The following is a 1,153,433-nucleotide window of genomic DNA, read 5'->3' on the forward strand; positions in this document are numbered from 1 at the left end:
GGTTTTTAAATGTTTTGGGGTGGAAAAGCATGTCCTAAACTATTTATATCCGTTGTATTTATTTAACACGTATAAACTTGGTTGCTATATTTAGCATATTGTGAGTATTCACGCACTCCCCTATTTTCAGTTTTATATTTTGGGGTGGAAAATCATGTCCATAAAAACTACTGTTTCCATGTTGTATTTAAATTGAATTGTATCAAACATGATTGCTATTATATTGCTATGTTTCTTTATGTATGTCTATGCACCACGGAACATGAGAACTTATCGTACTAAGGCCCTTCCCTTATCTCTAACCATTAACTCTTTGAGCCAATGGTTATTATGGATAGTGCTATTAGGAATTGACAACTCCTCACTTGCCCAAATTGCTGGAGTGCGTGATACCATATTGATCTATGGAACGATAAGCATAGATCTCGATAGGGATTCAGTTATAGGTTTGGTTGAGACTCATTGTTTGCTCATACACATACAAACTCGTTCTTGTTATAGCAATAAACTTGTATTCATTAATAGCAATCAACTTGTTTATCATTGAAGCAATGTACTTGTATTTACGAAAAGCATTATTGTAGCCTTGATTTTATAAACTTGTGAACTCACCAACTATTTTGATAGTTGACGCTCGTTTTACATGCTTTTTTTTTCAGGAAATAATTAGTAAGTGGATGTAAAGATTCATCATCATAGAGAATGCTCAATCGTGTTGAAGCTATTATGAAGTTATATTTTGAACAATGTTATTTTGAAAAACTTGTATTTTGTTTCTTTTGAAGCTATGGGTTGTAAACTTTTAAATACTGCTGTGGTGATGTATCTTTATCTTTTGCAATGAAACCGTTATCGCTGTCATACCTTGCGTTTCCTCTTTAGTGGGGTGTGACATTCGTTTTGCACGACCTTGAGATAGACACTCTATAACAAACAGATAACCGTAGACACGCAACCCATTCGATGATCTAGAAAGCCTCTAAAAGCCAATTGACAGGAAACGCGAAACCAAGGACAACCCAAGCTTCCTAAGAACCAACCTGAAGGACTACACATCCAGTATGAGAGAGAACGCTAGGAACTTCGGAATGGCGATCACGCCAGTGATGATCTTCCCATAGAAGTACACTATGTTCTAAGTACTGAGAAGCTCTACCCTTCCGAGAGCTTAGGACCGTCCGAGATCCTTTACGGATATTGGTCCAACCCTCGTCTGACCACTTCTACTTTTGGATATTCCACAAGTTTAACACCCGATCGATCCACTTCTTAGACTCAAGAAGTGCTTTCCCGATGTCACTCTTCGTATCCCACTCGTATTGATAGAAACCATTGATAACCCTAACTTCGTAGACATACCTGCAGGAAATTGCTAACTGCACGAGATGGAATCCGCATCCCGTAGGTGAATGTTTATGGGAATGACAAACACAGACCAGAGTTCACTTGGGAATGCGAGGACAAATAGAATATGAAGTACCCTCCTGCTCTACTCGGTCATTCATACCTACTTCCTAGCCTAAACCTGAATTTCGGGATGAAATTCCCTCTAACGGGGGGATGATGTGACAACCCGAAATTTATTCCGTCATTTTTAACCTCCTTCCGTTAATAAGTCCAGCTTTAATTATCTGCTCGTTAACCTTTTGGTAGAGGTTAATTAATTTAAAACTTTTAAGATGACTTGGTAAGGGTCGAAACAAATTAGAAACACCCACATAATGCCCTTAAAAGTGTTTAGTTACAACCAAGTCAAAATTTGACAGTTTAATGGGGTGCGACCAAAAAGCCCCGTTTAACGACAGTATCAGGTAGTTTTCCACTGAGCCCCAACTCCAACCCCTATATAAGGGTGAGTGGAGTCCATTAGAGACTTTTTACACTCTCTCCACTCTCTCTCTCTCTCTCTCTACAACTTAATTTCGAGCCAAAAATCCTCCGTTTCGAGCCCCAAACGAGTAGGTAAACTATCCTAACTTGTTGTATAGCCTATCTAGCATGCAAATTCGTGTTTAAAACATAAAATAGGGACAAAATCATGTTTTTACAGCCCAAGAACACTCTTGGACCGTGAACACCACTTAATGGGGTTTTTAAGCCCCAAAACCCCTCCAAATTGTCCCTAAGGCTTAGATATGGCTGTAGGCTTATGGAATCGGACTTAGAATACCTTGAACTAGCATTTTGGGGAGTAAACATGAGTTTACTTCCCAAGAACATGCTTGGGCCGTAAAGTCCTCTTCATGGGGAATAAACTCATATTTGAGTATTTAAAAGCCACTTAAACACACCAATGGTGTTAGATTAAATTCTAGAATCGACCACCAACAAGTTAAGGGACTTAAACTTTAATAAAACTAAGGGAATAGGATTTCACGGCCGTGAACTCCCATAGAGGTGGTTCATGGGCCGTAAACTCCCATTAAGTGCCCAAATGGTGCCCAAACTCCTTCATTCGACTTGGAAAAATACATAGGATTTATTCTCTGTCACTTAAGCCCTTAAAACACCCAGGAAAGATGTCCTTGGGAGCTTACGACCACAAACTCCCTTGGTTAGGGCCGTAAACTCCCAATTGGTCCATTTAGGTGCCCCAAATCCACTCATACACTTTGTATTTGGACCTAGCATAAATCTACAATTGAGATAAGGCCTTTAAACATCCTAGAACCCCTCACCATGAGTTTACGGCCGTAAACTCATGGGGAGTTGTCCCATAGCCGTAAACACTATACGGAGAGTTTACTCTTGGAGAGTAAACTCCATTCCTAAGCCATTCACACCCTTAAATGTTACCCGGGACACCCCCAAACAGTTAACCAAAGTGTTTTCCGCTCCTTAGAGTGCGTATACTTGTTTAATTAGTATTAAATGTACTAATTGTATGTGAACATATGTTATCATATGTTAAATAGGTCACTAAGTGTGTCCAAGTCTTTACTTGACACCGAGCACCCAACCGACACCTTCGTCGGATCCACTTACGTCAGGTGAGTTCATATCCGTGAATGAACCTTTTAAATGTTTTTACATGTTTTATACAGGGGAATACAAGTTAAACATCCCAGTTATCATATCAATCACATGTGATTGATAACCCGCATGCACAAGGATTTACCACACTGTAACTGTTTTACCGAGTAGGATACTATAAATGGTTTTCTGAAATGTTTTCACTTGTTTAAAACTCTTACTTATACGGTTTTATCAAAGTTCATTTTAAACTGGATTATTAAAGGTTTCCGAAGAATTTCTAAAGGTTTTTCAAACTTATTTTACCAAAGAATACCAACTGGTGATTGTCTTAAGTATAAAGGATTTTCCAAGGTTTTTCATCAAAGTTCTCTTTCATGTCGCATGCTCTTACTTGTTAGGTACCGCTGCCTTGCTTTTTACTTAGTTTAAACTCCTACTTGTTAACGTTCTACTTCGTGATACATTTATATTATTTGACGCTTATACTTCACGATTGGGTTATTCCACACTGTACGCTTATACTTCACGATTCGGTTATTCCACACTGTACGCTTATACTTCACGATTCGGTTATACCACACTGTACGCTTATGCTTCACGATTTGGTTATTCCACACTGTACGCTTATACTTCACAATTTGGTTATTCCACATGATTCGGTTATACGTCACGATTTGGATATACTTCATGATATACCTTCACTTGTTACACACTCAAGCATAGTTTGGATGTATGCCTATGCTTGTATAGATGCATATAAGTAATGTTTGAAGGACTTAGGAAGGCTTGTTCGCCGTATTTCCTTTTCTTCGTTGAGATGTGGCCTGGTGGGATCGGATGTCCGTCCGATGGTCGTTTTATCATTAATTATATATTATGTACGCAAGCATGGTCATATGTGTTTACATTAGTCAGTTCGGTTACGAGTCTCTATCACTAGTTCAGTATTTTTACATTAGATCTCGCTATACGAGATACATCCTCAGTTCACGGCCTTCTCCGTTGTCGAGTTGGTAACTAGAGTCTCTTGTAGGGAGAGCGGGCATTGTGTGTATAGATCTATACGGGACTGACACCCCCGCACCCTGACTGCTAGCTACAGTCCACGGCCTACCAAGCCAAGGGATGACAAATGTCATAATTATACCGATGCTTGCAGGGCGTCAAGATTCTCTAGTGTTGATCAGTTTGATTACGAGTATCTCGGAGTTACCTTATAATTCATGACTTTAAGGTAACAGGTTTTATACATAATATTTCATTGTATACACTGTGTTCACTGTATTGGACCTTACTAGCTGTATCTTTCATTTGATACTATCGAGGGTCTGTCTCTATTTTAGACCTTGCTAGTTGTATCTTTCATTTGATACTATCTGGGGTCTGTATTCCCTATTTTGGACCTTACTAGCTGTATTTTTCATTTGATACTGTCTAGTGTCTGTCTCTATTTTAGACCTTGTTAGTTGTATCTTTCATTTGATACTGTCTGGGGTTTGTATTCCCTGTTTTAGACCATACTAGCTGTATCTTTCATTTGATACTGGCTGGGGTCTGTGTCTCCTTTTGTTAGACTCAGTCGGGCATACCATTCATTCGATACCCTCCTGGAGTCTATGCTTCTTTTGCCTTAGTCAGCAGTCCTCATTGCTGATGCATATGTTATTTTCCCTGATATTCTCCGACTTTCTTAAAAATCAAATCCCATATTTTGATAATGAAAGGGTTTAAGGGAAAACTACTTTTTACCACATAACGCTGGCCAGTCTTGGTAGAAGACTGCTTTTTAATCAGAAAATATAGGATTTTCTGTAAAGGACTCTATTTCACTGTATACTTGGAAACTACTACTTCTATAAAGTTTCTGTATAAAATGTCACTCAATAATTATGAACTCACCAGCATTTGTAAAAATGCTGATACTCGCTTTTCAAATAATTTGTATTCTTAGGTCAGCATTAGACAGGTACATCGCAGGAGCTTTTGATGAAGATAGCTTAGTACCAAGATGTACTTATATCATTACTTGTATTACTTTGATGTATTGTAATGTAAACCATGTAAAACTATTACTATTAATGCAATGATTGTTGTACTTTGATTACTATAATGCATGTGTTGTGATACTTGACATGACGTCATCCACCCCAAAACGTTTCTGCCGTTCCGATTTTGGGGTGTGACACTACCACCGCATCCCTTGCCTCCTGAAGTCGGAGAACCACCATGATGCCACTGATATAGCTCTTGCCATCAGAGAACCCGAGAACGCCGAAGAACGACTTTGCATCTGTGCACCACCCTGCTCAAACGTGCCTCGTCCTTCCTCTTATCTTCGTTTTGTTCGCCATTGTTCACGTCGGAGTATCAAGTGACGACCGCCAAGGGATATTGCCATCCACAGACGCATCCTGAAAGTCGTCAGTGCTTCTCCAACCACTTTTCGCCATCTATTAATGCCTCATCATCGCGAGCTGTTGCCTATCGTCATGACTGTCATATGTCGCCATCCAGACTGTTGTTGCCCGCCTTCGCATGTTTCTGCTGTTGTCGCTGCCCACCACAAGTAGGTGTTGATTTTTCTTTTCAAGAAAGATGCACAAGTTTGTCTCTCCTGTTGTTGTGCTTATTGTGCATGATGTTTGTATGGCCGGAAATCATGGGAGACCACCATGGTGATTACCACGTCCTTTGCTTTCTGCCACCATCAGCCTCCACGTGGTGATGGTTATGTGCGTGTCTTTCCGTGTGTGTGTATTGTTGTGTGGCATGAAAACCTAAGAAGCCACCACGATATACCACTATGCATGTGTGTGTGTGTGTTTAGCTTTGTGTGTGTGTATGTTATTTAAGATTTGCATTGTAAAACTATAATAGGGTAGGAATAATGCAAGAAAACTAAAAAACCAGGTGGTGGCTGCCGCCACCAGCCGATGTGTTGTGTGGCGGTGTGCCTCGTTTATGTTTTGACTCGTTCATGATGCTTGGACAAAATATGCCTAATGAAACCCTACTTGCCCCAATGAAACCCTGGTAGGCCCAATGAATCCCGAATTGACTTAAAAGCCCAACCATGTGACTAATGGACTAGTAATAATTAATAAGTCATTTGCAAATTTGCCTAAGGAAATTTATGCCCCTTAGCAACACTTAACCTTAATTCTCATTTCATGTGAAAACCCTATTTTCACTTGGGCCTTGAGTTGGGCCTTCCTATTGGGTTTCAGTGATTGGAAAACTGATGGGTTATCTAAGGAAAGTAAATCCACCAAAATAATTGGATAGGCTTTAGGGTAAGGCCCATGTGAGAGACTTGGGTCCAATTTGGAAAATTAGGCCATAGATAGGCCATAATTCGGCCTTTATGATAGTGATATATGGTACCATTGGAATGCCAAGTATTTGGACGAAAATAAGTTTTTAGGCCTTAAGGTAAGGCCCATGTGAAGGGTTGGGTCCGATTTGTAAAATTGCGTCATATGTTGGGCTTTAGCCCATTACTTGACTTTTAGGCGTTTGGGGTGTGAGTTGGACCTTCGGATTGGAACCCAATTATTTATTGGGTATTGTTTAATGTTGACAGTTTGGGAATCTGTCAACCAGTAGTTAGAGTTTTATGCGAGGGACTTCAGCAGTGTCAGGTGAGTCATCCACGCTATACTAACAGGGTCGAAGGCACAAATGTTGGCCCTTTTCACATTTGTATCCGAGTTCATTGCACGTTATGCTTTATGATATGTATCCTGGTTATTGGATGTTTGTTATGTTAGTGATTGGTTAGATCAATGTTCTGGTTATAGGATGGTTGCTATGTTAGAGATTGGTTGGATCAGTATCCTAGTTATAGGATGGTTTCCATGATTAGTGATATGCTAGATCTGCATGATTATTATTATTTTTATGTATATGCATTGTAACAGCCTGAAATCCAGGTATTCTTCTATTTTGGATTAAATTCCTAATTTAGGGTTTTCATGGTAGGCGAGTACGCTGGGCGTACAAGGTGTACGTTGCGTGTACTCGCGCGCCTCATTTGGATGCCTTCACCCTCAGGTACGCGGGGCGTACCCAAGGTTACGCCCGGCGTAACTTATTCAGATCCAAACCCTAATTTCCTTTGGAGGGGCTATAAAAGGAATGTGTGGCTGGACTTCTCAGCCACCATCCCTCAGAGTGAAACCCTAAAAAGAGTGTACCTTCGTTCTTTAGCCATTGTGTGTGTATTCTAAGGTTGGTGGTGCCATTCCAAGGTTGCAAAGGAGAAGAAGAGATTGTTGGATAGGCTAGAAGTGGTGCTCAAGTGTAGATCTGAGCTTTGCAAGGGTTAAAGCTGTTGGATAAGGTGTCTAAGTCCATAACTTATTTGGTATATACTTGACCCGACCGGCATGGTCCATTTGGGTTGCATCTCATCCAAACTATTATGGATAATTTTATGAGAGTTATACATATATGTTTATAAATATATTATGAGTTATAATATATTAATATGAAGTTACGTTATTTAATTAGTTTTAGTCTTAAATTAATTATGAATTAATTTAGAGATTAAAAGGAAGACTAATTAGATTATGGGCTATTTGTTTTATATAGTGTGGGCTAATACTCATTTGTTAATGGGCTAGGCTTATGTGGAAGTCCATGGATGATCCATGGAGCTTTTAACCCATGGATCCTTGGAAAGGAAAAGACATGGGTTATTAGGGTTTCACCCTAACCATGCACACTATATAAGCATGCTTATGGAGCATGAAATGGAGCCTAAGAGAAAACTAGTGAACTAGTGTGTGTGTGCATGTGTGTGGCCGATATTATACAAGGGTGTATACTCTCTCAAAGTTTTCCAAGAGTTTGTGGTGTTTGTGATTCCATTTGAGGCATTCACACTATTGGTGCTTGGCCCTCAAACTCCTTAGAACCAAACTCACTAAAAGGTATGTAATCTCTTCTAACTCTTTTATGTTGAAATGTTCCCCATGCCATGTTAGATAGGTTATAAACCTTGGAAAATTATTATTTAGCATGTATTTAGACAAACATAGATCCAAGGTTTATTAGGGTTGCATGCACACTTAGGAAGTGTTAGATTGCTCAAAACCCAACAGTGGTATCAGAGCCTAGGCTTGCTTGTTTGATACTTGATGCAAAATAGTGATAAAAGTCAAAATCGTTGCTGTCTGCATGGTGGACTCGCCGAGTCCATTGGGGGGACTCGACGAGTCCAAGGCAAACTTCAACCTACTCGACGAGTCAGTTCATGCACTCGACGAGTAGGATCGAAAGAGTGCAAATTCTCGACTTTTGCTGCTGGAAATGGAATGGAAACATTACCCTAAATTGTTTTGGTGTTATAAAACTTATTTTAGTTGGTGTAATGGTTGTTCTAATCCATTTGCAATAGCATATATCAAAATTCCATGATTTTATGTGTTCATATAATTCTTGAATTTTTGATGATCATGTTCATGTTCTTATGAATTTAGAAAATGATAGGAATTATTTGCTGAATTGTTTAGGATTAATTCTTTATCATTTATGTGTTTTAATGGAGTCCATAATTTGTCCTCAAGTTATGGATTTCCAAAGGTCACTCTTATTTAACACACACTTAAAACACATAAGTTACATGAAAATGAAGAGTCTTCATTTTTATGAACCTTTAATTCATAAGTTATGAAATGAAGAGTTTTGCAAAGTTACAAAACTTGCCCTCAAGTTTTGGAATTTGTAAAGTTTCACACACTTTAATAAACTTTAATTCCAACCCTTAGAGTTTTAATAGTTAAAATTCAACCCTTATACTATTTATAACATTAATGGTTAATTATTATATATATATATGTATAAGAATAAGTCGTTTTACCGTTAGTAGGCCACATTCACGAAGCCGGTCTATAAGGTGGGTATAAGGTTGTTGCCTATAAAATGACGACTTAATGGGTGTATACTCTCACCCACCACTTGCTTGATCAGTGGAGGGTCGTTAGCCGAATAGGTAGAACAATGACTTTAAATCCTCATTAAAAGTATAAGGAATATTATAAAATAACTAAACTCTTTTAATTCTCAATCTTAGTTATTTTAGGAAAAATGTGAACATGGTGCTAGTCCATGGAATTCACACTTTGTACCTTACCAAGTCGTTGGTGGAGCATGTGTGGTTAACCGGCACACTAACTAGGACTAGTAAGGACCACGAAGGGTGACTTAATGTTTGTCATAGATCAATGGAGCGTGTGTGGTTAACCGACACATTGATTAGGTGATAATATTAAGGGTACCAAGTGAATTAGCATGGTCATTCACACCTTGTTTTGTGATCCTCGGCATCCCAGTCACAAAACTTGAAAGGCACAATCGAGATTGAAACATGCCATTGAAAAGTTCAATGAATCTCAAAAGAATCTAGGAATTTCAAATCCAATTAAACCTAATAAATCATTTCGTTTTCATGGTGGAAATTGGTGAATCGTCATTCACCTACCTTTCAAATATATTATTACTTAGATTACGACATCCCTCTTTTAAGTGTAATATATTGTGATTGGATCCTACCCTTAATATTACATTTGGGTGTCTTATTAAGGATCCTAAATATCTAATCTAAACTTACTCTCTTCTTTCAGATGTCTTCCAACACTAATGCTTCAAGCTCTAACCCAACTGGTTCTTTCTCTCTCATGAATCTTTGTGGGAGGGTCATCTTTGATGGTTCCAACTTCATGGATTGGAACATCAGGATGGTTACTCGTTACGAGGACAAGGAATATGTCCTCGATAAGGAGTTAAAAGAACTTGATGAGTCTACTGCTACTCCTGAGGAGATCGCTGAATTCAGGACTCATGAGAGAGATGCTACTAAGGTGGCATGTATCATGATGGCCACGATGACAGTCGAGCTCCAAAAGTTGTATGAAGATTTCTACCCTTTTGAGATGCACCAAGACCTGATGGAAAGGTACCATCAGAGTGCTCATCAGGAGCGGTATGAAATAATCTCCTCCATAATAACTACCCGCATGAAGGAAGGTGAATCCGTCATGGGCCACATGCAAAAGATGCAAAGGTATGTGGACCGTTTGCTGAAGCTGAATGTTAACATCCCCGAGGAGTTGTCAACTCACATCATTTTGCACTCCTTTCCTTCTTGTTATGACCATTTTCGAATGACATATCATATGAACAAGGAGGAAGTTACCCTCAGCAAGCTTCAAGGACTCTTGAAGACGACGGAATCCGGTCTTAAGGGTAAAGCGGTTGTTACCTCTACTACTCCAACTCCAACATCTACCCCTGTTTTAGCTATTGGGCAAGGAAAAGGGAAGAAGAGGAAGCACCCTTCGAAGGGTACCAAGGGAAAGTCTCTTGAAGGCTCCTCATCAAAGACCAAGAGCGGTTCTGCCACTCCTTCTGCCATTCCCAAGGATGCTAAATGCTTTTATTTCCATGAAAAGGCACACTGGAAGCGAAACTGCCCTAAGTACTTGCAGGATCTAAAGGATGGGAAAGTGAAACCCACATATGTAGGTATTTACACTATATTGTCTAATTACTCAACATACTCTAACTCTTGGGTGCTTGATACAGGATGTGGTATTCACATATGTTCTGATTTGGAGGGCCTAAGAAGAAGTGAGGATGTGGAGCACGGAAAGATAAACTTAATCATGGGGAATAGGAAGGTTTCACCTGTTTCCAAGATTGAAGTTTATACTTTGTTGCTTAATAATGGGTGAAAATTAGATTTGAATAAATGTGTGTACTCGTCTGAAATGGCGAGGAATATTATTTCTTTTCATGCTTTGTACAAACAAGGTTTTACCTTTTCGTTTGATAATGAAAGTGGTGGTATTAATGCTTTCTTTAATAATGTGTTTTATTTTAAAGCATTACCTTGTGATGGTGTGTATGAAACTGTGTCGATTGTAGACAACTTAGGAAATAACGTGTTGTATATTGATTCTTCTACTAGCCTAGATAAAGCATCATTGTGGCATTGTCGTCTTGGACATGTAAACAAGAAACGCATAGGCCAACTCCAAAAGAGTGGAGTCTTGGAATCATTTGACCTTAAATCGAATGATAATTGTGAATCTTGTCTACTTGGAAAGATGACAAAATCACCCTTCACTGGAACTTGTGAGATGGGTGAAGGTTTGTTGGACCTAATACATACTGATGTATGTGGGCCATTCAAAACCGCCACAAGGGATGCTAATTGGTATTATGTGACTTTTATTGATGATTTTAGTAGATATGGGTATGTCTACTTAATCAAACAAAAGTCCGAAACCTTTGAAAGGTTTAAGGAATTCAAACAGGAAGTAGAAAATCAATTGGGCAGGAACATTAAGATGCTTTGATCCGATCGAGGTGGTGAGTATCTTAGTTACGAGTTCCTTGACTATCTTATGGAGTGTGGGATTGTCTCACAATTGACTCCTCCCAGGACACCACAGCTGAATGGTGTAGATGAGAGGCATAATCGAACTTTGTTGGACATGGTTCGCTCTATGATGAGTCGAGTTTCGTTACCAATCTCTTTTTGGGGGTATGCCTTAGAGACTGCTGCCCATAACCTTAATCTAGTCCCTACAAAGAAGGTTACCAAAACACCTCATGAGATGTGGACTGGGAAGGTTCCCAATTTGGACCACATCAAAATTTGGGGTTGCGAAGCTTTCATGAGGCGTGAAACTCATGATAAGCTTGAACCCCGAAGTCAAATGTGTATTTTCATCGGCTACCTCTTCTACAGACCCAGTGAGAGTGTGGTCTTTGTAGCACGAAGAGGGATCTTACGCGAGAAAGAATTTATAAGCCAAGGAGACAGTGGGAGGCAAATTGATCTTGAAGAAATTCAAGAATCATTTGGTGAAGGAACCTCAGACGCTAGCAATCAACCTGAGGAGGAAACTCCTGTTGATCCAGCTGACGAGTCTGTACCTCCGAGGCGTTCCACACGGGTTAGGAACACACCTTCATTTTATTATGGCTTTCATTTACTACGGAAGTTGATACGTTTATCAGTGATAGTACACTGGTAAATTTGGATGAACCTAGCAGTGTTAAGGAAGCCATGGCAGGCCCGGAGTCTGCTAAATGGAAGGAGGCTATGGACAGCAAGATACAGTCCATGTATGACAATCAAGTTTGGAACTTGGTTGACAATGTACCAGGCCGTAAAACAGTCGTCAGTCGGGTACAAATGGATCTTCAAGAAGAAGACAGACATGGAAGGAAAAGTGCATACTTATAAAGCTCGACTGGTTGCGAAGGGTTTTACTCAAACTCAAGGTATTGATTATGATGAAACCTTCTCGCCAGTAGCAAAGATTAAGTCTATTAGGGTTATGTTAGCCATTGCAGCATTTCATGATTATGAAATATGGCAAATGGATGTCAAAACAGCTTTCCTTAACAGAAAGTTGGCTGAGCATGTGTACATGAATCAGCCAGAGGGTTTTGTCAGTGCAGAGTACCCTAATAGAGTATGCAAGCTTGAGAAATCCATTTATGGATTAAAACAAGCATCTCGTAGCTGGAATCTTTATTTTGATGAGAAGGTAAAAGAGTTTGGCTTCTCGAGAAGCGAAGATGAGTCTTGCGTGTATGTCAGAGCTAGTGGGAGTATAGTTAGCTTCTTGGTACTGTATGTGGATGACATACTACTCATAGGAAATGACATCCCAACCTTGCAGGAGGTTAAGTCCTGGCTTGGGAAGTGCTTTGCTATGAAGGACTTAGGGGAGGCTACCTATATCCTAGGGATAAGGATACTAAGAGAAAGGAGTAGAAGACTAATTGGACTTAGTCAGAGTATCTACTTGGATAAGGTGTTGAAAAGGTTCAACATGGAGAATTCCAAGAAAGGAGATTTACCGATCCAAAGCAATACCAAACTGAGTAAGACTTAAAGTCCGAGTATAGAGGCAGAAATAGTTGAGATGAGCCAATTACCATATGCTTCCGCAGTTGGCTCGATCATGTATGCTATGACTTGTACCCGTCCTGATGTGGCATTTGATTTGAGCATGGTTAGTAGGTATCAGGGGAACCCTGGCAAGGCTCATTGGACCGCGGTAAAGAACATTCTCAAGTACCTGCGGAGGACTAAGGATTGGGTCCTTACCCTTGGTGGGAGTGATGACTTGAGAGTATTAGGGTATAGTGATGCTAGTTTTCAGACTGATAGGGATAAATTCCTCTCTCAGTCGGGCTGGATCTTTACCTTAAATGGAGGGCCAATTTCTTGGAAGAGTTCCAAGCAGGAGACGGTGGCTGATTCGACTTGTGAATCAGAGTATATAGCAGCGAGTGAAGCAACGAAGGAGGCGATATGGCTTAAGAACTTCATCGGAGACCTTGGAGTTGTACCAGCTATTAAGGAACCTGTAGAGATTTTCTGTGACAACAATGGTGCGGTTATCTTAGCCAAGGAACCAAGAGATCATGGCAGATCCCGACACATTGACAGAAAATATCACTTCATAAGACACAAGATTGAAGAAGGACTCCTTGTGACAAGGAGGATATCGTCGGATGAGAATCCTGCAGATCCCCTTACGAAGGGACTGACGAGGGTTAAGCATTTTCAACATGCAAGACGCATCAGGCTGAGGGACGATATTAGTTTTACAGATTAGAAAGTTTTCCTGAAACTTGTAAAATGTAATCGACGTTTGATGATGAATAAAATTTGTGATTTATTTATGAGTAAAGTGTTGCTATCATTGTTAATTATTTACTATTGTTTCAGTTTTGCATGTTTTGACTTCCAGAATAATTAGTTTATTCAAACCTCCACAATCGATCATACGTCGGAAGTAGGTATGAATCAAAATTGTCATGAATTGGGTTTGTAGATTCCCTAAAGGTGTTTAGACATGGCAATGGTTGCCGCAACATTCATGAGTACTCATAAGTTATGAGTATTGGTATAAACCCATGCTCACTTGTATCACTTCATGGAATTTATCTCGAGTGATCGTGAGATGATAACATCATATAAATCTTTAAACCTAGAGATACGAGTTGTTACCTATGAGTTGGTTGTGCATTGATTGCACGTAAACGCATCAGTAACTTGATGTTATAAAATGTGCCTTTGTGTACAATTCAATAAGTAGTAGAACAAGCATATCTGTCGAAGTTTATCTGTTCCGTCTAGAAATAGAAGCGATATCTGGGCCCCTCGATGATTTTGTGTTGACCCATGTACCAGGACTGGTCAGAACTAAACCGATGTGTTCAGTGAAGTTCTTCGTCAAACAAATTGGAAAATCAAGAAACAACTGCTAGACAATAAGCAAGACATAGTTCCATGTGTTTGTCCGGCTGATATCATGAGAACAGAGGATTATGTGATCACTTATCTAAAATGGCGCTTCATAGTTCGACAGAGTCTTCATAGTTCGAGGGAATTTTCGAGAGCTAGGATTGCTGGTTGGTTCCTGAAGTTATAGGCAAATACAGTTATTAGACTTATCCAAGTGGGAGTCTGTTGGATAAGGTGTCTAAGTCCATAACTTATTTGGTATATACTTGACTCGACCGGCATGGTCCATTTGGGTTGCACCTCATCCAAACTATTATGGATAATTTTATGAGAGTTATAAACATATGTTTATTAATATATTATGAGTTATAATATATTAATATGAAGTTACGTTATTTAATTAGTTTTAGTCTTAAATTAATTATGAATTAATTTAGAGATTAAAAGGAAGACTAATTAGATTATGGGCTATTTGTTTTATATAGTGTGGGCTAATACTCATTTGTTAATGGGCTAGGCTTATGTGGAAGTCCATGGATGATCCATGGAGCTTTTAACCCATGGATCCTTGGAAAGGAAAAGACATGGGTTATTAGGGTTTCACCCTAACCATGCACACTATATAAGCATGCTTATGGAGCATGAAATGGAGCCTAAGAGAAAACTAGTGAACTAGTGTGTGTGTGCATGTGTGTGGCCGATTTTATACAAGGGTGTATACGCTCTCAAAGTTTTCCAAGAGTTTGTGGTGTTTGTGATTTCATTTGAGGCATTCACACTATTGGTGCTTGGCCCTCAAACTCCATAGAACCAAACTCACCAAAAGGTATGTAATCTCTTCTAACTTTTTTATGTTGAAATGTTTCCCATGCCATGTTAGATAGGTTATAAACCTTGGAAAATTATTATTTTGCATGTATTTAGACAAACATAGATCCAAGGTTTATTAGGGTTGCATGCAAACTTAGGAAGTGTTAGATTGCTCAAAACCCAACAAAAGCTTCATTTTCTGGAAAAAAGTTCGGATCTTGTCACTTGGTTCATGTTGTATGCTTAAAGTATCATTTTCTAGGGTTTAAGTCCCAAAGGTGGAGAATTTTTGTGCAAATGGCCTCCATAAGCTTAGATACTTCATGTTCCTGATCTATTGGAGTTGTAGACTCATAAAAATGACATCTTGGACGTGGGTATTGCACCATGCATGAGATCTAGGTCCTTGAGTTTGATTAGAATGTTGTTATGTGATGTTGGAGCCTTTACGGCCATGCCAAGGCTTAAAGGTCTCGACTTTATGGGTTTAGAAGTGCTAAATGAGTCGGATCTAGAAGTTGGAGTAATGGCTTAACCGATTAAGACCAGAAATGGAGAGTGGCTGATTCTGGTGGTTACGCTGGGCGTAACTTCCAGTACACGCAACGTACTGGGTGGAGAACCCGATCCATGGGGGTTGCCGATGTACGCCCCGCGTACTCTCAGGGTTGACTTTTGTTGACTTTTAGGGTTTTGGTCAACATGAGGTCTTTAGGTCAAGGAATGGTAAAATAGTTTTTTACCCTCTGAGGAATGATGATAAGGGGTAAAGTTTTAGTGGTGGAAGTCTTTGTGTATTAAATGATATTTTCATGTTTAGGCGAGTTAGAGCCGTTGTTTGGATTCGGTGATAGCGAGGACGCGAGATCTTAGACTTTCCACAAGGTGAGTTTTCTCACTATACTGTACCCGGAAGGGTTTGACTGTGTGACCGGAAGGTCGAATATGATATGAGATTTATGTATTATGTGTGATAAGTTATTCGTTATATGTGCAATGTATGATATGCTTGATATGGGCCGGAAGGTATTATGTTATGGGCCGGAAGGCGAATATGTTATGGATCGGAAGGCGTTGTGATGTGGACCGTAAGGTCGACGTGGGTAGGACCGGAAGGTTTACCTAGTCGGGACGGAAGTCCCCTGAGACACATGGACCGGAAGGTCAGGGCCTGGAAAGGCGTATGTGCGTAAGTTGTATTTTGGGGAACTCACTAAGCATTTATGCTTATAGATGTTGTGTTATGTGTTTCTGGTACTAGCGAGGACCGTGGGAAGGCGCCGACATGATCGTACACATTATCGGGGAAAAACTATTTTTATGATCTTTGGGATGTACTCTGTTGTGACAATATTGTTTAAGTTTGAATTTGAAATATTAATCGATGTTTTTGATGATTACAAAAATGAAAAATTGGTTTTAAAATTTACGTCGTTACATGTTGGTATCAGAGCCTTGGTTTGAGGGATTCGGATACACCTTCGGGCGTAACTGAACTCAAACAGCGGATTTGAGAAAATTTTAATTAATAAAATCAATAAAAGATTTGATAAGTGATTTTGAAACAACCAAAGAAGAAGAAGTGTGTACGGTCAGCCAGCGCCCGAACGGTAAACTCCTCAAAATACTCTTACAATATGTGTTATGAGATGTGATATGATATGATACGCACGCTAGTAGACTAGGTATTCATATTAGGACTAGAGTGGCCTGATTTGTGATTCCTTAGTCTAGGGAAATCTGCTGCTATGAGGTGCTTTGAGAGCGAGTGGGTAGCTAGTGCATGGCAAGAATAGAGTACTCATGATCCGGTTTTGGGGAGGTGGACTTGGGGTGAACGCTGATGAGGTGTAGTTCGTAGTATTGGGCCCGTACTACTGAAGACACCGGGTCAGTGGGCAACCCAAGTAAGAATACTTGGGTATCGGAGACTGAGTAGGGTTGCGTTATCGAGTGAGATTATGATCGATAGAGTCTTTGATATTTCTATGTTGTATTTCAGAGGCATCATGGTTGGACCACGCCACAGACCTGGTAGGAGCAGTGTGAGTGACGAGGAGCTTCGTCAGATGATTCACGAGGAGGTGGCTACAACGATCCGGGCTGAGATTGCGGAGATGTTTGGGTCTATTAAGACCACACTGGTGGAGACTTTTGATGAGCGGTACGCCGCGGTGACTAAGGCCGCAGCCGCTGCAGCTACCGCAGCTGTGGCCGCTGCCAGACCACAGGGAGGTGACTCGTTGCTGTTCCGGGAGTTCAGCAACACGAAGCCACCCGAGTTTGATGGGATGCAGTATCCGATCGCTGCGATGAGATGGATTGCTGATATCAAGGGATGCTTCTACACTTGTTCATGTTCGGAGCATCTGAGGGTACGATTCACTTTGAGCCAGCTCCGTCTGGGAGCAAAGGATTGGTGGAAGTTCGTGACGGCGAACTTCACTTTTGCGGAGGTTTCAACTGTGACTTGGGACAGGTTTACTACTATGTTCAGAGATGAGTACGTTCCCCTGGTGGAGAAGGAACGGTTGTTTCAGGAGTTCTTGACCCTCAAGCAGGGTAATGATTCTATCACAGTGATCACGCAGAAGTTTCATGAGAGGGCGATGTTTTGCCCCGAGCAGGTGTCTACGGAGCAGGCTCGAATGAGCCGATATTTGGGTGTGCTGAGGAGGGATATCCCAGAGTTCGTATCCAACTCGTCATACCAGACTTTTGTTGAGCTTCAGGTAAATGCTAGGAAGCGTGAGATCAAGTTGGAGACCCAGGCTAGGGAGGAGGCCGAGTCTCAACGGGTGGATCGGCGGCCGGCTCAGTGTCATCCAGCAACCAAGCAGACCAAGTCCGCCGATTCGAGGTCAGGAGGTCAGAAAGGCCGAGTGCCCCCAGCTTCACCAGGGTTCTATGCCTGCTGCCAGGGTTATCGAGACTCGGCCAGTGAAGGCCGAGGCTCCGAAGGCTTGTGGAAGAGCTTTCCAGTTGACTGCGGAGGAGGTCCGTGCGGTGCCTAATGTCGTAGCTGGTATGTATTCTTTCGTGTATTTACTTTTATGTTAAGATATTGTGCTTATATTATGATATGCGTAGGTACTTTTGTTGTGAATTTTGTACCTGCTTTGGTATTATTTGACTCGGGTGCGAGTCGGACTTTTGTATCGTTGGCTTTTAGCCAGCACATCGGTATTGAATGGGAGGTGATGAGTCGACCCCTGCGAGTTTCTATAGCAGATGAGAAAGCGGTATACGCCACTAATGTGATTCGAGGATGTGTGCTCGAGATTTTTGGGGTCAAATTCTCTATAGACTTGGTTCCTATAGCGATGGGGGATGTCTGCATCATCGTGGGCATGGATTGGTTGAGTAAATTTGGGGCAGTCATTGACTGCGAGAGACAGCTGGTGACTATTCGAGACCCTAGTGGCGGAGTGCTTACGGTGTATGGCGAGGGGACCCAGTGTGAGTCGGCGTTTTGTTTGGCTGCCAGGGTGAGGCAGAGTTTGCAGCAGGGCTGCAATGGATTCATAGCCTACGTGATGGATACTCGAGTGGCCGTGGGGAGGCCCAATTCGGTTGATGACGTTCCTGTGGTATGCGAGTTTTCGGATGTGTTCCCCGAAGAGTTACCAGGTGTGCCTCCGGAAAGGCAAGTGGAGTTCCGTCTCGATTTGGTTCCGGGAGCGGCGCCCATCTCCAAGGTGCCTTATCGTCTCGCTCCACCGAAAATGCGGAATTTATCCTCGCAGCTTCAGAAGCTGTTGGGGAAGGGGTTTATTCGACCGAGTAGCTCACCTTGGGGAGCACCGATTTTGTTCGACAAGAAAAAGGATGGTTCACACCGGATGTGTATCGATTACCGAGAGTTGAACAAGTTGACGGTTAAGATCAGTATCCGTTACCTAGGATCGACGATCTGTTCGATCAGTTGCAGGGGATATCTTGGTTCTCAAAGATAGACTTGAGATCGGGTTATCATTAGATGAGGGTTCGGGATGAAGATATTCAGAAGACTGCTTTCAGAACTCGTTATGGACATTATGAGTTTGTGGTGATGCCTTTTAGGCTCGCCAATGCCCCGGCTACGTTCATGGATCTCATGAACCGGGTGTGTCGGCTGATGCTGGATCGGTCGGTGATCGTATTCATTGATGATATTTTGGTATATTTGACGTCTAGGGAGCAGCATGAGGAGCATTTGAGGGAAGTTCTTCGGGTATTGAGATCGGAGAGGCTGTATGCCAAATTCTGCAAGTGTGATTTCTGGTTACGAGAGGTCCAGTTCCTTGGACACCTTGTTAACCAGAAAGGGATATTGGTCGACCTGGCCAAGATTGAGGCAGTGTTGAGATGGGAGGTGCCGAGATCGCCCTCTGAGATCAGGAGTTTTCTGGGATTGGCCGGCTATTATTAAAGGTTTATCAAGGATTTCTCCAAGATCGTCGTGCCACTTACCAGGATGACCCGGAAGGGTGTTGCATTTTCGTGGGGACTGGAGCAGCAGTCCTCATTCGAGACCCTTCGTCAGAAATTGTGCGAGGCCCCGGTGCTTGCACTTCCGGAAGGGATGGAGGATTTTTTGGTGTACTGTGATGCATCTATATCAGGTTTAAGGGTGGTACTTATGTAGAGGGGGCACGTGATAGCGTGTGCTTCGAGGCAGTTGAAGCCTCATGAGTCGAGATATCCCACCCACGACCTGGAATTGGGGGCTGTGGTGTTTGCCCTCAATATCTGGCGGCATTATCTTTACGGGGTTCGGTGTACCATCTACACGGACCACAAGAGTTTGAAGTACTTGATGGATCAACCAAATCTGAATATGCGACAGAGGAGATGGTTGGATGTGGTGAAGGATTACGATTCTGCAATCCTGTACCACCCAGGCAAGGCTAATGTGGTAGCTGATGCGTTGAGCCGAAGGGCGGAAAACCCCCCGATCCGAGATATTTTTATGAGGTTAACGGTGATGACCCCGATTTTAGATACCATTCGCGGAGCTCAGGCTGAGGCTACAAAACCAGAAAACCAGAAGAGGGAGCAGGTTGTAGGTCAGGTATCAAGATTCATTACGGATGGTCGAGGGCTTATGACTTTTCAGGGTCGGATTTGGGTACCGTTTGTGGGCAGTACGCGTACTATTTTGTTGGAGGAAGCGCATCAATCGAAATTCTAGATTCATCCCGGGGCTACAAAATGTATTTGGATCTAAGGAAGGAGTATTGGTAGCCGTGTATGAAAAGGGATGTTGCATGGTTTGTTGAGAGATGCCTGACTTGCCAACAGGTTAAGGCCGAGCACCAGCATCCGCACGGTAAATTGCAGCCACTAGAGATTCCCGAATGGAAGTGGGAACAGATTACCATGGATTTTATCAGCAAATTGCCGCGGACTGCGTGGGGAGTCGACGCGATTTGGGTGATCGTGGATAGATTGACGAAGAGCGCACATTTTCTAGCCATCAGCGAGAGCTCTTCTACGGAGAAGTTGGTAGAATTATAAGTGAGGGAGGTGGTTATCGCGGCATGGGGTTCCGATGTCGATTGTTTCTGATCGGGATGTGCGTTTTACTTCTAGGTTTTGGAAGAAGTTTCATGCTTAGTTGGGTACGAGGCTGCATTTCAGTACCGTATACCACCCGCAGACAGATGGACAGAGTGAGCGGATGATTCAGACGCTTGAGGATATGCTCCGAGCATGTGTTTTGGATTTTGGAAGGAGCTGGGACACCTATCTACCTTTAGCAGAGTTTTCGTACAACAACAACCATCATTCGAGCATTGGTATGCCACCCTTTGAGCTGTTGTATGGTCGGAGATGTCGCACCCCCATCTGCTGGGGAGAGGTGGGGCAGCGGGTGATGGGTAGCACAGAGATTGTACTCCAGACGACCGAGCAAATTCAGCAGGTCAGGCAAAGGTTGTTGACTGCGCAGAGTCGCCAGAAGAGTTATGCGGACATGCAGTGGTCCGAGCTCGAGTTTCAGGTTCATGACCTTGTGCTCCTAAAGGTCTCTCCTTGGAAAGGAGTGATACGATTCAGGAAGAGGGGCAAGTTGGGACCCCGGTATATAGGACCCTTCAGGGTAATTGCTAGGGTAGGCCGGGTAGCCTACCGGTTGGATCTACCTGCTGAGTTGGGGCAGATCCATGATACCTTTCATGTCTCGCAGTTGAGGAAATGCATTGCCGACGAGTCGGCAGTGGTGCCATTAGATGATATTCAGGTGGATGCAGGCCTGAACTATGTGGAGAGACCAGTAGCGATCAGGGATCGGAAAGTTAAGGTTCTGAGGAACAAGGAAGTACCCCTGGTACAAGTACAGTGGCAACATCGGAAGGGGTCCAAGCTAACGTGGGAGTCCGAGTCTGAGATGCGGGATCAATATCCAGAGTTGTTTTCAGTATGAGACTTCGGTGGCGAAGTCTGGTTCTAGTGGGGGAGAATTGTAACAGCCCAAAATCCAGGTATTCTTCTATTTTGGATTAAATTGTTAATTTAGGGTTTTCATGGTAGGCGAGTACACTGGGCGTACAACGTGTACATTGCGCGTACTCGCGCGCCTCATTTGGACGCGTTCACCCTCAGGTATGCGGGGCGTACCCAAGGTTACGCCCGATGTAACTTATTCAGATCCAAATCCTAATGTCCTTTGGAGGTGCTATAAAAGGAATGCGTGGCTGGACTTCTCAGCCACCATCCCTCAGAGTGAAACCCTAAAAAGAGTGTACCTTCATTCTTTAGCCATTGTGTGTGTATTCTAAGGTTGGTGGTGCCATTCCAAGGTTGCAAAGGAGAAGAAGAGCATGTTGGAGAGGCTAGAAGTGGTGCTCAAGTGTAGATCTGAGCTTTGCAATGGTTAAAGCTTCATTTTCAGGTAAAAAGTTTGGATCTTGTCACTTGGTTCATGTTGTATGCTTAAAGTAGCATTTTCTAGGGTTTAAGTCCCAAAGGTGGAGACTTTTTGTGCAAATGGCCTCCATAAGCTAAGATACTTCATGTTCCTGATCTATTGGAGTTGTAGACTCATAAAAATGACATCCTGGACGTGGGTATTGCACCATGCATGAGATCTAGGTCCTTGAGTTTGAATAGAATGTTGTTATGTGATGTTGGAGCCTTTACAGCCATGCCAAGGCTTAAAGGTCTCAACTTTATGGGTTTAGACACGCTAAATGAGTCGGATCTAGAAGTTGGAGTAATGGCTTAACCGATTAAGACCAGAAATGGAGAGTGGCTGATTCTGGTGGTTACGCTGGGCGTAAATTCCAGTACGCGCAGCGTACTAGGTGGAGACCCCGATCCAGGGGGGTTGGCGATGTACGCCCCACGTACATCTAGCAGTACGCCCCGCGTACTCTCAGGGTTGACTTTTGTTGACTTTTAGGGTTTTGGTCAACATGAGGACTTTAGGTCAAGGAAGGGTAAAATGGTCTTCTACCCTCTGAGGAATGATGATAAGGGGTAAAGTTTTAGTGGTGGAAGTCTTCGTGTATTAAATGATATTTTTATGTTCAGGCAAGGTAGAGCCGTCGTTTGGATTCGGTGATAGCGAGGACGCGAGATCTTAGACTTTCCACAAGGTGAGTTTTCTCACTATATACTGTACCCAGAAGGGTTTGACTATGTGACCGAAAGGTCGAATATAATATGAGATATTTGTATTATGTGTGATAAGTTATTCGTTATATGTGTCGTGTATGATATGCTTGATATAGACCGGAAGGCATTATGTTATGGGCCAGAAGGCGAATATGTTATGGGCCGGAAGGCATTGTGATGTGGACTGTAATGTCGACGTGGGTAGGACCGGAAGGTTTACCTAGTCGGGACGGAAGTCCCCTGAGACACATGGACCGGAAGGTCAGGGCCTGGAAAGGCGTATGTGCGTAAGTTGTATTTTGGGGAACTCACTAAGCATTTATGCTTACAATTGTTGTGTTATGTATTTCAGGTACTAGCGAGGACTGTGGGAAGGCACCGGCGTGATCGTACACATTATCGGGGAAAAACTATTTTTATGATCTTTGGGATGTACTGTGTTGTGACAATATTATTTACATTTGAATTTGAAATATTAATCGATGTTTTTGATGATTACAAAAATGAAAATTGGTTTTAAAATTTACGTCGTTACATGCATGTTTGTTGGTTTTGGTGGAAATGGTTGAGACAGGTCCTGCTGTGTGCAGTAGGCCAAGACACCCTAGGTGGACCGAGTAGACTTTAGGACCGAGTCGTGCAAATCTAGTTAGGCTGAAGGCCCAATGAGCGGTTTGGTTAGGCTGAAGGCCCCGGGGAGGGCAGTCCAGACGTGCCGAGGGCTCGGAGAGCGGCCTAGATAGACTGAGGATTAGGAGTCGGTCCAGTCAGACTAATGGCTCATTGTGCATGTTGTTTGCATATGTGTATATATTATATGGTTATATTTGTATGGTGTTGGTATTTTGGGGCTAATTCACTAAGCCTTCGAGGTTACATTTATCGATTATCGTTTCATGTACTTCTGATAATCGCGGGAAGGTGAAGGCGTGATTGTACAACTCCTAATATTTCATGATTTTATGATTTGATTCAGGCGATACTCTAATGATTAAACTATTTTTGATAACAAACTGTAATAACTTAATGGTTTTAAATGTATTAAAAAGTTTTCACTTGGCTTGAATTTTGTGGATGTTACAAGTTGGTATCAAAGTCGTGGTTTGAGTGAATTGGATAAACACCTATGGGAATCCAGTCTCAAACTGAGATCTGAGAGTTTTTGCAAAATGTTTTTGGAAAAGGAAATTATAATAAAAAAGCTGGATTAAGGGCATGGGCTGGATATCTAGTTATGTTCTTGTTTGATTGTTAGCTTGGGATCGAGAATGTGGACCTTGACTTAACTTTGACTTTTTAGAGGGATGCAAGTGTACGATCAGCCGGAGCTCACGGATAGACCCTAAAATACCTTACAGATTATTTGGTTTATTTATATTTTAGAACCGCATGCTAGTACTAGGCTAGGGATCTTCAGAAATTACATGATAGAATTTCCTGATTATATGATGTCTGATGCCTGATAGCCTATGGTTTTCCTTATATGAAATTGACATCGTTGTTGTAGTTGATTAGTGTATGCATCAGGGTTGTACATAATTAAGATCTTATAGCCTTAGAATGTTTACTTTGGCCTTATTCCCTATTCTTTTTTGATGAAGGACTTACGGTAGGATCAGGTATTTGAAAGCCTATATGGTCCAGCGTTTTGTATGGTTATCATACACGAGTGCTACAGGGTTGGTGTAAATTTCATGGCTGGGTTGTGTGAGGTCGGGAGGTCATATATAAAATGTTTAGCATTCCTCTAAGAGTGAGGATTTAGCACTTGCTATCTTTATGCATATTGTTAGGGTGTTGTTGTGATACTTGAGGCAAATATGAGTAGGTGTGGAAGGTAGTATGGTCCCATACTACTGAAAGCATAGGACCCATATGCATAGCAAGGAAGTCGCAACCCCTGGGGTTAACATACAAGTTGGTTCCCTATTATTATATGGATTGCGTGAGATCTCTCTGGTGTATTATCAGAATGGTGGTTACGAGATATTTTGAGACCGGATCCGGGTTGGGACGGGAGCTGGCAGTCAGGATAGGCCAATATTGTTAGAGGATCGTATCAGGGACATTGTTTGGGGTCAGATTCCGGAGATTATGGGTCTATCAAGACCACCATGTTTCAGTATTTTGACGAGCGTTATGCATCCAGTACTGAGACGACTGCCACAACAGCTTCAGCAAATGTAACAACAAAATGGAGAGAAGATTGGTCGAGCTTACAGGTACTAGGACCTGTTAATGGGACATATTCTGATGAGCAGAGGGCTACATTTACTTGGGATCAAGGAGATATTTTGTACGCGTTACATTCTGCGGGTTAAGCGGGAGAGGCAAGCACATGAGATTCTATATTTAAGGCATCAGGGGTTTTTCTCGAGGTCGGAATGTGAGTCGTGGGGACTCTAGAAGGGAGTGATTATTATGTTCAGCTGGGGTTTGCAGATGGAAGTGCAATGGTTAATTGATGGATGGGAGTGTTGTTTTATAGGTAAAGGATTGTGCCCTTTCAGTGTTCGAGCTCAAAGAAGTGAGCAGACTTTGGACCCCAGGATCAGGATGTATTCCAGCCCAGGGTCAGTTAGTTGCAGGGTTAGCGAAATTATTTCAGCGCGGGTGAGTGTAGGCGGGTCGATGTGGCATGAGTATATTGTGGGGCATATAAGGTTATTGTCCCAACCCTTAGGAGTTAAGGCCTGGTTCGTTTTGGATTCCTTATATCAGGAAAAAGGGTTTGATTGTGCGATCTATTGCACTTTTGGGATTGGAGGCGATGTATTTAGGAGTAGTATGTCGCCCATATTCGGGCAAAGGGTTCTTTAACTACTACATTTGGGTTGTAGACGACTGAGTAAATGAGTGAGTCAGAGTGCGAGACCCCGAATGATATGATTCTTAGAGTACGAGAGCAAGAGATTTGTTTGGAGAACCTTGGGAAGAAGGGTATTATGTGGGAGGTCTGCGCACATGATCCCACATCATGGTTATTCAACATTGTCAGGATTCAGTGGTTTTAGTAGCAATTATTAATTAACGGATGAAGGTGTTGGATTAGTGTATAAGTCCATAACTATAATTAATATGTACTTGACTCAACTCGACATGGTCCATTTGGGTTGCATGGCATCGGAACATTAGGATAGACCGTTTGTGAGAAGAGGACATTTGTGATTATTAATATACTATAAGTTCTAATATATTAATATGAAATCATGTTATTTAATTATTATTGATCAAGAATTAATTTGGACTTAATTTAGTGACAAAAAGAGACTAATTAAATATATGGAGATTGATTGTGTAAATAATTCATTCTTATATATGTGGGCTTATGATCCATGATTCCTTATGTTGGGTTTAACCCATGTGGTGACCCATGGATACTCCATGGAGATTAAACCCCATGGAGCATAAGGAATGGGTAAAGTCATGGGTTACATGGTGTAATCCTAATATGCACACTATATAAGGACCCCTTTAGCTCGAGAAATTGGCACTAGTGACACATATATGAGGGCTAGCCAATTTGAGAATAAAGTGCCTTCTTCTCATGGTTATTCCAAGTGTTGATGATGTTGTGTGAACCATTTGAGGTGTTACACTTGGTGCACTAGGCTCTCGAGCATCATGGAGTCAAGCTACATCAAGAGGTATGTATTCTAAGTTCTTATATTACCCAAGTATCAAAAGATTGTATGCTAGATAGGGTAATACCTTGGAATATTCATATTTTCATGTATAATAGAGAAACCATAGATCCAAGGCATTTAGGATTGCTTGTACACTTTGGAGTGTTAGAATGCTCATAAGCTAACATGGTATCAGAGACAACACTTGTTTTCTTGTTATACTTGCTTAAATTACTGAAAAAATCAAAGATTTTTGCTAACTGGACACGGGACTTGACGAGTCCTGAAGGGACCCGACGAGTCCAAGTACAAACTCATCCAACTCGTCGAGTTGGTTCATGAACTCGACGATTTGGACCCCATGACAACATATCTTCGAGTTTTAAAGCTGGAATTGGTTTAGAATCATTACCTTAACCTGTTTTGGACTTATAAAACTTGTTTTTAAAGTGGTAATGATTATAGTAAACCAATTTCAATGTTAAAATCAAAATTTCAAGAATTTTTGATTTTGATGTAATTCTTGAAATTGTTGATATGGTTTGTTCATGCTTATTAGTTTTGGTAGATCATATGAATTATTTACAAAAGTGTTTTTTTAGTTAATTCTTGATCAAAATGTATTTTAATGGAGTCCATAATTTTTCCTCAAGTTATGGATTACCAAAAGTTTTTTGTGTTACCTTGTTTTATTTGTTATTTTAGATAAATGAAAAAATATGTGTTAGTTGTTTCCAATCCAAATTAGTCTAAAATTTTGTTTATAAATTTTTTTTTTGTAACTTGTCCTCAATTTATATGAAACATCACATTTATGAATCTTAAAACTCATAAAAATGCCTTAGGTTAAAAAAATGAAGAGTCTTTTTCTTATAAATAGTATTTATGGCTCCATAACTTGTGCTCAAGTTATTATATGTTCAAAAGTATCTTCATTAAAAGTTTTTTAAAACTTTAATTAAACTCATAAGTTATGAAAATCCAAGAGTTTTGAATGGTTTCAAAACTTTCCCTTAAGTTTTGGAATTTGAAAAGTTTTCCCTTATGAATACTTTAATTCCTAGTTATGCGCTTAGAATTTTAAAAGTTAAAATTCAACCGTTATACTTTATAATATTATAAGTTAATAATATATATATATATATATATATATATATATATATATAGACACACACACACACACATATATGTATATATATATATATATGTGTGTGTGTGTGTGTGTGTATCTATGTATGTATTAGAGCAAGTCATCTTACCATTAGTAGGCCTCATTCATGAAGATGGTCTATAAGGGGGTATAAGGTGACTTCCTATAAAATGGTAGTTTAATGGATGTCCACTCTCACCCTCCGCTTCCTTGACTGGTGGAGGGTCGTTAGCCGAACGGGTAGGACAAGGACTATAATTATCCCTTCATTAAAAATACTAATGATAAATATAAAGTAACTAAAATGATTTTACAATTCCCAATCTTACTTACTTTAGGAAAATGTGAATAAGGTGCTAATTCATGAAATTACACTTTGTACTTTGCTTAAGTCGGTTAGTGGAGCATGTGTGGTTACCCGACACACAAGCTTGATTAAACAAGGTAGGCAAAGGGTAACTTAATATTTATCATAGTATCGATGGAGCACATGTAATTAACCAGCACATCGATTAAGGGGTAAATATTAAGGGTACCATGTAATTTGCATGGTTACTTCACACCTTGTTTTGTGATCCTCGGCATCCCAGTCACAAAACCTGAAGGGCACACTCGAGATTGAAACATGCCATTGAACAGTTCAATGAATCTCAAAATAGGAGTTTTAAATCCAATTAAAAACTAATAAATTATTTTTTTATGGTGGAAATTGGTGAATCATCCTTCACCTACCTTCAATTATTTTATAGCTTGGATTACAACATTCCTCTTCCATGTTATAAAATATTGTGTTGGGTCCTAGCCTTAATATTTCATATTAGGTGATATATTAAGGAATTTAGATCAACTATCTTGAATATTTCCCAAAAGATGTCTAGTTCAGACATCAATGATCTTCCCAAATCTCTTGGAACTTCACTTCCTCCACCTCCTCCAATTATTCTCCCTAACCCACAAGTTCAAGGTCACTCAAGCCCTATTGGCAAGCAAGGTCTATGTGTGATCGAATCTTGGAGATTAAGTCACATATTGAAAAGTAGGGAGAGTTGGGAGTCAAAGTCTTAAGAAACTTGGATGTTCAATTACTTTCTAAGTCACATAGTGAGTTACCTTTGGGACTCCTATGAAATAGACTATGACATGAACCTAAATGATCTTATCTATTTGCATGGTACTACTGCATCAGCAATGATTTGGATTTTTAGTAAAGCAAATTTTATTAGTAGATCAACTTTCCAAACCTTCAATGGACATTGACAACGATTGCATTGGATACCCAGTAAAAGGTTTCTCTTCCTAATGGACATTGACAATGATTTATATCGCTTGATTGAAGATCGGATTCTTAAGCCACTCTTAGGTGTTATGATAGATTGCTAGGAAACATGTAATAGCATAGTTTTCATTTAAATTTGCATTGTAAGGAAAAGTTTTTTTGACATTTTATAAATAAATAAAAGTTTGTTTTACTTTATTTTATATCTCCTTGCAATGGCATTTATGAGAACTTGATGTTTGTATGTTTCTAGCAATATTGAAAATATGAATTTGACTCTTTCATTTGTGGTAGTGTATAAATTTACCAAATAAGGAAAGCTTCTCATATTCCAAGTTTTCAGTTGGATAGAAACTTAGAATCATACAAGTTATACAGTATGATGAATGACAACTTTCAGCTTTGGAAAATTAAGACTAGTTCCTTCTTCACATCTATATGTGAGTCAAGTGAAGGACTGAGGGATCGAGTACACATTCTTGTGCACTGATCAAGTCCACCACAAAAGATCTATAAGGCTATTCGTCATGTTTTACTAAAGTTTAATAAATATGGTTACACTTACAAGCTTAAGTGTAATTCTGATACATTGGAAAATTTTCGATATATGGTAGAACGAATGAGAAGAATCAAATCAGGAAGAAGGATAAAACTTTCTCAAAAGATGGGGGAGTACTTTAGTATCATGTTATGTGATCATCTTAATGATTAAGAGACCTTATCACAATTCATCCTCTAAGTGCATTCTGATAGCTAAGAAAAGGAGCTATGAATTGTTGAAGTGGTCAAATCAAGAAGATGATTCATACCTCGTACCAAAAAAATTTTTTAGAGTCATACTCCAAGATTGTAACTTGAGTGACATATCTAAAAGGAAGGTTGCTTAATACTAGTCATATGTAAGAGTAAAAGTATCCTACTCTTGTACAGATGAAAATGGTAAGTTGTGATGTTTTAGATAAAACAAAGACCAACTAAGACCAATTGTGTGAAGTGTTTGTCATGATAAAGAATCAAAACTATCTCTTGAATATTTGGCAAGTGAGTCTTATGTCTCAAGATGACAGTGGGAGTCTGAAAGATCCTCAAAGGATAATCAAGTATAAAACCATTAAGTTTAACGCTAGCACACGATGTGAGGTTTGTAACCTATCGTGTTGACATAGTCCTACTTCTATGCATATTCCAGTGAAAGTTGGCTTTGTATATAAGTTCTAAGAGTTCTCAATTGCTTGCATAACAGCTTGGAAGCAATGGCAGGCCTTTGTGTTGCCAGGTGGCAAGAAGTTAATATTGCACAAGTTCAATCCATATGAGTTTGGATTTGTCATTAACCGTGTCTAGTGATTATGGTTTTGACAATTCATATGGATAAGAGCACGTACATCATAAAATCTAAGGGTCATAAGGTTTCTCCCCGATTCATAAAGATGACGGTGACGAAACACGTCCACCATGTAGATTTGAAGCACATAGCAAAGTTCTAAACAGTTGAAACTATGATTACGACATCCCTTTTCATAGTTTTAAAATTATTTAGACACACCTGTGAGCTATCTAAGGAAAGGTGTATGATTTTGATAAAGTTTTTATCAAAGCATCTTGTATTAGAAGTCTGAAGTTTGTTAAGAAAGTCAATAAAGTATTGAATTCTATATGTCCAGCTGATTTCTAAGTACATGTCAAAGCTGGTGGGAGCATATGTGTTATCCTAATAATCATCATGTTAGTGGGAGCATGATAATTACTGTTAGTGTTGCAAGTTAGCAATGTTAATTATAGAAAACAAAAGATTTCAATTGAAAAAAAAAGTTGTCTTGCTATAATTAAGGGAGAGGAAATTATACGTCATCTAAATTCTAAAGACTAAGATTGAGATTTTAATCATCTTTAGTCAAGAATATATATATATACACACATATATGTGTGTGTATATATATATATATATATATATATATATATATATATATATATATATATGTATTTTATGTTGGTTTGGTTCAACTTAACAAAATTCTATATATTGCGTTCTTAAAATTTGATTATGATTACGACATCCCTTTTCACAATCTGAATTATGAGAACTTGGAAAATAGGAATATTGTACCAAATGGACTAGTCTAGCATCAGGTCTTTATGTGAAACATCATGAATCATGTCCTATATGCTTCAGATATAGGATCGATTTCATGTGCTATAATATTCATCCTTTCTAAAATTTTCCAAATGTCTGGGGCATAAAGAAGGGAAAAGGTATGGAATTGGATATGACTAAAACAATTAAGCAATTGTCGAGGACAATCTAAGGTTTTCCAAAGATTGGTTGCTCAGGGACAGTTTGAAGTATAATGTTAATTTTGGAAGGACCATATTGACATATTCTGAAAAAAGGCAACTCTTGTTCAAAAGTGATAATCAAAATGGGAATATGGAAATGTTTCCATAGGTGGATGTTATTCAATTTGTGTAAGATTAGAAAAACTTAATGGAAGAAGGATGTTTCCAAGGTGTTGATCTCCTTTGGAATACTCTGTAATGTCTGTTGACAAGTCTTTGTGACTTTGTGCATAATCATTTCAAGAGGATCAATGCACATAAGTTTACAATCTAACAGATTTAGGTAAATGGCAGGAGTTTAGAATTCTTGCATTTGTAGTAAGGATTTCGGATTGTGAAATGAGAATCATTCGAATTATGTTTAATCGGTCTCTTTCACAAAGTAAAGATCATTGACGAACATAGTATGCATAATTGGTGTATGGCATGACTAGTGTTTAGAAAACATAATGTACATGCTTGGAGCATGGGACAACTATTGTTTTAATTCAAGTATAAAGTTGATTGTTTGAAATAGTATGCAATGAATGATAGGTAATCAATATGATGATAAATAAAAGTTGTTTTATTTATATTCATAAGTTTTGAGACCATATTGGAGTCAATTATTCTTGTGTTTCATTTTGCATGTTTTGACTTCCAGAATAACTAGGTCGTTTCTACTGAATGACTAAGTTATTCAAACCATCCACATTCGGTCATATGTTGGAAGTAGATATGAATCAAAACCGTCATAGGTTGGCTTGTAGAGGTCTAAGATGTTGGACAACGTGGTGCTACAACACTCATGAGTGATAACAAGTTCTGAGTATTGGATTCAACCCACGCTCATTGGAATCACTTCATGGATTTTATCACGAGTGATCATGAGACAATAATATCTTATATTCTTCAAACCTAGAGATATGAGTTGTTACTATGAGTTGGTTATACATTGATTGCATGAAAACGCATTAGTAACTCGATGTTATAAAACGTGCCTTTGTGTATGATTCAACAAGTAGTAGAACAAGCCATATGAGTCGAAGTTTATCCATTCTTTTTACCTCGGGATAAAAGCAATATCAGTAGGCCCCTCGATGATTTAATGATGACACATGTGAGTGCTTGGCCAAGCCAAGATTGATTTGATATGTTCAATCAGTCAGTCATCATAAATCGGAAATCGGGAAACAACAAATGGACAAAGAGAATGATTTATAATCCATGTCTCAATCCATATGATATCTAAAATGAAGGAATATATGATCCCTTATCTAATGGAGAAGTCATTGTCAAAGGTTAGAGTTCATCGACAAGGTCAGATTTCAACAACGGATTTTGAGAGCTACGATTGCCAGTTAGGTTTTGAAGTCATACTCAATAATAGTTTTAGACTTATCCAAGTGGGAGACTGTTGGGTTAGTGTCTGAGTACATAACTATAATTGGTATGTACTTGACCCGACTCGGCATGGTCCATTTAGGTTGCATGGCATCGAAACATTAGGATACACCGTTTGTGAGAAGAGGACATTTGTGACATATTAATATATTATAAGTTCTAATATATTAATATGAAATCATGTTATTTAATTAGTATTGATCAAGAATTAATTTGGACTTAATTTAGTGATCAAAAGAGAATAATTAAATATATGGGGATTGATTGTGTAAATCATTCATTCTTATATATGTGGGCTTATGATCCATGATTCCTTATGTTGGGTTTAATCCATGTGGTGACCCATGTATACTCCATGGAGATTAAAACCCATGGAGCATAAGGAATGGGTAAAATCATGGGTTACATGGTGTAACCCTAATATCAACACTATATAAGGACCCCTTTAGCTCAAGAAATTGGCACTAGTGACACATATATGAGGGCTAGCCGATTTGAGCATGAAGTATCTTCTTCTCATGGTTATTCCGAGTGTTGATGATGTTGTGTGAACCGTTTGAGGTGTCACACTTGGGGCACTAGGCTCTCGAGCATCATGGAGTCAAGCTACATTAAAAGGTATGTATTCTAACTTGTTATATTACCCATGTATCAATTGATTGTATGCTAGATAGGGTAATACCTTAGAATATTCATATTTTCACGTATAATAGAGAAAACATAGATACAATGTATTTAGGGTTGTAACGACCAACATTTAAAAAAAATTAAACTTTTCAAAAACAACCCAATTCATTAAGTTATTAAAAAAGGTTTTCAATACATTTATTATCAGAGTATTCCCAGGTCCATTTCATAAAACATAAACACGAGGAGCGGTACGATCACGCGTTTGCCTTGCCACAACCTCTTGAAGAACCTGAAAAACATTAAACCACAACTGTAAGACCGAAAGTTTAGTGAGATACCCCCAAAATACCAACCACATATACCATACACATAACATGCTATATCATAACAAATCACATAACAGCCATGCATATCGGGTCTACTGTGAGACTGGTCCGTCGTGTCGGGCCTTCAGTTCACCTGGTCCACCCTCCGAGTCCAATCATGTCCTTCGAGTCTGCAGTGTGGTTGGTCCGCCCGCACTGGGCCTTCAACCCACTTGGTCCACTCTCTGATTCTACAGTATGACTAGTCTACCCGCATCGGGACTTCAGTCGGCCTGGTCCACTCTCCGAGCCTCGGCACGTCTGGTCCGCCCTCGTGTGGCCTATAGCCTATCCGGACCGCTCACTGGGCCTTCGGAAAAACCGGTCCGCCCTGGGTATCTTGGCCAAACAACCCAACTCAAGTCCAAACAACCATGTGCACATAAACCTACAATCACATAACAATTCATACTCAGTCAAAACGATATAGAAGATCACATAACACAACATACTCTAACAGGATACCGACCTAACCGGTCACTAGCATAGCATCATCCTATATATCAGGATACCGACCTTAACCAGGTCTCTAACGAATAGCATCCTAACTATCCGGATGCAAAAATATCAAAGCAATAACATAACAATAGATACCCATATCTCAATCCGATAAAGGGCCAGCCTTGGTGCCTTAGACCATATTGATATAGTGAGGATAACTCACCTCGCAACTGCTGACTAAAAGGATAAAATCATGCTGCTACAGCCTCCGACCCGAACTCCAACACTGTCAATATCCAAAAGACTGAATCCAATAAATACCAATAATTACCAAAGTAGCCCTGGAAATCAATTGGTCAACCCTTGGTCAAAGTCAAAGTCAAAGTCGGCCCCTGACTGACTCTACTCGCCGAGTCAACCCGATGACTCGCCGAGTCCTCATACATAGAACCTCCTTCAATACGCGACCCAACTCGCCGAGTCACCCCGAGACTCGTTGATTCCAACAACGTTGAGCCCACTCGCACATAACTCACCAAGTCACAACACTTCCAAAAGAACTTGGACCTTATGACCAGACTCGCCGAGTCCAAGAACAGACTCGCCGAGTCTACGACTATCTACAACCTACTCGTTGAGTTGTTCTTCCAACTCGCCGAGTTCCAATATTTCTTCAAGCAACTCGCCGAGTCCACCCATGTGACACGCCGAGTACCACCGGGTCTGAATCCATACAGAGGCTTTCCAAGCCGTGCAGATCATCCAAACCATAGATCTACTCCTCCTAATGCCATCCATCACGTAAAGTGGCAATCTTTACGTGAATCCAAGAAGATCTAGCCATTTTCACTCTAGGGTTTGGGTTTGGGACAAGATAGCTCCATCAACTTCATAAGAACAGGGACTTTAATGCACTTAAGACCTTCTCCACTCCATATCTGAGGTAGCAACCTCAGATCTATCCTTGAAACTCAAGATGCCACAAATCTAAGCTTCCCACACAACCCCAAAATGATGAATCTAAAAGAACACATCCCAAGAACGAGATATTACCTCAAAATGAAGCCCCCAAGAGTAAGGAATCTGAATCTAAGCAAAGCCCTTTGATCCAAGACTCTTCTCCTTCAAGATTTCTTCAACAAGCACCTCCCCAAGCTCCAAATGCACTCCAATCTTCCACAATCACGCTTTCTAGGGTTTCCGGACTTCAAAGGAGATCAAAGAGGCTAGGGAGAGGGTATAATGTCCTTTAAATAGGGCTCATCCCCAGGATTTAGGGTTTTCTCCACTCAGCACCTACTTGCCGAGTCCATCCTTGGACTCGCCGAGTAGGCCATTTGACACGCAACCAAAGTCGCGACCCTAGTCGCCGAGTCCATCCATGGACTCGCCGAGTTGCCCTTCAAATTTACACTTTTAGCCCTTCAAGTCTACTCTTGATATTTCGGGATGTTACAATTCTCGCCCACTTAAATTAGGCTTCATCCTCGACGCCAGCGATAACTCGACTCTAGAAATTCTCTCGCATTACAACTCCTGGCATTAACCCAACCAGGCTCCTCAAGGCACAACCATGGAAACCATAAACTCACTTTCTCCTTGCTCGCGGTGTCCTGACCAGCGTTACAAGCCGTCCACCGGCTTTACCCTCTGATAACCACACATAACAACTGAGTACCACTCATGATGCAACACTGCTCCAAATCACAACCACTACTCGACCCAAATGAGCTATAAATAACTATGCACCACCCGATTCCCGATCCGAGTTCAACTCTATCCATTCCATGCTGACAGAAAGACACACTCTTCAGAGAAACTCCCATGAGTTCTCCTCTTGCAATCGCATGCACATGCTGAACTAGCTCTAGCACCCTCGGGATAGGAAACCCATCACACTGACGACCCTCAAAACATCCCTTAGGATGAACCACTGCTACACAATTCCTTCACCGAAAACAAGCTGGGAACCCGAAACTCCATACCTGCATCCCTTACGAGCCTCTTGACTTTACAACCTCGGAATTTCCTCCTGCGACCCTAGCAGACATCCCCACATGATGTCATCCCATACCGCCGCCGCACACGCACTGCTTAATGACTAAAATTGGACCACTCCAATCATAACCCTGCACTACTGCTTTCACTTCCGTGAATGTGCACTCCCCTTCGGAATTACATCCCTCCCTCTTTCCTTACCAAGGAAAACCACTTGACCGCCTTGTCACCACGACAAGTGCCACGGTGCTCAGCCAACGCTACACCACCCCTTTATAGTATAATCGCTATCCCATGCACCATACATACTCTGAATCCACTCGCGAAAGACTCTCAAGTCCATGCATTACCTCCACTGATTGTGATCAATATCCAGGGCCAGACCTTGCAACGCTAACATATCGTGACATACTCAATCCATTACCTCACACCGATCTAACAACACATACAGAGTCTTCAGCATGACTGGACCGCCTTACCAGGCCTTCAGCCAAACTGGACCAGTCTCATCACCTTCAGCAGACCTGGACCGCCCTCTAGGGTCTTCAGTCTAGCTGGACCGTTCACCGAGCCTTCGGCCTGACTGGTACGCCTATTGGCCTTCAGTCTATCCAGACCGCTTAACTAGAAATTAAGATTTCGAGTTACCTCTCCGGGAAATCCTCCCATGCATACTGTTCTAGCCCCCTAGGGGTTTCGAACTCTATCTCCATCATACATACTCGATCCCGGCCTGATCCCAGGCCCTATACAATCAAATACCCTTGGTTTGCATCTCACCGTGCACGCCTGCCACTTAGTCATACCGGTCTATACTCTCGACTGACAAAACCACTGCTGAAACCCAAGCAGCCAAACATCCTACTATGCTCATCGATCTTCTGGAGAATTTTCCAATTCTCCCCCACTTACGGCACTGACTAACAACCACCGGTCGCCATCACCGACCTCCCTCAACAACCCTTCATGACACATACTCATTCACGCGAACCGTTTCCCACTAACATGAACAACCTTCACGAATCGCATAACAATACAGATGATCCCGGCACAAAAGATCTCGATACCCCGCTAACCACTCCTCAGATTGCAACTGCCACCCGATATCCAGACCATCACCCAATTCCCACGAACAACCCTCATGAAACATAACCAACGAATTTCCAAACACTAAATCCATAACCAAGCCATAACCCTCAAAAGCAAAGAATACAATACCGAAATCCACGCAACAAGACTAGTAGATAAACAATACTCCACAATAATCATAAAATAATAAGACATTAAGAAGAACATACCCGCAGCTGCATCCGGCACTTCCCTGACCTCCTCTGCCTAAAGCTAAAAAAGCACGACCCTGAGCCCTTGGAGGCTCCGCTCCACCCTGACCTCCTCCTGTAATCCTCAAAGTGGCCGGTGCTGGAGCCTACAATGGTCCTGCAACAAGCTGTGGGCAGTTGACCCTCAAGTGCCCAACTTGATGACAATGATAACAAATCCTCAAATCCCAAACCGGCACTGACTGCCAACAATCCCTCACATAGTGACCCTCCTTTTCGTGCTTGTGGCACGCACCACCGGGCAGACAAACTCTGGTGTGACCCCTCCCACACTTCCCATAAACGTGGCTGCCCTGAATTCCCATCCTGGAATCAACGGTCTTAGACCGTTTCATCGTTGGCTGCGACTACACCGGAGCTTTCCTGAGCTCATGCAACTGCAACTCAATCTCTAACTCACGCCCCCTGGCGGCCTCTTGCAACTCCAACAAGGTCTCGCACCTCTGTGTGGACACACACTGTCTGATATCTCTCTTTAGCATACTCAGATATCGGGACATCTGACCCTGCTCTGAAGCGAACTCAGGGCAAAACATCACCCTCTCAGTAAACATCCTGGTGATTTCCATCACCGACTCCGAATCCTGCTTCAGCTCAAGGAACTCCTGAGCCAACCTCTTCCCCTCGACCTGTGGAACATAGCTAGTGCTGAACATCTCTCTGAACTGATCCCATGAAACCGCAGCTCTGTGCGCATCCGAATATGACCCCATGGTCAACCTCCACCAATCCTTTGCCCCGAGCCTTAACAGGTTCCGAGCACACCTCACCCTCTGATCAGCAGGGCATGAACACGTGAAGAAACACCCCTCCACGTATGACAACCATCTCATAGCAACGATCGGATCCTGAACTCCATCAAAGGTAGGAGGCTTCGTATTATCGAAGTCCCGATACTGAAAACCTCTACTAGCTCCTCCCCCTGTCGCTGCTACAGCCACTGTAGACGCCGCGACAACTATCTCCGTGAGAGCCGCATAGCGCTCATCAAAATACTCTACCATAGCGGTCTTGATTGACCCAAACAGTTCCGGCAGCTCGGCCCGGAACAACGCAGCAACCTCATCATGCAGGATCTCATGAATCCTCGCATCCAAATCGCCTATACTCATCTGACCCACAACCTCGGGCGGTACGGACCCGCCCAGAACTCTCTCTCCTGCTCCCGATCCTGACCCGGATCCACTCCCAGCATGCCCTGAAATCTCCATACTGAAAATAAACCACCAAAATCTCAAACACTTCCCACTAACCCGGGAACCAACTCTCAAGCCAACCCTAGAGATCATGGTTTCCATGATACGCGTATGGGTCCTGTGCTTTCAGTAGTACGGTCCCATACTACCTTCCACACCTACCCATATTTGTATGAAGTACTACCACAACACCCTAGTGAAAACATACATAACAACGCTCTATCCTCACTACTAGAGGAACACTAGAAATCTCTCACAAGGAAACCCTAGGCTAGCAGGCATCATAAATCAAGCAACACATCATGAAATCCTGAAGATCCCTAGCCTAACTCTAGCATACTGTTCTATCAAAGCTCAATAAAACAAATATCATGTATGGTATTTTGGGGTTACTTACTGGCTCCGGTTGATCGTACCTCCGCGTTTTCCTTTACTTATTTTGAAAACCATTTTAAATTCTCTTTTGAAAACCCTCCTCGATTTGAGACTGGAATCACACAAGTGTCCCTCCAATTCACTCAAACCAAGGCTCTGATACCAACTTGTAACGACCAACATTTAAAAAAAAATTAACTTTTCAAAAACAACCCAATTCATTAAGTTATTACAAAAAGGTTTTCAATACATTTATTATCAGAGTATTCCCAGGTCCATTTCATAAAACATAAACACGAGGAGCGGTACTATCACGCCTTTGCCTTGCCACAGCCTCCTGAATAACCTGAAAAACATTAAACCACAACTGTAAGCCCGAAAGCTTAGTGAGATACCCCCAAAATACCAACCACATATACCATACACATAACATGCTATATCATAACGAATCACAAAACAGCCATGCATATCGGGTCTACTGTGAGACTGGTCCGTGATGTCGGGTCTTCAGTTCACCTGGCCCACCCTCCGAGTCCAATCATGTCCTTCGAGTCTGCAGTGTGGTTCGTCCGCCCGCACCGGGCTGTCAACCCACCTGGTCCACTCTATGAGTCTACAGTATGACTGGTCCGCCCGCATCGGGCCTTCAATCGGTCGGGTCCACTCTCCGAGCCTCGGCACTTCTGGTCCGCCCTCCTGGGGCCTACAGCCTATCCAGACCGCTCGCTGGGCCTTCGGAACAACCGGACCGCCCTAGGTATCTTGGGCTATAGCACGAAGCAGGACCCGCCTCAACCCAACTCCAGTCCAAACAACCATGTGCACATAAACATACAATCACATAACAATTCCTATTCAGTCAAACCGATCTAGCAGATCACACAACACAACATAGTCTAACAGGATACCGACCTAACCGGTCACTAGTATAGCATTACCCTATATATCAGGATACCGACCTTAACCAGGTCTCTAACGAATACCATCCTAACTATCCGGATGCAAACATATCAAAGCAATAACATAACAACTGATACCCGGATCTCAATCCGATAAAGAGCCGGCCTTGGTGCCTTAGACCCTGTTGATATAATGAGGATAACTCACCTCGCAACTGCTGACTGAAAGGATAAAATCACGCTGTTGCAGACTCCGACACGAACTCTAACACTATCAATACCCAAAAGATGAATCCAATAAATGCCAATAATTACCAAATTACCCCTGGAAATCAAATGGTCAACCCTTGGTCAAAGTCAAAGTCAAAGTCTGCCCCTGACTGACTCTACTCACCGAGTCAACCCGATGACTTGCCGACTCCTCATACACAGAACCTCGTTTAATTTGCAACCCAACTCGCCGAGTCACCCCGAGACTCGCTGATTCCAACAACTCTGAGCCCACTCGCACATAACTCACCGAGTCATCCCTTGACTCACCTAGTCACAGCACTTCGAAAAGAACTTGGACCTTACAACTAGACTTGCCGAGTCCAAGAACAGACTTGCCGAGTCTACGACTATCTTCAACCTACTCGCCGAGTTGTTCTTCCAACTCGCCGAGTTCCAGTCTTTCTTCAACCAACTCGCCGAGTCCACCCATGTGACTCTCCGAGTACCACCGGGACAAAATCCATACAGAGGCTTTCCAAGCCATGCAGATGATCCAAACCATAGATCTACTCCTCCTAAGTCCATCTATCACGTAAAGTGGCAATCTTTACGTGAATCCAAGAAGATCTATGCATTTTCACTCTAGGGTTTTGGTTTGGGACAAGATAGCTCCATCAACTACATAAGAACAGGGACTTTAATGCACTTAAGACCTTCTCCACTCCAGATCTAAGGTAGCAACCTCAGATCTATCCTTCAAACTCAAGATGCCACAAATCTAAGCTTCCCACACAACCCCAAAATGATGAATCTAGAAGAACACAGCCCAAGAACGAGATATTACCTCAAAATAAAGCCCCCAACAGCAAGGAATCCGAATCTAAGTAAAGCCCTTTGATCCAAGACTCTTCTCCTTCAAGATTTCTTCAACAAGCACCTCCCCAAGCTCCAAATGCACTCCAATCTTCCACAATCACACTTTCTAGGGTTTCTGGACTTCAAGGGAGATCAAATATGCTGGGGAGAGGGTATAATGTCCTTTAAATAGGGCTCATCCCCCGGATTTAGGGTTTTCTCCACTCAGCACCTACTCGCCGAGTCCATCCTTGGACTCACCGAGTAGGCCACTAGACACGCGACCAAAGTCGCGACCCTAGTCGCCGAGTCCATCCATGGACTTGCCGTGTTGCCCTTCAAATTTACACTTTTAGCCCTTCAACTCTACTCTTGATATTCCGGGATGTTACAAGGGTTGCATGTACACTTAGGAGTGTTAGAATGCTCATAATCCAATAGAAGGCACCCAAGGAAGTAGCTCTTTGTTGAGTTATTAATTCAACCATCCATCCTTTGGTTTTCAAGATTAAGTGTGGGATCATTCAAGCATTAGAGACTGCCAGTTTCAATGGAATTCGGGTTTCTCTGAAGTTCGATTCCTCCGTGATTGGAGGGTTGTTCTGCGGAGGTTATTTATTCCATGGTTAAGTTGTGTTTTAGTTTCCGCACGGGTGTGCGGGTTATTTTGTGTATGTGCTAGATATATGGTTCGGGGTTCAGACTACATTTTCTCGAGATGGTGGGCGATCAACATGAGGTCTAGAGTTAGGCCGAGATTGTCGTCCACAAATTGGATCAGGAGCTTGAAACCCCAATTGGGGGAGAACTAGCTACATGGGGAGAGGGTACCAGGATGGGTCCAGGTTTATGATCAACAAACTAGAGCGATCCAGATAGACTGAAGGCCAGCGAGGCGTACCAATCAGGTCGAAGGCTCAGAGAATGGACCAGACAGGCTGAAGGCTCGGAGTGGCTGTCCAGACATACTAAAGGTTTTAATAGTGGTCCAGATAGGCTGAAGGCCCAGTGAGGCGGTCCAATCATGCTGAAGACTTTGTATGTGATCCGTTAGATCTAGCTATCAGATAGTAAGGGAAGTGTTCTGAGACTGCGGGAGGACCCGTAGCATTCACTAATTGTTTCAGACGGTTACACCAGGGGGGGCCAGTTCGCATGATTATCGGTAGACCACAACATAATCGGTATCAGGGAACGGTGGGTCGTGGAGACCAGACATGATGTTAGACTATAGTATTCTGGTAGCATTCACTTTTCGTATTTAGTTCGACGGCAATAGATTGTTAGGACATTACGGTCAGATGGATGGGAAGGATTGACGCAGTCATGAGTGGTGATATAGCTAGGGAAGTTATTACTAGTCGAAGTTTCTTTCATGAATTGTGTGGAGAAACTTTAAGATCGCTCGTTAGTTCAGCAACCGTGCATGAATTCGGTATTCCGGATGAGTTTCAGTCAAGTATAAGTGTTCTATAGGGAAATTTGGTCTGTGACACTGTCTTCTAGTAGGAACCTCAGGTTATCAAAAGTTAAGTAGCCAGTTGGGAGTTAAGTACAATGGATTTGAAAATGATTCAGTGTAGGCGATATGTCAGAGAGTCAAACTATCTCAAGACTTCATATTTTGGATTGACTGAATCTGAGCATATTTTGAGGAATTCATCTATCATCAGGTTTCAGAACCCCACAAAGTTTTTTTATGGGTGTCTTGGAAAGGATGGGGTATGCTAGTAGTTCTGGCAATGTTGTTCAAGTTGCCTGGCGTGTAACGCGTTCGAGCACAAAATCAAATTTAACCATGGGAGAGTTGTAACATCCCGTTTGAAATAGAGTAAATAATTAATAAATCCACAACCCCGAGATGTAATTTCATTACTAACTTATATTATGATATCCAAAATCAAATAATAATTAGCAGGGTGTTGGTTTTAGGAAGACAAATGACATGAATTGAATCTACGGGGGTTAAAGTATAATTTAAAATTTTATTTTGAAAAGGATTTTCGAAGTTGGGGTGTGTTTGGTAAAAAATGGACTTATCATGAAAGGATTTATGAAAAGCAAAGGCTAAAGGGGTAACATTTGGAGCTGGATTGTAAAGATTTTAGAAAGCGGGTGCTGAATGGTAACTTTTGGGATTGAATTTGACAGAAACGGAGAAGGAGGGACTGGAAGCTTAATTATGGAAAACAGGTTTGTATGTCGATGGGGTTTATAACCCTTCATTCCTGTCACCCTATAAGTCCTAAACCTAGATGATGCATTAGCCGCCATCCTCACATCTCAACTCCAGGCGCTGCACCACCCCTTACGCCACCTCCCATATCTGACCTTCTACCGCCGCTTCCCTTTCCTGTTGAAGTTAGAGAATCACCATGATACCATTGTCGTATGTCCTGCTGCTAGGGAAGCCTAGAACGGCGAATATCAACTTCGTGACGGTGCGCTGCCCTGCTCGAACACGCCTCGTCCTTCCTCTTCCGTTCATTCTGTTCCCCATTGTTGAAGTCGGAGTATCACGTGATGACCGCCAAGGGATATTTCCATCCGTAGACGTATCCCGACAATCGTCGGTGTTTCCCCATCCACCTTTCGCCATCTTTTAATGCCCCATCATCGCGAGCTGATGCCTATAGTTGTGATTGTCGTATGTTTCCGTCAAGAATGATGATGCCTGCCTTCCCATGTTGTTGCTGCCGTTGCCGCCCACTATAGGTGGGTGTTGAGTTTTCTTTTCAAGGAAGATGCACGTGTTTGTCTCTCCTATTGTTGTGCTTATCGTGTGTGGTGTTTGTTTGGTTGGAAACAATGGAAGACCACTATGGCTGCCAAGCATGGTGGTTACCTTGGCCTTTGTTGTTCTGCCACCACTACTCGTCGTGTGGTGATGGTTATGTGCGTGTATTTACGTGTGTGTACTGTTGTGTGGCTGGAAAACCAAGGAAGCCACCACCACCACCGTGAGGTGGTGGTTGCCGCCATATACCACTGTGTATATGTGTTATGCTTAGTGTGTGTGTGTGTGTGTGCATGCGTTATTTAATATTTGCATTGTAAAACTGTAATAGGGTAGGAATAATGAATGAAAACTCAAAAACCACCACTGTAGGGTGGTGGCTGCCGGCTCTTACCGCCACCAGCCGCTGTGTTAGGTGGCGGTGTGCCTCGTTTGTGTTTTGACTCATTTGGAATGCTTGGACAAAATGGGCCTAATGAAACCCTAGTGGGCCCAATGAAACCCTAGTGAGCCCAATGGAACCCTAGGGGGCCCAATGAAGCGCTAATTGACCTAAACTCCAAACCATGTGACTAATGGGCTAGTATTGGGTTGGAAACCCTAACTAGGGTTTGGGAAATCCTAGTGCCATGAAACTCTAATTTTGTTACTGATCGGGACAACACATAAATTATTTATTAAACTTAAAATATTAATTAATAATTATTTGCAAATTAACCTAAGGCAATATTGGACTCAATGGATTAAGTCCTTAATGGGTTAAGTAGGAACAGTTAACCCTAATTGTCATTTTATGTGAAAACCCTATTTTCACTTGGGCCTTAAGTTGGGCCTTCCTATTAGGTTTTGGTGATTAGACTATTGATGGGCTATCCAAGGACATGTAAATGGAACAAAATAATTGGATGTGATTTAGGGTAACATGCATGTGAGAGACTCGGTCGAATTTGGAATATTAGGCCATATATGGTCCATAATTGCGCCTTTACGATTATGAGATATGGTACCATTCGAATGCCAAGTATTTGGATGAAAATAGGTGGTTACGTCTTAAGGTATGGCCCATGTGAAAGGTTGGGGCCGATTTGTATATGATGCCATATGTTGGGCTTTGGCCCATTACTTGACTTTTGGGCCTTTAGATTGTGAGTTGGACCTTCGGGATGGAACCCAATTATTTATTCGGTATTGTTGGATGTTGACAGTTTGGGAATCTATCAACTAGTAGTTAGAGTTTTATTTGTGGGTCTTCAGCAGTGTCAGGTGAGTTGTCCTTGCTAAACTAACAAGGTTGAAGGAACCAATTTCGGCCCTTTTCACATTTGTATCCGAGTTCATTGAACGTTATGCTTTATGATATGTATCTTGGTTATTATATGTTTGCTATGTTAGTAATTGGTTAGGTCAATATCCTGGTTATAGGATGGTAGCTATGTTAGATATTCGTTAGATTAGTATCCTAGTTATCGGATGGTTTCCATGATTAGTGATATGTAAGATCTGCATGATTATTATTATTTTTATGTATGTGCATGTTTGTTGGTTTTGGGGGAAATGGTTGAGGCATGTCCTGCTGTGTGCAGTAGGCCAAGACACCCTAGGCGGACCGGGTACACTGCAGGCCCGAGTCGGGCAAATCTTGTCAGGCCAAAGGCCGAACGAGCGGTCCGGATAGGCTGAAGGCCCTGAGGAGGGCGGTCCAGACGTGCTGTGGGCTCAGAAGCGGTCAAGGTAGACTGAGGATTGGGAGTTGATCCAATCAGATTGATGGCTCATTACACATGTTGTTTGCTTATATGTTTATATGATATGGTTATATCTGTATAGCGTTGTTATTTTGGGGGTAACTCACTAATCCTTGGAGCATACATTTATTGATTATTGTTCAAGGTACTTTTGATGATCGTGGGAAGGCGAAGGTGAGATCGTACAACTTCTTATATTTCATGATTTTATGATTTGATTCAGGGGATAATCTGATGATTAAACTATTTTGAAAGAAAACCTTAATAACTTAATGGTTTAAAATGTTTTAAAAAGGTTTTAAATTGCCTTGAATTTTATGGATGTTACAAATTGGTATCAGAGCCGTGGTTTTAGTGAATTGGATAAACACTTGTGTGAATCCAGTCGCAAACTACTTTTGAAAAAAGAAATTATAATAAACGAGTTGGGTTAAGGGCATGTGTTGGATCCCTTGTCATGTTCTTGTTTGATTGTTGTCTTGGGATCGGGAATGTGGACCTTGACTTAACTTTGACTTTTAAGGAGGATGCAAGTGTACGATCAACTAGAGCTTGCAGATAGACACCAAAATACCTTACAGATTATTTGGTTTTGTGATATTTTAGAACAACATGCTAGTACTAGGCTAGGGATCTTCAGGTATTACATGATAGAATTTCCTGATTATATAAAGCGTGATAGCCTATGGTTTCCCTTATATGAAATTAACATCATTATTGTAGTTGCTTAGTGTATGCATCACGATTGTACATAATTAAGATCTTATAGCCTTAGAATGTTTGGTTTGGCCTTATTTCCTGTTTTTGTTTAATGAAGGGCTTAGGGTAGGATCAGGTATTCGAAAGTCTATAGGGTCCAGCGTTATGTATGGTTAGCATACACGAGTGTTGTAGGGTTGGTGGAAGTTTCAGGGATAGGTTATGCGAGGCCAGGAGGTCGGATATAAGATGTCTAGCATTTCTCTAGGAGTGAGGATTGAGCGCTCCCTATGTTTATGTATATTGTTAGGGTGTTGTGGTGATACTTGAGACAAATATGGGTAGGTGTGGAAGGTAGTATGGGCCCGTACTACTGAAAGCACAGGACCCATACGCATAACAAGGAAGTCACAACCCCTGGGTTTAGTTGGGAGTTGGTTCCCTATTATTATATGGATTATGTTAGATCTCTCAGGTGTATTATCAGAATGGTGGTTACGAGATATCTTGAGAATGGATCTGGGTTGGGATCGGGAGCTGGAAGCTAGGATAGGCCAGTATTATCATAGGATTGTATCAGGGACATTGTCCGGGATCAGATTCCAAAGATGTTGGGTCGATCAAGACTGCCATGGTTGAGTATTTCGACGAGCGTTATGCAGCCATTACTGAGACGGCTGCCGCAACAGCTTCAACAGCTGTAACGACGATAGGGGGAGAAGATGGTCGAGCTTACAGGTACTAGAACCTGTTACTGGGACATATTTGATGAGCAGAGGGCTGCATTTACTTGGGATCAGGGACATGTTTTGTACTCATTACATTCTGCGGGTTGAGCAGGAGAGGCTAGCACAGGAGTTTCTAGATTTCAGGCTTCGAGGGTTTTGCTCGAGGTCAGAATGTGAGTCGCGTGGACTCCATAAAGGAGTGATTATTATGTTTAGTTGGGGTTTGCAGATGGAAGTACAATGGTGAATTAATGGATTGGAGTGTCGTTTTATAGGTCAAGGATTATGCCCTTTCAGTGTTCGAGCTCGAAGAAGTGAGCAGACTTTGGACCCCCAGGATCAGGTTTTATTCCAGCTCAGGGTCAGTTAGTTGCAGGGTTGGCGAAATTATTTCAGCGTGGGTGAGTGTAGGTTGGTCGATATGGCAAGAGTATATCGTAGGGCATACACGATTATCGTCCCTACCAATAGGAGTTACGACCTGGTTCGTTTTGGATCTCTTGTATCAAACAAAAATGTTTGATTGTGCGATCTTTTGAATTTTTCGGAGTAGAGGCTATGTATTTGGGAGTATTTTTGTAGCCTGTATTAGGGTAGAGGTTGTTTTAGCTACTGCAGTTGGGTTTGTATAACTGAGCTAGTGAATGAGTCAGAGTGTAATACCCTAAACGATATGATTCCTAGAGCCCGATAGCAGGAGATTTGTTTGGAGCAGCTTAGGAAGAGGGGTATTATGTGGGAGGTCTACACACAGGATCCCACATGATGGTTATTCAACATTGTCAGGATTCAGTGGTTTAAGTAACCGTTATTGATTGGTAGATCAAGGTGCCAAAGGAAGTAGCTCGTTGTTGGGGTATTAGTTGGACCATCTATCCTTTGGTTTTCAAGATGGATTGTGGGATCATTCAAGCATTAGAGACTGTCGGTTTCACTGGGATTCAGGTTTCTCTTGAAGTTTGGTTGCTTCTTGATTGGAGGGTTGTTCTACAGAGGTTATTTATTCCATGGTTAAGTTGTGCTTTAGTTTCGCCACTAATTGATAGTTGTTAGTACCCCAAGTAGGGGTGAATTAGGGATTCTCAAATAGAGCATCAGCCATTGAGCAGTTGGTTAGCTGCCAGGGTTCGACAACACACTCATCACGGGTGTGCAGGTTATTTAGCGTATCTGGTAGATATGCGGATCGGGGTTCTGACCACGGTTTCCCAAGAAGGTTGGAGATCAACATGAGGTCTAGAGTTAGGTCGAGATTATAGTCCATGGATTGGATCAGGAGCTTGAAACCCCAACTGGGGGAGAACTATCTACAAGAGAGAGGGTACCTGGATGTGTCTAGGTTTATGATCAACAGACTTAGAGCAATCCAGATAGACTGAAGGCCAGCGGGGTATACCAGTCAGACCGAAGGCTCGGAAAACGGACCAGACAGGCTGAAGGCTCAGAGAGGCGGTCTAGACATGCTGAAGGTTTTGAGAGTGGTCAGACACGCTGAAGGCTCATTGATGTGGTCCAGTCATGTTGAAGACTCTGCATGTGATCCGTTAGATCTAGCTGTCAGATGGTGAGGGAAGTGTTATGAGACTACCGGAGGACCCGTGGCATTCAGTAATTGTTTCAGATGATCAGGCCAGGGTCGGCTAGTTCGCAAGATTGTGGGTAGACCACATCATAATCAGAATCAGGGAACGGTGGGTCGTACAAACGAGACATGATGTAAGACTATAGTATTCTGTTAGCGTTCACTTTTCGTATATAGTTCGATGGCTACAGATTGTCAGGTCATTATGGTCGGATGGACTAGAAGGATTGATGGAGTCATGGGTAGCGATATAGCCAGGGCAGTTATTGCTAGTCGAAGTTTCTTTCAGGAATTGTGTGGAGCAACTGTAAGATTGCTCGTTGGTTCAACAACCGGGCATGAATCCGGTATTTCGAATGAGTTTCTATCAAGTATCAGTGTTCTGCAGGGAAATTTGGTCTGTGACACTGTCTTCTAGTAGGAACCTCAGGTTATTAGAAGTTGAGTAGCCAGTTGGGAGTTAAATACAATGGATTCGGAAATGATTCAGTGTGGGCGGTTTGTCAGAGAATATGACCATCTCGAGACTTCATATTTTGGATTGAGTAAATGTGATCATATTGTCAGGAATTCGTGTATCATTAGGTTTCAGAACGATGCAAATTTTGGTTACAGGTGTCTTGGAAAGGCTGGGGTATGTTTGTAGATGTGGCAATGTGGCTCAAGTTGCCTGGCGTAGTTGTAACACCCCGTTTGAAGTAGATTAATTAATTAATAAATCTGGAACCCCGAGATGTAATTTCATTACTAACTTATATTATTATAGCCAAAATCAAATAATAATTAGCGGGGTATTGGTTTTGGGAAGACAAATAACAAGAATTGAATCTCTGGAGGTTAAAGTATAATTTCAAAATTTGTTTTGAAATGAATTTCAGAAGTCGAGGTTTTATGGTAAAATATGGACTTATCATGAAAGGATTCTTGAAAGTCAAGGGCAAAAGGGGTAACATCTGGAGCGAGATTGTAAAGATTTTAGAAGGTGGGGGCTGAATGGTAACTTTTGGGATTTAATTTGATAGAAAAGGAGAAGGAGGTACTGGAAGCATAATTATGGAAAAAGGTTTGTATGTGGACGGGGTTTATAACCCTTCATTCTCGTCACCCTCTAAGCCTTAAACCTAGATGATGCATCAACCTCCATCCTCACCTCTTCAACTCTGGACGTTGCACCACCCCTTACGCCACCTCCCATATGTGACCTTCTACCGCCACCTCCCTTTCCTGTTGAAGTCGGAGACCCATCATGATGCCACCACCGTACCTCTTGCCGCCGGAGAAGTCGAGAACGCCGAAGATCAACTTCATGACGCTACGCCGCCCTGCTCAAACGCGCCTCATCCTTCCTCCTCTATTCATTCTGTTCACCATTGTTCACGTTGGAGTATCACAAAACAACCTCCAATTGATATCTCTATCCACAGATGCATCATGACATTTTTCGGTGCTTCTCCAGCCACCTTTCGGTATCTGTTAGCACCCCATCGTGCCGAGCTGCTACCTGTCGTCATTACTGCAATTTGTCACCATCAGGTCGAAGTCCCAGAAAGCGGTCCGGATAGGCTGAATGCTGCGAGGAGGGCGGTCCAGATGTGCCGAGGGCTCGGATAGCTATCCAGATAGACTAATGATCGACAGTCGGTCTAGTCAGACTGATGGCTCATTATGCATGTTGTTTGCTTATATATTTATATGGTATGGTTATATCTCTATGGTGTTGGTATTGGGGGTAACTCACTAAGCCTTCGAGCTTAGATTTATCGATTATTGTTTCAGGTACTTCTGATGATCTCGAGAAGTCGAAGGTGTGATCGTACAACTCCTCATATTTCATGATTTTACTATTTGATTCAAGGGATACTCTGATGATTAAAGTATTTTGATAACAAACTGTAATAACTTAATGGTTTGAAATTTTTTTAAAAAGTTTTAAATTGGCTTGAATTTTATGGATGTTACAATATTACAACGTTTTACCTTCAAATATGCTTATGAACTCACCAACTTTTTAGTTGATGCTTTTCAAAATGACTTGTATTTTTAGGGATCTAACAGGTAGGTACTCAACCTTTCTTATGGACCGGAATCATCCTTTCATGTTATTTACTTTTCAGTTATTTGAATTTGAATTTCGAACAATTGTGTTTGTAAACATTGTAATATTCTAAATCTGAATGTATGAATGTTTGTGTTGCTATGTTTCATTACTATTCAATTGTTATGGTATTGTACATGAAGTTACTCCATCCACCCCCAGACGTGTCCATCGTTCTAGTTTGGGGGTGTGACATTGGTCGCTTCCTAGCAGTACACATGGATAGTAATATCCAAATCCTCCTTATTACATTTGGTGTTGGGAAAACAGAAAGTGGGGAGTTATGGATATGGTTTTTATCAAGACTAAAGAATGTACCTTCTTTGGTTGTCATATCAGATAGAGGCAATTCAATTCAAATGGTCATTAAAGTTGTCTCCCCAAACACATATTACACACTATGTTGTCACTATTTGTTGGTGAATATTAGAAAAAAGATCGGTAAACAAGAGAGATCGAAGATTAGGTTTTGGAAGGCTTCAAAAAGCATACCAATAGTCTGATTTCAATGGTGTCACAACTAGCAATTCAGCCGGAAGTTCTATGATCATGTAAATATCATCCATGATAATACTTGTAGTTCTAACATGATATTATACACTATATTTATTCAATGACATCCAACCTAATCAAGATTTACAATTGAAATTCAAAACTCTATACAAAACATTTCACATAGTCAACTAAGGATTGGAAACCCTAAGAATCTCGTATTAAGTCCATTATGGACTAGGATTTCCTTACTGAGCCTAATGGAATAATAAGCTTCCAATTTGACTATTTTGGGCTTAGGACCCTTAAATGGGCTCTAATTGGACCCACTTTCATGAAACATAACATTTTGGGCCATAAATGGGTCTAAAATAAATTGTTTTACCCTTAATGGGCCTTATTGGGCCATAAATGAATTAAATTGCCCTAAGAGGTCATAAACTCCATTCCTTTTATTATAATGTGCCGAGAACCTTCCATTAGGGCCCATAATATCGAAATCAAGCATTCAAGGCCCAAACCATTCCTCTTTTCTCCTATTCCTTCTTCCTCTCGGGCTAACAACAAAAAAAAATGAATAAGAAAATCACTCCTCCTTTCTCCTCTTCATAATTCTGATGATAACACTTTTTAAAGGACCAAAGGTGTAAATTTTAGCCTATTGAGCCTAAGTGTTTGGGCTATACGATTTTTGGCACAAAATGCGAAAAATACAAACTTTAGGGGCTAAAATGTCATTACATCAAAGATTGAGTTCAGAACTAGAAATGAACAAAAATAAAGGCTGAAAAATGATACTTATTTCAAAATTGGGCCAAAAATGTAACTGTTATGAAATTCGAGCTGAAAATGGCATTTTTCTAAAATAAGGGCTGAAAATACAAATTCTTACAAACCGAGGGCTGAAAATGTAAAATATTGTCTTTTTGAGCTGAAACTGCAATTTAAATTATGTTTGGGCAGAAAATGCAAAGAAAATTTATTTAAGGACCAAAAACGTCATTTTTCATCAAAAAGGACTAACAATGTCATTTTAAACTAAGAAGGGGTTGAAAATGTGTATTTCACGTGAGAAAGGGGCTGAAATGGTTAAATAAATAATTTGAATCAAATGTGTCAATTATTAAACTATTGGACCAAGGATATAAATTTTTGTAAGGATTTAAAAATTGTATATTTTATAAACCAACAGATCAAACATTGGGTATGCTTCATATAAAAACACTATACTTATCAAATATACAAAAATAGAACAATCACACCACTGAGTATATGGTCGTAGCCTGTAGTTATAATCAGACCTTTCCTGAAGGGAGAGTGAGGGTTTATGTATAGATTTACACGGGGTGACTCCCCCACACCTGATATGTTCGCTACAGTTAGACTCGGCAAGTCTCGGGTGACAAAATCTTGATCAAAACCGGCGTTCGGAAAAAGCGAAGACAGATGAATTAGTTATTTATCATGCATGGTTATAACGACTCACATAGAGAACCATTATCATCTATACTTTTCAGTGGAAATCGAATTCATACATCGTGGCGATACAAAAGAATTCATACGATAATGCAAATATCATAATACTATTATAGATCGGAAAATATTAGATTTTCCGGGAAATACATCATTCCCTTTCTTTTACACACATCAAATACAAAATAAGGAAATTTTTTGGGATTCGTTCATTTAAACATGTTTTGAAATCAACAACATTGTATATGTTGACCGTTTTCAAAATAACTTATTTTCTCAGGTAATCGTTAAGCCCAAGAATCATCAAGTGTATTTGGGAATCTTATTTTTGTCAAATGTCAACTCTCGCACAATTTATGATCTGGATATGTAATATTCTACAATGTACTTGATGTGAACAATATTGGTTGCAATATGTAATGTTTGGCAATGATCGTGTTATTATTCATGTATATTCATTGTGATGATAATTCAATTGATCGTCACACGAGCCCTCGGACGTTTCCGTCGTCCGGTTCAAGGGTGTAACAAAACAAAGCTTGGGTAGGCTACGTCGTGCACTAAATGGACATTATCATACATGGCTAGACAATCGATTATGAGATATTGGCAAGCTCATGTTTCCCCGTGGTGTTAGAAATCTTAGTATAAATATTTATATTTTTACTAACTTTGGATACATATATCAAACAAAAAATAAGGAAAAATTTTTGGATTCATTCATTTAAACATGTTTTGAAATCACATACGCACACACACATACACACACACACACACACATATATATATATATATATATATATATATATATATCGGATCATCACATCATGTTGTAAACAAATTTATAGAAAATATCGGATATTCTGGGTTATACCATGGATACAAAGCTTTTTAATCAAACTTGTTGAGGAACTCATCAACATTGTATATGTTGACCGTTTTCAAAATAACTTATATTCTCAAGTAATCGTTATCCCCAAGAATCATCAAGTGTATTTGGGAATCTTATTTTTGTGATATGTTAACTCTCGCACAATTTATGATCTGGATATGTAATATTATACAATGTACTAGATGTGAACAATATTGATTGTAATATGCAATGTTTGGCAATGATCGTGTTATTATTAATGTATATTCATTGTGATGATAATTCAATTGATCGTCACACGAGCCCTCGGACGTTTCCGTCGTTCGGTTCAAGGGTGTGACAAAAGAAAGCTTGGGTAGGCTACGTCGTGCACTAAATGGACATTATCATACATGGCTAGACAATCGATTATAAGAAATGGACAAGCTCATGTTTCCCTGTGGTGTTAGAAATTTTAGTATAAATATTTAAATTTTTACTAACTTTGGATACATATAAATCTATACATATTTGGTATATATGATTAACTCTAAGTGGGTTTGTTTTCTTCTCTGTGAGAGCTTCGAAATGATATATCATATGTCCAAAATGGAGCATATGTGAATGAGATATCAATAGCAGATTGATTAAAGTAGATATGTGGTGACTGACCAAATGAATAATGGTATAGTAAACTTGGAATTTCGTTGATTCACGTTTAGGAAATGGAAATTGTCTGGCATGCCTTGTTCTCATTCTATTACAATATACAAGGAATTGAGACATCAACACTATAGTACATGGGTATCATTATACTTCACAATGGAAACATATCGATCAAAATATATAAAGGTTGTGTTTCATGTTGCGGTTCTAGTTAAACATGAAGAATTGGATGAATTCATGGTTGTATTACCACCATTTATGGACAAACGAAAAGATGGACGACCACAATACCATAACTGTATTCTTTCCTAAGATGAAGGTCCGATTAAGAAAAAATGCAGTCATTACTAAAGCATCAGTCAAACAAGTAGAAACTATGACGCTGAGTTTCTCGATAATTCAACAAAGGTGAATCTTTAACTAGGAGCAAGTCAAGTGTCAAAGTAACATTAAGTCTAAGAGTAGATCTAACGTCAAAAGTAGTCAACAATGTAATATTGTCGATATAAAAATCTTGTAGTGATGTCCGTATGAAATTAGAATATTATATAAATTGTTGTTTGGTCTGATAATTTTTTTTTTCTAAATCGTGATAAGGAAATTGTTTAAAACATACACAAGAAAAAACCACAACTTAAATTTCATGGTAATCTGCAGCATCTATCCAAGGGGCACTCTTAATCCACCACAAAACAACACGCTCCTACTAAGTAGGCTTCAACAATTCATTGTATGGATGCTTAATAAAACGATATATAAAGGTTAACGTTATGTTAGTTTCTCATAACAACTTATAGATTATAAGGTGAATTAAGCTACATGCAATTGTAACATCAAGAATACATTCAAAATCAGCAGCATGTAAACACCGCATCATATGGTATGTAACTACCCGAGGGATAACACCCGGTACACGGGAACCAGCTATACTACTATTGGGTAATGTCTTCACGATCTAAATCTAAAAAATTAACAGGTCAAACAACTAACCAAGATAACAAAGTTACATTACTAGTTTCTTAAAAAAAAATATTATGAAACATAGTGAACATACCTTAAATGCATAGATAAATCCTTACACGGTATATGTAGGTCTACTATTAACTCTTAGCTCAATGGGGGTTCAAATGCCCTTAAATCTTAAAAAACAGAAGATGCAGCTGTTTGTAAGTGATATCACATATCCGTCTACCCCATGAATACTTGTGTCAAGAATTGCACTTAATAAGGAAATGTAATAGTTGATATAATGTAATTACTTGTATACTTGCTAAGATCATCTAACTTAGTGATAGATTTAAGAAGTTTGTTAGTAAGTGGTTATCGAGGGTACTACCCACAAAATCATTGCTCTAGAATATAGACCAGGGAGACTCCTCAATCGGACATAATCTAGATGATGAAGTAAGTCATTTAACACATGTACAAGGTCAGCGAATCTCACCACATGTAAAGTCGATAAAAAAGGAAATACACGTTGTCAGAACCGATAAAAAGAAGAACTATGGGGAAATAGTCCCCGAACCACTAGCCGCTAATCAGGAAGAATGCTTTGCTGTTGAATCAAATCCGATAGTCGTGTTCCAGAAATAAAACGTCTTATAGGTCAACTGGAGGTAAAGTAGTGTATCCCTTGCACATAAAATGGTGGAAAAGTAAAGGATGGCATTCCATACCGATCAACATGTGAACATAATCACCAGAACATGATGCCCTAAACATCACTTCACAAACTGGTTTATGTTGTAACCGAGCAATGATTTCCTGCCCAAGTTTAGGCCTAGAGGTTGTAGTAAAAATTGCTTCGTAAGTTTTGTCACACTTCAGTCAAAAGGGTTATATCTTAGGCATTTGTATGTATGTTTCGGAGGACATTCTGGAATATCATAATTCGTATCAACATATTCCAGATGACAATTTTGGATCAACATTTCGGATAAATATACTACGGTTCCACATTCGATAATTGTTCTTTGTATTTAGGACATGCTATACACATTCTGGATACCTTCCATACAAGTCAAAATTAGGATATTTCTAAGATTTGTTGATCTAGCATACATATATAACCAAATGTAATCATATAATTGTCTTTAAACCAAAAATAAATAAAATAAATAAATAAATAATACCTATATAGTATCGTTTTTAACATATAATCTAAAATAAAGACATAACTATAAAGATTTTGAAACTTATATATAAAATGATACTCTTCATTGCTAGAAGCAGACATTTCTAGTTGAATTTGATAGTTCGAAATTACTGAGTTCGAAATGGAAACCAAAATGTAGTCTGATATCAGGCAGTTCAAAATGAACTCTAGAATGGTAATACCTATTATCGATTTCGACATAAGGGTCCGAAATCACCCATTCCGGACTTTGTGGTCATTTTGCAAAAAGAATAAAATTTATGGTTATTGTTTTTAAAGTTACATCGAAAGTGGTTAGATTACTCAAGTTCCCTATATTTAAATATAATAAAGCTAGTTTTTTCAACTTTAATAAAATATGATATTTGAATGATAATTTTAAATAAATTTTCATTTATTGTCTGGAACTATTAGGTTTTTAACAAAAAGTAGGTGATGAAAAGTTTATAAAATAAGTTATAAAGAAAAAGATTCGATGAAGGTGTAGTTTTTAGATACCAATTATATGTGAAGTTAATTATGCGACTTCAAACAAATTATATAATTACAACAAAAAATCATTTTATATAAATAAAATATTTTTTTTTATTATTACAATTTGAATTTGATTTATAATATGACTATATCACACTTCATTTGTTCAATACAATCAGTATTTAGTTTTGGTTTTAGAAAACTATTTTTCTCGCTATTAATCATAATTATAAACTCATTTATAAATAATTCTTCATAAAGGTTTTTATAAAGGTGTTACTGTATGGATCCTTCTTAACTCACAGTCAAACATGGGAGGGTACACAAAGACTTAAACACTTACACATGGGGACAGAAAAAATTTAGGGGTATGTATAATATAGATTTAGTCTTTTATAATGAAAAGAATGTGAATTTGATATATATTAAGATTATGCAATAATAAGTGAAGAGCTTAAAAAATACTTTGGTTTTAAATCGTGCTAAATAATGAAATTCAAATACAAACGATTATGTATATCAAATCTAAATTAAGAAGACTTTTGTGAATTTTTTAAAAATAACATTTCAAGACCATAAGATTTGTCTAATTTGACCATATTTGCAAAAAAAAAAAAAAAAAAAAAAAAAAAAAAAAAAAAAAAGAAACGCGTTTGATAAGCAGTCGTTTTCTGACACGTAATTTCATTAAAAGAGGTGCTTGGGTGGGCTACCATTATGGTTTCTAATGACGGGTATTTTGGGTTGTTCATATGTTCTTCAATTTATTGTGCATATTGTAACCGGTAAGACTGTTCAGATGTGTGCTTATCAATCTAGGATATTAGCTTATTGTTGTTTACGATCGAAACTTGCTTTCGGGTGTTAATGTTGAAGAGGTCTATAATATTACTATCTCTCATCTTTTCTATACATATGATGTTATCTTTATTGGAGATCAGAATGACATGAATATTGCTACCATTATTAGATTGTTACATTGTTTTCACTTGCCTTTTGGTCTCAAGAGAAAATTGCATAAAAGCAAACTTTTGGGCATTTGGATTCATATTGCGGAGGTAGAGGAGGTGGTGAATAACATAGGGTGAGACACTATGAAGACCCCTTTTACTTATCTCGGTTTACAAGTGGATGGATATATGTCTAGACTTGACTCTTGGTCTGTAGTATTGGTTAAAGCGTTGTCTAGCTTGCAAACTAGAAAAATAAGACTTTGTCAGTTGGAGGTAGGTTGAATCTTTTAAGTTTAGTCCTATGAGCTTTACTAACTTTTTTTATGTCTCTTTACAAAGCTCATATAGGTATTTTGAAGAAATTAGAAGCTCATCGCAATAACATTTTGTGGGGGCTGATTTGGATGAAAGAAAATTGACGTGGATAAAAGATAATTGACGTGAAGAAATAAAGTGTTCTATCATAGGAAAGTTGGCGGTTTTGGGTGAATAGTCTTTTTGCTATGAATAAAGTTCTTTTCAAATGGGTGTGGCCTTTCTTCTCTAATCATAATGGTTTTGGCATTAAAATTATAATGGGAATTTATGGTCCTTAAGGTCTTAATGGGTGTTCCTTACCATTTACCATTAACTCTTTTTGGTTGGACATATTGAAATCTTTGGAGAATTTTGGTTCCAATGGTATTAGTCTTTTACATTTGTGTAAAAGGAAGGTCGGTGATCGTGGGTTGATATATCTTTGGGATAAAGTTTGGTTAGGAAATATGACTTTTAAAATATTTCTAGAGTTTATGCCCTAGACCTCGAGAAACAGGCTACGGTCAAAAAGAAGGACACCTCGCTTTACTAAGTTCATTTAGGATATCTCAAGGGGGTGATTTTTTGCTTGCTTCAACTCACTATTTTATTAATGCTCAGTTGCTTCCGGCTTTAATGTCTATAAAGGTAATTGTATTATGGTGGCGATTAAGTTTGGATAGGCTCCCAACTAAAGTTAATCATGCTAGGAACAAATTGGATATTGCCTCTCTTTTATGTTTGCTTTGTTATGTGATGCTGTAAATGAATTCATATTTGTTTTTTTGTCTTCCGCTATGGATAATAACTTTACTTTTCAAGTTCATTTATGGTGGTATTTGGTTTCCTAGCCTTTGACTCTCACGTTGAAAGATTGGTGTGGTTTATCGATTTACATGTTCACTCAGAAATCAAGAAGTATCTAAAATTAGTTTTCTATGATTTGTGTTGGTTCATTGGAGGTTCAAGAACTATAGGTTATTTACGTCTTCCCAACCAAGGGCGATAACTATTTTGAAAATATTGTTTCTTAGTCATTTCTTTGGTGTAATTCTAGAGTTAGGAAAGTCATAAATTAGGTCGGGATGCTTCAAAACCAAAAACTAGCTATTACTTGATGTTGTTTTTGTTTTTCTAACTTCTTCCTAACATTTTCGTTTAATAAAATATGTCGGACTTCTCCTCTCAGATATTGTGGTGTTTTGGGTGGAGTAAGTTGTGAGATAATCTCATAATCCCTAAGATGATCTTAGAACTCTTGGCTCAAGTACCCGCCACCTTTATCCAAATGAAGGATTTTGATTGTCTTGTCGAGTTAATACTCAACTTCACTTTGAAAAAACTTAAACTTATCAAATGTTTCATGTTTATGTTTCATCAAATACCCCTAATCAAAACAACTGAAGTCGTCAATGAAGGTGATGTAATATCTTTCACCATATCTAGATATTGTTTTGAAAGGACCACATGCATGAGTGTGTATGATACCAAATAAAACACTTGACCTTTTACTGGTGTCAGAGAAAGTGGAATTTGTCATGTTGCAACATAAGCAACATTCACATTTGTCAAATGAATCGGTGTCATTTGACCTTAAAAGTCCACTCTTTTGGAGTTGGGATATGCGCTTCTTGTTTATATGTCCAACACGACAATCTCATAGATATGTTTTGTTCAAACCTTGTTTGGTCTTTTCGGTGTTAACCCAATAGAGGGACTTATTGTTTAAAGTTTCATCTAGGTTTACTTCATAAATTCCATTTATTGGTCTAGCCTTAAAATAGAATATTCCATCCAAGAAGGAAAGAATATTATCATAAATAAATTGAAACTTAAAACCATATTTTCTTAAACGGGAAACAAATACAGTATTTCTAGTGATAGAAGTAATCAAACACATATTGTTTAATGTCAAACACAGACCAGATGGTAAACATAAATCAAAATGTCATATTGATTGTACTGCAACACATTCTCCATTGCAAACATGCAACACCATCTCGTCTTACTTTGTTTCCCTACTTTTTCGAAACCCCTGCAACAAATTACATATATGAGTTCCACAACTAGTATCAAATACCCATGTGTTAGATGAAAAAGTTAAATAATGTCATTTCATTCATGAAAATGGATATACTTGAAGTTCCTTGTTGGGCCTTCTTGTTCTTCAACTGAGCAAAGTGCTTAGGAAAATTCCTTTTCTAATGACCCACAAGCCACAACACCAAACTCAAAGAATGTGTCATCTTTAGCAACCTTTTCCTTTTTCTTGGGTGGTGGGTTTTGGGGAGATTTATTCCCTTTGCTCTTACCATCTTGCGGCTTCCCTTTGGAGATCTTGCTTTGTTTCATGTTCCTAACTTGTTCCTCCCGAATCATGAGATGTTCCTAACTTGTTCCTCCTGAATCATGAGCACTTTGGGGGTTTTCCTTGGCATGTTTATCTATTCAGTTTCGAGCATCTCATGTAACTCAGAGATAGGCTGTAATGCTCGGTAATTCTGTGGTATTTATTTATTTATATTGTTTAGTTATTTTTATTATGGACATTGGTGATCTTGGACATAACCTTTTGGGCTTGGGGGTGCCGTACGTGGGGCATACCACCCATTTATACGGGGTGTACATGAATAAACGGATCGTGGGTGCCATGCACGTACGCGCAGCATACAAGTTGGTATGCACAACACACATGTCCAGACCCAAAATCCTAATACTTAGGATTTAAGCACTATTTAAAGAACATTATGTCCTACTGATCATTTCTGTCAGCCTCCCTTTTGTTCCTAATTAGACTCCGTGAAACCCTAACTCCATTTTTTAGTGTTCTTGAGCTTAGAAGGTAATTTTGGATGTATTTTGATGCTTTTTAAGGAAGGAGACCATCTTGAAGCTTCATTGGAAGAGTGAGAGCTTGTAGATTCGGAACATCATCATCATTTAACACTTTTTGGAAGTATAAAGTTCTGAACTCGATGTGTCATAGCTTAGATCTATTTTTAGCTTGATTTTGGTTAACTTTTGGTCCCATGAGTGAGTTTTCGTGTTTAATGCAATACCAAAAGTTATGAGTTGCCCCTCATGACATTTTTGTGGTTTTAAGTCTTAAATTTAGCATCTTTTGGGTTGGAACTCACCCATGCATGATTTTGAGTTCATTTAATGAAGTAGAATGTTATGTTTCAAGTTTAGGTTCATTTGGGGCACGCAAAATCATCAAGTCAGTGACTTTATGGTTCTAGACATTGATTATGAATCAAATTTGTGTTTTAACCCCTTAGACTTAAGAAATAAGAGCTTAATGGAGAAGTTGGCTTAATGGATGAGTACGATAGGAATATAAGCTCGTACGCACAGTGTACAAGCTAAGGAGCAAGTACGGTTAGCATACAACTAAGTACGCCCCACGTACTCGGTCAGAGGGATTTTGTGAGTTAGGCCGAGGGTTTGGGCCTTCTGTTAAACTTGGATTTATGATTTCATGTTGGGCTTTTTGAGGAAAAATGTCTTGGTCTTGGAAAAGTTATTGGGCTTAGGGTAAGGCCCATGAAGGGGTTGGATCCAATTGTGAAAATTGGGCCATAAATGGTACATGAAAGATTATTTGGTTTTGGGCCTTTTAGATTGCGGATTTAGGACTTAGTTTTGGTTTTAACTAGATCAGTGGTAAAATTGTTGTTTTACCCCAAGTATGGATTATTGGATATAGTTTGGAACCCAGGTGTTAATTGTGTATTATTTTGTATTGATAACTCGAGAAGTCGTCAGAACAGCAATTAGGGATCTTCAGTGAGATTCAGCATTTGAGGTGAGTTTCCTCACCAAGTATAATGGGTCGAAGGCATCAATGCCGACCCACGATTCGATATGTTAGAATACTCATTGTTTGTGTAACACTAGTATGTGTATGTGCTTGTATGCTTTCTAGACAAGGCCCGGTTATTATCTTGTGTGCTATTATTTTATATGAATTGTATGTGGGTGGGGTCCGTTTTGGGAGTTAGGGTGGGGCCCGTTATACTCATTAGGGGAGGGGGTATGCGAGTTAGAGTGGGGTCCATTATACTCATTGGGCGGGGATCGTTATGTGAGTTAGGGAGGGCCCATTATACTTTATAGTTAAGTCCCATTAAGTGTTTTACATATGGTATGTGGTATTTTGAGGAACTCACTAAGCTTTATGCTTTCGATTTTCAGCTTATGTTTTAGGTACTTCTGGTTCCAAAGTGAAGAGATCTGGTTGACTGCATCACACACACCATATCGATTTTCCACTTGAGATTTCACTCTGATTATTATGATGTTTGATACACTTATGTTATTCAAGATGTATGTGAATGTTTTGAATAGTACTTTTACTTAAATTAAAACTAAAATTTTTGGATCATAGTTTTTGGGATGTTACAAGTTGGTATTAGAGCCTTCGTTTGAGAGATTTAGACACACTCTTCGGTGTGTTTGGACTCAAACTAAAGATTTGGTAATGTCTTTCAAAATAAAAATATTATATGAAAAAGGTTTTTCTAAAATAAGACGGGGTGTGGGGAATGCAATCAGTTGAGCTCAAGTAAGTTTTTTCTCGAAATACCCATACATATTATATGTTATGCATTGATTTTTGAATCTGTGTATCGCATGCTAGTGAGGGCTAAGGGTTTGCTCAGTCTTTTCATGATAGAATGCTAGGAGAGATGTATTTATATGCCTGTTGTATGAGCTTGTAGACTTGCATGCTAGTATTGATCAGTCAGTGATATGATGGCTGACTAGGTTATGCTAGGTTCTAGTTACTTGATGCTTGAATGCTGCTTGCTTTGTGCTTTTAGGAGCTCTAACTAGCTTCATTTAACTAGTAAACGAATATGCTAAGTTACATATTATGGGGACTAAATAATTTTAGAAGGTTAGATTTTAACTATATTGTGCAGCTATTATTTGAGTCCAATCGTTGTAGTGACAGACCTCACATTCGAAGAATTATCTAGTTTTGGTGATATATAAATGTATTCGTGAGCTGGTTAGAGGAAGCTAGCGACAATTCCTTCTACAGCTAATAGCGGAGAGTGGCATGGAGTTTTCCTAGGAAAACCTAGGATGAGAGCTAGTGTTGGGAGCCTTATCTGTGAAGGAATGTTATATGGATATAGAGTAACATGCTTGTGTCAAAGAAATTCTCGAGGAAATTACGAATAGATGTGGAAGGTAGTATGGGCCCGTACTACTGGAAGCAGATGATCCGTACTCGATTCATGGAAAGTTGCTATGGACCAAGGAGCTTGAGGAGTTTGTAATTCCCCGATATATATTTCGATGTTTATTTTGATGGTTTGTATGGTCTATTGTCAGTATGGTGACATTGTGAGGCATACATGTTGGTAGTTTTGGAACTGGGGAGGGCTCAGGCTCAGGATCTGGAGCCGAGAAGCTAGATGAACAGACGAGGGAGTTCATATCATCTGAGATTACGTGCAGTATCCTTGAGGAGACTCTTGTGATTTTTGGATCAGTCAAGGAGAGTATTTAGGAGATCTTAGATGAGCGGTTGAATGCCTTTCACGTAGAGGTTGTGACTTTGGTTAGGATGCATTCTTTGGCCTTCAGGGAGTTCCGGGCATGTGGAGCTTTGGATTATCATGGGGCAAGGGACCAGATTGCGATTCAGAGATGGTTAGCAGATGTTGATAACGCCTTCCATACCAGCCCATGTTGCGAAGGGGACAAACTTAAACTAGCCTCCTATCTTTTGAAGGACAGAGCATGGGATTTCTGGGAGAAAGTAGGATGTGTAGTGGGAGATGATGTTGTTGATGTGATTACTTGGGATGATTTATCGATCCTGTTCCGAGCTGAGTTTGCACCCGTGATTGAGGTGCAACAGTTGGTGTGAGAATTTCAGGATCTCCGCCAGACTATAGAGACGGTGGCCGAGATCTCCGCTATATTTTGGGAGAGGGCACTTCTGGTTCCTCTGTACGTGGTGGACGAGGAGATGAAGAAGTCCCGGTATCATAAGATGTTGAGGAATGACATTTGGCAGTTTGTGAACTGATTCAGCTGCAGAACACTAGAGGATATGATAGAGAGAGCTGGGGAGAGGTAGATTGATTTCGAGATGGAGAAGAAGAGGAAGCCAGATTATGTGTTAAGTGTTGAGGGTTCGGGAAAGAGGCCCAAGGCAGTTGATTCGAGAGGGAAGGTCCAGAAGGGTCGAGGCCACTACAGCAAGTGTAGCACATCGCGCGAGGGGATGTGCAAGGTGGGTGGTTCTCGATGTTTCAAATGTATTCGGACTGGTCATATTAGTAAGGATTGTACTGGTACCACCACCGTCAACCCGATATCTAATATAATTTGCTTTAAGTGCGATCAAAGGGGCCACAAGAATGCCCCTTGTCCAAGTTTGGTTGTAGCAGGAATGGTGTCAACACCCGCTCCTACGACACTTCGGATTATTGACTGCTACCAGGGCCGGGCAGTCGTGCCTGTGGCGAGTAGCAAGGCTTTCCAGTTGACGGCCGAGGTGGCATGTGTAGATCCTGATGTTGTAACAGGTATGTATTCTTTCTTTATCCCTTTATTTATATTGAGTTTCTTGCTTATGTTTGTATATTTTATTTTAGGATCGCTCCTTATGAATAATATTTCTGCTTTGTTATTGTTTAATTCGGGGGCTACCTGATCATATTTATCTCTTGCACTTAGTAAGAGATTCGTTAGAGCTTCGAAGGAGGTAAACTGTCCTCTAGATGTTGAGAATGATAATGATAGGTCTGTTAGGATTGTGAGGGTTCATCGGGGTTGTACTCTCCAGATTCTCAGCGAGCAGTATCTGGCTGATTTGGTTCCTATTCCACTACATGGGAACAAGGTTATTGTGGGCATGGATTTGTTGAGTCCTAATGGTGCAGTTATCGACTTTAAGCAAACGTTAGTTTGGGTTCGAACCTCAACTGGGGGAGAGTTAGGGATTCATTGGGAGAGACCGCAGCATGGGCCGTTTATGTGTTCTGCAATGAGGGTCAGACGCTATCTTCATCAAGGTTTCTCGGTTTTTGTCGCCTATGTCATGGATACTCGGGATAAGGGTAAGGCGATCGTGGATTATGTGCCGATTATGCAGGATTATCCGGATGTATTCCTGAAGGATTTACCTGGGGTGCCTCCATAGAGGTAGGTTGACTTCAGGATTGAATTGGTTTTAGGTGTGGCTCCGATAGCCAAAGCACCATATCGGTTAGCCCCTCCGGATATGCAGGATTTGTCTACACATTTTTATGAGCTGTTAGACAAGAGAATTATTCGACCCAGCAGTTCGCATCAGGGAGCATCGATCATGTTTGTGAAGAAGAAGGATGGGTCTCATCGTATATGTATAGGATATTAGGATTTGAATAAGATAACAGTGGAGAACCATTATCCCCTCCCGAGGATTGACGATCTTTTTAACTATCTTTATGGTGCATCTTGGTTCTCCAAGATTAATTTGTGATCGGTTTATCATCAGATGCGGGTTAGGGATGAGAATGTGAAAAAGGCAGCTTTTTAGACTCAATATGGTAATTATAAGTTCATGGTGATGCCTTTTTGGCTCACTAATGTTCCAGTCGCGTTCATGGATCTCATGAACCGCATGTGCAGACCGATGTTGGATCAGACTGTGATTGTGTTAATTGATGATATCTTGGTTTATTCCAGTACTCAGGAGTAAAATGATGAGCACTTGAGGGAAGTGTTGGAGACATTGAGGAGGGAGAGACTTTTTGCAAAGTTCTCCAAGTGCTAGTTCTGGTTGCACAAGGTGTAGTTTCTGGGGCACCTTGTCAACCATAAGGGTATTCTGGTTGATTCGGAAAAAGTCAAGGTTATGATGCAGTAGAAAGTTCCAAGGTCTCCATATGACATTCAGAGCTTGCTTGGTTTGGCTGGTTATTATCGGAGATTCATCAAGGATTTTTCCAAGAACGTTGTTGCTTTCACCCGAATGACCAACAAGTTGGTGACTTTTCATTGTAGGCTTGAGCAACAGGTAGCTTTTGACACTATGATACAGTGGTTATGTGAGGCATCATCTATGACCCTGCCTGAGGGTGTTGATGATTTTGTGGTTTATTGTAATGCTTTGATCTCCAATTAGGGGACAATGTTAATGCTGTTTGAATAGTGTCTAAGCCCATAACTATATTTGGTATGTACTTGACCCGGTTGTGCATGGTCCTTTTGGGTTGCCTGGACCAAAGCAACTTGACAAGGTAATTTAAGTAGTAACAGAGAATATTATGGTTTATTAATATATTATAAGAATAATATATTAAAGGAGAAATCATACTTATTTAATTAGTATTGGTCATAAATTAATTAGGAATTAATTTGGAGACTAAAAGAGATTAATAAAATAAAGGAGTATAAACTGTCAAATATATAATAGTTAAGTTTTGGGCTAAGGAAACCTCATTGACTTAAGGGGGAACGAAATTATGATGGGGATTCATCATATTCTCGCCCAAGGCCTTATTCCAGAAGGTTCCTTGGGTTGCTTGGTGGTTAAGCTGTTCATTAGAGTTTTAATTGAAACCCTAGCAACCTCCAAGTATAAATAAGACCCCTACGCTATGGAAATCAGCTACACGTGCTTCTAAGAGAACCCTAGGGCCGATTTCAGCACCTCTCATCTTTCCTCATATTGCCTTCTTGCTTGTGGGGTTTGTGAACCATTAGAGGAGTTACAATTGTGACTCTAAGCTCAAGATCAAGAAGATTACTAGGATTCAATGCTAATTGAAAAGAGGTAAAACTCTCAAATCTTTTTTCTTTATGATAATTTCTAATTATATATGATAGATCTAGGTTTGTAAGTCTCGGATTCAAAGCATCTATAATAGAGAAACCTAGATCCAAGCATTAGGGTTTGTATGAGCACATAGGATTGTTCTTATGCATAAAACTGATCAGTGGTATCAGAGACTTGAATTGTTTCAATTGTATGTGATGCTTAACTGTTTTACTTGCTAAAAATCGAGTTTTTTGCCTCTGCCCAACTCAACTCGGCAAGTCAGTACCTGGACTCGGCGAGTTGGCCCTACTCGGCAAGTTCAGAGTGACTCAGCGAGTTTGTGCGACAGATGATATTTCAGGATTTAGTTGCTGTTGTGTCTTGGATTTGTTGACTAAATCGTTTTTTGAAGCTAAGATCCAAATTTTACCTTAGTTAAATGATTATCGTTGCCAAAACAATATAGATAATTTCAAATATTTTGAATATTGGTTGTTTAAATGATAAATATAGATTATTTAAAATTATTTGGTAATTGTCTTATGACTAAAATTGGATTAGGTCAAATATAGATAATTATGAAATTAATTGTTTGATTTAAATTATTTGTTATTTGATCCCTTAGTTTTGAAAAAGTTCAAAACCTATCCTCAAGTTTTGAAATTTGAAATTTGTGATTAAAAGTTGAATTTTGAAGAATTTAAATTTCAAACCCTTAGAGTTTTACAAGTTTAAAATTCAATTCTATACTATTATTTATTATTACAAGCTTTATATATATATATATATATATATATATATATATATATATATATATATATATATGTATGTATGTATGTATGTATAACTTAAACTGCTAGTCTTACTGTTAGTAGGCCTCATTCACGAAGCTAGCCTATAAGGTGTGTATAAGGTTGTTGCCTATAAAATGGCTCTTAATGGGTGTACACTCACACCCACCGCTTGCTTGCCTGGTGGAGGGTCGTTAGCCGAACGGGTAGGATAGGGCAATCCTCTCCTCATTAAAAGTATAATGTAAGATACAAAGTAACTACATGTTTTACAAATTCCCAGTCTTAGTTACTTTAGGGTAGAATGTGAAAATGATGCTAATCCATGGAGTTACACTTCGTACCCTTACCAAACGTTAGTGGAGCGCATGTGGTTAACCGGCACACTAATTTGGGGATGACATTGGTAGAGAAGGGTGACTCGATGTTTGACATAGATCAATGGAGCGTGTGTCGTTTACCGGTACATTGATTGGGTGATATATAGACATTGAGTGCACCATGTTGATTCGCATGGTTATTCACAACTTTTTTGCGATCCTCGGCATCCCAGTCGCAAATTTGTAGTGCATATCGAGAATTAAACATGTCATTGAATAGTTCAATGAATCTCAAAGATCTAGGAGTTTTCAATACATTTAAAACTTAAATCTTCTTTTTCGTTTTTAGAGTACGACATCCCTTTCTAGGTTGTAAATAATGTTGTTGATGGGTTTTGGTCCTAAGAACATCCTATGTGCTCATACAAACCCTAAAGGTCGGATCTAGGTTTCTCTATTGTACATGCAAGTCATCCAAGACTATAAACCCTAATTCTAGCATTCAAATAATCATATTATCATAAGAATAAGTTTATAATGTTACCTTGATTGTTATGTAGCAATAACAATCCCAAATCTCCTTGAATTGACTTTGGAAGGCTTAGAGTCACAAGTGTCACTTCTCTAATGGTTCACAAACACCATAAGCAAGAGGATGAAGAGGAGAGAGGTTGCAGGCTGCCCGAAAACGTGTAGAAACCCTAACAAGAAGCTTAGCCACGTATTTAAGCCTTAAGGGGTCTTTATATAGTTGGGCTATTAGGGTTATCTAACAAGGAAACCCTAATTGGGATGCTTAAGCCCCAAGCAACCCATAGACTCCTTTTAATCAAGCCCTTGGATGATTTGTCTATGGGTTACCCCATAGAATTCGTCCACCCCTTGATTCAAGGCAATCCATGGCCTAAATTGCAATTATCTTATACTTAAAATTCCAGTCCCTTAAGTTTAATTAATCTCTTTTAGTCACAAAACTAATTACCAATTAATTATTGACTAATATTAATCGAACAATATGATTTCTCCTTTAATATATTATTCTCATAATACATTAATAAATCATATTTAATCCTTACTCTCCATAATTCATCCTATCAAGTTGCTTTGGTGAAGGCAACCCAAAAGGACCATGCACCATCGGGTCAAGTTCATACTAAAATAGTTATGGACTTAGACACTAATCCAATAGTCTCCCACTTGGATAAGTCTAATAACTATTATGCATATGACTTCAGATCCTGATTTGCAATCGTAGCTTTACAAAGCCACTGTCAACTCTGATCCTATCATATACGCGTGTCCTTAGATAAGGGATCATATATTCCTGCATTCTAGATATCGTAAGACATGATTTCTAATCATTCTCTTTGTACTATTTCTCGATCTCTGATTTACGACGACTGACTATTTGAACAAATCCAATTAGCCCTAGCCCGGCCGAGCATTTACGTTTGTCATCACTAAACCATTGAGGGGCCCAAAGATATCGCATTTATCCTACTTGGGATAAAAGGAACGGATAAACTTTGATACAATCTTGCTTGCACTCACTAACCAAATCACACACAACAATATGTTTTATAACACCAAGTTACTAGTGCGTTTACATATTATCAATGTGCAACCGATTTGCAAGATACAACTCACTCATCTCGGTTTCAAGAATATAAGATGTTATCGTCTCACCAATCACTCGTGATACAATTCATGGAGTGATCCAAGTGAGCGTGGGTTTAATCCAATGCTCAAATTCATATTCATAAGCACTCATCAACGTTGCAGCAAACATTTGCTTATGTCTAATACTCTTTTAGACAATCCACACACCAATTCACGACAGTCTTCATTCATATCTACTTCCAACATATGAATGACTGTGGCCCGTTTGAATAATTTGATTATTGTTAATAAACTGAATTATTCTGGAAGTCAAAACATGCAAAGTGAAACACAAGAAAAATACTAATCCCATATGGCCTCAAACCTTTGAGTATAAATAAAACTCCTTTTATTTATCACCATATCGATTACTCATTATTTGTCGTTTCGGGTAATCAACTTCTTACTTGAATTATTACACTTGTCCCATGCTCTTAGCATACACACAATGTTTACCTACAGTTCTTACTTTGTGAAACAGATCAAATTGAACACGTTTCCAATCATTCTCATTTCACAACTCCAAATCCTTTTTTCATAAGTGAAAAAATATCAAATTCTTGCTACTTATAGAATATGCTAGGTTCTAACATTTTATGCAATCATCCTTTCGTAATATCACTGCACCAAAGTCACAAAGACTATTGCCAATGAAAATACAAAGTCCTCTATCGGAGATTGTTACAAGACAATTCCTTAGATATGATGTGTCTCACTCAAAGTACATATCTTTAAACATCCTTTTGCATAAAAGTTTCTAATCTAGTCATAGATTTTCAGTATTTACTTCCCAATATGGACACGCTTCCATATTTTCCATATGACAACTTATTCTTAATAGAATCTTTTCTATTCATAATAAGGTCAATATGGTCCATTAATACCATGCTTCCAACTATTCACAAGCAACCAATCCTCATCGAACTTTGGATTGTCCTTTGATAGTTGTTTAATTATTTTAGTCAAAACCGATTCTAGTCCCTTTTCCTCTAAATGCGCTAGACATTTGGAAAATTTTAGAATGGTCAAACATTAAAGCATTTGCAATCGATCCTATACCCGAAGCGTATGGGACACGATTTGAATGGACTAAATTTATTAATATTTCTCAACCTAAGCCTTTAGATTTGAAATGAAGCATAATATTCTCTCCCTTAATTATAGCAAAACAACTATTCCATCCTTACGACTTTGCAAAGAATGACTCTTATTTTCTATAATTAATATTGCCAACTTGCAATACTTTCCATAATAATCATACAATCATAACTTTTATGCTCCCACTAGCTTCGACGTGTATTCATAAACATCTTAACTTCCAGAAAAACAATACCTATTGAAGTTCTTAAGTCCATGTTTCTAATACTTAATGCTTTAATAATCTTTTATCAAGGCCTCTTAAGCTTATATACCTTTGCTTTAGATAGTTCATATGTGTGTCCAAACAATTAAGACTAATTGCCAAACCTCACAATTCAAATTATGGAAAGGGATACCGTAACCATAATCGAATTCGAGAATGCAATTTTACGATCACTATCTTCTTAAAATCTTTCTTAGTGAAAGCATTTCCTCACAATCATTTTCATGAAGTAGGAAATCTTATGACACTTAGATTTTAATGGTGTATATGTTCCTATCCATGTGAATTTGTCAAAACCAAAGCTTACGACAAATTCAAACTCATATGGACCGAACTCTTTTAATCTTGATTTCTTGCCTTACGGTAGCACAGCTGCCCACCACGTCTTCCAAGTTGTTAAGCAGCTCACCTTTTCCTATCAATGTACCTTTCATTGATTAAGGGGCTTTGCCTTTTATGCATTCAAAATGAGAACTCATAGGACTCACATGCATAATTAACTCAATTGGAACAACACAAAATCAAAATATTGTCAACACGATAGGTCGTGAACCTCAACTCGTGTGCTAGTGATGATTGATAAGGTTTATTTGTTTGTTCTTGAAACCTTTCAAGACCATTAAGACTCCTACTGACTCATTGACATATTAGATTCTCTTGTCAATAAACAATTCTTGACAAACAAATATTTAAGAGTTACTGTAGTTTTTTTCAAAACACTTCATAAATTGGTCCTAGTTGGCCTTTGTCTTATCCAAGACATCACAACTTTCCACATTTGATGAATGTTATAAACCTTTTATACTTTTCACTCATTGTCACAATCTTAATTTTAAGACTTGTTATTGGAACGAAGTATGATAGACTTCTTGATTTAACCATTTCTTTAATCCTTGATTCCTCTTCTTAAAAATACAATTGTACTAAGACTCACTTAGAGGATCAATTAAGATATGGTTCTTAATCATTAAGACCCATCATAAAGCATAAAAGCTACTCTCCCATCTTCTTAGAATGGAGAAACTTTTATCTTTCTGCCTACTTGATTCTTCTTATTCGTTCTACCATTGATCTAAACCCTTTAATCAATTCATAATTACACTTAATCTTGTAAGTGTAATCATATTTACTAAGCCTTTAGTAAATCATGACGAATATATTTGTTACTCTTATGGTGAACATGATCAACACACAACTTTGTGTACTCAATCTCCTAGTCCTTCACTTGACACTTTGTCAATGAAATAGTATAATTTCCAAATATGAAATTTCTCATTCATAATGCAACCAAGTTTCGTGATTCCAAATTTCTGTCCAATTGAAATTTGGGTGATGCGAAACTCTCCCTATTTGGTAAATTCTTAACATTTCCATAATTACCATAAATAAGAATAATATCCATTTGTTGTAGAAATATGCAAACATCAATTTTCATAATGATTTCATTGCAAGGGAATAAACAAATAAATAAATAAATAAATAAGTCAAACAAAATTTATTTTATTTATAAAAGCAGCGGAAAACATTTGTCCTTACAATGCAAAATCCATTGAAAACTATGTATTTCAAAAGGAAAATTTCTAACAACTCTATCATAACTATCTAAGCTCAAAATCTAATCTTCAAGTCCATGCGATCAAGATCCGTTTCTTGTGATTAGATTCATCTTGCTTTTTCACCAAGCTTCCTTTCTTTTCACCGATCCTACAAAACATTCAAATGCAATCTTATCACATCATGTATTTGAATCAATGAATAGGAACTTAACGAAGTTAGATAGTGAATTTTACCTGAAGCGCAGTCATACTCTTTGACTCTCCCATCTTTGGAATTTTCATGCTCTTGGGGCAGACTTCTATCCAACGCCCTTTCTCTTGGCAGCAAACGCAGGTCGGTTCTCCTAGAATGTCCTCGGAAGCATGGTCGGTTGACTTTCCCAACAAATATGCTCCATTGCTTCGCCAACTCATTTTTGAGGTTGTCGTCATGATCCATCATATAATACTTTCTTTTAAACTCATTATATGATTCAGGAAGTGACTGCAAAACCCAATTTACAGCCAACTCATTCGGGAATGACACACCCAACATTATCAACCTATCAATGTGTGATTTCATTCCTAGAACGTGGGCACACACGGATTTACCATCTTCATGTTTCATTTCCAATAGGGCCTTAGTGATATTGAACCTTTCAATTCTTCGATCTTCTGGGTTAGGGAGAACAATTGGAGGAGGAGGAGGAAGTGAAGCATGATTTCTTGTTCCTCGATCGAATCATGGATTATCATCTTCATGTGGAATGCTTGTTCCACGGGATCTGAGAAGACCATAGTTGTTGAACTTTGACATCTACAAAACGGGAGAAAACAGATTCAAGTTAGTTGATCGATTGAGTCCTTAGTAAATCACCTAAATCAGATACTAAGGGTAGGAACCAACACAATACGCTACAACCTAGAAAAGGGATTCTATAATCTAGTTGCAGAATACTTGAAGGTAAGTGAATAACGATTCACCAATTTCCACCATGAAAAAAAACGAAAAAGAAATTTGAGTTTTAAATCTATGAAAACTCCTAGAACCTTTGAGATTCATGGAACATTTCAATGGCATGTTTAAATCTCGATATGCCCCTCTTGTTTGTGACTGGGATGCCGAGGATCACAATGCGGGTGTGAATAACCATGCAAACTTACATGGTGCCCTCACATGTTACAGTCACCTATTCGATGTGCCGGTAAACCACACACGCTCCACCGAACTATGACAAACATTGAGTCACCCTTTGCTACCTTTGCTTAGAACCATTTAGTGTGCCGGTAAACCACACACGCTCCACTAACGTCTTCGCAAGGGCACAAAGTGTAATTTCATGGAATTGCATCAATTCACTTTTGCCTAAGTAACTAAGATTGGGAATTTGAAAAGCATTTAGTTACTTTGTATTTCATTATACTTATAATGGAAGGTTTCGTCCTATCCTACCCGTTCGGCTAACGACCCTCCACTAGTCAAGAGTGCGGTGGGTAAGAGTGGATACCTATTCAATCGACATTTTCTAGGCAATTTCCTTAAACACCCCTTATAGACTAGCTTCGTGAATGAGGCCTACTAACGGTAAGACTGACTTTTACTTATACATATATATAATATTAGAGTGTTATATATAGTATAGGGTGCATTTTACACTTTTAAAATACTAGGTGGTCTAATTCAACAATTATACTTTTAATTCAATTAAATTGTAAACCTAAACTTTTATGGATTTATTAAACCTCTTTTAATTACACACCTTTAATTAATTAATAAAAGCATAAGGGTGTGATTGTACTTTTCAAAACTTTATTAGGGTTTTAGACTTTAACATTCCTAATTAAACTTTTAATCAACTTTTAAATTCCAAAACTTGAGGGCAAGTTTTGAAACATTTCAAAATATTAGGGTTTAGAATTTAAATATATATCACAATTAAACTATTTAATTAAAATTTAAATTCCAAAACTTGAGGGCAAGTTTTGAAAGCTTTTTCAAAACATTAGGGTTTTAACTATTTAAATTTTAAAACTACAAAACTTTTGGGTTCAAATTTAAACTATAAAACCTAAAGGGGAAAATATGAAACTTTTCATAACAACAAGGATCAAATAACAAATAATTAACATTTAATCACATAATTATCCATATTTGATTTATTTAATGATTTCTTGCAAAACAATTTATCAATTTACTCAAAATAATTAATCAATTATCTTATAAGGAAACAATGATCTTATTAATTGATAAATATCTTCATTTAGATCAAAAATATAGTCAAATATATCATATAATCGGATTAATATTGATCTAACATGATAAGGTAACTATCCATAAGCAAAAACAGCAAGAAATCCCGAGATAAGCTCTATCTGACGAGTTGAGTCGTCGAGTCAAGCCTGGACTCGTCGAGTCACCTTGGACTCGGCGAGTTCAGCTATGGACTCGGCGAGTCCAGCCTCCACAACACCAAAAATCGAATTTTTCAGATATACAATGCATCAATACAATTGAAACCAAGCTAGGCTCTGATACCACTAAAGAGTTTTGGTCCTAAGAACATCCTATGTACTCATACAAACCCTAAAGCTCAAATCTAGGTTTCTCTATTGTACATGCAAGTTATCCAAGACTATAAACCCTAATTCTAGCATTCAAATAATCATATTATCATAAGAATAAGTTTATAATGTTACCTTGATTGTTATGTAGCAATAACAATCCCAAATCTCCTTGAATTGACTTTGGAAGGCTTAGAGTCACAAGTGTCACTCCTCTAATGGTTCACAAACACCATAAGCAAGAGGATGAACAGGAGAGAGGTTGGAGGCCGCCCAAAAACGTGTAGAAACCCTAATAAGAAGCTTAGCCACGTTTTTTTAGCCTTAATGGGTCTTTATATAGTTGGGCTATTAAGGTTATCTAACAAGGAAACCCTAATTGGGATGCTTAAGCCCTAAGCAACCCATAGACTCCTTTTAATCAAGCCCTTGGACAATTTCTCTATGGGCTTCCCCATAGAATTCGTCCACCCCTTGATTCAAATTGCAATTATGTTATAGTTACAATTCCAGTCCCTTAAGTTTAATTAATCTCTTTTAGTCACAAAACTAATTACCAATTAATTATTGACTAATATTAATTAAACAATATGATTTCTCCTTTAATATATTATTCTCATAATACATTAATAAATCATATTTAATCCTTACTCTCCATAATTCATCCTATCAAGTTGCTTTGGTGAAGGCAACCCAAAAGGACCATGCACCATCGGGTCAAGTTCATACCAAAATAGTTATGGACTTAGACACTAATCCAATAGTTGTTGGGTCCTAGCCCTAATTTCTCATTTGGGTGTTTAATTAGGGACTCATTTCTAGTCAAACTTTGTTCCTTTTCTTTTTCAGATGTTGACAAACAACAACAACAATAATAACGCTTCTGGGTCATTCTCGTTGATGAACCTATGTCAAAAGGTGAGATTTGATGGCTCAAACAACAACAAGTGGATGAGGTATATTAGCATGATCACTCGCTACGAGGACAAAGAATATGTCCTCGATGAAAAGCTTGAGAAGATCATCCCAGATGTTGCTACTCCTGAGAGTTGGCCGCCTTTGAGGCCTACGAGCGTGATTCTACGAAAGTTCATTGCATCATGCTGGCCACCATGAACCTCAAACTCCAAAAGTCCTATGAGGACACGTATCCGTATGAAATACATCAGGATTTGTTGGACCGGTACCACCAAAGCGCGAGGCAAGAGCGCTATGAGATCATTACTAACTTGATGACCGCTAAGATGGGGAGTGGAGAATACCTAACCTGTCATTTACAGAAAATGCAGAGGTACGTTGGTCGTCTTCTAAAACTTAATGTTAAGTTTGATGAGGATTTGGCTATCGACATAATCCTCCACTCCTTGCCTTCCTATTACAACCAGTTCAGAATGACCTACCACATGAATAAGGAGGAAGTCTCCTTGAGCATGCTCCAAGGACTATTGAGGACTGCTAAGAGCAACCTCAAAGACAAATTTGTTGCACCATCCCATGCTATGGTTGCTCCCGTGTTGGCGATTGGTCAAGCAAAGGGAAAGAAGAGGAAGGCTCCATGTAAGGGCCACCATAAGGGTAAGACCCAAGATGGTTCCTCTTCAAGTGGAACCAAAGCTGGTTCGGTCAAACCCTCTTCCGACCCCAAAGAAGCAGAGTGCTATTACTGCCACAAGAAGGGCCATTGGAAACGAAGTTGCTCTAAATATTTTCAAGTCATAAAGGATGGGAAGATTAAGCCCACCTTCACAGGTGTGTATTCTATTTAATCTAATAACTCATCATTTGCTACTTTATGGGTTCTTGATACAGGTTATGGTTACCACATTTGTTCTAATTTGCAGGGCCTAAGAAGAAGTATGGAGATGGAACATGGGAAGATAAACTTGATTATGGGAAACAGAAGATTGTCGCCTGTGACCAGAGTTGGAGTTTATTCTTTAGTGTTGAGTAATAGGTTAGGGTTAGATTTAGAAAATTGATGCTATTTGCCAGATAATGAAAGAAACATTATTTCATTTCATGGATTGTTTAGACAAGGTTTCAAATATTCTTTTGATAATAGTAATGGTTCTATTAATGTTTATTTGAATGGTGTCTTTTATTTCAATGCATTACCTTGTAATGGCATTTATGAATTTGTGATGGTTATTGATAATTTAGGAAATGATGTGTTGAATATTGATTCGTCTACTAGCCTAGACAAAGCATGTTTGTGGCATTGTCACCTTGTCCATCTTAACAAGAAACGCATAGCCCAACTCCATAAGGTTGTAGTGTTGGAGTCATTCGACCTTAACGACAATGACACGTGTGAATCTTGTTTACTTGGGAAGATAACCAACTCACCCTTTAATGGCACTTATGAAAGGGGTGAGGGTCTATTGGATCTCATACCCATGAATGTGTGTGGACCCTTTAGATCCACCACAAAGGATGCTTGCCGCTTCTATGTGACTTTTACGGATGATTATAGTAGATATGGATATATCTACTTAATCAAGCAAAAGTCGGAAACCTTTGAAAAGTTCAAGTTTAAGAATGAAGTGGAGAATCAGTTGGGTAGGAAAATCAAGATGCTTCAGTTAGACCGAGGAGGAGAGTACCTAAGTCTTGAGTTTCACAACTATTTAAAAGAATGCAAAATTGTTTCGCAATTAACGCCTCTAAGAACGCCACAATTGAATGGTGTGGCTGATAGACGTAATCGAACCTTGTTGGACAAGGTTCGTTCTATGATGAGTTGGACATCGTTACCAATATCATCATGGGGGTATGCCTTAAAGACTGCCACCCACATCCTTAACTTAGTTCCCACCAAGAAGGTTACCAAGACTCCTCACGAGATGTGGACAGGGAAAGCTCCCTCGTTGGCACATATTAAGGTTTGGGGTTGCGAGACTTTCGTAAGACGAGAGAGTCACAACAAGCTCGAACTTCGTAGTGAGAAGTGTTATTTCATCGGCTATCCACATAAGTCTTTTGGCTATCTTTTCTATAGACTGAATGACAATGTTGTCTTCGTTACTAGAAGAGGAGTTTTCTAAGAAATGGAATTGATAAACCAAAAAGTGGGAGGCAAATTGATCTTGAAGAAATTCAAGAGCAAAGCGATGAAGGAAATCCTAATACTGTCACTCAACCCGAGGAGGAAACTCCTGTTGAACTCGTTGACGAGTCCTTACCTCTTAGACGTTCTAACAGGGTTAGTGTTCAACCCCAGTTTTATGGTTTTCATATTACTATTGAAGGGAACACGTTTATTAGTGATGAAACACTAATGAATTTGGACAAACCTAGAAGCTACAAAGAAGCCATGGCAGGCCTGAAGTCTGCTAAATGGAAAGAGGCGATGGACATTGAGATTTATTCCATGTACGACAACCAAGTTTAGAACTTGGTTGATAATGTTTTGTGTCATAAGACAATCGGGTGCAAGCGGATCTTCAAGAAGAAGACGGACATGGATGGTAATGTGCACACTTATAAAGCGCGATTGGTGTCTAAGGGCTTTACTCAAACTCCCAGAGTTGACTATGATGAGACCTTTTCAGCAGTTGCGAAGATAAAGTCTATTACGGTGATGCTTGCAACAGTTGCATTTCATGATTATGAAATCTGGCAGATGGACGTGAAAACAACTTTCCTTAATGGGAAATTGGTTGAGGATGTGTATATGAATCAGCCAAAGGGTTTTGTCGATGCGAAGCATCCAAATAGAGTGTGTAAGCTTTAGAAATCCATTTATGTATTGAAATAAGCGTCTCGCAGATGGAATCTTTGTTTTGACGAGAAGGTTAAAGAGTTTGGCTTTCTGCGAAGCGAAGATGAATCTTGTGTATATGTCAAAGCCAGTGGGAGTATACTAAGCTTCCTCATATTGTATGTTGATGACATATTACCCATAGGAAACGATGTCCCGTCCTTGGAGGATGTCAAGTCCTGGCTTGGGAAATGTTTCGCTATGAAGGACCTCGGAGAGGCTGCTTATATTCTGGGGATAAGGATAATAAGAAACATGGAAAAGAGACTGATATGACTCAATCAGGATACATACTTGGATAAGGTACTAAAGCGTTTTAGTATGGAAAATTCCAAGAAAGAGGAGTTGCCAATCCAAAGCAATACCAAGTTGAGTAAGACTTAAAGCCCGAGTATAGAGGCAGAAATAACTTATATGAGCCGATAACCTTACGCTTCCGCAGTAGGCTCTATCATGTACGCTATGACTTGTACTCGCCCTGATGTGGCCTTCGCTTTGAGCATGGTCAACAGATATCAGGGGAACCCTGGTAGAGCTCATTGGATTGTGGTAAATAATATTGTTAAGTACCTACGAAGGACCAAGGATTGGTTTCTAGTCCTCGGTGGGAGTGATGACTTAAGGGTACGAGGGTATAGTGATGCTAGTGTTGAGACGGATCGGGATAATTACCGATCGCAGTCGGGCTGGGTCTTTACCCTAAATGGAGGAGCAGTGACTTAGAAAAGTTCCAATCAGGAGACTGTGGCTGATTCAACGTGCAAATTAGAGTACATTGAGGAAGCGAAGCATCAAAGGAGGCTATATGGTTGAAGAACATCATTGGAGACCTTGGAGTTATGCCTTCGATAAAGGAGCCGATGGAAATTTTTTGTGATAATGAAGGAGCAGTTGCCTTAACCAAGGAACCAAGAGATCATGGTATTGGATAAGGTGTCTAAGTCCATAACTATTTCTGGTATGTACTTGACCCGACCTGGCATGGTCCATTTGGGTTGCATGGCACCATACAATTGGATAGACTAAATGAGAGAAATAACACTTGTGGTTATTAATATATTATATGTTCTAATATATTAATAATATTATTTAATTAGTTTGATCATGAATTAATTTAGCATTAATTAAGTGATCAAAAGATAACTAATTAAACATATGGGTTGATTATGTAAATCATCCATGTCTTGTGTAGTGAGCTAAGAGTCTCCATGGATAATTAAGTTGGGTTAAACCCATTGGATGCTCCATGGGAGTTACAAACCCATGGGTCATGGAAAGGAAGAGTCATGACACATTAGGGTTTATGTGGTGTAACCCTAGATGTGTCAACATTATATAAAGTTCATGTTTCCCCCAAAATTGGCTATGCATGCATACTTGAGGGCTAGAGTCGATTTTTATAGTGTTACACTTTCTCTCCAAGTTTACTCCATAGCATTTGGTGTTGTGTGAAGCATTTGAGGCATCACACTTGGGGTGCTAGGCTCACAAGGTTTCAAGGATCAAAATCAACAACAAGATATGTAGTTCTATCTTTTATTTAAGTTAAAATTGTTCCCCATGTATGCTAGATAGGATCATAACCTTGGAAATCAACTTTGCATGATAATTAGACAAACATGGAACAAAGGTTATTAGGGTTGCATGTACACTTAGAAGGTGTTAGAATGCTCAAAACCCATCAGTGGTATCAGAGCCTAGGCTTGTTTGTTAGTTATTTGTGCAAACTGTTGAAAAAATTGTTTTTTCTGTTTTCTGCTCGTATAAACTCGCCGAATCCATGGGTGGGGTGGGGGGGGGGGGGGCTTGATGATTCCATGACCAAATTCAAGCTACTCGTTGAGTTTGTTCTTGCAATCAACGAGTAGAGGCTGCAATTTTCAGAATTTCAATTTTAGTTGCTGGAAATGGACTTGAAACATTACCCTAAATTGTTTAGGTTATTGTAAACATGTTTTAGATGGTGTAATGTTTATGCTAATCCATTTACAATGACAAATATCAAAATTACAAGTTTTAAAGTGTAATTTTTTGATTCATTAAAGTGTTCATATTCATGTTCTTGTTCTTATGATGTTTAGATGATAATATGAATTGTTTGTAACCTATGTGGTAGATTAATTCATGATCATTATGTGTTTTCATGGAGTCCATAACTTGTCCTAAAGTTATGGAAAACCAAAAGTCACTTTGTTAAAAAAACCATTAAAATAACACATGAGTTATAAAAATGAAGAGTCTTCATTTTAATACTCTATTAACTCATAAGTTACAAGAAATGAAAAGTTTTGAAAGTTTACAAAACTTGCCATCAAGTTTTGCAATAAGTAAAGTCTTGATTAAAACTTTAGTTCCAACCCTTAGAATTTTAAAAGTTAAAATTCAACCCTTATACTTATAATATTATAAGTTAATAATATATATATATATATATATATATATATATATATATATATATATATGTATGTATGTATGTATAAGATCAAAGTCGTCTTACCGCTAGTACGCCTCATTCACGAAGCCAGTCTATAAGGTGTGTATAAGGTTGTTGCCTATAAAATGGCAACTTAATGGGTGTCCACTCTCACCCACTGCTCGCTTGACTGGTGGAGAGTCGTTAGCCGAACGGGTAGGACAATGACTTAAAAAATTCTCATTAAAAGTATAATTATTATTATAAAGTAACTAAGTATTTTATAAATTCCTAATCTTAGTTACTTTAGGGAAAATGTGAATAAGGTGCTAATCCATGAAATTACATTTTGCACCTTGTTTAAGTCGTTGGTGGAGCGTGTGTGGTTTATCGGCACACTAACTTGGACTTAACAAGGAAGGAAAATGGTGAATTAAGTTTTTTCATGAGGTCGGAAGGAGCGTGTGTGGTTTACCGGCACTACGATTAAGTGAAAAAAATTAAGGGTACCAAGTAATTTGCATGGTTACTTCACACCTTGTTTTGTGATCCTCGGTTTCCCGGTCACAAAACATGAAGGGCACACTCGAGATTGAAACATGCCATTGAAAAGTTCAATGAATCTTAAAGAATCTAGGAATTTCTAAAAGCAAATAAAACCTAATAATTTATGTTTCGTTTTCATGGTGGAAATTGGTGAATCGTCATTCACCTACCTTTCAAATATGTTATAACTTGGATTACGACATCCCTCTTCTAGGTTATAATATATTGTGATTGGATCCTAGGCTTAATATTACATTTGGGTGTTTTATTCATGACTATCCCTATATCTAAACTAAACTTACTTTATTCCTTTCAGATGTCTTCCAACAATGCTACTCCTGGCTCAAACCCTACTAGCTCCTTCTCTCTCATGAACCTTTATGGGAGAGCCATCTTTGATGGATCCAACTTTACTGACTGGATCAGAAACATCAGGATGGTCACTCGTTACGAGAACAAGGAATATGTTCTTGACAAGGAGCTCAAGGTGCCTGAGCCAACTGCTACTCCTGAGGAGCTTGCTGAATATGAGGTTCATGAAAGAGATGCTACTAAAGTGGCATGCATCATGATGGCGACCATGATAGCCAAGCTCCAAAAGTCCCATGAGGACTACTATCCTTTTGAGATGCACCAGGATTTGATGGACTACTACCATCAGAAAGCTCGTCAAGAGCGATATGAAATCATCTCCTCTATGATCACAACCCGAATGAAAGATGGTGAACCCATCACAAGCCACGTGCAGAAAATGCAAAGGTATGTGGATCGATTGATGAAGTTGAATGTGAACTTTCCTGAGGATTTAGCAATAGATATTATTTTGCACTCCTTACATTCGTGTTATGATCATTTCCGCATGACATACCACATGAATAAGGAGGAAGTTACACTTAGAAAACTTCAGGGACTCGTAAAGACCGCAGAATCAGGTCTTAAAGGTAAGTCAGTTGTGACCACTCCTACTTCTACTCCAAACTCAGCACCTGTCCTGAAAATTAGGAAAGGTAGAGGGAAGAAGAGAAAGAAACCTTAGAAGGGTACCAAGGGTAAGACCCTTGATGGATCCTCTTCTAGCGGAACCAAGAAAGGTTTCGTTACACCTTCTTCTGATCCCAAAGAGGCTGAATGCTTCTACTGCCACGAAAAGGCACACTGGAAGGGTAACTATCCAAAGAACCAGCAAGATTTGAAGGATGGGAAAGTTAAACCCAACCATTTAGTATTTACACTATCTCATATAATAATTCACTCTATGCTAACTCTTGGGTCATTGATACCGGTTGCGGTATTCATATTTGTTCTGAATTGCAGGGACTAAGAAGAAGTGAGAATGAGGAGCATGGAAAGATAAACTTGATCATGGGGAATAGGAATGTTTCACATGTCACCAAGATTGGAGTTTGTACTGTGTTGCTTAGTAGTGGATTTACTTTAGATTTGAATAACTGTTGTTATTCGCCAGAAATGGCAAGAAATGTTATTTCCTTTCATGCTTTGTATAAACAAGGTTTTACCTTTTCTTTTGATAATGAAATTGGTGGAATAAATGTTTTCTTTAATAATGTGTTTTATTTTAAAGCATTACCTTGTGATGGTGTGTATGAAGTTGTGTCTGTTGTAGATAATTTACGAAATAATGTGTTGTGTATTGATTCTACTAATGATAATAACTTGGATAAAGCATCATTATGACATTGTTGTCTTAGACATATAAGCAAGAAATGCATAGGCCAACTCCAAAAGGATGGAGTTTTGGAATCATTTGAACTAAAGTCAGATGATAGTTGTGAATCATGCTTACTTGGAAAAATGACAATGTCACCCTTCACTAGTTCTTTTGAGAGGGGTGAACGTTTGTTGGATATTTTACACACATATGTATGTGGACCCTTCAAAACTGCCACAAGGGATGCTAATCATTATTATGTGATTTTTACAGATGATTATAGTAGATATGGATGTGTTTACTTAATCAAGCATAAGTCAAAGACTTTTGAAAGGTTTAAAGAGTTTAAACATGAAGTCAAGAATCAATTGGGGAGGAACATTAAGATGCTTAGATCCGATCGTGGTGGTGAGTATCTTAGTATTGAGTTCCTCGACTATCTAAAGGAATGTGGGGTTGTCTCACAATTGACACCTCCCATGATACCACAGTTGAATGCTGTAGCTGAAAGGTGTAATTGAACCTTGTTGGACATGGTTCGTTCCATGATGAGTCGAGTTACGCTACCAATCTCATTTTGGGGGTATGCCTTAGAGACTGCCACCCATATCCTTAATCTGGTCCCTACAAAGAAGGTTGCCAAAACACCTCACGAGATGTGGACTCGAAATGTTCCTAGTCTAGCCCACATCAAGGTTTGGGGTTGTGAGGCATTCGTGAGACACGAGACTCATGACAAGCTCGAACCTCAAAGTGAGAGGTGTATTTTCATCGGCTACCCACAAAAATACTTTGGTTACCTCTTCTACAGACCTAGTGAGAATGTGGTCTATGTAGCAAGGAGGGTTGTCTTTCGATATAGAGAGTTCATAAGCCAAGGAGATAGTGGGAGACTAATTGACCTTGAAGAACTTCAAGAGTCAAGTGGTGAAGGAACCTCAAACCCCAGCAGTCAACTTGAGGAGGAACCTCCTGTTGATCCAATTATACCTCCAATTGTACCTCTGAGGTGTTCCACAAGGGTTAGGAATGTACCTGAGCATTACTATGGTTTCCATATTACTGTCGAAGGTGAGACACTTATCAGTGATGGGACACTGGTAAGTCTGGATGAACCTAACATCTATGAGGAAGCCATGGCAGGCCCTGAGTCTGCTAAATGGAAAGAGGGAATGGATAGAGAGATACAATCCATGTATAACAATCAGGTCTGGGACTTGGTTGACAATGTGCCAGTTTATAAGATAGTTGGGTGCAAATGGATGTTCAAGAAGAACGACATCGATGGTAATGTACACACTTATAAGGCACGACAGGTTGCAAAGGGCTTTTCTCAAATTCCAGGAGTTGATTATGATGAGACCTTTTCACCAGTAGCGAATATTAAGTCTATTAGGGTATTGTTAGCCATAGCTGCATTTCATGACTATGAAATATGGCAAATGAATGTCAAAACCTCTTTCCTTAATGGAATGTTGGTTGAGGATGTTTACATGAATCAGCCAAAGGGTTTTGTCAGCACAGAGTACCATAATAGAGTGTGTAAGCTTGAGAATCCATCTATGGATTAAAGCAAGCACCTCGCAGATGAAATCTTTGCTTTGATGAGAAAGTCAAGGAATTTGGCTTTTCTAGGAGTGAAGATGAATCTTGTGTATATCTCAAGGCTAGTGAGAGTATAATTGGCTTTTTAGTGTTATATGTGGAGACATACTACTCATAGGAAATGACATCCCAACTCTGCAGGAAGTTAAGTCCTGGCTTGGGAAGTGTTTCGCTATAAAGGACCTAGGAGAAGCTGCCTATATTCTGGGGATAAGGATCCTGAGAAACTAGAGTAAAAGACTAATTGGACTTAGTCAGAGTACATACTTGTATAAGGTGCAGAAGAGATTCAGCATGCAAGATTCCAGGAAAGGAAAGTTACCCATCCAGAGTAACATTAGACTGAGTAAGACTCAGAGCCCGAGTACCGAGGATGAGATAGCAGAAATGAGTCGGGTACCTTATGTTTCGGCAGTAGGCTCAATCATGTATGCTATGACCTGTACGCGTCCTGATGTAGCCTTTGCTTTAAGCATGGTTAGCAAGTATCAAGGGAATCCTGGTAAAGCTCACTGGACAGCGGTAAAGAACATTCTCACGTACCAGCGGAGGACTAAGGACTGGGTCCTTACCCTTGGTGGGAGTGATGACTTGAGAGTTGTAGGGTATAGTGATGCTAGCTTCCAGACTGATAGGGATAATTTCCACTCTCATTCGGGTTGGGTCTTTACCTTAAACGGAGGATCAATCTCTTAGAAAAGTTCCAAGCAGGAGACAGTGGTTGATTCAACTTGCGAATCAGAGTATATAAAGAACTTCATTGGAGACCTTGCAGTTGTACCTGCTATATTGCAGCCCATAAAGATTTTCTGTGATAGTGAAAGTGCAGTTGCCTTAGCAAAGGAACCAAGGGATCATGGGAGATCCAAACACATTGACAAAAAATTTCATTTCATCAGACATCGTATAGAAGAAGGACTCCTCGTGGAAAAGAGGGTATCATCGGATGAGAACCCAGCAGATCCCCTCACGAAGGGACTGGGTAGGGTTAAGCATCTCTATCATTCTAGGAGCATAGGGCTGAAGGATGATATTAGTCTTAGTATTTAGATAATTTTGAAAGTTGTAAAATGTAATTGGCATTTGATGATGAATACAAGTTGTGTTTATTTATGACTAAAATGTTGCTATCCCTTGTCAATCATTTACTATTATTTCTTTTGCAAGTTTTGACTTCCAGAATATTTATGTTGTTTTACATATTATTCAAATTATCCACAATCAGTCATATGTTGGAAGTAGATATGAAGTAAGATTGTCATGAGTTGGTTGTAGAGGTCTAAGATGTTGGACATGGCATCAACACTGATGAGTGCTCATAAGTTCTGAGTATTGGATTCAACCCACGCTCACTGGTATCACTTCATGGAATTTATCTCAAGTGATTGCGAGACGGTAATATCATATAAGTCTTCAAACCTAGAGATACGACTTGTTAACTATGAGTTAGTTATGCATTAACCGTGCGAAACCGCATTGGTAACTTGATGTTATAAAACGTGCGTTTGTGTGTAATTTCACAAGTAGTAGAACAAGCATATGAGTCAAAGTTTATCTGTTCCTTCTTGGATTAGAAGCTGATATTTGGGCCCCTCGATGATTTTGTTTTGACCTATGTACCAAGCCCACTAAGTTGATGTGTTCAATTAAGTTCTTTGTCAAACAAAGCAGAAATCAGGAAACAAACTGCTGGACAATAAGTAAGACCATGTGCATTGTATTTGTCCGGCTGATATCTAGAACAGAGGATTATATGATACCTTATCTAAAATGGCGTACCGTCATCTTCTCAGTACCGAGAAACCTTGAAAAGATCTACAATTGCTGGTCGGTTCCTGAAGTATTACAGTTATAGTTATTAGACTTATCCAAGTGGGAGACTGTTGTATAAGGTGTCTAAGTCCATAAGTATTTCTAGTATGTACTTGACCCGACCCGGCATGGTCCATTTGGGTTGCATGGCACTATGCAAATGGATATACTAAATGAGAGAAATTGTGGTTATTAATATATTATAATTTCTAATATATTAATAATTTTATTTAATTAGTTTGAACATGAATTAATTTAGAATTAATTAAGTAATCAAAAGATAACTAATTAAACATATGGGTTGATTATGTAAATCATCCATGTCTTGTGTAGTGGGTTAAGAGGCTCCATGGATAATCAAGTTGGGTTAAACCCATTGGATGCTCCATGGAGGCTCCATGGGAGTTACAAACCCATGGGTCATGGAAATGAAGAGTCATGACACATTAGGGTTTACGTGGTGTAACCCTAGATGTGTCAACACTATATAAAGTTCATGTTTCCCCTAAAATTGGCTATGCATGCGTACTTGAGGGCTAGAGCTGATTTTTAGAGTGTTACACTTTCTCTCCAAGTTTACTCCATAGCATTTGGTGTTGTGTGAAGCATTTGAGGCATCACACTTGGGGTGCTTGGCTCACAAGGTTTCAAGGATCAAAATCAACAAGGTATGTAATTCTATCTTTTATTCAAGTTAAAATTGTTCCCCGTGTATGCTAGATAGGATAATAACCTTGGAAATCAACTTTTCATGATAATTAGACAAACATGGATCCAAGGTTATTACGGTTGCATGTACACTTAGGAAGTGTTAGAATGCTCAAAACCCATCACATGGTAGATCTAGACATATCGATAGAAAATACCATTTTATCAGACATCGGGTAGAATAGGGACTCCTCGTTGTGAAGAGGGTATCGTTAGAAGAAAATCCAGCAGATCCTCTTACGAAGGGACTGAGTAGGGTTAAACACTTGCAGCACGCTAAGAGCATTAGGCTGAAGGATGATATAAGTTTGGATTAGATAGGAAACGTGTAATAGAGAGTTTGTACTTGACATTTGATGAATAAATAAAGTTGTGTTATTTATAAGTAAAGTTACTATCTTGTGTTGGTTATTTATCTATTGTTTCAATTTTGCATGTTTTGACTTCCTGAATAATAAGATTATTCAAACGGTCCACATTCATTCACATTTTTGAAGTAGATGTGAATGAAGATTGTCATGAATTGTTTGTAGATTGTCTAAAAGGTTTTAGGCATAGAAAAGGTTTGCTACATAGTTCATGAGTGCCTATGAATTTGATTTGAGCATTAGAATAAACCCGCGTTTGCTGGTATCACTTCGTGGTGCTATATCTAAAGTGATCGCAAAGCGATACTATCATATAGTCTTAAAAACATAGAGATATGGTTGTTGTTTGTTGGTTGGTTATGCATTGATGATGTGTAAACGCATCAGTAACTTGATGTTATAAAACACATTGTTGTGCATTACTCAATTAGTAAATAATAGATGCATATGAGTCGAAGTTGATCTGTTCCTTTTATTCTAAGAGAATAAAAGTGATATCTTGTCGACTTGATGATTTGGTTTGACTTATGTGTCGAGCCTAGTCAGAATGAGGTTGATGTGTTCAACTAAATTCTATGTCACACAAATCGGAAATTGAGGAACAAATGTTGGATAGTAAGCATTGTCAGCATGATATCCAAAACAGAGGATTATATGATCCTTTATCTGAAGGACAATTTGCTTATCAGAGTTGACAACGAAGTATAAGTGCTACAATTGCTAATCAGATTCTGAAGTCATATGTGAGATATAGTTACTAGAGTTATCCAAGTGGGAGACTGTTGGAATAGTGTTTAAGCCCGTAACTATATTTGGTATGTACTTGACCCGGTTGTGCATGGTCCTTTTGGGTTGCCTTCACCAAAGCAACTTGACAAGGTAATTTAAGGAGAAGAGAGAATATTATGGTTTATAAATATATTATAAGAATAATATATTAAAGGAGAAATCATACTTATTTGATTAGTATTGGTCATAAATTAATTAGGAATTAATTTGGTGACTAAAAGAGATTAATTAAATAAAGGGGTATAAACTGTCAAATGTATGATTGTTAAGTTTTGGGCTAAGGAAACCTCATGGACTTAAGGGGGAACGAAATTATGATGCGGATCCATCATATTTTCGTCCAAGGCATTATTCTAGAAGGTCCCTTGGGCTGCTTGGTGGTTAAGGTGTCCATTAGGGTTTAGACTGAAACCCTAGTAGCCTCCAAGTATAAATAAGACCCCTAGGCTATGGAAATCGGCTACACATGCTTCTAAGAGAACCCTTGGGTCGATTTCAACACCTCTCATCTTTCCTTCTATTACCTTCTTGCTTGTGGGGTTTGTGAACCATTAAAGGAGTTACCATTGTGACTCTAAGCTCAAGATCATGAAGATTACAAGGATTCAAAGCTACTTGAAAGAGGTAAAACACTCAGATCTGTTTTATTTATGATAATTTCGAATTATATATGATAGATCTAGGTTTGTAAGTCTTGGATTCAAAGCATGTACAATAGAGAAACCTAGATCCAAGCATTAGAGTTTGTATGAGCACATAGGATTGTTTTTTATGCATAAAACCAATCAAATATAGAGGGGTCGCGTGATCGTTTACGCTTCAAGGTAGCTGAAGCCTCATGAGGTGAATTATCTGACCCATGATTTGGAGTTTGGGGTTGTGGTTTTCACCATCAAGATTTGGCGGCATTACATCAATGGGGTTCGTTGTACAATTTATGTGGATGACAAGAGATTGAGGTACTTGATGGATCAGCCAAATCTTAACATGATACAGCATCGATCGAATAAGGAAGACATCACCATGGATTTTATCACAAAGCTTCCCAGGACTGTGCGCATGGTCGATTCGATATTGGTCATTGTGGATGATTTAACCAAGAGTGTACATTTCATTCCAATTCAGGAGACTAGTTCTGCAGAGAAGTTGGTCGAGATTTATATCAGAGAGGTGGTGGCATGTCATGGGATGCTGGTATTAGTGGTTTCTGACAGGGATGTTCGATTCACTTCCAAGTTTTGGAAGAGATTCCATGACGATTTAGGAACTCTTCTTCTTTTCAATATATCTTTTCATCCGTAGAACGATGGTAAGAGTGAGCAGACTATCCAGACCCTTGAGGATATGTTGTTTGCGTGCGTGTTGAATTTTTGTAGGAGTTGGGATACATATCTTCTGTTAGCGGTATTTTTATATAAAAATAGTTATCATGCTAGCATCGATCGACCTCCTTTTGAGATGCTTTATGGGAGAAAATAGATGATCCCGATTGTTGGGGCGAGGTCGGTCACCGAGTTATGGGGAGTACCGAGGTGGTAATCAAGACCACTAAGTTGATTCAATAGGTTCGGAGTAGGCTCCAGACAACTCAGAGTTGGCAGAAGAGTTATGTTGATAGGTACCAGTCAGATTTAGAGTTTTAGGTGGGGGATATGGTTCATCTTAACGTGTCACCTTGGAAAGGTGTCATCCGGTTCAGAAAGCGTGGCAAGCTGGGTCCCATGTATATTGGTCCTTTTAGGGTTTTGGCTTGGGTGGGTCGGGTTGCTTGTAGTTTAGACCTTTCAGCCAAGCTCAGTCAGATTCATAGCACGTTTCATGTCTCTCAACTACCGAAGTGTTTGGTGAATGACTCCGCAGTTATACCATTAGAGGATATTCATGTGGATGACCGCTTGAATAAAATTGAGAGACTAGTGGCGATTTTATATTGGAAGACGAAGACCTTGAGGAACAAGGTTTTAGAGCTAATGAAGGTGTAGTGGCAGCTCCTTAGGGGTCAGAGTAGACTTGGGAGCCGGAAGATGGGATGAGAGAGCATTATCCAAAGTTGTTTGGGGTTGCGCACTTCGAGGGTGAAGTCTAATTTAAGAGGGGAAGAATTGAAACGCCCGATAATTCTAAGGTATATATGTATTTAAATTGGTTACTTATTTTGATTTTGGGCTTTCGTGATCTTGGACTTTACCTTTTGGGCTTCGGAGTATCGTACGTGTGACGTACCACCCATGTACGTGGGGAATACATGACTAAGTTGATTGTAGGTGCCATAAATGCACAAGCAGCGTACAAGTTGGTACGCATGGCTTACCTGTCCAAACCCAAAACCCTAATATTTAGGGTTTGAGCACTATTTAAAGAAGATTATGTCCCAAGGATCTTTTTCTAACAGCCTCCCCTTTGTCCCAGATTAGCCTCCGTGAAACCCTAACTCCATTGTTGAGTGTTCTTGAGCTTAGAAGGTCATTTTGGCTGTATTTTGGTGCTTTTGAAGGAAGTAGATCATCTTGAAGCTTCATTGGAAGAGTGAAAGCTTGTAGATCCAGAACATCATTATCATTTGGCAGTCTTTGGAGGTATAAAGTTCTGAACTTGATTTGTCGTAGCTTAGATCTAGTTTTAGCTTGACTTTGGTTAACTTTTAATCCCATGAGTGAGTTTTTGTGGTTTGATGCAATACCAGAAGTTATAAGTTCCTCTCTTGACATTTTTGAGATTTTTATGTCTTAAAGTTAGCATCTTTTGGGTTGGAACTCACCCATGCATGAGTTTGAGTTCATTTAATGGAAGTAGAATGTTATATTTACAGTTTCGGATCATTTGGGGCATGAAAAGTCACAAAGTCAGTGACTTAATGGTTCTAAATATTGATTATGACTCACATATGTGGTTTTGGACCCTTGGACTTAATAAGATTTTAACTGAAAATTTGGCTTAATGGATGAGTACGATGGGCATACAAGCATGTACGCACAGCGTACAAGACAAGCAACGAGTATGCTTAACGTATAGCTGAGTACACCCCATGTACTCAGTTGAGCCTTCTGAGGAAAAGTGTCTTGGTGTTGGAAAAGTTACTGGAATTAGGGTACGACCCATGAAGGGGTTGGGCCCAATTGGGAAAATTGGGTCATAAATGGCCCATGAAGGATTATTTCGTTTTGGGCCTTTTAGATTGTGTATATGGTCCTTAGTTTTGGTTTAAAGTAGATCGTGGGTAAAATAGTAATTTTACCCCAAATATGGATTATTGGCTAGAGTTTGGAACCCAAATGTTAATTGGGTGTTATTTTGTACTGATAGCTCGGGGAGTCGTTAGGATAGCAGCTAGGGATCCTTATTAAGATTCAGCATTTGAGGTGGGTTTACTCACCATGTATAGTGGGTCGCATGCACCAATGCCGACCCATGATTTGATATTTTAGATTATTTATTGTCAGTGTGACACTAGTATGTGTATGTGGTTGTATGCTTTCTAGGCGGGGCCCGATGATTCTCTTGTGTGCTATTATTTTATATGAATTGTATATGGGCAGGGCCCGTTATACTCATTCGGTGGGGCCTTTATGCGAGTTAGGGTGGGCCCCGTTATGTGAGTTAGTTCAGGGCCTGTTGTACTCTTTGAGCGAGACCCGTTATGTGTTTTATGTATGGTGTGTGGTATTTGGGGGAACTCATTAAGCTTTGTACTTACATTTTTTAGTTTATGTTTCAGGTACTTCCGATTCCAAAGGGAACAACTCGGGTTAACTACATCGCGCACACCTTATGCATTTCGCACTTGAGATTTCACTCTGATTTTTATGATGTTTGATAAACTTATTTTATTCGGGATGTATGGAAATCTTTGGAATACTATTTTACTTAAATTACAAATAAATTTTTTGGATCATGTTTTTGGGATGTTACATAGGCTTATCCCACCCATTCATGATGTACTTTATGATGAAAGTATCATAAGACTTGGGAAATGCATTCAGAATTATGTTTGTGGCCAAGTCTAGTGGATATTGAGATCCCAATCTCTCTAAGTGATCCATATAACTTTTCATCTTGATAAAATGTGTGCTCACATTCCCAGTTTCCTCTATTTTCATTCCACGAAGGGCTCGAACAGTTTCAAACCTCTTAGTCCTGGCTTGTTGACCAAACATCAGCTTGAGATGTTAAATCATGTAAAAGGAAATGAAGAGTTCCAAATCCTGTTGAAGACCAGGAATCATTATCGTAAGCATTAGGCATATAACATCAAGTAAAGTATGCACATGCTTAAGCCAAGCATCATCTACAACCTTTAAGACAGAATGATTCTCAAATTTATGTGCCAATCCAAAAATATAGAGTGGCCTAGTTTTTTTTTTTTTTTTTTTTTTGTAGACTACAAAATGAATATGCATTGGTGATGATGTGTTATAGTGGTTCGTGGAGCCATCAACACAATTTTAATAAAGTTTTATTTAGTATTTAATTCTTAAAAAACGTTATCCTTTTTTTTCAAAAAACATTATTTATTTAAAGTTTAGGATCCAAGTTACAAATTAAATAAATGGTTAGATGACATTTATCCCACTTACTCAATTTGAACAAGGTAAATAGATTTTATTAATTAAACCGCATGTAATTCCTAGATGTATGATACTCTTAACCATTCATTTGTTAATTTGACATGCTTAGTCTTATATATACCTTGGAAGACTCTTGCTCAGGTGACCTTTATCATAAGAGGTTTCCAATCAAGCCATCCAAGTAGAGAAGCGTGTATAATTGTCCTATAACTTGGTTATAGAAATTGCAAAAATACTTTGGCCACCAAAAGATAACACACGTGGTTAGGTATCATTTATCCCACAAGTAATAAATGAATTAAGTAAAGGTCTTTGGCTTCAAGGGAATGAGGTTTAGACCTTATTGGATGATGACAATGTTGGATAAGTGATTAAAGACTTTGTTTGTGTCTTGGAGACAAAGAGTAAAATGTTAAAAGTGATATATTAGACTTCTTTCATGAATTATGTTTTTTGTTTGACATGTGTTAAGAAAAAATTAATTAGATAGAACTATGGGTCTCGTCAACACCTTTCTATGGATATAAAGATCGGCGAAAACGGAGGTGAAACGAAGAATATATTCTCACGACATGAGAATTGTGCAGCCCGAAGCCCACAAAATTTTTAGGGTTTTCAAGGTATTTAAAGGTAAAGATTCATGTTTTAGGGTATTTCAATAGCCTCTGTCACATCTAGAACCAATTGGGAGAAACCCTAGCTACTATTTTCAAGATTTGATCCTCCCATTTCCTCTGTCATCTATTTTTGGATTTTTTTTGTAGCTTTGGAGCAATGTCTTCATGCAAGATTGATCCTTAAAGCTTAGATATTAGAGATCTCAAATCTCATCTACCTTCTAGACCTTCGCAAATTATAAAGTTCCAAGCTTTATTGCATATTCATCTTCGATCTAAGTGTATTTGGTGTTTTGGTCCATGTTAATTAGTTTTTAGTGAGAGTGAGGAATAAAGTTTAAAACTTTATTATTCTCCAAGGCCCCTAGAGCATTACATGTTTCAGATCTGGACTCCAACACCCTTTTCAACGATTTAGAATGTTTTCTTGGACCTGTTGTGTCACACCCTCGAACCGAATGGAGGAAACGTCCGAGGGATAATGTGACTATGAATTGAAATATCATCACAATGAACATAAATGAATCACAACATAAACATCCCCATGCATTACATACGACAACCATCATTCTTTACATCAATTACATTGTTTTACATTACAACCTCACAGAACATAAATTGGCTAATGACTAACGTTGCACAAAAGAAGTTTTGGAAACACGCTTGATGATTCTTCATTCTAAAGGTTACCTGAGAATACAAATTTTTTTGAAAATGGTCAACATATATAATGTTGGTGAGTTCATAAGCATGTTTGACATAAAATGGTTTGTATTGTTTGTAAAACCCAAAAAATCCGAGATTTTCTGTAAACAAAGTTGTTTACAAAAAAGATGTGATTATCCCATAAGTGTATATGTATGTGATTCCAAAACATGTAAGATTGAATGACTTTCATAATTGTTCATTGTATTGTAGTTGTTTTATGTAGAAGTGAATAATGTCGTTCCTCGGAAAACCAGATGTTTTCCAATTTCAATAGTATGTTAGCTTTGTATTCTTGTATAAATCACTTTGCATCGTCACCGTGTATGAATATGATTTCCCATGAATGATGATATGGTAATGGATCTCTATGTGAGTCGTTATAACCATGCATAATAATGACTATTTCGATTATCTTAGCAATTTTACAAATGTCGATTTTGAATTAAGAGTTTGTCACCCTAGACTGGCCGAGTATAACTGTAGCGAACAGCTCAGGTGTAGGGGAGTCATCCCCGTATAGATCTATACACAATGTCTCGCTCTCCATCCAGGTGACTCTGGTTATAACTACAGACTACGACCGATACTTATTGGTGCCAACTGATAATTCTCATTAAATCCCTATTATTACTCCATGAACTTGAATAACATTGATTACCACCCGTTTGATGTTTACATAAATATGAATAAAGCCTAACAAACACGAAAAAGGACAACTATGGCCCACTAATCATGTACGTTATTACACACTATCAAGTATACAACGAACACGTTAGCCCGTTAAGCATATAATTTATTTGGACCATACTAGCAATGCCAATGATCCACTAAGGCCCAATAGCATTTAAAGCCATTGAGGGTCCATTAGACATGTAATTGGGCCACCAGAAGCCCAATAAACATGTATCATTTATGTTGGGCCCAATAGTCATGTTAATCGGTCACGTAGGCCCAATAAGCATAATTAGAAGTATTAAATCCAAACCCATATAATGTTTACTTGGTTTGTATGGTATTAATGGCGTAAAGTTAGTTTCACACGAATGGTTTAATCGAAAAGTCACCACATTCGCCAAATTGTTTTATAACAATATTTAGATTTATATAAAAATATATATATATATTTCTTTTTAAATCCATAAGTTATTAAAATTTTGTATTTTTTAACCAATTATTTTAATATTATCATAATTGACCCATAAATAATTGTTTGACTAGTTCAACCCCTTTTCTAGTAAAAATGACAATTTTTACCCCTTTTTATGAAAAATAACATTTTAGGTCCTTAGATTATGTTTCTTGACATTTTCTGCCCAAACACTCATTTAAATCGTGTTTTCAACCTAAAATAAGGGTTTGGACACTTTCAGCCCTTTAATTATAAAGATTTACACTTGTTGTCCAATTTTTCGCAAATTTTATAATTTTAGCCCAAAATCCAAAAACTTCGCATTTTTAGTCTTATTTGGTAAGAAAGACATTTTCAGCCCCTGAAATTTGTTTATTTATGTTTTTAACTTATATTTTGATAAACTTACAATTTCAGTCCCTTAAGTTTCATATTTTTCGCAAATTCGGACTAAAAGCCGAAAAGCCCAAACTTTAGCCCATTATGCTAAAATTTAAACTTTTAGTCCTTTAAAAATCGTGATTTCATAATAACTCATATTTTAACTGATTTGAGCCTTTGATCCTTATAAAAAAGCCAAAAATATCATATTCTTCCCATATTTTTGTTATTTTTTGCAAAAAATGACACTTATGAGGATTTTAGACTTGTTTTCACTTCTTAAGCCTAAATACTCTTATATCTTTGAAGTATGTTGTTTGCTATGTTATTTGTTCATGTATCCTTCACAGTTTAGCCATAGATTTCAAGATTTAGCAAACAATATCATATTTTCACAACACAAACCAAAGAAATAACATATAACAAGCATACACATATAGATCAACACATAAGACTTGTATTTCCCCCCAAAAAATCATGTAAAAATCGCAAAACAAGGGGTATGAACTCACCTTTGCTATGTTGTTTCGGTTTTGAAGAAGAAGTGGAAGGATTTTTGGTCTTGGCACACCGTTGATGTAGATCTCGAGTTTAGGATGATTTCAAAAGTGATGATTATCTTGTAAAACTCCTCTTGAGACACAAGCAAAACCTTGAGAATTTTGGAGGAAAAAGGAGGATGATTTAGAGATCTTTGGAGAGAGTTTTGTGTAATGTGTGTGTGTGTGTTTGGGGATCTCGGTCGAGTAGAAGAAGAGAGGGAAGAGAGAGGTGGTGAAATGAATAACATGCATACATCAAGGATCTTGCATTGATATTTGGTGAATAAAATGGAGTTGGCATCTCCAAGTCAACTCCCCTCCTATATTTCCATTTATTTTCTTAATTTGTTTTTTATTGGATGATGGGCCGAGATTTTGGGCCAAGAAGAAAGGATATAGTAGATTTGGTCCATTTACCTTAGCTAGGATATTTGGATTCTAAACATAGAATTTTTCAGCTCATTGGCCCCTTGGAAGTATTCACAGCCCAAAAAGAATATAAGAATGGGTTTATGGCCCATTAGCGCTAATTAGATTTGTTATGGCCCAAGACGTCCCATTGAAGGTAAGCTACTCCATTTTAAGCCCATTATGGCCCAAAATGTTAAGTTTCATGAAAATGGGTCCAATTAGTTCCCATTTAAGAGTTCTAACCCAAAATAGTCAAATTGGAGGCTTATGGGTCCATTAGGCTCAATAAGAAAATCCTAGTCCAAAATGGACTTAAACCGAGATTTTTAGGGTTTCTAATCTGAAGTTGACTATTTGAAGAACTTTGCATTGAACTTTGATCTTTCGTTTGGATTTTTAGATGGAAGTTTGTTGTCATTGAATACTCATAATTCATGTCACCAAATTAGGGTTACAAGTTTCACAACAGATGATGTTTACAAGAGTACATAATTTCCTAGCAAAAATGCTAGTTGTGACATCATCCCCCCGTTAGAGGGAATTTCGTCCAGAAATTCTTTTGAAAGTTAGGTTTAAAGGTGTGAGAATAGGTAAGGGTACTTCTGCTTCATTTGGTCCTTGCGTTCCTAAGTGAATTACGGTCCACGCTTTTTGTTCCATCGAACCTTCACAATTGGAATGTGACTTTGCTTAGTACGCTTCACATTCGTATCCATGATTTCAACTAGTTCTTCCCCAAACAGGAGATTCTCATTGATTTCGATTTCATCTAACAAGAGTCTCTTCGGGTAAGCATTTCTTTAGATTGGAAAACATGGAACACGTTGTGTACGTTGTTGAGCTCTGCAAGTAGCTACAGCCTATATGCCACTGCACCGATTCGGGAAAGGATCTCGGATGGTCCATTGTATCGCGGTTTTAGTTTTCCCCATTTCCCGAAGCGAATCATCCTTTTCCAGCGAGAGAATTTCAATAGAACCCGGTCTCCGACTTGAAATTCCAGAGGCTTTCGCCGCTTGTCAGCATAACTCTTCTATCGGTCCTGTGATGCTTGTAGTTGAGCCTTGATTTGCATTATCTTTTCAATTGTTTCACGAATGATCCCTGGTCCAGTTAAAGAACTGTTTGGTGCTAGCCCCTTTTTTTTTGCTATCTGGGACTCACCCTCCTAAGCCCAGCATAGAGGCGACCTGCATTTGCGACCATGTAAGGCCTCAAATGGAGTAACCTTTATACTTGTGTGATAGTTGTTATTGTATGAGAATTCAATCAAGGGAAATTGGGTATTCCATAACTTACCGAAATCAATCACACAAGCTTGGAGTATGTATTCAACTGTTTGGATGGTTCATTAGCTTTGGCCATCGCTTTGAGGGTGGTAAGTAGTGCTCATATCTAGCTGTGTTCCCACAACCTTCTAGAGTAACTGCCAAAATCGTGAGGTAAGTCTTCTATCCCGATGCGAGATTATAGACACTGGCACTCCATTGGAGTCTCACGATCTCTTTTATATAGATCCATGTTAATCTTTCCATCTTTTACGATTGTTTTATTGGTAGGAAATGAGCAGATTTGGTTAACCTATCGACAATTACCCAAATAGTTCCCAATCCAACTCTTGTAATAATAAGCTTCGCCTTGTTAACTTTGAGAATTTTATCCAGTCCACGCAATGCTTCCTTCGCAATATTCCCTGGAATTGATGATTTCAAGGCCGGTCGTAGGTGTTGACAGTGTTTTGTTCTTGCTTCGTGAGCAGGAGAGCATGTTATTGATGAAAATAATGAAAAGGCTGACTAGGATTTGTTGGGAATACTCGGCTCGTAGGGTCCGTGAATACCGCTACGGAATTATTAGACCGGATGGTCATCATAACTAATTTGAAATGGTCCCAATGAGTTCAGAAAGCAATTTTCTAGAATATCCACTTCTCGGATTCGTAGTTGATGGTAACTGGATCTTAGATCTATTTTGGAGAGGTAACTAGCTCCTTAATGTTAGTCGAATAGATCGTTAATCCGAGGAAGTGGGTATCGGTTTTTGATGGTGAGCTTATTCAACTCCCTAAAATTGCTGCACATTTTGAAGAATCCGTCTTCTTGACAAACAAGTCCGGAGCTCCCCAAGGTGAGAAGCTCGGTTTGATGAATCCTTTGCACAACAATTCTCTCGATTGACTGGATAACTCTTGAATTTTGGTGGATGGTAACCTGTAGGGTGAATTTGCAATTGATGTGGCTCCTGGTATAAGGTTGATTTGACATCCAACCTGTCTTTCTGGGGGTATTCCTAGAAAGTCTTCAGAAATTACGCCCGGAAGCTTGCTTCCCACTGGGATGACTTTAATGTTGATTTTCTTCTTTGGATTTATCTACAACATAAGCGAGGATCGTATAATTCTTCTTGTGTATGAACTTCTGTTCCTTAATGCACCAGATCAGATGAAGGTGGGCGCCAAGTTTATCACCATAGATTATTAGAGTTTCGTGATTGGGGAGGTGAAGGAAAATAGCCTTCTCACGACACATAGTATCAGCATGGTGGGTGCTTAACCTAACCATGCCGGTTATCACTTCAAAACTCCTAATATTTACTAGCATCAATTCTATTGGAAAATGAATGATTGTTTCATGTTAAGATGCACCCAACATAAATATATGTGGTTGATTTAGGTTTTCCCATTAGCCATCTCCACCGTGAAGGCTTCATTTAGCTTCTGGGGTTGCTGCTTTATTGAGTGCTTTAATTTGTTACTAACGAAGCTTTGCTCATCTCTACTATCCAGTAAGATGCAAGAAAAGATTTGTTAAGTGGGAACGTACCAGTAACAACCGTCAGGACTTGAATTTCTTCGCCTTGACCTAGGGTTAGGACCCTTCTTGATCCTCCTGGCCCTCGATTGTTAGCCTTGGAGCAATTACGTCGGAAATGGTCGGTTCCTCCACACACATAGCAGGTGTGATTGGTCCCAACTTTGGTGTTGTTGTTAAGGTTGTTTTGATTGTTGTTTTTGTTTGGATGTTGATTATGTCCTGGATAAGTTCTACAGTATTTGGTGGTGTGACTCTTTTGGTTGCATCTCTTACAATATGGCTCCCGGTAGGCTCCCTTATGATGGAGATTGCACTGGTTGCATTTTGGAAGGCTCCCAACATATGTTCTCGCTGGTGTTAATGTAGTAGATGTCATGGTCGCATGGACAGCAACAACATGTTGCTTCTTCAAGAACCCTTGAGTTGGCTGCCCCTTCCTCTTACTTCCGGACTTTTGCTTCTTGCTCCTAAGCTTGGGGTTTAGAGTGCCTTGATAAGTTGTCACTTTTTGGTTTCCATGCTCGTTCCTTCGACTGGATTTGTTGATGCTACTTCCACCTCTATTGGCATTGTTGGCATTGAGATGTGCCATAGCAACAGTTATTGCCACTGTTACAGTAGCTTGAAATGTAGCAGACTCCATTTGCAGGAGCGGTGTCTCGCGGGTGTGTTTGTTGTTCCTGTGGGATGTCATTTTCCTACGGCATGATGATAAGCCAGATCGTAAGTAACGGTCATCATTCCTGGTTGTACTTTATAAATTTCGCATCTTGTCGTATGACTCTCATTGTTTCCATCCACATCCCTACGATGTATTTACAGTAGTAGGTAATCGTAGTTTTTGCAAAAATTTTAAGTCTATCCATAGAGTTTATAGATTATTTTGGATTTTGAGATCCTTGAGTAACTAGCAGTTTCAAGGGTTCGGTTATGCATATAATCAAATTTATGCAATAACATGAAATAAAGATAGCACATAATTATTTCATTAGCAAGTACCATCTTAGCACACGGAAGAGAGTCATAACGGATAGTAGTGGGAGGAAAATAAAATGTTGATCCTATTCGTGGCGGAAAGTTTCTGGGGGTGGTGCTTATCAAGTGGATGTACCCTGGAGATGAGCTACTTGTCGCTCGGTGTCTCGTAGTCGTGCCTCCCGAATTAACTGCCTCGCTTGGGATTCCCTGATCACTTCCTATGTTTGTCTCTCATCTCTCTTTACAGCAGCCCACGTTTGGTTCATTTGATTATAGGTGTCCTAAGCTCAATTGCCAATGTCTCAGGTGTATCGGACCATGACTGGGAGGCCCAGTCAACTGGTCCTCCATGACTAAGATTAAAACTATCTTGGGTCATACTATAGGGTGGCCGTATCCCCTACTAGAAAATCTATCTCCAATATCATGTGCCCATGGGGGTGTGGGCCCATTGGGGCCCATACGATAAGCCGGTACTCTGGCCCTGTATGGAGGATTGATGACCTCAAACTCTACATCTGAGTCATCATCATCATCACCCTCAATCTCTACCTCTTCAAGGTTCACTACCGGCTCGGTGGGTTCATTTGTAAGTTCTACTTCATGTTCCCCCTCTAGTTCTTCCCTTGAGTCTTCTTCTTGGTCAAGCTACCCTTCATTCCCCTGACAAGGGGAATAGGGGTCTCTTGGCTAATGATGCCCATCCATAGTATGTTGCACGAAGGGGTATAAATACTACAAACAAATTGCATACCAACTACTCCTATAGTATTTTAATTTTTGTTTAGGTTTGGTTCTATAAGCTCTTTAGATAATTAAATGGTAAGTTTTTGATTCTTTGTGCATCACGATTACTCCTGAACATGTGTTGGTCATATTTTGAATGAATGTAGTTGATTAGGCTACATTCACCCCCAATACGATTACATAACTATCCAGGTTTAATAGCGATATTCAAATTCTCCAAAGACTTTTACTGTTCTTGTAATGTTATTACTCTAAAACGCACCCATTCTATTTATAGTTGCATATCTTGTATGGTTAGATATGCTAGTTCACTATAAACAATGCTCCGATACCAACCTGTGACACCCTCGAACCAGACGGCGGAAACGTCCGAGGGCTAATGTGACTATCAATTGAAATATCATCACAATGAATATAAATGAATCACAACATAAACATCCCTATGCATTACATATGACAACCAACATTGTTTACATCAAATACACTGTTTTACATTACAACATCACAGAACATAAATTGTTTAACAACTAACATTGCATAAAAGAAGTTTCGGAAACACGCTTAATGATTCTTCATTCTAAAGGTTACCTGAGAATACAAGTTATTTTCAAAATAGTCAACATATATAATGTTGGTGAGTTCGTAAGCATGTTTGACATAAAATGGTTTGTATTGTTTGTAAAACCTAGAAAACCCGATATTTTCTGTAAACAAAGTTGTTTACAAAAAAGATGTGATTATCCCATAAGTGTATATGTATGTGATTTCAAAACATGTAAGAGTGAACGACTTTCATAATTGTTCATTGTATTGTAGTTGTTGTACGTAGAAGTGAACAATGTTGTTCCTCGGAAAACCAGATGTTTTCCAATTTAAATAGTATGTTAGTTTTGTATTCTTGTATAAATCACTTTGCATCGCCACCATGTATGAATATGATTTCCCATGAATGATGATATGGTAATGGATCTCTATGGGAGTTGTTATAACCATGCATAATAATGACTATTTCGACTGTCTTGGAAATTTTACAAATGCCGATTTTGAATTAAGACTTTGTCACCCTAGATTGGCCGAGTATAACTATTGCGAACAGCTCAGGTGTAGGAGAGACATCCCCATATAGATCTATACACAAACTCTCGATCTCTCTCCAAAAGACTCTGGTTATAACTAAAGACTACGATTGACACTTATTGGTGCCAACCGATAATGCTCACTAAATCCCTATTATTGCCCCATGAACTTGAATAACATTGATTACCACCCGTTTGATGTTTACATAAATATGAATAAAGCCTAACAAACACGAAAAAAGGACAACTATGGCCCACTAATCATGTATGTTATTACAGACTGTCAAGTATGCAACAGACACGTTAGCCTGTTAAGTATATAATTTATTTGGACCATACTAGCAATGCCAATGGGCCACTAAGGCCCAATAGCATTTAAAGTCATTGAGGGTCCATTAGACATGTAATTGGGCCACCGGAAGCCCAATAAACATGTATCATTTATGTTGGGCCCAATAGTCATGTTAATGGGTCACGAAGGCCCAACAAGCATGATTAGAAGTATTAAAGCGCAACCGATATAATGTTTACTTGTTTTGTATGGTATTAATGTTGTAAGGTTTGTTTCACAGGAACGGTTTAATCGAAAAGTCACCACATTCGCCAAATTGTTTTATAATGATATTTAGATTAATATATAAAAAATAAATATTTTTCTATTTAAATTCATAAGTCATTAAAATTTTCAATTTTTGACCCATTTATTTTAATATTAACATTATTGACAAAGAAATAATTGTTTGACCAATTAAATCCCTTTTCTAGTAAAAATGACAATTTTACCCCTTTTTATGAAAAATGACATTTTAGGTCCTTAGATTATGTTTCTTGACATTTTCGGCCCAGACACTCATTTAAATCATGTTTTCAGCCCAAAATAAGGTTTTGGATAGTTTCAGCCCTTTAGTTAAAAAGATTTACACTTGTAGTCCAATTTTTCGCAAATTTTACAATTTTAGCCCAAAATCCAAAAACATTGCATTTTTAGTGTTATTTGGTAAGAAAAACATTTTCAACCCCTGAAATTTGTTTATTTATATTTTTAAATCATATTTTGATAAACTTACAATTTCAGTCCCTTAAGTTTCATATTTTTCGCAAATTATGCCTAAAAGCCGAAAAGCCCAAACTTTGGCCCATTAGGCTAAAATTTACACTTTTAGTCCTTTACAAACTATGATTTTCATAATAACTCATATTTAAATAGATTTGACCCTTCTGATCCTTATAAAAAACCGAACATATCATATTCTTCCCAAATTTTTGTTATTTTTGCAAAAAATGACACTTATGAGGATTTTAGATGTGTTTTCACTTCTTAAGCCTAAATACTCTTATATCTTTGATGTATGTTGTTTATTATGTTACATGTCCACGTATCCTTCACACTTTAGCCATAGATTTCAAGTTTTAGCAAACAATATCATATTTTCACAACACAAACCAAACAAAATCACATATAACAAGCATACACACATAGATCAAAACATAAGCTTGTATTCTCCCCTAAAAATCATGTAAAAACTGAAAAACATGGGGGTATGAACTCACCTTTTCTTTGTTGTTTCAGTTTTGAAGATGAAGTGGAAGGATTTTTTGTCTTGGCACACCTTTGATGTAGATCTCGAGTTTAGGAAGATTTCTAAAGTGATGATTATCTTGTAAAAATCCTCTTGAGACACAAGCAAAACCTTGAGAATTTCTGGAGGAAGAAAGAGGATGATTTAGAGATGTTTGGAGAGAGTTTGGTGTAATATGTGTATGTGTGTGTTTGGGGCGCTCGGCCGAGTAGAAGAAGAGAGGGAAGAGAGAGGTGGTGAAATGACTATCATGGATACATGAAGGATCTTGCATGGATACATGGTGTATAAAATGGAGTTGGCATCTCCATGTCCACTCCCCTCCTCTATTTCCATTTCATTTCTCAATTTGTATTTTATTGGATGATGGGCCGACATTTTGGGCCAAGAAGAAAGTATAGAGTAGATTGGTGTATTTACCTGAGCTAAGATAGTTGGATCCTAAACATAAAATTTTTTGGCCCATTGGCGCCTTGGAAGCATTCACGGCCCAAAAAGAATAAAAGAATGGGTTTAAGACCCATTAGGGCTAATTAGATTTGTTATGGCCCAACAAGGCCCATTGAAGGTAAGCTACTCCATTTTAAGCCCATTATGGCACAAAATGTTAAGTTTCATGAAAATGGGTCCAATTAGAGCCCATTTAAGAGTTCTAACCCAAAATAGTCAAATTGTAGTCTTATGGGTCCATTAGGCCGAATAAGAAAATCCTAGTCCAAAATGGACTTAAACCGGGATTTTTAGGGTTTCCTATATGAAGTCGACTATTTGAAGAACTTTGCATTGAACTTTGATCTTTCATTTGGATTTTTAGATGGAATTTTTCTGTCATTGAATACTCATAATTCATGTCACCAAATTAGGGTTACAAGTTTCACAATAGATGATGTTTACAAGAGCACATAATTTCCTAGCAAAAATTCTAGTTGTGACAGCTTGAACTAGTAAAGCTTGATCTTTTGCCTTCCCTTTCAGTCATGCAAGTTATCTTGGTCATTTTGATTAGTTTGGGTTACTAAATTTTGGATATTAAAAGCCTGAGACGTTATTATGTATAAAGTTGGAAACTATATCCATCTATACATCATATTGATTCGGATCTAATGGCTGGGACTTCGACTTAATGGATTAAGTTGAGAAATATGCATTTTAGGTCCCTTTGAGACTTAGACTAGATCTTTGTTTCTTGGATCATACTAATGGATAAAGTTGGAAACTTTATCCATTATGGAGCTATTAAGAACCATAAAATGTGATCTTGGTCCTTATATCACTTCCATGCAAGACTCATGGTGTGTTAATGGATTATCAACTTAGATTTTTAACTTGACAACCTTTTCTAGCCATGGAATGTCAAAAAGGTGGAAGCTTCATGACTTAGAATGATGTTATGGGTCTAGATCTAAGTGTTTGATGAAAGGACTTTACAGTATAAGCACTTAATGGAAAAATTGCCATTTGACCAAGTACATTGGACATATTTTTTAGTAAAATACCCGTACTCGTATGGAGTCCCATTTCTAGATTGTGAGAACGTTATGCGTATAAGCTGATTATGTTGGGCATACTCAGCCTGAAGTTTGACTTCTTGACTTGATGACTTTTACCTTTGGCCAGGGTTTTGACCAAGTTTGACCTAAGGGTATTTTGGGTTTTCTGGGCAATACATAGTTCGAGACAAGGCCGTAGTTTGTTGTACAGGTGACTAGTAGAGTTGGTATAAGGAGTTATGTTGTGTTCAGCTATCTTTTTAGACCGAGAAGTGAGTTTTCCTTATAATACTTGTGGATCTAAGGCACCAATGTCGGCCCACTAGGTTATATATCCTTTTATATAAGGTGTTGTTATGCTATAATGATATGTTAAATATGTATCCTAGTATATAGGATGCTGCTATGTGGTACTGACCTGTACATCTGCCTCCTTGCCTGTTAACCGGTTATATGTTTATCTGATGCATATGTTGACATGGTGTGGTTGGGCTGAGACTATACTACTTTTTGCTACCAGTCAACGAACCCGTGGAAATCCAACTAGGAGGTTGTGGACCAAGGTAATCCAACTAGAATGTTGTAGGTTGGGGTAATCAAATTGGGAGGTTGTGGAACCAGTGTGTAATTTGTAGGGAAATCCAAATAGAAGGTTGTAGGCCATGGGTAATCCATCTGGGAGGTTGTGGACGTAATATGTAATATATATGGAAATCCAACCAAGTGGTTGTGGACCAGGGCACAACAGCAAATTTGTGGGCTAAGCGTAATCCAACCATTAGATTATGGACCCAAGGGTATTCCTGTTTGATGGCTGATTGGACCCAACATCCATGATTGTATATGTTATATGTTTGTTTGGTGGTACTTTGGGGAACTCACTAAGCTTCATGCTTACAGTATAAGTTTTATGTTCAGATGCTTAAGATGGCCATGGAAAAGCAAATGTGTGATCATACACATCCTTAGAAGATATATTTGTTTGGAGATTTATGATGATACTGGTTTGGGACACTATAAATTATGATTTCTACTTTAAGAGCAATGTTTTGTAAATGATTGGTTTGACTTGGGTTTTGTCAGAAAACAATGAGTTCTCCAGATTCAAAATGAAAAATTTTACCTTGATTTTTGGGACGTTACAAGTTGGTATTAGAGCCTTGATTTAAGTGAATTTGATGAGCATTTGTATGAATCCAGTCTAAAACTATGGATCTGTAAGCATTTCCAAATTGTTTTTAAATTGTTTTCAAAATTGTTTTCAAAGGTAACCAAAGAAGGATGAGATGTGTAACATCAGCCAGAGGAAGAAAGTATACCTAAAGTTACATATACTGTTACTTGTTTATGATTATTTTGATAGACTTGCATGCTAGCGATAGGCTAGGGATCTTTGGGAATACCATGATAGAATTGTCTGATGTATGATACCTGGTAGCCTAGGAGGACTTCTTATATGTTAGATGAAATTGACATCATTATTGTAGTTTCTTAGCATGTTCATTATAGTTGTACATAAAAAAGATTTTGTAGCCTGAGAATGTTTGATTTAGCCTTATTTCATGTTCTTGACTGATAAAGGAATTATGGTAGAATCAAGTATTTGACTATCTATGGGACCCAATGTTATGTATTATTAGCATGTACGAGTGGCTGCAAGGTTGGTGAAAGTTTCATGAGTAGTTATATTTTATAACAGACCAATATAAGGAATGATTAGTCACTCTTGATAGAGTAGATATAAGATATATGTATGTCCTAGATGTGTGGGCCTAATAGTCAAGAATTTTTTGTGAGGATCTGCCTGATTTAGATGATGTCTTATGGTCATTTGGTTTCACTGCTAGAATGTTGCTTCTTTTGTGCTTTGTAGGACTCTTATTGATGTGAGTCAACTATTAAATGAAAACATTAAATTACATGATCCAAAGGTTAAATAATTTTAGAATGATTGGTTTGGCCCTATCCCGCAACTCTTGTATGGGTCTAACCATTGTACTTTTGAGTCTTTTAGTCCAAAGATTATTTAATTTTTCTTGCATGTAATTGTATTCAAGAAGTAATTAACTGATATTAATAGGGGTTTTTCAGCAACTGATAGCAAGGTGAGGTGGAGATCCTAGGAGAGCCTAGGAAGTGCTTTAATGTAGAAGCTACGTTGTTTAACAAGAATTGGGAGTATTATTATGAGTAGGTAACTTAGAGGAATCAGTATGATTCTTGAAGAAAGTATGGGTGGGTGTGGAATGCACTACTGGAAGAACATGATCCATAATCGAATCGAGGGAAGTCATGATATTCTAAGGAGCTGTGTAAAGGTAGATTGCATGGTTAGTAACATGTTTCGTGACAGTGTTTTTATATTTATCGATTTTTTGGTCATGGTGGTTCAGGCTGAGGATGCATTTGGTGATTGTTTAGACTTTAGCAGCCATGTCAATTTGCGTTTGAATGGGGAATACCTAGGTGATTGAAGTCTTATGGGCCTTTCCCGATGGTAGTTTCACTTGAGTCACAGTACTTAAGACATCAGTGATTATTATGATCGGCTCGAGGATTGCACCTGAAGGCTGAGTGATTGGCAGATGGATTGGAAGGTCACTATCTTTAACAAAGGTTATTTTTGTCCAGATTTGCATGTTCAGATGAAAAAAGAGAGCATATGGTTGCGATTTTTGGCAGTAGTATGGCAGTATAGGAATGCATGAGAGGATTCTTGTGGTATGAGTGTCTTGAGATGAAATCAAGGGTCTGCTTTCTTTGGAATTGATGGTTTGAGAATTTTGAACGATGTAAGTGGAATTCCATTTGTTTTTAGATAGAGAATCGGTGTTATGAATAAACTGTTAGAATTATTTCTTTCATATCTGTATGGGATTGGTTGTCAATGCATCCTCAATTGTTGGTCATTTTGTTCATCATCAATAGCGAAAACTCTTGGGAAGTTTTGGGTTGTATCAATTGAAGTTCAGTGGATACATCACCATATCGTCCTTTTTGCCTCAAGTTTGGAAGATGTCCTTGGCTGTTGGAAGTTTAAAAGTTAGGGAAACATTGTTCGAGACGTGACAATAAATTTAAGTAGAATCTAATTTTTGGAATGTCATTCTAGCAGGGTTGGTATTTCGATGGGTCCAACTAGAGTTTTACTAGATAACTTGATAACTTTAAAAGTCTTATCGAGGTAGTTACGTATTGATGGGTTCTGTTCAGCCTCAATCAAGGTATGAGATCTCATCCCGGTCGTTCATGAGAATGTTTTATGTTAATGATTCAGGTTCATTATTTTCTTAGATCTTCTAGTATTTTACACTTATGGTAAGGTTGTAGGTTCCCTTAAGGGTGTGTATTGTGGTAATTTCATTAGATATTGTCGTGATGGGTTTTTGTGGGCTCGACAAGATAGAAATGGAGCATTTGGTACGAATTATGTGCATGGTTCTTATTTGGTTACAACCTTGAATTGGAACAAAAGTGCAACCATCTATCCCATTGTTGGGTCGTGTGCAACCATGATTTCATCGGATTTTGCATTGGTAGCAGCTTGTATTATGAAAGGAATTGTACATGGTAAAAGAGTATTATAATGTTGTGTTTGGTTAGGGTTTAGAGGGATCTTGATTTGGTTCCTACAAGATGGTGTATTGAGGTTGAGTATCTTTAGGCCCCATGGTGTTGGTCGTAATTTGTCACGAAAGTGTTGGAATGACGGCAAAATCGGTGTGATACCGTGAGCTTATCACTTTAGTGGTCAAAAGGTGTCACGAGGTATCGTGAATCAGTGGTTGTATGTTTCATATGGGCAGGACCCAGTAGTCAACTAATTGACTCTTAGGTCTCAAGATCGTTAGTCGTTTTGGTATATTTGTAATCGGTAGTCATTTACAAGGCCATGATACCGGGAGCATTCCATACGTGTGCTGAGGGCTAGGAAGGGCATTCCAAACTCATGTGTTGGGCTCGAAGGCAATCCATACTTATGATGAGGACCTTGTAGGGGTATTCCAAACATAGGTTGTGGGCCCATTACTCATGTTTGTTTATTTTCTGCATGTGGTACTTTCGATTTTACTGCATTGTTGGTAGTTAGGGGATGTAAGGACCAACTATTTTGGATCATGTGGTAAGTAAAAGTTTGTTTTGGTTGATGTATTGGTTGTGTATCGAAAGTCGATTGATGAATGTTTGTAATGGTGGACCTTGTTTCCTTGTAGGTTGTTTATTAGGATTTTGGTTACCAATGTTAGGTATTTGTTTTGATATCTCGAGTCATAGAGTTCGTTGTAGATGTATCCAGTGAGCTGTAAGATGGAGGTACACCTAAGCTGATAACGGATTTGGATGCAATGTGAAATTCGTCAATTGACCATCATTATGCCTATGGAAGCAGTGGGTTGGTAATGATTTTTTAGGAATTTAAGTGTGTATTTAAGGTTTTTGGGCACAACTTCTGGATTCGTGGTTGGTTGAAATTCACGATTGGTGTCTTTTAATTATTCTTTTTGCATGATTTTGTGGTGTTCCTAGTTAGGGAATAGGGGTAGGTACGACATATGGATAATCATCAGTTTTAGGCTATGGTTTCTGATGTTTATACTAATGGGTTCCGATCACGAGGAGTATATTGATGGATTTGGGTTGTGGTTGTAGTTTTGAGAGTTCCCGATTTGAATGATTCTCTCTGGAAGCTGGGTCTTATAATTTTGGTTGTGATAGAGTATTTTCATGTTATTGGATTTTTGTTATCAATTGTGGGTTTTCGATTGATCTCCCGACTTCGCTGTATAGTCGCCTTGATTTCGAAAGGTTTAAAGAGAGCTTGTGTATTATGTTAACATTAACTTCATAGATTCTAACCAAGATGGATTTCGAGGACAAAATCCAGTTTAAGTAGGGGAGAGTTGTAACATCTTGTTTTGAGAAGTTTCTTATTTTGGGATAATGGACAATAAATGGATTAAGTAAAGGTCGTGGGCTTTAAGGGAATGGAGTTTAGACCCTACTGGATGATAACAATGTTGGATAAGTGATTAAAGCCATGGCTTATGTCATGGAGTCAAAGGGTAAAATGTTAAAAGTGATATTTTAGACTTATTTGATGACTTATAGTCTTTAGTTCGACATGTGTTAAGAAAAAATTAACTATCCAAAAGTATGGGGCTTGTTTAATACCTTTCTGTGGATATAAAGATTGCCAAAAACGGAGTTGAAATGAAGAAGTTATGATTGTTTGAAGTTGGAGTGAAATTGGGTGAAAGCCCGTTCTCACGAGGTGATAAGTAATTCTCACGACGTGAGAGTGGTCACGAGGTGAGAATATATTCTTCTGACATGAGAACTGTGCAGCCCAAAGCCCACGCAAATTTTAGGTTTTTCAAAGTATTTAAAGGTAAGGATTCATCTTTTAGGGTATTTTCTAACCCTCCATCATATCTAGAACCTCTTAGAAGAAACCCTAGCCATTATTTCCAACATTTAAGCCTCCCCTCTCCTCTCTCATTCATTTTTCAATTTTTTGGTGGTTTTGGAGAAATATCTTCATGCAAGATTGATCCTTGAAGCTTAGCAATTAGAGATCTTAACTCTCATCTACCGTCTAGACCGTCGTAAGTTATAAATTTCCAAGATTTATGGCATATTCATCTTGAATCTAAATGTATTTGGCATTTTGGTCCATTTTAGTAAGTATTTAGTGAGAGTTAGGAATAAAGTTTGCAACATTATTACTCTCCAAGGTCCATAGAGCATTGTATGTTTTAGATTCGGACTCCAACACCCTTTTGATTAGTTTAGAATGTTTTATTGGACGTCATGTGCTAGGAAACTTTTGATCTTTTGCCTTCCCTTTTATCCATAGAAGTTATCTTGGTCAATTAGATTATTTTGGAGTAGCAAATTTTAGATCTTAAAAGATTGAGACATTATTATAGATGAAGTTGGAAACTTTATCCATCTATACATCATACAGATTTAGATATGAAGGTTGGAGACATGGACTTAATGAATTAAGTTGAGAAAGATGCATTTTAGGTCCCTTTGATATATAAAGACAAGATCATGATTGTTTGGATCATCCTAATGGTTAAAGTTGTAAACTTTATCCATTATGGATGTGATCTTGGTCCTTATATCCCTTCCATGCAAGAGTCATGGTGTCTTAATGGATTATTAAGTTAGGGTTTTAACTTTTCAACATTTTATAGCCATCGAATGTCATAAAAGTGGAATCTTTATGACTTAGAATGATTTTATGGGTCTAGATATGAGTGCTAGATGAAAGGACTTTAAAGTATAATCACTTAATGCAAAAAGTGTCATCTGGCCAAGTATGTTTGGCTTACTTTTGAGTACGCTACCCGTACTCGTATGGAGTTATGTTTCTGGATGGTGAGTACGCTCTGCGTATGAGCTAATTACATTGGGTGTACTCAGCTTAACGTTTGACATCTTGACTTGTTAAATGTGACCTTTGGCCATTGTTTTGACCAAGTTTAACCTAAGGGTATTTTGGGTATTTTGGATAATTGTTTGACACAAGGTCACTGTTTGTTGTACAGGTGACTAGTAGAGTTGGTATAAGTAGTTGGGTTGTGTTCAACTATCTTTTTAGACTGAAAGGTGAGTTTTCCTTATTTTACTTGTTGTTCGAACTCACTAATGTCGACCCATTAGGTTATATATCCTAGTATATAGAATGTTGTTCTCTTATAGTGATATGTTTAAATATGTATCCTGGTATGTAGGATGTTGTTATGTGGTAGTGACCTGTAGATCTGCCTATTTTTCTGTTAACTGGTTATATGTTTATCTGATGCATATGTTGACATGGTGTGGTTGGGTTCAGACTATACTACTTTTTGCTACTAGTCAACAAAGCCTAGGGAATCCAATCGGGAGGTTGTAGGTCAGGGCAATCCAACTAGAAAGTTGTAGGTAGGGGTAATCAAATTGGGAGGTTGTGGAACCAGTATGTAGTATGTAGGGCAATCCAACCAGAAGGTTGTGGGCCATGGGTAATCCAACGGGGAGTTTTTGTACCCACTATGTAGTATGTGTGGGAATCCAACAAGGAGGTTATGGGCCAAAGCAATCCAATTGAATGTTTGTAGGCCAGGGGTAATCCAAGCGGGAGGTTGTAGATCGAGGGTATTCCAGTCTGATGACTGATTGGACCCAACCTAAATGATTGTATATGCTATATGTTTATGTGATGGTACTTTGGGGGAACTCACTAAGCTTCGTTCCTCAGGTACTTCAGATGACCATGTAAAAGCACAGGCATGATTGTACACATCCTTCAATGATATATATTTTTGAAGAGTTGTAATGATATTGGTTTAGGAAAATCAAATATATGATTTCTACTTAAAGAGCAATGTTTTGTAAACAATTAGTTTGATTTGGGTTTTGTCGGAAAACAATGATTTCTTAGGATTTAAAAATGAAAATTTTTACCTTGAATTTCGGGACGTTACGTTATTACAACATTGTCATAGATATTAATAACTTATGGAATTATAGGTTACTACTTCTTAGATGTGTTACTCACTAGTTGGATGGCTGATAGTCATTAGAGTAATTTCTTAGGTGATTTACCCCATTATACTATGTATTTCAATATATATATATATATATATATATATATATATATATATATATATATATATATATGTATGTTAGAATATAAGAGTTAGTAGGGTAGAGCCGAAGTATAGTCTTTATATGCTTAATGTTATTGTACTGGAGTTATTCATTATGGTTAAGTGAGTGGCTAACAGTGAAATCACAACAGGTACAGAGCCTATAGACTCGTGTTTACGATGAAATATCAACTTGGCCGTAAGTATAGATACACATATTATTGTTGGATCGTCGAAAGGTTGTGAGACAATTGGGGGATCGATGAAAGGTCATAAGCCATTGTTTGTATGCATGTATATGTATTATGATATATGGTATTTTGGGGGAAAAACCTATGCTTCGTGCTTAACCAATTGATAACAAATGGTTTTAGGTATTTCTTCAGATCACGAAAAGTTCAAGGCTTGACTGTACACGTGCATTAGCATTTCCCCATAATTTAATTATCCTCTAATTTGAATGTGATGTTGTTGAATGAAAAAAAAAGTGTTATGGGAATTAGGACATTACAAAATCCCTGGTACGTATGGATCTCATTCTAGAATAGTCTTAACCTTAGTATATAAGTTACATAAGGGTTGCATGTAAAAGTAGGTCACTTTGTGCATTCTCTCTTTGTGAGAATTCTTAATCAAAATTGGTTTTTTATGATTCATTGTTCATAGTTGTTTATTTCTTGATATATCTTGTTATTAAGGTCCTTCATCTACTAATGAATTTTGTTACGTTACATGTTTTTTAGATATATTTATTTTTAGAATGTTTTTCACACAAACATATACTTGAAGTGTATATTCATAAACGTTTATCTCAAATAGTTATTTGAAGCGTATAATAATAAAATTTTATCTGCAATTACAAAATAATATTAAGTAACCATTACTGCTTGGAAGTTGAAGATTAGTGTAGAAAATTTTGAGTTTCCATATGATGTTACTATTCGTTATTTATGACGAAACAAACTCATGACACCCATGTGATGCAATCCTTTGTTTTGAATTGATAAATTGTAACCTCTTTCAATGATTTTAATTGTATACTTAACTTGCAATTGAAATTAACTTTATTCTTTTATGTAATAGTTGCTATATAAACATGATCATTTTCTTTATATCAACTCTAACTTTGTGTTGTACATAATGTCTACCTTCTACTCAAAACAAGAAATTATGTTTTTCATACATAAAATATCACATACGATATGGAACAAAGAAAAAGTACAATAACATCCTTAGAAGATATAATAAAAATTACTGATGAGTTGATGCATATTTAGGGGAAACTATTCTAATATCATGCCTCCTCAAACATGTGAGATCCCTAATTTTCAGAACCAAAAAAAATTATTTACGCTTTCAAAAATCATAATGTATTTATTTATGGAAAAATCACTTTATATTACAACATTTTCAGTACAAATGAATGTCTAAAAATAATAAAACTTTAAGGATGTCACAATCGACACACACATATGTTATAGAGTAAAGATCTAACAATCTTGAACATAATAGTAGGCCTTTTCTTCAATCACTCAACATCCTATTCAAGTCTTTGACATTCTAAACACCACTCCCTATGATGCATATAAAATGAGTGGGTCATGTTGGGAAACCTGGTGAGATACATAAGGTTTTCAATCCTACAATGTTTTAACAATAACTATTTATATATCAGAAACCTGCAAAACCAAATGTTATCATCAACACAGATATATCATATCCATAAGATAATATACCTCGTATCATTGATCCTTAAATATTGATCCTATATAATGACCTTACCAGATTTGCACAGAAGGATCACTGTGAACAACAAGTTGACTATGTTGCTTTGGGGATTCATTAGTAGTAGATGAGGATCAATAAAGATAACAAATGAGAGTAATGAACTACTCGAATGATAATATAATCCCCATCACTAGATTAGTATAAAGAAATGGAGTACATGAATAAACATGTATCCTTTTTCATTGAATCAATATAAACCATAAGACAATTTAGTCAGGGTTAAAGATGTATACTCTACTAGAAGACTTTGACATGTCTAGCAGTGGTATGGCCCCAAGGTATTATTGAACAAAGTTATACCATCAAACACACCAGTAGTTGAAAAGAAAAGAATGGGGAATACTAAAATAGTAGTTTAATATTCTCCCATACCATGACACGTAATATTGTCGAACAAGGACTCCATATGAAATAGCACTTCTATCACATAATAGTACCCCAAGACATATACAACCTGAAAAACAAAGTGCTAATCTCCGTTTCGAGCTCACTCACACCTCAATATAAAAACTACCCAATGTCAAATTTTAATTAAACTAAACATCCATTTTAAGTCTTATGGTATAACGAAATAAAATTTTAATACCCGTAATCATCCTAAAGATCCTACTTATGTAATATCTTCACAATATAGGGTAAGTCTAAATCTCTTCAGCGTAACTCAAACTTAGAATCCTTAATCTAGTGTATATATTTAACATAGAATCTCAAATAAGAATATGTATTTACTTCTCAGAGATAATAGTTCTATTATTATTATTATTATTATTATTATTATTATTGTTGTTGTTGTTGTTGTTGTTGTTGTTGTTATCATCATCATCATCATCATCATCGTTGTTGTTGTTGACGTTGTTGTTGTTGTTGTTGTTGTTGTTGTTATTATTATTATTATTATTATTATTATTATTATCATGTAACAATATTATATATACATCTTAAAACATATAGAACCATATCAGGTTAGCACAAAGTATATTATCAAATATGCACTTATAAGCATATAATTGATATGTAAACTTTCAACATATATTTAATACTTTTAATAATACTTGTATTAAAATCATGTTCATGAAAATAATTATGCACTTACATAAGCTGAGATGGAAGTCTTTGGGAAACTCTAGCTTCTCAGGTAACACTTCAATTTATCCCTTTTAATAACCTAAATACAAATATTAATATACTTTAGTATTCATTCGTATTTATACTATTTTCCGGATTCCTCACAAATCCCAATGAATAAAATTGAGATCTATCAAATAAAGAACTACCAGGTAAGATCATATCAGAGGTAGAACCGTTTAGTATACAAAGTATACTATTTAGAAACCCCCCCTTTAAACATCTCACTAAATCTATCCTATATGTCATTCCCTAAGTATATCAATCAAAATTATGACTAGAATCACTGATAAATCTTATTTATAGATTCATAATAATGTCTATGAATATAAATATAAGTTACACTTAAAGTGTAGTAAGTACAGCTTAACTTACAAAAATCTGTAGCAAAATTGGGACGTTAAGTGCAAAATCTCAACTCAGAAGCTTTTTTTCATCGGGATCCTAGCTATTTCATAGCCTCACTAAATTTATTGGAAACTTCGGAGTATAGGGGCTAGAGAGTAGAGGAGTTTTTAGATGATTTGTGGATGAAATATGTGAGGAAATGAGCTAAACTTGCAATTATATATAAGTGATCATCGGAGGCGTGCCGCACTTATTCAAGCAGCACACCGCGTCTTGGCTTCGCGGCTCCTACTAGACACTGCCACATGTTATTCTCCTAATGGCCTACATCACTTTTCTGGGTGTCGACTATTACTGTGCCAATCCTCAAATTTTCGATAGGCTACTTGTCGGTATTATATGGTGCCACATCACCATGTTGGTTGAAGAATTCGGTTGTTGGCTTTCCACATGGCTTGCTATCAGGATGCCATGTCATCGTACACATGTATTTTCTGAAATCTTCGAATGACCATATATTTCACATATCAGCTCTAACTATGTTTTTTATATCTCTGAAATCCTTTCGACGAGCACTACAATTTTCCTTTAGGTCTCAACATCTAATTCTCACTCCATTTTAAATTCATATTTTTATTGATATTATACGTTTAAAGTCCATTCCGAAATCGTTATTCCTTTATACAAACTCTTTTATCGAATGTCTCTATATCGACATAATCGTATTTACGAGATCTTCAACCCTTGTTTACATTGTTTTGGCTAACATTCAAGAGATCTAAATTTCGATTTTTGTGTTGCACACTATTGTACTAAAACTTCGAAAATCATAACTTTCTCATACGATGTCATATTTCGACGTTCTTTATATAATCACTTCGCTTTTTTGATTACTATGACTTTCATTTAGATTACTTAGGCTAATAAGCAACATATATCTGCTATATATTTTACAACACATGTTTTTGTGTAGGGTTGAAAATGAAACTTTGAAAGATCATAACTTCTTTATATTAATTCAGATTTAGGCATTCTTTATGCTCACTGAATCCTGATCACTTCTACTACAACTTTCATCAAGATTATTTATCCTAAATAGTCTTTGATTAAAAAAATGTTATTTTTATCTCATAGTGATAAAAGATCATATAGTCTGTAACGCGCAAAACTAATAATTATCCTAATAAAATGAATAAATATGACTAAAACAACTATGCCTAACTTACAAGCATTACAAAACATGTCCATTGCAAAGTCATAGTGATGGGAAATTGACAGTCTATTACAACAAACTTAATACAAATCTAGTTTTAGATTTATATAACCTTACAATCCAAACTAATACTATCAATCACTAGACAGTTACCTAATTATGAATAATATAGATAGGGTAAGTAAGGTTGTCGAACTCAAGTATACTATATGTATACTGATAAATATTATCTAAACTAATTAAATTAATGAGGGAATTTGATTAGTGATTAACCTTAACTAAAGCCTTAATACTTCAAACAATTTATTCAAGGAAGTAATAACAAGTTTAAACAAATAATAATAAAAAATACTTTTTCTTAGATTTTGATTCACAAAAGGATTATGACTGATTCATACAAAGTGTAATGGAATTAGCAAGTATACACTGATTCATAAATTAATTAATTCAAACTTAATATCCTTAATCATACATTTCTAAGTTATGTACCAGTAGTGATAGCTTTCCTAGATCAATTATTTTAATTCCTACTCCGAAAGACTTAATATGTATGATTAATCCCATGTATAGTGGTGACTTCTCAATTTATCTAAATCAATAGTACAATCACAAACATTAAATAAATACTTCTGTGTCTAACTTGGGTTTGTACTTTGCAGTCATCACCGCACACCTCAATTGTGGAGTTTAGGGTTGTAAATTTGCAGCCAGAATATGATACAAGATACATAATCTGAACCGAATATGCACTCAGTTACATAGACATAAACCTAACAATATTAATGCGCATGGATCATTAGTCAAGAATTCATAATGAATTGAATAACTACTAATCTTCTTTTCAAACAAATCAATACAAAATCAAATTCGATCATCTACATCTAAACAAAATTAATGGAACTTAGCCCATAAACTAACTAAGAAAACAAAGAAAACCAAAGAAAGCTAATATACAATAAACACAAACTCCTTGAGAGCCTCCTTATTACAATTCTTCAGTTTTCTTACATATGTTCTTGTTTTTTGATATCATTAAGGTGTGATATGATCCTTTTCTCCATCTAGATAAATTGAAGGGTCTATTTATAGCCTTTTTATGAACGACAGTAATCACGATGCAATATCATAAAAATGGTAATTATCTTTAGAATCTTCGACATCATCAGAATATTCTTCATGAAAATTTCGAGATGTCTTCCTTGGTCATTAAGCCATGAAATTAGGCTCGTGTTTTCTCTTTTCAGTTTCTATTTCGTCATTTTCAGTTTCCAAACATAAATATATAGAAATTAATCATCTTTTATCCTATTTTAATTACAAAAGTACCACCAAAAGTATTTGAAATGTGCCTAAAAATGTGTACAATTTAGGACGCATCAAAATACCCCACACTTAGTGTTTGGTTGTCCTTAAACAAACATATAATCATTCAGATCAAATTAATGCTTTACTTAAATATTCTTTACTAACATGGCATAATATAACCCAATTCCCAATTCACCAATTATATCTAGCCTCAGTGTGTATATTTGTGTATAAATCCTAGTAACTTTCCCAAATTAAATACTCATAGATAGTGCAAGAAAGTAATAGATCCATCTAATGTGAAGCTCATCTAAGCTTTTGGTATGATCTAGTAAGTCTATTATATGATGAAGTGATGCTATTCGAAGAAGTTGTTATCAGAGCATGTCATCTAAGAATGAACTCTTTTTCCTATAGCATGTTGTAGATTATTGATTAGGATCATTTGGGATCTTTTTTTAGTTGTACTATCCTGTTGATGAACTTTTTGGTACTCCATCCTTTGTTCCATTAAATCTTAACATGTACATTAGTTTCTTATAAATAGGCCATTGAACTTCAATGTAAGATGCCAACTACATTAGATCTTAACAAGATAACAACAAACAACAAGTTTCGGGAACCATATCTTGCCATCAGTGAATATATGGATTGTTTGGTTGCAAACTTCAGTAGGATTGATGGTGAATTGTTTGACAAATGGAACTAGATACTCCTCTCATTAAGCCATATACTACTCTTCTCAAGACTGAGAAGAGATACTATCGAATAACTAGTTATCTAGAGGTTGGACTGATCTTTCGTCATAAGTCCTTTGGAAAATGTTTATTTGGACTTCGTGAAAAGCATCTTTGGTCAAATCCTATGATTTTCGGATTCAATGATGTTGCCAATCGTTCAACCAACTTCTCATCTGAAGTCAAAGATCAATTCATCATCGAGCTCAAATGGGTACTAACTAAGAGATTTTAGCAAAGATGTTTACAGTTTGTTCATCTAAATTGAAACAATTTCTATTGATGTTTACATAGGGGGTGTGTGTTTGTTGAAACAAAAGAAGTGACCATAAAAGAATAAAAACTGATAGTATATAATTCATAGATACCATATCATTAGCATACCAGGTCCTAATAGTTGGGTTACACCTTACCATACTTTGTTGTTTGTTTATTCATGACATATCCAAATTAGGTGTAATTAGATGTACTATGCACTTTATTGTTTACTTTTTTATTATCTTAGACCTATGCTTCAAAGATTTGATAAGACATGTCGTATAAAAAAAGACATCGTGTAGAGTCTTGTTAAGACACCCAATCTTTTTCATTAATATTCAAATATATCTTGTTCTCCATCTACATGTTTTTAATGTTTCACTCTTAGTTCTGTGTTCACTTAGATGTTATTTACTTATTCCACATTTCATTTTTCATGATTTTTGGACTTTAAACTGATCCTAACATTAGCAACAACTGAGAGTATTGTTATCCTCTATTTTCAAACTGCATTTATTACGTCCGATCTGTTTTGCATCTTTTTCGTACTTTCAGGATCCCTCTGCTAAACATAATGAATATCTCTCTCAAGTTTAGTTATGTTACAAAGGGTTGAAGTTTCCATATACGGATATGTTATTGTTAACTGGATTATAAAAGTGTAGTTTTAAGGGTGGGTAATAGTTTATGTTGATCGTAATTTTATATAAGAAATAATACATGGTTTCCAGAGTCTTTAGGTTTTGATGAGACATTCTGGTGTCTACACACTTTGAGATTGTAAACACGATGATTGAATGTAATTATTGGAAGCATAAACTATTGTTTATGTCAAGCGTTTCTTTATTTGTGACCTTTGGGTTAGAATATCATCTTCATCTCTCTTTTGCGTCCTCTCTCTCTCTCTCTCTCTCTCTCTCTCTCTCTCTTTCTCTCTCTCTCTCTCTCTCTCTCTCTCTCTATATATATATATATATATATATATATATATATATATATATATATATATATATATATATATATATACTAATTGTGAGATACTTATGTTTTATATGGGTTAATTTAAAAAAACGTTAAATATAAAGCTCAAAATATTTGAGATAATCTAATACATTAAAGATAAAACAAGCTCATGAGATTGGCAATATCATTTTATTTTGAAGAAAACTATACCAACAATGTTCTTATTGGGTGTATAGAAAGGGTTTTAGGATGTTTTAAGAAAAAAAGAATCATCTCAAAGTTTTTGTTTTTTTCTAAGATAATCTAATACATTAATATGTATTTAAGTTTTTCTTTGAATATAAATAAATAAAATATGCTTTTTATGTATTATTAGTAAACCGGTGTTCGAAGAAGAAAAGAAACATCCGATGCTTTTTAAAAAAATAATTATTATTTAATATTTTAATATATATTTATGTTTTTTTATTGAAATATAAATAAATAAAATATTTTGTTTATCTATGCCTAGTTAGTAAACTGGTTTGAAGATCAATATAGGCCCATCACTTAATATAATAATAATATACGTGATCATATAGGTGTATAACTTCGTCAATAATTACAAACATAGATATATAAAAAATTATTATCCCAATATCATCTTTGGTTGGTACATGTGCACACGATTCATTTACTTCTAAAAGCGTGTGAATGTTTTGGCAATGACATTAATAGACATAAAAAGCTGTTTTTTAAAGAAAGTACGAATATTGACCGATTAAATACTAGGAAGACACACAAACATTCATCAAGATACCTATACCAGTACTAGTACTAGTAATTTCAAACTAGGAAATATTATGATGCAGTTAATTAGGTTATACACGTGTACATCATAAAATAAATTATGTACATAGTTCTGGGATTGAAAACTTTGGATCTAGAATACATACAAACCTCTAGTAGCTTTCTGGTTAATCGATACTTGTCGACTAAAAAGAAAATGATAAAACAAAACGCTAGTCAACATACAAATACCTCCAATCTTTTACTTTAAAGTTGGTGTTAATAAGATAAGGTAATTTCCTAATTCCAAATTGCATACATATTAATGATCATCTCTATATAGTGATTGTACGATAAGGAGCTACCATGAGATTTGCAGCAAGTTTCCTCTCCTTGGTGGCTGGATCTTGTAACATCAACACTTTGTCTTTCTCTCTAACACCAACCATATGTAGATATTCCCCATCCTCTCTTTCTTTCCCTTTGAACAATAGTCTTTGCTCTTTTGGCTCCAAACTAGTCACCATTGATAATATCATCTTCAATTCTCCTATAGAAAGGGAAAGAAACATTTAGAGGTCATGACAACTAGAGTTATTTCGAAAATAAAATATACAAATTGTACCAACAAAATGATCATATGTTGGCAAAAAGAAAATTGTTAGTGGTTATAGACGACTTACCAAAAGTTGAAGTGGATTGGATGGATATATCGTACCACTGCGAACCAGTTGCAACTCTAACTACCATAATCTCTTCTTCGATGCTTTCCTCTCTGATCTCTCTCTTCTGAACAAGCATCCCACCTGGCCGTACTTCCCATTTCACTTCTACACCAGTTGTCGTGCCACAACTTTGGAGGCTAATCTTACTGTTGTTACTATCATTGTCATCGTTGGCCTTAAGACAACGTAGTTTGGAAAAGCTCCTAGACAACTTTATTGACCTAAACTTCATCATTATAATCTCTTGGTTTGGGGATGTCTTTCCTTTTGTATATGTTTGTGAAAGTGAAAGGTGTGGAGTTGGTAGTTATATACAAATGGTGAAGTTGGAAGTAATAAGGACAAAATTGGGTACCTAACAAAAAATAAAATATTCAAGGGGTGTAAGTTGTCATTTCCTTTTATAAGGTTTATTTGATATGGTTGAAGCACATGGGACGGGTTTGGAGGGTTGCTTAATTGGCGGGACCGAACATTTTAATTGTATATAAATGTGATATTATTATGTATATTTTTTATATTTCTAAATTGGAATACACGTAAAAGTAATAATTTTTTTTTGATTATTTATCACAAAATTCTAAGAGAAAAATTAAATAATTATATAAATATCATTTAACTACAAAATTATTTTCAATCATACATTTTATATAAACAATTATGTAAAATTGTAAATCCATAGTTGTAACATAAAAAAGTAAAATTGGCATATTATAATACATAGATACGTTACATACAATTTTGACATCTAACTATTTTATATGTTTAAAATCAAGAACATGTATCCTTTTACTATATGGAATGGTAAAGTGTCAAATATATTTATTTAAAATAAACATATATCATATATAATATGTTATCGATCATTTCATGGTTTCACTGCCAACGTGACTGTAATGTGACATCCATGTCACCATTAATATGTATTTAAAATTTGTTATAGTTTTCTTGAAATTAAAAAAATAAAAACGGGATGAACAAGTTCATCTTTGAAGATAATGATTGAAATGAGATTATTTGTTAGACTTATTCATCATCGAAATTTAGATCGAAATCAAGTATAACAAATGTGATGTACTAGTTCAATATTGATGTTACTAGATAGACAAACCGATATTTTTTTTTATTTGGATTGAGATGTCAAATTTAAATTTGGTCGCCATGGTTTTATGGTTTATAAGTATGTTTCTTACAATATTAAATCATAGATGATACATCCAAGTATTCTATGTTTAAGGATTTCAAATTTTTAAAGGAAGCAATTAGTAAAAGGATTTTAGGGTTGAAAGTGAAACACATAGTATAAAGACAAAGAATGGAAGATGGAGATAAGAAATTCCCATGGTTGAAAACATGAACGAGGGTTTCGCCTTAGGATTTATATTCGGAAGATTATTATGTTCATGGGTTACATGGTTTACAAGTGTTGTTTTTGGGAAAGTGAAATATCAGGATAATTATATTTTGGTTTTGTTTACTTTTATTCAATTTTTTTTAAACATTTCATTTAACTTGTTAAATGTTTATATATATTACTATTGTCACATGTGTACGAAAGAAAAATGAAGCTACCTTTTTTTTTTAATCGTGAATAAATTATATTAAAAAACAAGAGAAAAATAACACCACTAGCAAGTGGCTAGATGGCAAGCATGATACAAAGTTTAGCAAAAAGGAAAGAAATAAAAGATAGATTACACATTAAGAAAGGGGCAACGAGACAGGTCTGCTCATAATAAACCCCTCATTGTTACTATTGTTTTTAACCCACAAGAAGGTCACTGATTTGATGATATCAGTAACTTTGGTAGGTGGTAGTCGGTTGTTATTAAGTATTCGATCATTCATTGCTTTCTAAATGCTTCATAGTGTATCGTAATATATTCCGATTAATAACTTCTTCCTCTTTAGACATGTGCCCCATCTAGCAGCATAGTCCAAAATATCAAGAACCATAAGAAAATGTTCCATAGGAATGTTACACGACCTTAATATCCCTTTCATGACCTTTTTGCAAATGAGCATCTTACTAAAGTATGATCAACACATTCATCTGACTCCTCATACATCCAACAGATCAAAGATTCTAAATATACCCCTCTCTTTGAGAGCTCCATTGCAGTTGGTATTATTCCTATTTTTTCCTCCATATGAAACACCCATTTTAATCCTACAACAGATACATCCTTCGGAGTTGGAATAAGTCTCCAAACCTTGTTGCGTTCGAATTCATTGAGCTCTTCCTTCATTGCTTGCACCCAATCAGAATGATTATGGACACTCTTAACATTTTTGGGTTCAATCTTGGAGATAAACTTGTTAAACATGCAAAATTCCTCTTTGGAGAATGCTGCAGTTTGCTTCGCCTTCTGTTGTGCTCTCATAACAACTCCTGAAGATGCTTCTCCGATTACTTACTTTTTACGCTGATCTATGGTCCATTTTGTTACTGGAGGGTAGTTTGGATCATAGGATGGATCTAGTTCAACATTTACTTCTTCAAATTCTGATTGAACATTCGAATCATCAATTGTATTTGCATTCTCCCCCTCAAATGATGGATTTGGCTCTATATCTGGAGTCGAATCCTCCCCCTGGAATGGAGGTTCTAAGTTGATTTCAGGGACTTCATTCCCCCCCTGAACAGGTGTGTTAGATGAAGAGGTTGATGCGAAATCCTCCCCCTGAGGTGGATCAGTCGTAACTTATGGTTGAGACGGAATGTCAGAGTCTTTTAGAGTGGGTGGCTCATGTTCAACATCTTTTGCAACATCATCAATAATCTTTTTCAGTTCATCCTCCTTGTTATCTGCTGCCTTGGATTCCGAAGAAATCGCCTTCCTTCTCGGGCTCATCAAATAGATTCAAAAATTCCTCATAACTATTAGAAAAAGGAATTGTCATTTGATTGGTCATGGGAAAATTTTCCTCTGAATTATAGTCAGTCTTTTGATACTTCTTTAAATATTTGTCATCAAAAGTGACATAATAGGTCTCTTATATTTGTCTTGTCTTTTTGTTAAGAACCCTATATGCCTTCGAAGTCAAAGAGTACGCCAAGAAAATTCATTCATCTACTTTCACATCAAATTTATGTCGTTACCCCCCTTGAATTGAAAAGAAAACACCTGGAGCCAAAGACATGAAAGAACTTAAAGTTAGGTTTTCTTTTATTAAGAATTTCATAAGAGGTGATGGAGAATTTTTTTTATTAAGGAGAGCTCGATTCTGAGTAAAACATGATGTGCCAATAGCTTTTGCCAAGAAGTAAAGTGGCAAGTTCGCAAATGAAAACATGGTCCTCACAGCTTCGCACAAAGAATAGTTTCGTCTTTCAACAACCCCGTTTTGTTGTGGAATGTAAGGAGCCAAGAAGTTGTGAGCAACTCCCTTGTTAGTCAGAAATTCTTCAAATACATGGTTTTTGAGTTCCGAATCATTATCGCAACGAATGTTCCTAACTGGATTTTGTAGTTGAAGCTCGATATGCTTGATAAAGTCCTTGATCTTTGAAGTAGCTTTATATTTCTACTTTAGAAAATAAACCCACGTAAATCTGGAAAAATCATCAACAATAACTAAAATGTAGTTGTTACCACTAATGCTCTCAATGGCATATAGATCACAGAGATCAATATGTAAAAGGTCTAGTAGCTCGATCACTTTGGTGTTTATGATTGTTAAATGACTCGTCCTACTTGCTTCCCTAGTTCGTAGGCCACACAGAGATGATCCTTCTAAAACTTCAGCAATGGGAGCCCTCGCACATGATCACCAAGTATGAGTTTGTCTATGTCTTTGAAGTTGAGATGTGAGAGCCTTTGGTGCCAAAGCCAACTATCATTCGAAGATGCTTTTGTAAGAAGGCAAATGGTTGGCTTTCCTATGATAGGATTCATATTTAGTGGATACATCTCACCTATTCGCTTGGACTTCAGCAACACTGTTTGGATTTCTTCTCGATTATCTCAGATCCCTCATCTTCGAATGACACTTTCAATCCTATACAACAACCAATTGAGATACACTAATTAGGTTGTGTTGCAGGCCTTCCACATAGGCTACCTTTCGAATAGAGAATTCCACATTCACAATCATTTCATAGCACTTAATTTTCCTAAGAGAGTTATTTCCATATTTGACTCTCCATCCATCCTTCAGTGATCTGAACTTTCTCAACTCTTCCTTCCTTCCTGTCATGTGATGCAAGCAACCACTATCAATGTGCCATTCGGAGTCAAACTACTCGTCACTAATCACATATAACAATCAAAAAGATTTAGGAACCTAAAGTTTTTTGGGTCCATGTGAGGTTTTCATAGTAGCAGGAAAAATAATTTCTTCGTCAACCAAGTAAGATCATTTAACCAAGAGTAAATTGTATCGTTTTGTGATTTTAAAAACAACGATCCTTTTGTCTTTTGAGTTCTTTTCTGTAAAAGAATTTTTTCTTTGCTTATCTCTAATTTGTTGTTTTTCATCATTTTTCTCAACCTTCTTTTCCTCCTTTTTAAAGTGAGTTTTGGAATTTATGAAAGGAATTTTAGACTCTGAAACTACCTTTCCTTTGCTCTTAACGTCTTTCAACGTGTTGGCTAGTTTTAAAATTTTAGTTTTTCGAACAAAATCAGGTTTTTACTTCTCTAAAGGTTATGCTTGTTTTGAAAATGAGGGTTTTTCAATAACTTTCGTTTTTGAAATCGATGAACAAGTAGACTGACTTTTTGAAAAACATTTAGGATTCGGATTTGAAGAGACTTTCGCAATCAGATTTGCTGATCTTTCTTGGTAAACGAAGTTGGGATTTCTAGATCTCCAAAAAAGCTTTCTTTCTTGTATGTTTTTATTGAATCTAGAATTTCTTTGATGTTTGTGAGACGCAAATTGCTCAGCAGACTTATGATAATTAGTCCTAGGTTTCCACTTTCTAACAGGTGTTTAATCCTGTTCTAACGATGTATCACTTGGAACATTCTTGGCTCCACTTGGACTTCCTTTCTCATAACTTGAGTTGACCTTGTTCAAAGGTTCTACCACATATATTCCTTTCGTCTTCCAAGAGGTCATTTATGATAGACCTTTGGTTTCAGTTGTGTTGTCAATAGGGGCAGACCAAAAATATTCGTAGCACCTGTCAGCATTGTCTTATTCTACAAGGGACAATAGTTATTTGGTTTGATTTTTGTTAAGTCTGGATGTTGCAAGAAGCTAGTTCGGAACAGTTTGAACCTTTGGGAAAATAGTTTCTTTTTCTTTTAAAAATTTTTGAACCATTTTTAGAAATCTGAACGTATTCAACTGAATTTTCAGAAATCAAATTTTTCGTAGGTTCAGATTCACTTTTTACAAATTCTTAACATTCAACCTCATCCTTCATAGAAATCTCAATCATATCACTATCATCATTAAATTTAGATACATTTACAATGTCGAGTGTATTTTCTGAACTTAATTTAGTGCATAATGAATCAAATTTTTGCACAGTATCAGATTTAATTTGGTCTTTATCTTTTGCTGTCAAAATTTGCTTCATCATTTCTTATGATCTTTGGACTGTATATAAGATTCAAATTTGTCCAGTCCCATTCTATAAGCATCAAAGACTTCGTCAGATGACACGACTGATTCGCATTTGAAACAGTCAACATCGATTTCCTCCTCTTTCATTTCCAGAAAAGGCAAAGTCATTTTATGGATGTTCTTCCTTATTTCACAGTTAATGTGCAGCTGAGTGATATTAGAATAAAGACGTTTAGCAATCAAACAAAAAATATTTCGTTGTTTCAAATGCCCGAAGTTGTCTCTTTGCAAATGAATTCAATCATCCCTAGACCTAGATAACTCCAACTCTAACTTATCAATCCACATCTGTCTCTCTTAACTTTTTGATGTAACCCTGATGATTTTATCAATTAAGTTAGTATTACTTAAATGGGTTCTCTTTAAACTATCACTTAAACTAGAGACTTTAAACTTTAAATCATCTAATTCAGTTTCATACCTAGAGACAGGAATATTTAGAGATTTGAGAATAGAATGTACCTTGTTGATCACCTTATCACATTCGCTGATCAGCTGTGTGACAGGTTTTGCAGCGAAGCAATTGTCGAAAGTATATCCCCTTTGCTCCGAAACATTTGATGGGTTTTTAGCAGAACATCATTCTTATGGTGTACATGCAACCCTAACGCTTTGGATATAGGTTTTCCTCAAGTTATACATGCAAACAATCTTCCAAAACATAAACCCTAATCTAACATGTCTAAGAACGACATTCATATGTAAATAAGGGTTTGGAATCTTACCTTACTTGTTATGTAGCAATAACAAGAACAATCCACAAAGTCCTTGACTCTTGATAGCTTAGTACCCCAAGTGTTGCACCTCTAATGGAGTCACAAACACCACTAGCAACAAGATGACTTAGAAGAGGGGAGGAAATCAGCTAGGGCACCACCAAGAAGCATAGGGCCGAAATCCTTCTGTTAGCGGTCTATTTATACTTGTGGTTGCTAAGGTTCATAGGTGGAAACCATGATATGACTGCTTAATCCTTTAAGTAGCCCATGGACTCCTTCTAGAGTATCCCATAGAGGAATTCCTTATGGGCTTCCTGGAAAATTCATCCAACCTTTATTCCAAGGTGATCCATCTACCCAATTACAATTATCTTATAATTACAGTATCAGTCCCTTTGATTTTATTAATCTCTTTTGATCAAAAAATTAATTCTAAATTAATTATTGATCAATATTAATTAAACAATATGATTTCTCTTTGAATATATTATTCACATAATATATTAATAAATTACAATTAATCCTCTTTCTCCATAATTCATCCTATCAATTGTATGGTGAAGGCAACCCAAAAGGAGCATGCTCACAATCGGGTCAAGTACATACCAAAATAGTTATGGGCTTAGACACACCTAATCCAACAACATCATTGCTGACCATGAAGCATTTCCTTTCATACTCTGAAACTCTAGCCTTTGCAACGAAGCACTTGCCATGTGTGGGTCTGCGAAGTTCTTCATCCTCTGAATCTCTCAGCCAAACATCGACTCTACCAAACTCGTCATCATCTTCCTGCATAATCAAAGCAGGCTTAGCGTTATCAGCATTTTTTTTCTTTAGCTCCTCTATCTTCCGAAAATAGTAGGCTTCATCTTTTTCTTCTATATCCTTCTTCTCATTCATTCGTTTCAACATACATTCTTTCGCCAAATGATTCGTCCCATGACAATAATTACAATCATAGCCATAATCTCCCACCAGCTTGCTATCTTTCTTCACTTCATGTTTTGGTGAAATATAGAAGCTTTCATCCTTTACCTTTTCATAACTATAGCCCCCTTGCCAATCCCTATTTTGGAGCATCCAAAGTTCTTCTTTGCAAACTTCCTGGGGTTTGACACCATGAGTGCATATTCCTCTTTCGTGAGTTCGCAATCCGAGAGGTCCGTCGCCGAATGTGACTACCTGAAACTTTTTTCGTTATCTTTAACCGATTTCCGTTAATAACATATAAATTTTATTTGATTTTCCGTCAAATTCCTTGGTTTGGAAAATTATTACGTTTCATATAATTAAAATTATATACGAGTCGGAATCAAAATCGTGCAAAACAAAAAAACCCGAAATATCTTGAAAATTTAACAGTTTTCGCCCTAAATGAATGTATGGCCGCACACCCGTGTACAACCGCACACCTGTGTATGGCCTCACACCTATTCACGGCTGGTTCCAGGTGGACCCCATCACCGACCATACCCCCAGCCTAAAAATACAGGACCCTTACCCTCATTTGAACAATCTTGGCCATAAGCTCTCTCATTCTCTCTCTAGAACTCCTGAGCGTACACCCCAAAAACACCTCAATTCTTCTGAAAATCATCGAGAATCATCATTGGGAGTAGTTTTGGAGCATCTAGAACACGTTTTTCACCAAAATCTAGCATCCTTGTTCTTGAGAGTACGACCGTACACCCTTCAAAACTGCAAATCTTCATTGACCGAACACTCGTTTATGACCGTACACCTTCAAAGGCCGTACACCCTTCGAGATGTCCTCTACGGCCGTACACGGTTCACAGATGTACACTTCCTTTGCGGTTGAACACACTCCCTAACTGGTGCAATTTACTGAAAGCCCTTTTTCCTCGATTCAATCAAGTCCCGGAAACATTCCCTAACCAAAAACAAGTGTTTTTCGAACACTTTATCTAACGAAATCGCTAATTTAGATAAATATATGTATTTATTCAATATTAGGATTCTGTTAAGTGTCACGTACAACAACTTGAGGATATTCGTTTCCTGTTCGATGCTTTCACACAACAAACAGTGATTTCATACCCTTACATTTTTATGATTTTAATCGTTTTCAACGGGGAATGCAAGCCAAACACAAATGATTTTGTGAACTAAAACAAAAGGGTTTTCAACCAGTTTAAAACTTATGCAATTGATTCAATCCAACGATTTCCATAAAATATATTGATATTTTATCCCTTTTGTATTATGCAGAGCATAAGGGACAATTTTTAAACATAATTGCATAGTTTTCAGAACAATTCACGAACATAACATTTCAGTCAAACAATAATAGGTGTAGTTTGGGGAATTCATTACCAGTTTTACCGACACGAACTACTTACTTGATCAATTATATAAACTATTACCGATTTAGTTTACGATATTCATTACTACATTCAGAAAGCAAGAGTATAACACAAAATAATTACTTTACGTATAATTATTTATACTCTACCAAGTATACAAACGATTTCGAATATGAGAACACGATACAGAACATTACGTAAACTAGTTAATACATGATTGTGATACATCTCTTCATTTGTACCCTTCGGGGTACTGGTTAAATCATCAACATTTAGTATAACCAGAGTCTCCTGGAGGGAGAGAGCGTGAGATTTGTGAATAGATCTATTCGAGACAGACAATGCCACACCTTAACTGCTAGCTACAATTAGGCAGGCATGCCTGGGGTGACAAATAGTATACCATACGACGCCTGAAGAAACGTCGTTGAGGTCATTGGTCATATCAAGCATGGTTATACGAACTCACAATAGTATAAACTAAACTTTTTTTCACAGGACTTCATTCTTCATGGTTTTATTTTAATTAATAGAACTACTATACATTACACTGGTGGTTTCCAGGGATACAATACATGGTTTTATTTTAAGTAATAAAACATACACTACATACTAGTGGTAGCCAGGGTTTTCAAACAGAAAACAGTATACGTACAGTAACGAACAAAAATGTTAATAAACATTGGATTTTCTTGGGAAACATGCATACATTCTTTAGATTCATTAACAGGTTTTCACTACAAAACATTCTTATGAACTCACTAGCATTATGCTGATACGTTTTCAAATTGCATGTATTCTTAGGACATCAGTAGACAGGTACTCCCACCGGATTTTGAGAAGACGGAGCATTCGAAGCCTCATCTTTATATTTTTGCTACTTTTGATGTACACAAACAATGAAACAAACAGATGTAAATATTCATATTATATTGTAATGGTTGTGTTTACTTTGATTACTATGATGCAATTGTTGTGATACTACACATGATGTCCTCCACCCCGAATGTTTCCACCATTTCCGGTTTAGGGTGTGAAGATTGGTATCAGAGCTATCGTTTATAGTGAACTTAGTATACCGAACCTTACAAGGTAGACTACTATAAACACTAAAGAGGTTGAAGTGATCTGAACTAAAAGTATACTTATAAAATATAAGTATTTTGTAAGAAGTATACAAGTATACATATGTACAAGAAACAGTATCACATGTAGAACCCAACAAAAGTATTTGAATGTTGGACACTGCGGTTAAACATGGGCAGTTATGTAATCATGTCTAGGGTCAATATAGCATGATCAACTATATTCATTCGAGACATGACTAACATGTGTTTGAGAGTAACCGTGGTCTTGCAATAGGCCTAAAACTTACCAAGTACATACAACATTTTACATCCTCAATTTTTTCGGTTAGAAAAAACTGATTTAGTTTATGCGTTTAAAATGAAATCAGAGTAATTTTCCAAAAGATGTTGGGGAATTTGTTCCCAAAACAGAATATAATAAAATTTTAACCAAACATTTGTTAAAGAAATAAATATTTTCATTATATATCAAAAACCACGGGATGTCATGTTCTGAAACAGATCAAAATCATAAAAAGTAAATTATAAACCTTACAACAAATATTTACAATTACTGACTTATAATTCAAAAATCCATCTTCAACCTCCAAACTACGCTGGGGGTCCACTACATGTAATACAGAAAGCTGAGTAGGTCAGGCTTGGGAGCTTGGTGAGCATATAGGGTTTCCAACCCACAAATAATAAATTTATTAATTTTCATCAACAAAAAATAAATTTATTAATTTCATCAACCAAAAATATATTTATCAATCCAAAATAAATTTATTAATTTTATCACTAACAATAACCTTGATTACCCATTCCCGTTATCCTCACTTTACGGCCATAAACACCTATCACAAGGGACCTAGTCTAAGGATTTTAATCGGGGTGACAACACTGCTTTAGGGGATTCCTCAACAATTTATGTCAAATAAGGTAACCATGTGGGGGATAGAGTATACAGGTGAACACAAATTTCAAAAACACATACAGGTTGCGAGCCTGCTAGCATTCCACTGGACTGTCTAGAAAAGTCTATGCTTGTCATCCATACTCCGTTAGATGACTGAAACAACATCAATATCGAGATCTCTCATCATTTTATCACACATCGGCTATTTCATCTACCCATGTTATACCCAACATATTTGCAGATAAAAATACATGTACTGTTTAATTCATTTTAAAACCTGTATAAACATTCATTCAACACCCATCTCAAATAAACAAACAATATAATTACACATAGCACCTATTTTATATAAAATACTTCATATCTATGTGTAAGGTGAAAGTAACTACACACTAACCTGATAAGACGATAATCGGGCAGCACCTCGTCACTTAAAATGATCGTTTCTGATAAAAATCGGGATGTTTTCCCAGAGACCGGGCTCCTCACAGGCAGAGTTTCGGCTCGAAAACACTTTTTCTCGAGATCTTCGGGGCTTTCAGACTTGCTTCGGGTGTTGGGGTGATATCGGGGCTTCAGGGGTATTTCTTGCAATTTAGAAGAGAGATTAGGGGTGAAAGATGTAAGCAATGTAAACCAAATACGACTGCCCTTAAGTTCTATTTATGGGGGCTAGAACCTGGAATTATGTTGGGTGTAATATCTTCGTGCGATGGAAGTACTGCGAGGCGGTTCAGTACGATGGGCGTACACCGGGTATGTTGGGTGTACGAATGGATCATCTCGGATGCAACGGAGCTACAGGCACGCGTCTCTGATGTGAACTAGTAGGCTACGTGGCCCAACCCAGCCCATGAACACGGGTACGCTGGGCATACTCCCAATTTTCAAACTTCTAAAATTCATAACTTTTGCATACGAACTCCGATTTTAACATTATTTATATCCATCTGTAGGTGAGACTAAGCTCTACAACTTTCGTTTAGACTCTGTTGGCTAATTTTGTGACAACCCGAAATTTCTTCCGTTATTTTAACCCACCTCCATTAATAAAAATTTAATTTTTATCTATTCTCCATCAACTTCTTGTGTTAAATAAATCAACTAAGCTTCTAGTTATAATTACATAAGAGTCTGAAAACAAAAATCACGCGAAAAACTTACGATTCCTCGAAAAACACTGAGTTCTCGGCCAGGACGAGTTTACGGCCATAAACTCGTGTACGACCGTAAACCTTGTTTACGGTCAGTGTCAGGTGGACCCCACCACCGAGCATACCCATTGCTTATAAATACAGGATCCCCACCCTCATTTCACCTTATTGGCCGGAAACACCCACTTTCTCTCTCTAAAACTCTTGACAAGCCCTCCTTTCACCCGAAAACACTGGAAATCGTCATTTGGGGTCGTTTGGGATCCTCTGGAACACTTTTTAGTTGAAAACCAGCATTCTTGTTCATGAGTTTACGGCCGTAATCCTCCAGATCTTCAAAAGCCGCAAACCTAGTTCACAGCCGTAAACCTGGTTCTCGGCCGTAAACCCCATTCACTGCCGTAAACTCCATATACAGCAGTAAACAACTCTTTCGTGGGGAAAAGCCTGTTTTCCTCGATCCAACCAAGTCCCGGTAACATTCCTTAACCAAAACCAAGTGTTTATCTAACACTTTATCTAACGAAATCACTAATTTAGATACATATATGTATTTATGTGATATTAGGATTCCGTTGAGTGGAACGTACATCAACTCAAGGATCGTCCAGTTCAATCCTTTGCATCCAACCAACTGTGAGTTCATACTCCTACGCTTTTATAGTTTTAAAACGTTTTCAGGAGGGGGGGGGGGATACAAGCCAAACATAAAGGTTTTCACAACTTAAAAACTAATGAAATTACAAAGGTTTTACACCAAACATTTAGATACTTTATCCCTTTTGTAACATGGGGAGTATAAGGGGGCGTTTTTTTAAACAAAATTGCATAGTTTTCAAAACAGTACATGAACACAACTTACCAGTTAAGCTATAATAGGCATAGTTTTGGGAATTCATTACCAGTTTTACAGATTTAAAAATTCGTACAAAGTAAAACACATAAACTATGCCAGATTTATTTTATCCATTACTACATACAGAAACAAGAGTATTTCGCTAAATAATTATTTTTGCGTAAAATATTTATAATCTACACCGTATACAATGATTTCGAACACGAGAACAACACGTAAACTAGTTAATACAGGATTACGAGACATGTCTTCATCGTACCATTTTGGGGTAATGGCAAATCCTCTACATTTATTATAGCCAGAGTCTCCTGGAGGGAGAGCGTGAAATTTGTGAATAGATCTATTCGGGATCGACAATCCTACGACATAACTGTTTACTACAGTTAGGCAGGCATGCCTGGGGTGACAAATTTTGTAACGTATGACGCCTGAAGAAACATTGCTGAGGTCATCAGTCACATTAGCATGGCTATACGAACTCAAAATAGTATAACTTACCTTTGTTTGTGGTATTTTCCTTCTTCAATAGCTAATTTTAATTAATAAGACTACCTACATACTACACTGAAGGGTATTCCAGGGACACAACCTTTGTTTTTATTTTAAGTAATAAAACTACCTTACAAATTGGTGATAACCAGGGTTTTCAACAGAACATACATCAATTACTGGTGGTAGCCAGGGTCTTCAACAAAACATACATGAATTACTGGTGGTAGCCAGGGTTTTTCAACATAACATATATCACTTACTATTGGTAGTTAGGGTGTTCAAACGTAACACATCTTAATTACTGGTGATTGAACAGGGTTTCGATACAAATGCTATTTTACTTATAATCCAAAAGAAATCATTTATACAAATTCAGTGACTAGTTTTCAATACAAAAAACATGCTTATGAACTCACCAGATTTATGCTGATACGCTTTGAAAACCGCTTGTATTCTCAGGACAACGATAGATAGGTACCTTTACCAGCTTTTAGAGAACACGAATCATTTTAGAGTCTCGTCTTTATTTTTTGCTACTTTTTTTGTATACAAACTATGTGATAAAACAGATGTAAATATTCATATTGTAATGTATTGGTTGTGTTTACTTTGATTGCTATGATACGATTGTTATGATACTACACGTCACTTGCCCCCGGACGTTTCCGTTGTTTGTTCTGACGGTTCGGGGGTGTGACAGATTGGTATAAGAACTATTGTTTATAGTGAACTAAGTATACCGAACCTTACATGGTATACAACTATAAACATTAAGGGGCTGAGGTGCTCTGAACTAAAAGTATACTTTTAAAATATATGTATTTTACAAAAAATATACAAGTATGCCTACATACCAGAAACAATATCATAAGTAGAACAAAACAAAAGTATTTGGAAGTTAGACACTGCGGTTAAATCTAGGCAGTTATGTAATCATGTCTAGGATCAATATAGTCTGATCAACTATATTCATTCGAGACATGACCAACATGTTCTTGGGAATGACTGTGGTGTTGCAGCAGGCCTAAATCTTACCAAGTATTCCTACAGCAAGATGTCGATAGAAGAAAACAAACAACTTAAAAATACTATAGGAGTATTTTATTTAGATCTGTCTACATTGTAAAGATTCGTTCCAAGTGTTGCTACTCATTCTTTCTTAGCGGTAGTTTACTCGTATTCGTAACTTTTCCTTGTTTATCGCTTAGTAGCACACTTTATCTAACATATAGAGATACATCTTGTTTTTATATCTCTTGATTCAGAAGTCTAAGGGTTACCATATTCTTTTTCTTGATATAGAACAATATGCCTCCAAAGAAAAGACCCAGCAAAAACAACAATAATTCCTCAACGGATCTAATGCCAACACCACCTCCTCAGTTCGATTCTGCTATGTTCCAAGCAACTGTTACTATCACTGTGACTGCCGCTTTGTCACAGATTAACCCTGGTTGCTCTGGTGGTTCGGGGAGTGATATTTATTCCCAAAATCATTAAGGTAGTCAAGGGCACCCAAAGGAGTGCTCCTATAAAGACTTCATGAACACAAAAGCCACATCTTTCGACAACAATAGAGGTGTTATTGCCCTGACTCAATGTTTCGAAAAGACCGAGTCTATCTTTGAAATTTGCTCTTGTTATGAAGCCAACAAGGTGAAGTTCACTTCCTGCACCTTCACAGACAGAGCACTGACCTAGTGGAATAGTCGGCTCAAATCCCTAACTCTACCAGTAGCGAATGCTATGGGTTGGTAGAGCTTGAAAGAGCTCATGCTTGCTGAATACCGCCCAAGGGGCGAGATGCAGAAACTGGAGCATGAACTATGGAACTTGAAGATGAAGGGTTCAAGCATTGCTACCTACACTTTTAGGTTTGAAGACCTAGCACTTCTTTTCCTAGGAATGGTCACGCTGGAAATCAAGAAGATAGAAAGGTACATTTAGGGATTAATGACCCCAATGCAAGAAAATGTCTTGGTCACTAGGCCAGCCACTTTTGACAGCGCCAAGTGCCTGGCGCAAACCCTTATAGATCACGGAGTTGATCTTGATAAAGTGACAGCCACTCCCGAACTGACAAAACTGAGCGGTGGGAAGAGACAACACTGGAATCAACGAAAGGGTCAGCCTCCGCAGAAACAACAAATAGTGGCAATTCATACTACCACTACTCCTACTGCTACCCCTGCAACTCAAGCACCTACTAGGTGGATATGCTGGAAATCTGCCAAAGTGCGACAAGTGTAAGTTTCATCATCATGGACAGTATCGCGAGATGTTGTGAAAAAGTTGTGGCAAGATGGGACACACTGCTCGATTCTGTAAAAAACAGTCCAACCAACCAATCAGGCCTCCGGAGCAAGTGTTGGCCAAGCTTGCTATGGCTGTGGGGATGTCGGGCATTACAGGTGAAACTGCCCCAAGGCGATAACAAATGGAAATGCAGGGAGAATACTAGTTATGGGGCAAGAGGAGGCAGTTTTTGACCCTACCATTGTTACGGGTATGTTCCTCCTTGACTACTCTTATGCATGTATTCTTTTTGATTCAAGTGCGGAGAGAATTTTTGTTAGTCATGCATTCAAGCATCTTCTCAAACATAAACTTCAACCCCTAACCTAAACATTTACCGTCGAGATGGTGAACGGTGAGAAAGAGAGGACTAACGACATATTCGTGGGTTGTACCCTTACCCTAAACCATCATTCATTTCACATCGACCTTATGCTAGTTTCCATAAAAAGCTTGGATCTCAGCATCGGCATGGATTGGTTGAGCCCCAATCGTGCTGATATCCTTTGTTACGAAAAAGCCATTCATCTCAATATTTCCTCTGGCGAACCCCTCATGATTTATGGCGATATAATTAATTCAAACCTCTGCATCATTTCGTGCATCGAAGCCCATAGAGTTCTGTGAAAGGAGTGTCATGCATTCCTAGCCCATGTCATTAACGAGATGCAGAAAGTTAAAGACCTCGAGAGCATCCCTGAAGTCTGCAACTTTCCTAATGTCTTTCCCGAAGAACTTCCAGGAATCCTTCCCGAGCGCCAAGTCGAGTTTTGTATTGACTTAATCCCTGGAGCTACCCCCGTAGCTAAACCCCTTATAGTCTTGTGCCACCAGAAATGCAAGATATCCAGCCAGCTCAATGTGCTCCTCAACAAGGGATTTATCAGACTGAGTTCCTCACCCCGGGGAGCCCCGGTTTTATTCGTGAAAAAGAAGGATGGATCTTTTCGAATGTGCATCGACTACCGCGAACTAAAAAAGCTCACTGTCAAAAACCGTTATCCTCTTCCTCGGATGGACGACTTTTTCGATCAACTGCAAGGAGCCAACTACTTCTCGAAAATAGACCTTAGATCAGGGTACCATCAGTTGTGAGTCTAAGAGAGTGAGGTTCTGAAGGTAACATTCTGGACTCGATATGGTCACTACGAGTCTGTAGTAATTCCCTTCGGTCTAACCAACGCACGGACAGTATTCATGTACCTGATGAATCGGGTGTGCCGTCCTTTCCTAGAAAAGTTCGTGATCATATTCATCGATGATATACTTGTCTATTCCAAAATTGAGGAAGACCACAGACAACACTTGACATTGGTGTTGGAGACCCTAAGGACGGAGAAGCTATACGCTAAATTCTCCAAGTGAGAATTTTGGATTCGAAAATTAACCTTCCTAGGTCACGTGGTAAGCGAGGAAGGCATACACGTGGACCCTTCCAAAATCAAAGCGATAGAGAACTAGTCAGCACCGAGGATGCCCACAGAAATCCATCAATTCTGGGGCCTCGTTGGCTATTATCGCAGGTTTATCTAGAATTTCTCCAGAATTGCCAAACCCTTAACCACTCTGACACAAAAAGGTGTACCTTTTTGTTGGAGTGAAAAACAAGACATTGCGTTCCAAACATTGAAGCAGACCCTATGCAGCACACCTATCATGTCACTGCCCGACGGGATAGAGGACTTTGTTGTCTACTGTGATGCATCCATTCAGGGCCTAGGCTGTATGCTCATGCAGCGAGGAAAAGTCATTGCTTATGCTTCGAGACAATTGAAAGCACACAAAGTCAATTATACAATTCACAACCTGGAGTTGGGAGCGGTGGTCTTGGCATTGACGATATGGAGACATTACCTCTACGGAACCAAGTGCACAATCTTCATTGACCATAAAATCCTGCAACACATTTTCGACCAAAAGGAGTTGAACATGAAACAAAGGTGATGGGTAGAGATACTCAGCGATTACGAGTGCGAAATACGCTACCATCCCGGTAAGGCTAATGTGGTGGCGGATGCCCTTAGCCGAAAGGAATGCTCAGGTCATAGAGTGAAGGCACTGATAATGACCATCCATTCCCACTTATCCACAAAAATGAGAGAGGCTCAGCTGGATGTCTTAAAACCAGAAAACGTGCCGGGTGAAACCTTGAGAAGAATGGAAAAGAACTTAGAGATCAAGGGAGACAAAGTCTACTATTTTATGAACCGGATCTGGACCCTAAAGTTTGGTGGTTACAGAGAGGTTGTCATGAATGAAGCTCACAACACTAGATACTCCGTTCACCTAGGTTCGGATAAGATGTACCTTGATCTCAAGAAACTATATTGGTGGCCAAACATGAAAGCAGAGATCACCACCTTCGTGGGAAGTGTCTAACTTGCACCAAGGTGAAGGTCGAATATCTAAAGCCATCAGGTTTGCTTCAGCAGCCAGAGATACCTGAGTGGAAGTGGGAGAGGATTACCATGGATTTTATCACTAAATTACCCAAATCTCCAATTAGGTATGATACCATCTAGGTAATAGTCGATCGATTGACTAAATCCCCCCACTTCTTTCCATCAAAGAAACATTCAAAATGGAGAGACTCATACAAACCCGCATCCAAGAAATATTTCGATTGCACGGTGTGCCTGTGTCCATTATCTCCGATCGAGTTAGCAGTTTCACCTCGAGATTTTGACAGTCCCTACAGAAAGCTCTTGGAACTAAGCTGGATATGAGTACAGTTTACCAGCTTCAGACAGATGGGTAGAGTGAGAGGACCATTCAGACCCTGTAAGACATCTTGCGAGCTTGTGTCATTGACTTCGGAAAGTCGTGGGACACCCATTTTCCCTTGATTGAATTCTCCTACAACAACAACTATTATACCAGCATCAAGGTTGCGCCTTTTGAAGCCCTCAATGGACGTAAGTGCAGATCCCCTCTATGATGGGCTGAGGTGGGCGACACACAGCTAGCCAAGGGGCAAGTCCCTGATAGCACTCTCACCAGCCCATAAATCATCCACGCAACCACAGAGAAGATCATACAAATCTGGGAATGACTAAAAGCTTCTACAGATCGACAAAAGAGCTACGCCGATAAACGACGAAAACCCTTGGAGTTACAGGTTAGAGACCATGTTCTGTTGAAGGTCTCACCCTGGAAAGGAATGATACACTTTGGAAAGCGTGGAAAGCTAAATCCAAGGTACATAGGACCATTTGTTATCCTGGCTAGGATTGGTCCCGTAGCCAACAAACTTCGTCTACCTCAGGAACTTATCAACATTCATCGTGTCTTCCATGTCTCGAATCTTATGAAGTGTTTATCCAATGAAACCCTTATGATACCTCTCGATGAGATTGAGATCAACGAAAACTTAAACTTTGTGGAAGAACCAGTCGAAATCATGGATAGAGAAATCAATCAAACGAAACAAAGTCGCATCCCAATAGTGAAGGTTCGCTGGAATGCCAAGTCGGGACGAATTCACTTGGAAGCGCCTAGATCATATGAAACATAAGTATCTGCATGTCTTTCTAAATCCATGATTTGTATTTTATATCTGAATTTCGGGACGAAATTCCCTCTAACGGGGGGATGATGTGACAACCCGAAATTTCTTCCCTTATTTTAACCCACCCCCATTAATAAAAATTTAATTTTTATCTATTTTCCATCAACTTCTTTGGTTAAATAAATCAACTAAGGTTCTATTTATAATTACATACGAGTCAGAAAACCAAAAATCACGCAAAAAACTTACGATTCCTCGAAAAACACTAAGTTCTCGGCCAAGACGAGTTCTCGGCTAGGACGAGTTTACGGCCGTAAATTCATGTACGGACGTAAACCCTATTTACCCCTTGCCTATAAATACAGGACCCACACCCTCATTTTCACCTTCTTGACCGGAAACACCCACTTTCTATCTCTAAACCTCTTGATCGTAAACTCCATAAATCCCTCGTTTCACCCGAAAATCACTGGAAATCGTCATTTGGGGCCGTTTGGGAGCCTCTAGAACACTTTTTAGTCGAAAACCAGCACTCTTGTTCTAAAGTTTACGGTCGTAATCCCCCAGATCATCAAAAGCCGCAAACCCACTTCATGGTTGTAAACCCTGTTCACTGCCGTAAACCTGGTTCTCGGTCGTAAACTCCATTCAAGGCCATAAACTCCATATACGGCCATAAACAGCTCTTTCGTGGGGAAAAGCCTATTTTCCTCGATCCAACCAAGTCCCAATAACATTCGTTAACAAAAACCAAGTGTTTATCTAACGAAATCACTAATTTAGATACATATATGTATTTATCTGATATTAGGATTCCATTAAGTGCAACGTACATCAACTCAAGGATCGTCCAGTTCAATCCTTTGCATCCAAACAACTGTGAGTTCATACGCCTACACTTTTATAGTTTCTAAAACATTTTCAGGGGCGGGGGGGATACAAGCCAAATATAAATGTTTTCACAACTTAAAAACTGATGCAATTACAACGATTTTACACCAAACATTTAGATACTTTATCCCTGTTGTAATATGCGGAGCATAAGGAGGTGTTTTTCTAAACAAAATTGCATTGTTTTGAGAATAGTACATGAACACAACTTACCAATTAAACTATAATATGTATAGTTTGGGGAAATCATTACCAGTTTACAGATTTAAACTTCGTACAAAGTAAAAAATATAAACTATGCTAGATTTATTTTATCCATTACTACATACAGAGAACAAGAGTATTTTTCTAAATAATTATTTTTGTGTATATTTATTTATACTCTACACCGTATACAACGATTTCGAACATGAGAACAACAGAACAACATGTAAACCAGTTAATACAGGATTGTGAGACACGTCTTCATCGTACCATTTTGGGGTACTAGCAAATCCGCTACATTTAGTATAGCTAGAGTCTCCTGGATGGTGAGCGTGAAATTTGTGAATAAATCTATTCGGGATCGACAATCCCACACATGAACTGTTCACTACAGTTAGGCAGGCATGTTTGGGGTGACAAATTTTGTAACATACGACGCCTAAAGAAACGTCGCAGAGGTCATCAGTCACATTAGCATGGCTATTCGAACCCACAATATTATAACTTACCTTTGTTTATGGGATTTTCCTTCTTCAATAGTTTTATTTTAATTAATAAGACTACCTACATACTACACTGGAGGGTATTCCTGGGACACAACCTTTGGTTTTATTTTAAGTAATAAAACTATCTTACAAACTAGTGATAACCAGGGTTTTCAACAGAACATACATCAATTACTGGTGGTAGCCAGGGTCTTCAACAGAACAAACATGAATTACTGGTGTTAGCCAAGGTTTTTCAACATAACATATATCACTTACTGATGGTAGTTAGGGTTTTCAAACATAACACATCTTACTTACTGGTAATTGACCAGGATTTCGATACAAACGATATTTCAGTTATAATGAAAAGAAATCATTTATACAAATTCAGTGACTAGTTTTCAATACAAAAACATACTTATGAACTCACCAGCTTTATGCTAATACGTTTTCAAAACCGCTTGTCTTCTTAGGAAAACGATAGACTGGTACGTTTGCTAGCGTTTGGAGAAGACGGAGTATTTTGGAGTCTTGTCTTTATCTTTTGCTACTTTTGATGTATACAAACTATTTTTTCAAATAGATGTAAACATTCATATTGTAATGTATTGGTTGTGTTTACTTTGATTGCTATGATACGATTGTTGTGATACTACACGTCACCCGCCCCCGGACGATTCCGCCGTCTGTTTTGACGGTTCGGGGGTGTGACAAATCTTGACTTTATTATTAAACTTATATTTTTAGCAGGTCGGGACAAGAAAAGTCCGTTAAAAATTCATAACGTTTTCATCCGACTTCTATTTTCGTCTGTCTTTTTACCGTTAAACTACAATCGACAAGATCTTCAATTCTCAATTAGATTGTTTCAGCTAAAAATCACTCAATCTAAATTTCTAGTTTTGGGCTGCATATTGCTAAGACAAAACTTCGAAAAATCATAACTTCCTCATACGAAGTTAGATTTAGACATTCTTTTTATGCATGCTCACAGTTTAACAAACTCTATGAATTTCTTTTAGATCGCTAAGGGTAAAAAGTAATTTAACGAAAATTCACTTTTTACGTCGTATAATGTTCAGCCAGTTCTGTCGCGAAAGTTTGATAGATCATAACTTCTTCGTTATAACTCAGATTTTGGTATTCTTTATGTTACCGAAATCGTTATTCCAACCATTACAACTTTCTACATAGATATAGGCTTTATCTAATATTTATTTTCGAAGGTCATTTTTATTCTTAATTCATTAAATTATAATAATTAAGGAAATAAACACATAATTCACATAATTCCTCTTTATTACTTCAAAATGAGTTACAAAGGTTGACCTAGACCATTAGACCATTATTAATGCTTTAGCCCAGAAACACGAGCGATACAATGTTTCCCCCTTAGGATGATTCCGTCCTCATAATCACTCATCATCAAATAAATGCAGGTAACAACTCATCATGTCACTCTCCATTTTCTAAGTGAGGTTTGGTCCATTCGCATGTTTCCATTGCACAAGCACTAATTTGACCATCTTGCGTCACAACTTATTCGTCTTACGGTCAACAATTGCCTCTAGTTCTTAGATTAACCTCTTCCATTCATCAAACCTTAACTTAGAAACTGGAATTATGTCGGGAACATCTCCCGTGAACTTCCTCAAATAACACACATGGACAGTGTTATGAATACCATCTAGTTCTTCTGGTAGTTCTATCTTGTAACCTTGATTCCCAATCCTCTGAAGAACATTAAACGGTCCAATAAACCTTGGACTCAACTTTCCACTTTTACCAAATCTTATAATTCCCTTCCACAGTGAGACTTTAAGCAAAACCGAATCACCAACTTCGAATGTTATAGGTTTTCTTTTCTTGTCAGCATAGCTCTTTTGACAATCTTTAGCTACTAACATCCTTTTCCTAATCACTTTCAACTTTTCAGCAGTCTGATGGACTATTTCAAGTCCCATAAACTCGTTTTCCTCAGCTTCAATCCAACACGACGGCGTTCGACACTTTTCTCCATACAAGGCTTGATAAGGTGCCATCTTGATGATCGAGTGGAAACTATTATTGTACGAAAATTCTACCAAAGGTAAATGTTCATTCCAATTACCTTGGAATTCCAGGGTACACGCTCTTAGCATATCCTCTAACGTTTGAATTGTCCGTTTGCTCTGACCATCGGTTTGCGGATGGTAAGTTGTACTCAGACATAATTTCATACCCAATTCCTCTTGTAGAGTTTTCCAAAACCTGGAAATGAAACGGCTATCATGATCAGATACAATAGTTAAAGGCACACTGTGAAATCTTAGTATCTCCTTCACATAAGCATTAGCAAGCTTTTCTACAAACCACTTCTAATTGGCAGCTATGAAATGTGCACTTTTTGTGAACCAAATAACGACCATAGTGATGTTTTCCCATTTACCCATGGGTACAGGTAAAGGTTCTAAACTCCCATATGGTTTCTGATGTTGTGCCTTCACTCTTACACATGTCACACACTCGGCCACATACTTTGCAACACAAGCTTCATCGTCGGCCCCCAGTAACAGGGTTTTAGGTCCCTATACATTTTAGTGCTACCAGGATGAATTGAGTACATGGTCTTGTGAGCTTCCTCCATCAGAAGTTCTCTTATTCATCCCATCTTAGGTACCCTAATCCTGTCATGGAATACATTCAACCCTTGGATGTTTGTACCGACCACTAAGGTTTTGACCAAATGTTCTCCCTTTCGGTCATTCTTCTCTGAAGCTTCCTCCTGAGTTTTCTTTATACTTTCCACAATTGTCGAGACAACTTCAATTCTCAACACTCTTGGACTTTTCTTTTCAATGTTTACCTTTCGACTGAGAGCATGAACGACAACATTTTCTTTACCAAGATGGTAAAGTATCTCACAGTCGTAGTCCTTGAGTAACTATAGCCAGTGTTGTTGCCTCGTATTTAATTCCTTCTGATTAAAGAGATACTGAAGACTCTTATGATCAGTCAAAATTTTGCACTTTGTGCCATAAAGATAATGCATCCATATCTTTAGGGTGAATACTACTGCTGCCAACTCCAAATCATGAGTGAGGTAGTTATTTTCATTCTCTTTCAATTGTCAAGATGCATATGCTATCACCTTTTCTCTCTGAGTTAGAACACTTCCCAACCCGACCCTTGATGCTTCACTATAAACTGTGAAGTCTTCAACTCCATCGGGTAGAGAAAGAAATGGTGCTTCACATAATTTCATCTTTCGCCTCTTGAATTCTTCTTTATTCTTCTCACTCTAAGCATAAGTAGCTCCCTTGTGGGTCAAAGCTATCAATGGAGAAGCTATCGAGGAAAAGCCGTAGATAAATCTTCGATAATATCCAGTTAATCCTAAAGCTTCGGATTTCCGTAGGGCTCTTTGGTTGTTCCCACTTTGTTATAGCTTCAATCTTAATTGGGTCAACCATAATCCCTTCTTGGTTAACCACATGACCCAAAAATTGGACTTCTTGAATCCAAAAATCACATTTCTACTTCTTTAATACTTCTAACACTTCTCGCAAGTTTCTACCATGCTCCTTCTGCTTTTCGAGTAAATCAGAATGTCATCTATGAACACTATCACAGATTTATTATGGAATGGTTTACAAACCCTATTAATCAAATCCATAGTGATGTTTTCCCATTTACCCATGGGTACAGGTAAAGGTTCTAAACTCCCATATGGTTTCTGATGTTGTGCCTTCACTCTTACACATGTCACACACTCGGCCACATAGTTTGCAACACAAGCTTCATCGTCGGCCCCCAGTAACAGGGTTTTAGGTCCCTATACATTTTAGTGCTACCAGGATGAATTCAGTACATGGTCTTGTGAGCTTCCTCCATCAGAAGTTCTCTTATTCATCCCATCTTAGGTACCCTAATCCTGTCATGGAATACATTCAACCCTTGGATGTTTGTACCGACCACTAAGGTTTTGACCAAATGTTCTCCCTTTCGGTCATTCTTCTATGAAGCTTCCTCCTGAGTTTTCTTTATACTTTCCACAATTGTCGAGACAACTTCAATTCTCAACACTCTTGGACTTTTCTTTTCAATGTTTACCTTTCGATTGAGAGCATGAACGACAACATTTTCTTTACCAAGATGGTAAAGTATCTCACAGTCGTAGTCCTTGAGTAACTATAGCCAGTGTTGTTGCCTCGTATTTAATTCCTTCTGATTAAAGAGATACTGAAGACTCTTATGATCAGTCAAAATTTTGCACTTTGTGCCATAAAGATAATGCATCCATATCTTTAGGGTGAATACTACTGCTGCCAACTCCAAATCATGAGTGAGGTAGTTATTTTCATTCTCTTTCAATTGTCAAGATGCATATGCTATCACCTTTTCTCTCTGAGTTAGAACACTTCCCAACCCGACCCTTGATGCTTCACTATAAACTGTGAAGTCTTCAACTCCATCGGGTAGAGAAAGAAACGGTGCTTCACATAATTTCATCTTTCGCCTCTTGAATTCTTCTTTATTCTTCTCACTCTAAGCATAAGTAGCTCCCTTGTGGGTCAAAGCTATCAATGGAGAAGCTATCGAGGAAAAGCCGTAGATAAATCTTCGATAATATCCAGTTAATCCTAAAGCTTCGGATTTCCGTAGGGCTCTTTGGTTGTTCCCACTTTGTTATAGCTTCAATCTTAATTGGGTCAACCATAATCCCTTCTTGGTTAACCACATGACCCAAAAATTGGACTTCTTGAATCCAAAAATCACATTTGGAGAACTTTGCATACAAATTCTACTTCTTTAATACTTCTAACACTTCTCGCAAGTTTCTACCATGCTCCTTCTGCTTTTCGAGTAAATCAGAATGTCATCTATGAACACTATCACAGATTTATTATGGAATGGTTTACAAACCCTATTAATCAAATCCATGAACGATGCTTGAGCATTGGTTAGTCTAAATGACATAACAAAAAACTCATAGTGTCCATATCTTGTTCTGAACACAGTCTTCTCAATATCCTGCTGTCTCACCTTTAGCTGATGATATTCTGACCTTAGGTCAATCTTTGAAAAATAGCTTGAGCCTTGCAACTAATCAAATAGGTCATCAATTATTTGCAACAAGTACTTGTTCTTTATTGTTGCCTTATTTAGCTCTTTATAATCTATGCACATTCTCATAATCCCATCTTTCTTATTTATGAATAACACCGGAACTCCCTAGGGTGATGAACTAGGTCTAATGAAACCATTTTCCAACAACTTCTGAAGTTGTGTCATAAGCTCTTTCATCTCTATTGGTGTTAACCGATATGGGGATTTTTCTATCGGTGTTGTTCCTAGTAACAAGTCTATTCTAAACTCCACTTGTCTATTAGGGGGCAATCCAGGAAGGTTTTCAGGAAAAACTTCAGGATAGGCACACATCACTGGTATGCTGTGTATTTCCTTCTTTTTCTTCTTGGCATCGATCACGAACGACAAGTGTGATATACATCCTTTAGGCAAACATTTTCTGGATTTCATTTGGGAAATGATTCCAGAATTTACTATGCGCTTATCTCCCTACACCATAATTGTCTCTTTTCCAGGAGGATTTACCCTTACTATCTTTTTCTTACATAATATTTCGACATCATTGGCGCTAAGCTAATCCATCCCGAGAACGATGTCTAAACCAATTAACTCGATGGGTAACAGCTTCTCTTGGAATTCATTTCCATTTAGGTCAATGACAATGTTGTTAATATAATCACTAATAGGTATGAATTTTAAACTAGCAACTTCTACAATTAGGGCATCATCTAGCTTTTCTATAGGTAATGCTAGTCTTTTACCAAATTTATGTGATATAAAGTAGTAATTCGCTCCGGAATCAAACTTTAAATTTGCAGGCAATCCATTTACTAGAAAGGTACCTAATGCGACATCGGTTGCATCCTTTGAGCCTTCCAAAGTCATTTGGAAAGCTTTAGCTTTTGGCTTTGATGAAGATTAGGCTTTGCTACATCCTTCTTCTCCGAGCAATCCTTCAAAATATGCCCTTCTTCATGGCACCCATAGCACACCCTTTTACTGATTGTACAGTTGGTGGCGTAGTGCCCTGGCTTCCCACACTTAAAACAAGTGACTTCTACGTCACATTTTCCATGGTGCTTTTTCTTGCATTTGTTGCACCATTTGGCTTCACCTTCTCCATACTTCTTTGTACCAGGTTTCAAGAACTTGCTCTTCTTGTTGGAATTTGACAAACCATCAAATTTCCCTTTCTCACCAACCTCCTTTCTCTGTAGACCCTTTTCTTGAATTTGGGTCTCCACATTTTTAGCATCCCAAATGGCGGCTTTCAGATTGGTTGCTTGCTTGACCATTGGACCAAAGTCCACTGGTAATCCGTGGGAAAACTTGTTAACCTTGGAGAGTTCGGTTGGAACTAGGTATGGAACAAGCTTCATTTTCTCCGTAAAAATTACAGCGTATTCAGTAACGTTCATTTTCCCTTCTTCCAATTTTGGAACTCATTGTTCATTTCCAGAAGATCCTGCTCCGAGCAGTATTGCATCTTCAGTTGTACAAAAAAAAATCTTCCCATGACATCTTACTAGCTTCTCCCTTGGGCATCGAATCAGCTAGTAGCTTCCACCAGTTTAGTACTCCAGATTTTAATAGAGGAATTGTGAGAGCGGTTTTCTGCTTGTTACTACACTCGCAACCTTCAAACAATGTCTCCATTTCAGAGATCCAATTCATGACTTCCACTGGTGTCGGGCTTCCAGATAGGCATGGTGGTTTCGATGCCATAAAATCCTTGTATTTGCATCCACGTCTGTCATTTCCTTCATTCTAATGGTTTCGTCTAACTATCGGTGGATTGGCTTGACCAATAACCCCACATAGTTTCCTTCTTCTGATTGCCCTTCATTCAACCTAGGTTGTTCAACACGCACCGAAAGTTCCTATTGGTTCCGTTGAAGTAAACACCTTGTTTGTTCTATTTGGCGATCCAACATCATCTGCATCATTGCTTGTACCCCAACCATTCTCATTGGATCAGGGGCAACTGCTACAACAGGTACCTGCTCCTTTTCTTGGGGTTGAGGTTGTTGATTTCTGTTTGCATTTCCGGCTCAACTCCGGATTTTCGCTATTATGATCTATATAACAAATAAGGCGAATTTAGATCTTCATTACCCCGAGAAATTATATGTTAATTCGAATATCGTAGTTACACGGTTAGAATTCTTAACACACAAGGTTTCCAGATCTGGTCGGCAATAGACCATAGATCCGAACAAATAATGGCATATATGGCAAACATATAACATTTAGCACATAGAAGCATTTTAGGTATCTTTCCAAACATATATTAGTGCTTGTGTCTAAAATATGGTAGACACTCATCTCACAATTTTCACTTAGCATTTTAAGTTTAAGTCTAGAAATCCTACAAATTCCTAGTTCGCTTAAACTAATGCTTTGATACCAACTTTGACATCCCCAATTTTCTTGGCCAAAAAAGACCGATTTAGTTTATGCTTTTAAAGTAAAATAAGAGTAATTTTTCAAAAGATGTTGTGGAATTTGTTTCCAAAATAGAATATAATAAAAATTTAACCAAACATTTATTAAAGAAATATATATATTTTCATTATATGTCAAAAAACCTTAGGATATCATGTTCTGAAACAGATCAAAAGCATAAACAATAAATTATAAGCCTTACAACAAATATTTACAACTAGTGACTTATAATTCAAAAATCCCTCTCAACCTCCAAACTACGCTCGGGGTCCAGTACCTGTAATACAGAAAGCTGAGTGGGTCAGGCTTAGGAGCCTGGTGAGCATATAGGTTTTTCAACCCACAAATAATAAATTTATTAATTTTCATCAACCAAAAATAAGTATATTAATTTCATCACCTAACAATAAATTTATCAATCCAAAATAAATGTATTAAATTTATAACCAACAATAACCTTGATTACCCATTCCCGTTATCCTCACTTTACGTCCCTAAACACCTATCATAAGGGACCTATTCTAAGGATTTTAATCGGGGTGAAAACACTGCTTTAGGGGATTCCTCAGCAATTTATGTCAAATAAGGCAACCATGTGGGGGATGGAGTATACCACTGAGCACTAATTTCAAAAACACCTACAGGTTGCGAGCCTGCTAGTGTTCCACTGGATTGTCTAGAAAAGTTTGTGGTCGTCATCTATACTCCGTTAGATGACTGAAACGACAACAATATTGAGATCTCTCATCATTTTAACACACATTAGCTATTTCATCTACCCATGTTATACCTAACATATTTGTAGTTAAAAATACATATACATTTTAAATTATTTTATAACCTGTATAAAACATTCATTCAATACCCATCTCAAATAAACAAACAATATAATTACACATAGCACCTATTTTATATATAATACTTCATATCTATGTGTAAGGTGAAACTAACTACACACTCACCTGATAAGACGATAATCGGACAACACCTTGTTTGTTAAAATGATCGTTTCTGAAAAAAACAGGATGTTTTCCCAAAGACCGGGATCTACACGGGCAAAGTTTCGGCTCGAAAACTCTTTTTCTCGGGATATTCGGGGCTTCACACGGGAAGAATTAGCCAAAACCGAGGCCCATAAATGTGAAGTCCAATTCAATATTCGGCCACAAGGCCCAATAGTCCCAACTATTCCATTATTAGCCCAAAGATACATTCAGCCCGAACTATCAACAAATCAAGGCCCAAAACCACTAGGGCCTAAATGTTTGAAGTCAAGTAAGGGCTAAGTCCTCCTGAGAGCATACGCCCATCGTACCTCTTCTGTACACTTAGCGTACTGTGTGAAAGGGTTGTACGTGCAGTGTACTACATTATATACCCATCGTACAAACAACTTATGCCCAAAATCCATTAAGTCCTTACTACTTGAAAACTTGACATCCCAAACTCAGATCTAGGCCGTTTGATGAGTCCTAAGGCATAAAGTTGGCAACTTTATGCCTTGAATGCTCCAAAAAGAGCAAATAATGTTCTACTTTCATGGAAATTATTCAAACTCCCACATAGATGGTCTTAAACTTTAAAGGTACCAACTTTATGGACCTTGAACCTCAGAAACAATAAGAGGGGCAACTCAAAGCTCCTGGAATGAAATCAAGACCATTAGATCTCCTCCTTGGGATCAAAATAAACTAAAACTCACAAATGAGAGATATAATATATTAATGGTCAATTTCAAAGCTTTATACCTTGATCAAGCTGGCAATGAGTCACAAAGCCAAATCTATAAGCTCCTTCTTGATCCCCATCATTGCATCAACTCTACCTTCTTGACAATGAGCCAAACACTTCAAAAATGGACTACATAAGCTCAAAATACCACTGTGAGTGGTTAAGGACGATTTATAGCATTTTAAGATTGTGGAGGCTGACGATATTAGGGTTAGGTTATGAGAAAAGGAGCTTAAATAGGGTACAAGACCCTAAAATAGGGTTCTGATCTGACTGGCATACGCCCAATGTACATATGGTATGCCCAACGTACTCCGAGGAACATTCGTGATCATCATGTTCAGTATGCTCAATGTACTCCAAGGTATGCCCCGCGTACTGCCTTCTACACTATTACGCCCCACGTACGCTTTGTGTACGCCCTGCATACTCGGCAAAGCCTGAAAACCACGAAACTTTTGAAGGCCATAACTTCTTCTTTCTAAGCCCAATTCCGACGATCCTTATATCCACAGAAAGGTAACAAGAAGCCCTACGCTTCTATTAACTCATACGTTTCTTAAGATCTTCCAAACAAAAAAATCCATTTTCCACAAAAGCCCAAAATGCCACTTTACTAAAATACCTCTAAGCTCCAAAACTCAAACCGAATACCTGTATCACTTCTAATACATCACCCGTACATAAATTGACCTAGATCTTACCTTCTCAAAAGACATAATCCTTATGATGATCGATCTTCAGGCCACAACCTCAGACTTGGAGTCAATTTAGAATTGGGCGTTGCAACTCTCCCCCACTTAAATTGGATTTTGTCCTCGAAATCATTCATTACCATCCCCGACATACCAGACGACCTCAACAATATAGCCACAAACCCGAGAATACCATAGACTTCCCAAGGCAACCAAACTATCCCTAACAGAAACTTCTAACCCCAAAGAAAGCGAAACCTTAATCCCTTGCAGAAGCCCACTTTTATCCTTCCGAAACTCGAAACTTCAAATTGAACTAGCTTCCGAACAACTGCCAATACTAAACCATCATCTAACTTATTCCATAAGAAAACCAGCCTAAATACCTTTAGCTTCTAAAAGAACAAAAAAAATTATCAAATGTGGCTGCAAAACGCTCAACCTGATAGGAGGCTCAGATAATCCTTCGAGTAGAATATCCTTCCCTGCAACAGTTAGAATCGGACACGAGCTACGCATCAGAGTCGTATCAACTATCCTGATATTATTAAATCCAACTGCGAACAACTTAGCGTATACCACGAATGCGATCCATTCCACAAATGAATCCCAAGTCACTAAACCCACTTCAACTCTTCTTGCTACCGCTTGTTACTTTCCTAAAGAACAACCAGGACCTTCTTAGTCCCACCTTGCCTGCTAACTGTTCGGAACACCGGAAACCAACCTAATTATTGAGCCAGAAATACATGCACAACAGTCCTACATGACATCCGAAGAATACCTCGTCTGACAATAACAGCCTATCTATACCACTACTCATGGCTCCTTCAATCCTTTGATCCATCTGATCATGATAGACTAAGAACCTGTCGCCACTGAATTCGACGCAAAAAGGTGAATGCTACCAGAATAATTATGGTGTTACATCACGCCCGGTCACCAATGACATACCATTTCCTGATCCCAATTATGTTGCAACCTACTCACAACCTTGCGAACTGGCCCACCCTAGCCTAATCATGTGAAAGAATTCATGAATGCTAAGGCTACCCTGTAGTCTTTCTGCACTTCCCACTCTATTTGACCGATTGTGAATGTTATGGATCCCCCACAGTCTTACAACACTTTCCATACTATCTGACTATTAGTGAATGCTATGGATCCCCAATAGCCTTACAACTCTTTTACCCCAACTGAACATTAGTGAATGCTACAGATCCCCCGTAGTCTTACAACACTTTCATCCCAACTGACCATTAGTGAATGCTATGGCTCCCCAATAGTGTTACAACACTTTCATCCTAATTGACCATTAGGGAATGTTACGGCTCCCCCGTAATCTTACAACACTTTCATCCTAACTGACCATTAGTGAATGCTATGAATCCCCCGTAGTCTTGCAACACTTTCATCCTAACTATCCATTAGTGAATGCTAAGGCTCCCCCGTAGTCTTAAAACACTTTTTCCCTAACACAACGTGCAACCCTCAAACCAAATAGCCACTTGGGCCATAATTTTCTAGATGGGGATGAGAAACTCATCCCGGTCTCACACCTGCTCCTATCTTGAATACCTGCATGATTCTCCCCCACTTCGATTCGACTAATTCTTCACAATACATGAGATTTGAAGGATTCCCAATCATTTTTACTCTTTAATAGCCAAAATTTTGACATCATGTTGCTTACCTGTACTAGTGTTTTATTACTAGCCCAAGCCCCAAAAGACCACACAACTCCTACAGATCAGACGAACAATCCCGAACCCTACTGAAAGTAATAATCTCAAACGCCTTGAAATGATGTCACCCTAATATCTTGAAGTCCAAATAATCGATGCCCATACCAAAGCCTCAGCAGTAGACCAATTTCCATGGCAGTTCCAAAAGCCCACCTAAACATAATGGCTGAGTCACCAATCTTGACTGTAGACCTTCAAAATCATGTCTTTGAACCGATCTCGGCCATAGACGCATATAACATTGAACGCTCCAAACTAGCAAAGAGGGAAATGACTTTTCACTAACCACCCCGTAACTCATGGTATGAAAATGGCATATGACAATGTAAGAAGGTATAACCCAAACACAAGGAAGTAAACAAACCCATAGGTACACTTACTAAAACCCTTGAAATGCAAAAAAATTCCTTGCGCAGTTTTCCGCAAGTGGTACACTGAATCCGGCCATGTTGGCCTCTCAAAAGTTGATCCAAGCTCTTGGATCTCTTCCCAAGATCCTCCACTAAATTCACATGACCTAAACCTCTCTGCTCGAGGTACTCCAAATCAATCTTCCACCGTCGGGCTCTGGGACCCATATCATTCAGGGTCTCATACCATGACCCGTTCACCACCTCAATCATCAATGACTGAACTACAATAGTTGGAGCAACCTCTACTCTAAACCGGGCTACTGGCTACCCACAAGACTTAGTCTTGAATCCTAAAGGTGAAATAGATCATAAAATCACTACTTGTCGCTTGATACAAGAGATCCAAGGCGAACTACAAAACCCTGGCAGTCCTTCCACTAACTAGATCACCACCGGAGCCGGAACCAAACGTTGGTCCTTCCCATGCGTACTCGTCCTCATTCTGCAAAGCAGCTATTCCCACGGTCCAAGTATAACCAATAATACTCTTTCCTATATGCTTTTTACATTCTTAAGGGCTCTCACTAATTCGAGTACTGATCCTTTTCTTTCAGTAGTATGGGCCCAAACTACCTTCCACACATATCCATACTTTCCTCAACAATCCTCCCAAATCCTATAAGTCACCTACTCCACTGGTGCACAAAGTATTCGCTAAACACATCATAATACCCACTAAGGCAACTCCTAGGCTCCCATAGGTTCCCAACCTCACCGAACCACCCCACTAATTCACTGGAGCATATGCTAGGCTTTCCTAGGTTCCCAATCCCACCCTGCCATCAGCTGTTGAAACACTCCCATGATGCCAGCCATCCACCTCCTGGATATCATCATATCCACTTAGTAGGTAACTCCCATCACTCAAGAGTTCCACAAAAGCACAAAGAAAGCAGCATTTGTGTAGTAGCACTCCGATTCAAAGAACTATCATACAACAATCAGCCCACATACCATAACTCATGCGATCCACATCCATCCATCCTTACTGTCGGTTGCCTTATGCATTCAAATTATACACAGAATAGGATCCAATACACTGTCGAATAAAAGACTCTACCCTAGTACCAAAAACTGACCAGAAACAAGAAATAAGACCAAATAAGTTATTTTAAGGCTATAGGATCCAAACTGAATACAATTTTTAAAACATAGACTTAGCAGTTACTGATACCAATAGTCATTCTCTTTCGCATAACATACAATATCTCCAAGGCTACAGGCATTACATATCAGGTCAATCTATCGCTAACTAATCAGCATTAGCATGCAAGTCTACCAGCTCATGCAACATATAAAGGCATCTCTCCTAACCTTAACTATCATGCAATTCATAGATTCATAATCCGGTCATAACAGATAACATATATGGGTATTCTAGGGAAGCAGCACCCACTTTTTTGTATTAGAAAACTTTTTCCTTGAAAACATTTTTCCTTTTGTAAACTTTACAGATCCTCAGTTTGACTTCAGACACACCCGAAAGTATGTCTGAATCCCTCAAGCCAAGGCTCTGATACTAACTTCTAAGGACCTAGAATCAAGGGTGAAATTTTCATTTTTATTATAGCCAAAACAGTGATACCATTTATTTCAAACATTCCAAAACATCGTTAATTAAAATATTTATCAGAGTTTATCCCAAAATCATTTATTGTGGAAATCATAGGTGTGTGCACTGCGAACAATCCGAGCAATTTCTTTCCAAATCGATGATACCTGAACCAATAAACAAAACTGTAAGCACAAAGCCTAGTGAGTTCCCCAGAGCATACCCACATAATCCAAAAAATCACATAATCATATTAGCAATAAAAACTAAATAAACCACATAAGCCATGCATAAAAGCGTGTAGGGATGTCGTGGAAACCATCCAAGGTCTTACACCAAGTGCCACGGGAAACCCCCACATGATCCTTACTAGCCACCACCGGAACCTGTTGGAGTTTGTATACTACAACATCCTATGATGCACATACAACCCTAAAAGCTTTGGATCTATGTTTTCTCTAATTATATATGCATATAGTTTCCAATGCTTTAAGCTTACAACTAGAATACAAATAACATATGAATAATAAAACAAGTTTTAGAAATACCTCTTGATGTTGTTGATGTTTCTAGGAAGACTTTGGCCTTTAAGAACTTAGTGCCCCAAGTGTTGCACCTCAAATGGAATAACAACGCATCTAGGACAAAGGATGACATTTTGAGAGAAATTTTCATGCACCGAAAACTTCCATCTTTCTCTAAGAATAGAAGTGCATGAAATTGATCATGAAGTAACATATTTATATGTAGGATTCCAAAGGGGATGGGTAAAACCCAAATTCATTCAAATGGGTTTTAGGATCCATGGTTCATGCAGCACAACTCTTTATGTATCCATACATAAAACTTGGTCCAACATGGATCATAAGCCCAAAAAATATAAATATAACTAATTACCACATTAGTCATAGATTTAATTAGTCTCTTTTGATCACTAAATTAATTCCAAACTAATTCTTGATCAATACTAATTAAACCATATGATTTTATATTAATATATTATAACTTATTATATATTAATAAATTATATATAACCTCTTATCCAAAGTCCATCCTAATAAATTTTCCTGATGATATGCAACCCAAATGGAACATGCTACTCTCAGGTCGAGTACATACCAATAATAGTTAAGGGCTTAGACATCTAATCCAACAGCCTCCCACTTGGATAAGTCTAAAACTATTGTTGCAAATACGACTCTGAAATCTTGACTAGCAATCGTAGCTCTTAAAAGCAACTCTCAAACTATGACCTAGTCAATGAAGTGTCCATTAGACAAGGGATCATATATTCCTCACTTATAGATGTCATATGGACTGCGACATGGATTCTAATCATTCTCTATGTCGATCTATTGTTTCCTGATTTCTGATTTATGACGCCCAACTAATTGAACAAATCAAATCAGTCTAGGCCCGGCCAAACACTTAGGGTCGTTGTCACACCCCCAAACCAGACGGCATAAACATCCGGGACCATGCGTGTGACTTCATCCTTGTAGTATCATCGCATAGTATATAATTGGAACATAGCATCATCATCTTCACACATGTAATATAACAACATACAATGTTTACATCGAGTATTGTGTTTAAATATTACAAGCCAAAATAATTAAAGTATGATGAAAAAATAATTAAACTATGATGAAACAAAATATAATAAAACATCCATTAGATTGTTCAGCCCAACCTGCTTCAACGGTTCCTGAGAATACAAGTTAATTTCAAAAGGTCAACATAAAAATGTTGGTGAGTTCATAAACGTGTTTGAGAAAACGATTTTTATAACTTTGTAATCACAAGGAAATCCTGTATTTTCTTAAAATAGTTTGGTATGTTCGTGTCCGACCGTGTATTAGTGTATGTGTGTTATTGTTTAATAGAATTCGAAAAGTGAATGAAGAGACTGTAAAGAGTCGTTATAACCATACTAGATAACTACAATTTCGCCGGTCTTGGCATTTATGGTAGCCAACGGAAAATAGAATAAGGTTTTCGTCACCCTAGACTGGTGTACTCTAACTGTCGTGAACACCTAAGGTGTGGAGTGTCATCCCTGTATAGATCTTTACACAAACCCCCACACTACCTCCAAGAGACTTTGGTTACAATTACAAGCTATGATCGTACACATAATAGGTGTCAACCAACATGTTTCACTAGACCCTTAATCAAATTTAAGCGAAGAGAAACATACAAAACACATTCCAGGCCCAATGAACCATGTAAGTGAAAAATTGAGGCTCACTAAACATGTAAGTCATTTCCAGGCCCGAATGGAATGAGATTATATAACATGGGTCCAAAATCTATGTAAAAAGACAACTAAGGCCCATTTCACATGGAAGGTATTTACATGCCCAAATAGCACGCAAAGAGTATCCAAGGTCCGTCGAACATTTGAATGGGTCAATGACGCCCAATAAACATATAAAGAGTCTTTAGGACCTATCAAGCATACAAATAGGCCACTAAGGCCCAATAACAAGAGAATGGCAAAATTAACCCGTTTGTTATTATTTTGCTAGTACTAGCTCAATTATTTACTAAAATGGCATAAAAGGCTCACTTTTTTTTTTGGTAAAAATGACATTCTTGGTCTGTTAAGTCAACAATTCAAAATTAAGGCCCAATTTTAGTAAGAATACATTTTAGGCCCCTTTTTGGACCAAACTTGCATTTAAGGCTTGTTTTTATAAAAATAACATTTTTATACTCACTTTTGTCAAAAAAAATAACATTTTTGGCTTGATTTATATATATATATATATATATATATATATATATATATATATATATATGTATATATATATATATGTATATATATATATATATATATATATATATATATATATTCGGCCCAATATAGATAATTTCATCTTTTTGGCCCAAATTTTTATATTCTCACAACTTTAACCCTTCTTGTAAAAAAAATTTCATTTTTGGAACAACATTCTTGAAAATGACATTTAAGCCCACAAAAGATCAAAAATTACAATTTCTGGGTCCAAAACCGTGAGAAGCCCAAACAAGGCCCATTTATGAAAATGTTTACGTTTTTAGTCCTTGTAAGGTCTCAAATGTCGAGAGTAGCCATGTTTAGCATAAATTTCCTTTTGAACCCCTTACTAACCGTGAGTTACATAAGTAACCCATAATTTTGTCATTTTGTCGATTTTTGCCCCTTTCATTAAGTTTTTCTTAGCTTCAAGTACCCTAAATGTATTTTAAACATTTTTCTTGTAAGATGAGTTGAATTGAGTGTTAGTTCAAACCAATATCAGCATCCTTTGGTAGATCTTTAAGTACATGAAGTTTATAACACATAAGCACATATATAACTAGAAAAAGACACAAAATCATACATATACACATAGATCTACACAAAACAACCTATATTCTCCCACAAAACAAAGTAAAAATTAAAAATAAAGGGTGTGAACTCACATTGATTTTAAGTTTTCGGTTTTTGGTGAGGGAATGAGGAGATCTCGGCCCTAGATGTGTTCTTGAGAAGATTTTCGAACTTAGGAAGTTCTAGGAAGCATGATTAACGAAAAAACATGTGTTTAGGAGGAGTGATTGAGCTTAAAATAACGTATATCAACTCGATTTTATATGATCTTACCACAATGTGAAGCTTGAAGTGATCTTCTTGAAAACCCACCTAATACTCACGAATTTCTTAAGAGATAGTGAGTGGAAGAGTGTTGAAGGTTGAGAGAAGAGGTGTTGAATTTGAAATGGTAAGTGAGGTTGGAGAGGGAGAGAGGTTAAGAGTCGTAGTGAGATAAGAGAGGGGAGGGATGACTTATGAAGAGTTTGATTTGAGGGTTGCATGGATACATGCACTCTTTCATGGATATCCACTAGATATTATTGAGGTGTCAACTCTCTCCTTTCCTCCCATTTGTTATTTTTTGTTGGGCCGAGTATAAGGGAAAAGGAAGAGATAATGAAAGAGTTTGGGCCCTTTCTTGATTTAGTTCGAATTTAGGAGGCCCAAGATCAAGATTTTCAACCCATTGGGCCCTTTTGAGGGTCACGGTCCAAAGAAGCCCAAGAATATAGTTTATGGCCCAGTAGGGCTTATGAAACCATTTACAGCCCATCATGGCCTATTAGAAATAAGATGAATCATTCTAGGTCCACATGACCCAAAATATTTTAGTTTCATGGATGTGGGTCCAATTAGAGCCCAAATAGGGTTCATTGGCCCAAAATAGCCAAATTGAAAGTTTACTAGTCCATTAGGCCAAATATAAGGATCCTAGTCCATAATAAACTTGAACCGGGATTTTTAGTGTTTTTAAATCAAAGTTGATTATATGAGATGTATTGTATTAGGTTTTAAACTTCAATAAGGAATTTGGATTCAAATGGATGATTTCATTTTAGGATACAACATGATATTAACTTAGAGTACATGTCTTATAATAGCTGATGTTTACAAGAAAATAGAATCTCTTAGCTGATAATGCTAGGTGTGATAGTTGTCATCACTAATTCATCGAGGGGCCCACAAATATCGTTTTTATCCCTCAAAGGGTAAAAGGAATGGATAAAATTCGACTTATATGCTTTCTCTATTTAATTATCAAATGACACACAACAATATGTTATATAACACCAAGTTACTCATGCATTTTCACATTATCAATGTGCAACCGACTTGTAGACTATAACTCATATCTCTCTGTTTGAAGAATATAAGATATTATCGTCTCATAATCACTCGTGATTAAATCCATGAAGTGCTTCAAATGAGTGTGGATTTTATCCAATACTTGAATCTTATTCCAGGAGCACTCATGAATACTGAAGCTATGTCTAAGACACATAGACAAACTACAGACCCATTCATGACAGTCTTGCCTCAATACCTACTTCCAAAGTATGATCAACTGTGGACGGTTTGAATTACCTAGTTATTCTGAAAGTCAAAATTTTTGGATTAGATGTGCAAGGCCATAACTATTATTGGTATGTATTCGACTCGACTTAGCATGGTCCATTTGGGTTGCATGGCATCGAAACAATTGGATAGACAAAATGAGAAAAAGGATACTAGTGATTTATATTAATATATTATAAGTTCTAATCTATTAATATGAAATCATATTATTTAATTAGTATTGATCAAGAATTAATTTAGAAATAATCTAGTGATCGAAAGGAACTAATTAAATATGGACTCTTATATATGTTGTTGGCCAAGTTCATTTAGGTTGGGATAAGCTTTCATGATAGTCCAAGGAGTGTTTAACCCATGGATCCTATGGAAATGAAAGGTCATGGGTATTAGGGCTTACATGAAAGTAACCCTAATCCTCCACACTATATAAAGAGGTCCTTGGTTCATGAAATTGGCACTAGTGTGTATTCACAAGAGGGCAAAACCGATTTGGTGCAAGTATCATTATTCTCTAGTTATTCCAAGATTTCTTGGTGTTTTGTGAACCATTTGAGGTGCCACACTTGAAGCACTAGGATCTTAAAGGTTCAAGAGTTCAAGCTCCATCAAAAGTTATGTCATTCTACTAGATTCTTGTAGTATAGTTGCTTCATATTGTGCTAGTTAGGATGAAACCTTGGAATATTGAATATTTGCATATATAATAGAGAAAACATAGATCCAAGGTTTATAGGGTTGCATGCACACCATAGGAGTGTTAGAATGCCCAAAACCATCAAAAACATGCAAAGTGAAACACAAGAATAATACTAATCCTATATGGCCCCAAAACTTTTGAGTCATATTGATTACTCATTATTCATTGTATAATGTTTCAAATAATTAACTTAATACTTGAATGAAAACAATAGTTTCCCCATGATACAAGCATGCACACTATGTCACCTATGGTCCTTCCTTTGTGGAATAGATCAATTGAAAACACTTCAATGATGCTCATTTCGCAGTTCCAAATCCTAATGATAAATGTTAGAATACATGATTATTTGCCAGTTACTGAAATCTGTTAGATTCTAAACTTATATGCAATGATCCTCTTGTAATGACTATGCACGAAAGTCACAACAACTTGGCAATAGACATTACAAAGTATTCCAATAAAGAGAAATTCCATGGAAATGAAGTCTCACATTCAAAGTACATTCCTTTAAACATCCTTCTTGCATTATGTTTTCTAATCTTACACAGATTTAATGAATAACTTCCATATATGGAAACATTTCCATATTCCCATTTTGATTATCACTTTTGAACAAGAGTTGCCTCTTTTCAGAATATGTTATTATGGTCCTTCCATAAAATTTACACCATACTTCCAGTTGTCTATGAGCAACCAATCTTTAGTAAACCTCATATTGTCCTCGACAATTGCTTAATCATTTTAGTCATATCCAGTTCTATTCCTTTTTCACTCATAATGCCCTAGGCATTTGGAAAAACTAGAACAGATGAATATTACAACACATGTAATCAATCCTATATCCGTATTATATGGGACACAATTCATGATTTCTCACATAAAGACATGATACTAGACCATTCTTTTTTGCTATAATATTTCTATTTTCCATGTTCTCATAATTTGAATTATGAAAAATGATGCCATAATCGTAATAAAATTGTGAGAACGCAATTAACATTCTGCATATATAGAATTTCCCTATGTTGAACCAGTCCAGCATAACATTCATATATATACTCAACTAAATTTGATTAAAATCTCAATCTAAGCTTTTAGAAATGGGGATGAAGTATAATTTCATCTCCCTTACTTATAGCAAAACAACTTTTTAAACCCTGCAACTTTGAAAATTGAAACATTTGTTTTCTACAATTAACATTGCTAACTTACAACACTTAACATCATAATCATGCTCTCAATAACATGATAATTATATCCTTATTAACATAACACTTATGCTCCTACCAACTTTGACATGTATCCAGAAATCAGTTGGACTTCAAGAAATCAATACTTATTGACTTTCTTACCAAAGTTTAGATTTCTAATACGAGATGCTTCGATGAGACTTCATCTAAGCTTCCCAAAGTCATACACCTTTCCTTAGATCACTCACATGTGTGTCTAAATAATTTAGAACTATTAAAAGGAATACTGTAATCATAGTGTCAAATGTTTAGACCATTGCCATTGCTCACAATTTAAATTATGAAAAGGGATTCCGTAATCATAATTGAATTTGAGAATGCAAATATCACAATTTCTATCTCCTTAAAATCTACTTGGTTAAAGCGTTTCATCAAAATCATTTCCATGAATTAGAGAGAAACCTTATGAAAATTAGATTTTATGGTGTATGTGTTCCTATCCATGCGAATTTGTCAGACCGATCATAAGACAAGGTTAGTGAAAAATCCAAACTCATATGGACTGAACTTGTTCAATCTTAACTTCTTGCCACTTACTAACCCAAGGGCCCACCATGTCTTCCAATTTCTCATGCAAAAAATTGAGAATTCATAGAACTCACATGCATAGTCAAATTTTAACAGGAATGGGCACAGAAACAAGAATATGCCAACATGATAGGTTACAAACCTCAAGTCGTGTGCTAGTAATTAACAATAGGTTTTATTCTTGATTATTTCTTTAAACTATTCCAAGACCTTTCAGACTCCCACTGACCTCTTGACATATAAGATTCTCTTTTTCAAGAACCATTCTTTGACAAAACAAACATTCAAGAGTTAGTGTAGATTCTTATCAAGATAAACACTTCACTCAATCGGTGTTAGTTGGTCTTTGTTTTATCCTAAACATCACAACTTACCAATTTCAAATGTAAAAGTGTAAGAAAACATTTCACTATACATTTGATAAGTGTTTTAAACCCTCTTAACATTATGTCACTCAAGGCTCGATCTTGGAGTATTACTCTATGACTTAATTTTGGAACAAAGTATGATTTATCTTTTGATTTAATCATTTCGACAATTCATGTTTCCTCTTCCTAGCCAAACAAATACACTAAGTTGTCTTTAGAGGATCAATTGTGACATGGTTTCTTAATTACTAAGATAATCATAATACATGATACTGCAAGTACTCTCCCATCTTTTCAGATTGGAGAAACTTTTATATTTCTACCTAATTTGATTCTTTTCATTCATCCTGCCATACATTGAAACTTTTCTAATGTTTCAGAATTATACTTAAACATGTAAGAACAACCATATTTACTAAACTGTGGTATCATGACGAATATCCTTATCGTTCTTTGTGGTGGACCTGATCAACGCACAACCAAGTGTACCCGATCTCCTAGTCCTTCACTTGACTCACATATACATGTGAACAAGGTATTTGTCTTAATTTCCCAAAGATGCAAATTCTCATTGATCATACAATACAAGTTACATGATTCGAAGTTTCTATCCAACTGAACCTTGGGTGATGACAATCTTTCTTTATTTGGTTAATCATGACACTACCACAAACGAAAGAATCAAATTTATTTTCCAATATTACTATCAATGGAAACATATAAACAATAATTTTTCACAAATACCATTGTAAGGAAGCTTAAAATAAAATAAAATAAAATAAACTTTTCTTTATTTATAAAATTTGTGGAAAAACTTTTTCCTTACAATACTATTACAAATGAAAAACATGTTGTTATCTATTCCTAAGCAATGTATCATAACTCTCAAGCAGCAACTCAAAATTCTGATATTCGAATCATGTGATCGAAATCCACCTTCATGATCAGATTCAGCATATTCTTCTTCTAAGCTTCCTCTTTTTTTTCGATTCTACAAAACATCAAAATGTGACCAAGTCACATCATGTAATAAGAATCTCCAAATAGGAACTTAATAGAGTTAGATAGTGGACTTGCTTGAAGTAGAGTCAAACTTTTTGAATTTACCATCCCTATAATCTTTCAGGTAAATAAGGCAGCTCCGCAACCAATGGCCCTTCTCTTGGCAAAAGAAACATATGGACTCTTTGGAAATGGTACATGAGACTATCTCACACATAGCATTTCTCTTTACAATTCCATCAACTGGGTCGACTATGGTCGATCGCTTTCCATTGGAAAGAGAAGACTTTTCTAGACTTCCAATGTTTCCATTGTTAATGTCCATGTAAGTTTGTGAAGTAGATCATCGAATCAAATTTGCCTTACCATTGCTCCAAATCATTGTTGATTCAGCAGCGGCAAGCAAATAGGTAAGATGAATAAGGGTCATGTCATGATCTGTCATCAGGAATTGACTAAAGAACCAAGTCAACAACCAACTTCCTCGAGACTTCAACACCCAACTCTACCAGCTTGTTAATACGTGACTTCATCTCCAAGATGTGAACACATATAGACATTATTTGCCAATAGGAATTGAGTGATCTTGAACTTTTATGGAACTTGTGGGTTAGGGAGAATAATTGGAGGAGGTGGAGGAAGTGAAATATGATTTCCAGTCCCATTAATGCACAATAAAGGGATTAATATTTCACCTTGATTGCCATGTGGGATATCATCTTCATTAGGAAAGCTTTATCCAAAAAGGATAAGGAAGACTATAGTTGTCATAACTAGACATCTATGATGGAGAAATTCAAGCAAGTTGATTTAAGTCCTTAATATAACACCCAACATGAAATATTAAGTCTAGGACCCAACACAATATTTAACAAATTGGAAAAGGGATGCCATAATCCAATTTTCAAAATATTTGAAGGTAGGTAAATGACGATTTACCAACTTCAACCATGATAAACGAAATTTAACATTAGGTTTTAAATGAATTGAAATTCCTATATCCTTTGAGATACATTGAATAACCATGAAAATTAGCTTGGTACACTAAATGTTACAACCACCTAATCAACGTGACTGTTAACGACATACGCTCCATCAATCTATGATTAACATCAAGCTACCCTTTGCCACACATTGTCAGTCCTAGATTAGTGTGTCGATTAAGTACATACACACCACCAACGACTTAACAAGGTGCAAAGTGCAATTTCATGGGTTAGCACCAAATTCACATTTTCCTAAGATTGGGAATTACATAAAGTTTAGTTACTTTATATTTATCATTATACTTTTAATGAAAGGATAATTAATGTCCTGTATTACCTGTTCTGCTAACAACCCTCATCCATTTAAGGAAGCGGTGGGTGAGAGTGGACACCCATTAAACTGCCATTTTATAGGCAGTAACCTTATACCCCCTTATACACTAGCTTCGTGAATAAGACCTACTAACGGTAAGACTGACTTACTCTTAGATATATATATATATATATATATATATATATATATATATATATATATATATATTAACTTTTAATATTATAATAGTATATGGGTTGAATTTTAACTTTTAAAATTCTAAGGGTTGGAATTAAAGTATACATGGGGGGTAACTTAAAAAATTCCAAAACTTAAGGGTAGCTATTCAAAAACTTTTGGTCTCCATAACTTATGAGTTTAATATGGTTTTTATGGAAGACTTTTCAAGTTGCATAACTTAAGGACAAGTTATGGAAGACATAAAACTATTTTATGTTGACATTTAAAAACAAGACCTTTCATTTTTCATAACCTATGAACTTTAATGAATCTTTTAAAAGAAAAACTCTTCATTTTCCATAAACTGAGGACAAGTTATGGAATTCATAAAAATCGTTAAGATCAGTTATTCCAATTAACAGAATAGTCAAATAATTATTCTATGATCTAGATCAAACTTATAAGTAAAGATAATTCACATCAACAATTTCCATGAAATTAGCTAATCACATAAACTAATACAAGTCTTGAAACTTTGACAATTATCTTTTATTTGGATGAGGATAATCAATACCATAGCATCAAAATCAAATTTTATGAACAAAAACATTTTATGTTAATGATCCTAATCCAAATCAGGCCAAAAAAAACTCGAAAATTTGCACTCAGGACAACCAACTCGTCGAGTTCCTTGATGCACTCAACAAGTCCAAGAGTATCTTCAAGAAACTCGTCGAGTCCTACTGACAGAATGCAGAAAATTCGAGTTTTTTTGCTTCGAAAACCAATAATAACATCAAATATAATAGAAAACAACCCATGGTTCTGATACGACTGTTGGGGTTTGTATACTACAACATCCTATGGGGAACATACAACTGTAAAAGCTTTGGATCTATGTTTTCTCTAATTATATATGCATATAGTTTCCAAATCTGTAAGCCTACAACTAGCATACAAATAACATATGAAAAATAAAACAAGTTTTAAACATACCTCTTGATGTTGTTGATGTTGCTAGGAAGACTTTGGACTTTAAGAACTTAGTGCCCCAAGTGTTGCACCTCAAATGGAATCACAACACATCTATGACAAAGGATGACATTTTGAGAGAAAATTTCATGCACCAAAATCGTGCATCTTTCTCTAAGAATAGAAGCACACAAAATTGATCATGATGTTACATATTTAAATGTAGGATTCCAAATGTCATGGGTAAAACCCAAACCCATACCCATGGGTTTTATGATCCATAGTTCATGCAGCCCAACTCTTTATGTATCCATACATAAACCTGGTCCAACATGGATCATAAGCCTAACACATATAAATATAACTAATTACCACAATTATTCATAGATTTAATTACTCTCTTTTGATCACTAAATTAATTCCAAACTAATTCTTGATCAATACTAATTAAATCATATGATTTCATATTAATGTATTAGAACTTATAATATATTAATAAATCTTATATAACCTCTTTTCAAAAGTCCATCCTAATAAATTGTCCTGATGATATGCAACCCAAATGGACCATGATACTCTTGGGTCGAGTACATACCAATAATAGTTATGGGCTTAGACATCTATTCCAACAAAACCCCCATGTGGTCTTGGCTTGTTGTCATGGGAATCTCCACACGGTCTTCCCTAATCATAGAAATACCATACGAACTAAATATGTAAATATACTAGGAAGCTGTGGAAACCCTCCAAGGACTTATACCAAGTGCCATAGGAACCTCCTAATGGTCTTAATATACTGCCATGGGAACTCCCCCGGGACTTCCATACAAGTGTCATAGTGACATCTCATATATTCAATTATCAAGCCAATTAGCATAAAATAGGCCACGAGAACCCCCACACGGTCTTCTCATAAATACATAACATATTGACAGCCATTCGCAAATATCCACTACATACAAGAGTCACGAAGTCAACTGACATACTACATATAACTTAATTTCCATGGGAACCCCCATGGCCTACACATAAATACATAATGTATCGATAGCATATTCACAATAATCATTACAAGAAGGTAAATGGTTCGTCTTTGGTGCCTTCGACCCATTGGTATGGTGAGGAGACTCACCTCAAATGCAGAAGCTTCCCGAATGATATCCTTAGCTGTTGTCATGTCCATTTCTAGAGCTATCAATACCAATCAATATACTCAATTAGCAATTAGGTGTGATACCATAATCCTTAATCAATGCATGAGGCAAAATGACCATTCTATCCCTAGCCCAATATAATCAAAACTAAGGCCAAAAAAATACCAACACTATAATGTCCATAAATCTATCAATGGCCCAATTTTCCAAAGTAGGCCCAAACCTCTACATGGTTCTTGCCATGATGCCCAATTATTCTTTTCAGACCAACACCCTTAGCATTCTAATAGTCTGAGAATAATTTTCCGAGTGCCCAAGGACCAGGCCCATTAGGCCCACTAAAGATAAACACTCCTACAAGGCCCAATATATGGCCCAATTTTTAGTTTTGCCTAATCCCTTCACATGGGCCTCAACCTAAGGCCCAATAATGATTCTCTATTTTATAATCTTGTTTCCAATTGGCCAATGAAGGCACAAAACAACCTAGTAAAAGAATTACCCAGAACCGAGGCCCATAAATGTGATGTCCATTTCTATATTGGGCCATAAGGCCCAATAGGCCCACCTATTCCATTATTGGCCCATAGATACATTCAGGCCCAACTATCAGCAAATCCATGCCTAAAACCATTAGGGCACAAAGGTAAGAAGTCCACTAAGGCATAAGTCCTCATGAGAGCGTACACCCAACGTACCTCTTCTATAAACTTAGCGTACTGGGCAAAAGGGCTGTATGCGCAGCATACTATATTGTATGCCCAATGTACAAACAACTTATGCAATCCATTAAATGTTTAATGCTTGAAGTCTTTACATCCCAAACTCAGATCTAGGTCATTTGCTGAGTCCTAAGGCATAAAGTTGGCCACTTTATGCCTTTGTATGCTCCAAAAAGAGAAAATAGCATTCTACTTTCATGGAAATCACTCAAACTCCCACATATATGGTCGTAAACTCTAAAGGTACTAACTTTATGGACCTTGAACCTCAGAAACACTAAGAGGGGCAACTTAAAGCTGTTGGAATGAAATCAAGACCACTAGATCTCCTCCTTGGGACCAAAATGAACTAAAACTCACAAATGAGAGATCTAAGATATCATTGACTCAAATAGATATACACCTCTTGCCCTTCGTCTTCCTCCTTTTCCCTTCATCTTCCTCGACAAAACATCACTATCTTATTTGAGCATTTCATCGAAAACTTTACGTGTGTCTTCTAAGTTTCTATAATTACCACCTAGTGAATCATCGAGTTCCACGAGATAAGTTATTTGATAGGAATTTCATCAAATATAATGAACAGAGTTCCAATAAAAATATGCAGACATTATACACATTAATCACAACCATCACTTTTCTTGATCCAATCTTGAAAGATAAATATTAAATAAAGTTTTAAAAAGGAGATAGGAGAGTATGATAAAGGAAAGGGGAAAGGGGAGATGGGACTGCAATGGTGGCAAGGTGGTGGTCGAAACTCCACAAAAGTAGCGTTTGGCGACAATGGGTTGCTCCGATCAAAAGAAAAAAGGAGGAGGGAGGTGTTTCTCGGTGGGAAGGAGGCAATAGGTGGCGGAGGGAGGAACCCCGGCAGCCTTTATTGCTTCTGTTTGGTCTTCTATTGGTAGAGACGAAGGAGGGAAGAAGTGGCACCGATGATGGCTGGAGTGACTCGACAGAAGGGGACAGAGGGAGGTAGTGGTTGTCTTTGGCAGTGTCAGAAGGAAGGGAAAGGAATAAGAAAAGAAATTAGCGTGAAGGGGGGTTGGTTGAGGGTGGTTCACGGTGGTCAAAGGTGGTGGCAACGATGGGTAAAAGGTGGTGATTTGTGGTGGTTCTGTGGTGTTTCAATGGAAAGATCCCAAAAATGGAGGAAGGCAGCAGGTGGTGGTGTTTTGAGGCTTATTTGACGGAATTTAAGGGCGGGCATATAAGGTGTGGAGGTTGTGATGGATGGGTTTAAAAGGAAGAGACGATTGCTTTCTTTTTTTCGTGTATAACCACAGTAGACTAGGAAGAAATGATTCACTAGGTTTTCTTTCTTAGAGAGAGAGAGAAAGAGAGAGGAGAGAAAGAGAGAGAGAGAGAGAGAAGGGTAGGCTCGGTTTTATATTTAATAATAATTATAATTTAAAAAAGTGAAAATTAAATTCATTAAGGGTATAATAGTCGTTTTAGTTTTGACGGGGACCAAAACTCCATTTAAACTAGCTCAAAAGGACCACCAATCCAAAAAACTCAAGGTTTGGACTAAAACCCTAAAAAAATGCATACCATAGGGACCATTTTTGCAATTTTTCTATAAACTTCAAGACTAAAGTTCCAACTTGCATGTGCTCAACTATTTACTTTGTTTGAATATATGTACACCTTTACCAATATTAGATTAGCATTAAGTATCAAGTACTTGACTGTGAAATGAAAAGTATATGTTCTAGCTTGTAAATACTTGATTTACTGGTTTGACTAGTCTTACTCAGATAAGATGGACAATTCCTCTTTCAGTGTCATATTTTTCTATAATAGAAACAAGATCCATCTTTATGAGCCATTCTGGATTTCATGGGCCTAAATGTGTCCTTTCCATAAATTTTAGGTATCTTAGAGCATAAAAAGTGTCTTTGTTTAGTCTTGCATTCTTCCATTGTTTGAACTCGCTCAAACCAAATATCGTTGTAATGTTGGAATATCTGATATACATCTAAATTATCCAATAATTCTTGGAAGTCAAGAATAAGTATTACTAGTATGATGTTAGAAACATATACAACATCATAGTGATGCCTCGACCATATATTATGTTCATGTCTTTTTCTTAAAGCGTGTGGTTTAGGAATAGGGCCTTTAAGAATGTTATTAATTCATGTAGATCAGCAAGTGAAATATGATGCATGGTAATGAGATCAAAATTTGTTTTTATCTACAAAATTTTAACAAAATTCATTTAATATTTTAAATATTTAATCTTCAATGAATAATAACCTTGAGTTAAAAAAAACATTAATTATCAAAATCTAGGATCCAAGTTGCAAAATAAATAAATGGAAATGTGACCTTTATCCTATTCATCGAATTCAACAAGGTAGATATCAAGTATAAATTATACTTTATTATATAATTCCTAGCATTATGGGAACATGTGACCCAATTACACAGCTAGAACAGACCGGTTTTTTATGCTTATTTAAAAATCAAAGTATCATTTTTGAAGAATAATATTGAGGAATTTGTTCCAAAAAACGTGATCTTACAAGATCTAGCTTGAAAGATCAATATAAATAACAAACTCACGACGTTGCTTTGGAAATTCCCTAAGCTGTAAATGAGGATCAATAAATACATCAAATGAGGGGAATGGAATAAGTCTGACCACGAACCTCCCTTCGTAAAAACAACAAGACAATTAAGTCAGAGGTAGTTATGTAGATAACTGTTTTTAGCAGTGGTCTGATACCGTGATGTTTTTTACCCCCAGACTCACCCTATCTGGCAATGTGACAATTATCAATCTAGAGTCAAGTCAAGTCATCAAGTCAAACTGGTCAACTCGATTAAACCTTGTGTATTAGGGTTTGTGTTATGTACATACTGTATAACTTTCTATATTAATGGGAAAACATCACTTGCGAAATGTTCTTGTGTTAAAATTTCCTGAGCCTTAGTGCTAATCAATGAACTAAACTGATAAAACCATGTTGCATACTCATCGGGAGTGTGTAGGATCTTTAATCATGACTTAGCGGGGCTCAAGAACCTTGCGTTGCGGAGCCAAATACTCACAATTGTCACACATGGAACCTCTCTTAATCGTTTTCACTCTATCTCTCTCTATGTCAAATCTCTCCCAAATGTCTCCAAGTATGTGAAATCTCTCCCAAATCTCTCTCAAATCCCTCTTAAAAAGTTCCTTGGACTTTTTATAGTCTTTCGGGCCATCCCGACCCTTAACCGGGTCAAAAACGGCTTAAAACGGGGTAAAAACGAGAAAAATGGACCTTAGGAACCGAAACCCTTCTCAAGGAGCCGAATCCTCTTAGGGCCGAGCCCCTTGGACTGAAAGTAACCAGGACCGAAACCGAGTCTCGGTCTCTGCTCTCTCCTCTCGGTCTCTACTCTCTCCTCTCGGTTCCTTGCCCTCTCTCGGTCCTTCCCTTTCTTCTCTCGGTTCTTCTCCCCACCTCTCGGTTCTTCTTCTGTTCTCTCGGTTCTTCTCCCCACCTCTTGGTTCTTCTTCTCTTCCGTCGGTTCCAACACTAGAGGACCGAACCTCCGGCCAGACTTCGGATTTTTGACGCTTTTCACCCATTTTTGATATTTTTAACATTTTAAGCCCGTTTTTCGTGATTTTAACGCGGGATTTTCTCCAGAAATTATATTTGAACATAATAAACCCAAAATATTCATAATTTAATCATATTTTCATAAAAATCCCTATTTAAATAATAAAAATATAGTGGGTAAATAATTGAGGTGGAGTGTTGACTTTACTTTACCTTATAACACAAGCAACCACCCCCACACCCACTCTATGACCAGCCATACCTCCCCACCTTACCTAGGTCACTTCAATGTCCCTTACACTCAATGACCACCCATTCCCACGTTATTAGAGCTGGAACAAAACATCATCTCTCCTCACTTCTCTCATTTGCCCTCATTTCACCAGGGATCCAAGTCCACTTTCTCTCAAACTTTCTCTACCAAATTCGAGATTCAAGGCTGATTATCAAGTGTTCTTCCACTCTTGGTAAGTATAATTCATCCTCCTTGTGATTATTTCACATCATTCTACTCAAATCATTGATTGCTTACATAAACTCCATAACTATGATGTTAGTTTCTCGAAAATCTTCAAGGCATCTCCAAGTGTTCTTGAGTTAAACACTTCCATTATTCAAAAATCATCTACTGAAATCACATAAGGTGAGTTCATACCCCTACATTTTCATTTTTTCTCAAGTTTTTAGGGGGGGGGGGAATACAAGTTAAAACACCAAGAACATAACTAAACTTTTCTAACAGCCTTCATCAGAAAAGTTCAACTCCATTCACGGACTGTTTTGGGCAACTTAAACATTTTTGTTTTCAAAATTGTATAAGGTGCAAATAGTTCAAGTTCTTAGCTTTAAAATGAATACTTGAACATCTCCATACGATTTTTCTACAATTTATGGTGATTTTTACAAAACTGCCTATCATTCAAACACCAATCCGGACCAGTCTGTGATTATGGACTTTTTCACCCAAGTTGGAGATCATTAAAAATCATGATAAAATTAACAACATATAAATATCATAACACTTTGTATTATGTTGAGCAAAGTATATAATCATAAGTTCTAATTATTGAATGTGTTTCCTTGTTAGTTTATCATCATAAACTGAAACTAAGTCATTCATGATAAGATTATTCATTCATTTAGATTACGTATATTAAACTATAAAAAGTATAGTCTAATGGATTCAAAACACTAATGCATTTCCATAAAAGAGTTCTTACATATTACAAACGTTTTAGATAAACTATAATAGATATAGTGATGATACATTGCATAACACACTCGTACAAAAAGGGTACATTCATACAGAAAAGGTTTACACTCACACACATTACACATAAACTTGTTAACCTAAACTGTGAGACAATCTCTTTCCGTACGTCCGAGTGCGGAATATAATTCGTGGTACTTATAATCAGAGTCTCCTGGAGGGAGAACATGATACTTGTATATAGATCTATATTGGGTTTGACACCCCACACCTTGCTGCTAGCTACAGTGGGACCTGCAGGTCTACGGGTGACAAATGTTATTTCAGTTTCGCGACGTCTGAGAAACGTCGTGGCAGGTTCATTCAGTCATAGTATGATTATAGCGACTCATATAGGGAGATAACAATACATAAAGTTTACGGGATTATTATAAAACCTAAATAGGTTTTATGTCGGTTTAAATTCACTTTTTATATCAATTTAAACTCATTGCATTTCCACTAAGTACGAAAGGTTACTTATATATTTTTGCCTTTGGTTATAAGGCTACATTACACATATTTTAAGGAAAATATCGGATTTTTTTTAAACAAACGCGACATTTTTATAGCAAAAGCATATGAACTCACCAGCCTTTGTGTTGACACTCTTTCAAACAACTTGTATTCTCAGGAAATCATTAAACAAGCAACCAAGTGCTTTTGAGGATGGGACGTTAAGGCGTCGAACTTTCATATTTTGTCAACATATTGTAATTGATTTTGAAACATGTAATTCATACAAGTGATGTAACTTTTTCAATTATATATATGTTGGTTGTATTTGCTTAAATTACTATTGAATTTGTGGTTATGATACTATACATGAAGTCCTCCACCCCCAGAGGTTTCCGCCATCCTTGGTTTGGGGGTGTGACAGGCAATATAACATCAAATATACATTATAGTGGTCTATTACTAACACACTCTATTAGGTAGTCTACGAAGTTTCGTCAATTACTTCGTAAAAGGAAACGCTGACACACAAAGCTCATTAAAATAAAAAATATGGGGAAATACTAATAAAATACTCCCATACGCTCCCATACTCCAACACATAATAGTGTCAAAAGGACTTTTTACATGATAGTAATTTGGCACATTATAGTACCCTGGTATGAGTAGGACTTATACCCTAGAACTTAATAATACCCCGATACAAGCAACACCTAAGATACAGAGCTTCGAAAAAGACGTAGTACTTAGAAAGTACTTTTGTACGTACGCTCATCAATCTCCTCCAACATAGTTTCTACTCTCTATTCCGATCACACACATACCTTTAATAAGTTGCTACACAATATCCAAACTTAATCGAATTAAGCATCTCTTTTAAGTCTTATTTCATCACTAGGGAAGCCTACAATATTTATAATCAACTTTCAATACCAACTTTGTTTCGAAAACACTATCCTAATTTAGTGTAATAATTTATACAGAGTATTATGTATTAACATACATTTTATCTTCTCATTTATAATACTTCTATTACTATTATCATGTAAATACATCTTAACACATATAGAACCATGTCTGGTTCATATAGTGTATATCATCAAATATACATATAACAGATATTTCTAGATAATAAGCATATAACTCACATATAAACTATCAACATATATTTAATACCTTTATTAATAATTATATTAAAATCATGTTCAGGAAATGGACTATGCAATCAGTTGTTAAAGTGATGACTCGAAATTCAGACAACGCTTTGTTCCTAGCAATTGTCATTACCTTCGACGAAACCTAGTATCATTATCTCTAAGTTTTAGTCTAATATTTATTACGGATAATTATTAGTTTAGATTTATCATTAATTCAAAGTCTACTTCCCGATCTATCAAGTAAGGATCAGTAAGGTAGGACAGTTGAGAGGCAGAAACATTATAGTTTTTCTCAAATCCGACAACCAAGCCAACATGACTATTCTAGACTTCTTTCCTGTAAGTAGATCAATGTGTATAATGACTTTGAATCACTAATAAATCTTGTTTATAGGTTCATAATAATGATAATGAACTTAAACATAAGTTACACTCAAAGTGTAATATGTGTAGCTCAACTTACATTGTTTCTATTGAAAACTTAGAACTCCGTGGTCATGTGTAGCTCAACTTACATTGTTTCTATCGAAAACTTAGAACTCCGTGGTCAGAACTTTGTCACTGAATCTTTTTTTTTTTTTTTCTATAAAGATTATTGTAACACTTCAACGTCCACCTTACTATATAGTAAAACAACAGAATGAGAAGTCGAATTTATTGAGATTTTGTTTATGAATATATACTTATTATAATTGTTTGAAATTTAAATTTCAAAAATTTGAAAGCTTGAAGGATATATTAGATAAGTTCACTTTTGAAAGTGTTTAGGTTGAGGAGATGACCTTTTTTTTTATTAGAATAGAAAGATTTGGTAAAAGTAAATCTTAGATTTTCAGACTTGGTAAATATGACAAGGATACGCATGGTCTCATGCATGTTTTTTTAATTGTGTTTTCTTTTGCTTTCTAAATATAGGAAATACCGTTTTTGTTACATTTCACGTATCCATATCTTATATATATTTTTTCTAACTATTTACTACATAGGAAATACCATTTTTGTTACACTTCACGTATCCATATCTTACATATAATTTTTCTAACTATTTACTAGTAAATATATTTGCATGATGTAATTAGACATTTATATATTTAACTACTTTCTAATAAAATTTTAAAGTCCATCTCATATTTAAATTGTATTTGAATTTATATAGTTTATTTTAATTAAATTCCAGCAAAAATACGAATTAACTAAAATTAAGTTGTTTTAGTTTGCAGTTGATAATTTATGAAGTACGTATGACAATTTAAGAAACTCTGATATGAAACACGTAAGCAGCAAAACATGGGCTCATATACTAGTGAAAAAACAAATTTTAAGATAAAATGACAAGTTGAAGTTTCCAAAAAAAAAAAAATATAATAAATCAAATTTAATATAAAATAGGATTATATCTAAAGCATAAAACAAAACATATTATAAAACTACGAGTCATGTTATTTAATTTTTATTTTGGTATGGTCCAAAAGACATTTGCATATGTTTTTGTAATTTGAGGTAACATTAATAACTTTTTGCCCATAACTTATGGTCTTGAGACCTCCTTTTGTCGGCCTTTAACGTATGTCGGGTTATTTTGTTATTCGTATATCTTCTCGCAGGTTCCAAAAAAACAAAAGTATAACTATTTTAAGCTGATAATATATTCAATATTTATAAAACAAAACAAAACTACAAAGAAGACGCATCAAGAAACTGGAACATTCAGTAATTAACATATGTGAGAGAGAATGATCATCTAATCATTTACTATATATGTCGTGAAAACTGCAACAGAGCAATAAAACTTGTAAATTTGAAGGAAAGGAGTGGAAAGTCTTTTTTTTTTATTTTTTTTTATTTTTTTTTTTTTACATCAACAGTTTTTAGTCATCACATGTAAATAAAGTTTTTGTAAATATTAAATATAATATTGAGATCGGAAGGTTTTTGTATAAATCAATTTGTAGTGACACACTGAACAAGAACCCAGTTCGATGCTTCAAACATAGTACACTATTTGTTGTTTATCTAGATATGCATGTGCATATATAGTTATGAAAGATATAGGAAGATGTTATGAACCAGTCTGGATTTTTTTGTAGTGTGATGTTGTGATCATATATGCTTTTAGAGGAATAAAATCTATGCCCATAATTCAATACTTTTGGCAAGATTTGTTTTGGTATCTATTTTGAGATCTCTTAATCTACACAAAATCATCTCCAAGATTATGTCTGTTTTTGTCATTTGGTATGATAGAGATTAATTTTTGTATATTTATTGAAAATAATCTTTGTATAAAGTTATTGATTTTTTAGGATATTTGTGGCTAGTTTGTTTGACAATTAAAATATCTACAATAATGAGTTTAATAAGATAGTTGAATGAGGTAACAACTCTCGTTATCATTAAATATATGAAATTGTGCCGTTATAATATGTCACATTGAATTGGGAGAAAGAAAAACTTTCTAATCCTCTCACCTAATAAAACAACACCCAAATAGCCACTTGACATTCCCTTAGGACCTCCACCATGAATTTTCCTGCTAAAAACATGAAAGTAAAATTACGATTTTGCCCTTACATTTGAAAATATTATTGTCTTCTTTTCTAAAATTTTCAAATTTGAAGTTTTGACTAAACCATATATATCTATAAAAAATCTGGGAAAAAAATTTGTGTTACACTGTCATAATCTATGTCACACCCCAAAATCGAGAACGGTAGAAACGTTCTGGGGCGGAGGACGTCATTTACAGTATCACAACACATTATAATAATAAAGAAGTAAACAACATCACCCATTGCATTAAATAAATAATTTTAATACAAGTGTGTTCTATAGTATATAAGACACCAAAATATGAATCAAAATATAAGATGAGTCTTTTATGCGCTCCGTTTTCTCAAAAGCTGTCCTCGGTACCTGTCTACTGATGACCTGAGAATACAAGTTATTTTGAAAGAGTTTATCAGCATTAAAGTTGCTGAGTTCATAAGTATTTAGTGTTTATTCTTGTATCAAAATGTTTGAAACAGTGTTTGAAGTACGAGTTTGTAAACGTTTGTAGTAAAAGTATGTGAATGTTTGTAAAAGTTGTAACTCCTAGAAAACCCTATATTTTCTACTAAAAGTAGCCTTCTACCAAGGCACGACTGTTTTTTTTTTTTTTTTTTTTGGTAGTAGTGTGTAATTTTCCCAAGTGCAACTATCATTATCAAAATATAGTTTATACATTAATGTTTAAGTGAAATGATCACTAAATAAATGTAAAGGGTAAATTAATGTAGTACTGTAGTGTTGTATCATAGGAAGTATTGTTGTATTAACTACCTTAAACCGGATTTATATTAAGATATCATATGATTAATTGTACCATACTATTTACTAGTGAACATGACATTGTAGGTCGTAAAAAGGTATGACGTTTGGCACCCGCAGACCTGCAGGTCTGGCTGTAGCTAGCAACAAGGTGTAGGATAGTCAATCCAATATAAATTTATACGCAAACTCATGCTCTCCATCAAAGATACTCTGGCTACAATTCGAGCCATGACATTGAAGGCATGCTCTGATACAGTGGATCACATTTATGTTAACGTATTCATGTGTATGTAATGTATTGTTACTCATCATAGTATCATTGTATATGTTCTCTTTCTATTATAGTTATATATGTTCTCATTCTATTATAGTTGTATATGTTCTCATAGTAATAAGTAATGACTCATGAATGAACTGACTCTTGTATGTTTCATTGAACTAGAAGTAGTAAGTAGTATAACCCTATAGTATACCTATTATAGTTTATTAGTAAACTTGATGAATGACTGAATGTACTGAACTGAGATATAAATCTTTATATCTATACGTATATACATAATATATATAAGTAAGGATTCAACGACACTCGGACAAACAACCGGGTACTTTAGGACCACAACCAAACTAGGACATGAAGTAAAGTGGGTTATCTCTCCTAAGTCCTTCAAACTTTATTTATATAACTATATATGTAGTAGACATGGTTTTAACAATATATAAGTTAAAAACTATAAAGGAAAGGTTTAGTATAAAAAGTGAATTTGATAAAGATTTTGTCATATAAATTGGTTTAATAAACAGTTTGAAGTCATTTATTTGGTAAAACAGTTTAAAGCATGAAAAATTCATTTGCATGTTAGTTATTAATCACATGTGATTGATTTAATGACTAACATGGTTCAACTTGTATTCCCCCTCCCCCCCCCCCCCCCCATAAAACATTTAAAACATTTAAAAGCATTTCAAAGGTTAGTTAAGGGGTATGAACTCACCTGCAGTGAGTGGCTTGTTCGAAAGTGTCGGAAGTGTTGGATAAGGTGCTGAGTGTCAAGTAAGGACTTGAACACACACAATGGTCCTAGTTATCATATAAAAACATATTTGTAATCTAATTAGTCAATTAATAACTAATTAATCAAGTTAAGACACCCTAGGTCATGGAAACACTTTGATTCAAATGCTATAGGTACCAAAGGGTTGCACCTAAGGGTTGTCTGACATGGCTTTGGAGTTTATAGCCCATGAACCACCCCTTAATGGATTTTACGGCCCATGACCATTTCCCCGTGAGTTTATGGCCGTAAACTCATGATACTAAGTGCCAAATTGTGTTCCGAGGTCTTACAAGTCATGATTACACATCCAATGATCAAGTCCAAGCCTTAGGAAAGCATTAGGGGCATAATAAGACCACCTTGTGGAGTTACGGCCAAATGACCATATTCTTATGTGTTCAGGGTTGTAAACTCTCTCAGGGACATGTTTTAATTGTTTTTTAAGGTCTTAAACACTTCTAGGAAGGTTCAAGGTTGGCATCCAAGGCTTAGGAAGGGACTAATGTCCATTTTACCACTTTAAAAGGGATTTACAGCCCAAGAACATCCTTGGCTGTAAATTCCTTTGTTCTTGTGTTATTTGATGATTTTCAAGTGTTTTCAAGTTCATATTAAGCACACAAGAATCTAGGGCAAGTGTACTTACAAGATAGACCCTTGATTTGGTGTTTAAGGTCAAAGAACACTAGTGTGTGTTGTTGGTGTTTTGAAGATCTAAGTAAAACACAAATATGAATGGATGAAATGTTGTATAAACACTAGGTGTTATGTTATAACAACAAATCATGTTGAGAAACACTTACATTTTCGGGAGATCGGGTGAAAGATGGGATGATAGTTGAGAGAGAAATGGGGAGTAAACTTGAGGGTGGAAGTTGGAAATGGAGAGTTTGGGGAGTAAACTCCCATTTAAGCCAAAGAGTTTTCAGCCCTAAGGGAGTTCACGGACCAAACTCACTTAGTTTGGCCATGAACACTAATCCAAGGTGTTGATTGTTCCATTGTTACCCCGATGTCCTACAATTTAATTCCTTTATACCCATTCGTTTCGAGAATAACTATTAAACAAAATACTCAAATGGACTTTTAAATTGGATAACAATTATTAGAAAGGTAATTGACTTTTAATTTAAGTGATTAACTTTAGAGTTTGTCCGAATGACAATTTCGGGTTGTCACATCATCCCCCCGTTAAAGGGAATTTCGTCCCGAAATTAAAGTTTAAGCGAATAAAATAGTTACAAATAACTAAGCGAATAGATGAGGATGTTTCAATTTCATTTGATCCTCGCGCTCGCATATGAATTCCGATCCTCGGATGGCATTCCAGCGAACCTTCACTATCGGGATACAACTTTGTTTTGTTTGTTTGACCTCCTGATCCATGATCGCTACAGGTTCTTCCACGAAGTTGAGGCTCTCGTTGATCTCAATCTCGTCGAGTGGGATTACAATAGTCTCTTCAGACATACACCTTTTCAAGTTTGAGACGCGGAATGTAGAATGTACGTTACGAAGTTCATTGGGTAGGTTGAGTTTGTAAGCTACAAGGTCGATTCTAGCGAGAATCTCGAAAGGCCCTATATACCTTGGATTCAGCTTTCCACGTTTTCCGAAGTGTATCAAGCCCTTCCAAGGTGAGACTTTCAAGAGAACATGGTCTCCCACCGGGAATTCCAAAGGTTTCCTGCTTTTGTCGGCATAGCTTTTCTGTTGGTCTCTAGAGGCATTCAATCGTTCATGAATCTGAACGATCTTCTCTTTCGTTTGCCGAATGATTTTCAAACCTATGAGAGTGCTGTCAGGAACTCGTCCTTTAGCTAACTAAGTGTCACCCACCTTAGCCCAACATAGAGGGGATCTGCACTTCTGTCCATAGAGGGCTTCAAATGAAGCAGCCTTGATACTCGTGTGATAACTAGTATTGTAGGAAAATTCGACAAGGGGTAAGTGAGTATCCCATGCCTTCCCAAAGTCGATCACATAGGCTCTTAACATATCTTCTAGTGTTTGGATGGTTCTCTCACTTTGTCCATTGGTCTGAGGATGGTAGGCTGTACTCATGTCCAGCCTCGTCCCTAGGGAACTTTGTAGTGACTGCCAGAACCTCGAAGTGAACCTACTATCTCTATCGGAGATAATGGATATAGGAACACCGTGCAGTCGTACAATTTCCCTAATGTATGTTCTCGTAAGCTTCTCCATCTTGTAAGTTTCTTTGATAGGCAGGAAGTGTGCAGACTTGGTCAATCTATCGATGATGACCCATATGGTATCAAGTCCACCCATTGTCTTGGGAAACTTGGTTATGAAATCCATAGTGATCCGCTCCCACTTCCATTCTGGTATCTCTCGTTGTTGCAGAAAAACCAAAGGGTTTCTGGTACTCGACCTTAATCTTTGCGCAGGTAAGGCATTTACTTACGAAGGTAGCAATCTCTACTTTCATGTTAGGCCACCAATATAACTTTTTAAGATCCAGATACATCTTATCCGAACCTGGGTGGACGAAATATCGAGTGTTTTGCGCTTCGGTCATGACCAAGTCTCTGAAGCAACCGGATTTCAGTGTCCAGATTTGGTCCATGAGATATAAGACTTCGCCACCCTTGACTTCCAATTTCTTATCCATACCACTAAGGGATTCACCCGCCACATTTTCAAGTTTCAAGGCTTCAAGTTAAGCCTCCTGAATTTGTGTAGACAGGTGTGAATCGATAGTCATTTTCAATGATTTGACCCTTCGACCAGAATATTCTTTCCAACTAAGGGCGTCTGCTACTACGTTGGCCTTACCTGGATGATAACGAAGACTCATCCTGGGTTTTTCGTTGTAGATGATGATAGTTTCGTTCGCGAAGAGATTTAGACGGACTGGTTTCTCGTAGTACATAATGTCGGTGCGATGAAGACTCAACCAATCCATGCCAATGATGATGTCGAAGCTTTTAATCGAGACTGGCATGAGATTGATTGGAAATGAATGGCTATCGAGAGTTAGGGTACATCCTATGTATATGCTATTCGTGCTCTCAATTTTCCCATTTGCCATTTCTAAAGTGAATGGTTCCTTAAGTGTGCGTGGTTTTTGTTTAAGTAAGCGAGCAAATTTATGATTCATGAAGCTTCTATCTGCTCCTCTATCAAACTATGCATGCATAAGAGTTATCGAGGAGAAACGTACCAGTCACCACCGTAGGGTCAGCAACTGCTCTCTATGGCCTATAGCCAAAACTCTTTCCGCTCCACCGGCATTTCTTGCTTTGGGGCAGTCCCTTTTGTAGTGGCCTACTTCGCCACATCCGTAACAAACATGGCCTACACCAGCGCCTGGGACTTGGGTGATCGGCCTTGCCAGAGATTTGGAGAAAGGGACAGTGTGTCCATTCTTGTTGCAGTTAGAGTACTGCATTTCACGGCAGGGTCCGTACATTTGTTGCACTTTGGCAAACTTCCAGCGTACTGCTTCACCGGAGCAGCAGTAGTAGGTTCGATCGTAGCATGAACCACTACAACTTTCTGCTTTTTAGCAGCCCGTTGTTTCTTCTTGTCATCCCAGAACTATAGCTTAATGTCAGCGGGTTGGGAGGGTTCTCAGATGGCTAGGGTTGCTGTTGATGATTGGGATTTGAATCCATGATCGACGAGTCATTGTGCCAATCGTTTGGTACCATCGAAGGTAGCAGGGTGTGAAGCTAAGACATTTCCCTGATATGGAGGCACCAGCCCCCAGATGTACCTCTCGATCTTTTTCCCTTCGGTGGGAACCATGTTGCGACAGAGGGCCACCAGTTCACTGAACCTGGCGGTATACGCGACTATGTTGGAGCCCCTCATGGTTAGGCTCCACAGCTCATGTTCCAACTTCTGGATCTTGCCCCTCGGGCAGTACTCCTCAATCATGAGGTCTTTCATAGTTTCCCAGCCCATGTCATTTCCCACTACAAGAGTGAGTGACTTGACATGGTTGTTCCACCATGTTAGGGCTTTCCCTTCAAAAGTTCAAGCGGCAAACTTGACCTTACTCGCGGCAGTGCAGGAACAAATTTCGAAGACCGACTCCGTCTTCTCGAGCAATTGCAAGAGGGAAATGACTCCTCCAGTCCTAGTGAAGGACTTTGGCTTTCATTTTGTGAAGTCCTTGTAGGAGCACTCTCTCGAGTGTACAAGGAGTTCACCTTGAGTAGAGTTAACAGGGGTTCCACCTCTGCTAGGATCAATGGAGTGATATTGAGCCATGGAAATTGCCTCTGCCGCAACTACTGCAGCATTTAGAGCTGCGGTATCGATTGCCGAAGGAGGTGGTGGTGGAGGAGGTGGACGATTACGCCTTGTTGATTTACGAGGAGGCACCTTTCAACTATAAGTTTAAAGAAAGATGTACATGGTGGTTAGAATCAATTGTAAGCATAATGAGAGTGTTGCATGAGCTAAATCACCATAGTCCAACAGTTGAATGAGTGTACGTTTTAAAATAGCAGTATAGCAGAAGAGTAGGAAAAACACAAGAGTACAGATTTCCCAACAGATTAGATAACTGCCTATAGTACTGGTATTACTGATGTAAATGAGTTCGGGAAAAACGACCTAATAGTGGGTCTTACATCAAACCATATGAAGGAAAATGTTTGACAACTTAGCAGGCTACAAAGTGTACTGAAAGATAGGAATAATTTACAAACAAGTGCTTGATAGAGCACATATATGAAAGGCTATTCCTTAACAAAAGAAAAGATGTTCTAGACATCTTTTAACAGTGATGGGAATTCCTCGGGCGAAACCTAAGGTCTTCCATCTGACGGACCACTTCTTGGAGGTGTCATTCATGAGCTCTCTAGAAAACTTGAAGTTCTGTGACTTGAGCTCGGGAGGCAGCTAGCTGTTGCTGCGGAGTCTCATTAGTTCTTCTGGTCCTTTCCATCTCCTCTTCGAGATGGCGAATGCGGACCGTGTTGACACCAGTGTTGGCATCAATCTTCACTACTCGGCCGATAGTTTCTCCACCTTGCTCCACATTCCGAGCAATTCCACTGACCATTGGGTAGGGCTTGATCAGTCGATCCACCCTCGCTTATGTTGTAGAAGTTTCGGTCCTCGTTGTAGGGTAAGGGTTGACCTTTCTCGTCGCTCCAGCGGTTCAAGTTTGTTGCCCACAAGGGTTTGGGTCCCTAAAATGCTGGTCGGGGGTTGTTAATTGGGGCTTGACCTACTTAAGATAGGTTGTTGACTTCGGGCTCGGAGTCAGATCTATCCGAGAAGCCTCCTGCATGATGATCATCCAAAGGAATTTGATGCGGATCATCAGACTCTGCTTCAAGCCATCTAGCATTACCGTGGGGTGGAAAGTACGGGTCGCCATGATGAAGGAATCCAGCCATGATATCTACGCGAGAAGAAGGGGTATAAGAATCTTATATAAATAGACGTACTACATAAGATGATTATAATTTGATCTCTATCAGTTATGTCAATACTTGTGTAGTGTATACCAGTTATACGAAATCGAGGTGTGATAGTCCTTCGAATAAGTGGTCCTAACCCCAAATCCACAACCAAACGAGGACAAGAAGTGAAGCAGAGATCACAGATTACGAGTCTATAACACCCGAATTTCATATAACCTTAGCGTATGCACTTAACGACCATTGACCTACTTGATAAAGACCTTTTTAGTTCTCGGATAAGTGATTACATTAACACAAAATATTCATATAGTATTTTAAACTTACGTTCTGTTCTGTTGCTTTCATTGTATTAGTGTTGGTAAGTTTTTAGAATTGTTGCCATATCACAACCATTCTAGGAAATATGCTAATCACACCTTGGACGAGCATAGTTGATCAGCCTATGCCACTCCCAAGACTGACCATCCATCCCCGAGCTTACTTGTGATATTCAACAATCGTAATACTTTTCTACTTGTCATTGTAACACTGATTTTTTGTATGAATGCAGAATTGTATACATAGTGTGTTCTGTAGTATATCAGACACCAAAATATGAATAAAAATATAAGAGGAGTCGTGTATGCACTTCGTCATCTCAAAAGCTATCCTCGGTACCTGTCTACTGATGACCTAAGAATACAAGTTATTTTGAAAGAGTTTATCAGCATTAAGGCTGGTGAGTTCATAAGTATTTAGTATCTATGCTTGTATCAAAATGTTTGAAGCAGTGTGTGCAGTACAAGTTTGTAAACGTTTGTAGTAAAAGTATGTGAATGTTTGTAAAGGTGTGTAACTCCTAGAAAATACTATATTTTCTACTAAAAGTAGCCTTCTACCAAGGCACGACTATTTTGTATGTTTGTTTTTTTTTTGTAAAAGTGTGTAAATTTCCCAAGTGCTACTATCATTATCAAAATACAGTTTATACATTAATGTTTAAGTGAAATGATCACTAAATAAATGTAAAGGGTAAATTAATGTAGTATTATAGTGTTGTATTATAGGAACTACTACTGTACTAACTACGTTAAACCGGATTTATATTAAGGTATCCTGTGATTAATTGTACCATACTATTGACTGGTGAACACGACATTGTAGGTTGTAAAAAGGTATGATGTTTGGCACCCGCAGACCTGCAGGTCCAGCTGTAGCTAGCAGCAAGGTGTAGGATAGTCAATCCAATATAAATTTATACGCAAACTCATGCTCTCCATCCAAGAGACTCTGGCTACAATTCGGTCCATGACATTGAAGGCATGCTCCGATACAGTGGATCACATTTATGTTAACGTATTCATGTGTATGTAATGTATTGTTACTCATCATAGTATCATTGTATATGTTCTCTTTCTATTATAGTTGTATATGTTCTCATTCTAGTATAGTTGTATATGTTCTCATAGTAATAAGTAATGACTCATGAATGAACTGACTCTTGTATGTTTCATTGAACTAGAAGTAGTAAGTAGTATAACCCTATAGTATACCTATTATAGTTTATTAGTAAACTTGATGAATGACTGAATGTACTGAAATGAGATATAAATCTTTATATCTATACGTATATACATAATATATATAAGTAAGGATTCAACAACACTCGGACAAACAATCGGGTACTTTAGGACCACAACCAAACGAGGACAGGAAGTAAAGTGGGTTATCTCTCCTAAGTCCTTTAAATCTTATTTATATAACTATATATGTAGTAGACATGGTTTTAATAATATATAAGTTAAAAACTGTAAAGGAAAGGTTTAGTATAAAAAGTGAATTTGATAAAGAGTTTGTCATATAAAATTGTTTGATAAACAGTTTGAAGTCATTTGTTTGGTAAAACAGTTTAAAGCATGAAAAATCCATTTGCATGTTGGTTATCACATGCGATTTGTAACGCGCTGTTTATTTAAATAAATTAATAAATGAAAGTTTGGGACTAAATTGGAAAGGATTTTGGAGGTTAGGGTGAGTTTAGTAATTTATGTATTTAAATAGAAAAAGATTTGAGGGTTTGAAGGTTTATTGGTAATTTAGCGGTCTATTATGAAATAAATTTATGGGATCACGGCTTAAAAGGTAAGTTTTGGATTCAGTTGTAAAGATTATTGAAGGCATGGTTAAAAGAGTAAAATATGGACTTAATTTGAAAGAGATGAGGGAAAGGAGGGGCTTGACTTGTGATTATGGTGCAATGTTTCGTGAGTCAAGTATATAACCCAACATAACTGGGTGCCACACCCTAACCCTAAATTATAGAAGCAGCCTCCACCATTATGCCTCCACTCCTCCAGCCGCCGTCACCACCCGACTCCCCTCTTGCCTTCCTGATCAGTCGAAGCTCCAAGACTCCGAATGACCACCAGTGACTCACGTTGACGGCAAGCTGAAGACTGCCGAATTTCAGGGACATCGCAACAAGTGAAGGGAGGCGGACTAGTTATCGTCGTGTGCTCGTCACCGCTGACTGAACAGGAACGACCATTCGAGTGACGTTGGTTGCCGCCGGAGAAATCAAGGATTGCTAGGCCGACGTTCGTCCGATGGGTGGTGGGAAATCGAGACAGTTGCCACTCGTGGTTGTTTCCGGTGGCGTATGAAAACCCCCCAACTCCATCTGCCGCCGCTGCTGGGATCATTCTAACATCCGCTGAGCCACCTCTCCATGTTTCTTTCTTTTTCTTCTATTACTCAGTCAGCCATGTCGCCGGTATCGATAGGATGGGACACTACTAAGGTCGTGTTGGGGTACTATCGGCGATGTTGTGAGCATCAAGAACCACCGGGAGCTATTACCCGCCTGCGTATGTCTGCCGCCGCCTTTGCGGTTCTTCTAAGTTGCTCCGGTTGTGCTCCTCCATCCTTTCCCGTCGTCACATGTGACAACCCGAAGTTTACTCCATCGCCGTAACCCGTTTCGGCCCATAAATTTCATCTCTTTTGAATTGCTTCTGTTTAAGTTTTAAATTAAGTCATTATTTTTGAGATTTCTATTATGACTTAATGGGTGTCAAAAAATGATTAGAATTCATTTTATCACTCCATATTAGTAATCAGAAACTTTTTAGTTTCGACCATATCGGGTTACGACATCTTAATCGGGTGCGACCAAAATCCCCCTTTAACACCGGTATCGAGTAGAATTCCACCGTGTCCCAAACCCGAACCATATGTAAAGTGGTTTAAGCTTCCATTTGAATCTTTTACTCTCTCTCTCACTACTCTCTCTCTAACCTCTCTCCTCAAACCAAATCTAAGGTCCAAAAACATCAAATTTAAGCTCCAAATCACCAAGGTAACTTCCCTAACTCTTAGTATAGCATCTTAGACCTCCAAATCCGAGTTCAAACAATAATTTAGGACCATTTTCATGTGTTTACGGCCCTGGAACATGCTTGGGCCGTAAACACACATATGATGGGTTTTTGAGCCTTTAAACCCTTCCAAACCAATTTTGGGACTTAGATATGACTTAATGGCTTACCAATTCGGACTTAGAACACCTTAAACATCATTTTTGAGGAGTAAACATGATTTTACTGCCCAAGAACATGCTTGGGCCGTAAAATCACCTTCATGGAGAGTAAACTCACATTTGAGTGTTTAAGAGCCACTTAAACACACCAATGGCATTGGAATTAATTCTAGAACCAACCACAATCGATTTAGGGGCCATAAACTTAATGAAAACAACCCCTTGGAGTGTTCACGGCCGTAAACCCCCCTATAAAGGGTTCCTAGGTCGTAAACTCATCTACACAAGTCAAATGATGCCCAAACTTCATTCTAAGGCGTGTAAAATTAGTTTGAATCACATGTGACTGATCTAAAGCCACCAAATCATAAATATAAGAGGGGTATAGGAGCTTACAGCCGTAAACTCCTATTTTAGGGCTGTAAACTCCCTTTGATGGTCCCTTTGGTGGTAAAACTCATTCATATGCCTTAGAATTAATCATAATAACCCTTCCCAAGTGTTAATTGACCATTTGGCACCATAAAACCCCATATTCATGAGTTCACGGCCATGAAATCATATGGTTATGGTCTTAGGGCCGTCAACTCCCTAAGAAGTTTACTATTGAAGTCCAAACTCATTATCCAAGCCATATACATCCGCAGATGTCACCCGGGTCACTCCAAACACTTGATTTGAAGTGTTTTCGTGTCTTGGAGTATGTAATCATATCTAATTAGTGATTTAAAGTCTAATTAAATACATTTGTATACCATTTCATATTACATAGGAACCTCGCACGTTATCAAGCCCCGAACCGACACTTAGCATCCAAACCGGCACGTTTTCTCGTCTGGTGAGTTCATACCCCTACCCTTTTTCAATGTTTTTCACTGTTTTCAGGGGGAGGAATACAAGCAAAGTACAAGTAATACTTGTACTCAAAACTTATTTTATATGTGTTGTGTTTCCTATTACATATGTTTTTAACACTAAAAAATCACAACAGATAACCGTTTGAACATGCAGATCACATTATCATATAATTTGTGAAAAACGTTATAAATTGTTGTATTTTATATTTTCACAAATGGTTTCCCACATCATAACAGTTAAAAACATAATCTTTAAACTTTGAACAGGAAACTTAATATATTGTTTTATCCTCGGTAACACTCCACAGAGATACGTGAGTGGAGGATAATAGATAGAACTTTTCTATTGTCCTTAATAAAACACCCCTAGACACGAGTGTGAAGGACATGTATCATTGGAAATTAGTCAGGTCTTAGTTAGTACTCCTCCTAGATATGAGAGTAAAGAATCAGTAGAACAGGATTTCCGTATTGATCTTTTCAGTATTAAATTCATGAATCTTAAGATTGGAGACACGTCCTTTGCAAAACATCCCTAGACACGAAAGTGGAGGACTATTCTTTTAACCAGAATCTCCGGAAAAGGGAGAGCGTGACTTGAGTGTATAGATCTATACGGGACTGACTATCCCGCACCTGGCTGCTAAGTACAGCCGAACCGAAAGGTTCAAAGGTGACAAAAGTCATAGAAGATATTGGCCCCGTCTCGAGTCATATCTACTGTGTAGTATGGTTATGGAACTCGCAATCAAGATTACGAAAACTTTATACTTATTTGTTAGTTTTATATACGTCTTAAAACTAATGTATATTTAAAGGTAATCAAACATTCATGAAACTTCACGCACAGACACTTTAAATATGGTAGATACTTGTACGTTACATTCAGATTCGATAACACTTCACAAACATTTTAGGAAAATATAGGATTTTGCTGGGATAACATTTGAACATAATCAGAACCGTACAATCTAACAGTTAACCAAGCATTACTTTTAAGAAAATATGGGATTTTCTTGGGTCGTAACATTTTTCCGAAACTGAAAGGAAACTCGTACATTTTTAGAAAACAAAACCGCTTATGAACTCACCAGCTTTATGCTGATTTTCAAACTACTTGTATTCTCAGGTCCGCATTAGACATGTACCCAACGACCCTTGTGATGAAGACGGAGTGCGTAGGAGAGACGTCTTACTTTTATACATACATATATATATATATATATATATATATATATATATATATATATATATATATATACACACACATGTATCATCACTTGTACAACTTTACTTTTGAACAAATGTAAATTTTAATATGTAATGTAATGGTTTTTACTTTGCTTACTATGTACATTGGATTTGATACTCAACGAGGAGTCCGCACCGGAAATGTTTCCGCCTTCGGTTTTCGGGGTGTGACATATTGGTATCAAAGCCCTTGTTTATAGTGAACTAAGTATACCAAACCTTACATGGTATAAGACTATAAACATTAAATGGGCCTAAGTGCTCTGAACTAAAAGTATACTTCAAAGTATAAGTATTTTCAAAAGTATACAAGTATGTCTAACCGCCGAGATCCGTAACTACAAGTAGAACAAAACATAAGTAAATGGGTTTTGTGCGTTGCGGTTAAACCTGGGCAGTTATCTAGTCGTGTCTAGGATCAATATAGCATGGCCAACTCTATTCATTCGAGACACGGCCAACATGTGCTTGGGAGTGATTGTGGTGTTCAGCGTGCCTAAAACTTACCCTAATACCCCAAACATCGAACCATGGTCACAACGAATCATGAAATAGTATGGGAGTATTTCTGGAGCCAAAACCGTTATAGAAATCCTTATCCCAGCGTTGCTCCTCAATCATTCCTTTAGCGATAATTTATCTGATTTGATAACTCTTTCCTGCTTTATCGCTTATTCGGAATATATATCTGTCATATCTCTTGATTCAATTCGGTGGACTTATCATCCTCTCTTTCCTGGTCTTATTAGATCAAGATGCCTCCACGAAAGAGACCCAACTCAAAGACCAACAACCCTCCACCACCACCTTCTTCTCAAATCGATCTGGTAACACTCCAGGAAGCTGTTACCGCCGTAGTGATAGCCGCCATGTCACAAAGGAACCCCAGTAGTTCAGGAGGTGGTCCCCAACCCCAAAACCCAGAAGGTAGCCAGGGACACCGAAAAGAGGGTTCCTATAAAGATTTCATGAAAGCAAAACCCACGTCCTTTAATGGCACTAGAGGTGTCATTTCCCTCACCCGATGGTTCGAGAAAATCGAATCAATCTTTGAAATTTGTGCCTGTTCAGAATCTGATAACGTAAAGTTCGCCGCCTGCACCTTCATCGACAAGGCTCTGACTTGGTGGAACAGCCGAGTCAAATCCCTAACTTTATCTGTAGCTAATGCTATGGGTTGGGAGGCCATGAAAGATCTTCTGCTGGCTGAGTACTGCCCTTGGGGCGAAATGCAGAAATTAGAGCACGAACTTTGGAACTTGAAGATGAAAGGTTCTGATATTTCCGCTTACACTTCCAGGTTCAATGACTTGGCGCTACTCTTCCCGAGAATGGTTACCCCAGAGAGTAAGAAGATAGAGAGATTCATCTGGGGGTTGACCCAGCCAACAAAAGGGAACATCATAGTCGCGAGGCCAGATAGATATAACAGCGCCAAATGCTTAGCACAAATCTTAATCGACCATAGTGATGACCTTGAAGAAGCAACTACCACTCTTGAACCGGCGGAGAGGAGTATTGAGATCAGAAAAATTGGGAAGAAGAAGAAAAGTCAGATATCGTAGGAATCTTCGAAGAGGCAGCAAACTGTGGCAGTTCACGCTGCTACTACCTCTGCAACTGTCTCTGTTGTTGGATCCTCAGCTCGAAAACCTACCAGTAAGTATGCTGGAACCCTCCCTGGGTGTGACAAGTGCAACTATCATCACCTCACTTCCAGCCCATGTCTAGAGGTGTATTGAAATAGTTGTGGCAAAAAGGGTCATACTGTAAAGAACTGGAAGACACCAACTCCATCAATCAATCAGACTTCCGGAGCGGGCATTGGTCAGGCTTGCTATGGTTGCGGAGATGTAGGGCATTTCATGCGAAACTGCCTCAAGGCAGCAACGGATGGCAACACCGGAAGAGTTCTAGCAATAGGACGAGAGGAAACAACCGCTGATCCCACCGTCGCCTCAGGTATACTCCTCCTCAACAACTCTTACGCTTGGAATCCTTTTCGATTCTAGTGCTAAAAGAAAATCTGTTAACTATTCATTCAAACATCTTCTTAATCTTATCCCTTCACTAGTAAATGAAACATTCACCATCACGACGACTAACAGTAGCAAAGAGAACTTTATCGATACATCCATAGGTTGTACCTTTTCTCAGAATGATCATTCTTTATCCATTGATCATATGCGAGTTTCCATAAATAATTTTGACGTGTCTGTGACATGGACTGGTTGAGTCCCAATCATGCCAATACCCTTGTATTGAAAAAGCCACCTGTTCCAATCTCCTCTCTGGTCAGACCCTCATGATCTACGATGATAGATTCAGTTCCAACCTTCGTATCGTTTTGTGCATCAAAACTCAAGAGCTTTCCCCGAAAGGAGTGCCATGCATCCCTAACCCATGTGATCCACGGGAAAAAGGAAATTAGAAACCCCGAGAACGTCCCCGAAGTCTGTGACTGTCCTGATCTATTCCTATAGAGCTTCCGAGAATTCTTTCCGAACCTCAGGTTGAATTTCACATCAACCAAAATTCCTAGAACTATTTCAGTAGTCAAAACGACTGTCAAAACCGATATCCTTTTTCCTCGAATAGATGACCTTTTCGATCCACATCAGAGAACCATCCACTTCTCAAAGATAAACTTTAAGTCAAGGTACCGACAGTTACAAATCCATGAGAGTGATGTTCCGTAGACCGTATGCCAAACTCGATATGATCACTATAAGTTCGTAGTGATGTCCATCGGCCAAACCATTTTCCTTGGTCATGTAATAGACAATGAAGACATACGTGTGGAATCCTCCTAAGATCAAAGTAATAGAGAATTAGTCGGCACCGCAGACACTCACAGAAACCCGTCAATTCTTGGGTCTCGCTGACTACTATTACAGGTTCATCCAGAATTTTTTTCCTGAATCGCCAAAACCTTAACCATTCCAACATCGAAAGATGTACCCTCTTGTAGGAGATCTTACTTTGGAAAGATATCGTACGCCTTGGAAAGCGCGGAGAACTTAACCCGTGGTAGATTAGACCCTTCGAGATCCTCGTTAGTAACCTTCAAAATCCGACTACCTTCAGAACTTAGCAACAACCATCCGGTATTCCACGTCTTTATTCGTAAGAAGTGCCTACCCAACGAAACTCTAGTAATCCCTTTGATGTGACCAAAACCATATCCCGATAACAAAAGTTCGCTGGAATGTCATACGAAGACACAAGTTCATTTGGGAGCGTAAAGATCCGATGAAATCGAAGTATCCGTATCTCTTTCGAAATCCTTGAGTCATATTTAAGGTTTGAATTTTGGGACGAAATTCCCTCTAACCGGGGGATAATGTGACAACCCGAAGTTTACTCCATCGTCGTAACCCGTTTCGGCCTATAAAATTCGTCTCTTATCAATTGTTTCCGTTTAAGTTTTAAATTAAGTCATTATTTTTGAGATTTCTATTATGACTTAATGGGTGTCTAAACATGATTAGAATTCATTTTATCACTCCATATTAGTAATCGGAAACATTTTAGTTTCGACCTTATCGGGTTACAACATCTTAATCAGGTGCGACCAAAAGCCCCGTTTAACGTCGGTATCGGGTAGAATTCCACCGTTTCCCAAAATAAAACCATATTTAAAGTGGTTTAAGCTTCCATTTCAAGCTTTCACTCTCTCTCACTACTCTCTCTCTAACCTCTCACCTCAAACCAAATCTAAGGTCCAAAAACATCAAATTTAAGCTCAAAATCACTAAGGTAACTTCCCTAACTCATAGTATAGCATCTTAGACCTTCAAATCCGAATTCAAACAATCATTTAGGACCATTTTCATGTGTTTACAGCCCTGGAACATGCTTGGGCCGTAAACACACATATGATGGGTTTTTGAGCCTTTAAACCCTTCAAAACCAATTTTGGGACTTATATACGACTTAATGGCTTACCAATTCGGACTTAGAACACCTTAAACATCATTTTTGAGGAGTTTACTACCCAAGAACATGCTTGGGCCGTAAACTCACCTTTATGTAGAGTAAACTCACATTTGAATGTTTAAGAGCCACTTAAACACACCAATGGCCTTGGAACAAATTCTAGAACCAAAAACAATCGATTTAGGGGCCTTAAACTTGATGAAAACAACCCCTTGGAGTGTTCACGGCCGTAAACCACCCTATAAAGGGTTCCTGGGCCGTAAACTCATCTACACAAGTCAAATGATGCCCAAACTTCATTCTAAGGCTTGTAAAATTAGTTTGAATCACATGTGACTGATCTAAAGCCACCAAATCATCAATATAAGAGGGGTATAGGAGCTTACAGCCGTAAAATGCTAGTTTAGGGCCAAAAACTGCCTTTGATGGTCCCTTTGGTGGTAAAACACATTCATATGCCTTAGAATTAATCATAGCAACCCTTCCCAAGTGTTAATTGACCATTTGGCACCATAAAACCCCATATTCATGAGTTCACGGCCGTGAACTCATATGGTTATGGTCTTAGGGCCATCAACTCCCTAAGGAGTTTACTCTTGAAGTCCAAACTCATTATCCAAGCCATATACGTCCGTAGATTTCACCCGGGTCACTCCAAACACGTGATTTAAAGTCTAATTAAATACATTTGCGTCTTGGAGTATGTAATCATGTCTTCTAGAAAACAATTTCTTAAGTTCATATATCTAATACTAGATGCTTCAGTAGGACTCTATCTAAGCTTCTCAAACTCATACAGTTTTCCTTGGACAACTCATATGTATATGTCTAAACGATTCTAGGACTCATATCAATAAGTCTAAAATGTTCAAACCCTTTTTCCATTTCCCACAATTCGAACTATGAAGAGGTATGCTGTAATCACAATTGAATTTGAGAGACCCAAATTACATAATGATATCTTCAACATTTTTCTTAGTGAAATCGTTTCCTCACAATCATTCTTATGAATTAAAGAAACCTTATGACACTTAGATTTTGTGGTGTACTTTTTCACGTCCATGTGAATTCGTCATAACCATAATCACAAGATAATGTTAGTGAAAAATCCAAACTCTTATGGATAGAACTTGTTCTTCTTAATTTTTTGCCATCGAGGGTCCCACCATTACTTCCAAGTTATTGAGCATCCCACCCTTTCATTTCAATGTAATTTCCATTGAACACGGAGACCTTTCCCCTAAATAATCTATTGAGAACTTGTAGAACTCACATGTATAATTAACTTAATTGGAATGGAATAGAAACAAAAATTAGTGTCAACACGATATGTTGTAAACCTTAAGTCATGTGCTAGTGATGAATGATAAGGTCTATTATTGATTTGTTCTTGAAACCTTTCAAGACCATCAATACTCCCACTAACTCCTTGACATATAAGATTCTCATATCAAGAAACATTTCTTGAAAAACAAATATTCAAGAGTTAGTGCAGTTTTTATCAGGACAAAACACTTCACATAATTGGTCCTCGTTGGTCTTTGTCTTATTCAAGACATCACAACTTACCAATTTCAAATATGCAAGAATAAGAAAATCCTTTTTCCAAATTCCACATTTGATGATTATTATAAACATTTTTAAGACTTGTCACCCAATTCACAATCTTGGAGTATAACTCTAAGACTTGGTATTGGAACGAAGTATGATTGCCTTCTTGATTTAACCATTTCCATAATTCTCGATTCCTCCTCTCAGACATACAAATTGTACTAAGATTCAGTTAGAGGATCATTTGAGATATGGTTTTAATCATTAAGTCCTATCATAAAACATAATAAAGGTACTCTCCCTTCTTCTTAGAACGGAGAAACTTCTATCTTTCTGCCTACTTGATTCTTCTTATTCGTTCTGCTATTGATTGAAACTCTTTTAATCAATTCAGAATTATAATCAATCTTATAAGTATAAACATATTCACTAATCTTTAGTGAATCATGACGAATATTTTTGTTACTCTTGTGGCAGACTTGATCAATGTACGACCTAGTGTAGTTGATCTCTTAGTCCTTAGATTGACACTTTGTTATAAATCAGTTTAAATTTCCCAAATGTGAAAGTTTTCATTCATCATGCAATACTTGTTGCACGATTCCAAGTTTCTATCCACTTGAAACTTGGGCGATGAGAAACTATCCCTATTTGGTAAATTCTTGAGACTTCCACAAACAGCCTAATTAAGAATCAAATCCATTTTGCTAATAATAGAAGTACACAAACATTAATTTTTCATATACTCTATTGTAAGGATAAACAAATGAGATAAAACCAAAATCTATTTTATTTATAAAAGCATCGAAAAACATGTCCTTACATTGAAAATTTCAAATGAAAAACTATGAATACTCCTACCATATCTATCATAACTTCCTAAGCTCAAAATCTGATCATCGAATCCATACGATCATAATCCATTTCTTCGTGATCAGACTCATCTTGCTCTTCGATCAAACTTCCTCTCTTTTCCCTGATCCTGCAAAACATGCAAATGTAATCTTATCACAATATGTATGAAGAATAGGAATTTAATGGGGTTAGATAGTGGATTTTATACCTGAAGTAGATCCATAATTCTTGACTCTTCCATCTCCTAGACTCTTCAGCTCCTTTGGGCAGCTTCGTATCCATTTCCCTTTCACTTGGCGGCAGAAACAGGTGGGTTCGTCCACAGAAGCATGGTTGGTTGAATTACCGGACAAATATGCTCCATTATTTCACCAAATCATTTCTGATTCAGCAGCAATAAGCATGTAAGTTAAGTAAATGAGGGTCGCGTCAACATCCATCATATAATATTCTGTTATGAACTTATCATATGATTCAGGGAGTGATTGAAGAACCCAGTCCACAGCCAAGTTATTGGTGAAATACGCACCCAACGTAATCAACCTATCGATGTGTGATTTCATCCCTAGGATGGGAGCACACACGGGTTTACCATCTTCATGTTGGGGAGGACAACGGGAGGAGAAGGAGGGAGTGAGATCAAGCTGGTCCACATTAATCCTTCACTTTGGAACAAGCTTTTACTTTCAACAGGAATACCTTTTCCTTGGGATTCGGGAAGACCACGGTTAGAGTCAGACATCTACAAAAATGGGAGAAATTTCAAGATAGTTGATTGAATCCTTAATGAAACACCCAAATGAGAAATTAAGGCTAAAATCCAACAACATTATTTACACATCAGAAGAGGGATGTCGTAGTCCAATATGCAAATTATTTGGAGGTAAGTGAATGACGATTCACTAATTCTTCACCATGAAAAACATAAAGGCTTAAGTTTTAAATGTATTAAGAATTCCTAGATTTCCTTTGAGATTCATTGAACTTTTTAATGGCATGTTTAAATCTTGATATGTCCCTCTCGTTTGTGACTACGAAGCTGAGGATCACAAAGTGGGTGTGCATAACCATGCAAATGAACATGGTGCCCTCATTGTTACAGTCACTTATTCAATGTGCTGGTAAACCACATACGCTCCATCGAACTATGACAAACAATAAGTCACCATTTGCCACCTTTGTTTAGAACCAATTAGTGTGCTGGTTAACCACACATGCTCCACTAACGTCTTAGCAAGGGTACAAAGTGTAAATTCATGGGATTGCATCAATTTCACTTTTGCCTAAAGTAACTTGGATTGGGAATTTGTAAAAGTGTTTGGTTACTTTACATAGATTCATTATACTTATTAATGAAGAGAGGATTGCCCTATCCTACATGTTCGGCTAACGACCCTCCACCAATCAAGGAAGCGGTGTGTAAGAGTGGATAGCCATTTAACAACCATTTTATAGGCCATAACCTTATACCCCCCTTATAGATCGGCTTCGTGAATGAGGCCTACTAACTGTATGACTAACATTTTAGTTATACATATATAATATTAGACTTTGAATGTTATACATAGTATAGGGGTGTATTTTACACTTTTAAAATACTAGGTGGTCTAAATTTTATAAATTACACTTTTAATAAAATATAAAACATATCATTATGGATTTATTATCTCTCTTTTAATTATACACTTAATTAATTTAATAAAACCATAAGGGTGTAATTTGAACATTTTCAAAATTAAGTTTTAGAATTTAGACTTTCAAAATTGAACTTTTAATCAAACAATTTAAATTCCAAAACTTGATGTAACACCCGTTTATTTATTAGTTAAATAAATAAATTAATGAATAAATGGTAGTCCTAAAATAAATAATTGTGTATGAAAGGATGGTCTCGAGGAGCTAATTGTAAAGATTTTAGAATATGGGGATTGTTTGGTAAAAGATGGGACTTAATTTGAAAGGGGTTTTCGAGTTCAGGGTTTAAATGGTAACTATGGGGGTTTATTTTGAAAGAGAAGGGAATGGAGGGACTAAAGATGGTATTATGGAAAGTAGCTAAGGGGATCGGGTATATAAACCCGTCACCCATTCTTGAACCCTAAACCTAATCATTTCTTCACAGCCACCATGCTTATGACCCTTTAGCCGGCGCCGCTACACCTGCCGTCGAATGAATGGTGTGCCACCAGAGATGTTTACCCCCTGACAAGTGCCGACGAACTCGAAGCATGCCAAAGACCGATCGACTGCCTCGTAGCCATGGTCGGAGTCGCGAGCCAACTACCAAGCAACCTCAACTGTCGCTGCCGGTGGGTGTAATCATCAACGAGGTCGTAATCTCTCTTTCCTCCGGTGCCACCATCATTGATGAGGTTACCAATGAACTGCCACAGCCATTGTAACTGTTCTAAATCGCTGCTATTGTTCTTCTTCTTCTATTCATCTTGTTGTCCGCCGCCTTGTGGGTGGAGGGACTCATGGCGTTTCCTGTTATCACCGGTGAGTGATGGTTTAGTTCAAGGCTCGTGTGCGACGTGGGTGCACTGTGGGGGAAGTCCTGTCGAGTTGGGTCATGGAGAACCACCATGGCAACCGGCCATGGTAGCTATCATCGCAATATGGCTCCGTACGCCGCTAGATCGATGGAAGGATCAGTTTCAAGAAAGTATGTGTGTGTGGGTGTTTATTTGGTCGGAAAACGCATCGCCATCATTGTGAGGTGGTGGCGGCCACCATGGGTAGGTGTATTTTCTTTAAGTGTGTGTGTGTGAGATTTCGGATCTTGTGTTGTAACTTGTAACATGAATGGTATAATGAAAAGAATTGAAAACCACCACCTTAGGGTGGTGGCTGCCACCGGCCGCCGTGTCCGGTGGCGGTGTGCTTGTCTTGTGAGTCGACTCGATTGGGGATGTTAGAAACCCTAATGGGCTCAAATGAGCTCTAATAGGCCCAATGAAGCTTAATGGACTCTAATGGACCCAATAAAACTCATATGGGCTTAATAAGATTTTAGTGGGCTTATTAGGCCCAATAAAGCCCTAATTGTCATAAAAGGCCAACAAATTGATAAATGGGCTAATATTTGGATTGGAACACCCTAATGTCAATGACAACCTAACTTTAAGAATCAATTAGGTCACACACACGAGAATTATTTAATAACTTGAGATATCAAATAATAATCATGGACAAAGATTAATTTAAGCAATATTGGACTTTGTGGATTAAGTCCTTAATGGATTAAGTCTTTAATGGGTTAAGTAGGAAACTTAACCTTAATCATCATTTTATGTGAAACCCTAATTTCGCTTGGGTTTATTGCTGGGCCTTTCTATTAGGCCTTGATGATTGGGTTATTAAATAGGCTATGCAAGATCAAGCAAATGGTCTAGAGTAATTTAATGGGCCTAGGGTAAAGCCCATGCAAGGGGTTTGGGCACAATTTGGAAAATTGGGTGATAGATGGGCTTTGACTCCTAATTGACTTTGGGTCTATGGATTGGGCCTTGGGCTTAAATAAAGCCAAACTTGGGGTAATTTAGTAATTGCTCAAAGTATGTTTTTATGGTTATGTAGTGGGACCCATTATTAATTCGGTGATTATTGATATTGACTTGTCCAGAATCTATCATCCAGCAACTAGGGTTGAGTCTGCTGGACTTCAGCAGTGTGGGATGGAGTCTGCGGGACTTCAGCAGTGCCATGTGAGTCTTCTCACTATGCTGTACCTGAAAGGGTATCTATGTGTGATCGAAAGTTCTGGTATGCTATAAGATATATGCATTGTATGTGATTAGTTACCTGTTTTGTATGTGTTATGTATTCTATGCTTGATATTGGCTGGAAGGCATTATGTTATGGGCCGGAAGGCATTATGATGTAGATAGGAAGGTCAGGGAGTTATGGACCGGAAGGTGGACCTGGGTAGGACCGGAAGGTTTACCGGGTTGGGATGGAAGTCCCCCGAGACACATGGACCGGAAGGTCATGGCCTGGAAGGGCGCACGTGTGTAAGTGGTATTTTGGGGAACTCACTAAGAATGCGTGCTTATCGTGTTATGTGTTATGTGTTTCAGGTACATTGTTTCAAAGGAAAGGAGCTGGCTTGGTTACAGCGCATCACACTATGTTTTCCGCACGCTGGATCCTTGGGATTACACTCTGATATGGTTTTATGATACTTTGTTTGATTATTGACACTTTGGTTTTGATATGAGATTTTATTATAGAAGTTTTTATATTGATCGGTTTTATGCAATAACTTAAAATAAAAATGAATTTTCTGGCCTTGAATTTTGTGACGTTACACTTGAGGGCAATTTATTTTTGAAACTTTTCAACACAATAAGGTTTTAATCTTACTTTAAAATTTTCAAAATTTAAGACTATTTAAATTAAAATTTTAAATATTAAAACTCTTGATTTAATAATTATCTAGAATTAAACTATTAATTTAAATTATTAAATCATAAGGGATTATCTAAATCAAAAGGATAATTACAAATTAAACAATTAATTTTATCCTAATCCTTTTAATCCCTCTAAATTTCGAAAATTAGGGATAGGATAAATCAAGATCTTTAATTACCAGATATATATAACCATTAAAGGATAATTACAAGATATGGAATTATCCAAATCCCTAAAAATTAGGATCTTATCTTGGGGAGGAGGGTAATCTCGAAAATCTTAGGGTTAGCACACCCTAGATTTCAAAATCATGGGACTTAAGGAAAGGATTTGAAAAACCCTTACCAAGTTTTCGCAAATGAGGGTTTTGGAACCCTAATCTCGAAAATTGCCTCCTAGGGTTTATTGGCTATAAACCCTAATATGTCAAGTTCATACAATTGTATAATGCTAATTGAAAACAAGTTAACCAAAGGCTCTAATACCACTGATGGGTTTTATACAAACAATCCTATGTGTGCACGCAACCCTAGATTTGGATCTATGTTTTCACTATTAGATACACAACATTATGAACACAAAAGGAAACCTTAATGTGGTCTACTATTTTTGAAATGCACCAAGAAGGATAGATCACATACCTCTTGTTGTCATATTGCAGTAACAACTTAAATCTGAAAACCTTAAGTCTTGAAAGCAAGCACCACAAGTGTAGTGCCTGTAATGGCTCACAAACACCACAAGCAATTGGAGAGGCTATAGAGAGAGAAGGAAAGAGATAGAAATCGGCCCTAAGAACCCTTTAGGAAGCATGGACAAATTCTTATGGCAAAGGGGTGTTTATATAGGTGTGGAGATTAGGGTTTTAGTCCTTATCCTTATCTAGTTGCTTGCCCACAAAGTAACAATAAGATAAGCTGTGAATGCCCTTATCTTTAGACGATTTCAATGATACTTATCCTCTTTATTTCGTCCAACCCATATCTAGGATAATCCTTACCCTACTTTTTAACTATCACATAATACAATTTAGCCCCTCTAATTTAATTAATTACACTTGATCACAAAATTAATTCTCAATTAATTATTGACCAATATTAATTAAACACATATGATTTCTCCTTTAATATATAATTCTTATAACATATTAATAAATCATAATAACCTCTTTCTCTTTTATTTCTCTAGTCAAGATGCTTTGGTGAAGGTATCCCAAACGGACCATGCACAATCGGGTCAAGTACTTACCAAGTATGGTTACAGGCTTAGGCACTAATACAACACATAGTTTGGGCTTAGATAGTTGTACGATATTGGGCCCTTAGAATGAGACATGTTGGACCGGACTGAGCAATTGGGCCTTAAAGGAAGTCCATGTGGAGGTTTGGGCCCAATTTGGAAAATTGGGCCATATGTTGGGCTTTGATCCCTAGTTGACTTTCGGCCTATGGATTGGACCTTGGGCTTGGGTAAGCCAAGCTTGGGGTAATGTAGTAATTATCTAAAGTATGTAATTTATAGTTATGTAGTGGAACCCAATTATTAATTGGGTGTTATTTTGATGTTGACAGATCGGGAATCTGTCATCTAGCAGTTGGGGTCGAGTCTGCGGGACTTCAGCAATGTGGGATTGAGTATGCGGGACTTCAGTAGTGTGAGGTGAGTTTCCTTCCAGTAGGAACGAGTCTAAGGCCACAATGCCGGCTCGTTTAATTAGTAGTAGTTTCCGGACCTCGGTCCGATGCAGTATTTAGAATGTTTGATGCCTTCGTGGTTGAGACAGTGTTTATGTGTTATGTGTTCCAGGCTACGACCCGATGTAGTATTCAGTTTATGTGTTCATGCTAGTTGATATGTTATGCTATGCTCAGATAGTTTCCGAACTTCGGTCTGATGCAGTTAGTTCCGGATTTGGTCTGATGCAGGGGACAAGGTCCCATTCAGTTCCGGACTTCGGTCTGATGCAGTTTCCGGACTTTGGTCTGATGCAGAGGGCAAGGCCCTGGTTAGTTTCTGGACTTGGGTCCGATGCAGTTTCCGAATTTCGGTCTGATGCAGTGGGTAGGGCCCAATATGTGCTTATTATGTTATTGTGTGGTATGTGGTAGTTTGGGGGAGCTGACTAAGCTTCGTGCTTACAGTTTCAGTTTTGGTTTCAGGTACGCAGTTTTCAATAGAGGAGCTCGGGAAGATTGCAGTGCACACACCTGTTGTTCAGCCTGGGTGGTTTATACTATGATATATATGAGAGTTGTTATAATATTTTGAGATACATTGCTTATGATTTTTATATGAAGTTTATCGACTATGGTTTTTATTGTTAAATTAAACGGAATTTTCAGACTGTATTTTTCGGATGTTACAAGTTCGTATCAGAGCCTTGGTTTGAGGGATTCGGGCATATTTTCGTGTGTGTCGGAACTCAAATTAAGGAATTGGTATAGAAATTTTTAATAGTTAATCAATTTTTATAAAAAGGGAGTTTTGAGAAAAGAAAAGAGTGTTAGAAAAATCGAAAACAATTTTTAGAAAGAAAAGAACTTTCAAAAGAAAAAAAAGGTGTTGTGCATGCAATCAGTCGAGCTCAAGTGAGTACTTCCAAATTACCCATACAAGTTATGTTATGATTATAAGTTTTAGTTTCAGCTTCAGTCTCAATAGAATAGCATGCTAGTATAGGAGTAAGGATCTAGGAGGATGCCTTATGTTCCTGCTTTATGTGTTTCTTCTTTATAAGAATTGCATGCTAGTATTGAGTAGATAGTAGTAGGATAGCCTGTTTAGGTTGTGCCTGATAGTATGAGCTTAGCATTGTATGCTACTACAGTTTCTTGTTATGAGAATAGATTGCTTGAGTAGTTTCCCTTTGCCTAAATGTTGCATGCTTTGTGCTTTGTTGGACTTTGAGAGATGGGAGTTAGCTATTAGGTGGATATGTTAAGTCACATGCAATCAGGGTTGAATAATCTTAGAGGATTGGATTTGACCCTATTGCATAGCTCTTGTCTGAGTCCTAACTGTTGTAGGGATGAGTCCCTTATTCGAAGGATTATCTGAGCCTCGTTACATTTGATGGTATCTGTGTGGTGGCTAATAGGTATTATGAAGGGACTTTCAGCAGCTAAGGACTAGTTTGGATGAGTCAGCAGTTTCCCTATGGTGAGCCTAGGATGAGAGCAGCAGAGATCAATAGTAGTATAAGTGACTTGGTGAAGTCAAGGCAGTTCTTGAGGAAAGTACGGATAAAGGTGGAAGGTAGTATGGGCCCGTAGTACTGAAAGCAGAGGATCCGTACTCGAATCAAGGATGGCTAAGATAAGACCAGAGAACTTGTAGTGTGTGAGATCCCTTGATTTTTGATAATTATTGTGATGTTAGCAATGGTGGATTACCGATATAGTGACGCTATGTGGTAGACCAGATGGTAGTTCTGGTGTCGACGAGGGATCAGGCTTGGACTCTGGAGCCAGGCAAATTGATGATCAGATGAGGGAGTTCATTCCATCTGAGAATTTCGCGCAGTATCATTGACCAGACTCCTGTGGTCCTCAGTGTGTTCAAGGAGAGCATTATAGAGATTTGTGATGAGAGGCTGAGTGCATTCTGCAAAGATATAACAGTCATGATAGAGACCTGTACGTTGATGTTTCGGGAATTCAAAGTTTGTGAGGCTTGAGATTGACATAGGGGTTAGGGGCCCCGTTGTTAGCAGTAGATGTTTGGCAGATGTCACCAACACTTTTGTTCCAGACATTATCTGTAAATGAGACAATACCTGACTTGCTTCCTATCTCTTGAGGAGTAGAGCACAAGTTTGATAGGAAGAGGTCAGTAGTGACTGGAGTGATAAAGTAGTTGATACTATGTCATTAGATGACTTTTAGACCAGATCCTGGGCAGAGTGTGCCCAGGCGATTGAGGCGCAGCAACTGGCGCAGGAGTTGTTAGATCTCCACCATACGACTGAGACTGTGGTAGAGATCACCACCAAGTCTAAGGGAAGAGCTTAGATGGTACCCCAGTATGGATCAGATGAGGAAATGAAGAAGGTAATTTATCAGAATATACTGTAGAATGATAGCAGAGAGATCATGAGTATCTCGAGGTGCAAGACCCTGAATGATATGACTTCCTGAGCCTAAGAACGAGATATGGACTAGGATTACATTGGTAAGAGGGAACCAGATCAGTTGCTTATAGTGAGGGGTCTCGGGAGGAGACCGTAGATTTCAGATCGACTTCTGAGAAGCCAGTAGAGTCAGATTCGGTGCAACACTTGCAGGATTCGGATGGTACAATGTCATCTTGGTTTATTCCTAGACTGAGGAGCAGCACGAAAAGCACCCGAGGGAGGTGCTAGGGACTTTGAGGAGGGAGAGAAGTTTCACAAGGTTCTTCAATTGTGATTTTTTGTTGTGTGTGGTGCAATTTCTTGGGTACCTTGTCAATTAGAAGGATATTCTAGTCGATCCGGCCAAGATAGAGGCCGTGATGCAGAGGGGAATTTCGTGGTGTCCAATTGAGATTCGAAGCTTCCTGGGTCTACCAGGTTATTACCGGAGATTTATTCGAATTTTTAGAAGTTGTGCGATCTTTTGGATTAGTTGGTGTTGAAACCTTAGCTTGGATAAGCGTGAGTTCTAGCAGATTGTTCATGGGTGGTGAGAAGGATTGGGAATTCTTCCAGTTTGGTATGTTGTAAGGCATTAGCTGAATCAAAGTGGGGGAGAATCGCCCAAGGATTCAGAAACGGGAGCAGTTTTGCGACTAGGATAAGTTTTGCATCCATGTCTGAAAGGAAGACAGCCCATGTGGCTGTATGGCTCGAGGAGAGTGTGATATGGAAGTTCGGAAAACCTTGCCAATGATTAGCTCGCATTCTCGGAATGCTTGCTAGCAAGCCTTAAGGAATCTGGTTGGGGATACCAGTTAGGACATGAGTCAGTTGAGTGCGAGACAAGCGAGTGTTGTAAGTCTGCGGGTGTAGCCGTAGCATTCACTAGCAGTCAGATAGTGTTAGAGTGTTGTAAGTTTGTGGGTGTAGCCGTAGCATTCACTAGCAGTCAGATAGTGTTAGAGTGTTGTAAGTCTGCGGGTGTAGTTGTAGCATTCACTATCAGTCAGATAGTGTTAGAGTGTTGTAAGTCTGCGGGTATAGCCGTAGCATTCACTAGCAGCCAGATAGTGCTTGAGTGTTTTAACTATGCGGGAGTAGTCGTAGCATTCACTAGCAGCAGATAGTGATAGAGTGTTGTAAGTCTACGGGTGTATCCGTAGCATTCACTATGTTATTAGATAGAGTGAGTGCGTTGTTAGGACGCGGGAACCACAGTAGTACCCACCAGTTCGGGAATAGCAGTGAGGATATGGAAATCCACATATTGGATTTCTGAGTTTCCCAGACGGATTAGACTTGGTTAAGCCAGTGATAAAATTATAGAAGCACCACTACAGAGATGAGAGAAAGGAAGCAGTGGACTGCACAAGGTCATTTATGACATAAGGATACCAATGGTCATGTAGCAATCACTTTTTGCGGTGGGTTCGCTGACGTCTGGATTTGACGTATGGACATGATCAGTTATATCAGAAAGTTATTAGGGCTGCAGTAACAAGATAACTAGTAGCTATAGTTTCAGAGAAGAATTTCGCTCAGAAACTATGTGAGGTGAGTAAGTAGGGAGCCCTTTGGCTCCACGATTGGATTAGAAACATGTATTCCAAATGACTAGCGAATGAATCGAGATCAGGAAGGTCTCAATAGATGTTGGAAAGCAACCATGTAGCAGCATGCTGATTCAGGCAGTTCAGCGTTCAGGCAGTTTATTGTTTCAGGCAATTCAATATATAGGCAATTCTGTGTTTCAAGAAGTTGAGTGTTTTCAGGCAGATTAGTGTTTCAGACAGTTTTGGGTCTCCAACAGTAATGGTAATTAAAGATTTCATTTATGGAAAGCGTATCAGAGAGTTGAGTAATGCTAAGTCACCCACCGCAGGGTTCAACCATAATGATTCGGTATGAGTGGTCTATTAGAGATTCAGATCATCTCGAGACAGTAGATTTCAGATGGAGTAGATGTTATCTTGTTGCGAGGAATTTCGGAAGATTGGTCACAGCTACCCTAGAAAGGCTAGGGTGTGCCCAGCATGGTAACCATGTTACTGGAGTGGTTTGAAGTGAAAAGAATGGTAAGAAATGATTTCGAGGATGAAATCTAATTTAAGTGGGGGAGAGTTGCAACGCCCTGTTTATTTAAATAAATTAATAAATGAAAGTTTGGGACTAAATTGAAACGGATTTCGGAGGTCAGGGTGCATTTAGTAATTTATGGCTTTAAATAGAAAAATATTTGAAGATTTGACGGTTTATTGGTAATTTAGGGGTCTATTATGATAGAAATTTATGCGATCACGGCTTAAAAGGTATGTTTTGGATTCAGTTGTAAAGATTTCTGAAGGCAGGGTTAAAAGTGTAAAATATGGACTTAATTTGAAAGAAATGAGGGAAAGGAGGGGCTTGCCTTGTCATTATGGGGCAATGTTTCGTGTGTCAGGTATATAACCCAACATAACCGGGTGCCACACCCTAACCCTAAATGATAGAAGCAGCCGCCACCCTTATCCCTCCACTCCTCCAGCCGCCGTTACCACCCGACTCCCCTATTGCCTTCCTGATCAGTCGAAGCTCCAAGACTCCGAATGAGCACCAGTGATTCACGTTGACGGCAAGATGAATACTTCTAGATTGCAGGGACGTTGCAACAAGTTAAGGGAGGTGGACTAGTTATCATCGTGTGATCGTCACTGCTAACGGAACAGGAACGACCATTAGGGTGATGTTGGTTGCTGCCAGCGAAATCAAGGATTGCTAGGCCGACATTCGTCCGATGGGTGGTGGGAAATCGAGACACTTGCCACTCGCGGTTGTTTGCGGTGGCGAATGAAACCCCCCAGCTCCATCTACAACTGCTGATGGGATCGTTCCAACAGCCACTAAGCTGCCTCTCCGTGTTTCTTTCTTCTTCTTCTTCTATTACTCAATCAGCCATGTCGCCGGTATCGATAGGATGGTACACTACCATGGTCGTGGTGGGGTACTGTCGGCGATGTTGTTAGCGTCAAGAACCACCGGGAACTGTTGCCCGCCTCCCTATGTCTGCCGCCGCCTTTGCGGTTCTTCTAAGTTGCTCCGGATGTGCTCTGCCATCCTTTCCCGTCGTCACAAACAAACAAAGTATATTTTCATAACTGACCTAACATACACTTTCGCACAGTAGCATTTATTAACATTGAACATTATTCAAATATCCAAGAAAAACTGTCATTATTGTTGGTACTATTAAAAGAATACGTCAAAACATATGTTGGTTTTACCTTGCTTGTAGCAACAACAAAACGTCAGCAAGAGAAAAACGGTCTCCTACAGATAAGGTTGATGGTTCTCATGAAGTGGCCAAAATCATTACTTATAAATGTACTAATCCTATATGCAAAAATATCCAAATTTCGGTTATTCCAAGGTATTACATATTTATTTTACATAATAACAATATATGTTTATCATATTTGTGTAAAATAACATAATTTTATACTTTATTTAGATTTAAAATTTCACTTCGGGTTGAAGATAACACATGAGCCTTGACTTTAACCTTATTTGATCAAGAAGAAAAGAAGTTGTTCAAATTCACAGCTAAAGAGTTGTATGAAAAAAAACAAGAAGGTCTTATTTTATAGTTGTTAATTACTTATTTAAGTTATATATTACATAGTTTACATACATATTTTCTAACAATATTTATTTATATTTTAGCTTGGTAACAGTTTGGATTAGTTTCCAATGTAGTTGAAAGTTGTGGTGGACAAAAAGTTGGCAATTAAGATGGATATCACAAGTTACAATGTCAATAATAAAAGTAATCTTTAAAGGATAGCAAGTTTAATTGAGAATGCATAAATAATTAATGAACTGGAAAAAAGAATCTTATTCCATAGGTTTTTTTCAACACTTATATTTATTTTTTACCCTATTGACCCAACTATATCTAACTCAATAGCATTTTGTTTTTTTCTTATGATGCAGCCTGGTAACTTTGACTCAATCCTGATTGGTTCTTCAAAATATCGGTTCCCAAGAGACCAATGTTCTCAAGGTTATACTTTTTAAATTATAATTCTCAAATATTTCATTTTAATGTTTAAAAACTAACTAAAATTTTTTCTAGGATTCTTATTCACAGACATATGAAAATTTAACACCATGTGCCAGGGAGAGAATGCCAGAATCATACCGAGGACTCCTACGCATTCTGGATGTGAGCTGAGGGCTTTGGGAGCATGCCAAACTTGCACTGAGGGCTAATTATTTAGATTCCAGTCTTAGGACTGAAAGGGCAAGCCAATCATAAGTTGTGGACTCGAGAGCAAGCTGAACTTATGTTGTGGGCTCGGGAGCAAGCCAGATGTGAGTTGTAGGCATGAAAGGAAAGCCAGAGTCATACTGTGGCTCGGGTGTAATCCAGTATTCGAAGTTGTGGACCCATTACATGTTATTATGTATGCTATTTATTATGTATCGATATTTTGGGGGAACTCACTATGCTTTGGGTTTACAGTTTTCGGATTTGTTTCAAGTACTTCGGATGATCGCGGGAAGGTGAAGGCTTGATCATGCACCTCCCCATATCTTATGATTTTGATTTTTGGGATACTTTGATATGATACTATTTTAAAAACATTTTGTAATAAGTAATGGTTTTTGAATGTTTGAAAAAGTTTAAAATTTTTGTGAAATTATGGATGTTACACGGAGCCTCACATAATCTCTGCGTCAGAGTTTCAAAAGTAAACTTTTGATCAGGCCCCCACCGAAAAGTAACATTCTTCTTCGTCAAGCTGGTTAATAGCACCGCAATATTGGAGAAATCTAGGATAAATCTCTGATAATACCTAGCACGAGCTTGGAAGCTCCAAATCTCATATGGAGTCCTCAGGACCTCCCATTGCATCACAACCTCAATCTTGACCGGATTGACCATTATACCCTTCTGGTTGATGAGGTGCCCCAAGAACTGCACCTCACACAACCAGAACTCACATTTGGAGAATTTGAGATTCAAATTCCCTCTCCTTAGAGTCCCCAATACCTCTCGCAAGTGATCCTCGTGCTGCTCCTTGTTCTTATAGTAGACCAAAATATTGTAATTAAACACTATCACCATCCTGTCCAACATTGGTATGCAAACCCGGTTCACGAGATCCGTGAATGTTGATGGTACATTGTTGAGCCCGAATAGCATCACCACAAAGTCGTAATGACCATAACAAGTCCCTTGTCTAGCAGCTCCTAAAGTTGTGTAGATAAATCCTCCATCTATAGTGGTGCTAAGCGATACAATGCCTCAGATACCGGAGCCGCACCAACAACTACATCAATCTGGAACTTGACCTTCCTCTCGGGAGTCACTCTTGTTAAATCCTTAGGAAACGCATCAGGGATATCCCGAACAATAGGCATCTCACTCAAATCCATCATGCCCTCAACCAACATATCCGCCACATATGTCTGAAACCAAGAACAACCCTGCTGAAGATACCTCCTGGCTCTCGTAGTTGAACAGAGAGTTAGCCCATGCTAACCTCTATCACCATGAAAAACCAGTTCTCCCCCACCTAGGATACAAACTCTCACTAGTTGGTGTTCAAAATCAATCATGGCCCCATTAGGACCCAACCAGGTCATCTCGGTAATAATCTTTGACCATCGAAGAGGAATCAACAACAAATCAATAGATTACTTCTCGATGAACATGTTCAAAACAAACCCATGATGAACACTTGAAGCACTCACCAAACGGTCATCAGCAATACCAATCTCCATTAGATAATCCAAAATATTGGGGGCAACACTAAACTTCTTGCTAAGCTCAAGAGACACAAAGGATCGGGTGGCACCCGAATCAAATAAAATATGAGCAGTCAAACCACCGACCAAGAAGATCCCTATGCAAAATCAAATATAACATGAGCATAAAGAAAAAAACAAAAGACGATATATTAAGATCGCATACCTGTAACCATGCCTGGTGCTACTCAACGCTCATCGGTAGTCAGTTAAAAAGACCTACTCTTCACCACAGGTGTGTCCACCTTAGCTTGGTGGCCATCAGTAATCCTTAATGTGGCTGCTACAGGCACGACCACTTCCCCTACTGACAACCTCGAACAATCAGCCTTTTTACGGCCCACTATGCTACTTTTCACACTTGTTGCAGTGACCTCGTCCATGCTAGCCACTAGAATGCGAATTAGAATATGTGGGCCTCTTAGCTTGGTCCATGGTGATCTACACCGACTCCGGCTTGCGCTTTGTCTGAAGCTCTAGCTCATTATCCCACTCATGATCCCTCTCAGTCATATCATTTAGGGTCTTGCAACCTGAAAAGCTCAAGAAACCCCTAATGAAATCCCTCAACATGTCAAGATGTCTCATCATTTTCCTCTCCTCATCTGCAGCGTGCTGCAGATGGAGCCCTTTCATGGAATTTGGTAGTGATCTCTGCTATAGTATTAGAGTCTGGCGAAGGTCTTGGAACTCCCTCTCTAACTGCTGCACCTCAATTATTTGTGCAAAATCCCCATGGAATCTCGAATCAAACTCCTCCCAAGTTTTGGATGCCATAATCATAGTTCCCACAGTATGGCCAACCTTATCCCACCTGTCACATGCTTAATCCCTCATCGGGCAGGATGCGAACCCCACCTTTGCCCCCTCTGGACAGAAAATCATGCACTGGGAACTCTCCCTGTCAATGATCTAGTGTCGGCTAGTGATGGGTCCTTTGACCAAAGGAACCCAGGATCTCCACAAGCCTGGACTCTCAAAACTAGGGAGTTATCGCCTCTAATTGACCCACAGTAATCTCGACTCGAAAAGACATGAGCCTCTCATCAATAAGCTCCATAATCCATCCTTGATGGTGCCAAACAACATAGGAGTTGCATCCATGATATCGTGGGTGACCTCAACCACTAGGAACTCGTGCATCCTCCTCGAGTGAGCATGATACTCAAACTGAAATACAAACATATAAATGATCAACATAAAAGTAAGGGAACTCCTAATACAAAGTTCTCCTTAATTTCCCAGGTTCGTCCATCTCTCGGGTAAGATCGTGTGCTTTTTATAGTATACTCCTAATACTACCTCCCACACATATCTATATATCAAATCCTATGCTAAGAAATATACATAACCCACCTTCACGTTTCCTAGACTTTCCTAGGAATTTTGAATTTAACTGCCTGTAATACCGAGAACCTCAATCAACACTGTTGGTTGCCTTATGCATGCAATGATTACAGAAAATAAGATCACATAGACTGTCGAATAATGATTCTACCCTAAATCCAAAACTAAACAATGAACAAGAAATGAGGCTAAACCGATCATTCTAGGGATATATGAACCTAATCGTATACAACTTTTCAAGCATACACTTAGCAAATAACTGAGTCGATATCAATCCCATGTGACATATAGCAACCAATCGTCCAAGGCTATAAGACATCAAACAAATCAGGCTATTCTATCATATAATTCATGAACGTAGCATTAGCCTTAATCTGACATGTAATGCACGCATGATGAGTACTAATTATAACACACATGTATAGGTTTGGGAACCACTTCCTTGAGCTTGGCTAATTTCATGTATCACACCCCTTTTTACTTAGTAGAATTGTGTTTAGAAATTCAATTTCGTTTTCTTTTAAACATATTACCATTTCCTCAATTTCTGTTGTGACACACACGGGAGTGTGCCAGAATTCTTCGAACCAAGGATTTGTGTAGGAGTAAAAATGTTTTAATTAGTCGAAGGGTGTCGATTGTCATACGAAGGGTTTCATGTCTTCGTATGTTATGAATTTATTTTGCTAAGGCAATGTATTAAGAGCGCTTCACGCATAGTCCTTAGTTTATTTTTTGTATGCTTTGTTATCCTATAAATAGATAATGTTTTTATAGATTTTGTCTAAGAATTCTTTGTAAGCAGAAAGCATAATATTGAGCTGAAAACATATTTTATTTACATCCTTGTGCAAATATCTCATACTTTCATAGATTCATACTCTGATTACTTTCATTCTTGAATTCACGATTCATCAATTGGTATCAGAGCAGGAATCATATCTCTGATATAATTTTCATTTTTTTTAAAGTTTTTAAATATGTTTCCTGGTTTAATAGTTTCCTCACTTTTGAGAAAAGTGAAAAATTGGTTTAGATCTCAGCCTGTGATTCGATTCTGCTATTGAATCATTGCATCGAGTATTCTGCTAATGATTTTGACTTGAATCATGTAGTTTGTTGATAAATTCTCAAAGTTTTTCTTGAAATTCTCAAAGCTTTCTTCTGTTCATCAATGGCGTCATTCAATCTCAATTCAATGACTTCATTCTCTCATTTGTTAGGCGCATCCACTGAAATTCCAATGTTGATTCCTGAATATTAAGATGAATGGGCACATTGTATGCAAGACTATCTTAATGGTCTAGATGAAGAACTATGGAATTGCATTTATGGTGATGTAAATCCTCCTACTAATGTTCAGTCCATTGGATCATCATCATCAAATTCTGAAGTTGCAAATCAAACCACTCGTCTGAAGCAACTAGAGAAAAGATGTATGAGGGAGTTGCGAGGTGCTTTGCCTCCTGTTGTATACAATGACGTGAGATCGTGTACTACTGCAAAGGAGATCTGGAACAATTTGAAGGATAAAATCCAGGCAAGTGAGAAAACTAAAATCACTCCAGTGAAACAATGTCTAGTGGAATTGAAAGACTTCAAGAAAAAAGATGCTGAAACCATAGAAGTTTATTATGATCATCTTAATGAATTAGTATATCGTTGCAACCGATATGGAATGACCCGTTCAGTCATGGAATACAATTTGATTTTTGTGTTGGGTCTTCGTAAAGAATGGTGTGGTGTAAGCATGATGGTTAAAAATCAATTGAGTTTTGATACGTCAACAATGAATGATGTTTACAATCAATTGAAGTCACAGGAAAGTGAAATGAATGAAATTGCTGAAGAGACAAAGGCAAGCTTGGGCGGTCCACTAACATTGGATTCAAAAATTTCTGAAAGAGAAGCTGAAAGAGATGGTTCTAACGAAGACGAATGATTCATCATGAATTCTGATGATGAAGCGATTGCTTTTTATTCTAACAATCCTGTGAATTGTTTTTTCAAAAAGCCATTTAATTCGAAGGTAAATTCATTGGAAATAAAAGGAAATCTTGGAAGAAAATGTGTTGTGGATGAGAAGAAGAAGGAAGAGAAGAATGATTCGAAGATTGTTGAAGGAAAAACTGAGAAAAAGTTGAAGGGGGATATTGGCTTGGATTGTCATTACTGTAATGGGCCTAATCATTTCGATAATAACTGCATGTTGAGGAAGAGAAAAGAGAAGAAGAATAAGACAAAAGATTAAGCATACTATGTGGAAAATTTGGAGGATATACGTATAAAGACAAAGAATCTCTCGTTGGTTGCTCATGGTGAACAAAAAGAGGAAGGTACATATCAAATCTGGTCGTCTGAATCAGATGATGATGAAATGTGAAACCCAACTCATGGAGCAATATTTGCTAATATTTAGGAAGATTCAGATGAAGAGGAATGCGAAGTCCATAGGAGATGCTTCGTATCTAAAACAACTGATAAGTCTCCAATCATCACAAAGGTACGTAATATTCTTGAATCTTTTAATATTCCATTACATGCATATAATTCTGAATTAGTTTCTTTTGATGATACAATTACTTATTTTGATTCAATTGTGGTATCTACTAGCAATGAGGCTAAGAAGCTATCTGATCAGTTACTAGAGACAAAGAAGAAACTTGATGTAAAAATTGCTAAAATTGAATGTTTAGAACTTCAAATAACGAATATTATGGTAGATGGAGATAATCTAGCTAGGGTCTCTAAAATGTTATTAGCTTAAAGATATATCTACTATAATTCAGCAAAAAGATTATATGGTAAATTGATAGAATTACATCGTTCATGTGAAATCAGTAAAGAACAACAAAGAAAATTACTACCATTTTTAGCTTCTGAGAGAGCTAAAGTAGATAATCTTTCGTATGATTGTAAAAAGGAAATTGCTGATTTTAACAATGTTCCAAATGATAAATATAGATATGGAATTGTTAATGTTGATGAATGTCTTGATACAACTGATTTGGTTAATATTGTAAACGAAACTTTAACTAAGTTTGAACAAATTCAAATTTTGAAAAGAACTGAAAAATCAACTTTTGATTCTCAATCAAATTTTGCTGATATTAAGGATAATTCTAACAATATTAGTGAAATTAGTGTTCTTGAGGATGTTGATTGTTCTCAGTTGTCAATTATTTATGTGACATCATCATTTAAAGGGAAGGAAAAAGTTAAGGATTTGTTGGTTAACATTGACACTGATCAACCTTCAAATTCGAATGTTTATGATATGAAGTTCGTGGAAGTCAGTGATAGTTAAACAGATGATAATGATGATGAACAAGAAAGAAAACATACGAAGAAAAAGGAAGTTTCAAAAGACGAAGAAATTCCTCGAGTGGTTGTGGATAAAGTGTATGGAGTGTCACACCCCAAAACCGATAACGGCGGAATACGTTTTGGGGTGGATGACGTATTGTACAGTATTATCACATTTGTATAATAGTAAAAGCAAGAAACATACAACCATTTCATTTACATAGTAAGTGTATTTACAAGTGTGTTTTGTAATGTTTGACAAACACCAAAAGTAAACAAAAATAAGAGATGGGTCTTGCATACTCCATCTTCTCCAAAAATGCTGCAGCTGTACCTGTCTATCTTTGACCTGAAGATACAAGTTATTTTGAAAAGAATATCAGCATAAAGCTGGTGAGTTCATAAGAGTTTAGTGTGAGTACTTGTATAAAAAGCATTAGAATCATTAGTATGAAAATTGAAGTTTGTAATCATAAGTAGTGGTAAAACCTAGAAAATCCTGTATTTCCCAGAACTGTATAGTAAATGAAAATCTTTAAGAAATATGTTGTTTCTATCCTTGAAAGCCATTTATCATAGAAGTATAATAGTGACTCACCATTAAGTAAGGCAATATAGTGAGTTATTCTTGGAGTACATAATAGTGGTGCAGCATCCTTTAGTATTAGATACTTATTTACTTCGGGATATTACTTCATCTTTCTTTTAGTATTTTAGTGCGGTTATAGTGTCTTTCTTGTATGTTACCAATAGTGTGAGTAATAGCGGACCCTCATGACCTTCCCAGTCATGCATAGTGTGGTAAAGTAAAGGCATCCCTGGGCCTGAGCGGCTCGGACTGAAGTTATCAGTCGGGATGTAATAGCGTCTGCCCCGTATAGATCTATACATATAGTGTCGTCTTCCTATCGGAAAACTTCGGGCGTAGTGTGTAGCGTATAGAGTATCTCGTAGTGGATTAATGAATTATCTCATGATTAGTACATTCTCTTGTATTATAGTGTAGTAGTCTTTTGTATAACTTGTATTGTATTCTCTTATTAGTGTATTGCTTCATAATAGGGAGAATTATAGTAGTGTAGAGTAGTAGTTGAAACAAGGAATAGAGTCCTTAACTATACCTATTATAGTTAAATTAGTGTGTGTGGTCCTAGTCCGGTTAGTGATTTAGGCATCTAATGAAATAAGAAGTACTCGTATTCCGTACTAATATACGAGATATATAATTAAGAAATCAATGACAGTCGGACGGATAACCACTACCCTAAGCCCACAATCAAACAAGAAACAGGGAATAAGGCGAGCTATCGGTCCTAAGTCCTTCAAGTCTTACTTATATAAATATATTAGTATGGTTACATTCTTATAAGGAGTTTTATTAAACAAAAGTGTTGTACGAAAGAAACAATTAAAACTTGTTTGTTAATCCAAGATAGTTTTGAAAACAATTGATTTATTTATAAAGCATAGTGATAAATCACATGTGATTTGAACTACATGTTGTGAATCACATGTGATTAATTCAAAAATCTAAAAAGTAGTCTTGTATAACTTTTCGTAAGCATGTATATTCAACTTGTATCTCCCCCCCCCCCCCTAAAACATATAAAACATTTGAAAGGTTCATTTAAGGGGTATGAACTCACCTGAAATCGCGGAAATCGGGTGAATCGGGTAAAAGTGTCGATTGAGCGTTTGGTACCAAATAACCACTTGAGCACCTCCTAGGACCCTAATGTCATATGAAATATGTATTTTACAAGAAGTTAATCATCTTATGCTTTTCATTATAGTATTCCTAGGACCCTAATGTCATATGAAATATGTATTTTACAAGAAGTTAATCATCTTATGCTTTTCATTATAGTATTTGGACATTCTAGCATCGTTTTCAGGGTTTTAAGGCCTAGAAAGGGTTCCCAGGAGTGGTATAAGGTCATGAATGATTTACGGGAGGGTCCATGAGCTCACTCCCTTGGAGTTTATGGCCCAAAGACCATCCTTTGGGAGTTTACGGCCGTAAGCCCCTTAGGCTTGGCCATAAACTCTTGTGACACTCCAAAATGTATGATTAGGGCCTTATTTCACTTCCTTAAATTAATGGTATGTGTCTTGGACTAATAGGGAGGGATTAAACATCATAATTTGTGACATTTTTGGGGAGTTTACGGCCAAGACTTGTTCTTGGGCCTTAAACTCAAATAAATCCTTCAAGATGTATGTTTTAATGGTACAACATGGTCTCATACACCTTAGATAAATCCTAGAAGGCCCTATAGTGAGTTTTGGGACAATTTGGCATGCACTTTTGGGGAGTTTACGGCCCAAGAACATCCTTGGCCGTAAACTCTTCATTTTGTATCCAAATGTGAAGTTTAATGGTACAACACACTTCCAAAGGCCTTAGCTAAATTCCTTACAAGCACTAGAGTAGTTTAGGGACTTGTTTGACACTAATTTTTGGGTGTTTATGGCCCAAGCTTAAGCTAGGCCATAAACTCTTCATTTTGCCCTCAAATGGAGTTGTTTGATGCATTTAAGTGTTCCTTGGAGGCAAGTCCAATTTACCAGACATCATAGAAGAGTTTTTGGGGCTTTAAACATAGATTTATGGGGTCTTTGAGGTGTTTACGGCCTAAGCACAAGCTTGGGCCGTAAACTCCTTTTTACATGTCAAATCCTTGTGTTTTAGTGTCCAAACTCTTCTAGATACATGCCTTAATTAGTATACTAGCTTAAAATAAGGAAAAACTTGATCTTTGGCATGATTTTGGGGGTTTACGGCCTAAGGAGCTTCTAAGGCTGTAAACTCCTTTATGGCCCTTGATTTCTATGATTTTGGCCCCTAAATTCAATGAAGCATGAATAGATTAAGATAGAGGATGAGTACTTACGTTTGGAAGTCGAAAATTAGCGGATTCGGGGCCGGTTTCGACTCTAGAGAGAGAAAGTAGAGAGATAAAGTGGGTGTGTGGTAAAGGAGTATTCAAATGTTGTGCACACCCATTTCATATGTCTTGGGTATCGCACCCGATACACGGCTACCCGATGTTTAAAGTTAACTGGGTTAAAACTTTTTACCCGGGTGAAGTGGTTGGAGAAGTAATACAACTCTATTAGGTTAAACGGGGTTAACACGTACGAGTTATATTGCTTATGATGATATTAAGACATGCATATAATTAGATATTCGGATACTGACGATTCCAAATATTACATAAAATAACGTATGTTGACGCATTCCGTTAGTGAAAATTAGGGTTTGTAACGGCAATATATTTGGGGTTGTCACATGGAGATACACAGAAATTTGAAAAAGTGTTAACTGAACAGGGTGCTCATTACTTAGAAACAAACACTGTTATGTACCTAATATTCAAGTGCACTGATGATGTTGTTTTTCCAAACCATGTATTCTTAACATCAGGCAATGATGAAAATATAAAGCCTGAATTCAAAAAGCTTGTTAATGAAGACAACTTGAAAACAACAGATGAAGGTTTCTTTGCAAATCAAAGCATGACTGAAAATAACCTAACCAAAAATTCTTTTATTTTCCAAGGACAAAAACCATAAAGAAGAAGGGTTGAAAAGTCAACAGTCGTAAAAGAAGAATTCAAACAAGTTGAAAATTCTAAGATTGAAATACAAGTAAATAAAATTGTTGAATTAGCGAATGAAGATGTCTTAAAATTATATTATAAGGAATTTAAAGAACAAGTTGCTAAATTTTCAAAAGAGAATAATGTTTCAAAAAGGCAAGCAAGACAGAAATTTTTTTGGCAAACAATTGAATCTCAAAAGGAGTTAAAAGCAACAACAGAATCTTTTTCAGATAAGAAGTCAACAACTGTTTCAAATAGAAATATGGGTCTTAATTACACAAACACGCTAGTGTCTGATAACAAGTCAACTAAACAAGTTTTTCAATCAAAGTATGAAATGAATAATGAATCAAAATTTTTGAAAATTTCAAGAACACCACTTTTAATGAACAATTTTCAGAAAAAGGATGAGCAACAATTTTCTTTAAATTCAAAAAGTCAACTTTTTTAAAAACTTGTTAGCAGATCTTATAGAGAGTCATATCTTTCAAACCCTAAAGTTGATTTTGTCCATAAAAGCCAAACTTTCCTAATCACACGAAGAAACAAACAATGAAAGCTTCGTATGAAAAATGCATTACTTCAAAAAGGAATATTGATCATTGGCTTGAAGGAAAAGGTAAAATGTATCAATCAAGCAAATTCTCAAATGAGCAGATACATGAAGCATATGAAGTAGACTTAATTAATAGTTTCAGTCCCTTTAAGTGAAGAAGTAGACTTAATTAATAGTCTCAAAACTAGATTTTGTGACTAGGTTAAAAGTTCATCTTTTCATATTAAATTCTTTCATTGATTGCAGGTACTATGTGACGAGCAATATGGCAACAAATGGTACATTGATAGTGGGTTCTCTTGTCACATGACTGGAAAGAAGGAGAATTTACGAGATTTTTGAAGCTTGGAAAATGGAGTGGTTAAATTTGGGAACAACCAAAAGTGTAAGGTCAAAGGATATGGAAAGATTACGAATGGGCAATTTACTGTGAATCGTGTTGCGTACGTGGAAGGCTTACAAAACAACTTGATTAGCGTATCACAACTTGTTGTGCGCACTGACAATCAAGTTCTTTTTAACGAAGAAGGAAGTATAATTTCGAAAGTTGACACCAAAGAAGTTTTACTCAAGTCAAAGCGAAAAGGTGATATGTTTACATTAGATATCGATCCAACTGTAGGTAAACCAGTTGTACGTTTGCTTTCGAAAGTTGCTTCTGATATAAGATGGTTATGGCATAGACGACTTTCTCACCTCAATTTTAGAAACCTCAACAAACTTGTCGTTCAGGATTTGGTAAGAGGTTTACCCATTCTGAAATTTGATAATGATTCTTTATGCGCAACTTGCGGTGTTGGTAAACAACATAACAAAAGGTCATTGAATAACAATTGATTCGAAAATTGTGAACCACTAGAGCTTTTACATATTGATTTATGTGGTCCATCAACAATTTCTACACTGAACAAGAAAATGGTACATTCTATTTATTGTTGACTATTTTTCAAGGTTTATGTGGGTGTATTTTCTCAGGTTAAAATCTGAAGTATCGCAAATCATGATTGACTTTATCAAGAAAATGGAAATCACGTTGAAAAAGTATGTTCGTAAAATAAAGAGTGATCATGGAACTGAGTTAAAGAGTCAAGTTCTTGATTCATTTTTGGTGGAAAAAGGAATTTCACATAATTTACGATGTCCTTATACACCACAACAAAATGGTGTAGTTGACCGAAGAAATCGATCATTATGCCAAGCTGCTAGAACAATGTTGGCATATGTGAATCTTCCACAGTATCTTTAGGCTGAAGTAGTTTCTACTGCATGTTTTACTCAGAATCAATCTTTCATACATCGCCAATTTAACATAACTCCATATGAAATTCTCAATAATCGAAAACCTAATGTAAATTTTTTCCATGTTTTTGGATTTAGGTGCTTCATTATGAATCTAAAGGATCAACTTTCGAAGTTTCAGCGAAAAGCAGATGAAGGCATTTTTCTTGGATATTCACATAAATCTGTTGCCTATCATGTATTAAACAAGAGAACACGAAAAGTGGAAGAAACTTTCAATCTTACATTCGATGATTATTACATTAAACAAAATGCACAAATATTCGTAAATCAACCAATCTTACAAGAAAGACAAGTTGAAACTGAATCTTTTTATACATGGATGATACAGATTATGATTTGATTTTTGGTGTTTCAGATAATGCTATTAATGCTGAAATAAATGCCAACGATAATCATATTCCTAAAGTTACGAAGCTTTCTGATGACTCAAAATCTATTCCTCAAAAAAATAGTAAGAATTTTCCTAATGATCAAGTGGAGGGGGAGCACTTGGATTCAAAAACTCTGGTTGAGGGGGAGCATTCTGTTGAGGAGGAGAATATTGTTGAGGGGGAGCCACTTGCGAATAATGAACATTTTCATGATGTTGATGATGTTTGTTCTATTGTTGGATCAGAAAATGAAGAAATATACGAAGATGCACCTTTGGATTTTGATCCAGATTATCCTCCAATGGAGAAATGGACAACACATCATCCGAAGAATCAATTCATTGGAAATCCACAAGACGGTGTTTTGACAAGAGCACAACTTCGTGCGAAGAATGAGGTATTAAATACCCATCAAGTGTTCTGTATGTTTAATGTTTTTATTTCTAAAATCGAACCAAAGATATTCAAGGTTGCATTGAAACACTCTGATTGGGTTGTTGGTATACAAGCTGAATTGTCGGAATTTGAAAGAAACAAGGTTTGGAGATTAATTCCTATACCTGAAATGTTTCAATTGTCGGATTAAAATGGATTTTTAAAAATAAAACTGACAAAGATGGAAATATTATTCGAAACAAAGCAAGGATTGTTGTAAAAGGATATTGTCAACAAGAAGGAATAGATTACGAATAAACTTTTTCCCCTGTTGCAAGACTTGAGGCAGTTCGTATCCTCTTGGCTTATGCAGCTCACAAATATTTTGATGTTTATCAAATGGATGTCAAATGTGCTTTCTTAAATGGAGAACTTGAAGAAACTATTTATGTGGAACAACCTCCAGGTTTTATTCACGGAGAACATCCTGATCATGTTTATATTTTAGATAAGGTTGTTTATGTGTTAAAACAAGCACCAACAGCATGGTGTGCAACTTTAACTTTGTTTTTGAAGCAATCTAAATTTAAACAAGGATCAGTTGACCCCACATTATTTCGAAAGAAAGTTGGGAATCACCTAATGCTTGTTCAAATTTATATTGATGATATTATTTTTGGCTCTGCTGAACCTACTTTGTCTAAAGAATTCGAAGATTTAATGAAGAGTAAATTCGAAATGAGCATGATGGGTAAGATAAACAATTTTCTTGGATTAAATATTTGTCAAAGCAGAGAAGGAATATACATCAATCAAGAAAAATATACAAAGAATCTTCTGGAAAAATTCGGGATGAAAAATAGAACAAAGTTACGAGTTCCATTGGCAACGGGTTTCAAACTAACTCCATCGTTAAATAAACCCTCTATTGATCTTACACTATACAGGAGCATGATTGGATCATTACTTTATTTAACAACCAGTCGACCTGATATAATGTTTTATGTTTGTAATTGTGCTAGGTATCAATCAAATCCGAGAGAACCACATCTCATTGCTGTAAAGAATATATTTCGTTATCTTAAAGGCACAACTTCATTAGGATTGTGGTATCCTTCGAAAACATGATTCTTCATTCAAGCATATTCAGATGCTGATCTGGGAGGTTGTAATCTTGATTGAAAAAGCACAAGTGGTGGTTGTCCATTACTAGATAGAAAGTTGGTTAGCTAGCAATCAAATAAACAAACATGTGTTTCAATTTCTACTGCTGAAGCTAAATATGATGCAGCTGCTACATGCACATCACAAATAATTTGGATTCAAAGTCAATTAACAGATTATGCAATTAATATGAAAAAGATTCCATTATATTGTGATTCACAAAGTGCAATAAGAATTTGTCATAATCTGTGACAACCCGATACTTCAACTCTTTGTAACGACCAAAGTGGGTCAAGTATTGTAACCGCTTCTGAGTAATAAAATTTACTTTCATAATAAAATGTACAAATAAGTCCTATTTAATTTCCTTCTATGATTAAATGTCTTTGAACCATGATCGTACGTGAAAAGAACGCCCAAATCCGACTTCATTTAGCGAAGTTATGATTTTTCCAAGTTCGACTTAGCAACAGACAGCTAAAAACTCGAATCAGAAATCGAGCGACTTTTGGCCGGAATGACCTAAACGAGAATCGAAGGTCTCGACAATGGTATTCCAGCGGTAAAAAGTCTGGCAAAAACCGACATCAGATAAAGAAGTTACGAATTTTCAAAGAAATTCCTTAAACACGATAGATTTTTTATATTTAATAAAAAAATAATTTCGGAATTTGCCGACGGAGTCTAAACAAAAGTTGAAGAGCGTAGTCTCACCTACGCGAGGATATAAAGACCATCGAAAACGGAGTTCGTATGAAGAAGATATGAATTTTTGAAGTTTATTAAATAAATTAATTATTTATTTTATTCAAAATTCGGATATTATCCGAAGGGGAGTCAGCATCCGAGTTACGCGCTGCGTACTCCTGTACGCCCCGCATACCCGAGGAGCTCGGCCTCAAACCGTCCACGTCGCACGATCCGGAGAACCCGACCCGCTGTCCCATCCGACCCGCGTACCCAGGGACCCGTCCCATCCGAGGCCGAGGCAGTCGAGGCTTCGGTCATGCATGACGTACGCGTACGCGCTGCGTACGAGCGTACGCCCCGCGTACTGAGGCAGACCAGCCTCACTATAAATAGGCTACGAGGGTTTCCAAAAAAAAGGGCTCATTTCTCTCCTCTCTCTCACAACCTTGCCTCGTTTTCCGTGTCCGTTCAAACCCGAAGCTCTGGTCTTCTTGGCTCAAGTCTCGAAGGTCGATTTTACTCCCGAGATTCCCGAGAATCCCGAGGAAAATCCGTTTCCCGAGACGAAACTCTGCCCGGTTTTCCATCTCGCTATCTCCAAAACTTTCAAGTGAGTTTCATACCCCTTAATCAACCGTTTTAATTATTCTAAATACTTTTATATGCTTTCGAAGGGGGGGATTACAAGTAAAACACACGAGTATTATCGTGTGTTACATAAAGAAACTCTTTTATATAATGTTAAATATTCAAATCACATTTGATTTATAAACTTTTAAAGGAACTTTTATATATAAATATATAACATATGTTACAATAGCATTCGATCTTTTAAAATATAAAGTTGTTGTAATACATGTATAAAACTAAACTATTATTAAATTATTCTGTTCTATCTTAGACTCTACACCAAAAATTTATGCTTTCATAAACAAATTATTCTTTTCCTAAGTATTTCTAAACAAACAAAGCACACTTTTTAAAACTATAATAGGTATAGTTTTACGAACAGATTTCTAACTCTTAGGTACTAGAAATATATATTTTCAAGAAGTTTACTTTTGTATACAAGAACAAACGTTACATTTTAACAAGAAGATCTGTTTTTATACCACGGATTTGTGAGACACTAACTTCATGTACGTTCGAGTACACATTTCAAGTCCTGTATTATATACCAGAATCCCTTGGAGGGGGAGCATGGTGTTTGTGTATAGATCTATACGGGCTTGACAACCCGCGCCCTGACTGTTAGCTGCAGTCCACCGTTTGGGGTGACAAACATCATAACATTCCAACGCCTGGAGAACGTTGTGTATAGGCATTTCGAGTCAATAGTATGGTTATAAAACTCACAAGGGGTATTAAAAACGCATTGATTTACAAGGTTTTCAAACTCATTTATTATTTTACCTTTACATACATTTTGGAAACAAATATTGGTCTTGAATGAAGGCTACTTTTATGCTAGTAGAAAATATAGGATTTTCTAAACACATACAAACAAAGATAAAACATTTCATTTCATTTAAACATTGTCATTTAAATACTTATGAAATTCACCAACTTAAATGCTGATCTACTCTTTCAAAATTACTTGTATGTCCCAGGAATTCAGTAATTTCAGGTACTAATATGCTTTTGAAGAAGAGATGCTGCGGCGCCAGTTTAATCTCATATTTTTGACATCATATTGTAATTGGTTTTGAACATGTAACTTTTGAAAAATGTAAACTTTCAATTATATATATGATGGTTGTATTGCTTTCTTTACTATGTATTCATTTGTTACGCTACCACATGAAGTCATCCGCCCCCGAACGTTTCCGCCATTCAGGTTTGGGGGTGTGACATAATCCTATGTAGCATTCGAACACTAAACACATTGCTCTTCATTATCATTTTATAAAAGATCATGTGGAGGAAGGCAATATTGAAGTAATTTTTGTGAAACCAATGGATCAGCTTGTTAATATTTTCACAAAAGCTTTAGATAAACAATCATTTGTTCGCATTCTGGAAGGATTGTGAATGATTAATGAAAACTCTCTTTTACACAAAAGCGAAAGATGATGGTTATTCAAAAATCATTTAGAGGCGCTGAATACAATTCAAGTCATATTCGTTCAATGTTCAACAGTTATTGTTCTCGGTCAACTCTTTGTATTCTTCGTTTTCGTATGTTTGCCACTTTAGAGAAGATTCAATATTCAGCGGTGACTGTTCATAGTCAACTCTTCGTACGCTTTGTATTCGTCCATTTGTCATTTGGGAGAACATACAAACTCTTCGTGTGTTTGCACTCAGTATCCTTTCTATTTTTTGTTGTTTTGTTTTTTTTCGAAAAATCAAAAACTCAAAAAGATTTTTTGATGTGTTCTTTATTTTTGAAAAATTAAAAATAACCAAAATATTTTATTTCAAATTCTTTTTTTGATATTGTGATGTAGATCCTCATAATTATGTGACGACTTCTTTGTTTGCTTTTCGAGGGTTATGTATATAACGTTCTTTCGAATCTTTAAACATTAATCATTCAAAACTAGTTTAGATGTCCCTAGAAGTATGCTGTTGTATGTTGACTTAAGCCTCCAATGACTCTATGTGTATAAAAGAAAGCCTTAATGAAATTTTCATACGAAGATTTCTTCCCAACCAGGCTTGTTATCACATTATTCTCCTGAGCTACCTGACTCTTCTCATATGAGTTAAGAGTTTCCTATTTTGTCCAAATATAATAGAGGTACACTTCGTTTTTTTCATTAATCTTTTATCAACAAAAATTCTATCACTCTCAAATACGAAGGGATATGTCGTTGAGGTCTTTGATAAAACCAATCAAAACTTAGACATATCAAACTCTTTGTTTATGATCTAACATCATGAGAAGGTGATTAAAACCCACAAATCTATCCACTTAATGGATTGACAGGGAAGTATGTTCCAGATTTTATGAAACCTTTGTTTCAGTACCTCTTTTTCTAAACTCCAAATCATATTCATTTATTATACGTGGTCTTGATAAAACGTTCGAACCTCATGATGTTAGTTACCTAACAAGATCCAATATTTTTTTTTCATAAATATGATTTCTGTGTGAGTTTAATTAGCAAATTCCTGTTACTTTAAAAATTTTCGATACCAACTTATCACTAACTACACTGGTCAAACAAGTAATTTCTGTTACAATTGATCACCTTATGTTTAGGTTGATATGTACCGGAATTTTCGAAGCCACCTATGACGCCTTACAAAAGATACCCTTCGAAACATTTCAACAAGTTATCGATTATTGTTTCACGGGAAACCACACAAGCTGTTGATTATCTCTCTTGATAATTAATGAAGTAATCTTTGCTCGGGATTCAACTGCGTTTGTGTCAAATAAAATTTTGACATCACAAAATTCCAATTTTTTTTAAATTTGTTTCTTGTCTAACTTTCTTTGGAACACTGCACTCACGAAATCCTTGAGGTTCTGAGTAATACCAGCTCAGGCTGATGATTTCAAAAATCTGGAATATGACATCTCTTTTCATCCCAAAAGTGAAAGAGCTTAACCTCAATCCGAAGGGGTCCGACGGTGACAATTCTATTGGGGCAAACAAATAGGTTGTATTTCAATGACGTATCGTATCCTACTTTTACGGAGATGGGATAGTTACTTTTTGATGCATGGCTATTTCTATGGAGTAGTGGTTCGATTTTCAAGGTGCCATGTCAGCATTCATTAAATGCTATCCCACTTCTAATTCAAACGGAAGGGTTAGATATAAAAAGGGGGGGGGGGGGGGGGGTTCATGAGTCTCTTTGCACTTTACGATTCTAAAATAAAATTCCTAATTCTCTCTACAAATTCAAACTCTCAAAAACCCTAACAATGGTGACTGCTAATGTTCATGTTGATCCTTCACAAAATACCGACGAATTAACTTCCATGCCAATTATGAAGATCCAGGTGTTGGATTAGTGTCTAAGTCCATAACTGTTTTGGTATGTACTTGACCCGATTATGAGCATGGTCCTTTTGGGTTGCCTTCACCATAGCAATATGTAGGATGATTTAAGGAGAGAAAGGTTTAAATATGATTTATTAATATATTATGAGAATAATATATTAAAGGAGAAATCATATTGTTTAATTAATATTGGTTAAGAATTAATTAAGAATTAATTTTGTGGTTAAAAGAGATTAATTAAACTTAGGGGACTGAAGTTTTTAATTATAAGATAATTATAATTGGCCTATAGATCACCTAATAATATATAGGTTGAACGAATTCTATGGGAAGCCCATTAGAAATCGTCCAAGGGATATGTTTAAGGAGTCCATGGGCTGCTTAGGGCTTAAGCAGTCAGATTAGGGTTTCCTAGTTGTAAACCCTAATAGCCTACATGTATAAAAGGGACCCTTAAGCCCCAAAAACATGGACAACACTTCCATTAGCGTTTCCAGCCGTTTTTGGTGCCTCTTTTTCTTCTCATCTTCATCCAAGTTTCATATGGTGTTTGTGACTCCATTAGAGGTACTACACTTGTGGTACTTGCTTTCAAGAGCTAAGGAAATTCAACGAACTAGTTGTTATTGCTATATAACAACAAAAGGTATGTATTCTAGCTTTATATATGAATTTCGAAAATTATAGTAGCATGCCAGGTTTCTTTTTGTGTTCATAAAGTTGTATAACTAATAGTGAAAACATAGATCCAATACTAGGGTTGCATGCACACATAGGATTGTTTGTATAAGACCCATCAGTGGTATCAGAGCCATTGGTTTTTGTTTTCAATTAGCTTTTATTCAAATTTGTGAACTTGACATATTAGGGTTTATGGCTAATAAACCCTAAAGGCTAGGTAATTTTCGCAATTAGGATTGCAAAACCCTTGATGGCGATTTTTGCTAGGGTTTCCCAAATCCTTTCCTTAGCCTCCAAGATTTTGAAATCTAGGGTTATCCAACCTTTGGATTTCGAAATTACCTCCTTCCCCAAGGTTAGATCCTAAATTTTAGGGATTTGGATAATCCCATATCTTGTAATTATCTTTTAATTGTTAAATATGGTAATTAAAGATCTTGAATTATCCCATCCCTTATTTTCGAGATTTAGAGAGGGATTCAAGGGATTAGGATATCTTAGATGTATAATTGGTAATTATCCTCATGATCTAGATAATCCCTTGTGATTTAATAATTTAAATTAATTGTTTAATTTATGGTAATTATTAAATCAAGAGTTTTAATATTTAAAATTTTAATTTAAATGTCTTAAATTCGAAAATTTTAAGTGAGATTAAAACCTAATTGTTTTGAAGAGTTTCAAAACTTGCCCTCAAGTTTTCGAATTTAAATTGTTGATTAAAAGTTAATTTTGAAAGTCTAAATTCCAAAACCCTGATTTTGAAAAGTTCAAATTAAACCCTTATGGTTTTATTAAATTAATTAAATGTATAATTAAAAGAGATTTACTAAATCCATAATGATTTTGGTTAATTAAAAGTATAATTTAAACCACCTAGTATTTTAAAAGTGTAAAATACACCCTTATAGTATATATAACATTAAAAGTTTAATATTATATATGTATAACTAAAAATTCAGTCTTACCGTTAGTAGGCCTCATTCACGAAGCTAGTCTATAAGGGGTGTTTAAGGAAATTGCCTATAAAATGGTGATTGAATGGGTATCCGCTCTTACCCACCGCACTCTTGACTAGTGGAGGGTCGTTAGCCGAACGGGTAGGATAGGACAGAAACCTTCCATTATAAGTATAATGAAGTACAAACTAACTAAATGCTTTTTCAAATTCCCAAATCATAGTTACTTTAGGCAAAATGTGAAATTGTATGCTAACCCATGGAATTACACTTCGTACCCTTGTCAAACGTTAGTGGAGCGTGTGTGGTTAACCGACACACTAATTTGGGGATGACATTGGTGGCAAAGGGTGGCTCGATGCTTATCATAGATCAATGGAGCGTGTGTGGCTAACCGGCACATTGATTAGGTGATAGTAGCATTGGGTGCACCACGTGATTCGTATGGTTATTTACACCTTGTTTGTGATCCTCGGCATCCCAGTCACGAATAGTAGGGCATAATCAAGATTAAACATGCCATTGAAGAGTTCAATGAGTCTCAAAAGATCTAGGAGTTTCAATTCATTTAAAACTTAAACTTCTTTTTCGTTTTTCATGGTGGAAATTGGTAAATCGTCATTTACCTACCTTCAAATATTCTGCAACTAGATTACGGCATCCCTCTTCTAGGTTGTAGAGTATTGTGTTGGATCCTAGCTTGATGTTTCATTTGGGTGTTGCATCAAGAATTCTAATCAACTTAACTTGAATTTTCTCCCGTTTTGTAGATGTCTGAATCTTACAATGGTCTTCCCAAATCCTTTGGAACAAGCTTTCCAAATGAAGATGACGTTCCGAGATACGATCAAGGAAATGAGAGTCATGCTTCACTTCCTCCACCTCCTCCAATTATTCTCCCTGACCCACAAGTTCAAAGGCTTGAAAAGTTCAAGCTCACTCAAGCCCTTTTGGCAAGTAAACACGAAGATGGGAAACCTGTGTGTGCGCACGTCTTAGAGATGAAGTCATACATTGACAGGTTAAACATGTTGGGTGTCGAGATTTCAAGTGAGTTGGCTGTTGACTGGGTTCTTCAGTCACTTCCTGAATCATATAGTGAGTTCGTTAGAGAGTACTATATGATGGACCACGACGTGACCCTAATTGATCTCACCTATTTGCTTATAGCTGCTGAATCAGCAATGATTTGGCGTGCTGGTCAAGCAAATTTGTCCAGTGAATCAAACTCCCAAACTTCAATGGACACTGGCAACATTGGAAGTCCAGAAAGAACTAAGTCTGTGATTGTCCGATATGTTGTGCCAAAGGAGTCTATTTGCTTTTATTGCCAAGAGAAGGGGCATTGGAGACGAAGCTGCCCTAATTACCTGAGAGATCTAAGAGATGGGAGAGTCAAGACGTATGGCTCTGCTTCAGGTAAAATCCATTAACTAACTCTTTTAAGTTCCTATTCTAGATTCTTAATACATGATGTGATAAGATTACATTTTGATGTTTTGTAGGATCGAAGAAAAGAAAGGAAGCTTGAGAAAAGAAGTGAGCTGAATCTGATCATGAAGAATGGATTTCGATCGCATTACTTGAAGAATGGATTCTTGAGCTACAACTTGGAGTTAGAATAGATTGTTAACATAGTTTTTCAGTTGAATTGCATTGTAAGGACAAGTTTTTTCCGCAATAAAATAAATTTTGATTTTGTCTTATTTATTTATCCTTACAATGTAATATATGAAAAATTGATGTTCATGTAATTCTATTATTAGCAAAATGGATTTGATTCTTAATTATGGAAATGTCAAAAGTGTACCAAATAGGGAGACTTTCTCATCGCCCAAGTTTCAATTGGACAGAAACTTGGAATCATGCAATGTGTATTGTATGATGAATGGAAAACTTTCACGTTTGGGAAACTTAGACTAATTCTTTGGCAAAGTGTCAGTTGAAAGACTAGGAGATCAAGTACACTAGGTTGTGCGTTGATCAAGTCCACCACAAGAGTGACAAAGATATTCGTCATGATTTACTAAAGTTTAGTAAATGTGATTATATTTATAAGATTAAGTGTAATTATGAGATTGATTGAAAGAGTTTCAATGAATAGTAGAACGAATAAAGAAGAATCAAGTAGGCAGAAAGATAAAAGTTTCTCTCTTGTAGAAAGAAGGGAGAGTACCTTTTATTGTGTTTTATGATAAGTCTTAAAGATTAAGAACCATGTCTCAATAGATCCTCTAAGTGAGTCTTAGTGCAATTGCATGTCTAAGAAAAGGAATCAAGTATTATAGAAATGGTTAAATCAAGAAGTCAATCAAACTTCGTTCCAATATCAAGTCTTAAAGTCAAGATTGTGACATTGAGTGAAAAGTTTTAAGTAGGTTTATAACAGTCATCAAATATGGAACTTGGAAAAGTTTTCTCATTCTTGTACATTTGAGATTAGTAAGTTGTGATGTCTTGGATAAGACAAAGACCAACTAGGACCAACTTGTGAAGTGTTCTTGTCTTGATAATAACTGCACTAACTCTTGAATATTTGATTGTCAAGAAATGTTTCTTGACAAAGAGAATCATATATGTCAAGAGGTCAGTGGGAGTTTTAATGTTTTGAAAAAGTTTCAAGAACAAATCAAATAAACCTTATCGATCATCACTAGCGCACGAGTTGAGGTTTACAACCTATCGTGTTGACATTATTTTGATTCTGTGCCAATCCAATCGAGTTAATTATGCATGTGAGTTCTATGAATTCTCATTTGAATGCATAAAAAGCAAGGACCTTGATCAATGAAAGTACATTGATAAGAAAGGGTGAGCTGCTTAACTACTTGGATGACGTGGTGGGCAGCTGTGCTACCATAAGGCAAGAAATCAAGATTAAGAAAGGTCAGTCCATATGAGTTTGAATTTGTCATAAACTTTGGTTTTAACAAATTCACATGGATAGGAACAAATACACCATTTAAATCTAAGTGTCATAAGATTTCCTCCTTCATGAAAATGATTGTGAGGAAATGCTTTCACTGAGAAAGATTTTAAGAAGATAGTGATTGTATAATTGCATTCTCGAATTCGATCATGGTTACGGTATCCCTTTCCATAATTTGAATTGTGAGGTTTGGCAATTAGTCTTAATTGTTAAGACACACATATGAACTATCTAAGGCGAAGGTGTATAAGTTCAAGAAGCCTTGATAAAAGATTATCAAAGCACTAAGTATTAGAAACATGGACTTAAGAAATTCAATAGTTATTGTCTTTCTGAAAGTTAAGATGTTTATGAATACATGTCGAAGCTAGTGGGAGCATAAGTGTTATGTTTTATAGTAATCATCATGATAGTGGGAGCATAAAAGTTATGATTGTATGATTATTATGGAAAGTATTGCAAGTTAGCAATATTAATTATAGAAAAACAAAGATTCAATTTGCAAAGTTGCATGGGTTGAAAAGTTGTTTTGCTATAATTAAGGGAGAGAATATTATACTCCGTTTCAAAATCTAAAGCTTAGATTAAGAAATTTTAATATTTTCAGTCAAAGGATACATTGTGTGTTCTTAAAACGATTATGATTATGGCATCCCTCTTCATAGTTCGAATTATAAGAACATGACACATAAAATATTATGGCAAAATATTGGTAAAGTATCATATCTTTATGTAGGACATTATGCATCGTGTCCCATACGCTTCGGGTATAGGATCGATTGCAAATGCTATAGTATTTTACCATTCTAAAATTTTCCAAATGTATAGCGTATTTAGAGGGAAAAAAGGGACTAGAATTGGTTTTGACTAAAATAATTAAACAACTATCAAAGGACAATCCAAAGTTCGACGAGGATTGGTCGCTTGTGAGTAGTTGTAAGTATAGTATTGAAAAAATATGGAAATGTTTCCATATTGGATGGACCATATCGACATCATTACAAATAGAAAAGATTCTATTAAGAATGCGTTGTCATGAGGGTAATATGGAAGCGTGTTCATATTAGGAAGTAAATATTGAAAATCTAGATTAGAAACTTTTATGCAAAAGGATGTTCAAAGGAATGTACTTTGAGTGAGAGACATCATATCTAAGGAATTGTATTGTAACAATCTCCGATAGAAGACTTTGTAATATCATTGGCAATAGTGCAATGACATTATGAAGGGATCGTTGCATAAAGTGTTAAGATCTAGCATATTCTATAAGTAACGAGAATTTGATATTCTTACACTTATGAAAATGGATTTGGAGTTGTGAAATGAGAATGATTGGAAATGTGTTCAATTGATCTATTTCACAAAGCATGGACCATAGGAAACACGGTGTGCATGCTTAGAGCATGGGACAATTGTTGTTGTAATTCAAGCAATGAGTTGATTATCCGAAACATTAAATGATAAATAATGAGTAATCAATATGGTGGATAAATAGAAGGGATTTATTTACTCTCACAAGTTTGGGGCCATATAGGATTAAGTATTGTTGTTATGTTTCAATTTGCATGTTTTGACTTCCAGAATAACTAGGTTATTCAAACATCCACAGTTGGTCATACGTTGGGAGTAGGTATGAATAAAGACTGTCATGAATCTGTCTGTAGATTGTCTGAAGTGTTTAGACATGGCACAAGTTTGCTGCAGAGTTTGTGAGTGCTTTGATAAGATTAAAGTATTGGATTAAACCCACGCTCACTTGGATCACTTCACGGTTTTATAACAAGTGATTAGTGAGACGATAATATTGTATATTCTTGAAACCGAGACGTGTGAGTTGTTATTTGTTGGTCAGTTACACATTGACAATAAGTAAACGCACCAGTAACTTGGTGTTATAAAACTTATTGTTGTGTGTGATTCGATCAGTAAATGCAACCGAGCATTTGAGTCGAAGTTTATCCATTCCTTTTACCCAAAGTGGGATAAAAGCGATATATGTGGGCCTCTCGATGATTTAGTGATGACACCTAAGCGCTTGGCCAAGCCGGGACTAAGTTGATCTGTTCAATTGTAGTCTGTTATTAGTCGTCATGAATCGGAAGTCGGGAAATAGTATAGAGAGAATGATTGAAATTCATGCCTTTTGTCTATACGATATCTTGAGAATGGAGGAATATATAATCCCTTATCTAGAGGACACGTTATCTGATAAGATCAGAGTTGATAGCGGCTTTTGAAAACTACGATTGCTAATCAGGTTCTGAAGTCATACGGAAAATAGTTATTAGACTTATCCAAGTGGGAGACTGTTGGATTAGTGTCTAAGTCCATAACTGTTTTGGTATGTACTTGACCCGATTATGAGCATGGTCCTTTTGGGTTGCCTTCACCATAGCAATATGTAGGATGATTTAAGGAGAGAAAGGTTTAAATATGATTTATTAATATATTATGAGAATAATATATTAAAGGAGAAATCATATTGTTTAATTAATATTGGTTAAGAATTAATTAAGAATTAATTTTGTGGTTAAAAGAGATTAATTAAACTTAGGGGACTGAAGTTTTTAATTATAAGATAATTATAATTGGCCTATAGATCACCTAATAATATATAGGTTGAACGAATTCTATGGGAAGCCCATTAGAAATCGTCCAAGGGATATGTTTAAGGAGTCCATGGGCTGCTTAGGGCTTAAGCAGTCAGATTAGGGTTTCCTAGTTGTAAACCCTAATAGCCTACATGTATAAAAGGGACCCTTAGGCCCTAAAAACGTGGACAACACTTCCATTAGGGTTTCCAGCCGTTTTTGGTGCCTCTTTTTCTTCTCTTCTTCATCCAAGTTGCATATGGTGTTTGTGACTCCATTAGAGGTACTACACTTGTGGTACTTGCTTTCAAGAGCTTAGGAAATTCAAGGAACTAGTTGTTATTGCTATATAACAACAAAAGGTATGTATTCTAGCTTTATATATGAATTTCGAAAATTATAGTAGCATGTCAGGTTTCTTTTTGTGTTCATAAAGTTGTATAACTAATAGTGAAAACATAGATCCAATACTAGGGTTGCATGCACACATAGGATTGTTTGTATAAGACCCATCACCAAGGTACTAACTATCAAGTGGAAGGTGGTGTATCAAAGTATCCTGACGAATTAAAGATGATGGTGATTGCCTAGAAATTTTTAGTATTATCCACGGCGATGTTCAACTCCTTTTATGTACCAATCTCTTGGTTGTCTCAAGCTGGTTCAACTGCTTCTGTTGCTAAGGCATTTGATGCAATTGTGTTTCATCTCATCAATGATAAAAAGGTCAAACTCACCAAGAAACTCTTTTCTCAAATTCTGGATATCCCCAATATTCCACCATTTAAGAATTTACTTATCCTTAAATTGCTCATATGTTCAATGAGATGGGACATCAGCCTCAATTATCAAGAATTAGTGATTTCAAGAAGTCAAGTCTTCCTAGTTTGTGGAATTTTTTTGTTTGGCATCTTCGTAAGATGCTTAACAGGACGAATAGTGGGTCTTGATAAGGGACGAATGGAAGTATATGCCATGGTTTCAGGGCTATACTACGACTTACCGGTAGATTAGGGTTCGCAATAATGGGCAGAATTTCAGAAAATTGTTGAAAATACTGATGCAAAGCATGGAATTTTGTGTGCAAGATACTGGAGCTTGATCTTGCAATATTTTTACAACAAGGAAGGTATTTTGGTGTCTAATGACGATGAGAAGGCTACTTTTCATGTATATCCTATTCCGAAGGATGTAGTTGATGATGTGGAAATATTTCAGAAAGTTGTAAGAATTCCTGATGCAATGCTGAAGAAGGTGGATCCTACTAATTCTGTGTTTTTGGCATACAAACAAACAATAGATACAACAATTTCATCTGGTATTCTATTGGAAAAGGAGAAGAAGAAATCAAGGAGAGGAAAGAAAGATGAATCTGGTTCTTCTGAGAAACCAGTAAAGAAAACGAAGACACAAAATTCTCTTAAAATGAAATCTATAGATGTTGATGACTCTATTCCATAAGACGTCTCAGTTGATGATAATACAATGGTTGATTGTCCTATAATTGACGAAACTCAGGAGAAAGAAACTATTCCTTAAAAAACTGGAGGTTTTTGAAGAATTCAAGTGAAATTTAAAAGTTCACGAAAAGTTTCACCTCATGTTGTTCGTAAATCGCATGTCACGCATCAAGGGGTTATTATCAGGGAGGTTCCCATGCCTGTTTCTCTATCTTCGAAGAAAAGACGGGCTGAAAACATGGCAAAGCATTTACAAGAGAAGAACTTCAAGAAGTTACGAAAGTTGATTCTTGGAAATATTTCCACAGATGAACAAAAAGTCATTCCTGACACTCCGGAAGCAATTTTGGATTGTGACCATTTGAAGGCAGATGACATCAATGTAAACGTATCTAATACGAATACAAATGTCATTATTGGTTCAGATAATGCGAAGCCTGATGATTCTGAAAATGCGAAGATTGAGAGTCCAAAAACTACGAAGGGTGATGATCAAGGTATTGTTATTTCAACATCTGAAATCATTGTGTCGTTACCTCCAATTACCTCTACCACTGATTCACCTACTTTCGAAAACATCATCAATACGCCTTTTACTTCACTCTTTTCATCTTAATCCACTGATCCACCAAAAACAACCTCACCTGTTGATGATACAATGGAAAATGAAATTGATACTGAAGGTTTTGGAGGAACCTTTGAAGCATTACAATTGGATGAAACAGAAGAAGCGTTTCCAGATCACATGTTGATGACCATGAAGCAATTCAAAATTCAAAATTCAAAGTTGAATTTGATTTTTGCAAACTCAGGATGATATAGGAGGTACTTCATCAGTATGAAGTTTAAAGGTGGATTCTATGTTGAAAATCTTTGAAGGGCGTGTTACAAACAATTTTTCTCGGATGATACGGGATTCTGAAGCAAGGGTGTTGGAGAAAGTTGATCTTAATGATCAAAAAAATGATAATAGAATGAGTTCTCAAAGAAAGGATTTCTTACACTATGTGAAGGACTTGAAAGCTATCACGAGAGAAAGGCATGTTTTGTATGTTCAAGAAGTAAACAAAGTTCATGAACATGTTAATCAACAAATTGCAGAACTTCGAGAAGATATGCAGAAGGAAGTTCAGGTTGTACAACAAGACTATGCATCCATCAATCAAAAAGTTGACATTATCCATAATGATGCCACTAGATTTGTCAAGCTATATGACACAATGAATCCTCATGTCATCAATCTTTCTGAACAGGCTGTAAAACATTTTGATGAATTGGTTACTTTGTTAAAGGAACTAAAGGAGTTATCAGTCAAACCAGTGTCATCCTCTCTCATTTCTTAGGAATTTTTATCCCAGAAATTTGTTCAATTTGAAGCAATCTTGCATAAACAATTATCACCTCTTGATCGCATATCTAGCCTTCTTCCAGCAGTATCGGATGCCCCACCTGCTTTCACAGGGGTGCAAGGGGGAGAAAAGAAAATAGAATTTACGAAGGCTGGGGAAATTATCAAAGAAAGCTAAGAAATGAAGACTGATGCGAAGGTGGTGGGAAAGGTATTTCTTTCGAATGTTTCTACTATAAAGCCAATAATAGTTTTAGTTGGTCTAGTTACTTTGATTGTGATTACTACAACCCCAATGACAAAACCACTTTTGAAAGGTGTTGTTATTGGTGAATCAACTGGGAGTGCTTCAAAATCGAAGGCTGTGATAACTGAGACAGTTTCGAAAGATAAAGGTAAAGGGATCTTGGTAGAAAAGACCAAAGAAGAAAAGAAAGCTGAAATTAATGATGAATTCGAAAAAATGAGACAACTTTAGAAGATTATGGCTATTCGTGCTCAAGATCCATCAAATCATGATAAAGGAGATCCATCAAAGCAATACAATTAAGAATCAATTGAAGCCAGAGTTATGTTTGATCACATATACTCATTTGAGAAGATTCCGAAGAAAAGCTATGTGGTCACTAATTCTAATTCAAGTCAGCTGGATTTTCCTGTGAATGTTATGTTGTTCCTCATGTCTCAATTCAAAGCAGAGGTTAAGTGTAAAGATGCTGATGAAGGGAAAAAGTTAAAAATTCGTTTTCATGCAGTATTGGGGAAAGCACCTGAAGAGGTCTGGTCGGTGGAGAAGATAAAAAAAGTTATCAGTATCAAAAGAGATGTAGTTTTTGAAGAAGTTATTCAGAACCGGAAGAGGTCTGGTCAGTGGAAGAGTGTGTGACTTTACCATAGTAGATTTTCCATTGATGAATTTGTATGATCTTATACAAATTGCTCTGTTGCTAAAAGACAAGTTATTTTCCTATCTTCAAGAAACAGAACTGGATGTTTTCAAACTTTGATGCCGACACATCAAAGTTTTCATTGAAAACTCTTTTGAGTGTCTTACTCAAACAGATGTGGAGTTGGCCATCGAAAAAGGAATAGAGATTACTGCACCAATGGCACCCACGAAGAAACAAGTAGATCTGAAGAAATTTGAAGATGGTGAAATCTGCTTAATGCCATTGGGAATTGTCATCGCAGTAAAAGACAAGGCAGGTAGAGGTAAAAGACTTTTATTCCAAACTTGCGAAGTAAAAAGATAGAGCACATCTCAATGTAAGAATTTAATTGTTAGTATGAACCACTACATAAACAACAATGAGGGACATAAGAAGGAGACTAAGAAGATTATTTCATGGTATACAAAGATTCAAAGGGTTATGATGTATTCAATCCAAGTACTGACCAACTGAAGACTTCGACATTGATTACAAAGGGGGAGATTGTAGAAGTAAAAATGTTGTAATAAGTCCAAGGGTGTAGATTGTCATACGAAGGGGTTCATGTCTTCGTATGTTATGAATTTGTTTTAGTAAGGCAATGTATTAAGAGCGCTTCACGCATAATCCTTAGTTTATTTTTTGTATGCTTTGTTCTCCTATAAATAGGAGTCCTTACTAGAGGAGTAGAAAACGTTTCTACAGATTTTGTCTAAGAATTCTTTGTAAACACAAAGCTTAATATTGAGCTGAAAACATATTTTTTTACATCCTTGTGCAAATCTCTCATACTTTCATGGATTCATACTCTAATTAATTTCATTCTCAAATTCACGATTCATCAATTTGATACCAATCCCTAAAATATTAGTAGAATTTTGTATTTTAAATTAATACTTTCAATCATCAAATAGTTCAAAAACATTCACAAATAGAATATCCAAAACATCAGAGTGAAAATGTATAGAAAGTGTGGATATCATGAGGGGAGAATGTTGTTCCATCATGCCAGGCCCTTCCCGTTTGTACCAGAACTACTTGAAACAACAAACATAATTGTAACCATAAAGCTAATGAGCTTCCAAAAAAAACCACACATATCATACATATAATGTAATAGCACGTGGCTATGTGAGGTCCGTATGAACCCCCGGGTCCGTATCAACCCAAAAGTACAGCAGTTAGATGTGTTAGTTTTATGTCAACCCCTGGGTTTGTATCAACCTCGAGTCCATATTGAATCGAGCCCGTATTGGATGTATACAGATATCATGCAATCACCACAGTAAAAGTCATATGATAGCATTCATTTTACTCAAACAATACAGTCGGCCGACCTTGGTGCCTTCGACCAACTAAGATGGTAAGAAGGCTCACCTCTAACTGAAGATAATTGAATCGAACACACGAACTATTGAGAACATGGATCCTCACAATATACATAATCTAATAACAACCTTAACAAATAATTAGGGTTTTAACCTATAATTAATGATCCAATTCAGCCTTCATCAAAATAAGGGCAAACGACCATTTTACCGTATCTACACATAACCCAACTAATTAAAGCCCAAAATGGCTAGTAGCACAAGGCCCAAAAATTAATATCACGAGCTTCTGAGATAATTCTTAGCATTCACTATATGACTCCTGGCATCCCGAAACCCAACGTTCTCATGTTTATGCCCGACATAAACCCCTAAATTCCAAATTTTACACTAAGGTCTTAATGGCATAAGATCTAATGTCCAAACCTCAGATCCAAGGCTTAATGAATGTTTAAATCCATAAAGTTGCAACATTTATGACTTCGCATGGCTACAAAGAACCCAACACCAAGATCTTAACTGAATTCATTATCTAAAGCTCCAAAACTCTTTCATGGAGGAGTATCAAGGTCCAAGTGTGCATTTTTAAGATCATATACTCTCTAAAATGCTTGAAAGGACAACTCAAAACTCCAAAGTGTTCCAAACTCACAAAGAGCAAGATCTTGGGATAAAAGGCATAAAACTAAGTTTAATCAAGATCTAACAAATAAATCATCAAGATCTGAACTTTATACCTCCTGAAGATGTAGTAAGATGCAAAGAGTCCAGATCAAAAATGTGACAACCCGAAATTTTCATTTGTACGAACATCATCTATTCAATAGAAGCTAGTCCAATTTCTGTAAATTTCAGACTTGTCCGAACAAGTTTGTGTACATTAGGGTTTACGTTTCTGGACATATCTGGAGAATGAATGCTCCTATGATCGTGAAACTTGAACACTGTAAGTTTCACAATATTATAGTCCGACTCCCGGAATAAAAATATTTTCTGTCAAAATATTCCAGGACTATAAATAGTTTTCAGAACTAAATTAATTCATTATTCACAATTCCAACTAGAGAAAAGCCAATTCTCTCTGACGGATCTTCGGGTTTTCATCCCGGATTGTGAGTCTGCTTTCCCAAACATGTTTTAATGCTTGCTATATGCTTTATAACATCATTTATATGTCCAAAACACAAGATCCGTGAGTTTACCGCCCAAGAACGTTCTTGGGGAGTAAACTCCAAAACGAAGCCAAATGGCTTCCTAGTCCCGATTCCGTCTTAGACAATGAGTAAAGGACCTTGTGTATGATCTTTATGGACCAAAAAGCAACCAAAATCAACAAAGTTAGAGGAGTTTACGGCCAAAGAACTCTTGGGCCGTAAACCCCTTTTTAATGGACAAACATGCCCTAACTTGCCTCCTTGAGCCTAAGGACTTTAACCACTAGTACTTGTGCTTGTTTTGGACTTGAAAACACTCCCAAATGATAAGGTTTTAGGAGTTTACGGCCAAGGAAAGGATCTTGGGCCGTAAACCCCTCTTCCTTAAGTAAAAATCATTCCAAGCACACCTAAGGCCTTAAGACAATTTACCTTGCATACTTGGGACTAGAATGGAGGGTAGAACACATCAAAACTACTCCTTGAAAGGAGTTTACGGCCAATGAACATATCTTGGGCCGTAAACTCCAAGTGATGCCCTAAATGTGTGCATCTTGTCCCCATAAGCCTTAGATAAATTCATGGAAGCCATCCTTGATGTTTAAAAGCCTCAAATCAATTTAATTCCAAGAGTTTACGGCCGTAAACTCTAGGGTGAATGCCTTTAGGCCGTAAACTCCCATATGGAGTGTTCTAGAGCCTTAAACTACTTCATGTGTTATTCCAACAAAGCTAGGAGTGAGCTAGGACCAAGATAGCACCATAAAACACCCAAAACAAACCTTTGAGGAGTTCACGGCCATAAACCCATGAGTTTATGGCCGTAAACTCCAAGATGTGAGGTTTTTTGGGTGGTAAACTCCTATACAAGGCCATTTGATGTTTCAAACCCTTTTGCCTTGTCCCGTAACAACTTAGATGCAACCATTTGAACCTTAAACACTCATAAGAGTGCTTACATGTTCCTAATTGTATTAACTTACTTTGTTAAGTTATTATGTGGCTAATTAGTTATATATATGCTTATTATATGATAACTAGGCTCGTACGTGTGAACAAGTCTCCGTTTGACACTTAGCACGGTACCCGATACCTCAATTCAAGCGACTCACCACATGTGAGTTCATACCCCTTGAATCAACCTTTGAAATGATTTTAAATGTTTTAAACACTTTATGGGGGGGATACAAGTCAAATACTTATAGTTATTGCTTCAATCACATGTGATTGCCTTTAATCACATGTGATTAATAACTAGGAAAACAACGATTTTTACCAATGTTCAAACTGTTTATCAAACTGTTTCACTTCAAACGTTTTACAAACTCTTTTTACTTATCAAATGCTTTTATTAAACTTTGTTCTACTTCTTATAAATTGCATGCCCATATACGTATAGATGTATAAATAATGTTTAAAAGGCTTAGGAAAGCCACCTATCCTATTTCCTTTTCCTCGATTTGGATGTGGTCTGGTGGAGCTTCGGGTGACCATCCGAAGGTCGTTTCAACATTAATTATATATAATATATACATGTATAGACATAAAAGTACTTCCAGATTCATATTTATCAGTACATCATAGCTTGTTACCATCGGGGTAACACAGTACAATACATATACAATGATGCTAGAAACAATACATATACATATACTAGAAACAATACATATACAATGATGCTAGAAACAATACATATACATATACTAGAACGAGAAATAGTACATATACATGAATACTTTATTATTGTGATTTAAATCGGAGCATGACTTAACTGTCATGGCTCGAGTTGTAGCCAGAATTCTCTTGAAGGGAGAGCGTTGAGTTTGCGTATAGATCTATACTGGATTGACAATCCTACACCTTGCTGCTAGCTACAGCCGGACCTGCAGGTCTGCGGGTGCCAAACATCATTCCGTTATTACGACCATTCATTTGTCGTTGTTACTAGTCGATAGTATGGTGCAATTTATCACGTAATGCCTTAATATAAATCCGGTTTAAGGTAGTTAGTACCGCAGTAGCCTTATAATACAAAGGCTACAGTACTACATTAATTTACCCATTACATATTTTAGTGATAACCTCACTTAAACGTTTATGTACAAACTATATTTTGTTAAATGATAGTTACATTTGGGAAATTACACACTTTTACATCAAACGAACATACAAAACAGACAAGCCTTGGTAGAAGGCTTCTTTAATAGAAAATATAGGTTTTTCTGAGAGATTCAAACTTTTACAAACAATTACAAACTTTTACATACATTTTACAAACTTATACTTGATACAGATTCAAACATTTTTGAAGGACAACTTCTGACACTAAAATACTTATGAACTCACCAGCTTAATGCTGATAAACTCTTTCAAAATAACTTGTATTCTCAGGTCGTCAGTAGACAGGTACCGAGGCCAGCTTTTGAGAAGATGGAGCGCATTCAAGACTCATCTTATTATTTTGATATACGTTATTTTTGGTGTCTACAATGTACAGAACACACTTGTATTAAAATTATATATTTAATGCAATGGATGATGTTGTTTGCTTATTTACATTTACTGTGTTGTGATACTTACATGACGTCCTCCGCCCCAGAACGTTTCCGCCGTTCTTGGTTTTGGGGTGTGACAAAAAAGCTTGAGAGCAACACCACAACTCCAATAGGTTTCCTTTACCACCGATAACACCAAAATATCACCGAAAGATTAAAGTTTTTCACAAAAAGGAATTAGGGATCAAAATGGCTGCTAAGAGAGATGGAGGCTGGAGTTAAGAATGTTTTTAAGACTATAAGGATTTGTAAATAGGGTGAAGACGCTAAAAACTAAGGTTTGTCCTCAGCGTGCGGATGGCTGCCGTCCACATTCTTGCGCCTGAGGTTCGTACCGGAACTCGAGTCCAACCCTTCCAACATGAATGCCTGGAAACGAGTATCACAAATCTCCCCACTTGAATCAGACTTCATCCTCAAAGTCCGTTGCTGCAAACAAATCTTGGTAGTGCTCACTCATCTCAGCCTTAGCCTCCCACGTCCACTTAGTGCCATTTCGCTACTGGTATTACACCTTCACCAATTTCACCACCTTATTTCACAGAGTCTTGTTCTTCCCATTGAGGAGCACGATGGGCCTCTCTACACAGTTCTGGTGCTCATCAACCTGAATGTCATTCAAGGAAATCACAACCGAGTCGTTAGTTACACACTTCCACAACTAAGAGACATGGATGGTGTTGTGGTCACCATACTCAAGTTGAAATTCAAATATATAAATGATAAACATAAACTACAGGGAACTACTAATACACATTTCCTCATAGAATTCCTAGGTTCGTCCTCGTCTCGGGTACAGATCATGTTTTTCTAATAGTAAGGGCCCAATAGTACCTTCCACACCTATCTGCATTTTCATCAAGAGCTATCCTAATTCCACTAAGTCAGCATACTAAATCTATATATCAAATCCTATGCTAAGCAACATACATAACCCACCATCACATATCCTATACTTTCCTATGAATTCTGAACTTAACTGTCGACAACACCGAGAACCTCAATCTACACCGCTTGTTCCCTTATGCATGCAAGTTGTACAGAAAATAGGATCACATACACTATCGAATAATGATCTCACCCTAAATCCCAACCGAACACGGAACATGAAATGAGGCTAAACTAATCATTCTGGGATATATGAACCTAATCGTATATAACTTTTGAAGCACGCACTTAGCGAATAACTTAGTCGATATCAATCCCATGTAACCTATAGCATCCAATCCTCGTAGGCTATAAGGCATCACACAAATCAGACAATTCTATCATATAAGTCTTCAAGGTACCCTTAGCCCTAATCTAACACGCAATCCACTCATCAGGCATACTAATCATAACACATAGATATGGGTATTTTAGGCACCATATACTTGAGCTTCGCTGATTTCACGTATCATACCCCATTTTTACTTAGTAGAAAACCTTTTAGAAATTTAATTTCTTTTTCTCTTGAAAATATTACCATTTCCTCAATTTGAGTGTTGACACACCCGAGACTATGCCTGAATCCTTCAAACTAAGGATTTGATACCAATCCCAAAAATAGTGATAGAATTTTTCCATTTTAAATTAATAGTTTCAATCATCAAATAGTTCCAAAACATTCACAAATGTAATATCCAAAACATCAGAGTGAAAATATATAGAAAGTGTGGAAACCGTGAGGGGAGAATGGTGTTCCATCATGCCAGGCCCTTCCCATTTATACCGGAAGTACTTGAAACCATAAACATAACTATAAGCATAAAGCTTAATGAGCTTCCACAAAATACCACATATATCATACACATAATATAACATATGTCAAGTCCATACCATCCGCCGAGTATGTATCAACCCAAAAGAATAGTAGTTACTTGTGTTAGGTTTGTGTTAACCCTTGGGGTTGTATCAACCTCGAGTCCATATTGAATCAAGCCTATATTGGCTCCGTAAAGATATCATGCAATCACCTCAACTAAAGTCATACGATAGCATTCATTTTACTCATACAATACAGTCGGTCGACCTTGGTTCCTTCAACCCACTATGGTGGTAAGAAGGCTCACCTATAACTGAAGATAATTGAATCAAACATGCGGACTGTTGAGAACACGGCTCCTCACACTATACATAATCTAATAATGACCATAACCGATAATTAGGGTTTTAACCTATAATTAATGGTCCAATTCATCCTTCATCAAAATAAGGGTAAACGACCATTTTACCTTTTCCACACATAACCCAACTAATTAAAGCCCAAAACTACTAGTAGCGCAAGGCCCCAAAATTAATCTCATGAGCTTCTGAGATAACGCTTAGCATTCACCATATGATGCCTGACGTCCCGACGCCTAATGTTCTCAGGTTTATGCCTAACGTAAATCCGTAAATTCCAAGTTTTAAACAAAGGTCTTAATGGCTTAAGACCTAACATCCAAACTTCAGATCTAAGACTTAATGAATGCTTAAATCCATAATCTTGCATCAATTATGACTTTGCATGGCTACAAAGATCCCAACACAAAGATCTTAACTCATTCCATTCTCTAAAGCTCCAAAATCTTGCAGGGAAGAGTATCAAGGCCCAAGCTTGAATTTTTATGATCCTAAACGCTCTAAAATTCTTGAAAGGACAAATAAAAACTCTAGAGTATTCCAAACTCACAAAAATCAAGATATTGGGAAAGGGGCATAAACTAAGCTTAATCAAGATCTAACAAAGAAATCATCAATGTCTAAACTTTATACCTCCTGAAGATGAACTAAGATAGAAAGAGTCCAAATCCAAAAACCTGAGAGCAAAACCACAACTACAAGAGGTTTCCTTCACCACTAAGAACACCAAATTATCACCAAAATCTTGAAGTTCTGCACAAAAAGGAATTAGGGTTCGAAATGGAGGCTATGGGATGGAGACTGGAGTTAAGAAATGTTTTGAGGCTATAAGGATCTTTAAATACGGTGCAAAGCCTACGTTTTTCCTTAGCGTGCGAACGCTTGGAGTCCACATACTTATGCCTAGGATTTATACGGGAACTCGAGTCCATCATCTCCAATGCCAAATCTTGGCGTACCCATCCAATCCACCTGACGTTGGGACCATTTTTTCAAACCCTTAAATAATTCAATGCCAAAAGTGAAAATACTTGGAAACTAGTGATATAAACATAGTAACTTTGGTAATCTTCAACACAAACCAGTCTTCCAAGATTGTAGTTCCAAAGAACAAGCTAAACCCAATCAAACTCCCATAATTGTATCTGCCCCTCTCATTAAATACTAAAGGGACCAGCTAAACCCAATCAAACCAATCTTCCAAGCTTCCAGTTGTCAGCATCCCCAATCTCAAGCGACTTACACAAACATACTACATTCGGCTCCGAAGAGTTTTACTGGATAAACACTTTCTAAAATAAGTAGACTATTCCCAAGATAGTTTTTAACATTCAGCTTTTAACTCTTACAAAACCATTTATCTTTTAGCTTAGTACTCAGAATACAAACCATGCTCCTAATATTGTGAAAACCTATATGTAGTTTAAACTTCCGAATCCATTCAACTGATATCCTCGTGGCTCCATGATTCAACTCTGCAAATTGAACACCTTTAGCTCTATTAGATTCAACAAGCCCGAATTTCTCATTCATATTAACAGGGGGTTACATCCCCAGATGTTATCACCTTTGGGTTACCAGTGCTTCTACGGAAGCTGAGTTTATTGGCATAGAATCGAGGTTTGTCTAGTGTCCTGAGGTTGTTTCGGGTGATTCTTGTTGGCAATATGTTTCTGATCATATATTAGTTAGTATTGAGGTACATGTCAGTCATTAGTATCCTTTGCTAATCGTTCCTACATATACAATGATTATTAGATTCATAGTTGCAAGGGTTAGAACAACTTTTTCAGAATTTCTTACAAATTGCATGTCACAAGATACTATGAATGTTGATAATTTTGTTATATTGCACACAATTAGTTCACAGTGTAACACATTTCTTTCGTGAAAGACTAGTTTTTTATATATACATATGTTTTGATTATAGGTATTGATTTTTACATTGTGATTTATATAACCACACAAAATGTGTGGTTAGGATATGAAAAGTGAGGTATTTTGTACTAAAAAAACAAAAAAAAAACATACTATCAGCTGCATCGACTACTAATAAAGGAAGTCAACCATCATGTCTGAACATGATAAGTAGAGTCATCTGCAAAGGATCTAGATGATTCAGGATAGGGTGAACTATCAATTATCTCCTCATCATAATGCTCCTCATAAGGATCATCCTCCTCTGGCAGGGGTCAAGGTGGTAATGGAGCCTCTAGGGGTATGATCATTCTCTAGATGTAAAGGATGAGGAAACACCTGGACTTTCTTGGGAAGTAGAATTGTTATCCAAATGCTGACGTCCACCATAATACTCCAATGACCCTGTATAAGACATCAAAGATGATAGATGTTTATGAGAGATATCATGAGGATCAGAATATACAAATAATTTCCAATTATAAGTGTGTAGTAGATAGTATCATGTTTCCTATGAATCCCTGTGTGTGATATGTCATATATGATTCTAAACCATCAATCTAGGCAACCTCTGTAATGTAACTCAAACTAATTATCTAATCCAAGAATCCTCAATTGGTGTATCTCGATCTAAGTATCCAATCCAAGAATCCATAAGTGGCGTACCCCGATCTATGTCTACAATCAAAGAATTCTTTAATGGAATTAAGTCACCAATCCAATAATCCTCTCATAATCGAACTAAGTCATCAATCAAAGAATACTCAAGTAATCAAACTAAGTCACGAATCCAAGAATCCTCACATAATCGAACTAAGTCATCAATAAAAGAATCCTCAAGTGTTTAGTTTGCCAACTACCATATCTAAGTTTAGTTGTGCGTCAGTCAGACCATAATAAAACACATTCAATGTCTAGTAGTGGTAATATTGTAGTATTGTACTAACTTTAGTTACCATACTTGACCTAAAATCATGAGTTTATAAGGAGGCTCTTCATAGCATTTTCCTATAATGCAAATCTATTTTTTGTAACACCCATAAAATTAAAGCAAATTTTAAACTTTTGTCAAAAAACTTAATACTATTCAACATTACATAGTTTGTTTTCAAAATAATAATTATCAGAGTATCCCAATATCAATTCATAAAAATCCTAACAGCAAGAAGACCATTATGATAAGGCCTTCACTTTCCCTCGATCACTAGAAGTACCTGAAACAACAAACTAAAACTGTAAGCCTGAAAGATTAGTGAGCTAGCCCAAAATAGCAATGCCATACCAATATAATCATAACATATAACCAATACAGAAAATCATGGATAATGAGTCTTCAGCTTAACTGGACCGCCTCACAGGGCCTACTACTTATCTGGACCGCTCTTGAGCCTTCGACATGATTGGACCACCTCATAGGGACTATAGCCTATCCGGACCGCTCACCGGATATATATATTCGCCTACAGCACGAAGCAGGACTGCCTCAACCCAACCCCCAATCAAAAAAACTTGTACATATAAATATCATACACTAACTCATATCATGTAACAGTCAAACTGTTCTAACAGATCACTAATCGTAGTAACATCCCAATAACCAGGATACAGACCTAACCGGTCACTAACATACCATCATCTCATTGCTAGGACACTAACCTAACTAGGTCACTACGCATAAGTATATCACCATCCTAATTACCAATATGTAAACAATAAACATATCATGCCATAACCAGATACAAACTATAAAGGGTCGGCCTTGGTGTCTTAGACCCTATTGATATAGTCAGGATAACTCACCTGGCTAGTAGTGCTGAAATACTCCAAATCTCTGACTGTTGTTTCACCAGGAATCCTAAACTATTACACAATAAACACCCCAAATTATTACCCAAAAAACCTTCTTGACTAAAAGTACACACCATTCATTATGTCCATTATTATCCCAATTTACCAAATTTGGCCCAACTTCCTAATTAAGCCCAACCCCATGATCGACTATCACTACTTGGCCCAAATTACTTAATTTACCAAGTCTACTAAAGGCCTAGTTCTATTTAGTCCGTAAATAGCCCATAACACGAAACCCAATTGACAAAACGCAAACAGAGGATGTATGCGAGGCGTACTCATACAACATTGACCACCATCAGGGTGGTTGACCCAATACGCTGGGTGTATTGGATGATTTGCCAAAATCTCATTAATTGATAAATGGCTTAAGCACTTAAGCCCAAACATCAGATCCAGAGACCTAACATGTCTAGGATCTATAAATCGTGAACTTTATCACTTTGGATATCCATAAAGTTCTAAATGCTTGGTCTTAATCGATTAAGACCTTATTCCTCCATGTATGGGCCTCAATCAGCTAACGGAACCTTATTTTTATCACTCAAAGTCCCTTTAAGAGTTCAAAAGGATAGACTTTGTTGCTCAAAACACAACACGTACCACCTTGTGGCTTTTAGGACAACAAATGGGTCTTTTAAAGCAAAATGGAGAGATCTAATCATATAAGCATAAAGTTTAGAACTATATACCTTTTGGAGCTTCTTGAGCACAACCTAACTTTAGATCTACAAGCTTGGTCTCTTCCTTCAACTATATGATGAAATGGTCTCCTCCTCAGGAACTCAAGAACACACCAAAATGAGCTTAACACTCAAAGGGGAGGCTAGGGTTTGAGAGAGACGAGTTAATCTATGGAGGTTGAGGTAAAAGAGATGTGGGTGAACATCATGTTGCTTTTATAGGCCCCAAACCCTAAATATTAGGGTTTTCATCCCTAACTCTAGTATGCCCAACATAAATAAGCGTACGCCAAGCGTACTAAGGCGGACCCTTATACGCTTAGCGTACTCCTATGTACGTGTATCGTACCCTACCTTTTGGTTAAAATTGCAAGCTTGGCCCTTAAACATGTCTTGGATCTACATTCTAAATCCCAAGGGCTATAATCCACAAAGTAATGACATAAGAGGGTTTGAAAATACCTGGAATATCTCGGGATGTTATAGTTTTCATGTTAGGTGTCATCATTGCAGTCCTTAACCTAACCCGAAACATCCTCCTATATAAGGATTTTGAATCCTACCTTTCCCACTATACATGATCTTGAAGCTTTTATCAATGACATCCAAAGATACAAAAACCTCATCCTAGATCAAATCTTCTAAATGATCAGCTTCATCTTCATCCATTGAACCCATTCTCAGAGATTTTGTACCACTTTTTCACTAGATCCTTCTGATTATGATGAATTTTTTTGAGTTATGGTTGAATACATATCTCATCATCCCATCAGCATCCTTCTCACTGAAATCATTATCCCTAGTTTCCCCTTTCGGTTACTTATCGAAGGCCTTTAGAGTATGAAGTTTGATAAAGGTTTTCTTCAATGAAAAATCTCTGAAGATGTGACATCCCGATGTTTAAGGCTAATAATATAGACGACCCATTCACCGCGAATCTTGTTATAACTTGACTTATTGAGTTTTACTGCGTATTAAGAAGAATAAATAAGTTCATTTCGACTACATGAAATAACAGATGATATCATACTTCCAAATGTATCAAAATCGCAAACCGATCAAATAGCACAAACTGTAGCCTTAGTAATATGTCCGAAAAATTGAAAATTTGTACTGAGCAATTTTGAGCGAAGCAATTTCTCTAGACTCATAGTATGTGTGTCCCTAAATCCGTAAATATAAAAAAACGTCCAAAACGGAGTTCATATGCAAAAGATACGACAATTTAAAAAAAATAGAGAGTAAAACACTATTTTCTTTAATCGCATAAAATTGAATCGATCGGTTGAGACACTTATGGATTGCCAACGGGATTTCTGACAACGTATTTGGAACCAGAATATAGTCTATTATAGTATACCTCATATAACGAAAATACTTAACAACTCACCAGCTTAAATGTTGATCTAGTCTTTCAAAATAACTTGTATTCTCAGGAATCCAATAAACATGTACACTCCTGAAGCTTTTGAGAAGACTGCCTAGTACCGATCCGTGACTCGTATTTTCTATTGTATCTACTTTGATGTTTGAATATATGTAATGTCTAAAAACTTATGTAAAACTTATATTTATTAATGCAATGGTTGTTGTACTTTGATTACTATAATGCATGTATTGTGATACTTACATGACGTCCTCCGACCCTGAATGTTTCCGCCGTTCTAGTTTTGGGGTGTGACAAGGTGTCTCAACCTCATAGGTTTCAAGGGGTAGGTTATAGTTGTCATTAAAGGGAGGTGGAACACTATCGTACCCTAGAGCCTTATTTTGACTATCTTTAAATTTTAATTGTTTTCCAATCATGTAAGCATCTACCTCACTTGACCCATCATATTTTCTAAAATTAAAATTTGCATTTTCAAACTTATTTTTCACAGAGTCAAGCTCGACAATCAAGTAAGCAAGCTGTTCCTTAGCATCTTTATAATTCGAATATTTGTTGTTATATTCTTCTTGATGTTTTCGGAAGTCCTTTGTTTTGGCATCTAGTTTTTCTTTTAAGGGTTTTTGACCTTTCCTAGGTGTATATCTTTCATATTTAAGGTCCTCATTTTCCCTTTTTAATAAATCATTTTGTTCACGAAAAATTTAATTGAAGCTTCACACGATGGAGTACATGAAACTACATTGATCGGGATGCATGAAGAACTCATTTTTACCAAAAATGCCCTTTGACTAAAAACTGCAAAGTCAACCTTAAAAGTCAAATTTAAAATGTCAAACTTAAAAGTCAAACTTAAAAAGTCAAATTGAAGAGCTAAATTCGAAAATCTGAAGGTTAAACGAGAAAACCAATGTTTAAAGTCAAAGGTCAAACTTGAAAGTCAAAGTCAAAAATTTTAAGTCAAAAGTCAAAAATTTAAAACTAATTTTTTTTGGTTAAAAATGAAATTTGAAAATAAAAAGAAATTGAGTTTTCGGCAAAATTTGTCAAAATTTCAAAATTAGGTGCGAAATATTAATATTTAAGCTAAATTTCGAAGGCTTGTAACAAGTTCCTTGCTATATGAGATGGTAAGGCGCCTAGTTGATGAATCAGGTGACCCAGGTTCGATCCCTGGCAATGCCCAATTTTTTTTAATATACGATGATGTGAGGACTGAGATTGAGAGAGAAATCCTGTTGGCTGTTGACCAGCGAGGCCCAGACATGAGGCTGGGCCGAGAACGATGCTACGCTAGATCGTGAACGAACGGAGACCGAACATATGCAAGGATGCTGAATCGTAAGCACTTCTCGGTCGTATACGAACCTCGGACTGTGAATCCACCAATGACCGTGAAAGCTCCGAGGACAATGAACCCTTCTTCCCGGCTGTGAAAACTATTTCAGAGAGAGAAATATTGTTGGCTGTTGAAGAGAGAAATCCTGTTGGCTGTTGACCAGCGAGGCCCAGACATGAGGCTGGGCCGAGAACGATGCTACGCTAGATCGTGAACGAACGGAGACCGAACACATGCAAGGATGCTGAGTCGTAAGCACTTCTCGGTCGTATACGAACCTCGGACCGTGAATCCACCAATGACCGTGAAAGCTCCGAGGACAATGAACCCTTCTTCCCGGCTGTGAAAACTATTTCAGTGGCTGAGAACCCTTCAACGTACTGCGAAAAAAATGATGTTTTCACCCTTTTTGCTCCAAAACTCGATCAAACACCTGTTTTTATGAAAAACACAAAGAACAAACCCCCTATTTTGCCAAGAACTATCCAAAAACGCAAAAATCCTTTAAGAATAAGATCAAATACGCTCCAGATCTGGCCAAAATGATTGATACACTCCAAGCTCTGATACCAACTACAAGTCCCAATTTTTCTTAATGTATCAATCAGATCCGACTGATGGTGCGGAATCGCAATCAATCGGATGTTACCAGATCAAAATAAGGAGAAGCAGAATAAGATGAATCTAATGTATTGATGACATGAATGAAGATCCTTACAAAAGATTCACACACACTCTCTTATTCTCTCTCGTTTCTCTCTCGATCACACCTTGAGTTTCACACATTGAAGCTCCTTTTCTCATCGTACACTCCTCACCAACCTAACATCTGTTCATATGGAACATGGTCCGTGAAAAAGTTCACGACGGTGAACCAGTTAACGGCCGTAAACACCTACTTGGGTCGTGAACACACCACTACAAACACATATTACGTGAATAAAAACCCAATTGCCTAGTAAAGCATTAATTAAACCAAATTTTAGATACAACATTCTGCATAACCAAGTTGCAAATCCCTAACACCCATTCTTCTGAAATCATAAACAATAATATAGCAATGATCATTCAATCAAAATATTCAGTTCAACCCCAGTTATGGTTCGAACTACCACCCAATGACATTGCAGACCACCTACATCTCAAATCGGTCCTCAGAATAACGAACATACTAACAGAAATTTATCTCGGATCTCAGATTGAAACATAAAAAACCTCCCAATCATAACCACTTTCTAATATTAGAATCCCATATGGATGCACAAACAATAATTCCACCAACTCGTGGACCAATTCTCCATCTAGAAAAAAAATGAACTACCACATGCATCACCTAATTCCCCAATAAATTATTTATCGAGAGCGATACTCATAATTATAAGAAGCATCGTTATCTTAGTAAGGATACAGTAGAGACAACAAAAGTTTTTCTTCTTTATTCACTTCCCTTGGTTTCAAAACAATCAACTAGCACTTGACCTAACTCTTTTCAAGTAAGCAGACCCCTAATCTCATATCAAAGCAACTACATCGCAAAATCCTTTTGTGTATTCTTATGGTGCCATATCCGTCAACAAATAAACCACAATCTTCTAGACTCATGTAGGGACTAGATCCTATCCCTAAAAATCAAATAAAAGTCAAACACGTTTCTGCTAAATTTTAGCCGGTTTAAAGTTTGTTTGAGTGTTTTTAATATTAATTCTTCAAACGAGCGAATACAAGGAAGTATATTCTAGGATTATGGGGTAACAATCAATCAACTAACGCCTTAATTAGGTGTTCACGGCCAAACAAATGGAGTTTGGGCCGTGAACCCTCTCTTGGTCGTGAACTCATGCATATAGCATGAGTTTACTCTTCATTTCCCCCATTTTTCACTTCCAAGCTCAAGAACATTAACTTCTCTCTCAAGTATCATAACACTTTTCTTCCAATCTTCCAAAAATGTATGTGTTTCTTCCTTTGATTTGTTGTTATAACCCTTCATCTAGTTGTTGTACACCATTTCATTCATGAAATCTTGTCTCTTTCATAGATCTTCAAGTGTTCTTTAAACCACCAAGAACACACACTAGTGTTCTTGGACCTTAAGCACCCAAACAAGCTTCTATATTGTAAGTACTCTTGTCCTAGTTTGTTGTATACTAGAATGAACTTGTTTACACCTTAGAAAAATCAAGAAATCTGGAATGGAAGGGGGTTTACGGCCAGGGCACCTCCCAAAGCCGTAAACTCTATAGAAGAGTGCAAAGTTTCCATCCACCATTGAGCTAAGGACCTTAAAATACAATTTTCTGGAGTTAGCGATGGGTTTATGGTTGTAAACCCACTAGGTTCATAAACCTTAGGCCGTAAACTCCATGGGGTTTGGTCCTTGGGCCGTAAACTCAAATGCAGGACCTTACACCCCTTTGATGTAACCCAATGGCCTTCTAGCACTTAAACCAAAGTGTTTTCCATGCTTTAGGTTGTTTATACTTACCTAATTAGTGTTATAATCACGAATTAGATGCATACATATGTCTTTATATGTTAATAGGATCATTGTAGGTCTTCACTTGACACTTAGCACCTTGTCCAACACTTCCATACAATCCACTCACTACAAGTGAGTTCATATCCCTTAATCAACCTTTTTAAATGATTTTAAATGGTTTTAGGGGGGGGGGAATACAAGTTGAATATCATAGTTATTATATCAATCATATATGATTAATAACTATCAAACATATGGATTTACTATACTTTCAAATTGTTTTACTAAACAAATGACTTCAAACTACTTATCAAACTCTTTTACATGTTAAACTCTTCACTAAACTCACTTTTATGTATCTAACCTTTCTTATTACAACTTTTAAACTTATATATTGTTAAAACCATGTCTATTACATATATTGTTATATAAGTAAGGATCGCAGGACTTAGGACTGCCAACTCACTTTATTTATTGTTCCTTGTTTTGTTGTGGACTTAGAGTACCCTGTTGTTTGTCCGAGTGTCGTTGGATCCTTAGGTATATATTATGTATATATGTATAGATATAAAGACTTTTATCTCAGTTCAATACATTCAGTAATACAAACGATTCTACTAGTAACTATAAGAGGTATAGTTACGGATATGCTACTCATTACTACTAGTTCAATGAAGCATTGAAAGATTCAGTTCATTCATGAGTCAATACTTACTCTTATGAGAAACTATATAACAATACTATTATGAGAGACTATACAATGCTACTATGATGAGAAACAATACATTCACTACATTAATACATACATTACATATACAAGTATACTATAACATAAATGTGGTCCACTGTTTCGGGGCATGTCTTCATTGCCATGGCCTGATTTGTAACCACAATCTCTTGGAGGGAGAGTGTGAGTTTGGGTATAGATCTATACTGGATTGACTATCCTACAACGTGTTGCTAGCTACTGTGGGACCTACAGGTGTTCGGGTGCCAAATGTCCTTACTTTCAACGTCTTACATCGTCGTGTTCATAGTTGATAGCATGGTACAATTAATCACATAATACCTTGATATAAATCCCGTTTGAGGTAGTTAGTACGACAGTAGCTACTATAATACAACACTAAAGTACTACACTAATTTCCCCTTTGGCTTCACTTTGTGATCATTTGACATAAACTATAACGTATAAACTATATTTTGTTAATGATAGTTACCCTTGGGAAAATTATACACTTTTACAAGAAACAAGCATACAAAATAGTCGTGCCTTGGTAGAAGGCTACTTTTAGTAGAAAATATAGGATTTTCAAGGAGTTACAAATATTTAGAAACATTTTCAAACATCCACATACTTTTACTACAAACGTTTGTAAACTCATATTTCAAACACTGTTACAAACATTTTGATACAAACAATGGCACTAAAATACTTACGAACTCTCCACCTTTAAAGGTGATAATCTCTTTCAAAATAACTTCTATTCCCAGGTCATCAGTAGACAGGTACCGATGCCAACTTTTGAGAAGATGGAGCGTATTCAAGACTCATCTTATATTTTGATTTACATTTTTGGTGTCATATGATATACAGAACACACATGTATTAAATTATATTATTAATGCAATGGATGATGTTTTTTTTTCTTGTTTACTATTATTTTGTGTTATCATACTATACATGACGTCCTCCACCCCCAATGTTTCCGTCGTTCCATTTTTGAGGTGTGACAATAGTGACATCCCTATCCATCTGCCAACACTTAATCTCCAGTTGAAATCCTCGATATTATTCATCACACCCACATCATTCTCGAGTTCGACAACTCAAATGTCACTACTTAACCATGGCCCTCCAGACATCGGAATCAACTACCTTCCATATTTCTACAACATTAAAACCCAACAGACGTGGCCTATGAGGCTCGAACGATTATCTGACGCATCCTCAACCAGGACAATGACCGATAAACTGATAAATGGGGAAATACACCGCAACAAATCATGGTGCCAAACCATGCCACCTTCCTTAACCAGTTCCTTGGAATCCCTAATTTTTCCTCGAGTCGAGTAAGGATCCTGTGCTTCCAGTAGTATAGTTTCAATACTACCTTCCACAACTATCCATACTTTCCTCAAGAATCGTCTTGGGTCCTCAAAGTAACCACTCCTGTCCACATCTGTTTTATCCATTCTTATACACCCGTTCTCAAATAAATACCAATCGCTAAACATCATAGGCCAACCCACTACAGCACTTCCTATACTCTCGTAGATTCCCGACCTCACCCTGCCATGAGCTGCTGAGGAACACCCAACAATGTCAGTTAACTACTTCGTGAATACAATCACATGCATCAAAGCTTAGATAATCATTCAAGTGAAGGGCTTATCCCTACAACGATTAGACTCAACCAAGAGCTGCACAGTAAGATCAAATCCATCACTCTGTTTTGTGATACTGTACATGACGTCCTCCACCCCCGAATGTTTCCGCTGTTACGGTTTTGGGGTGTGACAGATTGGTATTAGAGCATTATTTATAGTGAATTGAGTATATTAACCCATAAAATATATACAAACTATAAACATAACATGATTATAATACTCCGACCAAGAGTTTATATTTTTAAATAGTAAAATATTTAACTAAGTATACATACCTGCATTCATACTAAAATCAGTGTCACTAGGATACAAAAAAAGTCTTATGATTGTTGAGCAACACAATTAGGCTTAGAGACATATAGTCAAATCTGGGAGGATATAGCAGGATCAACTATATTTTTTGAGGAGTCACTAGCATGTGCCTAACAATGGTTGTGGTGTTGCAACTAGTCTACAAACTTACCAACACTACTACGATGATAACATTAGAACAAAACATGAACTTAAAATACTATAGGAGTATTTTGTGTTACTATAATTACTTATCTGAAAACTAAAAAGGTCCTTACTAGTAAGTCAATAATGGCTAAGTGGATACACTAAGATTATATGAGATTAAGGTGTCATAGACTCAGAATTTGTAGTCTTTGCTTTACTTCCTATTCCTTGTTTTGTTGTGGATTTGGAGTTAGGATTACTTATTCGAAGGTCTATCCTGCTTTGATTTCATATAACTGGTATGCACTATGCAAGTATTGAAGTAACTGGTAAGGATCGTCTTATAATTATCTTAAGTAGTACATCTATTTGTATTAGATTACTATATCCCTTTTCGTGCGTAGATATCATGGCTGGATTCCATCTTCATGGCGATCCGTACTTCTCGAACGAAGGCAATGTTGGATGGCTTGAAGATGAGCCAGAAGCTAAGCATCTAATCCCTTTAGATGACCACCATGTAGAAGGCTTTTCTGATGGTTCTGACTCCGAGCTAGAAGTCAGCAACCTACCCCTTGTGGCTCTGGTCCCGAATCCTAACCCTCATCCGACTTTTTAAGGTTCGACGCCTGCATGGGTGGAATGCAAAGAAACATGGGGCAAACAGCAAAATCAGCCCACAACATTCAATGGAGACTGAAGCTTTTATGACACGAGTGAAGGAGGATCAGCGGACAGAGTCTTTCCAATCGTGGTCTGAAGAGTTGCCCGAAACGAAATCCAGGGCAGGACGACTCTTCATTTCATTACAGAGGTTGATGCAAATGCAATGATGCATTCCATTTGAACAAGCCACCTTGAGCATGCTCGGGAGAGGTCTACAACGTACCACGAGGCCCTGCTTTAAGCACTAGCTGAGACTTGGGCTGATGTCATAGAGCTCCGGGTTCGCCAAAGAGTCCACGAACGACACCTTCTCGATGTGGAGCATCAATTGGCAGACCTTAGGGTTCGCCTAATGAATGTTCGCTGCCGTTAGAAGATGTCCAGGACATCTTTTCTTTTGATCAAGGGATAACCTTTTCTTATCTCTTCTCTATGAAGCACTTGTCTTTAAAATATTCTTGTCTTTCAAAACACTATCTAGTCTACTAAACTATCAACATTGTCTCTCGTATGGTTTGATGTAACACCTACCGTTAGGTTATTTTTCCCGAACTCATTTACATCAGTAATACCAATAATATTGGCAGTTTCTAACCTATTATTGTATCTCTATTCAACTCATACACTGATTCTAATATTTGGGTTGTGGAGTGTTAGTCCATGGATCACTCTCATCATACTTTACAATTGATTCCTACTATCATCATCATCTCTATAAACTTTCAGTAAAATATGGCACCTCGCCCGGGTCCTACCAAAGGCAGGACAACAAATCAAACACCACCACCTGCTCCACTAATCGATACGACAACTCTTAATGCTGCAGTAGTTGCGGCTGTGGCAACAGCCATGGCTCAATATGACTCTACAAGTGCCAGCGGAGGTGGAACACCTGTAAATTCTACTCAAGGTGAAATCCTCGTGCGCTCGAGAGAGTGCTCCTACAAGGACTTCAACAACTGCAAGCCAAAGTCCTTTAGAGGAACTGGCAGAGTCATTTCACTCTCACAATGGTTCGAAAAGACGGAGTCGATCTTCGAGATCTGCTCCTGTCCAGTAGGGAGCAAGGTCAAGTTTGTCGCTTGCACCTTCGAGGAGAAAGCGTTGACATGGTGGAATAGCCATGTCAATTCATTAACTCTCATAGTGGCAAATGATATGGTATGGGAAGCCTTGAATGACCTCATGATTGAGGAATACTGCCCAAGGGGAGAAATCCAAAAGCTAGAACAGGAGCTATGGAGCCTAACTAAGAGGGGCTACGACATAGTCTCCAACACCGCCAGATTCAACGAGCTGCTGGCTATATGTCCCAACATGATTCCCTTGGAGGGGAAGAAGATAGAGAGGTAAATCTGGGGGTTGTTACCTCCACTTCAGGGGAATGTATTAGCTTCAAACCCCACTACTTTCGATAGTGCCAAGCGATTGGCACAGCGGTTCATCGACAATGGGGTTCGTACCCTGGCATCAAAAACAACCCTAGCCATCGCAGAACCCTCCAAAGCCGTTGACATCAAGCAGAAACCCTGGGATGACAAGATGAAGCAGAGAGCTGCTAAAAAGTAGAGGGTCCTGGCGGTTCATGCTACGATAGTACCTGCCGCTGCTACTCCAATAAGGCATTACACAGCAAGTTTTCTAAAGTGCAACAAATGTAACTTCCACCACAACGGTCCCTGCAGGGAAATGCAGTGCTCTAACTGCAATAAGAAAGGACACACTGTCCATTTCTGCAAGTCTCTGGCAAGGCCGATAACCCAAGTCCCTAGCGCTGGTGTGGGCCACGCATGCTACGGTTGTGGCGAAGTGGGCCACTACAAAAGGAACTGCCCAAAGGCAGGGAATGCCGGTGGAGTGGGAATAATTTTGGCTATAGGCCATGAGGAAGCGGTTGTCGACCCTACAGTGGTCACTGGTACATTTATCCTCAATAACTCTTATGCATACATACTATTTGATAGTGGAGCGGAGAGAAGCTTCGTATATAATAAATTTGCTCGTCTACTTAAACAAAAATCACACACAATTAAGGAACCATTCACTATATTAATGGCTAATGGGAAAACTGTCACACCCCAAAACCAAGAATGGCAGAACACGTTCTAGGGTGGAGGACGTCATGTACAGTATCATAACAATGCATAATAGTAAAGACAAGCAACAACATCCATTGCGTTAATATTATAGTTATAATACAAGCGTGTTATGTACAGTTTGATAAACACCAAAAGTATAATCAAAATAAAAGATGAGTCTTGTATAAGTTCCATCTTCTCAAAAGCTGCATATGTACCTGTCTACTAATGACCTGAGAATACAAGTTATTTTTAAAATGAGTATCAACATAAATCTGGTGAGTTCATCAGTATTTAGTGTCCTTGCTTGTATAAAAGTGTATAAAACCAAGTAGTACAATAATTGTTATCAAATTTTGAAAATAGTGTGATCGGTAGAAAGTTTTCCCACTGAAACTATCTGTGTGAAAATATAGTTTTAATTTTCATTCATATAAAGTAATTGGGAAATATAAAGTTTTAATTCAGCAGTGTCACTGCCGACTGAATGTAATAGGGATGCAACTCCAAGTGGTATTAAATGTATAATACACCTCGGGGAGTCTGTTTTACCTTTAATTCTTAGTGTGTTAATTAAGGCCTAATTGTGAACTCGTATGTAACCATGTTGAGTTACAATAGAATAACAGTTGACCCTCCTAAGTCACATGTAGTGTAGTGATGTTTTGTTACCCCTGGGCCTAGTCTGCTCGGACTGTAGCTAGGAGTCGGGATTTGGGAGTGTCCGTCCCGTATAGACCTATACATATAGTGTCCGATCTCCCTCTAGGAGGCTCTGGTTACACGTTGATTGCATAGTGGAGTGTCGTGTGGAGAAGTAGTGTATCACATTCTAATTTAGTATATTGTCTCGTATTTAGAGTATATTGTACTTCTTAGTATAATGTATTGAGTGTTTGTTCTCATGTATAGTATATAGTATTCTATTGGTATAGTATAGAGTATTCTCTTCGTATAGTGTATAGGGTTCTCTTCGTATAGTATTTACCATGTATAGTATCGTAACTGTACTAAATATAGTGAGCATCGTAGTAATAATAGTAACGTGTGGTAATCCTTAACTATACCTATTATAGTTAAATAGAGATGTTAGTTGAATGCCTTGGATACACAAAGGTATTGAACTGAAATGAAGACTTTTATATCCAACACAAATATATGTGATATATAGCTAAGAATTTAACGACAGTCGGACAGATAACCAAATACCCTAAGTCCACAATCAAACAAGAACATGAAATAAGGTGAGCTATCAGTTCTAATGCCTTCAATCCTTACATATATAAATATATTGGTGTAGATATGATTTGGAAATAAATTAAGTTTGAAAGCATTGGAATTAGTTTTAGAACAATTAATCATGAAAATGAGTTTGATAAACATTTAAAACAATTTTGCTGTCAAGGTAGTTTAAAAGTATAGAAAATCCTTTTGGTAACAAGTTATAAATCACATATGATTAGTACTATAACTTGTTTGATTCAACTTGAATCCCCCTCCCCCCTCATAAAAGCATATAAAATCATTTAGAAAGGTTGATTTAGGGGTATGAACTCACCTGTAGACAGCAGATTGATGGAAGTGCCAAGTAGGATGATAGGTGTCAAGTGAGGACTTGAACACACACCCGGATCCTATGTAACATATAGTGATACATAATTGTATCCAATTATTTATTTAATCACTAATTTAGTAAGTAAAGACACTCTAGTATACGAAAACACTTTGCTTCAAGTGCTAGGAGTGCTACGGGTTGTATCTAAGGAGTGTATGGCCTCACATCGGTGTTTACTCCTCAAATGGAAGCCTTAAGGGGTGTTTACAGTTCTTGAAACACTTCCCCCATGATTTTATGGCCGTAAACTCATGGGAAGTGTGTGTTCGAGTGCTTCAAGGTCTTCTGTTTCACAAAGGAAGGTCCTAGGGTTAAATCAAAGGCTTAGGAAGTGGTTAGGGCTCGAAATGGCACACTTTATGGAGTTTGCGCTCCTTGGACCACCTTTGATAGTTTATGGCTATAAACCCATGAGTTTATAGCCGTAAAATCTTGGTCACCCCAACCATTTCGTGTTTTGGTGTCTCTAGTTCATGCATGCAAGGTTTCTAACCTCTTGTGTAAGTATTAGGGTGTAAGGGGAATCAAAACACCCCTTTTGGGGTGTTTATGGTTTTGGGAGATCCCCAACCGTAAACACATGTTCTTGGGGCGGGGGGGGGGGGGGGGGGGTTGGTTGTTCGATCCATGGGTTTTCAAACATACTAAGCTGGTAACTAGTTAAGGAGAGTATACTTACTTATAGGAAGCTTGTAGGAGTGTTTAGGACCCAAGAACACTAGTGTGTGTTCTTGGTGTTCTTGAAGAACACTTGATGATCTAAGAAAAAACAAGAATCCATGGATGAAAAGGTGTATAAACACTAGATTAAGTGTTGTATGAATGAATTTAGGAAGGAAGACTTACGGTTTTGATGGATTTTAATGGATTATATGATGATAGTTGAGAGAAAACTTGGTGTTGTTGAGGTTGGGAGTGTGAAAAAGAGTTAGAAATGATGAAGAGTCACATTTATAGGTGAGAGTTCACGACACAAGTGAGTTTATGGCCGTAAACTCTATGTTTACAGTCGTAAACTCCATCTCATGGAGTTTATGGCATAAATTTGGTGTTAGGGCTTTAGTAGTTGCTTTCTAACACTTGTTTCTTAAGTGTACTAGGCATCAGAATACTCAAAGAGGCCTTAAATTGTGCTAAATGGTAGCAAAAATGAATTTTATTTTTAATGAAGTGTTGGACTGTAGAAATTATACAGAAATTATACATACGAAAAATTTGGGTTGTCACATCATCCCCCCATTAGAGGGAATTTCGTCTCGAAATTAAAGTTCAAATAACTAAGTTATTACATTAATACTAAGCAAAAATATGTGGATATTTAAGTTTCATTTGATCCTCGATCTCCCAAGTGAATTATGGTCGTCGGTTAGCGTTCCAGCGAACCTTCACAATCGGGATGTCGCTTTGCTTCGTTCGTTTGACCTCTCGGTCCATAATCTCCACAAGTTTTTCCACAATGTTGAGGCTCTCGTTGATCTTGATCTCGTGTAGTGGAATTACGAGAGTCTCATCGGATAGGCACTTTTTCATGTTCGAGATGTGGAAGGTAAGGTGTATGTTGCTGAGCACGCGAGGTAGATTGAGTTTGTAAGCTATGGGGCAGATTCTAGTGAGAATCTCAAAAGGCCCTATGTATCTTGGATTCAACTTTCCACGCTTTCCAAAATGTATCATGCCTTTCCAGGGTGAGACTTTTAAAAGGACTCGGTCTTTTACCTGGAACTCCAATGGCCTTCTCCATTTGTCTGCGTAGCTTTTCTGTCGGTCTCTATCGGCTTTCATTCGTTCATGAATCTAAATGATTTTCTCCATCGTTTCTCAAATGATCTCCGGACCCTTGAGAGCGCTATCAGGAACTCATCCTTTAGCTAACTGAGTGTCACCTACCTCAGCCGAGCACAGAGGGGACCTGCACTTTCGGCCGTAGAGGGATTCGAATGGCGCAACCTTCATGCTTGTGTGATAACTGCTGTTGTAGGAAAACTTGACAAGGGGTAAGTGGGTATCTCATGCCTTACCAAAGTCGATTACACAGGCTCACAACATATCTTCCAACGTTTTGATATTTCTCTCACTTCGTCTGTCGTTCTGCGGATGGTAGGCTATACTCATGTCTAGCCTCTTTCCTAAGGTGCTTTGCAATTACTTCCAGAATCTCGAAGTGAACCTACTATCTCTATCGTAGATAATAGATATAAGAGCACCATCCAGCCGTACGATCTCCCTAATGTACGATCTTGTGAGTTTCTCCATATTGTCTATTTCCTTGATGGGTAGGAAGTGCGCGGACTTGGTCAATCTATCGAAGATGACCCATATGGTATGAAGCCCACTCATTGTCTTGGGTAACTTGGTTATGAAATCCATAATGATCTGCTCCCACTTCCATTCAGGTATCTCCGGTTGCTATAGTAGACCTGATGGTTTCTGGTATTCGACCTTGACCTTGGCGCAAGTAAGGCATTTACTCACGAAAGTAGCAACCTCTGCTTTCATGTTAGGCCACCAATATGACTTTTTCAGATCCAGACACACCTTATCTGAACCTGGTTGAACAGAGTATCGAGTGTTGTGGGCATCTTTCATGACCAAGTCTCTGAAGCCACCGTGTCGCGGTGTCCAGATTCGGTCCATGAGATATAAGGCTCCGTCACCCTTGACTTCCAAATTCTTATACATTCCTCACATGGATTCTCCTAACACATTTTCAGGTTTCAAGGCTTCGAGCTAAGCCTCCTTAATATGTGCGGATAGATGCGAATGGATAGTCATTGTTAATGACTTGACCCTTCGTCCAGAATATTCTTTCCGGATTAGGGCGTCTGCTAGTACATTGGCTTTACCCGGATGATAACGAATTTTGTATTCGTAGTCATTGAGTAGCTCGACCTAATGTCGTTGCCTCATATTGAGCTCTTTCTGGTTGAATATGTGTTGTATGCTTTTATGGTCGGTGTATATCGTACATGTAGTGTCTCCAGATCTTTAGGGCGAACACAACCGCTCCTAGTTCGAGGTCGTGTGTGGTGTAGTTGACCTCGTGTATCTTCAGCTGTCTTGAGGCGTAGGCGATAACCTTACCTCGTTACATCAGGACACAACCGAGCCCTTGATTGGATGCATCATAGTATACTACAAAATCTTCTGTCCTCTCGGGGAGGGATAGTATCAGTAGGGCGCATAAGGCTCGTTTCAGGTTTGGAATGCCTTCTATTGTTACTCTCCCCAGTCAAAGGCCACAGCTTTCTGGGTTAATGTTGTAAGGGGTTTCATGATTCAAGAGAAGTTCTGTATGAATCTGCGATAGTTGCCAGCGAGGCCTAGAAATTGGCGACTTTCCGTAGGCATCTTCGGTGCTGACCAGTTCTCAATAGCTTTAATCTTGGATGGTTCCACGTGGATTCCTTCTTCGCTAACCACTTATCTTAAGAATTCGACTCTTCGGATCCAAAATCCGCACTTAGAGAACTTCGTGTATAGTTTATCCGATCGTAGGGTTTCCAGGACTTGTCGTAGATGATTGCTATGCTCCTCCTTACATCGAGAGTAGATAAGTATGTCATCAATAAAGACGATGGCGAACTGATCAATGTAAGGATGGCATACCCTACTCATTAAGTCCATGAATACTGCGGGCACTTTGGTCAGTCTGAATGGCATCACTACGAACTCGTAGTGTCTATAATGAGTTCGGAAGGCTGTTTTCAGGACATCCTCCTCAAGCACTTCTAACTGGTGATAGCCGGACCTTAGATCAATCTTGGAAAAGTAACTCGCCCCTTGCAGTGGGTCAAATAAATCATCTATATGAGGAAGAGGGTAATGATTTTTGATCGTCAGTTTGTTGAGTTCTCTGTAATCGATGCACACACGGAACGATCCATCTTTCTTCTTTACAAACAAGATCGGTGCCCCCTAGGGTGAGAAGCTAGGTCTTATAAAGGCCTTGTTGAGCAGCTCGTTAAGTTGACCGGATAGTTCTTGCATCTCAACAGGCGCTAGACGATAGCACGATTTGGCTACGGGGGTAGCTCCTGGAATTAAGTTGATCCTGAACTTAACCTGACGTTGGGGAGGTAAACCTATTAGATCTTCTGGAAAAACGTCGCGAAAGTCGCATACTATGGGGAAGCATTTTAGATCTTTCATTTTCTGGCTCATATCAAAGACGTGTGTAAGGAATGCACGACATTCTTCATGTAAGTACTTCTGGGCTTGGATACTTGAAATGATACGAAGGCTCGTACTTTTTTTGTCTCTTTAGATTATCAAGGTTTCGTTATTCGGTAGATTTAGACAAATGGCTTTGTCGAAGCAGAGGATATGGGCACAATCGAGACTCAACCAGTCCATGCCCACAATGACATCAAAACTTTTGATCGATACTGGTATGAGGTCGATTGGGAATGAGTGATTATCTAGCGTGAGGGTACAACCCATGTAGATCTCGTTAGAACTCTCTGTCTTTCCGTTAGCCACTTCTATAACGGAGGCTTCTTTTAACGGTTGTGGGGGTTGTTTAACTCAGTGTTTAAAGTTTCGGTTTACGAAGCTTCTTTTTGCCCCACTATCGAATAGGGTACAAGCATAAGAGTTATCAAGAAGGAACATACCCGTGGCTATTGTAAGGTCTGCTACTGCTTCATTGTGGCCAATAGCAAGTAGTCTTCCTGTTCCTCCCGTATTCCCAGCTTTCGGACAGTTTCTTTTGAAATTCCCTACTTCGCCACAGCCACAGCAGGCCTGGCTTACTCCCGAGCTGGGGACCTGAGAAATGGGTTTTGGTTGAGACTTGCAAAACCGGGCGGTATGGCCCTTCCGGTCACATTTAGTGCAGTGCAATTCACGGCAGGGGCCGTTATGATGGAATGGGGACTTGGTGCACTTCGCTAGGTTCCCTGCATATGTTTTGGCTGGTGCAGGGTCAGCAAGAGAAGTGGCAGCATGAACAGCCACAATCTGTTGGTTTTTGGAAGAGGATTGAGATGACTTGCCCTTCTTTCAGTCCCAACGCTTCCTCTTGTTGTCGTTCGTTTGGGGTGGTAGAGTGGCAATCGTCGTGGTTGTTGATCGAGTGGAGGGAGCTTCAGGATCAATCAACCTTTGGGCCAATTCCTTGGCGCTGTCAAAGGTTGTAGGGCGTGATGCTAAAACGTTCCCCTCAATACGGGAGTACTAAACCCTAGATGTATCGTTCAATCTTCTTGCCCTTAGTGGGGATCATGTTAGGACACATAGTTACCAGGTCGCAGAACCTGGTTGTATAAGCCACCACGTCGGTCCCTTTCATCTTGAGGTTCCAGAGTTCCTCCTCGAGTTTCTGGATTCCTCCGCTAGCGCAGTAATCCCTTGTCAGAAGTTCCTTTAGCGTATCCCAGCCCATGGCATTGGCTGTTACCAAGGAGAGTGATTTGACATGGTCATTCCACCATGTCAAGGCCCTTTCGGTGAAGGTGCAACCAGCAAACTTAATCTTGCTTTCCTTGGGGCACGAGCACATCTCGAAGACGGCTTCAGTTCTTTCAATCCGTTGGGACAGTGCAATGATCCTTCCAGTTCCATTGAAGAATGTGGGTTTGCAGCTCATGAAATCCTTTTAGGTACACCCTTGTGTATGAGAGTGGATTTCACCATGTCTAGAGTTGGTGCCCATTCCGGCTCCACATGCATCGCGATAATTTATTTGGGCCATAGTTGCAATCACAGTTGTCTGAAACATCATCGGATCGATCTGTGGAAGAGGAGGTGGTGGAGGTGGAGTGTGATTTGCAGGCGTGCCTCTGTTCGGACGCTTGCGGGGAGGCATCTTTTACTGAAAGTCCATAAAGATGACGACATTAGTGAGAAACAATTGTGAGTATGATGAGAGTGTTTCATGGATTAAATCACCAAAGATAAATTGCCAGATAGAGTCATATACAGAGTAAGGAAACATAAAAGTATATACTTTTTCCAATAGATTAGATAACTGTCAATACTACTGGTATTACTGATGTAAATAAGTTCGGGAAGAACGGCCAACAGTAGACCTTACATAAAACCATATGATGGAAAATGATTGAAAGTCTTAGAAGACCACATAACATACTGAAAGGTAGAAATATTCTACAGACAAGTGTTTCATTTAAGCGTAGATGCTAAAGTCTATTCCTTAGTCAAAAGAAAAGATGTGCTAGACATCTTTTTAACGGCGGCGGCGGAAGTTTCTCAGGCGAACCCTAAGGTCTAGCAGTTGACGTTCCATGTCGAGGAGGTGTCGCTTGTAGACACTCTGGCGAACCCGTAGCTCTATGACTTCACCCCGAGTCTCAGCTAATGCTTGAAGTAAGGCCTCGTGGTCCGCTATAGATCTCTCTGTAGCATGTTCTAGGCGACTAGTGTGAATGGAATGCAGTCCTCCATTTGCATCAACCTCTGCGATGCGTTGGAGGGTTGTCCTGCCTTGGATTTCATTGTAGGCAACTCTTCGGACCAGGATGGGCAAGACTCTGTTCGCTAATCCTCTTTCGTTCGTGTCATAAAAGCTTCGGTCTCCATTGAATGGCATGGGTTGATTTTTCTCTTTGCTCCATGTTTCTATGGATTCCACCCACGGAGGCGTCGGGCCTTGGAAGGCCTGGCGGGGGTTAAGATTTGGGACCGGAGCCACAGATGGTAGGTTGTTGACTTCAGGTTCGGACTCAGACCCATCCGAGAAGCCTTCTTCTTGGTGGTCATCCAAAGGTATTTGATGCTCCTCATCGGGCTCTTCTTCAAGCCATCCCGCATTGCCGTGATTTGTCAAGTACGGTTCACCATGATGAAATCTAGCCATGATATCTACATGAGAAAAAGGGAAGAATAGTTAATAAACGTACTAATCTAAGATACTTATCAGAGAATTGTTGTTGGTTAGACTAATACTTGCATAGTGCATAGTAATTACATGCGACCGAAACAAAATAGACCTTCGAATAAGTGACCCTAACTCTAAATCCACAACAAACAAGGAACATGAAGTAAAGCAAAGATCACAGATTCTAAGTCTATAACACGTTAGTCACATGTAACAGTAGAGTATTCACTTAGCAACTATTTCCCTACTAGTAACGACCTTTTTAGTTCTCATATAATACTCATATAATAATCTTGTTCTAATGTTCTTGTAGTAGTGTTGGTAAGTTTTTAGACTTGTTGCAACACCACAACCATTCTTAGGCACAAGCTAGTCACTCCTAGGAAAATGTAGTTGATCAGGCTACATCCACCCATATTTGACTATATGTCTCTAAGCCTAATTGTGCTATTCAACAATCTTAATACTTTTGTTCTGTTCTAGTATGATATTGACCCTTTGTATGAATGGATGTATATATAAATATTTTCCTACTTAAAAGTATATATTCTTGGTCAGAGTGTTTTAATCCCTAAGTGTTTATAGTTCGTATATCTTTTATGGGTTGATATACTTGTTTCGCTATAAACAATGCTCTGATAGCAATCAGTCACACCCCAAAACCAAGAATGGCGGAATACGTTATGGGGTGGAGGACGTCATGTACATTATCATAACAATGCATAATAGTAAAGACAAGCAACAACATCCATTGCATTAATATAATAGTTAGAATACAAGCGTGTTACGTACAGTTTGATAGACACCAAAAGTATAATCAAATTAAAAGATGACTCTTGTATATGCCCCATCTTCTCAAAAGCTGCATCTGTACCTATCTACTGATGACCTGAGAATACAAGTTATTTTGAAAACGCGTATCACCATAAAGTTGGTGAGTTCATCAGTATTTAGTGTCCTTTCTTGTATAAAAGTGTATGAAACCAAGTAGTACAATAATTGTTATCAAATTTTGAAAATAGTGTGATCCCTAGAAAATCCTATATTTTCCAGCAAAAGTAGTATTCTACCAAGACTCGATTATTAGTAATTTTGATTCTTTGAAAGTGTAAAACTTTTCCCAGTGAAACTATCAGTGTGAAAATATAGTTTTAATTTTCATTCATATAAAGTAATTGGGAATGATAGAGTTTCAATCCAGCAGTGTCACTGACGGCTGAATGTAATAGAGATGCAACTCCAAGTGGTATTAAATGTATAATACACCTCGGGGAGTCTCTTTTACCTATAATTCTTAGTGTCTTAATTAAGGCATAAATATGAACTTGTATGTTACCATGCTAAGTGACAATAGAATAACAGTTGACCCTCCAGGTCACACGTAGTGTAGTTATGTTTTGTCACCCCTGGACCTAATCGGCTCGGACTGTAGCTAGCTATCGGGACGCGGGAGTGTCCGTCCCATATAGACCTATACACATAGTGTTCGCTCTCCCTCCAGGAGGCTCTGTTTACACGGTGATCACATAGTGGAGTGTCGTATCGAGAAATAGTGGATTACATTCTAATTTAGTATACTGTCTCGTATAGTATATAGTATTCTCTACGCATAGAGCATAAGGTTCTCTTTGTATAGTATTTAGCATGTATAGTCTCATAACTGTACTAACTATAGTAAGCATCATACTAACAATAGTCATGAGTGGTAATCCTTAACTATACCTATTATAATTAAATAGAGATAGTAGTTGAATGCCTTTGATACATAAAGGTGTTGAATTGAAATGAAGACTTTTATATCCAACACAAATATATATGATATATAACTAAGAATTCAACGACAGTCGGACAGATAACCGAATACCCTAACTCCACAATCAAACAAGAACTGGAAATACGGTGAGCTATGAGTTCTAAGTCCTTCAAGCCTTACTTATATAAATATATTGGTGTAGATATGATTTGGAAATAAAATAAGTTTGAAAGCATTGGAAATAGTTTTAGAACAATTAAACAAGAAAATGTGTTTGATAAACATTTAAAACAATTTTGTTGGCATGGTAGTTTAAAAGTATAGAAAATCCTTTTGGTAAGAAGTTATAAATCACATATGATTAGTACTATAACTTGTTTGATTCAACTTGTATTCCCCTGCCCCCACCCCACAAAAGTATATAAAATCATTTAGAAAGCTTGATTTAGGGGTATGAACTCACCAGAAGTGAGCGGATTGATGGAAGTACCAAGTAGGATGCTAGGTGTCAAGTGAGGACTTGAACACACACCTAGATGCTATGTAACATTTAGTGATACATAATTATATCCAATTAGTTATTTAATAACTAATTTAGTATGTAAAGACACTCTAATATACGAAAACACTTTGCTTCAAGTTCTAGGAGTGTTACGTGTTGCATCTAAGGAGTCTATGGCCTCACATTGGAGTTTACTCCTCAAATGGAAGCCTTAAGGGGTGTTTACGATTTTTGAACCACTTCCCCCCATGAGTTTAGGACCGCGAACTCATGGGAAGGGTGTGTTTGGGTGCTTCAAGGTCTTATGCTTCACAAAGGAAGGTCCTATGATTAAATCAAAGGCTTAGGTAGTGGTAAGGGCTCGAAATAGCACACTTCATGGATTTTACGGTCCTTGGACCACCTTTGAGAGTTTATGGCCATAAACCCATTATTTTACAGTCGTCAACTCATGCTTAATCGAACCATTTCATGTTTTGGTGTTTCTACTTCATGCACGCAAGGTTTCTAACCTCTTGTCTACATATTAGGGGTGTTAGGGGCATCAAAAGACCCCTTTTGGGGTGTTTACGGTTTTGGGAGATCCCCAACCGTAAACACATGTTCTTGGGGGTGGGGGGTTGGTTGTTCGATCCATGGATTTTTAAACATACTAAGCTAATAACTAGTTAAGGAGAGTATACTTACTTATAGGAAGCTTGTAGGAGTGTTTAGGACCCAAGAACACTAGTGTGTGTTCTTGGTGTTCTTGAAGAACACTTGAAGATCTAAGAAAAAACAAGAATCCATGGATGAAAATGTGTATAAACACTAGATTAAGTGTTGTATGAATGAATTTAGGAAGGAAGGCTTACGATTTTGATGGATTTTAATGGATTATATGATGATAGTTGAGAGAAAACTTGGTGTTGTTGAGGTTGGGAGTGTGAAAAAGAGTTAGAAATGATCAAGACTCACATTTATAGGTGAGAGTTCATGGCATAAGTGAGTTTATGGCTGTAAAATCTATGTTTACAGTCGTAAACTCCATCTCATGGAGTTTATGGCATAAATTTGGTGTTGGGGCTTTAGTACTTGCTTTCTAGCACTTGTTCCTTAAGTGTACTAGGCATCGGAATACTCAAACAGGCCTTAAATTGTGCTAAATGGTAGCAAAAATGAATTTGACTTTCAATGAAGTGTTAGACTCTAGAAATTATACATACGAAAAATTCGGGTTGTCATAAAAACTGAGAGCACTAGCAGTATATTCATAGGATGTGCTCAAACTCTAGATATCCATACCTTTCCAATCGACCTAATGTTGGTCTCAATTAAAAGTTTCAACTTCATAATTGGCATGGATTTGTTTAGTCTTCATTGCGCCGACATCGTGTGCTATGTCACACCCGAAACCGATGGCGGAAACGTTCCGAGGCGGATGACGTCATGTATAGTATGACAACCAATGTACATAGTAAGCATAGTAAACAGAAAACATTACATTACATTAGGAATAATTACATTTGTTTGAAAGTAAAGTGATTACATGTTTTCTCTATACAATAGTTTGAACAAAAGTAAAAACGTGTCTGCTAAAATGCTCCGTCTTCTCCAAAATATAGTGGGTACCTGTCTAATGTGGATATGAGAATACAAGCAGTTTGAAAATCAGCATAAAGCTGGTGAGTTCATAAGCGATTTGTTTTTTGAAAATGAACAAGTTTCCTTTGCTTTCCGAAAAACTGGTTATCCAAGAAAAACTTGTTATACGATCTGGTTATGTACAGTTTGTTATCCCAGAAAAAACCCTTATTTTTCTTAAAAGTTTGTAATCAGTTATCGGTTCTAAATTTAATGTACAAGTATCTACCATACTTAAAGTGTTTGTGTGAAGTTTCCTGAAAACCTAGTTACCCTTGAAATGTATGTTAGTTTTAACACGTATATAAAACTATTGTGAGAAAAGTAAACTAATTCTTAAGGTTATTAGTTTACTAGATCCATTATTACCAACAAGTATATCTCTGTTATCTAAATTGCGAGTTCCATAATCATACGATAGACTAGATATGGAAATAAGTAGCCCAGTATCATTTTATGACTTTCATCACCCTTGAACCTTTCGGTACGACTGTAGCTAGTAGCCAGGTGCGGGGTTGTCAATCCCGTATAGATCTATGCACTCAAGTCACGCTCTCCCTCCAAGAGATTCTGGTTACAGGGGCGGTCCCCCACTCGCGTATCTTTGTGGAGTGTTTCGAAGGACGTGTCTCCAATTATTAAGATTAACAAATTTACAAGTAACAATGCGGAAATTCCTGTTTGTGATTCTGGTTACAAAGGGGGTCCTCCACTCGCGTATCTTTGTAGAGTGTTACCGAGTACGTGTTCTAATGTTATAGGTTAATGATTTTAACATAAATGAAGTGGAAAATCATTGGTAAAGTATACAATATAACACTATATAATAAGATTTGCAATTAGTTTGAAAAATAACTCTGCAAGTCAAACAATTGATTAATCCGGTTTCTAGTGTTAAAAGTATATGAAATATGAAACATTTCAAATGAAATAATAATTTTAAGTATAAGAAATTCTTGTACTTTTTCTTGTATTCCTCCCCCCCCCCCCCACCCTAAAAACATTGAAAACATGAAAAACGTAGGGGTATGAACTCACCAGTCGAGAAATGTGTCGGTTGGATGCTATGTGTCAGTTCGAGGCTTGAGAACATGCGAGGTTCCTATGTAATATGAAGAGATACATAATTGTATCTAATTAGACTTTGAACTACTAATAAGATAAGACAGTACACTCCAAGGTGCGAAAACACTTTGTTTCAAGTGGTAGGAGTGACCCGGGTAGCATCTAAGGGTGTGTATGGCCTAAATATGGAGTTTGCTCTTCAAGATAAACTCCTTGTGGAGATTATGACCCTAAGACCATGTCCCCATGAGTTTACAGCCGTAAACTCATGTTGGGGGTGTTCTTGGGTGCTTAATGGTCTTAAAACTATTGTGGTGTGATGCTAGGATTAGTTTTAAGGCATTGGAAGGGGACTTGATCATCATTTGGACCATTTGAGGAGTTTACGGTAGTAAACTAGGAGTTTACGGACATAAACTATTATGTACCCAATCTTATTGTGTTTTGGTGGTCCTAGGTCAATCACAAATGTTTCTAGTCCAAAGTACAAGCCATGGAAGGAAGTTAGGGCACCATTTGACCACCACAAAGGAGTTTACGGTCGAGGAACCATTCCTTGGGGTTTACGGCCGTAATCTCCCTAGGGGATGGTTTCTTTCATGTTTAAGGTCCCTAACACAATGGTGTATGATTCTAGACATTATTCCAAGGCTTAGGAGGTATTTAAGGGGCACTTTAACACCTTAAAAGGGGTTTATGGCCTATTAAAGGGTGTTTATGGTCCAAGAATTCTCTTGGGCCGTAAACTCTTGTTTACCCCTCAAATGATAAGGTTTTGGTGTTTCAAGTCCAGTATTGTAAGCCCCTAAGTCATATCTAAGCTCCAGAAGTGGTTTGGAAGGGTTTTGACGCTCAAAACCCCCATTTACGTGAGTTTGCGGCCTAGGGTTGTTCTTTGTCCATAATCACATGTTTTTCATCCTATTTCATGAATTAAACACGAATTTGAAAGCTAAATGTGTTATACTATGAGCTAGGAAGGATTACATACCAATTTGGGGCTTGAAAGAGGTGATTTTGGATCAAACTTTGAGTTTTTAGAGAGAGAGTAGAGAGAGTGGAAAAGCATCAAATGAAGCCCTCTCAACTTTATATATGGTTCGAGTTTGAGGCTCGGTGGAATTCTACCCGATACTGACGTTAAACGGGGCTTTTGGGCGTACCCGATTAAGTTGTCATAACCCGACGTGGTCGAAACTATAAATTTTCCATATAAACATTTGTGATGTTCTCACGTGTTTCTAATGTGTTTGGACACTCACGAGATCATAATAAAAGTCTTAATTTAAATGACCTAATCCAAAAGTCAACGGAAGAATCGGAAATACTAACGGTTTTATTAACGGGAACGGGTTACAGTGACGAAATAAATTACGGGTTGTCACATTATCCCCCTGTTAGTGAAAATTTCGTCCTGAACTTTAGAATTAAATACAAATCATGCAATTGAAAAGAAATGCGGATACTTCTGTTTCATCGAGTCTTCGAGCTCCCAAGTGAACTCAGGTCCCCGCTAGGCATTCCAGCGAACCTTCACTATCGGGATGCGACTTTGTTTCATACGTTTGATCTCTAAATCCATGATTTCGATGGGTTCTTCCATAAAGTTCAGGTTTTCATTGATCACGATCTCATCAAGAGGGATCACAAGGGTTTCATCGGATAGACACTTTTTAAGATTTGAGATGTGAAAGACTGGATGGATGTTGCTAAGTTCTTGAGGGAGTCGGAGTTTGTAGGCTACAGGACTGATCCTAGCGAGGATCTCGAAAGGTCCTATGTACCCCGGGTTAAGTTTTCCACGCTTTCCAAAGCATATCATGCCTTTCCAGGGCGAGACCTTTAACAGGACACAATCTCAACCCGAAATTCTAATGGTTTCCATCGTTTATCAACGTAACTCTTCTGCCGATCTCGTGAAGCTTTCAATCGTTCTTGGATCTGAATGATCTTCTTGGTAGTTTTGCAGATGATTTCAGGACCAGTGAGAGCACTGTCATGGACTCAACTCTTGGCTAGCTACGTGTCCCCTACCTCGGCCCAGCACAGAGGGGATCTGCACTTACGATCGTAGAGGGCTTCAAACGGGGAAACCTTGATGTTCGTGTGGTAGCTGTTGCTATACGAGAACTCGATCAAGGGTAAATGGGTGTCCCACGACTTTATGAAATCAATGACACATGCTTTCAGCATGTCCTCCAGGGTTTGGATAGTTCTCTCACTCTGTCTGTCAGTCTGAGGATGATAAGCTGTACTCATATCCAGCTTAGTTCCAAGAGCTTTCTAGAGGGACTGCCAAAACCTTGAGGTAAACCTACAATCTCGATCGGAGATAATGGACATAGGTACACCATGCAGTCGGATTATCTCTTGGATGTAGACTCACATAAGTATTTCCGTCTTGAACGATTCTTTAATCGGAAGGAAGTGAGCAGATTTTGTTAGACGATCGACAATTACCCAAATGGTATCATACCCACTCGGAGACCTAGGTAACTTGGTGATGAAATTCATGGTAATCATCTTCCATTTCCACTCAGGTATCTCAGGTTGCTGGAGCAGACCCGAAGGTTTTTGGTACTCGACTTTTACCTTGTAGCAAGTCAGACACTTGCCCACGAAGTTTGCAATCTTGGCTCTCATGTTTGGCCACCAGTATTGTTTCTTGAGATCCAGGTACATCTTGTCTGAACCTGGGTGAACAGACAATTTGGTCTTGTGAGCTTCGGTCATGACAATGTCTCCTAAACCGCTGAACTTTGGGGTCCAGATTCTATCCATGAAACAGTAGACTCCATCACCTCTGATCTCAAGTTTCTTCTCCATTCCTCTCAAGACTTCATTCAACACGTTTTCTGGTTTTAGGGCTTCCAACTTGGCTTCTCGGATCTGTACAGCTAAGTGAGAATGGATGGTCATCGGCAGTGTCTTTGTCTTGCGGATGGAACTCTCCTTTCGGCTAAGGGCATCTGCTACCACATTGGCCTTGTCGGGATAGTAGCGGATTTCGCACTCATAATCACTGAGTAGTTCTACCCATCACCGCTGCCTCATGTTTACGTCTTTTTGATTGAAGATATGTTGCATGCTTTTATGGTCAGTGAAGATCATGCACCTAGTTCCGTAAAGATAATGTCTCCAAATCTTCAGTGCGAAGACCACGTCTCCTACCTCCAGGTCATGAGTCGTGTAGTTAGTTTTGTTTGCTTTCAACTGTCTCGATGCATAAGCAATAACTTTTCCTCTCTGCATAAGCACACAGCCTAAACCCTGATTGGATGTGTCACAATAAACAACGAAGTCTTATGTTCCTTCGGGCAGGGACAAAATAGGTGTGCTGCACAGGGCTCGTTTCAATTTTTGGAACGTGGTTTCCTGCTTCTCACTCCAACAAAAGGTTACACTTTTATGTGTCAGAGTAGTTAGGGGTTTGGTGATTCTGGAAAAATTTTGGATGAAACTGCGATAATAGCTAGCGAGACCCAAAAATTGACGGATTTCTGTGGGTGTCTTCGGTGTCGGCCAATTCTCTATCGCCTTGATCTTGGCCGGGTCCACATGTATACCCTCCTTGCTTACCACATGACTAAGGAAAGCTACCTTCCGAATCCATAACTCACACTTGAAGAATTTTGTGTATAGCTTCTCCATTCTAAGTGTTACCAACACTAACCTCAAGTGTTGTTTATGATCTTCTTCTCTTCGGGAATAGACAAGTATGTCGTCAATGAACACGATGACGAACTTGTCCAGGAAATGACGACACACCGGTTCATCAGGTCCATGAACATAGCTGGTGCATTGGTTAAACCGAAGGGCATCACCACGAACTCGTAGTGTCCATATCGAGTCCATAATGTTGTCTTGGAAACATCATTCTCGTGAACTCGAAGCTGATGGTACCCTGATCTAAGGTCTATCTTCGAGAAGTAATTGGCTCCCTAAAGTTGATCGAAGAGGTCATCTATCTGAGGAAGAGGAACTCGGTCTGATGAACCCTTTGTTGAGTAGCTCATTAAGCTGACTGGATAACTCCTGCATTTCTATTGGAGCTAAGCGATACTGAGATTTGGCTACAGGATCAGCTCCAGGAATTAGGTGGATGCGAAACTCGACTTGACGTTCGGGAGGAATTCCCGAGAGCTCTTTGGGAAATAAATTAGGAAAGTTGCAAACTTCGAGGATGCTCTCGAGGTCTTTAACTTCCTGTTTATCGTTGACTATATGAGCTAGGAATGCATGACACTCCTTTCGTAGAAGGTTTTGAGCTTTGATGCAAGATATGATGCGAAGATTTGAACTGAGTTTATCGTCGTAGATCATGAGAGTCTGGCCAGAGGGGAGATTGAGACGAATGGCTTTTTCATAACATAGGATATCTACATGATTGGGACTCAACGAATCCATTCCAATGATAACATCAAATCTCTTTATGGAAATTGGCATTAGGTCAATGGGGAAGGAATGATCGTTCAGGGTAAGTGTACAACCTATGAATATGTCGTTAGCGTTTTCTTTCTCACCGTTATCCATCTCGACGGTAAATGTTTTGGTTAATTGTTGGGGATTACGTTTAAGAAAATGTTTGAATGTATGGCCAACAAAAATTTGTTCAGCACTAGAATTGAAAAGGATACTAGCATAAGAGTTGTTGAGAAGGAACGTACCCGAGACAACGGTGGGATCGGCGACTGCCTCTTCTCGTCCCATATCTAGGACTCTCCCAGTGTTACCTGTTGTTGCTGCCTTGGGGCACTATCTCTTGAAATTCCCTACTTCACCACATCCGTAGCACGCCTAACCGACACCCGCTCCAAAAGATTGATTTGTTGATTTGGTTGGGGCTTTGCATAATCCAATGGTATGCCCCTTTTACCGCAGTTGGAGCACGACAGAACACGGCAGGGCCCGAGCTTATGGTGGAATTTACACTTGTCACATAGAGGGAGGGTACCAGCATACCTACTGGTAGGTGTTTAGGCTGTGGATCTGACAACAGAAAAAGCAGCAGGGGAAGTTGCAACGTGGACTGCCACAGTTTGTTGCTTCTTCGAGGACTCCTGCAAAGACTTACTCTTGTTCTTCTTCCAAAACATTCTTTTCTCACCAATCCTTTTCTTCGGTTCAGGAGTGGTGGTTGTTTCCTCAAGGTTATCAATGTGGTCAATCAAAGTCTGTGCTATACATTTGGCATTGTCGTAGGTGTCTGGCTTCGCAGCCAAAACGTTTCCCTAGGTTGGCTGGGTCAGCCCCCAGATAAATGTCTCAATCTTTTTACTCTCCGAGGTAACCATCCGTGGGTAGAGAAGTGCCAAATCATCGAATCTATAGGTATAAGCGGCGATATCGGAACCCTTTATCTTCAGGTTCCAGTGTTCATGCTCCAGCTTCTGCGTTTCACCCCAAGGGCAGTAATCCGCAAGCATAAGCTCTTTCATGACTTCCCAACCCATAGCATTGGCTACAGGTAGGGTTAAGGATTTTACTCGGCCATTCCACCAAGTCAGAGCTTTATCAGTGAAGGTGCAGGCGGTGAACTTCACCTTATCGGATTCCGAACAGGCACATATTTCAAAGATAGATTCGATTTTCTCGAACCATCGGGTTAGGGTAACGACACCTCCAGTACCATTAAAGGGCGTGGGTATCGCGTTCATAAAGTCTTTGTAGGAACACTCCTTCCGGTGTACCTGGCTACTTTCCTGGTTTTGAGGCTGAGTACCACCTCCTGACCCGCCTGAACCACCGAGGATCATTTTCGATATGGTAGCAGCCATAGTAGCATTAACAGCTACTTGAAACATGGCAAGATCAAATTGAGAGGGAGGTGGTGGTGGAAGAGGATTGTTGTTCTTTGACCTGAGTCTTTTCTTTGGAGGCATCTTGATCTATAATAGCCAGGAAAGAGAGGATCATAAGTCCTCTGAATTGAATCAAGAGATATGGAACAAGAGATATCTCTTTATGAAAGATATAAAGTTCTAGTAAGTGATAAAATATGACGGAGTTATCAAAGCTGATAAACTATCGCTAAGGAAAGAAGGAGTAGTAACACTCAGAATGCATTTCTACAATGTACTCGGCTCTGGATAAAATACTCCCATGGTATTTTTATGTTTCACTGTAATGATGAATCATTGTTTGGATGTCAGGTAAGTTTTAGGGTTGTTGCACACCACAGTCACTCCTAAGCACATGTTGGCCGTGTCTTGAATGAATATAGTTGATCAGGCTATATTGACCCTAGACACGACTACATAACTGCCCAGGTTTAACCGCAGCGTACAACACCCATTTACTTATGTTTTGTTCTACTCATAGTTACGGTTCCCGGCAGCTAGGTATACTTGTATACTTTTGAAAATACTTATATTTTAAAGTATACTTTTAGTTCAGAGAACTTCGGCCCCTTAGTGTTTATAGTCTTATACCATGTAAGGTTTGGTATACTAGTTCACTATAAACAAGGGCTCTGATATCAATCTGTCACACCCCGAAACCAATGGCGGAAACGTTTCGGGGCGGATGACGTGAGGTATAGTATCACAATCAATGTACATAGTAAGCATAGCAAACAAAAAACATTACATTACATTAGGAATAATTACATTTGTTTGAAAGTAAAGTGATTACATGTTTTATCTATAAAATAGTTTGAACAAAAGTAAAGACGTGTCTGATAAAACGCTCCATCTTCTCCAAAAGATCGCGGGTACCTGTCGAATGTGGACCTGAGAATACAAGCAGTTTGAAAATCAGCATAAAGCTGGTGAGTTCATAAGCGGTTTGTTTACTGAAAATGAACAAGTTTCCTTTGGTTTCCGAAAAAGTGGTTATCCAAGAAAATCCCGTATTTTCTTATAAGTAAAGTTTAGTTATCCGTTTGTTATACGATCTGGTTATGTATAGTTTGTTATCCCAGGAAAAACCCTTATTTTCTTTAAAAGTTTGTAATTGGTTATCGGTTCTGAATGTAATGTACAAGTATCTACCATCCATAAGGTGTTTTTGTGAAGTTTCCTGAAAACCTGGTTACCCTTGAAATGTATGTTAGTTTTAACACGTATATAAAACTATTGTGTTAAAATTAGACTAATTCTTAAGCTTAATAGCTTACTAGATCCATTATTACCAACACGTAAATCTCTATTATCTAAACTGCGAGTTCCATAACCATACGATAGACAAGATATGGCAATAAGTAGTCCAGTATCATTTTATGACTTTCGCCACCCTTGAACCTTTCAGTTTGACTATAGCTAGCAGCCAGGTGCGGGGTTGTCAATCCTGTATAGATCTATACACTCAAGTCACGCTCTCCATCCAAGAGATTCTGGTTACGGGTGCGGTCCTCCACTCGCATATCTCTATGGAGTGTTTCCGAGGACGTGTCTCCATTTATTAACATTAACAAATTTACAAGTAATAATGCAGAAGTTCCTGTTTGTGATTCTGGTCATAAAGGGGGTCCTCCACTCGCGTATCTCTGCGGAGTGTTACTGAGTACGTGTTCTAATGTTCTAGGTTAATGATTTTAACATAAATGAAGTGGAAAAATCAATGGTAAAATATACAATATAACACTACATAATAAGATTTTCAATTAGTTTGAAAACTAACACTGCAAGTCAAACAGTTGGTTAATCCGGTTTCTAGTGTTAAAAGAATATGTGTCACACCCCAAAACTGGAATGGCGGAAACGTTCGGGGGTGGAGGACGTCATGTCAAGTATCACGAGATATGTATATGGTAAGCAAGTAATGAACAAGCATTTCATTTAGAAAGAAAGTGTTTACAATGAGTGTGTTGACAAAACATAGAAGTCATAAACAAATAACAAAATTAGACTTGAAGCTATAATGCTCCATCTTTTGAGGTCCAAGCACGAGCACCCATCTAATAGTCTCCTGAGAATTCAAGTTATTTGAAAGATTTGACCAGCAATTAAGCTGGTGAGTTCGTAAGATTTTAGTGATGTGAGTAAGCTGTAAAATGTAATTGAAAATGTATATGTAAAAGTGATGTGAGCAGTAAGTTTTGTCTTGAAAAGTTCGCTTGTTCCTCTAGAAAATCCTATATTTCCTACATTAATGGAAGTTAAGTAAAATGATACTACAAGCCTTTCTATTCGTACTAAGTGGGTACAAGTTACATATACTTAGAGTAAATAAGCAATCGATTGTGCGCATCTACCCTAAACTCACAACCTAACGGGGAACAGCAAGGAAGGCGGATAACACACATTCCATTGGTTGTTAGATCCTTGTTATATATAACCCTAGTGTATTCACTTGTTACTCATGGAGTTATTTGTAATGGTTCCTTTATATCTAATGGAGAGTTCTTTTAAGAAAACCTATTTTTCTTATATTAAAATAATGACTACGGTGATTACTTTTATAATAGCTTTGTTTATACTGCTATATATAATCTGATATCGGGTAGAGAGTTAATTGGGGGAATCTGCTCTAAACCCACATCCAACGGGAAGAGGATGTCGGAGGAAGACACACATTTAACTATCTATTGGATCTTAGTTTTATATATAAACATGGTGTATAAACTAAGGTGTTATGGAGTTAATTCACCTAAAGTCTCTAAAACTGTATTGGCTTAATAAATGGATTAAGCCCTATTCTGGGAAATCTCTAGTTTTGTATACCAAAAATAGTGACTTTGATAAGTAAGTTTTGTACTAGAATAACTGTGCGTTGACTCTGTGTCCTATGACCTGATCCATACCTGGTACCCTTATGATGACTTAATGTATAGTAAGCATAGATATATATATATATATATATATATATATATATATATATATATATATATAGATTCGAGTAAATAATAGATTGGGTGACCTCGGTGCAAGTCCACATCCAACAAGATCAGGAATTATAGCGAAGAGCACACATCCTATTAGCTGTCAGAATCTACTAGCATATAGGTATCCTATAGCCTATACATTAAGGAATCATAAAGTTAGCATCATGATCCTAACCTTTAATCGTAGCCTTCTACCAAGACATCTTCTGTTCTGTGTTAAACCCGACTGTTCCTTTTTTCAAATGTAAAAGTATATTATCCCTAGTTTATAACTATCTTGACTAGAAAATAGATCAACTTTCAAGTGGTATTGTCACTTTATGAAAGTAATGGGAAAAGTAAGTACAAAGATGTCGTTTATAACGACATGCGGATGTACTATTAACCTAAAAAAATGTTTGTCTTATTACGGTCATAATGTAAAAGCTAGAAGCCCTACTAAATGCTCTCAATGAAAAGAGATTAAGGGAACCAGACACGACCCCAGCAAATACATGCAAGCCGTGTAATTCACATTAAAGTTATATGATCATGTATACCCATTATAACTATCACTAATGCTTTAGTGATTCATTGGTATAATTAGATCCCGTCTGTGTGTTCTCATGCTATAGCAACTTAATTTGTTATGTTTTATTCTGGTATTGTTTGATTCTCTTCACTCTTCGTTCTACTTTGGTATTGTTTGATTCTCTTCACTGATCGTTCTGTTCTGGTATTGTTTCTTTGTGTGCTTCATTGTACTACAAGTAATGAATAGCATTCTCCTAAACTATACCTATAAAAGTTTACTAACGCTCTACTTGGACTGTTACTGAAAAGACTCATTTCTCTACTAGGTTATGCTCTTACTTTAAAAACAGAGTTTTGTATAACTATAAAGTAACATAACTTTTAGATGAGTTTTGAAATCTTTTGACAACTTATAAATAACGTCAGTAACATTTTGAAATTTGTTTAATAACAAACATTTACATATTTATAATTGTGTTCAACTTGTATTCCCCCCCCCCCCCCCCTAAATAGTTAAAATAGTTAAAAGATTCATTACGAGGTATCAACTCACCTGATGTGGGTGATTCAAACGGGTATGCGCGTACGGATGAGAAGTTCCACGAATGAAGTCTTGAGACACAATAAGTTCTAAATAATATATAAGGACACATATTGACATGAATATAGTGTATATAAACAACTATATGAAAGGAAACACCTTACGGGACTAGGGAAGACCTTGATCAAGTGTTGGAATAACATGTGGTTCGACAAAGGAAGGTAAAATGGCACTCACATGAGTTTACTACCATGGGTTTATGGCCCAAGGGAGTTTACGGTCGTAAACTCATCACTACCCATGTGTAAGTGCAAGTTTGAAGGCTAGGGAATGATTTAGGGACCTTAGCTTTATACTAGGATGAGGAAAACCACCTTCTTTGGAGTTTTTGAGGTGTTCACTGCCCTAATGAGTTTACAACCGTAAACTCATGGCCATTTATGTATATGAGGGTCCTAAAGGTCATAAGGAAGCATCCTAAATTCAATTCTAAGCCTTAGGAAGTGTTAGTGGCATCAAAACACCCCTAACTTGAGTTTTCGGCCCTTGGACCATTTTGGCATGTGTTTGCGGCTGTAAACTCCTATGGGTGTTGGTATTTTGATTTTTTTGAATCCTAAACACATCAAGGTAAAGTGCTAGGCTAGTCTCTTGGCTTAAGGAAGGCATTTAGGGCATTTTTGGCACCATAAAATGGAGTTCACGGCCCAAGAACATCCTTGGCTGTGAACTCACTTCTAGCCCATGTTTCTTAATGATTTCGAGGTCTAAACAAGTCATGGGTATTCTCTAGGTTCATTTCCAAGGTTTGGAGGGACATTGGGCACACTTTGTGATGGGTTTTAGCCATATGAACATTTATATGTGCACATGTAAACCCTAATGCTTGGTTCTAGGTTTCTCTAATTAAACATGCATTGAATCCAAGACTTCTAATGACTAATAAGGTATAAGAACGATACAAAATCAGAGATAGAAGCTTACTTTTAACCACTTGTTTGATCTTCTTGTTCTTGGAGCTCTAGAGTCGCAATTGTCACTCCTCTAATGGCTTACAATCACCAACTAGCAAAGGGAATGATTTGAGAGAGAGGTTAAGGTAGAAATCAGCCAGGGTTTCCTTACTTTAGAAGAGATGCCGATTTCCCATGCCCTAAGGGTCTATTTATACTTGCAAGGCTCCTACGGTTTCACCCTTAAAACCTAATTAGATAACTTAAACTCTAAGCAACCCTAATCCTTACCAAAGATAAGCTTTTGGACGAATTTGAGGCCATCCCAAGCCCTAGAATTCGTCCACCATCTTATCCTTAAATGATATATAGCCCAAAGTGTAACTATCAAACAATTGATAGTTTATACCCTCTTATTTAATTAATCTCTTTAAGTCACCAAATTAATACTAATTAATCTATTACTTATATTAATCAAATAACAATATTATTATTTCTTATATTATTCTCATAATATATTAATAATATCTATTATATCATAATAAATCATCCTGTCAAGTTGCTATGGTGAAGGCAACGCAAAAGGACCATGCACAATCGGGTCAAATACTTGCCTAATATAGTTGTAGCCTTAGACACTATTCCAACGGTCTCCCACTTGGATAAGTCTAGTAACTATATGCACAAGTACAATCCGATTTGCAATCGTAGCTCTCAAAGACGCTGTCAAACTCTGATCTAATCAATCTTGTCCTTTAGATAAGCGATCGTACAGTCCTCTGTTAGATATCATGCTGACAATTCTATGGAATGATTAGTCAAGCATTTAGGTTTCTCGATCTCCGATTTATTTGACATAGAACTTAATCGAACACATCAATTGAGTTTTGACTGGGCCTGGCACATAAGTCAAATCAAATCATTGAGCGGTCGAGATATCGCTTTTACCCTCTTAGGATAAAAGTTACAAATAAACTTCGACTTATATGCATTTACTTATTCATTTATCAACTATACACAACAATGCGTTTTATAACACCGAGTTACTGATGTGTTTTCGCATTATCAATGTACAATCGATTAACAAATAACAAACCATATACCTAGGTTTTAAGACTATATGATATTATCGTCTTGCGATCACCTTTTATATCATATTACATAAGGTGATTCCAGCAAGCGCGGGTTTGTTCAAATGCTCAAAACCAGTTCATAAGCACTCATGAACGTTGCAACAATCTTTTGCTATGTCTAAGACCATTTAGACAATCTACACACCAATTCATGACAATCTTCATTCATATCTACGTCCGAGATATGAACGATTGTGGACAATTTGAATAATTCGATTATTCTTAATAAACTCAATTATTCTGGAAGTCAAAACATGCAAAGTGAAACTATAGTTAAATGATTAACATAGGATAGTAACTTTACTTATAAATAATACTCCTTTATTTAATCATCAAATGTTAATTACATTTTTCTATTATACGTTTCTAAAACTATATAATCTATGCTAATATCATCCTTCAGCCCAATACTCCTAGCATGCTGCAAGTGCTTAACCCTACTCAGTCCCTTCGTAAGCGGATCTGTTAGGTTATCTTCTGATGATATCCTATTCACTACAAGTTGTCCTTCTTCTACACGATGTCTGATGAAGTGATATTTTCTGTTGATATGTCGAGATCTACCATGATCCCTCGGTTCCTTGGTCAAGGCAACCGCTCCTTCATTATCACAGAAAATCTCCATGCGCTCCTTTATGGCAGGTACAACTCCAAGGTCACCGATAAAGTTCTTCAACCATATTGCATCCTTCAACGTTTTGCTCGCTGCAATGTACTCTGATTTGCACGTGGAATCAGCTACAGTTTCCTACTTGGAACTTTTCCAAGTTACTACTCCTCCATTTAGGTTAAAGACCCAGCCCGAATGCGAACGGTAGTGGTCCCTGTCGGTTTGAAAGCTGGCGTCAGTATACCCTCGCAACTTCAAGTCATCACTCCCTCTGAGGACTAAAAACCATTTCTTCGTCCTCCGAAGATACTTAACGATATTCTTCACCGCAATCCGATGGGCTCTACCAAGATTCCCTTGATATCTACTAACCATGCTCAAAGCAAAGGCCATATCAGGGCGAGTACAAGTCATAGTGTACATGATTGAGCCAACTGTGGAAGCGTATGGAACTCGGCTCATTTCATCTATCTCAGCTTCGGTACTCGGACTTTGAGTCTTACTCAACTTGGCATTACTTTGTATCGGTAATTCTCCCTTCTTTGAGTTTTCCATACTAAAATGTTTTAGTACCTTCTCTAAGTAAGTGTTCTGACTAAGTCCTATCAGTCTCTTACTTCTTTCTCTTACTATCCTTATTCCCAAAATATAGGAAGCCTCTCTGAGGTCCTTCATAAAAGAAGCACTTCTTTTATGAAGTTGGTTCAATTAATGCTTTCTTTAATAGTGTTCTTTATTTTAAAGCGTTACCTTGTGATGGTGTGTATGAAGCTGTATCTGTTGTAGATAACTTAGGAAATAATGTTTTGTGTATTGATTCTCTTAATAATAATAACTTGGATAAAGCATCATTATGGCATTGTCATCTTGGACATATAAGCAAGAAACGCATAGGCCAACTCCAAAAGGATGGAGTCTTGGAGTCGTTTGACCTAAAGTCAAATGATAGTTGTGAATCATGCTTACTTGGAAAAATGACGAAGTCACCCTTCACAGGCTCGTGTGAGAGGGGTGAAGGTTTGTTGGACCCTGTACACATGGATGTGTGTGGACCATTCAAACATGCCACAAGGGATGCTAATCGTTATTATTTGACTTTTACTGATGATTACAGTAGATATGGATATGTCTACATAATCAACCATAAGTCAGAGACTTTCGAAAGGTTTAAGGAATTTAAACAGGAAGTCGAGAATCAATTGGGTAGGAACATTAAGATGCTTCGATCCGATCGAGGTGGTGAGTATCTTAGTTCAGAGTTCCTCGACTATCTAAGGCAATGTGGGATTGTCTCACAATTGACAGCTCCCAAGACACCGCAGTTGAATGGTGTGGCTGAGAGGCATAATCGAACCTTGTTAGACATGGTTCGTTCCATGATGAGTCGAGCTTCGCTACCAATCTCATTCTCGGGGTATGCCTTAGAGAGTGCCTCCTATATCCTTAATCTAGTCCCTACAAAGAAAGTTGCCAAAACTCCTCACGAGATGTGGACTGGTAAAGTACCTAAACTAGACCACATCAAGATTTGGGGTTACGAGGCTTTCGAGAGATGCGAGACTCAGCTCGAACCTCGAAGCGAGAGGTGTATTTTCATCGGCTACCCACAACAATCCTTTGGTTACCTCTTCTACAGACCTAGTGATAATGTGGTCTTTTTAGCAAGAAGAGGAGTCTTTCAAGAAAGAGAGTTTATAAGCCAAGGAGATAGTGGGAGGCAAATTGATCTTGAAGAAATTCAAGAGTCAAGTGGTGAAGGAACTTCAAACTCCTATTGAGCCAATTGACGAATCTGTACCTCTGAGGCATTCCACGAGAGTTAGGAGTGCACCTGAGCATTACTATGGATTCCATATTACTGCTTAAGGTGAGACCCTCATTAGTGATGGGACACTAGTAAGTCAAGATGACCCTAACAGCTACGAGCAAGCCATGGCAAGCCCCAAGTCTGCTAAATGGAAAGAGGCTATGGATAGAGAGATACAATCCATGTATGACAATCAAGTTTGGAACTTGGTTGAGAATGTACCAGGTCGTAAGACAGTAGGGTGCAAATGGATCTTCAAGAAGAAGACCGACATAGATGGTAATGTACCCACTTATAAGGCTCGACTGGTCGCAAAGGCCTTCTCTCAAATTCCTGGAGTGGATTATGATGAGACCTTATCTCCAGTAGCCAAGATTAAGTCTATTAGGATTATGTTAGCCATAGCCGCATTTCATGACTATGAAATTTGGCAAATGGATGTCAAAACCGCTTTCCTTAATGGAAAGTTGGCTGAAGATGTTTACATGAGACAGCCAGAAGGTTTTGTCAGCAGCAAGTACCCTAATAGAGTGTGTAAGCTTGAGAAATCCATTTATGGATTAAAGCAAGCACCTCGCAGATGGAATCTTTGCTTTGATGAAAAGGTCAAGGAATTTGGATTTTCTAGGAGTGAAGATGAATCTTGTGTGTATGTCAAGGCTAGTGGGAGTATAGTTAGCTTTTTGCTATTGTATGTGGATAAAATACTACTCATAGCAAACAACATTCCAACCTTGCAGGAAGTAAAGTCCTAGCTTGGGAAATGTTTCGCTATGAAGGACCTTGGTGAAGCTGCCTATATTCTAGGGATAAGGATCTTGAGAGATCGGAGTAAAAGACTAATAGGACTTAGTCAGAGTACCTACTTGGATAAGGTGCTGAAGAGATTCAGCATGTAGGACTCCAAGAAAGGAGAGTTACCCAACCAGAGTAACGCCAAATTGAGTAAGACACAAAACCCTAGCACTGAGGCTGAGATAGCAGAAATAAGTCGAATACCTTATGCTTCGGTTGTAGGATCGATCATGTATGCTATGATGTGTACTCGGCCTGATGTAGCCTTTTCCCTGAGCATGGTTAGCAAGTTTCAAGGGAACCCTGGCAAGGCACACTGGATTGCGGTATAGAATATTCTCAAGTACCTACGAAGGACTAAGGACTGGGTCCTTACTCTCGGTGGGAGTGATGACTTGAGTGTTGTAGGGTATAGTGATGCTAGCTTCCAGACTGATAGGCATAATTTCTGCTCTCAGTCGGGCTGGGTCTTTACCCTAAACGGAGGAGCAATTTCTTGGAAGAGTTCCAAGCAAGAGACAATGGCTGATTCAACTTGTGAATCAGAGTATATTACAGCGAGCGAGGCGGCAAAGGAGGCTATATGGCTAAAGAACTTCATCGGAGACCTTGGAGTTGTACCAGATATTAAAGAGCCAATGGAAATTTTATGTGATAGTGAAAGCGCTGTTGCCTTAGCCAAGGAACCAAGGGATCACGGGAGATCTAGACACATCGACAGAAAATACCATTTTATTAGACATCGAATAGAAGAAGGACTCCTCGTGGCAAAGAGGGTATCATCGGATGAGAACCCAGTAGATCCCCTCACAAAGGGACTGACTCGGGTTAAGCATCTCCAGAATGCTCGGAGCATAGGGCTGAACGATGATATTAGATTTAGTAGTTAGATAACCTCGAAATTTGTAAAGTGTAATTGACATTAGATGATGAATAAAAGGTGTTTTATGTATGAGTAAAGTGTTGCTATCTCTTGTCAATCGTTTACTATATTTCTTTTGCATGTTTTGACTTCCAGAATAATTTTGTTTGGTATAACATATTATTCAAACCTCCACAGTCGGTCATATGTCGTTAGTAGCTATGAATCAAGACTGTCATGATTGGTTGCAGAGGTCTAAGGTGTTAGACAAGGCTACAACAATCATGAGTGCTCATAAGTTATGAGCATTGGACTCAACCCACGCTCACTGGAATCACTTCATGGAATTCTATCTCGAGTGATCGTGAGACGGTAATATCATATAAGTCTTCAAACCTAGAGATATGATTTGTTACTTACAAGTTGGTTATGCATTGATTGTACGAAAACACATTGGTAACTCGATGTTATAAATCGTGCTTTGGTGTGTAATTCAATGAGTGGTAGAACAAACATATGAGTCGAAGTTTATCTGTTCCTTCTTGTATTAGAAGCTGATATCTAGGCCCCTTGATGATTTTGTTTTGACCTATGTACCGGGCCCGGTCAAAACTAAGTTGATGTGTTCAATTAATTTCTTTGTCAAACAAATCGGAAATCGGGAAACAAACTGTTGGACAATAAGTAAGACATTGTTCCATGTATTTGTTTGACTGATATCTAGAACAGAGGATTATATGATGTCACACCCCGAAAATCAAAGGCGGAAACATTTCCGAGGTGGACTACCACGTTGTGTATCAAATCCAATGTACATAGTAATCACAGTAAACAAACATTACATTACATATATATGAAAGTTTACATTTGTTCCAAAAGTAAAGTTATACAAGATATACATATGCATCATATTAACAAAAGCTGAGACGAATCTTTCACGCACTCCGTCTTCATCAAAAGAGATCACCGAGTACCTGTCTAACTTGAACCTGAGAATACAAGCGGTTTGAAAATCAGCATAAAGCTGGTGAGTTCATAAGCGATTTTGTTTTATGAAAATGTATCAATTTCCTTTAGTTTCCGAAAATATTTGTTATCCAAGAAAATCCCATATTTTGTTATGTGAAGTTGGTTTAGTTATCATACATTACCAATTCGATTACGTTTTGTGTTTTACCCCAGGAAAATCCCATATTTTCCTAATTGAAAGATCAGTTGTATATCACAAAGTATAGTTTAACACACAAAACTATATAATGAAAATCTTGGGATCACTATCCCGAAAGAGATATAAGATAGTTTGACACGTATGAAAGTACAGATTTAAGATCATAGGACTATCATCCCGGACTAGACACGAGATAAGTTGACGTATATATGGAAATAAAGATTGAAAACCATGGGATCACTATCCCGGATAAGATACAGATTTGGAAAACCATGGGATCACTATCCCGTATAAGATATAGATACAAAACCATGGGATCACTATCCCGTATAAGATATAGTTAAAGACCATGGGGAAAGACATCCCGCACAAGTTATAGATACAAAACCATGGGATCACTATCCCGTATAAGATATAGTTACAAAACCATGGGATCACTATCCCGAACTAGATGTAAAATAGTTTGATAATACCTTGGGATCACGATCCCGAAAGAGATATAGATTCTAAACCCAAACTGTGAATAAGCTAATATTAATACATGTTGTGAGTCGGGTAACCATACTAATACGACAACGTGACCTCCTTGACGTTTGTCAGACGTCGAAACGATATCCAGAAATTTGTCACCCCAGGCGTGCCCGCCTAACTGTAGCTAGCAGTTAAGGTGTGGGATTGTCAGTCCCGAATAGATCTATTCACAAATTCCGCGCTCTCCCTCCAGGAGACTCTGGTTACACTTCCGGGGAGGATTTACTGATCATCCATAAAGGCTAGTGACTATCTCACAAACCAGTACTAAACTATTCACAGGGTTCTCATAAGATATCGACATACAGAAGATTATGAAACATAGTACAGTAAGTATAGATACATACAATGAAATTATCTGACAATACATTCAAATGATACGGAGATAAACTGAATCAGACATAGTTTATCTAATAACTTTATATAGATATCAGTTAATGATAAAACGAAATAGTAAAGAACCCCAAATTATTCCCATAATAATTTGATTAGTTTTGTTATTTCCTTAACTAAAATCCATTTAGTTGTAATTGATAAATCATTCCTTATGCTCAACATAATACATAAGGAGTAAAAGAATTTATAAGTTTGTCAGATATTGTTTGAAACATATTGATGTAATGATTTGAAAACAATTATAGTTTGCTTGTATTCCCTCCCGGAAAACATTGAAAACAGTGAAAAAGTCGTAGGGGTATGAACTCACCAGACGAGATATGTGACGGTTTGGATGCTAAGAGTTGATCCGGGACTTGTAAACACACGAGGCTCCTAATTATGATGTAAAGATACACATTTGTATCTAATTAGGACTTAGATGGATTGTTGGATAGGGACAATTGCTTCAAGTCGCGAAAACACTCCGATACAAGTGTTTGGAGGGACCCGGGTGGCGTTTAGGGACATGAATGATGCGAGGGACTTAGGAAATGAGTTGGGACTTCAAAGGAACACCCCCTTTAGGGAGTTTATGGCCAAAACACCCATTCCCCATGAGTTTACGGCCGTAAACTCATGATGGGTGGTTTATGGTGCAATTTGGACTTCAAACACTTTGGGGATAATTTCTAGACTTGGTTTAAGGACTTGAAATGATTTTAAAACATCAAATAGACACATTTTAGGGAGTTTACGGCCTAGAATGGTCTCATGGACGTAAACTCCTATAAATCCATGAAAAGTTGTGTTTTTGGATCCCAAACTAATCACATGTGATTGCTAAAATTGTACCAAAGCCTTATATGCATTTGTTTGAAATTTTGAAGGGATTTTTGGAGTTTACGGCCAATGAGACCCTTCTCATGGCCGTAAACTCTCATAGAGAGTAAATCATGTTTTGAACTTGAATTTGAAGGCTAAGGAGGTTACAATACAAGCTAAGGAAAGTACCTTAGAGATTTGAAGCCCTAAATTTGAGTTTTGGACCCTTAAACTTGGATTTAGGAGAGAGGTTAGAGAGAGAGTAGAGAGAGAAGGAAAAAGCTTCAAATGGATGCTAGAACACGTTTATATAGGTCTTAAAACTTGTATGCGGTGGAATTCTACCCGATACCGACGTTAAACGCGGCTTTTGATCGCACCCGATTAAGTTTCCGTCACCCGGCGGGGACATTTCTAAAACTTATGAAATAATTATTTTCGGGCTAATTACGTGAGTTCCTGAGTGATTTAGACACTCATTAAATTAAAATAAACATATAAGTTCAAATAATTAACTCCAAAGAGAAAACGGAACAAATTTGATAACGGCGACTTTTCGGGTAGAACGGGTTTTGGCGACGAACAATTTCGGGTTGTTACATTATCCCCCCGTTAGAGGGAATTTCGTCCCGAAATTCAAAGAATACGATATGGATCATGAGTTTGAAATGAGACACGAATGGATTTGCTACTTCGGATCTTCACTTTCTCAAGTGGAATCGGGTCTCTACTGTGCGTTCTAGTGAATCACTAGGGTTTCGTTGGGTAGAAGCCTCTAAGGATTCGAGACATGATGTACTGGATAGACGTTAACAAGCTCTACGAGCATCTGAATCCTGAAGATTGTAGAATCAATCTCTACGAAGATCTCGAAAAGTATGATGTGGAACTAAACTTTAGACGTTCGAATGAAATTTCCGGAAACTCTTCGGGACAAACATTTAGTAGAAAGGGCTACTAACTTCTCGTTCCTCAATGATCACAGAAACGAGGGATGTGTGGTAATTCGTACCAGGAAAACTCTTGAGTTTTAAGGCATGACACAATACGAAAGTTTGATGCCGAAGATCATGAGACTTAGGTCGAGGAAAAAGATATAGACAGGTGACCCTCTCGAAACCAAGATAACAACACGAATGAGACTCAGTCATTCCATGTTAAACGTAGCATCAAAGTATTTTCGCGAAAGGTTTCCCATTTAACCGAATGGAACAGAATAGTCCTCTGGACCGAGGATTCAATCTGTAGGTACGAAGTTAGGGTTCTCAATCTCATTGGTTAGTCGTCTCGATGATACACATTTCAATCACATAAGAAGGATTGAGCTCAGAAAACGTTCAAATAGATAGATAACAGTTTTCCATCTAAATACTGGAATCGAAAAGAGTTGCAGGTATAAGAGTTATCAAAGAGAGGTATACCTGCGGCGACAGAGGGATCAGTGGTGGTAGTTGCTTTGGGGCAATTCCTTTTGAAGTGCCCTGCTTCACCACAATTGTAGCAGGCTGGACTGATTCCTGCTCCCGATGATTGGTTCGTTGACTTGGCCGGTTTTCTGCAGGTTCGAGCAAGATGGCCCTTTTTGCCACAGCTGTCGTAGATCCTTTCGTGACATGGACCAGGAATGCGATGATGGTAGTTGCACTTACCACACCACGGAAGACTGCCAGTGTATCCACTGGTGGGAGTTTGTGTTGTGGATCCAACAGCTGAGACAGCAACAGGGGCAGTAGCAGCATGGACTGCTACCGTTTGTTGTTTCTTAGAAGACCCTTTCGTGCTTGGGTCCTTTCGCTTGTTCCGAGATTTCTTTTTATTTTCACCTCCACTTGTGTCCGATTCAGGAGTGGTATCATCCTCATCAGAGTTGTCTTCGTGATCGATCAAGATTTTCGCAAGACATTTAGCACTGTCGTACGTGTCTGGCTTTGCAGCCAAGACATTCCCTTTAGTTGGCTGGGTCAATCCCCAGATGAATCTCTCGATCTTTTTACTCTCCAGGGTAACCATTCCCGGACAGAGTAATGCCAGGTCATCGAATCTTGAAGTATAAGCAACTATGTTGGAACCCTTCATCTTAAGGTTCCAGAGTTCGTGTTCTAGTTTCTGAATTTCGCCCCGAGGGCAATACTCTGCAAGCAGGAGCTCCTTCATAGCTTCCCAACCCATGGCATTTGCTACAGGTAGAGTTAAGGATTTGACTCGGCCGTACCACCAAGTCAGGGCTTTATCAAGGAAGGTGCAGGCGGCAAACTTGACTTTGTTAGACTCCGAACAGGCACATATTTCGAAGATTGACTCGATTTTCTCGAACCATCGAGTTAGGGAAATGACACCTCCAGTGCCATCAAAGGTTGTGGGCTTCGCGTTCATGAAGTCTTTATAGGAACCCCCTCTTCGGTGTTCCTGGCTGTCTTCTGGAATTTGGGGTTGGGGACCACTTCCGGAGCCACCAAGATTCATTTGAGACATAGCTGCCACCATTGCAGCAGTCAGAACTGTCTAAAGTGATGCGAGATCAAATTGAGGAGAAGGTGGTGGCGGAGGAGGATTTTCGTTGTTCTTCGAGCTGGGTCTCTTTCTTGGAGGCATCTTGATCTAAAAAGATCAGGAAAGAGAGGATTATAAGTCCTCTAAATTGAATCAAGAGATATGGAACAGGGGATATCTCATCAAGACAGATATAGCATCATACTAAGCAATAAAGCATGAAAGAGTTATCAAGACAGAACGTTTTATCGCTAGCGGAATGATCAAGTAACATCGCGTATGCAAGGATTTTCTACGAAGGATTTGGCTCGAGAAATACTCCCATAGTATTTCATGGTTCGCTGCAGCGACGATTTGTTGTTTGGGATATTAGGTAAGTTTTAGGCATGCTGCGTACCACAGTCACTCCCAAGCACATGTTGGCCGTGTCTTGAATGAATATAGTTGGCCAGGCTATATTGATCCTAGACACGACTACATAACTACCAAGGTTTAACCGCAGTGTACAACACCCAATTACTTATGTTTTGTTCTACTTGTAGTTACGGATTTCGGCAATTCGGTATACTTGTATACTTTTGAAAATACTTATAGTTTTGAAGATACTTTTAATTCAGAGCACTGAGGCCCTTCATTGTTTATAGTTTTATACCATGTAAGGTTTGGTATACTCTGTTCACTATAAACAAGGGCTCTGATACCAATCTGTCACACCCCGAAAATCAAAGGCGGAAACATTTCCGAGGTGGACTACCACGTTGTGTATCAAATCCAATGTACATAGTAATCACAGTAAACAAACATTACATTACATATATATGAAAGTTTACATTTGTTCCAAAAGTAAAGTTATACAAGATATACATATGCATCATATTAACAAAAGCTGAGACGAATCTTTCACGCACTCCGTCTTCATCAAAAGAGATCACCGAGTACCTGTCTAACTTGGACCTGAGAATACAAGCGTTTTGAAAATCAGCATAAAGCTGGTGAGTTCATAAGCGGTTTTGTTTTATGAAAATGTATCAATTTCCTTTAGTTTCCGAAAATATTTGTTATCCAAGAAAATCCCATATTTTCTTATGTGAAGTTGGTTTAGTTATCATTCATTACCAATTCGATTACGTGTTGTGTTTTACCCCAGGAAAATCCCATATTTTCCTAATTGAAAGATCAGCTGTATATCACAAAGTATAGTTTAACACACAAAACTATATAATGAAAATCTTGGGATCACTATCCCGAAAGAGATATAAGATAGTTTGACACATATGAAAGTACAGATTTAAGATCATGGGACTATCATCCCGGACTAGACACGAGATAAGTTGATGTATATATGGAAATAAAGATTGAAAACCATGGGATCACTATCCCGGATAAGATACAGATTTGGAAAACCATGGGATCACTATCCCGTATAAGATATAGATACAAAACCATGGGATCACTATCCCGTATAAGATATAGTCAAAGACCATGGGGAAAGACATCCCGCACAAGTTATAGATACAAAACCATGGGATCACTATCCCGTATAAGATATAGTTACAAAACCATGGGATCACTATCCCGAACTAGATGTAAAATAGTTTGATAATACCTTGGGATCACGATCCCGAAAGAGATACAAATTCTAAACCCAAACTGTGAATAAGCTAATATTAATACATGTTGTGAGTCGGGTAACCATACTAATACAACAACGTGACCTCCTTGACGTTTGTCAGACGTCGAAACGATATCCAGAAATTTGTCACCCCAGGCGTGCCCGCCTAACTGTAGCTAGCAGTTAAGGTGTGGGATTGTCAGTCCCGAATAGATCTATTCACAAATTCCGCGCTCTCCCTCCAGGAGACTCTGGTTACACTTCCGGGGAGGATTTACTGATCATCCATAAAGGCTAGTGACTATCTCACAAACCAGTACTAAACTATTCACAGGGTTCTCATAAGATATCGACATACAGAAGATTATGAAACATAGTACAGTAAGTATAGATACATACAATGAAATTATCTGACAATACATTCAAATGATACGGAGATAAACTGAATCAGACATAGTTTATCTAATAACTTTATATAGATATCAGTTAATGATAAAACGAAATAGTAAAGAACCCCAAATTATTCCCATAATAATTTGATTAGTTTTGTTATTTCCTTAACTAAAATCCATTTAGTTGTAATTGATAAATCATTCCTTATGCTCAACATAATACATAAGGAGTAAAAGAATTTATAAGTTTGTCAGATATTGTTTGAAACATATTGATGTAATGATTTGAAAACAATTATAGTTTGCTTGTATTCCCCCCCCCCCCCCTGAAAACATTGAAAATAGTGAAAAAGTCGTAGGGGTATGAACTCACCAGACGAGATATGTGACGGTTTGGATGCTAAGAGTTGATCCGGGACTTGTAAACACACGAGGCTCCTAATTATGATGTAAAGATACACATTTGTATCTAATTAGGACTTAGATGGATTGTTGGATAGGGACAATTGCTTCAAGTCGCGAAAACACTCCGATACAAGTGTTTGGAGGGACCCGGGTGGCGTTTAGGGACATGAATGATGCGAGGGACTTAGGAAATGAGTTGGGACTTCAAAGGAACACCCCCTTTAGGGAGTTTACGGCCAAAACACCCATTCCCCATGAGTTTACGGCCGTAAACTCATGATGGGTGGTTTATGGTGCAATTTGGACTTCAAACACTTTGGGGATAATTTCTAGACTTGGTTTAAGGACTTGAAATGATTTTAAAACATCAAATAGACACATTTTAGGGAGTTTACGGCCTAGAATGGTCTCATGGCCGTAAACTCCTATAAATCCATGAAAAGTTGTGTTTTTGGATCCCAAACTAATCACATGTGATTGCTAAAATTGTACCAAAGCCTTATATGCATTTGTTTGAAATTTTGAAGGGATTTTTGGAGTTTACGGCCAATGAGACCCTTCTCATGGCCGTAAACTCTCATAGAGAGTAAATCCTTGTGTTTTAATGCCAAAAACTTGTTTGTATGGACTTCTAAAATTCATTCCAAGGCTTTAGGGGTGGTTTAATGAGATTTTGACATGTTTTTATGAGTTTATGGCCAAAGGCTATGTGCTTAGGCTGTAAACTCCTAAATGTGATGCATTTGATGTGTTTAAGGTCTCCAAACCATCTTTAGATGATTCTAGGATTTACCACAAGGACATTGGTTGAGTTTTAGGGCACTTGGACATGTTTAAAGACACTTAATCCCCCATTTAGAGGAGTTTACGGCCCAAGCACATGTCTTGGCCGTAAACTCTTGTTTTTCCCCCAAAAATGATGTTTCATGTGTCCAAATGCAATTGTCAATGTTCTATAATTCGTAACTAAGGCATATGAGTGATTTGGAAGGGTTTAAGGGCATGAAAACCCTAGTTTAATGAGTTTACGGCCCAAGAATGATCCTTGGCCGTAAACTCCTTCAAACTTCACAAAATTCATGTTTTAATTGTTTAGAGTCCATATCTTGAAGCCATTTAGCCATATCTAAGTCCCAAACTTGTCAAGGAGGGGTTTAAGGGCTCAAAAAACCACTTAATATGAGTTTACGGCCAATGAATGCTCCATGGCCGTAAACTCATGAATATGGTCATAAATCATGTTTTGAACTTGAATTTGAAGGCTAAGGAGGTTACAATACAAGCTAAGGAAAGTACCTTAGAGATTTGAAGCCCTAAATTTGAGTTTTGGACCCTTAAACTTGGATTTAGGAGAGAGGTTAGAGAGAGAGTAGAGAGAGAAGGAAAAAGCTTCAAATGGATGCTAGAACACATTTATATAGGTCTTAAAACTTGTACGCGGTGGAATTCTACCCGATACCGATGTTAAACGCGGCTTTTGGTCGCACCCAATTAAGTTTCCGTCACCCGGCGGGGACATTTCTAAAACTTATGAAATAATTATTTTCGGGCTAATTACGTGAGTTCCTGAGTGATTTAGACACTCATTAAATTAAAATAAACATATAAGTTCAAATAATTAACTCCAAAGAGAAAACGGAACAAATTTGATAACGGCGACTTTTCGGGTAGAACGGGTTTTGGCGATGAACAATTTCGGGTTGTTACATATGATCACTTATCTTAAATGGCGTACCATCATCTTCTCACTTCCGAGAAACCTTGAAAAGAGCTACGATTGCCGATCGGTTCCTGAAGTCATACTTGCAGTAATAGTTATTAGACTTATCCAAGTGGGAGACTGTTGGATAAGGTGTCTAAGTCCATAACTACTTCTGGTATGTACTTGACCCGACCCGGCATGGTCCATTTGGGTTGAATGGTACCATGTAATTGGATAGACTAAATGAGAGAAATAACACTTGGAGATTATTAATATATTATAAGTTCTAATATATTAACAAATTATTTGATTAGTTTGATCAAGAATTAATTTAGAATTAATTAAGTGATCAAAAGATAACTAATTAAATATATGGGTTGATTATGTAAATCATCCATATCTTGTATAGTGGGCTAAGAGGCTCCATGGATTATTAAGTTGGGTTCCACCCATAGGATGCTCCATGGATGCTCCATGGGAGTTACAAACGCATGGGTCATGGAAATGAAGAGTCATGACACATTAGGGTTTACATGGTGTAACCCTAGATGTGTCAACACTATATAAGAATCATATTCTCCACCAAAATCAGTGAAACACACATGTGAAACAAGAGGGCTAGGCTGATTTCAAGTAGTGTGCATTCTCTCAAAAGTGTTTCCAAGTGCATTTGGTGTTGCGTGAAGCATTTGAGGCATCACACTTGGGGTGCTAGGCTCATAAGGTTTCAAGGAACATAAGCAACAACAAGGTAAGTTATTCTATCTATCATTCTGTTGGATAAGGTGTCTAAGTCCATAACTTATTTGGTATATACTTGACCCGACCGGCATGGTCCATTTGGGTTGCATCTCATCCAAACTATTTATGGATAATTTTATGAGAGTTATACACATATGTTTATTAATATATTATAAATTATAATATATTAATATGAAGTTATGTTATTTAATTAGTTTTAGTCTTACATTAATTATCAATTAATTTAGAGATTAAAAGGAAGACTAATTAGATTATGGGCTATTATTTTATATGGTGTGGGCTAACACTCATTTGTTAATGGGCTAAGCTTGGATGGAAGTGCACGGATGATCCATGGAGTTTTCAACCCATGGATCCTTGGAAAGGAAAAGACATGGGTTATTAGGGTTTCACCCTAACCGTGCACTATATAAGCATGAAATGGAAACTAGTGAACTAGTGTGTGTAAACTTGTGTGTGGCCGAAATTATACAAGTGTGTATACTCTCTCAAAGTTTTCCAAGAGTTTGTGGTGTTTTGTGATTCCATCTAAGGCATTCACACTATTGGTGCTTGGCCCTCAAACTCCGTAGAACCAAACTCATCAAAAGGCATGTAATCTCTTCTAACTCTTTTATGTTGAAATGTTCCCCATGCCATGCTAGATAGGTTATAAACCTTGGAAAATTTATTATTTTTCATGTATTTAGACAAACATAGATGCAAGGTTTATTAGGGTTGCATGCACACTTAGGAAGTGTAGATTGCTCAAAACCCAACACATTCAAGTTAAAATTGTTCCCCATGTATGCTAGATAGGAATATAGCCTTGGAATTCAACTTTGCATGATAATTAGATAAACATATATCCAAGGTTATTAGGGTTGCATGTACACTTAGGAAGTGTTAGAATGCTCAAAACCCAACAGGTACTCTGGGCAGCTTCTCTTCCAGTGTCCTATCTTGTGGCAGTGGTGGCACTCTACCTCCTTTGGGTTAGGGCAGGGTTTAGCAGGATCAACTTTGGTCCCACTAGAAGAGGCACCATCTCGGGGATTAACCTTGCGATGGTTCTTAGACGAAGCCTTCCTTTTCTTTCCCTTTCCTTGTCCAATAGCCAACATAGGAGCAGCGGGAGGATTGGGAGTTGGTGCAACAGACATGTCCTTGAAGTTGCTTTCAGCGACCCTCAAGAGACCTTGGAGCTTGCTTAGGGTGACCTCTTCTTTGTTCATGTGGTAGGTCATCCTAAATTGATTGTAACTTGGAGGCAAAGAGTGAAGCACGATGTCGATCGCCATGTCTTCCCCAAAGTCAACATTCAACTTGCGAAGACGGTCGACATACCTTTGCATCTTTTGCAGGTGCACGGTAAGAGACTCTCCACGACCCATCTTAGCGGAAATCATGTTAGTGAAAATCTCATAACGCTCTTGTCTGGCGTTTTGGTGGTATCTCTCCAACAAGTCTTGGTGCATTTCGTACGGATACATGTCCTCGTAGGACTTTTGGAATTCGGAGTTCATAGTGGCTATCATGATGCAATGAACCTTTGTTGCATCACGCTCATGAGTTTCAAAAGCAGTCATTTCAGCCAGAGTAGCGATTTCAGGGTTGATTTTCTCGAGCTTCTCATCAAGGTCATACTCCTTATCCTCATAGCGAGCAATCGTGCGAATGTATCTTATCCATTTGCTAAAGTTGGTTCCATCGAAGGTGACCTTTTGAAAAAGGCTCATCAATGTGAATGAACTAGCAGCAACGTTGTTAGCATTCGACATCTACAAATAGAAAGGACAAAGATAGATTAGAATAAGAATCCCTAATTATCACCCAATAAGAAAACATAGGGCTAGGATCCAACAACAATATTTACATATTAGAAAAGGGATGCCGTAATCTAACATGCAAACAATTTGAAGGTAAGTGAATGACGATTCACTAATTCTCCACCACAAAACATAACTTTAAGTCCTAAATGTATTAGGAATTCCTAGGTTTGGATGGGATTTATTGAAACCTTTCAACGGCATGTTTAAATCTCGATATGCCCCTCTTGTTTGTGACTGGGATGCCGAGAATCACAAAGCGGGTGTGAATTACCATGAAAATTCACATGGCGCCTTCATTGTAACGATCACCTATTCAATGTGCTGGTAAACCACACACGCTCCATCTAAGTATGATAAAAAAATGAATCACCCTTTGCCACCTTCGCTTAGAACCAATTAGTGTGCTGGTAAACTACACACGCTCCACTAACTTCTTAGCAAGGTGCAAAGTCTAATTTCATGGGATTGCATCAATTCACTTTTCCTAAAGTAACTAAGATTGGGAAATTTTAAGAAAAACATGTAGTTGCTTTGTATTTCATATTATACTTTTAATGAGAGGATGAGGTTGCCCTATCCTACCCGTTCGGCTAACGACCCTCCACCGATCAAGCAAGCGGTGGGTGTGAGTGTACACCCATTAAGCGCTATTTTATAGGTTACAACCTTATACCCACCTTATAGACCGGCTTCGTGAATGAGGCCTACTAACGGTAAGACTATCATTTAAGTTATACATATATAGATATTAATATTGTAATATTATATTAGTATAGGGTTGGATTTTAAACTTGTAAAAACTCTAGGGTTTGGAATTTAAATTGTCTAAATTAAACTTTTAATCACAAAACATAAATTTCAAAACTTGAGGGCAAGTTTTGAACTTTTTAAAAACATAAAGGATCAAATAACAAATAATTTAAATTAACAACTAATCACATAATTATCCATATTTGATATGTTTATGATTTCTTGAAAAACAATTTACCAATTTAATCAAAATATTTAATAATTATCACATACCGAAATTAAATATTTTATTAATTGATAAATATCTTCAACTAGATCAAAAAATATAGTCATATATATCATAAAATCGGATTTGGGATGATCTAATATGATAAATGTAAGTTTCCATAAGATACATATCAAAAAATCCAGATTTTGGCTCTTCCTGATGCTCGGACTCGCCGAGTACCCACTCTGGACTCGCCGAGTCTTGCCAACTCGCCGAGTCCACTATGGGACTCCCGAGTCCATGACTCAGAAACAAAAAAAATCATATTTTGCAAGTAAGATTCAAACAATCAAGCAACAATTTAATAGAAACCAATCTAGGCTCTGATACCACTGATGGGTTTTAGCCATATGAACATTCCTATGTGCACATGCAAACCCTAATGCTTGGATCTAGGTTTCTCTAATTAACATGCATTGAATCCAAGACTTCTAATGACTAATAAGGTATAAGAACAATACAAAATCAGAGATAGAAGCTTACTTTGAACCACTTGTTTGATCTTCTTGTTCTTGGAGCTCTAGAGTCACAGTTGTCACTCCTCTAATGGCTTAGAAACACCAACTAGCAAAGAGAATGATTTGAGAGAGAGGTTAAGGAAGAAATCGGCCATGGTTTCCCTACTTTAGAAGAGATGTCGATTTCCCATGCCTTAAGGGTCTATTTATACTTGCAAGGCTCCTAGGGTTTCACCCTTAAACCGTAACTGGATAACTTAAACTCTAAGCAATCCTAATCCTTACCAAAGATAAGCCTTTGGACGAATTTGTGGCTATCCCAAGCCCTAGAATTCGTCCACCCTCTTATCCTTAAAGGATATATAGCCCAAAGTGTAACTATCAAACAATTGACAGTTTATACCCTCTTATTTAATTAATCTCTTTAAGTCACCAAATTAATACTAATTAATCTATGACTTATATTAATCAAATAACAATATTATTATTTCTTATGTTATTCTGATAATATATTAATAATATCTATTCTATCATAATAAATCATCCTGTCAAGTTGCTATGGTGATGGCAACCCAAAAGGACCATGCACAATCGGGTCAAGTACTTGCCTAATATAGTTGCAGTCTTAGACACTATTCCAACACTTTGGCCCTTTATTTAGTGTTCACAGTCCAAGAGGATCTTGGGCCGTGAACACCATTTCCTTGGTGTTTTGGCTGATTTTTCATGTTATCAAGGCATATATTACACTTTAATACACTCTAGGGTTGAAGTACTTACAATAGGGGGTGATCAGGTGAAGATCCTTGAGAGAGAATTCAGGTTTTCTGTAGTTGGAAACGTAAGAAATGAATTCCAAATGGCTAAGTTTTCCTTATATAGTCTTGAGGGTTTTTGGTCCAAATACCATATTTGGACCGTAATATTCCAAACTCTTGAAGTTTTGGGCACTTATTGCAACATATTAACCCTAGGGTATCCTCTCTCCTGATATCTTCTGGAGCACTAACTTTACAACACTCAAACTTATCCCAAAAGTTTGAAAGTTAGCAGAAACAGATTTGACTTTAATTGTAGTGGATGGTTTTACCGAATGGAACTTTTTGGGTTGTCACAATATGAAATATGAAACATTTCAAATGAAATAATAATTTTAAGTATAAGATATTCTTGTACATTTGCTTGTATTTCCCCCCTGAAAACATTGAAAACATGGAAAAACGTAGGGGTATGAACTCACCAGTCGAGAAATGTGTTGGTTTAATGCTATGTGTCAGTTCGGGGCTTGAGAACACACGAGGTTCCTATGTAATATGAAGAGATACATAATTGTATCTAATTAGACTTTGAACTACTAATTAGATAAGACAGTAGACCCCGAGGCGCAAAAACACTTTATTTCAAGTGTTAGGAGTGACCCGGTAGCATCAAAGGGTATGTATAGCCTAAATATGGAGTTTCCTCTTCAAGAGTAGACTACTTATGGAGATTATGGCCCTAATACCATGTCCACATGAGTTTACAGCCGTAAACTCATGGTGGGGGTGTTCTTGGGTGCTTAATGGTCTTAAAACTCTTGTGGTGTGATGCTAGGCTTAGTTTTAAAGCAATGGAAGGGGACTTCATCATCATTTGGACCATTTGAGGAGTTTACGGCAGTAAACTAGGAGTTTACGGATGTATACTCTTATGTACGCAATCATATTGTGTTTTGGTGGTCCTAGGTCAATCACAAGTGTTTCTAGTCCAAAGTACAAGCCATGGAAGGAAGTTAGAGCACCATTTGACCACCACAAAGGAGTTTACGGCCCATGAACCATTCCTTGGGGGTTTACGGCCGTAATCTCCCTAAGGGATGGTTTCTTGCATGTTTAAGGTACCTAACACAATGGTGGATGAGTCTAGACATTATTCCAAGGCTTAGGAGGTGCTTAAGGGGCATTTTAACACCTTAAAAGGGGTTTACGGCCTATGAAAGGGTGTTTACAGTCCAAATATGTTCTTGGGCCATAAACTCTTATTTATTCCTCAAATGATAAGGTTTTGGTATTTCTAGTCCAGTATTGTAAGCCCCTAAGTCATATCTAATCTCTAGAAGTGGTTTGGAAGGGTTTTTGAGGCTCAAAAACCCCATTTATATGAGTTTGTGGCCTAGGGCTGTTCCTGGGCCGCAAACACATGTTTTTGGTCCTATTTCATGAATTAAACACGAATTTGAAAGCTAAATGTGTTATACTATGAGCGAGGAAGGATTACATACCAATTTGGGGCTTGAAAGAGGTGATTTTGGATCAAACTTTGAGTTTTTAGAGAGAGAGTAGAGAGAGAGAGTGGAAAAGCATCAAATGAAGCCCACTCAACTTTATATATGGTTCGGGTTTGAGGCTCGGTGGAATTCTACCCGCTACTGACGTTAAACGGGGCTTTTGGGTGTACCCGATTAAGTTGTCGTAACCCGACGTGGTCGAAACTATAAATTTTCCAAATAAACATTTGTGATGTTTTCACATGTTTCTAATGTGTTTGGACACTCACGAGATCATAATAAAAGTCTTAATTTAATTGACCTAATCCAAAAGTCAACGGAAGAATCGGAAATACTAACGGTTTTATTAACGGGAACGGGTTACAGTAACGGAATAAATTACGGGTTGTCATATGCTACGAGAAAGCAGTCTGTCTAAACCTTTCGTCTAACTAAACTCTTATTATCTACAATGACAAACCTAACACGAATCTCTGTATCATATCTAGTATTCAAGAACAGAAGTACTTACGTAAGGAATATTGTGCATTCCTTACTCATGTTGTCGATACGAGCCTAGAAACGAAAGAACTAAAGAACATCCAGGTAGTGAGTGACTTTCCTGACATCTTTCCAGAAGAACTACCTGGATTACCTCAACAACGACACGTTGAGTTTATAATCGAATTAGTCCCAGGAGCTACCCTAGTAGCCAAATGACCCTACCGATTAGCACCAGCTGAGATGTAGGAACTATCTGTTCAACTTAACGAATTGCTCAGCAAGGGTCATCAGACCTAGCTTCTCACCCAGGGGAGCACCGATCTTGTTTGTTAAGAAGAAAGACAGATCATTTCTTATGTGCATCGACTACAGAGAACTCAACAAACTCACAGTCAAGAAACGTTACCCTGTGCCTTGCATGGATGATTTATTTAACCAACTGCAAGGGGTGAGTGACTTTTCCAAGACTAATCTAAGATCCAGATATCACCAGTTACGAGTGCTAGAGGAGGATGTTACAAAGACAGCCTACCAAACTTGTTATGGACACTACGAGTTCGTGGTGATGCCATTCGGATTGACCAATGCGCCCGCAATATTCATGGACTTGATGAATAGGGTATGTCATCCTTACTTGGATCAGTTCGTCATCGTCTTCATTGGCGACATACTAATCTACTCTCGAAGTAAGGAGGAGCATAGCAATCATCTGTGACAAGTTCTAGGAACCTTATGATCAGAGAAGCTCAATGTGAAGTTCTCCAAATGTCAATTTTGGATCCGAAGAGTCGAATTCTTAGGACATGTGGTTCGGAAAAAGGAATCCTCGTGGACCCTTCCAAAAATTAAAGCCATTGAGAACTGGTTAGCACCAAAGATGCCTACAGAAATTCGTCAATTTCTAGGTCTCGCTGGCTACTACCGCAGATTCATACATAACTTCTCTCGGATTGGGATACCTCTTACAACACTAACTCATAAATGCATGGCCTTTGACTCGGAAGAGAAACAAGAAAAAGCGTGTCAAACGCTGAAACGAGCCTTACACACCGCACCGATACTATCCCTCCCCAAAGGGATAGAAGACTTCGTTTTATATTGCGATGCATCCAACCAAGGGCTTGGTTGTGTTCAGATGCAACGAGGTAAGGTCATCGCCTATGCCTCGAGACAGCTGAGGACACACGAAGTCAACTACACCACGCATGATCTTGAGCTAGGAGCAGTTGTGTTTGCTCTGAAGATCTGGAGACACTACCTGTATGGTACGAAATCACTATCTTTATAAACCACAAGAGCTGACAACACATATTCAATCAGAAGTAGCTCAACATGAGAGAACGACGGTGGGTCAAGCTACTCAATGACTAAGAACGCGAAATTCGTTATCATCCGGTTAAAGCCAACATAGTAGCAGATGCCCTAAGTCAGAAATAATATTTTGGTCGAAGGGTCAAATCATTGACCATGACTATGCACTCACATCTGTCCACACAAATTAAAGAGGCTCAACTTGAAGCCTTAAAACCTGAAAACATGGCGGGTGAATCCCTTAGTGGTATGGATAAGAAATTGGAAGTCAAGGGTGGCGTAGCCTTATATCTCATGGACCAGATTTGGACACTGAAACCAGGTTGCTTCAGAGACTTGGTCATGACCGAAGCGCACAACGCTCGATATTCCGTGAACCCAGGTTCGGATAAGATGTATCTAGATCTTAAAAAGTTATACTGGTGGCCTAACATGAAAGAAGAAATTGCTACCTTCGTGAGTAAATGCCTTACTTGCGCTAAGGTCAAGGTCGAATACTAGAAACCCTCAGGTTTACTACAGCAACTAGAGATTCCAGAATGGAAGTGGGAGAGGATCACAATGGACTTCATAACCAAGTTGCCCAAGACAATTGGTGGACTTGATACCATTTGGGTCATCGTTGATAGATTGGCCAAGTCCGCACACTTCCTACCTATCAAAGAAATTGGCAAGATGGAGAAGCTCACAAGAACTTATATTCAGGGGATCATACGACTGCATGGTGTTCCTATATCCATTATCTCTGATATAGATAGTAGATTCACTTTGAGGTTCTGCCAGTCGCTACAAAGTTCCTTAGAAACAAGGCTTGACATGAGTACATCCTACCATCCTCAAACCGATGAACAAAGTGAGAGAACCATCCAAACACTGAAAGAGATGTTGCGGGCCTATGTGATCGACTTTGGGAAGGCATGCGATACTCATTTACCCCTTGTCGAGTTTCCCTACAACAATAGTTACCACACGAGCATCAAGGCTTCTCTATTTGAAGCCCTCTATGGTCGGAAGTGCAGATCCCCTCTTTGTTGGGCTGAGGTGGGTGACACCCACTTAGCTATAGGATGAGTTCCTGGCATCACTCTCACAAGTCTGGAAATAATTCAGGAAATGACATAGAAAATCGTTCATATTCGTGAACTATTGAAAGCTTCGACAGACCGACAGAAAAGTTACGCAGATAAACGAAGGAAACCTTTGGAATTCCAGGTGGGAGGCTGCGTTCTTTTGAAAATCTCACTCTGGAAGGGATTCATACACTTCGGAAAGCGTGGGAAGCTCAATCGAAGATACATAGGGCCTTTCGATATTCTCGCAAGAATCGGTCGTGTAGCTTACAAACTCAACCTATGTTACGAGCTCAGTAAGTGTCTATCCAACGAGACTCTTGTAATCCCACTCGAAGAGATCGAGAACAATGAGAGCCTCAACTAGTGTTATAATCACTAATTAGATGCATACATATGTCTTTTATGTTAATAGGCTCATTGTTTGTTCAAGTCTTCACATGACATTTAGCACCTTGTCCAACACTTCCATACAATCCACTCACTCCAAGTGAGTTAGTACCCCTTAATAAACCATTTTAAATGATTTTAAATGCTTTTATGGGGGGGAATACAATTTGAATATCATAGTTATTATATCAATCACATGTGATTAATAACTATCAAACCTATGGATTTACTATACTTTCAAATTGTTTTACTAAACAAATGACTTCAAACTACTTATCAAACTCTTTTACATGTTAAACTCTTTACTAAACTCACTTTTATGTATCAAACCTTTTCTATTATAGCTTTCAAACTAATATGTTGTTAAAACCATGTCTATTACATATATAGTTATATAAGTAAGGATCGAAGGAATAAGGACTACCGACTCACTTTATTTCATGTTCCTTGTTTGGTTGTGTACTTAGAGTACCTTGTTGTATGTCCGAGTGTCGTTTGATCCTTCGTTATATATAATTTATATATGTATACATATAAAGACTTTTATCTCAGTTCAATACATTCAGTCATACAACCGATTCTACTAGTAACTATAATAGGTATAGTTACGGATATACTACTCACTACTACTAGTTCAATGAAGCATACAAAGAGTCAGTTCATTCATGAGTGAATACTTACTATTATGAGAAACTATACAACGATACTATTATGAGAAACTATACACCAGTACTATTATGAGAAACTATACAACGATACTATTATGAGAAACAATACATTCACTACACTAATACATACATTACATATACACGTATACTATAACATAAATGTGATCCACTGTTTCGGGGCATGTCTTCATTGCCATGGCCCGATTTGTAACCAGAATCTTCTGGAGGGAGAGCGTGAGTTTGCGTATAGATATATATTGGATTGACTATCCTACACCTTGCTGCTAGCTACAGTGGGACCTGCAGGTCTTCGGGTGCCAAATGTCATTACTTTCGACATCTTACATCGTTGTGTTCATACTCGATAGCATGGTAAAATTAATCACATAGTACCTTGATATAAATCTGGTTTAAGGTAGTTAGTATAGCATTAGGTACTATAATACAACACTACATTACTACATTAATTTCCCCTTTGACTTCACTTTGTGATCATTTCACATAAACGATAACGTATAAACTATATTTTGTTAATGATAGTTACACTTGGGAAAATTATACACTTTTACAAGAAACAAACATACAAAACAGTCATGCCATGGTAGAAGACTACTTTTAGTAGAAAATATAGGATTTACTAGGAGTTACAAACACTTACAAACATTTTCAAACATTCACATACTTTTACTACAAATGTTTGCAAACTCATATTTCAAACACTGTTACAAATATTTTTATACCAACAATGACTCTAAAATACTTATGTACTCAACAGCTTTAAAGCTGATGAACTCTTTCAAAATAACTTTTATTATTAGGTCCTCAATAGACAGGTACTGATGCTAGCTTTTGAGAAGAAGGAGCGTATTCAAGACTCATCTTATATTTTGATTTACATTTTTTGTGTCATATGATATACATAACACACTTGTATTAAATTATATTATTAATGCAATGGATGATGTTTTTTTGCTTGTTTAATATTATTCGGTGTTGTGATATTGTACATGATATCCTCCACCCCCGAACGTTTCCGCCATTTTGGTTTTGGGGTGTGACAATAGTGATGTGCCAATCCATCTGCCAACACTTAATCTCCAGCTGGAAACATCGATCCATTCATCACAACCACTTCTTTCTTTAGTCCCACGACTCAAATGTCACTACATAACCAATGCCCTCCAGACATCGGAATCAACCACCTTTCACATTTCTACACCATTAAAACCCAACAGACATGGCCAATAAGGCTCGAACAATTATCTGACGCATCCTCAACCAGGACAATGATACCCGATAAACTGATAAATGCGGAAATACACCGCAACGAATCATGGTGACAAACCGCGTCACCTTCCTTAACCAGTTCCTTGGAATCCCCAAATTTTCCTCGAGTCGAGTATGGATCATATGCTTCTAGTAGTATAGGTTCAATACTACCTTCCACACCTATCCATACTTTCCTCAAGAATCATCTTGGGTCCACTAAGTAACCACTCCTGTCCGCATTTGTTGTATCCATTCTTATACACCTGTTCTCAAATACATACACATCGCTAAACATCATAGGCCAACCCACTACATCACTTCCTAGACTCTCGTAGGTTCCCGACCTCACCCTACCATGAGCTGCTGAGGAACACCCATTATTTTTAGTTAACTACTCCATGAATACAATGACATGCATTAAAGCTTAGACAATCCTTCGAGTGAAGGACTCATCCCTAAAACGATTAAACTCAACCAAGATATGCACAGTAAGATCAAATCCATCACTCTAAGATTATTTAACTTAAGTCATACGTGAGTTAACATATTCACTTAATAGTTAACCCACATCATCATGAGTCCCACAAAGCATAAAGCAAGCAACATTCGTGCAGTAACACTCCAAGCCACAACCAACTACAGGACATCTCAATCTCGCTTCCTACCAAGAAATATTTCAAATCTAGAATAACATTCAACTCTTATTAGGCTACAAGGCATCACATATTAGACAAATCCATCCACCAAAAATTTTCCACAATTGAAAGATGTTAAACATGCTATGATCTAATTGAACAACTCGAGAAGATCCAAATGATAAGCAAGCTCTCCCACCTAGGCCAAAACCCTAAACACGATGGATGTAAAACTTAACCTTCTAAAATTATCTTCATAAGGAACTCCCCTTAACATCCTCTAACGATCTCATAGATACAATTATGTATCGCCATTACCAGATAATTCTTCGAATGAAAGGTCTCACACTACAACGGTAAGACTCAAATAAGAGTTGCGTAATAGAGTTAAACCTTGACCTTCTAAAATTATCTTGTCTCACCAATATGTAACTTAATATACTACCTTCCTAGTTAGCTGAGGTTAAAGGAAACTCCTAAAGGCACAAATCAAGAAGCATTCGCACATTGAGTAATCGGGACATGCATAACCTAAATAGACGATTCCATCATTGATAGATCAATACTAGCATGCAAGTCTACATGCTCATACTGTAGTCATATAAAGGCAACTCTCCTAGAATTTGATCATGAAAATCCTGAGTAGATCTTTAGCTGTAACTAGCATGCGATTCACATATTCACAAATGAAATCATATCATAAAACATTTTTAGGTAATTTGGGAAAATGTATATGGGCTCAGTTGATTTCATGCACCACACCCTTTTTCTTTTATTAGAAAACCCCGTTTATAAATCATTTCTTTTTGAAAAATCTACCAAACCCTTAGTTTGTGTTCAAAAACACCCGAAAGTATGCCTGAGTCCCTCAAACTATGTGTCTGTTACGAACTTGTAACATCCCAAGAATTAAGACTAGTAATTTCTACTTTTAAATTAATCAAACCATTATCCAAACCAATATCATAAAAACCACCACGAATCAGAGTGTATCAATAAACATCCACGTACATAAGAGTTTTATAAAATGTGACACCATGTGGTGTGTGCACTGTTGTAACAACTCGAAGTTTTCCATCGTCGAAAACTTGTTCTACCCGTGAGATTTCGCCGTCAGTCGATCCGTTTCATTCTTGCTTTGGGTTAATTAATTAAATTTATACGTTTATTATAATTTAATGAGTGTTCAAATCCCTTGGAACTCATAAAATTAACTTAAAAGTATTCATTTCAAAAAGTTAGAAACATTCCCGCCGGGTGACGGTAACTTAATCGGGTGCGACCGAAAGCCCCGTTTAATGCCGGTATCGGGTAGAATTCCACCGCGTCCAAGTTTTGGGAACTATATAAATGTGTTAAACCTTTCATTTGAAGCTTTTTCCTTCTCTCTCTACTCTCTCTAACCTCTCTCCTAAATCCAAGTTTAAAGGTCCAAATCATCAATTTTAAGCTCCAAATCTTTGAGGTACTTCCCTTAGCTTGTTATGTAACATTCCTAGCCTTCAAATTCGAGTTCAAAGCATGAAATATGACCATAGTCATGAGTTTACGGCCATGGAACCATCCTAGGCCATAAACTCATGTATCATGGGTTTTGGAGCTCAAAAACCCTTCCTAAGCACAATTGGACCTTAGATATGGCTAGATGGCTTTATGAATTGGAATAATAACATTTTAAACTTGGATTTTGAGTCATTTGAAGGAGTTTACAGCCAAGGATCATTCTTGGGCCGTAAACTCATTAAACTAGGGTTTTCATGCCCTTAAACCCTTCCAAATCACTCATATGCCTTAGTTATGAATTATAGAACATAGATCTTTGCATTTGGACACTTGAAACATGATTTTTGGGAGACTTACATGAGTTTACGGTCAAGGCTTGTGCTTGGCCCGTAAACTCCATGAAACATGGTGCAAATCCATTTCTAGGGTGTTTGAAAGCCATCCAACACCACCAAAAGCCTTGGAATAAATCAAAGGATCAACCAAAAATAGTTTTAGGGCTTTACAAACATCAAAACCCCACATTTTAGAGTTTACGGCCATATAACATGTCTCATGGCCGTAAACTCATAAAAAGGTGTCAAATGGTGCCTTAAACTCATTTCTAGGCTTGTGGGAATTTTTAGAATCACATGTGATTGATTTTAACACCTTAAAAACACTAAATATTGGAGATTTGAGAGTTTACGGCCAAAGACCCCATGCCTAGGCCGTAAACTCCCTTATGTCTTGTAAATGATGTTTTTAGTTCAAACCAAGCCTTAAGAAAAATTAATCCAAGCATTTCCAAGTGTCCATACCCATTTATGACCTAAATTTGCACCATAAACCACCCACCATGAGTTTACGGCCGTAAACTCATGGGGAAGGGGTGTTTTGGACCAAAAACTCATGTATAAGTTTATTCATGGGGAGTAAACTCAAGTCCCAAGTCCCTCGCATCATTACATGTCCCTAAACGCCACCTGGGTCCCTCCAAACACTTGTATTGGAGTGTTTTCGTGACTTGAAACAATTGTCCCTATCCAACAATCAATCTAAGTCCTAATTAGATACAAATGTGTATCTTTACATCATAATTAGGAACCTCGCATATTTACGAGTCCCGGACCAACACTTAGCATCCGAATTCGCCACATTTCTCGTCCGGTGAGTTCATACCCCTACACTTTTTCAACTGTTTTCACTGTTTTCAGGGGGGAATACAAGCAAAAGTACAAGGAAAACTTGTACTCAAACTTATTGTTTTCAGTTTAAACGTTTTCATTCCGTATGTTCTAATATCAATAACTGTGCTTATCAAATAGTTCGAATTACGAATTTAGTTTTCAAACGAATCATAGATATCTCGATGAAATGCTCTAATCTAAACTATGTTTCATAATCTACGAATAACTTACTAATTTCCAATGATAACTAATTACGAATACGAAAACGAATACAAATTTATAACTAAAAACAGGACGAATAACACATCTGTAACTAGGAACAGAATGGATAACGAAACTATAATTAGGAACAGAACGAATACGAATACGAATACAACTACGAATACGAATACAAATACGAATACGAATACGAATACGAATACGAATACGAATACAAATAATATTAGGAATAAGATTAAGGATAGGAATGCGACTACGAATACGAATACGAATACGACTACGAATACGAATGCGAATACGAAAATTAATAGGAGTAAGAATAGAGAAACGAATACAGTAACAAATACGAATACGAGGACGAATAAGTACATGAATATGTTTAAGAAGAAGAATACTGAATATCACCGTAACCAGTAAAGACACACACACACACAGTCAGGGAAACATGGGGTTTTCCTGGGGAAATCAAAACATTACCTAATCACTTGTATATCTTTTACATCTTTAACATCTTTCACATTAGAAACCAACATGCAGGAAAGTATGGGGCTTTCCTGGGTAACACTTATATAACTAGAAAGAGTAGCAAACCGAATAACATTACATATTTCACAACTAGTAATGTGCAATCAGGAAAGTATGGGAATTTCCTGGAACCATAGTTAAACATAACTAGAACCGTGTAACCTAACAATCAACCAACTTTCTCTTTTAAGAAAATATGGGATTTTCTTGGATAACAACTTTTCGATAAACAAAAGGAAACTCGTACATTTTCACAAAACAAACATCTTATGAACTCACCAGCTTTATGCTGATTTTCAACTGCTTGTATTCTCAGGTCAACATTAGACAGGTACCTAGCAAATCTTTTGGAGAAGACGTAGCGCACAGAAGACTCGTCTCTACTTTTGTTCTTATATACTATGTATTAAAAATGTACAACTTTACTTTTGAACAAATGTAAACTTTGATATTTAATGGAATGGTTGTTTACTTTGCTTACTATGTACATTGGATTTGATACTCAACTTGGAGTCAACCCCGGAGACGTTTCCGCCTTCGGTTTTTGGGGTGTGACAGATTGGTATCAGAGCCTTTGTTTATAGTGAATGGAGTATACCAAACCTTACATGGTATAAAACTATAAACACTAAAGGGCCTAAATGCTCTGAACTAAAAGTATACCTCAAATATAAGTATTTTCAAAACTATATAAGTATACGCGACAGTCGAAAATCCGTAACTACAAGTAGAACAAAACATAAGTAAATGGGTGTTGTACATTGCGGTTAAACCTGAGCAGTTATGTAGTCGTGTCTAGTATCGATATAGCCTGGCCAACTATATTCATGCAAGACACGGCCAACATGTGCTTGGGAGTGACTGTGGTACGCAGCATGCCTAAGACTTACCCAATACCCAAACAATGAGCCGTCGCTGCAGCGAATCATGAAATACTATGGGAGTATTTCTCGAGCCAAATCCGTTATAAAATTTCTCATCCTAGCATTACTCCTTAATCATTTCTTTAGCGATAATTTATCTGTTTGATAAATCCTTCCTGCTTTATCGCTTAATAGAATTCTATGTATGCCATAAAGAGATATCCTTTGTATCATATCTCTTGATTCAATTCAGAGGACTTATCATCCTCTCTTCCTGATCTTATTAGATCAAGATGCCTCCAAGAAAGAGACCCAGCTCGCAGAACAACAACAACCCACCTCAAACACCACCTTCTCTTCAAATCGACCTGGCAACCCTTCAGTCAGTTTTAACTGCAACATTTTCAGCAGCCATGTCACAAACGAATCCCGGTAGTTCGGGAGGTGGTCCCCAACCTCAAAACCAGGAAAATAGCCAGGGACACCGAAAGGAGTGTTCCTATAAAGACTTTATGCATGCAAAACCTACATTCTTCGATGGCATAGGAGGTGTCATTGCTCTAACTCGATGGTTAGAAAGAATCGAATCCATCTTCGAGATTTGTGCTTGTTCAGAATCCGAAAAAGTGAAGTTTGCCGCTTGCACTCTCACCAACAAAGCCCTGACTTGATGGAACAGCCGAGTCAAATCTCTAACTCTACCTGTAGCCAATGCTATGGGTTGGGAAGTTATGAAGGAACTTCTACACGCTGAGTATTGCCCTCGAGGTGAAATCCAGAAGTTGGAGCATGAACTTTGGAATCTGAAGATGAAAGGTTCCGATATCGCCACATACACATCTAGGTTTGATGACCTAGCACTTCTCTGTCAAGGGATGGTTACCCCTGAAAGCAAGAAGATTGAAAGGTTTATCTGGGGATTAACCCAGCCAACCAAAGGGAACGTCTTAGCTGCGAGGCCGGATACATACGACAGCGCCAAATGCCTAGCGCAAATCTTGATTGACCATAGTGAGGACGTAGAGGAAGCAGCCACCACTCCTGAGCCGGCAGAAAGAAGTGGTTAGAAAAGAAAGTACTGGGAGGCAGGGGATAAGTATTAGCCTTCCCAGGAGTACTCGAAGAGACAACAAATGGTGACAGTCCACGCTGCCACTAACCCTGCTGTTGTACCCGTCATCGATTCCTCAGCCCGAGCACCTATTACCGGATATGTCGGTGTTCTCCCGTGGTGTAACCAGTGCAGTTACCACCACTATATCCCCGATCCCTGTGGTATAAAACTTTTCAAAAATTGTGGCCAAGAGGGTCACCTTGCGCGGAATTGTAGAACACCAACAAATCAAGCTCCCGGAGCGGGTATTAATCAGGTCTGTTATGGTTGCGGAAAGATCGGGCATTATAAGAAAAACTACCCCAATGCAACAACAGCTGGCAACTCTGGAAGAGTCCTAGCTATAGGACAAGGTGAGACATCCACCGATCCCACAGTTGCCCCAGGTATATTCCTTTTCGACGATCATTTCGCTTGCAGTTCTTTTTCAACTCTAACCAAGAAAGATAAACTGTTATCTATTCATTCGAATCTCTCCATAAACATAGAACTTTTCGAAATCCTCATTAGGATTGATTCCGTAACCTACAAACTTGGGTTAACCTCGAAACTTAGAAACATTCCTATGGTACGTCATGTCTCGGTCCTTTAGAAATATCTACCCAACGAAACCTAGATGCTTCCCGATAGTGAGGGTTCACTGGAACGTCTAGTGGAGATTCGATTCCACGTGGAAACGTGAAGATCCGAAGCAGTAAACTCAACCACGATTCTCTTTTCAACTTGCAATTTGAGTCCAAATCTTTGAATTTCGGGACGAAATTCCCTCTAACGGGGGGATAATGTAACAACTCGAAGTTTTCCATCGTCGAAAACTTGTTCTACCCGTGAGATTTCGCCGTCAGTCGATCCGTTTCATTCTTGCTTTGGGTTAATTAATTAAATTTATACGTTTATTATAATTTAATGAGTGTTCAAATCCCTTGGAACTCATAAAATTAACTTAAAAGTATTCATTTCAAAAAGTTAGAAACATTCCCGCCGGGTGACGGTAACTTAATCGGGTGCGACCGAAAGCCCCGTTTAATGCCGGTATCGGGTAGAATTCCACCGCGTCCAAGTTTTGGGAACTATATAAATGTGTTAAACCTTTCATTTGAAGCTTTTTCCTTCACTCTCTACTCTCTCTCTAACCTCTCTCCTAAATCCAAGTTTAAAGGTCCAAATCATCAATTTTAAGCTCCAAATCTTTGAGGTACTTCCCTTAGCTTGTTATGTAACATTCCTAGCCTTCAAATTCGAGTTCAAAGCATGAAATATGACCATAGTCATGAGTTTACGGCCATGGAACCATCCTAGGCCGTAAACTCATATATCATGGGTTTTGGAGCTCAAAAACCCTTCCTAAGCACAATTGGACCTTAGATATGGCTAGATGGCTTTATGAATTGGACTAATAATATTTTAAACTTGGATTTTGAGTCATTTGAAGGAGTTTACAGCCAAGGATCATTCTTGGGCCGTAAACTCATTAAACTAGGGTTTTCATGCCCTTAAACCCTTCCAAATCACTCATATGCCTTAGTTATGAATTATAGAACATAGATCTTTGCATTTGGACACTTGAAACATGATTTTTGGGAGACTTACATGAGTTTACGGTCAAGGCTTGTGCTTGGTCCGTAAACTCCATGAAACATGGTGCAAATCCATTTCTAGGGTGTTTGAAAGCCATCCAACACCACCAAAAGCCTTGGAATAAATCAAAGGATCAACCAAAAATAGTTTTAGGGCTTTACAAACATCAAAACCCCACATTTTAGAGTTTACGGCCATAGAACATGTCTCATGGCCGTAAACTCATAAAAAGGTGTCAAATGGTGCCTTAAACTCATTTCTAGGCTTGTGGGAATTTTTAGAATCACATGTGATTGATTTTAACACCTTAAAAACACTAAATATTGGAGATTTGAGAGTTTACGGCCAAAGACCCCATGCCTAGGCCGTAAACTCCCTTATGTCTTGTAAATGATGTTTTTAGTTCAAACCAAGCCTTAAGAAAAATTAATCCAAGCATTTCCAAGTGTCCATACCCATTTATGACCTAAATTTGCACCATAAACCACCCACCATGAGTTTACGGCCGTAAACTCATGGGGAAGGGGTGTTTTGGACCAAAAACTCATGTATAAGTTTATTCATGGGGAGTAAACTCAAGTCCCAAGTCCCTCGCATCATTACATGTCCCTAAACGCCACCTGGGTCCCTCCAAACACTTGTATTGGAGTGTTTTCGTGACTTGAAACAATTATCCCTATCCAACAATCAATCTAAGTCCTAATTAGATACAAATGTGTATCTTTACATCATAATTAGGAACCTCGCATATTTACGAGTCCCGGACCAACACTTAGCATCCGAATTCGCCACATTTCTCGTCCGGTGAGTTCATACCCCTACACTTTTTCAACTGTTTTCACTGTTTTCAGGGGGGGGGGGGGAATACAAGCAAACGTACAAGGAAAACTTGTACTCAAACTTATTGTTTTCAGTTTAAACGTTTTCATTCCGTATGTTCTAATATCAATAACTGTGTTTATCAAATAGTTCGAATTACGAATTTAGTTTTCAAACGAATCAGAGATAGCTCGATGAAATGCTCTAATCTAAACTATGTTTCATAATCTACGAATAACTTACTAATTTCCAATGATAACTAATTACGAATACGAAAACGAATACGAATTTATAACTAAAAACAGGACGAATAACACATCTATAACTAGGAATAGAATGGATAACGAAACTATAATTAGGAGCAGAACGAATACGAATACGAATATGAATACGAATACGAATACGACTGCGAATAGTATTAGGAGTAGGATTAGGGATAGGATTGCGACTACGAATACGAATACGAATACGACTGCGAATACGAATACGAATACGAATACGAATACGAATAATATTAGGAGTAAGATTAAGGATAGGAATGCGACTACGAATACGAATACGAATACGACTACGAATACGAATGCGAATACGAAAATTAATAGGAGTAAGAATAGAGAAACGAATACAGTAACAAATACGAATACGAGGACCAATAAGTACATGAATATGTTTAAGAAGAAGAATACTGAATATCACCGTAACCAGTAAAGACACACACACACAGTCAGGGAAACATGGGGTTTTCCTGGGGAAATCAAAACATTACCTAATCACTTGTATATCTTTTACATCTTTAACATCTTTCACATTAGAAACCAACATGCAGGAAAGTATGGGGCTTTCCTGGGTAACACTTATATAACTAGAAAGAGTAGCAAACCGAATAACATTACATATTTCACAACTAGTAATGTGCAATCAGGAAAGTATGGGACTTTCCTGGAACCATAGTTAAACATAACTAGAACCGTGTAACCTAACAATCAACCGACTTTCTCTTTTAAGAAAATATGGGATTTTCTTGGATAACAACTTTTCGATAAACAAAAGGAAACTCGTACATTTTCACAAAACAAACATCTTATGAACTCACCAGCTTTATGCTGATTTTCAACTGCTTGTATTCTCAGGTCAACATTAGACAGGTACCTAGCAAATCTTTTGGAGAAGACGGAGCGTACAAAAGACTCGTCTCTACTTTTGTTCTTATATACTATGTATTACAAATGTACAACTTTACTTTTGAACAAATGTAAACTTTGATATGTAATGAAATGGTTGTTTACTTTGCTTACTGTGTACATTGGATTTGATACTCAACTTGGAGTCAACCTCGGAGACGTTTCCGCCTTCGGTTTTCGGGGTGTGACAACTGTAGTCTTCCCGAGCTCTTCTCTTTCGAACAAAAGTAGCTAAAGCATAAACTACAAGCATAAGCTCAGTGTGTTCCCAAAAAATACCACATACTATACATATCAAACAAGTAATGGGCCCCGACCGTCATCGGGACCTGCTCGGTAAAAAGATATGCCAGTCATCATGCCCCGCCAGGTATCGGGCCCTGCCCAATATATATATATATATATATATATATATATATATATATATATAATATATATATATATATATATATATATATATATAAGCAAATAAACATATAACCATATAAACACATGCAATAATCAGAAAGATAAATAGCATACATTAGAGTCATCAGGCCCTGCCCATTAAATGTATAAACACATATAACATTCAAAAGTCACACATACAATTAGCATCCTAAACATAGCAAACCATGGGCTAACATTGGTGCCTTCGACCCACTAAACACAATAAGGAAACTCACCTCGAAGTCTGAAAGAACACCTGCAACGATCACTGCTCTAAAAGTTGTCTTTACCAGTCTCCTATACAATTAATAGGAACCAAGTCTCAAATAATAAATCAAATTACCCAAAATGCTCTTACATCAAACTTAGTCAACACTGGTTAAAGTCAAAATCAACAGTTAAGGTAAAAAAATCAGTATTTCTTCCCATCAGAGTACATCCTACGTACCAAGAGAGTACGCCCTTTGTATTAGGATGTTGATCAAAAGTGGGGCGATGGCCACATATTCATAGCATACAACCAGGTACGCCCATCATATACAACTTGATCCCCAAAACTCCATTAAGAGCATATTACATTAATCCCTTACGTCCAAAACATATATCCAACCCCAAAATGATGTCATAACTCATAAAGTTTTCAACATTATGACATTGCATTGATATAAAGTGCTTAATGTCCAAAACCCTAAGTTCTTAACCTGATAAGACATCACAACTCTTTTTTACAAGGGATACAAAGTCTGTGTCACATTTTTATGGTTCATAATAGCCCCATAATGGATAAAGTTTCCAACTTTATCCATTAGAATGTTCCTAACAAACAAGATCTAGGTGGATAAAATGTATGTACTTAAAGTGACCAAAAGTGCATTTTTTTGGCTTAATGCATTAAGTCCAAATCTCCAACCTTCAGATCTGACTCAAAAAGATCTTTAGATGCATAAAATATATGTAGCTAAAGTGACCAAAAGCTCATAACACCTAAAACTAGCTAGATCTAACAATTTAATCATCAAGATTCAAACTTTATACCTCCAGAAGAAATATCAAGGTGAACAAAGTATGGATCTAGAAGCTCCAATGTAACCAATAGTTCTTAAAGGAAATCCTTCTTCTGTAATGTACACCAAGAACACTCCAAAGCACTTAAAAACATCTTCTCTTGCTCACAAGGCTCAATCTAGGGTTAGGGTTTCAAGAGAGGGTGTTGGAGTGGTGGATGCTAAGAATGAAATGGGTTTGGGGAGTTAATGAGCTTAAATTGGGCTCCACCATGAAAATAGGGTTTGGGAACTAATCGTGTACAACCAGCATACTAGAGATTCCCTAGTATGCCCAACGTATGCAACTCAACCCAAAAACGTCCTAACTTCAAACACTCATAATTTTTTCGTTTCAACTACATTTTTGGCGACCTCTATATCTACAGAAAGGTATTGAGCAGCTCTAAAACCCTATCAACTCTCCTTTGCTTAATATTTACCGAACTTAAATCCAATATTCATAAAAGTATTGAACTATCAGTTTACGGTCAGTGTTGTAAAACTTGCCTAGTTGACCGATTACTCGGACGAGTACTCCCTACTCGACCCTTTACCGATGCGAGCTACAAAATTGGAGTACTCCGAAATCGGTCCCTTACCGAAGTGAGTAGTGTTGTAAAACTCAACCATCTCGATGATTAATATATATAATATACTTAATGATTTATTATTTAACGCAGACATATGTATTGTTACTACATATATATCTTTGATTTCTAGTAATTATTCATGAAGTGAGACCATTGTGTGTTTTTCAGTTTATATGTATGCACATATATCTCATTTTCTTATATATTTCAATTAACTTATTGTTATAACTTATGATTTTGACATATATAGTTTCCCTAAAAATACTTCTACATGAATTACTGAATCCGAGTAAACGCCGAGTACTCTCGAGTACTCCCGTGTACTCTTGAGTAGTCGCTACTCGGTAGTCAGCCGAACAAGTACCGAGTGGTGAGTTCTACAACTATGTTTACGGTTATACCGCTGGCACCAAATCACCAATCAACCTATTGGATTAACTAATCTACATTACCCATAATTCACAGGGAGATCTAGGTCTCTTTCCTAAATGCCCTAAGCCTTATGATAACCGTCTTTGGGTCATGACCGCAAATTATGAAACAAGTCGAAACAGCGTCTTACAAAATGTTACAGACACACTTTAGTTTATTACACGTCGCATTATTAATATGCGACTACCATACATTGTAAACATAGCACATTAGCAAAGTAAAAACTTGAGAATGAGTTCATATGAATTTGGGGAATTATGAAGAAGAAGAAGATTGATACGTTTGTTAATATATTAACTCATTTCCTGAAGACCAAAATTTCTCACTCCCAGATAAAACGCCTGATGACATTATCGAAGCTATGACGGCCGCCAAAGAAGCCAACGAAAAGGATTCTGAAATAAGTTATCCACTAAATCTAGGTACATATAATGTAGTAGAATAAGTAAATGAAAAAGAAAATTGGGTTGTTGAAACTATGAAAAAATCAAAGAATTTGAGACGTAGATTTGAGATGAAAATGCGAAGATTGGTAAGCTTCATGTAGAACGGGAGTGTCATACGTATGTCATTAGAATTAGAGGAAATATTATCGACCGCGAATAAAATATGTATCCCTTACGATTTCTTAATTTATCGAAACCAATATAAGTATGTATTAGCATTTTTAGCAATCGTTTAATTAATGTTAAGGAAAAGAATATCCATTTACAAAACTCTACCATTACTTTCACATAATTAATTTTAAAAATAAATTAAAATATTAAAAATTACAGTACATTTCCAGGATAATTGGGAACATGCATCTTATGAAAACTAGCAGTGTCTACATGATTTCAAATACCCTCCATGTAGTTCTCATTTAGGTAGAACCCATTATCAATCGTTTACATTCATTCCTCTATTATTGCACTTATCATCAATGCTTTTTCGATTAAGTCTAATGTGTTCACAAACTGTCGTATGTCGTTAAACATCATAATGAGGAGCATTTAACTATTATACAATGTTAGTATCCTGTGTTCCTCGACCGTGGAACTGGGTACTAATTTTTATAGTATTACTATTCACTATTTTGCACATCGATAATTTTTCTAGTATCAACAAGATGTCGTTGCTCATCCTCAAGACATAGTATTTCATATTTTATTGGCAACACATCCTCATTAATTGAGCCACTAGATGTTGAAGACTGAAATTATAAAAAATTACTAAAATACGTATTAAAAACCATCATGTAGAAACATATCCAAAATTATAACCAACTTGCAGAAATATGTCCATAAGAAGAAATATAAATTCGCAACCAGCCTAAAATAACAGGTTTGTGTAACCTTGCTCTAGTCTCGTCTTTCAGAGTTATATTTGCTTTCCTCTAAAGCTTTAACATCATTTCGAATTATTTTTTTCTTAATTTTACGGTGTCATTAGTATTTTATTGTGTTTTTTTCTATCTCAGGATTTTGTTTTCATATGTGTAAACCAAACTCCAACATCATTTTAATATATTACCACCAAAATAAATTAACTATTGCAATTTTTTAATTCGCTTTTACCTTTATCGGGCGTAATTTTGAATGTTCTTATAAATAGATCACAATTTCTTCACCCATAAAACCTAATTTTTTTAACAACCATGTAAATTGATCTTTGGACTTATATCAGGTATTGGTTTGATACAAGTAAATATGAAAAATAATATAACAATATAAGAAAAAAATAAATATTAAATTCTTATTTTGGAGTGTCATTTCGGACAAAGATTTCAGTGTACATAATTCATGAGTTATACTAGAATTCCAGAATCAGTTGTAACGGCTAACATAGAGTTACCTCCTCACTTAAAAATAGTTCTTAACAGATTACAATATATATATATATATATATATATATATATATATATATATATATATATATATATATATATATATATATATATATATATATATATATATATACCATTATATAAACCATAAAATAGTGGGCCTCTAAGAATTTAAGATAATGTCTAGTTTTGGACCCTTAGATCTAAAATGAACGATTACAATTTAGCTATTTGTAATCCATGTGAAAAGGTTTCAACCAATGAGGATCAAGAAACACATACACACGTATGCACACAAAAATAAGGTAATTCCCTAATTTACAACTTGCCCTAATCTTTCTTTATTCTCTTTCCGCCGTTCAAACATATTCCTTCTTTCGGAAGCCAAAGAAGCTACAGAACTCTCCTCCTCCCCTCGAAATCCATTAACAACGCCACAAAAGTCTCAACCAAAACCCTCACCCTTCGTCACGACCATCGTTACACCCATCAACTTACGAACGTTAAACCCCATCAACGAATATGCAACCAAAATCTCCTTCCTTTTGTCCTGTTTTAACGAATTTTGGTCTGTGTTTCAATTTCATGTGCTAGGGCTCAAATAATCTTGAAGTCTTCCAAGATTGCACCAAACAAAGAAGAGAAAGGTTCATTATTTTACTTGGTTTGATTTATGTGTTTTTTTTTCTGAAGATTGTTGAATGAACCGTCTTTTTTCATGTCCAAAGAACTCAAACTTCTGTCCAAATCTCTTTCTTTTTGTCATGTGTGTTAACCGATTTTGGTTTGGGTTCCGATTTCATGTGTTAGGGATCAAGTAATCTTGAAGTCTTGGATGTGCTAAACAAACAAGACAAAGGTTCATTTTTTAATTTGTTTTGATTTAAGGGTTTTCTTCTCAAGAATGTTGAAGAACCACGTTTTTTTTTCAGGTTCAAAAATCTGGATCGTACCATCCTATGGATGATGAACGAACCTCCGATTTTACTTCATGTTTTAGAATATTTACATGTTATACTTTTATTTATTGTGTTTTTTTGTTGAACGAACCATTATAGCCTATGTTGTTATTTTTATTGCATTTTTTGTTTCTATCACAGACCTTCTTAGTTCGATTTTCCACATAAAATTTCTGATTTTGTGATTTGCTCTTCTATTTTGTATTTGAATTGCAAGCAGATCAAGAAGGCATGATATCAGATTTGCACCAACGAAGTTTTAGGTTATTTAGGTTATTAATTATTGGTGTTTATTTAACTTCAATAAATTACATATATATTTTTCTTCATTATTAACTTCAAAGTTTATGTTTATTTTTTCACATATGATGAAAGGGTGTGATTAAATGTTATAGAAATGCTTATTGAAGGTAGTTAGCATTTTTCTAAACTCTTCACATATTTGCTAAGTTTTTTTACATGATATCATTATAAAATTCAAACTTATACATAAATCATGTGTTTCTGAAACTTTTTTACCCATAGAAATGACATTGTACTTTCATTTTAGTCTATGTGATCGTATTTCTTCCTTTGTAAATACAAAGTAAGAAAAATCATCATACTTTAAATGGCACCTGTATTTGATTTAATGAACAAAAATGATTGGTCTTGTATTTCATGCTTTAAAAATCCAAATCTGAAAATTGCTATATAATGACATCCTACTTTATGGTATATGATTAGATCCATGTAAGATTTTACTCAATCTCATGTGTATGAGGTTGCAATTTATGATATCGACTCTCACCTACTCTCATAATCTATTTTGATTTCTAAAAATCAAATTTATGTTGAATATGACAAATATTTGTTTTCAGTCTGAAGATTCATGAGTCTTGAGTAACGAACGGGTAGATCCAACCTATCTTCAAGCGTAAACCACCAGGAAAGGATATGTCTTCTAACTTGAAAGATACAATGAAATTAATAATAATTTACGTCCAGGTAAACCAATATTTTTTTGTTTATTTATTTTGTAAAGAAATCTTGATGATTTTGTTTTTGTTTCAAATTAATGATGATGGAGTTGAAGATAAATTATTGATGACCTAATTATGCTAATACAGATGAGTTACTGGTAAGCCTTTGTCAAGAAATCTTAATGTTTTTATTTGGTTTCGTGGTTGTGCAGTATCCAGTTATGGAATTCAGATGCATCCGTTAAAGGTTGGACTGAAAAACAAAAGTTGTCATTTTATAACACTATATTTTTGTTACATTTATAGAAATTCATTAATATGTTCACTAAAGGGGTGCAAGTTGCTATTTCTGATACTTACCCCTTCATCCTTCATATAAAAACAAGGAAAAGCTTGAAAAGCTTAGATATATAAAGAATGATGAGGTTTAGTTGATTTTATACAGAAAGTTGTGGGCACCCCTATCCAAAATCAAGGGTAATGCGGTAAATATTTAAACATTACATTTTTATAAAGAGTAAAAATAACCTAGGTCTAAAGTTTTCTTTTGTTTCTATTACAGGAAGCTATTGGGCATATTTTTATTGTGGTGGTAGTTGAAGGAATAACCAAATGAAAACCAAGGAGTTACAAGACTAGGTAAGAACTTATCAACTTTGACATAAGAAAATGGAAGAACTATGTGAGTTCATCTCTATGATTTACAACATTAATTATAAATAGCTTAGCACAAAAAGTTCATCCAAGGTTATTAGATTGCATTAAATTACATTCTGTATAAATGTTGTTTTTTGGCTGTGAGAACATTACTACATCGGTACATTTGAAGTAAAATGCATTCGATGGCCATTTCAATTTTTGAGGTGGCAGAGAACCGACAAGCTTCTTCGGTGTATGGTTCCAACTTTTATGACCGATCTCTCACTCTCTACTCCAAGGCTTGCTCGGTATGTTCAAAGTTATTTCTATAATTTTGTTAGTTACCGGTTATAGTTATAGTAAAAATTCACAGTATACATAATCTGTTGTTTTTTTTCCTGTTCATCATTCATGGAAGCAGTGAGACAATCTATGGTCATTTTTTTGTTCCATTGTATACAGATTGAAATTGTGTAACATGTAATTTACTATCATTTTTTTTTATAAAATTTCAGGAGTTTATGGTGAATTTGGAAGGATTGGAGGGGCTTTCCACTTAAAAAAACGCCATTAAGATTGATATCAACTTGGATTTTCTATTCGATTTTTCTGTATCATTGTTTAACCTTTTTTTTCTAGATTTCTGTGGTTATCTAATTGTGTTATTCTAATTAGACTTTTAGGTTGGAGATGTAAATGGGTGGATTTTAACAAGTAATCAAGGAAGACACATGTTATATACAAGAAAACTATATGATTTAGGAAATATTTATTTGAAATCTTTTATAGTTTTGCTTTTGCTTATATGATTATTATAATTTCTAGATATGAAGTAGTTGATTATATTGATATTTGAATTATTATTTTATTTAGTTTGAAATAAAAACTGACTAAATTACATAAACTGTCCTTGGGGTTTATGTATACTATACCATAGGGATAGGTTGTTAGATACGGTTGAAGAAGCATTTCATACATACTAACAATCGATATAATCAGTTTTGGTTTAGGTTTCAACATTGAAACTTGAAAGAACAAGTGTATTACATATCTAGACAATTTAGTTGGGTAATCGACTACCAAATATTTGTGATGGGGTTGGTTGAAAATTGTGAATCTTGATAGGATTTTTTGGGAATAATGAAGGGTGCTTATTACAGGAACTTATAGATACATACATCCTTTTTGAGGCTTATTGGCTCAACCATGTGGATTCGAGAGGGAAAACATCGAGAAGGAAGAGACACAACGAATCTTACAACTATCAAAGGTGTATTCCAATTGAAAGCAATATGTGGTTTTGTATCAGTAGATGCACAATATGATCTTAATTGAAGTAGACATAGTTGCATAAACTAATCATATATTTTATAACCAAACAAAAACGTCCTTTTATATCTAAACAAAAATAACCAAATCTATTTGATAAAAGGAAATTATTTGTTGCGGCGACATTGTGTATTTATTCCACTAGAAATAAAAAAAACAGAAAACAATGAAATACGATGAAAAAAGATAAACAATAATTTTTTATGGTTTTCATGGTTGACAATCCCAACAAATTTCGAGTAAGTCGTTTTCATGGTTTTTCAATTTGACAAACAATTATCTTTTATCGTTTTTATGGTTGACAATCCCAACAAATTTCGAGTTAGTTGTGGTTGATAAAGAACAATCATATGACTAATCGTCATCTGAAACATTTTGTTAAGCCATACTTGACATGATCCCGAAAATAAAGTAATCGCCATCAGTAAACTATTCACTAAAAATAATAATGGTTGCATGGACACTATTCATCGAAATGAAACTTCGGTAGATCTGGAAGATCTTCACAAAACGGGGCTCCTCGCGGGCAGGGCTTCAGCTTGGGAATAACGCTCCTCGGGATCCGCGGGACTTCAGAACTTACTTCGGAATGAAACAAACCGAAAGGAATCAACTTGACGACCGCCGAAATGACACTAAATTTCATTTGTAAATTAATCATCAGAATGAAACGAATCGTCGCCGCAGCATCGCGCGGGTACGCTACTAGTATATATATATATATATATATATATATATATATATATATATATATATATATATATATATATATATATATATATATATATATACACGGTAAAGTTCCAATATTTTCATTGATTTGAGACGAAAGTCTTAAATTTCAATTTTTGACGCTAAAGTCTTAATTACTGATATTTATTGACAGAAATGCCCTTTTTTGCAAGTAACTCATTTAGTAGTTGCTAATCGAGCTGATGTGGCTACTAACGTTTACCTAGAGGGTAACTCAACACGAGGACATCATTAAAGGAAGAAGGGTTAATCGAGAATGAAAAAACTCTATTTCTACTGCAATGATTCTAGGGTTTTTACTATATGGGAGAGACGATTTATATTCTTAGGGAGATATGAGTTGGAGCCTTGAAAATGGAAGGTGTGTTGGACTTTGATACAATCGACATCGAACTACATGAAGACCTCCTAAAGAAATGTATTAGTAGATGTACATATGAGTTCTTTAACTCACTGTGTCTTGATGATGAAGATGAAGATTTCATAATCCCTTTATTCAAGAATGTTGAAGATGATGAAGTACATGTGGAAGAAGAACCTTTGGATGAGGAACAAGAGGGGGAAAGAAAATGTAGATGATGTTTTGGATGAAGAGGTAAATGATAGTGACGTTCCACCCATGATCCAAACGTGAAATGGAATAGAATGAAACCTCACGAGAGTGAAAGGTATGAATTTCCATAGCAACTTAAACTCTATTTCACAAATCATGCCATATCTAAAGGTTATCATATTAGGCTTAAGATATTTGATAGTGTTAGACCATATTGTGTGTGTGCTAGTGATACTGAGAAATTTAGTTTTCCTTATTATGTTAAAGCATCTCGGATAAACATTGAAAAGTCATTCTAAATAAAAAAATGTATCTGCATCATACATGTGTCAATAATTTTAAAATGTGAAACTTATGGGACCAATATGGTTAGGTAGAAAATTCCTAAAAAAATTGATTAGGACACCTAAACTGAAAGCTAAGGAAATCCAAGAAAAAGTTCAACACAAATTTCAAACTAAGATTTCATTGGTAAGGAGTCACAGGGCTAGACGTAGGGTTATGTCCATGATTGGGGGGAAATTTGGTGATCATTATGCAAGGGGGTGGGATTTTGGTATGGAATTGCTAAGATCCAATCTAGATAGATCCATTAAACATTATGCGGGAGACAACAATGATGGTACAGCTACTTTCAAGAGGATGTACATGCGTTCCCAACCAATCAAAGAAGGATGGAATATCGGTTGTAGAAGGGTGGTAGGGCTTGATGGATCTTTTCGAAAAGGGCAATGTAAGGGGACTTATTAAATCTCATAGGTAGGTGTAACACCCATAAAAATAAAACTAATTTAAATTTATTTCAAACATTCAAAAGCCATTAGTTATTACAAAATGTTTTCAAAATAGTTTAATATCATAGTCTCCCAGAAGCATAGTCATAAAATGTGAGGAGCTATACGATCACGCCTTTGCCTTCACGCGATCCTCTGAGGTACCTGAAACCAAAAATGAAACTGTAAGCCCGAGGCTTAGTGAGTTCCCAATAAATACCAATACACAACAAATAACACATATACAAATAACAGCATGCATTGGGTCCACAACTTTACACACTGGAATAACACATATACAAATAACAGCATGCATTGGGTCCACAACTTTACACACTGGATTACCCCTGGGCCCACAGTGTGAGTTTGGCTTGCCTTCCAGGCCCACAACTCACATCTGGATTGCCACTAACCCCACAATACGAGTCTGGTATGCCCTACCCGACCCTCAACCCTTATCTTGAATGCTCCCTAGCCCATAGTACGAGTCTAGCATGCCCTATCCAGCCCTTATCTCATATTTGGAATGCTCCCGAGTCCTCAGTATAAGTCTGGCATGGCTTGCCCGACCCTCAGCTCATATCTAGAATACTCCTGAGTCCTTAGTATAAGTATGGCATGCCCCGCCTGGCCTACAACTTATATCTTGAATACTCTAGGGTTTGTTGGCTAACGCATAGAGCAGTTCAACCTTAACCCAACCCACATAATATGTTGATATATAACATAACTAATGCACATACAGATAATCAGGTAATAACATAGGTAATCTTACAGGTCTACCAAACTGGCATAACAGCTAGCATGCATAACTAACTCATAATCAACATAATACCAACTGCTAGGATATCATATCTAATGGTTTGGCATTGGTGCCTTCGACCGCTTAGTATGGTGAGGATAACTCACCTCACACTCCCGAAGTCCCGCAGATAAAGTCCCACTACTGGTTCATAGATTCCCGAGCTGCTAGTCATCAAAATAACACCCAATTAATAATAGGGTTCCAATACATAACCATAAGTCCATGCTTGGGGTAAAAGGCTACTTTACCCCTAACCTAGCTTTATTGAAGCCAAAGGCCCAACATATGGCCAAATTTCCAAATTGGGCTCAGACCTATACATAGATTTTCCTTAAGGCCCATTCATTTATTCTAGTCCAAACTATTGGTATATAGCCCACCCATGGCCCAATTTTCCAAATTGGGCGCCAGCACATCACATGGGCCTTATCCTAAAGCTCATCTAATTATTTTAGTCCATTTACTTGATCTTGGATAGCCCATCAATAGTCCAATCATCAAGGCCTAAAAGGAAGGCCCAAATGAAGGCCCAAGTGAAATTAGGGTATTCACATGAAATAACGATTACGGTTAAGTATTCCTACTTAACCCATTAATGACTTAATCCATTAACTCCAATATTGCCTTAGGTTAATTTGAAAATGATTATTATTTAACATTTTCAGTTTAGTAATTAATTCAACTGTGGGTTGTGATAAATCCCCAAAATTAGGGCTTCATTAAATTAGGGTTTCCAAACCATAATTAGGGTTTCCAACCCAATACTAGCCCATTGGTAACATGATTGGGCTTATAGGTCAATTAGAGCTTCATTGGGCCTATTAGGGTTTTATTAGGTCCACTAGGGTTTCATTAGGCCCAATTTGTCCAAGCGTGCCAAACGAGACCAAATACAAATGAGCACACCGCCACACAATACGGCGGCTGGTGGCGGCAGCCACCACCCTATGGTGGTGGTTTCGAGTTTTCTATTATTATTCTGGCCGATTACAATAAATTACATTTTATATCCAAAAACGTAAAAAACACACATAAATAACACACACACAGTCACCCTTGTGGTGGCCAGCGGTGGTAGATGGTGGCAGCCACCACCTCATGCTGGTGGTGGTCGTTTTCTCGAGAAGTCCGACCAAGAATAACTACCCATGACGTATGGTATGCACTCTAGTGGCAGAAACACACACATCCTTTTTCTCAAAAAAAATAAACCCAGCACACACCTATTGTGGGTGGTAACGACAATAGCACTAGAAAGCAAGCAGCAACAGTGGCCATTTGCGGCAATTGCTTTGTCACCTGCAACAACCACCATGGTCGGCTTCCATGGTGGTTCTTGACGCCTTCCATTCGACATAACCCACTAAAACATGCAATCGCATAACAAACAACGAACCTAACTACCCTGCCACGGTGGCATATGGCGGACGAAGGGCGTCAGTGGTGTTGAGAAACCTCCAAGCGGCAACGATGATGCAATCATAGGGAGTGAAATGAGGATAGGAGGAGGTGGTTCGAACCCACCGAGTACAACAGTAGCAACAACAGCGGAGAGGGGCCTGCTCGTGTCCCCGTCGGTAGTTCCGTCTTCAACAATAATGGTAGCAAGCTTCGTCGGTACTCATGGAAGGAGTTTGCCACAAAGACTGGAGGGTAATCCACGAGAAACCCGCAACAGCAACACATGTAGCTTCTCTTTACCAACGTTAGAATGGACACGGGGTGGTTGCTCCAGTGGTTTGGGCATCTCAACCGCGGTGGTGGCGGTCGGAAATTAAGGGTAGAGAGGGAGGTGACGATTAGAGTTGCATTAGGGCTATTTTTTAGAGACAATAGAACAGTTATATACTCTCCCCATTCAAACTACGATCCATATTGACAAAATCGATCCCTCCCTCTCCTTTTCCTTTCATATTAAGTCCTAAAATTACTATTTAGCCCCTAACTCCATAAACTCCATTCAATATAAGTTGAAATTGTACCAAACACATCCCGACTTCTGAAATCCTTTTCAAATATATCCTGAAATTCCACTTTAACCTCCGGAGATTCAAATCTCATAATTTGGATTCCCAAAACCAGCACCCCACTAATTATTATTTTATTTTGGACAATAATAATAGAAAAAAATAATAAAATTACTTCTCAGTGTTCCGGGATTATTATTTAATTATTCTATTTTAAACAGGATGTTACAACTCTCCCCTATTTAAATTTAATTTTGTCCTCGAAATCGTTTCACATCATTCCTTACACGTGAAACAACTTGAGTAACACGATTACAACTACGATCATAACCACAGCCTTTCCAAGGAAACCATAACCAACCCTCACAACGTTCTAAAACCTAAAGTTAAACGAATTTTAGCGATATGGTCACACTTACTCAATCCGAAGTCTGAAGTCTCAAGATGGTCTGGCTCTGTGACGGACCACCCACACTGAAATATTCCCAGATTCATTGCCCTTAACTCCCAACTCGCTACTCAACTTCTGAAAACTGGGTTTCCTAGTAGAAAACAAAATCACAAATCACACACTGTTGCCTATAATTCTTTTCTTGACAAGCGATTAGGTACTCCTTTAAGAGAAACTCGTTTTGTTAACTAATTCCCAGGGATATAATAAACAATAGGATGTAAACTGGGAGATGAACCCTTTTAGGATTGACAAGACAATGCTTCCTTTATCCCCAGGACCACCATAGATATAATAACTTACTCATAAGCACAGACACTCATACCTAGACCAATCAACCTTGGGCTAGAATACTAGGAATGCCTACGATGGGTCGATTCATCCTTAGTATGGAATATGTTTGCATCATATACATGTTTGTCAAAATCAACCATCTGGTTGGAACACCAAACATGTCAGGTCCAATCAATCACTGGGTCAGGTCATCCTCGGGATGGAATACCCTAGATCATAATACCACTTTATACGAAACTCGAGTCTAAAGTCATAACTTGAGGTTCAAGGACCTGCCCGTGTATTTCGCACAAAATTTTCTGATTCCTCACAGCTGATTATGACTCGCTCGACCCTCAACAATGTGTCCATTCTGAAATCGCTCCAACAGAAGAAATTAACTACTAAGATCACTAGGCCCACAACATATGACTGGAATACCCTTAACAGTTCCTCAACATAGGTTTGGATAGCCTCTAAGCCCACAACACGAGTCTGGTATGCCCTACCTAGCCCTAAACTCATGAACGGAATTCTCCTGATAAACTATCAATATGGTCTAAAAGAAAAGGGATAACCAACATCCTTCTCAACACTAACCAACGCCACGATGTTGAAACCCCACCATGCACGATTCACCTTTTGAAAACGTTGCTACCCAAGCAAAATCTTACAAAACTATGGTCGCACATGACCCTAGAATAGTAAGATAATCAGACTCTAGATCTAGTTTACAAACTATAACTTAGACCTGATCAAACATGTAAGCCGAACCAACCCTATTGCTACCTTGAATACCTATAGATACACACGGAGAATCACTACTATGCACATATTTGGGGAATCCCTAGCTCCATATTCACTCGACACAAAGCCCATACTGGAACGAGACTGATCCAATTATACTAATAAATAACTAGTTCGAGAAGACTTCCACGATTATCCTGAAGGTTACCGAAATCTGTGTCTGATACAAGTCAAAATTATCTTCCATCATCGAGGGGAAACATACCCCAAAGACATAGGAAATATAAACACACTGCATAAGGGAATTGGTGACGCATTCCTAGCTTCTCAACTATCGCCTCTTGAATTCCTTCACAGAATTCCCGCTCCCTGAGAGGTTCACCGATTAACGCCTGTTCGACCATTCTGGAAACCGTAATCTGAACAGCAACAGAAAATACCTTCAATGGCTGATGCTCAACCTGAAAATTCCCAATTCTTTGCCACTTAGAACACTAACCACCACCCACTGGTGTGAAACCCAAACATAACTTAATCGATAGTCCCTGATGCTTGAATGACCCCACACTCAGATCTTGAAGTCTAAAAGATAGATGCTCCAACTAATACTTCAGCAATGATCTATTTCCTTTGGTGCTTTCATTCATCAATAAATAATGATTACTAAAACCTCTGAATCCTGACAATGTTGAATAGCCATCATATGGGGACCTATGTGCAGACCTCCCACATAATACCCTTCTTCCCAAAGTGCTCCAAACAAATCTCTCGCTCTCGAGATCTAGAAATCATATCATTCAGGGTCTTGCACCCTGACTCACTCACCAGCTTAATCATACACATCTGAACTGTAGTAGCTTAAGCAACCTATGCCCTAAACCGGGCTACAACTACTCCCAAGACATTGTCCCTAATGCTAGAAGTGCAATAGATCTTACATTCAATCCTTCTACTCCTAACTGGAAAAATCGAGTTGATCATAATCATCACTCCCTTCCTGAGTCTCGCGACTCACATCCCTGCAAATCAGAACATATATGAATACTACATTCTCACTTCTTCTTAGTCCCTGCAAATCAGAACATATATTAATACCACAACCTATATCAAGGACCAAAGAATTAGAATGTGGTGAGTTATTAGACAATATAGTGTAAATACATACATGGTTGGGTTTTACTTTCCCATCCTTAACATCTTGCAGGTACTTTTGGTAGTTTCGCTTCCAGTGTGACTTTTCGTTGCAATAGAAGGATTCAGTCTCTTTAGGGTTAGCATAAGGAGTGTCAGAACCTTTCTTGGTTCCACTTGAAGAGGTGCCATCAATGGAATTTCCCTTGGTACCCTTGAAAGGGTTCTTCCTCTTCTTCCATTTACCTTTCCCGATTACCAAGATAGGGGCCGCAGTAGGAGTAGGAGTGGTAACAACTAATTTACCCTTGCGGCTACTTTTGGCGGTCTTCAAGAGTCCTTGAAGTTTGCTGAGTGTAACTTCCTCCTTGTTCATGTGGTATGTCATTCGGAATTGATCAAAACAAGAAGGTAAGGAGTGCCAAATGCTGTCAATTGTCAACTCCTCCGGGAAGTTCACATTCAATTTCAGCAAACGGTCCACCTACCTTTTCATTTTCTATAAGTGGCTCATGATGGGTTGACCATCCTTCATCCGGTTTGTTATCATGGAGCAGATGATGTCATACCTCTCTTGATGAGAAATTTGATGGTAGTGGTCCATCAAGTCCTATTGTATCTCAAAACGGTAATAGTCCTCATAGGAGTTTTGGAGCTTGGCTGTCATCGTGGCAAACATGATACATGCCACTTTTGTAGCGTCTCTCTCATGAGTCCGGAATTCAGCGATCTCCTCAGGACTAGCAAATGACTTATGAAATTCCTTAAGCTCCTTGTCAAGGAAATATTCCTTGTCCTCGTAACGAGTGACCATCCTGATGTTCTGGATCCAATCCATAAAGTTCAAACCATCAAAGATGACTCTCCCACAAAGCTTCATGAGAGAGTAGGAGCTGGTAGGGTTTGAGCTAGCAGAAGCATTGTTGGAAGACATCTGAAAAAGAAAGACAAGTTTAGATTAGATATAAAGATAGTCCTTAATATGACACTGAAATACAATATTAAGGCTAAGACCCAACAATATTTCATAACTTAGAAGAGGGATGTCGTAAACCAAGCTATGAAATATTTGAAGGTATGTGAATCATGATTCACCAATTTGCACCATGAAAAATGAAATAAATTAGTAGGTTTTAATTGGTTTTGAAACTCCTAGATTCTTTGAGATTCATTGAACTTTTCAATGACATGTTTCAATCTAGAGTGTGACCTTCAATTTTATAGACTGGGATGCCGAGGATCACAAAACAAGGTGTGAAGTAACCATGCAAATTACTTGGTACTCTTAATGTTTATCACCTAACCGATGTGTCGGTTAACCACACGTGCTCCACCAATATATGATAAACCTTAAGCCACCATTTTCCTACCTTATTAAGTCCAGGTTAGTGTGTCAGTTAACCATACACGCTCCACTAACAAATTAAGCAAAGTGAAAGAGTAATTTCATCGGTTAGAACCTTATTCACATATTCCTAAATTAACTAAGATTGGGAATTTATAAAAACATTTAGTTACTTTACATTCATCATACTTTTAATGAGGATTTAAAGTAATTCTCCTACCCATTCGGCTAACGACCCTCCACCAGTCAAGGAAAAGGTCGGTGAGAGTGGACACCTATTAAGCTGCCATTTTATAGGCAACAACCTCATACCCCCCTTATAGACCAACCTCGAGAATGAGGCCTACTAATGGTAAAACAACTTGTTCTTATATATATATATATATATATATATATATATATATATATATATATATATATAAGATTTTTTAACAGTACAAGGGTTGAATTCTAACTTTTAAAATTGTAGGGGCTGGAACTAAAGTTTTCTAAAATGTGTGAGTCTTTACATGTTTCAAAACTTGATGACAAGTTTTGTAACTTTCAAAACTTATCAACTTCATAACCTATGAGTTAATGGTTTATTAAAATAAGAGACTTTTCATTTTATGTAGCCTATGTGTTTCTTTAATGGACTCTAAACGAGTGACTTTTGGAAATCCATAACTTGAGGAGAAATTATGGATTCCTTTAAAACACATCAAGATCAAGAATTAAACTAAGAAACTATTTGCAAATAATTCCTATGATCTTCTAAACTGATAAGTTCATGAACATTCATATCAACAATTTCAAGAATCATAAATAACAGATACAAAACTTTAAATTTTGATAATAGCCATTGTATATGGATTAGCATAACGATTACACCGTCTAAAACAAGTTTTATAAGACCAAAACAATTTAGGGTAATGTTTCTAGTCCATTTCCAACAACAATACTCGAAAAACTGCATTCAGGGCCTCCTACTCGTCAAGTGAAAGAATATACTTGACGAGTAGGATGAATTAACTCATGGACTTGTCGAGCCCACCATGGACTTGGCGAGTTCACTCAACAGATGGCTGATTTTATGATTTTTTTCAACAAGTTTGCATCAAGTATCAAGAAAAAAAATCCTAGGCTCTGATACAACTTAAGGGTTTTGGGCATTCTAACACTCCTTTGGCGCACATGCAATCCTGGAAACCTTGTATCTATGTTTTCTCTAAGATACATGCAAATAATAATTTTCCAAAGGTTTTATCCTAACTAGCATGTTATCGGGTACTTGAGTCATGAAACACTAGTAGAATTACATACCTTTTAGTAGTGGTTGATTGCTTGGAGTTTGAGAGCCTAGTACCAATAATATGGATGCCTCAAATGGAAGCCACAAATCACCACAAACCTTGGAAACTCGAGAGAATAGTAACATACTTAACAATCGGCCACACCTTAGTTCTCTCACACACACTAGTTCCAATTCTTGTGCCGGAAACTCGAGAGAATAGTAACATACTTAACCTTTCATTTCCATGAGATCCATGGGTTAAAGCTCCATGCAGTATCCATGGACTTTCCATGCAACCCTAGCCCATTCAAAATAAGCAATAGCCCACACTATATAAATACAAGAGCCCATATTTAATTAGTTACCTTTTGAACACCAAATTAATTAATTCTAGATCAATCTTAATTAAATATTATGATTTCATATTAATATATTAGATTTTATAATATATTAATAAATCACAACCTTACTATTCTCAAAAGATTATCCATAATTTGTTCGGCTGAAGTACAACCCAAATGGATCATGACGGTTCAGGTCAAGTACGTCTCAAATATAGTTATGGACTTAGACACGTTATCCAACACATACTACCTTCCGTACGTACCCATATTTGTCTCAAGTATCATGACAATGCCCTAACTATATATATTACACGGCAATCGCTCAATCCTTACTCCCAGAGGAATGCTAAATATCTCATAACTAGCGTCACGACCTCGCAAAACCCACCCATGAAACTTCCACCAACCCTACAGCACTCATGTATGCTAGCCATACATAACGTTGGACCCTATAGACTTTCGCATACCTGGTCCTACGCTAAGCCCTTCATCAAACAAGAACATGAATTAAGGCCAAACCAAACATTCTCAGGCTATAAGATCTAAATTATGTATAGTCGTGATGCATACACAAGCAACTATACTAAAGATGTCAATTTCATGTAAGAAAACTCTAAGCTATCAGGCATCATGAAATGATGATTTGGGTTAAGTGTTAATACTAAACACATTAAGGACTTGATCCATTAAGTCTAATATTGCCTTAAGTTAATTTGCAAATGATTATTAACTAAAATTTTTAGTTTAGTAATTAATTCAAGTGTGGGTCCCGCTAAATCCCTAAAATTAGGGTTTCATGACAGTAGGGTTTTCCAAACCCTAATTACAATTTCTAATCCAATACAATCCCATTAGTAACATGATTGGGCTTTTTGGTCAATTAGGGCTTCATTGGGCCCATTAAGGTTTCATTATGCCCATTAGGTTTCATTAGTCCTATTCTGTCCAAGCATCCCAAACGAGTCCAAAACACAAACGAGCACACCACCACCCAACATGATGGTTGATGGCGGAAAGTGGTGGTAGCCACCACCCTACGGGGGTGGTTGTAAGTTTTCTATTATTTTTCTGGTTGATTACAATACATTACATTTTACATCCAAAAACTTGGTATCAAACACAAATAAATAACACACACACACACAACCACCGTTGTGGTGGCTAGCGGTGGTAGATGGTGGCAGCCACCACCTCACGGTCGTGGTGGTCGTTTTCTTGAGAAGTCCGGCCAAGAAACACTACCCACGATGTATGGTATCAACTCTAGTGGCAAAAACACACACATCATTTTGCTCATAAAAATAAACCCAACACCCACCTATGGTGGGAGGAGACGACAGTAGCACCAGAAAACAGGCTGCAGCAGCAGCCATTTGCGGTAACAACTTCGTCACTTGCGACAACCACCATGGCTGGCTACCATGGTGGTTTTTAACGCCTTCCATTCAACATAACCCACTCACACACGCAATCGCATAACAAACCACAAACCTGACCACCCTGCCACAGTGGCATGCAACGAACCAAGGGCGCTAGTAGTGTTGAGAAACCTCCAAGCGGAAACAATGATGTAATCAAGGTAGACAAATGAGGAAAGGAGGAGGTGGTTCGAACACACCAAGTACAACAATAGTAGTAGCGGAAGAGAGGTGTCTGGTCGAGTCTCCATCGGCAGTTTCGTCTTCAACAGAAATGGCAGCAAGCTTAGTCGGCATCCATGGAAGGTGGTGGCCATAAAGTATGGAGGGCCATAACCACGCATGTAGCTTCGCTTTGCCAACGTTAGAATGGACATGGGGTGGTGGCTCCGGTGGTTTGGGAATCTCAACCGAGGTGGTGGCAGCTGGACAGAAGGGTAGAGATGGAGGTGATGGTTGGAGTTGCATTAGGGTAAGTGTTTAGAGACAATAGAACAGTTATATACCTGCCCCATTCAAATTATGATCCATATTGACAAAACCGATGCCTCCCTCTCCTTTTCCTTTCATACTAAGTCCTAAAATTACCATTTAGCCCTTAACTCCATAAAATCCTTTCAATATGAGTCAAAATGAGACCAAATACCCCCTAACTTTTGAAATCCTTTTCAAATATATCCCGGAATCACACTTTAACCCCCAGTAATTCAAATCTTGTGATTTTTCGTCCTGAAACCAGCACTCCACTAATTATTATTTGATTTTGTACAATAATAATATAAAAATAATAACAATACTACTTCTCGATGTTCCGAGTTTATTATTTAATTATTCTATTTTAAACGGGATGTCATAACTCTCCCCCATTTAAATTTGATTTCATCCTCGAAATCATTTCTCATCATTGCTTACACGCGAAACAACTTTAGAAACACACTCACAACTACAATCATAGCCCCAGACTTTCCAAGGCAACCGTAACCAACCCTCGCAGGATTCTGAAACCTGAAGATAAACGAATTCTAGCGATATGGTCACACTTACTCAATCTGAAGTCTTAAGTCTCGAGATGGTCTGGCTCTTTGAAGGATCGCCAACACTGAATCATTGTCAGATTCATTGCCCTAAACTCCCAACTGGCTACTCAGCTTCTGATAACTAGTGTTCCTACTAGAAAACAAAATCAAAAATCACACATTGTTGCCTATAACACTTTTCTTGACAAGAGATTAGGTACTCCTTCAAGAGAAACGCATTTTGGGAAACAATTCCCAAGGATATAATGAACAATCGGATGTAATATGGGAGGTGAACCCTTTTAGGATTGAAAAGAGAATGTTTCCTGTATCCCTAGGATTGACATACATATAATAACCGACTCATAAACACGAACACTCACACATGGCCCAACCAGCATTGGGCTAGAATACCAGGCATACCTACGAAGGGTCCAGTCATCCTTAGGATGGAATATGCTTGCATCATGTACATGTTTGGCCCAGTCAACTATCTAGTTCGAATACCAAACATGTCAGGTCCTTTCAATCATTGGGTCCGGTCATCCTTGGGATGGAATATCCTAGATGAGAATACCACTATATACGAAACTCGGGTCTAAACTCATGACTTGAGGTTCAAGTACCTGCCTGTGTATTTCACATAAAATCTTATGATTCCTCGCAGCAGATTATGACCCGTTCAACCCTCAAATATGTGTCCATTCCAAAAGCACTCCAACAGAGGAAATGAACTTTTAAGATCACTAGGCCCACAACCTATAACTAGAATACACCTACCAGGTCCTCTGCATAGGTCTAGATTGCCTCTGAGCCCACAACATGAGTCGGGTGTGCCCTACTTGGCCCTCAACTCATGACTGGAATGCTCCTGATAAACTATCAACATTGTCTAAAAGAAAAGGGCTAACCAACATCCTTCACAACACCAACCAGCACCACGATGCTGAAATCCCAACAAACACGATTCCCTTATAGAACAAGTTGCTACCGAAGCAAAATATTACAAAACTATGGTCGCACATGACCCTAGAATAGGATGATAATCAGACTCTCAATCTAGTTTGCAGACTATAACTTAGACCTGATCAAACACGTAAGTTGAACCAAATCTATTTCCACCTTGAATACCCACAGATACACACGAAGAATCACTACCACACACATATTTGGGGAATCCATATCTCCATATTCACTCGCCACAAAGCCCATACTGGATCGAGACTGATATGATTCTACTAATACGTAACTAGTTTGAGAAGACTTCCACGACTATCCAGAAGGTAACCGAAATTCGAGTCTGATATGAATCAAAATTCTCTTTCTTCATCGAGAGGAAACATAACCCAAAGACTTAGAAAACATAAACACACTGCATAAGGGAATTGGTGACGTATTCATAGCTTCTCAACTATTGCCTCTTGAATTCCTTCGGAGAATTCCGAATCCTTGAGAGGTTCACCGATTAATGACTGTCCGACCATTCTGGAAACTATAATCTGAACTGTAACAGACAAAGCCTTCAATGGCTGACGCTCAACCTAAAAATTCCCAATTCTTCGCCACTTAGAACACTAACCACCACCCAATGGTGTGAAACCCAAACATAACTTAACTGACAGTCCCTGATGCTTGAATGACCTTACAGTTGGATCTTGAAGTACAAAAGATAGATGCTCCAACTAATACTTGAGCAATGAGTTATTTCCTTTGGTGCTTTCATCCATTAATCAATAACAATTACTAAAACCTCTAAATCCTGACAATGTTGAATAACCATCCTGTGGGGACCTGTGTGTAGACCTCCCACATAATACCCTTCTTCCCAAAGGGCTACAAACAAATCTCTCGCTTTCTGTCTCTAGAAATCATATCATACAGGGTGTCGCACCTTGATTCACTCACCAGTGCAATCGTACACATCTAAATTGCAGTACCGGGCTACAACTACTCCCAAGACATTGTCCCTAATCCTGGAAGTGCAATAGATCGTACAATCAATCCTTCTACTCCTAACTATAAAAATAGAGTTGAACATAATCATCACTCCATTCTGAGTCTCGCAACTCACATCCCGACATCGTGCAAAACCCCTAAAGCCTCAAATCTTGAAACTCCTGTGCTAGCCTCTCCCACTCAATCTGCGAAATGTAAAGGGTAGAAAACATCTACCTAATCCTAAGTAACTGCAGCCCTCTACTCATGAGAATATGTTCCTGTAACAAGTCCTGGTACTGGAGAGCTCAACCAGCTCCAACCATTCGCTGTCTTTATAGTTGTTGTAGCTGATGCAGCAACCATCTCAGTAATGGTTGCATAGCACTCATCTAAATGCTCAACCATGGAAGTCTTAATAGACCCAAGCATCTCCGGCCACTATCCTTAGACAATCTCGATCACCTCCTCCCGGATGATCTCACTGTCACAATCCTCTGACATTACTGGCTTATCCTGGCTTCCAGCTCTCGGTCCTGATCCTAATCCGATCTCAAACATCTTGTAACCACCATTCTTATGTTACACTAGAGAGATCTCGGATAACACATATAATAAAATAGAACCAACTCCCATCTAAACCCCAGAGGTTGTGACTTGCTTGCTATACATATGGGTCCTGTGCTTTCAGTAGTACAGGCCCATACTACCTTCCATACCTACCCATATTTTTCTCAAGTATCATCACAACGCCCTAGCTTTATACATAACATGGCGGTCGCTTAATCCTCAATCCTAGAGGAATGTTAAATATCTCATAATTGGCCTCCCGACCTCGCACAACCCACCCATGAAACTTCCACCAACCTTGCAGCACTCATGTATGCTAGCCATAAATAATGTTGGACCCTATAGACTTTCTACTACCTGATCCTACCCTAAGCCCTAAAATAAGGCCAAACCAAACATTCTCAGGCTATAAGATCTTAATTATGTACATTCGTGATGCATACACAAGAAACTGCAGTAATGATGTCAATTTCATGTAAGAAAACTCTAGGCTATCAGGCATCATGTAATTAGGCAATTCTATCATGAAATTTCTGAAGATCCCTAGCCTAGTATTAGCATGTTGTTCTAAAATATCACAATATCAAATAATTGTATGGTATTTTGGGGTCTACTTATTGGCTCCAGCTGATCGTACACTACGCATCCTCCTTTTAAAAATTAAAGTTAAGTCAAGGTCCACATTACCGATCCCAAGCCAATAATCAAACAAGAACATGACAAGAGATTGAGCCCATATCCTTAACCCAACTCTTTCTATTATGTATTTTTTTTACAAATTTGTAAAAACTCTCAGATCTTAGCTTGAGGCTAGATTTGTACAAGTGTTTATCCAACTTACTCAAACTAGGACTCTGATACCAACATGTAACACCCATAAAAATCAAGCCAATTTAAAACTTTTTTCGAGCATTCAAAAGCCATTAGTTATTACAAAATGTTTTCAAAATAGTTTAATATCAAAATCTCCCATAAACAAAGACATAAAATGTGAGGAGCTGTAGGATCACGCATTTTCCTTCTCGCGAACCTCTGAGGTACCTACAACCAATATCACATGATCATCAAGGCCCAGTAATGGCCCACCTATGGCCCAGTTTTCCAAATTGGGCCCTAGTCCTTCACATAGGCCCTATCCTAAAGTTCATCCAATTATTTTGGTCCATTTACTTGTTCTTGGATATCCCATCAATAGTCCAATCACTAAGTCCTAATAGGATGGCCCAAATCAAGGCCCAAGTGAAATTAGGGTTTTCACTTGAAATGACGATTAGGGTTAAGTGTTCATACTTAACCCAATAACACTTGATCCATTAAGTATAATATTTCCTTAAGTTAATTTGCAAATGATTATTAATTAAAATTTTCAATTTTAATATTTAATTCAAGTGTGGGTCCCGATAAATCCCCAAAATTAGGGTTTCATGACATTCGGATTTTCCAAACCCTAATTAGGGTTTCCAATCCAATAATAGCCTATTAGTAACATGATTGGGATTTTAGCTCAATTAAGGCTTCATTAGGCCCATTAGGGTTTCATTAGACCCATTAGGGTTTCATTAGGCCCATTCTGTCTAAGCATCCCAAACGAGTCAAAACACAAATGAGCACAACGCCACCCAACACGGCGGCTGGAAGCGACAAGAGGCGGTAGCCACCACCCTATTGTGGTGGTTTTGAGTTTTCTATTCTTATTCCGGCCGATTATAATACATTACATTTTACGTCCAAAAACGTAAATAAAAACACAAACACACACAGCCACCGTTGTGGTTGTCAGCGGTGGTAGATGGTGGTGGTGGTCTTTTTCTTGAGAATTCCGGCTAAGAAACACTATCCACGACATATATTATGAACTCTTGTAACAGAAGCACACGAATCTTTTTGCTAGGAAAAATAAACCCAACACCCACCTGTGGTGATGACAGTAGCACTAGAAAACTGGCAGCAGTAGCGTCCATCTGCAGCAACAACTTCGTTACCTGCGCCAACCACCATGGTCGGATGCCATGGTGGTTCTTCATGCCTTCCATTCGATATAACCCACTCAAAGATGTAAACGTATAACAAACCACGAACCCTACCACCCTGCCGCAGTGGCATGCGGAGGACGAAGGGCGTTAGTGGTGTTGAGAAACCTCCAGGCGACAACAGTGATGCAATCATAGGGAGAGAAATGAGGAGAGGAGGTGGTGGTTCGAACCCACCGAGTACAATAGTAGCAGCAGCGGCAGAGAGGCGCCTGCTCGATTCCCCGTCGGCAGGTCCATCTTCAACAACAATGACAGCAAGCTTCGTCGGCATCCATGGAAGGAGGTGGTCGTGGAGACTGGAGGGAAATCCATGAGAAACTGGCGACAACAACGCATATAGGTTCGCTTTCCTAACATTAGAATGGCATGGAGTGGTTGCTCCAGTGGTTTGGGAATCTCAACCGAGGTGATGGCGGCCGGAAGTTAAGGGTAGAGAGGGAGGTGACGGTTGGAGTTACATTAGGTTTAGTGTTTAGGAACAATAGAACAGTTTTATACCCGCCCCATTCAAACTATGATTCATATTGAAAAAATCTACCCCTCCTTCTCCTTTTACTTTCATATTAACTATTAAGTCCTAAAATTACCATTTAGCCCTTGTATCCATAAAATCCTTTCAATATATATCCAAATGATACCAAACACACCCCAACTTCTGAAATCCTTTTCAAAATATATCCCAAAATTACACTTTAACCCCCGGAGATTCAAATCTTGTGATTTGGCTTCCCGAAACCAACACCCCACTAATTAATATATGATTTTGGATAATAATAATATAAAATTAATAATAAAATTACATCTCGGGGTTCTGGGTTTATTATATAATTATTCTATTTTAAATGGGATGTTACAGTAGGGACCCAAACAATCAAGTTTATCACATAGCTTGGGCTATTCTTTACATTGAGAATAAGTATAACTGGAAGTTGTTCCTTTAGTTGTTAGAGGCTGACCTTGGATTGGATACAGGAAGAGGCATGTGTGTAACTTCAGACCGACATAAGGGTCTACTTGAGGAAACAAAAGAGAAGTTACCATATGTTGAGCATAGATAGTGTGCAAGCCATGTCTATGACAACTTCAGGAAAGTATATAGTGCAATTGAGCTCAGAAACCTAATTTGGCAGACTTCTAAATAAATTGTAGAGGAGGGATTCAAGCCATGTCTATGAGGCTATAGAAAATGGTATGGCAGAATGCTTCAATACAATTATGCTTGATGCTAGGGACAATCCACTTCTCATCATACTTGAAGAGATAAGGCTCGATATGATGGACAAGTTTTATAACCTTAGGGAGCTTGCTGAAAATGGAAAGGTGATGTGTGTCCATCTACATTTAACAAAATGGAATTTAGTGAAGACTTGAAGTAATTTTTCCTTGTTTTGTATATATTTATGCCAAGTAATTATTGAATTTTATGCTAACTTACTAAATAAGTTTTATTTGCAAGTTTTGGAGGCTACACCGTAGTGGGTAAAATGAATTTGAAGTTAGAAATGTCTTTGAATCATATGGAGTCAACATAGACAAAAGGGTTTGTGCATGTAGACTTTGGGATGTATTAGGGATATCATGTGTCCATGCCTAAGAATCTATCATGTTAACTCACCAGGATCCAAATACATTTATCAGAAGGTGGTTTGTTAAGGTATTGTAAATTTCAAGTTATAGTATTAACATTCTACCTGTCAATGGCAACAATTTATGGGAAGAAGCTACATATATTAACCATTTACCCCATTTAGAGGGTAGGATACCAGGCAGGCCTACTATAAAGAGGAAAATGCATGATTCAATGAGGGATGACAACTTCTCCCAAGTGTCCTCAAAGGTTAGAACTATCAAATGTGAAAAATGTCAACAAAAGGGACACAACAAGAAAAGCTACAAAAATCCACATGTTGAACCTGATCCAAAACCCGAAATGAAAATATGTGAACCCTAGTCTAACCCAATCGAGAAGACGAGGTAGAAGAGGGACAACGGGAAATATGTGTAATATAATTAATGATTTATTATTCAACTCACACACACACACACACACACACACACATATATATATATATATATATTACTACAAATATATCTTTTATTTCCAGTAATTATTCATGAAGTGAGAACATTGTGTCTTTTTTGGTTTTTATGTATGCACATGTATAGCTTATGATTTTGACATATATAGTTTCTGTAAGAATATTTCTACATGAATTATTGAATCCGAGTAACCTCGAGTAGTCTTGAGTACCCCCAAGTACTCCTGAGTAGTTGATACTCGGTAGTCAACTGAACAGGTACCGAGTAGTGAGTTATACAACCATGTTTACGGTTATACCATTGGGCCCCAAAGCACCAACCAAAATCTTGGATTACCTAATCTACATTACCCAAAATTCAAAGGGAGATCTAGGTATCTTTCCCAAAGGCCCTAAGCATTATGATAACCGATTTTTGGGTCATGATCCCAAATTATGAAACAATTCAAAACAGGGTGTTACGAAATGTTACATACACACTTTAGTTCCAGACTTTGGTCTGATGCAGTCAGTTTCGGACATCGGTCCGATGCAGTTAGTTCCGGACATCGGTCTGATGCAGGGGACAAGGTCCCGGTCAGTTTCGGACTATGGTCCGATGCAGTTTCCGGGCTTCGGCCCGATGCAGTGGGTAAGGCCCAGTACATGTTTATATGTTATTGTATGGTATGTGGTAGTTTGGGGGAGCTCACTAAGCTTCGTGATTACAGTTTTAGTGTTTGTTTCAGGTACTTCCGCAAGTCAGGGGAAGAGCTCGGGATGATGGCATTACACACACCACAACTTCATTCTTTATCCTGGGAGTTTGTTTTGATTTGTAGTTTGATTGGATACAGTTGTTTCACAACATTTTATTATGAGTTGAGATATTTGAAACATGGTCTTTATGATATGACAAACAGTATATGATTTTTATTACTATTTAAACAAAAAAAATTTGGGTCCTATTTTTGGGATGTTACAAGTTGGCATCAGAGCCTTGGTTTGAGGGATTCGGGCACACTTCCAGGTGTGTCTGAACTTAAACTAAGGAAATGGTAAAAAAAAATTCGAAAGAAAGAGTTTTAAAAAAGTAAAAAGAATTTAAGAAAGATAAAAACATTGAAAACAGAAAAGGGGTGTGGTGCATGCTATCAGCCGAGCTCAAGTAAGTACTCCCAAAATAGCCATACAAGTTATGTTATGAATATCAGTTTCAGTTTCAGTAGAACAGCATGCTAGTATAGAACTAAGGATCTAGGAGGATGCCTTATATGTCTGCTTTATGTGTTTCAGCCTTATAAGAATTGCATGTTGTCATAGAGTAGTCAGTAGTACGATAGCATGTTTAGGTTATGCTTGATAATATGAATTTAGCATTGTATGCTAGTACAGCTTCCCTTTTTATGAGGATAGAATTGCTTGAGTGGTTTCCCATGACTGAATACTGCTTGCTTTGTGCTTTGTGGGACTCTAAGTGATGGGAGTTAGCCCTTAGGTGAATGTGTCACATCACATGTGAACAAGATTGAATAATCTCAGAGTGCTAGAATTAGCCCTATTGCGCAGCTCATGTTTGAGTATAACCATTGAAGGGATGAGTCTTTTACTTGAAGGATTATTTGAGCCTCGTCGCATGTGATGGTATTCAGGTGATGGCTAATTGGCATCACAGGGAGGCTTTCAGCAGCTAAGGGTTGGATCGGGTATAGTTAGAGAATTTCCTAGGGCAAGCCTAGGATAAGAGTAGCAGAGATCATTAGCAGTAATAGTGACTTGGTGGAGTCATGGCAGTACTTGAGGAAAGTACGGATAGATGTCGAAGGTAGTATGGGCCCGTACTACTAGAAGCAGAGGATCTGTACTCGAATCAAGGAAAGCTGAGATGAGACCGGGAAACTTGTGGTGGTAGTGATACCTCGAGATATATCAGTGTTCCTGGCGTTTATTATGTTGTGTTTCAGAATGGTGGTATTACGCCCTAGACCAGCAGTCAGCAATTTAGGTGCCGGAGGGGGATCAGGATCAGGCCCGGAGGTCGGGCAGTTGGATGAGCTGACTAGGGAGTTTGTCTCTTCAGACATTACTCGCACCATACTTGAGCAGACTCCTGTGATCATTGGTTCGATCAAGGAGAGTATCCTGGAGCTGATTGATGATAGACTGAGTAGTATCCGTGCTGAGGTACCAGCCATGATGGGGTCGCGCACTGTAACACTCCGTTTATTTAAATAAATTAATAAATATAAGTCTCGGACTAATTTGTGAAGAATTTTAGGAGTCGAAGATTAAAATTGTCAGTTCCGGATTAGTCTTATAAGTATTTATGAAAGTAAGGACCACTTGGTAAATTATCGAGACTTAAGATGGATAGATTATGAGAAACAAGGGTTAAATGGTAATTTTGGACTTCATTGTAAAGAGTTTTGAAAGTTAGGGTTTAAAAGGTAAACAAATTAGGGTGGAGGCGCTGAAGTTGAATAATCTGATCATATGTTTGAAATAAGATACGGGATATACCCATATCCCTTCCCCACGCCATTTCCTTCAACCCTAAAATTAAGAGACCCTTTCTTTGCTCCAGCCGCCATCACCATGCGTTTTTCCTCCAGCCGCCACCACTGATCTCGGGTCCGATTGCCATCCCTCCACCTACAACCTTACCATCGGGTGCCACCCAACAACCCTTGGTGCCGATGTCGTTGTGTGCAACTGTAAGAGTCGACGAAAACCAAAGATGGAGGCCGAGAACATTGTCGAATGAGCGATATGGAACTTCTCGGTATGCCAGCAACACTTGATTTCTTCATTCTCATCTTCGATTTCGATGTCAAGATCATTGTGTCGCCGGCAACGAATTTTGGTCGCTACCCCCCCCAGCTTGTTTCAGCGTCGCTAGCCACCTAGTCAGTGGTGGGAGCGGTGGTCTCGTGTCACGCAAAGATACATGTTGCTGTCGAACCATGAAGTGTTGTGAGATTGTTGCTGGCCGGAAATCAAGGAAAAGAACCACCATGGCCGCTTGCCATGGTGGTCGTCGCTGCTGCTGCCTCCCGGTGATGCTGCCACCACCGTGAGCCACCAGGTGCGTGGTTAGGTCCATAGTGCAAATGAGAATCATGTGTGTGGGGCTGTATTTCCATATTTAGTGTGTGATATGTGTGTGTTGTCTAGCCGGAATTCTCAAGAACCGCCACCGGCCACCGCTAGGGTGGTTATGTGCGTGTGTTATAATTAGTTAGTGTGTGTGATCATTTTGAGTTAAGCACTGTAATTGTAATTAGCAAGATAAATAATAAAAAGAAACTCAAAACCACCATCGTAAGGTGGTGGCCGCCGCCGTGAGCCGCCATGGACCACCACTACCTGAGGTGGTAGTGGGTGGTGTCCCACAAGCAAAACCCTAATGGGCTTAGAGATTTATTTTGGGCCTTTTGGGCCACATTTGGATGAGGAACCCTAATTAGGGTTTAGAAAACCCTAATTATGAGTGTTTTGGGCCTTAGACTTATTGGACCCACTTTTGGGCCATTGAGATGGGACTATGTATTAAGCCCAATCACTCCATCTCATTTATATAGTAGAGTAAAGGACTTAATGGACTAAGTCCTTAATGGGCTAATTAAGAAATACTAATATTTGAGAGATTATCAGCACGCACACGAGAATTATTTAATAAGTGAATATTAAATAATAATCATTGGTAGAAATTAATCTAAGCAATAATGGACTTAATGGATTAAGTCCTTAATGGATTAAGTCCCTAGTGTGTTAAGTCCTTAGTGGGTTAAGTAAGCAACACTTAACCCTAGTTATCATTTGATGTGAAACCCTAATTTCACTTGGGCTTTGTGTTGGGCCATCCGAGAATAATCAAATGGACTAGAGTAATTAGTTGGGCTTTAAGGTAAGGCCCATATGAAGGATTGGGCCAATTTGGAAAATTGGGCCATAGATGGGCCATATGTTGGGCAGGGATCACTACCAAGTCTCAGGAGAGAAAGATTAGTTGGAACCACAGTAGACTAACAGAAGAAGAGACAGAGAAGGTAAGATATCAGGATATACTACAGAATCCGGTCCGATGCAGTTTCCGGACTCCGGTCCGATGCAGTTTCCGGACTTCGGTCCGATGCAGAGGGCAAGGCCCTGGTTAGATTCCGGACTTCGGTCCGATGCAGTGGGCAAGGCCCAATAGATGCTTTATATGCTATTGTATGGTATGTGGTAGTTTGGGGGAGCTCACTAAGCTTCGTGCTTACGGTTTTCAGTTTTGGTTTCAGGTACTCAATTCTTAAAAGAGGAGCTCGGGAAGATTGTAGTGCACACACCATTTGTTCAGCCTGGGATGTTTATACTCTGATATATTTGACAATTGTTAAGATATTTTGAGATACATTCTTTATGATTCTTATATGACGATTGATGAACATGGTTTTATTATTATTTTTAAAACGAAATTTTCAGACTGTATTTTTGGGATGTTACAAGTTGGTATCAGAGTGTTGTAAGTCTGCGGGTGTAGCCGTAACATTCACTAGCAGTCAGATAGTATTAGAGTGTAGTAAATCTGCGGGTGTAGCCGTAGCATTCACAAGATTAGCAGATAGTACTAGAGTGATGTGAATCTGTGGTTGTAGCCGCAACCTTCACTAGGTTGGTAGATAGCGTGAGTGCGTTGTTAGGACGCGGAAAGAACAGTAGTACCCATCAGTTCGAGTGTATCAATGAGGAAATGGAAATCCACGGATTGGATTTTGGAATTTCCTAGACGGATGAGACATGGTCAAGCCAGTGATAAGATTGTAGAAGCGCCGCTACAGAGATGAGAGCAAGGAAGCAGTGGACTACTTAAGGTCATTTATGACATAAGGCTACAATTGGTCATGTAGCAATCGCGTTTAGCTGTGGGTTGGTAACTTCAGGATTCGACGTGTGGAATTGATCAGTTAGATTAGAAGGCCGTTAGAGCCACAGTAACAAGATAACTAGTGGTTGCAAGTTTCACAAAAGGATTTCGTTCAGAAGTTGTGTGAGGCGACTAAGTAGGGAGTCCTTGGGGCTCCGCAGCTGGGCGGGAACCTGGTATTTCAGGACTGGCGAACGAATTGAGACCAGGAAGGTCTCGATAGATGTTAGAAAGCAGCCATGTAGCAACATGCTGTTTCAGGCAGTTCCATGTTTTAGATAGTTCAGTATTTCTAGCAGTCAGTGTTTCAGGCAGTAACGGTATTTAGGGATTTTATGTGCGGTTAGAGTCACAGATAGCTTGGGTTATGCTAAGTCACTTACGGCAGGATTATCTGAGTTTTGGCCAACTATAAGTGAATCACAGGGATAAGTGGATCTGTGATTCTGTTTGCTAGTGGGAACCTCGAGTTGTCAGAACTTAAGTAAGCAGCTGAGAGATAAGTGGACTGGGTGCGACGATAATGATTTCAGTATGAGCGGTCTGCCAGGGATTCAAACCATCTCAAGACATCAGATATCAGACAGAGTAGATGTGAACTATTGCGAGGAATCTGTTCACCAGTGGAATTCAAGGCTTTGCAAGAATTGGTCACGGTTACCCTAAGAAGGCTAGGGTGTGCCCAAGATTATGGCCATGTTACTTGAATAGTTAGTGCGTAAGGGATGATTTCGAGGACGAAATCTAATTTAAGTGGGGGAGAGTTGTAACGCTCCGTTTATTTAAATAAATTAATAAATATAAGTCTCGGACTAATTTGTGAAGAATTTTAGGAGTCGGAGATTAAAATTGTCAGTTCCGGATTAGTCTTATAAGTATTTATGAAGGTAAGGACCACTTGGTAAATTATCAAGACTTAAGATGGATAGATTATGAGAAACAAGGGTTAAATGGTAATTTTGGACTTCATTGTAAAGAGTTTTGAAAGTTAGGGTTTAAAAGGTAAACAAATTAGGGTGGAGGGGCTGAAGTTGAATAATTTGATCATATGTTTGAAATAAGATACGGGATATACCCGTATCCCTTCCCCACACCATTTCCTTCAACCCTAAAACTAAGAGGCCCTTTCTTTGCTCCAGCCGTCATCACCATACGTTTTTCCTCCAGCCGCCACCGCTGATCTCGGGTCTGATTGCCATCCCTCCACCTGGAACCTTACCATCGGGCGCCACCCAACAACCCTTGGTGCCGATGTCATTGTGTGAAACTGTAAGAGTTGACGAAAACCAAAGATGGAGGCCGAGAACATTGTCGAATGAGCGATCTGGAACTTCTCGGTATGCCAGCAACACTTGATTTCTTCATTCTTCTCTTCGATTTCGATGACAACATCATTGTGTCGCCGGCAACGAATTTTGGTCGCTACCCCCCCCCCCCCCCCCCCCCCCCCCCCCCAGCTTGTTTCAGCGTCGCTAGCCGCCTAGTCGGTGGTGGGAGCGGTGGTCTCGTGTCACGCAAAGATACAGGTTGCTGTCGAACCATGAAGTGTTGTGAGATTGTTGCTGGCCGGAAATCGAGGAAAAGAACCACCATGGCCGCTTGCCATGGTGGTCGTCGCTGCTGCCGCCTCCCGGTGATGCTGCCACCGCCGTGAGCCACCAGGTGGGTGGTTAGGTCCATAGTGCAAATGAGAATCACGTGTGTGGGGCTGTATTTCCATATTTAGTGTGTGATATGTGTGTGTTGTCTAGCCGGAATTCCCAAGAACCGTCGCCGGCCACCGCTAGGGTGGTTATATGCGTGTGTTATAATTAGTTAGTGTGTGTGTGATCATTTTGAGTTAAGCACTGTAATTGTAATTAGCAAGATAAATAATAAAAAGAAACTCAAAACCACCACCGTAAGGTGGTGGCCGCCGCTGTGAGCCGCCATGGACCACCACTACCCGAGGTGGTAGTGGGTGGTGTCCCACAAGCAAAACCCTAATGGGCTTAGAGATTTATTTTGGGCCTATTGGGCCACATTTGGATGAGGAACCCTAATTAGGGTTTAGAAAACCCTAATTGTGAGTGTTTGGGCCTTAGACTTATTGGACCCACTTTTGGGCCATTGAGATGGGACTATGTATTAAGCCCAATCACTCCATCTCATTTATATAGTAGAGTAAAGGACTTAATGGACTAAGTCCTTAATGGGCTAATTAAGAAATACTAATATTTGAGAGATTATCAGCACGCACACGAGAATTATTTAATAAGTGAATATTAAATAATAATCGTTGGCAGAAATTAATCTACGCAATAATGAACTTAATGGATTAAGTCCTTAATGGATTAAGTCCCTAGTGTGTTAAGTCCTTAGTGGGTTAAGTAAGCAACACTTAACCCTAGTTATCATTTGATGTGAAACCCTAATTTCACTTAGGCTTTGTGTTGGGCCATCCGAGAATAATCAAATGGACTAGAGTAATTAGTTGGGCTTTAAGGTAAGGCCCATATGAAGGATTGGGACCAATTTGGAAAATTCGGCCATAGATGGGCCATATGTTGGGCTTTGATCCCTAGTTGACTTTGGGCCTATGGATTGAGCCTTGAGTTTGGGTAAGCCAAGCTAGGGGTAATGTAGTAATTATCCAAAGCACGTATTTTTTTTAGTTATGTGTTAGAGCCCAATTATTAATTGGGTGTTATTTGGTGTTGACAGTTCGGGAATCTGTCAACCAGCAGCTGGGGTGGAGTCTACGGGACTTCAGCAGTGTGGGATTGTGTCTACGGGACTTCAGCAGTGTGAGGTGAGTTTCCTTCTAGTAGGAACGGGTCTACGGCCACAATGCCGGCCCGTTTAGTTAGCAGTAGTTCCGGACTTCAGTCCGATGCAGTAGTTCAGTATGCTTGGTGTCTTTGTGATACAGACATGGTATGAGTTATGTGTTCCGGACTATGGTCCGATGCAGTATCCAGTATATGTGTTTATATTATATGCTATGATTACGTTACGCTATGTTCACTTAGTTCTGGACCTCGGTCCGATGTAGTAGTTAGAGTGCTTGATGTCTTTGTGATTCAAGCATGTTTTGTGATATGTTTATGCTATGTTATGTTCAGTCAGTTCCGGACTTCGGTCCGATGCAAGGGACAAGGTCCCAATCAGTTCCGGACTTCGGTCCGATGCAGAGGGCAAGGCCCTGGTTAGTTCCGGACTCCGGTCCGATGCAGTTTCCGGACTTCGGTCCGATGCAGAGGGCAAGGCCCTGGATAGTTCTAGACTTCGGTCCGATGCAGTTTCCGGACTCCGGTCCGATGCAGTTTTCGGACTTCGGTCCGATGCAGAGGGCAAGGCCCTAGTTAGATTCCGGACTTCGGTCCGATGCAGTGGGCAAGGCCCAGTAGATGCTTTATATGCTATTGTATGGTATGCGGTAGTTTGGGGGAGCTCACTAAGCTTTGTGCTTACGGTTTTCAGTTTTGGTTTCAGGTACTCAATTCTTAAAAGAGGAGCTCGGGAAGATTGCAGTGCACACACCATTTGTTCAGCCTGGGATGTTTATACTCTGATATATTTGACAATTGTTAAGATATTTTGAGATAAATTCTTTATGATTCTTATATGACGATTGATGAACATGGTTTTATTATTATTTTTAAAACGAAATTTTCAGACTGTATTTTTGGGATGTTACACGCACGCTTACCTTCAGGGAGTTCCATGCATGTGGAGCTCCCGATTATCATGGGGCGCGGGACCCCATAGCGAGCACTAGATGGTTGGCAGATGTGGCCAATGCCTTCCGCACTAGCAGATGTCCCAAGGGGGACAAGGTTAGATTGGCGTCCTGTCTTCTCAAGGATAGGGCACGAGATTGGTGGGAGGAGATTGGTCATGCCATCGGGGGCGATGCAGCCTTGGATGCCATGACCTGGGCAGAATTTACTACCAGATTCAGAGCTGAGTTCGCACCGGTTATTGAGATGCAACAGTTAGCCCGCGAGGTTCAGGATCTTACCCAGACTACTGAGACGGTGGCGGAAATTACAACCAAGTTCAGGGAGAGGGCACTTCTCATTCCTCAGTATGTGGCTGATGAGGAAATGAAGAAGGCTCGTTATCATGAGATGCTGTGGAGTGATATCCGCCAGTTCGTGAGACGCTCCAGTTGTAAAACGTTCGATGACATGATTGCTAGGGCGAGAGAGAGAGAGAGAGAGAGAGAGAGAGAGAGAGAGAGAGATTGACCTTGAGATAGAGAGGAAGAGGAAGCTGGAGGTGGCTCCAGGTACAGGGAATGCAGCAGAGCCACTCTCGGTGTGGTAAGTGTGGGAGATTGTACGATGGGGCGTGCAAGGCATGGAGTGCCAGTTGCTACAAGTGCGGTCGGACTGGGCATATGAGCAAAGATTGTACAGCCACTACCACCGCTGTTTCAGCATTAGATCTGATTTGCTTCCATTGCAATCAGAGGGGACACAAAAAGTCCCAGTGTCCAAGTTTAGCTGCTGTAGGGAAGGTGTCAGCACCAGCTCCTGCTACTTTGAGGATTTCAGATGGCCGTCAGGGCTAAGGCGAGATGCCAGTGGAGAAGAGTAGGGCTTTTCAGCTGACAGTAGAGGAGGCTCGAGCGACTCCTGATGTGGTGACGGGTATGTATTTTCCCTTATCTCAGTATTTATTTATTCATTGTTTCTTACGGTTATATGTTTTGTATAGGGTCGTTCTCGGTGAACGGCATCTCAGCTACAGTATTGTTTGAGTCGGTAGCTACCCCGATCATTCGTCTCTCTTGCACTTAACAAGAGGTTTAGCAGAGCTCCAGGGGAGCTAGATTGTCCACTTGAGGTTGGGATTGCAGCTGATAGGACCGTTAGTGTTGCAAGGGTGCACAGAGGGTGTTCTCTGCAGTTGTTTGATGAGCAGTTTCCGGTGGACTTGGTCCCTATTCCCCTGCGAAGGAATAAAGTCATAGTAGGAATGGATTGGCTAAGCCCCAATGGGGCGGTGATAGATCGCGAGCTACAGTTAGTGAGGGTACGCACTCCCAGTGGTGGAGAGTTAGTGATTCAGGCAGAGAAGCCACAACGCTGGCCAGTTCTATGTTCAGCAGCAAGAGCAAGACGCTACTTTTAGTAGGGTTGTGTCGGCTATATTTCCTATGTTTCGAATGCGTGGGAGAAGGGCAAGATGACAGTTGATGATGTTCCAGTGGTGCGAGATTACTCGGATGTATTTCCAAAGGAATTGCCGGGGGTACCTCCTGAGAGGCAGGTTGAGTTCGGGATTGATCTAGTCACTGGTGCGGCTCCGATAGCCAGGGAACCGTATCGGTTGGCTCCCCTAGAGATGCAGGAGTTGTCTACGCAGCTGCAAGAGCTGCTGGACAAGGGATTTATCAGGCTGAGCAGCTTCAGGGAGCGTCTTGGTTCTCCAAGATTGATTTACGCTCCGGATATCACCAGATGCGGGTCAGAGATGAGGATGTGCAGAAGACCGCCTTTAGGACCAGGTATGGTCATTATGAGTTTGTGGTGATGCCATTTGGGATCACCAACGCTCCGGCCGCGTTCATGGACCTCATGAACCACGTGTGCAGGATGATGCTGGATCGGTCTGTGATAGTATTCATAGACAATATTTTGGTGCATTCCAAGACTCAGGAGCAACATAAGGAACACCTGAGAGAGGTGCTACAAGTTTTAAGGAGGGAGAAACGTTTCACGAAGTTCTCCAAGTGTGAGTTTTGGTTGCGTGAGGTGCAGTTCCTTGGTCACCTCGTCAACCAGAAGGGTATTTTGGTAGATCCGGCCTAAATTGAGGCTGTGATGCAGTGGGAGGTTCCGAGGTCTCCATCCGAGATTCGGTGTTTCCTAGGATTGGCAGGGTATTACAAGAGATTCATCCAGGATTTCTCCAAGATAGCAGTACCGCTCACCCGACTGACCAAGAAGTCGGTAGTGTTTCGTTGGGGGCTTGAGTAGTAGGTAGCGTTTCAGACCCTCTTCCAGAGATTGTGTGAGGCACCGATTCTTACCCTTCCAGAGGGAGTGGAGGATTTCGTAGTCTACTGTGATGCCTTGATCACAGGTATGAGAGTAGTGTTGATGCAGCGAGGCCGTGTGATAGCTTATGCCTCGAAACAGTTGAAGCCTCACGAAGCTAATTATCCTACGCATGATTTAGAGTTGGGGGCAGTGGTGTTTGCCCTCAAGATTTGGAGACATTACCTTTATAGGGCCATTGTACCATTTACACGAATCACAAGAGCTTGAGGTACCTCAAGGATCAGCCGAATCTGAACTTGAGGCGGAGGCGATGGTTGGATGTGTTGAAGGATTACAACTGTGAGATCCTTTATCACCCGGGGAAAGCCAACGTAATGGCCGATGCCTTGAGCCGCAAGGCAGTAGCGACCCCGATCAGAGACATTTGTTTGAGGATGACGGTGATTGCTCCATTATCGGAGAAAATTAAGGAGGCACAGGTAGAAGGCCTTAAGGAGGAGAGAGAGAAGTGTGAGAGAATCGTGGGCCGAGTAGCTTCTTTTGACTATGATAGTAGAGGATTGTTGACCCTTCACGGGAGAGTTTGGGTGCCGTACTGGGGCAGAGTACGGCAAGTGTTGATGGATGAGGCCCATAAGTCTCGATTTTCCATTCATCCAGGGGCTACGAAGATGTATAGAGACCTTCGACCCTATTATTGGTGGCCCTGCATGAAGCGGGATGTCACCTGGTATGTGGAGAGGTGCATGATCTGCAGGAAGGTTAAGGCAGAACACCAGAGACCTCACGACAAGATGCAGCCGTTAGACATTCCGGTGTCGAAATGGGAAGACATTACCTTGGATTTCATCACAAAGCTTCCCAAGACTACGCATGGAGTGGATTCTATATAGGTTATTGTGGATCGGTTGACGAAGAGTGCTCATTTTATACCAATCCAGGAGAGCAGATCAGCAAAAAAGTTAGCTGATATTTATGTGAGGGAGGTGGTGGCACGTCATGGAGTGCCTGTTTCAGTGGTGTCAGACCGAGATGTTCGTTTTACTTCCAGATTCTGGAAGCGGTTTCACGACGAGATGGATACTTGTCTCCATTTTAGCACCGCTTTCCATCCTCAGACGGATGGACAGAGCTAGAGAACAATTCAGACTCTCGAGGACATGTTGCGGGCATGTGTCCTAGACTTTGGTGGCAGTTGGGATACGTACCTTTCGTTAGCGGAATTTTCATATAACAACAGTTAACACGCGAGTATCGATCGACCTCCTTTCGAAATTCTCTATGGGGGGAAGTGCAGGACCCCGATTTGTCGGGGCGTGTTCGGTCAGCGAGTTATTGGGAGAACCGAGGTGGCGCTCAAGACAACAGAATTAATCCAGCAGGTTCGTGGTAGACTGCAGACTGTTCAGAGCCGGCAGAAGAGTTACGCCGATAGGAGGCGTTCAGATTTGTAGTTTCAGGTAGGCGATATGGTCCTCCTGAAGGTATCGGCCTGGAAGGGTGTTATCAGGTTTCGGAAGAGGGGCAAGCTGGGCCCCAGGTTCATTGGTCCATTTATGGTTTTGGTTCGTGTGGGTCGGGTTGCTTATCGGTTGGATCTTCCGTCAGAGCTTAGCCAGATCCACAACACTTTCCATGTTTCTCAGCTGAGGAAGTGTTTGGTGGACGAGTCAGCAATAGTGCACATTGAGGATATTGAGGTTGATAGCAGCCTGAATTATGTCGAAAAGCCAGTTGCGATCTTGGATCGGAAGGTTAAGACCTTGAGGAACAAGGTGATTCAGTTGGTAAAGGTACAGTGGCAGCACCGGAAGGGTTCTGAGTGGACGTGGGAGTCCGAGGAGGAGATGCGGGGGCATAACCCTGACTTGTTCTTAGATTCAGTAGCAACAGACTTCGAGGACGAAGTCTGAGACAAATGGGGGAGGGTTGTAACACCCCAATTCTGGTATGATATTTCTATTGTTAATAATTGTTATTTTTCTTCAAGTGTTAAGCGGAACTCGACGAGTCAGTAGCCGGAATCGTCGAGTTGGGTCGCAATTTCAAGCACGTTTAAGTTGGCGACTCGGCAAGTCTATATCCCGAACTCGGTGAGTCCGCCAGTTTGGATGAAACCCTAATTTCAAGGGTTTGCACCTTATATAAACAACTTTTGGGGGCCTAGTGTAAGCCCCCATCATCCCTCAGAGCTTCATTCTCGAAACTCTAGAGCGCTTTTTGCATTTTATGTGATTTTGGTGTGTTCTTTGAAGCTTTTGAGAGATAAAGAATGGTAGATCAAAAGGAGAAGAAGGAGATCCTAGATCCTTCAGGAATTTTAGAAGAAAGTAAGGTATATCATGGTCCTTTTATGTTTTTATGCTTAAATCTCCTTTGTGAAGCCACTAATGCCATTCTTGAACCACTTCTTAGCTTAGTAGTAGCATAGAGGACTCATGGAGTTGATTAACCTTCAGATCTAGCTAGATTTGATTTCCAGGAGCTTAGGTCTAGCACCTTTATGGATCCATTTTGCATGAAAGCTCTAGATCTACTATTATAGTGTGCTTTTAACCTTAAAACCTTCATTTGATGTTATTTACACATAAAGTTGGAAACTTTATGTGTAAATCAAGTCCCAGTAACCCAGATCTATTAATGACATGGATTAGTTTCAAGCAGAATCGAGTGTATAGTATTTGCATGCATACGACTCAGCGAGTCGTTCTTCTGACTCGGCGAGTCGAGTCGCGAGTCCCCTGTGTTTGCTTTTTCGAGTTATGCCGAGTGGAACCAGTGAGTGAGAAGTGGACTCGGTGAGCTAGAGGGTTAGACTCATTCGTGGAAGAACTCGGCGAGTCAATATCCTGTCTCGGCGAGTCTAAGGCCATCTTCATACTTCAAGAACAGACTCGAAGAGTTGTTCATACAACTCGGCAACCACGGCTAGAATGATCATCTCATGAAGAAGAACTCGACGAGTTGTTCATACAAGTTGGCGAGTCGGATGCAGATTTTCGGAGTGATAGTAGTGAATAGGAACTCGCCGAGTTTACGCCAAAACTCGACGAGTAGTAGCGAGGGGAACCAAGGAAGTAAGAGTAAGGACTCCACGAGTTGGCGGCCCAACTCGATGAGTCAGTTCAACTGAATGTTGACTTTAACAGTTAGGTTGACTTGGACCAGGGGTAGGAGGGTCAGTTTTACCCTCAGTATTATTATTATCAGTATTTGATTGATGGTGCTCATGGATATTGTAGCCGGGGTGAAACCGGAGACGCAGCAGATAGATTCCGGAGCAATCCTTTCAGCAGCTAGGCTACGAGGTGAGTTTCCTTCCAGTAGGAACGGGTCTAAGAACACAATGTCGACCGGTTTAGTTAAGTAGCAGTTTCCGGACTTCGGTCCGATGCAGTTGTTAGTGTGTTTGATGCCTTCGTGGCTCAGATAGGATTTATGTGTTATATGTTATGGGCTACGGCCTGACGTAGTATGTAGTATATGAGTTTATGATCATGTGTGTTATGCTAGTTGATATGTATTTTATGCTATGCTACGATCAGTTAGTTTCGGACTTCGGTCCGATGCAGTTAGTTTCGGACTTCGGTCCGATGCAGTTAGTTCCGGACATCGGTCCGATGCAGGGGACAAGGTCCCAGTCAGTTTCAGACTACAGTTCGATGCAGTTTTCGGGCTTCGGCCCGATGCAGTGGGCAAGGCCAAGTGCGTGTTTATATGTTATTGTATGGTATGTGGTAGTTTGGGGGAGCTTACTAAGCTTCGTGCTTACAAATTTAGTGTTGGTTTCAGGTACTTCCGCAAGTAAGGGGAAGAGCTCGGGATGATGGCATCGCACACACCACAGCTTCAGTCTTTATCATGGGAGTTTGTTTTGATTTGTAGTTTAATTGGATACGGTTGTTTCACGACATTTTATTATGAGTTGAGATATTTGACACATGGTCTTTATGATATGACAAATAGCATATGATTTTTACTACTATTTAAACAAAAAAATTTGGGTCATATTTTTGGGATGTTACAGGATGCCAGGCAGGCCTACTGTGAAGAGGTAAAGTCATGTCTCAAATTGGGATGACAAGTTCTCATAAGTGTCCACAAAGTTTAGAACTATTCAATGTTAAAACTATCAACAAAAGGGACACAACAAGAAAAGCTACAAAAATCCACATGTTGAACCTGATCCTAAACCCAAAAAGAAAATATGAATACCAAGATTGGGCCCTAGTCTAACCCAATGGAGAAGATGTGGTAAAAGGGGGAGAAGGGGTATAGAAGAGGTTGTAGGGTGCCCAGAGGTGGTGGAGGGGTGCCTAGAGGTGAGGGTGGCTTTCATAGCTGGTTTGAAAGAGGTGAAACCTCAAATATAGTACCACCCCAAAAAAGGTTCAATGAAGAATATGAATATGATGAGATGTTGAATGTAGATGTGGTAAGTGATGGAGATTGACTGGATAAGGCAGATATGAACTATATTATACAAAAAATTACACAGTTGAGGAAATCATTATGACATGCCTTAGAATTACAAAACCTCATTTATAAAAGTTTGGATATGTGGTAAGGTTTCATTTAGTGTTTGTGTATATGATTCAGTGTTTTTTACTATTTTTTTCTATTTAACGCTATCAATGTTGAAGGTGAAATAGTTCAAAGGAAAAGAGTAAAAGGTGGAGTTGAAAATGACATGGAGATGGAATGGAAGGAAAATCAGCTAATCAAAATGTAAGGTTTAGAAAAACAAACCTACTCTTTCATTATATAAACCAATATTACTATCAATTATTCTTAAAGTTTAATCTCTCTAGAAACAACTCTCTACTCCCTTGATCTAAAATGCTAAAACTCCAACCAACTTTTGTAGCTACAAAACCTAATCACTCTCACTTCCTTTCTCTAGAAACCCTAACAACCACTTGCAGCTACAACACCGCCGCTTGCAGCTACAACATCACCGTCTTGCATAATCACAGCACCATCGCCGCTACTCCCTTGATATAAAATGTTAAAACTCCAACCTGATCTTGGTAGCTAAAAAACCTATTCACTCTCACTTCTTCTCTCTAGAAACCCTAAAAACCGCTTGCAGCTACAACACCACCGCTTGTAGCTACAACATCACCGCCTTGCACCGTCACAACACCATCGCAGCCACTAAGCCCAACCGGCTAACTGTCCCACCTTAAAACAAGTATCTTATGTTAAGTACCACCACATGATGTCATTTTCAAGCCACCAAACTCCTTTCCCGTCTCAAAAAATTGCCACACGCCCTACCATCGGACAACCTCAACAACCATTGTTTTGAGCCACCTTTAACTATCATTCTTTTGCCTTCTACCACCCAAATCTACTATCCTAACCATTTCTGAAAACCATAGATCTAATAACCATTTACAGCCAACCTCAACTACCTACCCTCTAATTACGATCATATAGACCTTCACTAGTCGCATTAACACCACCACCACCCTCACCACATAATTAATCCCATTGAGATATGAGAAAAATAAAGGAAATAAAGAGATACAGAGATGAGAATGGGTATGGGTATGGGTATGGGATATATATTTTACCTAACATCCATCTTTCTCTTTTTGTTGATAAATTTCTAATTGTGTAGTGTAAATGTTGAATATGTAATAGTTAGGTGTGGTATGTAAATATTCATGTTGATAAAGAAAATCACTATGAAGAAATGCCACATTTTATTTTTTGATTCAAAAAAGTTATGTATTATGATATTCATTGTATTTGTTTGGGTATTTTGTAAAAGCTTTTTTAGATTAATGTAGTATTTGTATATATGTTGAGGAAAAGGTCCTACCTATAATGGGTTATGTAGTTTTCTTTGGGGGGGGGGGGGGGGGGCGGAAGCTTATTAAAATCATATTATTTAGCTTATTCCTACCACAATTAGTTGATTTTTAAGGATATCTATCAAAACACTTAAACTTAACTTATTATGGTGGGAATAAGCAATAAACAATTAGCACCCTCTTTTTTCCCTTTCCAAACACCCTCTGAATTAGAATTAGAAATGAAAATTAATCTAATGGTGTTTTTCTAAGATATGTATTCAAGCTCCTAACTTGAATAATTGTTAACAGGGCCGGCCCATGAGCCTGGGCGACAGCTCCGGGCCGCCAAAAGCCAAATGCCCTTTATTTTGGACTTACAATATGGATTATATAATAACAGCCCATTAAATTTAAGCATGGCAGATTGATTTTTTAAAGTCCAATACTCTAATCAGTTGTAATCCGGGAGCGGAAGCAGGTGCAAGTAAGCATGCATCCGAGTTCCGATTTCCAGGGCTTCCTAACTCTTCAAAATCAATTTTCATGGAGAATGCAAATGACACAGTCCACTTCTCTAGAAGCTCACAATTTGATCTTCTTCTATTTCTTATTAAAGATCTAAGTCAATCGATAGTCTTATACTTCTTTTCACAATTTCACAAAAGTAAAACTCGATCTTTTCCTTCTTATTTTTGTTTTTCTTTTTCTGAAATAGCACCAGTGAATCTATGAATGAATGGGAAATTATTTTATTTATTTTTTAATTCAAACCTTTTAGAGACTGGAATCGAGAGTTACCATCATTATGTCACTTCTATTTCTTTCCTAATTGTTGGAAATTTCAAGTTGCGGTCATTCGGAATTGAGGTCTAGAGACAAAATCGACTTATGATAATATGATTATGATTATGTGTAAGTTCTAGCATTTTTGAAATCTCCTTTTGTTTGTGAAATTAGATTTTTTATGAAGTTGTGAAGGTTAGTGGAGAAATCATGTTTTATTGTTTTAATTTGTGTACATTAGAGACATTTCTTGAACTTTATTTGCTTAAATTCAGTTTCTGTTAATCTTCTTAATTTCGGGTTTTCTATACTTCATGAATCATGATTTGCAGCTGTATTAGGCCCTTTTACAACTGCTTAGAGTTTTTTATAACAGCCAATACCACAATCATCCCTACAACAGGTAATCTCCTTGTCTCGGTATATACTTTTTGTTAATCTCTTATCTGCAATTGTTAATTTGCTATCACTTATTGTTGTTTGATATGTTTCCCAGAAAATGCATGTCTAGAAGTGAAAAGTCGAAAAAATACAGACAATTGATAATTTTGATTTTTGAATCAAAAGAGCTAGTAAATGTAATTTTTTTAGTTTTTCTGTGATATGTTAATGTAGGGTTCAGGGCATGTTTATTTATTTATTTTTGTTTTATATAAATAGTTGTTAGGTTTATTTTATTTATTTATTTATTTATTTTGTATAAATAATTATTAGGTTGTTTGACCCTTGTAGATTGTCCCACAGTACTTTTTTTCCCCTTTAGGCTGGAAATCCCCCACGAGCAATTGTACAAAATTTTTTTAATAAATAATTTTTTTTAGGTGCTTAGTCATCTTTCATAAAAACAATTTGAAAGGCCTATTTTTTATTTTGCTCCGGTCCTCAAATAGTCTTGGACCGACGCTAATTGTTAGTATATCAAGGTTATTTTGAAATTTTAGGGTTCTTCTCCTTGACGACATTTGTTTGATTCAAGTAATGATGTTTACCCAATGTTTTTTCACTTATTTAAGACAAACTGAAGGAAAAGATCAAAGACATGAAAGAGTTGGAAATCCAGAAGTTAGAATGGAGTTGGTTCGTAGTATTTTAATGCATTTTACAATTATTTTATATATGTGGTGTACTATAGTTTAAAGTGTAAAGTACATAAAATTTATATTTTAACTAAATATTATAAAATTTAACCTTTTGTGATAATCATTTTATATCATTCGTATTTACAGATAATATATATTTTTTGTGGCCAAAATGATATTGCTAGCTGACTCCTCTTTTCCATAGAAGGTTTTTTGAGATTTTTTCATCACATATGATAACTGTTTTTCATTTTCATATTTTGATAAAACATAAAAATCAAACTAGAACACCACCTATAAGCATACCACTAATCTCTAATTTATAAACCGATATATAGATATGTTATAAATTGTAATCTCTAATTTATAAACCGTAAACCCTAAAGCAAACTATGTTATAAAGCATTGCAGTGTTATTCATAATAGGTTATGTTTCTGAAACTATTTAACCAAATAAAACTATTCTCTTAAAAAAAAGTTTCGTCCTTCTCACAATATAGTTATATTTTAAACCAAAAGTAACAACATACTTTGATTTTTTTGGAACGCCCAATGAAATTAATTTTCTGTCGAAAACTAATTGTCAGCAATAAACAAATAGTCGTCGCCGTCTCGCGCGTACAATACTATTTTATATATATATATATATATATATATATATATATATATATATATATATATATATATATATATATATATATATATATATATATATATCATTGGGCTAGTTGACTGACCATTCTGGATTGGTCATTTCGGGGTGAACATTCTAGACTGACAGTTTCGGGTTGACCATTTCAGATTGTCCATTCCGGAATGACAATTTCGGACCGACCATTCCGGACTAGCCATTCCGGTCCGAATGCTTAGCTTCTGGAAATAAGATTTTTATCTTTCTAATACTATTATACTAATATGTGGTTAGATTAATCAATTTCCCCTTACCATATATCATTTCCTTTATAAAATCACTTCTAGTAAACTAATTTCTACGGCAAATAATTATAACATCACCATTCAATTTATCATATAAATAAGTTAATGTATGTGTAGGAAACAATATTATCAAATTCCATGAAGCACCACATGCGGTCCATAATTCATTTAGGTGTTGCTCATATATTCTTTTATCCAACTTGAGTATTTAGTTAGCACAATAACTCAAACCCATGGAATTGTCTACTTAACTGTTTGAACTGGGAAAAGTCAAAGCGCATATATCATTACCTACTGTACATCTTCCTTAGCAGTGCCAGCGACTCATGTTTCACGCCAAAGTTGCACCCTGACAAAACAAAGAAATTATGGCGTGGTTTCTTCTTACTTAGCCGGAGTTAACGCTGGAAAACTCATTGATCCTCCTTCCATTGTTTCCTCCTCTATTCCATTACAGGAAAAGAACCATATAAATAGAGGCTTACCAGCCACCTAGGACTAACGTACAACCCCTCACAGTTACATGTTTTATTGGAGTAATAAACCCACAGGAAAAATAAAACAACATTCACTTGGCGGGATTGCATGTCTAGTCGCTGGAAAAAATCAGAAAAATCAAACCAACGAGTCAATCAGATTTTTTCATTTACATTGGCCGATCCTGCCAAGTTGAGTAGGGTGCATAGTTGATGGCTTACCAGTTGAAATTAAGAATATTTTTTTTTTATCAAAAAGTAGAATAACATTAAAACCTTCAAATAAATGACATTTTAGAGTTAAAATCTACGATGACACGTAGCTATGAAACGTTTGATAATATTTTTATCTGTAATCTTTGAAAATCCATCTCTTTCAACCGCACAAATAACACAATCATTTAGAAAATCATCCGAAATCCTATTCCGCAAATCCGACTTTATAAACTTTATCGCAGAAAAACATCTCTCCACCTTTACAGTTCCATCCGGCAGAACCAACGACAATTTCATCAAATGATAAATCAAAGAAATGAACTGATGCGTCTTGGTTTCCGCCATTACTTTAGGAAGGTTGGATATGTTCTTTGCAAATCCATCTTTTTAGATATCTTTCCATTTACCTATTAATAGAAATTAACAATTTATAATTTATTGATATAATAAAACTCAATTAGCAATCTATTATATTTAATTAGGAAACAAATCAAATTTATAAAATGCATACATGGTACAAACCAAAGAAACTATATATTATTCAAGGTTTTTTTATTATTTATTTTTATATATTTTTTCCAGCTAACAATAATAAAACAAGCTATGGACTCACCCACTGATCCCACAACAAAAATTAAAAGTTTCCAATTACACATCACTGCTGACATTGTTTGAATTTACTCACAAAAATCCAAAAATTCACAATACAACCAAAAGTTAACTGATTTTAATAAACAATAAGAATAACAATTCCACAAACCAACATAGAAGCTTTTAAACCAACGTAAATAAATTTTGTCTAATAAAATCAAAGTATATTTAAAGGTAGTGATTTACCGAGAGAGAGAGAGAGAGAGAGAGAGAGAGAGAGAGAGAGAGAGAGAGAGAGAGAGAGAGAGAGAGAGAGAGAGAGAGAGAGAGAGAGAGAGAGAGAGAGAGAGAAAGAGAGAGAGAGAGAGAGAGAGAGAAGCGGAGGTTGGAAGTCAGAGGTGCAGTCGGCCAGTCGACACCTGATTCAGGAGAAGATAGATTAAAAAGAAAGAAGAAGATAGATTAAAAAAGTGAAGAAGAAAACCTGGTTTAGGTATTCAATGGAAGTAGTGCGTGCAGTCTAAAGTCAAAGAGGGGGATCACCTTTAAAAAAATAATATTGAAAAATACAAATGAAGTGGGGTATACACACCCCACTCCTTCTACATTGCCTCCGTCACTGATTCACCATAAGCCTTCACTTACGAAACAACATAATCAAAAACAAAATTCACGGATCTCACCCGATTGCCTATCTCTGTCCGAGAGTGGAAGATCATATCGAAGAAAGCATAAGAGACACAATAAACTTAATCCATCTACTCACTCTTTCTTTTGCTGATTTGTGATGTATTTATCCTTATACACTGTTGTCTTCCCTCCGTATGTTTTTGTAATGTCATCTGAAGGTCAAATCTAGTCATCATAATGAAATGAGAGAACCGGGTCAAAGGTAGTGACTCATCTCAATGATGGATTTAGCTAATGAAGAACCTTTTAATTCTCGCACTTCAAATTCCATTAGTATCATTGATTCTCACTCTGTTGGTGAAGTGTTCAAATCTACGGAATGTAAAAGATCATCTTATCTCCTAAGTCAATGGAGAAGTGTCCACTCATTTTTGCACTCGTCATCAAATCAAAAAACAAGTTTTGCGCTTTTGTTAACTTTGTTTCACTGATAGAGCAAAATAAGATTGATGAATCATTGAAGGATCTAGACTGGATAAAGGTCGGGCAAGATGAACTGCATGAATTTGAGGAATAATTTTTGGCACGTTTTCATCATCGTAAGGGTAAAACAGTTGTTGATACATGTTGGTTGTATCAAAATAATATGGAAGAAGATGGATGTCATTTGAAATCAAGTTAGACTTGTTGTTCAAGGCTTTACTCAACTTGAAGGTTTAGACTATGACAACATCTTTGCTCCATACGTAGATAGCAAGAAATTCAATTATTTTTGGCATATGAATGCTTCTTAAATAAATTATAAAGTTTTTCAAATTAGTGTCAAATTTTCATTTCTATATGGTGATCTTCAACAAGAAGTCTTTCTTAAGAAACCTTCTAGTTTTCAAAATAAAGATTATTGTGATCATGTCTACTGACTTGACAAAGCATTTTGTTAAATGAAACAGGCTGCAAGGGCGTGGATAACACGCTAACAACTTATCTTTTTAAGAATAGATACAAACAAGTATGATTGATAATAAACTATTCATCAAACTCTTACATCACTCAAGTTTATGTTGATGATATAATTTTTGGTTCAACCAATAATGCACTGAGTCAAGAGTTCGATGTTGTGATAGGCATAAATTTTGAAATAAGCATGACGAGTGAGCTACCTTTCTTTCTTGGACTTTAAATCAAGCAATTTTCAAAATGTATTTTCTAACAACCCGATTTTTCTACATCTAGTTAACTATGTAATTATTAGAGTCATCTACTAAAATGCGGATTCGAATATAAACACTTTACATCCATGGTTACATTTGGGTTTATAATAATATCATAGGCATGTTTTAAAGAAAAAAGGAATATAGAAAGAAATAATACTACTAGTTATCAAGGTCCTTGTGCACCTATCTTCTCACATATAACAACTACTACCTAAAGCAGCAAAGCAAGAAACATTTCTACAACATCAGACAACAATGTCTGGTGAGTTATACGATTTATGTTTTCATGTTTATCTACACTTATTCTTTCTCTTTATATCTTTCCATACTCTAACCATCTTCTTTGATATTTCTCATACTCTGCAATCTAAACTCTTCTTCTATTAACATACACTATTATTCTTTCTCATCCGCCTATCTCTTCTAATCCTTTCTCTTGACTTCTCATCTCCCCTATCTCATACCTTATATAATATTTATCTTCTCTTACTTTATCTCTTGCATGCTCTTCTCATTTCTTCTCTCCATTCTTTCTTCATACTCTATCTTATCTTAGTTGTATCTACTCCTGCCTCTCTCCATGAATTTCCTTCTCATAGTTATACTCTGCTTTTTCTCATCTCTTACCCTTGGCATGCCTTTCCTTTACACTAATGAAATATAATCTATCAATTCGCAACTTCTAATGCCTTAGCATTCGATTATCAACTACACCTAACGGTCTTATCTTATACTATAATCTTATTCACTTCTAAGGGAAACTACATTAAATTTTTTGGGTACTCTCAGCCAGACTTACTTGTATCTCTTACAATTCTTCGTGGATCCTTCATCTTTCTTTTTCTCTTGAATCCCTCATGGATTCCTCGCTTTTAATCCTTCACAAGTTATATCTAAGTTCTTGAAATAACTTCATTACCTTGTGTCCAGTCATGGCACTTTTTAGCTATCTTTTCTAACCATCACAATCTCATTCTCATAGGAATTAGCTATCTATATCCTCAGAAGGAGTCATCATCTCTTTCCCCTCGGGGATATAATGTTATTCCCGAAGGTATCACACGATTTATTCACGAAAGAATCATATTCTTATTCTTGTAGGAATCATAAACTTATCTAACTATGATACTTTTGATTTTGGTGTGGCTAATGCTCAGTAGTGAAAATCACGCCTAATGATGATTGTATAATTTTTAAAAAACATTAGCCACTATTTTATATGAAAAACATGACAACTGTCACAACTAAAAATTTTGTGTCTTGTAATCACTATACTCAAGTAAATGTTGAATTCAAAAACTCAAGAGCATGTATGATGCTTACTCAATGGAAAACTAAACCTCAATTCACTACATCAAGCAATTGGAAACCCTAGAAGTTCTTGATTAGGTCCATTTTGGACTAGGACTTCCTTATTTGACTCTATGGACCAATAAGCTTCCAATTTAACTATCATGGGCTTAGAACCCTTAAATGGTCTCTAATTGGACCCACATTAATTTAATTCAACATTTTGGGTCATTTTGGGCCTAGAATGAAATGAATTAAAAGCTTTGATCCATGATTAACCTAATCTAGCTTAATAATGCATAAAAATCATAATTTTATCTTATAAGGCCAATGATCACCCAAACTAACTCTAATATTGGGCTTAGGGGCAAAAAGCCCAAAAATCCTTTCTTCCCTCTCCATTCTCGGCCCAAGCCCAAGGAAAAGGAAGAGTTGACTTTGGATTGCCACCTCACTTTTATTTGTTGGGTCTCCATGCATGCAACTCATACTTCCAAGAATCTATCTTGTCAAAGTCACTCTCTTCTTTCCTCTCTCCCCCTCTTGGCCGAATCCCAAACACACACACAAACATTTCACTCATCTTTTCTCTCATGGAACTCTCTCCATTTCTCTCCAAATTTTCGAGATCTAAGAGGTATTCAAGGGAGTTCTTCCACAAAGATCATCATCTAGGTAAGTTGAAACTTGGATCCACACTTTAGACTTCTTCTTATTCCCAAAACTCTCTTCTTAACTCATATGAAATCATAATCTTGTGTCTTAGAACCTCTCAAACTCGAGATCATCAAGAAAAGGTTGCTTAGGCCGAAAATCATCCTATTTCCTTTCCATTTCTCCTCCAAAACCGAAAGCACATCCAAAGGTGAGCTTCATACTCCCTATCTTTCTATTTTATAAGTTTTGTGGGGGGGGGGGGGGGGGGGGAATACAAGTGAAAGTGTAGATCTATATGTGTTTTGTATGCCTTGTATGATTTCTATGCTTATATGTGTGTTTTTGTGTGTTTATGATATTGGATCTAACCATAAGCCCCTAAAAATCGAGATATACTTTAGGTTAAATGATACTAGCATCAATTATATTTCTACATACAAATTATTCCAAGAAAAATAGCCAAGTGGCTTAATAACATCTTCTTTGGGCTAAAAACTCAATTTTTGGACATAAAATGTTAAAAATATAAAGTTAAAGGGCCCGAAATGACATATTACGAATTCTGATGGTTGAGAAGAGTCAAAACAGTTTCAATAAAGTATTTTCTGGAAATATACTCTTTTGGAGGGTTGAAAATATAAATTTCAAGCTTAATGGGCTAAAAATGACATTTTTGGCCCAATAGGGCCCAAAATGCGAAATTTTCTGTTTTGAAGGGCCAAAACTATATTTTTCTGCAAAACAGTGGACTACAAGTGTCCCAAGTCCTTTTCTATGGTTAAAAATGCTTTTCATAATTAAAAAGGACCAAAGTTGCAAAAATTTTCCAATTTGGGGCAAAAGTGTAAATTTGCGAAAAAGGAAGGTTTCAACCGAAAAAACTGTATTTTCAGGGACCAAAACTGTTTTCAACTAAAAATATGCTGAAAAATATCACTTTCAATAAGTTTTGGTGTTAAAACGTCAAGAAAAATGGTTTAAGGACCAAATCGGAAATTTATTTATTTAAAGGGTTGAAAAAGTAAATTTATAACAAAAAGAGGGGTTGTAACAGAAAAGTTGAAATGTTAATTCAATACATCCGTTGTGATCAAACACTGGCACTACGACTACCGACAAATTATATTACACAACAACACCAAAAATCGTTATCAAACGAATTGATTCGATCTCGAATCAATGACAAACCCGAAACTACTAACACGACAATAACTCGACTCATACACGGAAACATTTGGGAATTCAATACACACGTGAGAGTGCACAGACGTCGACGCACCATCTTTGGGCCCCAAAGTGTAAAATCTTGCTTGTTGGGCCTAGCTAGCCCAATGACCTGATATTTAGGCCCGAAGACTCCAACCTTACGAGTTGTTGGGTCGTACATGATCCAACACAGCGTAAAAGGACTTTCAATGGCTTTTTACTATTGGTCCCCAAGGGTCCTTTGGTACTGCTAGTAAAGTCGGATATTCACATGCGAGTGGGCCAAGGGCCCTTCGTACTCTTTTTTTATCCCCAACCGGCTAACGGAGTTACCGAGGTCTTCGTGCCCTCTTTCTCTTCGGATGTGGGACTACAAGAAGTCAGCGCGGTTGGATTACGTGAATAATACTGATGACGCCTACGGGATCATTAGTATAAGTTGTAAACTGGCCGTTTGTGTAACGCGTGTTTATAGCAATTCACCATGCGCAATAATCCGACGTCGCCTGGAATCAATGACTTCACACGCCACGATGGCTCTACAACTACATCGAATTCAAAGTATTAGGAAAACGTCGGGTTTTCCTAGGGTTTTACAATACATACAGTTTCGAAATGTACACAAGTTTAGTGAACATTTTTTTTTAGAAACAAACAAGCATACATATGGATCTTCACAAACCTTTTCAGAAACTCTTTTCAGAAAATATCGGATTTTCTGGTGGTTTTCAAAATAATACAAAACGTTGCTTTTCAAATACCGCTTATGAACTCACCAACATTTCCATATGTTCACATTTTTCAAAATACTTGTATTCTCAGGTAACAAGTGAACCAAAGGAAAATGTACTCAGTGATGGCTTGCAGTTTGTTTAGCTATGAACCTAACCATTTGTTTTTGGGAATGTAATGTTAAAACAATGTACTCAGTGTAAACATTACCAGTTGTACTATATTAATACATGGTGACGAATGATGTTATGTTTCATATATATTCAATGTTATGGTATTCAATTAAGTCACAACAGCCCTCGGACGTTTCCGCCGTCTGGTTCGGGGGTGTGACAACAACTGTTAGTCAAACTCGATATTTGTGACCAAATGTGGCAATTTGCCATGATATTTATTTGATTTTTGGAATGTCATTGTGATTCTTTTTATATGAGGCAATAGATAAGTATATGGTTACATGAAATAGTTACTTGTGTCTAAATCATAGAATTGAATTAGCCACATGAATTTGATGTGGCTAAAAGCTATATATATATATATATATATATATATATATATATATATATATATATATATATATATGGAAAAGGGAATATACATTACAGTCTCACCTAAGCTTAGGTACTAAACCTCTTGAAAATACATTGTTTTACTATATAAAGATTACGGTTAATGGATTCACGTTTAATACTTCAAGATGTAAATTCAAGATCGACACAATAGGATTTAGGGTTTAGAGTTTAGGGTTTAGGGTTTAGGGTTTAGGGTTTAGGTTTATGTTTAGGTTTTAGCGTTTAGGGTTTAGGGTTAAGGTTTAGGGTTTAGGGTTTAGGGTTAGGGTTTAGAGTTTAGGGTTTAGGGTTTAGTGTTTAGATTTAGGGTTTAGGGTTTAGCTTTAGTGTTTAGGGTTTAAATTTAGGGATTAGGTTTAGGTTTAGGGTTTAGTAATGTTCACTTAGATGAAGTAATAAACGATAATTGAGAAAACAAAACGGAGATGATAAAACGATAATGAAAGAAAGAAATGTTATGGAGAATGATATATTACCAAGTGAAACCAAACCGGGTATATTTAGCATGTTAAAACGACATATTTTAGAGGTTTAGTACCTAAGCTTAGGTGAGGCTGTAATATATATTCCCTATCCCTATATATATATATATATATATATATATATATATATATATATATATATATATATATATATATATATATATATATATATATATATATATATATATGGCCACATAACATATTTGTGTTACGAATGTATGGTTTTTCTTAGCTAGTTAGTAAAAGAAAGTAGAATAGTGACAATAAGTAATCTATGGTCGTTGTTTTGATTATAATAATAGTACGTACATAACTACTTACGGACATATGTTTTTTTCTTTTATCGTAATCATTGTAAACTTTTAGACACTCATAAAAACAGTTTATGTTTTTATACGTGCCTAAATTTTACAGTGATCATAGTAAAGAAAATAAACAATACTAATGCTAAAGAAAAAAAATCACTAACAAACATATGTTTTTTTTTCTTCTTTTACCGTAATCATTGTAAACTTTTAGACAAATAAAAACAATTTATGTTTTTAGTAGTTTATGGTTCACTTTAATTGATTATGTCTATTACTAAATAAACAATACTAATGCTAAAGAAAAAACATGTGATTATAGGGGTGTTTGGATAAATATGTTTTTTGCTTATTAGCTTATTGTTTGTTAGCTTATTGCAGTGGGTATAAGAAATTTTTAAAAAAGTATTTGGATTAGCTTATTCCTACCACCATAAGCAATAAACAATAAGCATTCCTCGATTGCTTATTAAAATCAACTTATTTAGCATATTCCTACCATAATAAGTTGATTTTTTAAGCTTCCTATCCAAACACTTCAAGTTAGCTTATTCTGGTGAGAATAAACAATAAGCAATAAACAGTCACTTTTTTCCATATCCAAACATCCTCTATAAGTAATTTATGGTTATTGTTTAAGAAAAAAAAAACGTACGGCTGTAGGTATTTTATGGTCACGGTTAAACGAAAAAAAATACTTGTACAATAACTATTTTTATTATGATATTTTTTTTATTACTACGTGTGTCAAAAAAGTATATAGTGGTTATGCTAAAAAAGCATGAAAAATAGTCGTTGATTTTAGGTCATTGTTCAATAAGAAAACACATACAACTATAAATATTTTAATGTGATGGTTTAAAATAAATAAAAAAAACTTAGACAAGTATTTTATTCTTACGATTTAAACTTTTCTATGTCTAAAAATAAATAATGAACATGTTAAAACAAAAATACATATAACTATTAGTAATTGATGGTCACAATTTAATTTCATATGTATGTTTAATATTAAAGAAAAGTTATAATAAAGGAATTTAAAACTTGTGATTATAATATTGATAAAAATATATAAAAATGCATAAACATGTAGTAAATATAAATACAATAGTTACATCAATTCTTATAAATATATTACATCATCAAAAATCCTTCTATAAGGTTACCTGATCATCAAAATTAATTAAGAATTACAAATGCAGTCACAAAATTCAAATTCGAACTAGCACAAAGACACAAACATCCACACATGCTTAACCAAAATGAAAAAAAAAACCTAGACAAACAAATTTACAATCGACTTGATTAGAAACTGTTTTATGTTAGTAACAACAAAAACTAAAACTACTTAAATTTTATACTGAAAACCAAAAGTTTCACAAGTAGAAGTTTGTAATCGATTTGAACTTTGTACACTTGCATCCTTTTAACCTAATCATTATTTCATCCGATCAAAAATATGTCCAAATTTTTGTTCCATTGCTAATTTTTTCTCCTTATTCTTCCCACCTAAAATGTTTTAGAAAGTAAAAATATTTTTGGCAATATTTATTTCATAAATAACAACACACACAACTTTTTACTAATAGGTAATGTACTTTAATTTTAACTCGTAATATATTTCAAGTTTTATTTACCAATAATAGCGATATGCAACCTACAATAACAACATACTTACAATTCCTTAACCAGAAAAGCAATGGACTTTATTTTTTACCTATACAAGCAACTTATTGTTGGATATAGTATCTAAGTCCATAACTTTATTTGGTATGAACTTGACCCGACCCGGCATGGTCCATTTCGGTTGCATGGCATTGCAATACTTGGATAGACTAAATGAGAGAATAAGGCACTTATGATTATTAATATATTATAAGTTCTAATATATTAATAATAGTATTATTTAATTAGTATTTGATCAAGTATTAATCTAGAATTAATTTGGTGATCAAAGTGAGACTAATTAAATATATAGGGTTGATTATGACAATCATCAATTCTTTTATGGTGGATTAATGATCCATGGTTTATGGGTTTGGTTATAACCATATGGAGCTCCATGGATATTCCATAGGAGTTACAAACCCATGGGTCATGAGAAATGAAGAGTCATGAAAATTAGGGTTTACATTTGTAACTCCTAATTATGACACACTATAAAAGAAACCCTATAGCATGCAAAATTGGCACTAGAGTATTCTTGTGAGGCATAGCCGATTTTGGAGTGTAGAAATATTCTCTCTAGTTATTCCAAGGTTGTAGTGTTGTGTGAACCATTTGAGGCACAACATTTGGGGTGCTAGGCTCACAAAGTCTTGAAGGAATCCAAACGACAACCAGGTATGTATTTCTACTAGTTCTTTATGTTTTATGTAATCCCCATGCCATGCTAGTTAGGAAATAACTTGAAAAAGAAATTTGCATGTATATAGAGAAAACATAGATTCAAGGTTATTAGGGTTGCATGTACACTTAGGAAGTGTTAGAATGCTTAAAACCCAACAGTGGTATCAGAGCCTAGGGTTGTTTTCCGTATACTTGATGCAAAATTGCTTACAAAACGAAAAATCTGCTCATTGACGACTGGACTCGCCGAGTTCATGGGGAGGACTCGCCGAGTCCATGAACAAATTCATCCTACTCGTCGAGTAGGATAATGCACTCGACGAGTAGGTGCGTGTTGGGCAGTCTTTTCGTGTTTTGTTGCTGGAAATGGATTAAAATCATTATCCCAATCTGATTTAGACTTGTATAATCTGTTTTTTCAAAATGATAATGATTATGTTAACCCATTTTACATGACTTTTATTAATTTTCAAGTATTATATATGTTTATATGATTTCTTGAACATTGCTTGGCATGAATTTGTGTTCTTATGAGTTTTTAGAAGATCATAGGAATTATGTGTAACCTCCATGTGTGTTTAATTCATGATCTTAATGGCAATAATGGTGTCCATAACTTGTGCTCAAGTTATGGATAACCAAAGGTCACTTATTTAATTTGAGTTTAAAGAACTAAAGAGGTTTCATAAAATGAAGAGTCTTCATTCTTATGAACCATTAAAACTCATAAGTTACAAATTGAAGAGACTTGGAATAGTTTCAATTCTTGCCCTCAAGTTTTGGAATTTGTAAAGTCTTACACTTTAATTCCAAACTTTTTTTTAAAGGTTAAAAAAAAAATTCAAACTTTATGGACTTCATTAAATTAATTAAAGTGTTTAATTAAAAGAGTTAATAATTCCATAAAGACATGGTTTAAGTTTAATTAAATTAAGAGTATAATTTAATTAATAGATTAAACCACCATGTATTTTAAATGTTTAAAATACACCATTATACTATTATTATAATTTTATTATATAGATACGTATAAGAATATGTCGTTCTTACCGTTAGTAGGCCTCATTCACGAAGCCGGTCTATAAGGGGGGTATAAGGTTGTTGCCTATAAAATGGTGACTTAATGGGTGTCCACTCTCACTCACCGCTTCCTTGATCGGTGGAGGGTCGTTAGCCGAACGGGTAGGATACGACTTGAAATACTCATTAAAAGTATAATGCGTTATAAAGTAACTATACATTATAAATTCACAATCTTAGTTACTTTAGGAAAATGTGAAATTGGTGCTAGCCCATAAAATTACACTTTGTACCTTACTAAGTCGTTAGTGGAGCGTGTGTGGTTAACTGGCACACTAACATGGACTAGTAAGAGTGGCAAAGGGTAACTTGACTTTATTATAGATCGGTGGGGCGTGTGTGGTTAACCGGCACATCGATTAGGTAATATTGTTAAGGGTACCAAGTCAATTTGTATGGTTATTCACACCTTGTTTGTGATCCTCAGCATCCCAGTCACAAACTTGAGAGGGCACATTCGAGATTCAAACATGCCATTGAAAAGTTCAATGTATCTCAAAGGATCTTGGAGTTTCAAATCCAATTAAAACTTATTTATATTTCGTTTTTCATGGTGGAAATTGGTAAATCGTCATTTACCTACCTTTAACTATTTTATAATTTGGATTACGACATCCCTCTTCCAGTTATAAATAGGTTATTGGGTCCTAGCCTTAATATTTCATAGTGGGTGTTATATTAAGGACTTTAAATCGACTAACTTGAATTTCTCCCATTATAGATGTCTAGTTTAGACAGTTATGGTCTTCCCAAATCTTAGGAAGAAGCTTCCTAATGAAGATGATATCCCGAATGGCAATCAAGGTGAAAGATCAATCCCTTTGTTGTGCATTAGTGGGACTGAAAATCATACTTCACTTCCTTCACCTACTCCAATAAATCTGCCTATCCCACAAGTTTCAAGACATGATAAGTTCTAAGTCACTCAATCCCTATTGGCAAACAAAGTCTATATGTGCTTAGGTCTTTGAGATTAAGTCACATATTGACAAGCCGGGAGAGTCGGGTGTCGAAGTCTCAAGGTAGCTGGCTGTTGACTTGGTCACTCCCTGATGACAGATCACGACATGACCCGTAATGATCTTACCTATTTGCTTGATGATGCTGAATCAGCAATGATTTGGAGCATTGGTAAAGCAAAATTTGATTGGAAGATCAACTTCCCAAACTTCCATGGACATTGACAATGGTAACACTGGAAGTCCAGAAAATCTTTCTATTCCCAATTGAAAGGGATTGGCCATAGTCAACTCGGTTGACCAAATGGTAAAGAGAAAGGCTAATTCTGTGATAGTCTCGTATACCGTTTCCAAAGAGTCCATATGTTTTTGTTGCCAAAGGAAGGGAATTGGTTGCGAAGCTGCCAAATTTACCTAAAAGTCCATAAGGATAGTAAAGTCAAATGTTTGACTCTGCTTTAGGTAAAGTCCATTATCTAACTCTATTAAGTTTCGGCTAATTCTGTGATAGTCTCGTATACCGTTTCCAAAGAGTCCATATGTTTTTGTTGCCAAAGGAAGGGAATTGGTTGCGAAGCTGCCAAATTTACCTAAAAGTCCATAAGGATAGTAAAGTCAAATGTTTGACTCTGCTTTAGGTAAAGTCCATTATCTAACTCTATTAAGTTTCTATTCTGAGATTCTTATTGCATGATGTGACTGGGTCACATATTGATGTTTAAGAATCAAAGAAGAGTGAAGAAACTTAAAGAAAGTATATGTTGATTCTGATCGTGAAGATGGATTTCGATTGCATGGTTCGGTGATCAGAATTTTGAGTTGTTACTTAAGAGTTATGATATATTGCTTAGGAATAGATAACAACAAGTTTTTCATATGGATTGTAAGGATAAGTTTTCTGCAAAGTTTTACAATAAAAGAAAATGGTTTTGATTTTATTTACTTTAAGTATCCTTACAATGGCATTTGTGAAAAAGGTTGTTGCTTATATGTTTCCATTGATAAGCAATATGGGTAAATGGATTTGATTCTTTCATTAGTGGTAGTGTCATAATTTACCAAATAAGGAAAGATTCTCATCACCTAAGTTTCATTTGGATAGAAACTTGGAATCATGCAAGTTGTATTGTGTGATGAATGAGAAATTTCATCTTTGGTAAATTAAGACTAATTCCTTGTTCACATTCGCATGTGATTCAAGCGAAGGACTAACGGATCGGGTACATTAAGTTGTGCACTAGTTAGGTCCACCACAAAGGTAGATAAGATTATTCATTATGATTTACTAAAGTTTAGTAAATATGGTTATGCTTACGAGTTTAAGTGTAATTCTGAAACATTAGAAAAGTTTCAATGTATGGCAGAATGAATAAGAAGAATCAAATAAGGCAGAAAGATAAAAGTTTCTCCAATCTTAAGAGATGGGAGAGTACTTGTGTATTTTGTTTTATGATTATCTTAGTGAATATGAAACCATGTCACAATTGATCCTCTAAAGACACCTTAGTTCATTTGTTTGGCTAAGGAGAGGAATCATGAGTTGTTGAAATGGTTAAATGAAAAGATAAATCATACATCAAATCTTAGAGTCATACTCCAAGATTGAGCCATTGAGTGAAATAATCTTTAGAAAGTTTATAACACTTATCAAATGTAGAGTAAGATGTGTCATACTCTTGTACATTTGAGGTTGGTTAGTTGTGATGTTTTGGATAAAGTAAAGACCAACTAAGTCCAATTATGGGAAGCGTTTAACTTGATAAGAATCCGCACTAGCTCTTGAATATTTGTATTGTCAAGGAATGGTTCTTGACAAAGATAAGTCTTATATGTCAAGAGGACAGTGGGAGTCTAAAAGATTCTGAAATAGTTTCAAGAACTAATCAAGAGTTTTGTTAATCACTAGCCCACGACTTGAGGTTTGTAACCTATCGTGTTCTTATTTTTATGTCTATTCCAGTTGAAAGTTGATTATGCTTGTGAGTTCTATGAATTCTCAATTGTTTGCATAACAACCCGGAAGCAATGGTGGGCATTGTGCTACCAGGTGGCAAGAAATTAATATTGCACAAGTTCAGTCCATATGAATTTGGAAGTGTCACTAACCTAGTCATGTGATTATGGTTTTGACAAAATTCACATGGAAAAGAACACATACACCATAAAATCTAAGTGTCATAAGGTTTCTCTTCGATTAATGAAAATGATGGTAAGGAAACACTTCCACTAAGAAGATTTTAAGTAGATAGCGGTTGTGATATTTGCATTCTAATATAGTTAGTGGAGCGTGCGTGGTTAACCGGCACACTAACTAGTGAGAATTGCAAAAGGCTAGACAAACATGTGAGCTATCTAAGGAAAGGTGTATGTTTTTGATAAATTCTTATCAAAGCAATCTAGTATCAGAAATATGAACTTTGGTAAGAAAGTCAATAAAGTATTGATTTCTAGAAGTCCAGTTGATTTCTGAGTACATGTCATAGCTAGTGGGAGCATAAAGTGTTATGCTGGTAATCATTATGCTAGTGGGAGCATGATGATTATGTTAAGTATTGCAAGTTAGCAATGTTATTTATAAAAAACAAAAGTTTCAAGTTTCTTTGAAAGTTGTTTTGCTATAATTAAGGGAGAGGATTCTATACTTCACTCCAATTCTACAAGCTTAGATTGAGAATTTAATCTACTTTAGTCAAGAATATATATGAATGTTATGCTGGAATGGTTCAACATAAGGAAATTCTATATATGTTGCGTTCCCAAAATTCGATTATGATTACAGCATCCCGCTTCATAGTTTGAATTTTGAGAACATGGCAAATAAAAATTTTATAGCATAAATCATGTCCCATATGCTTTGGGTATAGGTTTGATTATATGTGCTATAATATTCATCCATTCTAAATTTTCCAAATGCCTAGGGCATTAAGATGGAAAAAGGAATAGAACTGGAAATGACTAAAGTGATTAAGCAAAACTGTCAAGGACAATCTGAGGTTTACCAAAGATTGGTTGCTAATGGACAATTAGAAGTATAGAGTAAGGACCATATTGACATATTTTGTAAAGAGGCAACTCTTGTTTAGAAGTGATAGTCAAAATGGTAATATGGAATTGTTTCCATAGGTGGAAGTTATTCTTTGAATCTGTGTAAGATTAAAGAACTTAATGCTAAGAAGGATGTTCAAAGGAATGTACTTTGAATTTGAGACTTCATTTCCATCAAAGTGTTTCCCATTGGAATACTTTGTAATGTATGTTGCCAAGTCTCTGTGACTTCTGTGCATAGTCGTTACAAGGGGATCATTGCATATAAGTTTAGAATCTAACAGATTACAGTAAATGGCAAGAGTTTGGTATTCTTGCATTTACAACAAGGATTGGAATTGTGAAATGAGCATCATTGGAATATTGACAATTGATCTATTTCACAAAGAGAGGACCATATGTAAACATAGTATGCATACTTGGAGTATGGCATAATTGTTGTTTGGAAAAACATAGTGTACGTGCTTGGAGCATGGGACAACTAATGTTTTAATTCAAGCATAAAGTTGATTAATCGAAACATAAATAATGAGTAATCAATATGGTGTTTAGATAAAAGTTGTTTTATTTACACCCAAGTGTTGGGGCCATGTAGGATTAAGTATTATTCTTGTGTTTCACTTTGCATCTTTTGACTTCCAGAATAAATATGTTATGGAATATATCATATTATTCAAACCATCCACAGTCAGTCATATGTTGGAAGTAGATATGAATCAAGACTATCATGAATTTGGCTTGTATGATTTGTCTAAATTGCTTTCGACAATGCAATGGTTGCTACAACATTCATGAGTACTCATAAGGGCTGAGTATTCGATTCAACCCACACTCACTTGCATCACTTCATGGAATTTATCTCGAGTGATCATGAGACGGTAATATCATATAAATCTTCAAACCTAGAGATATGAGTTGTTGACTATGAGTTGGTTATTCATTGATTGTACGAAAACGCATTGGTAACTCGATGTTATAAAACGTGCCTTTGTGAATAATTCAACAAGTAGTTAGTACAAGCATATCAGTCGAAGTTTATCTGTTCCTTCTAGAAATAGAAGCGATATCTGGGCCCCTCGATGATTTGGTTTTGACCTATGTACCGGGCCCGGTCAGAACCTAATTGATGTGTTCAATTTAGTTCTATGTTGAAACAAATCGGATATCGAGAAACAAATGTTGGACAATAAGTAAGACCATGTTCCATGTGTTTGTCCGGCTGATATCATGAGAACAGAGGATTATATGATCACTTATCTTAAATAGCATATCATCATCATCTCAGTTCCGAGAGACTATGAAAGAGCTACGATTGGTAGTCGGATTTTGAAGTCGTATTTGCAAATATAGTTATTAGACTTATCCAAGTGGGAAACTGTTGGATATAGTGTCTAAGTCCATAACTTTATTTGGTATGAACTTGACCCGACCCGGCATGGTCCATTTGGGTTGCATGGCATTGCAGTACTTGGATAGACTAAATGAGAGAATAAGGCACTTATGATTATTAATATATTATAAGTTCTAATATATTAATAATAGTATTATTTAATTAGTATTTGATCAAGTATTAATCTAGAATTAATTTGGTGATCAAAGTGAGACTAATTAAATATATAGGGTTGATTATGACAATCATCAATTATTTTATGGTGGATTAATGATCCATGTTTTATGGGTTTGGTTATAACCATATGGAGCTCCATGGATATTCCATAGGAGTTACAAACCCATGGGTCATGAGAAATGAAGAGTCATGAAAATTAGGGTTTACATTTGTAACTCCTAATTATGACACACTATAAAAGAAACCCTATAGCATGCAAAATTGGCACTAGAGTATTCTTGTGAGGGCATAGCCGATTTTGGAGTGTAGAAATATTCTCTCTAGTTATTCCAAGGTTGTAGTGTTGTGTGAAGCATTTGAGGCACAACATTTGGGGTGCTAGGCTCACAATGTCTTGAAGGAATCCAAGCGCAACAAGGTATGTATTTCTACTAGTTCTTTATGTTTTATGTAATCCCCATGCCATGCTAGTTAGGAAATAACCTTGAAAAAGAAATTTGCATGTATATAGAGAAAACATAGATTCAAGGTTATTAGGGTTGCATGTACACTTAGGAAGTGTTAGAATGCTCAAAACCCAACACTTACTTCATTCTTAACCTCTAATAGCTATCTACTTTCATTTCCTTACCCATAAAATCTACACACTTAAAAAAAATTATCAATAACAACAATATGCAATAGAAAATAACATTGTGCTTTACATGTTGCCCACAATAGCTACAAACTTCAACATTTATAGCAGTAATTGCAATTTGCAACCCATAATATAAACATACTTATAACTTCTTACCTATAATAGAAATGTACTTAGATCTTTTTAATCGATAATAAAAATATATAACAAATAAAATATAATACTTATATTGATAACAAAATCCTATTATGGATAAAAACAAAGTACATTTCCAAGAGTAGAGTATATATCCATTACTTGAAAATTTCCCTTTGATAAAAAATGTCTTTTGTAGTTTTTGGATTTTAAAGACAGACCAATATCTAAGTCTTATTGATTTATCTTAATTGTCTATGGCTGTAACTGCAATTAAAAAAAATTATGGTGAAAAAGTATAGCTTTAGCATATCCATGGAGTGTCTGCATATTAACTAAAAAAAGCTTTAACATATATAGTTAAATAGCTACTTTAATATAAGTAAGTGGAAAGTAGTAAACATGTTAGATTTCTTTATTCAAATCAATGGTTAGTGCTATAAAGTGTTGGTGTCAAATAAATATGCTAGGTTATCAAAGTATTGGTGTCAAATTAATATACTAGAATAGTCTTATTTATCGGGTTGGGCCTATCCATTCATGGCTTATGTTCTAGGGTTAGACTATTTAATGTGTAAGCATGTAACATTTAGGGCAGATCCTTTTTGTCGCCCCACCTAGCTCTTACAGAGAAGTTCTCATTGAACTCTTCTAGAGCTTTTATAATCAAAGCATTTGACACTATTTTGACCATTATTCTTGTCATTTAATTCACGTTATACACAATCGATTCTATCAATATAAGTAATTATTGTTCTAGCAATTAGTATCAGAGCAGGAGATAGTGTAACTAAGTCACTACTCTTCTCTTGAGTTCGATTAGGGTTTTGTGTTTTTCTTCGATCTGTTCTTTTCGTCTCTATCATTTCTATCGGTTGTAGACGTCAGATCTGAATCTGTGATTTTTACACTAAAACTCGAAGTTTTGTTTTACACATATGATTTTATATTCATATTTTTGTGAATGTTTGACATCATGTAGAACGAAGATCCTCATACTTTATCGTTCAATATCTAGTAGTATCGGATCCGCAACCATGATTCCAATCCACTTCCCTCATGATTATGAAGTCTAGGCGTTGCACTTTGAGGACTATATTCTTGGTATTGAAGAACATGGTTCAACCGTATGGAAGGCGATGACTCATGAGACTTTTTCGTACATTGTAATCAGGAAGGTTATCAAGACTCTAGCTGATTACAATGCACTTCTTATTGAACACACTAATGTTCCTCGGGATGAAAGGTATATGCAATTGAGTAACATAAAGGAAATGATAATTATACGGTTTCCTCTTCCATCGGATACCTTTCGTCTCGTAAGTGCATGTACTACTGCTAAGAAAATATGGGATAGATTGAATGAGTTGTGTTATGGAGATGTAGATATAGAAAAATCTTTACAAACAACTCTTTAGTCTAAGTTTGGCTCATTTGTTCAAAAACCTGATGAGAAACTTGATCAAACGTTCAATCGCTTCCACTACTTGTTGGGTAGAATGCTCAATTACAATCTTAAGCGATGGGTCACTGAACAAAAAGTGACGTCTATTGTGACACCCCCAAACCTGAATGGCGGAAACATTTGGGGGTGGATGACTTCACGTAGTACCATAACAATTGAATATCGTAAAGAAAGTAAAACAACCATCATATATATAATAAAAACGTTCATTGTTGCGTTATACATGTTTCCAAAAGAATATTACAAAAATATGGTTTAAAATGTTTGATAATAAATGGCATAGCGTTCCTTCTTCAAAAGCTGGTCGTTACCTGAATTACCGATTCTCTGAGAAATACAAGTGGTTTAGAAAAAGTGTCAACAATAAAGTTGGTGAGTTCATAAGTGTCACGACTAGCATTTTTGCTAAGAAATTCTACTCTCATAAAATCATTCAACCAGTATAACGATTGGTACTCTAAGCAAATCTCATACTTTATACTCATTCAAATACATCTCTCATGTTCAACAAAGAGTTTGAAACTCTAAAAATTCCGATTTAAGTTTGTTATGGACTATGAATTCTTTATTGGTCCTAATGGGCCAATAAACCCTTAACTTAATTCTTTTAAGCTAAAAGTCTTAAGTTGGGCCCTATTTGAACTCACATTCATTAAGATATAGTATTTTGGGCTTTAATGGGCCTATAATGGCCCACACCTTCCTCATGGACCTTATTGGGCCGAGACCCTTAATAAGGGCTTAGTGGGCTGAAAAGTATTATTAAACTTCGTAAATTCGAACAAGACTAATAATGGGCCAAATCAATTCATCCTCATCTCTCTTAAGCCTAAATTTTTGGCCCATTACCCATTATCCATTAAGCTTATTAGACAAAAAAAAAGGAAAAATGAGGAAATTTGTACATTGGACACCTCATGTTTGCATGGTGGTCTTCCATGCAAACATCACCTCACCATGTCTCTCTCTCTTCTCTTATTATTCTCGGCCAAAACCCTCACCACCCACCTCCATTCTCATTTCAAACACCTCTAAAAACCTCTCTAGATGACCTTCTTCTTCCTCCAAAATTTTGAGTTTGTGAGTGTAGCATCAAGAGGATTCTTCACCAAAATCATCATCCTTGAACCCATTCAAGCCAAAAAAAAATCTCCCAAGGAGCTTGCTAGGACCAAAAATCACATCATCTTCTTCCATTCTTCTTCTTAACCTTAACATCCAAGCAAAGGGGAGTTCATACCCCCTTATTTTTGGTTTTTACTTGTTTTTTTGGGGAGAATACAAGTTTATTTGTGTAGATCTATGTGTATATGCATGATTATGTGTGTTTTCTTGAAACATTTGGTGATTATGTGTTGATTACTTCACTAATCTAAAAATATGTTAAGAAACTTGAAGTTTATCACTAGGATCTTCATATGCATCTTGAGAAAAGTATGTTTTATCACAATTATTACATGTAAACATGTAGATCTGGGATTTTTATACTTTATATAGCAAAAATAAGTGTTGTGTTCAAAGATTTATAAACTAAACTCACAAAACAGCTCTTGATAGAAAAGTTTTGGTCCAATCTCGGACTGTTTTGACCATCTAAATGGAAGTATTTTTCAAAACTGTTTTACATGGATACATTTCAGGTTTATACCTTTAAAATGACTACTCGTATGTTTTCATACGATTTTTCTACAATTTTTGGCGAACTTTACAACACTGCCTATCATATTTGAAATAATTTCGGACCAACCTGTGAAGATGGGTAATTTCACACTAGTTTGAGGACATCAAAAATTATGAGAAAATGTTTGAACAAAGTAGACAAAATTTTCAAACTTCGAGAATTTACGGATCCAAATTTCGACTTACGATGATTTTTCTACAAATTTTCAAACAACTAGGTCGGAAATGCTCAAAAACCAGAAAATGTGTATTTTCACAAAAATCAAGCCAAGAATGTTAATTTTGACAAAAATGGGTTTTAACATGTTATTTTTACTACAAAATAGTCATCAAAACAAGTTTTGAACAAAATGGAGACTAAAGTGTTATTCTTACAAAAATTGGGCCCTAAATCCTAAATTTTTGGCTTATTGAGCCAAGAACGTCATTTTTACAAAAAGTGGGCTTTAGATATCAATTATGTAAATAATCAAGCTAAAATAAACAAAACAATAACAAACGGGTTAAAAATGATATTCATATCTTTATTGGGCCTGTAAATAATATACATGTTTATTGGGCCTTAGTATCCTTTTACATGTATATTGGGCTTAGGATAGACATTCACATTCCTTTTGAGCCTGGAAATAATAGACACATATAGTGGGCCTTAGTGGTCCACTTACATGTTTATTGGGCCTGGGAATGGGTTTTATATGCATTCTTCTTTTTTTTTTTAGGAGATTTTAGTGAATACTTGAGTCAAAACCAAAGATAAACCAACAAATGGATTTAATTTGATCATTTTCTAGGTTATTGGGCCTTAATTACCCATTTCTATGTGTGATAGGTCCTGTATACTATTTATATGTTTATTGGGCCTCATTGACTCATTATCATGTCCAACGGACCTTGGATACTATTTGTGTGCTATTTGGGACTGTAAATACTTTATATGTGAAATGCCTTAGTTGTCCTTTCATATATATTTCAGGCCCATGTTATATAATCACATTCCATTTGGGTCTTGAAATGATTTACCTGTTTAGCGATGCCTTAGTGGTTCACTTACATGGATCATTGGTTCTAGAATGAGTTTATACCTTTTTCTTCGCGTAAATTCGATTAAGGATCTAGCGAGTTTTTGTCGGTTGACACCTATTAAGTGTACGATCGTAGCATGTAGTTGTAACTAGAGTCTCTTGGAGGGGGAACGGGGATTTGTGTATAGATCTATACGGGTTTGACAGCCGACACCTCAGTTGTTCGCTACAGTTAGACTAACTCAGTCTAGGGTGACGAAAACCTTATAATCAAAGTCAAAACCGGCATCCAACGACGCCAAGATAGGCGAAATTGTCATTATTTAGTATGGTTATGATGGCTTGCTTAGAGGAATTAACGTTATGAAGTTTACGGAAGACCTTTTTTTTTTTAAGGCAACATCGGGTTGTCTAGGAATATTCTCTTTACATGCTCTTACATTCTCTCTACATTCTCTTTACCGTTTTAGTCAAATAAACAATAACATACATGCATTAATACAAGATCTAACACAAACACACTAAACAATTTTAAGAAAATATCGGATTTTTTGGTGGTTTTCAAAGTTATACAAATCATTTTCACAAACATGCTTAAGAACTCACCAACATTTTTATGTTGACCGTTTTCAAAATAACTTGTATTCTCAGGAAACCGTTGAAGCAGGATGAACGAAACAAACTAATGGATATTGTGTTATATTTTGTTTCATCATACTCCTACTATTTTTGGCATGTAATATTCAAATACAATACTCGATGTAAACAATGAATGTTGTGATATTACATGTGTGATGATGATGATATTATGTTTCAATTATATTCACTGTAATGATATTTCAAGATGAAGTCACGCACAAGCCCCAGACGTTTCCGCCGTCTGGTTCGGGGGTGTGACAATAAGAGTTTTTGTATTGAAAAGTGTGTCATTTTGGATGAAAGTAAATGAATGTAGTTTCCAGAAAGTCCAATATTTTCCACATATAGTTTTGAAAAGTTCCCAAAGTTGGAGGGCGTAAGTATCTTTCGTACTTAAATGATAAAGATAAATCTTGTGCTCAAAATAAAGTAAATACCGAATGCATTTATGATTCTCGTAAATCAAGTTTCTTTTTATACTTTCGTGTAAGATTTTTAACCATACTATCGATACAGACTGCCTGTAACAACATTCTTCAGGTGTTATAGTGTTATGACATTTGTCACCCCAGACCTGCCGGTCTAACTGTAGCTAACAGTTTAGGTGTGGGATTGTCAATCCCGTATAGATCCATACACAAGTATCACGCTCTCCCTCCAAGAGATTATGGTTTATAATAAAGGACTTGAAATGCATACAAGAAAGTACATTGAAGTTGAATATCTCACATTACTTAGTATAAACAAATTCACGATAAGAAAGTCTTTGTTTTACTTTAGATAAAAGTATTTCGTTTTTCAATATGTATACGTAAGGATGTATGAATAACTCGCAAACTATACCCATTATAGTTTTTCAGAAAGTATGTTCCGTTTGATGAAACTAAATCGGTAAAATGCTAAACTTTATATGTAAAGAAGGATAGATGTTGTATTTATAACGATACATTTTCTTGTATTGTACTGTTATTCCCCCCCCCCCCTTAAAACATGAAAAGAATTGAAATGTAGGGGTATGAACTCACTTGTTCGGCATGGAGAGAGTGGGGCTAAAGTTGGGAAGAACTTCGATTGCAGAAAGTTGCGTCTTCGAGCTTCCCGGGGTTCTCGGTGGCGTAGAACCTTCGTTGGGGGCTCGAGTGTGGGACCGGGGTTGTCAGGATGACCTCTGGTGCTTACAAGTGTGTGAGGGTTTGAGAAAAGGTGTCCAAAATCTGGAGCTTATGCCTTCTATTTATAGGGCTGAGGGCGCGAGTAAGCTGGGCGTACCACCAGAATACGTTGGGCGTACGCGTTACGCTGGGCGTACTTCAGTTACATTGGGCGTAACTTTGCATCATGGCTTACGACTCGGGTCTAGCTAGGCATAGAGCTTCCAGCCGATGGAACTCGACCCTGCACCTGAGTACGCTGGGCGTACTCCTGAATTACGCTGGGCGTAATCCCAGCTTCAATCTTCTAAATTTCGTAACCTTTGCGTACGAGCTCCGTTTTTCGCGTTCTTTGTATCCACGTGTAGGTGAGACTATGCTCTACAACTTTCATTTAGGCTTCATCGGCTAGTTTTGACTTTATTTTGAATAGGCTGGGACTGCTAAAGTCCGTTAAAAATTCATAGTTTCTTTATCCGACGTCTATTTTCGTTTGTCTTTTTATGATCTTACTCCTATTGTGGAGACCTTCAACTCTCGTTTAGGTTGTGTTAGCTAAATATCGTTCGATCTTCAATTCGAGTTTTTAGCTCTCTACTACCATATGAAACTTTGAAAATTCGTAACTTCTTCCTACGAGGTCCAATTTGGGCGATCTTTTTATGCACGTTCACCGTTTAACGAAATCTATGACTTTTGATTAGATACTTAAGGCTAAAATGCATTTTATTGAAATTTCTTATTTTACATTTAATAATGTCTTACTTGGTGTGTCGTGAATATTTGAGTAGTCGAAAACTTTTCATTATAACTCGGTTTTGAATGTTCTTTATGTTTTTGGAAACCTTGGCACGATATCTATCATTTGATGCATCCCAACTTTAGATTTTGAACATTTTATTTTTGAGGCTAATTCTATTGATTCCAAATAGTTTCTTTGTATTAGACTTTTAAGTGTTACATTGCTTTGGAAGAATATCGGGTTGTCACATCATCCCCCCGTTAGAGGGAATTTCGTCCCGAAAGTTAATCTAAGATAGAGTTTACAGGTTAGGAAAAAGATGCGGGTACTTTTGTTTCATATAATCCTCGCATTCCCAGGTGTATTCAGGTCCCCGCTTGACGTTCCAGTAGACCTTCACAATAGGTATGCGAATTTGTTTGGTTCTTTTAATTTCCCGATCCATGATCTCTACTGGTTCTTCTATGAATTGGTGATTTTCATTATTACAATGTCGTCCAAAGGGATGACGAGGGTCTCATAGGAGAAGCACTTCTTTAGGTTTGAAACATAGAAGGTAGGGTGTACGTTGTGGAGTTCCTGAGGCAACCGAAGTTTGTAAGCCACCGGACCGATCCTGGCAAGGATCTCGAATGGTCCGATCTACCTTGGGTTCAGTTTCCCACGCTTTCCAAAATGTATTAATCCTTTCTAGGGCAATACTTTTAGTAGGACACGGTCTCCAACCTGGAATTCCAATGGTTTCCGTCTTTTATCCGCATAACTCTTTTGTCTGTCGTATGATGCCTTCAGTCGTTCCTGGATCTGAACAATCTTCTTCGTGTTTTCCCTTATGATTTTTGGCCCAATGAGAGTGTTATCTGTTGCTTGTCCTCAGCCCAGCACAGAGGTGATCTGCACTTATGACAATAGAGGGCTTCGAACGAGGCAGCCTTGATGCTAGTGTGGTAGCTATTATTGTACGAAAACTCGACCAGGGGTAAATGGGTGTCCCATGACTTGCCAAAATCGATTACGCAAGCTCTCAGCATATCTTCTAGGGTTTGTATGGTTCTCTCGCTTTGGCCGTCGGTTTGTAGGTGCTATGCAGTACTCATGTCAAGTCTTGTGCTTAGGGATCTTTGCAGCGACTGCCAGAACCTTGAGGTGAATCTATTGTCGCGGTCCGAGATAATGGATATTGGTACACCATGCAATCTCACAATCTCTCTGAGGTACGTTCTAGTTAGCTTCTCCAATTTATCCGTCTCTTTGATCGGTAGGAAGTGCGCGGATTTAGTTAACCTATCGATGATCACCGAGATGGTGTCGATTCCGCTTGCCGTTTTGGGTAATTTGGTTATGAAATCCATGGTTATCCGCTCCCACTTCCATTCGGGTATTTCTGGTTTTTGTAACAATCCCGAGAGCTTTTGGTATTCCACCTTGACTTTGGCGCACGTCAGACATTTGCTCACGTAAGTAGCAATTTCGGCTTTCATGTTCGGCCACCAGTACAGTTTCTTGATGTCCAAATACATCTTATCGGAGCCGAGATGTATGGACTATCGTGTCTTATGGGCTTCGTTCATGCCGACTTCTCTGAATCCACCAAACTTCGGTGTCCATATCCGATCCATGAAGTAACGAACTCCATCATTCTTGACTTCAAGCTTCTTATCCATTCCCCTTAAGGCTTCTCATGTCACATTTTCAGATTTTAGGGCTTCTATTTGGGCTTCCTTGATTTGCGTGGACAGGTGTGAATGGATTGTCATAGCTAGAGACTTCACTCTGCGGCTCGAATATTCCTTTTGACTGAGTGCATCAGCCACTACGTAGCCATTCCAGGATGATATCGAATTTTGCATTCATTTAGCAGTTCTACCCATCGTCTCTGTCTCATGTTAAGTTCTTTCTAGTTGAGGATATGCTGGAGGCTTTTATGATTGGTGAAGATTGTATATTTCGTGCCATAGAGATAGTGCCTCCATATCTTTAGAGGGAAAACGACTGCTCCTAGCTCAAGATCGTGCGTCGTGTAGTTTACTTCGTGCATCTTTAGTTGCCTTGAGGCGTAGGCGATGATTTCCCTCATTGCATCAGGACACACTCAAGTCCTTGGTTTGACGCATCACAATAGACCACGAAGTCCTCTATTCCTTCTGGCAAGGATAGGATGGGCGCACTACATAAGGCTCGCTTTAGTGTCTAAAACGCAATGTCCTGTTTTTCTCCCCAGTCAAAGGTCACACTCTTCTGAGTTAGGGTGGTAAGTGGCTTAGCAATCTTCGAGTTTTGTATGAACCTTCAGTAATATCCGGCGAGCCCCAAAAATTGCAGGATTTCTATTGGGGTTCTTGGAGTAATCCAACTCTCAATTGCCTTGATCTTGGAAGGGTCCATGTGTATTCCCTCTTTGCTTACAACGTGACCTAGGAAATCTACTTCCCAAATCCAAAACTCGCATTTTGAAAATTTTGCGTATAGCTTCTCTTCCCTCAATGTTACCAAAACTTGGCAGAGGTGTTGGTTGTGTTCTTCTTGGCTTCTTGAATAGATGAGTATGTCATCTATGAACACAATCACAAATTTATGCACGAAGGGATGATATACTCGGTTCATCAAGTCCATGAACACCGCTGGTGCATTTGTTAACTCGAAGGGCATCACTACAAACTCGTAGTGACCATAGCTTGTTCGGAATGCCGTTTTGGGGATGTCTCCTTCCAGTACTCGCAGTTGGTGATAACCAGATCTTAGGTCGATATTTGAGAAGTAGCTTTCTCCTTGTAGTTGATCAAACAAATCGTCTATGCGCGGTAGGGGATATCGATTCTTGATTGTGAGTTTGTTCAGTTCTCGGTAATCGATGCACATGCGGAAGGATCGGCCCTTCTTTTTCACGAATAGGACTGGTGCTCTCCATGGTAAGAAGCTTGGTCGGATGAAGCCTTTGCTCAGCAGCTCATTTAGTTGGCTGGACAGTTCCTGCATCTCGGCCGGGGCTAGACGATATGGCGATTTTGCTGCTGGAGTAGCTCCGGGAATTAAGTCGATTTTGAACTCGACTTGCCGATCTGGTGGGATTCCTGGAAGATCCTCTGGAAAAGATGTCTGGGAAGTTGCAGACTTCCGGAATGTCTTTAATGCTCTTCGATTCTCATTTCTATTCTACTACATGGGCTAGAAAGGCATGATATTCTTTGTGAAGATATTTTCGTGCTTTAACACAGGAGATGATTTGTAATTTTGAACTAGGTTTCTCACCATAAATGACAAGAGTTTTGCCGTTTGGCAGATTGAGGCGAACGGCCCTTTCGTGACACAGTATATCGGCATGGTGAAGGCTTAACCAGTACATACCGATGATGACATCGAAACTTCTTTTTGAAATGGGCATAAGGTCGATTTGAAATAAGTGCTCCTTTAAATTTAATGTGCATCCTACGTACATATCGCTTGCGCTTTACGTTTTACCATTTGTCATTTCTACAATGAATATTTTATTGAGTGGTTGGGGTTTTTGATTAAGTAGGTGTTTGAATTTATGACTCACAAACTTCTCTCCGCACCGCAGTCAAAGAGTATGCATGCATAAATGTTGTCGAGGAGAAACGTACCCGTAACCACCGTGGGGTCCGCTATTGCTTCATTTTGTCCTATTGCCAGCACTCTTCCAACACTACCAGCATTCCTTGCCTTGGAGTAATCCGTCTTGAAGTGCCCAGTTTCTCCACACCCATAACATGCCTGACTTACTCCAGTACTAGGAACTTTAGTGATTGGTCGCGCCGGTGCCTTACAGAAACGGGTAGTGTGCCCTTTCCTATCGTAGTTTTTACAGTGCATTTCACGGCAGTTACGTGGTGGTGGTAATTGCATTTGTTACACTTTGGCAGGTTCCCAGCATATTGCTTTGCTGGCGCAGGGGTAGCAGGGGTTGCAGTGGGGGTAGTAGCGGCATGAACCGCCACCATTTGTTTCTTTGAAGTTTCTTGTGAAGTTTGACCTTTCCTTTTGTTCCAGAACTTGTTCTTGCTGTTGTTGTTGACATTGTTGTCGTTGTTATTGCTTCCTTTCATTGGTTCGGCGACGACGGTCGTGACACTCTGATAGACACCATGATCGACAAGAGATTGCACCAGTTCCTTGGCGCTGTCGAATGTTATGGGTTTGGAGGCTAACACACTCCCTAGAAGTTGGGGTGATAGTCCCCATATACACCTTTCCACCTTTTAGTTTTCCAGGATTATCATTCCTGGGGAAAGTATTACCAAATCGATGAATCTGTTGGTATAGCCTGCGATGTCCGAGCCTACCATCGTAAGGTCCCATAGTTCCTGTTCGAGCTTTTGAATCTCGCCTTTGGGGCAGTACTCTCGCAGGAGCATTCGTTTTAGGTTTTCCCAACCCATGGAGTTTGCCACTGGTAGGGTTAGTGTCTTGACGTGGCCGTTCCACCACGTTAGGGCTCCTTCGGAGAAAGTATAAGCGGCAAATTTCACTTTGCTTTCTTCGGGGCATGCGCAAATCTTGAACACTGCTTCTGTTTTCTCTATCCATTGGGATACAGCTCTTACTCCCTCAGTTCCACTAAAGGGCATAGGTTTTCTGTTGGTGAAGTCCTTGTAAGTACATTCGCCGGTACGACCCTGCTTTTGGCCACTTGTAGAGCTGTTTATTCCCCCTCCTGACCCATTGTTACTTATTTGTGCCATAGTTGCGGTTACAGTGGCTGTTACAGCAGCTTGGAACATCGTTGTATCCATAGTTGGAGGCGGTGGTGAAGGTGGTCTTGGAGCTGAGTTTCTGCGCGATGATCTACGAGGAGGCATGCTCTTGTAAAGAACTAATAATAACGACTATAAGTTTCTAATGAATTGACAATTGTGCACTAGAGGGTTAGTCATATCTTGTAATTTGTTTTGACATTAGTTAATGTTTCAGAGTAGATATAGCAATTTTTAATAATCTGTTGAGTTTTGAGAGGTATATAAAGACATACTTCATATATATATGTCACACATACGGTGCGTTACATTATGCTTCATGTTTTTAGGAAAATTTTGACCTATCTAGAGGTCTCCGAGTACAAGTTCAAGGAAAATAAGAAAAACTTTATCCGAGGTCCTATTCTATATCAAAATTGTTGGAGTTGGGCAAGTCCTACTTGCAGCGTGTTGTGCGTTTGGAGCTAGATTCTGCATTCGATTGTTTGACTCCTATTAAGCGCCTCTCAGGAACCGCTTGTTGTTCCCTCATCTCTCTTGTTTCTGCAAGTGCTGCCTCCATTTGGTTTTGAAGCATCCCTGTCTGGAGTTAGGTACCTTCGTGTAGTCCTTCCAGACAACGGATGTCTGTGGCGTTACCCTGTGTAGCAGCATTGATCTCACGAACTCTGGCCGCTTGCATGTCTGCATGGAAGTTCTGGGTGGCTATAGTGCCCATAATAACGGGAAGCGCTCGATCGGCTGAGCCTCCCCCACTGACATTGTAAAAATCTCGACACATGCCGAAAGGAGGGCGTACACCTAGTTGGTGGCTCCAGTAGTAGAGATGGCGTCCCCAGATGGGAATGGGAGTTTGGCAAGCTCTTCTAACTTTTGGAGGATGAGGAGCGGGAGGGTCGATTACTTTCGGCTCGGAGTCTATCCCATCAGTAGCTTCTTCTTCCTCCTCGACTTCCTTGTCGACTTGGAATTCTTCTCTGACTTCCTCTTCAACTTCGAGTTCTTCTTCGACTTCGTCTTCGATTTCCTCTTCGATTTCCTCCGGGTCTTCTTCTATCCATCCGCCGTTACCTTGGTTTGGGTAGTAGGGATCTCCCGGTATATGGAATCCAGCCATTTTGTCTGTACTAGGATAGAGGTATAAGAATTTTATAAGAAAAGAACTTTCTATTGAACGGCATCCTATGTTTAGCTATATTTTTTGCAAGTTTTTACTGTCCTTATATTTTATAATAATACCCCTATAGAATTTCGAATTTAGAAATTTTTATTTGGTTAATTTTTGACTCGTTGTCCACTACGACCATTCATCGACGTACGTTGGTCAAATCCAGGATAAATATAGTTGATCAGCCTATATTTATTCTCGATTTGATTACATACCTCGAGGCCCAATCATAGCGTCGCAACTCGTCTTAATACTTTTTAGAAAACTTTGTTATGATACGAGATCGAAGCATGCGTGTAAAAATGTTTATTTTTAAAAGAAAATATGTTGTTTGTGAAAACGCGTTGTCAGAGGGTTTTTGGTCCCCTTTTGCATTTATAGTTTGTATATCTTATGTGGTTTGATATACTTAGTTCACTATAAACAATGCTCTGATACCAATCTGTCACACCCCCAAACTTGAATGGCGGAAACATTTGGGGGTGGATGACTTCACGTAGTACCATAACAATTGAATATCGTAAAGAAAGTAACACAACCATCACACACACACACACACATATATATATATATATATATATAATAAAAATGTTCATTGTTGCGTTATACATGTTTCCAAAATAATATTACAAAAAGATGGTTTAAAATGTTTTATAATAAATTCCATAGCGTTCCTTCTTCAAAAGCTGGTCATTACCTGTATTACCGATTCCCTGAGAAATACAAGTGGTTTCGAAAAAGTGTCAACAATAAATTTGGTGAGTTCATAAGAGTTTTTGTATTGAAAAGTATGTCATTTTGGAAGAAAGTAAATGAATGTAGTTTCCAGAAAGTCCAATATTTTCCACATATAGTTTTTAAAAGTTCCCAAAGTTGGAGGGCGTTAGTATCTTTCGTACTTAAGTGATAAAGATAAATCTTGTGCTCAAAATAAAGTAAATACCGAATGCATTTATGAGTCTCGTAAGTTAAGTTTGTTTTTATACTTTCGTGTGAGTTTTATAACCATACTATCGACACAGACTGCCTGTAACAACATTCTTCAGGTGTTATAGTGTTATGACATTTGTCACCCCAGACCTGCCGGTCTAACTATAGCTAATAGTTTAGGTACGGGATTGTCAATCCCGTATAGATCCATACACAAGTATCATGCTCTACCTCCAAGAGATTATGGTTTATAATATAGGACATGAAATGCATACTAGATAGTACGTTGAAGTTGAATATCTCACATTACTTAGTATAAACAGATTCACGATAAGAAAGTCTTTGTTTTACTTTAGATAAAAGTATTTCGTTTTTCAATATGTATACGTAAGGATGTATGAATAACTCGCAAACTATACCCATTATAGTTTTTCAGAATGTATGTTCCATTCGATGAAAATAACTCGGTAAAATGCTAAACTTTATACGTAAATAAGGATATATGTTGTATTTATAACGATACGTTTTCTTGTATTGTACTTGTATCCCCCCCCCAAAAAAAAAACATGAAATGACTTGGAAATTAGGGGTATGAACTCACTTGTTCAGTTTGGAGAGAGTGGGGCTAGAGTCGGGAAGAACTTCGACTACAGAAAGTTGCGTCTTCGAGCTTCTCGGGGACCTCGGTAGCGTAGAACCTTCGTCGGGGGCTCGAGTGTGGAACCGGGTTTGTGGGTTTGTCGGGATGACCTCTGGTGCTTAAAAGTGTGTGAGAGTGAGTGAGTGTTTGAGAAAAGGTGTCCAAAATCTGGAGCTTATGCCTTCTATTTATAAGGTTGAGGGCGCGAGTACGTTGGGCGTACCACCGTAGTACGCTGGGCGTACGCGTTATGCTGGGCGTACTTCAGTTACGCTGGGCGTAAATTTGCCTCATGGCTTACAACTCGGGTCTAGCTAGGCGTAGAGCTTGCAGCCGATGGGACTTGACCCTGAACCTGAGTACGGTGGGCGTACTCCTGAATTACATTGGGCGTAATCCCAGCTTCAATCTTCTAAATTCCGTAACTTTTGCGTACGAGCTTCAGTTTTTGCGTTCTTTATATCCACGCCTAGGTGAGACTATGCTCTACAACTTTCATTTAGGCTCCGTCGGCTAGTTTTCAATTTTTTTTTAATACTATGCTTTTAATAGGCCGGGACTGCTAAAGTCCGTTAAAAATTCATAGTTTCTTTATCCGACGTCTGTTTTCGTTTGTCTTTTTATCATCTTACTCCTACTGTGGAGACCTTCAACTCTCGTTTAGGTTGCGTTAGCTAAATATCGTTCGATCTTCAATTCGAGCTTTTAGCTCTCTACTACCGTTATGAAACTTTGAAAATTCATAACTTCTTCATACGAGGTCCAATTTGGGCGATCTTTTTATGCACGTTCACCGTTTAACAAAATCTACGACTTTTGTTTAGAAACTTAAGGCTAAAATGCATTTTATTGAAATTTCGTATTTTACGTTTAATAATGTCTTACCTGGTGTGTCGTGAATATTTGAGTAGTCGAAATCTTTACAATATAACTTGGTTTTTAATGTTCTTTATGTTTTTGGAAACCTTGGCATGATATCTATCATTTGATGCATCCCAACTTTAGATTTTGAACATTTCATTTTTGAGGCTAATTTTGTTGATTCCAAATAGTTTCGTTGTATTAGACTTTTAAGTTTTACATTTCTTTGGAAGAATATCGGGTTGTCACATTTATGAATGGCCTTAGGTCAGAATGGAAAGCGATTGTGTCTAGTGTGAAGCCACATGAACAATTTAAGACTTATTCTTTGGCAAAGCTTTTGGGAATTTTGAGATCCCATGAATATGAAGTTATGATGTAGGCAAAGGTTGTTTCTGGCATGGGATCCTTAGAATTAGTTGCGAAGGGAAAGAAGGCAGCTGAGGAAGATTTAAAATCTGATCTCTCAGACAGTGAGAGCTCCACTAAAGACAAGGCACTATTAGTTTCCACCCCTAAGAAGTTCTATAAGAACATTTTCTCTCATTTTCGGAATAAATATTGGATCGATGGCACTTCTAGTTCCAAAAAGAGTAGAGATGAAGGTTTCAATAACTCTCAAACTGATGAAGAGAAAAAAAAAGAGAAAAAGGTTATTGGTGATTCAGGATATGAATGCAACTACTGTCACAACAAGAACCACTTTGCCAAGGAATGCATGTTGAGGAGGATGAATGAGAAGAAAGAGTTTGAGAAGGATGAAGCTTACTATCTTCACAAGATTGAGGAGCTTCGGAAGAGAAATGCTTCGAATGGGACGCCAGAATTGATCGTGCATGACGGAAGTGATAAATTTGGATGAGTCGAGGTTTGGTCAATGAACTCGGAAGATGAAGAAGTCAGAAAGCCAACATATAGAGGGTGATTTCTTATGAATTCAGAAATGCTAAGTGTTCAAGGGAAATGATTAATGGTTCAGAAGAGCGTCTCAGAATCAATATGTTATCCTATTGATGGCGATCAAGCATCTGAAAGTTATTTTGCTGTAAATATTGTTTCAGAGCAGGTGTCAAAATGCGAGAGTGTCATCGATAAGGTACAGTCTATACTTAAATCTCTTAACGTACCTCTGTCTCGTTAAGATTCAGAACTTGACGATTTAAAATATACTGTCTCTAATTTTAGTGATAGTCTAAAAAAACACTCGTCCAAGTAATGATAATCTAAATGTTCAACTCAGCAGGGCAACATTTGAATGTGAAGAGAGCAGGTTAAGGATAGAAAAGCTGGAAGTTGAGCTCAATAGATTGAGAGATGTCATTATTTACCTTAAGAGAGACAATTGTGCTTTTTTAAAACAAAGGACCATTTTTTGTTTAATTGCAAAGTGTTTATATTTCAACATTACTCAATTGCATCTTGATTGTGTAATTGGAAAAGGATTGCACAATATGATCTTGCCCATTCTTGTATTGAAAGAGGATGAAATCAATGCAAATTCAATCATTTCTACTGATGATGTTTCAGATTTATATAAAATTGGACTCGAGAAAATAGAAGAATACATTAAGTCCAAAGAACACAAGAATATTTTGAAACAAATGTTAAATGATAAGGATAAAGAGAAAACAAAATCCGATACTATGCAAAAATTTGACTCGTTACACTACTAGAAAAATAGCCTTTTACGACGCGCAAATTACGACACTCATTAATATATGTTACACAAATGCGAGTGACATTAAAAAGTGTCATCTCTTCAGAAAATTTAAGGATTTAGGTCACGCATTATTGCGTGCCTTTAAATTAGTGTCAAAAGAAAAAAAATTAAAAACACGGAGGGCGTTGTACCTTAAATGCGTGCCCTCTATATGTGTCGCTTTATAATTTTAATGAACGCGCGTTCCTTAGTTACAAGCGGGAAAAGAAAAGCCAAAAAATTAGAAAAGCTCGCTACCCTCCCTGCCCTAAGCATTTTCACGCATCTTTCATTCTCGTCACACTGTTGTGCAACTTCTCAATCAAAGATCGAAGGTTACGATTTCATCTCCATCTCTCGACTTCATCATCTTAATCAAGAAAAAGGGCTTCTGATTTCCATTCATCTACTTCATCGTTGCTGTAATTTCACCTTCTTCATCTCTCTGCTGTTATTGAGAATACTCGCCAATACTTTTCTTATTCCCCACTCGATGTTGAAATTTTAAGAAAAAGCCCGAATTAAGTATTACACTCTCAAGTCTCAATATTAGAATCCAAATATTGATTCTCGTTTGTTTCTTATTCCCCACAGATAAATCGAAAAAGGGGAATTAGAATGACGAAGGTAGCGGGAGTTTTGGTCCGGTGGTCGTGGTTCATCTATCGAGAATGGAAGATGGGAACGCAAGCAGCCATGGTGGCTCGATGATGGAAATCAATCGAGAAAGGGGAAGCACCTCTAGTGCGGGATCAATTTGACAAAAGGAGAAGGGAGAAGCAGCGACGCGCCTCTTGTCAGCCACAGCTTGGGGGGGGGGGGAGGTGCTCCGGCGGTCTCCTTGGCTGTTCTTCCTTGTCGCCAGCATATTACATGTAGGGAGGGGACTCCTTCTCCACCAGGTTTTCTCTTATCTCTATCCTCCACCAGGTCTTCACTCAGAAAAAGGCGATCGATCTCCCTACTTCGATTAGAAAACCCAAAAAAGTAGAAAACCCCACCTTGGAGATTTAGGGTTCATTCCCACCCAAAATTCTCAAACATCAAGATCTTTTTCGTCATTTCCCCTTTCATTCATTTTCCTGCTAACTTTCTCCTGCGAAAATACACCAAAGTAGAGGTTTCGGTGGCAAATAAGGATAAAACGGTGCATGAGAGAACTAAAAGGACTCTTATTGGTTGGGAAGACTAGCTGGAAAACACACAAGACTCTATAACCACTTCAGGGTTTAGAAACAGAGAGAAAGTTCTTGTAACTTGATCACGTCTTACAGGTTACATGTTTTCTGATTTGTTCCCTTTATGCCACTAATTGTATCTAACCCTTTTTATTGTCCAGGGGCAAAACAAATATTTTTTTTATTTGTTCCCTTCGTATCAATTACAGGAATTTGATTATCCCCTCTCTTTGAACTGACGAACTCAACCTGGACCACCACTGCTCAGCCACCCCTGCATCCACCGCTACAAGATGAAGACTTGGACCTGAACCTGAACCCGTTAGCATAAATCCGTCGTTTTGGAGATGGGCTAATTCATGTCTTCTATCTGCATATTTTTTACTTGGTGATGATAAATTCGTACCCATCAGTCTTCCTTCGTGGTCACCATCTGCAATGAACTGTTGAAACAAACATACTTGCTGAAATATATTTGCTAAAATCTCATGCTGAAATCTGAACTTGGGATATGATTTGAATATTTTTTTAAATCTATTTGCTTGAAATCTTTGTTCTATGTTAAATGTAAGTACTTGCTGAAATATACTTGCTGAAATATATTTGCTAAAATCTCATCAAGCTCTCTCATGCCTAAAATGCCCCTATCCCATGCCATATAATTTTCAACTTTTTTTTGAAACATTTTAGTCAGTCTTGTTGCTTACTTGTTTTGTAATCATTTGAAGTATAATAAAAGTTTAGTTATAGTTAAATAATTGTTATAGTTAATGAATTTTTGATTCCATTCAAGAATTCCCCTTCTGATCATGCAGGTTTGAGAAACACGATGGGGTATGTCCTAATTGATGAGGGAATAGTTGATGAAGTTGATTATGTCCTAATTGATGAGGGAAGAAACCCATTGCTGATAAGTGGTGAGGTATGTCTTCTTACTTTGAGTGTTGTACGGATAAATGATGTTTAAAAAATATTTGGGAAAGTAAAAAAAAAGGAACTAGTTACTTAACAGCTTTGATATTTTGATTTGCATCTCATTCTCAGGCTAGCAAGGATGCTGCACGTTACACAGTTGTAGCTAAAGTAGCTGAGCTTCTCATGCGTGGCCTCGTATTTTACTTTTTTGCCCTTCTTTTTCCTTTTTGATGTCTTGTTATCCATATCCATTGTATGAGTATCTCATTGTTTGTTTCACTACACATCATTACAATATATAGCTTAAGGATAATTCAGTGGAGTTGACAGAAGAAGGAATAGCCCTAGCTGAGATGGCTCTAGAAACAAAAGATCTATGGGACGTGAATGATCCTTGGGCTAGGTAACTTTAATTTTATCATCCACCAGGCTGTAAATTAATGATAACGAGATTGATGAGTAGAACACCCATATCAAACATCCATACTTGACCAACAAAGGTTTGTATCTCAACTTGTATTTCTCTTGGACTTTGTAGGCTGATTCAGTTGTAGTGGCGCAAATCACGTACCAATCAATGTTTAATCTATATCCAAAGCTTTCCTTTACACCCCTAATTACTTTCCTGAAGTCAAATTGGTGTGTTTGTTACTGTAGCTAATACTGGAAACTATCGTTGCTGAAAAATCAGTGACAATACCTGGAATTAAGTATGTGATTGATCTTGGATGGGTAAAAGTGAGGAGTTACTCTCCTGATAGTGGCATTGAGTCTCTAACTGTTCTTACAACTTCAAAAGCTCAAGCTCTTCAAAGGAGGTAAGCACATTGATTTCACATCTACATATACAGGGACCAAATATAAAGCCATGTTTACTTCATTAAACTAAGTGTCAAGTCAAACATTGCATTTTATTTTGAGATGGCAGAGAATATAATAAAATAAGATGGAAATGTGATTCAACTTTAATTTTTTTCTAATGATGCAGTGGGCGTGCAGGGCATGAAGGAGCTGGGAAATGCTTCTGTCTTTATCCAGAGAGCAGATTTGAGGGACATGATGATTCCACAATGCCAGAGATCAAAAGAGGCAACCTTTCTAATGTTATTTTGTAGCTTAGTGCTCTTGGTGTTGATGATATACTTGGATTTGACTTCATGGAGAAACCCGATAGGTATGCTATATTTTTTCTATTAAAGTAGGTTCATGAACAAGTGAAAGTACATACTAGTATTGTTTTATTCAGTTAAGTTACCTTTAGCACCAAGCAACATTGTTCCTCTGTTTTTTCTTGGTTTTGCTGTTCTCGTCCTTCTTTTCTTCTCCCCTATTTCTTCTATTTTCCTTGGTGACTAACTTTCTTTTATGGTGTATGTAACTTTCTTTTTTATGAAAACTTTCTTTTTATGACTCTTTTAATTATGACTTTTTGATATTTTATGGTGTATCTATAACATTTCTAAAGTCCTATGGAAAAGAAATCAATTTGTGTATCTTAATGCACCATATAAGTAGCAATTATTACATGGTGATTGGAGAAAAAATTGACACGTGTGGATTTCTATAAAAAAAATGTTAAAAACTAATCATTTTTTGTTTTATAAATTCATATTTACGGACCTTCTGTCACCTTTTCAGTCCAGCTGGTGGTGTTTTCCCTGAAACAGGAACATCATTTTGTCCTCAATTCCCATTTCCCCCTGATCATCTACTAATGATGCAAGAACGGTTCCAGAGTCTTATCAGTCAACTTTTTCATTGTGAGTTGCTGCATCTTTAGCCTTACTTACAGTTCTGACTTCTAACTTCACTTATATACCTCTATATGGTGTTTATAGAGAACTATCCATATGCTCACACAAATTTCTATAGCTGATTACACATTAATTTAATTATGCAGGTTTTGAAGTTTTTGATGGAAAAGAATAGTGTTAATACTCTTCATAGAAAAGTATGTTGGTATTTTAGGAAATTTGGCTAATAATTTACTTAATTATATAAAAAATGTTGAAATGTTACATTTGTCTACTATTGGAATGATTATTTGTATGACATTAACTTTTGTGCAATGTATTGTATTTTTTGTATATGGTATTTTGTTTTCTATTATGAGACATGTTATGCAAATTTAATTTGAAATTCAGTAAATCTATAAATAATTTTTTTAAAAAAAAAAAATTTAAATTACGATACGCAAAAATGTGTGTCGTCTTCATTTATGGCATGGCCTTTCTTGATAGGGGTTTCCTTGATACGCAATGCGTGTCGTAAACATGCGCGTCGTAAGGTTACGACACGCAAATGCGTGTCGTCTTCCTTTATGACAAGGCCTTTCTTGATACGCATTGTGTGTCGTAAATGCGCATCGTAAATGCGCGTCGTAAATGAGCGTCGTAAATGCGCGTCGTCTCTCTTTATGACAGGGCCTTCCTTGACGCGCATTTGCGCGTCGTCTGAGCCCTTTATGACGCGCAATTAGCGTCGTAAAAGGCTGTTTTTCTAGTAGTGTTATGCAATAAATTATGTTTAGAAAACACTTTTAATACCGAAAACACTAGTGAATTTGATGAAAGCGATATGCATGAAATTTCTGTAGATGATGAAATAGATTTTTTGGCTTTTATTCAAAATACCGAAGAGCCTAAGAAAAATTTGATTTCTGAATATTCAATCGAATTCACTTGTATTGTTGGAAATAAAGGTTCTATAGTTTTAAATGAAAACGCCACAGTTTTCTGAAAGCACAAACAGTTCTGAATCAAGTTTTTTGTGAAAATTAGACTGGATAAAAAGGATACTTCAGAATTAATGTCCCTTGTTAATAATGATAGTGCTGATGGTTGTGATGAATACTTCTGGTCTAGGCCAATAGAGAAGGTAGACAAGACAAAAGGTCTTTCTGAAATGACCTCATGGAAAACGAAAGGAAAATATTCTTCAAAACCACTAAATTGTGTAGACCTTCGTTACGATTTGGTAGGACCAAGTGGAACGAAAGTCGTCCCCAGTGAAACCTTTTTTGAACAACAAGAAACGCCAATCAAAAAAGAGAAACCTAAGTTTAACGTTCATACGTATGCTGAAGAAATTGTTGCTAAGAAAAGGCAGATGAATGTTAGATATAGGAAAAACATTCAAGAACGAAAGCGTTTTTGAAAAAAAAAAGAATTCCAATAAAAATTATGTTAATTCAGAAAGATTTTCAGTTCAAAATACGAATTCTACTCAATTCAGAAACCAAAACCAAAACCTTTTTGCAAACCAAAGATTTCAAAACCATTTGAAAAGCTGGAATCTAATTATCCTCTGAAAACACAGTTTACAAAATTTGTCAGAACATCAAAAGATGCTGAGGGAAAAAGTAAAGATGTGTCGGAACCAGAGATTTCTCTCAAGGAATATGAAGCTAACTTGAAAAAGGAGGAAAATGCATTCGCGAAAAGGATGGCTAAGAAACACAACGAGTTTATTCAGTGAAAAACAAATGAAGTTGAAATCAATCTTTGTGATAATAAATGGAAGTTTTCAAAATAATATAAGAGAAGAATAGTGTTTTTTCTAAAAAGATCCTTTTGGATTGATAAGACTAAAATTTTCCTGTTCTTAATAAATCCTCACAAGGACCCAAGAGGGTTTGGGTTCTTAAATATCTCTATATTTTGTAAGTTATGCGTGGCAAATAGTATGATTCATAATGGTATACCGACATCGGTTGTTCACGTCACATTACTGGGAGAAAAGAACAACTGAGAGAGTATAGATCATTGGAAGAACGACGGTAGAGTATAATTTAGAAACAATGCCACAAGAGAAATCAAAGGCTACAGTTTGATTACGAATGACAAATTCTCTATTTGGAAGGTAGCTTATGTAGAAGGCATACAACATAATATAATAAGTGTTTCGCAATTGGTTGTAGGTAGAAGGCTAAAGTTGTTGTTTGATGACGAGGGTTCAGAGAATATTGAGAAGAAATATAAGGCAGTACTTCTGAAATCTAAAAGAAAGGGAGAAATGTACCCACTGAACTAGAAACTATTCAATGGGAAGCCATCCATTTTCCTTCTTACGAAAGCATCTTTGGATGATAGTTGGGTATGGCACCGAACACTCTTCCATCTGAATTTCAAGTATGTCAACAAACTCGTACTGGGTGATCTTGTACGTGGTCTACCTATTTTGAAGTTTGACAAAGAACATTTGTGTGTTGCTTGTGAGTTGGGAAAGCAAAGTAGGAAGATTCACTCAACCATCATTAATACCAAAATAATCGAGCTACTTGAAGTAATGAATATTGACGTGTGTGGACCATATGCCATTAAGAGTATTAGTGGTAATAAATATATCATGGTTGCTATTGATCATTTTTATAGATTTATCTGGTTATTATTTCTTAGACAAAAATCAGATGCCACTCCGAAGATGAAAGATTTCATTAAGCAGATGCAATCTCTTCTAAATCAAAGGCAAAGGACAATCAAGGAGATGAGTTAAAGAAAATTATCGATCAAGCAGCCAGAAACATCGAGACCTCTTAGGAGACACCAATTCTGAAAGCTTCTAATCTACAATCTTAATCAGCAGCTTCTGAGGCTCTTTTCCAGGGGCATTGCTCGTCTTCAACCTCAAATCCCTATGTTCCAATCCAAGGGGAGATTCTAATTCCAAAGGAAAATCCACATGCAAACTTCCAGGGGGAGAATGAAAATAATGATTCTGATGTGTAATCGGAATATGTGGAAGTTTTTGTTGAAGTCGATCCAGCCTATGATCCACGCTATCCACTTATGACAAAAAGGACTACGGATCCTCCAAAATCTCAGGTGATCGAAAAAGTATCTTCAGGAGTTCGTAAAATGGCACAACAAAAGGCGAATCAAACTGCATTATTTTAAAAAATGGAATTTTGCATTTTTACTTTTTCCATCTCTAAAATTAAGCCTAAAACTGTAAATATTACTCTTGATCATGCTGATTAGGTGCAAGCTATGCAGGAAGAAGTAAATGAATTTGAAAGAAACCAAGTTTGGAGACTAGTTCCTACTCCGAAGGATGTTTCAGTCGTCGGAATGAAATGGATGTTCTTGAATAAATTGGATAAGGAAGGCAATGCGGATCACAACAAGGCACGATTGGTTGTCAAAGGATACTACCATGAGGATGGTATAGACTATGATGAGACCTTCACACCAGTTGCAAGAATTGAATCTGTTCGGATCTTTCTTGCATATATAGCTCAAAAAAATTTTGAAGTTTTTCAAATGGATGTGAAGTGTGCATTTCTAAATGGTGAACTAGAGGAAACGGTCTATGTTGAATTACCAGCAGGCTTCATAAATGAAAAGTATGTAAATCATTGCTACGTTCTGGATACGGCTGTGTATGACTTAAAACAAGCTCCAAGGGCATGGTATGAAACCCTTACTCGTTTTATGACACAATCAAAATTTAAACAAGGTTTGGATGACCCAAAATTCTTTCACAAGAAAGACGCTGACCATCTTATGATAGTTCAAATTTATGTTGATGACATCATTTGCGGATCCACTAATCATAAATTAATTGATGAATTCCGAAAACTGATGGAAACTAAATTTGAAATGAGCTCAATGGGTCATATTAACTTTTTCCTTGTTTTAAACATTAAACAGGGTTCAAAGGGGATATTTATCAACCAAGAAGCTTACATGAAGACCTTGCTAGCGAAATTCGGTATGGTGGTATTCAAAGGTCAAGGTTCCAATGGCATTTGGTACGAAGCTTACTCTATCCTTGGACAAGCCAGCAACAAATATAACTCTATATCGACAAATGATTGGATTTTTAATGTATCTAACACCGAGTCGTCCAGATATCATGTTTGTTGTTTGTTGATGTGCTAGGCTTCAGGTGAATCCACATGAACCTCATATGATTATTATGAAGAATATATTCTGATACCTTAAAAAGAAAACCTCTCTTGGAATTTGGTATCCGTCTAAATCCGAATTCTTTGTAAAAACGTATTCCGATGCTGATCTTGGTGGATGTGGTCTCGATCGCAAAACCAAATATAGGGGATGTTGGTTTCTGGATGGCAAACTTGTTAGTTATCAATCTAAGAAGCAAACTTATGTCTCTTTATCTACTACAAAATTTGAATACATCGCAGATGCGTTGTTTACCTCCCATGTTGTATGGATTCAGAATCAACTAAGGGAATATCGGATCAGCATGAAGATGATTCCACTATATTGTGATTCAAAAAGTGCAATCAGAATCTGCCATAATCCAGTGCAACACTCTAAGATGAAACATATAGCATTGCACTATCATTTTACAAAGGATCATGTTGAAGATGGAAACGTTGAAGTACATTTTGTTAGATCCTCTGATCAGTTGACTGATATCTTCACGAAGGCCTTACCTGAAGCTACATTTAATCATATCTTACAAATGCTTGGGATGACAGAAGCTGACTCAGTTCTGAAATCCCCTTCGTAATCGGAATTCACTATTCACATTACGAGCTTCAGATTGTACTATTCATCAGGGTTTCAGAATGCCTTTGTATACTTTGTACATTAAGTATCTTCCGATTGATTCCGAGCTTCATAAGGCTTCAAAAGTCACAGTTCATTTATTCTTTTGAATTTATTTTCTTTAATATATTTTCTCTTTATTTTCTATTTTTTGTTTCAGAAGAATCAAAACTCCAAATATCACAAAAATATTTTCTTTATTTATGTTTTATCTTTTTCAGAAAATCCACAAAAATTAAAAAAAAAATATTTTTCATTATTTCTTTGTGTATTATTTTCATAATACATTCATGATTCATGTATGAATTCATGTTACCACACTTCAGAGCGATGGGGAAGGTATAATTCTGAATCTATGTACTAGCTAAGTGTACCTAGAAGCATGTTGTTGCATGTTGTCCTGAGCCTCTAAGACTCTATGCTTGAAGCCTTAATGAAACTTTCATTTCGATTGTTTCTTCCCAATCAAGATGATAATTCACATAAGTAATTGAGCTTCCTTAAACTTCTCACATTGAGTTAAGAGATGATTGCTTTATCACTAATTCATAGTAGAGGTACACTTTCTCCTTTAGAACCAACCTTCTATTTCTCCATCAACTTCACATTCATAAAACATAACCGTTGAGACTCTCAACATTTACCGCTGAGTTTTATCGTAACAGAACTTCTGTGTTGATGATTTTGAAATGATAATCACGATGATTTTGAGTGAGACCTAAAATTCAAAACCGTCTTCTGAATTGATGGTGAACAATCAAATCCTATAGGATTTTCACCAATGAATTGATGATTAAAACCTTATTGGTTAGTACCATTATCGTGTGGAATCTTACCTTTTTTTGTTGAGTGATCTTAATGAAATGTTCTCGAGCTAAGATGTTTCTGCCCAAAAGTTCAAGATTTTTATTTTTCTTTAGATTTTCTTAGTATTCAGCCACTTAAACAATATCCATAGCATACTTGTTCTTATGGCTACAACCGTCAAACAAGTACTTCTTCCAACTTATGTTAAGTTTTGTAATTTGGTTGTAGCCTAAGCCACCCATGCAGCATATTTAAAAGTAGCCTTTCACTATTTCTTAACAAACAGATGATCGCAATTTAATGGAATGTCACACAAGCACTTCCAAGTTTCTCTTGAATTAGAAGGAAGAGATCGTTACCCAAGATCCATCTGAATTTCATGCATTTTATTTGACATCAAAGAATCCCACAAATTTAATTTGCTTTATTTCTTTTTCTTTGGCACACTATTGCACAAAAATCTTTATGATTTTTCCAAGTTTGGTTCTTATGTTGACTGATTACTGTTATTCATAGAACATGTTATAGTGGAGTGACATATTATTCCGAATGAGTCAAAACTAAAAAGGCAGTTTCTTGGCGATACAAATTCAAATCAGGCGTGTTTATTTCAAATCCCTGACATCATGCTTGTCAGTTACAGTAGGTGATTAGCTATCATGCTATCCCGTGCTACTTTTACGGGATATGAGAATGTCAAACGTAAATCTTCTCTCACCTTTAATGACATATAAAAAGGTTTTCGATGATTGATTTTCTCTCACAACACATAAAAACTCTCAAGGCAAAAAGCCTTTCTCTCTACTTATTGTTCATCATCTTCTTTGATTGCTACCATGGACAGATTATCTGAAACAACATTTTTTACTGATCAATCAACATCTGTGATCATGTTGAACCTGAAGCCCGGAAAATATCTCATTCTTGATCTTGATTCATCTCAATACAATAAAGTGTTAAGGCCAATGATTGAATGTATGAGGTACTCTCCATTTTCTTAAGCTTTGACAATAACATAATCGATTCCTCTGGTTCATCTTTCCAAGTTTACTCTTCTACAAGATACATTCAGGATGATGGCATCATCATCATTGAGGTTGCCACTAATAGGACCTCGATCAATAATGGCTTTTTCTGCAGAATGTTTGTGCTTGATTCTTCTAAACGCCTTGTGGATCCAGACTCAATTTCATCCACTGATCTCATCAACATATTTTATCCGATGGGTAATGTTGGAGATATCTCCTTGTTGTCTAAGTTTAGGACTCAATTTGTTTAAATCATAGGAAACTTGATTTCATGATCTACTTTTTGTGGTCTCACTACTGAAAGTTTTAGGTTGAAAACTGGTCATATTAATGAGTGCAAACCTTTTTTCAAAAATTGTCAAAACAAAACAATGACATTATATCAAAATTTTCAAGCTCCAACCAATATTATATACATGAGACAGAAAAAGAAAGGCATACAAAAGAAAATTATCTAATCACCAATATTTTATCAAACATTAATTTAATTAACAAATGATTATGAAATGAAAAAACATGTAAAATATTAAGATAGTATGATCCAATAAATAAAAAAGAAAACATAAGATATCATTTTCATGAGCCAAACATGAACAAAAATACATAACAACCTATGTCAAGATTATCCACCACAAATGTTAACATTAAAAAGAAAGAATCACTTAAACTATGTAATGATAATCATTACCATCTGCTCCAGTGCTGTACTCCGTAATTTGGGAAGAAGAGTAGACGTGATACTGGATTCATGTGCATGAATGACGACAATTCATGTGTCTCAAATAGAAGCCAAAATGTTGATGTTTCAGGCGTTAGTCTGAAATTTTCATAATCATAACAATCATCATTCTCCCTCGTCACCACATATTCAATTAAGACAAAGCTTCCCAAACCAAAGATTCGACCTCCTAGAGCTGGAATATCACATAAAGTTTCCAGCTTTACGTCTTCGTACGACCAAATAAAGCTCTCAATCTCGAAAGGGACTTAATGGGTGACTTATTACATGCTTGGCACCATAATACACAAACCTTGCATTTTTATGCTCAAAGATACCAAAACAAGCTCAGATCTATAGGGATGAATCTTTAAACAACTTTGCTAATCCAATAACTCAAAAAGAAGACAAAAATCACAATAAGTTAGTTATGAGAAGATCTATTCATACACAAGGAAAGATTGAAGCTTCATACCTCAAATGGCTTCCCCACAAGATGATGGCGCTAGATCTAAGGTCATTCCACCAAGCCTGGAAACTTCAAACTCCTCTTCATTTCTCTCCAAAAGCATAAAAGATCACCTAACCCATTCAAGAGCTCAAGAACACCATCAAGAGGCAACATGGTTGAATTAGGGTTTCTATGATATGGAGATTGGCTTGAAAATGAAGAAAAAAGACTAACATTATGCTTATATGGGGTCTAACACTCGGTATTAGCGTTTTAAACTTCTTATTGTATGCCCAACGTACCTCCTCATACGCCCAGCGTACGAGGTCCCGCACCCCGACCAATTGCTCTCGGTACGCTAAGCGTACACTTCTTTACGCATGGCGTATACCTCCTTGTGTCAGTACACCCTGTTTACCTCCTTGGTATGCCCATCTTACTAAGGTCTTCCTACAAACCCTAATTTAATCCGAAAGCCATAACTTCTTTGGTATAACTCCGAATCCAATAATCCTTATACTCATGAAAATGTATCGAGAAACCTTATACTATTATCAGTTAGTACCAACCTAAGATATCCCGAACGAACATCTAATTCCCGTAAAAGCCCAGCTGACAAATTACATAATACCCTTTTTGTTCCACAACACAACCGAATACCCAGTTCATCCAAATCCACCTCCAATAGGCTCCAAAACTAACTTCCTCAATAAATCTAAGCTTACCAATCCCCAATCCTTGATCTTCATTTCGAAATGAAAATGACTTGAAATAAGATGTTGCAATTCTACCCCACTTAAATTAGATTTCGCCCTTGAAATCGCTCCCTATCAACACATAGAACGAATCAAACATCCTTAGATGTGCAACCGAATAACTCATAACATAAAACGATCTTCCCAAGACAATAGACACCAATCAACAACTTCCAACCCGAAGAAGGACTAACCCTTTGCTGATGCAGAACCACTTTTGCCTCTCTGAAACCTAGAATCTATATTGGTATATCTCCTTAATAGACTGCCCATGAAGAACATCACCATAACGACCCATCATTGAATATAAGACCGAACAAAACACTTCCAACCATAAATGTCTCAAGACGACTGATAGAATCAAGTCGTTGACCATAATCTGTTGCTAAACACTTATACCCAACCTACCAGTCGACTCTGACCGAAACCAAAGAAACGAAGAGGTCGCTTCGCACCAAGGACCAACCACCAATACTGTTATGAAAACCCATCTGAATAATTAACCTCAAGACTCTGCCCTTAACACTAAATGAAAACATGTTGATCCACATGGAAACTGAAACCTTACACTAGGTCTATCCTCCCGTCAGACAGATCCATTCCACTACCAATCCCAGGATGATTCAGCTCTGGCCCCGAACTGGATGACCATGCCCGACTGAAACTATCCATTGATATTCAAAAACATAAACTCTAGCTACCTTCTAATGCTTAACACCAAATCTGAATACAAGATCGACTCCCGACCTAACAGTTGGACCGCCAAGCCTACCCGACAATATGACTCAACAAACATTTAATCCGACTGAGCTATCTCAACCAATCACACTATACACACAATCTTAAAGTTTGGTTTACCCCAAGTAAATTTTACAACCGATCTGCAGTCACACATCACCTCCAACCTCTGTTGTCTACTGCTTGCGAATTCCATGCGTGTCGTGGTCCTCCCCATGTCAAAAGAACTCACCCACTTAGGTCCAAAACATTTGATAGGACTCATAAACACTCAAAATGGAATCCATCTGAAAATACGAAATTCCCAACCTACCTACCCTTCAAACAAATAAAGCCAACTCAACACAAGAGTCTGGCCAAATAACAAAATTGGAATCATTCGTATCCAATCTGATACTCAATTCATGACACAAGATTAACGAATCTACGCATGCATTATACTCTAATCCTTCCAATTTTTGACAACCCCTCCCTATCTCAAGATATAATGGTTCCCGACCATCAATGAGACCCCAGTCTCGCCCTAAATCTAACCACCAAGTCCTCAAATAATAAAATGGAAAGGATACCCAAGCCTAAGAACCCATTTGTGTCACAGACATACTAGTGAATGCTACGGCTCCTCACAGTCATACAACACTCTCTCACTGACTAGTGAATGATATGGCCCCTCGCAGCCTTACAACACTCTCTCACTTGCTATAGGCTCACCCTATGGTCTTCCCCAATAGTCCTAAGTCATTACCCCACATGGATTCATCCACTCACTTATCACCTCACATCCGCTAGTTTACAGAACGATCCCACAATCTCATCATCAAACCATCAACATACTGAGTTCACTAGACTCATGCTCCACTATCCAACAATTTAGGGTATCATAATCGGATCCCACGATACTCCATCATAGAATGTAACGACAGCTTGCTACAACCACTGATCTTCAACTTACACAACTCGAAACTTTGAAGTACTCTAACTCCTTAATGAAATATAGAGGAATCATCAATTACTGAGAACGCGTTGATGACAATCCAAAACCCTAACGATTACTAATCAAAACCCATGTGAACTACACATACTGACTCCAAAGTTTATTGAAAAATTAACTGCTGTCCTTCCTGGAGTATAGATACCAATCTACACATCAGCTTGGAAATTCGCTCAACAATTGAACCATATAAATGACCCGAACGCATCGAAACTCGAACATTGGCAAACCCTAAAGGAATACTGACCACTATATGATCCATGACCAATGGTTTCCTGCCGAAGACACTCTTTCATCCCCGAGCACATATAAATGTATTATCCCACTCTGCACCTTGCCTTGACCACATCTATACCAAATCTCATATACTCGGACTGTAGATCCCTTTAACCATATCTTCTGAAGCCGCGACTCGATCATATCGATAATCTTTCCAACATAATATCCAGTTCTCCCCCACTTATGGTACGAACCACGGCCACTTAGCATACCAAACAGACCACACTACAGACTGGCTCACCAGATATACCATACCCGACTCTTGAAACGTAGCAAACAACACTCGATAACCTTCCAGATAAAGACCAACCAACTCCATGTATTCCAAATCTTAGATGGTAACCTCGGGAACTTCCCTATGTTGCTGCCTCCAGTCAACTAGAATATTATTCGGTGGCACATACAAATACTTCGAAAGTCCCAAAATAGCACTGACTCTTTATCCGAAAAAAATGGACTATCAGACACTACATCTACGAATTCTCAGCCAGTAACGCATATCAAGAATCGACATAAAACCAGGATACCTCACTCTATCAGATTCGATTCACATCATAGACGATGAAGGTCTTTATCCTGAGATACTCCCCCTGGTTACCTATAATTGTTGCTAGAATACATCTTACCACACTCATTTGAGGCGCATTGTTGTCTCTGACTACACAGTCCCCATTGATGACTCCCTTCCGGCATAAGAAATAACTCAAGGCACTCATACCAAAAAATCCCTTTGGTGCTAACACCACAACTATCTGGCACCCCACAGGGTCTTCCTCTAATCTCTGAAATCTGAAGCTCACTCACCCTTACTTCCCAAAACGGCAAGCATGCATAATATAATCCTCGTCATAGAAATTGCTATCACAATCCATCAGACGATCACTTAAATCAGACCGTAATCCTCCACAACGCATCACCTCCACTTCCTCTTTGAATCTTGCGACTCCAAATAGCACCTCACTAGTAAAGTCCCTCGAGATCTTAACTCAGTTTTTCTAAAAAGGTAGAGTCCATTGAAGCTCGACCGACATGGCCCTATGGCCCCACAATTTACCATATCCACTCTCAGTCTGGACAACCACAATAGGATAAATGGTAAAGATAGAAACACACACTACCACGAATCATGGTACCCAAACCATGTTTTCTCTCCTCAACCTACCTCTTAGAACCTTTAGAATTCTCCTTGTTTCTAGTATGGTCCACTTCTTTCAGTAGTACGAGCCCATACTACCTTCCACATCTACCCATACTTTCTAGAATGATCGTCCCAGAGTTCCAAGTAGCTGCTCAATTTTCCCGGTCGATCAATCCTATTCCACATGCTCTCTCCCCAACGAATGCTCACCTCTAAATAACACACTCATTAGACTAAAATTACTCCCTATGCTATCCTAGGTTACCATGCTTCTCTCCATCAACTGCTGAGGAACTCCTCACAATGTCCATTATGTATGCTAGCTAACTCGCATCGCTCATGAGTTCCACAAAGCACAAAGCAAACAACATTTGGGCATCCAGCAACCTCCACCAGCTCATAAACGCTCTAGCATATAACTCCATTCGATCTATCAATAGCACAAAAGGCATCAACAAACTCAAGCAATACTCACTCTTAACTCCTCGAAGATCTCTAATCATACATAAGCAACACTACCAACTCACATAGCATGTATAAAGGCAACTCTCGTAAGCAGGCACACTAGCATGCAATCATAAGCAAATCCTTATCCCTAAACTTGCAGGCAGTTCTATCAACTCATAATAACAACACACAATCAAGTAAGGGTATTTTGGGAAAATACCGCTCGGGCTCTGGCTGATTGTACACACCGCTTCAGATCTACTCTCAAAACTCTTTAATCTATTTGAAAAATCGTGTAATGAAAAATCATTCTCTTTTGAAAAGTTATCAACGCCTCTGTTTGAGTCCACACATACCTGAGGGTTTGTTCGAATCCTTCACACCAAGGCTCAAATACCAATTTGCAAAGCCTCAAATTTCAAGACAAAAATTTCAATTTTAAATTCTCAAAATATTACTCATAAATTCAAGTCATCACATATACACAAATAATTAGCCTCTCATGGCTATGTCTCGATAAGTACCCTTTGGTCATGTGTCTTAGTGAGGACCCTCCGGTCTCACGGCTCGGTATGGACCCTCTGGTCATGTGTCTCAGTGAAGACTCTCTGGTGTCATGGCTTGGTACGGACCCTCCGATCATGAGTCAATATAAATGCACAGTGTAATATAACAACATAAATCACAAATATAGAATGCATATTATCACATATCTTAGTAAAAGCAACTAGGACCCTTCAGTTAATAACACATATAAGACCCTCCCATCATACATAAATTATGACATAGGTATGTATAGTGAGAAGACTCACCTCAACCGTTGCACGAGAAATCCTACATTGCCACTGTTGCTACGTACTTGCTCCTGGACTGGCCAAAACAACCCAACACCATAATCAAAAATTATGAAAGGCCACACCACAACACTAAGCCCAATGACCCACTACTGACTCAACCATTCGGGCCCACCAAGGCCCATGACCAAAAGATCCCCAAAGGCCCATTAATGGCCCAATTTTCCAAATTAGGGCAAAACCCCCACTTGGGCCTTACATTAAATCCCACTGCTAACTCTTCACCAAAACACACCTTCTTAGATGGCCCAATAAGACACTAAGCAACCAGGCCCATGAATATAGCCTAAACTGAAGCCCAAATGTACAAACCCATTTAGATAGCGTACACGGGGCGTACTCGCTTGGAGGCTTGTACGTTGTGCGTACCTCCTTATCTTTCCTAAACCTCATTTCCACTTATTCCATTAGGACAAAGCTTCCTAAGCCACAGATCTAACCTCCTAGAGCTGGAATATAATGTAAAGTTGCCAACTTTACGTCTAGATATGACCAAATAAAGCTCTTAAGCTAGGAAGGGACTTAATGGGTGACTTAATACACGCCCGACCCCATAATACACATAAAGCTTGCATTTTAATGCTAAAAAAAAATACCTAAACAAGCTTAGATCTGAAAGGATGAACCTTTAGACAACTTAGCTCATCCATTAACTCAAAAAGAAGGCCAAAATCACAATAAGTTAGTCATGAGAAGATCTATTCATACATAAGGGAAGATTGAAGCTTGATACCTCAAATGGCTTCCCAATATGATGATGGCTCTGGATCTAAGGTCTTTCCACCTAGCCTGGCAAGTTCAAACTCCTCTTTTTTTCTCCCTAAAAGCATAAAAGAGCACTAAACCCGTTCAAGAGCTCAAGAGCACCCTCAAGAGGCAACATGGTCGAATTAGGGTTTCTAAGATATGGAGGATGGGTTGGAAATGAAGGAAAATGACTAACATTATGCTTATATATGGTACAATACACGGTATTAGGGTTTTTAACTTCCTTTTGTGCGCTAGTGTACCTCCTCGTACGCCCAGTGTACAACATCTCGCACCCCAACCCACTCCACTCTGTACGCTAATCGTACACACCTTTATGCATGGTGTATAGTTCCCTGTGTCAGTACGATCCGTGTACCTACTTGGTATGCCCAACGTACTAAGGTCTTCCTCCAAACCCTATTTTATTCTGAAAGCATTAACTTCTTTGATATATGTCCGACTCCTACCATCCTTATACTCATGAAAATGTATCAACAAGCTCTATACTATTATCAACTCATACCAGCCATAAGATATTCTGAACGAACATCTAATTCTCATAAAAGCCCAACTCACAAATAACAGAATAACCCTTTTGCTCCACATCACAACCGATTACCTGGTTCATCCAAATCCACCTCCAGTAAGCTCCAAAACTAAATTCCTCAATAATTCTAACTTTGCCAATACCCAATCCTTTATTGGTGAATTTATGAGGGACAGATGTGGTGTATATATGTTCTGTCCATATCATCTATTTACTTGGAGTGTTGTCCAAGCCTTGGTGTGTTCTTCAAGTTATTCTAGAACTCCTTGAGTTATAAGGAAATTTTAGTTTGAAACGAATCCTAATTGTTTAGTATATATAGATGTTAGGTTCCTGTATTTATCATCGATTGGAGTTTTTGAGATAGTTTTCTTCAATAATAAAGTTTGCAAGTTTATGCAATTACCTCTTTAATTGGTATCAGAGCAAATGGATAGAAGGAACCTGTGTTGAGAATTTCTGCTGTGGTGAACACCATCTACGGATTTTTCTGCTTGAGTTTGAAGCAGTTCTGTTCGTGTGGAGAGTTACGAGTGCAACAACTTTGCTGTTTTCGTGAGCCTATGACAGACAAGATAATGAGAAGACAATCTGATTTCAGAGAAAGAGTTCCTGTGTAGAACATTCACAACCCTGCGGTTCTTCTATTATATACATGCGGTAAAGAAAGAAACGTGTTTTTTGCAATCAAGCAGAGAACCTATTCGGAACAGTGAATTGTTGATCATTCTTGTTCGTGTAGTCCTAGTCAGCCCGAAATTTGAACTCGATCGTGACAAAAGCAAGAGTAATCGACAACTACTCGATGTTCTTGTTGTGAAATTGTCTACGTGTGTTTGGCTCGTGTGGTCCTGCTTGAAGAAATCATGAACATGCACCAGATCATTGATCGTATTTTGCAATTTGCCCTAAAGAAACATGTTTTTGTTTGAATTTGGGCCATCCATCATAAGGCGTGTTTGGGTTTTTCTTTTTTACATTGGCCCCAAATTTGATTTGTCAATTACAAATCGTGGTTTCAATTTTTGCTTATATTAGAAACAAATCAATTTTTCTGATTTGTGGGGAGGAATCAGAAATTGAACCGAGATGTCGGGAGGAGAATCTTCCCAACCACCGGCTAAGGAACATATGTCATTCACGTTCCAATGTTCGACTTTGACATTGACGAACTACATAATTTGGAGGATGCGCATGGAAGTGCTACTCGAGATTCATGGCGTTTGGGATGTAATTGATCCGGTACTAGATGATCTGAAGAAAAACAACATCGTGAAAGGATTGTTGTTTCAATCGATTCCGGAGGATTTAATCCTTCAAATCAGTAATTTGAAAAATAGAAAAGAGATGTGGGAAGCGATTAAAACTCATAACCTAGGAGTTGATCGTGTGAAGGAAGCCCGACTCCAAACTCTAATCACGGAAATTCAAAAATTTAAAGATGAGTGATACTAGTACGATAGACGAGTTCACTGCTAAAATATCTGGGATTGCTTCAAAATCCGCTTCACTAGGAGAGGTCATGACCGAACAAAAGCTTGCGAAGAAGTTTCTTACGAGCCTCCCTAAGCGATTTGTCCACATAGTTGCAACCCTTGAACAAGTTTTGGACCTTAAAACGATTGGCTTTGAAGATGTGGTTGGTCGCTTAAAAGCTTATGAAGAAAGAATCAAGGGTGAAGACAAAGTAATCGAGACTCAAAATAAATTACTTTATTACAAAACTGAATCATTCAACAGAAACAACGATTCATCAAGAGGTAGAGGTCGGGGTTCAAATAACTGAGGAAGAGGACGAGGTGGTGGACGTGGCGGTGGATGTGGCCGGGGTAATACCCAAAATCACGGTCACTCGGAATCCTCTAAAAATTGTGAAGATCAAAAGCAAAAAGCAAAATAATTCGAGCAAAGAGATCTCTCAAACATTCAATGTTACCTGTTTGACAAGTATGGTCACTATGCTTCAAGATGCCCGGACCAATTAAAAAATCATGAGGCTAACCTTAAACAGACACACGAAGGAGATACAAATCATGAAGAAGGGATGTTCTTTATGATGAATACAATTCAAGAGACGGTGTTCTTGAATGAAGTCAAATATATCCCTCCAAAAGTTGAAGCAAATGTCGATGAAGACGAAATTTGGTACTTAGATAATGGTGCGAGCAACCACATAACCGGAAACTATTTTTTCTGAATTAAATAAAAATATAACGGGTAGAGTGAGATTTGGAGATGGATCGTGTGTTAGCATTAAAGGAAAAAGGTCAATTTTGTTCGAAGGGAAAAGTGGTGAGCAATAATTAATGAAAGATATTTATTATATCCCATCACTTCGTAGCAATGTTATTAGCCTCGGGCAATCTACAATAGCCGGTTGTGATATTCGGATGCGAGGTGATTTCCTAACCATGCGAGATGGAGACGGAAGATTACTTATGAAAGTCCCGAGAAGTGCAAACCGACTCTACAAAATAAAGTTAAAAGTTGGAAAACCACATTGCTTACAAGCCAAGTTTAATGATGAAGCTTGGTTATGGCACGCGCGACTTGGCCACATTAATTTTAGCGCGGTAAACTTGATGCACAAGCTAGCTAAAGGGGTACCGACAATCCAACATCAAGACCAACTTTGTGAGTCTTGCATGTTTGGAAATCAAACAAAGCAGTCGTTTGCAAAGAAAGCTAATTATAGAGCTACATACATTCTCGAGATGGTGCATGGAGATATTTGTGGACCGGTTGATCCCCCCACCCAAGCGGGTAATATTTATATTCTAGTTCTTATTGATGATTATTGTAGATATATGTGGTCTTTTCTTTTGAAGCATAAAAGTGATGCATCCGAAATTATTAAAACATTCAAGATATCAATTGAAAAACGAACCAGTAAAAAGATCAAGACTTTCCATACGGATAGAGGTGGAGAATTCACATCAACCAAGTTGAACCGTTTTTGTGATGAAGAAGGGATTTCACGTATGTTGACGGCTCCTTATGCACCTAAAAAAACAGTATAGTCAAATGGAGAAATTGGACACTACTCAAGATGACACGGTGCCTAATGAAAGCAAAAGATATTCCAAACCACTTTTGGGGCGAAGCGGTATGACATGCAACGTTTATCATAAATCGTACACCTACTCGAGCATTGATAGGTGCTACACCATTTGAGAAATTTTATGGTTAAAAACCAAATCTTGAAGACTTGAAAGTATTTGGTTGTGTTGCATATGAAATAGTAGTCTCAAAACACTTGAAGAAGCTTGATGATAGGTCACAACCGTTGGTACATTTAGGAAAGGAACCCAATTCGGGAGGATTTCGGTTATATAACCTACAAGAAAATAAAATTATTATTAGTGCCCATGTAATTTGTGATGAAAATAAGACATGGAAATGGAATAATGAACCCAAAAATCAAGATGGAAATGGACCGGGTACATTTACGGTCTTGTGCAGTAATTGTCAAGCAACACAAGATAAATGGTGGTTCAAGCCCAACTGCAACAGAAACCGAACAGTTCACTGATCCGGCTCAAACCACCCAAACCAAGGAAACTTATAGTGATGATAGCAGCCCAGCACAATCTGTTGATGATCAAAATAATGATACAAGTTTTGTCCCACTTTGGCGGTTCACTCGAACTTCAGTGTTGCCAAGAAGATTAAATGACTACGAGCTAGATGTGGATCATTTAATGTTGTCATTCGATGAAGAACCGAAGAAGTTTAAGGAAGCCAAATTGAACAAGAATTGGTTCGATGCAATGAAGGCCGAAATTGACTCCATCGAGAAAAATAATACATGGAAATTAGTTCCTCCGCCTAAAGATGTTAAGCCTATCGGGTTAAGATGGTTGTACAAAATTAAAAGAAATATGGATGGAGCGATTACAAGGTACAAAGCGCGTCTAGTAGCAAAAGGCTATATACAAGAGCAAGGCATTGATTTTGATGAAGTATTCGCGCAAGTAGCTCGACTCGAGACAGTAAGATTATTGATTGCTCTCGCAGCCAGGAACGGATGGAAGATTTATCACTTAGATGTAAAAACTGCATTTTTATATGGAGATTTAAAGGAAGAAGTGTATGTGTGCCAACCAGAAGGTTTTGTGAAACAAGGTGAAGAAACAAAAGTCTACAAATTAGCAAAAGCGTTATACAGTCTTCGACAATATCCACGTGCATGGAATTTGAAGCTTAATAACACGTTGAAGAATATGGGTTTTAAACGGTGCATGCAAGAAAATGCGGTTTATAGAAAGGTTGCAAATGGAGAGTACATAATAGTTGCGGTTTATGTAGATGATTTGTTCATAACGAGAACAAGCTTAGAGTTTATAAACCAATTCAAGAGACTAATGGTAATACAGTTTGAAATGTTAGACCTTGGTGAACTAACTTGCTACTTGGGTATTAAAGTATTGCAAGAATATGGTTGTGTAAAGGTGAAGCAAGAGAGTTATGCTATGAAGATTCTAAAAGAGGCAGGCATGCAAGAGAGTTATGCTATGAAGATTCTAAAAGAGGCAGGCATGCAAGAGTGTAATGCAACTCAATGTCCGATGGAGCCAGGACTAAAGTTGTCAAAATCTGAAGATGAACCAGAAGTTGAAACTACCTATTATCGAAATGTAGTAGGTTGCTTACGATATCTCTTACACACTCATCCAGATTTAGCATATTCGGTTGGAGTAGTTAGCCGTAATATGCAAAGCCCAAGAGAATCTCATGCACGCGCTATTAAGCAAATTCTTCGTTACTTGCGTGGTACTCCATCTTTTGGGATTGTATACAAACGAAGTAAAAATATGAGGTTGATAGGTTACAATGATAGTAGTCACAATATGCATATTGATGATGGCAGAAGTACAACAGGTCATGTCTTCTACCTTTGTGACTCACCTATCACTTGGTGCTCCCAAAAGCAAGATACAGTAGCGTTCTCATCATGTGAAGTAGAGTTCATGGCAGCTACTGCAGCTGCGTGTCAGTAGGTTTGGTTAAGGGAGTTATTGGCTGAGCTGACAGGAATGAAGAAACAGAAGGTGCTGATTCGCATAGACAACAAATCAGCAATAACATTGTCAAAGAATCTTATCTTTCATGGAAGAGGCAAGCACATTCACACTCGATTCCACTTCATTCGAGAACGTGTTGAAAATGAGCAAGTGATTCTTGAGCATGTTTCAGGAGATAAGCAATGAGCAGATCCACTTACGAAGGCCTTAGCTCGAATAAGGTCCACAGAGATGAGAGCGTTGCTTGGCGTGAAAGAATTACCCTCGACTCAGAAATTCAGGGGGTGATTGCTGGCGAATTTATGATGGACAGATGTGGTGTATACGTGTTCTGTCCATATCATCTATTTACTCGGAGTGTTGTCCAAGCCTTGGTGTGTTCTCCAAGTTATTCTAGAACTCCTTAAGTTATAAGGAAATTCTAGTTTGATAGGAATCCTAATTGTTTAGTATATATAGATGTTAGGTTCCTGTATTTATCATCGATTGGAGTTTTTAAGATAGTTTTCTTCAATAATGAAGTTTGCGAGTTTATACAATTACCTCTTTATCCTTGATCGTCATTTTTTAATGAAAACGACATGAAACAGGATGTTACATTTCAAAAAGCTGATATTTTTTATTGTTTTTAAAATCTACAGACGTTGTTGCTGATGCTTATTTATAACATGAGTTGTTACAAAGAACATCACACTTACAAAGTGGCTATATGTAAAATTTAAAAATAGAAGGCATTCTACTTGGGTCTAGGTGGTACATGTGACTCCTGCAATAAGCAACAAACCTTTCTTTAGTGGAGCAGTTATGTAAATACGCACATTAAATTGATTTATCTTGAGTGGGTTACGGGTCACAACCCTCTCTCCCACTTACATGTATATATTTGTTTACCCCCTACCCCATGGATTTTAATTTTTATTTTTTAATCTTTAATAGTTTTTTTCTTATGTGGTTGATATGTAAAAAGCGAAGGTCGAAGGTTTTATTGACCTGATAAGGTGTAGATATGGACTTCGTTGTGTGTTGGATATAATAACAACAAATAGGTTGTTGGTAATGTCAGGGGTAAAACATTTATAATCTATAATGTTTATTCTTATTTAAACTCATCAGCGAAATATAATTCTTTTGTTGTATTAAATAAAGCTTTTGGCTACATAGGAGTTAAGAGATGTCTTTTAAAGATGTTAGAATGATGTGCATAACACGGGGTTCTTACAAGGTACGTTGCATTCTATTGAGAGTTAAATTGCAAAAAATAGCAATGTAATTTATATGATTTATTGCAATGGCCTTTTTGTTACTTGTTAAATAGAGTTATCTTTTATAGCCCTTATGAAGTCTCGCATTTGGTTGGATGGGAATTGTTGGCATATGGAAATTAATAGGACAATTAAAGGGATTATAGAAAGTTTTTCGTTGTTGGTGTGATATTATGGACCATTTACATTTTCTATTATAACATTGTACTTTAAAGAAAATTATCCAAGACACCACTTTAGCATCTTTACATGAACAACATCCTGATCTGATCATTGTACACTTCATTGTACCTAAAGTAATAAATGGTAAATATGTAATTTTTTGATACAAATAGCTTATGAGAAGATGGCCTTCATCATTGATTTGTCAAAATTGCCTCATGATGTCTTATTTAGCTGTCTTGACATGCCTTCAAGTAATATGAAAATATTTCAAAATTAGGGCAACAGAACAAGTGTTTGATGAGACTACAATGCCATAATAAATTTAAGTATGATGCTATAATATGTAAATTTATGTAAATACATTCATATTTCTTGATTTAACAAAAAAACATTTTGCTTTGATATATTAATCACTCAAACATATGCAAATGATGTAGGTGACCTTCATCCATTTATGAATGAAAAGATAAATACTAAAATAAAATTGAATAGGATTGAATGAAAAGCTTAAATGTATAAAACTAAAAATTAAACATAAAAATAATATAACTAAGTTGATAATTATGATCACTTCAACAAAGTTTCAATGGTATAATAATTTTTTATGAGTTTGATTTTATATAACTAATCTATAGACCGTACTATATAAGAACCAAATGAGAAGTTTTTAACCGTAAAAATGGTATGTTGCTCTAGAGAAATAAAAAGTACACTAATATTTATGACATTAATTTTTTTTTCTCTTAAGGATAAATAACAAAAGGAAAATTAAATGGGTTGGCAACGTTGAATTGCTTAATTAACCAATGTGGAATTAAATGAGACTTGTATATTTCACTGGATTTTTTCAAATCATAGCAATGTTGATTTCATGGATCAAGTTCCTGTGGTTTCATTACCGAAGGTTTTAGGTTGAAAACTGGTCAGATTAATGAGTACAAACCTTTTCTCGAAAATTGACAAAACAGAACAATGACATTCAATCAAGATGTTTAGGCTCTATCCAATATTATACACATGAGACATAAAAAATAGGCATACAAAAGAACATTATCCAATCATCAATATTTTTCCAAACATTTATTTAATTAACAAAAGATATTGAAATGCAAAAACATGTAAAATATTAAGATAATATGATCCAATCAATTAAAAGAAAACATATGATATACTGTTCGTGAGCCAGACATGAACAAAAATACATAACAACCTATGTTAAGATTATCCACCAGAAATGTTAACATTAAAATTAAAGAATCACTTAAACTATGTAATGATAATCATTACCATCTGCTCCTGCGCTGTACTCCGTAATTTGGGAAGAAGACTCATACGTTGAGACTGGATTCATGTGCATAAATGACGGCCATTTAGGTGTCTCAAATGGAAGCCCAAACGTTGATGTTTCAGGCGTAAGGCTGAAATTTTCATAATCATAGCAGTCATCGTTCTCCCTCGTCACCAAGTTCAATGTTTCTAAATTAGGGTTTTCTGATTGCATGTGAATACTATTTTGATCAGAAAATACAAGATCATTGTAACCCATTGGGATCATCGTTTGTGGTTCAGGTTGGAGGCTGAAATTCTCATAATGAGAGAAATCATCATTCTCTCTCGACACCAACTTCAACGTTTCTGAAATAGGGTTTTCTGATTGCATGTTGAAACTATTTTGATCAGCAAATACAGGATCGTTGTAATTCATTGGGATCATCGTTGGTAATTCAGGTTGTAGTCCGAAATTCTCATTATCGTAGCAGTCATCATTGTCGTTCATAAGCAACTTCAGTATTTCTGAATTGGGGCTTGTTGGATGCATGTTAAAGTTAATCTGATCAGTAAACAAATGTGAAGGATCAAAGACAGGATGATTGTAGTTCATTGGCAAAGGGCTAGGGTTTATCGATGGTGTAACGAAAGAACTATGAACATCAAGAAGGGTTCCAGGGTAGTTAACGTGATGATCAAGATTCTTTATCTTGTCAGCCTTGAGAGACTCAATCTTTCTTTTAACAATATCGATTTTGGCTTCCAACCCAAAAGCGAATTCCATTAACTGCACTCCGGAGGAATTGTTCAAGAACTCAAACCACGTCGGGTACTTTGCTTCCATGTTCTTCTTTTTTTCCTTAGCAGGTTCTTGTTCAATATCTATCTTTCTCCCGTTGAAAAAATCTGATAAACTGAAATACCGAATCTTCCCAGGATCCATACTTTTCTGCCGTTTGTAAAGATCAATCAAACCTTTAACTTGACGGGGATCAGGAGGGAAGATTTCTGGTTCTTGTTGATCGGTGCGGATGATCATGGAGACTTTGACATCGCAGAGGGTTGTGAGTTCAAGAGCCTTCTTGATAAGGCAATTTTTACGTCTGTGGAATGTCACTTTGCGCTTCTTGTTGTTGTTGATGGGTTCCATGTGTACTTTCGCTCGTCCCATGTCTTCGAATCTATGAATAGAAACACCAGTAACTTCAACTATTATTTAAGGAAGTTTAGAGACTGAGAGAGATGAGAAGTACAGTATACCACTATACCAGTAACTTCAATATTGAATATGCAACAGAGACGATCCTGTATTTGATTTTTCAAATAAAAGAATAAAAAAAATATATGGAATTAAATTGACGATGTAAGAGCGATGATAGTGTGGAGAAGAAATAGATTTCCGTCTCTCCACACACACATATATACATTCTCTCACACACACGGAGATTGTACTGATTTTGCAAACCGAAAGAATTAAAACAAATCACGAAGTTACCTCGAAAAGGATAACTTTAATTTAGGAAATAATCCGGGAGTATTATTATGACCCCAACAAAGTTTTTTTATTTATTTAAAATTGTATACCTAAAAAAGTATTTACAAATTGATTGTATTTTGAAATTTATATTTTATTTAAAATCCTAGCATTTTTAGTAAAATAAAAGATGAGACTAAGGGGTTGTTTGATAATGTGTTGATTGGGTCCGGTTAGCAAGTTTCGGTTAACTCCGTTTGATCAAGCTGTTTGGTAAAGCCCAAAATTAGTTGACTCGGTTAGTAATAGCTGACCAATCTCCTGAGTTGGTCTAAATGAAAATTGTTGTGGACCCAAAAAAAAAAAAAGCCATTGCTCCCTTTGTGCCCTTGCGTCCTAAAAGAAAACACACAAAAATGCATGCCTCTATTCAACAGCCGACATCGCTTCTTCCATTCCACCACTGCTCTTCCACACAACTAGAAATCAGCAGCTTCCTCCAGCGACTTCGGCGTCGGCCTTCACAGCCTTTAGCAGTGTTGACCTCCACAACAACAGGAATTGTTTTTGTTTTTTGTTTTTTGTTTTTTGTTTTTTTTTTTTTTTCTGAAATCAGTTGAAGATATGATTTGTATCTATATGAAATCAGACCATCCGTTTATATCTGATTGTATGTATGAAATCAAGAATGGAGTTGAGATGAGATTTGATTATGATGTATTTAAAAAGTGTGTACAATATGCAAGGCCAGACAGCTATGCAAGAGGATTTCAACAAAATGTCTCATCTGGTTATTCTTTTGGTTCAGATTTTTCCTTTCAGATGTATTTATATGTTTCGAGGATTCATTTATGTAATTTTTGATGTATGGATAGCAAGGATATTAAAATACTTGATTGTTAGATATCTTCTAAACCTTTAACATATAATATTTAAGCATGCTACAAAATGGTTGTTGTTAATGATGCTTTTGATTTCTTAAAGTAGCTAGCAAGTTGGATTATAGATTATTAAAACTATCAGTATGTTGTTTTTAATTGAATAGCATTAAAAGACCATCTTTTGTTGTTTTAATGTAATTGCATTAAAAAACCATTATTATGTATATAAATGAAGTAAAACAAGTAGTTAACAAGCAAAATAGTGGTTTCTAGAGTTTTCTTTCTTTAAAATGTCTTGATCTATAAATTAAGTTAAAACCACGAGGTGCAGGTTAAAATCATTTTTGGCTGCACAATATCTCTTTTTAGGTCATTAGGACTAAGATATTGTATACCTTTAGAAAATATAATTTTGTTGCCTAATTAGACAAGAAACCAATTGTTTTAAATTCCATTCCTTTGATCTGTTAGTTTCAATTTCCACTAATAGAAACCTGCTAGTATTTGTGTGTTTTTGTCATCTCAAGTTGAGGTCTGAAATGCCCCCACCCCTAATATTAGACATTTTTTAGTATTTGTGTGTTCTTGGTTCTTTTGTCATACCACTAATAGAACATAAGGGTAAATTGTCCTTTTCAATACTTAGCACAACCAGTCAGACCTATAATCAAACAACATAGTTTCAGTCAGATTTCAGACCCAATCATACTCTGACTCAGTTAGATCTTACTCGGGTCAACAACAATCAAACAACCCGTAATTGTTAGCTCATCCCACATGCGCTTCTATTTGCGATTTCTCTACGTTCAACGTTTACTTGTTCCTTACTCCTGGCTTTCTCTTTCTCTAATCGGTCGTAATGACTCATTGCCTCCGCCTACCATCGCTTACCTATTTACTGATATGCTTTCTGTCGTCTTCCTCTCCATATGCTTTTTCAAAGTCTATCACATCACTCTTCGTTCACGTTGATTTTCTTATTAAACTTTACACTTACTCACACGAATCGTGGACTTCCTCATTCACTTACAAAGCCATTGCTATGCAATTTTCTTCTTCCACAAATGTTTGTTTATTCATTACTTCTAATCAATAATATCATAATTTTTTTTATTCTGTATATCTCAATTAAAAATCTTATTTCCTATTTGATATTCTCTTGTATGTTCAATTGGAACCTCTATGTATATTTACCTCTCAGAAAACAAGTTACTTTGTACTACTTTTGAAGCTTTGGTATATCAAAATTCCTTCATGAACCTTATTTGGCCACAAATTTCTTTGTAGTTGTCTCATGACATTATTTGGGAGGAGCTGCACGAGGTTGTTAAGGAGTTATTGAGGCATGGTCGAAAAACGGATCAGATGTAACAGGCCATGCACATCGCAGGTCTTCTACCCCCGGAGGATGATGACGAGGAAGAACTACCCGCTATTATAACAGAGAGTTGCTCAGTTACCTTAGCATGTGATATATGTCATTTTATGCATCTTTTAGGGTAGTTTTTATTAGCATTTAGAATCATATTTTGTACATTTTCATGTCATTAGTTTAAATAATGTTCAGCTCATGTCTTTAATTATAATTCCCATATTGTTAGCATTTTTGTGTCATTTTTAGATAATTTGAGTGGAGCGTTATTTTAGGAGTAGTTGGATGCATATTTAGAGGCTAAATGGAGTTGGAACTGAAGAACAATGGTAAGGAATGACTTAGAAGGCTTAAACTGAAGAATCACGTTTGAATTGAGCCGAATATTAATTTCTACAATCACATTTTCCATTTCCGTGATTGTATAAATGTGTCGAAGTTTTGCAAGGTCGAAAAAGCCATCTTGAGAAAAAAAACCAAAAACTACGATCGTATATTTTCTTATGTCTCATTTTTTTTAATGCAACTCTCGAAACTTCAGAAATAGCATCGTACTTCATTTAAGGGCCGATCCAGAAAAAATCTTCATATCTTCGATCGCATATATGATATCTACAATTACATTCGTTGTTAACTTTTTTCCTGAAGCTTTTGTCTTGCATATAAATACGACCATCATGATCATATGAGAGAGAGAGATAGAGGGTTTCAGGCGACGGAATACCCTTTTGAAGGAGATTTCTGCCACTTTTCTACACTTTCTGAAGATCTGAAGGTTGTGAATCATCTCCTACACTTAGTTTAGAACATTAATCAGTTAAGGTTTCTTTTTACTAGTTTAGATATGTTTTTAGCCATAGAACCTTAGTTTTCTGTTCTGGATTAGACAAATACTTTTCAAGTGATTAGTGATCAGATCTGGTTTTCTTTGTGTGACTCTATCTAGTTGTTTCAATTTTGAACATAATGAATGTTTGATTTTAAAATCTTATTAGTATGATCAGCTAGCTAGGGTTTTATCTTTCTAGTTAATCAGTTAATAGAATCTGTAATTGTTCTTGTCAACTAGTAATAAGTAACAAGTATCATATTGGTTTCATGTTTGGAATTTAACTATGATATAAACTGAAATATCATATATTTACGGTTCTGAGCATGTGAGAACTATTTGGGTATTGCTAGAAATTTTACATAAAACTTAATGCAACTTTTCTGATCTTAATTTAGAGCTTGTTTAATTTAGACAATATAAAAGTTATGGTTAAGTGAAGAGCTTGTTTTGGTAAATTTAACTAGGTAAAAAGGATTATACTATAGTTTTTTTTACTTTTTCTCAGTACCAGCTTATATAGAATGCATTCTGAATAACAAGATCTGGGGTGATTACATGATGTAATTTTTTGTAGCAAAGTCGGAGCAGAACTGAATTCGTTTTTATTTTTCACTTTTATTTAGTTAATTTTCACTGCAATTTTTTGTTTTTAGTTTAAATCAAAAACACCCTTTTTATAATTTTTGTTTATTACCTAAAATGTGTCTGATGTAAAAAGGCATGGACTATTAGGCTGTGTCCCTGAGGATTCGACCTTGCTTCCCTATGCTATGTTGTAGTAGAACCAGTAGTGAAATATTATTTGCTTAATACGCCCACAACATCGTGTTACCATATTGGTGCCGTTTTGGGGACACAATGCTTTTAATAATTTTATGCCATGAAAGTGAAATATTCTTTGGTTCATCGTATTCAGGATCCCCATCTTCACCTTTTGATCACTCCTTTAGAACATACTCCCCACCTTTTGATCACTCCTTCCGGAACCTAATATGAAAAATCTAGAACACTAGAATCTTCAAAATCTTAAAATTAGTCATAAGTGAAGCAGGAGAAGAAGCAGCAAAGGCTCTGAGAGAATGGGCCACCCAAGAGGTCAATTATCAACCTCTTTGCATTACTTTTCTAGAAGCCTATAACTTCGAGCTCAAATCTAGGCTGAGACATATTCTTCTCACATTTCAAGGTCTTGAAAACAAAGACCCACATAAATATTTGAAGGAATTTTATGTGGTTTGTTCTTGAATGAAGATTCATGCTGTCACACCCCCGTCGAGGCGGGGCAACATGCTAGGTTGTGCGACTTAGTTCGTGCATCACTGGTAAACTGAATATATAACACAAGTACAATAACAAAAAAAACAAGATTTGTATTTCATCTTTATGTTTGAATACATGGTTCTTATAGATAAGAGTATAGTACATAAATTGCCTTAAACAAATAGGCAAACAAAACAAGACTAGTAAACTAGATAGCCTGAAATCCATGACTAATCCATTGTGTGAATTGCCTGATTACTAATTTCCAGATAATACAAGTAGTTTTGAGGGTCTACAAAAGGTTGGCGATAGTATCAGGTTTTCTTTGAACAACACAGATACTTTTGAAAAGTCTTAAAAGTATTTTCTTTATAAGTTAAACCATACTTAAAATAGTTTTTGTAGTGCGTCTTTGAATAAACATTTGAAAAACAAAAGATGTATATACATAAGTAAATGATTACTTAAAACTGTGTTTCCAAAGCGTCTTTGAATAACCATTGAAAACAAAAAGTGGTCTTTGCATAAGTTAATCCATAATTAAAACTATTTGTAGAGTAACAAAATTCATGGTTTTGTAGTGAGACAGATATTTTAGTTAAAGTTTATAGTGAATCCTATAAGTGAGCTACGCGACAGAATGTACTCCCCTACAATGCTTCATTATGCGTCGTAGTAATGCTAGTAGCTACTTATCAGCTGCTTCGATTGATAGGTCGAGGTTGTAGGTAGCAATAACATGTGGGGATGTCAACCTTGTATAGATCTATACATACGTATCTCGCTCCAAAGATTAGCAGTTACAGTAGTGTGGTTATGCTAAGTCTTTAACCTTAACTAATGAATATGACTAAAAAGCCCTTAAGTAAGTTATCTGAGTAACTCTCAGCCCTAACTTATAAGCTGATAAGTTGCTAGGCATAACGAATTGCACTGAGTTTATAAAAAGCTGAATATATCGTGTATGTACGTATAGGGTAAGGTACTCACTTTTATAAAGAGATACGTCTCAATGTAGTGATCATAAGTACATGTATACGTTTTAAGCTATAATCTTTATAACTTTTATATATATATATATATATATATATACATATATATATATATATATATATATATATATATATATATATATATATATATATAAGCAATGAATAAGTTTGATCATCGAATACTACCAAGGATTTGTCATATTGTATATATATATATATATATATATATATATATATATATATATATATATATATATATGAAAGACAAAACAAGAAAATTAATCTAGAATGTCGATTTTAACCGTGTTATACAAAAATTGTAGAAAAATCACCAGGAGTCGGAATTATGATCCGTAAACACTCAATGTTTTTAAATTGAGTCTATTTTCTTCCTTAATTTTTTCTTGACGTTCTATGAAACCCATCTAAGGTAAAAATAATTGTTTTTACGTTTTACATAATGGTCCTAAAAAGGACTACAATGACATGCAGTTTCGCAAAAATCATAATAAATTGTATAGACATCATATGAATGTGTGCAAGTAGTTCCTGAAATGTTATTACTCTAAACGAATTGCATAAAAAATTGTTTTGCAAACCATAGGATTTAATATGGGCAAAACAGCACTTGAATGAACCATAATTTTTCACATAAAATCATAGCATTTTGTAGTATGTTTTTCAAGAGTTTTTTTTTTCATAAACAAAATATGTGAGCACATTAATTCCCCTCCGAAATATATAAAAGCTACAAATAGGGTCCTTAACCACCACCTTGATACGTGAACTTGGTTTAGATTCGAGAATGTGATCACTTCCAAGAAGCACCTCGAGAAAATACGAACTAGCAATGACATAAACCCTGATTGTTTTGGACTTGAAATAAATAATGAAATAGCAACAAAAAACTTTGAGACTTAGACTTGGAACCATACAAAAATGTCAAGCACAAGGTGGAATGTGGTGGTGGTCGATAGAGGGGCATAAAGAGGTGGTGTAACAATGGTTCTCAGCATTTGAAACGTCTTCGGTTGTGGATTTTGGTCTGAGAAAAGAGAGAAGTAAATGGAGAGGGAGTGAGGGGATAGATGGTTAATGGTTTTCTGATGAAATGAACATGTCATAGCCTCTATTTATAGTCTCATGGATGCCTTATATGTCCATGCAATCCTCACTCCTTTGGAAAGTCAAACACATAAAGGCCAATGCTTGTACTCTTGGTTAAATGTGCATACAATCAAGGTAAAGTGAAAGAAGAGAGGGGGATAGTGGAAAAAACGTGGGTAAGGGTCCAAAAGGGAAGCATTGGCTGATTTTTGATCATTCAAGCAAGCATGGTGGGGCCTAGTGATGTGATACATAACAAAAAGTCTCAAAATGCTTTTAGATTTACATGCCAAAATCCCAAAGTCTATTTTTTAAAAGTGTCGTCTGATAGAGTGGAGTTTAAGGATTCCAAAAATCTGAACAAATTAATTTTTTTGAGTTATAGAACTCCAAGAAACCGTGTTTAAAGTTTTGCGTTTAATTGACCCGGAAAGTCTGATTTTCCAACTTTTGCAAATTGTTTGGGTAACAATATTTCGAGTATGAAATTAAATACTAGACCATAGTTGTAATGCCCCGTTCTTGAAATATCTATTTATGGGTTCCTGAGAGCAAGAGTAAGGGCGTTTCGGTCCTTAATGTGGATATAGAGTTGATGGGAACGGACTTATGATGGAGGAGATATTGTAAATTAACGATATTGGCAGCAATGGTCCTTAAGGGGGAAGTTTAGCAAAGGGGTCCCATGCTGGCCAAGCATGCATGCACGTGTTTGGCTAGGTACGCTTAGTGTAAGCTGGACGTACGCCCAACGTAATGAAGGAAAGGAACGCGGAGGTCTCTCGACGTACGCCCAACGTAAGTCTATCATCTAGAAACACTAAATTTAGGGCCAACGACTATATAAGGAACATAATGGTTTTCACCCTAGCCTCTATAAACACTCTCTCATCCTCAGAAACCCTAGATAGCCGTTCCACCTACATTTTTGGGTCTGTTTGACCTTGGAAAGCTTGTTTTGGCAAAGGAGAGTCTAGAAGAAGAAAGAGGAAGTTGTCAAAGAAGGAGTTGAGTGGCTGGAGCTTGCAGATCGGGAAAGACATCATCTTCTGAGGCCTTTTTGAGGTAAAAATTCTCTGGCTTGACAATCATATTGTATAGATCTATGTGTTGTGAAGTTTTGACATCATCCTTGTCCCAAAACCTCATCTTCATGCATGATTCGAGTTGGTTGAGATTAGTTATCCTTTTAGACCTTAGGAGAGGTCTTTAGTAAGAAAAATGAGGTCCTAAGGGCTTTGGTTGTCAAATATGTGATATAGATAGGTCTTAATGGATTAAGACCTTGGATTAAGAGCTTTATGGACGTCCCAAGTAATAAAGTTTGAGACTTTCTGAATCTTAGGCATATTTGGTTTATGGATCTGAAGTTTGGGCTTAAGAGCTTAAGCTATTAAGATCTGATGAGAAGTTATAGTTCAGCAGAGTTACGCCCCGCGTAAATGGGAGTACGTCCAGCGTAGTGGGTCTGTGTCCCGATTCCAATCTACGAGCATCGTTGTACGCCCAACGTACGAAGGAGGGTACACCCAGCGTATTCCCTCTGTTGGGTTTTCATTTTGGGCCTTAAGAGATTGGGCTGTTATTGGGCTATTAGAGCTTGGGTCGTGACTGGACATTATGGATGGAGTATTTTGGACTCACTAATTATTATGGACCTTGGATCTAGGCCCATTTGGTTAGGAGGGCCCAATTTAGAAAATTGGGCCAATATTGGGTTTTATTTCGGACTTTTGGTCTTTGGGCCACTAGTAGGCTTAAGAGCTTACCTAGTGTTGGGCCCTTCATATTCTGGTGTTGGGCCTTGGTCATGGAACAGTTTAGGTTAATGCTAAAATGGTCAATTTACCCTTGGATGGATATTGTGCTTGGACTAATGATTGTTTTGTTTCTTCAAAAAGTACGGAATTTTTGGTGAGACGGTGATTCGGGAATCTGCTTCTTCAGTTTAGAGTTTCGGCAGTTGCGAGGATAGTTATCCTCACTATGTCGATAGGGTCTAAGGCACCAAGGGCGGCCCTTTATCGGATTGTAATCCGGGTATCGTTGTTATGTTATTGCTTTGATATGTTTGCATCGTGGTAGTTAGGGTGGTATATGTTAGAGAACCAGTTAGGTCGGTATCCTGGTTAGGATGATGTTATGTTATGTGATCTGCTCAATCGGCTTGTTTGGATGTGAATTGTTATATGATTGTATGTTTTTGTGCACATGGTTGTTAGACTGGGGTTGGGTTGAGGCGGGTCCCGCTTTGTGCTGTAGGCCAACATACCAGGGCGTACCGGTTATCCCGAAGGCCCAACGAGCGGTATGGATAGGCTGTAGGCCCCTAGAGGGCGGACCAAACGTGTCGAGGCTCGGAGAGTGGACCAGGCCGACTGACGGCCTGGTGCGGGCGGGCCAGTCATACTGTTGACTCAGAGAGTGGACCAAGCGGGTTGAAGGCTCGGTGCAGGCGGACCAACCACACTGCAGAATCGATGGATATGGCTAGACTCGGCGGCTAGACTAGGTGGACTGAAGGCCCGATGCGGCGGACCAGTCACACAGTAGACCCGAAGTGCATGGTTGTTTTGTTCTGTATGATATGTTATGTTTATGGTATATGTGGTTGGTATTTTAGGGGTATCTCACTAAGTGTTCGGGCTTATAGCTGTCATTTAAATGTTTCAGGTACTTCAGGAGATCGTGGCAAGGCGAAGGTATGATCGTACCGCTCCTCATGTTTATGTTTTATGATATGGTTCTGGGAAGACTCTGATAATAATTGTAGTGAAAACCTTTTTGTAATAACTTAATGAATTGTGGGTTGTTTTTGAAAAGTTTAAATTGGATTGAATTTTATGGATGTTGCAAGTTGGTATCAGAGCCTTGGTTTGAGTGAATTGGAAGAACATTTATGTGAATCTAGTCTCAAATCAAGGAGAGTTTTCAAAAGAGAATTCAAAATGGTTTTCAAATAAATGAGTAAAGGAGGACGCGGAGGTACGATCAGCCAGAGCCAGTATGTAGCCCAAAAATACCATAAAAGTTATTTGTTTATGTGATATGATAGAACAACATGCTAGTACTAGGCTTGGGATCTTCATGAATTGCATGATAGAGTTGCCTGATTTATGATGCCTTCTAGCCTAGGGTTTCTTTATGTATGAGATTTCCAGTGTTCCTCTAGGAGTGAGGGTTGAGTGGTTGTTATGCCTGTTCATCCTTAGGGTGTTGTGGTGATACTTGATGTAAATATTCGTAGGTGTGGAAGGTAGTATGGGCCCATACTACTGAAAGCACGGGACCCATACGCGCATCAAGGAAGTCACAACCCCTAGGGTTGGGTTGGGGGTTGGTTCCCGGGTTAGTGGGAAGTATATGATGTCTTGCGGTTTTTTTCAGTATGGTGGTTACAAGGCATGCTGGGAGTGGATCGGGGTCAAGATCGGGAGCGGGTGAGGGCGGTCAGGGTGGATCGGTGCCACCGGAGTTCATCGGTTAGATGAGTACGGATGAATTGGATGCTAGGATTCGTGAGATCCTACATGATGAGGTTGCTGCTATGTTTCGGACCAAGTTTCTGGAGCTGTTTAGGTCTATCAAGACCGCCATGGTCGAGTATTTCCATGAGTGCTATGTAGCTCTTACAGAGACGGCTGCCACAGCGGCTACAATGGCTGTAGCCGCAGCAAGGGGAGGAGCCGGTAGAGGTTTTCAGTATCGGAACATTGATAATACGAATCCTCCTACCTTCGATGCGGTTCAGGATCCGATTGTTGCTATGCGATGGTTGTCAGATGTGGAGGGATGTTTCTTCACATGTTCATGCCCTGCAGATCAGAGGGTGAGATGTGCTCTGAACTTGTTGAGGCTCGGGGCAAAGGATTGGTGGATGTTGACTACGGGGTTATATTCGGATGCACAGAGGGTTGCAGTTTTGTGGGATCAGTTCCTGGAGATGTTTAGTACTTGTTATGTTCCACGGGTTGAGAGGGAGAGGTTGGCTCAGGAATTCTTGGAACTGAAGCAGGATTTGGAGTCGGTGATGGAGATCACTAGGATCTTCACTGAGAGGGCGATGTTTTTCTTGGAGTTTGCTTCGGAGCAGGCTTAGATGTCCCGATATCTGAGTATGCTCAAGAGGGATATCAAGCAGTTTGTGTCTACGCAGAGGTGCGAGACCTTGTTGGAGTTGCAGGAGGCCGCTCGGCGACATGAGTTGGAGATTGAGTTGTAGTTGAGAGAGTAAAGGCAGGCCGCCGGCGCTGAAACGGTCTAAGACCGTTGATTTTTGTTTGAGTAGTCAGAGCAGCTGCACTTTTGAGAAGTACGGGAATGGTCATGCCGGAGCTTGTAGGTCCGGTGGTGCGTGCCACAAGTGCGGGAGAGAGGGGCATTACGCGAGGGATTGTCGTTAGTCAGCCCCAATCCAGGATATCAGGATTTGCTATCATTATTATCAGGTTGGTCACATGAGGGCCAACTGTCCACAACTGGTTCGGAGGTCGATGCTGGCTCCAACATCGGCCACATTGAGGACTACTGGCAGGGGCCAAGGTAGAGCACAGCCCCCGAGGTCTCAGAGACGTGCTTTTCAGCTTATTGCAGAGGAGGTCAGGTCAGAGCCGAATTCAGCTGCGGGTATGTTTCCTTCTTGATATCTTGTTATCTTATGGATGTTAAGAAGTATTATATATGCTAGTTTTGTTCGCATAATTCACGGTATTGCATTCGTTCGATTTTTTTTTCTTCTTTTTGTTGGGTTTGTTGTATTATTGAGGAATCGATACTTAGGGGTTGAAATCGGTTAGTATCCAAGGTATGCATGGTCAGAATTTGGTTGTATGGTCTTGTTGTCAGGTATAGAAATTACGACTTGAGAAGTGTTCAACGAAGAGTTGAACTCCTTTAGAGTTTGAGATGTATGATGTCGGGAAAGTGATTTTGTGGAGGTCGCTCGTTTTGATTCAGTTCAAGTAAAAGAGAATTTGTTGAGTAAGATTGTTTAAGTGATGCCGGTTGGGTCACCAGTGGTTGGTATTCAGTGCTCCAAGTGGGGAGAATTGGTAAATTCTCAGGAGGATCGACAAGTATTTGAGGTTGATTAGCTGTTTGGAAGTCAACGGTGTTTCATTCAGCCAATATTGTGTGCTGGTATGATTAAGTGGCATACTAGTGGGGGTCAGGAGCAGACCATGGATTCAGGGTAGATAGTGTTTGATGTTAGGCCTTGGATAGGCCATGGAAAGGATTCTGGGATCAGAACGGGAGTTCGGAACCCCTAAGGGGCTTGAATAGTATGATCGGGAAGGATTCCCTGGAAGGGTAGTTGGAATGATGTATGATCGCTGAGCAAACTGGGGAGACTGAAGGCCGTAAGGCCTACCAGTCAGGTCAAAGGCTCGAGAGAATGGTCCAGATAGGATGCAGACCCAGAGAGGCAATCCAGACATGCTGAAGGTTCTAAGAACAGTCCAGACAGGCTGAAGGCCCAAGAGGGTAGTCCAGACATGCTGAAGGTTCCGAGAGTGGTCCAGATGGGCGCAAGGCCTTGAGGGGAGGTTGAGCCATGCTGAAGACTCTGTACGTGTTAGTGGAAGGCAATGCATGGACCTGAGATTCCTCACGGGCAGAATCAGAGTAGGTGAAGTTCGAGAATAGCAGTTGCACTACATGGATAGTGTAGAGTGGAGTTTAGCTCAGTGGCACGCGCAGGCGTGTCGGAGTTGACAGGTGGATTTCCTGGAAAGGAAAAGGTATGTAGCTCCGGAAGGAGCGTGGGTCCTCCGTTAGGCGAGGAAGTGGAGTAAATGGATGACCTTTGTGCCTCAGTCATTAGTAGGAGGTGCTGGATTGTACCAGATAAACGGAAGCACCTGCGGGTTAGCTGCTCGTCAAGGTATTGGCAATTTTGAGTGATGCACAGTGATATTTTAACCCCCTTGGAAAAGGAGGAGGTTAGTTGCTCCAGATTGGAGATTTGGAACAAAGGAAGGTGAGACAGCAGGTTAACAAACTCGGGAGTAGTTTGGACAGATGATGGGGATCGTATAAAAGATTTTGATCGGAGGCCAAGGATCTGGAGACCATGATAGGGAAGTCGCAGTAGTAAGGTTGCAAGAACCTGAGTCAATGGGTAATCGGAATCTGCAGTGTAGGGGTTGTTCGAAAGTTGTGTTGTCGCAGGCTTCGAGGACGAAGCCTAATTTAAGTGGGGGAGAATTGTAACACCCCGTTCTTGAAATATCTATTTATGGGTTCCCGAAATCAAGAGTAAGGGCGTTTCGGTCCTTAATGTGGATATATAGTTGACGGGAACGAACTTATGATGGAGGAGATGTTGTAAATTAAAGATATTGGCAACAATGGTCCCTAAGGGGGAAGTTTAGCAAAGGGGTCCCATGCATGCCAAGCATGCCTGCACGTGTTTGGCTAGGTATGCCTAGTGTAAGTCTATCATCCAAAAACCCTAAATTTAGGGCCAACCACTATATAAGGAACATAATGGTTCTCACCCTAGCCTCCATAAACACTCTCTCATCCTCAGAAACCCTAGATAGCCATTCCACCTCCATTATTGGGTCTGTTTGACCTTGGAAAACTTGATTTGGCAAAGGAAAGTCTAGAAGAAGAAAGAGGAAGTTGTCAAAGATGGAGTTGAGTGGTTGGAGCTTGTAGATCTGGAAAGACATCATCTTCTGAGGCCTTTTTGAGGTAAAACGTCTCTGGCTTGACAATCATATTGTGTAGATATATGTGTTGTGAAGTTTTGACATCCTCCTTGTCCCAAAACCTCATCTTGATGCGTGATTCGAGTTGGTTGAGATTAGCTGTCCTTTTAGACCTTATAAGAGGTCTTGAGTAAGAAAAATGAGGTCCCAAGGGCTTTGGTTGTCTCATATGTGACATAGTTAGGTCTTAATGGATTAAGACCTTGGATTAAGAGCTTTATGGATGTCCCAAGTAATGAAGTTTGAGACTTTATGAATCCTAGGCATATTTGGTCTATGGATCTGAAGTTTGGGCCTAAGAGCTTAAGCCATTAAGATCTTATGAGAAGTCATATTTCAGTGGAGTTACGGCCCACGAAAATGGGAGTACGCCCAGCGTAGTGGGTTTGTGTGCCGATTCCAATCCGCGAGCATCGTTGTACGCCCCAGCGTACCAAGGAGGGTACACCCAGCGTACTCCTTCTGTTGGGTTTTCATTTTGGGCCTTAAGAGATTGGGCTTTTATTGGGCTATTAGAGCTTGGGCCGTGATGGGACATTATGGATGGAGTATTTTGGACTCACTAATTATTATTGACCTTGGATCTAGGCCCATTTGGTGAGGAGGGCCCAATTTAGTAAATTCAGATAATATTGGGTTTTGTTTTGGACTTTTGGTCTTTGGGTCACTAGTGAGCTTGAGAGCTTACCTAGTGTTGGGCCCTTCATATTCTGGTGTTGGGCCTTGGTCATGGAAAATTTTGGGTTAAGGGTAAAATGGTCAATTTAGCCTTGGAAGGATATTGTGCTTGGACTAATGATTGTTTTGCTACTTTGAATAGTTCGGGATTTTTGGTGAGTCGGTGATTCGGGAATCTGCTTCTTCAGTTCAGAGTTATTGTAGTTGCCAGGTGAGTTATCCCCACTATATCGACAGGGTCTAAGGTACCAAGGCCGACCCTTCATCAGATTGTAATCCGGGTATCGTTGTTATATTATTGCTTTGCTATGTTTACATCCTAGTAGTTAGGGTGGTATATGTTAGAGACCCGGTTAGGTCGGTATCCTAGTTAGGATGATGTTATGTTATGTGATCTACTCGATTGGCTTGTTTGGATGTGAATTGTTATATGATTGTATGTTTATTTGCACATGGTGGTTAGACTGGGGTTGGGTTGAGGCGGGTCCTGCTTTGTGCTGTAGGCCAACATACCCAGAGCATACCGGTTATCTCGAAGGCTCAACGAGCGGTCCAGATAGGTTGTAGGCCCCACTAGGGCGGACCAGACGTCCCGATGCTCGGAGAGTGGACCAGGCCGACTGAAGGCCCAGTGTGGGTGGACCAGTCATACTATAGACTCAGAGAGTGAACCAGGTGGGTTGAATGCACGGGGCGGGAGGACCAACCACACTGAAGACTCGATGGATATGGCTAGACTCGGAGGGTGGACTAGGTGGACTGAAGGCCCAGTTCGGCGGACCAGTCACACAGTAGACCCGAAGTGCATGGTTGTTCTGTTCTGTATGATATGTTATGTGTATGGTATATGTGGTTGGTATTTTTGGGGTATCTCACTAAGCTTTCGGGCTTACAGCTGTGGTTTAAATGTTTCAGGTACTTCAGGAGATCGTGGAAAGGCGAAGGTGTGATTGTACCGCTCCTCATGTTTATGTCTTATGATATGGTTCTGGGAAGACTTTGATAATAATTGTATTGAAAACCTTTTTGTAATAACATAACAAATTTTGGGTTGTTTTTGAAAAGTTTAAATTGGCTTGAATTTTACGGATGTTACGATAGTCTAATTCTAAAAACGATCTTGGTATTTCCATTTGTGGTATGCAATTGCCTTAACGGATAGAAATTATTTTAGCAGTTTTAAGAAAATCAGTATTATACTGGTTTGTTTTCTTATAACAGTCATATCATTTGCATTCGATTTCTGTTTTGTACTTTCTTTAGATTTTCGGAAAGAAGGGAACATGTACTATGAGACTATAATGTTTGGTTCGCTCTTAACTGCTTAACACGAATTTTCATTTTTTTCATACGTATTAAATAGGTTTGTAATTTGAGCCATTTGTTTCGTTTGATATTTTCCACAACTGGAAGTAAGATACCGTCGGGTATCTTATAATAGTTGTAATGAGACTATATATTATTAATAATATGAATTAAAGCTCAATAGGTCAAATTATAGAGAGGTTTGTAGTGAATTGACTGTCTACAGTTTTAGACCTAAATTTTGGGATGTCAATTTACCTCCCTTTTAAAGGAATTTCGTCCCAAAATCATTTAGTTCTAGACTATTTTGTTCCACTAGTTGATGGAGAACCTCTGAACAGTTGTGGTTATTTTGGTTACATATGATCCTCACTTTCCCATGTAAACTTCGGCCCTCTACGAGGGTTCCATCGGACTTTTACTATAAGTATCCAGCTTTGTTTGAGGCTTTTGATTTCTCGATCCATGATCTCCACCAGCTCCTCCATGAATTGAAGTTTATTATTGACCTAGATTTCTTTGATATGATTGGTAAGGTTCTTATTAAAGAGACACTTCATAAGATTACACAGATGGAAGATTTACTGAACTTTGTTGACTTCTTGAGGTAAGTTGAGTTTATAAGCCACCAAACCAACCCTTGCTAGGATTTCAAAAGGCCCTATGTAACGAGAATTTAGTTTACCTCGCTTTCCAAACCGAATGACTTCCTTCCTTGGTTTGACCTTTAGTAGGACACAATCTCCTACTTTGAATTCTAAGGCTTTACGTCTGACGCTAGCATAGCTTTTCTGATGACTACGAGCATCCTTCAATTGTTCCTTTGTCTGAACAATCATTTCCATTGTTTCATGAATGATCTCAAGAACAGTGAGTAGATTATCTTTAGCATGCTTTTTCTGTGTTTGATTATCTCGAACTTCTGCCGAGCATATTGTAGAACGACATCTACATCCGTACAAGGCATCAAATGGAGCGGGCTTTATAATAATGCGATAACTATTGTTGTACGAAAACTAAACTAGTGGTAAGTGAGTTCCTATGCATTACCAAAGTCTATCAAAAAAATATGGGACATATCTTCTAGAGTTTGTATCATCCTTTCACTTTGTCCATCCATGTGTAGATGATATGTAATACTCATGTCTACTTTAGTTCCTAGGGACTTCTACAATGATTGCCAATATCTGGAAATAAATCTGATATCTCTGTCCGAGATAATAGATATTAAGCACTATTTAGTCTGACTATTTCCTAGATATATGTCATGGTAAGTTTCTCCATCTTTCTAGTTTCTTTGATGGCTAGGAAATGGACAGACTTCGTCAAACGGTAAACCACTACCCAAATGGTGTCATAACCACTTGAAGTTCTTCACAACTTTATTATGATGTCCTTGGTTATTTGTGTTGGGTTCTATGCACAAGAACAATCCTATGTACTCATACAAACCCTAATGATTGGATATAGGTTTCTATTATGTACATGCAATGAATCCAAGACATATAAACCCTAATCTAGCGTACATGTATCAAAAACTAACATATAGAATTAGATCTAGATGTTTACCTCTTCAATGGAAGCTTTGATTCTTCTTTCTTGGAGCTTAGAGTCACAATTGTAACTCCTCTAATGGCTTACAAACACCACAAGCATGAAGGTAACTATATGAGAGAGGTGGGAGGATGCTAAATTCGGCCCTAGGGTTTCCTTGGAAGCAAGTGGCCGAATTTGGGAGCTAGGGGTCCTTATTTATATTGATGGATGCTAAGGTTTCAGTCAAAACCCTAATGGATAACTTAGCCATCAAGCAGCCCAAGGAAACTTCTGGAATAAGGCCTTTGGACAAAAATATGATGATCCTTCATCATAATTTCGTTCCCCCTTAGTCCATTAGGTTTCCTTAGACCAAAACTTAACTATCATACAGTTGACAATTTATACCCCTTTATTTAATTAATCTCTTTTAGTCACCAAATTAATTTCTAATTAATTTATGACCAATATTAATTAAATAATATGATTTCTCTTTTAATATATTAATCTTATAATATATTAATAAATCATAATATCCTCTCTCTCCTTAAATTACCTTGTTAAGTTGCTCTGGTGATGGCAACCCAAAAGGACCATGCATGACAGGGTCAAGTACATACCAAATATAGTTACAGACTTAGACACTAATGCAACAGTCTCCCACATGGATAAGTCTAGTAACTGCTTCTCACATATGACGACAGGATCCGCATTGCTCATTAGCAATGGTAGCTCTTACACGTCAGTGTCAATTGTGATCAGTAACTTGTCGTTTAGATAAGGGATCGTATAATCCTCCGTTCTAGATATCATGCTGGCAATACTTATTGTCCACCACTTGTTTCTCGATCTGCGATTTGTTCGACATAGAATTTAGTTGAACACATACACTTCATTCTTGTGACACCCCAAAACCAAGAACGGCGGAAACATTTTGTCATGGAGGACGGCATGTACAGTATCATAACAATGCATAATAGTAAAGACAAGCAACAACATCCATTCATTAATATAATAATTTGTAATAGAAGCGTGTTCTGTACAGTTTCTAAGACACCAAAAGTATAATCAAAATAAAAGATGGGTCTTGTATGTGCTCCATCTTCTCAAAAGCTGCATCTGTACCTGTCTACTGATGACCTGAGAATAAAAGTTATTTTGAAAGCGAGTATCAGCATAAAGCTGTTGAGTTCACAACTATTTAGTGTCTTTGCTTGTATAAAAATGTTTACAACTATATAGTATATTAATTGATATCAATGTTTGGAATTAGTGTGTTCCCTCGAGAATCCTACATTTTCCAATAAAAGTAGTCTTCTACCAAGGCCGGATTATTTATATGTTTGTCCCTTTGAAAAAGTAAAAGATTTCCGAGTGAAACTATCAGTACGAAAATATAGTTTTTAGACTTCATTTATATAAAGTAATTGGGAAGATAATGTTTTACTCCCAGCAGTAACACTACCGGTTTTGAATGAAATGAATATGCAGACTCCAGGTAGCATTAAGTATAAGATGCACCTCGGGGAATTTGTGTTGCCTTTAATTCTTAATGTACTAATTAAAGGTATGAATGTGAACTCGTATGTAACCATGCTGATTGATGATCGAATAACTGATGACCCTCCGAGTCATATGTGGAATGGTGACATTTTGTCACCCCTGGGACTAGTCAGCTCAGACTGTAGCTAGTAGTCGGGATGTGGGAGTGTTTGTCCCGTATAGATCTATACACACAATGCCCGCTCTCCCTCCAGGAGACTCTTGGTACACGGTGATACCCCTGTGAAGTGTCGTATCGGGAAGTAGTATGCCACATTCTAATTATAGTATATTCTCTTGTATATTGTATAATGCATTTTATGTTGTATTGTGTCGAGTGTTCTCTTGTATAGTATATAGTATTCTCTTTGTATAGTATTTATCATATATTGATTCACAATTGTACCGATTCTAGTAGGTATCATGGTAATAGTAGAAATGTGTAGTAATCCTTAACTATACCTATTACAGTTAAATAGAAATATTGATTTCATGTCATTGATATACAAAGGTACTAAATGGAAGCGAAGACTTTTATATCTATCACAAATATATATGATGCATAAGTAAGAATTCAACGATGGTCGAATAGATAACAATATACCCTAAGTCCACAATCAAACGAGAACAGGAAGTAAGGTGAGTTATCAGTTCTAAGTCTTTGAAGTATTACTTATATAAATATATTGATGTAGATATGGTTTAGGAACAAAAGAAGTTTTAAAAGAGTTTGGGAATAGTTTTATAACAATTTAACATGAAAATGAGTTGGATAAACATTTAAAGTAGTTTTGTTGGCAAAGTAGTTAAAAATATAGAAAATCCTTTTCGGTTGCAAGTTATAAATCACATGTGATTGATACTATAACTTGTTTGATTCAACTTGCATTCCCCGCCATAAAAGAATTTAAAAACAATTAAAAGGTTGATTAAGGGGTATGAACTCACCTGTAGTGAGTGGATATGATGATAGGGCCAAGTAGGATGCTAGGTGTCAAGTGAGGACCTGCACACACACTCGGATCCTATACATAAATGTATCTAATTAGTTATTTAATAACTAATTAAGTAAGTAAAGACTCTCCAATGCATGAAAACACTTTGATTCAAGTGCTAGGAGTGCTCAGGGTTGTGTCTAAGGAGAGTATGGCTTCACATTGGAGTTTACTTCTCAAATGGTGGCCCGTAGTGGTGTTTACAGTTCATGGACCATTTCCCCCAGGATTTTATGGTCGTAAACTCATGGGAATGGTGTATTTAGGTGTTCTATGGCCTCATGCTTCACAAAGAAGTGCTCTAGGGTTAAATCAAAGGCTTAGGGAGTGGTTAGGGCTCGAAATGGTATCCCTATGGAGTTTACGGCCTTTGGACCACTCCATGGGAGTTTACGGTCATAAACCATTGGGTTGACGGTCGTAAACTCTTGGCCACTTCATCCTTTTCGTGTTTTGTTCTTCTTAGATCATGCATGCAAGTGTCTAGCCTCTTGTCCAAGCATTAGAAAGTGTTTAGGGGCATAAAAACACCCTTTGGGGGTGTTTACAGTTTTGGGAGATCCCTAAACCGTAAAATCATGTTCTTTGGGGTTTCTAGTGTTCATTCCATGGATTTATAAGCACACTAAGCAAATAACTAGCTAGGAAGAGTATACTTACTTATAGGAGGCTTGTAAGTGTGTTTAGGAACCAAGAACACTAGTGTGTGTTCTTGGTGTTCTTGAAGAACACTTGAAGATCTATGAAAAACCAAGAATTCATGGATGAAATGATGTATAAACACTAGATTAAGTGTTGTATGAAGGAATCTAGGAAGGGAAACTTACGTTTTTGGCAGATTTTGAAGAAATGTGTGATGATAGTTAGGAGAAAAGCTTGGTGTTCTTGAGGTTGGAAATGTGATAAATGGCTAGAAGTGATCAAGACTCACCTATATAGGTGGGAGTTCACGGCCTTAATGAGTTTACGGCCATAAACTCCATGTTCACAGCCGTAAAATCCATCTCTTGGAGTTTAAGGCATGAATTTTGTGTTGGGGCTTTAGCAGTTGCTTTCTAACACTTATTCCTTAAGTGTACAAGGCTCAAAATGCTCAAATAGACACTAAATTGTGCTAAATGATAGTAGAAACGAATTTGACTTTCAATGAAGTGTTAGATTGTAGAAATTATATAGATGAAAAATTCGGGTTGTCACTCATCCCCCCGTAAGAGGGAATTTTGTCCCGAAATTAGAGTTCAAACAACTAAGTTATTACACAATAACTAAGAAAAAAGTGGAGGATATTTAAGTTTCGTTTGATCTTCGTGCTCCCAAGTGAACTCCGGTCCTCGCTTGGCGTTCGAGAGAACCTCCACAATTAGAATGCGGCTTTTTTTTTTTTTTTTCCGTTCGTTTGACCTCTCGGTCCATAATCTCCACAGGTTCTTCCATGAAGTTGAGGCTCTCATTGATTTCGATCTCGTCAAGTGGGATTACAAGAGTCTCGTCGGATAGGCACTTTTTCAAGTTCGAGACGTGGAAGGTAGGATGTATGTTACTAAGCTTGTAGGGTAGATTAAGTTTGTAAGCTACGGGGATGATTCTAGCAAGAATCTTGAAAGGCCCTATGTATCATTGATTTAGCTTTCCATGCTTTCCAAAGCGTATCAAGCCTTTCCAGGGTGAGACTTTCTAAAGTACTCAGTGTCCCACCTGGAACTCCAAAGGTTTTTATTCGTTTGTCTGCGTAGCTTTTCTGTCGGTCTCTAGAGGCTTTCAATCGTTCACGAATCTGAACGATCTTCTCTGTCATTTCCAGAATGATCTCCGGACCCGTGAGAGTACTATCAGGAACTTGTCCTTTAGCTAACTGAGTGTCACCCACCTCAGCCCATCACAGAGGGGACCTGCACTTTCGGCCGTAGAGGGCTTCGAATGGAGCAGCCTTGATGCTCATGTGATAACTGTTGTTGTAGGAAAACTCGACAAGGGGTAAGTGGGTATCTGATGCCTTACCAAAGTCGATCACACAGGCTCACAGCATATCTCCCAGGGTTTGGATAGTTCTCTCACTTTGTCCGTCGGTCTATGGATGGTAGGCCGTACTCATGTCTAGGTTGGTTCTAAGGAGCTTTGTATTGACTGCTAGAATCTTGAAATGAACCTACTATCTCTATCAGAGATAATAGATATAGGCACACCATGCAGCCGTATGATCTCCTTAATATATGTTCTTGTCAGTTTCTCCATCTTGTCTGTTTCCTTGATGGATAGGAAGTGGGCGGACTTGGTCAATCTATCGACGATGGCCCATATGGTATCACGCCCACCCGTTGTCTTGGGTAGCTTGGTTACGGATTCCATAGTGATACGCTCCCACTTCCATTCAGGTATCTCCGGTTGTTGGAGTAGACCTAATGGTTTCTGGTATTCGACCTTGACCTTGGCACAAATAAGGCATTTACTCACGAAGGTAGCGATTTTCGCTTTAATGTTAGGCCACCAGTATGATTTCTTGAGATCCAGATACATCTTATCTGAACCTGGGTGGAAGGAAGATCGAGTGTTGTGCGCTTCCTTCATGACCAAGTCTCTGAAGCAACTGTGTCGTGGTGTCCAGATCCGATACATGAGATATAAGGCTCCGTCACCCTTAACTTCTAGGTTCTTATCCATTCCTCGCAGGGATTCCCCCGCTACATTTTCGGGTTTCAAGGCTTCGAGCTGAGCCTGCTTAATCTGTGCGGATAAATGCGAATGGATACTCATTGTTAATGACTTGACCCTTCAACCAGAATAATCTTTCCGACTTAGGGCGTCTGCTACTACATTCGCTTTACCCGGATGTTAACGAATTTCGCATTCGTAGTCATTGAGTAGTTCAACCCACCATCGTTGTCTCATATTGAGCTCCTTCTGGCTGAATATGTGTTGTAGGCTTTAGTGATCTGTAATATAGTGTTGTTCGTACCATACAGGTAGTGTCTCCAGATCTTTAGGGTGAATACTGATGGGTTTTGGTAATAGACATCCTATGTGCTCATACAAACCCTAAAGCTTGGATCTAGGTTTCTCTATTGTACATGCTTTAATTCCAAGACTATAAACCCTAATTCTAGCATATGGAAATCGATATTAACATATAATTAGGTTTATGATATTACGTTGATTGTTATGTAGCAATAACAATCCTAATTCCTCCTTGAATTGACTTTGGAAGGCTTAGAGTCACAAGTGTCACTCCTCTAACTGGCTTACAAACACCAAGAGCAAGTGGAGAAGGTATAAAGAGAGAGGGGAGGTATAAGAATTCGTCTCTAGGACCTCTTGGGAAGGGATACACGAATTCATGAGCCTTAGGGGGTTTATATAGGTGTAAAGATTAGGGTTTTAGTTCTTATCCTTATCTAGTTGCTTGCCCACCAAGTAACCATAAGATAAGTCTTAGAAACCCTTATCCTAGTCGAATTCTAAGGCCTTATCACCTTAGATTCGTCCAACCCATTAATAAGATAATCCTTACCTTATTTTGTAACTATCACATAATTACAATTCAGCCCCTCTAGTTTAATTAATTACACTTGATCACAAAATTAATTCCTAATTAATTATTGACCAATATTAATTAAACAAATATGATTTCTCCTTTAAAATATTATTCTTATAACATATTAATAAATCATAATAACCTCTCTCTCTTTATTTATTTCTCCAATCAAGTTGCTTTGGTGAAGGCAACCCAAAAGGACCATGCACCATCGGGTCAAGTACATACCAAAATAGTTATGGACTTAGACACTAATCCAACAGTCTCCCACTTGGATAAGTCTAATAACTATTCTGCGTATGACTTCAGATCCTGATCTGCAATCGTAGCTTTCCAAAGCCGTTGTCAACTCTGATCCTATCAGATACGCGTGTCCTTAGATAAGGGATCATATATTCCTCCATTCTAGATATCGTAAGACATGATTTCTAATCATTCTATTTGTACTATTTCTCGATTCCCGATTTATGACGACTGACTAATTGAACAAATCAAATTAGCCCTAGCTCGGCTGAGAATTTACGTTTGTCATCACTAAATCATCGAGGGGCCCAAAAGATATCGCTTTTATCCTTCTTTGGATAAAAGGAACGGATAAACTTTGATACAATGCTTGCCCTCACTTACTAACCAAATCACACACAATAATATGTTTTATAACACCAAGTTACTAGTGCGTTTACATATTATCAATGTGGAAGCGATTTGTAAGATACAACTCACATATCTCGGTTTCAAGAATATAAGATGTTATCGTCTCACCAATCACTCGTGATACAATTCATGGAGTGATCCAAGTGAGCGTGGGTTTAATCCAATACTCAAATTCATATTCATAAGCACTCATGAACGTTGCAGCAAACATTTGCTTATGTCTAATGCTCTTTTAGACAATCCACACACCAATTCACGACAGTCTTCATTCATATCTACTTCCAACGTAAGAACGATTGTGGCCCGTTTGAATAATTTGATTGTTCTTAACCAATTAAATTATTCAGGAAGTCAAAACATGCAAAGTGAAACACAAGAATAATACTAATCCCATATGGCCTTAAACCTTTGAGTATAAATAAAACTCCTTTTATTTATCACCTTATCGATTACTCATTATTTGTCGTTTCGGGTAATGAAGTTCTTACTTGAATTGTTACACTTGTCCCATGCTCCTAGCATGCACATAATGTTTACCTATGGTTCTTACTTTGTGAAATAGATCAAATTGAACACATTTCCAATCATTCTCATTTCATAACTCCAAATCCTTTTTCATAAGTGAAAGAATATCAAATTCTTGCTACTTATAGAATATGCTAGATTCTAACATTTTATGCAATGATCCTTTTGTAATGTCACTGCACCAAAGTCATAAAGACTATTGCCAATGATATTACAAATTCCTCTAACAGAGATTGTTACAAGACAATTCCTTAGATATGATGTCTCTCACTCAAAGTACATTCCTTTGAACATCCTTTTGCATAAAAGTTTCTAATCTAGTCATAGATTTTCAATATTCAATTCCTAATATGGACACGCTTCCATATTTTCAATATGACAACTCATTCTTAATAGAATCTTAATTATTCATAATAATGTCAATATGGTAAATCCAATACCATGCTTCCAACTACTCACAAGCAACCAATCCTCGTCGAACTTTGGATCGTCCTTTGATAGTTGTTTAATTATTTTGGTCAAAAACCAATTCTAGTCCCTTTTCCCTCTAAATGCGCTAGACATTTGGAAAATTTTAGAATGGTAAAACATTAAAGCATTTGCAATCGTTCCTATACCCGAAGCGTATGGGACACGATGCACAATGTTTTATTTGCTATGTTCTCAAAATTCGAATTGTGAAAAGGAATTCCGTAATCATAATCGAAATTTTAAGAACACACTATGTACCTTTGACTAAATTTATTAACATTTCTCAACCTAAGCCTTTAGATTTGAAATGAAGCATAATATTCTCTCCCTTAATTATAGCAAAACAACTTTACAACCCTTACGACTTTGCAAGGTATAACTCTTTTTTTTCTATAATTAATATTGCCAACTTGCAGTACTTTCCATAATAATCATACAATCATAACATTTATGCTCCCACTATCATGATGATTATTATAAAACATAACACTTATGCTCCCACTAGCTTCGACATGTATTCAAAACATCTTAACTTCCAGAAAAACAATACCTATTGAATTTCTTAAGTCAATTTTTCTAATACTTAATGCTTTTGATAATCTTTTATCAAGGCTTCTTGAACTTATACACCTTTGCCTTAGATAGTTCATATGTGTGTCTTAAACAATTAAGACTAATTGCCAAATCTCACAATTCAAATCATGGAAATGGATACCGTGACCATAATTGAATTCGAGAATGCAATTTTACAATCACTATCTTATTAAAACCTTTCTTAGTGAAATCATTTCCTCACAATCATTTTCATGAAGGAGGAAATCTTATGACACTTAGATTTTAAATGGTGTATCTGTTTCTGTCCATGTGAATTTGTTAAAGCCAAAGTTTACGACAAATTCAAATTCATATGGACCGAACTTTCTTAATCTTGATTTCTTGCCTTATCGTAGCACAGCTGCCCACCACGTCTTTCAAGTAGTTAAGCATCTCACCTTTTCCTATCAATTTACCTTTCATTGATCAAGATGCCTTGCCTTTTATGCATTCAAAATGAGAACTCAAAGAACTCACCTGCATAATTAACTTAATTGGAATAGTACAGAAACAAAATAATGTCAACACGATAGGTTGCAAAACCTCAACTCGTGTGCTAGTGATGATCAATAAGGTTTAGTTGATTTGTTCTTGAAACCTTTCAAGACCATTAAGACTCCCACTGAGTCCTTGACATATAAGATTCTCTTGTCAATAACCATTTCTTGACAAACAATTATTCAAGAGTTAGTGTAGCTTTTATCAAAACACTTCATAAATTGGTCCTAGTTAGCCTTTGTCTTATCCAAGACATCACAACTTTCCACATTTGATAAATGTTATAAACCTTTAATACTTTTCACTCATTGTCACAATCTTAACTTTAAGACTTGTTATTGGAACGAATTACGATTGACTTTTGATTTAACCATTTCTTCAATTCTTGACTCCTCTTCTTAAACATATAATTGTACTAAGACTTACTTAGAGGATCAATTGAGATATGGTTCTTAATCATAAAGACCTATCATAAACCATAAAAGGTACTCTCCTTTCTTCTTAGAATGGAGAAACTTTTATCTTTCTGCCTACTTGATTGTTATTCGTTTTGCTATTGATTTAAACCCTTTTAATCAATTCTGAATTATACTTAATCTTGTAAGTGTAATCATATTTACTAAGCCTTTAGTAAATATGACGAATATCTTTGTTACTCTTATGGTGAACTTGATCAACACACAACTTTGTGTACTCGATCTCCTAGTCCTTCACTTGATACTTTGTCAACGAATTTGTCTAATTTCCAAATATGAAATTTCTCATTCATCATGCAACCAAGTTGCGTGATTCCAAATTTCAGTCCAATTGAAACTTTGGGCGATGAGCAACTCTTCGTATTTGGTAAATTCTCGACATTTCCATAAATAACATAACTAAGAATCATATCCATTCGTTGTAGAAATATGCAAACATCAATTTTCATAACGATTTCATTGTAAGGAAGTAAACAAATAAATAAGTCAAAATTTATTTTATTTATAAAAGCAGCGGAAAAACATTTGTCCTTACAATGCAAAATCTATTGAAAACTATGTAAAAGGAAAATTTCTATTATAACTATCTAAGCTCAAAATCCAATCTTCAAGTCCATGCGATCGAGATCCATCTCTTGTGATTAGATTCATCTTGCTCTCTTATCAAGCTTCCTTTCTTTTCACCGATCCTGCAAAACATTCAAATGCAATCTTATCACATCATGTATTAAGAATCAATGAATAGGAACTTAACGGAGTTAGATAGTGGATTTTACCTGAAGCGTAGTCATACTTTTGACTCTCCCATCTCTTAGATCTCTTAGGTAAATAGGGCAACTTCGTTTCCAATGCCCCTTCTCTTGGCAATAAAAGCAATTTGACTCTTTAGGAACAACACATGGAACTACTTCAAACATCGCCTTTCTCTTATGATCAAACTTTTCGATCATTGCATGTCTTTCATTGCCATTGTCTATATCCATAGAGGTCTTGAAGGCAGATTCACCAATCAACTTTGCTTTTCTATTGCACCAAACCATTGCTGATTCAGCAGTAATAAGCATATAGGTGAGATCAATAAGGGTCACGTCGTGGTTCATCATATAGTACTCTCTTACGAACTCACTATACGAGTTAGGAAGTGACTGAAGAACCCAATCAACAGCCATCTCTTCACCGACAACGGATCCTATCATTCTTAACTTATCAATGTGTGACTTCATCCCTAAGATGTGTGCACACACCGACTTTCCTTCTTTGTGTTTACTTGCCAAAAGGGCTTGAGTGATACTGAACATTTCAATTTTACAATCTTGTGGGTTAGGGAGAATAATTGGAGGAGGAGGAGGAAGAAGTGAAGCATGATTTCTTGTTCCTCGATCGAATCGTGGAATATCATCTTCATGTGGAATGCTTGTTCCACGGGATTTAGGAAGACCATAGTTGTCGAAATTTGACATCTACAAAACGGGAGAAACAAATTCAAGTTAGCTGATTGATAGATTGAGTCCTTAGTAAATCACCCAAATGAGATACTAAGGCTAGGACCCAACACAATATGCTACAACCTAGAAAAGAGATGCCGTAATCCAGTTGCAGAATATTTGAAGGTAAGTGAATGACGATTCACTAATTTCCACCATGAAAAACGAAACAATAAATTTAAGTTTTAAATCTCTGAAAACTCCTAGATCCTTTGACATTCATTGAACATTTCAATGGCATGTTTAAATCTCGATATGCCCCTCTCGTTTGTGATTGTGATTGGGATGACGAGGATCACAAAGCGGGTGTGAATAACGATGCAAAGTTACATGGTGCCCTCACATGTTACAGTCACCTATTCGATGTGCTGGTAAACCACACACGCTCCACCGAACTATGAAAAACATTGAGTCGCCCTTTGCTACCTTTGCTTAGAACCATTTAGTGTGCCGGTAAACCACGCATGCTCCACTAACGTCTTCGCAAGGGCACAAAGTGTAATTTCATGGAATTGCATCAATTCACTTTGCCTAAGTAACTAAGATTAGGAATTTGTAAAAACATTTAGTTACTTTCGTATTTCATTATACTTATAATGGAAGGTTTCGTCCAATCCTACCCGTTCGGCTAACAACCCTCCACTAGTCAAAAGTGCGGTGGGTAAGAGTGGATACCCATTCAATCGCCATTTTATAGGCAATTTCCTTAAACACTCCTTATAGACCAGCTTCGTGAATGAGGCCTAGTAACGGTAAGACTGACTTTTACTCATACATATATATATATATATATATATATATATATATATATATATATATATATATATATATATATATATATATATATATATATAGACCAGCTTCGTGAATGAGGCCTACTAACGGTAAGACTGACTTTTACTCATACATATATATATATATATATATATATATATATATATATATATATATATAATGTTAGACTTTTAATGTTATATATGTAGTATATGGTGCAATTTTACACTTTTAAAATATTAGGTGGTTAACTTTAACAATTATACTTTTAATTCAATTAAATGGTTAACCTTGACTTTTATGGATTTATTAAGTCTCTTTTATATATACTCCTTAATTAATTAATAAAACCATAAGGGTGTATTTGAACTTTTCAAAACATTACTAGGGATTTAGAATTTAACATTCCTAATTAACATTTAATCAACTTTTAAATTCCAAAACTTGAGGGTAAGTTTTGAAACATTTCAAAAACATTAGGGTTTCAATTATTTAAATTTCAGAAAAACAAAACCTTTGGGTTCAAATTTAAACTATAAAACCTAAAGGGTAAAATATGAAACTTTTCATAACAACAAGGATCAAATAACAAATAATCTAAACTAACATTTAATTACATAATTATCCATATTTGATTGGTTTAATGATTTCTTGCAAAACAATTTATCAATTTACTCAAAATAATTAATCAATTATCTTATAAGGAAACAATTATCTTATTAATTGATAAATATCTTCAATTAGATCAAAAATATAGTCAAATATATCATATAATCGGATTAATATTGATCTAACATGATAAAGTAACTATCCATATGCAAAAACAACAAGAAATCCTGAGATAGGCACTATCTGATGAGTTGACTCGTCGAGTCAAGCTTGGACTCGGCGAGTTCAGCTATGGACTCCGCGAGTCCAGCCTCTAGAACACCAAAAGACCGAATTTTTTAGATATACAATGCATCAATACAATTGATGCCAAGCTAGCCTCTGATACCACTGATGGGTTTTGGTCATAGATATCCTATGTGCTCATACAAACCCTAAAGCTTGGATCTAGGTTTCTCTATTGTACATGCTTTAATTCCAAGACTATAAACCCTAATTCTAGCATATGGAAATCGATATTCACATATAATTAGGTTTAAGATATTACCTTGATTGTTATGTAGCAATAACAATCCTAATTCCTCCTTGAATTGACTTTCGAAGGCATAGAGTCACAAGTGTCACTCCTCTAACTGGCTTACAAACACCAAGAGCAAGTGAAGAATGTATAAAGAGAGAGGGGAGGTATAAGAATTCGTCTCTAGGACCTCTTGGGAAGGGATACACGAATTCATGAGCCTTAGGGGGTTTATATAGGTGTAAAGATTAGGGTTTTAGTCCTTATCCTTATCTAGTTGCTTGCCCACCAAGTAACCATAAGATAAGTCTTAGAAACCCTTATCCTAGTTGAATTCTAAGGCCTTATCACCATAGATTCGTCCAACCCATTAATAAGATAATCCTTACCTTATTTTGTAACTATCACATAATTACAATTCAACCTTTCTAGTTTAATTAATTACACTTGATCACAAATCAATTCTTAATTAATTATTGACCAATATTAATTAAACAAATATGATTTCTCCTTTAATATATTATTCTTATAACGTATTAATAAATCATAATAACCTCTCTCTCTTTATTTATTTCTCCAATCAAGTTGCTTTGGTGAAGGCAACCCAAAAGGACCATGCACCATCGGGTCAAGTACGTACCAAAATAGTTATGGACTTAGACACTAATCCAACAAATACAACCGCTCCTAACTCGAGGTCGTGTGTGGTGTAGTTGACCTCATGTGACTTCAGCAGTCTTGAGGCGTAGGTGATGACCTTACCTTGTTGCATCAGAACACAACCGAGCCCCTGAGTTGGTGCATCGCAGTATACCACGAAATCTTCTATCCCTTTGGGGAGGGATAGTATCGGTGCACTACCTATGGCTCATTTCAGGGTTTGGAATGCCTTCTGTTGTTTCTCTCCCCAGTCAAAGGCCACGCCTTTTTGGGTCAATGTTGTAAGGGGTTTCGCGATTCGAGAGAAGTTTTGTATGAACCTACGATAGTAGCTAGGGAGCCCTAGAAATTGATGAATTTATGTAGGCATCTTCGGTGCTGACAAGTTCTTAATAGCTTTACTTTGGTTGGGTTCACGTGGATTCCTTCTTCACTAATCACGTGTCCTAAGAATTCGACTCTTCGGATCCAAAATTCGCACTTAGAGAACTCCGCGTATAGCTTCTCCAATTGTAGGGTTTCCAGGACTTGTCGTAGATTATCGCTATGCTCCTCCTTACTTCGAGAGTAGATAAGTATTTCATCAATGAAGATAATAACGAACTGATCCAAGTAGGGATGACACACCCTATTCATTAAGTCCATGAATAGTGCATCACTACGAACTCGTAGTGTCCGTAACGAGTTCGGAAGGTGGTTTTCGGGGCATCCTTCTCAAGTACTCGTAATTGGTGATACCCCGGAGCTTAGATCAATCTTGGAAAAGTACAAGATCGATGCTCCCCATGGTGAGAAGCTTGGTCTTATAAAGCCCTTGCTGAGCAGCTCATTAAGTTGACCGGACAGTTCATGAATGTCAGCAGGCGCTAGACGATAGGGTGATTTGGCTACGAGGGTTGCTTCTGGAATTAAGTCGATCTTGAATTCGACCTGATGTTGGAGAGGTAAACCTGGTAGCTCTTCTAGAAAGACGTTAGGGAATTCGCGTACTACAGGGAAGTCTTTTAGATTTTTTTTGGCTCGTGTCGACAATGTGTACAAGGAATGCACGATACTCCTTACGCAAGTACTTCTGGGCTTGAATACATGAGATGATATGAAGGCTCGAACTGGGTTTGTCTCCGTAGATCATCAAGGTCTCATTATTCGGTAGGTTTAGACGGATGGCTTTGTCAAAGCACAGGATATTGGCATGATGGAGACTTAACCAGTCCATGCCCATAATAAAATCGAAACTCTTAATCGATACCAGTATGAGGTCGATTGGAAATGAGTGATTATCTAATGTGAGGGTACAACCTATGTAGATTTCGTTAGAAGTTTCCGTCTTGCCGTTAGCCATTTCTACAATGAAGGTTTCTTTTAGTGTTTGCAGTGATTGTTTGAGTAAGTGTTTAAAGTTTTGGTTTATGAAGCTTCTTTCTGCCCCACTATCGAATAGGATACAAGCATAAGAGTTATCGAGAGGGAATGTACCCATGACTACTGTGGGGTCTGCCACGACTTTAGTGTAGCCAATAGCCAGTAGTCTTCCTGTTCCTCCCGTATTTCCAGCTGTCAGACAGTTTCTTTTGAAGTGCCCTACTTCGCCATAGCCATAGCATGCTTGGCATACTCAAGAACTGGGGACCAGAGAAATGGGTTTGGTCGGTGTCCGGCAAAACCGGGCGGTATGGCCCTTTCGATCGCATTTAGTGCAGTGCATTTCACAGTAGGGGCCGTGATGATGGAAAGAGCACTTGGTGCACTTGGGTAGGTTCCTTGCATATGTTTTGGCTGGTACAGGGTTAGCATGAGTAGTGGCAGCATGGACAACCATAGTCTGTTGGTTCTTAGAAGAGGATTGAGTTGACTTGACTTGCCCTTCTTTCGGTCCCACCGCTTCTTCTTGTTGTCAGATGTAACAACGTAAATTTTCAAAACAAATTTTCTTTTCTTAAACATGTTTTCATCCAAGTCAAGTCATAAAATCCATAATATCATATCATCATACAAAACATAGAAATCCCAAGATCATAAAATAAATCCTCCGCTAGTGTGTACAGATCATGCCGGCGCCTTCCCACGGTCCTCGCTAGTACCTGAAACACATAACACAACAACTGTAAGCATAAATGCTTAGTGAGTTCCCCAAAATACTACTTACACACATACGCCCTTCCAGGCCATGACCTTCCGGTCCATGTGTCTCAGGGGACTTCCGTCCCGACCTGGTAAACCTTCCAGTCCCACCCGCATCGACCTTGCGGTCCAAGCACAATGCCTTCTTGCCCATAAATAAATGCCTTCTAACCCATAACATAATGCCTTCCGGCCCATATCAAGCATAGCATACATAGCACATACAAACGGTTAACTTATTCATATAATTCATATAACTCATAACATATCCGACCTTCCGATCACACATAAATACCCTTCCGGGTTCAGTATAGTGAGAAGAATTACCTTGTAGGAAGTCTAGAATCTCACATGCTCGCTATATCCGAATCTCGAAACGAAGACCCGACCCCACCTCAGGAAGAAGCTCCAACCTTTGCTATCCACGGATCTACACTTGTACACGAACTTCTAGCCTCCACAATGGACTTCTCTTCTCTTTTTCTACCTTGAAATGACACCTCAAATCTTAGAACACTCACACTCAAGCTATAAACGAAGGAACAACTCTTTTTGGGTTTCTTTCTGAAGGATGGTGGCTGAGGAACCAAGCCATCTCATTTGTTTTATAGCCAGCAACCCAAATTATGGTTTTGGGTCATAACCGGTTAAACCCGGCGTAACCTTGGGTACGCCCAGCGTACCAGGGTGATAACGCGTGAGTACGTGCAGCGTACTCCTTGTACGCCCAGCGTACTCGCCCAACACAAAGGCCCAAAATTGACAATTAAATAAAAGATGAAGGCTAATTGGTTGTACCTAAAATTCGGGCTGTTACATCGGATGTCTTGGTCGGTGCAGTGGCTACCATCGTGGTTGTTGGTGGAGTGTAAGGAGATTCATGATCAATCAACCTTTGGGCCAATTCATTAGCACTGTCACAAGTCGTAGGGCATGATGCTAAAACGTTCCCTCAATACGGGGGCGCTAAACCCCAGATGTATCATTCAATTTTCTTTCCCTCAGTGGGGATCATATTAGGACACAAAGTTACTAGGTCGTAGAACCTGGCCGTATAAGCCACTATGTCGGTCCCTTTCATCTTGAGGTTCCAGAGTTTGTCCTCGAGTTTCTGAATCTCCCCCTAGGGCAGTACTCCCTTGTTAGAAGGTCTTTCAATGTGTCCCAGCTCATGGCGTTGGCTGTTACCAAGGAGAGTGATTTTACATGGCCATTCCACCACATAAAGGCCATTTCGGTGAAGGTGCAAGCTACAAACTTTATCTTGCTCTCTTCACGGCACGAGCACATCTCGAAGATGGCTTCAGTCGTTTCGATCCATTGGGACAACGCAATGATCCCTCCGGTCCCATTGAAGTATGTAGGTTTGCAGCTCATGAAATCCTTATAGATACACCCCTGTGTACGTGAGTGGATTTCACCATGGCTAGAGTTGGTGCCCATTCCGGCTCCACTTACATCACCATAATTTACTTGGGCCATAGTTGCGGTCAAATCTGTGGTTACAGCTGCCTGGAACATCACCGCATCGAACTACGAAGGAGGGGGTGGTGGAGGTGGAGTTTCATTCGTGGGCAGGTTTCTAGTTGGACACTTGCGAAGAGGCATCTTTTACTGAAATTTTATAAGGATGATGACAATAGTGAAAAACAATTGTAAGTATGATGAGAATGTTTCATGGACTAAATCGCCATAGACTAATTGTCAAATAGACTCACAACACAGAGTAGGGAAACACAAGAGTATAGACTTTTCCAATAGATTAGATAACTATCAATATTACTGGTATTTCTGATGTAAATAGGTTCAGGAAAAACAACCTAATAGTAGGCCTTACATCAAACCATATGAGGGAAAATGATTGACAGTTTAGTAGACTACATAGTGTACTGAAAGATAGGAATATTTTACAAACAAGTGTTTCATAAAGCATAAATATGAAGGCTATTCCTTAGTCAAAAGAAAAGATGTGCTAGACATCTTTTAACGGTGATGGGAATTTCTCGGGTAAACTCTAAGGTCTTCCATATGACGGACCACTTCTTGGAGGTGTCGCTCATGAGCCCTATGGCGAACTCGACGTTCTATGAATTTAGCTCTTGAGGCAGCTAGTTGTTGATGCAGAGTCTCATTAGTCCTTCTAGTCCTCTCCATCGCCTCTTTGAGGTGGCGAATGCGGACCGTGTTGACAACAGTGTTAGCATCAATCTCCACTATTCGGCCGATAGTTGCTCGACCTTGCTCCACGTTCTGAGGAATTCTTCAAACTATGATGGGTATGGCTCGATCAGCCGAGCCACCCTCACTTATGTTGTAAAAGCTTCGGTCCCCGTTGTATAGTAACGGTTGACCTTCTTCATCGCTCCAGCGATTCAAGTTTGTTGCCCACAAAGGTGTGGGACCCTGTAATGCTGGTCGGGGGTTGTTAATTGGGGCTTGACCTACTGGGGGTAGGTTGTTGACTTCAGGCTCGGAGTCAGATCCATCCGAGAAGCCTTCTACATGATGATCATCTAAAGGGATTTGGTGCTCATCATCAGACTCTGCTTCAAGTCATCCAGCATTGTCGTGGGGTGGAAAGTAAGGGTCGCCATGATGATGGAATCCATCCGTGAAATCTACGCTAGAAAGGGGGTGTAAGAATCTTATATAAATAGCCATAATACTTAAGATAATTATTAGATGATCTATATTTGTTATGTCAATACTCGTGTAGTGTATATTAGTTATATGAAACCGAAGTAGGATAGTCCTTCGAATAAGTGGTCCTAACTCCAAATCCACAACCAAACAAGGACAAGAAATGAAGCAAAGATCACAGATTCTGAGTCTATAACACCTGAATTTCATATAACCTTAGCGTGTCCACTTAACATCTATTGACCTACTTGATAGAGACGTTTTTAGTTCTCACTTATGTAATTTATAGTAATGCAAAACACTCCTATAGTATTCTTGTTCTAATGTTCTTGTAGTAGTGTTGGTAAGTATTTAGACTTGTTGCAACACCACAACCCTTCTTAGGAACATGCTAGTCACTACTAGGAAAATGTAGTTGATCAGGCTGCATCCACACATATTTGACTATATGTCTCTAAGCCTAATTGTGTTGTTCAACAATCTTAATAATTTTGTTCTCCTCTAGTATGATACTGACCCTTTGTATGAATGGATGTATATATGTAAACTTAGTTAAATATTTTACTACTTAAAAGTATATATTCTTGGTCAAAGTGTTTTAATCCCGATGTGTTTATAGTTCGTATATCTTTTATGGGTTGATATACTTGATTCACTATAAACAATGCTCTGATACCAATCTTTCACACCCTAAAATCGATAACGGCGGAAACGTTCTAGGGTGGAGGACGTCATGTACAGTATCATAACAATGGATAATAGTAATGACACGCAACAACATCCATTGCATTAATATAATAATTTGTAATACAAGCTTGTTCTGTACAGTTTGTAAGACACCAAAAGTATAATCAAATTAAAAGATGGGTCTTGTATGTGCTCCATCTTCTTAAAAGCTGCATCTGTACCTGTCTACTGATGAGCTAAGAATAAAAGTTATTTTGAAAGTGAGTATCATCATAAAGCTAGTGAGTTCATAAGTATTTAGTGTCTTTGCTTGTATAAAAATGTTTACAACCATATAGTATAATAATTGATATCAATGTCTGGAATTAGTGTGTTCCCTTGAAAATCCTACATTTTCCAGTAAAAGTCGTCTTCTACCAAGACCCGGTTGTTTATATGTTTGACCCATTGAAAAAGTAAAAGATTTCCCAATGAAGCTATCCGTACGAAAATATAGTTTTTAGACTTCATTTATATAAAGTAATTGGGAAGATAATGTTTTACTCCCAGCAGTGCCACTGCCGGTTTTTAACGAAATGAAAATGCACACTCCAGGTAGTATTAAGTGTAAGATGCACCTCGGGGAATCTGTGTTGCTTTAATTCTTAATATATTAATTAAAGGTCGGAATGTGAACTCGTATGTAACCATGCTGATTGACGATAGAGTAACTGATGACCCTCCGAGTTATATGTGGAATGGTGACATTTTGTCAACCCTGGGCCTAGTCGGCTTGGACTGTAGCTAGCAGTCGGGATGTGGGAGTGTTTGTCCCGTATAGATCTATACACACAATGTCCGCTCTTCCTCCAGGAGACTCTGCTTACACAGTGATACCACTGTGAAGTGTCGTATCAGGAAGTAGTATGTCACATTCTAAATCTAGTATATTTTCTTGTATATTGTATAATGTATTTTCTGTTATATTGTGTTGAGTGTTCTCTTGTATAGTATATAGTATTATCTTTGTATAGTATTTATCATTTATTGATTCACAGTTGTACCGATTCTAGTAGGTATCATGGTAATAGTAGAAATGAGTAGTAATCCTTAACTATACCTATTATAGTTAAATAGAAATATTGATTTCATGTCTTTGATATACAAAGGAACTGAATGGAAGTGAAGACTTTTATATCAATCACAAATGTATATGATATGTAACTAAGAATTCAACAACGGTCGCATAGATAACAATATACCCTAAGTCCACAATCAAACGAGAACAGGAAGTAAGGTGAGCTATCAGTTCTAAGTCCTTTAAGTCTTACTTATATAAATATATTGATATGGATATGGTTTCGGGACAAAAGATGTTTTAAAAGAGTTTGCGAATAGTTTTATAACAATTTAATACGAAAATGAGTTTGATAAACATTTAAAGCAGTTTTGTTGTCAAAGTAGTTAAAAATATAGAAAATCCTTTTTGGTTGCAAGTTATAAATCACATGTGATTGATACTATAAGTTATTTGATTCAACTTGTATTCCCCCCCCCCCCCCCCCAAAAAAAAAAGCATTTAAAAACAATTAAAAGGTTGATTAAGGGGTATGACCTCACCTGTAGTGAGTGGATTTCATGGAACTGACAAGTAGGATGCTAGGTGTCAAGTGAGGACTTACACACACACACTCGGATCCTATATAACATGTAGTGACACATAAATGTATCTAATTAGTTATTTAATGACTAATTAAGTAATTAAAGACTCTCTAATGCATGAAAACACTTTGATTCAAGTGCTAGGAGTCCTAAGGGTTGTATATAAGGAGAGTACGACTTCACATTGGAGTTTACTCCTCAAATGGTGGCCCTTACGGGTGTTTACGGTTGATGGACCATTTCCCCCATGAGTTTTGGGCCGTAAACTCATGGGAATGGTGTATTTAGGTGTTTTAAGGCCTCGTGCTTCACAAAGAAGTGCTCTAAGGTTAAATCAAAGGCTTATCAAGTGGTTAGGGCTCGAAATGGCATCCCTATGGAGGTTATAACCTTTGACCAATCCATGGGAGTTTACGGTCATAAACCCTTTGGTTCACAACCGTAAACACTTGGGCACTCCATCCTTTTTGTGTTTTGTGGTTCTTAGATCATGCATGCAAGTTTCTAGCCTCTTGTCCAAGCATTAGAAGGTGTTTAGGGGCATAAAAACACCCTTTGGGGTGTTTACAGTTTTAGGAGATCCCCAAACTGTAAACTCATGTTCTTGAGGGGTTTTGGTGTTCATTCCATGGATTTATAAGCACACTAAGCAAATAAGTAGCTAGGAAGAGTATACTTATTTATCGGAGGCTTGTATGAGTGTTTAGGACCCAAGAACACTAGTGTGTGTTCTTGGTGTTCTTGAAGAACACTTGAAAATCTATGAAAAACCAAGAATTCATGGATGAAATGATGTATAAACAGTACATTAAGTGTTGTATGAACGAATCTAGGAAGGGAAACTTATGTTTTTGGCAGATTTTAAAGAAATGTGTGATGGCAGTTGAGAGAAAATCTTTGTGTTCTTGAGGTTGGAAATGTGATAAATGACTAGAAGTGATCATGACTCACCTATATAGGTGGGAGTTCATGGCCTTAATGAATTTACGGCCGTAAAATCCATGTTTACACTCGTAAACTCCATCTCATGGAGTTTAAGGCATGAATTTTGTGTTGGGGCTTTAGCAATTGCTTTCCAACACTTATTCTTTAGGTGTACAAGGCTCACAATGCTCAAACATACTCTAATTGTGCTAAATGATATCAGAAATGAATTTAACTTTCAATGAATTGTTAGACTGTAGAAATTATACAAATGAAAAATCCGGGTTGTCACAATTCTGACCGGGCCCAGCACATAAGTCAAACCAAATCATCAAGTGGCCAAGATATCACCTTTATTATCACATAATAAAAGGAAACCATTTCACTTTGACTCATATGCATCTATTGTTTACCAATTAAATCATGCACAACAATGTTTTTATAACATCAAGTTACTAATGCATTTATGAATCATCAACGCATAACCAATCAGTAAACAATAACCATATCTCTAAGTTTTAATACTATATGATATTATCACTTTGCAATCACTTCAAGTAAAACACCACAAAGTGATACCAGCAAACGCGAGTTTATTCCAATGCTCAAATCATATTCATAACCACTCATGAACTTTGCAACAAACCTTTTCTATGTCCAATACCTTTTAGAGAATCTACAAACAATTCATGACAATCTTCATTCAAGCCTACTTCGAAAATATGAACGACTCTAGATTGTTCGAATAATCTTATTATTCATGAGGTCAAAACATGAAAAATTGAAACAATAGATAAATAACCAACACAAGATAGTAGCTTTACTCATAAACAACATAACTTTATTTATTCATCAAAATGTCAAGTACAAAATATCTATTACACATTGCTTATTTATCTAATCCAAACTTATATCATCCTTCAGCCTAATGCTCCTAGCGTGCTGCAAGTGTTTGACGCTACTCAGTCCTTTCGTAAGGGGATCTGTCGGGTTTTCTTCTGATGATACCCTCTTCACAACGAGGAGTCCCTCTTCTACCCAATGTCTGATAAAGTGGTATTTTCTATCGATATGTCGAGATCTACCATGATCTCTCGGTTCCTTGGTTAAGGCAACCGCTCCTTCATTATCAGAGAAAATTTCCATCGACTCCTTTATGGATGGCATAACTCAAAGGTCTCCAATGAAGTTCTTCAACCATATAGCCTCCTTTGACGCTTCAGTCATTGCAATGTACTCTGATTCGCATGTTGAATCAGCTACAGTCTCCTGCTTGGAACTTTTCCAAGTCAGTACTCCTCCATTTAGGGAAAAGATCCAGCCCGACTACGATCGGTAACTATCCTGATCCATCTGAAAACTAGCATCATTATACTCTCATACCCTTAAGTCATGACTCCCACCAAGGAATAGAAACCATTTCTTGGTCCTTTGTAGGTACTTAAGAATATTCTTAATAGTAATACAATGAGCTCTGTCAGGATTCCCTTGATATCTGCTGACCATGCTCAAAGCAAAGGCCACATCAGGGCGACTACAAGTCATAGTGTACATGATAGTGCCTACTGCGGAAGCGTAATGTACTCGACTCATATCAGCTATCTATGCCTCTTTACTCGGGCATTGAGTCTTACTCAGCTTGGTATTGCTTTGGATTGGCAACTCCGCTTTATTGGAATTTTCCATACTAAAATGCTTTAGTCCCTTATCCAAGTATGTATCCTGACTGAAACCTATCAATCCCTTTTCCCTGTTTCTTACTATCCTTATTCCCAGAATATAAGCAGCCTCTCCGAGGTCCTTCATTGCGAAACATTTCCTAATAAGGACTTGACCTCCTGCAAGGTTGGGACATCGTTTCCTATGAGTAGTATGTCATCAACATACAATACGAGGAAGCTCAATGTACTCCCACCGGCTTTGACATATACACAAGATTCATCTTTGCTTCGCAGAAAGCCAAACTCTTTAACAGTCTTGTCAAAACAAAGATTCCATCTACGAGACGCTTGCTTCAATCCATAAATGTATTTCATAAGCTTACACACTCTATTTGGATGCTTCGCATCGAAAAAACCCTCTAGTTGATTCATGTACACATCCTCAAACAACTTCCCATTAAGGAAAGCGGTTTTCACGTCCATCTGCCATATTTCATACTCATGAAACGCAGCTATTGCAAGCATTACCCTAACAGAATTTATCTTTGCAACTGGTGAGAAGGTCTCATCATAGTCAACACCAGGAGTTTGAGTAAAGCCCTTCACAACCAATCGCGCTATATAAGTGTGCACTTTCCCATCCATGTTCGTCTTCTTCTTGAAGATCCACTTTCACTCGACTATCTTACGACTCGGTACATTATCAACCAAATTGCAAACTTCGTTGTCGTACATGGACTGAATCTCGCTGTCCATCGCCTCTTTCCATTTAGCAGACTACGGCCCTGCCATGGCGTCTTCGTAGCTGCCAGGTTGGTTCAAATTCATTGGTGTTTCATCACTAATAAACATATCCCCTTCAGTAGTAATATGAAAACCATAAAACTAGGGTTGAACACTAAACCTACTAGAACATCTAAGAGGTAAGGACTCATCAATGGGCTCAATAGGAGTTTCCTCCTCGGGTTGAGTGCCAGTGTTAGAGCTTCCTTCATCTCTTTGCTCTTGAAGCTCTTCAAGATCAATTTGCCTCCAACTATCCTCTTGGCTTACATTCACTTTCTCGGAAAACACCCCTTCTAGCAACGAAGACAACATTATCACTCGGTCTATAGAAAAAATAGCCAAAAGACTTTTGTGGGTAGCCGATGAAATAAAACTTCTCACTACTAGGTGCGAGCTTGTCGTGAGTCTCTCGTCTTAAAAAATCCTTGCAGCCACAAACCTTAATATGTACCAATGAGGTAGCTTTCCCTGTCCACATCTGGTGAGGAGTATTGGTAACCTTCTTGGTGGGAACTAAGTTAAGGATGTGAGCGATAGTCTCTTAGGCATACCCCAAGAAAGCTATTGATAATGAAGCCCGACTCATCATAGAACGAACCATGTCCAACAAGGTCCGATTACGACTCTCAACCACACCATTCAATTGTGGCGTTCTCGGAGGCGTTAATTGCGAAACAATTTTGCATTCTTTTAGATAGTCTTGAAACTCAAGACTTAGGTACTCTCCTTCTCGGTCTGACCGAAGCATCTTGATTTTACTACCCAGCTGATTCTCCACTTCATTCTAAAACTATTTGAACTTTTCAATGGGCTTAGGGAAACCGTAATGGGTCTAATGGACCATAATTGACCCAAAGAGACCTTAATGGGTCCAATAAGGATCAAAGTGACGTAAAAGCATAACCAAGGGACTAATAGGCTATTATTGGGTTGGAAAAACCGTAAGGGCATAAAACCTTAATTTTGGGAATTGTTTGGGACACACACGAGAATTATTTAATAACTCGAAATATTAAATAATAATAATTGGCAGAAATTAATCTATGCAATATTGGACTGAATGGATTAACTCCTTAGTGGATTAAGTCCTTAATGGGTTAAGTAGGAAACTTAACCCTAATTGGCATTTTATGTGAAACCCTAACTTCACTTGGGTTTATTGTTGGGCCTTTCTATTAGGCCTTGATGATTGGATTACTAATGGGCCATCCAAGAATAATCATCTGGACTAAAATAATTTAATGGGCCTAGGGTAAGGTCTATGTAAGGCATTAGGCCTAATTTGGAAAATGGGCCATAGATGGGCCATAATTGGGCCTTAATGATTATATAATGTTAGGCCTTAGAATAAGACCGTGTATAGGGTTGGGCCCAATTTGGAAAATTGGGCCATATGCTGGACTTTGATTTCCTAGTGGACTTTGGGCCTAAGAATTGGACCTTGGGCTTGCATAAAGCCAAACTTGGGGTAATGTAGTAATTATCAAAGTGAGTATCTATTATTATGTGTTGGGACCCTATTATTAATTGGGTGTTATTTTGGTGTTCACAGTTCGGGAATCTATCATCTAGCAGTTGGGGGTGAGTTTGTAGGACTTCAGCAATGTGGGGTTGAGTCTACAGGACTTCAGCAGTGTGAGGTGAGTTACCTTACAGTATGGGTGGGTCGAAGGCACCAATGTCGGCCCACCAGTAGATGATTATGTTTGAGATGATTGTATATGTGATAACTATATGGTTGCCATTAATTGATATGCTTATTGTGCTAGGATTCTATAAGATATGTGTTACTAGTAGGGGTGCAATAGTCCCCAGTTACTGGTTGAAAGATACCGAAGATGGTCACCGGTTGAAAGATACCGAAGGGGTGGACAGAATCCATGCATGCCTAGCAGTATGTTTATGATATGTTATTATGTGACTTGTATGGTTATGATATGCCATTATGTGAGAAGTATATTTATGATATGATATTATGTGACCAATATGGTTATGATATGCCATTATGTGATTTACTATGTTTATGTTTTGTTATCATGGAACCAATATGTATATGACTCTCAGCCACACCATTCAATTGTGGCGTTCTCGGAGGAGTTAATTACGAAACAATTTTGAATTCTTTTAGATAGCCGTGAAACTCAAGACATAGGTACTCTCCTCCTCGGTCTGACTGAAGCATCTTGATTTTGCTGCCCAACTGATTCTCCACTTCATTCTTAAACTCTTTGAACTTTTCAATGGGCTTAAGGAAACCGTAATGGGTCTAATGGACCATAATTGACCCAAAGAGACCTTAATGGGTCCAATAAGGATCAAAGTCACCTAAAATCCCAACCAAGGGACTAATAGGCTATTATTGGGTTGGAAAAACCCTAAGGGCATAAAACCTTAATTTTGGGAATTGTTTGGGACACACACGAGAATTATTTAATAACTTGAAATATTAAATAATAATAATTGGCAGAAATTAATCTAAGCAATATTGGACTTAATGGATTAACTCCTTAGTGGATTAAGTCCTTAATGGGTTAAGTAGGAAACTTAACCCTAATCGGCATTTTATGTGAAACCCTAACTTCACTTGGGTTTATTGTTGGGCCTTTCTATTGGGCCTTGATGATTGGATTACTAATGGGCCATCCAAGAATAATCATTTGGACTAAATAATTTAATAGGCCTATGGTAAGGTCTATGTAAGGCATTAGGCCTAATTTGGAAAATGGGCCATAGATGGGCCATAATTGGGCCTTAATGATTATATAATATTAGGCCTTAGAATAAGACCGTGTATAGGGTTGGGCCCAATTTGGAAAATTGGGCCATATGCTGGACTTTGATTTCCTAGTAGACTTTGGGCCTAAGAATTGGACCTTGGGCTTGCATAAAGCCAAACTTGGGATAATGTAGTAATTATCCAAGTGAGTATCTATTATTATGTGTTGGGACCCAATTATTAATTGGGTGTTATTTTGGTGTTGACAGTTCGTGAATCTATCATGTAGCAGTTGGGGTTGAGTTTGCAGGACTTCAGCAATGTGGGGTTGAGTCTGCGGGACTTCAGCAGTGTGAGGTGAGTTACCTTCCAGTATGGGTGGCTCGAAGGCACCAATGTCGGCCCACCAGTAGATGATTATGTTTGAGATGATTGTATCTGTGATAATTATCTGGTTGCCATTAACTGATATGCTTAATGTGCTAGGATGCTATAAGATATGTGTTAGTAGTAAGGGTGCAATAGTACCCAGTTACTCATTGAAAGATACCGAAGATGGTTACTGGTTGAAAGATACCGAAGAGGTGGACAGAATCCATGCATGTCTAGCAGTATGTTTATGATATGTTATTATGTGACTTGTATGGTTATGATATGCCATTATGTGAGAAGTATGTTTATGATATGATATTATGTGACCAATATGGTTATGATATGCCATTATGTGATTTACTATGTTTATGTTTTGTTATCATGGAACCAATATGTATATGACCTATTATTATGTGATAGTGATAGCGGGTGAAATAGTCCCCGAACACCGGTTTAAAGATACCGAAGGGAAGGTTAGCTCCCACTTAGCGGCTGAAAGATACCGAAGGGGAGGTTAGCTCCGAGTTAGCGGTTGATAGATACCGAAAGGGAGGTTAGTTCCTGGTTACCGGTTGAAAGATACTGGAGGGGAGGTTAGCTCCCGGTTACTGGTTGAAAGATACCGAAGGGAAGGTTAGTTCCCGAGTACCGGTTGAAAGATACCGAAAGGGAGTCCACCTCCCAGTTATGCTAGATAGATACTGGTTGAAAGATACCGAGGGATAGGTATTATGTGGTATGTGTTATGATGGGGGAAATCACTAAGCTTCGTGCTTACGGTTTCCAGTTTTGGTTTTAGGTACTCGTTTTTAAAGGGAAGGAGCCGGCTTGATCGCAGTGCATCACACTATGGTTTTCTGCACATGAGATCTTTGGGATTACACTCTAATATTGTTTTATGATAACATGTTTTGATTATTCTACTTTGGTTTTGACATGACATGATATTACAAATGTTTTATTACACTGTTTCTTTTCTAATAATGTATTTAAAAATGAAATTGTTGGCCTGTATTTTCGGGATGTTACAAGCTGGTATCAGAGCCTTGGTTTGAGGGATTCGGGTACACTCTCGAGTGTGGCTGAACTCAAACTAAGGACTTGGTATGAAAATTGTCAAAAGAAAAATCATTTTATAAAAATATTTTGAAAAGAATTTGGAAGGATAAAAGAACCTTGAATAGAATAAGGTGTGATGCGTGCAATCAGCCGAGCTCAAGTAAGTTTTCCCCAAGATACCCATACATTTTGTGTTATGATATGATATGATTATGAGAATTGCATGCTAGTCTAGGGCTAAGGATCTAGGAAGATGCCTTATGTGCCTGTTGTATGTGCTTGCTGAATTACATGATAGTACTGATTATTCAGTGATAGGATTGCGTGTTTAGGTTATGCCTAATTCTATGAGCCTTTAGACTTACATGCTAGTATAGATTCCCGATAGGAGGATAAACTAATTTGATTGGAATGTGTTGGTTAGATTTCCCATTGTCTAAATGCTGCTTGCTTTATGCTTCGATCGAATCTTGGTAATGTGAGCTAGCTACTATGTGAATATGCTCAATCACGAGTGGCTATATTCATGAGGTAGCTAGTTGACATTAGTAGGAAGTCCTTCAACAGCTGAGGACTGGCTGAGTACGGGAACCTATGAAGGCCTAGAAAGTGCTTTAGTGGGTTCGGTTACGCTGTTAGCGAGCATTCAAGGTACCAGTTTGAGGAAGTGACTTGGAGGATTCAGGAGGATTGCTGAGGAAAGTATGGATAGGTGTGGAAGGTAGTATTTGGCCCGTACTATTGAAAGCATAGGATCCATATTCGAATCGGTTAGAGTCTTAGAGAATCTGAGAAGCTTCAGGGAGAAGTTTGTGACCCGGTTTGGGGATAGAGGATGTTCCAGTTGTTGTAGCTTAGCTATTAGGAAGTGAGCTAGTGAGCATGATAGGGTGTCAGACCCTCAAGGATATGCAAGAGTTGCAGATGCGAGATTGACTTAGAGTACCCTGGTAAGAGGGGGTCATGCCAGATGTGTATAGTAGAGGGTCTCGGGGAGAGACCCAAGACTTCTGATCATTGGGTGAAAGGCCAGCAGGATCGTAGTTAGTGTAGCACGTACGAGAAAGTGCACAAGGGAGTTTGTGAGTCCAAGGGTTTAGGAGGCTACAGGTGTGGTGGGATTACTCATATCAGCTAAAGGTGATCGGTATTCCTCCGGATGTTTGCAGATATGTTATCTTCTTCCACTTCAAGGTGGATATTGGGAATCTGTTTCGCCTTGGATTTGTGAGTGAGTTTGGACAAGACAGACATTGGGTCAGTTTGGTTCTAGTGTTTGGGTTATCAAGGATCATATATGTCATCCTGCATGCCGAAAGGTCCTTGATGAACCCACAGAGGGACGCATCTTGCGGAGTGGGTTCCGCATGTACCGTTATCATTCCAGATTTTTTTCGAGATCAGTGTAGGAGTATTGTTTCGGGGATAGTCTGTCAGGTTTAGAGCGATAGTTCTTCAGTGAAGTCAGCGTTCAGTGGTTTTATCATGGTTCTGGTGTGGTCGAAAAATGGCTATGGATGAACTTTGGAGTTCAAGGCTTTACCGTTGCTAGGACAAGACTGGTAACATGAAGAGGGTAGTGTCAGTTGCGGGTGTTAGATGCATAAGTGATTGGTCATTCGATGTTCAAGAGAATTGTATTTCCGCATTGGTTGTGTTCAATTAGAGTTTAGTAGTGCTGGAAGATAGGAAGTGAGGGCGAGGATTCGTAAGCGAGAGTGAGAATTAAGGCCTCCATTTGTCAGCATGGGAGGTGGATTAAGGTGTCAGATTGAACCAGATTTCAATAGTACTCTTCAATATTTCGGAGGATGGGCGATCTTAAGGTTTGATTAGTGATGGATCGCTAGCACTGGTAAGTACATGATGTCATCAGGGGGATACTAGGAAGCGAGAAGGATTGGAAATCCTTCAATTCTCACATACCGTGAAGACTTAGTCGAATCTTAGTGCGGGAGAGACTTTTGTAAAGTTCTCCAAATGTGAGTTCTGGTTGTGCGAGGTGCCATCTCTTGGGCACCTTGTCAACCAAAAGGGTATTTTAATCGATCCGGCCAAGATAGAGGTTGTCATGCAGTGGGAGATTCCTAGGTCTCCATCTGAGATTCGGAGTTTCCTGGGTCTAGCAAATTATTACTAGAGATTTATACGCGATTTCTCTGAGATTGCGGTTCCTTTGACCCGACTGACCAAGATGTCGGTGGCCTTCCGCTATGGGTCTGAGTAACAAGCAGCCTTCAAGACTCCCAGACAGCAGTTGTGCGAGACACTGTATGTCACCGTGCCAGAGGGTGTAGATGATTTCATGGGTTACTGTGACGCTTTGATCATGGTCATGGGTACATAACTGATATAGTGGGGTCAGGTGATAGCAGGTTTCGGGAACTAGGTTAGAGTTTTGGTTAGGAATCTAGTTTAGTGATCTGTTAGGTCGAGTTCCTATTCGAACTGGTTTGGAATGTATTGTAAGACTATGGGGTGGCCGTAGCATTCACTAGTCGTCAGATAGTAAGGAAAGTGTTGTAAGACTAAGGGGGTAGCCGTAGCATTCACTAGTAGTCAGATGGTATGGAAAGTGTTGTAAGACTACGGGGGTAGCCGTAGCATTCAATAGTAGTCTGGTAGTATGGGAAGTGTTGTAAGACTGCAGGGGTAGCTATAGCATTCACTAGTGGTCAATTAGCATGCAAAGTGTTGTAAGACTACGAGGGTAGCCGTAGCATTCACTAGGTTGGTAGATAGCATCATCGTGTTGTTAGAACGCGAAAAGAATAGTAGTACCCACCAGTTCGGGTGTAGTAGTGAGGATATGGAAATCCACTGATTGGATTTCAGATTTACCCAAATGGATTAGATTTGGTTAAGCCAGTAATGAAACTGTAGGGACATCACTACAGTTATGAGATCTGAGACCCAGACTGCTTCAGGATGTGTGAGATAAGGCTACCATCGGTTAGGTAGCAATCACTTTTAGCCTCGGATTTGATGATGACAAGATTCGACACATCAACCCGATCGGTTAGATCAGAAAGTTGTTAGACTTGCAGTGGTAAGGTAACTAGTGGCAAATAGCTTCAGTGAAGGATTTCGTTTAGTAGTCATGCGAGGCGACTAAGTGGGAGTCATTTAGCTCTGCAACTAGGCCAGAAGTCGATACTTCAGATGATTTTAAAACGAGTTGAGGCCAGGTAGGTCTCAGTGGATTTAGGAAAGTAGCCAGGTGGTAACCTATTGCTTCAGGCAGATCAACGTTTGGGCAGTTTCAACATTTTGGCGGTATTAGTATTTGTGTTTTGGGTTGCAAGTTTGGACGGAGTAACAGATTTTTTGGGGTATGCTACGTCAATCACAACGAGATAATCTGAGCTTTAGCCGAGTATAAGTGACCGGCAGAGATAATTGGGTCTGTGATTTTTGTTTTCTAGTGGGAGCCTCCGGTTATCAGTAGTTGAGTAGTTAGTTGAGGGATAAACAGACTAGATTCAACGATAATGATTCAGTATGATTGGTCTATTAGGGATTCAGATAATCTCGAGACAACAGACTTTAGACGGAGTGGACGTGATCTGGTTGCGAGGAATTCATTCACCTGTGGATGTTAAGGCTTTGTGAAGATTGGTTACAGCTACCCTGGGAAGGCTAGGGGTGCCCAGGATGGTGACCATGTTACTTGAGGGGTTTGGCGCATAAGAAAAGGTAAGGAATGATTTTGAGGATGAAATCTAATTTATGTGGCGGAGGGGGTGGGGGAGTTGTAACACCTCGTTATAAAATAAATAAATAAATGTATAGAAGCCCTAAAATCAAGAATAAATGAGCATGATGTTAGTTCGAGGAGTTAAAAGTTATAATTATAGAAGTTGGGGGATGAATTGTAATTCACGGATTATTTTGTAAAGAATGTTGGAAGTTGAGAGTGATTTCGTAATTATGGGTTTAATTTGATATAAAATCATGAAGGAAGGGTTTAAAGTGTAAGTATTGGATTCAATTTGAGAATAAATTATGGAGGAGGGGCTGTTTAGTAATTTTGGTGTTTATTATGAAGAGAATTCAAGAAGTCGGGGTTTAAAGGGTAATTATTGGATTAGGTTGGACAAAGATCCCAAGGGGAGGGACCATAATTGTAATTATGGGAAACATGTATATGGATCAGGTATATAAATCCTTTAGTCATCAAACCCTAACCGTAATATGAGAGGCAGCCGTCACCCACCTAATCGACATTTTACGTGAAACCCTAACTTCACTTGGGTTTATTGTTGGGCCTTTCTATTGGGCCTTGATGATTGGATTATTAATGGCCCATCCAAGAATAATCATATGGACTAAAATAATTTAATGGGCCTAGGTTAAGTCGCATGTAAGGCGTTGGGCCCAATTTGGAAAATTGGGTCATAGATGGGCCATAGTTGGGCCTTAATGATTATATAATGTTGGGACTTAGAATAAGACCATGTATAGGCCTGGGCCCAATTTGGAAAATTAGGCCATATGCTAGAATTTGATTTCCTAGTGGTATTTGGGCCTAAGGATTGGTCCTTGGGCTTGCATAAAGCCAACCTTGGGGTAATGTAGTAATTATCCAAGTAAGTATCCATTATTGTGTGTTGGGACCCAATTATTAATTGGGTGTTATTTTGGTGTTGACAGTTTGGAAATCTGTCATCTAGTAGTGGGGTTGAGTCTGCGAGACTTAAGCAATGTGGGGTTGAGTCTGCAGGACTTCAGTAGTGTGAGGTGAGTTACCTTCTAGTAGGGGTGGGTCTAAGGCACCAATGCTGGCCCAACAGTAGGTGATTATGTTTGAGATGATTATCTTTGTGATAATTATCTGGTTGCAATTAATTGATATGCTTATTGTGCTAGGATGCTATGAGATATGTGTTAGTGGTAGTATGGGTGCAATAGTCCCCAGTTACCGGTTGAAAGATACCGAAGATGGTTACCAGTTGAAAGATACCAAATGAGTGGACAAAACCCATGCATGCCTAGCAGTATGTTTATGATATGTTATTATGTGACCTGTATGGTTATGATATGCCATTATGTGAGAAGTATCTTTATGATATGATATTATGTGACCGGTATGGTTATGATATACCATTATGTGATTTAGTATGTTTATGTTACGTGATCATAAAACCAATATGTATACGACCTGTTATTATGTGATAGTTATAGGGGGTGAAATAGTCCCCGTATATCGGTTGAAAGATATCGAGGGGAGGTTAGTTCCCGAGTACCGGTTGAAAGATACCGAAGGGGAGTCCAGCTCCCAGTTATGCCAGACAGATAACGGTTGAAAGATACCGAGAGCTACGCATTATTTGGTTTGTGGTATGATGAGGGAACTCACTAAGCTTCATGCTTACAGTTTACAGTTTTGGTTTCAGGTACTCGTTTTTAAAGGAAAGGAGTCGGCTCGATCGTAGCGTATCACACTATGGTTTTCTGCACATGAGATCTTTGGGATTACACTCTAATGTTGTTTTATGATAACATGTTTTGATTATTCTACTTTTGTTTTGACATGACATGATATTACGGATGTTTTATTACAATGTTGGTTTTCTAATAACGTATTTAAAAATGAAATTTTTGGCCTGTATTTTTGGGATATTACAACGTTGTTGGTGCTTTCCACTACCTAACCACTTCAATCATAGCGGGATCGATATGAATCCCTTTGCTACTAACCACCTGACTAAGAAAATGCACTTTGTTAATCGAAAACTCAATCTTAGAGAACTTTGGATAAGAGAAAATTGCAAAAATGGTCCCCATGGATGTCAAAAATATTTTTGTTTTGGTCCAAAAACCATTAGTGGTGCATCATTCGTCCAATTTTGGATACTTTGTGCAGGTTGTTCCCTATTTCATTAACTTTAACAACTTGGCTATTAACTTTTTTAAAATTAAAATTTGAACCTTAAGGAACATTTATGCAACTATCATTTTACAATACACAGACCATTTCCGCATGTCTCCTTTTAATTTTATTTAACTATTATATATTAATTCTTGTTTTTTTATTGGATTAATATTTTATTTTATTATTATACATTAACAAATATGATTTTACAATATAACATTTACATATGATTGTAAACGAACCAAACGAACACAAACAAGGGCTTTGATGTGTTTTATTTGTACTAGTTTTTTATTTATAAATTCCTATCAAATCTTAGCTAGTCTTAAACACAAATAGGCATTGTACATTGTTATCAAGTAATATAGTTGTGGTAAGAAATGGTGTTGAACTCAAGGAATGGGATGGTTTAGATGGAATCTTTGAATGCACACAATGTAACGCCCAGTTTCTCGTATGCTAATTATGTAGTTTATGTCCATTTTGCATTGGCCACGATGTGGTGAATGGATCTTCACGGCGTGGCATTACGCATGAAACATGTGTATCATTAGTGCTCTCTACAACATGGCAAGTATTGGACATGGTGTGGTGTGCGGCTGACGTGAAAAATCTATTTTTCCGAGTTTTGTCCCTATGTAAAGGAATGATGAGGCTTATGTTTGCTGATCCTTAGCCTCCATCAGCCCCCGCAAGCCCTAAAGAAAACCCTAATCAATTTTCTTCATTATTGAACTAAGTTTTGTGTTCCTGAAGCTAAAGAAGGAAGAATAAGGAAGAAGGAAGCAAGTCTCCGTTCCTAAAGATAAGAAATAATAAGGACGAAGATGGAAACACGAATCTAGCAAGAAACAATATAATTAAAAAATTAATAATGCAACAAAATAATAATTTTTAATCTTTAAATATTAAATATTTATTAGAATATTAGAATCCCAAAAAAAAAATTAATCCAATAAAAAGAATTAAAAAATAATTGACTATAAGAAATTAATAATCTATTAAAGTAACATTTATTAAAACACAATCATCCAATTAAGACAAATTAATCCAATAAAAAAGTTAAAAAAATAATAATTAGAAGGAATTAATAATCGAATAAAAAATATTAATTAGTATATACATTTTATATATTAAAAGTAATATTATATCAATATACAATAATTCATTGAAAAATAATTAATATAACGAAAAAAAATTAAATATATAATTAAAAAAATTAATAAGACAATACAATAATATTTATTATTAACAAAATATTATATATTACAAACAATATTTATTAATATATAATACTCCATTTCAAAATTTAACCCAATATAAAAAAATAGAATAAAAATAATTAACTAAATTAATTAATTTACAATAATTAAATAAAACTAAAAAGAAGAGATGCAAAAATGATCATTGTAGTTTCGTAAAAAAAACATAACTGTGTAAATGGTTCATGGAGGTAAAATTTACATTTTAAAAAAGTTAACAACTAAAGTGTTAAAGTTAATGGCATAGGCACTAAAATTGCATAAGGTATCAAAGATTGGAGCAGTAATCCACCATCAAATGTTTTTGGACCAAAAGCATATATTTTTGACAACCATAGGGACTGTTTTTGCAATGTTACCTTTGCATTAAGTTTCTCCTTTCCTAATAGTTCCAGAATTAATTGGAAGTGTTAGTCATGTTCTTCCTTGTTTTGTGAGTATATCAATATGTCTTTGACGAAAATGATCACAATTTTATCCAAGTAGGGTCTACATACCCGATTCATATGGTCCATGAATACGCACGGTGCGTTTGTCAGTCTAAATGGAATAACTGGAAAATCATAGTGACTGTACTGGGTCCTGAATATCCTCTTTAAAATGTCTACTTCTTGCACTATAAGTTGATGATATACGGATCTTATTTCGATCTTTGAGTTGTACAAAGATCCTTGTAGCTGATCGAACATGTCATCGATCATCGGGAGTGAATATCAGTTTTTGATGGTGAGTTTGTTCAACTCCCGATAGTCGATACACATTCAAAATGATCCATCCTTGTTTTCAACAAACAATGCCAAAGCTCCCCATGGAGAGAAGCTTGGTCGGATAATTCCTTTGTTAAGAAATTCTTGGAGTTAACTAGAGAGTTTTTGCATTTTCCGATGGAACCAGGCAATAAGGAGATCTTGTCACTGGGGGTCAGGTTAATTTAGAATTTGGTCTGTATGGCTAGAGGTAATCCAGGTAGATTTTCTAGAAATATGTTCGAGTAATCGCACACTTGCAGTATGTTTTTAATTTCCTTACCCTTTCCTTGCATATCCACCATGATAGCCAAGAAAGAAAGATATCTCTTCTACAAACACTTCCTTGCCTTCATGCAAGAGATAACTCTTGGGTTCTTTCCTGATTTATCTCTGTAACTCAAGAGGGCTTCGTTCTTGGTATAGGTAGTCGAACAACTTTTTCAAAACAGATGATCTTCGCTTGATGTAGCGATAACAAATCCATTCTGATGATTCCATCGAAACTTCTGATGGTCATCGATATTATGTTAATGTTAATGACATGGTTATTCAGGGTGAGAAGGCAAATAGTGACTATTTAAAAGGTGTTTTCTATTTGATCATTTGCTACTTTTACCATGTAAGCTTCGTTAAGGTTGCATAATTTATGGTTAATCATGCTTCTAAACTTATGGGAAATAAATATTCTATTAGCATCAGTATCAAATAATACGGAAGCATACATATTGCTAATCAGACACATACTAGTAACCATAGTTGATTTTTGGTGATCATCTCCAACACATATCACAAATTCTCTTCCTTGACCACCCTGATTCTTTAGTTTCGTGCAGTCCCTCTTGAAATTCCTTGCTAATTACATTCAAAGCAATTTTGTCCTCCTCCTACAGTAAGGGTTGATATTGTGTTGTTTAGGGTATTTTGATAGTACTTAGAGGTGCGGCCTCTCATGTTACAGATGTTGCATACCATGGAATTTCCTACATGTTAGAAATTGCACTTGATGCAATGGGGTAAAGTTTCAGAGTAGGGCTTTGATGGTGAGAGAGTGTTTGAGATTTCAGTGTACACACACACATGCTCAGGATTGGTTTTGTGATACTTGATGTTCCTATTAGACTTTCCATGTAACTTCCTTTTTTTACTCCCAGCCTAGTTGTTTTCTTTTTATGGGTTCATGGTACCTTGACTGATACACTAGCCAGTCAATTCAGTGACCAATTGTTTGTAACTATCAAAGGTAATGAGTCTGGATGCAATTAAGGTCGTGGCAATCCCTTGTGAAAGAAGGATCTACATTAGAGTGGGATCTATTGGAAATAGTGGGTTTGAGGCATTGATAATTGTGTAGGGTTATGAGCATTCTAACACTCCTAAGTGTACATGCAACCCTAAATACCTTGGATCTATGTTTTCTCTATTATACATACAATTATGAACATCCGAGGTATTATCCTAATCTAGCATAAAAAATAATGAATATAACCAGATAGAATACATACCTTTTTGATGTAGAATGTATTCATGAAGCTTGAGTGCCTAGTGTCCAATGTGTGACACCTCAAATGGTTCACACAACACCAAATACACTTGGAATAACTTGAGAGAAACTTGAATACTCCTTGAAATTATCTAGCCATCACACTCACACATAGTGCACAATTTCTTGAGCCATGGGATTCTTTTATATGGTGGCTGGTAGGGTTTCTCCATGTAACTAATAACTTTTCCCATTGCTTGAGATCCATGGATTTTAATCTCCATGGATTATCCATGGTCACCCCATGGACTTAGTCCAACATAAGGAATCTTGGATCACAAGCCCACGTATATAAGAATGAATGATTTACACAATCAACCCATATATTTAACTAGCCTCCTTTTGATCATTTAATTAATTCCAAATTAATTCTTGATTAGTACTAATTAAATAACCTAATTAATATATTAGAACTCATAGTATATTAACCAACTTTAAGTGTTATTTCTCTCATTATAGTATATCCAAATGAATGATGCCATGCAACCCAAATGGACCATGTCGGGTCGGGTCAAGTCTTACCAATTATAGTTATGGACTTAGACATTAATCCAACAGTCTCCCACTTGGATAAGTCTAAAACTATTATTGCATATGACTTCATGAACCGATTAACAATCGTAGCTCTCAAAAGCTTCTGTTGAACTCTGACCTTGTCAATGAACTCTGACCTTTGTCAATGACTTGTCCATTAAACAAGGGATCATATATTCCTCCATTCTAGATATCATATGGACTGAGACATGGATTAAAATCATTCTCTCTATCCATTTGTTGTTTCCCAATTTCTGAATCATGATGACTGACTGATAGAACAGATCAAATCAATCCTGGCTAGGCCAAGAACTCACATATATCATCATTAAATCATCGAGGGGCCCCTAGATATCGCTTTTATCCCGAAGGTAAAAGGAATGGATACACTTCGACTCATATAGCTTGTTCTACTACTTGTTGAATCATACACAAAGGCACATTTTATAACATCGAGTTACCGAATGCGTTTTCGTGCAATCAGTGTACAACCAACTCATAGTAACAACTCATATCTCTAGGTTTGAAGAATATAAGATATTATCGACTCATGATCACTCGTGATAAAATCCATGAAGTGATTCCAATGAGCGCGGGTTGAATCCAATACTCATAACTTATGAGTACTCATGAGTGTTGTAGCCCTTTTTCCAACATCTTAGACCTCTACAAGCCAACCAATGACAGTCTTGATTCATATCTACTTCCAACATATGACCGACTGTGGATGGGTTGAATAACTTAGTCATCAAGAATAATGACCTAGTTAACCTGGAAGTTAAAACATGCAAAGTGAAACACAATAATTATTGAATCCAATATGGTATCAAAACCTATGAACATAAATAAAACACCTTTTATTTATCATCATATGATTACACATTATTCATTGTATACTGTTTCAGCTATAACCTTTATTCTTGAATTTAAAACAATAGTTGTCACATGCTCCAAGCATGTACACTATGTTTTCTAAACACTAATCATGCCATACACTAAGTATGCATACTATGTTTGTCTATGATCTTTACTTTGTGAAATAGATCAATTGAACATCACTCCAATGATCCTCTTTTCACAGTCCCAAATTCTTACTGCAAATGCTAGAATTCCAAATTCATGTCATTTACTGAAATATGTTAGATTCTAAACTTATATGCATTGATCCTCTTGTAATGATTATGCACAAAGTCAGAAAGACTTGACAACAATCATTACAGAGCATTCCAAAGGAGATCAAATCCTTGGAAACATCCTTCTTGCATTAAGTTTCCTAATCTTACACAGATTGAATAGTTTCTAACTTCGAAACATTTCCATATTCCATTTTGACTATCACTTTTGAACAAGAGTTTCATCCTTATAGATTATGTCAATATGATCCTTCCAGAATTAACATTATACATCCAACTGTCCTTGAGCAACCAATATTTGGTAAACCTTAGATTATCCTCAATAATTGCTTAAGCATTTTAGTCATATCCAATTCTAGACCTTTTCCCTTCATAATGCCCCATGCATTTGGAAAATTTTAGAAAGGATGAATATAGCACATGTAATCAATCCTATATCCGAAGCATATGTGAAACGATTCATGATGTCTCACATAAAGACTAAACCAGTGTTTTGTTATAATATTTCCATTTCAATTTTCCAAGTTCTCAAAATTTAGATTATGAAAAGGGATCCCATAATCATAATCGAAGTTTAGAACGCAAATAATGGACCCATATATATAATTTCCTTATGTTGAGCCATTCCAACATCAAATTCATATATATATCATTGAATAAATACGATTAAAATCTCAATCTAAGCTTTTAGAATTGAAATGAAGTATAATTTCCTCTCCATTAATTATAGCGAAACAACTTTTTCAACCCCTGCAGCCTTACGAATTGAGACTTTTGTTTTCTATAATTAACATTCCTAACTTGCAACCTTTATCGTAATTATCATGCTCCCACTAACAGGATGATTATTAGCATAACACTTATGCTCCCACTAGCTTTGACATGTACTCAGGAATCAGCTGACTTTCTTACCAAAGTTCAAATTTCTGATACTAGATTGTTTTGATAAAACTTTATCAAAATCATACACCTCTCTTAGATAGCTCACATGTGTGTCTAAACAATTTTAGAACTATGAAAAGGGATGTCGTACTCATAGTCTCAATTGTTTAGACCTTTTCCACTTCTCACAAGTCCATGCTAGTGTGCTGGTAAACCACACACGCTCCACTAACGACTTTGAGAATACAAATATCACAATTGCTATCGAGCTAAAATCTACTTAGTGAAAGTGTTTCCTCACCATCATTTTCATAAATGGGAGAGAAATCTTATGACACTTAGATTTAGTAGTGTATGTGTTCTTATCCAAGTGAATTTGTCAAAACGATAATCACAAGACAAGGTTAGTGACAAATCCAAACTCAAATGGTTTAAACTTGTGGAATCTTAAATGCTTACCATTTGGCAGCTCAGGTGCCTGTCATTGCTTCCAACTGGCTGTGCAACCAATTGAGAACTCTCAGAACTCCTATGCAAACCCAACATGAATAGGCACCAAAATTTCAACACAATAGGTTATAAACCTCAAGTCGTGTGCTAGTAAAGGACTTTAGGTTTTATTCTTGATTAAGTCTTGAAACTTTCAAGAGCTTTAAGGCTCGCACTGTCCTCTTGACATATAAGACTCCCTTGTCAAATATTCAAGAGATAGTGCGGATTCTTTATCAAGACTAACACTTTACACAATTGGCCTAAGTTGGTCTCTATTTTATCCAAAACATCACAACTTACCAATTTGAAATGTACAAGAGTAGATAACCTTTTACTCTTACATCTGACTAGTGTTAACAAACCCTCTTTAAGATATGTCACTCAAGTTATAATCTTGTAGTATGACTCTAAGAATTGTTTTGGAACGAAGTATGACTCATCTTTTTTGATTTAACCATTTCAACAATTCATGACTCCTCTTCTTAGTCATAAGAATGCACTAAGATGACTTTAAAGGACCAATTGTGATATGGTATCTTAATTATTAAGATGATCATAAACATGATACAAAAGTACTCTGCCATCTTTTCAGATTTGTGAAACTTTTATCTTTCTGTCATACTTTGATTCTTCTTATTCGTTCTATCCCACATTGAAACTTCTCCAATGCTCCAGACTTATACTTAAACTTATAAGTATAACCATATTTATTGAACTTAAGTAAATCATGACGAATAGTCTTCTTGATCTTTTATGGTGGACTTGACCAGTGGACAAGAATGTGTACTTGATCCCTTAGTCCTTTCCTTATTCACATAACGAATTAGTCTTAATTTTCCAAGTTGAAAGTTCTCATTCATCATACTATACAACTTGCATGATTCCAAGTTTTGGTCCAATTAACTTTGGGTGATGAGAATCTTTCCTTATTTGGTAATATTAGACACTACCACAACCAAAAGAATCAAATCCCTTTTTCCAATATTGCTATCAAGGGAATCTTATAAGCAACAACTTTTCACAAATGCCATTGTAAGGATACTTAAAATAAATAAAATCAAAATCTTTTTCTTTTATTTTAAAACTTTCCTGAAAAAATTATCCTTACAATCCATATGAAAACCTTGTTTTATCTATTCCTAAGCAATATAAATATCATAACTCCTAAGTAATAGCCCAAAATTCTGATCACCGAACCATGTGATTGAAATTCATCTTTGCGATCAGAATCAGCATCTACTTAATAGAGTTATATAATGGACTTTACCTGAAGTAGAGCCAAACTTATTGACTTTAACATCCTTAGGTAAATTTGGCAGCTTTGCAACCAATGCCACTTCCTTTGGAAATAGTTACCTATGGACCCTTGATAATGGGACTATCTCAGACATAGTCTCTCTCTTTACCATTTGGTCAATCGATTTGACTATGGTCGATCCATTTCCATTGGGAAGAGAGAGCTTTATTGGATATCCAATGTCATCATTGTTAATGTCCACAACGTTTTAGGAAGTTGATCTTAGCAAATATATAAGATCATTAAGGGTCTTTTCTTAGTCTGTTTCATAGGATTCCCAAAAGATCTCACTATATAACTTAGAAAGTAGTTGAGCCACCAACTTTCTCAAGACTTTGACACCCAACTCTCCCGACTTGTTAATATGTGACTACATCTCAAAGATGTGATCACACCTAGTCCTTGCCTTGCCAATAGGGGTTGAGTGACATTAAACTTTTTAGGAACTTGTGGGTTAGGGAGAAATTTTTGAGGAGGTGAAAGAAGTATGATATCCATGAGACAACATCTTTGTTTAGGAATGCTTGTTTCAAGATTTTTTGGGAAGATCATAAGTGTCTAGACCAGACATCTTTTTGGGAGATATTCAAGATAGTTGATTTAAAGTCCTTAATATGACACCCAATATGAAATATTAAGGCTAGGACCCAACAAACTATTTTATAACTTAGAAGAGGGATGTCGTAATCCAAGTTATAAAATATTGGAAGGTAGGTGAATGACGATTCACCAATTTCCACAATGAAAAACGAAATAATTCATTAAGTTTTAATTGGATTTGAAACTCCTAGATCTTTGAGATTCATTGAACTATTCAAATGCATGTTTCAATCTCAAGTGTGTCCTTTAGGTTTTGTGACTGGGATGCCGAGGATCACAAAACAAGGTGTGAATAACCATGCAAATATACTTGGTACCCTTAATATTTACCCCATAATTAGTGTGCCAATTAACCACACACGTTCCACCGATACTATGATAAATATTAAGTTACCCTTTTCTTACCTTGTTATGTCCAGGTTACTGTGCCAGTTAACCACACACGCTCCACTAACGATTTAAGCAAAGTGCAAGGTGTAATTTCATGGGTTAGCACCAAATTCACATTTTCCTAAGTAACTAAGATTGGGTATTAATAAGACTTTAGTTACTTAGTAATTATCATTAATACTTTTAATGAAAGGGGAATTAGAGTCCTTGTCCTACCCGTTCGGCTAAAGACCCTCCACCAGTCAAGGAAGCGGTGGGTGTAACAATCCGAAATTTGTATCACTGTTTGTAACCCTTTTCGTAACTCATTTCGATAATCTAATCGTCGTTTCCAATTTCGTTTCCGATTCCGTCATTTAATTAAGTCATTAATGTGTATTTTATATTATGACTTAATGGCTGTCCTAATGCCTTTAGAACTCATTCTATCATCTCATATTACTGATCGAAACATTTCTAGAATCAACCACATCGAGTTACGACAACTTAATCCGGTGCGACCAAATGCCCCGTCTAACACCGGTATCAGGTAGAATTCCTCCGTGTCCAAATCCCGAACACTATTTAAAGTGTTCCAAGCTTCCATTTGAAGCTTTTGCTTCATCTCACTACTCTCATTCTAACCTCTCTCCTAAATCCAAGTTTAAGGGTCCAAATCATCAATTTAAGGCTTCAAATCTTTGAGGTAACTTCCCTAACTTGTTATACAACCCCTCTAGCCTTCAAATTCGAGTTTAAACCATGGATTAGGACCATTATCATGGGTTTATGGCCCTAGAACTGTCCAAGGCCGTAAACTCATTTTAATGGGGTTTTTGAGCAACAAAACCCTTCCAAACCACAACTAGACTTTAGATATGGCTATATGACTTCATGAAATGGACTTAGAACACCTTAAACATGGATTTTGAGGGATTTATATGAGTTTATGGCCAAGCTATGTGCTTGGGCCGTAAACCCCTCAAACATGGGAGTAAACACATTTTAAACATGTTAGAAAGCCATATAACTTCACCAAAAGCATTAGAATAAATCATAGAACCAACCAAAAATAGTTTGGGGACCTTAAACATAACAAAACTCTTCATTTAAGAGTTTACGGCCATAGCATGTGCTCCAGGTCCGTAAACTCCTAATTACATGTCATTTGGTTCCCTAAATTCACGCCAAGTATTGTAAAAATTATTTGAATCACATATGATTAATATTGGGACATTAAATCACTCATTCAAGGAGAGTGTAGGGGTTTACGGCCGTAATCTCCATGCTAGGGCCGTAAACTACCTTAAATAATGTCATTTTGTGATTTAATTTACTCCCATGCCTTAGGTAAAATTGTTCCAACACTTCCCAAGTGATATTGACCCTTTAAGCACAATAACCTTGCCAACATGAGTTCACGGCCGTGAACTCATGTGTGAGTGGTGTATAAGGCCTAAAACTCATTAGGGAGTTTACTCTTGAAGAGTAAACTCAAATCCCAAGTCCGACGCATCAATACACGTCCGTAGATGTCACCCGGGTCACTCCAAAACTCGTTTTGAGTTGTTTTCGTTCATTGGAGTGTTACATCATATCTAACTAGAGTTTATGAATATAATTAAATATATTTGTATACCATTTCATATTACATAGGAATCTCGCGTGTTATCAAGCCTCGATTCAACACTTAGCATCCAGAACGTCACATTTTCTCGTCTAGTGAGTTCATACCCCTACCCTTTTTCAATGGTTTTTAAATGTTTTTAGGGTGGAATACAAGCAAAAGTACAAGAATATCTTGTACTTAAATACATTATTTCATTTAAATGGTTTCATAATTCTCACACTTTTAAGAATTGAAAACTTACTAACAAACTGTTTTAACTCGCAGAGTTGGTTGTTCAAACCGATTTTCAATTCTTATTATATACTGTTATGTTGTATACTTTACAATTGATTGTTCACACTTATATTGATTGAGATTATAAAACATTTGTAAAGTCTGTAATAAAACACCCTAGGCACGAGTATAAAAGACAGACACCATTAGAAAACATAAATCAATCGTAACATCCTTAATAATACACCTAGGCTCGTGTGTAAAGGACAAGCACATTAAAACTTAGTTGGTCATAGATACTATTTCCTTAGGCGAGAAGTAAAGGTAATCTTAAATATTGGAGACACGTCCTCTGTAACAATTCCTTGGCACGATAGAGAGTGGATGTCTAACCCTGTAACCAGAATCTCCAGGAGGGAGAATGTGACTTGAGTGTATAGATCTATACGGGGCTGACAATCCCGCACCTGGTTGCTAGCTACAACCGAACCAAAAGGTTCAAGGGTGACGAAAGTCATATAAAGGATACTGGTCCTGGACCGAGTCATATCTAGTTTGAGTATGGTTAAGGACTCGCAATCAAGATTATTAACGCTTTACATGTATTATTAGTTTTATGTACGTAATAAAACTAATGTACGTTTAAGGATAATCGTACTTTCAGGAGACACACACACAATCAGGAAAACATGGGGTTTTCCTGGGGATAACATTGAACATAATCTGAATCGGTAACAGTTAGCATGCACAAAATTGGTATCGGTACACACACACATTTAGGAAAACATGGGGTTTTCCTGGGGATAACATTGAACATAATCTGAATCGGTAAAAATTAGCACACATAGAATTGGTAACAGTACACACCCACATTCAGGAAAACATGGGGTTTTCCTGGGGATAACATTGAACATAATCGTAACCGGTAACAGTTCGTACACACAGAATCATTAACAGTTCACACATACAGATGTAGGAAAATATAGGATTTTCCTGAGTAATCGTAGTACATAACCAAAAAAGTGTAACAAGTTAAATAACTAAACTTTACAATTCACAAGAACAATCATGTTTTCATTGTACATCTTTTACATTACATTTTGGATTTGGTAACCAACTTTAAGAAAATATGGGATTTTCTTAGATAACCACTTTTTCAGGAAACTAAAGGAACTCGTACATTTTCAGAAAACTAACCGCTTATGAACTCACCAGCTTTATGCTGATTTTCAAACCGCTTGTATTCTCAGGTCCGCATTAGTCAGGTACCCGGCGATCTATTTTGGCGAAGACGGAGTGCATAGAAGACTCGTCTCATTTTGTTCATATATACTATGTATCACACTTGTACAATTTACTTTTGAAACAAATGTAAACTTTTATATATGTAATGTAATGGTTGTCTACTTTGCTTACTATGCGCATTGGATTTGATACTCAACATGGAGTCCGCCCCGGAAATGTTTCCGCCTTTGGTTTTCGGGGTGTGACAGATTGGTATCAGAGCCCTTTTTTAGAGTGAACTAAGTATACCAAACCTTACATGGTATAAAACTATAAACACTAAGGGGCCTAAGTGCTCTGAACTAAAAGTATCCTTCAAAATATAAGTATTTTCAGAAGTATATAAGTATACCGAACCGTCAAGATCCGTAACTACAAGTAAAACAAAACATAAGTAAATGTGTGTTGTGTACTGCGGTTAAACCTAGGCAGTTATGTAGTCGTCTCTAGGATCAATATAGCCTGGCTAACTATATTCATTCAAGACACGACCAACATGTGCTTGGGAGTGACTGTGGTGTGCAGCATGCATAAAACTTACCCAAATGCCACAAACACCGAGAAAGTGTCATAAGCAAACCATGAAATACTATGGTAGTATTTCTCGATCCAATCCTTGTTAGAAATCCTCAATCGAGCGTTGTTTCCCTGATCATTTCTCTAGCGATAAATCCTCTGTTTTGCTAACTCCTTCATGTTTTATTGCTTATACGGAATATATAACTGTCATATCTCTTGATTCAATTCGGAGGACTTATCATCCTCTCTTTCTTGATTTTATTAGATCAAGATGCCTCCAAGAAAGAGACCCAGCGCAAAGAACAACAACAACCCTCCTCCGCCACCACCTCCTCCTCAATTTGATCTTGCATCGCTTCAGGCAGTTCTTACTGCTGCAGTGGTAGCCGCCATGTCACAAAGAAACCCCAGTAGTTCAGGAGGTGGTCCCCAACCCGAGAACCTAGAAGATAGTCAGGGACACCAAAGAGGGGGTTCCTATAAATACTTCATGAATGCAAAACCTACGTCCTTTGATGGCACTGGAGGTGTCATTTCCCTCACCCGATGGTTCGAGAAAATCGAATCAATCTTTGAAATTTGTGCCTGCTCATAATATGATAAGGTGAAGTTCGCCGCCTGCACCTTTATCGACAAAGCCCTGACTTGGTGGAACGGCCAAGTCAAATCCCTAACTTTACCCGTAGCCAATGCCATGGGTTGGGAGGCTATGAAGGAACTTCTGCTGGTTGAGTACTACCCTCGGGGCGAAATGCAGAAGTTAGAACACGAACTCTGGAACATGAAGATGAAGGGTTCCGATATTGTCGCTTACACTTCCAGGTTCTATGACCTGGCACTACTCTGTCTGGGAATGGTTACCCCGGAGAGTAAAAAGATAGAGAGATTCATCTGGGGGTTGACCCAGCCAACAAAAGGGAATGTCATAGCTGCGAGACCAGACACATACGACAGCGCCAAATGTTTAGCACGAATCCTAATAGACCATAGTGATGACTTTGAAGAAGCAGCTACCACTCCTGAACCGACAGAGAGGAGTGGTGAGAAAAGAAAAATTAGGAAGATGAAGAAAAGTCAGATATCAAAGGAGTCCTCGAAGAGACAACAAACTGTGGCAGTTCATGCTGCCACTTCCTCTGTCGCCATTTCTGTTGTTGGATCCTCAACTCGAAAACCCGCCAGTAGGTATGCTGGAACCCTTCCTAGTTATGAGAAGTGCAACTATCATCACCTTCCTTCCGATCCATGTATAGAAGTATTTTGCAACAGTTGTGGCATAAAGGGTCACATGGCGAAAAACTGTAAGACACCAACCCAATCAACCAGTCAAACTTCGGGAGGGGGCATCGGTCGGGCCTGCTATGGTTGTGGAGAAGTTGGACATCTCAAGCGAAACATCCCCAAGGCTGTAACACCTGGCAACACCAGAAAAGTTCTAGCAATAGGACAAGAGGAGATAGCCAACGATCCCACCGTTGCCACAAGTATATTTTCCATCGTTAAAAATCTTATGCTTGTGATTCATTTCGATTCTAGCACCAAAAGAAATTCGCTAACCATCCATTTGAACATCTTTTAAACCCTGTCGATCGTGAGTAACCGAAAATGTATACCGTCGAGATGGTTATCACGTGAGAATGAGAATGCTTATGTCGTATCCATAGATTGTATCCTCAATCCGAACAATTATTCTTTTCAGTTCGACCTATTGGCAAACTTGTTATGTAATGCTTTGATGTCACCTTTAGCATGTAATGACCGAGCCCCATTCATGCTGTTATTTGTAGTTTCGAGAAAGTCATTCGTCTTAACTTTCCTCTGATCCGACTCTCATGATCTTCGTGCATCAAAGCTTAAAAAGTTTTTCCCATGTATTCCTCGTCCATGTGATCATCGAGAAATGAGAAATCTGCAATTCTTTCCCCGATACTATTTCCGAAGAATTCTTGAGAATTATTTCCGAAAGCGTTGTCAAGTCTAGGATCGACCTAATCCCAGGAATTACCCCGTAGCCCAAAATCCTCAGTGAACACAATGTGTCCAAAACAACAATCAAGGTTTGATATGATCACTACGAGGTAGTAGTGGTGCCCTTCGATCAAACCATTTTCTTGGTCATGTAGATAAGCAAAGCAGTCATACTTGTAAACCTTTCCAAAAGCTAAGGCAATAAAGAATTAGTCGGCACTGGGGATACCCACAGAAATCCATCAATTCATGGGTCCCGTCGGCTATGATCGTAGATTCACGTAGAAGTTTCCTTTAGAACCATCGGACCCTTAGCTACTCTGTCACATGAAGACGTACCCACTTGTTGGAAGTCTTAATCTGAAAAGACATAGTACGCCTTGAGAAGTGCGGAAAACGTCACTCATGGAATATTAGACCCTTCGAGATCCTCGTTAGGAATCGATTCCATAGCCCTCTCCGAGCTATCTTCAGAACTCAGCAGCAACCATCTGGTATTCCACATCTTTGATAGTAAGGAAGTTCGACTTGACGAAACCATAGAAATCCTTTGATGAGATCGAAACCAACGGAAGTCCTAACCTTCATCGATGAATCAATTAAGATCATGGATTGATCGGTTGACCGTAAGAGACAAAGCCGCATCCCGACAGTGAGGGTTCGCTGGCATGTCAAGCGGAGACCCGAAGCAGTAGACTCATCCTCATATCTCTTTTCGCTTTGCGATCTGTGTTCAAATCTTTGAATTTTGGGACGAAATTCCCTCTAACGGGGGGATAATGTAACAACCCGAAATTTGTATCACTGTTTGTAACCCTTTTCGTAACTCATTTCGATAATCCAATCGCCGTTTCCAATTTCGTTTCTGATCTCGTCATTTAATTAAGTCATTAATGTGTATTTTATATTATAACTTAATGGGTGTCCTAATTCGTTTAGAACTCATTCCATCATCTCATATTAGTGATCGGAATATTTCTAGAATCAACCACATCGAGTTACGGCAACTTAATCGGGTGAGACCAAATACCCTGTCTAGCGCCCGTATCGGGTAGAATTCCTCCGTGTCCAAATCCCAAACACTATTTAAAGTGTTCTAAGCTTCCATTTGAAGCTTTTGCTTCATCTCACTACTTTCTCTCTCTAACCTCTCTCCTAAATCCAAGTTTAAGGGTCCAAATCATCAATTTAAGGCTTCAAATCTTTGAGGTAACGTCCCTAACTAGTTATACAACCCCTTTAGCCTTCAAATTCGTGTTTAAACCATGGATTAGGACCACTATCATGGGTTTACGGCCCCAAAACTGTCCTAGGCCGTAAACTCATTTAAATGGATTTTTGAGCAACAAAACCCTTCCAAACCACAACTAGACTTTAGATATGGCTATATGACTTCATGAAATGACCTAAGAACACCTTAAACACGGATTTTGAGCGATTTACATGAGTTTACGGCCAACGTATGTGCTTGGTCCGTAAACCCCTTAAACATGGGAGTAAACGCATTTCAAACATGTTAGATAGTCATATAACTTCACCAAAAGCCTTAGAATAAATCATAGAACCAACCAAAAATAGCTTGGGGACCTTAAACATAACAAAACTCTTCATTTAAGATTTTACGGCCATAGCATGTGCTCCAGGGCCGTAAACTCCTAATTGCATGTCATTTGATGCCCTAAATTCACCCTAAGTATTGTAAAAATTATTGGAATCACATATGATTAACTTGGGACATTAAATCAATCATTCAAGGAGAGTGTAGTGGTTTATGGCCGTAAGCTCCATTCTAGGGCCGTAAACTCCCTTAAATAATGTCATTTGGTGATTTAATTTACTCCCATGCCTTAGGTAAAATTGTTCCAACACTTCGGAACTGATATTGACCCTTTAAGCACAATAAACCTTGCCAACATGAGTTCACGGCCGTGAACTCATGTGTGAGTAGTGTATAAGGCCGAAAACTCATTAGGGAGTTTACTCTTGAAGAGTAAACTCAAATCCCAAGTCCCACGCATCAATACACGTCCGTAGATGTCACCCGGGTCACTCCAAACACTCGTTTTGAGGTGTTTTCGTTCATTGGAGTGTAATATCATATCTAATTAGAGTTTATGAATCTAATTAGATATATTTGTATACCATTTCATATTACATAGGAATCTCGGGTGTTATCTAGCCTGGATTCGACACTTAGCATCCGGAACGTCACATTTTCTCGTCTGGTGAGTTCATACCCCTACCCTTTTTCAATGGTTTTCAAATGTTTTCAGGGGGGGGGGGGGAATACAAGCAAAAGTACAAGAATATCTTGTACATAAATACATTATTTCATTTAAATGGTTTCATAATTCTCACACTTTTAAGAATTGAAAACATACTAACAAACTGTTTTAACTCGCAGAGTTGTTTGTTCAAATCGATTTTCAATTCTTATTATATATTGTTATGTTGTATACTTTACAATTGATTTTTCACACTTATATTGATTGATATTATAAAACATTTGTAAATTCTGTAATAAAACACCCTAGGCACGAGTATAAAAGACAGACACCATTAGAAAACATAAATCAATCGTAACGTCCTTAATAATACACCTAAGCTCGAGTGTAAAGGACATGCACATTAACACTTAGTTGGTCATAGCTACTTTTTCCCTAGGCGAGAAATAAAGGTAATCTTAAAGATTGGAGACACATCCTCTGTAACACTTCCTTGGCACGAGAGAGTGGAGGTCTAACCCTGTAACCAGAATCTCCAGGAGGGAGAACGTGACTTGAGTGTATAGATTTATACGGGATTGACAATCCCACACCTGGCTGCTAGCTACAGCCGAACCGAAAAGTTCAAGGGTGACAAAAGTCATATAAAGGATATTGGCCCGGGCCCGAGTCATATCTAGTCTGAGTATGGTTAAGGACTCGCAATCAAGATTATTAACGCTTTACATGTATTATTAGTTTTATGTACGTAATAAAACTAATGTACGTTTAAGGATAATCGGACTTTCACGAGACACACACACAATCAGGAAAACATGGGGTTTTCCTGGGGATAACATTGAACATAATCCGAATCGGTAACAGTTAGCACGCACAGAATTGGTATTAGTACACACACACATTCAGGAAAACATGGGGTTTTCCTGGGGATAACATTGAACATAATCTGAATCGGTAACAGTTAGCACACACAGAATTGGTAACAGTACACACCCACATTCAGGAAAGCATGGGGTCTTCCTGGGGATAACATTGAACATAATCGGAACCAGTAACAGTTCGTACACACAGAATCATTAACAGTTCACACATACACATGTAGGAAAATATACGATTTTCCTACGTAACCATAGTACATAACCAGAAAAGTGTAACAAGTTAAATAACTAAGCTTTACAATTCACAAGAACAATCATGTTTTCATTGTACATCTTTTACATTACATTTTGGATTTGGTACCCAACTTGCAAGAAAATATGGGATTTTCTTGGATAACCACTTTTTCAGGAAACTAAAGGAACTCGTACATTTTCAGAAAACTAACCGCTTATGAGCTCACCAGCTTTATGCTGATTTTCAAACCGCTTGTATTGTCAGGTCCGCATTAGACAGGTACCCGACGATCTATTTTGGCGAAGACGGAGTGCATAGAAGACTCGTCTCATTTTGTTCATATATACTATGTATCACACTTGTACAATTTACTTTTGAAACAAATGTAAACTTTTATATATGTAATGTAATGGTTGTCTATTTTGCTAACTATGCACATTGGATTTAATACTCAACGTGGAGTCCGCCCCGGAAATGTTTCCGCCTTTCGTTTTTGGGGTGTGACAGTGGGTGAGAGTGGACACCCATTAAACTGCCATTTTATACGCAGTAACCTTATACTCTCCTTATATATCGGCTTCGTGAATGAGGCCTACTAACGGTAAGACTGACTTTACTCTTATATATATATATATATATATATATATATATATATATATATATATATATATATATATATATATATATATTATTAATTTATAATATTATAAAGTATAAGGTTTGAATTTTAACTTTTAAAATTCTAAGGGCTAACTTGGAATTAAAGTATTCATAAGTGAAACTTTTCAAATTCCAAAACTTAAGGGAAAGTTTTGAAATTATTCAAAACTAATTAATTCCATAACTTATGAGTTTAAAGTAGTTTTAATTGTCAAAAAAAAAAAAAAAAAAAAAAAAAACTCTTCAAGTTCCATAACTTGAGGACAAGTTATGGAAGACTTTAAAGTAATTAATAAAAAAATAACTTTTTTTATTGTAACTTTTGGAACTAATTAAGGTTACATTTTTTTTATTTATTATTTAATGAGGAGACTTTTGAACCTCCATAACTTGAGGACAAGTTATGGAGTTATATAACCATTTAATTAGAAATAGACTCTTCATTTTGTAACCTTTGCCAACTTTTATGAGTTTTATGATTCCTAAATGTGACTTTTCGTATAACTTAAGGACATGTTACAAAAACACACCTTGGAATCAACTCTTAGATTAAAATGGATTGAAAACAACTCTTTCACACAACTTTTCTATTAATCTAAGAACCTCATAAGAACAAGATAATTCAAATCATCAGTCTTCAAGAATTTAGCGTGAACATACAAACTAATAAAAATCATGAAATTAAGACAATTATCTTAGAAATTGGATTAGGATGAACATTACCACATCAAAAACAAGTTTATAAGTCCAAAAACATCTTAGGGTAATGTTTCAAAACTAGAGGGCAAGTTTTGAAACTATTCAAAACTAATTAATTCCATTACTTATGAGTTTAAAGTAGTTTTAATTAAAAAAAAACTCTTCAAGTTCCATAACTTACGGACAAGTTATGGAAGACTTCAAACTAATTAATAAAAAAAATAACTTTTTTTTATTGTAACTTATGGAACTAATTAAGGTTACATTTTTTTTTAATGAAGAGACTTTTGAACCTCCATAACTTGAGGACAAGTTATGGAGTCATATAACCATTTAATTAGAACTAGACTCTTCATTTTGTAACCTTTGCCAACTTTTATGAGTTTTATGATTTATAAATGTGACTTTTCATATAACTTGAGGACATGTTACAGAAACACACTTTGGAATCAACTCTTAGATTAAAATGGATTGAAAACAACTATTTCACACAACTTTTCTATTAATCTAAGAACCTCATAAGAACAAGATAATTCAAATCATCAATCTTCAAGAATTTAGCATGAATATACAAACTAATACAAATCTTGAAATTATGACAATTATCTTAGAAATTGGATTAGGATGAACATTACCACATCAATAACAAGTTTATAAGTCCAAAAACATCTTAGGGTAATGTTCCTAGTCCAATTCCAACGAAAACAATCGAATATATGCTGTTAAGGGGTCCAACTCATCGAGTGCACGAACCAACTCAGCGAGTCTGCTGTGCAGACAACATCAAAACTCGATTTTTCAGCTACTTTTGCAAGTATAACAAGAAAACAAGCCTAGGCTCTGATACCACTATAGGGTTATGAGCAGTCTAACACTCCTAAGTGTACATGCAACCCTAAATACCTTGGATCTAAGTTTTCTCTATTATACATACAATTATGAACATCCAAGGTATTATCCTAATTCAGTATATGAAATAATGAATATAACAAGATAGAATACATACCTCTTTGATGTAGAATGTCTTCATGAAGATTGAGTGCCTAGTGCCCCAAGTGTGACACCTCAAATGGTTCATACAACACCAAATACACTTGGAATAACTTGAGAGAAACTTGAACACTCCTTGAAATCGTATAGCCCTCACACTCACACATAGTGCACGTTTCTTGAGCCATGGGATTCTTTTATATGGTGGCTATTAGGGTTACTCCATGTAACTCATAACTTTACCCATTCCTTAAGCTCCATAGATTTTAACCTCCATGGAGTATCCATGGGTCACCCCATGGACTTAGTCCAACATAGGAATCTTGGATCACAAGCCCACATATATAAGAATGAATGATTTACACAATCAACCCATATATTTAATTAGTCTCCTTTTGATCACTTAATTAAATCTTGATCAATACTAATTAAATAACCTTATTAATATATTAGAACTTATAATATATTAACCAACTTTAAGTGTTATTTCTCTCATTATAGTATGTCCAAATGCATGATGCCATGCAAGCCAAATGGACCATGCCGGGTCGGGTCAAGTCTTACCAATTATAGTAATGGACTTAGACATTAATCCAACAAATTGGTGGCGTTTCAGTGGTCCCAACTAGAGTTGCTCCGGAGTTTGGGGTTTTACCTGACGTTTGGGTTACCGATGGTGAAGCTCCTAGAATGGCTCGAAGAGTTGGTCGTGGATGAACTCGTGAATTTTTTTCATTGAGGTATCATCTTAATACGCTTAGAAGGATTTTTTTTCGTTATTTAACACTATGTAGTCCTAAAAAATTATGTATAAGATAGTGTATTAGCGTAACCTTTGCTGAAATCCAACAGATTTCCAAATTGTAGAGTGTGATTAATTCCATAAATCCTATAGATTTTCAAATTATAAAGAGAGACCAATTCCAAAAAACCTATAGATTTCTAGCTTATGGGTTTCTCTTATATGAAGTGTGACAACCCGAAGTTCGTACCGTCGCCGAAACCTGTTTCCGTCTATAAAATTCTTCTTTTTCAAATACATTTTTTTTAAATTAAGTAATTTATTTCGAGACTTCTATTATGACTTAATTAGTATCAAAACCCATTAGAAACTCAAGAAAACACCCCAATATGATAATTAGATAAATTTTAGAATTTCTCCCGCCGGGTTACGACAACTTAATCGGGTGCGACCAAAAGTCCCGTTTAACGTCGGTATCGGGTAGAATTCCACTGTGTCCCAAAAACGAACCATATACAAAGTGGTTTAAGCTTCATTTGAATCCTTTTCACTCTCTCTCTAACCTCTCTCCTCAAATCCACACTTTAAGTCCAAAATCACCAAATTAAGGCTCCAAATCACCAAGGTAACTATCCTAACTCCTAGTATAACATCTTTAGCCTTCAAATTCGTGGTTAATATTTGAAATAGGACCATATTCATGAGTTTACGGCCCTAGAATAGTCCTAGGCCGTGAACTCGCATAAAATGGGTTTTGGAGCCCAAAAACCCTTCCAAACCACATTAGGAGCTTAGATCCGACTTAGGGGCTTACCAAAATGGACTTAGAACACCTTGAACTTAACTTTTGGGGAGTAAACCTGACTTTACTGCCCAAAAACATGCTTGGGCCGTATACACGATATCATGGGGAGTAAACTCTTTTTTAAGTGTTACATTGCCATTTAAACACACCAATAGCCTTGGAATAAAGTCTAGAAGAAACCACAAATGAGTTAGAGGCCTTAAACTTAATGAAAACCCCTCCATTAGGAGTTCATGGCTGTAAACCCCCAAGGATGGGTTCTTGGGCCGTAAACTCCTATAACATAGTCAAATGATGCCCTAAATTCCATCAAGGGCTTGTAAATTGAGTTTAAATCACAAGTGATTGTGCTAACGCCACCAAAACACATACGGAATGGGTATGAGGGAGCTTACGTCCGTAAACTCCCAGTTTACTACCGTAAACTCCATTAAATGGTCCATAAGTGAGTTTAATCCATTCCTATGCCGTAGATTTGATCCTAGCTAATTTCCCCAAGTGATATTTGACCATTTAGCACCATAAAACCCCCACCCATAGTTCACAGCCGTGAACTCATGTGGATTTGGTCTTAGGGCCGAAAACTCCATAAGGAGTTTACTCCCGAAGAGTAAACACATTATCCAAGCCATATACGTCCGTAGATGTCATCCTGGTCACTCCAAACACTTGATTTGAAGTGTTTCCCGTTATGGAGTATGTAATCATGTCTAATTAGTAATTTAAAGTCTAATTAGATACATTTATATATCATTTCATATTACATAGGAACCTCATGTGTTATCAACTCCAGAACCGACACTAAGCATCCAATCCGACAAGCTTCTTGACAGGTGAGTTCATACCCCTAACCTTTTTCAATTGTTTTTCAAATGTTTTCAAGGGAGGAATACAAGCAAAAGTACAAGGAAATCTTGTACTCAAACTTATTATTTCAGTTCAAATACTTATATTCTGTATGTTTTTAGTATCGAAAACTGTGTTAACCAAATAGTCCGAATTACGGAGTTAGCTTTCAGACTAATCATAGATTTCTTGATAAAGTGTTACAATCTATATTATCTTTGATAATCTACGAATAATTCATACTAATCATCAATTAGAACTAATACGAATACGAATACGAAAATACAACTAGGAACAAAACAAATAGGAAAGTACAGCTAGGAGCATAACAAATACGAAAGTAATAATGCGAATACGAATACGAATACGAATACGAATACGAATAGGCTTAGGAATAGGAATAGGAATACGAATGCGAATGCGAATGCGAATACAAATACGAATACGAATAAAAATAGGAGTAGGAATAGGAATACGAATACGAATGCGAATGCGAATGCTAATACGAATACGAATACGAATAGGATTAGGAGTAGGAATACGAATACGAATGCGAATGCAAATGCGAATGTGAATACGAATACGAATACGAATACAAATATAAAGTGCAAATAATGAATATGATTAAGAATAGGAAGATGAATACGAAGGCACGCATCTAGGTACATTCAAGTGTAACATAACTAAGATATCAGAATACCTAGCTAATATAATAAGTATGATAGATAATCAAACATTACATTGGGATTCAATAACTAAACTTTACCTTTAGGAAAATAAGGGTTTTTCCTGGGATAACAATTGTACATAACCAGAATCGTGTAACAAAACAATTAACTAAACTTTACATATAAGAAAATATGGGATTTTCTTGGATAACAAACTTTTTCAGAAAACCAAAGGAAACTTGTACATTTTCAGAAAACAAACCTCTTATGAACTCACCAGCTTTATGCTGATTTTTAAACTGCTTGTATTCTCAGGTCCGTATTAGACAGGTACACATGATCTTTTGGAGAAGACGAAGCGTACAGAAGACTCGTCTTAACATCTGGTTCATATATACATATGTATAACACTCGTAACACTTTACTTTTGAACATATGTAAATTCTAATATGTAATGTAATGGTTGTTTACTTTGCTTACTATGTACATTGGTTGTGATACTTAACATGAAGTCACCTCCGCCCTAGAACATTTCCGCCTTTGGTTTCGGGGTGTGACAGATTGGTATCAAAGAACATGAAGTCACCTCCGCCCTAGAACATGAAGTCATCTTGATAAAGTGTTACAATTGAAATAAACTCGTTTTGTCTAACTGAGCTTAAATGAGTTCCATAATAATAAAAAAAAATTAAAAAAAAATAATAATAAACACGAATTTATTTCATTTTCAGCTGGGTGCAGACTAGTAGACTACTTAAATTCCAACCAAGATGCATAAATAAAATCTTCAAATTACATAAGTTTTAAACTCCAACACACAAACCTAAAATGTATTTAAATAATCCAAAAGAAAGTCTTCCTATCATGGAAGTTGAAATTACAAAAATACTATAAAAACGATTAAATTTGAACATAACATATTCTCAAAACTCAAAAGCTATTCTTCCTTAAAGCAAATTCAATCCAGCAAAATCTGCATATTAAAACATTTTATGGGATGTGCGATATAATGTAATTAAAACAAGATTACAAATAGATTAAATTGGCTTACACCTTTAAGTATTACTTGTCCCTGTAGGTAATAAAACCTCAATGGGCATTTCCTCCCTCTGTAAAAAGAAACCACCAACATGATCAAATATTAATAAATTTAAAGAATCAATTGTTAGTTCACGTGTTTTAAGTTTATCAAATGTACCTTTAATTTTTTCTTGATTCCATAACGATGTCTAATCCAATCTCCTCCACAAATCAACTTTTCAACAATGTCTGGTGCCAATGAAGATCGGTATGGATCAATTACTCTACCCGCAACACTAAATGTTGCCTCAGATGCAACGGTAGAAATTGGGATCGCAAGCACATCCATAGCCATCTTTGATAAAACACGGTACTTCAATTTATGAACATTCCACCCCTCCAAAGCCTTGAATGAATCCATTCCTTTTTGTCTTGGGTCCCTATAAACACCTTCTTCCAAATACATATCTAATTCTAACTTTTCTGGTCTCTCCAAATCTGTATTTTTTATAAACTCCCCAAAAGCCTCCTATCCGGACCCAAGTGATGTTTTTGACACTTCATTTCCTCCACATCCATTTGCGGGCGTTGCAGCTTCTCGGACTGATGCATCATGTATTTCCAAATACTCTTCATACATTTCATAAAGTTCTTTCTTCACTTCTTCAATGTTCTTTTCTGCATTGGAGTATATGGTTGGGAAACTAAATTATACTAACTTCATTTTAAATCTTGGATCTAACACTGAAGCTATAGCCATGACAAGATGGCACTCCCCCTAATATTTGTCAAACTTCTCCTTCATCTTAGTCACCATAGTCTTAATAAAATCATTTTTTGATAGAGCACCTTTATCCAAAGTTTCTTTTACTCTAAACACCTCAATCAAATACAGATTGGATGTTGGATAATCACTTCCAGAAATGACATTTGTGCAAACCTGAAAATAAGTTGCTTTAGTATTAGGCATTATAAAATATTTAAAACAATACTTAAATAAAGGTAATATACACCTTGAAAACCTTCAACATTTCACATACACTCTCCACATGCACCCACTCCTCATCATTAGGCAGGTGATGGAAATGTGGCTCGTACTCCGCAAAATCTATGAAAATCACAAAAACTTAGTGATGTGCAGTATTTGAAAATATGAAATCTAATGTGTACCTTGGGAAAACATATTTAAATTTTAATGCAACCGAAAACATATCATAGGTTGAATTCCATCATGTTGGAACATCGAGCAACAACTTTCTATCTTGTATTTGTAGTTGATGTGCAATATTTGAAAATGTTTGAAGTGTCGCCTCATAATTGTTAATATATTTGATACCCTCACGAACTTCCCCGATAACATAATCAATCATAGCAAGACCATCTTTCACAAGAAGATTCAAAATGTGTGCACAGCATCTAACATGAAACAACCTCCCACCACACGTGAGTTTTCTCACTGTAGAAAAAATTTCTTTCAGTCTTCTCAATGCCCTATCATTGTATGCAGCATCATATACAGATCAAGTCCGGTACGAGGAGGAGGAACATGTACAAAACTCAAGACACGTTTTTGTAATCTACAAAAACAAGTCCATATACCAATATGAATATATTAAATAAAATGGACATGTCTTATTAAAAAATAGAAAAAGAAATCAAACCTCCAATTATGATCAATAAAGTGCCCTGTGATAACCATGTACTCAATCTTCTGATGAGATGACTTCCAACAATCAGTGGTCAAACTGATTTTTGAGGCCACCTTTGTAACAGCTTTCAGTGTTTTTTTCTCATGCTCATATATCTTAAAACAATCTGCTTTGGTTGAAGTCCTGCTTGTTTTCTCAAAGAATGGAGTAGCTGTCTTCATCATATGCACAAATAAATCATCCTCCACAACAGAAAAAGGTTGCTCAGTACCCAACACCCAAGTAGCTATTGATTCTCTCATTTTGTTACCATCATACTTTGCATCAGGTCTGATCAATGAAGGAAGCTTCTCATGTCCTGCATCTTCATCAGATTTAGTAAGTGGAAAATTCAATAAATTCTGTTTTTCTTCGTAATCCTTATGTGGTTTGATATAAGCAAATGCCTTTTTAAGGTTGATGTAGTCACGCTATCACCATAAGTTAACTTTGTTTTACAATGAATACACTGAGCTTTTTTGGTACCATTAGATAGAGTCAATACAGTGAAACTGTCCAATGCCTTTGATGTTTTTTTTCATTTTTGTTTCATTACTATTTCCTCTTCTTGCGCGTGCATTTTTGCATTTTGACTTGGAATATGATTTTGAGGAGTTGGTTGTTCATCAACATCTACATTTATGGGAGCAGATTGCTCCTTATTCTCAACCCCTTCCATTGGATCTGAACTCACATCACCATCCATATTATCTACAGGATGGTTTATGAAAAACATTTGTCAAAATATGTGCTTTTAATAAGAATTCTCAATTGATCAACATTAAACAATAAATTTTCTTGATAAGGATCTTTTAATTAATAAACAGTGAATAATATGAGTTTTCTTCAGCAGAACAATAAATAAGCAAACTTAAAACTAGATGCATTTTAACTGAGCAGGAAAAAAAAAACAAACAGATGCATGTTAACTATTTTGTCAGTTTAAGAAAAGAAAAAAAGAAGCACGAAGAAACAGATATTGATCCAAACCACAAGACTGTAGATCAAGCATATGATATCTGTAATTAACTGTTTGTATATCCCAGGAGACTCAAGTAATTGCAACACATGATTGGAACTGAGTAATAAACTAATAATCACGAAACAAAATAACAAATGACTGTAACTTACATCAATATTCAAAACACGATGGAGGTAATCGGAGCTAGGGATGGCAGTAAAGATGAGTGGTCGGCGGTCGGATGGACTGATGGTGCTTAATGTCGGATGACGGTGCTCGATGAGGGAGAACGACGCTCGATGAGGGATAGCAGTAAAGATGAGTGGTCGGCGGTCGGACGCTCGTCGTATGGTGGTATCGTGCCTTCGTGGTACGTGCTCGCTAGCTCGCACCTGATTGTAAGCATCACACCATAAGGGGGAAGTTAGGAAGGGACATGAATAGTGCCGCTCCAGTTCTTTTTCTTTTGTTTGAAACGATTGAAAGTCCGTCGTACCCTAATTCAATAATTTTCCTAGTATATATTTTAATATATAAAATATAAAAAAAATTATATTTATATATAGGCTCGTTTAGGCTCGGGAGCCTAATCGATTTTTGTTACACAGGCTCGAGCTCGAACTCACTTAATAACCAAGCTAAAATTAGGCTCGAGCTCGGCTCGGGCTCGATAAAAACTGATCTCGAGTCGAGCTTTTATCGAGTCGATCTCGAGTAGCTCGCGAGTAGCTCAGCTCGTTTGCACCCCTAGGAGTAGGAATAGGAATACGAATGCAAATGCAAATGCGAATATGAATACGAATACAAATATAAAGTGCGAATAATGAATATGATTAAGAATAAGAATACCAATACGAAGGCACGCATCTAGGTACATTCAAGTGTAACATAACTAAAATATCTGAATACCTAGCTAATATAACAAGTATGATAGATAATCAAACATTACATTGGGATTCAATAACTAAACTTTACTTTTAGGAAAATAAGGGTTTTTCCTGGCATAACAATTGTACATAACCAGAATCGTGTAACAAAACAATTAACTAAACTTTACATATAAGATAATATGAGGTTTTCTTAGATAACAAAGTTTTTCGGAAAACCAAAGGAAACTTGTACATTTTCAGAAAACAAACCTCTAATGAACTCACCAGCTTTATGCTGATTTTCAAACTGCTTGTATTCTCAGGTCCGTATTAGACAGGTACCCGTGATCTTTTGGAGAAGACAGGGCGTACAGAAGACTCGTCTTAACTTTTGGTTCATATATGCATATGTATAGCACTTGTAACACTTTACTTTTGAACAGATGTAAATTCTAATATGTAATGTAATGGTTGTTTACTTTGCTTACTATGTACATTGGTTGTGATACTTAACTTGAAGTCACCTCCGCCCCGGAACGTTTCCGCCTTCGGTTTCAGGGTGTGACATGAAGCTAGTGGAGCTATTAGTTCTTTAGATTTACATGAACTGGGAAAATCTGAATGTTATAAGGTTTTTAAGGTACTAGGTTTCAGGACTTCAGGGTGTGAAAGTCTTTGAATAACCATTGAAAACCAAAAGATGTCTTTGAATAAGTAAATCGATACTTCAAACTGTTTTGATAGAAACTAAATCCATGTTTTTGTAGTGAGAGAAAGATCCTAGTTAATATTTAATGTTAGTCTTATAACTGAGCTATGTGACTGAATGTACCCTCCTAATATGTTTCATTGTGCATCGCAGTAACGATAGTAGATGCTTATCACCCACTTCGATTGATTGGTCGAGGTTGTAGCTAGCAGCAGCAGGTGGGGATGTCAACCCCGTATAGATCTATACATATGTATCTCACTCCGAAGATTAAAGGTTATATTAGTGTGGGTATACTAAGCGTCGAGACTTGGCTAATGAATATAGTCTCACTAAAAATCCCTAAACTGAATAGCTCTCAGCGCTAACTTATATGTGGATAAGTTACTTGGCAAAATGAATTGTATAGAGTTTATAAAAGCCAAGTAGATCGGGTATGTACATATAGTGTAAGGTGCTCGCTTTTTAATGAGGTACATAAAAAAGTAGTGATCATAAGTACATGTATAAGTTTTATGTTATAAAATGTATAACTTCTATACATATGCATTTTAAAATATATAAAGATGCATGATATAAGTTTGATCTTTGAATACTACCAAGGTTTGGTCACACACACACACACACACACACACACATATATATATATATATATATATATATATATATATATATATATATTTTAAAGGCTAAACATGAAAATTAATCTACAATGTCGATTCGGTCCCTGTTTTTAAAAAATTATCGAGAGTCGGAATTAGGATCTGTAGACTCTCAAGGTTTAGAAATTGAGTCTACGTTCTCTGTAATCTTTTTCCTAACCTGATATGAAACCTAAGTAAGGTTAAAATGATCGTTTATACATATTGGTCTGAAAAAGGACTGGAAGGATATGTAGCTTTACAAAAATCATAATAAATTGTATAAAGATCATATAAATGTGTGTGAATAGTATCTGAAGAGGTGTCGATATGAATTACTTGCATACAAAACGATTTTGCAAACCATAGGGCTTAAGATGGGAAAACATGTCTTCAATGAACCACAATTTTTCACAAAAATCATAGCATTTTGTAGTATGTTTTCGAAGAATCATTTTGCAATAAAGAAATATGTGAGCATGTGTACTCCCCCCCCCCCTCCCCCTAAATTTATAAAAATTATATAAAGATCCACAGGCACTCACCTTTGATACATGAATTTGGTTTAGAGTAGAGAATGTGATCGTCTGCGGGAAGCACCACGAGAAAACACAAACTAGCAATGACTTTAACCCGGTATATTTTGGACTCAAAATAACCCACGAAATAACAATAAAAACTTTGATACTTAGACTTGGAACCACAAAAAAATGTCAAGCACAAGGTGGAAAGTGGAGGTGGTCGAACTATATCAAGGCCTCTCATTTATTATTTCACACGACCCATTACTACGCAATCTTATTATTAAGTATGATAAAGTATATATAGTTTAACCAAGTAATACCAACATCATGTTGCACATATATATTAAACAAAAATAGACAAAGCACATAGCATTTAAGAAATTATAATACTTGTATCTATATGTAAGTTGAAAATAATTATGCACTTACCAGACAAAAGTAGGTGACTCGGGGATAGGGCAATGCTGAGTCTTAACATTTGTCAAAGACAAAGTAATCTAACAAAAATTGGTAATTATGCAGTCATAACTCTACCCGAGAGATTTTAATCACCGACTATCTGACACCGCAAAGTCTTGGTAAAGTAACTGGGAACTAGGGAGTATCGGGATGAAGAAACATGAGAGAATTCCTAAGAGACTTGAAAGGAAATATGTGAGAAATGATGCAGGAACTGAGGGTTTATATAGGCTAAAAGCTAATGTTCATTTCACACATGTTCACCTGTGTGCCATGCACTTTGTTGGGGTGGGCGACATAGCAGCTTATGGGTGGTGAAAGGTGTCATCTTTTAGGTGAAGTATCAACGCGCGCCGCGGATGCTATCTGTGCACACAACTGCACGTGAAATGTTTTAATTTCTTAGAAAGTTCATACCTTCTTCATACAAGCTCCGTTTTTTACGGGTTTTAAATTCACACGTAGTTATCGATGAGATCTACAACTTTCATTCATAAACAGTCAGCTAATTTTGAATTTATTTTTATAGTTAGATTTTAAGCTGGCTAGATTGTTAAAGCCTCTTAAAAATTCAGAACTCTCTCATTTGGTATCCATTCTAGACACTCACTATATTGACAGGTAGGTAATGAAGGGATCTTCAACTCTTGCTTAGAATGTTTTTCCTAACAAATGAACAATTTCAATTTCATTTTCTGAGTTGTATGTTGCTACGCTAAAACTTTCAAAAATCATAACTTCCTAACACGAAGTCAGTTTTATGCATTCTCCATTTGTACGGAATCATTGTCACATAACCAGTAAATTTGGTTAAGGTCATTTATCCAAAATAACATTTTTATCAAAATATCGTTTTTATCGCTTATAATACCTTAAGCAATAAGCACAAATTTGTGGGTATTACATAATATTTTGTTTTGAACCATCCAAAAGGTTCTCAAAATAGTCTAGATTTTGTTTTGAACCATCCAAAACGTTGAAATAGTTTTAAATATCTTTATATGTGTCTTAATGATGGAGGAAACTCAAAACGCAAATTGTGTTTTCTCTTTTAACATCATTATTTGTTTTTCCTTTAAAAGCATTGCACTTAGAGTCAAGGTTTTAAGTTTCAATTGTCCTTTTGACGAAATGAAGTGTTGCTACTCTTAAGAACTCAATTTTCAGTTTATATTCATTTTTGGTTATGTATTAATTGGTTAAGATGTCAATTAACCCTAGAAACTCAATGTTGAGAATTATAGGAAAATATGTATTTTGCCCCTATTTTGTAAAAATCTAGAAAAAAAACATCGAAAGTCGGATTTAAGATCCATAAACTCTAAAAGCTTACATTCTTTGTATAGTTTGTCCTTGACTTTTCCCAGGACATGATAGAGTATCTAACCGAGGTGAAAACAATCATTATTACTCACTGGTCAGAAATTAGCTGCACGGATATGCAATTTGTAAAATCTGTAGAAAGTTGTAAAAAAGTCATATGGACCTGTATAAGCACTCCATAGAAAGATAGAAGTCCAAATCAACGGAATATTGAAAAATAATTTATCTTTTTCAAGACTTGGTGGTGTTAAAATAGCCTTGAACGGTTTGTTGCATGTCAAAATTTGGAAATTGAGTCTAGATGTTTGTTTATATGATCAGGCATTCTACTTCCGACATCATTGTTTCATATCTTTGATCTTCCTGCTAAGAACTCATTTAATATATTAATACCTTCATTCAATCCAATTGTGGGTAAAATTTAGTGGCTATAATCCTTTGTTTAAACTCTTCAAGCATATGGTGATTTTTGGTTAAAGTTGGAAATCTGCACAACAATGTTTACCTGACTTGCGAGACCTATAGATGTCATTCTAGTCCATTTTAGAGAAAATCACCACATGAACAAAGTTGTTGGAAGTCGATTCTAGCTTCCATAAATTCTTGAATCATTCTATTTTGAGTTGTAGATTTTGTTTTATGAGCAAAACATAAAACATAGATCGTGGCTGGAATTATAGAAAATGTAATATAAAATTAAAATATGATGAACTAAACATATATATTTTCAATGCACCTAGTAACGTGATGATATATGTGATTAGGTAACGTCTTGAAATCTTCAATGGAGCTCAAAACTTGAAGTTATTAAAGGGTTCATTGAGACTAAGGTGAGTTAGTAGTTTTACTCACTAAATGTGCATAAGTCGCAAAGTACATTTCAGATACATATCATTGCTTCACTTTATGTGTAAATTAGTCATTGTTTTGTGTTTGAGTATGATGCGTTAATTTGATATGCTTATTTGCTATTTGCCATGATTAGTGTCTAAATTGATATTTGACTCCTTTGTGATGATTATGAGGTTTATGGTATTATAAATTTAATTGAAATGATGATAGTTGGCTAGCTTTGCTGAATTGATGATAAATTCGGTGAATACAGTGCTATTAGATAATTTGTGGAATTACATGTTTACTATGATGATATGTTGAATTTTATAGTGCATTGAGTAGTGGGTTGGGTAGTTGATGATAGTCTTCATCCCAATCTGGATATTTAGAATATCCCGTGACACAAGGTACTCATACATTTGTTGTTAGTCACCCAATATATCTAGAAGATCCCTCGACACAAGGTACACGTACATTGTTATTACATTGTTTGGGGACTAAAGTTGTGTGGTCCTACGAAGGAGGACCAGTACAAACATCATGTTGGATTGGGAGGCGTTATGGTGTACGACATCGTTGGTACCAAATCCTAAAGGAAATCACAGAACACTTGTGTTTGGAATAGTCGGAGTAGCGAAATGGGTGTCTGGGTTGGTGTTTCGGGTGGAAGTCACGAGCCACATAGCGCATTCGGCAATGTAGGTATATAATTACTAAACTCGGTAGTTCCCATGGGATAGGATATGCAAAGACATTCATGTATATCATAAGATGATTTGGTGATATTTGTTTGGTGACACGCCTTTGGTGATATTATTTTCGTTACATGCTTTTGGTGATATTCTTTTGTGTGACAACCCGATATTTCGAGACAATGAAATGTAACACCAGTCAAATATAGGTAAAAATTTAACTTTACTAAAATCTTATTTGGGTTAAATAAAGTGGTAGGAATCGTATCAAGGTTTTCGTGCATATAAAGAACACTAAAATCCGAGTTATAACGAAGAAGTTATGATCAATCTAAGATTTGCAGCGAAAATCGGCAACACTGATAGACGTAAAACGTGAAGTTTCAATACAATAATTTTTAGCCTTAGGTATCTAAATGAAAGTTTTAGATATCCCAAAACCGTAAGCATACCTAAAAAGAATGCCCAAATCTGACTTCATATGAGGAAGTTATGATTTTTTGAAGTTTCAAACATAGTAGTAGACAGCTAAAAACTCGAAATGGAGATCGAGCGGATATTTGCCAACATGACCTAAAAGATAATCGAATATATCATCAAATGGTATTACAACGGTAAAAAGTCTGGCGAAAACGGATAGCGGATGAAGGAATTATGAAACTTTAACGGACTTTTCCTGTCCCGGGCTATTAAAAATATAATATTAAAAATAAAAGTCAAAATTAGCCGACGAAGTCTAAACGAAAGTTGTAGATCGTAGTCTCACCTACGCGTGGATATAAATAACATTTAAAAAAAAGTTCGTGTGAGGAAGATATGAATTTTTGAAGTTTATTAATAATTAAAATATTTAATTTAATTAAAATCTGGTATTATCTGAAGGAGAAGTCATCGGACCAATCTAGGTTATGCCCAGCGTACCCTCGTATGCCCAGCGTACTCGAATGCTAGGCTCCGGTTCATCCACGTCGTTCCGATGCTTCGACTGAGGATGTGTTCATCCATGACGTCACGTACGTCCAGCGTACGCGAGGCTTTCAGCCTCTATAAAAAGGGTGCGAGGATGCCGGCCATTCTTGCTAATTTCCTTCCCTTCTCGTGCCGAAGCTCTGCGTTTCAACCCTTGGAGCCATCCCAAAGTCCCGATTTTCATATCCAAGATCGGAAGGAAGTTTTACGCCCCCGAGATTCCTGAGATTCCCGAGAATCTCGAGAGATCCACTCCCTCGAGTAGAAGTTCTGCTCGGTTTTCGTCGCGCTTTCTTCAATCAATCATGTGAGTTCATACCCCTATAATTCACTCTTTTAAATGTTTTATGAGTACTTTTATATGCTTTTAATGGGGGGATTCAAGTAAAACACTCGATTATTAATGTGTGTTATATAAACTTTTACTATACGCGTTTTACCAAAGGAATCATATGTGATTTATAACTATTATAGGGAAACTTTCATATGCAAATTATACCACGACAACATTTTATCTTTTGAAATGAGAAATGATTTATGTATTTATATAAATCAGACACTTTGCCTATACTATATTTATGTGTGTCGTTTTTGGCACTACAAAAACTATACTTTTCATAACAAGCGAGCATTTCACCTAGGGATTTCTATACAAACGAGACACACTTTTAGAAAACTATAATAGGTATAGTTTTACGAGAACATCACGAACTTTCACATACTAGAATTACTATTTCAAGGAGATACATTCATATACAAGAACAAACGAACATTTTCATATGTACTTCAAATAGTTTTCACAAACGTTTTTACATGTTAAAACACTTTTAGAAACTGTCTTACAAACTGTATGTTTCTTTTTTTGAATCTGTTACAGTTGTGCATCAAAAAAAGGTTTTCTTACACTTAAGCTGTCTTGTCAACTGTTTTCGAATCGTTTTATAAATTGACATCAAGTCACAAATTCTTTATTAGACTTTTCAACGATTTTACAAAACTTCTTTTATGCTTTTATATTATAAATTGCATGCCTCTATATGTATAGTTATATAAGAAATGTTTAAAAGACTTAGGAAGTCTATCCACCTTGTTTCCTTTTCCTCGATTTGGATGTGGTCTGGTGGGATATCGGGTACCCGTCCGAAGGTCGTTTAAATATTAGTTATATATCATGTGTACATATATAGTCATAAATGTTCCATCAGTTAATTCTGTTCTGACGCTCTTGGGTAGCAAGGGTGTATAAACCTACTTGGACACTTATCAATTACATTCTAGTAAACTATTATAGGAATAGTTTAGGGGATACAAAACATTATCCCTATTACAAGAAATTACACCAGGGTCAGTTCATTCATGAGTCTAGACTACATGTTATATGAAGGGATACTCTTACAGAGATTCCTCTTACATGAATATATTTATAGGGATGCTCTTACATAGATACACTAACATGAGTACGTTTACATGAATACTTTTACATGAATACTTTTACATGAATACTCTTACATAGATACGCTTACATGAGTATGTTTACATGAATACTTTTACATGAATACTTTTACATGAATACTTACACATGAATACTTTTAAATAGATATTATATGGCAAATTACTACTACATATTATATGTCTAGATACTGTTATATAGTTCTCCTTTCTATCTTTACCTTGTGATACAATCACATCATCGACGAGATAGATTGGACTTTATATCCTAGTACCAAAGGATACTTTACGGGATTAACCATTCCTAGAATCTCTGTTAGCTACAGAGGTAAATGCACTTCCACGGATGTCTTCGTTTGATACCATTACAAGTATACTTTAAGGGACTAACTATTCCTACACGCAGCTATTAGCAACAGAGGTAAATATATATCTACAGATGTCTAAAGTTAACACTCTTAGTTATCATAGTATAAAGGGATAATACGTAAGTTAGTTATATTATTACCATTACCTTGTGAGTCATCCACATAACCAATGAGGTGAATCGTATTTGAGTATCCTAGTACCAAAGGATACAATTTCTTATATTAATAATAATTGTCGAACAGTCGGGTCTTGGTAGAAGTCTACTTTCAAAAAAGTTGGGTCTTGGTAGAAGACTACTTTCAAAACAGTCACGTCTTGGTAGAAGACTACTTTCAAAACAACTAGGTCTTGGTAGAAGGCTACTTTCAAAACAGTCGGGTCTTGGTGGAAGACTACCTTCAAAACAACTAGGTCTTGGTAGAAGACTACTTTTAAAACAGTCAGGTCTTGGTAGAAGACTACTTTCAAAACAACTAGGTCTTGGTAGAAGATTTTATCTATAATAATAGGAATCATAGGGATTTCTAGGGTTTACCAAACGGTTTCGACTACTTACAAACATTTCCACACTTATACGAACTTTCTTTCAGAACAATATCAAGTCTTTCATTACAAGTTTTACGAATCAAAAACACATTAATACTTTTGAATTCACCACCTTTTTGGGTGATACTCGCTTTCAAAATAACTTGTATTCTCAGGTCACAAATAGACAGGTACGACGACCAGGTTTTTGGTGAAGACGGAGCAGTCCAAACTCGTCTTATTTTCTGATTATTCAATTTATTGTTGTATATTATGAAAGAACACACTTCTAATTAAAATTATACTATTAATGAAATGGATGATGTTGTTTCTTGTTTACTGCTTTACATTGTTGTGATACATTACATGACGTCCTCCGCCCCAGAACGTTTCCGCCGTTCTCGGTTTTGGGGTGTGACAGATTGGTATCAGAGCATTGTTTATAGCGAATTAAGTATATCAACCCATAAAAGATATACTAACTATAACTACAATGGGATTAAAAATACTCTGACCAAGAGTTTATACTTTTAAATAATAAAATATTTAATTAAGTATACGTGCCTGCATTCATACTAAAATTAGTGTCACAATGACAAGAACAAAAGTATTACGATTGTTGAATATCACAAGTATGCTTGGGATGTATGGTCAATCCTGGGAATGGCATAGCCTGATCAACTATGCTGGTCCGAGGAGTGATTAGCATACGCCCAAGAATGGTTGTGATGTGGCAACAAGTCTAGAAACGTACCAACACTACCACAATGATAACATTATAATAGGACCTAAGTCTAAAATACTATAGGAGTATTTCGTGTTACTATATTTACTTGAGAACTAAAAAGGATCTTCATTACTAAGTTGATGGTTGCTAAGTAGATAAACTAAGGTTATATGTAACTAGGATGTCATAGAGTTAGAATCTGTGAAATTCTGCTTTACCCCGGTTCCTTGTGAATTTGGAGTTGAGTTCACTTATTCGAAAGCTTATCCTGTTTTGATTACATATAACTAGTATGCACTTTACAAATAATGATGTAACTAATGAAGATTATTTAATAATTATCTAGATAGTTCGTCTAATAATTATTTATTTACCTAAATTCTCGTATAGATAACATGGCTGGACTCCATCCCCACGACAATCCGTACTTCCCGATCAAAGGCAGTGCTGGATGGTTCAGAGAAGAACCAGAGAATGATCATCCACTCCCTTTTGAATGAACACCATGCTGAAGACCTTTCGGATGATGATAACTCCAAACTCGAGGATGAGAACCTACCCCCAGTAGCTCCGAATTCAAACCCTAACCCTCGTCCAACTCTTCATGGCCCGACGCCTCCTTGGGTAGAATGCTTGGAAACATGGAGCGAAAAGAAAGATCAACCTATGTCGTTTAATGGATACCGAAGCTTCTACCACTCAAGTGAAGGAATATCAGCAGATAGAGTTCTACAAATCATAATCCGTAGAGTTGCCCGAAACGAAATTCAGGGTAGGACGACTTTTCAAAGTATCGAAGAGGTTAATGTCAATGAAGAATGCATACCATTCGCACCAATCACCTTGATCACCACTGAGAGATCTGAGAGAAACCATGAGACCCTGCTGCAAGCACTAGCTGAAACCCGAGCCGAAGTCATAGAGCTCCAAGTATGCCAGAGGGTGTACAAGAGATACTTGCTTCATATGAAATGTCAACTAACCGAACTAAGGGTTCACCATAGGGGTGACCGTCGCCAGTAGGAGATACCTTACTTCCTTCTTTGTTTTAAAGAATCGTGTTCCTGTCTATGTTCTGTGTAGTACTTTTTATGTGACTACCTTGTACTATAAGTACTTTTAGTTAAGTCTTTATGTTGTCAAAGACTTTTCTACTCCGAATATGATGTATGACCTACACCAAGGTCAATTTCCCCAAACCTATTACATCTTAAACATCAATGATATCGAAAGTCGGCTAACTTCCGTCTTACTCTTTGTTCAAATACCTTCATTTTACTACCATTGGAGTCTATCTGGAACCCCATCTACTCAAGTTATTGGACTATGGTAATTTAACTCTAAAACCATTTTCAAGCCTCTTTTAAAGGTTGGATCATATTATCCACCAACCTATAATACCTCGGCTTGAACGACAAACGTTTAAAGACCATTCTACAAACACACTTCTACTCTGAACTAGGACTGCATCATAGGGATGTAGGTCAAACTATCATGAACATACTTCCAATCCGTACTAGGACTGCATGATAAGGATGTAGGTCAAACTTTCGAGAACATAGTCTTATTCTTTACTTGAATAATCGAAGTACATCTAGAGTCAACCAGAATCGCTCACAAAATCTTTGTCTTTCGTGTTACAGAATCATGTCGACATCCGGAAACAATCAGCCGTGCAACCAAACCCTATCCTCCATATCGACGCCGCTACATTACAAGCTGTAGTAGCAGCTGCTGTAACAACTTTCCTTACACACATCAACTCAGGCAACACAAGCAAGAACAAAAAAGGAGTCGAGAGTTCCGATTAGTACCAAACCGGGAAACCAACAAATGGCAACAGTCATAGACTTGCGAAGCTATAACACCGAAAAGAAGAGACGATATCGTCAAGCCCTAAAGGAGCACAAGAGATCCTAAAGACTTGCCATGCCACAGCAACACATGGCAACTCATGCAGAATGCTTTAGGAAGCAATTTCCAAGGTGGTGTAATGAGGAAGGCACTCGTGTCCACATAACATTGGCTAAACACCTCACTCCCTCCACCAAGGCTAGTACTAGCCAGTCATGCCACCAATGCAGGGAGATAGGTCACCTTAAGAAGGATTGCCTTATAACAAAGAACTCTGGCGTAGACAGTAGGATTCTCAGGATCACAGCTGCAGGAGAACCTACTCCAAACCCACGTTAATGTAATTTAGGCATTTCGTTGTAACAGACTTATAAACCATCCAAAACTAGTGCAACCAGAGTCTTATCTTTTGCGGGATCCCATCGGTATAGGGATGCTCGTGCTGCATATACTTGCCTTTTGTTGTATACCTTATACGCAGCAATAGTCTTGTAGTAGTCTAAAGTATTGTAACTCTGTTGATGGTTGCACGGTTGTGTTTTTTCTGTAAACAGCTTATGTTCAAATCTAATGTCTTTAAGTTTCCTTATGATTCCGAAATTATCATACGACTTGATTCAATTTGATCCTCACAAAAACAGCTTCATACGTACATCTCTTTCTTCGAAATCACCTTTCCAGCGAAGCCGTCATATCTGAACACCAGGTACTCATGAATGGAGTACCTCATAGTTCTTTTCCTTTCCAAAGAAATCCCCAAAGTACCAGTCGTACAGTACGTCAAGTTCAAATCCAAAGATCTATACAGTTGATTTTTCGCTGATGAATGTATACATAGGGGTGATAGATAATCAAGGCTTTACTTCATAATCAGTATGAATTGGTTGTGTTCTTATGCAAGAGGAAAGGTCACTACCTATACCTCAAGACAGCTTAAGGCACAGGAAGTTAACTATACAACACATGATCTTGAGTCAAGAGCAGTGATAATTGCTCTGAAGATCTGGAGACACTACTTGTAGGGTACAAGGTGTACTAATTTCACAGTCCACAAAACATCCAACATACATTCGACCAAGAAGAGTTATCACACCAGTAAGGCAAACGAAAGAAATAAAGCCGTTCCCCGATAGTGAAAGGTTCGCTGAAGGCCATGCGAGGATCTTAATTCACTTAGGAATGCAAAGATCAAATAAAACTTCTATCCGTAGCGTAGTATCAATTCTGATTAAACTATAATTTCGGGACGAAATTCCCTCTAACGGGGGGATGATGTGACAACCCGATATTTCGAGACAATGAAATGTAACACCAGTCAAATATAGGTAAAAATTTAACTTTCCTAAAATCTTATTTGCGTTAAATAAAGTGGTAGGAATTGTATCAAGGTTTTCGTGAATATAAAGAACACTAAAATCTGAGTTATAACGAAGAACTTATGACCAATCTAAGATTCGCAGCGAAAATCGGCAACACTGATAGACGTAAAACGTGAAGTTTCAATACAATAATTTTTAGCCTTAGGTATCTAAATGAAAGTTTTAGATATCCCGAAACCGTAAGCATACCTAAAAATAATGCCCAAATCTGACTTCATACGAGGAAGTTATGATTTTTCGAAGTTTCAGACATAATAGTAGACAGCTAAAAACTCGAAATCGAGATCGAGTGGATTTTTGCCAACATCACCTAAACGAGAATTGAAGATCTCATCAATGGTATTACAACGGTAAAAAGTCTGGCGAAAACAGACAGCGGATGAAGGAATTATGAAATTTTAACGGACTTTTCCTGTCCCGACCTATTAAAAATAAAGTCAAAATTAGTCGACGAAGTCTAAACGAAAGTTGTGGATCGTAGTCTCACCTACGCGTAGATATAAAGAACATTGAAAACAGATTTAATATGAGGAAGATATGAATTTTTGAAGTTTATTAATAATTAAAATATTTAATATAATTAAAATCCGGTATTATCTGAAGGAGGAGTCAACCGACCCATCTAGGTTACGCCCAGCGTACCCTCGTACGCCCAACGTACTCGGATGCTAGGCTCCGGTTCGTCCACGTCGCTACGATGCTTCGACCGAGGATGAGGTCATCCATGACGTCGTGTATGCCCCGCGTACAAGCGTACACCCAGCGTACGCGAGGCTTTTAGCCTCTATAAAAAGGGTGCGAGGATGCCGGCCATTCTTGCTAATTTCCTTCCCTTCTCGTGCCGAAGCTCTGCGTTTCAACCCTTGGAGCCATCCCAAAGTCCCAATTTTCATATCCAAGATCGGAAGGAAGTTTTACGCCCCCGAGATTCCTGAGATTCCCGAGAATCTCGAGAGATCCACTCCCTCGAGTAGAAGTTCTGCTCGGTTTTCGTCGCGCTTTCTTCAATCAATCATGTGAGTTCATACCCCTATAATTCACTCTTTTAAATGTTTTATGAGTACTTTTATATGCTTTTAATGGGGGGGATTCAAGTAAAACACTCGATTATTAATGTGTGTTATATAAACTTTTACTATACGCGTTTTACCAAAGGAATCATATGTGATTTATAACTATTATAGGGAAACTTTCATATGCAAATTATACCACGACAACATTTTATCTTTTGAAATGAGAAATGATTTATGTATTTATATAAATCAGACACTTTGCCTATACTATATTTATGTGTGTCGGTTTTGGCACTACAAAAACTATACTTTTCATAACAAGCGAGCATTTCACCTAGGGATTTCTATACAAACGAGACACACTTTTAGAAAACTATAATAGGTATAGTTTTACGAGAACATCACGAACTTTGACATACTAGAATTACTATTTCAAGGAGATACATTCATATACAAGAACAAACGAACATTTTCATATGTACTTCAAATAGTTTTCACAAACGTTTTTACATGTTAAAACACTTTTAGAAACTGTCTTACAAACTCTATGTTTCTTTTTTTGAATCTGTTATAGTTGTGCATCAAACAAAGGTTTTCTTACACTGAAACTGTCTTGTCAACTGTTTTCGAATCGTTTTATAAATTGACATCAAGTCACAAATTCTTTATTAGACTTTTCAAGGGTTTTACAAAACTTCTTTTATGCTGTTATATTATAAATTGCATGCCTCTATATGTATAGTCATATAAGAAATGTTTAAAAGATTTAGGAAGGATATCCACCCTATTTCCTTTTCCTCTATTTGCATGTGGACTGGTGGGATATCGGGTACCCATCCGAAGGTCGTTTAAATATTAGTTATATATCATGTGTACATATATAGTCATAAATGTTCCATCAGTTAATTCTGTTCTGACGCTCTTGGGTAGCAAGAGTGTATAAACCTACTTGGACACTTATCAATTACATTCTAGTAAACTGTAACAACCCGAAATTTCCGTATCATTATTTGTAACTCTTTGGTAGTACAATTCGCGCAACCGATCGTCGTTTCCAAATTCGATTTCCGATCTTCCGTTTAATTAAGTCATTAACTTGTACATTTTTAAAATGACTTAATGGGTGTCTTAATACATATAGAAATCAGTTTAACACCCAACTTTACTGATCGGAAGATTTCTAGAAATTTACCGTATCGGGTTACGGTAACTCAATCGGGTACGACCCAAAAGCCTCATCTAACGTCGGTATCGGGTAGAATTCCACTGTGTCCAAAACTTAAACACTATATAAACGTGTTTAAGCCTCCATTTGAAGCCTTTGGTCAATTTCTCATTTAACTCTCACAACCTCTCTCCTCATCCAAATTCAAAGGTCCAAAACTAAGATTTAAGACTTCCAATCAAAGAGGTAACACCCCTAACTTGTTATTCAACCTCTTTAGCCTTCAAATTGATGTTTAATTTGTGTTTTGGGACCAAGAACATGAGTTTACAGCCAAGGAACAAGCTTGGGCTGTAAACTCCTAAAGATGGGGTTTTTAAGCCTCAAAACCCCTCCTAAGCAATGTTGGACATTAGATATGGCTTAATGACTTAATGGAAAGGACTTATAACATTTAAAACATTGATTTTGAGGGAAAAAAGTGATTTTACGGCCAAGACATATTCTTGGGCCGTAAACTCCACATAAATGGGGATTTAGAGCCTTAAAACATGTCCAAATGCCTTGAAACTCAACTAATGGCCTTGTGGTAAAATCTAGATGCATCTAAAAATAGTTTAAGGGTTTTAAACACATCAAAAATGTCACTTATAGGAGTTTACGGCCTAGGATCATACCCTTGGCCGTAAACTCATAAAACTTGTTGAATGATACATCAAATACACTCAAATGGCTTGTATAAATTCCTAGAATCACATGTGATTGTTTTAAGCATCAAAAACTATCTTTTTCATGGGTATAAGAGAGTTTACGGCATTAGAACATACCTCTAGGCCGTAAACTCCAAAAAGTGTGTTAAATGATGTTCTAAATTCATAACAAGGCTTGGAAAATTAACTAGAATCACATGTGATTATCCTTTGTAGCTCAAATCAATTTATCTTGGCCATAGGTGAGTTTACGGCCGTAAACTCCTATGGTATGGCCGTAAACTCCCTTTTTAGTGTTATAATTCCATACAATCAATTCCAAGGCATTTTAGAAATCCATTCCAACAATCCCCATGTCCATTTGAGCCATTTAAACACTCAAAACTACACCAGCATGAGTTTACGGCCATAAACTCATGTGTGTGTGTGTGTTCTATGGCTGTAAACTCCTTAAAATGTTTACTCTCAGGGAGTAAACTCAAGTCCCAAGTCCCTAGTGCCATTACACGTTCGAAGATGTCACCCGGATCACTCCAAACGCTCGTGTTGAGGTGTTTAACCTCATTGGAGTGTAATGTTCCATATGATTAGTGAATGTATCCCTAATTGTATATACATGGAAATTATTTCATTTTACATAGGGACATCACGAGTAATCAGACCCCGAACCAACGTCTAGTATTCAAAACCAATGTATTTCCGAGTCCGGTGAGTTCATACCCCTACCCTTTTTCACTGTTTTCACTGTTTTTAGGGGGGAACACAAGCAAAGTACAAGGGAATTCTTGTACTCAAAACATGTTTTCAAATGTGTGTTTCATATTTCATATGCTTTTATTACTGATTTCCACAACTGATAACCAATTGAACATGCAGATCACGTAACATATATTTGTGAAATAGATTCTTAAACTGTTATGTTTTACATATATTTCACAAATGTTTTTTCACATTTTATCAGTTAAAAGCATGAAATTAAACATTTGAACATAATACATGTACATTGTTTTGTCCTCGGTAACACTCCACACATATACGCGAGTGGAGGACTATCATATTATTACTAGTAAATTTGTTAATCCTGTATGATTGGAGATACGTCCTCGGCGAACACTCCACCGAGATACGCGAGTGGAGGACTACACCCATAACCAGAATCTATGGTATTTAAAGAGCGTGACTTGAGTGTATAGATCTGTACGGGGCTAACTACCCCACACCTGGCTGCTAGCTACAGCCGAACCGAAATGGTTCAATGGTGACGAAAGTCATAAGTATGTGGACTACTTATTGCCACATGTGGACTACTTATTGCCACAGGTTTTAGTCTATTGTATGGTTATGGAACTCGCAATTAGGATAACAGAGATTTACTTATAGTAATAATGAACCACTTTATACATCTTTTTACATCTTTTACATCTTTCACATACTGTAACTAACATTCAGGAAAGTACGGGACTTTCCTGGGGAAAACATGGAACCTAATCACGATTACATCTTTCACATCTTTAACATCTTTTACATTAGAAACCAACATGCAGGAAAGCATGGGGCTTTTCTGGGTAACACTTACATAACTAGAAAGAGTAGCAAACTGGATAACATTACATCTTTTACAATTGGTAACATACAATAAGGAAAGTATGGGACTTTCCTGGTAACACATGATAAGTAAACAGAACAGTTTAACAAGTCAGATAACCAACTATACATTTTCACATGAGTAGACATGTTTTCAGTGTACAAACTTACTATACTTTACATTTGTGAAAGAATAACCAACTTTTAAGAAAATACAGGATTTTCTTGGTGTACATAACATTTCAGAAATAGAAAGGAAACTCGTAACATTTTCACAAACAAAAACCACTTATGAACTCACCAACTTTATGTTGATTTTCAAACCGCTTGTGTTCTCAGGTCAGCATTAGAACAGGTACCCGGAGATCCTTTTTGCTAGAAGATGGTGTACATGAAGATCCGTTTCTTTTTGTTTATATATATTATGTATCACAACTGTACAAACTTTACTTTTGAAACAACTGTAAAACTTTCTTATGTAATGTAATGGTTGCTTTACTTTACTTACTATGTGCATTGGATTTGATACTCAACGTGGTAGTCCACCCCGGAAATGTTTCTACCTTCGGTTTTCGGGGTGTGACATAAACTTTTATAGGAATAGTTTAGCGGATACAAAACATTATCCCTATTACAAGAAATTACACCAAGGTCAGTTCATTCATGAGTCTAGACTACATGTTATATGAAGGGATACTCTTACAGAGATTCCTCTTACGTGGATATATTTATAGGGATACTCTTACATAGATACACTTACATGAGTACGTTTACATGAATACTTTTACATGAATACTTATGCATGAATACTCTGTTGGGTTTTAGGAAATCTAACACTGCTAAGTGTACATGCAACCCTAAATACCTTGGATCTATGTTTTTTCTATTATACATGCAAATATCAACTTTCCAAGGTATTGTACTATTCTAGTATACAAAACTGTGAATAACACAAGTTAGAATAACATAGCTTTTGTTGGTGCTTGTCTTCATGAAGCTTAAGTGCCTAGTGCCCCAAGTGACACCTCAAATGGTTCACACAACACCATAAGCACTTGGAATAACTTAGAGAGAAACTTGAACACTCCATGAAATCGTTTAGCCCTCACACACACACATAGTCCGATTTCTTGAGCCATGGGTTTCTTTTATATGGTGGTTATTAGGGTTACACCATGTAACTCATGACTTTACCCATTCCTTATGCCCCATGGATTTTAACCTCCATGGAGTATCCATGGGTCACCCCATGGACTTAGTCCAACATAAGGAATCTTGGATCACAAGCCCACATATATAAGAATGATTGATTTACACAATCAACCCATATATTTAATTAGTCTCCTTTTGATCACTTAATTAATTCCAAATTAATTCTTGATCAATACTAATTAAATAACCTTATTAATGTATTAGAACTTATGATATATTAATAATCCTTAAGTGTAATTTCTCTCATTTTAGTCTATCCAAGTGCATGATGCCATGCAACCCAAATGGACCATGCCGGGTCGGGTCAAGTTTTACCAATTATAGTTATGGACTTAGACATTAATCCAACAGTCTCCCACTTGGATAAGTCTAAAACTATTGTTGCAAGTATAACTTCAAAACCCGACTAGCAATCGTAGCTCTCAAAAGCTTCTGTCGAACTCTGACCTTGTAGATGAACTCTGACCTTTGTCAAATGACTTGTCCATTAGATAAGGGATCATATATTCCTCCATTCTAGATATCATATGGACTGAGACATGGATTATGATCATTCTCTATCCTTTTGTTGTTTCCTGATTTCTGATTTATGACGACTCACTAGTTGAACAAATCAAATCAGTCCTGGCCCGGCCGAGCACTTCCATTTGTCATCATCAAATCATCGAGGGGCCCACAGATATCGCTTTTATCCCGAAGGTAAAAGGAATGGATAAACTTCGACTCATATGCTTGTACTAACTATTTGTTGAATCATACACAAAGGCACGTTTTATAACATCGAGTTACCAATGCGTTTACATGCAATCAATGTATAACCAACTCATAGTCAACAACTCATATCTCTAGGTTTGAAGAATATAAGATATTATCGTCTCATGATTCACTCGTGATAAAATCCATGAAGTGAATCCAAATGAGCGTGGGTTGAATCCAATACTCAGCCTTTATGAGTACTCATGAATGTTGTAGCAACTATTGCATTGTCTAAAGCACTTTAGACAAATCATACAAGCCAAATTCATGACAGTCTTGATTCATATCTACTTCCAACATATGACCGACTGTGGATGGTTTGAATAACCTGTTCATTCGGGAGAATGACCTAGTTATTCTGAAAGTCAAAACATGAAAAGTGAAACACAAAATAATACTAGTCCTATATGGCCTCAACACTTTGAGCGTAAATAAAACACCTTTTATCTAAGCACCATATTGATCACTCATTATTCATGTTTCAATTAATCAACTTAATACTTGAATTGAAACAGTAGTGATGCCATGCTCCAAGCATGCATACTATGTTTCTCTAAACAATAGCTATGCCATACTCCAAGTATGCACACTATGTTTACATATGGTCATCTCTTTGTGAAATGTATATCAATTGAACATGACTTCTATGATTCTCATTTCACAATCCCAATCCTTATTGTAAATGTAAGAATACCAAGTTCTTGTCATTTACCGTAATCTATGCAATGATCCTCTTGTAATGATATTCACACAAGTCACAAAGACTTGGCAACAAACATTACAAAGTATTCCAATGGAAAGCAATTCCATGGAGATGAAGTCTCAAATTCAAAGTACATTCCTTTGAACATCCTTCTTTGCATAGATTCAAAGAATAACTTCCACCTATGGAAACAATTCCATATTCCTATCTTGACCATCACTTTTGAACAAGAGTTTCCTCTTTTCACAATATGTCAATAAGATCCTTACTCTATACTTCCAATTGTCCATGAGTAACCAAACTTTGGAAAACCCCAAATTGTTCTCGACAATTGCTTAATCATCTTAGTCATATCCAGTTCTAATCCCTTTTCCCTTCTTAACGCCCTAAGCATTAGGAAATTTTAGAATGGATGAATATTATAACACATGCAATCGATCCTATATCCGAAGCATATGGGATACGATTCATGCTATAATATTTTTATTTGCCATGTTCTCATAATTCGAACTATGAAGAGGGATGCCGTAATCATAATCGAATTTTGAGAAAGCAACATAGAAATTCCTTATGTTGAACCATTTCAACATAACATTCATATATATTCTTGACTAAAGTTGATTAAAATCTCAATCTAAGCTTGTAGAATTGAAATGAAGTATAAATTTCTCTCCCTCAATTATAGTAAAACAACTATTTCAAAGCGAGTTGAAACTTTTGTTTTCTATAATTAACATTGCTAACTTGCAACATAATCATCATGCTCGCACTAGCATAATGACTATTATCTATCTAGCATAACACTTTATGCTCCCACTAGCTTTGACATGTACCTAGAAATCAGTCAGACTTCTGATACTAGATTGTCTTGATAAGACTTTATCAAATCATACACCTAGAGTCTAACCCTTTCCTTAGATAGCTCACATGTAAGTCAAAACCTTTTCCATTCTCATTAGTTAGTGTGCCGGTTAACCACACACGCTCCACTAATGACATGAGAATGCAAACATCACACTTGCTATCCACTTAAATCTACTTAGTGAAAGAGTTTCCTCACTATCATTTTCATGAATCAGAGAGAAACCTTATGACACTTAGATTTTGATGGTGTATGTGTTCTTATCCATGTGAATTGTCAAAACCATAGTCACAAGACAAGGATAATGACAAATCCAAACTCATATGGACTGAACTCAATCTAATTTCTTGCCACCTGGCAGCTCAAGGGCCTGCCATTGCTTCCAAGTTGTTATGCAACCAGTTGAGAACTCTTGGAACTCCAATGCAAAACCAACTTTAACTGGAATGGGACAGAATATGTCAACACGATAGTTTACAAACCTCAAGTCGTGGTCTAGTGATTAACAAAACTCTTGATTAGTTCTTGAATCTATCTTAAGATCCTTTTAAGGCTCCCACTGACCTCTTGACATATAAGACTCTCTTTGTCAAGAACCATTCCTTGACAAAAATGAATATTCAAGAGTTAGTGCAGATTCTTATCAAGTTAAACACTTCTCACAATTGGCCTTAGTTGGTCTTTGTTTTATCCAAAACATCACAACTTACCAATTTCAAATGTACAAGAGTAAGAACACATTTTACTCTACATTTAACAAGTGTTATAAACCTTTCTTAAGATTATGTCACTCAAGGCTTAATCTTGGAATATGACTCTAAGATTTAATTTTGGAACGAAGTATAATTTATCTTTTGATCTAACCATTTCAAGAATTCACGATTCCTCTCCTTAGTCAAACAAAATGAACTAAGGTGTCCTCAGAGGATCAATTGTGACATGGTTTCATAATCACTAAGATAATCATAACACAAAATTCACAAGTACTCTCCCATCTCTTCAGATTGGAGAAACGTTTATCTTTCTGCCTTATTTGATTCTTCTTTTTCATTCTGCCATACATTGAAACTTTTCCAATGTTTCAGAATTACACTTAAACTTGTAAGCATAATCATATTTACTAAACTTTTGTAAATCTTATCAACCTTTGTGGTGGACCTGACCAGCACACAACCAAGTGTACCCAATCCTTTAGTTCTTCACTTGACTCACATGCGAATGTGAACAAGGAATTAGTCTTAATTTACCAAAGATGAAAATTCTCATTCATCACACAATACAACTTGCATGATACCAAGTTTCTATCCAACTAAAACTTGGGTGATGAGAATATTTCCTTATTTGGTAAACTATGACACTACCACAAATGAAAGAATCAAATCCATTTCCTATATTGCTTATCAATGGAAACATATAATCAACAATTTTTCACAAATGCCATTGTAAGGATACTTAAAATAAATAAAATCAAAACCATTTTTCTTTTGTTTTAAAACTTTGCGGAAAAATTAATCCTTACAATCCATATGGAAAACTTGTTGTTATCTATTCCTAAGAAATATATCATAACTCTTAAGTAACAGCTCAAAATTCTGATCACCGAACCATGCGATCGAAATCCATCTTCGCGATCAGAATCAGCATATACTTCCTTTAAGTTTCTTCACCTTTTCTTTGATTCTTAAAACATCAACATGTGACCTCGTCACATTATGCAATAAGAATAGAAACTTAATAGAGTTAGACAATGGACTTTACCTGAAGTATAGTCAAACCTATTGACTTTACCATCCTTAAGATGTTTCAGGTAAATTTAGCAGCTTCGCAACCAAAATCTTTCCTTTGGCAACAGAATCATATGGACTCTTTGGAAACGTACATGGAACCATCACAGACTTAACCTTTCTCTTTACCATTTGGTCAACTGAGTTGACTATAGCCGATCCCTTTCCATTGGGAAGAGAAAGTTTTTCCTGGACCTCCAATGTCACCATTTTCAATGTCCAAATAGATTTGGAAAGTAGATCTTTCAATCCAATTTGCTTTACTAATGCTCCAAATCACTATTGATTTAGCATCATCGAGCAAATAGGTAAGATCATTAAGGGTCTTGTCGCGACCTTTCATCAGGGAGTGACTGAACAACCAAGTCAGCAGCCAGCTACCTCGAGACTTCGACACCCAACTCTCCCGACTTGTCAATATGTGGCTTAATCCCCAAGATCTAAGCACATATAAACTCTGCTTGCCAATAGGGATAGAGTGAATTAGAACTTATCAGGTCTAAAAACTTGTGGGATAGGGAGATTTATTGGAGGAGGTGGATTGAGTGAAGTATGATTTCTGGTCCCACAAATGCCCAACAAAGGGATTGATCTTTCACCTTCATTGCCATTTGGGATATCATCTTCATTAGGAAGCTTGTTCCTAAAGATTTGGGAAGACCATAGCTATCTAAACTAGACATCTGTAATGGGAGAAATTCAAGTTAGTTGATTTAAAGTCCTTAATACAACACCCAATATGAAGTATTAAGGCTAGGACCCAACAACCTATTTATAACTGGAAGAGGGATGTCGTAATCCAAGTTATAAAATAGTTAAAGGTAGGTAAATGACGATTTACCAATTTCCACCATGAAAACGAAATATTTTATTATTAGGTTTTATTGGTTTTGAAACTCCTAGATCTTTTGAGATACATTGAACTTTTCAATGGCATGTTTGAATCTCGATTGTGCCCTTTCAAGTTTGTGACTGGGGTGTCGAGGATCACAAACAAGGTGTGAATAACCATACAAATTGACTTGGTACCCTTAACAATCTTACCTAATCGATGTGCCGGTTAACCACACACGCTCCACCGATCTATAAAAATTGAGTAACATCGGCAAATAGTTTATCGACTTTTTCGGTCATTTCATGAACTGTTTTATCAGAGTTCTCAACTGCTTTTACAGATGCAGTGAGACTTTTTGAATGCTCCTTGGTGAGAGTCTCAATTAATGTTTTGTGAGCCTCAAAGGAATGTTTACTATTGGATGAATATTAGGAAGACTCAAGCTTTGTATCATAACTTTCATTGAGGGCCTCGAACTGCCCTTTTGTCATTGGAGCTTCATCGTCATCACTTGAATGATGAGTAGTGAAGGGATAGAAGTGGAAATCTTGAAAATCATCATGATCATCACCAAAACTATCATGATCATCATCCCTGAAGGGTGAGACTGGGAAGGAACTTGAACCAATAGTAACACTAGAATCACCTGCCCCTGTATCAGATACGTTAACAGTCACTTGAGGTGACCTCATTGTAGTGGTTGTTGTTGTAGTCGAATCAGTGTTTAGTGGAGTGGTTTAGGCAACAGGGGTCTATGGTTATGAAACCCCAACAGATACATCTAGACAGGGACCAATGCTAATTGGTGTAGAGGTTGGTATAGAAGTAGTGATGGGAGAAGGTGGAAAAGAAGGAACACAAAAGAAATCATTTGGCAATGGACTAGAACCTGAAATTGGAGATGATACCTTCACAGCAAACTGAGTTGGAGTGGGTTGGAAGAGAATGGGTTCTGAAATCATGGGTTGCGTAGTCCCTGCAGTGTCTTCGGTTTCCTTCTAAACTTGTATAGTCCTTCGAATCTCTAAAGCAATGTGAGAATCTATCACAACCCCAAACCGGAACGGCGGAAACGTTCAAGGTCGGAGGACATCACATACAGTATCATAACAATTATATCATAGTAATCAAAGTAAACACAACCATTACATTGAATAATTAAGGTATTACATTTGTCTAATATATAGTTTGTATGGCATCAAAATGTATAACAAAAGTATAAAGGACGCGACTCTAAAAGCTCCAACTTCTCAAAACCTGCGGGTGTATCTGTCTACCGGTTCCGTGAGAATACAAGTGGTTTTTGAAAGTGAATCAACATTTAATTTGGTAAGTTAATAAGAATGTTTTTGTAATGAAATCATGCCTTTGAATCTTTGAAAAAGTGTATGTTTCTCAATAAAATCTAATATTTTCTTTAGTAATGAAAAGTAGTCTTAGACCCTAACACCAAAATGTACGTTTGTTACTATATTATATGTGAATAGCTTTGTATGTATGCCTGGATACGACCAACTATATTGTATAGTTTTGTTATGTATGAAACGGTAACAACCCGAAATTTCCGTATCATCTCTTCTAACTCTTTCGTAGTACAATTTACGCAACCAAACATCGTTTCCAAATTCGATTTCCGATCTTCCGTTTAATTAAGTCATTAACTGGTATGTATTTAAAATGACTTAATGGGTGTCTTAATACATTTAGAAATCATTTTTACACCCAACTTTAGTGATCGGAATATTCTAGAATTTACCGTATCGGGTTACGGCAACCTAATCGGGTATGACCAAAAGCCTCGTCTAACGCCGATATCGGGTGGAATTCCAACGTGTCCAAAACTTAAAAGCCTCCATTTGAAGCCTTTGGCCATTTTCTTATAGAACACTCCCAACCTCTCTCCTCATCCATAATCAAAGGTCCAAAACAAAGATTTAAGGCTTCCAATCAAAGAGGTAACACCCCTAACTTGTTATTCAACCTCTTTAGCCTTCAAATTGATGTTTAAATTATGTTTTGGGACCAAGAACATGAGTTTACAGCCAAGGATCAAGCTTGGGCCGTAAACTCCTCATAATGGGGTTTTTGAGCCAAATTACCCTTCCAAATCATAGTTGGGACTTAGATGTGACCTTAAGGCTTGCTAATCTGGACTTGGAACACTTTAAACATGAATTTTGGGGGACAAAAGAGAGTTTATGGCCAAGGCTCCTTCTTTGGCCGTAAACTCCATTAAATTGGGGATTTAGTGCCTTTAAACATGTCCAAATGCCTTGAAACTCAACCAATGGCCTTGTGGTAAAATCTAGATGCATCTAAAAATAGTTTAAGGGTTTGTAACACATCAAAAATTCCATTTATAGGAGTTTACAGCCTAGGAACATACCCTTGGCTGTAAACTCATAAAACTTTGTTAAATGATGCATCAAATTCACTCTAATGGCTTGCATAAATTTATAGAATCACATGTGATTGTTTTAAGCATCAAAAACTAACTTTTCATGATTATAGGAGAGTTTACGGCCATAGAACATGCCTGTAGGCCGTAAACTCCTAAAAGTATGTTTAATGGTGTTCTAAATTCATAACAAGGCTTGGAAAATTAACTAGAATCACATGTGATTGTCCTTTGTAACTTAAAAATCATTTTTCTTGGCCATGGGTGAGTTTACGGCCGTAAACTCCCTTTTAAGTGATATAATTCCATTCAATCTATTCCAAGGCATTTTAGAAATCCATTCCAACAATCCCCATGTCCATTTAAGCCATTAAACACTCAAAATCACACCAACATGAGTTTACGGCCGTAAACTCATGTGTGGGTGTGTTATGTGGCTGTAAACTCTTTAAAATGTTTACTCTTGGGGAGTAAAATCAAGTCCCAAGTCCCTAGCGACATTACACGTCCGAAGATGTCACCTGGGTCACTCCAAACGCTCGTTTTGAGGTGTTTAACCTCGTTGAATTGTGTAATGATCCATATGATTAGTGAATGTATCCCTAATTGTATATATATGGACATTATTTCATTTTACATAGGGACATTGCGAGTAATCAAACCCCGAACCAACGTCAAGTATCCAAAAGCAACGCATTTCCGAGTCCAGTGAGTTCATACCCCTACCCTTTTTCACTGTTTTCACTGTTTTCAGTTGGAACACAAGCAAAGTACAAGGGAATTCTTGTACTCAAAACATGTTTTCAAATGTGTGTTTCATATTCCATATGCTTTTATTACTGATTACCACGACTGATAACCATTTGAACATGCAGAACACGTAACATATATTTGTGAAATAGGTCTTTAAACTGTTATGTTTTACATATATTTCACAAATGGCTTTCCATATTTTATCAGTTAAAAGCATGACATTAGACATTTGAATATAATACTTGTACACTGTTTTGTCCTCGGTAACACTCCACACATATACGCGAGTGGAGGACTATCATATATTTACTAGTAAATTTGTTAATCCTGTATGATTTGAGACACGTCCTCGGCGAACACTCCACAAAGATACGCGAGTGGAGGACTACACCCATAACCAGAATCTCTGGTATTTAGAGAGCGTGACTTGAGTGTATAGATCTATACGGGGCTGACTACCCCACACCTGGCTGCGAGCTACAACCAAACCGAAATGGTTCAAGGGTGACGAAAGTCATAAGTATGTGGACTACATATTGCCACATGTAGACTACTTATTGCCACAGGATTTAGTCTATCGTATGGTTATGGAACTCGCAATTAGGATAACAGAGATTTACTTAAAGTAATAATAAACCACTTTATACATCTTTTACAACTTTTACATCTATCACGTACGGTAACTAACATTCAGGAAAGTATGGGACTTTCCTGGGGAAAACATGGACCTAATCACGTTTACATCTTTTACATCTCTTACATCGTTCACATTGAAAACCACAAGCAGGAAAGCATGGGGCTTTCCTGGGTAACACTTACATAACTGGAAAGAGTAACAAACTGGGTAACATTACATCTTTTACAATTGGTAATATACAATAAGGAAAGTATGGGACTTTCCTAGGAATACATGATAGGTAAACAGAACAGTTTAACAAGTCGAATAACCAAACTATACATTTTTACATGAGTAGACATGTTTTCAATGTACAAACTTACTATACTTTACAATTGTGAAACAACAACCAACTTTTAAGAAAATATGGGATTTTCTTGGTATACATAACATTTCAGAAACAGAAAGAAAACTTGAAACATTTTCACAAACAAAAACCGCTTATGAACTCACCAATGTTATGCTGATTTTTAAACCGCTTGTGTTCTCATGTCAACGTTAGAACAGGTACCCGAAGATCTCTTTTTGGTCAGAAGACGGAGTACATGAAGATCCTTTTCATTTTTGTTCATATATATACTATGTTTCACAACTGTACAAACTTTACTTCTGAAATAATTGTAAAACTTTTCTTATGTAATGTAATGGTTGTTTTACTTTACTTACTATGTGCATTGGATTTGATACTCAACGTGGATTCAACCCCGGAAATGTTTCCGCCTTCGGTTTTTGGGGTGTGACAGATTGGTATCAGAGCCCTTGTTTATAGTGAATGAAGTATACCAAACCTTACATGGTATAAAACTATAAACACTAAAGGTCCTAAGTGCTCTGAATTAAAAGTATCTTCAAACTATAAGTATTTTCAAAAGAATACAAGTATACCGAACCATCGTAATCCGTAACCACAAATAGAACAGAACATAAGTAATTGGGTGTTGTGTACTATGGTTAAACCTCGGCAGTTATGTAGTTGTGTCTAGGGTCAATATAGCCTGGCCAACTATATTCATTCGAGACACGGCCAACATGTGCTTGGGAGTAACTGTGGTATGCGGCATGCCTAAAACTTACCCTAATATTCCAAACATAGAACCATTGTTTTAATCAATTCATGAAATACTATGGGTGTATTTCTCGATCCAAATCCTCTGTAGAAATCCTTATTCAAGTGGCTTTCTGTGATTATTCTTAGCGATAAATTATCTGTTTCAATAAATCTTTCCTGTTTTATCGCTTATTCAGAACATATAACTGCCATATCTATCGATTCAATGTAGAGGACTTACCATCCTCTCTTTCTTGATCTTATTAGATCAAGATGCCTCCCCGAAAGAGACCCAGCTCAAAGAACAACAACAATCCTTCTTCGCCACCACCTCCTCCCCAATTTGACCTAGCGTCACTCCAAACGGTCATGACAGCTGCATTGGTGGCAGCCATGTCACAAATGAACCCTAGTGGTTCAGGAGGTGGTCCCCAATCCCAGAACCCCGAAGTTAGCCAGGGACACCAAAGAGGGGGTTCCTACAAGGATTTCATGAACACAAAACCAACATCCTTCAATGGCGCTGGAGGTGTCATTTCCTTATCCCGATGGTTCGATAAAATCGAGTCCATCTTTGAAATTTGTGCTTGTGCGGAGTCCAATAAAGTTAAGTTCGCGGCCTGTACCTTCATTGATAAGGCCCTAACTTGGTGGAATGGCCGAGTCAAATCTCTGACCTTACCCGTAGCCAATGCCATGGGCTGGGAAGCCATGAAAGAACTCCTTATTGCCGAGTACTGCCCCCGTGGTGAAATGCAGAAACTAGAGCACGAGCTCTAGAACCTGAAGATGAAAGGTTCCGACATTGCTGCATACACTTCCCGATTCGATGATCTCACACTTCTCTGTCCGGGATTAGTCACTCCTGAAAACAAGAAGATCGAAAGGTTCATTTGGGGGTTATCCCAACCGACAAAGAGTCATGTTTTGGCTGCTTGTTCGGATACCTATGATAGTGCCAAGACTTTAGCTCAAACCCTGATTGATCACAGCGATGACGTTAAGGAAATCACTACCACTTCTGAGTCGACTCAAAGGAGTGGCGAAAAGAGAAAATTCTGGAAGAAAAAGAAGGGTCAATCATCTCAAGGATCTTCCAAGAAACAGCAAACTGTAGCAGTCCATGCTGCTACTACCCCTGTTGCTACTGCTTCTGTTGTGGGATCCACAGCTCCAACTCTTGCCAGTAAATATGCTGGTAATCTTCCTCTGTGTGACAAGTGCAAATACCATCATCATCCTGGTCCCTTCCGAGAACTATACTGTACTAATTGTGGTAAGAAAGGGCACACAGTTCGATTCTGCAAAACTCCTACCCAATCGGCCAGCCAATCATCTGGAGCAGGTGTTAGTCAAGCCTGCTACAACTATGGAGAAGTTGGGCACTTTAATAGGAACTGTCTCAAGAAGTCAACTGCTCATAACACCAGAAGGGTTCTAACCATGGGACGGGAGGAAGCAGTCGCTGATCCCACTGTTGTTTCGGGTACGTTCCTTCTCGACAACTCATATGCTAGTATTCTTTTTGATTCGGGTGCTGAAAGGGGTTTTGTTAGTCATGCATTCAAACATAATCTAAAACCTAATCCTCAACCACTAACTGAAACATTTACCGTCGAGATGGCTAACGGTGAGAAAGAAAGCGCTAACGATGTATTCATAGGTTGTACGCTTACCCTAAATGATCACTCATTTCCTATAGATCTCATGACCGTTTCCATTAAGAGCTTTGATGTTATCATTGGCATGGATTGGCTGAGTCCCAATCATGCTGATATCCTTTGTTACGAAAAAGCCATCCGTCTCAATCTTCCTTCGGATCAAACTCTCGTAATCTATGGCGAGAAACCCAGTTCTAATCTTAGTATCTTTTCTTGCATCAAAGCTCGAAAAGCTCATACGAAAGGAGTGCATTGCATTCTTAGCCCATGTGATCAACGAGAAACAAGAAGTTAGAGACCTCGCGAACATTCCCAAAGTCTGTAACTTTCCTAATGTGTTTCCCGAAGAGCTTCCAGGAATTCCTCCCGAACGTCAGGTCGAGTTCCGTATTCACCTAATTCCTGGAGCTACCCCCGTAGCAAAGTCTCCGTATCGATTAGCTCCAGCAGAAATGCAGGAGTTATCTAGTCAACTCAATGAGTTGCTCAGTAAAGGATTCATTAGACCGAGTTCCTCACCCTAGGGAGCTCCGGTACTGTTTGTCAAGAAGAATGATGGATCCTTTCGTATGTGTATCAACTACCGTGCACTGAACAAGTTGACCGTTAAGAACCGATATCCTCTTCCATGAATTGATGACCTCTTCGAGCAACTTCAGGGAGCCAGCTACTTTTCAAAGATAGACCTTCGGTCAGGGTACCATCAGTTACGAGTCCAGGAGAATGATGTTTCCAAAACATCTTTTAGGACTCGGTATGGACACTACGAGTTCGTAGTGATGCCCTTCGGTCTAACCAATGCACCGGTTGTGTTCATGGATCTGATGAACCGGGTGTGCCGTCCCTTCTTAGACAAGTTCGTCGTCGTGTTCATTGATGACATCCTAGTCTACTCCCGAAGAGAAGAAGACCACAAGCAACACTTGAGGTTAGTGTTGGAGATCCTGAGATCCGAAAAGCTATACGCGAAATTTTCCAATTGTGAATTCTGGATACGGAAGGTAACTTTCCTCGGTCACGTGGTAAGCGAGGAGGGTATTCACGTAGATCCTTCCAAGATTAAAGCGATAGAGAATTGGTCGGCACCGAAGACATCCACAGAAATTCGTCAATTCTTGGGTCTCGCCGGCTACAATCGGAGATTCATTCAGAATTTTTCCAAAATCGCCAAACCTTTAACCACTCTAACACAGAAAGGTGTACCCTTTTGTTGGAGTGATAAACAGGAAACTGCATTCCAAACGTTGAAGAGAGCCTTATGCAGCGCGCCTGTTCTATCTCTGCCCGAAGGGACAGAGGACTTCGTTGTTTACTGCGATGCATCTAATCAAGGTTTAGACTATGTGCTTATGCAAAGAGGAAAGGTGATTGCATATGCCTCAAGACAGCTGAAAGCACACGAGGTCAACTATACCACACACGACTTGGAACTAGGAGTCGTAGCCTTTGCATTGAAGATTTATAGACATTATCTCTACGGAACCAAGTGCACGATCTTCACTGATCACAAGAGCCTGCAGCACATCTTTGATCAGAAAGACTTGAACATGAGGCAACGACGATGGGTAGAACTACTCAGTGATTATGAGTGTGAAATCCGTTACCACCCCGGTAAAGCCAATGTGGTAGCAGATGCCCTTAGCCGAAAGGATAGTGCAGGCCACAAAGTGAAGAACCAGACGATGACCATCCATTCCAACCTACCCATGCAAATCCGAGAAGCCCAGTTAACAGCCCTCAAACCCGAGAACATGTCGAGTGAAGCCTTGAGAGGAATGGAAAAGATACTTGAGATCAGAGGTGACGGAGTTCACTGTTTCATGGATCGAATCTGGATTTCCAAGTCCGGAGGATTCAGGGAAATAGTCATGGAGGAAGCGCACAGAACCAAATACTCTGTTCACCCAGGTTCTGACAAGATGTACCTGGATCTCAAGAAGCAATACTGGTGGCCAAACATGAAAGCTGAGATAGCTACATTCGTGGGCAAGTGTCTGACTTGCGCCAAAGTCAAAGTTGAACATCAGAAACCCTTAGGTCTGCTCCAACAGCCCGAGATCCCCGAGTGGAAATGGGAGATGATTACCATGGACTTCATCACCAAACTGCCCAAGTGTTCTATTGGTACGATACCATTTGGGTAATTGTCGATCGTTTGACAAAATCCGCTCACTTCATTCCGATCTAAGAATCATACAAGATGGAAAGACTCGCGCGAATCTACATCCAGGAGGTAGTACGTCTACACGGTGTACCTGTATCCATTATCTCTGATCGAGATAGCAGGTTTACCTCCAGATTCTGGCAATCCCTTCAGAAAGCCCTCGGAACCAAACTAGATATGAGCACGGCGTATCATCCTCAAACTGATGGACATAGTGAGAGAACAATCCAAACCCTGGAGGACATGCTTAGGGAATGTGTCATTGACTTTGGAAAGTCGTGGGACACACATCTATCTTTAATCGAATTCTAATACAACAACAGTTACCACACCAGCATTAGGGCTGCTCCGTTTGAGGCCCTATACGGTCGTAAGTGCAGATCCCCTCTATGATGGGCCGAGGTGGGGGATACACAGTTAGCCAGGAGTCGAGTCCCCGACAGTGCTCTCACTGGTCCTGAAATCATCCGCGAAACCACCGAAAAGATCATTCAAATCCGTAACCGATTGAAAGCCTCACGAGATCGCCAGAGAGTTACGCTGATAATCGTCGGAAACCACTAGAATTCCAGGTTGGAGACCGTGTACTGTTGAAGGTCTCGCCCTGGACAGGCACTGTACGCTTTGGTAAGCGTGGGAAACTTAATCCAAGGTACATTGGACCCTTCGAGATCCTCTCCAGGATCGGTCCAGTTGCCTATAAACTTAGTTTACCTCACGAACTCAGTAGCATTCATCCTTTCTTCCATGTTTCAAATCTCAAAAAGTCCCGATCTGATGAAACCCTAACGATTCCCACAGACGAGATCGAGATCAATGAAAACCTCAACTTCGTGGAGGAACCAATAGAAATCATGGATCGAGAAGTCAAACGTACAAAACAAAGTCGCATCCCGTTAGTGAAGGTTCGCTGGAATGCCAAGCGGGGACCAGAATTCACTTGGGAACGGGAAAATTCAATGGAACAGAAGTATCCACAACTCTTTCCAGATCCATGAATTGTATCTTGTCTTGTGTTTTAAACTTTGAATTTCAGGACGAAATTCCCTTTAACGGGGGGATAATGTAACAACCCGAAATTTCGGTACCATCTCTTGTAACTCTTTCGTAGTACAATTTACGCAACCAAACGTCGTTTCCAAATTCGATTTCTGATCTTCCGTTTAATTAAGTCATTAACTGGTATGTATTTAAAATGACTTAATGGGTGTCTTAATACATTTAGAAATCATTTTGACACCCAACTTTAGTGATCGGAATATTCTAGAATTTACGGTATCGGGTTACGGCAACCTAATCGGGTACGACCAAAAGCCTCGTCTAACGCCGGTATCGGGTAGAATTCCACCGTGTCCAAAACTTAAACACGATATAATGTGTCTTAAGCCTCCATTTGAAGCCTTTGGCCATTTCTTATAGAACACTCCCAACCTCTCTCCTCATCCATAATCAAAGGTCCAAAGCAAAGATTTAAGGCTTCCAATCAAAGAGGTAACACCCCTAACTTGTTATTCAACCTCTTTAGCCTTCAAATTGATGTTTAAATTATGTTTTGGGACCAAGAACATGAGTTTACGGCCAAGGATCAAGCTTGGGCCGTAAACTCCTCATAATGGGGTTTTTGAGCCAAATTACCCTTCCAAATCATAGTTGGGACTTCAATATGACCTTAAGGCTTGCTAATCTGGACTTGGAACACTTTAAATATGAATTTTGGGGCACAAAATAGAGTTTATGGCCAAGGATCCTTCTTGGGCCATAAACTCCATTAAATTGGGGATTTAGTGCCTTTAAACATGTCCAAATGCCTTGAAACTCAACCAATGGCCTTGTGGTAAAATCTAGATGCATCTAAAAATAGTTTAAGGGTTTTTAACACATCAAAAATGCCATTTATAGGAGTTTACGGCCTAGCAACATACCCTTGGCCGTAAACTCATAAAACTTTGTTAAATCATGCATCAAATTCACTCTAATGGCTTGCATAAATTTCTAGAATCACATGTGATTGTTATAAGCATCAAAAACTAACTTTTCATGAGTATAGGAGAGTTTACGGCCATAGAACATGCCTCTAGGCTGTACACTCCTAAAAGTATGTTTAATGGTGTTCTAAATTTATAACAAGGCTTGGAAAATTAACTAGAATCACATGTGATTGTCCTTTGTAACTTAAAAATCATTTTTCTTGGCCATGGGTGAGTTTACGGCCGTAAACTCCAAGTGTGTGGCCGTAAAATCCCTTTTAAGTGATATAATTCCATTCATTCTATTCCAAGGAATTTTAGAAATCCATTCCAACAATCCCCATGTCCATTTAAGCCATTAAACACTCAAAATCACACCAACATGAATTTACGGCCGTAAAATCATGTGTGGGTGTGTTATGTGGCTGTAAACTCTTTAAAATGCTTACTCTTAGGGACTAAACTCAAGTCCCAAGTCCCTAGTGCCATTACACGTCCGAAGATGTCACCCGGGTCACTCCAAACGCTCGTTTTGAGGTGTTTAACCTCGTTAGAGTGTAATGTTCCATATGATTAGTGAATGTATCCCTAATTGTATATATATGGACATTATTTCATTTTACATAGGGACATTGCGAGTAATCAAACCCCGAATCAACGTCTAGTATCCAAAACCAACGCATTTCCAAGTCCGATGAGTTCATACCCCTACCCTTCTTCACTGTTTTCACTATTTTCAGGGGGGAACACAAGCAAAGTACAAGGGAATTCTTGTAATCAAAACATGTTTTAAAATGTGTGTTTCATATTCCATATGCTTTTATTACTGATTACCACGACTGATAACCATTTGAACATGCAGAACACGTAACATATATTTGTGAAATAGGTCTTTAAACTGTTATGTTTTACATATATTTCACAAATGGATTTCCATATTTTATCAGTTAAAAGCATGACATTAGACATTTGAATATAATACCTGTACACTGTTTTGTCCTCGGTAACACTCCACACATATACGCGAATGGAGGACTATCATATATTTACTAGTAAATTTGTTAATCCTGTATGATTGGAGACACGTCCTCGGCGAACACTCCACAGAGATACGCGAGTGGAGGACTACACCCATAACCAGAATCTCTGGTATTTAGAGAGCGTGACTTGAGTGTATAAATCTATACGGGGCTGACTACCCCACACCTGGCTGCTAGCTACAGCCGAACCGAAATGGTTCAAGGGTGATGAAAGTCATAAGTATGTGGACTACTTATTGCCACATGTGGACTACTTATTGCCACAGGATTCAGTCTATCGTATGGTTATGGAACTTGCAATTAGGATAACATAGATTTACTTAAAGTAATAATAAACCACTTTATACATCTTTTACAACTTTTACATCTTTCACGTACGGTAACTAACATTCAGGAAAGTATGGGACTCTCCTGGGGAAAACATGGAACCTAATCACGTTTAAATCTTTTACATCTCTTACATCGTTCACATTGAAAACCAACAAGCAGGATAGCATGGGGCTTTCCTGGGTAACACTTACATAACTGGAAAGAGTAACAAACTGGGTAACATTACATCTTTTACAATTGGTAATATACAATAAGGAAAGTATGGGACTTTCCTGGGAATACATGATAGGTAAACAGAACAGTTTAACAAGTCGGATAACCAAACTATACATTTTTACATGAGTAGACATGTTCTCAGTGTACAAACTTACTATACTTTACAATTGTGAAACAACAACCAACTTTTAAGAAAATATGGGATTTTCTTGGTATACATTACATTTCAGAAACAGAAAGAAAACTTGAAACATTTTCACAAACAAAAACCGCTTATGAACTCACCAGCGTTATGCTGATTTTTAAACCGCTTGTGTTCTCAGGTCAACGTTAGAACAGGTACCCGAAGATCTCTTTTTGGTCAGAAGACGAAGTACATGAAGATCCGTTTCATTTTTGTTCATATATATACTATGTATCACAACTGTACAAACTTTACTTTTGAAACAACTGTAAACTTTTCTTATGTAATGTAATGGTTGTTTTACTTTACTTACTATGTGCATTGGATTTGATACTCAACGTGGAGTCAACCCTGCAAAATGTTTCCGCCTTCGGTTTTCGGGGTGTGATAGAAACCCCTGGATACCCCCAATAGCAGTGTGTTGTATTATTCTACATGAAAACCTTTGTATGAAATCCCTGGTTACCACCAGTAATGTATAGCATTGTTTTGTTATGAAAACCTTTGTATGAAATCTCTGGTGACCACCAATAATGTATAGTACTTTTATTACTTAAAATATAACCATGTGTTTGTATTCCATGGAATCCTCCAGTAGTATTGTATAGTAGTTCTGTTAATTAAAATAAAACTATTAGAAGAATTGAAATCCTAAAAACAAATATTTACTTTATACTATTGTGAGTTTGGTATAACCATGCTTGATGTGACCTAGTGACCTCTACGGCGTCCTTCTGGCGTCGGAATGGTATGAAATTTGTCACCCAAGGCCTGCCAGCCTAACTGTAGCTAACAATTCAGGTGTGGGATTGTCAGTCCCGTATAGATCTATACACAAATCTCACGCACTCCTTCCAGGAGACTCTGGTTATATTGTATAGGATTTAGTTTCATACCCTGGTGGATACAATTGAAGTAGTGCCTCACAACCATGTATTAACTACTTTACGTGTAGTGTTGTAGTATTTTCTTGTACTTGAAACAGTATGTATAACATATTAGTGTAAAATAATTATAATTAAATAATTATTTATTATTGTACTCTTGTATTTGGAAAATAGAATTGTATAGCATAAACTATATCCACCATAGTTTATATGTTTGTTTCAGTATAGTGTTCTTGATAAAGTAACACAGTGTAATGTATCCCAAACTATAACTATTATAGTTTGTATGTATGTTCTCATTTCGTGAATTGAATTCTGTATAATTTATGTAATGTACCCGAACTATATCAACTATAGTTTAACTGTAAGTTATGTAATGTACTGAAAACTTTTCAATTTGGGTTGTATGTTGAAAACTACCCTTATGCTCAACATAATACAAAAGGGTTAAAATATCTTAATACTTTTATAAAACATAGTGATTACTCTCTTTGTATCAATTGCAAAAGTTTGTAATCTGTTTGAAACCATTGGTATAAAAACACAAAAGTCCTTGTGTTTTACGTGTATTCCCCTGAAAGCATTAAAATAGTGAAAACATAGGGGTATAAACTCATAATTGTTTATGTGTATGTGCTAGACAGTGAGACTGGAAAGATGACCCTCGAGTTGACATACGCGGAATTAATGGTATCCTAATAATAGTTAAACACATAATTGAATTTAAATTATCAAAACCATTAACTAAAGTGTTGGAAAAACACTTGTTTTTTGTGTTGAGAGTGATTACCGAAAATTGTTTGAAGGAAATGGGAAGATTTTCTGTCAAAGCTCATCCGAAAATTAGATTCTCAGTCCCGGTGTGTTTTTTGTCGGAACAGGCTTTCAGCCAAACACAACTTCTTAGCCGAAAACGAGTTCTCGGTTCTGATAATGTTTTCGGTCACTTGAAGATTTGAAGGATGTTCTTGGCTTTCTTGGTGTTCTTGGTCAAAATAAGAAGATTCAAAGGTTTCCACTTGAATATATGAGTGTTCTTGGATGATCTTTGGGAGCAAAATGAGAGTGCTTTTGGGTGAAATGTGTGAGAAATGATGAAGTTTCTAGATGAAAAGCTTATATCCGGTTTGCTTTTTGGCCGGAAAAGGGGTTCTCAGCCGAATTTTATTTATCGAATTTCACTTTTTTTGACATGGAAAGTATTGGGTTATCACGGAATCTGAATCCTCTTGAGCGACAGGAGAAGGAGATCTTGGTTTGCGAGTAGACACCAAAATATTTTTTCTGGAGTTTGAGCTGGTTTGGAAGGTCCAGTTGTCGCTTTTTGTGTTCCTCCATTTTTGGGCTAGTTTCCCTCTTCAAGTGCCCTTCGCAAATCTTCAGGCATAGGACGAGAATCTGAGGCAGGCTTCTTACGATACTCACTGATAAGTACATTGTTTGTTGGAACTTTGAGTAGCATAGCTTCCGGAATGGATCCTATGAAGTCGAACTTGGTAGGATCGGACACAATAAAGTTGGAAGTGTGAAAGATTGGAATCGCAGCGATCACAGAGATATATTGTACCTGTATCTGATGGTTAACAATTGCACGTTGAACAATAATTGACCAGAAGCAACCACATGAGATCTTCGAGTGCCTTGAAGTCGAAATTGTGCTTTAAACTAGTTGAGCCCAGAGGATGGAACCATAATCAAGGTTAATCCAAGAATACAGACGATAGTTTATTATGCATAAAAGCTTGCTAGAACTATCTGAACCTGTAACTCACACTGAGAATCTCTTAAACAGTACAGTGAAAAACTCATTCAACATAGTAGGCAGGTTGGGCTTTTTTAACTTTGATATGAGAGAGAGGTTTTCCAAATACCCCATTTGGTAGAACATATCCTGAATCACAGATGAAGAAATTGATTGCGGATCGACCAGAACCTCTGATGAAGAAAACCCTAGCATCCTACTGAATTGGGCCTTGGAGATGGAGGTTTTGTAGGAATCAACCTCGGAAGTAATCACAACATCATTCTATTGGTAGCTTGCAATGGAGAACACCTTGGTCAGATGGACCAATGGTACATTCTCAGCCATTGTTAGCGCTTGAGCCAACGGAGAGTAACGAAGGCACTCGATCATCAGTTTGAGAGATTCAACATACTTGGAGGAATCGAGATCCAAAATGATTTTTTTTGTTTGGTTTAATGCTCATCATGACCGATAAAGCGGTCTGTTCAACAACAAAAGGGGTTTCAGAAGAGGCAAGCATGGAAACCATTGGAGCAGATGTTGAACAGTGTAGAGAAAAAGAGGGTTTTCCACTTTAGAAAATTTGAAATCTTTGAAAGTGCTGAAGGGAATCAAGTGTCAATTACCCTTTTATAAGGTATAAGTGGTGAGAGAAATCCAGTAATTCATGGTTCCAAATCCTTGAAAAAGTGCATGAAAAGTTGTGACAGCTATACGTGTGTTAGGTGCTGTAACTGACATGTGTGAATTTAGGAACTTTTGAAAATACATGCCCCCACATAGAAATCTTATCCGTTTAAAACTGCCATTTCAGTTCTGCACATTCATAACCAAGCATTACATAACCTGTTTGAAATAAGTAGCGATAACCTATTTTCATAATTCAAAGCAACCATTCAAAATTTTAAGACCAAACTATTGAATCACAAGGATTCTTGTGCAAGTGTGTGCCAAAGATAAAGAAATAAAACAAGTTATATCTAGTAATTTATGAAGTCAATTATAAATTGACATACAAACAGTTGGATCCCGGGCAACGATCTCTTCCTTCAGAGTCAAAACAGACTCGAAAGTGCTTGTGTGGTATCCCATTGAATTACGATCATATGTTTGTTGAGAAACAGTAAAAGACTTCTTTTCGTTAGGCTTAAGGATGGCTTCATCTTCTACCAAATTCTGATACTCAACGGAAGTCCGAAAGTATGGAAGAAGTACTTGTCTGACTAGTGTAGCGATAACAACAAGTATGCTTTGGATTTATTTAATTGGTTGGATAATATAGAAATGTCATTAAAAATAAAAACATGATCTTTTGGGAAGAAAAACCTTGGGTCGAGATCATTTCATTGACATCTCGCAAAAATAAAAAGAATAAGATTCCAAGGTACAAACCACAAGGGTTGAATTTTGTCAATTCCATAGTGAAAAATCTAGAACATATCAATTATTCCACCATCAATTCAGAAACTGATTTCGAATTTTGGGTTTCACCTAATTCATGGTGACAACAAATTTAAGATCATGAGCACAACCATAAACCTCAGTAGTAATATCTAAGCGTCTTGAGGGTTAGATTTACATAATCATTCCCTTCATATTTAATTACTCTCTTTTGACCACAAAATTAATTCCAAATTAATTCTTGGAAAATACTAATTAAATAACCATATTAATATATTATACTTATAATATATTAATAAATCATAAATAACCTTATTCACAAAAAACCATCCTATCAAATCGCACTAGTGAAGGCAACCCAAAATGACCATGCTACTATCGGGTCAAGTACATACCAGTTATAGTTATCGGCTTAGACACCAAATCCAATAGTCTCCCACTTGGATAATTCTAGTAACGATGGTTGTCAATATTGATGGGTTTTGGTCATAAGAACATCCTATGTGCTCATACAAACCCTAATGCTTGGATCTAGGTTTCCCTATTGTACATGCAAGTTATCCAAGACTATAAACCCTAATTCTAACATATGATAATCAATATTAACATATAATTAGGTTTAAGATATTACCTTGATTGTTATGTAGCAATAACAATCCAATTCCTCCTTATATTGACTTTAGAAAGCTTAGAGTCACAAATGTCACTCCTTTAATGGTTCACAAACACCATAAGCAAGAGGATGAAGAGGAGAGAGGATGGAGGCTGCCCAAAACGTGTTCTAACCCTAGAAGAAGTCTTAGCCCCGTTTTTGGTCCTTAAGGGGTCTATATATAGTGAGGCTATTAGGGTAATCTAACAAGGAAACCCTAATTTGGATGCTTAAGCCCTAAGCAACCCATGGACTCCTTTAATTAAGGCCTTGGACGATTTCTTATGGGTTTTCCCATAGAATTCGTCCACTCCTTAATATATAACAATCCATAGCCCAAATTGCAATTATCTTATAATTACAATTCCAGTCCCTTAAGTTTAATTAATCTCTTTTAGTCACAAAACTAACTACTAATTAATTCTTGACTAATATTAATTAAACAATATGATTTCTCCTTTAATATATTATTCTCATAGTATATTAATAAATCATATTTAATCCTTTCTCTCCATAATTCATCCTATGAAGTTGCTTTGGTGAAGGCAACCCAAAAGGACCATGCACCATCGGGTCAAGTACATACCAAAATAGTTATGGACTTAGACACTAATCCAACAGTGTCTCACTTGGATAAGTCTAATAACTATTCTGCGTATGACTTCAGATCCTGATATGCAATCGTAGCTTTTCAAAGCCGATGTCAACTCTGATCCTATCAGATACGCGTGTCCTTTAGATAAGGGATCATATATTCCTCCATTCTAGATATCGTATGAGATATGATTTCTAATCATTCTCTTTGTACTATTTCTCGATTTCCGATTTATGACGATTGACTAATTGAACAAATCAAATTAGCCCTAGCCCAGCCGAGCATTTACGTTTGTCATCACTAAACCATCAAGGGGCCCAAAGATATCGCTTTTATCCTACTTTGGATAAAAGGAAAGAATAAACTTTGATACAATGCTTGCTTGCACTCACTCACCGAATCACACACAACAATATGTTTTATAACACCAAGTTACTAGTGCGTTTTCATATTATCAATGTGCAACCGATTTGCAAGATACAACTCACACATCTCGGTTTCAAGAATATAAGATGTTATCGTCTCACCAATCACTCGTGATACAATTCATGGAGTGATCCAACTGAGCCTGGGTTTAATCCAATGCTCAAATTCATATTCATAAGCACTCATGAACGTTGCAGCAAATATTTGCTTATATCTAATACTCTTTTAGACAATCCACACACCAATTCACGACAGTCTTCATTCATACCAACTTCCAACATATGAACGACTGTGGCCCGTTCGAATAATTTGACTGTTCTTAACCAATTAAAATATTCAGGAAGTCAAAACATGCAAAGTGAAACACAAGAATAATACTAATCCCATATGGCCTCAAACCTTTGAGTATAAATAAAAGTCCTTTTTTTTTATCACCATATCGATTACTCATTATTTGTCGTTTCGAGTAATCAACTTCTTACTTGAATTATTACACTTGTCCCATGCTCCTAGCATGCACACAATGTTTACCTATGGTTCTTACATTGTGAAATGGATCAAATTGAGCACATTTCCAATCGTTCTCATTTCACAACTCAAAATCCCTTTTCATAAGTGAAAGAATATCAAATTCTTACGACTTATAAAATATGCTATATTCTAACATTTTATGCTATGATCCTTCCGTAATGTCACTGTACCAAAGTCACAAAGACTATTGCCAATGATATTACAAATTCCTCTATCGGAGATTGTTACAAGACAATTCGTTAGATATGATGTCTCTCACTCAAAGTACATTCATTTGAACATCCTTTTGCATAAAAGTTTCTAATCTAGACATAGATTTTCAATATTTAATTCCCAATATGGACACGTTTCCATATTTTCCATATGACAACTTATTCTTAATAGAATCTTATCTATTCGTAATAATGTCGATATGGTCCATCCAATATGGAAACATTTCCATAGTTTCCATATGACAACTCATTCTTAATAGAATCTTTTCTATTCATAATAATGTCGATATGGTCCATTCAATACCATGCTTCCAACTACTCATAAGCAACTAATCGTCGTCGAACTTTGGATTGTCCTTTGATAGTTGTTTAATTATTTTAGTCAAAACCGATTCTAGTCCCTTTTCCCTCTAAATGCACTATACATTTTGAAAATTTTAGAATGGTCAAACATTAAAGCATTTGCAATCGATCCTATACCCGAAGCGTATGGGACACGACACATAATGTTTGATTTGCTATGTTCTCAAAATTCGAATTGTGAAGAGGAATTCCATAATCATAATCGAAATTTTAAGAACACACTATGTACCTTTGACTAAATTTATTAACATTTCTCAACCTAAGCCTTTATATTTGAAACGAAGCATAATATTCTCTCCCTTAATTATAGCAAAACAACTTTACAATCTTTACGACTTTGCAAGGTATAATTCTTGTTTTCTATAATTAATATTGCCAACTTGCAATATGTGCCTTAATAATCATACAATCATAACATTTATACTCCCACTATCATGATGATTATTATAAAACATAACACTTATGCTCCCACTAGCTTCGACATGTATTCAAAAACATCTTAACTTTCAGAAAAACAATACTTATTGAATTTCTTAAGTCCATGTTTCTAATACTTAATGCTTTGATAATTTTTTATCAAGGCCTCTTAAACTTATACGCCTTTTCCTTAGATAGCTTATATGTCTGTCTAAACAATTAAGAATAATTGCCAAACCTCACAATTCAAATTATGGAAAGGGATATCGTAACCATAATCGAATTCGAGAATGCAATTTTACAATCACTATCTTCTTAAAATCTTTCTTAGTGAAAGCATTTCGTCACAATCATTTTCATGAAGGACGAAATCTTATGACACTTAGATTTAAACAGTGTATTTGTTCCTATCCATGTGAATTTGTCAAAACCAAAGTTTACAACAAATTCAAACTCATATGGATCGAACTTTCTTAATCTTGATTTCTTGCCTTATGGTGGCACAACTGCCCAGCATGTCTTCCAAGTAGTTAAGCAGCTCACCCTCCCTATCAATGTACCTTTCATTGATTAAGGTGCCTTGCCTTTTATGCATTCAAAATGAGAACTCATAGAACTCACATGCATAATTAACTCAATTGGAATAGCACATAAACAAAATAACGTCAACATAGGTTGTAAACCTTAACTCATGTGCTAGTGATGAATGATAAGGTTTATTTGATTTGTTCTTGAAACCTTTCAAGACCATTAAGACTCCCACTATCTCCATGACATATAAGATTCTCTCATCAATAATCATTTCTTGACAAACAATTATTCAAGAGTTAGTGTAGCTTATATCAAAACACTTCATAAATTGGTCCTAGTTGGTCTCTGTCTTATCCAAGATAGCACAACTTTCCACATTTGATGAATGTTATAAACCTTATTAATACTTTTTCACTCAACGTCACAATCTTAAATTTAAGACTTGTAATTGGAACGAAGTACGATTGACCTTTTGATTTAACCATTTCTTCAATTCTTGATTCCTCTTCTTAGACATACAATTGTGCTAAGACTCACATAGTGGATCAATTAAGATATGGTTCTTAATCATTAAGACCTATCATAAAGCATAAAAGGTACTCTCCCTTCTTCTTAGAATGGAGAAACTTTTATCTTTCTGCCTACTTGATTCTTCTTATTCGTTTTGCTATTGATTTAAACTTTTTTCAATCAATTCAGAATTACACTTAATCTTATGAGTATAATCATATTTACTAAACTTTTAGTAAACCATGACAAATATCTTGTTACTCTTATGGTGGACTTTGACCAACACACAACTTTGTGTACTCGATCTCCTAGTCCCTCACTTAACACTTTGTCAATGAATTAGTCTAATTTCCAAATATGAAATTTCTCATTCATCATGCAACCAAGTTGCGTGATTCCAAATTTCTGTCCAATAGAAACTTGGGCAATGAGAAACTCTCCCTATTTGGTAAATTCTCGACTTTTTCCATAAACACCATAAATAAGAATCATACCCATTTGTTGTAGAAATATTCAAACATCAATTTTCATAACGATTTCATTGCAAGGAGGTAAACAAATAAATAAATAAGTCAAACCAAAATTTATTTTATTTATAAAAGCAACGGAAAACATTTGTCCTTACAATGCAAAATCCATTGAAAACTATGTATTTCAAAAAGAAAATTTCTAACAACTCTATCATAACTATTTAAGCTCAAAATCTAATCTTGAAGTCCATGCGATCAAGATCCATTTCTTATGATTAGATTCATCTTGCTCTTTCACCAAGCTTCCTTTCTTTTCACCGATCCTACAAAAACATTCAAATGCGATCTTATCACATCATGTATTTTGAGTCAACGAATAGGAACTTAACGAAGTTAGATAATGGATTTTAGTTGATGTGCAGTCATACTCTTTGACTCTCCAATCTTTGGAATTTTCAGGCTCTTGGGGCAGACTTCTATCGAACGCCCTTTCTTTTGGAAGCAAACGCAGGTCGGTTCTCCTAGAACGTCCTTGGAAGCATGGTCGGTTGACTTTCCCAACTAATACGCTCCATTGCTTCGCCAAATTATTTTTGATTCAGCAGCAATGAGCATGTAAGTTAGGTCAATGAGGTTATCGTCATGATCCATCATATAATACTTTCTTTTGAACTCATTATATGATTCAATGAGTGACTGCAGAACCCATTTCACAGCCAACTCATCCGGGAATGACACACCCAACATAATCAACCTATCGATGTGTGATTTCATTCCTAGAATGTGGGCACACACGGATTTACCATCTTCATGTTTCATTTCCAATAGGGCCTTAGTGATATTGAACCTTTCAATTCTTCGATCATGTGGGTTAGGGAGAAAAATTGGAGGAGGAGGAGGACGAAGTGAAGCATGATATCTTGTTCCTTGATCAAATCGTGGAATATCATCTTCATGTGGAATGCTTGTTCCATGGGATTTGGGAAGACCATAGTTGTCGAACTTTGACATATACAAAACGGGAGAAAACGAACTCAAGTTAGTTGATTGATTGAGTCCTTAGTAAATCACCCAAATGAGATACTAAGGGTAGGACCCAAAACAATATTCTACAACTCGGGAGAGGGATGCCGTAACCCAAATTGCAGAACATTTGAAGGTAAGCGAATGACGATTCACTAATTTCCACCATGAAAAACGAAAAAGAAATTTAAGTTTTAAATCTATGAAAACTCCTAGATACTTTGAGATTCATTCAACATTTCAATGGCATGTTTAAATCTCGATATGCCCCTCTTGTTTGTAACTGGGATACCGAGGATCACAAAGCGGGTGTGAATAACCATGCAAACTTACATGGTGCCCTCACATGTTACAATCACCTATTCGATGTGCCGATAAACCACACACGCTCCACCGAACTATGACAAACATTGAGTCACCTTTTGCTACCTTTGCTTAGAACCATTTAGTGTGCCGGTAAACCACACACGCTCCACTAACGTCTTTGCAAGGGCACAAAGTGTAATTTCATGGGATTGCATCCATTCACTTTTGCCTAAGTAACTAAGATTGGGAATTTGTAAAACATTTAGTTACTTTTGTACTTCATTATACTTATAATGGAAGGTTTTGTCCTATCCTACCTGTTCGGCTAACGACCCTCTACTAGTCAAGAATGCGGTGGGTAAGAGTGGATACCCATTCAATCGCCATTTTATAGGCAATTTCCTTAAACACCCCTTATAGACCAGCTTCGTGAATGAGGCCTACTAACGGTAAGACTGACTTTTACTCATACATATATATATATATATATATATATATATATATATATATATATATATATATATATATATATAATGTTAGACTTTTAATGTTATATATAGTATAGGGTGTATTTTACACTTTTAAAATACTAGGTGATCAAATTTAATAATTATACCTTTAATTCAATTAAATTGTAAACCAAAACTATTATGGATTTATTATATCTCTTTTAATTATACTCCTTAATTAATTAATAAAACCATAAGGATGTGATTTGAACTTTTCAAAATAATACTAGGGTTTTAGAATTTAACATTCCTAATTAAACCTTTAATCAACTTTTAAATTCAAAAACTTGAGGGCAAGTTTTGAAACATTTCAAAACATTAGGGTTTAGAATTTAAACATACATCAAAATTAAACTTTTAATCAAAATTTAAATTCCAAAACTTGAGAGCAAGTTTTGAAACCTTTTTCAAAACATTAGGGTTTCAACTATTTAAATTTCAAAACAACAAAACTTTTGAGTTCAAATTTAAACTATAAAACCTAAAGGGGAAAAAGTGAAACTTTTAAAAGCCCAAGTATCAAATAACAAATAATCTAAATTAACATTTAATCACATAATTATCCATATTTGATTTATTTAATGATTTCTTGCAAAACAATTTACCAATTTAATGAAAATAATTAATCAATTATCACATAAGGAAACAAATACTTTATTAATTGATAAATATCTTCAATTAGATCAAGAATATAGTCATATATATATACATATATATATATATATATATATATATATATCAAAAAATCGGATTTATATTGATCTAATATGATAAGACAACTATCCTTAAGCAAAAACAGCAAGATATCCCGAAGTTTGCTCCATCTGACGAGTTGACTCGTCGAGTCAAGCATGGACTCTGCGAGTTCAGCTATGGACTCGGCGAGTCCAGCCCCCAGAATTACAAAAAACGAATTTTTAAAACATATAATGCATCAATACAATAGAAACCAATTTAGGCTCTGATACCACTGATGGGTTTTGGTCATAAGAACATCCTATGTGCTCATACAAACCCTAATGCTTGGATCTAGGTTTCTCTATTGCACATGCAAGTTATCCAAGACTATAAACCCTAATTCTAACATATGATAATCTATATTAACATATAATTAGGTTTACAATATTACCTTGATTGTTATCTAGCAATAACAATCCAATTCCTCCTTGTATTGACTTTAGAAAGCTTAGAGTCACAAATGTCACTCCTCTAATGGTTCACAAACACCATAAGCAAGAGGATGAAGAGGAGAGAGGATGGAGGCTGCCCAAAACGTGTTCTAACCCTAGAAGAATTCTTAGCCCCGTTTTTGGTCCTTAAGGGGTCTATATATAGTGAGGCTATTAGGGTTATCTAACAAGGAAACCCTAATTTGGATGCTTAAGCCCTAAGCAACCCATGGACTCCTTTAATTAAGGCCTTGGACGATTTCTTATGGGTTTTCCCATAGAATTCGGCCACTCCTTAATATATAACAATCCATAGCCCAAATTGCAATTATCGTATAATTACAATTCCAGTCCCTTAATTTTAATTAATCTCTTTTAGTGACAAAACTAACTACTAATTAATTCTTAACTAATATTAGTTAAACAATATGATTTCCCTTTAATATATTATTCTCATAATATATTAATAAATCATATTTAATCCTTTCTCTCCATAATTCATCCTATCAAGTTGCTTTGGTGAAGGCAACCCAAAAGGACCATGCACCATCGGGTCAAGTACATACCAAAATAGCTATGGACTTAGACACTAATCCAACAAAGTATCGGATTCTAGATCGAGAGTTCATCAGGACCATAGCCATTGTCGCAAGTGCGGCAGGACACACGAGGGTGCGTGTAGGAGCGGTAGTGGTGGTGATTTTGGCTGCTTCAAGTGTGGCTGGATCGGTCATTATAGTAGGGATTGTACTGCTACCACCAATCAGGGATCAGACCTAATATGCTTCCATTGCAGTCAGAAGGGTCACAAGAAGGTCCAATGTCTGAGTTTGACTATCGCGGGACAGGTGATAGCACCTACCCCAACGACGTTGAGGATCACTAACGGTCGGAAAGGCCGGGTAGAGGCGCCTGTGGTGTCACACCCCCGAACCAGACAGCGGAAACGTTCAGGGGCTGAAGTGACTTCCTCCTTATAGTATCATCACACTGTATATAATTAAAACAAAACATCATCATCACACATATAATATTAAAACTATTATTGTTTACATAAAGTATTGTATTTCAATATTACATGCCATAATATCCAAAGTAAGGTGATGAAAATGATGGGTTATAAGCAATACATCAATCCTATGGTGTACATGCAAACCCTAATAGCTTTTTGATCTAATTTGTCTAATGAACATGCAATTGAATATCCAAAGCTATAAACCTAGATCTAGCATACAATTAATAATATTAACATAAAATAGGGTTTAGATCTAACCTTTGACTATTGTATAGCAATAACAATCAATCCTTGGCTTCAGAAAGCTTAGTGCCTCAAGTGATGCACCTCTAATGGAGTCACAAACACCACTAAGCAACTTGGATGAAGAGGGAGGTGGGAAGAGCCACCAAAAACGGATGGAAACCCTAAAGGAACTCTTAGCCACATTTTTGGGGCATAGGGGCCCTTTATATACATGTAAGCTATTAGGGGTTATTGCTAGGAAACCCCAATTTGACTGCTTAAGCCCTAAGCAACCCTTGGACTCCTTAAACACATCCCTTGGACAAATTCCTTATGGGCTTACCATAGAATTCGTCCAACCTATATATTATTATGTAATCCATAGCCCAATTGTAATTATCGTATAATTACAACTCTAGTCCCCTAAGTTTAATTAATCTCTTTTAACCAGAAAATTAATTCTTAATTAATTTTTGACTAATATTAATTAAACATTATGATTTCTCCTTTAATATATTATTCTTATAATATATTAATAAATCATAATTAAACCTTTCTCTCCATAATTCATCCTACATATTTCTATGCTGAAGGGAACCCAAAAGGACCATGCTCATAATCGGGTCAAGTATATACCAAAATAGTTATGGACTTAGACACTAATCCAACAGTCTCCCACTTGGATAAGTCTAATAACTATTTTCTGTATGACTTCAGAACCTGATCAGCAATCATAGCTTTCATAAGCCATTGTTAACTTTGATCTTATCATATACGTGTGTCCTTTAGATAAGGGATCATATATTCCTCCATTCTCAAGATATCATATAGACGCAAGACATGAACATCGATCATTCTCTCTATATTGTTTCTCGACTTCCAATTTATGATGACTGACAACAAACCACAATTGAACACATCAACTTAGTCTCGGCTTGGCCAAGCGCTTAGGTGTCATCACTAAATCATCGAGGAGCCCACAGATATCGCTTTCATCCCATTTTGGGTAAAAGGAATGGATAAACTTCATCTCAAATGCTTGCTTGCATTTACTGATCGAACCACCCACAACAATAAGTTTTATAACACCAAGTTACTGGTGCATTTACTTATTATCAATGTGCAATCGACCAACAAATAACAGCTCACACGTCTCTGTTTCAATAATATACAATATTATCGACTCACAATCACTCGTGATAAAATCAATGAAGTGATTCTTGTGAGCATGGGTTTAATCCAATACTCTAATCTTATTAAAGCACTTGTGAACTCTACAGCAAACTTGTGCTATGTCTAAACTCTTCAAAAATTCTACAGACTCTTCATGAAAGTCTTCCTTTATACCTACTTCCAACGTATGACCGACTGTGGAGGTTCGAATAACCCAGTTATTCTGGAAGTCAAAACATGCAAACTGAAACACAACAATAACACTTAATCCTATATGGCCCCAAACTTGTGGGATTAAACACTTTTGTTTAAACACCATATTGATTACTCATTATTCAACGTTTATGGTTTCAAAAAATCAACTTATTACTCAAATTACAACAATAGTTGTCCCATGCACAAAGCATACACACTATGTTTCCCATGGTCCTTACTTTGTGAAATTGATCAATTGAAAAACTTTTCCAATGATGCTCATTTCACAATCCCAATCCTTATCATTAGTGTCAGAACACAAGGTTCTTGACACTACTAGAATATGCTAGATTCTAACATTTTATGCAATGATCCTTTCGCAAAATCATTGCACAAAATTCACCAACACTTGGCCAATGAAATTAAAAAGTACTCTATCGGAAATTGTTACAAGACAATTCCAAAGACGTGAAGTCTCACATTCAGAGTCCATTCCTTTGAACATCCTTCTTGCATAAAATTTTCTAATCTAGACATAGACTCTCAATATCCAACTCCCAATATGGAAACATTTCCATATTTTCCATATGACAACTCATTATTAATAGAATCTTATCTATTCATAATAATGTCGATGTGGTCCATCCAATACCATACTTCCAACTACTCACAAGCGACCAATCCTCAGCGAACGTTGGATAGTCCTTTGATAGTTGTTTAATTATTTTAGTCAAAACCGATTCTAGTCCTTTTCCCTCTTAATGTGCTAGACAAAATTTTAGAATGGTCAAATATTATAGCATTTGCAATCGATCCTATACCCGAAGCGTATGGGACACGATGCATAATGTCTTACATAAAGATATGATACTTTATCAATCTTCTGCCATAATATTTTATGTGTCACGTTCTCACAATTCGAACTATGAAGAGGGATGCCGTAATCATAATCAAAATTTGAGAACACACTATGTGTCCTTTGACTAAATTTATTAAAATTTCTCAATCTAAGCTTTAGATTTTGAAATTAAGTATAATATTCTCTCCGTTAATTATAGCAAAACAACTTTTCAACCCATGCAACTTTGCAGATTGAATCTTTGTTTTTCTATAATTAATATTGCTAACTTGCAATACTTCCCATAATAATCATACAAGCATAACACTTATGCTCCCACTATCATGATGATTATTATCATATAAGCATAACACTTATGCTCCTACTAGCTTTGACATGTATTCAGAAAACAGCTCAACTTCCAGAAAATAATGCCTATTAAATTTCTGAAGTTCATATTTCTAATACCAGATGCTTCGATAAGCCTTTATTTAAGCTTCTTAAACTTATACACCTTTGCCTTAGGTACCTCATATGTGTATCTAAACAATTCAGAACATATATCAATAAGTCCTAAGTGTTACGCTAATTGCCAAATCTCTCAATTCGAACTATGGAAAGGGATGCCATAACCATAACCGAATTTGAGAATACAATTTTCATAATTGCTATCTTCTTAAAATCACTCTCAGTGAAAGCATTTCCTCACAGTCATTTTCATGAAGGAGGGAATCCTATGACACTTAGATTTCAAAGTGTATGTGTTCCTATCCATATGAATTTTTCCAAAACAAAGATTTGCGACAATTCAAACTTATATGGACTAAACTTGTTCAATCTTAATTTCTTCCTCATGGTAGGACGAGTGCCCACCATTGCTTCCAGGTTGTTATGTAGCTCACCCTTACTTATCAATGTACTTTCCATTGATCAAGGTGCTTGCCATTATGTATTCAAGTGAGAACTTATAGAACTCACATACATAATTAATTTAACTGGAATGGCACAGAAACAAAATTATGTCAACATGTTAGGTTGTAAACCTCAAGTCATATGCTAGTCATGATTAACTAGCTTCATTCTTGAATTTGTTCTTGAAACTTTTCAAGACATTTAAGACTCCCACTGACTCCTTGATATATAAGATTCTCTTTCCGAGAAACATTTCTTGACAAAATAAATATTCAAGAGTTGGTGTAGCTTCTTATCCAGTTTAACACTTCACTCAATTGGTCCTAGTTGGTCTTTGTCTTATCCAAGACATCACAACTTACCAATTTCAAATGTATATAAATAAGAAACTTTCCTATTCTACATTTGATAAGTGTTACAAACCTACTTCAGATCTTTCACTCAAGTCACAATCTTGAATCTAAGACTTGATATTGGAACGAAGTATGATTGACATCTTGAATTTAACCATTTCTACAATTCTCGATTCCTCTTCTTAGGCATGCAATTGCACTAAGGCTCGCTTAGAGGATGAATTGAGACATGGTTCTTAATCATTAAGACTTATCATAAAACACAATAAAAGTTACTCTCCCTTCTTCTTAGAATAGAAAAACTTTTATCTTTTGCCTAATATATTCTTCTTATTCTTTCTGCTATTGATTGAAACTCTTTTAATCAACTCAAAATTATACTCAATCTTATAAGTATAACCATATTTACTAAACTTTAGTAAATCATAACGAATATCTTTATCACTCTTGGTGGACTTGATCAACCCACAACCTAGTGTACTCGATCCCCTTGTCCTTCAATTGACACTTTGTCAAAGAATTAGTCTAAATTTCCCAAATGTGAAAGTTTTTCATTCATCATAAAATACACGTTGCATATTTCAAGTTTCTATCCACTTGAAACTTGGGCGATGAGAAACTCACCCTAATTGGAAAATTCTCGACACTTCCACAAATAACCTAATTAAGAATCAAATCCATTTTGCTAATAATAGAAACCTTCAAACATCAATTTTTCATACATGCCATTGCAAGGATAAATAAATAAGATAAAATCAAAATTTATTTTATTGTGGAAAAACTTGTCCTTACAATGCAATTCAACTGAAACACTATGTTATTACATATTTCTTAGCAATCTACCCTAACTCTAAAGTAGCAGCTCAAAAATCCGATCTGTGAATCCATGTGATCGAAATCCATTTCTTCGTGATCAGCTTCAACATCTTCTTCCTTAAGCTTCCTTTCTTTTCTTCGATCCTGCAAAACATCAAAATGTAATCCTATCACATCATGGATTAAGAATATAGAATAGGAACTTAAAATAGTTAGATAGTGGATTTTACCTGAAGTAGATGCATACGTCTTGACTTTCCCATCTCTTAGATCTTTCAGGTAGTTTGAGCAGCTTTGTCTCCAATGCCCCTTCTCTTGGCAATAAAAGCAAATGGACTCTTTTGGAATGACACAAGGAACTATTTCAGAGTTTACCTTTTCTGGATCTCTAATGTCATCATTTTCAATGTCCAATGAAGTTTGAGAGTTTCATTCACCAGACAAATTTTCTTGACCAACATGCCAAATCATTGCTGATTCAGCAGCTACAAGCAAATAGGTGAGATCAATGAGGGTAACATCGTGATCCATCATATAGTACTCTCTAACGAACTCACTATATGATTCAGGAAGTGAATGAAGAACCCAGTCAACATCCAACATCTCTAAGATATCGACACCTAACATCTTTAACTTATCAATGTGTGACTTCATCTTTAAGACGTGTGCACACACAAGTTTCCCATCTTTGTGTTTTCTTGCCAAAAGGGCTTGAGTGAGCTTGAACTTTTCAAGCCTTTGAACTTGTGTGTCAGGGAGAACAATTGGAGGAGGTGGAGGAAGTGAAGCATGACTCTTATTTCCTTGATCGTATCTCGGAACGTCATCTTCATTTGGAAAGCTTATTCTAAAGGACTTGGGAAGACCATTGTATGATTCAAACATCTTCAAAATGGGAGAAAATTCAAGTTAAGTTGATTGGTCCTTAATAAAACACCCGAATGAGTTATTAAGGCTAGGATCAAACATAATATTATACAACCTAGAATAGGGATGTTGTAATCTATTTTGTAACGACCCGTCTCTGGTATGTTGTTTTCATGTTATTTATTTAGAAGTTTCAAGAGGGACTCAGCAAGTCTATTGCCAAACTCATCGAGTAGAGACGGGATCTTGAGCAGCGTATAGATCGGCGACTCGACGAGTCCATATTTGGGTCCGCCTGCCATGTAGAAACCCTAAATCCCCGGGTTTGCACCCTATTTAAACCATCTTATGAGTCCCAAACTCGTCTCCTTCACCCTCAGAGCATCATTTAGCAAACCCTAACCATTCCTTGAGTATTTGAGCATTTCTTGTGTGAAACTTGAAGTTTTGAAGAGGAGAAGGAGGCTAGATTCAAAGGAGTAAAAGAAGATCCAAGATCTTGCACCACTACAGAGCTTATTGAGGTAATAATCGGATTTCCTTCTGTTTCTATGATTGATTCTCCATTATAAGCACATTTAGTCCATTTTATCCATTTCCTAGCTTGTTTATAGTAGAGAGATCACATTGGGTTGATTAGCCTTCGGATCTAGCCATGTTTCAGTTCCAAAAACGTAGATTTATCACCTTTATGGAGCCATTTTGCATGATAACCCTAGATCTACTCTTTTAAGTGCCTTTTCAACCTTTAAATCCCTTTTCATGTGTATGTACACGTACAGTTGGAAACTTTACGTGGTTAACAAGCCTTAGAAACTCAGATCTATAAATTGTATCCAGTCGTTTTGAGCAGAATCGAGTTTTTAGTAACTGCATGCATGCGACTCGGCGAGTCGTTCTTCGGACTCGGTGAGTTGAGCCGCGAGTCCCCGATCTTTCCCTTTTGAGTGATTTCGAGTGGGAACCAGTGAGTAGTAGAATGGACTCAGTGAGTCAGAGGTTAGACTCAGTAATGGAGGGACTCGACGAGTTGTTCATACAACTCGGCGAGTCTAAGGCAATCTTCATAGATTCAAGAACAACTCGTCGAGTTGTTCATACAACTCGGCGAGTCGGATGCATATAGCATGAGTTCTAGAATCGAAAGGGAACTCGTCGAGTTTATGCCATACTCGATGAGTACCAGTGAACATGGTTGAGAAGTGAGAGTAGGGACTCGGCGAGTTAGCGGCCCAACTCGGCGAGTCAGGTCAATTGTAAGTTGACTTTGACCAGGAGACTTGACTGTAGCCAGGGGTAAAAGAGTCATTTTACCCCAATGCAGTTATTAGTATTTAATTGAGTGTATTTGTGGGATTGTAGCTGGGGAGATACCGGAGCAGCAGTAGATAGCTTCCAGAGCCATACACTCAGCAGCCAGATCACGAGGTGAGTTTCCTTCCAGTAGGAACGGGTCTAAGGCCACAATGTCGGCCCGTTTAGCTAGTAGTAGTTTCCGGATGTCGATCCGATGCATATTTTAGTATGTTTGATGCCTTCGTGGCTCAGATAGGATTTATGTGTTATGTGTTCTGGGTTAAAGTCCGATGTAGGATGCAGTTTATGTGTTCATGCTAGTTGATATGTTTATGCTTTGCTATGTTCAGTAGTTCCGGACTTCGGTCCGATGCAGTTAGTTCCGGACTTCGGTCTGATGCAGTTAGTTTCGAATTTCGGTCTGATGCAGGAGGCAAGGCCTCAGTAGTTTCGTACTTCGGTCCGATGAAGAGGGCAAGGCCCTGGTTAGTTCCGGACTACGGTCCGATGTAGTTTTCCGGACTTCGGTCCGATGCAGTGGGCAAGGCCCAGTATGTGTTTATATGTATTGTATGGTATGTGGTAGTTTGGGGGAGCTCACTAAGCTTCGTGCTTACTGTTTCAATTTTGGTTTCAGGTACTTCCACAACCAAAGGGAAGAGCTCGGGTTGATGGCATCATACACACCACAGCTTCAGTAGTCCTGGGAGTTGTCTTTAGTTTTTCATAGATGTGAATTGATATTGTCTTGATACAGTTTACTCATAACACTTTGCTATTGTTTTTGCGATGTTTCAAGTTGTTATCAGAGCCTTAGTTTGAGGGATTCGGATACACTTTAGGGTGTGTCTGAACTCAAACTAAGGAAACGGTAAAGATTTTGAAAAGAAAAATGTGTTTGAAAGTGGTTTTTGAAAAAAAGAATTTAGAAAGAAGAAGAGTTTTTATAAAAGGAAAATGGTGTGGCGTATGCGATCAACCGAGCTCAAGTAAGTATTCCCAAATTACCCATACAAGTTATGTTATGATTGTCAGTTTTAGTTTCAGTAGAACAGCATGCTAGAATAGGACTAAGGATCTAGGAGGATGCCTTATGTGCCTGATATATGTGTTTCAGCTTTACAAGATTTGCATGCTAGTATTGAGTAGACAATAGTAGGATAGCCTGTTTAGGTTATGCCTGATAGTATGAGCTTAGCATTGTATGCTAGTGCAGTATCGTTATGAGAATAGATTTGCTTGAGTAGTTTCCTGTATCCGAATGTTGCTTGCTTTGTGCTTTGTGGGACTCTAAGTGATAGGAGTTAGCCATTAGGTGAATACGTCACATCACATGCGATCAGGGTTGAATAATCTCAGAGTGTTGGATTTGGCCCTATTACACAGCTCTTGTTTGAGTCTAACCGTTGTAGGGATGAGTCTATTACTTGAAAGATTATATGAGCCTCATCACATGTGATGGTATTCAGGTGATGACTAATTAGTATTACAAGGAGGCCTTCAGCAGCTGAGGACTGGTTTGAATGGAGTCAGAGATTTACCTAGGGTAAGCTTAGGATGAGAGTAGCAGAGATCAGTAGTAGTAGAAGTGACTTGGTGGAGTCAAGGCAGTTCTTGAGGAAAGTACGGATAGATGTGGAAGGTAGTATGGGCCCGTACTACTGAAAGTAAGGATCCGTACTCGAATCAAGGAAGGCTGAGACAAGACCAGGAAACTAGTATTGGTATCAATGATCCCTTAAGATATTTCAGTTTTCTAATGTTGCTATGATTTGTTTCAGAATGGTAGTTTTGCGTTCGAGGCCAGCAGTCGGCAGTTCATGTGCCGGAGGGGGATCAGGAGCAGGCCCGGAGGCCGGGCAGTTGGATGAGCAGACCAGAGAGTTTCTTTCTTCAGAGATTACTCGTATCATACTGGAGCAGACTCCTGTGATCTTCGGTTCGATCAAGGAGGGTATCCTAGAGCTAATGGATGAGAGATTGGGCACCTTCCGTGCCGAGGTGGCGGCCATGATGGGGTCGCGCACACTTACGTTCAGGGAGTTCAGGGCATGTGGAGCTCCAGATTACCACGGGGCACGGGACCCCATAGCGAGTACTAGATGGTTGGCGGATGTGGCTAACACTTTCCGCATGAGCAGATGTCCTGAGGGGGACAAGGTTAGATTGACGTCCTGTCTTCTGAAGGATAGGGCACGGGAATGGTGGGAGGAGGTCGGACATACCATTGGTTCAGTGCGGAGTTTACACCGGTCATTGAGGTGCAACAGTTAGCCAGAGAGTTTCAGGACCTCACCCAAACTACAGAGACCATGGCAGAGATCACCGCCAAATTCAGGGAGAGGGCTCTTCTCGTTCCTCAGTATGCAGCCGATGAGGAAATAAAGAAGGCCCGCTATCATGAGATGCTGCGGAGCGATATCCGCTGGTTTGTGAGTCGGTCCAGCAGTAAAACGCTGGATGACATGATTCCTAGGGCTCGGGAGAGGGAGATTGACCTTGAGATGGAGAAGAAGAGGAAACCGGAGGCGGTTTTGGGTACAGGTAGTTCGGGCAAAAATCCTAAGGTTTCAGATCACAGATCCAGGAGTCAGCAGAGCCACGGTCGATGTGGCAAGTGTGGGAGATTGCACGATGGGGTGTGCAAGGCAGGGAGTTCCGGCTGCTACAAGTGCGGTCGGACTGGGCATTTGAGCAGGGATTGTACGGCCCCTGGTACCGCTACTGCAGCATCAGATCTGATTTGCTTTCAGTACAATCAGAGGAGACATAAAAAAGTCCCAGTGTCTGAGTTTAGTTGCAGCAGGGAAGGTGGTTGCACCTGCCCCTGCTACTTTGAGGATTACAGATGGCCGGCAGGGCCGAGCCGAGGCACCAGTGGCAAAGAGTAGAGCTTTTCAAATGACAGCAGAGGAGGCACGAGCGACTCCTGATGTGGTGATGGGTATGTATCTTCCCTTCATCTCTATATTATTATTTATTACTGCTTATGGTTACATGTTTTGTATAGGGTCGTTCTCTGTGAACGGCATTTCTGCTACGGTTTTATTTGATTCGGGGGCTACCCGATCGTTTGTATCGCTAGCGCTTAGCAAGAGATTTAGTAGAGCTCTAGGGGAGCTGGATTGTCCACTAGAGGTCGAGATAGCAGATGACAGGACCGTGTGGGTCACCAGGGTGCATAGAGGATGTTCTCTTCAGTTGTTCGACGAGCAGTTTTCGGTGGACTTGGTCCCTATTCCCCTGCGAGGGAATAAGGTTATAGTGGGCATGGATTGATTGAGTCCCAACAGGGCAGTGATTGATTGCGAGTTGCAGCTAGTGAGGGTTCGCACTCCCAGTGCGGGAGAGTTAGTGATTCAGGGCGAGAGCCCATAGCGTGGACCAGCTTTTTGTTCAGCCGCGAGGGCGAGGCGCTATTTTCAGCAGGGTTGCGCCGGTTATGTAGCTTATGTCTTGGATGCCCGGGAGAAGGCCAAGACGACAGTTGACGATGTTCCGGTAGTGCGAGACTTTCCGGATGTATTCCCGGAGGATTTACCAGGAATACCTCCTGAGAGGCAGGTCGAGTTTAGGATCGACCTAATTGCTGGTGCAGCTCCGATAGCTAAGGCACCGTACCGGCTAGCTCCCCCTGAGATGCAGGAGTTGTCTATGCAGCTGCAGGAGTTGCTAGACAAGGGTTTTATTCGGCCGAGTAGTTCACCTTGGGGAGCTCCGATCCTGTTTGTGAAGAAGAAGGATGGGTTGCATCGTATGTGTATAGACTACCGGGAGTTGAATAAGGTAACGGTGAAGAACCGTTACCCCCTCCCGAGGATAGATGATTTGTTTGATCAGCTTCAGGGGGTGTCATGGTTCTCCAAGATCGATTTACGCTCCGGATATCACCAGATGTGAGTAAGAGGCGAAGATGTGCAGAAGACTGCTTTCAGGACCCGTTATGGTCATTTTGAGTTCGTGGTGATGCCTTTTGGGCTCACTAATGCTCCAGCCGCATTCATGGATCTCATGAATCGCGTATGCAGACCGATGTTGGATCAGTCTGTGATAGTATTCATAGATGATATCTAGGTGTATTCCAAGACTCAGGAGCAGCATGAGGAGCACCTGAGGGAGGTGCTAAAAGTTTTGAGAAGGGAGAGAGTTTTCGCAAAGTTCTCCAAGTGCGAGTTCTGGTTGCGTGAGGTGCAGTTCCTAGGTCACCTCATCAACCAGAAGGGTATCTTAGTAGACCCGGCCAAGATAGAGGTCCTGAAGTCTCCATCCGAGATTCGGAGTTTCCTAGGTTTGGCAGGGTATTACAGAAGATTCATTCAGGATTTCTCCAAGATAGCAGTAACGCTCACCCGACTGACCAAGAAGTCGGTGGTGTTTCGTTGGGGGCCTAAGCAGCAAGCGGTATTTGAGACCCTCAGGCAGAGGTTGTGCGAGGCTCCGATCCTTACCCTGCCAGAGGGAATAGAGGATTTTGTAGTCTACTATGATGCCTCAATCACAGGTATGGGGGCAATATTGATGCAGCGAGGGCATGTGATAGCTTACGCCTCGAGATAGTTGAAGCCTCACGAGGCTAACTATCCTACCCACAATTTAGAGCTGGGGGCGGTGGTGTTTACCCTCAAGATTTGGAGACATTACCTTTATGGGGTCTGTTGTACCATCTACATGAATCACAAGAGTTTGAGATACCTTATGGATCAGCCGAGTTTAAATATGAGGCAGAGGAGGTGGTTGGATGTGCTAAAGGATTATGATAGTGAAATCCTTTACCATCCAGGGAAGGCCAACGTAGTGGCTGACGCCCTAAGTCGCAAGGTGACAGCAGCCCCTATCAGAGACTTATGTTTGAGGATGACAGTGATTACTCCGTTCTTGGAACGGATCAGGGAGGCTCAGGTTGAGGGCCTCAAGGAGGAAAGATAGAAGTGTGAGAGGATAATGGGTCGGGTAGCTTTGTTTGATTATGATAGTCAGGGGTTGTTGACCCTTCATGGGAGAGTGTGGGTACCGTACGGGGGTGGGGTACGGCAGGTTTTGATGGATGAGGCTCATAAGTCTCGATTTTCTATCCACCCAGGGGCGATGAAGATGTATAGAGATCTTCGAACCGAGTACTGGTGGCCCTGCATGAAGCGGGATGTCTCCTGGTATGTAGAGAGGTGCCTGACCTGCAGGATGGTCAAGGCAGAACACCAGAGGCCTCACGACAAGATGCAGCCGTTAGACATTCCCGTGTGGAAATGGGAAGACATCACCATGGATTTTATCACCAAGCCTCCCAAGACCGCACGTGGGGTAGATTCAATTTGGGTAGTAGTGGATTGGTTGACGAAGAGTGCTCATTTCATACCGATCCAGGAGAGTATATCGGCGGAGAAGTTAGCTGATATCTATGTGTGGGAGGTAGTTGCACGTCATGGAGTGCCGGTATCGGTGGTGTCAGACCCAGACGTCTGTTTTACATCCAGATTCTGAAAGCGGTTTCTCGATGAGATGGGTACTCGTCTCCATTTCAGCACCGCTTTCCACCCTCAGACGGACGGGTAGAGCGAGAGGACGATTCAGACTCTCGAGGACATGCTCCGGGCATGTGTCCTAGACTTCGGTGGCAGTTGGGATACGTATCTTCCGTTAGCGGAATTTTCATATAACAACAGTTATCATTCGAGCAATGATCGACCTCCCTTTGAGATGCTTTATGGGAGGAAGTGCAGGACCCCGATTTGTTGGGGCGAGGTCGGTCAACGAGTCATTGGGAGCACGGAGGTGGTGCTCAAGATGACCGAGTTGATTCAGCAGGTTCGTAGTACACTGCAAACTGCGCAGAGTCGGCAGAACAGATACGCCGACAGGAGGCGTTCAGACTTGGAGTTCCGGGTAGGCGATATGGTCCTTCTCAAGGTCTCACCTTGGAAGGGTGTCATCAGGTTTCGGAAGAGGGGCAAGCTGGGCCCCAGGTTCATTGGTCCTTTCAGGGTTTTGTCCTGGGTGGGTCGGGTTGCTTATCGGTTGGATCTTCCAGTAGAGCTTAGCCAGATCCACAACACTTTCCATGTGTCTCAGTTAAGGAAGTGTTTGGTGGATGAGTCAGTAGTTGTTCCCTTAGAAGATATTCAGGTTGATAGCAGCCTGAATTATATTGAGAGGTCGGTCGTGATTCTGGACCGGAAGTCAAAGACCTTAAGGAACAAGGTAATTCAGCTAGTGAAGGTGCAATGGGAGCACCGGAAGGGGTCTGAGTGGACGTGGGAGGCTGAGGATGTGATGAGAGAGCACTACCCAGAGTTATTTGCAGATCCAGCCATAGCAGATTTCGAGGACGAAGTCTCAGTCAAGTGGGGGAGAATTGTAACGACCCGTATCTGGTATGTTGTTTTCATGTTATTTATTTAAAAGTTTCAAGAGGGACTCGGCAAGTCTATTGCCAGACTCGTCAAGTAGAGATGGGATCTTGAGCAGCGTATAGATCGGCGACTAGACGAGTCCATATTCGGGACTCGGCGAGTCCGCCTGCCAGGTAGAAACCCTAAATCCCCGGGTTTGCACCCTATTTAAACCATCTTATGAGTCCCAAACTCGTCTCCTTCACCCTCAGAGCATCATTTAGCAAACCCTAACCATTCCCTTGAGTATTTGAGCATTTCTTGTGTGAATCTTGAAGTTTTGAAGAGGAGAAGGAGGCTAGATCCAAAGGAGTAGAAGAAGATCCAAGATCTTGCACCACTACAGAGCTTATTGAGGTAATAATCGGATTTCCTTCTATTTCTATGATTGATTCTCCATTACAAGCACATTTAGTCCATTTTATCCATTTCTTAGCTTGTTTATAGTAGAGAGATCACATTGGGTTGATTAGCCTTCGGATCTAGCCATGTTTCAGTTCCAAAAACGTAGATTTATCACCTTTATGGAGCCATTTTGCATGATAACCCTAGATCTACTCTTTTAAGTGCCTTTTCAACCTTTAAATCCCTTTTCATGTGTATGTACACGTACAGTTGGAAACTTTACGTGGTTAACAAGCCTTAGAAACTCAGATCTATAAATTGTATGCAGTGGTTTTGAGCAAAATTGAGTTTTTAGTAACTGCATGCATGCGACTCGGCAAGTCGTTCTTCGGACTCGGCGAGTCGAGCCGCGAGTCCCTGATCTTTCCTTTTTGAGTGATTCCGAGTGGGGACTAGTGAGTAGTAGAATGGACTCAGTGAGTCGGAGGTTCAACTCAGTAATGGAGGGACTCGACGAGTTGTTCATACAACTCGGCGAGTCTAAGGCAATCATCATAGATTCAAGAACAACTCGTCGAGTTGTTCATACAACTCGGCGAGTCGGATGCAGATAGCCTGAGTTCTAGAATCGAAAGGGAACTCGTCGAGTTTATTCCATACTCGACGAGTAGCAGTGAACAAGGTTGAGAAGTGAGAGTAGGGACTCGGCGAGTTGGCGGCCCAACTCGACGAGTCAAGTCAACTGTAAGTTGACTTTGACCAGGAGAGTTGACTTTAGCCAAGGGTAAAAGAGTCATTTTACCCCAATGCAGTTATTAGTATTTAATTGAGTGTATTTGTGGGATTGTAGCTGGGGAGATACCGGAGCACCAGCAGATAGCGTCCAGAGCCATACACTCAGCTGCCGGATCACGAGGTGAGTTTCCTTCCAGTAGGAACGGGTCTAAGGCCACAATGTCGGCCCGTTTAGCTAGTAGTATTTTCCGGAGTTCGGTCCGATGCAGATTTTAGTATATTTGATGCCTTCGTGGCTCAGACATGATTTATGTGTTATGTGTTCCGGGTTACAGCCCGATGCAGTATGCAGTTTATGTGTTCATGCTAGTTGATATGTTTATGTTAGGGCTGTCAAATCGGGCAGTCATGTCGTGTTTTTGTCTGACATGACACGACACGACAATTTTTTGTATAACACGAACACGACACGACACGATGTCGTGTTTTTTTCCATTAACACGAAAACGAACCAATTAAAATACGACAACACGACACGACACGACAAATATAATATTGCATAACTACTAGTGTATTTCGTTCATACTTAAAGATTTATAACACGACAAAAACGACAAATCCGAAAAACACGACAACTACTTGCCTAATCGTGTCAATTTATAAACGCGAACACGACACGACACGACATCATGTTTTCTAATCTTGACACGAAAACGACACGAACACGAATTCGAATTTTGATTTCGTCTCAATTTCGTTTTGTTTCGTGTATTTTTGTCGTGTCGTGTCATAAATTGACACCCCTAGTTTATGTTATGCTATGTTCAGTAGTTCCGAACTTCGGTCCGATGCAGTTAGTTCCAGACTTCGGTCTGATGCAGTTAGCTCCGGATTTCGGTCCGATGCAGGAGGCAAGGCCTCAGTAGTTCCGGACTTCGGTCCGATGCAGAGGGCAAGGCCCTTGTTAGTTCCGGACTTCGGTCTGATGCAGTTTCCGGACTTTGGTCTGATGCAGTGGGCAAGGCCCAGTAATTGTTTATATGTATTGTATGGTATGTGGTATTCTGGGGGAGCTCACTCAGCTTCGTGCTTACAGTTTCAGTTTTGGTTTCAGGTACTTCTGCAAGCAAAGAGAAGAGCTCGGGTTGATGGCATCACACACACCACAGCTTCAGTAGTCCTGGGAGTTGTCTTTAGTTTTTCATAGATGTGAATTGATGTAGTCTGGATACAGTTTACTCATAACACTTTGCTATTTTTTTGAGATATTGACGTACGAGTTTTACCTTATGACATTACCATGGTGTTTTTAGTAATTATTAAACAAAAATTTTTGGGCGTGTTTTGGGATGTTTCATATTTGCAGAATACTTGAAGGTAGGTAAATGACGATTTACCAATTTTCACTACAAAAAACGAAAAAGGAGTTTAAGTTTTAAATGAATTGAAACTCCTAGATCTTTTGAGATTCATTGAACTTTTCAATGGCATATTTAAATCTCGATTATGCCCTTCCATTTGTGACTGGGATTCCGAGGATCACAAATAAGGTATGAATAACCATACGAATCACGTGGTGCACTCAATGCTACAATCACCTAATCAATGTGCCAGTTAGCCACACACGCTCTATTGATCTATGATAAACATCGAGCCACCCTTCGCCACCAATGTCATCCCCAAATTAGTGTACCAATTAACGACACACACTCCAATAATGTTTGACAAGGGTACGAAGTGTAATTCCATGGATTAGCATATAATTTCACATTTTGCCTAAAGTAACTATGATTTGGGAATTTGTAAAAGAATTTAGTTACTTTGTACTTTATTATACTTATAATGGAAGGTTTCTGTCCCATCCTACCTGTTCGCCTAACGACCATCCACTAGTCAAGAGTGTGGTGGCTAAGAGTGAATACCCATTCAATCGCCAATTTATAGTTACTTTCTTTAAACATCCCTTATAGACCAGTTTCGTAAATGGGCATACTAATGATATGACTGACTTTTACTCATATATATATATATATATATATATATATATATATATATATATATATATATATATAATATTAGACTTTTAGTGTTACATATATATAGTATAGGGTGTATTTTACACTTTTTAAAATACTAGGTGGTCTAATTTAATAAATTATACTTTTAATTTAATTAAATGTAAACCAAAACTTTATGTTTTATTAAATCTCTTTTAATTATACACTTTAATTAATTAATAAAAACATAAGGGTGTGATTTGAACTTTTCAAAGTACAAGGGTTTTAGAATTTAACATTACAAAATTAAACTTTTAATTAAATTTTAAATTTCAAAACTTGAGGGCAAGTTTTCAACATTTCAAAACATTATGGTTCAACTATTTAAATTTCAAAACTAAAACTATTAAGCTCAAATTTAAACTATGAAACCTAAAGGGTTAATTTGAAACTTTTCCAAACTTTATCAAGAACATTCTAGATCACAAAATTCAAATAAGGCAATTATCTAATTTTGACGTAGTCCAATTTCTTGCAAGATAATTCACCAAATAATTCAAATAATTAAAATTTATCATATAAGGAAATAATTATTTAATTAATATGAACTTATCTTTTATTGTGGCAAGGATAATCACCCAATATCATAAAAATCTGATTTATATCAATAAAAAACTTTTTGGTAACTATCCCACAGCCAAAGGAGCACAAAATCCCGAAATTACCTCAATCTGACCAGCTGATTGGTCGAGTCAAGCATGGACTCATCGAGTTCACCATGGACTTGGCGAGTTCAACCATGGACTCGACGAGTCCAGCCCCCAGAAGCCCTAATTTTCGATTTTAAAGCATGAATAATCAACTATAGCATCAAATACATTCAACAAACAGCCCTAGGGTCTGATACCACTGATAGGTTATGAGTAATACATCAATCATATGGTGTACATGCAAACCCTAATAGCTTTTGGATATAGTTTGTCTAATGAACATGCAATTGAATATCCAAAGCTATAAACCCTATATCTAGCATAAAATTAATCATATTAACATAAAATAGGGTTTATATCTGACCTTTGATTGTTATATAGCAATAACAATCAATCCTTGGCTTCAGAAAGCTTAGTGCCTCAAGTGTTGCACCTCTAATGGAGTCACAAACACCACTAAGCAACTTGGATGAAGAGTGAGGAGGGAGGAGGCACCAAAAATGGTTGGAAACCCTAAAGGAACTCTTAGCCACGTTTTTGGGGAATAGGGGCCCTTTATACACATGTAGGCTATTAGGGTTTATAGCTAGGAAACCCTAATCTGACTGTTAAGCCCTAAGCAGCCCATAAACTCCATAAACATATCCCTTGGACGAATTCCTTATGGGCTTACCATAGAATTCGTCCAACCTATATATTATTAGGTAATCCATAGCCCGATTGTAATTATCTTATAATTACAACTCCAGACCCCTAAGTTTAATTAATCTCTTTTAACCATACAATTAATTCTTAATTAATTCTTGACTAATATTAATTAAACTTTATGATTTCTCATTTAATATATTATTCTTATAATATATTAATAAATCATAATTAAACCTTTCTCTCCTTAATTCATCCTACATATTGCTATGGTGAAGGCAACCCAAAAGGGTCATGCTCATAATCGGGTCAAGTACATACCAAAATAGTTATGGACTTAGATACTAATCCAAGAGACAAAACACAACAAAATATCCAGATATTCTTGCTGACCAACCTGATCAACGATTTCTTGAGAATACAAGTTAATTTGAAACAGGTCAACATATATAATGTTGATGAGTTCATAAACATGTTTGAGGAAAATGTTTTGTATTACTCTGTAACACTAGCAAATCCAATATTTTCTGAAAAACGGTTGGAAATGTTTGTGTCCGATCTTGTATTAATGCATGTGTGTTAATGTTTGTGAGTGAATGATCCCAGACAACCCGATGTTATCTGTTTACAAAACATTGTGATCTCAACACCCTAAGACTGAGTACTAGTGTGTATATTACCCTATTATCAGCAGATGTATTTCATAAATTTTATAATGAAGTTAATTCCTCTTAGTGAGTCGTTATAACCATACATGATAATGAAAATTCCGCCTGTCATAACGTCTTTCAGATGCCGACTTGTTTAAGGTAAGGTTTGTCACCCTAGATTGGCCTAGTCTAACTATAGGGAACAACTCAGGTGTGGGGTATCACCCCCGTATAGATCTATATACGAACTGCCGCTCTCCCTCCAGGAGACTCTGGTTATACCTACAGGCTACAGTTGTACACTCGATAGGTGCTAAACGAAGTGTCTCACAAGATCCTTAACTAAATTTACATGAATATGAAATTTCATAGTGTATATTGTTTCCATGTAAGTATTTAGTTTTCAAAGCCCAACGAGCATGTATGTGAATGTGTGAAGTCATCAAGCGTGTAGATGGAGCATGAAAGCCCAATAAACATGTAAAGTATAGCTCAGGCCTAATAAACATATAAGTGGACAACTAAGGCCACTAAACATGTAAATTATATTTCAAGCCAATAAGCATATATAAATGGACAACTAAGGCCGAATAAACATGTAAGGTATATTCCAGACCAATAGATATGTAAGAGGACAACTAAGGCCCATTAAACATGTAGATTATATTCCAGGCTCAATAAGAAGTGTAAATGACGAAATCGATCCGTTGGTTGTTAAGCTTAGTTGTTTACCAAAATGACATGAAAATGCCCACATTTTGTAAAAGGACATTTTTGGTCCTTAAACCGAAAATTTACAATTATGACGTATTTTTGATAAAAATGACACTTTAGGTCATTTAAGACCGAAATTTACATTTTTGGACTTGTTTTAAACGAAATAGCACTTAAATGATTAACTTATCAAAAAGAATATGTGCTAACGGGATGTTACAAATTAAATCCGTAGGTGATTTACTAACGCCATGGATTATGTTTTCTATTAAATAAATTAATTTTGTGGGTATTACATGAGTGATTTACCCATGAATTTTCAACAGATTATAATTTTTATATAAATTCTTTTTGTATCTGAAAAAACATAAAATCAATATTTAAGATAACCTTTTTTTCGTAAAAAAAAATTAAAATAATAATAATAATAATAATAATAATAATCCTGTATGGTCTTAAACCGGCTCCTTGCACTTGGTATCCCTACGTAATCTTTTTTTTTCCTTGCATCTTAGACACAACAACTTATCTAATAAGAAATCCTTTCAATATAGGGCTATCAAATCGGGCAGTCATGTCGTGTTTTTGTCTGACACGACACGACACGACAATTTTTTGTATAACACGAACACGACACGACACGATGTCGTGTTTTTTTCCATTAACACGAAAACGAACCAATTAAAATACGACAACACAACACAACACGATAAATATAATATTGCATAACTACTAGTGTATTTCGTTCATACTTAAAGATTTATAACACGACAAAAACGATAAACCTGAAAAACACGACAACTACATGCCTAATCGTGTCAATTTATAAATGCGAACACGACACGACACGACATCATGTTTTCTAATCTTGACACGAAAACGACACGAACACGAATTCGAATTTTGATTTCGTCTCAATTTCGTTTCGTTTCGTGTATTTTTGTCGTGTCGTGTCATAAATTGACACCCCTATTTCAATACCTCACATTGTTGGATATTTAACAAGAAAGCATCTATATATGAAGAAATCCACAAGGAGGTTAGAGATTTAACCTAGACTTAAAAATAAAAAAAAATAAAAAAATAAAAACTTGAAAAGCCTCCCAGTGTTGTGTTCTTAATTTCTAGAAACGATTTCTCGAATACACATAAACGATCTTGAGTTCTTGATTTATGTAAATGATCTCTCGAGCATACATAAACGTTATCGAGTTCTTGATTTATGAATACAATTTCTCGAACACGCATAAACGTTATTGATTTCTTGATTTCTGGAAACATTAAGCCGGAAATATTGGCTGAAAAAGATGATTGAAGATGTCATTGAATGTGGAAAAGTAGCTAAAGGTGATAAGGTTGGTAAATATGTTGTTGGAGGTGCAACTCAGACATAAAAAAATGATTTTATCTATAATAGTTGGTATCAATTATGCGTTTTCAAAAAAAAAAAAAAAATTCTAAGGGCTAACAAATGCGCCAAATATGTACACACGGATTTTAAAAGAATGGGAAGATGGAATACTCATAATCAAACCTAATAAAACATATAAACACCACTTTTCAGGCAAAACTTTTATTTGTAATGTGAAGTATAAACAAGGATGCAAAAGTAACTCTTTATAAGTTAGAAGGATGAAAATGAAAATCATGAATTTTGAAGTCTTTTAGCAGTTAGACTTTGTTTGCAAAAAGAACTTAATTTATTGTTTGATAAAAGCATAAAGAATAAGTTACTTTAGTTTATGAACTCGCTTATACCTTTTGAGAAGCTACTTTTAAATAACTTTTAAAAAGCATGATTTTTTTTGAAAAATATTGCAAATTTGTACTTAATTGTGTGTATTATCTTCTCTTTTAGTTATATCTTCATTTATGTCATTTGATATTGCAATTTAGATTATAAGATAATTTTACCAAACACTACTAATTCATAAAATAACTTATCAGATAACAACTGATTTTTCAATTAAATTCTAGCTTTTCATCTAATATTTCAATTACTTGCACCCAACATATTGATATGTACCAAAGCATTAGACAAGTGAGGAGGGCTAACTACCCCTCCCGGACACCTCTACTTATCCCCTACAAGGATATTGTGTTACCCTTTAAAGTCATTAACATTCTTTTTACTATTCTTTTTAAACGTTTACGACATCATCATCACTACACTCGGTTAGGCTATATGTCTTCTCCACTCACACAACAAGGATCGTACACTATGCAGACAATAATTTTGAGTTCTGTCCAGAAGATTTGTCGTCGCTAAAGCCTATACCGACGAAATGTGGTCTGTAAAAAGTCGCCGGTATAGATCCGTCGATAAAAGTCGAAAATATCGTCGGTAAAGGTGTCGTCGGTATAGCATAGTCAGTCCAGACGACATGCCGTCTGCAAAGGGTCGTCGTGGTTGAGTTTTGAGGAAATTAGAAAAAGTTTTATTTGCACCCTATAGAGACGACTTGTCGTCGGTAAAAGTGTTACACTATAGAGACGACTTGTCGTTTGGATAAGTGTGAGCTATAGAGATGACTTCTCGTTTGTAAAAGTGAAAACCGTTTTTACAGTTGGAAAGATATACAGATGACATGTCGTCTCTATAGCAATTTCTTTTTAAATATTTTCCACAAGTTTGTGATATATATACCATTTAAAACAAATCCAAAAGGGATATTTGCTGAATCAGATAAACATAAGATAACATATCATTAAAATCCAAAAGCACTTAATAAACATAACATGCCATTCAAATTCTAGTAAATAACAAAAAAAAAAAAAAAAAAAAAAAAAAAAAAAAAAAACAAGCTTTTAATAGACATTGTTGTCATTACCATTCTAGTTTTCCTCCTCCTCCTCATCATCATCATCACCACCATCATCAACATCATGAAACAAAATAACAAAAAAACAAGTTTTTAACAAACATTATTGTCATTACCATTCTAGTTCTCCTCCTCTTCCTGGTCACCACCATCATCCACATCATCATCCTCCGCGAGTTCATTTGATGTTTCGGGGTTATTTTGTGGAACCATATTGGGATTAAACTGGAATTGTGGCATTGGTTGTGGTTGGAAGTTTGGAATGAAAGACGTGAAAGTGTTATTAAACACTTGGTATTGAGCTCCTAAAACAAATCATCAAATTCCAGGTCTATACCTCGTCCCTCCACGTCTATATTTTCTTCATTTGTATTTTGTTCCGCCATAACATCATCATTTACATCAAACATCTCATTACTTGTGGGTGTGTTTGTTCTTGGAGTCGAATTGTAGCTTAAATCCGAAGAACCGACATGTTTCTCATTGTGACAAATCCATGTAGTATATGTTTCTAGAAACCCAATGTCATGTAAGTGGGCATAAACCGTAGGCAAAACATGTCGATACGAATTCACACACGTTTTACACAAGCAACACACTTTGCCTTTAGAGTTGACATGTTTCTCAACAATCTTCATAAAGTTTTTAAAACCTTCCAAGTATTTTGAATACATTCGGTTCGCTCTAATCCAAATCTTATCGATCGTCATCGATGTTTCACTTTTTAAGTTTATATTATATATGTAGTTATCGAAAATTAGATTGTATTTGTGCTAGATAAATAAATATATATACCCGAGAATGGAGAGAGTATTCACAAGTGTATAAAAAAATATATACTCGAGAAGTAAAAATCAGATTGATTCGATAGAGTATTCACAATGGTTATGAAGAAGAAACTTAAACTAAAATTCAACGATTCAACGTGTTTTAATAAGAAAATCGTATTAATTTGATTTTATACTTAATTTAATTTAATTTTAATATTAATATTAATTTGATTTTAAATCTAATTTAATTTGATTTTAATTAATTCACCTTTACTTCATAATTATTTTAAAATTACTAAAAGTATGTTGCTTTTAATAACCTAATTAAGCTAAAGCCATAATGACCAACATTAAGTCACTAACAAAATTAAACACTTTGAAACTGTAACGCCCGTAGATCCAGGCTAGTCAATTTAGAGACGTTAAGCGTCAAAAATAACTTTTTAATAAAAGATTATTTAGAATAAATAATCTTAACTAAGTTGTAGTATATGTTACAAGGAATTCGTACATATAAAGAACGTTGAAATCCAAGTTATAACGAAGAAGTTATGACCTGTCGAAGTTTCGCGATAAAACCGACACGACACAGCGCGACATAAATAATGAATTTATGATAAAGTGATTTTTATCCTTAGTGATCTAAATGAAAGTTGTAGAGTTCGTTAAATCGAGAGCGTGCATAAAAAGAACGTCCAAATCTGACTTCGTATGAGGAAGTTATGATTTTTCTATGTTTCAGCTTAGCAATATGTAGCTCGAAACCCGAATTTGAGATCGAATGATTTTTGGTTGAAAAAATCTAAACGAGAATCGAAGATCTTGTTATTAGTAGTGCAACAGTGAGAAGACAGTCAAAAACAGACGTCGGATGTAGGAGTTATGAATTTCTAACGAAATTTTCCTATCCCGGCCTACAAAAAATAATATATTATTAATATATTAATAAAATCAAATTTAGCCGACCAAGTGTAAATGAAAGTTGTAGATCTTGTTTTTACCTATGCGTGGATATAAAGAACGTCGAAAACAGAGTTCGTATGCGAAAGTTATGAATTTCTGAAGTTCGGGGTGCGAAACTCCAAAACTATCTGAGTTCACGACGTGAATACTATGTTTACAACGTGAAATCAGTATTTATGACTTTTGGAGCCTGATAGATGCAACTTGTGATGACATATGCAGTGACGACTGAACTCATGACGTGAGTATTTGAGATTCACGATGTGAATCCATAAAATCAGCCCTATAAATATAAATTGAGGGGCAGCCGATTTAGGTTGCTACTTTATCACTCTCTCACTTCCGATACTCTCTCTAAGCCCTATTTTAACCCCCGAAGCCTCCGTATCATCCCGATACACGAAGCAAATCCCAAAGTTTCGAAGATCCCGAGAATAAATGAGTTTCCGAGCCGAAGCTCTGCCTGCGAAAGGCTCAGTGTGTGAAGAGATCACAGTTTCACCAAAGAATACTACTTGTACACGTCGTAGTGCTGCATGATCATCTTCTAATCAAGTAAGTGTATAGTCCCTTTCATAACAATAAATTAATGCAAGTATTGTTTGAATGTATTAAGTATATGTTTTGTGTGAATGTGTAGTCACTTTCTTCTATCACATAAATATGAAATATTTGTTATGAAATATGTGCTATGTGTTTATATATTGTTGTTTATTTGAGATGAGTGTGGAATGGATGTTTTATATAGTTTTTAAATGAGTTAAATTGTATATGTATTTTATATCTACAAATATGTTGGGTAGAACATGGGTAGATGAGATAGTTGGTGTGTGATAAAAGGATGTGTTGGATAATGAGATAAGAGGTGATATAGATCTTGAGATGAGGGTGACAAGTGGAAAATGAGTGAAACCTTTACCCAAATGATGGCCCCTGTCATTCAGCAGAGTAGAGATGATAACCACAGACTATTCTAGACAGTCATTGGAACACTAGTAGGCTCGCAACTTGTAAGTGTTTGTGAATGATGTGTTCACCAGTGTACTCTAAAAACCCATTGACATGTATTGCGAGAGGGATCTCGAGAATGATACTGTCAATAAACAAGATAAGCTGCTATTAGATCCAGGAGTATGGATCAGATCTGGATTTAGGTATAGTAATTGTCCCTAGTCCGGGAGTATGGATTGAGCACAGTTTTAGATCTGGGAGTATGGATCAGACCAAGAGGTTAGTTTTAGATCCTGGAATATGGATAAGGTGAAGAGATTAGTTTTAGATCCGTGAGTAAGGATCAGGTAAAGAGGAAAATTTTAGATACGAGAGTTAGATCGTGTCGTTGTGGGGATCGATGGGGTAGGATAAGAGTTTTCTTTGTATCACAGGTATCAATACGAAGACATATTTCACTGAGAGATTAAAGGAGATGTAAATCACTAGTGTAAATAAATGTATGTTATGTTTATGCTTATGTGTCGGAACATGACATCACGAGATTTTGTTATATAATGAAAATACATTTCTTTAAGAAATGCTTTGATAAATTCTTATCATATCTTATTTTGGAATAAATTTTGTAACCGTTTTATTTGAATGATTACTCTGATTTTTAAAAACAAAGCATAAACAAATCGGTCTTTTTCTAACCGTGAAATTGGGGATGTCACACAAACCATATTAAACGCTTTACAATACAAACAATAGCATCTAATTACATCAAATAACTCAAGATAATACTTTTTAAGGTAATGTTTCTAACTTAACATAATGTATACATGAAGTTTGTTTGCTAGTTCTATAAGGTTGCACATAAACTCAAATTGTAAAGATCTTATAGCCTTCTATCATCACTTTTACTTGTAGATAAGTAAAATATATAACATTGTATGCACATAGAAAGCAAAATGTGGCCAATATATAACATTGTATGCACTTAGAAAGCAAAAAAGCAAAATGTGGCCTTATATTTATGATTTATGCAGCATTATGGTGCATAAACAATTGCATATACATATCATGGTTTATTGAAAAGAAAATCATCACTGTGGTAGCCTAATCAGGAAAAAAACTCAATATACTAACCTCAAAATCGGTATTAGAGATTGGCCAATCATTGGAAATCCTTTTCTATGGAGCAGTTGAACCTTTTTGCTAGCCAATAGAGAAATGGGGTTGTGATTTAGGGCTCCAAATTATTACAAATCAAGCACCAAGCTATTACAAATTAACAAGCAATGAAGGAACAAAACACTTAACTTTATGGTGGCCGATGAACTCGAGTCTTGGAAATGCCCTGCGATCACCGACGAGCTTGAGAGAAAAATGGAGTTGGTCTCGACTGCAAACAGAAAGTTGAAAGGGGTTTTTGTTACAGGGAAGTACTATACAGACAACATGTCGTCTGTATAGGTACCCAAATACGTCGTCGTTTTGCTTCACGTGATCAATAAATAAAAGAAAATAAAAAAAATTCAAGCGGATTGGTCCCACCTTTCCAGACGACATGTCGTCTCTATAGCATAAGAAACGACATCGTTTTCCAGTTTCTGTAACAAGGATAATAAATAAATCGAAATTAATTTTAAATCACCCTATACCGACGACATGTCGTCGACATAGGATGACAAAAACGGTGGCGTTTTGACTTCTTGCTACAAGGAATTAAAATAAATCGAAATTATTTTTTTAGATCCTTTTTCCAGACGACATTTCGTCCGTAAAGATTTTCGATATACCGCCAACAATTCCACGTTTCCCGCCGAGTTTATACAGACGACTTGTCGTCTGTATAGCTCTTCTGGTCAAAGGCAGATAGTCCACGTTTGAAAACCTTGTACGGACGACATGTCGTCTGTATAGGTCGACTTTTGCCGACAACATGTGTCGTCTGGATAGAAGTCGCTGCATAGCACTCTATTCTTGTAGTGTCAACTTAAAAAACGTATGATAATTAATACAATATTTACCTTTATATCGATAGGTAGCTTACATATGTAGATAGCTGACATGATATAGTAATTTTTTGTCTTTCAACTTTTGGAATTTGTTATTAGGTATTTGGGAATTCCATTATTTATTTAATTTATACCGAAGCTTTTTATGAAAACGAGTATTATGAAGCACCAATATTTTTACTATGATGCAAATATGCAATCATCATTTATATAAAAAGAGAACGATACGTTACAACTACTATGAAATGTAGCAACTCTTTTGCTTTAATTAAAAAGCCTCACATGCAATTTACCTTACAAGACATGACCATGCATGAATATAAAGATACCTATCGTAAACTCCACCAACTGTACTATGTACCAATGTAGACGACGAACTCAACTTTGTTTCTTGCTATTTAATCCACCCAAACGACATAATCTGTTTCTTAAGTCGAATCCATCTTTTTCATGGAGTTCTCTATGATGCAAAACCTAGAAACTCAACCTTTATGGCTCCTTCTTCTACTCACCGTTGCTTTTCTTTCTCTTACAATAACATCCTTCAAACTTTTGAATTGGGTGTTCATTCATTTCCTCAGACCCGCAAAAGACCTAAAAAAATACGGGTCATGGGCATTGGTTACGGGTCCTACAGATGGTATTGGTAAAGCATTTGGTTTCCAACTAGCTAGCACAGGACTAAATTTGGTTCTTGTGGGTCGAAACATTGATAAACTAAATGATGTTTCATGTTCAATTCGAGCTAAATTCAAACAAACCCAAATCAAGATTGTCGTGGTTGATTTTTGTGGTGATTTAACTCATGGAATTGAGAAGATTAAGGAGACAATTGATGGTTTAGATGTTGGAGTTTTGATCAATAATGTTGGGGTTTCTTATCCATATGCTAGATTTTTTCATGAAGTCGATGATAAATTATTGTGTGATGTGATTAAGGTTAATGTTGAAGGTACCACAAAAGTTACGCGTGTCGTGTTGTCGGGAATGATTAAAAGAAAAAAAGGAGCTATTGTTAATCTTGGGTCGGGTGTTGCAGTTGTTATGCCTTCTGATCCTCTTTATACACTTTATGCCGCTTCTAAAGCGTAAGATCTTCTCCAACTTAATTAGCTACATTTTTTAAATAAAGATTGTAGAGTATCTAGTATTTTAGTCGTACGAAAATGAGAACTCATATTATATGTGACATCTAACTCTAACTTTCTTGCACATGGAACATTAATTATGATTTATGTCACCATGTTGGTGCTCAAACCAGTTATAGGGGAAGGGGCAGACGTGTGTTGTGACACAAGATATGCACTTGCATAACTAATTTTCACCTGTTATGGTAATTTACATTAAAACAATTTTTATATATTAAATATTAATTAGTTAATATTGCGTACCATTAAATCATTAATCCAATACATGCATCTGCTTTGATCCAAGTATTATCATTAAACTAAACATTCAATAAATAAATTTTTAGATGGTTGGATAGTGGCGAGTTTATGTTTAAGTATGGTGGGTCATTTGACCCATCTTTTTTTATTTATTTTTGTATAACAAGTTATACAAAACTAAAAATTGTAACTTATTTAAAAAAAAAAATACAAATGAACCATTTTAATATTTTTGGCAATAAAAAAGTGTATAAAAGAGATTTTTGAAGTCCATAAATTTTAATAGTACAACATTTTTTAATGTATTATCCAATATGTATAGATAAATACAATTTACAATAAAAAAAATAAAAATATGAATCACAAATCAATCCTTTCACAACACATGTACATTCGATCTTCAGTTTTTCATAATCTTCGATCCAATTTGCAACTGCCGTTAAATATATTCTATTTTGATAACTTTATGAAAATTGATTAAACTATGTGGTTATTTCCGATTCCAATATTCTATGAGCATCAAAAAATCGACAAAGATCACTATTGTAATTCGTGAATTGAATATTTATAATTTAGTTGTAGGTTTAATTGCATTCATTGTTGGGTTTCCTTTCTTTTAATTTAAATTATTGCTTGTTAATATTTATTTCATAAGCATTAAAGGCAAAGCTATCGAATGTTTGGTAATACTTAGTGAATTTATTTTTCATTTTATTATTATTCCATGAGTTCACACTAGGTTTTTTTATTATTTTAAAATTTCATTGTTAATTGATTATTTGGTTGTTGTTTATATCAGAAATCAAAATCAAGAAAATCTTTAAAAATAATTCGATTTTTTTCTTATACAATTCGATCGTAACTTATATATATATATATATATATATATATATATATATATATATATATATATATATATATATATATACTTTCGGTTTATATCACTCAATCTTTTACATGCATTTTTATATTATTTTACATATTCCTCCTAGCTTATGAGCTAGTTTCACCACACATCATTTTTTATATCAATTTGGAGCTAGTTTACATCAAGTCTTTTAGCTAATTAGCAAAACATATCTTAAATTTCGATTGCATTATCTTGTTTTATGTAATTGCTTATACTGGAGCCCGTGCGTTTTTATTCTTTATCATTGTCTATATATAATACTAGGTGTCAGCCTCATGTATTACATGGGTATATTTAAAATAATTAAATATATATAAACATTTGAGAAATTTAAATTTATAAGAAAAATATTAAAATATTAAAATTAAAGTGTTTTTTTTTCTCTTTTAAATTTAAACAAATAATTTAGATAAATAACCAAAGTAAATTAATGAGATTTTATTTTAGTAATTTTGAAATTATAAGGAAAGTCCATTAATGAAAATGATATGCATTTATTATTAATTTAAAATAACATATGGATTTTAATAAAATAGGAAAACTACAAAATTACATATGGAATAAAAATTAATTCAAAATAACCACAAAATGATATGTAGCAAAATAAATGAGAATGTGACAAGTGGCAAAAAAAAACCTTCATCTATTAGAGTGTATATATATATATATATATATATATATATATATATATATATATATATATATATATATATATATATATATATATATATATATATATATATATATATATTTCATAGAGTAAAAGTAGTATTATAAAAAAAAATTTAACCCTTTGTTTTCTTTACTAAAAAAATTCCAAAAAAAAATGATATTTGTCCATACCCATATTATTATTCTACTCCTTCCCTCTTATGTATCTACCTATAAAAACATGTTTTGCACATTGTATAATTTGTTTACATGTTTTCTGAAAGAAGTTAAACGTATGAATCTTGGATCTAAATTTGAAATAGAAATGAATATCCCGTTATGATACTAGTTTTTATCTACTAATCTGTTTAAAAATGATATAGGTTCAACCCAAATCCTATTAAAAGAAAGCCCTTGGAACCGGTTAGGACTAAGCCCGATACAAATTGGGCCAAGCTTGAGATCAAGTCCGGTTGAACGCATTTGCTAAACTTTTTATTATTTTATTTTTGGATTTTTTGTATAATTTTACCAACAAAAACAACAAAAAACTAAACAATGTGTTCCTGAATACTTTAAACTTGTTAATAGTTATCAACTAAATGTAACATGTGTTGCATGATATTAAAACATCATCTAAATAAATTGAATGAATAGTCACTATATATTAAACCAAAATGTTAAATAACATACAACCGATGCTATATAAAAATATTAATCCTAACAGCTATTAAACATTATTCAAAACTTGTTGAAAGAATGTTACATCATATAATTTCTTTGAAGGCGAAACCAATCCCAACCCAGATGAGCTTTAATGAGATCATGCCTAATTCGTGAACACAATAATCCGACCATAAAAGGACTAATTAGGGCCACAATGAGTGCATGTGTTATTCATCTTTAATTGAGATGATTTATTGGTTTTGTTTTATATTTCAGATACATCGATCAATTTTCAAGATGTCTATATGCCGAATACAAGAAAAGTGGCATCGATGTGCAATGTCAGGTATGCTAATCTTTTAAATCTAAACAAAATTCTATTTTGTTTTAGCATACACAATGCTTGACGACCACAACCGATTTACATTTCGTTGGACAATTCACAAACCCAATTGGTTCTTGATGACCTATTGACATAGTAACATTATTAGTTTTCTTGTACATAAAATGTTAAATAGGTGCCTTTATATGTGGCCACGAAGATGTCTGCACTTAGAAGGTCATCCTTCTTTGTTGCATCAACAGACAGTTATGCTCGAGCAGCCATACGTTGTATTGGTTACGAACCACAATGCACACCTTATTGGCCACACTCGATTTTGTGGGCTCTCGCAAGTTTGCTACCAAAGTGTGTTATTGAAGCTTGGTGGTTGGGTGTCTGTCTTGCTATTCGCAAAAGAGGAAAGCTCAAAGAGTCAAGGAGGAAGGATGTATTGAATTAAGATATGATGATTGTGGCAATATATAATATTCATATTCAATATGTTCTTATTTGTTTTGCCTTGAGAGAATATGATTAAAGATTTAGAATTAAGAGAAACTTAAACCTTGAAACCCAATGTTCTTTATCGTTCTTTTTATGTCTAGACAGATTCGACTAGAGGGACTCCTAACAACAAACTAGTATAAAAATATGTTACAATGATACAACAAATAACGGTTTTGTTATTAAACTGCTTATAAGAGTTGTTTCTACTGCATAATGGAAAAATATATACTCGTTTAATACTAACTAGGTGTGAACCCCATGTATTACATGGGTGTATTTAAAACAATTAAATATGTATAAATATTTGAAAATTTTGAATTTATAAGAAAAATAAGAAAAATATTGAATTACTAAAATTAAAGTGTTTTTTTTTTTTTTTAAATTTAAACAAATCATTTAGATAAAATAATCAAAGCAAATTAATGAGATTTTATTTTAAAATTTTGAAATTATAAGGAAAGTCTATTAATGAAATTGATATACATTTATTATTAAATGTAAATACCATATGAAATTTAATAAAATAGAAAAACCACAAAATTACATATGGAATAAAAATTAATTTAAAATAACACAAAATGATATGTGACAAAATGAATTAGAGTGTGACAAGTGGTAAAAAAAAAAATCTTTCATTTATTAAAGAAGAAGATACTAAAATTAGTACTAATTGTTTGTTGCATGATAATAATAACTTTTCGTCTATTCACGCTTAGTATTATCATTCTAATAAACAAATATATAACTAATTACATTTAGTTAAATTTCATTAAAATTTATTTTATTGACGTAAACTGTAATTAACAAGAATGAGCAGTCATAAAAAAAATTTGAAAGAAAAATAGAATGTAGTTAATCGAAAAATATGTCGTTTAATGTGCAAATTACATTAATAGGTGAATCGATGTTAGAGATTATATGTAATGCGTTATGACAACGCGGTTGAAAGTTTGAAATTAATAATTCTAGAATGGTAGTAAACTCCATATTTGACACTATTCATAGATACTTAGGACGCATGTATCATTGTTGCCCGGGTTGTGCAAGTGGTGCGGTTGTATGGGGCCTTCGATTTTAAGGGGCCTCCGAATTTAGGATAATAAATACTAATGTTGTTGGTAATTTTATAAAATATATTTTTATTTGTTATTATTAAAGAAAATCAGCAGTTAACTATATACATAACGTAACATTTTGTTGCAATCTTGAGTAAATTTAATTATGAAAAAAAAATCACCAAAAATCAAAAAATCAAAATCTTATAATAATTTTTAGATAAAATTGCAAAAATTATCCATGTGGTATAGATCGTTTTGTTCAAACATCAACTTTTTTGGATTCACTCTTTTTGAACTAGTTTTATTGTAAATTTGATTCCTCTGTAAACTGAAATGATTGTAATACCCTTGGGGTATTTATTTTTTATTTTTCTTTTACTTTTCTTTTTAAATCTAATTGTTATTTATTTGTCTTAATAATTATATTAATAATTAAAAAAAAATGAGGACCCACCCCCCCTCTCTCTCTCTCTCTCTCTCTCTCTCTATATATATATATATATATATATATATATATATATATATATATATATATATATCTTAAATGGAGAAATAACACCACCGCCACCATTAAAACCGTTTCTTCCACTCATCTCTCATCGAAAATCAAATTCCACCCATCATATTCCACCAGAGGTACAAGCATTCATACCCACCAAATTTCAATAGGTAAAAAACACTGATTCCCACCAATATCCTCATCTCCCTCCCTTCTCTCTCATCTAATCTATTTATGGAGGTAAATTGCATATAAAGGTGACACATAAATCATCAGGAATAAGAGAATGGAGGTTTGATTTAGGGTAACTGCATCGAGAAATTAATCACTTTGGTAACCAGGGTAATCAACATGGAAGAAGATGGATAATCCATTCATAATCATCGACCATCGATCACTTGCTTCTATCTAGGGTATGTTCTCCACTTTTAGGGTTTTCAGACACCCAATCTTTTTCATCGTTTCCCATCTGATTATCCTCGATCCAAAGGTCTTTAGAAGAAGTTGGATAATCCCCTATGTTTTTCTCAACACAATCTCCATAGGTCGCTAGTTTGGCGGCTTCATTGAATAGGTATTCACTTTATCTTTTCCAAAAAGGTACTAATTTGTTCCCAATTGAATGGAATTAGAAGATTTGATGTTGGCAATGATTTCATTTAATTTAGATGGGTATTTGAATTTGCAACATTCTAATTTGAATCTAACCGTTCTCCTTCTAGACAGAGTAATGGTTGGTAATTGTGTGACATCCCCATTTTCATGGTTAGAAAAGACCGATTTTGTTTATGCTTTATAAAAATCAGAGTACGTCTTTTAATAAAAACGTTGCGGAATTTGTTCCCAGTAAAACATGATAAATATGTTATCGAAGCACTTCCGGAGAAAAGTATTTTTATTCATTTTAAAACATTTGGAATGTCATCGTCAATGCAAAAACATAAGCATAAACAGAACTTACATTCATTATCACTAGTGATTTATATCTCCTTAATCTCTCAGTGTAATGTGACTTCATATCAACACCTGTGATATAAATAAACTGAGTGGGTCAGGTTGGGAAACCTGGTGAGTACATAGGGATTTCAATCCCACAATGTTATACCATATATATAGTTTAAAACTCACAAAATATACAATTTCACCATATATATAAACAACTCTTATACTACCTCGTCGATCCTCACAATGAGACTATCCATACTCTCGGACCTAAGATTAGCCATTTTACCTAATCCATACTCTTGGATAAGAAATGAATGACTTTACCTAATCCATACTCTCGAACTAGGGACGAATGACTAATCCATACTCTCGGATTAATGATGAATGATTATGCCTAATCCATACTTTCGGACTAAGGACAATAACTATGTCTAATCCATGATCCCGGATCAATGACATATACTAAGGTTTTATTCTCTTAGTATAATTCACTCGTTCTCGTAAGAAAACACTACCCAATATTCCTCATAATTAATTTAGGTTTATTCTTTATCCTAAATTAGCATATATAATCAGGTATATTCTTTAACAAGTATCTTAGGAAACATCAAATAATTCGCACATAAACATATATTTAATACTTCAATCGATACTTGTATTAAAATCATGTTCATGAAAGGGACTATGCACTCACTTGAAAAGGTGGTGATTCCGAACTCAGACAACACTTTGCTTCTTAAAAATAATTTCCTTCGACGAATCCTACTATTATTACCACTAGAGTTTAGTCTATTATTTGTTGAAACTAATTAATAATATAGCTATTATTACTATTATATAAGCGTTAAACAATACTTATATAACCCATAATAATAGTCCAAATACTTATTCTAAGTTCCTAATAACGTTACTATAATTAAATAAAAACTATATTAAAAATAGCGTAGGCGTTGCTCACTTACAACTGATTTTATAGAAAACCGGGCTTTGCTTGGAGCAGCATTCCCGAGCTGAAAAGCTCTTCTTCTAGGAGCCGTCCAGGACTCCAAGGCTTCTGCCTCGTGCTAGGGAGGTTCCCTAGGCTTTTCGGGGGGTTTCGGAGCTAGAGAGAGGTTCTAGAGAGTGTGACAACCCGATATTTCAACTCTTTGTAATGGCCTAATAGGTCAAGTATTGTAACCATTTTTGAGTTAATAAAAATTAACGTTGATAATAAAATGTCCAAAAAGTTTCTACTTAACTACCTACTATGTTTTATATCATTAAACCGGGATCGTACGTAAAAAGAATGCCCAAACCCGGCTTCGTATATTGAAATTAAGATTTTTCCAATTTCGGCTTAGCAACAGACAACTAAAAACTCGAATCGGAGATCGAGCGACTTTTGGCTGGAATGACCTAAACGAGAATCGAAGGTCTCGACAATGGTAATTCAGCGGTAAAAAGTCTGGCAAAAACCGACGTCAGATAAAGAAGTTAAGAATTTTTAAAGAAATTCCTTAATCACGTTATTTTAATAAATAAATAATAAAAATAAATTCGGAAATTTCCAACGGAGTCTAAACGAAAGTTGTAGAGCGTAGTCTCCCCTTCGCGGGGATATAAAGAACATCGAAAACGGAGTTCGTATGAAGAAGATATGAATTTTTGAAGTTTATTAAATAAATTATATGTTTATTTAATTATAAATTCTTGGTATTATCCGAAGGAGTCAGCAGATAGGGCCGAAGTACGCGCCGCGTACCCTCGTACGCCCCGCGTACTCAAGGCTAAGGCCTCGGATCATCCACATCCCGGTCTATGCGAAGCTAGCCTGTCCCATCCGAAGTCCGAGGCAGTCGAGGACTCAGTCATACGTGACGTATGCGTACACCCCGCGTACGAGCGTATGCCTCGCGTACCGAGGCGGTTCCAGCGTCCTATAAATAGGATGCGAGGGTTCCCGAAAAATTTGCTCATTCTCTCACACTTTTCTTGCGTTTTACCTCGTTTTCCGTGCCCGCACTACCCCGAAGCCCTGAAGCATTTTGTGCAAGTCCCGAAGGTCGATTTTACTCCCGAGATTCCCGAGAAAAATCCGTATCCCGAGACAAAACTCTGCCCGGTTTTCCATCTCGCTATCTTCAAACTTTCAAGTGAGTTCATACCCCTTAATTAACCCTTTTAAATATTCTAAACGCTTTCATATGCTTTCTAAGGGGGGGAATACAAGTAAAACACACAACTACTATCGGGTGTTATATATATAAAGATTATTATTCACTTTTTATTAAGTAGAATCATATGTGATTTATAAACTTTATAGGGAACTCCCGAATACAAAATATATTACAAAAGCATTCTATCTTTGAAACTATAAATTGTTGTAAGGCATGTATAAACTAAACATTTTCCTAGAATTAATGTATATGTGTCTATCTTAGACTCTACAAAAATCTATGCTTTCATAACAAGTGATTCCTTTTCTAGATATTCTAAACAAACGAGGCACACTTTTAGAAAACTGTAATAGGTATAGTTTTATGAGGATATTGCTAACTTTTACATACTAGAAACACGATTTTCAAGAAATCACTTTCATGTACAATAACAAACGAACATTTCAACACGTAAATCTGTTTTTATACTACGGTTCTGTGAGACATTTACTTCACGTACGTTCGAGTACACATTTCAAGTCCTGTATTATATACCCGAATCCCTTGGAGGAGGAGCATGGTGTTTGTGTATAGATCTATACGGGCTTGACAACCCGCGCCCTGACTGTTAGCTATAGTCCACCGTTTGGGGTGACAAACGTCATAGCATTCCAACGCCTGAAGAACGTTGTGTATAGGCATCCCGAGTCAATAGTATGGTTATAAAGCTCACAGGAAGTATTAAAAATACATTGATTTACGAGGTTTTCAAACATATTGGTTACTTTTACACTTAGATACATTTTGGAAACAAACTTTGGTCTGGAAGGAAGACTACTTTTATACTAGTAGAAAATACAGGATTTTCTAAACACAAACAAACAAGGACAAGATATTTCGTTTCATACAAACATTGTCATTAAATACTTATGAAACTCACCAGCTTAAATGCTGATCTACTCTTTCAAAATTACTTGTATGTCCCAGGGATTCAGGAACTACAGGTATCATTATGCTTTTGATGAAGAGATGCTGCGGCGCTAGTTTAAATCTCATATTTTGACATCATATATGTAATTGGTTTTGAACATGTAACTTTTGAAAAAAATGTAAACTTTCAATTATATATACATGATGGTTGTATTGCTTTCTTTACTATGTATTCACTTGTTACGCTACCACATGAAGTCATCCGCCCCCGAACGTTTCCGCCGTTCAGGTTTGGGGGTGTGACAGATTGGTATCAGAGCAATGTTTATAGTGAACTAAGTATATCGAACCACATAAGATATACAAACTATAAATGCTTAAGGGACTAATACTCTCTGACAAAACAATTTTTATTTACACCTAAGCCGCTTTTCGTATAAAAATGTTAGTTCATTCAAGTACAAATACATGCATACAACACATTATTTTCATGTTTATTAATTATACAACAAGTATTTAGACAAGTTGGACACTACGAGTAAGACTCGATATACGTAATCAGATTTGGGACAAATATAGTGTGATCAACTATATTTGCCCGAAATCGGACCAATGTATATCGAGGAACGCTCGTAGTGAGCAACAAGTCAAAACCTACCAAAAACATCACAAAGAATCAAACACAAGAATTTAAATACTATAGGAGTATTTGGTACTTACACTAGATTAATTAGTATTACATGTCTCAAGTTTTATTCAAATCTTATAACCCTATTCTCGTATAGTCAAATGGCTGGATTTCACCCGCATGGAGACCCCTACTACCCACAACAAGGAAACGGAGGATGGATTGAAGAGGATCCGGAGGAGGACGAAGAGCCCATTGAGTTGGATGGCGGGGACGACTCCGGGACAGACTCAGAACCGGAAATAGTCAACCCTCCACCCATTAGGAGGAACTTTCAAGGACCGAATCCCGTCTGGGGAAGTCACCTCGTCCACTGGAGCCAACAACAAAGTATACGCTCTCCCTACGAAATGTGCCAAGATTTCTACGATGTCCGAGGTGGAGGTTCAGCCGATTGAGCACTCCCGGTCATGGTGGGCAAACTCGCCAATCAATCCTACCAATCAGGGGTTCAAGCGAACCGAATCCGAGAGGTCAATGTGGAAGTATAAATCTACACGGCCGATATCAACCGCCTAGAGATGTTGCAGAACGACATCCACATCCGCACCGAAGCATTCCAAGCAAAAGCGAATGCAGCCTTCGCAGAATTGAGGGAACAACAAGCCGCCCTTGATAGTCGTCTTATGGAGTCGAAGCAATCAGATGCAGAATCGAGCTCCAAGCGCAACACACGTCGCAAGTAGTACTTGTGAAAACCTCAAATTTTGTTATAACTTAGGACCTCGGCTAAAAGTCTTTAAATTTCTCGAACTTTGTAATCGGAGACCCTTATAAGGGTCAAATTTTCATGATCATTGTATCAACTTTTATATTAATATAAGTGACACTATTATTACTATGTTGAGTATTTCGTTCAAACCTTGAAAAGTCATCGAGAAACCAAATACTTGTTTCATACTTTCAGTCTTACAAATAACTTTCATTTTTTATGCTATCATCTGTTGTTGAACCATGGCAATTTGGTTCATGAGACACATTCATTTATCACTTATTCTTATCCATATCATCATCTTTTAAACGTATAGTTAAAGATGCCGCCATGCAGGAATACCAGACGTAACCCTATCAATGAAACACCGATACCACCACCACCTTCACTTCCTCTATTTGATGTTGTCATGTTCCAAGCAGCAGTCACCGCAGCGGTAGCAACTGCCATGTCACAGCTAAATAACTCGAGTGCTAATGACTCGAGAACTGGCACACACCTATCCAACCATGGCGAGAGTCATGGGCAACCCCGAGAATGCACTTATAAGGACTTTACTAATGCCAAACCCCGTATGTTTTATGGAACTGGTGGTATGATGGCTCTGAGACAGTGGATTGAAAGGACAGAATCAGTCTTGGAAATCTGCTCCTGCACCAAGCACAGCAAGGTCAAATTTGCAACCTTCACACTCATTGATAGAGCTTTGACTTGGTGGAACCCACGTTAAAGTACTTACTCTAATAGTGGCAAACTCCATAAGCTGGGAGAGCCTCAAAGCCATGATGATGAGAGAATACTGACCACGGGGAGAGATTCAAAGGCTCAAACATGAACTCTGTACTCTCGGAATGGTTGGTACCGACATCGCAACATATACCAACAGATTCTGCGAGCTGGCAATCCTTTGCCCAGATATGATTGCTCCTGAGAGCAAGAAAATAGAGAGGTACATATGGGGACTGACGACCCAAATACGGTCAAGCGTGTTAGCTTCCAAACCTGACACCTTTGAAAGTGCTAAGGAACTGGCACAATCTCTGATTGACTACGGAGGTCATCAGAACTCAACCGTTTCTGCACCAGAACCACAGAGAGGAAACAACAACAACAACAAAAGCAACAACAACAACAACAACAACAGGAAGATAGTATGGAATAAAGTGAAGGGTGGGTCTTCTCAAGAATCCACAAAGAAACATCTGGTTTCGGTGAATGCGGCCACGGTACCTACTACAGCTCCTACAAATACCTACCCAAAAAAGCCTTATGAAGGTAACCGTCCAAAGTGCACCAAATGCACTTACCACCACCATGGACCTTGTCGGGAAATGCAGTGCGCCAACTGCAACAGAAAGGGACACACAACCCGTTTCTGCAAGGAGGCCACAAGGCCGATCACTCAAGTCCCCAGTGCAGGTATAGGCCAGACTTGCTACGGTTGTGGTGAGGTGGGTCACTACAGGAGGAATTACCCTAAGGTAGCAGGCACCGGTGGTGTGGGACGAGTTTTGACTATAGGCCACGACGAAGCTATAGCTGACCCAAATGTAGTTGCTGGTACGTTCCTCCTCGATAATTCATATGCATGCATATTATTCGATAGTGGGGCGGAGAGAAGCTTCGTGAGTCAAAACTTTATTCACTTACTTAAACCTAAACCTAGCAAACTAGAAAAATCATTCACTGTAGAGATGGCTAACGGAAAAACCGAAAACACTAACTACATATACAAGGACTGTACGTTAACTTTAGACGGTCATTCTTTCCCAATCAATCTCATGTCGGTCCCTATTAAAAGTTTCGACGTCATAGTCGGCATGGATTGGTTAAGTCTCCTTCGCACCGACATCATGTGTTTTGAAAAAGCAGTTCGTCTTAATCTCCCTAACAACGAAACATTAGTGAGTTACTGCGACAAATCAAGTACGAACCTTCATATCATTTCGTGCATCCAAGCTCGAAAGTGTTTATGGAAGGATTGTCGAGCATTCCTAGCGCACATCGTCGATACAAGCCAGGAACTGAAGGACATCAAGAACATTCCAGAAGTACGCGATTTTCCCGATATCTTTCCAGAAGAACTACCAGGATTACCACCACAACGCCAAGTCGAATTCAGAATCGACTTAGTTCCAGGGGCTACCCGAGTAGCGAAATCGCCTTATCGTCTAGCACCAACAGAGATGCAAGAACTGTCTAGTCAACTTAATGAACTCCTGCAAAGAGGATTCATAAGACCAAGTTTCTCACCTTGGGGAGCACCGGTCTTGTTAGTAAAGAAGAAAGACGGATCTTTCCGTATGTGCATCGACTACAGAGAGATGAACAAACTTAATGTCAAGAACTGTTACCCTCTACCCCGTATTGACGACCTATTCGATCAACTCCAAGGAGCAAACTACTTCTCGAAGATAGATCTACGATCCGGATATCACCAATTACGGGTACTTGAGGGGGATATTCCCAAGACAGCTTTCCGGACTCGTTATGGACACTACGAATTTGTAGTAATGCCATTTGGATTAACCAATGCACCAGCAGTATTTATGGACCTAATGAATAGGGTATGCCGTCCCTACTTAGATCAGTTCGTTATCGTCTTTATCGATGATATACTTATCTACTCCCGAAGTAAGGAAGAGCATAGTCAACACCTACGAAAAGTCTTAGAAACACTGCGATCGGAGAAACTCTATGCGAAGTTCTCTAAATGCGAATTTTGGATTCGAAGAGTCGAATTTTTGGGCCACGTGGTTAGCGAGAGAGCGATACACGTGGACCCCTCCAAAATCAAGGCCATCGAGAACTGATCGGAAGCAAAGACACCTACAGAAATTCGTCAATTTCTAGGTCTCGCTGGCTACTATCGCAGATTTATAAAGAACTTCTCTAGCATTGCGAAACCTCTTACTGCATTAACCAGAAAGGCGTGGCCTTTAACTGGGAAGCGAAACAAGAAAAGGTGTTCCAAACATTAAAACAGGCCTTGTGCACCGCACCGATACTATCCCTCCATGAAGGGATAGAAGACTTCGTAGTGTATTGTGATGCGTCAAATCAAGGACTTGGTTGTGTTCTTATGCAGAGAGGGAAAGTTATTGCTTATGCCTCCCGACAGCTTAAGACACACGAAGTGAACTATATGACACACGATCTTGAGTTAGGAGCAGTAGTATTTGCTCTGAAGATCTGGAGACACTACTTATACGGAACAAAGAGCACTATTTTCACCGATCACAAGAGCCTTCAACACATTTTTGATCAGAAGGAACTCAACATGCGGCAACGACGATGGGTTGAGTTACTCAATGACTACGAATGTGAAATTCGTTATCATCCTGGCAAGGCCAACGTGGTAGCTGACGCCCTCAGTCGAAAGGAATACATTGGACGGAGGGTCAGATCTCTGACTATGACTATCCATTCCCACTTATCCACACAAATTAAAGAGGCACAAATGGAAGCTTTGCAACCTGAAAATGTGGCGGGTGAATCCCTGCGGGGAATGGAAAAGAATCTAGAAGTCAAGGGTGGCAGAGCATATTATCTTATGAACCGAATCTGGATGCCGAAACATGGCGGGTTCAGAGATGTGGTAATGACTGAAGCACACAACATGAGGTATTCCGTTCACCCGGGTTCAGATAAGATGTATCTGGATCTTAAGAACTTGTACTGGTGGCCTAACATGAAAGCAGAAATTGCTGCCTTCGTAAGTAAATGCCTTACTTGCGCTAAGGTTAAGGCCGAGTATCAGAAACCTTCAGGATTACTACAACAACCGGAGATACCAGAATGGAAATGGGAACGGATTACTATGGACATCATAACCAAGTTACCCAAGACGACGGGTGGACTCGACACCATATGGGTCATCGTCGACAGATTGACCAAATCCGCGCATTTCCTACCCATCAAGGAGACTGACAAAATGGAAAAGCTTACAAGAACTTACTTAAGGGAAGTAGTGCGACTGCATGGTGTTCCAATATCCATTATCTCCGACCGAGATAGTAGATTCACTTCAAGATTCTGGCAGTCACTACAAGGTTCCCTGGGGACTAAGCTACACATGAGTACAGCCTACCACCCACAAACAGACGGGCAGAGTGAGAGAACGATACAGACTTTAGAAGATATGCTGAGAGCCTGTGTGATTGACTTTGGAAAGGCATGGGATATCCATTTACCCCTTGTCGAATTTTCATACAACAATAGTTATCATACAAGCATAAAGGCTGCTCCGTTCGAAGCCCTCTATGGTCGAAAGTGCAGATCCCCTCTGTGCTGGACTGAAGTTGGCGATACCCAGTTAGCTAAAGGAAGAGTTCCTGAAAGCACTTTCACCGGTCCGGAAATCATACGAGAAACAACAGAGAAGATCGTTCAGATTTGTGAACGATTGAAAGCCTCTAGAGACCGACAGAAAAGCTACGCTGACCAAAGGAGGAAACCTTTGGAATTCCAGGTAGGAGACCACGTTTTATTAAAGGTCTCACCGTGGAAGGGTTTAATATGCTTTGGCAAGCGGGGGAAACTAAATCCAAGATACATAGGGCCTTTCGAGATTCTTGCCAGAATCGGCCCTGTGGCTTACAAGCTTAACCTACCGCGTGAACTTAGTAACATACATCCAACCTTCCACGTCTCAAACTTGAAAAAGTGTCTGTCCGATGAGACTCTTGTTATTCCACTTGACGAAATCGAGATCAACGAGAGCCTCAACTTTGTGGAAGAACCAGTAGAAATCATGGACCGAGAGGTCATACAAACAAAACAAAGTCGCATACCCATCGTGAAGGTTCGCTGGAACGCCAAGCGGGGACCTGAATTCACATGGGAACGCGAAGATCAGATGAAACAAAAGTACCCTCATCTCTTTCATGTTCACTAGTGTCCTTACTACTTTAAATTTTGGGACAAAATTCCCTCTAACGGGGGGATGATGTGACAACCCGATATTTCAACTCTTTGTAATGGCCTAATAGGTCAAGTATTGTAACCATTTTTGAGTTAATAAAAATTAACATTGATAATAAAATGTCCAAAAAGTTTCTATTTAACTTCCTACTATGTTTTACATCATTAAACCGGGATCGTACGTAAAAAGAATGCCCAAACCCGGCTTCGTATATTGAAATTAAGATTTTTCCAATTTTGGCTTAGCAACAGACAACTAAAAACTCGAATCGGAGATCGCGAATTTTGGTCGGAATGACCTAAACGAGAATCGAAGGTCTCGACAATGGTAATTCATCGGTAAAAAGTCTGGCAAAAACCGATGTCAGATAAAGAAGTTATGAATTTTTAAAGAAATTCCCTAATCACGTCATTTTAGTAAATAAATAATAAAAATAAATTCGGAAATTGCCGACGGAGACTAAACGAAAGTTGTAGAGCGTAGTCTCCCCTTCGCGGGGATATAAAGAACGTCGAAAACGGAGTTCGTATGAAGAAGATATGAATTTTTGAAGTTTATTAAATAAATTATATATTTATTTAATTATAAATTCTTGGTATTATCCGAAGGAGTCAGCAGATAGGGCCGAAGTACGTGCCGCGTACCCTCGTACGCCCCGCGTACTCAAGGCCAAGGCCTCATATCGTCCACGTCCAGGTCTATGCGAAGCTAGCCCGTCCCATCCGAAGTCCAAGGCAGTCGAGGACTCAGTTATGCGTGACGTACGCGTACGCCCCGCGTACCGAGGCGATTCCAGCCTCCTATAAATAGGATGCGAGGGTTCCCTGAAAATTTTCTCATTCTCTCACACTTTTCTTGCGTTTTACCTCGATTTCTGTGCCCACACTTCCCCGAAGCCCTGAAGCATTTTGTGCAAGTCCCGAAGGTCGATTTTACTCACGAGATTCCCGAGAATCCCGAGAAAAATCCGTTTCCCGAGACGAAACTCTGCCCGGTTTTCCATCTCGCTATCTTCAAACTTTCAAGTGAGTTCATACCCCTTAATTAACCATTTTAAATATTCTAAACGCTTTCATATGCTTTCTAAGGAGGGGGGGGGGGGGGGGGGGGAATACAAGTAAAACACACGACTACTATCGGGTGTTATATATATATATATATATATATATATATATATATATATATATATATATATATATATATATATATATAAAGATTATTATTCACTTTTTATTAAGTAGAATCATATGTGATTTATAAACTTTATAGGGAACTCCCGAATACAAAATATATTACAAAAGCATTCTATCTTTGAAACTATAAATTGTTGTAAGGCATGTATAAACTAAACATTTTCCTAGAATTAATGTATATGTGTCTATCTTAGACTCTACAAAAATCTATGCTTTCATAACAAGTGATTCCTTTTCTAGATATTCTAAAACAAACGAGGCACACTTTTAGAAAACTATAATAGGTATAGTTTTATGAGGATATTGCTAACTTTTACATACTAGAAACACGATTTTCAAGAAATCACTTTCATGTACAATAACAAACGAACATTTCAACACGTAAATCTGTTTTTATACTACGGTTCTGTGAGACATTTACTTCACGTACGTTCGAGTACACATTTCAAGTCCTGTATTATATACCAGAATCCCTTGGAGGAGGAGCATGGTGTTTGTGTATAGATCTATACGGGCTTGACAACCCGTGCCCTGACTGTTAGCTATAGTCCACCGTTTGGGGTGACAAACGTCATAGCATTCCAACGCCTGAAGAACGTTGTGTATAGGCATCCCGAGTCAATAGTATGGTTATAAAGCTCACAGGAAGTATTAAAAATACATTGATTTACGAGGTTTTCAAACATATTGGTTACTTTTACACTTAGATACATTTTGGAAACAAACTTTGGTCTGGAAGGAAGACTACTTTTATACTAGTAGAAAATACAGGATTTTCTAAACACAAACAAACAAGGACAAGATATTTCGTTTCATACAAACATTGTCATTAAATACTTATGAAACTCACCAGCTTAAATGCTGATCTACTCTTTCAAAATTACTTGTATGTCCCAAGGATTCAGTAACTACAGGTATCATTATGCTTTTGATGAAGAGATGCTGCAGTGCCAATTTAAATCTCATATTTTGACATCATATATGGAATTGGTTTTGAACATGTAACTTTTGAAAAAAATGTAAAATTTCAATTATATATACATGATGGTTGTATTGCATTCTTTACTATGTATTCACTTGTTACACTACCACATGAAGTCATCCGCCCCGAACGTTTCCGCCGTTCAGGTTTAGGGGTGTGACAGAGAGAGAGAGAGAGAGAGAGAGTAAAAAGAACAAAGAATGGGAAAGGTGTGAAGAAAATGAGGGTGTGAGGGGTTCTATTTATAAGGTGAAAATGGATGAACTTGGTGCGACATGTCACCATCTAGTGGCAAGACTTGGGGAGAAAGCAATGGCCAAGATTGTGCCACATCACCCATTTTCGCACAACACACTTCCAACTTCTAAAATCCATAACTTTCATATACGACCTCTATTTTTGACGTTCTTTATATCCACGCGTAGGTAAAAATAAGATCTACAACTTTCATTTTGACTCCGTCGGCTAAATCTTTACCAATCTTAAATTTAACAGTACGAGGAAATTATACGGTTAAATGTCCGCGTAAAATTCATAACTTCTACATACGGACTATGGTTTCGTCCGTCTTTTTACCGTTGAGTTCCTATTAATGATATCTTCAATTCTCATTTAGGTTGCGTAGGCCAAAAAACTGCTCGAACTAAAATTCGAGTTTCGGGTCATGCAGTACTATGCCAAATCTTAGAAAATTCGTAACTTCCTCATACGAAGTCAGATTTGGGCCTTCTTTTTTTGTATGTTCTCGGTTTAACATATACTACAAAATTTTATTTGGATCGATAAGGATAAAAATTCATTTATCAAAAATTCACTATTTATGTCTCCCGGTGCCGTGCCGGTTTTGCCATAAAACTTCGACGGGCCATAACCTATTCGTTATAACTCGGATTTCGACGTTCTTTATATGTACGGAACCCTTGAGACATATTATAAAACTTGGTTAACATTATTTATTTTAAATAATCTTTTGTCGAAAAGTCATTTTCGACCCCTATTATCTCTAAATTGACTAGCCCGGATCTACGTGCGTTACAATTATCTCCTCCTTAGGATGATTATGTCCCAGAATCATCAACGAAATAGGCTCACATGATGACTCCATACGTTATCTCTTCATCCTAAGTAATAACCGTAACTTTGATGTTTCTTCAAACGAATATCTAACTCTAAGACTTCCTGATTGCAGGTGGTGCTCGATCTTGCACTTGCTCCCTATCTCACGTTAGACTCCAAATTATGACCTTCAAGTCACAATCTCGAACCTTACTAGAGACAGATTCTTCTTATTAACAAACTTAAGATAAGTTATTTTATTACTACAATGGTCCGATGTGTCATATTCTAATGACTTATCATCGTATGTTCCCATGCTTAGACTCAGGTCTCTTAGAGTCTTCTAGATTAGACTATACATTTCTTCATGTTCTAATCACATCTTAAAAGGTAGCATTTCTAGTTACAAGCAACTATCACGATACCTCTACCAATCGCTTTGATTATCTTTTATTTCAATCTTCCGGATTAAGTCATATGCTACATCAAACTTGGTTCTCTGAACCACGTAACATACTCATCGTAGTTGGACTCGATTCGATATGACCACTAGGGTCAGAATAAAAATCATTTTTTTAGTCATTACCGAAATGATGGTAACGACATATTTGAATAAAACGGTATCAATTACTAGCTTCTTGGTAACCTTGTGACCTTCCCTGATCCAAGCGTGAGTCATGTGCTTCCGGTAGTATAGGCCTCTACTACCATTCACACCTACTCATACTCGTCCCAAGTATTGTCTCGCAGTTTTCCCAAGTCACCATAAAATAAAATCACACGGCAGCTTAACACATTGGATAGCAAACGATGGTTTTTATATTATTCCTTGAAACAATTACATAGTTGTTCAATTTCACCCTAGACTATGCCTCTAATAGGCAACATCATGCGATATTATGGCTACTGCATAACTTGATCTTCGGATATGAAGTCATCATCCCTGATTCCTCGCGTTGTCATCTGCTTCGTCAAGGAGCATCTGAAATGCTCTTTCCTTTGGTTTTGGCAACATATTCGGCTTTGTAGCTTCTTCTTTCCTTGGGCAGTCTTGCTTGAAGTGTCCCTCTTCACCACACTTAAAGCAGACTTCTCTCTTGTTTGTGAATTCACTAGTGTAATGACCAATCTTCCCGCATTTAAAGCAGGTCATATCTTTAGAGCATTTCCCAATGTGCTTCTTTCTGCACTTGTCACACCATTGCATTCTTTCTTCGAACTTCTTTGAACCAGTATTCGAGAATTTTCTCTTCTCGTCGGACCTTGAGGATCCTTCAAACTTTCTCTTATCGCCAACCTCCATCTTGCTGGAGGCTCTTCCCTTGAACATATCTTCAACAGACTTGGCAGCCCAGATAGTTGCCTCCAGAGTAGGTGCCTGACGTACTGGCACCGCATATTCCCATGGAAGTCCCTTTGCATACTTGTCAATTTTTGTCAGCTCGTCCGGGAAAAGGCGCAAGGCAAACTCCATCTTGTCTGTGAAGTTGTTGGTGTATTCATCGATGGTTATGCTTCCTTTCTTCAAGGTTAGGAATTGGTTCTCTAGCTCGAGCAGGTTTTGGGCTGAACAGTACTTACGTTTGAATTGCACCAAAAACTCTGCCCAAGTCAATTGCAGGGGCTCATTGGGGCTTAGAGTCTTCCCTAGTGTATTCTACCAGCGCACAGCGCCTCCTCGGAACTGATGCACTGCAAAGTTGGTTTGCAGCTTGCCTCTGCAACCGCACGTCATAAAATCTAACTCCATTTTTGAGATCTAATCCATGACTCCGATCGGGTCTTCCTCTCTAGTGAAGTCGATGACTTGCAAGTCAGAAAATCCTTGTACTTGCATCCGTTTCTCTCGACTACATCATCTTGTTTGTTTCTCCTATTAAGTGGCGAATCAGCTTGGCCCACTGACCTACTGTAGTTTCCTTTCTCCGATTGTACGGGAATCGGCTCCTGTTGCACAATGGGCACGGTGGCTTCGTCCCTATTCTCTTGCATCATCTGCCTCATTTCTTCCCTTATTCCGCTAACATAGCTCACATCATGGCTTGTACTCCTGCCATGGTGATTGGCTCAGGTGGGAGTTCTACTACGACTGGTATTTGTTGTATCACTGGGGGTTGATCTCGGTTCCCATTTGCATTCACGTTTCCGCTACGGGTCCTTGCCATCTTGATATATACACCGAATAAGGTAAATATAGATCTTTATTTAGGACTGACGTTTAAATCATGCTTATCTCTCCGAAATGTTTATATGCTAGTTCTAATATTGTAGTCGTACGTTTAGAATCCTAAACACATAAGGTTTCCAGATCCGTTCGGCAACAGACCATAGATCCGAACAAATAACAGCACATCAGGCACAAAGCATTTAGCACATAAAAGCATTTTAGGCATAATTCCTAAAATAAGCTAGTGCTCACATCTCACAATCATCACTTAGCATTCTAAGTTTAAGTCCAGAAATCCAACAAATTCCTAGTTCGCTTAACTAACGCTCTGATACCAACTGTGACATCCACATTTTCATGGCCAGAAAAGACCGATTTTGTTTACACTTTATAAAAATCAAAGTACCTCTTTTAATAAAAACGTTGCGGAATTTGTTCCCAGTAAAACATGATCAATATGCTATCAAAGCACTTCTGAAGAAATGTATTTTTATTCATTTTAAAACATTTAGGATGTCATCATCAATACAGAAACATAAGCATAAATAGAACTTACATTCATTATCACTAGTGATTTATATCTCCTTGATCTCTCAGTGTAATGTGACTTCATATCAACACCTGTGATATAAATAAACTGAGTAGGTCAGGTCGGGAAACCTGGTGAGTACATAGGGATTTCAATCCCACAATGTTATACCATATATATATATATATATATATATATATATATATATATATATATATATATATATATATATAGTTTAAAACTTACAAAATATACAATTTCACCATATATATAAACAACTCTTATCCTACCTCGTCGATCCTGACAACGAGACTGACCTAAGATTAGCCGTTTTACCTAATCCATACTGCTGGATCAGAAATGAACGACTTTACCTAATCCATAGTCTCAGACTAGGGACGAATGACTAATCCATACTCTCGGATTAATGATGAATGATTATGCCTAATCCATACTCTCGGACTAGGGACAATGACTATGTCTAATCCATGGTCCCAGATCAATGACATATACTAAGGTTTTATTTTCTGAGTATAATTCACTCGTTCTCGTAAGAAAACACTACCCAATATTCCTCATAATTAATTTAGGTTTATTCTTTATCCTAAATTAGCATATATAATTAGGTATGTTCTTTAACAAGTATCTCAGGCAACATCAAATAATTCGCACATAAACATATATTTAATACTTCAATCAATACTTGTATTAAAATCATGTTCAAGAAAGGGACTATGCACTCACTTGAAAATGTGGTGATTCCGAACTCAGACAATGGTTCGGTTCTGAAAAATAATTTCTTTCAACGGAACCTAGTATTATTACCACTAGAGTTTAGTCTATTATTTGTCGAGACTAATTAATAGTATAGTTATTATTACTATTATATACACGTTAAACAATACTTAAACAATACTTATATAACCCTATAATTCAATAAAAACTATATTAAAAATAGCATAGGCGTTGCTCACTTACAACGGATTTTAAAGAAAACCGGGCTTTGCTTGGAGCAGCGTTCCCGAGCCGAAAAGCTCTTCTTCTAGGAGCCGTCGAGCACTCCAGGGCTTCCGCCTCGTGCTAGGGAGGGTCCTTAGGCTTTTCGGGAGGTTTCAGAGCTAGAGAGAGGTTCTACAGAGAGAGAGAGAGAGAGAGAGAGAGAGAGAGAGTAGAAGGAAGAAAGAATGGGAAAGGTGTGAAGAAAATGAGGGTGTGAGGGGTTCTATTTATAGGGTGAAAATGGCTGAACTAGGTATCACATGTCACCATCTAGTGGCAAGACTTGGGGAGAAAGCAATGGTCAAGATTGTGCCACATCACCCATTTCCTCACAACACACTTCCGACTTCTAAAATCTGTAACTCTCACATACGACCTCTGTTTTTGACGTTCTTTATATATAACCGTTGGTGAAAATAAGATCTACAACTTTCATTTTGACTCCGTCAGCTAATTCTCTACCGATCTTAAATTTAACAGTTCGAGGAGATTATACTGTTAAATGTCCGCGTAAAGTTCATAACTTCTACATACGGACTCTGGTGACGTTCGTCTTTTTACCGTTGAGCTCCTATTAATGAGATTTTCAATTCTCATTTAGGTCGCGTAGACCAAAAACTGCTCGAACTAAAATTCGAGTTTCGGGTCGTGCACTGCTTTGCCAAATCTTAGAAAATTCATAACTTCCTCATACGAAGTCAGATTTGGTGTAACAATGCAAATTTTCAAATAAAATTTTCATTTAAAACAAAGTGATTTCATTCAACTAATAGTATTTATTTCATGTTTCATATCAAATACATATATAAAATCCCCAAGATCCCAATTAGCAGCAGTGTGTATGCATCATGCCGGCGCCTTTCCACGGTCCTCACTAGTACCTGAAACACATACATAACAACTTGTAAGCATAAATGCTTAGTGAGTTCCCCAGTATACCACTACACATATACGCCTTTCCAGGCCCGAACCTTACGGTCCACAGCACAACGCCTTCCGGCCCATGAGATAATCGCCTTCCGGCCCATAATATTTTGCCTTCCGGCCCATAACATATTGCCTTCCGGCCCGTAACATATTGCCTTCCGGCCCGTAACATATTGCCTTCCGGCCCGTAAACATATGCAACACATACTACACTTACTTAAACACATATAGCACATATATCATATATCATACCTGACCTTTCTGTCACATAATACTTTGCCTTCCGGCCCATAGAACATACATAGCATGCATAGCAACTACCTTTTCAATTATAGCATATATATAACACATAACATATTCGACCTTCCGGTCACACATAAATACCCTTCCGGGTACAGTATAGTGAGAAGACTCACCTCGTGGATAATGAAAGCTAGCAACTCCTGAAATCTCTCGTACTCAATCCGCCGAGCTACAGACTCCCTATAATATCATATATCCCATATTAATACTCTTATCATTCAAGACACTGACCTTAAGAATTTACATGCAGGTCAACGGTCAACGGTCAACTTGACCGGACTCGTCGAGTGCAAAGGCGACTCGGCGAGTCTAGACGTCCTCCCCAATTTTCCCTGTTGTTCCCCTTTCTACTCGTCGAGTATCCCTCTTGACTCGACAAGGTCCTCGTGGAAGAATCGTGGGGCCACCCCGACTCCACTCGCTGAGTCTAAAGAACAACTCGGCGAGTCCCAGTGAATCTTCAAGCTACTCGCCGAGTCTGCTCATCCGACTCGGCGAGTCCATGCCATGCAGTCGATCAACTGCTTCCTGAAACACGTATGGTCCCGAAATACACACTCATGGGACTATCTGGACCTCTAAACATCCTATTACTGGGGTATAAACACTTGGGTAACAACATAATAATCCATCTAATCATCAAATGGGTTCTATAAACCCTAACTTCATATACACATCAATCACAGAAAAACGAAATCCGAGATATTACCTAATTGATGCACTTTCTGTGTCCCCAATCCTCAGAACGTGATTCTCTTGCTGTTCCTTTAGCTAAACCTTCCTCTTCCTTGCACACAACTCTTCCAAACCCAACAATGGTCTTCAATCCTTGCTCCAGATGCACACAATCGTTCTAGGGTTCTTCTCAGTAAGCAAAAACGAACAATGACGGCCTAAGAGGCGTTATATACGATCCAAAACCAAACGGCTAGGGTTTTTGCTGAACAGCGTCGACTCGCCGAGTCCCTAATGGACTCGTCGAGTCCAGTCGTGAATCCACGACCAAGTCTGTGGTCCTACTCGGCGAGTCTGGCTCCAACTCGCCGAGTCCCTTCCAAAAATGCCCCAAAATAGCTTTAAAGCAATACCTGAAATTCCGGGCTGTTACATTTGGGCGTTCTTTTTTTGTATGATCTCACTATTTACGTCTCCCGGTGTCATGCTAGTTTTGCCGTAAAACTTCGACGGGCCATAACCGCTTCGTTTTAACTCAGATTTCGGCGTTCTTTATATGTACGAAACCATTGAGACATATTATAAAACTTGGTTAAGATTATTTACTCTAAATAATATTTTGTCAAAAGTCATTTTCGACACCTATTATCTCTAAATTGACAAGCCCGGATTTACGGGCGTTACAAATGGACACATTGATTCATCTTCAGGTTTAGCAGTTATAGTGCAGATGAGGGAGAATCAAATCAACATGATGCATTTGACTCTTGCACCCCATATGGTTCTATTGAAAGTGAGTTGGTCTCCAAACGGCGATCTAAGGACCAGGTAATCTGTTGTTTACTTCATTTTCCATTTCATCATTTTTATAATGAGATTATCTGCTATCAGAAAATATGTATGGCTGTTTCTTAGTTGTCAGATCCTGACTCTCAGGTATGAGATTTATTGCTTTAAAGACGAATTGTTCTTTGGAACTCGACAAGTTGAAGGACTCAGACTCAATGTGTTGGAAGCTCTCAACTCGATGAGTTGTTTAGAAAAACTCAACGAGTTGATGGTTGTTTATGAAACCCTCATTTTGAAGGTTTTACACCATATTTAAAGAGCTTATGACTCATTTGTGGCCTCCCTCATTGTCCCCTCAGTCCAAAGAAAACACTAATTGCGCCCATTTCTCCATTTTGAGTGTGTGTGAGCATAGAGAGTATTCTTTGGTAGTTTTCTTAAAGGAGCTTGAGGTTGGTGGTGCAAGGTTGAAGGGAGAATCTTTAGATCCGGGATTTTCAGTGTTGTTGCAGCTAAGTGGAGGTATGAAGTCGTTATCTTGAACATCCCTTCTTCTAGTTCTCTTCATTTAGAAGTTATGGCCATTATTAGCTTATTTTGGGACCATTGTTGGATTTGAGCATGTTGTAGAGCCATGGTTTCAGATATGGACATCTCATAGTCTCCATGGATGTAAAGTTGCCAACTTTATCATGTCTTAGCCCTCCTTCATGCCTTAGGTCCCTTGATAAGCATTATTTGAGTTTTTTAGCCCTTTGATGCCATGGATGGACATAAAGTTAGCAACTTTACGTGGTATCTCAGTCCTAGGGGAATAAATCTATAGTTTAGAGCATTAGACTCGTGTGGAAGCATCTGAATGCATTAAGGTTAAGAAGAAATCGATGAGTTGCTATGCCGACGAGTTGGTGAGGGTTTTCCCACTTTTTGGATACTGAAGAACTTGACGAGTTTCTTTGGTAACTTGGCGAGTTGCCTCAGGCTTTTTCACGATTTTCTAGACACTGAAGGAACTCGATGAGTTGCTAGATGCACTAGACGAATTGGGTCAACATGGACTATTTACCTTGACTATTGACTGTTGACCTTGACCATGATTGACCATGTTTGACTTTAAGAGTATTTTGGGTATTGGGTTTTGATAGAATTAGTCTCTTGGCGATTGTAGGCAGTTGAGTTCGGAGCGGTGATTTGAGAGTTCGATTTGTCAGTCAGCACTATTTGTGAGGTGAGTTTTCCTCACTATATTATAGGTCTAAGGCACCAAGGTCAGCCCTTTGGATTGTTAGACTGGTTATTGTATGCTTGTACGATGTTATGATCTGTTAGATCGGTATCTTGGTAGATAGGATGTTGCTATGTTGTTATGATATGTTAGATCGGTATCCTGGTAGATAGGATGATGTTATGCTTATGGATCTGTTTGATATGTGCTTTCCTGTTGATTGAATATGTGGTTATGAGTTATGTATATGCCGACATGTGTATGTGGTCTGGTTGAGGCAGTCCTTCTTTGTGCTGAAGGCCAATAGACCGAAGTCAGTTCGGATAGATTGTAGGTCCTACTATGCGGTGCAGTCAGGCTGAAGGCCTGACAAGAGGTTCGGATAGGTTGTAGACCCTGCGAGGCGGTCAAGTCATGTTGAAGGCTCATGAGTGGTCCACAAAACACATATCATATTAGCTATAAAAGCTACACATATCACATAAACCATGCATACAACAAATAAGGATACCATGGGCTCCTCCTAAGGTCTTACTTCAGGATGTCATAGGCTTTCCCACATGGTCTTATACCTAAATGCCATGGGCTCCTCCCATGGTCTTTAACTGGATAGCCATGGGTTCCCCCACATGGTCTTACACCCAGGTGCCATGGGCTCCCCAACATGTTCTTACATTCAAGTGTCATCAGATCGCCCCATGGTCTTCCCTACAAGTAACACAAACAGATAAAACAACACTAACATAACTAACTATCGCAACACATATCTCTACAATCAACAAGTATGCAACATATCACACAAAATGGGTCGGCCATGGTACCTTCGACCCATTGGTATGGTGAGGAGACTCACCTCTCACGAATGTTGTGCTGACAAGATAAGATCCAAAAAGTCCCAACACGCAGCTCCAACTCAACTTCCTAAAAGCATAATAATATTAAGTTGTCATAAACCCATAATTACTCTGTAACACCTGATTCCTGGTACAATTTAATTTAAGCATTTCTGTATTTCCTCTGGGACTCAACGAGTTGGTGGCCCTACTCGTTGATTTCGGTCGCGATCCGCAGGCATTTTAAGTGACCTACTCGACGAGTCGGGAGAATGACTCAGCGAGTAGGTGCTGTTTGAGGGAAACCCTAAATTTGAGTGTTTGTATCCTATTTAAATGTCTTATTCGAGCCTCCATTGTCCCTTATGCTCCCAAAACACCTATTATCAAAACCCTAGCCGCTTTGAGTGATCTAAGGCCATTTTTGGTGCTTTTGGGTGGTTGTGAAGCTTGGACAGAAGGAGGAAGCTTGGGAATTCGAGTTGGGGCTTGTAAATCCAGAGATCTTATTTCATTTTCAGCTCAATCAAGGTAAATACCCCTTGTTTTGGTCTTTCTTTTTGTTGTTCATATTTAACGCTTAGATTGTGGGTGCATTTACGGCTTTCTAAGACATTTCCAGATTTGTGATGGGATTCATGGAGTTCTACTTTCAGATCTGAGTCATTGGAAGGGTCTCATGGTATAAAGGTGCCAACTTTATGGCCATGAGAGCCCCATGCACATTGTAGAGCACCTTTTATGGAGTTTTAAGCCAAAAACCCCATGCATGTGCACCAAGTTTGGAACTTTACGTATAAAATGGACATTAGAGGACCAGATCTATGGTTTTGATGTCTGAAGATCCATTTAAATCGACTGTTTACTATTGGTCAAAGATGGACTCGCCGAGTTGTTCTTGGGACTCGGTGAGTCGAGGCGTAATGACCACCAAATCCATTCTGCAAATGGACCAGTTGTTAGGGAGGGGAGTCTTATAGATGTTTAGACACGAAAAAGGACCTGAGAACCATGGGACTCGATGAGTCTATGAACAAACTTGGTGAGTCCAAGGCAGTCTCCCAACGTTTGAAGATGAACTCGACGAGTTGTTCATACAACTCAATGAGTCTAGGGCGGGACTTGTTTATAGGATGGTAATGAACTCGACGAGTTGTTCATACAACTTAGTGAGTTGGATGAAGGCTCATTTGGAGTTATTTTAGAAGGAGAACTCATCGATTCATTGCCAAATTCGACGAGTTGAGGTATGAAGAAGCTCAGATGAAAGGATAGGGACTTGACGAGTTGGCGGCCTAACTCGGCGAGTCGGGTCAATAGGAAGTTGACATTGACTTGGTCAGGGGTAAAATAGTCATTTTACCCTAAGAGTAGTTATCGTTGTCTGGTTAAGTGTTTTATGGATTTACAGCTGGAGGACCGCCAGAGCAGCATTCATACATCTAAAGATTAGCTTTTTAGCAGTCAGCCTTGCGAGGTGAGTTACCTTCCAGTAGCGGTGGGTCTACGGCCATAATGTTGGACCACGAGTAGGAGTTGTATGTTAGGTGATTGTATTGGTGATATCATCTAGGGTTGCTACTAGTTGATATGTTATATGCTGACATGATATGTTATATGTGATAGTAGTAGAGTTCGGTTGTTAAAACCGAAGGGTAGGTTAGGCACCCCAGATATGTCTGACAGTATGTGATGATATGTTTAAATGCTAGCATGATATTTTATATGTGATAGTGGTAGTAGGAGGGGAATAGTCCCCAAGTTCGATTGTTAGAACCGAAGGGTAGGTCGGACACCCCAGGTATGTCTGACGGTATGTTTATGTTATGATATATGTGATAGTAGCACTAGGGGATGAAATAGTCTCCGAGATTCGGTTGTTAGGACCGAAGGGTAGGTAGCACCCCTTAACGGCTTGACATGGGTAGGTTAGCATCCCAGAAGGGCTTGACATGGGTATCTCGGTGTCGTACTGGGTAGGTCGGCACCCTAGAATTCCCCGGCAATATGCATGATATGTGATTGTATGGTATGTGGCATGTTGGGGGAACTCACTAAAATTTGTGCTTACGGCTTACAGTTTTGGTGTCAGGTACCTCTTCAGCAAAGGGGAAGGAGCTGGCACGGTAGATGCACATCATACACACTCTTGTTATCTTCCATATTATGAGATATTATGGGATTGTACTCTGACATGTTATTATTTTCAGTATTTGGGTTTTCAGACATGGTACGTGGTTTATGAGATGATATGATTTAACATTGTTACTTACAAATGTTTTGCAAATCCATTAATTAAAAAATGAAATTTTTAGACATGAAATTTGGGATGTTACAAATTGGTATCAGAGCCCTGGTTTGAGGGATTTGGACACACCCTCGGGGGTATCTAGACTCAAATCGAGGGATTAAAAGATTTTTACAAGGAAATGGTTTTCTAAAAAATAAGTTAAAAGAGTTTTGGAAAAAGAACGAAGTGTGTGATGTGCGCGACTTGCCGAGCTCAAGTAAGTATTCCCCAAAGTACCCATACAAGTTCATGTTATGTTAATCAGTTTTAGTAGAACAACATGCTAGAATAGGACTAAGGATCTAGGAATGATGCCTTATGTGCCTACTCTATGTGTTTTAGCTTATGAGAATTGTATGCTAGTATTGAGTAGACAGTAGTAGGATAGCCTGTTTAGGTTATGTATGATAGTGTGAGCTTAGCATTGAATGCTAGTACAATTTCCTGTTATGAGAATAGAATTGCTTGAGATCGTTCCCTTTTGTTTGAATGATACTTGCTTTATGCTTTGTGGGACTTTGAGTGATCGGAGTTAGCTATTAGGTGAATACATTAAAGTCACATGTGATTAGGGTTGGATAATTGTAGAGGATTGGATTTGACCCTATTTCACAGCTCTTGTTTGAGTCCTAACTGTTGTAGGAATGAGTCCCTTACTCGAAGGATTATCCGGGCCTCGTTGCATGTGATTGTATTCAGGTACTGGCTAATTGGCATTACAAAGAGGCCTTCAGCAGCTGAGGACTGGTTTGGGTGGAGTTAGAGGTACCCTAGGGCAAGCCTAGGATGAAAGTAGCAGAGATTAGTAGTAGTAGAAGGGACTTGGTGGAGTCAAACCAGTTCTTGAGGAAAGTACGGATAAATGTGAAAGGTAGTATGGGCCCATACTACTAAAAGCAGAGGATCCGTACTTTAGTTGAGGAAGGTTGAGACAAGACTAGGAAACTTGTGATAGATGTGATCCCTCTAGATGTATTAGTATCACTGATAGTTGTCATTATGTATTGCGAGAATGGTGGTGCTATGTCCGAGGCCAACAATTGGCAGTTCAGGAGAGGAATCGGGTTTGGGTTCAGGTTCCGAACTAGTGGATGAGAGGCTACACTAGTTCATCGCACCCGAGATCACTAAAGGCATCCTTGATTTGACACCGGTCCTCTTTGGGTCGATCAAGGAGGGGATTATCGAGCATATGGAAGATCGCCTCAGGGCGTTCAGGAGTGACATGAAGACCATCTAGTCAGGATCACACACACTGTCCTTTAAGGACTTCAGGGGAAGTAGTGCGCCGGATTTCCATAGGGAAAAGGACCCCATTGCTGCCGGACGATGGATTGCAGATATCGAGTCTGAATAGTTTACTAGCTTCTGCACTGACGGGTCGAATGTGCCATATGCAGCATGATGCTTGAGGGACCGGCCTAGGGATTGGTGGGAGTCGATGGTGACTCTATGGGAGCCTCAGCTATTGAGGCTATGACATGGCCGAACATTGTGACCCGGTTCAGGAGTGAGTTTGCGCCAGCTATGGAGCTTCAGCAGCTGGATAGAGAGTTTTTGGATATGAGACAAACTATAGAGACTATGGCAGAGATCACTGCCAAGTTCCGGGAGAGGTGTTGTTGGTGCCCCAGTATGCGGGAGATGAGGACATAAGGAGGACCCGCTACCATGACATGTTGCAAACCGAAATTTGGGAGCATGTTAGTTTTTTAGCTTGCCTTACCCTGGATTCCATGATTACCATGGCAAGGGAGAGGTAGATTGATCTGGAGCACATCCGAAAGAGGAAGGTAGAGGAGGGACAGATGACTGGGGATTCGGGGAAGAAGCCCAATGGATCAGATGGTAAGCCGAAAGTCCAGTCAGGACAGGGCCACTACAGGAAATGCGGCAGGCCACACGAGGGGGCCTGTAGATTGGGATCGTCGGGCTGGTACAAGTGCGGCAAGACGGGGCATTTCAGTAGTGATTCTACTTCCCCTGCACCCACTATTCAGAAATCTGAGTTGCTATGTTTCCACTGCAACCAGGGGGCCATAAGAAGGCCAATTTCTCCCAGTTGACTGCAGCAACGCCAATGAAGGTGCAAGCCACAGTGACCCTGCGGATTGCTAATGGCCGGTAGGGCAAGTCAGAGGCTCTAGTGGTGAGGAACCGTGCCTTCCAGTTGAGTACCGAGGAGGCACACACCATATGTGATGTGGTGATGGGTATGATTCTTTGCGTCTAATTTATTTATATGATGTTTTAATAATGATTTAGGCTTGTATATATACATGTTTAGGATCGTTCCATGTGAACGGCATACCGGTTCAGGTGTTGTTTGATTTAGGCGCTACCCGATCGTGTGTTTCTCTTGCGCTTAGCAATAAGTTTTCTGAGTCTTCGGGTGTGTTCGATTGCCCTCTAGAGGTCGAGATTGCGGACGACCGGTTTGTGCAGCCATCAGAGGTCTTCCGGGATTGTGTTTTAAGGTTGTTCGAAGAGCGTTATCTAGTGGATTTGGTTCCCATAGCATTGAGGGGAACAAGGTTATTATTGATATGGATTGGCTAAGCCCCAATGGGGCAATGATTGACTGCGCAACATTGTTGGTTCAGATCAGGACCCTAGGTGGGGAGAGAGATGGTGATTCATGGAGAGAGGCCACATCGAGGATCAACCTTATGTTCGGCAGCGAGAGCAAGGCGCTACCTTCAGCAGGGTTGCATAGAATTTGTCACCTATATTACAGATACCCGAGAGGAGGGTAAGACGATGGTGAGCGATGTGCCCATGGTATGAGAGTTTGCGGATGTATTCCCTAAGGAGTTTCCTGGGATACCTCCGGAGAGGCAGGTGGAGTTCAGGATCGATCTTGTCCCTGGTGTGGCTATGATAACCAAGGCACCGTATCGGTTGGCTCTTCCTGAGATGCTGGAGTTGTCTACATAGCTACATGAGCTGTTAGACAAGGGATTCACTAGACCCATCAGTTCGTCCTGCGGAGCCCCGATGTTTTTTGTAAAGAAGAAGGACGGGTCGCATCGGATGTGTATAGATTATCGGGAGTTAAATAAGGTACTTGTGAAGAGTCGTTACTCACTCCCAAGGATTGATGACCTCTTTGACCAGTTACAGGGAGCATTTTGGTTCTCCAAGATTGATTTGCGTTCAGGTTACCATCAGATGAGGGTCAAAGAGGAGGATGTACAAAAGACTGCTTTTCGTACGCGTTATGGTCACTATGAGTTCGTGGTGATTCCTTTCGGGCTCACCAATGCTCCTACCGCATTCATGGATCTCATGAACCGCGTACGTAGACCGATGTTGGATCGGTCCATGATAGTATTTATAGACAATATCTTGGTCTATTCCAAGACGCATGAGGAGCACGAGGAGCATTTGTGAGATGTTTTGGAGATCCTTCGGAGGGAGAGCTTGTACGCCATGTTCTCCAAGTGTGGGTTCTGGTTACGCGAGGTGCAGTTTCTTGGGCATCTTGTCAACCAGGACGGTATTATGTTCGACCCGAACAAGGTAGAAGCTGTGATGAGGTGGGAGGTTCCGAAGTCTCCATATGAGATTTTCAGTTTCCTAGGATTAGTCGTCTACTATCGGAGATTCATCTAGGATTTCTCCAAGATAGTCGTACCCTTGACTCGGCTAACGAAGAAGGATGTAGTATTTCGTTGGGGGCCTGAGCAGCATGTAGCGTTCGTGACACTAAGATAGAGATTGTGTGAGGACCCAATCTTAGCCCTACCAGAGGGTATAGAGGATTTTATTGTATACTGCGATACATCCATCTCGGGTTTTTGGGTGCAGCTTTGATGCAGAAAGGACATGTTATTGCTTACGCCTCGAGGCAGTTAATGACTCACGAGGTTTCACACCCCCAAATCAGGATGGCGGAAACGTCCAGGGGCGGGTGACTATCATCTAGTGTATCATAACAGTTGAATATAAATGTTCAAAGCAAACACAACCAACATATATATAATTGAAAAAGTTACATCATTTGTACGTATTATATGTTTCAAAAAATCAATTACAATATCTTGTCAAAAGATTTGTTTAGACGCCTAAGCGTCCCATCCTCAAAGCCAGTTGTTACCTGATTTACTGATTTTCTGACAATACAAGTTATTTGAAAAGAGAGTATCAAAATTTAAGTTGGTGATTTCATAAGCATTTGTATGTATATTTGTAAACCTTTTCTTTGAAATGTAGTAATGTTTGTTTTCCGGAAAATCCTATACTTTACCTAAAATGAGATGTGGCCTTAAATGAACCAAGACTGAAGCGTATAAGTACTTTTCCTACTTAAAATTATGCTATGCAGTTTTGTTTGTTTATAAAACTATTTGCAGACTATCTTCGCGTAAACTAAAAGTGTCGTTGTTGTTTTATGTGACTTTTAATTGTTATCTTATAACCATGCTTGATTGACCCAGACTGCCTTGTTCGCAACGTTCTTCAGGTGTCTATTTTGTTATGAAATTTGTCACCCCCAGACCTGGCCTGTTGCAAGCAACTAAGGTGTTGGATTGTCAGTTGATATGTGCATATTTAGTGTGTATTAAGTGTAGTTTATTATTCATATATTAGCTAAATTGTTGCATATTATGGACAAAAGGTACTTAAAAGTGTTAAATTGTGTTTTTCAGTCCAAAGATGAAGCTCGGAAGCGAAAGGAAGCAAGAGAAGCGGTTAAGAGCTCAAGAGTGGAAAGAAGAAAGAAAACAACCAAAATAAGGCTTCTACTCGTCGAGTTATCTCTTGACTCGACGAGTCCGGTCGCGGATTCAGAAAGATAAGCATTCGGAAGTCAAGACAGTTATCAGGTTACGACTAATGTGAGAGGGACTCGACGAGTCGCCATATGACTCGACGAGTCGGTATGCATATATAAAGATAACTCTTTGATGCGAAAAAGGGAGAATTCTGGGAAGTTTCAGAGGTGTTAAGCTGCGAATAAGAAGCCAGAAGAACCCTAGAAGTCGACCAAAGAAGCTAGAATCCAATTCCGGGAGTAATTGAGGCGTAATTTCATCATTCTACTTAATTCTTTTGTTTTGTCAATATGATTAAGCAACTTGAACTTATTTGTTTGCTGTTATTCACCTTAGTTATGAACTAATTTCTTTATACTTCTGTTTGGGGACACAAAGTTGACAATATGGTTTGATTGATTGGTAGGATTAATTCTAAGTTGGTGATTAATTGTTATTTTAGCTTGCTAAAGAACCTTGTGTATGAATGATAATTTATTTTCTGTTAATAGGAAGATAGTTAATTAGCATGAACATCTATTAATTATCAACCTCATATGATAAGTGACCACTAAATCATATGTCTAGGATTAATGAATATGAAACTAGGATTAATAAGTAAATTGAGTAAATTCATGTGCAAGCTTGTAAGATGACTATTGAACAAGAGGTTAATTAAAAATAATAATTTAATTAGCTATTGCAAGTCTAACTTAACCCGAATAATTAATCTAGTAAATATAATTAAGTTAAGCAATTGGCCACTGTTTGAATTAGTTTATTTGCTAAGGATTAGGGTAGTGAACACAACTTAATCACTTGAATCAGTAACCAACGAAAGAATTAATCCATTGCACTATTACCTTAAAAGCAACCATAAAGTTAACCGAGTTGAACTAAACAGAAGTTTCTTTCCCATTATTGAATCTAGTTAATTTGTTCTTTTCTAGCCTTGCATTAGTTTTGTTTAATAAGTTTCTAGTCTTGTAAAACTAGAGAAAAACCCTTATTTGCTAAAGTAATTTAGATAGAATTAGTTTTTAATTTAATTTGCCGTTCCCTGTGTTCGATACCCTGCTTATTTAGCTATACCACAATTGATAGGTTCACTGCCTTCTGTGTGTTATTTGATAATTAAAGTAGGATTAAAACTAAGTGAGTTTTACACACATCAAGTTTTTGGCGCCGTTGCCGGGGAACGGTTCTAAAATTAGCATTAAATTCTAATTCAATCGATCCTTTGTGTAAGATTCATCTTACGCAAAGTTAATTTCTGTTCAATTTTTGTTTAAGTTTAAAAAAAAAAAAAAAAAAAAAAACTGATTTTCACGTGAACTCGCCGAGTGCATTCGCCCCGACTCGGCGAGTCTGACGCTGAATCAGATCAAATTTTTGTTCTTTTTACGCGTTCTGTTTTGTTTTAAGTTGCAGTTAGTTCATGACCCGAGGATCTTCTACACCTCTAATTCCTCCTCTTGAAGATCCGGAAACCGCATTAAGAAGAAACAAGGGCAAAACCGTTGGAGAAACCACCTCTTCAAAGAACTCACCACTCAAAAACTTCAAATCCGTGTTTGGCAAGAAGAGGAGCAGCAAAGCAGGAGCATCCAGTGCGTCGTTGTCAACCGAAGATCCGATCCCGAAAGACACCGAATACGAGACCGAAGAAGAAAGCGAGCACACATCCGATATTGAAGAAGACTTAGCCACCGCAATGGCTAATATTGACGAGATCCCCATGGGGGAGTGGAAGAAAAGGATGCGTGATGACACCGGCCCGGGACTTGTGCAACCCGCAATCCCCGCTACCGCTACGTTCGAACTAAAGGGCCATATTCTCGCTCAACTCAAGGAGATACCATTTCACGGGAGAGATCATGAAGACGCCTATAAGCACTTAGATGAAGTAAATGACGTGGCGGATTACTTCAATGTACCTAATGTGCCCCGCGAGGTCCAGCTACTACGCATGCTTCCTGTCACGTTCAAAGGAGCTGCAAAGGATTGGTTGAAGTCACTCCCTCCCGGATCAGTTACTACATGGGCGAAAATGAAAGAAGAGTTCATAGATCACTTCTGCCCACCTTCCAAAATAGCCAAGCTAAAGAAAGCCATTGCCAACTTCGAGCAACAACCCGGCGAATCCCTATATGAAGCTTGGGAAAGATACAAGAGCCTACTTCGAAATTGCCCCCACCACGATCTCAATAGCCAACAAGAGGTCTCTATCTTTTATGATGGAGTGAATGTCACCACGAGGCAACTACTCGATTCACAAGGCCCACTCACTCGAAAGACACCTCGAGAAATAAAGGAGTTAATTGAAGAATTCTCTAGGCACTCTAGAGAATACCACAACCCGAGGAATGAAGTGAGTCGCGGAGCAGTAAATTCGGTAAACGATGGTATGGCGGCGGTGATAGCGAAACTCGATAGCCTAGACCGAAGAATGACGAAAATGGATCAAACGATCCATGCTATTAGAGTTGGATGTGAACATTGTGGCGGTCCTCACCTTACTAAGGAATGTGATCGAGACGAGAATGGTAATAAAAAGGCTCAAGTATGCTACTCCAGCGGCGATAGATATGATGAAGACTGGAGGAAACCGAAGAAGGAGTGGCTCCCATACGAAGAGTACAGGAAGGCGAAGGAAGAAAAATATAAGCAGAGGGAGAGGGGTTATTATCAAAAGGAAGAACCGGTGACGGACAAGAAGACGAACTTAGAAGACATACTTACAAAATTCATAAGCGCGTCCGAGAAAAGGCATAATGATCATGATGTGGCAATGCAGGAAACCAGAAACATGTTGAAGAATCAGCAAGCTTCTATTCTTAACATAGAGAAACAGCTGGGCCAACTTGCACATCAAGTAAACGAAAGAAGACCGGGCCAACTTCCGAGCGACACCCAACCCAATCCAAGGAACGAGAACGTGAGCGTTATAACCTCCAGCGGTGAAGAAGAATTGGCAGAAACACTAAGGGTTTCCAAAGGGAAGGCAGAAAAGGAAGAAGAACCAGAACGAGAAGAACTCGACCCGACTCGCCAAGTCGACATAATGGACTCGACGAGTCCAGTCGGGAAGGATAAAAAAGCCAGTTTTCTGAAGACATACAACCCTCCTTTGCCATACCCATCCAGAGCCATCCCTTTAGAAAATGTTCAAGCCTATAGAACCTTCATGGAGCATGTTAAAGCCTTACAAGTCAATATGCCATTCGTGGACACAATGCTCCAAACTCCCAAATACTTTAACTTGCTTAAGGGTTTGTTTGCTGCCAGGAAAGATCTTGCTGAAGTCGCGGAGATATTGATGAGTGAGCTACCTGAGAAGAAGGGTGATCCGGGTAATATAGTAATCCCGTGCCAATTTGGCAATGATGTTTCCACACGAGCTTTGGCTGATTCAGGGGCAAGCATTAATTTGATGCCCTATTCATTCTTTAAGAAGCTAAATTTACCAGCACCAAAGCCGGTAAATATGAGAATCCATTTGGCAAATAAAACAATTATTCATCCACAAGGCATATGTGAAAATCTCCTTATCAAAGTAGACAAGTTTATCTTCCCAGTAGACTTCGTGGTGGTGGAGATGAAAGAAGACCCCGAAATACCAATTATTTTGGGCAGAACATTCGTAAACACCGCATGTGCCCTAATTGACATATCCGAGTCTACTTTGACATTAAGAGTGGGTGATGAGTCGGTGATGTTTAAAGCTAATCCAGAGATCAAGCAAGAAGAAGGAAAGCGAGAAGAAATCTCATTTATCCAATTAGATGATGAGGTGTTGCAAAAAGAGCTTGATATTTTATTAAAAGAAGACCCAAGTAAGTTCACGCTACACTCAGAAGAAGTTTCAAATGCTGACAAAGACTTGGAGGAGCTAGAAAAGCTACTGGAAGGAGCCGACTCAGACAACGATCCAGAATTGATGAAACCCGACCCGACTCGCCGAGTCGACATAATGGACTCGACGAGTCCAGTCGATTTGGAGAAAAACTTAACTCAAACTGATTTATTTGTTGACAGTTCTTCACATACCCTGGATTCAGTTACTGTGAGTGATTCTTTGGAAGAACGATCTGCAGAAACAGTAAAAGAAATGGAGGTCCAACACGCCAACGTGGCATGCCTTGATACGATGCCATTTGGAAAAGAGTCGAGCACAAAAGAGAATGAAGCCATAAATGGAAGCGGAGCGGAAGCTGATCCCCAATTCACCACTAAACCTAGAGCACGGACCAATATGAAGTATGAAGTTATCAAATTTAAAGAAAAGGAGGTTCAAAAATTGGTGAAAAAGCATGGGTTGAAAAAGAAGAAGAGGAAAAGAGAGGCCCAACCAGCTGAGGATGATACAGCGAAAAAGAGAAGAGACGAATTGAAAAGGGCTTACAAGAAAAAGATTCACGCCTACAAGACTAAGTATAAACCGCAAAAAGTACGGCGCACATTCCCGATGCTTGAAGGCGACAAAACGTAAATGGGAAGGAGTCTAGCTAATGACTCCTCAAAAAGAAGCGCTTGGCGGGAGGCAACCCGTCGTTAGAGTTTGCTTTCTTTTACTCTTTAGTTTTTTTCATTTATTGTTTTTGTTTTGTGTTTTGATGTTAATCTTCCAAATCATCGAACTTGTCTGCTTAAGGGAGCACCTAGCTTAAGAGTGGGGTGAGAATATTTTCAATAAATAACAAAATTTCGAAAATTAGAAATGTTTTATAAACGACTCGCCGAGTCTGACCCTGACTCGACGAGTACATACTGATCTCAGAAAAGTTTTAATTGCTCGCTGGGACTCGCCGAGTCTGACCCTGACTCGACGAGTCGAGCTTATTTACAGAAAAAAAATAAACATTTTCGAAATTACTTTTACATATAATAGGGTTTTAACCCTAAAAGTTCAATTTTCACATTACACTCGCCGGGTTCACTTTCTCTCTCAAGCATTCAAGACTTCTCCAACCTCTCTTCCAAATCTTCAAGAATTAAACTAAAAAGGTAACAACTTTCTTCTTGTTTTCTAGATAGAAAGTGATATTAAGGCCATCTACACTTGCAATTTCATGAAAAAAACCCGTTTTTGCAATAGTGACTAAATTCTAGGTTTTTGATTTTATCATGGATCTTGTTGTTTTGAATGTTTATTATGGCCTTGGTACTTAGTAGGAAGTCCCTGAACAAAACCCTTGCAAGAATTTAGAGATTACATGGTTCAATTTGGTGAAACCCGTCGACTGACTCGTACAGGTCCCGCGACTCGCCGAGTCGGGCATGGACTCGACGAGTCCAGTCGAGATGCAGAAACAATTCGGCTTTTTAACATTCTGTGTTTTCTGGGTATGGTTTATATGTTTTGCAGGAATCATGTTTAGAAGAGGACAATCTTCAAGGGGTAGCCAAGAGGAATTTCCATGGTTAAACTTCCCGCAAATCGAGTCCGCCTCAACAATGCGGAAGTGGAAAAAGAAGCTTGCCGATATTAAAAAGAAGGAGGTTTATGTCCCGAACAGAATAGATTGGGAATGGTTGCAAACAGTGCGGTATGAAGAGGAATTAGCTCCATACCTTTTAAGGGAGTTTCAACATGGCGGAGAGTCAATGATATGTGATGGATGGAGCCGGGTCTTCCGCATGCAAGAGCCGGTGTATTTGGAGCTTTGCTTGGAGTTCTTTTCCACGGTATCTTTTACCGGTGGAGTGGATTTGTATCATCCGGCAAGTTTTACATTTTGTCTTGGAGGCGAGTATCATCAATGCTCGGTGGTGGATCTTGCTTGCCGGCTAGAGATCTATGATCAACCGTTGGTTTCTACGAACCTCTTTCGGGCCTTTTTGGCAACCACTCACATGGTGTTTCCCGATGGGGTTACTAGCACGGGTTGGTGGCACACTATTGGGAATAAAGTTTATATCCCGAAGTCCGCGCAAGAAGGGAGCATCCGATCCCCGACCCACCGCCTCATTCACCGCCTTATTTCCTCCACCATCAACCAGAGGAAGGATGATGACAAGGTTTCCAACCTTGATGTTTTCTACCTTTGGAGCATTATCACACCAGGCGTCTTTTGCAACATCCCGTGGTGCATTGCCTCATACCTCTCAGCTGGTGCGGTCAAAGATCGCAAAACATCGCGCATCAATGGAGGCATGTTTGTCACCCGTTTGGCTAATTCATTCGGGTTGATGAACCGTGGTGCCTGGAACCTCATGAATTTGATTCCGACACCCCCATTTAATCCTATTCTTTTCCGCAGGGCCCGAATTATTGAAGACTATGGTGGTGGCCATTATGCCATCCCAAATGATGACCCGGTTGTAGGTCCTGAAGCACCGGGAAGGAGGGTGCGATCGCGAAGGGAAAGGGATATGGAGGATGAGCCGCCGGTGATTCCGGTAGAGAATGAAGATGTACCTATGGATTGGTACAACATAGAGATGAGGCGGATGCAAGACCAAATGGCGCGGGGGCTAAATTTTAGCAATCAATCCCACATACGACTTTTTGACCACTTCAATATTCCACATATTGACGGTGGGAATTATCCATATATTCCATCGTGGGACGAGAGGATTAGTGCACGCCATAGCGGAGCGGGAGGAAGTGGAGCCAACGACGATGATGAGGAGGATGAGGATTAATTTTTGTGTTTTTGTGTTTAAACAATTTGCATTTTTATTTTGTTTTATTTTTGGTGTGTATGTTTTAAGATATTATTTTGTTTAATAGTTGTTTGCTTTAAGTATTTTCAGGATTGCATTTTGATTGCTTAGGATGAGGTAAAGCATGGTTGTTTTTACGTGTGAGAGCGAGTCAAGGAAGCGAGTTTTTAACGTCAAGGTGTCAAGTCCGGTCTTAGGAGTGTGTGCGATTGAGTCTGCATGTGAGGAAGCGTTAATGAAGTTGTTATGGACTCGAACAGTTGCCACATACCTAGATTTTTCATTCAGGTGCCAACTCGTCGAGTGCACTAAGCTGACTCGACGAGTCGCTTTGTATTTCCAGATATTTTCAGAATGCGCGCTGCTACTCGGCGAGTCTATCAACAGACTCGACGAGTCGATCATTTTTTTAGCCGAATGACTGCTGATTTGGTGCTACTACTTATACCACTTGCATCCTTCCACTTCCATATCCATTCTTGAAGATCTTATGCCGATTTTCGCATGTTTAGAGCGACCCACACGATACATGGATGAGATTGTTCCCATGTATGAAGTTTATTGAAGATGGAGCTTAAATGAGAGTGATCAACCTATCCACTGCTATCCCAGGGGAGTTTGTTCCGATTCCCTCTTTATTTTTATGTTTCTATGCATAGTATGCAATGAGGGCATTGCATCATATAAGTGTGGGGTAGGGGGTTGGTTACATAATAGTCAATTTTCAAAAATTTTGCATACCAAAAGGATTATTTAGGTTCTAATTTAGGAAATTTTGGTAAAAAATTAGGATTCCATGTTAGAATTGTGTTAATAATTGCATGAGAACCCAAATGTTTAGTTGAGCCTATATACGTTCTAGTGCATTTGTGGCTTCCTTATTTCAGTGAAATCATGAGACAAAAACACGACCTTGCTCAGCCTGAGGGATGCAATATGTTTAGCAGCCTAAACCTGAAATGTATCCAGGAAGATTTTTATCTTTAGCCAATAAAGGTTGAAGTTGAGCGCCCCTGCTTAAGCATGTAGGGTTTTGAGTGAAAAAAAAAGTAAGTTACATGTAAAAAAAAAGAGAGAATTACAAAAAAAAAAAAGTTTGAAGAATTTTTGGAGCATCAAAGTTAAGTATGAAATTAATTTTTGGAGCACCAAAATTCTCCAAAAAAGTTTGAAGAATTTTTGGAGCATGTAGGGTTTGACCAGTTACAGGGAGCATTTTGGTTCTCCAAGATTGATTTGCGTTCAGGTTACCATCAGATGAGGGTCAAAGAGGAGGATGTACAAAAGACTGCTTTTCGTACGCGTTATGGTCACTATGAGTTCGTGGTGATTCCTTTCGGGCTCACCAATGCTCCTACCGCATTCATGGATCTCATGAACCGCGTACGTAGACCGATGTTGGATCGGTCCATGATAGTATTTATAGACAATATCTTGGTCTATTCCAAGACGCATGAGGAGCACGAGGAGCATTTGTGAGATGTTTTGGAGATCCTTCGGAGGGAGAGCTTGTACGCCATGTTCTCCAAGTGTGGGTTCTGGTTACGCGAGGTGCAGTTTCTTGGGCATCTTGTCAACCAGGACGGTATTATGTTCGACCCGAACAAGGTAGAAGCTGTGATGAGGTGGGAGGTTCCGAAGTCTCCATATGAGATTTTCAGTTTCCTAGGATTAGTCGTCTACTATCGGAGATTCATCTAGGATTTCTCCAAGATAGTCGTACCCTTGACTCGGCTAACGAAGAAGGATGTAGTATTTCGTTGGGGGCCTGAGCAGCATGTAGCGTTCGTGACACTAAGATAGAGATTGTGTGAGGACCCAATCTTAGCCCTACCAGAGGGTATAGAGGATTTTATTGTATACTGCGATACATCCATCTCGGGTTTTTGGGTGCAGCTTTGATGCAGAAAGGACATGTTATTGCTTACGCCTCGAGGCAGTTAATGACTCACGAGGTTTCACACCCCCAAATCAGGATGGCGGAAACGTCCAGGGGCGGGTGACTATCATCTAGTGTATCATAACAGTTGAATATAAATGTTCAAAGCAAACACAACCAACATATATATAATTGAAAAAGTTACATCATTTGTACGTATTATATGTTTCAAAAAATCAATTACAATATCTTGTCAAAAGATTTGTTTAGACGCCTAAGCGTCCCATCCTCAAAGCCAGTTGTTACCTGATTTACTGATTTTCTGACAATACAAGTTATTTGAAAAGAGAGTATCAAAATTTAAGTTGGTGATTTCATAAGCATTTGTATGTATATTTGTAAACCTTTTCTTTGAAATGTAGTAATGTTTGTTTTCCGGAAAATCCTATACTTTACCTAAAATGAGATGTGGCCTTAAATGAACCAAGACTGAAGCGTATAAGTACTTTTCCTACTTAAAATTATGCTATGCAGTTTTGTTTGTTTATAAAACTATTTGCAGACTATCTTCGCGTAAACTAAAAGTGTCGTTGTTGTTTTATGTGACTTTTAATTGTTATCTTATAACCATGCTTGATTGACCCAGACTGCCTTGTTCGCAACGTTCTTCAGGTGTCTATTTTGTTATGAAATTTGTCACCCCCAGACCTGGCCTGTTGCAAGCAACTAAGGTGTTGGATTGTCAGTTGATATGTGCATATTTAGTGTGTATTAAGTGTAGTTTATTATTCATATATTAGCTAAATTGTTGCATATTATGGACAAAAGGTACTTAAAAGTGTTAAATTGTGTTTTTCAGTCCAAAGATGAAGCTCGGAAGCGAAAGGAAGCAAGAGAAGCGGTTAAGAGCTCAAGAGTGGAAAGAAGAAAGAAAACAACCAAAATAAGGCTTCTACTCGTCGAGTTATCTCTTGACTCGACGAGTCCGGTCGCGGATTCAGAAAGATAAGCATTCGGAAGTCAAGACAGTTATCAGGTTACGACTAATGTGAGAGGGACTCGACGAGTCGCCATATGACTCGACGAGTCGGTATGCATATATAAAGATAACTCTTTGATGCGAAAAAGGGAGAATTCTGGGAAGTTTCAGAGGTGTTAAGCTGCGAATAAGAAGCCAGAAGAACCCTAGAAGTCGACCAAAGAAGCTAGAATCCAATTCCGGGAGTAATTGAGGCGTAATTTCATCATTCTACTTAATTCTTTTGTTTTGTCAATATGATTAAGCAACTTGAACTTATTTGTTTGCTGTTATTCACCTTAGTTATGAACTAATTTCTTTATACTTCTGTTTGGGGACACAAAGTTGACAATATGGTTTGATTGATTGGTAGGATTAATTCTAAGTTGGTGATTAATTGTTATTTTAGCTTGCTAAAGAACCTTGTGTATGAATGATAATTTATTTTCTGTTAATAGGAAGATAGTTAATTAGCATGAACATCTATTAATTATCAACCTCATATGATAAGTGACCACTAAATCATATGTCTAGGATTAATGAATATGAAACTAGGATTAATAAGTAAATTGAGTAAATTCATGTGCAAGCTTGTAAGATGACTATTGAACAAGAGGTTAATTAAAAATAATAATTTAATTAGCTATTGCAAGTCTAACTTAACCCGAATAATTAATCTAGTAAATATAATTAAGTTAAGCAATTGGCCACTGTTTGAATTAGTTTATTTGCTAAGGATTAGGGTAGTGAACACAACTTAATCACTTGAATCGGTAACCAACGAAAGAATTAATCCATTGCACTATTACCTTAAAAGCAACCATAAAGTTAACCGAGTTGAACTAAACAGAAGTTTCTTTCCCATTATTGAATCTAGTTAATTTGTTCTTTTCTAGCCTTGCATTAGTTTTGTTTAATAAGTTTCTAGTCTTGTAAAACTAGAGAAAAACCCTTATTTGCTAAAGTAATTTAGATAGAATTAGTTTTTAATTTAATTTGCCGTTCCCTGTGTTCGATACCCTGCTTATTTAGCTATACCACAATTGATAGGTTCACTGCCTTCTGTGTGTTATTTGATAATTAAAGTAGGATTAAAACTAAGTGAGTTTTACACACATCATCAGTCCCAGTATAGATCTATACACAACTATCACACTCTCCTTACAAGAGACTCTGGTTATATTTAATAGGACTTTTGTGTGTACTTTATAAGGTACCGTGAAGACGAAGCTCACAAAATTTTATCAACAAGTTTATGTGTTTTTGTGCTAAAAATGTTTGTATAAATGATCATCCCCTAAGAATGGGATAGCTATGAAAACGACGTGAAATCTTTAGATATGCATTTGATAATATTTTACCCTTTGCTCAACAGATACAAATGGGGTAAAGTTGCGTAAACTATATTTATATATTTTTAATGCAGAAGACAAGTTTTTTTTAAACAAAACAAATATATGCAAATGGTTTTATATATATATATATATATATATATATATATATATATATATATATATATATATATATATATATATATATATATATATATATATTAAAAGATGATTTGATATGTATCGTAATTGTTGTTCATATTCTTACGTTTTTATTAGAAACTTTGCATGAAATAATCCTTAAGTTTGATAGTAAAAAACTTTTTGTACTAATCACTTTTGTAAAAATTGTAATTAAACATATTTAAATGATTGTGTTTTAACTTCCTTAATGTGTAAACATTGTTAAAAAATGTTAGAAGGTGTTAATAAATCTATAAACCACTTTTGACTGTTTTAGCCTTTATTGTCCCTGTTTTTAGAAAACTTATAGAAAAATCATCGTAAGTCAAAAACTAAATCCGTCACATCTGAGAGTTTAAAACATGATTCTACTATGTTCCTAATTTTTATTATGATTTTTAGTGCTCAAAAACTAGTGGGAAAATGAACATCTTCACAGACTGGTCCGAAGTCACTTCTGAAATGACAGACAATTTTATAAATATCGCCATAAATTGTAGAAAAATCGTATGAACACGTGCAAGTAGTCCTTAGAAAGGTATAAACCGGGACTATTTGAATATTTTACAGTTTTGAATGATATTAAGTTTAAGATGGTCAAAACAGTCCGTGAACAGGACTCAACGTTTCTGTAGAAAGCTGTCTTTTAAATTTAAGTTATGTTTACTGTTCTAACTTGTATCCCCCCCCCCCCCCTTAAAACTTGAAGAATATATGAATATGTAGGGGTATGAACTCATCTTATTCGAATACTTGAAGAATGGAAGGTTGAAGATGAAGAACTTTGGGTGTTGGTTTGACGCTCCAAAACAGCCACTGTTTTGGCTATGTTGTTGTCATAAAAACTTCACAGCAAAAGAGTAAGAAAAATGGTAGTTTACTCACTGTTTTGAATCAATAATTTTGATTAGCATAACAACTAACTTCCAGGGGAATTTGATGGTAAAAATATCAAGAAAAAGGAAGGTGTAGATTGGTGAAATGGTGGCTGAAACACAAAAGGGACAGCAACCCTTTAGTTCACAATTTTGATGGCTTTGGAAGGAAGTTCTTGTGGTTGAAAATGAGATGAAGGTTGAGAGTAATTCCCTGGAGTATTGGCTGGTCAAATGAGGGTAAAATGAAGAGGAAATTTGGTGGATATGAAGGAGGAAATAGTGGAAGATGATATGGGGACAAAACCTAGACTAGCTTGTGATGGGATGTGAGTTTAAGTGATGTGATCTTGTCTAGCCACTTGCTTGGGTGGTTTCTTATAGATAGGGTTAGTTAACTAACTAACTACTAGTTATTTAGTTAGTTAGGAGTTCTAGTTAAGGAGGGGGAAGGTCTTAATCTCGAAAATTAGAAGAGGGATTTAGAAGCATTTTTAGTAAAATGTCTTAAGTGATTAAGCACTTATTAGTTAAGTTGGTACTTATCTCCTCCAATTCTCTCATCTTAATTGATTTAGACATCATATTCCTTATATGAAATCACTTTAAGTCATGACCGATAACTAGTCATTCAGTAGATAATAGTACATATGTACAAATACATACATGTATACTTAGTAAAAAATAACAATGTAGTTTTTGTGTATTTGAACTTTAATGTTTATGTTTTATTCTTTTTATTCAAAAACACTTAAATACATTCTAATTAAAGCTTATAATAATTCATTTTATATTTTTGTTTATTTAAATATAAAATTTATTGGCCAAGGTATAATTTCGTGACATTTAACCAGTTAACCATATCGTTAAACATGATTTGTCACTTTGGTTCGTATATTTGTGAAATTTAGATCCTCCACAACTATTAAGCACACGTTTTACATATACCCTAACTTACTTATCAACTAGAGACATGTTGATACAAAAATTAAGTTTGTTGCGTTCAAATGATGTTATATGCTAATTTTCACAAACTGGTGATGGTTCATAGTCATATATCATAACAAAATTTATCAATAGTTACTTGTTTTATATTTCACAAGAACTTATTTAAATAAAAGAGGTTAATTTTGTAGCACCTGGTTTCCGGTATGTGAATTTTATTTGAGCATTGCCCTATTTTAGCCTTGGACTCGGCGAGTCATAAGGTCCGACTCGCCGAGTAGGGACGAGACTCAGGACACGTTTAAGTGGGCGACTCGGCGAGTCCATATCCTGGACTCGGCGAGTCACCGCTGCTGGATGAAACCCTAAGTTTCAAGGGTTTGCACCCTATTTAAACCCTCATTCCGCCCCAACTCGTCCCCATTCCCCCCCCCCCCCCCACAGAACTCCCCAACATCGTTTTCCCTTAATTCCTTGAGAGATTGAAGTGCTCTTGGTGTGTTCTTGAAGGTTTTGAGGAGAAAGAGGTGTAGATCAAGAAGAGGAGAAGGAGATCAGGCATCTTTGTGTCATTTCAACATATTCCTTGAGGTATAGCTCGTTTCCCCTCTGTTTTCAAGCTTGTAATCCCTTTTTGCTTCATTGGAGTCCTTCTTGGGCTCTTCCCCAAGCTTGTTTGTGCTTTGTGGGTGATAATAAGTTGTTAGCCTTTAGATCTAGGCATGATTCAGTCCCTGGAGCTTGGATCTATTGCCTTTATGGGGTCATATTGCATGAACGCCCTAGATCTACCTCTTTTGGTGCACTTTGAGCCTTAAAATCCATATTGGTGAATATCTACACGTAAAGTTGGAAACTTTACGTGTGAATTGTGTCCTAGAAGCCCAAATCTGTGAATGGCATGGACTGGAATCGAGCAAATCGGTGTATTTGATGGATGCATGGCTGCGACTCGGTGAGTCATATATGTGACTCGACGAGTCTGGTCGCGAGTCACTGAACTGGTCCCTTTAAGATGTATCGAGTTGAGCCGTGAGTCACAGGGGGTGACTCGGTGAGTTGGAAGCTGAACTCACTCATGATAGGACTCGGCGAGTCAATGCCCTGACTCGGCGAGTCCAAGGCAATCTTCATAGATCAAGAACAAACTCGGCGAGTTGTTCATACAACTCGGCGAGTCTTAGCATATGTGTTCTTCGGATGAAGATGAACTCGACGAGTTGTTCATACAACTCGGCGAGTAGGATGAAGGAGTTGAATGACAGTTTAGAAGATGAACTCGTCGAGTCATAGCCCAACTCGACGAGTAGAATCAGGGACCCAGGACAATAGTTTGCTAGGGACTCGGCGAGTGGAAATCCACTCGGCGAGTTGGGTCAACTAAAAGTTGACTTCGATTTGACTTAGGGCTAGACCAGGGGTAAAATGGTCTTTTTACCCAAAGGGCAGTTAGCAGTGTATGATTAAGTATATTGTGGGAATTACAGCCGGGGAGTTTCCGGAGCAGCAGCAGCAGTAGTAGGTGATCAATTCCCACACAGACCAGCAGCTATTTCGAGGTGAGTTTCCTTCCAGTAGTAACGGGTCTAAGGCACCAAGGCCGGCCCATATAGATGAGACATTAGTATTATAGTGTGGGCCGAGCCCGTATCTATTAGTTGAGTTGATTGTGTTATATACCAGCATGATAGAACTGTTTACACATGTTGTCTGTGTGATACTTGTATGATATGAGTTGGCGGTTGAGTGTGGGCGGGGCCCGTATCTCTCCGAGAATGGAGTGTGGGCTAGGCCCGTATCTCCCAGGTAGCGAAGTGTGGGCGGGGCCCGTATCTCTCAGAAAGTGAGGTGTGGGCGGGGCCCGTATCTTCATGAGTGTGGGCGAGGCCCGTATCTCCTAATTGCATGATATATGTTAAATGCTTGTATGGTATGGGGTATTATGGGGGAGCTCACTAAGCTTTGTGCTTACGGTTTCAGTTTTGGTTTCAGGTACCTCCTCAGCTAGGGGAAAGGAGCCGGCACGGTAGCAGCATGTCACACACACACTCTTCGGTTTCCGCATTTATGAGATTCACTGGGATTGTACTCTGATATTTGATGGGATGTATGGTTTGACTTTTAAAACATGGTTGCGATGTGTTATGGTGTGATCAAACAATGTTTTTATTTATTAATGTTTTCTAAAGTAATACTTTAAAATGAAATTTTTGGACATGAAAATTGGGTCGTTACAAGTTGGTATCAGAGCCCTGGTTTGAGGGATTCAGACACGCCTTCGGGAGTGTCTGAACTCAAATCGAGGGATTGAAAGATTTTCCAAAAGAAAATGTTCTCTAAAACTCGGAAAAGAGTCATAAGAAAGAGAGAAGTGTGTGACGTGCGCGAACGGCCAAGCTCAAGTAAGTATTCCCCATAGTACCCATACAAGTTTATGTTATGTTTATCAGCTTACGTAGAACCGCATGCTAGAATAGGGCTAAGGATCTAGGAGTGATGCCTTATGTGCCTGCTTATGTGTTACAACTTTATGAGTATTGCATGCTAGAATTGAGTAGACCGCAGTAGGATAGCCTGTTTAGGTTATGCCTGATAGTATGAGCTTAGCATCCTATGCTAGTGTCGTTTCTTGTTATAAGAATAGTTTTGGCTTGAGTCTGTTTCCCCTTATCCGAATGCTGCTTGCTTTGTGCTTGGTGGGGTTCTGAGTAATGGGAGTTAGCCACTAGGTGAACACGTCACACCACATGTAATCAGGTTTGAATAATCCCAAAGTACTGGAACTGGCCCTATTGCGCAGCTCTTGTTTGAGTCCAACCGTTGTAGGGACGGATCTTTTACTTGAAGGATTATCTAATCCTCATCACATGTGATGGTGTTTAGGTGGTGGCTAACTGGCATTATGAGGAGACCTACAGCAGCTGAGGACCAGTCGTGTTGAACTTGAGTTTTCCCTAGGGCAAGCCTAGGATGAGAATAGCAGAGAGTAGCAGTAGTAAAGGGGATCTGGTGAAGTCGAGGAATTCCTCGGAGAAGGTACGGATAGATGTGGAAGGTAGTATGGGCCCGTACTACTGAAAGCAGAGGATCCGTACCCGAGCCGAGGAAGTAGCAGTATCACTAATGATTACTATGATGTTTTGCAGAATGGTGGTACTTCGACCGAGACCGACAGATGGCGGTTCAGGAGAGGGGTCAGGTTCGGGATCAGGCACCAAGCCGATTGATGAGAGGCTACGTGAGTTCATCACGTCGGAGATCACCAGGGGCATCCTTGAGTCGACCCCCATCCTCTTTGGGTCGATCAAGGAAGGGATCATGGAGTTGATGGAGGATCGCCTACGGGCATTCAGGAGCGATTTAGCCTCTAGCCAGTCAGGATCTCGCACACTGTCCTTCAAGGACTTCAGGGGCAGTGGTGCGCCGGATTTCCATGGGGTGAAGGACCCCATTGTCGCCAGGCGGTGGATTGCGGATATCGAGTCTGCCCAGTTGACTAGCTTCTGCCCCGAGGGGTCGAAGGTGAGGTACGCAGCAGGGTGTTTACGGGACCGAGCCCGAGATTGGTGGGAGTCAGTGTGTGACTCGTTGGGAGCCTCGGCTATCGAGGCAATGACCTGGTCGGACTTTGTGACTAGGTTCAGGGCAGAGTTTGCACCGGCGGTCGAGCTTCAGCAGCTGGCCAGGGAGTTTCTAGACATGAGGCAGACAACAGAGACTGTGGCGGAGATCACCGCCAAGTTCCGGGAGAGGGCTTTATTGGTGCCCCAGTATGCCGGTGACGAGGATATGAGGAGGACTCGTTACCATGATATGCTACGAGCTGACATCCGGGAGCATGTTAGCTTTTCGGCTTGCCCTACCCTGGACTCTATGATTGCCAGGGCTAGGGAGAGGGAGATAGATTTAGAGCACATCCGGAAACGGAAACTAGAGGACGGTCAGGCAGGAGGGGCTTCGGGGAAGAAGCCCAAGGGATCAGACGGTAGACCGAAAGGTCATTCAGGATCGAGCCGCTGCGGGAAATGCGGCAGGACGCACGTGGGGATATGTAGGATGGGATCAGGAGGCTGCTACAAGTGCGGCAAGACAGGGCACTTTAGCAGGGATTGTACTGCTCCAGTTTCAGCTATTCAGACATCCGAGTTGCTGTGTTTTCACTGCAACCAGAGGGGCCACAAGAAGGCCAATTGCCCCCAGTTGTCAGTTGCAGCGCCAGTGAAGGCGCCGGCTCTAGCGACCCTGCGGATCACGGATGGTCGGCAGGGCAAGGCAGAGGCTCCAGTGGTGAGGAGTCGGGCATTTCAGTTGACTGTCGAGGAGGCACGCGCCGCGCCCGATGTGGTGACGGGTATGATTCTTTCCTTCTATCTTTTGTTTTATGATGTTATGGTATTGATATGTGCTCCGTGTGTATACATGTGTATTAGGATCGTTCCATATGAACGGCATCCCGGTTCAGGTATTGTTCGACTCGGGTGCATCCTGATTGTTCGTTTCTCTTGCTCTTAGCAAGAGATTTCATGAGACTTCAGGCGAGTTAGATTGCCCGTTAGAGGTAGAGATTGCTGACGATCGATCGGTGCGAGCATCGATGGTGTTTCGAGATTGTGTCCTACGACTGTTTGAGGAGCGTTACCTGGTAGACTTGGTTCCCATCCCGTTGCGTGGGAACAAGGTGATTATTGGTATGGATTGGTTGTGCCCTAATGGGGCAGTGATAGATTGCGCGCAGCAGCTAGTGCGAGTCAGGACCCCAAGCGGGGGAGAGTTAGTGATTCATGGCGAACGGCCGCAGTGTGGACCCACTGTATGTTCAGCAGCGAGGGCTAGGCGCTACCTCCAGCAGGGATGCGCGGGATATATCGCGTATGTGATGGATACCCGGGAGGCGGGTAAGGCGACCATGATCGAGGTCCCGGTGGTTCGAGATTTTGCAGATGTTTTCCCTGAGGAACTACCTGGGATACCTCCGGAGCGACAGGTGGAGTTCAGGATTGACCTCATTCCCGGCGCGGCTCCGATAGCCAAAGCACCGTATCGGTTGGCTCCTCCCGAGATGCAGGAGTTGTCTACGCAGCTGCAGGAGCTGCTAGACAAGGGATTTATTCGTCCGAGCAGTTCACCCTGGGGAGCCCCGATTCTGTTTGTAAGGAAGAAGGACGGGTCGCATCAGATGTGTATAGATTATCGGGAGCTGAACAAGGTAACGGTGAAGAACCGATACCCGCTTCCGAGGATTGATGACCTATTTGACCAGCTTCAGGGAGCATCTTGGTTCTCCAAGATTGACTTGCGTTCGGGCTATCATCAGATGAGGGTTAGGGAGGAGGATATGCAGAAGACCGTGTTTCGGACGTGCTATGGTCATTACGAGTTCGTGGTGATGCCGTTTGGGCTCACCAATGCTCCTGCCGCGTTCATGGACCTCATGAACCGCGTGTGTAGACCGATGCTGGATCGGTCTGTGATAGTCTTTATCAATGATATCTTGGTCTATTCCAAGACTCGGGAGGAACACGAGGAGCATCTGAGGGAGGTATTGGAGACCCTGAGGAGGGAGAGCTTGTATGCCAAGTTCTCCAAGTGTGAGTTTTGGTTGCGCGAGGTGCAATTCCTTGGACACCTCATCAACCAGAACGGGATTCTGGTTGATTCGGCCAAGGTCGAGGCCGTGATGAGATGGGAGGTCCCGAAGTCTCCATCTGAGATTCGGAGCTTCCTGGGATTGGCAGGCTACTATCGAAGATTTATCCAAGATTTCTCCAAGATAGTCGTACCCCTGACGCGACTGACGAAGAAAGTCGTGGTCTTTCGGTGGGGACCCGAGCAGCAGGCTGCGTTTGAGATGCTGAGACAGAAATTGTGTGAGGCGCCGATCCTAGCCCTGCCTGAGGGCGTAGAGGATTTTGTGGTTTACTGCGATGCGTCCATTTCGGGGTTGGGCGCAGTTCTGATGCAGAGGGGGCATGTCATTGCCTACGCTTCGCGGCAGCTCAAGCCTCACGAGGCGAACTACCCGACGCACGATTTGGAGTTGGGGGCGGTGGTCTTTGCCCTCAAGATTTGGCGACATTACCTCTACGGGGTTCGGTGTACCATCTACACGGACCACAAGAGTTTGAGGTACCTCATGGACCAGCCGAATCTGAATATGAGGCAGCGGCGGTGGTTGGACGTGGTGAAGGATTATGATTGCGAGATCCTTTACCACCCGGGGAAGGCCAATGTGGTGGCCGATGCGCTTAGCCGCAAGACGGTGCCGATCAGGGACGTTTGCTTGAGGATGACCGTGGTGACTCCCCTATTGGAGCAGATTCGGGAGGCTCAACAGGAGGCTATCAAGGAGGAGCATCGGAAGAGCGAGCGTGTGGTGGGTCAGGTTTCCTCCTTTGATTATGATGGCAGAGGACTTTTGACACTACACCGTAGGGTGTGGGTGCTGTATCACGGTGGCGTGCGTCAGATTTTGATGGAGGAGGCGCACAAGTCCCGATTTTCTATTCATCCCGGGGCGACGAAGATGTATAGGGATCTTCGTCCGTATTACTGGTGGCCTTGCATGAAGCGGGATGTGGCATGGTACGTCGAGCGGTGTTTCACCTGCAGGAAGGTCAAGGCCGAACATCAGAGACCGCATGGCAAGATGCACCCGTTGGACATCCCATTGTGGAAATGGGAAGATATCACGATGGATTTATCACAAAGCTTCCCAGGACCGCACGTGGAGTGGATTCGATTTGGGTCATCGTGGATAGATTGACCAAGAGTGCTCACTTTATTCCAATCCAGGAGAGCATATCGGCCGAAAAATTGGCCGACATCTATATCAGGGAGATTGTGGCACGGCATGGAGTACCAGTATCGGTAATCTCGGACAGGGATGTGCGTTTTACTTCCAGATTTTGGAAGAAATTCCATGACGAGTTGGGCACTCGTCTGCATTTCAGCACCGCCTTTCACCCGCAGACAGATGGTCAGAGTGAGCGGACCATCCAGACTTTGGAGGACATGTTGCGGGCGTGTGTGTTGGATTTCGGTGGCAGCTGGGATACCTATCTTCCCTTGGCTAAGTTCTCCTACAACAACAGCTATCACGCGAGTATTGACCGACCACCATTCGAGATGTTGTATGGGTGGAAGTGCAGAACCCCGATATGTTGGGGTGAAGTTGGCCAGAGAGTCATGGGGAGCACTGAGGTAGTGCTAGAGACGACCGAGAGGATCCAGCAGGTTCGGAGCAGACTTCAGACTGCACAGAGTCGGCAGAAAAGCTACGCCGATAGGCGTCGATCCGACTTGGAGTTCCAAGTCGGGGATATGGTTCTCCTGAAAGTGTCGCCTTGGAAAGGTGTCATTCGATTTAGGAAGTGGGGCAAGTTGGGCCCAAGATTCGTCGGGCCGTTCAGGGTTGCAGCCCGGGTGGGCAAGGTGGCGTATAGGCTGGACCTGCCAGCCGAGCTCAGTCAGATCCACAGCACCTTTCATGTTTCGCAGCTGCGAAAGTGCTTGGTGGACGATTCAGCAGTAGTACCATTGGAGGATATTCAGGTTGATGACAGCTTGAATTACATTGAGCGCCCAGTCGCAATACTTGACAGAAAGACAAAGGCTTTGAGAAACAAGAGGGTAGAACTACTAAAGGTGCAATGGCAGCACCGCAAGGGTTCGGAATGGACTTGGGAACCGATGGACGAGATGATGGAGCATTACCTCGAGCTGTTTCAGGATCGGGCAGCAGACTTCGAGGACGAAGTCTAAAATAAGTGGGGGAGATTTGTAGCACCTGGTTTCCGGTATGTGAATTTTATTTGAGCATTGCCCTATTTTAGCCTTGGACTCGGCGAGTCATAAGGTCCGACTCGCCGAGTAGGGACGAGACTCAGGACACGTTTAAGTGGGCGACTCGGCGAGTCCATATCCTGGACTCGGCGAGTCACCGCTGCTGGATGAAACCCTAAGTTTCAAGGGTTTGCACCCTATTTAAACCCTCATTCCGCCCCAACTCGTCCCCATCCCCCCCCCCCCAGAACTCCCCAACATCGTTTTCCCTTAATTCCTTGAGAGATTGAAGTGCTCTTGGTGTGTTCTTGAAGGTTTTGAGGAGAAAGAGGTGTAGATCAAGAAGAGGAGAAGGAGATCAGGCATCTTTGTGTCATTTCAACATATTCCTTGAGGTATAGCTCGTTTCCCCTCTGTTTTCAAGCTTGTAATCCCTTTTTGCTTCATTGGAGTCCTTCTTGGGCTCTTCCCCAAGCTTGTTTGTGCTTTGTGGGTGATAATAAGTTGTTAGCCTTTAGATCTAGGCATGATTTAGTCCCTGGAGCTTGGATCTATTGCCTTTATGGGGTCATATTGCATGAAAGCCCTAGATCTACCTCTTTTGGTGCACTTTGAGCCTTAAAATCCATATTGGTGAATATCTACACGTAAAGTTGGAAACTTTACGTGTGAATTGTGTCCTAGAAGCCCAGATCTGTGAATGGCATGGACTGGAATCGAGCAAATCGGTGTATTTGATGGATGCATGGCTGCGACTCGGCGAGTCATATATGTGACTCGACGAGTCTGGTCGCGAGTCACTGAACTGGTCCCTTTAAGATGTATCGAGTTGAGCCGTGAGTCACAGGGGGTGACTCGGTGAGTTGGAAGCTGAACTCACTCATGATAGGACTCGGCGAGTCAATGCCTTGACTCGGCGAGTCCAAGGCAATCTTCATAGATCAAGAACAAACTCGGCGAGTTGTTCATACAACTCGGCGAGTCTTAGCATATGTGTTCTTCGGATGAAGATGAACTCGACGAGTTGTTCATACAACTCGGCGAGTAGGATGAAGGAGTTGAATGATAGTTTAGAAGATGAACTCGTCGAGTCATAGCCCAACTCGACGAGTAGAATCAGGGACCCAGGACAATAGTTTGCTAGGGACTCGGCGAGTGGAAATCCACTCGGCGAGTTGGGTCAACTAAAAGTTGACTTCAATTTGACTTAGGGCTAGACCAGGGGTAAAATGGTCTTTTTACCCAAAGGGCAGTTAGCAGTGTATGATTAAGTATATTGTGGGAATTACAGCCGGGGAGTTTCCGGAGCAGCAGCAGCAGTAGTAGGTGATCAATTCCCACACAGACCAGCAGCTATTTCGAGGTGAGTTTCCTTCCAGTAGTAACGGGTCTAAGGCACCAAGGCCGACCCGTATAGATGAGATGTTAGTATTATAGTGTGGGCCGAGCCCGTATCTATTAGTTGAGTTGATTGTGTTATATACCATCATGATAGAACTGTTTACACTTGTTGTCTGTGCGATACTTGTATGATATGAGTTGGCGGTTGAGTGTGGGCGGGGCCCGTATCTCTCCGAGAATGGAGTGTGGGCTAGGCCCGTATCTCCTAGGTATCGAAGTGTGGGCGGGGCCCGTATCTTCACGAGTGTGGGCGAGGCCCGTATCTCCTAATTGCATGATATATGTTAAATGCTTGTATGGTATGGGGTATTATGGGGGAGCTCACTAAGCTTTGTGCTTATGGTTTCAGTTTTGGTTTCAGGTACCTCCTCGGCTAGGGGAAAGGAGCCAGCGCGGTAGCAGCATGTCACACACACACTCTTCGGTTTCCGCATTTACGAGATTCACTGGGATTGTACTCTGATATTTGATGGGATGTATGGTTTGACTTTTAAAACATGGTTGCGATGTGTTATGGTGTGATCAAACAATGTTTTTATTTATTAATGTTTTCTAAAATAATACTTTAAAATGAAATTTTTGGACATGAAAATTGGGTCGTTACAAGTGGTGGGTTGCACCTGAACCCACATCGGCTGGGAAGGAGAACTAATCATTCCTTATAAGGTGTGTGGATACCTTCCCTATCACAACGCGTTTTAAAGCCGTGAGGGCAGCAGATCCCATAAGAACTCTGCAGTTAAGCGTGCTCGGGCGGGAGTAGTACCGGGATGGGTGACCCCCTGGGAAGTCCTTGTGCCGAGTGGCCCAAAGCGGACAATATTGTGATACGTGCCAGAGGGGGATGTTACAAATGGTATCAGAGCTAGGGCACGGGTCGATGTGTTCGACAGGGACGTCGAACCCTATAATGGGGGGTGAAGGTGGGTTGCACCTGAACCCACATCAGCTGGGAAGGAGAACTAAGCATTCCTTATAAGGTGTGTGGATACCTTCCCTATCACAACGCGTTTTAAAGCCGTGAGGGCAGCAGATCCCATAAGAACTCTGCGGTTAAGCGTGCTCGGGCGGGAGTAGTACCGGGATGGGTGACCCCCTGGGAAGTCCTCGTGCCGAGTGGCCCAAAGCGGACAATATTGTGATACGTGCCAGAGGGGGATGTTACAAATTTCCTTCAACCATTCTTGATAAAATACTCATATTGCTTAATAATCAAAACATAGCATCGTATGATCGTTCCTATTTTTACCAACTGTTACATTCTCCCCCCGTTAAAATAATTTTGCCCCGAAATTCAACTTGTAGATGGGATATCAGTAAACAATTGGGGGTGTTTCTTTTTTTTTTTTTTCATTTGATTCTCGCGTTCCCTGGTGAATTCAGGTCCTCGCTTGGCGTTCCAACGGGCCTTCACTATGGGTAAGCGGCTTTGTTTTGTCGTTTTGACCTCCTGATCCATGATTTCCATTGGTTCTTCGATGAAGTTTAGACTCTCGTTGTCTTCAATTTCGTCAAGTGGAATTACAAGAGTCTCCTCAGACAAGCTCTTCTTCCGATCCTGGGAGGCCTTCAATTGTTCACGTGTTTTAACAATATTCTCTATAGTTTCTCGTATGATATGGGGCCTGGTGAGAGTGTTGTTAGGAACTTGTCCCTTAGCTAGTTGTGTGTCACCTACCTTAGCCCAGCACAGAGGTGATCTGCACTTTCTTCTGTAGAGAGCTTCGAATGATGCGACTTTGAGGTTAATGTAATAGTTGTTGTATAAGGATTCGATGAATGGTTCTTCCGTTTTGTCTGTCACTTTGAGGGTGGTATTAAGGACTTCTTTAATGACTATTGAAAACACGAGGCGAATCGCCTGTCCCTTATCCAAAATGATAGATAGTGGTATACTATGCAGTCTCGCAATCTTCTTGTGATATGCATCTCTCAGCTTTTCTATTTTTCTTTGTAGCCTTGGTCGGTAGAAATTGTGTGGGTTTGGTTGATTTGACTACGCTCGCTCAAGTGGTAGCGTGTCCATCCACTGCCCTGGGTAACTTGTCATGGAGTTCATGGTATGACTCATAACTGATTCATCTATCATCTCTTTGTGTTTATAAGTTGTATATAATTAAGATTTAAAAGACAATCGAATCAGTGATTCTATTCTAAGCCCACATCCAAACAAGGAAAAGGATTTAAAGCGGAATTACCAACCCTAAGTCCATATAATCTTAATTATATAGGGCTCCAATATATACACTCAGTAATAATAGATTCACTAGTATGGGTCCATAGTCTCTACTTGAGTGGGGTGATTAACTTGGGTGAGATGGAATTTACAACAACCCTTTTCCATAGCTACTGCATTTAAGTCGATTTTTGAACTCGAGTTGCCGTACATATGGTATTCTCAGGAGATCTTCTGGGAATATATCGGGAAGGTTACAGGCTTTTGGAACATCCCTGATGTCTTTCTCTTCTTGTTTCTTATCCACAGTGTGGGCTAGGACGGTGTGGTACCTCCTGGGTAGGTACTTATGAGTCTTGATGTAAATGGTGAGTTGGGGGTTTGTGTCCAGTTTGTCGCCATAGACGACGAGGGTTTTGTTACTCGATGGGTTTAGGCAAATGACCTTTCGTAATATATGATATCGATATGGTGAGGAAACTAACTAATGCGTTGTTAAAATGAAAATGTTGTAACTTTTTATTTTGATCGGTTTTAGGATGATTTGAATGAATTGGTTGATTTAGTGTTAGAGTGCACCCTATGTACACGTCTCTAGTGTTTTGATTATTCCAATTCTACTGTAAATTTTTTGTTTAAGTGTTTGAGGTTTTTGGTTGAGAAATTTATTAAATCTACGACTCACAATAATCCTCTGTGCATTGCTATTATATAGTATACGTGCATATGAGCTATCAAGAATGAACGTACCGAAATCTCAGCGGGGTCTATTATTGCTTTCCCATGCTCGGTTGCTGAAACACTTCCGACGCTCCTAACATCTTTGTTTTTAGTCGTTGGGCACTCCTTTATGAAATGCCCTACTTCTCCACATCTGTAGCAAGTCCGACTCATCCCAACTTTTATGTCCTGGGCGATCTGTTGAGCTGACGCTCTACAGAAATTTGTGATATGCCCTTTTTGTTACAGTTCTTGCAGTGCATTTCCCTGCACTTCCCTATGTGATGAAAGCTACACATGGTGCATTTTGGCAGTTTTCCAACATATGGTCTTGTCAGCACTGAGGTAGTAAGGATGGTGGTGGTATGGACTGTCACTATTTGTTGTCTTTTGGTAGGTCCTTGATTCGGACGGCTCTTTCTCCTGGTCCAGAAATTTTGTTTCTTGGGTATTACTCCTTCATTGTCGCGGACATTCTAAGGTTTGTAAGTTGGGGCGTCCTTGCAGGAACATACTCGGGGGTGTCCCTAGTTGTTATTACGATTGGAACTTGCGGCACGATTCCTGCTTTTGTTTGTGTTGGTAGCGCCAAGGTGTGCCATGACTGCTGTCACGGTGGCTGTTACCATAATTTGAAATGTTGCAGGGTCCATTTGTAGAACTAGTGTTGTGCCGGTATGCTGATTCCCTTCGTGTGTCAAAATGATTCTATGGCAAGGCGCGAAATAGTTTTGTAAGTAATTATAGATATTGTTAGTTGTATTCCTTCTATATTTATATGTACATATAAATTTCATGTTTTTTTGTGCGATTCTTAATGTTTTTCGGTCAACACCCTTGTGACATACTTATGGTAGTGAGTAGTAGTAACTATTATACAAATGTTAAGTTATTTAGACAAAACTTAGATATAAAAATCTTAAGTTGGTTCGTGTTTCGTGTGTTTCTGGAGGAGTTTACTTCACTTGAATTTCAACTACCGGATACAATGAAAACTACATTTAGTCTAACACATAGCGTGAGTAGTGTAGTCACTAACTCACTAAGCTATACTAGTCTGACATATACTAAAGTGATGTACAAGGTGCTCTTCTATTTCACCTATTTCGCGAGTGGCCTACTCTGTTCTCTGTTCCGTGATGATTGTCCAGGTTGTAGCTGTAAGGGTTCCTTGTCCTATAATGACTATATCCTTTTCTAAGGAGTGTAGGTGATCCATATTGTTCTCTTGATCTGCTTGCCGGTCTGTGGGTGCTATGGCCCGAAGTACGGTGCAGTGAGTTTATGTCGGTTATGGATCATCGGTTGTCCTCTTTAGTCTATACGTGTGGCTAGGTAGTCAATTGTGGGTTGCTTCCTGAAATGAGAGGTGGAGGTTCTCACACTCCTCTTGATAGGGTAAGCTTTATTGATGGTATTTCTCGAACTTCTTTGTCCATCTGGTCCCTTCTCGGAAATATTCTTCCTCGTATTTCATCTATTGGTACTTTTCAGAATCTTCTTCTGGATCCCTCTTGATCCATCTGTTGGCTGCGGTGGAAGGATAGTAGGGGTCTATGTGGAGATGAAGTCTAGCTGATATGCATATGCAAGAATAGGGGTAAGAAGCATATGAAGAATCTAAGTGTGTGGTTCTATAGTAACGCAAAATACTCCTATAGTATTTTAAATTTGTATGTTAAATTTTTCTTTGTATGGTTTGTTGGTAACTTTTAGACTCGTCATCCACTACGACCATTCCTCGGCATACATTGGTTACCTCTTGGATAAATATAGTTGATAAGGCTATATTCATCCCAGACATAATTACATACCCCGAGGCTTACTCGCAGTGTTTAACTTATCTTAATACTTTTTGTTTTGTTACCAATATCACTCCTTACTAGTATGTTTGTATGTACTTACATTTTTTATGAAATCTCGATCCATTCCTGGTCCTTCTATGGTTACCTTGTGTATACAGGTCATATATACAGTCAAGATTGAATACTCAGTTGAATAAGTGATCTTACCTTATATCCACATGCAAACAGGGAAAAGGAAGTAAAGTGAAAGTCACAAATTCTAAGTCTATAAAACCTTTAGTATATACCACCTTAACGTATACACTTAGCAAACATAGAGTTTCCAGCAAAGGACCCCAAATGTTCCTATTTTGAAATTGTTAAGTCAGAGAGTTTTAGTCCCTGTGTATTTATAGTTTGTATATCTTATATGGTTTGATATACTTAGCTCACTATAAACAATGCTTTGATACCAATCTGTCACACCCCAAACCAGGATAGCAGAAACATCTAGGGGCAGGTGACTATCATGTAGTGTATCATAACAGTTGAGTATAAATGTTCAAAGCAAACACAACCAACATATATATAATTGAAAAAGTTACATCATTTGTACGTATTACATGTTTCAAAATATCAATTACAATATGTTGTCAAAAGATTTGTTTAGATGCCTAAGCATCCCATCCTCAAAGCCAGTTGTTACCTGATTTACTGATTTCCTGAGAATACAAGTTATTTGAAAAGAGAGTATTAACATTTAAGTTGGTGAGTTCATAAGCATTAGTATGTATATTTGTAAACCTTTTCTATGAAATGTAGTAATCTTTGTTTTCCGAAAAATCCTATACTTTCCCTAAAATGAGATGTGGCCTTAAATGAACCAAGACCGAAGCATATAAGTAATTTTCCCACTTAAAATTATGTTATGCAGTTTTGTTTGTATATAAAAGTATTTGAAGATTGTCTTTGCCTACACTAAAAGTGTCGTTGTTGTTTTATGTGACTTTTAATTTTTATCTTATAACCATGCTTGATTGACCCAAACTGCCTTGTTCGCAACGTTCTTCAGGTGTTGATTTTGTTATGACATTTGTCACCCCCAGACCTGCCGGTTTAGCTATTGCAAGCAACTAAGGTGCGGGATTGTCGGTCCCAGTATAGATCTATACACAACTATCATGCTCTCCCTACAAGAGACTCTGGTTATATTTAACAGGACTTTTGTGTGTACTTTTAAGGTACCGTGAAGACGAAACTCACAAAATTTGATCACTAAGTTTACGTGTTTTTGTGCTAAAAATGTTTGTATAAATGATCATCCCCAAATACTATGATAGCTATGAAAAACCACGTGAAATCTTTAGATATGCATTTGATAATATTTTACCATTTGCTCAACGGATACAAATGGGGTAACGTTTCGTAAACTATATTATATATTTTTAATGTAGAAGACAAGTTTTTTTAAACAAAACATATATATGCAAATGGTTATATATATATATATATATATATATATATGTATACATACATATATATATATATATATATATATATATATATATGTATGTATGTATAACTTTTAAAAGATGATTTGATATGTTTCGTAATTGTTGTTCATAATCTTACGTTTTTAATAGAAACTTTGCATGAAATAATCCTTAAGTTTGATAGTAAAGACCTTTTTATACTAATCATTTTTGTAAAAATTGTAATTAAACATATTTAAATGATCGTGTTTTAACTTCCTTAATGTGTAAACATTGTTCAAAAATGTTAGAAGGTGTTAATAAATCTATAAACTACTTTTGACTGTTTTAGCCTTTATTGTCCCTGTTTTTAGAAAACTTATAGAAAAATCATCATAAGTCAAAAACTGAATCCGTCACCTCTGAGAGTTTATAAAATGAGTGTACTTTGTTCCTAATTTTTATTATGATTTTTAGTCATCTAAAACTAGTGTGAAAATTAACATCTTCGGAGATTGGTCCGAAATCACTTCTGAAATGACAGATAGTTTTATAAAAATCGCCATAAATTGTAGAAAAATCGTATGAACACGTGCGAGTAGTTGTTAGAAATTTATAAACATGAAATATTTGCATATTGTACATTTTTGAATGATATTAAGCTTAATATGGTCAAAACAGTTCGTGAATAGGACTCAACTTTTCTGTAGAAAGCTGTCTTTTAAATTTAAGTTATGTTTACTGATCTAACTTTTATTCCCCACCTTAAAACTTGAAGAAAACATGAAAATGTAGGGGTATGAACTCACCTTATTTGAATACTTGAAGAATGGAAGGTTGAAGATGAAGAACTTTGGGTGTTGGTTTGATGCTCCAAAACAGCTACTGTTTTGGCTATGTTGCTGTCACGAAAACTTCACAGCAAAAGAGTAAGAAAAATAGTAGTTTACTCACTGTTTTGAATCAATAATTTTGGGTAGCATTACAAATAACTTCCAGGGGTATTTGGTGGTAAAAATATCAAGAAAAGGAAGGTGTAGATTGGTGAAATGGTGGCTGAAACAAAAAAGGGACAACAGCCCTTTAGTTCACGGTGTTGATGGCTTTGGAAGGAAGTTCTTGTGGTTGAAAATGAGATGAAGGTTAAGAGTAATTCCCTGGAGTATTGGCTGGTCAAATGAGGGTAAAATGAAGAGGAAATTTCATAGATATGAAGGAGGAAAGGGTGGAAGAGGATAAGGGGACAAAACCTAGACTAGCTTGTGATGGATGTGAGTTTAAGTCATGTGATCTTGTCTAGCCACTTGCTTGGGTGGTTTCTTAGAGATAGGGTTAGTTAACTAACTAACTACTAGTTATTTAGTAAGTTAGGAGTTCTAGTTAAGGAGAGGGAAGGTCTTACTCTCGAAAATTAAAAGAGGGATTTAGAAGCATTCTTAGTAAAATGTCTTAAGTGATTAAGCACTTATTTTATTAAGTTGGCACTTATCTCCACCAATTCTCTTATCTTAATTGATTTAGGCATCATATTCCTTACATGAAATCACTTTAAGTCATGACCCATAACTAGTCATTCACTAGATAATAATACATATGTACAAATACATACATGTATACTTAGTATAAAATAACAATGTAGTTTTTGTGTACTTGAACTTTAATGTTTATGTTTTATTATTTTTATTCAAAAACACTTAAATACATTCTAATTAAAGCTTATAATAAGTCATTTTATATTTTTTATTTATTTAAATATAAAATTTATTGGCCAAGGTATAATTTCGTGACATTTAACCGGTTAACCATATCGTTAAACACGTTTTATCACTTTGGTTCGTATATTTGTCAAATTTAGATCTTCCACAACTATTAAGCACACGTTTTACATATAACCTAACTTACTTATCAGCTAGAGACATGTTGATACAAAAATTAAGTTTGTTGCATTCAAATGATGTTATATGCTAATTTTCACAAACCGGTGATGGTTCATAGTCATATATCATAACAAAATTTATCAATAGTTACTTGTTTTATATTTCACTAGAACTTATTTAAATAAAAGAGGTTAAATTCCTTCAACCATTCTTGATAAAATACTCATATTGCTTAATAATCAAAACATAGCATCGTACGATCGTTCCTATATTTACCAATTATTACACGAGGCGAACTACCCGACGCATGATTTGGAGTTGGGGCGGTTGTTTTTGCCGACAAGATTTGGCGTCATTACCTCTATGGGGTTTGTTGTGCCATTTACACGGACTACAAGAACATGAGGAATCTTATGGACCAGCCGAATCTGAACATGAGGCAGCGTCGGTGGTTAGATGTGGTGAAGGATTATGATTGTGAGATCCTATACCACCCAGGGAAGGACAATGTAGTGGCCGATGCGCTTAGCCGCAAGGCAATGCCGATCAGGGATATCTGCATGCGGATGATCATGGTTACTCCTCTGCTAGAACATATCTGAGAGGCACAACAGGAGGCTATGAAGAAGGAACATCGAAAGAACAAGCGTATTGTCGGTCAGGTTTCCTCTTTCGACTATGATAGCTGAGGGTTGTTTACCCGCCACCGTAGGATGTGGTTCCCTTATCATGATGGCGTGCGTCAGTCATTGATGGAGGAGGCACACAAATCCTGGTTTTCTGTCCATCTCGGGGCGGCAAAGATGTACATGGATCTTCGTCTCGATTATTGGTGGCCCAGTATGAAAAGGGACATAACTTGATTTGTGGAGAGGTTCCTGACCTGTAGGAAGGTCAAGACTGAGCACCAGAGGCCTCACGACAAGGTCCAGTCGTTGGATATACAGATGTGGAAGTGGGAGGATATTTACCATGGACTTCATTACGAAGCTTCCTAGGACCGCGCGAGGGGTGGATTCGATTTGGGTCTTCATTGATCGGTTGACCAAGAGCGCCCATTTTATTCCGATTCAGGAGAGTATTTCGGCCAAAAAGTTGGCCAACATCTACATTTGGGAGGTGGTGGCACAGCACAGGGTGCCAATTTTGGTGATTTCAGACAGAGATGTACGGTTTACTTCCAGGTTTTGGAAGAAGTTCCATGATGAGTTAGGTACTCGACTGCACTTTAGCACCGCTTTTCACCCACAGATAGATGGTCAGAGCGAGCGGACCTTCCAGACTTTGGAGGATACGCTACGGGTGTGTGTGCTAGACTTCGGTGGTAGCTGGGACACTTACCTACCATTGGCTGAATTCTCCTACAACAACAGCTATCACGCGAGTATCGATCATCCTCCCTTTGAGATGTTATATGGGAGGATGTGCAAGACCCCAATATGTTGGGGTGAGGTTGGAAAGAGGGTCATAGGGAGCACCGAAGTGGTGCTTAATATGACTGAAAGGATTCAGCAGGTCTAGAGTAGGCTCCAGACTACACAGAGTCAACAGAAAAGCTATGCCGACAAGCATCCTCCTGAAGGTGTCGCCTTGGAAAGGCGTCATCCGATTCAGGAAGCGGGGCAAGTTAGGTCCAAGGTACAATGGATATTTCTAGGTTATGGCCAGCGTGGGCAAGGTAGCATATAGTCTGGATCTTCCAGCTGAGCTCAGTCAGATTCATAGAACCTTTCATGTCTCCCAGTTGCGGAAATGTTTGTTGGACGATTCGGCAGTGGTGCCTTTAGAGGATATTCTGGTTGATGACAACCTAAACTACATCGAGCGGCCAGTGGCAATCCTTGATAGGAAGTCAAAGGATCTGAGGAACAAGAGGCGGAGCTGTTAAATATGCAGTGGCAGCACCACAAGGGCTCAGAATGGATTTGGGAGCCGGAGGATGAGATGAGGGAGCATTACCCTGAGGTTTTTTAGGATCAAGCACCAGACTTCAAGGACAAAGTCTAAAATAAGTGGGGGAGATTTGTAACACCTGATTCCCGGTACACATTTAATTTAAGCATTTATGTATTTCCTCTGGGACTCGATGAGTTGGTGGCCCAACTCGTCGAGTAGGGTCGTGATCCGCAGGCATTTTAAGTGACATACTCGACGAGTCGGGAGACTGACTCGGCGAGTAGGAGTTGTTTGAGGGAAACCTTAAATATGAGGGTTTGTACCCTATTTAAACATCTTATTGCAGCGTCCACTGTCCCTTATGCTCCCAGAATACCTCTTATCAAAACCCTAGCCACTTTGAGTGATCTAAGGCCATTTTGGTGTTTTTGGGTGGTCGTTGTGACAACCCAAAACTTTCATTTTGTACGATTGGTCAATTTTTATCAATGTTAAATTTGATTTTGTCACTTTTAAACGCCGTTTAAGGGTTCATTTAAGTGTTCCAAGCCTGAGTACAGCCGGGATCGAGATTAGGAATGAGTCAACATGTCGTAAAGAAACAAAATCGTGCCATACACCCTCCTGAAAGGCATGTACGACCGCACACCTGTCCCCAGCCGCACACTCCCCTCTATATATAAAGGGTAATCCCCTTCATTCATTCCTTTCTTTTGGCTGCACTGTACTTTCTCTCTCTAAAAATCTCATCCTAGAACACTCCAAAGGCCTCAAAAACATGAAGAACTCCATAATTTAGCTTGTTATTCAGGTAAAACACCTAAAACTAAGCCAGAAACTCTTCATGTTCTTCATCAGTTGAAGGTGTACGACCGCACACCTTCATAAGGTAGCCGTACGCACCTCAAAAACCCTCAAAAGTGTGAGTTTTGGCCCTCTATCTCCTAGTTGGAATTGGTTTGAGCCTTGAAACACTTGAAAATCGACTTTTAGAGCATAAACAAAGAGTGTACGGCCACACAAACCTGTGTGCAGCTGCACACACACCCTGGACGCACACTCTGGCCGTATACACCCTCTGTACAGTCACACACTCTTGTATTCATTCCCAAAATCATGAAGGGAGTCAAGGGCATCAGAAGGAGTGCTCCTATAAAGACTTCATGAGCACAAAACCCACATCTTTAAACGACACTAGAGATGTTATTACTTTGATTTGATGGTTCGAGAAGATTGAGTCTATCTTCGAAAGTTGTTCCTGTTCGGAAGCCAACAAGGTGATATTCGCCGCCTGCACTCTCACCAACAGAGCATTGACATGGTGGAATAGTCGGGTCAAATCCCTAACCTTGCCAATAGAAAATGCTATGGGTTGGGAGAGCTTAAAAGAGCTCATGCTTGTTGAGTACTGCCCGCGGGGCAAAATGCAGAAACTGGAGCACGAACTCTGGAACCTAAAGATGAAGGGTTCCAACATTGCTGCCTACACTTCTAGGTTTGAAGACCTAGCGCTTCTTTGCCCGGGAATGGTCACCCCGAAAAGCAAGAAGATAGAGAGATACATTTGGGGATTGACGCCCCAGCTCAAGGGAATGTCTTGGATGCTAGGCCAATCACTTTTGATAGCACGAAGTGCCTGGCGTAGACCCTCATAACTCACAGGGTTGATCTGGATAAAGTAACAGCCGCTCCCGAACCAGCAAAAGGAAGTGATGAGAAAAGGAAGTTCTGGAAGCAGCGAAAGGACCAGTCTTCGCAGGAGCCTTCCAAAAAACAACATATTATGGTAGTCCATGCTGCCACTACTCCTGTTGCTTCTCTTGCAACTCAAGCACCTACCCGTGGATATACTGGTACCCTCCCTTGGTGCAACAAGTGCAGTTATCATCACCATATTCCCGACCCATGTCGTGAAATGCTTTACAAAAACTATGGCAAAAAGGTTCACACTGCTCGAAGTTGCAGAACACCAGCCCAACCAACCAATCAGGAATCTGGAGCAGGTGACGGTCAGGCCTGTTATGGTTGTGGCAAGGTCTGGCACTACGAGAGAAATTTCCCCAAGGCAGCAACAGCTGGAAACACCGGGAGAGTTCTAGTAATGGGGCAAGAGGAGGTATTTGTTGATCCTACCGTTGTTACGGGTACGTTCCTCCTCGACAAGTCTTATGCATGCATTCTTTACGATTCTGGTGCAGAGAGAAGTTTTGTCAATCATGCATTCAAGCATCTTCTCAAACATAAACCTCAATCTTTAACCAAAACATTTACTGTCGAAATGGCTAACGGTGAGAAAGAGAGCGCTAACGATATATTCCACGATTGTACCCTTACCCTAAATGATCATTCCTTTCCGATCGACATGATGCTAGTTTCCATAAAAAGCTTCGATGTCATCATTGGCATGGATTGGTTAAGCCCCAATCGTGCTGATATCCTTTGTTTCAAAAATTTCGTCTGCCTTAATCTTCCCTCTGGAGAAACCCTTGTGATCGATGGTGATAAACTTAGTTCAAACCTTCGCATTATCTCGTGCATCAAAGCCCAAAAACTACTGCGAAAGGAGTGTCGTGCATTCCTAGCCCATGTTGTTAATGAGAAACAAGAGGTTAAAGAACTCGAGAGCATCCCCGAAGTCTGCAACTTTCCTGATGTATTTCCTAAAGAATTTCCGGGAATTCCTCTTGAGCGCAAAGTCAAGCTCCACATCGACTTAATCCCCGGAGCTACCCCCGTAGCTAAGTCCCCATATCGCCTAGCGCAAGCCGAAATGCAAGAGTTATCTAGCCAGCTGAATGAGCTGCTCAGTAAAGGATTCATCGGACCGAGTTCCTCACCCTGGGGAGACCCGGTTTTATTTGTGAAAAAGAAGGATAAATCTTTTCGAATGGGCATTGACTACCGAGAACTGAACAAGATTACCATAAAAAACCGTTAACCTCTTCCTCGGATTGATTCTTTTTCGACCAGCTTCAAGGAGCCATCTATTTCTCCAAAATAGACCTCAGATCAAGGTACCATCAGCTACGTGTCCACGAGGGGGATGTTCCTAAAACAACATTCCGGTCTCGATATGGTCACTACGAATTCGTAGTAATTCCCTTCGATCTAACCACTGCACTGACAGTATTCATGGACCTGATGAATCGGGTGTGTTGTCCTTTCTTGGACAAGTTCGTTATCGTGTTCATTGATGATATACTTGTTTATTCCAGAAGCGAGGAGGATCACAAAAAATTTGAGATTAGTGCTGGAAACTCTAAGGACAGAGAGGCTATACGCTAAATTCTCCAAGTGCGAATTCTGGATTCGAAAAGTAACCTTCCTAGGTCACGTGGTAAGTGAGGAAGGAATACATGTGGACTCGTCCAAAATCGAAGCGATAGAGAATTGGTAGCACCGAAGACACCCATGGAAATCCGTCAATTCTTGGGTCTTGCTGGCTATTATCGTAGATTCATCTAGAATTTGTCCAGAATTGCCAAACCCCTAACCACTCTGATTCAGAAAGGTGTACCCTTTTGTTGGAGTGAAAAGCAAGAGACTACATTCCAAACATTCAAGCGAGCCTTGTGCAGCGCACTTGTAGCACCTGGTTCCTGGTATGTATTCTTGATTATTAACTCTCCTTATGTATTGCATTTTAACCTTGGACTCAGCGAGTTGAAGGACTAACTCGCCAAGTAAAAGCAGGTCTACACTCGGGTTCAACTCTGGCTACTCGGCGAGTAGGGTCGTGGGACTCGGCGAGTAGACCCTGTATGGACTAAAACCCTAACCCAGGTGTTTTCACCCTATTTAAACGATCTAACCCAGCCTCCAGTACTCCTAGCACTCCCAGAGATCTGTAGAACGAAACCCTAGCCCCTTTTGTGTCCTTGTGGGTGATTTTTAGCATTTTGAAGGTGGTTTGGAGCTTGGGAGAAGAAGGAGAAGGGTGAAGAGTGCAAGAAGGGAAGAAGATCCGGAATATACTCTGTGAAGGGCTTCTATTCAGGTAGAAAAGTTCCTACCTTGATCTTTAGTTCATTGAACCCCCTTTCTTATCCCTAAAAAGAGGTTTTAAGCGTTAAGAACCTAAATCTCTATGTGTTTATGGTTAATGTTCTGCAAGGACTTCAGATTTGGACCTTTAGGACATCCTAGTAGCATAAAGTCTTTGTGGTTGAAATGATTGGGATCCCTACTCAGTGTAGGACGTCTTAAAGAGCTTGAAATTGCATGTTTGAGATCATTGGGCCATGCATGCACGTAATGTTTGCAACTTTAAGTGGTAAACATGCCCTAGGACCATAGATCTATGGTTTTGAAGCATTGTATGTCTTAGATATAGCCTATTTGGGAAATGGGTCGAGGAACTCAGCGAGTCCCAAAGTGGTACTCGGCGAGTTCTATGAAGATGGTCTTAGACTCGGCGAGTTGGATGCTCGACGAGTCCTATGAAGATTGCTTGGAGATCGCCGAGTTGTTCTTCAAACTCGGCGAGTCGGTACTCAAGTCGGGCCCATAGTCCCGAGTGGTGAGTCAAAGGTGACTCAGTGAGTGGGGAGAGGGACTTGGCGAGTGGGACCGGATTAGTAAGGGAAGGACTCAGTGAGTTGCTCGTGGACTTGGCGAGTCCAGTCAACTGGAAATTGACTTTGACTTGGATTTCGACCTGGTCGAGGGTAAAAGGGTCATTTTACCCTAAGAACATCTAGTAGTTTTTGACTGATCGTTTTGTGGGATTTATAGTCGGAGGACGTCCGGAGCAGCAGCAGCAGCAGACAGACAGTTTCCGATCAGTTCAACAGCTACTTTGAGGCGAGTTACCTTCCAGTAATGGTGGGTCTAAGACCACAATGCCGGCGCACCAGTAGGAGATGTGTGATTAGAGGATTGTCTTTGTGATATTCATCTAGGGTTACTACTACCTGTGTTATGTTTATGTGTTAGTGACAGTACGGGGAGACAGTCCCCCAGAATACCGGTCGATAGGGCCGAACGGGCGGTCATGCCCAACCATGCTAGATAGACTATGTGATATATGTGTTATGTGGTAGTAGTAGGGGGTGAAATAGTCCCCAATATCCAGTCGATAGGACCAAAGGGGAGCCAGCACCCAGATATGCTATGCAGTATCCAGTCGAGAGGACCGAAGGGGAGCCAGCACCCAGATATGCGAGGCAGTATCCGGTCAAGAGGACCGAAGGGGAGGCCAGCACCCAGATATGCTAGACAGTATTCGGTCGAGAGGACCGAAGGGGTAGGTCGGAAACCCAGATATGCCTGACAATTTATGTATGTTATGTGATTATATGGTATGTGGTACAGTGGGGGAACTCACTAAGCTTCGTGCTTACAATTTTCAGTTTTGGTTTCAGGTACCTCTTTAGCTAAGGGAAAGGAGCCGGTGCGGTAGCAACATATCACACACACTCTTTTTTCCGCAGTTATGAGTTTATTCTGGGATTGATACTCTGATATTTTGGTTGTTTACATGTTGTGGATTTCAAATTTGGGTTTTAGATCTGAAATGGTTTAATTAAACAATGTTTTAATTATTAGTGTTTTCTAAGTAAAGTTTTCAAAATGAAATTTTGGACGTGAAAATTTGTGTCGTTACAGCACCTATCCTGTCTCTGCCCGAAGGGACGGAGGACTTCGTTGTCCACTGCGATGCATCTAACCAGGGCTTAGGTTGTGTGCTTATGCAGTGAGGAAAGGTTATTGCTTATGCCTCGAGGGAACTGAAAGCACGCGAAGTCAATTATACAACTCACGACCTGGAGTTGGGAGTAGTGGTCTTCGCACTGAAGATTTAGAGACATTACATCGACGGGACCAAGTACACGATCTTCATTGACCGTAAAATCCTGCAACACATCTTTCACCAGAAAAACTTAAACATGATATAACAGCAATGGGTAGAACTAATTGGTGATTATGAGTGTGAGATACGCTACCATCCTCGCAAGGCCAATGTGGTAGCCGATGCCCTCAGCCGAAAAGAGTACTCAGCTCGCAGTGTGAAAGCACTTACTATGACCATCCATTCCTACTTATCAACACAAATTAGAGGGGCTCAACATGAAGCCCTAAAACCAGAGAACATGGAAGACGAATCCTTAAGGGGGTGGAGAAAAACTTAGAGATCAAGGGAGACGGAGTCTATTATTTCATGAACCGGATCTGGACCCCAAAGTTCGGTGGATATAGAGAGATTGTCATTAACAAATCTCACAAGACTAGATACTCCGTTCACCCACGATCAGACAAGATGTACCTTGATCTCAAGAAGCTATATTGGTGGCTAAACATGAAAGCCGAGATCGCTACCTTCGTGGGCAAGTGTCTGACTTGAGCCAAGGTGAAGGTCGAATATCAGAAGCCCTCAGGTTTGCTACAGCAGCCCAAGATACCTAAGTGAAACTAGGAGAGGATTACCATGGATTTCATCACCAAATTACCCAAATCTCCAAGTGGGTACAACACCATTTGGATAATAGTCGATCGATTGACGAAATCAGCTCACTTCCTACCAATCAAAGAAACTTTCAAGATGGAAAGACTACAACGAATCTACATCCAAGAGATAGTTCAACTGCATGTGTGCCTGTATCCATTATCTCCGATCGAGATAGCAGGTTCACTTCTAGATTTTGGCAGTCCATGTGGAAGGCTCTTGGAACTAAGCCAGATATGAGTACAGCTTATCATCCTTAGACAGATTGTAACAACGCAAATTTTCAAATAAATTTTTTTCATTTAAAATAAAGTGATTTCATTCAACCAATAGTATTTATTTCATGTTTCATATCAAATACATATATAAAATCCCCAAGATCTCAAATAGCAGCAGTGTGTATGCATCATGCCGGCGCCTTCCCACGGTCCTCGCTAGTACCTGAAACACATACATAACAACTTGTAAGCATAAATGCTTAGTGAGTTCCCCAGTATACGACTTACACATATACGCCCTTCCAGGCCCTGACCTTCCGGTCCACAACACATTGCCTTCTGGCCCGTAAACATAATTGCCTTCCGGCCCATAACATATTGCCTTCCGGCCCATAACATATCGCCTTCCGACCCATAACGTATTGCCTTCCGGCCCATAAACATATACAACACATAATACATATACTCTAACACATATAACACATATATCATATATCATACCTGACCTTTCTGTCACATAACATATTGCCTTCCGGCCCATAAACATACATAGCATGCATAGCAACTACCTTTCTACTTATAGCATAAATAACACATATCATATCCGACCTTCCGGTCACACAGTCAACCCTTACGGGTATAGTATAGTGAGAAGACTCACCTCGTAGTAATGTAAACTATCAACTCTTGAAACCACTCGCACTCGATCAGCCGATCTGCAGACTCCCTATAATACCATATACCCTTATTAATACTCTTATCATTCAAGACAACTGACCCTAAGAAATTACATGCAGGTCAACTCTGGTCAACGGTCAACTTGACCGGACTCGTCGAGTGCAAAGGCGACTCGGCGAGTCTAGACGTCCTCCCCAACTTTCCCTGTTGTTCCCCTTTCTACTCTTCGTGTATCCCTTTTGACTCGACGAGGTCCTCGTGGAAGAATCGCGGGGCCACCCCGACTCCACTCGCCGAGTCTGAAGAACAACTCGGCGAGTCCTAGTGAATCCTCAAGCTACTCGCCGAGTCTGAAGAACAACTCGGCGAGTCCCAGTGAATCTTCAAGTTACTCGCCGAGTCTGATCATTGGACTCGGCGAGTCCATGCCATGCAGTCGATCAACTGCTTCCTGAAATACGCATGGTCCCGAAATACGCAATCATGGGACTTCTTGGACCTCTAAACATCCTATTACTGGGGTATAAACGTCTGGGTAACAACATAATAACCCATCTAATCACTAAATGGGTTTCATAAACCCTAGATTCGTGTACACATCAAAATAACAGAAATGGTCCGAGTATTACCTGAAAAACGTATTCTCTGCGTCCCCAAACCTCAGAACTCGATCCTCCTTGATATTCCTTTGGCCAAAACTCTTCTTCTTCTTGCCTAACAAGTTCCTCAAATTTCCAATAGCTTTCTCTCCTGCTCTAGACGTCCACAAAGATTAGGGTTCTTCTCAATCGGCCAACAGACGGACCATGACGGCCTAAAAGGCGTTATATACGATCCAAAACCAAACGGCTAGGGTTTCTGCTGAACAGCATCGACTCGCCGAGTCCATATCTGGACTCGTCGAGTCTAGTCGCGAACCCGCAACCAAGTCTGTGGTCCTACTTGGCGAGTCTGGCTCCAACTCGCCGAGTCCCTTCCTAAAATGCCCCAAAAATAGTTTTAAAGCAATACCTGAAATTCCGGGCTGTTACACAGATGAACAGAGTGAGAGAACCATCCAGACCTTGGAAGACATGTTGAGACCATGTGTCATCGACTTCGGTAAATCGTGTGACACCCATTTTCCCTTGGCTGAATTGTCCTAAAACAATAGTTATCATACCAGTATTAAGGTTGCGCCTTTTGAAGCCCTCTATGGCCACAAGTGCAGATCCCCTCTGTACTAGGCTGAGGTGGGTGACACGCAGCTAGCCAAGGGGCAAGTCCCTGATAGCACTCTCACTGGTCCAGAAATCATCCGCAAAACCACTGAAAAGATCATAAAAATCCGGGAACGACTAAAAGCTTCACAAGATCGAAAAAAGAGCTATGCCGATAAACGACAAAAACCCTTGGAATTCCAGGTCGGAGACCGTGTTCTGCTGAAGGTCTCATCTTAGGAAGGCATGATACGCTTTGGAAAACATGGAAAGCTAAATCTGAGGTACATAGGACCATTCAAAATCCTTGCTAGGATTGGTCCCGTAGCCTACAAACTTCGTCTACCGCATGAACTTAGTAGCATTCATCCTATCTTCCACGTTTCCAATCTCAAGAAATGCCTATCTGACGAAACCATTGTGGTCCCTCTTGATGAAATTGAAATCAACGAAAATCTGAACTTCATGGAAGAACCAATCGAAATCATCGACCGGGAGGTCAAACGAAAAAAGAAAATTTGCATCCCGATAGTGAAGGTTCGCTGGAATGCCAAGCGGGGACCTGAATTCACTTGGGAGCGCGAGGATTCAATGAAACAAAAGTACCCCCATCTTTTTCCAAATCCATGATTTGTATCCTTATTCTTGAATTTCGGGATGAAATTCCCTCTAACGGGGGGATGATGTGATAACCCGAAACTTTCATTCTGTACGATCGGTAAATTTTTATCAATGTTAAATTCGATTTCATCACTTTTTAACACTGTTTAAGGGTTCGTTTAAGTGTTCTAAGCCTGAGTACAACCGGGATCAAGATTAGGAATGAGTCAACATGTCGTAAAGAGACAAAACCGTGCCATACACCCTCCTGAGAGGCGTATACGACCGCACACATGGGTGTACAGCCGCACACTCGCCCCCAACCGCACACTCCCCTCTATATATAGAGGGTAACCCCCTTCATTTATTCCTTTCTTTTGGCTGCACTCTACTTTCTCTCTCTAAAAATCTCATCCAAGAACACTCCAAAGGCCTCAAAAACGTGAAGAACTCCATCATTTAGATTGTTATTCAGGTAAAACACCTAAAACTAAGCCAAAAACTCTTCATGTTCTTCGTGTTCTTCATCACTTGAAGGTGTACGGTCGCACACCTTCATAAGGTGGCTGTACACACCTCAAAAACCCTCCAAAGTGAAAGTTTTGGCGCTCTATCTCCTAGTTGGACTTGGATTGAGCCTTTAAACACTTGAAAATCGTCTTTTTTAGCATAAACAAAGAGTATACGGCCGCACACATACTCTGGCCACACACACCCTCTGTACGGCCGCACACTCTTGTGTGCAGCCGCACACAGGCCCTGAACGTACACTCTAGCCGCACACATATTCTTTATGGCCGCACACCCACCTTTATGGCCATATACCCACTTTAATGCTCATATTTGGCCTTAAACTTGCAAAGATCACTAAATGTGGGACCGGAAACACTTAGTACAAGCATTTCCAAGACCTAAGGGTGGTTTCCCATCATGATTAGTCATGAAATACCCTAATCTAATACATATATGTGTTACCATATGATTAATAGGGTCCACTTGCGTACGAAACATCAGTTGACACACAGCACTCATATTGATCGTACACTCGACTCCTACGTTATACTGTGAGTTCATACCCCTAAACTTTTCCGAGTTTGTCATGTTTTCGGAAAGTTTACATAAGTTAAAAATTGATGCAATTACAACGATTTTCTATCAAAGAATTAGATACTTTGTCCCTTTTGTAATATGCGGAGCATAAGGGACGTTTTCTAATCATAATTGCATAGTTTTTAAAACAATACATGAATGTAACAAACCATTCAAACTATAATAGGTATAGTTTGGGATTTCATTACCAGTCTTACAGATTCAAACTTCACGCAAAGTCAAACATATTAACTATGTCAGATTTAGTTTATCTATTACTACGAATACAAAACTAGAGTATGTTGATAAATAATTATTTTGTGTATAATTATTTATACACTACACCGTTAAAAACGATTTTGAACTCGAGAACAACCGAACAACACGTAAACTAGTTAATACAGCATTGTGAGACTTATCTTCATTATACCCCTCGGGGTACCAATAAATCCTCTCCAGTAGTATAACTAGAGGCTCCTAGAGGGAGAGCGTGAAATTTGTGAATAGATCTAGTCGTGACCTATAATCTCACACCTGAACTGTTAGCTATAGTTAGGCGGGCATGCGTGGGGTGAAAGATTTTGTAATCGTACGTCGCCTGAAGAAATGTCAAGGAGGTCACCGGTCATATTAGTATAGTTATACAGCTCAAAATATGTATAAACTAACCTTTGTTTACGGGATTTCTTTCTTCTATAGTTTTATTTTAAGTAATAAAACTACCTATCTACTTACCAGAGGGTATTCCAGGGATACAACCTTTGTTTTTATTTTAAGTAATAAAACTACCTATCTACGTACTGGAGGGTATTCCAAGGACACAACCTTTAGTTTTATTTTAAGTAATAAAACTACTATACTTACTGGTGATAGCCAAGGTTTTCGAACAAATCTTACATACTGGTGGTAACCAGGGTTTTCGAACGGAACGATACTTTTCATACAGAAATCAACAAACATGTTAGAAAATATTGCATTTTCTTGGAAAACATGCATAAATATTTTAGAACTTGGTAACAATAGTTTTCGATACAAACGACATTTACTTATAATGGAAAGAAACTATTTCTACAAATTCAGTTACTAGTTTTCAATACACAAAAACATGCTTATGAACTCACCAGCTTTATGTTGATACGTTTTTTAAAACTGCTTGTATTCTCAGAGCAACGATACACAGGTACCTTGCCAGCTTTTGGAGAAGACGGAGCATTTTTGGAGTGTCATCTTTATCTTTTTCTATATATTGTTATGTACAAACTCTGTTCTCAAAACAGATGTAAATATTCATATTGTAATGTAATGGTTGTGTTTACTTTGATTGCTATGATACGATTGTTGTGATACTACGTATGATGTCACCTGCGCCTGGACGTTTTCGCCGTTGTTTTGTTGATGGTTCGTGGTGTGACTGCTGTGAAGCTTGTAAGGAAGGAGGAAGCTTGGGAATTCGAGTTGCGGCTTATGATCCAGAAATCTTATTTCATTTTAAGTTCAATCAAGGTAAATGCCCCTGTTTTGGTCTTTCTTTTGGTTGTTCATCTTTAGGGCTTAGATTTTGGGTGCATTTAGGGATTTCTAAGACATTTCCGGATTTCTGATAAGATTCATGGATATCTACTTTCATATCTGAGTCATTGGAGGGGTTTCATGGTGTGACAACCCGAAATTTTTTTGCTTTGTAAATCCAACAGACAACCCAACTGAGTGTCAGACTCGTTCCTGCTATCATTTAGCCTTCTTTAGAGTCCGTTCAAATGTTCAAAGCTCAGTACATTCAAGCATCGAGCATGGGAATGGATCGCGTGCACTTCTAGGACCAAAACTGAGCCTTACATTGTATGGATGCACACATGGATGTGCGACTGCACACCCCTCTCCTTGCAGCACACTCACGAGTATAAGTATAGATCTCAGCCTTCTTTCATTCCTTTCACCCTCCTAAGTCTATAACTCGTTTTCCCTCTCAACTAGAATCTGATTTTCAGCTTATATCTTCAAGAATGTAAGTGTTTTCCCCTTAAATCATTGTTAATATTCTTAAACTAGTTACATCCTTTGATTTCACCCATTTGAAATCATGTTTTGGCTAGATCTTCAAATCTTCATCCATTTCACCAAGAACATCGAGAACACACACTTGTTCTTGGTGATTTTGATCCTTCTTGAGCCTCCAGATCGTAAGTACTCTTTCCCTTTTCTTGAATCTTGTCTAGAACACTTGATTTATTCTTAGAAAAGTCCCAGAACTCATAATCATATGGTGTATGCAGCCGCACACACAGGTGTAGCTGTACACCCCTCAAAACATCCTCAAAACACCCCTAAAAGGCTTCCATTTTGTAAGTACCATCCCCTAAGCTTGTTACTTACTAGATATGAGCCTTAGAAGACGTCCAAACCAAGTTCATCAAGGAGTGTGCGGTACACCCCTTTGTTTTGTGCTTAAGGGCCTCTAAAGTGCCTTTCTAGCTTCAACACTTGGTGAACATTAGTCCTACAAGCCTTCCTACCATGGGAAAACGTTTTTGTGCACTCTTTACCAGAGTGTGCATCCGCACACTCCCCGACCGGATACCCATGGCTGTACACTCCTCAAAGTGTCCATACACTCCTCTTAGTTCAATCACTTGTGATTCCAACACTTGGTGAAAGTGTCTCCTAGCCATGTGAAGTGTTTCCTTGCACTTGGTTGCTCATAAACACTTTATTCATTCAAATACTTGCATATATGTCATTTAGGACCTGTTTGTGTCTCGGGAGTTCATTCGTGGAGCTTCTCATCCTTACACGCATACCCGTTTGAATCACCCACATCAGGTGAGTTCATACCCTGTAATAAATCTTTTAAACTGGTTTAAATGCTTTTAATGGGGGTAATACAAGTTAAACACAATTGATAATTGTGTAATTGTTTGTTAAAACATCTTTAAAAGGTTTCTTGTGCCTTTAATAAGCGATTAAAACATTTCAAAAACTCTTTTAAAATTATGTTACTTTTTAGTTTAACAAAACTCCACTTTTAAAGTACAAGAATAACTTAGTAGTAAAATGAGTCTTTTCAATAACAATCCAAGTAAAACATTAGTAAACTATAAGGGGTATAGTTTAGACAATAGTTCATACTAGATACAATACACGATAACATAAGAGAACACCCTATAAAGAGAAACAGGGAAGTAGAAACAATACACGATAACATAAGAAAACACACAATAAAGAGAAAGATGAAGGAAGATACAATGCACGATAATACAAAGAACATACTAAGATACTATAACAGAACGAACATACTACGATGCTATAGCATGGAACAACTACAGGATCTAACTATACGAATAATCACTAACGCATTGCTCTAAACAAAAGTTGATAACTTATTGGGTATACATGATCATATAACTTTAATGTGGATTACACAACCTAGCAACTGGTTTGCTGAAGGCTTGTTTGGTTCCCAGAATCTTTTAACAGGGAGAGCATATTGTATGGGAACCAGCCTTCACATTATGACCTTAATAAAACAAATATGTTTTAAGGTAATTAGTACGTAAGAATGTCAGCTCATAAGACAATAGAGTACTTATATTTTCCCATTACTTTCATAAAGTAATAGTTCCACTTGATAGTTAATGCAGGCTATTTTCGAGTCAAGATAGTTATAAACTAGGGAAAAACTTACATCTTTTCAAACGACAAACAGAACAGTCGGGTCTAGTACATTCAGTAGAAAGGGTACATAATGCTAACCTTATGATTCCTTACTATATATATATATATATATATATATATATATATATATATATATATATATATATATATATATAAAGAGATATATATATATTAATAATATTTGGTCAATAATAGGATGTGCGCTTTCTGCTTCATTTCCCGTTCCTTGTTTGGTTGTGGGCTTAGAGTGGATTCACCCAGCCTATTATTTATTCGATATTAGTTATATATATGCTCCGTATACATTAAGTCATCATAAGGGGTACTAGGTATGGGTCAGGTCATAGGACACTAATTCAATGCACATTTCTCTTGTATAAAACATACTTTTAAAAATAGAACATTTGATATACAGTACTAGAAACTTACCAGTAAAGGCTTTAATCCTTTTTATTAAACCAGAATAACTTAAAGGAGCTTAGGTGATTAATTCTATAATAACTTAGTTTATACATCCAGGTTATATATAATTAATACCCAATATATAGTTAGATGTGTGCCTTCCACTTCATTTCTTGTTCCTTGTTTGGTTGTGGGCTTAGGGCAGATTCACACACGTAACTATGTATTCGATATTAGATTATATATAGCCAGTATAAACTAAGTAACTATATAAGCAACCACTGTGGTTACTATTTATTATAAGAAATAGGGGTTTTCTTAAAGGATCTTTTCATAAAATATAAAGGAACTATTACAGTTAACTCCTTGAGTACCAAGTGAATACACCAGGGTTATATACAACGATGACCTAACAACCAATGGGATGTGTGCCATCCACCTCATTCCCTGTACCTTGTTTGGTTGTGGGCTTAGAGCATATACACACAATTGATTGTTTGTTTACCCTGAGTTTTATATAACTTGTATCCATTTAGTACTCATAGAAAGGATTGTAGAATTATTTTTACTAATCTTTCATCAATGCTGGAAATATAGGATTTTCTGGAGGAATAGACGAACTTTTATAAATATAAATCACAATTTACTAAGCTTTCTACAACATACTTACATCACTAAAATATTTTGAACTCACCATCTGAAATGCTAATAAACTCTTTCAAATAACTTGTATTCTCATGAAACTAGTATACAAGTACTCGCGATGGGAATCCAGAAGACGGAGCAGTATAGCTTCAAGTCTTGTTTTATTATTTGCTTATGTATTCTATGTTTTGTGAACACACACTTTGTAAAAAATTTATTTCTAATGATATGGTTGTTTATTTACTTTGATTACTATGATGCATGTCTTCTGATACTAAACATGACGTCCTCCACCCCTGAACGTTTCCGCCGTTCCGGTTTTGGGGTGTGACAAATTGGTATCAAAGCATTGTTTATAGTGAACTAAGTATATCAAATGATAAAAGATATACAACTATAAATACAATGGGCTTAAGTGCTCTGAATAATAATATATTTTAAGAATATAACGATAAGTTATAAAAATATACCTACTTGCTTATACATGTACATACTAGAACAAGTATCACAAGAATAACATAACAGAAATGTTTAAAGGTTGAACACTACAGTCAAACCTGGACAATTATGTAATAACAACTAGGATCAATATAGCCTGATCAACTATATTCATCCGAGATGTAACTGACATGTGTTTGGGAGTGATGTGGTGTTACAACAATCTTAAAAATTACCAAATTCTATACAAGAAGATTCTAGATCAGAACATGAAAGTTAGAATACTAAAGGCGTATTTTATGATACTATAACACGATAACAAGTTTAAAACATATCAAGTTCATTACATTAAAATACTATAGGAGTATTTTAGGCACTATATAAATAACTTACGTGATAACTTAAAAGACCCTTACGGATAGGTCTATAATCTTGCAATGTATACTCCCAACGTTTTATGTAATTAAGATACTATAGACTTAGAATTTGTGATCTACGCTCCACTACCTGTTCCTTGTTTGGTTGTGGTTTTGGAGTAGGATCATTTATTCGAAGGTCTATATAATCTTAAATTATATACAACTTGTATACATTGTCCAGTTATACAAGGACTGTGTAAGGATCACCCAATAAAATTTCCCTTAATCTCAGAGATTCTTTAGACTCTTCCATTCTCGCACGACAAACCCAAATAGATGTAACCACTTCCCTATAAGCAGTCAATAGAAGAGTCAAGGAGGAACAAGAGCAAGTTCAGGAGAAGTTTTCAAAGAAGGACCAACTGAAGTAACCAGAACGCCTTAATACGTCACACTAATAAATAATAATCTTGGTTAACTTAATGAGTTAGTGGAAACACTGCTCACCCTATGTGTTAGTATTATTTGCTTTACATGCCACTGGTAACAGTTATTCAGGTCACATATATTCATTCGAAGATAGCCCTTTTGCGTTCATAAAGTTTATTCGGTATAGACTCTATTATGAATCGTTTCCAGAACCCTGTGGAAGTCAGGACCCGATACATCCAGAACTAGGATAACCTTGTCTTTTAGCTTTCAGCTTCTCTCCACTACTATAGAATTATCTCATCTCATCTTTGTATTCTTAGAAAAAGATGCCTTGCACTAGACCAGTAAAATGCATAGTCAATAGCACGGTAGAGAATCCACCAGCACATTTCGACCTAGCTGCTTTCCATGCAACAATAATAGTAGCAATGGTAGCCGCCCTAACCCAAATTCGCACAAATGGCATCAGTGGATCTTATAGCGGTACCTACTTAGCCAACCCTGAAGCTACTCATGAACACCCAAGGGAGTGTTCGTATAAAGAATTGATGAAATGCAAACCCAATTCCTTTAATGGAACTGGTGGAATCATCACTTTGATGCGATGGTTCGAGAAAACAAATTTAGTATTCGCAATCTGTTCATGCCTAGAAGGGAGCAAAGTCAAGTTTGTTTCCTGCACCTTCTCCAATCGAGCCCTAACATAGTGGAGTAGCCATGTTAAGTCATTGACCCTATCAGTGGCTAACTCAATGGGTTGGGAGAACCTAGAAGAGATGATGCTGGAAGAATACTGCCTAATGGGTGAAGTTCAAAAACTGGAGCAAGAGCTATGGGAGCATACCATGATTGGCTCATACATAGTGACCTACACTGAAAGATTTTGCGACCTGGAAACACTATTCCCTGAGATGGTTACTCCAGAGAGTAAGAAGATAGAAAGATACATCTGGGATCTAACTGCCCCGACCCAAGGAGGTGTACTCTCTTCTAACCCAGCCACATTTGATAGCACCAAACGCCTGGCCCGGCCACTCATTGACCATGGAGTCCGCCATGGTATACAAGTCCCAGTTCCCGAGCCATCAAAGGGAAAGGATTATAATCAGAAGTCAGGGAACAAGAGGAAGAAGAAGCGAACAACATAGGAACCCCCACAAGAGCAACAAACGAGTATTATATACGCTGCTACAATGCCTGCTGCTCAAGCACTTGCTAGTCGATATGCTGGAACCCTCCCGAAGTGTGGAAAGTGCAACTACCACCACACCGGAGTATGCCGGGAAATGCAGTGTCTGAACTGCCATAGAAAGGGACACACAATCCATTTTTACAGGGCACCGACTCAACCGATGTCCCAACTCCTCGGAGTTGAAGAAAACCAAGCCTGCTATGGTTGTGGCGTGACCGGACACTACTAGAGGGACTGCTCAATAGTGAAGAACTCAAGCGTATATGGACGTATTCTAATGATCACCGTAGGGGAATCAACCCCGGAGTCGCCTTCGAGCAGCGGTAAATTTTCGACTTGGTAATTACTCTTAAAAATTAATTTATATTTATATATAAGATTAAGATTGGGGGAAAACACTTAAAAGTAATTATAAGAGATGACTTATTGAAAAACATCATAGTATTCAAGAGAACTAAAAGATCCGTTCAGAGAAGCTATGATGGCTTAGTATGTACACCAGGGTTGTTCATAGCTAAGATGTTGCAGACTAAGAGTGAGTGATTCCGCCTTAATTCCTGTTCCTTGTTTGGTTGTGGATTTGAGGCAGAGTTACTCAATCGACTGTCTTATTCATCTTAATTATTCATAACTTGTATATGATAGGCGGTAGTAGTGGTACCGGGGAGGATCATGATATAAAGTATCAACACTAGTTATCAAAGCACTTTCGTTGTATCTACTCGGACATAACGGTACGATACATAGAAGTGTTAAAATCAAGGGGAAAAACAGAAAGCACTAGAACATTTACAAAGAATACATTGTCAAACACACTAGGTGTACATTGTCGAACACACCAGGAGTACATTGTCAAGCACACTAGCGGTACATCATTGTATAACAAGCAGTCTTTCAAATCGGCCAAAACTTTGTTCAGTAAAGAGTCTATTACTATCATTCGTCATGAATTGGCGTGGTCCTCACCATACTAAGTTCATATGTTTCTATCACCTCGACCGTCAATTTCACGAAACCTTCGTCATTCGTATCGATAGTCCGACCAAAACCTCAGTTTTATCTTTCGTATTCTAAACCACGAAGTACTCGTTCGAAGGGTACTTTGTCCTCCGAAGTTTTTCTGTCGTATACCTGGCACAAAATACCACTCGTCCAACAGACCAAGTTCGAGCATAGAGGCTAAGGACAATTACAGTCTACCTATCACTATTCAGCGTATATGCGAGAGTGGTATATGATTATGATTACGTAGATCTAGTATGTGCGTTTCTGCCCTATCTCCTATTCCTTGTTTGGTTGTGGACCTGGGGCAGAGTCGCATATCCGACCGTCTTACAAATCCTAAATTATATATGACTTGTATACACGAGGTAATGGTAGATGGACAAAGTACGAATACTATCACGAACACTAGGGCAAAGTTACTAGGTCTACGAGTAGGCATTCTGCAAATAAGAGTAGCGCAACCCAAGTAGTATAGTAATAAAGCTAATTTCGGGACAAAATTCGATCTAACGGGGGATGACGTGACAACCTGAAAAAAAATTTCTATGTAAATCCAACAGATAACCCAACTGAGTGTCAGACTCATTCCTGATATCACTTAGCCTTGTTTAGAGTCTGTTCAAAGGTTCAAAGCTTAGTACATTCAAGCATCGAGCATAGGAATGGATCGCATGCACTTCTAGCACCAAAACTGAGCCTTACACTCCATCATAAGGAGTGTACGGATGCACACATGGATGTGCGGCCACACACCCCTCTCCTGGCAGCACACTCATGAGTATAAGTATAGATCTTAGCCTTCTTTCATTCCTTTTCACCGTCCCAAGTCTAGAACTCGATTTCCCTCTCAATTAGAATCCGATTTTCAACCAAGATCTTCAAGAATGTAAGTGTTCATCCCTTAAATCGTTGTTAATATTCTTCAACTAGTTACATCCTTTGATTTCACCCATTTGAAATCATGTTTTGGCTAGATCTTCAAATATTCATTCATATCACCAAGAACACACACTTGTTGTTGGTGATTTTGACCCTTCTTGAGCCTCCAAATTGTAAGTACTCTTTACCTTATCTTGAATCTTGTTTAGAGCACTTGATTTAGTCCTAGAAAAGGCACAAAACTCATAATCATATGGTGTGTGCGGCCGTACACACAGGTGTAGCCGTACACCCCTCAAAACATCCTCAAAACACCCCTAAAAGACTTCCATATTGTAAGTACCATCCCCTAAGCTTTTTAGTTACTAGATATGAGCCTTAGAAAATGTCCAAACCAAGTTCATCAAGGAGTGTGCAGATGCACACACCCCATGTGCCCATACACCCCTTTGTTTTGTGCTTAAGGGCCTCCAAAGTGCCTTTCTAGCTTCAACACTTGATGAACATCAGTTCTACAAGCCTCCTTACCATGCGAAAACGTTTTTTGCACTCTTTACCATGAGTGTGCAACCTCACACTCCCCGGCCTCACACCCATGGCCGCACACTCCTCAAAGTGGCCACACACTCCCCTTAGTTCAATCACATTTGATTCCATCACTTGGTCAAAGTGTCTCCTAGTCCCGTGAAGTGTTTCCTTGCACTTATTTGCTCATAAACACTATATTCATGCAAATACTTTCCGTATATGTCATTTAGGACCCGTTTGTGTCCCGAGAGTTCATTCGTGGAGCTTCTCATCCTTACACGCATACCCGTTTGAATCACCCACATAAGGTGACTTCATACCCCATAATCAATCTTTTAAACTGTTTTAAATGTTTTTAAGGGGGGGGGGGAGGTGGAATAAAAGTTGAACACATTTGATAATTGTGTAATTGTTTTTTAAAACATCTTTCAAAGGTTGCTTATGTCTTTCATAAGCGATCAAAACATTTCAAAAACTCTTTTAAAGTTATGTTACTTTTTAGTTTAACAAAACTCCACTTTTAAAGTACAAACATAACTTAGTAGTAAAATGAGTCTTGCCAATAACAATCCAAATAAAACATTAGTAAACTATAAGGGGTATAGTTTAGAGGTTCAGTTCATATTAGATACAATACACGATAACATAAGAGAACACACATTAAAGAGAAACGGGGAGGTAGAAACAATACACGATAACATAAGAAAACACAGAAAAAGAGAAACACGGAGGAAGATACAATACACGATAATAGAAAGAACATAATAAGATACTATAACAGAACGCACATACTAAGATGATATAGCATGAAACAACTACAGGATCTAACTATACCAATAATCATTAACACATTGTTCTAAACAAAAGGTGATAACTTATTGGGTATACATGATCATATAACTTTAATGTGGATTACACGACCTAGCAACTGGTTTGTTGAAGTCGTGTTTGGTTCCCAGAATCTTTCGATAGGGGGAGCGTATAGTATGAGAACTAGCCTTCACATTATGACCTTAATAAAACAAATATGTTTTAAGGTAATTAGTACGTCAGAATGCCAGTTCATAAGACAACTGAGTACTTATAGTTTTCCATTACGTTCATAAAATGATAGTTCCACTTGAAAGTTAATGCAGGTTATTTTCGAGTCAAGATAATTATAAACTAGGGAAAAACTTACATATTTACAAATGACAAACAGAACAGTCGTGTCTAGTACATTCAGTAGAAAGGGTCCATAATGCTAACCTTATGATTCCTTAATGTATACATCAAGAGATATATATTAATAATATATGATCAGTAATAGGATGTGTGCTTTCTGCTTTATTTCCTGTTCGTTGGTTGGTTGTGGGATTAGAGCGGATATTAGTTATATATATGTTTTGTATACATTAAGTCATCATAAGGGGTACCAAGTACGGGTCAGTTCATAGGAAACTAATTCAAAGCATAGTTCTCTAGTACAAAACATACTTTTAAAAATAGAACGTTTGATATATAATACTACAAACATACCAATAAAGGGTTTAATCCATTTTATTAAACCAGTATAATTTAAAGGATCTTAGGTGATTAATTATATAATACCTTAGTTTATACATCCGGGTTATATATAATTAATACCCGATAGATAGTTAGATGTGTTCCTTCCACCTCATTTCATGTTCCTTGTTTGGTTGTAGGCTTAGTGCAGATTCACACAAGTAACATTCGATTCGATATTAGATTATATATAGCTAGTATAAACTAAGTGACTATAGAAGGAACCACTATGGTTACTATTTATTATAAGAAATAAGGGTTTTCTTAAAGGATCTTTTCATCAAATATAAAGGAGCTATTACAGTTAACTCGAAGATGACCTAACAACCAATGGGATGTGTGCCACCAACCTCATTCCCTATTCCTTGTTTGGTTGTGGGCTTAGGGTAGATACACACAATTGATTGTTTGTTTACTCTGAGTTTTATATAACTTGTATCCATTTAGTACTCATACAAAGGATTGTAGAGTTATTTTTACTTATCTTTCATCAAAGCAGGAAATATAGGATTTTCTAGAGGAACAAACGAAATTTTTCTAAACATAAATTACAATTTACTAAGCTTTCTACAACATATTTACATCACTAAAATCTTATGAACTCACTAGCTTAATTGCTGATAAACTCTTTCAAATAACTTGTATTCAAAGGAAACTAGTAGATAGGTACTCGCGTTGGGATTCAGAAGATGGAGCAGTATAGCTTCAAGTCTTGTTTTATTATTTGGTTATGAATTCTATGTTTTGTGATCACACACTTTGTAAACACTTTCTTTCTAATGAAATGGATTTTAATTTACTTTGATTACTATTATGCATGACTTGTGATACTAAACATGACATCCTCCACCCCCGAACGTTTGCGCCGTTCTGGTTTTGGGGTGTGACACATGGCATAAAGGTGCCAACTTTATGGCCATGAGAGCCCCATGCACATTATGGAGCACCTTTTATGGATTTTTTAGCCAAAAACCCCATGCATGTGCACCAAGTTTGGAACTTTACATATAAAATGGACATTAGGAGACCATATCTATGGTTTTGATGTGTTAAGACCCATTTAAATCGACTATATAGTATTGGTCAAGGATGGACTCTTCGAGTTGTTCTTGGAACTCGGTGAGTCGAGGCGTAATGACCACCAAATCCATTCTGCAAATGGATCAGTTGTTAGGGAGGGGAGTCTCATAGATGTTTAGACGCGAAAAAGGACTTGAGAACCAGGGGATTGGACGAGTGTATGAACAGACTCGGTGAGTCTAAGGCAATCTCCCATTGTTTAAAGATGAACTCGACGAGTTGTTCATACAACTTGGCGAGTCAAGGGAAGGACTTGTTTATAGGATGGTAATGAACTCGACGAGGTCTAGATACAACTCGGCGAGTTGGATGAAGGCTCATTCAGAGTTATTTTATAAGGAGAACTCGTCGAGTCGTTGCCAAACTTGATGAGTTGAGGCGTGAAGAAGGCCAGATGAAAGGACAGGGACTCGACGAGTTGGTGGCCCAACTCGGCGAGTCAAGTCAACTGGAAGCTGACTTTGACTTTCACTTGGTCAGGGGTACAATAGTCATTTTACCGTAAGAGTAGTTATCAGTGTCTGATTAAGTGTTTTACGGATTTACAGCCGGAGGACCGCTGGAGCAGCAGTCAGACATCTACAGATCAACTTTTCAGCATTTAACCTTGCAAGGTGAGTTACCTTCCAATAGCGGTGGGTCTACGGCCACAATGTCGGCCCACTAGTAGGAGTTTTATGTTAGGTGATTGTCTTTGTGATATCATCTAGGGTTGCTACTACCTGATATGTTATATGATGGCATGATATGTTATACGTGATAGTAGTAGAGTTCGGTTATTAGGACCGAAGGGTAGGTCAGGCACCCCAGATATGTATGACAGTATGTGATGATATGTTTATATGCTGGCGTGATATGTTATATGTGATAGTGGTAATAAGAGGGGAATAGTCCCCAAGTTTGGTTGTTAGGGCCGAGGGGTAGGTCGGACACTCTAGATATGTCTGAAAGTATGTTTATGTTATGATATATGTGATAGTAGCAGTAGGGGTGAAATAGTCCCCGAGATTCAGTTATTAGGACCAAAGGGTAGGTCAGCACCCCAGAACGGCTTGAAATGGGTAGGCCAGCACCCTAGAAGGGCTTAACACGGGTAGGTCGTCACTCTAGAATGGTTGTACTTGGTAGGTCGGCACCCTAGAATTGTCCGGCAGTATGTACGCTATGTGATTGTATGGTATGTGGTATGTTGGGGGAACTCACTAAGCTTTGTGGTTACGTATTACAATTTTGGTTTCAGGTACTGCTTCAGCAAAGGGGAAGGAGTTAGCGCGGTAGATGCACATCATACACACTTTTGTTATCTTCTGCATTATGAGATATTCTAGGATTATACTTTGACATGTTATTATTTTCAGTATTTGGGTTTTCAGACATGATACGTCGTTTATGAGATGATATGATTTAACATTGTTACTTACAAACGTTTTGCAAATCCATTAATTAAAAAATGAAATTTCTAGACGTGAAATTCGGGATGTTACATACTATCAAAGTCAACTCTGGTCAAACCTGGTCATAGTCAAGGTCAACAGTCCATGTTGACCCCAACTTGTCGAGTGCATCTAGCAACTTTTTGAGTTCCTCTGGACTCCAGAAACCTGAACAAACCCAAGCCAACTCTCCAAGTTGTTTGATAAACTCGACGAGTTCACTTGTTATCCAGAAGATGGGGAAACCCAATCCGACTCGTCGAGTCACTAGGGCAACTCGTGGAGTCCCCCTCCTTTATTGGTTATTATGATGATTCACCAAATGCAGGGACTCTAGGACTTATATCTAAAAGCCTAAGGTGTCAAGAGGGATAAAGTTTCCAACTTTACACTCTATAACCACTTCAAATGCTCTAAGGTCCTTATCCAAGGTTGAAAAGCTCAAAAGTCTTGCCATGCATTCCCACAACTTTAGGGATATGGAATATCTCCTTTCTAGAGGAGTTTCTAATCCTCAAAATGTTCCAAAGATGGAGGATTTATGGACATGCATGTCCAATGCATGTCTTTAGGTCAAAAGGGACAAAAGGGGGAAATATCCTCTAAAAACCCTTGCATGGAATCCTTGCTTGATCAAAAGCTAGATCTAACACACCTTGGGACTATTTGGCCCTGGAGAACCATAAAGTTGCAAACTTTATGAACCCCATGCATGCAATCAATAGGAATGATAGGAAATGAAGAGTAAACTCAAGATCTAGCCATGTTTTAAGATAAAAATTGAATCTTGAAGACTTACCATAGCCCACAAGATGGTCAAACTCAAGAGTGAAGGCTTGGTTTGCTGGATCTTCTTCTTCTTCTAAATATTTCCCTCTTTTCAAGCTCCACAAGTCACTCTAACTCACAAAATAAAAGAGAATGGGGATTACGGTTTAGCACAAGCATTCTTAGGGTTTGGTGGCTAATGGAAGGTCAGCCTCAATGTCCTTAAGGATATTTTATAGGGTGCAAACCCTAAAATTAGGGTTTTACCTTTTCAGTACCTACTCGTAAAGTGGGCTTTCCAACTCGCCAAGTAGGATTTAGATCCTGCATCCTCAAAATGTTCTCTACTCAATGAGTCAGGGCTCCTAACTCATCGAGTCCCAACATCAAAACAATAAAAATTAGAAAATTAAATGATACCTGGGACAGGTGTTACAAATCTCCCCCACTTAAACTAGACTTCATCCTCGAAGTCTGTCGTCCTAAATAAGTCCGGGTAATGGTCTCTGATCTCATCTTCTGGCTCCCATGTCGATTTGGAGCCCCTTCGATGCTGACATTGCACCTTTATCAGCTTCACTTCCTTGTTCCAAAGAACCTTGGTCTTTCTATCTAAGATTGCAATAGGCCTCTAAACGTAGTTCATGCTCTCATCCAACTGAATGTCATCCAGTGAAACGACTGCGGATGTCTGTGACACACTTCCAAAGTTGTGACACATGGAAGGTGTTGTGAATCTGGCTAAGCTCATCCGTCAGATCCAATCGATATTCCACTTTGCTCACCCACGCCAAAATCCTGAACGGGCCTATATATTGGGGTCCTAGATTTCCCCTCTTTCGAAATATGATGACCCCCTTCTATGGTTACACTTTTAGTAGTACAACATCCCCCACCTGGAATTCGAGATCCGATCACCGCCAGTTAGCATAACTTTTCTAATGGCTCTATCTGACACGCAACCCTTCACGCACCCGCTGAATCAGTCTGATAGTCTTGAGAACTACTTTAGTGCTCCCCATGACCTGGTGTCCAACCTCACCCCAATAGACCGGGTTCCTGCACCTCCATCCATACAACATCTCGAATGGGGCCCGGTCGATGCTGGTATGATAACTGTTATTGTATGAAAACTTTTCCAGTGGGAGGTATGTATCCCAACTACCCCCAAAGTCCAACACACAAGCTCACATCATATCCTACAGTTTCTTGATCGTCCTCTCGCTCTGGCCATTTGTCTGGGGTGGAACATTGTGTTGAAATGTAACTATGTGCCCAGTTCCTCATGGTATTTCTTCCAAACCCTAGATGTAAACCAAACATCCCTATCAGAGACTACCAACACTGGCACCCCATGCCTCGCCACCACCTCTCGTACATAAATATACACAAATTTCTCCACGGAGATGCTCACGTAAATCGGGAAAAAGTGGGCACTCTTCTTCAATCTATCCACAATCACCCATATGGCATCCACACCCCATGATGTCCTCGGTAACTTCGTGATGAAGTCCATAGTGATCTCCTCCCACTTCCACATGGGAATGGGTAGCGGATGAACTATTCCATGAGGCCGCTGACGCTCGGCCTTGACCTTCCAACAGGTCAAACACCGCTCCACGAACCAAGCAATCTCTTGCTTCATGCATGGACACCAATAATTCAACCTCAAATCTTTATACATCTTTGTAGCCCCTGGATGTATAGAGAACTTGGAATTATGTGCTTCCTCTAATAACTTATGTCTCACATCCCCAGATGCAGGGACCCAAACGTGGCCATACAAGGTCAAGAGGCCCTGACCATTCTAGACGAACAACGGAATTTGCCCCCGAATCCGCTCCAACTTCCAATATCCTTTCTTCAAACCCTCTACTTGAGCCTCCTTGATCATATCTAACAACGGAGAGATCATGTTCATCCTCAAAAAACGCTTCCAATCGGGGAACCTACCGCCTTGCAGCACAAAGCATCTACCACCACGTTAGCCTTCCTGGGTTGGTACAGGATCTCACAATGATAGTCTTTTAGTATGTCCAACCACCTCCTTTGCCACATATTGAGCTTCTGCTGATCCATCAAATACTTCAAAGTTTTTTTATCAGTAGAGATGGTACACTGCACTCAATACATTTAGTGCCTCCAAATTTTGAGGGCAAACACCACTGCCCCTAATTCCAGGTCATAGGTGGGGTAATTCGCCTCGTGAGGCTTCAATTGCCTCGAAGCGTATGCTATCACATGCCCCCTATGCATCAGTACTACACCTAACCCTAAAATATATGTGTAACAATACATCACCAAATCATCTAACCCCTCAGGTAGTACCAGAATTGGAGCCTCGCATAACCTTCGTCTAAGGGTCTCAGAAGCCGACTGTTGATCTGTTCCCCATCGAAATGTCACATTCTTCTTGGTCAAGCGGGTCAAAGGCACAAAAATCTTAGAGAAATCCTAGATGAATCTCTAATAATAGCCCGCTTGAACCAAGAAGCTACAGATCTCTAAAGCATTCTTCGGTACTTCCCACCTCAACATTGCCTCAACTTTGGCTGGATTAATCGAAATACCTTCCTAGTTGATGATGTGCCCCAAAACCTGTAGCTCTCAAAGCCAAAAGTCACACTTGTAGAACTTGGCATACAACCTCTCCACTCTTAGGGTCTCCAATACCTCCTTCAGATGTTGCTCGTGTTACTCCTTGCTCTTAGAATAGACCAGGATATTAACAATAAAAACGATCACCGACCGATTCAGCATCGGTCTACACACCCTGTTTATGAGATCCATGAATGATGTTGGGGGCATTGGTGAGCCAAAAAGGCATCACCACAAACTCATAATGTCCATAGTGTGTCCTAAAAACTGTCTTTGGTATGTCATTATCTCGAATCCTCATCTGACGGTATCCCGACCGAAGATCAATCTTGGAAAACCAAGATGCGCCTTGCACTTGGTCGAACAAATCATCGATCCTCAGTAACGGATAACAGTTCTTTGTCGTTAGTTTGTTCATCTCCCGATAATCAATGCACATCCTATGTGATCCATCCTTATTCTTCACGAACAGGATCGTAGCTCCCCACAGGGAACTACTCGGATGAATAAACCCCCGTGCTAGTAGCTCCTAAATCTGTGTAGATAGCTCCTGCATCTCAGGTGGATCTAGTCGGTATGGTGCCTTTCCTATCGGAGTGGCACCCGACACCAAATCGATGGGAAACTCTACCCGCCTCTCCGGAGGCACCCCTGGTAACTCCTCGGTAAAGACATCCCAGAACTCCTATACAATCGGAATGCTGCCCACGTCCCTCGTGGTCTCAACCCTCCTAACGGATATATAAGGCAAAAATCCCAAACAACCCTGATGATGTAATCCCCTAGCCCTCGCGGCTGAAAAAAAGGGTCGGCCCCTACGAGGCCCTCTCACCATGATCAATCAGTTCTCCCCCCACTTGGAGTTCGAACCCTCACCAGTTAGCGCTAACAGTCGGTCATGGACCTATTGACCCCCAACCAGTCCATCCCAACAATAAACTTTAGTCCTTATAGAGGTTTCGGTACTAGATCAACACAAAACCTCTCCCCAAGGACATTCATGACACAGTCCCTATAGACCCTCGTAACACTCACAGTACGTTCATCTGTAATCTTTACCTCAAGCGGGGAATCCAAAGTTCCTGACGCATCCCGAAATTTCTTGCTAAGTGCAAGAGACACGAATGATCGGGTAGCTCCCGAATCGAACAAAACATGAGTTGACATACCATTGACAAAATAGGTCCCAGCTGCAATGTCTGGCATTTCCTGTGCCTCCTCGGTAGTCAACTGAAATGCACGGATTTTCACAGCTGGAGCATCTATCTTGGAAGGGTGACCATCCGTAATCCTCAGTGTGCCAAACGCCGGCACCACCATTTCTCCTCCCCTTCCCTACAACTTCGGACAATCGGCTCGCTTGTAGCCGGTCTGGTTACAGTGGAAACAAATCAAGCCCTTCTTGGAGCAATCCCAGCTCAAGTGACCCTGCAGGCCACAAGCATAACATCCTGACCGTGTTATCCGATAGGCTAAATTGTGAAGTTTACGACACTTGGCACACCAGCAATGGCCCTGCTAGCCCCTACAGGATGAATTAGATGTCTTAGGCTTTTTAGCTTGACCTATTGTTGCTTGTGCCTGCTCCGACTTCCGCTTTGTGCAGAAGTCCAGCTCCATCTCCCGTTCACGGGCCTTCTCTACCATCTCATTCAGGGTTTTACACCTTGTGAAGCTCACAAACTCCCGGATATCATCCCTCAACATGTAATGATACCTCGTCCTCCTCATGTCCTCATTGGTGGCATACTGAGGAATCAACAATGCTCATTCCCGAAACTTAGCGGTGATCTCCGTCACTGTCTCGGTGGTTTGCTGCAAGTCATGAAACTCCATCACTAGTCGTTGCACCTCGATTGATAGTGAAAACTCCAGATCAAATCGTTGAACAAACTCGGTCCATGTCATTTCAGCCACACACCTCTCCACACTAGTCTCGGGCTCTATCTCTCAGCATACACAAAGCAAAACCCACCTTTTCCGCATCAGGGCAAGAACTCACGTGCTGGGTGTTCTCAATATCCGCCACCCAGCATCGGCTAACAATAGGATTCCTAACCCCAAAGATCTCTGACGCCCCACATGCCTTAAAATCCCAGAACGAGGGAGTTCGGGCCCCAACCTCGCCCGCAGCAATCTCGGCTCTGAATGCCCTGAATCTCTCCTCCATGATCTTCATCATACCTTCCTTGATCGTACCAAAGATAACTCAGGTAGCATCAAGGATGCCTCTCGTGAACTCAGTTGCGATAAGCACACGCAATCTCTCGTCAATGGACTCAGTAGTTTCGCCTGACCCAAACCCAGATCCTGACCCCAATCCTGATCTTGCTCCTCCAAATCCTGTGACCACCATACTGAACTGAAATATCACAAAATATAATGATCAGGATATCAATAGAGGGGATCTTCCTACACCGGTCCTCCTTAAAGTTTCCAGGTTTATCATTAATTCGGGTACAGGTCCTGTGCTTTCAGTAGTACGGGCCCAATACTACCTTCCTGTTGGATTAGTGTTTAAGTCCATAGCTATATTTGGTATATACTTGACCCGGTTGTAGCATGGTCCTTTTGGGTTACCTTCACCAAAGCAACTTGACTAGATGAATAATAGAGAAAGAGGTTATTATGGTTTATTAATATATTATATGAATAATATATTAAAGGATAAATCATATTGGTTTAATTAATATTGGTCAAGAATTAATTAGGAATTAATTTTGTGATCAAAAGATATTGTAATTATTGGATAATTGCACTGTGGGCTAAGGAAACCCTAAAGATAGGGAGTGGACGAACTCCTTATGGATAGCCCATAAGATTTCGTCCAAAGAGGGATTCTGGAAGATTCTCACGGGCTGTGTGGAGCCTAAGCAACTAGATGAGATCTTGGACTAAAACCCTAATTCCTTACCTATATAAAGGACCCTTGTGCATGAGAAATCAGCTTCACACTTAACTCTAAGAGTTCTAGAGCCGATTTTGGCTTTCCCTCCCTCTTTTGGCTTCTCCAATTTCTTTGGTGTTTGTGATTCATTAGAGGCACAACATTTGTGGTGCTAAGATTCTCAAAAGCTCGAGATCTTCAAGAAACAATCAAAGGTAACATATATACTTGTTTATTTATGATGATTCAAGTTTTGTTGTATGTTAGATTAGGGTTTGGAAGTCGTGGACAATTATGCATATACAGTTAGAAAAACTAGATCCAAGCAATTAGGGTTTGCATGAACACCTGTGACAACCTTAAACTTTTATTTTGTATGATTGGTCAATTTTATCAATATTAAACTCGATTCCATTATCTATTAATGTAGTTTAAGGGTTCGTTTAAGTGTTCTAAGCTTGAATACAACTGGGAATGAGATTATGAATGAGTCAACAAGTCGTATAGGGACAAAACCGATCCATACACCCTCTTGGGAGGTGTGTACGATCGCACACACGGGTGTGTGGCCGCACACCCACCCCCCAGCCAGACACTGCCGTCTATATATAGCGGAGACCCCTTCATTTATTCTTTTCCCTCTTTGGTTGCACTCTACATTCTCTCTCTAGAATCTTCATCATCTAGCTTGTTATACCTGTAAGAATTCTTGATCTAAGCCTAAAATTCTTCATGCATGTTCTTCATTCTTTGAAGGTGTACGGTCGCACACCTTCATAAGGTGGTCGTACAAACCTTAAAGACTCTCCAAAGTGAGAGTTTGGCCCCCTATCTCCTAGTTGGACTTGATTTGAGTCTTAAAACACTTGAAAATCAACATTTTGGGCATAGATGAAGAGTGTACGGCTACACACCCCTATGTAGGGTCGCACACACCAAGTGTACGGCCGCACACACCCTTTTAAGGGTCCAAAATAGCAACAAACTTCCATTCCGGATAAGCAATGGTCAAAACACCTTCCCTTGAACATTCCTAAGGCTTGAAATCACGTTTTTGACACACTTCATAGTGAGTATGATGCCGCACACACACTTGGCCGCATACTCTGGCTGCACACACACTCTTATGGCCTTATACCCACTTCAATGCTCATATTTGGCCATAAACTTGCAAAAACCACTAAGTTTGGGACCTAGAACACTCCTTGGATGCTTGTAGAACATTGGAAACACCTCAAAAGCACTCCCCATCATGAGTGTACGGTCGTACACTCATGGTCCGTAAACACCCTTAGGGTAGCCGTACACCTCCCTCATTCGATCATATATGGTTCCAACACTTAGTTCAAGCATTTCCAGGTCCTTATGGTGATTTTCCAATATGATTGAGTCATGGAATACCCTAATAGAATACATATATATATATATATATATATATATATATATATATATATATATATATATATGTTACTATATGTTAATAGGATCCACTTCCATACGAAACATTAGTTGACACACAACATCCACACCGAGCTTACATTCGAATCATACGTCAAACAGTTAGTTCATACCCCTACACTTTTTCCGGATTTTTCATGTTTTTAGGGGGGGGATACAAGAAAAAGTACAAGGAAACTTGTGCTCAAAGTATATACTATTTGTTTAATATAATTATATGTTCAGTATGCTTTTAACATAGATAACATAGATAACAGTTTTACCAAACAGTTATGAAATCAACTCGTAGAAACAGTTTTCAAAACTAAAGCAATGAACTCGTGAATCATATTGTAGAATGTGTTATTATATAAAGGATTCATGCAAACCATAAATAGGATTATCAATATTATTACTTGTAAATTGCTAATCTAAAGTTGGAGACACATCTTTAGTAACACCCACACAGAATCAGCGTGTAGGATTAGCACTTGTAACCATTATCTCTTTGAGGGAGAATGTGACTGTTGTGTATAAATCTATACGGGACCGACTATCCCGCACCTTTCTACTAGCTACAATTGGACCGACAGGTCCAGGGGTGACAAAGTCATAAAAAGATACTAGCCCCATTATGTGGCATATCAAGTCTAAGTATGGTTTTGACACTCGCGATTTAGATAACAGTAATTTACTTTTGTAATAATGAAACTAGCGAACTAACCTCAAAGTCATAACTGATTTGATTATTAGAGGGTATTAATAATACCCTTAGGATTTAGTTCACCACATATTTGTTAGTTTTATTTATGTAATAAGGCTAATACACCTCACAGAGAGCAAACAGGACTTTTCAAGCAAACTACATCTAACGATATAAGTATGGTAGATACTTGTACACCTCAGACTAAAACAGTTAACCAACCATCAACTTTTAAAGGAAAATATGGGATTTTCCTGGGATGACTTGACTTTTCATAAACATATTGTTCATCAAGTAACTAACGGATGTTTAAATACACTTTCTATAAGAAAATATAGGATTTTCTTGGGAAACAATTTTCAAAGGATCAAAGAAACATTTTTCACCAAAACTAAATACTTATGAACTCACTAGCTTTATGATGATACTCTTTCAAACTACTTGTATTCTCAGGGCAACAATAGACAGATACTCTTGTCAACCTTTGGAGAAGACGGAGCATTTTAGAGTCACGTCTTTTACTTTTGTTATAAACTGTTATGTACAAACTATGTTTTCAAATAGATGTAAATAATCATATTTTAATGTAATGGTTGTGTTTACTTTAATTGCTATGACACAACTGTTGTGATACTAAGCATGATGTCACCCACCCCCGGACGTTTCCGCCATTGTTTTCTGACGGTCCGGGGTGCGATAGATTTGGTATCAGAGTTATTGTTTATACTGAACTAAGTATACCGAACCTTACATGGTATAAAACTATAAACAATAAGGGACCGAAGCGCTCTGAAATAGAAGTATACTTTAAAATATAAGTATTTTTAAGAAGTATACAAGTATACCTGCATACTAGAAACTGAATCATAAGTAGAAAAAATTAAAGTATTTGGATGTTTGATACTGCGGTTAAACCTGGGCAGTTATGTAATCATGTTTAGGGTCAATATATCCTGATCAACTATATTCATTCGAGACATGACCAACATGTGCTTGGGAGTGACAGTGGTGTTGCAAATGGCCTAAAACTTACCAGGTATCCATACAAAAGGTATCAATAGAACAAAACATACAACATAAATACTATAGGAGTATTTTAGTAAGAGCCGAAAACATTGTAGAAATTAATTCCAAATGTTGTTATTCATTCATTCTTAGCGATAATTTACTTGCAATAGTAATCCTTCCTTATTTATCACTTAGTAGAAAACTTTATCTATCAGATAGAGATATACCCTGTTTCATATCTCTTGATTCTAAAGTCAAAGGGACTTATCATCTTCTTCTTCCTAATATAGAACAAGATGCCTCGAAACAAAAGACCCAACAGAATGAACAACAATCCCCCAACATATCCAACTCCTCCACCTCCTCAGTTTGATTCGATTATGTTTCAAGCAGCAGTTACCGCCACTGTATCTACTGCAATGGCTCAGATAAACCCGAGAGGTTCCAGTGGATCAGGAAGTGGTACTCATTCCCAAAATCATGGAGGTAGTCAAGGACACCATAAGGAGTGCTCCTATAAAGACTTCATGATAGCAAAGCTCACATCTTTCGACGACAATGGAGGTGTTATTGCCTTGACTCGATGGTTCAAGATGATCGAGTCTATCTTCGAAATCTATTCCTGTTTCGAAGCCCGTAAAGTGAAATTTGCCGATAGCACCTTCACCAACAGAGCCCTGACCTGGTGGAATGGTCGGGTCAAATCCCTAACCCTACTGGTAGCCAATGTTATGGGGTGGGAGAGCTTGAAAGAGCTCATGCTTGCTAAGTACTGCCAAGGGGCGAAATGCAGAAGCTGGAACACGAACTATAGAACCTAAATATGAATGGTTCCGATTGTTGGATAAGTGTCTTAGTCCATAAATATTTTGGTATATACTTGACCCGATGGTACATGGTCCTTTTGGGTTGCCTTCACCAAAGCAACTTGATAGGATGAATTATGGAGAGAAAGGATTAAATATGATTTATTGATATATTATGAGAATAATATATTAAAGGAGAAATCATATTGTTTAATTAATATTAGTCAAGAATTAATAAGAATTAAGTTTGTGGCTAAAAGAGATTAATTAAACTTAAGGGACTGGAATTGTAATTATAAGATAATTGCAATTGGGCTATGGATTACCTTATTATAAGGTTGGACGAATTCTATGGGGAAACCCATTATAAATCGTCCAAGGCCTTTAAGAAAGGAGTTCATGGGTTGATTAGGGCTTAAGCATCCAAATTAGGGTTTTCTTGTTAGATAACCCTAATAGCCTCTCTATTTAAAGAGCCCTTATGCCTCTAAAATGTGGTGAACTAATTGGTTAGGGTTTCCATACATTTTAGGCAGCATGCTTCCCTTATCCTCTTAATCCTCTTGCTCTTGGTGTTTGTGAACCATTAGAGGAGTGACATTTGTGACTCTAAGCTTTCTAAAGTCAATACAAGAAGGATTTGAGATTGTTATTGCTACATAACTGTGACAATCGTCAATCTAGAGTCAAGTCAAGTCATCAAGTCAAATCGGTCAACTCGATTAAACCTTGTGTATTAGGGTTTTTGTTATGTACATACTGTATAACTTGCTATATTAATGGGAAAACATCACTTGGGAAAAGCCTTGTGTTAAAATTTACTGAGCCTTAGTGCTAATCAATGAACTAAACTGATAAAAACCATGTTGCATACTCATCGGGAGTGTGTAGGATCCTTAATCATGACATAATGGGGCTCAAGAACCTTGCGTTGCGGAGCCAAACACTCACAATTGTCACACATGGAACCTCTCTCAATCGTTTTTACTATATCTCTCTCTATGTCAAATCTCTCCCAAATCTCTCCAAGTATGTGAAATCTCTCTCAAATATCTCTTTGTATGAGAAATCTCTCCAAGAATGTCAAATCTCTCCCAAATCTCTCCAAGTATGTGAGACCACTCTCAAATATCTCTTTGTATGAGAAATCTCTCCAAGAATGTCAAATCTCTCCCAAATCTCTCCAAGTATGTGAAATCTCTCTCAAATATCTCTTTGTATAAGAAATCTCTCCAAGAATGTCAAATCTCTCCCAAATCTCTCCAAGTATGTGAAATCTCTCCCAAATATCTCTCAAAAGTTTCCCGTAACTTTTTAGAATCATTCGGGTCATTCCGACCCTTAACCGGGTCAAATCTACTAATTCACCTGCCATTACTTCATCAAGAAAACGGCTTAAAACGGGGTAAAAACGAGAAAAATGGACCTTAGGAACCGAAACCCTTCTCAAGGAGCCGAAGCTCCTTAAGGCCGAGACCAAGGACCGAACCGAGTCTCTGCTTGGCCGAACCCGGAGAACCGAAACACTGTAGCGATTAAAGAGTCTTGGTCTTTGTCCCTTCCCCTCTCGGTGTCTCTCTCTATCTCTCCTCTCTGTCTCTTCACACCTCTCTGTTCTCTCTTCCCTCCTCTCGGTCTCTGTTCTCTCTTCTCCCACCTCTCGGTCTCTATTCTCTCTTCTCCCACCTCTCGGTCTCTGTTCTTTCTTCTCCCACCTCTCGGTCTCTGCTCCCTCTCTTCTCATCTCTCGGTTTCTCCTCCCCTCTCGGTTTCTGCCCTCTCTCCTCTCGGTTTCAGCATCAGAAGACCGAAACTCGGCCAGATTTCGGAATTTTGTCACTTTTAGCCCCTTTTTGATATTTTTAACATTTTATGCCCGTTTTTCATGATTTTAACGCGGGATTTTCTCCAGAAATTATATTTAAACATAATAAACCCTAAATATTCATAATTTAAACATATTTTCATGAAATCATTATCTAAATAATAACGATATAATGGGGGATTTATTTAAGGTGGAGTGTTGACCTTGCCTTAACTTATGTCACAAGCAACCACCCCACACCCACTCTATGACCAGCCACACCTCCCCACCTTACCTAAGTCACTTCAATGTCCCTTACACTCAATTTCCACTCATTCACACGTTTTTAGAGCTGGAACAAAACACCCTCTCTCCTCATTTCTCTCATTTGCTCTCATTTCGCTAAGTATCAAACACCACTTTTCTCTCAAACTTTTTCTCCACCAAATTCGAGATTCAATGCTGATTTTCAAGTGTTCTTCCACTCTTAGTAAGTATAATTCATCCTCCTTATGATTATGTCACTTCATTCTACTCAAATCATTGATTGCTTACACAAACTCAATAACTATGATGTTAGATTCTCGAAAATCTTCAAGGCATCTCCAAGTGTTCTTGAGTTAAACACTTCCATTCTTCAAAAATAATCTACTGAAATCACTTAAGGTGAGTTCATACCTCTACATTTTAATGATTTCTCAAGTTTTTAAGGGGGGGAATACAAGTTAAAGCACCAAGAACATAACTAAATTTTTCTAACAGCCTTCATCAGAAAAGTTCAACTCCATTCACGGACTGTTCTGGGCAACTTAAACATTTTATTTTTCAAAACGGTTTTAGGTAAAAGTAGTTCCATTTCTTAGCTTTAATATGACTACTTGTACATCTCCACACGATTTTTCTACAATTTATGGTGATTTTTACAAAACAGTCTGTCTTTTCAAACACAAATCCGGACCAGTCTGTGAATAAGAGTATATTAATACAAGTTAAAGGCTTCCAAATATCATGATAAAAATCATGAGTAAACTAGACTCATTTTAGGAACTCTAAGAATTTACAGATCTAGTTTTCGACTTCGTATGATTTTTCTATGATTTTTCTAAAACAGTGTAGAAGGGTTAAATATTAATTAACAGCTTCTAACTATCAAAACACTTTGTAACATGTTGAGCACAATGTTAAATCTTTGATAACTTCATATATTACATGTATTTCTTGTTATGATATATTTATATAATAGGAAATTACTTACTGAATTTATAAGAATCCTCCATCATAATCATTAGTACAAAACAAAGCAAGTTAATCATAGCTATATCGTACTATATGTTTGACTTAAATAGGATGGGATTCTTAAACACCACAAAGAAATATACTAAACTATAATAGGTATAGTTAGGTTACATATACATTTCAAACGTTTTAATAAACTATAATAGGTATAGTTTATGATCATTTACATAACACACTCGCACAAAAAGGGGTACAAATACAAAGTGCCGGGTTTATATACAAAAAGGGGTACAAATAAAAAGTGTCGGGTTTATATACAAAAAGGGGTACAAATACAAAGTACCGTGTTTTTATACAAAAAGGGTTACAAATACAAAGAGTCGGGTTTATATACAAAAAGGGGTACAAATACAAAGTACCAGGTTTTTATAAAAAATGGGTACAAATACAAAGTGTTGGGTTTATATACAAAAAGGGGTACAAATACAAAGTGCCGGTTTTTATACAAAAGGGGTACAAATACAAAGTGTCGGGTTTATACACAACAAGGGGTACAAATACAAAGTACCAAGTTCACTTAAAATAGTTATTATGATATTAAAACTATATTTCATCTACAATTGTTAGACTTCAACTATAATCATTGAGCGTATATGTTTGAGTCATATAAAAATTTAGTCTCGATTGGCTTAGAATTAGTGGGGCCCGCCTCATCTCCTGTTCCTCGTTGGGTTGTGGACCTAGGGCAGACCCACTATATTCAACGTTTTATCTAATTTAAACCTTATATAACTTATATACGTTGGACGATTATAGAGGAACTCTACGGGTCATTCTAGGGTTCATTAATGCATCATATAGGAATATTTCTATTCACACTTAACTAAGAAAATATTGAATTTTCTGGAAATCAAACTATATCGATTTTACAAGGAAAACGGTTTCTACTTCAAACAAAACTCTTATGAACTTACCAACTTAATTGTTGACACTTTTTTAAAACTACTTGTATTCTCAGGAAATCAGTGAAATAGGAAAAACTTCAGCGCCTTGAGGATGGGACGTTAAACTATCAACAATTTACTTTTGTCATCATAATGTAATTGATTTTGAAACATGTAAACATATACATTGGTGTAAAATTTTCAATTATATTAATGATAGTTGTATTTACTTTGAGCACTATTATACACGTTGTTGTGATAATGTACATGAAGTCCTCCACCCCCGGACGTTTCCGCCATCCTTGGTTTGGGGGTGTGATAATAACAATCAAGGTATGATCTAAACCCTAATTCATATGTTATATTGATTATCATATACAAGATCTAGGGTTTATAGTCTTGGATGAATTGCATGTACAATAGAGAAACCTAGATCCAACCATTAGGGTTTGTATGAGCACATAGGATGTTCTTATGGCCAAAACCCATTAGTGGTATCAGAGCCTAGATTGGTTTCTATTGTATTAATGCCTTGTATGTTTGTTCAAGCTTAAAATCGAATTCTGGCCTTCTGTTCGAACTGACTCGGTGAGTCACTACCTGGACTCGGCGAGTCTGCCCTACTCGACGAGTTCCAATGTGTGACTCAGCGAGTCGGAGCGTCAAACAGAGAGAATATCGGGATTTCTTGCTGTTTTGTTGAAGGATTAATACCAAAAACGTATTTTTATGATAAAATCTGATTTTTATTATATTTAGGTGATTATCCTTCATAAAACAAGAGATAATTTCAAATCTTTTGAATAATACTTTCCTTATATGATAAATATGGATTATTTAATTTATTTGGTAATTATCTTATGAGATTACGTCAAATATAGATAATGGCAAAATTAATTGTTTAATTTATATTTTTTGTTATTTGATCCTTGTGTTGTGAAAAAGTTTCAATTATGCCCATGTAAGTTTTATAGTTTAAATTAGAACTTAAAAGGTTTGGTTTTGAAATTTAAATAGTTAAAACCCTAATGTTTTGAAATGTTTCAAAACTTGCCCTCAAGTTTTTGGAATTCAAAGTTGATTAAAAGTTTAATTTAGAAATGTTAAATTCTAAAACCCTAGTATTGTTTTGAAAAGTTCAAATCACACCCTAATGGTTTTATTGATTAATTAAGGTGTATAATTAAAAGAGGTTTAATAAATCCATAAAGTTTTGGTTTACAATTTAATTGAATTAAAAGTATAATTGTTAAATTTGACCACCTAGTATTTTAAAAGTGTAAAATACACCCTATACTATATATATAACATTAAAAGTCTAACATTATATATGTATGAGTAAAAGTCAGTCTTACCGTTAGTAGGCCTCCTTCACGAAGCTGGTCTATAAGGGGTGTTTAAGGAAATTGCCTATAAAATGGCGATTGAATGGGAATCCGCTCTTACCCACCGCACTCTTGACTAGTGGAGGGTCGTTAGCTGAACGGGTAGGATAGGACAAGACCTTCCATTATAAGTATAATGAATTACAAAAGTAACTAAATGCTTTCATAAAATTCCCAATCTTAGTAACTTTAGGCAAAAGTGAATTGATGCAATTCCATGAAATTACACTTTGTGCCCTTGCGAAGATGTTAGTGGAGCGTGTGTGGTTTACCAGCACACTAAATGGTTCTAAGTAAAGGCAACAAAGGGTGACTTAATGTTTTTCATAGTTCAGTGGAGCGTGTGTGGTTTACCAGCACATCGAATAGGTGACTGTAACATGCGAGGGCACCATGTACGTTTGCATGGTTATTCACACCCGCTTTGTGATCCTCGGCATCCCAGTCGCAAACTAGAGGGGCATATCGAGATTTAAACATGCCATTGAAAAGTTCAATGAATCTCAAAGGATCTAGGAGTTTTCATAGATTTAAAACTTAAATTTCCTTTTCGTTTTTCATGGTGGAAACTGGTAAATCATCATTTACCTACCTTCAATATTCTGCAACTAGATTACGGCATCCCTTTTCTAGGTTGTAGTGTATTGTGTTGGGTCCTAGCCTTAATGTCCCATTTGGGTGATTTATTAAGGACTCAATCGATCAACTAACTTGAATGTGTTTTCTCCCGTTTTGTAGATGTTAAAGTTCGACAACTATGGTCTTCCCAAATCCCGTGGAACAAGCATTCCACATGAAGATGATATTCCACGATTCGATCGAGGAACAAGAAATCATGCTTCACTTCCTCCCCCTCCTCCTATTATTCTCCCTAACCCACAAGTTCAAAAGATTGAAAAGTTCAAACTCACTCAAGCCCTTTTGGCAATTAAACATGAAGAAGGAAAGTTGGTGTGTGCACAGGTCCTAGAGATGAAGTCACACATTGATAGATTAAGAATATTGGGATTTGTTGTCTGTGAGGAGTTGGCTGTTGACTGGGTTCTTCAGTCACTTCCTAACTCATATAGTGAGTTTGTAAGAGAGTAATATATGATGAACCACAACGTAACCCTCATTGATCTCACCTATATGCTTATTGTTGCTGAATCAGCAATGATTTCGCGCACTGGAAAAGCAAAGTTGATTAGTGGATCGACCTTCCAGACTTCTATGGATATAGGCAATGGCAATGAAAGGCATGCCATGATCGAAAAGTTTGATCATAAGAGAAAGGCAAAGTCAGAAGTAGTTCCGTGTGTTGTTCCAAAAGAGTCAATTTGCTTTTATTGCCAAGAGAAGGGGCATTGGAAACGAAACTTCCCTATTTACCTAAGAGATCTAAGAGATGGGAGAGTCAAAACGTATGGCTCTAATTTAGGTAAAATCCATTAACTAACTCTTTTAAGCTCCTATTCTAGATTCTTAATACATGATGTGATAAGATTACATTTGATGTTTTATAGAATCGAAGAAAAGAGAGGAAGCTTAAGGGAAGAAGTGAGCGGAATCTAATCGTGAAGAAGTGGATTTTGATCGCATTACTTGAAGATTAGATTCTTGAGCTACTACTTAGAGTTAGAATAAGATTGCTAAGAAATATGTATTAACATAGTTTTTGTTTTCAATCGAATTACAGTGTAAGGACAAATTTTTCTGCAGTAAAATAAATTCTGATTTTATAGTATTTATTTATCTTTGCAATGGCGTATATGAAAAATTGATGTTTGTAAGTTTCTAATGGATTTAATTCTTAATTACATTATTTGTGGAAAGGTCAAGAATTTACCAAATAGGGAAAGTTTGTCATCGCCCAAGTTTCAATTGGATAGAAACTTGGAATCATACGCCAAGTATTGCATGATGAATGAGAAGTTTCATATTTGGAAATTAGACTAATTCATTGACAAAGTGTCAAGTGAAGGACTAGGAGATCAAGTACACAAGGTTGTGTGTTGATCAAGTCCACCACAAGAATAACAAAGATATTTGTCATGATTTAGTAAAGGTTTAGTGGATATGATTGTACTTATAAGATTAAGTGTAATTCCGAGTTGATTTGAAAGAGTTTAAATCAATAGCAGAACAAATAAAAAGAATCAAGTAGGCAGAAAGATAAAAGTTTATCTATTCTAAGAAGAAGGGAGAGTACCTTTTATTATGTTTTGTGATAGGTCTTAATGATTAAGAACCATATCTCAATTGATACTCTAAGTGAGTCTTAGTGCAATTGTATGTCTAAGAAGAGGAATCAAGAATTGAAGAAATGGTTAAATCAAGAAGTCAATCATACTTCGTTCCAAAACAAGTCTTAAAATTAAGATTGTGATATTGAGTGACAAGTCTTAAGAAGGTTTATAACACTCATCAAATGTAGAATATGGAAAAAGTTTTTTTTTTATTCTTGCACATTTGAAATTGGAAAGTTGTAATGTCTTGGATAAGACAAAGATCAACTAGGACCAATTTTGTGAAGTGTTTTGTTTTGATAAAAACTACACTAACTCTTGAATATTTGTTTGTCAAGAAATGTTTTATTGACAAGAGAATCTTATATGTCAAGGAGTCAGTGGGAGTCTTAATGGTCTTGAAAGGTTTCAAGAACAAATCAAAATAAACCTTATCGAACATCACTAACACACGACTTGAGGTTTACAACCTATCGTGTTGACATTATCTTGTTTCTATGCCGTCCCAATTGAGTTAATTATGCATGTGAGTTCTATAAGTTCTCATTTGAATGCATAAAAGGCAAGGACCTTGATCAATGAATAGTACATTTATAAGAAAGGGTGAGTTGCTTAACTACTTGGAAGACATGGTGGGCAGCCGTGTTACAATAAGGCAAGAAATCAAGATTAAGAAAGTTCGGTCCATATGAGGTTGAATTTGTCGCAAACCTTGGTTTTGATAAATTCACATGGATATGAACACATACACCATTAAAATCTAAGTGTCATAAGATTTCCTCCACCATGAATATGGAAGTGATGAAATGCTTTCACTTAGAGAGATTTTAAGAAGATAGTGATTGTGAAATTGTATTCTCGAATTCGATTATGGTTACGGTATCCCTTTCCATGATTCGAATTGTGAGATTTGGCAGTTAGTCTTAATTATTTAGACACACATATGTGATATCTAAAAGAAAAGTGTATGAGTTCAAGAAGCCTTGATAAAGGATTATCAAAGCATTAAGTATTAGAAATATGAACTTGAGAAATTTAATAGGTATTGTTTTTCTGTAAGTTAAGCTGTTTTCTGAATACATGTCAAAGCTAGTGGGAGCATAAGTGTTATGTTTATAATAATCATCGTGATAGTGGGAGCATAAATGTTATGATTGTAAGTATTACAAGTTAGCAATATTAATTATAGAAAACAAGAGTCATACCTCAAAAAGTTAAGGGATGAATAGTTGATTTGCTATAATTAAGGGAGAGAATATTGTACTTCTTTTCAAAATCTAAAGCTTAGATTGAGAAATTTTAATAAATTTAGTCAAAAGATACATAGTGTGTTCTCAAAATTTCGATTATGATTGTGGCATCCCTCTTCATAATTCGAATTGTGAGAACATAGTACATAAAATATTATGGCAGAAGATTGATAAAGTATTAAATCTTCATATAAGACATTATGCATCATGTCCCATACGCTTCGGGTATAAGAATGATTGCAAATGCTATAATATTTAACCATTCTAAAATTTTCCAAATGTCTAACGCATTTAGAGGGAAAAAAGACTAGAATTGGTTTTGACTAAGATAATTAAACAACTATCAAAGGACGATCCAATGCTTGTTGAGATTGGTCGCTTGTGAGTAGTTGGAAGTATGATATTGAATGGAGCATATCGACATTATTATGAATAGATAATATTGTATTAAGAATGAGTTGTGATATGGTAAGTATGGAAAGGTTTCCATATTGGGAGTTAGATATTGAAAATCTATGTCTAGATTAGAAATTTTATGCAAAAAGATGTTCAAAGAAATGTACTTTGAGTGAGAGACATCACGTCTATGGAATTGTATTGTAACAATCATAGAGAGCTTTGTAATTTATTGGCAATAGTCATTGTGACTTTAGTGCAGTGATATTACGAAAAGATCATTGAATAAAATGTTAGAATCTAGCATATTCTATAAGTGGCAAGAATTTGATGTTCTTTCACTTGTAGAAAAGATTGGGAGTTGTGAAATGAGTATGATTGGAAATGTGTTCATTTGATCTATTTCACAAAGTAAGAACCATAAGTAAACATTGTGTGCATGCTAAGAGCATGGGACAAGTGTTGTAATTCAAATAAGAAGTTGATTACCCGAAACAACAAACAATGAGTAATTGATGTGGTGATAAATAAAAAGTGTTTTATTTATACTCAAAGGTTGAGGCCATATGGGATTAGTATTATTCTTGTGTTTCACTTTGCATGTTTTGACTTCCTGAATAATTTAATTGGTTAAGAACAGTCAAATTATTTGAACAGACCACAGATTTTCATATGTTGGAAGTAGGTATGAATGAAGACTGTTGTGAATTGGTGTTTGGATTGTCTAAAGAGCATTAGACATAAGCAAATGTTTGCTGGAACGTTCATGAGTGCTTATGAATATGATTTGAGCATTGGATTAAACCCACGCTCACTTAGAACACTTCATGGATTTTATCACGAGTGATTGGTGAGACGATAATATCTTATATTCTTGAAACCGAGATGTGTGAGTTATATCTTGCGAGTCGGTTGCACATTGATAATATGTAAACGCACCAGTAACTCCATGTTATAAAACATATTGTTGTGTGTGATTTGGTGAGTAAGTACAAGCGAGCATTGAGTCAAAGTTTATTCGTTCCTTTTAGCCAAGTAGGATAAAAGCGATATCTGTGGGCCCCTCGATGATTTAGTGATGGCACCTAAGCACTTGGCCAAGCCGGGACTAATTTGATGTGTTCAAATTGTATTATGTTGTCAGTCGTCGTAAATCTGAATTCGGGAAATAGCACATGGACAGAGAGAATGATTTAGATCCATGTCTCAATCTATACGATAATATTCAGAACGGAGTAATATATGATCCCTTATCTAAAGGACACACGTATCTGATAAGATCAGAGTTGACAGCGGCTTTAGAAAGCTACGATTGCATATCAGGATCTGAATTCATACGCAGAATAGTTATTAGACTTATCCAAGTGGGAGACTGTTGGATTAGTTTCTATATCCATAACTATTTTGGTATATACTTGACCCGATGGTGCCTGGTCCTTTTGGGTTGCCTTCACCAAAGCAACTTGATAGGATGAATTATGGAGAGAAAGGATTAAATATGATTTATTGATATATTATGAGAATAATATATTAAAGGAGAAATCATATTGTTTAATTAATATTAGTTAAGATTTAATAAGAATTAAGTTTGTGGCTAAAAGAGATTAATTAAACTTAAGCGACTTGAATTGTAATTATAAGATAATTGCAATTGGGCTATGGATTACCTTATTATAAGGTTGGACGAATTCTATGGGCAAACCCATTAGAAATCGTCCAAGGCCTTTAAGAAAGGAGTTCATGGGTTGCTTAGGGCTTAAGCATCCAAATTAGGGTTTCCTTGTTAGATAACCCTAATAGCCTCTTTATTAAAAGAGCCCTTATGCCTCTAAAACGTGGTGAACTAATTGGTTAGGGTTTCCACACGTTTTGGCCAGCATCCTTCTTTTCTCCTCTTCATCCTCTTGCTCTTGGTGTTTGTGAACCATTAGAGGAGTGACATTTGTGACTCTAAGCTTTCTAAAGTCAATACAAGAAGGATTTGAGATTGTTATTGCTACATAACAATCAAGGTATGATCTAAACCCTAATCTATATGTTATACTGATTATCATATACTAGATCTAGGGTTTATAGTCTCGGATGAATTACATGTACAATAGAGAAACCTAGATCCAAGCATTAGGGTTTGTATGAGCACATAGGATATTCTTATGGCCAAAACCTATCACCGATATTGCTGCCTACACCACTAGATTTTGTGATCTGGCTCTCCTCTGTCCGGGAATGGTCACCCTGGAGAGCAAGAAAATAGAGAGGTACATATGGGGATCGACACAACCAAGTAAGGGAAATGTCTTAGCTGCTCGTCCAGCTACATTTGATAGCACCAAGTGTCTGGTGCAGACTTTGATCGATCATGGATTCGATATGGATGAGGTAACAACTGTTCCTAAACCACAAAAGGAGGGTGGTGGGAAGAAGAAATTTTGGAACAAGCGCAAGGGCCATCCAAGAAACAAAAAACTATGGTAGTCCACGTTGCTACTACTCTTGCTACAGTCCCCATTACTCCAACAAGCCCCAATCACTATGTTGGAAAACTACCTCAGTGCAACAAGTGCAACTACCACCATCAGGTACAGTGTTAGGAAATGACATGCACCAGCTGTTGCAAAAAGGGGCACACAGCTCGAGTTTGTAAGATGCCAGTCCAACCAACCAACCAGGCATATGGAGCAGGTGTCGGTCAAGCTTGTTACGGTTGTGGTGAGGTCAGACACTACAAGAGAAACTGCCTTAAGTCAGCAACAAGTGGCAATACAGGAAGGGTGCTGGTAATGGGCCAAGAGGAAGTGATCGCTAATCCTACAGTTGTTTCGGGTACGTTCCTCCTCAACAACTCTTATGCATGCATTCTTTTCGAATCTGGTGCGGTGAGAAGTTTTATTAGCCATGCATTCAAACATCTCCTCAAACGTAAACCTCAAGCCCTAACCGAAATGTTCACCACGATGAGAAAGAGAGCACTAACGACATATTTGTAGGTTGTACCATTACCTTAAACGATCACTCCTTTACCATCGACCTTATGTCATTTTCCATAAAAAAGCTTCAATGTGATCATTGGCATGGGTTGGTTGAGCTCCAATCGTGATGATATCCTTTGTTACGAAAAATCCATCTGCCTCAATCTTCCCTCTGGAGAAACCCTTATGATCCATGGTGATAAACCCAACTCAAGACTACGTATAATCTCATGCATCAAAGCCCAAAAAAATATGCGAAATCAGTTTCATACATTCCTAGCCCACTTCATAAACTAGAAGTAGGAAGTTAAAATCCTCGAGAGCATTCCTGAAGTCTGCAACTTTCCTGATGTCTTTCCCGAAGAGCTTCTGGGAGTCCTTCCTGAGCGCCAAGTCAAGTTTCACATCGAATTAATCCCCAGATCTACCCCAATAGCTAAATCCCCATATCGCCTAGCGCCAACAGAAATGCAAGAGTTATCCATCCAGCTCAATGAGCTGCTCAGTAAAGGATTCATCAGACCGAGTTCTTCACCTAGGGGAGCCCCGATTTTATTTGTGAAAAAGAAGGATGGATCTTTTCGGATGTGCATTGACTACCGCGAATTGAACAAACTCACCATCAAAAATCATTACCCTCTTCCTTGAATAAATGACCTCTTCGATCAACTTCAAGGAGCTGGCTATTTCTCCAAAATAAACCTCATATCAGGGTACCATCACCTACGAGTCTGCAAGAGTGATGTTCCTAAAATAGCACTCCATACTCGATATGGTCACTACGAGTTCGTAGTAATGCCCTTTGGTCTAACCAATGCATCGACAATATTCATGGACCTGATGAATCGGGTGTGCCATCCTTTCCTGGACAAGTTTGTTATAGTGTTCATCGACGATATACTTGTCTACTCCATAAGCGAGGAAGATCACAGACAACACTTGAGATTTGTGTTGGAAACTCTAAGAATGGAGAAGCTATACATCAAGCTTACTTCAAATCAAACTATGGAGGTCTTCAACTAGATAGAAAAATCACTTATGGAGGTTATTAATTTTTAGGTGGAAGATTGGTTAGTTGGTCATCCAAGAAACGGAATTGTATTGCTCTCTCAACAGCCGAAGCAGAATACATTGTTGCTGCAAGCTGCACTTCACAAGTTCTTTGGATGAAATCTCAGCTTTTGGACTATGGTTGTCGATTTCAATAGATTCTAATATATTGTGACTCTCAAAGTGCAATTAGGATTTCTCACAATGCAATTAAACACTCCATGACCAAGCACATATATATTCGGTACCATTTCATTAAAGATCATGTTTTAAAAGGAAACGTTGAACTCATTTTTTTTCATTTAATGATGAAACTGCTGATATCTTTACTAAGGCATTAGATGAAACCAAATTTAATGGATTTCTGAACAAAATGGGAATGATGATTCCTGATCCACAATTCTACCAAGAGGCTTCTACTCTTTAATGGAAACATCAAAAAGAAAAATAATTCTAGAGTCAAATTCATTTCTCCTTGGAGTCATTTTATCTCAGAAAATATAGGATCATCATATGTATCTTTTTTTTGTCTAACCTCTTCTTTTAGTTTTTAAGTTGTTCAACCTTCCTTATCACTTGAAGCTTTTGACCGATATAGTTACATCGGAGTACTTGCAATCACCCCATCTCAGAGTTTATGTTAAAAACAAGAATATTATGAAGTTCATCTCAGAATTCAAATCTGAACGGTAATGTAAGTTCATCTCTTATCTTTTTTCGAGCTCTGTTCCACAATTTTCGGAATCTCAAATCTTTTGAAACAGGTCCTCTAAGATTTTCATGCATTTTACCTCTGATATTCAGTTTGAGATTGTGCCATCTTGAAATCTATATTATGTACTAATAATGAGTTTATATTCTTTCTGAAGTATCTTATGACATCTCACCTCAGAATCCAACTACTCCGAGATCCTCAACTATTAAAGAATTTTAAGGTTTTCATTATAGTTTTTATTCCGAAACGTTTTTTATTAATATTTTAATGGTAATTTTTTTCTTGATGATTATCCTTTTAATTCTCATAAATATTCTTTGGCACATATTTCAATAAAGCACATTACAAATCAGAACTAAAAACGATGTTTTTTTCTTTTGTAACAAACAAACATCCCATCTTTTGTGTGCTATAGCTGTTTATGAAGCCATTTTTGGCAATGCATTTAATGCAACACATTTCATGTTCGAGTGTCATCATTACTTTCTTGGACCCAACCCAAAATTTCCAAGCTATAAAAAGGTTTTGAATCCTAAATGTTCTCACTTTGCACTTTTGCTATCGTCTTCCTAGAGCCTTTCTCTCTGTACTCTATTCTTCGAGCTCTCAATCATTCATCAATGGCATACTCTCAAGCAGTTTCCAAAATCTTTAAGAAGAAATCCTCTAAGGGGTTTGCATCATCTTCCTTAACTAAGTTTATACTTAGAGTAACCACTTAGCTCTTTTCGCTTGATCCAATGGATTACGATGAACCCATTCGAGTAATAATTGAGTTCATCTCCAAACATCCTATCATAGTTCCTCTCAGAAAAATCCGAAACCCTAAAATTCCTCGACGCATTCTTCACAATTCTTTTGAAAGGATCAAGATCAAAAATGGTGTACTGGAAGTATAGATCACCAACGACAAAAATTTTCCTATCCGCAAAAGTACCTTCCTTAAGGCAATCAGCATTCCGGAAAACCCCAAGGATTTTTGTCTTCAGGAACCCTCAACTGAAGAGTTTCAGACGTTTCTCAATCAAATCAGGTATAAAAGAGAATTCAAGTCCAAGTAATTTAAGATACGTACAATTCCCAGGTTATGACCGTACTGATGCATCTCATCCTCTGTGGATTATCCGGCAAGCATGGTGGCACAGACACCATGAGAAAGGACTAGTTGTATGTTATGTACATCGTCTTCTCTGGACGAAACAATGTTTTTGATCTGACTAAGGTGCTCTGACAGGACATTCGCCATCAAGAGGAAGCTAAACGAGATCTCAAGTATGAGATTTTGGGCTCTAACTCTTCAACAACTTTACAATGGGAGATGTGAAGCCATTCCTCTCAATTCCGACATTCAGGAGGTATATGATTGGATTGGTAGATTCTCATGGATATTAGAATAGCAAGAGCTACTACCAACTTCATAGGTACTTGATTAGGAGAATAAGTATTGGACTTGATTCACGTTAAAATCACTTTATGGATCGTAGTCAATTGTGATGTTTTGATCAAGGTTCTATCTTTGTATTATAAGACCTAAGATACATATTTGGGAATTGAAGTATAGGGATTGTTGTGATTTGACATGGTTTAACGTTGTTCCATAAAAGGCAGTTATAAGGTCCCTTGTTAGGTATGACATAAACTACATTGATGAGCGTATGTAGTCAAGATGGGGTTTATCCCTCTTATTCGTTGAAAGTTAGACATCTAAGGACTTCGTAAAAGTAGAACACTAATTGAGATTGATGGCAATCCGTATCTCATGTTCGACATGATGTCTGAGACAAAATAATAATTTATACCACACCTTTAGTAACAATTGTAGCTTAGAGCTCCTGGAATTGGTTGTTGCTGAGATGGCACCCTTCATATGTTGTTAGGGGTAGTAGCCCATTGCTAGACGTCAGCTACTATCTATATCAGTCCGTAATGAATATTGTGCAAGTGGGCGATCATTGAATCTATATGCCTAAGAATCATTATGGAGTGATATTTGTAATAATATATGATCATATATGTTCACACCTTTATCAAGTTGTCACATTTTCAATTCTTATATTTTAATTAGGGAATAATTATTGTATTATGAAAATAATAATTATAAGAGAGTATAACTAGTTATTATTCAAATAATATCAATTCTTATATTTTAATTAGGGAATAATTATTGTATTGTGAAAATAATAATTATAAGAGAGTATAACTAGTTATTATTTCATATGGTATGAATTAATAAGTCATGCATAACATTTTGGACCAGTTAGTTTATTTTGTCTTTTACCTAAAGACAGTTTATACTTTCTAAACTTAGAATTTATAAAAATTAAAAAATCATCATCTTTTAAACACACATGGCCATAACTATTAAACAATTATGAAGGTTGCTTTTCCAACCTTCATGCTTTGTCTCCCCAAGCCTCTAAAAGCTACAAATACTTTAGAGAATTTTTACAAAGCCCGTACTTTATCTTTAAATAATGTTTAAGCTTTACTTTTCATGTTAGTATAAAAAGGAGAGTAAGAGACTTGCAAAAGTTGCTAGTTTGTAGCAAAACCTTCTTTTTTCTTCTCTATGTCGGAAACCTTTTTCCCTTTTCCTCTTCTTCTTGTCTTTTGAAGTATGTTGAAGATTTAATGGCTTAAAGTTCTTCTCATTTAGTGATTTTTTTAGTTAAGAATTTAAAGGCTTAAGAATTACTTTAATACAAGAAGAAACTAGCATTCCAAATCTCTTACTCTTGATGGTCGATACTTGTATAGAAGATAATATTCTTTGATCTTTCTATCTTCATCAGCACCTCAAAAACAAGTGAGTTTAAAGGCTTCAAATGTTATGATTCAAAAAACTTTTTGGTTGTTTTTATTTCATTCTAACATCTATAAATGGATCATTGATGTTTTGGTTTTGTTTTGTTATAATCTAAAAATAAACTTGTTATTTTTAAAGTCTTTCATTGCTTGTTTTCATGAAAAACTAACTTATATTTTATATCAAAACTCATCAATACTCGCATCGAAAATATAATATGTTTTAAGACTTCCACAAAGACTCTCTATTATCTTTTCATGGTTTTTGAAATATATGTACAATTATGGTCTTTTAAATAAAAATGATTTTGTGTTGTTATTTTGTTTGTGTTGTTATTTATATTTTTAAAAAACACAAAAATTGGATTGAAATTTGGGACGTTACATCTCTCTCTCTCTCTCTCTCTCTCTCTCTTTCTCTCTCTCTCTCTCTCTATATATATATATATATATATATATATATATATATATATATATATATATATGTATATATATATATATAGGATCAAATGAGAACATCTAAAATGTTGAGAACGCAAGAACAAATCTAGATCATCTAAATATTCAAATCTAAGGCTATTATCAGGCAAACCATTTACGTAAATTCTGAAATTTATTGGAATTAAAGTGTATCTTTGAAATGGTGAAAAGGGTATTACATAAATTATAGCTTTAGAAACATTAAATAATTCCTATAACCTCTTAATCACTAACATATTTCCTTTAATTACTCATCACTCTCTTCATATCTCTTTGAAATCTAGGGCACGCCACCATCTTTATCTCAGAACACAATCTGTCACAACCATCATCGTCCCTCCTCCCTCATCTAAATTTCATCACTAGCATATTTTTGCTTACCTCTCTTTGTATCTTCTCGTTGCTGCCCTATGTCCCCGTGCCATCATCATTGTGAAAAAATAACCAGAATAAGGGTTATTGGGGGAGATAGGTTCGAGACATAGAATAAACAATCACGGAGTTTTTTAGATTAGTACATTCATTAATGACTGATTTGCATTGTTATTGACAAAGCACGATGGAATGAGGGCTACCAACGGCGACCATGATGATTTCTTGGTGAGTAGACAAAAAACCTTGTTCTTCATTTACACATCAACCCTTTATTTATTGGTTCTACTTCATCTCATACCGACCCTTATAATTGATGGTAAAAATAGTTGCACAAAGTTGTAATCTGATTTGAAGGAAAAGATAATGCATAGAAGTTGTTTGATGAAATGTGTGAGAGAGATCTGTCTAAAACTCGATGATATATGGGTATTTTCATATTGGTTTTTTTGGGTTCCATTTGTTCTAAAAAGGGAAAATAGAGGACTGAGCTTGAGAGGGTTCAACGAGAGATCGAGAAAGGTAATAAAAAATCGTTTAGGTTGTTTTTCTCAATTCCCGGTCCACTCTTTGCTTTCTAATTGAGTTTTCTATATCATCAGTTCTATGTTCGAAAGGAAATCGATTCTTGCATCACCAGGTAACAAAAATTTCTTTTTTTTCAACCCTTTTATTCATTCTCGCATCTTTACTTGGTTATGTTATCAACCTTGTGAAAATCTTGGTTGCAAGTGTAGAACTTGATCATGAATTATGAATTTTTGATTGTTGGTTGTATTTTTTTATGGAAATTTAAAGTTATTTTATTGAAATTGTTATTGTTTTCCATTCATCTGCCAAGTTTTCTCTTGTTTTTTGTATAATTTTTATGGATTCCGTGCTAATGTATTGAAAAGTTTAGTAAACATTATAAGAATAGGCATGTAATATATTTATTCACCATTGATTATATATCTTTCATTACCACTTGTAACATGATTCATTTCTGAATAGAGATTTTTTTTTTTTTTTTGCGATTTTGTAATATAATTGCTTTTTCAAATTCAAGAAATGGTGTGGCTAGTTCATCAAAGGTGTTTTGGATAGTGGGTGACTTTTAGGAAACATTCAAGATTATTTATCCATGGGTGCATCACCAGGTAACAATTTTTTTTCAACTCTTTTATTCATTCTCGCATCTTTACTTGGTTCTGTTATAAACCTTGTGAAAATGTTGATTGCAAATGGAGAACTTGATCATGAATTATGAATTTTTGACTGTTGGTTGTATTTTGTTATGGAAATTTAAAGTTATTTTATTGATATTGTTATTCTTTTCCATTCATCTCCCAAGTTTTCTCTTTTTTTTTATATATAATTTTTATGGATTCCGTACTAATGTATTGAAAAGTTTAGGAAACACTATACGAGTAGGTCTGTAATATATTTATTCACCATTGATTGTATATTTTTCATTACCACTTGTAACATGATTCATTTCCAAATAGATTTTTTTTTTTTTTTTTTTTTTTTTTTTTTTTTTTGCGATTTTGTAATATAAATGTGCTTTTTCAAATTCGGCAAAATGGTGTGGTTAGTTCATGAAAGGTGTTTTTGATAGTGGGTGATTTTTAGGAAGCATTCAAGATTATTTAGAAGACTCTCAAGTAAACATCAAAACTGATAAATCGTATTTTATAAATAAATTGTTTGAGTTTAATCATCAATGAATAGAATTATATTATAATTGTGTTTAATGATTGATGTTTTGAACAAGTTTAATATAAGAGCCTGATATTTTGAATAAGGATAACTGTAACTAAGGAAATCGACATATTTTTATCAATGAATATAACGGCTAGAAATGTAGAAATTTAGATGTCTTTTGTATTTTATTAAAATATATTCATATATGGTTAAAATAGTATGACTAAAGTTGTATTTGTGTACGATTATGATTAGAGGATCATTCTTTTGTAATGAAATGTTTTTGTTTAGAGTTGTATTCAATTCTGATAATTATGATTAGTGGTTTATTTTTTCGAATAAAATGATGAATTCTTGAACATTTTTTATTTTCAATTCATAAAAAAAAAAAAAAAAAAAAAAAAAAAAAAAAAGGTCTAATCATGGCATCTTCATTTATGAATATGACACTACTTGATAAATATTCAGATAAAATGATTAATGCGTCAGTCATTTTGATGTGGTTTGTTAAACAATAACTTAAAGCAAAAAAAATAACGTTTAATATTTTAAAATTATAGTAAAAACGTTTTTTAAAATCATTTTATTGATTTTGTTAAATTAAAATAGATTATATAAATTCCTAATATTTTGGTAAAAAAATCTATTAATCATATTAAATCCCATGATTTTAGGAATTAATTAATTACCCATAAATTATGCATAATTAATTATACTGTAAAATTCATTTTATGCTCTTATATGATGATTGGTTCACAACTGTTATAACGTTCTCAACCTTTTAGTGTTATGATATATATATATATATATATATATATATATATATATATATATATATATATATATATATATATATATATATATATATATATATATATATATATAAGTTATTTTTTAAAACTCATTGATTTTTTTTAGTATAGCTCATATAATAAGTTATGAATTCATAGGATTGAGATTGTTACTGCTTTTGTAGTAGAAAACTGGAGATTGAATGCAAAGACTTTAATATTTCTATGAATAAGTTATTAGTGTTTCACGATTTAAATTATGATGATGAAAATGATACGTTTGCTTATTTAATTACATACATTACCAATTTGATTGAAAGTTAATTCAAATCTGCCTACTTAAAAACCAAGTCAATATAGTTCTCTTGACTACATACATAAACTAATCAAGTTGAAGCCGTCAAGGTTGACTTACCAGTTACGAAGATCATCGATACATATACCATTTATTTGAATTTTAATACGAAACAACGCAACTACTTGTTTTTATCCCAAAGCTCACCCCGTCTTTCTCTCGAGCTTTTTGTTTTCATGGTCGGTTATTCGGTTGTACAAAATCCTCCATACTAACGAGTAATAACCGGGTATTCATTTTCTAGATAACATGTTTGGAACAAATGGATTGAAATTTAAAGGAACTAAGCGAATATGTTGATAGAATAAGGATAATCCATACATTAACAATGTTTTATATAATTATATTATATATTATATAATATAGTATAAATTGTTATGTATCGTTACAAAACATGTATAAGTCTATGAATACTTGTTAAAAAATTTTGTTTTATTAATTTTGATTATAAAATTAAAATTATATTATTCAATAAAATTTATTCCTATTTGTATTTGAATAAAAATAACATAATTATCGATTTATTATTATTTGTGTTATGATTAATTTATGTAAAATCATTTAGTTGAACAATTTTTTAATATCATTTTTGATACTTATTTAAAATATCAACGATTATTTGTAATTTCTAATGTAAATTATATATGTAAGTACTTGTAACTACTAGATTGTTAATTAATTTAAAAACTTATTTGTTTATTTTTATAAATCAATTATTATAAAAATAGTTTTTAAATATTCTTTTAGTTAATTTTACATGTCGATTTATATTTTGCATCTAAAATATTTAAACATATTTAATTATTCTCCAGTCTTTGAATACTTTTTAAATTTATTTTGATATCTTGAATTAAGTTTTGGATTTAACATCATAATTAAATTAATAAATTAAGTAGATTATATTAATAATTCAAAAATATAGCATTAATATTAATACGAACTAGATAAGAATCCCCGCTTTAAGGGGCTGGATACGCCATAGAAGTGGTTAGACAACAGATTTAATCAGATTTGTTTTAACGTGTTCCTTTTTACATAATAAGTTTGAGAATTTGATTGGAAACTCAAATAAAAATCCAAAACTTGTACATAATCATTATGTAAACTCAAATCCTAAATGGATAGATAAATCATCAAGCCATAACCATGTCTTATATACATAAATATTCATTGTTTCCTCACGAAAATCATCAATGGCTACAACTAAATCACCAGGGGCAATGGAAGCCCTGCTTGCGGGGTGACTGTAGAAGCTGAAATAACCATAACTCCAAAAACAGCTCCATTATTTCCAGTTGGGTATCTAATTGACAAACCTATTCTTGTAAGAGCACCTTGTGTTCCGGACTGCCTTTATAAAACATATTTGTTTGGGAAGAAAAACAGATAAAAGTATAATCTCATTGAAATATAGTCAACTTCATTTTTAGTTTTTTATATCCTTAAAGTTTTGAACGTTTCAGGCTACAACTGATTTTTTAAATACATATGTGATATGAACCAAGTTGGAGGGGGAAGATATGAAATCCACACACCTTCTGATCAGAATCAAAACATAAAAAAGGCTAATTCCTAATTTGAACCTATAGGCACGTAGACAGTAAAGAAAGAGGAAGAGGCACGTGTAATCCACTATCTAGTTAGATAAAAATAGATAATTATCAAAAAAAGAAAAAAGAAAAAAAATAGAAGAAAATGTGACTACAAAACAAATTGATGTTCTTGATCATTTTTTATATTTGGGTTCCTTAAACATTTACCATTTGGTTCTAAATAGCATCACAATGCAATTTTTTAGGTTTTCTTAATGTGTAACAGAGAAAAAAAAACAATGTTTTGAATACCTAAGAACCTTGAAGGCATTTAACTTTATCAAAATGCAAAACAAACTCTCAAAGAGGTCATAACTCACATTACTAATAATGCATCCTCGTGTATGGTACACAAAGTTTGTTCACCACCATCAAATTCTTCGGCTGCAGGCGGCAGAAAGTGGTCTGACCCTGGCCTTCCTTGTGGAAACGTTCACCAGCTGCAGGCGGCAGAGTTTTGTATCAGGATGCTCATATAATTTGGTTTCATAAGGCTGAACAGATGACTTATGTTGAACTACAACAAATAGTTATAGTCCTACAGATGGCAACGGGGGCGGGGAATACAGGGGACCTCAATCCCTATCACCATCCCCAAATTCTCATTGCAATCCTCATCCCCATCCCCATCCCTACCGGGGAATAGAAATGAATCCCCATCCCCACCCCAATAAGAATCGGGGATATATTTTTCTCTTTTAATAAGAAAACTTTAACGTAAGGAAAAATTCTAAATTGCAATTTTACCTAAATAAGTTTAAAGATTTGAAAAAAGCATAAAAATATTCATAGATTGCATAAAAACTATAAACAAATTTTCTACAAAATTTAAATAAATACATGAAAAATCAAATAAAAAAAGAGTCAATTAGTCCCTATGGTTTGGGGAAATTTGCACGCTTAGTCCCTAACTTATTTTTTAACTCGGAAGGTCCCTACTGTTTGTTTTTATTATGCGCTTGGTCCATACTGTTTGTTTTTGTTATGTGTTTGGTCCTTGTCTTACCTAAAACGACTGTTATTTAAATAGGACAAAAATGGTGAAGTAGGTAAGATAAGGTGAGGGGGTGAGTGTAGGGGTGTGTTTATTTAATATAAATTAAAAAATCAATGCGAAAATAGTTTTTATAGGTAAGAAAGGGACCAAGCTCGTAACGAAAACAAACAACAAGGACCTTCCGAGTTTAAAAAATAAGTTAGGGACTAAATATGCAAATTACACTAAACCATAGGGACCATTCGTGTAATTTACTCAAAAAAAATTATTAGAGTGATATTTGAGGTAAAATAGATAAATCAATGAGCAAAAAAATATACACATGTTAAATTAGATAAAAGAAGAAGGGAAAGTACAATTTTAACTAAGTAATGACTAATGAGTTTGGTTATTTGGATAAACTTTTAGATATTATAAAGTATACTATAAATATATGTTGTGTATTATTGTATATATTAATATACATATACTGGGGTCAGGTCGAGGGTCGGGGTCTAGGGGTATCCCTATCCCCATCCCCATCCCCAATTTTGTATTCAGGGATTCCCCATCCTCGTCCCCATCCCCGGTCAACTAGGGGATTCCCTGGTCAAAACGGGTGCGAGTTTTGAGTTCTCTGTTGGGTATGGGTATTTTTGTCATCCCTATATAGTTCAATAAATTATCAAATTCAGAATCTTGAAATATACAACATAAATCATGAGAACAAACGTTAACTAAAGCATATAATACATTAACTGCAACATGAGCCTAAAAAAAGCAAGATGAAGCTAGTGATTATATTACCTATTGGTGCTTCAAATGTGTCGGGTTTTTATTTCATTTTATGTATGAAGTGGTTAAAAGTGACACATGTGTAAATATTTTTGGTTCCTTTCATATATTTTTTTATTTATTTAAGGTGTGAAACACAAATTTATATAGAAAAAATGCTAAGGTTTTCCATTTTCCCGGGAGGATACTGGTTGGCTTACATTCTTAGTGGAATAATCTTCTGACACAGGTAGTGTCAGAAAAAAAAAAAAAAAAAAAACTAACTGAATGTGCTCAAGGGGAAAACTTCATTTCACAATCAACACCCTTGATTGCATCATTTTTGGATTGATAACAAATTTTTTCATGTCAATCTGTAATTAACTTGCAAGACGTGAAATTTGTTTTTGAAGTAGTAGATTTCCGACCAAGGTAGTCTTTCCGGTTCCCTTTTAAGGACTTCCCCAAACTGAACACAATGTAACAATTATAAACATTAGACACTAAGCAACAAAAATATATATAATTTTAGTAAACTTTTGTAATCATATTTAATAATTTATAAAAATGTAATTGAGATTATGCAAAAGAACCTCTTATGTACCTGTCCATATGTTTCAACATCATGAAGATCATATCCTCTTTGCTTAATATATTCTGCAAAATCCTGAGATGGTTTTCCAGATTTTCTACAGTAACCACTTATCAGACGTTTGCCACCTGGCTTCAACCACTTGTAGAATGTTCGAAACAATACAAGTTTATCCTATAACATAAATAAATAAATAATTTTTATTTAACTTAATGGGAGTAAAAAAGAAAAAGATAAAAGATAAAAGATAAAAGATAAAAGGGATCACTTGAATATGGAGAATAGTGTCGTGACCATAGATGCCATCAAAGGAATTATCAGGATATGATTTCTTAGTGCAATTAGCAACCTCAAATTCAACTGAACATTTAAGCCCAATTGATCTTTCAAGAGCAAACGAAATCATATTTACAGAAAGAACCTCTTTTAAAATGACCAAATCTAACCATTAATGAATCAAATCATACAGACATATGAATAAAAGAAGAATCTAACCCATCAGAAAACACCCTTGCAAAATCATGTTCTTAGGTCGGACCTACAACACATAGTGAAGGATCAATCCCAAAATCGAAAAGAACCAAACATCAAATTTGAAAGTATTTGGGCTCAAACCTACCTATATCTGATACATGTTCTTCAATTTTTGGTGAGAATAAATTCAATAATATCTTACACAAATCAATGCTGCCAAAAGCCGAATTAGGGAATTAGCAATCAACGAAAGAAGAGACGATTGGGAAACGTTTTGGAATATAGTGAGTTGCGAGGTTTAAAACAACAATAACAGAACAAGTCGATGACCTTCAAAACTTTGAGCATAAGGATATTCAAAGAATGAATCAGGATTTAGTTTGATGGCTTTCGTGGTGTGAGGTGAGAGGTGGAAAGAGCCGTCCATTGTCAATCAACCATTCATCCCCACGCAGGTCTCCGTGTTGGATTCCATCGGGGCGAAATAGTTGGCGATGAGGGGTGGCTAGCAGTGATGTGGGTGGCGGGTGATAGCGGTAGATCAGGAGGTGGAGGAAGTAGAAGAAGATAACAAATGGAGAAGAAAACAATCAATCAGGGGGTGAAATCGATCGATGGGCGGTGGGATATCGGGTTAAGAGCCGATGGCCACCGATCCAATTCTTATTGGGTAATAGAGTTGGTGTGGAACACGTGTATAGTTAGCTTCAGCAAGACGTGGTACCAGACATTTTCACCATAAAACACCAAAAAAAAATTAAATGGTTAATAAAAGTGTTCAAAAGAAAAAAAAAACAGACCAATAAGAAACCTATACTGTTCACCAAGAGTTCAAAATCAGTATATTATAAAATATGATCATATTTTATAATTAAAAAATTACATAAATGGTCCTTATGTTTTACAAAAAATTACAACTTTAGTCCGTGTTAATTTTTTTGACGAACATGATCCTTATGGTCTCTAAAACTTGCACAATTGGTCCATGGGTCACATGAAATAACTTATTTTCCATTTTTATTATGTTTTAGCTTTTTTGTATTATTATTACATTTAAAGGGACCCGCTATACCCCACCCAACCCATCCACACCCTTACTTCCATTTCTCTTCACTACCACCATTGTTCACCATCACTATAACCACTACCATGGTCCTCCACCACCACAACCATCATATGATTGTTAAGTGTCTCCTATCTTTATCAATCAAATTATTATCATAAACTTACACCAAACTTGTAATAACCGAAAAACTAGAGAAAATTTTTCATTTTTAAAATAGGAATTACAATCATAATTGGTTTCCAAAAATCCATTACATCATATCATGTCAAATTATCAGAGTATCAATATCAGCGAGTGCGGAAAATGTTAGAGAGTGAATGTTGCTCCATCAAGTTGGACCCTTCCATTTAGTACTGAAAGTATCTGAAATCACAGAAATAAAATGTAAGCAAAAGCTTAGTGAGTTCCTAAAATGTCACATAACATACACCACAGAACACCATGCGACATACATATAGTTGCCATTGGCTACCCCTATAGTCTTTACTTGGAATGCCACGGGCTACCCCTATGGTCTGGTATCCAAGTTTCATGGGCTATCCACATGGTTTTCCATGGCATGGTCTACCCCCATGGTCTTCATACAATTGCTACGGGCTACCCCGAGGTCTTCAGATAATTAAATACATACACAACTATCAATCCACATTGTAAAGTAATGGGACGACATTGGTGCCTTCGACCCATAAATATAGTGAGAAGATTCACCTCAGACTATTGATAAATAGTAACTACTCGGCTATCAATCTGGAATTCTCACACTGAAAAATATACAAATTACCCTAATTAGAATTATGATAGAAACCCCCCTCATGGGCCCAAAATCCCAAAGTCCAAACTCTTCAAATAAGGCCTAAAGGCCTTTCTCCTTTAAAGGGCCCAAATACCTTTGGTCCAAATTCAATAACAAGCCATTAGGCCTAAAAGGATTAAAGATGCCATCTAAGGCTCATTTCATTACACACTAGGCCCACGAAAAAAATTGTGCCAACTTATCCTAAACGGGCCTTGACCAAACACTAGGTAAGGCCTAGGGGTCCGAAAAGCCCAAAACTCATCCCATCAGCCCAGAGGATGTACGCGCAATGTACACCATCAATATGCTTAGCATACTCAGTCTTAAGGAAGTATGCATAATGTACATCCTAGTACGCCCAGCATACAAGGCTGCTAAGCATAATTGACCATTAAGAGCTGAATCCATGTAGCCACATTGTCAAATTCTAGATCTTTGTCATTTTAATGGTCCTAAGGTATAAAGTTGGCAACTTTATGCCTTTGCATGCTTCATGCGAGCCCAACATCCCATTTTCTCCAATAAGTCTCATTTTAAGAACTCAAACCCATGCATGGTGCCATAACAACCATCAAGATAACATTTTTATGCTTCTAACATACCTAAGGGACTCAAATCTAACATTTCTAATCTCTAGAGTTGCTCAAACTCACAAAAGAGGATCCATGGACCAAAAATGAACTCACTACCAAACCCTAACTCAAACTAGCAAAAGGATTAGCAAGGTCTGAACTAGGGTTTAAGGGATGATAACAAGCAGTGGAGGCTAATAAGGGTGAGGTCTAAATGTTATAATTGAGTTTAAATAGTGTGCATGCCCTAAGAATAGGGTTTTAGTCTTTAGCAATGTACACCCCACATACACCTTAGTGCGCTTAGCATAAGTGGTTGAAGTCTACGTCCAAAATAGCCATGTACACTAAGCCTACACATATATTCGCCCATCGTATAGAGGGGCCTCTTATGCAAAATAAATCTTAACCCAATGGCTAAAAGGTAACATACCTGAAGTCCGAGTGTTACAAATCTCCCCCACTTTAATTAGACTTTATCCTTGAAGTCTGCTATCGCGAATAATTCTGGGTAGTGCTCTCTCATATTGTCCTCCGGTTCCCACATCCACTTGGAGCCCATTCGGTGCAGCCATTGCACCTTCACCGGATTCACCACCTTATTCACTGCAGAATCACCGGCTACATATTTCCATAGCTGAGATATGTGGAAAGTGTTATGGATCTGATTGAGCTCATTCGAAAGATCCAACCGATATGCAACCCTGCCAACCCGGGCAAAAATCCTAAATAAACTAATGAATTAGGTGCCTAGCTTGCCCCTTTTCTGAAATCAGATGACACATTTCCAAGGTGATAGCTTCAACAACACTAGGTCTCCCACCTGACTACCACCTCCCGAACATAAATATCTACTAACTTTTATGTGGATATGATCTTGACAATTGGAATAAAATGCATACTCTTGGTCAGTCAATCCATTATAGCGCATATAGAATCAACACCACACGTTGTATTGGGTAACTTGGTGATGAAGTCCATAGTCATCTCCTCTTATTTCCATATAGGGATAGGTAATGGCTGCACCTTTCCATGAGTTCTTTGGTGTTTCTCTTTGACCTTCCTGCAAGTCAAACACTGCTCAACAAACCAAGCAACCTCCCTCTTCATATAGGGCCACCAATAGCTCAACCTCAAATCTCGATACATCTTTGTAGTGTAATGTCCCCATTTCTGGTATGTTATTTAAATGTTTATTTTTCCAAGTTTTTCAAGAGGGACTCAACGAGTCTATTGCCCGACTCGTCGAGTAGAGACGGGATTTCGAGCACGTGAAAGTGGGCGACTCGACGAGTCCTTATCCTGGACTCGGCAAGTCCACCAGTCTGGAAGAAACCTTAGATCCACGGGTTTTGCACCCTATATAATCCCCCTTATGCGCCCAATCTGGCCTCCCTCACCCTCAAAATGTTTCATAGCAACACCTTAACCTATCTTGAGTGTTTTTGGGCATTTCTGTTTAAAGATTGAAGATTGGAAGAGAAGAGGAAGGCTAGATCCAAAGGAGAAGAAGGGAAACAAGATCTTGCATCCATTTCAGAGTCATTTGAGGTATTAATCGGACTCTTTCTGTTCCATGGTTGCTTCTCTTTAGAAATCTCATTTAGGTTACCTTTTTCCCCATTTATGAGTTGAATATAGTAAAGGAGCTTCTTTAGTGGTATAGCTTTCAGATCTAATCATATTTCTATCCCAAAACCTAGATCTAATACCTTTGTTGAACCTTATTGTATATAAGCCCTGGATCTAACCTTATTCATCCATTTTACGCCTATAAACCCCTTTAGGAGTCTATATACACGTAAAGATGGAACCTGTACGTGCAAATCAAGCCTTAGGAACCCAGATCTATCAATTGGATGTGTTGGTTTTGAAAAGAATCATCTGAATAGTAAGTGCATGCATGCCACTCGACGAGTCATTCTTTGAACTCGGCGAGGCGAGTCGCGAGTCCCGAAGTTTCCCCTGTTGAGTGATGTGAGTGGAAGTAGTGAGTGTGAGGGGGACTCAATGAGTTGATTGGCAGACTCGTTCATGGAGGACCTCGGCGAGTCAATGCCCTGACTCGGTGAGTCCAAGACAATCTTCATACCTCTAGATCAGACTCGACGAGTTGTTCATACAACTCGGCGATTCGGATGCAGATTGAATAAGTGATAGCATCGAAGTGGAACTCATCAAGTCTATGCCAAACTCGACGAGTAGTAGCGAGCAGAATCAAGGAAGTAAGGGTGAGGACTCGACGAGTTGGTGACCCAACTCGACAAGTCAGGTCAACTGTATGTTGACTTTGACCAATAGGATTGACTTTGACCCGGGGTAAAATAGTCATTTTACTCTCAGTATAGTTATAAGTATTTGATTCAGTGTGTTATGGAAATTGTAGCCGGGGAGATACCGGAGCAGCAGCAGACAGTTTGCAGAGCAGTTTATTTACCAGCCAGTTTACGAGGTGAGTTTCCTTCCAGTAGGAACGGGTCTAAGGCCACAATGCCAGCCCATTTAACTAGTAGTAGTTTCCGGACTTCGGTCCAATGTAGTAGTTAGGATGTTTGATGCCTTCGTGGCTCAGACAGGGTTTATGTGTTATGTGTTCCGGGCTACGACCCGATGCAGTATGCAGTTTATGTATTCATGGTAGTTGATATGTGTATGCTATGCTATGTTATGCTCAGTAAGTTTCCGGGCTTCGGTACGATGCAGTTAGTTCCGGACTTCAGTCCAATGCAGGGAACAAGGTCCCAGTCAGTTCCGGACTTCGGTCCGATGTAATTTCTCGACTTCTGTCTGATGCAGAGGGCAAGACCCTGGTTAGTTCCGGACTTTGGTCCGATGCAGTTTCCAGACTTCGGTCCGATGCAGTGGGCAAGGCCTAGTATGTGTTTATATGTTATTGTATGGTATGTGGTAGTTTGCGGGAGCTCACTAAGCTTTGTGCTTACAGTTTCAGTTTTGGTTTCAGGTACTTCCGCAAGTAAAGGGAAGAGCTCAGGATGATGGCATCGCACACACCACAACTTCAGCTTTATTCCTAGGAGTTTTGTTCAGATACTTAGATATGATTTGATATAGTTTTTGATACGACACTTTTATTATGGCTTTTGAGATACTCGACGTATGGTTTTTATTATATGACATTCAGTGTTATGACTTTTATTATTATTTAAAAACAATATTTTTGGGTTGTATTTTTGGGTTGTATCAAGTTGGTATTAGAGCCTTGGTTTGAGGGATTGGAGTACACTTACGGGTGTGTCTGAACTCAAACTGAGGAAGTAGTAAAATGTTTTTCGAAAGAAAAGAGTTTTAGAAAAGTAAAAAGAATTTTAAAAAGAAAAGAACTTTGAAAAGAGAAAAGGGTGCGGTGCATGCCATCAGCCGAGCTCAAGTAAGTACTCTGAAATTACCCATACAATATTATGTATCAGTTAATGTTGAGTTTCAGTTTCAGTAGAACAGCATGCTAGTATAGGACTAAGGATCTAGGATGATGCCTTAAATGCCTGCTTTATGTGTTTCAGCTTTATAAGAATTGCATGCTAGCATTGAGTAGTCAACAGAACAATAGCCTGTTTAGGTTATCCCTGATAGCATGAGCTTAGCATTGTATGCTAGTACAGTTTCTAGTTAAGAGGATAGAATTGCTTGAGTAGTCTCCTGTGTCTGAAAGTTTCTTGCTTTGTGCTTTATGGGACTCTGAGTGATGGGAGTTAGCCATTAGGTGAATGCGTCACGTTACATGTGAACAGGGTTGAATAATCTCACAGTGCTAGACTTGGCCCTATTACGCAGCTCTTGTTTGAGTCTTATCGTTGTAGGGATGAGTCTTTTACTTGAAGGATTATCTGAGCCTCGCTGCATTTGATGGTATTCAGGTGATGGCTAATTGACATCACAAGGAGGCTAGGAGTAGCAGAGATTATTAGCAGTAATAGTGACTTGGTGGAGTCAAGGCAGTACTTAAGGAAAGTACGGATAGATGTGGAAGGTAGTATGGGCCCGTACTACTAAAAGCAGAGGATCCGTACTCGAATCAAGGAAAGCTGAGATGAGACCAGGAAACTTGTGGTAGTAGTGATTCCTCGAGATATATCAGTGTTCCTGATGTTTATTATGTTGTGTTTCAGAATAGTGGTATTACGCCCTAGACCAGCAGTCGGCAGTTCAGGTGCCCGAAGGGGATCAGGATCAGGCCCGGAGGCCGGGCAGTTGGATGAGCAGACTAAGGAATTTCTCTCTTTAGAGATTACTCGCACCATACTTGAGCAGACTCCTGTGATCTTCCAAAGATCAAGGAGGGTATCTTAGAGTTGATGGATGAGAGGTTGAGCACCTTCCATGCTGGGTGGCGACCATGATGGGGTCGCACACGTTTACTTTTAGGGAGTTTCGGGCATACGGAGCTCCAAATTATCACGGGGCGCGGGACCCCATAGCGAGCACCAGATGGTTGGTAGATGTGGCCAACGCTTTCCGTACTAGCAGATGACCCGAGGGGGACAAGGTCAGATTGGCGTCCTATCTTTTGAAGGACATGGCACGGGATTGGTGGGAGGAGGTTGGTCATGCCATTGGAGACTACACAGCTTTGGATGCTATGACCTAGACTAATTTTACTACCAGGTTCAGAGCTGAGTTTGCACCAGTTATTGAGGTGCAGCAGTTAGCTAGAGAGTTTCAGGATCTTACCCAGACTACAGAGATAGTGGCGGAGATTACCGCCAAGTTCATGGAGAGAGACCTTCTCGTTCCTCAGTACGCGGTTGATGAGGAAATGATGAAGGCTCATTATCATGAGATGTTGCAGAGTGATACCCGCCAGTTTGTAAGCTGGTACAGCTGTAAAACGTTGGATGACATGATTGCTAGGGCGAGAGAGAGAGAGAGAGAGATTGATTGATCTTGAGATGGAGAGAAAGAGGAAGTTGGAGGCGGCTCCAGGTACAGGGAGTGCGGGCAAAAAGCCCAAGGGTTCAGATCACAGAGCTAGGAGTCAGCAGAGCCACACTCGGTGCGGCAAGTGTGGGAGATTGCATGATGGGGCGTGCAAGGCAGGGAGTGCCAGCTGCTACAAGTGCGGTCGAACTGGGCATATGAGCAGAGATTTTACAGCCACTACTACCGTCGTTGCGGCATCAGATCTGATTTGCTTCCATTGCAATCAGTGGGGACATAAAATGTCCTAGTGTCCAAGTTTAGCTACTACAGGAAAGGTGTCAGCACCTGCTCCTGCTACTTTATGGATTACAGATGGCCGTCAGGGCCCGAGCTGAGACGCCAGTGGCAAAGAGTAGGGCCTTTCAGCTGACAGCAGAGGAGGCGCGAGCGACTACTGACGTGGTGACGGGTATGTATTTTTCCATTATCTTTGCATTTATTATTGATTGTTTCTCATGGTTATATGTTTTGTATAGGGTCGTTCTCAGTGAACGGCATTTCAGCTACAGTATTGTTTGATTCAGGGGCTACCCGATCATTCGTCTCTCTTGCGCTTAGCAAGAGGTTTAGCAGAGCTCTAGGGGAGCTAGATTGTCCACTTGAGGTTGAGATAGAAACTGATAGTACCGTTAGGGTTGCAAGGGTACACAAAGGATGTTCTCTACAGTTATTCGATGAGCAATTTCCAGTGGACTTGGTCCTTATTCCCCTACGAGGGAATAAGGTTATAGTAGGCATGTATTGGCTGAGCCCTAATGGGGTGGTGATAGATTGTGAACTGCAGTTAGTGAAGGTTTGCACTCCCAGTGGGGGAGAGTTAGTGATTCCGGGCGAGAGGCCATAGCGCGGACCAGTTCTGTGTTCAGCGGCGAGAGCGACGCGTTATTTTCAGCAGAGTTACATCGGTTATGTTGCCTATGTTTTAGATGCCCGGGAGAAGAGCAAGACGATAGTTAATGATGTTCCGGTGGTGCGAGACTACTCGGATGTATTTCCTGAGGATTTTCCAGGAATACTTCCTGAGAGGCAGGTCGAGTTAGGGATTGACCTAATCCCTGGTGCGGCTCCGATAACCAAGGAACTATATCAGTTGGCTCCCCCAGAGATGCATGAGTTATCTATGCAGCTACAACAACTGCTAGACAAGGGTTTTATCAGGCCAAGCAGTTCGCTGTGGGGTGCACTGATTTTGTTTGTGAAGAAAAAGGACAGGTCGCACCGTATGTGTATAGATTACCGGGACCTGAATAAGGTAACGGTGAAGAACCGTTACCCACTTCCGAGGATAGATGATTTGTTTGATCAGCTGCAGGGAGCGTCTTGGTTTTCCAAGATCGATTTACGCTCCGGGTATCATCAGATGCGAGTCAGAGGTGAGGATGAGCAGAAGACTGCTTTCAGGAACCCGGTATGGTCATTATGAGTTCGTGGTTGTAACGCACGAGTTTCATTTCTAAGCATGTTTGACAATGTAATAGTTTAGGTCAACTATAGTAACTCTTTTTGAAGTAATAAAGATGAAATATTTGAGTATTATGTGAATTATGTGTATTTATGTTCTTATTATTCAATTATAAATGTATAATTAATAAAGAATAAAAATAAGCATCAAAATTGAAGTATGAGATAAGCCCAATATCTTTATATAAAGTTGTAGTGGTCAAAATAAGGATTATGGAGATATAAAGAACGCCAAAATCCGAGTTATAACGAAGAAGTTATGGCCCGCCAAAGTTTTACGGCAACACCGGCACGACACCGGGAGACGTAAATAGTGAATTTATGATGAAGGAATTTTTAGCCTTAGTGATCTAAACCAAAGTTGTAGTATATCTTAAACCGAGAACATCCATAAAAAGAACGCCCAAATCTGACTTCGTATGAGGAAGTTATGATTTTTCTAAGATTCGGCTTAGAAGTGCACGACCCGAAACTCAAATTTTAATTCGAGCGGTTTTTGGCTTACACGACCTAAATGAGAGTTGAAGATCTCATTAATAGGAAATCAATGGTAAAAAGACAGATGAAAACAGAGTCCGTATGTAGAAGTTATGAATTTTACGCGGACGTTTAACAGTATAATCTCCTTGTACTGTTAAATTTTAGATCGGTCGGGAATTAGCTGACGGAGTCAAAATGAAAGTTGTAGATATTATTATTACCTACGCATGGATATAAAGAACATAAAAAACGGAGGTCGTATGTGAACGTTACGGATTTTAGAAGTCGGAAGTGTGTTGTGCGAAAATGGGTGATGTGGCACAATCTTGGTCATTGCTTTCTCCCCAAGGCTTGCCACCAGATGGTGACATGTGGCACCAAGTTCAGCCACATTTCACCCTATAAATACCACCTCTCCCATCCTCATTTTCTTCACACGTTTCTTATTCTTTCTTCCCTTTACTCTCTCTCTCTCTCTCTCTCTCTCTCTCTCTCTCTCTATCTCTCTAGCCCCGAAACCCCCCGAAAAGCCTAGGGAACCTCCCTAGCACGAGGCGGAAGCCCCGGAGTGCTCGACAGCTCCGAGAAGAAGAGATTTTCAGCTTGGATACACTGATCCAAGCAAAGTCTGGTTTTCTATAAAACCCATTGTAAGTGAGCTACGCCTATGCTATATTTAATATAAATTTTATTTAATTATAGTAACGTTATTAGGAACTTATAATAAATACTTGGGCTATTATTATGGGTTATATAAGTGGTTTTTTAACGCTTATATAATAGTAATAATAGCTAGACTATTAATTAGTCTCGCGAATAATAGACTAAACTCTAGTGGTAATAATACTAGGTTTCGTCGAAGGAAATTATTTTTAAGAAGCGAAGCGCTGTCTGAGTTCGGAATCACCACCTTTTCAAGTGAGTGCATAGTTACTTTCATCTTACACATAAATATGAAGTATTTTATATAAATTACATGCTATGTGTGCATATTATCTGAATACTTGCTATCTATGTTGGATGAACGTTTTTATACATGTTTTCAATGATTTAAACTGTATATGTATTTTATATCTATGAAAATGTTGGGGTAAAACATGGGTAGATGTAATAGGTGATGTGTTATAAAATAATGAGAGGACTCGATGTTGTTGTTGTTGATCCAGTCATCTAGCGGAGTATAGATGAAGACCATGGACTCTTCTAGACAGTCCAGTGGAACGTTGGCAAGCTCGCAACCTGTAGGTGTTTGTGAACGATGTGTTCACCGATGTACTCCATCCCTCACATGGTTGCCTTTAGGACATTTATTGCTAAGGAACCCCCTTAGCAGTGGTGTCCATCCCAAGGATGATCCTTAGGCTAAGTCCCTTATGAAAGGTGTTTAGGGACGTAAAGTGAGGATAACGGGAACGGGTAATCGGGTTATTGTTAATTGATGAAATTAATAAACTTATTTATTGTGGGTTGAAAACCCTGTGTGCTCACCAGGCTCCCAAGCCTGACCCACTCAGTTTCTTACATTACAGGTAGTGGCACATGAGCATAAATGTGATGTTTTGGATGAGGGATTACGGATATAGGCATGTAGATACGAAATAATGTAGTAAGGCTTATATTGTATTGTTTATGCTTTTGATTTGTATCGAACATCACATCCCAAGTCTTTTAATGAAATACATTTCCTTCGAAATGCTTTTGATAAATCTTTATCATATTTTGTTTTGGGACAAATTCCGCAACACTTTTATTTAAAATGTTACTCTGATTTTCAAACAAAGCATAAACAAAATCGGTCTTTTCTGGCCGTGATTTTGGGGATGTCACAATTGGTATCAGAGCATTAGTTTAAGCGAACTAGGAATTTGTAGGATTTCTAGATTTAACATAGAATACTAAGCGATGATTGTGATGTGTGAGCACTAGCTTATTTTAGGAACTATGCCTAAAATGCTTTTATATGCTAAATGCTTTGTGCTTGACATGCTATTATTTGTTCGGATCTATGGTCTGTTGCTGACCGGATCTGGAAACCTTATGTGTTTAGGATTCTAAACATACGACTACGATATTAGAACTAGCATGTAAATGTTTCGGAGAGATAAGGATGATTTGAACATCAGTCCTAAATAAAGATCTAAATTCACCTTATTTGGTGTATAGGTCAATATGGCAAGGACCCGTAGCGGAAACGTGAACGCAAATGGGAATAGAAACCAACCCCCAATGATTGAGCAAATACCAGTTGTGGAAGCCGTTGTCGAGCCAATAACGATGGTCGGAGTGCAAGCGATGATCCAGGCGATGTTGGATCATCAAATGGAGGAAACCACACATTTGCTCCAGCAAAATCGAGAGGAAGCAACTATTCAGATCGAACAGCCCGAGTTGAACGAAGGGCAGACTGAGGAAGGAAACTACAGTGGGACTGTTGGTCAAGCCAACCCACCGATAGTTAGGCAAAACCACCAAGATAGAGGAAATGATGGATGTGGATGCAAATACAAGGATTTCATGGCATCCAAACCACCGAGTCTATCCGGAAGCCCGATGCCGGTGGAAGTCATGAACTGGATCTCTGAGATGGAAATTATGTTTGAGAGTTGTGAGTGTAGCAACAGGCAGAAGACCACTCTCATGGTTCCTCTGTTGAAATCCGGAGTACTAAGCTGGTGGAAGCTACTAGCTGATTCAATGCCCAAAGGCGAAGCAAGCAAGATGTCGTGGGAAGATTTTTGGTACAGTTGAAGATGCAATACTGCTCTGAGCAGGATCTTTTGGAGATTAACGAGTTCTAGAATCTGAAGAAGGGAAGAATGAGCATTACTGAATACGCTGCAAGCTTTACTGAGAAAATGAAGCTTGTTCCTCACCTCGTCCCAACTAAACTCTCCAAGGTTAACAAATTTGCCCTCGGATTACCAGCGGACTTCGGTCCAATGGTAAAGCAAACTAACACTCTGAAAGCCGCCATCTGGGCTGCTAAGAATGTGGAGACCCAGATACGAGAGAAGGGTCTGGAGAGAGCGGAGGTGGGAGAGATAAGGAAATTTGACGGATCCTCGAGGTTCGGTAAGAAGAGTAAATTCTGAAAATCTAATTCGAGAAGAGGAGGACCAAAAGCGAAGTGGTGCGACAAATGCAAGAAGAAGCACTCTGGGAAGTGTAATGGAGGGGTCACTTCTTTCAAATGTGGAAATCCTGGGCACTATGCCAACGAATGCACGTTCACTAAGAAGGTATGTTATGAGTGCAACGAGGAGAGGCACATTTCAAAGGATTGCCCGAAAAAGAAGGAGGCAGGAAGACCCAACATACCAGCGTAGCTGAAGGCGAGAGCCTTCCAAATGATGCTCGAGGCTGCAAAGGAGGCAGCAGACGTCGCTTCAGGTACCTTTCTTGTAAATGGTTTGCCTAAAAATATACTATTTGATTCCGGAGCCAACTACTCCTTTGTATCACATAAATTTGGTCGGAAATTAGCATTGCCTGTAGAAAAACTTGATAATGCCTTGATTGTAGAAGTTGCTAGTGGCAAATTCATACCTGTTAGTAATCGTATTAGGAACATCGTCATCGACCTTAACGGAAAATAATTCCACGAAGAACTATTACCCATAGAGTTAAACGTTTTTGACATCGTTTTGGGTATAGATTGGCTTAGCGCCAACGATGCCGAGATATTATTCTGAAAGAAGATAGTAAGGGAGAACCCACCCGGAAAAGAATAATTTATGGTGTACGGGGACAAATGCCGAGTGAATTCTGGAATCATCTCCCTAATGAAAGCCATAAAATGTTTGTCCAAAGGATTTGCATCATACTTGGCATTCGTAATCGATGCTAAGAAGGAAAAAAAAGAGGTGCATAATACACTGGTTGTGTGCGATTATCCGGAAGTCTTTCCCAAAGATCATCCCATATTACCACCTGATAGGCAAGTGGAGTTTCGGATAGACTTATTACCAGGTACAACACCGATAGGAAAGGCACCTTATCGGTTAGCACCGACAGAGATGAAGGAACTTATGACTCAACTTCAGGAGCTGTTGGACAACAGTTTCATTCGACCTAGTTCATTACCCTGGGGAGCTCCGGTGTCGTGAAGAAAAAGGACGGAAGTATGAGAATATGTATAGACTATCGAGAGTTGAACAAGGCAACAGTGAAGAACAAGTATCCATTACCGAGGATTGATGACCTATTCGATCAGCTGCAAGGTTCGAGCTACTTCTGAAAGATCGATCTTAGGTCAGGATATCATCAGTTGAAGGTAAGAGAGTAGGATATTGAGAAGACTACATTTAGAACGAGAAATGAACACTACGAGTTCTTGGTTATGTCATTTGGACTAACCAATGCTCCTTCAACATTCATGGATTTGATCAACAGGGTTTGTAAACCATTCCTCGATAAATCCGTGATAGTGTTCATCGATGACATTCTGATCTACTCGAAGAGCCAAAGGGAGCATGGCAAGCATCTACGGGAGGTGTTGGAAGTGTTAAGGAAGGAGAAGCTTTATGTTAAGTTCTCCAAGTGTGATTTTTGGATCCGAGAAGTCCAATTCTTGGGTCATGTGGTTAACCAGGAGGGAATAATGGTTGACCCAGCAAAAATCGAAGCTGTAATGAAGTGGGAACGTCCAAAGAGTCCCACAGAGATCCGAAGCTTTCTAGGATTAGTCGGATATTACCGACGATTTATCCAAGGCTTTTCTTCGATAGCATCTCCATTGACAGCTTTGACCCATAAAGGAGCTACATATACGTGGAATGAGAAGCATCAAGAAGCGTTTGAGAAGCTAAAGAAGAAGTTATGTGAAGCACTGATACTTTCTCTACCCGATGGAGCTGAAGACTTCGCGGTTTATAGTGATGCATCTGGAGTCAAGTTGGGTTGTGTTCTGACCCAAAGAGAAAAGGTGATAGCATACGCATCTCGAAAACTAAAAGAACACGAAAAGAACTACCCCACTCATGATCTGGAGTTGGCAGCGGTAGTATTTGCCTTAAAGATATGGAGGCATTACCTATACGACACGAAGTGCAAGCTTTTCACTGATCATAAGAGTCTCCAGTATCTCTTTAATTAGAAAGAATTGAACATGAGGCAACGACACTGGCTAGAAATACTCAAGGACTACGACTATGAGATACTTTACCACCTAGGTAAAGCAAGTGTTGTTGCTGATGCTCTCAGTCGGAAAGTCAATATTGAAAGGAAAAGGCCAAGAGCAATGAGAATTGAAGTCGTCTCGACGATTGTGGAAACTATCAGGAAAGCTCAAGAGGAAGTTTTTGAGAAGAATGACCGAAAAGAAGAACGTTTGGGCAAAACGTTAGTAACAGTCGAGGACTGAAGGTATTCCAAGATCGGATTTGGGTACCTAAGACGGGAGGAATAAGAGACCTTCTGATGGAAGAAGCACATAAGACCATGTACTTGATTCATCCCGGTAGCAATAAAATGCATAGGGACCTAAAACCCTACTACTGGTGGTTGACGATGAAGCTCAATGTTGCGAAGTATGTGGCCGAGTGCATGACTTGTGCAAGAGTTAAGGCACAACATCAAAAACCATATGGGAGTTTAGAAACTTTACCTGCACCCATAGGTAAATGGGAAGACATCACCATGGATTTTGTGACTAAACTACCCAGGATAAAGAGCAGACATGACATGATTTGGGTAGTTATGGATCATTTCATCAAGAGTGCACACTTCATAGCAGCCAACAAGAAGTGCTCTATGGATAAGCTCACAAATGCTTACGTGAAGGAAATTGTAAGACTTCACGGTGTACCTCTTATGATTGTATCAGATCATGATAGTCGTTTCACGTCAAGGTTTTGGAGGAGTCTACAAGAGGAGTTGGGTACAAAGTTGTGTTTGAGTACTACTTATCATCCGCAAACTGATGGTCAGAGCAAAAGAATGATTCAAACACTAGAAGATATGTTGAGAGCATGTACCCTTGAGTTCCAAGGGAATTGGGATGAGCACTTACCTCTGGTAGAATTTTCCTACAACAACAGTTTCCACTCGAGCATCAAGATGGCATCTTATCAAGCCTTATACGGACAGAAGTGTCGTACGCCATCTTGTTGGCTTGAAGCCGGAGAGAAGCAGTTTATGGGCCCCGAGATAGTCCATGGGACTGCTGAGAAGTTGAAAGTGATTAGGGAAAGAATGTTAGCAGCCCAGGATCGTCAGAAGAGCTATGCTGACAAGAAAAGACGACTGATAACCTTCGAAGTTGGGGATTCGGTTCTGCTTAAAGTCTCACCGTGGAAGGGGCTTATACGATTCGGGAAATGAGGAAAGCTGAGTCCAAGGTTTATTAGACCATTAAAAGTTCTTCAGAAGATTGGGAACCAAGCTTACAAGCTAGAATTACCCAAAGAACTCGATGGTATTCATAACACCTTCAATGTGTGTTATTTGAGGAAATTCATGGGAGAATTTCCCGACATAATTCCAATCTTGGAGTTAAGGATGGATGAGAATAAGAGGCTGATCGAAGAGCCTGAGGCAATTGTTGACCGTAAGACTAAGAAGTTGCAACACAAGATGGTCGACTTAGTGCTAGTCCGATGGAAACATTCGAATAGGCCGAAGCTCACTTGGGAAACAGAGGATGACATGATGAGTCGCTATCCACATCTGTTTGCTGATGCATGATTCCGGGACGGAATCATCCTAAGGGTGAGAGAATTGTAACGCCCGGGTTTTAGGGCTAAGCATGTTTTACAATGTAATAGTCTAGGTCAACTATTTTAACTATTTTTGAAGTAATAATGATGAAATATTTGAGTATTATGTGAATTATGTGTATTTATGTGCTTATTATTTAATTATAAATGTATAATTAATAAAGAATAAAAATAAGTGTCAAAATTAAATTATGATATAAGCCCTATATCTTTATATAAAGTTGTAGTGGTCGAAACAAGGATTCCGGGGATATAAAGCACGCCAAAATCCGAGTTATAACGAAGAAGTTATGGCCCGCCGAAGTTTTACGGCAAAACGGGCACAACACCGGGAGACGTAAATAGTGAATTTATGATGAAGAAATTTTTAGCCTTAGTGATCTAAACCAAAGTTTTAGTATATTTTAGTTCGAGCGGTTTTTGGCTTACCCGACCTGAATGAGAGTTGAATATCTAATTAATAGGAAATCAATGGTAAAAAGACAAACGAAAACAAAGTCCGTATGTAGAAGTTATGAATTTTACACGGACGTTTAACAGTATAATCTCCTCGTATTGTTAAATATAAGATCGGTCGAGAATTAGCTGATGGAGTCAAAATGAAAGTTGTAGATCTTAATATTACCTACACGTGGATATAAAGAACGTCAAAAATGGAGCTCGTATGTGAAAGTTACGGATTTTAGAAGTCAGAAGTGTGTTCTCCCCAAGGTTTGCCACCAGATGATGACATGTGGCACCAAGTTCAGCCACATTTCACCCTATAAATACCACCTCTCCCACCCTCATTTCCTTCACACCTTTCTCATTCTTTCTTCTCTTTACTCTCTCTCTCTCTCTAGAACCTCTCTCTAGCCCCGAAACCCTCCGAAAAGCCTAGGGAACCTCCCTAGCATGAGGCGGAAGCCTCGGAGTGCTCGAAGGCTCCGAGAAGAAGAGATTTTCGGCTCGGAGACGCTGCTCCAAGCAAAGTCTGGTTATCTATAAAACCCACTGTAAGTGACCTACACCTATGCTATTTTTAATATAGCTTTTATTTAATTATAGTTACGTTATTAGGAACTTATAATAAATACCTGGGCTATTATTATGGGTTATATAAGTTTTTTTTAATGCTTATATAATAGTAATAATAGCTAGACTATTAATTAGTCTCGCCAATAATAGACTAAACTCTAGTGGTAATAATACTAGGTTTCGTCGAAGGAAATTATTTTTAAGAAGCGAAGCGCTGTCTGAGTTCGGAATCACCACCTTTTCAAGTGAGTGCATAGTTACTTTCATCTTACACATAAATATGAAGTATTTTATATAAATTACATGCTATGTGTGCATATTATCTGAATACTTGCTATCTATGTTGGATGAACGTTTTTATACATGTTTTCAATGATTTAAACTGTATATGTATTTTATATCTACGAAAATGTTGGGGTAAAACATGGGTAGATGTAATAGGTGATGTGTGATAAAATGATGAGAGGCCTCGATGTTGTTGTTGTTGATCCAGTCATCTAGCAGAGTATAGATGAAGACCATGGACTCTTCTAAACAGTCCAGTGGAACGTTGGCAAGCTCGCAACCTGTAGGTGTTTGTGAACGATGTGTTCACTGGTGTACTCCATCCCCCACATGGTTTCCTTTAGGACATTTATTGCTAAGGAACCCCCTTAGCAGTGGTGTCAATCCCAAGGATGATCCTTAGGCTAGGTCCCTTATGATAGGTGTTTAGGGACGTAAAGTGAGGATAACGGGAACGGGTAATCGGGTTATTGTTGATTGATGAAATTAATAAACTTATTTATTGTGGGTTGAAAACCCTATGTGCTCACCAGGCTCCCAAGCCTGACCCACTCAGTTTCTTACATTACAGGTAGTGGCGCATGAGCATAAATGTGATGTTTTGGATGAGGGATTACGGATATAGGCCTGTAGATACGAAATAATGTAGTAAGGCTTATATTGTATTGTTTATGGTTTTGATCTGTATTGAACATCACATCCCAAGTCTTTTAATGAAATACATTTCCTTGAAAATGCTTTTGATAAATCTTTATCATATTTTGTTTTGGGAGAAATTCCGCAGCACTTTTATTTAAAATGTTACTCTGATTTTCAAACAAAGCATAAACAAAATCGGTCTTTTCTGGCCGTGATTTTGGGGATGTCATAGTGGCAATGCCGTTTGGGCTCACCAACGCTCCAGCCGTGTTCATGGATCTCATGAACCGCGTGTGCAGGCCGATGCTGGATCGGTCTGTAATAGTATTCATAGATGATATCTTGTTATATTCCAAGACTTAGGAGCAGCACAAGGAGCACCTGAGAGAGGTGCTAGAGATTTTAAGGAGGGAGAGACTTTTCGCAAAGTTCTTCAAGTGCGAGTTTTGGTTGCGTGAGGTGTAGTTCCTTGGACATCTCGTCAACCAGAAGGGTATTTTGGTAGATCCATCCATGATAGAGGTTGTGATGCAGTGGGAAGTATCGATATCTCCTTACGAGATTCGGAGCTTCCTAGGTTTGGCAGGATATTACACGAGATTCATCCAGGATTTCTCCAAGATAGAAATACCGCTCACCCGACTGACTAAGAAGTCGGTGGCGTTTCGTCAGGGGCCTGAGTAACAGTTAGCTTTTGAGACCCTCAGGTAGAGATTGTGCGAGGCACCGATTCTTACCCTGCCAGAGGGAGTAGAGGATTCCGTAGTATACTGTGATGCCTCGATCACAGGTATGGGAGCAGTGTTGATGTAGCGAGGTCGTGTGATTGCTTACGCCTCGAGACAGTTGAAGCCTCATGACGCAAACTATCCTATGCATGATTTAGAACTGGGGGCAGTGGTGTTTGCCCTCAAGATTTGGAGACATTACCTCTATGGGGTCCGGTGTACCATTTACACGGATCACAAGAGCTTGAGGTACCTCATGGACCAGCCGAATCTGAACATGAGGCAGAGGCGATGGCTAGATGTGCTGAAGGATTACGAATGTGAGTTCCTTTATCACCTAGGGAAGGCCAACGTAGTGGCCGATGCCCTGAGCCGCATGGCAGCAGCAGCCCCGATCAGAGATATTTGTTTGAGGATGACAGTGATTCTCCATTGTTGGAGCAAATCAAAGAGGCACAGGCCGAGGGCCTTAAGGAGGATAGGCAGAAGAGTGAGAGGATTGTGGGTCGAGTAGCTTCTTTTGACTACGATAGCCGAGGATAGTTGACCCTTCATGGGAGAGTATGGGTACCGTACTGGGGAGAAGTGCGGCAGGTGTTGATGGATGAGGCCCATAAGTCTCGATTTTCCATCCATCCAAGGGAAACGAAGATGTATAGGGATCTTTGACCCGACTATTGGTGGCCCTGCATGAAGCGGGATGTCGCCTGGTATGTGGAAAGATGCCTGACCTGCAAGAAGGTTAAGGCAGAGCACCAGAGGTCTCACGGCAAGATGCTTCCCAGGACCACACGTGGAGTGGATTCGATTTGGGTCATAGTGGATCGATTGACGAAGAGTGCTCACTTTATACCAATCCAGGAGAGCATATCGGATGAGAAGCAAGCCGATATATATGTGCGAGAGGTGGTGGCACGACATGGAGTGCCTGTTTCAGTAGTGTCAGACCGAGATGTTTGTTTTACTTCTAGATTCTGGAAGCGGTTTCACGATGAGATGGGTACTCTTCTTCATTTTAGCACCGCTTTCCATCCTCAGACGGATGGGTATAGCGAGAGAATGATTTAGACTCTCGAGGACATGTGGCGGGCATCTGTTCTAGACTTCGGTGGCAGTTGGGATACGTATCTTCCGTTAGCGGAATTTTTGTATAACAACAATTACCATGCGAGTATTGACCGCCCTCCCTTCGAGGTGATTTATGGGAGGAAGTGCAGGACCCTAATTTGTTGGGGCGAGGTCGGTCAGCGAGTCATTGGGAGCACCGAAGTGGTTCTCAAGACGACAGAGTTGATCCAGCAGGTTCGTAGCAGACTGCAGATTGCGCAAAGTTGGCAGAAGAGTTACGCCGATAGGATGCGTTCAGACTTGGAGTTCCAGGTGGGTGATATGGTCCTCCTGAAGGTATCACCTTGCAAGGGTGTTATCAGGTTTCGGAAGAGGGGCAAGCTGGGCCCAAGGTTCATCGGTCCTTTAAGGGTTTTGGCCCAGGTGGGACGGGTTGTCTATCGGTTGGATCTTCCGGCAGAACTTAGTCAGATCCACGACACTTTCCATGATTCTCAGTTGAGGAAGTGCTTGGTGGATGAGACAGCAGTAGTACCCTTGGAGGATATTCAGTTTGATAGCAACCTGAATTATATTGAGAGACCGATAGCGATCATGGATCGGAAGATGAAAACCTTGAGGAACAAGGGGGTTCAGTTGCTAAAGGTGCAGTGGCAGCACCGGAAGGGATCTGAGTGGACGTGGGAGGTAGAGGAGGAAATGAGGGAGCACTACCCAGAGTTGTTCATAGATGCAGCAGCAGCAGACTTCAAGGAAGAAGTTTGAGACAAGTGGGGGAGAGTTGTAACATCCCCATTTCTGGTATGTTATTTAAATGTTTATTTTTCCAAGTTTTTCAAGAGGGACTCGACGAGTCTGTTGCCCGACTCTTCGAGTAGAGATGGGATTTCGAGCACGTGAAAGTGGTCGACTCGACGAGTCCATATCCTAGACTCAGCGAGTCCGCCAGTCTGGAAGAAACCATAGATCCATGGGTTTTGCACCCTATATAATCCCCCTTATGCGCCCAATCTGGCCTCCCTCACCCTCAGAACGTTTCATAGCAACACCTTAACCTATCTTGAGTGTTTTTGGGCATTTTTATGTAAAGAGTGAAGATTGGAAGAGAAGAGGAAGGCTAGATCCAAAGGAGAAGAAGGGAAACAAGATCTTGCATCCATTTCAGAGTCATTTCAGGTATTAATCGGACTCTTTCTGTTCCTTGGTTGCTTCTCTTTAGAAATCTCATTTAGGTACCTTTTTGCCCATTTATGAGTTTAATCTAGTAAAGGAGCTTGTGTAGTGGTATAGCTTTCAGATCTAATCATATTTCTGTCCCAAAACCTAGATCTAATACCTTTGTTGAACCTTGTTGTATATAAGCCCTAGATCTAACCTTATTCATGCATTTTACGCCTATAAACCCCTTTAGGAGTCTATGTACATGTAAAGATGGAACCTTTACGTGCAAATCAAGCCTTAGGAACCCAGATCTATCAGTTGGATGTGTTGGTTTTGAACAGAATCGTCTGAATAGTAAGTGCATGCATGCCACTCGGTGAGTCATTCTTCGAACTCGGTGAGTCGATTCGCGAGTCCCGAAGTTTCCCCTGTTGATTGATGTGGGTGGAACTAGTGAGTGTGAGGGGGACTCAATGAGTTGATTGGCAGACTCATTCATGGAAGGACTCGGCGAGTCAATGCCTTGACTCGGCGAGTCCAAGACAATCTTCATACCTCTAGATCAGACTCGACGAGCCACAGCCTGACTGTTCATGCGTTGAAGGAGGACTAGACGAGTTGTTCATACAACTTGGCGAGTCGGATGCAAATTGACTAAGTGATAGCATCGAACAGGAACTCATCGAGTCTATGAGAAACTCGACGAGTAGTAGCGAGCAGAAGCAAGGAAGTAAGGGTGAGGACTCGATGAGTTAGTGACCCAACTCGACGAGTCAGGTCAACTGTATGTTGACTATGACCAACAGTCATTTTACCCTCAGTATAGTTATCAGTATTTGATTCAGTGTGTTATGGAAATTGTAGCCAGGGAGATACTGGAGCAGCAGTAGACAGTTTCCAGAGCAGTTCATTTACCCACCAGTTTACGTGGTGAGTTTCCTTCCAGTAGGAACGGGTCTAAGGCTACAATGCCGCCCCGTTTAACTAGCAGTAGTCTCCGGACTTTGGTCCGATGCAGTAGTTAGGATGTTGGATGCCTTCGTGGCTCAGACAGGGTTTATGTGTTATGTGTTCCGGGCTACGGCCCGATGCAGTATGCAGTTTATGTGTTCATGGTAGTTGATATGTTCATGTTATGCTATGTTATGCTCAGTCAGTTTCCAGACTTCGGTCTGATGTAGTTAGTTCCGGACTGCGGTCTGATGTAGGGAAAAGATCCCAGTCAGTTCTGGACTTCGGTTCGATGTAGTTTCCGAACTTCTATCTGATGCAGAGGGTAAGGCCCTAGTTAGTTCCAGACTTTGGTCCAATGTAGTTTCCGGACTTCGGTCTGATGCAGTGGACAAGGCCTAGTATGTGTTTACATGTTATTGTATGGTATGTGGTAGTTTGGGAGAGCTCACTAAGCTTTGTGCTTACAATTTCAGTTTTGGTTTCAGGTACTTCCGCAAGTAAAGGGAAGAGCTCGGGATGATGGCATCACACACACCACAACTTCAGCTTTATTCCTAGGAGTTTTGTTCAGATATTTAGATATGATTTGATATAGTTTTTGATACGACACTTTTATTATGGATTTTGAGATACCCGACGTATGGTTTTTATTATATGACATTCAGTGTTATGACTTTTATTATTATTTAAAAACAAAATTTTTGGGTCGTATTTTTGGGATGTTTCATGTAGCCACCTGATGGATAGAAAAATTAGACTTGTGTGCGTATTCAAAAATTGTTTGTCTCACCTCACGTGATGTCGAAACCCAAAACATACGACACTGAGTCAATAATACCTGATTGTATCTAACAAACAACAGAATTTGACCCCTAATCCGCTCAGTATTCCAATTTTCCTTCTTTAATCCTTCTACATGAGCCTGGTTGATCAAATCCATCAAGGGCGAAGTAATAGTTATTCTTAAACAAATGTTCCAAAGTGGTGAGCACACCGCCTTACGGCTCAAAGTGTAACGACCCAAAATCTCAAGAAAATTTTTCATTTTTAAATAACAAAATTCATTTCCATAAGTTATAAAATTCCAAGCACAATTGTTTTCAAATCCAAATATCAGATACATTATTCATAAAATCAGAATGTCCCCAAACAATACGCTAGAGAGTGCACGTCACGCCATCATGTTGGGACCTTGCTCTTAGATCCTGAAGTACCTGAAACAACAACAAAGTGTAAGCTAATTCTTAGTGAGTTCCCCAGAGCATACCCCACATAATTCAAATAACAATATAATCCATGTCAATCACATAAGCATGCGTACAAACATATAAGGATGCCCTGGACACCCTCCAGGGTCTTACTTCAAGATCAAGGTTGTTCATATTGAAGTTTAAGATGAACTGTGGATATGAACTAGTAAGCGAGTTCAAGACCATGTCAATGGTCAAATCCTTAGGCAGATCAACAACTAGATTCCCAAGTGTGTCTATGTACGAATTCATCTTTTAGAAGTACTCACACATCGAGACTCCCTCTTGTTGTTTACATACCATGAGGGACTTGACGATCTCGAATCGTTCTTGCCTAGCCTACTCTTGGAACATATCCTCGAGGTGCTGGTTGATGTTATAAGCTCCGTAATTTTCAAAGTTCTTATGGAGACCAGAAGCCATGGCCATTAACATAAGGCAAACCACTTTGGTAGATTCATCGTAATTCTTGTTGGGGTAGCATCCTCTTCAGGTTCGAGAACATCATTATTGTGACAACCCGAAATTTCTATCTTGTACATCAATTCAATTGAATCAAATTCAGACTCGTTTATGCTATCTTTTAGCATTGTGTAGGGTCTGTTTGACTGTTCTAAGCCTACTACATTCAAGGTTTTGGTTTAGGGATGAGTTAATGTCACACCCCAAAACCAAGAACGGCGGAAACGTTCAGGGGTGGAGGACATCATGTGAAGTATCATAACAGTGTAAAGTAGTAAACAAGCAACAACATCTTCCATTGCATTAAAAGTAAAGTTTTAATACATGAGTGTTCTTTGATAGTAATAAGACACCAAAACATGTAATCAAAATAATAGACGAGTCTTGTCTGTGCTCCGTCTTCTCAAAACCTGGTCATCGTACCTATCTACTAGTGACCTAAGAATACAAGTTATTTTGAAACAGAGTAGATCAGCATAAAGCTGGTGAATTCATAAGTATTTAAGTGTCATTACTCAGTTTTGGAAAGCTGTTATGAATACCATGTAAATATTTGAAAGATACATTTGATATAAGTGTGAAGATCCTAGAAAATCCCATATTTCCTACTAGTATAAAAGTAGTCTTCTACCAAGACTATAATGTTTTGAAAGTAGACTTCTACCAAGACTTGAATGTTTTGAAAGTAGTCTTCTACCAAGACTTGAATGTTTTGTTGTAAGAAAGATGGTTTTTCTCCTGTATGACTACTATTAGCAATATATAGTCTACCTCATCATTTATGTGCACGTATCACAAAATAAAAGTAATAGGGAAAATATACCCATATAAGTATTATCCTTTTGCATTAGCATAAACCTGACATCCCGACTGCCGAATAATATTAACCTTGAACGTCCGTAGATGTTCATTCTCCTATGTAGCTAACAGCACGGTGTAGGAATTGTTAGTCCCATAAAGGTACCCCTAGTATAAGTATTAACCGTAGGCATTCGTAGATGTTCATTACCTCTATTGCTAATAGGTGACTGCCAGAATGGTTCGTCCCGTATAGTATCCTTTTGTACTAGGATAGACAGAACTAATCTACACGTATAGTATGTAATAGTATCTCATCATATAGTATCTAGGTACAAGTATCCATGTAAGAGGATCCAGGTAAGTGTATCTCTTCATATAGCATTTAGTATAGACTCATGAATGAACTGACTCTGTTGTAATTCCTTTGTAATAGGAATAATGTTTTGTATCCCCTAAACTATCCCTATGATAGTTTACTGGAATGTATTTAATGTCCAAGAAGGTTTATACACCCTTGCTACTCAAGAGTGTGGGAACTGAATGAAAGGTGAAAGTTATCATATCAATACATATATATATATATATATATATATATATATATATATATATATATATATTAACATAAGTATATAGATATAGTTTTGATCAAGAAGATGAATGAGGTTTTGTAAAACATTTAAGAGTTTTGAACAATAAATAACAATGACTTGATGTCATTTTATAATACATTTCAAAAGTAATTCATTTGATAATAAAATATTTTAAGACAGGAAACCTTTTCATGTATCACATTTTGAAGTATGTGAAATCAGTTGGTTGAAAACACAGTTATAAATCACATGCGATTGAATCTATAACATGTTGTTTTCTACTTGTATTCCCCCCCCCCCTATTAAAGCATTTAAAATAATTTAAAACATTGATTAAGGGGTATGAACTCACCTGTAGATGGTGGTTTGGATGAACTGAACGATGTAGGATTGCTAACACTCAAAGATCATAATTAACATATAATCACACATATATGTATCCCATTAGTCTTTAAACTACTAATTGACAATGATAAGACATCCTAGGACATGCTAAACACCTTATATATGTGTTATAAGTCATAAGGATTGCATCTAAGTTGTTGTAGGACAAAGCTATTGGGTTTAGGGTTCCAAAGGACCCCTTTCTTGAGTTTACTCCCTAAGGACCATAACCCATTGAGTTTAAGGTCGTAAACCCTTGAGTTTATAGCCGTAATCTCCTAATCTTTTGATCATTTAATGGTTTGAAGCCTTACATGTCCCTTAGAATTATTTCTTCTTGATGGTTTAGTCCTTGGAAGAGATTAGGGCACCATTTCCCTCCTTTTAAGGAGTTCACAGCCCTAAGACCAACTCGCTTTGTGTTTGCAGCCGTAATCTCATATGAACCATGGTATTTTTGTGCTTTCAAGTCCCATACACATTAAGGTATGAGGATATTTCAGTTTCATCTGATCCTCTCGTTCCCAAGTGAATTCAGGTCCCCGCTTGGCGTTCCAGCGAACCTTCACTATCAGGATACGGCTTTGCTTTGTTTGCTTGACCTCTGGGTCCATGATCTCTACTGGTTCTTCCATGAAGTTAAGGTTCTCGTTGATCTCGATCTCATCGAGTGAGATAACAAGAGTCTCGTCGGACAGATACTTTTCAAGTTCGAGACGTGGAAGGTAGAATGTACGTTACTGAGTTTGCGCGGTAGATTGAGTTTGTAAGCTACGGGGCCGATTCGGGCAAGAATCTCGAAAGGCCCTATATATCTTGGATTGAGCTTCCCATGCTTTCCGAAGCGTATCAAGCCCTTCCAGGGTGAGACCTTCAGTAGAACGTGGCCGCCCACCTGGAATTTCAATGGTTTCCTTCGCTTGTCAGCGTAGCTTTTCTGTCGATCTCTAGAGGCTTTCAATTATTCAAGAATTTGAACGATCTTTTCTGTCGTTTCCTGAATGATCTGCGTACCCGTGAGAGTGCTTTCGGGAACTCATCCCTTAGGTAACTTCAACCCAGCACAGAGGAGATCTGCACTTTCGGCCATAGAGGGCTTCGAGAGCAGCTGCCTTTATGCTCGTGTGATAATTGTTGTTGTAGGAAAAATCGACAAGGGGTAAATGAGTATCCCAAGCTTTCCCAAAGTCAATCACATAGGCTCGCAACATTTCTTCTAAGGTTTGGATGTTTCTCTCACTTTGTCCATCGGTCTATGGATGGTAGGTTGTACTAATATCCAGCCTAGTTCCTAGGGAACTTTGTAGCGACTGCCAGAACCTTGAAGTCAATCATCTCTATACGAGATAATGGATATTGGAACACTGTGCAGTCGTACAATCTCCCTAATATAGGTTCTCGTAAGTTTTTCCATTTTGTCGGTTTCTTTGATGGGTAGGAAGTGTGCAGACTTGGTCAATCTGTCGATGATGACCCATATGGTATCAAGTCCACCCGTTGTCTTGGGCAACTTGGTTATGAAGTCCATAGTGATCCACTCCCACTTCCATTCTAGTATCTCCGGTTGCTATAGAAGACCAAAGGGTTTCTAGTATTCGACCTTTACCTTCGCGCAAGTAAGGCATTTACTTACGAAGATAGCGATATTTGCTTTCATGTTAGGCCACCAGTATAACTTCTTAAGATCCAGATACATCTTATCTGAACCTGGGTGGACGAAATAACGAGTGTTGTGTGCCTCAGTCATGACCAAGTCTCTGAAGCGACCATGCTTCGATGTCCAGATCCGATCCATGAGGTATAAGGCTCCGCCACCCTTGACTTCTAAATTCTTATCCATTCCTCTCAGGAATTCACCTGCCACATTTTCAGATTTCAAAGTGTCGAGTTGAGCCTCTTTAATTTGCGTGGAAAAGTGTGAATGGATAGTTAGAGTCAAATATTTGACTCTACGACCATAATATTCTTTCCGACGTAGGGCGTCAGCTACTACGTTGGCTTTACCCGGATGATAACGAATTTCGCATTCGTAATCACTGAGTAGCTCGACCCACCGTCGTTGTCTCATGTTGAGCTCTTTCTGGTCGAATATATGTTGTAGACTTTTGTGGTCTGTAAATATTGTAATTTTTGTACCATACAGGTAGTGTCTCCAGATTTTCAATGCATATACAACTGCTCCAAGTTCTAGGTCATGGGTGGTGTAGTTAACTTCATGTGTCTTCAGCTGTTTCGAGGCATAGGCGATGACTTTACCTCGCTGCATCATAACACATCCGAGTCCGTGATTTGATGCATCACAATAGACAACGAAGTATTCTATCCCTTTGGGGATGGATAGTATTGGTGCGGTGCACAAGGCTCGCTTGAGCATTTGGAATGCTCTCTCCTTTCTCTCTTCCCAGTCAAAGGCCATGCCTTTCTGGGTCAGTGTTGTAAGAGGTTTCGCTATGCGGGAAAAGTTCTGAATGAACCTGCGATAGTAGCCAGCGAGACCTAGAAATTAACCGATTTCTGTAGGTGTCTTTAGTGCTGACCAGTTCTCAATGGCCTTGATTTTGGAAGGGTCCATGTGTATTCCCTCTTCGCTAACAAAGTGGCCCAAGAATTCAACTCGTCAGATCCAAAATTTGCACTTAGAGAACTTTGTATAGAGCTTCTCCGATCGTAATGTTTCCAAGACTCTGCGGAAATGTTGACTATGTTCCTCTTTACTTCGAGAGTAGATGAGTATGTCATCAATGAAGACGATGACGAACTGATCCAAGTAAGGACGAGACACGCTATTCATCAGATCCATGAATATTGTGAGTGCGTTAGTTAATCCGAATGGCATCACTACAAACTCGTAGTGTCCATAACGAGTTCAGAAGACTGTCTTGGGAACATCTTCCTCTAGCACTTGTAGTTGGTGATATCCGGATCGTAGATCTATCTTCGAGAAGTAGTTGGCTCCTTGAATTTGATCAAACAAATGGTCAATGCGGGGTAATGGATAACGATTTTTAATGGTAAGCTTGTTGAGTTCCTTGTAGTCGATGCACATGCGAAACGATCCATCTTTCTTCTTGACGAACAAGACCGGTGCTCCCCAAGGTGAGAAGCTTGGCCTAATGAATCCCTTCTTGAGAAGTTCGTTAAGCTGACTGGAAATTTCCTGCATCTCTGTCGGTGCAATACGATAAGGAGACCTGGCTACGGGAGTAGCCCCTAGCACTAAGTCAATTCTGAACTCGACTTGGCGTTGTGGTGGTAATCCTGGGAATTCCCCTGGAAAGATGTCGAGAAAGTCGCGCACCTCTGGGATGTTCTAAATGTCATTTACTTCTTGACTCGTATCGACAACGTTTGTGAGGAATGCATGATATTCCTTTCATAAGCACTTCGGAGCTTGGATGCACGAGATGATGCGAAGGATCGTACTCGGTTTTTCGTTGTAGATAACTAAGGTTTCTTTGTTAGGAAAGTTAAGATGGACTGCTTTCTCAAAGTACATGATGTCAGCGTGAAGAAGACTCAACCAATCCATACCAATGATAACATCGAAACATTTAATTGGGACCGGCATGAGGTCTATCTTGAAAGTATGGCCATCTAAAGTTAGAGTACAACCTATGTATATGCAATTAGTATTTTCCGTTTTTCCGTTTTCCATCTCTACAATGAATGATTTATCTAAGGCATGAGGTTTTTCTCTTGTTCCACCCCTTCTTCTTGTTGTCGTCGTTGTTTCCCTTTTGTGGATGGGGTGTAGGGATTGTTGGGTTCTGGTGTTTCCCGTGATCTATAAGAGATTGTGCCATGTCCTTGGCACTGTTAAAAGTAACATGCTTGGATGCTAACACACTTGACTGGATCTGGGGCGACAGTCCCCAGATATATCTCTCTATTTTCTTACTCTCAAGAGCAACCATATCAGGGCATAGAACTGCCAGATCACAAAATCTATTCGTATAGGTTGATATGTCGGAACCAACCATTTCCAGACCCCATAGTTCCTATTCGAGTTTTTGTATTTCCCCTCAAGGACAGTACTCTCTCATCAGCATGGCTTTCAAGTTTTCCCAGTTCATAGAATTTGCCACCACGATAGTCAGAGACTTAACATGGCCATTCCACCGGGTTAGTGCTCTGTCAAAAAAGGTACAAGTAGCAAACTTGACCTTGTTGCGCTCCGGGCAGGCACAGATTTCAAAGACCGCTTTCGTCTTTTCAATCCATTGCCTTAAAACCATAACCCCACCAGTTCCATTGAAGTTTCGTGGTTTGGCATTCGTAAAGTACTTGTAGGTGTATTCCCTGGGATGCCCATGGCTCTCGCCGTGGTTGGAAGGATGTGCACCTGTTCCCGATCCACTAGGGAAAGGAGTATTGATGGCTGATACAGCAGCTGCTATGGCTGCTGTGAAGGCTACCTAGAACATAGTTGCATTGAAAGGAGGAGGTGGTTGAGGAGGTTGATGTGGTGGAGGAGGTGGTGGTATCGGCGTTTCGTTATTTGGGTTGCGCCTTAGATTTCTGCGTGGCGGCATCTTTTAACTATACGTTTAAAAAGATGACAACATTGATAAGAATAATTGAATAATGAGAGTGACTCATGGACTAACCCTCCATAGTCCAACAACATCATGAATAGTATGATTGAATGATGATGATAGCATTTGGATAATAATTTTGATACGATTAGATATCTGTCAATAATACTGGAATTAAATATGTAACAAGTTTGGGAAAAATGGCCTAGAAGTAGGCCTTACATCAACCAAGATGAGAAAATTTTGACAAAATTATGACTAGATCAAGACCTAACGGGTCTAAGATTTACAAGGATAGGAAATTAAACCAAAGTTTTTACATAAACTAGGTTATATCCAAAAAGAGAAGTCGATGAGATTCTATCGGCGACGAGAACTACTAGCATGAGTTCTTGATCCAGAAAGTATGCGTTCTATGTCCCACATACGCCTGTCTGATCTCGCTTGTTGAGCTCGAAGTTCCCTGACTTCATCTTGGGTTTCAGCAAGTTCTCTCTGTAGAGCTGCATTTCGGACCAGAGTCCTTTCCTGAGCAGACTCTAGTTGGCAAATGCGGATAGTGTTAACGCCAGAGTTGGCGTCAATCTCCAAGACTCGATTGATAGTTGATTGACCCAATATTGTGTTCTGAGAAATCCTACAAATCATGATGGGTAGGACCCTGTTAGAAGAACCTCCCTCAGTGAGGTTTTAGAAGCTTCTGTCTCCGTTGTAGGGGATAGGTTGACCTTGTTCCTGACTCCATGTATTCAAGTTTGTGGCCCACAGGGGTGTGTGTAACGCCCGTAGATCCGAGCTAGTCAATTTAGAGGCAATAAGTGTTGAAAATGAATTTTTGACAAAAGGTTATTTAGAATAAATAATTTGAACCAAGTTGTAGTATATGTCACAAGGTTTCCGTACATATAAAGAACACCGAAATTCGAGTTATAACGAACAAGTTATGACCCGTCGAAGTTTTGCAATGGAACCGGCACGACACCGAGAAGCGTAAATAGTAAATTTATGATAGAGCGAGTTGTAGCCTTAGCAATCTAAATGTAAGTCGTAGAATACGTTAAACCGAGAGCATCCATAAAAAGAATGCCCAAATCTGACTTCGTATGAACAAGTTACGATTTTTCGAAGTTTCGGCTTAGCGGTTTACAACCCGAAAATCGAATATTAGATCGAGCGGTTTTTATCCGAGATAACCTAAACGAGAATTGAAGATCTCATTATTTGTTGCGTAACGATAAAAAGACAGACGAAAACGGACTTCGGATGAAGAAGTTATGAATTTTTAACGGACCAATCCTGTCCCGGTCTGTTAAAAAATATAAAATTTAAAATAAATTCAGAATTACCCGACGGAGTCTAAAAGAAAGTAGTAGAGTACGTTCCCACCTTTACGTGGATATAAAGAACATTGAAAACAGAGCTCGTATGCGAAATTTATGATTTTTCTAAGTCGGGAGGGTGCTGTGCGAGTTTGGGTGACGTGGCACGATCACAGGCGTTGCTTCCTCCCAAGGCTAGCCACCAGATGGTGACACATGACACATTTCTTCCTCCAAGAGGAGGAGCCTTTCAGCTCGGGAACGCTGCTCCAGCAAAGCCCATTTTTTGATAAAACCCGCTGTAAGTGAGCTACACCTACGCTGTCTATGTTGGGTGAAAGATTTTTATACATATTTTAAATGCTTTAAACTATATATGTATTTTATATATACAAAATGTGTTGGGTAAAACATGGGTAGATGAAATAGTTGTTGTGTAATAACATGATGAAAGACATCAATGTTGACAGTGATCCAGTCATCTAGTGGAGTATAGATGACGACCCTGGACGATACTAGACAGTCTAGTGGAACACTAGTAGGCTCGTAACCTATATGTGTTTTTCAACTAGGTGCTCAATAGGTATTTTTGAATCGAGTGTGTTCACTAGGTATTTTGAACTGAGTGTATTCACTAGGTATCATTGAACTGAGTGTGTTCACTAGGTATTTTAAACTAAGTGTGTTCACTAGTTACTTTTGAACTAAGTGTTTACCAGATGTTTTGGACTACGTGTTCACCAGTTATAATCTATAAGCCTTGGTAACGATGGACTTCGTGCCGATTCCTTAGGAATAAATAAACGAGGAATAGTTGATTCTTAGGGTAGATCCTTAAGACTAGAGAAGATAATGGGGATGAGTAATTGGGTTGATTGTTTGATTGTTTAAACATAATAATTATATTATTGTGGGTTGAAAACCTTATGTACTCACCAGGTTTCCCAACCTGACCCACTCAGTTTATTTATATCACAGGTGTTGATATGAAGTCACATTACACTGAGAGATTAAAGAGATGTAGATCACTAGTGTAAATAAATGTAAGTTCCGTTTATGCTTATGTCTCTGTATTGACGATGACATCCCAAACGTTTTAAAATGAATAAAATATGTTTCTTCGAAAATCTTTTGATAATGTATTTATCGGTTTTTTTGGGAACAAATTCCGCAACATTTTTATGAAAAGAAGTACTCTGATTTTTTTACAAACCATAAACAAAATCGTTCTTTTCTGGCCGTGAAAAATGGGGATGTCACAGTTGGTATCAGAGAATTAGTTTAAGCGAACTAGGAATATGGATTTATTTCTAGACTTAAACTTAGAATGCTAAGCGATGATTATGAGGTGTGAGCACTAGCTTATTTTAGGAATGATGCCGAAATTGCTTTTATGTGCTAAATGATTTGTTATGCTTTATGCTATAGCTTGATCGGATCTATGGTCTATTGGCAACCGGATCTGGAAACCTTATGTGTTTGGGATTCTAAGCATTTAACTATGATATTAGAACTAGCATATAAACGTTTCGGAGTGATAAGGGTGATTTAAGACGTCAATCCTAAATTAAGATCTAGATTCACCTTATTCAGTGTATAGATCAAAATGGCAAGAACCTGCAGTGGAGTTGGGAATGCAAATGGGAATAGGAATCAACTCCCGGTGATTCAGCAAATACATGTTGTAGTAGAAGATGTACCCGAGCCAATCACCATGGCTGGAGTACAAGCCATGATTCGGACTATGTTGGCTGAACAAAGGGTAGAAATGAGGCGGATGTTGAATAGGGACGAACCTACTGTGCCCATTGAGAAACTCGATATGATTCCTGAGTAATCAGAGGAAGGGAACTACAGCCACCAAATGAGTCAAGTAGGGACTCAAGGTGAACGAAGGGATGGCCTGGAGAGGAGAAACGACAAGGATGGGCGAATGTAAAAGAATTTCTTGGGTGCGAAACCACCAAGTCTCTCAGGAAGCCCAAAGCCTGTTGAGATTATGGATTGGATCTCCGAGATGGAGATGGTGTTTGAGAGCAGTGACTGTAGCAAGAAACAGAAGATTGTCTTCGCTGTAAGACAACTGAAAAACTGGAGTCTTGAGCTGGTGGAAGCTATTGGCAGATACGATGCCATGAGGAGAAGCCTTAAGGATGTCATGGGAAGAGTTTTTGGAACAGTTGAAAATGCAGTACTGCTCGGAGATAGATCTGATAGACCTGAACAACGAGTTTCAGAACCTGAAGAAAGGGAAGATGAGTGTTGATGAGTATGCCACCACATTCACAAAGAGGATGAAGCTATTTCCCTACTTGGTTCCTATTGAACTCTCCAAGATTGATAGATTTGCTAACGGATTGCCCACTGACTTTGGCTCATTGGTCAAAATGGCAACTACCTTGAAAACAGCTACTAGGGCAGCTAAGAACGTAGAGACCCAGATAAGAGAAAAGCGTCTATAATGAGCCTTCAGCCTGACTGGACCGCCTCCTACGGGCCTACAGCCTATCTGGACCGCTCTCGAGCCTTCGGCATGACTGGACCGCCTCCTACAGGCCTACAGCCTATCCAGACCGCTCCGGGTATGTTGGCCTCAACCGCACAAAGCAGGACACCACCTCAACCCAACCCATACATATATGTCGACATATAAATAGCACATAATCATACAATAAACATAGATCATACTAACGGCTAACTTAGTAGCATTCTATCTATCAAGTTACCAACCCAAGTGATCATGAATATGGAACACATATTAATACCGGGAATAAATCCCAAGGGACCGACCTAATGTCGTAGACCCTGATGGTATAGTGAGGATAACTCACCTCGCAATAGTGCAGAACCGAACTGAGAGTCTTCAACTGCTATGCTCGACACCCTCGACTGAGAGATAAAAGAATACGAATTACTCAACTAGACCCAAAATTTCCAAATCTATTATTGGCCCAATTTATTAAATTGGGCCCATCACTCTATTGGGCCTACATGAAACCTACAAGTCTAACCTGGCCCAATAACAATGCATCCACAGTCCATTAAGGGATTAACCCAATTAACCCATAACCGGCCCAAAGCATAAAAACCACAATCCAAAAGTCCAACAGGGAGCGTACGCGGGGCGTACCTCCCAGTTACGTTGGGTGTAGCGTAACTCTTCGTTGACCATTATCGGGACGGCTGACCACGAACACTGGGTGTACAGATTTTACGCGGGCGTACACGCAGGTTTACCAAAGTCTTATTAAGTGCTTAATGGGTTGAGCACTTGAACCCATATTCCAGATCCATCGACCAAATATGCCATGGAATCATAAAGTTTTAGACTTTATCACATTGGATGTCCAAAAAGTCCTTAACTCATAGTCTTAACCCATTAAGACCTTCTTATCACATGCATGGATCAAGTTTAGCTAAAAACGATTGATTTTTATCACTCAAGGTCTCTCAACACATTTGAAAGGACAACATATTTCATCTATAACTTCACATGCATCAACTTGGAAAATCTAGAGACCAAAAGACCTTCACAAAGCTAAAAAGTCTAGATCTAAGGTAAATAAGCATAAAGGTTCAATCTTTTTACCTTCTGGAGCTCTAATGGTGTAACTCAACCTCAGATCTAAGGCCTTGTTTTCCTCCTCTAGCTTTTTGGTGCTATAACTCCACTCTCCAAAGCTCAAGATGCACACTAACTCACTCTTCCCACACAAACTAGGGTTTTGGGGCATTCTCTGAGGTATGGAGGCTGAGGTGAGGGTAAAGAATGAGCCATAAGGGTGTTTATATAGTCCCAACTCCGAATATTAGGGTTTTTAGCTGACGCGAGTATGCCCAGCGTACATAGGCTTACGCCCAGTGTACTAGGGCGTGCCTAGTACGCGCAACGTATTCTTATGTACGCTTAGCGTACCCTTCGCCCTTTGGCCCAAAGTTTCAACTTTAGGTCCCTACACTTCTCGGGACTGAATATAACTTCTATGAGGTCTATAAAAGAAAATAATCAAAAGAAGGCGGGATTCGAAATATACCTGCTCGGTTCGCCGCGTTAGATTTCTCCTCCACTTGATCTAGACTTCGTCCCCGAAGTCGGATGCTGCGAAAAGATCTGGGTAGTGCTCCCTCATCTCGGACTCTGGCTCCCAAGTCCACTCGGATCCCTTATGGTGCCTCCACTACACCTTCACCAGCAGTATTTCCTTGCTACGCAAAATTTTCGTTTTCCTTTCCAAAATAGCCATCGGCTGCTCTACGTAGGTCAGGTGCTCATCAACCTGAACATCATCCAAAGATACCACTGCATCCTCATCTAAAATGCACTTCCGCAACTGGGAAACATAAAAGTGTTGTGTATCTGAATGAGCTCTCCCGGAAGGTCCAGCCTATAGGCTACCTTGCCAACTCTGGCTAACACCCGAAAGGGTCCAATAAACTGGGGACCCGGTTTTCCCCTTTTCCTGAAATGGATCACAACCTTCCAGGGTGAGACCTTCAGGAGCACCATGTCTCCAACCTGGAATTCCAGCTCCGATCGACGTCGGTCAGCATAACTCTTTTGCTAACTCTAAGCAATCTGAAGTCTCTATCTGATCTGTTGAATCCTCTCGGTAGTTTGCAGAACTACCTCGGTCCGACCCATAACCTTATGACCCACTTCACCCCAACAGACCGGGGTGCGACATCTCCTTCCGTACAAGATTTCATAAGGTGGGGCACCTATACTGGAATGAAAGTTGTTATTGTATGAGAATTTCGCGAGAGGTAGGTAGGAGTCCCAGCTCCCACCAAAATCGACAACACATGCCCTCAGCATGTCCTCAAGTATCAGTATGGTCGGCTCACTCTGGCCGTCTGTCTGCGGATGATAAGATGTAATGAGATGCAGTCGTGTGCCCAGTTTCTCATGGAACTTCTGCCAAAATCGAGAGGTGAAGCGAACATCACGATCCGAGACAGTAGAGACCAGAACTCCATGTCGCACGACAATCTCGTGAACGTATATCTCAACTAACTTCTATGCTGAGGATCCCTTCCGAATGGCGAGAAAGTGATCACTCTTGGTCAATCGTGTTGGATTAATGTCTAAGTCCATAACTATATTTGGTATGTACTTGACCCGACCCGGCATGGTCCATTTGGGTTGCACTTCACCGACACAATTTATATGGATAATCTTTTGAGAATAGTATGTTTATGATTAATATTAATATATTATAAGTTCTAATATATTACTATGGAATCATATTATTTAATTAGTATTGAGCAAGAATTAATTTATAATTAATTAAGTGATCAAAAGGAACTAATTAAATATGGACTCTTATATATATGGAATGGGCCAAGTTCATTTAGGTTAGGCTAAGCTTTCATGGATAGTACATGGAGTGTTTAACCCATGGATCCTAGGAAATTAAAGGTCATGGGTATTAGGGTTTAACCCTAATCCTCCATACTATATAAAGATGTCCTTGGTTGGTGAAATGGGCACTAGTGTGGGTACACTATGAAGGGTTAGCCAATTTCACTAGAGAGAACCAAGTATCCATTTTCTCGAAAGTCTTCTCAGGTGTTTTGGTGATTTGTGATTCCACTTGACGCTTTCACACTATTGGGGCTAAGCTCTTAAAGCTTGAAGACATCAAGCTACATCAAAAGGTATTGCATCTAACTAGTACTTTGTAGTACAAGTGCTTCATAATATGCTAGTTATGATTAAAGCCTTGGAAAGTTCTTATTTGCATGTATTATAGAGAAAACATACATCCAAGGTTTATAGGGTTGCATGTACACCATAGGAGTGTTAGAATGCTCAAAACCCAACAGTGGTATCAGAGTCAGGTTTGTTTTCTTGTTATACTTGCAAAACTACTTAAAAAATCGAAATTGTTGCTGTCTGATCATCAGACTCGGCGAGTCCATCAAGGGACTCGGCGAGTCCATGCCTAAAAAATGATCAAAACGATCCAACTCGCTGAGTCGGTTCATGCACTCGACGAGTTGGACCCGCAGACAGCATATTTTCGAGGTTTTTGGCTAGAAATGGACTAGGAACATTACCCTAAGTTGTTTTTGAACTTATAAACTTGTTTTTGATGTGGTAATGTTCATGCTAATCCAATTTCAAAGATAATTGTGAATAGATTCATGTTTTGTATTAGTTTAAAGGTTAGACTAATTACATGAAAAAGTTTGATTTGAATTATCTTGTTCTTATGAGTTGCTTAGATTAATAGAAAAGTTGAATGAAATAGTTGTTTTTCAATCCAAATTAATCTAAGAGTTGATTCTAAAATGTGTTTTTGTAACTTGTCCTCAAGTTATATGAAAAGTCACATTTAAGTTTCATAAAACTCATAAAAGTTGGCAAAGGTTACAAAAAATGAAGAGTCTAGTTCTAATTAATTGGAGTTATGACTCCATAATTTGTCCTCAAGTTATGGAGGACTAAGAGTCTCTTCATTAAATAAAAAAATAAAAAAAATAATGTAACCTTAATTAATTCCATAAGTTATAAAATAAAGAAAAGTTAATTCTTTTATTAGTTTAAAGTCTTCCATAACTTGTCCTCAAGTTATGGAACTTGAAGAGTTTTTGGATTAAAACTACTTTAAATACATAAGTTATGGAATTAATTAGTTTTGAATAGTTTCAAAACTTGCCCTCAAGTTTTGGAATTAGTAAAGTTTTCTCTTATGAATACTTTAATCCCGAGTTAGCCCTTAGAATTTTAAAAGTTAAAATTCAACCGCTTATACTTTATAATATTATAAGTTAATAATATATATATATATATATATATATATATATATATATATATATATATATATATATATATAAGTAAAGTCAGTCTTACCGCTAGTACGCCTCATTCACGAAGCCGGTGTATAAGGTGGGTATAAGGTTGTTGCCTATAAAATGGCAACTTAATGGGTGTCCACTCTCACCCACCGCTTGCTTGACTGGTGGAAGGTCGTTAGCCGAACGGGTTTGACAGGACTATAATTCTCCCTTCATTAAAAGTATTAATGATAAATACTAAGTAACTAAAATCTTAATAATTCCCAATCTTAGTTACTTAGGAAAATGTGAATAAGGTGCTAATCCATGAAATTACACTTTACACTTTGTCTAAGTTGTTAGTGGAGCGTGTGTGGTTAACCGGCACACTAACTTGGACTTAACAAGGTAGGTAAAGGGTGACTTAATATTTATCATAGTATCGATGGAGCGTGTGTGGTTAACCGGCACATCGATTGAGGGGTAAACACTTAAGGGTACCAAGTAATTTGCATGGTTACTTCACACCTTGTTTTGTGATCCTCGGCATCCCAGTCACAAAACCTGAAGGGCACACTCGAGATTGAAACATGCCATTGAATAGTTCAATGAATCTCAAAGATCTAGGAGTTTCAAATCCAATTAAAACCTAATAATACATTTCGTTTATCTTGGTGGAAATTGGTGAATCGTCATTCACCTACCTTCAAATATTTTATAGCTTGGATTACGACATACCTCTTCTAAGTTATAAAATAGTTTGTTGGGTCCTAGCCTTAATATTTCATATTGGGTGTCATATTAAGGACTATAAATCAACTATCTCCCATAACATGTTTGGTTTAGACATTTATGATCTTCCCAAATCACTTGAAACAAGCTTTCCTAAATGAAGATGATGTCCCTTGGAAATCATACTTCTTTCACCTCCTCCGATTATTCTCCCTAACCCACAAGTTCTTGAAACGTTTAAGGTCACTCAAGCCCTATTGGCAAGGCAAGGTCTAGGTGTGATCACATCTTGGAGATGTAGTCACATATTGACAAGTCGGGAGAGTTGGGTGTCAAAGTCTTGAGAAAGTTGTAGGCTTAACTACTTTCTACGTCACATAGTGAGTTCTTTTGGAACACCTATGAAACAGACTATGACAAGACCCTTAATGATCTTATCTATTTGCTAAGATCAACTTCCTAAAATTTTATGGACATTGACAATGATGACATTGGATATCTAGTAAAGCTCTCTCTTCCCAGTGGAAAGGGATCGGCCATAATAAATTCGGTTGACCAAATGGTAAAGAGAAAAGCTAAGTCTGTGATAGTCTCGTGTACCATTATCAAAAGGGTCCATATGTTTATATTGCCAAAGTAAGGGGCATTGGTTTCGAAACTGCCAGATTTACCTAAGGATGTTAAAGTCAATAAGTTTGACTCTACTTCAGGTAAAGTCCACTATCTAACTCTGTTAAGTTTTTATTCTTAGATTGTTGATACATGATGTGACTGGGTCACATGGTGATGTTTTAAGAATCAAAGAAAAATGAAGAAACTTAAAGAAAGAATATGTTGAATCTGATCGCATAGATGGATTTCTATCGCATAGTTTGAAGATTGGATTCTTGAGCTACTTCTTAGGAGTTATGAGATATTGCTTAGGAATAGATAACAAGAAGTTTTCATATGGATTGTAAGGATAGTTTTTTCCGTAAAGTTTTTAAAATAAAAGAAAAAATATGATGATTTTATTTATTTTAAAAATATCCTTACAATGACATTTGAGGAAAAATTGTTGTTTATATGATTCCATTAATAGCAAGAGTGGAAATATGAAATTGATTCTTTCATTTGTGGTAATGTCTAAATTTACCAAATAAAGGAAAGATTCTCATCACCCAAGTCTCAATTGGACCAGAACTTGGAATCATGCAAGTTATATAGCATGATGAATGAGAACTTTTAAGTTTTGGAAGATTAAGACTAATTACTTGTTCACATGGATGTGTGAGTCAAGTAAAGGACTAAGGGATTGAGTATACATTCTTGTGCACTGGTCAAGTCCACCACAAAAGATCGATAAGACTATTCGTCATAGTTTACTAAAGTTTAGTAAATATTGTTATACTTACAAGCTTAAGTGTAACTCTGAGACATTGGAAAAGGTTCCAATGTAAGGCAGAGCAAATAAGAAGAATCAAATTAGGCAGAAGGATAAAAGTTTCTCAAATCTGAAAAGATGGGAAAGTAATTTAGTATCAGTTTTTTGATCATCTTAATGATTAAGAAACCATATCAAAATTAGTTCTCTAAGGAAGTCTTAGTGCATTCTTATGACTAAGAAGAAGGGATCTTGAATTGTTGAAATGGTTAAATCAAGAAGATGAGTCATACTTCGTTCCAATACAAGTCTTAGAGTCATACTCCAAGATTGTAATTTGAGTGACATGTCTTTAAGAAGGTTTAAAACATGTGTCAAATGTAAGAGTAAAAGTGTCCTACTCTTGTTCATTTGAAGCTGGTAAGTTGTGATGTTTTGGATAAAACAAAGACCAACTTAGGCCAATTGTGTGAAGTGTTTGTCTTGATTAGAATCCACACTATCTCTTGGATATTTGACAAGGGAGTCTTATAGGTCAAGAGGACAGTGGGAGTCTTAAAGGTTTTGAAAGTCTCAAGAACTAATCAAGAATAGAACCTGAAGTTCTTCACTAGCACACAACTTGAGGATTATAACCTATCATGTTGACATATTCTGTGCCCATTCCAGTTAAAGTTGGCATTGCATATGAGTTCTTAGAGTTCTCAATTTGTTGCACAACAACTTGGAAGCAATGGCAGGCCCTTGAGCTGCCAGGTGGCAAGAAATTAAGATTGAGTTCAGTCCATATGAGTTTGGATTTGTCATTATCCTTGTCTTGTGACTATGGTTTTGACAATTCACATGTATAAGAACACATACACCATTAAATCTAAGTGTCATAAGGTTTCTCTCCGATTCATGAAAATGATGGTGAGGAAACACTTTCACTAAGTAGATTTTAGCTAGATAGCAATTGTGATATTTGGATTCTCAAAGTCGTTAGTGGAGCGTGTGTGGTTTACCGGCACACTAACCTAGACTTGTGAGAAGTTGCAAAAAGGTCTAACCATTATGATTACGGCATCCCTCTTCATAATTGTTTAGATACACAAGTGTGCTATCTAAGGGAAGGTGTATGATTTTGATAAAGTTTTATCAAAACAATCTAGTATCAGAAAGATGAACTTTGGTAAGAAAGTCAGCTGATTTCTGAGTACATGTCAAAGCTAGTGGGAGCATAAGTGTTATGCTAATAATCATCATGTTAGTGGGAGCATGATAATTATGATAAAGATTGCAAGTTAGCAATGTTAATTATAGAAAACAAAAGGTTTCAATTGGGAAAAAGTTGTTTTGCTATAATTAAGGGAGAGGAAATTATACTTCATCTATAAGCTTAGATCGTGAGGTTTTAATCATTTAGTCAAGGATATATATGAATTTCATGTTGGAATGGCTCAACATAAGGAAATTCTGTATATGGGTCCATTATTTGCGTTCTAAAATTCGATTATGATTACGGCATCCCTTTTCATATTCTGATTTATGAGAACTTGGCAAATAGAAATGGAAATGTTATAGCAAAAGACTGGTTTAGTCTTTATGTGAGACATCATGAATCATGTCCCATATGCCTCGGATATAGGATCGATTACATGTGCTATAGTTATCCGTTCTAAAAGTTTCCAAATGCCTGGGGCATTAAGAAGGGAAAAGGTTTAGAACTGGATATGACTAAAAGGATTAAACAATTGTCGAGGACAATCTAAGGTTTACCAAAGATTGGTTTCTCAAGGACAGTTGGAAGTATAGTGATAATTCTGGAAGGACCATATTGACATAATCTGTAAGGAGGCAACTCTTGTTCAGAAGTGATAAGTCAAAATGGAATATAGAAAGGTTTCAAAGTTAGAATTTTCAATCTGTGTAAGATTAAGGAAACTTAATGCAAGAAGGATGTTTCCAAGGAATTGATCTCCTTTGGAATACTCTGTAAGGATTGTTGCCAAGTCTTTATGAATTTATGCATAATCGTTACAAGAGGATCAATGCATATAAGTTTAGAATCAAACAGATTTCAGTAAATGGCATGAATTTGGAATTCTTGCATTTGCAGTAAGGATTTGGGACTGTGAAAAGAGGATCATTGGAGTTATGTTCAATTGACCTAGTTCACAAAGTAAAGATCATAGACAAACATAGTATGCATACTTGGTGTATGGCATGACTAGTGTTTAGAAAACATAGTGTACATGCTTGGAGCATGGGACAACTATTGTTTTAAATTCAAGAATAAAGTTGATAGCTGAAACAGTATACAATGAATAATGTGTAATCATATGGTGATAAATAAAAGGTGTTTTATTTATGTTCATAGGTTTTGATACCATATTGGATTCAATTATTATTGTGTTTCACTTTGCATGTTTTGATTTCCCGAATAAACTAGGTTATTCTTCCGGAATGACTAAGTTATTCAAACCATCCACAGTCGGTCATATGTTGGAAGTAGATATGAATTAAGATTGTCATTGGGTTGGCTTGTAGAGGTCTAAGGTGTTGGACAAAGGGCTAAAACACTCATGAGTGCTCATAAGTTCTGAGTATTGTATTCAACCCGTGCTCATTGGAATCACTTCATGGATTTTAATCACGAGTGATCACGAGACGATAATATCTTATATTCTTCAAACCTAGAGATATGAGTTGTTACTATAAGTTGGTTGTACATTGATTGCACGAAAACGCATTTGGTAACTCGGTGCTATAAAACGTGCCTTTGTGTATCATTCAACAAGTAGTAGAACAAGCCATATGAGTCGAAGTTTATCCATTCCTTTTACTGTCGGGATAAAAGCGATATCTGTGGGCCCCTCGATGATCTGATGATGACAAATGGAAGTGCTCGGCCGGGCCAGGACTGATTTGATTTGTTAAAATTAGTCAGTCGTCATAAATCGGAAATCGGGAAACAACAAATGCACAGAGAGAATGATTATAATCCATGTCTCAGTCCATATGATATCTAGAATGGAGGAATATATGATCCCTTATCTAATGGACAAGTTTGGTGACAAGATCAGAGTTCGACAGCGGCTTTAAGAGCTACGATTGCCAGTTAGGTTTGAAGTCATACACAATAATAGTTTTAGACTTATCCAAGTGGGAGACTGTTGGATTAATGTCTAAGTCCATAACTATATTTGGTATGTACTTGACCCGACCCGGCATGGTCCATTTGGGTTGCACTTCACCGACACAATTTATATGGATAATCTTTTGAAAATAGTATGTTTATGATTAATATTAATATATTATAAGTTCTAATATATTACTATGGAATCATATTATTTAATTAGTATTGATCAAGAATTAATTTATAATTAATTAAGTGATCAAAAGGAACTAATTAAATATGGACTCTTATATATATGGAATGGGCCAAGTTCATTTAGGTTGGGCTAAGCTTTCATGGATAGTCCATGGAGTGTTTAACCCATGGATCCTAGGAAATGAAAGGTCATGGGTGTTAGGGTTTAACCCTAATCCTCCACACTATATAAAGATGTCCTTGGTTGGTGAAATGGGCACTAGTGTGGGTACACTATGAAGGGCTAGCCAATTTCACTAGAGAGAACCAAGTATCCATATTCTCTAAAGTCTTCCAAGGTGTTTTGGTGATTTGTGATTCCACTTGAGGCTTTCACACTATTGGGGCTATGCTCTTAAAGCTTGAAGACATCAAGCTACATCAAAAGGTATGTCATCTAACTAGTACTTTGTAGTACAAGTGCTTCATAATATGCTAGTTATGATTAAAGCCTTGGAAAGTTCTTATTTGCATGTATTATAGAGAAAAAAAAGATCCAAGGTTTATAGGGTTGCATGTACACCATAGGAGTGTTAGAATGCTCAAAACCCAACAAATCGGTCTACGATGACCCATATAGTGTCGAAACCCCTTGCCGTCCTCGACAACTTGGTGATGAAATCCATTGCGATCTGCTCCTATTTCCACGTAGGAACCTCAAGAGGTTGCAACTTCCTGTGGGGCCTCTAATGCTCCGCCTTGACCATCCTACAGGTCAGGCATCTCTCTACGTACGTAACGATTTCTCAAATCATGCACGGCCACCAATAGCTCAAACATAAATCCCGGTACATCTTGGTTGCTCCCGCGTCTTGGAATATACCAAGATGTTATCAATGAACACTATGACCGAGCGATCCAACATTGGTCTACAAACCCGATTCATCAGGTCCATGAAAATGCCTGGCACATTGGTGAGCCCAAATGGCATCACCACAAACTCGTAATGCCCATATCTAGTTCTAAACGCCGTCTTTTCCGCATCCTCCTCTCGTACTCTGACCTGATGGTACCCGGACCTAAAATCAATCTTGGAAAACCAAGATGCCCACCGTAACTGATCAAATAGGTTGTTTATCCTTGGGAGTGGGTAACGGTTCTTCACCGTTAACTTGTTCAACTCCCGATAGTCTATGCACATCCGATGAGATCTATCCTTCTTCTTTACAAAGAGTATCAGGGCTCCCTATGGAGAACTGCTCGAGCGAATGAACTGCTTCCCTAGCAACTCCTGCAGCTGTGATGACAGCTCATGCATCTATGGTGGTGCCAGTCGGTACAGGGCCTTAGCGACAGGGGCCACACCCGGCACCAGGTCGATCCTACTCGACCTGCCTCTCCAGAGGTATTCCAGGTAACTCTTCCGGAAACACATTGGCGAACTCCCTAACTACTGAGACATCTGAAACTGAAGAGGGGTTGCCGCCCAGCGTATCCTCCACGTACGCAAGATAACTTGTACACCCGTGCTGAATATACTGTCGAGCCCTAGCAGCTGAGTAAAATCCGAAACCCCATCTGGTGCCCTCACCATAAACCACCAATTCTCCCCCACTTGGGGTTCGAACTGTAACCCGCTGACCTTTGTAGTTAATCATGGCACCGAACCGACTCAACCAATCCATCCCCACAACCACGCAGACATCCCTCATGGGTATGGCAATTAGTTCAATCGAAAAAGGTATCCCAAATATTTCCAATGTGCAATCCCGATAAGCTGAAGAAGCAGAAACCCCAAGCTCACTGGCAATAGAGACTAATAACAAATGCTCGAGCTCTCCTAAAGGCAGACCAAGTCTACTACCAAGAGTCGGGGAAATGAACAAACGACTCTCACCCGTGTCGAACAATACCAAGGCAAGCAAGGAATTCACTAAAAACGTACCTAATACAGGTACCCGCAATAATTTAGAATAAACAATCATATATATATATATATATATATATATATATATATATATATATATATATATATTTAACAAGAGAGATTATAGAAACATATCGGCCACCAGATCTGGTGCTACTCTGGCCTCCTCAGCAGTGAGCTGAAAAGCACGTCCCCGAGCCTTTGGAGGCTTTATGCCACCCTGCTTTCTGTCCGTGATCCTCAACGTAGTTGGCACTGGAGCCTGCACTGGTCTGGCGGCTAACTGCGGGCAGTGGGTCTTCACATGACCCACCTGATGACAATGATAGCAAATCCTCATATCAGGAGCAGGGGGCAGGCTGGCCACAATCCCATACGTAATGCCCCTCCTTGCCACATTTGTGGCATCCAGTACTTAGTCGACATACTCCCGAATTAACCTTCCCACACTTCCCACAAGTGCGGGTTTGTTGCCCTCCCGATCTAGAATCTGCGGTTTTAAACCGCTTCGGCGTCGGCTGCGCCTGACCTGGGGTCTGCCTCGCCTCCTGTAACTGCAACTCAATCTCCAGCTCGCACCTCCTTGCGGCCTCCTAGAGATCCAATAACGTACTACACCTCTGTGTTGTGACAAACTGTCTGATATTCGTCATGACCATACCCAGATAGCGAGTTATATGTTCCTGCTCTGATGCAAACTCCGAGCAAAACATCGCCCTCTTAGTAAACAATCTCGTAATATCTGCCACCGACTGCTTGTCCTGTCGCAGATCTAAGAACTCCTGTGCCAGTCTCTCCCTCTCCACCCGTGGAACATAACAGGTACTGAACATGTCTCTGAACTGATCCCAAGAAATCTCAGCTCGCTGCTCCTCAGTGTACGATCCAGTAACCAATCTCCACCAATCCTTTGACCCGGACCGCAAAAGGTTTAGAGCACACCTCGCCCTCTGATTATCAGGGCACGAACACGTGAAGAAACATCCCTCCACGTCGGACAACCATCTCATAGAAATAATCGGATCCTGAGTCCCATCAAAAGTCGGGGGCTTCGTATTGTCGAAGTCCCGATACTGAAAGGCTCTAACGGCTCCTCCTCCCGCTGTTGTTACAGCCGATGTAGCTGCAGCAGTGGTCATCTCAGCCAACGCCGCATAACACTCGTCAAAGTACTCCACCATGGCGGTCTTAATAGACCTGAACATCTCTGGTAACTGTGCCCGAAATAGAGTGGCAACCTCGTCATGCAGTATCTCCCGAATCCTGGCATCCAAGTCATCCGTCCCCATCTGAACCTCAACCTCGAGCTGTACTGGTTCTCCCTGCCCGTCAACTCCTGTCCCTGATCTCGATCTTGATGTGGCTCCAAAGTGCCTCGTCATCACCATACTAAAAACATACCAATAAATACATCAGAAAGATCTAGAATAACCCATATCCTAACAGGGGACCAACTACCAACCAACCCTAGGGGTTGTGACTTCCTTGCTACGCGTATGGGTCCTGTCCTTTCAGTAGTACGGGCCCATACTACCTTCCACAACTACCCATATTTGTCTCAAGTATCACCACAACACCCCAACAACATGCATAAACTGACAAACACTCGATCCTCACTCTTAGAAGAAGGCTAAATATCACATAACTGGCCTCCAGGACTCATACCACCTACCCATCCATGAAACTTCCACCAACCCTGCAGCACTCGTGTATGCTAGTCATACATAACGCCGGACCCCATAGACTTTCGAATATCCAATCCTACCCTAAGCTCCCAATCAAACAAGAACAGAACATAAGGCCAAATCAAACATTCTCAGACTATAAGATCTTAATTATGTACGACCATGATGCATACAATGAGCAACTACATTAATGATGTCAATTTCATATGAGGAAAACCCTAGGCTAGCAGACATCATATAATCAGGCAATTCTATCATGCAATTCCTGAAGATCCCTAGCCTATTTCTAGCATGCGGTTCTAACACATCATAACATCAAACAACATTATGGTATTTTGGGGTCTACTTACTAGCTGCGGTTGACGGTACACATCTCATCCCCTTTGTTTAAGTTAAATTTTTATTTCGAAAATCATTTTTTTAATATTTCCTTGATTTGAGACTGGATTCACACGTATGTTCCTCCAATTCACTCAAACCAAGGCTCTGATACCAACTTGTAACAACCCAAAAAAAAATTTAAGAAATTCAAACTTTCCAAAAACCATCCTTACACAATTAAAAGTTTTCAACATCAATAAGTTCTAATTGTTTTTCCAAAATGTTTTTATATCAGAGTTCCTAGAATCCAGAATCATAAAAACGGGGATGTGTACGTCGCACCTTCACCTTGCCATGGTCAACTGATGTACCTGAAACAATAAACGATATAATGTAAGCTTGAAGGCTTAGTGAGTTACCCCTAAAATACCAACCTCTAGCATTTATCACAAAAGAATAATAGTTAACAGCATGCATAATGAGCCTTCAGCCTGACTGGACCGCCTCCTATGGGCCTACAGCCTATCTGGACCGTTCTCGAGCCTTCGGCACGACTGGACCACCTCCTACGGGCCTACAACCTATCCGGACCGCTCCGGGTATGTTGGCCTCAACCGCACAAAGAAGGACACCGCCTCAACCTAACCCATCCATATATGCCGACATATAAATAACATATGATCATACAATAAACACAGATCATACTAACAACTAACTTAGTAGCATTCTATCCATCAAGTTACCAACCCAAGTGATCATGAATATTGAACACATACTAATACTGGGAATAAATCCCAAGGGACTGACCTAGTGTCGTAGACCCTGATGGTATAGTGAGGATAACTCACCTCGCAATACTGCATAACTGAACTGAGAGTCTTCAACTACTATGCTCGACACCCTCGACTGGGAGATAAAAGAATATGAATTACTCAACTAGACCCAAATTGTCCAAATCTATTATTGGCCCAATTTATTAAATTAGGCCCATCACTCTATTGGGCCTACATGAAACCTACAAGTCTAACCTGGCCGAACAACAATGCATCCACAGTCTATTAAGGGATTAACCCAATTGACCCATAATCGGCACAAAGAATAAAACCCACAAGTCAAAAGTCCAACAGGGAGCGTACACGGGGCATACCTCCTAGTTACGTTGGGCGTAGCGTAATTCTTTGTTGACCATCATCGGGACGGCTGACCACATATGTTGGGCATACAGATTTTACGCGGGGTCGCAGGTTTACCAAAGTCTTATTAAGTACTTAATGGGTTGAGCTGTTGAACCCATATTCCAGATCCATCGACCAAATATGCCATAAAATTATAAAGGTTTGGACTTTATCACATTGGACGTCCAAAAAGTCCTTAACTCATAGTCTTAATCCATTAAGTCCTTCTTATCACATCCATGGATCAAGTTTAGCTAAAAAGGACCGATTTTTATCACTCAAGGTCTCTCAACACATCTGAAAGGACAACTTATTTCGTCTATAACTTCACATGCATCAACTTGGAAAATCTAGGGACCAAAAGACCTTCATAAAGCTAAAAAGTCTAGATCTAAGGTAAATAAGCATAAACGTTCAATCTTTTTACCTTCTGGAGCTCTAATGGTGTAATCCAACCTCAGATCCAAGGCCTTGTTTTCCTCCTCTAGCTTCTTGGTGCTATAACTCCACTCTCCAAAGCTCAAGATGCACACAAACTCACTCTTCCCACACAAACTAGGGTTTTGGGGCATTCTCTGAGGTATGGAGGCTGAGGTGATGGTAAAGAATGAGCCATAAGGGTGTTTATATTGTCCCAATTCCGAATATTAGGGTTTTTAGCTGACGCAAGTACACCCAACGTACATAGGCTTACGCCCAGCATACTAGGGCACGCCTAGTACGCCCAACGTATTCTTATGTACGCTTAGCGTACCCTTTCCCTTTTGGCCCATAGTTTCAACTTTAGGTCCCTACACTTCTCGGGACTCAACATAACTTCTCCGAGGGCTATAAAAGAAAATAATCAAAAGAAGGCGGGATTCGAAATATACCTGCTCGGTTCGGCGCATTACAGTATGAGTAGGTGTGAAAGGTAGTAGATGCATATATTACCGGAAGCACATGACTCACGCTTGGATCACGAAAAGTCACAAGGTTACCAAGAAGCTAGTAATTGATACTGTTTTATTCAAGTATGTCATTACCATCGTTTCGGTAATGACTAAAAATATTGTTGATATGCGGACCCAAGTGTTCATATCGAATTGAGTCTGACTATGATGAGTATGTTACGTGGTCTAGAGAAACAAGTTCGATGTAGCACCAACTTAAGCCGGAAGCATTAATCAAAGCGATCAGTAGAAGTATCGCGGCGGTTGCTAGAAATGCTACCTTTTAAGATCTGATTAGAACTTGAAGGAAGGTATAGTCTGTTCCGGAATTTGACTCTAAATGACCTGAGTCCAAGCAATGCATCATACGATGATAGGTCATTAGAATATGACACATCATTCCATTGAAGTAATAAAAGAACTTATCTTAAGTTTGTATCAACTGAGGATTGACATTGTCACTTGAAGGTCATAATTTGGAGTCTAACGTGAGATAGAGAACGGATGCAAGATCGAGCACCGCCTGTAGTCAAGGAGTCTAAGAGTTAGATACTTGTTCGAAGAAACATTGAAGATATGACTTAGTATGAAGAGATAACGTACGGAGTCATCATGTGAGCCCTGTTTTGTTGATGATTCCGGTACGCAATCATCCTAAGGAGGAGATAATTGTAACGCATGTATATCCGGACTAGTAAATTTAGAGGCAATAATTGTCGAAAATGACTTTTCGAAAAAAGAGTATTTAGAATAAATAATTTGAACTAGTTTATAGTATATGTCACAAGGTTTCCGTACATATAAAGAACGCCGAAATCCGAATTATAACGAACAAGTTATGACTCGTCGAAGTTTTGCGACAGAACCGACATGACACCGGGAAGCGTAAATAGTAAATTTATGATAAAGTGAGTTTTAGCCTTAGCGATCTAAATGTAAGTCATCAAATATGTTAAACCAAGAGCGTCCATAAAAAGAATGCCCAAATCTAACTTCGTATGAAGAAGTTATGATTTTTCGAAGTTTTGGCTTAGCGGTGTACAACCCGAAAATCGAATATTAGATCGAGCGGTTTTTAGCCAAGACAACCTAAAAAAGAATTGAAGATCTCATTATTTGTAGCGTAACGATAATAAGAAAGACGAAAACGGACGTCGGATGAAGAAGTTATGAATTTTTAACGGACCAATCCTGTCCCGGCCTGTTAAAAATATAAAATTTAAAATAAAGTCAAAATTAGCTGACAGAGTCTAAACAAAAGTTGTAGAGTATGTTCCCGTCTTTGCGTGGATATAAAGAAAGTCGAAAACAGAGCTCGTATGTGAAAGTTATGATTTTTCTAAGTCGGGAGGGTGATGTGCGAGTTTGGGTGACATGGTGCGATCACAGCCGTTGCTTCCTCCCCAAGGCTAGCCACCAGATGGTGACACATGGCACATTATGCCTGGCGTAATTTTGATTACGCTCAGCGTAACCATTACGCTTAGCGTAATTTTTGAGTACGCTCGGCATACTCGGCGCTGGCAGCCTATAAATAGAGGCGCAAATCTCCCATTTTCTTCACAACTCTCCACTTCTTTCCTCCCAAATACCCCCAACCCTTCAAGGTTTTTCCCTAGCACCTTCAAGGTGTTAGAAGCAAGTACCGGAGCACCGGGAAGCTCTGAGAGGAGGAGCCTTTCATCTCGAGAACGCTGCTACAGCAAAGCCCGGTTTTCGATAAAACTCGCTGTAAGTGAGCTACGCCTACACTATTTTTAATATAGCTTCTAATTAATTATAGTAACATTATTAGAACCTTAAAATAATTATTTAGGCTCTTATTATGAGTTATATAGTGTTTTTTAATGCTTATATAATAATAATAATAATAATAATAATAATAATAGCTAGACTATTAAATTAGTCCCGATAAATACTGAACTAAACCCTAATGGTATTGATATTAGGTTTTGTCGAGGGAAATTGTTTTAAGAGTAACGAAGTGTTGTTTGAGTACCGAGTCACCACCGTATCAGGTGAGTGCATAGTCCCTTTCATCTTACACATAGATATGAAGTATTTTAATATAAATTACATGCTATGTGTGTATATTGTCTGAATACTTGTTGTTTATGCTGGGTGAAAGATTTTTATACATGTTTTAAATGATTTAAACTATATATGTATTTTATATCTACAAAATTTGTGAGGTAAAATATGGGTAGATGAAATAGTTGATGTGTGATAACATGATGAAAGACATCAATGTTAACAGTGATCCAGTCATCTGGTGGAGTATAGATGAAGACCTTGGACGATACTAGACAGTCTAGTGGAACGCTAGCAGGCTCGTAACATGTAGGTGTTTTTGAACTAGGTGCTCATTAGGTATTTTTGAACTGAGTGTGTTCACTAGGTATTTTGAACTGAGTGTGTTCACTAGGTATCTTTGAACTGAGTGTGTTCAATAGGTATTTTTAACTAAGTGTGTTCACTAGTTACTTTTGAACTAAGTGTTTAGCAGATGCTTTGGACTACGTGTTCACCAGTTATAATCTATAAGCCTTGGTAACGATGGACTTCGTGCCAATTCCTTAGGATGATCCTTAGGAATAAATAAACGAGGAATAGCTGATTCTTAGTGTAGATCCTTAAGACTAAAGAAGATAATGGGGATGTGTGATTGGGTTAATTGTGCTGGATTAATGTCTAAGTCCAACACTATATTTGGTATGTACTTGACCCGACCCGGCATGGTCCATTTGGGTTGCACTTCACCGACACAATTTATATGGATAATCTTTTGAGAATAGTATGTTTATGATTAATATTAATATATTATAAGTTCTAATATATTACTATGGAATCATATTATTTAATTAGTATTGATCAAGAATTAATTTATAATTAATTAAGTGATCAAAATGAACTAATTAAATATGGACTCTTGTATATATGGAATGGGCCAAGTTCATTTAGGTTGGGCTAAGCTTTCATGGATAGTCCATGGAGTGTTTAACCCATGGATCATATGAAATGAAAGGTCATGGGTTTAACCCTAGTTTCCAAACTATATAAAGATGTCCTTGGTTGGTGAAATGGGCACTAGTGTGGTACACTAAAAAGGGCTAGCCGATTTCACTAGAGAGAACCAAGTATCCATATTCTCTAAAGTCTTCCAAGGTGTTTTGGTGATTTGTGATTCCACTTGAGGCTTCCACACTATTGGGGCTAAGCTCTTAAAGCTTGATGACATCAAGCTACATCAAAAGGTATGTCATCTAACTAGTACTTTGTAGTATGAGATCTTCATAATATGCTAGTTAGGATTAAAGCCTTGGAAAGTTCTCATTTGCATGTATAATAGAGAAAACATAGATCCAAGGTTTATAGGGTTGCATGTACACCATAGGAGTGTTAGAATGCTCATAATCCAACAGATTGTTGGATTGTTTAAACATAATAATTATATTATTGTGGGTTGAAAACCCTATGTACTCACCAGGTTTTTCAACCTGACCCACTCAGTTTATTTATATCACAGGTGTTAATATGAGGTCACATTACACTGAGAGATTAAAGAGATGTAGATCACTAGTGTAAATAAATTTAAGTTCCGTTTATGCTTATGTTTATGTATTGACAATGACATCCCAAACGTTTTAAAATGAATAAAATACGTTTCTTCGAAAATGTTTTGATAACGTATTTATCGTTCTTTTTTGGGAAAAAATTATGCAACATTTTTATGAAAAGAAGTACTCTGAGTTTTTTACAAAGCAAAAAACAAAATCGGTCTTTTCTGGCCGTGAAAAATGGGGATGTCACAGTGTGGGTCCTTGAAATGCAGGACAGGGGTTCAGGATTGGGTTTTGAGTAGCTGGCGGTAGGTTGTTGACTTCAGGCTCCGAGTCAGAACTATCAAGGAAGCCTTCGGCATAGTGATCATCCAAATGGATTTGGTGATCATCTTCTGGTTCTTCCTCTAACCATCTAGCATTACCTTGGTTCGGGAAGTACGGGTCACCGTGGTGAAATCCAGCCATGATATCTACGCGAGAAAAGGGATATAAGAAATAACTAAATAGACGAACTAACTAAGATAATTATAAGATGATCTTTATCAGTTTCTTCAATACTTGTTTAGTGCATACTAGTTATATGTAGTTAGGATAGGATAGACCTTCGAATAAGTGACCCTAACCCTAAGCCTCCAACCCAACGAGGACAGAACATAAGGAAAAGATTTCACAGATTCTAAGTCTATGACATCCTAGTACATATAACTTTAGTGTATCCACTAAACAACTATTAACATATTAATAAAAATCTATTTAGTTCTCAAATAAGTAATTATAGTAAGACTAAATACCCCTGTGGTATTTCTTTGTGGTTGTGTTGGTAAGTTTTTAGACTTGTTGCCATATCACAACCATTCTTGGGCATGTGCTAATCACTCCTCGGACCAGCATACTAGATCAGGCTATGCCACTCCCAAGACTGACCATATGTCCCCAAGCTTACTTGTGATATTCAACAATCGTAATACTTTTGTTCTTGTCATTGTGACACTGATTTTAGTATGAATGCATGCACGTATACTTACTTAAATATTTTATTATTTAAAAGTATAACTCTTAGATAGAGTGTTTTAATCCTAATGTATTTATAGTTAGTATATCTTTTATGGGTTGATATACTATATTCACTATAAACAATGCATTGATACCAATCTGTCACACCCCAAAACCAAGAACGGCGAAAACATTCAGGGGTGGAGGACATCATGTGAAGTATCATAATAGTGTAAAGTAGTAAACAAGCAACAACATTATCCATTGCATTAAAAGTAAGGTTTTAATACATGAGTGTTCTTTGATAGTAATAAGACACCAAAATATGTAATCAAAATAAAAGATGAGTCTTGTCTGTGCTCCGTCTTCTCAAAACTTGGTCATCGTACCTGTCTACTGGTGACCTGAGAATACAAGTTATTTTGAAAGAGAGTAGATCAGCATAAAGCTGGTGAATTCATACGTATTTAAGTGTCATTACTTTGTTTTGGAAAGCTGTTATGAATGCCATGTAAATCTTTGAATGATACATTTGATATAAGTGTGAAAACTCTAGAAAATCCAATATTTCCTACTAGTATAAAAGTAGTCTTCTACCAAGACTAGAATGTTTTGAAAGTAGACTTCTACCAAGACCTGAATGTTTTGAAAGTAGTCTTCTACCAAGACTTGAATGTTTTGTTGTAACAAAGATGGGTTTTCTCCTGTATGACTACTATAAGTATTAACCTTTTGCATTAGGATAAACTTGACATCGCGACTGCCGAATAATATTAACCTTGAACGTCCATAGATGTGCTTTCTCCTCTATAGCTAACAGCACGGTGTAGGAATGGTTTGTCCCGTAAAGGTGCCCGTAGTATAAGTATTAACCGTAGGCATCCATAGATGTTCATTACCTCTGTTGCTAACAGGTGGGTGCCGGAATGGTTAGTCCCGTATAGTATCCTTTTTTACTAGGATAGACAGAACTAATCTACACATATAGTATGTAATAGTATCTCATCATATAGTATCTAGGTACAAGTATCCATGTAAGTGTATCCATGTCTGAGGATCCAGGTAAGTGTATCTCTTCATATAGCATTTAGTATAAACTCATGAATGAACTGACTCTGGTATAATTCCTTTGTAATAGTAATAATGTTTCTTATCCCCAAAACTATCCTTATGATAGTTTACTGGAATGTATTTGATGTCCAAGAAGGTTTATACACCCTTGCTACTCAAGAGTGTGGGAACTGAATGAAGAGTGAAATCTATCATATCAATACATATATACATATATATATATATATATATATATATATATATATATATATATATATATATATATATATATATATATATATATATATGAACATAAGTGTATAGATATAGTTTTGATCAAGAAGATGAAAGAGGTTTTGTAAAAAATTTAAGAGTTTTAAACAATAAATAACAATGACTTGATGTCATTTTATAGAACATTTCAAAAGTAATTCATTTGATAATAAAATATTTTAAGACAGAAAACGTTTTCATGTATCACATTTTGAAGTATGTGAAATCAGTTGGTTGAAAACATAGTTATAAATCATACTCGATTGAATCTATAACATGATGTTTTCTACTTGCATCCCCCCCCCCATTAAAGCATTTAAAATTATTTAAAACATTGATTAAGGGGTATGAACTCACCTGTAGATGGTGGTTTGGATGAACTGAATGATGTAGGATTGCTAAGTGTCAAGTGAAGACTTGTACAAACTCAAAGATCCTAGTTAACATATAATCACACATATATGTATCCAATTAGTCTTTAAACTACTAATTGACAATGATAAGACATCCTAGTACATGCTAAACAACTTATATAAGTGTTATAAATCATAAGGATTGCATCCAAGTTGTTGTAGGACAAAGTTATTGGGAGGATTCCAAAGGACCCCTTTCTTGAGTTTACTCCCCAAGGACCATAACCCATTGAGTTTAAGGTCGTAAACCCTTGATTTTACAGCCGTAATCTCCTAATCTTTTAATCATTTGATGGTTTGAAGCCTTACATGTCCCTTAGAAGTTAGAAGAATTTCTTTTTGACGGTTTAGTCCTTGGAAGAGATTATGACACCATTTCTCTCCTTTGAGGAGTTCACGGCCCTAAGACCAATTCCCTTTGTGTTTGCGGCCGTAATCTCATATGGACCATGGTATTTTTGTGCTTTCAAGTCCCATACACATTAAGGTATGAGTCCAGACTAGTTTCACAAGGAAAGGAAGGGACTAGGGCACACTTTTGGCCCTAAAGAAGGGTTTACGGTCCAAGGTGTTCTTGGGCCGTAAACTCTTTGATCTTGCTGATTCCTTGTGATTTCTTGATGTATAGACATATAACAAGCCCTATTATACTCTAATATAGAATCACTTACGATTTGGGATGAAAGACTGAAGATCCTTGAGTGAGAATCGGGTTTTTCTCTAGTTGAAAATGGAACAAATGACTAAAAATGGCTAAGGGCCATATATATACCCCTTGGGGTTTACGACCGCAAACTCCATGTTTGGGTCGTAAACTCTAATTTCTTGGAGTATGAAATGTTATTGTTGCACAATAAACCCTAGGGCATCCCCTCTCCTGGCATCTCCTAAAGTGGTAATCAGAGAATACTCAAACTTATCCCAAATAGTCTAAAAATTAACAGTAATAGTTCTGACTTCTATTGACTTGATATGTTGTACATAATGGAAATTTCGGGTTGTCACAGTTACTTCATTTCATCGTGTTGCATTCGAGCCAAGAACTCCCTCAAGAGGAGTTTACGGCCACATACATGAGTTTACAGCTGTAAACTCAAGGTGGTCATGAACTCATGCCCATATGAGTGATATTCTTTCACTTTTCTTCATTTCTCACCCTTCCAATTCAAGAACACTCACTTCTCTCTCAAGTATCATCAAGAACATTTCCATTTCTCTTCAGTTTTGTAAGTGATTACTCCATTTAATAGTTGTTATCCTTCTTGATCTTATATACCCCTTTGATTTCATCCATGAAATTCATCTTTTTGGGTTAGATCCTCAAGATCTTCATCCTTCACCAAGAACATACACTTGTTCTTGGTGGCCATGAACCCCCTTCAAGCTTCCAAATTGTTAGTATCCTTTCCATATACTTGCTATTCATTAGAAGCTTTTGATTATCATCCTAAAAACAACCATTTTAGAAAGACATCAACAATTTACAACCGTAAATCCTTGCATGGTTGTAAACCCTTGTGTGGCCATGAACTTCTTCAAGTCTTGGCCGTAAACTACTTGCCTTTTCATGTGTTGGCCGTAAACTCCCATGGCTGTAAACACCCTTAGCCGTAAAGATATTGGTCGTAAACACCCTTGTGTGGCCGTAAACCCCCTTTAGTAGAATCATATGTGATTTAACCACTTCATTCTAAGTGTATCCTAGTCCCTAAGGTGGTTCTACATCATGATTTGTTGTTATATACACTAATTATATACATATATGTGTCGTTATATGCTTATTAGGATCCATTTGTGCTGGAGACTTCACTTGACACTTAGCATCCTATACCGATCTTACATTAGAATCACTCACTATAGGTGAGTTCATACCCCTAACTTACCTTTTAAATGATTTTAAATGCTTTTATAGGGGGATACAATCCAAGGACTAAACCGTCAAGAAGAAATACTTCTAAGGGACATGTAAGGCTTCAAATCATCTAATGATTAAAAGATTAGGAGATTACAGCTGTAAACTCAAGGGTTTACGACCGTAAACTCAATGGTAATTACAGTAAGACTAAATATCCCTATGGTATTTCTTTGTGGTTGTGTTGGTAAGTTTTTAGACTTGTTGCCATATCACAACCATTCTTGGGCATGTGCTAATCACTCCTCGGACCAGCATAGTTGATCAGGCTATGCCACTCCCAAGACTGACCATATGTCCCCAAGCTTACTTGTGATATTTAGCAATCGTAATACTTTTGTTCTTGTCATTGTGACACTGATTTTAGTATGAATGCAGGCATGTATACTTACTTAAATAGATGGATGTATTATACATTAGAACTTTGTTATCAAACAACTATTTCAAAACATTTTATCATACTCTTTTATATGCTAAACTCTTTATCAAACTCTTTTAAGCTTATATATTGTCAAAATCATGTCTATATAGATATAGTTATATAAATAAGGTTGAAAGGACTTAGGACTAATAACTCGCATTATTTCATGTTCCTTGTTTGGTTGTCGACTTAGGGTATCGGTTGTTCGTCCGAATTTCGTTTGGATCTTAGTTATATATTATGTATATATGTATAGATATTAAAGTTCTTACATCAGTTCAATACCTTTGGGTAGCAAAGGTATACAAACATACTCAGTCATTCAAACAATATTACTAGTAAACTATAATAGGTATAGTTTAGGAGACTAATACTCACTATTTATAGTATAATGAAACATACAAGAGTCAGTTCATACATGAGTCAGTTCAAACATACTATAACAAGAAACAGAAAGAACATACTATAACGAGAAACAAAAAGAACATACTATAATGAGAAACAGGGAGGAACATACTTACAAAGAGAACATACAATACACTAGAACATATAGAGCATACTATACAAATAGAAGAATACTATAACTTTAATGTGAGCCACTACTTCATGGCATGGCAATATACTGTCGTGTCACGTTTTGTAACCAGAGTCTCCTGGAGGGAGAGCGAGAATTTGTGTATAGATCTATACTGGATTGACCATCCTACATCTTGTTGCTAGCTACAGTGGGACCTGCAGGTCTACGGGTGACAAATGTCATACCATTTCGACATCTTCGAGTGTCATGTTTTACTAGTCGATCAAGCATGGTTACAATCATATCACATTTTACCTTAATTAACAGTTGGTTTAAGGTAGTTAGAACAACAGTAGTTACTATATAAAATACTACGGTACATCATTATTTTTCCCATTGCATTCACATTGTGATCTTCTCACATAAACGGTAATGTAAACTATATTTTGGTAATAATAGTAATACTTGGGAAAAACACTCACTTTTATAAACAAACAACATTCAGAACATTCTGGTCTTGGTAGAAGGCTACATTTCAAGTAGAAAATATAGGATTTTCTAGGAGATACAAACATTTACTACAAACACTTACAAACATTTACATCAAACATTTACAAACACTTTCATCAAATTTATACAACATTTGACACTAGATACTTATGAACTCAACAGCTTAAATGATGATCCTCACCTTCAAAATAACTTGTATTCTCAGGTCACCAGTAGATAGGTAAAGCTGACAGGTTTTGAGAAGACGGAACACTTTCAGACTCATCATTTATTTTGATATATATATATATATATATATATATATATATATATATATATATATATATATATATATTGTTGTCTTGCATATACATTCAGAAAACACATGTACAAATTATATTATTAATGTAATGGATAATGTTGTTGTTTGTTTTACTATTATGCATTGTTATGATATCTTACATGACGTCCTCCACCCCCGAATGTTTCTGCTAATTCGGTTTGCGGGTGTGAGAATTATCGAGAACATACTCTTTGTTCTCATATCACAACGTGAATCTCAAATTCTTGATCCAATCAAGATAGTTAGATCCATCCTTATTGAGTCTTTCCCTATTTAGAACTGATAGTAGAGAGAAGCTTGAGTTTTGTGTTAGAGGAGGAGGATTGTGGTTGTTGTTGACTACGATCGACATCTACAAAAGATAAGTTTCCAATTAGTTTGATATATAAAACCCTTAATAAATAATTACCCTAAAAATTATTAAATTAAGTATAGGATCCATATTAGGCTTCATGATGTGTAAAGAGATGTCGTAAACGCACCACAAACTTGTTTAGGTAGATAAAACTCTTTGTCAATTTCGATAACTACGAAATTCCTAGATCTTTCAGATTAATTGACTATCAATGTCATGTTAATCTCAAATTAAGTTCATCTCAAATTAAATGATAGAAATGCAACGGATCACTGAACAAATGTTTAATCACCGATACAAAATTGTATGATCCCTGACTCAAGTTACGCTTGAGATTTGTGAGTTCCATATCATTCTCCACCTATACTCTCAAATTGACATGTCGGTTAACCAAGTGAGCTCCATCAACAAGTTATCAACAAACATACTGTTGGCCAATTTCGGGGTGCCCGACCTACCCATGTCAAGCAGTTCTAGGGTGTTGACCTACCCTGCCAGGCGATTCTGGGGTGCCCGACCTACCCATGTCAAGCAGTTCTGGGGTGCTAACCTACCCATGTCAAGCAGTTCTGGGGTGCAAACCTATCCTCCGGTTTATTCCAATAGGATCCAGGGACTATTTCACCCACACTAATACCACACAAAACATAGCATAAACTTATCATCATGCATATCTGGGGTGCCCGACCTACCCTTCGGTCCTAAAATCCGAACATGGGGACTATTCCCCTCCTACTACCACTATCACATATAACGTATCATGTTGGCACATAAACATATCTGGTAGTAGCAAACCAAACATTTATCACAAAGAAAATCGTCTCAACTATAGTCAACTACTAGTGGGTCGGCATTGGTACCTTTGACCCACTTCTACTAGAAGGTAACTCACCTCGATGTCGTAAAGTGTTTGAACTATCCTTACTACCGGAATCAACCCCTCTCAAATCCTACACACAACAGTCTTTCTTAATAGCTATTTCCTGGTCAGATCAGGTCAAATTCAAAGTCAAGGTCAACACCTTGGTCAGAGTCAACGTTAGGTCAAAGTCAACATCCAGTTTACCCAACTCGCCGAGTTGGCCCCACAACTCGTTGAGTCCCAAAATCATGAAAACGCCAACACTTCGGCCCTACTCGCGGAGCCTAACAACAGCTCGCCGAGTCCTGGTCCTCTTTTAAACCAAGGCGGGACCTTCTACAACTGACTCACCGAGTTCACCCACGAACTCGTTGAGTTCCTCTTCATCCGAGTTAAGGTGTTTAGTCCATGACTCGTCGAGTTCATCCTTGAACTTGTCGAGTTCATCTTCATATGGTTAGGATATTGCCTTGGACTCGCCGAGTTTATTCTTGAACTCGTCGAGTACGTTGATCTTCAGATTCATTACGAACCCAAATGGCGATTCTTCTCCCAACTAAACACACCACTCGATATCAGAAGGGGTTTGGGGAAAATACAACCTGAATCGTCGAGTCCCTCTATGTCCAAAATTATTTAGTCGATTTCAGTTGGTCTTAATGCATCCAAAACACAGATATGACTTCCTAGGGTTCATTTTTCATGTAAAGTTATGAACTTGACGTTTATGCATGGGGCTTTTGGCTCAAAAGGCTCTACAATGAGGTTTATATGATGCATGGGACTCCCATGGCCATAAAGTTGGCACCTTTATGCCATGGGAACCCCCAATGGTTCCAGATCCAAAGTCCTTCCCCTTTAGAATAACAAAACCCCGAAGTTGACTCTTCTAAAGCTTAGAAAAGGTAAAAATGAACCCTAACTAGAGATCTAAAAGATAGATGGTAAAGTTTGAAGCTTTTTATCTTGAATGAACTGGAAATGAAGCAAAACCTCTGGATCTCCTTGCTTCTTCTGGAACCCCCAAGATTCTACCTCCTTCTTCAAGCTTAAAACAACCAAAAACACACAAAAATGGATCAAGGACACTCCAAATGCATTAAGGTTTCAAGTTAGGGATTTTTGGACTGGGAGGTACGATGGAGGCTAGGATGGGACAAGATACGACATTTAAATAGGGTACAAACTCTAAATATTAGGATTTCATCCAGACAGTCCTACTCGCCGAGTCGGGCTCTTCGACTCGTCGAGTAGGTTACTTAAAACCCGCATCCAAAGTCTAGTTTACTCAACGAGATGGGCCTCCAACTCATCGAGTCAAGTGTAAAAACATACAATTATTAAAATTTAAATATGCATCGGGAACCGAGTGTTACATGTACCCTATTTAAAGGACCTTAAGCCCTACATTCTACCTCCCACATTACCTTACCACCCTGAGAGAAACCCTAAACGAGTTTATATCATCTGTGAGAGAGAAAGAGGCTAAAAGTGTGTGATTTGGTTCATTTGAAGGATATTGAGGAGTAAAAGGCTTATAACGAGAATGAGTCTGTGGATCCAACATTCATTCAGTGTTAACAACCATTTGGAGGTAAAAAGGTGCTATCTAGATCACTTGTTTGTTAGATCTTTCCAACAGAGAGTTTACGACCATTTCTACCTTCTTTTGAGTCATTGAGTCGTTTGAGCATGCTTTGAAGATGAGACTTCAGATTTGGGCAATACTAGGTCCCTTTGGCCTAAAGATTCAAGCTTTATCAAGCTTTGGCCAACTTCTATGCCTTAAACCCTTATGGAGCTTGTTTTTGGCAATTTTAGCCCTAGATAACATGCATGGATGTAAAGCTTATAGCTTTATGTAATAATTCAACCTTAGAATGCTAGAATTAGAGTTTGGGGACCTTAGTCTTGCTTAAAAACATCTGAATGAGAGAATGGCTTGAGGGAACTCAACGAGTTGGTGAGCTAACTCAATGAGTTAGTTAGGGTTTTCCCCGACAGTCTGGACGCATTACAAACTCGTCGAGTTGGTGAGACAACTCGGCGAGTTGAGTGGGATTTTTCTTGATTTTTTTTAGAAAAATGAAGGAGCTCGACGAGTCTCATAGATGCACTCGATGAGTTGGGTCAACATGGACTGTTGACTTGAGCGTTGACTTCCGTTGACTTTTAGGATTTGGTAAAGTTGTGGAATTTGGAGACCATGGAGGGGTAGTAAAATGGTCTTTCACCCTTTCTGAGAGTTAGTAAAGGGGGTTAGCTTAACATCTTTGGAGTTGTTGTTATAAATTGTTAATTAGAGATGTTTATGATATGTAGGCGGAGTCTAGACCAATCGTTAAGTACGAGACCTAGTTGCTTACTTACGAGGTGAGTCTTCTCACTATACTTACCTGAGCGGTAATACTATGTAACCGGAGGGTCTTATCTGAGTTATTGACCGGAGGATCTTATCTGAGTTATTGACCGAAGGGTCTTATGTGCTTATACTGAGTTGTGTGATATTATGCATTTGGTCTTTGTGATTTATGTCGTATATTATTCCGTGCCTCAATGAGTTAGGACCGGAGGTTCCAAACCGAGTTGTGAGACCGGAGCGTCTTCAATGAGATACCAGACTGGAGGGTCCAACCCGATTTGTGAGACCGGAGGGTCTTCACTGAGACACATAACCGGAGGGTCCTCATCGAGTATAGCCATAAGAGGCTAATTATTTGTGTGTGGTATTTTGAGGAACTCACTAAGTTTCGTGTTTACAGTGATATGTGAAATGTGTTTCAGGTACCTCTCAGGATCGCGGGAAGGTGCCAACATGATTGTACATACCAGCTAGAGATTATGTTTTGAGGATTTCTGGGATATTGTTAAATATTTTATTGTCTTGTGTTTTAAACAATTTATAAACTTTGGTTTGAGAAATCTGAAACTGTGTTTTGTGTGGTTTTTAAAATAAAATTTTTATTTGAAAATTTTCGAGTGTTTCACCATTCTATTACTTCATTCACCAATTAATAACATATTATCTAGAATCTATACACATTTAACAAAGACATACTGTTAAGAGCTCACAAATATAATCCACAACTTTATCCAATCTCAAAGCAAGAAGTTTGTAAACTATCTTTTATTGTACCCTAATTAGAGAGATATGTCCAAAATCTTTAAAGTTGACTGAATTGGGTACTTCCGAGATTAGATTTATAAAAGAAGAGTTACAACCAATTAGGATCTTATTAGTTTTAAAAAAGTTGCTCAAAAAAAGCAAAAACATCCAATTTTAAGTAACCCTAATACCTTTTTACAAAGACAAAAAAATATAGCCATCATGTCCTAGAGCCTTTTCACTACCACACTCCGATACTACATGCCTAATTTCTTTCCATCGTGACATGTTGTTCGTTATTACCATTTTGAATCAAGTTGAAGGAATTAAATGGTCACTTTGAGTACATATTTAGATTCCATGAAACTCATCAATTTTATCTTCGTAAAATTTCCAAGATTCATCTTTTATTCCCTACAAATTTTTAATCCACTCATCATCCATCTAAACACCATTAATACACATTTCCCCTCCTTTTCTTTTTGAAATTCCATGATAGTACTTGGAGTTTTCATCACATTTTATAACCTAGTTATTCTTGCTTTCCAAGCCACATTTAACAACTCTACTTATCAATCTCTCACAACCTTATAGTAAGATTGACTCTTTCATCAGTAAGCTACTCAGATCATGTCCCCTCATGAATAAGTTTAACAATCTCACATAATCTATCATAAATTACCAGCTTATCCATTTTTTATCTTCTGATATAATTAACATTCAGATTTTTAATCTTCACTTTTAAAGCCTTCAAGTTGTTTTTTAAAAGCAATAAACCTATTTTTAACAAATATGTATTCCTATAATCATCATAATCAATATACCAAAATGAGAATCACCAAAGACACTAATCATACGCAAATCTCTATGTTTCAAAACTACCAAGCAACAAATAGATTGTAACACCGAAAATTTTCAAAACTAAAATTTCATTTCAAATTCTCTTTGATCTTAAAACTCTTTCTGTAAAAATCTCATTTTTGTTTAAATTACAAAAACATAACTCCATAATCAAATAAATAGTAATCCAGGATCCTCTAAAACATAACTCTTTCTCTGGTGTGTACAATCGAGCCGATGCCATCCCGGCATCCCGTGATCCTCAGAAAACCTGAAACACAAAGCACAAAACACTGTAAGCACGAAGCTTAGTGAGTTCCCCAAAATACCACACATAACACATACTAGCCACTCGAGACTATAACTCTGTGGGCCCTTGGGCCCTAACTCTGTGGACCCTCTTGTCCTAGCTGTGTGAACCTTCCGGTTCTAACTCTGATATACTCTGATATACATACGGCATAAATCACATAGAAATAATGCAGTGCAACACATCACATAAATAGCATACAATAACTCTATCACATAACTCTAATTTCACTCAAGGTAAAGTATAGTGAGAAGACTCACCTGAAAGCAGAAAGCAGTTATCTTTACACTTGAATCTTGAACTCGCCACCGCCTAGCACATAAGGCAAATATCCCTAATTAAACCGATAATTTCTCTTTCCCTCTCTAATCGGGTAGTGGGTAAAAGACCATTTTACCCCTCTATGATCTCCATTACTTATGTTGACCAAAACCCCAAAGTCAACAGAAGTCAACTCAAGTCAACGGTCAACTCTAACCAGACTCGTTGAGTGCACAAGAGTGACTCGACGAGTCAATGCGTGTCTTCTGACTCCTACAAGGCCTCACTCGACTCGTCGAGTGAACCTTCCACTCGACGAGTTTCCACTAGATTCGAATCGCGGGGCAACCCGACTCGACTCGTCTAGTCTTCCCATGGACTCGGCGAGTTTCCTCCATGACTATGCAACCCACAATTAGCCATAGATGGAGAAATAACCCTTAAAATGATCACCTAAGCTCCAAACTCATAAAGGACTGCATAAAGCTAGGGAATAGGGACTCTCTGGACCTCTCAAGGTCCAGATCTGAAGATATACACACAAGGGGACATCACATACTCAAGATCTCTTACCAAAAGAAGAGAAGAAGCCCTAGATTCATGAAATCTATCACACAAATGAAGATGAACATGAATCCTTACCTCTCACAGCAGCTTTGAACGAAATGATGGAAGATTTGAGTCCCACAAAACAGCTTAACACGAAATCCATCCTTCCCCTTGCTAGAACACACCAAAATATGATGAATTGGCCCTCCTCTTGCACCACAAGCTTTCTCTCTAGGGTTTCTCAGGGTGTAGTGGCCACAAATGAAGGCCATAAGGAAGTTTAAATAAGTCCCAAACCCGAGAAATTAGGGTTTCTCTGCCCAGCACCTACTCAGCGAGTCCCTCCTCTGACTCGTCGAGTCCACTCATTAAATCCACGAGAAAAACCTATCTCGACTCGGCGAGTTGGATCCTCAACTCGTCGAGTCTCTCCTTTAATCAAAAGATTAAACTACACAATAATAACCCTGAAAATCCGGATGTTACATAGATTCCCATGATACTTACAAAAGAAAACTATTAACCATCTCTACTAATGTGAAGTTTCATTCTTAACACAACATGCCCTTAATAGAACTATAAAATACTATTAATGCTAAATCCACCAAGAAAAGATGTAAATTTTTAATGAAGACTAAAATAATGACATATGATCCAAGTTTAACCCAATAACTCACATTCATTACAACCTTAATAACTCACATTCATTACAACAATAATGTTATATAGGTTCCCACATAAAAACATGTGCATAACATACATTCAAACCTCAAATCTAAAAATACATACCTTTAGGACATCAACATAGACCGTTTAATCTTACTTAGAAGAAAAAATGATTTTTTTGTGTCTAAATTCACCATGCTTTCTGATAAAATCAATATTCCAAACGTTTTCTTCTTCGATGCCATGAAACCTATCATTAAAAAGATTTCAAAACCACATCAAAAAGTTTACAATATGAAACCTCTAATGGTTCAAACCTATTTGAATTATCCTTCTCGGAGGTCATCACAAATACATTTCATAAGGTTTCTCAAATCAATCTCAAAGTAGGTGACCTATGATCTAGCACAAACACCAATTATCTCTAAATAAGTCAACAAGATAATAAACATTTTTAAACAAACGGTAAAGTGTACTATTTGGACGGACCACGTTGAGCCGTCTCGAGCCATCGCATATGGGTAAATCGTAAAATACTAACAATATTTTGAAAGCGTCAAATTTTGAACCTCATACATTAATGCTTATGGACATTCAAAATAAAACCACGTAAAACATTAACTTTAATGATTCTCCAAGTATTAGACTGAAGCATTAACAGTTTTACCATTAAGGCTTCATATCATGAGTCAAACACGACTCCCATAAAACACTCATATATCACTTAAAATAACATTAATTGAAACCTAAAGTGAAATGCTTGTCGAAACTTAATAAGAACCAATGATAAAAAATAAGGTAAATTGTACTTTTTGGACGATTCATCTGTCTCATAACCCATGTAAATCATAAAACACTAAAAATATTTTATACGTATAAATCATACAACACTAAATATATTTTACATGTGTAATGAATTTTGACCCTTATTTATAAAATTTCTTACCACAATTACATATTCAACATACCTGATCAAATTCTGAAACAATTTTATAAAAGCAATTGTAATAAAATGAAAAAAAAAAATAACACTATAATATATTACTATTCATCAATTAAATTTTTTTGGGTTTTTAACATCAAAGAGAATAAATAAAATTGGGAATCTACAAAAATGATAATGATAGAAAAGTTGAGATCTTTTGTTTGAGAAAATCAATTCTAATGAAATTAAATTATATCCTAATTTTTAACGTAACTCCTCCATAGAAAGAAATTGAATTTCAATATCACTAGATTCTGATCAACCAAGATGGCCCGGCACTTGGAGAATAGAAACCCTTTTCAGAACAATTTTATTCATTTGTAATAATAATTTCCTTTTCCTTTTTCTAAATTCTTAGCGAACCATACAGATAGAACCAGAGATCGCTTTCCTATAAGTTATATAAGCCCATTTTCTCTCTCATCTTCTTCTTCTTCTTCCTCTTCCCTTCTCTCTCCCCAATTGAGATCGTTTTCAAATTTGTATCAGTGATCCAGTATTTATCTTCTTATGCCCTTCTATCTTGATTTACACCGGGTTTCAAGAAAAACCTCATGTAAGTATGCTATCTTTCCCTTTTTCTTTTTCTAATTTATCCTGCTTTTCATGGATTCTGTACCAGAAATCATGTAATTTGGGTGTTTTTGTCTTCATATGTTTGCCTTTTCTTTTACATGTGTTAATCGTAGAAGATTCGTGTTCAAGAATGCTATGTGGGTCTTGTAGATCATACCTCAGATCTTGTTATGCTTTGATTTAAATGAGAGTCTTTAATCAACTAATGATGTGCAACGAAAGAAACCCTTTTCATGAACATGTGCTATTTCAAGTAATTCTAATTAAAAATCAAAATTTGACCCTTCTACTTAAAAAAAACTATACACTTGTGTTCTTCGTGTTCTTGATAACTTGTTGTGTTTTGAACTTTTGATCTAAATGAGAGTATTTAGTCAACTATGAGGATGAACGAAAGAAACCCTTTTCATCTCCTTGCGCTATTTCTACTCATTCTGATTAAAAATCAAAACTTGATCCTTCTTCAAAAGAAAAACTGTAATTGTGCTATTGATAAACAAAATCTGTGTATAGTCTCTATTCAACATTGTTCGGTTGTTTTCCTCCTTTTAATTTTCAATTTCTTTTAATTGCTTGCAGAAGAAGTCAAGTTTGAAGTTCCCGTTGATTTAAGCGTAAGTTATAACTACGATTTGCCTTGGTTTTCCGGAAAATTGAAGTAATTCAAAGGCGCGTTCATGAAATTGGCTTCTTGTGGGATTTCTTGATGTTAATCCCACATTTTGTTACTAATTAGAACCATTCGACTCCAAAACTGATTAGGGTTTTGCTAATTTGGTATTAGGCTAGCAAGAAAACTTCACTTTCTTGCCTAAGTTATGATCAATAAGATCTTTAATCGGCTTCCAAGAAAGCCTAAATCTCACGATAATCGAGATCAAGGAAACCCTAATTCCTCCTCAAACACATCCACAAGTTCAAGATCCAACAACGATTCAAACCCAAACCCTAATCGATTCGCCAATTCAAATCCCACACCCCAAAAACTCACAAACAACAACAAGCTTCTCCAACCTCAAACATCAAAACTAAACGGATCTTCATCTTCATCTTCATACGAAGCCTTACCTTCTTTCAAAGATGTCCCAAACTCCGAAAAACAAAACCTCTTCATCCGAAAGCTAAAACTTTGTTGTGTTGTATTCGATTTCACCGACCCCACAAAAACCCTAAAAGAAAAAGAAATCAAAAGACAAACGTTAGTAGAACTCGTAGACTATGTCTCATCCGCAAGTGGAAAGTTCCCCGAAACCATCATGCAAGAAATCGTGAACATGGTATCCCTAAACATCTTTAGAAGACTCACCCCTCAACCACGTGACAACAAAATTCTCGAAACATTTGATGGAGAAGAAGAAGAGCCTTCAATGGATCCCTCATGGCCTCATTTACAACTAATCTATGAATTCATCCTAAGATTTGTCGCATCACCCGAAACCGATCCAAAACTAGCCAAACGTTACATTGATCAACCCTTCGTTCTAAAATGGTTAGATTTATTCGATTCAGAAGATCCACGCGAACGCGAATACCTAAAATTTGTTCTTCATAGAATGTATGGAAAGTTCATGGTTCATCGCCCTTTTATCCGAAAATCAATCAACAACATATTCTTTCGATTCGTGTTTGAAACCGAAAAGCATAATGGAATTGCCGAATTGTTGGAGATTTTAGGGAGTATAATTAATGGATTTGCATTGCCATTAAAGGAAGAACATAAGTTGTTTTTAGTACGTGCTTTGATACCACTTCACAAACCGAAATGTATACCGATGTATCACCAACAAATATCGTATTGTATTACACAATTTGTTGAAAAAGATTGTAAGCTTGCGGATACGGTTATTAGGGGTTTGTTGAAGTATTGGCCTATTACTAATAGTTCAAAAGAAGTCATGTTTTTGAGTGAACTTGAAGAGGTTTTGGAAGCTACTCAGCCTCCTGAGTTTCAAAGATGTATGGTGCCTTTGTTTCGACAGATTGCTCGATGTTTAAGCAGTTCACATTTTCAGGTATGATTTTGATTTTTATAAAATTGTGACAAGTCTTTTTTTTTTTTTAGTTATTTGAGTTTTGATGTGTGAGAGGTGATACAAAAATGTTTAGTTCTAAATATGAAAAGGTTGCATTTTTTTTGAAGTGTTTAGGTCAAATTACCTATTTGCCCGTGGGATAGTTACATGGAAGTGATTATGTTGATTTTAGTATGCTATTATGGAAAGAGTGTTTTTGAAAATTTTCATGTTTTGATTTATAAGGGTTAATCTTGTAAAAGACTTTATGTTTTGTGTTTCTTTCTGGATTAAACCTCGACTTTATTTTTTGCTTGAAAAAGAGCTTATTTTTCTGAAAAAACCCTCAACTTTGTATTTTTAATTTTCCGAAAAAAATCCTCGACCTTGTAAATGTTTTCAAGTAAATCCTCGGCTTTTTTAATTTTTCCTGAAAAAATCCTCACATTTTACAACTTTTTTTAGAGAAAAATGACTAAAAGGGTCTTTATAATAGGATTAGTATCATAAATTGGCAACAATTTCTTCTAACTTTAAAGTTTGAAATTTTGTTTTTGTTTTAGTCATTCCTTCTGATTTTAACCTATTTCAATCTTTTAAGCTGCTGAGTTGGCTACCACCTGTCGCCTACGTGGCGTATACATGGCACCAAACTTTTGACATGATCAGGTTTTAATTAAACAAAATGACAATGTTCCTCTCTCATTTAACTTCACTATAAAACATAAATGAGAGAGGTGTCTCTCATTTGACTTCAATAATGAAAAGATAAATGAGAGAGGGACATTGTCATTTTCTTTAATTAAAACCTGATCATGTCAAAAGTTTGGTGCCATGTATCCGCCACGCAGGCGACAGGTGGCAGCCAACTCAGCAGCTTAAAAGATTGAAACAGGTTAAAATCAGAAGGAATGACTAAAACAAAAACAAATTTTCAAACTTGTACTTTGGATTTTTTTTTTTTCCTTATTAGGACATATTTATACTTATAAAAATCTTCCGAATTATGTGAAAATATGTTGCTATTTGTTGAATACACAGGTGGCAGAAAGAGCATTATTCCTATGGAACAACGATCATATCGAGACCTTAATCAAACAAAATCGGAAAGTAATCTTGCCAATAATATTTCCAGCTTTAGAAAGAAACACAAAAACTCATTGGAATCAAGCTGTTCAAAGTTTGACTTTGAATGTCAGAAAGATCTTCTTGGATGCTGACTCACAACTCTTTGAAGAATGCTCAAAGAAGTTCAAAGAAGATGAATCAAGAAAGGAAGAAGCCATGGCCAAACGAGAAGCCACCTGGAGCCGCCTCGAAGAAGCCGCAGCCTTCCGCTCCGGTGGCGGCAATGGCGGTGGCGGCAGTGGGCCGGTGGTGATGTCTCAGAAGGTCATTGCAAATCATGTTTCATCATCATCTGGGTAGAAACACATATGAGCTGTTATTGGGTTTTTGTTGCTCGATTAGGAAATGGTGAAGAGATTGGTTGTGGTGGTGGTTTGAATGTGAAGGATTTGTGTATATACGATTTGACACATTTTGGAAATGTTTGTTTTTTTTTAGATGATTTATGAATTGTTATTTCTCATTTTCTTGGACTTTGATCATGTTAGTTTTATATAATTCATGTTTAAGTTGCATATTTGTTTGTCAAATATGGTGCGCTTATGGTGGTGTTGGTTGTACTTTGTGAATTGAAAGTGGTATTATATTTTGATTTTGGTCTTCGTTCTAACTTGGACTTTTGAGGTTCTTTTTCTTATAAGATATGTTAAATATTGTATTTTGATATTAGGCTGAAAAGTATATATTAGGCTAGTGGAGTGGGTTGGCATTTTAAAACAATCAAAAAACACAAAGTAGAAACGACTAAAACATTTTTCATCCATAAATGAATCGATCTATTTATTCACCATGTGTATTCCATTGTCCCGATATGAGACTGTATTATGGTCAATATACAATGCATATGCGTGAGCATTTGGACCGAACCGGACTGGACCGGTTATGGAGAATATTGTGGACCGTGGACCGGACAGGATGAGTTGTGCCCGGGTCAAGGTCTGGGTTTTTTGGTTCTTGGACTCGTTTGAACCGGTACAATTTTAATTGTATGTAATACAAGTTGTTAAAATACGTTTTGGTTTGATAAAACTCGTTAAAACGAATATGTTATTGGATTTAATACAATACAACTTATAAAAATGATTACATTTTTGTTTCATGCATAACAAATCTTCATTGATGTTATAATATTATAACTTTTAAAATTAATTTTCCAAATAAAAACAACTAACATATAAATCAAGTTCACCAAAATCCATTTCAAATGATTTATCTATCAAAGATACATAAAATTCAGAATTATAGTAAAAAATAATAGTTAAAAAGTTGAAATATATCAGCTTTGATATCTCACATTTGAAGGATTGTAACTCATTAAATATATATTACCAAAATTAATAAAATTATAGTCAAAATTCATCTAGAAACTGTAACTAAATGTTGAAAAAAACCTTAGGTCAATCCGACTTAAAACAAATGAGTTATGGTTGTTACAAGTTTTTTATATATTACAAAGTTTGAAAAATCTTGCTGAAAAACTAAAATTTTTCAGCTTTGATAGCTCAACTTTGAAAGACTGTAACTTATTGAATATAATACGAAAACCAACAAAATTATAATAATCTAAATTCATCTACAAACTATAAATTAAACGTTGAAAAAAAACCCCGTGTCAATCCGATTTAAAAAGAATGAGTTATGGTTGTTTAAAAATCTTCACATATTACAAAATTTTAAAAATGTTAGATGAAAAGTTGAAAATTTTCAGTTTTGATAGCTCAACTTTGAAAGACTGTAACTCATATAATATAATACCAAAATCAACAAAATTATAGTCTAAATTCATCTACAAACTGTAAATTAAGTGTTGAAAAAAACCGTGTGTCAATCCGACTTAAAACAAATGAGTTATGGTTGTTTAAAAAAATTCACAGATTACATTTTTTTTTAAGTCGGGTCCAACTGGTTCTAAACCCGATAAAAAACGGACCGGTTTTGATGGATTCTTAGAACCGAGAACCGGCCCGGGGGTCCAAAAAAAGGGTCCGATCCACCGGTCCAAATAGTTACCCCTAACAATGCAAACCAAATTCATTCAACCATTCACACACATTTGTCAGTGACCAATAATGGCCAACTTTTTTGAGGCGAGTTCTTAACTGGTTCCACAAAGAAACGAATTAAGTAGACTATGGAAGAAAATACCAAATTTGCACGAAATGAACGATTACCAATAAAGAGTTGATGATATTTGGTGATTTATTTAGCAACTTGAAACCCTAATGGGAAAATGGTCAAAATGATGCGATCATTTTCAACAAGCCATTAGAAATATTCTGAAAAGAACACAAAGAAGCTTTTAAACGTATTGAGTTTTTGAATGTACTAAAAGATTGCAGAAAATGGAATGATATAAGAACATCCGAAGCTCATATGGGTGGTACTACAAGGTCAAAAATATTTGACTCCGACTACACTACGACAAATGCTCGTGTCGTGATGGACCTCAATAATGAAGATACCGTTGTGATTCTACCACTTTCCCGTCGAATGCGAATCAACAAAGCCAAACATGCAACACCTGTGTTTTTGGGCTTGTCATTAATAGCAATGTAGTAGTCTATGTTAACCTTTGTAACCCATTTTGAAATAATAAGAATGTATTATTTGAGTATTATATGTTTTGTGTTTAGTTGTGCGGCTTAAATGAATTAAGAATAAAAAAATAAGAGTCAAAATAAAATAGTAAATAAAGCCGATATCTTTGGATAATGTTGTAGTAGTTGAAACAAGGTTTCCGAATATATAAAGAATGCCGAAATCCGAGTTATAGCGAAGAAGTTATGACCTGTCAATGTTTCGCGACAGAATCGGCACAACGTCGAATGACGTAAAATACGAATTTAAGATAGAACGATATCTAGCCTTAGTAATATAAATGAAAGTTGAAGAGTTTGTTAAACCGAGAGCATGCATAAAAAGAACGCCCAAATCTGACTTCGTATGAGGAAGTTATGATTTTCTGAAGTTTCAACTTAGCAGTATGCAGCCCGAATACTCGATTTGAGATTGAGCGGTTTTGAGCTGAAACAATCTAAACGAGAATCAAAGATCTCTTTAAGAGTAGTGAAACGATAAAAAGATAGGCGAAAACGGACGTCGGATGAAGAAGTTATGAATATATAACGGAGTTTTCCTGTCCCAGCCTACTAAAAATAATATATAAGTAATATATTTTTATATATTAAAAATAAAGTCAAAATTAGCCAACGGAGTCTAAAAAAGAGTTGTAGATCATAATGTCACCTACGCGTAGATATAAAGAACGTCGAAAACGGAGTTTATATGCGAAAGTTATGAATTTATGAAGTTCGGGGCGCGAACCTCAAAGTTGTGTCAGAGACCACGACGTGGCAGGAGTTCTGACGCATTCGGGAGCCTGACAGAGCAAGTGGATGATGACGCATGCAGTGACGACCAAGCCCACGACGTGGAAAAAGGTGCCACGACGTGGCAAGGGCCAGTTTTGCCCTATAAATAGATTTGAAGGGTCAGCCGAGTTTGGTTGCTCATTCTCTCACCTCTCACCTATATTGCATCGATTTACGTGCAAAGAAGTACCCCCGAAGCCCTAGTATCATCCCGATACTCGAAGCAAGTCCCGAAGCCCGAAGATCCCGAGAAGCGCAATTCTAGAGTCGAAGCTCTGCCCACGAGGAGCCCAGTTTTTGTGAAGATCTTCCAAATCTACCGAAGAATACTACTTCTGCAAGTCGTAGTGTTGTCCGATCATCTTCTAATCAAGTGAGTGTGTAGTTAGCTTCTTGTAACTTATAATTATCAAGTATTTGATACGAAATACGCGTTATGTGTATACTTTGTTGATTATATGTGTGAATGTATATTCACTTTCTTCTATCTCATAGATGCGATTTATTTTCTATGAAATATGTGTTATTGGTGTGTGCCTCATCTGTTATGTAGAATATGTATTGATTGAACATGCTATACAGGTTTTAAACTATATATAAAAATATATATTTTTATCTACTAATATGTTAGGTAGAACATGGGTAGATAGTTGATGTGTGATAAATAAATGAGAGGTCTCGATGTTGTTAATGTTGACCTAGTCATCTAGCGGGGTATGGATGGCGACCACGAACTCTTGCTAGACAGTCTTGTGGAACGCTAGCAGGTTCATAACCTGTAGATGTTGTGAACGATGTGTTCACCGGTTTACTCTATCCCCTTCATGGTTGCCTTTAGGATATTTATTGTTGAGGAAACCCCTTAGCAGTAATGTCTGTCCCGATAAAATTCCTAGATTAGGTCCCTTGTAATAGATGTTGTTTTAGGGACGTAAAGTGAGGATAACGAGAATGGGTAATCGGGTTATTATTGGTTGGTGAAATTAAATATAATTATTTATTATGGGTAGAAAACCCTATATGCTCACCAGGTTCCCAAGCCTGACCCACTCAGTTTATTTGTATTATAGGTAGTGGCGCGAGGGCATAAGATGGATGAATTATCAAGTTGTTTTGTTTACAAGTATGTATATGTATATATTTATTGAATGACTTGTAATGTTATCGTTTATGCTTTATGGTCTGTATCGGAACATGACATCCCGAGTTTTGATTATATAATGAAAATGCATCTCTTGATGAAATGCTTTGATAAATATTATTTTATCATATTTTGTTTTTGGGAACAAATTCCGCAACTCTTTTAAATCAAAAGGATTTACTTTGAAATTATTTTAAAAAGCATAAATGAAATCGGTCTTTTCTGGCTGAGATTTTGGAGATGTCACAGTTGGTATCATAGTAGTAGTTTAAGCGAACTAGGAATTTGTAGGATTTCTAGACTTAAACTTAGAATGCTAAGTGGAGATTGTTAGATGTGTGTCTGCTATATTTCAGACACGAGCACTAGTTTATTTTAGGAAAGTTGCCTAAAATGCTTTCATGTGCTAAATGTTATATGTTGCCATATATGATATTATTTGTTCGGATCTATGGTCTGTTGCCGACCGGATCTGGAAACCTTATGTGTTTAGGATTCTAAGCGTATGACTACGGTATTAGAACTAGCATGTAAACGTTTCATAGTGATAAGGATGATTTGAATATCTATCATGAATGAGGATCTAATTTCACCTTATTCAGTATATAGATCAAAAGTGGTGAGAACAAGGAGTGAAGTTGGAAACGTGGACGAAAACAGGAATAAAATACCTGTAATTGAGTAAGTAGCTATTGCAACAACAGCACCCGAGCCAATAACAATGGCTGGAGTGCAATTGATGATTCAGATGATGTTGGATCGTCAGATGGAGGAAACTAAACGTCTGCTTAGGCAGATCGCGAAGAACTGTCAATTCACGTCTAAGAGCCCGAAGTAAATGGAGGGCAGTTTGAAGGAGGAAACTTTAGTGGGATCATTGGTCAAGACGACCCACCGATTGTTATGCAGAATAACTAGGATAGAGGTAATGATGTGCGTGGGTACAAGTATAAGGATTTCATGGCATCCAAACCACCATGTGTATCCGGAAGCCCGACGCCAGTGGAAGTAATTAATTGGATCTCCGAAATGGAGACTATGTTTGAAAGTTGCGAGTGCAGCAACCGACAGAAGACCGCTCTTGCAATCCCTCTGTTAAAATCTGGGGTACTAAGCTGGTGGTTGTTACTAGCTGACTCGATGCCCAAGGGAGAAGCTAGCAAGATGTCTTGGGAAGACTTTGTGGAACAGTTGAAATTATAATACTGCTCAGAGCAGGACCTTCTGGAAATCAATAACGATTTTCAGAATTTGAAGAAGGGAAAGATGAGCGTTATTGAATACGCTGCAAGTTTCACGAAGATGATGAAACTGGTTCCATACCTAGTTCCAACTGAACTAGCAAAGGTCAACAAATTTGCTCCCGGTTTACCAGCGGACTTTCATCCAATGGTTAAGCAAGCAAAGAACGTGAAAGCTTCCATCTGGGCTGCTAAGAATGTTGAGAACCAGATCAACGAGAAAGGTCTGGAGAGGTCAGAGGTTGGTGAAAAGAGGAAATTTGATGGACCTTTAGGGTCTAACAAGAAAAACAAGTTCTCGAAGTCTAGTTTGAGAGGTGGAGGAGGCGAAGCGAAATGGTGCGACAAATGTAAAAAGAAGCATCATGGAAAATGTGAGGTAGTGGCCACATGTTTTAAATGTGGAAAGCCAGGGCACTATGCCAATGAATGCACCCTCACTAAGAAAGTTTGCTATGGTTGCGGTGAGGAGGGTCACATCTCAAGGGATTGCCCGAAGAAGAAGGAGGCAACTAGGCCCAATATTCCGCCAAAGCCGAAGGCGAGAGCATTCCAGATGACGCTGGAAGCTGCTAAAGATGAAGCTGATGTCGCTTTAGGTACCTTTCTCGTAAACAAATTGTCTGCCCAAATTTTATTTAATTCTAGAGCCAACTACTCCTTTATATCGCGTTAATTTGGTAGAAAACTAGCTTTTCCTGTTGATAGACTAGATAATGCCTTATTAGTCGAAGTTGCTAGTGGCAAGTTTGTACCTGTTAGCTATCGCATGAAAAACATCTTAATTGATTTGAATGGGAACAAATTCCACGAGGAATTATTGCCTATTGAACTAAACGGTTCCGACATCGTGCTTGGAATGGATTGGCTTAGCACCAATGACGCTGAGATATTGTGCAAGAAGAAGATAGTCAAAGTAAACCCGACAAGGAAAGAGTCATTTATGGTGTATGGGGACAAACGCAGAGTGAACTCTGGAATCATTTCTCTAATGAAAGCCAGAAAGTGTTTGGCCAAAGGATGTACATCATATTTGGCATTTGTGATAGATGCTAAGAAGGAGAAAAAGGCGATGCAAAGCATTCCTGTCGTGTGTGATTATCCGGAAGTATTTCCCGAAGATCTTCCCGGATTACAGCCTGATAGACAAGTGGAGTTTAGAATAGACTTGTTACCAGGGACGACGCCAATAGCGAAAGTACCTTACCGATTAGCACCGACGGAGATGAAGGAGTTGATGATGCAACTTCAGGAGTTATTGGATAAAGGTTTCATTAGACCTAGTTCATCACCCTGGGGAGCTCCGGTCTTATTCGTGAAGAAGAAAGATGGACGTATGAGAATGTGCATCAATTATAGAGAACTGAATAAGGAAACGATAAAGAATAGGTATCCATTGCCAAGGTTGATGACCTGTTCAATCAACTAGAAGTTTCAAGTTATTTTTCAAAGATCGATCTTAGGTCAGGATATCATCAGCTGAAAGTAAGAGAGTAGGATATAGAGAACACTGCATTCAGAACACGATATGGACACTACGAGTTTTTGGTTATGTCATTTGGACTAACCAATGCTCCAGCAACATTCATGGATTTAATGAATTGGGTTTGTAATCCGTTCCTAGATAAATCTGTGATAGTGTTCATAGATGACATTCTGATTTACTCGAAAAGCCAAGAGGAGCATGGCAGACACTTGCGAGAAGTGTTGGAAGTGTTAAAGAAGGAGAAGTTGTATGCAAAGTTCTCCAAATGTGATTTTTGGATTCGAGAAGTCCAATTCTTGGGTCACGTGGTCAACCAAGAAGGGATAATGGTTGATCCAGCGAAGATCGAAGCTGTGATGAAGTGGGAACAACTGAAAAGTCCCACGGAGATCCGAAGCTTTTTGGGATTAGCCGGATATTACCGAAGGTTTATCCAAGGCTTTTCTTCGATCGCTAGTCCATTAACAGCTTTGACCCACAAAGGAGCTACTTATTCTTGGAGTGATAAGCATAAAGAAGCATTCGGGAAGCTAAAGAAAAAGCTATGCAAGGAACCGATACTTTCTCTAACCGATGGAGTCGAAGACTTCGCTGTTTATAGCGATGCGTTAGGTGTTGGATTGGGTTGTGTTTTGACCCAAAGAGATAAGGTGATTGCATATGCATCTCGACAATTGAAAGAGCATGAAAAGAACTACCCGACTCATGATTTGGAGTTGCCAGCAGTAGTTTTCGCTCTAAAAATATGGAGGCATTACCTCAATGGCCCGAAGTGCAAACTTTTCACTGATCATAAGAGTCTCCAATATCTCTTTAGTCAGAAAGAACTAAATATGAGACAACGATGCTGGCTAGAATTACGTAAAGACTACAACTGTGAGATAATTTACCACCCCGGTAAAGCAAATGTTGTAGCTGATGCTCTCAGTCGGAAAGTCAATCTTGAAAGGAAAAGGCCAAGAGCGTTGAGAATAGAAGTTGTCTCGACCATTGTGGAGAGTATAAAGAAAGCTCAAGAGGAAGCTTCAGAGAAGAATGACCGAAAGGAAGAACGTTTGGGCAAAACGTTGGTGTTCGGTATAAACAGTCATGGACTGAAGGTGTTCCAAGATCGGATTTGGATACCTAAGACAGGAGGAGTCAGAGATCTTCTGATGAAAGAAGCTCACAAGACCATGTACTCAATTCATCTCGGTTGCACTAAAATGTATAGGGACCTAAAACCCTATTACTGGTGGCCGACGATGAAGCTAGATGTTGCAAAGTATGTGGCCGAGTGTGTGACTTGTGCTAGAGTCAAGACACAACATCAGAAAGCATATGGGAGTTTAGAACCTTTGCTTGTGCCTATGGGTAAGTGGGAAGACATTGCTATGGATTTTGTCACTAAACTACCCAGAACGAAAAGTGGTCACGACATGATTTGGGTGGTCGTTGATCGATTCACTAAGAGTGCGCATTTCATAGCAGCCAATGAGAAATGGTCTATGGAAAAGCTTGCGAATTCTTACGTGAAGGAAATTGTGAGGCTTCACGGTGTTCCGTTAACGATTATATCAGATCGTGATAGCCGTTTCACCTCAAGGTTTTGGAAAAGTCTACAAGAAGAATTAGGTACCAAGTTATGTTTGAGTACAGCTTAGCATCCACAGAGTGATGGTCAGAGTGAACGTACGATACAAACACTTGAAGATATGCTGAGAGCATGTACTCTAGAATTCCTAGGTAATTGGGATGAACATTTACCTTTGGTAGAATTTTCCTACAATAATAGTTTCCACTCGAGCATTAAAATGGCACCTTATGAAGCTTTGTACGGACAGAAGTGTCGTACGCTGTCTTGTTGGCTTGAGGCTGGGGAAAAACAGTTTATTGGACCCGAGATGCTTTATCAAACTGCTGGAAAGTTGAAAATAATTAGGGAAAGAATGTTAGCAGCTCAGGATCGTCAAAAGAGCTATGCTGACAACAAGCGAAGACTGATGACTTTTGAAGTTGGAGATTCAGTTTTGCTTAAAGTCTCACCGTGGAAGGGACTTATAAGATTTGGAAAAAGGGGAAATTAAGTCCAAGGTTTATTGGACCGTTTAAAGTTCTTGAGAGGGTTGGGAACCAAGCTTACAAGCTCGAACTACCAGAAGAACTGAATGGAATTCATAACACTTTCCATGTGTGTTATTTGAGGAAGTTCACGGGAGAAGTTCCCGACATAATTCCAATTTATGAGTTAAGAATTAATGAGAACAAGAGGTTGACTGAAGAACCTGAAGCAATTGTTGACCGAAAGACTAAGAAGTTGTGACGCAAGATGGTCGAGTTAGTGCTTGTTCGATGGAAACACACAAATGGGCCGAATCTTACCTCGGAAACAGAGAATGACATGATGAGTCGCTACCCGCAGTTCTTTGTTGATGTGTGATTCCAGGAACGGAATTATTCTAAGGTGGAGAGAATTGTAACGCCTGTGATTATGAGCTTGTCATTAATAATAATGTAGTAGTCTACTGTCACACCCCGAAACCGATGGCGGAAACGTTCAGCAGCAGAGGACGTCATGCATAGTATCACAACCATTTTACATAGTAAGCATAGTAAACACAACCATAACATTACATAAGAATATTTACATTTGTTTGAAAGCTGAGATATGCGTAGTTTATAAACATTAGTATAAAAAAAAGTATAGACGAGACTTCTATATGCATTGTCTTCTCCAAAAGCAAGCGTGATACCTGTCTAACGTGAACCTGAGAATACAAGAAGTTTTAGAAATATCAGTATAAAGCTGGTGAGTTCATAAGCATGTTTTGTAAGGAAAAACTGGTTACTAAATCTTATGAAAATACTTCAGTTCCATTGATAAAGATTTCACTAAATATCGAAAAGCATTATTATTAAGTTATGAAATAAATTTGCATGTTTTCCCAGAAAATCCCATATTTTCTAACATGTTTGTCGATTTCCATATGGTAAGAAAACCGTGGTTACCACCAGTAAGTATAGTAGTTTTATTCCTGAAGATAAAACCATGAGTTGTGTCCCTGGAATACCCTCCAATAAGTAAGTAGGTAGTTTTATTACATAAATAAAACTATAGAATAAAGAAAGTAATCGTGAATAAAGTTAGTTTATACGTATTGTGAGTCGTATAACCATACTGATTTGACCCGTGACCTCCTTGACGTTCTTCAAGCGTCGTATGATTTCCAAAATTGTCACCCCAGGCGTGCCAACCTAACTGTAGCTAACAGTTTAGGTGTGGGATTGTCAGTCCCGAATAGATCTATCCACAAATTTCATGCTCTCCCTCCAGGAGACTCTGGTTATACTACCAAAGAGGATTTATTGGTACCCCATAGGGCATAACGAAGATAAGTCTCACAAGCTAGTATTAACTGATTCACGGAATATTTAACTATTATCAAGTTTCAAAGTCGTTTGGAACAAAGTAGAGTATAAATAATTAAACACAAGGTAATTATTTAGTATGATACTCTAGGTTAATAATGAATAAACTAAGTCAGACATAGTTTATGTATTGACCTTGCATGAAATTAGAATCTGAAAGCAAGTAATAAAGATCCCAAATTATTCCCATAATAATTTGAATGGTTTGATAAGTTCCCACGTTGTTTAAAAAACTATGTGATTATATTTAGAAAGCGTCCCCTTTTGCTCCGCATATTACAAAAGGGGTAAAGGTATCTAAAAGTTTTGTTGAAAGTCGTTATAATTACATCAGTTTTTGAAATAAGAAATCCTTTATGTTTTGCTTGTATTCCCCCCTAAAATCATCAAACTCGGAAAAGTGTAGGGGTTTGAACTCACCTGACGTGGGTGTGCTGGGTAGGACGCTAGGTGTCAATTTAGGACTTGAACACACGCGAGGATCCTATGTAATATGAAGTGATACATAATTGTATCTAATTAGTCATTAAACCACTAATTAAGCAAGTAAATACACTCTAATGCACGAAAACACTTTATTTCAAGTGTTAGGAATGATATGGGTTGCATCTAAGGAGTGTATGGCCTCGTTAAGGAGTTTACTCTTCAAGTGTGAGACCTTAGGGGTGTTTATGGCCCAAAGACCATATCCTCCATGAGTTTACGGCCGTAAACTAATGGGAGTGGTGTTATTGGGTGTTTAAAGGTCTTATCTCACTCAAAGAAGAGTCCTAGGGTTGAATCAAAGGCTATGGAAGTGATTGGGGATTGAAAGGGACCTTAAAAGGATTTTATGGTTTCTGGACCACTCTTTGGGGAGTTAAAGGTCGTAAACACCTGAGTTTATGGTCGTAAACTCATGTTTGTCCATTTTTCTTGTGTTTTGGTGGTTGTAGGTTAAGCATGCAAAGTTCTAGACCCAAATATAAGCCATACAAGGTGTTAAGGGCACTTAAACACCCTTTAGAGGTGTTTACGGTTTTGGGACATTCCCAAACTATAAACTCAAGTTTACTCCTGTATTTCCATGTTTTAGGGTTCTTAGATCATTCATGCAAATTTCTAGGTCATTAGCCAAGCATTGAAAGGGTTTTGGGGCATCAAAACCTGCTTTTAGGGTGTTTACGGTTTTGGGATGCTTCCAAACTGTAAAGATATGTTCTTGGGGTTTTTGGATGATTAAACCATGAATTTGATAGTATGCTAAGCTAACCAACAAGCTAGGAGGGTTTACTTACTGTTATGAAGCTTGAAAGGGGCAATTCTTGATCAAAATCCAACTTTTGTAGAGAGAGAGTAGAGAGAGAAAGCTCTAAGGGTGTGAAAAAGGTTCAAATGGTGACCACTCAACCCTTATATAGGGTTGAGTTCACGGCCAGGTGGGGATCCACCCAATCCCGACATCAAACGGAGTTTACGATTTTACCCGATTAAATGGCCGTAACCCGACTTAGTCGTGAGTTAGAAATTTTTCCGAAAGAAATCGAGGGCATTTCACGTGATTTTATTGCTTTCAGATGCATATGAAAAATATCACAATAACCCAAATGGATTTACTTAACTCAAAAGTTAACGAAAAACTTGAATAAAAATTACTTTTTATTAACGGAAGTGGGTTACATTGACGGAATAAATTTCAGGTTGTCACATCATCCCCCCGTTAGAGGAAATTTCATCCCAAAATTTAGATTTAAGATACAAATCATGGATATGGAAAGAGATGCAGATATTTCTATTTCATTGAATCTTCGTGCACCTAAGTGAATTCGGGTCCCCACTTGGCATTCCAACGAACCTTCACTATCGGGATGCGGCTTTGTTTTGTTCATTTGATCTCACAATCCGTGATTTCGATTGGTTCTTCCACGAAGTTCATGTTTTCATTGATTTCGATCTCATCAAGAGGGATCACAAGAGTTTCATCGGATAGGAATTTCTTAAGATTAGGGACGTGGATGACAGGGTGAATATTGCTAAGTTCTTGAGGTAATCGGAGTTTGTAGGGTACGGGACCGATCCTAGCAAGGATCTCGAAAGGTCCTATGTACCTTGGGTTCAATTTCCCACGCTTTGCAAAGCGTATCATGCCTTTACAGGGCGAGACCTTCAACATGACACGATCTCCAACCTGGAATTCCAAGGGTTTTCATCGTTTATCGGCGTAGCTCTTTTGTCTGTCTCATGAAGCTTTCAGTCGTTCTCGGATTTGAATGATCTTTTTTGTGGTTTCACGGATGATTTCAGGTGAGAGTACTATCGGGGACTCGACCCTTGGCTAGCTGCGTGTCCCCTACCTCGACCCAGCACAAAGGGGATCTACACTTGCGACCGTAGAGGGATTCGAACGGGGAAACCTTAATAATGGTGTGGTAGTTGTTATAAGAGAATTCAACCAAGGGTAAATGAGTGTCCCATGACTTTCCGAAATCGATGACACATGATCTCAACATGTCTTCCAGGGTCTAGATAGTTCTCTCACTCTGCCCATCTGTTTGAGGATGATAAGCCGTACTCATATGCAACTTAGTTTCAAGAGCTTTCTGAAGCGACTGCAAAAATCTTGAGGTAAATCTGCTATCTCGATTGGAGATAATGGATACATGCATACCATGCAGTCAGACTACCTCTTGAATGTAGATTCGTGTAAGTCTTTCCATCTTGAATGTTTCTTTAATCGGTAGGAAGTGAGCGGATTTCATCAATCGATCGACAATTACCCAAATGGTATCATACCCACTCGGAGATTTGGGTAATTTGGTAATTAAATCCATAGTAATCATCTCCCACTTCCATTCAGGTATCTCGGGCTACTGGAGCAGGCCCGAGGGTTTTTGATATTCGATCTTCACTTTGGCGCAAGTCAGACACTTGCCCACGAAGGTAGCGATTTCGGCTTTCTTGTTTGGCCACCAGTAAAATTTCTTGAGATCCAGGTACATCTTATCCGAACCTGGGTGCACGGAGTATCTGGTCTTGTGAGCTTCGTTCATGATAACCTCCCTGTAGCCGCCAAACTCTGGGGTCCAGATCCGGTCCATGAAACAATAAACTCTGTCACCTCTGATCTCAAGATTCTTATCCATTCCCCTCAAGGCTTCATTCAACACGTTCTCTGGTTTTAGGGCTTCCAACTGAGCCTCTCGGATTTGTGCGGATAAGTGGGAATGGATTGTTATTGTCAGTGTCTTCGCCTTGTTGCTTGAGCTTTCCTTTCGGCTAAGGGCATCTGCCACTATATTGGCCTTGCCGGGATGGTAGCGGATTTCGCACTCATAGTCACTGAGCAGCTCTACCCATCGTCGTTGTCTCATGTTTAAGTCCTTCTGATCGAAGATGTCTTGTAGGCTTTTATGGTCGGTAAAAATCGTGCACTTGGTTCCGTAGAGATAATGTCTCCAAATCTTCAGTGCGAAGACCACTGCTCCTAACTCCAGGTCATGAGTTGTATAGTTGACTTCATGTGCCTTCAGCTGTCTTGAGGCATAAACAATAACCTTTCCTCGCTGCATAAGTACACAGCCTAAGCCCTGTTTGGACGCATCGCTGTAGACAACGAAGTCCTCCATCCCTTCGGGTAGAGACAGGGTAGGTGCGCTACACAAGGCTCACTTTAACTTATGGAATGCAACATCTTGCTTTTCAATCCAACAAAAGGGAACACCTTTTTAAGTAAGAGTAGTTAGGGGTTTGGCAATTCTAGAAAAATTCTGGATGAATCTACGATAATAGCCGGCAAGACCCAAGAATTGACGGATTTTTGTGGGCGTATTCAGTGCCGACCAATTCTCTATCGCTTTGATTTTCGAAGGGTCCACGTCTATGCTTTCCTCGCTTACCACGTAACCTAGGAAGGTTACCTTCCGAATCTAGAATTCGCACTTGGAGAATTTCGTGTATAGCTTCTCCGTCCTTAGAGTTTCCAACACTAACCTCAAGTGTTGTTTGTGATCTTCCTTGCTTTTGGAATAGACAAGTATACTGTCAATGAACACAATAACGAAGTTGTCAAGAAAAGGATGACACACCTAATTCATCACGTCCATGAACACTGTCGGTGCGTTGGTTAGACCAAAGGGCATCACGACAAACTCGTAGTGTGCATATCGAGTCCTGAATGCTGTCTTGGAAACATCACTCTCGTGAAATCATAGGTGATGGTACCCCAATCTAAGGTCTATTTTTGAGAAGTAACTGGCTCCCTGAAGTTGATCAAAAAGGTCATCTATTTGAGGTAGAGGATAACGGTTTTTGATGGTCAGCTTGTTTAATTCACGGTAGTCTATACACATCCAAAAGGATCCATCTTTCTTCTTCACAAATAACACCGGGGTTCCCCAGGGTGAGGAACTCAGTCTGATGGCGGAGGAGGATTGTTGTTCCTTGAGCTGGGTCTTTTCCTTGGAGGCATCTTGATCTAAAATGATCAGGAAAGAGAGGATGGTAAGTCCTCTGGATAGAATCAAGAGATATGAATAAGAAATATCTCATTATTGCGGATAGAGTGTTCTACTAAGTGATATAACAGGAAAAAGTTACTAAAGCAAGCAAATTATTGCTAAAGAAAGAATGGGTAGCAACACTTGAAATGAATTTCTACAAAGCATTCAGCTCTGACTAAAATACTACTATAATATTTTATGGTTTGTTGAGACGATGACTTGTTGTTTGGATGATTGGTAAGTTTTAGGCCTGCTGTACACCACAGTCACTCCCAAGCACATGTTGGCCGTGTCTCGAATGAATATAGTTGATCAGGCTATATTGACCCTAGACACGACTACATAACTACCTAGGTTTAACCGCAGTGCCCAACACCCAATTACTTTTGTTTTGTTCTACTCGTGGTTACTGTTTCTGATATTTAGGTATTCTTGTATACTTTTTGTAAAAATACTTGTATTTTAAAGTATACTTTTAGTTCAGAGCACTTCGGCCCCTTAGTGTTTATAGTTGTATACCATGTAAGGTTCAATATACTTAGTTCACTATAAACAAAAGCTCTGATACCAATCTGTCACACCCTAAAACAACGGTGGAAACATTTCGGGGTGGAGGACGTCATGCGTAGTATCACAACCATTGTACATAGTAAGCATAGTAAACACAACCATTGCATTACAATGAATATTTACATTTGTTTGAAAGCTGAGAAATACATAGTTTATAAACATCAGTATAAACAAAAGTATAGACAAGACTTCTATATGCACCTTCTTCTCTAAAAGCAAGCGTAATACCTGTCTAACGTGAACCTGAGTATATGTCACACCCTCAAACCAAGGATGGCGGAAACGTCCGGGGGTGGAGGACTTCATGTAGAGTATCACAACAACGAGTAATATAGTGCTCAAAGTAAATAAAACCATGACAAATATAACTGAAAAAGTTACACCAAAGTATATGTTTACATGATTCACATCAATTACATTATGATACAAAATGAACTATTTGACGAATTATTGTCCCATCCTCAAAACGTTGTTGATTTCCTGTTTCACTGAATTCCTAAGAATACTAGTAGTTTTGAAAAAGTTTCAACATAAAGGTTGGTGAGTTCATAAGAGATTTCGTTAGAGAAGTAAACCGTTTTCCTTGTAAAAGCGTTAGAATATGTATCCAAAAAACCCAATATTTTCTTTATTATGTATATATATTCCTAAATCCCAGGACCGAGAAATAACAAGTATTGGCCATACTTAAAGATATAAAAGTGGTTTCAAATGATGTGTAGTCATAAATACAAAAACCAAAAGTGTACAGTAATATCTGTACTTATTGATATAAAAAGTGATTTTAAATCGACATAAAACCCGTTTAGGTTTTATAAAAATCTTGTCAGCTTTAGGTATTGTTATCTCCCTATGTGAGTCGCTATAACCATACTATGACTGAATGAACTTGCCACGACGTTTCTCAGGCATCACGAAACTGAAATGACATTTGTCACTCGTAGACCTGCAGGTCCTACTGTAGCTAGCAGTAAGGTGTGGGGTGTCAAACCTAATATAGATCTATACACAACTATCACGTTCTCCCTCCAGGAGACTCTGATTATAACTACCAGGAATTTAGATCCCGCACTTGGACGTATGAAAAGAGATTATCTCACAATTTAGGTTAACAAGTTTACGTGTGGTGTGCGTGAGTGTAAAACCTTTTTGTATGAATGTACCCTTTTTGTACGAGTGTATTATGTGATGAATCATAAACTATACCTATTATAGTTTATCCAAAACGTTTGTAATATATAAGAACTCTTTTATGAAAATGCATTAGTATTATGAATCCATAAACTATGCTTATTATAGCTTAATATACGTGTTCTAAATGAATGAAAAATCTTATCATGAATGACTAAGTTTCAGTTTATGATGATAAACTAACAAGGAAACACATTCAATATTTAGAACTTATGGTTATACGCTTTGCTCAACATAATAGAAAGTGTTATGAAATTTATATGCTGTTAACTAAATTTAACCTTTCTGCGGTGTTTTAGAAAATTCATAGAAAAATCATACCAAGTCAAAAACTAAATCCGTAAATTCCGAGAGTTCCCAAAATGTGTCTAGTTTACTCATAATTTTTATCATGATTTTTAATGACCTCCAACTTGGGTGAAAAGTCCATAATCACATACTGGTCCGGATTGGTGTTTGAAATAATAGACAGTTTTGTAAAAATAACCATAAATTGTAGAAAACTCATATGGAGATGTGAAAGTAGTCATTTTAAAGCTAAGAACTTGAACTACTTGAACCTTGTACAGTTTTGAGAACAAAAATGTTTAAGTTTCCAAAAACAGTCCGTGAATGGAGTTGAACTTTTCTGATGAAGGTTGTTAGAAAAGTTTAGCTATGTTCTTGGTGTTTTAACTTGTATTCCCCCCCCCCCCCCCCCCCCGCCCTAAAAACTTAAAAAAACATTAAAATTTAGGGGTATGAACTCACCTTATGTGATTTCAGTAGACGAATGTTTGAAAAGGGAAGTGTTCAACTTAAGAACACTTGAAGATGCCTTGAAGATTTTTGAGAATCTAGCATCAAAGTGATGGAGTTTGTGTAAGAAATCGGTGATTGGAGTAGAATGAAGTGTAATAATCACAAGGAGGATGAATTATACTTATCAAGAGTAGAATAACGCTTGATGGTCAGCTTTGGAGCCTTGAAATAGAGAGAAAAAGTTTGAGAGAAAAGTGTTTGATCTTTTGTTGGAAAATAAGTGAATGACTGAAGTGTGAGGAGAGAGGATGGATGTTCCATCCCTAAGAGCGTGGGAATGGCTGAAAAGAGATGGAAAAGGTACAAGGATGTGACTAGGTATGGTGGGGAGGGGTGTGGGTTGGTCATGGAGTGGGTATGAGAGGTTGCTTATGTCATACACTAAAGAAAAGTCAACACTCCTCCTAAATATCTTACCAACTAGATTTTATTCTTAAGAAAGTATTTTCCCCAAAATATAATTAAAATATGAATATTTGGGGTTTATTACGTTAAAATATGAGTTTGGGTGAAAATCCCGCATTCAAATCTCGAAAAACGGGCTTAAAATGTTCAAAATATTGAAAATGGGTGAAAAGTGTCAAAAATCCGAAGTCTGGCCGGAGGTTCGGCTTCTGATGCTTGGAACCGAAGGTGGAAGAGAAGGACCGAGAGAGGGGAACCGAGAGTGAGGTTCGGCCCGAGAGACATCGCCCCTTCCTAGTTTCGGCCCGAGAGGCTTCACCTCTTCCTAGATTCGGTCCGAGAGGCTTCCAGGTCTCAGTTTCGGTTCTTTCTTGGTTTCGGCTTCTAGGTCTCGGTCTCGATCTCGGCCTCCAAGAGGAGTTTCAGCTCCTTGAGGCTGATTTTTGCGTTTTTACCCCATTTTAAGCCGTTTTCGACCCGGTTAAGAGTCGGGATGGCCCGAATGACTATAAAAAGTTACAAGAACTTTTGAGAGAGATTTGGGAGAGATTTCACATGCTAAGAGAGATTTCACATTCTTAGAGAGATTTGTCATACAAAGAGAGATTTGGGAGAGATTTGACATACGTGGAGAGATTTGGGAGAGATTTGACATACGTGGAGAGATTTGGGAGAGATTCTAAATAGAGAGAGATAGAGTAAAAACGATTGAGAGAGGTTTCGTGTGTGGCATTTGTGAGTGTCCGGCTTTGCCACGCAAGGTCCGTAAACCCTATTAAGCCTTGTTTAAGGATCTTACACACTCCCGATGAGTATGCAATATTGTTTTATCAATTTGGCTCGCCACGTACCACAGTTTTAGGTTAAGGAGATCTAGATGTTCGCACTTTTTGATTTATGATCTCTCATTAGAATAGCGAGTTGTATAGTATTTACATAATGTAATCTCTAGTACTCACAGGCAAATTAAGTCGAACGGTTTGATTTGTTGACTTTAGTTGACTTTGACTTGACCAAAAATTGATGGTTGTCACATCATCCCCTCGTTAGAGGGAATTTCGTTTCGAAATTTGAATTTAGGCAAGGAGTAGGCATGAATAATCGAGCCAAGGAGTGGGGATACTTCCTAATTGACTGATTTCTCGCGCTCCCAAGTGACTCCAGGTCCTTGGTTAGGATTCCAGCGAACCTTCACAAATGGGAAGTGGTGTTGCTGCGTTCGCTTGACCTTTCGGTCCATGGTCACTTAGGTTCTTCCATGAAGGTGAGGCTCTTGTGGAACTCGATCTCATCGAGGGGGATTACAAGAGTCTCATTGGATAGATACTTCTGTAAGTTTGGGATGTGTCGGGTAGAATGTACTTTACCAAGCTCGCGGGAGTAGATTGAAGTAGCGAGTTACAGGGCTGATTCTGACAAGAATCTTGAAGGGCATAATTATCTGGGGTTTTGGCTTTCCACGCTTTCCAAAGCATACTAAGCCTTCCCAGAGTGAGGCTTCCAGAGGAATTTGGTCTCTTATTCTGGAGTTCTAAAGGTTTCTCCCTCTTGCTTCTCTTCCTAGTCAAGGGTTGCTCTCTTTAGGGTCAAATTTGTAAGGGGGCTCAGTAATTTACGAGAAGTTCTAAAGGAACTATGACGGTAGGTCAGCAAGACCCAAAATTTTGGCGTATTCCTGCTAACGCCTTTGGTGCTGACTGTTTCTCAATGGTTTTGATCAATTGAAAGGGTCCTTTAGTATTTCCACCTTGATAATGATGTGTCTTAGGAATTGGACTCCTCAATTCCAAAACTCGTATCTAGAGAACTTCGGTATGGCTTCTCTGATCGTATTGCTTTCGCGGTTTGTTGTAGCTGCTCTCCTTGGTCTCCTTCTTACTACGAGGGCAGATAAGCAAGTCATCTACAATGACAATGACGAACTGATCCTAGCAAGAATGGTATATCCTATTTATTACGTTTATGAATATTGCGAGTGGGTTGGTCCTATCCGAGGGGTATCATTACGAACTTGCAACGTCCGCATCAAACTTGGAAGATTGTCCTCGGACATCCTTCTCTAATGCTCACGACTGGTGATATCGTTCCTTACGGTTGGTCGGCCTATTCGTCTATGCGAGGTAGATAGTAAAGTTTTCTATTAAGGATATTGTCGGGGTCTCTGAGGTCGATGGAACTACGAGCAATTTTCCTTTCTATTTGAAGAATAAGACAGGAGCTTTCCAGGGTGAGAAGCTTGGTTCTTCAATTTCATTGTTGAGTAGTTCGACAGGTTTGACCTGACAGTTCTTGTAGCTCGGTAGGAAGCATGTGGGTTTGGTTTACGCGACTAGGCCTTTTCGGATGGTAGCACATTCACTCGTCCTCCTGGGCAACCTTGGCCCGAAGTTCATGGCAGGACTCACACCTAGTTGTACCCATCCCAAGCTTCCGTGCTTGAACCTTGTCTGCTACATGCGTGGCATTCCCGAAGGTCTCCTGTAAATACTTGTGATAAGGCTTCGGGAAGTATAACACTCCTATGGTGTGTGTTTTGGAGTTTCACAGTGAGAGATGACCCAGAGGTCCGTGCTGGATGTTTATGAGAGACGAAGGTTTCGATATTCGGGGGGGGGGGGGGTTAGGCGAAGGGTCCTTTTGTAGTCGTTAAATCGGGAAGATGAGGGCTATATCAATCAAAATTGGATAATGACAACAATATCTTTTTAGATAACATGAGATAAGCTGTATTCGTAAGAAGAGATCACTAGAGTGATAGAGTATCTTGTGTTTCTTTTCCGTCTGTTCCGTTTTGTTTGATGTTATGATTACTGTAGATGATTCATACCATAGTGTCTAGCATTGGTAGTGGGTGTGTTTCGATAGCCGGTAATGATACTTGATATCATGATCCCTGATAGGTCTCCCTACGATCGAGCGGTATATGAACGTTGTATGTAAGTTGATGTTGGTGAAATCGTCGAGTGAATGGTTCTATCCAAATACCACCACTAGACTTTGAACATGAATTCGAGAAGGAATTATTCGCTTTAAATCTTTAGTATCTTGTTTATAATTAACCCTGAAGTATGGACAAGGTCATCACAACTTACAGGTAATGATCCTAAGGTCATATATGAATGTATTTGGTTTGATTTGTATGAGAGAGAGTATTTTAACTACTTTTAGAAAGACGGTGACTTTAGAAAGCATACCAAATTCATTACAAACATATAGTACTTAAACGTTTTTATTGTTGGAAACATTACAAAAGTCCTAATATGGTTCCCTTGCTGCTCCTATTGGTGTGTTCATCACACTCCTCCTGCTCCTTCGTCATTCTTCTCAGTTGGACATTCTCTCTTGAAGTGTCCCGTTTCACCGCATAGGTAGCATACTGGGCCTACCTTGGTGTAGGTGATTGAAGGGAGGTGCTGGGTCGGAGCCTTACAGAAACGGATGGTATGCCCTTTCCTGTTGTAGTTTTTACAGTGCATCTCCTGACAAGCCCCATTGTGATGAAAGCCACATTGGTTGCACTTTGGGAGTGATCCCTCATATGGTATCGCCGGCGTTTGGGTGGCTGACCCTATGGCTAGTGTCGAGGCATGTGTCGTGACTGCTGTTGTAATGGTAGAGGTGGCCATAGGTTGTTGTCTTTTAGTGGATCTTTGAGATTGGTGACGCTCTTTCATGTTCCAAAACTTTCTCTTCTTGTTCGTAGGTTTGTGGCCTGAGGTATTTTCGTTGGCGGACACCCGTTGGTGTTCCTGATTGTTACCATAATTTGTATTGTTAGTACCGCTTCCACTTCTACTGGCGTTGTTAGCATTGAATTGCGCCATGACGGCTGTCACGCCTGCCGTGACTGCAGCCTGAAAAGTATCAGTGTCTATCTGCAGTGTTGGCGCCTTGCTAGTTGGCTGGTTGCCTCTTGGAGACATAGCTCTGTTTCATGACGAAAAACAACTTCGTTAGTGGAAATGATTATCTTAAGTGCATCCTTATAATTTATATTTACGCATATAAATTTTTGCACATTACTGTACTATTCCTAGGGTTTCCGCTAACGCTCCTGAGATGGAGTTATGGCAGTAGGTAGGAGTAGGTTTCATACGGGCGTTAAGCTTTACTCATATTAGAATCATGTTTGTCCGAACACACTTGGCTGAGGAGTTTTGATAGGACCCGGTGTATTAGTGCCTGAACGTTCGCACTCCATAGGTATAGAAGAAGAAACTTCTCAACAAAATGTTTAAAGGTGAGACGATAATGAGTTTTTAAAATGGCTATATGTTAAGTTTATCTCATATCGATTTGTAACGTAATTCGGTTGTTGAGGGTGTTCTGAAAACAATTTATAATGAGATTCTTTATATGGTAAACTCATGTATTTTAGTAGTTCTGTATCCAAGTGAAACCTTATACTTGACCCAAGCTAGGTCCTTATCATGACCTATTGATGTATGCTTAGTTATATAAATAAGGCTAAATAGACCTTCGAGTCTGTTAGGTACATCCTAAGCCCATCTTGTTAATATGACTTTAGTAATCATGGTTTCAGTGAAAATTTTGACCTCGATGCAGGTCTACCTCACATTTGTGCATGGACGGGTTTTGATAGTAACTAGATCTCTCGATTAGTATGACCACTTAATTTGTAGTGTTGTGCTTTTACCTATAATAGAGTACTACCAACGTATACTCATGAACCTAATTTACCAGGTCTGGTGAGCGGTATGAACTCTACTCATGACGATCCATCCCTTGTGATGCCTGAGGCTAGGTCGATGCATCTTGTAGCTTTGCCTACCGATGCTTGGCTGCAATCATCCTTTCTTTGAATGACGTGTGTCTACCCTGTCACTCTCTTTCCTCTTCACGAGCGACGATAAGGTCCTAAAAAGAGAGTTGGTCTCGGGAATAGTAGTCTAATTCTGAGTCACAGGTACATGAGATGGTAGGGTCCGTAGTAGCGTACAGTTTTCCGAACTCGGATTATAGTCTTCCTGTTTTAATCCCCGATGTTCGCGATCCACCAGGTCTTCTCCGGGAGGGCTCTGTCAGTCGTTCCCCCGTGGTTGAGGTCATAGCACCCTCGTTGGTCTCCACATGGTGGTTGTTGTCATTACTATCGACATTCAACCCTCGATCACGATTGCCCAACGGGGCACACGTTCGATATAGTCTAAACGGTTCGCGGAACCCTTGCTATGCATGGAGGATCGACTACCTCCGGTTCCGCTTCTGATTCTTCTCATAACCATTCACCATTCCTCGAGTCCGGATTAGGAAAGTAACAGTTGTCCGGTAAGTAGGATCTTGCTATGCTGTACTTGCGAGAATAGGAGTGGAAGAGATAATTACTAGACGAACTATCTAGATAATTATTAGATGATCTGTATCAGTCATGTCAATACATGTGTAGTGTATACCAGTTATATGAAGTCAAGGCAGGATAGTCCTTCGAATAGGTAACTCTAACTCCAAATCCACAATCCAACGAGAACAGGAAGTAAAGCAACGGTCATAGATTCTAAGTCTATAACGCCTAAATTTCATATAACCTTAGCGTATCCACTTAACATCTATTGTCCTACTTGATAGGGGCCTGTTTAGTTCTCATGTAAGTACTTATAGTAACACAAAATACTCCCATAGTATTTTAAACTAATGTTCTGTTCTAATATTCTCATTGTGGTAGTGTTGGTAAGTTTTTAGACTTGTCGCCATATCACAACCATTCTTGGACATGTGCTAATCACTCCTCGGACTAGCATAGTTGATCAGGCTATGCCACTCCCAGGACTGACCATACATCCCCGAGCTTACCTGTGATATTCAACAATCATAATACTTTTGTTCTGGTCATTATGACACGTAAGTTAGTATGAATGCATGTATACTTTTAACAAGAAACTATTTATTTCTAAAAGTATACTTGTTTTGAAACCTTTAAATCAGAGACCTTAGTCCCAATGTATTTATAGTTTGTATATCTTATGTGGTTCGATATAATGAGTTCACTATAAACAATGCTCTGATACCAATCTATCACACCTCCAAACCAAGGATGGCGGAAACGTCCGGGGGTGGAGGACTTCATGTAGAGTATCACAACAACGAGTAATATAGTGCTCAAAGTAAATACAACCATCACAAATATAATTGAAAAAGTTACACCAAAGTATATGTTTACATGATTCACATCAATTACATTATGATACAAAATGAACTGTTTGACGAATTATCGTCCCATCCTCAAAATGTTGTTGATTTCCTGTTTCACTGAATTCCTGAGAATACTAGTAGTTTTGAAAAAGTGTCAACAAAAAGGTTGGTGAGTTCATAAGAGATTTCGTTAGAGAAGTAAACCGTTTTCCTTGTAAAAGCATTAGAATATGTATCCAAAAAATCCAATATTTTCTTTATTATCTATATGTAGTCCTAAATCCCAGGACCGAGAAATAACAAGTATTAGCCATACTTAAAGATATAAAAGTGGTTTCAAATGATGTGTTGTCAAAAATACCAAAACCGAAAGTGTACAGTAATATCTGTACTTATTGATAGAAAAAGTGATTTTAAATCGACATAAAACCCCTTTAGGTTTTATAATAGGTATTGTTATCTCCCTATGTGAGTCGCTATAACCATACTATGACTGAATGAACTTGCCACGACGTTTCTCAGGCATCACGAAACTGAAATGACATTTGTCACTCGTAGACCTGCAGGTCCTACTGTAGCTAGCAGTAAGGTGTGGGGTGTCAAACCTAATATAGATCTATACACAACTATCACGTTCTCCCTCCAGGAGACTCTGATTATAACTACCAGGAATTTAGATCCCGCACTTGGACGTATGAAAAGAGATTATCTCACAATTTAGGTTAACAAGTTTACGTGTGGTGTGCGTGAGTGTAAAACCTTTTTGTATGAATGTACCCTTTTTGTACGAGTGTATTATGTGATGAATCATAAACTATACCTATTATAGTTTATCCAAAACGTTTGTAATATATAAGAACTTTTTTAATGAAAATGCATTAGTATTATGAATCCATAAACTATGCTTATTATAGCTTAATATACGTGTTCTAAATGAATGAAAAATCTTATCATGAATGACTAAGTTTCAGTTTATGATGATAAACTAACAAGGAAACACATTCAATATTTAGAACTTATGGTTATACGCTTTGCTCAACATAATAGAAAGTGTTATGAAATTTATATGCTGTTAACTAAATTTAACCTTTCTGCGGTGTTTTAGAAAATTCATAGAAAAATCATACCAAGTCAAAAACTAAATCCGTAAATTCCGAGAGTTCCCAAAATGTGTCTAGTTTACTCATAATTTTTATCATGATTTTTAATGACCTCCAACTTGGGTGAAAAGTCCATAATCACATACTGGTCCGGATTGGTGTTTGAAATAATAGACAGTTTTGTAAAAATAACCATAAATTGTAGAAAACTCATATGGAGATGTGAAAGTAGTCATTTTAAAGCTAAGAACTTGAACTACTTGAACCTTGTACAGTTTTGAGAACAAAAATGTTTAAGTTTCCAAAAACAGTCCGTGAATGGAGTTGAACTTTTTTGATGAAGGCTGTTAGAAAAGTTTAGTTATGTTCTTGGTGTTTTAACTTGTATTCCCCCCCCCCCCCCCTAAAAACTTAAAAAAAACATTAAAATGTAGGGGTATGAACTCACCTTATGTGATTTCAGTAGACGAATGTTGGAAAAGAGAAGTGTTCAACTTAAAAACACTTGAAGATTTTCGAGAATCTAACATCAAAGTGATGGAGTTTGTGTAAGAAATCGGTGATTGGAGTAGAATGAAGTGTAATAATCACAAGGATGATGAATTATACTTATCAAGAGTAGAATAACGCTTGATGGTCAGCTTTGGAGCCTCGAAATAGAGAGAAAAAGTTTGAGAGAAAAGGGTTTGATCTTTTGTTGGAAAATGAGTGAATGAATGAAGTGTGAGGAGAGAGGATGGATGTTCCATCCCTAAGAACCTGGGAATGGCTGAAAAAAGATGGAAAAAGTACAAGGATGTGACTAGGTATGGTGGGGAGGGGTGTGGGTTGGTCATGGAGTGGGTATGAGAGGTTGCTTGTGTCACACACTAAAGAAAAGTCAACACTCATCCTAAATATCTTACCAACTAGATTTTATTCTTAAGAAAGGATTTTCCCCAAAATATAATTTAAATATGAATATTTGGGGTTTATTACATTAAAATATGAGTTTGGGTGAAAATCCCGCATTCAAATCTCGAAAAACGGGCTTAAAATGTTAAAAATATTGAAAATGGGTGAAAAGTGTCAAAAATCCGAAGTCTGGCCAGAGGTTCGGCTTCTAATGCTTGGAACCGAAGGTGGAAGAGAAGGACCGAGAGAGGGGAAGGAACTGAGAGTGCGAGAACGTGAATAGCAGTGAGGCTCGGTCGAAAGAGGGGAACCGAGAGTGAGGTTCGGCCCGAGAGACTTCACGCCTTCCTAGTTTCGGCCCGAGAGGCTTCGCCTCTTCCGAGATTCGGTCCGAGAGGCTTCCAGGTCTCGGTTTCGGTTCTTTCTTGGTTTCAGCTTCTAGGTCTCGTTCTCGGTCTCGGCCTCCAAGAGGAGTTTCGGCTCCTTGAGGCTGATTTTCACGTTTTTACCTCATTTTAAGCCGTTTTCGACCCGGTTAAGAGTCAAGATGGCCTGAATGACTATAAAAAGTTACGGGAAATTTTGAGAGAGATTTGGGAGAGATTTCACATGCTTAGAGAGATTTGGGAGAGATTTCACATTCTTAGAGAGATTTCTCATACAAAGAGAGATTTGGGAGAGATTTGACATACGTGGAGAGATTTGGGAGAGATTTGACATACATGGAGAGATTTGGGAGAGATTCTAAATAGAGAGAGATAGAGTGAAAACGATTGAGAGAGGTTTCGTGTGTGGAATTTGTGAGTGTCCGGCTTCGCCACGCAAGGTTCGTAAACCTTGTTAAGCCTTGTTTAAGGATCTTACACACTCCCGATGAGTATGCAACATTGTTTTATCGGTATGGCTCGCCACGTACCATAGTTTTAGGTTAAGGAGATCTAGATGTTCGCACTTTTTGATTTATGATCTCTAATTAGAATAGCGAGTTGTATAGTATTTACATAATGTAAACTCTAGTACTCACGGGCAAATTGAGTCGAACGGTTTGACTTGTTAACTTTAGTTGACTTTGACTTAACCGAAAGTTGACGGTTGTCATAGTATACAAGTAGTTTTAGAAATATCAGTATAAAGCTGGTGAGTTCATAAGCATGTTTTGTAAGGAACAACTGCTTACTAAATCTTATAAAAATACTTCAGTTCCATTGATAAAGATTTTAGTAAATATCGAAAACCATTATTATTGAGTTATGAAATACATATGCATGTTTTCCCAGAAAATCCCATATTTTCTAACATGTTTGTTGATTTCCATACGGTAAGAAAACCGTGGTTACCACCAGTAAGTATAGTAGTTTTATTCATTAAGATAAAACCATGAGTTGTGTCCTTGGAATACCCTCCAGTAAGTAAGTAGGTAGTTTTATTACATAAAAAACTATAGAAGAAAGAAAGTAATCGTGAAAAAAGTTAGTTTATACGTATTGTGAGTCGTATAACCATACTGATTTGACCCGTGACCTCCTTGACGTTCTTCAGGCATTGTACGATTTCCAAAATTTGTCACCCCAGGTGTGCCTGCCTAACTGTAGCTAGTAGTTTAGGTCTGGGATTGTCAGTCCCAAATAGATCTATCCACAAATTTCACATTGTATGAGCTCACCTGATGTGGGTGTGCCGGGTAGGACGCAAGGTGTCAATTTAGGACTGGAACACACGCGAGGATCCTATGTAATAGGAAGTGATACATAATTGTATCTAATTAGTCATTAAACCACTAATTAAGCAAGTGAAGACACTCTAATGTGTGGAAACACTTTATTTCAAGTGTTAGGAATGATACGGGTTGCATCTAAGGAGTGTATGGCCTCGTTAAGGAGCTTACTCTTCAAGTGTGAGCCCTTAGGGGTGTTTACGGCCCAAAGACCATATCCCCCATGAGTTTACAGCCGTAAACTCATGGGAGTGGTGTTATCGGGTGTTTAAAGGTCTTATCTCACTCAAGGAAGAGTCCCTAGGTTGAATCAAAGGATATGTAAGTGATTGGGGCTTGAAATGGACCTTAAAAGGAGTTTATGGTTTCTGAACCACTCTTTGGGGAGTTAACGGTCACAAACACATGAGTTTATGACCGTAAACTCATGTTTGTCTATTTTTCTTGTGTTTTGGTGGTTGTAGGTTAAGCATGCAAAGTTCTAGACCCAAATATAAGCCATACAAGGTGTTAAGGGCACTTAAACACCCTTTGGAGGTGTTTACGATTTTGGGACATTCCCAAATCGTAAAATCATGTTTACTCCTTTATTTCCATGTTTCAGGGTTCTTAGATCATTCATGCAACTTTCTAGGTCATAAGCCTAGCATTGGAAGGGTTTTGGGGCATCAAAACCCGCTTTTAGGATGTTTAAGGTTTTGGGATTCTCCCAAACCGTAAACACATGTTCTTGGGGGGTTTTTGGATGATTAAACCACAAATTTGAAAGTATGCTAAGCTAAACAACAAGCTAGGAGGGTTTACTTACTGTTATGAAGCTTGAAAGGGGCAATTCTTGATCAAAATCCAACTTTTGTAGAGAGAGAGAGAGAGAGAGTAGAGAGAGAAAGCTCTACGGGTGTGAAAAAGGTTCAAATGGTGACCACTCAACCCTTATATAGGGTTGAGTTCAAGGCCAGGTGGGGATCCACCCAATCCCGACATCAAACGGAGTTTATGATTTTACCCGATTAAATAGCCGTAACCCGACTTAGTCGTGAGTTAGAAATTTTTCGGAAAGAAATCGTGGGTATTTCACGTGATTTTACTGCTTTCAGACGCATAAGAAAAATAACACAATAACCCAAATGGATTTACTTAACTCAAAAGTTAACGGGAAACTTGAATAAAAATTACTTTTTATTAACGGAAGTGGGTTACATTGAAGGAATAAATTTCGGGTTGTCACATCTACGTTAACCTTTGGAACCCATTTTGAAATAATAAGAATGTATTATTTGAGTATTATATGTTTTGTGCTTAGTTGTGTGGCTTAAATGAATTAAGAATAAAAAATAAGCGTCAAAATAAAATAGTAGATAAAGCCGATATCTTTGGATAATGTCGTAGTAGTTGAAACGAGGTTTCCGAATATATAAAGAATGCCGACATCCGAGTTATAACGAAGAAATTATGATCTGTTGAAGTTTCACGACAGAACCGACACAATGCTGAATGACGTAAAATACGAATTTAAGATAGAATGATATCTAGCCTTAGTAATCTAAATGAAAGTTGAAAAGTTCGTTAAACCGAGAGCATGCATAAAAAGAATGCCCAAATCTGAATTCGTATGACGAAGTTATGATTTTCTAAAGTTTCGACTTAGCAATATGCAGCCCGAATACTCGATTTGAGATCGAGCGGTTGTTAGCCGAAACAATCTAAATGAGAATCGAAGATCTCGTTAAGAGTAATGAAACGATAAAAAGATAGGCGAAAACGGACGTCAGATGAAGAAGTTATGAATTTATAACGGAGTTTTCCTGTCCTGACCTACTAAAAATAATATATAAGTAATATATTTTTATATATTAAAAATAAATTCAAAATTTGCGAACGAAGTCTAAAAGAGAGTTGTAGATCATAATGTCACCTACGCGTCGATATAAAGAACGTCGAAAACGGAGTTCATATGCGAAAGTTATGAATTTCTGAAGTTTGGGGCGCGAACCCCAATACTGTGTCAGAGACCACGACGTGGCAATAGTGGCCACGATGTGGCAGGACTTCTGACGCATTCTGGAGCCTGATAGAGCAAGTGGACGATGACGTATACAGTGACGACCAAGCCCACGACGTGGAAAAAGATGCCACGACGTGGCGAGGGCCAATATAGCCCTATAAATAGATTTGAAGGGCCAGCCGAGTTTGGTTGCTCATTCTCTCATCTCTCACCTATATTGCATCAATTTATGTGCAAAGAAGTACGCCCGAAACCCCGGTGTCATCCAGAGACCCGAAGCAAGTGCCGAAGCCAGAAGATCCTGAGAAATGCAATTCCCGAGCCGAAGCTCTGCTCACGAGGAGCCCGATTTTTGTGAAGATCTTCCAGATCTACCGAAATACTACTTCTGCAAGTTGTAGTGCTGTCCGATCATCTTCTAATCAAGTGAGTGTGTAGTTACCTTCATCTAACGCATAATTATGAAGTATTTGATACGAAATACGTGTTATGTGTATATTTTGTGGATTATATGTGTGAATGTATATTCACTTTCTTCTATCTCATAGATCTGATTTATTCTCTATGAAATACGTGTTATGTGTGTGCGCCTCATTTGTTATGTGGAATATGTATTGATTGAACATGCTATATAAGTTTTAAACTATGTATAAAAATATATAGTTTTATCTACTAATATGTTGGGTAGAACATGGGTAGATAGTTGATGTGTGATAAACAAATGAGAGGCCTCGATGTTGTTGATGTTGACCATGTCATCTAGCGGAGTATGGATGACGACCACGAACTCTTGCTAGACAATCTTGTGGAACGCTAGCGGGTTCATAACGTGTAGGTGTTGTGAATTATGTGTTCACCGGTGTACTCTATCCCCCTCATGGTTGCCTTTAGGATATCTATTGTTGAGGAAACCCCTTAGCAGTAATGTCCGTCCCGCTGAAATTCCTAGATTAGGTCCCTTGTAATAGATGTTGTTTTAGGGAGGTAAAATGAGGATAACGGGAATGGGTAATTGGCTTATTGTTGGTTGGTGAAATTAAATATAATTATTTATTGTGGGTAGAAAACTTATATGTTCACCAGACTCCCAAGCCTGATCCACTAAGTTTATTTGTATAATAGGTAGTGGCGCGAGGGCATAAGATGGATAAATCATTAAGTTGTTTTGTTTACAAGTCTGTATATGTATATATTTATTGAATGACTTGTAATGTTATCATTTATGCTTTATGGTCTGTATCGGAACATGAGATCCCGAGTTTTGATTATATAATGAAAATGCATCTTCTGATGAAATGCTTTGATAAATATTATTTTATCATATTTTATTTTTTGAAACCAATTACGTAACTCTTTTAAATCAAAATGGTTTACTCTGAAATTATTTTAAAAAACATAAATGAAATGAGTATTTTTTGACTGAGATTTTAGGGATGTTACAAAATACAAGGGTAAAGATAGAGTCTCAACTTAGGATGGGCTAAAAGAAGTGTGGTTGAAAATCACAAAGCCTAAATGCAAATTTGAATAAATACTTCTGGTTAACTCAAGAAAACAAACGTAAGAAAGAAAAAACTCGTGACATGAAGTTTTTAATGTGACTTGACTAACTTTACTGGGGAGGAGCGTGAATCGACTTTGACGGCTAAAACCGAAATTAGGAAAAAAAATTATAACCTGTAGTTTTTACCTTTTTTTGTTTTTATTATTATGTTATTTAGTTTTTAGTGTAGTCAATGTTAGTGTAATTTTATTTTAAATTAATGAAATGTTTAGCTTTTATCTAAATTGATTTTTTTAAAATAAAATTAAATAATAAATGTGACATGACATTCATTATTTATAGCAAAGGGTGAGAAGATCTTAACGTTGATTTAACCGATATAAAAAACACAACCATAACACCACTTCGTTCGGTATTATCCTAATTAACTTCAATTTACCAAATTATGAAATGTTCGCCATATCCAATACTATATAAATGTTACCGACTTTTATATTTAAACTCTAAGGCATAAAAACCATTAAATAAAGAAGAAAATGTAAGTTAAATTCTAACCTAATAAATGAAAATTAATTTTGCCAAATGTTAAGTTCTCATTGAATTTAACACATGTCATTTTTTAAGAGTTTTTGAATTATTTATTTTCCACTTGTTATTTTCTTAAATTTTTTATTTTTCTTAAATTTAAAATCCACATTTTAAAGAGATTTATATATGTAAAGTAGATCATTCTATTAAATTTCATAATAAATGCTCTACAACCTTTATTATTTGCTTTATTTATTATATTTTTTGTATTTATGTAAAATTATTATTTTAAAAAATATGTAATGCTTATAATTTTATATTAAACTTTTTTTTATAAACCCGTATAATACACGGATATCACAGCCAGTACAAATTAAGATATAATAGTTGACAACATGTTGGAATATCATAACGAACCATTTAGACACTTAGACGATAAATTATATAAAAAAAAATTATTAACCAAGTATACTATTAAAACTTTCATACATCCACCAATACTTTTAATGTCTTATAAAAAATCAATCCATTAATATCAATGTTTCAAAAGTCGTTAGATGTTTTTAGATCGGTCAATTAGCGAACACTAAATATTCGATTTATGGGAGAGTATTCGAGGAATATTTGGATTGGGTAAATTATAAAAAATAAGTTTTGGAAAATTATATATTTAACAAATAATATAAGTTCATTAAAATTTAGAACAAAATATATGGATATTAATAACAATTATATTTTTTTATTAAAAAAGTTAAAATTTCCAAGTTTGACTAATTTGACTGAGTTTTTTCGAACTGACTGAATTGACCAAGTTGAACTAAATATGTAACACATTGTTTATTAAATAAATAAATAAACAAATTAATGAGTGAATAGTAGCTCTAAAATCAATAATCATATAGTAAGATGTGATTTCGAGGAGTTAACTAGCATAATTTTAAAGTTGGGGGTTAAAAGTGTAAGTTCTAGATTCGTTTTGTAAGTACTTATGATGGAAGGGACTAAATGGTAAGTTCTGGGACTTCATTTGAAGAAATTTTGGAGGCTAAGGGACTGTTTCGTAAATTAGGGATCGAATTGATTGCAATTATGGAAGCAGGGGTTTAATTAGTAAATTTTGTACCTAAATTGTAATGGATTTTAATACCGAGGGTTTAAATGGTAAATATGGGATTAAGGTTGAAAGAAAATGATATGGGGAGGGACCATTTCTGCCATTATGGCATTAAGTTTCCTAGGGTATGGGTATCCCTCCTTAATTTTTATAAAACCCAAGAATTTTTATAAAATTTCTTCTTTATATAGTTCTTGATTTATTTAAAAATCTTTGTATTTAACCAATAGTTTATGATTAACACTTGATAATTTAATTTCTATTTCATTGCTATAATCCATAATTTGATTAATAAAATTTGATATTAGGAAGTTTATAGCCAAATTTTATAAAGTTTTTAAGCTTTAAGATTTATAAATTTGGATTTTTGGTTCTTTAGGGTTTTTGGAATATTGTTTGATATTCAACAACATGTTGAAGTATAATTAGAATGTTTTAATTTATTTTTAGAGTTTTATACCCTATTTCAATTATAACAAAGCTTGAAGCTTTATTCTAATTATAGCATTGGCATTTCCTATTGTAGTTAAGCAACTTACTAGAATTGTAAGTATCAAGTATATTAGTCCTAAATCTTAGTTGGATCCTAGTTTATGCAAGATTTTTGACCTAATTTATACTACTAGGTCATGGCATGTTGTGCATGACTGGTTATTATAAAGATGCATGAGTCCGAGAATGACCTGAATTGACAGTTGTCACAATGAACTTCTTTTAGATTAATTTGGATTGAAAACAACTAACATACAATTTTTTCCATTAATCTAAATTCACTCATAAAACAAGGCAATACAAAACACTTTTGATAATCCATAACTTGAGGACAAGTTTTGGAGTTTATATAATTTCATTAAGATCAAGAATTATACTAACAAAACAATTTGCACATAATTCCTATGATCTAACTAAAACTCACAAGCATGAACATTCATAATCAACAATTTTTCAAGAATTAGATAAACATATATAAACTTGAAACTTTAATGATAGCATTGAAATTGGTTTAATATAATCATTACCACATTAAAAACAGGTTTTATAAGTACAAATCAGTTAAAGGTAATGATTCTAGACCAACTACAACACCAAAACTCGAAGATATGCTATTTGGGGGTCCAACTCGTTGAGTGCATGAACCAACTCGACGAGTTGGTTGCATTTTGCCTTAGAATCGTCGAGTCCCCTATCCAGACAACACAGTTCTTCATATTTCAGTAGTTTGCATCAAGTATAAGTGAAAACAAGCCTAGTCTTTGATACTACTGCTAGGTTTTGAGCATTCTAACACTCCTATAGTGTACATGTAACCGTAAATACCTTGGATCTATGTTTTCTCTATTATACATGCAAATATCAATTTTCCAAGGTATTATCCTACCTAGCATATTATGAAGTACAAGTAATACATGGAGCTCAAGAGCCTAGTGCCTCAAATGTGACACCTCAAATGGTTCACACAACACCATGAACATTTGGAATAACCATGAGAGAAGATATGCGTTCATAGAAATTGGCTTGCCCTCAATATTATCTACTCTGGTGCAATTTCTCTAACCAATGGGGTCTTTATATAGTGTGGCTGTTAGGGTTACATCATGTAACCTATGACTTTACACATTCCTTATGCTCCATGGGTTTTAACCTCCATGGAATATCCATGGGCCACCACATGGGTTAAACCCAACATAAGGAATCATGGATCATAAGCCCACATATATAAGAATTAATGATTTACACAATCAATCCCCATATATTTAATTAGTCTCTTTTTGATCACTAAATGAATTAATTCTTGATCAATACTAATTAAATAATATGATTTCATATTAGTATATTAGAACTTATAATATATTAATATGTCACAAATATATTCTTCTCATTAAAAGGTCTACCAAAATGTTTTTATGGCATGCAACCCAAAGGGACCATGCCAGGTCGGGTCAAGTATATACCAATTATAGTTATGGACTTAGACACTAATACAACAGTCTCCCACTTGGATAAGTTTAATAACTATTATTGCAAGTATAACTTCACAACCTGACTAGCAAACGTAGCTCTTAAAAGCTACTGCCGAGCTCTGAACAAATCAATGACGCGTCCATTAGATAAGTGATCGTACCTTCCTCCATTCTAGATATCATATGGACCGAGACATGGATTATAATCATTTCTTTGTCCATTTTTTGTTTCCCGATGTCTGATTTATGACGACCGACTAATTGAACAAATCAAATCAGTCCAGGCTTGGCCAAGCACTTATGGGTGTCATCACTAAATTATCGAGGGGCCCACATATATCGCTTTTTTCCCTTTAAGGGTAAAAGGAATTGATAAACTTCGACTCATATGCTTGTACTGACTACTGGTTAAATCATACACAAAGGCACGTTTTATAACATCGAGTTACCAAAACGTTTTCGTGCAATCAATGTATAACCAACTCATAGTCAACAACTCATATCTCTAGGTTTGAAGAATATAAGATATTATCGTCTCACGATTCACTCATGATAAAATCCATGAAGTGAATCCAAATGAGCGTGGGTTTAATCCAATACACAGAACTTATGAGCACTCATGAATGTTGCAACAACCATTGCTATGTCTAATGCACATTAGACAAATCATACAAGCCAAATTCATGATAGTCTTAAATCAATACCTACTTCCAAAGTATGACCGACCGTGGAGAGTTTGAATAACTTAGTCTTTCAGGAAGAACGACCTAGTTATTCTGAAAGTCAAAACATGTAAAGTGAAACACAAGAATAATACTTAATCGTATATGGTCCCAAACTCTTGAGTGTAAATAAAAACCCTTTTATCTAAGCACCATATTGATTACTCATTATTCATGTTTCAATTTATCAACTTTATACTTGAATTTAAATAATAGTGTGCATTTATTATCGGGAGTTAAACAAGTTGATGGTGAAGAACTGTTACCTACTTCCACATATTAATGATCTATTTGATCAGCTGTAGGGTGCATCTTGGCTCTCCAAGATCGATTTGAGTTCAAGGAATCACCAAAGGAGGGTTAGAGAGGAGGACATGGAGGAGACATCACTCCGAACTTGTTTTTGGTCATTTCAAGTTTGTGGTGATGCTGTTTGGGCTCACCAATGCACTGGTGGTATTTGTGGATTTGATGAATCGGGTATGCAGACCGATTATCAATTGATTAGTCATTGTTTTTATTCATGATATCTTGGTCTATTCCAATACTATGGAGAATCATGAGGAGCACCTTTGAGGGTTCCAGAGACTTTTGAGGAGGGAGAGACTTTAAGCCATGTTATCGAAATGTGAGTTTTGGTTACGGGATTTCCAGTTGTTCGGCCACTTTTTTAATCAAAACGGGATTCAGGTTGCCCCAACCATGATTGAGGCTATTATGAAGTGGGAGGTCCCAAAGTCTCCATCAAAGATTAGGAGATTCTTGGGTTTAGCACGGTATTATCAGAGGTTCATTCAAGATTTCTTTATGGCTGTTCTAACTCTATCTCGTTTGAAGAGGAAAGGCATGGACTTTCAATGGGGTCCAAGAAGCATGCTACATTTGAGACCCTGAGGCATAAATTATGTGATTCCCTAGTCACCCTCCCGGAGGGCATGGAGGATTTTCTAGTTTATTGTGATGCTTCTATCACCGGTTTGGGAGCGATACTTATGCAACAAGGGACATATATCACTTATGCTTCTAGAAAGCTGAAGCCATATGAGGTTGATGGGTTTGGAGCATTCTAACACTCATAAGTGTACATGCAACCCTAAATACCTCAGATCTATATTTTCTCTAATATACATGGAAATAAGAACTTTCCAAGGTATTCATCCTAAGTAGCATAATAACATTGATTCATATGACTATATGAAGTTAGAATTACATACCTCTTTGATGTAGAATGTCTTCATGAAGCTGGAGTGCCTAGTGCCCCACGTGTGGCACCTTAAATGGTTCATAGAACACCAAATCCAAATGGAATGACTTGAGAGAAATGGAACACTCCTTGAAATTGTCTAGCCCTCATATTCACACACTAGTGCATGATTTCTTAAGCCATGGGATTCTTTTATATGGTGGCTATTAGGGTTACACCATGTAACTCATAACTTTTCCCATTCCTTATGCTCCATGGATTTTAACCTCCATGGATTATCCATGGGTCACCCCATGGACTTAGTCCAACATAAGGAATCTTGGATCACAAGCCCACATATATAAGAATGAATGATTTACACAATCAACCAATATATTTAATTAGTCTCCTTTTGATCACTTAATTAATTCCAAATTAATTCTTGAACAATACTAGTTAAATAACCTTATTAATATATTAGAAGTCATAATATATTAACCAACCTTAAGTGTTATTTCTCTCATTATAGTCTATCCAAAAGCATGATGCCATGCAACCCAAATGGACCATGCCGGGTCGGGTCAAGTCTTACCAATTATAGTATGGACTTCGACATTAATCCAACAGTCTTCCAATCGTAGCTCTTAAAAGCTTATGTCGAACTCTGACCTTTGTCAATGACTTGTCCATTAGATAAGGGATCATATATTCCTCCATTCTAGATATCATATGGACTGAGACATTGATTATAAATCATTATCTCTGTATATTTGTTGTTTCCCGATTTCCGATTCATGATGACTGACTGATTGAACAAATCAAATTAGTCCTGGATTGGCTAAGCCCTCACATGTATCATCAATAAATCATTGAGGGGCCCACATATATCTCTTTTACCCTGAAGGTAAAAGGAATGGATAAACTTTGACTTATATGTCTTGTTTTACTACTTGTTGAATCGTACACAAAGGCACGTTTTATAACATCGAGTTACCGAATGCGTTTTCGTGCAATCAATGTACAACCAATTCATAGTAACAACTCATATCTCTAGGTTTGAAGAATATAAGATATTATCATCTCATGATCACTCGTGATAAAATCCATGAAGTGATTCCAATGAGCATGGGTTGAATCCAATACTCAGAACGTATGAGCACTCATGAGTGTTGTAGCACAACTTTGTCCACCGACTTGGACCTCTTCAAGCCAACTCATGTCAGTCTTGATTCATATCTACTTCCAACATATGACCGACTGTGGATGGTTTGAATAACTTAGTCATTCCGGAAGAATAACCTAGTTAATTCTGGACATCAAAACATGCAAAATGAAACACAAGAATAATTGAATCGAATATGGTTTCAGAACTTTTGAATATATATAAAAACCTTTTGTTTATCACTGTATGATTACACATTATTCATTGCATACTGTTTCAGCTTTCAACTTTATTCTTGAATTAAAACACTAGTTGTCCCATGCTCCGAACATGTACACTATGTTTTCTAAACAATAGCTTTGCCATACACCAAGTATGCACTCTATGTTTGCCTATCATCCTTTGTGAAATAAACCAATTGAACAAACTTTCAATGATTCTAATTTCACACTCCCGAATTCTTATGGAAAATGTAGGAATTCCAAATTCATGTCATTTTACCGAAATCTGTTAGATTCTAAACTTATATGCAATGATTATCTTGTAATGATTATGCACAAAGTCACAAAGATTTGACAACAAACATTAAAGAGCATTCCAAAGGAGATCAACTCTTTGGAAACATCCTTCTTGCATTAAGTTACCTAATCTTACACAGATTTATTGAACAACTTCCACCAATGAGATCGTTTCCACATTCCCTTTTGACTATCACTTCTGAACAAGAGTTGCTTTTATTTGAGAATATTTCAATATGGTCCTTCCAACAATTAACACTATACTTCCAAATGTCCCTGACCAATCAATCTTTGTTAAACCTTAGATTGTCCTCGACAATTGCTTAATCGTTTTAGTCGTATCTAGTTCTAGACCTTTTCCCTTCTTAATGCCCCAGGCATTTGTAAAATTTTAGAAAGGAAGAATATAGCACATGTAATCGATCCTATATTCGAAGCATATGGGACACGATTCATGATGTCTCACATAAAGACTAAACCAGTCTTTTGCTATAATATTTCCATTTCTATTTGCCAAGTTCTCATAATTCAGATTATGAAAAGTGATGTCGTAATCATAATCGAATTTTAGAACGCAAATAATGAACCCATATATAGAATTTCCTTATGAAATTCATATATATTCTTGACTAAATTTTATTAAAATCTCAATCTAAGTTTTTAGAATTGAAATGAAGTATAATTTCTCTCCCTTAATTATAACAAAACAACTTTTTCCCAATTGAAACCTTTTCTTTTCTATAATTAACATTGCTAACTTGAAATACTTATCATAATTATCATGCTCCCACTAACATGATGATTATTAGCATAACACTAATGCTCCCACTAGCTTTTACATGTACACAGAAATCAACTCGACTTCTAGAAAAACAATACTTTATTGACTTTCTTACCAATGTTCAGATTTCTGATACTAGATTGTTTTGATAAAACTTTATCAATATCATACACCTTATCTTAGATAGATCATAAGTGTGTCTAAACAATTTAAGAACTATGAAAAGGGATGTCGTAATCATAGTCTCAATTGTTTAGACCTTTGCCACTTCTCACAAGTCCATGTCACTGTGCCGGTTAACCACACACGCTCCACTAACGACTTTGAGAATGCAAATATCACAATTACTATCTAGTTAAAATCTACTTAGTGAAAGTGTTTTCTCACCATCATTTTCATGAATCGAAGAGAAAGCTTATGACACTTAGATTTAATGGTGTATGTGTTCTTATCCATGTGACTTGTCAAAACCATAATCACAAGGTAAGGTTAGTGACAAATCCAAATTCTTATGGACTGGACTCAATCTTAATTTCTTGCCACCCGGCAACTCAAGGTCCTGCCATTGCTTCCAAGTTGTTATGCAACCAATTGAGAACTCTAAGAACTTATATGCAATGCTGACTTTAACTGGAATGGGCACAAAATATGTCAACACGATAGGCTATAAACTTCAAGTCGTGTGCTAGTGAAGAACTTCAGGTTTTATTCTTGATTAGTTCTTGAGATTTTTGAAGACCTTTAAGACTCCCACTGTCCTCTTGACATGTAAGACTCCCTTGTAAAACATCCACAATATAGTGCGGATTCTAATCAAGACAAACACTTCACACAATTGGCCTTAGTTGGTCTTTGTTTTGTTGAAAACATCACAACTTAGCAATTTCAAATGTACAAGAGTAGAAAACTTTTACTCTTACATTTGACTAGTGTTAATAAACCTACTTTAAAATGTGTCACTCAAGTTACAATCATGGAGTATAACTCTAAGAATTGTTTTTGGAACAAAGTATGAATCATCTTCTTGATTTAACCACTTCAACAATTCATAAATCCTCTTCTTAACTATCAGAATGCACTTAGAGGATGAATTGTGATAAGGTCTCTTAATCTTTAAGATGATCATATATCATGATACTAAAGTACTCTCCCATCTTTTCAGATTTGAGAAACTTTTATCCTTCTAGCTAATTTGATTCTTCTTATTCACTCTGCCATACATTGGAACTTTTCCAATGTATCAGAATTACACTTAAGCCTGTAAGTATAACAATATTTACTAAACTTTAGTAAATCAAGAGGAATAGTCTTAACGATTATTTGTGGTGGGCTTGATCAGTGCACAAGAATGTGTACTCGATCCCTTAGTCCTTTACTATACTCACACATCCATATGAACAAGTAATTAGTCTTGTTGGGATTAAAACCCTAATTGTGATTTGATGAACAAGATGCGGAAAATAAGAACAAACACAATAATGAAGATTATGTCGAATGATCACTCGATTTATTGAATTGTGAGGAACAAATTACACTTAAGAAATAATAATCTAACTCTACAAGAAACCTCACGTGGCAGCTACATTTTGCCTCACACTCTTAACCCTAATAATGAATAATACATGACTATTTATAGGGAAAAGACAAGTCTTGGGCTTTTAACCTAGAATTCATCAAAGGGGCCCATTGCCATCATCCATGGAGTGCTTTGAAACCCTACAATCTCCCCCTCAAAGTATGGAATGGATGACAATGCTTTAACTTCCAAAACAAGCATCTAGCAAATAAAAAGATCTGCAACGAGGAATATATAAAGCAATCCACGAATCTTGATTCTTCAATGGTCTTCAAACACGGGCTCTAGGATATATAAATCAAGCACTGAAGTAATGTCTTTAAACTTCATTTTCGAATGTAATCCCAAAGAATCTTCATGAAAACCAAACCCGCCATAAAACCCATCTCAGAACAAAGAAACTGAATCACTTCTTGTCTTTGAAGAGCTCCCCCTCCAAGTCACAACGATCTTCAAATAAGCTAATGATATAAGCCATCAAAAAATATCATGTAACAACCCAAACTTTAAGATTCGTAATGCCACTTGATCGAGAAAATACAAGAAGTCGGAGATATAACAAGTCCTTAGCAGAGCTCGATGAAGAACTCCTGCTGTAAAGGATACTTCTCTGTAAAAACCTTAGTAGAGCTCGATGAAGAACTTCTGTAAAAAAGCTACCTTCATAATTCTCCCACAAGCTTTATCAAAAATCTTCGACTTTGAAAAGTCACAAATCCAATTTCGAATGGCCATACCAAATTCTCCCCCGATTTATAATCAAAAACATGATTATAAAGCCTTCAAAAGGTCATGAGAATGATCTTGAATGGATAAAAATTTACTATGCTCCCCCGCGACAAAAAGATATGCACAAAAAAAAAAATCCGGAAAAAATCGTGAAAACTTGACGTTAAAAAAAAACGACTTTCTGAACCGCCAAGACTTGATGGAATCTATAATTTTTTTGTTCACGAAAAAATATGAGCGTTGAAAAATCCAAAACTATTCACCGGCCCTCAAAGTAGTAAGCTTTTCTGAATATTGGGTCGAAACTGTCACTTGCTGAAAGATAGGGGCTGGAATGGTAATTCTGCATCAATATACCCCGTTATTTGTAACAATTTCTGAGATTGATCCAAAAATATTAAACTGTAAAAACAACAGGGACCAAAAGTGTCAATTTGCTGAAGTTGCAGGGAGTAAAAATGAAACTTTACTATCTTATTCCCAATTTGTTTGATGAACGCGAGACACGGCAGAAGTTTCAATACCGATTCCTTCATTTTGATTGCGAGATTAAAACAGATCATTCGAAAAGTCATGCCAAAAGTTCTGATTACGAAACCAAATTATTCCCATTGCGAGTCCCATTACATTCGTTCTGATTGTAATTACCAAATCACGATTCCGATTCCGAGCGGCAATTCTAATTCCGAAACCATGTGCAAAGATTGATTTTGTACAAGATCAGATTAATTCCTTCTATTCCGATCAATACCAAACACGATTCAAGATCCGACTTTGACGCCTTATTTCCTTAGATCTGATTTCTGTTCCAACGAAGTGATTTAACACTTCCAATTTCAACTTTCAACCTTTTGATATGATTTTGACTTTCGGTTTTGACCAGCCAAATCGATATTCAATTATGTTCATCTGTTCATCATCGGTTCTTTAAACTCAAACAATCAATTTATCAATGAGAATCCCCAATTAACATCAAATAACAATTCTATACCGAAAATTACAATTGAACATAATGATAACAAGAGATGATTCACTTTCAAAAAAATCATTATCAATCTTCAATCAAAAACGATGTTAAGAACAAAACTCGAGAACAAGGACAAAAAGAGAATCAAACAGAAATCGAGAATAATGAAATCCAACAGCACTTAAGAACGCATAATTGACATGAATGGAACACTTAATTTGAACGAAAGACTTTGACTTACGATGAATAGGAAACGAACACAATGGGTTCAATGAATGGAGCGAATGAACAATAATCAATAAAAGATGGGCTCAAGAACAGTATGTCATCGGCAGAATCAATATGATTAAAAAAAAAATAAGACTCGATGATTTGGCATAGAGTTCGAAAACAAATCAGATCCAAAAACAAATAATAAGTAAAAAGAGAATAGGATTGAAATCACCATGATGAACAGTAACAAAATATATAAGTCTCCATGAACAGTTGCTTGAACAAAATTTTGATTCCAATGCCCCAAAACACCAATAATCTTCAATAACTTGTGAAGAAATTATCAAATCAAGAACCGATATTTCAAAAATCAATAGATCTTCAAAGACCCGCTCTGATACCACTTGTTGGGATTAAAACCCTAATTGTGATTTGATGAACAAGATGCGGAAAATAAGAACAAACACAATAATGAAGATTATGTCGAATGATCACTCGATTTGAACAAATTACACTTAAGAAATAATAATCTAACTCTACAAGAAACCTCACGTGGCGGCTACATTTTGCCTCACACTCTTAACCCTAATAATGAATAATACATGACTATTTATAGGGAAAAGACAAGTCTTGGGCTTTTAACCTAGAATTCATCAAAGGGGCCCATTGCCATCATCCATGGAGTGCTTTGAAACCCTACAAGTTTTAATTTTCCAATGCTTGAAAGTTCTCATTCATCATACTATACAACTTGCATGATTCCAAGTTTTGGTCCAATTGAAACTTGGATGATGAGGATCTTTCCTTATTTGGTAAATTTAGATATTACTACAAATTAAAGAATCAATGTCATATTTTTACTCTTGCTATAAGCAACAATTTTTTTTCCCTCAAATGCCATTCTAAGGATATTTTAAAATAAATAAAATCAAAATTTTTCCTTTTATTTTAAAAACCTTGCAGAAAAAACTATCCTTACAATGCAAAAGCGCATGAAAACTTTGTTATTATCTATTCCTAAGCAAGGTATCATAACTCCTAAGAAGTAGCTCAAGAATCCGATCTTCAAACTATGCGATAGAAATCCATCTATGCGATCAAATTCAACATATTCTTTCTTTAAGTTTCTTCACTTTCTTTGATTCTTAAAACATCAACATGTGACTCAGTCACATCGTGTATCAAGAATCTCAGAATAGAAAGTTAGCAGAGTTAGATAATTGATTTTACCTGAAGTAGGGTCAAACTTATTGACTTTAACATCCTTAGGTAAAATTGGCAGCTTTGCAACTAATGCCTATTCCTTTGGCAATATAAACATATGGACCCTTTGGTAATGGTACAGATACTATCACAAACTTAGCTTTTCTCTTTACCATTTGGTCAACCGAGTTGACTATGGCCGATCCCTTTCCATTGGGAAGAGAACGCTTTTTCTGGATTTTCAATGTCATCATTGTCAATGTCCATAAAGTTTTAGGGAGTTGATCTTAACAAATAGATAAGATCATTTAGGGTCTTGTCATAGTCTGTTTCATAGGAGTCCCAAAGGAACTCACTATGTGACTTAGAAAGTGATTGGACATCCAAGTTTTTCAAGACTTTGACACCCAACTCTCTCAGCTTGTCAATATCTGACTTCATCTCCAAGATGTGAGCACACCTAGACCTTGCCTTGCCAATAGGGCTTGAGTGACCTTGAATTTGTGGAATAGGGAGAATAATTGGAGGAGGTGGAGGAAGTGAAGTTCCAAGAGATATGGGAGGATCATAGATGTCTGAACTAGACATCTTTTGGGAGACATTCAGTATAGTTGATTAAAAGTCCTTAATATAACACCCAATATGAAATATTAAGGCTAGGACCCTACAAACTATTTTATAACTTGGAAGAGGGATGTCGTAATCCAAGCTATAGAATATTTGAAGGTAGGCGAATGACGATTCACCAATTTCCACCAAGATAAACGAAATGTATTATTAGGTTTTAATTGGTTTTGAAACTCCTAGATCTTCTGAGATTCATTAAACTGTTCAATTCCATGTTTTAATCTCGAGTGTGCCCTTCAGGTTTTGTGATTGGGATGCTGAGGATCACAAAACAAGGTGTGAAGTAACCATGCAAATATACATGGTACCCTTAATATTTACCCCTTAATTGATGTGCCGGTTAACCACACATGCTCCACCGATACTATAATAAATATTAAGTTACCCTTTGCCTACCTTGGTAAGTCGACGTTAGTGTGCCGGTTAACCACACACGCTCCACTAACGACTTAAACAAAGTGCAAAGTGTAATTTCATGGATTAGCACCTTATTCACATTTTCCTAAGTAACTAAGATTGGGTATTTATAAGATTTTAGTTACTTAGTATTTATCATTAATACTTTTAATGATGGGAGAATTCTAGTTCTTTTCCTACCCATTCGGCTAACGACCCTCCACCGGTCAAGGAAGCGGTGGGTGAGAGTGGACACCCATTAGACTGCCATTTTATAGGCAGTAACCTTATACCCCCCTTATAGACTGGCTTCGTGAATGAGGCCTACTAACGGTAAGACTGATTTTACTCTTATACATACATATATATATACATACATATATATATATATATATATATATATATATATATATATATATTATTAACTTATAATATTATAAAGTATAAGGGTCGAATTTTAACTTTTAAAATTCTAAGGGCTTAACTTGGAATTAAAGTTTTCATAAGTGAAACCTTTTCAAATTCCAAAACTTGAGGGTGAGTTTTGAAACTATTCAAAACTATTCAATTCCATAACTTATGTGTTTAAAGTAGTTTTAATCCAAAAACTCTTCAAGTTCCATAACTTGAGGACAAGTTATGGAAGACTTTAAACTATTAAAAGAATGTGGCTTTTTTCTTTATTCATAACCTATGGAAATATTTATGAGTTTATGAATCTTAAATGTGAATTTTCATATAACTTGAGGACAAGTTACAAAAACACATTTTAGAAACAACTCTTAGATTAATTTGGATTGAAAACAACAATTTCATATAACCTTTCTATTAATCTAAGAAACTCATAAGAACAAGATAATTAAAATCAAACTTTTTCATGTAATTAGCCTAATCCTTAAACTAATACAAAACATGAATCTATTGACAATTATCTTTGAAATTGGATTAGCATGAACATTACCACATCAAAACAGGTTTACAAGTTCAAAAACAGCTAAGGGTAATGTTCCTAGTCCAATTCCAGCCAAAAACCACGAAGATATCCTGTCTTGAGGCCAAACTCGTAGAGTTCTTCATGGAACTCGTCAAGTTCATGCTCTAATACATGAAATCGTCGAGTTTTCTACCAAAACTCGTTGAGATTTAGGTGCTGTATGATTGTTGGCTTTGAAAAATCTATTTGCATCAAGTATAAGAGAAAGCAAGCCTAGGCTCTGATACCACTGATGGGTTTTGAGTTTTCTAACACTCCTAAGTGTACATGCAACCCTAAATACCTTGGATCTATGTTTTCTCTAATCTACATGCAAATATGAACTTTAGAAGGTATTCATCCTAACTAGCATAATAACATTGATTCATATGAATATATCAAGTTAGAATTACATACCTCTTTGATGTAGAATGTCTTCATGAAGCTTGAGTGCCTAGTGCCCCAAGTGTGACACCTCAAATGGTTCACACAACACCGAATGCACATGGAATGACTTGAGAGAAATAGAACACTCCTTGAAATCATCTAACCCTCATATTCACACACTAGTGCATGATTTCTTGAGCCATGGGATTTTTTATATGGTGGCTATTAGGGTTACACCATGTAACTCATAACTTTTCCCATTCCTTATGCTCCATGGATTTTAACCTCCATGGAGTATCCATGGGTCACCCCATGGACTTAGTCCAACATAAGGAATCTAGGATCACAAGCCCACATATATATAAGAATGAATGATTTACACAATCAACCCATATATTTAAATAGTCTCCTTTTGATCACTTAATTAATTCCAAATTAATTCTTGATCAAGACTAATTAAATAAACTTATTAATATATTAGAACTTATAATATCTTAACCAACCTTAAGTTTTATTTCTCTCATTATAGTCTATCCAAATGCATGATGCCATGCAACCCAAATGGACCTTGCCGGGTCGGGTCAAGTCTTACTAATTATAGTTATGGACTTAGACATTAATCCAACAAAGGTTTGGTATCTGAAACATAATCTGGAGTTGGGGGCGGTGGTGTTTTCCCTCAAGATTTGGTGGAATTATCTTTATGGGGTTCGGTGTACCATCTACATAAATCATAAGATTTTGAGGTATCTTATGGATCAACCGAATCTGAATATGAGACAAAGTAGATGGCTTGAAATGTTCAAGGATTATGACTGTGAGATTCTTTACCACTCGGGAAAGCGAATGTGTTCGCTGATGCTTTGAGCCGCAAGTAGGCTAGTTCTTCTGTGGGGAGCTTATGTATGAGGATATCTATCGATTCGGTGCTTTTGGATTGAATGGAAAGGCAACGTCCATGGGAATCAAGAAGGAAAATTGGAAACAAGAAAGAATTAGGGACAATATTGACAAGTTTTCTACTAATGGATGTGGATTGTTGACCCGGTGCGATCGAGTTTGGGTGCCATATTTTGGTAGGACCAGGTAGACTGTACCAGAGGAGGAACATAAGTCGAGATATTTGATACACCCTGGAGCCACCAAGATGTATCGGGATTTGAAACTTGGTTACTGGTGGCCGTGCATGAAGAGGGAGATAGCCTAGTATGTTAAGAACACGCCTTAACCACTAATATATATATAGTATGTAATATACTGTTGTATTAAATTACTCGCTCTACGACTATAAAACAACATGACGATCACAAGAAGCGACATAGTCGTCAACAACGAAGGAGGTCCAACACCTCAAAATACCGGAGCAGCTGTTGTTCAAATTCTGATGAATGAAGCTCGGGCAATGATTCACGAAATGCTAGATCTCAGCGACATAAGTTTAGGGAGCTCTTAGCTCATGAGTTAGCCAATGAAAGGGGTGAAGCACGAGTGGTCAAGGAACCAATAGTCATTGAGTAGGTTAATATTGGACTGGCTCCCTCTCGTCCGACAACGATCTAGGAAGGAAACAATGACACTGAGAGTTACCAAGGACTAGAAGAACAAGAAGTCTGAAGGAATGATGAAGCTAGGAGATATTACAACTATATGGATTTCATGACTTGCAAGCCATCATCGTTCAAGGTGAAGGAAGATCCAATGGCAGTGATGGACTAGATCTCAAAAATGGAGCTAGGTTTTTTAACATGTAATTGCACAAGAAAAATTCAAACCACCTACATTGTGAAACAATTTAAGGGTGCAATGATCCGTTGGTGGAATACATTGGGGAAGAAGTTAAGCCCTACCAAGCCATTGCAACTGACATAGGAAGAGTTTTTGACTCATTTCAAGAGGAAGTTCTATTAGATGAAGATATGTTAGAGTTGGAGAATCAAATCCTAACATTGAAGAAGGGATGCATGATGATTGAAGAATACAATAATGCTTATCACCACTTACGATATGTAACCCTATCTTAGTAGAAGTACCTGGTGGTAGGAATATATCTCTTAGTAAAAGGTTAGAGGCCATAACTATTGATTTGAACATAAACAAATTTTATAGAGAACATTTAACCTTCGAGTTAAAAAAATTCAACATAATTCTCGAAATGGATTAGTTGGGTGAAAACCTCGCAACGATCTTTTGCAGACGGGAGATGGTGTGTATCAACCCCCCAGGAAAAGAGCCATTCATAGTATAGGATATAAGAGTATGGTGAAGATTGGAATCATCACGATGATGAAGGCCAAAAAATGCCTAGCCAAGGGTTGTTCAAAATTATTAGTTTACGTGATAGATGCAAAAAAGGAGAAGAGGGAAATGTGTAACTCATGGTTCCCAAGTAAATTCTTTAAGTTTTTATATTTAAATGTTTGAATAGAAGGCCATTATGTTGGGCGTAATTGAGAGTTATGTGGGGGTGTAAATCATTAAACCTGGATGCAGGGTTACTCTTGAGTATGTTGGGGGTACCTAGAGTATGTTGGGTATACTCGTGGAGGAGGAAAACCCTAAATTTTGTGTCTTGGACTCTATTTAAAGACCTTAATCCCTTGGAAACCCTTCTTATCATCAACCTCCACTCTCTCATTTAGCGTCCACAAACCCTAGCTTCGTTTGAGATATTCTCAAGCTTTTGTGTGAATTTTGGTGTGTAATAGTGATGAAGGAGATCTTGGAAGGTGTGCTTGGAGCCTATAGCTTTTAGATCAAGACTTTGTTCATCTTCACCATCTTCCAGAAGGTATAAAGTCTCAACCTTGATGATTCTCTTGCATATATCTAGATTAGTTTAGAGTTTTGGCGTGTTTTGGTCCCAAGGGTTGGATCTTGTGAGTAAAATCTACCCGAGAAGCTTAGGTTAGAATTTCTTGATTTTTCCAAGGTCATTATTGCATAAAAATCAAAACTTGTTGAGTATATGTCAACCATGCATGAGTTATTTACCATTTAATGAAGTTAAGAAGTTAGGGTTTGGTGTTGGGCTCTGTTAAGCCATGCAAAAGGTTAAAGTTATAAATTTTATTAGCTAAGACATTCCCAAGAGCTAGATCTATAAATTAGACGTTTAAACTTTAGGTATTAAGTGCTTAGTATAGATTTTGGCACCAGGGGAGTACGTTGAGTGTATCCTCTAGGTACGCACGACGTACGATGTGAAGCCCCCAACTCCCTTTTCTGTTAAGTCTAGTATACTGGATGTAATGGTGTAGTATGCTTGGTGTACTTACTAGAAGGTCATTTGGGCCATTTTTGGTCCTTGGGTTATATTTGATTTTGGGCCATAGTTAGTTGGGCAAAGTATAAGAAAGGTAAAACGGTCTTTTACCCTTAGTTTTATAGATTATGATTTGGCCCTTTAATTATGGGTTATTACCCTAATTAATAATTAGGGTTGCTTTGGATCTGATTAGTGTGAGGAGCTGTTATAGCAGCAACTCGTGTGTGTTTAACTTGCTTATCATTGGATTGAGGTGAGTCTCTTCATTGTACTCTTAGGTTGAAGGAACCAATACCGGCCACTGGATTAGGAAGCTAGTTGTCTGTTTGATACTTGCATGTTTTGTATGTTAGGCGGGTCCCGTTATGTGAGTTAGGGTGACGCTCGTTATACTCATTGGGTGGGGACCGTTAGGCGAGTTAGGTCGAGGCCCGTTATACTTATTGGGTAGGTCCCGTTATGCTAGTTAGGGTGAGACCCATTGTACTCATTGGGTAAGGGATATTGCTTGTATGGTATGTGGTATTTTAGGAAAACTCACTAAGCTGTGGGCTTATGATGTATGTTTAAGTGTTTTTCAGGTAGTTCCGGTTCAAAGGGGAAGGGCCCTGCGTGATCGTAGAGCATCCACCCGTGTTCAAAATTTTATGATTTTGGGATTGTACTCTGATAATTACTTTCTATCTTGACATACTTGAAGATCTAAAATGAATGATTGATGTGGTTGAGTTAAAAATAAAAAAATGTACTTAGTTTTTTGGGATGTTACAAGTTGGTATCAAAGACTTGATTTGAGGGATTCGAGCACACTCTTGAGTCTGTCTGAAATCAAACTGATAAATTAAGTGAAACAAAAAAGTTTTTTCAAAACGGATTTTTGAAAAATGGGGCGTGATGCATGCAATCGGTCGGGCTCAAGTAAGTGCTCCCAAAATACCCATAGATTTGTATTCATTTAGTGGTGAATAGCATGCTAGATTTGGGCAAAGGATCTGCTCAAAATTGTATGTTACGAGAAATGCCTTCGTATGCCTACTGTATGAGCCTTTAGAATAGCATGCTAGTATGGATTACAAATGAGATGTTAGGATGGGCTGTTAGGCAGTGATCTAGTTAGAACTCAATGTTCAAATGTTGCTTGCTTTGTGCTTTTAGAAACCACCGTTAATGCTAGTTAACTATCAAGTGAATATGCTAGGTTACATTTTACAAAAATTATTTAATTTTAGAAGGCTAGGTTTAACTCTATTGTGCAGCTCTTTTTTGAATCCAATCGTTGTGGTGTGAGACCTTCTAGTCAAAGAATTATCTAGTGTACGTTACATGTTATTATATTTTAAAGGTAGTTCACGGGTGTTAGTGGAGGTTTCTTTTGCAAATGATGGCAGAGAGTGGCGGGAAGGGAATCCTAGGGGAACTTAGGAAGCATGTTAGCATTAGCATAAGTTTTGTTTAGCGGGAATGTAGAATGTTGGGAATTAAGGGAGTTACTTAGGGGAATCGGGATGACTCTTGAGGAAATTACGGATATATGTGGAAGGTAGCATTGGGCCCGTACTAATGGAAGCAAAAAATACGTACTTGAGTTATGTGACAACCCTATTTTTCCCAAAAGCACTATAAACATTCGAAAGCTAAAAACAACGAAATTAACCTCGAAAATAAAGTGTTCAGGTATCTAAGTTGGGATGCATCGAATATTAGATATCATGCCCAGGTTTCCAAAAACATAAAGAACACTCAAAACCGAGTTATAGTGAAGAAATTATAACCACTCGTATAATTACGACACATCGTTAAAACGTAATTTGACGTAAAAAGTGGAATCTCAATAAAATACATTTTTGCCTTAAAGTATCTAAATAAAAGTCGTAGATCTCGTTGAAAGATGAGCGTGCATAAAAAGATCGCCCAAATTGGACCTCGTATGAAGAAGTTACGAATTTTCAAAGTTTCGTAACAGTAGTAGAGGGCTAAAAACTCGGATTAAAGATCGAGTGTTATTTAACTATCGCCACCTAAACGGAAGTTGAAGATCTCCTCGGTGGTAACAAAACAATCAAAAGACAAACGAAAACCGACGTCGAATAAAGAACCTATGAAATTTTAACGAACTTTAGGAGGCCCGGCCTATTAAAATTATATCATTAAAAATAAAGTCAAAACTAGCCGATGGAGTCTAAATGAAAGTTGTAGAGCATAATCTCACCTACGCGTGGATAAAAAGAACGCGAAAAACGGAGCTCGTACGCGAAAGTTACGGAATTTAGAAGTCGGAAGCAGGGATTACGCCCTGCGTACTCTGGGAGTACGCCCCGCGTACTAGACCCAGAGTCGGGTCTCATCAACCCGCCCAAGCTACGCTGGCTAGACCCAGTAGTCCCATCGACCCGCCCAAGCTACACCGGCTAGACCCGAGTCGTAAGCCATGACGCCACATTACGCCCCGCGTACTCCGGAAGTACGCGCCGCGTACGGGGTTTTCCAGCCCTATAAATGGAAGGCATAAGCTTCGAGTTTAGGCACACCTTCACCATTTCTCAGCCATTCTCCCAGCTCCAGAGACCCTTTTCTCACCTCGGTTTCCGCACTCGAGCCCCCGACGAAAGATTTACGTTGCAGAGATCCCCGAAGAGCCCGACGACGCAACTATCCGCGATCGAAACTCTGCTCAACTCTAGCCCCTCTCTTCGAACTTAACGAGTGAGTTCATACCCCTACTTTTCAATTCTTTTTCATGTTTTAGGGGGGGGGGGAATACAAGTACATTACACGTTAAAAGTATCGTTTTATAAACATAAATGAAATTTCTAACTTCGAATATCGATACAAACATCTTATGCATACAAGGGTGAGTATATCACTAAGTTATTTCTACGAAATGGAACATACTATCTGAAAAACTATAATGGGTATAGTTAGCAAGTCAATCCTACATTTTATACAATTTGAAAAACGAACCACTTTCAAAAGAAGAAAGGTTATTTCATTGTAAATCTATTTATACTAGTCAATGTGAGACATTTAAACTTCAACGTACATTTTTGTATGCATTTCAAGTCCTGTATTATATACCATAATCTCTTGGAGGGAGAGCGTGATACTTGTGTATAGATCTATACGGGATTGACAATCCCGCACCTAAACTACTAGCTATAGTTAGACCGGCAGGTCTGGGGTGACAAATGTCATAACACTGCAACACTTGAAGAATGTTGTTACAGGCCGTCAGTGTCAATAGTATGGTTATAAAACTCACATAAAAAGTATAAAACAAGATTGATTTACGAGATTCATATGTGCATCGCAGTTTTCTTACATTATAATTTCATACTAAATTATTGTCATTGTTGTTTATAAAAGTTACTAATACATTTCCAGCTTTGGAACCTTTTTCATTTTACAAGAAAATATTGGATTTTCTAAAAACCTCGTTTACCAATTTACTACCAAAAGGAATATACTTTTCAACTCGGAGCACTCATGAACTCACCAACTTAATTGTTGACACTTTTCAAAACCACTTGTATTTCTCAGGGAATCAGTGATACAGGTAAACTACCAGCTTTTGGAAGAAGGAACACAAAGGATGATTTTATCATTAAACATTTATTCATCATATTGTAATATTCTTTTGATAACATGTATAACGCAACAATACACGTTTTCATTGTTATATATATGATGGTTGTGTTACTTTCTTTACAATATTCAATCGTTGTGATACTACGTGAAGTCATCCACCCCCGAATGTTTCCGCCATTCTGGTTTGGGGGTGTGACAGATTGGTATCAGAGCATTGTTTATAGTGAACTAAGTATATCTAACCACATAAGATATACAAACTATAAATACAACGGGAACCAAAAACCCTCTGATAACAACATTTTCATAGAAATATATTTTCTTTTAAATATATACATTTTTACCGCACGTATCAGTCTCGCGTGATGACAAATTTTTCTAAAAAGTAGTATGGCAAGTTGCAATACCACGATTGAGCCTTGGGGTATGTAATCAAATCAAGAATAAACATAGCCTGATCAACTATATTTATCCTGGATTTGACCAATATACGTCGAGGAATGGTCGTAGTAGTCAACAAGCCAAAAGCTTATAAAATCTAAATTCGCTAAATTGAAATAATATAAGTCTATTATTAAACGATAAAACATTGCGCTCAGTAAAGATATAAATAGGCTTAGGAATTCGTTAATTAGAAATTCTTCTCTTATAAAAATCTCATACCTCTATCCCAGTACAGACAAATGGCCGGATTTCCTTTACCGGGAGACCCCTACTACCTAAATCAAGGTAACGGCGGCTGGATAGAAGAGGACCCGGAGGAAGACCCAGAGGAAATCGAAGAAGAAATCGAAGAAGAAGTCGAAGAAGAATTCGAAATCGAAGTCGGAGAGGAATACGAAGTCGACGAGGAGATCGTGGAAATTTCTAGCGGAACAGATTCCGAACCAGAAGTAATTGACCCTCCCATCCCCCATCCTCCAGTGATCAGGCCACATCAACCGGGACCCATTCCCATCTGGGGGAGCCACCTCTACTACTGGAGCCGTCAGCAAGGCGTGTGCCCTAAATTTGGCATGTGTCGGGATTTTTACAACGTCAGTGGAGGAGGCTCAGCTGATCGAGCACTTCCCGTTGTCGTGAACGCTATAGCTAACCAGAACTACCAGGCAGACCAACAAGCAACCAGAATTCGAGAGATCAATGCTGCTACCCAAGGTAACGCCTCCGACATCAGCCGTTTGGAAGGACTACATGAGAATCTTCAAATCTACACGGGGACACTACAGAACCAAATGATAACAGCTCTAGATGATATAAGAGAGATGAAAGAACAACAAGCGGAATTTGAGAGGCGACTGATGGGAGTCAAACGGTCAGATGCCGAATCCAGCTCCAAATGCCACAAGTAGAGTTTATTCAAGCTCCAACAAATTTTGATATAGACTAGGACCTCGGATAAAGTTTTTCTCTTATTTTCTTTTGTATCTGTAAAACGGAGACCTCTTAAATAGGTCAAATTTTCCTAGAAGCCTAATGAAACACACCTTAGGTGTGATATATATATATATATATATATATATATATATATATATATATATATATATATATATATATATATATATGCAGTGCCTCTTTATATACCTCTCGAAATTAATTAAATTGTTATATCTAATTTGAAACCAAAAACTAAAGTCAAAACAAATTACAAGATACGACTAACCCTCAATTACACGATTGTCAAAACCTTAGAAACTTATAGTATTCATTCTTATTTTCTCTACCAGAACATGCCTCCTCGTAGAACAACACGCAGAAACTCAACTCCAGCACCACCTCCACCACCTCCTCCAACTATGGATGCAGCTATGTTCCAAACTGCTGTAACGGCCGCTGTAACCGCGGCGATGGCTCAAATGAGCAACAATGGGTCGGGAGGTGGAATAAATAGCTTTACCAACGGCCCAAGCCAAGGCCGTACTGGAGTCTGCACTTACAAAGACTTCACTAATGGAAAACCTATTCCCTTTTATGGAACTGGAGGAGTATTGGCTCTGTCCCAATGGATAGAGAAGACGGAAGCCGTATTTGAAATTTGCGCATGCCCGGAAGAAAGCAAAGTAAAATTTGCTGCCTGTACATTCTCTGAACGCGCCTTGACATGGTGGAACGGCCACGTCAAGACACTAACCCTGGTGGTGGGAAACTCCATGGGTTGGGAGAATTTGAATCGAATGCTCCTACGGGAATACTGCCCAAGGGGCGAGATTCAGAAGCTGGAACAAGAATTGTGGAACCTTTCGATGAAAGGATCGGACATCGCAGGCTACACCAATAGGTTCAACGATTTGATAACGCTTTGTCCTGGGATGTTAATTCTAGAAAGCCAAAAAGTGGAGAGATACATCTGGGGATTATCACCCCAACTGCGAGGAAGTGTGCTAGCTTCCAAGCCCATGACCTTCGACAGTGCCAAAGAACTGGCGCAATCGCTTGTGGATCATGGCGTCTGCCAAGGAGTCACGACTATCGCAACTGAACCAACCAAAGGGAACAATGACAACAATAACAACAGCAAGAAGAAGTATTGGAACAAGAGGAAGGGACTAACCTCGCAAGAACCTTCAAAGAGACAAATGGTGGCGGTTCATGCTGCTACTACTCCCGGCACAACTCCTACAACTTCGACGCCAACAAAACAATATGCAGGGAACTTGCCAAAGTGCAGCAAATGCAACTACCATCACCACGGTAATTGCCGCGAGATGTACTGTAAGAACTGCGACAGGAAAGGGCACACAGCCCGTTTCTGTAAGGCACCAGCGCGACCATTCACTCAAGTTCCTGGTACTGGGGTAAGCCAAGCATGTTATGGATGTGGAGAAACCGGGCATTTCAAGAGGGACTGCCCCAAGACAAGGAATGTTGGTGGTATTGGGAGAGTGCTGGCGATAGGTCAAAATGAAGCAATAACTGATCCAACAGTAGTTACGGGTACGTTTCTCCTCAACAACATTTATGCATGCATACTATTTGATTGCGGTGCGGAGAGAAGTTTTGTGAGCCATAAATTCAAACATCTACTTAACCAGAGACCCCAACCACTTAATAAAATATTCACTGTAGAAATGGCTAATGGAAAAACAGAAAGCACAAGTGATATGTACGTCGGGTGCACATTAAATTTAAACGAACATTTATTTCCAATCGACCTTATGCCCATTTCGATAAGAAGTTTTGATATAATCATCGGTATGGACTGGCTGAGTCTTCACCATGCCGACATTCTTTGCCATGAAAAGGCCGTTCGTCTCAATCTTCCCAACGGTGAAAATCTCATCATATATGGAGACAAACCTAGTGCAAAATTACAAATCATCTCCTGTATTAAAGCACGAAAATATCTTCGCAAGGAATGCCATGCCTTTCTAGCCCACATAGTAGACCAGAAGAAAGAACCAAAGAACATTAAAGATATTCCAGAAGTCTGCAACTTCCCAGACATTTTCCCAGAAGATCTCCCAGGAATCCCACCAGAACGTCAAGTCGAATTCAGAATCGACTTGATTCCCGGAGCCACCCCAGTAGCAAAGTCACCGTACCGTTTAGCTCCAGCCGAGATGCAGGAACTGTCCAGTCAATTGAACGAGCTGTTGAGCAAGGGATTCATTAGGCCAAGTTTCTCACCATGGGGTGCACCAGTCCTGTTCGTGAAAAAGAAGGACGGATCTTTTCGCATGTGCATCGATTATCGAGAACTGAACAAACTGACAATCAAGAACCGATATCCCCTTCCACGTATAGACGATCTTTTTGACCAACTACAAGGAGCGAGCTACTTCTCGAAAATCGACCTAAGATCCAGTTATCACCAGCTACGAGTACTAGAAGGAGACATCCCCAAAACGGCTTTCCGAACACGATATGGTCACTACGAGTTTGTAGTGATGCCCTTCGGATTGACAAACGCTCCAGCAGTGTTCATGGATTTGATGAACCGAGTATGTCGCCCCTTCCTGGACAAATTCGTGATCGTGTTCATAGATGATATACTCATCTATTCTAGAAACCAGGAAGAACATAGCCAACATCTCCGCCAAGTTCTGGAAACATTAAGGGCAGAGAAACTTTACGCAAAATTTTCCAAGTGCGAATTTTGGATTCGAGAGGTGGATTTTCTAGGACACGTAGTAAGCAAGGAAGGAATACACGTGGATCCCTCGAAGATCAAAGCAATAGAGAATTGGACGATTCCAAGAACCCCTACAGAGATCCGGCAATTTTTAGGACTCGCCGGGTATTACCGAAGGTTCATACAGAATTTTTACAAGATTGCCAAGCCACTCACCACACTAACTCAGAAAAATGTGACCTTCGACTGGGGAGAAAAACAAGATGCCGCATTTCAAACACTAAAACGAGCATTATGTAGTGCGCCCATCCTAACCCTGCCAGAAGGGACGGAGGACTTCGTGGTCTATTGTGATGCATCAAACCAAGGACTCGGGTGTGTCCTGATGCAACGAGGGAAGGTCATCGCCTATGCCTCAAGACAACTAAAGACGTATGAAGTGAACTACACAACGCACGATCTTGAGCTAGGAGCAGTCGTTTTCGCTCTAAAGATATGGAGACACTACCTCTACGGCACAAAATGCACGATCTTCACTGACCATAAAAGCCTTCAACATATTCTCAACCAGAAAGAACTCAACATGAGACAAAGACGGTGGGTAGAGCTACTAAGTGATTACGAATGCGAAATTCGATATCACCCCGGAAAGGCTAATGTAGTGGCGGATGCACTCAGTAGGAAGGAATACTCAGGTCGCCGAGTGAAGTCCCTAATTATGACGATCCATTCCCACCTGTCCACGCAAATCAAGGAAGCCCAAATAGAAGCCTTGAAAGCTGAAAATGTGGCAGGAGAAACCCTAAGGGGAATGGATAAGAATCTTGAAACCAAGAACGACGGAGTTCGTTACTTCATGGATCGAATATGGACACCAAAGTTTGGTGGATTCAGAGAAATCGTCATGGACGAAGCCCATAAAACACGATACTCCATACACCCCGGCTCCGACAAGATGTATCTCGACCTCAAGAAGTTGTACTGGTGGCTGAACATGAAAGCCGAAATTGCTACCTATGTGAGTAAATGTCTGACGTGCGCTAAGGTCAAAATAGAATACCAAAAGCCTTCAGGTTTATTACAACAACCAGAAATACCCGAATGGAAGTGGGAGCGGATAACTATGGATTTCATAACCAAGTTACCCAAAACGACAAACGGACTCGACACCATTTGGGTAATTGTCGACAGGTTAACTAAATCAGCGCATTTCCTACCGATCAAAGAGACGGATAAATTGGAGAAGTTAACAAGGACGTACCTTAGGGAAATTGTACGACTGCACGGTGTGCCCGTATCCATTATCTCGGACCGAGATAGTAGATTCACCTCAAGATTCTGGCAGTCGCTACAAAGAGCCTTGGGGACAAGACTAGACATGAGTACCGCCTATCACCCTCAAACCGACGGCCAGAGCGAGAGAACCATACAAACCCTAGAAGACATGCTGAGAGCCTGCGTAATCGATTTCAGTAAAGCATGGGACACACATCTACCCTTGGTCGAGTTCTCGTACAACAATAGCTACCACACCAGTATCAAAGCTGCCCCGTTCGAAGCCCTCTATGGCCGCAAGTGCAGGTCACCTTTATGCTGGGCCGAAGTGGGAGACACCCAACTAGCAAAAGGATAAGCAACTGACAACACACTTACTGGGCCAGAAATCATACGGGAAACTACGGAGAAGATTGTTCAAATCCGAGAATGTCTAAAGGCATCAAGGGATAGACAAAAGAGTTATGCAGATAAGAGACGAAAACCCTTGGAATTCCAAGTTGGAGACCGTGTCCTACTAAAAGTCTCGCCTTGGAAAGGATTGATACGCTTCGGAAAACGTGGGAAACTGAACCCCAGATACATCGGACCATTCGAGATCCTTGCGAGGATCGATCCAGTGGCTTACAAACTTAGACTACCTCAGGAACTCCACAATGTACACCCTACCTTTCATGTATCAAACCTGAAGAAATGCTTATCCGACGAGACCCTTGTCGTCCCTTTAGACGAAATCGCAATAAACGAAAACCTCCAATTTGTAGAGGAACCGGTAGAGATCATGGATCGGGAAGTCAAAAGGACTAAACAAAGCCGCATACCTATCGTGAAGGTCCGCTGGAACGCCAAGCGAGGACCTGAATACACCTGGGAACGAGAGGATCAAATGAAACAAAAGTACCCACATCTTTTTCTAAATTTGTAATATCTATCTTAGATTAAATTTCGGGACGAAATTCCCGTAACAGGGGGATGATGTGACAACCCTATTTTTCCCAAAAGCACTGTAAACATTCGAAAGCTAAAAACAATGAAATTAACCTTGAAAATAAAGTGTTCAGGTATCTAAGTTGGGATGCATCGAATATTAGATATCATGCCCAGGTTTCCAAAAACATAAAGAACACTCAAAACCGAGTTATAGTGAAGAAATTATAACCACTCGTATAATTACGACACATCGTTAAAACGTAATTTGACGTAAAAAGTGGAATCTCAATAAAATACATTTTTGCCTTAAAGTATCTAAATAAAAGTCGTAGATCTCGTTGAAAGATGAGCGTGCATAAAAAGATCGCCCAAATTGGACCTCGTATGAAGAAGTTACGAATTTTCAAAGTTTCGTAACAGTAGTAGAGGGCTAAAAACTCGGATTAAAGATCGAGTGTTATTTAGCTATCGCCACCTAAACGGAAGTTGAAGATCTCCTCGGTGGTAACAAAACAATCAAAAGACAAACGAAAACCGACGTCGAATAAAGAACCTATGAAATTTTAACGAACTTTAGGAGGCCCGGCCTATTAAAATTATATCATTAAAAATAAAGTCAAAACTAGCCGACGGAGTCTAAATGAAAGTTGTAGAGCATAATCTCACCTACGCGTGGATATAAAGAACGCGAAAAACGGAGCTTGTACGCGAAAGTTACGGAATTTAGAAGTCGGAAGAAGGGATTACGCCCCGCGTACTAGACCCAGAGTCGGGTCTCATCAACCCGCCCAAGCTACGCTGGCTAGACCCAATAGTCCCATCGACCTGCCCAAGCTACACCGGCTAGACCCGATTCGTAAGCCATGACGCCACATTACGCCCCGCGTACTCCGGAAGTACGCGCCGCGTACGGGGTTTTCCAGCCCTATAAATGGAAGGCATAAGATTCGAGTTTAGGCACACCTTCACCATTTCTCAGCCATTCTCCCAGCTCCAGAGACCCTTTTCTCACCTCGGTTTCCGCACTCGAGCCCCCGACGAAAGATTTACGTTGCAGAGATCCCCGAAAAGCCCGACGACGCAACTATCCGTGATCGAAACTCTGCTCAACTCTAGCCCCTCTCTTCGAACTTAACGAGTGAGTTCATACCCCTACTTTTCAATTCTTTTTCATGTTTTAGGGGGGGGGGGGGAATACAAGTACATTACACGTTAAAAGTATCGTTTTATAAACATAAATGAAATTTCTAACTTCGAATATCGATACAAACATCTTATGCATACAAGGGCGAGTATATCACTAAGTTATTTCTACGAAATGGAACATACTATCTGAAAAACTATAATGGGTATAGTTAGCAAGTCAATCCTACATTTTATACAATTTGAAAAACGAACCACTTTCAAAAGAAGAAAGGTTATTTCATTGTAAATCTATTTATACTAGTCAATGTGAGACATTTAAACTTCAACGTACATTTTTGTATGCATTTCAAGTCCTGTATTATATACCATAATCTCTTGGAGGGAGAGCGTGATACTTGTGTATAGATCTATACGGGATTGACAATCCTGCACCTAAACTACTAGCTATAGTTAGACCGGCAGGTCTGGGGTGACAAATGTCATAACACTGCAACACTTGAAGAATTTTGTTACAGGCCGTCAGTGTCAATAGTATGGTTATAAAACTCACATAAAAAGTATAAAACAAGATTGATTTACGAGATTCATATGTGCATCGCAGTTTTCTTACATTATAATTTCATACTAAATTATTGTCATTGTTGTTTATAAAAGTTACTAATACATTTCCAGCTTTGGAACCTTTTTCATTTTACAAGAAAATATTGGATTTTCTAAAAACCTCGTTTACCAATTTACTACCAAAAGGAATATACTTTTCAACTCGGAGCACTCATGAACTCACCAACTTAATTGTTGACACTTTTCAAAACCACTTGTATTTCTCAGGGAATCAGTGATACAGGTAAACTACCAGCTTTTGGAAGAAGGAACACAAAGGATGATTTTATCATTAAACATTTATTCATCATATTGTAATATTCTTTTGATAACATGTATAACGCAACAATACACGTTTTCATTGTTATATATATGATGGTTGTGTTACTTTCTTTACAATATTCAATCGTTGTGATACTACGTGAAGTCATCCACCCCCGAATGTTTCCGCCATTCTGGTTTGGGGGTGTGACAAGTTAAGGGGAGTCATGAGGATACTAAGGGATTGATAGAGTGTAGGATTCTTCGAATGTTTCATGGTTTGCATTGTTTATTTTTAGTTGAGTATGATGGTCACTCGAGCTGGTTCAGGTCCTATTGAGGGGTTGGGTTTAGGCTCTGGAGTTGGTCCCTTGGATGATCATATGAAAGATTTCATTTCGTCTAAGTTTACCAACAACATTCTGGAGTAGACTCCTATGATCTTTGGTACTATCAAGGAGGGAATTACGTAGATTTTTGATGAGAATCTTGGTGCATTTCATATTGAGATGGTGGTTATGGTGGTTGCACGCTCTATGAATTTTCAAGAATTTCATGCATGTGGGGCTCCTGAGTTCTTCGGAATGAAGAACCCCATTGCTAGCAGACGGTAGTTGGCTGACATCGGGAACGCCTTCGAGACTAGCTTCTGCCTCGAGGGGTCGAAGGTCAGATTAGCATCATGTCTTCACAAAGCCAGAGCCGTGATTGGTGGGAGGAAGTGGACTATGCTTTGGGTGGCGAGGTTGTTGATACGATGTCTTGGGATGAATTTTTTTTACGAGATTCAGGGCTAAGTTTGCACCCGTGATTGAGGTTCAACAATTGGTGAGGGAGTTTCAGGACCTTTACTAGACTATCGAGCCTGTGGCGAAGATTAATGCCATGTTTTGTGAGAGGGCCTTGTTGGTGCTGCCGTATGTGGCAGACAAGGAGATGAAGAAGGCTAGGTACCCTGATATTTGGATGGATAAGATACAAGAGTTTATGAGCATGTCTAGCTGCAAGAGATTTGAGGACATGATAACTCAGACTTGCGAGCAGGAGATAGATCTAGAGAGTGTGAGCAAGAGGAAGCTGGTTAAGGCACAGGTATCTGAGGGCTCGGGTAAGAAGCCTAGTTTTGTTGATTCGTGATCGAGAGGCCAATAGGATCAGAGCCGATGTGGCAGGTACGACTTGACGTACGAGGGATCTTGTAGGACGGGTGGTTCTGGCTCCTACAAGTGTGGCTAGAGTGGTCACTTCCGTAGGGATTGCACTATCATTACCACCATCTAAGGATCGAGTCTAATTTTCTTTCATTTCAATAAGAGAGGCTACAAGAAGGCTGATTGTTTGAGTTTGGTAGCATGCAGAATGGTTGTAGCACCCTCTCCGGCAACAATGAGGATCACTGATGGCTTCCAAGGCAAGGAGGAGGTTCTAGTTGTGAGGAGTCGAGCTTTCTAGTTGTCAGCCGAGGAGGCTCGTGTAGCGCTGGATGTGGTTTTAGGGATGTATTTTCTTCCTATTTCATTTTATTATTTTGATGCTTATGCTTATTATATTTATGATTTTATTTAGGGACGTTCCTAGTGAACAATGTTTCAACTTTAGTTCTGTTTAATTTGGGCGCCACCTGATCATTTTTATCTCTTACGGTCAATAAGAGGTTCGGTGATAGCTTGATTATCCACTAGGGGTAGAAATCTTCGTTGATTATCCGTTACGGGTATCGAGGGTTCATCGGGTTTGTGTTTTGGAGTTACTTAGCGAGTGGTATCCTCTTGATTTGGTTCCTATTCCTTTGCATGAGAGTAAGTTGATCATGATGATGGATTGGTTGAGCCCTAGTGGGGTGATGATTGATTATAGGAACCAGTTAGTTCGGGTTCGAACCCGAAGTGGGGGAGAACTAGTTATTCATGGCAAGGGTGCTCAACATTGACCAACTCTCTATTTAGCTATGATAGCTAGAAGATACATGCTGCAAGGTTGTGTTGGTTTTGTGGCTTATGTTTTGGATACCAAGGAGGAGAGAAAAACAACGATTCATTCATCCGAGAGTATCTAACTGTGCTTCCGGAGGACCTTCCTGGGGTGCCTCTAGAGAGGCAGGATGAGTTCCGTATTGTTCTGGTTCTATGTGCGACTCTGATAGTCAACGCACCCTATGAGTTAGCACCTCTGGAGATACATGAGTTGTCTACACAACTATAGGAGCTGTTAGACAAGGGGTTTATCATACCAACTAGTTCACCATAGGGAGCTTCGATTCTGTTCTTGAAGAAGAAAGATGGCTCCCATAGGATGTGCATTGATTATCGGGAGCTAAAAAAGTTGATGATGAAAAGGGACGTCTCAATGGATAATGTCTCTAACTTTATCCATTTTCATGTATATAAGAGGGTATAAATTCAAACCTTAGGTCCAAAATTCATCCAAGGATCCAAAACTCATGCATGACTTAATGAGAGTGACCAAGATCTCGTCTTTATGAAGCCACAAGCTTAAAACTACAAAAAAACTACACCTCAAGTATCGAGAGTAGCTCATAGTCCACAAGATTAAAAACCGAATTTTATGGTTCTGATAGCCCACCACGTGGTGGTAGAGAAAAATCACAGGTCACCATGTCGTGGTGAAAGTCACCACGCCGTGTGGTGGAACAGAATGACAATTCTTTTTCCTTCTCCTTGTTCGAGTTCAACGATTGTATTAATTCAATAGAAAACTAAACCTATGCACTAATACCACTGATGGGTATTATGCAAACATATAATTCCTATGTGTGCATGCAATCCTAATACTTGATCTATGTTTTCTCTAATTGAAGATACAAATTTGAACAACAAAATAGAAGCCCTAGAACACTATCCTATTTTAAAAAAAAATACAAATTGGGTTAGAAGAAACATGCCTTAATTTCTATTTAGTAATAACAATGAAAATCATTGTGTTATTGAAGCCTTGAGAGCAAGCGCCATAAATGTCGTGCCTCTAGTGGTTCACACCCAACACTAGCAAAACACGAAGACTAAGAAAGAGGATGGAGGCTAGAAAAATCAGCTATCTCTTAAAAAAATGAGTAGTAAAAAATCCTAGGGTTGTGGCTCTATTTATAGTGCAGTCAAGAAACAGTAGATAAGCCGAAATCCAAGATTATCTTAAACTGGGTAATTATCCACCTTCCTGATTATCCACCAAGGAGAATTCTAGAATCCCTTAGGCTTCAAGAAACCATCCATGCCTAATGGAGGGTTCTAGATTGCCTTTTGCTTAACTATTGAACAGTTGCATTTCAGTCCCTACACTTTTAATTAATTATTTTAATCCTAAAATTAATTCTAATTATTTTTTTATTAAATATTAATTAAATCTTAACATTTATAATTAATCTATTATTCTCATAATACATTAAAAAATTATTTATTTCAACTTATTAAATCAAATAATAAATCAACATCTTTCTCTAAAAATCATTATGTCTAGTTGCTAGTCTTGAGGGCAACCCAAAAGGACTGTGCTACTATCAATTCAAGTATATATACCAATTATAGTTATGAGCTTAGACAACCAATCCAACAAGACATGAATTCGAAATTCAACATTTCACTGCCCCCAATAACATGTGACGAAGAATGTCATTCATCAACATCCAATTTCCAAAAGCTCAAAGCTTTAATTAATGTATACGGTTAGTTTATAAGTTATCCCTTTGTTACATACATCTCGTTGAACATGATACTTGGATCACAATAAATCTCACTTGGTGTTCAACTTTGGATACTATAGTAGATGCCTAACTCTCAACACATAAAATGCACAAATCCCATCTTGACTACATAAGCCTCTTGCATAGTTTACACCATAACTGAAAATGGATTTTATAATGGCCTGTTTAAGGATCAACATTTGACCATATCTAAGCACAAAAATCCCTATACTCAAGTTCCACTATGTACCTTAGGTGTTAAGGATAGAAAGATGGTACCTTTTAATCAATTATCACTAATAACAATGATCTATAAGGCGATCTTGATGCGGGTACATTTAGTACTAGTTCTCTGACAAGTACCTATGAATCTTGGTTACAACCATTTAGCTACTTTCATCTGGTGAGAGTCAACCAATCCAATTTATATTAGTCTTAGTCATTAACTGCTCCTATAATTATGACCGATAATGAACATTTAGAATAACGAGATTATTTGTGACATCCCTATTTTTCAAAACAAAAAAAAAAAACATTTCTTTACGATTTAAAATCATATCATTTTTGTTTGCGGAAAATCCTAGTATAATAAAACATTTTGTGGAAATTGTTTCATTTTATTTAAAATTTGTTTGAATAAAGATGTTATTTCAAAATACAAAAATTCTAGGATGTCATAATCAATACACAACGTTGTTACAATGTAAAGACCTAATGGTTCTACACACTATTGTGGTTTGTCTCTTAATTTCGCAACATCCTAATCAAGTTCCAGTAGCTTTAATCTTGTAACCTGTGATGCATATAAATTGAGTGGGTCGGGTTGGGAAACCTAGTGAGACACAAAGGGTTTTCAATCCCACAATATTATTATGTTAATAACTTATAATTATCAAACCTTCAAAATCAACTACTACAAAACAATATAGATATATCCTTAACTTAGGTATGTATAAAACATTTCACCCATACATACCTATCCCAATCGATTCTCACAAGTAACAGTCCACGATTATGAGGAAGAATCAACTTGCCTGATGAATCGCTTAGAGCAATAGTTTGACTACACATCTATGGGATCCCCTAGCTGGTACAAATCATAAAGGTGCTTAAGCCATTAGAGTATTTATTCACTATGGAATTGTCATTACATCTATGTTTGTGGGTTATAAATCAAGACTAGCAATGTAACTCACAAGACCGTCTAGAATGACCAAATGTTGTTATCCTACTCTGCGAGATAACCAGACATATCCCTTGACTATCTAATATGGACCTTCAAAAATTGCTATCCAATGAAATACTATTCGTACTTCGCTACGTGAATTATATATCAACACACGATAGTGTCATAGAATAGATATCTACTCTCTATTCCTATCTCACACACCCTTAATATGATGTTACCCAAAAATCCAAGCTTAATTGAACTAAGCATCTCCTTTAAGTCCTAGTGTATAACTAGCCAAGATTACAAAACCTGTAATCAACACAATTTTGTGTCTATGTAACGTTTTTACAATACATGGTGTAACTAAACACTCTTTTAATTTAACTTGAACTAAGAATTCTTTATAATTGTTATTTTATTACCACGTAACACTATAATGCTTATAACATATTTCGAAACCATCTTCATGTTTATATCGTACTATCTCAATACAGAATATAGCTATTCGTTTATCCAACTTAACTGGATCTAAATATTCTTTATATGTCTTAATTTAGAACTTATACAAGATTACAATCCATGTAATTGGCTTTTAATATTAACTCTTGTTTAAACGACACTTATCGTAACAAAGTATTAAATATTTTAACATGCATTAATCTTTTAAGTAATAATACTTATTTTTAAGATTATCACATAATAATATAATATAAACATTTTAACAAATAATTAACCATATCTAGTTCACACAATGCATGTTATCAAAATCACATTTAACAAATATTCCAGATATTAATATAGAGTTTCACATATAAACTTTCAACAAATACTTAATACTTTTTAGTAATTATTGGTATTAAATTATGTTAATGAAAGTAACTAGGCACTCACCTGATGCAGGTCGAAGACTCATGGGAAAGTCAGATCCTTGACTGACATTTTAGATTTCCCTTAAAATGACCTAAATATGAATATTGTTAAGCCTTAATAATTTTTCATATTTACAAAGTTTAATGATTATAAATTTTTATCAGATTCTGCAATAATCCCAAACGAAACACCAACGTATAGCTGATAAGAAACAATCAGATAAGATCATATTCGAAACTAGGATCCGTTTGGCATGTAAATATGTACTTTTTGGAAAATCCACTTTAAACACCTCATTGATCCTGCTTTGTAATCATTCCCATAAGTAGACTGGTTAGTATAACGATTGGTATTACTGATAAATGTAACACCCGTCTCCCAGAATGCATCATTGTATGGCATAAAGGAATTAAAGACATGGTTTTTGAGGAAAACCATATGGAATGTGACATCCCTATTTTCACGGCCAGTAAAGACCGATTTGTTTATGCTTCATTTTCAAAATTAGAGTATACTTTCAAAGAAAAGTGTTGTGGAATTTTGTCCCCATAAAAACATGATAAATATATTATCAAAAAATTTCCAAAGAAATGTATTTTATTCATTTTAAAACTTTGGGATGTCAACGTAATTCCAGATGCATAAGCATACACCAAACTTACATTCATTTACACTAGTGATCAACATCACATTAATCTCTCAGTGTAGTGCAACTTCATATCGACACCTGTGATACAAATAAACTGAGTGGGTCAGGTTGGGAAACCTGGTGAGTACATAGGGTTTTCAACCTACAATAATTTATATATTATGTGTAATCATCAAACAATCAACGCAATTACCCATCCTCATTATCTTCATTATTCTTAAGGATCTACCCTAAGAATCAACTATCCTTCATTCATTCATTCCTAAAGTTTATCCTAGGGAATATGCGGGAAGTCTATTACTGCTAATGTCATCTATTAGGCGCAACTGCCAATATTATCCTTTAGGCACAACTACTAGGATTGTGTTGTTCTCAACTAGGCGCAGTTACCAATATCATCTATTAGGTGCAGTTGCCAAGATTATAATGTTCTCTATTAGGCGCATCTGCCAATGTTATCCTATAGGCACATCTGCTAGGATGTTTAGAGTACATCGCGTTTCAAAATCATCTACAAGTTGTGGTGCAGCTACCAATATTCATTTACATTATCTTTCATACCTCATCATTCATCTACCCTTGTTCTACCCAGCATATTTGTAGATATAAAAAGCAACTATAGTTTTAGGTCTGAAGAAAAGGTTCAGATCTGGAAACTGAATACATCTACAACCTTGATTAGAACAAAAATGTTCAGATTTAGAAACAAAATACATCTACAGCCTAGATCTAAAGAAAAAGGTTCAGATCTGGAAGCAAAATACATCTACAGCCTAGATCTGAGGAAAAAGGTTCAGGTCTGGAAACAAAATACATCTATAGCCTTGATCTGAATACAAAGGTTCATATCTGAAAAGAAAATACATCTATAGTCTAGATCTGAAGAAAAGGGTTTAGATCTGAGAACAAAATACATATACGGTTTAGATCCGAAAAAACAAAGAAGTTTAAATCTTTCATCTAGCATAGATCTCAAGTAAATATACACACATAGCACGTAATTTATGTAAAATACTTCACATCTATGTGTAAGATTAAATTATCTATGCACTCACCTAATAAGGAGTGATTCAGACAACACTCTGCTTCCTAAAATAGTCTTCTTTGACGAAACCGGGAGTTTGGCTTGAAAACTGGACTCTGCACGGACAGAGTTTCAATCTGAAAAACTCTTTTTCTCGGAGTCTTTGGGTGCTCCGGGGATCCCTTCTAATGTTAGGGAGGTACCCTAGGCTTTAGGGGGTTAGGATAGTCTACACACATAGAGAGAGAGAGAGAGAGAGAGTAGAGAAAGAAAGAGAAGTTGAATTTGTTAAGAAAAGAGGCTACCCTCGGTCCCCTTTTATAGGCTGAGAGGCCTCGCTACGTTGGGCGTACTCTCGAAGTCGTACCACATGTATCCGATGATGGATGGGTCATCATGGATTAATGTGGATAGAGGAATAAGTCAATCCGCAGGGTGTACCTTCTTCGTATGCATGGCGTACATCGGTACGCAGGGCATCCGAAGGTAAGCTGTGCATACCCCTCGCACCAGGTTCGGAATTTCCCACTCTGACTTCAAAATTTCGTAACTTGTACGAGCTCCGTTTTCAATGTTCTTTATATCCACGTGTAGGAGGGACCATGCTCTACGACTATTATTTAGACTTCGTCCACTCATTCTCATCGAATTTTACATTTATATTCTTTAACAAACCAGGACAATAAAGCCTGTTAAAATTTCATACATTCTTCATCCGACATCCGTTTTCGTATGTCTTTTTACCGTTGTGCTACTATTAACAAGATATTCGATTCTCGTTTAGGTTGTGTCGGCCAAAAATCATTCGAAATATCATTCGAACTCCGAGCCGTGTACTGTTGATCCGAAACTTAGAAAAATCATAACCTCCTCATACGAAGTCAGATTTAGGCGTTCTTTTTATGCACACTCTCGGTTTAACGAACTCTATTACTTTCGTGTAGACCACTAAGGCTAGAAATTCCTCTATCGTAAGTTCACTATTTAATTCACGCAGTGCCGTTCCGGTTCTGTCGCGAAACATCGATAGGCCATAACTTCTTCATTATAACTCGGATTTTGGTGTTCTTTATATCGCCGGAATCCTTGTCAGGATCACTACAACTTTCTTCATCTAACATTTTATTTTTTACGATTATTTTTATCCTTTATTTATTATATTATTATAAACAAGTAATAAGCACACAAAAGCACGTAATTCACATAATATTCAAGTAATTCATCTTTATTACTTTAAAATGAGTTATATTAGTTGACGATAACTATTACATCAGCGTATCAATGCTTAGCCTCGAAACACGGGAGTTACATGGAATGATGTGACAAGAGGGCTGTCACGCGTGACATAGCAGATGTGAGAACGTTTTTCAGATGGCTCTCACGACATGATGTGGCTACGGTCATGACGTGAGAATGGATGCAACCCAAGCCCTTGATCTTTTAGGGTTTCTTTTTAGATTAAGGTTTCTAAGCCAATAACTAAATTGGCATATTCTTGAATTAATAGAAAAGTCCTTTTGGGTTTCCCTTGTAACCAGAAATAGCTAGAAATGATATTAGGAGAGAGAGAGAGAGAGAGAGAGAGAGAGAGAGAGAGAGAGAAAGAGAGAGAGAGAGAAAGAGAGAGAGAGAGAGAGAAAGAGAGAGAGAGAGAGAGAGACAAAGAGAGGGAGAGAAGAGAGATAAATGTTTTGTTAATATATATTAATTAGGAATGTATAATTAATAAGTTAGTTTGTTATGTAATTAATAGAATAACATGAGATCAATAGTTCAATAATTGATTTGTTAATTTATATGGCTAATATATTAATAAAAAATCAATTTGAATTAATAAATTATTAATCAGAATTAATCTGGAATTAATTTGAGATTAACTGGAATTACTTAAAGGTGCAAGAGGTGAATTATAATTATTCAATAGCTGAACAAAATAAGTAATTCTAGAATCATCTAAGGGGTGAACAAAATTAGGAGTCTTTCTAGGGTTTCCAGAAGCCTCTAGGTTGCATACAAAGAAAGGATTTGAATGAGGATTAAATCTATTATTTGATCATTTCAGATTCTGCTTTGCTTGCAAGTTACCTAAACTATAAATAGGACCCCAAGGGCATCAATTTTTATTCATGAAATTCCTTAGAGTATTAGGAGTGAAATTTCCTTCTCCCCTCTCTCTATCTCTCTCCTCGTCATCATTCTAGGGTTTCTAGGGTTTTGAGTGTGAGTCATCAGAGGCATGAGAATTCTGGTGCATGCTTTCCGAAGCTTGTACAAGAAGGAATTATTGATTATTTACAATAATAATAAAAACGTATGTAAACCCTAGTACCTTTATGAATTTTGAAAATGTTAGGGTATTACTAGGTTTCTTGATGTTCAATTGTTTGTTGAAAATTAATAGAGAAAACTTATATCCAATAGTTTTCATGTGAACTTAGGGTTATGTTTTTCCACCACATATTTTTTTTGTAACCTATAAAACACATCAGTGGTATCAGATAATAGTTTTCATTTTGTCTTGCATAATGTTAAATAGATAAAAAAAATAGGGTATATAGAAATTAAATCCTAAGGGAAGAATTTTCGAAAAATTGCTAGTGTTCTTCAAAGCCTAGCGTCTAACCTTACATTTTTGGAAATTGGCTAGGATTCTTGAAACCCTAGCCTCCTTAGTCCTTTTTTGAAAATTAAGGAGCCTTTTTAGGGTTAATCTTATTTCCTTAATTGTTCTTTTAAAAGTCTTAAAATTTGAAAAATTATAATATGATAAACCCAAACCCTGTTTTCAAAAATAAGGGGGTTTGGATTAGGATTAAATTTGAATTATTTCATTAATTCGTTAAATGAAAATAATTATTTAATCCATAATGATTTAATTAATTTAATTTGTTGTTTAATTAAAAGATAAAGATAAATGATAACTAGTTTAGTATTAAGTAATTAAAAGATTTAATTTAAATAATTAATATTTAAACATCATATTTTAAAATGTTTTAAAATATACCTTATATATTATTAAAATTTAATTACTATATGTATGAGACAAGTGAGTCAAATCGCTAGTACGCCTCATTAACGAAGCTATACTGTATGGGGGGTATAAGGAAGATGCCTATAAAATGACCGCCATTAGCTGCCTACTCTCACCCACCACCCCCTTGTATGGCGGAGGGTCGTTCGCCAAATGGATTGGATAGGATAGAATCTCATTAAAAGTATAATGATATAAACGTACTACAACCTTCTTTAATAACATCGCACACTAGTTAGTTTAGGAAAATGTGAAAATTATGCCAGTCCATAAAAATGCATATCATGGTTTATATGTCGTTAGTGGAGCGTGTGTGGTTAACCGACACACTAATAGGGACTATAAAGAGATATGATAGGCATGTGTGGTGAACTGGCACATCAATGTAAGATGATAAATGACATCAAGGTTGTCAAACGGGTTTGCATGGTTATTCACATGTCGCTTGAGATTCTGGACATCCCAGTCACAAAAGTGAGATGCATGGTAAAAGGAAAAACTAGTTATGGGATCATTCCACATGTTACCCCAAGAGAGTATGTTTGTTTCTACTACCAATGAAAGGGAGATTGGAAATGAAGTTGCCCAAAATACCTAAAAAATATTAGAGATAGTAAACTCAAGTCATATGACTCTACTTCATGTACATCCATTATTTGACTCCATTGTTTTATAAGTTTCTATTCATAGACACTTAATACATTATGTGATTTTTATATTTTGATGGTATTAAAGGAGCTAAGAGAAAGAAGCAAGCTTAAGCAAGGTAAGCTAAATCTGATCGTGAGAAATGGAATTTAGTCACATGATTCGAAGATCATAGTTTGTAGCTACTTTTAAGGAGTTAGGATAATTTAATATATTGATATTACTCTTTAGAGATGTCTAGAAAACATAGTTTTCATTTTATGCATTGTAAGGACTAGTTCCAAATTTTCGTTTATTTTCAATAAAAGTGAAATTTTATTTTATATGGTTGCCTTATTTTATATTTCCTTATAATTGCATTTATGAAAGTGTTGGTAACATTTCTAATATTAGCAATATTCATTGTGGATTAGATTCTTATGATATCGCTTGTGTTATTTGCTGGATTAGGTGTCTAACCCCATACCTATAATCAACTTGTACTTGACTCAATAATGGCATGGTCAATTTGGGTTGCATTCACCGGAGTAATTTGATAGGAAGGATATTTAAGAAAGAGGTTATTTGTGATTTATTAATATATTATAAGAATAATATATTAATTGAGAAATCATATTATTTAATTGGTATTGATTAATAATTAATTTGGAATTAATTTATTGCTCAAAAGAGACTGATTAAATTTACAGGGGCTGGTTATGTAAATCAATGATACATATAGTTTGGGATAATGATCCATGATTGATTAGTGATAGACTAAGTTTATGAAGTGTTGGTCCAAATGAATTATTGGATCAAAAGCCTAAGTGAATGGATTAGGGTTTACAAGTGACCCTTGGAATTCCACACTATATATGTAACCCCTAAGCCCCTAAAAACGGTATACATAGGTATTGTATGAAGAATCTATCCATTTTTTGGTGTCTCCTAAATCTCTCTCATAATCTTCCGTTTGTTTTTGGTGTTTTGTGACATATTTAAGGTGTTAAGCTCTGGTAAGGCAAAGTTCTACAAGCTACAACAAAGAGGTAATCATCTTACTTGTTTTATGTTTCAATTATCAAAGTTGTATGCTAGTTAGGCTTCAAGCTTTGGAAAAATGAAATTGCATGTATAAATAAAGAAAACTTAGATCCAAAGCATCTAGGGTTATATGTGCACCATAGGAATGTTATAGTGCTCAAAACCCTCAGTGGTATCAGAGCCTAGGGTGTTTTCTGTTATATTGATGCATTTTTAACTGTTCAAAGCAAGGAAATTGTTTTTTTGGGAATCTTCCAGATGAACAAGATGTGGTCATAGTTACCATGGTGCGGTGATTGTTCAGTGGGTAGATTTTCAGGTTTTTTCTGAAGTGTTGGATTACAATCATTACCACAAACTATTTTGACAAATAAAAAACTGCTTTTTATGATAAGTTAATGATTATGTTCATCTAAATTAAAAGCTAATTGTCAAAATTTTAAGATAATTGATAATTGATATGATAAGCTAATTATTTGTATTATTTGATTTGAAATTATGTTGCTATATGAGTTGAATTAGATCAAATTGGTAAATGATAAAAGTGTGTGATTGTTTTACTTGTTTAAAATTTGATCTAAATGGCTTTTAAGAGTTACAAAACTTGCCATCAAGTTTTAGAATTCAAAAAGTTTTGAAGAGTTTCAAAACTCGCCATCAAGTTTTGGAATTTAAAAAGTCTCATTTATGAAACATTAAATTCTAAAATTCAAGAGTTTTTAAAGAGTTTCAAAACTTGCCCTCAAGTTTTGGAATGTGAAAAGTCTCATTTATGAAACATTAAATTTTAAACCCTAGAATTTTAAAGGGTTAAAATTCAACCCTTATACTATTATAATATTAAAAGATTAATATATATATATATATATATATATATATATATATATATATATATATATATATATATATATATATATATATATATATATATATATATATATATAAAAGACAAGTCAGTCTTACCGTTAGTAGGCCTTATTCATGAAGCTGGTATATACGGGGGTATAAGGAAATTGCCTATAAAATGGGGACTGAGTGGGTGTCAACTCTCACCACCGCTTCCTTAATTGGTGGAGGGTCGTTAGCCGAATGAGTAGGATAGGATATTAATTCTCGTTAAAAAGTATAATGATAATTATAAAAGTAACTAGATGTTTTATAAACTCCCAATCTTAGTTACCTTAGGGAAAATGTGAAGTTGGTGCTATTCCATGAAATCACAATTTGCACCTTGCCAAGTCATTAGTGGAGCGTGTGTGGTTAACCAACACACTAACTTGGACTAGCAAGGGTGGAAAAGGGTAGGTCGATGTTTGTCATAGATCAATGGAGTGTGTGTGGCTAACCGACACATTGATTAGGTGATAAATGACATCGAGAGTACCAAACAAATTTCATGGTTATTCACACCTTGTTTTTGATCCTCGGTATCCCAGTCACAAACTTGAAGGGTATAATAGAGATTTAAACATGCCATTGAAAAGCTCAATGAATCTCAAAGATCTAGGAATTTCAATTCATTTAAAACTTAATCCTAAATTTCGTTTTTCATGGTGGAAATTGGTAAATTGTCATTTACCTACCTTCAAATATTTTGCAATTGGAATACGGTATCCCTTTTCCGAATTGTAGAATATTGTGTCGGGTCCTAGCCTTAATATTTCATTTGGGTGTTATATTAAGGATCCTTATCTAATCTAAAAATTGTCTTTCTTTTCAATATCGACTTCAAACACTGCTTCAAACCCAAACTCTTCCGGCCATTTCTCCCTCATGAACTTATGTGGGAGGGTCATTTTTGATGGATCGAATTTCAATGATTGGATTCGAAACATCAGTTTCGCCATTCGATACGAGGAAACAGAGTATGTACTCAAAAAAGAGCTTAAGGATATTGATGAATCTATTGACACCCCTAAACAAATATCTGAGTATAGGGCTCATGAGAAGGACGTGACAACGGTGTCATGCATCATGATAGCCACTATGACTCCTGAGTTTCAAAAGTCATATAAGAACTTCTGGCCTTGCTAGATGCACCAAGACTTGATGGAAAGGTACCATCAAAGTGCTCGATAAGAAAGGTATGAAATCATTTCCTCCATGATAACAAAAAAAAAATGAAGGATGGAGAGTCCATCATGGCCCATTTGCAAAAGATGCAAGTTGAATGTCAATTTCAACGAAGAGTTGGCTATTGACATTATCCTACACTCATTACATTCTTGTTTAGATCAGTTGTGTATGACTTATCATATGAACGAAGAGGAAGTCACTCTAATCAAGCTCCAAGGCCTTCTCAGAACTGCTGAAAGTAGTTTGAAAGAAAAATTTGTTGTACCTACTCTTACTGCTGTTGTCCCAGTCCTGGAAATTGGACATGGGAAAGGAAGAAGAGGAAGGCTCCTTCTAGAACCACAAGGGAAAGTTGCATAATGGATCCTCTTCTAGTGGGACCAAAGGTGGTTCTGCTACTCCCCCTTCCAATCCGAAAGAAGCAGAGTGCTTTTATGGTCATGATAAAGGGCACTGTAAACAAAGCTCCCCCAAATACTTGTAGGACATCAAGGATGGGAAGATAAATCCCACCTGCACAGGTATTTAGACTATTCTATCTAATAACTCATCACATACTAATTCATGGGTCGTTGATACAGGATGTGGTTTTCACATTTGTTTTGATTGGTAGGGTCTAAAAAGAAGTAGGGATGTGGAGCATGGGAAGATAAACCTAGTCATGGGAATAGGAAAGTGTTGCCTGTCACCAAGATTGGATATTATTATTTATTTCTTACTAATGGGTTAGAGTTAGATTTGAATAATTGTTGCTACTCATCGTATATGGTGAGAAACATTATTTCTTTTCATGGTTTGTATAAACAAAGTTTTAGATTTTCATTTAATAATGAAATAATTTGTTAAACACCCTTTCAGACCACCCCCATCGATGCCGAGCCCCATAATTTCTGAACCTCCCCTTGTAGTAGACTTTGACTGTGTATTTAGATGCATCAAACCCTTCCCTAAAGGAACTTCTTGCGGGAGAGATGGCTTGAGGGCTCAACACTTACTAGACGCCCTTTGTGGAGAAGGGTCTACTATTGCCACGAATCTCATACATGCTATCACTTTAGTTATTAATTTATGGTTTGTGGGAAGACATCCAACCATTTTGGAAGAGTTTGTTGCATCCGCTCCTCTCACGCCTCTACTTAAACCAGACAACGGGATCCGTCCAATTGCAGTAGGCACTATATGGAGACATCTGGTTTCGAAGGTTGCCATGAAAGGTGTGGGTAATGAAATGGCCAAGTACCTTAATGATTTTCAGTTTGGGGTTGGTGTATCTGGAGGTGCTGAGGCTGTGTTACACAGTGCCAATAGGGTGTTGAGTGAACAACATGCTGATGGGTCTCTTGTAATGCTGATTGTGGATTTTTCGAATGCCTTTACCTGGTGGATCGATCAACATTGCTCCACGAGGTTAAGAAGATGTGCCCTTCCATTTCTTTGTGGGTGAATTTCTTGTACGGGTAAGCAGCAAGACTTTAAATCAAAGACCAATATATATGGTCTGCCATTGGGGTGCAGCCAGGTGGCCCCTTGGGTCCTCTTCCTTTTGCCTTCATTTTGTGTAACAACCTGAAATTTGTTCGTCGCCAAAACCCGTTCTACCCGGAAAGTTGCCGTTATCGGATTCGTTCCGTTTTCTCTTTGGAGTTAATCGTATAAAGTTATATGTTTATTTTATTCTAATGAGTGTCTAAATCACTCAGGAACTTATGTTATTAGCCCAAAAACATTTATTTCATGAGTTTTTATAATGTTCCCGTCGGGTGACGGAAACTCAATCGGGTGCGACCAAAAGCCGCGTTTAGCGTCGGTATCGGGTAGAATTCCACCGCGTGCAAATTTTAGGAAATATATAAACGTGTTTCAGCTTTCATTTGAAGCTTTTCCTTCTCTCACTACTCTCTCTCTAACCTCTCTCCAAAAATCCAAAGATTAAAGGTCCAAAACTCAATTTTAAGGCTTCAAATCCTTAAGGTACCTTCCTAGCTTCAATCTATAGCATGTTTAGCTTTCAAATTAGACACTTAATCATGAAATGGGACACAATGTATGAGTTTACGGCCCAGGAAGATGCCTAGGTCGTAAACACCAAAAATGATGGGTTTTGAGCCCTTAAACCCCTCCTTGACTAGTTTGGACTTTAGATATGGCTATGGTACTTCAAGATATGGACTCTAAACATGTAAAACTTGAATTTTGTGATGTTTGAAGGAGTTTACGGCCAAGGATCATTCTTGGGCCGTAAACTCATATAATTAGGGTTTTCATGCCCTTAAACCCTTCCAAATCACTTCTATGGCCTAAATATGAATTATAGGACCTTGATTCTAGCATTTGGACACTTGAAACATGAATTTTGGGGGATTTAGATGAGTTCACGGCCAAGGAGAGTGCTTGGGCCGTAAACTCCCCAAAACTTGGCATAAATCCAATTCTAAGGTGTTAGAAAGCCATCCAACACCACCAAAAGCCTTGGAATAAATCAAGGGACCAACCAAAAATACTTTGAGGGCCTAAAACACATCATTCATAGGATTTCTAAGGGTTTACGGCCAAGACTTGTTCTTGGGCCGTAAACTCCAAAATTCTTGGTGTTAGAATGCAAACTAAACACCCCTAAGGCCCTTAGATGAATTTTAGAAGTCCTTTCATGCAAGTTTTAGACCTTGAAACTCCTTGAAGCACCCTATAGAAGAGTTTACGGCCATGAGGGGGGTCTCATGGGCATTAAACTCCATAAACACCCCAAAAGTCCCTTGCAAACTCATGATAGGCCTTGGATAAATTCTACCAATCACATGTGATTTGTTCTAGCACCATTTAACACCATTTTCTTGGGTAAATAGGGGTTTACGGCCTTGGAGCTATGCTAGGCCGTAAACTCCCATAAAGGGGGTCTATTTGATGTTTTGTAATCATTCCAAGTCCTTAAACCAAGTTTAGAAATTATCCCCTAAGTGTTGGAAGTCCAAATTGCACCATAAACCACCCATCATGAGTTTACGGCCGTAAACTCATGGGGATGGGTGTTTTGGCCGTAAACTCCCTAAAGGGGGGGTGTTCCTTTGATGTCCCAACTCATTTCCCAAGTCCCTTGTGTCATTCATGTCCCTAAATGCCACCCGGGTCCTTCCAAACACTTGTATCGGAGTGTTATCGCGACTTGAAGCATTTGTCCCTATCCAACAATCAATATAAGTCCTAATTAGATACAAATGTGTATATTTACATGATAATTAGGAACCTCGTGTGTTTACAAGTTCCGGATCAACTCTTAGCATCCAAACCGTCTCGTATCTCGTCCGGTGAGTTCATACCCCTAGGCTTTTTCACTGTTTTCAATGTTTTCAGGGGGGGGGGGGGGATACAAGCAAACTATAACTGTTTTCCAATCACAAAATTGATGTGTTTCAAACAATATCTGACAAACCTATAAACTCTTTTACTCCTTATGTATTATGCTGAGCATAAGGAATGACTATTCCATTTCAACTAAATGGATTTTAGTTAAGGAAACAATCAAACTAATCAAATTATTATGGGAATAATTTGGGGGTCTTTACTATTCTTTCTATCGTATACTGATGTCTATATCAAGTTATTAGATAAACTATGTTTGATTCAGTTTATCTCCATATCATTTTAATGTATTGTCAGATAATTTCATGTATGTATCTATACTTTATTGTACTATGTTTCATAATCTTCTGTATATCGATATCTTACAAGAACCCTGTGAATAGTTTAGTACTAGTTTGTGAGATAGTCACTACCCTTTATGGATGATCAGTAAATCCTCCCCGGAAGTGTAACCAGAGTCTCCTGGAGGGAGAGTGCGGAATTTGTGAATAGATCTATTCGGGACTGACAATCCCACACCTTAACTGCTAGCTACAGTTAGGCGGGCACGCCTAGGGTGACAAATTTCTGGATATCATTCGACGTCTGACAAACGTTAAGGAGGTCACGTTGTCGTATTAGTATGGTTACCCGACTCACAATATGTATTAATACCAGCTTATTCACAGTTTGGGTTCAGAAACTATATCTCGTTCGGGATAGTGATTCCATGGTTTTGCATTTATATTTTATATCTCTTTCGGGATTGTGATCCCATGGTATTGTTTCTAGATCTCTTTCGGGATAGTAATCCCATGGTATTATCAAACTATTTTATATCTATGTCCTATACGGGAGAGTGATCCCATGGTTTATATCTAAATCTCTTTCGGGATAGTGATCCCATGGTATTAACCAAACTATTTTGTATCTAGTTCGGGATAGTGATCCCATGGTTTTATGCTTATAACTTGTACGAGATGTCTTTCCCCATGGTCTTTAACTATATCTTATACGGGATAGTGATCCCATGGTTTTCTAAATTTATATCTTATACGGGATAATGATCCCAAGGTTTTGTATCTATATCTTATACGGGATAGTGATCCCATGGTTTTCCAAATCTGTATCTTATTCGGGATAGTGATCCCATGGTTTCAATCTACATTTACATATATACATCAACTTATCTCGTGTTTAGTCCGGGATGATAGTCCCATGATCTTAAACCTGCACTTTCAGATGTGTCCAACTATCTTATATGTCTTTCGGGATAGTAATCCCAAGATTTTCATTATATAGTTTTGTGTGTTAAACTATACTTTGTGATATACAACCGATCTTATAATTAGGAAAATATGGGATTTTCCTGGGGTAAAATACAATACATAACCGAATTGGTAACAAATGATAACTTAACCAATTTCACATAAGAAAATATGGGATTTTCTTGGATAACAACTTTTTCGGAAACTAAAGGAAACCGATACATTTTCATAAACCAAAACCGCTTATGAACTCACCAACTTTGTGCTGATTTTCAAACCGCTTGTATTCTCAGGTCCAAGTTAGACAGGTACCCGGTGATCTCTTTCGATGAAGACGGAGTGCGTGGAAGACTCGTCTCAACTTTTGTTAATATGATGCATATGTATAACTTGTATAACTTTACTTTTGAACAAATGTAAACTTTCATATATATGTAATGTAATGTTTGTTTACTGTGATTACTATGTACATTGGATTTGATACACAACTTGGAGTCAACCCCGGGGACGTTTCCGCCTTTGGTTTTCGGGGTGTGACATTTTGCACCCACTTGTGCACAAGATTAGAGACAATTGTAAGCTCCTTCTACATGCTTGGTATCTAGATGATGGTACGATCATTGGGGATTCAGAGGAGGTGGCTAAAGTGTTGAACATAATTCGGTTGCATGGTCCACGTTTGGGTCTTGAGTTGAACATCATGAAAACGGAGATTTTTTGGCCCTCATGTGATGGTAGGAAGCTTCGTGCCGATTTATTCCCATCGGATATAGGGAGACCTTCTTTGGGGGTGAAGCTCCTTGGGGGGTGGGGGGGCTGTTAGCAAAGATGCAGGGTTTATTAGCGGGCTGGCCATGCAGAGAGCGGTCAATGTTGTTGATATTATAGGCCTTCTTCCACAACTATGTGACTCGCAGAGTGAGATCCTTTTGCTTCGATCATGTATGGGCATTGCAAAACTTTTCTTTGGTTTAAGGACATGCCAGCCAGTACACATAGAAGAGGCAGTGTTATTCTTTGACAAAGGATTGCGCAAGTATATCGAGGATATGGTGGTATGTGGAGGCCCCTTATTTAGAGACATTTAGTGGCGCTTCACTTCCTTACCTATTTGTTTCGGTGGTCTGGGTTTGTACTCGGCCTATGAGGTTTTCTCTGATGCATTTGTAGCCTCGAGGGCACAATCTTGGGCATTACAAGACCACATCTTACGTGACAGTGTCATATGTGGTATGGACTTGGATTACCTATATGTTATGACTCGTCTTCATGATACGATTTCAGGATTTAACTGTAGCGGTTTCACTAATAAGGACACCGACCCCTAAATCCCAAAAGCTTTAGCGTGTGCCCTTTTTAGCAAAATCATCCAAGATATGGAAGCCGACTTCGACATAACTGTTAGACAGAAAGTAGTCTTTGAGTGTCTGCGGGCGCCTCATGCTCATGATTTTCTGCTAACTATCCCTATTGATGGTCTTGGCCATCATATGTCTCCTGTGGAGTACCGAACTATCCCTCGTTACCGCCTCATGATTCCCACATTCCCAATTGATGAGATATGCCTAGTTTGTCACAAGTCATGTTTGGATACCTTTGGGGAACACACGGTTCATTATAGAGAGCTCCCTGGTTTCAAGTATAGACATGATGTGGTTCGCGATGTTCTCTTTGATGCTTGTCAGCGTGCTGGTATTTCTGTGAAGAAAGAAGCGCCAATGAAATTTTTGACGGACCCTCAGGATGGCAGGTCCACACTTATACCAGCTGACATTTTGGTCTTTGGACGGATAGGAGGGAAGCATGCGTGTGTGGATCTTATTTGGGTGTCTCATCTCGCTGGTTTGGGGAGCGAGGGTTTCACACCTGGGCATGCCGCTTTGAAAGTTGCTGCGTGCAAAGTGGTAAAGCACGGGAATGCATGTAGAGAAAATCAACATGTGTTTATTCCTTTTACATTCGATACATTTGGTTTTCTCGCACCAGAGGCGGTGGAGCTCCGTAATAGTGTCCAACGGGTCATGCATTCTAATGTCATATCTCCTAGATCAATCAATGTTGTTTTCAAAAGAATTGGTTTTGCCATCCAGAAAGGTCTAGCAGTGCAGCTTGTTGCCCGTTTTCCTTCAATCTGTATGTATTGAACTAATGAAATTGGTTCTATAAACGCTTTGTGTAATGGTATTTTTTATTTTGAAGTATTACCTTGTAATGGTATATATGAAACTATGATGGTTGTAATGGTATATACGAAGGGACTGAGTAGGTTTAAGCACTTGCAGCATGCTAGGAGTATTGGGCTGAAGGCCAATATTAGTTTTAGTGATTAGATTATTGTTTAGAAACTTGTAATTCACAAAATTCAATTGACGTTTGATGATTGAAATAGAGGACTTTAATTTATGAGTAAAGTTACTATCTTGTGTCAATTGTTTACTATTGTTTCAATTTGCATGTTTTGACTTCCAAAATAATAAGATTATTCAAACCATCCATAGTAGATCATACTTTGGAAGTATGCTATGATGTTACATTGTCATGAATTGGCTTGTAGATTGTCTAAGGTGTTTAGACATAGCAAAAGTTTTCTACAATGTTCATGAGTGCTCCTGAAATAAGATTTGAGTATTGGATTAAACCCACACTCACATGAATCACTTCATGGATTTTTATTACAAGTGATTGTGAGATGATAATATCATATAATCTTCAAATTGAGATATATGAATTGTTGATTACGAGTTGGTTGTATATTGATAGTGCGTAAACGCATCAGTAACTTGATATTATAAAATGTGTTGTTGTGTATAATTTAACAAGTAATTAGTACAAGCATATAAGTTTAAGTTTATCTGTTCCTTTTATCCTAAGAGGAGTAAAAGCGATATCTTGAGCCCCTCGATGATTTTGTTTTGACTTATGTGTCGGGACCGGTCAGGATTTAATTGATGTGTTCAGTGAAGTTCTATGTCAAACAAATCAGAAACCGGGAAACAAACAGTTGGAGAATAAGTATGACTATGTTCCATGTATTTGTCCACATGATATCTTGAAGAATAGAGGATTATATGATCCATTATCTAAAGGAGGCGTTATTGATCAGAGTTGCCGGCGGCTTTTGAGTGCTACGATTGCTAGTCGATTTTTGAAGTCGTACTTGCAGTTATAGTTATTAGACTTATCCAAGTGGAAGAATATTGGATTAGGTGTCTAAGCACATAACTATAATTGATATGTACTTAACCCGATAGTATCGTGGTCCATTTTGGTTTCATTCAACGGAGCAATTTGATAGGAAGGATACTTGAGAAAGAGGTTATTTGTGATTTAATAATAGATTATAAGAATAATATAATAATTGAGAAATCATATTATTTAATTGGTATTGATCAAGAATTAATTTGGAATTAATTTATTGATCAAAAGAGACTGATTAAATTAGCAGGGGATGATTATGTAAATCAATTATACATATAGTTTGGGCTAATGATCCATGATTAATTAGTGATGCACTAAGCTTATGAAGTGTTGGTCCAAATGAATTATTGGATCAAAAGCCTATGTGAACAGATTAGGGTTTACAAGTGACCCTTGAAATTCTACACTATATATGTTAAATCGGTACAAGTAAGTATTCTAAGAAGAAGCTAGCCGTATTTTGGTGCCTCCTTAACCTCTCTCATAATCCTCCATTTGTTCTTGGTGTTTTGTGACACATTTGAGGCATTACATATGAGGTGCTAAGTCTTGTAAGGACAAGTGCTACAAGCTACAAAAAAGAGGTAATCATATTACTTGTTTTATGTTTCAATTATCATTGTTCTATTCTAGTTAGGCTTCATACTTTGGAAAAATGAAATTGCATTGATAACTAGAGAAAACTTATAACTAAAACATCTAGTGTTGTATATGCACCATTGGAATGTTATAGTGCTCAAAACCCATCGGTATTGTCATGATTAACCAAGTGAAAAGAATTCTCATCACCAAGTCTCAAATTAGACAGAAACTTGGAGTCATGCATTTCGAATTATGTGATGCATGAGAATATTTGTCCTTGAAAATCATGAATAATTCATTGATTACACGTTTATCAAGTGAAAGGGTGATGTATCTAGCACATGTTGATATGGACTCTTCAAATCCACCACAGATGATGATAACTCTATTCGTCATGATTTACTGATGCTTGAATAAATATAGTCGTGTTTATGAGATTAAGCATACTTCTAAAACATTGAAAATATTCAAAGAGTAGTAGAACAAATAGAAGAATCTATTACGAAGAAAGATAAAATTTCCTCCAATCTGAAAGGAAAGGAAAGTACTTTAGTATCAAGTTTTATGATCATCTTAGTGATTGTGGATTTATATCACAATTGATCCTTGAAGAATTTCTTAGTGCAATTATATGACTAAGAAGAGGAATCAAATATTATTGGAAATAGTTTGATCAAGAGATGAGTCATACTTCATTCCTAATATCTTGAAACTCTTTTCAAACTATGAATCAAATTTTGAAACTCTTTTCAAAGTAAAAAGGTTGAAAACACCTCCAAATATGTGAAGTAAAATGTTTTCTTACTCTAGCACATATAGAATTGGATTTGTGATGTTTTTAATTAATCGAGAAACAAAAGATAAACTAAGACCTATTCTTTAAAGTGTTTTCTTGTAAGGAATCCATGCGAACTTTTGAATATTTGTTTTAACGCATCATGAAATGTTCCTTGAGAGAAATATCACATGTCAAGAAGTTAGTGGGATTCGTATTGATCTTGAGAGTTTCAAAAGTCAATGGACAATAAACCTTTTAGTTATCAGTAGCATACAACCTGGGGTTGATAACCTGTCATGTTTGGTTGACACATTTTTATTTTTGTGCAGTTCTACTTCACGTGGCAACGCTTGTGAGTTCTATGTTTTCATTTAACTACAAAAGAAAAAGTACGTTGGTCAGTGAAAGTGCATTGATCATTATGGGTGATCTGCTAACAACATGGAAGCACTGGTAGGCCTTTGTGCTACAAGATGATAAGAAATTTAGAATAGCAAAGTTAAGTCCACGAATGCTAATTTTGAATTTGGTTTTTTCCTAAATTTTTCTTGTGATTGTAGGCTGGAAATGATATATTCACATGGATGGGAACATATGCACCATAAAATCTACGTGGCGAAGGTTTTTCTCTAATTCATTAGAATGATTGTGAGGAAATACTTTCCCCAATAGATTTTATAAGATCTGGTAAAGATCAATATGGATATTGGTTGTGTTAATTGAATTCCCAAATTCATAATATCATTATGGAATCCCTCTTCATGTTTTGAATTGTGAGGAATGGCAAGGAATTGTTTGAAATTTCAAGACATATATCTGTAAGTTATGAAAGGGTTTAAACACACACATATGTTATCCAATTATGGTGTATTGTGGGTACAAAGTGTGAGATCAAGGATCTGATTGCGAAGGGACAATGCTTGAAAACTCAAACCTTGAGTAAATGATTAAGATTAATGTATGCTTCAGATTAAGTGTTCCGGTCAAGTTTGGCAAGACCAGTCGAGACTGAAGATGTGAATCAACAAAGTACTTCAAGTATTAAATATGGAACAATGAGTATATTTAAAGCAAAGAAAATAAATGAATAGAAAGAATGTTTGAAAGATTTTGATTAAAGAGAAAGGTGAAAGTGAAGTAAATGTGAATACAATTATCTCCATAGCAAATATCTATCTTTTATTCTTATCTTTAAACACTCCTTATATAGGAAAAGGAGATACAACGTACATACTAAGATGTATACAAAGGACTGGATAAAAGTATAACTCCTGACACTCTGATTATCCATTTTGACAAAAAGACTTAGTCCTATGTAAAGTTAAATCAAGCAAAATGACAATAATAATTAATGCAAACGGATACACTATATCGGAACATTTTTCACTTCGCACCACAAAACTTCATTTCTAACTTTAATCACCATCTCGGACATCAACTCCATTCTGCACTAGTAAGCATTCTGGAACACCACTCCATTTCCTACCAGAGAATAATTTCAAATCTTCTTATTGAGTGATTGGTAGAGGTTTACTTTCAGGTACTAACACAAAGTTCTCCATTAGATAATTAGTGAAGGCTTGGCTTGAGAAGATCCACTTGCATATGGGATTGATGCCTTGTAACATGAGCGATATATATATATATACATATATATATATATATATATATATATATATATATATATATATATATAGACAGAGAGAGAGAGAGAGAGAGAGAGAGAGAGATAGAGATGTTAACACCTCTTTAAGCCCATAATACTTTTAATCCAATATCTTCATAGTATGAGCGTAAAGATCCATAAATCCATCCAATACTAATTCGATGTTGATTCGTCTTAGTCATCGCTTACACAGATGTACGCTCAGACGATTTTAACTCAATTTTTGATTAATGTGTTCTTGAGTTAATTTTTTTTTTCGTTTCAACCTTCGCAATCATCGATTAGTGTTGTTTCTTAATTTGGACTTGTGAATCGATTTGGTATGATTTTATGTATAACAAGTCGATGATGATCAAGTTCAACTTGACAAATTGTCAAATCGATAGTTTGGTTTTGAAGAATATAATCAAGAACAGTTGAATATGATGAAGAATAGTTGGATATTCTCCTTTTGATCTGAAAATAGATGTAAGAGTCATGAATTTAGTGTTTATCGAAAATGTGAAACACGAGAAAAAGTCAAAGTCAGATTCTCGAAACATTGATGTAGTAAATTAATGGTTGAAAATGGTTTTTGAATGTCGAAAAACGGTTGTTTGATGTCGAAATTATGTTTGATTGAAGCCTAATTTCGAAATTTGTTGGGTTCCTGGTCTTGATGTCGAACACTGCGAATGGAGTTTATGTTAGCATCTGATAGGTTTTGGTCATAAGACATCCTATGTGCTCATACAAACCCTAATGCTTGGATCTAGGTTTCTCTATTGTACATGCTTTGAATCCAAGACTATAAACCCTAATTCTAACATATGGAAATCGACATTAACATATAATTAGGTTTAAGAACATACCTTGATTGTTATGTAGCAATAACAATCGCAATTCCTCCTTGTATTGACTTTGGAAGGCTTAGAGTCACAAGTGTCACTCCTCTAATGGCTTACAAACACCATAAGCAAGAGGATGAAGAGGAGAGAGGTTGGAGGCTGCCAAAAACGTGTGTAAACCCTTACAAGAACATTACCCACGTTTTTGAGCCTTAAGGGGTCTTTATATAGTTGGGCTATCAGGGTTATCTAACAAGGAAACCCTAATTTGGATGCTTAAGCCCTAAGCAACCCATAGACTCCTTTAATTAAGCCCATGGACGATTTCCTTATGGGTTTCCCATTAGAATTCGTCCATCCGTTAATATAAGGCAATCCATGGCCCAAATCATAATTATCTTATAATTACAATTCCAATCCCTTAAGTTTAATTAATCTCTTTTAGTCACAAAACTAATTACCAATTAATTATTGACTAATATTAATTAAACAATATGATTTCTCCTTTAATATATTATTCTCATAATATATTTACAAATCATATTTAATCCTTACTCTCCATAATTCATCCTATCAAGTTCTTTGGTGAAGGCAACCCAAAAGGACCATGCACCATCGGGTCAAGTACATACCAAAATAGTTATGGACTTAGACACTAATCCAACAGTCTCCCACTTGGATAAGTCTAACAACTATTCTGTGTATGACTTCAGATCCTGATCTGCAATCGTAGCTTTCCAAAGCCGCTGTCAACTCTGATCATATCATATACGCGTGTCCTTAGATAAGGGATCATATATTCCTCCATTCTAGATATCGTATGAGATATGATTTCAAATCATTCTCTTTGTACTATATCTCGATTTCCGATTTATGATGACAGACTAATTGAACAAATCAAATTAGCCCTAGCCCGGCCGAGCATTTACGTATGTCATCACTAAACCATCGAGGGGACCAAAGATATCGCTTTTATCCTACCTTGGATAAAAGGAACGGATAAACTTTGATACAATGCTCGCTTGCACTCACTAACCAAATCGCACACAACAATATGTTTTATAACACCAAGTTACTAGTGCGTTTACATATTATCAATGTGCAACCGATTCGCAAGATACAACTCACACATCTCGGTTTCAACAATATAAGATGTTATCGTCTCACTAATCACTCGAGATAGTGATCCAAGTGAGCGTGGGTTTAATACAATGCTCAAATCATATTCATAAGCACTCATGAACGTTGCAGCAAACATTTGCTTATGTCTAATACTCTTTTAGACAATCCACACACCAATTCACGACAATCTTCATTCATATCTACTTCCAACATATGAACAACTGTGGCCCGTTTGAATAATTCGATTATTCTTAATAAACTCAATTATTTTGGAAGTCAAAACATGCAAGGTGAAACACAAGAATAATACTAATCCCATATGGCCTCAAAACTTTGAGTATAAACAAAACACATTTTATTTATCACCATATCGATTACTCATTATTTGTCATTTCGGGTAATCAACTTTATACTTGAATTATTACACTTGTCCCATGCTCCTAGCATGCACACAATGTTTACCTATGGTTCTTACTTTTGTGAAATAGACAAATTGAACACGTTTCCAATCATTCTCATTTTACAACTCCAAATCCATTTTCTTAAGTGTAAGAATATCAAATTCTTGTTACTTATAGAATCTACTAGATTCTAACATTTTATGCAACGATCCTTTTGTAATGTCACTGCACCAAAGTCTCAAAGACTATTGCGAATGATATTACAAAGTCCTCTATCAGAGATTGTCACAAGACAATTCCTTAGATACGATGTCTCTCACTCAAAGTACATTCCTTTGAACATCCTTTTGCATAAAGGTTTCTAATCTAGTCATAGATTTTCAATATTTACTTCCCAATATGGACACGCTCCCACATTTTCCATATGACAACTAATTTCTTAATAGAATCTTATCTATTCGTAATGATGTCGATATTGTCCATCCATTATGGAAACATTTCCATAATTTCCAATACTATACTTCCAACTACTCACAAGCAACCAATCCTCATCGAACTTTGGATTGTCCTTTGATAGTTGTTTAATTATTTTAGTCAAAAGCGATTCTAGTCCCTTTTCCCTCTCAATGCGCTATACATTTGGAAAATTTTAGAATGGTCAAACATTAAAGCATTTGCAATCGATCCTATACCCGAAGCGTATGGGACATGATGCACAATGTTTTATTTGCTATGTTCTCAAAATTCGAATTGTGAAGAGGAATGCCATAATCATAATCGAAATTTTAAGAACACACTATGTACCTTTGACTAAATTTATCAACATTTCATAACCTAATCGTTTAGATTTGAAATGAAGCATAATATTCTCTCCCTTAATTATAGCAAAACAACCTTTCAACTCTTACAACTTTGCAAAGTATGACTCTTGTTTTCTATAATTAATATTGCCAACTATGCAATACGTGCCTTAATAATCATACAATCATAACTTTTATGCTCCCACTATCATGATGATTATTATAAAACATAACACTTATGCTCCCACTAGCTTCGACATGTATTCATAAACATCTTAACTTTCAGAAAAATAATACTTATTGAATTTCTTAAGTTCATGTTTCTAATACTTAGTGCTTTGATAATCTTTTATCAAGACTTCTTGAACTTATACACTTTTGCCTTAGATAGTTCATATGTGTGTCTTAACAATTAAGACTAATTGCCAAACCTCACAATTCAAATTATGGAAAGGGATGCCGTAACCATGATCGAATTCGAGAATGCAATTTTACAATCACTATCTTCTTAAAATCTTTCTTAGTGAAAGCATTTCCTCACAACCATTTTCATGAAGGAGGAAATCTTATGACACTTAGATTTAAACGGTGTATGTGTTCCTATCCATGTGAATTTGTTAAAACCAAAGTTTACGACAAATTCAAACTCATATGGATCGAACTTTCTTAATCTTGATTTCTTGCCTTATGGTAGCACAGCAGCCCACCACGTCTTCCAAGTAGTTAAGCAGCTCACCCTTTCCTATCAATGTACTTTCCATTGATCGAGGTCCTTGCCTTTTATGCATTCAAATGAGAACTCATAGGACTCATAGGCATAATTAACTTGATTGGATTGGCACAGAAACAAAATAATGTCTTCACGATAGGTTGTAAACCTCAACTCGTGTGCTAGTGATGATCGATAGGGTTTATTTGATTTGTTCTTGAAACCTTTCAAGACCATTAAGACTCCCACTGACTCCTTGACATATAAGATTCTTTTGTCAATAAACATTTCTTGACAAAAAAACATTCAAGAGTTAGTGTAGCTTTTATCAAAACAAAACACTTCATAATTTTGGTCTAAGTTGGTCTTTGTCGTATTCAAGACATCACAACTTTCCACAATTGATGAATGTTATAAACCTTCTTAATACTATTCACTCAATGTCACAATTTTGACTTTAAGACTTGTTTTGGAACGAAGTATGATTGACTTCTTGATTTGACCATTTCTTCAATCTTTGATTCCTCTTCTTAGACATACAATTGTACCAAGACTCATTAGAGGATCAATTGAGATATGGTTCTTAATCATTAAGACCTATCATAAAGCATAAAAGCTACTCTCCCTTCTTCTTAGAATGGAGAAACTCTTATCTTTCTGCCTACTTGATTCTTCTTATTCGTTTTGCTATGGATCTAAACCCTTTAATCAATTCAAAATTACACTTAATCTTGTAAGTGTAATCATATTTACTAAGCCTTTAGTAAATCATGACGAATATCTTTGTTACTCTTATGGTGAACTCGATCAACACACAACTTTGTGTACTCGATCTCCTAGTCCTTCACTTGACACTTTGTCAATGAATTAGTCTAATTTCCAAATATGAAATTTCTCAGTCATCATGCAACCAAGTTGCGTGATTCCAAGTTTCTGTCCAATTGAAACTTGGGCGATGAGAAACTCTCCCTATTTGGTAAATTCTTGACATTTCCATAAACAACATAACTAAGAATCATATCCATTCGTTGTGCAAACATCAATTTTCATAACGATTTCATTGCAAGGAAGTAAACAAATAAATAAGTCAAACAAAAATTTATTTTATTTATAAAAGCAGCGGAAAAACATTTGTCCTTACAATGCAAAATCTATTGAAAACTATGTAAAAAGAAAATTTCTAACAACTTTATCATAACTATCTAAGCTCAAAATCCAATCTTCAAGTCCATGAGATCGAGATCCATCTCTTGTGATTAGATTCATCTTGCTCTCTTATCAAGCTTCCTTTCTTTTCACCGATCCTTCAAAACATTCAAATGCAATCTTATCACATCATGTATTAAGAATCAATGAATAGGAACTTAATGGAGTTAGATAGTGGATTCTTACCTAAAGCGTAGTCATACTTTTGACTCTCCCATCTCTTAGATCTCTTAGGTAAATAGGGCAACTTCATTTCTAATGCCCCTTCTCTTGGCAATAAAAGCAAACTGACTCCTTTGGAACAACACATGGAACTACCTCAGACATCGCCTTTCTCTTATGATCAAACTTTTCGATCATTGCATGTCTTTCATTGCCATTGTCTATATCCGTAGAGGTCTTGAAGGCAGATTCACCAATCAACTTTGCTTTTCTATTGCGCCAAACCATTGGTGATTCAGCAGCAATAAGCATATAGGTGAGATCCATAAAGGTCACGTCACGGTTCATCATATAGTACTCTCTTACGAACTCACTATACGAGTTAGAAAGTGACTGAAGAACCCAATCAACAGCCATCTCTTCACTGACAACGGATCCCATCATTCTTAACCTATCAATGTGTGACTTCATCCCTATGACGTGTGCACACACCGACTTGCCCTCTTTATGTTTACTTGCCAAAAGCGCTTGAGTGATATTGAACTTTTCAATTTTACAATCTTGTGGGTTTGGGAGAATAATTGGAGGAGGAGGAGGAAGTGAAGCATGATTTCTTGTTCCTCGATCGAATCGTGGAATATCATCTTCATGTGGAATGCTTGTTCCACGGGATTGAGAAGACCATAGTTGTCGAACTTTGACATCGGGAGAAAAACGAATTCAAGTTAGTTGATTGATTGAGTCCTTGGTAAATCACCCAAATGAAATTCCAAGGCTAGGACCCAACACAATATCCTACAACTCGGGAGAGGGATGCCGTAACCCAAATCGTAGAACATTTGAAGGTAAGTGAATGACGATTCACTAATTTCCACCATGAAAAACGAAAAAGAAATTTAAGTTTTAAATCTATGAAAACTCCTAGATCCTTTAAGATTCATTGAACATTTCAATGGCATGTTTAAATCTCGATATGCCCCTCTAGTTTGTGACTGGGATGCCGAGGATCACAAAGCGGGTGTGAATAACCATGCAAACTACATGGTGCCCTCACATGTTACAATCACCTATTCGATGTGCCGGTAAACCACACACGCTCCACCGAACTATGACAAACATTGAGTCACCCTTTTCTACCTTTGCTTAGAACCATTTAGTGTGCCGGTAAACCACACACGCTCCACTAACGTCTTCGCAAGGGCACAAAGTGTAATTTCATGGAATTGCATCAATTCACTTTTGCCTAAGTAACTAAGATTGGGAATTTGAAAAACATTTAGTTACTTTGTATTTCATTATACTTATAATGGAAGGTTTCATCCTATCCTACCCGTTCGGCTAACGACCCTCCACTAGTCAAGAGTGCGGTGGGTAAGAGTGGATACCCATTCAATCGCCATTTTCTAGGCAATTTCCTTAAACACCCCTTATAGACCAGCTTCGTGAATGAGGCCTACTAACGGTAAGACTGACTTTTACTCATACATATATATATAATGTTAGACTTTTAATGTTATATATAGTATAAAGTGTATTTTATACTTTTAAAATACTATGTGGTTAACTTTAACAATTACACTTTTAATTCAATTAAAAGGTTAACCTAAACTTTTATGGATTTATTAAACCTCTTTTAATTATACTCCTTAATTAATTAATAAAACCATAAGGGTGTGATTTGAACTTTTTAAAACATTACTGGGGTTTTAGAATTTAACATTCTTAATTAAACTTTTAATCAACTTTTAAATTCCAAAACTTGATGGCAAGTTTTGAAACATTTCAAAACATTAGGGTTTTAACTATTTAAATTTCAAAACTTAAAAACTTTTGGGTTCAAATTTAAACTATAAAACCTAAAGGGGAAAATATGAAATTTTTCATAACTACAATGATCAAATAACAAATAATTTTAAATTAACATTTAATCACATAATTATCCATATTTGATTTGTTTAATGATTTCTTGCAAAACAATTTATCAATTTACTCAAAATAATTAATCAATTATCTTATAAGGAAGCAATTATCTTGTTAATTGATAATTATCTTTAATTAGATCAAGAATATAGTCATATATATCATAAAATCGGATTTATATTGATCTAACATGATAAGGTAACTATCCATATGCAAAAACAGCAAGAAATCTCGAGATAAGCATTATCTGACGCTCGAACTCGCCGAGTACCACACTGTACTCGCCGAGTTGAGGTCTACTCGCCGAGTACCTCAGCCGTAAAGCCCAAAAAAAAACGATTTTCCAGTTATACAATGCATCAATACAATTGAAACCAAGCTAGTCTCTGATACCTCTGATGGGTTTTGGTCATAAGACATCCTATGTGCTCATACAAACACTAATGCTTGGATCTAGGTTTCTCTATTGTACATGCTTTGAATCCAAGACTATAAACCCTAATTCTAACATATGGAAATCGACATTAACATATAATTAGGTTTAAGAACGTACCTTGATTGTTATGTAGCAATAACAATCGCAATTCCTCCTTGTATTGACTTTGGAAGGCTTAAAGTCACAAGTGTCACTCCTCTAATGGCTTACAAACACCATAAGCAAGAGGATGAAGAGGAGAGAGGTTGGAGGCTGCCAAAAACGTGTGTAAACCCTTACAAGAACATTACCCACGTTTTTGAGCCTTAAGGGGTCTTTATATAGTTGGGCTATCAGGGTTATCTAACAAGGAAACCCTAATTTGGATGCTTAAGCCCTAAGCAACCCATAGACTCCTTTAATTAAGCCCATGGACGATTTCCTTATGGGTTTCCCATTAGAATTTGTCCATCCCTTAATATAAGGCAATCCATGGCCCAAATCATAATTATCTTATAATTACAATTCCAATCCCTTAAGTTTAATTAATCTCTTTTAGTCACAAAACTAATTACCAATTAATTATTGACTAATATTAATTAAACAATATGATTTCTCCTTTAATATATTATTCTCATAATATATTTACAAATCATATTTAATCCATACTCTCCATAATTCATCCTATCAAGTTGCTTTGGTGAAGGCAACCCAAAAGGACCATGCACCATCGGGTCAAGTACATACCAAAATAGTTATGGACTTAGACACTAATCCAACAGCATCTTGAAAGCTATTTGGAAACTGAACCCCTTGTGGTCAATAATGATTTCGAACGATGGAGTCTTAGAAGTGAAGAGCAGTTGATTTCGACATATAGAGTCGAATTTGATTTGGAGTTGGTCATTGGGGTCAAACGAATTTTGATTGGTTTGGTTATTCCTATAGAAACACTTCGTTGTAGGCAGAATGGATTTGTTGGTCGAACTAACTTTGTTTATTGATGTCGAAATTAATTTAGACTTGTGATGCATCTAATCATTCTATGTGAGCTTGTAATAGTTTCAAGTACGACTGGAAATTTCGGCATGTAAAAAATTGAAGTCCTGTGAGTAGACATCGAACACAGCTTCGTGAGGATGGATGGGATTTGCATCAAATTATTATACCCGGGTCAAAATTGATTTTGATGTGTGGATGGTAATTTCGATATGTTATGTATTTTAAGGAATATAAGGTTCCACATGAGGAATTCACATTTTGATGTCGAACTAACAACAATTTGGGAATTTGGTTTGGTGGTCGAAATCACTTTCGCTATGGGTCGATAGAGTGTTCAATGTATGGATTGTATGTTCGACGTGTGAAGCTCTTTGAATGCATCTGGAGAGCGAAGGTTATCATTGAAAGAAACAGGTAGCAAAGTGAATAAGAAACAAAACATGTCAATTCAAATCCCTCATCTTTCAACAAATTGACAATTTTAACCCACTTTTGACATTGAATCAAAAACTACGAAGAGATGCTGAATTTCCATTTCAAATACCCGTTGTTTATGTATGTTGGCACAATTTATCCAACTTCGACATTGGGCCAAAAATTATATGAAATGGTAAAATTTTCGAATTAGATCACCATAGTTGGTGTGAATTGACACTTTCTGCCCATTTTTGCATTTGGGGTAAAGTTTCGCATTTAGGGTAAAGTTTCGCATTTGAGGTTGTTGTGGTGCAACGGGCCCTACTTAATTTAGAAACTGACAGTTTCTACCTGGATTTTCAAATTTTAAGTCAAAGGCAGCCGAAGAAGTATCAAATTCGTAAATTATGATATTTTTGGACTTTCTGATTTACACAAAACATTTATGCCATGTGTTAAGGGGGAGTTTAGTATGGAAAATTACCTATTGAGCGCTTTCTCATTCCTTTTTGGTTTTATAATCATTTTTCGATTATAAAACGTGGAGAGAATTAAATATGAGAATTCAAAAGTTGTTAATTTTTCATATTATGCAGACTTGAAGACTGATATGACCTTGAGCAATCAAAGTTTATGAAGTGATTCGATTTAAGATTCTGAAGTGGTTTCGGTTTTCCTGGTTCATGATAGGTTTAGAGTTAATGAAGATTTTTGGGGTGTGCTTTTTTGCTCTATTTTGGGTAATCGGTTCTGGAGGTTTGGATACTCCTAATTACCTTTTGATGCTTTGTTTATAAGGTCTCACAATCTACAACCCGGATTAGAAAGTCATTAAAGAGTTGGAGATTTGATGTTCATTTCTATAGTTGTCACGCTTGAGGCTTTGTTCGTGAAGTTGCTCATTTTTGGAACATTGAAGCTGAGTCATCCATTCCTAACTTTAATTGGGAGAATGTTGGTTACAAAGTTCTCTATTAGATGAGTAGTGAAGGGTTGGATTGAGAAGACCCACTTACATATAGGATTGATGCCTTGTGATATATATATATATATATATATATAGAGAGAGAGAGATAGAGAGGGATGTTAGCCCCCTAAATATAGTAGGTTGCATACCACTTATAGAATGTGCTTGAGAGAGGTAGTTCATATCTACTAGTAAGTGGGATATTTATGTAGAGCTAGATCTGGATCACTTTTGCAGTCATTCCTATGATAGAATACATCTTTTTGCATCCAAATCACAATGTTCTTTGTGTTCTTCTAATTCTGCATGCCAAATCGAATGCTCATAATTCACTACAGTGGATAAGTTTAAGAAGTCTAGTTGGATACTTATCGAAGCATCGCGTAACAGAAATTTGTACTTCAGTAAGAAAGTCAAGAGTATTGATTTCTAGAAGTCCAGTTGATTTATGTTACATGTTAAAGCTGGTTTTTTTGAAACTGAAAATATATTAAACTACTCCTAAATTATTCCACCAATATCTACAAAGAGACTTGAACCCCTCGGCCTCAAGGAAGGAGGAAACACAAGATACCACTAGACTAGAAGCCCTTTGGTACATGTCAAAGCTAGTGGGAGCATAATTATTATGCGAGTATTGCATGTTAACAATACTGTTTGTAGGGAACAATGTTTCTAATTTACAAATTGCAATGTTTAGGAATTGTTACACTATAGTAGACTTAAGGGAGAGGACACTCAAACTTCTTTTTTACATATATTATTTTATATTGTATAATAGGACTTAATCATAGGCATATATGAATATCATGTTGAAATGGTTCAACATAGGAAATTCAATATATAAAATTATTCGCCGTCCGCCGCTTTGTGCGGGTAGACGGCTAGTATATATATATATATATATATATATATATATATATATATATATATATATATATATATATATACTAGCCGTCTACCCGCACAAAGCGGCGGACGGCGAATAATTTTATCTCTTTAGAGTTAAAACCATTTTGCGTTCACTTCGAGAAATGAATATTATATGACATCTATTTTTCAAGAGCATTACCATACCATATTAAGAGGGTGTTTGGCTATGCTTTTTTAAAACAACTTATTAGGTTGCACATCACTATAAGTTAAAAAAGTGTTTGGATTAAATTAACTTATTCCGGTGGGAAACCTCTAATACGTCATTTTTTCATAAGTTACCGTACACTTACTTATTAATTTATAAGCTAACAAACTAATAAGCAATAAGCTTTTTTGCCAAACACCCCCTAAATGGTTATTACTTCCATTTATACATACCCAAACCACTTGTACTGTTTATCGTCCTTTTTTTTTTTTTTTCGTTTTCCTTAATTCATTTATTAAATTAATGTCGTAGCTAAGTAAAATGCTAAAATATATAAATAATAGTTTATAAAAATAAACCTTTAGAATATCAGGTGTTGTGATTCAAAAGTCGATAAATAGGCCTATGAGAATGCCAAAATACTCAGGTGTCAACTTGTTCATTGTGATTTTAAACCAAGTTTGGTTACAATTAAAACATTTTCAACGATGGTATGTAATTCAAGGATTCATATTGTTTTGGGTTCTCGAAACCTTAAAATATTGAACAAAATCTATATAGAACCTTATAATAAGGACAATAATCACCGTAATCAGGAAGTCCATGTGATGAAACTTGATAGTATAAGGACCAATGATGAAAAGGTTTCATTTTTAGACTAAACAATATGAAAAATATCCAAACTACCTTAATCATGTCAAATCTTGTGTTTAACCGTTCTTTATTGCAAAAGTAAGATGCCAAAATATACAAACTAATGATAACACAATGCTCTAATTGGCCCTCTTGGTTGAGTTCTTTGAACCTACAAAGTCAACACATTAAAGAAACATAGTAAAAACCTTTTTAGGAACAAACCTGATATAATAAAGCTTTCACCCAATATATTTATACGATAAAAATACAAAAAGTTAAAAATGATGAAATCAATTACATGTAAGGATTAAAATAAAAACCTGTTAAGAAAGAGCCATCTACAGGAGGGATATTTGAATCAACATGTATTTTCTGATGATTTCAAATTTTGAATTATCCGAAATTCAGGGAAGGAGATAGAATTTGTTGAGAAATATAAGGATTGAAAACATAGGTTAAAATTTAATATTATTTTATTGATGACTACTTGTACTATTAGCTTAATGATTTGAACGTCTTAAAAAAATATTATTATTATATTCAATCTATTTTTAGAAATAGTGGGATTTCTTTTATAAGATAGTAAAGATATATATATATATATATATATATATATATATATATATATATATATATATATATATATATATATGATATAATGAGTTGAGTCCAATATGCTTTGTATATATGATTGATTACATATGCTATAATCTTCAGTTATTCTATTTTTTTAAATGCTCAGAGCATTGTGAGAAAAAGGACTAGAATTTTGTGTGACTAAAGTTTTTAAACAACTATCAAGAACTCTTTAAGGTTATATCAAAAGATTGGTTGCTTGCAGATAGTTAGAAGTATGATATTAATTTGGATGTACCATAGTGACATAATTATGGATTGAGATGGTTCTTCATTAGAATTGATGGTCATGTGGGAGTATGGAAATGTTTCATAATGGGGGATGATGAAAAGGCTACATGTGAGTTGGAAACTTTAATGCAAGAGAAGTGTTGAAGGGTTGTACCTTGAATTTAAACATTCATTAGCATGGAAATGCTTCTAGTAAGGAAGTTTCAATGGGATATTTTGTAATATCAAAGACTCGGTCTTTGAGATTTGTAATCTTGATATCACATGAGATTAATGCATTCGATCACGTCTTTGATAGTGATAAGAATTTGGAATTCTAAAATGAGTATCATTAGAATAATGTCCAGTTAAACTGTTCACAAAGGAAGAACCATAGAGAGGCATAGTATGCATGTTCATAACATGGAAGGACTGATGTTTAACTCAAGTGGTTAGTTGATTATTCGAAAAATTATATAATGAATAAAGTTGTAATTATTATGGCAATTAAATAATACAGATTATTTATATATAATAGTTTTGAGACCATAGTTAATCAGTTTGTTATTGTGTTTCACTTTGAATGTTTTTTACTTCCTAAATGATTTGATTATTCAAACTCCATAGTCACACATACTTTTGGAAATAAGTAGTGAATTAAGACTATTATGAATTGAATTTCAAATTGTTTTTGGAGATTAAACATTGAAATGGTTGCTAGAATATTCATGAGTACTTAGAAAATAGAGATTTTGAGTATTGGATAAACCCACACTCAGAGAATTACTTCATAGATTCTATCACGAGTAATCGTGAGATGATAATATCTTATGTTATTTTAATATAGATGTATGAGTTTTCAGTTACAAGTCGCTTGTGCATTCGTGTTATGAAAATGCATCAGTAACATGATGTTATAAAATGTAGTATCATGTATGATTTGATGGGTAAATGATAAGCATATAAGTCGAAGTTTATTTGTCCCTTTTTCCCTAACGGTAAAAGTGATATCTTTGGGCCCCTCGATGATTTGTTGTTGACATTTGAAGTTTTTGGCCAACCCTGGACTGAATTGATGTGTTCAATTAGTAATAAAAATTCAGTCGTTATAAATCACGAAATCGAAAAACATAATCTTATATTATAAGATTGATTCTAATCCATGTCTCATGTCCATACGATATCTTGTAGAAAGAAGGAATATTTGATCACTTATCTTAGGGCCATTAGCTGATTTGAATCAGAGTTCAGCAGTGGCTTTGGAAAGCACTTTTTGCTGGTTACTTCATGGTATATACTTGCAATTCTAGTTACAAACTTATCCAAGTTCGAGACTATTGGATTAAGGTGTCTAAACCAATAACTAAATTGGTATATTCTTGAATTAAGAGAAAAGTCCTTTTGGATTGTCCTTATAACCAGAAATAGCTAGAAATGATATTAGGAAATAGAGAAATGTTTTGTTAATATATATTAATTGGGAATAAATAATTCGTATGTTAAGTTGTTATGTGATTAATAAATTAACATGAGATCATTAGTTAAATAATTTATTTGTTAATTTATATGGTTAATATATTAATAAGAAACCAGTTCGAAATAATAAATTATTAATCATAATTAATCTGGAATTTATTTGGGATTAATTGGAATTAATTAAAGGTGCAAGGGGTGAATTGTAATTGTTCAATAGTTTAATAAAAGAAACAATTCTAGAATCATCCAAGGGATGACAAAATTGGGAGTCTTTCTAGGGTTTCCAGAAGCCTCCTTGTTGCATAAAAGGAAAGGATTTGAATTAGGATTAAATGTTTTATTTAATCAATTCAGATTCTGCTTTTTGCAAGATACCTAAACTATAAATAGGTCCCCAAGGCCATCAATTTTCGTTCATGACATTCCTAAGAGTATTAGGAACAAAATTTCTTTCTCCTATTCCTCTCTCCCTCTCTCTCTCTCTCTCTCTCTCTCTCTCTCTCTCTTTCTCTCTCTCTCCCTCTCTCTCTCTCTCTCTCTCTCCTCAACATTCTAGGGTTTTTTAGTGTTTTGGGTGTGAGCCATCAGTGACACAAGATTTCTAGTGCTTTCTTTATGATGCTTGTTCAAGATGGAATTATTGATTATTTACAACAATAATCAAAAAGTATGTAAACCCTAATCCCTTTATGATTCCGAAAATAGTTGGGTATTGATGTTCAATTTTTTGTTGCAAATCAATAGAGAAAACTTAGATCCAATAGGTCGTATATGAACTTAGGGATAAATTTTTCCGCCACATATTTTTTTGTAACCTATAAAACCCATCATATCCTTGATATCTAAACCTTGTAGTGACACGGTTATGATGGCGCATACATAATTTTAAAGATCAAGTGAATCAATCAATCATGAAGAACACAAAGAGTAAATAAAATCGTTATGCTGTTATTAGATCTAGTAGGCTATTACAAAGTGGGTATGTAATAATTCTCTCACTAGTCTAATCTCTCTAAATGGTTCTTACACAAAATGGGAGCCACTAACTTTCTATTTCTAGGAAAGGTTAAACCCATTACACATTACAAAAGGGTAAGCCACATCCAAGGAGAAATTTTCACCCTAACATTATCCCCCTCAAAGTTAGGATTGGATGTCACGACTTCAATTTCCAAACGAGCTCCAAGCGATCAAGACCAACTTCCCCTCGAAGTAACACCGATCTTTAAATCCGCTTAGAAAAAGAATATCAAATAATCTTCGAATACCCATTTCAATATTCTTCCCATTTTATAATCAAAAAATGATTACAAAACACACAAGGGTATCAGAAGTTCTCGAGGAATAAACATGAAAAAACCACCTCTCGATGTGTGACAAAAATGAAACAATTCAATCCGAGAAAATCCAAAAAATAAACCGATGTCTTCAAATATTTTGTAACATCCCGACTCCCAAGTATAACTTTTGAAAGCTTTATATTAATTTTATTGAGGGAACTTGATGAGTTGGAGGCCCCAACTCGTAGCGTCGAACCTCATTAGCTTGCGTGGTTTATGACTCCTACTCGGAGCACCCCGACTCGATGAGTAGAGGTTGTGCATGGGAACCCTAAATATTAGGGTTTGCATCCTATTTAAAGGACCTTAAGTCCTTTCCTCCAGCCCCTTATCACCTTTGGACGACCAGGAGAAACCCTAATCAGTCTAAACCCTATTCTTCATTGTTTGAGAGGCTAAAAAGTGTGTTGTTGGTGCATTTGTTGAAGAAGCTTGGAGCTTCAGGAGATTGAAACTAGAAGAAGCAGGTAGATCCAGTATCTACAGTGTCTTGTCTTGCATTTGAAGGTAAAAATCCTTTTCCTTGGCCTTCCATTTGTTAGATTTCTTCTTATGTGAGAAAATGAGCATTTTGGTTCAAAAATGGAGTCACTTTCGGATTTGAGCTTGTCACAAGGACATAGTTCCAGATCTGGACTCCTCTAGGCCGTAATGGACATAAAGCCTAAAGATTTATGATGCTTTGGCCCTCCTTCATGTCAAAAACCTCCTTCTAATTCTAGTTATAAGTGTTTTAGCTTCATGGAGCCTTGCATGCACGTAAAGTTAACAACTTTACATGATAACAAGACCCTAGGAACTAAGATCTATAGTTTCGAGCTTTGGTTTTACGAAAAAGCATCTAAATGAGAAATGGATTGAATGGTCTCGACGAGTTGCATGGTCAACCCAACGAGTAATATGAAGATTGGTTGTTTTAGTTTCTGCATGGACTCGGCGACATTTGGACACCACATGGTCTAGACGAGTTTTGTAGAAACTCGGTGAGTCGACTAGGGTTTTGACGACTTCTTGAGTTTTGAAGGAACTCGACAATTCAGTTACCTACACTCGACGAGTTGGGTCAACACGGACTGTTGACCTTGACCATTGACTTTGACTTTAACCAAGGGTTGACCAGTTTGACTTCTGAGGGTATTTTAGTAATTTGGAATTTATGGAAGTGAAACATTTGTGGATGTAGGTGTTTGAGTTTGGAGCTGCATTTGGGGAGCTTGACATTATCACCTTACGCTACTTGTCAGGTGAGTTCTCCTCACTATACTAACAGGGTCGAAGGCACTAATGTCGATGCTCTTTGGATTTTGTATCCAGGTTTACTGCATGCTGATATGTTTAGTGACATGTTAGGTCAGTATCCTGGTATATAGGATGATGCTATGTTAGTGACCAGTTAGGTCAATATCTTGGTTATAGGATGATACTATGTTAGTGATCTGTTAGATCTGTATGACTATTTGTCCATGCTAGCTAGCGTATGATAATTATGTGCACATGATTGTTGTTTGGGGGTGGGTTGAGGCGGACCTGCTTTGTGATGTAGGAAACCATACCAAGGGCATTCGACATAGACTGCAGGCCGGTAGGGCACATTAGTCAGGCTAAAGGCCCGAAGAACGGTCCAGACATGTTGAAGGCCTAGGTCGGTGGACCAGGCATGCTTAAGCATCTGAGAGTGGGCCAGATAGACTGCAGGCTAGGTGAGGGCAACCTAATCATTCTGTAGACTGTATATGCATGTTGTTTATTTTCTATGATACAATTATGATTGTATGGTGTTGGTATTTTAGGGGAAACTCGCTGAGATTTGGGCTTATAGTTTTTGGATTTGTTTCAGGTACCTCAGATGATCGTGGGAAGGCTAAGGCGTGATCGTGCACCTCCTCACATTTTTATGATCTTGATTTCTAGGATACTCTGATATCTAAACTATTTTGAAAACAAATTTGTAATAATTACATCCTATCGTAATACAAACCTTCCATTGGTATCAGAGCGGGTTTGTGAGACACTCAAGTAATCATGTCGTCCTCCTTAGTTCCTAAGTCATAGCTTTGTAACAAAATCAATCCACTTGATCAATATGAATTTTCTGATCGGAAATCAAAGGCAATGAGTGTTCTATAGTTTATGGATTTTGATATGCTCAATGTCGTTAACAAAGGTCCTATAGCCACTTTACATCAAGCGTCAAAAACTGGTGCAGTTGGAAGTAAGCTGAAAGGGAAGTTTGTTTCATGTTACAACAAGGTAGAGAAAAGGATGCTAAGCCTTGATGTAAAAGATAGAATTGCTATGGGAAACTCTTTTCCTTTATCTGTTTATTATTCGGTCCAGAACTGCTTAACCTCTAAAGAGATGATGATCATTCTATCATTTGCTTTTGAAAAGGAAATTTGTTCAGATGATGAAGTTAAGTGTCTTATGGCTCAAACTGTTGAATCTCACGCTAACACTTCACATGGTAGCATTATGATTCTTGATGATGATTCTTCTACCACTAATAATCTCAAGCCAAAAAGGGATGATGCATCAACATTTCAGGGTAAAGAGCATATTTGGTATTTAGACAGTGGCTGCTCAAGGCATATGATAGGATTCAAATCTCTCCTATAAGATTTCATAAATAAGGATGGTCCAATAGTTACATATGGACTTAATGGTTAAGGAACTACAAAGGGTTTTGGAACCATCAAGTGCAATTACGTTACCTTCAAAAATGTCTCTTATGTGAAAGGCCTTCAGTATAATGTCAACTCCATCAGTTAATTGTGTGATTGAATAAGTTTAATCCATGTAAGGCTGAATTTGTCACTAAACTTATCTTGTGATTATGGTTTTGACAAATTCGCATGGATAGGAACTCATACACTATAAAATCTAAGTGTCATAAGGTTTCTCTCCGATTCATGAAAATGATGGTGAGGAAACGCTTTCACTAAGTAGATTTTACGTAGATAGCAATTGTGTTATTTGCATTTTCAAAAGTCGTTAGTGGAGCGCGTGTGGTTAACCGGCATGCTAACATGGACTTGTGAGAAATGGAAAAGCAATTAAGACTATGATTACGGCATCCCTTTTCATAGTTCTGAAAATTGTTTAGATACACATGTGAGCTATCTAAGAAAGGATGTATGAATCTAAATTTCAGAAGTCCAGTAGATTTCTGGAAATATGTCAGAGCAAGTGGGAGCATAAGTGTTATGCTGATAATCATCATGTTAGTGGGAGTATGATTATTATGATTAGTATTGCAAGCTAGCAATGTTAATTATAGAAATCAAAGTTTCAATCCGTGAAGTTGCAGGGGTTGAAAAGTTGTTTTGCTATAATTAAGGGAGAGGAAATTATACTTCATTTCAATTCTAAAGCTTAGATTGAGATTTTAATCATCTTTAGTCAAGAATATATATGAATTTTGTGTTGGAATGGTTCAACTTGAAGAAATTCTATATATATTGCATTTTCAAAATTCAATTATGACTATGGCATCCCTCTTCATAGTTAAATTTTGAAAACATGGCAAATAAAAAATAAAAAATATTGTAGCAAAAGACTGGTCTAGTATCATGTCTTTATGTCAAACATCATGAATCGTGTCCCATATGCTTCGGATATAAGATCGATTTCACGTGCTATAATATTCATCCTTTCTAAATTTTCCAAATGCTTAAGGCATTTAGAAGGGAAAAGTCTAGAACTGGATATGACTAAAGTGATTAAACAATTTTCGAGGACAATCTAAGGTTTACCAAAGATTGGTTTCTCAAGGACAATTGGAAGTATAGTGATAATTCTGGAAGGACCATATTGACATAATCTGTAAGGAGGCAACTCTTGTTCAGAAGTGATAGTCAAAATTGGATCTGGAAATGTTTCAAAGTTAGAAATTATTCAATCTGTGTAAGATTAGGAAACTTAGTGCAAGAAGGATGTTCCTAAGGAGCTGATCTCCTTTGGAATGCTCTGTAATGGTTGTTGTCAAGTCTTTCTGACTTCGTGGATAATCATTACAAGAGGATCAATGCATATAAGATTAGAATCTAACAGATTTCAGTAAATGACATGAATTTGGAATTCTTGCATTTACAATAAGGATTTGGGATTGTGAAATGAGTATCAATGGAATCATGTTCAATTGATCTACATCACAATGTAAGGATCATAGACAAACATAGTGTGCATACTTGGGGTATGGCATAACTATTGTTTAGAAAACAAAGTGTACATGCTAGGAGCATGGGACGACTGTTGTTTTTATTCAAGTCTTAAGTTGATTATTTGAAACATTGAATAATGTGTAATCAATATGGTGATAAATAAAAGGTGGTTTTATTTATATTCAAAAGGGTTCTGAGACCATATTAGATTCGATTATTATTGTGTTTCACTTTGCATGTTTTGACTTCCAAAATAGCTAGGTTATTCTTTCTGAATGACTAAGTTATTTAAACACTCCACAGTCGTTCATATGTTGGAAGTAGGTATGAATCAAGACTGTCATGAATCGGGTTTGTATATGGCTAAATGGGTTTAGTCATGGCAATGGTTTCTACAACATTTATGAGTGCTCATAAGTTATGAGTATTGGAATAAACCCACGCTCACTTGTATCACTTCATGGAATTTATCTCGACTGATCGTGAGACGGTAATATCATATAAATCTTCAAACCTAGAGATATGAGTTGTTACCTATGAGTTGGTTGTGCATTGATTGCACGTAAACGCATCAGTAACTTGATGTTATAAAACGTGCCTTTGTGTACAATTCAACAAGTAGTAGAACAAGCATATGAGTCGAAGTTTATCTGTTCCTTCTAGAAATAGAAGCGATATCTGGGCCCCTCGATGATTTTGTTGTGACCTATGTACCGACCGGTCAGAACTGAATTGATGTGTTCGATTAAGTTCTTTGTCAAGCAAATCGAAAATCGGGAAACAAACTGCTGGACAGTAAGTAAGACGTTGTTCCATGTATTTGTCCGGCTGATATCATGAGAACAGAGGATTATATGATCCCTTATCTAATGGACAAGTCATTGACAAGGTCAGAGTTCATCTACAAGGTCAGAGTTCGACAGAATCTTTTGAGAGCTACGATTGCCAGTTGGTTCCTGAAGTCATACGCAATAAATAGTTTTAGACTTATCCAAGTGGGAGACTGTTGGATTAATGTCTATGTCCATAACTATAATTGGTAAGACTTGACCCGACCCGGCATGGTCCATTTGGGTTGCATACCATCATGCACTTGGATAGACTATAATGAGAGAAATAAGACACTTATGGTTATTAATATATTGTAAGTTCTAGTATATTAATAATAAGAATAATAAGATTATTTAATTAGTATTGATCAAGAATTAATCTAGGTTTAATTAAGTGATCAAAAGAAGACTAATTAAATATATGGGTTGATTGTGTAAATCATCCATACTTATATAGTGGGCTAATGCTCCATGGATAATCAAGTTGGGCTAAAACCCATAGGATGGTCCATGGATGCTCCATGGTGTATTTGAACCCATGGATCCAAGGAAATGGAAAACCATGACAATTAAGGATTTACCCTAATTGTAACACTATATAAAGATCTTATTCTTGACAAAAATCGTCCACTAGAATCATATTAGAAAGTGAAGAAGAGGGCTATCCGATTTCATGAAGTGTAGAACTCTCTCAAGTTATTCTAAGTGTTTTGATGATTGTGATTCCATTTGAGGCTTCCACACTATTGGGGCTAGGCACTCAAGCTTCATGAAGACTTTCTACATCAAAGAGGTATGTATTCTATCTTGTTACACTCATTGTTTTGTATGCTAGATTAGGATAATACCTTGGATGTTCTTATTTGCATGTATAATAGAGAAAACATAGGTCCAATGTATTTAGGGTTGCATGTACACTTAGGAGTGTTAGAATGCTCAAAACCCAACAGAACTTGTCTAAGAAGGAACGACACACCCGGTTCATCAGGTCCATGAACACAGCCGGTGCATTGGTTAGACCGAAGGGCATCACTACGAACTCATAGTGTCCATATCGAGTCCTGAAAGATGTTTTGGAAACATCACTCTGCTGAACTCGTAGCTGATGGTAACCTAACCGAAGGTCTATCTTTGAGAAGTAGCTGGCTCCCTGAAGTTGATCGAAGAGGTCATCTATTCTTGGAAGATCATATCGGTTCTTAACGGTCAACTTGTTCAACTCACGATAGTCGATACACATCCAGAAGGATCCATCTTTCTTCTTTACAAATAAGACCGTAGCTCCCCAGGGTGAGGAACTCGGTCTGATGAACCCTTTACTGAGAAACTCATTGATTTGGCTGGATAACTCTTGCATTTCTACTGGAGCTAAGCGATACGGAGACTTTGCTACGGGGGTAGCTCCAGGAATTAGGTCAATGCGAAATTCGACGTGACGTTCGGGAGGAATTCCTGGAGGCTCTTCTGGAAAGATATCAGGAAAGTTACAGACTTCGGGGATGCTCACGAGGTCTTTAATTTCCTTTTTCTCATTGATTACATGGGCTAGGAATGCTTGACATTTCTTTAGCAAGAGTTTTTGGGCTTTGATGCAGGAAATGATACGAAGATTGGAACTGAGTTTATCGCCATAAATTATGATGGTTTGGCCTGAAGGAAGGTTGAGACGGATGGCTTTTTCATAGCAAAGAATATCAGCATGATTGGGACTCAACCAATCCATGCCAATGATAACATCAAAGCTCTTAATAGAGACTGGCATAAGATCGATGGGAAATGAATGATCGTTCAAGGTAAGGGTACAACCTATGAATATGTCATTAGCGTTTTCTTTCTCACCATTAGCCATCTCGACAGTAAATGTTTCAGTTAAAGGGTGAGGATTATGTTTTAGGTTATGTTTGAACGAATGACTAACAAAGCTTCTTTCAGCACCCGAATCGAAAAGAATACTAGCATATGAGTTGTCAAGAAGGAACGTACCCGAGACTACAGTCGGATCGGCGACTGCTTCTTCCCGTCCTATGACTAGGACTCTCCCGGTATTATCAGCTGTTGATTTCTTGGGGCAATTCCTTTTAAAGTGCCCAACCGTTCCACAGTTATAGCAAGCTTAACTAACACCTGCTCCAGAAGATTGATTGGTTGACTGGACTGGAGCTTTGCAGAATCGGACTGTGTGCCCCTTCTTACCACAATTGGTACATGACAGTTCACGGCAGGGGCCCGGGTTGTGGTGGTATTTGCACTTGTCACATAGGGGAAGGTTACCAGCATATTTGCTAATAGATGTTTGACCGGTAGATCCCACAACAGAAGCAGCAACAATGGGGACAGTAGCAGCATGGACTGCTACAGTCTGTTGTTTCTTTGAGGATCCTTGAGAAGATTGGCCCTTCTTCTTCTTCCAAAACTTCCTTTTCTCACCAATATTCTTGGTCTGCTCAGGAGTGGTGGTGGCTTTTTCGACATCATCACTATGATCAATTAGGGTTTGGGCTAAGCTCTTGGCACTATCATATGTATCTGGATGTGCAGCTAAAACGTTTCCCTTAGTTGGCTGGGTCAGCCCCCATATGAACTTCTCTATCTTCTTACTCTCCGGGGTAACCAATCCCGGACAGAGTAGTGCCAGGTCATCAAATCTTGAAGTGTATGCGACAATATCGGAACCCTTCATCTTCAGGTTCCAGAGCTCATGCTCTAACTTCTGTATTTCGCCCCTACGATAGTACTCAGCTAATAGGAGTTCTTTCATGGCTTCCCAACCCATGGCATTGGCTACAGGTAGGGTTAAGGATTTGACTCGGCCATTCCACCAAGTCAGAGCTTTATCAATGAAGGTACAGGCTGCGAATTTTACTTTATCAGATTTCGAACAAGCACAGATTTCGAAGATGGATTCGATTTTCTCGAACCATCGGGAAAGGGAAATGACACCTCCAGTGCCATTGAAAGATGTACGTTTTGCGTTCATGAAATCTTTATAGGAACCCTCCTTTCGGCGTCCCTAGCTATTTTCTTGGTTTTAGGGTTGGGGACCACTTTCTGAACCACCGGGGTTCATTTGAGACATGGCGGCTGCTACTGCGGCAGTAACAACTGCCTGGAACATCACAGGGTCAAATTCAGGAGGAGGTGGTGGTGGAAGAGGATTGTTGGTCTTGGAGGTGAGTTTATTTCTTGGAGGCATCTTGATCTAATAAGATCAAGAAAAGAGAGGACGGTAAGTCCTCTGAATCGAATCGATAGATATGACAGATATATATATATATATATATATATATATATATATATATATATATATATATATATATATCGAATAAGCGATAAAGCAGGTAAACTATCGCTAACGGAATGATCAGGGATCTATACGTGAACAAGGATTTCTACAAAGGATTGGCTCGAGAAATACTCCCATAGTATTTCATGATTCGCGACGACACTGACTCGATGTTTGTGATATTATGGTAAGTTTTAGGCATGCCGCATACCACAGTCACTCCCAAACACATGTTGGCCGTGTCTCGAATGAATATAGTTGGCCAAGCCATATTGATCCTAGACACGACTACATAACTGCCCAGGTTTAACCGCAGCACACAACACCCATTTACTTATGTTTTGTTCTACTTGTAGTTACGGATCTCGACGATTCGGTATACTTGTATACTTTTGAAAATACTTATAGTTTGATGATACTTTTTAATTCAGAGCACTTAGGCCCTTTAGTGTTTATAGTTTTATACTATGTAAGGTTTGGAATACTTTATTCACTATAAACAAGGGCTCTGATACCAATCTATCACACCCCGAAAACCAAAGGTGGAAACATTTCTGGGGTTGACTCCACGTTAAGTATCAAATCCAATGCACATAGTAAGTAAAGTAGAACAACCATACATTACATATTGAAAAGTTTTGTAGTTGTTACAGTAGTAAAGTTATACAGTTGTGATACATAGTATATAATAATAAAATGAACTGATCTTCTGCGCACTCCAACCTGGAACAAAATGATCTTCGGATACCTGTTCTAATGCTGACATGAGAACACAAGTGGTTTGAAAATCAGCATAATGCTGGTGAGTTCATAAGCGGTTTTTGTTTTATGAAAATGTTTGAGTTTCCTTTCTGTTTCTGAAATGTTACGCACACCAAGAAAATCCCATATTTTCTTATAAAGGTTGGTTATTGTTTCTCAAAATGTAAAGTAAAGTTGTACACTGAAAACATGTTTACCCTTGTGAAAATGTACAGTTAGGTTATCTGGTTGGATATACTGTTCTGGTTAGGTACCAATGTATTCCCAGTAAAGTCCCATACTTTACAGGTTGTATTTTACCAATTGTGAAAGATGTGAAGTTATCTGGTTTGTTACCCTTTTCTGGTTATGTAAACGTTCCCTAGGAAAGTCCCATACTTTCCTGACTGTTGGTTATCAATGTAAAAGATGTATCGGTATAGTGTGTTTGTAACAGCCCGGATTCCCAGGTATCTTCATTTCTTATATAATTTGGCATTCTGTGGGGGGACTCGGCGAGTTAGTGGTTGAACTCGTCGAGTCGGGTCGCGATTTTTAGCGGGGGTTCGCGTCCGGACTCGGCGAGTCCAAGGAATGGACTCGACGAGTCCGCGCTGTTTAATGAAACCCTAATTCCCCGGTCCTAAGCTCTATTTAAAGGACCTTATGGCCCTCATATGCGGCCACCTTGAACCCTAAGAGCCTCCATACGTCTGTAAGCCCTTGTGTGTGTGTTTGAAGCCTTTTGTTCTTCATTTTGTGTGTTAGTGCAAGGAAAGGAGGAAGAGGAGCAAGCTTGAAGTGTTGGGGAGCTCAGATCTGTTGCTATTTCATCAAGGGGGTCTTCTTGAGGTAACTTTCTGAGCCAATCTTCGTGTTTTGTGTTGATGGGCCAAATCTAGGGTTTCTTCTTGCATTTCTTGGCTTGAATAAGAAGAATGAGAGGTCCCCTAGGGATATGGGACCTAGATCTGGACTTTAACAGGTCCAGGAGACCCCTTATGACAAGCTTTTTACCCATCCTTTTGAGTTAGAAGTTATTCTTGCCATATTAAAGGTTGTTTCTTCAAAATAAGCCTTGTATGCATTGCATGGCAACCAAGACTGAGACTTTACGTGAAAAATAAGCTTGGGAAGGCCAGATCTATGTATTTATGGAACGGATCTGACCGCAAAAGCCAGTTTTAGCTGGTGCATGGCATGGACTCGCCGAGTCCGAAGAACAGACTCGACGAGTCACTTGAAGATTGTCCTTGAGACCATCTTGTGTGTAGACTGGACCGAGTTGTGGGCGACTCAGTGAGTCGCAGAGAGTTGGAAAGGTTTTGACAGGTGGACCGAGTCAGGATGGGACTCGCCGAGTTTACCTTCGACTCGGCGAGTTGAGTCGCAGTAGCCCTGTGAGTCAGGCCCAGGTGGAACTCGTCGAGTCGTGGGAGTACTCGACGAGTCAAAGGGAAAATTTTGAGAGTTGGTAAAAAGCGCGTAGACTCGCCGAGTCACTATTGTGCACTCGCCGAGTCTAGTCCAAATTAACTAAAGACTGTTGACCGGGTCAACCGGTGTTGACTTGATTTGAATGGTCCACCTTAGTGGTACAAGTAATATTTATAGATTTATATATAACGTAGGAGGATTTCAGCTCGAGGGTTCTAGCCCGAGTGATTCTAGGATTTACGGTTAGCAACTTAGCGAGGCATACGAGGTGAGTCTTCTCACTATACTGTACCCGGAAGGGTTTTGACTATGTGACCGGAAGGTCGAATATGATATGGAATATATGCTTTATGTGTGTTAAGTTATTTGCTATATGTGACATGTATGATATGTTTGATATGGGCCGGAAGGCGTGGTCATATGGACTGTAAAGATTGATGTGGGTAGGACCAGAAGGTTTACCCAGTCGGGACGGAAGTCCCCTGAAATACATGGACCGGAAGGTCAAGGCCTGGAAAGGCGTATGTGTGTATGTTGTATTTTGGGAACTCACTAAGCTTTATGCTTACAGTTGTTGCTTATGTGTTTCAGGTACGAGTGAGGACCGTGGGAAGGCGCCAGCGTGATCGTACACACACTCGGGGAAAACTATTCTATCTTTTGTTATGTAATCGTTTGAGACTACAACGTTATTTTGGAAATTTAAATTAATTACTCATGTCTTAATGGTTGTAAAAATGAAAATTTTTGGTTGGAAATTTTATGACGTTACAAGTTGGTATCAGAGCCTTGGTTTGAGGGATTCGGGTACACCTTCGGGTGTAACTGGACTCAAACCGGGGATTGGAGAAAATTGTTTTTACAAAAAATTTAATTTGAATAATTAAAATTTAAATTCTGAAAGGTGAAACGACCAAAGAAGAAAAAGTGTGTACGGTCAGCTAGCGCCCGAACGGTAAAAATCCCCAAAATACTCTTATTATATGTGTTACGATATATGATATGATATGATACGCATGCTAGTAGACTAGGTATACATATTAGGGCTAGAGTGGCCTGATTTTGTAATGCCTTAGTCTAGGAAAACTTGCTTCTATGGGGTGCTCGAGAGCGAGTGAGTAACAAGAGTATGAAAAGAATAGAGTGTTCAGGATTCGAGGTTGGGGAGGATGACTTGGGTGAATACCGACGCGGTGTAACTGGTAGTATTGGGCCCGTACTACCAAGGACACCGGGTCAGTAGGCAGCCAAGTGGGAACCCCTGAGTATCGAAAACTGAGCAGGACTGCATTATCGAGTGCAATTTTGGCCCGATAGGGTCTCTGATATTCTTTTGTTGTATTTCAGAGACATCATGGTTGGACCACGACACAGACCTGGCACGAGTGGGGTGACTGACGAGGAGCTTCGTCAGATGATTCATGAGGAGGTAGCTGCAGCGATCCGGGCCGAGATTCCGGAGATGTTTGGGTCTATCAAGACCACGCTGATGGAGACATTTGATGAGCGGTACGCCGCTTTGTCTGAGGCTGCCGCTGCTGCAGCTACCGCAGCTGTGGCTGCTGCCAGGCCACAGGGGGGTGACTCGTTGCTGTTCCGGGAGTTCAGCAACACGAAGCCACCAGAGTTTGACGGGACTCAGGATCTGATTGCTGCGATGAGGTGGATTGCCGATATTGAGGGATGCTTCTATACTTGTTCATGTCCGGAGCATCTGAGGGTGCGGTTCGCCCTGAACCAGCTCCGCCTGGGAGCGAAGGATTGGTGGAAGTTCGTGACGGCGAACTTCACTCTCGCGGAGGTTTCAGCCTTGACTTGGGAGAGATTCACTGCTATGTTCAGAGACGAGTATGTTCCCCCGGTAGAGAGGGAACGGTTGGTTTAGGATTTCTTGACCCTCAAGCAGGGTAATGATTCGGTTGCAGTGATCACGCGGAAGTTTCATGAGAGGGCGATGTTCTGCCCCGAGCAGGTGTCCACGGAGCAGGCTCGGATGAGCCGGTATTTGGGAGTGCTGAGGAGAGACATCCGGGAGTTCGTATCGAACTCATCATATCAGACTTTTGCTGAGCTTCAGGCGAATGCCAGGAAGCGGGAGATCGAGTTGGAGACCCAGGCCAGGGAGGAGGCCGAGTCTCAACGGATGGATCGGCGGCCGACGCAGTCACAGCCGGCAGCCAAGCGGACCAAGTCCGCTGATTTGAGATTCGGAGGACAGAAGAGCCGTACTTGTGGGAAGTGCGGCAAGGGTCACGAGGGGGCGTGTCGATCGGGTGCTTGCTACAAGTGTGGCAAGGAGGGGCACATTGCGAGGGATTGCCCCAAGGGATTTATGGTCTGCTTCCATTGCAACCAGACTGGCCATCGGAAGGCCGAGTGCCCCCAGCTTCGCCAGGGATCTTCGCCTGCTGCCAGGGTTCCTGAGGTTCGGCCAGTGAAGACCGAGGCCCCGAAGGCTCGTGGGAGAGCTTTCCAGTTGACTGCGGAGGAGGTCCGCGCGGCGCCTGATGTAGTGGCCGGTATGTATTCTTTCACGTATTTACATTTATGCTGAGACATTATGCTTATATTCCTATATGCGTAGGTACTTTTCTTGTGAATCATGTGCCTGCTTTGGTATTATTCGACTCAGGTGCGAGTCGGTCCTTTGTTTCGCTGGCCTTTAGCCAGTACATCGATATCGATCGGGAGACGATGAGTCATCCCCTGCGAGTTGCTATAGCAAAAGAGAGAGCAGTATACGCCACCGAGGTGATTCAAGGATGCGTGCTCGAGATTTTTGGGGTCGAGTTTCCTATAGACTTAGTCCCTATAGCTATGGGGGATGTTTGCATTATCGTGGGCATGGATTGGTTGAGTAAGTTTGGAGCAGTCATTGACTGCGAGAGACAGCTGGTGATGATTAGAGACCCTAGTGGGGGAGTGCTCACGGTTTATGGCGAAGGGACCCGGTGTGGGTCAGCATTTTGTTCAGCAGCCAGGGCAAGGCAGAGTTTGCAGCAGGGCTGTGATGGATTCATAGCCTATGTGATGGATACTCGTGTGACCGCGGAGAGGCCCAATTCGATTGATGACGTTCCGGTTGTACGCGAGTTTGCGGATGTGTTCCCCGAGGAGTTACCCGGCGTGCCTCCGGAGAGGCAAGTGGAGTTTCGTATCGATTTGGTTCCGGGGGCGGCGCCCATCGCCAAGGCGCCTTATCATCTCGCTCCACCGGAAATGCAGGAATTATCCTCGCAGCTTTAGGAGCTGTTGGGGAAGGGATTCATTCGACCCAGTAGCTCGCCTTGGGGAGCGCCGATTTTGTTCGTCAAAAAGAAGGATGGTTCACATCGGATGTGTATCGATTATCGGGAGTTAAACAAGTTGACGATTAAGAATCGGTACCCGTTACCTAGGATCGACGATCTATTCGATCAGTTGCAGGGGGCATCTTGGTTTTCCAAGATTGACTTGAGGTCGGGATATCATCAAATGAGGGTTCGCGAAGAGGATATCCAAAAGACTGCCTTCAGGACTCGTTATGGGCATTATGAGTTTGTAGTGATGCCTTTTGGGCTCACCAATTCCCCGGCTGCATTCATGGATCTCATGAACAGGGTGTGCCGACCGATGCTGGATCGGTCGGTGATCGTATTCATCGATGATATTTTGGTATATTCGAGGACTAGGGACCAGCATGAGGAGCATTTGCAGGAGATTCTTCGGGTTTTGAGATCGGAGAGGCTGTATGCCAAGTTCTCCAAGTGTGATTTCTGGTTGCGAGAGGTCCAATTCCTCGGGCATCTTGTAAACCAGAAGGGGATATTGGTCGACCCGGCCAAGATTGAGGCGGTGTTGAGGTGGGAGGTGCCGAGATCACCCACCGAAATCAGGAGTTTTCTGGGTTTGGCTGGATATTACCGTAGATTTATCAAGGATTTCTCTAAGATCGCTGTGCCACTTACTAGGATGACCCGGAAGGGTGTTGCGTTTTCATGGGGACCGGAGCAGCAGTCTTCGTTTGAGACGCTTCGTCAGAAATTGTGCGAGGCTCCAGTGCTTGCACTCCCGGAAGGGATGGAGGACTTTGTGGTATATTGTGATGCCTCTATATCGGGTTTGGGGGACGGTACTTATGCAGAGGGGTCATGTGATAGCGTACGCTTCGAGGCAGTTGAAGCCTCATGAGTCGAGATATCCCACGCACGACTCTGGAATTGGGGGCGGTGGTGTTTGCCCTCAAAGTCTGGCGACACTATTTGTACGGGGTTCGGTGTACGATTTACACAGACCATAAGAGCTTGAAATATTTGATGGATCAGCCAAATCTGAATATGCATCAGAGGAGGTGGTTGGATGTGGTGAAGGATTACGATTGTGAGATCCTGTACCACCCGGGCAAGGCTAATGTGGTAGCCGATGCTTTGAGCCGTAGGGCGGATAGCGCCCCGATCCGAGACGTTTGTATGAGGTTGACGGTTTTGACCCCGATTCTGGACATTATTCGAGGGGCTCAGATGGAGGCTGCAAGGCCTGAACACCAGAAGAAGGAACGGGTGGTAGGTCAGGTACCAGGATTTGTTACGGATGGTCGGGGGCTTATGACTTTTCAGGGGCGGATTTGGGTGCCGTTTGTGGGCGGTGCGCGCACTATTTTGATGGAGGAGGCACATCGATCGAAATTCTCGATTCACCCTGGTGCTACGAAAATGTATTTGGATCTCAAGAAGGAGTACTGGTGGCCATGTATGAAAAGGGATGTCGCTTGGTTCGTCGAGAGGTGCTTGACTTGTCGGCAGGTCAAGGCTGAACACCAGCGACCGCACGGTAAGCTGCAACCGCTAGAGATTCCCGAATGGAAGTGGGAACAAATCTCTATGGATTTCATTACCAAGTTACCGCGAACGGCAAGAGGAGTTGATGCGATTTGGGTAATTGTGGATCGACTAACAAAGAGCGCTCATTTTCTAGCTATTAGTGAGAGCTCTTCTACGGAAAAGTTGGCTGAGTTATATGTGAGGGAAGTAGTATCTCGGCACGGAGTGCCAATCTCGATTATTTCAGACCGCGACGTGCGTTTCACTTCCAGGTTCTGGAAGAAATTCCATGAAGAGTTGGGTACTAGGTTACATTTCAGTATGGCATATCATCCTCAGACAGACGGCCAGAGTGAGCGGACAATTCAGACGCTCGAGGACATGCTTCGGGCATGTGTGTTGGATTTCGGAGGGCGCTGGGATACCTATCTACCTCTAGCAGAGTTCTCGTATAACAACAGCCATCATTCGAGCATTGGTATGCCGCCCTTTGAGCTGTTGCATGGGCGGAGGTGTCGCACCCCCATCTGTTGGGGTGAGGTGGGACAGCAGGTTATGGGAAGCACGGAGATCGTGCTTCAGACGACCGAGCAAATCCAGATGGTCAGACAAAGGTTGCTGACCGCTCAGAGCCGGCAGAAGAGTTATGCAGACAGGCGACGGTCCGAGCTCGAGTTCCAGGTTGGTGATCTCGTGCTCCTGAAGGTCTCTCCTTGGAAAGGAGTGATTCGATTCAGGAAGAGGGGCAAGTTGGGGCCCCGGTATATTGGTCCTTTTCGTGTGATTGCGAGGGTGGGTCGGGTAGCCTACCGTTTAGACTTGCCAGCAGAGTTGGGTCAGATTCACGATACTTTCCATGTGTCACAACTGCGGAAATGTATGGCCGACGAATCAGCGGTGGTTCCATTAGGGGATATTCAGGTGGACGCAAGTCTGAATTATGCTGAAAGACCTGTAGCCGTCAAGGATCGGAAGATCAAGGTTTTGAGAAACAAGGAGGTGCCCCTGGTTTTGGTTCAGTGGCAGCATCGGAAGGGATCTGAGATGACCTGGGAGCCGGAACGAGAGATGCGAGAGCAGCATCCGGAGCTTTTTGCCTAAGCGGACTTCGAGGGCGAAGTCTTATTCTAGTGGGGGAGATTTGTAACAGCCCGGATTCCCAAGTATCTTCATTTCTTATATAATTTGGCATTCTATGGGGGGACTCGGCGAGTTGGTGGTTGAACTCGTCGAGTCGGGTCGCGATTTTTAGCGGGGGTTCGAGTCCGGACTCAGCGAGTCCAAGGAATGGACTCGACGAGTCCGCGCTGTTTAATGAAACCCTAATTCCCCGGTCGTAAGCTCTATTTAAAGGACCTTATGGCCCTCATATGCAGCCACCTTGAACCCTAAGAGCCTCCATACGTCTGTAAGCCCTTGTGTGTGTGTTTGAAGCCTTTTGTTCTTCATTTTGTGTGTTAGTGCAAGGAAAGGAGGAAGAGGAGCAAGCTTGAAGTGTTGGGGAGCTCAGAGCTGTTGCTATTTCATCAAGGGGGTCTTCTTGAGGTAACTTTCTGAGCCAATCTTCGTGTTTTGTGTTGATGGGCCAAATCTAGGGTTTCTTCTTGCATTTCTTGGCTTGAGTAAGAAGAATGAGAGGTCCCCTGGGGATATGGGACCTAGATCTGGACTTTAACAGGTCCAGGAGACCCCTCATGACAAGCTTTTTACCCATCCTTTTGAGTTAGAAGTTATTCTTGCCATATTAAAGGTTGTTTCTTCAAAATAATCCTTGTATGCATTGCATGGCAACCAAGACTGAGACTTTACGTGACAAATAAGCTTGGGAAGGCCAGATCTATGTATTTATGGAACGGATCTGACCGCAAAAGCCAGTTTTAGCTGGTGCATGGCATGGACTCGCCGAATCCGAAGAACAGACTCGACGAGTCACTTGAAGATTGTCCTTGAGACCATCTTGTGTGTAGACTGGACCGAGTTGTGGGCGACACAGTGAGTCGCAGAGAGTTGGAAAGGTTTTGACAGGTGGACCGAGTCAGGATGGGACTCGCCGAGTTTACCTTCGACTCGGCGAGTTGAGTCGCAGTGGCCCTGTGAGTCAGGCCCAGGTGGAACTCGTCGAGTCGTGGGAGTACTCGACGAGTCAAAGGGAAAATTTTGAGAGTTGGTAAAAAGCGCGTAGACTCGCCGAGTCTAGTCCAAATTAACTAAAGACTGTTGACCGGGTCAACCGGTGTTGACTTGATTTGAATGGTCCACCTTAGTGGTACAAGTAATATTTATAGATTTATATATAACGTAGGAGGATTTCAGCTCGAGGGTTCTAGCCCGAGTGATTCCAGGATTTACGGTTAGCAACTTAGCGAGGCATACGAGGTGAGTCTTCTCACTATACTGTACCCGGAAGGGTTTTGACTATGTGACCGGAAGGTCGAATATGATATGGAATATATGCTTTATGTGTGTTAAGTTATTTGCTATATGTGACATGTATGATATGTTTGATATGGGCCGGAAGGCGTGGTCATATGGAATGTAAAGGTTGATGTGGGTAGGACCGGAAGGTTTACCCAGTCGGGACGGAAGTCCCCTGAAATACATGGACCGGAAGGTCAAGGCCTGGAAAGGCGTATGTGCGTATGTTGTATTTTGGGAACTCACTAAGCTTTATGCTTACAGTTGTTGCTTATGTGTTTCAGGTACGAGTGAGGACCGTGGGAAGGCGCCAGCGTGATCGTACACACACTCGGGGAAAACTATTCTATCTTTTGTTATGTAATCGTTTGAGACTACGACGTTATTTTGGAAATTTAAATTAATTACTCATGTCTTAATGGTTGTAAAAATGAAAATTTTTGGTTGGAAATTTTATGACGTTACAGTGTTTATGTTCAATGTTTCCCCAGGAAAGTCCCATACTTTCTTAAATGTTGGTTATCAATGTAAAAGATGTATTACGTTATTCATTATTACTATAGAGTAAATCTCTGTTATCCTAATTGCGAGTTCCATAACCATACAATAGACTAAATGTGGCAATAAGTAGTCCACATCACCTTATGACTCTCGTCACTATTGAACCTTTCGGTTCGGCTGTAGCTAGCAGCCAGGTGTGGGGTAGTCAGCCCCGTATAGATCTATACACTCAAGTCACACTCTCTAAATCCCAGAGATTCTGGTTACGGGTGTAGTCCTCCACTCACGTATCTCGGTGGAGTGTTCGCCGAGGACGTGTCTCCAATCATACAGGATTAACAAATTTACTAGTAATAATATGAAAGTCCTCCACTCGCGTATTTTCGTGGAGTGTTACCGAGGACAAAACAGTGTACAGGTATTATGTTCAAAAGTTCTAATGTCATGCTTGTAACTGATAAATGTGGAAAATCATTTGTGAACTATATGTAACACATAACAATTTAAAACCCATTTCACAAATATATATTTACGTGATCTGCATGTTGAAACGGTTATCGATTGTAATGATCAGTGTTAAAAGCATATAAAATGTGAAACACACACATAAAAATAGGTTTTTGAGTACAAGAAATCTCTTGTACTTTGATTGTGTCCCCCCCCCCCTTCAAACAGTTAAAAATAGTGAAAAAGAGTAGGGGTATGAACTCACCGCTTAATGTAGGGTTCGAGTGTCAACGGATGCTCTGAACGTCTATGGCCCCTATTATTCATGTGACGACACATAGATGAGTTAGAATTAAGGTGTTTCATGACTAAGCATGATGGGAAAATACCCTTAGGGCTTGGAATTACTAAGAATAAGTACCCTAGGATCCAGGCTTAAAGACTTATGCAAGTTTAGGGCCAAATGTGGGCATTAAAGTGAGTGTGCGGCTGGGGTGTGCGGCCAGGACTGTGTGTGAGGCAGCACACAAGAGTATGCGGCCGTACAAAGGGTGTGTGCGGACGTACACAGGAGTGTGCGGCCGTACACTCCTCATTTGAGTCCATTTGATGACTTTTAAAGTGTTTGCTCTTCACACTTAGGAGGTTTGAAGGTATGCTGCCCCATATGAAGGTGTGTGGCCGTACACCTTCATGGGATGATGAATATGATGAACATAATGAGTTTTAAGCTTGGAGTTCAAGTGTTTACCACTATACTTAGCTTGAAGATGGAGTAGATCACAATTTGGAAGCTTTCCAAGTGTTCTTGGTTGATGATTTTAGAGAGAGAAAGTAGAGAGAGGGAAGAGAAACATCCAAATGAATGAATGAAGGGGTATCCATCCATATAAGGGTTTGAGTGTGAGGTTGAGTGTGTGTGCGGTTAGGTGTGCGGCGGCACACACAAGTGTGTGGCCGCACACACCTTATTTGGTGTGTTTGGTCTGATTTTGTGATACTTAAGCACTTTCCAACCCTTCCTAGAGCTTATATCGAGGTTATACTAAGTCTAGAGCACTCAAATGGAACCAAAACATGTAACAAAAGATAATGAACTCGAGTTTTAGTGCTGAACACAGATCAATTACATGGCTAAAAGTTTGGGGTTGTCACATTGCATCTCGGCCGGTGCCAGACGATAAGGAGATTTGGATACTGCGGTAGCTCCTGGCACTAAGTCGATTCTGAACTCGACTTGGTGTTGCAGTGGTAAACCGGGAAGTTCTTCTGGGAAGATGTGGGGAAAGTCTCGTACTTCGGGGATTTTCTGAATGTCTTTCATTTCTTGGCTCGTATCGACGACATGTGCGAGGAATACGTGGTATTCCTTTCGCAAGCACTTCTGGGCTTGAATGCACGAAATGATATGAAGGATCGTACTAGGTTTGTCGCCGTAGATAACTAATGTTTCATTGTTAGGAAGGTTAAGATGAACTGCTTTTTCAAAGCACATGATGTCGACGCGAAGAAGACTCAACCAATCCATACCGATGATAACGTCGAAACATTTAATTTGGACTGGCATGAGATCTATCTTGAAAGTATGGCCATCTAAAGTTAAAGTACAACCTACGTATATGCAGTTAGTACTCTCCGCTTTCCCGTTAGCTATTTCTACCGTGAATGAATTATCTAATGCACATTGTTTTTGTTTAAGTAGGTGTGCAAATTTGTGGCTTACGAAACTTTTCTCTGCTCCACTGTCGAAGAGTATGCAAGCATATGAGTTATCGAGGAGAAACGTACTAGTAACTATCGTAGGATCAGCTACCGCTTCCTTGTGACCTAGGGCCATAACTCTTCCTACTCTCCCAGCCATCCCTGTTTTAGGGTAGCTCTTCTTGTAGTGGCCCACTTCACCACAACCGTAGCAAGCTTGGTCCATACCGGCGTTAGGAACTTGGGTGGCCTGAGCTGTTGGAGCCTTGCAGTAACGGACTGTGTGTCCCTTCCTGTTGTAGTTAGAGCACTGCATCTCCTTGCAAGGTCCGTAGTGGTGGAAGTTTCACTTGGTGCACCTCGGGAGAGTTCTAGCATATGTTTTTGCTGGTAAGGGGTTCGCAGAGACAATGGGAGTCACTGTGGCAGCATTGATCGCCACAAGTTGTTGTTTCTTGGAGGATCCTTGCGAAGCCCCTCCTTTCCTCTTATTCCACCCCTTCCTGTTGTGGTCGGGGTTGGGCTTTTGTGGTACGGGTGTAGGGATTGTTGGGTTCCTGTGTTTCCCATGGTCTATGAGAGACTGTGCCAACTCCTTGGCACTATCAAAAGTGACAGGCTTGGAGGCTAACACACTTGACTGGATCTGGGGTGACAGTCCCCAGATGTATCTCTCTATTCTCTTGCTCTCCAGAGCAACCATATCAGGGCATAGCATTTCCAGATCACAGAACCTATTCGTGTAGGTTCCTATGTCGGATCCAACCATTTGCAGGCTCCAGAGTTCCTGCTCGAGTTTTTGTATTTCTCCCCGAGGACAGTAATCTCTTATTAGCATGTCCTTCAAGTGTTCCTAGCTGATGTAATATGCCACCACCAGAGTCAGGTACTTAACATGGTCGTTCCACCATGTTGGTGCCCTTTTAGAGAAGGTACAAGCTGCGAACTTGACCTTGTTGCTTTCTTGGCAAGCGTAGATTTCAAAGATAGATTCCATCTTTTCAGTCCACTGCCTTAACACCATAACCCGACCAGTACCATTGAAGCTGCGAGGTTTGGTGTTTGTGAAGTCCTTGTAGGTTCATTCCCGAGGGTGTCCATGGCTTTCGCCGTGGTTCGAGGGAGGTGCACCTGTTCCCGATCCACTAGGGACAGTAGTGTTGATTGCTGACAGAGCAGCAACTGCGGCTGTGAAAGCTGCCTGGAAAATGTTGGCATCGAAGGGGTTAGGTGGTTGAGGTTGTGGTGGAGGTGGAGGTGGTGGTATCAGTGCTTCGTTGTATGGGTTACGCCTAATATTTCTGCGTGGCAGCATCTTTAACTATATGTTTAAAAGATGACGACATGGATAAGAATAAATGAATAATGACTGTGTCTCATGGACTAACTCCCCATAGTACAACAACAAATGAATAGAATGACTTAATGAAGATGACAACATTTGGATAATAATTTCCATATGATTAGATATCTGTCAATAATACTGGAATTACAGATGTAAGAAGTTCAGGAAAAATGGCCTAGAAGTAGGCCTTACATCAACCAAGATGGAACTGCTGGCATAAGTTCTTGATCAAAATTTTACATAAACTAGGTTATATTAAAAAATGGCAGAAGTTCGGGAAAAATGGCCTAGGAATTACATGTCTAAGATTTATAAAGACAGGAAATTAGACCAAAGTTTTACATAAACTAGGTTATATTCAAAATATGAGTCGTCGAGATTCTATCGGTGATGAGAACTGTTGGCATAAGTTCTTGATCCTGATTGTAGATGTTCCATGTCCCTCATACGCCTGTCAACTCTCACTTGCTAAGCTTGAAGTTCCCTAACTTCAGCTTGAGTTTCAGCATGTTCCCTCTGCAGAGCTATATTGTGGAGTAGAGTTCTTTCGTGTGCTGACTCTAGTTGGCGAATGCGGACAGTGTTAACAGCATAGTTGGCGTCAACTTCCAAGACTTGATTGATAGTCTCCTGAGCCATTATCGTGTTTCGAGAAATCCTACGAACCATGATTGGTAGTACTCTATCAGCAGACCCTCCTTCAGTGAGGTTGTAGAAACTTCGATCTGCATCGTAGGGAATGGGTTGACCCTGTTCATGACTCCAGGTATTCAAGTTAGTGGCCCACAGAGGTGTGGGTCCTTGAAACACAGGACGGGGGTTCAGGTTCGGGTTTTGAGCAGCTAGGGGTAGGTTATTGACTTCAGGCTCCGAGTCAGAGCTATCGGAAAAACCCTCAGCATGGTGATCATTCAAAGGCATTTGGTGATCATCTTCTGTTTCTGCCTCTAGCCAACCAACATTGCCTTGGTTTGGGAAGTATGGATCGCCATGGTGAAATCCAACCATTTTAATCTACGCGAGAAAAGGGATATAAGAAATAGCTAAAATAGACTAACTAACTAACTAAGATAATTACAGTAAGACCAAATACCCCTATGGTATTTCTTGATGCTTGTGTTGGTAAGTTATTAGACTTGTTGCCACATCACAACTATTCTTGGGCATATGCTAATCACTCCTCGGACTAGCATAGTTGATCAGGCTATGCCATTCCCAAGACTGACCATATATCCCCAAGCCTACTTGTGATATTCAACAATCGTAATACTTTTGTTCTTGTCATTGTGACACTGGTTTTAGTATGGATGCAGGCACGTATACTTTGTTAAATATTTTATTATTTAAAAGTATAACTCTTAGACAGAGTGTTTTAATCCTTACGTATTTGTAGTTAGTATATCTTTTATGGGTTGATACACTATATTCACTATAAACAAAGCTCTGATACCAATATTTTCACACCCCAAAACCACGAACGGCGAAAATGTTTAGGGCTGGAGGAAGTCATGTACAGTATCACAACAGTGTAAAATAGTAAACAAGCAACAACATCATCCATTGGATTATAAGTAAAGTTTTAATACATGTGTGTGTTCTTTCATTGTAATAAGACACCAAAAATATAATCAAAATCAAAAGACGACACTTGTCTGCTCCATCTTCTCAAAACCTGGCCACCGTACCTGTCTACTGATGACTTGAGAATACAAGTTATTTTGAAAGAGAGTATCAACTTTAACGCTGGTGAATTCATAAGTATTTAAGTGTCATTGTCTTGCTTTGATAAACTGTTATGAATGTCCTGTAAACCCTTTAAGTAAGACACTTGATATAAGTATTAAAAACCCTAAGAAATCCCTTATTTCCTACAAGTATAAAATGTATGTTGGAATAGTGTCTAAGGCTGCAACTATATTAGGCAAGTATTTCACCCGATTGTGCATGGTCCTTTTGGGTTGCCTTCACCATAACAACTTGGTAGGATGATTTATTATGAGAGAATAGATAATGTTAATATATTATGAGAATAATATAAAGAATAATAATATAGTTATTTGATTAATATAAGTCATAGATTAATTAGTATTAATTTGGTGACTTAAAGAGATTAGTTAAATAAGAGGGTATAAACTGTCAATTGTTTGATAGTTACACTTTAGACTGTAAATCCTTATGGGAGATAGGGTGGACGATTTCTAGGGCTTGCATAAACCAAAATCGTCCAAAGGATATCTAAGGTAAGGATATGGATTAACTTAAAGTCTAAGTTATCCAACTACGGTTTAAGCTGTAACCCTTAAGGAGTCTACAAGTATAAATAGACCCTATGGCTGAGGGAATTCGACACCCCCATCTAAAGTAAATATACTCTAGCCGAATTCCTCCCCTCTCCCCTCTCTCAAATCATCCTCTTTGCTAGTTGGTGTTTGTAAGCCATTAGAGGAGTGACAATTTTGACTCTAGAGCTCCAAGACAACAAGATCAAACAAGAGAATCAAAGGTTTGTTTCTAGATCTGATTTTTGTGTTGTTCTTACACCTAATAAGTCATTAGAAGTCTTGGATTCAAAGCATGTTTAATAGAGAAACCTAGATCCAAGCATTAGGATATGTATGCGCACTTAGTAATGTTCTTATGTACAAAACCCATCAGTGGTATCAAAGCCTTGATTGGTTTCTATTAAATTGATGCTTGAATGTTTGAATCTTAACTGAAAATTTTGATTTTCATGTTTCTGAGTCATGGACTCGGCGACTCCCATAGTGGACTTGACGAGTTGGTCTGACTCGGCGAGTCCAGTATGGGTACTCGGCGAGTCCGAGCGTCAGGATTAGCCAAAAACGGGATTTTTTTCATATTTATCTTATAGAAACTTACCTTAATCATATTAGATCAACCCTAATCCGATTTTGTGATATATATGACTATATTTTTGATCTAATTGAAGATAATTAGCAATTAATAAAATATTTGATTTCCTTATATGATAATTATTAATTAAATATGGATAATTATGTGATTTAGATTATTTGTTATTTGATCATTTATGTTTTAAATGTTTAAAACTAGTCCTCAAGTGTTGAAATTTATGTTTTATGATTAAAAGTTTAATTTAGACAATTTAAATTTCAAACCCTAGAATTTTACAAGTTTAAAATACAACCCTATACAAATATAATATTACAAGATTAATATATATATATATATATATATATATATATATATATATACACACACACACACACATATATATATATATATATATATATATATATGTATAACTTAAATGCTAGTCTTACCTTTAGTAGGCCTCATTCACGAAGCCGGTCTATTAGGTGGGTATAAGGTTGCGGCCTATAAAATGGCGCTTAATGGGTGTACACTCACACCCACCGCTCGCTTGATTGGTGGAAGGTCGTTAGCCGAACGGGTAGGATAGGGCAACCTCATCCTCTCATTAAAAGTATAATAAGAAATACAAAGTGACTACATGTTTTATTAAAATTTCGCAATCTTAGTTACTTTAGGAAAAGTGAATTGATGCAATCCCATGAAATTACCCTTTGCCCCGTGCTAAGAAGTTAGTGGAGCGTGTGCGGTTTACCGGCACACTAATTGGTTCTAAGCGAATGTGGCAAAGGGTGATTCATCGTTTATCATAGTTCGATGGAGCGTGTGTGGTTTACCGGCACATCGAATAGGTGATCGTTACAATGAAGGCACCATGTGAATTTGCATGCTAATTCACACCCGCTTTGTGATCCTCGGCATCCCAATCAAAAACAAGAGGGGCATATCGAGATTTAAACATGCCATTGAAAATTTTCAATGAATCTCATCCGAACCTAGGAATTCTCAATACATTTAGGACTTAAAGTTATGTTTTTCATGGTGGAGAATTAGTGAATCGTCATTCACTTACCTTCAAATTGTTTGCATGTTAGATTACGGCATCCCTTTTCTAATGTGTAAGTATTGTTGTTGGGTCCTAGCCCTAATTTTCTTATTGGGTGAATATTAGGGATTCACATTCTAATCTATCTTTGTCCTTTCTAATTATAGATGTCGAACGCCAACAATGCTGCTGCGAGTTCTTTCACTTTGATGAGCCTTTGTTAAAAGGTCACCTTTGATGGAATGAACTTTAGCAAATGGATAAGATACATTCGCACGATTGCTCGCTATAAGGATAAGGAGTATGTCCTCGATGAGAAGCTCGAGAAAATCAACCCAGAAATTCCTACTCCCGCCGAAATCACCGCTTTCGAAACTCACGAGCGTGATGCAACGAAAGTGCATTGCATCATGATCGCGACTATGAACTACGAATTCCAAAAGTCCTACGAGGACATGTATACGTACGAAATGCACCAAGACTTATTGGAGAGATACCATCAAAACGCGAGACAAGAGCATTATGAGATTTTCGCGAACATGATTTCCGCTAAGATGGGTCATGGAGAGTCTCTTACCGTGCACTTGCAAAAGATGCAAAGGTATGTCGACCGCCTTCGCAAGTTAAATGTTGACTTTGGGGAAGAGTTGGCGATCGACATGGTGCTTCACTCTTTGCCTCCAAGCTACAATCAATTTAGGATGACCTATCACATGAACAAAGAAGAGTTCACCCTAAGCAAACTCCAAGGTCTCTTGAGGGTCGCTGAGAGCAACTTCAAGGACAAGTCTGTTGCACCAACTCCCAATCTGCCCGCTGCTCCTGTCTTGGCAATTAGACAAGGAAAAGGAAAGAAGAGGAAGGCTTTGTCAAAGAACCATCGCAAGGTGAAAGCCCGAGATGGTGCCTCTTCTAGTGGGACCAAAGTTGATCCCGCTAAGCCCTGCTCCAACCCGAAGGAGGCACAGTGCCACCACTGCCATAAGATAGGACATTGGAAGAGAAGCTGCCCGGAATACCTGCAAGCCATCAAGGAAGGAAAGATCAAGCCATCTTTCGCAGGTATAGATACAATTAAATCTAATGATTCTTACAATACTTCTTGGGTTCTTGATACCGGTTGTGGTTACCACAGTTGTTCTAATGTGCAGGGACTAAGAAGACGTAGAGACGTGGACCATGGAAGAATAAATCTAATCATGGGGAACAGAAGATCGTCGTCTGTGACCAAGATTGGAGTGTATTCTTTAGTGCTTAGGATTAGTTGCTATTCACCATAAATGGCTAGAAACATCATTTCTTTTCATGGTTTGTTTAGCCAAGGTATTAGATTTTCTTTTAATAATGAGAATGGTTCTATTTTAGCTTATCTAAATGGTGTCTTTTACTTTGAAGCTATACCATGTAATGGAATTTATGAAACTGTTATGATTGTTGATAACTTAGGAAATGATGTTTCGTACTTGGATTCTTCCAATAGTATGGATATGGCATCCTTATTGCATTGTCGTCTTGGACATGTCAACAAGAAACGCATAGCCCAACTCCAAAAGGATGGAGTGTTGGAGTCATTCGACCTTAGGGAAGATGACACATGCGAGTCTTGTTTACTTGGAAAGATGACTAAGTAACCCTTCGCTGGTACGTGCGAAAAGGGTGAGGGTCTATTGGACCTCATACATACCGATGTGTGTGGACCGTTTAGATCTACCACGAAGGATGGTAACCGCTTCTACGTGACTTTTACCGATGACTATAGTAGATATGGGTATATCTACTTAATCAAGCAAAAGTCAGAAACTTTTGAAAAGTTCAAAGAGTTTAACAATGAAGTGGAGAATCAATTGGGCAGGAAGATCAAGATGCTGCGATCCAATCGAGGAGGAGAGTACCTAAGTCTTGAATTCCACGATTATCTCAAGGAGTGTGGAATAGTTTCACAATTGACGCCACCTAGGACACCACAATTGAATGGTGTGGCAGAAAGGCGTAATCGAACCTTGTTGGACATGGTTCACTCTATGATGAGTCGTGCTTCGCTATCTATCTCTTTTTGGGGGTATGCCTTAGAGACTACCACCCATATCCTTAACCGAGTCCCTACTAAGAAAGTTGCCAAAACACCTCATGAGATGTGGACGGGGAAAGCTCCTTCGTTAGCACATATCAAGGTTTGGGGTTGCGAGGCTTTCGTAAGATGAGATACTCACAAAAAGCTCGAACCTCGTAGTGAGCGATGTATTTTCATCGGCTACCCGCAGAAATCCTTTGGATATCTCTTCTATAGACCGAAGGACAATGTTGTCTTTGTTGCGAGGAGAGGACTTTTCCGAGAGCGAGAACTCATAGGCCAAGGAGACAGTGGGAGGCAAATCGATCTTGAAGAGATTCAAGAGTCGATAGATGAAGGAACCTCAACCGCTGGCGCTCAACCCGAGGAGGAAACTCCGGTTGAACCAATTGACATATCATTACCTCTTAGACCTTTCGAGAGAGTTAGGTTTCAACCCCAGTTGTATGGTTTTCATATTACTACCGAAGGGGACACATATATTAGTGATAGTACACTAATAAATCTTGATGAACCTAATAGCTATAAGGAAGCCATGGTAGGCCCGGAGTCTACAAAATGGAAAGAGGCAATGGATAGCGAGATCCAATCCATGTATGATAACCAAGTTTGGAATTTTGTTGATAATGTGCCTGGACGTAAGACTGTTGGGTGCAAATGGATCTTCAAGAAGAAGACCGATGTGGATGGAAAGGTACACACATTTAAAGCACGATTGGTTGCGAAGGGCTTTACTCAAACTCCCAGAGTTGACTATGAAGAGACCTTCTCACTAGTTGCGAAGATAAAATTTATTAGAGTGATGCTAGCTATTGTCGCATTTCATGATTATGAGATTTGGCAAATGGATGTCAAGACCGCTTTCCTTAACGGAAAGTTGGCTGAGGATGTTTACATGGCTCAGCCAGAGGGGTTTGTGGATTCGAAGCATCCGAATAGAGTGTGTAAGCTTTAGAAGTCCATTTATGGACTAAAGCAAGCGTCTCGCAGATGGAATTTTTGCTTCGATGAGAAATTCAAAGAGTTTGGATGTGTACAAAGCAAAGATGAATCGTGTGTATATGTCAAAGCCAGTGGGAGTGTAGTAAGCTTCCTCGTTTTATATGTCGATGATATATTACTCATAGGAAACGACATCCCGACTCTGCAGGAGGTTAAGTCCTGGCTCGGGAAGTGCTTCGCTACGAAGGACCTCGGAGAGGCTTCCTATATTTTCGGAATAAGGATAGTAAGAGAAAGAAGTAAGAGACTAATAGGACTTAGTCAGAACACTTACTTAGAGAAGGCACTAAAACGTTTTAGTATGGAAAACTCGAAGAGGAGAGAATTACCGATACAAAGCAATGCCCAGTTGAGTAAGACTCAAAGTCCGAGTACCGATGATGAGATAGCTGAAATGAGTCGAGTTCCATACGCTTCCGCAGTAGGCTCAATCATGTACGCTGTGACTTGTACTCACCCTAATGTAGCCTTTGCTTTGAGCATGGTGAGTAAATATCAGGGGAACCCTGGCAAAGCCCATTGGGTTGTGGTGAAGAATATACTTAAGTAACTTCGGAGGACGAAGGAATGGTTCTTAGTCCTTTGAGGGAGTGATGACTTGAAGGTGCGAGGGTATAGTGACGCTAGTTTTCAGACCGACAGGGACAACTACCGTTCGTAGTCGGGCTGGGCCTTTACCCTTAATGGAGGAGCAGTAACTTGGAAAAGTTCCAAGCAGGAAACCGTAGCTGATTCAACATGCAAATCAGAGTACATCGCAGCAAGCGAAGCGTCGAAGGAGGCAATATGGCAAAAGAACTTCATTGGAGATCTTCAACTTGTACCTGCCATAAAGGAGCCCATGGAGATTTTCTGTGATAGTGAAGGTGCGGTTGCCTTGACTAAGGAACCGAGAGATCATGGTAGATCATGACATATCGACAGAAAATATCATTTTATTAGACATCGTGTAGAAGAAGGACAACTCATAGTGAAGAGAATATCATCGGAAGATAACCCAGCAGATCCGCTTACGAAGGGACTGAGTAGGGTTAAGCATTTGCAGCATGCTAGGAGTATTGGTCTGAAGGATGATATTAGTGTAGATTAGATTAGTATTAGGAACGTGTAAGAGATAAATGTAATTGACATTTGATGATTAAATAAAGGAGTTTTATTTATAAGTAATGTTACTATCTTATGTTAATTGGTTAACTATTGTTTCACTTTGCATGTTTTGACTTCCAGAATAATTGAGTATATTAAGAATAATCGAATTATTCAAATTGTCCACAATCGTTCATATGTCGGAAGTAGATATGAATGAAGATTGTCATGAATAGGTGTGTAGAGTGTCTAAATGGTGTTAGACATAGCAAAAAATTGTTGCAACGTTCATGAGTGCTTATGAACTAGGTTTGAGCATTGGAACAAACACGCGCTTGCTGGAATCACCTTATGGAATGTGATAGTTAATAGGTGATCGCAAGACGATAATATAATATAGTCTTAAAACCTAGATATATGGTTTGTTATTGGTTAATTGATTGTACATTGATAATGCGAAAACGCATTGGTCACTCGATGTTATAAAACGCATTGTTGTGTGTAGTTGGTTAATGAATAAGTAAATGCATATAAGTCGAAGTTTATTTGTAACTTTTATCATTTGAAGGAAAAAGTGATATCTCGGCCGCTCGATGATTTGATTTGACTTATGTGCTGGGCCCGATCAGAACTGAATTGATCTGTTCGATTAAGTTCTATGTCAAATAAATCGGAAATCGAGAAACCAAATGCTAGACTAATTATTCCATAGTATTGTCAGCATTATATCTAACAGAGGACTGTACGATCCCTTATCTTAAGGACAAGATTGATTAGATCAGAGTTTGACAGCATCATTGAGAGCTACAATTGCAAGTCGGAATGTACCTGCGCATATAGTTACTAGACTTATCCAACTGGGAGACTGTTGGAATAGTGTCTAAGGCTGCAACTATATTAGGCAAGTATTTGACCCGATTGTGCATGGTCCTTTTGGGTTGCCTTCACCATAGCAACTTGGTAGGATGATTTATTATGAGAGAATAGATATTATTAATATATTATGAGAATAATATAAAGAATAATAATATACTTATTTGATTAATATAAGTCATAGATTAATTAGTATTAATTTGGTGACTTAAAGAGATTAATTAAATAAGAGGGTATAAACTGTCAATTGTTTGATAGTTACACTTTAGACTGTAAATCCTTATGGGAGATAGGGTGGACGATTTCTAGGGCTTGGATAAGCCAAATTCGTCCAAAGGATATCTAAGGTAAGGATATGGACTAACTTAAAGTCTAAGTTATCCAACTAGGGTGTAATTTGTGACCCTTAAGGAGTCTACAAGTATAAATAGACCCTATGGCTGAGGGAATTCGACACCCCCATCTAAAGTAAAGATACTCTGGCCGAATTCCTCCCCTCTCCTCTCTCTCAAATCATCCTCTTTGCTAGTTGGTGTTTGTAAGCCATTAGAGGAGTGACAATTGTGACTCTAGAGCTCCAAGACAACAAGATCAAAGAAGAGAATCAAAGGTATGTTTCTAGATCTAATTTTTGTGTTGTTCTTACACCTAATAAGTCATTAGAAGTCTTGGATTCAAAGCATGTTTAATAGAGAAACCTAGATCCAAGCATTAGGGTATGTATGCGCACTTAGGAATGTTCTTATGTACAAAACCCATCAATGTAGTCTTCTACCAAGACCCGAATGTTTTGTAAGCAAAATGATAGTTTTTCCTTTCTATTGACTAGTACTAAAAGAACGTAGTCTAACTCATCGTTTATGTGAATATATCACAAGATAAAGTAAATAGGAAAAGTATAACCATGAAAGTGTTATCCCTGGTTGACCAGGATTAACACGACATCGCCGAAGCGAAAGGTATACCCTATGAGCATCCGAAGATTGTCCCCTCACCCTCTATAGCGACAGCAGGGTGGAGGGAGGGTTAGTCCCGTGGCCGACACCTAATATCAGCATTAACCTAATAATCATCCGAAGATTTTCATCTCATCCTCTGTTGCAACAGTAGGACGGAGGACTGGTTAGTTCCTATATCGATCTACTTATTATAAGTAATAACCTTAGACATTTGTAGATGTTCATCACCCAGTGTTGCTAACAGTTGGGTTCCGGAATGGTTAGTCCCGTCTAGACATCCCATCGAACCGGGATAGGCAAGAAAATTTACACATAAGGTACGAATAAATCTTCCTAATAACTCTAGGTACAAGTATCCAGGTAAGTGAATACAGGATAATGTATCTATGTAACAGTACTCATGTATGTTATTCATGTATCATGTAAGCATATGTAAACGTACTCATGTATCAGGCAATGTACTTGTGTAGACTCATGAATGAACTGACTCTTGTGTGATTCCTTGTAATAGGAATAATGTTTGATATCTTCAAATTATCCCTATGATAATTTACTAAAAGGTAAGTAGGTTTATACACTTTTACTACTCAAGTGTGTCGGAAACTAAATGAAACATGACAACTATAACATCAATACATATATAAGAATATAAGTGTATATGCATAGTTTAGTTCAAGAATGTAAATTGGTTTTGTAAGACATCTGAGGATTTTGAACAAATATAAAAAGTGATTTGATGTCATTTTGATAAACATTTCAAAAGTAATACATTTGATAACAAAGTATTTCAAAGATAGAAAACCATTTCATGCATCACATTTTGTAGTATGTGAAATCTTTTGAATGAAAACAAAGTTATAAAATACATATAAATGATTTAATAACATGTTGTTTTCTACTTGTATTCCCCCCCCCCCCATTAACGCATTGAAAATCATTTAAAACATTGATTAGGGGTATGAACTCACCTGTAAATGGTAGTTTAGATGAACTAGACGGTGTAGGATTGTTAGGTGTCAATTGAGGACTTGTACACACACTACGATCCTAATGAACATATAATCACACATATATGCAGTCAATTAGACTTAAATTACTACTTGATGATCTTAAGACATCCTAGAACATAATAAACACTTTATATAAGTGTTTTAAGCCCTAAGGATTGCATCTGAGCTATTGTGGGACAAGGTACTTGGGTTTAGGGTTCCAAAGGACCCCATATATGAGTTTACTCTCCATATACCATCAAACATGGATTTTACGGTGGTAAACTCTTGAGTTTACCGCCATAAACTCCCAAACTTGGTGGTATTTTGTGTTTTGAAGTTCTAAATGATCCCTATAATTATTCCAACTTGGTGGTTCAATTCTTGGAAGGGTTTAAGGCATAGAAACGCTCCTTCGAGGAGTTTACGGCCCTTAGGCCATTTCCTTTAGAATTTGCGGCCGTAAACTCTTAAGGAAAAGTTTTTTGATGCTTTCAAGTCTCTTGCATATGTAGGATAGGTTCTAGACTTTTACCTAAGGCATATGAAGGCATTAAGCACACTTTGGTGATCTTTAATCATGTTTATCGCCCAAGAACGATGTCATGGCCGTAAACTCACTTTGGAAGGTGTTTTTAATGTGTTTTGGGTCCTTCAATTAAGTGGGAACAATTCTATGCAAATGTCTAGAGCTTTAGGTGCCTTAAAAGCACCCTTTGGTCCAATTTATTAGAGTTCACGGTCCAAGATCATCTTGGGCCGTGAACACCCATGTGTTTGAGTTTTTTGTTGTTTTCTTGTGCCTAATACACATATATATGAGTCTAAGGTAGTAGCATAACACAAGGGACGGTCTAGGATTTGTTTCAGGAGTTTACCGCCTAAGAACACCTTGGGGAGTAAACTCCTAAATCTACTGATTTAGCCTTCTAAATCATGTTATAAACACATATAAAGCTTTATAACACTACTTGAAAGAGTTACTCATGTTTTGGTATAAAAAATCGAAGATCCGTGAGAGAGAAAATGGCTTTTCTCTAGTTAGAAATGCGAATAATGAATGAATTTGGTTCAGAATTCTATTTATAGCCTGATATTGTTGGCAGAAAATATTTTATTCCCGAAATGATCTCTAACATAATAGAGTGTTGGAATACCAGTGTTGCACAAAACTCTAGTGCATCCACTCTCCTAATATTTCCTGAAGTGTAAACCTAAATTTCTCAAACTTAGATGGAAAGTCTTAAAGTTTATTGTGACTGATATAACTTCTATTGAAGTGTTATTGTTTATACAGAATGGAAATTCCGGGTTGTCACATCATCCCCCCGTTAGAAGGAATTTCGTCCCGAAATTAGAATTTAAGAAAGTAAGCTGTTACAATTAACTAAGCGAAAAGATGAGGGTATTTCAGTTTCATTTGATCCTCACGTTTCCAAGTGAATTCAGGTCCACCCTTTGCGTTCTAGCGAACCTTCACTATCGGGATACAACTCTGCTTTGTTTGCTTGACCTCTTGGTCCATGATCTCTACTGGTTCCTCCACGAAGTTGAGGCTCTCATTGATATCGATCTCATCGAGTGGAATAACAAGAGTCTCGTCGGATAAACACTTTTTCAAGTTCGAGACTTGGAAGGTAGGATGTACGTTACTGAGTTCGTGCGGTAGATTGAGTTTATAAGCTACAGGGCCGATTCTCGTGAGAATCTCAAAAGGCCCTATGTATCTTGGATTGAGCTTACCACACTTTCCAAAGCGTATCAAACCCTTCTAGGGTGAGACCTTCAGTAGGACTTGATCGCCCACCTGGAATTCCGAAGGTTTCCTTCGCTTGTGAACGTAGCTTTTCTATCGGTCTCTAGAGGCTTTCAATCGTTCCCGAATTTGAACGATCTTCTCTGTCGTTTCCCGAATGATCTCCGGACCCTTGAGAGTGCTTTCGGGAACTCGTCCCTTAGCTAACTGGGTATCACCCACCTCAGCCCAGCACAGAGGGGATCTGCACTTTCGGCCATATAGGGCTCGAATGGAGCTGCCTTTATGCTCGTGTGATAACTGTTGTTGTAGGAAAATTCAATGAGAGGTAAATGGGTATCCCAAGCTTTTCCAAAGTCAATCACACAGACATGCAACATATCTTGTAAGTTTTGGATAGTTCTCTCACTTTTCCCATCGGTCTGTGGATGGTAGGTTGTACTCATGTCCAACCTAGTTCCTAGGGAACTTTGTAATGACTGCCAGAACCTCGAAGTGAATCTACTATCTCTGTCCAAGATAATAGATAAAGGAACACCGTGCAGCCTTACAATTTCCGTAATGTAAGTTCTTGTAAGTTTCGACATCTTGTCTGATTCTTTGATTGGCAAGAAGTGTGCATACTTGGTCAGTCTATCGACAATGACCCATATGGAATCAAGTCCACCCGTCGTCTTGGAGAACTTGGTTATGAAGTCCATAGTGATCCGCTCCGACTTCCATTCTGGTATCTTCGGTTGTTGTAAGAGACCGGAGGGTTTCTGGTATTCGACTTTGACCTTCGCGCAAGTAAGGCATTTACTCACGAAGGTAGCAACATCTGTTTTCATGTTAGGCCACCAGTATAACTTTTTAAGATCCAGATACATCTTATCTGAACCGGGGTGGACGGAATAACGAGTGTTGTTTGCTTCCATCATGACCAAGTCTATGAAGCCACTGTGTTTCGGTGTCCAGATCCTATCCATGAGGTATAAGGCTCCGGCACCCTTGACTTCCAAGTTCTTATCCATCACTCTAAGGGATTCACCTGCCACGTTTTCAGGTTTCAAAGCGTCGAGCTGAGCCTCCTTAATTTGCGTGGACAAGTGTGAATGGATAGTTAGAATCAAAGATCATCTTGGGTCGTGAACTCCCATGTGTTTGAGTTTACTGGTTGTTTTCTTGTGCCTAATACACATATATATGAGTCTAAGGTAGTAGCATAACACAAGGGTCAGTCTAGGCTTTGTTTCGGGAGTTTACCGCCCAAGAACACCTTGGGGAGTAAACTCCTAAATCTAGTGATTTAACCTTCTAAATCATGTTATAAACTCATATAAAGCCTTCTAACACTACTTGATAGAGTTCCTCACGTTTTGGTATAAAAAATCGAAGATCCGTGAGAGAGAAAATGGCTTTTCTCTAGTTAGAAATGCGAATAATGAATGAATTTGGTTCAGAATTCTATTTATAGCCTGATATTTTTGGCAGAAAATATTTTATTATCTCTAACATAATAGAGTGTTGGAATACCAGTGTTGCACAAAACTCTAGTGCATCCACTCTCCTGATATTTCCTGAAGTGTAAACCCTAAATTTCTCAAACTTAGACGGAAAAGTCTGAAAGTTTACTGTGACTGATATAACTTTTATTGAAGTGTTATTGTTTATACAGAATGGAAATTTTGGGTTGTCACAAATATGTTCTAATTTTTCCAAATGCCTAGGTCATTTAGAGTGAAAAGGGACTAAAACAAGATATGACTAAAATAGTTAAGTTATTGTGGAGGATAATCTGAGGTTTACCAAAGAATGGTTGCTTATGGACAGTTGGAATTATATTCTATAATTTTGGAAGGACCATATTAACATACTCTGAGAAGAGGTAACTATTTTTTAGAAGTGATAGTGAAAATGAGAATATGAAAATGTTTCCATAAGTGAAAGTTGTTCTGTAAATTTGTGAAAGATTAGAAAACTTAATGCAAGAAAGATGCTCAAAGGAATGTACTTTGAATATGAGACTTCGTTTCCATGGAATTGCTCTCCATTGGAATAATGTGTAATGTCTATTGCCAAGTCTCTATGACTTTTGTGCACAGTCATTACAAGCGGATCATTGCATATAAGTTTAAAAGCTAACATATTATAGCGAATGGAAAGAATTTGGTATTGTTACATTTGCGATAAGGATTTGGAATTGTGAAATGAGTGACATTGAAATGTTTTCCATTTCTATATTTCACAAAGAGAGAAACATTGGCAAACACAATGTGCATGCTTGGAGTATGGCATAATGATTGTTTTAATTCAAGTATTAAATTGATTAATCGAAACATTATACAATGAATAATGTGTAACCAATATGGTGATTAAATAAAAGGTGTTTTATTTATAAAAGCGATATATGTGGGCCCTTCGATGATTTAGTGATGACAAACCTAAGTGCTTGGCCAATCCTGTACTGATTTGATTTGTTCAATTTGTCAGTCATCATAAATCGGAAATCGGGAAACAACAGATGGAAGAGAGAATGATTATAATCCATGTCTCAGTCCATATGATATCTTGTAGAATGTAGTAATATATGATCCCTTATCAAATGGATGCGTCATTGACTAGGTTAGAGTTCGACAACGGCTTTTAAGAGCTGTGATTGCTAGTCAGGTTGTGAAGTCGTACTTGCAGTAATAGTTATTAGATTTATCCAGGGGGAGACTGTTGGATTAGGTATCTAAGCCCATAACTATAATTGGTATGTACTTGACCCAAGAGTAGCATGGTCCATTTTAGGTTGCCTACACCAAAGCAATTTTATTGGATGGATATTTGAGAAATAGGTTATTTATGATTTATTAATATATTATAAGTAAAATATATTAATTAAGAAATCATATGAATTAATTAGTATTGATCAAGAGTTAATTTGGAATTATACTAGTGATCAAAAGAGACTAGTTAAATTAACAGGGACTAATTAAGTAAATCAGTGATACTTATAGTTTGGGCTAATGATCCATGTTGATTATGTGGACTAAATCTTTGTGGAATCCATGAAGATTTAGTCCAAAGGGCTTATCATATGGATTATTGGATTAAAGGCCCACGTAAGTGGATTAGGGTTTACAAGTTGAAACTCTTGGAATTCTACACTATAAGTGTAACCCATAAAACCCTAAAATTGGCACTTATGCATTCCAAGAAGATGCTAGCCGTTTTTGGTGGTTCATAGCCTCTCTGTCAAAGTCCTCCATTTTATCTTGGTGTTTGTGACTTTTGTGAGGCTTCAAACATGAGGTGCTAAGCTCTACAAAGGCCAAAACTCTACAAGCTAGAACAAAGAGATAATTTTCTAACTTATTTCTATGTTTCAAATATCAACTTGTATGCTAGTTATAGGTTTCACGATTTGGATAATTTTTTTTGTTGCATGTATAACTAAAGAAAACTTAGATCCAAAGCATTAGGGTTGTATGTGTACCATAGGGTTGTTAGAGTACATAAAACCCAACAAGATTACCCTAGGGTAACTCTCCGACCAACTCTCTACCATCAGCTGCATAAGAAATCACTGCTACCTTTACCTAACTAGCTCGCGAAAACCATTGCATATCACTAAGACCAGATAATACTTCGAATGAGATGTCCTACCCTATAATGGTTGGACTCAGACAAGAGCTGTGAAATAGGGCTAGACCTAAGCTTCTGAAATTATTTAGTCCTTGTAATATGTAACTTAACATATTCATTTATTAATTAGTTAAAGATAACTAGAACCCCTAAAAGCATAAAGCTAGCAGCATTCGAGCATCGAGTAAACAAAAACCAAGCATATCTTAAACAGGCCATCATATTAGTTACTAGTTAGTATTATCATGCAGCTCAACAAGCACATACAACAGACATATCAGGAATCTTCCTAGATACTTAGCCCTAATATAGCATGCAGTTCTCATACTCATACAATAGGATATAAGGTGTTGGATATAGTATCTAAGTCCATAACTTTATTTGTTATGTACTTGATCCGACCTGGCATGGTCCATTTGGGTTGCATGGCATTGCAATACTTGGAAAGACTAAATGAGAGAATAAGGAACTTATGATTATTAATATATTATAAGTTCTAATATATTAATAATAGTATTACTTAATTAGTATTTGATCAAGTATTAATCTAGTATTAATTTGGTGATCAAAGTGAGACTAATTAAATATATATAAGGGTTGATTATGACAATCATCAATTCTTTTATGGTGGATTAATGATCCATGGTTTATGGGTTATGGATGTAACCATTTGGAGCTCCATGGATACTCCATGGGAGTTACAAACCCATGGGTCATGAGAAATGAAGAGTCATGACAATTATGGGTCTTCTTAATGAAACCCTAATTGTGACACCACTATATAAGGAACCCTTTGGCTAGTAAAATCGGACCTACAAGGTTACTAGAGAGGGCATAACCGATTTTGAGTGCTTGAAGTATTCTCTCAAGTTATTCCAAGTTTTGTGGTGTTGTGTGAAGCATTTGAGGCACAACATTTGGGGTGCTAGGCTCACAAAGTCTCAAAGGAATCCAAGCAACAACAAAGTATGTTTTTCTACTAGTTTTTATGTTTCATATATTCCCCATGCCATGCTAGTTAGGAAATAACCTTGAAAAAGAAATTTGCATGTATATAGAGAAAACATAGATTCAAGATTATTAGGGTTGCATGTACACTTAGGAAGTGTTACATGCTAAAAACCCAACAGTGGTATCAGAGACTAGGGTTGTTTTCTGTATACTTGATGCAAAACTGCTTAAAAAAACGAAAAATCTGCTCACTGACGACTGGACTCGCCGAGTTCATGGGGAGGACTCGCCAAGTCCATGAACAAATTCATCATACTCGTCGAATAGGATAATGCACTTGACGAGTAGGTGCGTGCTGGGCGGTCTTTTCGTCTTTTGTTGTTGGAAATGGATTAAAATCATTATCCCAATCTGTTTTGGACTTGTAAAACCTATTTTTTAAAATGATAATGATTATGTTAACCCATTTTACATGACTTTTATTAATTTTCAAGTATTGTATATGTTTATATGATTTCTTGAAAATTGCTTGGCATGAATTTGTGTTCTTATGAGTTTTTAGATGATCATAGGAATTATGTGTAACCTCCATGTGTGTTTAATTCATGATCTTAATGGCAATAATGGTGTCCATAACTTGTCCTCAAATTATGGATAACCAAAAGTCACTTCTTTAAATTGTGATTAAAGAACTAAAGAGGTTTCATAAAATGAAGAGTCTTCAGTTTTATGAACCATTAAAACTCATAAGTTACAAATTGAAGAGACTTGGAATAGTTTCAATTCTTTCCCTCAAGTTTTGGAATTTGAAAATTCTTACACTTTAATTCCAAATTATTTTTTTTAAAAGTTAAAAAAAATTCAAACTTTATGGACTTCATTAAATTAATTAAAGTGTTTAATTAAAAGAGTTAATAATTCCATAAAGACATGGTTTAAGTTTAATTAAATTAAGAGTATAATATAATTAATAGATTAAACCACCAAGTATTTTAAATGTTTAAAATACACCCTTATACTATTATTATAATTTTAATTATATAGATATGTATAAGAATATGTCATTCTTACCGTTAGTAGGCCTCATTCACGAAGCCGGTCTATAAGGGGGTATAAGGTTGTTGCCTATAAAATGGTGACTTAATGCGTGTCCACTCTCACCCACCGCTTCCTTGATCGGTGGAGGGTCGTTAGCCGAACGGGTAGGATACGACTTTAAATACTCATTAAAAGTATAATGAATTATAAAGTAACTATACATTATAAATTCCCAATCTTAGTTACTTCAGGAAAATGTAAAATTGGTGCTAGCCCATAAAATTACACTTTTTACCTTACCAAGTCGTTAGTGGAGTGTGTGTGGTTAACCGGCACACTAACATGGACTAGTAAGAGTGGAAAAGGGTAACTTTACTTTATTATAGATCGGTGGAGCGTGTGTGGTTAACCGGCACATCAATTAGGTAATATTGTTAAGGGTACCAAGTCAATGTGTATGGTTATTCACACCTTCTTTGTGATCCTCGGCATCCCAGTCACAAACTTGAGAGGGCACATTCGAGATTCAAACATGCCATTGAAAAGTTCAATGTATCTCAAAGGGTATAGGAGTTTCAAATCCAATTAAAACTTAGTTATATTTCGTTTTTCATGGTGGAAATTGGTAAATCATCATTTACCTACCTTTAAGTATTTTATAATTTGGATTACGACATCCCTCTTCCAGTTATAAAAAGGTTATTGGGACATAGCCTTAATATTTCATATTGGGTGTTATATTAAGGACTTTAAATCAACTAACTTGAATTTCTCTCATTATAGATGTCTAGTTTAGACAGCTATGGTCTTCCCAAATCTTAGGAAGAAGCTTCCTAATGAAGATGATATCCCGAAAGGCAATCAAGGTGAAATATCAATCCCTTTGTTGTGCATTAGTGGGACTGAAAATCAGACTTCACTTCCTTCACCTACTCCAATAAATCTCCCTATCCCACAAGTTTCAAGACATGATAAGTTCTAAGTCACTCAATCCCTATTAGCAAACAAAGTATATATGTGCTTAGGTCTTGGAGATTAAGTCACATATTGACAAGCCGGGAGAGTCGGGTGTCGAAGTCTCAAGGTAGCTGGCTGTTGACTTGGTCACTCCCTGATGACAGATCACGACATGACCCCTAATGATCTTACCTATTTTCTTGATGATGCTGAATCAGAAATGATTTGGAGCATTGGTAAAGAAAAATTTGATTGGAAGATCAACTTCCCAAACTTCCATGGACATTTACAATGGTAACATTGTAAGCCCAGAAAAACTTTCTCTTCCCAATTGAAAGGGATTGGCCATAGTCAACTCGGTTGACCAAATGGTAAAGAGAGAGGCTAAGTTTGTGATAGTCCCGTGTACCATTTCCAAAGAGTCCATATGTTTCTAAAGGAATTGCATTGGTTGCGAAGCTGCCAAATTTACCTAAAAGTCCATAAGGATAGTAAAGTCAAATGTTTGACTCTACTTCAGGTAAAGTCCATTGTATAACTCTATTAAGTTTCTATTCTAAGATTCTTATTGCATGTTGTGATTGGGTCACATATTGATGTTTAAGAATCAAAGAAGAGTGAAGAAACTTAAAGGAAGTATATGATGATTCTGATCGTGAAGATGGATTTCGATTGCATGGTTCGGTGATAAGAATTTTGAGTTGTTACTTAAGAGTTAGATATATTTCTTAGGAAAGGATAACAACTTTTCCATATGGATTGTAAGGATAAGTTTTCCACAAAGTTTTAAAATATAAGAAAATGGTTTTGATTTTACTTATTTTAAGTATCCTTACAATGGCATTTGTGAAAACAGTTGTTGCTTATATGTTTCCATTGATAAGAAATATGGGTAAATGGATTTGATTCTTTCATTAGTGGTAGTATCATAATTTACCAAATAAGGAAAGATTTTCATCACCCAAGTTTCAGTTGGATAGAAACTTGGAATCATGCAAGTTGTATTGTGTGATGAATGAGAATTTTCATCTTTGGTAAATTAAGACTAATTCTTTGTTCACATTCACATGTGAGTCAAGAAAAAGGACTAAGAGATTAGGTACACTTGGTTGTGTGTTGGCCAGGTCCACCACAAAGGTTGATAAGATTATTCATTATGATTTACTAAAGTTTAGTAAATATGGTTATGCTTACGAGTTTAAATGTAATTCTAAAACATTGGAAAAGTTTCAATGTATGGCAGAATGAATAAGAAGAATCAAATAAGGCAGAAAGATAAAAGTTCCTCTAATCTGAAGAGATGGGAGAGTACTTGTGTATTTTGTTTTATGATTATCTTAGTGATTATGAAACCAGATCACAATTGATCCTCTAAGGACACCTTAGTTCATTTTTTTGGCTAAGGAGAGGAATCATGAGTTGTTGAAATGGTTAAATCAAAAGATAAATGATACATCAAATCTTAGAGTCATACTCCAAGATTGAGCCGTTGAGTGACATAATCTTTAGAAAGTTTATAACACTTATCAAATGTAGAGTAAGATGTGTCATACTCTTGTACATTTGAGGTTGGTTAGTTGTGATGTTTTGGATAAAGCAAAGACCAACTAAGTCCATTTATGGGAAGTGTTTAACTTGATAAGAATCCGCACTAGCTCTTGAATATTTGTATTGTCAAGGAATGGTTCTTGACAAAGATAAGTCTTATATGTCAAGAGGACAGTGGGATTCTAAAAGATTCTGAAATAGTTTCAAGAACTAATCAAGAGTTTTGTTAATCACTAGCCCACGACTTGAGGTTTGTAACCTATCGTGTTCTTATTTCTGTGTCTATTCTAGTTGAAAGTTGATTATGCTTGTGAGTTCTATGAGTTCTCAATTGTTTGCATAACAACCCGGAAGCAATGGTGGGCATTGTGCTACCAGGTGGCAAGAAATTAAGATTGCACAAGTTCAGTCCATATGAATTTGGAAGTGTCACTAACCTAGTCCTGTGATTATGGTTTTGACAAAAATCACATGGAAAAGAGCACATACACCATAAAATTTAAGTGTCATAAGGTTTCTGTTCGATTCATGAAAATGATGGTAAGGAAACGCTTCCACTAAGAAGATTTTAAGTAGATAGCGGTTGTGATATTTGCATTCTCATATAGTTAGTGGAGCGTGCATGGTTAACCGACACATTAACTAGTGAGAATTGTAAAAGGTCTAGACAAACATTTGAGTTATCTAAGGAAAGGTGTATGTTTTTGATAAATTCTTATCAAAGCAATCTAGTATCAAAAATATGAACTTTGGTAAGAAAGTCAATAAAGTATTGATTTCTAGAAGTCTAGTTGATTTCTGAGTACATGTCAAAGCTAATGGGAGCATAAAGTGTTATGCTGGTAATCATTATGCTAGTGGGAGCATGATGATTATGTTAAGTATTGCAAGATAGCAATGTTATTTATAGAAAACAAAAGTTTCAAGTTGCCTTGAAAAGTTGTTTTGCTATAATTAAGGGAGAGGATTCTATACTTCACTCCAATTCTACAAACTTAGATTGAGAATTTAATCTACTTTAGTCAAGAATATATATGAATGTTATGCTGGAATGGTTCAACATAAGGAAATTCTGTATATGTTGTGTTCTCAAAATTCGATTATGATTACAGCAACCCTCTTCATAGTTCGAATTTTGAGAACATGGCAAATAAAAATTTTATAGCATAAATCATGTCCCATATGCTTTGGGTATAGTTTTGATTATATGTGCTATACTATTCATCCATTCTAAATTTTCCAAATGCCTAGGGCATTAAGATGGAAAAAGGAATAGAACTGGAAATGACTAAAATGATTAAGCAAAATTGTCGAGGACAATCTGAAGTTTACAAAAGATTGGTTGCTCATGGACAATTAGAAGTATAGAGTAAGGACCATATTGACATATTTTGTAAAGAGGCAACTCTTGTACAGAAGTGATAGTCAAAATGGTAATATGGAATTGTTTCCATAGGTGGAAGTTTTTCTTTGAATCTGTGTAAGATTAAAGAACTTAATGCTAAGAAGGATGTTCAAAGGAATGTACTCTGAATTTGAGACTTCATTTCCATGGAATTGTTTCCCATTGGAATACTTTGTAATGTCTGTTACCAAGTCTCTGTGACTTCTGTGCATAGTCGTTACAAGGGGATCATTGCATTTAAGTTTAGAATCTAACAGATTACAGTAAATGGCAAGAGTGTGGTATTCTTGCATTTACAACAAGGATTGGAATTGTGAAATGAGCATCATTGGAATATGGTCAATTGATATATTTCACAAAGAGAGGACCATATGTAAACATAGTATGCATACTTAGCGTATGGCATAATTGTTGTTTGGAAAAATATAGTGTACATGCTTGGAGCATGGGACAACTAATGTTTTAATTCAAGCATAAAGTTGATTAATTGAAACATAAATAATGAGTGATCAATATGGTGCTTAAATAAAAGGTGTTTTATTTACACTCAAAGTGTTGGGGCCATATAAGATTAGTATTATTCTTGTGTTTCACTTTGCATGTTTTGACTTCCAGAATAACTAGGGTGTTCTTCCTGAATGACTAAGTTATTCAAACCATCCACAGTCAGTCATATGTTGGAAGTAGATATGAATCAATACTGTCATGAATTTGGCTTGTATGATTTGTCTAAAGTGCTTTAGACAATGCAATGGTTGGTACAACATTCATGAGTACTCATAAGGGGTGAGTATTGGATTCAACCCATGCTCACTTGCATCACTTCATGGAATTTATCTCGAGTGATCGTGAGACAGTAATATCATATAAATCTTCAAACCTAGAGATATGAGTTGTTGACTATGAGTTGGTTATTCATTGATTGTACGAAAACGCATTGGTAACTCGATGTTATAAAACGTGCCTTTGTGAGTAATACAACAAGTAGTTAGTACAAGCATATCAGTCGAAGTTTATCTATTCCTTCTAGAAATAGAAGCGATATCTGGGCCCCTCGATGATTTGGTTTTGACCTATGTACCGGGCCCAGTCAGAACCCAATTGACGCGTTCAATTTAGTTCTATGTCGAAACAAATCGGAGATCGAGAAAAAAATACTGGATAATAAGTAAGACCATGTTCCATGTGTTTGTCTGGCTGATATCATGAGAGCAGAGGATTATATGATCACTTATCTTAATTGGCGTATCATCATCATCTCAGTTCCGAGACACTTTGAAAGAGTTACGATTGCTTGTCGGATTTTGAAGTCGTATTTGAAAATATAGTTATTAGACTTATCCAAGTGGGAGACTGTTGGATATAATGTCTAAGTCCATAACTTTATTTGGTATGTACTTGATCCGACCCGCCATGGTCCATTTGGGTTGCATGGCATTGCAATACTTGGATAGACTAAATGAGAGAATAAGGCACTTATGATTATTAATATATTATAAGTTCTAATATATTAATAATAGTAGTATTTAATTAGTACTTGATCAAGTATTAATCTAGTATTAATTTGGTGATCAAAGTGAGACTAATTAAATATATATAAGGGTTGATTATGACAGTCATCAATTCTTTTATGGTGGATTATGATGGGTTTTGGTCATAAGACATCCTATGTGCTCATACAAACCCTAATGCTTGGATCTAGGTTTCTCTATTGTACATGCTTTCAATCCAAGACTATAAACCCTAATTCTAGCATGCAAGTAATCATATTAACATGTAATTAGGTTTAAGATCATACCTTGATTGTTATGTAGCAATAACAATCCCAAATCTCCTTGTATTGACTTTGGAATGCTTAGAGTCACAAGTGTCACTCCTCTAATGGTTCACAAACACCATAAGAAAGAGGATGAAGAGGGGAGAGGTTGGAGTCTGCCAAAACGTGTGTAAACCCTTACAAGAAGCTTAGCCACGTTTTTGAGCCTTAAGGGGTCTTTATATAGTTGGGCTATTAGGGTTATCTAACAAGGAAACCCTAATTTGGATGCTTAAGCCCTAAGCAACCCATAGACTCCTTTAATTAAGCCCATGGACGATTTCCTTATGGGTTTCCCATTAGAATTCATCCATCCCTTAATACAAGGCAATCCATGGCCCAAATTGCAATTATCTTATAATTACATTTCCAGTCCCTTAAGTTTAATTAATCTCTTTTAGTCACAAAACTAATTACCAATTAATTATTGACTAATATTAATTAATCAATATGATTTCTCCTTTAATATATTATTCCCATAATATATTAATAAATCATATTCAATCCTTTCTCTCCATAATTCATCCTATCAAGTTGCTTTGGTGAAGGCAACCCAAAAGGACCATGCACCATCGGGTCAAGTACATACCAAAATAGTTATGGACTTAGACACTAATCCAACAGTCTCCCACTTGGATAAGTCTAATAACTATTATGCGTATGACTTCAGATCCCGATCTGCAATCGTAGCTTTCCAAACCCGCTGTCAACTTTGATCCTATCAGATACGTGTGTCCTTAGATAAGGGATCATATATTCCTCCATTCTAGATATCGTCTGAGATATGATTTTTAATCATTCTCTTTGTACTATATCTCGATTTCTGATTTATGACGACAGACTAACTGAACAAATCAAATTAGCCCTAGCCCGGCTGAGCATTTACGTATGTCATCACTAAACCATTGAGGGGCCCAAAGATATCGCTTTTATCCTACCTTGGATAAAAGGAACGGATAAACTTTGATACAATGCTTTCTTGCACTCACTAACCAAATCACACACAACAATATGTTTTATAACACCAAGTTACTAGTGCGTTTACATATTGTCAATGTGCAACCGATTAGCAAGATACAACTCACACATCTCGGTTTCAAGAATATAAGATGTTATTGTCTCACTAATCACTCGAGATAGTGATCCAAGTGAGCGTGGGTTTAATCTAATGCTCAAATCATATTCATAAGCACTCATGAACGTTGCAGCAAACATTTGCTTATGTCTAGTACTCTTTTAGACAATCCACACACCAATTCACGACAGTCTTCATTCATATCTACTTCCAACATATGAACGACTGTGGCCCGTTTGAATAATTCGATTATTCTTAATAAACTCAATTATTCTAGAAGTCAAAACATGCAAAGTGAAACACAAGAATAATACTAATCCTATATGGCCTCAACCCTTTGAGCATAAATAAAACACATTTTATTTATCACCATATCGATTACTCATTATTTGTCGTTTCGGGTAATCAACTTTTTACTTGAATTATTACACTTGTCCCATGCTCCTAGCATGCACACAATGTTTACCTATGCTTCTTACTTTTGTTAAATAGACAAATTGAACACATTTCCAATCATTCTCATTTTACAACTCCAAATCCATTTTCTTAAGTGTAATAATATCAAATTCTTGTTACTTATAGAATATACTAGATTCTAACACTTTATGCAATGATCCTTTTGTAATGTCACTGCACCAAAGTCTCAAAGAATATTGCCAATGATATTACAAAGTCCTCTATCGGAGATTGTTACAAGACAATTCCTTAGATATGATGTCTCTCACTCAATGTACATTCCTTTGAACATCCTTTTGCATAAAGGTTTCTAATCTAGACATAGATTTTCAATATTTACTTCCCAATATGGACACGCTTCCATATGTTCCTCATGACAACTCATTCTTAATAGAATCTTTTCTATTTGTAATGATGTCGATATGGTCCATCCAATATGGAAACATTTCCATATTTTCCAATACTATACTTCCAACTACTCACAAGCGACCAATTCTCGTCGAACTTCGAATCGTCCTTTGATAGTTGTTTAATTATTTTAGTCAAAACCAATTCTAGTCCAGTTTCCCTCTAAATGCGCTGGACATTCGGAAAATTTTAGAATGTTCAAACATTAAAGCACTTGCAAACGATCCTATACCCGAAGCGTATGGGACACGATGGATAATGTTTTATTTGCTATGTTCTCAAAATTCGAATTGTGAAAAGGAATGCTGTAATCATAATCGAAATTTTAAGAACACACTATGTACCTTTGACTAAATTTATCAACATTTCTCAACCTAATCCTTTAGATTTGAAATGAAGCATAATATTCTCTCCCTTAATTATAGCAAAACAACCTTTCAACTCTTACAACTTTGCAAAGTATGACTCTTGTTTTCTATAATTAATATTGCCAACTATGCAATACGTGCCTTAATAATCATACAATCATAACATTTATGCTCCCACTATCATGATGATTATTATAAAACATAACACTTATGCTCCCACTAGCTTCGACATGTATATATAAACATCTTAACTTTCAGAAAAACAATACTTATTGAACTTATACACCTTCGCCTTCGATAGTTCATATGTGTGTCTAAACAATTAAGACTAATTGCCAAACCTCAAATTATGGAAAGGGATGCCGTAACCATAATCGAATTCGAGAATGCAATTTTACAATCACTATCTTCTTAAAATCTTTCTTAGTGAAAGCATTTTCTCACAATCATTTTCATGAAGGAGGAAATCTTATGACACTTAGATTTAAACGGTGTATGTGTTCCTATCCATGTGAATTTGTTAAAAACTAAAGTTTATGACAAATTCAAACTCATATGGATCGAACTTTCTTAATCTTGATTTCTTGCCTTATGGTAGCACAGCTGCCCGCCACGTCTTCCAAGTAGTTAAGCAGCTCACCTTTTCCTATCAATGTACTTTCCATTGATCAAGGCCCTTGCCTTTTATGCATTCAAATGAGAACTCATAGGACTCACATTCATAATTAACTCGATTGGATTGGCACAGAAACAAAATAATGTCTTCACGATAGGTTGTAAACCTCAACTCGTGTGCTAGTGATGATCGATAAGGTTTATTTGATTTTTTCTTGAAACCTTTCAAGACCATTAAGACTCCCACTGACTCCTTGACATATAAGATTGTTTTGTCAATACAAATATTCAAGAGTTAGTGTAGTTTTTATCAAAACACTTCATAAATTGGTCCTAGTCGGTCTTTGTCTTATTCAAGACATCACAACTTTCCACATTTGATGAATGTTATAAACCTTTAATACTTTTCACTCATTGTCACAATCTTAACTTTAAGACTTGTTATTGGAACGAAGTATGATAGACTTCTTGATTTAACCATTTCTTCAATCCTTGATACCTCATACAATAGTACTAAGACTTACTTAGAGGATCAATTGAGATATGGTTCTTAATCATTAAGACCCATTATAAAGCATAAAAGCTACTCTCCCTTCTTCTTAGAATGGAGAAACTTTTATCTTTCTGCCTACTTCATTCTTCTTATTCATTCTACTATTGATATAAACCCTTTAATCAATTCAGAATTACACTTAATCTTGTAAGTGTAATCATATTTACTAAGCCTTTAGTAAATCATGATGAATATATTTGTTACTCTTATGGTGAACTTGATCAACACACAACTTTGTGTACTCGATCTCCTAATCCTTCACTTGACACTTTGTCAATGAATTACTCTAATTTCCAAATACGAAATTTCTCATTCATCATGCAACCAAGTTGCGTGATTCCAAATTTTTGTCCAATTGAAACTTTGGGCGATGAGAAACTCTCCCTATTTGGTAAATTCTCGACGTTTCCATAAATAACATAACTAAGAATCATATCCATTCTTTGTAGAAATATGCAACCATCAATTTTCATAACAATTTCATTGCAAGGAAGTAAACAAATAAATAAGTCAAACAAAATTTATTTTATTTATAAAAGCAACGGAAAAACATTTGTCCTTACAATGCAAAATCTATTGAAAACTATGTAAAAGGAAAATTTCTAACAACTCTATCATAACTATCTAAGCTCAAAATCCAATCTTCAAGTCCATGCGATCGAGATCCATCTCTTGTGATTAGATTCATCTTGCTCTCTTATCAAGCTTCCTTTCTTTTCACCGATCCTACAAAACATTCAAATGTAATCTTATCACATCATGTATTAAGAATCAATGAATAGGAACTTAACGGAGTTAGATAGTGGATTTTACCTGAAGCGTAGTCATACTTTTGACTCTCCCATCTCTTAGACCTCTTAGGTAAATAGGGCAACTTTGTCTCCAATGCCACTTCTCTTGGCAATAAAAGCAAATTGACTCTTTTGGAACAACACATGGAACTACCCCAGACATTGCCTTTCTCTTATGATCAAACTTTTCGATCATTGCATGTCTTTCATTGCCATTGTCTATATCCATAGAGGTCTTGAAGGCAGATTCACCAATCAACTTTGCTTTTTCTATTGCGCCAAACCATTGCTGATTCAGCAGCAATAAGCATATAGGTAAGATTAATAAGGGTCACGTTGTGGTTCATCATATAGTACTCTCTTACGAACTCACTATACGAGTTAGGAAGTGACTGAAGAACCCAATCAACAACCATATCTTCACTGACAACGGATCCCATCATTCTTAACCTATCAATGTGTGACTTCATCCCTAAGACGTGTGCACACACCGACTATCCTTCTTTATGTTTACTTTCCAAAAGGGCTTGAGTGATATTGAACCTTTCAATTTTACAATCTTGTGGGTTAGGGAGAATAATTGAAGGAGGAGGAGAAAGTGAAGCATGATTTCTTGTTCCTCGATCGAATCGTGGAATATCATCTTCATGTGGAATGCTTGTTCCACGGGATTCGGGAAGACCAAAGTTGTCGAACTTTGACATCTACAAAACGGGAGAAAAACGAATTCAAGTTAGTTGATTGATTGAGTCCTTGGTAAATCACCCAAATGAAATTCCAAGGCTAGGACCCAACACAATATTCTACAACTCGGGAGAGGGATGCCGTAACCCAAATTGAAGAACATTTGAAAGTAAGTGAATGACGATTCACTAATTTCCACCATGAAAAACGAAAAATAATTTTCAGTTTTAAATCTATGAAAACTCCTAGATCCTTTGAGATTCATTGAATATTTCAATGGCATGTTTAAATCTCGATATGCCCCTCTTATTTGTGACTGGGATGCCGAGGATCACAAAGCGGGTGTAAATAACCATGCAAACTACATGGTGCCTTCACATGTTACAATCACCTATTTGATGTGCCGGTAAACCACACACGCTCCACCGAACTATGACAAACATTGAGTCACCTTTTGCTACCTTTGCTTAGAACCATTTAGTGTGCCGGTAAACCACACACGCTCCACTAACGTCTTCGCAAGGGCACAAAGTGTAATTTCATGGAATTGCATCAATTCACTTTTGCCTAAGTAACTAAGATTGGGAATTTGAAAAACATTTAGTTACTTTGTATTTCATTATACTTATAATGGAAGGTTTCGTCCTATCCTACCCGTTCGGCTAACGACCCTCCACTAGTCAAGAGTGCGGTGGGTAAGAGTGGATACTCATTCAATCGCCATTTTATAGGCAATTTCCTTAAACACCCCTTATAGACCTGCTTCGTGAGTGAGGCCTACTAACGGTAAGACTGACTTTTACTCATACATATATATAATGTTAGACTTTTAATGTTATATATAGTATAGGGTGTATTTTATACTTTTAAAATACCATATGGTTAACTTTAACAATTACACTTTTAATTCAATTAAATGGTTAACCTAAACTTTTATGGATTTATTAAACCTCTTTTAATTATACTCCTTAATTAATTAATAAAACCATAAGGGTGTGATTTGAACTTTTCAAAACATTACTAGGGTTTTAGAATTTAACATTTCTAATTAAACTTTTAATCAACTTTTAAATTCCAAAACTTGAGGGAAAATTTTGTAACATTTCAAAGCATTAGGGTTAGAATTTAAATATACATCAAAATTAAACTTTTTAATCAAAATTTAAATTCCAAAACTTGAGGGCAAATTTTGAAACCTTTTTTCAAAACATTAGGGTTTTAACTATTTAAATTTCAAAACTTCAAAACTTTTGGGTTCAAATTTAAACTATAAAACCTAAAGGGAAAAATATGAAACTTTTCATAACAACAAGGATCAAATAACAAATAATCTATACTAACATTTAATTACATAATTATCCATATTTGATTTGTTTAATGATTTCTTGCAAAACAATTTATCAATTTACTCAAAATAATTAATCAATTATCTTATAAGGAAACAATTATCTTATTAATTGATAATTATCTTTAATTAGATCAAGAATATAGTCGTATATATCATAAAATCGGATTTATATTGATCTAACATTATAAGGTAACTATCCATATGCAAAAAAAGCAAGAAATCCCGAGATAAGCATTATCTGACGAGTTGACTCGTCGACTCAGGCATGGACTCGACGAGTTCAGCTATGGACTCGGTGAGTCCAACCTCCAGAATCCAAAAAATCGAATTTTCCAGTTATAAAATGCATAAATACAATTGAAACCAAGCTAGTCTCTGATACCACTGATGGGTTTTGGTCATAAGACATCCTATGTGCTCATACAAACCCTAATGCTTGGATCTAGGTTTCTCTATTGTACATGCTTTGAATCCAAGACTATAAATCCTAATTCTAGCATGAAAGTAATCATATTAACATGTAATTAGGTTTAAGATCATACCTTGATTGTTATGTAGCAATAACAATCCCAAATCTCCTTTTATTGACTTTGGAATGCTTAGAGTCACAAGTGTCACTCCTCTAATGGTTCACAAACACCATAAGCAAGAGGATGAAGAGGAGAGAGGTTAGAGGCTGCCAAAACGTGTGTAAACCCTTACAAGAAGCTTAGCCACGTTTTTGAGCCTTAAGGGGTCTTTATATAGTTGGGCTATTAGGGTTATCTAACAAGGAAACCCTAATTTGGATGCTTAAGCCCTAAGCAACCCATAGACTCCTTTAATTAAGCCCATGGACGATTTCCTTATGGGTTTCCCATTAGAATTCGTCCATCCCTTAATACAAGGCAATCCATGGCCCAAATTGCAATTATCTTACAATTACCATTCCAGTCCCTTAAGTTTAATTAATCTCTTTTAGTCACAAAACTAATTACCAATTAATTATTGACTAATATTAATTAAACAATATAATTTCTCCTTTAATATATTATTCCCATAATATATTAATAAATCATATTCAATCCTTTCTCTCCATAATTCATCCTATCAAGTTGCTTTGGTGAAGACAACCCAAAAGGACCATGCACCATCGAGTCAAGTACATACCAAAATAGTTATGGACTTAGACACTAATCCAACAGATTAATGATCCATGGTTTATGGGTTATGGATGTAACCATTTGGAGCTCCATGGATAGTCCATGGGAGTTACAAACCCATGGGTCATGAGAAATGAAGAATCATGACAATTATGGGTCTTCTTAATGAAACCCTAATTGTGACACCACTATAAAAGGAACCCTTTAGCTAGTAAAATCGGACCTAGAAGGTTACTAGAGAGGGCATAATTGATTTTGAGTGCTTGAAGTATTCTCTCAAGTTATTCCAAGTTTTGTGGTGTTGTGTGAAGCATTTGAGGCACAACATTTGGGGTGCTAGGCTCACAAAGTCTCAAAGGAATCCAAGCAACACAAAGGTATGTTTTTCTACTAGTTTTTATGTTTCATATATTCCCCATGCCATGCTAGTTAGGAAATAACCTTGAAAAAGAAATTTGCATGTATATAGAGAAAACATAGATTCAAGGTTATTAGGGTTGCATGTACACTTAGGAAGTTTTAGAATGCTCAAAACCCAACATAAGGCATCCTACCTAGATCCTTAGACTTAATCTAGCATGCAGGTCTCATAATCATATCATTTATCACAACAAACATGTATGGGTATCCTAAGGAGACTTACTTTAGCTCGGCCGATTGCACGCATCACACGCCTTGTTCTTTCTCAAAAAAAAATTCTTAATTTTTTTAGAAGAATAATTTTCTTGTAAAAATCTTTCAAACCCTCGATTTGAGTCCACACACCCCCGAGGGTGTGTCTGAATCCCTCAAACCAAGGCTCGGAAACCAACTTGTAACAACCCAAAATCCAAGACCAAAAATTTTATTTTCGATTTAACAATTCACAAAACAAATTATTGAAAATTGATGGGTTTTAGTAAACTACAACATCCTATGGTGGACAAACAACCCTAAATACCTTGGATCTATGTTTTCACTAACAATACATGCAAATGGTTTCGAAGGCATTAACCTATAACTAGCATGCAATTTGACATAAACAATACAAGATACTAGTTAGGATGTGACAACCCGAACCTTTTTTTTTTCATTTTTGTATCCAAATTCTGTTAATAAAATTTGAATTTTATTAAGTTTCCGTCAATACTTCATGGTTTAGGAAATCATATAGTTTTATATAAACGAGTCAGAACCAAATCAAGCGAAAACCCGAAGTCCATGAAAAACAAACCCGTTTTTTAACTAAGTGAGTGTACGACCGCACACCTGTCTACGACCACACACCGGTGTACGGTTGGTGTCAGGTGGACCACACCACCGACCATACCCCCAACCTATAAATATAGGACCCCCACCCTCATTTGAACACCCTTGGCCGAAAACTCTCTCATTCTCTCTCTAGAACCCCTAACTGTACCAACTAAAAACACCTCTTTTCTTTCGAAAAACATCAAAAATCGTCATTTGGGGTCGATTGGCAGCATCTGGAACACGTTTTCATCGAAATCGAACAACCTTGTTCTTAAGTGTACGGTCGTACACGCTTCAAATCTGCAAAGGGCTAAACACCCCTCAAAGAAAAGTTCAAGGCCATACAACCTGTTTATGGTCGTACACTGTCCATTCGGCATACACCCCTATTCACGGCCATACACACCTCGTAAGCAATGAAAAACTCGTTTTCTCGATCTAATCAAGTCCGTGTAACATTCCTTAACAGAAAGCAAGTGTTTTCCCAACACTTTATATAATGAAATCGCTAATTTAGATGTATATATGTATTTATTGATATTAGGATTTCGTTAAGTGCCACATACAACAACCTGAGGATCGTTTCCAGTCGATGTTTGCACACAACTAACAATGAGTTCATACCCCTACACTTTTATGGTTTTATATGTTTACAGGCGGAATACAAACCAAAATACAAATGATTTTGTGAACTAAAACCAAATGTTTTCAAGCAAGATTAAAACTTATACAATTGATATAGTCCAACGAGTTTCATAAAATATATAGATATATTATCCCTTTTGTATTATGCGGAGCATAAAGGACAATTTCTGCTAAACATATATATATATATATATATATATATATATATATATATATATATATGTATATATATAATTGGTATACAAATCAAGTACATAACATACAAATTATAATAGGTATAGTTAGAGTTTTCAATACACGCTTTTACTATATCAAGATTTTACAGTAACAATCATTTAAAATATGACAGGCATAGTTTATGGAATACATTGCCAATTTTTTGATATAACAGTATCATATTAGATAATTATTTAAGTATAATTATTTTTTTTCTACAAGACATACATCGAATTCAAGTAAAAAAGAACATTATGTTTCACGTATTATTACTTGTAAAGTCGTTAATCTAGTTGGGAGCCACGCCCGTGGGCACTTACAAACATAATTAAGTGGAGGACTACTCTTATGAACCAGGGTCTCCTCGAGGGAGAACGTGAATTTATATATAGATATATACGGGACTGACAACCCCGCACCTTGTTGTTAGCTACAGTAGGACCGACAGGTCTACGGGTGACAAAGTCATAAAGGATATTGGCGTCTGATAAACGTCGTATCATTTTAGTATGGTCATAAAACGTGCCAGTAGATAGTAACGATTTATTTACTTAATAATATACTTCAAACAAACAATTGCTTGAATAACATAAGTATGGAAAATACCTATGCCTTACAGTTTCAAAACCATTAAAGCAACACCACACACTGAAGGGAAAATATAGGATTTTCTCAGATATACGTCAGTAATTTTCAAATAATCAGAATAACATTCTATACCTTGTTTACATTACTAGTGATAGCCAAGGATTTTATACAAGAGTTTTTGTACAAATAAAACAAAACACACTATACATACTAGTGGTAACCATGGCTTTCAAGCACAATATTGTTGGATTAGGTGTCTAAGCCCATAACTATAATTGGTATGTATTTGAATTGATAGCAGCACAGTCCTTTTGGGTTGCCCTCAAACCTAGCAACCAGACAAGGAAATTATGAAAGGAGAGATATTAATGTATTATAAGATTAATAAATTAATATAAATGAATTTATTAATATGTTAAAAGATTAATATATTAATAAGAAATAATTTTTTATTTAATTAGTTGTTAGCCAGAAATTAATTAGAATTAATTTTGGCGTTAAAAGAATTAATTATAAGGTGCAGGGACTAGTTTGCATTTATCTAATAGTTGAGTGGAAGGCTCTAGAACCCCTTTGGATAAGGGTGGACGAAATATTTAGGGGAAACCCTAATAATTTCGTCCATAGGGGCTTGGATAAGGCCCTTGTGTTTGCTTAGGCCCTAAGCAAAGGATAACTAGGGTTTCCCCTAAACCCTAGATCCCTCAGCTATATAAGGAGCCTCCTGGTTCATGTTTTGGCCACTCTTTTCTTTTGAAGAAACCCTAAGGGCCAAAATTTTGCATACTCCCTCTCCCCTCTCTCCTCTACTTTCCTTCTTGCTAGTTTGGGTGTGATTCCATTAGAGGCATTACACTTGTGGTGCTAAGCTTCCAAGAAGATCAAGATCAAGATCAAGGGAATTATCAATTGTTTGCTATAACAGTTGAAAGGTATGTAATTACTAAACCGTAGTTTGTAAATTTCGATTATAGCCTCTCTCCTCTAGGGTTCTTGTTTTGCAATTCAAAGTTGTATGTTCAATAGATAAAACATAGATCCAAAGTAGATTGCATGTGAACTTAGGAATTGTTTTCTAGTTTATCTGTTTTACCTAATACCCATCAGTGGTATCAGAGCCTTTGTTTGTTTTAAATTGAATTGTTATAATTGTTGAATTGCAAATTAGGGTTTATAGCTATTAAACCCTAAAGGCCATTTTTTCGATTTTTAGGGTTGTGGATCAAAGGGTTTTTGAAAACCCTAGCCTCCAAAGAACCCTAATCCAAATTAGGGTTAGGGTTTTGAAAACCCTAGCCTCCTCCCTTGGAAATTTTGAAATATGCTATAAAGATTAGGGTTTCTTTGTTTTGGATAATAGTTGCCTTATTGGATAATTGAGAAAAATAAGGAAATAATCCTATGCCCATATTTTTGAAATCTAGAAGGGATATGGATTACGACTAAATTAATTGTTTAATTTAATTAGATAATCCTTACAAGATTTAATAAATTAATTAATAGATAAATATTAAATCTAATTAATTGGTTTATTTAAATTTAAAATTTAATAGTTTAAATTTCGAAAAAATTTATATAAACCCTTGGAGTTTTAAAATGTTTTAAAACATATATATATATATATATATATATATATATATATATATATATATATATATTATAATTAAAAGTTAAATATTATATATGTATAAGAATATGGTCAGTCAAATCGCTAGTATGCCTCATTCACGAAGCTAGTCTATAAGGGGGGTATAAGGAAACTGCCTATAAAATGGTAGTTGAATGGGTGTCCACTCTCACCCACCGCTTCCTTGATTAGTGGAGGGTCGTTAGCAGAACGGATTTGATAGGACAACTACTTCCCATTAAAAGTATAATGCTATTAAAGAAAGTACTAGAACACTATTTTTCAAAATCCCAACTCTAGTTACTTTAGGAAAAATGTGAAAAGTATGCTAATCCATGAAATTGCACATTATGCTTTATTGGTCGTTAGTGGAGCGTGTGTGGTTAACCGGCACACTAAAAAGCATTAATAAAGAGTAGTAATGGGTATCTTATAATTATCATTTTGATGGAGCGTGTGTGGTTTACTGGCACATCAATAGTTAATGATAAAGACAATAAGGTTACCAAGCACATTTGCATGGTTATTCACATCTAGTTTGTGATCCTCGGTATCCCAGTCACAAATAGTAGAGCATAATCCGAGATTAAAACATGCAATTAAATAGTTTTAATGTATCTCAAAAGAATTAGGAATTTCACTTCGTTTATTTTGTCTAATGGTGGAATTGGTAAATCGTCATTCACCTACCTTTATGAAATTTGAACTTGGATCTCGGCATCCCATTTCCAAGTTGTAAATCGTCATAGTTGGGTCCTAACCTTGATATGATATCTTTGGGTTATTATATTGAGGTATCTTGGAATCTAACTAAAACTATCTTTCTTTTCAGATGTCTACTCCTGGAAACACTTCTGCTTCATCATCCTCCAGCCACAACTTCTCTCTACTAAACATCTGCTCCAAAGTCGTTATGGATGGATCCAACTATAACGATTGGATGCGTAACATCAAAATGGCGCTTAGATTCGAGGACAAAGAGTACGTCCTTGAAAAGGAGCTCAAAGAACTTGATGAGTCAAAAGCCACTCCCGAAGAGTATGCTGCCAACAAGAAACACTATGATGATGCTACCAAAGTGGCATTTATCATGGTTGCAACCAGGTCCCCAGAATTGCAGAGGTACTATGAGGACTACTTACCTTTTGAGATGAATACGGACCTTATGGAAAACTACCATAAGCGAGCTCATCAAGAAAAGTTTGAGGTAGTCAAGTCACTCATGGCTTGCAAGATGAAAGAGGGGGAATTGGTTGTATCTCATGTGCAAAGAATGCAACGCTACATAGAGCGTTTGGTCAAGCTCAACATTCACTTCGATGAGGAATTGGCCATTGACATGGTCTTGAACTCGTTGCCTGATTATTATGGTCAGTTTATCTTAACTTACCATTTGAACAACACTTAGCAGACTTTGGCCCAATTGCACAACTTGTTGTAGACAGCTGAGGTAGGGATGAAGGGTAAAAGTATACCCTCCACACCTGCAAGTGCCCCTGTCTTGGCCATTGGATAGGGAAAGGCGAAGAAGAGGAAACGTCCTCCCAAGCAAAATTGGAAGAGCAAGGCTCAAGCTGTGTCATCTAGTAATGGCCCGAAGGCTAAGCCCAATGGTTCCACTCCCCATGTTTCTGATCCAAAAGAGGCCATTTGCTTTTACTGCAATCAAAAGGGGCATTGGAAGAGATCTTGCCCACAATATCTACAAGATATCAAGGATGGAAAAGTGAAGCCATCCTCGGCAGGTATTTACACTATTTCTGCTAATAACTCATTATCTTCTCGTTCATGGGTCCTTGATACAGGATGTGGTTTTCATATCTATTCTGATTTGCAGGGGCTAAAGGAAAGTAAGGACATAGAGCATGGGAGGATAAAATTGATCATGGGGAACAGAAAGTCTTCACCAGTGACCAAGATCGGAGTTTATCAACTATTTCTTAGTAATGATGTTAGATTAGACTTAATAAATTGTTGTTATCGTCTGAGATGATGATAAACATTATTTCATTTCATACATTATTCATACAAGGTTTTAAATATTCTTTTAATGATTTGAATGGTTCAATTTCTGTTTATATGAATGGTGTTTTTGTGTTTGAAGCTTTACCTTGTGATGGTGTGTATGAAACAGTGACTTGTGTTGATAGCTTAGGAAATAGTGTACTTAATATTGACTTGTCTAGTAGTGTAGACAAGGCATGCTTGTGGCATTGTCGTCCTGGACACATTAACAAGAAACGCATAGCCCAACTCCAAAAGGATGGAGTGTTGGAATCATTTGACCCAAAATCAGATGATATGTGTGAATATTGTCTTTTGGGAAAGATGACAAAATCACCATTCACAGGGTCCTGTGAAAGAGGTGAAGGTCTGTTGGATCTCATACACACAGATGTGTGTGGGCCCTTCAGATCAACCACAAGGGATGATAATCGATTGTATGTGACTTTTACTGACGATTATAGCAGATATGGTTACATCTACTTGATCAAACATAAGTCAGAAACCTTTGAAAAGTTCAAAGAGTTCAAGCATGAACTTGAAAATCAATTGGACAGAAAGATCAAGATACTTATATCCGATAGAGGCGGGGAGTATCTTAGTACCGAGTTCAACGACTATCTGAAAGAATGTGGGATAGTCTCACAATTGACTTCTCCTAGGACACCACAATTAAATGGTGTAGCTGAGAGGTGTAATCGAACCTTGTTAGACATGGTTCGTTCTATGATGAGTCGTGCCTCCCTTCCTATTCACTTCTGGGAGTATGCCTTAGAGACAGCCGTCCACATCCTCAATCTTGTCCCTACAAAGAAGGTTGCCAAAACACCTCAGGAAATGTGGACAGGGAAAGTTCCCTCGTTAGCACATGTTAAAGTCTGGGTTTGTGAAGCTTTCGTAAGACAAGAGACTCACGACAAGCTAGCAGCTAGAAGTGAGAAATGTGTTTTCATTGGTTACCCAAAGCAGTCTTTTGGATATTTGTTCTACATACCTAGTGAAAACGTGGTGTTTGTAGCTCGAAGAGGAGTCTTTCTGGAAAGAGAGCTCATATTCAAAGAGGACAGTGGGAGTACCATTGACCTTGAAGAGATTCAAGAGTCAACCAATGAAGGAACCTTAGATGACACTAGTACTCAACTAGAGGAAACAGTTCCTGTTGAACCGGTTGATAAATCATTACCGCTTCGAAGATCCACTAAGGTGAGTGTGCCACCTGAGTTGTATGGTTTTCATATTACTTCAGATGGTGACACATTCATAAGTGACAAAACACTGGTAAACTTAGATGAACCAGACACTTATAAGGAAGCAATGGCAGGCCCAGAGGCTTCCAAGTGGAAAGAAGCAATGGACAACGAGATTAAGTCCATGTATGACAACCAAGTTTGGAATTTGGTTGATAATGCACAAGGTTGGAAGACAGTTGGGTGCAAATGCATCTTCAAGAAGAAGACAGACATGGATGGGAATGTGCATACGTTCAAGGCTCGACTGGTTGCAAAAGGTTTCTCTCAAACCCTAGGGGTTGACTATGATGAGATTAAATCTATTAGGATCTTGCTCGCCATAGCTGCCTTTCATGACTATGAAATCTGGCAGACGGATGTCAAGACTGCCTTCCTTAACGGGAAGTTGGCTGAGGATGTTTACATGAGTCAGCGAGAGGGTTTTGTTGATGCAAAGTTTCCAAATAGATTATGCAAGCTTGAGAAATCCATTTATGGATTGAAACAAGCATCTCGCAGCTGGAATCTTTGCATCCATGAGAAAGTCAAAGAGTTTGGTTTCTCTAGAAGTGAAGATGAGTTTTGTGTGTATATCAAGGCTAGTGGGAGTATAGTAACTTTTCTGGTGTTATATGTCAATGACATATTACTCATTGGTAACGACGTTCTAACCTTGAATGATGTTAAGTCTTGGCTTGGAAAGTGTTTTGCCATGAAAGGCCTAGGAGAAGTCGCCTATATTCTTGGGATTAGAATATTGAGAGATAGAAAGAAGAGACTAATTGGACTTAGTCAGAGCACATACTTGGATAAGGTACTAAAGAGGTTTAGTATGGAAAATTCCAAGAAGGGAGAGCTACCTATCTAGAGCAATACCAAATTGAGTAAGACTCAATGCCCGAGTATAGATGAGGAAATAGATGACATGAGTCGTGTACCTTATGCTTCCGTTGTCGGATCGATCATGTACGCTATGACATGTACTCGCCCTGATGTGGCATTTGCTTTGAGCATGGTCAGTCGCTATCAGGGAAACCCAGGTAGAGCTCATTGGATAGCCGTGAAGAATATACTCAAGTATTTGCGAGGAACGAAGGACTGGGTCCTTGTACTTGGTGGCAATGATACTTTGAGAGTAGATGGTTACAGTGATGCCAGCTTTCAGACGGATAGAGATAACTTCCATTCTCAGTCAGGCTGGGTATTGTTGTTAAATGGAGGAGCAGTTACTTGGAAGAGTTCCAAGCAAGATACGATGGTTGATTCTAGTTGTGAATTAGAGTACATAGCAGCAAGTGAAGCGTCGAAAGAAGCAACTTGGTTGAGGAACTTCATCGGGGATCTCAGAGTTGTTCCAACCATCCAGGAGCCTATGGAACTGTTCTGCGATAATGAAGGAGCGGTTGCCTTGACAAAGGAACCGAGAGATCATGCTAAAACCATACATATTGATAGAAAGTACCATTTCATCAGACATAGAGTAGAAGAAGGCCATCTTATAGTGAAGAGGGTGTCCTCTGAAGATAACCCAGCAGATCCCCTCACAAAGGGTCTGAGTAGGGCTAAGCATATTCAGCATGCTCGGAGCATAGGAATGAAAGATGATATTAGTTTTAGTAGTTAGATTAGTTTTGTGCTGAAACTTGTAACAAAGTAAATGTAATCGACTTTTGGTGATTAAATAATAAAGTATTATTTATAATTTTGGGTTCTACCTTTTGTCAGTTATTGTGTTTCATTTTTTTGCATGTTTTACTTCCCGAATAATAAGATTATTCAAACTCCACAGTCGCTCGTACTTTTGGAAGTAAGTAGTGAATCAAGACTGTTATGAACTGGATTGTAGATTGTCTAAGGATAGACATGGCAATAGATTTTGCTACAACGTTCATGAGTATTCAGAAATTGAGATTTGAGTATTGGATAAACCCTCACTCAAAGTATTACTTCATGGAATTCATCACGAGTATTACTGAGACGATAATATCTTATAATCTTGAAACAGAGATATATGAGTTGTAATTTGCAAGTCGGCTATGCATTGGTAAAACGAAAAAGCATCAGTAACTTGGTGTTATAAAACGTATTATCATGTATGGTTTTATGAGTAAAAGATACAAGCATATGAGTCAATGTTTATTTGTTCCTTTTTCCTTAATGGGAAAAAGCGATATATGTGTGCCCCTCGATGATTTGGTGTTGACTTATGTGTTGGGCCCTGCCAGGACTAAATTGATGTGTTCAATTAGAAGTCCTACAGCATCACTAATCAGGAATCGGGAAACATAGATTCTGGACAAAGAGGTTGATTGCATTCCATGTCTTTTGTCTAAGGATATCTAGAAAAACGAAGGATTATATGATCACTTATCTTAGGACACGTCACTGACTGGGTCAGAGTTCGGCAATAGCTTTTTGGAAGCTACAATTTGCTGGTCAAATTTAGAAGGCATACTAGCAATTATAGTTACAGACTTATCCAAGTGGGAGACTGTTGGATTAGGTGTGTAAGCCCATAACTATAATCGGTATGTATTTGAATTGATAGCAGCACAGTCCTTTTGGGTTGCCCTCAAACCTAGCAACCGGACAAGGAAATTATGAAAGGAGAGATATTAATTTATTATAAGATTAATAAATTAATATAAATGAATTTATTAATATGTTAAAAGATTAATATATTAATAAGAAATCATTTTTTATTTAATTAGTTGTTAGCCATAAATTAATTAGAATTAATTTCGGGACTAGTTTGCAATTATCTAATAGTTGAGTGGAAGGCTCTAGAACCCCCTTGGATAAGGGTGGACGAAATATTTAGGGGAAACCCTAATAATTTCGTCCATAGGGGCTTGGATAAGGCCCTTGGGTTTTCTTAGGCCCTAAGAAAAGGATAACTAGGGTTTCCCCTAAACCCTAGATCCCTCAGCTATATAAGGATCCTCCTGGTTCATGTTTTGGCCACTCTTTTCTTTTGAAGAAACCCTAAGGGCAGAAATTTTGCATACTCCCTCTCCCCTCTCTCCTCTACTTTCCTTCTTGCTAGTATGCGTGTGATTCCATTAGAGGCATTACACTTGTGGTGCTAAGCTTCCAAGAAGATCAAGATCAAGATCAAGGGAATTATCAATTGTTTGCTATAACAATTGAAAGGTATGTAATTACTAAACCCTAGTTTGTAAATTTCGATTATAGCCTCTCTCCTCTAGGGTTCTTGTTTTGCAATTCAAAGTTGTATGTTCAATAGATAAAACATAGATCCAAAGTAGGTTGCATGTGAACTTAGGAATTGTTTTCTAGTTTATTTGTTTTACCTAATACCCATCAAATATATCATGCATGCTAGTAGTAACCAAACATACAAAACTATTATGTTTCTTATACTACCTTCATAGTGTGACAACCTGAAATTTATTCCATCGCTGTAACCCATTTCCTTTAATAAAACTTGTTTTTATTAAATTTTTCCGTTAACATTTGGATTAGGCAATCAAATTGAGACTTTTATTATGACTTCATAAGTATCGAAATGAAATAGAAACACGTGAAACACCCTCGAATTCATTTGGAAAAGTTTTTAGTTTATGACCAAGTCGGGTTACGACCATTTAATCGGGTACGACCATAAACTCTGTTTAACATCGGGATCGGGTGGATCCCCACCTGGCCACAAACTCAAACCCTACATAACGATGAGTGGGCCTTCACATGAGTCTTTTCCCACTCTTAACTCTCTCTCTCTCTCTCTTTACTCTCTCTCTCTCTACAAGTCGATTTTGATCAAAAACGCCACATTCAACCTCCAAAATCGTAAGTGATCCTTCCTAGCTTTTTTTTAGCTTGATATGCATGCAAATTCGTGATTAAATCATTTAAAAAGCCCCAAAACTTGTGTTTACAGTTGGGGAACACCTCCTAAAAACGTAAACACCCATAAGTGGGTTTTGAAGCCCCAAAACCCATTTAATGCTTAGATATGACTTAGAACCTAGCATGCATGAACTTAGGACCCCAAAATCATGTCTTAATGGGAGTAAACATGATTTTATGGCCAATGAATGAGAGTTTACGGCCAATGAATGTTATTGGGCCGTAAACTCCCTTTAAGGGTGCAAAGTTTCCCTTTCTTCCTTCCTTATGCCTAGAACTCAACATAGAATCAATCACCATCGAAGTAGGGACCATAAACATCAAAGAAACCAAGAACTTACAGAGTTTACAGCCGTAAAGCCCCAAGGAAACGGTCCTTTGGCTGTAAAATTCCTTAAGGAGGTCAAATGGTGCCCTAACCTCCCTCTATGGCTTATATAAAGGACTAGAAACGTGTAAGCTTAACCTAGAACCATCAAAGCAAGAAATGAAGGGACAAGTATGAGTTTACGGCCATAAACTCTATGTTTACAACCGTGAACTCCCCTAAAGGGTCCATTTGAAGCCCTAGTCACTTCCTATGCCCTATAATTGAACCTAGCATATTACCCCAAGTGATATAAGACCTTTGAGCAACCAAAAACATCCCACCCATGAGTTTAAGGCCATAAACTCATGGGGATTTGGACTTTGGGCCGTAATTTCCCCTAAGGGCTTACACATGAAGAGAAACTCCCTAACTAAGCCATACACTCCTTAGATGCAACCCGTATCATTCCTAACACTTGAGATAAAGTGTTTTCATGCATCGGAGTGTATTATCTTACTTAATTAGTGGTTCAATGTATAATTAGATACAATTACGTATCACTTCATGTTATATAGGATCCTAGCTCATGTTCAAGCCCTAAATTGACACTTAGCATGCTACCCGGCACATTCTCATCTTGCGAGTTCATACCCCTACATCTTTTTCCTTGTTTTTCATGTATTCAGGGGGGGGGGGGGTGGGAATACAAGAAAAAGTACAAGGGAATCTTGTACTCAAAACTTATTATTTCGTATGAAATGTTTCATGTTCAGTATGCTTTTGATACAGAAAACCGTATTACAAATCGTTTAACTTGTAGAGTTAGTTTTCAAACTAATTGTGAAACTCATTATAGAATGTTATATTTTATATTTCACACAGGATTTCATGCCTTTCATAAAACAGGATTTTCCATATTATTACTCGTAAATTCGTTATTCTTAAGATTGGAGACTTGTCCTCGGTAACACTCCACAGAGATACATGAGTGGATAACTGACCCTGTAACCAGAATCTCCTAGATGGAGAACGTAACTTGTGTGTATAGATCTATGTGGGGCTAACTACCCCACACCTTGCTGCTAGCTACAGTGGCACAGGAAGTTCTATGGGTGACAAAAGTCATAAAATGATACTAGCCTTGTTACGATCTATATCTAGTTTATCATATGGTTATAGAACTCGCAAATCCGTATGATGGAGATTTACTTTTAGTAATTATGAACCAAGTAAACTAACCATAACAGTGATAACTGATTTGACTACTAGAGGGTACCGGTAATACCCTTAGGTATTAGTTCACCACCTACTTATTAGTTTTATATACGTGTTAAAACTAATGTACTTTTTGAGGATAACCAAGCTTTCAGGAAACTTCACATAACCATACAAGTATGGTAGATACTTGTACACTTCATTCCGGATCGATAACCAACCACCAAATTTTATGGAAAATAAGGGTTTTTTCTTGGGATAACTTTACTTTTCATGAACATGTTGTTTAACAAATGAATAACTAAACTACTTTTATAAGAAAATATGGGATTTTCTTGGGAAACAACTTTTCATAAAACCAAAGGATACTTATTCTTTTACCAGAAACAAATCGCTTATGAACTCACCAGCTTTATGTTGATCTTTCTAAAACTGCTTGTATTCTCAGATTCTCGTTAGATAGGTATCCCGCATTCTTTTGGAGAAGACGGAGCATGTAGAAGTCTCGTCTTTACTTTTGTTCAGCTGATGTATATATAGAAAACATGTATTTCCTTACTTTCAAACAAATATAAATATTCCTATCTAATGTAATGGTTTTGTTTACTATGTTTGCTATGTACATTGGTTGTGATACTTTACATGACGTCCTCCATCCCGGAACGTTTCCACCGTCGGTTTCGGGGTGTGACACATAGTTATTTCTATAACCCCTTAGTGTATTCATCAAGGTTACATATGAAGAATACTAGATTGACCGTGAAGTATGTGGTTTTCACCTCACTTCCTGTTCCTTGATTGGTTGTGGGCATTGGGTTGATCCACATAATCCACTATTTGTTCGATATTTGTTTATACATAACTAGTATGAACTAATTACTGATAGAAGGAACTGGTATTATCTTGCTTTTACTAAAGGAAATATTGGATTTTCTTGGAAGCAAATGAACATTTTTAGAGATTCAACAATAGGATTTCATTACAAAATATCACTTATGAACTCACCGGCTTTATGCTGATACTCTTTCACAACTACTTGTATTCTCAGGTAATCAGTAGACAGGTACCTACTGGAGTTTGAGAAGACGGGGCATTTAGAGTCACGTCTTTTTCTTTTGATTATACTTTTGATGTATGAAAACAAGAACCAAATAGATGTAAACTCTTTTCATATATTATCATTGTAATGGTTGACTTTACTATGATTACTATGATGCGATGGTTGTGATACTACATATGATGTCATCCACCCCCGAACGTTTCCTCCGTTTCGGTTTGGGGTGTGATAGATTGGTATCAGAGCTATTGTTTATAGTGAACTAAGTGTACCGAACCTTACATGGTATACAAGTATAGACATTAAGGGGTTGAAGTGCTCTGAACTTAAAGTATATGATGAGATTTAAACTAGCCTTTAATCTATAAAGATCGATTAGATCTTGAACAAGTATGTAAATATAAAACTGTATGAACGCAATAATAAGAACAAGTCAAGAAGGAATCAAACGTGTCGAATGATTAAACAAAATCCTCAGAAGAGCTCGATTTAGAACATCAACTGTAGAGGATTGGTAGGTTACAAGAACGATTAAAGAAACCTGTTATGCTCTAGATGAATCGCTAATTTCTTAATCTCTCAAATCGTTAACCTAATATGCATGCAAGCGTAAACTTATATACAAAACATAAAAGGTTCTCAGTTGGACAGGCCCAAACCGGAATACAAAGTGACTAATACTATCGAGCCCAAAAGACGCAATCTTCAAAATAATCTTTGGCCCAACAATCTCCCCCTTTACGTCAATTTGGAGCGAGACCTTCACTCTCATTTCACAGCAGAGGGCTTCTTTACCGTCTCAAAAATCTTCGGTATTATAGCCAGAATGTGATGCCTGAAGGTGATATACCAACGAAGCATGTCAGTGAAGTTCTTCTTGTCTGCTGTTGAGTTCTGTTTGCATCGGTGAATGATGTTAATAATATGCTCCAGACAATCTGTAGAAAACAGATGTTTGTCTACCAAAGCAAACAGAAACTTATGCTTGTCGCCTCTGGTGAACATAACCGTCAGATTGGAAGAATCAATTTGCCCTATCTTCATTTTATGAACATCTCTTGTCTTGGAAATGGGCTTGACGGTTGGTTTCTTGTTCATAACTTTTGCTATTTCCTGATCCATAGTGGCGATCTCATGGACGTAGGAAGCCAACACTCTTTTAAGATGTTTAAGAATCGGTTCATACTCTCTTTGGTTGGAGAGAAGAATGTTGTATAGCAAAATCCAATCATGCGGATTCAGACTGGGAAGATCTGCCAGAGAAATAAGATGTTCTGTGTTGGTCGTTCCTCTGTTGATTTTGAAATTAACGTTCACAAATTTCCCAGCCTGTGTCGGTTTCAGTACCTTGACTTTAATGATTTTCTGAGCGCTCCATGTCAAGTACTGCGGTTGACCATACTTCAGATAGAAATCTATTAGCTCTCTGTCAACCTTCAGGTTCGGATGAGGGACATCGGCAGTGACATCAAAGCAATGAAATGTGAAAGCTTTGCGCGTGATTGGCATGTCGAACTGCGAGTCTTTTGTATTTTCACACTCGAAGGATACAATCGGTTCCAACCAATATATGGAAGGAAACTCAATCGCTTGAGTGATGAGTGTGTCTCTGTCCCACTCTGGGAACAGAGTCTTCTTGGCTTGAATGGCCTCCTCATCCTCCCTGATCTTTCTTTCCCTGGCCTCGGCCTCTCGAGCTATCTTTAGAGTTTCATCAAGCTCTTTGTCCCTTTTCTTGCGTTGAAGAGCTTCAGTGATAGTTTCATCTAAATCTGATTCGCTCTCAACAAGGACTTGTTTCCCAGAACCCGAAGCTACATTAACCTTCGATTCTGTCTTGGACACACCTTCCTCTCCCCCTTGTCGCGGAAGAACAAGCTTCTCCAGGACACCCTTCATTTCACTCATGATGTTAATAGCAGGAAGGAGTTTCGCCTGGAGATGTTGTCTGATAGTGAGGGTTAGGAAGGGATCATGAGTGTCAAGAACATTTGTTAACATATTCTTGACATCACCAGCGCAACTTTGAAGAACTGCCCGCTGAGTCTTTAGCAAAGAAATTTCTTGTTGTGCCTGGGCCAGTGGGATCTTTTGTAAGTCGATGGTTGCCTGGTGCTTGACAAGATCTTCCTTCAGGGTGCTCTCGGCTGCCAGAGAAGCAAAACGTGAATCCAAAGTTTTGAGAAATGAGGAGGATTCAGTTTTGAGGTCAGCGCGCAGAGCCTCAAATTTGGTGGTTTCACCCTGAAGGGTAGCCGAGAAAGAGTCTACGGACGCTTGAAGCTTGGCCGCACTAGAGTCAGTGTGAGCTTTTAGAGAATCAAGAAAGATCTGAGTTGTGTGAACAACCTCAGAAACTTCCTTGGTGGCTTTTGAGCATGAAGCAGCTGAGTTATCTATGGCGTCAGTTGAACGATCCAAGGCATCAGTGTACGTCTTGATCGCAGACTCAATGAAGGCGTTGAGCACAACACCCCCGTAGGCTTTATTATCAGCCAACAGACTGTCAAGTTTGGCATGAATTTCCTGAATCTGCTGACTAGAAACAGGGGTATCGGCATCTGTGTCTGTAGGAATCCGGTAGGGGCTATAATAGATAGAGTCGAACTCTTCATCATCGCCCCCAAGGTAGCACCGTAGTTGGAGGATGGAGAAGGAGATGGGGGAAGGTTGATGACCGGGGTTTCAACCACAGTAGCAGCCCCTGTATCAGATACATTGACCGTTACTGGTGGTTGGGAAGATCCAGTGATAATAGGCGTGGAGATAGAGGATGAAGGATGAGGAACAGAGAGGGGAATGGTAGGTTCTGTTGTTGTTGGAGGGATGGTTATAGGTTCAGAAAGTGTAGCCTTCTGTGTGGGTGATTGGGGTGGGGTTGGAATTTTTGGAGAAGTAGGAGGAGTGGGTGATTTGGTAAGTTGGGGAGATGTAGGTGGAGAGGGTGATTTGGGAATTTGAGGAGATGCTGGTGGAGAGGGTAGATGAGTGCCCGCTGGAGAAGATGGTTGTTGAGGAGACTGAACAGGTGTTGTTTCGGTTTGAGGAGCAGCAGCCTCTGTGTTTGACGGAGCAGATTCAGAAGAAGGAGACCCTTTGGCTCTTTTAGCCATCTTCTTGACCTTTTTGGATTTGGATTGAGAAGGTGCCTCTGCCTCAGACTTGCGTTTGGAGGATCTTCTCTTTCTCTTCTTCTTCGGTTTAGGGTCTTTCTTTTCTGCTTTCTCCTTTTTGCTTGCCCTCTTGCCACGGTTGGCAGGTTGATCGAGGGCATCAAGAGCAGCACGTTGTTCCTCGGATAGAACCCTAGGAGGCAAGGGTGTTCTGGTGCTGTAGTCAGCCATGATTTTGCTGTGTGGCGTGACGCACCTATACATGGACTCAGGGATCAATCCATAGTGAAGAAACTTACTTGGATCGGAGACTATGATATTCTTGGTGTGGTAAGATGCAATTGAAGCCATAAGAGCATCCTTCATTACCGGGATGTCAAGGGAATCCATGGCCCTTCTGGTGATAAGCGTCCAAAACCTGCCGCATGAGATCTCGGAGTACCTGGCAGTTGTGTTGAGACTCTGAACGACTTGAGCCCAGATTATGGAGCCATAATCTAGATTGATGCCATTGTAAAGACCATACATGATGGTCAGAAACCCTTTGCTTGTGGTGTCAGAACCACCACATCTCTCCGCTAAACCCTTAATAAGAAGGGTAAGCAATCCGTTCCACTGAGACGGAAGACAGGATTTCTTGACTTTGGCAATGGTGGTAAGAACATCCGTATACCGCATTTCATATGTCATCGAAAAAAGTTGCGCAGTGGTGATGAAATCTGGTGAGATGACAGAGGAGTCGATGGCAAGCCCTAAAAGGGAGCAAAACCGTGTTTTGGACACCGAGGTTTTCTTGTCGTGAATGGTGAAGAAGATGCGGTCCTTATGTTTGTCGTAGTTGGCCGTTGTGTAGACTTGGGAGAGCAGGGACATGGGTATGGCCTCCACTTGCGTGAGTGCCAACACCAATGGGGAATATTTGAGGCATTCCACCACGTGTAGCATGTAGGAGTCATATAAGAATGGCGTCATCTCTATAATCAAATTTTGATTAGGTTTGATTGAGAGCAGAGAAGAGGAGGCAGTTTGATCTTGTGCTGAAGAAGAAGTCACCATTGTTGAGTTGTGGAAGAAGATGAACAGTTAAAACTTTTTCAGAGAGAGAATTCGTGAGAGGTAAATGCCAAATAACACGATCCCCCCCTTATTTATACCGTTCACAGGAGAGAGAAAATCGTGATGATGAAGAAACCAAAACGTCGCCTGAAAAAGCGCGATTGTAAGTTATGGTGTATCCCAGGAATACGTCAGCACACGTGGGTGTGAAAGGAATCAATTGCACGCGCCCAAATCATTTTTTTTGTACGGTTTGAAATTCTTGTGCATAAGAGTGTGAAAGATAAAGAAATAAATCAAAGGTGTTTGGGATGTGAGTGTTGTCTATTAAGAAGACAGAAAGTGGAAGATTCCGGGCAAGAATCGCTTCCTTCAAGGCCAAGAGTGACCTGAAGTGCTTGTGTGGTTTCCCGAGAAATACGATCAGTTGTCTTTTAACAAACAATGAAAGGCATCTTTTGATAATGGGCTGAAGGGTGGCTGAACTCAAACCGAACATCAAGTCTTAACATAAAACTGAGTGTTGGTAGAGATACCTATGAGATCGATGTGATCTGTTGAACAGGTAGTAGGGAAGTATTTCGTGACGTGAATGGTATAGACAGAAATATCAAAGAAAAAATAAACTGGACCTCTTTGGGAAGAAATGTCTTAGGTGGAGACAATTTCATAAAAGATCACGCAAAAGGAAAATGAGATTTCCAAGTAATAGCTTGAGTTTATCACTCACCGTCAATTCATTTCAGGTATTGGATTTTGGGTTTCACTTAGACCGTGGTAAACGAATCCAAGATCATAAACATAGATGTTGTGCAACCATAAGCCTTAGTGGTAAAGACCAAAAGCATCAAGGGTTACTTTGGGGAATCGAATGTAAATGAAGAAGATGAGGAGATGGGTAAGAGACCGAACGTACCTTCTGCTACAGAATAGGGACAAAGCAGAGCAACTCATGTTTCAGATTAGTAGAGTAAGGTAGCTCTAGACCGAGTGTGAGAAAGTAGCCTGATTGGGAAGAAACGATAGGTATTGATCGAATCATTAAGGCATGCTCGAGGTCATAGAGGCTTGCGACAACATACAGCAGCATGCTTCTAGGGATGTCTAACTAGTCTGATAAAGATAAAACATACCTGGGTAAACACTGCAGAAGGAGATGCTTGTATGCACCTGTGCAAAACGTACACCGACCAGAAAGATAAAGTGTTTTTGTAATTTTGGAATTTTCTGAAAAATAAATAAAAACAGAAAGAGAAAATGTTTTTGGAATTTTGGAATTTTCTGAAAAATAAATAAAAACAGAAAGATAAAATGATACAACATAAAAAATTAGGAAGCAGAGATAGACCGATCGATCTGTGTATTTCGGTGACAATTTCAGAATTGAGAAGAACTTAGTGGTATGTCTCGTTCGGTTCAGTAAATCCTTAGAGCAGAGAGAGACCGAGCGTGCTGTTTGCGTGGGTGCCTTTAAATTACTAGGACAGAGAGGGACCGAGCGGTCTGGTTGCTTCGGTTCCTTTATTTTACCAGAGCAGAGAGAGACCGAGCGGTCTGGTTGTTTCGGTTCCGTTAAAGCGCCAGAGCAGAGAGCAACAGAGCGGTCTGGTTGTTTCGGTTCCATTATTTCACCAGAGCAGAGAGAGACCGAGCGGTCTGGTTGTTTCGGTTCCGTTAAAGCGCCAGAGCAGAGAGCAACAGAGCGGTCTGTCTCGTTCGGTTCTTGATTCTTAAATAGAGATTTGAGGATTTGGGACCGAATCTGCAACCATCATACCCAAGCCTTGTAGAATTTTATTGAAGGTCGTTTCAGGAAGAGCTTTGGTGAAGACATCGGCCAATTGATCAGTGGTTCTAACAAAGTGTATTTCGACGTTTCCATCTTCCACGTGATCTTTGATGAAGTGATACCTCAGTGCTATGTGTTTGGTTTTAGAGTGTTGCACTGGCAGTTGACTCTGGATCCAAATCACTTGTGATGTGCAGGATGCAGCGGCAATGTATTCCGCTTCAGCAGTAGATAATGACACGCAGGTTTGCTTCTTGGACTGCCAGCTACCTAACTTCCCATCGAGGAATTGGCAGCCACCAGTTGTGCTTTTTCGGTCGAGTCCACATCCTCCAAGGTCAGCATCAGAATAGGCTTGAACAAAGAAGCCTGAGTTGGATGGATACCATAGACCTAAGGAAGTGGTTTGCTTGAGATAGCGTAAGATGTTCTTCACTACAAGCATGTGAGGTTCGCGTGGGTTTGCCTAAAATCGAGCACAATAACACACAGAAAACATGATATCAGGTCTACTAGCAGTTAGATACATCAGAGAGCCAATCATTTGACGATAGAGCGTGATATCGACAGCCGGTTTGTCTAGAGATGGGGTAAGCTTGGTGCCGAATGCCATTGGCACTTTGACTTTTGAGTCTCCCATCATGCCAAACTTTGCTAGGAGAGTCTTCGTGTAAGCTTCCTGATTAATAAAGATGCCTTCGGGTCCCTGTCTTATGTTTAAGCCAAGGAAAAATTTAATAGGACCCATTGAGCTCATTTCAAACTTAGTCTCCATTAGCTTTCTGAATTCAGCTGTTAAGCTGGGATTCGTGGAGCCAAAGATGATGTCATCGACATAAATTTGAACTATCATAAGGTGGTTACCTTCCTTTTTGCGAAAGAAGGTTGGGTCAACCGAACCTTGTTTAAATTTAGACACCTTTAAAAATTTTGTAAGCGTTTCATACCAGGCTCTCGGAGCTTGTTTGAGGCCGTACACAGCTTTATCCAGAATATAGCAATGATTTGGATGCTTTTCGTTCACGAACCCAGGAGGTTGATCCATATACACAGTTTCCTCGAGTTCTCCATCGAGAAATGCACACTTGACGTCCATTTGGAAAACCTCAAAGTTTTTGTGAGCAGCATAAGCCAGAAATATTCTAACAGATTCTAGCCTAGCTACTGGAGCGAAAGTCTCTTCATAGTCTATCCCTTCCTCCTGACAGTATCCCTTTACCACCAGACGAGCCTTGTTCCTGATAACATTACCTTCCTTTTCCATTTTGTTCCTAAAAACCCATTTGAGACCAAAAACCGAAGCATCTGGAGGAGTTGGAATGAGGCGCCAGACTTTGTTCCTTTCAAATTCGTTCAATTCATCCTGCATCGCTTGAACCCAATCAGAGTGATCTAGGGCAGTGTTAACTGTCTTCGGTTCAACTTTTGATACGAATGAGTTAAACATACAAAATTCAACCTTTGAAAATAAGGATGTCTATTTTGCCTTCAGTTGTGATCGGGTCAGAACCTTTTCAGATACATCACCAACTACTTGAGAGATAGGATGATCTCTGGTCCATTTGATAAGAGGAGGATAATTTGGATCAAAGGTTGGGTCTAGTTCCGCATTAATCATTTCTTCTGGCTCAGATTGGCTATCGTAATCGAGCGTAATATTATCATGTTCTCCCTCAATTGATGAGCTTTGAGAAACATGAGGTTCAGGTGTTTCTTGTGGTACTGAGCTTCCAGGTGTTGAAGCACCTTCGGTTGGAGAGGTATCTTCGGTTGGAGAAGCACCTTCGGTTGATGTTGTAGAATTTGGCTCCCCCTGGACTTGTGTGCTTGGCTCCCCTTCGACATGAGAATTTGGCTCCCCCTCGACATGAGAGCTTGGCTCCCCCTCAACTGAAGCGTTGTTGGATGGAGAGTCATTAGTGGTCGATTCCCCTTCATGCATTCTTCTTGCAGCATCTTCGACAATCTGCTTCATATTATCAACTTTGTTGTCTGCTACACCTGCTTCGGAGAGTGAAGCTTTCTCCGGTTCATCAAAGAGCTCCAGAAATTTGTCGTATAAATTGGCGACCGAGACTGTGACCTGGCCAGTTAGAGGAAAGATTTCTCCAGTGGTGTCTTCTTTGGCCTGTAGCTTCTTGACATAGCTATCGTCAAAGGTCACATAGTATGTCTCTTCAATCCTTCTCGAACGCTTGTTGAGGACCCTGTACGCCTTGGATGTGAGCGAGTAACCCAGAAAAATTCCCTCGTCGGCTTTGACATCAAACTTATTGCGGTGTTCTTTAGAGTTAAAGATGAAACACCTTGAGCTGAACACATGGAAAAATTTCACATTGGGTTTTCTGTTGTTTAGTATCTCATATGGAGTGAGCGTGAATCGCTTGTTGAGATGGGACCTGTTCTGTGTAAAACAAGCAGCCGAAATAGCATCAGCCCAAAAATAAAGAGGTAAGGAAGCGAAACTTAGTATAGTTCGGGTAGCTTCACACAAAGATCGGTTTCGTCTTTCGACTATTCCGTTCTGTTGTGGTGTGTAGGGAGCTGAGAAATTGTGACTAATTCCCTTTTCTGCAAGAAACTCTTCAAACTCCCTGTTCTTGAATTCAAGACCATTGTCGCTCCTGATGTTGCGAACAACCTTCTTGAGTTGTACTTCAATTTGCTTGATAAACACTTTCAGCTTTTGAGTCGCTTCAGATTTAAGCTTTAGAAAGAATACCCATGTAAATCGTGAAAAGTCATCAATAATAACAAAAATATACTTGCTACCACCGATGCTTTCGATAGATGAAGGACCACATAAATCGATATGAAGTAATTCGAGTGGTTCAACAACTTTTGTGTTGATTATAGATGGGTGACTTTGACGACTCTACTTCCCCATTTCGCATGCAGCACACAAATGATCTCTGTCAAACTTGAGCAATGGAAGACCCCTAACATGACCTCCAGCGACAAGCCGGTTGATATCTTTAAAATTGAGATGAGAGAATCTTCGGTGCCACAACCAGCTTTCATCTGATTGAGCTTTTGATAACAAGCATATGGCTGGGTTTCCTTTGATGGGTTTAAGGTTTAAGGGAAACATTTCACCCTTTCGCTCTGACTTGAGAATCACTTTCTTTGTCTTTTTCTCTATGATTTCAGAACCTTCATCATCGAAGAAGACTTTGAGACTTGTACCTTCAACAAGCTGAGATACACTAATGAGGTTGTGTTGGAGTCCTTCCACATAAGCCACCTTCCTTATAGTAAAGTCCCCATTTGTTATCATCCCGTATCCCTTTATGGTGCCGAAAGAATTATTTCCAAACTTGATGTTGCCACCATTTGCAAGAGATCTGTATTCCCTAAGCTCCTCTTTCCTCCCTGTCATGTGACGTGAGCAGCCACTATCGATGTACCATTCTTCGTCGAACTGCTCGTCACTTATAACCTGCAAAAATTAGGCAGATTTAGGAACCCAAAGTTTCTTGGGTCCACGTGAGCTTTTCATGGGAACGGGAACAGTAAGAGAGATGTCAACTAGATATGTTTGTTTTATAAGAGTTGTTTCATCTTTCCTTTTAATGGTAAAAACTTTTATTTTGTTAGGATTGGGTGTGCTCGGTTTGGACTCTGGTTTGGATTCATTGACCTTCTGCTTTCCCTTTTGTTCAGCTGACGAATGAGATTTTTGAGAAAAAGGGGAATTGGCTTTAGAGCAAGATGGAGATGAATCGGCAGAAGTAGAAGAGTTAGAAGAACGAGAAGAATTAGAATGAGAGAGTTTGTATTGAGAGGACTTCCTGGCTGGAGACTCTAGACGACCCTTTTGCTTTTGATCTTTGTGGGGACCAATCTTAGAGTCTTGGTTTCTTTTGACTTCAGAACCGAACCTTTGCGTTCGGTTTGAGCTGTCCTTGGAACCGAACCTTTGGTTTCTGTTGGAGTCTTTTTCAGAACCAAACCTTTTCCTTCGGTTGATATTTTCTTGTGAACCGAACCTTGGCTTTTGGTTGTTGTGACCTTCAGGCTTTCCTACAGGATTGTTTTCATACTTCAGATTCTTGTCTTGGTGTGAGAAGTATGCATTCTGGGAATACCAGAATTGTTTCCTTTCTAAAAGGTTCTTCCTGTATCTATGGTTCCTTTCTCTCTTCCTATTCCTCATCTGTTTAGGTTGATGATGAACATTCGCTTTCGTTTTCGATGTCTCCTTGGCTGGTTCCTTTTAAACTGCAGGAGTTTTACTTTGAGCCGAGGGAGCAGAGGTAGCGTCTTCTTTTGCCGAACGATCATCCTCCGGAGGAATATCTTTCGTACCACTGGTGCTTGGCTCATCGAAATTGTCCGGCTTATTCAAGGGTTCAGGTATTTATCTTCCTTTGCTCTTCCAGGAGGTTCTTTCAGATAAACCAATGGTTTCGTTTGCATTATCTATTGGAGCTTCCCAGAAGTACTCATCGCAGCCATCAGCATTGTCTTCGTTAACAATAGCTGTGAGTTCAGTTGTTTGATGTTCGGTTACTCCTGTCACCTTGTATACTTGATTCGGAGTGGTCCTGGCCTTTTGATACACAACTGCTTTCTCAACTAATATTGGGGACTTTTGATGGGACAATCGAGCGAACTCCACTGAATTTTCAGAAATAAGATTCTTGTGGTTTTCAGGTTCGTTTTTAATAAATTCTGAGGAGTCAACCGTGTCCTCTACAGAAATTTCACTCATGTTTTCGTCCTCGTTAAGCTCAGATGCATTTTCAACATCAATTTTGTTTTCTGAGCTTACGTTGGCGTTTAAAGAGTCAAATTTTTGCATGGTTTCGGTTCTCAGTTTAAGTCTGTCATTTTCATCCAAAAGGTTTTTAAGCATGTCCTTGTGGTCCTTGGATTTAATGAAGGACTCAATTTTGTCCAGTCCATACATGTAGGTCGGATTGACATCATCAGACGATATCACACTCTCACAATTGTAGGCTTCGGCATCGATTTCATCCTCCTTAAACTCTAGGAAGGGCAAAATCATGCGATGGATCTTATGCCCTATTTCACAATCCAAGTGAAGCTGAGTAATATTAGAATACAAACGTTTAGCAATTAAACAAAAAACATTCCTCTGTTTTAACAATTTTAAATTGTCTCTTTGCAAATAAATGTTTTCATCTTTAACTTTAACTAATTCCGACTTCTTTAACTCGATCCACATTCTCCGCTCCTCACTCTTCGACGCCACCCTGCTTAATTGATCAGTTAGGTTAGAATTGGTGACACGAGTTTGAGTTAAGCTACTACCTAGATGAGAAATTCTTGAATGAACATTTTTTAGTTCTTTCTCATATGAGGATGGTGGTACTTTGGATGAAATAAAAATAGATTGTACCTTCTTTATCAGTTCATCGAGCTCATTGAACTGCTGGCTGAGTGGTTTGGCCGTAAAGCACATGTCCTCCTGTACCTTCGGTCCATTGCTTCCTCCATCGGTGTTGTATCCCCTCATTTGGGATATGTCAGTCACCATGAAGCATCTTCCTCCATAGCTTTCCTCCTTAGCCACACAAGCCTTTCCATGGGTAGGCTTCCTCACTTCATCGTCTTCTGAGTCGGTAGACCAAACTTCCATGCTACCGAACTCGTCATCATTAACCGAACCCTGCACAATGAGAGCATTAATAGAAGGGTTAGCGGTAGACTTCTTCTTTCTCAACTCGTCCAGTCTTTTCTGCAACATGGCTTCCTCTTCATTTCCATCATCCTTTTCAGCCATCTTCTTAAGGACACAGTCCTTAGCATAGTGGTTTTTCCCACCACAGTAGAAGCAGCTTACTCCGTAATCACCATCCACCTTCGGTTCCTTCTTGGGCTCCTCAGCCTTCGGTTCATTGTTTACTTTTTCAGAGCTGTAACTCCCCTGCCAGTTTCGGTTTTTGTTGTTGGGGAATCTCTTCTTTATGAACCTCTTGGGATTGGACACCATCATGGCATAATCCTCAGACGTGAGGTCATATTCCTCCAAGTTAAGGTCTTCATCCTCCATCGCAACTTTACTTTTAGATAGGAGGGCCAACGAACCAAGACTAGAAACGACGTTCTTTTCTTGCAGCACAATCTTCTCTTGGGACTTGAGAATACCCACCAGTTTCGCCAAAGAATATGATTTAAACTGTTCATGGGCTTTGACTGTAGAAATCACTGCTCTCCATTTAGACCTCAGACCATTCAAGAAAGTAACCTTCTGTTCGATATGCTTCCTTTCAATATCGTGTTTGATCATCTTGCTGAGAAGATGATTGAAGCGATCAAACGTCTCGGTCACGGTTTCTTCGGCCCCTTGCTTGAATTCTCCAAACTCAGATAAAAGCAAAGTTTGAATAGAATGTTCAAGATCCTTGTCTATGGAATACAGTTCATGAAGTCTATCCCAAACTTCCTTTGCCGTCGTGCAGGAGTTGACCAACCTGAATGTGTCAGACTGAAGGGCGAATCTGATCAACCTTAACGCCTTAATATTGCACTGGAATTTGTCCTTTTCATCTTGTGCAATATCCTTCACGTCCTTTAGCAGATCATTATACTCCTTTTGTGTCTTAATGATTCTGGACGTTGCAGAATGAGAAAACGGTCCATTGATGATGGCTTCCCATATGAGATACCCATTATCCTCCGATCCAATCACATAGTCTTCAAAGTGATGCGCCCATACTTCATAGTCATGGGTGTATAAGATTGGAATCTTTGTCGTCGAACCGATGCTGTTGGAAATATTAATAGGGTTTGATTGCGTTGCGTCCATTATGATCGTAAAAACCTGTTCAAAGATCAGACTTGTAATAAAGCAGATTAGGGCAAAACAATAAATATCAAGACACGTCAATAAAGAGATGACGGCTCAATAAATATTGATAATTGCGGAAAACCCCTAATGGAAATCTTTTTCACAGAAAAGATGTGTATTGATTACACAGCCTCCTGCTCTGATACCAATTGATGAGATTTAAACTAGCCTTTAATCTATAAAGATCGATTAGATCTTGAACAAGTATGTAAATATAAAACTGTATGAACGCAATAATAAGAACAAGTCAAGAAGGAATCGAACGTGTCGAATGATTAAACAAAATCCTCAGAAGAGCTCGAATTAGAACATCAACTGTAGAGGATTGGTAGGTTACAAGAACGATTAAAGAAACCTATTATGCTCTAGATGAATCGCTAATTTCTTAATCTCTCAAATCGTTAACCTAATATGCATGCAAGCGTAAACTTATATACAAAACATAAAAGGTTCTCGGTTGGACAGGCCCAAACCGGAATACAAAGTGACTAATACTATCGAGCCCAAAAGACGCAATCTTCAAAATAATCTTCGGCCCAACAGTATACATTTAAAATATAAGTATTTTATAAGAAGTATACAAGTATACATACGTTCCAGAAACAGTATCATAAGTAGAACAAAACAAAAGTATTGGAATGTTGGACACTACGGTTAAACCTAGGAAGTTATGTAATCATGTCTAGGGTCAATATATCCTGATCAACTATATTTATTCGAGACATGACCAACATGTGCTGGGGAGTGACTGTGGTGTTGCAGCAAGCCGAAAACTTACCAAGATATATCAAACAATAGATCAATAGAACAGAACATAAAACATTAAAATAATATAGGAGTATTTTAGTTGCTATAAGATAACAACATAGTATCGAGCATACAATTACAATACTATAGAAGTAATATTAGACTACACGTCTATTAACTATCTCTTTTCCCCTATTCTCGTGTAGATATCATGGTTGGATTCCATCTCCCTGGTGATCTATACTTTCCCAACCAAGGAAATGATGGATGGCTCGAGGCAGAGCCGAAAGAAAGTCATGAAATTCCCTTGGATGATGACTTCGCGGAACAATTCCCCGAAGAGGCCGATTCAGAACCTGAAGTCGAGAACCTACCTCAATTGGCCCTGATACCAAATCCTAACCCCCTAGCTTGTATTTGAAGGCCCAATGCCTATGTGGGTCGGAAGCCTAGATAGGCGGAGCCACAAGCAAGGCTAACCCCGCCCGTATAGTGAACGATGGAGGCTCCGCAGACAGAGCTCTTCCAATCATAGTCTGCCGAGTGTCCCGTAATGTTGAGATAAGCATGGTGGCCATTCAGTGAACTGTAGAGCTTGAGGCAGACTCGAATGCCAACACAAACCGCATTCGCAATCTCGAAGTTGATTATGCGAGGGCTATAAGAGAAAACGAGGCTCTGCAGCAAGAACTAGCTGCAACTCAAGCTGATGTCATCGAGAACCATGCCCGTCTGTCGATGTATGAAAGACACCTACTTGAAATGGAGCGCCAACTGGCTAACTTAAGGATCTATCTGAGGAGTTCCCATCGCCAATAGGGAATACTCAACCCATCCTTCCTTTTGGTTTAAGGAATATCCTTCATATCTATGCCCTAAGTAGCACTTTTCCCTATAAACATTCTTGTCTTACAAGTATTGTTTTACTAGTTCTTTATGCTGTTAAAGTTTCCCTCTGTTGGTATGTTGTATACCTACTCTTCGGTCGAATTTTCTGAACTCTGTGTAGTCTCAATACCAACTATAGTAATAGCAATCTTATTTCAATTAAAGATCATCGTTATCAAAACTATATTCTAGATCAGTAACATGCAAACTAAGTAACTCTATCAAAGTCATACCACTCCATCTTTGAAATGTATAACTGAGAAATGCCACCTCACAAACGTCTCGTCAGAAATTCATTCAAGAATAGCATCTTCAAAATGCAAAAGTTTATTTCATATAGACTTCCTTTGTGGATGGTTATCAGGACCCTATAGAATTCGGATTATCATACTCTTAGAAACCAGTATAACTTAGCTTATTTAACACTCGTGCAATACCCACTTTCATAGAATACACCTCAGGAATGTTATCAGAACCATTTAGGGTAGTCCTCCAAGGCATAAAATTTATAAGTATATAAATTTGTGAAACACAACTACCGATGTTCATCGCTACTCACAAGAGTTTTTCTTGTCATGCCACAGAACCATGTCTTCACAAGGAGATAACCAACCAGCTGGCGAGACACCAATTTTGCAGATAGACTTTGCTACATTTCAGGCCATGGTTATAGTCGTCGTGACAGCTATCATGGCGCAATTCAATGCCAACAACCCAAATGAGAATGGAAACCATTTCAACACTTCAAACCGTAGTAACACAGAAGGAAAATGATAAGGGCTTAGCCATGATGATACTTCATCTCACAAACCTAAGAATAATAAACAAAAATTCTGGAACAAAAAGGAGCACAAGTTATCTCAAAAACTTGCCAAGAGACAACAACCTGTGGTAACTTCTACAGCCACGACATCTGCCTCTCCAGCACCAATGCTAGTACTAAAATATGCTGGAAATCTACCGGATTGCAAGAAATGCAACTTCCACCATGTAGGAAAATGCTGCAAATTACGATGTATGAACTGCAACAGACAAGGACACACCACTCGTTTCTGCAGGGCACCGGCACGATCAATCACCCAAGTTCTTGGCATGGAAGTGAGTCATGGTTGTTATAGTTGTGGTGAATCTGTACATTTCAAAACAGATTGTCCAAGGATTAAAAATGGCAAAGAAGCTTGCTTCCGTAGGACCCCGACTCAACACATCACTTAAACTATCGATGCTAGAATAATTCAAGTATGCCCGGTGGAGAGAAATGACTGGGGAAAAGGAGTGTAACAACATGACATATAAGAGCAACGAGGAAACCCCTTCCCCTTTTGGAGATTTGGTACATCTTTTAAATAAAATTTCTTTAAAGATTTAATCTATATTAATATTAATATTTGGGGAAATTAAAAGAAATAATTATAAATAACTTACTCATCCGAACAAGTCACGACATCCATAAGAGAACTAAAGATCATCGCAGGTAAGCTATGATGGCGTGGTACGTCTTAATTCCCATTCCTTGTATGGTTGTGGATTTAGGACAGAGTCGCTCAGCCGACCGTCTTATTCATCTTAATTATACATAAGTTGTATATGCCAAGCGATCATAGAGGTACTGAGAAGAATCATAATTTAAAGTATCGTCACTAGTCATCAAGCGCTTTCACTTCTAGTACTCACTTCTCGCAAGTACGATTTGTGGCAGTGGTACTTTCGAGAAAATACTAGAAAGCCTACACATAATACACTGTCGAGCACACTCCAGATACATAATCCGGCATCATCATTCGACAGGGATTAGTGTGGTCCTCACCATACCAAGTTCGTGTGTTACCAAAACCCACCAACTTAACCAACCGACTATCAAGACCCTTGTCACTCGTAACGACAACCCGTCATAAATATCGGAATCGCCTCTCCCATATTCTAGACCCCGAAGTACTCATGCGAGGAGTACCATACCCTTTGAAACCTTTCCGAAGTATACCCAAAAAATCATCCGGAACTACCAACTTGTTAAGTGGGTCTAGTACAAGCATGAAAACTAACACAAATTCATATTCAAGAGGTAGTCTATCTGCATGTTGTGCCCGTATCCACTATCTTCGACCGGGATAGAGGATTCACCTCAAGATTTCGAATGTCACTATAGAAGGCTCTTGGAACTAAGTTGGATATGAGCACAACTTACTATCCATAGATTATCGGGCATAGTGAGAGAACCATACTAACATTGGAAGACATGTTGAGAGCATGTGTAATTTATTTTGGTAAGTCGTGGGATGTCCATTTTCCCTTGGTTGAGTTCTCCTACAACAACAGTTATCATACCAGTACTAAGGATAGGCCGTTTGAAGCTCTGTATGGCCGTAAGTGCAGATCTCCTATGTGATGGGATAAGGTGGGCGACACGTAGCTAACCAAGGGACAAGTCTGCGACAACACTCTATCAGGCCCATAAATCATCCGTGAAACCACAGAAAAGATCATACAAATCCGGGAATGACTAAAGGCTTCGAGAGATAGACAAAGAGCTACGCCAATAAGAGACGAAGACCCTTGGACTTACAGGTTGGAGACCGTGTTCTATTGAAGGTCTCAACCTGGAAAGGCATGATATGCTTTGGAAAGCATGGAATTCTAAATCAAAGATACATAGGACCATCCGAGATCCTTGCTAGGATCCGTCCCATAGCATACAAGATCTGTTTACCACAAGAGCTTAACAACGTCCATCCTATCTTCAATGTCTTGAACCTTTAAAAAACTGTTTATCCGACGAGACCCTTGTGATCCCTCTCGAAGAGATCGAGATCAACGAGAACCTTAACCTCGTAGAAGAACCAGTCGAAATCATGCATCGGTAGATCAAACGAACGACACAAAGTCGTATCCCGATAGTGAAGGTTCGCTTGAACACAAAGCGATGACCTGAATTCACTTGGTAGCGTGAGGATTCAATGAAACAGAAGTATCTCCATCTCTTCCCGAACCCATGATCTGTATTCTACGTTTGAATTTCGGGATGAAATTCCCTCTAACGGGGGATGATGTGACAACCCGAACCTTTTTTCCGTTTCCGTTATCCAAAACTTCATGGTTTTGTAAATCATCTATTTTTATATAATTAAATTTATATAAGCAAGTTGGAACCAAATCACGCGAAACCCGAAGTCCTTGAAAAATAAACTTGTATTCGACCTAAGTGAGTGTACGGCCGCACACCTATGTACGACAGCACACCCATTTACGGTTGGTGTCAGTTGGACCCCACTACCGACCATTACCCTAGCCTATAAATATAGGACCCCCACCCTCATTTGAACACTCTTGGCCGAAAAGTCTCTCATTCTATCTCTAGAACCCCTAACCGTACACACTAAAAGCACCTATTTTCTTCCGAAAAATATCAAAAATTGTCTTTTGGGGTCGATTGGGAGCATCTAGAACACGTTTTCATCGAAATCGAACACCCTTGTTCTTGAGTGTATGGTCATACACCCTTACACCCCTCAAAAAAAAGTTCACGACCGTACACCCTGTTTATGGCCGTACACTACCTGTTCAGCTGTACACCCCTATTCACGGCCATACACACCTCCTAAGCAGTGAAAAACTCGTTTTCTAGATCTAATAGCGTCCTAGTAACATTCTTTAACCAAAAGAAAGTGTTTTCCCAACACTTTGTATAATGAAATTGCTAATTTAGATGCATATGTGTATCTATTGATATTAGTATTCCGTTAAGTGCCAAGTACAACAACCTGAGCATCATTTCCAGTCGACGTTTGCACACAACTAACAGTGAGTTAATACCCCTACGCTTTTATGTTTTTATATGTTTTCAAGGGGGGAGGGGGATACAAGCCAAAATACAAATGATTATGTGAACTAAAACCAAAGGTTTTCAAACAAGATTAAAACTTATGCAATTGATACAGCCAACGAGTTTCATAAAATATATAAATATTTTATCTCTTCTGTATTATGCGGAGAAAAAAGGACAATTTCCGCTAAACAAATATATATATATATATATATATATATATATATATAATTTCTATACGAATCAAGTACATAACATACAAACTATAATAGGTATAGTTTGAGTTTTCAATACACGATTTTATTATATCAAGATTTTACATTAGCAATCAATTAAACTATGACAGGTATAGTTTATGGCATACATTACCAATTTTTGGATATAAGAGTATCATATTAGATAATTATTTAAGTATAATTATTATTATTCTACAACACATACATCGAATTCAAGTACAAAAGAAAATTATGTTTCACGTATTATTACTTGTAAAGTCGTTAATCTAGTTGGGAACCACGTCCTTGGGTGCTTACAAACATAACTAGGTGGAGGAATACCCTTATAAACCAGAGTCTCCTCGAGCGAGAACGTGATTTTATCTATAGATCTAAATGGGACTGACAACCCCGCACCATGTTGTTAGCTACATCAGGACCGACAGGTCTACGGGTGACAAAGTCATAAAGGATATTGGCGTCCGATTCACGTCATATCCGTTTAGTATGGTCATAAAACTCGCCAGTAGATAGTAACGATTTATTTACGTAATAATATACTTCTCACGAAAAATTGCTTTAATAACATAAGTACGGAAAATACCTATGCCTTACAGTTTCAGAACCATTAAAGCAACAACACACACTCAAGGGAAAATATTGGATTTTCTCAGATATACATAAGTACTTTACAAATAATCATAATAACATTCTATACATTGTTTACATTACTAGTGATAGCCAAGGATTTTATGCAAGAGTTTTTGTACAAATAAAACAAAACATACTATACATACTAGTGGTAACCAAAGCTTTCAAGCAAAATACATCATTCATGCTAGTAGTAACCAAACATATAGACTAATATTTTTCTTATACTACCTTCATAGTTAGTTCTATAACTCCTTAGTTTATGCATTAGGGTTACGCATGAAGAATACTCGATAGACCGTGAAGTATGTGGTTTCCGCCTCACTTCCTGTTCCATGTTTGGTTGTGGGCTTAGGTGAGAGCCACATAATCCATTTTCTGTTTGATATTTGTTTATACGTAACTAGTATAAACTAAGTAGTGATAGAAGGAACTGGTATTATCAACAGGAAAAGAAAATATTGGATTTTCATGGAAACAAACAAACATTTTCACGGATTCATCAACAGTATTTCATTACAAAAATATCACTTATGAACCCACCAGCTTTATGTATTATTAAGGAATCAGTAGACAAGTACCTCTTGGATTTTGAGACGATGGAGCATTTAGAGTCACATCTTTTTCTTTTGATTATACTTTTGATGTATGAAAACAAGAAGAAAAAAGATGTAAACCTTTTTCATATATTTTCATTGTAATGTTTGTGTTTACTATGATTACTATGATGTGATGGTTGTGATACTACATATGACGTCATCCACCCCCGAATGCTTCCACCATTTCGGTTTGGAGGTGTGACATAGCATAACATACCTCTTTGTTGTAGATTGATTCCATGGAGCTTAAGAGCCTAGTTCCACAAGTGTGACACCTCAAATGATTCACACAACACCAACAAAAACTTGGAATAACTTATGAAAAATTTCTTATGCTAAAAATTGGCTAGCCCTATCATATGAATCCTTAGAGCCGATTTCTTGAACTATGGGGTCTTTATATATTGTGGCTATTTGGGTTACATCATGTAACTCATAACTTTCCATTTTCTTCATGATCCATGGGTTAGAACCTCCATGTAGTATCCATGGGTTACTCCATTGTTTTAACGCAACATGAAGAACTATGGATCATAAGCTCACATATATAAGAATGAATGATTTACACAATCAATCCCCATATTTTTAATTAGTGCCTTTTGATCACAAAATTAATTCCATATTAATTCTTGATCAATGCTAATTAAACAATACAATTTCATATTAATATATTTGAATTTATAATATATTAATAAATCATAAATATCATTTTCTCACAAAAGTCTATCTGTGACAACCCAAAATTTCTTTTTGGGTAGACCGTTCAAAATCAGTCAAGTCAGACTTATTTCTGCCATCGTTTTGCATTGTTTTGCGTCTATTTGGGTATTCTAAGCTCATTACAATCAAGGTTTAGGTTCAAGGGTGAATTAATATAATTCATAACATAATGTTTGGGTCAAACATTCCTCCAAGAGGAGTGTACAGCTGCAAACATGAGTTTACGGCGGTTACACCCCCACCCACCCCTCATCGGCGAAAACTCCTCCCTATATATGGAGTACTTAGCCTTCATTCACCACTTTACACACTTCAAGTCTAGAGCTTCCTCTTTCTATCTAGCTCCATCGAATTTTCTTCAATATCTTCAATGATGTAAGTGTTTCTCCATATTGATTTGAGTTTCATTCATTTATCTAGTGGTGAATCCATGTTTCTATCTCATTAATCTCATCTTTGACTAGATCTTGATCTCTCACCAATAACACACATTAGTTCTTGGTGGATAAAATCCCACTTCAAGCTTCCTAATAGTAAGTAACTGCTTCCTAAGCTTGTTATCTACTAGAAATGCTTGATTTTTACCTTGAAATCGACCCACAAGGCATGAACACGAAGGGTTTACGGCCGTAGACCCATCTGTACGGCCGTACACACCTCAATGGCCATAAACCCTAGTTTTTGGTCAAAGATTGGCCTTAAACTCTTTTTTAAGGTATACATGGGACATAGAACACTTCTGAGAGGCTAGAAAGGACCTTAAAACACCTCAAATCGCACCGTTCATCAAGAGTGTACGGCCGCAAACTCCTTTGCTAAAACTCCTCTTCAAGTTTCCTAATTGTAAGTAACTGCTTCCTATGCATGTTATCTACTAGAAATGCTTATTTTTACCCTAAAATCGACCCAAAAGACATGAACACGAAGGGTTTACGGCCGTAAACCCATGTGTACGGCTGTACACACCTCAATAGCCATAAACCCTAGTTTTTGGTCAATGATTGGCCTTAAACTCTTCTTAAGCTATGCATGGGACCTAGAACACTTCTGGGAGGCTAGAAAGGACCTTAAAACACCTCAAATCATACCCTTCATCAAGAGTGTACGACCGCGAACTCCTTCGCCATACACCCATTGGCCGTAAACCCATTGGTTGTACACACTTGAGCCATAAACCCCATTAGGCCACAAAATCATGGCCATACACACCTTGTGTGGACACAAACTTCCCTCTTTCAATCACTTATGATTCTAACACTTAGTTTCAAGTGTTTCCTAGTCTCCAAGGTGTATTCCTTCCATAATTAGTGGTGTTATACCCTTGAGCCATAAACCCCATTAGGCCACAAAATCATGGCCATACACACCTTGTGTGGACACAAACTTTCCTCTTTCAATCACTTATGATTCTAACACTTAGTTTCAAGTGTTTCCTAGTCTCCAAGGTGTATTCCTTCCATAATTAGTGGTGTTATACCCCAATCTAATACATATATGTGCTATTATATGTTAAATAGGATTCATTTGTGTTCGAGACTTCACTTGACACTCAAAATCCCTATCGACCTTACATTCAAATCGCACATCAAACAGTGAGTTCAAACCCCTATGCATTTATGGTTTTTAAATGTTTTAAGGGGAATACAAGCCCAACATAAAGGTTTTCAACAAGTTAAACTTATGCCATTTATAAAAATCAATGTTTTCATAAAGAATTTAGATACTTTATCTCTTTTGTATTATGCGGAGCATAACGGAAGTTTTTCTAAATTTAATTACGTAGTTTTCAAAACAGTTTCACAAACATACCAGTCAAACTATAATAGGTATAGTTTGGGGAATTCATTACCAGTTTTACAGATACAAACTACTTACACAGTTGAATATATAAACTACAAAATATTTAATTTATAACATACATTACTACAAGAGTGCAACAGTTAATAATTATTTAAGTATAATTATTTTTACTCTACAATACATACATCGAATTCAAGTACAAATGAACGTTACATTTCTCATATTATTACTTGTAAACTCGTTAATCTAGTTGAGAGACACGTCCTTGGGCGCTTACAAACATAAGTAAGTGGAGGGCTACCCTTATGAACTAGAATCTCCTGGAGGGAGAACGTGATTTTTGTGTATAGATCTATACAGGATTGACTATCCCGCACCTTGCTGCTAGCTACAGTAGGACCAGCACGTCTATGGATGAAAAAGTCATAAAGGATATTAGCGTCCGATTCACGTTGTATCAAGTTTAGTATGGTCATATGTAACAAACCATTATTTCAAACCTATGTAATAGTATAGGTCAATTTGTACTTCTTTGTAAATTAATAAAGAGAAATTTTATCATACTATGTATATTTACATAATTGACCCTCAAAAATAAATTATTAAATAATCTCAATTAGGATGAACCAAGTGATAGAGATTGTAACAAGGTTTCCAAAAATATAAAGAACCCAAAAATCCGAGTTATAACGAAGAAGTTATGACCAATCGAAAATCCGCGACAAAACCGGCAAAACACTATTCAGTGTAAAAATTGAATTTTTAATAAAAGGTTTTCTAGCCTTAACATTCTAAATGAAAGTTATAGTTTATGTTAAACTGAAAACTTTCATAAAAAGAACGCCAAAATCTGACTTCGTATGAGGAAGTTATGATTTTTCTAAGTTTCGGTATAATAGTGTACAACTAAAAACTCGAAATAAAGATTGAGTGGTTTTTAGCCGACACAACCTAAACGAGCATTGAAGGTCTCATCATTAGTAGTACAATGGTAAAAAGAGAGACAAAAACGAACGTCGTATGAAGAAGTTATGAATTTATAACGGATTCCTGTCCCGGTCTGTTTAAAATAATAATATTAAAAATAAAGTCAAAATTAGCCGACAAATTGTAAATGAAAGTCGTAGAGTATAACTTTACCTATGCGTGCATATAAAGAACGTCAAAAACGGAGTTTGTATGCAAAAGTTATGAATTTTACAAGTTTTGGCACAAAAATAAAGAAAAATAGCAATAATAGGAAAAATCGGAAAAACTCGCATGAACAGTAACGCCACGTCACCCTCGCATGCGAGCTTCCACGTGGCGACTGCTGATTGGACCGAGCCTCGCGTGTCACTTCTTGATTGGACCGCAGCCGAGGTCCACTAAGAAGCCCACAGCTTCGCATGGAGACACACCGGAGACGCCCCTCGCACGCCCCTCGCACGCTTCCCTTTGCACGTGTCATTCTTCTATTGGACCAAAGTTTGGTCCAATCAGAGCCAGCCAGCAGCGGGCCTCCGGTCCGAAGAAGTCCCCTCCACTCGCCACCTGTCCGACACGCGGCAGCCTCGCATGGCCTCGGATCCAAGGCTTCGGCCTATATAAGGCATGCAAGGGTTCCAAAGATTTTTCACTTTTTCACCCTAAATTTTACCCTCTTTCACATTCTCCATTCCCCTAAGATCATATACAACCCCTAAAGCCCTGGTATCAAGACTCGATCCCGAAGTAAGCCTTGAAGCCCCGAAATTCTTGAGAATTCATCCTCTCTCCTGTCAAAACTCTATCCAAATTACCACTTATCATGTGAGTTCATACCCCTGTATTTTCATAGTTTCTACTATTTTAAGGGGGGGGGGGGGAATACAAGTATAACACAACAACTTTGTGTTATAAATAAATGATTTCAAATCACGATAAAACGATTTTAAAGCGTCAATAATACTCCAAATATTGAACTCTTTTATAAACTTATATTTTTCCCAAATATACATAATTTTACATATATATAAAATTGTATATGTATATAAATATAAAAGTTATCTCATCAGTTTAAATACCCTTTGTAATATGTTGAGCAAAGGATTACATGAAATAATAGTTATTTACCAATTCATAAAGTACATATAAATTATAATAGGTATAATTTATAATACATAGAGCAATACTTCAGGATTTAAGTATATATGAATACATTGTTTTACATGAAAGAAGGGTTTTCATTCAAAACAAATCAAGGGTTTAAACTTGTCAGATAAATGCTCAGAATACTAATTCAAGAACATATTGTCAATCATTTATTTCAGAATGATTGGGTTTTCATAACTAATATACATGTAACGTTTATATGCTTTTTATGAGACATTCAATTCATGTTGTTTAATTCATTTTAGACAACCAAGGTAAAGCCATGACATTATAACCAGAATCCCTAGTCCGGGGATCGAAAAAAGTTGTGTGTAGATCTATATCGGGATCGACAACCCCACACTCAGGCTGCTAGCTACAATCAGACATACACACCAATGAGTGGCAATTGTCGTCAACAGTTTAAGCGCTCACAAGGCATTTGTTTCAGGCATTCATGTCTTAGTATGGTTATAATAACTCATTAAAAAGATATTAACAACACGTTAGTGTATAAACAACTAAACGTAAGTACATCTTCAAAGTACTAGTTTACAAAATACAAAGTACAATGGTATACTATAGTTTTCAATAACAGCTGGCGAAGCCAGGCACACACTCAGTTACAAGTTTTACAAATACATTGGTTCACAAATAGGACGGATTTATGGGAATAAAACTACTTTTCACATACCACAGAAAATATGGGATTTTCTCGAACATTTTTCATATTCAAAATACAAAGACACCCATGCAAACATAAAGACTTATGTACTCACTCAACTTATTGTTGATACTCTCTTTTCAAATTACTTGTATTCTCAGGGAAATAATAACATATACTCCCCGAGGTTTTTGAGAAAATGGAGCCATTATGAGTCTTATCTTCTTCTTTTGTATAACTATTTTGGTTTCAATATACAATGATTGAACACATGTAAATATTATACTTTTAAATACAATGGTTGTTTGTACTTTGATTACTATGATGCATGTGTTGTGATACTACAAATGAAGTCCTCCACCCCCGGACGTTTCCGCCGTCTGGTTTGGGGGTGCGACATCATAAAACTCGCCAGTAGATAATAACGACATATTTACGTAATAATACACTTCTCATGAACAATTGCTTTAATAACATAAGTGTGGAAATACTTATGCCTTGCAGTTTCTGAACGATTAAAGCAACAACATACATTCAAGGGAAAATATAGGATTTTCCTAGTTAAACTTCAGTACTTTACAAATAATAAGAGTAACGTTCTATACATTGTTTACCTAACTAGTGATAACTAAGGATTTCACACAAAAGTTTTTATACATATCAACTAGAACATACATTGCATATTGCCAATAGGCAGGGTTTTCAAACAAGGCATACGATACCTATATTAACGAGCAAACATATTAGAAAATATTGGATTTTCATGGAAAACATACACACATTTTACAAATTTCTTCATAGGTTTTCATTACAAAAATATGCTTAGGAACTCACCAGCTTTATGCTGATATGTTTTCAAAACCGCTTGTATTATCAGGACGACAATAGACAGGTACTCCTACAGCATTTTGATAAGATGGAGCTTATAGAGACACGTCTTTGGCAACTTTTGATGTATATAAACAACTTCATACTAAACAGATGTAAATATTCATATTTTAATGTAATGGTTGCGTTTACTTTCATTACTATGATGCAATTGTTGTGATACTACACATGACGTCCTCCTCCCCCGAACGTTTCCACCGTTCTGGTTTGGGGTTGTGACAGATTGGTATCAGAGCTATTGTTTATAGTGAACTTAGTATACCGAACCTTACAAGGTATACAACTATAAACACTAAGGGGCTGAAGTGCTCTGAACTAAAGTATACTTTTAAATATAAGTATTTTACAAGAAGTATACAAGCATACCTACATACTAGAAACAGTATCATAAGTAGAACAAAACAAAAGTATTTGGATCTTGGACACTGCGGTTAAACCTGGGCAGTTATGTAATCATGTCTAGGGTCAATATAGTATGATCAACTATATTTATTCGAGACATGACCAACATGTGCTTGGAAGTGGATGTGGTGTTGCAGTAGGCCTAAAACTTACCAAGCCATATACAATAAGATATCGATAGAACAAAACATGCAACATAAAATACTATAGGAGTATTTCTGCTAGAACCGAATACATTGTAGAGATTCATTTCAAGTGCTGCTACTCATTCTCTCTTAGCGATAATTTACTTGTATTAGTAACTTTTCATTTCTTATCGCTTAGTAGAACACTTTATCTATCAGGATGAGATATATCGTGTTTCATATCTCTTTATTCAAAATCCAGAGGACTTACCAACCTCTTCTTCCTGATTATTTTTAGAACGAGATGCCTCCGAAGAAAAGACGCAACCGAAAGAACAATAATCATCCAACAAATCCGACGCCACCACCTCCTCAGTTCGATCTCGCCATGTTCCAGGTAGTTGTTACGGCTGTGGTGGCTACCATAATGTCAAAGATAAATTCTGGCGGCTCTAGAGGGTCAGGAAGTGGTGCTCATCCCCATAATCTCGACGGAAGGCAAGGACACCAGAAGGAGTGTTCCTACAAAGACTTCATGAACACAAAGCCCAAATCCTTCGACGATAAGGGAGGTGTTATTGCCCAAACTCACTGGATCAAGAAGATAGAATCATTCTTCGAGATTTGTGCGTGTTCCAAACCTAACAAAGTGAAGTTCGCAGCTTGCACCTTCATAAAAAGAGCATTGACTTTGTTGAAAGACCCAGTCACATCCCTAACCCTGCCAGTAGCAAATGCTATGGGTTAGGAGAGCTTGAAGGAGCTTATGCTTGCTGAATACTACCCAAGGGGCAAGTTGCAGAAGTTGGAACACGAGATCCGGAACCTAAGATGAAGGGTTCTAACATTGCTGCTTACACAGTTAGATTCTGTTATCTGGTTCTTCCATATCCAGGAATGGTAACCCCGGAAAACAAAACATAGAAAGATATATTTGTGGATTGACGCCCCCAACTCAAGGAAATGTTTTGGTTGCTAAGTCTACCACCTTTGATAGCGCCAAATGTCATGGGGTTGACTTGTATGAGGTATCAGTTGCTCACGAACCACCAACGGCATGTGGTGGGAAGAAAAAGTTTTGGAACAAGTGAAAGGGCCAGTCTTCACAGGAGCCCTCAAAGAAATAGCAAACGGTGGCAGTCCACGCTTCTACTACTCCTGCCGCTGTTTCTGCAATTCAAGCACCTACCAGTAGATATGTTGGTACCCTTCCCTGGTGCGACAAGTGTAACTATCATCACAATCCTGACCCATGATGTGAAATGTTGTGCAACAACTGTGGTAAGAAGGGGCACACAACACGAGGCTGCAAGACATCAGTCCAACCAACCAATTAGCCTTCTAGAGCAGGTGTAGGTCAAACCTGTCATGGCTATGGGGAAGTCAGGCACTACAAGAGAAATTGCCCCAAGGCATTAATAGCTAGCAACACTGGGAGAGTGTTAGCAATGGGCCAGGAGGAGGCAGTTGCAGATCCCACCGTTGTTACGGGTACGTTCCTCCTTTACAACTCTTATGCATGCATTCTTTTCGATTCTTGTGCAGAGAGAAGTTTTGTTAGTCATGCGTTCAAATATCTTATCAAATGTAAATCCCAACCTTTAATCGAAACATTTTCCGTCAAGATGGCTAACTGAAGGAAAGAGAGCACTAACAACATATTCATAGGTTGTATCGTTACCCTAAATGAGCATTCCTTTCCCATCGACCTTATGCCAGTTTCTATAAAGAGCTTCAACGTCATCATTGGTATGGATTGGTTGAGCCCCAATCATGCTGATATCCTTTGTTACGAAAAAGTCATTAGTCTCCACTTCCCTCTGGAGAAGCCCTCATGATTTACGGCGATAAACTCAGCTCGAACCTTCGTATCATTTCGTGCATCAAAGCCCAAAAATTTAAGCGAAAAGAGTGTCATGCATTCTTAGCCCATGTAATTAATGAAAAGCAGGAAGTTATATACCTTGAGATCATCCCTTAAAGTTTGCAACATTCCTGATGTCTTTCCCAAAGAGCTTCCAGGAATCCCTCCTGAGTACCAAGTCGAATTCCGCATCGATTTAATCCCCGGAGCTACCCCCGTAGCAGAATCCACATACCACTTAGTGCCAGAAGAAATGCAAGTGTTATCAAGCCAGCTCAATGAGCTACTCAGCAAATATTTCATCAGGCCAAGTTCCTCACCCTGGGGAGCCCCAGTCTTATTTGTGAAAAAGAAGGATGGATCTTTTCGGATGTGTATTGATTATCAGGAATTAAACAAGCTCACCGTCAAAAAACATTATCCTCTTCCTCAAATCGATGACCTCTTCGGTCAACTTCAAGGAGCTAGCTACTTCTCAAAAATAAACCTAAGATCAGGGTACCACCAACTACGAGTCCATGAGGGTGATGTTCCTTAGAAAGCATTTCGGACTCGATATGCTCACTACGAGTTTGTAGTAATGCCCTTTGGTCTAACCAACACACCGGTGGTATTCATGGATATGATGAATCGGGTGTGCCGTTCTTTCCTAGACAAATTCATAATTATGTTCATTAACGATATATTTTTCTATTCTTGAAGAGAGGAAGATCATAGGAAGGACTTGAGGCTAGCGTTGGAAACCCTAAGGACGAAGAATCTATACGCAAAATTCTCTAAGTGCGAATTCTGGATTTAAAAAGTAACTTTCCTTGGTCAATTTGTAAGCGAAGAAGGCATACACGTGGACCCTTCCAAGGTCAAAGTGATAGAGAATTGGTCAGTACCAAAAACGCTCACAAAAATTCGTCAATTATTGGGCCTCGCTGGCTATTATCGCAGGTTCATCCAAAATTTCTCCAGGATTGCCAAGCCCTTAACCACCCTAACTCAAAAAGGTGTTCCCTTTAGTTGGAGTGAAAAGCAAGATATTGCGTTCCAAACATTGAAGCAGACCCTATGCAGCGCACCTATCATGTCTCTTCCCGAAGGGACGGACAACTTCGTTGTCTACTGCGATGCATCCAATTAGGGCTTAGGTTGTGTGCTCATGCAGTGAGGAAAGGTTATTGCTTATGCCTCGAGGCAGCTAAAAGCACACGAAGTCAATTATACAACTCATGACCTGGAGTTGGGAGCAGTGATCTTTGCATTGAAGATATGGAGACATTATCTCTCTGGAACCAAGTGCACTGTCTTTACCGATCACAAGAGCCTACAATATATCTTTGATCAGAAATAGTTGAACATGAGGTAACGATGATGGGTAGAGCTACTCAGTGATTATGAGTGTGAAATACACTACCATCCCAACAAGGCCAATGTGGTAGCAGATGCCCTCAGCCGGAAAAAGTACTCAGGTCGCAGTGTGAAAACAATAACCATGACCATCCATTCCCACTTATCCCCACAAATCAGAGGGGCTCAGCTAGAAGTTTTAAAACCAAAAAACAAATTGGATTAAGCTTTGAGAGGAATGGAGAAAAACTTAGAGATCAAGAGAGACAGAGTCTATTATTTCATTAACCGAATCTGGACCCCAAAGTTTAGTGGTTACAGAGAGGTCGTCATGAACGAAGCTCACAAGACCAGATACTCTGTTCACCCAAGTTTGGATAAGTTGTGCCTCGATCTCAAGAAGTTAGATTGGTGGCCAAAAATTAAAGCAGATATCACTACTTTCATGGCTAAGTGCCTGACTTGCGCCAAGGTGCATGTTGAATATCAGAAGCCCTCAGGTCTGCTCCAATAGTCGGAGATACCTGAGTGGAAATAGGAAATGATTACTATGGATTTTATCACTAAATTACCCATATCTCCGAGTGGGTACGATACCATATAGGTAATTTTTGACTGATTGACAAAATCTGCTCACTTCCTGCCAATCAAAGAAACTTTCAAAATGGAAAGACTCACAAGAATCTACATCCAAGAGATAGTTCATCTGCACGGTGTGCCTATGTCCATCATCTCTAATTGCGATAGCAGATTCACCTCAAGATTTTGGCAGTCACTGTAGAAAGCTCTTGGAACTAATATGGATATGAGCACAACGTACCATCCATAAACAGATGGATAGAGTGATAGAACGATTCAAACTTTGGAAAACATGTTCAGAGCATGTGTAATCAATTTTGCTAAGTCGTGGGACGTCTATTTGCCCTTGGTCGAATTCTCATACAACAATAGTTATTATACCGGTATCAAGGTTGCGCCTTTTGAAGCCATTTATGGACGTAAGTGTGGATCCCCTCTGTGCTGGGCTGAGGTAGGTGACACGCAGCTAGCCAAGGGACAAGTCCCTTAAAGCACTCCCACCGGTCCAGAAATCATTCGTGAAACTACAGAAAAGATTGTACAAATCCGGGAACTACTAAAGGCTTCAAGAGATAGACAAAAGAGCTACAACGACAAAAGACGAAAACCCTTGGAGTTCTAAGTCAGGGACCGCGTTCTATTGAAGGTCTCACCCTAGAAAGGCTTGATACGATTTGGAAAGCATGGAAAGCTAAATCCAAGATACATAGGACCATTCGAGATCTTTGCTAGGATCGGTCCCATAGCATACAAACTTAGTTTACCCCATGAGCTTAGCAACATCCATCCCGTCTTCCACGTCTCGAATCTTAAAAAGTGTTTATCCGACGAGACCCTTATGATCCCTCTCGATGAGATTGAAATAAACAAGAACCTTAACTTCGTGGAAGAACCAGTCAAAATCATGGATCGAGAGATCCAGCAAACAAAACGAAGTCACATACCAATAGTAAAGGTTCGCTGGAATTCCAGGCAGGGACCTGAATTCACTAGGGAGTGCGAAGATTCAATGAAACAGAAATATCCACATCTCTTTCCAAGTTCACGATTTGTATTCTATGTTCAAATTTCGAGACGAAATTCCCTCTATCAGGGGGATGATGTGGCAATCCGAAATTTCTTTTTGAGTAGACCATCTAAAATCAATCAAGTCAGAATTATTTATGCCATCGTTTTGCATTGTTTTGGGTCTATTTGGGTATTCTAAGCTCAGTACAATCAAGGCATAGGTTCAGTGGTTAGTTAATATGAGTCATAACATAGCGTTCGGGCCAAACATTCCTCCAAGAGGAGTGTACACCCGCAAGCATTAGTTTTCAGCCGTACACCCCCACCCACCCCTCATGGCAGAAAAATCCTCGCCATATATGGAGTACTTAGCCTTCATTCACCACTTTACACACTTTAAGTCTAGAGCTTCCTCTTTCTCTCTACCTCCAACAAATTTTCTTCAAGATCTTCAAAGATGTAAGTGTTTCTCCATGTTGATTTGTGTTTCATACCTTTATCTAGTGGTGAATCCATGTTTCTATATCATTAATTTCATCTTTGACTAGATCTTCATCTCTCACCAAGAACACACACTAGTTATTGGTGGATAAAACTCCACTTCAAGCTTCCTAATAGTAAGTAACTGCTTCCTATGCTTGTTATCTACTAGAAATGCTTGATTTTTACCTTGAAATCGATCCACAAGGCATGAACATGAAGGGTTTACGGCTATAAACCCATGTGTACGGCCGTACACACCTTAATTGTCATAAACCCTAGTTTTTGATCAAAGATTGGTGTTGAACACTTCTTTAAGCTATGCATGGGACCTAGAACACTTATGAGAGGCTAGAAAGGACCTTAAAACACCTCAAATCACACCCTTCATCAAGAGTGTACGACTGCAAACTCCTTGACACACCCCCGAACCGGACGGCGGAAACGTCCTAGGGCTGTTGTGACTCAAATTGAATACAATCACAATGAATATACATGAATCATAACATAACTCATCACCATGAATTGAAATATTACAACTAATATCGTTTACATTCAGTACATTGTTTTAGACATTACAATTTTATAAATAAAACAACATGACATAACTTGGTACTTATTCTTCGACTTACCTATTACCTGAGAATACAAGTTATTTTGAAAAAAACGTCAACATATGAAATGTTGGTGAGTTCCTAAGTAACGTTATGGAAAAATGATTTTTGTGGAGTTTGAAAACCTAGAAAATGCGATATTTTCTTAAAAGAGTATTTGTTTATAAAAAGTGTGAATATTCGTAAATATGCTTGTCGATTTTGTAAACATGTATAGTTGTTGAACCTTGTATACATCACGTAGGTAACATGTTGAACTCCCTGGGAAAACGCAATGTCTTCCCAATATGTAAATTACATGACTTGTTGATTGTTATACCGATATGACGATTGTTTTTGATTACCCAGGTGACATTGGACAAATTAAGGTTTGTGAGTTGTTACAATCACGCATCACTAAAAATGACTAGTTTATAACTACAAATTCCGAACAATCCTTAAGGCATCATCTGTACTACTCACTTAATCCAACCACCCTGACTTCTCTTGATTTACGCCACGAATCTCTTTACTCGATTTCTCATAAGCCCAACAACCGAGGAGGAAGGAGGGTACAAAACCCCCTTTATTTCCATAAGTTATTCAAGGCTATCGGGAATGCAAAAGGCACCTGGCCCGACTCGCATTTGACTTCTCGACTTCACTAGCAGTCCTAATGGACCATTGGGACCCAATAGCATAATAGAGCTATTGAAAGTCCTTTTACATGAAATTAGGTCATAGAAGGCCTATTAACATGTAAGTGCGTTCCCTTCGGGCCCAAAGATCATGTTATTGGGCTAGCAAGGCCCAACTATCACGATTTGAAACTTCCAAGCCCAAAGTTTGTATATTGACTTATCATAGTTAGCACGTGTTTAACGAATTGTTTTGGTTTGACGATTTTGTTTTGTTGTTGATTCGAGACCGAATCAATTTGATTTGTACCGCTATTTATTGTTGAAGGTGTAATTGTTTTCCGTTTTATTGATTTATCAAAGTTTGTATATTGTTCCAAAATGTAGTTTGGCCCTTTTCATGTCCTTCTTTTTTTTTTTTTTAAATAACCCCTTTGGTCCTTTTATAAAAAAATATTTCATTTTTGGTCCTTAAAACACCTTTATTGACACTTTGGTATACTTTATTTGGTGAATACACATTTTTAACCCAAAGTTTCTTTAATGGCAGCTTCAGCCCCTCTAGAGTAGTGTTTCTCGGTTTAGGACTCATTTTTCATAACTTTTACAGTTTTAGCCCAAAATCTAAAAAGTTTGCATTTTTAGTCCTTTTTGATAATGAAAAACACTTTTGAACCTTAAAAACATTTTTTTATGCTAATTACCCCCTGTTTTATAGAAAATAGCAATTTCAGCCCCTCAAACTTATAAAATTCGCATTTTGAGGCTTATTGCGCAGAAAAACCCAAATCTAGCCCATTAGGTTCAAAATTTACATTTTTAATCCCTTAAAAATGTTGTTGTCCAGAAAAACTATTATAGAAACTGTTTGGAACCTTTTGACCCTCCAGAAACTATAAATTTTTCGGTTTGTACCCTAAGTTTTGCATTTTTTGACATTTCAAGCACTAACATGTATTTTATGTTAACATATGTTCATCCTAACTTCATAAACTATTTTTGTTGAATTGATTAGTGTATAATCACTTATGTTATGTTTATTTCCCTTCTCATGCCTTAGATCTCGATTTTTACAAACTTTTTGATCACAAAATCATCACAAAGTTCATGATATCACACACATACATGCATCCAATCAAACATAGCATACATTCACACATAGATCTACACATTTTCTTGTATTCTCCCCCATAAAACTCATAAAAAACCAAAAGGAATGGGTATGAAACTCACCTTGAGTTGTGGATCGGTTTTGAAGAAGATTTGGAGAAGTTTGGTGCTATTTTTGGCCCTAGCAAGCCTTCCTTTGTTGATTTCGAACTTAGAGGGTTTCTAAGAGAGTGATCATGATTTTGCATGGGTTAGGAAGAGATTTTTGATAAAAAAAAGAATCTAGATCATAGATCCAAGCATGATATTACCTTAGATGAAGAATTTGTGGGATTATTTCCTTGAAAAGCTTCCTAATCCTAAAAACTTGGTGAAGAAATGAGAGAGTTTCTTGAGAGGATTTTTGAGTGAAGTGAGGGAGTGTGTGTTTACGTTCGGCTGAGAAGAAGAAGGAGAGGAGAGAAGAGAGATAGTGTGAGGTGATGGTTGTATAGAAGCATGAGATATTGCATGGAAGACCTCCATGTAAAAATGAGGTGGCAAATCTTAAAAGTCAACTCTCCCATTTATTTGGGCTTGGGCCGAGAATGGAGAGGGAAGAAGGAGTATTTGGGCTTAACTGCTTAAGCCCAAATTTTATAGTCATGTTGAGTGATTTTTGGCCCAAATAAATATGAATATGATTTTTATGACCTATTAGGGCTAAATAAGGTTAGTTATGGCCCAATAAGGACCATTTAAATATTTTGTTTCATTCTAGGCCCAATATGCCCCAAAATATTAAAATAAATGAAAGTGGGTCCAATTAGAGCCCATTCAAGAGTTCTAAGCCCAAGATAGTCCAATTGGAAGCTTATTGGTCCATTGGGCCCAATAAGGAAATCCTAATCCAAAATGGACTTAAACAAGGATTTCTAGGGTTTCAAATTGTTTGTTGACTATTTGTAGTGCTTGTATGAAGTGTTTGATTGAAATTCTATTGTCATAGAGTAAGCATCATGCATGCTTTCATGTTTTTGATTCATTGTTGTCATAAGTGTTGTAGTTAAAAGGCACCAAAATTTCTAGTTGTGACATCATCCCCCCGTTAGAGGGAATTTCGTCTTGAAATTCTTTTGAAAGCTAGATTTAAGAATACTAGAATAGATTAGGGTGCTATTGCTTCATTTGATCTTCAAGTTCCCACGTGAATTCTGGTCGATGCTTTGCGTTCCACCGTACCTTCACAATCGGGATGCGACTTTTCTTGGTACACTTCACCTCCCTATCCATGATTTTGACTGGCTCTTCGACGAACAGGAGATTATCGTTGATTTCAATTTCATCAAGGGGAATGATGAGAGTTTCTTCGGATAAACACTTCTTTAGGTTGGATACATGGAACACGGGGTGTACGTTGTTGAGCTCAGCGAGTAGCTGTAGTCTGTACGCCACTGGACCTATTCGGGCAAGGATCTCGAAAGGTCCAATGTATCATGGGTTCAGTTTTCCCCGTTTTCCAAAATGAATGACCCCTTTCCACGGTGAAACTTTTAACAGTACTCGATCCCCGACCTGAAACTCCAATGGCTTTCATCATCTATCAGCATAACTCTTTTGTCGGTCGCGCGATGCTTGTAGTCGAGATCTGATTTGAACTATCTTTTCCGTGGTTTCACGTATGATATCCAGTCCCGTCAATGTCTTGTCTAATGCTATTTCCTTTGCTAGTTGGGTGTCGCCCACCTCAACCCAACACAACGGTGATCTACACTTACGTCTATATAGCGCTTCGAAAGGAGCAACTTTGATGCTCGAATGGTAGCTATTGTTATACGAGAATTCAACTAAGGGTAAGTGGGTATCCCAGGACTTCCCAAAGTCTATCACGGATGCGCGAAGCATGTCTTCAAGTGTATGGATGGTTCGTTCGCTTTGACCATCCATTTGTGGGTGATAAGCAGTGCTCATGTCGAGATGGGTTCCCAGTGCTTTCTGAAGTGATTGCCAAAAACGTGAAGTGAACCTACTGTCTCTATCTGAGATGATAAACACTGGCACTCCATGAAGATTCACGATTTCTCGAATGTATATTCTCGTCAGCCTCTCCATCTTGTAGGATTCTTTTATTGGCAGGAAATTGGCAGATTTCGTCAGTCGGTCAACTATTACCCATATAGTGTCTAATCCATCTAACGTCTTGGGTAGCTTGGTCACAATGTCCATAGAAATCCCTTCCCATTTCCACTCGGGAATTACTGGTTGCTATAATAACCCTGAGGGCTTCTGGTGTTCCACCTTTACTTTGGCGCAATTAAGGCATTTGCTGACATTGGTGGCAATTTATGCCTTCATGTTAAGCCACCAATACTGTTGTTTAATATCCAAGTACATTTTGTCCGAACCTAGATGGATCCAGTATCACATCTTGTGAGCTTCATTCATGACTACCTCCCTAAATCCTCCAATTTTAGGGACCCAAATACGATTCATGAAATAATATACTCCGTCCTCTTTCACCTTGAGATTCTTCTCCATTCCGCGTAATGCTTCGCTTGCTCTATTTTCCGCCTTCATGGCATCTGACTGGGCTGCCCGGATCTGAGTAGTTATGTGAGATTGGATGGTTATTGAGAGAGTTTTCACACGAAGGTTAGAGTACTCTTTACGGCTCTAGGCATCAGCTACCACGTTGGCCTTTCATGGGTGATACTTGATTTCACACTCGTAATCGTTTAATAGTTCAACCCATCTTCGTTGCGTCATATTCAGCTCTTTTTGATTCAAGATGTGTTGGAGTCTCTTGTGGTCCGTGAAGATGGTGCACTTCGTAACATAGAGGTAATGCCTCCAAATCTTAAAAGCGAAGACCACTGCTCCCAATTCCAGATCATGGGTTGTATATTTCACTTCGTGTGTCTTTAGTTGGCGGGATACGTAAGCTATCACTTTTCCATGCTGCCTGAGAACGCAACCTAAACCCTGATTTGACGCGTCACAGTAGACCACAAAATCTTCCGTTCCCTCTGGTAGAGATAGTACCGGGGCACTGTACAGTGCTTGCTTCAGAGTTCGGAATGCAACTTCTTGTTTGTCTGTCCATTCGAATGATACTCCCTTTTGTGTAAGCGAGGTAAGTGGCTTGGCGATCTTAGAGAAGTTCTGAATGAACCTCCTGTAGTAACCTGCTAGGCCTAAGAATTAGAAAATTTCTTTGGGTGTTGTTGGAACTGCCCATCCTTCAATGGATTTGACCTTAGAAGGATCCACATGTATTTCTTCCTGACTAACAACATGACCCAAAATGTTCACGCTACAGAGCTAGAACTCACACTTGGAGAGTTTTGCGTATAGCTTCTCCGTTCGCAGGGTTTCCAGGATTTGTTGGAGATATTGGCCATGCTCTTCTTCACTTCGGGAATAGACTAGAATGTCGTCAATGAAAACAATAACAAAGTTGTCGAGGAATGGTCGTCATATTCGATTCATTAGGTCCATGAATGCGGCAGGGGCATGCGTTAGACCGAAGGGCATTACGACAAATTCATAATGTCTGTAACGAGTTCGGAAAGCGGTTTTGGGAATATCCTCTTCCCGGACCTTGAGTTGATGGTACCCAGATCGTAGATCTATCTTACAAAAGTAACTGGCTCCTTGGAGCTAGTCAAATAGATCATCGTTTCATGGGTGTGGATAGCGATTTTTGACAGTGAGCTTGTTTAGCTCCCTGTAATCGATGCACATCCTAAAAGATCCATCCTTTTTGACAAAGATAACCGGAGCTCCCCATGGCGAGTAGGTGGGTTGGATGAATCCTTTGCCCTGGAGTTCGCTGAGTTGGCTGGATAATTCCTACATCTCAGCAGGAGCTAGTCGGTAAGGCGATTTAGCGAGGGGAGTTGCTCCTGGAACAAGATCATTTCGGAACTCAACTTGTCTCTATGGGGGTACTCCAGGAAGATCTTCAGGAAATACGTCTGGGAATTCACGCGCTACTGGAATGTCTCAGATGTTAACCTCTTCCTTAGTTTTATCCACTATATGCGCCAGGAACGTCAAATCGTTCTTTCGCAGATGCTTCTGTGCCTAGACGCATGAGATGAGGCGAAGGTTCGTGCTAGGTTTGTCTCTGTAAATAACTAGGGTTTCGTGATCGGGAAGGTAAAGGCAAACGGTCTTTTCGTGACACATAATTTCAGCATGGTGGGGGCTTAACCAGTCCATGCCAACAATCACATCGAAACTCCTGATGGAAACGGGCATTAAGTCTATTCGGAAGACGTGTTGATTTATAGTTAGGGTACATCCGATGTAGATTTCCCTAGTGGATTCGGTTTTCCCATTGGCCATTTCCACCGTAAAGGTTTCATTGAGCTTCTGGGGTTGTTGTTTTAATATATATATATGTTTAAACTTATTGCTCACAAAACTTCGTTCTAGTCCGGTATCAAATAGGATGCATGCATAAGTGTGATTTAGGAGGAACGTACCGGTAACGACAGCGAGATCCTGAACCGCTTCTCCCTGACCCACGGTCAGCATCCTTCCAGTTCCTCCATTTCCGGGATTATTGTTGTTGGGGAAATTTCGACGGAAATGCTCAGTCCGTCCACATCCATAGCAAGTGTGAGTTGGTCCTTCATTGTTGCCTCCATTGTCGGTGTTGTTGTTGTTGCGGTTATTGTTGTTGTTGTTTCCATGTTGTTGGTTTTGAGGAGGGTAAGTCCTGCAGTACTTTGTCGTGTGCCCCTTCCAATTGCAACTGGTGCACTGCATCTCTCTGCATTCTCCATTGTGATAGAGACCGCACTTGTTGCACTTGGAAAGATTACCGGAATAAGGTCTAGGAGCACTTGGAGCAGCTGAGGCTGGAGCATCTGGTGTGGATGGAACTAGAGTGGTCGCAACATTAACTGCCACTATTTGTTGCTTCTTGGATGATTCAGAGCCTTGACGTCCCTTTCTCTTGTTGTTCTTCCCTTTCTTGTTATCATTTTCCTTCTTAACTTCAGTCTCCACTGGCTTCTCTCCATTCTTGTTGTTGTGGTCATATAGCTTCTTGGAAAATGTCTTGCCACTGTCGAAAGTCTCGGGATTTGCAGCTATCACATTTCCTTGGATCGGGGAGGTTAGTCCCCAGATGAATCACTCGATCTTCTTTCCTTCTGAGGTGATCATGCCAGGGCATAGCAGAGACAATTCACTAAACCTTGATATGTATGCATCTATATCCAAGTTTCGGAAGGTGAGGTTCCACAGCTCTTGTTCCATTTTCTGAATTTCGCCACGAGGGCAGTATTCAGCCATCAGCATTTCTTTCATTTCTACCCATGGCATGGAATTGGCTACGGGGAGTCTCATGGCTTCCACATGCCCGTCCCACCAAGTGAGCGCTTGGTCAACAAGAGTGCATGCGGAAAAATTGACTTTCATCTCATCGGGGCATTCACATATCTCGAATACCGATTTCCACCTTCTTGATCCATCGTTTCAGGGTAATTATTCCTCCAGTGCCGTTGAAGGTTCGTGGTTTGGCGTTGCTGAAGTCTTTGTAAGAACATGTTTTGGTGGGTCCTTGATTCATCCCGTTGTTCGAACTTCCGGCCCCTTGTCCGTTGACTCCTCCATTGTCCCCTTGGTGAATTTGGGCCACAGCCACGGTAACCGTAGCTAACACTACTTCCTGAAAGGCAACAGAGTTGAACTCGTGAGGGTTTAGCTCAGGGTTTCAGCGGGTTGGTTGTCGAGGCATCTTCCTGCCAAGGAACAGAAAGATGTTGAGTATCTATGCTTTTTGTGAGAGTGTGATCCTATGAGCTAGGTGTGTGGCACGAACTTAGGTACTTTCACAATTTGGCACACGATCATGGATTTGTACACATAGCAGATTCCAACATCAATGTAAAATGTATAAATTTTTTACTAATTTTATCCGCATTTGATACATGAAAATTTTGCTCGAAAGAGCATGCATAAGTGATATTAGTTCAACAGCATAACGGCTCTATGAGTAGTGTAGTCACTTAAACATAGAGTCGGGGTACATAGCATAGATCCTAATGACATAGTACTAAAAACTGATACGACTATCCCTAGTCGTGGTGAGACGTGCCCGGGGGTGGTTATGAGGAGGTGGATGCTCCCTAAAGACGGGCCAAATGACGTTTTGCATCCTGGAGTCGCGACTCCCACCTCATTTGTCTCATATGGAACTCCTGAAGGACGTCTCGTGTCTCCTGCTCTCGACGCTCGACCCTAGTCCACAACTGACGTATCTGTTCGGCGGTACTCTGAGCTAGGTCGCCTGTGTTCCGAAACTGTCTCACCATGACCGTAAGGGCTCGAACGGCCGGTCCTCCATCCCTCAGGTCAAAGAATTCGTGTGACATGCCGAATGGGGGTCGCTGTCCCTGTGTAACATCCCAAAAATACAGGCCAAAATTTTCATTTTTAAATACATCATGATAAAACCAACAGTGTAATAAAACATCCGTAATATCATGTCATGTCAAAACCAAAGTAGAAATAATCAAACGTATTATCATAAAATAATATCAGAGTGTAATCCCAAAGATCTCATGTGCAGAAAACCATAGTGTGATGCGCTGCGATCAAGCCGGCTCCTTTCCTTTAGACATGAAGTACCTGAAACCAAAACTGAAAACCGTAAGCACGAAGCTTAGTGAGTTCCCCATCATACCTCATACCATGCAAGCATATGACATACAACATTCAACTAGGAGATACGGGCCACGCCCATACTCGTGAAGATACGGGCCCTGCCCACACTTTGCTTTCTGGGAGATACGGGCCACGCCCACACTCATGAAGATACGGGTCCTGCCCACACTTCACTATCTGGGAGATACGGGCCTAGCCTACACTCCACTCTCGGAGAGATATGGGCCTTGCCCACACTCAACCGCCAACTCATATCATACAAGTATCACACAGACAACAAGTATAGACAACTATATCATACTAGCATATATCATAATCAACTCAACTAAGAGATACGGGCTCGGCCCACACTCTAATACTAATGTCTCGTCTATACGGGCCGGCCTTGGTGCCTTAGACCCGCTACTACTGGAAGGAAACTCACCTCACACTGCTGAAGTCCCGTAGACACAATCCCACACTGCTGAAGTCCCGCAGACTCAACCACAGCTGCTGGATGACAGATTCCTGATCTGTCAATAACAAAACATCACCCAATTAATAATTGGGTCCCACTACATAACCATAAACACTTACTTTGGATAATTACATTACCCCAAGCTTGGCTTATTCAAGCCCAAGGCCCAATTCGAAGGCCCAAAGTCAACTAGGAATCAAAGCCCAACACATGGCCCAATTTTCCAAATTGGGCCTAGGCCTATACATGGTCTCATTCTAAGGCCCAACATCATATACTCATTAAGGCCCAAACTATGGCCCATCTATGGCCCAATTTTCCAAATTGGGCCTAAGCCCCTTACATGGGCCTTACCTTAGGCCCATTAAATTACTCTAGACCATTTGTTTGATCTTGGATAGTCAATTTAATAACCCAAATCATCAAGGCCCAAAAGAAAGGCCCAGCAATAAACCCAAGTGAAATTAGGGTTACACATAAAATGATGATTAGGGTTAAGTTTCCTACTTAACCCATTAAGGACTTAATCCATTAAGGACATAATCCATTAAGTCCAATATTACTTAGATTAATATCCGCCAATGATTATTAATTAATATTCCAAGTTATTAAATAATTCTCGTGTGTCACGCTTAATTACCCAAATTAAGATTTATTGGCATTAGGGTTTTTCCAACACAAATACTAGCCCATTATTAATTTGTTGGACTTTTAGGTTAGTTAGGGCTTTATTGGGCCTACCAAGCCCACTAGAATATCATTGAGCCCATTAGGGTTTTATTGGGCCAATTAGAGTCCATTAGACTCTAGGGTTTTCACTAAGCCCATTTGGCTTCATTGGGACCATTAGGCTAACAAGGTCCATTAGGGTTTCTAGCATCCCCAACCGAGTCAACTCACAAGACAAGCACACCGCCACCCGACACAGCGGCCGGTGGCGGCAGCCACCACCCTACGGTGGTGGTTTTTAGTTTCTTTTCATTAATTTTCTTTCCGGTTACATTTTACAATGCTAATCTCTAAAATAACACACACATAACTAGACTAAACACACACACACAACCACCTGTGGTGGCCGGTGGTAGCGAGTGGTGGCAGCCACCACCTTGAGGTGGTGGCAGTGGGTTTTTCGACCAAGATCGCTCCAATAATCCTCACAATACAACAACTACATGAACACTCGACTACATACCCACGAAATAACGCACACTACTCGGACTTGAAACAGCAGCACACTCGAACGCATGAGAAACACAATCATGGCAGTCCTTTGGGGCGATAAATGGTGACCGGAGCACATGAGAGTTGCACAGGCAACAGCGGCGAGTCGTGACTGTGTGAAGCACCGAAGATCCGAGAAGAGAGAATGAAACGAGCAATAGTAACATCAGCGATGGAGGAGGGCATTCGTTCGATCTTCGTCTTCTTCACGGAGGCGAGCAGCAACAACAGTGGGCTGGAACTCGTCGGATCCGAACAACGAACAAGGGATGTCGGCTGGAGGTTGACAAACGGTAGTAGGAAGGATTCGGAATGATGGCGGCATCGGTGAGGGGGCATAAGGGTGGAGAGAAGTGTCGGCTGCTTCATACGTGAATAGGGTTAGGGATGAGTTAGGATTTTTGCAATGAAACAGTGAGATAAAGAGGTTATCGGGTATATCCCGTGTTCCTCTAAACTTTAATCCAAATATCCATCTTCAGCCCCTCCTCACATAAATCCTTTCATTAAGAGTCTATAAATTTCCATTTAAACCCTGCCCCTATCTTCATAAATAAATATAAACTGAGTCCGAAAATTACACATTTACCCCTCGACTTCTAAAATGGTGGCAATTAGCTCTTTGAGACCAACACCTTGCTATATAGTTATTTATTTTAGGGCTACTATTCATTCATTAATTTATTTATTTAACTTAATAAATAAATGGGTGTTACACCCTGGTGCTTGCTCCATCTCCAAAGATCAATACCCCAGGGGGGTGTAGGACCAGTGGGGCCCACCCGGTAAGTGGGCACCCTGATCGGATAAGGGGGGTTGATGACTTCGAACTCCGCATCCGAATCACCCCCTTCGTGATCGCTGGGTTTCTCCTCGAGGCTTCCTTCATCTTCTTCCTCCTCCTGATCTTCTACTGGTTCGGCAGGTTCGCCTTCAGCTTCTGCCTCCGGTTCCGCGTCAGATTCTTCCTCGGGGTTTTCCTCGGGCTCTTCTTCAGGATCTTCGTCCAACCATCCGTTATTTCCATGGTATGGGAAATAAGGATCCCTGGGGTGATGGAAACTAGCCATGTTGTCTGCGAGAGTGTATAATTATTCTAATATCATACCTATGCCGCTTTAGTTGTTAAATATACTAATTTGGTGTTCTCTTCTTGTAGATAAAGGGGTATTCTTTTAGGTTCCCTAGCTATCACGATTTCCTCAGGACATGTGATAGTTGTACCTTGGTGGAAATGTAGTTGATCAGGCTACATCCACTCCTCGATACAACTAAGAACAGTCCTGGCTTGACCGAGATACTAGCATTATCCTGTTTTGTTCGGTATTATGTTCTTTTTCCTAATACAAGAAAGGGTGTTTTTATTGTTATGTTTTACTTGTTTATAGTTGCATATGAATGTGTGGTTAGACATGCTAGTTTACTATAAACAGAGCTCTGATACCAACCTATCACACCCCAAACCGGACGGCGGAAATGTCTGAGGGCTCTTGTGACTCAAATTGAATACCATCACAATGAATATACATGTATCATTACATAACTCATCACCATGCATTGAAATATTACAACTGATATCGTTTACATTCAGTGCATTGTTTTAGACATTACAATTTCATAACATAACACATTCGATAGGAAATCTAAGCAAAACACCATGACATAACTTGGTACTTATTCTTCGGCTTATCTGTTACCTGAGAATACAAGTTATTTTGAAAAAAAAAAACATCAACATATGAAATCTTGGTGAGTTCATAAGTAATGTTATGGAAAATTGATTTTTGTGGAGTTTTAAAACCCAGAAAATTCGATATTTTCTAAAAAGAGTATTTGTTTATAAAAAAGTGTGAAGATTCGTAAATATGCTTGTCGATTTTGTAAACATGTATAGTTTTGGAACTATGTATACATCACATAGGTAAAATGTTGAACTCCCCGTGAAAACCCGATGTTTTCGCAATACGTAAATTACGTGACTTGTTTATTGTTATACCGATACGACGATTGTTTTTGATTACCCAGGTGACATTGGATTAATTAAGGTTTGTGAGTTGTTACAATCACGCATTAATGAAAATGACTAGTTTATAACTACAAATTACGAGCGATCCTTAAGGCGTCGTCCCTACTACTTACTTAATCCAACCACCCTGACTTCTCTTGATTTACGCCACGAATCTATTTACTCGATTTCTCGTAAGCCCAACAACCGAGGAGAAAGGAGGGTACGAAGCCCCCTTTATTTCCATAAGTTATTCAAGGCTATCAGGAATGCGAAAGGAACTTGGTCCGACTTGCATTTGACTTCTCGACTTCACTAGCAGTGCTAATGGACCATTGGGGCCCAATAGCACAATAGAGCTATTGAAAGTCCTTTTACATGAAATTAGGTCATAGAAGGCCCATTAACATGTAAGCGCGTTCCCTTAGGGCCCAAAGATCATGTTATTGGGCTAGCAAGGCCTAACTAGCACGATTTGAAACTTCCAAACCCAAATTTTGTATATTTACTTAGCATAGTTAGCACGTGTTTAACGAATTGTTTTGGTTTTTTACGATTTTGTTTTGTTGTTGATTCGAGACCGAATCAATTTGATTTGTACCGCTATTTATTGTTGAAGGTGTAATTGTTTTCCGTTTTGTTGATAGTTGCGGGTTTGTATTTTGTATTATTGATTTACTTTATTCAAAAATTGTAGTTTGGCCCTTTTCATTTGCTTCTTTTTTTAAAAAAAAAAAAAATAACCCCTTTGGTCGTTTTATATAAAAGTATTTCATTTTTCATCCTTAAAACACCTTTATTGACACTTTGGTATACTTTATTTGGTGAACACACATTTTTAACCTAAAGTTTGTTTAGTGGCAGCTTCAGCCCCTCTAGAGTAGTGTTTCTCGGTTTAGGACTCATTTTTCATAACTTTTACAGTTTTAGCCCAAAATCTAAAAAGTTTTCATTTTTAGTCCTTTTTATAATGAAAAACACTTTTGAACCTTAAAAAAAAAAATTATGCTAATTACCCCCTGTGTTACAGAAATTTGCAATTTCAGCCCCTCAAACTTATAAAATTCGCATTTTGAGGCTTATTGGGCCGAAAAGCCCAAATCTAGCCCATTAAGTTCAAAATATACATTTTTAGTCCCTTAAAAATGTTGTTGTCCAGAAAAATTATTATAGAAACTGTTTGGAACCTTTTAACCCTCCAGAAACTATAAATTTGTCGGTTTGTACCCTAAGTTTTGCATTTTTGACATTTCAAGCCCTAAAATGTATTTTATGTTAAGATATGTTCATCCTAACTTCATAAACTATTATTGTTGACTTGATTAGTGTATAATCACTTAAAGTTATGTTTATTTCCCTTCTCATGCCTTAGATCTCGGTTTTTACACACTTTTTGATAACAAAATCATCACAAAGCACATGATATCACACACATACATGCATCCAATCACACATAGCATACATTTACACATAGAACTACACATTTTCTTGTATTCTCCCCCATAAAACTCATAAAAACCGAAAAGGAAGGGTTATGAAACTCACCTTGAGTTCTGGATTGGTTTTGAAGAGGATTTGGAGAAGTTTGGTGCTATTTTCGGCCCTAGCAAGCCTTCCTTTGTTGATTTCGAACTTAGAGGGTTTCTAAGAGAGTGATCATGATTTTGCATGGGTTAGGAAGAGATTTTTGATAAAACAAAGAATCTAGATCATAGATCCAAGCATGATCTTACCTTAGATGAAGAATTTGTGGGATTATTTTCTTGAAAAGCTTCCTAATCCTAAAAACTTGGTGAAGAAATGAGAGAGTTTCTTGAGAGGATTTTTGAGTGAAGTGAGGGAGTGTGTGTTTACGTTCGGCTGAGAAGAAGAAGGAGAGGAGAGAAGAGAGATAGTGTGAGGTGATGGTTGTATAGAAGCATGAGATATTGCATGGAAGACCTCCATGTAAAAATGAGGTGGCAAATCTTAAAAGTCAACTCTCCCATTTATTTGGGCTTGGGCCGAGAATGGAGAGGGAAGAAGGAGTATTTGGGCTTAACTGCTTAAGCCCAAATTTTATAGTCATGTTGAGTGATTTTTGGCCCAAATAAATATGAATATGATTTTTATGACCTATTAGGGCTAAATAAGGTTAGTTATGGCCCAATAAGGACCATTTAAATATTTTGTTTCATTCTAGGCCCAATATGCCCCAAAATATTAAAATAAATGAAAGTGGGTCCAATTAGAGCCCATTCAAGAGTTCTAAGCCCAAGATAGTCCAATTGGAAGCTTATTGGTCCATTGGGCCCAATAAGGAAATCCTAATCCAAAATGGACTTAAACAAGGATTTCTAGGGTTTCAAATTGTTTGTTGACTATTTGTAGTGCTTGTATGAAGTGTTTGATTGAAATTCTATTGTCATAGAGTAAGCATCATGCATGCTTTCATGTTTTTGATTCATTGTTGTCATAAGTGTTGTAGTTACTAGGCACCAAAACTTATGGTTGTGACACTCCTTGGCCATACACCCATTGGCCGTACACTCTTGAGCTGTAAACCCCATTGGGTCGGAAACCCATGGCCGTACACACCTTGTGTGGTCGCAAACTTCCCTCTTTTAATCACTTATGATTCTAATACTTAGTTTCAAGTGTTTCCTAGTCTCCATGGTGGATTCCTTCCATAATTAGTGGTGTTATACCCCAATCTAATTCATATATGTGCTATTATATGTTATATAGGATCGGTTTGTATTCGAGACTTCACTTGACACTCAGTATCCCTATCGGCCTTGCATTCGAACCGCACATCAAACAGTGAGTTCATACCCCTACGCTTTTATGGTTTTTAAACGTTTTCATGGGGGAATACAAGCCCAACATTAAGGTTTTCAACAATTCAAACTTATGCAACTTATACAAATCAACGGTTTTCATAATGGATTTAGATACTTTATCCCTTTTGTATTATGCAGACCAGAAGGGACGTTTATCTAAATTTAATTGCGTAGTTTTCAGAACACTTTCACGAACATAACATTCAAACTATAATAGGTATAGTTTGGGGAATTCATTACCAGTTTTACAGATAGAAACTACTTACACTGTTGAATATATAAACTATGATAGATTTAGTTTATGACATACATTACTACAAGAGTACAACAGTTAATAATTATTTAAGTATAATTATTTTTACTCTATAAGACATACATCGAATTCAAGTACAAATGAACGTTACATTTCTCATATTACCACATGTGAAGTCGTTAATCTAGTTGAGTGACACGTCCTTGGGCGCTTACAAGCATAAGTAAGTTGAGGACTACCCTTATGAACTAGAATCTCATGGAGGTAGAACGTGATTTTTGTGTATAGATCTATTCGGGATTGACTACTCGCGCCTTGCTGATAGCTACAGTAGGACCGGCAGGTCTACAGGTGACAAAGTCATGAAGGATATTGGCATCCGATTCACGTCGTATCAGGTTTAGTATAGTCATAAAACTCGCCAGTAGATAATAACGACATATTTATGTAATAATACACTTCTCATAAACAATTTCTTTAATAACATAAGTGTGGAAATACTTATGCCTTAGAGCTTCATAACTATTAAAGCAATAGCACACATTCAAGGGAAAATATAGGATTTTCTTAGTTAAATTACAGTACTTTACAAACAATCAGAGTAACGTTCTATACATTGTTTACCTTAATAGTGATAACTAAGGATTTCACACGAAAGTTTTCATACAGATCAACTAGAACATACATTGCATATTGCCGATAGCCAGGGTTTTCAAACAAGGCATACGATACTTACATTAACAAGCAAACATATTAGAAAATATTGGATTTTCCTCGGAAACATACATACATTTTACAGATTTCTTCACATGTTTTCATTACAAAAACATGCTTATGAACTCACCAGCTTTGTGCTGATACTTTTTCAAAACCGCTTGTATTATCAGGACGATAGTAGACAGGTACTCCTGTAGCATTTTGAGAAGATGGAGCTTATAGAGACACTTCTTTTGCTACTTTTGATGTATATAAACAACTTCGTACTAAAAAGATGTAAATATTCTTATATTAACGTAATGGTTGTGTTTACTTTGATTACTATGACGCAATTGTTGTGATACTACACATGACATCCTCCATCCCCGAACGTTTCCGCCATTCTGGTTTGGGGGTGTGACACTATCCAAATTGTACTGATGCCATACAAACCAAATGGACCATGAAAATCGGGTCAATTACATAGAAATTATAGTTATGGACTTAGACACTAATCCAACAGTCTCCCACTTGTATAAGTCTACTAACTATTATTGCAAGTATGACTCTGCAACCTGACTAGCAATCGTAGCTCGTAAAAGTCATTGTCATACTCTGAAAAAATCAATGATGTGTCCATTAGATAAGGGATCATATATTCCTCCATTATAGATGTCATATGGTCCGAGACATGGATTTTAATCATTCTCTATGTCCATCTGTTGTTTCTCGATTTCTGACTTATGACGACCGAAAAACTGAACAAATCAAATCAGTCCAGGCTCGTCCAAGCACTTATGTTTTTTATCACTAAATCATCGAGGGGCCTACAGATATCGCTTTTATCCCTCCAAAGGTAAAAGGAATGGATAAACTTTGACCCAAATATTCGCTTGTACTTACTCATCAAATTACACATAACGATATGTTTTATAACAACCAAGTTACTGGTAGTGTTTACATATGTCAATGTGCAACGGACGTGTAACTACAGCTCACATGTCTTCGTTTGAATAATATAAGATATTATCATCTCATAATCACGCGTGATAAAATCCATGAAGTGATTCAAATGAGTATTGGTTTAATTCAATACTCGAATCTCATTCAGGAGCACTCATGAATGTTGTAGCAACTTTTGCTATGTCTAAAAACTTTAGAAATCTACAAACCCAATTCATGACAGTCTCTATTCATACCTACTTCCAACGTATGATTGACTATGGAGAGTTTAAATTACCTAGTTATTCGGGAAGTCAAAACATGCAAAATGAAACACAAGAATAATACTAATCCTATATGGCCCCAAGCACCTTTAAGAGTAAATAAAACACCTTTTATTTAAACACCATATTGATTACTCACTATTCATTGTATAATGTTTCAAATAATCAACTTTATACTTGAATCAAAAAATAGTCATGCCATGCTCCAAGCATGCACACTATGTTTGTCCATACAATACTTGTGCCATACTCCAAGTATGCACAGTATGTTTGTCTATGATCCTTACTTTATGAAATAGACCAATTGAACATGATTCCAATGATTCTCATTTCACAATCCCAAATCCTTACTGGAAATGTAAGAATTCCAAAATTCCTATCATTTACTGAAATGTGTTAGATTCTAAACTTATATGCATTGATCCTCTTGTAATGACTATGGAAAAAACTCACAATGACTTGGAAACAGACATTACAAAGTATTCCAATGGAGAGAAATTTAATGGAAAAGAATACTCAAATTCAAAGTACATTCCTTTGAACATCCTTCTTGCATTATTTTTTCTAATCTTACATAGATTTAATGAATAACTTTCATCTATGGAAACATTTCCACATTCCCATTTTGAATATCACTTTTGAACAAGAGTTTCCTCCTTTCAAAATATGTCAATATGGTCCAATCAAAATTTAGCACTATACTTCCAATTGTCCATGAGCAAACGATCTTTGGTAAACCTCAGATTGTCCTCGACAATTGCTTAATCATCTTAGTCATATCCATTTCTAGTACTTTTCGCTTTTAATGCCCTAGGCATTTGGAAAATTTTAGAGCAAATTATTATTACAGAAAATGTAATTGATCCTATATCTGAAGCATACGGGACATAATTCATGATGTCTCACATAAAGACATGATACTAGACCAGTCTTTTTCTATAGTATTTCTATTTTCTATTTGCCATGTTCTCATAATTCAAATTATGAAAAGGGATCATAATCAAATTTTAGAAAGCAAATAATGTAATTATGACTAAATTTGAAAGGAAGTATAATTTCCTATCCCTTAATTAGAGCAAAACAACTTTTCAAACCCTGCAAAGTACATTTTGCAAATTGAAACTTTTGTTTTTCTATAATTAACATTCCTAACTTGCAACACCTAACATAATAATCATGCTCCCACTAACATGATAATTATTAACACTTCTGCTCCCACTAGCTTTGATATGTATCCAGAAATCAGTTGGACTTATAGAAATCAATACTTTATTGACTTTCTTACCAAAGTTTAGATTTCTAATATGAGATGCATTCATAATACTTTATCAAAATCATACATCAATCCTTAGATAGCTCACATGAGTGTCTAAACAATTACGAAGAGGGATGCCATGATCATAATGTTTTATACCTTTTGCCATTCTCACTAGTCCATTTTAGTGTGTCGGTTAACCACACACGCTCCACTAATGACTATGAGAATGCAAATATCACAATTGATATCTACTTAAAATCTACTCAGTGAAAGCGTTTCCTCACCATCATTTTCATGAATCCGAGAGAAACCTTATGAAACTTAGATTTTTATGTTGTATATGTTCCCATCCATGTAAATTTGTCATAATCATAATCACAACAAAGCCAAACTATATGGATGGAACTTGTTTAATCTTGACTTCTTGCCACCTAGTAGCACAAGGGCCTACTGTTGCTTCCAAGTAGTTATGCAAACAACTGAGAACTCATAGAACTCCCATGCATAGACAACTTTAACTGGAATGGGCACAGAAATAAGAATATGTCAACATGATAAGTTACTAACCTCAAGTTGTGTGCTAGTGATAAACAACAGGTTTTATTCTTGATTAGTTCCTGAAACTTTTTCAAGATCTTTAAGACTCCCACTGACCTCTGGACATATAAGATTCTCTTGTCAAGAACCATTCCTTGACAAAACAAATATTCAAGAGTTAGTGTTGATTCTTATCAAGAAAAACACTTAACACAATTGGTCTTAGTTGGTATTTGTTTTATCCAAAAACATCACAACCTACCAATTTCAAATGTACAAGAGTAGTAGACATCTTATTCTACATTTGACAAGGTTTTAAACCTTTCTTTATGTCACTCAAGTTACAATATTGGAGCATCACTCTAAGAATTGTTTTGGAATGAAGTATGATTCATCTTCTTAATTTAACCATTTCAACAATTCACGATTCCTCTTCTTAGCCAAACAAATGCACTAAGATGTCCTTAGAGAATCAATTGTGATATGTTTTCATAATAACTAAGATAATCATAAACAAGATACTCAAGTACTCTCCCATCTTTTCATATTGGAGAAAATTTTATCATTCTGCCTAATTTGATTCTTCTCATCCGTTCTGCCTTACATTGAAACTTTTCCAATGTTTTAGAATTACACATAAACTTATAAGCATAACCATATTTACTAAACTTTAGTAAATCATGACAAATAGTCTTATCATTCTTTGCGGTGGACCTGACCAGCGCACACGCAAGTGTACCCAATCCCCTAATCCTTCACTTGACTCACATATACATGTGATCAAGGTATTAGACTTAATTTCCCAAAGATGAAAAATTATCATTCATTATACGATACATGTTGCATGATTCCAAGTCTTTATCCAACTGAAAACTTGCGTGATGAGAATCTTTCCTTATTTGGTAAATTAGGACACTACCACAAACGAAAGAATCAAATTCATTTTCCAATATTGTTATTAATGGAATCATATAAACAACAATTTTTCACAAATGCCATTGTAAGGATATTTAAAATATATAAAATAAAAACCTTTTCTTTTATTTTAAAACTTGCAGGAAAAAAACTTATCCTTACAATGCAAATGCATATGAAAACAATGTTGTTATTTATTCCTAGGCAATATATCACAACTCTTAAGCAACAACTCAAAATTCTGATAACCGAACCATGCGATCGAAATCCATCTTCGCGATCAGAATCAACGTATTCTTCCTTTTAGCTTCCTCTTTTTTATTTGATTCTTAAAACATCAAAATGCGACCTAGTCACATCATGTAATAAGAATCTCAAAATAGGAATTTAATAGAGTTAGATAGTGGACTTTACCCGAAGTAGAGTCAAACTTTTTGACTTTACCATCCTTATGATCTTTCAGGTAAACAGGGTAGCTTCGCAACCAATTCCCCTTCCTTTGGAAATAGAAACATAAAGACTTTTTGGGAATGGTACACGAGACTATCTCAGACTTAGCCTTTCTCTTTACCATTTGGTCTATCGAGTTGACTATGGTCAATCCCCTTCCATTAAGAAGAGAAGGTTTTTTTGTATTTCCAATGTTACCATTGTCAATATACATGGAAGTTTGGGAAGTCGATCTTCCAATCAAATGTGCTTTACCGGTGCCCCAGATCATTGTTGATTCAGCAGCATCAAGCAAATAGGTAAGACCATTATGGGTCATGTCATGGTCTGTCACATAGTAGTCCTTAAAGAACTCAGTATGTGACTCAGGAAGTGATTGAAGAACGTAGTTAACAACCAACTTCCTCAAGACTTTGACACCTAACTCTCCCATCTTGTCAACATGTGACTTCATCTCCAAGATGGGAGCACACATAGACTTTGCTTTCCAATAGGGCTTGAGTGACCTTGTACTTGTGGGTTAGGGAGAAATATAGGAGGAGGTAGAGGAAGAGAATTATGATTTCCATGATCCAACCACATGACATCATCTTCATCAAAAAGCTTTTTTCAAGCGATTTGGGAAGATCATACTTGTATGAACCAAACATCTACAATGGGAGAAATTCAAGTTTAGTTGATTTAAGTTCTTACGTAGCACCCACTATGAAATATTAAGGCTAGGACCCAACACAATATTTTATAACTTGGAAGAGGGATGTTGTAATCCAGGATATAAAATATTTGAAGGTATGAGAATGACGATTCACCAATTTCTACCATGGAAAAACGAAATAGGCATTAGGTTTTAATTGGTTTGAAACTCCTAGATATTTTAAGATTCATTGAACTTTTCAATGGCATGTTTAAATCTCGATTGTTCCCTCTCAATTTTGTGATTGTGATGTCGATGATCACAAACAAGGTATGAATAACCATGCAAATTGACTTGGTAACCTTAATATTTATCACCTAATCGATGTGTCAGTTACCCACACGCACTCTGTCGATCTATGATCAATATTAAGTCACCCTTTTCCACTCTTACTAGTCTATGTTAGTGTGCCGGTTACCCACACATACTCCACCAACGACGTGGTAATGTACAATGTATAATTTCATGAGCTAGCACCAAATTCACATTTTCCTAAGTAACTAAGATTGGGAATTTATAAGTGTTTAGTTACCTAGTATTTATCATTATACTTTTAATGAAGGGAGAATTAATGTCTTGTTAAACCCGTTCGGCTAATGAACCTCCACTAATCAAGGAAGTGGTGAGCGTGGGTGGACACCCATTAAACTGTCATTTTATAGGTAGTAACTTTAACCCCGCCCCCCTTATAGACCGGCTTCGTGAATGATGCCTATTAACGGTAACACTAACTTTGTTCTCATACATACATACATACATACATACATACATACATACATACATACATACATACATATATACATATATATATATATATATATATATAACTATTAACTATTTAATATTATAATAGTATAAGGCTTGAATTTTCACTTTTAAAACTCTAAGGGTTTAACTGGGATTTAAAGTATTCATGCGGGGAAACTTTACAAATTTCAAAACTTTAGGGAAAGCTTTGAACAATTCAAAAACTTTTCAATTTCATAACATATGAGTTTCATATGAGTTTTAAGAAAAGGATTTTGACATTCCATAACTTGAGGACAAGTTATGGAGTTCATAAAACCATTTATGGGAAAAGACTCTTCAAGTTTCTATAACCTATGGCTTTAATAACTCTTTTAAAGAGAAACTTTTGGTTTTCCATAACTTGAGGAAAACTTATGGAATCCATTAAAGGCCATTTAGATTATCTAATAGACAAACAAACATGTTAAGCAAAACTATGATCTAGATTAAACTCATATGAACAAGATAATTTAAATCAAACAATTTTATGTAATTAGCTTAACCATTAAACTAATACAACACATGAATCTGATGAAAATTATCCTTTGAATTGGATTATAATGATCATTACCACATCAAAAATAGGTTTATAAGTTTAAAAACAACTTAGGGTAATAATTTTAGTCCAATTCCAGCCTTAAAAGTCGAAAAACGACACTCTGGAGCACCAACTCGTCGAGTACATGAACTAAATCGGCGAGTTGGTCAGATTTGTACATGGAGTCAGCGAGTCAATCAGTGGACTTGGTGAGTCCAAGGAAAATGCATGTTAGTCGACAAGTCTGTCAGTGGACTCGGCGAGTCCACTGTCCAGACAGCCATAAAATCGATTTTTTCAGCAATATGCATCAAGTATAATTGAAAACAAGCCTTGGCTCTGATACCACTGATGGGTTTTAGTATACTACAACATCGTATAGTGCACATACAACCCTATATACCTTGGATCTATGTTTTCACTAATTATACATGCAAATGGTTTCCAAGGCATTAACCTATAACTAGCATGCAATTTGACATAAACAATACAAGGTACTAGTTAGGATAACATACCTCTATGTAGTAGCTTGATTCCATGGAGCTTAAGAGCCTAGTACCCCAAGTGTGACACCTCAAATGGTTCACAAAACACCACCAACAACTTGGAATAACTTGATAGAAACATTCTTATGCTCAAAATTGGCTAGCCCTCTCATATGAATCCTTAGAGCTAATTTCTTGAACTATGGGGTCTTTATATATTGTGGCTATTAGGGTTAGACCATGTAAGTCATGACTTTCCATATTCTTCATGCTCCATGAGTTAATACCTCCATGGAGTATCCATGGGTTACCCCATGGTTTTAGCCCAACATGAAGAACTATTGATCATAAGCCCTCATAAATAAGAATGATCGATTTACATGATCAATCCCCATATATTTAATTAGTGTCTTTTGATAACAAAATTAATTCCAAATTAATTATTGATCAATACTAGTTAAATAATATGATGTCATATTAATATATCAGAACTTATAATATATTAATAAATCATAAATATCCTTTTCTCACAAAAGTCTATCCAAATTGTTTCGATGCCATGAAACCCAAATGGACCATGCCAAATCGGGTCAAGTACATACCAATTATAGTTTCAGACATACATAATATGTCTGAAAGCATGTCATAAGGTCGTAATAATGTCAAAGTATAAATCCCAAGAAGTTAATAGTGCAGAAAATCATGGTGTCATGCACTGTAGTCATGCCGGCTCCTTTCCCTTCGAAGAAGAAGCAGCTGAAACCAAAACTAAAAACCATAAGCACAAAGCTTAGTGAGTTAGCCCATCATACCACATACCACACAATAAACATATTTTTAGGCATATATAGGTGCCCGGCCTACCCTGCTGAGAATATCGGGGTGTTCAATCTACCCCTGTTAGGCATATAGGGGTGACCAACCTACCCCTATCATACATACTGGGGTATCCGACCTATCCCTTTCAGGTATATCTGGGTGCCTGACTTACCCTCTGGTTTATCTCAACTAGTTACAGGGACTATTTCATCCCTATCACTATCACATAATAACATAACTTGTACTATTCTCAAATATTATCCATAAATTGTTTGGGTGAAGTGCAACCTAAATGGACCATGCCGGGTCGGGCCAAGTACATACCAAATATAGTTATGAACTTAGACATTATATCCAACAGCGTTTACGTGCAATCAATGCACAACCAACTCATAGGTAACAACTCATATCTCTAGGTTTGAAGATTTATATGATATTACCGTCTCGCGATCACTCGAGATAAATTCCATGAAGTGATACAAGTGAGCGTGGGTTTATTCCAATATTCATAACTTATGAGCACTCGTGAATGTTGTAGCAACCATTGCTATGACTAAACCCATTTAGCCATCTACAAACTCGATTCATGACAGTCTTGATTCATACCTACTTCCGACATATGAACGACTGTGGAGTGTTTAAATAACTTAGTCATTCGGAAAGAATAACCTAGCTATTTTGGAAGTCAAAACATGCAAAGTGAAACACAATAATAATCAAATCCAATATGGTCTCAGAACCCTTTTGAATATAAATACAACCACCTTTTATTTATCACCATATTGATTACACATTAATCATTGTATAATGTTTCAAACAATCAACTTAAGACTTGAATAAAAACAACAGTCGTCCCATGCTCATGGCATGTACACTTTGTTTTTATAAACAATAGTTATTCCATACTCCAAGTATGCACACTATGTTTGTCTATGATCCTTACATTGTGATGTGGATCAATTGAACATGATTCCAATGATACTCATTTCACAATCCCAAATCCTTATTGTAAATGTGAGAATCCCTGATTCCTATCATTTACCAAAAAACTATTAGATTTTAAACTTTCATGCAATGTTCCTCTTGTAATGATTATTCACAAAGTCACTAAAACCTTGTTACCAGTCATTACAGAGTATTCCAAAGAAGGTCAACTTCTATGGAACGGAAGTCTCATATTCAAAGTACATTGCTTTGAACATCCTTCTTGCACTAAGGTTTTCTAATCTTACATAGATTGAATAACTTCCACCTATGGAGACATTTCCATAGTCCCATTTTGACTATCACTTCCGAACACGGGTTACTTCTTTTCAGAACATGTCAATACGGTCCTTTCCGACAACTTACACCATACTTCCAACTTTCCCTGAGCAACCAATCTTTGGCGAACCTCAGATTGTCCTCGACAATTGCTTAATCACTTTAGTCATATCCAGTTCTAGACTTTTCCCTTCTCAATGCCTTAAGCATTTGGAAAAATTTAGAAAAGATGAATATTATAGCACATGAAATCGATCCTATATCCGAAGCATATGGGACATGATTCATGATGTTTGACATAAAGACATGATACTAGACCAGTCTTTTACTACAATATTTTTATTTGCCATGTTTTCAAAATTTAATTATGAAGAGGGATGCCGTAATCATAATCGAATTTTGAAAACGCAATATATATAGAATTTCTTCAAGATGAACCATTCTAACACAAAATTCATATATATTCTTGACTAAAGATGATTAAAATCTCAATCTAAGCTTTAGAATTGAAATGAAGTATAATTTCCTCTCCCTTAATTATAGCAAAACAACTTTTCAACCCCTGCAACTTCACGAATTGAAACTTTGTTTTATATAATTAACATTGCTAACTTGCAACACTAAACTTAATAATCATGCTCCCACTAACATGATGATTATCAGCATAACACTTATGCTCCCACTGGCTCTGATATATTTCCAGAAATTTGTTGGACATCTGAAATTTAGATTCATACACCCTTTCTTAGATAGCTCACATGTGTGTCTAAACAATTTTCAGAACTATGAAAAGGGATGTCGTAATCATAGTCTCAATTGCTTAGGCATTTGCCATTTCTCACAAGTCCATGTTAGTGTGTCGGTTAACCACACGCGCTCCACTAACGACTTTTGAAAATGCAAATAACACAATTGATATCTACGTAAAATCTACTTAGTGAAAGCGTATCCTCACCATCATTTTCATGAATCGTAGAGAAACCTTATGACACTTAGATTTTATAGTGTATGAGTTCCTATCCATGTGAATTTGTCAAAACCATGATCACATGATAAGGTGAGTGACAAATTCAGCCTTACATGGATTAAACTTGTTCAATCTTAGTTTCTTGTCACCTTGGTAGCACAAGGCCCACCAATGCTTCCAAGTTGAACTCTAATAACTCTCATGCAAATTCAACTTATTTGAAATAGGTACAGAAATAAGAATTATGTCAACATGATAGGTTGCAAACCTTAAGTCGTGTGCTAGTGATAAATTACAGGTTTTACTCTTGATTAAATCTTGAAACTCTTTCAGGATCTTTAAGGCTCCCACTGTCCCCTTGACATATAAGTTTCCCCAGTCAAGAACCATTCCTTGATAAAACAAATATTCAAGGGATAGTGCGGATTCTTATCAAGACTAACACTTCACACAATTGGTCTTAGTTGGTCTTTGTCTCATCCAAGACATCACAACTTACCAATCTCAAATGTTCAAGAGTAGAAAACATTTTACTCTTACATTTGACTAGTGTTAATAAATCTTCCTTTATGTCACTCAAGGTTACAATCTTGGAGTATGACTCTAAGAATTGTTTTGGAATGAAGTATGACTCATCTTCTTGATTTTAACCAATCCAACAATTCATGATCTCTCTTCTTAGCCATAACAATGCACTAAGACATCCTTAGAGTATGAATTTGTGATATGGTTTCATAATCATTAAGATGATCATGAAATATGATACTAAAGTACTCTCCCATCCTTTCAGATTTGAGAAACTTTTATCTTTCTGCCTAATTTGATTCTTCTCATTTGTTTTGTCATACATTGTAACCTTTCCAATGTTACAGAATTATACTTAACCTTATAAGTATAATCATATTTACTAATCTTTAGTAAATCATGAAAAATCAATCTTTGTGGTGGACCTTGACCAGCGCACATCCAGTGTACCTAATTTCTTAGTCCTTCAATTAACTCACATATACATGTGATCAAAGAATTAGTCTTAATTTTTAAAGATGAAAATTCTCATTCATCATACAATACAACTTGTATGATTCCAAGTTTCTGTCCAATTGAAACTTGGGTGATGAAAAACTTTCTTCATTTGGTAAATTCAGACACTACCACAAATGAAAGAATCAAATCCACTTTCCAATATTGCTATTACTGGAATCATATAAGCAACAATTTTCCACAGATGCCATTGTAAGGATATTTTTAAAATAAAATTAAAACCCTTTTTTTCTTTTATTTAAAACTTTGCGGAAAAACTTATCCTTACAATCCACATGAAAACCTTGTTTTTATCTATTCATAAGCAATATATTATAACTCTTAAGCAACAGCTCAAAATTCTGATTACTGAACCATGCGATCGAAACCCATCTTCGCAATCAGAATCAGCATATACTTCTTTAAGCTTCCTATCTTTTCTTTGATTCTTAAAACATCAACATGTGACCCATTCACATTATGTAATAAGAATCTCCAAATAGGAACTTAATAGAGTTAGACAGTGGAATTTACCCGAAGTAGAGTCAAACCTCTTGACTTGATCAACCTTATGACCTTTCAGGTGAATAGGGCAGCTTCACAACCAATGCCCCTTCCTTTGGCAACAAAACACATGGACCCTTTGGTAATGACACATGAGACTATCTCAGACTTAGCCTTTCTCTTTACCATTTGGTCAACCGAGTTGACTATAGCCGATCCCTTTCCATTGGGAAGAGAAATGCTTTTCTAGATATCCAATGCTACCATTGCCAATGTTGATTTAAGTTTTGGGAAGTTAAACTTCTAATCAAATTTGCTTTACTGGTGTTCCAAATCATTGTTGATTCCAAAACACCAAGCAAATGGATAACATCATTAAGGGTCATGTCATAGTCTGCCTCATAGTAGTCCCAAATGGACTCACTATGTTACTAAGAAAGTGATTGAACATCCAACTTTCACAAGACTTTGACACCCAACTCTCTCGGCTTGTCAATATGTGACTTTATCTCCAAGATGTGAGCACACATAGACTATGCTTGCCAATAGGGATTGAGTGACTCTAAACTTTTCAAGAACTTGTGGGTGAGGGAGAATAATTGGAGGAGGTGGAGGAAGTGAAGCATGATGTTGAGTGACACCATCTTCAAGAGATTTGGGAAGATCATAGTTGTCTAAACTAGACATCTATAATGGGAGAAAATCAAGTTAGTTTATTCAAAGTCCTTAATATAACACCCAATATGAAATATTAAGGCTAGGACCCAACACAATATTTTATAACTTCGAAGAGGGATGCCGTAATCCAAGCTATAAAATATTTGAAGGTAGGCGAATGACGATTCACCAATTTCCACCATGAAAAACGAAATAATTTATTAGTTTTTAATTGGATTTGAAATTCCTAGATTTTTTGAGATTCATTGAACTTTTCAATGGCATGTTTCAATCTCGAGTGTGCCCTCTAAATTTTGTGACTGGGATGCCGAGGATCACAAAACAAGGTGTGAATAACCATACCAATTCACTTGGTACCCTTAATATTATCATCTAATCAATGTGCCGGTTAACCACACACGCTCCATTGATCTATGACAAACATTAAGTCACCCTTCGTGGTCCTTACTAGTCCATGTTAGTGTGCCGGTTAACCACACACGCACCACTAACAACTTGGTAAGGTACAAAGTGTGAATTCCATGGGCTAGCACCAAATTCACATTTTTCCTAAAGTAACTAAGATTGGGAATTAAATAAAAAAATATTTAGTTACTTTATAATAATCATTATACTTTTAATGAGAATTTAAAGTCACTGTCCTACCCGTTCGGCTAACGACCCTCCACCGATCAAGCAAGCGGTGGGCGAGAGTGGACACCCATTAAGTCGGCATTGGATAGGCAACAACCTTATACACATCTTATAGATCGGCTTCGTGAATGAGGCCTACTAACGGTAAAACGACTTGTTCTTATACATATATATAATAATTAACCATTAATGTTATAAATAGTATAAGTATTGAATTTTAACTTTTAAAATTCTAAGTGTTGGACTTAAAGTTTATTAAAGTGTGTGAAACTTTTCCAAATTCCAAAACTTGAGGTCAAGTTTTGTAACTCTTCAAAACTTTTCATTTCATAACTTATGAATTAAAGGTTCATAAAATGAAGACTCTTCATTTTATGTAACTTATGTGTTTTTAATGTGTGTTAAAGAAAAGTGACCTTTGGATATCCATAACTTGAGGACAAATTATGGACTCCATTAAAACACATAAATGATCAAGAATTAATCCTAAACAATTCAGCAAATAATTCCTATCATTTTCTAAACTCATAAGAACATGAACATGATTATCAAAGTTTCAAGAAATATATGAACACATACAAAGCATGAAATTTTGATATATGCTATTGTAAATGGATTAGAACAACCATTACACCAACTAAAATAAGTTTTAAAATATCAAAACAGTTTAGGGTAAAGTTTCTAGTCCATTTCCAGCAACAAAAGTCGAAAATTTGCATTCTGAACCTTCTACTCGCCGAGTGCACGAACCTACTCGGCGAGTAGGATGAATTTTGCCTTGGACTCGGCGAGTCCCCCCATGGACTCGGCGAGTCCATCATGCAGATAGCAAAGATTTCGACTTTTTTCACTATTTTGCATCAAGTATCAAACAAGCAAGCCTAGGCGCTGATAACACTGTTGGGTTTTGAGCAATCTAACACTTCCTAAGTTTGCATGCAACCCTAATAAACCTTGGATCTATGTTTGTCTAAATACATGCAAAATAATAATTTTTCCAAGGTTCATAACCTATCTAACATGGCATGGGGTACTTTTAAACATAAAAGAATTAGATGAGATTACATACCTTTTGATGATGATTTTAATTCCTAAGGAGTTTGAGGGCCAAGCACCAATAGTGTGAATGCCTCATATGGAATCACAAATCACCACAAACTCTTGGAAAACTTTGAGAGAGTGTATACACACTATAATTTCGGCCACACACAAACACACACACTAGTTACACTAGCGGCTATTTCATGCAACATAAGCATGCTTATATAGTGTACATGATTAGGGTGAAACCATAATAACCCATGACCTTTCCTTTTCCATGGAGCTTTTAACCCATGGATCCTTGGAAAAGGAAAGGTCATGGGTTATTAGGGTTTCACCCTAATCATGTACACTATATAAACATGCTTATGTTGCATGAAATAGCTACTAGTGTAACTAGTGTGTGTGTTTGTGTGTGGCTGAAATTATAGTGTGTATAAACTCTCTCAAAGTTTTCCAAGAGTTTGTGGTGATTTGTGATTCCATTTGAGGCATTCACACTATTGGTGCTTATCCCTCAAACTCCTTAGGAATCAAACTCATCAACAAAAGGTATGTAATCTCATCTAATTCTTTTATGTTTAAAAATGCCCCATGCCATGTTAGATAGGTTATGAACCTTGGAAAAATTATTAATTTGCATGTATTTAGACAAACATAGATCCAAGGTTTATTAGGGTTGCATGCACACTTAGGAAGTGTTAGATTGCTCAAAACCCAACAGTGGTATCAGAGCCTAGGCTTGCTTGTTTGATACTTGATGCAAAATAGTGAAAAAAGTCGAAATCTTTGCTGTCTGCATGATGGACTCGCCGAGTCCATGGGGGGACTCGTCGAGTCCAAGGCAAAATTCATCCTACTCGCCGAGTAGGTTCGTGCACTCGGCGAGTAGAAGGTTCAGAATGCAGATTTTCGACTTTTGCTGCTGGAAATGGACTAGAAACTTTACCCTAAACTGTTTTGATGTTTTAAAACTTATTTTAGTTGGTGTAATGGTTGTTCTAATCCATTTACAATAGCATATATCAAAATTTCATGCTTTGTATGTGTTCATATAATTCTTGAAACTTTGATAATCATGTTCATGTTCTTATGAATTTAGAAGATGATAGGAATTATTTGCTGAATTGTTTAGGATTAATTCTTGATCATTTATGTGTTTTAATGGAGTCCATAATTTGTCCTCAAGTTATGGATATCCAAAGGTCACTTTTCTTTAAACACACATTAAAAACACATAAGTTACATAAAATGAAGAGTCTTCATTTTATGAACCTTTAATTCATAAGTTATGAAATGAAAAGTTTTGAAGAGTTACAAAACTTTCCCTCAAGTTTTGGAATTTGGAAAAGTTTCACACACTTTAATAAACTTTAATTCCAACACTTAGAATTTTAAAAGTTAAAATTCAACACTTATACTATTTATAACATTAATGGTTAATTATTATATATATGTATAAGAACAAGTTGTTTTACCGTTAGTAGGCCTCATTCACGAAGCTGGTCTATAAGGTGGGTATAAGGTTGTTGCCTATAAAATGGCGACTTAATGGGTGTCCACTCTCACCCACCGCTTGCTTGATCGGTGGAGGGTCGTTAGCCAAACGGGTAGGATAGTGAATTTAAATTCTCATTAAAAGTATAATGATTATTATAAAGTAACTAAATATTTTTTTTATTTAATTCCCAATCTTAGTTACTTTAGGAAAAATGTGAATTTGGTGCTAGCCCATGGAATTCACACTTTGTATCTTACCAAGTCGTTGGTGGAGCGTGTGTGGTTAACCGGCACACTAAATTGGACTAGTAAGGACCACGAAGGGTGACTTAATGTTTATTATAGATCAATGGAGCGTGTGTGGTTAACCGGCACATTGATTAGGTGATAATATTAAGGGTACCAAGTGAATTGGTATGGTTATTCACACCTTTTTTTGTGATCCTCGGCATCCCAGTCACAAAATTTGAGAGGGCACACTCGAGATTGAAACATGTCATTGAAAAGTTCAATGAATCTCAAAAGATCTTAGAATTTCAAATCCAATTAAAACCTAATAAATTATTTCGTTTTTTATGGTGGAAATCGGTGAATCGTCATTCGCCTACCTTCAAATATTTTATAGCTTGGATTACGGCATCCCTTTATAGCTTGGATTACGGCATCCCTCTTCCAAGTTACAAAATATTGTGTTGGGTCCTAGCCTTAATATTTCATATTGGGTGTTATATTAAGGACTTTGAATCAACTAACTTGATTTTCTGCTATTATAGATGTCTGGTTCAGACAACTATGATCTTCCCAAATCTCTTGAAGATGGTGTCACTCAACATCATGCTTCACTTCCTCCACCTCCTCCAATTATTCTCCCTCACCCACAAGTTTCAGGTCACTCAATCCCTATTGGCAAGCATAGTCTATGTGTGCTCACATCTTGGAGATAAAGTTACATATTGACAAGCCGGGAGAGTTGGGTGTCAAAGTCTCGTGAAAGTTGGATGTTCAATCACTTTCCTAGTAACATAGTGAGTCTCTTTGGGACTACTATGAGACAGACTATGACATGACCCTTAATGATGTTATCTATTTGCTTGGTGTTGTGGAATCAGCAACAATTTGGAACACCAGTAACGCAAATTTGATTAAAAGAACAACTTCCCAAGTCTTAAATGGACATTAACAATGGTAGCATTGGATATCTAGAAAAAGATTTCTATTCCCAATGGAAAGGGATCGGCCATAGTCAACTCGGTTGACCAAATGGTAAAGAGAAAGGCTAAGTCTGAGATAGTCTCATGTGCCATTACCAAAGGGTCTATATGTTTTGATGCCAAAAGGAAGGGGCATTAGTTGCGAAGCTGCCCTATTCACCTGAAAGGTCATAAGATTGATCAAGTCAAAAAGTTTGACTCTACTTCAGTTAAAGTCCACTGACTAACTCTATTAAGTTTCTATTTGGAGATTGTTGTTACATAATGTGAATGGGTCACATGTTGATGTTTTTAAGAATCAAAGAAAAGATAGGAAGCTTAAAGAAGTATATGTTGATTCTGATTGCGAAGATAGGTTTCGATCGCATGGTTCGGTAATCAGAATTTTGAGCTGTTAATTAAGAGTTATAATATATTGCTTATGAATAGATAACAACAAGGTTTTCATGTGGATTGTAAGGATAAGTTTTTCCGCAAAGTTTTAAATAAAAGAAAAAAATGGTTTTAATTTTATTTTTAAAATATCCTTACAATGGCATCTATGGAAAATTGTTGCTTATATGTTTCCAGTAATAGCAATATTGGAAAATGGATTTGATTCTTTCATTTGTGGTAGTGTCTGAATTTACCAAATGAAGAAAGTTTTTCATCACCCAAGTTTCAATTGGACAGAAACTTGGAATCATACAAGTTGTATTGTATGATGAATGAGAATTTTCATCTTTGAAAATTAAGACTAATTCTTTGATCACATGTATATGTGAGTCAATTGAAGGACTAAGGAATTAGGTACACTGGGTGTGCGCTGGTCAAGGTCCACCACAAAGATTGATTTGTCATGATTTACTAAAGATTAGTAAATATGATTATACTTATGAGGTTAAGTATAATTCTGTAACAATGGAAAGGCTACAATGTATGACAAAACAAATGAGAAGAATCAAATTAGGCAGAAAGATAAATGTTTCTCAAATCTAAAAGAATGGGAGAGTACTTTACTATCATATTTCATGATCATCTTAATGATTATGAAACCATATCACAAATTCATACTCTAAGGACATCTTAGTGCATTGTTATGGCTAAGAAGAGAGGTCATGAATTGTTGGATTGGTTAAAATCTAGAAGATGAGTCATACTTCATTCCAAAACAATTCTTAGAGTCATACTCCAAGATTGTAACATTGAGTGACATAAAGTAAGGTTTAAAACACTTATCAAATGTAGTGTAAAATGTTTCTACCCTTGTACATTTGAGATTGGTAAGTTGTGATGTCTTGGATGAGACAAAGACCAACTAAGACCAATTGTGTGAAGTGTTAGTCTTGATAAGAATCCATACTATCCCTTGAATATTTGTTTTATCAAGGAATGGTTCTTGACTGGGGAAACTTATATGTCAAGGGGACAGTGGGAGCCTTAAAGATCCTAAAAGAGTTTCAAGATTTAATCAAGAGTAAAACCTGTAATTTATCACTAGCACACGACTTAAGGTTTGCAACCTATCGTGTTGACATAATTCTTATTTCTGTACCTATTTCAAATAAGTTGAATTTGCATGAGAGTTATAAGAGTTCAACTTGGAAGCATTGGTGGGCCTTGTGCTACCAAGGTGACAAGAAACTAAGATTGAACAAGTTTAATCCATGTAAGGCTGAATTTGTCACTAACCTTATCTTGTGATTATGGTTTTGACAAAATTCACATGGATAGCAACTCATACACTATAAAATCTAAGTGTCATAAGGTTTCTCTCCGATTCATGAAAATGATGGTGAGGAAACGCTTTCACTAAGTAGATTTTTCGTAGATATCAATTGTGTTATTTGCATTTTCAAAAGTAGTTAGTGGAGCGCGTGTGGGTAACCGACACACTAACATGGACTTGTGAGAAATGGCAAAGGTCTAAGAAATTGAGACTATGATTACGGCATCCCTTTTCATAGTTCTTGAAATTGTTTGGACACACATGTGAGCTATCTACAGAAGGGTGTATGAATCTAAATTTTAGAAGTCCAACCGATTTCTGAATACATGTCAAAGCTCGTGGGAGCATAAGTGTTATGCTAATAATCATCATGTTAGTGGGAGCATGATAATTATGATTAGTATTGCAAGTTAGCAATGTTAATTATAGGAAACAAAGTTTCAATTCGTGAAGTTGCAGGGGTTGAAAAGTTGTTTTGCTATAATTAAGGGAGAGAAAATTATACTTCATTTCAATTCTAAAGCTTAGATTGAGATTTTAAACATATTTAGTCAAGAATATATATGAATTTTGTGTTAGAATGGTTCATCTTGAAGAAATTCTATATATATTGCATTTTTCAAAATTCGATTATGATTACAACATCCCTCTTCATAGTTAAATTTTGAAAACATGGCAAATAAAAATATTGTAGCAAAAGACTGGTCTAGTATCATGTCTTTATGTCAAACATCATGAATCGTGTCCCATATGCTTCGGATATAGGATCGATTGCATGTGCTATAATATTCATCTTTTCTAAATTTTTCCAAATGCTTAAGGCATTGAGAAAGGAAAATTCTAGAACTGGATATGACTAAAGTGATTAAGCAATTGTCGACGACAATCTGAGGTTTGCCAAAGATTGGTTGCTCATGGAAAGTTGGAAGTATGGTGTAAGTTGTCAGAAAGGACCGTATTGACATGTTTTGAAAAGAAGTAACTCCTGTTCGGAAGTGATAGTCAAAATGGGACTATGGAAATATCTCCATAGGTGGAAGTTATTCAATCTATGTAAGATTAGAAAACCTTAATGCAAGAAGGATGTTCAAAGAAATGTACTTTGAATATGAGACTTCCGTTCCATAGAAGTTGGCCTTCTTTGGAATACTCTGTAATGACTGGTGACAAGGTTTTAGTGACTTTGTGAATATTCATTACAAGAGGAACATTGCATAAAAGTTTAAAATCTAACAGTTTTTTGGTAAATGATAGGAATCAGGGATTCTCACATTTACAATAAGGATTTGGGATTGTGAAATGAGTATCATTGGAATCATGTTCAATTGATCTACATCACAATGTAAGGATCATAGACAAACATAGTGTGTATACTTAGAGTATGGCATAACTATTGTTTAGAAAAACAAAGTGTACATGCCAGGAGCATGGGACGACTGTTGTTTTTTATTCAAGTCTTAAGTTGATTGTTTGAAACATTATACAATGAATAATGTGTAATCAATATGGTGATAAATAAAAGGTGGTTCTATTTATATTCAAAAAGGGTTCTGAGACCATATTTGATTCGATTATCATTGTGTTTCACTTTGCATGTTTTGACTTCCAAAATAGCTAGGTTATTCCTTCCGAATGACTAAGTTATTTAAACACTCCACAGTCGTTCATATGTTGGAAGTAGTTATGAATCAAGATTGTCATGAATCGAGTTTGTAGATGGCTAAATGGGTTTAGTCATAGCAATGGTTGCTACAACATTCATGAGTGCTCATAAGTTATGAGTATTGGAATAAACCCACGCTCACTTGTATCACTTCATGGAATTTATCTCGAGTGATCGTGAGACGGTAATATCATATAAATCTTCAAACCTAGAGATATGAGTTGTTACCTATGAGTTGGTTGTGCATTGATTGTACGTAAACGCATCAGTAACTTGATGTTATAAAACGTGCCTTTGTGTACAATTCAACAAGTAGTAGAAGAAGCATATGAGTCGAAGTTTATCTGTTCCTTCTAGAAATAAAAGCGATATCTGGGCCCCTCGATGATTTTGTTGTGACCTATGTACCGGCCGGTCAGAACTAAATTGATGTGTTCGATTAAGTTCTTTATCAAACAAATCGAAAATCGGGAAACAAACTGCTGGACAATAAGTACGATGTTGTTCCATGTATTTGTCACACCTCGAAAACCGAAGGCGGAAATATTTCCGGGGTTGACTCCATGTTGAGTATCAAATCCAATGCACATAGTAAGTAAAGTAAAACAGCCATTACATTACATAAGAAAAGTTTTACAGTTGTTTCAAAAGTAAAGTTTGTACAGTTGTGATACAATATATATATATATATATATATATATATATATATATATATATATATATATATATATATATATATATAAACAAAATGAAACGGGTCTTCATGTACTCCGTCTTCTGACCAAAAAGGGATCTTCGGGTACCTGTTCTAACGTTGACCTGAGAACACAAGCGGTTTAAAAATCAGCATAAAGCTGGTGAGTTCATAAGCGGTTTTTGTTTTTGAAAATGTTCAAGTTTCCTTTCTATTTCTGAAATGTTACGCACACCAAGAAAATCCCATATTTTCTTAAAAGTTGGTTGTTGTTTCACAATGTAAAGTATAGTAAGTTTGTACACTGAAAACATGTCTACTCATGTAAAAATGTATAGTTTGGTTATCCGGCTTGTTAAACTGTTCTGTTTACCTATCGTGTATTTCCAGAAAAGTTCCATACTTTCCTTATTGTATATTACCAATTGTAAAAGATGTAATGTTATCCAGTTTGTTACTTTTTCTAGTTATGTAAGAGTTACCCAGGAAAGCCCCATGCTTTCCTGCATGTTGGTTTCCAATGTGAACGATGTAAAAGATGTAAAAGGTGTAAACGTGGTTAGGTTCCATGTTTTCACCAGGAAAGTCCCATACTTTCCTAAATGTTGGTTACTATACATGAAAGATGTAAAAGATGTAAAAGATGTAAAAGATGTATAAAGTGGTTCATTATTACTATGAGTAAATCTCTGTTATCCTAATTGCGAGTTCCATAACCATACAATGGACTAAACTTGTGGCAATAAGTAGTCCACATGTGGCAATAAGTAGTCCACATACTTATAACTTTCGTCACCCTTGAACCATTTCGGTTCGGCTGTAGCTAGCAGCCAGGCATGGGGTAGTCAGCCCCATATAGATCTATACACTCAAGTCACGCTCTCTAAATACCAGAGATTCTGGTTACGGGTGTATTCCTCAACTCGCGTATCTCTGTGGAGTGTTCGCCGAGGACGTGTCTCCAATCATACAGGATTAACAAATTTACTAGTAATAATATGATAGTCCTCCACTCACGTATATATGTGGAGTGTTACCGAGGACAAACCAGTGTACAGGTATTATTCAAATGTCTAATGTTATGCTTTTAATTGATATAATGTGGAAAGTCATTTGTGAAATATATGTAAAACATAACAGTTTAAAGATCCATTTCACAAATATATGATACATGATCTGCATGTTCAAATGGTTATCAGTTGTAGTAATCAGTATTAAAAGCATATGGAATATGAAACACACATTTGAAAACATGTTTTGAGTACAAGAATTCCCTTGTACTTTGCTTGTGTTCCCCCCCTGAAAACAGTGAAAAGGGGTAGGGGTATGAACTCACCGGACTCGGAAATGCGTCGTTTTCGGACACTAAACGTTGGTTCAGGGTTTGTTTACTCGCGATGTCCCTATGTAAAATGAAATAATGTCCATATATATTCAATTAGGGATACATTCACTAATTATATGGAACATTACACTCCAATGAGGTTAAACACCTCAAAATGAGCGTTTGGAGTGACCCGGGTGACATCTTTGGACGTGTAATGGCACTAGGGACTTGGGACTTGATTTTACTCCCCAAGAGTAAACATTTTAAGGATTTTACATCCATAAAACACACACACACATGATTTTACGGCCGTAAACTCATGTTGGTATCATTTGGAGGGTTTAATGGCTTAAATGGACATGGGGATTATTGGAATGGACTTTTAGAACGCCTTGGTTTAATTTGTTTGGATTTATACCATTGAAAAGGGAGTTTACGGCCACAACCTTGGAGTTTACGGCCATAAACTCACCCATGGCCAAGAAAATTTGATTTAAGCTACAAAGGATAATCACATGTGATTCTAACTAATTTTCTAAGGCTTGGTATCAACTTGTGGCTTCAATTAACACCTTTGTATGAGTTTACGGCCCAGATACAAGGCCTTTGGCCATAAACTCTAATTTGGTTAAGAAAAGATTAGTTTTTGATGCTAAGAACATTCACATGTGATTCTAGGAATTTATCCAAGCCTTTGGGGTGGTTTAAGGCATCATTTGACACACTTATAGGAGTTTACGGCCCAAGAGAGGTTCTATGGCCGTAAACTCACATATGAAGGGTATTTGATGTGTTTAAGGTTTCCAAACAATTTTTAGATGCTTCTAGGATTTACCACAAGGCCATTGGTTGAGTTTCAAGGCATTTGGACATGTTTAAAGGCACTAAATCCCCATTTTAGAGGAGTTTACGGCCCAAGAAGGATCCTTGGCCATAAACTCTCTTTTGTCCCATATAATTCATGTTTTAGATGTTTCAAGTCCCGATTAGCAAGCCTTAAGGTCATATCTAAGTCCCAACTATGATTTGGAAGGGTAATTTGGCTAAAAAACCCCATTTTGAGGAGTTTACGGACCAAGCTTGATCCTTGGCCGTAAACTCATGTTCTTGGTCCCAAAACTAATTTTAAACATCAATTTGAAGGCTAAAGAGGTTGGATAACAAGTTAGGGGAGTTACCTCTTTGATTGGAAGCCTTAAATCTTTGTTTTGGACCTTTGATTATGGATGAGGAGAGAGGTTAAGAGAGTTTTATGAGAAAATGGCCAAAGGCTTCAAATGGAGTCTTAAAACACTTTATATAGTGTCTAAGTTTTGGACGCGGTGGAATTCTACCCGATACAGGTGTTAGGCGAGGCTTTTGGTCGTACCCGATTAGGTTGCCATAACCCGATACGGTGAATTCTAGAAATATTCCGATCACTAAAGTGGGGTGTTAAAATGATTTCTAAATGTATTAAGACACCCATTAAGTCATTTTAAATACATACAAGTTAATGACTTAATTAAACAGAAGATCAGAAATCGAATTTGGAAACGACGATTAGTTGCGTGAATTGTATTACGAGAGAGTTACAAGAGATGGTACGGAAATTTCGGGTTGTTACAGTATTTGTCCGGCTGATATCATGAGAACAGAGGATTATATGATCACTTATCTAAAATGGCGCTTCATAGTTCAACAGAGTTTTCGAGAGCTACGATTGCTGGTTGGTTCCTGAAGTAACATACGCAAATATATTTATTAGACTTATCCAAGTGGGAGTCTGTTGGATAAGGTGTCTAACTCCATAACTTATTTGGTATATACTTGACCCGACCCGGCATGGTCCATTTGGGTTGCATTTCATCCAAACTATTTATGGATAATTTTATGAGAGTTATACACATATGTTTAGTAATATATTGTAAGTTATAATATATTAATATGAAGTCATGTTATTTAATTAGTCTTAATCTTAAATTAATTATGAATTAATTTAGAGATTAAAAGGAAGACTAATTAGATTGTGGGCTATTGGTTTTATATGGTGTGGGGTAACACTCATTTGTTAATGGGTTAGGCTTGTATGGAAGTCCATGGATGATCCATGGAGCTTTTAACCCATGGATCCTTGGAAAAGGAAAGGTCATGGGTTATTAGGGTTTCACCCTAATCATGTACACTATATAAGCATGCTTATGATGCATGAAATAGCCACTAGTGTAACTAGTGTGTGTGTTTGTGTGTGGCCGAAATTATAGTGTGTATACACTCTCTCAAAGTTTTCCAAGAGTTTGTGGTGATTTGTGATTCCATTTGAGGCATTCACACTATTGGTGTTTGGCCCTCAAACTCCTTAGGAATCAAACTCATCATCAAAAGGTATGTAATCTCATCTAATTCTTTTATGTTTAAAAGTACCCCATGCCATGTTAGATAGGTTATGAACCTTGGAAAAATTATTATTTTGCATGTATATAGACAAACATAGATCCAAGGTTTATTAGGGTTGCATGCACACTTAGGAAGTGTTAGATTGCTCAAAACCCAACACATATATGTTCTATTGTGTCGCTACCTGTAATATAAAGAAACTGAGTGGGTCAGGCTTGGGAAAGTTTGGTGAGCACATATGGTTTTCAACCCACAATAATTAAATTTATTAATTTCATAAATCAGTCAACCCGGTAACCCATTCTCGCTATCCTTACCTTTTTTTTCCTAAAGCATATAATTTAACGTACCTAACCTAAGGATCATCATCAGGATGAAAATACTACTTAGGGGATTCCTCAACAATATATGCCAGTAAGGCAACCATCAGGCAGATGGAGTACACTGGTGAACTCATCGTTCACAAACACCTATACGTTGCGAGCCTGCCAGCGTTCCACTAGACTGTCTAGAATAGTTCGTGGTCATCATCTATACTCCGCTAGATAACTAAGTCAGCATAAACGTCGAGGCCTCTAATCATTTTAATTCATCGCTCATCATTTATTTCATCTACCCATCTTTACCCATCATAATTATAGTTATAAAATACATATATAGTTTAAATCAAATTAAACATGTATATTTTTTTCATCCAACATAGATATCAGGAACACAGATAATGTGCACACATAACACATAATTTATATTAAATACTTCATATCTATGTGTAAGATGAAAGTAACTATGCACTCACCTGACTAGTTAGTGAAAATTAACTACTATTATGGCTCCAAGCTCAACACTGCTTGCCAACGTATTATATTGCCTAAAACATCTAATATGTAAAGTGATATCCAAAAATAATTCCTTGAAAGACTTTTGTTGATACACGAAAATAATTCAAGATGTTGCTATTTATACTATAATTCAAACCGCCTATCTCTTATATTTTTTACGTTTAAAATGCTTACACATTTAAAATTATTGACACGTATAACTCTAGTTACAAGAGACAATAGAAAAACAAAACACGTATACCTTTTTATTAAATGAAGCTCTACGGTCACATATTTAAACAATAGGTGTTATTTTTAATTAATTAAATATGTACCATATTTCTTATATTTCTTACACTCGGTTGGTTTGCAATTCACAAATCAATTACAACTACATTTATGGTCCTTCGGTTATTCTTGTGTTAACACAATATATCCTTCAAGTTACACTATAGTCCCTTAACTATTTATTAATAAAATCACTATACCCTTTATAGTTTATTTTAGCATATTTCATTCACAATGTAGATAATTTCCATGCATATTCTCCTTTTTGTTATTTTATGACCACTTTTGGGTACTTTCGAGTTTTGTGAGCTTAATTGCAGATTTTAAGGAGACTAGCAAAGCGGGAATGTGTGGGATCTTTTGGAAGCATTGGGACTTAGAGGAAAACGAAGATTTTGGGCATGATAGCTATCGAGGGGGGGATTTTTCAAGTATGTAGGGATGATGATTGGGAGTTTGTGGAAGCCTCGAGTGATTTGGAGAAGCAAATTAGGCTCAAATTGAAGAAATATTGAAGAAAAATGGGCTTGAAGCTGATTAGCCTCGAACTGGGCCAATGGACTAACTGTGGCGGCCCAAGACACGAAGCAACCCAAAAACCCGACAAAGTTACATAGCCCGCATAAGAAAGCCCATGGCCCGCATGGATTCCTGAAAGGGGCAATTTCGGTATTTTAACTAAAGCTCTATATTGGGAAGGTTGGTGTGCCTCTTCAGCCTTACTTTTTACATCCGATTTATAGGCGTTCTCTCTGGAGTTTTGGAGCAATTTGAAGGCCAAAAACACTCAAGAACTTCATCATTTCACCCCTTATTTCTTGTTAGATGTTTGGTATAATCTTCTCTAACTTTGTTCCTTTAAGTTTAGCCATGCTTGGCTAAGCAAAACTTGGTTGACTTTTCTTGAATCCTTTGAACTTTTGTTGAATGTTGAGGAATCGATGAACTTGTGCTTGAATCTTTATGAAAATGTTTTGTGTTTTAACCTCTTATCACTACTTGTATGTTTTTATTCATATGTTTAAATGTGTTTGTGGTGATTAGTTGTCTAATTTCTTGATTAAGTAAAGGATCTTCAAATTAGTAAGCAACAAGTGATTCTTTTGTTAGTTTTACTTCACATAATCATAAAAACATTTTCTCCAACATGGTAGTGGAAGGTTTTGACTCCTCTTGGATGTGGTGACTTTTTGGTTCTTAATGCTAGTTGACTTTCACTAATTACATGCTTATTGGAATTAGTGACTTTGATTAAGGAAATTATTATGAGCTTCTCTAACCATTTCAAAAATTAAGAAAATTCTAGGTAATCTCAAGCTCCTTGGATTACTATAGCTAAATTAAGAATTTAAACAAGTGTTGGACCATTGGATTCTAATGATATGTTCATCAAAAAATCCAAGTGAGGAAACCCTAAGTCAACCATCTTTCCCCTATTGATTTTATATCAAATTCTTATTTTCGTTGAATTATCCATTTGAATCTTAGTTTAATTCTAGTTTTACTTCAAGTATTTTAAAAGACCAAACCCTCTCCAATTTTTTTTTTTTTGTTATTTTTCAAGTATATTTACAAAGAGATTTTTCATAGAGTTATAAATTGAACCAATCTCCGTGGATTCGACCCCTTTACCACTATACACTATTTTAGTGTGTAATATTTAAGGTTATTATTTTTGTTGTCCTCGACAACTACCAAAATTTTGGTGTCGTTGTCGGGGATTGGTTTTAATTTAATCAGTTTGTTTCTCTATGCCTAGATCTCATTGTGCAGTACTCTAGTTTAAAACACAAAAATTGAAGAAAAAAGTGTGGTTTGGGTATGAACACTACTTGCATTGAAGATAAACTTTATGAGCTAGCTCAATTAGTTATGATGATTGAAAGTGACCAAAGTGTGCAACGTACGCCTCTTCTTTGTATATTTGTGCCCAAAATGGACATCATTCAGACATGTGTCTATATTTACAAGGAGAATGGAAAGAAGTGCAAGAGAAGAGAAGCTACTACTCGTCAAACCAATGGAGTTATAATCAACCTCAACATGATTAGTGGTGGGACAAGAACCAAACTTGGGGATACAACCAATACCAAAGCCCATACCAAGCTTGGAGAAGTGACCAATACCAACCAACTTCACAATTCCAACATTCATATCCTCCACCTCCTCAACAAGCTGAAATGACAATCATGTCCTTAGATGATATTGTGAAGAGCATTGCCACTTCTACCCAAAATTTCCAGGAAACAACCCAAGCTAGCCTCAAAAGCTTAGAGCAAAAAATAACACAACTTGCTCAGACAATAAGTATAATGGAAGCTGAAGACAAACTACCATCTGAAGAGAACCCATGGCATAGCACATGTGTCATTCCTTTGAAAAACGAGAAAAGTTTTGATGGCTTAAGAGTTTATATGGAGAAAAGGAAGAAGGAGTAGAAGTGGAAGAGGCTGTCAAGGATGAAGAAATTGAGAGAGATGCCAATGAAACTATAGAGGAAATGTTGGGGTTTACCGAAAGAGAGTTTAAGTCACCCACTACCATCGACAAACTAACTTTAGTGGTAGACCAACCACAAGAGCTGGAACAATAAATATTTCGGACCCTTCAAAGGATGTGTATCCGGAGAAGAAAGACGCCCAACCGGTCACCAACTCGGCCACCATGTCAAAGATGGAAGAGTTTGTCATCCTACTAAACAAATACAAGAAAGAATATGGTTGGATGCTTGTTGTTATCAAAGGTATAATTCCAATATGGTTCTCCCGTAAAAAGAAAGTCAAATACAAGAAAAGAGTCCCAATGGAGATGTGGAAATTAAAAAATGTTGACACGGGGTAAGTTTTCAAGGTTAATGAAAGCCATTCTATGAAGGTTTTGATTCAAATGTCCAAGATGTCGTCCATTTGGACGCGTCATAGTGTTAAAGTGAAGTTTGGAGGCGTCTTGCCAAAAACGTTAAAGAATGGCATTTTCGGGAAGCATTGTGCTTTCGTATTTTATAAACCGAATAAAATGATTTTGAAAATATTTTTTTTTTGTTTTGAAAATGTTCATTTTTGATATATTCCAAGTTTTATTCTTACCTTTGGTCCAAACCTTTTGTTATGTTTTTTAAACTGGGACATTGCGGAAATCATTTTGGCCAAAAATCAAGTTTTTAGAAAAAATTAAAATTTTGTAGTGCAGAACGGCACACGGCCCATGTGAAAATCCATGCAGCCCGCGTAAGGTCTTGTGCGGCCCATTCCTTGCCCGCATAGAAGAATCACCTCCAACCCTGTTCAACACACACGGCCAGCGTGCGGGTTCCACGCGGCCCGCGTGGCTGGTTTCAACACTTAGTATTTTTTGAGCTTTAATTCACGTGGCCATTGTGCGTCCCGCGTGGGTTACCCCAAATTTGTTCTGAACCTTCTGTGCACTCAAGAGAAACGAAAAAATGTTACATGCGGCCTCTACGCGGTCCGCACCCCGCTCGCGCTCCATACAAAAACTCGATTTCTTGGAGATCTACCGATCGGAATCCCGCGAGACCACCGCCATTCTTCACCATTTTTTCCTCATCTACAAACCCCTATCCTCCTCCCGACCCTCCGATTTAGGTCATTTCTGCCCTTACCTTAAGCATTGAGGACAATGCTTGTTCTTAAGCTTGGAGTGGGGCATTTCCTTTTCTTTTTACTTTTTCATACATTTTTTTTAGGTTGCATAACATTATAGTTTTAAGCTAATTTGCATTCATTATTTTTATAAAAATTCAAAAATATTTTATTTTCTTCTTTTCCCCATTTTATTTTTGCATAACATTTAGCTTAGGGCATTAGCATTCATGCATTTTTGTTGTTTGTTTATTCTCACCCCCTTGGATTCCATGGAACAAGTTCACAGTTATTGTATCATTATTAGTCTAGGATCTTGTTGCTATCTCAACCATCGAGCTGGGACCATTGGCTGCAGTTTAGGATTTCATACTTGGGGTTAGATGCTGGAAGCTTAAAGGTGTAAGTGATCATGGTCAGGTAGTTTTCATGAAGAATTATGCATGCAATACTAACAACTGTAGGATATACTATAGCAATGGATGTTTTTAGCCTTGCGGTCACTACCGTCAAGAGGATCACACTTGATCATGTTTGAACCATTAGGATGAAGCATTGGTGCTTGTCCCCGAGTAGAATCCATATCCGGTCTCTTTACATCACCATATCTTTTTGCTAGTTTCTTAGGATTTTAGAGAGTCTTTTAGTCCGCATGTGGATGTAGGAAAATATCCCATCAGTATGGCCTTAGGATTACTTTGTAATGATTATTACACGTTAGGTAGATTTATATTATGTACCTTAATAGTTGTCATAATGATTACTTAGTCCTTAGACTTGAATAAATGTAATATGATGGATATGACATAACTCTATAATTTGAGGGACTAATATTGTGGTTCTAGAATCTTACCCTTAAGGTGTAACTGGTGAATTTAATGGCCATGGCATACCCACGGTCATCAGGAATTTGATCAACTCTTCATTTACTCTTAAAACTCCCTATAAATACCATGATCATGGATGTTATTGGAAATTAACTCTCTCTATCAGAAAACCACTAAGCACACCATTAAGGGAAGAAGGAATCCGGACTACGACCTCTTCTTTAGCAAAGTTAACATTGTCGAGTAAGTTTTCTTCATGATCTTGGATTAAGACCTATCAAAGTCTCACATTGTGGTATCAAAGCATGGTTTCATCTTTGTGCCCCAATTTTTATTTGTTGTTTGTTCGTTAATATCTAACAAATTCGAACCCCGTATTGCTTTTCTCTATAGCTGGTATTATAATGATAAAATTTCAGGTTTTAAATGTTGATGTGAAAATAGTTTTTGAAAATAAGGCACTTCATGTATACAGTCTGTGTTTCTTCATGCCTGTCTGTGTTTTTGTGCAATGATGATGTATTTGCAACTTGAATTTTGATAAGACTAGGGGGTCGTTTGGTTTGCTGGAATTGGAAGGAATCGGAAGGAATTGGAATTTAATTCCATCACTTTCCTATTTTTGGCTCAAGTTTTGATAAGGAATTGGATTCTTACATGTGTCCAACTTTCCTTCCATTGAGGGAAAATACATTTCATCTAAAAGATAAAGAAATTCAAATTCCTTCAAGTGGGAATGTTGAAGATTACCATATTACCCTTTTCATTTTAACATTAAATATGAAAACCTCCGTCACTACTCGCGACCACCTCCACCACAACCTTCACCACCACTACCCACCATCTCTACTACCATCCACCACCTCCACTACCACCCACCACTACCATCTCGGCCACCCACCCACCAGCACCAACATCACTAACCATCACCACTGTCACTAACCACTACTACCACTTCTGTTACCACCACCATCACCGAAACCACTGCCACCATCACCGTCACCACCACCACCGTCACCCATAACCTTCGTTACCATCTACACCACCACCCTACCACTGTCGTTGTTACTACTAACTCTATCATTACCACCACCACCGTCGCCGCCACCCGCACCCGCCATCACCACCACCACCACAGACATCAACCACCACCACCGCTGCCACTAACACCCACCACCACAACCACCATTGCCTCTACCATCAACATTAGTGATGCCACTACTACCACCACCTCCACATTCGTCATCACCACACACTGTCGCCATCACCACCACCGTTTACTATTTTCATAATTTATATAATATATATTTACAATAATTATAAAACAAAGTAAGAATAAGCAAAAACCAATAAGGGTAGTTCTATCATTTTACACTATTTCAATTCCATTTTCCGCCGACCAAATAAAATATAAAATTGGATTCAAATTCCATTTGCCACTAACCAAACAGAATATTGAATTGGATTCCAATTCAAGACAGATTCCAATTCCATAACAGATTTCAATTCCTTCGAAAACATTCTGCGAACCAAACACCGCCTAGGATGACACTTTTAAAATTCAAAGTTTAATCTTCAAAGCATATAATGCAAGTTCTGTAATCTTCAACTGGATGGCTCAACCATTAGGATAGAAAAGAAAACCATTTTGTTAACAGATGGATTTTCACAAATTTAAGGCTACTATAATTTTGTTTTATTTATCGTCTATTATTTACTGAAGTTATTTACACAAAAGCATTACAATACAAACCCCACTGCTCAATATGTATGTTTATGGTTTCAGTTAACAGTCATGGGCTGTCAATTTCTTTCCTTTGCTTACTGTTGTAAGCATCAATGACATCTCATGCTTATTTGTTTTTATCCACTAAGAGTCTCATAAAATATTTTTAATGTCTCCGTATGAAGTCCTTAGAACATGAATTTTGTTTATTATTGTCATTATTATTGACCACAACAGTTCTTTTCATGGTATATATATATATATATATATATATATATATATATATATATATATATATATATATATATATATATATATATATATATATATATATATATATATCATTTTAATTTCACTAATTAGCTAAAGGAGGTATGAGTCTCATGGATATTAATTTTTCTTTGGTTTAATAATTGATTGTATGTATTTATATAAATTTACCACTAAAGCATGTCAATTTAATATCAAGACTAGATTCATTATAGATTTAAAATTTCACATCTATATGTGCGCAACTTATATTTGATATATAAATCAATATCATTATGCCATTAAATATGCTAGTTAAAACGATTTTAGTTTTTAATATGTTGCAGTTGGTAATTTTATGGGCAATATGATATCAATCCTTATTTACCATTTATTTGTTCATATCTAATTTGGGATCAAATTAGAGGATTGACCCTTTATTTATTTGTATCTAATTCTTCATTGTAAGAAATTAGATATTATAAATGGCCTTTATTTCTATCCATCCGTTCATGATTTGTTCAATAAATTAGCAAAAATTGTTTTAAGAATTATAATTCTTTAAAATACTAAACGATAAGCAGTAACTTTAATGGTAAGCATGAGTGGCTGGACCAAAGAAAGGTCACTTAATTTTGACATTAGAGTGAATTCCACACCACATTAAATAATTGTCTCAGTATTGTTCAAGGAACCCAAAGGCTAATTGGATGATGACTCACACAAGGAATTTTAGCATAATATACATACGTGTTGTATTTCTGCCCAATGGTGATTGCAACATTTATGTAGCGAATTATAACTTTTAGGACACCATAATATTCAAATATTGGTCTAGCCAAAGAGAAACTGATACTTGAATGAAGTATCTTTATGACTTATTATTTTGGTGTTAATAATAAGTATATTGGTATGTTTTATCATAACATCCCATGAAATGACTTTAAAATCACTTCTAAGTGATAAGGATATTTCTAATAAGGTCCAAATATGGGGTACAGTCAAAGCCTCAACGAAACTTTGTTGCAAATATTGTCATTACAATGACGTACCTAACGAAATTTTGTAAAAGGAAAGGATGACTTGCAAGGAAAGATGGATTATCTGTATTTATGATTTATAAGTTCAATTGTACGTATGTCTTTTTTTTCACTACAGGGATTCCATACAATCCGGAAGTTGAATTGAACTTAAGGAACAATTAACGTTGGGAATGATGAAGACTTGAAGCCATGCAAGTTATTCTTCATTTTTTTGGAAATGATTATTGTTTATGTCTTAAAGATACTCTTTATGTATCGAGTATAACTTGAAACTAATTATTAGTATCAAAGTTAGCAAATGTTGGCTATACTTTTATGATTGGATACAATAATGCAAGTGCTAGTTTCAATTCCCATATTGTTGGCTATGGTTGTTTGGAGGAATACCTCTATAAATCATAATTAAACAACCATTTTATGGAACCTTAAATATCATTTAATATTGACGAAAATATAAATTGAGAAGTTTGAGACTTTATCCACGTTGTGACATTAAGGCTTAGGCCACAAATCATAATATAGGATGATGTTTTATTGTAACTTGACTTCTCGTGATTCAATAAATGCATCACTTTTATCCAAAGGAATAAATAAGGATCTACAAGATGCTCAATTTACAAAAGCTTATCATCATTGACCTCAGTAGATCTTAACAAAGGTATGTGGTTAAAAATCACATATAACATTTATTCATTATTATTCTTGATGCATGTATCTGTACCTAATGAATGGAGAATCTAAATAGCGTAAAATGATTAAAATGCTTGACGCCAAAGTTGAAAATCAACTTGTCCATAAATTATAAGCATTAAGATTAGGTATAAGTGTCATATATTATGGTAGGCATACAAAACTTGGAAACGGACCCTGATCTTTTTTTGAATTTTGCAAAGATCATGGGCTAATTAACCAATACCCCATGTTGTGTACTCCTCATTAAAGAATGTTTTCGAGAAGAGGATTAGAAACCTAATGGACATGGTGAAAAGTATGCTTGCAAACACCAAGTTGCCTTAATTATAGAACTAGGAATTAAAAATGGCAATCCACATCTTAAACGAAGTTCATTTAAAGCTTGTTTGTAAAATTCCTTTTGAGTTTTTCAGAGGAAGAATACAAGCTTTAGGTATTTAAAGGTGTGGATGTATGACCGAAACAAAAATCTACAATCATGAATCACATAAACATGAAAACTATAAGTTGTTTCTTCATCAGCTATCCTAAAAGAGTTAAAGGTTACCGACTTTTTTTCCATCACATAGTACCTTAGTCTAGAAATGAAGCATATAGGATTTCTTATGAATGCTAAAATCAATGGGAGTGGTTTACTGAGGGATTTTGAGCTTCAAGAATCTTCAATTATAATTCAAGTGCACATTACTATTAGCACTTCATTAGGACATTCTAATTTTGTCTCATGAAAAGCCTTTTCAAATGCATGGGCAAATGAAACACCATAAAAGATCTCACTCAATATGTTGGCATTAAAACCCATGGAATAGCATATACGACTTCTTTTATGATGTAAGCGGCCCATAAACTCTGACGATTACATGAGACCGATCTTAACAAAGGGAAGGAAATAACCTTGTCGTGGAAAGTGATGCCATACCTTGTGATCAATCAACTAAGTGTAATAAATCTTTGATTGAAGACCTTACTTTAATATAAAAGAATGATGTTTCGGAACATGCCAAATTACCTTAGGGTTTTCAAACCCATAAGATGCAAGTAGGTCTTTAATACCAAATTGGACCCTAATGATGAACATAGAATGTCATAAACTTCGTTTGGTCACTAAAAGGTATTCACAAAATAGGGTATTTATTACCAAGAAAAATTCTCACATGTTTCTCAAATTAACTTCCTTATGATCATAATGGCTCTAGTATTTTATTTAGATTTATAGATACATCAAATAGATGTCAAACAATTTTCTTAACTAAGAATTACATAATTATGTTTACATAACCCACACAAATAAATACATTTATAAGGGTTAATAACATCTGATGTGTAAACTCAAGGAATCAATATACATGTTGAATCAAGCTTCGTGTCGATGGCATCTAATGTTCGACTAAGTGATGAACAATAATGACTTCATTAAGAACCATGTAGATCAGTGTATATACCTCAACATCAGTGGGACGGAATTTATCACACTCATATTATATGGAGATGACCTTATCTTGTTGAGTAATAACAATGATATGTTGCACAAATCGAAATAGTTATTGTCACATCACCTTGATATGAAGGATCTCGGTGAAGCCTAATATGAATAGGCATATAAATACATCGAGGAATCTAAAAGGGTTTAGACATGTCCCTAAATACATATATTGTGTGTGTAGTAAGTCGATATAAAATGCAAAAATACTTCCCTTTAGTTCCTTCCATAGTTAAGGTACACATATTCGGTGACAAGCTTAGTTGTTATCATTAAATCATGGTTTAAATCACTAGGAAGCTGCCAATAAAGTTTTATAATATTTTCACGAGACTAATAATGACAAACTTGTTTAGTGAAATAAGTAATAACGTATAAGTGATATGTTTCTTGACTATAACTTTGCAAAATTCAAACATAAATAGTCATTATTAGGATACATCTTCATGCTATCAGTTGGCCAATATCATGTGAGAGTTATAAATAAATATTGAAGACTATATCAACTATGATGGAAAAATTTATTTTCATAGATAATGAAACTTTCCGTGATATATTGCTGAGAAATTAAATCACATAACTCACGATCTTAAACTCCATTTCCAAGACATTAAAAGAAACATTATTGCTATAATGTTGCCTCTATAAGTTTTCCATTAGCAATAATGATAGTGGATTATGGCTTTATCTCGATACAAAATATTTCTTTGCTTAAGAGCAAGTGTGTGGAAATAATATTTATATCGATCACATTAACACATATAATATGCTAGCGGATCCAATAACGAAAGGTCTACCACCCAATTATTTGAACATGTAGTCAATATTGGTTTAAGGATACACCTATTATTATTCTAGCATAGTGCTTTAATGGAACTTTTAAATTTAATTTTACTTATTCAAGTACTTGATTATTATTCCTCCATAATATGCAATTTTCCTATATTAATAACTTGTGCACAATTACTTTCTATATAGACAAATATAATGCATGACCACTTAACTCTAAAGTCATTTGGCTTAAAATAATCGTAAGTTTTATATGAAGTGCCAAAGTATGATAAGTGGGGGTCCCATGTCAGAAATGACGTGCCAGGTTGTACTTTTCTACTTTTGGTATTAGTATGAAACATGATGAACTTAAATTGGCCAAAATAATAAAGATACATACAAATAGTCACTCGGCCAAGTGGGAGAATGTAAGAAAATATCCCATCAGTGTGGCCTTAGGACTACTTTGTAATGATTGTTACATGTTAGGTACATTTATATTATGTATCTTAATAGTTTCCATTATGACTACTTAGTCCTTAGACTTAAATAAATGGAATATGATGGATATGACATAACTCTATAATTTGAGGGACTAATATTGTGGTTCTAGAATCTTGCCCTTAAGGTGTAACTGGTGAATTTAATGGCCATGGCATACCTACGATCATCAGGAGTTTGATCAACTCTTCATTTACTCTTAAAACTACCTATAAATACCATGATCATGGATGTTATTGGAAATTAACTCTCTCCATCAGAAAACCAGTAAGCACACCATTAAGGAAAGAAGGAATCCGGACACTAGCCTCTTCTTTAACAAAGTTAACATTGTTGAGTAAGTTTTCTTCACGATCTTGGATTAAGACCTGTCAAAGTCTCACAATGGACATTTTCATTATTTTTGAAAAATTACAAGTTTGAAAAGGAGCTTACATTACATCTTTATGTTCCACACATGGTCATTTTCACACTTAGACCATTCAAATTATATTACTACCCTTTGGGTTCCACTTACACACTTTTGGGAACCAAATTTTGAGTCAAAGAGTTTTGTTGTTTAAAATTTTGATTGTTAATACATTACCTTTAAGTATGGTATAACAAAAAAACAAAACAAAAAAAACAAGAAAAAAAACAAAAAAAAAAAATAGCAGATAAATTTTCAGCTACAACTATCTGAGAAGGGTGACTGGTTCAATTATTGAACAAAATTTCCAACATTTTGGTCACTTAGCGTTTGATATTTATTTATATAGGCTTGTTTTATTGTATATAGATCTAGTTGTTTTTTCGCAATTGGTGATGTTAGGGAAAATTTCGAGTTTGGGCCAACACTAAGTGAACCAATTCCTACAACGGTTTCCGAGCGATTAAACCCAATTACACATGAGAGAAACCGACAAACATGAGATCAGAGTATACACTTAAAGAAGAGATCCACATGAGCCCATCCAGTTGTTTTCTCCCTATTACAGATGTTCTTCATTGTATGCATATTCCATTAGGGCTGCGACTGTCCATCCCTCCTTACTCACCTAGAGGAGCTGTCCTAACTGTGGTTTATGGTCCCTTTATCATCGGATGAAAAAGTAATGAGATAATAGCAAGATTAATTTTGACCATGTTAACTAATGGTGATCAGGCTCCGCGGTTCTATCCATTCTTTTCATTTTCCTTAGGATAGTTCCTCCCACATTTATTTTAGGCTTGTCTTACTTAAGGACAAGTAAGGTTTAAGCTTGGGGTGATTTGATAGCTTCATTTTATTTACTTCTTTTTATAGTTTATTTTAGCATATTTCATTCACAGTTTAGATAATTTCCAATGCATATTCTCCTTTTTGTTATTTTATGACCATTTTCGGGTACTTTCGAGTTTTGTGAGCTTAATTGTAGATTTCAAGGAGACTAGCAAAGCGGGAATGTACGGGATCTTTTGGAAGCATTTAGACTTAGAAGAAAACGAAGATTTTAGGCTTGATGGCTATGGAGGGGGGATTTTCAAGTATGCGGGGATCGATGATTGGGAGTTTGTGGAAGTCTTGACTGATTTGGAGAGGCAAATTCGGCTCAAATTGAAGAAATATTGAAGAAAACGGGGCTTGAAGCTGATTAGACTCAAATTGGACCAATGGACTAACTGTGGCAGCCCAAGACATGAAGGAACCCAAAAACCCGACAAAGTTACATGGCCCGCGTAAGAAAGCCCACAGCCCGCATCGATTCCTGAAAGGGGCAATTTCGGTATTTTACCTAGAGCTCTATATTGGGAAGGTTGGTGTGCCTCTTCAGCCTTACCTTTTACATCCGATTTTGAGGCATTCTCTCTGGAGTTTTGGAGCAATTTGAAGGCCAAAAACCCTCAAGAACTTCATCATTTCACCCCTTATTTCTTGTTAAATGTTTGGTATAATCTTCTCTATCTTTGTTCCTTTAAGTTTTGCCATGCTTAGCTAAACAAAACTTGGTTGACTTTTGTTGAATCCTTTGAACTTTTGTTGAATGTTGAGGAATCCATGAACTTGTGCTTGAATCTTTATGAAAATGTTTTATGTTTTAACATCTTATCACCACTTTGTATGTTTTTATTCATGACTTTAAATGTGTTTGTGGTGATTAGTTGGCTAATTTCTTGATTATGTAAAGGTTCTTCAAATTAGCAAGCAACAAGTGATTCTTGTGTTAGTTTTACTTCACACAATCATAAAAACATTTTCTCCAACATGGTAGTGGAAGGTTTTGACTCCTCTTGGATTTGGTGACTTTTGGTTCTTAATGCTAGTTGACTTTCACTAATTACATGCTTATTGGAACTAGTGACTTTGACTAAGGAAATTGTTAGGAGCTTCTCTAACCATTTCAACAATTAAGAAAACTCTAGGTAATCTCAAGCTCCTTGGATTACTATAGCCAAATTAAGGATTTAAAACAAGTATTGCACCATTGGATTCTAATGATATGTTCATCAAAAAGTCAAAGTGAGGAAACCCTAAGTCAACCATCTTTCCCCTATTGATTTTATATCAAATTCTTATTTTGTTGAATTATCCATTTAAATCTTAGTTTAATTCTAGTTTTATTTCAAGTATTTTAAAAGACCAAACCCCCTCCATTTTTTATTTTTTATTTTTTATTTTTATTATTTTTCAAGAATTTTTACAAAGAAATTTTTCATAGAGTTGTAAATTGAACCAATCTCCGTGGATTCGACCCCTTTACCACTATACACTATTTTAGTGTGTAATATTTAGGGTTATTATTTTTGTTGGCCTCGACAACCACCAATCTCAATGTTTATGAATCTAAGTCATTTAATATGTGTCGGGTCTGCAATAGCATTTTGGTAGTGTATGGATTTGCCTGAAACCATCAAGAAGAACTCCTCAGTATATTTCTCAAGTCAAAGATGATTTCTACCAATAATGAAAACAATTTGTGTTAAAACTAGTGCGAACTCTTGCTACATTAGGCTATGGTTCTTGAGCTACTTTAAGTTCCATGTGTTTCCCACTTGCTTTGTCATTAGAAGCTTGACTTATGATAACTCAACTTTAAGAGGAATAAGGGAACTCATTCTTGGTGAGTTTTTATATAATAATCAGTGTTCTAAAAGGCGCCATGATGCGCACCAAGGCGTGCTATGGCGTGAGGTATGTCGTCGCCGTTACGAAAGCCTCATAACGTTGTTGTTAGGCGTGACATGTGGCAAAACGTGATATGACGTACCATGTCGCATTCTGGTGTGTTATGGAACGTGTTTTTCGTTTGAGACACGTTTTATGCTCTTTGTTACGTATTTTCTAATCAGGGATACGAGTATTGTGTTTTTGTTAACTTTTTGTTATTACTTATTGATATAAGACTTCTAATAAGTAGTTATATTTAATATAAATTTATATTTATGTGGTAATATAATTATAAATTAATATAAAATCGCCATCTTGCATCACGCCTTAAAAAACGTCATGGTTCGTCATCACTCGTTAAGCTTGAGATTTGGCTTTGCCGACACGCCACGCCTCACGTCATTTAGAACCTTAATATTAATCTAAACAACCTTTTAGAGTATCCTATAAATATGCATTTAATAGATTTTAGGATTATAAACTTTAATCTAACGTAGGCTATAAATCCATAAAACATTTACTTAAGATATACATGGAGTCTTTCCATACAAATCCATAAAACATTTAATTAAGATATAGATGAAGTTTTTTCATACAAATTCTTATAAAATGTTCTACCTATTAGATAGTATTTATATTAAAAATACAACTAGTAGTGATTGAACTATGATTCCAAAAGAATAAAGGAAGATAATTTCTAACAATTAGAAAACAAATTATAGCAAGTAAAATTTGATTCATCATTTACTAAGGTTTTAAATGGTATTAGTGGCTTGTATCTCAACTTTATATTTTAACGACTTGATCTCGCCTTCAACTTGTTTCTTATATACGTGATTGCTTTTTCTTCAGTCTCATAGAGAATTATAAGACATTATTGAATGATCTAGAAAATTCTAGAATCTAAGTATGTAACAAGAGAGGGACCAAAATCGTTAACTAATATCAATATAAGGTCTAAAAGTGGCATCCAATTCTTTGTGACAAAAACCGAAAATGTTGGCTAGACCAGGGACGAAAATGCAATTTAGAACAAGGTGGATACTGGTTGAGTTTAATGGGGCCCATTTAATGTTTTTGATGCCAAAACTAACAAATTTATTATTAAATATTTATTTTTTAACCGTCCTCTAGCTTTTTTGTATTTTTGACATTAAGAACTTCAAGTTGTTATTTAGGTAAATTAAATGTCCTACATAACAAATTATGATGATCTTGAGTAGGAAGGTAGGAGGTGTGTATTGAATGATTATATATATATATATATATATATATATATATATATATATATATATATATATATATATATATATATATATATATATATATATATATATATATCGGTTCCTTTGATGACTCATTTTAAATTGAGTACTCGTTGGGACATCTTAAAAAAAAATCTAAAAAAATAAAAATCATAAAATCGAGCATATCTCTATGTCCGGGAGAAAAAAAATTGGAAATTTTTTTTGCATCATTAAAATTGATCAATGATTCAATTTTAACTTATAATTTTGCATAATTATGATCTATGATTCAATTTTAATTATCCAAATTTTCTTTTCTCTTGGACATAGATTTATGCTCGATTTTATAATTTTGTATTTTTTTTAGATTTTTATAAATTTTTTTAAGATATCTTCATGAGTTCTCACTTGAAAATAAGTCATCACACGATCATATATATATATATATATATATATATATATATATATATATATATATATATATATATATATAAAACATTACCTGTGATTTGCAATTACATAAAACTAAATATGATTATCGATTTAGTATTACAACTTAACGTTATGATTAACTAAACTAAAAAAAATACTTATCTATTTAATTTTTTGAATTTCGATCATAATTTTAACTTGATATATGAACTATTGTTTATATGTTAAAGCAATACAATTATTTCTGTTAATTAATTAAAAACCATATATTTAGAAAATATGATTTATGATAAAAAATAGTTGTTTTGTTTTTTGTTTTTTTAAATATTTTTACTTGTCGTTTTAAACTTATACTAGTTTTTGTAACATTTTAAAATTTATTATTATTTATATATTTTTAAAGTTTATTTGTTTTATTTTTTTTATTATTTTATATAGATTTATATTTTAAATTTAACATAGTATTTAAATTAATAAATAAATATATTATAATAATTATTTTAAAAGTCAATGGTAGATGTAAAAATTTTAATATATATTAGTTCTATAAATTATATGAAGAAATATTAAAAAAAAAAAAAAAAAAAATCTATAGATAATAAAAAATATTGTGAATTCAATAACATATTTTTAATTAATATATTATGAAAGTTTTAAATTCATAAAATGATAGGAAAAATATATATTTTTTTCTAGAATAGTATAATCTAATATGATATATTTTTTTAAAACAATCTATTAAATTTACTATTTTTAAATCTATACATTTCATATCAAAAGGATTTAAACTTTCAAACTTTTGGTTTTAGAACATCTATTCTTCATTTATATACCTCAAATGTGTTATAATAATATTTATTACCATTGATGTTAAAGTTTTATTGGTCATTTGTCTTTTTTCTTAGTTTAAAATTTAAAAATGTTTTTGTTTGATTTTATTTTAATTATAATAAAAAGATAGTCACTATATATATTACTTTTGGTAAAAACATGATGTTAATCTTGAAATAATCTAGATAACCATATAATTACAAATTATATATATATAGGATATAGATCCGGTAAGAAATTTTTTTGGTAGGAAGGTAAGAAGTTTTTGTTCTACATAGTTTTTTGACGAACAAAAATAATGAATCACTAGATGATTCATTTGTAAGATGATTCACAAGAAAAAATTCTCAAAAAAACATCTTTATTATTCATTTTTAAGTAAATTAAGAAAAAAATCACTTTTATGACAATTTTAGTGAATAACAACAAAATCATTATATAAATGAATAATGTAGATGTTTTTTGAGAATTTTTTCTTGTGAATTATCTTACAAATGAATCATCTAATGATTCATTTTGTTTGTTCGCGAAAAAAATATGTAGAAAAAAAACTTCTTACCTTCCTACCAAAAATTTCCTTCTTATTTGATCTTGACTATATATATATATATATATATATATATATATATATATATATATATATATATATATATATATATATATATATATATAGCATACATACTTATAAAGCTTGTATTTTCCCTTAATTGTCATGCATTTGAAACCCCCACAATAGTTTGCTAAAACCTCATGCATTTGAAACCTCCAAACCTTTTCACCTTCTTAATAATTAACCATACATAATCAATGATAATTCATATGAGATAATAATTTGCTAAAACCTCATGCATTTGTATGGTATTAGAACATGTTTGAGTTTTTGGGTTTTAGACTTTAGTAAATGGGTAATTCGTTTGATATGTTGGATTTGAAGCTATGTTATTCAAATTACCCAAAACAAGAGATAAATTAATAATATATTCTCACGCATGTTTTGTATAAGCCCCAATCAAAATACAATATATCATGATCATACAATTAAGTGTTTTTTATTCCATTTTGGACTTTATAAAAAAAGTTTGTTTACGTGGCAAAGAAAGAAAACTTGAAGATGAATATTTAGGTTGGATGTTTATATAAGATTTGTTTGAATATATAATATAGATATAAATAAACAAATGTGTGTTAAATACACCCCATCACAAATTTAATGTTATAAATTACAATATAACTCAAAGTGGTTTTCCAAATATAAAGTTTATACTATAATATAATATATTATAAGAATACCATATAGTATTCTACATTGTTAGGGTCATATAGTAGACGAATCCCACATATTAGAAGAATACCATATTAGTTGCATAGATAATATATCATAATTATATTTCATTTAAAATATGTTAGGTCATTTGGTTATTACATTGTTGTATTAGGCACTGTATTCTCATATATTTTGAATGACTCTTACAAAAATGATGTCTGTAATTTGAATATAACGTAATATCTTATGATGTTTATTGAATGATGTTATCTTCAATTGAGTACTTTTTAATTGGAATCAACTTTATTATAGTTAAAAATTTTCGCTCCGTTTTTTCTTTTCATTAGTTCTAGAATAAGATTTTTATTATTAACTTAAAATATGTCACTATCTTAAAATAGATTGAAAATGAGATTTTTTATATTTACTTAAAATACGGTACATTCTCTATTCAATAGTAAAACTAACAAAAGTCGTTAAATATGTATTTTTATGAGGTTCAACATAAATAGACAACCACAAATGAAAATCCATATCTAATCAATCATCAACTAATTACATTACATACTAATGTGTACATAAAAATTACATTTAAAATTTTAAACTAATAGTAAAAAATTTCATTATTTATTATGATAAAAAATCTGTAAATCAAAAAATATACATGTTATTTAATCGCATACAAGTTTTATGTATGACTTATTCACAATACATTAAACCATATATAATCATATTAAACTACATAATTATCACACTGCGCAACGCACGGGCATTCGCCTAGTATGTATGTATGTATGTATATATATATATATATATATATATATATATATATATATATATATATATATATATATATATATATATATATATATATATAAGGGAGAGTTCAATTGAGAAAAAAAAGGTTAAGAATGAGGGAATCATTCTCAGCCACTTATTTATTTTTGCTGCAAAAGTCTCCGTCGTACCAGCAGAAATAGGAAAAGAATAGACATGTGTTTTCCAACAAAACATATTTCCTTAAACTATGCTAAGCATTAGCTTAATATATACAAAAACAAAGTTTTTTTTGGTTTTTTAAATTTTTAAGAAACTATTTTTATTGAAAAATTATTTTAAATATACCAAAATTCATGATTTTTTACTCTCTAAAAATAGACATCCATATTGATATAGTTTTAAAATAAAATATAAAAAATTATATTTTTATATATCAGCTATCATTATTCATAAGTGAATAAAAATGAATAAGGTTTTTACTACAGTACATTTGTTATTCACTTATGAATAAGAATATGATTATTTTTTTTTTACGTTTTAAGTATCATTCATATATGAATATAACATATACTAAACATAGTAAATTCATATTTAAATATTAGACGATTCATTCACTTGTGAATATTAGATGGTATATTCACTTATGAATATTAGATAATATTTTCATATTTGAATATTACATAGTATTACCTGATATATTACATGTGAATAATACATAGTATATTCATTTGTGAATATTAGATGATATATTCACTTATGAATATTACACAGTTTATTCACATATGAATATTACAATGTGTTTTCACAAATATATATAATTTTTATATGTTATTCACATACGAATAACATACAGACTTGCATATTCGTTTGTTTGTTTTGATAATCATATACTACTTCAGGTGAGAAAATATGTTCATATATGAATATAACGTGGTAATTTAGTTTATGCATTTCATCAAACAGTTGGAGTGCATACAAGTTAACTATTTAAAAATGTTAAAACCATCAAATTATCAATTCTAAATCATCATATATTTTCGATTTCGACTTCCGATGCGACACCTATGTGTGATCGATTTCTCCTTTTGATTTTGATTTTCGAAAATCCGATTGGGAACCTGTGAGAATCGATTCTGAGTCCTTCAATGTCGATCGTGACTGCAAGTCAAGAACTCCGATTCCAATTAAATGAACATCGAAGAAATTCTGATTCCAGCTGATTTCGTTTGCAAATCTGGGAAATTCCAGTTTCAAATCCATTATGAACTTTAACAAATCAATGAATTTGGGTTGCGAATTTGTCTTGAACATCGAATCTTCCAGCTAGGAATATTGATGATTGATTAACACTGGATGACATTGATGATGGTTTAGTTGAAGAAATTTGGATGATTGTTGAAGGTTGGAGGAGAAATTTTGTGGATGAATGAACTGTTATCGAATTCTCTATAGTTACGTATTTGACATTGAAAGTTATTAACATATTTACAAGTTTGCCACTGTGTCTTTTTATACTTAGATTAAATGAGTGACTGAGAATGATTCCTCCATTCTTAACATTTTTTATTTTCTGAATTAAACTCATCTCTCTCTCTCTCTATCTCTCTCTCTGTGTGTATATATATATATATATATATATATATATATATTATTTTATTTAAACTATCCATGGATTATTTAATTCTTAATTTATTTAAGGAGTAAGACTTTGAGAATTGTTTAGTAACGTTTTCTTTTATGTCATTGACTTCACATTTGAATAATAATAATAATAATAATAATAATAATAATAATAATAATAATAATAATAATAATAATATTAATAAGCTGAAATTGGACAAAACCGGTGTTTAATAAATTTTCCATTTAAAAAAAAAAAAAAACAAAATCAATTCACAGAAAAATTTAAACAGTAGTTCATACCGTAAAGTTTGATTTATAAATTTTTATGATTTAGAAAACCAATTTAACAAAAGATTTGATAAACTATTTACCTATAGTACTAACTCACATACATATAATAAAACCAACATGAGTTAAAATAAATCTACAAATAAAAGAAATACTTATTTATTAAAAAAAATATATACCCTCCTTCTGTTTATTCTATTTATAGTAAAATCATATACTATTTTATAAAATTAAAATTATTTTGAACGTACATTTAAAACAAACCTTAAAATAGAATGAATGAGACTATGAGTGGACCTACCTGATATTTGTTGGAGTTTAGAAGTCAAACAGATTAATAGCAGGCCCCCACCCCCCCCCCCCCCCCCCCCCCCCCCCCCCGACTATATAAAAGCTGACGAACTCATACTTTTTGACACACACACTCCTTCCATTCTAATCTCCACCACCAACTTGTTCCAGTCATCGGACCACCGTTAGGGGTTCCTTTTCAAACAACATTCATGGCAAAAAAGGTCGATAAGGACTGTTCGGTTTTTGTTAGTACTGGATATTGTAGTTTCGGAGACTTTTGCAAATTTCGCCACCCCACTTTAAAAACCACTGATAAGGTTCAGTCTATATCTTCCCGTTTCACCTTTACTTCATGATAGTTTTTTCTTAAAAATAGGTTATCGCTTTCACATTTCAAACAAAATTCGTGACTTATAGGGTTTGGTGGCTTAAATTTAATACTTATGGTATATATGATTCTTTTGCGATTATTCTATGATGAAAATTGATGTATACGAGTGTTTGCCATGTGTAGGTTGAGAAGGTTCAAAAGGAAGGAAACAATGGAAGCTCTTCTGGAAAAGAATCTGACAAATCGAGTCCCATCATCCCATGCAAGGTAGAATCAATTATATATATATATATATATATATATATATATATATATATATATATATATATATATATATATATATATATATATATATATATATATATATATATATATATATATATATATATATATATATATACCCATGTCATTGGTGTTCATAATCTGTGATTTTGATGAATTGGGTAAACGATTTTCAAGGTTATCAATCTTGTATCTCGTAACCTTTATTTGATATTTCAACCGATTTAGTTCATTTAATTTGTAGAATAATAAAAAAATAATAATAATAAGTTATCGGTTCATCCTAAATTTTTGTGTTTGTGCTCATTACTCAATGTTGCATTTAACATAAATTAAATTGGTTTGTTGAATATATAGTAGTAATTAATATTTAGTGCATTTAGTAAGTGTTACGAACTAAAACTAGAACCATATTTCTTTGGCTATGTTATATGCTCCTAACAATATTATTAAAAGTTAAAACCAAATAAGCACCTTTGAAATTGCGTAAATCATCTAAAGATGTCAAGATATTGATTTTTATTAGACCAAAGTTAAATACAACATATATTGATTGATTATCTTTACATTAATGTTCAACGATAACATATATCGAACAAGGAAAAGATACATAATACCTTAAAGATTTTCTACATCTCATAACAAGGATTTCAAGATTTCATATATAACGTTACGTTATTAATGGCATTTATTATATAAGACCATCTATATATCTATAATGTTATAGAACAATTAAATCTATGATTCCCTTTCACATCATAAACTGCAGTTTTTCCAGGTTGGAGCTTGCAACCGAGGAATATATTGCAAATTTATGCACTCCACTCCACAAGTTCCACCGGAACAAAGGCTATTTAACACTCTTGGACTCCCTTACAGATTGGTAATTAATTAATTTACTTCTTCCATTTTTTTTTTTTTTTTTCGCACAATCAATTCAAGTAAAATTACATACATTTACACATACTATTTAAATTACTTCAGAAATTAACTTGGTTGATGATTATATTATCTTCTTAATTTATCACTAGGGACAACAAGATTGTGCTTTCTATATGCGTAACGGGTCTTGTGGTTACGGAGTAGATTGCAAATACCATCACCCCGACCCGATTTACGACCCTTATGAACAACACGGAAATGGCTATGGTTTTGACTATCAACATCAATCTTTTGGAAATATGAATGGCGAATATTATCCAAATGCTCCATTAATGACAGATAGCACTGTTCAACCAACCATTAATGGATGGAATGGAAATCAGGTGTCGTATCTTTCTAGGATACAAACAAACAGTGTTACTTTTACTAATATTTAATATTTAATATGTAATATATTCATCCTCCTTTTGCTAAAGTATCTAAATTTCAACCTTTTACCTCCATAGCCTGCGAATCCTGGGTTTTATTACCATCCTGCGAAAGAGTCAACGCTTGTTCTAAATGAAGAGGGTCTGCCTCAAAGGCCTGTAAGTATTCAAATCTTTTTTGGTTTTTAATTAAATAAAACTCGGTTTAATCGATCAATATGTAGATACAAATTACAATAGTAATATGAAATAGAGAAAGAAGGTAATTAATTAAGAGAGTGTATATATATATTTGATCGATGATTTATCTTCACAGGGGAGAAGCGTATGCTGGCATTATGAAAAGTCGGGTGTTTGTATCTTTGGAAGCGCATGTGCATTTGATCATCCACCAATTTTCGCTCCAGCTTTTTATGACGAAGGATCCACATCTCAGTCTGCTCCTCATGATGATAACAACCCGGAAACCCAAGAGTAGAAAACCCGCACCATTTGAAACCATGCAGCAGTGGTTTATAATATATATCTATATCTATATATATACATATATATGTGTCTAAGTTTCCCTTGTGTTATTGTGATGGAGTTTGTGTTTGAAGTTATGTTTGTTTTCTGCTGCTTGTTATGTTGGTGAATAAAACCTAGTCGAGTCTGTATATCCGTATGGGTATATATGGTGATGTTGAAACGATGGAATGTGTGTTTATGGAATAATAATGCAACTATGTGTGTTTATGTGTGGTATGCATTTGAGATCTTGCATAGAATTCTTGTTTGTAGGCTTCAAAAATATTTTCTACATATATAATCTCGATGTTTTGTCTTCGGATTTGCATCACCAATTTGGCAACGAATATTTGGAAACCTATTGCAAGTAATCTAGGACATTATGTCATTAGAAATTGTATCATGAATGTGTATCCGCTAATTGCGTTTGTGGCATTTTTAATTTTTCTATAGAATTAAGAATGATTAAGGAGCATGAAAGATCCACCCAATGGATAAGAAACATGGAGAGAGTGCCCATGGCGTAGTGGTATTGGTTCCAGTGTGTTGTATTTACTGAAATGGTTAATAGTTGAAGTGTGGAAGTTTTAATTTTAATGAGGATTAGGGTCGTTATGGGTATTGGACTTTTAGAATATCTCCCTGGCTTTTTAAGCTTATTACTATTTGGATAATTGAATAATGTTTTATTAACTTTTTCCATTAGATATATATGATAGCTTTTTTGATAATTCACTCCCATCATTTATAATTCCATCATTTATAATTCTCTGAACTTTAAATTTCTTATAGAATTTTGTTACATTTAATCACCTATATTTAATTTTTTTTAACCGACAAATATACTAAAAATATGGACCCTAACAAGGTGTTAGGGTCAAAAGTACATGATACATAATACACTTAGTAACATTTTTTATATATCTAATTAATTAAATCACAAACATCAATAATTCATATAGCCTATGTATTAGTTTAGAAACACGAACATCAAATTAATATTAAAGTTTGGCAACATATGTATTGCAAAAAATTGAGGCAACATATATAACCCATGTATTTGAATTTTGAAATATATTCATGCATGATAAAACAACTAATATAGATAAAGTACAATTTAATTAATCGTAGAAAAAAAAATATTTTGAAAAGTTTAACCACAGGAAAAGGATTTTTATTTAAAAAAAATGTTAGGTAAAAATTAATAAAAATATAATATAACAAAAGAAATAAGTCATTGTAAGGTTAACTTTTGAAGATACTCTTATTCAAACCACTATGTTGGTTCACGGCAAAGTGTTTTACTAAAGTATAGTCTAGCATGCAATGTTTGTTTGACCAATCCTTTATGGGAAGTGATTTGTACACAATAATTTTTTCTATACATAACAGTTTATGTCTTATAAAGTTGTACAATACAACAGTTTAATGCACAAATTGTTGTGTATGGAAAAATTTTGTTGTGTACGAATCAGTTTCCATCCTTCACGGTTATGTTAAATGAATCATTATGTTATTTTACATTGTTTAGTGCATTTTCGCACTTGGTTTTTTCTATAGCGGTTGCAACCAATTATTTGGAGGTTATCAGCTACTTAGATATGGGAATCTTGGTTTCTTTCTCTCACTCATACATCATATGAATAACCTTGATAATGGTTATTAGGAAATGAATGCCCTATGTTATGAGACGTGTATGACATTCAGTACTTTACTTGTATTGAGTACTTTACTTGTTTAGTCGTTAAACCTCAATCTCAATGTAGTGAAAGTTACTATCATTTTGGTTATTATAAAAGAATACCATGATAAGTTCACATAATATATTTGTCAATCTCTGAAAAGTGATTAAACTTTAAGTATAACGTTCAATACAGTGATATTTGTATGCAATAAGACAACGTACTTACACTATAACTCTAGTGGAAACCAATTTAATCGCTCTACTAAATCCAATTAAAGGATCGGATCAACCAAAGTGTCATCGAAATATTTCGTAAACAAAAATTCATTAAACACATCAAAATATTTACTTCACCTTTCTTAGCGGGGAACAACAGTTATTTCTCCCAACAATTTATTGTTTGTGTTTCATGATTCATTTTTAAACATTCATTTGTTTAGCTATGTCCTTATGTTGTTTGTGATATATTTTGGTCATTGTAAAATAAGTTAAAGGAGTATTTTTGTAAATCTTAAAAAGTTGACTAATTTATATGGAGTTTTATAAAGAAAAGTTTTGTTATTTTAAGAAAATCACATAATGTGTCATTTTCTGTTAAAATAAAAAGATTGATTTTTTCGTTAATTTATTAAAAGTCCTAAATAATAGACTTTTCTATTCAAATTTTTTTAAGACTTTATAAAAAAAAAATTATCAAAATGATAAGTCTTTTCTATATATAACGCTATTTATAAGCATAGAGTTTAATGCAAAGAGATTTATATTTAAGCATGGCCATCACACATGGCCATGATATTACAAACAACCAACTTACACTATAGTTCTATCTAAAACCGATTTCTCAACTCTATTGAATCGAATTAACATATCAACCAAGGTGTCACCAAAGATTTCCATAAACGAAGATTCAATAAATTTATTAAAACATCTCCTTCGCCTTTCTTAATGGACAACAATAACTCCAAGCAATCTATTGTTTGTTTTCATGATTACTTTTTTTTTTTTTAATATTTCACAAATGTCATTCCTACTAAAAAATTTCGAAAACTAATTTTATGTAGTTAAATCTCTCAAAATGAATGAAAAGTACAAGCCTTCAAATCAATTAATGGTTACTAGAGAGAAGAAAACCTTAATGAATAAACTCGTTTAATCACAATTATTTCCGCTGTAAAAAGAATAAGATACATACTTATACACCGGTGGCTAATAATTAGCATTGGAGAACCAGAATCTTCTGTCGCTGATCTAACATATTTTACTCCTAATATTTTTGAAATGAAAAAAAGAGTTTAAGCAACCAAACAACAAAAGATTTATAACAGAATAAGAAACTTATCGATGAAATAACACACATTTATTTTCTACCGATTAACCACATAACCATTTACTCATTTATGTCTTGTTCCGGAGTTTAACAAAAGAAAAGAAGAGAAGAGAAAACAAAGTCATGAGAGAAAAGAAAAACAAAATTTTCTTTCGTGTTTCGGAGTTGGAAAAAATAGAAAGAAAGTGAAATATTTTGTTTTTTTGTTTCTAAATCCTCCCAAATCGGAAGGAAAGTTAGGAGTGAAAGTGATCTTTTCATTTCCCTCCACTTTCCTCTAATGAAACTTGAAAACATCAATTTCTTTTAATTTCTTCTCATTTTCAGTCATTTGATTTCCTTTCTCTCATTAAGTTGAACTCGGAAACTGGGTATTAGTGATTGATTGGCGACAAAAAAAATTTAAAATATCTTATAATAATATTTGAACTATTTTATTTTTAATATAAAATTACAAAATTTCCAGATATTCCCGGAAAATCTAATTTTCAACATTCTTTCGTGAAAATAAACTTTTAAACATACATAAATTTAGAAAAATCTAACTCATGTTTACAGCTACGAGGACCAAACGGTGTACTAATAAAAACCGTTTACCAATATCAACAACCAAAACTACATGCAATAAATTACATGCAATCTAAATGTAGTACGTTTAATAAATAATTGTATTTATAATGTGATAAATATTCATTTCAATTACAACATGAAAAACATATATATAAACACAAATTCTTGTTAAACATATTCTTGTTTAATTGTTGTCTTAGACTCGTTGAATATGTAGGAGTGATCTAACATCAGAATATCAAAATTGATGCCCTAAAACCTACCACATTTTGCGAACACCACTTTCCATTCGACATAACTCATCAATCTCACAAGGATTTAAAGTGACGGAGTTCCATAAAAAGAACCACAAACATACACACATTAAAAAATAGTTTGAACAAATTAAATTCTTAAATGATTTTTGTTGTGGTAAGTTTTTCTAAATTGAAGGAAATACACGACACAACATATATTTAGAAGTAATTTGAATTAATCTCACAGTCTCACAATTCAGTTTTAAAGTGGCAAGTTGCTCTAATTGAGGCTAACACACAAAACAAGTTGAAAATTGGATTTTAAAAGCGGGAATTTTCCCTAAAGCAAAATGAACACATAACGCAACCAAATTCACCCCAAAATTATAGAACTTCCCTTAAATTTAACAAAGTAACCCTGAATAATATTCTTTAAAAAAATACTTTCAAGGTATCAACACATTACAAGCATATATTTATTTATTTACCATCCCAAAACTATTACACAATACACCAAAATATATTCTTTCAAGTATTATTTATACCGAATGATGTAATTCATGTCACCAAACGAACAACAAGATGTATCAAATTTCCACATTTGTATAAAGTTATACATGAACCCAACTAGATGTTACATCATACTACGATATAAGGTGAAAAATAAAATCTTCAAAGTCTTGACAAACATCACTAAGTAAGCTTCATATAAGATCTGAGAGTTAATATATAGGATTAAAGTATGTATCACAATTAACTATCAACACATACTTTAAAGTATGTATCATAATGAAATGATTTGTGTATGTGATTGACATTACTAAAAAAGTTCTCATTCCTTAAAAGTAACTTAATATAAGTGAAAAAAATGGTATTTTCTACTTCATACCATCTTTAAAAGTGGTCCTAAAACTAATCAGAAATTGTCAACAAAACAAAATATTTCAAGTTCTAATGACTTTCCTCATAACACCTAAATAAAATAAAGTGTATAATTTTACATGCTAGTCGCACATCATTTTAGTTTATTCAAAAGTATTTCATTCTAATCCTTATAAGTTAATGTACAAGTCTAAAGAATATCATAATTCACATCTATCTTAGATAGATATACAATTTGTCATGAGTATCATATATATATATATATATATATATATATATATATATATATATATATATATATATATATATATATATATATATATATATATATTAGTGTTGTAAAACTTGCCGAGTTGATCAATTACTCCTCCGAGTACTCATTGATTGGTCCCCTACCGAGGCGAGTTACAGAATCTAAAGTACTCCCTGATCGACCCCTTACTAAACTGACCAGTGTTGTAAAACACGGTAAACTTGGTGATTAATAGGTATAATATATACTTAATGATTTATTACTTAACACAAACACATGTGATTATTACTACATATATATTTTAAATTTTCAGTAATTATTCACGAAGTGAGATCATTATGTGTTTTTTAGTTTTTGTGTATTCACATGTATCTAATTATGTTATACATTTCAATCAACTCAAGATTTTAACTTATGATTTTGACATATATAAGTTCCCTAAAAATATTTCTACATGAACTATCATATTCGAATACTCCCCAAGTACTCTTGAGTACTCGCTACTTGGTAGTCGGCCGAACAGATACCGAGTAACGACTTCTATAACCTTAAAACTAGTCAGAAATTGTCACAAAAACAAAATATTTCAAGTTCTAATGACTTTCCTCATAACACCTAAATAAAATAAAGTGTATAATTTTACATGCTAGTCACACATCATTTTAGTTTATTCAAAACTATTTCATTCTAACCCTTATAAGTTAATGTACAAGTCTAAAGAATATCATAATTCACATCTATCTTAGATAGATATATAATTTGTCATCAGTATCATATTGATATATATATATATATATATATATACACACACACACACACACACACACACACACACACACCATTCAACAATGTCACCAACCAAAACTTGTAAGGCTAAGTAGGTCTACTCTTAATCATTTTGCATTTAAAAATTACATGGAATCTTAATGCAACACGTGTAATAAATAATTTTATTTATAATGTGATCAGTATTCATTGGAATTACAAACATGAAAAAATTTTACAAACACAAATTGTTGTTAAACATGTTCTTGTTTAATTGTTGTCATATTAGACTCATCGAATATGTAGGAGTGATCTGGCATCAGAATATCAAAATCGAACACATTTATTGCATTGAACTTTGTGAACACCACTTTCCATTCGACATAACTCGAAAATCTCATAATGATTTAAAGTGATGAATTACCATAAAATGAACCACAAACATACACATATTAAACAATAGTTTGAACAAAATTCCTTACTATTTTTGATGTGGTAAGTTTTTCTAAATTGAAGGAAATACACGACACAACATATTTATAGGTAATTTGAATCAATCTCACAATTCGATTTTAAAGTGTCAAGTTGTTCTAATTGAAACTAACACACACAACAAGTTGAAACTTGAATTTTAAAAGTAGAAATTTTTCCTAAAGCAAAACGAACACATAACACAACCAAATTCACCCCAAAATTAATAGAACTAGGTGAATGTCTGCGCGTTGCGCAAAAACACCTATATAGTTGAAGTCTTTACAAATATATGATTTTTTAAATATAACAATAACGTTGTTGTTAAATTTGATAGAATAATTTGTATATACTAAATTGATATAATATAATGTTAATTTTGAATTATATGATAATATATATATTTATTATAACTTCATAATCTCAATCGTTTGAATGACTTCTACCCGCGAGTTACACATGAATAAAATAAAATATAATATATGATTTGATGTTATTTATAGTTGTTTTTATTATTTTTTAATTTTTTTAAATTTATTTGCTTAAATTTTTAATTTCTATCATTATAATTATTTAAAACGTCAAGCATAGTTTTTTTATTTTAAAGCTAACAATATGATCATTTATATAGAGTTGTTTTTTACTATTGTTATTGTAAGTTATTTTAAGCTACTTATTTGGAAACTTTTAACAATTATAAAAATATATTTAAAAAATATTTTAGTTAAATTGAGATTACAATTTAGTTTTTGCTTTTATCACTGCAATTTATCATTTTTAACTATTTACAAAATATTTTTTAGTTTTTTTAAATGAAACTGAAATTTATATTTAAGTTGACATTGTAATGCGCAAAAACACCTATATAATTGAAATCTTTACAAATATATATTTTTTAAAATATAACACTAATGTTGTTGTTAAATTTGATATAATAATTCGTATATTAATTTGATATAATATATTGATTATTTTGAATTATATGATAATATATAAATTTGTTATAATATCATAATCTCAATCGTTTGAATGACTTCTACTTGGGATTACATATCAATAAAATTAAATATTATATATGGTTTAATATTATTTATAGTTGTTATTTTTAACTAATTTTTTAAAATTTATTTGGTTAATGTTTTAATTTCTATCATTATAATTATTTAAAACATCAAACATTATTTTTTGATTTTAAAGGTAACAATATAATCATTTATATAGAATTATTTTTTAACAATTGTTATTATAAGTTATTTTAAGCTACTTATTTGAAAATTTTTAACGAATATATAAATATATTTAGGAAATATTTTAGTTAAATTGATATTACAATTTAGTTTTTGCATTTATCACTATAATTGATCACTTTTAGCTATTTACAAAACATTATTTGGTTTTTTTAGTGGAAGTGGAATTTATATTTAAGTTGATACTATAATGTTATATTTAAATTAACAATTTAAGTATTTTGTCCAAACTATTCAAAAATTGTAGCTTTAAACTAATAATGGTTTACATGCAACAACATTTTAAATCTAATAAATTAACTATAATGTGTTAAAATTTAAAGACATAACTTTATAAATAGAAGTAAATATATTATTTTAAAATTTAAATTTAGTCTATTTATGATTCCACTTTAGGTTTGATATTTATTTTACCTTATTAACCAACTTACAATCATTATTAGAAAGACAATACAATTTATCACTTTTAACTATTTATAAAATAATTTTTGGGTTGTTTAAGTTAAATAAAATTTATATTTAAGTTGAGCCTATAATGTTATATTTTAATCAATAATTGAAGTATTTTATACAAATTGTTCAAAAATTATACCTTTAAAATGATAATGGTTTACATCAAACAATATATTAAAACTAATAAATTAAGTATAATATGTTAAAAGTTCAAAAATATAATTTTATAAGTAGAATTAAAGATATTATTTTAATATTGAAATTTAGTTTATATATGAAAACACTTTAGATTTGATATTTATTTAACCTAATTACAAAATTATAATTATTATTATAAAGAAGTTGAAAAGTCATGGAAGTTTTAAATGAATATGGTGAAAGGAAAAAAGAATGGGGATTTCAAATGCATGAGATTCAAGAAAAACTGCTAGCTTTATAAGTATGTATGATTTCCCTTAAATTTAACAAAGCAACCATGAATAATATTGTTTAAAATAAAATTTCAAGGTATTAACACATTACACGCATATACATTTTTTTACCATCCCAAAACTATTACACAATACACCAAAACATATTCTTTCAAGTATTATTTATACCGGATTGTGTAATTCATGTCACCAAATGAATAACAAGATGTATCAAATTTCCATATTTGTATAAAAGTATACATCAACCTAACTAAGTGTTACATCGATAAAATAAAATCTTTGAAGTCTTGACAAACATCACTAACGTAAGCTTCATTCTTCTCCTACCTACTTGTCCATGCACCATAAATCATAAAACATAACAGCAAATATAAGATAAATATAATGGAAAGTAGCCTCTAATGGTAATAGTGACAAGGTCTAGCATTTACGAACACGCCTTAACTTAAATCAATTATCCATATAGAATTGTCATTATAGATATTCCCAAATCATCTCATTTGATACATACTTCAACCCCATTTGTTTAACTATTTATCATAATTAACTATGAACACACATATATTTATTTCAATTCTATAAATATAATTTCGTTGTCTTTCCTATTTTATGTATATGATTGACATTACTAAAAAACTTCTCATTCCTAAAAGTAACTTAATATAAGTGAAAAAAATGATGTTTTTCATTTCATACCATCTTTGACAGTAATGCTAAATATCACCAGTAATTGTCACAAAAACAAAATCTTCCAAGTTTTAATGGCTTTCCTCATAACACCTAAATAAATATAAATTATACAACTTTATATGCTAGTCTCACATCACAATAGTTTATTCAAAACTATTTCATTCTAAAGCATAGGGTGCATTTAGTACAGAAAAATAGAATTGAAACTGAGAATAAAAATGCAAAGAAAGAGAATTAAGCTAGAGAAAAATAATTGGTTCTACTGTTTGGTACAATAGAGAATTTGTCATAGAAATGCATTCAAGAATGAATTCCCTTGTTTGGTTGTAACAACCAATCGAATGGAAATCATTTTTTCACCATCAAACAACAATATTTTATAATAATCCAATTATGATTTAGATATTTATTCTAATCATGAATTTTTTTGTTTCTAATTTTTCATTTTCTCAATTATTTTTTATCCATTATTTTCTCACATTTCCAACAAACAAAAATCATGCAACTGCATCTCAATCAGATAAATAATTCTATTAATTTGTTGCTTCTTTAGGTATTTAAAGAAAACATCATTACATGTTTAATATAAAAAAATGAAGAAAATATAGGACATTCTTGCATAAATCCATGAATAAATGTTGCAAATATCAGCTTGTAGAACAAAAAGAATCATAAAAACTTTATTTTGTATCAAATTTAGAAAGATAAAAACAGTACATGAGTTACTATCAATTGTAAAACGTGGAGTGCTAAAAATATTTGCTTTGATCGAATCAATATAAGAATCTCCAAGCCTCATTTATAGTAGCAATCTATGGTATTGCCTTTTTAGCAATCTTAATCTGCCAACTGGATTTTCTGCTTCGAGATCACCTTGAGTGGCAACACCTATCTACCTCTTTTGTTGAAGATAGCAAGCAAGAAGCAACCCTCACAACACTATCTGTTACAGTTGCATCCTAGGTAAAGTTGAATGCTTGCTTCATCATAGTTTTAGGAAGTAAAGTTGCAACCGTGGCTTGTTTCTTGGTCTTGCTACTTGCTAACAGAACATAGTGTTCATTTCCAGCTGACTGAATGGTAACAATGGCTAGTCTTGCAAGTTATTGAAAAATAAAATATGTAATTGATCAACTACATCACAAAAAATCTAACAATATGAATAAATTGACTTTAATATTCAACATGTAGCTTGAAGATGACTAACGAAACATAAAATCTAACATAATGTAACTAAAACCCCTGACAGAATGAACATTTCCAATGAATAGTTGATGAATGATCGACTTATATGAGAATTTTTAAGCAAATACATACCAATACGCAACCAAATTAACCAAATTGAGAAACAAAAGTGGAGAAATAAAGTAACGCAAAAACAAAGAAATACATGTCAAGATGAGATTAGTTGAATTACCAAGGAGTGATCTTGACCAGTCTCCTTATCAAAGTTGTCTTTGGTGATTAGAATTACATCAACGACAACCAATTAAAAGATAAAGATAAATAAGGTTGATATGGTGAAGAAGATGGATTATCTTTCATATTTGCAAGGTGATGGATTGTTGGTTGGGGTTGCCAAAATCATCGGATAGCCTCGTTAGGGATTCGGGAGGTGAAATAGGAGAGAAGGGATGTACCCTGTTAATTTTCAATTCTCTGCCTCTTTTTCCCAATTCTCTGTGTTAGCCATTTTTTCATTTCTCGCATTTTCTCTAAAATTTATAGATAATGAAAAAGATGGAAAAGGAATTCATTTATTTCCTTTTCTCCTAATTTTCAAGACTAAAAAAACAAGAGAAATCTACTCATTTTCAATGCTAAACAAACAAGAGAAAAGGAATTAATTTCATTTCTCTATACCAAACACCCTTATAAGTTAGTGTACAAGTGTAAAGAATACCATACTTAATTCACATCATGTTACGATATATAAGTTGCCATCAATATCAATATATATATATATATATATATATATATATATATATATATATATATATATATATATATATATATATATAACTAGTCAATAATATCAAGAAACATCAAATCCCTATCATTTTCGTTGTTGCATGCTTGGACATCAAGTGTGTATAAAAGCAAATTCATTAAAAAAATACTTTTGGATTTTTGAAAATTTTATAAAAGAGAATATATTTTTAGATTTTTGAAAATTTTATAAGATAGAATATTTTTTGGATTTTTGAAAATTTTATAAAAGAGAAAATATTTTTCGAGTTTTAAAAATTTTATAAAAGAGAAAATATTTCTGGATTTTTTTGAACATTTTGTAAAAATAATAATATTTTATGGATTTTTGAAAATTTTACAAAAGAGAAAATATTTTTGAATTTTTGAAAGTTTTATAAAAGATAAAATATTTTTGGATTTTTAAAAATTTTTGAATAAAAAAGAAAGTAGAAAACATACTACGACTCGTTACGAGCGATCACATCCGGTCATAGTGAAACAGTAAAGAAATAACTATGATCAAAGAAAATTTACCTGTTATGATTCTATGTGATCGATCGCAGTCAATCGCAACTAAATAATAACTGTTCACAATGCGTTCCACTATGACTAAGTGTATACAGTTGTAATTGCATAGTAATTATCACATCCTTATTTTACGATAGAAATCGAAACCGATTCTTCCTCCACCATTGCTAACTCTTGAAGTATATGATTAAAAGATGCTTTAGGTAAGGATTTGGTAAAAATATTTGTTAATTGATATGCATATATGAAAAAATATACTTCAACATTCCTATATTTAACATGGTCTTTGATAAAATACTATCTTAAGGCGATATGCTTGGTGTTGGAATGTTGAATAGAATTGTGATAAATGCGAATGACATTATCCGAATTGAAATATAAAGGAATATTTTCATACTTAGACCATAATCCCTTAATTGACTTTGAATTCTAATTATTTATGATGTACAAGATGTAGCTGCAATGTATTCGGCTTCAGCTGCGGATAGGGAAACACATTTTTGTTTCTTCGATTGCTAACTTACTAATTTCCCATCCAGGATTTGACAGCCACCAATTGTACTTTGCCTATCAAGATCATTTCCTCCAAGATCAGCATCAGAATAGTCCTACATAAAGAACCCAATGTTAGTTGGATACCATAAACCCAAAAATGTTGTTTTTCATAAATATATGAAATTGTTCTTCACTGTTGTCATGTGTGGTTCCCTTGTATTTTCTTGATATCTTGCCCAATAAAACAAAACAAACATAATATCAGGTATACTTGATGTTAAGTAAAGTAATGAACCAGTCATTTGACGATACAAAGTAAGATAAATTGCGGGTTTGTCTAGAGACGGAGTGTAATATCCATTTTCTTGGATGAATCGAATTAGGGTTTAAGAGGGTCATAAGGTTATTTTTTTTTGTGAAAAATGGGTCCTTACGACGTGTGGCATGGAGGTTCACGACGTTAGGAGGGCTGCATAAAGATTCCATCCAGGATAGAGCTCACGTCAAGCTAATGACGTGAGGAGCTATGTAGCCTAAGCCTGTGAAGTATTCGGCTTCAACTGCAGATAGGGAAACACATTTTTGTTTCTTCGATTGCCAACTTACTATTTCCCGTCCAGGAATTGACAGCCACCAATTGTACTTTTCCTATCAAGACCATTTCCTCCAAGATCAGGATCAAAATAGGCCTACATAAAGAACCCAATGTTAGTTGGATACCACAAACCCAAAGATGTTGTTTTTCATAAATATATGAAATTGTTCTTCACTATTGTCATGTGTGGTTCCCTTGTATTTGCTTGATATCTTGCACAATAACACAAAACAAACATAATATCAGGTCTACTTGACGTTAAGTAAAGTAATGAACCAATCATTTGAAGATACAAAGTAAGGTAAATTATGGGTTTGTCTAGAGACGGAGTGTAACATCCGTTTTCTTAGATGAATCGAATAAGGGTTTAAGAGGGTCAGAAAATTACTTTTTTGTGAAAAAATGGTCCTTACGACGTGTGGCATGGAGGTTCACGACGTGATGAGGACCGCATAAAGATTCCATCCAGGACAAAGCTCATGTCAAGCTCACGACGTGAGGACAATTGTAAGTATCCAAGATCCAATCTTTATGAGCCCAAATTACTAGATCTAAGTTCTAAGCTCCTTTTTTCATCTTTATGTTGGATTTCATGCTTAGGATCCATAAACATGGCAACTTTATAGATTAATGAGTTATTCTCTAAGATTTAATATTATGGATTTGGAGTGTGGTTTTATGAATCTTATTCGAGTTTGGGGCCATTTCTTGTTATTTTGACCTAAGATGCGTTTAGGACATGATTGGGTCATGTACGTCCATCAAGCAATTGTTTTATTGGCCTTTGGATTCCTTGTTAGCTACTAAAAGAAATAGGATTGAAGGCTTAATGGATTATGAATCTTGTTTGAGTTTGGGGCCATTTCTTTTCATTTTGACGTAAGATGCATTTAGGACATGCATGGAGCATGCATGTCCATCAAGTAATCATTTTATTGGCCTTTGGATTCCTTGTTAGCTTCTAAAAGAAATAGGATTGAAGGCTTAATGGATTAAGGACTTAAAAGTTGGATTTTTAGCATCAGACTGTTCTCATGATGTGATGACACAAGTCGCACGATGTGAGACGTGTTGGTCCCGTTTCTGGTCATCTACTTAGGGATCACGACATGATAAAGGATTGTCACAATGTGAGGGCAGCCCTATTTACTTTTACTTGTTTGAGTTGACTATGTTGAGTCATGATGAGTTGAGATCTGATTGAGTGAGCTGTCATGACGTGGTCAAGGCTGGTCACGATGTGAGATGTGGTTTTTGGGCATTTAGGCCTTGTTGGTCTCTAGTTTTCTGTATGTGGGCCTTTTTGGTGCTTGGCTCCATTTGGAGCTTTGGGTATCTTTTTGGAGCTTGGGCCTCCTTTAATTAGGCCCAAGATGGGTTTTTGGTCGATTAGGTAGTTAAGCCTTAGTGGGCTTTTGATGCTATTAGTGGGCCTCAGATTTTGGGCCAAGTGAGGAAAGGGTAAAATGGACTTTTACCCTGAGTATTGAATAATCAGACTTGAACCCTAGCTTTGGGTTGTGGACCAATTATTAATTTGGAATTATTTGTTGGTGCTAGCACGTGGAGAGTTTCCTCACTGTGTTTAGCGGGTCAAAAACACCAATACCGACCCATGGTTTGATATGTTAGTATGTTAGTTGTCTGCGTGACTCTTGTATGTGTTATGTGTATATGTTTACCTGACAGCTCGGTGACTATTCTATATGCTATTATTTTTGTGATTATCACATGTGTTTGTATGATTATATGTTTATATGTATACCGGGTAGGGCCCGATGCCAGACGAAGTTTGATTACTGACATATCTGTTTACTGATCGGGGCTCAATGCTGGGCGAGGCCCATTATATTTTTATTATGTATGAAAAGTATGTGATATTTTGGGAAACTCACTAATCTTTGTGGTTATGGTTTTCTATTTATGTTTTAGGTAATTCTAGTCTCAAAGGAAAGAGTCCAGGATGATTGCAGAGCACACACCACTCATTTATGTTTTTTGTGATTTACTCTGATAATGATAAATGTACTGATAAAATTTGATTACCTTGATTTTATGACAACGATATGGTTAAATGTTTTATGAATGTAAAATGAAATTTTTTGGGTCTTATTTGGGGATGTTACAAGTTGGTATCAGGTCCTTGGTTTGAAGGATTATGACATACTCTCTGGTGTTTGAATTCAAACTTAGGTTTTGGTAAAGTTTTTCAAAAAGAAATGTTTTTAAAGAAAAGGTTTCTCTAATATAAGAAATGGTGTGGTGCATGAAATCGACCAAGCTCAAGTAAGTTTTTCCCAAAATATCCATACATGTTATCTAATAAGATTTGATTTATGAATTTCTGAATCACATGCTAGTTAGGGCTAAGGATCTGCTAGGTGTTTGCATGATAGAATGCTAGGTGAGATTCCTTGTATGCCTATTCTATGAGCTTGTAGACTTGCATGCTAGTTCTTCTAAGTCAGTGATAGATTGGCCTTATATGTGATGCCCTATAACCTAGGAAGCATGGGATGCTTGATTGGCTATATTTTGTATGAATAAGGCAATTGCCAGTGAGAGTGGAAGTTCCTAGCATGAGTTGTAGTATGTGAGATGGATGTTATGACAATAGTCAATTTCGGGTCAAGTCCAAGTCAAACAAAGTCAACAAGTCAAATCGGACGACTCAATTAGCCCTTGTATATTAGGGTTTACATTGTGTATTTACTAAACAACCCACTAAATAATGAAAAAACATCAATTGGAAAATTCGTATGTTTGAATTTCCATAGTCGTGGTGATACTAAACATTGAACCAAAGCGATAAAACACTATTACACACTCATCAGGAGTGTGTAGATCACTAAAACATGGCTTAATGGGGTTTACGGAAGTTGCATTGCGAAGCCGGACACTCAAAAAGGTCACAAACGAAACCTCTCTCAATCATATTCACTCTATCTCTCTCTATTTCAAATCTCTCCCAAATCTCCCTCCAAATTTTCTGTAACTTTTCATAGTCTTTCGGGCCATCTCGACCCCTAACCGGGTCAAAAACGGCTTGAAACGGGGTAAACACGAGTAAAATAGCCTTAAGGAGCCGAAACTCCTCTTAAGGCCAAAACCTCTTAGCAACCGAAACCCTAGAACCGAAACTATGAAGCAGCCGAGACCCCAGCAGCCGAAACTGAGACCCTCTCAACCGAAATGGACCGAGCCCTCTGGCTATTTTGGTCTCCTGATCATTCAGAACTGAGACCTGATTTCGGCTCTACCCTTCTTACTTTCGGTCCGAGAGCTGGAGCTTCTGTCCGAGGAGCGAGTCCGCGCATCCGAGGCTGAGCCTCGCCTTCTATTCATCTCCTTGCCCTCTCGGTTGCTCTTCCCCTCCTCTCGGCTCACACTCACTTTCGGTTCTAAGCTCCTTAGGAGCCAAACCTTCGCGACTACGCCCAGAATTCCGAAGTTTTGCCATTTTTGCCAGATTTTCAAAATTTTAGCATTTTAAGCCTGTTTTTCATCATTTTAAAGTGATATTTTCACCCAAAACTTTATTTGAACATATTAAGACCCATATATCTTAATTATTCACATTTTTAATGCAAATCTTATCCAAGATTTAGTGGTTGGAGTAATAAAGGTGGAGTGTTGACTTTCCTTTAGCTTATGACACAAGCAACCCCTCACACCCACTCCCTGACCAACCACACTCCTCCCCCCCATGTCTAGGTCTTGTCAATGTACCTTTTCATCATTTCTAACCTTTTTCCAAAATTATTAGAGCTGGAACATCACTCCACACTCCTCACTTCACTCATTTCTTTCATTTTATCAAAAGATCAAACACAACTTTCTCCCACTTTCTCTCTCTAAAAATTTGAGATTCAAGGCTGATCATCAAGCCTTCTTACACTCTTGGTAAGTATAATTCATCCTCCTTGTGATGGTTACACTTCATTTTACTCAAATCATTCATTGCTTACACAAACTCCATCATTATTGTATTAGATTCTTGAATCATCAAAGTAACCCTTCAAGTGTTCTTGAGTGAACACTTCTCATCTCCTACATCCATCCACCAGAATCATTCAAGGTGAGTTCATATCTCTGTATTTTCATATTTTCTTAAGTTTTAAGGGGGGAATACAAGTTAAATAACCAAGAACACAACTAAATGTTTCTAATAGCTTACATCAGAAAAGTTGGACTCTATTCACAGACTGTTTTGGTCAACTAAAACATTTTAGTTTTCAAAACTGTACAAGTTGCAAGTCACCCAAGTTCTTAGGTTTAAAACGGCTACTTGCATATCTCCATACGATTTTTCTACAATTTATAGTGATTTTTACAAAACTACCCATCATTTCAAGAACCAATCCGGACCAATCTGTGTTTATGGACATTTTCACCTAAGTTGGAGATCACTAAAAATCACGGAAACATATATGAACAAACTAGACTCATTTTCCAAACTCCCAGAATTCACGGATTCTGATTTGGATCTGTGATGAATTTTGTATAAATTTTCTAAGAACAGTAATAAAAACTGTTAATAACAGAAAAATGCTAACAATTTCATATCACCTTGTAACATGTTGAGCAAGGTGTATGTCATTATGTGAATGTATCTATGTATCTTATTGAAAATAAATGATATTTGTTCTTGGTGTATAGACATGCATCAGTTAATAAATGGATTTTGATATATATATATATATATATATATATATATATATATATATATATATATGGAATATAAAGGATAACACAATTGTTATAATCAAAGTACATCCATTTTACTCAAACAATTGAATAAACTACGTTGAATATAGTTTACATACATTACCATCACTACCCTTGTTTTGATAAACTATAATAGGTGTAGTTTATGATACTTTGCATAACACGCTCATACAAAAAGGGATTTTCATTACATTACACGTAAATTCGTTAAGGACTTTGTGAGACATTCGCTTCACATTTACCAATAAGTCCTGTATTGTAACCAGAGTCTCCTGGAGGGAGAGCGTGATAGCTGTATAAACATTTACCAATAAGTCCTGTTTGACAAACCCACACCTTAACTGCCTGCAACAGTTAGACCGACAAGTCTGGGGTGACAAATGTCATAAACATTTACGACGCCTGAAGAACGTCGTTTCAGGCCAACAAGGTCATAACATGGTTATAATAACTCACATAAAGTATTAACAAACATAAGAATTTATGGGAATTTCATTGAATTCAAACGCGTTTATGTCGATTTACACTTACATTATTTTCTATAAGTAAGAAATGTTACTTATACATTTCGGTCTTCGGATATAAGACTACATTACATATTTTTAAGGAAAATATCGGATTTTTCTGGAACAAACATGAAATTTACAAGAGAAAGGCTTTTATCAAGTTTTAAAACAAAAGGTTATGAACTCACCAACCTTTGTGTTGACACTTTTTCAAACAACATGTATTCTCAGTAAATCACTGAACAGGTATCAAAGTGCATTTTGAGGATGGGACGTTAAGGTGTCAACATCGCATATTTTTGTCAACATATTGTAATTTATTTGAAAACATGTAATTGATACAATGATGTAACTCTTTCAATTATATATATGTTGGTTGTGTTTGCTTAAATTACTATTGCAATTGTGGTTATGATACTATACATGAAGTCCTCCACCCCCAGACATTTCCGCCATCCTTGGTTTGAGGGTGTGACAGATTGATATCAGAGCACGGTTTATAGTGAATTGCGTATATAAAACCACATAAGATATACAAACTATAAACACATTAGGGAGTAAAAGTCTCTGATTTTAAAACATTTTAATGGGTTATACTTTTAGAAAATAAATAGTTTTCTCGTTTAAAAGTATACCTACATGCATTACATACTCACGTAGAGTCATAACTAGGAGAATGTAAAGTAAAAGAAGAGGAGTTGTACACAATGAGTATGCCTTGGTATATGTGAATTAAGTCTAGGAGGGATATAGCTTGATCAACTATATTTATCCGAGGAGTGATTTATGCATACTAGGGGATAGTTGTAGTGGGCAACAAATCTAATAACCCAACTTCACTCTACAAAGAACGCTTTAAGGACCAAATCTAAACATTTAAAATACCATAGGAGTATTTGTAAGATTACTATAGCACAATATTATTATTATCAACCGTTACATGCTACTTACATCCCTATTCTCGCACAGACGATATGGCAGGATTTCACTTACCAGGGGACCCATACTTTCCCAATCAGGGAAATGCTGGATGGATCGAAGAAGAGCCCGAAGAACCAATCGAAGAAGATCCCGAAGAGGAACCTGAAGAGGAACCCGAGGAAGATGAAGAAGAGGAAGATGAAGAAGAAGAAGAGGAAGACGTTGAGATAAACATGGATGAGGAAGAAGGTGAAGAAAAACCAGAAGTCTTCAACCCTCCTTACATCGCAAGGGTGCCTACACACCGCTTTGGCTACAACGGGCCTGAGCCTTGTTAGGCAACATCGATCGATAGGTGGAGTCGACAAAAACGCAAACGGTCACCATATGGCGACCAACGTGGTTACTACGACCTCAGCCACGGGGGACCAGCGGATAGAGCCCTACCAGTCATGACTCAACAGATAGCGATTATGGATGATCGCGGTAGGACGACGACCGATCAGGTCCAGGAGCTAAGTGCCATCGTAGAGTCTACCACTGCTCGCACTAGAGACCTGGAATGAGACTCCCACTATAGAGACCAGCTCATTCAGGACCTTCTCGCTGCTCGAGCAGAAACAAGGGAGTATCGGACAGATACATGGCGCTTGAAGAGTGAATGATTGCAACTGAATGGAGGTTAGCAGAATTACAAGGTGTATCGACATCATCCCAAGCTTCACCAGGGAAGGAGCGTCGTGAGTACGACTCATTACCGCTCGCACATCTTCGTAGTATAGGTTTTCGAGCATGCGTTGGTGCTACTCTTTTGTATGTAGGTAGACCCTGCGACTAAGTGTTTACACTATTCAAAGGGCTTTTGTGCTATCAAAACTATCTTGTGCATGTATGTAATGTAGACCTCTGTGAGGTCAAATTTTCTCAAAACGATATGTGCTAAAAAGTTATCAATGAATTTGGTATGTATTTTTACTTCATTGGGTGTTGTCATGGGATTTTACTATGTGGTATTACAAACAATTTACAACTGATAACTCTAAGAGTTTAAGTGTACCTCGTTGTTATGTGTAATTAAAGCATTAATCGACCTAGAAATAGGGAGTCCGCCTTAGGACATGTTCCTTGTTTGGCTGTGGACTTAGGACAGACTCATTAGTATCAACAATTTATTAAAATTTTAACTACACATAACTGAGGCACATCGAACGGATCTTAGGAGTGAGTCGGATATGGAGCCAAGCACATGACTCTGTTTGGGTCAACACTATTTAATTCATAAGTTTAATTGCATAAACATTTCTATGAATTACTTGCTAACGTAATAAAGTCAGGATATAATACAAATGAGATAAAATAAGTAAAACTCGACTCATTATTACTATTGAAGTCTTACCGACTTGTCATTTTAAAACTTATGAAAGAACTATGCACCGAAGAAAAGACCAAGACCTTCCAGCAGCGCAGCACCACCACCTCCATCGCCGCCACCATAATTTAATCTGGCGATGTTCCAGGCTGCAGTAACAGCAGTTGTGGCAGCATCTATGTCGCAAATCGGCACAAACGGCAATGGTGGATCTGGATCTGGTGCTACACCCTCCAACCAGGGTGACAGTTCGGGGCGGACAAAGGAATTCACCTACAAGTATTTCACAAACGGCAAACCCGATACCTTCGATGGGAGCGGGGGAGTCATCACACTGATGCAATGGTTCGAAAGGACCGAAGCAGTCTTTGAAATATGTGCTTGTCCCGAATCAAGGAAGGTCAAGTATGCAACATTAACTTTCACCGGTAGGGCTCTCACTTGGTGGAATGGCCGAGTTAAATCACTTACCCCCGCAATGGCTAACTCCATAAGCTGGGAAGACCTGAAAAAATTGATGTTAAAGGACTACTACCCGAGGGGCGAGATACAAAAACTCGAAGAAGAACTCTAGAACCTCAGAATGTCGAGCACATATCTTGAAACCTACACTACCCGGTTCAATGACCTAGCACTCCTCTGTCCAACAATGGTCACTCTAGAGGGGAAAAAGGTGGAACGATACCTATGGGGGCTGTCATCCCAGATTCAAGATAGTGTACTAGCCTTGAAACCCACTAACTTTGAAAGTGCCAAGGAACTGGCACAACAACTTATCGATCAGAGGGCCAACTGTGGTACCGTGATAGCCACCACCGACCAAGAAAATGGAGGAAACAACAAGAGGAAGTTCTGGAACAATAGAAAGAAGCAACCGGCACAGAACCCTGCCAAAAAGCAACAAACTGTGGCTGTCCGTGCTGCCACTACTACTACCACTCCAGCACCACCGAAACAATATGCTGGAACCCTCCCTAAGTGCAACTTCCACCACACTGGTGCTTGTCGAGAAATGCACTACAAAAACTGTGACATGAAGGGGCATACCGCTCATTTCTGTAAAGCACCAGTGTGACCGATCAATCAAGTTGCCAACGCAGGGGCAAGCCAAACCTGCTATGGATGTGGTGAAGCAGGGTACTTCAAGAGGAATTGCCCCAAGGCACAAGCCCCTAATATTGGAGGTGTAGGGAGAGTCCTAGCAATAGGACATGGAGAAGAAGTCAAGCATCCTACAGTGGTTACCGGTACATTTCTCCTCAATAACTCTTATGCATGCATACTATATATATATATATATATATATATATATAGGGTGTACTCCGTCACACCCCAAAACCAAGAACGGTGGAAACGTTCTGGGCCGGAGGATGTCATGTACAGTATCACAACAGTGTAATATAAGTAAACAAGCAACAACATCATCCATTGCATTATAAGTAAAGTTTTGATACATGTGTGTTCTTTCATTGTAGTAAGACACCAAAATATACAATCAAAATAAAAGACGAGACTTGTCTGTTCCGTCTTCTCAAAAACCTGGCCTCCGTACCTGTCTACTGATGACCTGAGAATACAAGTTATTTTTAAAGCGAGTATCAACTTTAAAGCTGGTGAATTCATAAGTATATAAGTGTCATTGCCTTGTTTGTGAAAATCTGTTATAAAGGCCATGTAAATCGTTAAATGAAAATGTTGATGTACGTATGAAAACCCTAGAAAAACCCTTATTTTCTATAAGTATGAAATGTAGTCTTCTACCAAGACCCGAATGTTCTGTACGTATGAAGTGTAGTCTTCTACCAAGACCCGAATGTTTTGTAAGTAAAATGATAGTTTTCCTTTCTATTGTTTAGTACTAAAGTACTTAGTCTAACTCATCGTTTATGTGAAAGAATCACAAAATAAAGTAAACAGGGAAATGATAATGTTTTGTTATGACTATGTAGCCTTCTACCAAGACCCGAATGTTTTGTTATGACTATGTAGCCTTCTACCAAGACCCGAATGTTTTGTAATGACTAGGTAGTCTTCTACCAAGACCCGAATGTTTTGTAAGTAATATGATAGCTTTTCCTTTCTATTGACTAGTACTAGAGTACTTAGTCTAACTCCTCGTTTATGTGAAAGTATCACAAAATAAAGTAAATAGGAAAATGATATGATAGTGTTTTACCAAAACCTTAATGTTCTGTTATCACTATGTAGCCTTCTACTAAGACCCGGATGTTTTGTTATGAATATGTAGCCTTCTACCAAGACCTGAATGTTTTGTTATGACTATGTAGCCTTCTACCAAGACTCGAATGTTTTGTAATGACTAGGTAGTCTTCTACCAAGATCCGAATGTTTTGTTATGACTATGTAGCCTTCTACCAAGACCCGAATGTTTTGTAATGACTAGGTAGTCTTCTACCAAGACCCGAATGTTTTGTAAGTAATATGATAGCTTTTCCTTTCTATTGACTAGTACTAGAGTACTTAGTCTAACTCTTTGTTTATGTGAAAGTATCACAAAATAAAGTAAATAGGAAAAATATAATCATGTAAGTGTTAACCCTGAGTGACCAGGATTATCACGACATTGCCGAAGCGAAAGGTATACCCGATGAACATCCGAAGATTGTCCACTCACCCTCTGTAGCAGCAGCAGGGTGGAGGGGGGTTAATCCCATAAAAACGTTAACCTAATGATCGTCCGAAGAGTTTCATCTCATCCCCTTTTGAAACAGGAGATGGAGGAATGGTTAGTTCCATAACTGACCTCTAATATCAGAAACAACCTTAGACATCCGTAGATGTTCATCACCCAGTGTTGCTAATAGCTGGGTTCCAGAATGGTTAGTCCCGTATAGACATCCCATTGAACTGGGATAGGTAGGAAAGTTTACACAGAAGGTACAAATAAATCTTCCTAATAACTCTAGGTACAAGTATCCACGTAAGTGAGTACAGGATAATGTATCTAAGTAACAGTATTCATGTATGGTATTCATGTATCATGTAAGTATATGTAAATGTACGCATGTATCATGTAATCAAATGTAAAGGTACTCATGTATCAGGTAATGTACTGGTATAAACTCATGAATGAACTGACTCTTGTGTGATTCCTTGTAATAGGAATTATGTTTGATATCTCCGTATTATCCCTATGATAGTTTGCTGGAAGGTAATTGGTTGTTCAAGTAGGTTTATACACTCTTACTACTCAAGGGTGTGAGAAACTAAATGAAAACTGTAAACTATAACATCAATTCATATATAAGAACATAAATGTACATGCATAGTTTACTTTAATAATGTAAAATGGTTTTATAAGACATCTTATGAGTTTTGAAACAATAATTAACAATGACTTGATGTCATTTTTGATATACATTTCAAAGGTAAAACAATTGATAACAATGCGTTTTTAAGATTTAAAACCATTTCATGCATCACATTTTGTAGTATGTGAAATCTATTAAATGAAAAACACAGTTATAAAATACATAACAATGATTTAATAACATGTTTGTTTCTACTTGTATTACCCCCCTTTAAAGCATTTAAAATCATTTAAAACATTGATTAGGGGTATGAACTCACCTGTAGTTGGTGATTGGAATGAAATGAACGGTATCAGATTGCTAGGTGTCAAGCGAGGACTTGTGCACACACTACGATCCTAATGAACATATAATCACACATATATGTACTCAATTAGACTCAAATGACTATTTGATAATGTTTAAGACATCCTAGGCATAATAAACACTTTATATAAGTGTTTTAAACCATAAGGATTGCATCTAAGCTATTGTGGGACATGGTATTTGTGTTTAGGGTTTCCAAAGGACCCCATATGAGAGTTTACTCTCTATAAACCATCACACATGGAGTTTACGGTTGTAAACTCTTGAGTTTACAGCCGTAAACTCCCAAACATGTGTGTTTGGTGTGTTTTGAAGTCCCAAATGCTTTCTAGAATTGTTCTAACTTAGTGGTTAAGTCCTTGGAAGGGTTTAAGGTCTAGAAGTACTCTAATTAGGAGTTTACGGCCCTAAGGCCATTTCCCTTAGAGTTTACGGCCGTAAACTCTAAGTATATGGTGTTTTTTGTTGTTTTCAAGCCCTTTGCACTTGTGGTATGGGTTCTAGACTTTTATTCCAAGAATATGAAGGCATTAGGCACACCTTGGTGCCCTTTTTAGGAGTTTACGGCCCAAGAACCATGTCTTGGCCGTAAACTCACTTTGTTAAGTGATTTTGATGTGGTTTGGTCCTTCCATTAAGTAGGTACAATTCCTTGTAAAGGTCTAGGGCTTTAGGTGTCATGAAAACACCCTTTTTGTCCATTTCAATGGAGTTTACGGCCTAAGATACACTTGGGCTGTAAACTCTCCTTTGTTTGTGTTCTTTGATATGTTTAATGTCTTAGATTTAATGGGAACAAGTCTAGGTAATAGCCTTTAAGTCTTATAGTCCTTAAATCACCATTTTGAGCTTGGAATGGGAGTTTACGGCCTAAGCAATTCTTGGGCCGTGAACTCCCCAAACTTGGGTGATTTGTGGTTGTTTTCTTGTCCCTAACATGTATACATAAGCATCTAAGGCCTTATTATAACACAAGTATCGGTTTTGGCTTCGTTTCGGGAGTTTACCGCTCAAGAACACCTCGAGGTGTAAACTCCTAGATTTCATGTTTTATCCTTCTAAAACATGTTATAGACACGTATAAAGCACTCTAACAATACTTTAAAGAGTTACTCACGTTTTGGTATAAAAACCCGAAGATCCGTCAGAGAGAAAATGGCTTTTCTCTAGTCGGAAACGTGAATAATGAATGATTTTGGTTTAGAAATCTATTTATAGTCCTGAGATATTTTGGCAGAAAATATTTTTATTCCTGAAATGATTCCTAATAAATTAGAGTGTTGGAATAACAGTGTTGCACCAAAACCCTAGTGCACCCACTCTCCTGATATTTCCTGAAGTGAAAACCCTGATTTACTCAAACTTACACAAAAAGTCCGAAAATCAACTTTTACCGCTATAACTTCTATTGAAGTGATATTGTTTGTACAGAATGGAAATTTCGGGTTGTCACATCATCCCCCCGTTAGAAGGAATTTCGTCCCGAAATTAGAATTTAGGCAAGGAAATAGGTTCGAATGTTCGAGTTGTTATGTGTACTTTCTAATCGATTGGTTCTCGCGCTCCTAAGTGAAATCGGGTTCTCGGTTGGTATTCCAACGAACCTTCACTAAAGGGCGATGGAGTTGCTTCGTCCGCTTGACCACTCGGTCGAGGGTCACTACGGTTCAAATACGAAGGCAAGGATCTCGCAAATCCCGATCTCGTCGAGAGGGCTTACGAAAGTCTTAACGGAAAGATACTGTTTCAAGTTCGAGATGCGAAGGGGAAAATGTACGTTACTGAGTTCGCGGAGTAGGTCTGGTTTGTGAGATGCAGGACTGATTCTGGTAAGAATCTCGGAGGTCCTAACTATATTGGATTTAGCTTTCCACGCTTTACGAAGCGTATTTAAGCTATTCCCAGAGTGAGTTTTCCTAAAGAATTTAGTCTCTCACTTTGAATTCCAAAGGTTCTTTCTCTCGCTTACTTCCCAGTCAAGGGCCATCCCTTGCTGGGTCAAAGTTGAAAGGGTTCTTGAAGTTTCCGGGGAGTTCCAAATGGACTATGATAGTAGGTCTGTAAGACCTAGAATCTGGCGAATTTCCCATTGGTGTCTACGGTGCCGACAATTTCCAACGGTTTTGGATAATTTGACAGAGTGCTCAAGAATTTCCACCACACCGATAGTGTGTCTCAGGAAATTTGTCTCTAAATTCCAAAACTCTTGTTCAGAGAACTTTGTGAAGAGTGTCTCCAAGGGTAATGTTTCTATGGGTTCTTTCTTACTACGAGGGTAGATAAGGAGTCATTATATGGAGAAATGACGAACTGATCCCAGTAAGAAAGGCGTACTCCACTCATTTAGCTCATGAATACTATGGGCGTATTGGTCCTATCTGAGGGGTATCGCTACGACTCGAAGTGTCCATATCGAGTTCGGAGGGTAGTCTTTAGGACTTCCTTCCCTAACACTCGAACTGGTGATATTATCCCAGATTCATTCCTGGAATTAGTTTCTTTCTTTGCGTTTGCTCAACCATTTTGTCTACGCGCGGCAGAGATAACGATTTCAAATGAAAAATCTCGACGGAGTCCTCGATAACTGAGGTACATACAATGCGATCCGTCGATCTCTGGAAGAATGTGACCGAGGTTCTCTAGGGTGAGAAACCTAGTCTTCTAACTCTATTTATGTGTAGTTCACTAAGTTGTCCGGACTGTTCTTGTATCTTCGTGGGTGTTTAAACTATAGGGTGATCTGTTTACGGGAGTCGTACTGGGTTCTAAGTTTGTTCGCATGACGATGCAATTACTCGTAGGCTTAAGCAGTTCTCCATCCTGAATTTCATATTAGAATTCATACTTGGTTCACACTCACCATTTCGTGTATACGAGTCTTATATAATTAAGGTTGAAATGGTAGTCGAATAATTGATTCTTCTATAAGCTCATATCCCATCGGGGAAAAAGAATTTAAAGTGGAGTCATCAATTCTAAACCTGTAAAAGCTTGATTATATATCACTCTTATGTATACCCTCCTTAGTGATAGATCAATCACATGAATCCTTGTATTAAACTTGACGTACTGTACAAGTGGTACTTCAGGGATTTCTTCGGAACGAAAGTAACTAAGAGGTACTCCTGGCATGAGTACTTTAGTGTTCTGATGTGACGGTTTCGCTAAAATGACGTTTACTGCTAAGGAGATGTACTTATGAAGGTGGTATTGCGAGGATCGAATTGAATCGAGTCATATGATAATGTCGGAAACATATGGGAAATAAAGACATTCGATTTGAACATAAGGCGTTATAGACAAAACACAACAGCGCAACCATTAACAAGTTACTGTACTTAGGATTTATTACAAGACTATTGCTGCGCAACAAGGTATACTACAAAAGACAAGTATACGCAGCACGAGCATCCTTAAACGGACGGAATCCCGCAAAAGATAAGACTCTGGTTGCACTAATTTTGGGATGGTTCATAAGTCTGTTACAACGAAACGCCTAAATCACATTAACGTGGGTCCGGAGTAGACTCTCCTGCGGTGGTGGTTGGTAGTAGACTTTCGTCTGTGCTAACAATTGCTGCCTTTGGGCAGTTCCTCTTGTAGTGACCTTACTTTGCCACAACCGTAGCACGTTTGGTTTACTATGGCGCTGGGTACTTGGTTGTTCAGCCTTGTTAGGCTCTTGCAGTAACGTTGGGTGTGACCCTTTCTGTTGAAGTATGAGCACTGCATCTCCCCACAAGGTCCATGGTGGTGAAAATTGCATTGGATGCATTTTGGGAGATTTCCAGCATAAAGCTTGGCTGGTTTAGGGACAATTGGGATGTACGAAGGGATGGTAGTTGGAGGAGTTGATGTCGTGGCTGTGAAGGTTGTCACTGGTGGTTGTTTCCTATTCGCCCTTCGAAGCGACTTGTCCTTAGGTTTATTCCAAGACTTCCGTTTGTTACTTGGATTGGGATGATTGTTAGCAATCCCGCTAACACTCGCTTTTTTAGCATTCAGGTGGGTCAGAATGGCTGATACGGCAGCTGTGACTGCAGCTTGAAAGGTAGCTGCATCAATCTGAAGAGTTGGTGGTTGGTTGATGGGCTGATCGTCTTTATTTGGCGATATGATTCTGTTTCACAGAAAGAAAATGAACTTGTGAGCGATTTTGGTTGACCCTGATGTACTTAGATTGTTCATGTAAAGAGTATGACTATGTTCTCGAAAGTTTGACCTACATCTCTACAATGTAGTCCTAGTACTGAGTAGAAGTGTGTTTATGAAAGTTTGACCTACATCCCTATGATGCAGTCCTAGTAACGGGCGGAAATAAGTTCGTAGAATGGTCTCAATACGTTTGTTGTTCGAGTTGAGGTATCGTGGGTTGGTGAATAACAAGATCCAACCACTGAAAGAGACTTGGAGATGTCTCAGAAGATAAATCACCATAGTCCAATGACTTGACTAAAGCATGTTTCAGATAGACTCCAATGAAAGAATGATAAGAGTACTTAAATGAAGAATGACACAGAAGTTAGTCGGCTGTCAATATCTTTGATGTTCACGATGTAAGGATTCTGGAAAATGACCTTGTAAAGGTCTCACATCATATCAGGAGAAGGTAGTTCTGACAACATAAAGACCTAACTAAAGTACTTACGGTACCGGATAATTTCATAGAAAATGCCACATTGGGCATAGACAGAAAAACACGATTCCTTTTTGTAAGGGAAATAAAGTAAAGCGTCTACTACTGGCGACGGTCATCCTCCTGGTGAACTCTCAGTTCAACCAGTTGACGTTCCATAGCAAGTAAGTGTCTTTCGTACACCCTAAGGCGTACTCGAAGTTCCATGACTTCGGCTTGTGATTCGGCCAGTGCTTGCAGCAGGGTTTCATGGTTTCTTTCTGATCTCCCGTGAGCATCTTCTAGATGAATGGGATGGAGGGTATGCATTCTAGCATAGGCGACTACTTCTGTAATCTGATGTAGGGCTGTCCTGCCTTGAATCTCATTTCGGGCCACTCTGCGGACCAAGATTGGCAAGACTCTATCTATTGAGCCCCCATTGCTCAAGTCGTAAAAGCTTCGGTCGCCAATAAATGGCATAGACTGAGCTTGTCCTTGGCTCCATGTTTCCAAACATTCCACTCACTTAGGGTCGGGCAACGAAAAAGCCGGACGAGGGTTAGGAATTTGAAAAAGGAGCTGCTCGGGGTAGGTTTTCAACCTCTGGTTCGGAGTTAGCATCATACGAAAAGTCTTCGTCATGGTGATCATTCAAGGGGAAAAGGATGATCATTCTCTGGTTATTCTCCAAACCAACTAGCTATGACTTCATTCGGAAGATACTGGTTGCCGAGGGGATGGAGTCTAGTTATGTTTTCTTTGCGAGAATTTAGGGTAAGAGAATAATTATTACACGAATTGTCTAGATAATTATTTAGAAAACCTTCATTAGTTACATCACTATTTGTGAAGCGCATACCAGCTATGTGTAATCTAAACAGGATAGACCTTCGAATAAGTGACCTTAATTCCAAATTCACACAGATGAGGGGTAAGGCAAAATTTTCACAGATTCTAAGTCTATAACATCCTAATTACATATAGCCTTAGTGTATCCCCTTAGTGTTGAAGATTATTGTGTTGCGTCTTGGGCCCTTTTGTTTTACAGCCGGATTGGGCTTGTCAATCCGTGTTTATCTAGATTAGCCTTCTTTCTCTTAGATAAACGGTTAGGGTTTTAATATAAATATATGCATGCATGTATGCGTATAGTAGCGGTCGTCACTCTCATTGATTATTGTAAACCCTAAAATCCTCTACAGTTGATGTTCTTTATCGAGCTCTTCTGAGGATTGTTTATTAAATCATTCGACACCTTTTGATCCATTAGTTTGTTCTTAATTGTTTATCTGGTTATTTCTCTACCTGTTTCATAGATCTAATCGATCTTCAAGTTTATTTTTAAACTCATCAATTGGTATCAGAGCAGGAGGCTGTGTAATCGATACACTTCTTTTCTGTGAAAAAGCTTCGATTAGGGTTATTCCGCATTCATTGATATTTATTGAGCCGTCATCTCATAATTGACGTATCTCAATATTTATTGTTTTTGCCCTAATTCGATATATTACAAGTCTGATCTTTGAACAGGTTACTCGATCAATTATGGACGAGTCACAATCCAATCCCATCAATATTTCAAACAGCATTGGATCAACAACGAAGATTCCCATCCTGTACACCCATGATAATGAAGTCTGGGCGAATCACTTTGAAGATTATGTCACAGGATTTGAGGATAATGGATACCTCATCTGGGAAGCAATTATCTCTGGACCGTTTTCTCATTTAGCAACTTCAAGGATTATTAAAACTCAAAAGGAGTATAACGATCTTCTGAAAGATGTTAAAGATGTAGCGCAAGACGAAAAAGTTAAATTTCAGTGCAATATCAAAGCACTAAGATTGATTAGATTTGCTCTTCAATCTGATACTTTTAGGCTGGTAAGTTCATGCACGACTGCAAAAGAGATATGGGACAGGCTACGTGAATTGTACTCTACAGACGAAGATCTTGAACACTCCATTCAAACCTTACTCTTCTCTGAGTTTGGTGAGTTCAAGCAAGGAGCAGAAGAAATGGTGACTCAAACGTTCGATCGCTTCAATCATCTTCTTAGCAAGATGATCAAACATGACATCGAAAGGAAGCTTATTGAACAGAAGGTTACGTTTTTGAACGGAGTCAGGTCTGAGTGGAGAGCAATCGTGTCCACAGTTAAAGCACACGAGCAATTCAAATCCTATTCTTTGGCGAAACTGGTGGGCATCCTAAAATCTCAAGAAAAGATCGTACAACAGGAGAAAACCATGGTTTCAAGTCTAGGTTCGTTGGCTCTCCTGTCGAAAAGCAAAGCTGTGATAGAGGACGGAGATCTCAACTTGGATGATTATGATCTCACGTTTGAGGACTATGCTATGATGGTGTCAAACCCTAAGAGATTCATCAAGAAGAGATTCCCCAGCAACAGGAACCGAAACTGGCAAGGAAGCTATAGCGCTGAAAAGGTCAAAGATGAACCGAAAGCTGAAGAATCAAAGAAGGAACCGAAGGCTGAAGGAGATTCTGGAGTAAGCTGCTATTATTGTGTCGGAAAGAACCACTATGCAAAAGATTGCGTCCTCAAAAAGATGGCAGAAAAGGATGAGGAAAATGACGAAGAAGCCATGTTGTTGAAAAAGCTCAATGAGTTAAGGAAGAAGAAATCTGCTGCTAACCCTTCTATGAATGCTTTAATTATGCAGGGTTCGATAGCTGATGATGAGTTCGTTGGCGTGGAGGTATGGTCAACCGACTCCGAAGATGATGAAGTGAGAAAGCCTTCCCATGGAAAGGCTTATGTAGCGAGAGAAGAGAGCAGCGGAGGAAGATGCCTGATGGTGTCCGTCGTTTCTCAGATGAGGGGATACAACACTGATGGGGGAAATGATGACAAGGAACAACAGAATTTGTGTTTTATTGCCAAACCACTCAGCGTGCAGTTCAGCGAACTTGATGAACTGATCAAGAAGGTACAATCAGTTTTTGTCTCATTTAAAGTCCCACAATGCTCATATGAAAAGGAATTAAAAAAATGTTAATTCAAGAATCTCTCATCTAGATAGTAGTTTAACTCAAACTCGGGTCACCAATTCTAACCTGACTGACCAATTAAGCAGGGTGTCATCGAAGAGTGAGGAACGGCGGATGTGGATCGAACTGAAGGACTCGGACTTAATCAAAATAAAAGATGAAAACATTTATTTGCAAAGAGACAATTTAAAGCTTTTGAAACAGCGAAATGTTTTCTGTTTGATTGCCAAACGTCTTTATACAAATATCACTCAGCTTCATTTGAATTGTGAAATAGGGCAAAAGATTCATCGCATGATTTTAACCTTTCTTGAGTTTAAGGAAGATGAAATTGATGCTGATGCATATAATTGTGAGAGTATTATTTCGTCTGAGGATGTTAATCCAACATATTTGTATGGACTGGACAAAATAGAATCTTTCATAAAATCCAAGGACCACAAGAACATGCTCAAAAACCTTTTGGATGAAAATGATAAACTGAAGATAAGAACCGAAACCATACAAAAATTTGACTCATTGAATGTCAACTTAAGCTCGGAAAATAAAATTGATGTTGAAAATGCATCTGAGCTTAATGAGGACGATAATATGAGTGAAATATCTGTAGAGGACACAGTTGATTGTTCAAAATTTGTCAAGAATGAACCCGAGAACCACAAAAATCTCATTTCAGAAAATTCTGTGGAATTCGTTCGGTTGTCCCAACAAAAGTCCCCGATTCTTGTAGAGAAGGCAGTCGTATACCAAAAAGTTAGAACCACTCCGAATCAAGTGTACAAAGTCACTGGTGTAACCGAACATCAAACTGCTGAACTAACAGCTATTGTGAACGAAGACAATGCTGATGGTTGTGACGAGTTCTTCTGGTCTGCTCCCAAGTGAAACTACATCAGTTCAGAGTGGATCAGCCAACGAATACCAAAAACATAAAGCCAACATCCATCTTCAACCAAAGCAGATGAGAAATCAAAAACAAGAAAGGAATCAGAGATACAGGAAGAATCTCTCAGAAAGAAAACAATTTTGGCAATCGCAAAATGCCTATTTCTCACATCAAGACAGGAATTTAAAACCAAAGAAAAATCCTGTTGGATCGACGGAGAGTAATAACAACCGAAAGCAAAAGTTCGGATCAGAGCACAATGACAACCGAAAGCAGAGGCTCGGTTCTGAGCATAACAACAACCGAACGCATAGATTCGGTTCAGAAATTGATTCCAACCGAAAGCACAGGTTTGGTTGGGAAATCAAAAGAGATCAAAACTCTAGGGTTGGTCCTACTGTTAATCAAAAGCAAAAGAGTCCCCTAGAATCGTCAACCAAGAAGTCATACCGTTCTGAGCTATCTCATTCTAACTCTTCTAACTCGTCAAAATCCTCTGTCTCTTCTTGTCCTAAAGTCCACTCTATTCCTTCTCAAAATTCTCAGTCATCAGCTGAACAAAAAGGAAAACAGAAAGTTTCAGATATTGAATCAGAATCAATACCTAAACCATCAAATCCAAATAAAATCAAAGTTTTCACCATCAAAAGGAAAGATGAAACAACACTAATAAAAAGAACATACTTAGTTGACATCTCTCTTACTATTCCAATTCCGGTAAAAAACTCACGTGGACCCAAGAAGCTTTGGGTTCCTAAATCTGCTTAATTTTTGCAGGTTATCAGTGACGAGCAATTTGACGAAGAATGGTACATCGATAGTGGCTGCTCGCGTTACATGACAGGAAGGAAGGAAGAGCTAAGGGAATTCAGATCTCTTTCAAATGGTGGAAATGTCAAATTTGGAAACAACTCCTTCGGCACCATCAAAGGCTACGGGATGATCACAAACGGTGATTTCTCAATCAGGAAAGTTGCATATGTAGAGGGACTACAACATAATCTCATCAGTGTATCTCAGCTTGTTGGAGGTACTGGTCTCAAGGTCTCGTTCGATGATGAAGGTTCGGAAATTATTGAGAAGAAGACAAACAAAGTCATTCTCAAATCAGAGCGCAAAGGTGAAATGTTTCCCCTAAATCTCAAACCAATCAAAGGAAGCCCAGCCATCTGCCTGTTATCCAAAGCACAATCTGACGAAAGCTGACTATGGCACCGAAGACTCTCTCATCTCAACTTCAAAGATATCAACAAACTTGTCACTGGAGGTCACGTTAGAGGTCTTCCATTGCTCAAGTATGATAGAGATCATCTATGTGCTGCATGTGAAATGGGGAAGCAGAGTCGTCAAAGTCGTCCATCTATAATAAACACTAAAGTTGTTGAACCACTAGAATTACTTCATATTGATTTATGTGGTCCATCTTCTATAGAAAGCATTGGTGGTAGCAAGTATATTCTTGTTATTATTGATGACTTTTCACGTTTTACATGGGCGTTCTTTCTGAAGCTTAAATCTGAAGCGACTCATAAGCTAAAAGTGTTCATCAAGCATATTGAAGTACAGCTGAAGAAGGTCGTTCACAATATAAGAAGCGACAATGGGTTGGAGTTCAAAGATAAAGAATTTGAAGAATTCTTGGAAGAAAAGGGAATCAGTCACAACTTCTCTGCTCCTTACACACCTCAACAGAACGGGATTGTCGAAAGACGAAACCGATCCTTATGTGAAGCTGCCCGAACAATGCTAAGTTTTGCTTCCTTACCTTTATATTTTTGGGCTGATGCTATTTCTGCTGCCTGTTTTACACAGAACAGGTCGTATCTTAACAAGCGCTTCACTCTCACTCCTTATGAGATCATCAACAACAGGAAGCCAAATGTGAAGTTTTTCCATGTGTTTGGTTCCAGGTGTTTCATTTTCAATTCCAAAGAACACCGCAACAAGTTTGATGTCAAAGCTGACGAAGGGATATTTCTGGGTTATTCTCTTACTTCCAAAGCATACAGGGTGTTAAACAAGCGTTCAAGGAAAATAGAAGAAACTTACTACGTGACTTTTGATGATAGCTATGTTAAAAAGCTAAAGGCCAACGAAGACACAGCTGGAGAAATCTTTCCTCAAACTGGCCAAGTCATAGCCTCAATCGCTAATCTATTCGAGAAATTCGTGGAGCTTTTTGATGAACCAAAGAAGGCCACTCTTTCTAAAGCCAGTGCAGCAGACAACAGGGTAGATCACTTGAAGCAACTTATTGACGATGCTGCAAGAAGAATGAATGAAGAAGAATCCGGTTCACAAGACCCTTCCCAACACAATGCGTCAGTCGAGGGGGAGTGTCCACCTTCGGTCGAGGAGGAGTGTCCACCATCAGTCGAGAGGGAGGATCCACCTTCATCCCATCCAAGTTCACAAGTTGAGGGGGAGCTAAAGTCTCAACCTTCAACCGAAAGCACATTGCCAACCGAAAGTGCTTCACCATCCGAAAGTGCCTCACCAACCGAAGGTGCATCAACGCCCGAAAGCTCAACACCACAAGAAACCATTGTAGCTCAAGATTCACAAGAACTTCCTGTTAGATCATTTGTCGAGGGGGAGCATGCTGATATGTCATACGACTTCGACAGTCTGTCCGAACCAGAAGAAATGATAAATGTTGAATTAGATCCATCTTTTGATCCAAACTTCCCTCCTCTCACCAAATGGACCAGAGATCATCCTGTCTCTCAAGTTGTTGGTAATATCTCAGAAACGGTTCTGACTCGATCACAAATCAAGACAAAACAAGCATCCTTGTTCTCAAAAGTCGGATTCTGCATGTTTAACTCATTCGTATCAAAAGTTGAACCAAAGACAGTTAACACTGCTCTTGATCACTCCGACTGGGTTCAAGCTATGCAAGATGAACTGAATGAATTTGAAAGGAACAAAGTCTGGCGTCTTATTCCAACTCCTCCAGATGCCTCGGTTGTTGGTCTCAAATGGGTCTTTAGGAACAAACTTGACAAGGAAGGGAACGTTATAAGAAACAAAGCACGTCTGGTCGTAAAAGGATACTGTCAGGAGGAAGGCATTGACTATGAAGAGACTTTCGCTCCTGTAGCTAGGCTAGAATCAGTGAGAATATTTCTTGCCTATGTTGCTCACAAAAACTTTGAGGTCTTTCAAATGGACGTCAAGTGTGCATTTCTCAATGGCGATCTCGAAGAAACTGTGTATGTAGAGCAACCTCCTAGATTCGTGAATGAAAAGTATCCCGATCATTGTTACATTTTGGATAAAGCCGTGTATGGTCTGAAACAAGCACCGAGAGCCTGGTATGAAACACTGACCAAATTTTTAAAGATGTCCAAATTCAAACAAGGTTCGGTTGACCCAACCTTCTTTCGCAAAAAGGAAGGTAACCACCTTATGATCGTTCAAATTTATGTCGATGATATCATCTTTGGATCCACGAATCCTAGCCTAACAGCTGAATTCAGAAAGTTGATGGAGACTAAATTTGAAATGAGCTCGATGGGTCCCATTAACTTTTTCCTTGGCTTAAATATTAGAAAGGGACCTGAAGGCATCTTTATCCACCAGGAAGCTTACACAAAGACTCTCTTAGCAAAATTTGGCATGATGGGAGATTCGAAGGTCAAAGTCCCAATGGCGTTCAGCACTAAGCTCACCCCATCCCTGGATAAACCGGCTGTTGATCTTACACTATATCGTCAAATGATAGGCTCTCTAATGTATCTTACTGCTAGCAGGCCTGACATAATGTTTTCTGTTTGTTACTGTGCTCGGTTTCAGGCAAATCCACGGGAGCCTCACATGCTTGCAGTGAAGAACATATTACGTTATCTCAAGAGAACTACCTCTTTAGGTTTGTGGTACCCTTCTAACTCAGGCTTCTTCGTTCAAGCCTACTCAGATGCAGACCTTGGTGGTTGTGGTCTCGACAGGAAAAGCACCACTGGCGGCTGCCAATTCCTCGATGGGAAGCTGGTTAGATGGCAATCAAAGAAACAAACGTGCGTGTCTCTGTCTACTGCTGAAGCCGAATACATTGCCGCTGCTTCCTGTACCTCTCAATTGATTTGGATCCAGAGTCAACTCCGAGACTATGGACTCAATATGAAAAATATCCCACTATATTGTGACTCTGAAAGTGCAATTAGGACTTGTCATAACCCAGTGCAACACTCCAAGACCAAGCACATAGCACTGAGGTATCACTTCATCAAAGATCACGTGGAAGATGGCAACGTTGAAGTACACTTTGTTCGAACCACTGATCAGTTGGCCGATGTCTTTACCAAAGCTCTTCCTGAAGCGACTTTCAACAAAATTCTACAAGGGTTAGGTATGATGGTAGGAGAGTCGGTCCCGAATCCTCAAATCTCTAACTAAAAATCAGGAACCGAAATAGACCGAAATAGATAGACCGCTCGGTCTCTCTCTGCTCTGGAGATTTAGTGGAACCAAAATGGACAGATCGCTCGGTCTCTCTCTGCTCTGGAGATTTAATGGAACCGAAATAGACAGACCGCTCGGTTCCTCTCTGTTCTGAAATTCTATGTCACCGAAATACCTAGATCGCTCGGTCTATCTCGGCTTTATCAATTTTTTTTATATATTGTACATTTTATCTTTCTGTTTTTATTTCTTTTTCAGAAAAATTTCAAAATCACAAAAACATTTTATCTTTCTGTATTTATTTCTTTTTCAGAAAAATTTCAAAATCACAAAAACATTTTATCTTTCTGTTGTTTTTATTTCTTTTTCAGAAAAATTTCAAAATCACAAAAACATTTTATCTTTCTGTTTTTTTTATTTCTTTTTCAGAAAAATTTCAAAATCACAAAAACATTTTATCTTTCTGTTTTATTCCGTTTTCTTACTTATTCCCACTACTCGCAAGTCCTGGTTGGTGTAAGCTTTGCACAGGTAACTACAAGTATCACCTTCGATAGTGTTCACCCAGGCCTCTATGACCTTGAGTAAGCCTTAATGATTCGATCAATACCTATCGTTTCTTCCCAATCAGGCTATTTTTCAACACTTGGTCTCGAGCTACCTTACTCTTCTCATTTGAAACATGAGTTGCTCTGCTTTGTCTCACTTCTGCAGCAGAAGGTACATTCGGTCTCTTAACCACCTCCTCAAATTCTCCATTTACCTTCGACTCCCTAAAGTAACCCTTGATACTTTCGGTCTTTACCACCGAAGCTTATGGTTACACAACATCTGTGTTTATGATCTTGGATTCGCTTACCACGTTCCTAGTGAAACCCAACATCCAATACCTAAAATGAATTGACGGTGTGTGTTATACTCAAAATGTTACTTGGAAATCTCATTTTCTTTTTGCGTTATCTTTTATGAAATCGTCTCTTCCTAAGACATTTCTTCCCAAAGAGGTCCAGTTTAATTTTCTTTTTTTTTGAGATTTCTGTTTCTCCCATGCTTGTCACAAGATAATTCCCACCTACCTGTTCAGCAGATCACATCGATCTCACACGTACCTCTGCCAACACTCAGTTTTATGTTGAAACTTGATGTTCGGTTAGAGGACAGCCACCCCACAGCCTATGATCAAAAGATGCCTTTCATTGTTTATTGACCGACAATTGATCGTATTTCCAGGGAAACCACACAAGCACTTCAAGTCTCTCTTGGCTTTGAAGGAAGTGATTCTTGCCCGGAATCTTCCGCTTTCTGTCTTCTTTATAGACAACACTCACATCTCAAACACCTTTGATTTGTTTCTTTATCTTTCACACTCTTATGCACGAAAATTAATTTTTCCAACATTCTGATTGCTGTTTGGTATGTGGTTTTAAGTTTCAGATGTAACCAAACAAGGGCACAAGGAATTTCAAACGGTACAAAAATATGATTTGGGTGCGTGCAATTGATTCGTTTCACACCCACGTGTGCTGACGTTATCTTGGGATAAACCATAGCATCCAATCGCGCTTTTTCAGGTGACGTTTTGGTTCCATCATCATCACGATTTTCTCTCTCCAGTGAATGGTATAAATAAGGGGTGATCGTGTTCTTTGGCATTTACCACACACGTAATCTCTCTCTCTGAAAAGTTTCCACTGTTCATCTTCTTCTTCAATTCAATAATGGCGACTTCTTCTTCTGCACACGATCAAACTGCATCTTCATCTTTGCTTTCCATCAAGCCTAATCAGAATATGATTATCGAGATGACCCCTTTCTTATATGATGCGTACATGTTCCATGTGGTGGAATGTCTGAAATATTCCCCATTGCTGTTGGCACTCACGCAGGTGGAAGCCGTTCCGATGTCCCTGCTTTCTCAAGTCTACACAACAGCAAGTTATGACAAACATAAAGATCGTATCTACTTCACCATCCATGACAAGAAAACCTCCGTTTCCAAAACCAAGTTTTGCTCTCTTCTAGGGCTTGCAGTTGATTCTTCCGTCATCTCACCGGATTTTGTCACAACTACCCAACTTTTCTTGATGATGTACGAGATGGGTTATACCGATGTTCTTACAACAATCGCCAAGAAATCTTGTCTTCCTTCTCAGTGGAATGGCTTGCTTACCCTTTTAATCAAGGGTTTAGCGGAACGCTGTGGTGGTTATGATACCACGAGCAAAGGATTTCTCACCATTCTCTATGGTCTTTACAACGACATCAACCTAGATTATGGCTCCATAATCTGGTCTCAAGTCATTCAGAGTCTAAACACCTCAACCCGGTACTCCGAGATCTATTGCGGACGTTTCTGGATGCTCATCACAAAGAAAGCCATGGATTCCCTAGAAATCCCTGTGATGAAGGATCCTCTTCTGGCTTCAATAGCTTCTTACCACACTAAGAAGATTATTGTTTCTGATCCAAGTTAGTTTCTACATTATGGATTAATCCCTGAATCCATGTACAGGTGTGTCACGCCTCACAGCAAGATCATGGCTGACTATAGCACCAGAACTCCCTTGCCTCCAAGGGTTCTGTCTGACAAACAGAAAGCCGCCTTGGAAGCCCTTGATCAACCTGCCAACCGTGGTAAGAGGGCTGGTAAAAAGGAGAAACAAGAGAAGAAAGAATCTGAATCGAAAAAAGAGAGAAAGCCAAGATCCTCCAAGCGAAAACTTGATGCAGATGAACCTTCTCAGTCCAAATCAAAGAAGGTTAAGAAGATGGCTAAAAGAGCCAAAGGATCCCCTTCTCCTGGCTCTGCTCAAAATGACCAATCAGACGCAGAGACTGCTGCTCCTCATGCTTCTCCAACAGAGCCCACTACTGCTCAGTCTCCTCAACAACCATCCTCTCCTACAGACACTCATCTTCCCTCTCCACCAACATCTCCCATAATTACAAAACCACCCAATCCTCCACCTTCTCCTAAAATTCCTACCCCACCCCCATCACCAAAACAGAAGGTCCCACTTTCTGTTCCTATCCTCATCTCTCCCACTACAAAAGAACCCACTTCTTTACCGACTTCAACCATTCCCTTCTCTGTTTCTATTTCTACATCTTCGATCCCCACTCTAATCATCACCGAATCCGTTACTACCACCTCATTCCAACCACCAGTAATAGTCAATGTATCTAATACAGGGGCTACTACTGTGGTTGAAACCCCCGTCATCAACATCCCACCATCACCTTCTCCATCCTCCACCTCCGGTGCTACTTTGGGCGGTGATGATGAAGAGTACGATTCTCTTTATTATAGCCCATACCGGATTCCCACAGATACTGATGCAGATACCCCTATTACCAGTCAGCAGCTTCAAGAAATTCATGACAAACTCGATAGTTTGTTGACTGATAATAAAGCCTATGGGGGTGTGGTGCTGAAAGCCTTTATCGAGTCTGCGATCAAGACGTATACTGACGCTCTGGATCGTTCCACCGATGCCATTGACAACTCTGCTGCTTCATGCTCCAAAGCTACAAAGGAAGTCTCTGAGGTTGTTCACACAACTCAGATATTTCTTGATTCTCTCAAAGCACATGCTGATGCTAATGCGGCCAAGTTTCAGATGTCTGTAGTCTCCTTTTCGGCTACCCTTTAGGGTGAAACCTCCAAGTTTGAGGCTCTGCGTGCTGACCTTAAAACTGAATCCACCTCTTTTCTCCAATCTTTAGATTCACGTTTTGCTTCTCTAGCAGCAGAGAGCACCTTAAAAGAAGATCTTGTCAAGCATCAGGCAACTATTGACCTTCAGAAGATACAACTGACCCAGGCACAACAAGAAATCTCTTTGCTGAAAACTCAGCGGGCTGTTCTTTAAGGTTGCGCTGGTGATGTCAAGAATATGTTGACAACTGTCCTTGACACTCATGATCCCTTTCTTACCCTTACCATCAGACAACATCTCCAGGCTAAACTCCTTACTGCGATTAACATTTTGAGCGAAATGAAGGGTGTCTCGGAGAAGCTTGTTCTTCCGAGACAAGGGGGAGAGGAGGGTATACCAAAGACAGAACCGAAGGTTAATTTAGCTTCGGGTTCTGGAAAACAATTATTTGTTGAGAGCGAGTCAGATACTGATGAAACTATCGCTGAAGCTCTTCAACGAAAGAAAATAGATAAAGAGCTGGATGAAACACTGAAAATAGCTCGAGAGGCCGAGGCCAAAGAAAGAAGAATCAAGGAGGATGAGGATGCTCTACAAGCCAAGAAGACTCTGTTCCCAGAATGGGACAGAGACACACTCATCAATCAAGCGATTGAGTTTCCCTCCATATATTGGTTGGAACCGATTGCATCCTTTGAGTGTGAGAATACCAAAGACTCGCAGTTTGACATGGCAATCACACGAAAGGCTTTTACATTTCATTGCTTCGATGTCACTACTGATGTCCCTCATCCAAACTTGAAGGTTGACAGAGAATTAATAGATTTTTATTTGAAGTATGGTCAACCACAATACTTGACATGGAGTGCACAGAAGATAATTAAAGTCAAGGTACTGAAACCAACACAGGCTGGGAAATTTGTGAACGTTAACTTCAAAGTCAACAGAGGAACGGCCAACACAGAACATTTTATTTCTCTGGCAGATCTTCCCAGTCTGAATCCTCATGATTAGATTCTGCTATACAACATTCTTCTCTCCAATCAAAGAGAGTATGAACCGATTCTGAAACATCTCAAAAGAATGTTGGCTTCCTATATCCATGAGCTTGCCATTATGGATCAGGAAATAGAAAAAATAATGAACAAGAAACCGACCGTCAAGCCTACTTCCAAGACAGGAGATGTGCACAAAATGAAGTTAGGGCAAATTGACTCTTCAAATCTGACGGTCATGTTCACAAGAGGCGATAAGCACAAGTTTCTGTTTGCCTTGGTAGACAAGCATCTGTTTTCAATAGATTGTCTGGAGTATATCATAAACATCATTCACCGATGCAAGCAGAACTCTACAGCAGACAAGAAGAACTTCACCGATATGCTTCGGTGGTATATCACTTTCAGGCATCACATTCTGGCTATTATACCGAGGATTTTTGAGATAGTGAAGAAACCTTCTGCTGTTAAAAGGGAATGAAGCCTCTGTGCCAAAGATGCAAAGGGGGAGATTGTTGAAGATTATTGTGTTGCGTCTTGGGCCCTTTTGTTTTACAGCCGGATTGGGCTTGTCAATCCGTGTTTATCTAGATTAGCCTTCTTTCTCTTAGATAAACGGTTAGGGTTTTAATATAAATATATGCATGCATGTATGCGTATAGTAGTGGTCGTCACTCTCATTGATTATTGTAAACCCTAAAATCCTCTACAGTTGATGTTCTTTATCAAGCTCTTCTGAGGATTGTTTATTAAATCATTCGACACCTTTTGATCCATTAGTTTGTTCTTAATTGTTTATCTGGTTATTTCTCTACCTGTTTCATAGATCTAATCGATCTTTAAGTTTATTTTTAAACTCATCAATTAGCAACTATCAACTTAGTAATGAAGATCCTATTTTAAATTCTCAAGTGTAAAGTACTTATAGTAACACCAAATACTCATATAGTATTTTAGTTTTAAGGTTATGTTCTATTGTAATGTTCTCATTGTGGTAATGTTGGTAAGTTTTTAGACTTGTTGCCACATCACAACCATTCTTGGGTATATGCTAATCACTCCTCGGACCAGCATAGTTGATCAAGCTATGCCATTCCCAAGACTGACCATATATCCCCAGGCTTACTTGTGATATTCAACAATCGTAATACTTTTGTTCTTGTCATTGTGACACTGATTTTAGTATGAATGCAGGCACGTATACTTACTTAAATATTTTATTATTTATAAGCATAACTCTTAGACATAGTGTTTTAATCCCATGTATTTATAGTTAGTATATCTTTTATGGGTTGATATACTATATTCACTATAAACAATGCTCTGATACCAATCTGTCACACCCCAAAACCAGGAACGGCGGAAACGAACTGGGGCGGAGGACGTCATGTACAGTATCACAACAGTGTAATATAAGTAAACAATCAACAACATCATTCATTGCATTATAAGTAAAGTTTTGATACATGTGTGTTCTTTCATTGTAGTAAGACACCAAAATATACAATCAAAATAAAAGACGAGACTTGTCTGGTCCGTCTTCTCAAAAACCTAGCCTCCGTACCTGTCTACTGATGACCGGAGAATACAAGTTATTTTGAAAGTGAGTATCAACTTTAAAGCTGGTGAATTCATAAGTATATAAGTGTCATTGCCTTGTTTGTGAAAATCTGTTATAAAGGCGATGTAAATCGTTAAATGAAAATGTTGATGTACGTATGAAAACCCTACAAAAACCCTTATTTTCTATAAGTATGAAATGTAGTCTTCTACCAAGACCCGAATGTTCTGTACGTATGAAGTGTAGTCTTCTACCAAGACCCGAATGTTTTGTAAGTAAAATGATAGTTTTCCTTTCTATTGTTTAGTACTAAAGTACTTAGTCTAAATCATCGTTTATGTGAAAGAATCACAAAATAAAGTAAACAGGGAAATGATAATGTTTTGTTATGACTATGTAGTCTTCTACCAAGACCCGAATGTTTTGTTATGACTATGTAGCCTTCTACCAAGACCCGAATGTTTTGTAATGACTAGGTAGTCTTCTACCAAGACCCGAATGTTTCGTAAGTAATATGATAGCTTTTCCTTTCTATTGACTAGTACTAGAGTACTTAGTCTAACTCCTCGTTTATGTGAAAGTATCACAAAATAAAGTAAATAGGAAAATGATATGATAGTCTTTTACCAAGACCTTAATTATCTGTTATGACTATGTAGCCTTTTACCAAGACCCGAATGTTTTGTTATGACTATGTAGCCTTCTACCAAGACCTGAATGTTTTGTTATGACTATGTAGCCTTCTACCAGGACCCGAATGTTTTGTAATGACTAGGTAGTCTTCTACCAAGACCCGAATGTTTTGTTATGACTATGTAGCCTTCTACCAAGACCTGAATGTTTTGTAATGACTAGGTAGTCTTCTACCAAGACCCGAATGTTTTGTAAGTAATATGATAGCTTTTCCTTTCTCTTGACTAGTACTAGAGTACTTAGTCTAACTCTTCGTTTATGTGAAAGTATCAATAATAATGTAAATAGGAAAAATGTAATCATGTAAGTGTTAACCCTAAGTGACCAGGATTATCACGACATCGCCGAAGCGAAAGGTATACCCGATGAACATCCGAAGATTGTCCACTCACCCTCTATAGCAGCAGCAGGGTGGAGGGGGGGGGGGGGTTAATCCCATAAAAACGTTAACCTAATGATCGTCCGAAGAGTTTCATCTCATCCCCTGTTGCAACAGGAGATGGAGGAATGGTTAGTTCCGTAACTGACCTCTAATATCAGAAACAACCTTAGACATCCGTAGATGTTCATCACCCAGTGTTGCTAACAGCTGGGTTCCGGAATGGTTAGTCCCGTATAGACATCCCATTGAACTGGGCTAGGCAGGAAAGTTTACACAGAAGGTACGAATAAATCTTCCTAATAACTCTAGGTACAAGTATCCACGTAAGTGAGTACATGATAATGTATCTAAGTAACAGTATTCATGTATGGTATTCATGTATCATGTAAGTATATGTAAATGTACGCATGTATCATGTAATCAAATGTAAAGGTACTCATGTATCAGGTAATGTACTGGTATAGACTCATGAATGAACTGACTCTTGTGTGATTCCTTGTAATAGGAATTATGTTTGATATCTCCGTATTATCCCTATGATAGTTTGCTGGGAGCTAATTGGTTGTTCAAGTAGGTTTATACACTCTTACTACTCAAGGGTGTGAGAAACTAAATGAAAACTGTAAACTATAACATCAATACATATATAAGAACATAAGTGTACATGCATAGTTTAGTTTAATAATGTAAAATGGTTTTATAAGACATCTTATAAGTTTTGAAACATTAATTAACAATGACTTGATGTCATTTTTGATATACATTTCAAAGGTAAAACAATTGATAACAATGCGTTTTTAAGATTTAAAACCATTTCATGCATCACATTTTGTAGTATGTGAAATCTGTTAAATGAAAAACACAGTTCTAAAATACATAACAATGATTTAATAACATGTTTGTTTCTACTTGTATTCCCCCCTTTAAAGCATTTAAAATCATTTAAAACATTGATTAGGGGTATGAACTCACCTGTAGTTGCTGATTGGAATGAAATGAACGGTATCGGATTGCTAGGTGTCAAGCGAGGACTTGTGCACACACTACGATCCTAATGAACATATAATCACACATATATGTACTCAATTAGACTCAAATGACTATTTGATAATGTTTAAGACATCCTAGGCATAATAAACACTTTATATAAGTGTTTTAAGCCATAAGGATTGCATCTAAGCTATTGTGGGACAGGGTATTTGTGTTTAGGGTTTCCAAAGGACCCCATATGAGAGTTTACTCTCTATAAACCATCACACATGGAGTTTACGGTTGTAAACTCTTGAGTTTACGGCCGTAAACTCCCAAACATGTGTCTTTGGTGTGTTTTGAAGTCCCAAATTCTTTCTAGAATTGTTCTAACTTAGTGGTTAAGTCCTTGGAAGGGTTTAAGGTCTAGAAGTACTCCAATTAGGTGTTTACGGCCCTAAGGCCATTTCCCTTAGAGTTTACGGCCGTAAACTCTAAGTATATGGTGTTTTTGTTGTTTTCAAGCCCTTTGCACTTGTGGTATGGGTTCTAGACTTTTATTCCAAGCATATGAAGGCATTAGGCACACCTTGGTGCCCTTTTTAGGAGTTTACGGCCCAAGAACCATGTCTTGGCCATAAACTCACTTTGTTAAGTGATTTTGATGTGGTTTGGTCCTTCCATTAAGTAGGTACAATTCCTTGTAAAGGTCTAGGGCTTTAGGTGTCATGAAAACACCCTTTTTGTCCATTTCAATGGAGTTTACGGCCTAAGATACACTTGGGCCGTAAACTCTCCTTTGTTTGTGTTCTTTGATATGTTTAATGTCTTAGATTTAATTGGAACAAGTCTAGGTAATAGCCTTTAAGTCTTATAGTCCTTAAATCACCATTTTGAGCTTGGAATGGGAGTTTACGGCCTAAGCAATTCTTGGGCCGTGAACTCCCCAAACTTGGGTGATTTGTGGTTGTTTTTGTGTCCCTAACATGTATACATAAGCATCTAAGGCCTTATTATAATACAAGTATCGATTTTGGCTTCGTTTCGGGAGTTTACCGCTCAAGAACACCTCGAGGTGTAAACTCCTAGATTTCATGTTTTAGCCTTCTAAAACATGTTATAGACACGTATAAAGCTCTCTAACAATACTTTAAAGAGTTACTCACGTTTTGGTATAAAAACCCGAAGATCCGTCAGAGAGAAAATGGCTATTCTCTAGAAATCTATTTATAGTCCTGAGATATTTTGGCAGAAAATATTTTTATTCCTGAAATGATTCCTAATATATTAGAGTGTTGGAATAACAGTGTTGCACCAAACCCCTAGTGCACCCACTCTCCTGATATTTCCTGAAGTGAAAACCCTGATTTACTCAAACTTACGCAAAAACTCCAAAAATCAACTTTGACTGCTATAACTTCTAATGAAGTGATATTGTTTGTACAGAATGGAGATTTCGGGTTGTCACATACTCTCACTCTAGATAACCACTCGTTCAAAATCGATCTAATGCCAGTCATTATAAAAAGTTTCGACATCATTATTTGCATGGATTGGTTAAGTTCTCATCGTTCCGACATTCTATGTTACGTAAGGGCCATTCGCCTTAATCTGCCAAATGGCGAAACCCTTCTCATCTATGGCGATAAACCAAGTGCAAATTTACAAATCATCTCTTGCATCAAAGCCCTAAAGTATCTCCGAAAGGAGTACCAGGCATTCTTAGCCCACGTCGTAGATAAGAAACAAGAGGTGAAGGACATAAAGGACATTCCAGAAGTATGCAACTTCCTTAATGTATTCCCAGAAGACCTATCAGGTGTACCACTCACACGACAAGTCAAATTCCGAATCGACTTAATTCCCGAAGCTACCCCCGTTGCCAAAGCTGCATATCGTCTATCACCAGCAAAAATGCAAGAAATGTCTAGCTAGTTAAATGAACTGTTGAGCAAAGGATTCATCAAACCGAGCTTTTCACCTTGGGGAGCACCAATCCTTTTTGTAAAGAAGAAGGACAGATCATTTCGCATGTGCATCAACTATCGAGAATTAAACAAACACACCATCAAGAATCGATATCCCCTACCCCGAATCGACGACCTCTTCGACCAACTTCAGGGAGCAAGTTACTTTTCAAAAATCGACTTGAGGTCGGGTTATCATCAACTGCGAGTTCAAGAAGAGGATATCCCCAAGACGGCGTTCAAAACTCGCTATGGACACTACGAGTTTGTAGTAATTCCGTTCGGATTAACAAACGCGCCTGCGATATTCATGGATCCGATGAACCGAGTATGTCGACCTTTTCTAGATAAATTCGTGATCGTGTTCATCGACGATATCTTGGTTTATTCAAGGAGCGAAGAAGAGCACATGCAACACCTATGACTAGTACTGGAGACTCTAAGAGCCGAGAAACTTTATGCTAAGTTTTCGAAGTGCGAAATTTGGCTCCGAGAAGTGGGATTCCTTGGCCACGTGGTTAGCAAGAAAGGGATACACGTGGATCCCTTAAAAATCCAAGCGATCGAAAACTGGTCAGCACCTACAACGCCAACGGAGATCCGACAATTTTTAGGACTCGTAGGCTACTACCGAAGGTTCATACAGAACTTCTCCAAGATTGCTAAACCCCTTACCACTTTGACTCAGAAGGGTGTGGTGTTCAAGTGGGAAGATAAACAAGAAGCCACCTTCCAAACGTTAAAACAAGCCCTATGCAATGCACCGATCCTGTCCCTTCCAAAAGGAATTGATGACTCTGTGCTGTATTGCGATGCCTCAAATCAAGGCCTCGGATGCGTGCTCATGTAGAGAGGGAAGGTTATCACTTAAGCATCAAGACAAATTAAGACCCACAAAGTTAATTATACTACCCACGACCTCGAATTAGGAGCAGTAGTATTCGCCTTAAAGATCTGGAGATACTACCTCTATGACACAAAGTGCACCATCTTCACCAATCACAAAAGTCTTCAGCATATCCTCAATAAAAAAGAGCTCAACATGTGACAAAGAAGATGGGTAGAGCTACTGAACGATTACGAGTGCGAAATCCGCTATCATCCGGGCAAGGCCAATGTTGTAGCCGATGCCCTAAGCAGAAAGGAATATTCGGGACGCCGAGTGAAGTCATTAACAATGACGATCCATTCGCACCCGTTCACACAAATCAAGGAAGCTCAACTTGAAGCCTTGAAACCAGAAAACATGACAGGCGAGGCATTGAGAGGGATGGATAAAAACCTAGAAGTCAAGGAGGACGGAGCTTGCTACCTCATGAACCGAATCTGGACACCGAAGTTTAGTGGGTTCCGAGACGTCGTCATGAACGAAGCACACAAGACACAATATTCCATCCATCCAGGTTCAGATAAGATGTATCTGGACCTCAAGAAGTTGTACTGGTGGCCGAACATGAAAGCCGAGATTGCTACCTATGTGGGCAAGTGTCTGACTTGCGCCAAGGTCAAGGTAGAATACCAAAAGCCATCAGGACTACTAAAACAGCCGGATATACCTGAATGGAAGTGGGAGCGGATAACCATGGACTTCATAACCAAGCTACCTAAGACATCGGGTGGGCTTGACACCATATGGGTAATCATAGATAGATTGACCAAGTCTGCGCACTTCCTGCCAATAAAGGAAACCAACAAGATGGAGAAGTTAACTAGGACTTACATTAAGGAGATTGTGCAACTGCATGGTGTACCAATATCCATTATCAACGACTGAGATAGTAGATTCACCTCGCGATTTTGGCAGTCCCTACAGAAATCTCTGGGAACTAGGCTATACATAAGTACGGCCTACCACCCAGAAACCGACAAGCAGAGCGAGCGCACCATACAAACCTTAGAAGACATGTTGAGGGAATGTGTGATAGACTTTGGTAAGGCATGGGATACCCATCTACCACTTATCGAATTCTCCTATAATAACAACTATCACACTAGCATTAAAATCGCTCCATTCAAAGCTCTCTATGGTCGCAAGTGCAGATCACCCCTGTGTTGGGCCGAAGTGGGGGATACTCAGCTGGCCAGGGGGCAAGTCCCTAATAGCGCCCTCACTGGTCCTGAAATCATAAGGGAGACCATGGAAAAGATAGTCCAAATTTGGGAAAGACTGAAGGCATCTCGTGATCGACAAAAGAGTTACGCGGATAAACGACACAAACCCTTGGAATTCTGGTTGGAGATCGGGTACTACTAAAAGTTTCCTCTTGGAAAGGAATGATACGTTTCGGTAAACATGGGAAACTAAACCCGAGGTACATCGGGTCGTTTGAAATCCTTGCCAGGATTGGTCACGTGGCGTACAAACTCCGATTACCACAAGAACATAATAACGTACACCCTACCTTCCACGTATCCAACTTGAAAAAGTGCCTATCCGACGAGACTCTCGTCATAACCCTCGATGAAATCAAAGTCAATGAGAGTCTCCATTTCTTGGAGGAACCAGTTGAAATCATGTATCATGAGATTAAGCGAACAAAACAAAGTCGTATTCCCATTGTAAAGGTCCGCTGGAACGCTAACCGGGGACCTGAGTTCACCTGGGAACACAAAGATCAAATGAAACAAAAATACCTTCATCTCTTCCCAAACTCTTGAAGTCCCAGCCAAAACGTGAATTTCGGGACGAAATTCCCCCTAACGGGGGGATGATGTGACAATAGTCAATTTTGGGTCAAGTCAAAGTCAAACAGAGTCAACAAGTCAAACCGGATGACTCGATTAGCCCTTATATATTAGGGTTTACATTGTGTATTTACTAAACAACCCGCTATTTTAATGAGAAAACATCAATTGGAAAATTTGTATATTTGAATTTCCATAGCCGTGGTGATACTAAACATTGAACCAAAGCGATAAAACACTATTACACACTCATCGGGAGTATGTAGATCACTAAAACATGGCTTAATGGGGTTTACGGACATTGCATTGCGAAGCCGGACACTCAAAAAGTTCATAAATGAAACCTCTGTCAATCGTATTCACTCTATCTCTCTCTATTTCAAATCCCTCCCAAACCTCTCTCCAAAGTTCCCGTAACTTTTCACTGCCCATCATTTCAAGAACCAATCCGGACAAGTATATTTTTATGGACATTTTCACCTAAGTTGGAGATCACTAAAAATCACGGAAAAATTTATGAACAAACTAGACTCATTTTCCAAACTCCCAGAATTCACGGATTCTGATTTGGATCTGTGATGAATTTTCTATAAATTTTCTAAGAACAGTAATAGAAACTGTTAATAACAGAAAAATGCTAACAATTTCATATCACCTTGTAACTTTTTGAGCAAGGTGTATATCATTATGTGAATGTATGTTATTGCAAAATAAATGATATTTGTTCTTGGTGTATAGACATGCATCAGTTAATAAATAGATTTTGATATATATATATATATATATATATATATATATATATATATATATATATATATATATATATGGAATATAAAGGATAACACAATTGTTATAATCAAAGTACATCCATTTTACACAAACAATTGAATAAACTACGTTGAATATAGTTTACATACATTACCATCACTACCCTTGTTTTGATAAACTATAATAGGTATAGTTTATGATACTTTGGATAACACACTCATACAAAAGGGTACATTTATACAAAAAGGGATTTTCATTACATTACACGTAAATTCGTTAAGGACTTTGTGAGACATTCGCTTCACATTTACCAATAAGTCCTGTATTGTAACCAGAGTCTCTTGGAGGGAGAGCGTGATAGTTGTATATAGATCTATATTGGGTTTGACAAACTCATACCTTAACTGAATGCAACAGTTAGACCGACAGGTCTGGGGTGACGAATGTCATAAACATTTTTGGCGCCCGAAGAACGTCGTTTCAGGCCAACTAGGTCATAGCATGGTTATAATAACTCACAGAAAGTATTAACAAACATAAGAATTTACGAGAATTTCATTGAATTCAAACGCGTTTATGTTGATTTAAACTTATATTATTTTCTATAAGTAAGAAAGGTTACTTATACATTTGGGTCTTCAGATATAAGACTACATTACACATTTTTAAGGAAAATATCAGATTTTTTTGGAACAAACATGACATTTACAAGAGAAAGGCTTTTATCAAGTTTTAAAACAAAAGCTTATGAACTCACCAACCTTTGTGTTGACACTTTTTCAAACAACTTGTATTCTCAGAAATCACTAAACAGGTATCAAAGTGCATTTTGAGGATGGGACGTTAAGGCGTCAACGTTTCATATTTTTGTCAGCATATTGTAATTGATTTGGAAACATGTAATTCATACAATGATGTAACTCTTTCAATTATATATATGTTGGTTGTGTTTGCTTAAATTACTATTGCAATTGTGGTTATGATACTATACATGAAGTCCTCTACCCCTGGACGTTTCCGCTATCCTTGGTTTGACGGTATGATAGATGTTCTTGGTTATTCTATGGATTGGAATGTAACTGCACGAATGATGCTTGCTTTATGGTTTTTGAAACTCTTAAGTGATGCGGGTTAGCTACTAAGTGAATATGTTAGCTCACATGTGACAAGGGTTGGATAATCTCAAAGTGATGGGTTTGATCCTATTTTGCAGCTCTCATTTGAGTCTAACTGTTGTAGGGATGAGTCTTTTACTCGATGGATTATCTAAGCTTGTTTCATGTGATTGTATTCCTGAGGTGGGTAACTAACATTATGGGGAGTGCTTCAGAAGCTGATGGCATGGTGTCATACCCCAAAACCGAGAACGGCGGAAATGTATGGGGGTGGATGACTTCATGTACAGTATCATAAAAACTGAATAATAGAGATCAAAGCATTACAACCATCATATTGATAAATTATAGGTTTTTACATTTCATTCGAACCGTTGTTTGTTTGATTGCCAAATACATATGACAAAATATGTGATGTGAAGCTACTACGCCCCATCTTCAAAAAGAATCCTTATGGGTACCTATTTATTGATTTCTTGAGAATACAAGTATTTTGAAAAAGTGTCAACAATTAAGTTGGTGAGTTCATAAGCGTTTTGTATGAGAAAAATCTGCCATTTGTCCTTGTAAGATGCAAGAGTGTGATTCCAAAAAATCCAGTATTTTCTTGTAAAATGAACTGTAGGTCTTAATCCCAAGACCAAAATGATAAGTAGTGTTGTACTGGAAAATATTATAAAATCCAGTATTTTCTTATAAAATGAACTGTAGGTCTTAATCCCAAGACCAAAATGATAAGTAGTGTTGTACTGGAAAATAATATAATGTAGTTTTATGATTTTATAAAACTAATTGAATATAATGTGTTTCCTTGTAAAATGATAGAGTGTACTTCCAGAAAATCCAACATTTTCTTTTAAAAGAACAGTAGTCTTGAATACCCTAAGACCGACACGTATAAGTAATGTACTGGAAAGTAGTATAGTGTAGTTTTATTGTTTAAATATAATTGATTGCAGATAGTGTAAGTTAGCCCCATAAACCAAATTTATTGTTAATACCCCATCTGAGTTACTACAACCGTGCTAAACGACATAGATGGTGTGTCACAACATTCTTCAGCCGTCGGAATGTTATGACATTTGTCACCCGGACCTACCGGTCTAACTGTAGCTAACAGTTTAGGTGCGAGATTTTAAGTCCTGCATAGATCTATACACAAGTATCATGCTCTCTTACAACAGATTCCGGTTATAATACAGGACTTTAGTATGTACTCTAGAAAGTACGTGAAGATATTGTCTCACAACCTTGTACTAACAGGTTCATGTATAGTGTAATGAAAACCCCTTTTGTTTGTAAATGAAGGTATTACTCTTCCAATAGTGGTTACATAGTGTAAAAATAATTATACCCTTAAATAATTATTTCTTTGTCCTAAAAGGGAAAATAGTGTGTATGCCCCACAAGCTATACTTACCATAGTTTATAAAATGTTTCATTGTAATGAACAATCCCTTGTATGTACCATTATCATTTTTCCATGATAATGAAGTGAGATAATTATATATGTATTTTTATATAATTAAACACTTTTGCTCAACATGTTACAGGAGTGTTAAAGGCAAATAAACTACTTTTATATAGTTTATTATCGTAATCAAATTTTACCCATTATATATATATATATATATATATATATATATATATATATATATATATATATATGTGTGTGTGTGTGTGTGTGTAAGAATAACATAGCGTGTTTGTACTCAATTTTCCCAACCTTGTATTTTTAGTAAAAGTTTGTATGTAAAAGTTCGCAAGTCTGGAGGTAAAGTTGTTTCATGAGTTTAGTATTTTTTTACAAACGGTAACAAAAATGTATTTAAACTATTCTGTATTTTAATCTCTTGTGTTTTAATTGTATTCCCCTCCCCCCTAAAACATAGAAAATTTTCGAAAACTATAAGGGTGCGAACTCACCTTGAGTGTGTTTGTGACTAGATAACGAGTTGAAGGTGATGATCTTCAAGTTAGAACACTTAAAGGTGGTTGTATCTTATGAGTTTTTAATAAACGATAAGGTGTGTAAATTAGTTAAACTAACATGAAAGTTTCTAATAAATACTAGGTTTAACAAGGAAACATACAACAATTCCTAAGAATCAACTTGAAGAATTAGTTTCATGGGAAGGTTTAGAGATGTTTCTGGGATAAACATATGAAGATTTGAAGATGTATGAACTCGTTATTGAGAGAAAAGTGAAGGATTTTTGAAGATGTAAATGAGAAATGGGGAGGGTGTTTCGGCCTACTATATATTTGGGGGTTGAGGGTGACGTTATGTTTGCATTGGTTTGTAGAATTTATCTCATTGGGAAAAGATCCACCAATCATGTTGTAGCACCACTGAAATCAACATGCAATTTCGGCCTAGCACCACCGATATCACCAAGTGATTTTCAGTCCAAGCCTCCAACCGAGAACCCACTTTAAGCCACCAAAATCACATGTGATTTCGGTCAAAGTATGATTTCTGTCTAGTATGACCGAAATCCCACAGAGAACCCTAAAAGAAAGGTGTAAAAGTGTTTTGTCTTAACTATTTGACTTTCGTTGACTTATTTGAATTTTGTTGACCTGTTTGACTTTTGTTGACCCATAATAGGCGGTTGTCACATTATCCCCCCGTTAGAGGGAATTTCATCCTAAAATTAGTTCTAGAGTGGGCACTCATGATCTAGGGAAAAAGATGTGGGTACTTTTGTTTCATTTAATATTCTCATTCCTAGGTGTATTCAAGCCCTGCTTGGCGTTCCAACGAACCTTCACTATGGGTATGCGACTTGTTTTGTCATTTTAACCTCCTTGTCCATGATTACCAAAGGTTCTTCTACGAAGTGTAGACTATCGTTTACCTTCATTTCATCGATTAGGATTACAAGAGTCTCGTCAGACAGAAACTTCTTTAGATTGGACACGTGGAAGGTGGGGTATACGTTGTTGAGTTCCTACAGTAGTCGAAGCTTATAAGCTACTGGGCCGATTCTAGAAAGGATCTCGAATGTCCTGATATATATTAGATTCAGTTTCCCATGTTTTCCAAAACATATCATTCCCTTCCAGGGTGAGACCTTCAACAGAACATGGTCACCAACTTGGAACTCCAAGGGTTTGTTTCGCTCATCTTCATATGTCTTTTGCCGATCCCTAGATTCTTTAAGTTGTTCTTGAATTTGGAAGATCTTCTCTATTATCTCTCTTATGATCGCAGGGTCGGTTATAGTGTTGTTAGGAACTTTCCCCCTTGCTAGCTATGTGTCACCCACCTCAGCCCAGCACAATGATGATCTGCATTTGTGCCCATGTAGAGCTTCAAATGGTGCTACTTTGATGCTAGTGTGATAACTATGATTGTATGAAAATTCGATAAGTGGTAAATGGGTATCCCAAGATTTACCAAATTCTATCACACAAGCTCTCAACATGTCTTCCGGAGTTTGAATGGTTCTCTCACTTTGCCCGTCAGTTTGGGGATGGTATGTTGTACTCATGTCAAGTTTGGTTCCCAAGGATTTTTGTAATGATTGCCAAAACCATGAGGTAAATCTACTATCTCTGTAAGAGATAATGGATATTGGCACACCATGTAATTGTACGATCTCTTTAATGTACGTCCTAGCTAGCTTCTCCATCTTGTTAGACTCTTTCATTGGCAGGAAGTGCATGGATTTGGTTAACCTATCAAACATTACCCAAATAGTGTCAAGACCACTCGTCGTCTTGGGCAACTTGGTTATGATCCATGGTTATCGATTTCCACTTCCAATCGGGTATATTCGGTTGTTGTAGTAAACCTGAGAGCTTCTAGTATACTACTTTGACCTTGGCATAAGTCGGAAACTTGCCCACATAGGTCGCAATTTCTTCCTTCATGTTTGGCCACCAATAAAGTTTCTTGAGGTACAGGTACATCTTGTCTGAACCGGGATGAACGGAGTATCTTGTCCTATGTGCCTCATTCATGACAATGTCTCTATATTTTCCAAATTTCGGTGTCCAGGTTCGGTTCATGAGATAATAACCTCCGTTGTCCTTGACTGTAAAGTTCTTATCCATTCCTCGCAAGGCTTCATTTATGACATTCTCGGGCTTCAAGGCTTCAAGTTGAGACTCTTTGATCTGCATAGACAGGTGTGAATGGATGGTCTTGGTTAATGATTTTACTTGGCGGCCAGAGTATTCTTTTTGACTTAGGGCATCTGCTACTATGTTGGTCTTACCAAGATGATAGCAAATCTCGCATTCGTAGTCATTCAGTAGCTCTACCCATCGTTGTTTCCTCATGTTGATCTCTTTTTGTTCGTAAATTTGTTGTAGACTCTTATGGTCCGTGAAGATTGTGCACTTTATACCATAAAGGTAGTGTCTCCAGATCTTCAGGGAAAATACTACTGCTCCCAGTTTGAGGTCATGTGTGGTGTAGTTGATCCTGTGAGTCTTAAGTTGTCTCGAGGAGTAGGAAATGACCTTTCCTCGCTTCTCAAGTACACATCCTAGCCCTTGCTTGGATGCATCATAGTAAACCCGAAAATCTTCCATCCCTTCTATAAGGGACAAGATCAGGGCACTGCATAGGGCTTGCTTTAGTGTGTGGAACGCAGTTTCTTGTTTCTCTTCCCAGCTGAAGGTTACACCTTTCTGAGTCGAAGTGGTGAGTGGCTTTGCAATCTTAGCAAATTTTTGTATGAATCTCCTGTAGTATCTAGCAAGGCCTAGGAATCAATGGGTTTGCGTTGGCGTTCTTGGTGTTGCCCTGTTTTCAATTGCCTTCATTTTAGAGAAATCCACTTGTATCCCTTCCTTACTGACCATGTGACCTAAGAAATCCACTTCTCGAATCCAAAATTCACATTTCGAGAACTTCGCATACAACTTCTCCACCCTTAATGTTTCTAAGATCTGTCGTAGGTGTTGACTGTGTTCTTCCTTACTTCGTGAGTAGACAATTATGTTGTCGATGAATACTATCAAGAATTTGTCTAAGTAAGGTCAACATGCATGATTCATTAGGTCCATGAACATCATGGGTGCATTTGTTAATCCGAAGGGCATTACTACAAATTCGTAGTGACCATAGTGAGTTATGAATGCGGTCTTGGGAATATCCCCCTCCTGGACTCGCAACCGATGGTACACGAATCTTAAACCGATCTTTGAGAAGTAACTTGATCCTTGTAGTTGGTCGAAAATGTCGTCAATTTATCGTAATGGATATCAATTTTTGACGGTGAGTTTATTTAGTTCTCGGTATTCTATGCACATGCGGAATGATCCATCCTTCTTCTTCAGATGAATCCTTTTCTTAGCAGTTCATTCAGTTGACTGGACAATTCCTGCATTTCTGTCGGTGCTAAATGGTATGGGGATTTGGCTATGTGGGCGGCTCCAGGAATCAAGTCGATTCTGAACTCGACTTGTCGCACAAGTGGTATTCCTGGAAGTTCTTTTGGGAATACATCGGGAAAACTACAGACTTCGGGAATATCCTTGATGTCTTACACTTCTTTTTTCTCATCCACCACATGGGCCAAGAATGCATGTTATTTATAATGTAGATACTTTTGAGCCTTTACACAAGAGATGATTTGTGGATTTGCCTCGAGTTTGTCTCCATAAATAACGAGGGTCTTTCTACTTGGCAGATTAAGGCGAACAGCCCTTTCGTAACACAAGATATCGACATAGTGAGGACTTAATCAATCCATGGCAATGCTAACGCCAAAACTCCTTATTTTGACTGGTATTAGGTCAATTTGGAAAGAATAGTTGTTTAGTGTGAGGGTAAATCCAATGTATATATTGTTAGTGCTCTCTGTCTCTCCATTTTCCATTTCGACGGTGAATGTTTTGTTTAGTGATTGGGGCTTTTGTTTAAGTAAGTGTTTAAACTTATGTCTCACGAAACTTTTCTCTGCACAACTATCGAAAAGTATGCATGCATATGAATTATTGAGGAGAAACATACCAGTAACCATTATAGGATCATTCATGGAATCCTCATGCCCCATTGCTAAAACCCTTCACATGCCTCTGTCATTCCTTGTTTTTGGACACTCCCTCTGGAAATGTCCGGTTTCACCACATCCGTAGCAAGCCTAGCTTACCCTGACATTAGCGTCTTGGGTGGTTTGTTGTGCCAACACCTTACAGAAATGGGCGGTGTGCCCCTTCCAGTTGCAATTATTGTAGTGCATCTCTCGGCAGGCTCCATAGTGATGGAAGTTTCATTTGTTGCATTTTGGGAGAGTCCTAGCATATTGTTTTGCGGTTTCTGGAGCAGCGGGGACAGTAGCAGCATGTAGTGCCAGAGTTTGTTGTTTCTTTTCGGGCTCTTGTGTCGGCTAGCCCTTCTTTTTGTTCCAAAATTTTCTCTTACTGTCACTCCCTTTTATTTGCTCGGGGAGAGGGGCCATTATGCCTTGGTGAACTCCATGATCGATGAGTCTTTGGGCCAAGTGTTTGATACTATCAAAAGTGGTCAGATTTGAAGCTATCACCACTCGTTGAATCTGGGGGGATAGTCCCCAAATGAAAAATTTTGCCTTATTTCTGAGGTGATCATCCCAGGACATAGTACTGCTAGATCATCGAATTTGGTAGTGTAGGCTATGATGTCGGAGCCTGTCATTGTGAGGTTCCATAGCTCTTGTTCCGACTTCTGTACTTTTCCCCTTGGACAATTTTCCTCCATCAACATGATCTTTAAGTCCTCCCAGCTTATCGAGTCAGCCACTAGAAGGTTTAGTGATTTGACGTGGCCATTCCACCAGGAAAGGGACCCATCATCTAAAGTGTGGGCTGCAAATTTGAATTTGCTTTCTTCCGGGCATGCATAGATTTCAACTACTGACTCTGTTTTCTCAAAGTAGCATGTCAAGGCAATGACACCTCCGCTCCCATTGAAGGGTTTAGGTTTTCAATTTGTAAAGTCTTTGTAGGAGCATCCACTTGGGTGTCCCTGGCTTTCTCCCTGGTTAGAGTTATTGGTACTGTTTCCCGCCCCACTGGTACCATTTGTGATAATTTGTGCCATGGTGGCTTGTACAGCAGTTCGAAAAATGGCTCTATCCATTGGTGGGGGTGGTGGCAGTGTTGGTGGAGATGTTGGTGTGTTGTTTTTGCACCTGTTTGACTTCTTTGGTGGCATACTACTATTATAAAGGTGGAAGGATGGTAAGTTTTGATAATGGTCATGAATCAAGTATTATCAAAACAGACAGTTTTAACTATATGTTTGGTTATGTTGACTGCACAAGAATAGGGGTATAAAGTCACATAATAATTCTAGTTGTATGGTTCTATAGTATCATAAAATACTCCTATAGTATTTTAAACTTTTATGTTCAGTTCTAGAGTTTCCTTGTATGGGGTTTTGGTAAGTTTTAGACTCGTTGTGCACCACGACCATTCCTAAACACATGTTAGTCATATCTCGCATAAATATACTTGATCAGCCTATATTTATCCTAGATATGATTACATAACTATCTGCGCTTAATCGTGGTGTTCAACTTATCTCTTTACTTTTGTGTTGTTCTTATTATGACAGTATTCTAGTATATATGCTTGAACGTATACTTTTATCAAAATATTATTAGACTTTTCAAAGTATATTTCTTAGTTAGAGTGTTTTAGCCCTATTGTATTTATAGTTGTATATCTTATGTGGTGTGATATACTTAGTTCATTATAAACAATGCTCTGATACCAATCTGTCACACCCCCAAACCGAGAACGGCGGAAATGCTGGGGTGGATGACTTCATGTATAGTATCATAATAATTGAATAACAGAGATCAAAGCATTACAACCATCATATTGATAAATTATAAGTTTTGACATTGCATTCGAATCGTTGTTTGTTTGACTGCCAAATACATATGACAAAAATACCCGACGTGATGCTGCTACGCCCCATCTACAAAAAAAAAAAAAAATCCTTATGGGAACCTGTTTACTGATTTCCTGAGAATACAAGTAATTTTTAAAAAGTGTCAATAATTAAGTTGGTGAGTTCATAAGCATTTTCTATGAGAAAATCTACCATTTTTCCTTGTAAGATAAAAGAGTGTGATTCTAGAAAATCCAATATTTTATTGTAAAATGAACTGTAGGTCTTAATCCTAAGACCAAAAGGATAAGTAGTGTTGTACTGAAAAATAGTATAATGTAGTTTTATCATTTTATAAAACTGATTGAATATAGTGTAAAATGTTTCCTTGTAAAATGATGGAGTGTACTTCCAGAAAATCCAACATTTTTCTTTTAAATGAATTGTAGTTTTAGATACCCTAACACCGATACGAATAAGTACTGTACTGGAAATTAGTATAGTGTAGTTTTATTATATAAACCAAACGTATTGTTAATACCCCCATGTGAGTTATTGTAACTGTAGCACCTGGTTCCTGGTACGTGAGTTTTGCCTTAGTACTTGTGTTTTTAGCCGTGGACTCGGCGAGTTGGAGGCCCGACTCGCCGAGTAGAGACGAAACTTTGGGGCACGGATAAGATGGCGACTCGACGAGTCCATATTAGGGACGCGGTGAGTCTGCGCTGTTTGATGAAACCCTAATTTCCAAGGGTTTGCACCCTATTTAAACACCCATTTGCGCCCCAACTCCGCCCCATTCACCCCCAGAAGCTCTCTATACGTTCTAGCTCTTGTTCTTGTGAGTTTGAGGCATTTTAGTGTGTGTTCTTGAAGATTTTGAGAAGGAAGTGGAGTAGATCAAGAGGAAGGGAAGGAAGCCAAGCATCTTAGTGTCCTCTCAGAGATTTCCTTGAGTTAAAACTCGTTTTCCCCCTGTCTATATGCTTATAACTCCATTAAAGTCTTCCTTGAGACCTTCCGCAAGCTTGTATGTGCATCATATTTCGTAATAAATTGATTGGCATCTAGATCTAGGCTTGGTTGAGCTCCAGGAGCTCAGATCTACTACCTTTATGGACCATATTGCATGAAGACCTTAGATCTACTCTTTTGGTGCATTTTGAACCCTAAAACCCTTATGTATGAATATCTACACGTAAAGTTGGAAACTTTACGTGTTATTCATGCTCTAGAAACCCAGATGTATGAATGGAATGGACTAGATTTGAGAAAAATCGCATATATGGCACTTGCATGAAACAGACTCGGCGCGTCGCTCATCTGACTCGGCGAGTCTAGTCACGAGTCTCCGAGATTGTCCCAATTTAGCTGTGTCGAGTTGTGTAGTGAGTCCAGGCTGGACTCGGGGAGTTGGAAGGCAAAACTCACCCATAATAAAACTCGACAAGTCGATGCCCAGACTCGGCGAGTTCAAGGCAATCTCCTTAGATCAAGAACAGACTCGGCGAGTTGTTCATACAACTCGGCGAGTCACAATATAAATTGTTCATCGGATGAAGATGAACTCGGTGAGTTGTTCATATAACTCGGCGAGTAGGATGAAGGAATTGAACATTAGTTGGAAGGAGAACTCATCGAGTCAACGCCTAACTCGACGAGTAGAAACAGAATCCAGGTCAATCGTTTGGACATGGACTCGACAAGTTGGCGAGCCAACTCGGCGAGTCGGGTCCACTGGAAGTTGACTCTGACTTTCACTTAGGGCATGATCAGGGGTAAAATGGTCATTTTACCCAAAGGACAGTTAGCAGTTTTTTTGACTAAGTGTTTGGTGGGAATTATAGCCGGAGGATTTCCAGTAAGCCACAATGCCGGCCCACCAGTAGGAGTTGTATGTTAGATGATTGTCTTTGTGATATCATCTAGGTTTGCTACTACCTGATATGTTATATGTTGGCATGATATGTTGTATGTGACAGTAGTAGAGTTCGGTTGTTAGGACCGAAGGGTAGTCAGACACCCCAGATATGTCTGATATTATGTTTGTGTGATGATATATGTGATGGTAGTAGTAGGGGGTGAAATAGTCCCCGAGGTTCGGTTGTTAGGACAGAAGGGTAGTCAGCACCCCAGAATAGCTCGACATGGGTAGGTCAGCACCCCAGAATGGCTTGACACGGGTTGGACGGCACCCCAGAATGGCCGCACGGGTAGTCGGCACCCCAAAATGGCCGTACCGGGTAGTCAGGCACCCCATAATAGCCTGGCAGTATGTATGTCATGTATTGTATGGTATGTGGTACGATGGGAGGAACTCACTAAGCTTTGTGCTTACAGTTTACAGTTTTGGTTTCAGGTACCTCTTCATCGAAGGGGAAGGAGCTGGCACGGTAGCAGCACATCATGCACACACACTGGTTTCCGCATCTATTAGATTTCTATGGGATTTATACTCTGATGTTTCGATTGGTTGTATGACTTGACTTTTGAACATGGTTTATGTTGTGATGTAGTTTGATCAAACAATGTTTTTATTTATTAACATTTTCTAAAGTAATGTTTTAAAAACGAAATTTTTGGACGTGAAAAATTGGGTCGTTACAAGTTGGTATCAGAGCCCTGGTTTGACGGATTCGGACACACCTTCGGGGGTGTTTGAACTCAAATCGAGGGGATTAAAAGATTTTGGAAAGAGAAAATGTTTTCTAAAAGGCTAAGTAAAAGGGTTTTAAGAAAGAACAAAGTGTGTGATGTGTGTGACCGGCCGAGCTCAAGTAAGTATTCCCCAATATACCCATACAAGTTTATTTATGTTTATTAGTTTCTGTAGTACAACATGCTATAATAGGACTAAGGATCTAGGAGTGATACCTTAGGTGCCTGCTTTATGTGCTTCAATATATGATAGAGTTGCATGCTAGAATTGAGTAGATAGCAGTAGGGTAGCCTGTTTAGGTTATTCCTGATAGTACGAGTTTAGCTTTGTATGCTAGTTCAGTTCTCTCTACGAGGATTGAGTTGCTTGAGATTGTTTCCCTTATGTCTTAATGTTGTTTACTTTGTGCTATGTGGGCTTTGAAGTGATAGGAGTGAACTGTTAGGTGGATACGTTAAAGTCACATGTGAATAGGGTTGAATAATCTCAGAGTGTTGGATTTGACTCTATTGCGTAGCTCTTGTTTGAGTCCTAACCGTGGTAGAGATGAGTCCCTTACTCAAAGGATTATCCGAGCCTCATAACATGTGATTGTATCCAGGTAACAGTTAATTGGCATCACCAAGAGGCCTGCAGCAACTAAGGAATGGATAGAGTAGAGTCAGAGATTTCCCTAGGGCAAGCCTAGGATGAGTATAGCAGTGTTCAACCATAGTAGAAGGGATCTGGTGGAGTCGAGGCAGTCCTTGAAGAAGGTACGGATAGATGTGGAAGGTAGTATGGGCCCGTACTACTGGAAGCAGAGGATCTGTACCCGAACCAAGGGAGGCCGAGATGAGACCAGGGAACTTGTGGTAGATGTGATCCCTCAAGAAGTAGTAGTATCACTAACAGTTGTTATTTCTTTATATTTCAGAATAGTGGTACTACGATCGAGGCCAACAGTGGGCAGTTCAGGTTCGGGATCGGGTTCCGAGCCGGTAGACGAGGGGCTACGTGAGTTCATCACGTCTGAGATTACCAGAGGCATCCTTGAGTCGACCCCCATTATCTTCGGGTCGATTAAGGAAGCGATCATCGAGTTGATGGAGGATCGCCTCAGGGCGTTCAGGAGCGACATGGCATCTGGCCAGTCGGGATCTCGCACGTTTTCCTTTAAGGACTTTAGGGGCAGTGGTGCATCGGATTTCCATGGGGCGAAGGACCCTTTTGTTGCCAGGTGATGGATTGCAGACATCGAGTCTGCACGGTTGACTAGCTTCTGCCCCGAGGGGTCGAAGGTGAGTTATGCAGCAGGGTGTTTACGAGACTGAGCTCGAGATTGGTGGGAGTCAATGGGCGACTCTTTGGGAGCCTCAGCTATCGAGGATATGACCAGGTTGGACTTTGTGATCAGGTTCAGGGCAGAGTTTACGTTGGCTGTCGAGCTTCAGCAGCTGGCCAGGGAGTTTTTGGACATGAGACAGACGACATAGACCGTGGCGGAGATCACCGCCATGTTCCGGGAGAGGGCGCTATTGGTGCCCCAGTATGCGGACGATGAGGACATGAGGAGGACCCGCTATCATGACATGCTCCGGGCTGATATCCGGGAGCACGTTAGTTTTTCAGTCTGCCCCACCCTGGTCTCCATGATTGCCAGGGCGAGGGAGAGGGAGATAGATTTGGAGCACATCTGGAAACGGAAGTTAGAGGAGGGACAGATAGGAGGGGCTTCGGGGAAGGAGCCCAAGGGATCAGATGGTAGGCTGAAAGGCCAGTCAGGACCGAGCCGCTGCAAGAAATGCAGTAGTCCGCACGAGGGGGCGTGCAGGATGGGATCATCAGGCTGCTACAAGTGTGGCAAGACTGGGTACTATATCAAGGATTGCACTGCTCCGGCAGCAGTTATTCAGACATCGGAGTTGCTGTGTTTCCACTGCAACCAGAGAGGCCACAAGAAGTCCAATTGTCCCCAGTGACAGCTTCAGCGCCGGTGAAGGCACCAGCTCCAGCGACCCTGCGGATCACAGATGGCCGGCAGGGCAAGGCAAAGGATCCAGTGGTGAGGAGCCGGGCATTTCAGCTGACCACCGAGGAGGCACGCATAGCACCCGATGTGGTGACGGGTATGATTCTCTCCCTCTCGTTTGTTTATATGATGTTATGATATTGATATGTACTCGGTATATGTATATGTGTTAGGATCGTTTCATGTGAACGGTATCCCAGTTCAAGTGTTGCTCGACTCAGGTGCATCCCGATCGTTTGTGTCCCTTGTGATTAACAAGAAGTTTCCTGAGTCTTCGGGCATGTTGGATTGCCCTTTGGAAGTAGAAATTGCTGATGATTGATCGGTGCAAGCATCGGTGGTGTTTCGGGACTGCGTATTGCGTTTGTTCGAGGAGCACTACTTGGTAGATTTGGTTCCAATTCCGTTGCGTGGGAACAAGGTGATCATAGGCATGGACTGGTTGAGCCCCAATGGGGCAGTGATAGATTGCGCACAGCAGCTAGTGCGAGTCCGGACCCCAGGTGGGGGAGAGTTAGTGATTCATGGCGAGAGGCCACAGTGTGGACCCTCAGTCTGTTCGGCAGCGAGGACTAGACGATACCTTCAGTAGGGATGCGCAGGTTATGTTGCGTACGTGATGGATACCCGGGAGTCGGGTAAGGAGTTAGTGAGCGAGGTTCCAGTGGTGCGAGATTTCGCAGATGTTATCCCAGAGGAGCTTCCTGGGATACCTCTAGAGCGACACGTGGAGTTCAGGATTGACCTCGTTCCTGGTGCGGCTCCGATAGCCAAGGCACCATATCGGCTGGCTCCTCCTGAGATGCAGGAGTTGTCTACGCAGCTGCAGGAGCTACTAGACAATGGATTCATTAGACCAAGCAGTTCACCCTGGGGAGCCCCTATTCTGTTTGTGAAGAAGAAGGATGGGTCGCACCGGATGTGTATAGATTACCGGGAGTTGAACAAGGTAACGGTGAAGAACCGTTACCGACTCCCGAGGATTGATGATCTATTTGACCAGCTTCAGGGAGCATCATGGTTCTCCAAGATTGATTTGCGTTCGGGTTATCATCAGATGAGGGTCAGGGAGGAGGATACACAGAAGACCGCGTTTCAAACGTGCTATGGCCACTATGAGTTTGTGGTGATGCCGTTTGGGCTCACCAATGCTCCTGCCGCGTTCATGGACCTCATGAACCGCGTATGCAGACCGATGCTGGATCGGTCTGTGATAATCTTTATCGATGATATTTGGTTTATTCCAAGATACAGGAGGAGCATGAGGAGCATCTGAGAGAGGTTTTGGAGACCCTAAGGAGGGAGAGCTTGTATGCCAAGTTCTCCAAGTGTGAGTTTTGGTTGTGCAAGGTGCAATTTCTCGGACACCTTGTCAACCAGAACGGGATTCTGGTCGATCCGGCCAAGGTCGAGGCTTTGATGAGATGGGAGGTTCCGAAGTCTCCATCTGAGATTTGGTGTTTCCTAGGATTGGCAGGCTATTATTGGAGGTTTATTCAGGATTTCTCTAAGATAGTCGTACCCCTGACAAGGCTGACGAAGAAATCCGTAGTCTTTCGTTAGGGACCCGAGCAGCAGGCAGCGTTTGAGACACTGAGACAGAGATTGTGCGAGGCACCGATCTTAGCCCTGCCAGAGGGCGTAGAGGATTTTGTGGTTTATTGTGACGCATCTATTTCAGGGTTGGGCGCGGTATTGATGCAGAGGGGGCATGTCATTGCCTACGCTTCGAGGCAGCTCAAGCCTTACGAGGCGAACTACCCGACGCATGCTTTGGAGTTGGGGGCGGTAGTTTTCGCTCTTAAGATTTGGCGGCATTACCTTTACGGGGTTCGGTGTACCATTTACACGGACCAAAAGAGTTTGAGGTACCTCATGGATCAGCCGAATCCGGACATGAGGCAGCGTCGGTGGTTAGACGTGGTGAAGGATTATGATTGTGAGATCCTTTACCACCTGGGAAAGGCCAACGTGGTGGCTGATGCTCTTAGCCGCAAGGCGGCGCCGATCAGGGATATTTGCTTGAGGATGACTGTGGTGACTCCCCTGTTGGAGCAGATTCGGGAGGCTCAATAGGAGGCTATCATGGAGGAACATCGGAAGAGCGAGCGTGTGGTGGGTCAGGTTTCCTCTTTCGATTATGATAGTCGAGGACTATTGACGCTACACCGCAGGGTATGGGTGCCGTATCACAGAGGCATCTACCAGATCTTAATGAAGGAAGCGCATAAGTCCCGATTCTCTATTCATCCCGAGGCGACGAAGATGTATAGGGATCTTCGTTTAGATTATTGGTGGCCCTGCATGAAGCGAGATGCGGCATGGTACGTCGAGCGGTGCTTGACCTGCGGGAAGGTCAAGGCCGAGCATCAGAGACCGCATGGGAAGATGCAGCCGTTGGACATCCCGTTGTGGAAATGGGAAGACATCACGATGGATTTTATCACAAAGCTTCCCAGGACTGCGCGCGGAGTAGATTTGATTTGGGTCATCGTTGATCGATTGACCAAGAGCGCCCATTTTATTCCGATCCAGGAGAGCATCTCGGCCGAAAAGTTGGCCGATATCTACATCAGGGAGATAGTAGCGCGGCAAGGGGTGCCAGTGTCAGTGATATCAGACCGACATGTGAGATTCACTTCCAGATTTTGGAAGAAGTTTCATGACGAGTTGGGCACTCCTTTGCATTTTAGCACCGCCTTTCACCCGCAGACGGATGGTCAGAGCGAGCGGACCATCCAGACTTTAGAGGATATGTTGCGGGCATGCGTGTTAGATTTCGGTGGTAGCTGGGATACATATCTTCCCTTGGCTGAGTTCTCATACAACAACAGCTACCATGCGATTATTGACCGTCCCCCATTCGAGATGTTGTACGGACGGAGGTGCAGGACCCCGATATGCTAGGGTGAAGTTGGCCAGAGGGTCATGAGGAGCACTGAGGTGGTGCTCGAGACGACCGAGAGGATCCAGCAGGTTCGGAGCATGCTTCAGACTACTCAGAGTCGGCAGAAAAGTTACGCCGACAAGTGTCAATCCGACTTGGAATTCCAATTCGGGGATATGGTTCTCCTGAAGGTGTCGCCTTGGAAAGGCATCATTCGATTCAGGAAGCGGGGCAAGTTGGGCCCGAGATTTATCGGACCGTTCAGGGTTGTATCCCAGGTGGGAAAGGTCGCGCATAGATTGGATCTGCCAGTCGAGCTCAACCATATCCACGACACTTTCCATGTCTCTCAGCTGCGGAAGTGCTTAGTGGATGATTCAGCAGTAGTGTCGTTGGAGGATATTCATGTTGATGACAGCCTGAATTATATTGAGCGCCCAGTCGCAATCCTCGACCGAAAGTCGAAGGATTTGAGGAACAAGAGGGTGGATCTAGTGAAGGTGCAATGACAGCACCGCAAAGGTTCGGAGTGGACTTGGGAGCCAGTAGAAGAGATGATGGAGCATTACCCTGAGTTGTTTTAGGATCGAGCGGCAGACTTCGATGACGAAGTCTAAAATAAGTAGGGGACATTTGTAGCACCTGGTTCCTGGTACGTGAGTTTTGCCTTAGTACTTGTGTTTTTGGCCGTGGACTCGGCGAGTTGGAGACCCGACTCGCTGAGTAGAGACGAGACTTTGGGGCGCGGATAAGATGGAGACTCGACGAGTCCATATTAGGGACTCGACGAGTCTGCGCTGTTTGATGAAACCCTAATTTCCAAGGGTTTGCACCCTATTTAAACACCTATGTGCTCCCCAACTCCGCCCCATTCACCCCCAGAAGCTCTCTATACGTTCTAGCTCTTGCTCTTGTGAGTTTGAGGCATTTTAGTGTGTGTTCTTGAAGATTTTGAGAAGGAAGTGGAGTAGATTAAGAGGAAGGGAAGGAAGCCAAGCATCTCAGTGTCCTCTTAGAGATTTCCTTGAGGTAAAACTCGTTTTCCCCTGTCTATATGCTTATAACTCCATTAAAGTCTTCCTTGAGCCCTTCCCCAAGCTTGTATGTGCATCATATTTTGTAATAAGTTGATTGGCATCTAGATCTAGGCTTGGTTGAGCTCCAGGAGCTCAGATCTACTACCTTTATGGACCCATATGGCATGAAGACCTTAGATCTACTCTTTTGGTGCATTTTGAACCCTAAAACCCTCATGGATAAATATCTACACGTAAAGTTGGAAACTTTACGTGTTATTCATGCTCTAGAAACCTATATCTATGAATGGAATGGACGATTAAAATCGCATATATGGCTCTTGCATGAAACAGACTCGGCGCGTCGCTCATCTGACTCGGCGAGTCTAGTCACGAGTCTCCGAGATTGTCCACTTTAAGATGTGTCGAGTTGTGCAGTGAGTCCAGGGTGGACTCGGTGAGTTGGAAGCCAAAACTCACCCATAACAGAACTCGACGAGTCGATGCCCAGACTCGGCAAGTTCAAGGCAATCTCCTTAGATCAAGAACAGACTCGACGAGTTGTTCATACAACTTGGTGAGTCACAGTATAAATTGTTCATCGGATAAAGATGAACTCGGCGAGTTGTTCATACAACTCAGCGAGTAGGATGAAGGACTTGAACATCAGTTGGAAGGAGAACTCGTCGAGTCAACGCCTAACTCGACGAGTAGAAACAGAATCCAGGTCAGTCATTTGGACATGGACTTGACGAGTTGGCGATCCAACTCGGCGATTCGGGTCAACTGAAAGTTGACTCTGACTTTGACTTAGGGCATGATCAGGGGTAAAATGGTCATATTACCCAAAGGACAGTTAGCAGTTTTTGACTAAGTGTTTGGTGCGAATTACAGCCGGAGGATTTCCGGAGCAGCTGTAGCAGTAGACAGACTATTCCCACACAGATCAGCAGCTACTCTGAGGTGAGTTACCTTCCAATAGCGGTGGGTCTAAGGCCACAATGCCAGCCCACCAGTAGGAGTTGTATGTTAGATGATTGTCTTTGTGATATCATCTAGGTTTTCTACTACCTGATATGTTATATGTTGGCATGATATGTTGTATGTGATAGTAGTAGAGTTCGGTTGTTAGGACCGAAGTGTAGTCAGACACCCCAAATATGTCTGATATTATGTTTGTGTGATGATATATGTGATGGTAGTAGTAGGGGTGAAATAGTCCCCGAGGTTCGGTTGTTAGGACCGAAGGGTAGTCAGCACCCTAGAATAGCTCGACATGGGTAGGTCAGCGCCCCAGAATGGCTTGACACGGGTTGGACGGCACCCCAGAATGGCCGCACGGGTAGTCGGCACCCCAGAATGGCCGTACCGGGTAGTCAGGCACCCCAGAATAGCCTGGCAGTATGTATGGTATGTATTGTATGGTATGTGGTACGATGGGGGAACTCACTAAGCTTTATGCTTACAGTTTACAGTTTTGGTTTCAGGTACCTCTTCATCGAAGGGGAAGGAGCTAGCACGGTAGCGGCACATCATGCACACACACTGGTTTCCGCATCTATTAGATTTCTCTGGGATTTATACTCTGATGTTTCGATTGGTTGTATGACTTGACTTTTGAACGTGGTTTATGTTGTGATGTAGTTTGATCAAACAATGTTTTTATTTATTAACGTTTTCTAAAGTAATGTTTTAAAAACGAAATTTTTGGACGTGAAAAATTGGGTTGTTACAGTAACCGTGCTAAACGACATAGATTTCCCCGTAAACCAAACGTATTGTTAATACCCTATGTGAGTTATTATAACCGTGCTAAGCGACATAGATGGCCTTTTGCGACGTTCTTTAGGAATCAGAATGTAATGAAATTTGTCACCCCAAACCTGCTGGTCTAGCTGTAGCTAACAGTTTAGGTGTGGGATTTTCGGTCCCGTATAGATATAGACACAAGTATCATTCTCTCTTACGGGAGATTCCAGTTATAATACATGACTTTAGTGTGTACTCTAGAAAGCACGTGAAGATATTGACTGACAACCTTGTATTAACAGGTTCACGTATAGTGTAATGAAAACCCCTTTTGTTTGTAAATGAAGATATTACTCTTCCAATAGTTGTTACATAGTGTAAAAATAAGTATACCTTTAAATAATTATTTCTTTGTCCTAAAAGGGAAAATAGTGTGTATGCCCCATAAACTATACTTATCATACTTTATAAAATGTGTCGTTGTAATGAATAATCCCTTGTATGTACCATTATCATTTTTCCATGATAATGAAGTGAGATAATTATGTATGTATTTTTATATAATTAGACACTTTTGCTCAACATGTTACAAAACTGTTAAAGGCTAATAAACTACTTTTATATAGTTTATTATCGTAATTAATTTTGTACCTAATATATATATATATATATATGTGTGTGTGTGTGTGTGTGTGTATATATATATATATATATATGTAAGAATAACATAGCATGTTTGTACTTCTTATTCCCAACCTTCTACTTTTAGTAAAACTTTGTATGTAAAAGTTTGCAAGTCTGGAGGTAAAGTTGTTTCATGAGTTTAATATTTTTGTATAAATGGAAAGAAAAGCATTTTTTTAATCATTTTGTATTTTAACAAAATTTTTCTTGTGTTTTACTTGTATTCACCCCCCCCCCCTAAAACATAGAAAAATCTCGAAAACTATTAGTGTATGAACTCACCTTGAGTGTGTTCGTGACTAGACAACGAGGTGAAGGTGATGATCTTCAAGTTAGAACACTTGAAGGTGGTTGTATCCTATGAGTTTTTAACACACGATAATGTTTGTAAATTAGTTGAACTAACATGAAAGTTTTGAATAAATACTAGATTTACCAAGGAAACTTACAACAATTCCTAAGAATCAAATTGAAGAATTAGTTTCCTGGGAATGTTTGGAGATGTTTCTGGGAAAATGTATGAAGATCTGAAGATGTATGAACTCGTTCTTAAGAGAAAAGTGAAGGAGTTTTGAAGATGTAAATGTGATATAGGGAAGGTGTTTTTGGCCTAGTATATATATTAGGGGGGGGGGGGGTGAGGGTGATGTGATGTTTGCATTGGTTTGTGTAATTTATCTCATTGGGAAAAGATCCACCAATTGTGTTAATGCACCACCGAAACCACCATGCAATTTCGGCCTAGCACCACCGAAATCACCAAGTGATTTCGATCAAAGCCTCCAACTGAGAACCCTCTTTAAGCCACCGAAATCACATGTAATTTCGGTCCAAGTATGATTTCAGTCTAGTATGTGATTTCGGTCTAGTATGACCAAAATCTCAAGGTTTCCGGTCCCAACCCGAGAACCCTAAAAGCAAGGTGGAAAAGTGTTTTGTCTTAACTATCTGACTTTCGTTGACTTATTTGACTTTAGTTGACTTATTTGACTTTAGTTGACTTATTTGACTTTTGTTGACCTGTTTGACTTTTGTTGACCTAGAATAGCTAGTTGTCACACAGGGTGAGGTTGGAAACCTAGGAAAGCCTAGAAAGTGCTTTGGTGGTTGTAGTTGCACTGTTTAGTGAGTACTGTAGTATCGGTTAAGAAGGTGACTTAGAGGATTCGAGATGATTCTCGAGGAAAGTATGGATAGGTGTGCAAGGTCGTATTGGGCCCATACTACTGAAAACACATGATCCATACTCGAATCGGGGAGAGTCTTGAAGAATCTAGGAAGCCTGTGGGATGTAGATTCTTAGATATGTTCTAATCATTTATATGGTTGTTCTTTAGATTGGTGATGAGCACTCAGGAATGCGGTCCGGGTTCGGGTTCAGGCTTAGGTGCATGTGTTGGGCCGATCGATAAGCACATGCATGAATTCGTCTCGTCGGAGGTTATTCGCGGTATTTTGTAATGGACTCTTGTAATCTTTCTTTTGGTTAAGGAGGGGATTTTGGAGCTTTTGGATGATCGTCTTGGGGCTTTTTAGACTGAGATTGTAGCGTGGTAGTTGGGGGCTCATCTAAAGCCCAAAGCTGGTGGAACCCAATAATCCTTCAGGAAAGAGGATCCTATTACTAGTTCTTGTCATATAGGATCGAAGGTAGGTTATGCACCATGTTTTTAGGAGGATCGATCATGTGATTGGATTGCCAAAGAGGTTTCGCTAGCTTTAGGCGAAGAGTTACCCGACACCATTGGGCGTGTCACTAATAGATTGGTCGCCAGGTTCGAGGGTCGGACCATGGCTATTTAAGCGGTTAATGGGATGGGTGGGGTAACCTAGGAGCAAGAGATTGGTTCAGATAGGCAACTGGGGTAGAGGAAGCAGACTCCTGGTTCAACTCGGTGATCTGAACAGTTGGACATCGCCATGGCTAGTGTTAGAGACCCGAGGGTCCATGATAGTTACACAAAGGATGAAGGGGCACATGAGCATGTGCATGGAAATTCTAAGGGCCCATGCTTAATGGTTGGGGCAGCTCAGGTTCCCTTGCAGGTGCTTCGATAGGAAGAGAAAGACATGATTTCTTCAAATGTTATTGTGGGTATATTATATTTTTCTCTTCTTTTGATTATTATTTGTATTTATATTGTTTTGATATCTTGTTGGGTATAGGTAAGTGTGACATATCCATTTTCATGGCCAGAAAAGACTGATCTGTTTATGCTTATTTAAAAATCCGAGTCCTTTTTGAAGAAAAATATTGTCGAATTTGTTCCCAGAATACATGATAATGATATTATCAGAGCATTTTTGATGAAATGTATTTTTATTTATATTAGAACATGGGGATGTCATCGTCAATACAGAAACATAAGCGTAATGAAATATTACAAGCCTTACAGTAATTTAAACTAGTGACTTAATACTCCTTGAATATCTTAGCAGGATGTATCTTTAACATCGCTACCTATGATACAATAAACTCACTGGGTCAGGTTGGGAAAACATGTGAGTACATAGGGTTTTCAACCCACAATAATATAACTATTACGTTTAAATTGACCCTATTTCTCATCCCCATTATCTTTGTTTCTTAAGGATCTTCCCTAAGAATCATATATTCTTCATTTATTCATTCCTAAGGATTGTCCTAAGGAAAAGGCACGAGGTCCATCACTACCAAGGTTTATCTAACATGCACTAAGTCTAGAGCTACTAATGTTATCTATTAGGAACAATTGTGAAAGTTATCTATTAGACACAACTGCCAATGTAATCTATTAGGCAGAACTATCAATGTTATCAATTAGGCACAACTGCTAGAATTTATAGAGTACATCTGGTGAGCATGTAGTTCAAATACAGTTACAGGTTGCGAACCTTCTAGAGTTCCACTGGACTGTCTATACTCGTTCGTGGTTGTCATCTATACTCTGCTAGATCATCGGATCAAAGTTAAAGTCAAGGTTTCTCATCATCTTTCACCTCTCAACATATGTATCATCTTTCATATCTCATCATCCATATCATCTTTCATCTACCCATCTTTACCCAATATATTTATAGGTACAAAAATACATATATAGTTTAAATCAAGTAAAACATGCATAAATCGTTCACCTAGCATAGATATCATGAACATAGATAATAAGCACATATAGCATGTATTAATATTTCATATCTATGTGTAAGATGAAAGTAACTATACACGCACATGTCAAGGTGATGACTCAAAATTCGGGTGGCGCTTCGCTTTTAGCAATTATCTTTTCCTTTGACGATACCTAGTATCTGTTTGATTAGGTGTTTAAACCCATAACTATTTTTGGTATGTAATTGATTTAAGTGTGAGTGTGGTAATTTTGGGTTGCCTTCACTCATGAAACTTGATAGGATGACAAATGGAGAGAGAGAGAGAGAGAGAGAGAGAGAGAGAGAGTACGATTTATTATATGAATGATAAATTGGTGCTCAGAATGATTTTATTAATATATTACGAGATTAATATATTATTTGGAAATCATATTATTTCATTAGTATAGATCAAAAATTAATTTGATGATCAAAAGAGACTGATTAAATAAATGGGGACTGATATTGCAAATTACAGATAGTTGCAATTGGGCTAATGGATCACCTTGGAATAAGGTTGGATGAATTCTATGGGAAGCGCGTAAAGAATTCATCCAAGGAGTATTCTAGAAGGTGTCCATGGGATGCTTAAGACTTAAGCAGTCATATTAGGGTTTCCACCTAAAACCATAGTAGTCACAAGTATAAATAGACCCCAAGACAACGGATTTTCAGCCTATGCTTTATAAAACCCTAAGGTCGCCAATTTCTACCTCTCCAAGTCATCCTCGTTGTGTAGAGTGTTTATGACTCCATTAGAGGTGCAACAATTGGGGTACTAAGCTTTCAAAGACAAGGATTGTTCTTGTTATTGCTAAATAACAAGTAAGTTAATATTCTAACCCTAGTTTACTTGTTAATTTTGCAATTGTATGCTAGTCCGTAGGGTTATTGCTTTGGAGTTTGTATTTGCATGTTCAATAGAGAAAAAATTAGATCCAAACCAATTAGGATTGCATGTACACCATAGGAATGTTGTAGTTCCCATAACCCAACAGTGGTATCAGAGCCTAGGTTGTTTTTCTATTGAATTGATGCAAGACTTGAGTGCTAAAACAACAAGAAATCAAAATTTTGTGTTGTCTGACTGCTGAACTCGACGAGTTGGGTGAACTCGATGAGTTGACTTGTCTGTCGGCTACATATTCGATTTTTTTTCAGATCTGATTTTGACTAGGATAATTGCAAAAATTTCGTTTTTACTGCCTAAATTTGAGTTCTTCAATGGTAATATTATATCCATATCAAAATAATAGATTTGGTTAAATTTAGATAATGATATGATTATTTTGATTTAATATTCAATCTTGATTTTGAAAGTTTTCAAATTTCACCCCTATGGTTTATAGTTTGAATTTGGACTTAAAAGTTTTAATTTGTGGTAATTTAAATAGTTAAACCCTAGTATTTTAAATTGTTAAAAAATACACCCTCATGGTTTTGTAATTTGAAATTTGATTAAATAGTTTTAATTTTGAAATCTTAAATTTAAAACTTTGGTATTTTGAATAGTTTAATTTACCCCCTTATGGATTTTATTAAATTAATTAAGTGTTTAATTAAAATAGAGAATTAATAAATTCATAATAATATGGTTTAAATTTAATTAAATTAAAGGTCTAAGTTATTAATACATTAAACCACTTAGTATTTTAAAATTTTGAAATACACCCTTATACTATATAAAATTAAAAGTCTAATACATTATATATGTATAAGTAAAGAGTCAGTCTTACCATTAGTAGGCCTGACACATGCAGTTGGTCTATAAGGGGTGTTTAAGGAAGCGACCTGTAAAATGACCGCAATTAGGTATCCACTCATACCCACCACACTCTTGACTAGTGGAGGGTCGTTAGCCGAATGGGTAGGATAGGGAACAAATTCTCATTAATAAGTATAATGAAAATACAAAGTAACTAAACATTTTATAAATTCCAAAGCTTAGTTAATTTAGGAAAAATGTGAATTTGATGCTAACCCATGAAATTGCACATTGCACCTCATTGGTCGTTAGTGGAGCGTGTGTGGTTAAACAGCACGCTAATATGGGACTAATGAAGGATGACAATGGGTAGCTCGTAAATTTTCGTTGATTGATGGAGCGTGTGTGGTTAACCGACCCATCAAATAGCTAATAAATGACATCGAGAGTATTAAGCTAATTTTTATGGTTATTCACACCTTATTTGTGATCCTCGGTATCCTAATCACAATCTTGAAGGGCATAATCAAGATTAAACATGCCATTGAAAAGCTCAATGAATATCAAAATATCTATGAATTTCAGATAAAAACCTAATTCGCTTAAAATTTCATTTTATGGTGGAATTGGTAAATCATCAGTACCTACCGACAAATAATTTACAATTGGATTATGGCATCCCACTTCCGAATTATCAATTCTTATGTTGGGTCATAGCCTTGATATTTCATTTGGGTGTTATATTAAGGACTAAATCAACTAACTTGAATTTCTCCCTTTTGTAGATGTCGAGTTTTGACAATTGTGGTCTTCCTTATCCTTTTGAAAAAAGATTTCATCATGAAGATGATATTCCATGTGACAATCGAGGTGAAAGATCAATCCCTCTTTCGTGCTTTTCTGGAACTTCTCTTCCTCCACATCCTCCAATTATTCTCCTTGACCCACAAGTTTGTTGATTTGAAAAGTTCTAGATCACTCAAGCTCTATTAGCAAGCAAACACAAAGATGTAAGATATGTGTGTGCACAAATCTTGGAGATGAAGTCATACACTGACATGTTAGGAATGTTAGGTGTCGTTTTCCCGAGGAAGTTGGCTGTTGACTTGGTTCTTCAATCACTTCCCGAGTCGTATGGTCGGTTTGTTAAAGACTACTATATGACAAATCGTGAAGTGACCCTTATTGATCTTACATATTTGCTAATTGATGCCGAATCAGCAATGGTTTGGCGCACTGGTCAAGAAAATTTGAATGAAAGATCTGCATCCCAAATTTCCACGGACCCTAACAATGGCAAAAGTGATAGTCCAAAAATGTTTTCTTCTCCTAAGGGAGAGAAATCGGCCATGATCGAAATGTTTGATCATAAGAGAAATGTCTAGTCTGAGATAATCCCATGCGCCATTCTGAAAGAGTCTGTTTGATTCTATTTCCAAGAGAAGGGGCATTTGTTGCGAAGTTTCCGTATCTACCTGAAGGATCGTGGGGATGGTAAAGTCAAAATGTATGACTATACTTCAGGTAAGTCCACTATCTAACTCTATTAAGTTCCTATATATAGATTCTTAATACATGTGTGATAAGATTGCATTTTGATGTTTTGTAGGATCGAGGAAAAGAAAGGAAGCTTAAAGGAAGGGTGAGCTGAGTCTGGTCACGAAGAGATGGATTTCAATGGCATGGTTTGATGATTAGATTTTTGAGCTATTGTTATGATAGATTGCTTACGGATATTAAGTAACATAGTTTTCATTTGTACTTGCATTGTGAGGACAAGTTTTTCCGCATTTTTATAAATAACTTTTTTTATATTGTCATATTTAATGATTTCCTTGCAATGACATTAGTGAAAACTGGTGTTTATACATTATTAGCAATGTTGGAAATAAATTTGATTCTTTGTTATATCATTTGTGGTAGTGTCGTGGTTTACCAAATAAAGAAGGATTGTCATCAGCTAAGTTTCAATTGGACAAAAACTTGGAATCATACGATTTGGATTGTGTGATGTGTGATAACCCGAAATTTCCATTTTGTACAAACTATATCACTTCAATAGAAGTTATAGCAGTCACAGTTAATTTTCAGACTTTTCGCGTAAGTTTGAGTAATTCAGGGTTTACACTTCAGGAAATATCAGGAGAGTGGGTACACTTGGGTTTTGTGCAACACTGTTATTCCAACACTCTATTATATTAGAGATCATTTCAAGAATAACAATATTTTTCTGCCAAAAATATCTCAGGACTATAAATAGAATTTTGAACCAAATTCATTTATTATTCGCATTTCCAACTAGAGAAAAGCCATTTTCTCTCTCACGGATCTTCGGGTTTTTATCCCAAATCGTGAGTACCTCTTTCTAGTAGTGTTAGAAAGCTTTATATGTGTTTATAACATGATTTAGAAGGCTAAATCACTAGATCTAGGAGTTTACTCCCCAAGGTGTTCTTGGGCGGTAAACTCCCGAAACAAAGCCGAGACCGACCCTTGTGTTATGCAACTGCCATAGACTCATATGTATATGTGTTAGGGACAAGAAAGCAACCAAGAATCACCTAAGTTTGCGAGTTCACGGCCCAAGAGTTCCTTAGGCCGTAAACTCCCTTTTCAAACTCAAAATCGTGTTTTAAGGCACCTAAAGCTTTAAGACTTTTATCAAGACTTGTTCCCATTTAATCCAAGGCCTTAAGCACATCAAAATCACTTATCAAAGTGATTTTATGGCCAAGACTTTGTTCTTGGGCCGTAAACATGAAAGAATGGCACCAAAGTGTGCCTAATGTCTTCATATGCTTGGAATAAAAGCCTAGAACTTATACCACCTATGCTTGAGACTTGAAAACAAAAAGAACACCATTCCAAGGGAGTTTACGGCCGTAAATTCCAAATTAAATGGCCTTAGGGCCGTAAACTCCTAAATGGAGTGTTTCTAGACCTTAAACCCTTTCAAGAATTAAACCACCAAGTTGGAATAATTCTAGAAATCATTTGGGACTTCAAAACACACAAATACCCCATGGTTGGGAGTTTACAGTCGTAAACTCAAGAGTTTACAACCATAAACTCCATGTGTGATGGTATATGGGGAGTAAACTCATATATAGGGTCCTTTGGAACCCTAAACACAAGTGCCTTGTCCCACAATAGCTTAGATGCAATCCTTAGGGCTTAAAACACTTATATAAATTGTTTATTATGTCTAGGATGTCTTAAACTTTATTAATTAGTGATTTAAGACTAATTGAATGCATATATGTGTGATTATATGTTCATTAGGATCGTAGTGTGTGTACAAGTCCTCGCTTGACACCTAGCAATCCTATACCGTTCACTTCATCCCAATCACCAACTACAGGTGAGTTCATACCCCTAATCAATGTTTTAAATGATTTTAAATGCTTTAAAGGGGGGGGGGGAATACAAGTAGAAACAAACATGTTATTAAATCATTGATATGTATTTTATAACTGTGTTTGTCATTCAACAGATTTCACATACTACAAAATGTGATGCATGAAATGGTTTTAAATCTTAAAAATACGTTGTTATCAAATGTTTTACTTTTTGAAATGCTTATTAAAATGACATCAAGTCATTTTTAATTATTGTTCAAAACCCATAAGATGTCTTACAAAACCATTTTTACATTCTTGAACTAAACTATGCATATACACTTATATTCATATATATATATATATATATATATATATATATATATGTATATGTATTGATGTTATAGTTTACATCTTTCATCTTCTTCCCACACCCTTGAGTAGTAAGAGTGCATAAACCTACATGATCAACCAATTATAGTTTAGTAAATTATCATAGGGATAATTTGAAGATATCAAACATTACTCCTATTATAAGGAATCACACAAGAGTCAGTTCATTCATGAGTCTATACTAGTACATTACCTGATACATGAGTACATATACATATACTTACCTGTTACATGAACACACTTACATGAATATCATACATGAACACTGTTACATAGGTGCATTATCCTGTATTCACTTACCTGGATACTTTTACTTAGAACTACGAGGATAACTTATTAGTACTTTCTGTGTAAATTATCTTTCCTATCCCGGTTCAATGGGATATCTAGGCGGGACTTACCATTCCGAACCCCACTGATTAGCACCAGTTGTCGATAACCATCTACGGAGGTCTAAGGTTACTACTTATACTAGGAACATCGATAACTGGGGCTAACCGCTCCACCCACCTGCTGCTGCTACAGAGGACAAGTGGACAATCTTCGATTGTTCATAAGGTTATACCTTTCGCTTATCGTGATGATGTGTTACTCCTAGTACCCAACAATGACACTTACATTAATACTTTTCTGGATAATCTTCGGATGTTCATTAGGTTACATATTTCACTTAATGCGATGTTGTGTTAGTCCTAGTACCCAGTGACAACACTTACAGTAGTACATTTTCCTGTTTACTTTATTTTGTGATACTTTCACATAAACAATGAGCTAGACTAAGTACTTTAGTACTAAACAATTAAAGGAAAAACTATCATTTTACTTACAAAACATTCGGGTCTTGGTAGAAGACTACATCTCAAACTGATAGAAAATACGGGATTTTCTAGGGTTTTTCATACTTACATCAACATTTTCATTTAAAGGTTTACATGACTTTTAAAATAGCTTTTAGCAAGCAAGGCAATGACACTTATATACTTATGAATTCACCAGCTTTAAAGTTGATACTCTCTTTCAAAATAACTTGTATTCTCAGGTCATCAGTAGACAGGTACGGAGGCCAGGTTTTGAGAAGACGGAGCGGACAAGTCTCGTCTTTTATTTTGATTGTATATTTTTGGTGTCTTACTACAATGAAAGAACATACATGTATTAAAACTTTACTTATAATGCAATGGATGATGTTGTTGCTTGTTTATTATATTACACTGTTGTGATACTGTACATGACGTCCTCCACCCCTAAACGTTTCCGCCGTTCGTGGTTTTGGGGTGTGATAGATTGGTATCAGAGCATTGTTTATAGTGAATTAAGTATATCAACCCATAAAAGATATACTAACTATAAATACATGGGATTAAAACACTCTGTCTAAGAGTTATACTTTTAAATAATAAAATATTTAACAAAGTATACGTGCCTGCATTCATACTAAAATCAGTGTCACAATGACAAGAATGAAAGTATTACGATTGTTGAATATCACAAGTAAGCCTAGGGATATATGGTCAGTCTTGGGAATGGCATAGCCTGATCAACTATGCTGGTCTGAGGAGTGATTAGCATATGCCCACGAATGGTTGTGATGTGGCAACAAGTCTAAAAACTTACCAACACAACCATAATGAAATACCAAAGGGGTATTTAGTCTTACTGTAATTATCTTAGTTAGTTCGTCTATTTAGCTATTTCTTATAATCCCTTTTCACGCATAGATTAAAATGGATGGATTTCACCAAGGCGATCCGTACTTCCCGAACCAAGGCAATGCTGGTTGGCTAGAGGGAGAACCAGAAGATGATCACCCAATCCCTTTGGATGATCACGATGCTGAGGGTTTTTCCGATAGTTCTGACTCAGAGCCAGAAGTCAACAACCTACCCCCAGCTGCTCAAAATCGAAACTTGAACCCTCGTCCCGCATTTCAAGGACCCACACCTCTGTGGGCCACTAACTTGAATACATGGAGTCATGAACAAGGTCAACCCATTCCCTACAATGGAGACCAAAGTTTCTACAACCTCACTGAAGGAGGTTATGCTGATAGGGTCCTACCAATCATGGTTCGTAGGATTTCTCGGAACACGATAATGGCTCAGGCGACTATCAATCAAGTTTTGGAAGTTGACGCCAACTCTGGTGTTAACACTGTCCGCATTCGCCAACTAGAGTCTGCACACGAAAGAACTCTAGTCCGCAATATAGCTCCGCAGAGGGAACTTGCTGAAATGCGAGCTGAAGTTAGGGAACTTCAAGCTCAGCAAGCGAGAGCTGACAGGCGTATGAGGGACATTGAACGTCTACTATCAAGATCAAGAACTCATGCTAGCAGTTCTCGTCGCTGATAGAATCTCGACGACTCATCTTTTGGATATAACCTAGTTTATGTAAAACTTTGGTCTAATTTCCTGTCTTTATAAATCTTAGACCTTTTAGGTCTTGATCTAGTCTTAATTCTGTCAAAATTTTCCAACTTGGTGAATGTAAGGCCTACTTCTAGGCCATTTTTCCCGAACTTGTTACATCAGTAATTCCAGTATTATTGACAGATATCTAATCATATGGAAATAATTATCCAAATGTTGTCCACTTCATTTAGACATTCTATTCATTTGTTGTTGGACTATGGGGAGTTAGTCCATGAGACACGGTCATTATTCATTTATTCTTATCCATGTCATCATCTTTTAAACATATAGTTAAAGATGCCGCCACGCAGAAATCCTAGACGTAACCCAAACAACGAAGCATCGATACCACCACCTCCACCACCACCACAACCTCAACCTCCTCTACCACCTAACCCCTTTGATGCCAACATGTTCCAGGTAGCTTTCACAGCAGCAGTTGCAGCTGCTGTGTCAGCAATCAACACTCCTGTCCCTAGTGGATCGGGAACAGGTGCACCTCCCTTGAACCACGGCGAAAGCCATGGACACCCTTGGGAATGCACCTACAAGGACTTCACAAACGCCAAACCCCGCAGCTTCAATGGTACTGGTGGGGTTATGGTGTTAAGGCAGTGGATTGAAAAGATGGAATCTGTCTTTGAAATTTGCGCTTGCCAAGAAAGCAACAAGGTCAAGTTCGCAGCTTGTACCTTCTCTAATAGGGCACTAACATGGTGGAATGACCATGTTAAGCACCTGGCTCTGGTGGTGGCATATTCCATCAGCTGGGAACACTTAAAGGACATGCTGATGAGAGAGTACTGTCCTCGGGGAGAAATACAAAAACTCGAGCAGGAACTCTGGAGCCTGCAAATGGTTGGATACAACATAGGAATCTACACGAATAGGTTCTGTGATCTGGCAATCCTATGCCCAGATATGGTTGCTATGGAGAGCAAGAAATTATAGAGATACATCTGGGGACTATCGCCCCAGATCCATTCAAGTGTGTTAGCCTCCAAGCCTGTCACTTTTGATAGCGCGAAGGAGTTGGCACAGTCTCTCATAGACCATGGGAAACACAAGAACCCAACAATCCCTGCATATGTACCACAAAAGTCCAACCCCGACAACAACAGGAAGGGGTGGAATAATAGGAAAAGGGGTGCTTCGCAAGGATCCTCCAATAAACAACAACTTGTGGTGATCAATACTGCTACAGTGACTCCTGTTGTCCGTGCGAACCCCTTACCAGCAAAAACTTATGTTGGGTCTCTCCCGAAGTGCAACAAATGCAACTTCCACCACCTCGGGCCTTGCAGGGAGATGCAATTCACCAACTGCAACAGGAAGCGGCACACAACCCGTTTCTGCCAAAATCCAACAGCTCAGGCCGCCCAGGTTCCTAATGTCAGTATGGGCCAAGCCTGCTACGGTTGTGGCGAGGTGGGGCACTACAAGAGGAACTTCCCTAAAACGAGGATGGCTGGCAGAGTAGGAAGAGTTGTGTCCCTAGGCCACGAGGAAGCGGTAGTTGATCCTACGATAGTTACTGGTACATTTCTCCTCGATAACTCATATGCTTGCATCCTTTTCGACAGTAGAGCAGAGAAAAGTTTCATAAGCCACAAATTTGCACACCTGCTTAAACAAAAACCCTGTGCATTAGACAATTCATTCACGGTAGAAATGGCTAACGGGAAAACGGAGAGTACTAACTGCATATACATAGGTTGTACTTTAACTTTAGATGGCCATACTTTCAAGATAGATCTCATGCCAGTCCAAATTAAATGTTTCGACCTTATCATCGGTATGGATTGGTTGAGTCTTCTACGCACCGACATCATGTGCTTTGAAAAAGAAGTCCATCTTAACCTTCCTAACAACAAAACATTAGTTATCTACAGCGACAAACCTAGTATGAGCCTTCGTATCATTTCGTGCATTCAAGCCCAGAAGTGTTTGCGAAAGGAATATCATTCATTCCTCGCACACGTCATTGATACGAGTCAAGAAATGAAAGACATTCAGAAAATCCCAGAAGTATGCGACTTTCCCGACATCTTCCCAGAAGAACTTCCCAGTTTACCACCGCAACGCCAAGTCGAGTTCAGAATCAACCTAGTGCCAGGAGCTACCCCAGTAGCCAAATCTCCTTATCGTCTGGCACCGGCCGAGATGCAGGAACTTTCCAGTCAACTTAACGAACTTCTCAAGAAGGGATTCATTCGACCAAGCTTCTCACCATGGGGAGCATCGGTCTTGTTCATCAAGAAGAAAGATGGATCGTTTCGCTTGTGCATCGACTATAGAGAACTCAACAAACTTACCATTAAAAATCGTTATCCCTTGCCCCGCATTGATGATGTATTTGATCAACTTCAAGGAGCCAACTACTTCTCGAAGATAGATCTGCGATCCGGATATCACCAACTACGAGTGTTAGAGGAGGATGTTCCCAAGACAGCCTTCCGAACTCGTTATGGGCACTACGAGTTTGTAGTGATGCCGTTCAGATTAACAAACACGTCGCAGTATTCATGGATCTGATGAATAGGGTGTGTCGTCCTTACTTGGATCAGTTCGTCATCGTCTTCATTGATGACATACTCATCTACTCTCGAAGTAAGGAGGGACATAGTCAACATCTCCGTAAAATCTTAGAAACATTGCGAGCGGAGAAGCTCTATGCGAAGTTCTCCAAGTGCGAATTCTGGATTCGATGAGTCGAATTTTTGGGCCATGTTATTAGCGAAGAGGGAATACACATGGACCCTTCCAAAATTAAGGCCATCGAGAACTGGTCTGCACCGAAGACACCAACAAAAATTTGTAAATTTCTAGGTCTGGCTGGCTACTATTGCAGGTTCATTCAGAACTTCTCCAGCATAGCGAAACCTCTGACAACCCTGACCCAGAAAGGCGTGTGAAACGCCCGTACACCCGGGCTAGTCAATTAGAGACGTTAAGCGTCAAAAATGACTTTTTGATGGAAGATTATTTTGAAGGAATAATCTTAATTAAGTTATAGTATATGTTACAAGGTTTCCGTGCATATAAAGAACGCCGATATCCGAGTTAAAACGAAGAAGTTATGACCTGTCAAAGTTTCGCGATAGAACCGGCACGACACAACGCGACGTAAAAAGTGAATTTACGTTAGAGCGATATTTAGCCTTATCAATATAAATGAAAGTCGTAGAATACATTAAACCATGAGCGTGCATAAAAAGAACGCCCAAATCTGACTTCGTATGAGGAAGTTATGATTTTTCGAAGTTTCGACTTAGCGGTATGCAACCCGAATGCTCGATTTGAGACCGAGTGGTTTTTAGCCGACACAATCTAAATGAGAATTGAAGATCTCATTAATTGTAGTAAAACGAGAAAACGATAGGCGAAAACGGACGTCGGATGAAGATGTTATGATTTTATAACGGAGTTTTCCTATCCCGGCCTACTAAAAATAAATAGTAAAAATAAATTCAAAATTAGCCGACGGAGTCTAAACGAAAGTTGTAGATCGTAGTCTCACCTACGAGGGGATATAAAGAGCGTCGAAAACGGAGTTCGTATGAAGAAGATATCAATTTTTGAAGTTTATTTAATAATTTCGATATTAAATTTAAATAAAAATTGGCCGATATTATCCATGGAGGAGTCACCGGCCTTATCCCCGTTACACCCCGCGTAACCAAAAATTACGCCCCGCGTAAATCGCAGATCCAGCCCCTATAAAAGGAAGTCGAGAGAAGCCGATTCAGTTGCTCATTTCTTCCCGTTTTCTCGCGTTTTTGCATCGTTTTTCGTGCAAGAAATATTTCGAAGCCCCGGTATCATTCCCGAGCCCCGAAGCAAGTCCCGAGGCTCCGAAGATCCCGAGAAGTGAGATTCCCGAGTCGAAGCTCTGCCCGCGAGGAGTCTGGTTTTTTGTAGAGATCTTCTAGATCTGCTGAGAAATACTACTGCTACGAGCCGTAGTGCTGTCCGATCATCTTCTGATCAAGTGAGTGTATACTACCTTTCATAAACACAATAATAATACAAGTATGGTTTGAGTGTATTAGGTATATTGTCGTTTATATGTGTGAGTGTGTGGTTACTTTCTTCTAACGCATAATTATTAAACATTTAGTGTAAAATACGTGTTATGTGTATAATATAAAGTTGTTTATATGTGTGGGTGTATAGTCCCTTTCATAAACACGGGTATAATACAAGTATTGTTTGACTGTATTAAGTATATGTTTGGGTGAATGTGTAGTTACTTTCTTTTAACACATAACTATGAAGTATTTGTTATAAAATACGTGCTATATGTTTATATATTGTTGTTTATTTGAGATGAGTGTGGGATGGATGTTTTATATAGTTTTTAAATGAGTTAAACTGTATATGTATTTTATATCTACAAATATGTTGGGTAGAACATGGGTTGATGAGATAGTTGGTATGTGATAAAACGATGAGGTATGAAAGATGATTAAGAATGATATTGGTAGATGCACCAATTAGAGAATATCATAATACTAGCAGATACGTTTAAGAATAATATCGGTAGATGCACCAAGTAGTGAATGTCATAATCCTGGCAGATGCGCTTATAGGATAATCCTGACAGATGCGCTTATAGGATAATGTCGGCATATGCACCTAAAAGAGAATGTCATAAACCTGGCAGTCGCGCCTCATAGTGTATGACGTAATCCTGGCAGAGAAGCTTAAAGGATAATGTTGGCAGATGCGCCTTATGTAGCAATGGAAGTTTGTGCTAATTCCTTAGGTTAATCCTTAGGAATGAATGAATGATGCGTAGTTTAATTCCTAGGGTAAAATCCTAAGAAATAAAGAAGATAATAGGGCTGGGTAATTGAGTTGATTGTCTAATGGTTGAATATAATAATTATATTATTGTGGGTTGAAAACCCTATATGCTCACCAGGCTCCCAAGCCTGACCCACTCAGTTTTCTTTGAATTACAGGTAATGGCACAAGAGTATAAGTTGGTGGACTTGACGAGAGATTTTGGATTATAGGCCAGTAGTTATAGATAACTGTTGTAAGGTCTATTTTGTTCTGTTTATGCTTTTGGTCTGTATTGAACATGATATCCCGAGATTTTGTTATATAATGAAAAGACATTTCTTTAAAGAAATGCTTTGATAATTTTTATCATATTTTGTTTTGGGAACAAATTCCGCAACTGTTTTCTTTAATAGATTACTCTGATTTTATAAAGCAAAGTATCGGTCTTTTCTGGCCGTGAAAAGGGGGATGTCACAATTGGTATCAGAGCATTAGTTTAAGCGAACTAGAAATTTGTAGGAAATTTCTAGACTTAAACTTAGAATTCTAAGTAATGATTGTGAGGAGTGTGTCTAGAATATGTTAGGTAGTACACCTAAAATGACACAAGCACTAGTTTATTTTAGGAATGATGCCTAAAAAGCTTTTATGTGCTAAATGTTTTGTGTGATAGCTATATTGATGCTATTATTTGTTCGGATCTATGGTCTGTTGCCGACCAGATCTGGAAACTTATGTGTTTAGGATTCTAAGCGTATGGCTACGATATTAGAACTAGCATTTAAACGTTTCGGGGTGATAAGGAGATTTATACGTTTATCGTAATTAAAGCTTTCTTATCTTAAAATTCTCGCTTGGTACACCGAATGTCTGCTTGGATGTACAAGAGGTCATGGTGAAGAGTCGTAGAGAAATTAAGTAAATGGAGGAAATGAAGAAGGCTTATGATAGTGGATGACACCTATCAGAAGATATTGTAAGAGTGGTATCTTGCCTTTAGAGTATGTCTTATGAAATAAAAGTACGTTTAGAGGACTACGGTACGTCTAAAGTACACCTTCGATTGGCAGGATGATGGAACGGTTGGTGAAATTTTTGAAGTTGTCTCATCCTCTGATATTTTCATCACTAATCGAGTTGAAGTAGAGTTGATGATTGAAGATTGAGCAATGAAGAAGTCCTAGTAGAGTCTAGGGAAATTGTTTATGATTACTTGGACACATTCGTATGTGTTAAACTGTTTTGTTATTTTCTTGTATGGTGACTTGGTCGACTGCGAGACAATACTTGAGACGAGTATGAGTAGGTGTGAAAGGTCGTAGATGCATATACTACCGGAAGCACAGGACTCACACTTGGATCAGGGAAAGTCACAAGGTTACCAAGAAGCTAGTAATTGATTCCACTTTATTCTGGTATATCATTACCATTGTTTGGGTAATGACTAGTAATATGGTTCTTTTTCCGACCCTAGTGGTCATATTTAAATTTGAGTTCGACTACGAGGAGTATGTTACGTGGTCTAGAGGACCAAGTTAGATGTAACATCTGACTTAAGTCAGAAGGTTGAAGTTAATGCGATTGATAGTGTCGCGCTCGTTGTTAAAAGAAGTTTATAGGTAGAAATGCTACATGCTGAAATGTGATTATATCACGTTAGAATATGAAGAAAGGTATATTCCATCTTCGAATTTAACTTCATTAAAGACCGAGTCTAAGCGTCGCATCGTGCGATGAGAGGTCAATAGAGCACGACCCATCGATTTGTTACAATAGATATATGAAAGTAGTTATCCTGAGAAGAAGAAGGAGTCCACAATAAGGACTTATTTGGTAACTTGAAGGTTACAATTGAAAGTACAACATAGTACGATAAGCAGATGCAAGATTGGGCATCTTCTGCGGTCAAGAAAGCCATAGAGTTAAATATTCTTTCGAGGAAATGAAGAAGTTATGGTTATTACCAAGGATGAATAAATAACGTGTGGAATCATTATGCAAGTACTATTTCGTTGATGATTCCGGGACGTAATCATACTAAGGGGGAGATAATTGTAACGCCCGTACACCCGGGCTAGTCAATTAGAGACGTTAAGCATCAAAAATGACTTTTTGATGGAAGATTATTTTGAAGGAATAATCTTAATTAAGTTATAGTATATGTTACAAGGTTTTCGTGCATATAAAGAACGCCGAAATTCGAGTTAAAACGAAGAAGTTATGACCTGTCAAAGTTTTGCGACAGAACCGGCATGACACAGCGCGACGTAAAAAGTGAATTTACGTTAGAGTGATATTTAGCCTTAGCAATCTAAATGAAAGTCGTAGAATACATTAAACCATGAGCGTGCATAAAAAGAACGCCCAAATCTGACTTCGTATGAGGAAGTTATGATTTTTCGAAGTTTCGACTTAGCGGTATGCAACCCGAATGCTCGATTTGAGACCGAGTGGTTTTTAGCCGACACAATCTAAATGAGAATTGAATATCTCATTAATTTTAGTAAAACGAGAAAGCGATAGGCGAAAACGGACGTCAGATGAAGAAGTTATGATTTTATAACGAAGTTTTTATGTCCCGGCCTACTAAAATCAAATAATAAAAATAAATTCAAAATTAGCCGACGGAGTCTAAACGAAAGTTGTAGATCTTAGTCTCACCTACGAGGGGATATAAAGAGCGTCGAAAACGGAGTTCGTATGAAGAAGATATCAATTTTTGAAGTTTATTTAATAATTTCGATATTAAATTTAAATAAAAATTGGCCGATATTATCCATGGAGGAGTCACCGGCCTTATCCCCGTTACACCCCGCGTAACCAAAAATTACGCCCCGCGTAAATCGCAGATCCAGCCCCTATAAAAGGAAGTCGAGAGAAGCCGATTCAGTTGCTCATTTCTTCCCGTTTTCTCGCGTTTTTGCATCGTTTTTCGTGCAAGAAATATTCCGAAGCCCCGGTATCATTCCCGAGCCCCGAAGCAAGTCCCGAGGCTCCAAAGATCCCGAGAAGTGCGATTCCCGAGCCGAAGCTCTGCCCGCAAGGAGTCTGGTTTTTTGTAGAGATCTTCTAGATCTGCTGAGAAATACTACTGCTACGAGCCGGAATGCTGTCCGATCATCTTCTGATCAAGTGAGTGTATACTACCTTTCATAAACACAATAATAATACAAGTATGGTTTGAGTGTATTAGGTATATTGTCTTTTATATGTGTGAGTGTGTGGTTACTTTCTTCTAATGCATAATTATTACATATTTAGTGTAAAATACGTGTTATGTGTATAATATAAAGTTGTTTATATGTGTGGGTGTATAGTCCCTTTCATAAACACGGGTATAATACAAGTATTGTTTGACTGTATTAAGTATATGTTTGGGTGAGTGTGTAGTTACTTTCTTTTAACACATAAATATGAAGTATTTGTTATAAAATACGTGCTATGTGTTTATATATTGTTGTTTATTTGAGATGAGTGTGGGATGGATGTTTTATATAGTTTTTAAATGAGTTAAACTGTATATGTATTTTATATCTACAAATATGTTGGGTAGAACATGGGTTGATGAGATAGTTGGTATGTGATAAAACGATGAGGTATGAAAGAGGATTAAGAATGATATTGGAAGATGCACCAATTAGAGAATATCATAATACTAGCAGATACGTTTAAGAATAATATCGGTAGATGCACTAAGTAGTGAATGTCATAATTCTGGCAGATGCGCTTATAGGATAATCCTGGTAGATGCGCTTATAGGATAATGTCGGCAGATACGCCTAAAAGAGAATGTCATAAACCTGGCAGTCGCGCCTCATAGTGTATGACGTAATCCTGGCAGAGGAGCTTAAAGGATAATGTTGGCAGATGCGCCTTATGTAGCAATGGAAGTTTGTGCTAATTCCTTAGGTCAATCCTTAGGAATGAATGAATGACGGGTAGTTGAATTCCTAGGGTAAAATCCTAAGAAATAAAGAAGATAATAGGGATGGGTAATTGAGTTGATTGTCTGATGGTTGAATATAATAATTATATTATTGTGGGTTGAAAACCCTATATGCTCACCAGGCTCCCAAGCCTGACCCACTCAGTTTTCTTTGATTACAGGTAATGGCACAAGAGTATAAGTTGGTGGACTTGACGAGAGATTTTGGATTATAGGCAAGTAGTTATGAATAACTGTTGTAAGGTCTATTTTGTTCTGTTTATGCTTTTGGTCTGTATTGAACATGACATCCCGAGATTTTGTTATATAATGAAAATACATTTCTTTAAAGAAATGCTTTGATAATTTTTATCATATTTTGTTTTGGGAACAAATTCCGCAACTGTTTTCTTTAAAAGATTACTCTGATTTTATAAAGCAAAGCATAAACAAATCAGTCTTTTCTGGCCGTGAAAAGGGGGATGTCACAGCGTGGCTTTTAACTGGGAAGAGAAGTAGGAAAGAGCGTTCCAAACGCTCAAACGAGCCTTGTGCACCGCACCGATACTATCCCTCCCCAAAGGGATAGAAGACTTCATTGTCTATTGCAATACATCCAATCAAGGACTTGGATGTGTTCTGATGCAGCGAGGTAAGGTCATAGCCTATGCCTCGAGACAGCTGAAGACACATGAGGTTAACTACACCACCCACGATCTTGAGCTAGGGGTAGTTGTGTTTCCTCTGAAGATCTAGCGTCATTACCTATACGGTACAAAAAGCATGATCTTTACAGACCATAAGAGTCTACAACACATTTTCGACCAGAAGGAGCTCAACATGAGACAACGACGGTGGGTCGACCTACTCAGCGATTACGAATGCGAAATTCGTTATCATCCGGGTAAAGCCAATGTAGTAGTCGACGCCCTGAGTCGGAAAGAATATACTGGTCGTAGAGTCAAATCATTGACTCTAACTATCCATTCACACTTTTCCACGCAAATTAAGGAGGTTCAACTCGATGCTTTGAAACCTGAAAATGTGGCAGGTGAATCCCTTAGAGGAATGGACAAAAACTTAGAAGTCAAGGGTGGCGGAGCCTTATACCTCATGGATCGGATCTGGACACCAAAACACGTTGGCTTCAGAGACTTGGTCATGATGAAAGCTCACAACACTCGTTATTCCGTCCACCCGGGTTCAGATAAGATGTATCTAGATCTTAAAAAGCTATATTGGTGGCCTAACATGAAAGCAGATATTGCTACCTTCGTGAGTAAATGCCTTACTTGCGCAAAGGTCAAGGCCGAATACCAGAAACCCTCCGGTCTTCTACAACAATCGAAGATACCAGAATGGAAGTGGGAGCGGATCACTATGGACTTCATAACCAAGTTGCCCAAGACGACGGGTGGACTTGATTCCATATGGGTCATCGTCGATAGACTGACCAAGTCTGGACACTTCCTACCGATCAAAGAAATAGACAAGATGGAGAAACTTACCCGAACTTACATTAGGGAGATTGTATGGCTGGACGGTGTTCCTTTATCTATCATCTCAGACAGAGATAGCAGATTCACTTCGAGGTTCTGGCGGTCATTACAAAATTCCCTAGGAACTAGGCTGGACATGAGTACAGCCTACCATCCAAAGACCGACGAGCAAAGTGAGAGAGCTATCCAAACCTTAGAAGATATGTTGCGTGCCTGTGTGATTGACTTTGGAAAAGCTTGGGATACTCATTTACCCCTTGTCGAATTTTCCTACAACAACAGTTATCACACAAGCATAAAGGCAGCTCCATTCGAGGCCCTCTATGGCCGAAAGTGCATATCCCCTCTGTGCTGGGCTGAAGTGGGTGATACCCAGTTAGCTAAGGGAAGAGTTCCCGAAAGCACTCTCACGGGTCCGGAGATCATTCTAGAAACGACAGAGAAGATCGTTCAAATTCGTGAACGATTGAAAGCCTCTAGAGACCGACAGAAAAGCTACGCTAACAAGCGTAGGAAACCATTGGAGTTCCAGGTGGGTGACCGAGTCCTACTAAAGGTCTCACCCTGGAAGGGCTTGATACAATTTGGAAAGCGTGGGAAGCTCAATCCAACGAGAAAGTGTCTATCCGACGAGACTCTTGTTATTCCACTTGACGAGATCGAGATCAACGAGAGCCTCAACTTTGTGGAGGAACCAGTAAAGATCATGGACCGAAAGGTCAAGCAAACAAAGCAGAGCCGTATCCCGATAGCGAAGGTGCGCTGGAACGCAAAGCGTGGACCGGAATTCACTTGGGAACGTGAAGATCAGATGAAACTGAAATACCCTCACCTTTTCACTTAGTTATTTGTAATTTCTTATTTGATTAAATTCTAATTTCGGGACGAAATTCCTTCTAACAGAGGGATGATGTGACAACCCAAAATTTCCATTATGTACAAACTATATCACTTCAATAGAAGTTATAGCAGTCACAGTTAATTTTCAGACTTTTCGCGTAAGTTTGAGTAATTCAGGGTTTACACTTCAGGAAATATCAGGAAAGTGGGTGCACTAGGGTTTTGTGCAACACTGTTATTCCAACACTCTATTATATTAGAGATTATTTCAGGAATAAAAATATTTTTCTGCCAAACATATCTCAGGACTATAAATAGAATTCTGAACCAAATTCATTCATTATTTGCATTTCCTACTAGAGAAAAGCCATTTTCTCTCTCACGGATCTTCGGGTTTTTATCCCAAATCGTGAGTACCTCTTTCTAGTAGTGTTAGAAAGCTTTATATGTGTTTATAACATGATTTAGAAGGCTAAATCACTAGATCTAGGAGTTTACTCCCCAAGGTGTTCTTGGGCGATAAACTCCCGAAACAAAGCCGAGACCGACCCTTGTGTTATGCAACTGCCTTAGACTCATATGTATGTGTGTTAGGGACAAGAAAACAACCAAGAATCACCCAAGTTTGGGAGTTCACTGCCCAAGAGTTCCTTAGGCTGTAAACTCGCTTTTCAAACTCAAAATGGTGTTTTAAGGCACCTAAAGCTTTAAGACTTTTATCATGACTTGTTCCCATTTAATCTAAGGCCTTAAGCAAATCAGAATCACTTATCAAAGTGAGTTTATGGCCAAGACTTTGTTCTTGGGCCGTAAACATGAAAGAATGGCACCAAAGTGTGCCTAATCTCTTCATATGCTTGGAATAAAAGCCTAGAACTTATACCACCTATGCTTGAGACTTGAAAACAACAAGAACACCATTCCAAGGGAGTTTATGGCCATAAATTCCAAAGGAAATGGCCTTAGGGCCGTAAACTCCTAAATGGAGTGTTTCTAGACCTTAAACCCTTTCAAGAATTAAACCACCAAGTTGGAATAATTCTAGAAATCATTTGGGACTTCAAAACACACAAATACCCCATGGTTGGGAGTTTACGGTCGTAAACTCAAGAGTTTACAACCATAAACTCCATGTGTGATGGTATATGGGTTGTAAACTCATATATAGGGTCCTTTGGAACCCTAAACACAAGTGCCTTGTCCCACAGTAGCTTAGATGCAATCCTTAGGGCTTAAAACACTTATATAAAGTGTTTATTATGTATAGGATGTCTTAAACTTTATCAATAAGTGATTTAAGACTAATTGAATGCATATATGTGTGATTATATGTTCATTAGGATCGTAGTGTGTGTACAAGTCCTTGCTTCACACCTAGCAATCCTATACCGTTCAGTTCATCCCAATCACCAACTACAGGTGAGTTCATACTCCTAATCAATGTTTTAAATGATTTTAAATGCTTTAAAGGGGGGGGGGAAGACAAGTAGAAACAAACATGTTATTAAATCATTGATATGTATTTTATAACTATGTTTGTCATTCAACAGATTTCACATACTACAAAATGTGATGCATGAAATGGTTTTAAATCTTAAAAATACGTTGTTATCAAATGTTTCACTTTTTGAAATGCTTATTAAAATGACATCAAGTCATTTTTAATTATTGTTCAAAACCCATAAGATGTCTTACAAAACCATTTTTACATTGTTGAACTAAACTATGCATATTCACTTATATTCTTATATATGTATTGATGTTATAGTTTACATGTTTCATCTTCTTCCCACACCCTTGAGTAGTAAGAGTGTATAAACCTACATGATCAATCAATTATAGTTTAGTAAATTATCATAGGGGTAATTTGAAGATATCAAACATTACTCCTATTACAAGGAATCACACAAGAGTCAGTTCATTCATGAGACTATACTAGTACATCACCTGATACATGAGTACATATACATATACTTACCTGTTACATGAACACACTTACATGAATATCATACATGAACACTGTTACATAGGTGCATTATCATGTATTCACTTACCTGGATACTTTTACTTAGAACTACGAGGATAACTTATTAGTACTTTCTGTGTAAATTATCTTTCCTATCCCGGTTCAATGGGATATCTAGGCGGGACTTACCAGTCTGAACCCTACTTGTAACAGCCCGGATCCCCAGGTACCTTCATTTCATATTTTTTTGACTTTCTGTGAGGGGAATCGGCGAGTTGGAGGTCGAACTCGCCGAGTCGGGTCGCGGTTTTGGGCGGGGGTTCACATCCGGACTCGGCGAGTCCGCGCTATTTAATGAAACCCTAATTTCCCGGTCCTAAGCCCTATTTAAAGGACCTTATGGCCCTCATTTGTGGCCACCTTGAACCCTAAGAGCCCCCATACGACTGTGAGCCCTTGTGAGTGTATTTGGAGGCCATTTGTTCATCATTTTGTGTGATATTGCAAGAAAGGAGGGAGAGGATCAAGCTTGAGGAGTTGGGGAGCTTGGATCTGTTGCTATTTCATCAAGGGAGTCTTCTTGAGGTAACTTTCAGAGCCAAACTTTGTGTTTTGTCTTGATGTGTCAAATCTAGGGTTTCTTCTTGCATTTCTTGGCTTGAATTGGAAGTATGAAAGGTCCCATGGAGATATGGAACCTAGATCTGGGCCTTAGCAGGTCCAGGAGACCCCATATGACAAGCTTTATGTCCATCCTTTTGAGTTAGAAGCTAAGGTTGTCATATTAGAGGTTGTTTCTCCAAAATAAGCCTTGTATGCATTGCATGGCAACCAAGACTGAGACTTTACGTGACAAATAAGCTTGGGAAGGCCAGATCTATGAATGTATGGAATGAATCTGACCGCAAAAGCCAGTTTAGCTGGTGCATGGCATGGACTCGCCGAGTCTGATGAACAGACTCGACGAGTCGCTTGAAGATTGTTCTTGAGACCACCCAGTGTGTAGTCCTGACCGAGTTATGGGCGACTCAGTGAGTCGCAGAGAGTTGGAAAGGTTTCGACAGGTGGGCCGAGTCAAGTTGGGACTCGCCGAGTTGACCTTGCGACTCGGCGAGTTGAGTCGCGGTGGCCCTGTGATTCAGGCCCAGGTGGAACTCGTCGAGTCGGGGGAGTACTCGACGAGTCAAAGGGAAAATCCTTGAGAATTGGTTAAAACGCGTAGACTCGCCAAGTCACTATTGTGCACTCGCTGAGTTCGGTCCAAATTGACTAAAGACTGTTGACCAAGTCAACCTGTGTTGACTTGATATGGATGGTCAACCTTAGTGGTACAAGTAATAAATATAGATTTATTATATCATAGGAGGATTGCAGCTCGAGGGTTCGAGCACGAGTGATTCCAGGATTCACGATTAGCGACATAGCGAGGCATACGAGGTGAGTCTTTTCACTATACTGTACCCGGAAGGGTTTTGACTGTGTGACCGGAAGGTCGAATATGATATGAGATATATGCCTTATGTGTGTTAAGTTATTCGTTATATGTGCCATGTATGATATGCTTGATTTGGGCCGGAAGGCAACATGATATGGGCCGGAAGGTTTACCCAGTCGGGACGGAAGTCCCCTGAGACACACGGACCGGAAGGTCAAGGCCTGGAAAGGCGTACGTGCGTAAGTTGTATTTGGGGAACTCACTAAGCATTTATGCTTACAGATGTTGTGTTATGTGTTTCAGGTACTAACGAGGACCGTGGGAAGGCGCCGGCGTGATCGTACACACACTCGGGGGAAACCATCTTGTGATCTTTTGTTATGTAATCGGTTGTGACTAAATTGTTACATTGGAACCTAAACTTATTACTCATGTTTTGATGACTGTAAAAATGAAAATTTTTGGTTTGAAATTTTATGACGTTACACCACTGATTAGCACCAGTGGTCGATAACCATCTACGGAGGTCTAAGGTTACTACTTATAATAGGAAGATCGATAACTGGGGCTAACCCCTCCACCCACCTGCTGCTGCTACAGAGGACAAGTGGACAATCTTCGATTGTTCATAAGGTTATACCTTTTGCTTATCGCGATGATGTGTTACTCCTAGTACCCAGCGATGACACTTACATTAATACTTTTCTGGACAATCTTCGGATGTTCATTAGGTTACATATTTCACTTAATGCGATGTTGTGTTAGTCCTAGTACCCAGTGACAACACTTACAGTAGTACATTTTCCTATTTACTTTATTTTGTTATACTTTCACATAAACGATGAGCTAGACTAAGTACTTTAGTACTAAATAATTAAAGGAAAAACTATCATTTTACTTACAAAACATTCGGGTCTTGGTAGAAGACTACATCTCAAACTGATAGAAAATAAGGGATTTTCTAGGGATTTTCATACTTACATCAACATTTTCATTTAAAGGTTTACATGACTTTTAAAACAGCTTTTAGCAAACAAGGAAATGACACTTATATACTTATGAATTCACCAGCTTTAAAGCTGATACTCTCTTTCAAAATAACTTGTATTCTCAGGTCATCAATAGACAGGTACGGAGGCCAGGTTTTGAGAAGACGGAGCGGACAAGTCTCGTCTTTTATTTTGATTGTATATTTTTGGTGTCTAACTACAATGAAAGAACATACATGTATTAAAACTTTACTTATAATGCAATGGATGATGTTGTTGCTTGTTTATTATATTACACTGTTGTGATACTGTACATGACGTCCTCCACCCCTGAACGTTTCCGCCGTTCGTGGTTTTGGGGTGTGACATGATGAATGAGAATCTTGATCTTTGGGAAATTGATACTAAATTCCTTGTTCGCATATGTATGTGAGTCAAGTGAAAGACTTAAGGATCAAGTGCACATTGATATGGATTGGTCAGATCCACCACAAGGGTGATAAAGACTATTCATCCTGATTACTAATGGTTCAATAAATATGATTATACTTACAAGATTAAGTATAATTCTAATACCTTGAAAAGTTTCAAAGTATAGCAGAATGAATAAGAAGAATCAAATAGGAAAAAGGATAAATTTTTCTCCAATCTAAAAGGAAAGGAGAGTACTTTAGTATTGTGTTTTATGATCATCCTTATGATTATGTGTCACAACTAGAAATTCTCTAATCTAAAAACCAAGTCAAAAGGGGTCTTGTATATGTTAAGCTTATAACTATACTACTATTATGATTATGTGTAATGTAATTTATGGGAATTATACTATCCTAAACTCTCAAGAGAAATACAAGAAAATATGATCTTGGATTTACGTCAAAATATTAAGCACATAAACAATAAAGCCATTTTAAGACCGTGAACTACTTCTTATGGGCCATGGTTGGCCGTAAACAACTTCCAAGGAGCCACTTTTTCCATGAACCACCTTAAACCATCAAGTCTTGACCGTGAACTACCCTAGGGACAAAAGAATGGCCGTGAACTCCATAGTGGGCCATCATTTGTCCGTAAACCCTAGTATAAACCCATTTAAATCGTGAACCCTTTTAATTTCAAAGGTTTTTACAGTTTTCTTTTCCCATTTCCCCATACAAATCCCAGTAAAACATGCAATAACCCTTAGTAACAAGGGATTACCCAACAGTAATCCAAGTAGACATCCCATCAAATTCTTATTCCCATACAAGGATCGTAAACCCTATTCCCCGTTTCACCAAAACTCATTTCATTTTTAGGAATCCTCCTTGAACTCTCCCAAGAACTCAAGTCAAGCTCTAGAAACCATTTTCTTCACCATTCCTTCTATGTTCCTGGTATCAAAATCATCAAGAAGTTCATACAGCACTTCAAGTGTTCTAGGCTCCAATTTCTCACCTCATATCTTTAACCACACCTTTCCTCCACCCAAGGTGAGCTTCATACCCCTATTTTGATTTTCATTATTTTGGAGCAGGATACAAGTCCAAGGTCTTGTGAAATCATGGTATAATTGCTTGTCTATATTTGTATGTTATGATGAATGTGTTTAAGATTATGAAACTCCTTATAAGAAGTCCAAAAACTCGAGATTTTGGATAAGTCTCAAGAGTTTGCACTATATTTGACATATTATTTGTTGGTTAGAAATAAAATCTAGTGTTTATATGAACTAAAATTCATAAAACCTTATGTCAAGAACCACAAGGATTTGCTCAAAGAAATTACTTAAACAAGTTGTTCGACATAATATTTTGAAGATGTTAAAATATGAAAATATTAATATCTTGGACCATTTTCGGCCAAATATAGATAAGGATCATTTTTGGAACATGGGATAAATTTGAGTAATTATTGAACAATTCGATTTAAAATGGATCAAAAATTGAAATATCTAATAAATAAGAGTCATTTTGGACATTTTTCTTAAATTCGAGTCTCAAATGAGTATTTTAGAAGAAATGGACCATTTTTCAATAATTCTCATATTTTTTGATCACTCATGAGACTTTTGACGAATGTGGATCTTATTTGATAATTTATAAAAAGTAGGGCCACTTTTTCCAACATCCGTAGTATTGACTCATTTTATATATATATATATATATATATATATATATATATATATATATATATATATATATATATATATATATACAAAAACGAAATATCTAGTCAACGAGTACAACTATTGTTATTTATTAAATAAATAACGGAATTCAACTATTTGCGTAAGTATCGGTTAGTATTCTAGTCAGACGCATCTTCACTGTACCTATATACTAGTGTACATTTAAAGTCCTATAAGAGTTATAACCAGAGTCTCCTGGAGGGAGAGCGGGAATTTTTTGATATATCTATACGGAGTTGACACCCCACACCTTCGTTGTTTGCTACAGCTAGACCGACCAGTCTATGGTGACAAATGTCTTCAACAAAACCAACGCCTGAAGAACGTTAAGACAGCCACTCGGTCATATTAGTATGGTTTTAGAATATAACAATATTATTTAAAAATTTATGCAAGTTACACCTTTTGATTATAAGCAACTATTGTTTGGATACAAATTTACCACACAAGTCTAAGGGTTTTAAGGCTACTACTTTGTACATCATAAAATATAGGATTTTCTAGAGAAAACAATTTTATATGATTTCGAAAATGATAAACTAAAACACACATGCAACTATACTTGTTGGAAACAAGACTTACAACTATTTTGACAAGAAAATACTGATTTTCTGGGTTTGTAAACTATCACAACTCTTATATAAAAATGCTTATGAACTCACCAGCATATTTTATGTTTACGTTTTTCAAACTGTATTCTCAGGAAATTAGTAAGCAAGTTTGTGGATTACAGATTCTGGATTATTTCGTTGTAGTTGGAATTTACTTACTATTGTCTCTTTTGTGTAATTTGAGAACAAATACATGATGTAAAACGATGTAAATGTAATCATGTAAGCGTATATATGTGAACGTATTCATGTAACAAATAATGTATTAGTAAGGACTCATGAATGAACTGACTCTTGTGTGATTCTTGTACTTGGATTTGTAAGTAGTATCTCCTAACTATACCCATTATAGTTACTAGTAATGTACGAGTATAACTGGAAGTATACCTTTGCTACCCAAAGGTACTGAATTGACTGGTGGAACTTTTATGTCTATATATGTATACATGATATATAACTAATATTTAGATGACATTTGTACGAGCAAACAATCCCCTAAGGCCACATCCCAACGAGGAAAAAGAAAATAAAGCGAGTTAACCGTCCCAAGTCCTTTAAATATTATTTATATAACTATACATATGTAGGCATGCATTTGACAATATAAAAGCATAAAAGAAGTGTTGTAGAACCTATGAAAAGTTTATTACTAAGAAAACATGACTTGATGTCAGTTTATAAAATGATTGAAAGCATTTTGTTTGATAAGACCATTTAAGTATAAGGAAAACCTTTGTTTGAAAACACCTTTGTAACAGAGTTTGAAAGGAACTTACAATGTGTAAGACAGTTTGATAAAAAGTTTCAAACATATAAAAACGTTTAAGAAAGTCATTTGAAGTAATATGTTTGGTAAAACTGCTAAATACGTAGTAAATCCATTTGTATACTATTTATAAATCCCATATGATTGATTAATTAACAGCAAGTATAGCAAAAGATTGATGTTTTTCGTACGAGGTTAATCGTATGTTTACCTGTATTCCCCCCTTAAAAGTGTATAAAAGCATTTATAAAGTATTTGAAAAATATAATTGTAGGGGTATGAACCGGGATAAGTAGTAACTTTAGACCTCCGTAGATGGTCATCGACCACTGGTGCTAATCAGTGGGGCTCGGAATGGTAATTCCCGCCTAGATATCCCATTGAACCGGGATAGGAAAGATAATTTACACAGAAAGTACTAATAAATTATCCTCGTAGTTCTAGGTACAAGTATCCAGGTAAGTGAATACAGGATAATGCACCTATGTAACAGTGTTCCTATATGATATTCATGTAAGTGTGTTCATGTAACATGTAAGTATATGTATATGTACTCATGTATCGGGTAATGTACTAGTATAGACTCATGAATGAACTGACTCTTGTGTGATTCCTTGTAATAGGAGTAATGTTTGATATCTTCAAATTATCCCTATGATAATTTACTGAACTATAATTGGTTGATCATGTAGGTTTATACACTCTTACTACTCAAGGGTGTGGGAAGAAAATGAAAGATGTAAACTATAACATCAATACATATATAAGAATATAAGTGTATATGCATAGTTTAGTTCAAGAATGTAAAAATGGTTTTGTAAGACATCTTATGGGTTTTGAACAATAATTAACAATGAATTGATGTCATTTTAATAAACATTTCAAAAAGTAAAACATTTGATAACAATGTATTTTTAAGATTTAAAACCATTTCATGCATCACATTTTGTAGTATGTGAAATATGTTGAATGACAAAGACAGTTATAAAATACATATCAATGATTTAATAACATGTTTGTTTCTACTTGTATTCCCCCCCCCCCCCTTTAAAGCATTTAAAATCATTTAAAACATTCATTAGGGGTATGAACTCACCTGTAGTTGGTGATTGGGATGAACTGAACGGTATAGGATTGCTAGGTGTGAAGCAAGGACTTGTACACACACTACGATCCTAATGAACATATAATCACACATATATGCATTCAATTAGTCTTAAATCACTAATTGATAAAGTTTAAAGACATCATAGACATAATAAACACTTTATATAAGTGTTTTAAGCCCTATGGATTACATCTAAGCTATTGTGGGACAAGGCACTTGTGTTTAGGGTTCCAAAGGACCCTATATATGAGTTTACTCCCCCATATACCATCACACATGGAGTTTACGGTTGTAAACTCTTGAGTTTACGACCGTAAACTCCATACCATGGGGTATTTGTGTGTTTTGAAGTCCCAAATGATTTCTAGAATTATTCCAACTTGGTGGTTCAATTCTTGAAAGGGTTTAAGGTCTAGAAACACTCCATTTAGGAGTTTACATCCCTAAGGCCATTTCCTTTGGAGTTTACGGCCGTAAACTCCCTTGGAATGGTGTTTTTGTTGTTTTCAAGTCTCAAGCATAGGTGGTATAAGTTCTAGGCTTTTATTCCAAGCATATGAAAACATTAGGCACACTTTGGTGCCATTCTTTCATGTTTACGGCCCAAGAACAAAGTCTTGGCCGTAAACTCACTTTGATAAGTGATTTTGATGTGCTTAAGGCCTTATTTTAAATGGGAACAAGTCTTGATAAAAGTCTTAAAGCTTTAGGTGCCTTAAAACACCATTTTGAGTTTAAAAAGGGAGTTTACGGCCTAAGGAAGTCTTGGGCCGTGAACTCCCAAACTTGGGTGATTCTTGGTTGTTTTCTTGTCCCTAACACACATACATATGAGTCTAAGCAGTTGCATAACACAAGGGTCGGTCTCGGCTTTGTTTCGGGAGTATACCGCCCAAGAACATCTTGGGGAGTAAACTCCTAGATCTAGTGATTTAGCCTTCTAAATCATGTTATAAACATATATAAAGCTTTCTAACACTACTAGAAAGAGGTACTCACGATTTGGGATAAAAATCCGAAGATCCGTGAGAGAGAAAATGGCTTTTCTCTAGCTGGAAATGCGAATAACGAATGAATTTGGTTCAGAATTCTATTTATAGTCCTGAGATATTTTTGGCAGAAAAATATTTTTATTCCTGAAATGATCTCTAATATAATAGAGTGTTGGATAACAGTGTTGCACAAAACACTAGTGCACCCACTCTCCTGATATTTCCTGAAGTGTAAACCCTGAATTACTCAAACTTACGCGAAAAGTTTGAAAATTAACTGTGACTGCTATAACTTCTATTGAAGTGATATAGTTTGTACAGAATGGAAATTTCGGGTTGTCACAATAAGACTCGGGTTGCACTAGTTTTAAACATGTTTAACAGTATACTTAATACTGACGATTTTAAGTGAACCCCTATTATAGTCGGGTCCTTCATTGCTTTTTTTTATTATGAGATCCAACTCCTCCTGTTCCACTGTCATTCTTTTATGTTGGGCAGTCCCTCTTCAAGTGTCCCATTACGCCACATAGATGGCATATTCGAGAAATTTCGACATTGGTGGTTGAAGTAATGTGTTGGATCCGAGTGCTGCAGTGGGTAGTGTATCCATTCTTGTTGCAGGTCTTGCAGTGTAACAGACAAAAACTACCTGGGTGATGGAAGTTGCATTTATTACACTTTGGTAGGTTTCCAGCATACTGTCTGGCTGGGTTAGGGGTAATTGGGATACTAGAAGGGATGGTAGTAGGAGGTACATATGTCGTGGCTGCGAAGGTTGCCACAATTCGTTGTCTTTTGTTCGCCCCTTGGGGTGATTTTCCTTTAAATTTATCCCAGAACTTTCGTTTGTTATTCTTGGGCTTGAGATTCGGGGTGTCGTGGTATTTTGGTACTCGCTGAGGTACGTTATTGTTACTTGGATTCAAATTTTTGCTAGCAATCCTGCTAACATTTGCGTTGCTAGCGTTAAGGTGAGTTAGAACATCTGTTACGGCAGATGAGACTGCAGCTTGAAAGGTAGTTGCATCAATCTGAAGAGTTGGTGTTTTGTTGATGGGTTGATCACTTTTCTTCTGCGACATGATTCTATTACACGGAAAGAAAATGAATTCGTGAGCGGATATGGTTGGACCTAGATGTAGTTTGATCGTTCATGTAAAGAATAGAAATATGTTCTCGTGGGTTTGACCTACATCCCTATGTAGTTTGATCGTTCATGTAAAGAATAGAAATATGTTCTCGTGGGTTTGACCTACATCCCTATGATTACCAACCTTTACTACATGTAAGTTCGTAGAATGGTCTTAAGACGTTTGTCGTATAAGCCGAGGTATTATTGGTTGGTGAATAATATGATCCAACCTTTAAAAGAGGTTTGAAAAAGATTCCGGAGTTAAATTACCCTAGTCCAATAACTTGACCAGAGTGGGTTTCAGATAGACTCCAACGATAGTATAATGAAAGTATTTGAACAAAGAGTAACACGGAAGTTAGCCGACTGTCGATATAATCGATGTTTAAGATGTAATAGGTTCAGGAAAAGTAACTTTGTAGAAGGTCTTACATCATAGTCGGAGTAGAAAAGTCTTTGACAGCATAAATTCCAAGCTAAAAGTACTTATAGTACAAGGTAGTCTCATAGAAAGTACTACACAGAACATAGATAGGAACACGGTTCTTTAAAACAAAGAAGGAAGTAAGGTATATCCTACTGGCGATGGTCAACCTTATGGTGAACCCTTAGTTCGGTTAGTCGACGTTTCATATCAAGCAGGTATCTCTCGTACACCCTCTGGTGTACTTGGAGATCTATGACTTCGGCTCAGGTTTCAGCTAGTGATTGCAACAAGGTCTCATGGTTTCTCTCAGATCTCTCACTTGTGATCAAAGATATTGGTGCGAATGATATGCATTCTTGCATTGGCATTAACCTCTTCGATACGTTGGAGATCCGTCCTGCCCTGAATTTCGTTTCAGGCAACTCTACGGATTTGGATTGGTAGAACCCTGTCTGCTGAGCTCCCTTCGTTTATGTTGTAGAAGCTACGGTCTCCATTAAACGGCATAGGTTGATCTTGCTCTTCGCTCCATGTTTCCAAGCATTCTACCCAAAGAGGCGTCGGGCCATGAAAAGCAGAACGATGGTTAGGATTTAGAAATGGAGCTACCGGGGGTAGGTTCTCAACCTCGGGTTCGGAGTTATCAACATCCGAAACGTCTTCAGCATGGTGATCATTCAAAGGGATTGGATGATCATTCTTGGGTTCTTCTTCAAACCATCCAACATTGCCTTCGTTCGGAAGGTACGGGTTGCCGTGGGGATGAAGTCCAGCCATGTTATCTACGCGAGAATTGGGGTAGAAAATAATTATTAGACGAACTATCTAGATAATTATTAGATAATATTCTTTAGTTGCATAACTATTTGTAAAGTGCATACCAGTTATATGTAATCAAAACAGGATAGGCCTTCGAATAAGTGACCTTAACTCCAAATTCACAAGGAATACGGGTAAAGCAAAAATTTCACAGATTCTAAGTCTATGACATCCTAGTTACATACACCCTTAGTGTATCCACTTAGCAACTATCAACTTAGTAATGAAGATCCTTTTTAGTTCTCAAGTAAGTAATTATAGTAACACAAAATACTCCTATAGTATTTTAGACTTAGGTTCGGTTATAATGTTCTCATTGTGGTAGTGTTAGTAAGTTTTTAGACTTGTTGACACATCACAACCATTCTTGGGCATGTGTTAATCACTCCTCGGACCAGCATAGTTGATCAGGCTATGCCATTCCCAGGACTGACCATACATCGCCGAGCTTACCTTTGATATTCAACAATCGTAATATTTTTGTTCTTGCCATTGTGACACGGATTTTAGTATAGATGCAGGCACGTATACTCAATCAAGTATTTTATTATTTAAAAGTATAAACTCTTGGTCCGAGTATTTTTAATCCCATTGTATTTATAATTAGTATATCTTTTATGGGTTGATATACTCAATTCACTATAAACAATGCTCTGATACCAATCTGTCACACCCCAAAACCGAGAACGGCGGAAACGTTCTGGGGCGGAGGACGTCATGTAATGTATCACAACAATGTAAAGTAGTAAACAAGCAACAACATCATCCATTGCATTAATAGTATAAATTTAATTACAAGTGTGTTCTTTCATAGTATCAAACAACATAATAACTAATCAAAATAAAAAGGAGTCTTGATTTCTCCGTCTTCACAAAACGTGGTCATCGTACCTGTCTATTTGTGACCTGAGAATACAAGTTATTTTGAAAGCGAGTTTCAGCAATAAAGCTGGTGAATTCATAAGTATTAATGTGTCCTTGATTTCTAAAAACTGTAAAGTAAAGACTTGTAAACATTTGGAGAAAAGTTGGAAAATGTTTGTAAGTAATTGTAAACATTTGAAAACTCTAGGAAATCCTATATTTCCTACTAGTATAAAAGTAGTCTTCTACCAAGACTCGGCTGTTTTGAAAGTAAGCATCACTGTAAATGTGACGATTTTTCCCTATTTAACTATTTTTATAAAAATTATAGTCTACCTCGTCGATTATGTGTATGAGTCACAATATAAAGGTAATAAGGAAAGATAGTTTATCTATATCAAATATACCCTACCTCGTCGTTCATGTGAATGTGTCACAAAGTAAAAGGAGGAGAATAATTTAATAACTAAAGATGTATCCTTTTACAGTAGGATATTCACGGCATGGAAACTCGCCGAACAGTACAACCGTAGACACCCATCGATCATCATTTTCCCTATTGTGGCGAACAGCCTTGGGTGTGGAATAGTAAGTCCCGAAAATTTTTTAACAGATCCTAGGTAATAGTATCTATTAAACATATTAATGCAGACGTGTTCATGTAAGCGTATCTATGTAAATGTAATCATGTAAGCGTATATATGTGAACTTATTCATGTAACATATAATGTATTAGTAAGGACTCACAAATGAACTGACTCTTATGTGATTCTTGTACTTGGATTTGTAAGTAGTATCTCCTAACTATACCTATTATAGTTACTAGTAATGTACGAGTA

At 37.7% G+C, this 1,153,433-nt stretch overlaps 4 protein-coding genes and 2 long non-coding RNA genes across 17 annotated transcripts; 4 read left to right on the forward strand and 2 right to left on the reverse strand.

Annotated features, from left to right (window-relative positions):
* Positions 1-121,660: 121,660 nt before the first annotated feature.
* LOC145033960 (BAG family molecular chaperone regulator 2-like) lies at positions 121,661-122,563 on the reverse strand. The gene is made up of 2 exons (XM_078982421.1): positions 122,229-122,563; positions 121,661-122,095 (listed from the first exon to the last, which is right to left on the reverse strand). Exons 1-2 carry the CDS (start codon positions 122,503-122,505, stop codon positions 121,881-121,883), a joined length of 492 nt encoding a protein of 163 aa, XP_078838547.1. The 5' UTR covers positions 122,506-122,563; the 3' UTR covers positions 121,661-121,880.
* Positions 122,564-326,619: 204,056 nt separating this feature from the next.
* On the forward strand, positions 326,620-329,668 carry LOC145037281 (uncharacterized). Of its 10 annotated transcripts, XR_013678719.1 has the most exons (6): positions 326,620-326,951; positions 327,115-327,163; positions 327,237-327,526; positions 328,124-328,702; positions 328,788-329,172; positions 329,380-329,668. It is a non-coding gene; the product is annotated as an uncharacterized LOC145037281 (long non-coding RNA). The 10 variants fall into 10 exon arrangements; XR_013678718.1 differs by having other exon boundaries at positions 327,115-327,526; XR_013678720.1 differs by lacking the exon at positions 327,237-327,526 and having other exon boundaries at positions 326,622-326,951.
* Positions 329,669-355,598: 25,930 nt separating this feature from the next.
* On the forward strand, positions 355,599-358,128 carry LOC145033961 (uncharacterized). Of its 2 annotated transcripts, none has more exons than XR_013677802.1 (3): positions 355,599-355,844; positions 357,211-357,298; positions 357,982-358,128. It is a non-coding gene; the product is annotated as an uncharacterized LOC145033961 (long non-coding RNA). The 2 variants fall into 2 exon arrangements; XR_013677801.1 differs by lacking the exon at positions 355,599-355,844 and adding an exon at positions 355,965-356,169.
* Positions 358,129-429,783: 71,655 nt separating this feature from the next.
* On the reverse strand, positions 429,784-430,979 carry LOC145036004 (uncharacterized). Its single transcript, XM_078984495.1, has one exon. The coding sequence runs from the start codon at positions 430,960-430,962 to the stop codon at positions 429,784-429,786; it is 1,179 nt and encodes a 392-aa protein (XP_078840621.1). The 5' UTR covers positions 430,963-430,979.
* A 153,529-nt stretch (positions 430,980-584,508) lies between these two features.
* Positions 584,509-588,754, forward strand: LOC145033962 (very-long-chain 3-oxoacyl-CoA reductase 1-like). Its single transcript, XM_078982423.1, has 3 exons — positions 584,509-585,242; positions 588,046-588,115; positions 588,288-588,754. Exons 1-3 carry the CDS (start codon positions 584,605-584,607, stop codon positions 588,549-588,551), a joined length of 972 nt encoding a protein of 323 aa, XP_078838549.1. The 5' UTR covers positions 584,509-584,604; the 3' UTR covers positions 588,552-588,754.
* A 189,015-nt stretch (positions 588,755-777,769) lies between these two features.
* On the forward strand, positions 777,770-781,713 carry LOC145037283 (serine/threonine protein phosphatase 2A 57 kDa regulatory subunit B' theta isoform-like). 2 transcript variants are annotated; one of them, XM_078985909.1, is made up of 3 exons: positions 777,770-778,042; positions 778,638-780,070; positions 781,112-781,713. In XM_078985909.1, the coding sequence occupies exons 2-3, from the start codon at positions 778,877-778,879 to the stop codon at positions 781,496-781,498; spliced, it is 1,581 nt and encodes a 526-aa protein (XP_078842035.1). In that variant the 5' UTR covers positions 777,770-778,042; positions 778,638-778,876; the 3' UTR covers positions 781,499-781,713. The 2 variants fall into 2 exon arrangements, with proteins under 2 accessions (XP_078842035.1, XP_078842034.1); XM_078985908.1 differs by having other exon boundaries at positions 777,770-778,038.
* Positions 781,714-1,153,433: the final 371,720 nt, after the last annotated feature.

This window comes from Lactuca saligna, chromosome 3 (assembly GCF_052625555.1).
Source record: "Lactuca saligna cultivar CGN05327 chromosome 3, ASM5262555v1, whole genome shotgun sequence".
NCBI lineage: Eukaryota > Viridiplantae > Streptophyta > Magnoliopsida > Asterales > Asteraceae > Lactuca > Lactuca saligna.

Bases quoted from the DNA above. Each gene is read 5' to 3' on its own strand.
- LOC145033960 (XM_078982421.1), bottom strand. From the start codon at position 122,505: ATGATGAAGTTTAGGTCAATAAAGTTGTCTAGGAGCTTTTCCAAACTA. The intron at 122,096-122,228 runs GTAAGTCGTCTA...CCCTTTCTATAG, and splicing joins CCAATCCACTTCAACTTTTG to GAGAATTGAAGATGATATTA.
- LOC145033962 (XM_078982423.1), top strand. From the start codon at position 584,605: ATGGAGTTCTCTATGATGCAAAACCTAGAAACTCAACCTTTATGGCTC. The intron at 585,243-588,045 runs GTAAGATCTTCT...TTTATATTTCAG, and splicing joins CTTTATGCCGCTTCTAAAGC to ATACATCGATCAATTTTCAA. The intron at 588,116-588,287 runs GTATGCTAATCT...AATGTTAAATAG, and splicing joins GCATCGATGTGCAATGTCAG to GTGCCTTTATATGTGGCCAC.
- LOC145037283 (XM_078985909.1), top strand. From the start codon at position 778,877: ATGATCAATAAGATCTTTAATCGGCTTCCAAGAAAGCCTAAATCTCAC. The intron at 780,071-781,111 runs GTATGATTTTGA...TTGAATACACAG, and splicing joins TAAGCAGTTCACATTTTCAG to GTGGCAGAAAGAGCATTATT.
- LOC145036004 (XM_078984495.1), bottom strand. From the start codon at position 430,962: ATGGGACGAGCGAAAGTACACATGGAACCCATCAACAACAACAAGAAG.